Source organism: Equus asinus, chromosome 1, assembly GCF_041296235.1.
Source record: "Equus asinus isolate D_3611 breed Donkey chromosome 1, EquAss-T2T_v2, whole genome shotgun sequence".
NCBI lineage: Eukaryota > Metazoa > Chordata > Mammalia > Perissodactyla > Equidae > Equus > Equus asinus.
This window is the reverse complement of record NC_091790.1, coordinates 169,287,625-170,132,500: the sequence shown is the minus strand read 5'-3', so window position 1 is coordinate 170,132,500 and position 844,876 is coordinate 169,287,625. Positions and strand designations below refer to the sequence as shown.

General features: G+C 39.4%; 5 protein-coding genes and 2 long non-coding RNA genes across 16 annotated transcripts; 1 reads left to right on the top strand and 6 right to left on the bottom strand.

The window, feature by feature from the left end:
* Positions 1-30,135: 30,135 nt before the first annotated feature.
* LOC123282858 (uncharacterized) lies at positions 30,136-90,957 on the bottom strand. 3 transcript variants are annotated; one of them, XR_006523150.2, is made up of 5 exons: positions 90,700-90,957; positions 90,500-90,610; positions 90,189-90,386; positions 37,624-37,823; positions 30,136-35,269 (listed from the first exon to the last, which is right to left on the bottom strand). It is a non-coding gene; the product is annotated as an uncharacterized lncRNA (long non-coding RNA). The 3 variants fall into 3 exon arrangements; XR_011504016.1 differs by lacking the exon at positions 90,189-90,386 and adding an exon at positions 66,368-66,609 and having other exon boundaries at positions 30,137-35,269; positions 90,700-90,950; XR_011504017.1 differs by lacking the exon at positions 90,189-90,386 and having other exon boundaries at positions 30,137-35,269; positions 90,700-90,941.
* A 79,900-nt stretch (positions 90,958-170,857) lies between these two features.
* On the bottom strand, positions 170,858-181,127 carry LSMEM1 (leucine rich single-pass membrane protein 1). Of its 2 annotated transcripts, XM_070512043.1 has the most exons (5): positions 181,021-181,127; positions 180,733-180,760; positions 176,889-177,020; positions 175,067-175,195; positions 170,858-171,457 (listed from the first exon to the last, which is right to left on the bottom strand). In XM_070512043.1, the coding sequence occupies exons 3-5, from the start codon at positions 177,013-177,015 to the stop codon at positions 171,327-171,329; spliced, it is 387 nt and encodes a 128-aa protein (XP_070368144.1). In that variant the 5' UTR covers positions 177,016-177,020; positions 180,733-180,760; positions 181,021-181,127; the 3' UTR covers positions 170,858-171,326. The 2 variants fall into 2 exon arrangements, with proteins under 2 accessions (XP_070368144.1, XP_014705472.1); XM_014849986.3 differs by lacking the exon at positions 181,021-181,127 and having other exon boundaries at positions 180,733-180,870.
* Positions 181,128-185,136: 4,009 nt separating this feature from the next.
* IFRD1 (interferon related developmental regulator 1) lies at positions 185,137-207,161 on the bottom strand. Its single transcript, XM_014849983.3, has 12 exons — positions 207,023-207,161; positions 202,781-202,885; positions 202,552-202,636; positions 201,622-201,746; positions 199,379-199,536; positions 196,424-196,474; positions 196,159-196,337; positions 195,968-196,076; positions 190,499-190,633; positions 188,258-188,386; positions 187,755-187,850; positions 185,137-185,912 (listed from the first exon to the last, which is right to left on the bottom strand). The coding sequence occupies exons 1-12, from the start codon at positions 207,111-207,113 to the stop codon at positions 185,823-185,825; spliced, it is 1,353 nt and encodes a 450-aa protein (XP_014705469.3). The 5' UTR covers positions 207,114-207,161; the 3' UTR covers positions 185,137-185,822.
* On the bottom strand, positions 207,157-207,315 carry LOC139045519 (uncharacterized). Its single transcript, XM_070512045.1, has one exon. The coding sequence runs from the start codon at positions 207,313-207,315 to the stop codon at positions 207,157-207,159; it is 159 nt and encodes a 52-aa protein (XP_070368146.1).
* An 11,775-nt stretch (positions 207,316-219,090) lies between these two features.
* On the bottom strand, positions 219,091-231,508 carry LOC139045521 (uncharacterized). The gene is made up of 3 exons (XR_011504014.1): positions 231,415-231,508; positions 231,168-231,232; positions 219,091-219,239 (listed from the first exon to the last, which is right to left on the bottom strand). It is a non-coding gene; the product is annotated as an uncharacterized lncRNA (long non-coding RNA).
* Positions 231,509-303,765: 72,257 nt separating this feature from the next.
* On the bottom strand, positions 303,766-414,619 carry ZNF277 (zinc finger protein 277). 2 transcript variants are annotated; one of them, XM_014849981.3, is made up of 12 exons: positions 414,409-414,619; positions 358,067-358,268; positions 350,026-350,114; positions 349,653-349,735; positions 326,722-326,813; positions 320,471-320,581; positions 317,923-318,055; positions 311,572-311,639; positions 310,321-310,417; positions 308,519-308,561; positions 307,315-307,489; positions 303,766-305,862 (listed from the first exon to the last, which is right to left on the bottom strand). In XM_014849981.3, exons 1-12 carry the CDS (start codon positions 414,497-414,499, stop codon positions 305,676-305,678), a joined length of 1,371 nt encoding a protein of 456 aa, XP_014705467.1. In that variant the 5' UTR covers positions 414,500-414,619; the 3' UTR covers positions 303,766-305,675. The 2 variants fall into 2 exon arrangements, with proteins under 2 accessions (XP_014705467.1, XP_014705468.1); XM_014849982.3 differs by having other exon boundaries at positions 358,067-358,264; positions 414,409-414,548.
* A 130-nt stretch (positions 414,620-414,749) lies between these two features.
* On the top strand, positions 414,750-844,458 carry DOCK4 (dedicator of cytokinesis 4). Of its 6 annotated transcripts, none has more exons than XR_011503969.1 (53): positions 414,750-415,138; positions 591,616-591,699; positions 594,545-594,585; positions 596,611-596,666; positions 600,590-600,686; positions 605,675-605,823; positions 610,867-610,951; positions 617,381-617,532; positions 636,187-636,268; positions 636,811-636,871; positions 641,336-641,468; positions 645,292-645,380; positions 673,211-673,336; positions 682,381-682,505; positions 683,310-683,472; positions 689,116-689,222; positions 703,599-703,755; positions 709,187-709,284; positions 709,396-709,479; positions 709,653-709,753; positions 711,827-711,908; positions 712,964-713,134; positions 717,417-717,609; positions 729,972-730,099; positions 732,590-732,724; positions 747,750-747,848; positions 764,212-764,306; positions 773,644-773,719; positions 775,645-775,745; positions 776,459-776,517; positions 783,789-783,937; positions 785,607-785,692; positions 790,354-790,380; positions 790,525-790,620; positions 791,474-791,534; positions 795,698-795,791; positions 803,323-803,471; positions 805,452-805,538; positions 807,337-807,441; positions 812,488-812,629; positions 814,256-814,422; positions 817,142-817,228; positions 825,246-825,422; positions 826,174-826,257; positions 829,245-829,364; positions 829,709-829,830; positions 830,159-830,279; positions 831,312-831,393; positions 831,565-831,674; positions 833,399-833,471; positions 835,230-835,429; positions 838,077-838,138; positions 841,833-841,852. XR_011503969.1 is itself a non-coding variant. In XM_070512022.1 (53 exons), exons 1-53 carry the CDS (start codon positions 415,102-415,104, stop codon positions 842,268-842,270), a joined length of 5,865 nt encoding a protein of 1,954 aa, XP_070368123.1. In that variant the 5' UTR covers positions 414,750-415,101; the 3' UTR covers positions 842,271-844,458. The 6 variants fall into 6 exon arrangements, 5 of the variants coding, with proteins under 5 accessions (XP_070368123.1, XP_070368114.1, XP_070368125.1 ...); XM_070512022.1 differs by having other exon boundaries at positions 830,159-830,225; positions 835,230-835,343; positions 841,833-844,458; XM_070512013.1 differs by having other exon boundaries at positions 835,230-835,343; positions 841,833-844,458.
* Positions 844,459-844,876: the final 418 nt, after the last annotated feature.

Here is an 844,876-nt window from a genome sequence, read left to right as displayed (position 1 = left end):
AATCACCCTGTCCTTCCCATAACAGCACTTAATACAATGTAATTGCTTGTTTTCTTGGCTGTCTTTCCTGCTGAATGATAAAAAAGTTTCAGAGGGCAAGGCCTTATAATCTTGCTCACCATTGCTTCTCCAGCACCTAGCATTGTGTTCAATAAGTTACTGAATAATGTTGAATGAAAGCCTTCTCATATTTCTCTCCTTTTGCTATTTCTACTGTTCTTGATCCTGACCCAACTTTTTCCTAGGCAAAGAGACTGTCTCTCATTCTGACTTAAAAGGACTGAAGCTGGGTATTTGGAGTCATAATTGTTAGTTGTCTAGGATTTTGTCCTATTAATTTTGAGTAGAGTTGTATTAACAGTAAGGGTATATATCAAATATTCTTTTCTCTTCAATTCCCTCGACATCTCACTCTGTAGTTCTTCCAAAAGCCACAAGAAATTTCTGTGTTTCATGGAAATGCCTACTACTTCTTTGCCTACGTTGTAAAGAAAATTGGTGACAACATGGCACTTGACTACTTACCATATGCCAGCCTCTGTTCTAAACACTTCATAAATATGAAGTCATTTAAAACTCTCACCAAATCTATGAGGTATGTAGTTATTATTTTCATCTACAAATAAAGAAAACAAGAAACACAGATTAATTTTAAAAGGTGCCAGGGTCTAGGACTATACATACGGCTGTGCAGACCGTGCACTGTACAACTCCAGGGGGCACCATTATATATCCTGCACTGCTGTATGCAGCTGCCCTGCCAAGGTCATGGAGCTAGTACTCAGTGCAGCTAAGACTCTAACCCAGGCTTCCTGGCTCCAGCTGCTACCCTTAACCATTATACGAACCTAGGTCTTTTTCCTTTCATGTAATTCCTGCCCCTGTGGGGTTATTCTTAGGAATGTTGGCAATACCAACCCCTCAAAGCTCACTATTGGTGAGTCCCTGATTCCATCAAAGTCAATTCTTTTATATTATCTGGGGGCTACTCATTATCATGCAGATTGGTTTTACACTCTAGTTAAACAGAACCTTCAGTAGCTAGAACTGTGACGGGGATCACGGGTAGAAGTTGAGGAAAGCAGAGAATATTCTTTAATCTAAACCAGAACTCTGGAGTAAAATAGTTCCTTTCCTTATACATTTATAAGACAATTTTTGTCATTATGCTAGCAGGATGTTTAAGGTCTCTTTACGTTCTTGATGCCAACATAGAAGAGAATAAACATATATGAGAAGATAAGCAGAGGTTCGCTAATAACGTGTACTCATCACAAATATACATTTATTGTGCACTTGGCAGGAAAAATTTTTTTATTGATATTTAATACAAACAAAAAACAAAACAAAGAACTGACTTCAGTTGCTTCTGTCTTCAAATAAAGGGGAGGGGATTTAATTTATAGAAGGGAAAGATGAAATCTCCATACAGAAACTAGCAAATGAGCTAAGAGAGCAAAGCTGAATCCTGTTAAAACTTAAAATAACCACACAAGTGTCCTTCCGAGGGGGGAGAAACTGGGTAGGCGGCCTTTTGTTCAGCAAAGCAACTGAGAGTGTTGGGGTAAACGAGGGTTTGTAAGTCACAGCACTATTGACATTTGACTGGATAATTCCTTCTTGTGGGGGGCTGTCCTGTGCACTGTAGGATATTTAGCAGCATCCCTGGCTTCTCCCCATGAGATGCCAGTAGCACCCTCTCCCTGGTTGTGACAAGTGAAAATGTTTCCAGACATTACCGAATGTCCCCTGGAGGGCAAAATTGACCCAAGTTGAGAACCACTGGGATAGACAAAGGTAGGCTCAGAAATAGATAGAGACCAGAGCTAGACTGTTCCAGGCCAGTGGTTCTAAATTTGTAGTCCTTGCACCAGCAGCAGCATCACCTGGGAGCTGGTTAGAAATGCAGAATCTCAGGCCCCACCCCAGACCTGCTTAATCAGAATCTGTATTTTAACACAATCTCCGGGTGATCCATATGCACGTTAAATTTGAGAACGACTTCTCTAATCCATCTACTAAAATTAAGACACTTGTGAAAACCTTTATGTGTTGATGGATTCCAGATAGCTGAGAGAGGGGGAGACTGACAAGGCTCCAGAGAAAGAGGGAAGGGAAGTGCAATATGGTGTTGGGCAGAAATTTTCTAAGGCAGCTGGTTAAAGATCTTTGGAAATTAATATTCAATGAAATTGTGTACTGTGATGTGATGCCATCCCTTGCCCCTCACCTCTCATGTCCCCCATGTCCCCAAACCTGTAGTACTACTCTGCTATATACAAGGGCTTGCTTGCAAGAGTCTGTATTACTCTGTGGAACTGAAGAAAAGTGGGCTGTTGCATGTTTGTGTTGGTGTGGGGCAGACAGAAGAGGCCAGCCGCAGGAGGCAAGACTCAGAGGAGGAGATCAAGAACTTGATGGAAGTAGGAATTAAAGCAAAAGACAAGGAGATTCACAGGCCCCCACATTTCCACTAATGGGGGAAGGGGTGGGGTTGCTGGTTCCATGTGTGGAATGGGGACCACAGCCATTTACACGTTAAGGGAAAAAGGACTCCCCCTCTCCTTTCATGTTAAAGGAAGAAACCCCCATAAGCTGGGAGAGGAGGACTGGGCACAGGGATCTGTAGATTTGCATTTCAATTCTCTCTGTGTTCTACAGCTTGGGTGTCAAGCCCGATCACTTACTGTTTCTAAGAAAATGGGTATGTATTTCCAGAAACAAATCTTCTTCTGAGGTCCCTGGTTTCAATTACTTTCCATTACTGTACTTGTACTGAAATCTCCATATAATGAAAATCCTAACATGGGTGTTTTAGTAATGATCTTTCCATTAACCTAACATAAACAAGGGAAGATGCAGGGTGAGCAAGTGACGTATTTGTGCTACAGCTCATGCAATGAAATGGAGGCCTCAAATGGATAGTGATATTATATATGGCATAACAAGCAGAAATAGTTTGAAAAAATATATTGCAGCAAACTTTAGCATGTCAATCAGAAATTCTAAAACATGTATTAACTCAATCAAGACTAATTTTCATTAATTAGTGTGAACAATACCCCTTCCTCCCAGGGAAATCAACTGTTTCAAACAGTGCAAGTTTTGTGTTGAAGGAATGTTTTGTTTTGTAAACAATCTGCCTGATTTTCATTTTGGAAAGCAATTTGGCAGTTTCTTAAAAAATTAAACATACATTTACCATAGGACTCAGCCATCCATCTCTTAAGTATTTACCAAGATAACTGAAAGAATATAGCCATACAAAGACTTGTAAATGAATGTTCATAGCAGCTTTACTTGCAAGAGCCCAAAGTTAGAAAAAAAAAATATCCATCAACAAGTGAATGGAAGAGCAAATCATAGACTATCTGTACAATGGAATATAACTCACCGATAAAAAGGAACGAACTAGTTATATACAATATCAACATGGCTGGATCTCAAATTAACTATGCTGAGTGAAAGAACCTGGACCAAAAAAGGGTACATACTGTTTTATTCTATTCATATAAAACTCTAGCTAATGCAAACTAATCTGTAGTGACAGAAAGATCAGTGGTTGCCTGGGGAGTGGAGGTGTGGGAAATGAATTACAAAGGGGCATCAAGAAAACTTTTGGCAGTGATGGATGTGTTTATTATCTTGGTTGTGGTGATGGTTTCACAAGTGTATACATATGTCAAAACTCAGTAACTTGTACACTGTAAGTATGTGCCATTTATTGTATGTCAATTAACCCTCAATAAACCTATAAGAAAAAGACCAAAAACTGGTTTTAAATGATTACTGGGCACATATAAATCACAAAAAAGGGATAAAAGTGCTAAATATACGTAACATTTTTAAAGCCAAAATGAGCTGCACTTTCTTACTTTATAGGACTCCTTCCAAATAACCTTAAGCAGCAGTGAGCTTGCGTCATTTTCTTCAGCACAGTGCAATGCTCAGCGGGTAGACCACTGTAATTTTGGATGTTGGACTGCTCTTTGTGTCCGTCCTTCATGTTAATTAAATCTGTTACTCATGTTGCAACTGATCGTTGTCTACGTAAATTTTTTTATTGAAATAGTCCTTGGAACTGAAGTCAATCTCTATGGTTGTGAGAAAAGAGATACCTACTCTCACTTAAACATGGCATTTTGTTTGCCTAAAGAGCTGGTTGAATGCATGCTGCACCCATGTGCAAGCTCGTTTATCAAATGAGATAAATTGGGGAGAGCACTATGTAAATTGTAAAATACTAGAGAGCTGGAAATTGTTACTGCTACTGCTTCTGCTGCTATTAATTAATTTAGGATGGTGACTGGTAATAATTAATTCATTTGATCAATATGATTAGCTAATTTAGAAGACTTGAATTCTAAAGTGAACTGATGCATTAATAATAAAGTTAACATGAAACCGATACACAAGTAAATGAGATACATGTTCCATAGGCACACCCCCAAAATGGATGTGACCAGCGCTAGTTTTTTCTTCTCTAACAGAATTATAATATTTATACATATATACACAGGTATACACAGATGTGTGTGGGTGTGTGTATGTGTACATATGGCAGCCCCGGAGATTACGATTGTAAAGAAATAATAAAAGTTTAGGTACAAGCTAGGCATTTTGCATGTCAAACAAAACTCTGGTCAATGAATGTTATAAACACTTAACACGAGATCAAACAAACCTCTGTGAAATAATAACCTTTCTCTCACTTTTCTGCACGTTAGAGAGTATCATCTTGAAGCAAATATATCTCACAATCTCCTGTTTCACAGAATCCTCTGAGCTTCTTTTTCTACCCCCTACCTTTTACCTTCCCTGTTGTTCACTAACCCCCTTCTTTAATTCCCTCTGGTCTGCTGTGCTCTTGTAGGACAAATCAAAAGTTCCGTTTTCTCTGCCTCATTCTCTCCATAGGATTTTCTCCCTGTCAGGGAGAAATCTGTGTCAATCAAATCCTTATACAACCCCTTCTTTCACATAATTGTTTTAGAACAATGTCGCAGTGGTAGTTTTGCTGGAATACGTAGTTTTTCTTGCTCGTTTTGAGCACATCACATACACAAGGTTCTTTGAGGGCTTATTTCACATTCCAAAGGGTTTGAAATGAAAAAATTATTTTCCTACTTCTCAACTGAAGCCTTGAAAGCCTGCCATTATCCTTGACTCGTGCCTCTCTTTCATTTCTGAGCCTGGAGAAGGTCTGGGTTTCCCTCTCTCGGGCCTGGTTTCCCTTTTCATTGCATCATATAATGGATTTTTAAAAGATAATCACCAGAGTACTAAATTAATTAGTAGAAGCCTATAGACCCAAATTTGTGAACGATGTAATAATAATATAAATGTTGGTTTGGATTTTGAACAATGTGAATGTTGGTATGGAGCAAAGAGTAAACGGCTGGGTCATCTGGCAACAGCTGGTAAGAACCACAACACGGGGCTGGCCCCGTGTCTGAGTGGTTAAGTTCATGTGCTCCGCTTCAGCAGCCCAGGGTTTCACTGGTTCAGATCCTGGGTGCGGACCTAGCGCCACTCATCAGGCCCTGCTGAGGCAGTGTCCCACATAGCACAACGAGAAGGACCTACAACTAAAATATACAACTACTCACTGGGGGGCTTTTTTGGGGAGAAAAAGCAGCAAAATAAATAAATAAATAAATAAAGATTGGCAACAGATGTTAGCTTAGGTGCCAATCTTTAAAAAAAAAAAAAAAAAGAACCACAATACCCAGTTAGCCTCATAAAAACGGAGGCTCTTTTCCCATGAACTTGTTTGGATTGGCAATATGTCTTTGGCCAGCCAGGGACACTGCTCTCTCTGCTGGGACCTGATGACTGAAGAGGTCACCTTCTCTGACTGAAGGAAGCATCACCCAAGGGCCTCGAGGACCTGCAGGATCCTGAGACCTTACTCTCTATTAGAACGGACCAAGTACCACCCCACTGGAGAGATTGCAGGATGTACTTCCTGCTGGGGAACCTTCCCACCCACGCAGGAAGTAACAAAACCTATATTTTTAATGTGAACATTTATGTTTGTGACTGCTCTTTGTTGTAAGGCACAACCAAAAGGTAAAACATCTGAAGTGACAGCCTCTGTCCACCATCAATATAATCCACAAACCAATCCAAGGCCATGTGATTTTCCTTCAAAATATTCATTTCATTAATCCCCATTACTGGTATCCAGCCTAGGCCTTCGTTTTTTCATGTGCAGGTTATGCAGTTAACACATCTTGGAGGCCTGCCACATAAAGGCACTTTACATATGTTATTATTAATTCTCATAGTAACATTGTAACGCAACAGTAAAGCTTCTACAAATAAGGAATGGAGGAAAGCTATTGTTTTTGTCTGCCTGACACCATTTTCCTTCTCCTCATAGTCTTCTGGGGTATTGCTCCTTCCATACCTCATTCATCTGGTGCCAATGATAGTGCCCTTATCCCTCCTCCCAGGCATGTTTAGGTCAACCATGGAACCGCAGTGTTGGCCCAGGGGTAAGCTAATGACAATGACACAACAACAACAATAATAGCTTCGTGCTGGCAAATATTCCAAACGTTTTAAACACTTTAAAGCATATAATCCTCACAACAACCCTATGACGTAGGTCCTAGTGTTTTTCGCACGTATCAGATGAGGAGATAGAGGCACAGAGAGGTTAAGGAACTTGCCTAAGGTCCTAAGCTAGTCTTTTCAGAACAACAACTGCAGCTATGGAGAGAGTCCTTTTCTCTTTGGTGAAGATACGAGGAAGAGGTGAGCACACACTTACCAGAACCCACACCCCTTACTCCATGATGAAATCTGCCCCCCAACCTTCCCCAGAGAGGAAAAGAGAACTCTGTCAGGTTTTAAATCTCCAGTTCCGTATCTTGAGTCCCCCCGGTTGACTCATTCGGTGTTTTCCCAAGTCTTGGTTGTTCAGCTTTCCCTCAGCTTTGGGAGTCAATCTAGTAATTGTCTAATAATTTTTTTTTAAGTGTAGAGGAGGAAGAACTATTCCTCTACCCTCTGTGTCCTTCTGGCTGCTCTAAGAATTAAACTGATGTGAGACAGAATAACAGGAGAAAATCGAACAAAGTTCAATAACACATATACATGGGAGAAATCCAGGAAAACTGAGCAACTTGCCAAAATGGCTGAAGCCACAACTTTAAATATCATCTTCAGCTAAAGACAAAGGAGGATGTTGGGGGTAGTGATTATAGGCTTCAAAGGGGAGGAAGGTAATTTACATGGAGATGGAAAAGCAAATGTTTGATAAACAAATGCTTGCTGGGCCATGTACAGACGATGCGACTGGAGAGAGAACTTTGATAAAAATGGGCTTAGCAAGACCCTCGCTGTCTGTCATACCCAGAACTATCTATGATGATGGCCTGTCCTGGGGAATTGAGATTCAATCACTTGCCAGCAAAAGATTGCTTACTAACACAAGGAAAAGGAGGCTCAGGGAGGCTAAATGGTACAACTCGGGGTACAGCCAGGCTTTTCTGATTCAAACACCCCTGTCCATTCCACCTGGCCACACCTACTCTTCAGCTGACCTGCGCATCACAGAATCTCACCACTGCCGTCCCCTCTACTCACTACTGCATCGTTAGCATTTCATAAACATCGCTTTCATCACTCTTCAATCTCTCTGATAGTTTTCCATATTTCCTGATGCATCAAATCCAAACCCCTCTGCCCAGTTTTCAACACCCTCCAAATCATACCTCACTCAAATTTGAAAACTTTCCCACCGTCCCCCCAGCCCCCCAGCAAGAACCCAGAAGAACCCATGTCATTTACACTTCTGTGATTTCTTTAATCAAGTCCTTTCAAATGGCTAAAGTCAAACTCATCCAAGACCAACTTCAAGTTTCGCCCATTTCCAGAAATCCCTTCTACTCTAGTCAGTATTAATTTCTTTAACTAAGAGTAAATAGGAGTATATATACTCTTAGTTAAAGAAATTACCTTCCAGAACTACTTTGTCTGGAAGCTAATTTAACAAGGCAAGTGGAACCAGTATATTTATCTTCATATTGATATGCAATTTTCTTTCATTTGTTAGCTGTTTCATGAAAGTATTGCTAATTGGGAAGTACAAAATAGGAGTTGTAAAAAAGAACCAAATCGTAGAACAGATTGCACTTTAGGTAATTGTGAAGCTGATTTCCTTTGATACTTTTGTCTTTCAGTTAAATGGTTCGTTTTGTTTTCCGTTCAGTGACAAACATACCAGAATTCAGATAAAAATCCAACTGAATGGGAAAAAAATAAGGACTACGATTTTTTCCAAATGTACTTTTTAACTGAGACATATTACCTGTCCTGCAAGGAGTTCAAAGCTCTTCCTCTGTAGGAGGTGAGCTGCTCCCCATTGATGGTCCTCAGGGAAGCTGGGCTTGCATCCCTCACAGCCCCAAGCCACTCGCTCTTTAGCTCTCTTTAGTGGAGGAATACTGCAACCCAGTTAAGTGGGAAATCACAAAGCCTACCAATGCCAGGATGAACAGCCATCATTGTTCTTAAAAATGCTATTCATATATCCCTTCTTCTGAAACTCGGAATATATGCTGTAGTTTTTTGTTTAAGTAAAAGCGCTTGAGCCCTTGACTTGGAGCCATCTATATCTGACTTAAGTTCCTCCACTCTTCCTCCATAACACTACTAAAGTCTTGTTGGTGTGTTCTCTAATTCCCACAGTGTCCAAAAGTAATTTTTAAAAGGCAAATCAATACAACATTTGGAAGACAATATAGGATATATTCTCATGCCTTCAGGATGAGACACTGACTTCCTCAACAGAACATAAAAAGTGCTAACAATAAAGGGAAATAATGACAAATTTGACTTGAAATTGAAAACAGATGTTCATCAAAAGACACAGTTAAGACAGTAAAAAAGGCAAGCCATGGACTGGGAGGAGATATTCGTACAGATGTAACTCAAATGAATATGAAAGAGGCAAACAACACATTTTAAAAAAATGAACAAGAACCTTGAACCAGCACTGTACAAAAGGAACTTCAGATAACAGACTTGCGAAAAGTGACCAATTTTATTAGTAATCAAGGAAGTGCAAATAAAAAATGCACGAGGGGGCTGGCCCCGTGGCTAAGTGATTAACTTCGCACACTCCACTTTGGCAGCCCAGGGTTCCCCCAGTTTGAATCCTGGGTGTGGACATGGCACTGCTCATCAAGCCTTGCTGAGGCGGCGTCCCACATGCCACAGTTAGAAAGACCCACAACTAAAAATATACAACTATGTGCCGGGGGGGCTTTGGGGAGAAAAAGGAAAAATAAAACCTTTAAAAAAAAATGCAGTGAGACGCCATTAATCACCTACCAAAATAGTTAAAATTCAAGACTCAATAACACGTGTTTGTAGAACTAGAACTCTCATACATCACTTGTGGAGACGTGAATTGTTACCATCATCGTGAGAAATTTTGGGGCATCGTCTACAACAGTTGTGAATATTCATCCTGTGACACAGCAATTCACTCCTAAATATATAATTCAGTAGAAATATGTGCACAAAAGTGTTCATAGAAGCATTGTTATAATAGCCAAAACCTGGCTATACATGGACAAATTTATGATATATTGTATAATGGAATACTCTACAAAAATTAAAATAAATAGCTACTCTTGACAACACAGAAGAATTTCGAAAATACAGTGTGGCCCTAGCCCTGTGGCTGAGTGGCTAAGTCTGTGCGCTCTGCTTTGGCAGCCCAGAGTTTGCCAGTTTGGATCTTGGGCGCTGACCCATGCACTGCTCATCAAAGCCATGCTGTGGCAGCATCCCACAAAGAAGAACTAGGATGACCTGCAACTAGGATATAGATCTATATACTGGGGCTTTGGGGAGAAAAAAAAAATACACTGTGATGCAAAAGAAGCCAGAGAGAGAGAGCAAGCAAACTGTGTGATTATATTTATATAAAGTTTGAAAACAAGCAAACCTAAACCATAAAGATAAGAATAGCAGTTGCCTTTAGAAGAGAGAATTCATTGAGATGTACAGTTATGATCTGTGCATTTTTTAGTGTTAAACTTCAGTTTAAAATATATTAAAAATGATTGGCACTGGCAATTAGAAAAAATCGTTGGATGTCTCAGGACATTTTCAATAGAGTAATTTGGCTAACAGGCAGATTTAAAGATTTTTTTAAAAACTTGAAAGCAAGAAAGAAATGGAAGCAGTTGATATACAAATGTTGAATAAATTGAAGCAACCAGTAACAGCTCACCCAGATATAAGCAATGCTAAGCATATCTGTTTATGTGCAGATTAAATTTGCTCATTACTCAGTCTTTAATTTTGCTTTAGTGCAAACCTTCACAAAGTTATTCTGGCTCCTGTCGTTTAAATTAACCCATAGTAACCATGAAATAATAATGAACACCCGGGGCCGGCTCCGTGGCCGAGTGGTTAGGTTTGCACACTCCGCTGCGGCAGCCCAGGGTTCAGATCCTGGGCGCGGACATGGCACCGCTCCTCAGGCCACATTGAGGCGGCGTCCCACATCCCACAGCTAGAAGGACCGGCAACTAAGATATACAACTGTGTACAGGGTTAGTTTGGGGAGATAAAGCAGAAAAAAAAGAAAAGATTGGCAACATTCGTTAGCCCAGGTGCCAATCCTTAAAAAAAAAAAAAAAAAGGAAGATTGGCAACAGTTGTTAGCCCAGGTGCCAATCTTTAAAAAGAAAAGAAAAGAAAAGAATGAACATCTGTAACCCTGTCTACAGAAATGAGAAACATTTTCAGCTTTGAGATATAAATGGCCAGTCTTGGAGGAAAAATAGTTTTGATTTTGAATTAATATTATATCTGGCTTAAAAATTTGTTTATAAGATAATGAATATTGAAAAACAAGTTTTAATTGTCAATACAGTTCATCTCAAGTTCCAGTAGCCGTATGGCTTCTGCATTCCTGTTCTGTTTTTCATATTCTGGGTGAGATTGCTCAGCAATACCTATTGTAATTAAAAACTTAGCATAAATATAGGAAATACAGTCCATTACAAAACTTAATGCAGAGGCAAATGGGACAAAATAAATTTTCATTACAGAAAGTAATTAATAAGAATTTTGCTGTCTGAGTTCCTAAGTCTGATTTCCTCATTAGAATTAGTTACTCAGTTTTCCAGTTTGGAACTTACTTAATTTCTTTTTATATAATACAAAGAGCGATTACCATTTAATTAAAACTATTTCATTAAATAGCTGACCTTTTACTTCATAAGACTGGGTGCCAAGTTTGATTCAAATTCCAAGGTAAAAGCACTCAGCTCAAGGCAGAGAGGCGTTTGTGAGTCTCAGGCTCAGGGAGCTGGCTGAGTCTACACCAGCTTTCTGTGCATTAAGGTTCTCTACCAGTCACTGCCTCAGACTCTGCACATCTTTAGGAATGCTGCCTCTCAGGAGGGATTACTTCAGCTTGAAGTCACAATTTGATCGAGAGTATTAAATCCCATAGTCACAAAGCTACCCAAGAAATATTTTGAAATATTGATTAATTTTTTTTTCTTTCTTCTCCCCAAAGCCCCCCAGTACACAGCTGTATATTCTAGTTGTAGGTCCTTCTAGTTCTGCTATGTGGGATGCCGCCTCAGCATGGCTTGATGAGTGGTGCTAGGTTGCACCCAGGATGTGAACCAGCGAAACCCTGGGTTGCCAAAGTAGAGTGCACAAACTTAACCACTCGGCCATCGGGCCGGCCCCCTGATTAAGTTTTGAGTTCTATAAAATCATAATTTACAAAGATATTCTCCAAATGAAAGTCAAGGTTAAATGCATTTTGAAAATTTACCAAAAATGTAAACTTAATAGATAACATAAACTTTTTTTATTGCTATAAGGTTAAGATTACTGGATCAAAGGGCATGACCGTTTTCCTAACAATTAATACTCATTGCCAGGTTACCTTCCCAGATCAGGGGTAACAGGTTTTTTTCTGTATGCTAGATTCTGTTTTATTTGGATTTTTTTTTGTCCTTTAAATTACATTTCTAATGTTAATATGAGGGCATTGCCACAATACAGTAACATATTCATCTCTCAAATACATGAAGCCAAATGTCTCCAGAGTGCTCTGATGAGACAGCTACCAAGATCCTGAGAGGGCCTGATTCCCATTCCTTCTGAAATTGGGTGAGCAGATTCTTCTAATAAATTCATTTTTTATTGGTCTGTTGCTGGCATCCAATAAACTCTAACTGATATAGCTCCCCACATGTGGAGCACTTCCAGATATAATAATTACCTGCCTGTCTCCCTGGACCTGAAGCCACAAAGCAGTAAGGGTGAATTAAGGTAAGACCCAAGACAGAGAAGTATGAGCAAGCACATATTTGGCTATGGGATTCTATTTCTTTGATAACTTTACTAAGTATGGATGAATGAACTTGTTGAGTGATGTCCTCAAAGAAACTGATCTAGACATATAAAGACTGAGAGGAAGTAAAATAAAAATTTATTTTAAAAAGTCACTAAGGTTTTAGATTGTCTGAATGTGAAAGAGATTGGGGAACTCCTTAAGAATCAAAAGTAATTTAAAGATGAAAAAAATAGTGTATTATAGGATAGGCACTAAAAGAATGTAATTTGTCAACCCAAAAAGAGTAAAATTTCAGGCTAAGCCAGGCAAATAGTAGAGTAGAAATTTTCATTAGAGAAATAATTAAACAAATTTTTATGTTCTTTTAGTAGTGTTAACCATTTGGTCTTCCATTTGGGAATTTATTAAAAATAAAATTTTTAATTTTATTTACTTTTATATACTCAAAGAATATCATCATTTATTTGAAAATAAAAATTTGTTTGGCTGTGTATGGATGATATTAAAAAGTAAAAAACAGAGTCTGGCCCTGTGGCCTAGTGGTTAAGCTGAGTGTGTTCCACTTCAGTGACCTACATCACTCGTTGGCAGCCATGTTGTGGTGGTGACCCACAAACAAAATAGCGGAAGATTGGCACAGACGTTAGGTCAGGGTGAACCTTCCTCAGCGAAACAAAAAAAAGTAAAAATAAGGTTAGACTATTTAAGAATGCTAAACTCACAAAGAATCTATAAACTTTTGGGTATGTCACCTCACCCTAACTTCCTTTCTCTATACCAGCCCTTTGCTTAAAGCCTTTCAGTGACCTCCCACTCTCTTTGTAATAAAACCCCCAATTCCACAAGATCCCAGTATGATCTGGCCCCTGTCTGCCTCTCCAGGGTCATATCACACCATGCCCTGACCAGCCCTCTGCATTCTGACCACACTATCTTCTTTTAGTTTCTCAAATCATCCTGCTCCCTCTAAGCACAGTGCCTTTGCATTTGCTCTCCCCTCTCCCAAGAACATTCTTCCTCTACCCGACAATCTCTCTTTGCCAAATTAATTCAGCACAAATATCATTCCTCTCGGAAGGCTTGCCTGCCCCAGCAACCAGATTGGATTCTTTTGTTCCTCACTCTCATAGCACTGTGCTCACTTAGGCTGTAAGTGCACATTTATTTGTGTACTTATTTGATTTAAGGTCTCTTCTACTAGACTGTAAGCTACATGAGGGCAGGGACTGCATCTGGTTTTACTTGCCATGTTATTCCTTGCAACTAAAGTAGTGCCTGGCACATCCTAAGCATGCAATAATTACTTGATAAGTTGAGGTAGGAACCAATTCCCTTGGTACCAATGTCGGATGCAGAATCCTGTGCTGGGGACCAGAGGTTTGAGCTAGTTATACTTGCACATTTTTCCTGATGTGGGACTGAAAGAAATCTGTGTAGGGCAGCCTTATGCAGGTTTGCATTTCTGCAAAGATCTACAGGACCTCATCAAGGTGTAGGTAGCATTCCAGGCACCTTTCTCTCCTCACAGGATTTAAGTAGACCCAGAACCTTTGTCCTGGTAACCTGTAGATTACCTCGGATTTATGCCCCTCCTCTCTCAGAGAAAGCACTGAGAGGCTGCCACATACGAACAGGACATGCTTTCAATTGCTCTCTAGTGGTACTATAAGAAGGCAGGTGAAGAGAAGGTAATGCTTTTACATGTCTGTTTTCTAATTCCCTTAGATTCCAGACCATACATCTAAAAAGCAGGGTGCAGAGCCTGCTTCCAAGCAGGCTACTGAGAACAAAGAAGACCACTAGTTTAAAGATGAACCAGTACTTTGTTGCTCATGGAATGTGGGATTAGCAGCTTGCTGGAAAATGGAATGGAATGGAAATAAAATGGAAAAAGGCTTTTCTAAAAAACAATAAAGCAGTATTTTAATTTTCCATTGCAAAAATCTTGACAAAACATTGGAAACAAAATCTTGAAAAGATATTGGGCTAAACAAACGTGGCAAGTTTTCCTGGTTTAGTAAATGAAATATCATAGTTAACTTTCGTCCGAGGAACGGCTATTTAGGTAAAACGCATTTTGACAATTCCAGACTGTACCATTTATGCCTATACTTTAACAAGGATAGCTAGCAATTTCCATACAGCATTCATTTTCAAAGAACAAGGGGAAAATAAACTAGTAGCTAAAAGCAGAAGAGACAGCTGTTGAATTCAATGAGAGTTTTGCATTTGAATAGTTGATATGAATCTCTGACTTTAAGTGCATACTAAGCGGATGTTAAAAGATTCCTAACCACACAATAGATACTTAGGTTGCCAAATATTTATGCTTTTTCTCTTTGAAGCCCAAAAATTTTATGCAAAATTTTCATTTGAATTTCAGGCAAAATTTCAAAAGCATTTTGCTTTTTAAAAACAATCACCAATCTGTTCCTCCAATCTGTAGGGGAATAAAATGTAAAGACTTCCCTGAACTCTCATCTCTATCATCAATAATCACTGAATCCTGCAGGACATATCTAGAGTCACGTGTCACTTGACAACAGGGGTACATTCTGAGAAATGAGTCGTTTGGTGATTACGTTCTTGTGTGAATATTTTATATGTACTTCCACAAACCTAGATGGTATAGCCTACTACACGCCTGGGCTATATGGTACTAATCTTATGGGACCACGTCAGATATGTGGTCCATCGATCATCAAAATGTCATGTGGTGCGCGACTATATTTGAAATTTTTTCACCGAATTCAACAAACCAGGTTGCAGATGTATATAATTTGTATTTACTTCCTTCTCTCACTAGACTATAAGCCCTCGGAGGGCAGGGATTATGTTCGTCATGATTGTATCTTGGTACTCAAGGCCGGGCACACAGCAGGCAGATAGTGTGCCTCCTTGTTTAGTCAATGCACACATAATCGTTCATGCTCAGAAAAAATATTACATGATTGGGGAAAAACCCTTCCTATATCTTCTGGAGAGGAACTGTATATAAATATAAGTATTTAATATTTAGCATATAGTATTTGAGACAGACCAATTGCCTAAAATGGACTTCATTCCTTGCAATTCTCAGTGCTTGGCTGAGGTTTGAGGGTGCCCAGAGGTAGGCTTCTGCGGGGAGCTGGATGGGCGGGAGAGACCATGGATTGGAAAGAAGGACCGTTCACCTGGATGAGGAGCTGTCGGTTGTAAAGGAAACATCCATACCCCGAGGCTTTCAGTCTAGTAGGTCTACACCACTCAACTGAATAGAGCTTCCAGAGACTTGTAGGACACTTGATACAACCTGCCACATGCTTTATGCCCCTAAAAGTGTTGTGAAAGAGTTGTTCGTTATTCAGAAATAGTCTGGTACTAGGTAGAGAGTGGATTATAAAACAAGGTCCCTGCCCTTGGGTACTGGGGAAAGAGTGGATTATAAAACAAAATCACTGCTCTTGGGGACCTTGTGTCCTGGTAAGCGGTAGTTTAGTGCAGACTTGAAGAAGCCCATCCCCCAAGCCAGATGAAAAAACAACAAAAATAGCAAATAACAAACAATCAGCACCACCAATAGGAAGGGGTCCAAAACAAACTTTACATTTTGAGAAATATTATCTAAAACCAGAACAATTTGGAACAAAGGGAAAAGAATGCTAGGAATCAACATGCTATATACTCTCTTGGGAAAACAGTGTAGTGAGGCTGAAGAAGGCAGAGAAAATTCTGAAAAAAATATTATGCTATGTATTAGTTTGATATGTGGAATTGAAAAAAAGATGAAGTCTCTTATGCTAGGCACTAAAATGGAGCTGGGCAGACATGAAGAGGAGAGGAACAAATTCCTCCTTGAAGATGAACTCTTAAACTCATTAAACACCTGAAATGCATCTGCAAGTCTTCTCAAGGAAGGTAAGATGACCGGGACAGAGACTCCATTCCTCTCACGGTCATCTTCCACATTCCTAAGTTTAATGGCTTGTTTCAACTGACCCTCACCCTGATGATTACCTTGGGCCTGGAATTTGTTAAAAGACGTTCATTCTCTCTTTTTTTTCTTTGCTTTTGTTAGCCATGACTATTCACCTTCCTTTTCCCGTCAACGGCCGGAACACAGTTCAAGCGCTACTTGAATCTGTGCTTCCCAGGCTGCAGTCCTCACAAACCCCGAATAAACTCCTTTTTGTTTTAAGTCTATCAGAGTCTACTTCATAATTATTCGTTAGATATGATGGCAAGTCAACTTGTTTATGACGAAAATGAAATTGTTTTTAAGAGTGAGGTTGTTTTGATCTGAGAATGAAGTTGTTTTTATAAGTAAAGTTGTTTTCATATAAAGAAGCTGCCTTGGGATGTTGTCATTGGCCATCTGTGGCTGTCAATAAGCACTCAGTAGCTCAGCTGCTGAGGGGTCTTATGGGTAAGAACATATGAAGAAACAACCACAAGAAGGAGACTTTTAGACAATGAATACTTAAACTTTGTGAGGAATATTCGATCGTGTGCTGTCTGGACAAGGCTACCCTTTGCTATTGAAGTAGCTCTTTGAAGACTTTTGGGGCATTAGCTCCTGCTGTGGTAAAGGTGACTTTTACCAGCAGTGGTGGAAGCTGTGTAGTGGCCCAATGAAGAAGATCAGCCTGCACCTCAGCGCCAGCACCCTCCTTCCTTAGCAACATGCTCGACAGCAAGGGACTTATTTTGCACTAGCAGCAGGACGTCAGCTCTCAGTTGGCAAAGCCGTCTCTCCCCAGAACCAACTCCTAGAAAAGGTACACCTCAACTAAATTTGGACTTCATTCCTTTCATCTCCCCTTGCCTGGAACTATAGTGTGATTAATCTATCATTGGTTTGGCATACATTATTTCTTTATTGGCTTACTAAGAGACATTACCCTGTATGCTATTGGCTTGTGAAACTATTATAATTCCCACAGTGAACCTGTGTTAAATAAACTATCAGCAGGGGCCAGCCTGGTGGTGTAGTAGTTAAGTTAGAGGGCTCTGCTTCAGCGGCCCAGGATGTACTGGTTCGGATCCCCAGCACAGACGCACACACCAGTCATCAAGCCATGATGTGGAGGCGTCCCACATACAACATAGAGGAAGAGTGGCACATATGTTAGCGCAGGGATAATCTTCCTCCAGCAAAAAGAGGAAGATTGGCAATGGATATTAGCTCAAGGCCAAATCCTCCTAGCCAAAAAAACAACATATCGACAAAGACAGTCTCAGTTTCTGAGAGTAATTTTCACTGCTCAAAACAAAAGAAACTCTTAACCTTACTTTGAAGGGAGAGCCTGGGCATGTGGCACTCTAAGAGAAAAAAAAGAACACCCCAAGAAGAACCTTCTTCCTTGCGATCAGTGGACAGAGACTCACCTGGGGCTAAAGAATCACACAGATTCTGCTCTTTAAAAATTTCTACCAGCAGAAAAAAGGCAAAAAGGGTAAAAAGAAAAATGTTTTAAGCGTAATGACCTTGACAACACACATAAGCTTGACCAGAAGGAGGGAGAATAATAAGAGAAACCAAGGCTGGAGGCCAGTGCATCAGATCAGAATGAGAGCCCTTCCAGGGAAAATATAGACCCCAAGTCAGGGAGTGGCCTTTGCATGAGTTTGGAATGTGTTTTAGGCTAAAAGAACACAGACCTGATATGGCTCCCCAGGCCTGAGTCTCCTTCCTATCCCAGGCTCTCAGGTCTTGGTATTGATGCATGTTTATACCAACAGATTAAAAAAAATTAATTAAGCCTATTTTGCTATAACAAAAAAATTTTTTTAAGTAGCTTAAATTCTCATCTGTTAGAGTGCTTATTTGTCATAGAAATCAGCCATTTTAGGACTCTTGACGTCTGTAACATCCAAGAAACAATTATTAGTCAGGCATATTTTACAAACTTATCAAAGAGAAAAGATGACATCTCAACCGTATTGGTGTATGTTGCTAACGCTTCATTAATGATGCTTAAATGCAATGATCACTGAGTGAACAAAAATGTGAGAAATTTTCATCTCAAAAGTCATTATTGTTTTAAGTCATCTGTTTATGGCAACTATTTGTAAACCTATTATTGTACAAAGTCTATTTCTATGGTGCAAAAAGCTGTTTCACACAATTACAAGCAATCTAACAAATGAATCTGAATAGTTTGATGGTATTGTAAACATCCAGTGATTAGTCCTTTTATCAGGCTCATTCCTTCATTGCAGTAAGAAACATAACTGTTCAGAAATACAGACGGAGAGAGGAAACTTTTTAGACCTACAATCACTATCTCCTTCAGAAAACAACAGGTTGGGTTTTTCTACTTATGACTCAATAAAACCAGAATAACCTGCTTTATTTACTTAATTGGAACCAGGATTCCAGCAGCCAGGTTTTATGATTGGATGGTTTTAATAACTCTCCATTCCACTGCATTGTCAGAGGGTATTCATTTAATTCCATTACTTTTGTGTGCATGAAACCTACACAAGGGAACATTTTCTCTTGTTTTTACACATTTCACTCTTCTGGATGTTGAGAACATTGTTGCTGGTTTTCTATAACCCTCAGTTCTGGCAATTATTAAATCCCAAAGTTAAGGTCGAATCTGAAGCCCCAAGTACTCACTAATTCAAATTAGAGTGTTTTGTGTTCAGGTGGCATCTTATTCGTTAAATTATTATTATTATTAGTGTGTGCATGTGTGTGTGCAAATAGAGCATCCTTTTATATAACTCATCTGAAAATTGGGAGGTTGCTTGGATTTTGAAGATAAGGTTCAAATACTATGAAGTCATAGAAAAGAAGACATCAATGTGTTTGTATTACTATGGAAAGATCTTCAAGACATACTGTTATAAGTAGGTTGCAAACTCATACTATGGTGTCTTCCTATTTGCATTGGAGTATCTTTTTTTTTTTATTTTCTTCTTCTTCCCAAAGCCCCCCAGTACATAGTTGTATATTCTAGCTGTGTTTCCTTCTAGCTCTGCTATGTGGGACGCCTCCTCAGGATGCCCTGATGAGCAGTGCTAGATCTGCGCCCAGGATCCAAACCAGCAAAACCCTGGGCCACCAAAGTGGAGCATGCAAACTTAACCACTCAGCTATGGGCCAGCCCCTGGGTTGGAGTATCTTTAAAGAATATGAATTCTCTTGTATAAACTATCTGCTTATACCTCCTGGAAGCATATACCCAAAACTGCTACTGGCAAGAGGACTGGAAATCAGCAGTAAGAAGAGGACTTACCTCTCATTACACATCCTTGGCACCCAATCTCTCGGTTTCTTCCTACCTCTCTCTCTGCCCCTTGTCAGTTTCCTTCACTTGTTCCTCTTACTCTGCTCAAGTTGTAAATTTTGTAAGCCCCAGGACCTATCTTAAGCTCCCTTTTCTTCTCCACTCTCCATTAACAACCTCATTCAGGAACATGGCTTTCAATAGCCTCAAATGCTGATGAACCTTAAGTCAAAATTTTTATTCCTTATGTCTTCCAGTAAATCTTGAATCAGAGAGCAAGTTGGCCACTTACTATCACCACAGGGTTGACTAATGGCATGTCAAACTTAATTTGACTGAAAAACAACCCTGAATTTTTGTTTTTATCTGAGTCCTTTTCCACCGAATAAATTAAACCACTATTCCCTCAGTTACTTAAGTCAAAATCCAGGAATTATCCTGATTCCTCTTTTTGCCTCATCCCAATATTCAATTTATCAAGGAGTCCCTCCAGCTTTATCTCTAAAACACCCCTCATCCATCCATTTTCCTCTCTCTCTTCAATTACAGTCCATAGCTAAGTAACCAGCGCATCTCACTTGAACTTCTTTTTATAGGACTCCTTGCTTTTGCTCTTGTTTCCCTACAACTCTTTTCCCCCATGGTACCCAGAATGATCAACTTCTTTCCCTTCTTTGCTTAAAATACTCGAATGGCTTCACATTGCTCCTAGAACAAATCCATACTTTTTAAACTGGCCGGAAAGTCCTACACCCCAGCCCCTGTCTGCCTCTGTGACCTCATCTCAGGTTGCTCCACCCCTTTTCCACTAAGTTCCATCCACCCTGGCTTTCTTTTTGTGCCTCAAGTAGACCAATATGCACCCACCCTTGAACCTTTCCACTAGCTATTCCTTCTACCAAAATTCTTCTTCCCCTTAATCTTTGAAGGGCTTATTTTTTCTTGTCATTCAAACTTGTAACAGAGACTGATACTCAGAAGTGGAGTGCTGCCATAACAGAAATGTGGTATTGGCTTAGCAGTGTGATCCCAGGAATAAAGGATACAGACTTTGCAAGCTAAAAATCTGGTAACTCTCGTTATGCCACAGCAAAACTTTTAGTAAAGGTGTCTCCTGTGATCATTTGGAAGGCAAATCATATGCCTATCACGCCTACAGCTCTAGGGTAAGCAGCTAAAAAAAGCCAGAATGTCACTATGCACCTGCAGCTCCTTGCTACTTTTTGGCAAGTTATTACAAGAAAGAGATGAGATCAGACAAGACTCGGCCACTTTGTAAGATGTAAAAGGATACCGTATCCAAAAATCTGGGGCTTGACAAGGTTGAAAAAACTTAACTGTGTATGCAATCCTAAACGACAGAAGATAAGACTCTTTTTACTCATAGCCTTTTTCAAAAACCTCACATGAATCCAAACAGGGGAACAAAGCAGCGATTCTCAACTGGGGTAATTTTGCCCCCGGGGACCACTTGGCAATGTCTAGAGACACTTTTGGTTCTTGCAACTGAGAGAGAGTGTGCTACTGGCATCTACTAGGTAAAGGCCAGGGATGCTGCTAAACATCCTTCAATGCACAGGACAGCTTCACACAATAAAGACTTAACTGAGAACTGAAACCATAAAACTCCTAGAAGAAAACTTAGGGAAAAAGCTCTTTGACATTGGTTTTGCCAATAATTTCATAAATATGATACCCAAAGCACAAGAAACAAAGCAAAATAAACAAGTTGGACTATGTCGAACTAAAAAATTTCTGCACAGCCAAAGAAATACTCAACAAGACAAAAAGGCAACCTACAGAATGGGAGAAAATATTTGCAAACCGTATATCTGGTAAGGAGTTAATATCCAAAATATATAAGGAACTTATACAACTTAACAACAATAAACACCCAAACAATCCAATTTAAAAAGATGGGTGAAGAACCTGAATTTTTTCAAAGGAGATAGTATTCAAACATCCAACTGGTACATGAAAAAATACTCAGCATCACTAATCATCAGGGAAATGCAAATCAAAACCACAATGAGGTATCACCTCACACCTGTTAGAATGGCTATCATCAAAAAGATAAGCGATAACAAGTGTTGCTGAGGATGTGGAGAAAAAGGAACCCTTGTGCATTGTTGGTGGCAATGTCAATTGGTGCAGCCACTATGGAAAACAGTATGGATGTTCCAGAAAAGAGCTTTGAGTGTGATTACTGGCAATAGATCTGACTGAAACAGAAGGACTAGAAGTCTAAGCTTTCTAAGTTTTTTCAGTTGAGCTCAAAAGCATTCCAGAAGATTACAGACAGTCCTGTACTTATGATGATCCAACGATGTTTTTTCCAACTTTATGATGGTGTGAAAGCAATATGCATTCAGTAGAAACTGTAGTTTGAATTTTGATCTTTTCCTGTGCTAGGGAGATGCAGTACGGTACTGTCTCGGGATGCTGGGCAGTGGCAGTGAACCGCAGCTCCCAGTCAGCCACGCAACCACGAAGGTAAATAATCGACACACTTACAACCATTCTGTACCCACACAATCACTGTTTTTCATGTTCAGTACAGTATTGAATAAATTACATGAGATGAAGTCAACACTTTAAAATAGGCTTTGTGTTAGATGACTGCCCAACTGTAGGCTAATCTAAGTGTTCTAAGCATGTTTAAGGGAGGCTATGAGGTTCAGTAGGTTAAGTGTGGTGAACGAATTTTCGACTTACAATACTTTCAACTTATGACAGGTTTATTGGGACATAACCCCATCATAAGCCAAAGAGGATCCGTACTTCAGATTGGTCAAGGGATTGCTTCTTCCATAATACCAGAAGGTAGCTTCAGATTCTGCAAAGTGGGCTTGTGGCAAAAGTAGGACTATTTTCAGCTTATCTCATGCTTAATTAATGAATGGATGCCATCAATGTGACACTGACATAACAGGTATAGAAATAAATGTTTCTTTTAGACGTTTTTTTGAAAAATATTTAAAATATGCAAAGATTTAAATATCTTTCTTCAGAGGTCATTAAAATTCAAAAAGTGTATGTCAGTGTATATTACTCTAAGAGCTTATGGGATCTGCCTTTACATCACTCATGGACACAAGGTCTTCTTATTTTGTTTTATAATTCGTTCTTGGTTAGGCTAACGCTATCATGATGCAATGATTTCTAAATTTCTCGCCCCAAATTTATAATTATTAATTTAGAGCTTTTCACATCACATTTCTTATGAGAGTTAAAACTTTAGGTAAAAGAAGGAATACATATCAATTTAAGATTTATGATGTCAAAAACTTTTTGGAAATTACATTTACTTTTTCACAATCTTTATTCTCATCTAACTGCTTCTTTTCATCTATAACAGAGTTAATGATGGACCCTCTTGATATTAAGGTACAAATGTGAGAAGGATTTAGCCTGACGCCGTAGTTCAGAACATAAATGGCTCTTTTGGTTTCTTTGCATGAATTCCACATGAGAGCTCTAACATGGTACACTTCCTGGAAAAAATAAAAGTGATGAAAAAAGTGGTTAATCTTTAGGTTTAAAAAAAAGGGGGGGATCAAAACAAGCAAAGAAGAGGGCCAGTCCCATGGCCACGTGGTTAAGTTCGCACACTCTGCTTTGGCAGCCCAGGGTTTCACCAGTTCGAATCCTGGGCTGAGACATGGCACTGCTTACCGGGCCATGCTGAGGTGGCATCCCACATGCCACAACTAGAAGGACCCACAACTAAAAAATATACAACTATGTACCGGGTGGCTTTGGGGAGAAAAATGGAAACTAAAATTTAAAAAAATTAGAAAAAAAAATAAACAAAGAAGACGTAGAGCAAGCTAGTGCAGCAGAGTTGGAAGAGCCCCAGCCCAGGAGTTCAGAGATCAGGATTTTTGTCCCATGAGTTCTGTTAATTGACAAGGTTGTACTCATTGTGGTTAAACTTAGATCATGTGAATGGTGCCCCCCAGTGTGGGTGTCATTTACAATCTGATGTCTCTGGAGCTCACATAACCTTAACCATTCGGTTGCCTGGATCTCAGATTCCTCATCTGCAAAATAAGAGAATGGAAGAGATACCTTTCAGAGTTCTCAAGCTGTAGACTTACAATCATCTTCTCTGGGGTTTACATTCATTACCTTAATTAGGTCTGCTTACCGTTTCAGAAAACCACATATACCATTTGGTGAAAAATTGTGCAAAATGTTAATACAATATTTGATCAATCCAGTTCGCTGAAAGTGAAGTTTTTTAAGGCACATTTTATGAAGATGATGTGTAGTAGTAAATCAGCTATAGTTTAATATTATTGATTACAATAATTTTTAATGTAAAGTCTTCCTAAATTTCATTCTTATATCCCAAAGTGCACAATTTTCACTGACTTAAAAACTAATCAAGGAGGTATACAGTGGCACAGACATACATAAAAACAGGGAAAAGTATTATATCCAAAAAATAGCAAGCAGAGATGTAAAGGAAAGAAACATGGGAATGGTACACATTATTGGTCATTTATTTTGCTATCAAAATTTTTTAAACCTACTTGGTTCAGAATGTCCAAAGAAATAGCTTTGTTAGCATCCTTTGTTGCTTCTCTCATCTGTCCGAAATCAATGTAGAGCACATTGACAGAAGGATATTTTTCCATACTCTCTCTTTACAATTATTCACCAAGGATAAACTGGATAATAAATGTATACAATATTCTGATTAATATTCATTTTTATGTTGTGTTCAAGATGGTTGTAATTCACTGAAACAGTACCAAAGGACATGCTGGAATTCCCACAGATGTATAAAGTAAGACAAGGTTTTTCAAAATGAAAATGAGCCACTGGAGTAATCTAAAAGCAGTTGATGGTAATAAAGGGCCTACCACTTCAAATGGATCAGGAGAGTTGGACACAGCTTGTGTTGGGGGTGAAGATCAGCAGATATGAAAGGCAATATTAGAGAAGAAAGTAGAAGATTAATCTGAGTGAAAAACTGGCCTTAATAATTCTTTACTTCTTTGAATAGTAAACTAATAAAATGTTTGAGAAGGCTTGACAAAGCTTGATAAGACAAAATATAATTGTTTCCTCCTCGAAACTTAGTATTTTAACTGTTTTTATAGACTGAGGATGAAAGTGGAGATTATCAGGGGTTTTTGTCTCCTATGCTAACGTATTAGTTATCTATTGCTGAGAAACAAATTACACAATACAAAGACCCTGCTGGGGCTGACCCCGTGGCGCAGTGGTTAAGTGCGCTCATTCCACTTTGGTGGCCCAGGGTTCACCAGTTCGGATCCCAGGTGCGGACATGGCACTGCTTGGCAAGCCATGCTGTGGTAGGCGTTCCACATATAAAGTGGAGGAAGATGGGCACGGATGTTAGCTCAGGGCCAGTCTTCCTCAGCAAAAAGAGGAGGATTGGTAGCAGATGTTAGCTCAGGGTTAATCTTCCTCAAAAAAAAAAAGAAAAAAGAAAAAAAAAAGACCCTGCCAAGGCTGAGTTCTCATCTGGAGTCGCAACTAGGGAAGTATCCACCGCCCCACTCATGTGGTTAATGGAAGCATTCCCTTCCTTGCAGCTAAAGGATTCACGGAGGCTTACTTGTGTAAAAACAGCAAATGGAGAGAGAGAGAGAGAGTCTGCTAACAAGTCAGAATCTAGTATAACATAATTTAATCATTAGAGTGACATCCCATCACCTTTGCTATATTCTGTTATTTAGAATCAAGTCACAGGTCTTGCAAGAGGAGGTAATTTCCCCAGGAAATTTTCGATCATGAGGGCCACTTTAGAGTCTATTTGACTCAGTCCACCCTCTGGACACCAATGATTCACATTGCTTCCACATGCAAAATGCATTTTCCTCTTCCTAAGATTCCCAAGAGTCTCACTGCATTATTATTTTTTTTTTTGAGGAAGATTAGCCCTGAGCTAACATCTGCCACCAATCCTCCTCTTTTTGCTGAGGAAGACTGGCCCTGAGCTAACATCCATGCCCATCTTCCTCTACTTTATATGTGAGATGCCTACCACAGCATGGCTTGCCAAGCGGTGCCATGTCCACACCCGTGATCCGAACCATCAAACCCCAGGCCGCTGTAGGGGAACGTGCAAACTTAACCACTGCATCGCCAGCTGGCCCCTCATTGCATTATAACATAAGCTCAAAGTTCAAACTCTCATCATCTGAATCAGGTCCAGGAGCAGATCAGTCTCCTCAGCGTAATCTGTTAATTGCAGCTCCTGAGAAGCATATGTGAACTTGTAAAACTAAAGTTACCTGTCCCAATATATCCAACGTGCAATGGCGGGATAGGTGTAGGAAAACAGCTACAGACATTCCAGTTTATAAAGGTGTGAAATGGAACGTTAAAAAAAAGTTACCGGCCCATAGTAGTTCAGAAATCAATCCAGCCAGACAAAAAAAGTTGAGAGGTTCTTTATTAAGTTTCAAAGCCTGGAAATAATTCTCCATGGCTCTCAGCCCAGTCATCTGGGATCTTTGTTCTGCTTTTTGACTCATCTTTCCTTTTTCATAAACAGTAGCATATGCCACAGCCAAGTAGTTTTTTTTCGAGGAAGATTAGCCCTGAGCTAACATCTGCCAATCCTCCTCTTTTTTCTGTGGAAGACTGGCCCTGAGCTAACATCCATGGCCATCTTCCTCTACTTTATATGTGGGACGCCTACCACAGCATGGCTTGCCAAGCGGTGCCATGTCCACACCCGGGATCCGAACCAGTGAACCCTGGGCCACCGAAGTGGAACTTGCCCACTTAACCGCTGTGCCACTGGGCCTGCCCTGAACAGCCAAGTAGTTTTATCAGCCTACTTCCTGACAGGAGAATGTTGGGAGTCCCACAGTCTCCTTCCATTTTGTACTTTCTCTGTTCCTTTCCACCCAAGCTGGAAGTGTTTCTGCTGAAATAATTTTCTCAAAAATTTTGTGGGTCTCCCATGGATTTCAATGAGGTTCATTCCACCAGATAAAACTCACATCCACAGATCTATTCAAGATAATCCTTCTTCTATCTTTGGCTCCTGTTGAGATAGTCGGACAACAAACTTAAGTCTCCGAGAGTCCCTTTGGTTTGATTCAGAGGATCTGTAGGGAAAACCCTTAAACTCTTGAAAAGACCCCTTGTGTGACTGAACACTCTGGCCTTTTGATCTTTCTGAAATTTTAACAAAAGTTTGTACAGTCATATCCTCAGCTTTTTCTCTAGATCACATTATCTTAATTTTAGCATCTTTAGTCCTCTGGAGAGGCAGAGAATTTTCAAAATCATCAAGTCCTGATCTCTTTTGTTAAATAGTTCTTTCTGCAATCTCTCTCTCTCCTCTTACATTTTTTTATAAGTGCCTTCAACACTTTGGAAATATGTTTAGCTATAGTCCTTCTTTCTACATAGCTGCTAAAAACAATTTTCTAACTTCCTGCTATTACATAACAAGAGTCTCCCTTCTTCCATTTTCCAATAACATGCTCCTCACTTCCTTTTGAATCTTCAGACAGGGTCCTTAAAGTCCAGATTTCTACTAACAGCCTATTTTAGCCAATTTAGGCCTTTTCCATCGTGATACTTAAAATGTCTCTAGACTCCACCCATTGCCTGGTTTCAAAGCCACTCCTACATTTTTAGGTGTTTGTTTCAGCAGCATCCCACTTCCAGATACTAAAATCTGTATTTGTTTGCTATTGCTGCACACCAAATCACCACAAACTTAGTGGTTTAAAACAACACTTTTATTATCTTCCAGTTTCTGTATGTCAGTAATGTGGATATGACTTAGTTGGGTCCTCTGCTTAGAGTCTCCCAAGGCTGTTATCAAGGTCCTGGCCAGGGCTCCATTCTTATGTGGACATTCAATGAGGGTGGGATTTACTTCCCTGCTCATGTGGTTATTGGTAGCTATAGAATTCATGGCACCTATTTCTTCAAAACAATCAAGGTAGGAGAGGGAGCGAGTCTGCTGGCAAGATAGACTATTATAGAATGTAATGTAATCATGGGACTGACATATCCTCACCTGTGCCATATTCTATTGGTTAGAATCAAATCACAGTTTCTGCCCATATTTAAGAGGAAAAGTTTACATGTGAATATGAGGAGGCAGGGATTAGAGGGGCCATCTTGGATTTTTCACTCTTTCCCAAAAGTCACTAATCCTCTTCTCCCCTACTGCTCCCTCACATCCTATTTTCCCACCAAATGAGAGTATTAGGAATTCCTCAAACATGATATAGCACTTTCACATCTCTGAGCCCTTGTACATTCTGTTCCTTCTGACTGGCATGTCTTTGTTCCACTTCTAGCCATCAGTCCATGCATGTGTTGGTTAAGTTCCTTAATATTCAGGACTGAAAGTCAGCTCTGCCCTCCACTCAGCTTCGTGTCAAAATACTGGGTTCTACTTTACTTACACGGATTCTCTCTACCTCAGGTTCTTAGCAGAAAATATAATTTGGCCCATCTGCTACAAGAAAGCTATCTATGGGAGGCCATAGGAAAGATAGTACGGGATCTCTCTTCCTCTGATTACACTCAATTTTATTCTTGACTCAATCCATTTCTTTAGTTCTTGGTTTCTGACCTCAGGTTCAGCCCCCACCATGTTTCCAGTTTGGCTCCCTCCTCTCTATCTTTAGAACACTTATCAGAACTCTGCTTCCAGCTCAATCTGGGCCAGCTCTGTGGACACTCCCCATCCTAGCTCCTTGCCTCCCAAAGTTTCTCACCTAGGAAAACCAGAGTCATCTCTTTGGAGCATAGGATTCATTAAATCATTCATTCACTCAACTAATGTATCCTGAGTTCTTACCCTTTGTCAGTTGCTTGGTATCCAGTAATGAACGAGACAGGGTCTCTGTCCTGAGTGACTGACAACCTGGTGAGGGAGGTGGATGTAAGCAGATAATGGCTAAGTGTTTGTAATGTGCTATACAAAAGATATTCTAGCACAGGCATGGAGTCATGCAAAGGCCTCCTGAACTGAGGAAATGAGAGCAACTTACTGTGTCAGAATCAGATATGAAGTGCATAAGGAGATTTAAAAAATAAAACTAGAAGAGTTAAAGGTGGGTGACCAGTTACCACTTGTTAATTTTCAAATTAAAAGAAATTTGGACTTCCACAGGCAGTGAAAAGCCACCAAAGATTTTTTAATATGAAAGTAAAAAATATTTAAATATTGTTTGAGGAGGTTAACTTTGGTAGAGTTTTATCAAAAAGCTAATATAATGGTCCAGGTGTAGAAATAAAGAGGGAATCAACTCAAAAAGCATATTAGGGGCTGGCCCCGTGGCCGAGTGGTTAAGTCCACGTGCTCCGCTTCGGTGGCCCAGGGTTTCACCAGTTTGGATCCTGGGTGTGGACATGGCACCGCTCATCAGGTCATGCTGAGGAAGCATCCCACATAGCATGACCAGAGGCGTTCACAACTAGAATATACAACTATGTGCTGGGGGCCTTTGGGGAAGAAGAAGGAAAAAAAAGAAGATTGGCAACAGATGTTAGCTCAAGTGCCAATCTTTAAAAAGAAAAACATTTTAGAGGTTTAGTTGACAGAAGTTGACAGTCTCTCGATGAAGGAGACAAGCAAGTCTGGAATAACCCTGAGGTGTTTATCTTAGGTAAATTCCCGAAAGATGGAACCAGGAATCAAAGATGGAACAGAGGAGGGGCCGGCCCTGTGGCAGAGTGGTTAAGTTCACTCCCTCTGCTTCAGCGGCCCAGGGTTTCACTGGTTCAGATCCAGGGCGCGGACATGGCACCGCTCGTCAAACCATGCTGAGGCAGCATCCCACATGTCACAACTAGAAGGACCTACAAATAAAAATACGCAACTATGTACCAGGGGGCTTTGGGGAGAAAAAGGAAAAAAATAAAATCTTTAAAAAAAAAAAAAAGATGGAACAGAGGAAGAGTTGCGGACTTGAGGATAAAGGCTCAGGAATGTGTAATCTTCTACAAAATTGGATATAGCATCAATATTTGAGCTTAAGCTATTTGCACCGTTCTCTGCTCAACACACAGAAGTGGATTGCTCTCTAAGTTAGGTTTTAGGAAATCTAGGAGGTGAAAGATAGAAATAAAGTGATCTTATTCATCGTGGATTTAAATACATCTCTCCTGGCACACATAGCCTGGTTTTCCTAAGTAGTAAAAAAGTCATGACTTCCTTCATAAACAGTAGTTCTGTGTTTGAACCTCTGGGTTGCCGGGCATATGAAAACGCTGTCCCAATGCATTTTTAAGATCCCAGAGCTGTAATCAGGCTGATTGTTTGTGAGTTATGAATGTATAAAAACATTTTAGTATAGGAAGCACTCGACACTTGAAAATAATGGCTTTTTGTTAACTACTGTTTAGCATAGCGAGAGTAAATTCTCTGGCAGAAACTTAATTCCATAGAGGAAACAGATTTGTTACCTTGAAAATTAATATCAGCCCAATTCAGAGATAAATGATGCGTCTTACCACACACTGCTTGAGAATATGACATTCTCGAAAATATTGGTGCGCAGAAGAAAATTTCATATTTCAGCTGACATTACAGCCATTCTGGAAATAAGTGAAGAATATCATTAATAGACTATGAATTAAAAATTTTATTATTAAAGCAGTATAACAACATTGCAAAATATTTGAAAAATAGAGGGGGAAATATGTAATCCCACCATTTTTAAATTAGTTATAAACTGTTTTATATGTTTCCTTTCAGTCTTCTCTACATAATGGTATACGGTTAAAATAATAGCCTGCGTTCTATTTCATACACCCATTTTTCATTTAAGATTCTATTTAAGGCATTTCTATATTGCTATGTGATGTTCATTATCATTTTTACTGGTTGCACAATCTTCTAACAAGTGGATCCACCCCAATTTACGTAGTATGATATTGTTGGATATTTTTTCTTCCAACATTTTTGCTGTTACAGATAACACTGCAATGAACATCTTCCCCAACAAACTTTTTCCCTTATTTTAGTTTACTTTTGTAGAATAAATCAATAAATTGACTTACTAGTTAAAATAGTGTAAATCTTTTTATGGCTCTTGATTCACGTTGCCACGTTGTTTTTCAAGACGGTTGCATCATGTCTTTCCACTTGCAAGGTATGAAAGTGCTATTTTCATTATACCCTCTCAATCATTTCCTTTAACTAATTTGAGTGGAAAAATAACTTATTTTGCCTTTTAAACTGCATTCTCTGATATTAGCAACCACAAATATTTTTACTGTTTGCCTAATAGTTCTTCTTCTAAATAAAGTTCTGCAACTTTATTTATGTGTTTGCCAGTTATATTGGGGTACTACTTTTTTCCTCATAACTGAATGTACTCTTCATATGTCATCTCTAGCTTTAATTATATCTACTGAAATACTTTGTCATTTCTTTGGTGGTACAATTTTTCAGAGCAATTTAATGATCAACTAGAATTGCCAAATATAAAAATCCCTCATGACAAATCTAACGATATTTTTGTATCATAATGGCATTAGCACAACTGGTTCTTTATTTTAAATCACTATCCCTATTTATCTTGACAGGACTCCAAAGAACTACTCCCAGGACTTTTGCTGTTCCCCTAGGGCTGACTAATGCCATCATTCCAAATGTGTTTTCTATAATTGCACTCAGTTTTTAAAAACAACTTGAAAACCCAAGCGGCTATAAAAGGAGCTAATATAACATTAGCTACACATGAATATAAATCAATTCACATACTTAGAGATTATAATTTTTTAAATATTTAATAGAATTTACAGATTACAGTAAATATAGTTTCAAAACACAAATGCACCACACAGAAAAATTTAATTAAAGTGAAAAATAAGCATTTATTTTGGGTTCATTCAGGAGCATGTAGTATTTTCAATGTCTGTCCATTTGTACAAGTGTGATTAAAACCCATGGGAAACAGCACAACTGCAAGGTGAGATGAAAAGATCACAGAGTCTAGAGCCAGAAGACATGACTTCAAATCCTGGCTTTGCCAATTAGCAACAACTGAATGAACTCAACTTCACTAATCCACATCTGTTTTCTCATCTATAAAATATAATAATAGCTTCCTCTATGCTCAGCACAGGGAGTTTGAGTACTTCATTTATCCCATATTCTGACAATATCACTTTCAGGCAGGAATTATAGCTTCCATCTTACAGGGAGATCTCTGACCTTTCTATTTCAACAGTCACCTCCCCTCTCACTCCACCCTTCCTGTCTCCCGTTATCCTCCTTCATTGTTCTCCACAGCACAACTCACCATCTGTTATACTACATACCAGCTTGCTTATATATTTACTGTCTGCATTTCACCACTAGAAAGTAACGTCCTTAGGAGTGGGGATTTTGCTTTCTCCACTGCTCTATCTCCAGCATCTAGAATGGTATGGTCAATAGATATTTGTTGAATCAATAAACTATGATATCACTCTTGACCCAGGTTTCTCTTATAACTTTTCTCTAATATACATAATTTCTTTTTAGAAAATTATTTTATAGGCAGAAATATAATCTAAGGGACATGACAAACCTATTTATTTTTCTTTTATTTAAGTAGTAAATGAGAGAACATTTTTGATGGGAAAACTTTCAGCAATATACTTGAATTCCTCCTACACAGTTTTAATATGCTGTCTCTTTGAAGCTCGAGTGTTGTATCTATTGTTTCTAATTTATTTAAAATTCAGATTAAATATTAAAACATCAAGACATTAGATTGTGAGTTCAATACAATCTTTGGGCCTCATATTGAATCTCTGGTGGAATTCTCCAAGCCGGACATCAGAGTCTGAGTCAGCATAAATCTGCAGGGCTAAAGACTCTTCAAATCCAGTTTGTATATTATCCCACACAAATTTATATAAAGAGGCAACAAAGTTTTACATTATAAATCCATGCAGGTAAAAACAGTTTTCCTGGATGGTTGACTAGAAATGATAGCTTTGGAAATAGACAGCTGAGTCTTTTCCCTAGCTCCACCATAACTTATTAGCTATGTGACTTTTAATAAAGTATTTAATTCCCCTAAAGCCTCAGTTTCCACATTTATAAATGGCAATAACGTTGTTTATCTTGTGAGGTTGTGAGGATTGAATAAAATTAGCAAGGGAGGTAACCAGTACCGTGTCTTACATAATGCCGAAGCTCAGTAAATTAGCTCCTTCCCTCTGTTCCTTTCCTGATTAGGCAGAGTAATGATTTCAGAGGACTGAGATTTGAATCTTCCTTCTCTCATTACCGGTTGCATGAGTTTGGGCAAATTATATAATCACTCCGTGCTTCCACTAACCCACCTGTATTAAGTTACTGGGAATAACGCCAGTCTCCTAGGTTTCTTGTGAGGATTAAGTGAGACAGCTCAGGTATAGTGCTCACCACTCCGCCTGACATGTGCTGAGTGCCCAGGGAGAAAGTTTATTATTAGTAGCAGTAATAATATCTATATAAGTAAAATGACATTGAAGAACAGTCAGAAGGGCTAATTTCTCCCTAAGCTTGCTATATTAGACATAAATTTAATGAAAAAGAAAAGAAAAAATCTGTTCTTAAAGTCTCTTTCATTTACATATTTGAGAGTGCTGTCATCACTTTAGCAAATGCAGAAGACACTATGGTTGGTGGGATTTGTACCTCTCTTCATTTTCCAAATTCTCAACACAGGGTACTATGACCTCTACAATCGGAAAAATATTTACTTAAAAAAACAACAACAAAGTATGAGGCAGCATAAAATATGCACAAAAATAGTTTATGGTACTGCCTGATATGAACCAAGCAATGTATTGTGTCTTGTGGGCTGGAGTATTTCATGTATTTTGCATGATGCTGTGTGCTGCCCCTGGAAACACATGGCTATTGGTCACCTTCAAGAAAATATGCTGTGACAAAGCAAGCACATTATACTCCTACCATTTGCACATTTTTTAAAATTCCAAGTGAAGCCAGCTCAACACAAGGTTGACATAAGGGAAGCCATATTGTAGAAAAGAGACCACGCCTTAACTTTGAATGATTGCTGACTAACTAACCCAGCTGGATTTGCACCCTCCAGGAGATCCACCTGTTCTGTAGACTTTATGACCCCTGCTAGTGCACATACTGCCCAGCTGTGCTAAGACGATACCGTCTTTCTTTTGAGTTCCTTAGGAATGTGATGACGCCCCAAACAGAGAGTCTATGCTGATAGCCATCATCAATGAAAACTGAAAGATCTGGTGTGGCAACTCCTAGTCTGTAACAGCAGAGGGTCAACATTCCTAACCCCCTCCCCTATAACCCACTGGCCTATCTAACTGCTTCAAGATTCTGCGCCCCGTTAAGATGGTTCTTTTGGACGTTAGTCAGCCATCTTCCCTCTTGCTAGCAAGCTGTAATAAAATGCCCTTTCTCTGCCACCATCTTGCCTCTTGACGATTGGCTTTTGTCTCTCAGCAAGCAGATCGTGCCCTTTGTGCAGTAACATAAGCAACAGCTCCCCAGCTTTACCTTTGGTATAGAGGTGATCCTTGCAGTGTTTGTTAACTGCTTCTTGTGGAGATTCAGGTTTTGGAGAGCTACTGCTAAATGAAAATTACTCTCATAGAGCTGAAAGATGAAAATGGTGTCAAAGCACTTAAGGGTTTTTGTTGTGTTTATTTTAAGTAGCAAGTTTTTGGTTAAGTTTAAACTATAAAACAAAATTTCTTTCTTCCCCTTTACCAATGTCATGCACAAAATTGGATAAGTTGCCTCAGTGCCACCGAGAACAGAACAATCCAAAGACACACATGCTGAAGCAAGCTCACAATTCTATGATCATGTTTATATAGATCCCTACATGTACCGCTTCCAACCTTCACTAGTCTAGGAGTTTAGTAGTTTGAAATGGCAGACACGTTCTTTGATATTACAAACTAGCTTACAGCTCCCTCCCAAAACAATGACACACACCTCCTTTGGGTTCCTGGATACTCTGATATTTATTGTCAGTTGGTTTACACTCCTAAACATGTACAAGCAAATCTTTTGGCTTATGAGTGAAAAGATGCGTTAATGGCCAGAAGGACAGGTGACAGAGGTAGAAAAATCACAGGGCTGACTCCAGCAGCCTGTCTCTATGGTGATGTGCTAAACTACACAAAATTATACAGAAATTCATTCTTAAAATCTCAACCACTGTTATTCTCAATGCTACAAGTTACATTTTTAAAGTCTTTAAATAAATATCCATTTCCAGAAAGAGTAAGTATTTCATTCTGACACTATCCATTCTAAATATGTTCTTATTATACCTAAAAGAGGCACTGAGGCCCCCAAAGCATTGAACTAAACAAACCAAACACAGCTCAACACTCTGACTCAACGGAGGATTTTTAAAAATGTCTTCATTCGGTCTTGGGTCTCCCTCTCATCGTGCAAGTTGAGATAAATGGAAATCGGAAGAGACTGTAAGGCTTTCAGCTGACTCTGCCTGTTGTTCCAAAGCTGCACTGAGACACAGCAGAAGGAAAAGCCATGTGGATCAGCTCAGACCTCCAGGCCCATCTCAGGGAGCTTCTCCACCCAGAGTCACTCAACCACTGTGTGCCTCAATTTCCCCACGAATAAGTTGAAATGAACCAGGATGAACTCCCGAGGTCCTTCTCATTGCTAACAGTCTATGGTTTTCTGACTTTGCCGGTGTTGAAGTTCTGGGAGAGATTTCCGGGGCTTGACCTACAAACACCAGGAGAAACAATAATACTTCTCTCTTTCTGTCTACCCCAAACAAACAAACAACAAAATGCCAGAAATGGAACAAAATAAAATTTAAAAACAAATAAGACAAAATAAAATGTAGTAATATCTACTGCGATCTATACTTAATTTTTATATTAGCTGGTGGAGGTTGTAAATAGCCACCTTCTCCCCAGATCTATTTTTTCTCACTCATCAATCTCCTCCATTTCTTTGAAAGACTTAACCCTCTTTATTTCATGCTCAGCTTTTAGCCCTACTCTCAATCTCCTCCTATCTTTACAGTTGTTCCTCTCTGACTTTAGCTTCTCTTCCTTTTCCCCCAACTTAACCATGTATTTACCATAAAGTTCAACTCAATCTCCTCTACTCTTCTTTCTGTATTTTCACTTGTTGATGAAATCTTACTTTCTCATCTGTTACCTACTTTCCCTATGTTAAAGATTCTCTAATCCATATTCAAATGCAGGTTTCTGCCCTAAGCACATGTCTGTCTATAGAACAGATATTTATATAATCTGACATCATGTCATTCTAACATGTCCAAAATTAAATTCACCATTTTCTTCTTCTCCATTTCCCAAGAAAAATCCAGGCAAGATCATCTCTCCAGTTCTTTCATTTTCATTAATAACACTACTCTCCTCTCAGGCCATTGGCATCAAAAGCTTTGGACATCTGTTTGTGCTTTGCTGTAGTTAGCGGGGAATCAGACAGCCTTGGTTCAAATCTCAAATTAGCCAAGTACTGACTTTATGACCTGGGCAAGTTATCCAACCGCTCTGTGCCTCAGTTTCCTTGTTTGTAAAATGGAGATGATAATAACACCTACCTCATAGGAGAAGCACAAGAAGTAAATTGTTACTATATTGTAAAGTGTTTAGCATAGTGTCTGCTGTATGCTAAGTGTTTAGTAAAACGCAGCTAACCAAGCAAACAAAAAAAACACACCAAAATATATTAATACCAGGAAAAATAACAAGCTGCACAAAAAAGGAAATGTAATCGTTATACACTATGTGTGGTCATCTGTGAATAATTGTGTCATAATGATGTAAATATTGAATAAGGACTCGAGCAAAAATTGTGAAATAACTACATCAGGAGGATGGGGAAAGGGCAGTATGTGCAGTTGAGTGTGTGTGTGTGTGTGTGTGTGTGTGTGTGTGTGTGATATTCTGTGTCTGAGAGAGATGACGTAGGAGAGTGAAATCATCATGTTCCAGAGTACAAAGCTTACATGTAATGTTTACAACAGAAACATCAAGAAGTAGTAATATATGCATGTAATTGCTAAGCACAGAGGTACATGCTAAGAGGAAAAGATTAAATTAAAAAGCTCAGAGCCGGAATCAGGGTTGGGAGGGGATATATCTGAGGGCAACTCTTTTTATTCCTTAAAAATCTTATAGTAGTATTTGACTTTAAACATTATATCCAAATATTACTTCGATAAAAATAAGTTTTTGGAAAAGGACTCATTAAATCATGGAGTATGTGTTTAGTGATTATATGCATTCTGGGAAAATGCTGATCTTTGAAGAAGGTATTGTTTGTCCATTTTAATTTCCCACACTATGACTTGTAGGTTAAGCTAAAAATATAACCTGATTCAGCAAATGGTTAGGAAAATTCATGATAAATTTATGGCCAAGGCATAAAAAGAGGCAGGGATGTCTGAATGACAGCTTAGCCTTCTGAGGGATCATGAAAGTTAAGCATGATCTCTGAAAAATCTCTATTATCACTGTTAGGAACAGAAAGCCAGGGTGCAGGCAACTCTAAACCTGACCTGCAATTCAATAAGCAGGGTTTCCTCAAGTGTGAGTGTTCATTCCAACAGTGGTCAGGCCCTAGATGGTTTGGATAACATCATCCACACAATTTCAGCTAATAATCTCTTCTATTTAAGCATGGCACTTGCCACTTTTATAATATCTTCATCAGATACCATTTCCACCAAAATGCTTGGAACAATATTTATGAGAATCAATTATTTGCAAAACATAATGAATTTCATTGATTGAAACTACAGCTTCAGTACAGTTAAAAGAAAAAATCCTCTAAATATGTGCTGCCTAATAAATTTAGTTGGGTTTGTTATTCTTTCCTAAAAATGAGACCAACATAATTTATGGTATTTAATAAAAGTGCGGAATTCAAAATCTCCAATTATTAAGTTTTAGTAATTAATGGTTTAGAAGACTTTGTTAAAATGGTCTAAACCCAGTTTGATGGTAGGAGGGCTGGGACAGCGTTAACCGAAAAATGCCTGGGGCTAATTTCTACTTTGTTACGGATTGTTCCAAGAAGCTTTTGGATATCACTCGTACCTCATAAGCATGAGACCTCCTCTCTGCTACTGAGCTCACAATGAGTGGGGTGGCTTTCTGAGGAGGGTGAGTACCACTAAGATGCTAAGAGACGTGCTGCTTGGCAAAATGAAGGGTATCATCAGAGAAGACACTTAGAAACAGCTCCTGAAGAACACGTTCAAGCCCCTGGCGTAGCTTTAGTTCTGCCTCTTCAATATCTTCAAGAGGAAGAAAATAAGTTAATCAGAAGTGTTATTCCAACCTGAATATGTGAATAAATGAAAATCATCAGGAGCCAAAAAAAAAAAAACACAAGTGAATGCTTCTAAAATCAGCACCCTCAGTGCCTCCACAGGAAAGACACAGGCTTCCACGAAGCTTCTTTTCACACTTGGATTTCAAGGCATGCTGATGAGCACGTTTTCAGAGACTGCCATGAAACAAGTTTGTTTTCTCATGTTTCCTTCCCCCAATCTAAGAAGTTGAGTTGTGAAGTATCACAATGAATTAAGAATCTTTTTGCACATTGCTTTCTTGCCTAAAGTCACACCATCTTGGTTCCTAATTCTTCCCCTTCTCAGTCAGTGGAACAGTATTAAAAGAACTCCAAATCTGCTTTTGTGATCCCCACATTAAAATTTGCATTTGTTTTAAGTTCAGGCTTCTATTTAAAAGGCTTTCTCAAGGTTTAAAAGAATGAAATTCACTAACAAGGTGATACACTCATACTTAATTCTCCAACTTGACTGCCCATTGAAATTGCCTGGGGAGCTTCAACAAGTGCTCATCCTGGATCACACCCCCAGAGGTTCTGCCAGGGCATTCGAACTTTTATAAGCTCACAGGTGAGTCTAATGTGCAGCCCCTGCTGAGCAGCACTGCCCTGGAGAACTGGTGCTCTCGACACCACACAGTTTGTATGTTTATCAGCCTTATTAGGTTGTACATTCCTTGAGCTGAGTGGATAGATTTGGGTTTTCTGTCTACTGTTTTGGTTTTTATTTTCTTCTATTCTTTGCAAAGGCAAATCCAACAAAATAATTCTGCATAAATTATTTAAGGACGGCCTAATGATGACACATCTGTTTCTGCTCCGGTCTCAGTGAGTTTTCTGAATTATAAACAAACAAAAGAACCCTACTTTGAATCCACAACAGAATACTTCTTAGGATAATAATAACCAACAAAACTCAATAATGAAAATCATTATATATACTTTGCACTTTTCATGCCAGAAATTCAATTCTATTTTCAAGGATCACCTTATTACTACCCATAATAAGACTCTGGCAAGAAAATTAAAATGACCAGTTGAGCTAAAGGAATGTCAGGGTCAGATATCTGGTATATTTCCACTTGGTTTAATATCCAGTAGGTCAGCGTAATATTCAACAACCTAAAATTGGAAGGAAAAAAGAAGCTCAATAAATTATCCAGCTTGGTTATATTAATTTCTAGAATTTGATTTTCATCCTTGTAATTACCATGGCAGAACCTTATTTTAAGAGCAATGAGAAGTTATTGAAGTCTCTTTAGTACCGGAATGACATGGTGTTCTCATAGGAAACCTGGAAGAGGACCAAGTTGAAAAATATGAGTTGAATTTTGTCTCCTGAATTTGGAATGTCTTTGAGACATCCAAGTAGAAGTGTCAATTAGTCAGTTGGCTGTGCTGTGAGAAGAGAACATGCAAGTTTCTACAATGAGGAGGTAAACAAAATTATGGGCAAAAGGAAGGGGCCTTGGGAAAGAGTGGAGAATGAGAACAGTGAGGAACTCCAACATCTATGGTCAGATACAAGAGGATAGCAACTGAAAAAAAAGACTGCAATAAATACACTTCTCTCCCAATCTCTCTCCATATTTCTAATTATTTCTTGTATAGAACTGCAAGTGGAATTATTAGATTAAAGAGCATTTAAAGTCTCTTGATCCAGACTGATAAACAGCTTTCCAGAAAGATTACACCAACTTTCTTCCCCCTTACCAGCACTAAATATCTTTGTCAACTTGGTGGATAAAAGCATCATCCTATTATTTCAGGCAACTGTAAGAAACAATTTGTATTATGGAAGCGTAAATGGTTTTGTTACATAAATAAGATCAAGAGGCTCGCAAATGCAGAATCGTATTTAAACTGGGACTAGGTAGCAAACAGCAAATGCCCAACAAACTTATCGACTTAAATTGAATTTAAAATATGATCATTTGTTTTCATAGTCTGTTTCTAACAAGGAAAGGTTCCAATATCTGCTTCCTTGGCCATGAGGAGGAGGTCCCAAGACTGCTCAGCTGGTCAGTTCAGGCAGAGCCACCTTCAGAAGTCTTTCCTCCAGCGGTCACTACCAGGATGCTGCTCAAGGAGACAGACTCTCAATAATGGTGCTTCCCCATGTGGCTGGGAACTTCAAAATCATTCTATTAATGTTTTTAACATTGCTTGGAAAATGGGTAAGTAATGCCTAACACATTTCTTTGTCAATCAATAGTATAAATTCACATAAAAATTTACTGAAATGTACTCCATTTTCCAGTTATCCCAAGAACAATGCATCACACTTCTGAATATATCATGGTTGAGTTCAAAGTTCAAAGTCTTTTGGCTTCATTGTCTAATCTTAATGGGACAAGATCTGGGTTCATCCCAATTGATATTCTTCTGATATTAATACACATAATTATTTTTCTTAAAAGAGATTGCAGTCTCTTGTAATGTATTTATATTTTTACCTGAGTTCATTTGAGTTATTACAGACTGAAAGGACATTTATTTCATGGACTATGTTTTAAAATTCGTTCCTGTCCTGCGTATTACCTGCAATCCTGTTGCTATCTACAGCTCCCTCTCACTCTACTTAAAAGGGCAACATGTCTCCTTGTGTAGAAATTAAAGAACCCCCAACTTTTGCTCAGTCAAGCTAGTTGGCTTTGCCTGCTATGAACTTGTTCCAGCAGTTGTCATGATATGTTGCTTTAAGTTGATCCTTCAAGTTGTACACTTGCTTTCAGTTGCTTTCTTTGGACAGTAGGTAAAGGCTCGCACTGCTTGGATTTGAATCCCAGTGGGGAGGATCAGAATTTGCCACCCCTAAATGCGTCTCTTTGGCTTGACTATTTTTAAGAACAAAAAAACTCAAAAAGAAACTTTGACCTTCCTCTTAACTGCCTAAAATAATTTAAGATAGACGGGCTGTCCCAGGAAAGAGCCATCACCATAGATAACTCTGGGTATGGTAGACTGGAAGAAACCTTGCTAAGCCCATTTTTACCAAAGTTTTCTCTCTCAGGTCCCGTTGTCTATAGATTTTACCAGACGTTTGCTTTTCCCTCTCCATGTGAATTGCCTTCCTTGCATTTGAAGTTCAAAACCACTGCCTCTAACATCCTCCTTTGTCCTTAGCTTAACATGGTATTTAAGGCAGTGGTTTCTACCATTTTGGTGAGTTACTCAGTTTCCCTGGGTTTCTCGCATGTATACATGTTATTAAACTTTGATTTTCTCCTGTTATTCTGTCTCATGTCAGCTTAATCCCTAGGCCAGCCAGAAGAACCTGAGGGTAGGAGAATAGCTCTTCCCTACAACAGCATCACCCTTTACAACCCGCATGCTCCCAGGAAGGCTCTTTAACCTCTCAGGTGGCTCAGTTTCCTCATATGTACTCAAGTGATAAATACTACCTACCTCCCACGGATAACTGAGCAAGTACTATGTGTTAATTATCATCACTTGCCTGGTTGTTTTTGCCGTTGCTTGTTGATGTTACTGTTTTTTGTTTGCTAGTTTAGGGGAGGGGGCATGAAGGGTGTACCTCTTGCAACTCTCTCCAGCTTACAACATAGCCATGGTTGGAATAGTGGTCTATCCTTTCTAATTTCTCATCCCCACTGACTCGGGAACTGTGATCTTGGTGTGCCTTGGCTTCCCAAAGCAAAAGCGCAGCTCATGGAATCTCCGGCACTCATTTCCCAGAGACTCTAAGTGACACACACCATATACACACTCAAGTCCTCTCCGAGTATCCACACCAGTAAACACGTGATTCTGTGCATATGAAATTCAGCTCTTTCCCTCCAAAGAAAGAGATAAGCCATGGAATCCTCTCTCTCTCTCTTTCTGTCATACACACACACACACACAGATACACATGCACACAGTCTCTCTGGCGGGTCTGTGAAGAATGAATTTGAGAGCAAGCCCAAGGCTGGGAGGCCAATTGGAAAATTAGTGCAACCATCCCTGGGCATTGGCTTGGGGGAAGGGGCGGTGGACAGAAACAGGAAATGATGAATGTGTATCAGTGAGAAGCATAAACAGTACATTTTACATGTTTTTAATACACATTTTCTAAAGCACACAGAACATTGGGAGCAGGGACTAGAGCTATAATTTCCCTGATCCACAAGACAGAGCGGGCTTTGTGGGAACTGGAATAGCCAGCCTGGCCCAGCCTGCGTCTCTCACACCATCTGGGGGCCAGGTCTTCCCACTGCAGCCCAGGAGGGACTGGCGTAGCACCTCCAAAGCCACGTCCTGCAGCTGGCTGCTTGGCAGGAGGGCGACAACATGGGACACACGACTGCCACATCCACTGCCCCTAATCCAAGCTCGAGAACCTACTAGACAGGGACATCTGATCCCCTTGGGCTGGGCTGGAGGGCTGGTGGCAGGTTGGGAAGACTGAGGGTGGGGGTGGGAGGGAGCCCTCCTCATTTTCCCCTCTTGGGCACTGTCATCAGCATCACAAAGGGACCCAGCTCACCTGGGTCAGGGCAGGACACAGGAGAAGGGGCAGCTCGCCTCTGGGAGGCCACATAGCTTCTGACGCACGCAGGGCCTGCAGCTGCCACACTGAATTTTTAAACAAGCAGGCAAGCAAAAACTTTTGCCTCTAAGCACATCCCATACCAATATCTCCATTTATAAGCCTTACTGCTGTCTCTCCTTCTATTAATAAAGTCAAACCATTGTTCCCTTGCTGTTTTCCCTGGCTATTCCTTTGTATTTCCTTTGCTAGTGTTTGGGGAACTCCCTCTTTCTCCCTCCCTGTGGGCCTCCAGGGGAGGCCTATTAGTTAACCTGTTAGTTAAAGTTTCCATCCCTCCATTTCTTTCCCTGCCTGCTACCCCATTCCTGGACAGTAGCCCTGCCCAAACCTTTGGGAACCTCTTTGAATGTCTCATCTATTTGCAGCCAAAACTCTGGCTGATAGACCCATATTTGCCTGAAATTCTTCACTTTAGTTCTATGGTCTGAAATTCACTACTAGCTTTAAGCTTCCTATTCAAAATGCAGATATTTCTGCATAAGTAGTCAGTCTTTCCATACAAATTAAAATTGTTCAATCAGGTTGTTTTTTCCTAAAAATCTAACAGAGCAGTTCCAGAGGGAAGTTGGTGTGGTGGAATCAGTGAACCTTGATGAATAGGGTACTTGGGGAGCACGGCCTTGTTTGCATGCTGAGTAGGGGATTATAGTCACTGCAGACAGTTTGGGCATCACAGGCACGGGGGGCAACGGGAAACAGTCCCAAGCTCAAGGAACCACTTTCCTACTTTACCCGGTCTGGGTAATACGTGGATATTTGACTTCTAAAGGCAGGAAAAGGAATCATGACACAAACACTAACATCTTACAATCCAAGATTTTGAGCCAAAAGTAATCTTTAAAAGCATATGAAGACTTTACCAAAATCTGCAAAACACAGAGGAAAGACTCTCTAGAGGAAGAACTATTCCCATACCCTCTAGGTTCTCGTGGCTGGTCTTAATACCGAACCGCTTAATCTCAAATTTGCGTGCCTGATGAGCAATAAGCCAATGACTGAGACATCCGTGCTTGGAGACAGAGAAAGATTTGTTCAATTGGTCAGAATAAGAAGGTGGAAGGATAGGTTCTCTCAAATCCACCTTAACAAAAAAAGAAAGCAGGGGGTTTTATAGAGCTAAGAGGCTTGGAAGGAGGAGTTTCAGAGAAGCGAAGGGGAAATCCATGTTTCTTTCACTCCAGATAAGTCGTTGGGCAATCAGACTTCTCAGCATCTTCTCAGCAGCTGGGGCTGGTTATCTGGGGATCATAACTTTCTTGAAGGCGTTCTTTTTCTACTGCAAAACAAGCTCATAAATCCTTATGACCTGTGAGTCACCCTTCTGGTTAAACAAGAAAATACCAAATTAACAAGATTAACTTCTTTTCATCTGTGTCTGTGTTGGGAACAAGGTCAAGAATAATCATGTTCTTATTGAATATTTACAGTAACCCTCAAGTACCTGGTTTCAGGCTAAGAATTAAATTGACATGAGACAGAATAACAAGAGAAAATCAAACAAATTTAATAACATGTATACATTGATGAAACCCAGAAAAACTGAGTAACTCACCAAAATGGCTGAAGCCACCACCCTAAATATCATCTTCAGCTAAAGACAAAGAAAGATGTTGGGGGTAGTGGTTTGGGACTTTAAAGGGGAGGAAGACAAGACACAGGGTGATGGAAAAGCAAATGTTTGGTAACAAATGTTTGCTGGACCATCTATAGACAATGAGACAGAACTTTAAAAAAATGGGCCTTAAGGGGTAGGCCTGGTGGCGTAGTGGTTAAGTTTGGCATGCTCCACTTCAGCTGCCTGGATTCAGATCTGGGGAGCAGATCTACACCACTCATCAAGCCATGCTGTGGCAGTGTCCCACAAACAAAACAGAGGAAGATGGGCACAAATGTTAGCTCAGGGCCACTCTTCTTCAAACAAAAAGAGGAAGATTGGCAACAGATGTTAGCTCAGGGCCAATCTTTCTCACCACAAAAAAGGGGGGGGGGGAGGTGCTTAAAACTAAACAAAAAGAAAAAAGAAAAAAATGGGCCTTGCTAAGTGCCTTCCTGTCTACCACACCCAGAGTTATTTATGATGATAGCTCCTTTCTGGGACAGGGCTTCTATCTTAAATTCTTTTAGGCAGTTAGGGGGAAGGTCAAAGTTTCTTTCTGAGTATTTTGTTTTTTTCTTCTTCTTCTCCCAAAAGCCCCCCAGTACACAGTTGCACATTTTAGTCGTAAGTCCCTCTGGCTGTGCCATGCGGGACACCACCTCATCATGGCCCAACAAGCAGCATCACATCAATACCCAGGATCTGAACCCACAAAAGCCCAGGCCCCCAAGGCAGAGCATGTGAACCTAGCCACTCGGCCATGGGGCTGGCCCACAGCATTTTGTTCTTAAAAACAATCAAACCAAAGAGACACATTTTAGGTTGGCAAATTCTAATCTCCCACAACTCTTCCTAACCTAGAGTAAAACTTAATAACTTCTATTGCCATGTGCCCTTTCCATATCTCACAGACACGCTATAGATGCCCCTTCAGATCCTTTTCTCTGGCACTTCACACTCCCCCAAGCTTTCCACCCCAACCCAGACAGAACAGGTGTTCTTTGGTTTTATTAACCTGTATTCTCGGATCTGTTGGAACTCAAGAACAGATGTTGGCTCTCATTGTAATTCCTTGATAAACTTTTGTCTGAACTATCAATAAATAAATAAGTGTGTCACTATAGAAAAGAAGAGAGAGAAAAGAAAACAAACTTTATTTTTTCATAAGACAAGGGAGTTGAGCATCCTGTCTTCCTGATTTTCTACTTCTTTAAGGTTAGCTTCTCATGTCTAAAACGCAAGACACACATTCCAAGCTCTCGGTTAGCACGAGAACAGCTTCTATCCTCATTTGAGGAATTGCACAATGTTTGATTTTTACAGTCCAGGAAGCTAACGACCTCATGAGTATCTTCAGTTCCTAAAAATAAGCAGATAGATAAGTTAACAAATAAACAAAAACAGGGGACTACATTTATTTGCAGATACATTTACGAAGTTCTAGTAGAGACTGCAAATATAAAGACTTCTGGAATTAAAGGTGATAATGGCCCATGGGAACAAAACAGTTTTTAATCAGATTTAAAAATAGATTTTTAAAGGAACTGACAAGGACTGCAGGTGTTCCTGACGTTTTGTGGAAGACCAATTTACCTCCCTGTCAACCAGATAAGTCCAGAGTTATTGGACCATCCTACAAAAAAGGCCTTGAACTTTGTAGAAGACCATGCCATGCTGGATGTCCTGCCACTCCGTTCAGGTGGGGGCAACAGGTACATAAAGCTTAGGTGCAGTTTCTCGGGAGGGAGCCTAGACTACACTACTCCTAATTGAAATCCACATCAAGGACTTTCTCTACCCTCCACTTTCAGCAACCTCACCCGGGAATCATTTTGGAACATAATATCATCACTGTTCCAAATTACTTTTTCTAAGCTGATTTTCCTCTGCCTGAATCTCCCTACTTAGCTTTTAAAAAAACTCATTGGATACAATTTGTAAGCTTCCTTGTATATTCAGGAACAAAAAATAGAGAAAGAGAGAGAGCAAAGTGGAGGGGAGAAGAGAAAGGAGGAGAAGAAAGGAAGAGAGTGTGGTAGTTTTCTATACTGCCTCTGTCCTCCACTAACACACAGCGCCTATCACCACTGTGCCCAGAACATAATATGCCGGAGAGAAGGAGAGAGGGAGAAGTACCTTGAAGTAGTATCTAGCCACATAATTTCAACTGTCATACTTTTTTGGAAGGTCCCACAATGTTTAGCTTCAGCCACAAGCTTTCTCCTAGTTTCATATCTCCACTTGTCTAGCAACTAGATTATTTCCACTTGGATGACTCATTGTCACTTCAAAGTAACCATTTCTGGAATCATTTTAACTGGCTTCATCCCCAAACCAGCTCCTTTTCCCTGAATTCAAATTTCTATTAATGGCACCAAAACTTTCCAAATCACTCAACCCAACCCCATGTCCCATCATTGACGCTTCTTCCCTCTTCTCACCCTCATGCCCTCAACGTTTTCATCTTCCTGCTATTGTCCCTCTTCTTCATCCTTTCCATTCTTAGCCCTATCAGGCCCTTATCACTTCCTGGGTACCTGAGGTTCTAAAGATAAACTCCAGTAGCTTCAGTTTTTTCTGGGCTCATCCTGAGAGGATATTCTTTGACCAAACGGAAAAATTACTGAAAGGACTAAATTAAAGAAGAGGTAAAAAATGTAATAATGATAATAACAATAGTTAACATTTCTTGGGCACTTACTATTTGTCAAGTATTTCTTAAAGGCCCTTTACATGGATTAACACATTTCAGGCTCACAATGAAACTCTATGAAATGAATACTATTTGTACTTTCCTTATAATAGGCAGAGAACCGTGAGAGTGGAAATAAAATTTGCATGGTGTACTGGGAGTCAGAGGACCTGGATTCAAGGTCTCAAAATCATTTTTTGTAAAATGAGGGGGTAGAGGAGATAATCCCTATATTCTCCTTGGAAATAAGCTGAGATTCTACCTTATAGCTGAGGTGAGAAATTTGGTATAAAATAGAAAGATAATTCTGGAATTCTCCAAATTCTATTCTATTCTCAAGGAGTCATTTGTAAAGAAATAATGATTCAGTCATTCAAAACATTCTTTGACCACCACAAAGTACTACCATTGCCAACAGATGGCTGTTGTGTCATTTCCTATAGCCTTCTCATCTGTGTCAACTCTTCCCTTATTTTTGCTAAAGTCTTACCTGAGACAGATAACAGGCCAAAGAAAAGAAGAGCTAAGAAAATGTAATGAATCTTCATGGCAAGGCAGCTCAGAAACAACTTAGTGTCTCAAAAAGATAGGCCAATATAAATGGAGACAACTTTAGAATCAGAATTCCTGTAGATAGTCTCATGGGTGAGCAGGACCTTACATGCTCTGGTCTCTCTCAGATTTGTGGGGAGCCAACTCCCCACAATCCCTGTATAGTACTTCCTATTTGTTTACATCACATTATGACATATGTAAGCCCTTATTACATCTTCACAACACTTCTTGCTCATCCACGTCCCTCTACACTGTCTCAGTGACTCACCCTCAGGGCTTAACCTCGGGGTCTCTTATCACTTAAAAGATCTCTAAATTGATGGCCCCTTATAGGTGGCACCACCTTTCTGGACACCTGTTCCACTCCCTCTACACAGGAGCAGTACTTTCTCTTACTCTACATATCTCCTTTCCTAGGCAGGGCATCGGGTTCACCAGGACTGGTACTGCCTTGAATACCTCCACAAGGTCATTGGTAAACCTGAACCTTCACAACCCCAACTCAACTCCCTCTCCTCCTAAGTCCAAGAAGCATTGTTGAAGATTGTCATGTGATTATGCTAGTATTTCACTTTTGTCGGTTTTCAACTGGGCTCCGGTGGCGGCCTTCCCATTAAGTGTGACAACCACAAGGAAAGGGATTGTATCTTCTCTGACCCTGAGCCTACACAGTATCTTAAAATGGTAACACTCGTAGAAATTTGATGAACTGTTGAAATGACCTTTTTCGCTCTTTTTTTTGTTGTTACTCTTCTATTGACTTCTGTCTCCCCAATGGGGCTGGTCATATCAGAACTAACCGGTGTTCCTCCCTTTTCACGCAGATTACTTTAAATCTTCCCCTTACTTCTTTCTTTCCTTAAAATTTTGAACTATCACTTGTATATTCCTTCGTCTCTCCTTCTATCCACATTAGAATATCTCTGTCTTTGCCTCCATCCCTTCTCATCTTTTGTTTCAGAAGAGATATCACTTCCTCCTTCAAAATTGATGTTATCTTCCTAGGCTCTTTCTCTGATCCTTTCCTATTTCCTTCAATCCTAAATTTCAGAATCCTCCATCCATTAGGTAGACCCCAGTACTTACAGATTGGTATCATCTTGGATTGGAATTGCTTTAAACATTTCTGAAGATGAATGGGGAAGTTATACTTAATGTTGGACGTACATGGTTAATGCAAGCCTTCACACAACGTTAGAGCCTGTCTGACACAGAAGATTAATGATGAATCCTCCAAATAAGCTATAATTATATATTTTTATCATATATAACTTCTAAAAAGAATTTAAGGCAGCTCACTTAACATGCACACAAGGGTTAAAAAGGAGCAGATTATAAAATTGGGTTGGGAAAAATAAGCTAAAATCATAGGTAAGCTAGAGATGGGCCACAAATTTTGATTGAGTTTCTTGCAGTAAAAATAAGAGAAACTTAATAGTTATAGAAGTCACCAGGCCAAAGCAATCTTGAGAAAGAAGAATGAAGCTGGAGGCATCATACTTCCTGATTTCAAACTATATTACTAAGCTATAGTAATCAAAACAGTATGATATTAGCATAAAACAAACTCATTGATCAATGGAACAAAATAGAAAGCCCAGTAATAAATCCACGCAATACAGTCAATTAACTTACGACAAAGAAACCAAGAATACACAATGGGGAAAGTACCGTCTCATCAATAAATGGTCTTGGGAAAACTAGATAGCCGCACAAAAAAGAACGAAACTCGACCCCTATTTTTTTTTCTTTTTAAAGATTTTATTTTTCCTTTTCCTCCCAAGCCCCCTTGTACATAGTTGTATATTTTTAGTTGTGGGTCCTTCTAGTTGTGCTATGTGGGATGCCGTCTCAGCATGGCTCGAGGAGTGGTGCTATGTCCACGCCCAGGATCCTAACCCTCGAAACCCTGGGCCACCAAAGCAGAGAGCTCGAACTTAACCACTCTGCCCTGGGGGGCAGGCCCCTCAAACCCTATCTTACACCACTCACAAAAATTAACTCAAAATGGACTAAAGATGAATGAAAGACCTGAAACTATTAAATTCCAAGAAAACATAGGCCAAAATCTCCTTGACGTTGGTCTTGGCAGCGACTTTCTGAATTTGACACCAAAAGCAAAGGCAATCAAAGTAAACAAATGATACTACACCAAGCTAAAAAGCTTCTGCACAGCAAATGAAACCACCAATAGAAGGAAGAGGCAACCTACTGATTGGGAAAAAATATTTGTAAATCATATATCTGATAAGGGATTAATATCCAAAATATGTAAAGAACTCATACAACTCAATAAAAAAATCTGATTAAAAAATAGGCAAATCTGAATAGACATCTTCCCAAAGAAGACATACAGATGTCAACAGGTCCATGAAAAGATGCTGAACATCATTAATCATCAGTGAAATGCAAATCAAAACCACAAAGAGATATCACCTCAGACTTGTTAGAATGACTATTATCAAAAAGACATGAGATAACAAGTGTTGGCAATGACGTGGAGAAAAAAGTACCTTTGTGTGCACTGTTGGTGGGAATGTAAATTGGTATAGCCACTATGGAAAACAGTATGACGCTTCCCCCCAAAATTAAAAGTAGAAATGCCATATAATCCAGCAGCTTCACTTCAGGTTATTTATCCAACAGAAATGAAAACACTAACTCAAAAAGATATATGCACCCCCACGTTCATTGCACCATTATTTACAATAGCCAAGTGTCCAAGTATTGCAATTTACAATAGCAACCTAAGTGTCCATCAATGGATGACTAGATTAAAAATTTATGGAATATATAAAATTGAATATTATTCAGATGTAAAAAAGAAGGAAATCTTGCCCTTCACGACAACATGGATGGATATGGAGAGTATTATGCTAAGTGAAATAAGTCAGACAGAGAAAGACAAATACGATCCCACTTATATGTGGAATCTAAAAAGGAAAAAACAGGGGCTGGCCCAGTGACACAGTGGTTAAGTTCACACGTTCTGCTTCTTGGCAGCCAGGGTTTGCCAGTTCAGATCCCGGGTGCAGACATGGCACCACTTGGCAAGCCATGCTGTGGCAGGCATCCCACATAAAGCAGAGGAAGACGGGCACGGATGTTAGCTCAGGGCCAGTCTTCCTCAGCAAAAAGAGGAGGATTGGCAGCAGATGTTAGCTCAGCACTAATCTTCCTAAAAAAAAAAAAAAGAACAAACCAAAAAACAAAACTCATGGATGTAGAGAACACATTGGTGGTTACCAGAAGTGGGAGTGTGGGGTGGGCGTTATAGGTGAACTTGGTCAAAAGTACAAGCTTCCAGTTATAAAATAAGTCCTGGGGATGTAATGTACAACATGGTGACCATAGTTAATAATACTGTATTGTATTTGAAAGTTGCTAAGAGAGTCGATCTTAAAAGTTCTCACTGCGAGAAAAAAAAACCGTAACTGTCTAATGATGGATGTTAAGTAGACTTAATTGTAACTCTGTGTGGTGATGGATGTTAAGAAATGCGATCATTTCACAATACAGTCATGCATTGCTTGAGACGGAAATACTTTCTGAGAAATGTGTCATTAGGTGATTTCATCATTGTGCAAACGTCATAGAGTGTACTTACACAAACCTAGATGGTATAGCCTACTACACACTTAGGCAATATGGTACTAATCCTATGGGAACATCATCGTATATGCTTTCTGTCCTTGACCAAAATGTCGTTATGCAGCACATGACTGTATATACAAATATTGAATCGTTTTATTGTACACCTGAAACTAACATAATGTCATATGTCAATTATATTTCACAAAAAAAAAGAAATTTTAGAAAAGCAATTGTATAAAAGCAGGCTATATGATGCCAAATAACATGGTCCATAGTTGCAGCTAAGTATTGAGACTCAATCAAGGTTTAACATAAGGAAAACCTTTAGCCTTTCATAGTCAGAGAATTTAATAAAATGTAGTCTCTCCACCTGAAAGACAAAGAAATGCATGCACGCACACCTCCACAAAAGTCTGTACACAACGTAAGAAGGTTTCACAGGCTTCCTGTACCTCAATGGTACATGGATCCTAGGTTGAGGACCTCTGCTATAGAAGAAACCAGATAAATGAAGAATTAGAAATCTGAGATCCAAAAACTCAGCAACACTGGGGAGTCAGAAACCAGGCCAACAAGCTGGACAGCAAGGACTCATAAACCAGAACACTCAATAAGACTGAAGGATAAGGCATGGCCAACATTTTACCCTCAGGATACCAGTTCACACAACCTATTATCACAACAAAAATATAACCTTAAAGGCAAAGGAGTCACACACCCCTACCTTCTCACCCCTGCCTTCTCTAAATAGACTATACAATGGTCACGGGACAATAACAAATCTTCCTTAATAATTAGAGAACCTTACTATCCTATTCAAAATCCCCTTGTATTTCCTAAGGCATCAGTCAATTCCAGGGCATGACCATCCTGAGGTCTTGGAGGCAGGATAAATGGCCTGTGGTGGGAAGTCTATTGAAAGTTCAATAAGAAGGCTTAATGGTGGTTGTCATGGAGGAGGGACACAAAGGCAGATAAGTGGGCAAGTACCGTTACCAGGATAGAGGCAGAGAGTAGATTTAATTTGGATCTGTATTAGGATTATGTTTAGCTATGAAAAATATAAATTTAAAATAACAGTGACTTAAACATTTTAAAATTGTATTTCTTTCTCTCATGAAGCCTGGAGGTAAACTCTCCAGGGCTAAATTGTGGCTCCATAATCACCAGTTTCTTCCCATGCTATTGCTTGGACATGGATCCAAGATGGCTACACAAGCTCCAACAATCTTTTTGCATTCCATTCAACAGGATGGAAGTGTGAGGAAGGACATACTCCATCTCTTTAAAGAAACTTCCTGAGATTGTACATAACACTTCCACTTATACCTCATTGACTAGAACCTAGTCATATGGCCATACCTAATTGCAAGAGAGGCTGGGGAATTTACTCTTGATTTTTTTTTTTTTTTGAGGAAGATAGCCCTGAGCTAACATCTGCCACCTGTCCTCCTCTTTTTGCTGAGGAAGACTGGCCCTGAGCTAACATCCGTGCCCATCTTCCTCCACTTTATATGTGGGATGCCTACCACAGCGTGGCTTGCCAAGCAGTGCCATGTCCCCACCCGGGATGTGAACTGGCGAACCCTGGGCTTCCAAAGCAGAACGTGTGCACTTAACTGCTGTGCCACCAGGCCGGCCCCTACTCTTGATTTTTAACAACCACGTGCCCAGCTGTAAATTGGAAGCTTTATTACTGAGTAACAAGGGGATAACGTATATTGATTTGGCTAACTTGCAGTCTCTACCATGCTACGAGACTGTTCTCAAGATTCTTCATCTCCCTACAGTACAGAGGTACCATGTCAACGTGAAAATAGATGGGAAAAATCAACACACCTGCTTGTCTTTGGGATTTTAAGAAGCTTTACTTTCACAAATGAGGATTTCAGTTAAGCTTCTAGAGGGAAGAAGGGACCATTCCCAAGGAAACACATCCAAATCAGATGAGAGGGGACCATGAAGAGAGAGAAGTATGGGTTTTTATGTGTATCACAAGGCTACATAGGTTAGGGTTCTCTCTGGTAGGAGATAAGGACACATGAGCAAATACTTTTAATATAGTATGGCTAAGTGTATTGATAGAAATATACCGTATATAATATACAATACAATAATCTCCAATATATTGGTAGAGGGGCCTTTGTGAGTGTCAGCCCTGCCTGGGTCCCATCCCTGTTCTCACTACAGCTCAAGCTATGCTCAGGCCCTCCCTCAACCAAAAGAGAATTATCCTGGATCTAGAAGTTTTCTAGTAAAAATGTTCAGATCTATATTGGTATTTGAAGTCTTATGATATATGTGTTATTTGGAGAAGGGAGAAGGAGAGCCTGTGTAGCGCAGTGGTTAAGAGCACAGATTCTAGAGCCAGACTCTCTGGATTTGAACCTTGAATCCTCCAGCCATGTGACCTTGGGCAAGTCACTAATCTCTGCATCTTCAGCTTCCTCATCTCTAACATGGGGTTAATAAGAGAGCATCCCATGTTATTTGAATCTATTTGATTGCTGAATTAAGACAGGAAGGCAAACTCTCCCATCTACTTCACGGGGGTGTGGTGTAAAGAAGTTAATACGAGCATGTCGTCGTTTACACCTAGAGCATATTTAGAGCTACGCAAGTGTTTGCTGTTATTATTCAGTGCTATATTTTACCCACTGGATGAGCATCTCAGCACCCCAACATGCATCTGCCCTCCAGTGTCTGTCTGATGCCAGGGGGAAGGAATAGTCCACATTCTGGGCCTTCCCAGCTGGCTCTGTCTTACCGCTATTGTCTAGGCCATGCTCATCGGGTCCCTCTCTGAAAGGGCACAAACAAGACAGAGAACACTTCTGTTCTTTAAGCAGAAGACAAATGACAGGTTCTAGACCTTTAATAGAGAGGGAAAACAGTAAAAAGACTCCAATCTACAAAGAATAGGTTTAAAAAAATAAAACTTCTGGCGTACACAAGCAAATTAATGGCTTAGACAGGAAGTCCTTTTGTGGGCAGGAACTATATCTACTCAATTCACCTGTATATCCAGAAAGCAGCACAGCACCTGACACAAAGTGAACACTTAACACACTTTTCTGGACTAAATAAACAAATGGTGAATGCCTTAAGAAGTTCCAGAAGTGTACTTTGGTTGAAGTCACAAAGAAGTGAGTAGGAACTTCAGGCTATTTTCCTGAGTTTTCCCGAGTCTGGCCCTGCTGTCAAGAGGGAAGACAGTGAAGAGAAATCCACCTTCTCCACACCTCTCGCGCGTTGGCATCTCCTCCGAGAAACACTTACAAATGACACAGATTCACTCCAAGTTCTTTGACACTCTCCCTTGGAGCCGAATTTTTTCTTTTTAAGTTTTGTTGTCAAATTTAAAAGATATTTTGACAACACATTTCGAAATGTTATAGTACATTCTTATTCTTTGAGTGTCAACCATTTTTTCTTAACCTTACACAGTTTTGGCAACATACATTTGGCACTTTTTGTTTGTTTTTTTTTTACCTCTGCAATAACATGCCTAAAGTCAAAAAAAGACAATCCATTCTTAATAATCACATATATTTCTTGAGTTCAAAATGCCTAGGAATAAAGAGTTGTTTTGAGATTCTAAAATAAATGTATATGTAATTTTGACCTGGAGATGTTGCAGAGTGCTTTTAATGAAAGATTTGATGCCACAATGCAGACAAACCATCTAGCTTAGGTCCACCCTTTAGAATGGAGCTTCTGGGAAGATCCAAGATGGCGCCGTGAGTAGTCCTCTTTATCTCTCGCCCTTCGAGTCTACAATTATTTGGACACTTATCGCTTGACAAAGGATATCCAGACAGCATCTCAGGACGTCTGAGACACCCACGTGACTATACATCGGAAGGCGGATGGACTTTCCTCCGGGAGGATGTGGAAATAGGTGAAAACTCTCCGACCCCGACGGGCAGCCTAGTACCCACAAGCGGCTTTCTTCCAACGGACGCCCCCAGAGGATCCACACACATCTAGGGCAGGAGCGAGAACACAACAGAGGAGCGACGGTGGAAACAGGTGACCAGAACCCTACCTAAACCCCCCGCAATTACTCCTAAACGCAGAGGGAAACTTTGGAGTTGCACACCTGAGCCTGCGGGGAGAGTCTCTCCCCGCCATTGGCGGGGAGACCCAGCCTGGTGCTCGGGGCGCCCGGAGGGTCCCAGAGAGAGCCACGGAGGGCACGGAGGTCTCCCAGCTGCCGTTGCCCGCCCCGTGGGACTAGGGATTGCCGGAGATCTCGGAGAGGACCGGGGCTGGGGGAACTTTCAAAGGCCAGTTCTGCGACCCGGAGGGGAAGCGCCGGAGCTCCGCCCGGGCAGCAGACAAAACTCTCTGTCTGCCGTTAGCAGAGGGGCCACGCTGAACATTCACGGCTCCGGGAGAGGCCCAGAGAGAATCCCAGAGGGCGGGGCGACCCCCAGCTGCCGTTGCCCGCCCCGTGGGGCTAGGGATTGCCGGAGATCTCGGAGAGGACCGGGGCGGGGGGAACTTTCAAAGGCCGGTTCTGCGACCCGGAGGGGAAGCGCCGGAGCTCCGCCCGGGCAGCAGACAAAACTCTCTGTCTGCCGTTAGCAGAGGGGCCACGCTAAGCATTCACGGCTCCGGGAGAGGCCCGGAGAGAATCCCAGAGGGCGGGGCGACCCCCTAGCTGCCGTTGCCCGCCCCGTGAGGCTAGGGATTGCCGGAGATCTCGGAGAGGACTGGGGCTGGAGAGAGTTCCAGAGACCCAGCTTAGTAGCCTAGGGGGAAACCCTACAGGCTCACAGCAGCCTTAGGGAAAGCCTCTGCACAGCACCAGTAGAAGGCACCCAGCCGCCAGCCACAAGGCTGGAAGACCCCAGGGCAAAAGCAGCATAGCTAGGTGCGCTAACCACAGACTGTAGAAGATGCCAATAGCTCTCCTGCGACCCATAGAGGACAAGTGAGATTTGGTGGGTGCCGACAGCAACGGAGCGACAAATATAAGTGATCCCACCCCTGGCCGCTGGAAAAGCCCATAACACCATTGCAGACCCCAAGGAGAGAGCACATCTAGGTGGGCTGCAACAGTAGGCACCTGCAGCCTGAAGCCCCCCTGTGACGGCCCCCACGGCAGAGGAGGGAATCCAAAGGGCCACTGTGGCTACGAAGAGGGGCCCAGGCCCAGTTAGCAACTACGGACAGGGTTCCTGGTTGGTGAAGTATAAACAGCTGCTCCCCCCACCACAGCAGCTGAAACAAGTGAAAGGAGCAACTAAACTCTATCTCCATGCGGAGGCACAAATCAACAACATCAAGCAATATGAAAAAATACATTAAATCTCCAGAACAGAAAGAAAGTAACAAATACACAGAAAACAATCCCAAAGAAAATGAGATATATAACCTAAATGATGATGACTTCAAAACAGCCATCATTAAGATTCTCAATGAGTTAAGAGAGAATTCTGACCGACAACTCAACGAGTTCAGGAGCTATGTCACAAAAGAGTTTGATACAATAAAGAAGAACCAAACAGAAATATTGGAAATGAAGAACACAATAGAGGAGATTAAGAAAAATCTAGATGCTCTGAACAGTAGGGCCGATAATATGGAGGAAAGAATTAGCAATTTGGAAGATGGCAATATAGAATTGTTGCAGGCGGAGGAGGAGAGAGAAGCAAGACTTAAAAGAAATGAAGAAACTCTCCGAGAATTATCAGACACAATTAGGAGATGCAACGTAAGGATTATAGGTATACCAGAGGGAGAAGAGAAGGAGAAAGGGGCAGAAAACCTATTCAAAGAAATAATGGCTGAGAACTTCCCAAATCTGGTGAGGGAGATGGATCTTCAGGTGACAGAAGCCAATAGATCTCCAAACTTTATCAATGCAAGAAGACCAACTCCACGGCATATAGTAGTGAAGCTAGCAAAAGTCAACGACAAGGAGAAAATATTAAGGACAGCCAGGCAAAAGAAACTAACCTACAAAGGAACCCCCATCAGGCTATCAGCAGATTTCTCAGCAGAAACTTTACAGGCTAGAAGAGAGTGGAATGATATATTCAAAAATCTGAAGGACAAAAATCTACAGCCGAGAATTCTCTACCCAGCGAAAATATCCTTCAAATACGATGGAGAAATAAAAACTTTCCCAGATAAACAAAAATTAAGGGAGTTCATTGCCACAAAACCTCCTCTTCAGGAAATGCTCAGAAAAACCCTCATTCCTGAAAAATCCAAAAAAGGAAAGGGGCTACAAAACCAAGAGCAGAGGAGATAAGCAGAAGGACAACAACAGAGAGTAGCAGCTCTACATCAGAACAGATTAAACCATGGGACGAGAAACAAAGGAAACTGAAGAAAACCGGAAAACAAGACACAAAATGGGAGTGGTAGGCCCCCACGTCTCGATAATCACTCTAAATATAAATGGATTGAACTCCCCAATCAAAAGACACAGAGTGGCAGGATGGATCAAAGAACAAGATCCAACAATATGCTGCCTCCAGGAAACACACCTCAGCCCCAAAGACAAACACAGACTCAGAGTGAAGGGATGGAGAACAATACTCCAAGCTAATAATGAACAAAAGAAAGCAGGTGTCGCTATACTAATATCAGACAAGGTAGATTTCAAAGCAAAACAGATAAAGAAAGATAAAGAGGGACAGTATATAATGATAAAAGGGACTCTCCACCAAGAAGACATAACACTTATAAATATATACGCACCCAACACAGGAGCACCAAAATTTGTAAAGCAACTCTTAATAGAATTTAAGGAAGACATCAACAACAATACAATAATAGTAGGGGACCTCAACACACCATTAACACCAATGGACAGAACATCCAGACAGAAAATCAACAAGGAAATAATAGAATTAAATGAAAAATTAGACCAGATGGACTTAATAGATATATATAGAACACTTCATCCAAAAACAGCAGGTTACACATTCTTCTCAAGTGCACATGGAACATTCTCAAGGATTGACCATATTTTGGGAACCAAAGCAAACATCAATAAATATAAGAGAGTTGAAATAATATCAAGCATCTTTTCTGATCATAACGCTATTAAACTAGAAATCAACTACAAGAAAAAAGCAGAGAAAGGTGCAAAAATGTGGAGACTAAACAACACGCTTCTCAACAAACAATGGATCATTGAAGAAATTAAAGAAGAAATCAAATATTATCTGGAGACAAATGAAAATGAGAACACCACATACCAAATCATTTGGGATGCAGCAAAAGCAGTCCTAAGAGGGAAATTCATTGCAATACAGGCTCACCTCACTAAACAAGAAAAAGCTCACGTAAGCAACCTCAAACGACACCTAACAGAACTAGAAAAAGAAGAACAAACAAAGCCCAGAGTCAGTAGAAGGAGGGAAATAATAAAAATAAGAGCAGAAATAAACGATATTGAAACAAAAAAGACAATAGAAAGGATCAATGAAACAAAGAGTTGGTTCTTCGAAAGAATTAACAAAATTGACAAACCCCTAGCCAGACTCACCAAGAAAAGAAGAGAGAAAGCGCAAATTAATAAAATCAGGAATGACAGAGGAGAAATCACAACAGATACCAATGAAATACAAGAGATCATAAGAGAATACTATGAAAAACTATATGCCAACAAATTGAACAACCTGGAAGAAATGGACAAATTCCTAGACTCCTACAATCTCCCCAAACTGAATCAGGAAGAAATGGAGAATCTGAATAGACCAATCACAAGTAAGGAAATAGAAACGGTAATCAAAAACCTCCCCAAAAACAAGAGTCCAGGACCAGACGGCTTCTCTGGAGAATTCTACCAAACATTCAAAGAAGACTTAATACCTATTCTCCTCAAACTGTTCCAGAAAATTGAGAAAGATGGAGAACTCCCTAACACATTCTATGAAGCCAACATCACTCTGATCCCCAAACCTGACAAGGACAACACAAAGAAGGAGAACTATAGGCCGATATCACTGATGAACATAGATGCAAAAATCCTCAACAAAATTTTGGCAAACTGATTACAGCAATACATCAAAAAGATTATACACCATGATCAAGTGGGATTTATACCAGGGACACAGGGATGGTTCAACATCCGCAAGTCAATCAACGTGATACACTACATCAACAAAATGAAAAACAAAAACCACATGATCATCTCAATAGATGCAGAGAAAGCATTCGACAAGATCCAACACCCATTTATGATAAAAACCCTCAGTAAAATGGGTATAGAAGGAAAGTACCTCAACATAATAAAGGCCATATATGATAGACCCACAGCCAACATCATACTCAATGGACAAAAGCTGAAAGCCATCCCTCTGAGGACAGGAACAAGACAAGGGTGCCCACTTTCACCACTCCTATTCAACATAGTACTGGAGGTGCTGGCCAGAGCAAGTCGGCAGGAAAAAGAAATAAAGGGAATCCAAATAGGTAACGAAGAAGTAAAACTCTCGTTGTTTGCAGACGACATGATCCTATACATAGAAAACCCCAAAGAATCCACAGAAAAACTATTAGAAATAATCAACAACTACAGCAAAGTAGCAGGGTATAAAATTAACGTGCATAAATCAGTAGCATTTCTATACACTAACAATAAACTAACAGAAAAAGAACTCAAGAACTCTATCCCATTCACAATCGCAACGAAAAGAATAAAATACCTTGGGATAAACTTAACCAAGGAAGTGAAGGATCTATACAATGAAAACTACAAGACTTTCTTGAAAGAAATAGGCGATGACATAAAGAGATGGAAAAACATTCCTTGCACATGGATTGGAAGAATAAACATAGTTAAAATGTCCATACTACCTAAAGCAATATACAGATTCAATGCTATCCCAATCAGAATCCCAAGAACATTCTTCACAGAAATTGAACAAACAATCCTAAAATTCATATGGGGGAACAAAAGACCGCGAATTGCTAAAGCAATCCTGAGCAAGAAAAACAAAGCCGGCGGAATCACAATCCCCGATTTCAAAACATACTACAAAGCTACAGTGATCAAAACAGCATGGTACTGGTACAAAAACAGGTCCACAGATCAACGGAACAGAATTGAAAGCCCAGAGATAAAACCACACATCTATGGACAGCTAATCTTCGACAAAGGAGCAGAGGGCCTACAATGGAGAAAAGAAAGTCTCTTCAACAAATGGTGCTGGGAAAACTGGACAGCCACATGCAAAAGATTGAAAATTGACCAGTCTTTTTCACCACACACCAAAATAAACTCAAAATGGATCAAAGACCTAAAGATTAGGCCTGAGACAATAAGTCTTTTGGAAGAGAATATAGGCAGTACACTCTTTGACATCAGTTTCAAAAGAATCTTTTCGGACACTGTAACTCCTCAGTTGAGGGAAACAATAGAAAGAATAAACAAATGGGACTTCATCAGACTAAAGAGCTTCTTCAAGGCAAGGGAAAACAGAATTGAAACAAAAAAACAGCTCACTAATTGGGAAAAAATATTTACAAGCCACTTATCCGACAAAGGGTTAATCTCCATAATATACAAAGAACTCGCACTGCTTAACAACAAAAAAACAAACAACCCGATCAAAAAATGGGCAGAGGACATGAACAGACATTTCTCAAAAGAAGAGATGAATATGGCCAATAGACACATGAAAAGATGTTCATCATCGCTAATCATCAGGGAAATGCAAATCAAAACTACACTAAGATATCACCTTACCCCCGTTAGATTGGCAAAAACATCCAAAACCAAGAACGACAAATGTTGGAGAGGTTGTGGAGAAAGAGGAACCCTCATACACTGTTGGTGGGAATGCAAACTGGTACAGCCACTATGGAAAACAGTATGGAGATTTCTCAAAAAGTTAAAAATAGAAATACCCTACGACCCAGCCATCCCATTACTGGGCATCTATCCTAAGAACCTGATATCAGATATCTCAAGAGTCCCTTGCACCCCTATGTTCATCGCAGCATTATTTACAATAGCCAAGACGTGGAACCAGCCTACATGCCCAGAAACTGATGATTAGATAAAGAAGATGTGGTATATATACACAATGGAATACTACTCAGCCAAAAAAAAAAGACGAAATTGGCCCATTCACAACAATGTGGATGGATCTCGAGGGCATTATGTTAAGTGAAATAAGTCAGTCAGAGAAAGACGAACTCTATATGACTCCACTCATAGGTGGAAATTAGTATATTGAGAAGGAGATCTGATCGGTGGTTACCAGGGAAAAGGGGGGGTGGGGGGAGGGTACGGAGGGGGAAGTGGTGTACCCACAACATGACTAACAAAAATGTACAACTGAAATCTCACAAGGTTGTAATCTATCATAACATTAATAAAAAATAAAAATAAAAAAATTAAAAAAATAAAATAATAAAAAAAAAAAAAGAATGGAGCTTCTGTAAAACAATGTGCAAAGCCACCAATATCAAGGGCTTTATTGTAGTTTCAAATGCCTTATATCAGATGAGGAGAATCTCTCCAATTTTAAATTGAGGTTCTGACCTAAACAGAAATCCATCAAAAAGCAACTTTTATACTAAACAGGAAATAGAAATATTCTACATTAAAATTTAGAACAGGGAACATCAAACCATTCAATATTTTAGTTCTGTACTGTATTCATTTAAGATAGAGTGTAACAGATGAGAAAGAGAGGAAAAAAAGAGGAAAATCTAAAAAAGTAGGTAGAATAAAATTATTCATCATTTTCTGAAAGGACCAAAGTTGAGCAGATTCACCAGTATTACTTTGCTGTCCCTAACCCCAGAAAATCTAACTTCTTTTGAAATTCTTTTTATTTTCCTAATTTTAAACTGGAAAAGAAAAACATGCTTTATAAAATTTGTGATCATTGAATGAAAAACAAACTTAAGTAATATCAATCACATTATTTAAGTGGTCTCCATTTGGATCTCACAAAAAAAAATTCTAAGTAAACATAGTCAAAAACTTTTGAAAAAGAAATGGCAAAGATGATAGTCAATTTCCGAACATGATGCCAGTTGAAGTTCTGGTTGTACTCTTAGAGCAGTGTCTGAACTCTGATACCTCTGTCTAAAGACACTCTTCTGCTCCTTTTAATATTATTCCAGATAAAGCTTTTTTTTTCCCTCAGACTCATCAACATGATATTATATAAATCAATTGTGACTCATTCATCCAAAGAAGCTATAGAGTAACCAAAATTTATAAACTGGAGCTACACGTGTTTTCATAGATAAATCTCAAACATATGTGTCCAGCAAAAGCAAGAGCAATTTGCAAAATAATACATACAGTATGATCCAATGATATAAAGTTTAAAAACTTTGTATAAACTCTGTGTTGCTTGTGGGCACATATCTAAGTAGTAAATAGAAAAGCATGATGAATACATAACTTAGGATAGTAATTATCTCTCGTGTGGGATACATAAGGGACTTAATATCTGAAATATTTTCTTTCCTTTTTTTTTCTCTTTAAAGATTGGCACCTGAGCTAACATCTGCCAATCTTTTTTTTTCTTCTCCCCAAAGCCCCCCAGGATGTAGTTATATATTCCAGTTGTGAGTGCCTCTTGTTGTGCTATGTGGGACGCCGCCTCAGTGTGGCCTGATGAGCGGTGCTAGGTCCTCGTTCAAGATCCGAACCAGCAAAACCCTGGGCCGCCATAGCGGAGCGTGCGAACTTAACCACTCGGCCACGCAGCCGGCCCCTGAAATATTTTATTTCTTAAAAAAGTTATCTGAGGCAAATTTGGCAAATTATTAGGATTTGCCCAAGCTGTGGACATTTTCTTTCCCAGTTTTCCTCAAAACTAAAGCAAGCGGTACATGACCTTGGCTTTGCCTATCATATATCACCACCCCAGACCTTGAGTTGGAAGCAACTGACATGAAGAAGCAGGGAGTGCTCAGAATCCACTGGTTGGGCAGTGGAGGCTACATCCGAGTACAAAGATGGCGGGGCCAAGGGGAGCATCCGCTGTCTGGCTTAGGTGAAAAGCTGTGGCGTCTGTGGCCAGCAGTTTCTGCAGTGTCTTTCCTGGATCAGTTCTACAGAATAATGTGAGGCTTTGGTCTGGACCATGTAGCCCACAAGCCTGATTCTTTCAACTTCCCAGAGATTCCAGTAGTTCCCTAAGAGCTTTTTATAAATTGATTTTCTGCTTAACTTAGCATGAGTTGGTTCTGTTGCCTGTGACTAAAAACATGTATGAATATGCTGACAAAGTCAAGTGTATTCTAGTAATGCAAGGATCGTTTAACACTAATAAATCAACCAGCGTGATTCACTACATGAACAGATTGAAAAAGACCGTAGACTATACAGCCCAAGACCATTTGATGAAGTTTGACACCTCTTATTTTCTAAAAACAATACAACACAAAATCTTATCAAGCTAGGAATAGGAGGAAGTTTTCTTAATTTATAAGGAACACCTATCAGAAACAGAGAGCAAACATGATACTCAATGTGAAGACATTGGAAGTACTTCCACTGACGTCATGAACAGGACAAAGATGCCCATTCTCATCAGTACTATTCAGCCATGTACCTGAGATCCTGCCCAACACAATGAGATAATTAAATAAATGAGATAAATAATAGAAAAGTGGGGCTGGCCCGGTGGCCGAGTGGTTAAGTTCGCGCGCTCCGCTGCAGGCGGCCCAGTGTTTCGTTGGTTCGAATCCTGGGCGCGGACATGGCACTGCTCATCAAACCACGCTGAGGCAGCGTCCCACATGCCACAACTAGAAGGACCCACAACGAAGAATATACAACTATGTACTGGGGGGCTTTGGGGAGAAAAAGGAAAAATAAAATCTTTAAAAAAAAAAATAGAAAAGTGATAAAACTATCATTATTTGCAAAGAAATAGGATTGCTTACCTAGAAAATCAATAGAAACCAGTCAAGAAATGACTAGTGGTTTAGTAACATAAGCAGATATAAAATCAGTGTATAAAAACATCTACAGCATTGTGATATACCAGTAATAATCAATTATTTTAATATAGTGGAAAAAACTACCATTTATAATAGCAAAGGAAGTATAAAATATATAGGAAGACACATCAAAATTGTTCAAAATATATATGACAGAAACAAAACTTAAAGACATAAAATTACATTTGAATAAATACAGAGGCCCACCTTGTTTTTGGTTGGTTTTACTCCAAGTTAATCTATTAATTTAATGTAAATTCATTAAAAATCCCAACAATATTTTTGTTGTGTATATAATTTAACAAGCAGAATCTAAAGTTCATCTGGGAGAAAAAATACTCAATAATATCCAAAAATGTTTGAAAAAGAAGAATAAGGAACTGTCCTAACATGTATTCAATTGTGCTATGGAGCCTCAATAATAAAAACAGAATTGAATTGGCACTGAGATATACAAAAGCAGATCAGCGAAACAGACTAGAGAGTCCAGAAATTGTTCTTCAGATATATGAAAATGGAATACTTGATGAAGTTGGTGTTTAATATCCGTGTAGAAATGATGAACTCTTTGAAATATGGTGTGCAAATTGGCTCTACCTTAGAGTGGGGGAAAACTAAATCTCTTCTCCCCACCAAGTATTAAATTAAGTATCTAGCCATTCATTCTGGTTTACTCATCTGTAAATTGCCTATGCAATACTTGCCCATCTTTCTATTGGGCTAGTTGTCCTTTTCTTGCTGATTTTCAGGAGTTTCTTGTATTCTAGATAATCTTTGTGGGTGTAAATGTTGCAAATATTTCACCCTAGTCAACTGATCTTTTCTAAGAATAGCAAAACTCTTTAATTTTTATTCCAAAATCCATCTGTTTTAAAAGCTTCTTATATGGAAATAATCTCAAACTTAAGAAAAGTTGCAAGAATAAGAGTTTACAAACAACACACATATCAGACTCACCTATCATTAAGAACAACAAAAAAATGAAATATCTAAGCATGAAAGAATTTGAAAAAAATGAGAAAAGTTTTAAAATCTTAGGAAAGGAAGGGTTTTGCTAAGCAAGACATAAAACCCAGAAACTATAAAGAAAAAGGCTGAGGAATTGGACTACACCAAAACTTAAAACTTCTTTACGGTAAAAGGTACCATGAAGAAAGTTTTAAAAAGTGGACAGGGAGGACAGACTGGTAGAAAATACTCGATGTTATATAACAGATGAGAGTTTGTATCCATAATATATAAAGAGCACATACTCATAAAAAGAAACTCACTTTTTCACTTATTACTCCATATACTTCTATATCGTTTGAACATTTAACAAGAATTTTCTCATATATTGTTTTTATAATTAAAAAGCTAACAATAAATTTTTTTAACTTTTTTATTTTTGAGAAAGATTAGCCCTGAGCTAACATCTGCCTCCAATCCTTCTCTTTTCTACTGAGGAAGATTGGCCCTGAGCTAACATCTGTGCCCATCTTCCTCTACTTTATATGTGGGACGTCTGCCATAGCAGGGCTTGATAAGCGGTGCATAGATGCACGCCCGGGATCCCAACTGGTGAACCCAGGGTTGCCGAAGCAGAGAGCATGAACTTAACAGCTATACCACTGGGACAGCCCCTAATAATAAATTTTAATGTAGGAAGTAACATCACTCTTCACCAAGATTGTCTATCTCAGCTTTCCTATGTAAAAATATCTCAAGTTTAGGGGCTGGCCCCGTGGCCGAGTGGTTAAGTTTGCGTGCTCTGCTGCAGGCGGCCCAGGGTTTCGTTGGTTCGAATCCTGGGTGCGGACATGACACTGCTCATCAAACCACGCTGAGGCAGCGTCCCACATGCCACAACTAGAAGGACCCACAACAAAGAATATACAACTATGTACTGGGGGGCTTTGGGGAGAAAAAGGAAAAACTAAAATCTTTAAATAAAAAAAAAAATCTCAAGTTTAGGATGTCAAGGTCAATAAAAATTATGGTCTTGATTGGTGGTTACCATAGGGTAAGGGGGGAGGGCAAAAGGGGTGATTAGGCTCACACGTGAGGGGATGGACTATAATTAGTTTTTGGGTGATGAACATGATGTAATGTACACAGAGTTGGAAATACATTATGATGTACATCCGAAAGCTATATAGTGTTATAATCCAATATAATTAAATTAAATTATAAATTATTAAATATAATTTTAAAAAAAAGTATGGCCTCATTTACCCAGTTATTTAAGTTCAAGATAATCTTACTTAGAATGAGGAAATCGTGCATTACACATGTCTGTTCCTTGCTGCAACACTAATAAAGGAAAATCACATTGCCATTACTTCCAGTCAAGATGAATTTGCAACTTGAGCTTCTTTAGTATTCCTAAACTATAACTCACAAATGCTAATAAATGCTTTGTACATAGTGGCGTTATATTATCAAAATAACTTAGGATACCAGAAATAAATTAGTGGCCTTGTCTCTTATGAACATGACTGCTTAAGTACTGCAGTGACAATCTGGGTAACAAATTCCCACAAGCTTGGCTAAAACAACAGAAATTTATTCTCTCACAGTTCTGGAGGCCAGAGTCTGAAATCAAGGTGATGGTGGGGTTGGTTCTTCTGGAGCTTCCAACGGAGGATCTTTCTATAACTCTCTTCTAGCTTCTGTGGCTGCTGGAATTCCTCGGTATTCCTTGCCTTGTGGCCACCCTCCAATCTCTGCCTTTGTCTGCACATGGCCTTTTCCTCTGTGTGGTCCTCTGTATCTGTGTGTCTCTGGGTCGTCTTCATTTCTGTCTCTTATATGAATACCTGTCATTGGATTTAGAGCCTTTCTTAAATTTAGGATGATCTCATCTTAGGATCCTTAACTTAATTACATCTGTAAGACCGTATTTCCAAATAAGATCACATTCACAGGCACCAGGTTCAAGACTTAGACATGTCTTTTGAGGACACATAATTTAACCCACTATAGACCGTCAAAGCGGGAGAGGACCCTGGGCTGAGAAGACTGGAGAAGGCTGAATGCAGGAGGTGGCACCTCGCTGGGGCCTTGACGTATGTCCAAGAATTTGAGAAATGAAGAGCAGAACAAAGAACTCTAGAGAAGCAAGAAAGTGTTAGAAATGGTGAGTTGGAGGAAGGGCAGAGTCAGGTGGAGTATTCCTCAGGGGGATAGCTGGAGGCTCCATCAGCTTATGAAGGACGTGCCAAATTATGTTTGCATATTTATCAGGAAGTGAGAAAGGTTTTCTGAAAAATAGAGCTGACCAGATATATCCTTTATAATAAAGTTATTTGTTTATAGAAATAACAACATCTCCACATGAGGGGTTTTTTTCCTTGAAATTTTTGTTTCCATGAATTATTTTAAAATATTTTAGATAGTTATTAGTGGGAAAAGCCAATTTCCATAGAACATTAGATAAAAACCGGTTGCCCCCAAAATCCATGGCTTGAGCAGGAGGTGAGACTCATCCCTGGCAGGCTGCACTAGGATGGGATTGCACAAAGAACAGCTCCATCTAATTAGCAGGTGCAGGCTGGTTGACAACTTCTTGGTAACTGGCATTGGGAAAGAATGTCAACTCTTGCATCTGCGGGAGGCGTTGAGGGTGGTAGTTAAGGACAACAGTTATGAAACAGTCTTCCTTCAAATCCTGGCTCTGCTCTTTTTCCTTTACCAGCTGTGTAATTTTGAGCAAGTGACTTCATTTCCTAGTCTCTAAAAACGGGTAATAATATTACCTAACTCATATGTTTACTGAGCGGATTAAATGAGGTGGCATGTTAGTTTCCAAGGGCTGCCATAACAAAGGACCACAAATTGGGTGGCTAAAAACAACAGAAATTTGTTGACTCACAGCTCTGGGGGCTAAAAATCCAAAATTACAGTTTTAGTAGGACCATGCTCCCTCTGAAAACTGTAGGGGAGAGTCCTGCCTTGCCTCTTCCAGCTTCCGGTGTTTGCTGGCAATCCTCGGTGTTCCTGGCTTGTGGATACATCACTCCAATCTCTGCCTCTGTCATCACATGACCTTGTTCTCCCTGAGTGTTTCTTTCCTCTTCTAATAAGAGCCCCAGTCATGCCAGATTAAGGGCCCACCCTACTCCAGCCTGACCTTATCTTAATTTAACTAATTATATTTGCAACCACCCATTTCCAGATAAAGTCCCATTCTGAGATACTGAGGGTTAGGATTCCAACATATTGGAGCAAGGAGGGGAAGGTCCCACAATTCAACCCATAAGAAACGGTATTTGAAAATCCCTTGACACTCAATAAATACTCAGTAAATATTTGCTACTATCACAAAGGCAGAAGAAGGCAACAATTTTGATCCAGATTGACATTGTATTATCTTGCAGTTGGTAGGCACTTAATAAAGGTTTTTGATATGATGATTTTGTATGTATTTATATTTTTATTTTAGGGGGTTAAATAAGCTCAATGTAGTTCTCTGTCAAACTAGAAACAGAATCCTTAAGTACAGGAAATATGTCCTCTGCTTCTCTCATATGGTCCAGAGTTTGCAAAGATATCTTATGAGTTTAAATGCCAGGTGAATAAATAAAGGTGTCTTATAACCACAGCTGTGTAGTGTTAAAAGCACGCACAATGTTATTAAGCTTATTTATGTTTAGAAGCGAAAGTCTGACAATCCCACTTTCCTTGAGGCAAGGTGAGGCTCCTTCATCCCCGTGGCGGAATCCTTCCGACTAACGCACAGAATTTAATGTTTCCTTATAGACCTGACAGGTTCTTCCATAAGCCATACCCTTCCCCATGTTGCGATACACTTGGCATTGCTCATTTTCCATTTCCTAAAATGAAAAAGGAGAAAAATGCTTTTCTTTGTAAACATTTTGATAGTGATTTTGATAGTGATCCACAAAGGATTGATGGGAGTAGCGCCAGAATTGAATTAAATCACAAGATTTATGGAGATGAAAATCTCCCATTCAGAATTAAATGGTTTTAGGGATTGTGGAATCTAATGTAAGCACAAAATCAGTTCAATTATCAGACTAGGAAATATATGTAAAGAAATCCTTCAAATTGAAATCTTACTTTATTTCCTTAAATAAACTTTCAAAAGTTATATCTGGGACAAATGGCAACTTTATATCTCATATGTCTTTCAAACCCAATCTATGGCAAAAGCCAGACTGTAAAAATTTAGGAAAGGTACATTGACAAAGAAAATGCTGAATAAGGAAACTTAAACCATTATATGCTAATTTTAAGTGTGTATAATGGAAAGGAGCAAATGGGAACTACGATGGAAGGGAGTGTGGAAAAAGAAGTAAGTATTACTGTCTTCTATATGGGAAAAAATTAGGCATAGAAATTCAAGTAGAGAAAGATGACCCAGGCAGATTTGGGAGAACCTTGAGCTTGCAAGACACTTTCCACAGAATGGGAATTCTGGGAATGTTTAAGAGGAGGAAGCCAGAGAAAAGGAGCTGGAAGATGAGGAAACTGTCATCAAGAGGGGAATATCCTACACTAAAGTACCTCCATTCACTATTGTTAGCTATAGTTAAAATACTAAGGTCATTTGGGAGAACCAAAGCTTAGAATAAAAATGATTGGGCTCTGTTAAAGGTAGAGGGCAACTTACCAAAATATACCCAAATGTTTACCTTTCTTTAAATCCCGATCTCCAATGGAAGCTATTGAGAGACAGCAGAGTGCACTTGAACCAGGGACTTGGCAAATCTGGGTTATAGGCTCGATTCTGTCTCCTACCAGCCCTGTCTCCTTGGATAAACCACAGAAGCTCTCTGGTTTCGAGGTGGTGCCATTAACGATTTCTTTCTTTTTGTATGGTTCAAATTACACAAACCAAAAATCTAAAATTATATGACTCTAAGTTTATGGATTTGTTATTTTAATGGAGATAGATAGATAGATAGACGATGCTGTGAACACATGTATACAGGAGTAATATTCAAAATATTTCACAACCAGCTCAGCATCAACTAATCACGACAGAGGCTGGCTGTAAACAACCAGTATAGTCACACCAATACATGTCTCCTGAATATCAGCTCTGCGAGGAAAAAAGATGCTAGATAAGAATAGAGAGAGAGATATAGATAGATAGATAGATAGATAGATAGATAAATGGACTTGAGTGTGAAGATGACCACTCATAATTTCAATTAAACCAAATCTGCAGTCACACCATAAAAATACAATGTGTACTACTGTTCACCTCGTAGTAACTTTCCTGCATTGTAGACCTAGTGAGTAAGAGGAAATACATGGCTTCTGGGAGGGAAGGAGAGAAGGAAGGAAGGAAGGAAGGAAGGAAGGAAGGAAGGAAGGAAGGGAGGCAGGAAGGAAGAAAGGGAGGGAGGAAGGGAGGGAGGGAACAAGGAAGGATACAAGGGAGAGAGGTGAGGAGAGAGGGAGAAGCAAATACATTTCAGGATCCTGATTCCTACGTGTAGCAGAAGTTCTGATTAGACTATAGCCAGAATTTGGAATTGCTTGGCAAATAAATACTTATTCTCATCCTCTGATGTACATAGGATCTAAGGAACCTCTTGGGGAAAAAATCCTTAACCGCAAGTCAAATTCAGACGTACATAATTCAAAGACTCATCTGATGAACCAGGGCAAGAAGCAGGGTTGCTGAGAGAATCCAGGTGGCTCCTGAAAGAGAATTCCACCTTAGATAGAGAAAGAAGAATCTGGCATGCGGCCCAGTTTAGCTGGCAGAAAGGAGTAGTTCCAGATGCAGCCAGCAACAGGGTGCAGCTGCAAGGCAGCACCTGGGAGTAAGAACATAGCCTCTGGACTCTTCTGATAGGGGCTTCTGAACTGCCTCTAGCATCACCTCCTGTGTGACCTTGGAAATTACTTAGCATCTCGAGACTTCAGTGTCTTCATCTGTAATATGGGGATGGTAATGATCACAGTCCCTGTATCATAGGGTGGCTGTGAGGATGAATGGAGGTATTGCAAGTAAAGCCCTTAGAGAGAACTTAACACATATTCCCTGTTTTCACCCTGGAAGCCCAGGTACATTTGGAAGAGGAAATGCAAGTTGTTCATGGTGAACTGAAAAACCTAACAATCATAACAATAATAACAGCAACGACCATGACAACAGCCTCACTCTATTCTGCATCATTTAGGGACTCTGCTCAGGGTGCCCGACCCCCACTCCACTTAGTCCTGTCCCTCCTTAGAGGGAGGCATTTTTCTTTTCCCTTCCAAGAGAATAGTTTGGGCTTGGGGTTGGAGAATTTGGGGCTACCCTCATTCTGGAGGAGAATGTGAAGCCCTTGATTTGAAAGCCGAGGCCCCGAGAGCTAGATTGTCTGAGGGAAAAGAGCTCCTAGCACTGAAAGAGGTAGGAACAGCCTACCTGGGGAGACAGAGATCATTGATGGGACAGAAAAGGCCCCTTGCTCCCCATTCCCATCAACACATCAGCTTGTCTGATTAAACAGAACAAACAATTATTAAAGAAGAATATCTTTCTAATTATTTAAAGTTGCTGCCTATCGCCATCTAAAACAGGTTGAAGAACCAGCTTGGGGGTGCTGACAGGACTGAGGAAACAAGAACCACCTAGAGAACAAATGAGGCTGCATGGCATTACCCAGGGTCCAAGTCTCAAGTCTAGGATGTCACAGATGAAGAAGGCCTGGATTAAATCTAGGAGAAGATGCCTAGACTTAATCACATAGACAAGATCATGTAGAATCGGGTACCAGGTCAGCATCCAGAATTAAGACAGGCAGTAGCTCTCTAACCCTGGGTGCTTCGGGCCTGCTGGCTCCCCAACAATGGAGCCAATCAAAGGCTGACCCTGGAAAGGATCCACCTCATGAAATAGGGCTAAGCTTGCCTGGAGCCTAGGGAAGAAGGAAGGAGCTTGCTAGAGGTCACTTTTTAAAGATTGGGAAATAAATTGCTTAAATTATTGGTTCAGAGGTTGATTATTTTGAGTTTTTTTCTATGTCCTTCATTGATATACAAAAAATGCCAATTATAGCCAAAGCCACTATTTTAAATTGTCAAAAATTTCATAAGCAGATTCTCAAAATGAATAAGTCAACTAGCAACACACGTATGCTCTTATCAAGAGTTAAAAATGCAGTTTGGGGTGAGGATGTGGGGCCATAAGAAATATAATCATGAAAACATTTTTTTGTGTGAGATGTTCACTTTTGTTTTTGAAATATAAAAATTGGCATCTGTATTGTTTCTAGTATACTCTGCATCCTTATGTGATTCTGAGTTTACAGGTAAAAGCAGTTACCGTGGTGGCCAGTCTTCCCTCCTAAATAGAAGAAGCACAAGTAATGCCTTGGACCCATTGTTTTCAACTCTGTTCCTTCCGCACGTCTCTTCCCCATTAACATTACAGCATTAAGATGATCCACAACACGCTTAAACCTTTTGCTTTGAATATCAAGATGACTCAGCCACGCTGTCCTGTAAATAATAAGGTTTCGACATTTAGATTACTCCTGTCAACTCAAATGTGGTTAAAGTGAAAATTACCCAGTCCTGGCAGACATTCGTGTGACCTAAGGTTTGGGTTTTTTCTTAGGATTTATAACCTTGACAGTTAATTTTGTGGGCCTCTTTTAAAGCCTGTCATTTAGCACAAATTGACGTTTAAGCAGCTTTTTAAAGCTCTAGTATAAAAATGTTAAAACAGCCTGTGTTTTTTCCTGTTAACATTGGCTATTATTTATTATCATAGTCAGAGAAGTGAACTGTCAATTTTCCCCTTTCAACACTTTCTTAGGAACTGGAGGCAGTGGAGAAGACAGGACATCCTCAGTCAATTTTATTTTCTTCTTTAAAAAGGAAAAAATAAACTGCTTAGATTAACATTAAAATCTTTTGTACAACAAAAGACACTACAAAATGAAGATAAGCCACCATCTGAGGGTTGTGATGCATTTAACAACAAAGAGTTAGTGTCCAGAATGAAAAAATATATATATGTATCACATATATTATGCAATGTATATTATATATATTATGAATATATATGTATATTATATATATATACATCTGTACATAGGTATATGTATATGTACATGTATATATGTAACCCAAATAATGACATCTCAGTCAACAATGGGCCACGTATACAATGGCGGTTCCATAAGATTAGAACAATATAGCCTAGGTATGTAGTAGGCTATATCATCTAGGTCTCTGTAAGTACACCCTATGATGTTTGCACAACGACAAAATCGTCTACTGACGCATTTCTCAGAATGTGTCCCCATTGTCGAGGGATGCATGACTGTGTGTGTGTTTATGTATATAAACATATATATAAGATATTTATATATTATTATTTCTACAAATTATTAGAAAAAAATAAACAACCCAACAGGAAAATGAGAAGGAATATGAAGTAGCAGTTTACAAAAGAGAGAGTTCGATGGGCCATGTAAAAAGATATTCAACCTTACTAGCAATTAGAGAAAATCAAATTAACCCATGGAATGCAATTTTATGCTCATAGGACTGATGAAAACCTGAAAGTCTGGGAAGGGAAAGGTGGTGCCTTGAACTGGACCTGTGCTTTCATATTCACTGGCCCCCATCTCTGATCCAACTGCCACACCGGCCACTTTCCAGCCAGATGGCTCGTGGGCTGAGAGAGTGTGAGCAGGCTGAGGCCCTGGCCAGTCCTGAAGGAGGGAGATGAACCCAAGGAGCACCTCGGGACCAACAGTGAGGAGGCCTTGGAGGCAGAGCAGACCAGTAGCTGAGGGTTCTAGAGAAAGCTTGGACTGTGGAGACCCTTGGCCCCCTATTCCTTCTGTCCCATGGGAGGTTACAGAGGAGCCAGGCAGGCACTCAAGTCTTCCCTGTCCTGAAGGATGGTAGAATGACACTCTTTGCTAGCATTTTGTCTTGGGTTATTTTAGGAATTGTCTTTTATTTTTTTAAACTCCAAGAGCATAGAATTTAGTTAACCTTAAGGGATGTACATTTAGAACTCAATCTCCTTAGAAACATAAAGAGTAAGGCCTGGGTTGACAAATAGCGGAGAAATACAAAGGAGCTTGCTACACATAGTTCCCACTCTCTGCCATCATGTCCAAAACATCATCAAGGCTGGACACCAGTGTTTCGTTACAAGTGAGGTCTGGGTATACTCACTTCCCCAACAACGGGTTCTTCAGGACAATGGGTCTCTTCTTGAAATCTGAAATTGCTTGGGTTAAAAATATATCCACAAGATTTGGATAAGGCCAGACCATTTCTTGTTCAGTATCTCAAGCTGAGAAAGATGAGTTAATTCTTGAAGGAAACAGCTTTAAACTTGTATTGAATTCAGCTGCTTTAGTTGAAAAACCCATGAGAGTTAAAAACAAGGATATCAGAAAGGTTTTGGATGGTATCTGTCTCTGATAAAGGAATAGTTCTGCAGGCAGATGAAAAACATCTGGGAGCTGCCCAGCTCTGGAAACAATGAGATGCTAATGATACTTAAGACCTATTTGTGATATTTAAAGAGCACAATTGAATTCATCTATTGAAAAACAGATGTGAGGGTAAAATGAAGGCACTTTGAAATATTTAAAACCGTTTTCAAGCAATTCTTGGCTTAAAAGAGAAATCACATCTAAAATTACTGATAGAATGAACATCAGTGAGAGTAGTATACTTCCCATCTATGGCATGCAGCCAAAGCAATACTTAGCAGAAATGTACATTCTTAAGTGCATTTATTAGAAAACCAGAAAGAAAATAAATGGATTAAGCTCTCAACTCACAATGATAGAAAAAGAACCAAACAAAACAAAAAAAAATAGGAATGAATTTTAAAAGAGAAAAACAGAAATAGATTAAATAGATAATAACCCCAAAATCAGACTAGATAAATTAAAGTTAGTTCTTTAAAAAGTCCAATAAAATACATAAGTCTTGGTAATTCTGATGACAGAGAGGGAGACAGAAGGAACACCAGAAATAAGAATTAAAGGACAGCCAAGGATACAGATAATACTTGAAAAATCAAAAGAGAATTATATCTAATACTTATGTCAATAAATTTAAAATTTTAGAGGAAAGAATTGTTTGGGACATACGGATTATCAAAATAATATCAGAGAAGATGTAAAACTGAGTAAGTAGCAATAGAAAAAAATTTAAAACATAATTTTAAAACATCTTCCCTTTAAAAAAGGCATCAGCCCCAGACCATTTTATGAGTGAGTTCTACAAAACCTTTAAGGACAGGGTTTTTTTTTTTTCATGTTTATTTAAATTGTTTCAGGGCATAGAATAGATATGAAACTCCTTTACTTGTTCTATAAGGATATCAAAACACCAAATTGAGCAAAGACTGCCCAAAATAGCCTTTTCTACATCTCACATAAGATTATAAAAGTAAAAATCTTTTTTAAAAATTTCAAATCAAAACTAGCAGTACATTACAAGAATAATATATTGTAGGGGAGGAAGACATTTCCTCTACCCGTTCTGAGTTCTTCTGGCTGGAGAACGAATTAAATTCACATGAGACAGAATAGCAGGAGAAAATTAAACAAAGCTTTATAACATGTGTACATGGGAGAGGCTCAGGCAAACTAAGCAACTCGCCAAAATGGCTGAAGCCACCACCTTAAATATCATCTTCAGCTAAAGACAAAGGAGGATGTTGGGGGTGGAGGAGTCAGTTATGGGAGGTTACCACACAAGTGCAGTAAACAAGAGTCAGGTTATTATGCAGACTCGAGTTCTTGCCTTCCACACTGATAAGAGTTTTTAGAGATAAGGTCACCCCTCCTTCCTGGTACAGAGAGGGAGACACATTTACAGATGGAGATTTCCTTTACAATGTAAATGTCTCTTAACAAAGGGTGAGTAAATTCTACTTTTCAGAGTTTCTTTCCCGTCTGCAGTTTTTAAAAGTAACCAGCCCAAAATATTCCTCATGCCAAAGATACGTATCCTGGGGTGGCCAATTCCAGTCCCCCACAGTATCAATGGAGTAGGACTTTTTATAAGAGTAAAAGGGTGGTTAAATAGTTAATGGGGAATGTATTAATTCCTTGTATAAATAGAAAAACAAAGAAAATCTATATGATTCTTGCAATAGATGCTGAAAAAGGAGTTTAAAAAATCCCACACCTACTCCTGAAATAAGCTCAGTAATCTAGGAATAGTATGAGAATAGGATGCTCTATAAGAAATTAATGTGAGTTTTGTTCCCACTCCTTTAGACTGATTGGTTAGGAATAAAAGATAGCTTTACCCCTTCCCAAGAGGAAAGCCAAGCCACGGCCTAGGTTCTCCATACCCAGAGCTGGGTTGGAGCTTTTGTGTTTCCAGGCTAGTAAAGGAGAAGTTAGCACTCAAGTACTGGTTGCCTTGGAGATAATCAGGCTGATTAGAAGATCTGGTTACCCAAGGGCAGTTAAACCAGACTATCCAAGAGTAGGCAGAAAAGAGCTTTGACTTGGTGGAATTTGAAAGGAATGAACAGCTCAACTGAGACCTCAAAAGAGGAAAACACTGCAGTTTTTATACAGGTGGTGACTTCAAGGGTGGGGGATGACCTGAGACAACTGGTTTGTCACTCTGGCTCTGAGCTGGCAGGGATCCTATTGTTGGAGGGATAGATGTCAAGGACTTGTAGAAGCTGAGCCAGCAGGGCTGAAACCCAGGAAGCCTGTTGAAGTGTCTATGCACTCTGCAGCATATTGTACATGCTTATGTGTGTTTGTGTGTGCATGTGTGTCCTTTGCATATGTGTGTTTGTGCATACACATTATGTGCATGTATACACCCATGTATGATGCTCTGGTTTTGGCTTATCAGTTATCACAGTGAATATATAATACTTGTGAAATATTTTAAAACCCTGGGAACCAGCAAGAGAATTTTATCAGATAGTCACACATAAGATCAACATGTGAAAGTGACTTGCTGTCCTATATGCTGGCACTAAGCAATCTGCAAAGTAATGGGGAAAATATTCACTCACAGTGGCAACAAAACTTATAAAACACCTTGGAATAAACAGCCTAAGAAATGTGTCAAAGCTATGATAAAAAATCAAACTTTATTGAATGAAATATTTAAACACTTGATTAAGTGGAATGACATACTATGTTTCTGGATATGTTATTTTTCTAGTTGTATAAGTAGAGTGAATTACTTAACCTCTCTTTGTCTTCTTTCCCTTTTCTGTAAGACAGAAATGAAAATAGTATCTACTTCACTGTGTTGTTATAAGAACTAAATGAGTTAATTGATGAAAGTACAATATAATTATTATTAATAATAAAAATGTCAATTCTTCTCAAATTAATCTATAATTTCAATGCAGTTCTAAATAAAATCTCAAAAAGATTTTTATGAGCATGAAAAAGATAACTCAAGTTCATCTACAAATGTAAACGTTAACAACTTCCTATGGAAATATGAAAACATGATTATGATGGTGAACTTGCCGTGCTGGATTTCAAAACATACTTTGGAGAACTTTGGTCATTAAAACACTGCAATATCTATTAAAATAATAGACAAACCTGGGGCTGGCCCTGTTGCCTAGTGGTTAAGTTCAGTGCACTCCACTTTGGTGGCCCAGGTTTGGTTCCTGGGTGTGGATCTATACTACTCATTGGTGGCCATGCTGTGGCAGCGACCCACATACAAAATAGAGGAAGATTGGCACAGATATTAGCTCAGGGTGAATCTTCCTCAGCAAAAAAAAAAGAAAGAAAGAAAAAGAAAAGACAAATCTTTCAAAAAGAGAATGAAATAAGAGAATGAAATAAAGGGTCTAAGCAGACTCCTGGATCTGTATATGTGGGATACGATATAAGATAATCTAAAATTTGAAATCCATGGCAAAGAATTGACTATTCAAAGAATCTTGTTGGAACTAGTAATTATCCATTGTATCTTTACTCAACACCAAGCATAAAGATAAACTCCAGATATAGTCCCAATTTAAATGAAAAAACCACAACTGTAAAAGTATTAGAAGAAAATATAAGAAAATGAGTGTATAACTTTAAGGAGGCATTGCAAAGCATATTAGTCAGGGTTCAACTGAACATGGAAAGTATTATAACTGGCTTAAGCAGAAAAAATTAAATATGGAGAACCTAATGCTTAGAAAATTATTAGAAGGGATGGGAGGAGCAGGATCTAAGCAGAAATTTCAAAAATGATTCCCAGAACATCACTGCAGATCTGGCCCACCAAAATAATCAATAATTTCTGTGATCAGAAAACTTCATGATCAGAAAAGTTGGGGAATCAGCTAACTTTAAGACTCCTCCACCACAGCCATTCCATACCAGCTAAATGAATCCCCCATCTGCCCTGTTTCTTAACATCCATGAAAGTAAAAACCAGGAACTGGGGCTTCTGCTGCTGCTGTCTCTGAAAACCAAATGCCCCTCCCACTATGCTCCCCTGTGGAAACAGCTAGGATAGCAAAGGCGTGGACCCACATCACTTCCATCTCTAAATCTTGGGGAGAAGGGGCTTGTCTTCTAGGAACAGTTCACATGTAGAACTCAAGCTTTGATGGATTTTGTGAAATGTATTCTTTCTACATTCTAGCCTTTCTACTTTCTGGCCTTTAGCGTGAAGTTAAGCCATGCTTCAAGGGGGCTGGATTTCACCAAGGGAGTCAATTTGCAATTCCTTTCACAATAAAGAAAGATAGAAAACCCAGAAGCCATAAGAGAAAAGATTGATAGATGGACTACATAAAATTAAAATTTTTGATATAGCAAAATAAGCCATAAACAAAGTAAAATAAACAATAACAACAAAAAGCAATATACTGGGGGTGGGGGTAACTTTGTAATACATAGAACAGATGAACATTAATGTTCATAATATATAATGATCTCTGCATCACTAAGGAAAACAACACAGTAGAAAAATGAGCAAAGCATCAGAGCAAGCAATAACCAGAAAAAAAAATGCACGAACAATTAACATAAGGACAGATTATTAACCTAACCAGTAAAGAGTCAAATGCCTATTAAAATAAGGTAATATGATTTTTATCAATCAGATTAGCAAAAAAAATTTTTAATTGGTAATATACACAGTTGATGGAAGTAAAAATTAGCGTTGCCTTTTTAGAGGACCATTTGATAATATCCGACAAAATTTTACATGTATATGCCATTTAACTGAACATTTTCACTTCTAGGAATCCGACTTACAGAAATCTGTTTAATGGAACATCATTCATGATGAAAGCCAGATAGATGTCACCCAACCTATACGAGGGTCTGTACTGTAGGTGAGGAAGCCCATAAATATGAATCTGGGAGTTCATACACAAGGGGAACAGCTGCTCTCCTTCTCTCCTGAGAGGGGGAGAAAGCAGTATTGTTTAATATAATCAAATTCTCCTTGGGAACAAAAGAGAAAGGATGCTAGGTTCTTACTCTTTGGAATATAAATAAATGTCCCCAGGGAGAAGATAAGACAAGCATCTCTGAGTTTACAACCTTGCAATGTTTCCATAGTTTGGAGGCGAGAAGTTTATTACTCTTTGGAGGGGAGCAGATGGCTCCAGGTGTAACTCCCTTGAGTGGGAGGAGCAAATGGATCTGCAAAGTGGAGACATTCTCTAACTTGTGGGTTCCCTTTGCTTATGAAGACAAACTATGCAGAAACATGAAAATATTCTTCCCCTGACAAGAAGCAGTTGAATAAAATGTAAATTTAGGATTATTGGCACCCAGAGTAATCAAAATATAGAATATTAAGTGAAAATTCAAGTAAGAGAACAGTATATTAAATAGGATCTCATCTATGTGAATTTGGTAAACCAAATCATTAACATGATCATCTTTTGGGAAAGGAGAATGAACATGGTAGTAAAAAAGGGACTTTCATTTGACTACATATGTTATTGAATTTGGGTGTGGAACCAGGGGTGATGTTTAAAATATCTTCTGTATTTTCCAGATTTCCTACAATAAATATACATTAGTTTTATAATAAGTCATCTTTTTATTAGTCAAAACCAGTTCATTCATCAAATGTTCTTTATATTTCAAAACAGCCACAAGATTAATAAATTGTATTTGTTATCATTGAGTTTATCATTTACTCCAAAAAATACACCGTTACTGACAGAATGAGGTTCTGCTATTTAACAATGTTTGTCTCACAATGACTTTTAAAAATATCATTCATTTAGCAACATTTATTAAGCATTATAATTAGCACTGAGTTTACAAAAAATTGTAGTCCATCCTTCCTTGAACAGCTCACAATCTACTGAGGGTAAAAAAAAAAAACACCTGTGTTAGAATATATTGTAATTCCCTGTGATAAACAACAGCATGTAAACTAAGTGTGATGTGAACCATGCAAGGGACATTCCCTCCTGCCTGAGAGAAATGGGGAATGTTTCACGAAAAGGTGACATTTGAAATAGCTCCTGAAGAAATCTATTCTATCACAATGCAGCTGAATGGAATCAGAACACAAGGTAATCTTTACCAGATCTTTATCAACCCACTGAAGAGTATTAAGACACCAAGTAGTCTTAATACTCCATGTGTGGTTTGATTTTTAAACCAAATGACAGATAACACATCGAGTTTCCAACATATCAGAGAAACTTAGTCTGTGAGCAGACAGATAGCTCTATTTGATTGAATGGAGTGGAGTCTATAGAACTGTTATTATTACAAGTTGGAGGAGTTGTCTAGGTGTACACAATTGTTAATTCTTAAAAAGTAAGTCATATGAGGGGCCAGCCTGCTGGTACAGCAGTTAAGTTCGCATGTTCTGCTTCAGATCCTGAGTGTGGACATGGCACTGCTTGGCAAAAAGCCATGCTGTGGTAGGCGTCCCATGTATAAAATAGAGGAAGATGAGCATGGATGTTAGCTCAGGGCCAGTCTTCCTCAGCAAAAAGAGGAAGATTGGCAGTAGTTAGCTCAGGGCTAATCTTCCTCAAAAAAAAAAAAGTAAGTCATGTGAAACAGCTGGTCTTGACAAAATTAAGGTAGGGAATAATTTAATGGTTAAGTTTTTTGTTTTTGTGTTTTTGGTGAGGAAGATTAGCCCTGAGCTAACATCTGTTGCCAATCTTCCTCTTTTTGCTTGAAGAAGATTTGTCCCTGAGCTAACGTCTGTGCCAGTCTTCCTCTATTTTGTATGTGAGATGCCACCACAGCATGGCTTGACGAGTCGTGTGTAGGTCCGCACCTGGGGTTCTGAACCTCCCAACCCTGGGCCACTGAAGGAGAGCATGCCAACTTAATCACTACGCCACTGGCCCAGTCCCTAATGATTAAGTTTTACGTTTTAAGGCTTATGTTTCTTTGGTACAAAGCAAAACATACTGGTTACTACTGTGTCCACTCTTCATTATTCCAACAGAGACTCAATGAGGGGAGTCAGATGAAAGTAAAAGTTGTCAGTAGATCTCAAAACGTGGTCCTCAGATCAGCAGCATCAGCATCACCTGGGAACTTGTTAGAACTGCAAATTCTCAATCCCCACTCCAGACTTACTGAATCAGAAACTCCAGGGATGAGGTCCAGCAATCTGTGTTTCACCAAGCTCCTCAGGTGATGCTGATGCACATGGCACATTCAAATTTGAGACCCACTGTGCTAAGGTAAGCTCTCAGTCCTTGACATGCAACCAGTTGGTGCCTTTAATTTAACCTGCTATCTTTGATTTATTTACCAGCAGGAAAGAGGAAGCATGGCAGAAAGGAGAATTTAAGAAAGAAACATTTTGCTATTGTTCTCAAATACATGTATGTAAATGATATTTAATAGAGGGTGCATGAGTAAAAATACTCTTTTCATTTTCAAGAAAATAGCCCTACAAGTGATGGGATAGATATTTCCACCTCTATTGTTTCTTGGGCTTCAGAGAACCGATGGAAGCTGCACCAGGACCAGTCTTCACACTGACAAAGCAGACGATCTTTGATTTGTTATGACTTGAGGAAACCAGGAAGATGCTCCTTGCCTCAAACACGTGTGGTTACTGTACAAAACTGGGGTTCTTTTGCCCGAGGAGTATAAAGAGCCAATTATTACAGCAACAGCTTTTGAGGAAAGAAAAAGGTTTATTTCGAGATCAATCTGCAAGGAGACAGGAGGCATAAGCTCCTAGATAAGTCTCCCTAATTCAGGATTTGGGGTGAAATTTAAGAGGTTAAGGAGAACAGGCAGGTATGTAGAAAGGCTGGCACAGCAGGTTTTGATTGCAGGGCTTCAAACATTTATGGAAAGGTGTGGAAGGTGCTTTATTTTATTTTTTTAATTATTTTTTTATTGTGGTAACAGTGGTTTATAAGATTACATAAATTTCATGTGTACATTGTTGTATATTTCTATTTCTGTGTAGATTACAACGTGTTCACCACCCAAAGACTAGCTACAATCCATCACCACACACATGTGCCTAATCACCCCTTTTGCTCTCCTCCCACCCTCCTTCCCCTCTGGTAACCATCAATCCAATCTCTGTCTCTATGTGTTTATATGTCATTGTTTTTATCCTCTACTCATGAGTGAGATCATACGGTATTTGACTTTGTCTCTCTGACTTATTTTACTTAGCATAATGCTCTCAAGGTCCATCCATCTTGTCACAAATGGTCAGATTTAATCGTTTCCTATGGTTGAGTAGTATTCCATTGTGTATGCATACCACATCTTTATCCATTCGTCCCTTGATGGGCACCTAGGTTGCTTCCAAGTCTCAGCTGTTGTGAATAATGCTGCAAGGAACACAGGGGAGCATGTATCTTTATGCATTTGTGTTTTCAAGTTCTTTGGATAAATACCCAGCAGTGGAATAGCTGGATCATATTATAGATCTATTTTTAATTTTTTGAGGAATCTCCATACAGTTTTCCATAGTGGCTGCACGAGTTTGCACTCCCACCAGCAGTGTATGAGGGTTCCTGGAAGGGGCTTTAATCCTGGAGCTTCCTAGACAATGGACTCCTTGTTTCCGATAAGAGTCCAACTTTCAGGTTCTGGCTGTGTTCTGGTCTTTGGTTCCTTGTGGGAGAGAATCTTTTGTTCCGGGGTCATTTGGGGTCAAGATTTTCTTCTCTGTACATGCTTTTGCTACATGACTTTGCAAATTTTTCTGGCTTGACCCTGAAAAACCTTCTATTGATGAGATGGGGTCAGTTTGAACTGGTTCTACGAGGGCCTGTGGTTACAATGTCCAACCAGAGACCACGTGACTAAAAGTCCACTATCAAAGACTCATTTTTACCCCCTTAAGCTAAGCATTTCTCTGAGTACATACTCTTAAAAATTCAAATCCCCTCTGGAGGAATAACAATTTCAATTGTCACCAGTCTGATTCAACCATGAATTCATTAATCATAACCTTTTCTTCTGAAGTGAGAGGTCCAGGAAGCGTACAGAGTAAGGCCCTGGTCCACCAGGGAGGAGAATGATGCAGATAAGGGAGCTGGGGGCATTAGTCAATGGAAAGGAATTTCCATTTTTTCCCCCACAATAGACTTAGATTCTTCAGAGTCTCATTCTGGCCTAACTTTAGATAAGCCCTCCATCACTTCAATGCCTCAAATTCTCAGCTGTCAAAAGTCTCACAAGTTTAGGGTTTTAAAAATACTTGGCAGTCTTTGAGTGTTAAATATGTAAAGGGAAAAAACCCCAAAGTTCACATCAGTGTATGGGTGATAATGGTTCTGGCTAATTTCACTCATTACTCCTACCATTAGTGTCAATCTAAAGACTGTCTAGAGTCCTTGGTGAAATCAGGGAAGTCATTTGTCTGGCACCCAAAGATTACCTCCTGGTGACAGCTTATTTTACCCCAGTGAATGAGAAGGTTGATTAAATTATAACCAAATATTAATGGATGCTCAAAGCCTTGAATCACTTTTGTGGAAACTGAACTGCAAGGAGGAGACAAGTGCTATTTTTCAGTAACCTACACTACTCACATTGTTTACTTTCTATATTTTGTTTTCTTCAATATTCCTATTCTTACAGGAGGAGAAAGAATTCCTTATAATTTATTATAGAACAGAGTTAAGTGGTTAATTAATAACTTGGACAGGGGCTTTAAACCATTTCCCCTGCCACCTAATGAAGAATAAGATGTCTCAGGATTTTCTTTCTATTCCTGGCAGCAAACTTGCTGAAGAGATAAACAACCAGAGCTACTAACAATAAATCACTCTCGAGAGATATACTGCCTGACCTTTTGGGGGAACCATTTACACTTGTATAACACTGAAACACGAGGAGCTCAAAACTCTTGGGGGAGGTTATTGTGCAGATGCGTTTTAAGGATTTAATCTTGCCACTCCTTAAGAAAGGAAATAGACACAAAGAGTTATGAATATACTTTCCTGGACCTACATACCACAGCAGAAGACCAAAGAAAGCCCCAATCTTCTCACATCCTAGTTCTACCTGTTCTTCTGTTTCTTCTTCTCTTTACAAACAGAGTTTTTCTTCATGGCAAAGGCACTCTTGGGCATCAATTCTTGATTCTCTATCCCCACTCCCCTCCCCCACATAAACCCTGTTCCTGAGAAGCTGGCACTAACATCCACCTGTTGCTCAAGCCTGAAGCCCAGGAACGATCTTTGATTCGTCTCTTTCCCTGCTGCCCATCCCCAGCCAATCGCATCAGCCAAGTCCTATCTCCAATATTTACATGTCAAACACTTACCACCTCCACTGATAGCCTCTCTGCCCTGCCCCCAAGATCGCTCACCTGGACCTTGCTTCTTCCCTTGCCCGTACAGGCCACTCATTATGTGAGACTGAATCATCTAAAATATAAATCAGATTTTTTTTTTTTGAGAAGACTGGCCCTGAGCTAACATCTATGCCCATCTTCCTCTACTTTATATGTGGGATGCCTGCCACAGCATGGCTTGGTAAGTGGTGTGTAGGTTGGTACACCGGATCCAAACCAGCAAACCCGGAGCCACCAAAGCAGAACGTGCAAACTTAACTGCTGTGCCACCAGGCCAGCCCCTATAAATCAGATTTTATGACTGCCTTGCTTCAAACCCTCCTGCAACTTCTGAGTATAATTAGAATAGATTTCAAATTCCTATCATGGTCCATAAGGCTTTATCTCTTCATCCTTATCGTGTTCTCATTGTCCCCTCAGTGTGGACACTCCAACTTCACTGTTCCTCTGGTGCCGGGAGCCGTCAGCCTACAAGTTAAGCCTCTGCCTTGTGACACGGTCCGGGAGAGAGAGGAGGGGACGCACGGCGACCCTCAAGGGATTCTACCAGGGTGCCCCTGCAATGAGTCTCCCTGGTACTTCTGACTTTTCTGCTTCTGCTCACTCTGTTCTACACCTGGGGTTATTTCAGGGGAAGTCAGCCCGGCCCTGGGAATGAGAATGATACAATGCAATATTCTAGGGAAAGTTCTGGGGAAAAAACATCTTCTAGGGAAAGAACATTCTGACCCGTCCTTTGGTTAGGTAGAGCAATGGGAGTGGAGAGGGAACAAAGAAATCTGTAGCCCCCACAGATCTCTCTAGGAGGACGGCAGTTACCACGGCCCACTGAGTCAGGAGGCCGCAGGGGGTGGCCTCCTTGAAGTAAAGAATTACAGAAACTTGGCTCCTCTCAGGCCTGCACACAATCAATTACTCTTAGGCAGAAGCTTGACTTCCCCCAGGTCTACACACAATCAATTGCTCTTAGGACTATTGTCTACCTTGCAATCAATTGCTCTTAGGACTATTGTTTACCTTACAAAAACCCCCTTTCGCGAGCCCAGTACTGTTTCATGAAATCATCCTTGCGTACCCTGAGCCCTATATAAATCATACATACACAAAATAAAGTTAGACTTGGACACCAAACTCCTTGTCTCACTGCCTCCTCCTTTGCCAAAGCCGTCCATCCCTCAGGAGACCCTGTTCGGCTGGAGCTGGACCCCAGCACTCTGGTTTTTTGGTCCCTCAAACACACCTAGCTTATTAACTTCTAAGAGTCCTTTCCCAGAAAGCTCATCCCCCTAGATCAGCACATTCATGTCTTTCAAGTCTCAGCAAACATGTTAACTCCTCAGAGAAGAATTTTCTGAAATAGACCCCCCAACTCCCCAGCTCAGCCATTTTATCACCTTAATCATTTACATTTTCTTTGCATCACTCATCATACATGACCTTTTCTTATTAAGTATCTGTCTCTCCATACTAGACTATAAGCTCCGTGAAAGCAGGAATCTGTGGTCTTACGTCCTAAATTCCTAAAGCCCAGAGCAATGCCAAGCATAGACTGGCTGCTGGTTAAATATTTGTTGAATTAATGAGTAAATAAGTGAACTCTTTGACAAAACCCACTCTATAGAATTTTCAATCATATATGTAATACTAGGAACAGTAGTCAAATCAACAAATATGTTTATGTGTCTAACAAGTGTAAGGCACCATTCTAGGCATTCCTTTGGTGTTGGCTTGTATTCATCTACTAATGTTGAATAGGACATGGTTTTGATCACCATAATATGCCAGTTAAATGCCATCGGAAGAAAAGCCCCACTTCAGATGCACAGGCTGTGCCACTCACTCCTGACATGGGTATTGCTACTGGTGCTCCTAAGGGGCACCACTAAAAAGCACAATCTTACCATCACTTCTGAAAAAACAAATCATAGAGCACCTTTCCTGAGGATGGTGGAGCATAAGCACATCTGCAAATATGCTAGAGTAAGGAGACAGGGTTCAAATCCCACGTCTGCTATAACGCACGTAACTTTGGGAAGTTACTTTATCCCTCTCTGCCTCAGTTAAGCATCTTTTAAAGATAAGAATATTAATAACTTTCCTGCCTCCCTCACAGAGTTGTAGCCATCAACGAAATATTGCAGCTAAGAACACTGCACCCTGAATACATATGTGGTTTAGGATTGTAAATATGCACATGCTCACACACACAGAAAGGATAACAAATATTAAATGATTTATGAATTATATTTCCCACTTATTAACTCATGTTCAATGCAAATGATTACTCACTAGAAGTAAGAGTAGTTAGAGCTTTCCAAACACATTCATTTGAAATAGATTTCCCCCAAACAGCCTCATTTCCAGAGTCCCTTCCTGGGATCTGTCCTTGCACATGAGTGCCCTACCTACGAAGGAGTCTCACACATTTGAGATGTCCATAGGTAGCAGCAGTGTTTCCTTCCTAAAGAGGAGCTAAACTTGGAACACAGACCAACCTTCAGTTCTGGCTCCAACAACATGCTTAGTGGCCTAAAATTCCCCAAACTATTTCTTCTTGAAACTAAGTTTCAGCCACTGATGGTGATGCCAGTCAGGAAGAATAACTGAAACACTGGGTCTCCATTGAGCACAAGGTGCGTACAGGCCTGGATGGTCCCCTCTAATGGAACAATCTACGTGTGTAATTCTCAGGCCGCTCTGGAGTAGATACTCGTCACTAATGAATTTCTCAACCTGCCTAGTTTTTCCACCTATAGATTTGATAAAGGGGAGAGGAAAGACTGACATCTTAGAACTCTAACTTTAGTGACTTTTTGACAAATATTCTTGGACAAAACCAAACAATATTTTTTAAATGCTTTCTCTTGACTATCTTGCCTTAGAGACTAACTCTCCCGTTGCTCTCTTTCCAGTTCAAAGTTATTTGTATTTCATCAATTATTAGGCACCAATTTCACTCAACAATTTCTTGAGGCTCCTCCTTAATAATTTAAATACTCAGGAATGTAAACTAAATAAGCTTATGTGAACTTCCAGCTTAAAAAGCCTTTTAACAATTTTCTCAGATGGGCAAGTTTGAGAATTGTATCATAAAGGTGCCAGAAATGTGTAAGAAAAGTAAGAATCTTTAAAGAAAAAAAATGTAGTTCCAATTTAAGTATCCATTAGATCTGTTTGAGAATACAATCTAGTTATTAGGACTCTCCTTCTTTCTATCTGACAAGCCCAAGGCCATCCCCTAAATTCACTCCTTCTGGACCTTGTAGGGGTTGCACCACAAGACGAGCTTCTGAGTGACCAGGGGGTATAAGGAGGTTCTTGGTGAAAGAATGGGGTAACTTCAGAATCAAGGATCTTGGTGCCTTCTGCTCAGGCTACCACATTAGGGTTCTGGTGGCTGTTTCAGAGCTGGTCCCTGTGTTCTGGGTCTCCACCCAAACTCCGGAGCCTGTATTGGGTGCTGTTGATCTAAACATCTACACAGAGTCCCAGTCCCTATGTGGTCCAGAATTAAATATAAAACAGTATGTGTGGTTTCATGTATGTGTTCTTTTGAGGAAGGAGGACAATAGGTTTTATTAGAAGTTAAGAACCACTGGTCTCCATTACCTGTGCTCTCCTAGTTCCTGCACTCTTTCTAGTCTGACTCATTGCCTTGCTTCAAACTCAGGCTTCAGGGTGTAGACAGATATAGAAGCACAACCTCACTCTGACCAGTTTGGACAGTTCATCTTGTTTCAGCCCTTAGTTGTGCTGAGCAGTCATCCCCTGGGCACTTTCCTGGTCTCATCCACCTCCTGAGTCTCCCCTCTTCTTTGCACATCTTGCTATAGCTTTTGTTCTTGATCCCAATGTGAATAAGCAAATCCATAGTTCAACCATACATGCTAATCTTTGACCCAGGTCTGATGACACCACTTATAAGAAAAACTATTTTCTCTCACCAATTTTAAGTATATTATCCCAAACAGATCCCATTCACTTGCTACTCTATGCTATTGAAGAAAAAAAAAGTACAGTATACATTTAGCAAGAACTTTAAATACTTTGATACGACATGCTAGCTGGACTATGGAAATGGTCAGGAAAAGGACTTTTCATTAAATGTTTGTGGTTTAAACATAAGATACACCAATCAGGACAGGGGTTTTGCCTTAGCTATCTTGGGTCATAATTGAATTCTTGACACTTGAGACTTAGGAAAGAATGGGGCCTCAGGCCTAGCACATAATTATCAAACTATAGAAATTCCTAGTAGACTTCAGCATTGGAGTGTGCATTTAGATGACCTGAAAGTTCTGCCTGTAGACATGAGCTATTTCATTCAAAACTCAAGAGGAAGCATACCTTTAAATTCAGTAAAAGATCATACATCCTTGTGCTCTGATTTTTGGCTTACGTAAAATGCAGAAATGTTATAATACACTGACACAACTAGTATTTTTCCCAAAGATAGCAGCCATATTATCAGCTAATTAAAATTGAATAATATAGATTACATATTTGTAAAGTATAAGAATTGTCTTACCATTTAAAATAATGTCCCTGTCTGTTTTAAGCAGAATTCTGAGATGGACCCCAGAGGTTCCTGTCCCCCAGTTATTCACTCAAATGCTAATCTAGGTACTGCTGTAAAGGGATTTTTAACATGTAAAGTCCCAAATCAATTGACCTTAAGATATAGAAGATACATGGATGGGCCTGAACTAAATCACCTGAGCCCTTTAAAAGCAGCATTTTCTCTGACTGGCAGGGGAGGGTGAAATCAGAGAGATTTGAAGCATGAAAAAGAACTCCATGCACCATTATTGGCTCTGAAAATGGAGGGGACCGCATGCAAGGACCAGAGAGCAGCCTCTAAGAGCTAAGAGAGATCCCAACCAACAGCCAGCAAAGAAATGGCAACCTCAGTCCCACAACAGAGAGGAACTGAATTCTGCCAACACCCTGAATGAGTATGGAGGCACATTCTTCCCCAGAGCCTCTGGATAAGAGACCCCCCCCTCCCCCCACCCCACAAGGCCAACACCTTGATTTCCACTTTGTGAGACCTTAACCATAGAACCCAGTCGAGCTCTGGTCAGACTTCTAATCCACAGGACTGTGAGCTAATAAATCAGTGATGTTCAAACCACTAATTCTGTGGTAATTTGTTACACAGCAACAGATAACCAACACCCTATCTTTCTGGGAACTTAGCTGTCATGCTGCTTTTGTATCTAATATTTTCGTGCAGCTTTGTACAAAGATGTAAAATGTGACTCACAAGGAGAAACAGTGAGTCCACCAGGTAACTGTCAGCAGAGGTCTGTTGAGCGTTCTGAAGATCATTTGTTGAGTTACAATGAGCTGTTATGGGAAAATGACTCACTTGGCTTCAATAACAAGCCTAAATAGAAGAATCAGCAAAACCAGCTAACAAAAACGACTCTAACAGCCATTTTCCAGGCTGGGATACATATTAGGAAATTTTAGCATACGTCTCTGATGAAGTTAAATGCTTAATTTTACAGAAAGCAATTTTCCAATAAAGGCAAGTGAAAACAAAGAGGTAGAATTATATTGGATGATTTTATGGAAACACACAAGTAAATTCATACCTACGGGCATGCAAAAGTAGGTCTTAACACTCTGCCACCTGCATACCTCAACCTCACTCAGCTGTGCTTACCTTTCTCCAACTTGCTGCCTCCCTCTCAACAGAACAAATATAGTTGGAGGACCAGGAAATTGGTGGTCCACAGGGACCAGAGAGAAAGTGCATTAATCAGAATTCCACTGGGACAGCAGTACAGAGCTGCCTCCACTCATAGTCTGGAAATAGCTCAGCATGATTCCCCGATTAAAAATTAATCAAGTGAATAAGACCCTGCAAAACAAAACAGCCAAAGAAAATTAAACACCTCCCTAAGGGAAAGCCTGCAAGTCATAAAAAATTAAAACATAAAACTGAATATTTACAAATATCATTTACAAACTTACGGATGTTGAGGACTCATGCCCATGACAAGATCACAAGTCCTTCGGGAGCTTCAAGACCGTTCACGCGTTGAGCAAAGCTTCTCCTGCCTGAGTGTGCACCAGAACCACCACCTGGGGATGGGGGTGGCAGATTATAAAACACAGATTCTCAGAGGCCCTCCCCCCGACCCCTCCCCCCTCCGCCACGCAGAGATGCTGACTCAGAAGGTTTGGGAGGCAGGTCTGGCTTCGATAATTGTGGCAAGTAACCTGAAGGGATTCTGATGGGCATCTAATCTGAGAAGCACTGGTACAGCCAGTTTCCTCACAATTGTCTGGCAATCCAGCGCCGTCACAACGCAATGCACTGTCTACTGTTCTGCTGCTCATTCAGGAACTAAACTGTCCTTGGGACTTATTCAGACACTTTCCAATTTTCCTTCCCAGTTACAAATGAGATCATCCTAAGCAGCACTAACTTTAGGATAAACATTGGTGAATAAAACTTTTCCCATTGCTATTTCCTTTATTTATTAATTCAACAGACAATGAAAAGCTATTATATGCCAGGTATTGGACAAGGTCCTGGAGATAAAATGACAAATAAGTAAGAAATAGCCCCTGCTCTCAGGGTGTTCACAACTTAATGTCATTAATAAGCAAATATAATAGAATATGATGAGTGGCAGGATGGGAAAAATACAAGGAGCAGAAAGAGTGTTCCTGGCAGGAGGAGCAGGGTTAAGAAGAGTTAAGAAGGAATCATGCTGGTATGGAGTATGTCTATCTGTGGGTGTATGTCTGGGTGTGTGCACATGCACAATGAATGTTAGAGGGAATAGTGAAAGATGAGAGCAAAGAGAAAGCAGGGTTGAAATTATGTGTCCTTAAACGTAGTGTCATCTTGGCAAAGTGTGTTGGTAAACTTGCCCAGAGCCATTATTCAATGGACTCTATTCACACCAAGACGAAGTCAACAAGGCTGGATACCGTCACAAGGTGTGTTTTAAATACACTAACATCTTCTAACAGCTTAACACTTCCTGATTAGAAGTTCCTGTATAAATTCAGAAAAAAAAATTTGTTTTTTCCTTTTCCCATTTGCCTGACAGTTTTCAGGAGAGGTTGGTACAGCAGATAGTGATCTATAAAGACAGCTAGTGTGTGCCTTGGCATGATGCTAATATTGTCATGCTTCTAACTCGTAATAGTCATAGACTTTAGAAGTCATGGTCCAACTCCCCACCCAAGGCAATGATCTCTTGTAAGTGTTACATAGTCTTTTGGGGAAAAGAATCAGATAGAACCTCAATTCCCTTTGAGTGGCTTGTCCCAGATTTAGGGAGCCAAGCTTATCCAATTCAGAATAAAGCTTTTCTGGACTGGAATGGAGAGTTGAGCTATAGTTCTAGAAATAAACTTGAGGTGGAAAAAAGGTAGAGGAGATGACCAGTATGTACAAAAAGAAACAAGAGAAAGTATGAGAGTAAAAGAAACATTCCATTTGTCAAGAAGGAAGTAATCAGTGGTATTCAAGGGAAGGAGTGATGCTGATATCTGAGCCAATAAAAGTTAACTGACCCCAAGTGAATAGAGGTCAGCAATAGATATCAGGTTTAGCCTGTGAGCTGGATATATTTCACTTTCTCTTCCAGAACAAGTTCACTCTCCAAACTTCTCTTCCCTGCCCTGTGTTCCAGAGGCTGATTTGTATAAATTGCATCCATGAACTGTGTTGTCTTCTGGCCTCTAGTTGGGATCAGCCAATGGGAAGCATTAGTAGAAGATTAAAGTGAGGAGAGAAGAGTGAGACCAGGTATCTGTTCTCTTGGCCATGGTCTCACCCTTCCTTCTACCAAAGGCCACAACACCTGTCAGACAGACTCTCCTACACCTGCTTTCTCTCTCTCTGCATTCTGGTAACTAATCTTTTGTCTTGTTGCTTCAGGCCTAGGAAGATAATGGCTCCTTATTATTGCTAGCTCGTAGTGTTTCATCATGCTTGCTGGTTCACTTTGACCTTGCCTACCTTGCCTACATCTTTGTAAACAGTCCTTTCATTAAAATCTCCTCCATTACTTGGTTTAAGTGAGCCATTTTTCTCCTGACTGGATGGGGAGTGATACAATCTGCCACTGACTGCATGCTCCTTACCTTAGCAATGGAGAGTTAGCCTGACTTTCAGAGGTAGTTAAAACAGTAACTGTTGTTATAAACAATTACATAGACATTACAGTTCAGTAAGTGTATTCACATGTGTTATCTCTTTTCTCATTCTTTATCCATGACTATTAAAACTCAGACCTCACCAGCTCTACTGGAAAAATAATTATAGATAATGAATGCAACTGTGAATATTTAATAGCAAATCTAAGTCTAAACCATATTCTTAAGACTCCAGGAGCCCATATGTTGTATGGTCTTTTAAAGTTGGATGAATTAGAGCCTCATTATATAAATTGGCTCTATTCCCTTCATCTGGGCTCTGGGTTCTTCAAATTAGTTTATATTCATTTTTCAAGCTTTCATTTCTATTGGAAAATTTCTAAAGGCAAATAGTCATAAAAGGCAGGGTTATGAATCAGAAATTAGTCATGAGCTGGTAAATATCTAAGACCATATTTTACAATGATAGTTGAATAAATTAAGAATAGAAGTCTGCCAAACCAGTTGTTTAATGTCATACAGATAGATTAATGACCATAGTAACTGTTTTCCCTCTTTTCAGCCACTTATTTATTCTTTATATGGATGCAACGCAAATCTCTTTATTATGTCAGTAAACAAAACACATGGAACAATAAAAAAAAAATGTAAACTTTTGTAATTCTAAACAGAGAAGGGCAAAGAGGAAATAGCTCTATAATAAACTTGATAACCAATTTCATAGGATTCTCAGTTCCCAAAATAAGTAACTTCACAATGAGGGTACACAAAGTAGATCTGAGAAACATGTGAGAATGTAACCAGATGTTTAAGCAGATAGTCTACGCCTTTAAAGGAAGGATGATGTTGTTGAAGGCCCAGAGGAAAGATTCTTATGGTAAAATCCAGGGAATTTGGTGGACTTCCCCCTAAGGTAAGAGAAGGTAGATTGGACAAAGTTAGAATTCAGCCTCGATTACTTCCAGCAAAGTTGAGCTTTCCCCCACCCCTACCCCCATCCCTTATACCTAGACAGCCAAAGGGCCTGAGTCATTGAGTATCAAAAAATTAGATTTCTAAACTTCAAGTCTCCTTCTGATATATTTATACCAATTGTAAAATAATTTACCCCTGCCTCAAAATTACACGCAATAAAGACTTTGTCTCCTTTTAGGAGAGGAACCATCATCAGTAGAAGGTATGTTCCAGATGTGAAAGAATAAAATCTATGACTTGAAGATATGACTTAGCAGAAGATAATCTCAACTTCTCATTGAGTGGCTTGGCCCGAATTTAGCAAGCCAAGCTCACACAGTTCAAGGTAAAGCTTTTCTAACCAAACTTATCCTGTTTGAGATAAAGCTCTTCTAGACTGGAATGAATCTTTGAGCTATAGGTCTAGAAAGAAATAATTTGAAAGTGGGGAGAAGAGGTGAAGGAAATCATCCATTATATACATATAATATGTACAATAGGAAGAAGAGAAAGTATGAGGGTAAAAGAAATATTTGATTTTTCAATATGCAAGTAATTGGTGACATTCAATGTTGCAGCTTAGGACGGGGGTAGGTCTGCATCAAACTGTCATAATGACTGGACAGAAAGGAAATGAAGATGGTGATTATAGTCCACAAAAAAAAAAAGTGGTCGAAAAGAGGGAAAACAATCACTACGTTGGTTGACCTTTCTATATGACACTATCAGCTAGTTTGGCAGGTTTTAATTCTTAATTGAGTCAATTATCATTATAAAATATGGTCTTAGATATCTACTTTCCCATGATTAATGTCCAATCATTCAGAAAGTTTGCTTATAAAAAGGAAAGAACCCTATCTTCTGTTACTCTGTACCCTGGGTCCTAGCAGCTAATGCCTGGCAAATGGATGCTCAGACCTTTTCTCTCAAGTCAATCACTAATTCAGCCAGTGATAGAAAGGGCTCAAGACCAAGGGAAGATTTTCCCATGTTAGAAGAGAGCTGTGTATTTATGAAGGCAAAGAAGATTAAGCCAGTGGAGGGAAGAAATTGATCATGTTAAAAGAAAGATCTTGATTAAAAGAGAGACATGGGAGAAAGTTCCCAGTGGCGATGGTCAAAGATGGCACAAAAGTCTCCCCAGGACTGTCCCCACTGTTTCTAGGAATTGTTTCCTTGCCTCCCTTTCCTCATTCCCCCCAACCTTCCTTTCCTCTCAACTTCCCAGGCCTTCCTTTACATTTCTTTCCATTTCCTCTTGCCCTCACCTCACTTCTCTCTCCCACCTAGACAAAATATAGAAGTGAAACAAAAATAATAATGTTAACTTGTGTAAAATTATGTTGTTTTATGACTGTTCTTAAGCTAAAAGCAGATGAATTGAGTGTTTTATATTTATCGCTACCATTTTTTTTTTAAATGTCACTCTAGAATAAATATTTTTCCTTGGGGTAAAAGGCTATAAGAAAAAGCTCACCCCAATTTGGACTCCTGGTGAAAGAATTTGATTTTTGGCAGAGATGGGAGTAGTTTGTGGTAGGAAACATTATGATATAATCATTGTTTAAAACATGGGCTCCAGGGGCTGGCCCCATGACCGAGTGGTTAAATTTGCACTCCGCTGCAGTGGCCCAGGGTTTTGCCGGTTTGAATCCTGGGCACCGACATGGCACTGCTCATCAGGCCACATTGAGACGGCGTCCCACATGCCACAACTAGAAGGACCTGCACCTAAAATATACAGCCATGTACTGGGGGGATTTGGGGAGATAAAGCAGGAAAAAAAAAAAACAAAACATGGGCTCCAGCGTTAAGCAGACCTGAGTTGAAATCATGAAACCCCCGTTTACCGACTGAGGAACTTCGGTAAGTTTCCTCACCTATGAAATAGTGCTGTTGTCTTTATAGAATGGTTCTAAGTTTTAAATGAGGGAATGGTAGAGTTTTAGCCTAGTACCCAGGCACAGAGTAAACACTTGGTAATGGTAGCCGTAGCCATTATTGCCTGCTTTACCCATCCTAAACTCCCTGAACACACAAATTAAGCCAAGAAAATATTCTTCTAAATATTTAGCTTTTTATGGGCCCCGTTTGTATTGGTAAATTTACCATTACCATTATTCTCATTATCCTTATCTAAGGTTAAAAAAGGAGGAGAAAGAAATGGAATCAAATCCAGTCTCTTGCTGACATGCACTGAGTTAACTCCTGATTGCAGCCAGCTGCTCCAGGATATAGCAGTGCTGAAAAGCAAAAGGTGCGCGTGTTGACTTAGTTCAAGAGACAAATAAGCGTCTCAACGTTAACTTCCCAGGCATGCAAGCCATCACTCAAGATCATTGGTATGCCAATTATCTGGCATTAAATACTGTTATGATTTCTGACATCAAATCCATAGAAGAACAGTGTTTTAGAGTGACAGTTCAGTGGAAAATTCCCAGTACTTTCCCTCTGCAATCTGGGCTGGTGAGGTTTAATTAAAACAGCCAAATTACAAGCTGCCTCAGAAGATGTTGTAACAAAATTGCTGGCTGGCCTTTACTGATAGTGGTGTTACAGACCATTGCTTATCGTCATATGAGCTTCCTTGGGTATGAGCGGATTGGTCATTGATTCAGTAATAGAAGCCAAGACTTTTTATCGCTGTCATTTCTGCTGCTTTTACTGACAATGAAAGTAGGAGATTTAAAGTTTCAGTTGTTCTCATAAATATGCCCAATCATGGAAAAGAAAGGGCACAGACCCATATTTTAAAGGTCATACATTTGAAAATCTATTGAAGGCTAAACAATGTAAAATCTTAAGGACTTTGAATCCTATTCCAAACATTAAGAGAAAAATACAGTTTGGTCTGGGCTCAGTTAAGTGATTTTTGAGCCTCCTGCCCCTGTTTGTCAGCTCAGTCCCTTCCGCCTACAGAATGGAGAAAGACGCCAGCCAGTGCTTCAGTTCTGTCGATGACTGAGGACGTAAATGGGGCATGGAGCCTCTTGCGTCAGCAACAGTTTGTTCCCCACTGAGTACTCGGGAATTTAGAGCTAGAGAAGTCTCTCTAAGGATACTATTAGTTCTCTCATCCTAGTGACATTAGCTCACAATCTTGCTAATTAATATATACCCTTCAGCACCTTTCTTTATTGTTTTTCACACACCTTTTTTTAAGCCTTTTGAGGCTTCAGTTTACTTTTTTTTTTAAGATTTTTTTTTCCTTTTTCTCCCCAAAGCCCCCCAGTACATAGTTGTATATTCTTTGTTGTGGGTCCTTCTGGTTGCAGCATGTGGGACGCTGCTTCAGCGTGGTTTGATGAGCAGTGCCATGTCCGCGCCCAGGATTCGAACCAACGAAACACTGGGCTGCCTGCAGTGGAGCGCGCAGACTTAACCACTCGGCCACGGGGCCAGCCCCCTTCAGTCTACTTTTCAAACTGGTCTCAATCCACTCTTCTCTCCTAACCTTCTCAGACTAGCAGTCTAGACATCCACCAAATAGTCCAACTCCACTCTTCTTCATTTCTCTAGTCATGATGCTAGCATCTTAATACAGCTCTGAAACTGTATGTATTTATGGATTTTACGAATAAGCAATCTCTGATGCAGGTCAGAATGTGTGAAAAGTAAGCAAAAAATCAGATTTCTTTGTATTATAGTAAATGGATTTAATGTAACTCCTTTGGAAATATAATATCTGAAAGCTCCTACTTAGGAATGTCTAAGACGGCATTATATCCTTCCAGTTACTCTTTCTTGGGACCTCTTTCTTTCAAATCTTTAGAATTAAACTGTGAAAGAAAAATACATTGACAGAATGTATTATCATACTTCTTGTTTAAAAAATTATAATCATGACAGGGAGAATCGTCTTAGTAGTTTATAAAGAGAAAATTTAGTCTGAGAATCTTATCCACTATCACCAAAACTTTTACCCAATATCTAGGAAGAGTTACTTGATTATCCAAGCAATACATGTGGAAAGATCTTTGATTGACAATGGACACTAAGTTATGATAAAACTTTCACCCATTAGTAGAGTAGTTGCCCATTTGGGGTCCCAACACCAAATGTTATTTCTTTCGCTTTCTCCCCTACTCATAAACACACCACAGAGACAGCTTTGGAGCTGTACTGCCTGGGTTTGAACCCATCAACTCGTTAATTGTGTGACTATGAACAAGTTTCTCAAACTCTCTGAGCCTCAGATTCTTCATTGGTAAATGAAGATAGATAATAATAGCACCTACTGTGTGGAGCTGTTGTGAAGATTAAACAAGTTAATATATGCGATGCACTAAAACTCTGCCAGGCACTGAATAAGCACTCCATCAGGGCTGCTCTAAGACGCGACTGCCACAGCGGTTGGATCTTAGTCTCCACTGTATCTACCTGTATCTGCAGTCCTAGGACAGCGCCCACCACAGACTACACGCTCAAAAAATATTTGCTAAATGAATGAACCAGAACATTCAAGTATAAAAATAGGTCACAAATTCATTTTTCTTCATTTTTTCATTTGTTCACTTAATATTTATTAAACACCTATTGTGTGCATTTTCCAAATGCATTTTTGTTAATGAAATCCATACAAACAGGGAAAGAAAGTAATAGGAATATGGTCTCTACCAACATTGGGTAATATGACAAATTGTAAATTCTGCCAGCGTCTATTAATTCTGTAGGAAAACTTGGTTATTTAAGGAATTGCCTATGGTTCCAAGATGCAGACCTAATTACCCTAAAGAAGAAAAAGTGTATTTAAGGTTTTCATTCCTAATAACTACATTTTAAATGTGATTCCCATTTATTCTTTCTTGAAATAAATTTGTAATAGATTATTTCTATCTTTCACAAGATTTTTTGGATATAAAATCCAGTTGGTACACCATGATTTGCTTGACTATTTGGTATTTCTGCATCCATATATAAATAAGTAAGTAATTGTTATAGTATTTGCTGATCATTGGGTCAGAAAATGCACACTAGTCAGAAAGCCCTTAATCGATATACCAGGTTAATTTGCATATGCATCTTTAATTAGGTAGTTTGACACACAAGAAAATGACTTACAATACAATGTCTCTCCAAGCTGTCAATGTTTTCTATTTGTCAAAAATGTCAATTATTTGTTAAATTTTATTCACTCATTATAGAAAATATTTGTTGAGCACTGACAATGAGCCAAGCCCTCTGCTAGTATTGGGGATAAAAGACAGATATGGTCTCTGCCATCATAGAATTTATACTCTAGTTCCTATGACAAAAGTAGTTTCATTTTGTATTCCAAATTTTATTATTTTACCTCATGACATTATATGATTTGATTTACCTCCTGTTGTTCTAAGTATAGGAAAATGAAACCTTGACTTAAAACTTTAATTTATTCAACCGTCATTTAATCATTTCAAGTCATTTCAAATTATCACAAGCCAAAGGAAACTATTAGTTTCAGTAACTCACAAGCCTGAATATCTGTGTCAAAATATCTCTTACAATAGAATTATCACTTGTTTTTATATTTACGGATGTGAGAGGAAAGAGAGACTTAAAATCGGATTAACTGTAACAAATGTACTCTAACCGGAGGGAGAGCAAGTCTGGGGCTCCTAGCGTGCAGACCTCCAGTCACATTGCCAACTGCCAGGGGAGTGAAGCAGGGCTGTGCTTCTTAGAAAATGTTCATGAGTTCTTTAGTAAATAAATAATCATTTGTCATTAGCAAATTCATTGGTATTATTCAAATACTATAAATATAGTTTTCCAAATGCTTTTGAAAATAGCTTATTGGACTAAAGGACTTCATTCAAATAAGCTATCTACTTCGTTTGTTTACATGATTATTATTCATATCAAACGCATTTTTCCTAATGCAAAGATAACCCTTCTCCCAATTCTACAGGTCAGAATTATCACCAATTCCAATGAAGTCTGTTAATGAGCTGTTTGTTCTTGTGTAGCATACTAGTCAAACTATTCATGTAAATCCCAAGTAGTTCATAGCAACATTTTTTATTATGCAATCAAGCATATTCATATTCAACATGCCCTTGTCTGTTTACAGGTCTCTTTGTTTATTTACTCATGGATTTATGAAGTGCAATATGTTGCAAAATGTCTCTTAGTAATTACGGGAAATTACTAAGGTTCCTCTGTGTGGTATTTCTCATTATACTGTAACAAGAGTTCACAGAGAACTCAATTATATAAACTAAAGATTAAGTTTTGTGTCCAAGTGACGACAAAAAGTTTGGTAAATCCAGTCTAAATTTCAATTAATTCAGAAAAAAAGAAAACTCTCCCAACGTTTGATTGATCATGTGGATCAGTGATTGGTAATCTCTTGGGGGTGAAAGGTAACCTTGAGAATTTAATGAAAGTCATCGGTTGTCCCTCCAGAAAACTTGGACAAAGTGAAGAACTTATGGTGGAGAAAAAACAGTGATTTTCACTTATCGACCAGTTGTGCATCATTAGTCTCCAAATGCCAATGCCTTAACATTTTCTGAGCTCTAAATGTTTCCACCTGTACATTTATTAAAGAAGTCCTACCTGACCCATAGGTTCGTAATTATAACTTGAAAATAAGCATGAGCCCCAGAGCCTTGTTTTACTGCTACTCTTACCAAAAGCTTCCACAATTCTAATGTTCAGGAAAGGAAGTCTCGTAAGATGTCTTATTACTGAGCTAAGTGTTCTGAGATCTTCTTGGCCCTCTGGGGCGGAGACCTCATATCTGTGATTCTCTCCCTCCCCTTTTAGAAGTCCAACACTCTTCCATGGTCATCCGTTTTCCCCATTCTGCTCCCTGTACATCCCTTACTCTGATCCAGCACTCCACCCCATCTTCCCTTCCAAATGTGCCTCTTGAATTCTCTAAAATTCACCATCAGTAAACACTGTATCTTCAACATCTTCTCTGATCATTCTCTTCTCCTCTTCTCCTTAAATGAAGCCAGGCTATCTCCTAAGGGCATTGCTTCCCTGGCAATCTTCTCATACAGAGGTGTTTTCTTTTTTTCTCTCATATCTCACATACGCAAGAGTTAGAAGGTAGATGATCTTCTATGCTTTCTATTGTGACCTCAAATCATTTCACCCTTCATTCTACTGTTTTGAAGCTCATGCCAGCCAGCTATACTAGCTGTTCCACCTCCTCAACGCTATCACCTTCTCTCCCAGTTACTCCCCTCCTCCTTCAACAAGATTAGATCCTAGATCCTCAAACAGAGTCTTCCTTATCACCCCTAGTTTTTTTAATCATTCTTAGTGACAAGAACATCCACCTGGATGACTCATCATACACCCCCAGTGTCTCAATTTCTTAGCTGTCTCAACTCCAGGGACTTTTTCTTCCACACCATCACAGCCAGCCATTCCCATAACCATATCATGGGTCCTGTCATTATCTCTTCCATAATCTTAGTTTCAAACATCCCATTTCTAGCCCCCATCTTCTCTTTCTTTGAGATCACTTATTTTATTAACAACCTCCTCCACTGCTACAATTTTCAATCTTGACCTTCTACCTACTGCTAATACATCCATCTCTTATCTTCAATTATCTTTTTTCCAAGCTTAGATGCTGTGGTTCATCAGGATTATCACTCCTTTGATGCACTCTCCTTCAAGTGTACTATCCTAACAAAACCCTAGTTGAACCTGAAAATCCACTCTTCCTGTGTCTTGAACGATGCTAGAGGACATTGTTTAAGTTCATAATTACAAATCTCAAATGGGCATATAACACTTGCTGGAATGCCTACAACGTTTCCCAGTAAGCTCACTTCCCCACTCTCTAAGACAGTTATTCATACCTCCTTCCCTCTCCAAAAACTTCCTACACGCCCTTCCCTTTCACCCTCAGTTGATGACTTTGCCTCATACTTCCTGAGAAAATAGACATCATTAGATAGGAATTTCCTCATATTCTCACATCCGTATGTGAAACCCGCCTACCTGCTTCTCCATCTTTCCTCCTGTTACGATGGAAAATGTATCTCTCTACCCCTCAAAGGCTCATCTTTCCACTGGCTTTGGATCCCATCACACCACTCTTTCAAGTTAGATAGGGTGCCCTGTCGCAAATCTTACACACTGGTGAGGACACCTACAGGCTCATGGATCCTAAATGCCAAGAAGAAGCACAGCTCTGTCTACACACTGTTCTAATTCACACCCTACCATGCTTCCCTGAACTACAGCGTCTGGCTCTAATTATGAAGCTACCCCAAGACACAGTCCATATGTGTCAGCCATGTGGCAAATCTGAAATCCTGGCAGTGCTTACCTTGTTTTCCCCACTCCAAGCCAGGTACCCATTTTGTATAGGAATAGACAAGGGAGCTGAGTATCTCCTGTGATTTGGAGGCTGAGGCACCAATCTTTCCTCCCCAGAAGGGTACATAAAGATTTTGATCAAACTTTACAATATTCTATTCTCATTTTATAGGGAGACAGTCTGTCCACATACTTTCTAAATTCTTCTGACACTTGTTAGAATCAAGAATCTTAGAGCCAATGAGGAGATTTGAAATTATTCATTCAACCCCCAGTATAAATCCTCAGCAAAGCAGGGTGACTAGGCTAAAGCCATAGGTTAGAGAGTAGTAAACACAATATCAGAACCACGTTCTCTAAGACAGAGGCTGTTGACATTGTGCCATTTGCAATTGTGAGCTCCTTGGAGTAATAATACCCTAAAAGTGTTATGTGAGCATCTGGCCAAAAGATTGTGAAATAGATTTATGGATTCACCTAGTGAATTCCATATGGATACCCAAAAGATATGGAAACCTCTCACCAGCGTGTAAAAGTAACAACATTCCAGGGTGGACCAACTCATTAGCTATTTTGTATTTTACTTCCCCTGAACAGTAACCTCTATCATCGTCCTATTGTGAAAGGATACCCAATTCTAAAGGACTCTGGCCTTAGGAACTGCTCTTAGACAGCTAGAAATATCTGGAGATAGTCAGCCTCAGTCTCCTGGTGCGAGAGGGAGACACGCAGATAGACAATGATTACAGAACAGTCTATTAGGTGCAATCCTATGCAACTGATGTATGCACAGGAAGCTTCGGGCATGCAGAGAAGGAGAAAGGGTCAGAGAAAACTGTGTTGATAGGAGAGGGTGTGGTTAAGAATAGAGGAAACTGTGCCAAGATGTAGCTAACATGGGGTAAGGCTGATCAGGAACAGCAGAACCAGGAGCTGGATTGGCACAGATTAGGCAGTGTACACGTTAGAGATCTTGGTCCCGTCAGTCTCAGAGCAAAGCAGAGTCGAGAGTGTGGGCTATCTAGTTAAAGTGGAAAGACCTGGCAAGGTACACTGTCCAGTCCACAGGCCGCAGTCAACTTCCATTGGTGCAAGTCCAGCAGGGGCCAGGCAGGGAGCATAGCACAGCCAAAAGCTTGGTGGCATGGGTCAGAGTTCAAGATTCAAGTTTAGCATTTGAACGGATAATCTGGAAAGAGGGCTTCCACTACCATCAGAAGGCATAGAACCAGAGAGTAGCAGGGGTGGGGTGTGAATGAAATCAAGACAGGACTGTCTGTTCTCTGTCCTCAGCTCTGATTTCAGTATATGGCAGGTAAGGGGTAGTAGGTGTGTGCACCTCCAGAGTCAAGCAGAGAGAAGATGTAGAAGAAAAAGAAGACAGCAGCATCCCTGCCACTGAAAAGCTCATGGTCTAAAAAGAGAGAAAGAAACATGTAAGCAAACAAGCTCCAGAGATGATGTCATAGAAACCTGTACAAGTTTCAGAACTGAACACAAAAGAGGGAGTGGTCAATTCAGCCTGAGAAGGTTGGGTAAAGATTTTGCAATGAAGGTGACCAGTGAATGGACTTGGAAGGTAAGTAGGTATTTTCCTGGCAGTCCTTGGGAGGAAGGGACAGTTGGAAAGACATTCTAAGCAAAGGAAGCAGCATGAGCAAGAGTTGACACATAAAGCAGTCAGGAACATCCAGGGGCATCACGTGGATGAAACATTCAGTCAGGACTGATTATATAATTTGTGGAGCCCAGTGAGGGGGTATGTCTGAGCATTGGGTCATGAAGACAGCCCTGCATAGCCTGAAGAATGGGGTGAGATGAGTTTGGGTTTTATTAAGTAGGGCACCAAAGGTTTTTTAAATTTTTTACTTAATTTAACTACTTTATTGAGATATAATTCACATGCCATATGATTCACTCATTTAAAATTTACAGTTCATTAGTTTTTAGTATATTCACAGATATATGCAACTATCACCATGGTCAATTTCAGAATATTTTCACCACCTCAAAAATAAATCCTGTACTCTTTAGCTATCAACCCCTATTGTGCTCTGCCCTCCATTAGCCCTAAGCAACTGCTAACCTACTTTTTGTCTCTGTAGATTTGCCTATTCTGGACGTTTCATAGAAATGGAATCATATAATATGCGGTCTATTGTGACTGGCTTTTTTCACTTAGCATAATGTTTTTAAGGTTCATCCATACTGGAGCTTGAGTCATTATTTCATTCCGTTTTATGCCCAAATAATATTCTGTTGTATGGATATACCACATTTTGTTTATCCACTTGTCCATTGATGGACATCTGAGTTGTTTTCACTTTTTGCCCATTATGAATAACGCTGCCATAAACTTTTGTGTGCAAGCTTCTTTGTGGACATATGTTTTCATTTCTCTTGCGTATATACCTAGGAGTATAATTGCTGGGTCGTATGGTAACTCTACATTTAATTATTCAAGAAACTGCCAGACTATTTTCCAAAGTGGATGCACCATTTTACAATCCCACCAGCAGTGTGTGAGGGTTCCAACTTTTTCACCTCCGCATCAACGCTTGTTATTATTGACCTTTTTTATTCTAACCATCCTACTGGGTGTCAAGTGATATCACTAAAGGTTTTTAAACAGGGATGAAAATTTTAGTTTTAGAAGGATACAGTGACATCAAGAGGGGAAAAGAATTGAAATGAGAAGTAGGACTAGAGATAAAGGATTCTAACAACGAGAATGAACCTACGTCTTTGTCATTGGCTGCTGAGGAAAGATAACAAGTGAAAATGGTGCCATCGTTCCAAATACTTTATAATGCGAACATCTGGATTCCACATTGTTTCCTCTAAGAATTTGTCACCATAATCTTAACAACAATCATGAAAAAAATGGGAACCACTTTTTGAGAATGTGTCCCAAGGGAGCCTCTACTTCCTAGCTACCAAGTTTCCAGTCTGCTCTTTCAGTCTCCATCAACCCCCAGCAATGCTTCTGGATGTAACTAGAGGCAGTCCAGTTTAAAATGCATTAGCAAGAGTTAGGTAATTAATTGGCTCTAAAAGGTGGGAGAGAGAGAAGAATCTAGTAACTCCCTGGTTTCTGGCTGGGATGACTGGGTAAAATAGTAGTTCTGCTTATTAAGGTGCAAAAAGCAGAACAGGTAAGAGGAGTTAGGGAAAGAGGAAGCATACGGATTTAAGCACATTGATGTTGGGGCATCTGGGGACCAAGAGGGAGCAGTTTGGCAGGCAGCTGGATAGAAGTCCCCGAGGTAGTAGTTAAAATTGTCTGTTTCAAATGGTTAAACTACATAGACGCACAGAAGCTCAGTATTCGCTAATTTAAATGCCAAGAATGTGCCATACAGTTCGTCTTTTGTCACAGTAAACGGAATTTGAAATTAGGAAATTGACCGGGGTGCTCAGTCAAAACAAACTTTGGAGAAGTGTCTCAGTACAAGATAAATAATAGCTATGTGTTTCCCCAGTTCTCTTCTGTTCTTTGCTGGTGATATATATCATGTGTCAAAATCCAAAACCAATCACAGACTTGCTCTGATACCTGAATTCATTCGTTTGCTCAGTCAGTCATTTAACAAAACTTTATCATCAGATACTGTTCAGGTGCTCAAAATGCAATTTGTTGAACCGAACAGACATGGCCTCTGTCCCCTCATGGAGTCACCTCCGTGGTTTTTTTCACTCAAAAACTATTCATTTTTCTAGGAAGGGCAATCATCTAGCATCTAAGAGTTGAACTAGATAGGAAGATTTTTTCATGCATCAAATAATTTTTAACCACCTTAGAAAAACACTTAAATGATTGGTAATTCTCTTAGGATATTAAACTTCATGAGCAATATTGAACAAAATGGTTATAAAATTATTTAAATCTCCAAAGGACATGTTTTTAATTTTTTTAAGCAAGATAAGAGTTGAAAAGCCTGGTTTAAAGACAGAAATTCAGAATAAATGTTGAACACAAGACTACAAACACTTGCAGCACTGCTTGCCCCTGGCTTTCAAAAAGCAAAAAACTGGCGGGAGGTTGAGGGGGGTGGACAAGATTGATGTTTGCAAGAATTTTATTTTATTTAATGGTGCAATTTCAGTGATAAAATGACTAAAACTCTTGACTAGCCTATTAACACCTTTTTAATCAAAGAGTAATAGCACTTTGCTAAATTTTTAATGAAGTGTAATTTATATATAACAAAATCCACTAATTCTGAATGGGCAATTTGATGAGTTTTGACAAATGTATACAGCCACGTACACTTCAACACAATAAAGATATAGAGCAGTGCCGTCCAATAGGACTTTTGATGATGATGAAATGTTCTGTATCTGCCCAATATGGTAGCCATTGACCACAATGGCTATTGAGCACTTGAAATGTGGTTTGGGGACTGAGGATCTGAACTAATTTTATTTCATTTTAATTAATTTACATAGCTACATATGACGAGTGGCCACCATATTAGACAGTGCATAGCATTTCCATCATCCCAAAAATTTCCTATTGCTATCATCTGGCAATGTTACTCCAGTGCCCTCTACTGACAGAGCCTAGCATTACACTAGCTGGCTAAGAAATGTTTACAGGTTGCATGCAGTTCCACTGTTACAGAGCTGGGAATAGAAGGGTGGGTTTGGAGCTAAGAGAAAACAGATGATTGGTCCAATAGGTTGTGTTTAATTTTGATGGATTCCAATTTATCAAATTTTTCTCTTCATGGTTTTTGTGTCCTGCCTTAGAAATCTTTAACTAATAGACTATAAATATTTCCTCCTATGTTTTCTTGTAGAAGTTTTATAGTTTTAGCTCTTACATTTAGGCCTATCATCGAATCTGTGTTAAAATTTGTAGATGGTGTGAGGCAAAGGTGGAAGTTACTATTTTGTGTATAGATATCCAATACCTTCAGCATGTGTTGAAAAAACATCTTTTCTTTCTCCCATTTTGAATTACATCGGTACATTTGTCAAAAGTCACTTAACCATATATGTATAGGTCTGTTTCTGGACTCTCTGGTTTATATGTCTAACCCTACACCAGTTAAACTATCTTGATTACAGTAGGTATTTTCTGGGTTTTTTGTTTTTGGGGGGTTTTTTGGTGAGGGAAATTGGCCCTGAGCTAACACCTGTGCCAGTCCCCCTCTGTTTTGTATGTGGGACATCACCACAGCATGGCTTGATGAGTGGTATGTAGGTCCATGCCCGGGATCCAGGCCCACAAACCCCAGGCCACTGAAGCAGAGTGTGCAAACTTAACCACTATGACACCAGGCTGGCTCCTTGATTACAGTAGTCTTATCATAAATCTCGAAATTAGAGTGAGTCCTCTGACTGATTTTTCTCACTCAGAGCTATTCAGTTTTGCTCACTCAAAATTGTTTTGCTTATTCTGGGTAGTTTACGCTTCCTTTTAAACTTTGGAATCAGCTTGTCAATTTCTATTTTTAAAAAATTCCCACTGGGATATTTGATTGGAATTCTATTAAATCTATAAATCAGTTTGGGGTCAAATGACATCTTAATTATGCTACACCTTCCAATCCATGAACATGGCATATCTCTCCATTTGTTTAAATTTTATAAAATTTCTCTCAGCAGTGTTTTACAGTTTTTTTCAGTTGCTCTTCTGGGTATTGGACAAACTCATAATTCTTACCCTTTCTGGTTCAGGAACTAAACTCTCCTCTGGCTTTCATCTGCTTTTAGATACTTTTCAAAATCTTTAAATAGTTTCTTTTTAATTATTTAATAAGCTTTTATAATTTTCTCAGAGTATATGGGACTCCTTCACTCCTCCATTATTACCAAAAGCTAATTCCCTAAAAAATCTTAAATAATAATAAACATGTCTAAAATAAGGATTAAAGATCCCTTCTGCTCTAAGTTCTATCAACTTTTTCAGGTTTAAACTGTTGAGTGTCATCCAGTCACATCATGGTGTTTGCACTATGATAACATCTTAGTGTTAGTCAGCGTCTGCCTGAAATGGGAAGAACAAATTAAACAAAGCAAACACAGTTTCTATCAAGGTTCTTATATTTTTGAATTACACAAATCAGACTAGACTCACTGATCAGGAAACCTGCAGATTGTGGTCCTTCTCTTGAAATACTAGATTATAAAGCAGAGAAGTATTCTTGGTGGAAAGTGAGGTAGTGAGGAGAGAGGGGAGTCTAGGTAAATATTTTGAAATATTATCCAATGTGTTTTATTTCTCACGTCCAGTATTTCCTCTTGCCCTGTAATTCCTCTCTCCCCTTTCCCCACTCAGAGAGCGGCAAGAACAAAGGTGCCTTACACTCACTGCCTTTAGGATTGTGTTGTTACAGCAGAAATGAAGCTGGAAAGAAATGAGTTAATGCTCACACTTTGATGTACAAATTAGACTCGAATATTCAGGAAGAGACAATATCTTTATTTCACTTAATTAAAATTTTTTTGACCAGGTAATATATGTACATAGTACAACATTCATAAGTACAAAAGAGTCTACAGTGAAAAAAAGTCTCCTTCACTCCCTGTTCCCCAGGAAATTCCCTCCTATATTTTCTTCTATAACTTTTATGGTTTTATTTTTTACTTTAAAATCTTTGATTCATCTGAAAAGGTATTTTTTCCAGCTTTATTGAGATAATATTGACATATAACATCTGTACATTTAAGGTGTGCAAAGTGATGATTTAATACATGTACATATTTCCAGATGATTACCACAATAAGGTTAGTTAACACATCCATCACCTCACATAATGACCTTTTTTGTAGTGATAAAATTTCAGATCTACTCTCTTAACAACTTTCAAGTATACAGTACAGTATCGTTAATTATAGTCACCATGCTCTACGTTAGATCCCCAAAACTTATTCATCATATAGCTAGAAGTTTGTACCCTTCCACCAACATCTCCCCCTTTCTCCCACACCTCTAACCCTGGCAACCATCACTCTACTCCCTATTCTATGAGTTTGGCTTTTTTAGATTCCACATGTGAGTGATACCATATAGAAGTTGTCTTGCTCTGTCTGACTTATTTCACTTAGCATAATGCCCTCAAGTCCCATCCATTTTGTCGCAAAAGGCAGGATTTCCTTTCTTTTCATGGTTGAACAATATTCTGTACTCTGTGTGTGTATGTTGCATTTTCTTTATCCATTCATTCTTCGATGAATCCCTTAGGTTGTTTCCATGTCTTGGCTATTATAAATAGTGCTGCACTGAACATGGGGTTGCAGATATCTCTCTTGGATAGTGATTTCATTTCCTTCATATATATCCCCAGAAGTGGAATTGCCAGATCACATGGTAGTTCTATTTTTAATTTTTTGAGGAACCTCTATACTGTTTTCCATAGTGGCTGTACCAATTTACATTGCCACCAACAATGCACAAGTGTTTCCTTTTCTCCACATCCTCAGCAACACTTGTTGTCACTTGTCTTTTTGATGGTAGCCATTCTAACAGGTATGAGGTGATATCTCATTGTGGTTTTGGTTTGCATTTTCCCGATGATTAACAATGTTGAACATCTTCTCATGTACCTGTTGGTGATCCATATATCTTCTTCGGAAAAACGTCTATTTCCTCTGTCCATTTTTAAATCAGATTTTTTTTTTTGCTACTGAGTTGTATGAGTTATTTATATATTTTGGATATTAATTTATATCCAAATTTGTATATTTATATTAATATATTTTATATTTGGATACTTTTATATATCCAAATTTATGTATTTTGGATATTATGCCAGTACCATACTATTTTGATTACTATAACTTTGTAATAAAGTTTGAAATCAGGAAGTGTGATGCCTCCAGCTTCGTTCTTCTTTCTCAGAATTGCTTCGGCTATTTGAGATCTTTTGCAGTTCCATACAAATTTTAGGGTTGTTTTTTCTATTTCTTTGAAAAATGCCACTGAAATTTTGATAGAGATTGTATTGCATCTATAGACGGCTTTGTGTAGTATGGATATTTTAACAATATTAATTCTTCTAATCCAAGATCATAGAATATCTTTCTATTCATTTGTGTTTTCTTCAATTTCTTCCATGAATATCTTGTAATTTTCAGTATACAGATCTTTCACCTTCTTGGTTAAATTTATTCGTAAGTATTTTATTATTTTCAGTGCTATTGTAAATGGCATTGTTTTATTTATTTCTTTTGCAGATGGTTCATTGTTAGTGTATAGAAATGCAACTGATTTTTGTATGCTGATGTTGTATCCTGCAACTTTACTAAATTCATTTATTAGTTCTAACAGCGTTTTGGTGGAGTCTTTAGGATTTGCTGTGTATAAAATCATGTCATCTGGAAACAAAGACAATTTTACTTCTTCCGTTCTGATTTGGATGCTTTAATGGCTCTGGCTAGGACTTCCAGTACTGTGATGAATAGGAAGCGGTGAGGGTGGACATCCTTGTCGTGTTCATGATCTTAGCAGAAAAGCTTTCAACCTTTCATCATTGAACACGATGTTAGCTGTGGTTTGCAATAAAGCAATGCAGATTACATATACCTCTTTTTCCTTTTTTGTGTCATTGCTTAATTTCATGTTGTTTTTGTTTTAATGTAGTGAACAAAGGGAAATTTTAACTTAGAAAAAATACGCTCATAGAATTTGCTAAAACATTCCTCGGAAATAGACTCCTTTAGTCAGCATTTACAGAATACCTACTATAGCAGGCAACATATTAGGTATTAGGAAAATGGAGATGCTTATTTTGATAAAAATCTTTACTCTAAATCTGTTCTATGACAGGCTATCTCTGGAAACACAAGAAACTGTTAACAGATTTGCCTCTTGAGAACGGACTTAATTTTTACAGTACACCCTTTTTCACTTTTTGAATTTGATATCTTATGTCTATGTATTACTTACACAAAAAGTTTGGTTTCTAAAATCCTATGTATTCCGTAAATCCTCTAGAAAATAATTTGTAACATGTAATGGGTTTTTATATCTCATTAAAAGTCATTTCACAGTGTAGCAAGTTAACAATTTCTAACAAGCTTTTCTGTTTATTCGTCTTAATTGTTTTTTTAAAGAAAGGAGCCTTTTGTTTACCTCGATTTGCCAGCCAGCATAGTTTATTGTTGGTTACAGAGGATCTTATAACCCTTAACCTGTCCTTAATTAACCATGATAGCTCCATGGGAGGATTATAGTGGGTAGCATTCATCTCTACTTGAAAATCAGCCTATTTGTACTTAGCACCAGTCTTTCAAAGCTCTCTCATGGCTCTCCACCAAGTCCTACTTCCCATGTTCACGTAGCCTCTCAATCCCTGTGTCGATAGAGATTATGAGACCATTTTTCATCTAACTCCCTTGTCCCGCAGCACTCATCTCCGTCAATGAGAGCTGTAGCTGGGAGGAACTCAGCAAGGTGCTGAGGAAAGCTGAAATGAATCCTCTGTGAAAACTAAATATACTGAGACTGAGCACCGAAAGAACACCTGATTAGCTCCTGTTTCAGTTGCTTAAAATGAATTAAAATGCTTATCGCATTCAGGTTCTAGGAGAAAAGAAAAGATGGGTAAAGTATTACATAAGACGTTGCTTTGAGGATGTGTAAAGGAATAATCTAACAGAGGGGGGTAAATGCCAAAAGCTTCCTTGGTTCGTGGTCAACCCCAGGAAGAGGTTCAGATCTGGCTGCAGTATGAAGAGGATTGAAAGAGGGCAAGACTGGAGCAGAGAGACCATTGCAAGGATAGAGTGGGATAGAAAGGACAGGCCAAATATGTTACACATCAGGAAGAAAGATCTAAAATATAGTAACCAGATAGAATCAGTAAGACCTGAGAACTGACTGGCAGTTAAACTAGGGAGATTAAGAGTAGGACTCTGGAACCAGTGAATTTTGGCTCTGTATTATTAATAATTCTGGCTTAGTAAGACTAACAGAAATAGCCACTATTAGTATCATTAGTAATATTGGATGGAAACAGTGAGAGCTAGGGATGACTCCCAGGTTTCTGGATTGCATGACTGATAAATAGACAGGCCTTTCACTGGACTGGAAACACAGAAGTAAAACACGTTTGGGTGAGAGGAGGGAAAGATGCAAAAGATGACGAGTTAGAGGGGTTTGGGAAGCATCCAGTTAGAAATATGCAAATGTTGATATGTGAAAACTGTGGTCAGGAGTGGGGTTGAGGTCTAGAAATACAGATTTGTGAGTGGTCACACATAATTGGTAGTTGACACCATCAGAATAAATGAGAATGAGAGAACCAGGAGCAACATGTATAATATAAAAAGGTTGGGGGTGGGGAGGGACATGATGAGAAGGAATACCAGAGAGCTTGCAAGGAAACCAGGAGAGGAGAGTGACACAGAAGAAAGAGGGGGAGAATTTGAGAGAGAAGGGCCTGATCAGGTGTTCCTTCCTCATCAGATCAACCCAAACGAAGTTTTGTCTAGGAATGCACAAGTTTTGAGGTCTTCTCTAGGACCTCAGGCCCAAGTATCCAAGAGAACCCTTAGGTACACCTGAAACCACTCACCAGCCTTCCTGGAAGCCTCCATGACAGCAGTGGCCCACACAGGGCAGTCCTCCTCTGTAATCACGTCTCAGGTCAGCTAGAAGTTCCACGAAGCAGAGAGAAGTTTATTTCACTGTTCAGCAGCTGACCCATGTCAACTTCATGCTAGTGGGAAAAGTTTTAGAAAGCATAGAATCATGGAAGTTTGACAAAACAACCTGCCTATTAACAAATAAGTTAGAGATTATAGTTATATGTTGGACATATAGAGTAGGCACTCTCAAATTCCTCTACATTGAGGCGGTAGAGTAATGCCTTATTTGTATATGTGAATTTTCTAGATAAAGTTTACTATTTTAGGAACTAAACTTTTAATTTTAGCCGTTTTTTAATGCAAGTCTCACTAAAACTTCCCTACCTTTCCAATACACACAACACTGGACATAATATAATCTTACTTGGAAACTCAAGATCACCACTATAATCATTATTTATTATGGTAAAAGATGGAAAGGATGGGAAGAAGTAACATTTATTGTGCACCTACTATGTGCTTAATGTATACACAACTTCCTCTAGGATTCTATACACTAGGCATCGTTATCTCCATTCTACAGATAAAGACTCTAAGGTTTGGAAAGATGAACTTGTCCAAAATGAAACATATTTTTAACCAGAATTTGTATCTAGTTGTGTCTGATTCCAAAACCTTCCTAGTCCCCTCCCCAGGCTTTCCCCTCCAACTTTTGGAAGTTGTTTTTCACAGCTATTTCTTGCCGGGGGTGCCTTCAAAGACTGTTTGCTCCTATAACTAAACAGGCCAAGTTACTGAGCTTTTAAAAATTTTATTTTTCCTTTTTCTCCCCAAAGCCCCCTGATACATAGTTGCATATTTTTAGTTGTGGGTCCTTCCAGTTGTGGCATGTGGGATGCCGCCTCAGCATGGCCTGATGAGCGGTGCCATGTCCGTGCCCAGGATCTGAACCGGCTAAACCCCCGGGCCACTGAAGCGGAGCGCACAAACCCAACTACTCGGCCACAGGGCCCGCCCCATTACTGGGCCGTTAAAAGATTATTTACCTCTCTCCTCCCTTGCTGCCAATGATCACTTTCAGTATTTCAGCTTCAGCAGGAATCCCTCACTGCTCCTAATATCTTTTTTTCTGAAACCTAGGCAATTTGCCATGGAAAACCAAATTACGAATGTATTAAATGAGTAGCATAACCCAACACAATACTTAAGAATGGCTTCACATCTCTCCTATGAATATTGTTTTCATACCTTCTTAGAGACTTTTTCTTACTGTCAGATTTATGGCAGTATTCAATAAGGTTAAAGTTAACCAGAGTTTAAATGTTAGATAAATTACTCTCAGCTTGCCCAACAAGTCTTCTCCCCAATCACCTACCCATATGTGGGCCATGGTGACTGGTCCAGAGGAAGTCAGGTACCCACGTCAAGAAATAAAAGTCATTCTTGGGGATTTCTCTGGCTGGAACTAGCAAGAAAGAGATTCTTTTTTCACTGGAGCCATTACAAGATGAGTTCTGAGCTTTCCATCACTCTGTGAAGACAGTCCACTGCTGTAGTAGAGAATGATTGCCACTCACAAAAAGAGTGTAGACAAGAGATGGAGAGAAAGAGGATCCAGACAGCCTCAGTCTCTGGATCCAGTTATTCCTAGCTCTGCAAATGCCGTGATCTTACAAGCTTATAAACTCTCCTCTTCTTTATTTTTCTTAAGCTAGTTGTACTTGTGTTTCTGTCACCCATGACTAATAGACTCTTGACCAATAAATGTAGGCATTAATCAAGAATAGTAGTTCTCAACTTTGGCTGCACATTAGAAACATCAGGGGAGTTTTTTAAAAGTCCCAGTGCCCAGGCTGCATCCCAAACTAATTAGATCAGAATTTTGGGGGGTAGGAACTAGGCATCAGTATTTTTATAAAGCTCCTCAGAGAAATCCATTGTGCATCCAGGATAAGAATCACTGCTCTGGAACAGCCTTTGTTCTAAGTAGTCTACAAAAAATGAACAGCAAAGGATGAAGCTTTGGAAGCATTCTCAGGGAAGTAAAAACCAAGAGAGCAATTGCCACTCTCTCTTGTACTAGTCAAGGTATAATGAAAGTTGTAATTGATGTAAGAATACAAAAGAGTTGTATGAAGTTTAAAAACAGAATGTGGAGAGACAAAAATCATCATCTTTTGGAGAAAATATGGTTATCCACATAGAAATCCAAGAGACTCTATAGACAAAATGTTAGAACTAGAATTAGAAAAGTGGCTAGATACCAAATCAACACATGTACAAAGTGTCAATTCTCTCCAAATAAATATGTGTGATCAACGCAAATCCAACAATACTTCTCACAGAACTTGAACAGCTCATCCTAATATTCCCACTTTTAAATACATCTTTTTTTGGGCCAGCCCTGACGGCATGGTGGTTAAAAGTTTCGTGCACTCTGCTTCAGTGGCCCGGGTTTTGTTCCCAGGCGTGGAACCCCACCACTCGTCTGTCAGTAGCCACACTGTGGTGGTGAATCACATAGAATAACTGGAAGGACTTGCAACTGGAATATACAACTATGTACTGGGGCTTTGGGGAGGAAAAAAGAAAAAGAGAGAGGAAGATTGGCAACAGATGTTAGCTCAGGGCAAATCTTTCCCAGCAAGAAAAAAAAAGAGAGAGAGAAGAAAGAAATACATCTTTTTACCAAAAACAAATAAATGAAGGATCAAGAAAAGCTAAAACAATTTTAGAAAATAACAAGTGGAGGACTTGCTCTACCAGATACAAATTCTCTCTTCCTCTTCTAGCTATATTTTATAGCTTATTATATTTATACCATGTATATCTACTCACATTCCAGAGATTAAAGAAGTTACCAATGCAGTGGGGAAAAAAATAGGACAATAGAATGCAACAGAAAGGCCAGACACAGGCTAACACATATCCGAAAACTTGATAGGTGACAGAGGTATAATTACAAATCAGTTGAGGGGAAAAAATGGACTATTCAACAAAGGGTAGTTTATGTGGGGAAAAATAGATTCCTGCTTACACAAACACAATAGATAAATTTTGGAAGAATTAAAGAACTAAAGAGCAAAAGTTTTTAAATTATAGAACAACAAACAGGAGTGTTTTTATGATAGAATAGGAAAAGATTTATTCTTTTTTTTTCAGGTATACGTCATTGTACATCAGCTTCTGTATAGGCTGCATTGTGTTCACCACCACAAGTGTAGTTTCCGTCCATCGCCGTACATATCTGCCCTGCTATTCCTTTTGCCCTATCCCCATCCCCTTCCTTTCTGGTAACCACCAATCTGTTCTCCATATCTATGTGTTTGTTTCTTTGTTTATCTTCCACATATAAGTGAAATCATATGATATTTGTCTTTCCCTGTCTGACTTATTTCACTTAGCGTAATACTCTCAAGATCTATCCACGTTGTTGCAAATGGCATGATTTTGTCTTTTTTATGGCTGAGTAGTGTTCCATTGTGTAAATATACCACGTTTTCTTTATCCATTCATCTGTTGATGGGCACTTAAGTTGCTTTCAGGTCTTGGCTATTGGGAATATTGCTGCAATGAACATACAGATGCATATAGCTTTTTGAATTAGTTCATGTTCTTTGGAAAAATACCCAAAAGTGGAATAGCTGGATCATATAATATTTCTATTTTTAATTTTTTGAGACATCTCCATACTGTTTTCCATAGTGGCCACAACTATTTGCATTCCCACCAGCAGTGTATGAGAGTTCCCTTTTCTCCACATCCTCTCCATCACATGTAATTTATTGTCTTTCTAATAATAGCCATTCTGACAGATGTGAGGTAATATCTCATAGTAGTTTTGATTTGCATTTCCCTAATAATTAGTGACGTTGAACATCTTTTCATGTGCCTGCTGGCCATCTGCATGTCTTCCCTGGAAAAATGTCTGTTTGTATCCTCTGCCCATTTTTTTATCAAGTCGTTCATTTTTTTGTTATTGAGTTGTATGAGTTCTTCATATATTTTGGATGTTAATCCCTTATATGTATTCGCAAATATTTTCTCCCATTTGGTTGGTTGTCTTTTTGTTTTGTTCATGGCTTCCTTGCCATGCAGAAGATTTTTAGTTTGATATAGTCCCATTTGTTTATTTTATCTTTTGTTTCCCTTGCCTGAGGAGATAAGATATTAAAAAAGATACTGATAAGACCAATGTTAGAAAGTGAGTGTACTGCCTATATTTTTTTCTAGGAGTTTCATGGTTTCAGATCTTATATTCAAGTCTTTAATCTATTTTGAGTTCATTTTTGTGTATGGTGTAAGATAATGGCCTATTTCCATTCTTTTGCATGTGGCTGTCCAGTTTTCCCAACGCCATTTATTGAAGAGACTTTTCTTTCTCCATTGTATGTGCTTGACTCCTTTGTCAAAGATTAGCTATCCATAGATGTGTGGCTTTATTTCTGGGCTCTCAATTCTGTTCCATTGTTTGTTCTTTTTTCTCAGGATTGCTTTAGCAAAAAGGATTTCTTAAACAAAATTAAAAATACAAACTACAAAGAAGCCCACTGATAAATGTGACAGCATTTAAATTTAAGACTTCTATATGACACAACACCAAAAAGAGAGATGAGCCACAAACCAGGAGAAGATATTTGTACTGTAGAAAGCCAATGAGACTAGAATCCAGGCTATATAAAGAACTTCTACAAATTAAGAAGAAATCCAATAGAAAAATAGGCAAAGATTATTGGGAATGTACACAACACAGATGAAACCTAATCAATAAATAAACATATATAAAGCATAAATTTAAAATCAGATATATTTTACATCCATCAAATTAACAAAAATTTAATAACACAGCAATCAGAAATTTGAGGAAGGATATGGGAATAGGGATCTTTCATAAGCAAGTGGGAGCATAAATTGCCACAACATTTTAGAACAATTTGAACTTGTCCTGAGATCCAATGATTCTATTTGAAATATGTGCTAGAGATACTATAGCCCATGGACTAGGAGATATATGCAAGCATGTTCACTGCAGCATAGTTTGTGAATAGGAAACAAAGAAGGGGGAAAATTTTCAACTTATAAATAAATTGCGGTATATTTATATTAGAAACTACGCAATAGTTTAAATGAATGAACTAGAGCTACATACATCAATATAGATAAAACTCAAAAGCATACTATTCATTCTTTATGATAAAAACATTCAACAAACTAGGAATAGAAGGGAACATTCTCAACCTGATAAAGAGTCTCTATGAAAAACCCACAGCTAACATTATACTTAATGGTGACTGACTTGATGCTTTCCCTTTAAAATCAGAAACTGACCAAGGAAATTAAGCAAGAAAGAGAAATAAAGACATACATATTGGAAATGAAGAAGTAAAACTATCTCTATTCACAGATGACATAATCTCGCGTATAGAAAATCCTAAAGAATGAACTAGGATCAATTAGGACCAATAAACGAGTTCAGCAAGATTGCAGGATAAAATATCAATATACAAAAATCAATTGTTTTTATATATACTTGCAATGAACAGTCTAAAAATTAAATTAACAAAGAAACTCCATTTTAAACAGCATCAAAAAGAATAAAATACTAAGGAATAAATTTAACAAAAGAAGTGCAAAACTTATCATCTGAAAACATCTAAAACATTGTTGAAAGAAATTAAAGATCTAAATAAACAGAAAAACCTCCCATGTTCATGGATTGGAAAACTTAACATCATTACGATGGCAATACTCCCCAAACTGATCTACAGATTCAATATTTATCAGAATCCCAGCTAACTTTGTAAAAATTGACAAGCTGATTCTTACATGCATATGGAATTGCAAGGCATTCAGAATAGCTAGAAAAATTTTTTTTTTTTAAGATTAGCACCTGAGCTAACATCTGTTGCCAATCTTCTTTTCTTCTTCTTCTTCTTCTTCTTCTCCCCAAAGCCCCCCAGGACATAGTTGTATGTCCTTCTTACTGTGCTATGTTAGAGGCTGCCTCAGCATGGCCTGATGAGTGGTGCCACATCTGCGCCCAGGATCCAAACCGGCAAAACCCTGGACCACCAAAGCAGAGCATGCAAACTTAACCACTCTGCCATGGGGCTGGCCCCTAGAACAATATTAAAAAGAACAAAGTAGGACTCACACTTCCTGACTTCAAAACTTACTACCAAGCAATGGTAATCAGGACTGTGTGGAACTGGCACAAGCATAGACATATCGATCAATGGAATAGAATTGAGAGTCCAGAAATAAATTTATTTATCTATGGTCAACTGATTTTTGGCAAGGGTGCCAACACCATTCAATAGGAAAAGAAAGGTCTTTTCAACAAGTGGTGCTGAGACAACTAGATAGCCACATGCACAAGAATTTGAACCCCTACCTTACATCAAATACAAAAGTTACTTCAAAATGGATCAAAGACATAAACTTGAGACCATAAACTCTTAGAAAAAAAGAGAGGTAAATCTTCACAATCTTGAATTATAATGATATATTCTTAGATATGACACCAAAAGCATGAGGAAAAAATAGATAAACTGGACTTCATCAAAATTAAAAATGTGCTTCAAAGGATACCAGGAAGAAAGTGAAAAGACAACCCATAGAACAGGAGAAAATATTTACAAACCATGATTTGATAAGGGACTTGTATCCAGAATATATAAAGAACTCTTACAACTTAATAAAAAGGCAAATAGCCCAATTTAAAAATGGGCAAAAGATCTGAATAGACATTTCTCCAAGGAAGATATAAAAGTAGACAGTAACACATGAAAAGATGCTCAACATCATTAGTCATCAGGGAAATGCAAATCAAACCACAATGAGACACCTGCTAGGATGGGTAGCATTAAAAAGTCAGACAATAACAAGTGTTGAGAAGGATGTGGAGAAATAAGAACTCTTAGATACTACCGATGAGAAAGTAAAATGGCCCAGGCACTTGGGGGAATAGTCTGGCACTTCCTTAAATGATTAAATGTGGAGTTACCATATGACCCAGCAATTCCACTCCTAGGTATATACCCAAGAGAAATGAAAATATACGTCCACACAAAAAGTTGTTCATGAATGTTTACAGCAGCATTATTTATAATATTTAAAAGGTGGAAACAACCCAAATGTCCATCAATGGACAAATGGATAAACAAAATGTGGTATATTCACACAATCCAATATTATTTGGCCATAAAAAGGAATGAAGTACTGATATATGCTACAACATTGATGTACCTTGAAAACATTATGCTAAGTGAAAGAAACCAGTCACAAAAGACCATATATTATATGAAATGTCCATTCGTATGAAATGCCCATACTAGAGAAATCCAAGAGACATAAAGTATATTAGCAGTACCTTAGGACTAGGGGCAGGGCAGAAGGTAGGGTGATGATAGATAACAGGCACAGGTTTTCTTTTTCAGATGGTGAAAATGTCCATGTTCTAAAAATCATGGTAATGATTGCATATATCTGTGAATATACTAGAAACTATTAAATTGCATACTTGTATTGGGTGAAATTTATGGTATATGAATTATATCTCAATAAAGCTGCTAATAAAAAGCTGCTATTCAGTTAAATAATACGTAGGATGATATTTATGTTATAACACCATTTATTTAAAGTTTAAAAAACAAAACAAAAATTTTAATGTTTATGGGTACAAATACAGTATATGTCTTAAAAATAATTTAGACAGGAAGACACACACAGTTCAAGATAATGGGTTAGCTTTGGGAAAGATAAAAAAGGAGTAAAACTGCAGAGGGGGCAAAGGAGATTTCAACCACATCTGTAATACTGTGTTAAAATACTAAAGCAAAAGCAGAATAATGATGTAAAAGCATGGTGGTTTTCTTTAAAATTTTTAATAAATCTTTCTTGTTGGCTTTAGTCATAGCCAGATTTACATAAGCAGCAATTATCCTAATTGCTAAGTCAATATTGCCACATTTTATCTTAAGGGAAATATAAAATCTATGAGATACCTCTTACTTGGTATATTTTGAACAGAAATAAGGACCTGGGTCTACAGTTAATGAGGACTTGCTGCATTTTACATCTTTTGATCTTCTTAGTCTCTTTTCCAAACTCTTTTTCAGTTTCTACCCTATTTTACTAAAGTGCTTTGGCCAAAAATAGATATAATATAACCCAACAAGTGTGTCACTAATAGAAGGATTTTGCATATGATCTTATTTTCATACAGCCCAGATTCCAACCCTTTTCCCCCACAAATGACCTGGGCTATAGGCTCAGTCTCAATCTGCAGGTAATCCACTAGGTCCTCTGGGTTGATATTGAGCCACAAATAACAACCATGAGTACCAGCATGTAAAATATCCTGACCTAGCAGCTATAAGACCGAGAATTTGCTTTGCTAGATGTCTTGGTCCTGCAACATGGGAATGACAACTCTTCTAGAGTGTTTGAAATGCCTCTTACAAACAGACTTAAAAATCCACTCAGGATCTCCTGTCACAGTAGTCCAGTAATTTGAGTGCAGGAATCTTCAAGACTTCTTTCTTTCTTTCCCTCTCTGTCTCTCTACATGTTTACCATGATTCTCAGACAGATGCCACGGAGCCTTGGCAGAAGAGACCATCAATATATTATAGATAACGTCTCAAATGTCTTTGCAACAAATTTTCCCAGTTTCAGACAAAAAAAGAAAAAGAAAAAGAGAACAATTTTTCTTTTTACTATGCAGGCTTCCCGGACAGAAATCACAACTTTGATAAAGGACAAATATTTAGAAGATAACATTTGCATTAAACGAACATGATTTAAAACTCTTTTTTTACAGTGCCACTAAAGTGTTTTTTTAAAGTGGTTTTTTCAGGGCCAATTTGCGTTTTGCATGATTGAGTCCTTGGTTCTTTCTGTGACTAGAAATGTATTCCCTGGGTCAATCTGGAAACACGGAGGAGACAGTCATCTGGCGTGAATTGATGTTGCCACAAATATAACAGATATATCTCCCAACCCTCCAAAAGCAACATTTCAAAATAGATATGATTTAAATTCACCCCTCCTCCGCACTAAACAAGATTGAAAAGAAATTAAGTATTTGTAGATTTTCAAGGATACGCTCGCTTCTCTTTGGATCATACAAGAATCCTAGGCCTTTCAAGGTCTAGAAAAATGAGAAGGGACATCTGATTCTCAGTTCATGTGGGTAGTGCCCCCAGCCATTGGAAGGCAACTGGTTTCAATGGCAACTCCACTCCCTCCATCCCAAGCTTGACCAAGGAAACTTTCACCACAGTATCCAGGGCCATATACTTAGTGGTCAGGCCTCTCTAGGACCTTACTAAGGCCTTGCAACCTTATAAGGTGGTAACTATCCTCCCACGTGGGGCCAGATGCTTTCCTCTGACAGAACTGGAAACCCTCCCTTTCCCTTCTCCATCTGAAAGGCAGGTAGATAGTATGCCACTGCCCACTTCAGCTCTTCAACTTCCAGTGTCTCAGCCTCCTCCACACAAAAGCCTGTCTTGATTTGTCTCCTTCACCACCTTCTTGCAAAGTCTCGTCTTTCTAAGACACACAAACAAAGACAAGTTCACTTCCCTCTCTCCCTCACCCCCTCACGCCCCAAGGACCTCTCCTTCTTAGGGAAGTAAGAGAAAGGGCAACAGGGAATTATACTTTTTCTCTGGTGAGTCTACAATGTGAGACAGAGAGAGATTTTTTTTTTTTTTTAAAGATTTTATTTTTTCCTTTTTTTCCCCAAAGCCCCCCGGTACATAGTTGTATATTCTTCGTTGTGGATTCTTCTAGTTGTGGCATGTGGGACGCTGCCTCAGCGTGGTCTGATGAGCAGTGCCATGTCTGCGCCCAGGATTCGAACTAACGAAACACTGGGCCGCCTGCAGCGGAGCGCGCGAACTTAACCACTCGGCCACGGGGCCAGCCCCGAGAGAGATTTTTAAAATGTCGCAGTTTTATATAAGATACAGACTACCCCACATTACCTAATAACCTGAATTTTGCCTAAAATTTCACCATTAGATCCAGTTCTTTGATTACAGCACTGTCTGCAGAAAACCACAATTCATTCATTTACTCATTCAAAGGAGCAAGTTTGAGGATGAAAATAGAGTCCAGTTGGGAAGAAATTGCATTTGAGGTGCTGAATGGTGATATGAAGTAGGCACTTAAATACAGAGCCTGGTCATAGATATAAGCGTGGAAACCTTGTTCCAGTGTTTAGAACCATAAGCATGAATGAGAGGCTATGGATTGAAAGAGAAGAGGGCCTCTGACCAAGGCCTGAGGAACCCACCAGCAAAGGAGACTCAGGAAGAAAGCCCTCAGAAATAGGAAGGAAAGTATATGTGTGGCCACAGAGGGCAAGAAAGACGTGGATTCAATAAGGAAGATATAGACAGCTGTTTCAAAGGCAGCTAGTCAAATGTTCCCTTTTGGGCGATGGGAGAAAGGCCTCAAGAGCCAGTTCCTTCCCATTAGGAATGTAGCCACCACTATCGTATTCAGGCAGATCACTTAGCAGATTATAGCTAAAACTTTGGAGAGTAATGGCCCCTGAGGGAACTGGATGGAATGGATATAATCTGGTGGAAAGAAAAAGGGGGAGAACATTCTGGAACAAGCCCTGTGCAGAAAGATGGTCACGGACAGACATGAGGGTAATTCTCACCTGCCCAGATGCTTCTATTCTCTCTCTATATATATGGCAAAACCACAGTCTGGCTGCCAAGGCCATTCCCCACTCCCTAGTTAGCTGTGAAATAGTCATGTTCATATGGCCCCCACAGCAGCACTGGAGGGTTCCTTTGTAGGTGCTGGGCAAAAACTTAGGCTACAGGGGACTCTGGTTCTTCTCCCTTCCTGGAGAAATAATTTTTAGATCTTAAGAAGATCTCTACTGAAATATTTCTTGATTTAAAAATTAAAATTAATTTATATACATGGTATAAATAAGTAAATATGCCCAGAACTTCTATTGAAAAATAATCATTTCTCACCCAATCCCTTCTGATTCCCAGTCCTGTTCTACAGAGATCACCACTTGAAACCGTTTCCGGTTTGAGCTCTTTTGCTTGTTACCTGAATATTTTAAAGAACGTACTCATACTGCTATTTCTTGATTTATCAACTTCAGACTATGTGTCTATTGACTTTCTGCTACAATCAGTAAGGATTCAGCTCACACCCTCATCCACCTTCTCCTCCTCTTGCATCATCATTTTTATACTTAGATAACTATCTTTAATTCATTTATTGCTTACCTTTGTAATTTTAAATAATACTTCAAGTTGCTATCAATTTTCAACACAGTCTCTTGACTCCACGGCTGTAAACTGAGGATATTAACACCCTACCCTGACTGCCACCTCTCTTTCCTCTTCCACCTCCCATCTATTGACAGCTACCTCTTAGCTTTTCCGTTTTCAAAGTTAATACCATTTATATTCTGTTCTGTATTCATAATTCTGTGTTCCATACTTTTAAAATGTAGATTTCTCAACTGCAGTGGTTTCAAAAAGCAGCTTATTAGGGCAGAGTCAATTTGCAATGTTCATTTCAGTTTAGAGGGACATTTTGATGTAGTCATCCGGATGCAGCTTCATCAAAATGTAAAAATCCCCTATGTTTTTAAACAAAAGTTAGAAATGTATGCAATTGACTTCCCTAAGCCTCACTCTACCCCTGGGCCTAAGAGGGCGAGAATGGGGTGAGAGTATCTATGACACGCATGGCTTGATTTTAAGAAGACAAACGCTTAGAAATGTGCACATTAGGCCATCTCAAAATGTCGCGTGCCTTCTGTCCTCCCCTATACTCATTTTGTCAAGGCCTACATCCAGAGGAAAATATTGGAAAAGTCAATTATCTCCTGAATTTGGGATAGGCTAGGCAGCCGATCTAAATAAGAATAATAGCGAAACCTCACAAGAGACTATGTCCAGCAATGTAAATAGCCCTATGGGGAAATGTTGTAAAATTACAAAGAAAAATGCTTTATAAAAATAAAATCTTGTCTGAAAAAGCTAGTGCTAAATCTCTTCAATAAAATATAAACTGCTAAAATAAAATACAATAATCTCTAGTTTATCTCTGGTCTTCCGAGAAAGTTGTAAAAGAGTCATTGTTCTCTTGTTACACATACCAGCCATCATCAATTTAAGTGACTTCCCTAAAGCCACAATAATGGTGCTAGAGGGTTGCCAATATAACCCGGTCCCATTAAGCTTGAAAATTAGTATAAGACAAAAATCAGTCTTGGATCCTGTACCACAGATTTTAATTCTCAAAAAAGCCACTTCACTATATTTTGGTGAGTACATAATTCTGTTACACATCTCCTAAAGTCTGTATTACGGTGAGGCTTCAGAGTTTTTGACAAATCATTAATTCAACTGCCCTCCTACAATGTTCAGTACTGTATTAGATAAAAATTTAGTTTCTCCTGAGAAATGAAGGAGAGCAGACACTCCCTTGTAAACACATTCATTTGCATATGAGTTGCCAGGGTATTTTTGAAAAAGAGCAGAAGACAAAAAGGATTTTTAAAAAGGAGTGCAATAATTGTAAAAAAAAAAAAATTTGTTTCAATTGGGATTGACTTCCAGGTCAACATTTGAGGCCATAAATTTGCTTAAGACCTCTCAAACAGAGCCTTCTGCTGCATCTGCTTAATCTTTAAAATGAAAACTCCTAACCAAATCTCAGGGGAACTCAGAGCCCCTTGCTGGCCAAATCAGCCAAATCAGAGCAAAATCAATTGAGTTTTAGATATTGTATCAAACAAGAGTTGCTTAGCAGGCAACCTCCAGGACAGTCTAGATCTAACACTTAATACAGAGCTCAAATGGGAGACTCTGGAGGGAGGAGATGACCCAAACAACTCCAGGAACTTCTACTCTGTTCAATCAGACCAGAAACTCACACACAAGAAATAGGGAGTTTCTACATCAGAAAGGCAGAAACAGGAATAAAGAGGACTTTGTCTTGGAGAAATTAAGGTTCTAGAGTGAGGTGATGCACTGAAATTGAGCTGCCATTGGAAGGCTGAAATGAAGGCATGAGGAGAGAAGAAACATCCCTCACATGAGAATGGCACTCACTTTTGCCGGGCTGTGCAGAGGAAGTTGACTATTTCCAGTGAGCTGCTGAGCAACAGGCTGAGAGGCTGAAGAAGAACACTGTGGGTGGTCAGGAGCCTTCAAGGAGTGTAGCTCCCTCTGGATCTCGATGATAGCTGACCTCTGGGTCAGTTAAGGTGCATAAAGGAGTAAGACTAATTCATCTGGGAATTACAGTAAAAAGTAATCCTCTTAGTGACCTTATTGAGGTAGCATATTAAAGTAAAAAAACAAGGGCAAACAGTAATCCCTGGTATTTTAATGTGTTAACCTAATATGTTAGACTTTTCACATATGAGTGTGGACAACCCAGTGGGTGCTCAATGGACCCAGAAATTCCTCATCCTATCCTGATGCCACAGCTCAGGATTTCCTTTCCTTCTCAAAAGGCTGCTATGGGAATCTACTTTTCTTCTACTCTGAATTAGATGAAATACTTAGGGTTAGTTGAATAGAATTATTGTCTAATCTATAAAAGTCTTGTTTCTATTCTCTGTGTTCATAAAATAACCAGAAGCTCTTATATGCAAATTAACTCAACATGGTTTGGGAGACAACAGAAGATTGGGTGGACAGAAAATTTATTGGGATTACTTTTGTTGCATCTCATAAAAATCAGAGAAGATACTCATCTACATACACAGCTTCTTGCCACCTAAGCACTTGGAACCCCCATTCTGATCTCTGAGTCCTCCAGAAAGAGTACAGAAATAATTTTAGAAAGCAACCTATTTGTAAAATATCCACTATATAGGCTTGTCTTTTGCCAACTTCAGTACCGCTGTGTGTGACTATGGAATGAATAGGGTCCAATGGAGCTGTGCAACAAGTTATAACAAGAATACCTTGTAGCCTAGGATTCACTTAGTCCTTCATTCAGAAAGTATTTTTATGGAGCAACTACTATGTGCCAGGCCAGTTCTGAGAATACAGCAACACAAATGGCAGGGTCCTTGTATTCACGGATTTTTTTCTCATGGGGTAAACAGAGGCCATAAAAAAGTAAACAATAAACATATAACTTCAAGTAGCAGTAAGTGCTATGAAGAAAAACAAAGATTAGGGAAATTGGCAGGGGATGGAGATGGGTGGAGTAGGTAAGTTGTTTCAGAGAAAATGAGCAGGTAAGACATTCTGAGCAGTAATAGCTAAGTGAACCCATGAATGACGTGAAGGAGCAAACCAAAAGGAGCGAGAATTATATTAGAAGTATGATGGAAGGTTTTGGTCAGGGGAGTGAAATGACTGATAATGTTTTTCAAAGATCACTCTGGTTGCTGTAAGAATAGAGTTTAGGGGGGCTGGCCCCGTGGCCGAATGGTTAAGTTCGCGTGCTCCGCTGCAGGCAGCCCAGTGTTTCATTGGTTCGAATCCTGGGCACAGACATGGCACTGCTCATCAAGCCACGCTGAGGCATCGTCCCACATGCCACAACGAGAAGGACCCACAACGAAGAATATACAACTATGTACTAGGGGGCTTCAGGGAGAAAAAGGAAAAAAAAATTTTTTTAATCTTTAAAAAATAAAAAAATAAAAATAAAATAAAGACTTTAAAAAGAATAGAGTTTGGGGGGCAAGAGAGGATGCAGGGAAACCAGTGAGAAATGACAATGGCTCAGGAAATGTGACAAAGTGAAGGTGATACATGGTCACAGTCAGCTTATAAAATAAAGTGTATGGCTGATGGATTGGATGGAGGGAAAAAAGGAAACAAGTATGTCTTTTAAGTGTTTGGCCTAAGCAATTAGATGGAAGGAAGTACCACGTACTGTAGTTGGGAAGACTAGAAGAGGACCAAGGTTTTTGGGGCAGAAGGGAGGATAGTAAAGAGTTTTGATTCCGTCATTTTAAGTTTGAGACGCCCATTAGACATCCAAATAGAGAGGTCAAAGGGCAGTTGAATATTCAAATCTGGAGCTTAAAGTAGAAGTCAGAACTGACTGTAGGTACAAATTTGGAGGTCATCCACCATGTGTAAGATACCACACATTAGAATAAAGTTTTCTACTCTGTCTACTGACCAATAAAGTTTTGCATTCTATTTACTTTCCTACTGGGAAAAGGTACCAAAGAGAAGTTTAAAGGCTTTCTCCAGTGAATGGAGAGTTTATCAACAGTTGAAGACCCTCCAGAAACCTTCTTTTGAGGAACCATTAGGGCTTGTTCCAACTGCCTCTGCTTTGTTGAGAAGAAGTAAGAAGCTGCTTAAGCTCCTGATCTGTACGTAATTTTAGAAACTGGCCACCCCACAGGTGAACCCAAGTTGACATCACTGGCTTTGATTCTTCTCAGCACCCCCCACCCACCCCTCAAGCCTCATTTCCATGCCATGAGCCATATGACTGTAACTCCACCACAGCGAAGAGTGTATTTATCTGTATCTTAACACTGGCTTCAACCCTGACTTATTAGGTCAACAGAATGAGGCAGAACTGAAAGTATGCAACTCCAAACCTAGGCTCTGAAGGCCTGCTGCCTTTCCACATGTACCCTTGTGCTCTGCCATGGCCATGTGTCCTGGTTCACTCAGGCTGCTGTAAAATACCATCAACTTGGTAGCTTATAAACAACAAAATTTATTTCTCATGGTTCTGGAAGCTGGGAAGTCCAAGATCAAACATTGGCAGATTCAATGTCTGGTGAAAGCCCACTTCCAGGTTCAAAGACGATGTCTTTTTGAGGTGTCCTCACATAGTGGAAGGGGCAAGGGATCTCTCTGGGATCTCTTTTACAAGGACACTAATCTCATTCATGAGGGCTCCACCCTCAGAACCTAATCACTTCCCAAAGGCCCACCTCCTAGCACCATCACCTTGGGGGTTAGGATTTCAACATATGAATTCACGGAGGGACACAAACATTTCAAACCTGAGCACATAAGAACATGCCCAGCCTAGGCTACTGGTTCTGGGATGAAGATAAAAAGCACGTGGAGAGGAGCTGCTCAGCTGGGCCCAGACTAGATCAGCCAGAACCCTGGCAAGCACAGATCCGTGAGCATAAATAAGTGCTGATGGTTGTATGACTATGGGATTTGTGGTTGGTTGTTTTGCAGCATTATTGTTCCCAGAGTTAACTGATACATGTTCCAGTTACAGTTACTCACAGAGACCAACTGTGTCTGAATACCAATTTCACTTTCTGAGGAGAGAGACCACAGTAGATTCAGTTTGGGTCAAGTGTCAACCTCTATGGCTCGAGGTGATAGTCAAGGCTATAAGAATAAATATGGCCTCTGAGGACCCACCCTATGTACCAGGAGATGGTTCTCGGATGCAGGGGTAGGGGGATGTTGCTGTGAGCTGAGGAGGCACCCAAAAGGAATCTACTTCTACTTCATGTGCAAAGTGCTCCCTGGAGCAAGAACTGCCTGAAGGTAAAAATTGTTTCCTGTGAGGAAAATTGTCTCCTGCAAGAAAGTCCTGAATTTCAGAGGCAACCTAACTTTGAAGAAAAAAAAAAAAAAGGAGAGGAAAAACTGCACGTCCTTTAAAAGGGGAAGATGGAGAGCAAGTAGAAATGTTTAAATGCTATTAATCGCCCCTTTGGGTAGTATTTGATCAATGCTTCACAAGGAAATCAAGGGTGAAATGGAAGGGATCGTAAGTGATTGTTGCGCTCGCTCTTCTGTGAATCCAGAAGCACTGGCTGCTCCCAGCCACTCCATGCAATTGGCCATCAGGCATGGATCTGATCCTGGCAAAGGATAGAGCTGTCTCTTAATGACGAAAATGTGAAAGGTGAGGTTGAGAAAAAATCACAACCATTTCAAATTTAAGGAGTATACAGATGAGTTAGTCCTTTACTTGAATGATGAATTTTAAACCAGAGTTATTTCAATGCAAAAAAAAAAGAGCATTATTCAAATTAGCTTCATAGTAACAAGAAAACAAATTGATAAGGTTCTAAGTTGTTTTTGCCTTAAACAGAGGATTCTGTTTCCTCTAATCACTCTTTGAGGAGATATGATGAGAATTTTTACATATGAAACAGTCAAATAAAGAGAAATGTTTATAATAATGCACATAGTTCCATTTGCGTCTAATATTTAAATAATTTTGATTACCAAGCCATTTCTCAGAATACTAATATGAGGATGGCGATTACATTTTTCCTTTACATGTCACTTCTGGAGAGGAAATGGCTGATTATGTTTTTACCTATTTACATAAATACAAGCAAACATCCGTATATACATATATTTGAAATACCGTTATTATTACAGACTATGTGCTGAAATTTTAACTGAATAAACACCACCATATAAGAAATCATAGCCAAATGGACTATGAATAGTTATTTGAATAACTGATAGAATTCTGAAACCAACACACAATACTTGCCAAGAAGCGTTGCATATATTTGGAAGCAATTAATTAATAACAGTCACTAATGATAATGAGGGCCTTTGGGAGGTACATGGTGTCCCACCAAATATTTGCCAGGCAAGCAGTAAATTTTGAACAAAGCATCTAATTTAAAGAGAGAGTTGCAAGAAAATTGAGAAGAAATGGAAAGCTGTTCCAAATACTCTATAAGAAATCATGGCGGGACCATAGTCACCCAGCAGTGGCTCTTCAGTGAATTTAGGTTTTAATGACAAATTGGAGGTGGTCTTCAGCATGTGTTTTCTTTTGGGCAAAAATCCCAGAAGCAAGGCGATTTGAATAACTGCTACCTACTCTGAAGGTGGGTTAGTTCCTCATCTCTACCCTAGATCTACTGAATCTCTTATCCCAACTGGACTGAGAATCTGTGTTCTTAATAGGCTCTCCAGGTGATTCTGTTGGTCAGCTAGGTTTGGAAACCATTGCTCTGGAGGGAAAAATAAAAAGCTAATGTTGACACATTTGGTACCTCGGTGGGGGCACTACAGCAGGCCTTCAGAATGCTCTGGAAACACAGCATCAGGAATCATCTTTTTGACTTAACGCTCCCATACCTTTCCCCTCCCTCCCAGGGATCAAGACCCTCCCTTTCCTTAAACATACAGGAGGAGGTGTTTCTCTCTTTCTACTATAAGATTTGTTTTAATTGCTGAAAAAGGCTGAAGTGAAAATCAGGTCCATCCAATGGCATGAATGATTTGGCATCAAACTGGCATAGGGTCTAGACAAATGAATCTCTAAGTTGTTTATTCACAACTGTGATACAAAGAGGAACAACTGACCACAGACAAGGTTTCCCTTTAACTGTGTGTTTTAAATCTACGTTGGGACCGTTTTGCATTTGAAAAGATACACACTACTCTTAATTCGTGACTCCTTTATTCTTTGTTTATTAATCTTTCAACTTATGCAGCTATAACTGCACCAAGCTGCCTAAGTAGGATTATGCTACATGAGAAACCGCTAATAAGTGAAAAACTAAAAAGAGCCTCCATCTGTCCCCTGAGCTTTCTGAGGAGCAATCAAGGCAGCATGCGTGCTAAGCTGTGCTTACAGCCCACTCCACCTGCACGACTCCTGGCAGCTCTACAGCCCGCAGTGTGCCCCACGAGTGTGAGAAGCCTGGCTTTGGTGGAAGCAGAATAACTGAGGAGTGGACAGGGAAAGGCAGGGGGAGAGTCCTGCCCTTCGGTGCTGCTGTCCCCTGAAGCTCAGGTTGCAATTTGGATCTTTCCCTTAAGGTGAATAAAGTCAATAAAGTCTGAAGAACCTAGACTCAGAGGCCTAATCATCTTTAGATTTCCAACACGGTTGAAGTATAAAATCTATATCTCTGACCCTCAGATACTGTTTTGTTTTGTTTTTGTCATTTACGTATCTATTTTACTTTTTATTGAGATTATGATAGTTTACAACCTTGTGAAATTTCAGCTGTACATTACTGTTTGTCAGTCATATTGTAGGTGCACCACTTCACCCTTTGTGCCCACCCCCCAACCCCCCTTTCCCCTGGTAACCACTAATCTGTTCTCTTTGTCCATGCACTTGTTTATCTTCCACATATGAGTGGAGTCATACAGAGATTGTCTTTCTCTATCTGGCTTATTTCACTTAAACTAATACCCTCAAGGTCCATCCACGTTGTTGGGAATGGGACGATTTTATCCTTTTTTATGGCTGAGTAGTATTCCATTGTGTATATATATACACCATATCTTCTTTATCCAATCATCAGTTGATGGGCACTTATGTCGCTTCCTGTCTTGGCTATTGTGAATAATGCTGCAGTGAACATAGGGGTGCATGGGTCTCTTTGAATTGCTGATTACAAGTTCTTTGGATAGATACTCAGATACTCAGTAGTGGGATGGCTGGGTCATATGGTATCTCTATTTTTAATTTTTCGAGAAATCTCCGTACTGTTTTCCCTAGTGGCTGTACCAGTTTGCACTCCCACCAGCAGTGTATGAGGGTTCCTTTTTCTCTACAACTTCTCCAACATTTGCTATTTTTTGTTTTGGTTATTTTAGCCATTCTAACTGGTGTGAGGTAATATCTTAGTGTAGTTTTCATTTGCATTTCCCTGATGATCAGTGATGATGAGCACCTTTTCATGTGCCTATTGGCCATCTGTACATCTTCCTTGGAGAAATGTTTGTTCATATCCCCTGTCCATTTTTTGATCAGGTTGTTTGATTTTTTGTTGTTGAGTTGTGTGAGTTCTTTATATATTATGGAGATTAACCCTTTGTCAGATATATTATTTGCAAATATTTTTTCCCAGTTGGTGGGTTGTGTTTTTGTTTCAATCCTGTTTTCCCTCGCCTTGTAAAAGCTCTTCAGTCTGATGAAGTCCCATTTGTTTATTCTTTCTATTGTTTCCCTTGTCTGAGAAGACATGGTGTCCAAAAAGATCCTTTTAAGACTGATGTCAAAGAGTGTACTACCTATATTTTCTACTAGGAGTCTTATGGTTTCAGGTCTTAGCTTTAAGTCAGACACTGTTTTTGAAAGTAACCAAGAACAATTCAGGACACTCCAAAAGGAAGGGGGCAAAAAGAGGAGCCCACAGAGTAGCCACTTCTGGGTTTTATGGTGTGATGCAAATAAAATGGAGAGAAGTAGGGATCTCATTTATATGTAACACACAGATACTTGCATATACACACAGACATGAGCATTTACGTCAATGTGGGGGCAGGATGCACAGTAAGCAAGAGGTTGGGTACACCCCAGGAAGAAAACAAGCAAGTCCAGTGGGCTTAGACTTCCCACAGTCCTGACTGTTTGAGGAACGAGAAGCCACTTTTAAAAAGTCTTCCTTAAAAGAAAGGAGGGTAAAGTTGTACAAACTTAGTCCAAGAACACTAAATCAGTATGGAAAGGGAAAAGAGATTTAGGGGCAGTTGTTTGCCTGAGTCCCAGAAAAAGAGGCTGAAATACAATAAATGAAAAATAAAAGATCTATTAGGTAGATGCAGAACATAAAAACCAGCAGTCCTATAGCCTGTATAACAGAATACAGAGGAGTTCATTGTCCCTTCATATCCCATTTCAGAAGGATGTGGAGCTCATCAGAGAAGTGGGATACAGCAGCCTGGGCATGAAGCTGGACTCAACTCTTTCTGGAGTAGAGGAGAAGTAGGAAACAATAATATCATCTGAGCTCCTCTCTGAGTGACAGGTGACATCACCACAGCAGAGGGAGGAAGAGCGGGCAACCTGGCACAGAGGACTAACTCCTGAGCATGTGCCAAACATCTCAGGAGCTTCCTGAACCAGCTGGAAAGATCTGAAAGCCATCTGAGTTTCCACAATGATAGATGGGAGCAGAGGTGGAGAAATACCTTTTTTCTCTCTTACATTATGACCCCATTGAAACCTCTAAGATAGCACGGCCCAAGGAAATAGGAGTTATCTTATTCAAAAAAAAAAAGTGGCAATATGATCAAAGAAGGTGCATGTCTTGAATAGCATGAGGCATTATAGATGGATAAAAGTAGACGTATTATTTATATTTATGAGTATGCACATACGTACACACATATGTATTATGGTGACATTCACGTGTATGTAAGTGTGTACTCTTACATTCTTACACACATCTTTTTTGGCAGAAGTCACAGATTTTGCTGATGGGTTTCATGACAATCCAGGTAGTGGATGGTTATGACATTTATTGAGAAGGAGAAACTAGGAGAGAAGTCAGATTGGGTCAAAGGGAGGTATAAACAAGAGTTCAGTTCAGGGCACATTCTATTTGAGATGAAAATGCCAGGTAGGCAGTGGATACCCTATGCAGAGTTCAGAGGAGGGTTTGGGTGGAGATGTCAAATTGGGTGTCATCAGCATTTAAAGTCGTGGCCCTAGATGAGCTCTCCTACGAGGAGAGGTTAGATGGAAAAGAAAAGTCATCTCAGAATTAAGCCTGGAGACTCCAATTTTGTGGCTGGATAGAGGAAGTGGAAGAATGAGAGACTAAGATTTGTGTTTAACTCAGTGGAATTTCATAAAGTAGTGACTCTCCAATTCTAGATCTTAGGAGATTCTGTGGGCAAAGGGTTTTATGATCAAACCAGTGTGGGATGTGACACACACATAGTTCCTCCTGGGAGCTCCAGAGTACCAGTGTGATATTGCAGATGAAAGATTCAGAGAGGTCTTACAAGGAAAAGCTTGGTTTAATTTTTTTTAAGAGAGCATTTCCTAAGTCAGGGGTTCTCAGAATGTGGTCCCCAGACTGGCAGCATGAGCATCACCTGAGAACTTGTTAGAAATCTAAATTCTCAGCCCCACCCAGACCTATAGAATCAGAAGCGCTGGAGGTGGGACCCTGCAGTCTGTTATCACAAGCCTGCCGAGGTGACTCTGATGTGTGGTTTCAGGACCACAGTCCAAAACGTTGACCCTTTTTCTTTTTTTTTGGCAAATAACAGCGTTTTCCAAAGTGGTTTACTCAGGAAATAGTTATTGCAAACTCTAGCTTTTAGATTCTTGGTTTAACAGACCCTAATATGAGGAATCACTATTGAGAATTAAATCCAATATCTCACCATTCACTTGTTTGTTGCTAAATCAACATGCCATGAATATTTTTATCAATAAAAAAGGCTTTATTTGCCAAGAAGCAACACTCGAGTGTATGCTAGGCTATGATACATTTAAAAATATGTTTTCACATTTAAAAAAAGTGATCCCTTTTGCCTTCCTAAACAGGTCAAATTACCTAGGCCTGCGCTATCCTGTAAATTAGCCATTAGCCACATGTGGCTATTTACATTTAAATTGATTAACACTAAATAAGTTAAAAATTCGGTTCCTCAGTCACATTAACCACATTTCAAGTGTGTGATAGCCATATGTAGCTAGTGGACAGGCAGATAGAGAACTTTTGTTGAACCACACTGATTTAGACAATGAATAATTCCTCCCTTTTCTTTGTTATCAATGAACACCTCACAGTCAACAGTTTAGAGAGGAGAGCAATTGTGATGCATAAGCATGATCCTCATCTGTCCAGACAACATCAGTCTTGCCAGGGAAGACTAGAGAGGGGACAATGAAGAGCACAGGTAAGAAAGTCAGTGGTCTAGAACTTTAAGCTTAAACGTCTCCCCCATTTTTCTGCACGGTCTTCGGAGTCTCTCACTCCAAATCTATGAAAGTTCACTTCCTGCTGCCTGGGAAAAACCTCACCACGCCAGCCCTTCACGACCTTGTTCATCCACCACACCTTCACCACCTCCACTGCTGCTGGTGTAAATTCTGGCCGCCATTGCAAGATGCTCTGGCCCTTCAACACCTTGGAAATCCCTTTCTGTGCTTGGGTACCCCCACTTTGTGAACCCATGCTTTCTCAAAGGAGATGCCTTCCCCTTGCCAGCCTCCCTGGCAGGCTACATAAGGGCATGTGACCTAGGCTCTACCAATCAGGTGCCTCCATGGGAGATTTCAATTTGGAAGAGAGGAACACACATAGAAGGCAACACCCAGGCACTACCTGACAACATCCTGGCGAGGATGGAGGAGAGTGGCAAGAGAGACACTCAGCTTTCAGTGGCAGCAGTGGCAATAGTCTGGAGGCAGTGCCCTGTGCTCAGCATCAGCAAGGTATATCCCTGTCTTGGCCCAGCTGGGCAGAAGGGCCTCCTCCAGAACAACACACTGGCCTCTTGTTCCTAGCTATAAAACATCCAAGTCCCATTCTCTGGCTTCTTGGGAGTCCTGTGAGCTACCTCATATCCTTTAATAAATTCCTTTTCAGCTCAAATTAGCAAGAGTGGACTCTGTTACTTGTAAATAGCATCCACAGCAGAAATTCCTACCCAAGTTGGGAAGAATTCTCTCTATGGCATTTACCCACACACGTTGATGGTGTGGCTTGTGTCAGACTCAATGCCAGAGCCTGGAGATGAAAACATTTACAAGACTCATTCCCAAAGGCCTTAAAATTCAAGGAAATAGAGTGATCAGCAGACCAATATGAACTTTAAAATACAGTAGGTGGCCATAACAGATAAACAAATGTGGCATCAGAGGGAACCAAGGACAGGGAGGAGACAAGAAAGTTGAGAAAGTCTTCAAGGGAAAAATGACCCTTGAGCTGAGTTGTAAAAGATGAGCAGGCAAGAGGACACTTTGCAAAGACAAAGGCATGAGCAAGGGCAAGGAGGCTGCGAGAGTCTTTCCAGTTCTGGGAGGACAGCCGAAGCTGGGTTTGGGTGGGGAGAGGTAGGAATGTTGGCAGCAAGAAAAAAGGCTAGAGAAACCTAACAATCCCAGCTTACATTACCGAGTGCTTACTGCGTGCCCTGTTCTAAATAGCTTACCCTGCATTAACTCATTCACTCCTCACCACAACCCCAGGAGGTAGATGACTCTAGCAACTTTATTTTACAGACAAAAGTCCTGAGGCAGAGAGGTGAGTGACAAGGCCGAGGTTACACCCACCTAGAGAGCAGCAGGGAGGGAGTTTACCCTCTGATGGAGCTCCAGAGTCCACTCTTCACCACGCCACAGTCAGGTGGGTGCCAGCTCAGAGGGGACTTTACATCCCGCTTGAAGGAGCTTGGACTTGACTCTCTAGCAGTGCTGAGAGATTTTCAGCAGATGAGTGGAGTGATCAGACTCGTGGTTTAGGACAAACGCAAAGGGTTTACAGAGTGGAGGGCAGAATGAGGTAGGTAACTAAGAGGGAAGACCTGACTCCATTCCCCACACCCAGACCCACATACTCATACACGCACGCACCTCCTCCTGGGCCTGCCACGTGAGCCAGGATAACCAAAAGGGAAGCTTTTGGGGACATGAATCAAAACCAGGGAAGAAACAGCAACTTTTAGCAGAATAGCTAGAAACAGACCTGTGTTGGATCCACAGCTCCCAGCTTAACAGCTTTTTCACCCTGGGCAAATTAACCTCTTGAAGCTTCAGTTTTTCTATAGAAGTAGAGAAACAGAATGAAAATCCCTATTCCAAAACTCGGAGTGGAGTCGGATGTGTTTTCAGAATTCAGATTTTCTGGATTGTAGGACAGTAGCGTGTTGCCTGTGCCATATGTTATCTACCACGCCCAGCGAGGTCTGACGCAGTCCCCTGAATCAAATCGACTAATATTTCTGCAGCAAAACATACGAATATTCACACTAAGTGGGAGAAATCAAAACTACAAATAGGCTCACAGAAGTTCAAGTTATGTTTTCCTGTCAAAAGATTTCAGGCCAGTCAGTTTTACATTCGAATGAGTTATGAAAAACCTCAGGTTTCAAAGCTTTGGGGGTTTCAGAATTGCAGATAAAGGATTGCGCCCCTCTTATAACATTATTTGCTTCAGAGTTGTTGTAAGACTTAAATGAGGTGACGCATATAAAGCACTTCGAATCTGATATTCCTCCCAAGTGACAACATATGCGACCCAGTAGCCCAGTTATAGAGCCCAAGGGCCTCTACTCTGCTGTGTCATAGGTTCCCCAAAGCTGGAGATGGCTTCAGTTCCACTTTTGATCGTGAATTCTAATCCTTACGGTCTATGAGTCCTACCACCAATCATAATGCCCACTTCACCATTTTTCTGGGGAATCCCAGCAAGTCTTCATGCAAAAAATCCCCAAGTTCCTAAGTTGGATGCCATAGAGCAGACCAGTCATCCCCATCTCCATGCAGAGACCCATCTGCAGGGCCACTGTGGGAGGCGTGAAGCTGGGGTGAGTCACACCGTGGGGGACCTTCCCCTGCATCCACAATATTTTTGAAGACAAAATGCTGTTAAAATCAGCAAAAGTGATCGCAAAGTGTTAACGATAGGAAAGAAATACCAGGAGAACCACATAAAACCTCAGTGAGGCAACGGTCAGCAAGGAAACATTTATTGACTCTGTCCCATGGGCCAGGCAGGGTGCTGCTGGGCCACCTGCCCCACTCTGAAGACAGCACAGTGTCTGCCTCCTCTGCTCCAACCCTCCATCTGCCCCCTTGCCTTCATCAGAGTTTTGCTAAGTCATCATCGCCATCAACCTCATCATCCTTCCATGATATGGTGCTTTAAAATTTACTTAGGACTCTTACATACGTCACCTTGTTTCGGCCTCACAGCCACATGGGGTTGTTATTATTAAATCTATTGTACAGGTGAGGAAATTGAAGCCCTGGGAAGTCTGGTAGTCGGTACCGATGTCTTTATCCTTCTCTTCTGCCAGGTTCTACCTCCTCAGCTAGCCAGCCTTCTCACAGCAGATAATTTCCATAAAATGCTGGTTGTTCTGGGCAGTGGAGGCCCTGGAGGCAACAACATCAAGCAATGCAGATCAAGACCCATCACACCTACAGACCCAGCCACTAGTGCCGTTTTGTGTGTTTGCCTGGGCCAACTCGGGAGGCCTCCCTGGACTGGTGATCAGGCCTGACAAGCAGAATGATGGCAGGCTGCCTGTCAGCAAAGAAAAGGACGGATGCTGCGTATTGGCATTTCCATCATCCTTACCAAGAAAAGCAGTTCCCAAACCTTGACTGAGCATCAGACTCACCTTAGGAGATTTTTAAAATACAGATTTCCAGGCCCCAACCCCAGAGATTCTGAGACCATAGATGTGAGGGGAAGGCTAGGAATCTGTACTTTATTACGCTCTTCAGATGATTCTGATACAAAGGCAGTCTTGGGAACCATTGGCCTAGAAAATCAGGAACCACAAATTACAGAAAAATCACTTCAAACACATCAAATTCTAATTTCTGACCATACTAGAGATAGAAAGGAAATGACCTTGGAATAGCAAAACAAGTAGCTATAATAACAATTCACTTTGGATAACTTTATATAAATGACATGGAGACTTTGCAAGGGAAGCACAAAATTGTAAAACGTGAAGCCTAAAATGAGGTGGAGTGACAAATGAATATCGGGTATCTAGAAGACGCTTTCAGGCAGCTCTGTACGAAGGCTTGTTGCTGGTTCTTCACCTCGCTCTCTCCTCTAGCTCCCCACTGCCCGCCGCCCCCCCCCCCCACCACCACACTCCCCAGGTGGGAACTGCCTTCAGTTGCAGGATGACACTTCAGAAATCAAATGGAAACCGAAAAATTACTTCTCTGGTTAGCATCTGTGTGGCAATATGTTTACTGCCTCTATTCGGCCCTGAGCAACTGCCAGGAAAGCCAAAAAGAGGGCAAGAGCTCTATTCATCTAATTACTTCAGCAGAAGAAAAATGTGTTAATTAACTGACCTTAATAATTCATATATATCTGAACCAAGGGATCATTAGACTTGCGCGCAAGGCCTGCCGTCTGAATAAAGGATCATTGCAATGATCTCAGGAACAGCCTCATTTTGGAGAGGTGATCTATTTTTGTTTTCTCAAGAACAAATTTACCACCTCCAAAATGATTGAAGAACCTTTCTGCAAATTACAGGTTGGCTATAATACCTTGATTCCTCCAATTTCCTCAGCCCCTCTGGGGGATGTGAAATATTTTTAGAATCACAACAGCCTAACACATTAATTGGATTTCATTATGCTGGCTGCTGATTGGAACATTATACAGTAAAGGGGAATGTGGCTGTGTGTGTCCTCTACAGACTTCCAAATCAGAGAGAGGAGGGGCAGCAAGGCTTGCTTTTCTGGGGAGTTAAGAGAATCATTCAAATCACAGTTCCCTATCAAATATGCCGCTGCAGAAACCACCCAAGAAACTAGTTCAACAGGCCTAAGCTTTTGAAGTCAGTCTAAGAAAGAGAAAGGATGCTGGTAATTTCAATCTCAAAGACAGGGGACCCCCAAGCAGGCATACTGTTTACATTTGCCTTGCTGGGGTCTTAGCAGGGGGAGGTAGAGATCCATTTTAAGTCCACAGAGAGGAAGGGGAAATGAATCATGGTGTATTTGTGATTGGGACAAAGTCATTTTTCAAAAGCATTTATTAAACAACGATACAGGCATCATCAACAGAGAGGCATACAGATGGAGGCCGGGAGTCTCTGTCACGGAGGACAAAAAGGAATGGTGAACAAAGGATGGCAGGAGTTTATCCAGCAGGTCAGCAAGACATGGTGGTGATGACAAAGATGCAGCTGGCTGTGGTGGCAGGGGAAGAACACCTGCCCCTGGCAGTGACTCCAGTCCATCAGGCCAAGGCCATCACTGCAGTGTGCATGCCACAGCTGAGCCCCAAAGCCAGCAGAAGAGCCAAAGGGACATTTGCCTCACCAGCAAAAGGGACCTTGGCAGAAGCCCAGTTGGAGGTGGGAATAAGCTGAGAGGACTGCGCACACTCAGGACCCTGTCTATAGGTTCCTGGCTGTGATGGTTCAGTTGTGTCCCCCAAAAACTCTTATGTTGATGTCCTAACTCCCAATGCCTCAAAATGTGACCTTATTTGGAAATACAGTTGTTGCAGACATAATTAGTTAAGATGAGGTCATACTGGAGTCAGGAGGGCCCCTAATCCAATATGACGGGTGTCTTTATAAAAAGAACACCATGTGAAGAGACAGACACACACCAGAAGAAAACCATGTGAAGATTGGAGTTACACTGCTATAAGCCAAGGAACTACCAGAAGCTAAGACAAAGATCTGAAAGAGATGTTTCTCCAGCACCTTCAGAGGGAGCATGGCCCTGCTGACACCTTGATGTCAGACTTCTGGCTCCAGAACTGTGAAATAATCAATTTCTGTTGTTTTAAGCGACCCAGTTTGTGGCACTTTGTTACGGCTGCCCTAGGAAACTAGAACCCTGGGCCAAGGAAGCAGGTTTAAGTAGGTGGGAGGGGACTCAATTCCCCACACTGGAATCCAGCTGCCGTGCTCCAAAGCCCAGTTCTGTGACTTTAGACAACTGGCTAGATCTTCAAGCCTACTCCTCCATCCATAAAATGGTGTTGCTTAGGTAGTGCCTGTCTGTAGGGTTGTTATGAGGATTAAATGAGATGACGCTGGTCACGCAGTAAGCATTCAAAAAATGCGAGTTCACTCCTGTTCAGGGCATGTGGAATCAAAGTAGCAAAGTGTGGGTAACAGTGGACATCCATCTGTAATCTTTTCCCTCCTAGATTTCATTTTGTATACCCCATGAATTGTGATACACATTTTCTACCATGACAGCTAAAATTATTTATCTGAATGGCTGATTCACAAACATCACAACTCTTCTCAAATCCTTCTTACCATATCGCTGCTTCACTAAATCAATCCCAGCTTGCATATCCTCCTTCGGCCCCTCTCTCTGCACCTTTCGCCCTCCGTGCATCTCCATCCATCTCCACCCACAACCTTTCTTCCCGGGAAGATGGCTTTTGCTCCTTGCCCTTTACATTGGCTTCGCCCACCTCCAGTTATGAATCTTCCTTGCTCTCTAGCTGCTTTGCCTGGAACAATCTCCCACTGTGGGCCCTTAAAGAAATAAGCCCCCTCTCATCCTACCATCTCCTCAAAAACCCATCTACATCCAATTATAGTGAATTGAAAGAGGAAGCTGGTTCCCACTCACACCTAAACATCATCAACTACCTTCTAACCTCAACCCACCCACAGCAGATAAAAATAAGCCTTTAAAAAACAGAATGAGTCAGATTAATCCAACCTCTCCTCATTGCACCAGGAGGAGCTTTGTCTTCATGCCTTACACAGAAACACAGCATGTGCAAGACAGGGAGTTCTGTGTGGGTGAGAGTTCATGAGAGAAAGCTGCTGGGAGGTGGCCAGGGGCCCCCTTACCTTCCCTGCCCTGCACCAGAGTCTACTAGACACTCCTAGGGATAAGGCAGAGGCAGGGCACCCACTAATTCATCTGTAAACCCACAGAAGGAAAGCCACGTCACAGAGGCAGTCTCTTCCTCCCTCCACCACTCTAATCACCAGGAGTCAACCTTTTGGGATGTGCCCCCACCTATTTTAGAAGCAGCATCCAAGATATGGTTTGAATCAAGTACAGCACTGCACAAGTTTGTGGTAAGAGAAGCTCTTCTGCTCTTTACCCACTACCTTGCTCTCAATCGACAAGTAGATAGTAAATGGTTCTTGTTTTTGCCTGGTAGCACCTCTCTATTTCTTTGGGAGAACTATTCCTTTCCTGTTCCTTATAAGTCTCATGATGCCATCAAGCAAAACCACATATGCACACAGAGTAACAAAGTTGATCCCACACCCTTGGCAATAGCGATTGGTCTAGGAATAGGCACATGACCTAATGTGGACCAATCAGAGTCCTGCCCTATATTGACATACGCGTGAGTGAGAGAAGTGCCTTTTCCCCTGGGATTGCTAAACAGGATGAATGTTTCCATGGGAATCTCATTAGCTATGTTTCTCCACCTTGAGAGCCTGTCTGCAGGAGGAGGCCAACAACAGAGGGAAGGTAGAGGTAAACGATTGACATAAGCACACGCAAAACCCTAGCAGCATCATTTGAGCCCTTGGGTCCAGCCAAGCTTAAGCCATATCCACTCTCACCCCACTCCTTGGCTTCCCAGTTGCAGGAGGCTATTTTTATTTAACCCAGTTGGAGTTGGAGTCCTAGCACTTGCAACCAGAACTGATATTTTGCTAATTTGCACCTGTATGGCAGTGTCTATGGTCTATGGTCAACATCTGTCCTGATCATGTTACTAGTTATTCAATATTTTGATTATCACCACTGCTTTCAGCAAAAAAGTCCCGACCCAGTGGAGTGGGTGGTTAGCAGTGCTCTCAGGCTGCCCCAACTTCAGTTGACAAACGGTGTCCTATTAATACTTAAAGTCTAATTTTTGTTGACTCTATGGCATCATCCCGATCAAGCAGGAATCCCATCCCATGAAGAGCCTCTACAACTCCTCAGGAGGAGTCTGCAAAAGCTGTCTCACAATTTCTCACACATCAGTCGGAGCTGTCCCTAGACACCCAGAGCTGTCCCTAGACACCAGCCTCTGCCACTCCACCTTCCCTGTGGCCTCTGCATAGTCTTGCCACCATCCTGCTGACCTCACTCCTCCAGGTGCTTCAGCAGTGCAGAGGCTATCTCCATCAAGAATACGGGACAAGAATGGCCTCTCTCTGGGTAACATTCGGTTGCTGAGCTTCACAAGCCCCCAAGTGTTAAAGGCCTTGGGATTTGGGCCACTTAGAACTCACTCAAAACCCTGAATTTTTCCTAACACAACATCCTGAATCTTAGGAAGAAGAGATAGGTGTCTACCCTATGGCATTTTATGCAAATCAGCCTATCCTCTCCCCAGATTTTATACTCCAAAGGAGAGGCTGCCTCTTCCAAGTTAGACCAAAGTTTCCCTCACCGCTTTACCCAGAGCAGGGGCCAGCTTGTGCTAAATTAACAAACTAGGAGGACCCACTCCACTGACTCTTCAATTAAACATCCTGCCCCATGTATTTCCACTAAGAATACAGCTGTCAGTTTCTCTCAAAACAAACAAAGAAATGGTTCAGGGAAAGCACCCACTGGGGCACCTTTTATTATACAAGTGGAGGCAAATAGATGCCTGAGGGGGAGGATTGTCGCTCCATCTGCCAGATAGAGCTGCACCTCTGTTCTAGCACAGGTTTTGTGGCACAGACACACAGTTACAACCTGGTCTGGGCTATGTTGAGTCCTAGTGATTAAATTTCCATTCCAATAACTCTGGGAGCAGAGGGGAGGGGAGGTGGGGAGGTGGTGGCACTTGGCAGATCACAGTGAGGATGTTAACAGTGATAAGTCACCTGGGGAGTGCGTGAAAGAGACTGGCTTTCGGGGACCCCTCCTCAATAGGCTTTTCCCCCAACTTGAGACTCTGCAAGGGTCTGGGAAGTTCTGAGAAAGACATCTAGGGGCTGCATCTCCTTTCCACACTCTGAGAGGTACTTAGCCAGCCCATCTCTGCAAGGAAGCAAGACAGTCAACAACAGAGGGGATTTGCAATCTTTCAGGAGAAAGAAAGATCCAATGCATTGTTTCTTCTGGGCCCAGCAAGGAAACAGGAGAAGCTCCTCTATCTCGTGCCTCAGCCCATCCTGTTGCCTCCCTGAGAGCTTGTGTGTGTTTGTTTTCCAGGGCTCCAGGAACATCTGCTTGGGGCTTTGCAGAGTCCCATTTATATCCCTGGCTTTGGTTCTTCCTTAATTTATGGTTTTGCTGCCATCATCAGGAAGGCTCTGGGCAAAAGCAATGACAATTCAGTGACAATGTAAATGAGAGGAGTCTTGGGATATTTTGCTTTGTAGGAGGAAACACAGAAAGCAGAAGCATATCCAGGGGAGACATTTTAGCTCTGTTAATCCCCAAAGCATCTTTACAAAGAAAAACTAAAGGCAATTTAGACTAGCATTAAGTAAGGGATATTACAAATGGAAAGTGTTATAGGTCTGCTAGAAAAATGAACACTGGAACTTAGCAAGAGAAAACAGTCTGAGATCTGTATACTGTGTGCTCTGGATAAAGACAGAATTATCTGGCAGATATCTCTGGGATTGAAGAAATTATAAATTGAAATAGGGGCAAAAATACCCTAAGAGAAATAAACCTCAAAGTTTTTTTTTTTTTAAGGTATGCTTTTTTTTCTTTTGGTGAGGAAGATTGGCCCTGAGTTAACATCTGTTGCCAATCTTCCTCTTTTTATTTTTCTCCCCAAAGCCCTAGTACATAGTTGTATATTCTAATTGTAAGTCCTTCTAGTTCTTCTGTGTGGAACACCGCTACAGCATGGCCTGATGAGCAGTGCTGGGTCCATGCCTGGGATCCAAACTGGTGAAGCCTGGGCCGGGGAAGCAGAGCGTGCAAACTTAACCACTCAGCCACAGGGCTGGCCCCTCAAAGATGTTTTTGATTTTATTATCAGAAAATAATTCACATCCATGTGGTAGACAAAACTTTCTCACAGTGTGACGGAATGGCCCAGAGTGAAGGTTTGTTTTGGACGCATTTATAAAGAGTGAGTCCCCAAACATGCCTGGTAGTGGGAGGAGTGCTGTGCAGAGGTCACTTCCTAGTCTGACACTTGCCTGGCAGGGTACATGGTGGTTCCTGGGGCCATGGAAACTCCAATCATTCTGTCTCTCTCCTTCCACCTTTGCCACTGCCCCCACCTCCCTTGCTGCTGATGCAGGGTTGCCACCTCTGCCACCACTGCCATTCTGAAGTCAGTAAACATTCTTGGATATTGGGCCATCTCAAATGCAAAAACTGAATTAATAGACATGCCCCATTCTTCCTGTCCTCCTGAACTCCCAACCAGGTCTACTTCTTGGCTTTGTTTCTGATAATAGCACCTCTGTTCTCTCAGTCACCAGACTGAAACCATCAAGTTACTTGCTACTTTCCCTCCGCTCACCCTACCCCTGATCCTGCTGTGTAGTAAAGAATTAACCTTACCCGAAGAGAGGTCTGGCCTTTGCTGTGGGCTCATGGGAAGTGATCTCTAGGCCCTTGAAATATTTGCAATAATAAGAGTGTCTTTGTTGCGCTGGGGGCCTTGTGCCACACCAGATAATCTAACAGTGTGATTTATGGGACACTAGGTAGGAACTCGGTTAGGAAGTCTTTTCCAAAGATGGTCACAATAATCTTTTATCCCACATGCTCTTTGGGGACCTGAGCTGACCATATAAGAGCTCCAACTATTCTGAGAAAGCCCAGGTCACATGGAGAGGCCACATGGAGGTGCTCCAGCTGATAGCCTGTGCCCAGGTGACAGACACATGAGTAAAGACACTGCCGATGACTTCAGCCCCCAGCCATCGAGCGACCTCCAGCCACTTGAGTCTTCTTGGCTGAGGTCCCAGACATTGTGGACCAGAAAAGAACTACCGTGCCCTTCCCAAATTACTGACCCACAAATTCTGTGAGCATAATAAAATGGTGATATTATGCCACTAAGTTTTTGGCCAATTTTTTACCCAGCACTGCTAACTGATATACCTTCCTGGTCACCCAGGTCTGGATTCAGCTCCCAGTTCTCTGGACTTTCATGGCATCTTGTACCTTTCCCATCCTAACTTTCCATGCTGAATTATCATTGTCAGCTCACTCATCTCTACCCCACACTAGATATCGAGTTTGTGAAGTCATAGACCACGTTTACCTTATGTATCTATATCTCCTCAGCACTCTGCACAGTGCCTGGCAAAAAATAGGCAATCAATAATAATTGTCCAGCAAATCTCCAGTAAAGGAGCACCACAAAAGCACCTGAAGATTTGCCAAAAGCGTCACGCAACAGGAAAAAACACACACCCAGTGAATGGGATGTATCATTTTCTGGTATGAAGGGAAGTACCTCAGGTCAGTGTGAAAGCTAACAAGAGCCTAAGCCCAATTCTACTACAAAGCCAGCTTTTAATTTGTGAATTTTTTTTTCTTAGATTGACACCTGAGCTAACATCTGTTGCCAATCTCCTTTATTTTTTTTTCTTCTTCTCCCCAAAGACCTCCAGTACATAGTTGTATATTCTAGTTGTATGTCCCTCTGGCTGTGCTCTGTGGGATGCTGCCTCAGCGCGTCCTGACGAGTGATGCCATGTCCACGCGCGGGATCTGAACCAGCAAAACCCTGGGCTCCCGCAGCACAACACACAAACTTAATCTCTCGGCCACGGGGCCGGCCCCCAATTTGTGAACTTTTCATGAAAGGAAAGCAAGCTCGGCCCTGGAAAAAAGACCCAGATAGCAGAAAGGCTAAAATGTTAGGGCTATGGCTCTGGATGGCAAATTATACTGTGAGTTTTGACCACAAAGGGACTCAGAGAGAGAAACAATGTCTAGCCGACCTTTTTCTAAGCCCTGAAATTAATTATTGACCATAGAGCCTAACCCAAATCTATGGAGGTGAGAGCTAACTCCTGTTTTCAACAGAGGCCTTTGTGGTGCTCAAAAGCTCAAGGGACAAGGGCTAGGGTGTCACACCTGGGAATGATGAAAAGATCAGGAAGATTCACTTACTGGATAAGGAAAAATTAAAAGAGTTTAGCAAAGGAGACAAGGTTTCATTCAGAGAAACTAGTAAATACTTTAAAAAGCAGGGAATCTTATCTGATCTTATTTCCTAATTCAGAACAAGGAATAATGGATTACAAGTGTGTTTTTTGATATATAAAATAATTATTACTGTCAACAACATTCATAAAATCAGATAAAGGAAGTTGAGTATTAGAATGATTTCCTTAGAAAGAAACTAGAAATTCAGTAAAAAACTATTTTGACAGTAAAGAATTACATCTTTTGAGATTTTCCTCTCTTCAGTTCTCTGGGTTTTCTTTCTCAAAAGCACCAGTATTAAAAAGAAGTTGTTAATAAAATAACCAATTCTGACAAATGCTGGAGTGACATACTTGCTAAAACACATTATAATCAGAGAGGACTGGGGTCTCACAGAGGTTCAGGATGGTTCTTTAAAGAGTGAATAAAGTCAAGACTGTACTGATTTTTGGAATATGTAAAACTCACACATGATATCAAATTCAACAAGCATAAAAGGGTAAAAACTACAAAACTAAGTCTCCTTTTAAGAATGGTATTTAAATGCTCAATTTTATTCTAAAACCGAAAATGTTTGAATTGCTTTATTTTGGGCCTACTTCAAGGATAGCATTAGGAGGAATTTTCTGTGTTTGTACCAAGAAAAACAATCTATTTGATCCATGTGTAGTGTTATTACACTTTTTATCTTAATTCAACTCCTCTGAATTAACTTACTTTCCCTCCTCCCAACATTTTGAGACTTACGACCATGGCAAAATCCTACCACCTAGTGGGAAAGCTCTCCATTCTTTGCTCTAAATCCTCTTTAGCAGTTAGAATACATTAGCTCTTAGCCATTAGATGCATGTGTTGGCCACTTTTAAAACTTTGCTTTAAGGAATGAGCTGTTAAAACACCTTTAATCAAAGAAAGATTGTGCAAAGTTTGGCCTCAGAGACTTCAGCAATGTTACCACTTCTTAGAGAGACAGTAGCTACTGGGACCTGCAGAGATCTACTTCCATTGTGAGCACTTTTTTCCATTTTTGTGTCCATTTAGTGTTAATAACATCAAGATATAGGCACAAATGGGTGACTTCAAGTATAGTTTTACTCTCTTGCACATGTTAAGCATGATAAATTCACATCCACATCTATCTAGGGGAGTCATTCCAACTGAGAATCGAGGGCCATGTCTTTTCTCTTCCCTCAAGTCTGTGAAGTAGGGTCCCATTCTTACAGATTTTGAGGTTGCGTTTTACAATGAATAGACAACAATCCTATGTTCATGCATAGACATGGATTTTCCAATGCTTTATTTAGTTGGACTACCCCATCACAGGAAATAGTTTTGAAAGCACAGAACTTGCTGCAGAAATTATGGACTAAGGATCCACCTAAGGCAATAGGGAGGAGAAGAGGAGAAGAGTGGCGGGAATGACTAATTTTCCTAGGAGACCTCAGTCTATTCCAGCACTAAATCAACATGAGTTGATGTTAAAAGAAAAATAAGATCTTCGCACTTGTCCACATTTCCCTCCTTCTTCTAGATGGAATCTTGGTTTTTCAGGTTATTCCTGAAAATCCATCACTGGCCCCAGCCCACATTGACCCCAGACAGGATAGGAAAAAAAATCTGCCATTAGGGACACAGGAATAATATTTCCAGAAGTCCCAGGTCTTGCTTTGCTTATGTTATACTTTGTCTGCTTATCTGTTTAAATATCTAGGTGCTTGCACATCTCTCTTAGCATTCACCTTAGGATTCCTGCACCATGAAATAGAATGTCGTATTTCCCCAGATCATCTTCTATCTTCACATTTCACACTCTACCTCAATCATCTACCTCAACTTTCTACCCAATATACGAATGCCCTGTGTCTTAAACATATGTCTTCCCTTTTCTGCCTATGTCCTCAGTCAAGGAAAACATTGGCTGTCTCCTCTCAAAGACTCCCTCTCTGCCTTTTTACATGGAACCTTAATCTTTTCTGGATTATTTTGTCTTAATGAGGAGACGAGTTCACAAATATCCTCTTCTCTCTTCAATTTGCATCTTCTGAAGTCCATGTCGTACTACGCTGACTCACCAACATCAATATTCACCCACATTCAGAATTTATGTCCTTGCTTCTCTGGCAAGTCTGAGTCCAAACTAATGTTCTCTCTCCCTTCTCACTTTCTCCCATAAAATTTCCATTGAAAACCCATGTTGATGACTCCTTGGTATTCCCATTTCTCAATAGATTTTTAGGATTAATCCAGATTGAGATGTTACCAGAATGAGTTCAATGGATTGATGGGGCCAGTGATGGATTAGTTTAAGTTTAAGGCTTGATTCGTTACCTTTTAGGGTGTATGCCCAGCTCATAATAAAACCCTTTCTCTGAGAACTACCCCTCAAAAGCCATGTTTGTACAATATGGCTCCACACCCCAATTCAGGCACATGTGAATGGGCCAGAAATAATCAGTAACTTGGTATGAACTGAGCCTCAGATTCTCCTAGAAATTTGGAATGGGGTTCAAAGAGAGCCACACTATGTTTAGAAATGAGGGTATATAAATTCAGAAGCTGTCAAGAAGTTATTCCACAGTAAAGCATAGGTTGGTCTGTAGAGAAAGAAGAACAAAGTAGAGACAGAAAACCGCATAGTCCCAGGGAAACAGTGAGGAAATGCCTGAGTGCCATCAGGCTTCCTTGTCCCTAGTCTTCTCACTTCCTTCTGGTAAAGTACTTCCTTTAACATTTTTTGTAGTGTGGATCTGTTAGGGATGAATTCTTTCCGTTTTTGTAAGTCTGAAAATGTCTTTATTTCTATTTTGTTTTTAAAAGTTATTTTTGCTGGGTACAGAATCCTGGGTTGATAGACTTAAAAAAAAATTCTAGTACATTAAAGATGCTGTTTCACAGTATTTTCACTTATATTCTTTCCAATGAGAAATCTACTGTCACCCTATCTTTGTTTCTCTGTATGTAACGTGTCTTTTTCTTTGGCTACCCTTAAGATTTTCTGTTTGTTACTGGTTTTGAAGATTTTGATTATGATGTGTTTTATTCATGTTTCTTGTGTTTGGGTTTCATTGAGCTTCTTGGACCTGTGGATTTTTAGTTTCCATCAAGTTTGGAAAAATTTTGGCCTTTATTTCTTCAAAAAATTCATTCTCCTCTCCTTTGAGGACTACAATTACACTAAATTAGACTGCTGGAGTTGTCCTACAACTCACTAATGTTCTGTTTATTTTTGTTGGTTCCGTTTTCTCTGTGTTTCATTTTAAGTAGTTTCTTTTGCTATGTCTTCAAATACACCAATAATTTCTTCTGCAATGTCTAATCTGTTGTTTACACCATCTAGTGCATTTTTCATTTTACATATTGTAACTTTCATCTCTAGATGCTTTAATTTGGGTCTTTTTTTCTTAAAGATTTTATTTTTCCTTTTTCTCCCCAAAGCCCCCCAGTACATAGTTGTATACATATTTTAGTTGTGGGTCCTTCTAGTTGTGGAACATGGGATGCCACCTCAGCATGGCCTGATGAGCGGTGCCTCATCCACACCTGGGATTTGAACTGGTGAAACCCTGGGCCGCCAAAGCGGAGTGCTTGAACTTAGCCACTTGGCTGCAGACCTGCCCCAATTTGGGTCTTTTTATATCTTTCTTCTCTCTAGCTCTTTAAACATATGGAATAGAGTTCAAGGAAGTAAACTGAGGTAATTGTAAGGTTTACCATGTTTGTTTCCAATCTCCAGAGATAACAGTCCTTCTACGCCTGACACCCATTGTCTTGAAACCACAGCGGCATATATTTTGTCTGTGTTTTGATTGTTGAGGAGGATGGTAAATCCAGTCCCAGTGATTCTGTGCCAAGCAGAAGCAGAAGTCCCTTCTCCCATTTCCTAAAGCCTTGTTGTTCAACTTTTCCTTGGATTTTATCATATTAACCAATGTCCTTCAAAGAAATTCTCTTTTTTGCCTAAGCAAATGTATCTGATACATTGAACAAGTAGAACTGATGGGGTTTATAATTCAATAGATAGTTTATCTATCAATAGATAGATAGATAGATAGATAAAATAGATAGACAGATAGATAGATATAGTCTCCTCTACCTGTAAATCTCTTCGCTGGGAAGTAAACCTTCTTCTCCTGATCTTAGAAGAAAACTCAGGCTCGATAGTCTGCATAGGGCTACTCATTATTAGCACCTTTCCGCATATACCTCCCTTCCTGAAAAGGGACAAAGAGAACTGATTGCAGGGGATATTTTATATCTCTGATATAGGTCATAGTTTGTCAGGGGAAGTCAGTGAGTCAAAAATCAAAATAAAATAGGATATATAAATAAGTAGCTACAAAGAAGAACTTAACTAACATCATAGGCTATATATCCATAATGTGTTTTTAATTTCTAATGAGTCAGGTGGGCTATGGAGAGTCACCATATTTGCCCACAAAATATCCTTGAGTGTCAGAGGCAGGATCAGCTAACTAAATCTCTGATCTGACTCAATATGGGTGGCCTTTCTTATCTCAGGACAATAATTAAGACCAAAGGATAAATTCATATGGAGCCAAAGAACATCAAGAAATAGACACAAAATCAATCAAGATTCAACTAAAGGTGAGTGCTAAATAAAATAATTGGAAGTAAAACTCTACCTAGGAAACTGATACTGAATGGATGTGGGGAAAGCTTGAAAAAGAGGAAATGCCAAGTATATTGTGTGAGAGGAACCAATTATGAAAAAAGAATGTGACTATAATTTGAACCATAAGAACGGTTGGGGGTTGGCGAGCCATCTGCTGATAAGCTGGGTCTCCTACGATAAGGCAACCTAGTGCTGCCTACACATCCACGGCTCCTAGAACACCACACTCCTTTTTAAGCACCTTATTTGCTAAGAAACAAATGAAAATTGGAAGGAATTGAAAGAAAACTAAAAGTGACTACAGAAGTGCAGATTTTTTAGGACAAGCTAAATGAATCAAGATGAAAAATCTGGTCAAAAGACAGCAAAGGCAAATATGGAAGGAGGCATGGATGAAATTTAGTCATAAAAACAGTTCACAGGGGCCAGCCTGGTGGTGTGGTGGTTGGGTTTGTGTGCTGCACTTCGGCAGCCCAGGTTTTGTGGGTTTGGATCCCAGCGTGGACCTACACACTGCTTGTTGGGCCGTGCTGTGGGGTGGAGGCCCACATGCAAAATAGAGGAAGATTGGCACAGATGTTAGCTCAGGGACAATCTTCCTCAAGCAAAAAGAGGAAGATTGGTGATTGATGTTAGATCAGGACCGATCATCCCCACCAAAAAAAAAAAAAAAGTGCACAAATTCCTATTAGAAATGATTAGAGCAGGACAAGAGCAGGAGGACAAAACAGTTAAACCTGGAGAAACCATAATGCAAGAACTTTCAGGGTTTGGGGCAAACAAACAAATGGGTTTGAATTAGGGAACCCAGCCCAGCTTTACGAAGGAGAGAGGACTTGCTGGCTGGGTATTTCTTTTTCTAAACTTCACGTGTCAGGAAGTGAGCTGAACACAACAGAAAGCACCAGGAACATACAGACTTTCTTGTCTGCCAACATGGTTACAGTCTCTACACCAGGGCAGTTTCATGAGCAGTCAACCTGTGCAATTGCACAGGACCCTGTGCTTGGTTTGCACAGGACCTTCTGCTGTTGTCATCTTGAAATTCTTAACTTATAAACAAAGGGCCTGCAATTTCACTTTGCACTGGATCCCACAAATTATATAGCTGATGCTGCAATAAACTCAGACTGCAAAGAATTTCACCAGTACTGGCAAAACGTCTTTTTCCCCCCACATCTAAAATAACGGACAAATCTGGAGAGACAGTAAAGTAAGAACAAGGACAATCCACTCGCCTCTTTTCTCTGCAGCACCCCCTTTATGTCTTACCCACCCACTGAGCTTCCCCCAGCCATCCTGCCAAGGACAGCAGCCACACCGTTAAGGAGGATGCGCTTTGACAGCACAAGCTGTGTCCTCAGAGTCCACTAAGCAATGGATTCCTCCACAGAGGTCACTGCATGTTAATAAAGTCTTTCTTTGGTCAACTGACATCTCTAATCTTTCCAGATTAAATCACCTTTTTCTTGCAGAATCCATTATCCACCTTTGATGAGTAAAGAGCTACATAATCAAATAGGAAAGCAGGCCTTCAAGGCCTAGGAGAATAATAGATTTCTTGTCCCAAAACAATATGAATAAACAGGAAATTGTAGGAAATATATATGTACACAAACACATTCCTAAGAGCTACAATTTCTTTATTTCTTTATTCAAAAAGTCCCTCTCTGCTCCAGACACTGTCAGGCACTGAGAATACAGGGATGAATAAGATAGACATGGTTTCTACTCTCACGGCAGTTATAGTCCTGGGGAAAGCTGACTATGAGCCAGGAGCTCATATGCTAAGTCCTTCACAAACATATTATCTTCTTTCAAACATGCCATGAAGTCGATGATTATTATCCTCATTTTCAGAGAGAAGAGAACTAAGATGGAGAGAGGTTAAGTTTCCTTCCTAAGGTCAGACAACTATCAAGAAGTAGAGCTAAGATTCTAATCCAGTTCATCTGACTCCAAAGTCTTTCTGGTGCCTGAAAGTATTAAGGTCTCCTTGAGGTAATGAACCCAAAAACGTATTAGATGCTATGTCTGAGAAGCTGGATATCTGAAGAAGAGGTGTTGAGAGGGAGGGATGAGAAAAGGTCTCCCAAACAGAAAGGACACTATGAACAAAGGCATGGCAGTGGAAACAGCATACTGTGAGTAAGGACCTATAAAGCAGGATTTAGGAACTATTAAACATTTTTCACCTGGGAAGATATGGGTTTACATTTTTAGAAAGATTATTCTAATGACCTTGTGGAATGAGAACTTGAAAGAGACAAACCTGGAATCTTAGAGACCAGTTAAAAGGCTGTTCTGATCATTCAGACAAAAGGCAAAGATGATGTTAAGTAGGGCACAGGAGGTAGGGCTAGGGAGGAAGGGATGGATTAGAGAAATGATTTAGAAGGTAAAAGCAAAAGCCCTTGATGAATAATTGGATATGGTAAGTAAGGGAAAGGGGTAAGTCAAAGGTGATGCCCAGTTTTCTGGGTTGGGTAGTTAGGGAGATGGTGCTGCCAGGAGATACAAGAGGAGTAAGTTTAGGGAGGAAAGATGGTTCATTTTATATTGGATATGTTGAGTTTAAGTCCAGATACTGAGCAACAATTAGTTCTATACTGAAGTACAGTAGGAAGATCTGGATTGAAGAAACAGATGTGAAAGTCATCTATATATAAATGACATTTGAAACCATAAAATGAACTTAACCCAGAAACAGTGTGTAGAGACAGAGGGGGAGGAACAGCAACAGTGAAGTGGCAGGCAGAGGAAGAGGGGCCCTGGAAGAAAACAGAATAGAAACCCTAGGAATACAGAAGGAACTCAAAAGAGTGTTAACCCAGAGGTCAAAGGAGTGAAGAGTTTCATGAAGGAAGGATCAACAATGTCAAATGCAACAAAAAGATGCAATAAGAAAAAGTTTGAGAGATAGTCATTGGATCTAGCAATGAATCATTGGTTAAAACCTTAACAGTTTCAATGGACAGATGGGGTAGATGTCAGATTGCAGCAGGCTTTGAGGAATGATGGGAGGTTAAACAATAAGAGACAGTGAGTGTAGCCTACAATTTGAGAAGTCTAGGCAGGAAAGAGAGTAAGAAAAAAGGTCGTGGCTAAAGGGGGTAACTGGAGAAGGATCTGTAAGGATAGGAGAGACTTACATGTATCAACAGGAAAAGAGGGAGCTAGTAGAGAGGAACAGATTGACTAGACAGAACTTGGTCCGAGGAAGACAGATTGGGATCAACGATAAAAGGCCTTTCACCTTGATCTGAATCTTGAGAAAAAGTCACAGCTGGGGTGAGGTTGTACATGGGTCTGAGAGAGAGAAGGTGGGCATCCAGAGAAAGCCCCCCAGCAGTTTCACTATTCTCTCTGAAGCTAGAGTGACCAACCTTCTCAGTTTGTCAGGGACTGAGAGATTTCCCAGGACAGTTGGTCAGCCTATTGTGTGCTCAGGGAGATGCCTTCCCTCCCTTAAACCTTTCCAGCTCTTATTCTCTGAGCCACAAAATTGGACACCCAACTATGCCTTATTTCTTGTTTTGCCATTGTGTAGTAACCTTGTCTCTCCCCTTAAGGGTAAGCTCCATGGGGGAAGCATGTCCGGATGGTGAAAAGACACTGGAGCTTCATAAATTCCTACTACTTCATGGGAAGATACTTCCCAACAGAAGCCTGACTAAAGGTTACCTTGTGCAGACCTTCCTAAAGTGGGATCAGAGAGGCCCCTTCCAGGGAATTTCCCAAAATCTGAAAGAACTGTCAGCCCCTCACTTAGAGCCAACAGAAAACTTGTCCTTGGCTTCAAACCCTGCTCTCACTTTCTTACTGTGAATAATAAAAATAATAGCCACTCTCATTAATCAAGTGCATACCAAGGGCTAGGCATCATTTTGTTCAGTCTTCACAGCAACCCTGTGAGGTACGTATTATTATTCCCATGCTATGGATGTGATAACCAAGACTCGGGAAAGATAAGTAACTTAGCCAAGGTCACACAGCTTGTGAGCAGCAGAACCAGATTCAAAGGTTGTTCCTTCAACTCTAAAGCCTACAGTCTTCACCACCATCTAGGTGGCCTGCTAGCCTGGCAGGCACTTCCTCCAAATGTAACCTCCAGCTGTCCTGTGGCTGATGCAACGTTGTTCACTCTCCCTCAGTATCACACACAATATTTTAACTCTTGCCTTCTTTCTTCCTTTCAAATTGACATCCTTCCCTTGAAATAACCAACTGCCACCAGGTGTCCCTCCTCTCCTATTAATGAGCACCACTTTGCTCTAATTGCAAATCGGAGGCAATGCAGGCAGCCTGGAAACTCCTCCTAGTTTAATTCGATTACACAAATTCATATTATTGAGCAATGTGCTATACCCCAAGGATGCCCAACTGAGAAAGTCATACAAAGGGTACAACTCAAGTACACAATTACAAGGCAAAATCTGAGAGATTCCAATGAAATTCTAGGCTCAGAGGAGGAAATGGATTACATCCAGTCAATGGGGGAAACAATTATGAAAGATCTCTTTGTGACAGCTACAATTAATATGGAAAGAACCTGGGTTTTCTATCATCTGTACCGAATAAAGCTTTAAAATAAGTCCTAGGTTGTAGCTCAAAGGCTACCTAAAGTGTTTTCCATTGTCGGTTTTTTCTGAGTCTATAAGAAACTATTTTTGAGCTCCTAAACGGATTTACAGTGATTCAGAAGTTGACCCCAACTCATCAATATTAAAGAAGTTGGCTAGGTTCAGGGAGGGGAAGGATGCAGAGTCGAATTCTAGTTTAGTCTATTTGTGGCAATATTTAAAATCATTTTAGGGAATGGGAAATTAGACATCCTTAGCATTTGTGGAGCCATAATTAAATTATTAACTGGTTTTTCCATTGTTTGTCCTGCTCCATTTATTCATCAGACAATAATTGCTCTGTGGCAGCAGCACTCCACATTGAGGAAGAATATTCCTGATGGAACAAACTTGTTACAATCCACTTCTTTGAGGATTCGTGTGTGAATAATAAATCATGTTTCAAAACTTAAAAAGAGACACAAGAGTCAGAGGAGGCCAGGAAACAACAAAAAATTAGGATCGTGACTTCCTTTCCCATAACCCTTTCGTTCTTCACCTACTCGGGAGGACATGGAATGTCTCACGTCTTCCTCCCTCCAGGAAGACTTCAAATGCTGCAGCCTCATGGGTGGGCTCTATGTTTTAGCCTTGGCAGCTTTCTCTGCCCTTATTCGCCTTCACATCCTACTCCCCACCTTCCTGGCCTAAAAGCAAATGTCTACAGAAAAATCTCTAAGTATTTTATTGGCAAAACCAACTTTGAAGGAAAAAAAAGAAGAAATGAAACAAAAGTAAGAGCTTCCTCTGACCAATTGTGTGACTTCCTATGGGTCCAGTTTGATTTTTCTTAGGTGGCGAGGGAAACTCAGGGGGAAAAGATTTTGTCCAAGTTAACCCTTGCAAAGACAGAAAACTCAACTAAATTTAAGACAGGTTTTAATCTCTTTGTGGTTTTAAGAGTTGCACCACACTGTTGAGAACCAAGTCACTGCCCATTTCAACTGTTTTGTTCCTTGGGTGCTGAAGATTGAATTAATCATTTGCCTCGCTTCATGGTCCATGACTATGATTGGTTTCAGTTGATCATTGAATACTTTGGTATTGATTGATTTCATTTTTTTATTCCACCAATTCTGAAGAGTAGAGTTGTTTCTAAATCGCTTTATTTAGAAACAATTATTTCAAAAAGGAGAGATATCTGACCATTCCTAGACATTATTCTCAATCCCCAGGGACTATCAACATTCTCCCAAAGGACCTAAAATTGTCTTCCAATGAAAATATTCAAGACAGGAGATTCCCACTCAAAACAAAAAGGAGGTGGATTCTGATGTAACTGGTATGGGTAGGGCTAGAGCAGAAGTGACTCTAACTTGCAGCCAGGCCATTTGCTCAGGCAAGGCCCCGAGCAGCACTACTTTTCTCAAAAAAAAAAGTTTGCAGTCTGAATCATTTGTGTCTTGAGATCAAGATCAAGGACTCAACTTTTTCAACACATGTGAAAAGACAAACTGCTGGTCAGTCTACCAGCCTGGCCAGGTCTGCATGTCTCGCATTTCCAGGAAGCCCCCATACTGTGATGTCACAAAGCTTCTGTTAAAGAATAATTCTTCTCTGCTCTCCAGAAGGCTCTCCTGGGGCAGAAAGTGGAACAGAGCCCTTGTCTGTCTTCTCAGGTTCCTCATCATTCAGGGTTCCCAAGTTCTCACTCACACCTTCTGTTATCAGGATAGCCCTCAACCACCTTTCAGAAAAGCTGAATAGCCTCTTAAACTGGAGCCTAAGCAAAGCACAGTTAAGAAGGTCCTACTTGGTGGGGGGTGTGGAGGGAATGAAGAGAAAAGTAAGGGGTGAGAGAGGAAGTGGAGTGTTCTTCCGAACACATTTATGGGTCATTTGCCAAGAGATTATTAGTGTTCCCTGGGGATCAAATACCCACAAACGATCAAGTGATCCCCCTAATTAATACACATTAGTGACTTATAAACTACACAAAGCCTGAAACAGTTTCTATCAACCTCCCTGTTCTCACCAGCAGCAACACCCTACCATGTTATGGAGGAAAATCCTGAAAGGGAGGCAAAGGAAGTTGTCAACAGAGGTCAAGGCCACACTGTTACTCAGGATAGAACAAAAATCCAAAGCCAAGTTTACTCCAAATCCATTATCTGTTCAGCCTCTCAACCAAACTGAGCATCAGACTCTTCACAGCAGCTTTTTAAAAACAGGAATTCCTGGGGACAGCCTGGTGGTGCACAGTTAAGTTCACACGTTCTGCTTAGGCAGCCTGGGTTTTGCCAGTTCCAGTTCCAGGTGCAGACCTACACACCACTTATGAAGCCACACTGTGGCAGGCATCCCACATACAAAATAGAGGAAGATGGGCATGGATGTTAGCTCAGGGCCAATCTTCCTCAGCAAAAAGAGGAGGATTGGCGGCAGATGTTACCTCTTTCTCAAAAAAATAGAAATAAAAATAGCAATTCCCAACCTCACCCGTTGCCCGACAAATCAGAATCTTGGAGGGTAGGGTCTAAGAATCTTGGTATTTTTAAGCCTCTCAGATGATCCTGCCCTGGGCACATTGGGGAAGCACTGTCTCCTTTTCATGGTTACTGGTCCTTACTGGTTTCTTACACATGTCTTATTTGCATAATCATTCCTTTTTTTTTTTTTCCTGTTTCCAGTGATTACAATTTATTTCCTCTGTAGAAGCAAATAGAAAACAACAAGAAAACATTTAAAGATATTTTTTTCGGGCTGAAGACATAATCTAATCTGTTTTTAAGAAATTCAACATGTTCTCTACTTGTGATTAAAAAATTACATAAAGAAACTAGCAGAGAGCCAGGCATTTAGCAATTCAACATATTAGATCCTTCTGTCTGTTTTCTCTGGCTACTCGAAATTTAAAAGCAAGGAATATGGGGCTTTTAACCAAATCTTTTGGTTCAAGGAAAAAATGTCTTAACAATTTTCAAATGTCAAGGCCTGCCAGAGTAAGACATTAGGACAGCATATTATCATCAGGTGCTAGAAGTATTACTGTTATAAGCAATTGATTTGTATTTACTTGGACAGTTGTTCTCATAAATCTACACATTAATGAAAATCCCCTCCATTCCCAGCAAAGGTAATGTCCCCTATAGCTGCTCCAGGCTGGAAAATAATCCGTTGCTAACATAAATATGACATAGATCAGAAGCCCGTTTGGAGAAGGGACCACATAACAGCTCCTCTTAGATCCTCTGTAGTGTCAGCACAGAGCAGCCCCTCACAGCCCATGCTGCTGGGCACAGCACAGCATATATGCTCCATGCCCACTTGTTACATGGAAACAAGTTTGTTCTGAATTGCTCTTCCATCACTTTTTTAAAAATGCTTTTCATCATAAAAAGTAGAATTATATTTCAGTGATATTTTCACTATAAAAAAATCTGCTGGGAGAGACAGTGTCAAGATGGCAGCATAGGCAGACTCTGAACTCACCTTCTCCCATGGACACAACAAATTTACAACTACTCTTACAATTACCCCTGAGAGAGAACTGAAAACTAGATAAAAAGAACTCCAACAACAAGGGACAATACTGACTGAGGTGGAAGCAACAGAAATTCCCTTCTGGAGAGAAAAAAGCCACCTTTGAGCCACAATGCTTCACGGCCAGCTGGGAGCAACCTTAAAGTACAAAGCCTTCCCAGGAGGAGTAGGGGATCTGAGCAGGGGAGCATCACCACAATAAGCAGCATTTGGACTCAGCAAAACTGAGACAAGTGCCATATCTGACTTTGCTGGCTATTAACTACAACAAGGAGCACCCCCAGAAAAGCTATCAGACATAAAGGAAAAAAACCCTTGCTCTTAAAGGGCCCACACAAATTCACCAGTTTTGGAAAGCAACCTAAAATCACCAGAAAGAAATGTACACAATCCTTTGGTGAAAAAACACTCAGCTCATAGGCTCTGGGTGCATCTCAGTGAGAGGTAACACCACTCCAGGGACTGAGACACTGGCAGCAGCCATTATTGTGACCTAGTGCAGGTGTGCTGACACAGACGTTGGCAGCTGCCATTGGAGTTCTTCCCCTGGCCTGTTAGCACAGGGGTCTGCCCTACCCACTAGAGCACTGATTTAATCCAGCTTAGCCAGGGCAGGCAGCCCACACTAGGCACTGGCCTCACCCAACCGCAAGCCCTTGGGCAACTTATGGGCCTGCATAGCCAGGGTGCCTGGAACCTGTGAAACCAGGTGAGTGGGTCCACTGAGGCAGGGCAGGGTGTGCACGAAGGGCAGCCATTGGTGGCATGAGTTGGGCTTCTGCAGTGGAGGGACTGGGTCCACTTCAGGGGATTGGGGTACATGCACAGGCAGGACTGTGTTGATGGTGTGTGTGGCCCTGTAGGTGGTGGGGCTTGTCAGCTGCATCAGACTTGTATTTCTCAAACAGCCACATAAGGGATCAGCCACACCTTCCAAAGCCTAAAACAACTGGGTGTTCCCATGCCTGGGGATGGCCCCACTCAGCTGCAACCATGAGAGAGCTGACAACAGCCTCGCAGGCCAGAGGCCTAAAGCAATAGTAAGCCCCTGAGCCTAGCAACCAGCCACACTCGGGGCCTACTCACCTAACAGAAAAATTGTAACAGGAAAGTGCTATTAGACAATGCAGCCAACTGTGTTGGGGTCCTCCACACCCAATAAAGTCACTGAAAGGACCATAGCAGCCACACACAGCTGAACACTACAACCAGCCAGCGAGGGGGACAGCCTAAACTCCCAGGGCACCTGCAGCAAGAGCAACCCTGCCATAAAAGAAGGACACATGTAGCCCACAGAGGGGACACTCCTGGAGCATCTGGAACTGGTGATGAGAAGGAAGCACACTGCTGGACCTCATAATGCATCTCTTACATAAGGCCACCTCTCCAAGATCAGGAGACATAGCTGACCTACCTAATACACAGATATAAGCACAGAGAAAGAGGCAAAATGAGGAGACAAAGGAATACGTTCCAAGTAAGGGAACAGGACAAAACCCCAGAAAAAGAACTAAATGAGGGGCTAGCCTGGTGGCACAGCAGTTGGGTTCACACATTCCGCTTTGGCGGCCCAGGGTTTGCTGGTTCAGATCCTGGGTGTGAGCATAGTACCACTTGGCAAAAGCCATGCTATGGTAGGCATTCCGTATATAAAAGTAGAGGAAGATGGGCATGGATATTAGCTCAGGGCCAGTCTTCCTCAGCAAAAAGAGGAGGATTGGCAGCAGTTAGCTCAAGGCTAATCTTCCTTAAAAAAAAAAAAAAGAACTAAATGAAACAGAAATAAACCATCTACCTGACAAAGAGTTCAAACAAATAGTCATAAATAGCTCCTTGATCTTGGGAGAAGAATGGATGAATTCAGTGAGAACTTGAACAAAAAATTGGAAAATATAAAAAAGAACCAATCATAAATGAAGAATGCAATACTGGAAATCAAAAACTGACTAGAGGGACTCAATAGCAGAGTAGGTGATTCAGAAGAACAGATCAGTGAGCTGGATGAAAGACTAAAGGAAATCACCCAAGCTGAACAGATAAAAGAAAAAAGAATTAAAAAGAATGAGGACAGTCTAAGGAACCTCTGGGACAACATCAAGCACACTAACATCTGTATTATAGGTGCCCCAGAAGGAGAAGAGAGAGACACGGGGCAGAGAATCTATTTGAAGAAATAATAGATGAAAACTTTCCTAACCTAATGAAGGAAACAGACATCCAGGTACAGGAAACACAGAGAGCACCAAACAAGATAAAACCAAAGAGGCCTACACTGAGACATAGTATAATTAAAATGTCAAGAATTAAACATAAAGAGAGAATCCTAAAAGCTGCAAGAGAAAGGCAACAAGTTACATACAAAGGAAACCCCATGTAGCTATCAGCCAACTTCTCAGCAGAAACCTTACAGGCTAGAAGGGAGTGGCACAATATATTTAAAGTGCTGAAAGGGGACCAGCCTGGTGGTGTAGTGGTTAAGTTCGCGTGCTCTGCTTCAGTGGCCTAGGGTTCGAAGTTTCGGATCCTGGGTACAGACTCAGCACCATTCGTTAAGCCATGCTGTGGCAGCATCCCACATAAAAAAGAGGAAGATTGGCACAGATGTTAGTTCAGTGACAATCTTTCTCGAGCAAAAAGAGGAAGACTGGCAACAGATGTTAGTCCAGGGCCAATCTTCCTCACAATAATTAAATAAATAAACAAACAAATAAAGTACTGAAAGGAAAAAACCTACAGTCAAGAATACTCTACCTGGCAATGTTATCATTCAGAATGGAAGGAGAGATAAAGAGTTTCCCAGACAAGCAAAAATTAAAGGAGTTTATCACCAAGAAACCAGCTTTACAAGAAATGCTAAAGGGACTTATTTAAGTGGAAAAGAGAAGACTACAAATAGGAATAAGAAATCATCAAGTGAAAAATGCAATAAAATCACTGGTAAAGGCAAAAATACAATAAAGATAGCAGATCAACCACCTATGAAGCTAATATGAAGGTCAAAAGACAGAAATAGCAAAATTATCTATTCCCATGATAAGAGGGTAATGGATAACATGCACAAAAAAAGAGGTTAGGTATAATATTAAAAGCATAAAATGTAAGAGGTGGGGAGTAAAAGAGTAGAGCTTTCAGCAGGAGGTCAAACTAAAGAGACCATCAACTTAATATAGATTGCTATAAATGTAGGTTATTATATATGAACCTCATGCTAATCACAAACCATAAATATAAATATAATAAATATAATAAATATAGAAATCTGTAATAAATATAGAAAATATTAAAAGAACCCCAAAAAAATACTAAAGAAAGCCATCTAACCACAAGGGCAGGGAGCAAGAGAAGAAGAAAGGAACAGAGAAGAACTACTAAAACACCCAGAAAAAAGTAACAAAATGGCAATAAACCAATAAACCATCAAAAAAACCACAGAATGCACATTCTTTTCAAATGCACATGGAAAATTCTCCAGGATAGATCACATATTAGGCCACAAAACAAGTCTCAATAAATTTAAGAAGATTGAGATAATATCAAGCATCTTTTCTGACAACAACAGTATGAAACTGGAAATGACCTACGGGAAGAAAATCGGAAAAGCCACAAATATGTGGTGAATAAACAAAATGCTACTGAACAGTTATTGGGCCAACGAAGAAATCAAAGGAGAAATTTAGAAAATACCTGGAGATCGATAAAAATGAAAATTTTTGGGATACAGCAAAAGTCGTTCTAAGAGGGAAGTTTATAGCAATACAGGCCTACCTCAACAAACCAGAAAAATCTAACAATGAACCTAAAGGAACTGGAAAAAAGGAGAAGAAACAAAGCCCAAAATCAGTAGAAGGAAGGAGGTAATAAAAATCAGAGCAGAAATAAATGAAATAGAGACTAAAAATCAATGAAACAAAGACTGGTTCTTTGAAAAGATAAACAAAATTGAGGAGCCATGTATGACAAACACATAACTAATATCATTCTCAATGGAGGAAAACTGAAAGCCACTCTTCTAAGAACAGGAACAAGACAAGCATGCCCACTTTCGCCACTCTTATTTAACATAGTATTAGACATCTTAGTGAGAGCAATCAGGTAAGAAAAAGAAATAAAAGACATCCAATTTGGAAAGGAAGAAGCAAAACTGACATTATTTGCAGATGATGTGACTTTATACTTTATATATAGAAAATCCTAAAGAATCTGCCAAAAAACTTTTAGAAATAATAAATGAATACTGTAAAGTTGTAGGACACAAAATCAACATATGAAAATCAGTTGCATTTCTATACACTAACAACGAAGTAGCAGAAAGTGAAATTAAGAATACAATCCCACTTACAATTGCAACAAAAAGAATAAAATATCTAGGAATAAACTTAAAAAAAGAGGTGAAAGATCTGTACACTGAAAATTATAAAACATTTTCAAAAGACATAGAAGAAGATACAAAGAAATGGAAAGATATTCTGTCCTCTTAGATTGGAAGAATTAGTATAGTTAAAATGTCCATACTCCCTAAAGCAATCTACAGAGTCATGCAATCTCTATCAAAGTTCCAACAACATTTTTCACAGAAATAGAACAAAGAATCCCAAAATTTATATGGAACAACAAAAGACCCCAAATAGCAAAAGCAATTCTGAGAAACAAGAACAAAGCTGGAGGCATCACACTCTCTGGTTTCAAAATGTACTACAAAGCCATAGTAACCAAAACAGCGTGGTACCGGTACAAAAACAGACACGCAAGTCAATGGAACGGAATCAATCCCAGAAATAAACCTACACATCCATGGACAGCTAATTTTCGACAAGGGAGCCAAGAACATGCAATGGAGAAAGGAAAGTCTCTTCAACAAATTGTGTTGGGAAAACTGGACAGCCACATGCAAAAGAATGACAGTATAGCATTATCTTACACCATACACAAAAATTAACTCAAGATGGATTAAAAACTTGAATGGAAGACCTGAAACCATGAAACTTCTAGAAGAAAACACAGGCAGTGTGCTCTTCGACATCAGTTTTAGCAGCATATTTTCAAGTCCCATGTCTGACCGGGCGAGGGAAACAATAGAAAAAATGAACAAATGGGACTACATCAAACTAAAATTCTTCTGCACAGCAAAGGAAACCATTGACAAAACGAAAAGACAGTCTAACAATTGGGAGAATATATTTGCAAACCATATATCTGATAAAGGGTTAATACCCAAAATATGTAAAGAACTCATACATCTCAACAACAAAAAAACTAACAACCCAATAAAAAAATGGGCAAAAGATCTGAATAGATATTTCTCCAAAGAAGATATACAGATGGTCAACAGACACATGAAAAGATGTTCAACATCACTAATTATCAGGGAAATGCAAATCAAAACTACAGTGAGATATCATCTCACACCCATCAGAATGGCTATGATTAACCAGACAGGACATAATAAGTGTTGGAGAGGATGTGGAGAGAAGGGAACCGTCATACACTGCTGGTGGGAGTGCAAACTGGTGCAGCCACTATGGAAAACAGTATGGAGATTCCTCAAAAAATTAAGAGTAGATCTACCCTTTGATCCAGCTATTCCACTGCTGGGTATTTATCCAAATAAGTCGAAGACACAAGTGCATAAAGATACCTGCATCCCTATGTTCATTGCAGCATTATTCACAATAGCCAAGACTTGGAAGCTACCTAGGTGCCCATCAAGGGATGAGTGGATAAAGAAGATGTGGTAGTTACACAATGGAATACTACTCAGCCATAAGAAAGGATGAAATCTGGCCATTTGTGAAAACGTGGATAGAACTTGAGGGTATTTTGCTAAGTGAAATAAGTCAGAGGGAGAAAATCAAATACTGTATGATCTCACTCATAAGTAGAAGATAAAAACAACAAACGAACACATAAGAGACAGAGATTGGTTTGGTGGTTACCAGAGAGGAAGGGGGAGGGAGGAGGGTGAAAGGGGTCACTAAGCACACGTGTGGTTAATGGATCGTAATTAGTCTTTGGGTGGTGAACATGATGTAGTCTACACAGCAATGGAAATATAATGATGTATACCTTAAATTTACATAATGTTATAAACCAATGTTACCACAATAAAAAAACAAAATAAAACAAACAAACAAAATTTGTTGGGAAGCTTTTATCGTCACTAAATAAGAATAAGTGGACATATGGGTTTCAATAAATATTTTCATTTTTCCTTTTTTTAAAAAAATACACTTCCTGATTCCTGACTCGGTGGAAAGATAGCTCATGGTCTTAACACTCTGTCTCCTTTTCTTAGCTTCTCTTGGGCAAACATTCAGAGGGGATAGATTACCAGCTTTTTCTGATGATCTATTTCTTTTGTTCATCTTCTACTGAATTTAAATAATGAATTAAAATAATGGGATCATTATTTTAAGCTGGAATAAAATAATTTTATACACCCTGCCTCAGAGAAATCTTGTTTCCATTAAAATTATCTTTCTAAGCAATAAAAATGGGTTATAACACAATGGTTTGAGCAGTATTTCCCAAGACACCTTAGTTAGTCCAAATGACATGCACACCAAAATTCTTCTATTTTCCACAGACTGTTAGCAAAACAATCAAACAAAAAAGCAATTTTTCTGTGTTATTTTTAACTCTGCTGGTTTGCTTTGTTCTTATCCAAGAGGCTTGCTTTCAAGACTGGTGTCCACTGGCAGAGTCCTAGCCGGATGACCCTGGTGTTTTCCTGAGGAGTAAGTATGCTATCTTCTCTAAATGGCAGCTCAGCGGCCACACTGGGAAGCTGGGGCCTCCTGGTTTTAGGTTGCTCCACAGCCTAAAAGCCTCCAGATGTCAACAGCAGAGTGTGGCGGGCAGGGCTGGTCCAGGCTCACCTGCAGGTGGTTGCCAAGGCAGAACAATTTGAGGGGTTGTAGGAAGACTCTTCCAGGGTCCACAAAACGGAATGGAAAGTACATGGCATTGGACCTGGGGTCAGAGATGTGTGTGATCCTTCCAGCTTGACTGGCAACATCAGCAGGGACATGCAGTTAGAGCTCATTGTCAGAAAAAAGAAAACAAACGAACAAAAACATCTCTTAGCCTCTTGTGAACACATACAAATTCCAAAGTATGGTGCAAAACACTCCTTTCTTTTCCTATAGGGACGCATCTCAGTTCAGCCGTCCTTTCTACTTCTTTTCCTACTTCTCCGCCTCACATTAGTGTCCTGGCTCCCTCCTTTCACTGCACCTTGTGGTCATTAGTCCAAGACAGACAGGGTCCTGGCTCCAACTCAGGTAGGCAAATGCGGACCATTACATTCTTCAGACTAGATCATTTGGATAACAAACCCTCCCACATATATTCATCACGTCTTGTAACATAGCATAAGTTATTTTGCTAAAAGGCTCACACCCCACCATCCTTGGCCAGATGAAATCAGGATGCTGTGGTCTTAACCAGTGCAGCAGAAAATTATTTTGGCCCTAAGTACCCACATGTAAGAAGTTTAAATATCGTGGGTTATTTCCAACATAGCACACTTACCACTTTTAACTTTAATAGTAATTACAACAACTAATATTTATTGTGTTTCTGACAGTTTTAATCCTTTATCACTTTTCTAAGCCTCTGAACATTACTTAGAAATAGATTTTAGGGGCCAGCCAGTGGCATAGTGCTTAAGTTCATGCACTCTGCTTCAGGGGCCCAGGGTTCCTGGCTTCGGATACTGGATGTGGAGCTACACACCACTCATCAAGTCATGCTCTGGCAGTGTCCCACATACAAAAAAGAGGAAGATGGGCACAGATGTTAGCTCAGGGTCAATTTTCCTTAAGCAGAAAGAGGAAGATTAGCACAGATGCTAGCTCAGGGCCAACTTCCTCACCAAAAAAAAGAGAAATAGATTTTATAAATAACCAATTGTACTGATAAAGAACCAAAGAGATTCATTTCTCCAAACTCACAGTAAATAGTGGCAACAGGATTTGAACCAGGAAGTTGGGTTCCTGAGCCTGTCTCAAGCGCCATATTTGACTGTCGTGAGACCTCATGTAGCCAAAGCATACAAAGTTTCAGCTATGCAAGGTGAATGGGCTCTCAAGGCCTAATGCACAGCATGGTGAGGACAGTTAACAATATTGTAAGTGTATACTTGAAATTTGTTAAGATGATAGATCTCAAATCTTCTACCCCCATTCCCCACACACATGAATGGTCACTATGTAGAGGTGATGGATATGTTGTTTAGCTTAATTGTGGTGCTCATCTAACAACGTATGCGTACATCAAAACATCAAGTTGTACATGTTAAATATATACAATTTTTTTATGTCAATGATATCTCAGTAAAGCTGTTTTTAAAAAAGGACAAAAATGGGTGGTTCTATTAAAAAAAATTCTCCAAATGTTAACATTTACCATAGTTGCTTTATACAGACACACACATTTTTTTTCCGAATCACTTTGAAATTGAAGACGTGATGTCCCTTTACCCTTAAATGCTTCCTTGTGTGTTTCCTAAAAATAAGGACAGTCTTTTATATAACCATGATACAATTATTAAAATTGGGAAATGAACATTGATATAATATTACCGTCTAGTCTACAGACCTTATTCAGGTTGTTCTATTTGTTCCAATAATAGCCTTTACAGTGAATTAAAATCCCTGTGTTGCAAAAAAAAAAAAAAAAAAAACTACGATATGTAGACATGCAGCCAGCCAATATTTAAAATAGGGTCAATGGAAGTTGTTAACCTGTGAATCCAAATACCAGGAGCCATAGTGACGGGAGTTCTCCAGGCTGTGAGTGACCACGGCTCCATTTAGACCACACAGGCAGGACAGTGCAGATCCAAAAAAGATGGATGAAATGACTTATCCACTTATCTGACACTTCTTCATGTTGTGAAAATTGATGAGGATTTTTAAGCTGGTTAATTTTAAAACTACAGATGAGAAGGAAACATTTACATTTGTAAGGGAAACCTCTATCTGTAAAGATGCCTCCCTCTCTGTGCCAGGAAGAAGGGGGATGGCCTTATCTCTAGAAACTCTTAATCAATGCCAGAGGCAAGGACTTAAGTTGTTTACTGTCTGGCAACTTCATGTAACTGACTCCCCCCCCAAATCCTCCTTTGTCTTTAGCTGAGGATAATATTCAAGCGGTGACTTCTGCTATTTACTCAATCGTGTTTGATTCTTGTCTAAAAGTTGTGGGACCGCCAAATGGCCTGACCCTACAGGCACTGATACCATTTTAACTTTTTTACATATTCTTTCCTTTGTCTTGTAAAGAGATAACTCACATACCTATGCCTTAAATTTAGCCTTACTCTCCACCCAACTTTGTAGCAGAAGCAGCAGCAGCAACATGCCGGCAGCAGCTCTGCCTGCCCATGGGTCCTGTCCCCATGCTATTCTATTCTCTAAATAAAAGAGCACTACTGCCAGATCTTAAGAGTCTAAGAAATCTTTCTTTCGACTCCTTGGCTCACCGACCCCACATCATAAATCACAAATTTCTTGGAATAAAGATCATTTATTATTGAGCGTGAAATACATCCACTGCGTAAGCAGAAAGAAAAAAGACATGAGCAAACCAATTCACAGAAAGAAATGAGTATTTTTTTTAAAGATTTTATTTTTTTCCTTTTTCTCCCCAAAACCCCCCAGTACATAGTTGTATATTCTTCGTTGTGGGTCCTTCTAGTTGTGGCATGTGGGATGCTGCCTCAGTGTGGTTTGATGAGCAGCGCCATGTCCACGCCCAGGATTCGAACCAACGAAACAATGGGCCGCCTGCAGCAGAGCGCGCAGACTTAACCACTCGGCCACGGGGCCAGCCCTGAAATGAGTATTTTTAAGAAGAGTTGTTGCCTCAGCTTCTCTGTGGCTTCTGAAATGATGTTACAACACATCCTGATAAATTATTTTGCCACACCCCATCAACAGGTTAATAAGAATTTTTCAGTAAACAAAAACTTCAGCTTCGTTAAATATTCTGCACAATACCTATCAATTTTAAGAAAATAAGTATGCAGAACAAACGTTTTTGAGTGCAAAATGAGTAAAACATCTTGCATTTATTTCATTAACTATTTAGTGTTATGAAATGTGTGGTGTGTTTAATTTTAGTGAAAACCCAAATGTTTTTGACCAACCCAAAATGACAGAATTGCAATACATTCTTCAATAGACTTGCACGATATATTTATATTAAATAAAAGATTTTCTAAGACTCATACGCTTTTTAAGCTCATTTTTACCACACCATATCTTATAAACTGTGTGCCTTACCTCTTTTGCTAAAACAAGGCAGGTTCTAAATATCGCAAATATACAATTTTATGCTATAGTTTAGTAAAGGCCACAAACCAATCAGATTTCTTCAAAGTTAATCAGCGAGATACTGAAGGATTTTATTTTTTTCATGAGAAACAGAGCCAACAAAGCTTGTATAATTATATATAACACTGCATCTCATTTGCTCCCCCACTTGAATGTAAGCTCTTCTAGGGTAGGATGGTTTGCACAAAGAGCTCAAAAAACATTAGTTGAATAAATTGGGCTCTCTCTTTTGACCCCCACCCCACCATACACCTGTAGGGGAGGAAGACATTTCCTCTTCCCAAATGGGGGTTCATCTGGCCGGAGAATGAATTAAATTCACATGAGACAGAATAGCAAGAGAAAATTAAACAAAGCTTTATGAGGAACCATGGCCCGGGGCCTTTCTTCCCGAAGGAAGAAAGGGCACCGAAGAAGTGGGGTGCACAGAGTGGTTATATACCCCCAAACAGGGTGTTTCACATGTGATTGAACTGTCCCTCCCACAATAGTCACAAGATTGCCCTGTCGGCACAGTGGGGGAGGGAAGTCAGTTACAGGAGGTTACCAGAGAAGCACAATAAAATGCAGATTTAAGTCCTTGCCTTTGGTATTGACTAAGAGTTTCTAGAGAGAAGGTCATCGCCTTTCTTCTTCCTGGTACAGAGAGGGAGGCACCTTTACAGATAGAGATTTACCTTACAAACGTAAATGTGTCCTAACAAAGGGCAAGTTCCATTCCTCAGAGCCTCCTTCCCTGTCCCAGTTTATCAAAAGCAATCAGCCTCAAATAATCCTGATGCCAAAGAGACATATCTTGGGATGGCCAATTCCCGGTCCCCACACACCCATGACTACCACTAACAAATACCAGAAGGCAACTATCCTGAAGGCCCCCATTTCTTGTCCCTGGGGAAATAAGAGTCAAAGGACAATCACCTGGACAGAATCTTTTTTATTGAAGAGTTATCACCTGGTTCCCTTGAACACAAATAATTCGATGCATTCCTTAGGCTTTCGTGGAAGTTTGTAAAGGTGCCTGAGGCGCCATGAACCTCACTGGCACAGTGAACTTATTCCAAGGACAAAGCTCCTTTTGTAAGGGAAGTTGTATGTACAGAACCGAATTCTCTTGCTTATTGTTGGTTCTCCTCCATGTTGGCCACCCTTAACCTCCATTGAAGCTGAAGGACCTTACCATAAAATGAGCCCCTTTCTGCTGCTATCCCCACTCCGCCTTCTCTTGGAGTTACTCCCATCCCTGTAGCAGAAAGTTGGCCCCAGGGCTGGGTTCACTATCTAGATAATCTGTTGCCTGCAGAAATGCACTTGTTCAGTTCTTAACTCTGTACACGCCCAGTCAGGTGAGAAGCTCAGGTGTTAGCCGTTGCTCTTGCAAGATCATTTGTTTAGTTCTGTTCAGAGTCCAGTTGGTTGAGTCGCTTTACAATCATGCTGTTGATTTTCTTAAGATCATCTATGTCCTTTCCTTCAGCTATCAGTCTTCTTGACACATCGTCCATCTTGTTTCCAGTTTGAACTTCAAAATAGAAAACAGACTGTGTTACATAGGTTTCCAGCATATTCCATCAAGACTCGTCAGAGCCCTGTGTTAGTGTTCAGGTGGGCTCAGATTTGCCTCTTGGCAAATCCCTTGCTCCAGTATCCCACGCAGCCCAGAAGCCCTGGGGAGAAATTGCTGAAGACTGAAGTTACCTACCAAGTGAATTATTTTTACAACCTCTTGGTGCCAGACTAGACTACCTTTGGCAGCTCTGCACAGATTTTGGCTGAGAAAGACATCACTGTGAGCAACCAAAGGAAACCACTGGTGTGTCTGATTATTCCCCCCGAGAAATGATTGTTAACATTGTCAGTTTTGAGATCCATTCTCAGAAAAGCTTTTCCCTCCTCATTTGGGAAATGAGAATTTTTGGGTTCTAGCCTATTTTGACACAGCTCTCTGGTTTTGAATTTCCAGCGCATAATGAATGTGTGATAATTCCCCTCAGACCACCCTGAAGGCAGAGAGACAATATTTTCAAAATAAACAGAACTCCTGGTAATAGAGTAAGCTAGGGAATGGAACATCCTGAGGTCTGTTTATCAGAGTCAAAATTTCCAAGAAATGCAGCACAAAATCAGTACTTAATAGTTGAGCTTCTTATCATTTCCATTTCCGACAAGTTTTTTCCAAGGTATCTTTCAGGAACTAATAATGTTGGTAATGTGCTATTGGGTTTAGCCAACAAACAAGCGTGAGAAGGTAAGCTAGATCTTAGAGCTTCACCTCCCAGCCTTGGGACAAATTATTGCCCAGAGCTGCTTCTCCCCCATATCTGAAAAATTATGTTGGATGAATTATGGTTCAAGACATGAGAGAAGAGTCTTAATTGAGCCTTGCTGCAGAGCGAGGCAGAGACACCACTTCCTTCTGAGGAAAAGTGTGAAAATGAAGTAAATCCATAACATGTGATGTCCTTTCCCTTCTTGGGAACCTCCTACATTAATCAAACACCGAAGGAAGTAGCAGCCATGTTGGCCTGAGTCCGTTCCACAATACACTGGTTGCAAATTAAATTCCAAAAACACAAAAAGGGTTCCATATGCAAAAAGGTTAGAGAAAAATTATATACTAATACGCCTCTTGGAAATTCACAAGAAGAAAAATAACACCTTGAGCATTACCTAACCCAGCAATTCTCCAACTCATTTGAGCAGAGAACCCTTTTTTTTCCTTAAGGCAATACTTAATAACATCCCACACACCTAGTATTGTCTGGAATACACTGCTGAGCCGCTGGAAACTGCTACCCGGGCCAGACAGGCATCCACAGTTCTTGCTGTGCATTATTCCTCTTTAGGACTGAGATTGTGACAAAAACATAAGACCCAATGGTTTAATAAGAATGTAATCAGTCTAAAATAGTCTTATTTCTCTTGCATAAAAATGCCAGAGTTATAAAGAATACACAAGTTTTTGCACTTCAGTTAAAAGAATGCAAATTTGCACTGAATCCCACTGAGAGCAAAAAGGTTTCCTCGTTAAAGATGAGCACAGGTCAAGTTCATTTGCAGATGCTTGTGCCAGGTTGTCTGAAAACCACAGGAAGCCTTTATTATTACTTCAACATAGGCAGTGGGGTGCAGGGGTGCTCTGGAGGCAGAGAGGCCAGGGTGTGAATCCCCATTCTGCCTCTGATTAGCTGGGTAAACATGGAGAGGGAACCTCTCTGGGCCTGAGTCTTTCATCAGTACAATAGAAATATTAGATGCTACCTTGAGGGGTAGAGTAAGGATTTCAGATAATGAATGTAATGTGTCTGGTGCAGAGTAATTGTCCAATAAAAAGACATTCTTCTTTATTCATGTCCTCTTTCTGTTTCTTACTTCATATAACTTTGCCCTCAATATAAAACACTAGAAGCTAATATAAAATAAATTCTATTTATACCAGAGAGTTATAAAAATGGTGATAAAGTGCATGGTCTTTGATGTCAGACAGGAGTGTCTTTGAGCCCTGATTCCGCACTCATTAGCTGTGTGACCTTGATCATGTTATTTATCTCTCTAAGCTTCAGTTTCAGCATCGGGAAAACCCGAATCGTAATAGATCCTACACTATAGAGTTGTTACGAGGTTGTGCACAAGCAGACCTCAAGTGCCTAGCACAGTGCCTGGGACAGAGTGAGCACCCAATATATAGCATCTTTTTAGCATCATTACCTTTAATCTTTCTACTTATCATTCCATAGAAGAGAGAAGTTCCTTGGGTTGCTCCTAGGACAGTAGGCAATTCCTAAAATTTCCCAATAACTCAGTCATGACCCCAGATGGGTGTGGCATGATGATATTTGGAACATCAATTTATGTGGGGATAACATTTCAGAAGGGCAATCTATGTGCTCTTTCCGGCCCTGCAGGTTCAGGGCCAACTCTCCTGCCATTCACAGTCAGATACAAGGGCACCATTATTGTAAAGATAGTTCCCACTGTAGCTTCTAAGTGCAAAAGGGCATCTGCTGGGTGAGAGAGAAGCAATTAAACTCGGCACTGGAAGTTCCCCGCTGGCCCCAACCCCAGGCCAGATAAAGACCTTTAAGATGGAAGGAGGAAGGAGTTTGGGGGGAAAAAAAAGATTAGGAACTGGAAAAGAGTCATGCCCTCTGCCCACCTCTCTCCTCCCATCACCACCACTGCTACCTCCTCTAATCCTGAATAAACTTAAATTAGTGGCATTCCAAAGATGTGGGCTCTACTTCTCCTTGAGGATTTTTGAAGGCTACAAAGCCTGCAAAGCATGAAAAGGCAGAAGAAACGATAGTGTGGTAGATCCAGGAAAAAGAGTGTCAGAGACGACTCCCTCCTCCCAGGCTCCTTCCACTTTTGAGGCGGGCGTGGGAGGGAATTGAAATAATTCCTGATGATGGTACATGGGGTTAGCGGAGAGAGAATACAGGTGGGAGGAGGCAATGTGCAGAAGGAGCGGACAGCATCACAAGTGGACAGCACCCCACCCCCATCCAAGGCAGAGAAGAGAGTGGCACTGGGACCTCGGGGATCTCTTGGCTGAGGAGCTGTGTAGGAAAGCCTGGGTCACCACTCAAGGACCCGACATGCAGGCGCAGGCAGGGCAGTTTGTATCAGAAGCAGGATGCCAGCCCAGGTGAGGCCAAACAGGAAAGAAGCCAGCCTCCTCACATCCCCAGGACTGCCTCTGGTGCTTCTAATTGATTTCTGGCAAAAGAGAAAACCTGGAAAGGACTTTGAAACCTGAATGCGACCATATGTTATAGACTTGAATTAATGGAAAGATCAGTGCATTGGATTAAAAAACTTAGAATCAACTGGAATAAGCTGCCTACCATTTGACAGCTAGGGTCCCCAAGTGAGAAACTGAAGTGTTCTAGAAATATTTAATGTATGCGTTTGTGAATTTCCAGCTCTGTGGGCTTAGGCAGTGGGCGTATGCCCCAGTGACCCCGCCGCCAGTGAACAGCAGTGTTTGCTCTAGGCGCTCCTTCACCCTCTGTCTCTCAGTATAAACACTGATTGCCAGAAAGCATGGACTTGCTACAGGAGCAAAGTGAAACAACCAGCTACGAAGTCAGTGCATATAAGTAACAAAAAACCTGTCGGTGGTACTTACCTATTAGAAATATCACAAAGGAAACCAGTGCCAAGCTAACAATCAGCACGATTATCAACCCCACAAAAAACAGACTGTGGCTTTCATTTCCTGAGTTAGTGCCAACGTCCGGCATTTTCTCCTCTAGAGCTAAGAGGAAACAAAGAACAACAAAAACTCCTGAGCATACAGCATGCCAGCAGAACAGAACAGTCCCCGGCTAGTGGAGATGTGAGTAGGGGATATGCCCATCTTCCCTCTGATCACTCTAGAAAGTGACTTACGTTTTGGGAGTGTCTAGGTGGGATGCTCTTTGTGAATTTTTTACCTTCTTCTGTATGGTATTCAAAAAAAAAGCAGAGTCAAGCTACCTCCTTACCCCTGTTTGGGGCAGGGGAGGAGGGTTGGATAAAGAAAGTAAGGGTTAAGAGTGATGGAGGCTCTATTTCCCTTTACCCAAAGTGACCCAGGAGTAAAACACAGCTGGCTGTGGGACACCTCCTCTGGGTGGAAGGCTGAACACTATGGGATATCTCCCAGGAAACTCCTTTTACCATAGGAATAGTCAGTTTATGCCTACACCCATTTAAACAAAAAATGGCCCTGATGTATTTCGGTTTCTTGAAGTTGTTTTCAGGATGGACATGTTCTGGAAGCAAGGTTCTTTTAAACGTTTTGCTGTTGAACTGAGAAAGCAGCCATGCTTATAAAACAGCCTGGTTAACCCAGTTCACCATGAATTGTCTGCACTGGATTATCACTTGATAAGGCCTATTTGCCTAGTAACACTCTAATTAAATTGAATAAGAATTATAGGAACTTGGGGAAATGGAGACCCTTGAATTGCTTTCTATATTCTCTCCTACTTTGCCTCAGTTCCACACACTGTGCTACTTGATTACAGATAGATGGGTGGCTCATGTCCTATGCTTTATAAGTACATCCTATGTCAACCCCACAATAGCTTTTGCTTCCTAATCAAAGCAACAGCATCAGCTGGAACCCAAACACCTACTTTTATTGAGACTGATTGCAATGAAAACAGGTGAAAATCTGAACACATTAAGATGAAGAAAAAAGCAAGAACTCAGAAAGAATTTAGAAGGGGAATAACAGATATAAAATTGGGACAATAAGAGTTTAGAATGCACATGAAACAAATGGCAAGTGGACAATTAACACCTGTGTTTGAATGTCAGCGTTTAAGCTAGAAAAATGGGGCTCAGAATGACCTAATAGAACTCGTTTACAATATTTAGGGGGCAAGACACACATTTAGTACTTAGCGGATTTTTTTGCTCCTCCCTCCCCCTTTTTCTAGGCCTTTAATTAGGACAATTCGTAATTTGTAAATAGAAAATGAAGTTGACTTTTTGTCCAACAAAATTTTAATGAGAATTTAAAAATAGGATGAGTGTGTGGAGAATTTTCTCAGCAATCACTATGAAGTAAGATCCCTCTAGGAAAGCAGGCACCATCCATGACGTGGCTGTGGTCACTAGAAGGCACAGCAGCAGCCAAAAGAGATGAGCAAGCCTCTGGGAGACAGGCTCTGCAGCCTCCACCCCTTTCCAGGGAGAGAAACTCCACAGGGACTTCTCAGAACTTTAAAAGACAAGCATTCAGTTCTCGCTGTGGAGCCAAGAAAGCCCGGAAGTCTAAGTATTCAGAGAACAAAAGCAAAAATTGCCTAATAATAAATAGCATTTTCATTACCAGGCTGTTCTTAATGGCCACCCTGCACCCACCCACCCCCAACACCCACACATTGAGATTAGCATTTGCTATTTTTAGGTGGCCTAGAAGCCAGGAAAGGCCGCCAAGCCTTGGAGGGCACACATACGGAACAGATGCTGTGATCCGGTGGAACAGAGGTTTAGTTTGTTTAGGTCATTTATGGAATCCACAACATAAAGCTTTCTATCTTCATGAATGCCGCGAGAGCCAGTGTCCTGGGAAGAACGATTCATTGTACCTGGAAGAAAACACTGACATTAAACAAGAGGCTGGTCTGGGGAGCTCAGCTTCACAGGAATCACAGCCCACAGGAAGCCGGACAGGCACGTAAAGAACCACCCACAAATATTATTTCCAGCTGAAGGTCTAGAAAAGTTTTGCTTGTCCAGAAGAAAATATTTCCTTTTGGGGACAACTTTGTAACTATGCTTTTTGCTTTGCTCGCCAGCAAGCTCGGAGTCCAGCGTGAGGCCCAATTTTAGGAATTGTATAGTGCTTTATACCCTGCTTATCTGCTTATGCTCTTTCCTTCTCCTCAGATTTCTCAATTCTGCCTACATTTTTTCTGGGCCTGCTTTTTATTTTGTAACTGATTGTTAAATTTTTCTTTTTTACTACATTGTTCATATTCTGGGGAAATGCCTCAAATCCTTTATGCAAGAAAACTATATATAAATATATAGAAAGATAAAATTAAGCTAGTCAACCCGTGGCAGTAAAGATTTGGAGAGAATGTTACTTTGACCCATCCTAATTGCATGAGGCTTTAATACAAAGCTGTAATTTTAATTTTCTCCCTCAATATGGTATGTGAGTCTCTACCTTAAAATGCATCCTTTAGCCATGAGATGCTGGCTATGAATCCTCAAGACAAAATCTTAGCAAGCTTAGACGCCACAAATAGGAATCCTGCAGTGGTTGAAGGCTACACTCCAGGACCTCTCAGATCTGTTCCCCTGAGTTTCCTCAGATTGAGGTCACTTAAGTAATAAATAATTTTAAAATTGAGGTTTACATTTAAGGTAATAGTCTAACGACAGCACAACTTCAAGCAACACTGAAAAGCCTGAATGGATTAAAAAGCTCTGTTTTAAGGTATCTCTCTATCACAACAGAGAACTTGTAGCCTTTTAATTACATGAGAAGAAGGTTCTAGGAGAACACATTCCAATGAGTATAAACACTTTCTCTTTCAGAGTTACGTCTCTTCATAAAATGAGTCTAATAGTGATATAGGATATTTTGATCTGGAAAGGATTTTAGACATGCTCTCATCTGGCCCCCATCCTTTCCACAAATGAGGAAATCGAAGCTCAGAGGGTAAATACATTTCCCTAGTTGTGGAGCTGGAAGCGGCCTCTTGCTTCAGAGTTCACGACATCTTCCCTTGTGCTTCTCTCCTGCTCCGCACTCCGCCCTAACCCTTTTTCAGGACTCAGCTCAAACCTCGCCTCCTCTAAGAATCAACCTGTCTTTCCTTTGTGCCTTTGCTGGCTGCAGTACATTCTTCTATCAGAACATCTATGATAGTTTATCCCACTTATTTGTTTATTGCTTTGACTGCCTCAATTAACTGAAAACTCCTTAGGGTCAACACCAATCATATTCTTCAAATTCCCAGTGATAAGTTTAGAAGACAGTGACTGAAGTTGGAACACCTAAAATATTTTATTTGGGATTTAAATCTCACTGTTTTCAAAAGAATTTGAGACAGCTAATAATAAGGACATTAACAGAAATAAAACCGAGGGTAAAAATACTCACGTGACACCTTTCCAGACTTTTAGTAAAGTCAAGGCAATAAACTTCATGCCTGCCTAGATGTGGCAACACACTGTTTACTTCCTGTTAACATTTTTAAAATTTCCTTTAATCCCCAGCCACAGAATGAAGGGAAATATAATTAGAGTTAGGAAAAAATAAATTCAGAGGAAAAAAGATAACAGCTAATAAAGATCTGAAAAAAAAGTATCAGCCTTTTACCAAATAGCTTAAACTGCACCCTAAAATATTAAAAACTAGCAATTTCCAAGTAATACCTAAAACCTACTAATACTTGTGAAAAATGTGCTCCCAGAACCTTAGCTAAGAAAAACAGTGAACCGGAAAAGTCATGGAATAATTACATTTGTTTCAATCAAAGTTAAAAACTAGGGCAAGCCCAGTAGCATAGTGGTTAAGTTTGCCTGCTCCACTTCACTTTGCAGGTTCAGATCCTGGCACGGACCTACACACTGCTCATCAAGCCATGCTGTGGCGGCATCCCACATACAAAATAGAGGAAGATTGGCACTGATGTTAGCTCAGGGACAATCTTCCTCAAGCAAAAAGAGGAAGATTGGCAACAGATGTTAGCTCAGGGACAATCTTCCTCACCAAAAAAAAAAGGTGGGGGGAGTTGTTTCAGTTATCCTGAAATTTTAATGAACAAGAACACATAATTCCCTAAGTATTTTAGATAAGGTACTACTGAAGCACTTTATATATTGATGTTATTGAACTCCAAATTTACTTCATGGATCATTCCTAAGGGAATGACTTTAAGTGGCAAAAAAAAAAGCAGCAGCAACAGCCTATGGAGTAGAGGGGCCTTAGACATCAACCAAATCTTATCCTTTCATAGATAAAACCAAACATGTTGACAAATGTGTGGTCACGGATTCCTAAACTATTCTTCTAGAAATGTTTTATATTTTATCATCTTTTATAGTTTATCCTAAATACTAATATTTGATGAGAAATAAAAGTTGTACGTGTCACATCACAGGATCATCATTCCAAACACAACTTCTATTTTAGCCTTGGTGACTGACGCATGGTTCATTTTTGGATCTCTGACTTACTATCCTTGAGCCTTAGCTTCCCCTTTAGGAATGTAATTACTATTGCTTAACTCTCATACTGACGCTTAAGCAACGTTTACAAAGTGGAGGACCAGCTAGAAAATCATAGCCACAAAAACTGACTGAGGAGCAGTGCAGCTAATAAAATCTCCAAATGATTGGCCTTGCTACCCACTCAAAAGGTGACTCAATGCAACATCAAATCCAAAAGCACTAAGACAACTTAAAGTGAAGTATGAAGCGCTCGGAAAAAAATTTCTTCTTTAGGGTAAAGTCACAAAGTTAATAGAAGCTATTTCAATGTGTTTTTAAATTAAGTGCAACATGCAAATGAGAAAAAAGAACTAGTAGAGAAAACTGAGTTAGGTGTGGTTATGGCCACCAAGAGCCTGCAAAGGACTCTGTGAGTAAACGGATACAAGATCACGTGGCCCTAAAACCAGGACCCACAGCTGTTTGACACCCAGTTGTTGCTATCTTCGGCATCTCCATATGAGGGCACCTGGGAACAACCAGCAGGGCTGGAAAAGCCAGAGGGTTACTAAATTCTGCATTGCACTAACTCAACCCTCCTTCCTGGACCCTGGTGTGCAAATTTGCTCATTAAGTAAGATTGACCAAAGCAATGGAACCCTTTCTAATACCTTGAGCTGAAACATGTAAGTAATTTCATTTTCCTCTGGTTTAGATCAATGCTAACAGCTGACTCTTTTTGTCATTTAAGAATTCTTTGACTACCTACAAATAAATATTCTAACAAATATAGTCGTCTATGAAAAATTGCTTCACTCTTTATTTTTTCTCATAGGTGCTCGGTATCAAACCACAGAAATAACTCAGACCAGTATTGCTTGCCACAAAATCAGAATTGTTATAATAGGGCTTAATTCAAAGTTAATAGGAAGCTTTATTGAGTGAGTCATAGTAATTGGTTCTTTAATCTCATTTCAGAGTCAGTGCCTCTTCACATTCAGGAAGTAATTTTTAAAATCAAGTCTAAATCATTTCTATCAAAAGTTAAAAGTACAGAGCACATGCAACAACAAACATCCCAGCCTCAGAATCATAATTCAGTCTCAGTAGAGAAATAGCATGCAAATTACTTACAAAAATTTGAGCTTTGACTGCTAGGTTACTAGAAAAAAAGAAAACTAATTATTCAGAAGCAACTACAACAAAATGTTCTACAAATTCTGTATTTCCTTCTTTGCCTTCCTTCAGTGCACGGGTGCTCCCATAAGGCCCATAAACCCCAGCATGAAACTGTTGGTCTATATTTAGTGTTAATTTAGCCAAGCAGTGTAAGATTCCAAATACTGACTTTTTTCACTATGTCTGAGATTTTTAGTAAATGTATTACTGAAACTATGCTTTAAAAAGAAAAAGCCACCATGCCTTGATGCAATTGGTAACTGATGAGGTTCTTATGGGATTGCAGTTAATGTCCTTATTTGGCCAACGCAACTGTGTAAGCTGACTCATTTCCAGCACTTCTGCCACGGTGTGCTCCTGTATATAAATATCCGGTAGCAGGATGGAGCTGCCACTCTGACAACTAACTTGCACAGGACTACCAGACCAACCAGATGACAACAATAAAGAGGGACAGAATAAGGTTGTGACATCGTAACTAGGATAATAGCCGGTCAGAGGACTCCTAGGGCTTCCAGTAGCAATGAAAAAAGATTGTGAGTGAGAGAGTGTACGGCTATAGACCCACTGTAGGTAATGGGAGCACTTTGTCTCCTCAATGTCCTGTCCTTTTCGGAGGCTTTGTTCGGTGAGTTTTATGCATCCTCCTTTCTCAGGAATGTCAGCCTTTCTCTTGTGTGGTTCTCTCACACACATGCCAAGGAGCTTCTGCCCCCTAGTGTACAGAAAGGAAGCTACAGTGAGGAGGACACCTACAATCCCATAAACCCAGACCCCAGACCACAGGGACTAACTATCCTGGCAGGATACTAAGGGTTAGGTGGTAAACTGATAACGTAATCCCTCATAATCCCACCTTCCATTGCCATGACTAGATGGACCTTACTCATCCTTGAAACATACTGCATGTCAATTGGAAAATGTTTGCTCCACAAAATTTCCTTCACATCTATAGTATTCAGCATAGATCTCACTCTACTTTTGGGGAAAAGGAACCATATTTTCTTAAGCTTCATCTATACCTGAGGACCGATTCATGAAGTAAGACAATATAATCAGCAACTGTTTTCAGAAGCACATTATCCATTAAAAAGCTATGCCAAATTTCTTGAAAAACTAAAATGTTTATGTTAGCTAATATTTTAATTATCATGCTTGGTTTTAAAAATAATCTCCCAACTGCCTGATCTTAAACTATCTATCCTTTGAAGAAATACTAGAATAGCCACATTTTGAGCATTTACCGTGTGTTTTTCTCTCTCCTGTAACTTTACAATCCTGTGAAGTATTAATCCCCCCTCAGGGATGAGGAAGATGGAGACTAAGCAATTCCACACACTGCAGTCTGAATTCTATGTTTCACCATGTTTCACACAAGTGAGGGAAATGAGATTTTTAATGGCTTGTGACCAGTTAGACTTCTGGAGAACCACTTAAGAGCACAGCAAGATAACCAACCTCATTTATCTATTACGGACCTGAACCGCCACATCAATAAGAGTTTTGGGTCACAAGAAGAAAATAGGTATTCTCCCCTGAACTCTTTAATCTAGGGACATTGTGAAGTATTTCTTGCTTTTCCTTTCAAATAGTATATCTCACTGTATCTAGATTCAACTCCCAGGAAATTCAGTAATGCCCTCAAAGACTTGAGTCACAGGGGCCCGCTCCCTGGCCGAGTGGTTAAAGCTCTGTGCACTCTGCTTCGGCGGCCTGGGTTCGCGGGTTCGGATCCTGGATGCAGACCTACTCCACTCATCAGCCATGCTGTAGAGGCGTCCCACATACAAAGTAGAGGAAGACTGGCACAGATCTTAGCTCAGGGCTAATTTTCCTCAAGCAAAAAAAAGAAGGATTGGCAATGGATGTTATTCAGGATGAATCTTCCGCACATACACACAAAAAAGGTGAGTCACAGATGCTGATTGCTTCAGATTTTATGCTTGAGCCTCAAAATAAAGAACTTATTAGGCAGGGACCATTTTAAATTCCTTTAAACCAGCAAGATTAACCAAGAATCAAGGAATAAACTGGTCTATCGTACACCATTTTACTAGTTTCAAGAAAACTCAAGCATTCTTACACATTGAATCCCTAGTAAATCTGTCCAGCAACTACCCATAAATTTCATGAGTAAAAAAGCACCTATCTGTAAACAATACACAGATTAACATTTATCCTTCTTCCTCCTAAAATCCCAGTAAAAAGGCAGAATAGGTAAAACTTACAAAACCACAAGAACAAAAGTACAAGAGAGCAATACTGAACAAGATTTCAGCAAATGTATTGAAAGGAGAGAGTGGTTGGTTAATTCAGAGAGAGCCTCCTTAATTCAGGCAGGCTCAGGAGCTGGAGGCACCAGTGAAGTATGGAGCTAAATACAGGCAGGTAATTTCATATTAGCCAAAAATAAAATGCAATAGAGGGTCAGCCCTGTGGCATAGTGGTTAAGTTCAGCACATCGGCTTAGGTGGCCTGGGTTCATGGGTTCGGATCCCAGGTGCAGACCTACATCACTCATCAGCCATGCTGTGGCAGCAACCCAAGTATAAAGTAGAGGAAGACTGGCACTGGCTCAGGGCTAATCTTCCTCAGCAAAAAAAATAAATTGAATAAAATGCAATCGAAGGTTGGAAAACCGTGTTACGTAAACCTCTCAAGAAAGAAAAAGAAATGAGTAAGAAAGAAAGAAGGCCAGCAGCTCAATCCAGCAACTCTAGTACTTTACGGAGTTTCAGAAGAAAGAAAATGTGTATGGGGAAAAGGGAGCGAGAGCATGGCCAAGAACTTAAAAACACTTTCCAGACTACCAGAGTCCTTAAAACGCTAGAGACAAAGTGATTCTAAAAGCAAAAGAAATCAGAAATAAAAATTGTATCAGATATTGCAACACATGACAACTAGAAGACAATAGAGCAATGCCTTCAAAATTTCACATTTGATTTTCTACCTGGAATTTCATATACCAAGCCAAACTATGTTTCAAAGTTTCAAAATAACCAACCTCCCATGTAGCCAGTCCCAGAAGTTACTGAAGGAAGTGTTCCACTTTAACAAGAAAATAATCTAATATTGAAGACATGGGGTCCTGGAAATGTGACATCCAACCCTAAAGAGAAGACAACAAATCCCAGGATGCCAAAGTTTCGGGAAACAGTTGTATACTAGGATGAGAGAGAAATTAGTCCAGACGGAAACAAGAAACAAGCGTTCTGCTGGACTTTGAGCATGTGGAAAACAGATTCAAGAAGAGTTTTATACATTAATTTGGGACTGATCTGGAAGATTTAGTGATGTGTATGTAAAACTACGATAAAATCTTCTGAGAATAGAAATGTACGCACAGTAACTATCTAGCTCAGTAATGAACATGGAAATATGCTCACTATGACGCAAACAATGATGCACTGGGAGAATGAGGAAAAGTAAAAAGGCAGAAATTTTCACCTATCAAATAGGAAATTGTCAGATGTCTAAAAGTAACTACGTGTAGAAGCGTATTAGAAACCAGAAACCAAAGTACTAGGAAAAAACCTAAAGGCTGAAATGCTTCCTGGGATGGGCCTGAGAAATGGGAAAGAATGGAGCAGGGAGCTCTTTTCCTTATAAGACTTGAAATACTATTAAAGTATGTATACATATCACTTCAATAAAAACTCATTTTTATTTAAAAATATGTAGGCATATATGAAATTTAAAATCTAGAAAAAAACACCATGCAATCTCTTTCCTGTGAGTTCTAACCTACTTGGATATGACTAAGTGACAACTGGGGAACCCAAGTTCTAGATTCCCAATGAATTTTCCACTGCACTGCATCTGAGGATAGAACTCACACTCCCAGCAGGGACTCTATAGCCAGCCAATGATTTTCAACTAGAGGGCACATCAGACCTTCCAGCTGCTGTTGGGGAAGGGGGAGAGGAAGAACGCTAGCTTGGAAAAAAACACCTCTGGTGATTTTGGTACTTCTCTACAGTGTACAAGCTTCTCCAACCCTCATGCCTCTTATCACTGTTTTCTGCACTAACGTCAAAGAAATAAGTCTATGAATTCTAAACTGCAGATGTTGCCTGTGCAATGTCATTTTCATATAGTTTAACAATAAAATCCGAATACATTTTCAAAATGCATTTCATAAAGTGAAAAATCACCTCACATGGGTATCCAAGCAGCAGTAGTCTTAAAAGTCATTAGCTGGAATCCCAATGATACATTGCTTCATTTTTTTCATCTATTTTCATGTTTCCAAATATACAAAAGTACGTTTTGTCTCACTCTCTCCCTACCTGGCTTGGTCATTTTGAGCTCTGTACCTCAAACCTATAAATACTGTTTATTCTATTAGAAAAGAAGCACTTTTAGTGTGAAAAGATTTTTATTTCAAAATAAAGAGTACAAGGTCTTACACAGCAGATAAAACTAGTGTTACTGCCCTCAGAGGTCAAGGTTAGCACCCTTTCTGGCATATGCTAACTCATCATGAACTCCCAATAGCTGGACTGCACTTAAGCGCAGCTGTAAGGTCTCACGGTACGATTCCCTTTGTTGATCCCAGTGACAAAATTAAAATTATTAGGTTTCATTTGAAATTAAAAATATAGCAGCATTTCCAGAAGAACCATCTCCCAAAATTGTATCCAAAACTCATTTGTCTAAGATTTTAAGTTAAATACCTTGTATATCTATATTATTACAATCAATATTTCTGACAACTACAGCATAAGAAATTTTAACCTTGGCCAAGAGTTTTTTCTCTTCCTGAAATCATGTGAAATCTCCAATTTCTGCTCTCTTCATAACAGAAAATGACCAAACACTACAAATACTTTATTCATGTTTACAGATTATATTCAGAGACTATTCAATAATCAGAATTCACCATTTGCAACACTGTACATTAAATTATAAGTAATATAACCTCTGCTACAAAACCTATGTTGACCCAAGATAAAAACTGCCTCTAGAGTTTAAATACATTGAAAGTTACAAAAAAAAAAGGGAAAAAATTAGAAATTAGAAAGTAGTCTTCAAGTGCTGAAAATCTAGAAGAATTCTCCAACATCTGCTCTCTTATCTCGACATTTGCTTCGAGCTTTTGTTCGAGCTTTGAAGGCTGCAGAATTATATAAGTGCTAAAACAAAAGGAAAATATATGTGAGTCACCAAGGCTTAAGACATTCTCATAAAATTATAAAAAATTATAAATACAAATCACAAAGGAAAGAAATGAACTAATTCAGCCCTATAAATATTTTAAATGTTTATAAAACTCACACACAAAATGAACAAGTGGGAAAATTAACACATATAATAGTTAATGGCTAGCTATATTAAGAAAAGTACTAACCAAATACGTAAAATACCAAGAAAATACCAGTGAAAAAAATATATGAACATTTAATCTGATCAAGGAGAAGACAAATCATGGACTAATGTGAATAAAATGTCCAACCATACTGTAAACTAAAATAAGGAAAAATACAATGAGGTTCCATTTTAATACCAATTAAATTAACAAATTTTTAAAATTATAAAACTCAATGCTGTCAAATATGTGTGTATTAGCTACATGCTTTCACTCATTGCTGGAAACAATTAAAAATGATAGAACACCTCTAGAAGGTAATTTGGCAATACATATCCAAAAGTCATAATCCAGCCCCATACTCCCATGCAAGGATTTCTTCCAAAAAATAATTCAAAAGAGAAAGGTATGTAAGAATATTAATATTTACTAAAAACCCGACAATCAATTATGTGGCCATAAAAATGATTAAATTTAAAGATCCTATAAACATCTAATTAAGCACTTCATGCCCACTAAGATGGCTCTAATTTAAAATAAAAAAAAAAACAGAGAATAATAAGTGTTGGTAAGGATGTAGAAATTGGAACCCTCATACACCGCTGGTGGGAATATAAAAGGGTGCAGATGCTGTAGAAAAGAGTTTGATAGTTCCTTAAAAAGTTAAACATAAAATTACCATATGACCTAGCAATTCCAATTCCTAAGTATACACCTAAAAAAAGTGAAAACAGGTACTCTAACAAACACTTGTACACAAATGTTCGTAGTAGAACCATTCACAAGGGGGCAAAAAGTGGAAACAACCTAAATGTCCATCAATTGATGAATGGATAAACATGTGGTCTATCCGTAAAAGGGAATCTTAGCCACAAAAATGACTGCAGTACTGACACCTGCTACAATATGCAAGAACCTCAGCAACATTATGCTAGGTGAAGAAAGCCAGACACAAGAGGCCACATGTTAGATGATTCTATTTCTATGAAATACCCAGCACAGGTACATCCAGAGACAGAAAGCACATTAGTGGTTGCTAGCAGCCAGGGGGAGGAGGGAGATGGGGAGAGACTGCTTAATGGCTATAAATTTCCTTCTGACGTGATGAAATGTTTTGGAACTAGTTAAGAGGTGATGGTTGTACAACACTGTGAACATACTAAACATCACTGAATTGTACACTTTAAAATAGTTTATATTCTGTGAATTTTACTTCACTAAACAAATAAAAATGCAATTAAGGAATTTTGGAATGTTAAGTGAAAATAACATTATTTACTATTTAATGAGGCAAACTCTCTGAGCACTTCAGTTTCCTCATTTGTAAAATGAGTCTGGTACTCACTAAGCAGATTGTTATCTGGTACCAAAGAAGCACGGTGTAAATTTTTATTCCTAATTATAAAACTTCATAGAATAAAATAAAACAAAACGTGAAAACAGTTTCTATGTTAAGATAACAGAATTATGTGTAAAAAGTTTTCATTAAACTCCCCCACTAGAAGGGCAGTAAAGCTTCTACACTTGCAGTACAGCTATTCTATGATGGAATCATGAAGAAGTAAAACCCCACAGACGCTGCTGACTACTGGTCACCTGACGGAATCAAAGCTCTGGCTCTGCTTTTCCTTGGTGCATTCAGTTCTGCTGAAAACAAAATAAAACCTACCCTTTCAAAACGAGAAATCTTCATTGTTTTAAGCATTGCAGCATCAAGCATCACCGGGGGTCCAAGTTCAAATACATTGCGAAGAAATTCATTTGACTTAGGTAAAGGAAAAGATAACAGGCTCAGTATTAAGTATCAGCTCTTTTTTATTACATAAAGTAAAATCTGATTAGAAGTTATGTGGAGCTTATAAATATGAACTTAGGTCACTTATTTTCTGTTTCTCACAAGACCAAATTGTATTCCAATACCTTGAATCCAAGAAAGCTACGTCAAACGATTTGCTTTCATACAAAGATATCAATAGTGCTCCACTAGACATTCAATACAAAAAAAAGGTTCATATTTATTCAATTTTAATTTCAAAAATGAACTTACTGTTTTGTATCATCTGGAGAGCATTCTGTATATTTAACTAACTTCAAAAGCCAATTAAGCGAGCTACATTCAAAACCGTTCCCTAATTCAAAAGCAAACATATAGAAAGGAGGTCACCCACTCACCTGCAAGTGGTACTGCATCCCCGATCCAAGAACCTCCTTAAAGGTGTCATAGGTATGTTTTTTGACCCAACAATCAATATACATGCGTTCAGGACCAAATTTAACAGTTTCTGTTGGAAAATCCCGTTCCTAACCAACAGAAGAAACAAAATTATAAGAGGACCTAAAATGGCCTAAAGAGATCCTACATAAATACAGTTTCTAAATAGACATATACATGTGAAGATAAGTGGACAATATGGTTTAAATGGATACCTCCATCTCTGAATGTGAACAGAGTAAAAAGTACTAACCTATATAGAGTTGTGGTAGACTTTAAGGCACAACTTGGACTGGGGAAATATTAATGGCAAAACCATAGTGCTGTGAATGTTTTTAAATTTTGATAGCACTCAACAAACTTGAGAAAAGTCAGCTATGTGTACTGGTCTAGGACTGAGGGGTGGGATGAGGAGACAGAGAAGGTTGCAGGACAAGTCAGAAAGACAAAATGCCACGGCCAGCCCAGTGGCAGAGCAGTTAAGTTCGCACGTTCTGCTTCTCAGCAGCCCGGGGTTCACTGGTTCAGATCCTGGGTGTGGACATGGCATGGCTTAGCAAAAGCCATGCTGTGGTAGGCGTCTCATGTATAAAGTAGAGGAAGATGGGCATGGATGTTAGCTCAGGGCCAGTCTTCCTCAGCAAAAAGAGGAGGATTGGCAGTAGTTAGCTCAGGGCTAATCTTCCTCAAAAAAAAAAAAAGAAAAGAAAAAAAGAGAGAAATACAAAATGCCCCCAACAAGCCAGTGGTGGACCTGAGGGCCAGTAGGGATCTAGGAAAGGAAGAGAAGACAAATGGGTTAACAGACCAACCAAAAAGCAGAGGGCCAACAAGCAGAGGGCTCTGAGGGTCTAAGAACAGGCTTATGAAGAAAACGAGAGGTAATATCTCAGTTTAAGATTTCAGAGATGAAACAATTTTGCCAGAAGACAATTTCTAAAGCATAACTATGGGAGGTAGGCCCCAGTGAAATGGAAGTAAAGGCCACTGACACAAACATAGCATAGGACTTTCCAAATGGACAGAGAAGTCATCCAGAATGGTGACAGAATTTGAGATGAAAAAAAAATGGCTGTTCCATTCTTTGACGAATCATGAATATGGAAGACTAACAAGGAAGGGAACAGCTGATAGCAACAAAGATAGGAGAAAGAAGGGGACGGAGCTTGATGGGCGTAGGGACCACTCCAATCGCCTTCCCCACATCTACCGAGCCCCCTTTTCTTTCAGCAGACATAGCATACAATGTAGTAGTAAAGAATGAGAACTCTAGACTTACATGGGTGTGTTACTCACTGGCTTGTGACTTTGGCAAGTAATTTAACCTCTTTGGATCTGCCCCCTTGTCTATAAAATGTGGCTAATCTATACCTATATCACATAGGGTTATTAGAGGTGTAAGATAGAGCATGCGTGAAAAGCATATCCATTGCCTGATCTGTTACAGCAGCTCAAAAAAAAAGAGTAAGATTCTATAATTTAAGCCTTATTTCAGGAAACACTGAGACAGCAGGAAAGAACTCTCTATAGACTCATTTGCATCCTTACCTATTCCTGTCTCCTAAATCAGATAGACAGACTCTCCTCCCCAGTTCAAGGCTAATCATTATTCTTTAACCACATCATACTCCCAATCTTTCACTTCTATTCCAAATGCTCCTTTCTTCATTGGTTCCTTCTCGCATAAACTATCTTGAGCTTCTAAAACAAAACAAAATAACAAACTCTGCCACAATCTAAAGATCAACTCTCTTCCTCTTCCCATTACAGTACATTTTTTAAAAGAATAGTCAAGACACACTATCTCCACTTCTTCACTTCCTATTCTTTCCCGGGGAGATCACAAAGGTCTTTGCTTAAAGGTACTGAGGAGTAAGCAATAATTTACTATTCACAAAAAACACTATACTAAGTACATATGTGCTAAGCAAGCACCATTGCTTAAGCGATGGCAAATACACCAAGGTGAAATACATTTCCGTCATTATGACTCTTTCTGATTTTTTTAACTCAAAAATTATACATTAGAATTAAATTTTCCCTTGTTTAAAAAAAAAGTCTTCATTTATGTTGGTAAAAATCCACTGAGTCTTAAAATTAGGAAATTGTAAGTTCAATCAACAAAACGAGCCAGTTGTCAAGTACAGCATGAAACAATCCAATTTCAAAATGAGTAGCCAATACAGCATCAAGAGGCCTACCTCCACCGCCCTCAGGATGTCTCTGAACACCGATCGCTGCTTTCTCTTGTCCACTTTGGCCCGGTGCTTATTTCCATCTGTAGCCAAAGCCCTAAGTATCTGAGTCAAAGATTCCATGTCTTCGTAAAAAAAGTCCTGCTCAGGAAAAAACAATTTGGTTTACTTTTTTATTTTTTTTTTCCCCCAACCGCTTCTAGAGCTAACAAAGAACAGTCCACCTTGGAAACTATCCAGCAGCACTGCACAGAGCAGGATAAATCTTTGAGCTGTTTAGAGACCTTGGCACACACGCATACATAATCACATTTATATTATCATGCAAAAATTTAATCCAGAAATGCTGACTATAAGATGATATACTTTCACCAAACAATTAAATTCCCCTTCCAAGTATATCCAGATGCAGTCAACAAATGCTTATTGTGCTCCTACTGTATTCAAGACATTACTGAAATTTCAAAGAAGTTCAGTGCAAGTCAGATACGCATACATCAATATATCTTCTATTATTTGGCTCCCCAAAGCACACATTCCCAGAATTCCAAACATTCTAATTCCAAAAGTACAAGCTATTAGTAATGCTTTTTAAAGTAACTAATTTCTAATTTACTGGCCATATTTCAAATAAGCAATAAAGCATTTACATCAGGCGCACAAATTGGGTGATTAAATTATTTAAGGTAGGGAGATTTTTAAATCCCTTTTGGAGGAAAGCCACAAAATACATTACTGTTTGCTATTACCTTGAGTTGACTATGGGCTTCTTGTAACAGTTTAAGTGGCTATATTTTCATGAAGTTTCTTTATTTTGGGTACTTTTATTCCCTAACTACATTTGACAACCATATTAAAAACTAAAAGTGATTCAAAGTTATTTAGCTGACCAAAACTAAAGTAGACACTTATAGAAGCCAGAAGGTTGAACAACTTCCAATTCTAGGTATTAGTGCCTGTTTAACATTTTTTGCACTAGTGGTAATAATCATCTAACTTATTCTATTAAAATAAGCAGCTCTTATTCTGGGCATTCTTCAAATTTTATATATAACTGTTTAATCTCAAAAAATATAAATGTATTTTTTTAATGTCTAAAATAAAAAAGATTATTATACTTGTGGAAAATAAGCTTGAAATTAACACAACAGATATTCTAACTTCAAATACACAAATATTTCCTTACTGTCAATATTTTACATTGTTTATTATTAATTGTCCTAATGAATGTTTTCTTTAAATGTTCCAATTCAACCTCCTATGTCTGAGTTAGCTGGAGACAACCCTCTTTAAGATTTGCATCTAGAATAGCAATTATCAAAGCTGATAAGGTACGTAAAACAGATCAAAGTTATGTTGATCTCTATATTTAAATTCCAATCAATCTGATTCCATCATAACAGGATGGGAAGAGTTGTACTTGTAGAAACAAGTACATTCAAGCACTGGCAGTTTCCTACTCGTTTCATTGGCTACTTGTTCTTTTACAAAAAAAAAAAAGTATGGAAGATTTAAAAATACATGTGGACAAATAAACCAAAAATTAAGAAAACTCTACACATTACCTTAATTTGTTCTAAGAACTGGGAACCACTGCCAATGGTTCTCAACAATCTTACCTCCCAGGGAACATTTGGCTATGTCTGGAGACAGTTTTTGGTTGTCACATCCAGGGTAGAAGTTGCTACTGGCATCTAGTGGGTACGTGGCCAGGGATGCTGCTAAACACCCTAAAATGCACAAGACAGCGCCCCTTTCCAACAACAAAAAATTATCCAGACCAGTATATCAACAGTCCTGAGGCTGAGAAATCTGCTCTAAGTGAGCTCAGCAATCAATAAAACTCAATGTAGTTTTATAGTCTGAATCACTGAATTCAACACAGCACCAACTTGGAAAAATGTTAATATCTTAGAGAAATGTCTCCATAAAATGAGCAGTGCATTAAAAAGAAAGAAAATGTAAATATAACAAAAATAGTCCATAAATAGCATCCAAAAGCAATTTATTGGAGTCTAGGATAACCTATAGTTGGGTGCTGCAAAACGACACTTTGGTCAAGCACAGGCCACACGTATGACGGTGGTCCCATAGGTTAATACCGTACAGCACAGGCTATACCATCTAGGCTTGCGTAAGTACACTTTATGATGTTCACACAACAATGACACTGCCTGATAACACATTTCTCAGAACGCATCCCCCTAGCTAAGCAATGTATGACTGTACAACTGTACTCAGAAGACCTGCACACTCAGGGACAAATAGAGAAGGGCCCCTGGAGGTACAAACACATCTTAACTCTTATCAAAAATAAAAAGAAAATAAGCATTATCACACAAGATGCATGTTTGTTTGTCTGTCTGTGTGTGTCTCTCTCTCTCCTACAGCACTTCCCCTGTCAGGTTAGGTGGGAGATGGAATAGGGAGAATTAGAGAAGGTCAGACTGTACTGTATTTTGGTCTATCTTCCTGAGTAAACACATCATGTGGCCCCAAGATCTGTAATTCTGCCTACTAGATAGGCTTTGTCTTATTTTAATTCACCCAAGAGAGCTCCTAAAAAGCTACTACTAGAATACTGCCAAAGAGCGGGGTAATACTCAATTCAATTAACAATTAGTCATGCACTGCCTTAACAACATTTTGGTCAATGACAGACCACATATACGATGGTAGTCCCCTGAGATAATAGCACACAGCTTAGGTGTGTAGTAAGCTATACCATCTAGGTTTGTAGGGGAGGAAGAAATTTTCTTCTACCCTTCTAGGTTCTTCTGACTGATCTAAGAATTAAATTGACACGTGATAGATTAACAGGAGAAAAACAACAGTTTAATGTATACATGGGAGAAACCCAAGAAAATCGAGTTAACTCTCCAAAATAGCCAAAGCCCTCACTTTAAATACCATTCTCAGCTAACGACAAAAAGAAAATGTCGGGGGTGAGAAGAGTCGGGGACTTCAAGAGGAGGGAAGGCAATTCACAGGCAAGCAAAAAGGAGCAGATGTTTGGCCACTCAGAAACAGAACACAGAGGGGAGCCAAACAAACAGGCTCTGCTAGGTTCTTCCCTGCCTACCACCTAGTTTATGTTATGGTAAGGTGATATGTCACTTCCTAAGACAGGTTTTTTATCTGAATTCTTTCAGGCAGTTCAGGGGGAGGTAACAAGAAAAACTTTGAGTCTTTTGTTCCTTAAAAATAATCAGCCTAGGCCCTGTGGCCAAGTGGTTAAGTTTGCAGGCTTTGCTTCAGCGGCCCAGGGTTTCACAGATTCGAATCCTGGGCACGGACATGGCACTGCTCATCATGCTATGCTGAGGCAGCATCCCCCGTACCACACCTAGAAGGACCCACAACTAAAATATATGCAACTATGTACTAGGGGGCTTTGGGGAGAAAAAGGAAAAATAAAATCTTTAAAAAAATAAATAAATAAAAACAATCAGCCTAGGGGCCAGCCCAGTGGCGTAGTAGTTAAGTTCGTGTGCTCCACTTCAGCAGCCAAGGTTCACAGGTTTGGATCCTGGGCGTGGACCTACACACCACTTATCAAACCATGTTGTGGCAGTGTCCCATATACAAAATAGAGAACTGGCACAGATGCTAGCTCAGGGACAATCTTCCTCGTGCAAAAAGAGGAAGATTGGCAAAAGACGTTAGCTCAGGGGCAATCTTCCTCATGAAAAAGGAAATAAATAAATAAAAATAATCAGCCTAAAATAATCCTCACGTTAAAGAGACACATTGTGAGGGGGCAAATTTTGATCCCTTCAGTACATTCTATGATGTTTGCATGACGAAATCCCCTAAGCACACATTTCTCAGAACATATCCCCATTGTTAAGCAACACATGACTGTACAGTAACAGCTACTATTTATACTGTACCCGCCATGCATTCTCAACAACCCTACGAGGTAGTTACTATTACTTTCTCCATTTTAAAGATAAGGATACTAAGGAATAAGAAGTCACCCAACATCACCCAACTAGTAAGGGCAGAAGAGAGATCTGAACTTAGGCAGTGCGGCTACAGAGTGTACTCTTATCTACTTGGTTATATGGCAAACACGCCTAGTAAACTAAGAGAGCTCTCAAGGATTACTAATTCCTCGGGTTAACTTTGAACAAATAGCTTTTACTAATATTTCACCAACTCATTCCTAAAAACTCAACCTAAAAGTCAGCTCTTCAGAAGTTTTTTTCTAAGTCTCCCAGGCAGAATTCATCATACTGCTAGATTTCCAGGTTAATAACATCACAAAATAATTATGTTAGCAAAAGGCTCCAAATAATTCAATGCCACGTTTGCTACAAACTCTAATTTTAATCAACCTATGTATTCATCAACACCTGATTTAATCGCCACCACCACCACCACACACTCACTCCTTTCAAAAAGTTTATTTACTCAACAAAAACAGCAAACAAAACACTAGGTTCCGTTTTTATAACCAGGTTCATTTTTATCCTTGTCAAGAACTTAGGTCAAATTTAACACGTTTGGATGAGTTCTCCTGACTATCTCATGTAATTTATTAAGCCAGAGAACATAAGATATGTGGGTGGTAACATATTTATGTTTACACAAATTTAAACAAGCAAATTCAACATGCATAATTTAAACTGCATTTAAACACAGGCCTAGAATGGAATGTGATGGACTAAAGCAACCCACAACATGTATTAATCCTATCTGAAATTATTCACTGTCAAATAACTTCTTTAATAGCACAAAAAGTTTCATTCTGGAAATACAATCTTTCTCCTTAAATTAAAAAGCACCTAGTAAATAACCCAAGGTTCACAATAGAGGTCACAAACCAGGGTAACCAAATGCCTGAGAGGTCTCCTAGAACACAGGACTTTCAGTCCTAAACCTGGAACACTAGCAGGACAGCAGGTTACCTATCACAAACTCAAAAAGCCAAATGGTGGTAATGAATATCCAGGAGCACTGAACACAATGAACAACTGCTAAGCACATCTCATCTAAAGGGCCATATTTACTTCTGTCTTTGACCTAGAGAAATTAAACGATGACTAAATTCATCTGATCCCAAATCTATGCCGACTTAATAATTCATCCATTTGTCTGACATTTATTATAAAGCATCCATGCCTGAATTACCTTCATGTGTCCCTTGGCTGAGAAAACCAAGTACCTTCACAGAAACTATACTAGACACAACTCTCTCCATGGGTAGTAGAGTGCATCCCTAAACTTCAGTTTTATACAGAGCAACAATTAAGTGTAATGAACTTCACTCAAATGTTGCTCTAACCAGCCCTTATTGGTTTATGTTCTAAAAAGTATTACAACACCACTGCCAAGAAGCAGGGCAATTAATCACTTGGTTCTCAAGCTGGCCATGCTCCAAAGTTATCACCCAATTCCTAACTGTGAAGGTAATGAAAGAACAATGGTACTTGTGACACAAGCTTTTTCCTCTACTCATCAGATACTTACACTATCCATTCCTCTGGCCAATTCAAAGAGAAGTGCCAAAGATTCACCAGCAGCTATTCTCATGTTTACATCATCAGAAGAGAGGAGGCTTGGAAGTTTATGGAAATGCCTAGAAAATAGTTAGTCATTACTATGTGAACACAACGATGTCAAGAAATGTTTTTATAAAATGTGAAACTAAACATACATACATCTCAAGCTTTTTCTTCACTTCATTAATTGGGCATATGGTCAGTAATAATGTCCATGCGAGAAGTGAGCTAATATGAAGCACTGTATTAGGGGTGCTGCAAACAACATTAGTATTTTTCTCTTTGAGATAGGACTTGGTGAAGATATTTTCCAAACATTCCAGAGTTGAATACAGCTCCTAATATATGAATAAGATAAGGATATGAAATTACCCTCTTAAATTAGAAATGTGCAAATAACTAGAGTCAAAGGTCTTCTACTTACAGTAATGTCATCTGTGGCAATAAAAGAGCAAACACCAAAGCAAGTTGCGCACTAAAAAAAAAAGCAAATTCAGATATTAATGTTTGTCATTTTCTTATTAATTTATATCTTGCTGCTTCTACAGTTCAATGTGAAAATTTTCTCAACTACATAACTACATTAGGTCCCAAGCATAGTATAAAAAGAGAGAGGGAACATAGGATCAAGACTCAAGGGAAGTGGGTCTTAGCACACACTCTGCTACCAAAATCAGAGTACAACTTTAGGAAAGTTATTCCATTTCTCTCGGGTCTGCCTTCATTAACCTAGCAGATCATTTCAAACTTCAACTCCAACTCAAAGTCAGAAATTAAGTTTGGACATTTGTGATGAAGAAACCTATTCTATTAAAAGTCTTTAAAACACATTAAGTTTGCCATAGGTTTTTAAGCTTTTAAAACCACTTACAGTTTATGCATTGCTTAACGACAGGGATATGTTCTGAGAAATGTGTCACTGGTGCTTTCGTCACTGTGCGATCATCATAGAGCATACTTACACAAACCTAGATGGTATAGCCTACTGCACACCTAGGCTATATGGTACTACCCTAATGGGACAACTACCATATATGTAGCCCGTCATCAACCAAAACGCCATTATGCAGCGCATGACTGTATATTCATTTGCTTACACGTAAACTCTACTATGACAATTCCCCAAAAAAATTAGCTTCCAAAAAATGAGCAAACAGGAGGAGAAATCTCATAAAATTTAAATAACTGTTCTCAAACTTTCCACCTAAAGAAGGATCTCATTAACTCAGATTTTACTTATTTTGGAATATGTTGAAAAGAAGTCAGGAATCCTTTTGTTGGGGGGAAAAAAGCTAAACAAGTGGGTACACTACAAGTTTATCAAGGTAAAGCTTACCTAATGAAATCGACTCAAGACAATATTTATACGCAAATAATCTGCTTGCAATATAAACAGAAAAACATCGATTTTCAGAACACTACTCTTAACAAATTAATCATATAAAAATTTGTGACATTTTATTATTCTCCATTTCCCTTTTCTCTATATGTTGTCACTAAAAATTCCTTCATGGTGTTCCAAGTACCCCTAAAACTTAAGTCTTTAAAGTCACCATTCACATGCCCAAGTTTCAGCTCGTCCTGTTCCGGTACTGTGAGGACACCTGCGATATTAATCTGCTTGGTGTCACTATTTTATGTTATTTCATCCTGGTAAAAATCAGACATTGTTAAAATTAAAAAGCAGTCTAAGCATTATTCTCAGTAAAGGAAAATTTCAATCTGTATCTCTTCTTTCTCCTAAGTAAGCAGCAGAAGCAAGACCACATTTCTCCTTTTGATTATTCTAAGAGAAATGGTAGATTAAAAATTACAACTGCCTACATTTAATAAAGATTCTTCTGCTAATATGCAGAAGGCCGCTAAGTTTTTTAAAAAAAATTCATAGCAAGAGTAAGTACGAAGAAAAAGGCTTTGAAGAACATGCCTTTAAATGACCACAACAAATTCACACACAACCAAAATTAAATGATCGCTCCAAATATCTAACAGTGTTTTCTGTCGAACATTTTAAATACCCCTAAAGTTGCATGAAACTACCCAAAAAGGGGGGGGAAAGAAAGGTAAATAGCAAAATCTTAATTAGATACTTTAGGATTACTAACTACTGGAGGGCAGAGATTCCTATGAAGTCACCAAACTCCTACTTCTTTGCCTCCAGGGGAAACAGCCAGACAGGGGAAGCTGTATTCCATGCAGGCGGTTAGACCAAGAAACTCGCTGCAGAAGAGATGTGCCTCTGTCCTCTCGCCTTCCCACCTAGCTACCACAGCTGCCATTTGGAGAGGGCGTAGAAGTAGGGCAGAGCTGCAGGACGGATGCCTAGGGACCCTGCCAACTTGTTGTAATGGAAAGTGATACGAACGAGAAATAAACTTTTATCAAGGATTCAGGGTTTATCTGATATAAAGATTAACATCATTTGCCTTAAGTAATACTAATGAGGAAGCTAATTTGAATAATCAGTATTAAAAAGTTTCAAACTTGAACTGGTTCTCTTGTTAGGAAAACAGCTTTGAGATTCAAAACCACTAAGATTAAATTAAGATCCATTAAGACTCTTAAGATTCGTAAGCTCCATTAAGATTCACGCGCATGTGATCATTTAAACCACTTATTAGCACACCAAAGACAAACAACAAAAAAAGCCCAAAACCTACAATCTAAAGTCAAATGTTCTAAGGGGTAAATATGAATTAGAGAACGAAGCTTTTCCAAACCCCAAAACCAGATGAACATTTCACACATCAGAGTTTCCTACATCTACCAAATCCACCCATGTAAATTACAGCATTCAGCTTTTCATAAGGACTTGTAGGCCACAGCTGCCAAAAGTTTCTAAAACACCCAATAAAAAGTAACCAAACAATAAATGTTGTCTAGACCATATCTTTAAGTTCCAATCAAAATTATCCTTCAGTCACCCTAAATAACTCAACACAATATTGTATTTCCTATCAGTACAGTCATGCACCATGTAACAGATGTTTCGGTCAACAACAGGCAGCATATGCAATAGTATAGCCTAGATGTGTAGACAGCTATACTATCTAGGTTTGTGTAAGTACACTCTATGATAATGTCCACACAACAAAACTGCCTAATGATGCATTTCTCAGAACATATCCCTGTCATTAAGCAACACATGACTGTATATGATCTTCAATTTCAAAGATGTAGACATTTGCTCCATCTGGGATGCTCTATGTAAGAAAACAATTGTCATATTGAGTCTGCTTGCTAAAACTAAAAGAGAAATGAGAGTAAAATGTTAATAAAAAGTCACTATTTAAAAAAATGCTGCTTTCCTAGATTATTCATCAGACTGTCTGGGTGTCATGCCTAGATAGATCTACAAATTTAAAAATCTTATACTTACAGTTTGCCTCGCCTGGATACTAGCTGTTCCATCACAAATTATTTTCTTCAAGATCGGTCCAAGAGTTTTTAAAACCTCTTCACTTTCAATTCCAGGGCCCAACTGAATACAAAGGACAGACGCTAACGCCGCAGCTGCACGCTGCTCATCACTTTTACCTATAAAAGAAGCCAAGATGCAACTATGACAAATTGTTTTCAGTAGACTTATTAAGGCAGCAATTTCCCAAATTTGTTTTGTTTAAAAACGGCATCTCCAACTTATGAAACCCATACTATGCTCCAGGCTTTCACATGAGCTATAAACCTAGTGAGGTTAACTCTGGAAACAGACCCTACTCAAATCCTAGATCCACCACTTTTTAACCAAATGATCTTCAATTATTCTTATTCTCAAACCAATTTCCTCATCTGTAAAATGGAGATTACACCTATCTTAAGAGATACTGTAACAGTTCAGCAAAATAATGTGTTTCAAGCCTTGTGTGACCTTCCAAATGCTTCATGTACTCGTAGAATAGTGCTCAAGTAGCCCTTGAATTAACCTCCCAAGCATTTCAGATGTACACAGCCCATGAGGTAAACTAAACCTTCAGGGTTCCCCCACAAAAATTTTTTTAAATAAATAAAGGATTGGGCCTGGGCTGGTGGCATAGTGGGTTAAGTTTGCATGCTCCACTTCAGTGGCCCAGGTTCGCAGGTTCAGATCCCAGGCGCAGACGTAGCACCGCTCATTAAGCCATGCTATGGCAGCATCCCATGTGAAACAGAGGAATATTGGCACAGACGTTTGCTCAGTGAGAATCTTCCTCAAGCAAAAAGAGGAAGACTGGCAACAGATGTTAGCTCAGGGCCAATCACCCTCACAATCAATCCATCAATCAACAAGAGATTAAAAACAAGGGCCTCTTGGGGCCGCCCTGTGGCCTAGTTGGGTGTGCTCCACTTTGGTGGCCCATGTTCACAGGTTCGGATCCTGGGCATGGACCTACACACTGCTCATCAAACCATGCTGTGGTGGCGTCCCACATACAAAATAGAGGAAGACTGGCACAGATGTTAGCTCAGGACGAATCTTCCTCAGCAAAACATAAATGAATAAAAATAAGGGATTCTTTAAAACTATAAAAACTACATTACTATCAAGGTAAATATAAATTAACTCTTTTGAGAATCATATATACCAAAGGGTCTGAATAAATTTTGAACTTCAGTTATTACCTGATAAATTAAAAATTTATAAAATATGCAGGTTGGAATGAATTTTTAAAGGTCATCTGGTCCAACTACCTTACAGGAAACAGGTTCAATGTAAACACCTTTAACAAAGCCATTCTAATATTTCAAAAAAGTTGGCTCTGCTGTCAATTATACTAACAAGTTATTTAACCTTAGACCAGTCTCATGTTTCCTAGGCCTTTCTTTACTCTGTACAATGAGAGAGGTAGACTAGATGAAAGATTTCAAAACAATCATTCCTGACAAAGCTTTCACCTCAGGCAAAAGGAGAAAAACAAGGACATAAAGCTAAGCTCGTTCAATTTAAAGGAGCATGTGTGCTTCCTACATTTTTAGTGTTAGAAATATTTTGTTAATAAAGTGATAATGATAGAACGTAATTATTGTCATAACGTTCTTACTTGGCAAATAATTAAGCTGATAGCCCAAAATCTTTTTAATTTTGGTGGTTCCTAAAACTAAAAAGTCTGGTAATACTAGACAATCTTTAAGGTTTCTTTTTTTTTTAGAAGTTCTATAATTATTAACAATATGAATTCCAGAATCTCTATTACAAGTTCTAGAATTCAAATATTCCAAGGATATCCTGAAAATGATGTCATCCACAGCTATGACTGATGTTTTAAATAAGTATAAGGGAAAATGAGGCAGATAATTATGATACTTTTCCAATTTTAGAAAAATAAAGTAGGATACTTTTTGTTGACATCTGACATACACTTTCAAGTCTTTCTTATATACAAAGAATGGCAATCACCTCTTCCGATACACCAAAGGATGACAATCTACTCCAATCCTTGCTAGTTTCAGGCTGTTTATTACCTAAACAAAAACAAAGCTTCCAACCAGTCTGATTTTGAGTCTTAATAAGCATGCTATATTCCTTGACAATTATAAAGTTTTAAGAGTGAGCCAGTCTTCTAGTGCCATTAACAAATGTTACTGCAAAGGAGCTAGCAAATTCCTTTTAGTTCTGTGCCTGTGACTCAAAAATAAGGACATTACCTTTTTTCAGGCAGCGTTCAATGCTATCAGTTAAAGTCATTCTTCTTTCCAGAACAAATTCATAAAGCATTTTTGAAGCCAGTGCATTTTTAATACCTTCAAGAGCTGCCTGTCTTATCTTCGCACTATTTAAAACAAAACGTAAGAGAAAGAGAATCCAGTTGAAGTGTACCACACGTCAATAACTTTTAAAAACTTAACCTATTTTCCTTTCAATTTTTTCTATTTAAAGATTTTTTTAATCTAACTGTCATCAAGCTCTAAACATTTTCCAATAATAATTTAATTTTCCTCTACAACTCACTTTATTACACAAAAGATTTTTAAGCTGCTATATACCACAGCATTTTTCTGCTTATTAGTTTAATAACCACAACTTTAAATGACCACATAGTATTTTATAGTTTCAATGTACAAGACATGTTCTCCTACATTACATATTTAAGTGAACTCACATTTGTTTTTAACACTACAAAAGTCTAGAGTTCATTGTTTGCATCTTCTGGACTTTTAAATTCCATATGTTTTAAGTCAGTTCTAGAGCTACTGTGAAGTAAGAAAATAATCTAGCTTTGATATTTTTCAGGCCTGTAACAAAATTAGAAGACAGAAGGCTTAATGCCAAGTTTAGTTGTCCTTCCTAGTTGAAGATTAAGTTTTAATTCAACAAACCCATTTCAATTATAATCAAATACAGTTATGTGCTATTATGCTAGAACAATGACTAATCTGAGTCAATTAATTTAATTCTAGTGGTATGTTCCTAACCACATTACAAGTCCAAAGAAACAAGAAACATTAAAACATCCAAAGTAAACAAATCAAGCTTTTGAAAAACATACTGTTAAGTTAGAGAACTGCACATATTTTATATATATGTAAGGCGGCTGATGGAATCACCCAGAACGAAGTGTTTCCAGTATTTCCTACCTCTTATCCAGCGTCAGGTCAATAAATCCCTTCAATTTGTACTCTAAGTCTTCTTGAGTTCCTTCCTCATCAAGGACTTCTGGTCCTAAGGAATAATTTAAACCAACCACCGTAATTTAAGTAGAAAAAAAGCAGATAAGGAACAGTATAGTATACCTCAGCTACAAGAATTCCTCCAACTGAACATCCTTTTTATCTAAAGCTGCAAATTAAAACTTAAAACTCATACCATCTTCAGCAAAACTGGAAGGATCACTGTAACCACTGCAATGGCTCATTGTTTCAATCGATGCATCCTCATCGCTAAAAGGTTGAACATTTCGATGCTGGCCACCTGTTAGGCAAAAGAAGGTGGAGGTGGATGATTTTGTTGCCATATATATAAATATTTAACTTAGGAATTTTTAAATTTACTTAAGAGAAATTCAGTAATAGAAACCCAAACTTATTTAAGAAAAAAGATCATATTACAAAAGAACACATTTAAATAGTCCTAAAATAAGTCAATTCACCTAACATGTATTTTAGAGCCCCAACTATTTACAATATACATCAAGTTCAGAAATATATCAATCATTTAACCTAAGGCACCAGTTTTTGATGATATAAAAACTAGTATTAGATGAAAAAACTACTTCCAAATCAAGATTTCAAATCACAAAGAAAATTAAAATAGATCCAAAAATAGAGTATGTCATAGAACACCATAAGACAAATATATTTTCCAACAAGAATGACTGGAAACTAGTAAACTTTACCTAGTGAATGGGTTAGTTCCTAGGTTATATATGTCTTATGTGAAGAGGAATTTTAAGAGATGGTAGTTTTAAAGATAACTTGAACTGAGAGAAAAAAAGGCTTAAAAGTGAAGCTTTGGCATTTGATATAGCATAAAAGCCAGTTAGATAAATTACCTTTAAAAAAAAGGTTCTGACATTTCCAACAGTTTAAAAAAATGTGTTACTGTTGTATCACTAATGTTGTGTTACTGTTGTTAGTAAAAGTGCTGTCACTAAAAAAAATACTCTCTTTTTTTTTTTTGGAGGAAGATTAGTCCTGAGCTAACATCCGCCACCAATCCTCTTTTTGCTGAGGAAAATGGGCCCTGAGCTAACATCTGTGCCCATCTTCCTCTACTTTATACGTGGGACACCTGCCACACAGTATGGCTTGACAAGCAGTGCATAGGTCCTCGCCCGGGATCCAAACCAGCGAACCCCAGGCTGCCAAAGCACGTGAACTTAAATACTGTGCCAACAGGCTGAGCGCCTCCTTTTTTTTAAATTAGAATCTTTCTTTCAACTTCACGTAACCTAAGGAATAAATCCATATTCCTAGTCACTGTCATTTCTGGCCAGTTTTTTTTTTTAATAGGAATTTCATATTAATAAAAAGATTGCCTAGTTATGAATTACACTGAGCACTGAGTTTAAAATAAGTCCCAAATTCTACTCCCAAAGTGACCTTGAGTTACCTCTGAGCCCACTGCCTTATCAGTAAAATCTAAGACTGCACCAAATATCACTAGGCCCCTATGTTCAAGAAATTCGTGACATTTACTATCTTAAAATAAGTTTTTTCTAAATCCTCTAAGTTTAAGCCTGTTGCTCTTGGTTTTTTTTTAAACACAGGTTGTGTTTTTATTTTAATCAAAACTGAAGAGAATTTAGCAGATTTTTAAATCAACACAGGAAGCAAGTGGGCTAACCAATTTGCTTGCTATCCTAAAGGGAATAAATGGTGCCAATCAAAGCAGTAAAGCATAAACAATAAGCAATGAAGCCAAGATCCCAAAACTTCTTAATCAGAGTGCTTAGGACAGAAATAAACAAAGATCTATGACATCATAGTCTATTTCTGGATCTATCTTCATTTGTTTTCATGACTTGAAGCCATGGCAATAGCTGAGAATCATTTGAGTAACTTTTACTAACATTTATTCACGAATCGATTTAAGGTTTTTATTTTTCATATTCAGCCTACTTCTAATCGGTCAAGAAGACTATGTCCTATGCAAGTCTTACTCAGCTCCCTTCTTTAAGTTTCAATGACTTCCCAAGACTCAAGAGAAAGAGAGATTTAAAAAAAAAAAAATCAAGGAAAAGAACCCTGTATAAACACCTGATATCTAGGTCAAACTCATCCACCTTGTGATCTCCAGTACCATTAATGAGGTGGCACTCTAGACACACACAGTCTTTATTTTTTAGAGGGATGGCTTACTGACAAGGTTTTGTTCTTTCCTAAAAATGCTCTCTTCAAATTAAGAGCTATGACAAGTATGCACACCTGTATAAGAGGTCAATTTGGTTAGCTTCCTAGAACCCTCCCCCAACTTAAAAAAATAAAGAATTTAAATAGAAAACTCATTAAAGAGACAGAGAGAAGTTAGTTATCTTTTGGTTGTGCATGTGAAGGTCTCATTTGAATCCCATTTCTTCTAGATGTCATTTAAAAATACCAATAAGGGAAGTGCAAGTTTGTCACAATTTTCTATCTCTTATACTCAACAACCATTTATTCATTTATTTAGTGAATAAGTAATACATTCACATGGAACCAAATTAAGGTTTTAAAAAAGTAAATCTCACCCACATACTCCACTTACCAGAGACAAGCAGTTAAGTTCTAGTGTAAATGTCAAAAGATATTCAAAGCATGTATAATTTTATAAACTAATCAAAGAATTCTTTTTCATTTGCTTACATATGCTAAAATTCATATATATACTTTACATAACCTTTTCTACTGAGAAAGAAAAGACAGCAGCAATAAGGCTGCGAATGAGCCTTAATGTAAAACTTCAAAGGCAATCCACCACTGCCTTCTGAGGTTATTCTCTAAGTACCAGAAAGGAATGAGGCTAGACTGGAAGCTTCAGAAGGGAATAGAGGTTTGTGATTCAAGGAGGTGATTAGTAACATTGTTACCATTTTCAAAACGACTTTAGCTACTGCTTCTCCATTATTTGCTTCATCAACAAAAGGTAAACTTAAAGAAGAATAAAATTACTAAGGTCCTTCTAGACAGAATACATGTTTACTTCAGATGAGGAAAAGCTGACGCAAAGGAAAGAGGTATCCTCAATTCACACAGAGCAACTAGATGCCACAACACACTAATTATGTACTTAACATCTCGATCAAGAATGAATTTCATGCATATCGAGAGCACTTGATCAAAATAAAGAGCGATATAAAGAAAACGAAAAAACCACCACTTATAACAATTCATTCCTATTGTCAATTATTAAATACTTAATACATGATTACAAGTTTTCGCGCTGCTATAAATATAGGAAAGCTTTTTAAAATGCCAGTTTCCAATTATCTTTAACAAGAAAACTGGCCTGTTGACTTTCTAATGTACAAAAGAATATCATTCTGGGGGGTACACTGGCAATGGTGTTGACAAATACCTAATGGCTACTAGTAGTTCCGACGTGATAATGTCTCAGGATATTCCAATATTTAACTTCAAAACTTCAACAAAACAATTACTAAATGAGATGATTTTACCTAGTTTACTGTAACACTCGATTAGAGTTTAGTGTCGGGTCTCGTAGAACTTTCCGCTTCAAGTCCTTTGTTCATAACCATATAGTTAGTAGCAGAGAATCATTAATTCAGTTCAGCACCTACCCATCCAGGAAAAGGTGCAACCTTGCAGTGAGGACACAAAAAACCTAACTTTTGGCCAACTGCAGCCTGAGCTCCTCACCACCCCCGCCTATCCCGGGCTCATGGCAGAGACTCTATAGAATGCAGCACAAAGGACAACGCGGTTTCTGCCCGGGGGAGTCGCCTCAACGGGTCACAGTGGAGCTGGGGGCTCGGGATTTCCGCAGGTGCCAGCCAGGAGTGGCAGCAGAGCCCAGGCTGAGACAGTGGCTCACAGTTTCCGATGCCTCCGCCCGGCCAGGTGGACACGCAGGATGGGCAAGGCGGCAGCTAAAGGGGATGCCACACCTGCGCCTTTGCGTCACCCCGGCCCTACCTCGCAAGGCCGAGGCCGCGTGACGCTAGAGCCGGTCCAAACCCACCGGACGTTTGGCATTCCCAAGAACTCCATGTTGGAGCCGGGAGGTCAAAGGCGACCAGTGACAGCACCGACACAACTCCGAGCTCTGCCCCACCCTCCGTCCGGGAGAGCTCTGGAGAGCAAGCACCGGCCTCTAACAAAAGTTCCTCTCAGGCCCCGCTCCCCGGCACCCCGACCGCGACTCCCTCTCAAGGCCAAGAACCCATTCGTCCCCATGGCCGGCGCCCAAGTCCGGCTCGCATGCCAGATCCACATCGCGCGAGGCACGGCCCGCAGCGCATGCTGGGAATTGTAGTTTACCAGGAAAGCCAGGATGCTCGCAGACGCAAACGTCTGGGGGAAAAAACTACAATTCCCGCGGTGCTCAAGACCAAAAGACTCGCTAGCCCGGCCGGCAACCGGGATGCCGGCGGCGAGGATACTCCCTTACCCGCTGTCGCCGCCGTCGCTGCAGCTGCCCCTGAGCCGCCTCCACCATTGCCACCGCGGTGGGGAGTGTTCCGTTTCTTATTCTTCGGCATCGTGGGACGCCCGGTGCCGCCTAAATTCGGAGCTTAGTGAGGATCAGCCGATGGAGCTGCACTTTTTACTCGTGCGTCTGTGCGGCAGGCGGCTGAAAGGCGAGTCTTCGGCTAACAAGAGAGGCGAGAAGCGGCGGGGGTAAGAGTGGGCGGTGGCGGCAGCAGAAATCCCCGTGAAGAGCTGTAATCGGAAACGATACATGTTTCTCTCTAGCGCGGGAGCTAAGGCGGGGCGGTCGAGGCCACGACGCCTTAAGTAGCAAGACTGTCGCCTGTCGTCACCATCTGTGGGCGTGGCTCGAACTCTCACTAGCCAATCCGCATAGGTCTCCCCACCCGAGTCCCACTTCGCGTGGCCCATGAATGCCGACTACCAATCCCATGCCGCAAGTCTTCCAGTCCCGCGCAGGGAGCGAATCTTCGGTGCCGCACTGAATTCTGGGAAATGTAGTAGGCCGCGGGGCGGGGGGAGTCGTCTCCCAGCTCCTCCCAGCAGGCCTTTCAGCGCGCTTCCTTCCTGCCTCCTAACCCCCTCCCCTGCCTCGGGGCGGCCCCGCCTTGGAATTGCCTGGGGTGGTCCCTGGTGATGAGCAACCCAGCGGGTATGCCCAATGACGACATCCAACTTCCAACTGGGAGCTACGCAATCGGCTTTGCTCATCTATCGGCGGAGGCTCGCGTTCTTCTCTTTAATCTTTCTCCTAGTTCCCTGCGGCCTCTGCCCTGGCCCAGCCATACCCCTCCTTGGGAACTTTTCCCTGGTTTTAGTTGTTGAATTAGTTTAGCGATCCTCTATAATATCTATAATTGAAGTGTGGTTCAGAGCTATGTGCCTCCCACCTCCAAAAAAAGTGTGCTTTAATCTACTTAGTCGTGCAGTTCGTGGATTTCTCCTATTCTAAACTAGAAATATCTGGCGATTCAGTGTCACAGTTTTCTATACAAGAATGTGTCCTTTGACAATTCTACCTGCCAATTAGGAGGTCAATCTGGGATAAGGTTGTTTTCTGAGAACTTAACAGCTGGTAAAACAAACATGAGCTATAAATACCAATCATCGCGGCGTTTTTTATTTTCCAAGGTCCTCCTAGATCTGTCGTCCTTGTTATATTTGTCGTGTACTTAGGACCTGTTGTTAGGTTCATATATTATGCTTATGACAGATCAAACTCACTTATTCACCTCAATGTAGGTGACGCATGCCCCTCTCCACCTCACTCCTGAGCTCCTTGTCGTATTTTCAACTGCCTGTAGCACGTTTCCACCTAAATATTCCACCTGCACCTCAATCCAATATCTCTAAAACAAATGCCATGTTTCCCTCTTCCTGTCTTCCCTTGTGTTCACAGTAGTCCTGTCCTCCCATATGTCCAAATTTAAAACCTCAACTTTATACATGGTTCTTCTCTCTCTCTTTAGTGCCCCCCATACAATGTTTTACAGTAAAACTCTTAAATTTGTGTCCTATTCTCCAATCACACATGGCCTCAGTTCCTGCCTGGGCACTTTAAGGGATCTCCCAGCCTTTTCACCAATGTCTCATGCATGATAATGCTGCCACATTTATTTGTGTATCCCCTATTTTATTAATTCACCTGCTTTAATATTTGCTCAAAAACATTCCTTGGTTCCATTACCAATACATTAAATGCCAACCCTCTTAGCCTGTCCTGGACTCCCTTTCCAGTCCCATCCCTCACTGCTTCCCCATACACGCCCTGTTTTTAGCCAGACTGAACTGATCCTCATTTCCAGTACACAGTTCTGCTCTTCTGCTCCCCTACCTCCGTTTGATCCCTCACATTGTTCCCTGTTCTTGAAATGCTCTTCCTCCCATCTTCACCTTACAGAAGTTTATCCATCTTTCAAGATCTAGCTCAAATGCCACCTCCTTCACGAAGCCTCTAACCAGAATTGTTCTTCCTGCTCCCAACTCTTAGCACTCTGTAATGCTCTAATGTCACTTAGTGTATCCCCACAGGCCACACAGCCTATTCAAAGGGCAACATTTCAGGGTTGCTTTTACTTTATTTAATCCTAAAGCAACAAGTAAACTGCACAGAGCACATAAACCAGATAAGGATGCAGGTTGGTGGACACAGCTCCCACTGATTCCCTTGTATCATCCCTTCAGATGGTGGCACTTCTGAAGTCCAGTGGCCCTGGCCCACATTGAGTGAGTTGACCCCAGGTTGGAGTAGCATAGAACTCCATAGCTTTTATAACCCCAGCTCTTCATCATCCAGAAACAGCTTAATCTGTACGTAAGGCAATAATTTTGCTACTCTGTGAGCCATATCACCAGGCTTAATGTCCAGGTTCCAGGGCCTAAAACGTGTGCTTTGCCTGCATTTGAGAGACACTCCTTTTGTCTGCAACCATTCATGTCCACTTAGAGGCTTTTCTTGGGCGGGCCTAGCATGGCCTACCACATCATAAACATACTTGTTTTACATTTATTTGTAAACACATGTCATCTCATGAAATTGTCAGCTCCTGAAGAACAAGAACCTTGTTTTCTTTATCTCTATCCCTCATCGCACATAAGGAATTGTTGTCTTTGTAATTATAGATAGTCAGTATATGTTAAATGAATGTTTAAGAAATAATTGTTGACTAGATTTTTCTGGGTCAAGAAAAGGGAGAAACATTCTTTTTTTTTTAAGACTTTTTTTTATTTTTTCCTTTTTCTCCCCAAAGCCCCCTGGTATATAGTTGCATATTTTTGGTTGTGGGTCCTTCTAGTTGTGGCACATGGGACACCACCTCAAGCATGGCTTGGTGAGCAGTGCCATGTCCTCACCCAGGATCCGAACAGGGGAAACCCTGGGCTGCCAAAGCAGAGCGTGCAAACTTAACCACTCGGCCACAGGGCTGGCCCCGGGAGAAACATTCTATACATGGAGTATTTCTTTCAATTCAATGAACTCGAGAGGTATTTTTGATAAAATCATCTTACTGTATCTTTATGTCTACAGTTTAACTCCAGATCAGTACAAGTACTAGAAGATTTAGCTGTTGTCCTCATACAACAGTAGTCCTCAACTCAACATATTGGTTTTGCAACATATTTAAAGAAGTTAGAAGACTCAAAACAACATTAAGTGAGTGACCAAACAACTACAAATACCAGGAGGAAAGGGGAACAGGACAAAAGGGCTTTCTCTTTGCAAGGCTTTGCCTTTTTATTCAGGAAAGAACACCTTCCCCAGAAACTTCTGCCTCATCTCATTGGCCGGACTTTTGTCACATGATGGTCTCTAGCCAAAAGGGAGTCTAGAAGGCAAGTATTTTTGGTTGGGCTCATAGACCATCAAATTTGAGATTCTGTGGTTAAAAATAAAGGGGAGATCATGGATATAAGGTAGGTGGCCAGCAGTGTCTGTTTCATATACTATGAGGCAAAGTTCGCCCATGCTCTAATAAATTAATATCACATATTCGTTACCAACTTGACATTATGTGCTGCCTCTTCCCTCTTACTAGTAAGACATATCCTCCTATAAAACATGACCGACTCAATTTAACATTCCATCTAACAGATATCACCATCATGGTAAGTATACTCAGATGGTGCCAAAATAAATTTTACATTAATCTAAATTTGTGGGCATACCTGAGAAGAATTCTAATCTCCTGGGGTCTGTTTTTCAAAGACTTCCGTTCCAGAACAATTAACGCAAATAAGACCTAGCATTCAAACCTCCCTTGAAGGCATAAACATGAAAGGTTTTCTTTGAATAACCTTAACCATGGCTTCCTTGGGATTCTTTGCATAAATTAGCAGAAGTAAATGTCTCTCAGATCCTCCGTCTAAGACTTGTCATTATCTAGTTCCTGCCTATCTCTCCCAGCTCACCTCTCATCACCTAACAACACTGTCCCTTCCCTTCTGCCATCTGGAACTCCTCGCAAGCCTCTGAGCTCACCATGCTCAAGCTTCTGGGCCTCACACAGGTTTGGTACCTGCCTACCTCTGCATCTCATCTTCTGCCCCTCTTCTTACCCACCACAGTTCAGGCACACCAGTCTTCTTTGCCAACTCAAAATACAAAGTTCATGCCCCCCTTAGGACTTTGGTAACAGCTCTTCCCTCTACCTGATATCATCATTCCCTGAGCTTCCGATAGTTGCTATTCAGATTTCGGCTTAAATGACACCTCCCTGAAGAGGCCTCCCCACTCTCCATTCTAAGGTAATCCCCTTACCCCACCACCACCCACCTGTATTATTCTTCTAAAGCACCAGTCTCACTACCTAATATTATTGTCTCTCTGCCCTACTAGAATGTTAGAATTATGAGAAAGGAGATTTTGTTTTACTCTCTACTGTACCTTCAGTACTGGAACTTAGTAGATATTCAATTCATGTTTACTGAATGAAGAAATGGATAGGTAATTGATCGTCACTCTTCTGCCTGGACCATTCTTCTCCACGATCTCCTCATCCTTTAAGTCACAGATCTTGGACTCCCCCACTCCATCTGATTTAAATGTCTCTCTTCTGTTCTCTTACAGTACCTTCTCTATAATAACATTAATTATATGTATTGTAATTCTTGATTACTCGTCCATTTCCCCAGCAGACACAAAGTGGGCAAAGTCCAAGTTCGTCATCTCTGAATCAGACACAGGGCTTTTACAAGCATATGTAGCTCTTTTGTGCAAATTAAAAAGAGAGGCCAGGGCACCCAGCTCGATGAGTAATAATGGGCTGAAATTCAGCCCCCTCTCTCCCTTGAGCAGGGAACAACCTGTACACCTGTACATAGAGGCCCTGGTAGACAGTAATTGTTTAAGTCAATGAGGGAGTGAATTTCCTCTATATCTGAGCAGTTTTCTTAAAGGCAAAGAAACCATCATGGGGAAAAGAGTGAGACTAACAATTATCAAAAGTGCACTCTGTTGGGGCTGACCCAGTGGCATAGCAGTTAAGTTTGCGTGCTCTGCTTCGGTGGCCAAGGGTTTGCCAGTTTGGATCCCAGGTGTGGACCTACACACCGCTCATCAAGCCACACTGTGGTAGGCGTCCCACATATAAAATAGAGGAAGATGAGCACACATGTTAGCTCAGGGCCAGTCTTCCTCAAAAAAAAAGTCCACTCTGTCACTGGCACTGTTCTTTTTTTTTTAAACCACTTTATTGAGGTATGATTGACATACAAAAACCTGTACATCTTTAATGGATAGAACTTGATGAGTTTGGAGATAAGTGTACACTCATGAAACCATCACTACAATCAGTGCCATAAACATTACCCATCACCTCCAAAAGTTTCCTCCCATCCTCTTTGTGTGTGTGTGATAAGAACACTTAATTCTAGGTTCTTTTCACACATCTCATATACTTCTTACAACACCTGTATACAGGAAAAATTAGTTTTAACATTTTGTGGATGAAGAAATGTGCTCAGAGAGGTTTCCTAACTTCCCCAAGGTTGTACCATTAGTAAACAATGAGTCTGTGATTACCCAGGCCCATCTGATTCCAAAGTTATCCCTGGCTGGCCTTGGCCACACAGAAACCCGACTGCTGCTTCCCGGGAGCCATGGGTTTTGTGTGCAGTCCTGCTAGGACAGGCTGGTGTGGGCAAAGTCTTGCCAGGTTCCCCTTTTTTTAGTGTCCCTTGACCCCAAGTGTTGTTGACTGATGATAACTGTTTGGCAGATTTAGATCTTTCTGATATTTCTAAGGCTGTAGCAGAATTATATTATCAAATAGCAATGTTATTCAATCAAATAGTTTTTTAAAAGTAGATTATCACTTATGTTCTAGGTTATGTTGCTTTCTTAATGTGTTTGAAGTTTTATTGCCGGGAATGGTGATAATGCAACATGCTAAATTTGAGGTCCCTGTTTGTTTCTTTTAAGAAAGGATACAGTGGCAAGTTTAGGTAGAACTCTTAACCCTCGAAATATATTTTGTTTGCCTTTTTTCTTTTTGTTATATAGGAGACATTTCTTTGTGGTTTTCAGTTTTGAAATTGCTTACACTTTCTCTAATGAAATTTCTGACAAATTAAAGACAGTAAGTTCAATTGTCTTCTAAAAAGAGAATATTGCTTATCTCACAAAGTTGCAGTATTATCAATAACACAGTATGAGGCTCTGTTAGAAGAGTATGTGAACCCTAAGTACCATCATACGCACAGCTAGACAATGATGTTTATAACATATTGTATTGGAAGACCTTTTCATGGCAATGGCACACATGTGAATTATCTTTTCTTTGAAGATAGAGTATCACTGGACTTTTTCATTTGGCTATCCTCTGACCCTTTATGCCAAACATAATCAAAATCAACTTGTTCTCTACTGACCTCTCTACCCTATATCTACCAACCAGTTCTCCTTCCCCGCTTTCTGTGTATGATAGCACCAATCTTCTTGACAAATAACCAGAGAATCTTAAAGTTGAAAAAGACTTGAGAGGTGATCCACTTCAAAATCCTGTCTCATCCAGGAAACCCTTTGGCAACATAACTAAGATCCAGATCTCTAACTCAGTCTTCCAGGGTTCAAATCCTGGCCATACTACTTGCAGCGGTTTGTTGAGCAAGTCACTTCACCTCTCTGTACCTGTTTCAAAGAGGATAACAATAGAACCTACTTCATGGTTGGAAATGAGGAATACGTGAAATAATATATGTGGAGCACTTAGCCCAGTGCCCAGTACTAGTAAACACTCATTAAATGTTAGCCTTTAATATTAGCAAGCAGATATTTATCCATCTTTCTCAGGCTCTGCCAATGCTAGGAATCACACCACTTTTCAAGGCAGATCATTCCAATATTGGATAGTTATCAGTTTCAGAAAAGTCTTATATTCCTTCAACAGATATTCATCAGGTGTCTGCTATGTACCATATATTGTTCTAGAACCTGAGAACAAAGAGATGAGTGAGAACAGGGTATCTGGCCTCATGAAGTCCCCATTCTAACAAGAGAACTCACCACCAGGTGGCCTGTGACTGTCCTGCCCTCTCAGCCCACTTGGAGGCAATACTCTTACATCCCCCAGGGACATGACCAACGAAGTCCTTCATTTACCGGTAAGCAGCTAATCCACACGCTCCCCAGGCAGTTCAGTCCTCTTTTCTAGAGCAAGTTGCCTCGTCCCTGTGAACCTCCATTTCCTTATTTGTGAATAGGAGTAAATAATTCCTACCTATTAAGTCCCTGGGCTGTCCTAAAAAAAAAATGAGATCATTATGTGGTCTTTGTAACCTTCAGGTACTCTATAATGACAAATACTCCTTGTATTAAGCCAAAGAAAGAAAGACTCTTCTAATGATGGAATTTTAGACATCAGTCAGCAAGGGAGGATCTTTTGGCTAGGAGTAGATAGAGGGGGGTGAGAGGAGTAACCTAACCAAGCCCCCAAGTCAGGCTTACCTACAAGGACCAGATTGGACTGAGTCAACAAGGGATCCAGCATTGCTTCCCAAAATCTCATTGGTGGCCACATATGTTGCGCGAAGGTCACCACGTTTTAGATCTAGTCAGACCTAGAGTCAAAATGCCTTTTCTACCACTTACTGGTTGGGTGACCTTGTGCAAGATACTTAATCTAAGCCATGGTTTCCTCATTTGTAACTGAGATTCTCTCTCCTGGGATTTCAGAATTAGAACTAAGACATTCAGGGTCTGTACTAGTCTTTTGAGTGGAGGAGATATAATGTCAAGGAATAAAAAGTGTCTATCATCTGCTTACCACAGACATGAAAAAACAAGAAAGCCAGTTTGCTGAGAGAAAGGAATGAAACAGGACTGTAGAGAGAAGCAGAGGTGAGAGATGGAGCTGACCAGCTCCGGATGGCCTCCGCTTCCAGGTAGCAGAATTTCCCAAGACTCAACTGAATTCCCGCCTTCGAGTTCCAGGAGACACTCCTGAACTTCTAAAATAAACTTTCTTTGTGCTTAAGTTAGGTCTAGTCAGTTTCTATTTCTTGCAAGGCAGAGTAACTGATAGTTTCTTCTTGGCACTTCCCTATGTTCTTGAGTCTGGTATCTCTTGGAGACCCAGGAAACTGTCCAGGCAGTTGCAAATGGGACTTGCAAAGCCTGTCTTTTACTCTCAGATGAAAGGCAGTAGGAAGGAAGAACAGATTCTCCAACACTTTGGAGGCATGTTAGCATTTTTCTAAATTATGGAGAATGAGTGAACTGCCAAATTTCATTCATCATCAGCGGTATTTTACTGTGAACCAATTCAGCCAAAGAATTCTGAAAAGACACTTTAAAAACCTAAGCCAAACTGAACTGACCATACCAAGTTTATCACACTAAAGTATTTATATTAAATAGTTCTAAAATTATAATTATTTTATTAAAAATAAGAGAAAATTGGTCTTATGGCTAAAAGACTGAAAATTTTATTAATAAGATACATTTAGTAAATATTTTTTCATTCCATTCAAGAAAGGCTTTTGCAATTAATTTGATTGCCTACCTAAAATCTATCTGACCCTCCTTCCTCATTCACAGAACCTCAATTTTATCCAGATTTCCAACCTTCTTTGCGTGAACATATGCTTCAGGGAAGGCTGGACCTAGCCTCAACTCGGGTTGGGTCATGATTGATTTCTCTTACAAATGGTTGGTTTAGTCTTGGACACACAACATAATTCTAGCCAATAAGGTGTAAGAGTTGAGGGGTTTTTCTGAAAGATTTCTCCTTCCCAAGAAAAATACAAATGAAGAGAAGGTCTTTCTCTGGATGTTGTCATTTGTGACGGCGAGGGCAAACAAAGCTAACATACCAGGAATGACGAAAGAGGATTAAAGAAGCTGGATGAGATTTTTGAGTCACTCAATTACCAATTGGTGCCACCCACCACCTCTAGATGCTCATTAAGTGAGATAATAAAGACCCTAAGTATTTAAGTCAATTTTAACTGGAGATTTCTGTGACTTGGGGCTGAAAACATCCCAACTGACAACTGTTTTATCTAACAATCCCTTTAAAATGATGATAGCATTTGGCGATTTCTAACATTCTTATATATGTTCAAAAGTGAGTTAAATAAAAATAATCCCCCAACTATTCCCCTACAACCCTTAAAAGTGCCATATGTTCCAAGAAAGAAAAAGTCTTTGAAATCCTCACTCCTGTCATCTGCTGTTTTGTACATAGAATCTACCAACATAGTGCCACTGCCCACTTCACGCCGCCTCCACAGAATTCTGTCCAAGGACACCCTGTGAAAAACGCTTTATTTGGAGAATTTCTTTTCCTCCGCTCCCACTATTATTGTGTTTGAGTGTTTTGTGGACTTTTTTCCCAAGTCTCCTTTTCTTTCTCCATCTTTGGCATTGCTAATTAAAAGTTGTATTTCCCTTAATGGTCCTTAATAGCGTCAGTTGTTGTTGTTGTTAACTGGCATCAGAATTTTTGTGATTGAAACATCTTTCAAGGGGAGGAATCCATTTTCAGCCAATGATATCCCAGGGGGCTAACTTTCCTTAAGCTATGGTTGATAATTCATGAATGGTAGTTTTCCTTCTAAACAAGGACTGCCATGATGGGTGAGCAATGGTGCGTTCTCTATGTTCCAAAGACTGAGGGAGTAAAATGTACTCTACTCACATAGTAACAGGGTTAATTTGATTCTCTCTCTAGGTCATGACTGTTATTTCTTTGAAGGTTGTTTATTTGTTGGCTTGATTTTCGCAGCCTAGTCTTTTTTGTGTAGGAGACATTTCCTAGTCACAAATTGTTTCCATTCATGCATCCGTTGAGACAAATTTGCCTTTGTCTCCTGGTTCTCTTTCTTAGGATGGATTTTAAGAAGCCCCAGGCTGATCAAGGAACTCTCAAAATAGGAAGTGAACCAACAACTTTTATACTTTTCTGCTCTTCATATGTTTCAGGGAATATTCAAGAATGTTCTTTCCCTACTCTTATTCTCCCAAGTTCTACCTCTTCTATATTAACCCACTCTCTCCATATCCCCAATATTTCCTCCTACAAGTGTACACAGTACCACAGCACCATTTTCACTGCCCCGTGAGCTAGAATATCTGCCTATATGTTTTCTTTAAAGTGAGGTAGTACATTTTGCCAGCCTCACTATTTGCTTTCTTGTGGTGTTATCCATTTGTTATATTTGACTCAGTTTTTTTGGATGGATTCAATAGTTATGATTCGACATTTAGAGAGATACAATCAATTAAGTAATGTATTGGCTTTTAAATCTTCAAAGATGAGACATAATGCAATCTCTGGCTTTGATAGTTCTCCTAGACTCCAGAGCCCTATATCTAATCACTGACTTTTACTGACATTTACTGTCTCACAGACTCCTCAAATTAAACAAATTAAAAATGTACCTACTCTACCCCACCCAACTCCTGCTTGTTTCAACTTTGGCATTATGAATCATGGTTAATAGCTCTGCTATCTACCTTGATATCCAAGTCAGAAACCTAACCTCACCCAGCACACTAAACCATTTCTTACACCTGAAATACCTCTGGACTCTATTCTCTTCTCTTATACCCACTGATACTACCAACTATTACTTAACCTCCTCACTCACCTTCCCACTTCTAGTCTTGCCAAACTCCAGGGTGTCAGAATGATCTTCCTGAAGGCAAATCCCATCACTATCTCCATGAAGACTTTCCAAACCCCACCTCTGACCCTGCTGAATGGATTGTCCTCTCCAGTGTGGTTTCTAGTGCTCTGGAGAGGTTTCTGTCATGGGAAGCAGCATCACCCTTAATGGTAAAGAGTGCATTTTCTAGAATAAGACCATTAGGATTTGAACCCTGGCTCCACCATTTACCAGAGGCAAGTCATCAAATCTCTGTGCTTCAGTTTCCTCTTCTATAAAACAGCACTAATCAATAGTGCTTCTTAGGGTTATTGGGAGAATTAAATAAGACAATGCATGTTAGTGCTTAGCACATGCTTGGCACGTAGTAAATACTCAATAAATCTAATAATAATATTATTGTTATTACAGAAAATCTGTGACTTCCATTGCACTAACTTGTTTATATTTTTCTTTACTAGGCTTTTTTTTTTCTAATTCATCTTTGTAGCTCAGCACCTAGCACTGAAAAGTTAGTAGACACCATGAACACTTTTTGGTTGAATGACTGCATTACTGCCTGGCTCATAACCCTTCATTGGCTCCTGATTGCCTATCGTGTAAAATGCATCCTTTTTATCATGCTTTACAAAACCTCTGAAATCTGACTCCTACTCATCCATTCCACTTCATCTCCTACACTCCAGCTAAGCAAGGTCACGTGCAGTTTTCCAAACAGACATTCTCTTCAACTGGGAATGTCTTTCCAGGCCCTTTCCCCAAACCTGGTAAACTTCTTTTGATAGTCAAGACCCAAGTCAAGTATCTTTTCCTTTAAAGTCTTTCCTGACCTTCTTACAGGTGGCCACCAAGTCTAGAAACACAGGCAAATACATAATGAATGGTTTGTTGGAATTATATTAAAATACGGATGAAATAATATATCTACATTCCCAGATTTCATGGCCACCGTAGCTAGAACTGATCCTTCCCTCCTTCGTGCTCCCAGAGTACCCTTTGCCCCTTTCGTGAAGCATTGATTACCCAGGATGCAGCACACAGAGGCTCTGCTTGATTCATCTTTGTATCCCAACCACCCAACTCCTTGATTGACACAGATGAGGCACTCAGCACATATTTGTTGAATGAATAAAATGTCAACAAATATTTATGGATCATCTGTGTCTTAGGCAAGGAAAGCTGCTACCCACTGGATCACTGATAGTGGATATCCCTGACATACAAATCCCCCTGCGCCCTGCTGCTCTGGGTGGTGGAGCAAAAGGCTTGCCGTGCGCACTGGGGATTTCACACTGCACCGCTTACATTCAGCTTTCGTTCATGGTTAAAGCGTCTTCTTTGAACAACTATTCCCATTTTTTAAAAAGGAAAAATGTAATGAACTATGGACTACTTTAATCAGTTGCCATTATTTGCTACCTTCAAGAAGAAAAGGGGCCAGCCCGGTGGCGCAGCGGTTAAGTGTACACGTTCTGCTTCGGCGGCCTGGGGTTCACCGGTTCGGATCCCGGTTCGGATCCTGGGTACAGACATGGCACCACTCATCAAGCCATGCTGTGGCAGGCGTCCTACATATAAAGTAGAGGAAGATGGGTACATATGTTAGCTGAGGGCTAGTCTTCCTCAGCAAAAAGAGGAGGATTAGCAGATATTAGCTCAGGGCTGATCTTCCTCTAAAAAAAAAAAGAAAAAAAACATTTATAGAGAATAAAAAGAATAAAACATTTCAAAATTCATGATACATTGAAGTATAAATGTTCATATTAATGAGTCAATTAACACTTTATAGAAAGCTATTATCTAAACTTACCAGATAAATATATTGCTGTGAAGGTGCACTTTAATTTATACTGGCTGATGGAACTCGTGTATATGGTTGCAGTCAGATCATGTGGCATTTTCAACTAGTGAACTAGTGGTCCCCACCCCCTCCACCTGCAATAGATTTCCTCTGGCTCAGGGTAAAAATCTCAAACCAGTATCCTCGCAGCAAACTCTCCAGGGAAATAATATTTCTTAAAAATGACATTTGGCCAGAAAAAAAAAAACACTTAACATGACAGTTTCATGACACAGTCTGTGAAGTGGAAGACAGCCTCTGGCTAATGACCATCATCACATTGTCGGGTGCATGTTTTACAGCCGCACACTGGCTGGTCTAATGAATGAACCATTTAGAGGGTCTCTCTGCTTTAATAATGACTCATTGTCCTGGGAAACTTCACTTTCTATGGGAATGAGCCCGGGCGTAGCTCATAATTTCATGGTCACTATGACAACTCTGAACCTTTCAGAGATGCTCTGGATCTGGGGGGAAGTTATATTTGGATCTGATTTTGAGGGAGTGTTGCAGTAGGGAGGTATTGCCACCATCGCTCATTGAAATCTAAAGTCAAATGATTGTCATCTGATAAAGGATTACTCTGTTCATCATTAATCCAACCTATAAAAGGCACCTTGCAAAGCAAGCCATCATAAATACGTATTTATGGTGCAAGAGCACCCAAAACTAGGAGTGCGAAATTGGCATTTGAAACTTCTCGAAGGAAGCTATTAAATGATACAGGGTAACTCAAAAGGAATCGAGCACTTCCAAGATGGACTACGCAGTAACCAAGTAATCCACGATCGTGTATGTGCCAAACTGTGGTGACCTTTTAAGTGACTAGCCATAGGGAAAGTATTAGGTTTTGACCACATGTTTATATTTAAATATTCAATTCTTTTTGAATCATTCTGTACAATATTATGGGTGTACTAATCTGAGGCCCAAAAATGGGATTTAGATGGTCTGTGAAATCCCTGAAATTATGTGAAAATATTATATAGTTGAGAGTTAAAGTTATTTAATTTTATCCCATATTACAATTTGTCTTTATGTAGTAACATGGAATCGGTAAAATTTTTCATTAACAGTTTTACAATGACATTAGTAGTTACTTAATTATTGAGTTAATCTTAAATTTAATTTAGGATTTAATAAACTCCTACAGTGTTTTAAGGTCTATAGTAGGCATATAAAAAAACATGTTGTCAGGGCTGGCCTGCTAGCGTAGCAGTTAAGTTCACGTACTTTGCTTCGGTGGCCCAGGATTTGCTGGTTCGGATACTAGGCGTGGACCTATGCACCGCTTATCAAGCCATGCTGAGGCAGGTATATATATAAAGTAGAGGAAGATGGGGAAGGGTGTTATCTCAGGGCCAATCTTCCTCAGCAAAAAAGGAGGATTGGTGATTGATGTTGGCTCAGGGCTAGTCTTCCTCAAAAAAAAAAAACCACGTTGTCATAGTAAGTACATCTCTACCCTGACTGCTGCAGCACCGTTATCATTGTTCTTGCTGTGGGACCCAGGGTCACTACTAGCCCACTGAGAATCTTTTCTAACTTCTACAAAATTTTAAAAGGTACCAAGATGCCCTTCCTCTTGGTGGAAGGGAGGCAGTCCTGCAATAGGGAGCATTGTTTGGCATGGGAACTGTGACTGGATTTCAACCCTGTCTCACCCCCTGATCTGGGTACTTTTGTGTAGTACACAAATTCTACAACTGTACACAGCAGTCCCACTAGGACCCCAGTGGAAGTGAAAATATACTATGACTCTTCAGTACTTTCTCTACTTAAAATATCTTGAACAGAGACCAAGATATACTCTTATTTTGTAAAAAAAAAAAAAAAGAACTGTATTTCATTGATTCTAAGATCCAAATGAATGTGTCTTACAGTGCTATACTGTTCAGCCACTCAATAAATTTTATATACTGATACACTTTTTAAGCAAAAAAAAAAATTAAGGAAGTGAAATAATTCTAACTTTATTTATTACATTTTCACTCAGAATACTAGGTCATTTCCTACTTGAAAGATGATACCCTGGAGATCTATCAAATAGAGCCCTTTCCCTTGTCCTCTGTTTTCAAGGACTCCTTAGACTAAAATAATCCCCCTGCCAACCCCAGAGCACTTTGTTTCTACTCTTCCTGTGGCCTTATTCTGCTCTGCTTTGTTCTGTAATTTATCCTGCTCCTCTTGTCTGTAAGCTCCTACAGGGCAGGGCCTGTGGACCTTTGTCTTCTCTGCTCTGCGCGGTAGCAGTGTGGTCAAGTGGAAGCAGCAGGGGCTCTGGAGCCAAGCCGACCTGCATCCAGATCTTGGCCCTGCCTTCTACTAGCTCTGTCATCATGAGCAAGTTATTTAACCACTCAGAGTCCCATTTCCTCGCTTATAAAATGGAGATCACAACACTTAACACATGGGATTGGTCTGAAGGTTTAAAAATGAGTGAAGTTGTCAAGGATTGGCACTTAGCAGATTCTTTGTAACAGACTCACTGTTTTTCAGAGGCAGCCTGAGTTTTGGAATCAGATATATTCAAATCTTGGCTTGGTCACTTAGTGTGTCCCCTAACTACAAGTTACTTCTGTTAAGTCTCAGCTTCTAAACACTGTGAGGGCTGGATTTTGTCTGTCTCGTTCACTGTTGTGTCATTAGCATCTAACACAGAGCCTGGTAGTTGCTTAATGGACCAATGAATGAATAAAAAATGAAGATAATTGCTTATAACACTATTGTAAGAATTCCAAAGAATGTATATATAAAGTGCCAGTCACAGTTACAGTGCCTAGTACATAGTAGGCCACACTAACTGATTTTTGGTTGTCAAAACAAATGGATGCAGGGCCAGCCCAGTGGTCTAGTGGTTAAATTCACGAGCTCCACTTTGGCAGCCCAGGGTTCGCCAGTTCAGATCTTAGGCATGGACCTACACACCGCTCAAGCCATGCTGTGGCGGCATCCCACATACAAAATAGAAGAAGATTGGCATGGATGTTAGCTCAGGGACAATCTTCCTCAAGCAAAAAGGGGAGAGTTGGCAGTGGATGTTAGCTCAGGGCCAATCTTCTTCACCAAAAAAAAACCCCAATTGATACAGAAAAATAGGATGTAAAAAATGCTATGGGCATTCCAAGAGTCCCATGCACCCCTATGTTCATCGCAGCATTATTTACAATAGCCAAGACATGGAACCAACCTAAGTGCCCAGCAACTGATGATTGGATAAAGAAGATATGGTATATATACACAATGGAATACTACTCAGCCATAAAAAAGAACAAAATCGTCCCATTCACAACAACATGGATGGACCTTGAGGGTATTATGTTAAGCGAAATAAGCCAGACAGAGAAAGAGGAACTCTGTATGACTTCACTCATAGGTGGAAGTTAACATATAGACAAGGAGAACTGATTGGTGGTTATCAGGGGAGGGAGGGCTGGGGGGAGGGCACAAAGGGTGAAGTGGTGTACCCACAACATGACTAATAATAATGTACAACTGAAATTTCACAAGGTTGTAAACTATCATTATCTTAATTTAAAAAAAGGAAATAAACAAACAAAAAGAAATGCTATGGGCATTCCTGCCTAGTATTTATCATGTGATTACAGGAGTAGGCAATCAGAAGACATGGCTAAATGGCTGGCCTGGTGACTAATACCTTCTACTATTAAATTGTACTCATACCTCCAACATAACACTATTATAGGCAGCAAGGATCATTTGTTTAGTAAATATTTATTGAGCGCTTAGGATGTAGAGAACACAAAAATGGATAAAATATTTAGTAACAAGTACATCTATCAGGGATACAGCATGGAGGTACTTGCATTCCAAGAATCTGAAGCCTCAGATATCTGGAATTTCCATGTAAAGCAGATTCAAAAAAGATCATAATGAACAGACAAGTTACTTGGTAGCCCTTTTTCTCTCTATTTCAACTACTACTTTCATAACTGTGACCTTTCTGCTCCCACCCATTTAGGCAGAGGGAGATAGCCCCTACGACCTTTGTCACAAATAGAGACAGTATAGAAACAGATTATGGAGATCAAAACAAGGAGTTTCCTGCTGCCCTGGATACTACCCTCCCATTATTACAACAACGGGGAGGAGGACTACCCAGTTCTGAGGAATGGATGCAGGGAGGGTAAACCACGCCGTGAGTCTAAAGATAAATGATTATACCTCATCTTTAACCTGGCTTCTAGGTGATCTCACCTAAAACATTCCAAACTGATGCATGTCATTCTTGTCCTCCAGGATAAGCAGGAAAGTGGAATTCTATAAGCTGTATTATTGATCAAAGAGAAGGATAAAGTCCAGGGCTGTTAAGCTGAATTATCAATTGGAATTTTGTTGTCACACATCTATGTATTGAGATTCTTAATTCAAAATATATAATAGGACATATAGTTAAAAGCTTTATATGTCTTCATATAATCATTTCTACGCAAAAAGTTCTAACTAGTAACCTCAAGGCCCAGCCTTAAGCTTGCTCAGCTCCCTTTGTGCCCCCTAAGCCTTTAAGGATGGAAGCAGATTCCTGGCCACAACAGGCAACACAGGACACTGGGAGTAGCCACAACACTGCTTGAAAAATAATGAGGAGAAAATTTCCTAGGACCAAGGATGCAAGAAGGAAAGAAGGGAGGGGAGAGAAAGTGGGAGGGAAGGGAGAAGGATGAGAGAAGAAAGAGAGAGAAAGAAAAGAAATAGCAAAATAACCTAGCAAAATAACCTACAATTTCCATCCATCTTAAGGATTAATTATATGAAACGTTGAGCTGAAAGAGCTCTCAGGAAGGGCCCTTCCACCCTCAGTGGCCTTTGGGGAACATAGGCTGACCTATATGAAACAGGATGTGGGAAGAATCCTCTGTTTCAGACACCAGGCTACATGAGGGCCCAGATCTGCTTTTGGGTGTACCAAGCTGCAAACAGATGATGTGGGTCTTTGACATCCTCCTTGCTCCCTTTATATAAAATACCTTCTAGTCTTCCTCTCCCACTTGGACAACCCCAAATGGGAGAGACAGCAGTGGCAGGAAAGGCAGCTAGGAGTGAGTGTGTGTGGATGGGAGATGGGAGTTAGCCCCGTTCCTGGATCTGGGCTCATCCGTGTTCATTCTGGGTAGGCCAGATGTTAAAGACCTCTCTAGACTTCCAAGGACAACAAGGATCAGAGCTCATGTGTGACAAAAATGTTTATCTTTTCCCAGGTTCCCCTTCCAGGTTGCTCTGAGAAACCTCAAGGACTATTTGCCTGCTCCGCACATCTGCACTGACCGCTGCCTGTCCCCAGCGAGCAGCATGGAGCCAGGCTGCTGCTCAGCTCTCAGCAGTCGCCTCTCGCTGTCTCATGACCACTTTCCCCAGGCTACTGCCAGGCTTCCCTGTCTCCCTTACTCCAAGCACCAACACATGCCTGTCCCTGAATTCCCCAAAGCACCACAAAGATCAGAAGAGAATTACAATATAGTAAACAGAATTTTCCAGTAAAAGAATTGGACTCCGAAATCCTCCACCTGCCCAAGGTTGTATCTATTCTATGTTACTTAGGATTATAAGTTTTTGCTTTCCCTGGCTCATACCTCCCTCTGTGGAATTATGGTGGGTTGACCCGGAACCCTTTCTCCAAGAGAAGTCCTTGGGGCTCTGCAGATGCTGTCAACCTCATTGCCCCTCTGACTCGTATCTGCCAACATATAGTAGAGAGATGGAGAGACTGAAGAACTACAAAGAAGCTGAGAAGAAGGGAGATGAGAAAGAGAGTATGAAACATCAGTGCTCTATCGCTCAGAATTGTCTTCTAATAGTAACATTCTGTCTTTATTTTATTTATATAACAACCTCTCACCATAATAAGTTATCCTCTTACAAGAAAAACTGAAGGATTGTCAGTGGAAAATTTAACCAATCTGCAATTTTTGTAACATGATGCCATACAGTATGTTCTTTTATCGAAAGATGCTAGGCCTGCCTTATCTCTAAAGAAAAAGGAACATGGTGAGACTGCCTTGTTTACTGAGATTGCTAAGATAATAAATTGATACGATGAGTCCCATTTTACTGTGTCTGAGTGAGTCTGTTGAAGCAGAAGGGACGTGATGCGAACAAAGCTTTGGAAGTGAAATTAGATTTTTCATACACAGAGTAGCAGCTGCTCAGATAGCAGAAAGATCCTAAGAAGTAATTTTTCAGGCGGCAAATGCAGCGAACAACAATGAAGACAACTCTTCTTTCAGATGAAAGAATGGTCCAGAACAGCTCTGTGACTGCGGAAGACAACATGTTATATTCCAGATGCTGGAGCTATTGGATAACTAATGTTCAAAGGTTTATAGCTCAGAATGAACATTCTAGAGTACAAGTTGCCTTTGACTCAACATTATCAAAACCAGAATTTTGAAGTGTAATCACGTGCTGGATGTCCCCCAGGGCCACAGTAAAAAGTGATGTTTGCTTATGCCAGAGGCTTTCTGTAGGTATGAGACATTCCAAGCACCAGTCACCACTGAATGAGATTAGACAAGTGTTTAAGGTAGAAACGCCACAATTGGTATAAAAACAAAGCAAGAAGATTGGTAGTAAATAAGAAAGTTCAGCAGAGTAATTGTAATGAAAGCAGCTCGACTAGTAAACAGGTCTTAAAGGACCAAAGACTTTGAACATTTGTAAATGACGTCCCTGCTCTTTGGCAGACAGGTCAAAAGTTATTTTTCTGAAATTATAAACATCTGTTAGGAGGTGATTTTAGAGAGAGGAGGTAAAAGGCAATCCCAAGGTAAAATTTTCATGTGGGTAAAAGGTCGCTAACAGGATGACAATAGCTTTCGAGGAGAGGATTGACATGATGTCAATGGTTTTCTTGGGAAGATTAATCTAGTAGTAATCAGAATGAATTGAAAGCGGATGGACAGGGGTGGATTCAGGTTTTGTGTGTCTGAAGCTAATACCAGCTCAAAGAGGATGTGGGCCCTCTTTAAGAAAAAGAATATAGATTTAAGAATACAAAATTGGTAGGGCCACTCGCAGAGCCTTTGATGGGTCCATGCATGGAAGGGAGCCTGAAGGTTAAGCTTCCTTACCTTCACGATAAGCCACCTCATGAGTAAGTGATAGCTAAAGCCACTAAGACTGTCATCCCCATCTTCCCAGCCACCCAAGTGAGAAACTCAGGAGTCGTCTTTGATCCTTCCTCGTATTTCTTCTTCAGTCACCAAGTCATTCACATTTTATTTCCTAAATCTTTGTTAATCCATTTCTTTCTTCATCCCTTTTTTCTTTTTTAAAGATTTTATTTTTCCTTTCTCTCCCCAAAGCACCCCCAGTACATAGTTGTATATTTTTAGTTGTGGGTCCTTCTAGTTGTGGCATGTGGGATGCCGCCTCAGCGTGGCTTAATGAGTGGTGCCAGGTCTGGGCCCAGGATCAGAACCGGCAAAACCCTGGGCTGCCAAAGCAAAGCGTGCAAATTTAACCACTGGGCCACAGGGCCGGCCCCTCATTCTTCCTTCTTAATGCCAATACCTTGGATCTAGCTGTCACTACCTCTTACCTACCCCACTGCAAATAGCCTCATAACTGGTCCTCTGTTTCCACTCTTGTTTACCTCCCAGAAATCTTTCACTCAGCCACCCAGAATTCTATCTAAAAGGTAAATCTACAGTTTCACACTTCTGTTGCATATCCCTCATCAAAGCCTTAACAGGAGGAAGCTGCAAGCCTCCTTAGCATGACAAGCAAAGCCTCCAAGACATCACCCTTTGTACCTCTCCACCCTTAGCTCTCAACAACTTATTGTATCACTGGCAGTATCAACACCATATTGCCTGTATGCCTGTAGTTCCTTGCAAACACCTGGAAAATTTTCACATCCAGGCTTTTGGTTCCTGGTTGACCTCTTAGCTTGGAATCTCCTCATCCCTCCTCCTTGCCTCATCACTTTCCCAGGCTCACCTTCTCCTGGAGGCCTTCATCAACACCCACCCCTCCACCTGCAACAAGCTAGTTAGGTGCCCTCTTCTGTAGTCCCACATGCAGAGCTCTGTCAAGGTACTCACCACACTATGTTAAAAGGACTTGTTTATGTCTGCTTTTCCCTCTCCTCTCCAGACTGTGATCTCCTTAGGGGTAGGAGCCATGTCTGATTAATTTTTAGCAGAATGTAGGTCCCCAGCACTTAGTAGAATGTAGGTTCTAGCTAGATATTTTTGAATGAATGAACAAATTAATGATTAAATCAATCACTATATGAATCATTCTCTGAGATAGTAGAGAGACAAGAGAGCAGAGAACTTAGTTCTGGGCTGTGCCCAAGACTGTAGGTGGGAGAGAGAAAAGAAGGCAATTAAGCACAGACTACTGAGAATAATCAATCAGAAAAGTAGGAGGTTCAACAGGAATTGTGTCATCTTTTATGTATCATTAAGTTATGGAGTTTCTACAGTGAATGCATATTACTTTTTAAATAAGAAATAAAGGATTTTATTAGGATACATGCTAAGCTGCTGTAACAAAGAGACCCCAAGACAGAAAGATTAAAATACAGTATAAGCTTATTTCTCTCTTACATAAAGATCCAGAAATGATATAGTCCAGGGCTGGTAGAAAGGCACTGCTGTGCAGAACATGCCAGCCCTGCCCACTTGACCACCAATTTCCCAGGCTGCTTCTAGTCAACAGTGAGAACAAAAGAGGAAGGACAAGACAGTTAATTTGGGGGAAGCAGGAAGTTGCCCCCAGCTCCTGGCTAAATGTCCATGCCCCACCACAAGGGAGGATGGGAAACGTAGTCTCTAGGTGGGCATCCATATGCCCAGCTAAAATTCGGGAAAGTTTTATTCATAAAAGGAAGAAAGGGAAAGGATTTTCAGGGACAACTAGTAGTCTGATGTAAAGTGTTTCGTTCTGTTTGATTTCTACAAAAGACAGAAAGAGAACGTTTTAGTAAAGCAGCAGCAGGAGAAGCCAGATTTCAAGGAATTAAGAGTAAGTGGGTAGTAGAAAAATGAAGATAAAATGTGCGACCATTTTTTCAAGTGTAACAGTAAATGGAAGAGAAATAGGGTGATTGATGTGGATTAAGGCTGCCCCAGCTAGAGAAGCCCAAGGTGACCTGGCCTACATGCCAAACTATATGACCCAGTGGACTTTTTTTATGGTATGAATTAGGACTGCCCCAGGGAGAGAAGCCCAGGGCATCCTCACCTGCATGCCGATCTATATGGCCAGATTCGTATCTAAAGTTATATGACCGCACAATAACCAGACCCCATCTGCACTGAAATCATTTAATGACTTTTTACATCATCTTTTCTTTTCTCCAGTAAAAATAAGTCACGTACCCATGCCTTATAAAATTAGCCCTAACCCTCAACTCAGGGCAGCAGCAGGAGCTCTGACTGCCTGTGGGTCTTGTCCCCACACACCAGCTCTGCCTGCCCATGGGACCTGTCCCCATGCCAGCGGGGGCAGAAGCAGGAGCTCTGACTGTCCGTGGGTCTTGTCCCCACACACCAGCTCTGCCTGCCCATGGGTCCTGTCCCCATGCCAGCGGGGGCAGCAGCAGGAGCTCTGACTGCCTGTGGGTCTTGTCCCCACACACCAGCTCTGCCTGCCCATGGGACCTGTCCCCATGCCAGCGGGGGCAGCAGCAGGAGCTCTGCCTGCCCATGGGTCCTGTCCCCATGCCAGCGGGGGCAGCAGCAGGAGCTCTGCCTGCCCATGGGCCCTGTCCCCATGCCAGCGGGGGCAGCAGCAGGAGCTCTGACTGCCCGTGGGTCCTGTCCCCACGCACCAGCTCTGCCTGCCCATGGGTCCTGTCCCCATGCTATTCCACACTATTCTCTAAATAAAAGAGCACTACTGCCAGATCTTGAGAGTCTAAGAAATCTTTCTTTCGACTCCTCGGCTCACCGACCCCGCATCAGTGATGACCAGAAAAAACTGCACAGTCAAACCAGGTTTTGTTTTTATTTGTTTTGTTTTTCTTGAAGGAGGAACACCTGTGCTTATTTGAAGCCATCATTGGGGAGAAAGAGCAAAAATGCCAGAGAAGGGCTAAAACTAGAGATTTTAGCCTTTTTAAGTCAGAAGGACACCTCTCCTTCTAAAGTTGAGGGAAGCATGCGAAGACAGTATACAGACATTGACACTGAAGTGGAGAGGGAGTTAGACTGGGAAGTTTACACTCCCCACCAGTTCTCCAGGGGCTCCCACTATAGAGCCCCAAGCTCCAAACTTCCCCATCCCTAATCCTACCCAATCACATCCCCAAAAAATATTACCTGTGACCTATTCCTCCCCATTCTCTGCTTTGCAAAGTCAATGAATCAGCTAGACAAGAGTGTCAACAAAGGCTTCACAGGATACTATGCCTCCTGTTCATCTGTTTAATTCATTTATTTATAAATTCTTAATTCAATACATAAAGGTCACCTTCTATGTTCCCATAGCTAGGGATATGGAAACGTGAACCACAAGACAAAATCTTTGCCTTCGTGGAGTTTGCCTTTGAGGATGTAGGGGAGGAAGACAGTTCCTCTACCCACTGTGGGTTCTTCTGGCCAGAGAACAAATTAAATTCACATGAGACAGAATAACAGGAGAAAATTAAACAAAGCTTTATAACATGTATACATGGGAGAGGGTCAGGCAAGCTGAGCAACTCGCCAAAATGGCTGAAGCCACCACCTTAAATATCATATCCAGCGAAAGACAAAGGAGGATGTTGGGGGTGGGGGAAGTCAGTTACAGGAGGTTACCAGACAAGTACAATAAACAGGAATAAGATTATTATGCAGATTTAAGTCCTTGCATTCTGTATTGATAGGAGTTTCTAGAGATAAGGTCATCCCCCTTCTTCCTGGTACAGAGAGGGAGACAACTTTACAGATGGAGATTTCCCTTACAAATGTAAATGTTTCTTAACAAATGGTAAGTAAATTCTACTTCTCAGAGCTCCTTTCCTGTCTGCAGGTCATTAAAAGTAATCAGCCCCAAATAATCCTCATGCCAAAGAGACATATCTTCGGGTGGCCAATGCCAGTCCCCCACAAGGACAATGTGTGCATTTCAGTGATAACCTTTGAAGACAATGCCCCAGCCTTTACTGCCTTACCCAGTTACTGTAACAGTGAAAATTTTAGTGAGGGTTGGAGATGGGGCAACAGTATGACAGGTGCCTCTCCAGTCTCACTGAATACACACCTGTCCCCTGATGGCTGGAAGAATACAGATCTAAAAAAATCCATGGAATGCATACATGGAAAACAAAGATAACAAGACGAGTCCATCTTGAAGAGATGTTAATCAGGTAAAGGAGCCTCTAGGGAGGAGCTTTTCTGGCCAGAAAGGGCCAGTGGTTTGAGCCACGTTGGATTTTCTCCCAGCAGCAGGTGCTTCCCCCATTCTAACCTTGCCTTCTCATCACATTCTTGGCTCACTTTAATTTTCTCCTGCATATGATCACCTTCTGATTTTTGTTTAATCTCAATAAACCATTTCTAATCTCTGCCAGGCAGTAGAGGGTACAGGATAAGAGCAGGGACTCTTAAGTGAAAAGGCTTGAGTTAGATTCTCAATCCTTGAGCAATTTAATTAACATCTCTAAGCCTCAGTTTTCTCATCTGCAAATGGAGATGATAATACCTACCTTGTGGCCTGCTTCTGAGAATTAAAAGGGATGTCCGGGAAAGTTCTTCCACACAATGTCAGCACCTAGCGATCACCAATAAAGATTACTTATTATTATGTGACAATGTGGCCAGATAAAGCAGCTGGTGTCAGCCCAAAGCCTGACCAGCTCAGGCTGTTGGCCCAAATTAAAAAAGTAATAAAAGAGTATTAAATACAAGGATGGATTATACATCCCTTCTGGAACAGCCTTTTACTACACAGACCTAGAATGAACCAGGAACCAGAAGGAGAACAGTCCAGTTTTAACAGCAGTCAGCCTTGCCAGGGCCTCTGGGGTTGGCCTTAATAATAATAATAGGAAATGCCGAGTCATCCTGCCCCTGGGGGGAGGATGGGGGCGGGGTGGGGGACTGAAGTCCTCCTGGCAGGCCTCCCAGCAGAGCATTCCAGGGCCTACTCGGTCCACTCTGATCTCCTGACCCACTTGCAGCTGACCTTCTCTTTGTCTCAGCACTATTTATGCTCTCATCTCTCGCCCACTGATCCAACTGGTTATTTTCCTTCTCTGGGCACAAGCCTGACCTCAGTTCTCCAGCCGCAGCCAAATGGGCAGGTGCTGTTACTGACACCTGGGAATTTCCACCTGCGAATCACGGGGGTGCTTTGAGCAGAAAAGGTGCTAACTTTCAGCCTGGGAATGTTGCTCAGGTTCTTCTTTTACAAGAGTTAAATGAGAGTGAGGAGAAAGCAAATACAAGAACTGCTCATAGTGGAAATGCGTGGAAGTGAAGCATAGGAAAACAATTTGATGTGTTTTCCAGAAGACAGATGAGCGCAACTACTTTATTAATTTCTTTATTAATTTCTTCATCTTATCTGTGCAATCTGAGGGCATTGCCAGAGTTATAAAGATGGCTTGCCATCTATTCTCTGTTATAAATTCTCCCCATAATAAATATCAATTTTGGTAACTAATTGACCCTTGCTCTATGTTGTAAGACTGAGATGAATGGTTTGTTCTGATTTTCAGGCCGCAGAGCTCTGCGACAGTGCAGATGTCCTGAGTTATAGAGCTGGTCAACACTCTATAAAAGAAGCCACAGAGGAAATGCATTTCAGCATCTTTGCTTACTAGAGAACTTGTACTGGCACAAATATTTGCCCTTTGAAGTCCTGAGTAAACCACTGCCAGCCCCCTGTTCCCTTCTAAGTCCACACTTCCTATGTCGTCAGTTGTGAAATTCGGAGGGGTTAAAAGTCTCAGGCACATGTACTGAGTGGTTGCAAGTGCCTCCTCTGTCCCCACTGCTCCTCTTGCAACCCTGACCACAGCCCCTGCAAGTGACAGGAGGAGAGAGTAGCCGGCCGGTCCAAAGAACAGCAACCACAAACTCTGCCACTTCCTTCCCTCTTGGCTTCCAATCTCTGATAACTGCCCCGGCTCCTCCCCTCACCAGATGATGCAAACGTAACCATCCCTTTGTGGGGGTATGCACAACCTGGCTGTGACATCTCTCTCCACACTAATCACCAAGGGTGGCTGTAGCACAGATGTGTGCTTCTTGCCTCACTGCTCCATGCATGACTCTTCAGAAATACCCTTGAAGAGGTTGCCTTCCCAGCAGAGAGAGGGTACTTCTTTTTATAGGAGGCACCCCCACTCTGCTCTCTCTGGTTCACAGGGGGCACTCTCTTGAGCCTGTAGGGCAGCAGAATTTGCTACCCTAAAATGTGTGTCTCTTTGGCTTGATTATTTTTAAGAACAAAGACTCAGGAAAAAACTTTGACCTCCTCAAAACTGCATAAAAAGTTTTAAGATAGAAGACCTGTTCCAGAAAGGCGCTATCATCATAAATAACTATAGTATAATATGAACTAGGTGCAGTAGACAGGGAGGAACCTAGCAAGGCACATTTGATCAAAGGCCTCTCTATATCTCATTGTCTTTGCAAGGCATGGCACACATTTGTCTACCAAACATTTGCTTTTCCATCTCCATGTAAACCACCTTCCTCCCCTTTGAAGTTCCAAACCACTACCCCCAACATCCTCCTTTGTCTTTAGCTGAAGATGGGATTTAAGGGGGTGGCTTGAGCCATTTTGGTGAGTTACTCTGTTTTCCTGGTGTCTCCCACGTATACATGTAATTAAATTTGTTTGATTTTCTCCTGTTATTCTGTCTCATGACAACTTCATTCTTAGACCAGCCAGAAGAACCTAGAAGGGGAAAGGAATATTTCTTCCTCCCCTACAAGCCACTCCCTGATCTCAAGATTATTCTTCTTTGCCACCACTTTAAAAGACTTGCCATCTGGTCACCAGGTCCTAAAAGTTCTAACTTCAATATTTGTTCTAAAGATCAAGTCCTCACTTTTCTTTCTTGTTCATATTTGTTTGCAGATTGATTTCTTTTCTCAGGCCCTGGGTCTATATGCTCATACTAATTCTCCTGATTCTTAATGAAATGAACAAATACAACTTCTTTTATTTAGTTTGATTTTTGTTGTGAGTTATATTGAAAAACCAGACAGAATCACAGAAGGAGAACTGAGAATTTTTTAACTATTAAAGGTTATATAAATTATTATTTTTATTAAATTTTCTGATTATAAAACTACTGTATAATTATTTTACAGGATATGAAAAGCCCAGGAAAGTTTAAATCACCAGAATAAAAAGCACAATAATCTCACCACCACCTGGCAATGATTGTCCACATTTTGATATATGTCCTTCCAATCTCTTTTTTCTATTTTTAGTAGGAATAATGAAACCAGCTTAACACAAGCTTGACATAAGTGAAGCCATATTGTAGAAAAGAGACCATGTCTTAACTTTGAATGACCTCTGACTAACTAACCCAGCTGGATTTGCACCCTCCAGGAGATCCACCTGTTCTGTAGATTTTATAACCCCTGCTAGTGCATGTACCTTCCAGCTGCGCTAAGACAATAACTTCGTTCTTTTGAGTTCCTTAGGAATGTGATGACCCCCCCAAACAGAGAGTCTATGCTGATAGCCACCATCAATGAAAACTGAAAGATCTGGTGTGGCACCTCCCAGTCTGTAACAGCAGAGGGTCAACATTCCTAACCCTCTCCCCTATAACCCACTGGCCTATATAACTGCTTCAAGATTCTGTGCCCCCTTAAGATGGTTCTTTTGGACATTAGTCGACCATCTTCCCTCTTGCTAGTAAGCTATAATAAAGTGCCCTTTGTCTCCCACCATCTTGCCTCTTGGTGATTGGCTTTTGTCTCGCGGGAAGCAGATCTTGCCCTTTGTGCAGCAACAATAGGAAACCTATTTTTATTAACAGCACCCTTCAGCGGAGAACTGGTGCTGTGCTAGAGGTGTGACATACATATTTGCTAGTAGTTCCAACAACTTGGAAAGATAAATATTGCTGAAATTATGGAAACTGAGTCCCAGGAAGGTGGGTTAGTAACTTGTCTGAGCGAGGATTCAAATCTACACATCTTGCTCTCAGGGAAAACTTTTTAAGAAGTGGACTCCCAACTGAAGCCCTTTAATGGATTTTACAGAGAGAATGAAGTGCTAAGAGAGGAATGTCAGAAGTTTGATGCTATTCTTACTGATGGTAGATCTACCTAGCTTATGATTAAATCAGACCCACTGAAAGAAATTTCATCTGTATATAGCCATTTTTAAAGAGAGATTTATTTCTCCATGAATCCAAAGTATCACTGCTTGTCATTGTCAGCCGACTAGAAAGGAACAGAGAGATACCTCTGAAACATCTACAGAGCAGCTCAGCTGGAAGCACACTAAAGGAGAAAGAGTAAATCTTTGCCAGTTTGGGCCACATTCAACACAGCATGAGCCTGGGCAATGTCTTGGCTGCCAGGGACCGCCAGCTGCAGATAAAGTCATGGCAGAAGGGGCCAGGGCTATTGGCCAGATGTGGATAAATGACAGAAATGTAGTTGGAGTTCTGCTAAAAATATCTGGGTTCAGATAAAAATATATATTAAGCAATTCCTGTGCTAGCCTTGTACTAGCTTTAAGGCATCAAAATAAGTACATTTACTAAATGGCTTCCTTGCCCCCAAAGAGTTTCATTCATTCAACAAACATTCATCGAGCACCAACTATGTGCCAGACCCTGTGTAGGCTGTTGGGCTGCATCAGTAAACAAAACAAATGAAGACCCCTGCCCTGTAGAACTGGCTGTTCAGTGGGAAAAGATAGACCATAGACAAAATGAACATAATCGAGGCAAGTGGTACAAATTCCACAGCTTCCCATGGTTTGGGTATGAAGAGCAGGCTTTACTGGGAAGCTCACAAGTGGAGGGCCAACAAGAAAAGGCACGTGATCTCTCCATCTGATGTTCATTTAAATTAATTTGTTTCCAATGTTAGGGTTTACTTTTATTTTCCTTTTTCATTTTACTTTATTATCTTTTTGAAATTTGTAAAATGTTTACATTGTTCAATATATTTAGAGAAGTGTTACTTCCATCTCTATCTCCTCTGCCCCTTTTTCCTTCCGCTTCTACGATACCATTTTTACTAATTGTTGACTCATTCTTCCAAGGTTTTGGTTTTTGCAAAAATAATCAAACATTCTTTTTTTATTATTATTTTTTTTTTTAGGAGGATTAGTCCTGAGCTAACATCTGCTGCCAATCCTCCTCTTTTTGCTGAGGAAGACTGGCCCTGAGCTAACATCCATGTCCATCTTCCTCTACTTTATCTGTGGGACACCTACCACAGCATGGCTTGCCAAGCGGTGCCCTGTCCGCACCTGGGATGGGAACCGGCGAACCCAGGGCCACCAAGAAGCACAACATGCTCACTTAACCAATGCGCCACCGGACTGGCCCCTAAATGTTCTTATTTCTACTGCTTTCTCACACAAAAGATACTACTCTACACACATCTTTTATCTATCCAATCTTTTGTTCTGAATCTTGTTTTTAGAGGGCTGTTTCTTTTTTCTTTTAACAGCCTGCTCTGTTTTGTATTTTATTTTATTTAAAAGCCCCCTATTGATGGATATTTGGATTGTTTATAATCTTTTGTTATTATAAATAATGTCATAATGAATACCTCCCTGCACATATTGTTTTGAACTTACAGAGATTCTTAAACATAGAATTGCTAAGTCAGCAGGTGAATGCAAATATAGCTTTATTAGGCAACTGCGAATTATTCTCCATAGAGGCTACATCATTTTCCACCCCCAACAATTACGACAGCACCTGTTTCTCCACAATCTCACCAACAGAGGGTATTAGCAAACTTCTTGAGTTTTGCCAATCAGATAGGTTAGCAGTAATATTCTTAAATACTTTTTTTTTTAAAGATTTTTTTATTTTTCTCCTTTTTCTCCCCAAAGCCCCCCGGTACATAGTTGTATATTTCGTTGTGGGTCCTTCTAGTTGTGGCATGTGGGACGCTGCCTCAGCGTGGTCTGATGAGCAGTGCCATGTCCGCGCCCAGGATTTGAACCAACGAAACACTGGGCCGCCTGCAGCGGAGCGCGCGAACTTAACCACTTGGCCACGGGGCCAGCCCCTTAAATACTTTTTAATTCACTTTTAATATAAGCAAGACTAAATAGCTTTTCAGATATTTAAGGGCCATTTTCTTTTTTGAAAATGTTTTCTTCTTTGAATGTGATCACAATAAACGTATATATTAACTTGAGGAGAATTGGCATCTCCCTGTTGCTGTGTTGTCTAATCCAAGAGCATGGCATGTCTTGCTATTTGTTCAGTCTGCTTTTGTGTTTCACAGGAGTGCTTTAAAGTTCTCCTCCTCTGTTTTGCACATTTCTTTGTACTCATTTGGTAAACCACAACAGGAAGCAGCTGAACATGGCTGGAGAAAAGCCCGTGATCATGCTGACTGGTCTTACTTTAAATTTATTACCACAGACCTCACGTGGTGTCTTCATGCCCTTAGGCAGTCACACTGCCCCGTCTTTCAGTCTCCAGCTCCTCCAGGCAGCTATTCACACCTCTCCCCTCTCCACCCCCATCCTCAGTCAGCTAATTGTCTTGTTTTCTACCTCGCTGAGAAAACAACGCAAAACAAACACTCCGAAGAAATCAGAAGAGAATTTCTGCAGTTTTCCCATAGGATGATAATGCCAGCCACCCAAATTCAAATCTCTCCACACACCCTTCCTTTGGGGGAGGAGGGGGGAAGTATAGATTAATAAAGAAACAGAGAGAAAAGCTAAAGCTCGTACCTGCAGAATAACTAGGAGACAGAGAATAATACAGATTACAATTTAGATGTAAATAGAAAGTAGAAATCCAAGAGCAGCAGTCACTCTGGAGCCTCCCTCAGAACCCCAGACTCGTGAGAATTACAGGGAAGAGAGGAGAGCAGCAGGGTCTCAGTGGTAGCAGAACCTAAATAACATCAGCGCGCGTTCACCACCAGCAGGAGAGTGGGGGAATACAGCTGGAAGACCGTGAGCCGGCTTGCTCTCCTCCACCAGGCCCCCCACGGAAGGGCTGGCCTCACCCGAGTGTGTGTGCTTCATTTTGACCACTGCAGGTGGGCTGGAGGATGCCTGGGACTGCCAGGGTCACAGCAAGAAATAGGGCCCCCTCATCAACCCATGAAGGTTTAAGGGGTGTGTGAGGGCTTAGTTTCCATAGCTCAGGCCTCTTTTGAATCCAGTTGATGAGGTTGAAGGCCTAGAGAACTGACAGTCACGCTGGGAAAACAAGACAAACACCAAGCAATTAATAACCAAAACAGAATGATACAGCTTATATTTACGCACTGATATATCTATTAAATTATGCAGTAGAGACAATTTGGGAATAGTACAGTATATAATAAAGTGCTAGTCATAGGATGCAAGGGGTAAATACAAAAGGTGCTTGAGAATGGACAGATCTCGTGAGCTGGAGCCATCAGGTCATGGATATCTTGATGAGAAGCGAGCGTCTAAAGGTAGATTTTTATCTTTGGCATACAGATTGTTAAAGAGGTTTTTACCACAGGGACCTAAAAATGAGCAGGACACTCAGCCATAAAAAAAAGATGAAATCTTGCCATTTGTGACAACATGGATGGATCTTGAGGGTATTATGCTAAGTGAAATAAGTCTGACAGAGAAAGACAAATACCATATGATTTCACTCATACGTGGAATACAAAAACCAAAGCGAAACCAAACCAAACCAAACAAACAAAAGAAAAAAACCCCTCAAACTCATGGAAGCAAGCAACAGATTCCCAACCAGAGGGAAAGACGGTAGGGGGAACAAAATGGGTAATGGGGGTCAATTATACAGTGACGGATGGAAACTACACTTTGGGTGGTGAGCACACTGTAGTGTATGCAGATGTCAAATTACAATGTTGTATACCTGAAACCTACACAATGTTATAAACCAAGGTTACCTCAATTTAAAGGAAAAAAGGGCAGGACAGAGGATGGGCATTGGTGACCATCAGGTGTCTGATTGACATGCTTCTTAGGAAGGTCTCAATTTAGCCAGCAGAGGGCAAGAGAGCACAGAAACCATTCCTAGATTTATGGTCTTAGGAATGTTTGAAATAGAACTATACAGATGTCTCTGCAAAAATAAACAACCAAAACAATCACAAATGTGGATTTTTGAAAGAATATGTTTAAAAACTGTGTGTGTAAAGCAGAGACTGATTACTGTTGACACTGCAACAAATTCTTGCTTTTTTATGAAAACTCAGAATTTCTTTAAATGGTGCATGCATTTCTTTATAGATCCTTAAATGCTTGACAAAAATAAGGGAATATGTCTGAGTAATTTAACCTAACATTTTAAGAAACATTTTTATTTGGCGATCCCACAAAAAGAAAGTCTGAAACTTTAATAAATATACATAGCAGTGACTAATTTTATAAATCTCAGAAATAGATTTCTTTAAAGACTTGATCCTATAGTAAATATAGCAGGCAATAACATTTGTTAAATGGGCTAACAAATGTCAAAATGTTAAATGGGTTGTTGATTATAAACAAACGTGTTTAGTCTACAAGATAAGTAAGGATGGAGGTGGAAAGAGTGAGAGAAGGAACTGACCTTTCCGCTAGCTAGAGAGCAGAACCCTGAGGCCAGTGGCCATGTGTCTGCTCCCTCCAGCGTCCATCAGCTCCTCCTTTCATGCTGCTCACCCTGCCCCCCCCAGTTGCAAAAGTATACTTACTATTCAAATGAAGCTTCAAGCCCACAGATTCCAGACCCAGACAGAGAAATTGCAACAAGACTCCTCCAGGCATTTAAAATGTGCTGTTCACACACTTTGGGGGTGGCAACAGAGTATAAAATCCTCTGGGCTGGAAGTCTGGAGACCAGGGACATTATCTGGGTAAAGCATTGAACCTCTCTAGTCCACAGTATTTTTCATCTACAAAATAAAGATGTGAGGCTAGGTGATCTCAATGATCCCTACCAACTCATAGATCCTAAGATTCTGTTCATTTGTCCTCATCTTTCAGTTCTCCATGTCAGTTAACATGTGAGAAGCAGAACGGGTGAACTTAACCGCTGCGCCACCGGGTTGGCCCCCTTCAACTACTCTTTTGGGAGAGATTTTTGTAGAAAAGAGTCTTGTTGGGGGGCCGGCCCAGCGGTGCAGCAGCTAAGTTCGCCCATTCTGCTTTGGCAGCCCAGGGTTCACTGGTTCAGATCCCGTGTGCAGACCTACACACTGCTTGTCAAGCTATGCTGTGGCAGTTGTCCCACATATAAAGTAGAGGAAGGTGGACATGGATGTTAGCTCAGGGCCAGTCTTCCTCAGCAAAAAGAGGAAGATTGGCAGCAAATGTTAGCTCAGGGGTAATCTTACACACACACACACACACACACACACACACAAAAGACTTGAAAACTCTGAGACTGTCAATCTCTACCAATAGAATTTCAGACCTGAAAGCAGGGTATAAGGAAATTCACTTTATTTTATTTTATATGCGGGGTAGAAGATTTTGGTGCCACTGAAACCATACTTTTAGAGGCCAGCTTCAGGTTGGAAATATACGCTGCTTTTACAATCCCCAAGCCTTACTGAACCATAATCCTTAGGACTCTTAGTGCTGAGCCATGAAAGTAGCAACTAAGAGAATTAATAGGAGGCAGAATGGCCAGTTCTAATATTCCTCCAGGCAGAGGTGTGAAGTGTTAGCTCCTACCCAGACTTTAGACCATCTGTAGCAGCTGAAATGCAGTTAGCTCCAAATAACAGAATATTCGACCCCAGAAGCTCAAACCATAAGGAACAAGATCAGAGCTAGGCTCTTCCAGGGGTGGTCAGCAGCTCAGTGGTTTCATCCACAGAATTAACACCTGATGGTGACAAGATGTCTGCCAGGTTCTAGGCAGCCCACCTCACGTAACAGCTTAATCAGCAGGGGGCATGAGTAGGCAAGTGTAACTTTCTTCTCCTGCAACTTTTGCTCTCATCAGGGAGGAAAATCTTTCCCTCAGCCAACTTGCTCTTATATTTCATTGGCCAGAACTAGATCACGTTTATTTCTTACAGTTCTGGAGGCTGGGAAGTCCATGATCAAGGTGCCAGCCGAATGCAAAAGTCCTTGAGAAAATACTGGCAAACCAAATTCAACAGCGTAGTGAAAGGATCAGACACCATGATCCAGTGGGATTTATCACTGGGATCAGTGATGGTTCAACATACACAAATCAATAAGTGCAATACATCACATTAACAGAATTAAGGATAAAAACCATGTGATCATCTCAACAGATGCAGAAAAAGCGTTTCTTTTATAAGGGCACTAATCCCATTCATGAGGGCTGCACACTTATGACCTAATTATCTCCCAAGGACCCCACTCCAAGTGCCATCACATTGGGGTTTAGGGGTTCTTCAACACAGGAATTTGGGGGGACACAAACACTCAGGACCCACCAAAGGAGTTTTGACTTATTTTGTTTTCTCTTCTATTTCTGAGTTTATTGTGTTTCTCTTGGTCTTCTGTTGAAAAAGAGTCTCTCTGTTGAGTAAGCAGCCAAATTATTCCCAGGGAAGCAATTGGAGATGTTTCCTTGGGAAGATTTTTTTGGCAAACAAAATGCATGCTGTGTGTTTCCGCGGAAGCCCAACAGAGTGCAGCACTGCACTGCTCACTCCCTCCCGGGGACGGAGCTGTACCAGTTGTCAAATTAATTTCTTCTTTCTGAAATTCATAACACAGTTCATTCTGGGCTTCTATCTGTTCAAGAATTTAGAACCAGAACCTCAGACAAAGGGATTTTAATTACATGCTGATAAAATGCCAAAACTATCGTGCATAAAGTAGCTGTGCATTTTTTTAAAACAATGCCTCCAGGATTACAAGAGAGATTTGCCCCTGTGAGTGAAATCCGTTTTGTAACTCATCAGAAAACCTTCATCCTAGGCGTCAATTCTTATATTCTCCTCTGTAAGCTGTTAGACTGGGTCTTTCTACCTTTCGGATTGCACAGTAATACAATATGCTAAAATGAGTGGTCTGCAAATTTGGTTAACCTATTTTTAACTTTAAGCGGTGCGATTTTTACCTCCCTGTGAAAATCTTAATGATGAATAAGGGTCGTTATTTGGAAAAGTTGCTTATTTCACAGAACACAGCTGTTATGCCTCATGTTAAACCATGAAGATCTACATCAGAAGGTCACCTTCTCTAACAGTCTTTCTTGCTTTAAAAAAGAAACACCCAATGACAACAAGGATGTGGCTTGACTTTCAAGGTCATCCATTGAGATAAAAAGAGTTGCACTAGGCTAAGGCAAACAAAAGCTTGACACCACCATTGGTATCTGTAATAGTCAGCGTGGGCTACAGGGTTTACAGAACAATTGCTAAGACAATTGCTAATACCTAGAAATACAGAATTATCTCCTAAAAGGGAAGTTTTTGTTTCTTTCAGTGTTAGACATGTTCTCTGAGGGAGGGATTAATGAGAGGCAAGATACGAAAGGTCTAAGGTATTTGTCACTACGCCTAGTATTTGAGCAATAAGACAAAATGTAAATATGTATATATATATATTTCTATTTGAGGTGATGAAGCGCCTTTCAGCCATTTAGCTCGTTCTTCAGTTCAACTGACTCTTCTTGATTTCAACAAAAAAGTTCATATATGTCTCAGTTTTTAAAAACCTGTTCAACAAGTCTAAAGTTATAAAACAGAGAAACAAATTCCCTACTATTCTCATCATCAAATTACAAGTCCGTTAGCTGCTAAAGTTCTTTCACATGCAGCTTGCAGCTCTTGAATACCTCTAATTCCTCTGTTAGACTCTCCAGGGTACGGAGATGTTGCCTCATTATATGGATTAATGGTGATTGCAAAGGAACCCCCAGGTCACATAAGTATGGCTGCCACTGCTTTAAAGGAACCCTGTGTTAGGTCCTTGCATGGGTAAAGACCTTGCATGCTCCCTACACACATGTGCATATTTCTAAACTTGTTAGAGGTTGTAGCTAAGCAACTCGAAGCTAAGATGATGTGTAACTGTCAATGCAAAATTAATTTGAAAATGTTTAAATAAATTTTTTTATCGAAGTTTAGCAGACACGCAGCAAACAACAAAAATATTAAAAGTACAGCTCAATGAAGAAATACTATCGAGGAGATTGATCAAAGAGGACTCTACTGAAGGAGGTGTCAGCTTACAATTAAACATTTTAGGGGGAGAGAGAGGTCAGTGAAGGGACTGCCATGAGACCAAAGTAAGACAGCTTGACACATGTCCCCCAGAGTCTGAAGAACATAGAAATTGGTACTTGATTCTCACCTGGAAGATTGTAAGAAGAGGGACTGGCTAGAGCTGCCGCTGCAAGAATAGAGAAGCACGGTGCAAGCAAGCAGCACGTCTCCCAAGGGTGGATGAGGGTGCTTGGTTGCCATGGGCCAAACTGACATTGCAGAGGGGCATCACACAGTCATAATCTTCATAAGATCACCAAAGGACACCTGTTGGGATGAAGACAGCCCGGGTGAGGACCCTGGAATAGCACATGAGAGGGAGTCATAAGAAATCAGACACAAAGTACAGTACCTGGGCCAGAAAATAGTGTACTTAGAAGGCCGTTGGTGGGATGGAGGGAAGCGTGTGTCCTTAGAAATGCTTCAGGAGACGAAGCCCAGCACTTGGACTTCTCCATAACAAAGGGCGTTTGCTATCCAGGTGAGAACTTCCAACGGCAGCAACTAAATTCAAGGGGAGGATGTCCTGATTCTGTAATCCTTGCCCACAACCGGATGCTGGAGGAGGAAGAGCCAGGGAGTAGGGAAGGGAAAGGTGACCCTCCACATGCTGGCCTGTGGGACTGCAGGTCAGGCCTGGGCTGAGCACAGAGGGTCAGGGAGGGGTTAGGAGGTAAAATTTTGCCTTAATTAGGACTGGAGTTTTTAATACCTGAAAATAAGACTGTTCCAATAACTGAAAGAGACCAGAAACAGATGGCATTTTCCCAAGATGTCCACAGGGCCAGAAAAGAAAATCCAACATGGTGCATTGGAGGGCAGCTCAATTCATAAATTGGTTACACAATTTGAATGTCTGTAGCCAGCAGGTGAGAAGAGTCTACTGGCTATCATAAGGTTGATAGGCAGGCTGCGGATGTTGGATTCTTAGGCAGGATTTGGGGGCAGATGGAGAAGCCTTTTAATTAAAGTCAGAGGATAAGAGCAGGGAGACATCAAGTTCTTGCTAGAACTTCAAAGTGGGAAAGATTAAAATGATGACTTGGACACTTCAGCCATCCTAAGAGTCAATAAAGTATTTATTGAGTATAGTCTAGGTTTTCTCCAGAAACTTCTTAAGTAGAAATAATCTGCTTCACTGGTCATCACTTACCCACCTGGACCTGTCACACCACACTTGGAGGGGTCAAATATTTCATTCTATGGGCCTTAGTTGCAGAGACAAGTGGCCCCCAAGTAATATAAGAATTGCAAACAGGAGAGGAAGGAGATTTGAAGCCCTGATAAATGAGCGAGTGGAAGGAACCTGAGATGTTGTGTCTGACAGAGGCAGAAGGGTTCCCTTTTGATAGCTGTGGTCTGCCTCAGGGTAGCAGTCATTATGTGTGCTTCCAGATGGTACACCAGCCATTGTGTGAGTGTTAGAGGGTGGCGAGTTTTGTCTTAGGAACCTTTGAGTCAAAATTACTCCTAGGTATCTTTGAGGAGAGACAGTTATCCTAAACCTAACACACTAGGCCATTCCCTTCTGGGGAGCTCCCTCTCCCTTTAAATGTCCAGTGTCAAGGAGAGAATATTCTGCAGACATAGAACTGGAACTCAAAGGTGGACTGAGAAGCAGGCAAGGATGGAATTGCTATCACAGGCCTTGTTCTCCTTAGGTCTGCATCTCAAGGAAGACAAATGTCCAGAATTGACTCCTGGGGGTGGGGGTGGGGAGGACATAGGAAGGATTCTGGCTTCTAAGGCATAATGAGGTTGGCCAGAATGGAAGAAAGAAATCTTAGCAAATCTAAAAGGCCAAATAGAATTTTATTATTTCAACTTATTTTCAAGGCCTCTAAATTCCCATATTCCCTGTTGATATTACCAATTTGGAATTCCAAGGAGATATGAGGGTTTCTGGTCCCATGGCTCCTTGGCCTTTGGGGGTGAATGGTGGCTAGTAGCAGAGCAGAAGCAGTGGCATACCAGAGAGAACCATTCGCTTTTCTTATCAGCTCCTCAACCAACTTTAGGATGTCGTTATTGAGACCCTGTGGGACACAATTTTGAAATATAAGGAAACAAGACCAAAACTCCTTGGCAAGTAGTATCTTCAATCTCACATTCTTCCAAGAACTCTTGCCTTCCACTTCTTTTCCTCATTTTTCATGGTGTCTGTAGCATCTTTTAAGAGCAATCATGAAAAATAAACTCCTTGTATGCCCTTTAGAAGAATCATTTCGAAACCTACATGGTAGGTTTACAACAGTGATTTAAAATGGACTGTCCACTCTAATCTAATACTTGTCTTTCAGTGCAAGCTTGACCCACTGCCATTGTCACAGGATCCTTGAGCTGTTTTATTTTAATAATTTGTAGTGGTGATACCGGCGCTGATATCAGTTTCCCTACATTAAACCCAGCATAAATGGGGTTAAAACCAAAACAGTTGGGGCCGGCCCAGTGGCACAGCGGTTAAATGCGCACATTCCGCTTCGGGGGCCCAGGGTTTGCCAGTTCAGATCCTGGGTTTGGACATGGCACCGCTTGGCAAGCCATGCTGTAGTAGGCATCCCACGTATAAAGTAGACGAAGATGGGCATGGATGTTAGCTCAGGGCCAGTCTCCCTCAGCAAAAAGAGGAGGATTGGCAGCAGTTAGCTCAGGGCTAATCTTCCTAAAAAAAAAAAACAAAAAAACACAAAACAGTCATTTCCTGCTTACACCTTGGCTTCCTGGCTCCAGAATCCACTATACACCATGGAGACAAATGGCCAAGGACAACCACCTGGATTCATTATCTCCTCCCTGCAAGGAGCTACAGGCTGGTGTAAAAGCTCCCACCAACAAGGCCATATGCTCCCCCTCCCCTACCTAAAACCCCAAACAAAAAGCCTTCCTTTTAGCTTTTTGGGGAATTTGGGATTTCAGCATTAGCTGCCCTTTCTCCTTTCTCAGCACTGCGCAACAATAAAATTCCTACTTTCTTCCACTACACCCAGTGTCAGAGATTGACTTGCTATGCAACAGGTGAGATAACTCACTTCAGGTTCAATATCAGTGGCGATGAGTTCAATCCACTCAACACTCTCCTAATGAGCACATTTTGCAAGGCAGCTGGCTAAGCTTAGAGGGGAGCAAATACACAAGGATAGGGGCCAGCCCCATGGCCGAGTAGTTAAGTTCGGGCTCTCTGCTGCGGTGGCCCAGGGTTTCACTAGTTTGGATCCCAGGCACAGACATGGCACCACTCGTCAGGCCATGCTGAGACAGCATCCCACATAGCACAACCAGAGGCACTCACAACTAGAATATACAACTATGTACTGTGGGGCTTTGAGGGGAAGAAGAAGAAAAAAGGGAAAAAAAAGATTGGCAACATATGTTAACTCAGGTGCCAATCTTTAAAAAGAAAAAAAATACACACAGATAAAGAGTCAATAATTATAAATAATATTTGAATGCTTGGAATATGCCAGGCCCTGTTCTAGTATTTTATTCACATGCATAATCTCATTTAATCCTCATAGTAGTCTAATGAGAGAAGAATTATCATTATCCCACCTTGCTATGGATGAGGAATGCAAAGCACAGAGAGGCTAACTGACTATTCCAAAGCCAAACAACTTGGAAGTGCTGCCACCTGGATGCTGCACAGCCAGGCCTGTTATTTTGTATTCATTCACACAATAACATAGTAATTCGGTGATCCCAATAACACCACTTTTGGACACAACTAATTTGCTCCAATATATGCAATTCTAAAATTTCCCCAAATACCTACACCACCTGCCAAGCATTTAGCCTTTTGAAAAGAGCACAAAGAGCCAGGTGAGTCTGATTTAATGAAAAGCTTGAGAATGAGTTCAAGGTTTCCAGTTAATATTTCTGAGCATACTCTGTTCTGTTCGACATCTTAACTTGACAGCTGAAACTGTCTTAAGAGTGGGTCAGTTATGTGAATTTTCTCTTTGAGGCAAATGAAAAACCAGGTATGTCAGTTATGGGCTGTAATTAAGTTCACTGTTTAATTTCCTCTGAAGACGAGATACTTTTCCTGCCTTCTAATGCCCACTCTTCATTGCTGGTTGCAATCTTGGCAACATTTACAGCAAATGTTGTACCAGTCTCCTTGCTCTGCCCCCATGAGACTTCATTCCTTCCACTTTACCCTTCTCTCTGTCTGCTTGACCCAGGGGACGGGGTTCTGCCACTGTTTTAAATCAACTGGGACAACTTACACTTGAGAATCAGATTTCTGAAACAAAGTGGGCATAAAAAGAGGCCATTAGGGTCAGATTGCTACACTTAGGGCAGAGAGGCCTAGATCTCAGAGAAATGGAAGCTCAGCAGATCTTGATGTTCATGGGTCCTAGGGTCAGAGTATAAATGAAAATTATTTTTTATTTTTGTGGATCAAAGACTTAAAGATATGTCCTGAAACTATACAACTCCTGGAAGATAATATCGGTAGTACACTCTTTGACATCAAACTAAAAAGGATCTTTTCAAATACTATGTCTTCTCAGACAAGGGAAACAAGAGAAAAAATAAGTGGGAGTTCATCAGACTAAAGAGCTTCTGCAAGGCAAAAGAAACTAGAATCAAAACAAAGAGACAACCCATCAATTGGGAGAAAATATTTGCAAATCATATATCTCACAAGGGGTTAATCTCCATAATGTAAAAGGAACTCACACACCGAACAATATTGCAATATTAAATATTAATTTCAATATTAGAATGAAAAGGCAAGGGCCAGCCCCGGTGGCCCAGTAGTTAAGTTCGGTGCATTCTGCTTCAGCGGCCCACTCATCCATCAGTGGCCATGCTGTGGTGGTGGCTCACAGACAAAAAGAGGAAGATTGGCAGTGGATGTTAGCTTGGGGCAAATCTTCCTCAACAAAAAAAAAGAGAAAAGAAAAAAAAAAGAACAGACAAAATATAAATTATAATGAATGATTTTCAAAACTTTTTTATTGCAGTAAAAAACACAGAACATAAAACTTACCATCCTAACCATTTTTAAGTGTCCAGTACAGCATTGTTAACTATATGCTCCTTGTTGTGGAACAGATCTCTAGGACACTTTCATCTTGCAAAACTGAAACTCTATGCCCATTGAACAGCTCCCCTCAGCCCCTGGCAACCACTGTTGTACTTTCCAAGAGACTGACTACTTTAGGTACTTAATATAAGTGTATTATTGAGTGTCATGCAGTATTTTTCTTTTTGTGACTGGCTTATTTCACTCAGCATAACATCCTCAAGTTTCATTCATGTTGCAGCATGATCATCAAAATTTTAAATCAAAATTATGTAAATAAGAGATGTTTTAATTTTTTTATTGAGTTCATAATGGTTTACATCAATGTGAGATTTCAGTTGTACATTGTCACTTGACTGTCACCACGTAGGTGCTCCCCTTCACCCCCATTGCCCACCTCCAACCCCCTTTCCCCTGGCAACCACTGAACTGTTTTCTTTGTCCGTGTATTTGTTTATATTCCACATATAAGTGAAATCATCTGGTGTTTGTCTTTTTCAGTCTGGCTTATTTCACTTAGCATAATTCCCCCCAGGTCCTTCCATGTTATTGAAAATGGAATGAACTTGTCTTTTTTATGGCTGAGTAGTATTCCATTGTATATACATATATATGTATATACGGAATCTTCTTTATCCAATCATCAGTCAATGGGCACTTGGATTGTTTCCATGTCTTAACTATTGTGAATAGTGCTGCAGCGAACATAGAGGTACATATGTTACTTTGGATTGTTGATTTCAAGTTGTTTGGGTAGATACCCAGTACTGGGATAGCTGGGTTTTATGGTAGTTCTATTTTTAGTTTTTTGAGGAATCTCCCTACTGTTCTCCATAGTGGCTGCACCAGTTTGCATTCCCACCAGCAGGGTATGAGGGTCCCTTTTCTCCACACCCTCTCTAACATTTGTTATTTTTTGTCTTAGTGATTATAGCTATTTTAACAGGTATGAGGTGGTGTCTTGGTGTAGGTTTGATTTGCATTTCTCTGATGATTAGTGATGTTGAACATCTTTTCGTGTGTTTACTGGTCATCTGTATACCTTCTTTGGAAAAATGTCTCTTCATATCCTCTGCCCATTTTTTGATCAGGCTGTTTGCTTTTTCATTGTTCAGTTATGTGAGTTCCTTTTACATTATGGAGATTCACCCCTTGTCAGATGTATGATTTGCAAATATTTTCTCCCAATTGGTGGGTTGTCTCTTTGTTTTGATTCTAGTTTCCTTTGCTGTGCAGAAGCTCTTTAGTCTGATGAGCTCCTACTTGTGTATTTTTTTCTCTTGTTTCCCTTGTCTGAGAAGACAAGTTATTTGAAAAGATCCTTTTTAGTTCGATGTCAAGGAGTTTACTACCGATATTATCTTCCAGGAGTTTTATAGTTTCAGGAAGTATCTTCAAGTCTTTCATCCATTTTGAGTTTATTTTTGTGTATGGTGTGAGACAGTAGTCTACCTTCATTCTTTTGCATGTGGCTGTCCAGTTTTCCCAACACCATTTATTGAAGAGACTATCTTTTCTCCATTGTATGTTCTTGGCACATTTGTCGAAGATTAGCCGTCTGTAGATGTGTGGTTTTATTTCTGGGCTTTCAGTTCTGTTCCATTGATCTGTGTGCCTGTTTTTATACCAGTACCATGCCGGTTTGATCACTATGGCTTTGTAGTACATTTTGAAGTTAGGGATTGTGATACCTCCAGCTTTGTTCTTTTTTCACACGATTGCCTTAGCAATTTGGGGTCTTTGGTTGTCCCATATGAATTTTAGGTTTTTTTGCTCTATTTCCATGAAGAATGTCATTGGGATTCTGATTGGGATTGCATTGAATCTGTAGATTGCTTTGGGTAGTGTGGACATTTTAACTATGTTTATTCCTCCAATCCATGAGCAAGGAATCTCTTTATGTCATTATCGATTTCTCTCAGTCATGTCTTATAATTTTCATTGTATAAGTCCTTTACCTCCTTGGTTAAATTTATTCCTATGTACTTTATTCTTTTAGTTGAGATTGCAAATGGAATTGTATTCTTGAGTTGTCTTTCTGTAAGTTTGTTGTTGGGATATAGACAAGCAACTGATTTTTGTAAGTTGATTCTGTACCCTGCAACTTTACTGTAGTGTTAATTATTTCTATTAGTTTTCCAATGGATTTTGGAGGGATTGTCTATGTATAAGATCATGTCATCTGCAAACAGCAAGCGTTTCGCTTCTTCACTCCCTATTTGGATTCCTTTTATTCCTTTCAACAACCAAAGCCCAAAGTCAGCAGAAGGAGTGAAATAGTAAAAATTGGAGCAGAAATAAATGAAATAGAAACCAAAAAACAGTAGACAGGATCAATGAAACTAAGAGCTAGTTCTTTGAGAAGATAAACAAAACTGATAAGCCCTTAGCCAAACTCACTAAAAAAAAAGAGAGAAGGCTCAAATAAATAAAATTATAAAAGAAAGAGGAGAAATTACAATGGATACCACAGAAATACAAAGGATTATAAAAGAATACTATGAAAAACTGTATGCCAAAAAACTGGACAATCTAGAAGAAATGGATAAATTCTGACTCATACAACCTCCCAAAACTGAATCAAGAAGAAATAGAGAATCTGAATAGACCAATCACAAGTAAAGAGATTAAAACAGTAATCAAAAACCTCCCCCAAAGTAAAAGTCCAGGACCAAACAGCTTCTCAGGAGAGTTCTACCAAACATGCAAAGATTGAGTACCTATCCTTCTCAAACTATTCCAAAAAATTGAAAAAGACAGAACACTTCCTAAAACATTCTATGAGGCCAACATCACCCTGATCCCAAAGCCAGACAAGGACAACACAAAGAAGGAAAAGTACAAGCCAATATCACTGACAAACACAGATGCAAAAAATCCTCAACAAAATATAGCAAACCAACACAGCAGTACATTAAAAGGATCATATAGTGTGATCAAGTGGGATTTATAACCAGTGATGCAGGGATGGTCCAACATCTACAAATCAATCGTTGTGATACACCACATTAACAAAATGAAATAGAAACCTCATGATCATATCAATAAACGGAGAGAAAGCATTTGACAAGATCCAACATCCACTTATGATAAAAACTCTCAATAAAATGGGTATAGAAGGAAAGTACCTCAACATAATAAAGGCCATATATGACAAACCCACAGCCAACATCATACTCAATGGGGAAAAACTGAAAGCCATCCCTCTGAAAACAGAAACAAGGCAAGTGTGCCCACTCTCGCCACTCTTTTTTCCCATGTATTTATTTTTTTATTTTTTAAACATTTTTATTGAGATTATGATAGTTTACAACCTGTGAAATTTCTGCTGTACATTATTGTTTGTCAGTCATGTTGTAGGTGCGCCCCTTCATCCTTTGTGCCCACTCCCCACCCCTGCCTTTCCCCTGGAAGCCACTAATCTGTTCTCTTTGTCTACATGTTTAACTTCCACATGTGAGTGGAGTCATACAGAGATTGTCTTTCTCTATCTGGTTTATTTCACCTAACATAATACCCTCAACGTCCATCCATGTTGTTGAGAATGGGACAGTTTTATTCTTTTTTATGGCTGAATAGTATTCCATCGTATATATACACCACATCTTCTTTATCCAATCACCAGTTGGTGGACACTTAGGTTGGTTCCACATCTTGACTATTGTAAATAATGCTGCAATGAACATAGGAGTGCATGGGACTTTTGAAATTGCTGATTCGAAGTTCTTTGGATAGATACTCAGTAGTGGGATGGCTGGGTCATATGGTATTTCTATTTTTAAATTTTTTGAGAAGTCTCCATACTGTTTTACATAGTGGCTGCACCAGTTTGCATTCCCACAGCAGTGTATGAGGGTATTCCTTTTTCTCCACAACCTCTCCAACACTTGTCATTTTTTTGTTTTGGTTATTTTTGCCATTCTAATGGGTGTAAGGTGATATCTTAGTGTAGTTTTGATTTGCATTTCCCTGATGGTCAGTGATGATTAGCATCTTTTCATGTGCTCTTGGCCATCCATATATCTTCTTTGGAGAAATGTCTGTTCATGTCCCCTGCCCATTTTTTGATCAGGTTGTTCGATTTTTTGTTGTTGAGTTGTGTGAGTTCTTTATATATTATGGAGATTAACCCTTTGTCAGATATATGACTTGCTAATATTTTTTTCCCAATTAGTGGGTTGTGTTTTTGTTTCAATCCTGTTTTCCCTTGCCTTGAAGAAGCTCTTTAGTCTAATGAAGTGCCATTTGTTTATTCTTTCTATTATTTCCCTTGTCTGAGAAGACATGGTGTCCGAAAAGATCTTTTAATACTGATGTCAAAGAGTGTACTGCCTATATTTTCTTCTAGAAGCCTTATGGTTTCAGGTCTTACCTTTAGGTCTTTCATCCATTTTGAGTTTATTTTGGTGAATAGTGAAAAAGAATGGTCAATTTTCATTCTTTTACATGTGGCTTTCCAGTTTTCTCAGCACCATTTGTTGAAGAGACTTTCTTTTCTCCATTGTATGCCCTCAGCTCCTTTGTCGAAGATTAGCTGTCCGTAGATGTGTGGCTTTATTTCTGGGCTTTCAATTGTGTTCCATTGATCTGTGCACCTGTTTTTGTACCAGTACCATGCTGTTTTGATTATTGTAGCTTTGTAGTATGTTTTGAAGTCAGGGATTGTGATGCCTCCAGCTTTGTTCTTTTTTCTCAGGATTGCTTTAGCAATTCAGGGTCTTTTCTTGCCCCAAATGAATTTTAGGGTTCTTTGTTCTATTTCCATGAAGAATGTCCTTGAGATTCTGATTGGGATTGTGTTGAATCTGTAGATTGCTTTAGGTAGTATGGACATTTTAACTATGTTTATTCTTCCAATCCATGTGCATGGAATGTCTTTCCATCTCTATTTCATCATCAATTTCTTTCAGGAAAGTCTTGTAGTTTTCGTTGTATAGGTCTTTCACTTCCTTAGTTAAATTTACCCCAAGGTATTTTATTCTTTTTGTTGTGATTGTGAATGATATTGTGTTATTGAGTTCTTTTTCTGTTAGTTCGTCGTAAGAGTATAGAAATGCTACAGATTTATGTAAGTTGATTTTATACCCTGCAACTTTGCTGTAGTTGTTGATTATTTCTAATAGTTTTCCAATGGTTTCTTTGGGGTTTTCTATGTATAAGATCATGTCATCTGCAAACAGCGGGAGTTTCACTTCTTCACTCCCTATTTGGATTGCTTTTATTCCTTTCTCTTGTCTAATTGCTCTGGCCAAAACTTCCAGTACTATGTTGAATAAGAGTGGTGATAGAGGGCATCCTTGTCTCATTCCTGTTCTCAGGGGGATGGTGCTCAGTTTTTGCCCATTGAGTATGATGTTGGCTGTGGGTTTGTCGTATATGGCCTTTATTATGTTGAGGTAATTTCCTTCTATCCCCATTGTGTTCAGAGTTTTTATCATAAGTGCTGTTGGATCTTGTCAAATGCTTTCTCTGCATCTATTGAGATGATCATGTGGTTGTTATTCCTCAATTTGTTGATGTGGGGTATCACATTGATTGTTTTGCAGCTGTTGAACATCCCTGTGTTCCTTGTGTGAATCCCCCTTGATGGTGATGTATGACCCTTTTGATGTATTGCTGAATTCGGGTTGCCAAAATTTGTTTAGAATTTTTGCATCTATGTTCCTCAGCAATAGTGGCCTGTAGTTCTCCTTTTTCATGCTGTCCTTGTCAGGCTTTGGTACCAGAGTGATGTTGGCCTCGTAGAATGTGTTAGGAAGTGTTCCATCCTCCCTAATTTTTTGGAATAGCTTCAAAAGTATAGGTGTTAAATCCTCTCTGAAAGTTTGGTAGAATTCCCCAGGAAAGCTGTCTGGTCCTGGGGTTTTATTCTTTGGGATGCTTTTGATTGCTGTTTCAATCTCTTTGCTTGTGATTGGTCTGTTCAGGTTGTCTGCTTCTTCTTGACTTATCATTGGGAGGTTGTAAGAGTCTAAGAATTTACCCATTTCCTCTAGGTTATCCATTTTGTTGGCATATAGTTTTTCATAGTATTCTCTTATAATCCGTTGTATTTCTGTGGAGTCTGTTGTTATTTCTCCTCTTTCATTTCTGATTTTGTTTATTTGAGCTTTCTCTCTTTTTTCCTTTGTAAGTTCTGGCTAGGGGTTTGTCAACTTTATTTATCTTCTCAAAGAACCAGCTCTTTGTTTCATTGATCCTTTCTACTGCCTTTTTCATTTCAATAGCATTTATTTCTGCTCTGATTTTCTTTTCCTTTTTCTCCCCAAAGCCCCCTGGTACATAGTTGTATATTTTCAGTTGTGGGTCATTCTACTTGTGGCGTGTGGGACGCTGCCTCAACACAGCCTGATGAGTAGTGCCACATCCCTGCCCAGGATCTGAACTGATGAAACTCTGGGCCGCCAAAGCGGAGTGTGAACTTAACCACTCAGCCACAGGGAGGGCCCCTCTGCTCTGATTTTTATTATTTCTCTCCTTCTACTGACTTTGGGCTTTGTTTGTTCTTCTTTTTCTAATTCAGTTAGGTGTAATTTGAGATTGTTTATTTGAGATTTTTCTTGTTTGTTAAGGTGTGCCTGTATTGCGATGAATTTCCCTGTTAATACGGCTTTTGCTGCATCCCATATGAGTTGGTATGGTATCTTATCATTTTCATTTGTCTCCAGGCATTTTTTGATTTCCCCTTTAATTTTTTCAATGATCCATTGCTTGTTCAATAGCATGTTGTTTAGTCTCCACATCTTTGTCCCTTTCTCAGCTTTTTTCTTGTAATTAATTTCTAGCTGTATAGCATTATGATTATAAAAGATGCTTGTTATTATTTCAATTTTCTTAAATTTACTGAAGGTTGCCTTGTTTCCCAGCATATGGTCTATCCTTGAGACTGTTCTGTGTGCACTTGAGAAGAATGTGTATTCTGCTGTTTTTGGATGGAATGTTCTACATATGTCTATTAAGTCAACTGGTTTAGCTTTTCATTTAATTACACTGTTTCCTTGTTGATTTTCTGTCTGGACGACCTATGCATTGATGTGAGTGAAGTGTTGAGGTCCCCTACTATTAATGTGTTATTATTAATATCTTCTTTTAGGTTTGTTAGTAGTTGCTTTATGAACTTTGGTGCTCCTGTGTTGGGTGCATAGATATTTATAAGTGTTATTTCTTCTTGATGGAGTGTCCCTTTGATCATTATATTCTGCCTCTCTTTGTCTCTCTTTACCTGTCGTATCTTGAAGTCTACTTTGTTGGCTATAAGTATTGTGACACCTGCTTTCTTTTGTTTGCCATTAGCTTGGAGTATCATCTTCCACTCCTTCACTCTGAGCCTGTCTTTGTCATTGGAGCTGAGATGTGTTTCCTGGAGGCAACAAATTGTTGGGTCTTGTTGTTTAATCCATCTCGCCACTCTGTGTCTTTTTACTAGAGAATTCGATCCATTTATGTTTAGGGTGATTATTGATGTATGAGGGCTTAATGCTGTCATTTTATCATTCATTTTCTGGTTTTCCTGCATTTCCTTTGTTTATCATCCTGTGTGTGTTGGTCTACCCATTAAATTATGTAGTTTTTATGATGTGTTTCCTTGGTTTTTCCTTATTTATTTTTTGTGTCTCTGTTCTGCTTTTTTGTTTAGTGGTTACCCTGAGGTGTGTATTCAGAATCTCGTGTATAAGATAGTCCCTTTTCTGATGGCCTCTTATTTCCTTAGTCTAAACCGATTCAGTCCCTTTCCTCTTCCTTTCCTGAGTTGTTTTTCTCATATCTTATTCCAACTTGTGTTGTGAGTTTGTGGTTAAAGTGACAAGATTGTCTTTGTTTTTGGTGTTTTCCTTCCCTTTAGCCTAATGCTATAGTTGAATATTTGCTATCCTATTCTGATTCTGTCTACCTATTTATTTCTTTACTCTGTGTTTTGTGACCCCTTTCTCCCTTTTTGTCTTTTTTCAGGTATGAGGGCCTTCTTGAGGATATCTTGTAGGGGTGGATCTCATGGCTATGAAGTCCCTTAGCTTTTGTTTGTCTGGGAAAGATTTAATTTCTCCCTCATATCTGAAGGATATTTTTTCTGGATAGAGTATTCTTGCCTGAAGATTCCTGTCTTTTAAAGATTTGAATATGTCATTCCATTCTCTCCTAGCTTGTAAGATTTCTGCAGAGAAATCCGCTGAAAGCCTGATAGGGGTTCCTTTGTAGCTTATTTTCTTCTGCCTTGCTGCCCTGAGTATTCTTTCTTTGTCATTCATTTTTGCCAATTTTACTACTATATGCCTTGCAGTAGGTCTTTTTACATTGACAAATCTAGGAGATCAGGAAGCCTCTTCCACATGTATTTCCCTCTCTTTCCCTAGATTTGGGGAGTTCTCTGCTATTCTTTCTTTGAAAATGCTTTCTGCGCCATTTTCCTTCTCTTCATCCTCTTTAATACCTATAATTCTTATGTTGCATTTCCTCATTGAGTTGGATATTTCTCGGAGACTTACTTCATTTCTTTTTAGTCTTAGTTCTCTCTACTCCTCTGACTGGAGCATCTCAACATGTCTATCTTCGACTATGCTGATATGCTCATCTATGATGTCCACTTGAGCATTCAGGGACTCCGTATTTTGTTTTATCTCTTCCATTGTGTCTTTCATCTCTAATATTTCTGATTGATTCTTCTTTATAGTTTCAATCTCTTTTGTGAAGTAGCTCCTGAACTCACTGAAAAGTTTCTCTACATTCTTTTACCTTGTTGAGTTTTTTGATGATAGCTATTTTGAATTCATTGTCATTTAGCTTATATATTTCTGTGTCCTCAGGACTGAGTTCTGGGTGCTTGTTGTTTTCTCTCTGGTCTGGAGATTTGATATAGTGTCTGACGTTGGAATGTCGGGTCTTTCTCATTCTGATATTATTTGGTTGCAGTTACCTCCTATCACCACTGGGTGGGGGCCAAGAGCCACATATTCTGAGCCCTCCGCCTTCAGCTGAGATCCCAGGAGCTGGAGCAGCGTGGGGCAGGTGGGGGAGGGGCGTTTTCTCCTGCGTGCTCTCGGAGTTTTCTCGATCAGCTCTCAGTATGTGGTCTCCTTGGGTATTGGCTTGATGACATCACCCCCCATTGAAGCTTTTGCCCCATTAGAGAGCTTCCCTCTACCCTGCAAGGGCCCTAGGGAGTCCTTGGTCATCCCACGAATGAGCATCTCCTCCTCACTCCTTCCCTCACAGATCCTCCCACAGCCCTGATCGCAGTCTTTAGGGGAGGGAGCAAAGTTCTCTCTTACCCTGTTCCAGCTCTTCCAAGGGGGGCTCTAGCCTCTCCGCCCTCCATCATGTGGCTGTGTGCCTCTCCAAGGTTTTTGTATTATGTCAGGATGTCCTTTGTCAGAGTATGGATGTCACTTTTTGTTGTATGTTGGAAGGGAGAAAGTCCTGGGCAAGTTCACTATGCCATGATGCTGACGTCACTCCAATGTTTTAATTTTTTTGAAAATATTATTAAATCTCATTACATTTTTTTTTAGAGATTGGCACCTGTGCTAACATCTGTTGCCAATCTTTTTTTTTTTTCCTTCTTCTTCTTTTCCCCAAAGCCCCCCTGGCACTTAGTTGTATATTCTAGTTGTGAGTGCCTTAGGTTGTGCTATATGGGATGCTTCCTCAACATGGCCTGATGAGCAGTGCCGTGTCCGTGTCCAAGATCCAAACCAGCAAAACCCTGGGCCATTGAAGTGGAATGCGTGAACTTCATCACTCAGTCATGGGGCTGGCCCCTACATCTTTTTATAAAAATAAAATTATTCATAATTTTTGCCAGCCATGGAAGTGAGCCTCTCAGATCTCCCTTCAAAGAGAAAAATGGCCACAAATGGTGCAGTTATCTATGGCCTCCAGCCACAGTGCCTTCAAGTGTTTGCCTCAGTGTTCAAGCTGAGACTATGCTTTCCCCAGGACGCTCTCAGTTAGAGGCTACATGGCAGGGCGATGAAGGCTTAGCCATTTCTGCTCAATGCAGGACTCCTCTACTGGCAGTTTGTGCACCAGAGATCCCTACTGAGCTGGTGAAGACTTTCTCAGAGTTGTGTTGCCATCTGAGGCTCCTCCTACACAAGCATCCTTCCCTCTCTTCTTTCCCGAGTATCAGACCTGCATTGTCTCTGAAGGCTTTTCCTGCCCACTCTTGCTCCCTCTTCCCTTTATCTTTCACAGGCTTTTCCCCAAATAAATCTCTTTCACTCTTCTGACTCTGTCTTGACATCTGCTTCCTGGAAAACCCAAACTGGCCCAATATTCTAGCACTCAGTATCCATTTAGTTGAGAATATAAAGAATCGGTATGGCATTTTACTCAGATTACATCTAGGCCTACATATATACAAATTTAAAAACAATATGAGTTAATATTGCAAACTGTTCCTTGGCTACCATATGCAATTGTCATGAAGACTATGCTCTGGAACCACAGATTGGAACATGAGAAGAAGCAAGAATATGGACATTTAACACTACTGAGAAATTGTATTTCATCATGCAAGAATCTATTGCATTCAACTTATCTGAGAGGAGGCAGTCAACAATTAACTAATTTGACTTCTCTTTACTAATCATTTCTGTTATTCAAATGCTCATGCCAAAGTGGTGTCCGTCTCCAATGTCTGCAGTGGCAGAACACATAGACCTTCAGGGCATTCAGATGCCATCACCTGTTGTTTAAAAGGACTTTGAGCGAAAGATATGGATAAGTGTTTCCCTGGGTCCTGAACAGTATTAGCCCCGAGAGTGTAACACCACAGGTTGTACTACCCCAGAGCAGAACTCTGGATGCCGGTGACAGAGGACATTATGTGTTCTTTAATAAATTTATGTTTTCTGTGTTTGTGAAATACAGGTGTCTAAAGCACAGGGCTCAGGACAGGAAACTGTCTTGCTGGGATCTAATGATGGTGCTGGAAGTTTAAAATGGGCGTCCAAAGGATTAAAAGAGGGAGGCCATCACAGCAGCTCCTCAGCACAAGGGGAGCACCTGGTAGCCAAAAGTTTCCAGCTGCACTTGGCTACACCTGCTCCTTGGTTGGCTCTAGCCTGTGGGAAAGCCAGGATAATACTACTTGGCAAAAATGTTTTTTGAGGGAATACTTGCTGAATCAATGAACCCAGCTAACCCAACAAATCCCCTGACATGCTATCTTCTTCCATGCGCTCCTTAACATTTTTTCCACTCTCTTTCAAAAACCTCCCATAAAAACCCTCTTCCTTTGTGAACTCCTTTCTATTTAAGAAGTGGAAAACAACTGCATCCTAATTCCTAGCACTTGTTCTAAATCTGAGAAGTAGACTAGTCACTGTTTAATTAGACCTAAAATAAAGATTATGCTATATTCTAAAAGTTTCTTAAAAGTACAATTCTATATTTATTTTGGTTTCATCAAAAGAATTCCACTACCAGCCAAGATGGAGTAACAGGGACCATATTTATTCTCTCACCTTAAACAACTAGAAAAATGGACAAAATATATGAAACAACTATTTTCACACATTGGAGAACAGGCAGAGCAGGTTTGTGATCTCTGAGAGAAAGGAAATAAACAAGGTCAGCCCCACAATTGCACCAGTTTGTGGCCCAGAGGTAGTTTCCAGGCTTCAGTACAATTTGCTGGGAACCCAAACAGACCCCAGAAGTCTTGCTGAGCTGAAAAGCACATATTGGCCAAGGCAAGCAGAATTTTCAAGACTAATTGCCAGAAAGGAGGGAGATACTGAGGGAGGAAGAAAGAGAGGGTTCTGGAGATCTTCAGAGAAATACTCTGAAGTATTTGGCTGAGTACGACTCTTTGTATGTGTAAAAGGAAACTACCCAAAGCCAGTAAAGGAACCACTGGAAATGAGAAGGCCTAACAATTCCCAGAGCTCACACACGGCTGGGAATGGTTTGTGTTACACAAGCCTGAGTGGAAAGGCTTTGTAATATATGGGGCACTGTGTAGAATCCTTAAAAGTGTGCCATCTCGAAAGTGTGTTGTAGGGCTAAATTATCCCTTGACTGAAGCAGCTCTCAACTTGCCCTGACAAAGCTTAAAAACAAAGGTTGGAAGGATCCAACTGATTCCAAGTAACTTAACAGTGCCTGAACAAACTCCAATACTATTTAAAGGAATATGACAAAATCAAACATGAAAAAATGTAAAATTGACATTTTACATCAAAATGTAAAATTTACAAATCGTTCTTGATTGATTCACATCCAATCAAGAATCATCATGCATGCAAAGGAGTAGAAAATATTACCTATAACCAGGAGAAATTTGACTAAAAAAAACAACCACCCAGAACCAGAAATGAAAAACATGACGGAATTGGCAAAGATGTTGAAACAGTTATTATAAATATGGTCCATATTTAAGAAGGGAGAGGAAGAGGCTAAACCAGTGGTGCAGTGGTTAAGTACGGGTGTTGCGCTTTAGCAGCCCAGGGTTCACCAGTTGAGATCCTGGGTGCGGACATGGCACTGCTCATCAAGCCATGCTGTGGCAGGCATCCCACATATAAAGTGGAGGAAGATGGGCATGGATGTTAGCTCAGGGCCATTCTTCCTCAGCAAAAAGAGGAGGATTGGCAGCAGTTAGCCGAGGGCTAATCTTCCTCAAGAAAAAAAAAAAAAAAGAAACCATGACCATTGTGAGGATAGAAATGGGAGATATTAAACATACCCAAATGGGACTTTTAGAGATTAAAAAACACAACATCTGGATGAAAAATATACTAGATGGGATTAATAACAGATATGATGCTGCAGAAGAAAAGATCACTGAACTTGAAGAAATAGCAGTAAAAGTACCTGTGGTAGGCAGAATCTAAGATGTTCTCCCAAGATTTCCCGCCCCTAGTCTATATACCCCACATAATCCGCAGCGCTGTGAAGATGATGGGTGATTGTGTTGTGTTATATGACTCAGACAATATTAATAAATAGAGATTATCCAGGTGGGCCTAACCTAAGCACATGAGCCCTTTGAAAGCACAGTTTCTCTGGCTGATCACAGAGGAAGTCAGGAATCAAAAGCAAGAGAAATATTCAAAAAACTCTTGCTGGCTTGACAATGGAGGAGCCCATGTGGTTAGAAATATGAGCAGCCTTTATTTGCTGAGACCAGCTGCTAGCTGAGAGGCAGCAAAGAAATAGGGACCTCAATTCTATAGCCTCAAGAAGATGAATTTTGTCAATGACCAGTAAGCTTGGAAAAGAAGGCTGAGCCTCAGATGAAAACCTCATGTCCAGCCACTGGCTTGATTTCAGCCTGTGAGATCTTGAGGAGAGAATTCAGACATGCTGTGCCAGAATTCTGACCTACAGAACTGTGCGTTAATAAATGGGTGTTATTTTAAGCCTCAAAGCTTGTGATAATTTGTTACACAGCAATAGAAAACTATCCAAGCAACATGGAGAGAAAAAAGACTAAGACACACACAGAGCACCAGTGACACAAACAATATCAAAGATTCTAACATATGTGTAATAGGCATCCCAGAAGAAAGAAGGGGGAATATTTGAAGATATAATGGCCAAAATTTTTCCACATTTGATAAAAACTGTAAATCCACCAATCAAAGAATCTCAACAAACCCCAAGTAGAACATACAGGAAGAAAGCCATGCTGAGACAAATTATGGAACATTGTGTACAGAGAACAAAGATAAGAATGACAGCAAACTCCGCATCAGAAACCACGCAGTCTAGAAGAGACTGCAACAACATTTTTAAAGTGCTGACAGAGAAATCTGTCAAGCTAGAACGCTTTACTCAAAGAAATGATCAGATAAGCAAAAGCTGAGAAAATTCACTGACCGCAGACCTGCACTAAGAGAAATACTACATGAAGTTCTTCAGGCAAAAAAACAAAAAAAGGTACTAGTTGGTTTTATCATAGCATAGCTTCTGCTAATTGGTATAAACTCCCAGAGATTAAAGTCATGAACACACACACATATTTGTTTTATATTTAGGAAGCATGTATAACATTTAGCCCAATCATGGCAAATATACAGTAAACCAAATTCTCACCACGTAAAATTTACTTTCTGTCCATTAGTTTAAAAAAATGGAGGGGGGAGAAGTAGAAATTAGTTTACTATTTAATTTACTGAGAATTTACTAGATGAAATATATCGAACCTATAAAAAATAGTATGTAGGTTTTACAAGCATAGTACGTGCAAGTAGATCATAAAAATTGACATAATATCAAGCACTTTCTAGAAAATTATCAGCTGATTCCTAACTTCACAGAGCCTCATTTAATTAACAAATATCCAATATTAGTTACTATGTAAAAACAAAATAATTTATCAAATCAAGCCCATCTACCAAAAAATGATTTCAAAAATATAAAACTCCAATGCCATTGTTATAGGAAGCTCCTATGATAATCATAACGATCCCCACTACCTGATATTCACACTCTTGTGTACTCCCTCCTAGTCCTGTGGACTGGACTTATAGGCTCACTTCTAATGAATAGAATATGGCAGAAATGACAGCATGTTAATTTTGAGATTAAATTATAGACAGACTGGCTTCTGTTTGGGGTGTGTTTTCAATCTCCCTTTTTCTCTCTCCCTCTGGTCATTGGCCCCATGGAAAGTCAGTTACCATGTGATGAGGCGACCCTGTGGCAAAGCCCAAGTGGCAAATGACTGAGGCCCATCAACAACCACATAAGTGAGCCTCGTAGCGGACCCCACTATCACCAGTTGAGCCATTAGTTGAGACCACAACCTCAGCTGGTAGCTTCATTGCCACCTCCTGAGAGATCTTGAGCCAGAGGCACCCAACTAAGCTTTGCTCAGATTCCTCACCCACAGGAATTCTTTTAAGCCTCTAAGAGTTGGGTAATTTGTTACACAGGTGTGGATAACTAATACAGCTATTATTCAGCAGTTTAAATATCTTATTCATGAAGAAATTGTGAAGACCCTTTCTATGTAACTATAGGGGAAAATAATTCTACTGGCTATCTTGTGTACCATGGTGTTTTCACAGATCAGCAAAAAAGTCAACAAATGGCAAGCTATTTACATGGAGAATCATAATCTGTAATAACTTGGCCCAGTGATATATTCAACTATTGTCACCAATGAGCCATGTGATTCAGAGGACAGAATTTATCAGGAGCCAAAGTAACACTTCCATTATCCAACCCTTGTTACCATTTTATAATCTTAGAGAATTATTAGGTTCTTTTGAAAGTGTTCCAGAGAGATCTCTTTAATTGCTGATGCTAGGTCCAAGTTGAAGAAATCTCTACCCACACAAATGGGGAGAATTATATGATGACTCACCGATTCTCCCTCTGAACAGAGCTGCACACAGCCCTTTGGCCATCTGGCTAAGAAAGCACCTTTGGGACTAATAACCCAGGGCTCCCTGGGACCCAATAATTATGTCAGACTAATATGCATAACTCCTGCTGGCTAAATAATAGCATCTGGGCTGGAGCCACGAGACAAAGAAGGTGATGATTAAAATAACACCGGCAGAGCAGTTTAAAGTTTGTAATATTATTTGTCATTCACAGTTGCATTTGTTTCTCACCAAAAATCTTATCTGCTAGATATTAATTTCATTATAAAGTCCTTTCACCAAGCTCCATTCTTTGCCATGTTTCTAGGACAGGGTTTGATAACTCTAGAATTCAAAGACAATTTACCACAGAGTAGTTGTTGATCCCTTAAGCCATGAAATGCCTGCATAAAAAGTAAGTAGATCCACCATAATGAGAAAAATTGGTACTACCCTACCGCCTTCCCAGTCTACCCTGGGCTGGACTTCGAAATTGTTTCTATTCCACATTGCTTAAGAAATTTATTTTTGTTTGCCTTACTCTGGTTTAATGAGCCAAATTCTTTGAGCCAACGACGACCTTCCCTACCAGCCCCATAAACAAAATTGACTGTATTTGTTATGGGAAAAGGCCGTCCAATGACATGGTAATGAGTGCCTACCATGGGATTTTCTTCTCCTGCAGAAATTTATGGCCCCATTCACCCCAGCATCATATGCCTCCTAGAAAGAGAAGCAGTGAGTAGTTTATTCCTGTCTAGAAATTGATGTGTAGCCAGCGGTAACATGTGCACATTCACATCTGCCTGAAGCAGGGTGTAAAATGCGCCCATGAATCAAAGGTACTCTAGTATTTTTAAATCACCGGAAGTCAGAACTAGCTGCGGGAGGCAGGCTTTGTAGCTAGGCTGCACTTGGCTGAAATATGTGCCTTGATCTGTCACTGCTCCATTTCCTGGATAGGATGTCCTCTACAGGTTTGACTCTAACGTTATGAGATTTGTGGACCAGCTGAGTTGGTTTAAGGAATTCTCCTAAGCTGTGCCTGCCCTGCTGGATCCTGGATGTCATCTGATATTTTTCACGGGTGCTTTGGATTGGGACACATAGTGCACATGGAAGGACGTTACAGTATAGCTATGGCCGGCAAGGAGTCATCAAAACTAGTTGAAAAGAAGGAAATATTTGAATGGAAAAGGAAACGGGTTACAAAATCTCATGTTTGGGAAAGACCACTAGTGATGTCCCAATTCCCATTCTCCATATTTCCTTTATATCAGAACTCTTGGGTTTTAGGCAGGGCATAGCCATCTGAAACAAAGGTATTTCTCAGTAGCTCACCAGTAAATATGGCCATATGTCTAAGTTCTGGCCAATGAGAGATGAACATGAGGAATGCAGGCAAGACAACCAGAGCACAAGTAGCCATCCTGAACCATGAGGTAGAACTTGTATGCTGAGGATGGTGGAGCAACGTGATCGAGGACCTTGATCCCTGACATCATGAGTATTATCTAAACCAGCTCTGAACTATCCCCAAACTTCATTTATGTGACAGAGAAATAAACTGCTATCTTATTTACATCACTACCATTTTGGATTTCCTGTCACAGCAGAATTAATCTTACTGGCAAAGCAGGAATATTTGTATCCCATTTAAATAAAATCATGCAGGTGTATATACATACATTGTGTGTGCGTGTGTCTATGTGTTGGGTCCAGCAACTCAGCATCCATTCTCTCATTTTAATATCATTCTGATTTCCTTTTAATGAATTGCCTCTCTCACCCTATAATGTCATGGTGGGATGGTCAATACAGGTGTCTATTCTCTCTCTCTCTCTTTTCTTTTTCTTGGTAAGGAAGATTGCCCCTGAGCTAATATCTGCTGCCAATCTTCCTCTTCTTGCTTGAGGAAGATTGTTACTGAGCTAACATCTATGCCAATCCTCCTCCACTTTGTATGTGGGACACCACCACAGCATGGCTTGATGAACAGTGTGTAGGTCTGTGCCCAGGATCCAAACCCACAAACCCTGGGCCGCTGAAGTAGAGTGCGTGAACTTAACCACCACGCCACCGGCCAGCCCTCTATTCTCTCTTTAGTGGATCCAAGGGGGTCCCCAGAGGCTCCCTTCGTCAGGGCCTTCTTCTCACTGCCCTGTTTTAGTGGGAGGCAAGATAGAGTTTCTTAAAGCTCAATCTTAAATACTCTCCATTTCTTGACTATACTCCCCCACAATGAAATTCATCATCCATGTCAGCTTCTGCTACATCTATAAACAGATGATTCACAAAATACATCTCTAGCCTGAACCTGTCTTTTAAATTCTGTATGCATATATCAGTGAGGACCCTGGCGGAAATGAATGATACACTCAGATTGGCACAATTTGAGTGGGTAGACAGGATATAGGGAAACTATTACAAGTAGTATAGTATTCTGGAACAAACGAGAGTACAGCCAGACCCTGGAGAGGGCTTGGTGGGGAGGGCTGTCTGACAGGAGCTCTGGCCTTTGGTTCAGGGATGCTGCCAGCCCACAGCAACTCTACAGGGGAGAAGCTGGGGAAATAAAGATCCACCTCATTCCTTTTCCTCTTCTGATCTCCTGCCAGGGCTTCTCACTGAACTAACCCAATCTGAAGCCCAAGGGAGTTCCCTGATGCAGGTCAGCCTCCCGGGGCTGCAAGCAGGCTGGAGAGCAGGTCTGGAGAGGCAGACAGAAAAGGTGCAGCACTACCCCCATCTCCAGTTGCCTACTTAACATCTCTTGAGGTCTCCAGCACCTCAAATTCAGCATGCCCCAAACCAACCCGTTCATCTACCCCCTCCCAAGATTGAGCCAAGCTGGTCCTCTTTTATTGTTCCTGACCTTAGGAAATGGCACCATTACCAATGTATTTATGCAAGCCAGAAACCGGGAAATTATTCCTGGCCCCTCTCTTTCCCCCTGTACTCATATGCCGCCTATCGCCAAGTCCAGCTAATTGTGTTTTTTTTCCAAGGAAGATTAGCTCTCAGCTAACATCTGCCAATCCTCCTCTTTTTCCTGAGGAAGACTGGCCCTGATCTAACATCCATGCCCATCTTCCTCAACTTCATATGTGGGACGCCTACCACAGCACGGCTTGCCACGCAGTGCCATGTCCACACCTGGGATCCGAACCGGAGAACCCCGGGCTGCTGAAGCAGAATGTGCACACTTAACCACTGTGCCACCTAGCCGGCCCCCCAGCTAATTTTATGTAACCTAAATTTAGCAAAATAAAGCAAAACAAAAACCGTTCTCTCCTGGTACTTTGATTCGTGAGAAGAGAGGGGCAAGCAAGGAAGGCAGGCCTGGGCAGGACCACCAGACCCCTGTCTATTCCAAGCCCTGTTCCTCAGCCTCTCTTCAATCTCATGAGACCCTTGAAGTCTTCTGGGGAAACCTCTTTTTACTTAATTCAGTGAGAGTTTGTTTCTGCTGCTTGAACAAGAGCCTTAATGAATAAAGTAAAATGTTTAATTAGGAAGCCAAGTGGAAAAGGACTTGCTCCTCAAACATGTCATCACTCTTCAGAACTTATAGGACATGTGAAACTCTCCTCTAGTTTTAAATATCTTCTCCAAAGAGAGGCAACAAAAGATAATTTTGCTAATTAAAAAATGTAGAGGACAGCCACATGTAATGCAATCACAGCATGTGCCCACATGTGAACAGTGGGCCTCTCGCGGAGAAGGGAACACAGGTGATTTGCATTTTCCTCTTTGGGTCTTTCGTCCTCAAGTTTTCTACCATGAGTACATATTACTTTTGTGATTGTATCTTACAAAGCAACTAAACATTATCTTAAAAATAAATTAAATAAATGATGACGTACTGATGCTGGATAATAGTAAGAAAGCCTTGATACTTCACACCAAGGCAAATAGGAAAAAAAGAACAGCTATTATAGAATTGGATTAAAAAACAAAACTAAGGTTTGGGTTTTGGATGGGTGTTCTCACCACACACACTCACTTATACTCACATACATTCACACACACAATCACTGAAGTCATTCATTCAATAAACATTTATTCATTTATTATCTGCTTATACTCTCCTGCTTATACTCCAAACACGTTAATTGTTTGACTAACAGATTGTACCTTCATTATATGTCTGTGTATAGCACATAGTCTATACAGGTCTTGGAGATACAAATGAAAGAAACGTGACTCTCATTCTTGAAACACGTAGTTCTATGTGGGCTTACACAAAATGTGGCCTGTGGAGCACCTGCTTCAGAGTCATCAGCAGCAACAGTTCAGTCAAGATGCCTAGATTCTTCTGCAGGAAGCAGGTAAAATAACACATCAAAGATGACATTAAAGCTTGATTTTTAATGATATAAGGAGTTAACTGGGCAAAGAAACAAGGAACTGGCCTTCTATTTAGTATAAGACAAAGAATATTCAAGAACATAATTCTAGAGCTTCTCAGTGTACTCGCTTATAATAATGTGTCAATAATAATATTATGGATTTATACTTTTGCCGTTATAAGAACGTACATGCTAGAGTTAAAAGCTGAAGCTGGCAGTGCCCATAGCCTGAAAGAATAATTAACGTATTTATTAATTATCTTCCTGCTTTTGCTTCGAACAGGTTAATTGTTTGACTAACAGATTGTCCCTTCATTATAAGTCAAGTGCAGCCAGTAATAAGCTGGGCATTTACAGCCATCTTTGAGTTAGAAACGTCTTATATTTCATACCTGGAGCCAAGTTCAACTGACTCTATACTAATACTGCTTTTGAGTCATAAAACATCAAGGAAACTTACATGTATATTGTTTTCTAAAACCTTGCAATTGAAATAGTAACAAAAGGATTATTTTAAAATCTTAGCTCCCCGTGCTGCTTTCACCCTGTCTTAGTTGTAGTTAACTCATTCCTCCATTCATCTATCGATTAATTGATTTATTCAGTCATTCATTCAAACATTTATATACACAGTACACTGTAAACACGTGTGGGAAACTGGGGGATCAAAGGTAATGGAATTCCTTCCCTCATAAAAAAAGTTTACAGATAAGGTGTGCGAAAGAACAGATAAGAGAGAGAATGTATAATAAATGCCCCCAAATTAAAACATGCAAGGTAATAAGACCCCCTGGAGGCGAGAGAGCTGACTGGCATTTGGATTTAACAGGATTGTCATGCTGCTGAGGTCAGATCATGAGTAACCCTGACAGGCTCGGCAGCAACCTTGATATGGGGGTCAAAGCCTTGAGGAGATGCTTGGAGTCTGAGTAACGATAAATGGAAACCAAGAGGAGGAACAGCTTTTGAGAGGAGAAAGATGAGTTCTGTTTGGGGCTGACTCTGATACGCTGCTGGGATGTCTAAGAAGACATGAGAGCAGACAGTTGGGAAAGCTACTTTCTGGACCTGGAGAGGGCAAAGGGCTGAAGGTCACCAGGTCAGGGTCAGAGTCAAGGTTCACTGCCCGCTCAAAATGTGGCCTCAGTCGTGTTGTTAAGGCTCTGTGGTCTCCGCTTCCTCCTCTGCAAAGAGAAAATGCTGTGCTGAATCCAAGGTCTTCAAAGCGTGGTACCCCGTAGGGTTATAGGTTTCCATACAGAAACTTTCTTTTTTATTTTACCGTTTTGTATTTATTTTCATGTATTTTAGAAAAAAATATTGCACAACAAAATCTTGATTTCACTGTTATTGTTTCTTTGGCTAAGTGAAGAGGAAAATATGTTGATTTTTAAGAAATATTACATAAATTACACAGGCAGTACACTGATAAGGTAGAAATTGTGAAGATAGTTTGCAAACGATAAGTTTGGGAAACCAAATTTGTTGCTGTTATTGCTGTTATTCTTTTCTTTTGTTCCTTTCTTTTTGACTTTAATAGATGAGGAGTTGCTTCTTTTTCTTTTTCTTTCTTTCTTTCTTTCTTTCTTTTTTTTTTTTTTTGCTGGGAAAGATTCGCTGTGAGCCAATATCTCTTGCTTTGTCTTCCCCCTTCTCTCTCTCTTTCTGTTTTTTCCTCCCCAAAGCTCCAGTACATACTTGTATACTCTAGTTGTAAGTCCTTTGAGTTCTTCTCCATGAGCTGCCACCATGGCATGGCTACTGACAGACAAGTGGTGTGGTTCCATGCCCGGGAACTGAACCTGGGCTGCCAAAGCATAACACGCCAAACTTTAACTGCTAGGCCATCAAGGCTGGCTCGGAAAACCAAATTTTAGGTTGTCTAGAAGGTGTTTCGTGCTCAATAGTCCCAAATTATCTCTCAAATCGTAGATTTGATGGTATTTTCACAGGTGGAAGTAGAAGAGTAGATAAGATCATCAAGGAAGAGCTTGTGAGAAGAGAAAGGGGCTTGGGGCAGAGCCTTGAGGGTCCTAGAATGAAGAACTGAAGAAAGGAAGCAGGAATGGGACGGGGCAGTCCTGTCGGCAGGCTTGGATCGAGTTAGCAGTGCTCTAAGCAGAGGAGAAGGAGGCAAAGAAGAGTGGAAAGGAGCTGTGTCTCTGCTCTTTACTCTTGGAGGTGGCATGCAGGGAGCCTGTACTGTGCAGAAGGAGCAGAGGGTGGAGGGGGTGGGAAGTTACTTGAACTTCACTAATCCCTGAGGACCTCCGCGTGCCAAGTGGAAGTATTCCGATCCTACGATTCAGTAAGCTGAGAGAACGGGATGGGGACGTTCAGTGCACACAGTACACCAAAGAACTCAATCACACTCTGAATCAATGTCCCACACTCTGTACCTGCAACTACTCTTTAAGTGCGGGCAGTTCATTCCAGCTGACACTGAGCTGGTGTCTACCTGACACGCTTCAAGGTAGCAGGGATTTTGAAATGGATGAGATATAGTCACTGCCCTAAAGAGCCTACAGCATGGAAAGGAGGACAGAAATGTTTATAAATACATTAGAATTCATTGTGATGAGTCCAATTATAAAAGCAGGTGCAAGGAACAGCAGTAGCAGAGAAGAGAAAGTGAAAAACTGCTTGTACAAGAACTGGAGAAGAAAGGGGTGGTCAGGAAACACTACCCAGATACGGATGACCGCAAGTCGTAAAGGAAATTTTGCATTTTACATCATACACTCTGTTTAAGATCTAGTCATTCATACAATATGCACTGAATGCCTCATATGTGTCATACACTATTCTAGACACTGGGGAGAAACAGTAAACAAAACTGACCAAAATCCCTGCTCTTCTGGAACTTACAAGCCAGTGAGGGAGACAGATAACAGGTTAACAAATAAGTAAATAGTATGCGAGATGGTGATTAAATGCAATGGGGAAAAATAATATAGGGAGGGAGGATGGGGAGGCTCTGAGGTAGACTGGGTTGTTATTTTTGAAGGGGTAATTGGGAAAGCTTCAGTAAAAACAGGATCTTTGAGCAAATCTCTGAAGGAGGAGAGGAAGCTGGCCATGTGGATTTAGAAGAACAGTATTCCAAGAAGAGGGAATAGCAAATGCAAAGAGTTTGAAGTGGAAGGAGCCTGGCATGTTGGGAAACAGCACAGAGCCAAGCGAGGGGGGGACAAGAAGAGCTATAGAAAATAAGTCAAAGAGTTAATGGAGAGGCCAATGTTCCAGAGTAAGCAAGAAAAAGAGAGCCGTAGAGAAGGAGGTAATGGGGGTCAGGTCGTGTAGGGTCTCAGGGGACCTTGGAAGGACATATGATCTGATAGTAAATAGTAAATTTAGTTCCTTTTTGGTATCATGGTGTTAAATATATCCATATTTGTATTGTTCTAAAAGAGCATCATGACTTTCAGCTATTCATCCACTTATTCATTAAACAGAATGTGCTAGATGTTGTGACAAGTGCTAAGGACTCAAATGGTGAGCAAGACAGACATTGTTATCCTTGTCTTCAAGGATCTCAAAATCAGACAAGTAAGCAAGTATTTACAATACATAGAACACTGCAATGGTGGAGGTAGGTACAGTATGTTTGGGAGGGTGTAGAATGGGTCCCTAACACAAATGTTGGGAACCGAGAGAGGCCAGGGAAGACTTCCTATAGAAATGACATCTAAGCTAAGACTTGAAGAGAAGTAACTGGCTAGACAGAGGAGAAAACACTGTTCCGACCCCTCGACAAGTGGGAGAGCCACTATGCTTCCAAGCAATTTACATAGACCCGAGACAGGAAAAAATCCAGATATTTACATATGGGCTGCTGCCTTTTGAGGGACTATCCACACGTACTTTATGTGACCTTCACAACAATCCAGAATGTTGAGTTATCTCTGTTTCATATGTGACCAAGCTGAGGTACAGAGAGATTCAGTGACTCCCTGTCTTAGTCTGTTTGGGCTGCTATAACAAAATGCCATCAACTGGATGGTTTATAAACAACACAAATTTATCTCTTACAATTCTGGAGGCTGGGAAGTCCAAGATCAAGGCTCTGGCAGATTTGGTGCCTGGTGGTTCATAGACAGCCATCTATTTACTGTGTCCTCACATGGTGGAAGGGGCCAGGCATCTGTCCAGGGCCCCTTTTATAAGGGCACTAATCCCAGTCATGAAAGCCCCACCCTTGTAACTTAATCACCTCCCAAAGGCCCCCCTCCTAATATCTTCACATTGGGGGTTAGGTTTCAACATATGAATTCTAGGGGGACACAAACATTCAGTCTAAAGCACTCCCTGAGGTCATAAAACTGGTACTTACTGAAACCAGGGCCTGAATATGATTCATACATACTGAGCACTATGTGCCTGGCAATATTTTAAGCACTTTACATGCATTAACCTATTTAATCTTCACAAAAATCGTATGTCATCCTCATTTCACAGATGAGGAGACTAAGCCACTGAGAGGCTAAACCTTGTCCAAGGCCACACAGCTAGTAAGTAGTGGAGCCAGGATTCAAAGTCACATGGTCTGCCGTAAAAGCAGTCATTCCTACCGTAGCGTATTGTCCATCGAAGAATTTCAGTCTTTGTTGAGACAAAAAGAGATGCATTTGTATAGGTGTTGTACATATATAGGGGTGGATCGGTGGGGGGAAGGGTTATCTTGCCTGATAGCCCTGGATCACACCACTATCTCTATTAGGATGGCCAAATGGCCTCTGTAAATGAAGTCTGGGTTAATTTTGTGTAATCTTGTTTAATTAGGAGAAACTTCCATTATCATGGAAGAGAGGGAGGTCTTTATTTCTGCGACTTGGGAACGGTCTTGATGGTTACTCTTTGTTGCCCCCATCCTTCAGCAGCTTTCCAGAGCCCACATGGCGTGCACAGGGAGGAGTCACACAGCAGACACAACAATGCAGGCATCTGACGGCTTGAGGAACACTCCCGCACTGAGACATCTAAATGAGAGCTGTTCCCTTCAAACCAGTTTCTTGAGAACTCTCATGCTGCTGTTGCTCAAAACAGTTTTGCAACTCCTCTTCCGCGCAGACTCTATGGCAGGTAGAAAGTATTCAAACTTATAGCAAGGGATTTGGGGAATGTCTAAAGGACATTCGCAGCCAAGTCAGTTGGTCAGTTTTTATTTTTAACAGCTTTATTGAAGTCTAATTTATGCACCACAAAATCACCCATTATAAATGTATAAGTCAATGATTTTTGACAAATCTATAGAGTTCTGCAACCATCATCAAAACCCAGTTTTAGGATGCTTCCGTCATCCTGTAGTCCTCCTCAGAGCCCACTTACAGTTAATCCCTACTCCCACCCACTGCCTTAGGTAACTGCTGATCTTATTTCTATCCCTATAAATTTTCTTTTTCTGGATACTTCATATAAATGGGATCACATAATATATAGTTCTTTGTGACTAGCTTCTTTCACTTAGTGTTACATTTTTGAGGTTCATTCACATTGTAGCACGTATCAGTTCTTTATTTCAATATATTGCTGAATAGTAAGTATTTTATCCTATGGATACACCACATTTTATCTATCCATTCACCAGTTGATGGACGTTTGGGGTGTTTCTAGTTTGGCGTTATTATGAATAATGCTGCTATAAGCATTCACGTGCATGTCTCTGTATGGATATGTTTTATTTCTGTTGAATAAGGGGTTTAGAGTGTCCAATTCAATGGTTTTTAGTACAGTCACAGAGTTGTGCAACCATTGCTACTCTCTAGTTCCGGAACATTGTCATCATCCCCAAAAGAAACTCTGTACCCATTAGCAGTCACTCCCTACTTCCCTTCCCTCCATCCCCTGGCAACCACGAATCTACTTTCTATCTCTATGGATTTACCTATTCCAGACATTTCATATAAAAGGAATCATACATAATGCTGCCAGGAATATTTGTGCACAAGTTTTTGCATGGCCATATGGTTTCAGTTCTCAATTCTCTTGGGCGCTATCTAGGACTTGCTAGGTCACATGGGAACTCTAAATTCAACTTTTCAAGAAACTGCTAAATTGTTTTTCAAAGCGACTGCACCATTTTACATTCCCATCAGCAATGTATGAGGGTTCCAATTTCCCCACATCCTCACCAGGACTTATTATCAGTATTTTTAAAAATAGCATTTTAGTGGGTGTTAAATAAGGTTTTGATAAAATTAAGTTTTGGTAAAATGAAGTAAAACTAATACCACCAACCAGGACAGAAAAGAATCCTAGGGTTGCTAACATAGTAAAGAAGAAATTCTTGTGTGAGGCATAATTTGACTATACACGGTTCCCAAGCAGTTGTTCTGTAAGACTCTGGAGAAGCAGTGGCATTGTTCATCTGAACAGGGCTTTCAAGTGACTACCGAGAAGGACAACACTAATGTCCCCTCACATCTGTCTGAGGATGCAGGGGCTTTGGGATTCATATGCTGCAGATACAAAGACAAATTAGCATGACTCCTTTGGAGGGCAATTTAACTAGTAAGTTTCAGAAGCCTTAAACCCCAACATTTTAGCTCTCAGAATCTATCCTGAGAAAAGAATCAGACACACACAAAATTTATGCACAAAGACGTTTATCACAGTATTATGTATAAAGACAATTACTGAAGGCTTTAAATCTTTAAATCTTTTTCGTTCTTGTCTATGTTTTCCAAATCTTTCATGGTCTCTTTACGTAATTAAAACAATTCAGAATAAATGTTATTTCTTAAAAACTCTTCTCAGTCTTCAGGGTCCAGTTCAAAGCTGCCTCTTTCTTGATGCCTTCCTGAATGTTCCACTGGTTCCTCCTTCCTTGGCATTCCATGTGCATGTAGGGCTGAGTCTGAGGCCAAAGACGACAAGAGATGTGTTGCTTGTAATGACAAAGATCTGTCACCAAAAGTGACTTTTTCACCGGATTTCTAACTGTTCAAGAAACTGATTATTACTCTGCATATTTAAGAGTTGTTTCTGAGATTATCAACAAATAAGGAAAAAAATTTTCTTTTCTCAAATTAGGCTGTGGAAATTCATTTTTAACCAGTCTGAAAGGGGTTAAGCACACTTGGGATGCGGCAACATCCCTGGACTGAGCCTCCAGAGGGAACTGGTGGGTCACTTCTACGACTAAGGAGAGAAACCATCAAATGCAGACAGTGAACCAAGGCAAAATCCCAGTAGACGTCTCCTCTGTAGCGAGCTAATCAAATAATAACAACCTTGTAGTAATAGTCACACAACAACAGCCATGCAACTTTCCAGAAACTGCTTATTAAACCTCAGGGCGTTATGTGTATTCCATGCTTTCCCTACCCAAATGAACAGTTTCACTAACAGATTTTAATTGATGAGGTAGAATGTTTGCCTCGTACAGAGAAAATCTGTGAAAAGAAATTAAATGTGTGTGTGTGTGCATACATACACATATTACTATAGAATTTGGCATTGTTTTATCATTCACACTAAAAGGCCTAGGCAGACAGCCAAAAACCTCAGAATATGCTTTCTTTTGGCCCAAATAAATGATAATGGATAATTTTAAAAGAGTTCATTATATTGAACTATAATTAGCAATATCTAAGTATGAGATTATTATGTTATATATTCATGCACTGTTCAATCAACTGCTTTAATTGTAATTTTCGTTACGGTTTCTACAATAATGAAAGAAAAATATCTCACTTAACTAGTGGATTATATCAACAGGCATAATAATGTTAAGATGCAATGAACCCTTAAGTATGAATCCATAAAGAAAATTTACATATAACATAGTCTAAGAACACTTCAGAGAATATTGCATGAACACATATTTGAATGGACTCATAATAATAGGCAAACAAATACTAGTAAACAAACCAAACATTCCCCTATTTGATGAAAATAACAATACAATGTCAATTAGCAAACAACTTTGCAAGGGAGAGAGAGAGAAAATCAGAGAGAAAGAATTAGAGAGAATGGAAAGAATGCAAAAGATAAAATTCCAGGTATCAGGTCCTGGAATGAAATGATCTTAAAAATGTTCTCCTCCCCAGATATGCCTCGCAGCTCATATCTATACTAATGTACAGTAATCCATATTCCTATCTTCTTATTCATTTTCATTAGTAACTGGAATTATTAAACCTTTTTTCCTCCTGGTTGTAAGCGCAGATTGAGCACTGTCAGAGAAATGTTAGCAAACCCAACCCTGGAATACTATGGGTCAGGGAAACGGCCCAAGCTTGACAAGCGTAGGTCCACAGGGCTTGTGTCACGTGACTATATTTAGAAAGGACAAAGGTGTTCTGAAGGTCCTCTGACCAACAGTAGTAACCTTGTTTGTTGTGTACCAGAGGCCCTGGAGCAATGAAGATGAAGAAATACTGGGGGATTTGCTAAGCACACACACACAGAACAAAGATTTTCCAGAAATCAGATTTATTTGCTTTTTTAAAATAAACAGAGACGGGGCCCCCCTCTTTGAGTCCTTTACAATCATCCAGATACAAGGTTTAACCATTCCCAGAACATGTTCCTTTTCTGAAATCGAGAAATAGACCTGATAATAACAATGTCATGTATACCACATTGTGCCAGGACAGCGGAGGGGCCACTGTTACAGGGCTTCTAGGCTACTTGAGAAAGGCCAGGTCAGACCTGCCCCAGCTCTTCATGCCTTTCCCGCAACTGGGTCTAGGGACTGCTCTGCCTGGCCCCGCAGATGGGTGGGAAGAGCACCTGCCATACCATCTGCTATTTTTCAGATAACTCCCTCTCCCCCCAGACTGTGGAAGAGTCATCCAGGAAAAACACCCTCCCTTCAAGTCTGGGCATGAAGAAGGAGTGGACGGCTCTTCTAGGTCTTCCGGTTTGACTCACTACACCCCTAAAAGTGGGCTTCTCCTGTAAGGGATCAGGTGCTAAGAGGGCTCAATTCTCATAACTGTCTGAGTTAAGCCTCTTACAGTTGGGGAAATTGGGGTGAGATGCTCCTGCTGGGGAAACTGTGAGATCCTTCTATCAGAGATACCGGCATTAGCATATGGGACTTGGTGCCTGGCCTGGAATTAGATTTGGGCTGATGGGACACAGAAACTTCCCAGAGCTCTCATGAAGACTGACGGAAGTCTCTTGGGATGTGGGCTGCTATGTTGCATCTCCCCCTCCCGCCCCTCCACCCCTAGAGTCAGCATGACTGACTCTCACGGTCCTTCACCTTAGGGACTTCTTCGTGTTCCAGGGCAGGTGGTGTATACAGCATGGATACACTGGACAAAGGGATGATTCACATCCCAGGTGGGACAGTGCAGATTTTATTAAGCCACTCAGAATGGTGAGGCAATTTAAAATTTGTGAATTGTTTATTTCTGAAATTCTCCATTTAATATTTTCACACAGTGCTTAACCACGGGTAACTGAAACCTTGGAAAGTGAAACTGCAGAAAACACTACTGTATTCAAAAGATTGCAAGGATCAAGGTTGAGATGAAAATAGCTTAGCCAGCCTGAAGACCTCATGATTCTAAAAGGTACAATAAATTCATTCTCAAAATATTTTGTGTGCACGTTCTATTTGCTCAATACTGATTAAGATGCTGGGGATTCATCAGTGCATAAGAAACAAAAATCCTTGCTGGGGAGAAAAATAAAGTAGGGAAGAAGAATAGAGAAGGAGTATAGAGTGGACTGCAGCGGTCAGGGAAGCTTTCACTGTGGAAGTGCTACCCCCCAGCAAAGGGTGAGGAAGTGAGTCAAGCAGCACCCAGAGGAAGTGTCCCAGGCAGAAGGGACAGCAAGTGCAAAGTCCCCAAGTTGGGAGCATGTCTGGCTTGTGCAAGGAACAGCAATGAGGCCAATGTTCCAGGATCAGAGTAAGCAAGAGAAAGAGAGTTGTAGAGAAGGAGGTAATGGGAGTCAGGTCGTGTAGGGTCTCAGGGGACCTGGCAAGGACTTTGGCTTTTGCTCTGGGTAGAATTGGAGCATTTTGAGCAGAGAAGAGAAAAGGCCTGACTTCACCCTGTTAGGAGCCCTCTGTCTGTGACTAGTCACTCCCAGCACTCTCACAGGTGGCCTGATGGTGCCCAAATTGAGAAGTGCAAGGGAAGGCTTGGAGAAGAGAGAAAGAAGAAAGAAAGAGAAGTCAAGCAGTGTGAAGAGTAGAGGCAGGCACAGGGGAGGGAGGTTGTGATTAGGAGCAGAAGAAAGAACTTACAGTCCACATTCGCTGACAGCAAAGGAGCTAGAGCCATTACTGAGATGGAGGTAAGGTAATTTTCCCAAGAAAAAGAGGATTTCTGACAGGCATTATCAGACAAATTCACCAGTGGGGCACTGACCCCTGTCCCTGGGGTAAAGAAGTAGAGGACCAAGGGTGCACAGTCCCTGGAGGGGCAGGTGGGTGGGATGTTGTGGTGAGTGTCTTTTAGGGGGCCCTTCTACATCTTCTCTACCTATTTGATTCCCAAAATGATGCTCATTCATTCAAAATGTTTTCCTAAAATGAAAAGAGAGTATGAAGTAAAAAAACAATCCTTCCTCTAGAACCCCTGTAACTACAGGTAGTCACAATTGCAATTTGATGTTTGTCTTCTAGACCTTCTGTGCATATATAATTCCTTACACATAAATGTATATTTCATATGTATTTATGTTACACACACACACGCAAAATTATTTGAAAAATGAAATAGTAGGTGTGCTTTATTATCATTCTCTCCTTTTCCCTCCACTTATGTTATGTTCTTCCCTCCAGATTAGGATGTACAGATCTGCCTCACTCTTTTTCTTTTTAAATAGGTTTCCAAAAAAAATTGTGGTAAAATACACATAACATATAATTTAGCACTTTAACCATTTTTAAATGTACAGCTCAGTTGGTCAAGTCCACACATGTTGTTTTGTGTCTCTCATTTCTTAAGAGATGGGACAGCAGAAGAGTCAAACACTTGGGCTTTGGAGTCAGACTGCCTGGGTTCCACCCCCAGCTCCATGACAATCAGCTGTGTGGCCTTGGGCACGTTATCTAACCTCTGGATGCCACGGGTTCTACATCTGTAAAATGAGAGTATTAACACCATCTATCTGGCAGGAGTGCTGTGAACATCAAATGCACATTAACACTTAAAGTACTCAGAACAGGGCCTAGCATGCAAGAGGGGTTAACTAGAGGACAAATTATATCTAAATATAAGCATACATCATAACTTATCTAACCAATTCCCTACGAATAGCCAGGTGGCATATTTTGGTGGATGGCTGCTCGGGGGCAGTTGGAGAGGTGAGCAAGCACACATTAGCTGACCTCTGTGACCAGAGGGGGTTGTTGGCGTTCAGTGGGGGAGGAGCAGCGACGGTGAACATGCTACAGTCAGCCGGACAGGCCTGAACAATGAAGAGTTCCCACCCGAAGTGTCACTAGCAGAGAAACCCTGCCATGCCTTCTAAGGCTGCTCTCCCACTTGTCATTTTTTCCCACAGGTTTCCTTGCACACAAACTAAATGATAAATGTAGAAGATTATTCAATGTAGTTTTGTTTCAAATAGTAACACAATGGAAATAACCCAAATGCTCTTCTCAAAGTGGGACTAGTTACATAATAATTTATAATACATTCATGCAATGGAATGTTATGCAGCCGTTTTAAAAGACTGAGAAACTTCCCCATGTACTAATATGGAAAGATTTCCAAAATATATTAAGTGGAAAAAGAAACATCTAGAGTGATATACACAGTACGTGAACGTTTCTGTAAAAAGGAGGGTGGAAGATAAGAAGCCATGTTTACATAAGGTTTTATTCGTGTAAAGATACTAGAAACCAATAAATGTGGTTACCTGGGAAAGGGTTTGCAGGCAGAGGTGGGACTGCGGTGCATGGGATCAGGGTGGCAATTAGACTTTTAATATTTGCCTTTTTCTATATACATACAATGGAATACTACTCAGCCATAAAAAAGGACAAAATTGGCCCATTCGCAACAACACGGATGGACCTTCAGGGTATTATGTTAAGCGAAATAAGCCAGACAGAGAAAGACGAACTCTATGACTCCACTCAGAGGTGGAAGTTAACATATAGACAAAGAGAACTGATCGGTGGTTACCAGGGGAAAGGGGGGGGGGGGGGGAAGGGTGAAGTGGTGCACCTACAACATGACTAACAACAATGTACAACTGAAATTTCACAAGGTTGTAAACTATCATAATCTTAATAAAAAAAAAATTAGAATCATGTGAATGTCGTGGTCTTTTTTTTTTTTTAAAGATTTTATTTTTTTCCTTTTTTTCCCCAAAGCCCCCCGGCACATAGTTGTATATTCTTTGTTGTGGGTCCTTCTAGTTGGGGCATGTGGGACGCTGCCTCAGCATAGTTTGATGAGCAGTGCCACGTCCGCACCCAGGATTTGAACCAATGAAACACTGGGCCGCCTGCAGCGGAGCGCGTGAACTTAACCACTCGGCCACAGGGCCAGCCCCTTGTGGTCTTTTTTTTTAAACTAAGGAATGAGGCAAGATTTCCTCAAGCATTTGTGGCACCTGGAGCACAAGTGTAAATGAAGGCCCACATACTATAAGTCCAAACATGGGAAAGTTATAAATCAAGCTAACAAACTGCTAAATAAAATATGTTCTCTTCTCCTACCTTGATAACTAAACTTCTTTAATGACAAAATAGATAAAAAAGTGTAAAATTTGAAAGTTGGCAAAATATCAAACACGATAAAATTAAATTATTATTGAGCGTATCTGCATGGCCCATTGATAGTTTGGTGGCGTTTGGAAGAGTAATAAAGAGATGCATAATTCACAATGTACTTTATATTTATTCCACACACTTCTTTGTCTTGACTTCATTTCAATAAAGCACGAATCATGTAGTTATAATCAAGATTTTCACATAATTTGAGTCCTATTGACAGTAATATCAAATTAGGCAAACTTTCTTAAGTAAAGTTTTTAGGTTTTTTTCCTTAAATAGTTTCAATTTGAGGAAACTGCTCTGCTGAGGCAGAAACAACTAAAACTGTCAGTAACTTTTTAAAGCAATTCTTAGATTGGAAATAAACCATGAAATTTAGATATCATCTTCAAACATTATAATGGGGTCTTTATTGCGGAAATTATTACAAAATATTTAAATTTTATTCTATAAATCAATAGCACTCAATTGCCCTTTACATCGTCTCTCAAAGGAGTATCTAGATCTATACAGTATTTCTTAAATTCTTCTCAGTTCCAAATTTTCAATGCTGAGATATAAAGAAAATTAAAGGGAGCCAGCCCTGTGGCTGAGTGGTTAAGTTTGCGCACTCTGCTTTGGTGGCCCAGGGTTTCGCCTGTTCAGATCCTGGGCTCAGACACTGCACCGCTCATCAAGCCATGCTGAGGCAGCACCCTACATGCCACAACTAGAATTTCTGGACCCACAACTAAAAATTCACAACTATGTACTGTGGGGCTTTGGGGAGAAAAAGGAAAAATAAAATCTTTAAAAGAAGAAAATTAGAAATAGCCCACCTCCTTCAGTATCCTACTTCAAAGGACTCAAAATCTCAGAACTTCCTACGTCAACCTGAAGTATGAATGAATACCATTAGTTTCTTTTAAATTGGGAGGCTGTATAAGTCAAAATAAAATAAAAGTAGGAAAAGCATCTGTAATATTTAAAAACTCAATTGTTATTATGGAGATTGATAATGTGGTCAAGAAGGAACTCTGAAGTAAATGGACACAGGTGAGGATGTGGTCAACATAATGCAGTCAGCAACAAACCACTCTGCTTTCAAAGTGTCTCAAATCATAACAGAACTGAAGAAGTAACGGCAACCAATTTCCCAGAACAGCTAAGAGCACATAGCAAAACCTGAACCAATCATCTGAGACAGATGGAGACAGATGCACGGGGCTAGGTAACAAGACTCTCTCTAAAGAGACTTCATAGATGGAGGAAAATCCCAAGTCTCAGAAGAGATGGTAATTAATCCAATTATTTCATTGAGCTTGAGATTCTTGCTATAATGTTTCTAGAACATTCGTGTGACTGTGATCTTGACAGTATGGTCAACTATCTATAATATAGTAGCAAGGATCTGACACAAAATTATAATGTCCTGAATACTTTATTAAAAATGCTTTATATAGAGTAGAAATTGATATTCTGATTACTTACTAAAGGAACATATCTTAAAGTTAACTGAATAAGAGAAAATGGTTATTAGGGAGCAAGAGGAAGAGAGAAAACTGAAGGAGGTCATTTACGTGGAAAGAGGATTGGATGAGGTGAGCACCGAGTGCATTGACTTATCAAGGTAGACATATTCATTCAAAACCCCTGTGCTTTTTACTCGAATACTCTGAGGGATGTCACATTCAAGAAGCACAGGCTAACAAGCCAAAACATCATTTTATGGTAACTCAAGTTATTTCCTTGAGTTCTCAACACTGAAATAGGGGCTGGGGTCGAAACATAGATGGGTGGCCCAAACTCCCTTCAGAGCAGGACTTGCTTCCCACCTGGGGGTTGGGAAGGAGCATGTAGTGCAGTGAGCTGCAGAGAACTGCTTCTCCTGAGTTCTCTGCCTTTCCAGGGCAGCCCACATTCTCTGACTGAGCCAACTGGGGAGGTAAAGGCACATTCATTCTGGCTTGGCACAGAACTCTTACTCTAGAGCTCCTTGACAAATTGACCAAGTCTACGCTGAGCTTGCTTTGCAGGTCAACCTCTTCCTCTCTCTGATCCTGTTCCCTTCTTCTTCCCTGCACAGGTGTTGATTCCTAACAAACACCTTGCAATCCAAACTCCACCTCAGCATCTGCTTCCAGACAACCCAAGCTATGAGAGCTGGTACCAGGAGTGGTCCAAGAAAGCAGGCAATAAGATGGGGTTTAGGAGCAGTTTGCCACTTCTGTCTGGCAGTGAGGATACCAATTACTGGAAGTAGGAGGAACATGAACATCCCTGGAGCAAGGGGGCAGCCCAATTGTTAAAACTTTCACTGCAGTGAATTGGGAGGCTGTATTCGTAGAAGGGAATGAACTAGTTGGAGTGATTTATCTGACATTTGAGATGTATGGAGAAAAGAACAGGTGCAAGGATAAGAGTATTGGATAGCGATTGCTAAGTGCCCATGATGCTCTACAGAAAGATAATGAACTTTTAAGGGCTGAGTGATAGGCAAGTGAAAGCCAGAGAGCCTCTGTAAGTGCATACAAAGAAGCTCTCATCTCCTCCAGGAGGGTGGAGAAAGCCAGCGCCCAAGTGCAGGAAGGTTGAACACTCAATCAAGACCTCTGACTCCCAGACTCCTCTGAATTTGGTGAGGCTGCAGACTACAGATGCTGCTCACCTACGCTATTATGAGCTATCATTCCTCCATCTCCTCACCCCAGAAGACAACGCAGAAGCCTCTCCCTCCTCAAGGTATTATGTGACATTTACTCAGATAACTGTGCAATGGAGAAAGGGGAACACCTGGACATTTCAAGGGTTATTGGAACATGGTCTGAGTAGATATTGATAACCAGAGACCCAAAGCATCACTGTAGCCGCCTTGTTATAGTGAGGGTATATAGAGACTAGGTAATAAGTGAAATCCTACTCAAGTTCTGGCTTAGTGGTCTCTGTGTCCATGGACCCACCCTATGATCAGTTGTCCTGCCACTAAATGTTCACCTGGGATTTACATACTTGGCAGGGTGCAACTCCCACATCAGGTCCTTTGGTCTGTTGGACAGGAGCTCATCGTGGGAAGGGCCAAATGGAAGTCTCTGAACCTCTTCTCCCCTCAAGATAGTGATACTGTATCCTGAGAGAAAAAGCAGAGATTTGTGCCACTCTTGAGGATAAAAAAATTCAGGGGTGGTGGTCCCCAAGGCATCTCCATTTAATTTGCAAATCTAGGCCCTGATGGATCCTGAAAGATTACTATAGACCAGGGTTTGGCAAACTTTTTCCATAAAGGGCCAGATAATAAATATTTTAGATTTTGCTGGCCATAGAGTTTCTGTTGCAACTACTCAATTCTCTGTTGTAGCACAAAAGCAGCCCTAGACAATTTGTAAATGTGGCTATGTTCCAATGAAATACAATAACATTAAAAAAAAATAAAATTTATTTACAAAAATAGGCAGAGGGCTGGATTTAGTTCTCAGGCTCAAGTTTGCTGACTCCTGGTGTAGACCACAACAAGCACATCCATGTAATAGCCTACATGACATCCACCACGCAAGGTGTGATATCTTTGCTAGAGAAAGTAATATGGCCTCAGGAATACGGTATGTGGTCTTGATTTGGTGAACGCATTGTTTTCTATCATAGTCAAGAAAGGAGATCAGAAATGGTTCACATTCATATCAAATGGACGACAACAAACATTTTCAGCTTTGCCCCAGAGTTATGTAAACTGCCCTCTGTCACAATATACTACAAGGAGATCTGGACTATCTTGACGTTCCTCAGAACATGATATTGACCCATTACAGAGTGTGCATTGTGTTAATCAGGCCAGAGCAGCACGAGGTAACCAGCAGCCTGGAGGCCTTGGTAAGACCTCCACAGGTGCTCCAGAAGGTGGGAGATAAACTCTAAATATACAGGGGCCTGTTAACATCCATTAAACTTTTATGGTCCAGTGGTCTGGGGCATGATGAACATCCCCTCTTAAGGGAAAGACAAATTACTGCATCTTTTATTCCTGCCATGAAGAAGGATGCACAATACCTGGTAGGCTTCCTTCTTTGGGTTCTGAGGATGTCCTGTTCTACAGCTATCAACACTTTTATGGCCCATACACTGAGTGAGGTGAGTGGCTGCTGGGTTTGAGAGCTGCGAAACAGCAAAGGGCTCTGTAGCAGGTCCAGGCTGCGATGTAAGCAGCCCTCCTGTGTGAGTCACATGATTCAGCAGATCCTATGGTATTGCAGATAATCACTGTGGGAAAAATTGCTGTGTGGAGTTTGTGGCAAGTCCCAGTGGAAGAGTCAAAATATAGGCCCCTGAGGTTCACAAGCAAGGCCATGCCTTTTGAAAAACAACTCCTGGCATGCTACCAGGCCCTGGTAGAGACAGAATGTTTGACAAAGGATACCAAATGACCAAGCTTCTAGAGCTGCCCATCATAAGCCTATAAGATCCACCAAGTCGTAATATTGGACTGGCCCAACAATAATCCTTCACAAAATGGAAGTGGTATACCCAAGATTGAGCATGAACAGGACCAGAGGGCATAAGCAAGCTGCATGAGAAAATAGACCAGACCCCATGGCACCCACTGCTGTTACACCACCACCCATCCCTCAACTCACTAGCATTCCCTCCTCAGCTCACACATATGGCTGCATGGGTGATCCTACACGACAACTGAGAAAGGAGGAGAAAGCTCAGACTTGATTTATGGATGGGTCAGCGCACTACGTGTATGCAGTCTGAAAATGGACAGCGACCACCCTTCAGCCTCACTCAGGGGTGGACTTGAAAGACAGTGGCAAAGGAAAATTCTCCCAATGGACAGAACTTGGGGAATATCTAGTTATTCATTTTGTGTGGTAAGAGAAATGGCTCGATTAAAATATTTATAGGTTCACTGGTGGTATCAACTGGGCTAGCCAGCTGGTGAGGGGTCTGCAAGGAAAAAGATCAGAAGACTGGGGACAAGGCAAACCTGGGGGAGGGCATTGGTTGGACATTGGGCATGGGCACAAACTGTGACGATCTTTGAATCACATGTTGGCATCCCCCGACAGTGTCTATCACAGAAGAGGCAATGAACAACTCAGTAATCAAAATGACCAGGCCAATCAATGTCTGCCAGGCTTTGTCATCAGCTAGTCCAGTGCTGGCATATTAATGAAGTGGCCATGGTGGCAAAGATGGAGGTGATGCATGGGCCAGCAGCATGGACTCTCACTTACCAAGACTGATCATGCTATTTATTGGTCATCCCCTTTGAGTGGAAAGAGAAGAGGCCTAAGGTTAACTATTGCCATTGCTGGATATCCAGCAACAGAGACCAGCCCCCCATATGGCACCATTCCCCAAAGAGACCAACTGGCCAACTTGGCAGCAAATTGACTACATTGGGCCCTTTCAACCCTGGAAAAGCAAGCAGTTCAGGAATACACACATGTTCTGCGTAAGATTTGCCTTTCCCATTTGTAGGCCTCGGCCAACACTCCCACCCGAGGGCTTTCAGAGTGTTTGATCTACTGGTACGAGATCCCACATAACATCCCATCAGACCGTGGAAAGCACTTCACAGCAGAGGAGGAGCAGGAGTGGGCCCATGACCACGGGATCCACTGGTTACAGCACATTCCATATCTCTCAGAAGCTGCCTGTCTGAGAGAGCATTGAAACAGCCTGCTGAGGGCAGAGCTGAAGCACCAGATCAAAGGCATTACTCTTAAAAGATGGTGCCAATCCCTAGGATGCAGAATATTTGTGGAACAGAAGACTGTTATATGCTCTAAGAGAATAGATAGGACCAGGAAACAAGGGTGGAAGCGGGAGTGGACCCACTCCCCACTCTCAATGTCCCAGCCATACAGGGACTGCGCTGCCTTGGTTCTTGGCTCTGCAAGGTTAGAAGACGTGGCACTCAAAGCAGGCTCACTTTCGCCAGGGGACATAGCAAGAGTCTCTCGAATTATAAGCTATGGCTTCCACTCGGGCAGTTGGGGACCAGCAAGAAGAAAAGAACTTACCATCTTGGCTGGGTAATTGACTCTGGACATCAGGAGGAGGCAGGCCTGTTGTCACACGGTAGGAACAGGGAGGAATATAGGCGCAGCCCCCTTGGGCACTTTTTGGCATTCCCTTGCCCAATTGTGACTATAACTGGGCGAGTGTAGCAGCCCTGGTCTGAGAAGGGCTTGGTGACCAGATCCTTGGACCCCTTGGGGATAAAGTTCTGGGTCACAGCACCAGCTAGGCGCCTAAAGCCAGCAGAGGTGGTAGCTGAGGGCTTCGGGGGACCTTAGAATGGACAGTGAAGGAGGCAGACACTGAATAGTAGTTTGCCCACTCACCTCCCTCCTCCATGTTTCCCTCAGAAAGACATGCCCAGGGAGCAGGGGGGAGTGGGGAACTGCCTGCAATCAGAAACGTGGCTTGAGGCCCTGCGCCAGGAGAACATGGTAGTCACAGAGCCCTGCCACCCCAGCCCTGTTCAGCCGCGGGAGTGCAGTAGCAGGCAGCCGTCAGCTGTCAGATCTGTCAGCAGCCCAGCGAGCCTGAGGGAGGAGACAGGCGCGGGCAGGCTGATGGCAGTCGCAGGGGCCCTGGGAGAGGCTCCAGAGCTCCCTAACGATGGCCAATGGCGGAGGCTTGGCAGGCCAGGCCAGGCCAGCTCTTCCTTCATCTTCTTCCACTTCCCTTCTCAGGTGTACATCACTAGTAAATCTTTTGCAAATCAAACTCCATCTTACTCTCTGTTTCTGGAGCACCCAACCTGAAACATGGATTATGTCCACCACAGCAGTAATTCTTCAGAGGCCCCTTTCTCCCCTGCTCCCATGCACTGTCTTCCTAAACTTTAACAGCTCCAGGTTTTCTCTTTTTAGTGCTTCCCCAAAGCAGTCTTCCCTTCTCCTCACGCCACACACTTGAAAGAGGCCCCAGATGCCATGCCCACCTGGCAGAGAATCACCGGGCCCCATGACAACAGAGACCTCCCCCCATTCTCTCCGTCTCTCTCTCCCTCCCTCTCTCTCTCTCTCACTCTCTCGCACTCGCTCTCACACTCTGTCTCTCTAACTGTATTTCTTTTTCCACATTCGCTGCCAATCCCCAGGGGAGGGGAAGCTCTGCATGCTCACATGTTTCATTTTTATCCCAATCACACATATCCTATCAGTGCAAATTAGTACTAATAGTTTAATAAAGTACATCCTTAGAGTTATTTGCATTTTAAAAAAGTTATTAATACAAAGAATGCCTCTCTCATGGAGAATTCTGGGCAACAATTACATAATAACAAGGATGTGCCTTCCCTATAGCCTCCCAAATGCCCCGTTACTTTGCCTGCACGCAGCCCCTTGGCTCACTCAAATACCAAAGAGCATTGAAACAACAAAAATAACAAATGACTGAGTTCTCATTCCATGCTAGCCATTGGGCTGGGCCTTTTACATTCCTCCAAACCCCACACCAACTTCATTTTAGAGAAATAGCTGAGGCTTGGAAAGCCTAAGTGGCTCCCCATGCGGCTTAGAAGTGGTGGAGAGAAAATCCACTCAGCTATTTTGACTTCAAGTGCCCAAGGAAAGCCGCTCCCAGCTGGCACACCAACGCGGTGCCGTTAGCAACAGCCCACAGCACAGAAACCATCATACCTTTTATCGTTGACTAATGCTCAAAAGGCGTTGTTCACCATGTAGGGTCTGAAATAATATACCAGACTGCAAAGAAAATATTTGAGTAGGACAATCTTGGATCAATGGAGAAACTTGCAAAATTTTCCATTCATTTTCTTACTTTAAAGCTTCAAAGCAATAATGAAGCCATCTAAATGTACGAGTGCTGTGAGTTAGAAAGAAGGCCCTCCGTTTGGGGGTGGGAGGTGTCATACGTGGTGGAGAGCTGCTATTTAGCCACTTTTACTCAGAGATCCAAGACTAGAGCTTAGTGAAGTTCAGTTATTTTAGACATGCGCTTAGAGGCAAGGAGGATGCCATGGCCTCAGCCCTCCAAGGACCACAGAGCTTGAGCCCCGGGGAGCAGGTTGGTTCAGGGAATGACAGCTGAAGCGGCTGAGACAAAGCACTTATGAGCCGCCTCCCTTCCAACGCAACATTGCCTTTCTTTTGAATTCCAGTTCATCCGGTCGTTGCATTTTTAGGAAAATGTGGAGAAGTGATATTGGAGTCCTTCACACAACTGTCTCAGCAACTATAAGGCATTAGTATCTCTATTGTGAAAATGGCAGAGCTTTAGGGGCTGGGTAGGGTGGCTGTGACCATTAGGATCGGCAAAATATTTCAACACTATGGACACAAAGAGGGCACGCTGAAGTGACTCTTGGAGACAGACAGCAAGACGCTGCAGCTTTTGGGCGGCCAGGCGGGCACTGGGCTTATTTCCCTACAGGACGATGGTCCCTCTTCCCGGAGGGCTGGTGTCTGAGCCTGTTCTCTTTGCAGTGGTGGAGAGCAGAGGGAGGAGGTGGGCATGCAGGACAGTCTCAGGTGTGCAGGAGCCTTAGCCAAGTCTGGGGCTGCCGGCTTTGGTGCCCACCAGGGCTTCCTGGTGCCAAGGTGTCTGGAGTGGTGGAAGAACATTCAGGGAGCTTGGGCCAGTGTCTGTTTACTAACTGGTAAGGGGCATTTAATGTTTTACAGTGCTCATTGCTGTACCCGTAGCCGCCGTGGTTATGACACAGGGACACACGATGGCTTCCTGAAGAACACTGAAAGATCTTTCCACAGTGCTGTGGCCAGAAAATCGCTGAGCTGCTGCTCATTTCTTCCAGGGGCCAGTCTTCTTTGGGAGCTTTCTGGACACCTGGGGACTCATTGCAAACACTCAGCAAGCATTCAAAAGCCTTTCCTGCTGGCAGAAGAGGCCCAGGGCAGAGGTAATAATCCAGGGCTATGTCTTAATCTCCAAGTGGACCTGAACCTTGTGGGACCGCAACACAGCCTGTCATTGTGTCAGTTCCTTCTTATTGACCAGAGATGGTAAATAGGGGTCATCTCAGAGGCCAACTCCAGTTGATCGCTGGTAGCTGCCTGATGCAGTGTGTTGAGTAGGATTCTGAAGTTGTGTACAGTCTTTGAGAGAAGTCCCACGATTTGTGCAGTGGTGAACTCACTCTAGACCAGGGCTTTTTTTCCTGTTTTTTTTAAAGCTTTTCATGTGTCATGGGCCCTTTGCCACCTGGTGAAGGCTATGAATGATATTTTTTTCAAAATAACATTTTTCAAAAATAAAATTAAATAAAAAGAAAATGAAACATAAGTATGGTTATAAAAACACTAAAAAATTTTAAGATACAGTAATATATACGCATCTTTATTAATGCATTCAACAATAAGATCCAGTGGTGGGTCCAGGACCTGTTGAATTTTGAAGTACTAATTTTGAAGTGCGTAAATGGTATTTTGAGATGTCTGCGACAGCTGAGTGTGACATGAATAGATCTGTGGTTTCTGTCATCAAACGCATTGCTAATTATACCATGATGTATTGCCCACATTTACAGTGGAAGGAAATGCTAAATTTTAGTTTGAGGTTAGTGAAAATAAAGATGTCCTTTTTTCCCATTCATGTTCAGAGACCCCTTGCTTCTAGCCCTAGACCCCAGGTTACTAACCCCTAACGGAGACTATAGCACAGCCCCAGCCCCTGATTTGTCGCATTGTTTTCTAAGACATCCAGAACCCATGTTCCCTGGAATCCAGAGTTGTGCAATCCTGCAGCTACTGCCTACTCATTCACCTGAAGGCTTTTCATCCTCTGACTCCTTGGGGGCTGGGGGTCATGCAAGTGTCCTTTTGATTTTCATCATGGCCCAAATCGTGGCCCATTTCCTGGGAAGACAGAACTCTCTCTATTGTATAAATTCTCTGGAAAGCTCAGGTTGTCCTCTGCTCCACAGAATGGACCTGCAGACACCCAGGATCCCAGCACTCAGTGGGGTGACAGCTCCCTGTTGTAGTGTGTAAGTGTGGGAGCAGTCACCCACTGCCCTGGGCATGGTCGAGCCAGAAGAGAAGGGCGACTAGTAGAATCCATGTGTGATGGCATCAATGGCACATGACACGGAGAAGAAGAGTTGGCACCTCCTCCTTGACTGTGTTTGTAAGAGTTACACCTTCCCACAGGTTGAAGAATTTATAATTATCTCTTGGTAAAAGTAGGACTGAAAACAGATAGTTGTCCAGACATAGACCTTTAAATAAATATCAGCAGGAGACTTCCATGATGGCATGAGTGGAATAAGCAGGGACTAACACTTTTGGAATATGAATTAAAACTCAAATTTGGCCATTACCATTTACTGTATTTAAATTGTAGCTATTATATCAAGGAAGAAAAAAGTAAACAGCTTCCACCTAGGACATCAAATAATAATGTTTCTCTGCAAGAATGTCAACCCAGCATTCTGGCATAGTTGCCAGTAAACACTTGGAAATTTTCTTGGCTCTCGTTAAGCCCCCCTGAAACTCCAGAAGCAGTTGTGGAAATGCATGCCCCGGCCTTGACCTCGGAGCTGTCTGTCCGGCATTTTATTCCTTGACCTCAAGTCTGCTCCGAAATTACCTGCACAATAAAGCTCCCCTTTAGCCATTTTGTTTCCTTCTGTGTGTGGTCAGATGTTGAAGGTGTACCCAGCAGGGTGGCATTTAAGAGCGCAAACCCCACTTGGACTCCTATGCTCTGAAGACCCTCTATAAGTTATTAACAGCCCCTAGCAGAACAAAATTGGCTTTGTGTGAGCTGTGGCTTTGCCTGTAAACTTGTTGACCACCTCGGCCCATCCTCCAACTCCCAACAGTGGGACAAGGTTACGTCCCTTCGTTTCTATTAGAAACCCTGGAAGGTAGGAAAGCTTCTGTCAGTTGAGTCCTCGGGATCTGTTCTTCCTCACTTAACCCCTGCCTAAATCACCTTTCTCCTAACACCTAGTCAACACTTGCCAAACTCAAAGTCTACAAATAAATAAAGAAATGAACCTAAACTAAATGACTGACATCGTTATCCAACATATAGAAAAGTAGGCTGAGAGAAAAACTGGTAATTGTATTTAGGCTTAGTGGTGATGGCGACGATGATGATGATGATGATAATAGTGGTGCATTTAAGTTTCTCCTGCATGCTGGAAACTATGTTCTTTCTTTCTTTTTTTTAATTGAGGTAACATTGGTTGATAACATTGTGTAGGTTTCAGATATACAACATTATAATTTGACATCTGTGTACACCACATTGGGCTCACCACCAGAAATTTAGTTTCTATCTGTCACCATAGAATTGACCCCCTTTACCTATTTTGTTCTCTCCCTACCCCTTTCCCCTCTGGTAACCACCTATTGTCTGCTTCTATGTTTTTTCGTTTTGTTTCTGTTTTGTTTTGAGAGCCTATGTTGTTTCTGAGATCTCTATTCTATTCTGTTGGTCTAGATGTCTGTCTTTATGCCTGGACCACATTGTTTCGATCACTGTAGATTTGTAATATATTGGAATCAGGAAATATGTGATCTCCAACTCTGTTCTTCCTTCCCAAAATTGTTTTGGCTATTTGGCTTCCTTGAGATTCCATCTGAATTTTAGGATAGGGTTTTTTTCTATCTCTGCAAAAAAATGCCTTTGGGATTTTGGTCAAGATTGTGTTATGGAAACTATTATGCACTTTAAAAATATAATTTCAGGGGCTGGCCAAGTGGTTAAGTTCACGCGCTCCGCTGCAGGCGGCCTAGTGTTTCGTTGGTTCAAATCCTGGGCACCGACATGGCACTGCTCATCAAGCCACGCTGAGGCAGCGTCCCACGTGCCACAACTAGAAGGGCCCACAATGAAGAATATACAACTATGTACCGGGGGGCTTTGGGGAGAAAAAGGAAAAAAATAAAATCTTTAAAAATATATATATATAAAATTTCATTTTTTTTGACACCCTATGAGGTAGGTACTATTATTATTTCCAAATATACGTAAGAAAACAGAGGCGCATAGATGTTAAGTAACTTGCTCACAGTCGTACAAAGAGTGAGAGAACCAGTTTCTGCACTTCTACTGTGGAGGCGTGCAAGAGGAAGACTCAGCTAGCTGTTCACTGAAATCCATTCCCCCTTTCTTTAATAATAGAACTCTAAGTTTTGGTGGTTACATGGTCACCCAGCTGGTCACCACATGTCCCAGCATACCCTGCAGCTAAGTGTGGCTTTGTGAATGAAGTCTGTCCAATGGGTGTGAGTGGAAGTGACTTGTGCACTGCTGAGGTGTGTACCTATAATGAACACTCATGCACTCCTGGGCTTTTACCTCTCTGCCTCTGACTGGATTGGCAGCCTTACTGCCCTGGACCACCTCAAGGCTATGATGAGAGAGACAAATAGACTCTTGGTTTAGCCAATGTACCCTTGGGTCTTTTTGTTACAGCAGCTTAGCCTAAATCCTAAGTAACAGAATTAGCTTTAGGGGAAAGGTTCAGTTGGAATTTCTGTGTTCAGCATAATGAGGTTTCCAAACATTTATTCAAGAATAGAATATCGTTATATGTGTATAGCATTCAATGTTTGCTGGTATCTGTTTTTTAACTTTCTTGGTGATTTTTAAGTTATACTTCTCAATCTAATACCTTTTTACAAAGATGTTGGCACTAGGCTATGGAAATTAGGGCATGTGCTTTGAATTTCATTCCCAGTAGTAATAATGAATATTCATCTGTCTACATTCTTTTTACCTTGTTCCTATAACCATCTACTTTTTTCTATGGAGTGTCTTGACAAGCGTTGAGGATTTGGCTCCAGGATCCAGGATAGGACATGGCCAACCAGATCATCCCAACAGCAAGATTGTAGTCTGCCTGGAAACACCAGCTCTGACAGCTCTGACACACCCGCACGGGATGTGCTAGGATGGTTGATGTTCTTCACAGAGAATGCCATGCTAGGGCCATGAATAAGGCTCATACCTTAGACACATCGGTGTCCCAGCGGCTCTCCCAGTGAGTCATATGTGGAAGAGGTTCAAGCGATGGTGCCTGAAAATCATCACCCAGGTTTAAATTTTATGTGATATTAGTCAGAGCCATCCTTAGGGAGGGTGTGTTTGGAGCAGCTCATGCAACTAAAGACCTTTAAAAACCTTTTTATTAAGAAAAATTTTGAACATATTCATAAATAGATCAGGATGATGAGCAGCCATGTCTCTGAATGTTTTTATATAGATGAAGTCAAGCTAACAAGAACATCAAGGGCAGCTTTGAAGAGGAAAAGAATTTGAGAAAGAACAGACAAAGGAGGGCGTGACAAAAGGGAGGGGTCACACTCAGACAAAGGCTCTTTATAACTTGGATGACAAGGATGACAGCTCACCTTGCCCTGGAAACATTCCTCATTCCTCCCACAGGATTTAAGAAAAAACTAATCATGAGAAAAATAGTCAACATTTATTAAGCCTTTCCTATGTCCTGAGCACTGTTTTACAAACATGAGGTAGCCGTTATTAGATCCCCATGTTACAAATGAGAAAATTGTGGCTTTGAGAAGTTAAAGTTAACTTCGTCAAAGTTCCATGGCTGGTAAATGTCAGAGCCAAGAATTGAACCGAGGACCTTTTGACTCAGGAGCCTTTGCTCCTAACAATATGCCTGTGTTTATTAAGTCTGGTCCATGGGTTTTTTGACTCAACATCACTTAGGTGACTTGTTAAAAGGCGGATTTCTCATTCCCACTCTAGACGCCGTGCATCAGAACACCACAGTGTCAGGTCTAGGAATACGCGTCTGAAGCAAGTTTTGTTTTGTTTTGTTTAGGAAGATTAGCCCTGAGCTAACATTTGCTGCCAATCCTTCTCCTTTTGCTGAGGAAGACTGGCCCTGAGCTAACATCCGTGTTCATCTTCCTCTACTTTATATGTGGGACGCCTACCACAGCATGGCTTGCCAAGGAGTGCCATGTCCGCATCTGGGATCTGATCTGGAGAATCCCGGGCCGCCGAAGCAGAAGATGAGAATTTAACCACTGTGCCACTGGGGCGGCCCTTGAAGCAAGTTTTTTAAGTCCACCCATGTTTGAGAACTGTGACTCCAAGATGTACCTTGCGAACGTTGAGTTATAGTCTCCCTCAGAGGTTCTCAGAACTTCTTTGATTCCACATCTTTGTCTGTAAAATGTTTTACACTGTTTTCCTGGTGTGTTCTCATTCTCTCTCCAAATTGTATCTATTCTTTATAAATTGCTCTTTACATTTAATATACAGATGCTGTGTTTTTGATGTATCATGTATACCATTAATATACACAAATAAAGTTTTTGATGTATCATGTATACCATTAATATACACAAATAAAGTTTTTGATGTATCATGTATATCATTAATATACACAAATAAAAACTTGAAAGTATCCTCTGAGTGCACACATCCCACCCTTCTTTTGAGAACACTGGTCTGTCTTCAACACAATATGAATTTGCTATCCTCTTTTATCATGTCATCTGTATCGAGAGTCACAAACTGGAATTAGCCTTCACACAGGAATTAAAAATCAGGAAATTTCAAATAAAAATCCAGATATCTGACTTCTTTTGAAAAATAGCAAATTTGGCTACATGGGCCTGAGTTTCCGAAATAACACTTGGCAGGGGCTGCTTAAGGAAAATGGACTAGAGGCGAGAAGTGAGCCCCTTGGAGGGAGGGTGCCCAGGCGTGCCTCCTGGGGTCACTGCAGGCTGCCCAGTCCACCAGAGTCACTTGTTTTGGATTCGGAGCTGGTGGGCACTTCAGGCTTCGATGTTAGATCTACTGCCTAGACATGAGGATTTCTAATTCAACCTTAACACAAAAATAATCTTCTTCTTGTCATGTTGTGTGCTGCCAGATAATCTTTATCCCCCTTAACTTGTAAAATCAATCATCTTAGCTTGACCCATATGAATTTGCCATTTTTGTAGGTTCCAAATGCTAAAATTAAAGGAATTTTACACGGGTCAACCTAATTATGTCTGCTTATTGTGTGTACCATGGTGGGAACTTGTTTTAATAACTTAACCCAGGTTATTTCAGTGGCTGAAAGAATTTCACTAACCAAGGCATTTAAAAAACACGATTCACACTGTCATTGGTTTCAAGGAATATTTAAAATAACTACATTGTCACTTTCTGAGGGAAAGAATAGTGTGCAAAGATGAAAGCTATCTTACAAATGAATAAGCCAGATATTCTCCAGAGCTTAAACCATTCATTGATTGTAAGGTAGCAGCTTGGAAAGGCAAAAAGAACTCTTTCCTTAGTGGTTTGGAATTTTATTGGTAAAAGGAGACACTTAAGTTTCAACCTGAGGTTTGTGTTTATCCGTATGTAACTGGACTGCGAACAAGGCTGTCTTAGGGCCTGCCTCTGCCTGGCACGTCCAAAAAGGACACAGATCCAACACCAGAAACTTTGATGACAGATTTTTATCAAAGAATTCTTTTTCCTAGTCGTTATGAATTTTATTATAAAGGAATAATCTCCTCAAAATAGAACCGATAATGTTTAAAATGTCACAGTACACAGTTTGTTAGAGACTAAAAAAAATGGATAAAATTGTCTTGATAAAATTTAGACATGCAAAATATTTGTCTAGGGAAATTGGATTTAATAAAAACAATGGTCACAAAGGAAAATTTACAATGGCAGAAGTTACAATGGAAATAATTGATAGATGTATGAAATATTTCTTGTACAATTTACACAGAACAGAATTAAATTATTTGAAAATAAGTTTAGTAAAAGAAAAACAAAAGTAAAATATATTAGAGACAAGTTTATAAGACAGAATATGAAATAGAATATGACAGAATATGACTCAGGAATTAAACTGGCTTAATGGAACTCATTTCAGAAAATGTATATGTCTCATTCATAAACATGGAGTCCAAGGGACCACTGTCAAAACATCCACCTGGTGGAAATGGTCCAGAGTCTGGGGACAGAATGCCCAGTTCCCACTAGAGGGCAGTATCCTGAACCCAGTGGAACTCAAACACACTTATGGAGACAGCCTGGTTGATTCTGCTCAAACTCCAGAGCCAACCATTTAAGACAGCCATGTCTGGCACTACTCACTTCTCCAGGCATCTCTCTTGCCTTCCCCTTGACCTGCTCCATTTAAACTGGGTGACTTCCCCAGCCTGGGTTCCTTCCATAACACCGTTTTCCCTGCCTGTCAGGTCTTCCTATGCCTGACTCCCTACCCTTCCTTTAAGACTCAGGTCCAGCTCTTCCTCGTTGCCTCCCATGCGGCTTCCATGCCCCCGCAGTCCAGACCTTGTCCTTCCACGTAAACTTCTCTGCCAAAGTCACCAATGACTTCTCTGTAGCCAGATCCAACAGAAACTCTCAGATTGCCTTCTCTGCCCATCACTCCCTTCTTCTAGTAACCACTTCTTCCCAAGTTTCCCATGACCCCTTGCACAGCACAGCTCCATTTGGCCAAGGGTAATGCCCAGAAAGGGCTGCAGCTATGGGCCATTATCAACCTACACCAAGTACAGGTGGGAGAATGAGGGCCTCAGCCCTGAAGGAGAGATCTGGGCAGTACCAACACATGCCTCAAACTCGGTAGGTCCTAAACCAAATGCATTTGGTCCTGACCATTCTCCTTCAGAATTTTTTCCTGACTTTTGCTGCCTAGTTGAAGTTCTCTTCTCATCACCTCCTAACCAGATTAATGGGCCAGCCTCCTTTTTGGTCAGCTTGGTCTACTATAGGTCATCCTTTACACAGTTAGCTGGTTTATTTTTTTAATCTCTTTTTTGGCATTTTTTTTTATTGTGGTAAAATATACATACAATTGACAATTTTGACCATCCTTAAGTGTATAATTCAGTGGGAATAATTAAATTCACAATGTTGTACAACCATCGCCACTATCTATTTCCATAACTTTTTCATTATACTGAACAGAAGCTCTGTAACCATCAAACAGTAACTCCCATTACCCCTCCCACCAATCTCTGATAACTTCTAGTCTATTTTCTGTTTCCCAAGGAAGGTTTTTAAGGAAGACATCTGTGCACCATGCACTGTTCATCAAAATATCCTCAAAGCCCTCTTCGACTTTCTCCAGTGCTGAAGTCTGCCCGCTCTCCGACCCCTGCAATCTCTCCCCAGTCTTTAATGCCTTGCTCTCCCTCACTCCCACCTTCTCCTCATGTACCACCCCGCACCAGCTTCCAGCACACAACTTTCTGGATCTCACACAGCAGGCAGCAAAGTGCAGTCTGGCTTTTGTCTCATGGGGAGCAATCTCTTGGGATTCTTGGAAATAAAACTCTCTGTCTTAACCCCAGAAAAATTTGATGTCTCCAGAAATCTGTTGTATAATTTTCTGCCAGAGGTGAGAGTGGGGAGAGACCAAATGCAATATTTGCTTGTGGTATCCAAGTCTATTTCCAACTCCCAGCCTGACCTTCTCCCCTCTTCTTTCCTTATGGGGTTGCTGAAGGTGAAACTGCACTGGCAGCAAACAAGTTAGTGTAGGGATATAAAGTGGCCTGAGCCAGTCTGTGGAGATAGCTGAACTGAGGCCTGGACGATAAAGACATGTTAATGGAAAGCGCCCAGGCAAGAATATATAGACAGAGAGAACAACACATGCAAAAACATTGAGGCGGGAAAAAGCGTGGTCAAGGAATGGAAGGAGGCCTGGTTGCCCGGATAGTAGCGGGCATGCAGGAGAATGGCAGGGGATGAGGTTGGAGATGTAGCTGGGGCCAATTCGCGAGGGCCTTGAGGGTCACGTAAGAAGTTTAGACTTGATTCCATGTTCAATGGGAAGCCATTTGTATTAGCTGGGAAACTTTCACTGTATGTAATAGAAAATCTCACTTGAAGGGTTTAAATAAAGGGGATTTATTGGCCTGAGTAACTGAAAATTCCAGAGGAATACTGCCTTGAGGCGAGGAATCCGGCTTCGTTTCTTAGGAATTCTCTTGACTTTGCTCTTCTCTGAGAGTCCTTGGGCTAGTTTCTTTCAAGGTTGCAAGATGGCTTTGGCAGCAACCAGGGTACATGTTTCTTTTTTGTACAAGGAAAGGGAGAGTCTAGTTTCTTTAAGTCCTCTGACAGAATCCCTCACCCTCACTCTGATTGGATCAGCCTAGACCAGTCACAGTGAGCAGGGACTTGCTGTGTACCTCTCTGCATAACCCAATCTCTGCAGTGGAGTTCTTACTCCAATCGGGACGCCCTCCTCGCTGAAGCTAGGGCTGAGGTCAATCCCAAATGGCATGGCTGCTACTTAGTAAGGGTAGAGTTGGTTCCCCAGAATAATTTGGAAAGTATTAGGAAAGGAAGAAAGGAGAAATGGATGCTGGGTAAGTAATCAAGAAAGTTCATCATACCATGGAAGGATTTTTTTTTTTTAAAGATTTTATTATTTCCTTTTTCTCCCCAAAGCCCCCCGGTACATAGTTGTATATTCTTCGTTGTGGGTTCTTCTAGTTGTGGCATGTGGGACGCTGCCTCAGCGTGGTCTGATGAGCAGTGCCATGTCCGCGCCCAGGATTTGAACCAACGAAACACTGGGCTGCCTGCAGTGGAGCGTGCGAACTTAACCACTCGGCCACAGGGCCAGCCCCCCATGGAAGGATTTTTAAAGATCACTGTGCTGCTACGTGGAGGACAGATTGGAGGAGCCAGCAAGGAAGCAGGGAGGCCAATTAGGAGACTGTTGCAGTAGTTAAGTCCAGAGAGGACGGTGGTGGAGACTGAGATGCATTTTGGAGACAGAATTGACTGGGCTTAGTGATGGACTGAGTGATGAAGGGGTAGTTTTGTCCAGACTCTGAGGGGTGTCAAATGCCAAGCTTTGGACTTTATCTCTGTAGGCAACGATGGAGGTGTTGGAGTGGTGTTGCCTTTTGTGAGAATAAGAGATTAATAACTTTTCGGTTTTTGTCTCTTTCACTTTCTCCTCCCCTTTTAAATTTTTTCTTTTTAGTTTTCACAATTTACCACAGCATATTCTTTTGCTTTTCTAATGTTTTCCAAATGATGAAAACACCAAAATCACAATCTATGGTTTTATTAGAGTTTTATTTACTGCTCACTCTATATTGAAGTCAATTGAGAATACCCTCAAAAATGTTTTTTTGTAGTCTGATTTTAAGAACCCAAAAGGACACAGCTTCACTTGAATCTTAGAACACTGTGAAATTAATATTAGCTTAGTTGAATCTTTTCAGTTTGAATTAACATGCTTGCAATGCCATTCGATCTTGCAAATTGCTCTCATCAGGAATGGAACATGCTTTAGCTTTTCAAAGTATCAATTGTAAGGCGTAAGAGTTCAACTGCAGCTCCTGGTTTAATCCTCTAGCTATCCATCATTCGAAGCTTATTGAAATAGTTGAATTAAACTTCAAGGATGTAGGGTGGCTGTTTTTGCAGACTAAGCAAACAATAGCCGCAATTTGATGTCCTTGATGGAAGTGGACGGATGTGTTAATTTTGCATGTAAATTCAGCGAATCACTTACGTTGCAGAATTCATCTTGTTCTGATTCAAGTTCTACTCCATCCTCTCAAAAAGAATTGCTATTCCTCCATTCATTAAAAAAGTTCAGGACTTGGTTTTATCTCATTTTAAATTCCCATATATTTTGTCATATATTACTTTGTTGTGCTTTTTTCTTTTGGCCAAGTCCCCATCTCACTGATCCTCAGTTGTCTCATCCTCTTTCTACCCTTGATGAGGATAAAAATTCCTGACTAGATACCTCACAACATTGTTTGAAGGTCAAGTGAGATGATACACGGAAAAGTTGTGAGGACTGCTAAGCTCCACATAAAACGTTTCATTTGTGATAACGCAACATCTACAGTTGTAAGAGTTACTGTCCGGACCCTTCCCTGACGTGGCTTCCTCAGTCTTTGTGCGAGGGCCTCTTGCAGCCTCCTGAGGGCACTAGATCAATGCGCAAGGCAGGCTGGAATTGTGCAGGAATTTATGCCCCTGGGAGCAGTCCTCGCCCCATGACCAATGAGGGTAAGTGGATAAACATCCCAGGTTTTCGGCCCTTTGGTGGAGCTGGCGGGTGCTGGGCGACTCTCAGGTGTTCTGTGCATTCTCCCAGAGATCCTCAGGAAGGTTGGGCCCAGTTCTCATACGGCAGCCTCTTCATTAATGCACGCTGTTTTGTATTCCTTCCATTTCATTTGTTACTTCCTGAACTGGTATTTCCTGGGCTTACCTCTTAAATAAATGATCTGTACTCAAATTTTTAACTTAAGGTCTGTTTCTGGTAGAACTCAACATAAAACCCTAGTTCTAAGGGTCTTTCAAAAAGTATTTGTGCAGCTAGCTCACCAATGATATCCTAGAATCCTCTGGCTTTATTGCCCAGCCTTTGTCTCACAGGGAACTAAGTCTGTTTCACCTCCTGACTGCCGGGGTTGGGTGTATTTAGTGGTAACTCTCCGAGAGTTGGTTTCCTAGTGGTCCTAGCCACACCTACCATTCCTTGACAGACTGGGTACCTTCTAGAAGGGCCAGCTGATACATGAGTCAAACAAATGGAGATGAAAAATTACCTTTATTGCTAATAAAGGTAATATTGGAGAACACAGCTTACAGCTATGGGCAAGTGAGCTTCCTAACACCAAACCCCAAAGTTAGGCAGACTTATTCACACAGCCACAGTGTTGGACAACTGCCGGCCTCCAACTGCACGAGCAGAGTCTGCCACTCTAAAGATTGCAGAATGGAGGAGCAGAACAGGATGTGTTCTCTCTGCAGACAGACAAATCCCAAAGAGAAAGAGGAGGAGGAAGGTGCTGAATCACAGATGCCTAGTTCCTGTTCTCCAAATTTCCAGGCAGAAAATTCACTCTTCCTTCGTAGGGGTGAGAGGGGGCAGAAAGAAACCAAGAATGTTATTGTAATGGATTTCTTTTCCCATGGAAACAAGATACTAGGGGAAGGGAGTTTCCCAGGTTTTTGTTCTTAGTTCTTTGGGCTTAACCATTAAGCTCCAAGCCAACCAAGAGTATGACCACCTCCTCTGCAGGAGATCAGTAATCTGTCATGACAGTGCGGCTCCACCATGAGCCCATCCCCACACTCCTCCCACCCAAATGGCAACTCCTCTTTCTATGTATATTCTCCTGAGTCTGGTGGTGAAGAGTGTAGCTATTGCCCTCAGAAGGCAATTCATTGACTGAAGTAATTCCATGGGCAGGCTGAACACCAGCTGAAAGCTCCCCATTTCATTTTCCATTCGGAATTATGTCTAACCATGTTGTTTCGAACAGTCTATCAAAGGTTCTGCAAAGAGATTATATGACAGTTTAAAGACGCTTCAATAAAAAAACAGTCCGGTAAAATATTGGTATCCCCAATTTAAATACAACCCTTCTACCATAGTGAATTTCCCAGAGAGAAATTAAAGTTCAAAGATTAGATTCTCTTGTCTGCTTGAGTTCAAGCTAAGTCATTAGAATCTAAAACACATCCTTCCCAGTATCTGATTCTGCTCATTCTGAACTAGAGGGGTTCTTCATGCCTGGAGAGCACTGTGGTTCTTTCATCAGCCTGGACAGGGTCTCACCAGACCCATGAGGCTCTGAGAGTATTTCACCAACAGTGGCCTATATTTGTGCTCCCTCGGGGAGAGTCAATGCAGTTTGCTGACTTTGTTCCTATTCTCGCTCCATTTCTTTGGGACTAAGTTATTATTTTTGTCCTAAAAAACCCCCAAAACATCTATCTACCCATTTAAAAAATAACCTCTTAGATGAATTAAATCCTAAGCATCTAATCTTTTCCCTTTTATCTGATGGTCTGTCCTTCAATTTCATTTATCCTTTTATACTTATCTGATCTGTTCTCTAAAACTTTATCTCCAAAAAAGCTTTCTCCTTCTCAAGCTTAATTAGTTCATTTTGTTCTCATTCTTCCATTGCTCCTGTTCTGGTTAAGACTGAAGCACATTCTAGAAATGCCTCAGACATTCCTTGATTTCCTCAACAACTCTGATTCCTAGAAACACATGGTTCTAGGCACAGGACTAATTGCCTTCTTAAGCTTTGGTTCTAAAACAATTTAACTTGTGTCTTTAACTTAGGCAATTTTTATTATAATAAAGGCTCCCATTTATTTGTTTGCTTGGTTTTTAATAAAAGCCTTGTATGGGTATCTGCACAGCTGGAGGCTTAGAAATCTAAAGCCTCTGCTCAGAGCCCATGTAATTTACAAATCCAGTCAATTTCAGGTCACATGGTGGGGGATTAATCTGGACACTCTGGACAGGCCATACAACTTGGGGCACTGCCTACACAGGCTAGCATTAACAACTGTAAACTAGAACTTCAGATTCCAGTGCTCTATAGCACATATGCTGTGTAAGGAGCCCATTCATAAAGAAATGATAGAATTAGAAAATCAACATTTTGTAACTCCTAAAAAAATAATAGCTCTAGGTAACAAATTACCAATGGATACTAAATGGTTACTTAAAAGACTGATGGAAAACTTTATAATGATTCATCAGACTGACAATACCTGAATGCACTGATCAATTCTGACATCTCTAAAAACAGCACATCAGTTATTATGTGTGCAACATTGTGATCTATAAGAAAAACCTATTTGGTCATTCAGATGACCAAAGTATATTTCTCATATATATGTGGTCTTCGTCCACAGTTCCTGGCATACAGATCCCAAATCCTTGGAATTTCTTGTTTGTTAATGAAGATGACTTTTGGACCCCATCCAAGGGTGGAGGCTGGTTGCCAGGAGAAACAGCCATGGGATCAGAGGTTTGGAACTTTCAGTCCCATCTCCTGACCTCCAGGAGGGGCAAGGGGCTTGAGGTTGACTCAATTGCCAATAGCCAATGACTTAGTCAATCATGATTATGTAATGAAGCCTCCATAAAATTGCAAAAGAATAGCTTCTTGACCCTTTTTTCCCCCCAAAAGCTTCTGGGTTTGTGAACGCATGGAGGTAATGGGAGAGTGGTGCACCTGGAGAGGGTTTGGAAGTTTGTGCATCCCTTCCCTTAGCTTGCTCTAAGTTTCTCTTCTATTTGGATATTCACCTGTATCCCTTATCATATCCTTTAACAAACTTATAAATGTTAAGTGTTTCCTTGAGTTCTGTGAGCTGTCCTAGCAAATTAACTGAAACTGAGGAGGGGGTCATAGGAACTGCTGATTTATAGCCAGTTGGTCAGAAGTATGGGTAACAACCTGGACTCGCAATTGGCATCCTGAATTGGAGGAGGATGTTAGAACTTCCAGTTTGTACCGGTCAGTCAGAAGCACAGGTACCAAGCTAGGGTTGTGGCTGGTGTCTGAAGTGGAGGGTGGTCTTGTGAGACTGAGCCTTTTACTGTGGAATCTGATTCTATCTTCTGGTAGATAGCGTCAGAACTGACTTGAATTCTTGGACACCCTGCTGGCACCTGAGAACTGCCTGTTGGTGTGGAAGCCTCCAGACACACACCTTGACACCGAGTGCAGGAACCCTTTGCAATGTGCCTGATGTGACGCAACAGGAACCACAAGTATCTCTTACGAATTATTTTTGTAAAAAAGTTTTTTGAACACAAATTTAATGGAGCTTCTACATCTACCAGTTTGCAAGAAAAATGGGTAATAGAGGAACATGTTAAATGACACAAAGAGGATACAATCATACAAATTCAGAAAGTGAGACAAATGACCCAGTTTCTTTAATAAGTAGGTGGCATTTTAAAAAAGGGAGCATGAGAGGCCAGTCCAGTGGTGCAGTGATTAAGTTCACACGTTCCACTTTGGCAGCCCGGGGTTCCCTGGTGTGGACCTACGCACAGCTTGGCAAGCCATGCTGTGGCAGGCGTCCCACATATAAAGTAGGGGAAGATGGGCACAGATGTTAGCTCAGGGCCAGTCTTCCTCAGCAAAAAGAGGAGGATTGGCAGCGGTTAGCTCAGGGCTAATCTTCCTCAAAACAAAAAAAAAAAACAAAAAAGGGGAGCATGAGGTGTTACCGATTATAAGACCCTTAAGAACCACATGAACTAAATGCAATGCATGTTATCTCACTTAAAACCTGATTTAAACTGTAAAAAGACATCTTTAAAAAATTTATATTTTGAAACAATTTTAGACTTACAAAAAATTGCCATAGTACAAAGAATTCCCACATATCCTTCACCTAGATTACCCAAATGTTAACATCTTACTGCATTTATCATTATCTCTCTATATCCTTATCAGTTTTTTGAGAAAAAGTTACAAACAAAATGTTCCTTTACCCCTAAATACTTCAGTGTGCATTTTCTAAAGAGAAGGACAGTCATACATAACCAGAGTATAATGATCAAAATCTGGAAATTAACACCAATACCATAACATTTACTACAGACTTTATTCAAATTTTGCCAGTTGTCCAACTAATATCTTTTATAGCAGAAGAAGAACTTTTTCTTGGTCCAGGAGCCAATCCAGGATTACATGTGATTTTTCTTTAGTCTTCTTTAATCTGGAAGAGTATTTCTTTCGCTGTTTTTCATGACCTTGATTTTTGAAGAGTAAAAGCCAACTATTTTGTAGACTATTCCTCAAGTTGGATTTAACTGATGTTTCTTCATTACATTCACATTATACGTTTTGGAGAGGAATCTTCAAAAGTGATAGTTTGTCCTGCTCACTGCATCTTATCAGGAGGCATATTTTGTCCTATTTGTCCTATATTTGCTCTGTAAGTGATAATATTGTAAAAAGATTTTTTGAGGCAACTACGTAAAGTTGAAAATATACGATGTTAAGAAGTTATTGTTAATTTTGTTAGATGTCATAATGGCATTGTGGTTTCGTTTTTAAAAAATGGTACTTCTCTGTTAGCGATATATACATTGTAGGGGAAAGTGAAGTTATTTGGCTTGACATCCATTTCTAGGCAGTTTGGTAACTCTAAGAAGAAAGTAGTAATGATAATATAGTCAGATCTTGATTATTCTGAAATAGTGTCCAATCTGTGCATTCTCCTGATCTTTGACCATTTTTCCTTTCCTCCGTGGCTCCTCTTTTGGTTACTACATTTATAGCTTGCCCAATGCAGTACAGAAAGCACACATCTGTCAAACTTTTGACTTGTTGGATGAAGAAAGCCTGTGGGGAAGAAACTGAAACTACTGAAACCACTGGTTGAAATTAGGTTTATAAATAATTTGAACATTTCATTTCTTTGTGATTTATATGTCCTCCTTATTACAGATAATCATTAATCTAATGAGATCATTTATAATGATTATATAATAAAACTTTAGAGCCAAATACAAAAAGTCTTCATTTTATTTTTCTACTTTAGTCTTTGAAAAGAATATCCATTTTTTAAAATTTTATTTCACCAAGGACTAATCCTTTGCTGATGTTCAGCTTTAAACTATTCTTTCACGTTTATCACATAGGAGAAAACATGAAAAATTGCTTCTGTGGCAGTTTCTTCTAGTTTTTCAAGCACTCATGTAGTAGCAACTGGTTCAAAATACTGCTTTGTTTCAAAGCATGCAGTTTAGATGTGTCTTCACTGATGACGGTAACAGTTCCATTTTGTTCCTGAGCTGTTAGGTCACTTTCACTGTCAGACAGTGTACACAGTAGAGTGTCATTCTCATAGGTTGGAAAATAATACCTGAAAATAACCATAGATATATTAACCAAAAGTATAAATTATTTGGAAAATTTCTAGGCAAGTGAATGTACATATTACTATCATTTTGCTAGGTTTCCTTGCCAACAATTTCAACAGCATTTTGCAAAACCTATAAGGGAGACAACTTCTGAATTACTTTCACTTTGACCTTTACTGGCTGACGTCAGACTTACTCGTATCCTTGCTAGCTGGCCATTCAGCCTTTGCTTGATATCTGCCATAACAAGAAACTTATTACTACCTTAAAAGGCAGCCTGCTGCAGTATCGGGCAGCTCTAGTTGTTAGATAATACCTCCTCATATGAAGCAAAAATGACATCCCTCTCATTTCTGCTCAAGGATCCCAGTTCTTTCCTAGAGGTTAACAAAGTGCAAATATAGTTATTCTTTCATACACTTATCCTTCAAATATCTGATGAAAACAATGGTTTCTCCTTTGTGTGTTGGTTTTTCTCAACCTAATCATTACTGGTTCCTTCATTCTAGATGATCAAAAATTAAAACATCTATACAGTTTTAGGTCTATTATTCTGGTTCCTTCTCCGGAAACACTTCGGAGTTAGTCCTAAGGTACCTCTAAGGATCTCAACCTATAGAAGAAGAATTATAAGAATAGGGTATCAGGTCAATCCAGGGCTGACTCTGCCTGTCACAAATCTGGGACCTTCTAAAGAGGAAAAACTAGAGCTTTTGGCTAGATTACTGGGGGGACCTGATTTAACATACCCTGAGAATAGTGGAACTCCGGGCAGTTACAACCCACAAGCTCTCAGAGGTTCCCTCAGCTGAGGTTATTCAGAGTGACGTGAGAACCAGCCCAGAAGGCTGGACTGACAAAGGATACCTGGGAGTCTGACACCACCTTGATAGGTGTGTACCAGTAGACCAATTGCTTAACTTGTTTAAAGTGCCAAGATGCAAAATACATATGTCAAGCCCTAGCAGTTGCATACTCTTTGACACAGTAATTTTATTTTTAGGAGTTTAAACGAAATAATCGGATAAGTGTGCAAATATGAAGGCATATGGATACTCACTGTATCACTGTTTATGAGAGCAAAACAAAAGAAACAACCTAAATATCTGATAAATTAAGGTATATCCACACCATGGGATATTTGGAAAGCATTAAAAATGATGCAGTAAACTTGTATTGGATATGGAAAGCTACTTATGGTGTTAACAAAACGTAATTTCAAAATTTATACTTGCATCTCTATCTACATCTATATCTATCTCCACAACACGAAATCTGAAATAGCTGGTTACATTTGTAATAGGAGGATTACTTTAAAAATAAGGTTTCTGAAGATTTTCACTGTTTACAATAAACATGTATTTCTTTTTTATTTAAGTTTAAAGGAATTAAATAAAGGGACAAAATAAAGCAGACAGAGCAAAGAAGTGTACGTCTGGTTGAGCAGTACTCACTCTGGTTGATCCCATGTCTTTCTTTCAGGAAGCAGTGATATATGTTTAGCTTCTTCCATGTGAGTCCTTAAGTCTGCTTTGGATTTGAACTTCACATGGCAGCCATAACATCTACACTGGTGAATCTGCCTCCGAATGAAATTGACCAGTTTCACTTGCTGATAGAAATTTAATCCTGAAAATGACAGTATACAGAATCATTAGATAACTGGTCAGACCCACTTTTGCACTGTTACGATTTTTTAAGAGAGCCACTTCTCTTTATTAACTAACTTGAAGAGGCAGTGCAATTATAAAGCATAATAACAGATATCAAATAACAGCCAATTCTTATACAGGGTTTATGGGCTAGGCACTGTTCTAATCACTTTCCATGTATTAATACGTTTAATCCTTGAAAAACTTTATCACATACATAGTATTATCACATCTACAATTTCTATTAGGAAACTGTCGAAGGTTGCACAGCTAGTAAGTAGTAGAGATAGGATCTGACGTCAGGTTGTTGGCTCCAGAGCCCATGTTCTTGCCTACTGAGCTAACTATACATACAACAATATACACGTCTACAAGAACAGCAAAGTAAAGTAACACATAAAAGAGTCTAGGAAAGTAGTCAGTGAGCTGAGGTGTGGGAAGTGAGCTTTTCCTGTCTTGGATCCATTAGCAAGTCAGCACTTTACGTCTTCATGCTCCTAATCTTTCTATCATAGTGATACTGAGAATGATGCAATTGGGTACATGTATAATAAATAATCTAGCTACACTGCTAAGAAGTGCAGTAGGTGTTTTACATATATTATCTACTCCCTATAACATTCTGTTGACCTGAGGCCCAACGTCATATAGTTAGCAATTGCTGAAGCTGGAATACAAACTCCAGTCTGAGTTCAAAATCCATGCTCTTTCCATTAGCTCCCTCCACTTTATGATAGATATTAACAATTAACTTGAATTTTATTTGAAGCATTCATATATGTAGGAAAGAAGAAGGAAGACTATATGAAATCAAATATCATATTTGAATATTCCACTTTGAAATTGTTGCAAATCACTGCTTCAGGCAGTTCTGTTGGGACCATCTGTGGAGACACACATCTTGGCCGTGCACTCTCCAATCATGACTACACAACACAGGCATCCTTTAGAGGACAGTGTATAAAAAACGCAGTGTCATGGAAAACAACTTCCGAATCAAACTTACCAAGTTCTGACTTTATTTTGAGGAGATCAAATTCGTGTGCATCCTAAAAAAAGAAATGAATATATCTGTGAGCATCTAAATTATTTAATCTTTCAGACTGAAGTTATAAACAGACAGACAGCTCATTCACAGGAGTCTGAACACTGTAGAAACTCAGTCTCAGTTCGTCTTCTGCTTTTGAAGTCTTCGAAACCTAACTGCTTCCCCCCACATCTAACTGCTTTGTAAAACACAGTCCAAACAAGTCATGTCAATCAGTTAAAACATTTTAACTATTCACTGCTTGTATCTACAGTTTTTCCAATGTACTATGTCTGCATTCTGCAATCTGACAAAAGTGTCCTCAGTCTCTGGATAAGATGTGGCCCTACTGTATTGGGCAACTGGACTAGAATTACGGACATAGGTCCTCTGCTCCAAAGCAGATAGGTAGTTTTACAAATTCTGCTTTTCATTTTATTCTGTCAAATACACTGATTAAACCCGCAAGTTTCTCTTCACTCACAGCTTCCTATAAATTACATTCCTTTTGATTTTTACAAAGCAGACTCATTTTATTCTCTTCCATTCTAGCAATCGTCCATCTGGGTAAAGTTTTAACTCACAAGCTTACGGAGAATAAAGCCCATCTAACTCTCTGTGAAGGCATTTAGTGTAGCACCGCAGGCAGAATAATTAGGAATTCCACAGTATGTTGTCACTGAAAGTGACTGAGCAGAGGCTGGGGACACCAGTCACAAGGATACTGCAAGGAGAATTCCTACACAGCATAAGGGTACTAAGGTTCCTTTCAATTCAAAGATAGTAGGATATTATGAGTTAAATTTCAACACTGGAAACTATATACACATACTGGTGGCAATCTGTTTTAGAGAAACTGGTCATCTGCTTTCATAAAGGTAAATGCTCATGGCCTTTTGAGCACTTTCCGAGTCCTTATCTTCCTGAACTAAGAACAGTGTTTCTGAGTGAGAGTGGAGTGAAGGTGGGGAAACAGGAGAGCCAGCTCCACTATTCGTAGAGATTGGTGGGGGAGGGTAGGGAGAGCACATCAGAATCATCCAGTAATGATTTTCTATTATAATCATCTCTCTATCCTCAAATGGCAATACTGTCATGAGTCATTAGATGTCCCCCTTCCCTATCCCCACTGTCCAGCTGAGGATCAGAGGTATAGGGAGTGTCATCTCTTAGATATACTGGAGTGAAAAAGAGGTTTAGAACTACCAGCTTCAAGCTTCATTATAACATAAAAATGGCATCCAAAAGGGAAAGCACAAACTGGAAATGCCCTTAAATTTCTTCTTTCCAAATCCTTGTAACCAAACCAGCTGCAAGACCATACCCTGTACCCTCTCTACTTCCATGCACTTCCCCCTGCCATTTTCTCCACGGGCCTTATAAATGGTAAATTTCTCCCTTCTTGTTCTCCTTATTCACCAGCACAGGAAGCACTGGAAAAAAATTCAGAATGTGTCCACATCCTGGGTACTGTTAATCATGGTTGCAGATCCCACATTATAAGCTAGAATTATGTCATAAGCCTCTCAAAGGTGGGATGGCATCAGTGGTCTGTGAAATCCCACATTAACAGCTCACCCAGGTCCAGTCAATTGTACTAAATTGCCCTGAGTTCCTGTTCTCCTTAATGGACTTGGCCTGTCTCTTCTGTTTTGCTTATGGCACTTTTAGGAATGGGATAATGATTGAGAAACTAAAGGTATAAGCTGGTAAGATTGCAATAATTATCAGCTTCCGCATGTCAGAACAACACAAAATTCAAATGAATAAAAGTATCTCACCTCCATGTGAACATATAATTTCTCAATTGTTTCTGCTTGTTTTTCACAAAATAGGCAGACAGCAGAGACTGGGTGTTCTTCCCAATCAGACCAGTCACTGTATTAAAAAGAAAAGAGCAGACATGGAGATTCCCTTCATTAAGAGGGTGTACTGCACAATGACTTGGTATTACTTTCTCCTCCGTGGGAAACCCTGCCAATCTCTTTCAACTCTGACATTTTTGTAAAGACTGTCATATCATATTATGACTTTTTGATACAGCTTTTGAAATTCAAAGCAGCACCATGAAATTAATATAAATAGTGAACAGGTGCTGCTCCCTTTTCTTATATTTGCCTCTCTTCTGAGCAGCTATTTCACTACAGAATCAATGCAATGTCTTTCTGAGACAACTAGGTTTAATTTGCAAAGGAAACATATCAGGAGACGAGATGCTCTCTCTCATTAACCACAAGCACAAAGTGCACATGCTGTGAGGTGCGATGCTGAGAGTGTATTTCTGCATGACAAATAATGCATTTTAAAAAGGCAAACAGTATATCTTTCATGTGGGAAATACGAATCATTTTAAATGGGGCAAGTATTAAATCTGGCGGTAGATAGAGAACTCAAAAAGCATACAAGACCCCTTTTGCCATTTTTTCCCCTCCTTGCATTTATTTTTTGAGATACTGCCAACTTCTTGTCATTCCTAAACCAGGAAAATCAAAATCCCAGGAGAGAAAAGGTTGAACAGCTTTGAATGAAAAGAGGGGGAATAATAGGGAACCCTTGTAGGTTGAAAAGAACACTTTGCAAGCTTATAATTTCAAGCATAGAAGCTGTGGATGTTTTAAGTCAGTCACCAATGAGAAGAACAGAGAACAAGGTTAACTTCAATTGAGTTATATTCTCTACTCAATGCCAAGCAGCATGGAGAGTTCAAAGATTTTATCACTTCAAGGTCTGGGGACCGATCGAGTAAACAAAGCACTTTGGAGGGTATTTTTCTCTGAATTATATATCACCTCTGTGTTCAATTATAATGGCAAAACACTATTTAGTCAGAATAACAGTTGCTTTAGTGATTTTTATGTCAGAGTTATTTTGAATCCACGTTTTTGCTACATTACATGAAAGGATACACGGCTTAGAGAGGTTTTCTTTCTCTTTATTCTGTCTCCCCAGAATGATAATTTTAAACCAAACGAAGGAACTGTTTTTCTACTCTTAAAACCCTGTAATTAATTAGCAGCGATAACAAGCCTTACTCTTCCTGATGGTCAAGCAACTCCCGATCATCTTCCAACTGAACTTCTTCCCACGATTTTCCAAGTTCCTTTGTAGAAAGAACAGAGGGATTAGAGAGATGGAGGGGGAGGTGGAAGAGGGGAAAGGAGAGAGAAAACAGACACAGAACTCAAAAACAAAACAAAACACCCCAAACAAAAAACCCACGCTTGACTGGTTTTAAAACAATATAAGTAGGATATATAAAAACTGTTATTTCAGCGATAAGGAGGATATATATCCCTAAAATGCTTTTAATATGTTTTTCTTTTTGGAGAAGCAGCAATATCCTTTCAAGCAAATTCTTTTCTCTTAAATGCAAACCAGTGTTACTCAACGTTGGACACACATAAGAATCTCTCGGGGATCTTTTTAAAAAACCACCAATACCTCTCGACAGAGACCCTGAAACATGCTCCCAGGTGGACTCTGTTTCTATTTGAGGTCCTCCACAGTCTATTTCCCAGGCAGCAGCCACAGTGATCTTTCTAAAGGATATTTCCCTGCTTGCATAAACCCTCCCATGGCTTCTCACACACCTAGAATAAACTTCAGAGTCCTTGCCATGCCTCTAAGGCCTCTTGACTTTGTCCTGGCTCCCTCTCCATCCCTTATGTCCCACCACTTTTTCTGTGGCTCAGTCCGCTCCAGCCAGACTGGTCTTTTTGCTCTCCCTTGCACACAGCAAGCTCAACTCCACCCAGCTGCTTCTGCACTTGTTGAATCGTTGGCCTGAAACACTGCTCGTTCACATATCTGCATGGCCCAGTCATTCTGGTCTCTACTTAAATGTTTCTGCCTCTTTTTCTGACTACTCTGTCTAAAACAATATCCCTCTTCCAAGTTACCTTCTATTCCTCTGTGGCATTTTATTTTTCTTTAAAGCACTGATCATCACCTGCAATCATTTTGTAATCTGTTTCCTTATTTGCCATCCATCTCCTCCACTAGAATGTCCATGAGGACATTCAAAAACAAAGAACTACAAGTGCCATTAGGATTTAGGAAAAAAAGAAAATCTCTATCATTCATCGACTTAATGAGAGAATTTGAAGCTGTCATTATTTATCAGTTAAATGATGTATAAACTCAGACATGCATGGATTTACCATAATGTCATTAGAGACTGTTAATTTGGACTCTATAATGTACTTTCCAGAGTCATCGTGAAGTGTCTGAACCTCATTACGGACCCAAGAATGGCCTCAACACTGCCAACAGGATCCTTGTTATCTGGAACTTTTGGTGATGAATTAAATGTTTCATGCAATACTTGGTCTCTCTGGACTTGGACTTAAGGATATTGTTGCAAGATTTTACTCAAGGATGGGCCATCTGTGGTATTACCATTCTCAATGATAGGGGCAAGTATTGCTTATCAATAAATGTTTTGAGCCAAAAGTGACAAAAAATGTCTTTCACGGTCAAACTTTCAAACTCAAAGCATCACTTGGCAACTTTCTCAGTATTCAGTACAATATGTAGGGATTTAGCTAGGTAAAACAGCACTAACCATTTACCACTTGAGAGGAAAATGGAACACTGTGTTCATTAGTATATTAGGGAACATGTGATTTGCATGTGACAGTGACCCAGACTTTCCTAGTGGGCTCTGTCTTGTACAGTTAAACACATGATTTATAACAGGAACAAGACCCAATGAGAAAAAAAAGCACATACGTCTCTAATTAAGACTCTGTGCCTGCTAATGAATCATGTCAGGAAAGCAAAGAATGCAAGAAAAACAAAGTTTGGAAGGCATGTCTGTAAAGATGTTCAGAACACCCCCTCAAACCCCTGCATCAGATGGCTTATGATCAATGAGAGGGTGGAAAAAACCATGGAAAAAAAAGATTCCCTTCACCCACCACCTCTCTGACCCCAAACACACGCACTTACATGTGCTACACAAAAAATCCATTAGAAACAGAGAAATAGAAGTGTTTTAAATGTAAATAATTTCAGTAGAGAGAACTATAGCAAAACTATGAAAAACAGGGCAAAAACCTACATTTGTTACAAATCGCTCCGTATATGTTAATAAAAATTTAAATAAAAAGATGATAAAACCACTGTAAAAACAGTTCCCTTTAGAAAAACTCAGTGCTCGGAACATGAGCACCTTAGGAATATGTAGCTGAAGTCTCGATGATGATGTAATGCAGTCTGTTGCCCTCTGAGGCAGGAGTATCTGAATGTGAAACTGCCTAGGACCTTGTCCTCTTAAGCATCCTCACTATCCATGAACCCTTTTGTTTGTGAGAACAAAGAAAGAACTTTAAGCAGATAATCTGGACTATACAAAGGATGTTTAATGTATTTGCAAGTCTGTTATGAATCAAAAACTGATATGAATTATTAAGCATGGAAATTATCTCACCTAAGGAGGGAAAAAGGAATTTGTCAATTTGCTGAGCTCAGAGGAGAACCAGAAACAGCCTCTTTGTCCCGTGGCTCTCCCACCTTTTATGACTATTAGAGTGCATCTTGCCAGGAATATCCTGGATGCTTCCGTCACTGCAGGTCTGGAGATTCTGTTTAAAGTGGAGGTAAGAAACTATGGGTGCATGACTCAATTACTGCATATACTGCTATAGAAGAAGTCAAAACTTCAGCTTTGTACACACCATTACAGGTGTTGAAATTAATGTGCTTACATGTCTGTCTCTCATACCAACCTCTAAACTCTTTGAGAGTAGTGACTCAAATCAACCACCTTATCTGCAATATTTGTCTTTCTGTTCCACCAGGGTCTGGTACCTGGCAGGCACTCAAATGTGTATAGAATGTATGAAGCCAATGAAATTACTTCTGCACGAAGAGGATGTGAGAAATGGATAGACAGACACTGACTACTAATATAGCAATTATTCTCTCTTTTGCCCACATTCATGCACTCATGTCAGCCTTTTCCCTCAGAGGAATAAACAGTGAATGCCTCTCATTCTTTTGTGGTTTATTTTTGCCTTTAAAAAAAAAATAAAGTAATACTATTAGTCATTGCTTAATTAACTTTTAGAATATTTTATTCTTCATGTTAAATATTTTTCATTAATGGGGTCTAAAAACCTAAAATGATGCTGAGAAACCTTTGGCCCTCATTTATCTCTAATTTCACACTACTAGTATTTGGAACAATCCTGTATATACTCATTCTATGTATTAGTATACCTTTTATTTATGACAATAATCCTAGACTGTGATTACGGTGGGCATCTCTGGTAAGCACTTCTCTGGTTTAGGACACCTACACATCTTTAGGGACTTTATTAGCTTCTTCAATCCTTTTCAAAGGTAAGTTTACATCATTTCCAAAATGCTAAGGCATCATAACACATTTTAGTTTTTTAAAAAAATCATTCTTATTGTTGTTGGTTATTTACTTCAGCCTGAAAGCACACAGGGCTAAGAAGGCTAAGGTTGTGGGCCAGAGCCCTTAAAGAGCTGATTAAAGTCAGCTTTGAACTTGGCTCAGTTTCTAGTTTCTAGCGCAAAAGAGAATAGGCAAGGAAGGGTGAACAGATCATTATGAATTCATCACTGTTACTTGATCAAAGACTCAACTTGAAGCGTAAGAGGTAGGCACTAGCATTATTTCAACTGTAAAAATTGAGAAAAAACTGAAGGAACCTGATGCAGAGAGAGATTAAGGAAATAGCTCCAGCTATGTGATCTTGGGAAAATTATTCAACCTCTCTGTGCCCCAGGCTCCTAATCTATAAAATGGGGATAATGATAAAATCTGCGTCATAGGGATGTGGTTAAGAGTATATGACTTAATATAAATACCTAAGACAGTGCTTGACACATATCAAGCACTCAGATGCTGCTAGTTAAAAAAAATTCTATCAATATTATCTTAAAGTGATTTAATTTTCATTTTTATATGTTATCAAAGCCTGTACATTCCCTTGAAGCACTTCTCTCAAGCTATGATTCATGGCGCATCAGATCTGGGGACTCTGGGCAGTATAATCTAGCATGCGCATCTAGAGACAGCTGGCCCCCACAGATAATTTCAGTTTTGACAGTCGCACTACTTGATGCTCAGGGAATGAAGTATCACACTTTCCTAAAAGTCCCAGAACAATGTGAGTGAGCAGTCCCTTTGAGGTCTCCTCTAAAAGGTAAACACCTCCAGGTATATAATGTCCCACTAGCCCCAAGCTCTTGAATGTTAGTTTAAAAGAGCCCAGAAGAAAGTACTATTAGATTCTTCCATAGCTTCTGCAGTAGCTGAATATTTCTCAGAGCTAACACTGAAGTCCACTCCTTATTGGGTCTGGCTTGGGCCCTGAAGCAGTGTTTGCTCTAGGAATTAACGACTGAGCAAGTTCAAGAGTGAAGGACTCAAAGGGTGCCTTTGCCTTTAGCTAGTTGTAAAACATTTGTAGCAAACCATGCAACCTCTCAAGAGCCAATCTTGAAACACATGCTAAACTTGCTTTTCAAGGGGTTTTTTTTTTTTTTTTTAAAGATTTAATTTTTTCCTTTTTCTCCCAAAGCCCCCCAGTACATAGTTGTGTATTTTCACTTGTGGGTCCTTCTAGTTGTGGCATGTGGGATGCCACCTCAGCATGGCTTGATGAGTGGTGCCATTTGAACTGGTGAAACCCTGGGCTGCCGAAGCAGAGCACGTGAACTTAACCACTGGGCCACAGGGCCGGCCCCTCAAGGGGAGTTTTATTTTAACACTATTAGGATTAGTTAGAACAGACAAAAAGTCCACCCTAGAGCAGAGATTTCCAATATAATTCAGGATATGCTTGTTTCTGCCCAATAGATAAAACGGCTGATTATAATCAATTATGCTTTTTGTGGCCAATGGTTTTGGATTCTAATTCATTCATACGGAGAGGAAAATACCAGTTTCCATTTGCTTAAGAAAAGTGCCAGAGGGGCTGGCCCCAAGGTGTAGTGGTTAAGTTCAGTGCGCTCAGCTTCAGTGGCCTGGGTTTGCAGGTTTCGATCCCAGGTGTGGACCTACACCACTTGTTAGCATGCTGTGGCAGTGACCCACATATAAAGTGAAGGAAGACTGGGACAGATGTTAGGTCAGGGCTAATCTTCCTCAACAGAAAGAAAAAAGAAAACTATCAGAAATAGAACTCTCCATCTTTCTTTCAATCCCACTGGAGAGTTACTTAATCCCCCTCTTTAGAGGAGTAGTTTCCCTCCTTTGTTGTGTACACCTAAAAAATCAGGCAATTGGGGGCAGGGCCAGTAGCACTCCCCAGTCATTGTGTCAATCAAAAATCCACTCAAATTTCCAAATGCCACCCTAGCAACACCTGCCTCCAACTGAATCAAAGGGACTGTAATCTACAGAGGCCAGCAACTGGTATTGAAGTTTCTGGGCAAAGAGTTCTTTCCATGTATTTAAAATTCTTGACCTAATAAACTCATTAGTCCATCCTACTGGCCAAACAAACAAAAGTCCTCTTGCCTAGTGAAATAACTTGGTTTCTCTGAAATTTCCATGAAAAATAAGCTGGCCCAAGAGAACAATAAAGATATATTTTTTTGTGGGGAAGGGAAGCTTTTCTTTAATAAGGAGAGAGGGGAAGAATTAAGAGATTGTTATTTTATTTATTTTTTTAATTAAAAAAATTTTTTTTAAAGATTGGCACCTGAGCTAACATCTGTTGAGATTATTTTTAAATAATTATCTAGAATAGATAATTATCCAGCACCTAGCACACCCAGAGGTCAACAAATGCTTTTTGAATAGAACACAAAAGTCTCTGCCCTCAAGGTAATAGATAACACAATAAATGAGGAAGAGTGTGTGCATATCCAAGTGCTTTACATTCATCTTTTTTTTGGTCAAGATCACTGTGAGTTCTAGAGACACGTCATTCTTTTTTTTTTTTTTTGAGGAAGATTAGTTCTGAGCTAACTGCTGCCAATTCTCCTCTTTGTTGCTGAGGAAGACTGGCCCTGAGCTAACATCCATGCCCATCTTCCTCTACTTTATATGTGGGACGCCTACTACAGCATGGTGTGCCAAGCGGTGCCATGTCCGCACCCAGGATCCGAACCAGTGAGCCCGGGGCCGCCAAAGCAGAACGTGCGCACTTAACCACTGTGCCACTGGGCGGGCCCTGAGACACGTCATTTTTACTATATAAACATCTGACAAATCAAAGACAAATCAAATTAAGTAACACTTTGTAAACCAACCATTTTAAAGCTAATCACTGCTTGAAAGTATCCCTCAGTTACATTTTGACCTTTATACTAATTGCTTGTTTAAATATTAGATGGCCCTTAGAAAGATTTTTATTTGCAGAAATGCAATCAAATTTTAAATTATGAAGAGAAAGCCTTACCAAATAATTGATGACATAAAATCGGTCATATTCTCTGTTCTTAGGATTGATCTTCCGATGCTGTTTTTTCCTCATATGATCTTTAAGCGTATTTTTGTCTCTGAAGGTCTTCTCACAGTACAAGCATTGCAAGCTAAAATAAATACATAAACACTGATAGATTAAAGAAGTCTCTTGGATAGTAGCTGCAATAGTCTTTTATTATCTTGAAGTCTTATATTTATTCATTTTAGGTCATAGGGAATCTTCAAATGGGATGTGACATCCTTGTCAGAACTCCTCTCACTTTATTCATTTGGCTTTGTAGGATGCATGCTACAGTTTATTTTGTAGTTGGCTAAGTTGGCCAGCTTTGGCATGTAGTTAAAACTGTGCAAAGATAGTTAATATCCAAAAATTATTTTGGTGCTTTACTAATCAAATTACCTATTCTAAAAATGAAAATATAGGTATGCTCTTCAAATAATTATAATGATAACTAGCATTGGCTACCTCCACTGAGTGTAACAATTTGTCCATGGTTTGGCATGCCCTTTGAGCTGATGTTCAGGGTCTGATCCCAGCTCCAGTGCCTACTGGCTACGGGACTATGGGACTGCGTTAAGTTACTTGCCCTTTCTGTTGTCATTCATTTTCTGACCTTTACAGTGAAGATAATACCTACATTTTAGAGGATTTTTATGATTACTTATACATATATATGCATATATAGTTTATATATTGAATACTTAATACATCTACATAAAAAATATATATGTGTAATTTTTGTATATATGAATAAAGTATCTCTGTATAATTAATATATATAAATAAAATATCTAGCACAGTTCATAGCACACAGTTAAGCGCTCAATAAATGGTAGCTTTTACTACCATCTTATCATTTTCATGTACTCTCTGCTTGAATATTTCCACTGACTGGGAATTCGTTACCTAACGAGGCAGTAATTAACAGTTTTAAACAGATTACTAACAAAATGTCTTTCTTTTCCTAAACTGGACAGTTGATACTGCCAGTCATATCTACCCAACAATCATTAGAGTTCTACTTTTTGGAGTCACATAGATTAAGTCTAATCTCCCTTCTACATGAAAACTCTCAAATGAATGAAATTTGTTGTTTCAGTTCTGAATTTTTTTCAACTCTACTAAACAGCCTTTCAACTATTTCTTATGCCACAGAAATAACTATATGCTTTTACAGTAACCAATTTATAGGCGATAAGCTGATTAGGAATATTCATTATTGCACAAATTAGAATTTTGTGCTACCAAATTCTAGCACATTTGGTATTATTTTACAAATGAAGAGTCATTCAATAAAAGAGTGAAGGGACTTGTTTTAACACAGTGTTGATACCAGAATTTGAATTTAGAACTTTTTATAATTGATTCATATCACTTGATACTTTTTAAAAAACTTTTTATTAAGATTATAATAGTTTAAAACCTTGTGAAATTTCAGTTGTACATTATTGTTGGTCATGTTGTAGGTGCACCACTTCACCCTTTGTGCCCTCCCCCCACCCCCCCTCTCCCCTGGTAACCACCAATCAGTTCTCTTTGTCTATATGTTTAACTTCCACGTATGAGTGGAGTCATACAGAGTTCGTCTTTCTCCATCTGGCTTATTTCACTTAACATAATACGCTCAAGGTCCATCCATGTTGTTGTGAATGGGATGATTTTATCCTTTTTTATGGCTGAGTAGTATTCCATTGTATATATATATACCATATCTGCTTTATCCAACCATCAGTTGACAGGCACTTAGGTTGCTTCTGATACTTCTTTTTTAAGGTTACTGCTCCAAATGTTGTGGGCTGAGATACCACACTCTTTAGTATTATATTTAAATGAAGAAAACTAGGTTTGAGACAAAAAATCTTGTGCCCTTTCCTAGAAAGAAAATTGGATGGATTTTTGAAAGCCATTTTGGTGACCCAGAGAATTTCTTTCCTTATTTCTCTAAGTTAAGCTCTAGATACCAAAGGTTGCCAGAATATGACCTTGGGAAAAGTAGAGTATTACGATATATAAATGTGGTTAAATACAAAAAGGCAGAAGAATGTATACAGTATGTTATGTCCTGCATAAAGCTGAACAACATACAACAATTTGACAATATATTTACTTTACTAAATATGTAGAAAAATTATAGTGAAAAGGAAAGGAATTACAAATCCAAAATTAAGAACAGTGGTTTTCTGGGGAGATACTAATGAGGAAAGGCAGAAAGGGAGATTCAAAGGAATTAATAATGTTCTATGTCTTAGGCTAGACATTGAATATATTTTTTGTATCCTATGTAACATACATTACACGGTTATGTACATTGTTTTGTATATATGACACTTTTATTTAAAAAACACCAAAAGGCAATATGATCTAGACAAAATGAGGATTATCATACAAAATGTGAACTCCTCTAACAAGAGAAATGAGAAAATTCCATTTCTTTAATTACTTCTAATTATTAATTTTTAAAAATTCACAAGAGTCCAAGATTAAAATAGCTTCAGGTCGTGTTCCTTAAAAAAGAACTTACTTGTCAAGCTTTTTCTGCAATGTACATAGAAATTCGTTGCAATTAACAATGTTGTCTGGCAATCCAATGTTGAAAGCATGTTCTCTGGCCATGTGGTTCAAAAGAACAGATCTAGGAAGAAATTCAAGCAATGTGTATTATTTATAAATCATCTAGGAACAAGTCAAGTCAGGAATAGCATTTGTATAATGATAACAACACTAAATAGAAATATAAGCAAGTGTTAAACATGGAAACACACATTTGGGCTACAAGAGTGATATGTTACAAAGTATCTAAGTACATATATAGTTACACCAGTTCTTTAAAGAGAGTCCAAGTTTGTTCCACTATCTGCCAGTGGAAAGGGTTACTCTGCACAGGTGAATTGGGTTTCTGTCCTTTAAACTATTAAATAAACTGTGCTTTGCCTACTTCTCTAATTCATCATGAGGAAGAGGAAGCAATGACTGCCCAAGAGAAATATGACCTGCTATGACCTGGGATTATAGACATTTAGTCAGCTTATCATTGGACAGACCTGGAACCCACAGTTCACACATCTATTTACATGTAAGGGTTATGATAACCTGGATACAGAATGACCAGCCTATTGATTAGTGTATGCCAAAAAGGAAAATTTTAATTTATGTAACTTTTACATAGCAAAAAAGACTATATGTAAAATACATTCTATTGGGCCTTTATCACAAGTTTAGTTCATAAAATAAAGGTGATAGTTTTTTGGAACTCATTAGTACACATACCATTGACAGTATAGTGACATGTTATACGGTTTATCTAGCTTATTTAGACATGTAGCTGGCCTCAAAAGAATTGTTTTTAGTGTTGTTTCCCCTCTAGAAAGGGAAATAAAGCAACTACTTCTAAGAAAATGTTTGCTGATCTTTTTTTTTTTACTATGTTGGAGACACATTTATCAATCTCATAGTTGATATGCCTATTTGTCATTGATAACTTTGAATAAAACTAATATTTGGTGGAGTACTTCCAAGTGACTTTTGGGTCCACAGACACAGCTGGATTTTCCCAGGGGTTCTAGGCCTGAGGCCCAGTCTGTGGAAGGGTCAAGGTGGAAGCAGAGCTGGGAGTCTCTTGCAGGGGGTGGGGTGGGGTGGGTGAGTGGCAGGAGGTGTAAGGCAGAGGGTTGGAAACTTCCCCCACCCCCAAGGCTGTGATGAGGCAGGGTACAGTGACTCTGGATCCAAGGAGGTACTCCTTCAAGTAGCCTAGCCATAGTTATATCTGCCCAGAACTTCCAGGCCAAAGATCCAGACCCTAGATTGTACCAGGATGGGGGTCACAGATAACAGCTGGCTCAAGGGGTATGCATGAGTTGGGAGGTTTCTCTAATTTCCAGTCTATGTAGCATCCGGATCTCTTGTCTTCAAGGGTCACAATGAATGTACTCATGCGAGACCAGTTCTGCTCTTGATCGCTCTGGGGCCTAAAGGCCTGGTTTCTAGGGTCCGTAAGTTAGGAGATGGGAGCTAAGTTAGTGTATTTTTCCTTCTCAAATACTTTTCCCTCTTTACACTGTAGGAATAAAGATTTCCCTACAAAGTTTAACACTACAGTTGCCTGAGGCAATACCAGTTAGGGTAAACAATAGGCTGGCCAAAAATCTAGGGAATGAGATATCCATGGGGGACTTTGAAAAGTTCCAACATACTCCCAGGGATCTAGAAGACCATGCACACATGCAGGGCTGTGCATGTGCAGAAAATACTTGAGAAGACCCTAGCCTCTCACCTCTGGCTGACTGTGAGACTCTACCACAAGTAGTACGACTAGGGCAGAGCTGTAAGCTGACAGTGCTGAAGGTGTCCCTCAAGCCTCATACCGAGCCCCTTGAAAAGGGCAGAAAATATACTGGTTGAAGGCATTTAATGAAATCTCTGTCTTATCATTAGCTGAACACTAAACTTAACTAAGCAGATAGTTCAGTGGCCACACACACCCAAGAACCCACTTTAGAGAATTAGTCCAAGGAAGTCACTAAATATACAAACAGCAAGAACAAACAAAAACCCCCAGTTGGAGGGAAAGAAGGAATCTGATTCTTAGAGTTACCACAGTATATTATTTAAAATGTTGAGTTTTCAACAAAAAATTATAAGACATACAGAGAAACAAGAAACTATGGCCCATTCATATGAAAAGGAAGGAGTCAATAGAAATTGTGCTTGAGGAAGCCCAAATGTTGGACTTACCAAAGACTTTACATCACCTAACATGAATATGTTCTATGAACTAAAGGAAACCATGCCTAAAGAATCAAAGAAAAATATGAGAATTTTATCACACGAAAAAGGGAATACTAATAAAAGATAGAAAATTTTAAAAACCTAACAAATCCTGGAGTTGAAAAGTATAATAACTGAAATGAAAAATTCACTAGAAGGACTCAAAAGAAAATTTGAGCTGGCAGAAGAAAGAACCAATGACCTTGAAGATTGGTCAATTGAGATTTTCCAGTCTGAGGAATAGAAGAAAAAAGAATGAGGAAAAATTGAGCATTAGAGACCATCACGTCTAACAACATATGTATAATAGGATTCCCAAAAGGCAAGGAGCGAGAGAAAAGGGCAGAAAGAACATTTGAGGAAATAATGGCTGAAAACTTCCCAAATTTGATGAAACACATTAACCCAAACATCTAAGAAGCCCAACAAATTTCAGGCAGAATAAACCAGAGAGACTCATACCAAGACAAAAACTGCTGAAACCCAGACAAAGAGAGAATCTTGAAAGTAGCATGAGAAAAGTGATTCATCATGCACACAGGGTCCTTAATAATACTAACACAGACTTCTCATCAAAAATCATGGAAACTAGAAGGCTGTGGGATGACATATTCAAAGTGCTTAAGGAAGAAGACTGTCAACCAAGAATCCTATATCCAAAAAAATGATTTCTCAAAAACTGAAGGTGAAATCAAGACATTCCCAGATAAACAAAAACTGAGAAAATTCAGTGATAGCAGATCTACCCAACAAGAAACTAAAGGAAGTCCTTTGTCCTAAAATGAAAGGATGCTAGACAGTGACTCAAATCTACATAAAGAAATAAAGAACACTAATAAAGGTAATTACATAGTCAAATATAAAAGGCAGTATGAATGAATTTTTGTTTATAACTCTTTTCTTCCCATATCTGATGTAAAAGACAACTGCATAAAGCCAAAATTATAAAACATGCTAATAAGCTTACAACGCATACAGATGTAATTTGTATAACAATAGCACAAAGGGGTGGGAAAGATTTTTGGAGCAAAGTTTTTGTACATTATTGGAATTACACTGGTATTAACCTGAACTTGATTGTTTTAAATTAACATGTTAGTTGTAATCTCCAGTGAATTGTAGTGAATGGTGAACGGGCCACTAAGAAAACAACTCAAAAAATGTAGTAAAAGAAACAAAGAAATTAAAATGGTACACCAGAAGATATCTATTTAATACAAAGAGGGCAGTAATGGAGAAGGAGAGGAATAAGAAGACCTAAAACATAACGAAAACAAATAGCAAAACAGTATAAGTAAATCCCATCTTCTCAGTAAATACATTAAACATCAACGGATTAAACATTCTAATCAAAGGCAGACATTAGGAGACTGGATAAAAAAACATGATCCAACTATATGTGTCTACAAGAAACCCATTTCAGATTCAAAGATACAAACAGGTTAAAAGAAATAGCTTTATACATTGCAGAGTCAAGAGGATATAGAAGAAAGAGTAGATGTAGGATAACAAAAAAGTATTCACCCCTCTATCCCATCCTTTATCTACTTCCTTCATCTTTCTATTCTTTTTATGTCTCTAGGCTGGGAGGACACAAACATAAGCCCAAAACACTGCTAACATAGTGCCTAGCTGGAATCAGATAGTATCTTTAATCTTTTATTATAAACTGACCTTTTCATAAACAAGAACTGCAGAAGGAAAGGGGACATTTTACAAAAACTAGATGCTGCTTATCTTTGTCACTGATTAATTTCTTAAAAACTTCATTTATTGAGGGCCGGCACAGTGGCGCAGCGGTTAAGTTCGCACTTTCCACTTTGGCAGCCCAGGGCTCCCGGTTCAGATCCCAGGTGCGGACCTACGCACCGCTTGTCAAGCCATTCTGTGCCAGGTGTCCCACATATAAAATAGAGGAAGATGGGCATGGAAGTTAGCTCGGGGCCAGTATTCCTCAGCAAAAAAGAGGATTGGTGGCAGATGTTAGCTCAGGGCTAATCTTCCTCAAAAAAAAAAAAAAGAAAAAGAAAAAGTTAAAAGTCCAATGTCAAAATGAAAAAAAAAAATTTCATTTATTAGAGAACAATGACATAGTCAATCAAGACTACTGAGGAGCTCACTTAATTCCCATGTGATCCCACTCAGAGAGTATAGATACAGATAGAAAAGAAGAACAGGAGGATTATGTTAGGAGCTAGAGGAGCACCAATGTTCCGTAGGTTGAAATACCAATATTACCAGAATTTAATATCATATGGACATATATTTAAATCATATCAATACTACATTTATCATGAGAACTTAAAAATATGATTTGCAGCTTCTTATATGTCAATACTAGGGATTCCTAACAATAATCACATGCTTCCTAGCTAGGTTAATAACAATCTTAACCTAAAGTCAGAGATATCCTGCTAAAAGGTTGTCAATAACAATGTTGGCTAAACTTTTGATAGTAGGTGGGTTTTCACTGATCCATAACAACTCTCACACTTGGTCTTCACTCCCATCACCATAAAGCTCTTTGAAAGCTCTGGAAGGACAGAGTTAGAAGCATAACCAGTGACCGTGGCACAGATTTTTCTCTATGCTAACTGATCTATATGAGAATCAAATCTTCATCATGGGTGTTTTAAACATTAACGCTTTAACCAAACCCTTTTCTAAATTCAAATGAGTAGCTACCCTCTCCTTTTCAATGTTTTTTAGACAACAATGTCAGTTACTGTGCTAAGCTGTTTTTTTTTTTTTACTAAAGTGGGCAGAAGATGATATTTTTCTGATTGTCCACTGTATGCTGTCACTAAAACTATTTCCAGTTTCTAGAGGTTACAATTTCATGACTTGTTTTTAAGTGAATATACATTTATAAATATCACTACTGTATAATAGGAAATTTGTCTGGTTTTTGTCCCTGGTTCCTGGAATAGAGCTCCTAAAAACCCTTGTAATTTCTCTATGATAGGATTATCTTTGTTACGCCAACAAGGTGACTCATAGTGGACCCCTAGATAGCTTCAGGTCAACAGAAAGACTAACCACAGGATTACAGGGCTGGAACTTTGAGCCAGCCTGACCTACAGAGAGGGGAGAGGGCTGGAGATTAAGTTAAATGATTTAATCAATCATGCTTACATAATGTAGCCCCATTAAAAGTTCTGGACACTAAAGTTCAGTGAATATTCCTGGTTGGTGAATACATTGATATGCTGGGAGAGTGATGTGTCCTGATTCCTTAGGGAGAGGGCACAGAAGCTCCGGTTCGGGACCCTTCCAGACCTTGCCCTGTATGTCTCTTCTTTTGGCTCTTCCTGATCTGTATTCTTTATAATAAAACTGTAATTGTAAGTATAGCACATTCCTGAATTTTGTGAGTCATTCTAGTGAACTATCGAACCTATGCAAGTTACTGGTGGGAATCTCTGAATTTGTAGCGAGTTGGTCAAAAGTGCAGGTGTCCTGGGGAACCCCTGAACTTGTGGCTGGTGTCTAAAGTGGGGGAGATCTCGTTGGGAATGAAGCCCTTAAATCTATAGAATCTGATGTTAACTCAGTGTTAGAATTGGATGACAGTACACCAGTTGGTTTTGGACCAGTTGGGGCTGGTGACAGAACTCCCAATGCCCCAGTTTTTCTTCCTTAGATCTTTACCATTTTTAATATCCAAAAGTGAAACACCAAAACCTGCTAAAGGTTTAGAGGTAACAAGCTTATACAGAAGGGTGTGTCTGTAGAAGTCTGTTGTACATGGCCTTGCCTGTCAGCCAATTTAAGAATCCCCATAACATTAAACAAATCTATTTCGGCAGTTAAAAAATTCCCCTGCTCTGCCTAGAGTAACTACAGTCCATCTTTGATGTTACGCATATTAAAAAAAAATTACTGCTGATATATGAAAGAGTCCTGAGCCAATCCATAGAACTCAATTTATATAATCACTATGGATGTTTTGATGAGTTTTCAGAGGAAGAACAGTAACACTTAAAGACATGCGTAAAGACAAACCTGTTTCCAAGGAATTCCTCACTGCAGAACATACAAATGCCATGAAAATTGTTATCGTTTCGTTCTTGCTGCTGTTGTTCCAGAATTTCTTTCTGTAAAGTAGAAACAGATATGTGATATTATGTTTAATAAATGCACAGTTAGCTAGTGAAAAATGTCATAGTCTGCATGGGAGGAAATTGGGGTAGAAGCACAAAGAAGTATATGAGTGCTGACAATATTGCAAATTTCTCCATTCCTGTCCTTGTATCAAAACTTCAAGTCTACACTGTTAAATGCCTACAGAATACTCTAGTTGGATAGCTATGTAGCTCTCATCTGTACTCGATATTTTATTTAACTTGTTAATCCCAAGTTTTTTCATTTTTAAGATGAAAATGAAAATATTATCTCACAGCATTGTTTATAGGATTAAATCAGATAATTTATGTAAAGAGTTCAAAGTGTGCATGGGTCATTAAATGTTGGATTACTGTTATCCAGCCAACATCAATTTCTACTGCTTATTACCCATCATCTCTTTGGTAACTCTGCCTGCTTTGTCTTCTGAAGGGATGTGAAAACTCTTTGAAGTCAAAAGAAAGTCTTTATGCTGTTCTTCTTCTTCTTCTGTGTTTTTTTGCTGAGGAAAACTGGTCCTGAGCTAACATCTGTGTCCATCTTACTCCAGTTTATATGTGGGATACCTACCACAGCATGGCTTGCCAAGCAGTACCATGTCTGCACCCGGGATCCAAACTGGTGAACCCCTGGCCGCCAAAGTGGAACGTGCAAACTTAACCACTGCACCACTGGGCCAGCCCCTTTATGCTGTTCTTTTTTTTTTTTTTTAAGATTTTATTTTTTTCCTTTTTCTCCCCAAAGCCCCCGGGTACATAGTTGTATATTCTTCGTTGTGGGTCCTTCTAGTTGTGGCATGTGGGACGTTGCCTCAGCGTGGCTTGATGAGCAGTGCCATGTCCGTGCCCAGGATTTGAACCAACGAAACACTGGGCCGCCTGCAGCGGAGCGAGCGAACTTAACCACTCGGCCACGGGGCCAGCCCCTATGCTGTTCTTATATTACACTGGTATACTACTCTCCAGCTTCTCTTATAACAGGGAGCTCAAAATAGGAACTTCATAAAGTTTATTGCTGATTCTACAAATATTTATAGAAAAGCATAAAAATGAGCTAGTATCTAGAAGCTTAATAAATTCCATGTGGCATTTCTGGAACTGTATCACCAAACACCAAGAAATGTTAATCCGCTGAAGAAAAAAACATTAAGAAGCCACTAAGATAAAAATCAATACAGGGGCCGGCCTGGTGGCGCAGTGGTTAAGTGTACACGTTCTGCTTTAGTGGCCCGGGGTTCGCTGGTTTGGATCCTGGGTGCAGACACGGCACTGCTTGGCAAGCCATGCTGTGGTAGGCGTCCCACATATAAAGTAGAGGAAGATGGGCACGGATATTAGCTCAGGGCCAGTCTTCCTCAGCAAAAAGAGGGGGATTGGCAGCAGACGTTAGCTCAGGGCTGATTTTCCTAAAAAAAACAGAAAAGCCCAAAAAAACCCCACTTCCTTAAAGATTTTCAATAAAGTTCAATTATCAAAAAAAAATAATCAATTCAATAAACTTCTGGTTTCAGCCACAATGGAATAATGAATGTCACACTTATCCTTCCTCTGTAAACTACTATAAAACAAACTGCTTTATATATTTTATCTATTTTCAGCCATTGGAAAACAGACATTGGTAAATATCTTGAAAAAAATAATTGATTGTCAGTTTTCTGTTGGGTAGTATTTTCCAAAGTGCCACACAGTGAAGTTAAACCCAAATGAAGTGTAGCTACCTCACTGGGTGGAGAAAAAAAAAGATTGGAGTTCAGGATACTAAAGCAAGTGGAATGTGTGGGACAAACTACTAGAGAGAAGAGAGCTGCAGAGAAGGAGCTCAAGAAACCTGCACTGGGATTCTTTTAATCTTTGTCCAAATATTGAAGTGTACATGTATAGGGCAGGACCCCGTGAGGCCTGATAGAGGAGTTTCCAAGGGCTGTGAAGCTTAATGGAGATTCCAGAAGTTACAGCATTGGAATAGTTGGACTTGCAGGATGAAAAGACCTTGCTCAACACTTCAGGCATACAGCAAATATAAAAAAACACTTTTTAGTTCATTAAATTTAGGGCTTTGTGCTGGTATCATGTGGATGGATAAAAGCAAAAGAAATAGCAAGGGTAATGCTGATGTATCAATTTTAATTATTGTTTTTTTGTGTGAGGAAGATCTGCCCCCAGCTAACAGCCATGCCCATCTTCCTCTACTTTGTATGTGGGATGCCTCCACAGCATGGCCGATGAGTGGAGTGGGTCCACACCCAGGATCTGAACCCGTGAACCCTGGGCCAAAGAAGCGCAGCGCATGGAACTTTAACTACTCGGCCACAGGGTCGGCCCCCTAATTATTGCTTTTTAAGTTTAAGCAAATCTTACATAAAAACTGAAATTGACAGTAGAAGTAAAATAGAGATATTGGAAAAGGAAAACAACTTTTATAAACATCCATGATTTGACTAAAAAAATGCAAACATGTTTCAGAGCCCTATATCGACAACTTTGTTAGCAGCAAAAACAAAAACTCTGCAGATAAAGGTCTTGAAAAAGATCGCTATTACTACTCTGCAGTAAGGCTGAGCATGTACTTTCTCTGCCTGCTCCTCTTGTCAGCCCACATGACCTGTTAGTGCTCATTAAAAATCATCATTCTGGCTCCTATTTCTTAAGCTTGTGATGATATAACCCAAATTTGGCTAAAGAAAAATCTTACTCAACTTAATATTTCCCTGGTTTTGACTCAGCACAAACATAAAAGATCTGTGAGTCTAAACCAGAGTGATACTAAGCAATTTAAGGTTTTCTTTGGCCAAATTTAAATTTTATCAGCTGACCGTGAATTGCACATCCTGAGTGTAGACACTTGAAGTTGGAATAAAAACTGGTTCTTCTTAGGAGAGCCTAATTTACACTTGGGTAAATTAGAGGCAGCACAGAATAGACAGGGGAATGAAGAAAGAAGCTGCTTTAACAGCAAGTGACTGAAATCATGCTGTTCTTGCTTGTTCTGGAGCTCCTCTCATGTGGTGATGACGTGGTACAGTGGATTCTCGGCTAGTTTATCTGCACTACCTAAAACCACAATAAGAGAAACGACAGCTCTGGAGTACCTGTGTTGTCCCTGATCTTGCAGGCTCTATACAACCTTAATTTTTACCTAAGTTCATTCTTTCAAGATCTGCCTTTTGTCCATTGCACAAACTCTTTTTAAACTCTTTCCCAGATCTTCTTTCAAGCTGAGCTGCTTAAACCGTTTGTTCTGCCACCTCTGCTGTTTATTCATTTGCTAAAAACTCATTTTAATATCATCAATGTCAGCAAGAGCTCTATAATTTGGGAAAATGGACAGAGTGACTAGGTAGTTCAGTTTTAGTTGGGTTCTCTGCTCCAATTGCTGAGCTCCAACTTGTATTCTTGCCACGTGACTCTTCCGGTTGCAATACTGTGAATACTCTGACTATTCCTTCTTGGCTATTTTCCTGTCTCCTCATTAACATATTCTATTTCTACTAACTACATCTGACCTCTCTGGAAAGACTTCCTTTATGGCCAATCCTGCTCAGTACTGGCTTTTTAGAATTTGAGAACTGAAAGGGTACCTCATGAAACTATTTATGAACTCCCTACAAAGAGATGTTAGGGTGACTTGTTTAAAGCTACATAGCTATTTGGTGCCAAAGATGGTGGTAGTTTCAGGACATCCCATTTGCTCCTTTTTTTCCCTCAGAATGTACCCACTGTAGCATAGGTAGACACATAGCATATAACAATAACCTTTCTGTGTAGTGAACAAACAAGTTCAGAATCCAGGGGATAGAGACCCGGAGAGACAGAGCATGTTTCTTACAAAATATCCACGTGAAACCTTCATTAGATGAGTCTGATGTGGATTAGCTTCTCAGTATTTGAGGCTTTACAACACACTAAAATAACAGGACAGATAATATATACAAATATAATTATGCTTTATTCCTGACAATTAGAAAAATAGGTATTCTGGATAAGTAGATTTTCTAGATTGCAGAAATTTTAATTTGGTACTTAAAGGGTTAATAGTTGTGTGCAAGTTGGTTTCCAAGACATTTCTCATTTTTCTCTCCTTTCTAAACTCAAGATGTAATTTAACTGTTCTGTATGATGCAGAGTCCTTGCTATGAACAATCACTACTACAAGGTACTGTAACATATATCTTACTTTCAGGATCACTTTGCCCCTACAAATGACTCTAAACTGTTGGGCTCTTCTGGCTTGATTAACTTCTCACTCTTTTATGGCCATCTGTGTTTATCTCCTTTTATTCACTGAAGCTTTTCATCACTGTCAATGAGTCTACTTCTGTACCCAGGAACTGGCTCCCTCATCTACATCTCCTTTCCATTTGCTATTTGTTATCCTCTCTTTAGACCTCCTGTTCTTCTCTTTAACCTAGAACAAACTTTAAGAATTCCTAAAATCCAGCTAAAGAAAAATAGATAGTCAAACTCTATGGATAAAATTCAGTCAAATACGTTTGGTACCCAAGAAAGAGTAGCTCCCGGTTATCTTCTTTGGATAGGCTTTGTGGCAGTTATTTTCATCTGATCTCTTATTTCTGGGTTTTCTGCTATTTGGATCTACTGAGGTTACTAGACACCAGACGGACAGGTTATAGATAAGACTTTCCCTATACGTACATTTTAAAAGTATGTTTACCTGATGCATGCCCAGAGGGATGGAAGTCAAAATTTGATTGTAAATGGACCTTGAAAAATTAGTCCATAAATATGTAATGACTATATCTGGAAGTGAAACAACTAGAACTTGTACTTGACAAAGGCTTAAGTAACGCTGAACAGCTCCTTGTTTTCTACTGAATAAAATCCACAATCTTTAGAATGGCATTCTCAATGCTTCGTACCTGATTCTAACCTAGGTTTTTAAAAGCCTTCTCTGACATTACTTCCTCATATAAACCCTGTTATAAGGAAAAACAAGAACATCTACTATAATTTATTTGTATATTATTATTCTCAATAGCGGTTCTCATTTCCCTATTATGATTTCTCAAGACACTCAACGGAAAGAGAAGTAATTGTTCTCTCTTTTCTCCATCCATCATTGACTACTGGAGTTCTCTATCCTGATCCTTCAGAGCTTGGTTCAAACGCTACAACTCTGTGCTGAGTGGAAAGAATAACTGACTGGGATTCAGGAGATCTGTATTCTCATCTTGTTTTTGTGACTAACTAGCTCTTAATATGGGCTTAGGCAAGTCACTTCCTAGAAATTAGTTTCTGGTGATCTCTAAATTGCTTTAGAAACATTCTACAAATCATAAACATGACTGTTCCTGACCACTTTTGTGCTAGAAGTGATATCTCCTTCTTTTGTCACAGTTTATAGCATTCCAGTGGCATCTATATTGCTTGATCTTTAAAAAAGCTGTTTCTCAACCAGGTCTACCAATAGAACATGAACTCCTTTACACCATATGCACACAACTTCTTACAGTAAATTCTTAATAAATACATGACAACTAAATTTACACCCCAGCTGCAACAACATACACACTACAAATCTGAATGCTTTCTTGAAAATCAAACTGGACTTCTCAAAGGAGAGGAGTTTATAAAACACTTGATTATCCCTTACTGACACAGGATTGGCACTTATCACATGGCTTATATTTCGTATATAATATAAAATGGAGAACTTTTCACGGCAATAGTAGGTTGATATTATTTAAACAAAGATAATAGCCTACTGTACATGTAAACTACTCTAAAAAAGGAATTATTTTTATTATTGGTTATGATTTTAAGTTATAAAGTTTTGGCTTTTTTTTAAACTCACAACTGACAATTTTTAGAAATATACAGAGCTACTCAGAGAATTTTATATTGCTGTGGGATACGGATTTGGGGAATATGTTTTTACTTTTCAGTTAATCATTTGTACTATTAATACTGTATAGATAATTTTTATAACTACTGAAGGAGTTCAGAAGGAGTCTCTCCAAAATGTGCCTCTTTGGCATGTAAATTATTTGAGCTGAAGACAATCAAATTTCGAAGGACTCAGGAAGAGCTTTTTACCTCCCCCTTCACTGCCTAAAAGAACTTAGTTGGAGGGCCTGGTCCAGGAAGCCAGCTATCACCAGAGATAATTAGAAAGAGTACGGGCTAGGTGTGGTAACCCAGGAGGAGCTCAGCAGGGACTATTTGTTCAAATTCTTCTCTGTGTCCCAGTGTCTCTGCATGGCAGAACAAATATTTGCATTTTCCTGTGGATTGTCTTCCTTCCCTTTGAAGTGCCAAATCCCTATCCTCTTTTCCTTAGCTCAGGATGTCATATAAGCCTCAACTGCCTGACTGTCTTGGACCCTCTCATATCTATTTGAGGCTCCTGTATGTACATAATTAAATTTGATTTTCTCCTGTTAATGTCTTATAACAATTTAATTAACAGATCAGCCAAAAGAACCTAGAAGGGTAAAGGAAAAAGTTTTCCTCCCCTACATATATATCTTAAAAGCATAACTACATGTTTGTTACTAAGAGGACTTTTTGAGGAAAACAGGAGATACAAGTCAAGATAAGAAAATAAACTAGAACATAATTATTTTTTCCTTATTCTTTAAAACTATTAAGAAATGAAATAACGGCAACATGCTTTCTGTCCTATCCACTCGAATAAAGTCTACTCTATTAAGCGCCTGTGCCTCATAAAACAAATAGGAAATTATCCTTATTTCTTAAAATAGGAACACCAAATACATTATATATTTTGATTGATTACAATTTTAATCAAATTTTACTTATACATAAAATAAACCATATAAAGATGAAAAAGAAATTATTTTAATTCTTCAACTATTATATCTGTAATAATTTTCTTCCTATTGTAATCAATTCAGTAAATTAAGAAGAAAGTTCTCATTTATTTGTTGAAATTGGTTTTGCTGACATAGTTATGCCATAACGTGCCAAATGAATTAGTAAACCTGGAAGCTATTAAAGTTAGGTAACTCTGTCACTGTCTCTTTTATTTTCTCACCAATATTTTTATCATGAAAACTTCACAAACAGAAAATTTGAAAGACTAGTACAATGAACATTCCTATACCCAATATCTCCATTCAATAATTGTTACTATTTGCCATAGTTTCTCTCTCTCTCTCTCTCTCTCTCTCTCTCTCGCTCTCTACACACACACATATACACACAATACACACACATATATTTACACACTATACACCTTTTGTTTGTTGAACCATTTGAAAATAAGTTTCAGACATCATGACACTTCATTCCTAAATACTTCAGCATCCTCTCCTAAGAATAAGGACATTCCCCTACATACAAACCACAATACCATTATCATTATACCTTAGAAAATCAACAGTAATTCCAAAATAGCACATAACGTCCAGGCAATATTTAAATTTCTTCAATTGTCCCAGGAATGTCTTTCAATGTTCTTCTCTTTTCCACCTCCCACCAAGGCCATCCTAAGTTTATACATTTCATTTGTTTGTTGGGAGGACTGCCTCCAAATCCGAGTTTTTAAGAAATAATTTTTTCATCCAATTTCCTCATGCTCTAAATCTTGAACCACAAAATAACTCAACAGCCTAGGATTTAGGGTTTGATGTATGGAAAAGGGAAAATTTTCCAAACTAAATAATGGTCTTCTAAAGTATTTGGATGACTGGTAGGAAAACCTTGTTCATGTTACTATTTTATGTAATCAACTCAAAATGTACTCCACCAGAGAATAAGTTTGCTGAGGGCAGAACTGCTTTATTCATCTCTGTAGTCCCCAGTGTGCTTCACGGACACGAGTACGAAATTTGAACGGAGGTGCTCTCCTTCCTCTGATCTCTACTTCCTCAAATCCCTTGAATGGTTAGGAGGAGTCTAGGTAGAAGAGAGTCACATTGTTACTATGTCCTAACACCCTTATTCCCATTGCCGTTAACTTGTATGATGTGAGAAAACAAAACTGAGCCTTAACAATTTTGTGCTTCCTTCTTCTGCAGCACATATGCTGACAGCTGCTGATCAGGCATTAGTGAGGAAGAAACCGAGTGGAAGCCACTTGGCAATCAAGAAAAATATTTTTTCTTTTCTTTTTCTTTCTTTCTCTCCTTCCTTCTCTCCCTCCTTCCTTTGTAAAGCTTGGTATCTGATAGCATTAGTTGTAGCATGTTTGAAGTCACTCATGAACCAAAAAATATAATATCAGGAGATAATCCATGGAAGGCATCACAAAGATGTGCAAATCAAAGCCCACCAGCTTTTACGTTTTATTTTTCTAAAAAAAAATCTCATGCTGGGTAGGTATACTAGATTTTATTCATAGATTTACAGAATAGAGGGATGAAGAGAATGTCACAGATGTTATATGTTTGAACTTTTCAAAGCAGCTGATGAAATCAGATAAAATTTTCATTACAAAATAGGCTTGGATAAAAACCATAGTTGTATGAATATAAGATCAGCTTATGTATTAGGCAAAAAGTCATAATAACAAGCTGTATGTTTGTGTAATTGGTTTAAAATGTCAAGTATGGTAGCCAAGGGGTCAGTGCATAGTCTTTCATCTTTATTCATAAACTGAAAACAGAAGAAACATTAATGAAACAGCAGATATAGCAGATGGCACTCAACATAGTCATAGGGGACTGATATATAGGTAGAAAACGAAAATGTGAGTTAGGCTGACAATTATAAAAATCAGCCAATTTAGGAAAAAGTAATTTAGAAAATGTCAATTTAGGTATGTATGTGTATACAAAAAGCAAAAACTGATGCTTAGAATGACAAATCCAATGGAAATAGTTGCATTAACATAAGGAAGTAGAACTAAGGCAGATGTTCTTAATTATAGATACCAAAAACATTTTATAGATACTGACATATTAGATTCACAATAGTTTCCTGGCTGAATGGCTCTATGAGTGGTTATGAGAGAAAACAGCACACACCTAAGGTTCCCACCCTAGCCCCAAGGAAACAACATGGCAGAACCTGATAGGAATTTTCAGTCTAGGATCCCAGTTGAGCTCCTTCAATAGAACACAACAAATCTCCCTACTACAGTTAGAGCAGTGGCCCAAATGCTCCACAGGAAGGCAGCAGAATCTCCTATCCTCCTGCTTTCTATTTCTAGAACCCTAGATTATCTCTAAGGTATTTGGGATTATTTCATTTATACCTCCATCTTGTTCTAATAAGTGTTTCAAGCTGCTATAAAACAATGTAGCATAAAAATGATAGTAAAAAAAAGAAAAAAATAGAGTAGGATGGGCACATGAATTGAAGATAATAAATAAAAAGAAATATACATGTACATGTAGCATACACAAACATACATACACACACATATTCAAATTTAAAGGTGGGCCCCAAATTTGGCTATCGTCTTTCTTAGAAAAGGGAAACAGATCAGACACAGTTTTAGGTAACAGAGAATTTGATTGGCTTTGTCCCCGTTACTGGGAGGAAACCTCTAAAGGAAACCTCTTTGTAATTTTTTGAGTGACTGGAGTGTCTTTGTTATTCACTATGGGCCCCTTGACCCCACCTGATAGTTTATGCTAACTCGGGATGGGGCTGCCATGCCCTAAAGACCATCCATGCTATCTATTAGTTGGTTACGGCTTTGAGGTGCATGATACCAGCCTGATCTCAGGCAGGGGAGGGGAACTGGAGATTGAGTTCAGCCATGTGGCCAATGACTCAAACACTCATGCTTGATGAAGTTTCAGTAAAAACTTTGGACACCAAAGCTTGGGTAAGCTTTCCCGGTGGGCAATACTCTGTGTATTATCATATACTGATGTGCCAGGAGGGCAACATGTCCCTGGGGATGATGGAAACTTTGTGTTTAGGACTCTTCCAACCTCACCCTATGTATCTCTATGCTTGGCTGGTTCTAATTTGTACCTATTTCTATAATAAAGCTGTAATCACAAGTATAGTGCTTTCCTGCATTCTGTGAGTTGTCATAACAAGTCAATGAACCTCAGGTGGTACTTAGAATCCAAGAATTTGTAGCCAGCTGCTTAGAAATGAAGGCGGCCTGGGGATCCCCCAACTTGCAACTCGTGCTTGAAGTGAGCACAGTTTTGTGAAGTTTGGCCTAACTGAGGAGCTAAAAGTCATTGAAAATAAGTATACTATGTGATATAATGGACAATATACTTAGAATAAATAGACCAAACAAGATGGACTGTTTTTCATATTGATCCTCAAAACAAGCTGACTCTCATGACAAATCACATTCCAAAACTCAGTGAAGGCAATGCAGAGAGGTAGGGTAAGGGTTGTCGTGACACACTACAGATACCTGCTTCCTCCTGATTGGAGGCTGAAAGTTTAATACTATCTAGAAAAATTATGAACTTCCTCAAACAATTTTCCCTGAACATGGTTTTTACAAATACTTATTGATGATAATCTTGACTTTGTCCTTCCTGTCAAGTACCTGGCATGTTGCTTTTATAATGTTGTGGGTGTTGTGTTTCTAATGTTGTGGATGTAGAGCCACAGGCCTTAGAAGGTCATTGGCAGCCACTGGGGTTGACACTCTCTTATAAAAACTGCCTAGTCCTAAACATGAACTGCAGCTTGCATGGAAAGACATTTAATTCTCTGTCAAAAGTGACTTGAGAATAGCCACACACTAGACAAAAGAGTCGTCTAAAAAAATAATTTTTAATCCCTATCCTGCTCTCCCAACACCAACTACTGGCCTCCAAAGTTGAACTTCATTTATCATGGTCACAACTTTTAACATGGATGAAATTTTAAGTAAGGTGTCGCCAGAAGCCTAGCCCTGATTGGGTGGGTGGGTGGTTGTCAGAATCTTATGCAAAGAACACCTGGCAATGAATGACATAATTTGCTGGCATATAGTCCAAAGACAAGCTCCTCTCAAAATGTATACCAAGGTAACTAAATGTAGCAATTTATTGTTACAATTATCACTGATAACTCAGTAAAAAGGGCAAGATTAGACACCAAGCAATACTTATGATTGCTAGTTATTAGGGTCAACTGTCTCTTGTCAAGCTATACCTCATTTAGTAGACAAATACATGCGTGTGTGTCTTTTTGAACGCTATGAAAGGAGGAAAAGCATCTACTTTAACCAAAAGTGGCACTTAATTACTAAGATATTAATTAAAATAAAGAGGAGGGAGGAGTTGTTTCACTCAGCTTAGGATGCAGAAAGCCACAAGAGAATATCCTTATAATGAGAAAAAGCTGGATAATCAAAAAAAAAAAAAAGAAGAATCATGCCTTATTTTGAATCCAAAAAGCTTAAGTCATAAGGCAACCAAACTGAATTCCAAAATGTGATAAGGCTCTCTGAGGAGAGGCAGGGACTCATAAACTATTTCACCCTTGGCAGAGCATGGGAGGAAAAGACAAATAGGAAGAAAATAGCTGGAATTTTAAAGAATTCTTACAGGCTAAGTCCCTGGGAGCCCTAGACACAAAGGGGTACAGCTCTTTTCCATGGGTTTTCTCCAAGTTCTCAAGAGAAAGACTGGGAGTAGGGCAAAGAAATATAAAGAGCCCTACTTGCTTCCTTCCTGGGACCATTCTTTAGCATACAAAGCAAAAGCTATAAGCTACTGGGTAAAGGGCTCAAATCCTGCACTAACACAAAACGGAGGTCTGGTACTGCTGGGGAAGGGGTAGGAATGCTGAGAAATAAAACAACATTATTCCGGAGTTCTTTCTGAGCGTACAATAGTGTTCTGTGGTATAAGTGCTGGATGTAAAGACAGGCCTGGAAGACTCTAACTTGCAGTCTGTCGAGCAAATTCTGCAATGCATTTTTCTTAGAACATTCAAGAAAGTTACAGGCATGTATTTTAGTGTTAAAGAATCTAAGCATTAAAAAATAAATATTTAAGATATTTAAAATTTATGGAAATGAAGATTTGTCTTTTTAAAAGATGGCGTAGGTTTGGCCACAACCTGATGGAATGACAGCAGGGAAAGAAGGCAGACCAATGAGACCTGTAGCACCATCGCTTGGTCATTCTGTTCCCCTAATATGTCCAGGGACCAATAAAGGTCCAGAGTGTATTTACTTTTTGCTTACATGCTAGGATTATAAAAGATCCTCTTGGGATAAAAGATCCATTTAGTGGTTAAGTTCACACACCCTGCTTCAGTAGTCCGGGGTTTGTGGGTTCAGATCCCAGGCCTGGACCCACATGCCACTCATCAAGCCATGCTGTGGTGGTGTCCCACATACAAAATAGAGGAAGATTGGTGCAGATGTTAGCTCAGGGCCAATCTTCCTCACACACACACACACACACACACACACACACACAATCCTCTCAAGAAAAGAGATAAAAAGCATGAGCATTCAGGGATCTTAGAGGAGGAAAGACCTTAAAGAAGACTCAATCCTAGAACTGAGGATTTTCTTAAGTTTTCAGCCATGAATAAAAGTTCAGGGTGAAAAATAAAACAGTGGCCAGTCAGCAAAATGGAGGCTTAAAAGTAATAAAAATCAAAATTTTGGGGGCTGGACCCGTGGCCGAGTGGTTAAGTTTGCATACTCTGCTTTGGCCACCCAGGGTTTCAACGGTTTGGATCCTGGGCACGGACATGGCACCGCTCATCAGGCCATGCTGAGGCCACGTTCCAAATGCCACAACTAGAAGGACCCACAACTAAAAATACACAACTATGTACCAGGGGGCTTTGGGGAGAAAAAGGAAAAATAAAATCTTGAAAAAAAAAATCAAAATTTTCCTTAGTCACATGCAGAAAAAGGTCTGCGCTGTTGATAAAAACGTGCTAATGTGCAAAGTACTAGCTTTCTTTTGAAGTGATTTGTTTACAATACCAGAACCCAGACTGCACACCAAATGGCAAAACCCCTAATACATATGGAACGCTGAGCCTTTTCTCTTAGTGTGAACATCCACAGCTTATAAGTACAGCACTGGAGATTCTGGACTGGCATTCCTTTGAGGAACTGACATGAAGGCAGGGAGAATGGTACATCAGCTATCGCTGGTGGTAAAAAACAAGGCAACCAAAGAAGTTTGTTTGCGGTCCACTTCCTGTTCTCCATCCCCTGCCAACCAAAGGAGTAACCGAACTGAAAATAACATACAGAAGGTTTTATCTTCGTTGTCTTTTGGTGAAAATAAGAGACCTGGACACTCCAATGGGCTAAAACAAATGCCATTTATTCACCAAAAATTTCCCCAAGGTTAACAGAAGGTTTGGTTTTACACTGGGCTCTGTTGCAACCTATGACTTCTTTTTGGTCAACATCTCGAATTCAGAATAGGTTTAAATCTTTCCTACCCACTGAGAGAAGACTTTTCAGGAAATTAACCAGTCAACATAAGTTTTGAGTGTCTACATTGTGGATGATAACTAAAGTTAATCCTCCACAGAAGGCATTTCACCCTAACTCAATTCAGTCAAACATTTGAATTACTCTAAATGTCTTTATCTTCCAAAAGCATTTCCAAGGCATTCATTTGCCAACAGCACTATCCTAGAGGTTCACCTCAGATATCACCTTGTCCCCAAACTTTTTCCTTCCCCTTCAGAAAAGCCATGCGATTTGGGGAAGAGCATTCCAAGGAGAGCAAATAGCAAGTGTGACTAGCAAGTGATGCTACAAAGAGCTTGGTGAGTCTGAGGGACAGAGACATGGCCAATGTGGCTGGACACAGCGAGCAAAGAAGAGAGGGGTGAGACAGCCAGGCACCAGACCCTATGAGATCTTGGTAAGGAGTCTGGATTTTTATTTTAAATAAATTTGAAAGTATTGAAGAACTTTAATTACTAGCGTTATATGAATTGAATGAGTGAACATTATACAAATTATTGAAAAGAGTCTTCAAATTGTTTCAGACTCAGGGAGGATAAAAAATAACATCATCTCCTCTTGTTGTTTCTGCCATTTCTTATATCTTCTGACAGTAAGTGTGGTATTTTCATTTTAATCTCACTCAGAGTTATGGTAAAAGCTTATTTTTTTTTCTATCACATCCTTTATACTATCTGATGCAATACTCAATATGAGGAAATTAAGATATAAAAAGTTCAGTAAATTTCCACTAATTTAAGGATTAGGGGACAAGTCTGATTAACAAAGTAAAATGGAAACATGAATACAGTATCTGTACAGATACTGCTGTACCGTTTCAATCTCTTTCATAACAGAATCTGCCTGCAACTTACTTAAATATTTTAGAAGCCCTCTGATCCAGAAGTCAAGTAAAAAGCTACTTTTTGCCCAAAGAATTCCCTTTTAAGTGTCAAAAAATGTTAGGTAGCCCTGAGAAAGACTAACCTGCTTTTCAGAATCTGATGACTTGCACGTTTGAATTTATGTTAGCAATATACTCATATAATATATTTGATATACTTAAACAAAAACACACCTCTCCATGCAGACGCAGGAACGGCTGTATTAAAACAAGGATTATCAATGACACAATACAATTTCTTAAAGTAAATCAATAAAAGCCACTGTTCTCAGTATTTTATGAGATGATGGAAAGTTAATTTTGTGACAATATCAAGGATCTTAACAAATGAGAAAAACAGTAAAACATAAAAACCCAGAGAGAAATTTCTTAACTGAATGATGATATACTCCCCCAAATCCATGAGATTTGATCTGACTAATATTTCACCTTCTTGAAAGACTCAGTACCTCCCACCCTTTCTGAAACTACAAGGATAAAGGCAACAACCATCTGCCTGCTACAGAGGATAGGAAGACAGTAGTTTTCTTCTACTTTGAGTCTCACTGAGGTGGCTTTTAAAGAGTATGGAAGAGAAAAAATAGAATATCTTAAAGAATTAACTAGTAGAGAAACAAATTAAATAAATTTAACCATTTACATGGAATAGATCATCATAATGAAAAAAAGAAAAGTAGAAGCATAGGACAAAAAAACCACAAGAGTAAACCTAATTTAAGGATTAGGGGACAAGTCTGATTAACAAAGTAAAATGGAAACATGAACTAGAAAAGCCTAATTTTATTTGTATTAAAGATATAAGGGAATCTAGCCTAGGCAAGCAAAGGAGGACTTTTAAAAACTGAAAGATGGCTATGGGAGATTGCCCTTTTTACACTAAAGCATCCACCTTTTAGACTGAAGAAGAGAGAGCTAACAGCATGGGATGGATCAGTATGGATAGTATTACCTGCATGAGGAAGTATTTTCCTGGATAAACTCAAGGTCAGGTATAGCTCTATGTTTCTCTAAAGATAGAGGAAACTCTGAAAACACATTATCTTTAAGTTTAAAAGGAAAATATAAGAAGGTTAGGCCAAAAGGAATAAGAAATTCCTATCTACCACTGACCTAAGATAATAAGAAATTAGATTTTCCTAAAAAGATTCCTAGCAATGGAAGCAAAACACTACTATTTATTTACATATGTATTTATGTCCTGTTCATCCATTTTTATTAATTCTGACAAATGTCAACTTAGAAAATGTCACACTTGCTTATAGAAGAAAGACCAAATTTGATAAAGGATTTTGGTACAATTGGAAAGAGAATGGTGTTTGGAGTTGGAAAATAAGAGTTTGAATTGCTTCCTTTCCTATTTAATATGTATATAACTGTGGCCTTGAGAATATATTTCCTAACATCTTCAACCTTGTTTTTCCATCTAAACAGAAACAATGATATTGCTTTAGTGATCGCAGAGAGCCAATGTATATAAAAAATGCCATGTAAATTTTAAGCTCATCTTGAAGAGTTCAAAGTGGTACACTTTAGGATTCAATTCAGTAGTAGTGTTTCAGACTGGGTTTACATTTGTTTTCTAAATGAAAACAATTAATTTTAAGGTTAAAATCATTCAATGGTTATTCTAATTAACTTGATCTTTGTTGCACTGTTAATAAAAATATTACATTCTATGGGAAATATCATCTTATATTTGGGAATGTTACTCTAGACGCAATTAGAGAATTTGTGCTACAAAGCTAGGAATTATGCAAGAATGTAAACTGACTTTTTACTTTGAAGTCACTGATATAAAATAATTTGATCCTTTACTAAGACTCTCTAAAAATCTATAAAGAAAAGTAGCATGAGGAAGAAAAATATTCTTAGCGGGAGATATGTGACTTCAATTTGTTGTTCTTTTATTGTGGGGGGAAGTGGGATATATGAAGTAGTATTAAAAACATAAAAACACTGTTTCTCTCCAGAGAATCAAATTGCTATATAGGTTAACATTTTTATAAAATATTTATAGTTGTCATGATTGACCTAGTAAGCTGACATTTATAATAGTGATTTAAAAAAATGCTTCCACACAGTTAAATGGATGTTTCCCCTTGTCCTGATTTAATTAAAAGTTTCTTCTTGCTACTGAGAGTTTATGAATGCCACATATCTTGTTCTGTAGGCAACTGGAAAAACTAGTATTTTTTCATGCTTAAGTGAAAAGTGTAACCCAGAGATTGAAGGTGTCTGCCTTGGCTATTTTATATCTCTTTGTCAAATCAGGGAGATCTGACTACACTGCTTCATAGAAATACCAAGCCAATACTTCAGCATTAAATGCTTTATGAACACGGCTCAGAGAAGATACAAAAGTGAACATGACAGCCCCAACCCTTAAGAGGCATCTAATCCAGTAAAGAAGACAGATTTTTAAACAATTAACTATAATTGAAAAGCCAAATAAAATAGTGTATTAATAGAGCTTAGAAGAGGTTCTTAATTCTGACAGGTGGCATCAGGAAGCTTTTGTGGAAAATGTGGCATTGGAAAATGTCTTGAGGGGTATGTTATTTACAGAGGTGGACAGGGGGGTTGGCATTCCTGGCTGATTAAGCAGAGTCCTGAAAGTACCTAACATACTGGAGTAAATGTAAGACAAGCAGTGTTTTCTCTAGAGTGCAATCTCTACAAGGGTAGGGGCTGGCCCATTTCATCCACTGCTATGTGATCAGCATTTAGAACAATGTCTGGTGCAAGACAAATATTTATTGAATAAATGAATGAATTGGACACTGGGTAATTGAAAGGAAGAATGGGGAAGGGCACTGGAAATGCACTTTGAGCCTAGACAAGCTTAAGAACATGTAGATAAATAAAGACCACTGCAGGTTTTAGAAAAAGAGAATAAGATGATATACTATACAGCAGTTCCCTCCTTATCTGTGGTTTTACTTTCCATGGTTATAGTTACTCATGGTCATCCACGATCTGAAAATATTACATGGAAAATCCCAAGAATAAACAATTCCTTCTGAGTAGCGTGATGAAATCTCATGCTGTACAGCTCCATCCGGCTTAGGATGTGAATCATCCCTATGACCAGCATTTCTATGCTGTATATACTACTTGCCTGTTAGTCACTTAGTACCTGTCTTGGTTATTGGATCGACTGTCGCAGTATCGCAGTGCTTGTGTTCAAGTAACCCTTATTTTACTTAAAAACGGCCCCAAAGTGCATCTTTTAAGTGAAAAGGTGAAAGCTCTCAACTTATTAGAAAAGAAAAAAAATTGTATGCTCAGGTTACTAAGATCTACTGTAACTTTTCTTATAATATATTATTATAATTGTTCTATTTTATTATTAGTTATTGTTGTTAATCTCTTACTGTGTCTAATTTATAACTTAAACTTTATCACAGGGATGTATGCATAGGAAAAAACACAGTACATATAAGATTAGGTACTATCTGCAGTTTCAGGCATCCACTGGGGGTCTTGAAAAGTATGCCCTCATGGATAAGGGGGGACTACTGTATATTTTAAAATTAAAATTCTGGAGGCAATGTCAATTGATTGGAGAAGTGAGTCCACAGACAAGCAAAGATAAAAGGCACTAGGACTGCAAAGAAGGATATGGATATGGAACTCAGAGGTGGAACTGACAGGACGTGACAAGTGACTTAGGTATGGTGATGATGAAAAGGAATGAGTTAAAGATGACTCTAGAAATTTCCAAACTCAGTGACCAGGAGAATGATGGTGCCACTATGTAAGAAAGGGAAAACTGGCAAACTGCAAATTTTGGTAGAAAAAATAATAAATTCAGTTTTAGGTATATTAAACTTAAGATGCTGATTGGAAATCTACATGGAAAAGTTCAAATAAGGAAAGTTAAAATTGGGGTTCAGAGGTGAGCCAGGATGAAAGCTGCAGATGAACTCAATCAATGGATATTTATTCACTGCCCACTCTCTGCCCACTCAGTGTCAGCACCAAAATTTACGCCACCAGCACAGCAGTGGTAACATGAGAGTGCATACTCTCAATGGGGGACAAGACCTTGGGAAACTTACATCTACTCATTTAAGAGAAAAGAGGGAAAAAAACCCACTGGAGATTAAGGTAGAATGAAGAGACCAGGGAAAATTTTTAAAGAAGGAAGCTAAAGAGAGGAAGGTGTACAAGCTATTCAAACCCTCAAGAATCTTTCCTAATTCTGCGGACTCCTTCAGAGTACAGATGAAAAAATTCAAAGAAGTGTCAAGCAGGAATCAAGCTCTTCAAAAGAACACTAAGGAACACACACAAATGTCACAAATGTCACAAGGAACCAGTGAGGTAGCAGAAAAGTAAAAAAGAAATATGGTTCTAGCCTTAAATTTGCTATGGTAACCTTAAGTGTATCATTTAGACTCTATATGCCTCGAGTCACTCACACAGAAATAGGAATATTTCTAAAAAAACAGAGTTTGGGGAAAACACCAACATGAACTTAGCAGTATATTGAACGCTACTGAAGGATGTTTAAATATAAGAATTACCGCCCTCAAAGAAGTTATAAATTCATTGTGAACTAAGAATAAGTCATACAAAAGTATTTAACCTAAATACTTTATTTAGAGTTCAAAATGAGAGAATATTAAAGAATGATATATACGCAAGTCATCATTAACATAAATCAGGAGAGTAAATGCTACACTAGTACTCTAGTTTGAAGGGCTTCCCTTATGGACTTGAGTTGTGATCCTACTGACATTTAGCTAAATTCACTCAAACATAGACTGCATTGTATACCCAATAACATAAAGCAATTTAACTGGTTTAAATTACATTTTCCAGAAGCTAGATTGAAACTCTGATTAATGAAGAGGAATTGTTTGATAAAACACTGATGGCAAATAAGGAAAAAACAACTAAGCTGTCGTAGCGCAGGTGACTTCATAACCCTTTGGGTGTATGATTCTCCTAGATGAGTTCTTTGAGAATATGGATCAAGGACAAAGCGCCCTTCAGGAATAGTATACCAATTCTCACACTTAAAAGCTGCTGAAAAAGTGCCTGTCTTTTGACATTGTTGTCATCGTTTAGTAGTATTATTTTCAAATCCTGTTAACTTGATAGAAGAAAACATTGTATTATTACACTTATTGAAAGTTGTTTCATTTGATCATTTGGACTTCTTTCTGGAAATGCCTGTTACTGATTTGCAGAGCTCATTACCTGTCAACATTGCTAACTCCCAAAGGAAGATCACCCACACCAACCTCATGCTTCCACACTATAGAGTATAAAATTGTGATGAACTGGCTGACTGCAAATTCAATCTGTCTTTCTGCATTTGGGAATCTTTTCTTTTTGCTGATCCTCTAGCCATGATTCCCAGTGGCAGCCTATTGTAAACGCCCTCTGCTTTCCCTAAATTCCAAGCTTAGCCTGAATCTAGCCCCTCCACAGATCTGTCAGACCATGAGCACCCAGGACACAGCAATTCCCAGAGCCTAGAATAAGAGTACAATACATGTGGGAAGTTGAATAAATAACTACTAGACTGGCATGGCGTGGCTTAAAAAGGCATGTATCAGGCACATTTGGTTTACAGCCCTAGCTCTGCTTCTCATTCACTATGGGATCCTGGGCAAATTAATCTTTTTATGCCACAGTTTCCTTATCAACAGAATGGTATTTAAGAGCTAACTCAGAGTTGCTATGAAGCAAGGACCTAATGCAAGGCATGGCATATGGCTGGTATTCAGTCATTGTTAGTTTCTTCCCACATCTCCAAGTTGGTCTGCTCTTTGCCAGGATTTATCACCTTTAAATGGATTTTTACACAGCTACAGTTATCATCTTTTCTTCATTTCACTCTCATGGGCAATGAGGAGACATCAATGGGTCTTTATGACTACAAAGTCAATGTTCCTGGCACTGAAGGATTTTCACAATTTAGCTCCATCTTACCTCTTCAAATCTCTCTCATATTCCTCCTCCAAAAATCTTTCTACCTCAGCCAGACTAGACTTACTCAACTTTCCTGAATACATCTTGAACATTTAGATCCCTATGCATTTTTCCTCCCTTTTCAACAACTCTCCAACTACCCATATCCTTCTCATTGTTAAGACATATAGTATTATAATTGTTATTTGTATTATTGGCAACATTTATTGAGTGGTATGTGGCAGATACTGTTCTAAGCAAATCACATGCATTATCTCACTTACTCTTCACTAGCCCTATAAGATGGTCTATCATTATCTGCATTACCGTGATAAGAAAACATATTTTGTCTTTTTTCTCTAGACTGTACACTCTTTTATGACATGAACCATGCCTTGTATTTCTGTGTATGATCATCTAGTTAAGCAGCAATTCAACAAATATGTACAAATTGACTGTAATTTCATCTTATTTTGTTTCTTTTAAGCTGCCAAAATGCTCACTTTCATCAAATCTATCACTTTGTTAAACTATAAAGGTGGTAAAAAGGTGTGATGCTGTGATTTATAATAAGAAATATATATTTGGTCTTAGTCTCCATTTCTGGTACATAGCTCCTAAAACCCTTGGAATTTCCTAAGTGTTGAGAGCTATAAAGGTGTTTTTTGTTATGTTAACGGGTGACTTTTGGAAAATACCTAAGGTAACCTAAGGATGAGGGCTGGATCGTACCATTTGATTAGAGGATTAGAACTTTCAGCTCCCCTCCCCAGAACTCCTTGAGGGAAGAGGGGATGGAGATTGAGCTCTATCACCAGTGGTCAATGATTTAATCAATCATGCCTAAGTAATGAAGCCTCCATAAAAACTCAAAAGGACACGTTTTGGAGAGCTTCCAGGTTGATGAATCAGAATGCATTCACATGCTGTCTTGCCAGTCCCCAAACTCCACAAGGACAGAAGCTCCTTTGTTCAAGACCTTGCCCTATGTATCTCTTTATCTGGCTGTTGATTCATATTCTTTAATATCTTTTGTAATAAACTGGTAATCTAGTGAGTAAACTGGTTTCCTGAGTTCTGTGAGCTGCTCTAGCAAATTAATCAAACCCAAGGAGAGGTCATGGGAACCTCTGATTTATAGCTGGTTGGTCAAAAGAGAGGTAACCTGGTGTGACTAGAATCTGAAATGGAGGGCAATCCTGTGGGACTGGGCCCTTAACCTGTGGGATCTGATGCTATGTGCAGGTAGATGGTATTAGAATGAATTGAACTGTAGGACACTCAGCTGGTATTGGAGAATTGCTTGGTGGGGTGGGGAAAAAAACGACATGTTAGAATTGGTGTTAGAATCTTAAAAGGTCATCTAAATTTTGTAGATGTAGACATTTTTAGGGAGTTGAGTCTATCTGCAGACATACAGTAAAGATTCTGTGTACTGAGCAATAGCAATGGCTAAAGCAGGAGGGTTTGAGTTCTCATAAAAAAATCCTTAGGTGTATTAGGTTACAACAGTTAGATCATTCTTAAGACCAGTCTGAGCAAGACTGAAAAAACTCATGGAAATTAAAAATTATGAACAAGTACAAGCAAACAAAATCCATAAAATATGACAGTAAATTCATCCTCATTTGCACATTTCTTAAGACATTACAATAAGGAAAGAAAAGAAACTCACGAAGTCCCATTCTTCATTGGGTTTGCTGCTACAGGAAAAGCATGATTTTTCTTACATATAAATCAACATCCAACAATATAATCTCTCCTTATGGGAGAAATAATCATTTGGGATGTTTACAAAATATAATGTGCTTCAGGGGACTTTCTCAAATCATATGAGTGACTATAGTAGGTAGCATTTATTTTCCTCTCAGATCTCTTGAGGATTTAGCAGAAACAATGAATTCATAGCTTTCTCTCACAACATATTTAGCAAAATCCAAAGATACAAGGAACCCTTATAAGTAGCCAATAAAGGAAGAGCACATAAATTTCAAGTAATAGTTGAGATAAATTCAGAAATAATGGAAAACTACATACTTTTAAACAAAATTAATAACTAAAAATTAACCAATTTCTATTCAAGTTATGAAAATGAAAATTTTCACACTTGTATAATGCTGTTATCTTTTTTTAAAGACTAAAGATGCTGAAGTTTTCCAATTAGCTTGCTTATGGCTAAGATTGCAAATGAGAAAGGCTACTATGTTGATCAAACCATATGCTTAACTCATAAAGTGGAATAAAAGAAGTGCTAGTGCATAGCACATTCCAGTGAAAAGGAGAAAAAAAAGAAAAGTTAATCAATTCAACTCAATTTTAGCTGAGGGCATTTTTCCACGACTGCTGAACCCTAGCATGTGTCAGGCAGCTAAAATTACACTAAAATGTGTAAGCTCTGTTGTTATTTTAGAGATAATCCAGGAAGCAAAACAAAGCCAAAAATTCTCTCTGCATTTTTAACATGAAATGCTTTAATCCTCAATCAAGTGTATACTTTTTTCTGTTTTAAGATCTTTATGTATGGTTGGTCTCTTCCTTTGTGTATGTTTGAAAGTTTCCAGAATAAAAAGTAAAAGCAAAACAAAAAAAGAACACCAGCAACAAAACTGATTTTGTATGTATTTCCAATACACTGTTCATCCTTTAAAACAATTCTTACCAGTCTCTGTTTCTGAAGTTCTTCTCGAAGTACTCTATCTTCTGGTAAAACATCACATAACAAAAAGTAATTGTCTTGTTCTTCTGTTGAAAGATTAGGAAAGTAAACGAGAAACAATATTTATCATCTTTTCCAGAAGGATTTATTCTTAAAAAACATATATATATATATATATATGTATATGCATATGTCTATGAGGATCTCTCTTCTGGTATATAGTTCTGTTTCAGCTTTATTGAAATTAGGCAACATAAACATAGCAGTTTAATTTTAGCTATCATGAAAGTGAGGGAAATCTAATTTAAGAAAGTAAGATTATTCCTTTGAAATTTTGAATTGTAGGGAAAAGATGGTAGCCAAGAAGTACACTTACCAAATGGAGCTGTGGAATTGATTCTTATCACACTACAAAAATCTGTAACAGGCTGCTCAGTGAACCTTTTCCTCCAATATAAAATGTACCTTAGAACAATCAGAAAGAAAGGATGATGAGAAGACTCAATGCACTATTTACTTTAGAATGACAAGATTTTATAAGGACATTTAATTATCCCAAAGCAACAAATCAAATGTTGTGACTGAAAACTGCCAGAAAATTTGTACACAGAAAGGTGGCAGGGCATTGTAGAAATATGAAATAAATATTTAATGAAATGAAATCATCCTGTAAAGGTGTGGAAACGATTAAACTTTACTATCCCCAAATTCAATAAACAGACATACAGGAGAGTTAAACTGAATTATTTTTAGTAATAATTAAGTTTTTCTGAAATCACATCTAAGTTTATGCGAATTTAAAATGGAACAATGATTAAATAGGCTTTATCACACGTTTTCCGATAAACTGAAAATTGGGTGGTTATCTTATACATCAAAAGAACAGAGGTCATAATAATAACCCAATGAGAAGTCAGTTTAAATTCAATATCTGTATAACAAGACAGAAAAATTCCATACATCCACACTGTGCCTGCAATGAGGCAAATTTAGCCTTTGGAAAAATACTTAAGCTTACAATTCTCGTATCTAATGAGCAGAGTTAGAAGCAGCACACTGACTAAATTTAAAAGCAAGCCTAACACCCAGACCTGCATATCGGATGAAAGAGGCAGTAAGATGACAGGATTCAACAAGCTGTTCATCTTTCCGTTTATCTAACACGATTTATATTGGCAACCGCAATCTCATTTATCAAATGGTACCAAGAAGAAAATGTGTTCTCTTTCATGGGGAGAAAGGAAATGGAAAGGTTGACTCTATAGTTGACAATTTCTCAGGCTACAGAGTTGATGGATAAAACGAGACACTTCGAACAAAGAACCAAAACCTGTAAAACAGATGGGACTCAGTGAAATAAATGAAGTGTACAGAAAGAGTAGGAATTTGGATATTTTAAATGGCTTGATATAGCATCTAGCAGTGCCCTGTACATAGTAGGTCCACAATAAATATTTTAAAGAGGTAGAAGAGCATTTGAAGATTCCTGTAAGGTTTTCTAAGTAACCTCTAACTCCCAATATTTTGTCTCCTTTTAACTTTTTATTCTTACCTCTCTTTTTCTTAACAGTAATTTCCCAATCCCATGGTGCTCTATAGAAACGGCATTCATGTATTAGAAAAAAATATGTGCTGGGAGGGAAGTCTGAGAGAAAGAGAGAACCACGACATGAGCTAATATAAAACAAAAATATAAATGGATGACAACAGTGAGTACAGAATATATAAAGAAAAGAAGTAAAGGAATAATGTATAAACATAGAACCACGTTTTAATTTTTTCTTCTCATGTATAACCGTACTGTCAATACTGTCAATCTGGATGGGTAAGAAAGGGGAGAACTTTCCTTACAGAATAGGGCTAGACCTTACCTTAAGAGATCTGAAAATGACATATCTTAGGCTCCAGCTCAGCCTCAAACTATAAATACTATAAATGATGCACTATGACTCTATGGTTAGCTCCCTGGCTTCCATATTAGAAGTATCAGAAGAAAGCAAGTGCACATTAGATCCATCGAAATACACAAAAAGAGGAAAAGTATCTACAAAAGGCTGAAACATATTTCCTCAGCCACCCTGGGCCAGCTTCGGCACCCTCCAGTTCTTAGGACCTTACATAACTACTCTTACTCTCCTCTTCATTCCTCATGAGTTGCTTTACTTCCCCTTGGGAGAGAGAGGAAAAAGGGAGAAAGAAAAGGCAAGAGAAGACTTAAGAGACTAAAAATGACATTTCCAGCCACGTTTCTTATTCTCCCTTCAGCATATTTTCTGTTGCAAAGTGGTGACAGGAATGAAGGAACACAGGAGAACTTCTACGGGAGACGTCAGGAATAGAAGACGGATTGTTCTTCCAAATTGAAATAGAGAGGCATCTATTTTCATGACTAATCAAATTCATACAGCAGAACCGGATGCTGAGATAACTTATTTAAAAAAACAGGACAGCCAAGTTCTATCTGGAGTTCCCTCATGGCTACCAGTAGAATGTGCCAAGGAGAGGTTCGTCACTCCTGATTACCACTCCACTGAAGACCAGCTAGGTGATATCCTCTGGACAAAACTGAGAATAGTGGTCAGCCCTTGATGAGCTCCATTCTGGGTCTAGATTTGTTAAAAGGCAGTGACAACTCCTTGAATATACAGGCTGCTTACCTTAGGAAGATGTTCACAGACTTAGAACAGTATCTCTATGAAACTCCATGAAGTAGATGACTAGGTTAAGAGCTGTACTAGTGACCAGACTGTCCCTTGAACTGCCATTGACTTATTTTTGGGTTAGAAAAGTCAATACAATGAGTTTCTTGTCTGACAGATCTTGCGCTAGAAGAAGTGTTCCTTTTTAAATTAAGACTTCGGTTAAACTCTCACAGCTGACGATTTACTAACTGACTCCACCAGCCCCCAGGTAATAGTGAACAGAGGAGCAGGGACTTTGCATTCAGAGATATGAACCTGAATTTAAAGTTTTTTAAGTTTTCTGAAATTCACATTACTCATTTGCAAAATAAATTATTGATAATTAAGTAGGATAATACATGTAAAGCAGTGTTTAACATCCTGGGTGTTTAATACATGGTAGTTATTATTATAAGAAAAAGTAACATTTGGATGAGATTAAAGTAGTAAAGAATTTGTTTATTTTAGAGAAATACTGGTGCTTAAACAACAAAAACAATAATGTCAACAAACATTTCATGAACAAGTCAAAACAGTTCTATTAGTAGTATCAGAGGGCACATATAGGTGGCTATGGTGGTGGTAGAGTAGAGTGATGATGATGATGATGACGATAAGGATGACAATTATTAGCAGCTATCATTACGGAGACCTTACCTTCCCAAGGTCACACAACTAGAATGTCAGAATTGGGATGTGAACTTGGTCTCTCTGGCTCCAAACTGAAACTCAGATCTTCTACAACACAGGGCCTCTAGTATCAAGTGAGAAGCGGTCTATACAAGAATTGCAGAAAAGGGAAGACAGGGACAGAAAAAAGTCCCTAGAATTATAGTTGTAATGGATACTTGAAGCATTTTTTTTTCCCTTAAAGACCAAGGAGAAGGTTTTGCTTTTTTTTTTCTTGAGGAAGATTAGCCCTGAGCTAACATCTGCTGCCAATCCTCCTCTTTTTGCTGAGGAAGATTGGCCCTGAGCTAACATCTGTGCCTGTCTTCCTCTATTTTATATGTGGGACGCCTGCCACAGCATGGTGTGATAAGCGGTGCATAGGTCCGCACGTGGGATCCAAACCAGTGAACCCTAGGCTGCCAAAACGGAAGGCACGAACTTAACTGCTATGCCACTGGGCTTGCCCCAGGTTTTGCTCTTTGACAAAGCAAAACTGAACTACAGAAATGGAGTTTGAAGAAACTTCTGAAACGCATACTACCTAATAGTAGCTCTTTATCTGAATCGCTCTAACTTCCTGCCTAAGTACTGAAAGCTGACACCAGCTGTTTGGGGCTGTTGGTTTGGAATTGCTTGGCTAGGCAAGAGGTGCCAAGACATGCCCCTACAGAGGTAACAACGTCCTGGTTCTAACAGTCAATGGGTCTTAGTCTGCAAGAACTTCCATATTTGAGTACTGTCTCCTTGATCTTCGAAGAGAAGGTTCTCATCACGTACTTATTTTGTATCAGAGTCTACTTCAAGGTCGTAGGCACAAGGGTAGCAATTACTAACACCAAATGACTGAAAATCACGGGGAGATTCTGGCTGGCAGAACCTTGATTGCCCTCTTCAAATAGTTAGGGAGGGCTTCCCAGGGGATAAAGGGGGAGAGAATACTGCTATATGCTCATAGTCTGGCAGTCTTTACATTGGTTAAACGTTATTTTATTGTTCCATGAATAAGTAGTCATGAATTTTGGAAATGATGTTTTTCAGATACCATCTCTAGGAACAACTCTGAGATGTTGTTTGGTAGCTTCTAAGGGAAGGAGGACAAAGCAAGTATTGAGCCCCAAAGGCACAAAATTGTCATTTGCGTGTTCTCTTCCTGACGGAAGGGTGGGTGACAACAACATCAAAGAAAAAATCATGTTACAAAAACAAAACATAACCATAAAGTACCATACAATTTACACACATAAAATTATGTATATCTTATTGTAGTATACTATATAAACAGATCTGAAATGCAACATACACTTGACCTTAGTCAAAATTTAAGATGCAACCTAATTAGACATGTAACAGTACTTTAGTTTATAATTAGAGTTAAGAAGTGTCAATACAGTATATACATTTCCCTGTGGTTAGTAGAAGCATTCAAATAAATTGTATTCAATTGAAAGATGGCTTAAAGATAGCAGATCTTCAAAACATGCTTCTTGTGGCATTTTTCCCCATCCACTAAAACATATTTTTCAATTATAAGGGATTACTTAGTATTTCTCATCTTCATTTTTCCCTACTTCTTCAGTTTATTTAAAGCTACAATTGCAGTCATTCAATATATAAAGGCAGCCAAGAAATAACATGTAGTATGAACCCTTTATTTGAATGACAGTTATCAAAGCATTTCATACTTTACTAAAAAGGTCATAAAAGTAATTATTAAGTCATCAGCAAATACTTTTTTCTTTTAAAAGAACTTTAATCATGTCTCCCAAAATTGCCTCACAAAAAAATCTTTGTAGTAATATCTTGCCTACATTGTAACTGGTGTGCTTATTGACAGAAGCATAAAGATTTGAGATATGGCTCTTAGTTAAGTAGCATTGAATGAGTGGATTTAATATAGAAAGGGGCAAGAATGATGGAGTTAACATTTAGCATCTGGAGAAACTTTATCTACTGAATAAAGCTGGCAAATAGCTCAGTATAAATAACTATGTTAAATGGTTCAAAGGAAAGATTTTTATTTTGTTTTTGTTTTATCCCCTCTGCCTGAGAAAGTTTTACTGTTACTTTGTTCCAATAAAGAAAATGTCAAATATATTTAACACGAAAACTTATAACTTATTTCCTGTAAAGCTCAAGGTAAGTCCATCTCTTATTTATCATCTTTACTACTTATTGTACTCGGAAGTAACTCCTCTCTGAGAAGTCATATATATATGAATTATTCAATCTGTAAAGAAGTTCTGAGTGAATTAATTCATGCCAACTGAACCTCGTACTGTCCCCCACACGCCCTTATAACGGCTTTTCTAAAGTTATGAAAAAGTCAGGTAATGTTGAGAAGATTCCAATTTAACTCTGATCACAAATAGTCAATGCTTGGTGTTTTGGAGAGGAATTTTTAGATTCCCTAAATAGTAGGAGGGCATTATCTAAAGGAGATTGAATATATTAAAAAGTATTTAAAAGCACCAGAGTTTACTCATACACAGTCCTGGTAAATTTGAATTAATCACATTTTTACTTCCTGAGAGTGAAAATTTTATATAATTAGGAAGATAGTTGACAAGGAGAACCTAAGTTTTCAAATTTAAAGTATACATTAACTATACATTTTATTTAGAAAGCATTTAGATACATATCTTTTTCTTTTTAATTAAAGCATCCATTTTATTACATAATTGCATTTAGAGGGTGATTGATCCCAACATTTAATTATTGACTCCTAAACTCTGAGACCAAGTAAGTAATTTGATTTTTCCTCCCCGCAAATGGATGAGGTTAACATCAATGATAAAAAAGAGATAGATTAGTACAAATACAGCTACTCAGATATCATACACAATCATAAACATTCAGTCATTCCTCCCAGATTTTAGGAGAAGAGAAAGAAAAATCTTAACATTGCTCAATTATCACTGGTAGGTAATAATTTTCTACAATTCCTGAGGGAGAATTTCCATTTATATGACAAAACAGAGTAAAAGAATAGTTTCACATCCAAGAAGTGCTGAGTAATACAAGACTTATAAAAGACTAACTCATTCGATAGTAGTGTCATTGGTTATTTGAATAAGAACAGAATCCCAAGATCTCTAGATTAAGAAATGTCTAAAACAAAATCAACAGATCTGACTACGTGTAACTAGGTATCATACATGAGAAAGTTCTGGGAGTACTCTGGGACATATATACATATGTGAGATATATATATATATACATAAACACACAGATATTTTAATTGAAAAGGAAGAACAATGAATGAGAATGGGAAGCATGGAGTGGTCCTCTAAAAGTATGTAAGAATTAGTTTATTCTATCACTTGGTGGCCTATATAATTCATGTAACTCTCCTCCCCTACTCTGTTCTATTTCTTCTCCCTGACCAGACAGCACCAAAGTCTACTCCAAAATAGCAATGCAGACTGGATATAAGTAGCCATAACACAGAAGGGATGCAGCAGACATTTAGTATTGGTGCTAGGCAGTTGAGAAGGACATGAAGGGTTAGAGAATAGCTAATATTACCCCTGTGGGTATTCTGGCTATTCCAACTTAAAAACGAACTGTCATTCTAGAAGTTTAGGCTATTTAGAATCCTGAATGAAATTTTCTCAAAAGTCAAATTTTACAAATGATAATTAGGTTTTCAGACCATCGTAAACGCTTATTGAAAACTCAAGGTATATTTGCAGAAAACTAAGATTTCAAACATATCTTTGGTAATTAAAATATAATGAAATTTTTGGCTACCAATTAGGTATAAAAGATGTCTCAGGCACTAGCAGGTGCTATACATACCTTGTTTTATATAATACTCAACATTCTTATGAGGACTGGTGTTACCCTCATCTTACCCCTAAGAAATTCATGCTTACAGTGGTTAAGTAGCTTGCTAAAAGTCACATGGTTAGGAAGTCCCCAAGTCTGCATTCAACCCTAGGCCTGCCTGGTTTTATAGTTCACACTTTAACAATATAGCTTGCTGCTTTGCAAGACTCAACATAAGAAAGAAGCTGCTTGCTAGCAATGTGGTCTGGGAGATACAGTTTAGATGCAGAGATATGACAATATCTGGGCTACTTTAATGTTTTGTAGAGAAATCAGCACAGAATATCTCAAAATGGTACCTTACCAGATATACCAAAATGTATGTTTTCAGTAACTATATAAAGCTGGTAACTACCATGATGTCGTTTCTATGGAAAACTTTCCAAGTTTCAACTAATCATGACATGAACATAACTATTCCACTACAGCTGCTTAAGAGAAGACATTTCTCTTGGACTGTTACTTCTGGGAATTAAGAATTGGGGAAAAAAGGAATAATTGACCATGTTACTTGTCTGTTGGTATAGATCATTCTAAGTCCGGTGCTCATAAATTGGAGTCTAGCTCACTTTGGTTCCTGGCTGTGGAGGTCAAGTTCCTACATTTCACACATGCCCAAAGTTGGCAGTTCTTCAACTACTCACCTCTATCTGACTTTCTTCCTCTCAGTACCTCAGTCATTGATGTCAACAGCTGTCTACTCTTATACCCCTGTGGTTTGTTGAACAACTCAATTTCTTTCTGGTTTTCAACCTCATCACATGACTTAAGCTGAGAGTTCTTTGGACAATGTCCTTTTGGCTTGAAAGGCTCTAAGGATTCCTGTTCCCAAATACTGCCCTTTGGGTGGCATTTTACCACATCTATTCTGGACTTTCTGGAAGGACTTACTCAGTTGGAAAATGCCTATGGCCTGAAACATGAAACGAACATCAGTCTAATAGGGATCAATAATGTCAACAACCTCGGGGAATGTGGCAAAGAGAATACTATCTACTCTTTGGAAAGTTGGTCTGTTTCCAGAATTTGTAGGACATGCAACAGTATGTGATATTCTCAGATACAACTTACACACTCAAGTAGGCAAGTGAATGCAAAGATTTTTTAAAAAGTCTAAGGAGAAACCTGAGAAAGAATATGAATTTTCATATTTGTATAGGAATATCTTACACATAAGTTATGACTTTCCTCTAAGAATAATGAATTGAATTCTTTTATGGACAAAAAAAAATTTACCTTTGGAAATCAGCAACCAACTTGACATCAGCTATGACAATCTTATGTTCAATAATCATGTGCTTCAGAAGTTTGTCTTGTTCAGCCACAGGAAAATGCTCTTCACAGAAAATACAAGGCACAGATGGAGAACCTTCTAAAGTGGTGGTGCCACCTGGATTTTCTGGCAGAGAAAGTGGCTCCAAGATACAATCCTTACTGTCTGGGAGAGACAAAAAGAAAAAGAAAAAAGAGAAAAGCTGAAACCAATTCTCTTTAGAAGGAAGATTTCTCATCTTCTGCATTAAAAAGATCCTAAATATATTTACATATCTCCAAAATGAAAAATACATAGTGTCAGAGAGCAGTATACTTTAGTATCATTTTAAACAGCTTCTGCAACCCAGAGGGAGTATTGCAAAGCAGCAAGAACTCCCCATTTGTTGGCTTGAATGGGGGAAATCCATTTGTCAGGGCAGCTGTTCAAGCCTTCTTCTTGGACACTGGCCAATGGCAGCAATTCTGGGGGTACTTGGAAGGGGAAGGCTGCAACATGCTGGATTAAGGTTCTAAGGCCCAACTGTGACCTATGGCTCAGAGTCATCACACTATGGGAAGTAAATGGTATATGCTGAGGCCATAGATGATGCCACACCAGTCTTTTAAACTGCTTCTTGTTACACTTGCAAACTCTTTCCAGTTTCTGATTATCTGTCATGTGCAAAGAAGATAGCTCTTATATTGTGTTGACACAGCATGTGCTGGGTGGCCCAGGTGGCAATTTTTGATGTTGATTTATGACTACCATTTGCTTATTTATGCAATTATGTATCATAATTCAAGTTCTTGTGAACAAAGAGATGAATGCTCAATTACTAGAGACACACGGTAAACATTTTCTCTTGTCTATACTATTCCTTTTCCTAACATCACCTATAGTATCTTTAAGAGTTGAGGTGTGTAAGGTCCGCAGCTCTGAATTTAGGGTCTCAAACTACAGCCATTTGTGCCAGGAGCCCTCTTCAGTCTCTCAGGGTGAAAGGCTGGACTTGTTACCTTACATAGGCTATTGAGGAGTTAGTAAGCAGGCAACTAGGGTAAGGCATTTGGCATCTGAGGAAGGGCAGGGAAGCTTCTTCAGAAAGACAGCCATTCTATAGACAACAGTCTTTGGAATTAGGTTACTATTAATTCTGTTAAATTTTATTTCTTATTTTTATCTTACTTCATCTTACTTCTAAAGGCCTTCTTAATTGAATAATTGATTCATTGATTCAGTTCCTGGTACAGTGTTGGCCATGGCCTAAGAATTGGATAAGTGATGTAAGAGGACAGACAGTATTCATTTGCTCTCTTAAAAATCAGCTGAGTACCTACGGAATGCTGATCTTTCCTGCTCATTGTTGCATGACATGATCCTTACTATCAAGGCTAAAGTGCTCATAATTTGTTTGAATGTACAAATAAGTCACAAGGATAAAGAGAGAGAGAATGTACAGGGTTTACGAGAGCATGGGGATAGGGGAGTCACTTAACTGAGCTAGAGAGGGAAGGCATCCCACAGGAGATGTCCTCTAATATATCACTTACAATACTTTGCTTATATTAAAGTATGTTAAATCAAACTGTTTATCTTAGTTCCATACAATTATTTAATACCAGAAAAGGTGAAAACAGGGTATACATGACAATAGGAAGAATACTTAAAATATACAAGCACTTCAGAAGCACTATTAAAATTGGTGTGTTAGCAATTATTATATTTATTAAATTAGGTAATGGAATCAAGGAGTTTTGGAATTCTATAGTTTTCAGTTGTAGGTTGTATTCTTCAGTTGTAGGCTAACTTCTGTAGGAACTTAAACCCCCATGCGAAAAAACAGGATGGGGGAAAAGAGATAAGTAATATACTTACAAAACTCTATAATAATATTTTACATTCAGATGAATAGGACAACAAAAGGCAGCATATTCTAAATAAAATTAACAACAGTAAATATTATCAGCCATCTAGGAAATAACAAATACTCTATTATACCCTTCTCCCAAAGTTTGAATGAGATATTGGTAAATTCATTTTGCATGACTGCAGAAAACAATGTATTAATAATCATCACCAACAGCAAGAACTAACATTACAAAGCGCTTGCTATTTGTAAATTACCAGCAAAGCGCTTTAGGGTACTTTCTCAATTACTCCTAACTATCTTATTCGGTTAGTACTATTATAAGCCCCTCTTTTAGATAAGAGAATTGAGACTTAGAAAAGTTAAATAATATTCCAAAGTCACAGCACTAGTCAGTGGCCTAAGCATAGTAAGTTGAGCCCAAATTCAAACACTATATCACTCTGACCCCTGTACCAAAAGGCATGTCCCCAACTCTCTGTTTCTTCTTTAATCCTGTTTTGAACTAATACATATTTACAAGCCACACTGAATGTATATGTATTCTGCCAGCGTCCTGCAGTCTTCCCATTACTACCTCCACCAGCAACTCTTAAACCGATCTCAGGAGCCCTCATCCTCCAGAAACCACTGGGTACAGTTGATCTCTATCACTGTCTTTATTCTTTCCTAAGGCTTTACAGTAAACTCTCTACTACTCTACTGTGGTTCATTTCTTTTCCGTTTTATAATTTCAATGCCCAGTTTCTCTTTTTTCACGTTACTCCTAAGAGAATAGACCCAAATAAACACACATACTAGAACCAAATTGCTTGTGGTCACTGTAAAGGTATACAGGAACAAAATCATAAACATGCAAATTTCATGTATGAGGAACTTCTGTTTTGGGAGTTACTAAGTTGTATTTGGGAACTTGAGCTACCATGTATTCCAGAAAATAAAAATTTTAGTATAATATTTTTATACAACAAGATTTTACAGTTTTCTCTCTGACTTCCTAATCATTTAGCATTGTGCTCAAATTTATAACGGCACTGATCATATAAAATAATTTGTTTACCTGTTACTCCTTCCCCCTTCAGACTGTTAATCCCTGGAAGGCAAGGTCATCTTTATTGACCTGGCACGTCCAATGTATGTTAGTTATCCCACCATGACCACCATCACCATGGTGTGTTTATTTTGTGCTGGGCATTGTTAAGCCCTTTAGATGTACATTATTAACTCAGTTAACCCTCACAAGAATCCTATGACAGAGATTCCATTTCTACCCCTGTTTTACAGTTGAGGAAACTGAAGCACTGAGGGGCTAAGTTCTTGCCCTAGACAGCTAGTAAGTGGTGGAGTCAGAATTTGAATCCAAGCAGTCTGGCTTAAGCATTAGCACTCTTAACCTGTACACGACATTAAGGAGTTTAGTCGTTTTCCTATAGGAAGTAGAGCCACTCCTATGTTTTAAACCGATATGGGGATATTGGACTGGAAAGAGGCAAGTCTCAAGATGAGGAGATCAACCAGTTGGGAGACTACTGCAGATGTCCAAGTCTGAGGGCTTGTTTGAGGCAGCAATGTGAGCAGTATTTAGGGAGGAGGGTCAGAGGAGATAACACAGAGATTAAACTGACAGTTCCTGGTTAATGGTTGGGAGTGAAGGAGAAGATGACTAGGAAGCCTCCCAGGTTTCTGGCTGGGAAGATGGTATGAATGGGGGTAATAGTCACCAATCTAAAAATACATGTAGAGAAGCAGGTTTTTTGTTTTGCAAGAGGGATGAATAACAAGTTTTAGATGAGCTCTGATGATCTGCTCAGAAGTGAGATATTCCTGACACGGCTGGTGCACAAGGGGGGCAGTGATGGGCGTCTCATGTGATGTATTTGCACTATTCTCTTTGTTTGCCATGCCCTTCCTCTCTGGGTCCTCTTATGGGCTCGATCCACTCCACCTCTCCACGTCCAACAATAGCAAATATCTCTGTTGTAACTAATTATTTACGTGTATCTCTGCCACTTGGGTAGTCTGTGAACACCTAAAGGTTAAGGACTATGTCTTACTTATTTTCATATTTATAGTGTAGACTATACAGTGCCTAAAATATAGATGGTATTTGATAAGTGTTTGTTGGATGAAAAAATGAAAGAATGAACAACAGACCAGAGGTATTTACAACTAGAGCTACACCTTTAACTCACGTTTCTAGGGAAGTCCTATTTCAGGGAAGACCAGTGGCTGTCTATCTTTAGGAAAACTTTCTCTGCCCAGGATTAAGAGTAGTCCAACTATAATTACAGCCAGATTTTTAGTGCTGTGGGCCTTCAAGTAACAGGCCCATTAGTAATTGATAAATAATGATGTAAAAATTACATTGAATTCTAAGATAATAAATATTATTGAGTATAATAAAAGCATTATTATAGTTAATTAGGGATTTTTAAATTCATTTAAAATTTTTCATGTAAAGATACTCTCCAGTGAACAATGAACAAGTGGCATTTGGAATGTGGAATAAATTATACCACTCCATCAAAGGATGTTTCTACAGGATAGACCTGAATCCTAAATATATTATTTTAATTTAGAGCAGTGGTTGCCAAATCTGTTTGTGTTTCATCGTCTGGAGGACTTTTTCTTTTTTTTGGTGAGGAAGATTGGCTCTGTGCTAACATCTGTGCCAATCTTCCTCTATTTTGTATGTGGGACATTGCCAGAGCATGGCTTGATGAGTGGTGTGTAGGCCTGCACCCAGGATCCAAACCCACGAACCCTGGGCCACTGAAGTGGAACACGTGACCTTAACCACTATGCCATGGGCTTGCCCCTGGAGGACCTTTTAAAAGTACTGATTTCAAGACCTTACTGTAGACAGAGGAAATGCAATTTTTACCAAGCAGTAGTCCCTAGACTGAAGCCTGGGAATCAGTGGTTACGAGGATGATCACATGGTGATTGTGAGCATCCTGATCATACATGAGAGTGGAGGAAAAGCACACAAATTAGGTGACAAGGCCTTGTGGCAAAACTTACTTGATGGTCTATTCTGTCCTATAGAGAGCCCCTCAAACACTAAGCAATAGGCCAGCAGATGTAACTCTGTAAGATTTGTCTAACAGATTGTTATTTCCAGCTGTCACCACAAGAAATATATCTACTACTTACCACATGGTAAAAAGACAACAGATGCAGAAATATATAATTCTTTGATACAGGGACCTTGAACTCTAAAAGGCAAAAGGAAGTAAATTATCTAGCTCCTTTCAGCAAAAAGGCAAAGTATCTTGGAAATTCTGCCTTGGCCCCAAATCGGCTTCACACATTTGTTACAAATTAACAACAAATTATCTGCTCTAGTTCTCACTTTGAACAGCCACTCTGTTCAAATGAACTGTAAAAAATACCATCCTAAGAGAGCTGAGTTTTTGAGGAGATTCTAGTTGATTATGAAAAATTTGGTTGACTCTGGGTAAGATCCACAAAGTGTCAAATTATTATTTTAGGACAGTGCTTCTCAAAGTTTAATGTACATATAATCACCTGAAGATTTTGTTAAAATGTGGATCATGATTCAGCAGGTGTGGTGACCAGGGAAATGTGCCAGTCAAATCTCCCGCTGCTCTGAGCATAACTGAAAGATGGCCTCAGGTGTTGTGCTCTGAAACCCTACTCGCACTGAAGCCAAGCTTTCCACAGGCTCTCTCAGTAAATGATTACAGGCAACAGAAATAGCAAGGCACACTCCTTCCTTTGAGAAACGGAGGTTCACTGACATGTAACATTGGCTGGAAGACTTCCCATGGGCTTGCCAGAAACTTGCTTAGAACCGTGCTGCAGTCTGAGATTCTACTCACCCCTCCTCCCTTCCCTCTTTCCTTCCCAGAGGTCAGACCTACAATGCAACTTCCTCCAGCTCCCTCTCCTTTTTCTCTCTTCTGCTATCTTCCCCAACAAACCTCTTACACACCAAATCCTATCTTGGAGTGTGCTTCTTGGACACCATGAACTAACAAAGTAGGTCTGGGAGGTAGAAGGGCTTAAAATTCTGCATGTCTGAGTTCCTACTTGATGTCAGTCTGCCCATCTACAAACCATACTTTGAGTAGTAAAGTTCTAACTAAGGAACAAACAAGTCATGAATTCATAATACATCCATGTGCTAAAATAGGTAACCCTAGACTTGCAATGTATCCTTACTGCCAAGTAGATAAAGGCTGCTGGTGCTTTGAAGGAAAAATAAGAAGCCTTTGAGGTTTCCGTCCTCTTTAAGTCAAATGAGAGAAAAAAAGCTCACATCAACAAAGAATTGATGAGAAATTTTTCAGCATTCCATTGTAGGGAAGTGCAGAACACCTCACACATCATTTCCCCTTTAAGAAAGGCATCACAATTTGCTTGGCACACTACCACACTACTACTGAAACTCTAAAAAAAATAAAGCAGTAATTTGGTGATATACTCAACCAAGACCAAAATGGTTTAGCTGCTACTCTATCACACTCTGATAATCTAATTAATTGATAACCATCATAAAAACTGGAATTTCAAGATTGGCAGGGTATTTTGTTTGTTTTTGCTGTTTCAGTTCAGAAAATGCTATAAATAAGTTGCTAGTTTCCAAAGTAAACATCTCCTTTACATTTATTCTTTATTTATATTAGTGTAATTTATTTGAGTATAGCTTTCTTAAGTTTTATTTTGTCAAGGCTGAATAATATTTTCAGGTAGGCCTGTTCTCTAAGTTTTTGATTTGACAGACATCGTATCTTTCCATAGGACTCCAACACCTAGTCAATCTCATTTATTATCTGTTGATTTTATTCTGATAATTAAACTCCAAGAAGGTAACTTTATTTCTAAATTCTTGAGGATTTTTCTCTCTCAGACTAAAAATGGCCTTCTAGTTCCTAAACAAATCAGTTATTTAGTTACTAAGAGTGTGTGTCCCTTACAGATGCCTTTGGAAAATGGAAGAGACTGAGTCTAGTCTTTTTAATCACAAAGCTCAGAGTAAGAATATAAGACCCTTATTTAATTACCTCTGGGCTAATAATTCATTTTGTAAATTATTTATTTTTGAGGAAGATTAGCCCTGAGCTAACTACTGCCAATCTTCCTCCTTTTGCGGAGGAAGACTGGCCCAGAGCTAACATCTGTGCCCATCCTACCCTACTTTTTTTTTTTTTAAAGATTTTATTTTTTCCTTTTTCTCCCCAAAGCCCCCCGGTACATAGTTGTGTATTCTTCGTTGTGGGTTCTTCTAGTTGTGGCATGTGGGACGCTGCCTCAGCGTGGTCTGATGAGCAGTGCCATGTCCGCGCCCAGGATTCAAACTAACGAAACACTGGGCCGCCTGCAGCGGAGCGCGCGAACTTAACCACTCGGCCACGGGGCCAGCCCCCCTACCCTACTTTTTTTATATGTGGGACGTCTACCACAGCACGGCTTGCTAAGTGGTGCCATGTCCGCACCCGGAATCCGAACCGGCAGACTACAGGCCGCTGAAGCAGAACGCATGCCTTTAACCACTGAGCCACCAGGCTGGCCCCTTATAAATTATTGAGGCCCAATATTTAAAAGATTAATTTACTGTCTTCCTAGTAAGAGTGGGAAAATACGGAGGGATGGACAAATAAATCAGCGTTCATACACATTCTCTCTCAATACTACACTGAGACTACTGATGAAGCTGTGTTGAATCAGTATCCTCATATATAGCTGGCAGGTTTGCCACTTCCTTTTCATATGAAAACAGGGTCATATACACATTCAACTCTTAAACCTAATAAACCCATGCTTGAAAATTTAAGGAGCTAATTTAACACAAGCAAAAAGCTATGAAAACTTTATTACACCACCACCTATAAAGCAAAGTAAGAGAAACAACCTAAATGTCATGCAAATGAAAATCAGTTCTACAAAATATGGTATATTGGTGCTGTATATTATGCATTTGATAAACGGTAGTTATGAAGACAATGGAGAAATATTGCAAAATATGATTGATAGTAACTGAAAAGAGCCTAATCCAGAATGAATTGCACATAATACCTCACACACATACACACAAACATACATGTACATATACTCACAAAAATGTCTAAAGTTTGAAAGAAATATACAAAAAGAAAAACAATGAGAGATTACGAATGTATTTATTCATCCAAAATGTTAACACTGAAAAAATTTAAAATAAAAAGCATGTTATCTGATGAGTTCCTCAATGTGACTGTGACAGACAAAATTACGAAGCAAAGCAAACAGTTTTATTTGGTCACTTTCTAAGTCTTGACATTTAAGACAGAAATTTTTGATTAAATCTACCATTTAAAAATGGAATGCCTACTATGCATAAGGTGTACACCAGGTACTATCAGAAATACAAAGATTATTAATATAAAATCCCTATCCTGAAGAGGTCTTCATCTAGAGGAATATATAAGACATCTGTACAAACAATTATAATACATGTCAACACATGTGAAGTTGGCTGTATAATTCAAGGGTTAAGGGATAGTGAGGAAAAAATAACTCAAGTCAGGAGAAACGAAGAAAAGTCTTCATAGAGGATAAAGTCTTTGAAATAGGGAAGAATTCCAGCAAGTAAATATGGGTAGTTAAAAAAATCAAAATAGTCCAATTAGTGCTGGAGTATAAGTAAGAAAAGGCTGCAAAGGCAAATGGATCACATGTTGATGGGCCTTAATGCCAGGTCAAAGATTCATGTTTAATTTAGCAGTTATCAGTAGATCCTGAAGGCCTTTCAAGAGGAAAGTAATGTAACATATTAGGTCACAAAACAAGTCTTAATAAAATGAAAACACAACATAACAAAACATATGGGATATAGCAAAAATACTGCAAAGAGGGAAGTTTATAGTGGTAAATGCCTACATTAAAAAGAAGAAAGATCTTGCACAAGCAACCTAACTTTTTAACTTTCCCTCCTAATTTTCCAAGGAAGGAAAAAACTAAAGCTAAGGACAGAAATAAACAAAATAGAGAATAGAAAAAAGCAGAAAAAAGTCAATGAAATTAAAAGTCAGTGTTGTGAAAAGATAAAATTGACAAACCTTTAGGTAGATTAAGAAAAAAGGAGAAAAGACTCAAATAAAATAAAGATTGAAAGAGGAGACATTACAAGTGATACCACAGATATACAAAATGTTACCTTTTATATAAATACGGGAATTTACTATCTGAGAACGGACATAATAGAAGGGGTTCTTTATCTATGGGGATATATGTTCCAGAGAGTCTCTAAATAGGATCAGATTACTGCAACCTGTCTATAATAAAGATTTATTTGAGAAAAACCAACATGTTTTTCACATAGAATCAGGATTAACAACTCTCTTGTTCTCCAAAAGATTTTTCTTTTTACATTCCCATTCCTTAAAGAAAAACTGTTTTAGGTATTAAATTCTGTAGCATATTCTGTCATCTGGTCATTTCTAGTGAAACAGGTTTGTTCAGTTTATGTACAAGCAATAATCAATAGCAAAGATGAGTCAGGCAGTGACTGAGTAAGAACACAGGGCAACCATCCTACTATAATATTAAAGCTATTCACATAGCCACTCTTTCCAGAAATGCCCAGAAACTGCTTTCTCATACTTCCCCAAAGCACTATCCATCCTATCAAACTCTGCCAGGACTGGCTGGGAAGAAGGTTATTTGTAAATCTATTCTTTTTGTCTAGAAAACTCTCAATTAGCTTATGAGCTACTGAAAAATGGAGCTCAGGAGCAAACAATATAGTAGACTAGAGTTGTAGAAATGGTTTGATTTCCCACATATATCATAGCTAATCAAATAATACTAATTAAGTTCCTTTCCTTTATTGTACTATGAAAGCACTGCAGAATTTAAAATTTTGGCTGATAGCTCTCTTCCATGCAGCATTTCTTAGTTTCAAAACTACCTAATGGTGAATATGTGATTACGTTTCTTTTCTCAGGTAACTTTGGTGCAAAATTGGGAAACTAAAGGGTACACTGGTTTCATTTCTTGGCTATCGATTACATATGTTTCTGGTTTACATACTCTTATCATAATCCACTCATAAAGAGGATTAGTGTTGTCTACTTTAATAATGCAGTAATAACAATAATGTGGAAGCAGCAGCTGTTTCAAATATTAAAAGTTCATGACATTTTAGAGGGAAATAAATCCTATGAAGATAAAGTAAATGGATAAAGATAGATCCAATATGATAAATGATTGATTTATTTGTGGATTTAAATCGGACAAGATTTCTACTGTTAAAAATATGCTTTAAAACGTACACGGTTAAGTATATTCAGTTCTGCAGAACTGTTTTCTCTAACTCTAATGTTTACTGCCAGTGAGAAATTTAGAATACAAAAGGAGTTGGAATGAAGGATAAAAGACCATACTCTGTGGTACATGACTACTTTAAATATTCTTTCACGTCAATGATATTTCATTTCCTCCACTACTCCTACTCTACACTATCAAAGATACTTCATAGCAGCTAAATGTGAAACTACAACAAGTTCTTATTTTGAAAGGGCCAGGACTTGGAATGCTGGGGCCGTAAGTGGAATTCCAGGCTGGGTACATACATTTCATTCTAAGAAGTAACGGAACTAAGTCCTCAACTTTATCTCCCTCCCATCAGTAGAAGGCAGTAGTAGTCAGGGGGCAGACATTAGCAATTTGGGACTATAAATCTGGAAATAAACAAAGGCGGCATTAAAATGTTAACCTCAATGATAAACTTAATTAACCAGAATAACGTATTACAAACAACGCTGGTGATCCTGACAGGAGGGTAAATGTAATAAAAGACATTAGGAAACAAAAGAACTTTTGGCAGGAATGGGGAAACAAAGGAATTGATGAAGGCTCTTATTTACTGTAATCTAAGGGGGAAAAGATGGAAAGGAAGAAGGGTAAATTCTGACTTAGAAAGATCTGATTGGTTATTGGTCTGCCTATGCTTTCTAAATAAGTGATGCCCAGTGGAAATTTCACAGTGCATTCACAGAGGTTGAGTTTAACCTAATTTAACTGATTTGATTTGACAGGCAATTACTCTGGAATTAGTATTCTAGTCAATACTGTACTAAAAGGGGTTGGCAACTAGAAAATTATAAATTACCTATCTGATATTCCCTAATAAGTATAATTAGTGTTTTTGATAGAATGATAAATTTTTGTGTTGTGGGACTAATATGTCTCTACTTACAAAATTAAACAGCTATGTCATCTTTTTATTTTAGTGTTTGATGTCCTAATTCATCAATATGAGTAATTTTTTAGTACAATAAATAGTTTTGTTTTTATGGAAGAGGTTAAGAATGATAATTTTTTAGGCATAGAAAAGCACATTAATAAATATGGATTTTTCACAAGTACCACAATCACTGATTTAAATTCTTATTTTAGATCATTTGAATTCCTCAAATATATATATATGCATGTATATATGATATATAAATTAGTTCCTTGAAAAAACTAATTTTTGCCCTTTTACCGAATGGAAAGTGTCCACTTTTGTTGACAACTCTACAAATGCATTTCTCTCTTTGATTTATGTCGTAAACATATTAATAATTTAGAATAAAGTCAAGTGGTAGTTTCAAATCAATATCTCTGTTGAATGTTTTTTTCATTTAGAAAGAAGACATTGAATATATTCTCTGCTCTTTTAACAAGCAATTCTGCCATCTTCAACAGTAAATACCACAATAAATTCTAAAATTAAGAAAACATGCTAATTCTTTTTTGATCTTTGGGTGAGACGTTAGAGTTAACGATTACTAATTTAGTCTAACTTCTTTAGAAGACAGCCTATTATTAATACAGTGGGGCTTGGCTAGGATATTTACTAGATTATTCAGCATTGGGTAAATCAGTTGAGACTGACTTACCAATGGATTTTAATTGTTGAAATAGTAAAAGACCTCTTCATAACAGCTTTATCAACAATAAAGCAGCTTTTAAATAACAGCTCTAAAGGATTTGAGGATAAAAAACAGTAATGAATTGTCTCTTAGTCCTGGTTTTGAAACAGAAACTTTCTTAAAGTTAGCCAAAGTCTTAACTGCTATTCATTGTATCATCCCAGTTTACAAGTTTCCCTAGAAAGTAATTCTCCCTTCCAGCCCACTTTCAGGCAAAAGTCTATGCTAGATACTGGGGAGCAAATGAAGAAAAATATGAGTGCCCCTGCCCTCAAGGAACGCACATCTTTTCCACCAGGGAGGCTGGTCATGTTCACAAATAAACCTAACACAAGTTAGAATGTCCAAAGCACCAGAGGAGAGAAAAGAACAAAGCACAATGCTAAAATAGCCCAAATGCAGCAAGTAAGATAATGAAGCACTGGATTCGTTTCCTCAGTGCCAGTCACATGCCAGCCTGCTCAGGTAGGTGGTTTGGCTTTACTTTGAGGCATTTAACAAATCCTTTTTCTTCAAGTTACTTGGACCTGCCAGGATTTGGACTGCTTTCATAGAGACATAGTTATGAGTGGTCTTTCAAAGCTTCTGCAAAACACTTGAGATGCAATGATGTTCTCAGGATATTTAAAAAATATTTAATTCTGGATTTTATTTGTTTACTGATAACCCCTTGTATCTCCAGTAAAGTTTAGTATAAATCTCATCTCCGTAATATAATACAATCTTCTACAAATATGTGGCCACATACAAAAATCACTTGACTTTCAATATGAAGGACGAGGGAACAAAATGATGCTGGACAATAAAACACACAGATTTTAGTCCCAGCAATTTGATATAGTATTAAATTTCCTATGTTTTGGAGGATCTCGTCAAGATGATGGCATAGGCAGACACTGAACTCACCTCCTCCCACAAACACAACCACGTTACAACTATTCTTGGAAAAATTACCCTGGAGAGAAAACTGAAAACTGGATAGAAAGAACCCCCACAGCAAGGGACAGTCCTGACTGAAGAAGAAGGGGCAGAAATTGCTTCTGGAGAGGAAAAAAGCCACCTTTGCGAGCAGCAGACCTTCACAGGTGGCCAGGTGGGAGCCACCCTAAGGTATGTAGCCCTCCCTGGAGAAGTGGAGACCTTAGTGGGGGCCCATTACCGCTATAAGCATCCTTCAGATTCAGCACAACTGAGACGAGGGTCCTGCTATCTGGCTTTGCTGGCTATTAACTGCAAAGGGGATACCCCCAGAAAAACTATCGGACAAAAGCTGAAAAAACCCAGCTCTTAAAGGGCCCACACACAAATTCACCCGTCTCAGAGAGCAACCTAAAATCACCGAAAAGACAGCTGCACAGTCCTTTGGTGAAAAGAGATTCACCTGGTAGGCTCTGAGTGCAGCTCGGTGAAAGGCGAGACCTCTCCTGGGACTGAGACACTGGTGGCAGCCATTATTGTGACCTAGTACAGGTGTGCTGACACAGACGCTGGCAGATGCTACTGAAGTTCTTCCTCTGGCCTCATAGCCCAGGGGTCTGCCACCCCACTAGAGCACAGATTTAATCTAGTTCAGCCAGGGCAGGCAGCCATCCTAGAGACCGGCCCGACCCAATAGCAAGCCCTCAGGCTACTTGCTGGCCTGCGTAGACTGGGTGCCTTGATCCTCTACAGGCAGGTGAGTGTGTCTACCTCTCTTGGGTAGGGCCTGTGTGAGGACCAGGTGAACTGTGGGGGGTGTTAGTGGAGAGGTGGGGGCCTCTGCAGTGGGGCAACAGGGTACACTCCAGGGGGTCGGGAAGTGTGCATGGACCAGGGCTGCGCTGATGGTGTGTCTGGAGCTGTGGGGGGTGGGGCTTATCATTGGGCAGAAGAGCTCTGCTTCATAATCAGCCACAAAGAGGACTGGCTCCACCTTCCAAAGCCTGAAACAGTTGGGTGTTCCCGTGCCTAGGGCCAGCCCCACTCAGCTTCAATCCTAAGACAGCTGACAACAGCCTTGCAGGCCTGAGGACTACAGCAACTATAAGCCCCTGAGCCTAACAACCAGCTACACTGGGTACATACTCAATTAACAGGGAAACTGCAACAGGAGTGTGCTATTAGACCTTGCAGCCAACAGTGCTGGGGCTCCCCAAACCCAATTTACAAACACCCGGCCAGGGAGGGAAAGACTAGACTCCCTGGGTACCTGCAGTAAGAGCAACCCTGCCATAGCAGAAGGACACAAGTAGCCCAAAGAGGAGTCGCCCTGAATCCTTTGCACTGGTAATGAGAGGGAGGCATACTGCTGGGCCTCAAAAGGCATCTCATACATAAGGCCACTGCTCCAAGATCAGGAGACACAGCTGACTTGCCTAATACATAGATATAAGCACAGAGAAAGAGGCATAATGAGGAGGCAAAGGAATACCTTCCAAGCAAGGGAACAGGACAAAACCCCAGAAAAAGAACTAAATGAAACAGAAATAAGCAATTTATCTGACAAAGAGTTCAAACAAAAACTCAAAAGGATGCTCACTGATACTGGGAGAAGACTGGGTGAACACAGTGAGAACGTCAACAAAGAATTGGAAAATATAAAAAAGAACCAATCAGAAATGAAGAATACAGTACTGGAAATGAAAAATTAACTAGAGGGACTCAATAGTGGAGCAGACGACACAGACGAATGGATCAGCGAGCTGGAAGAAAGACTAGAGGAACTCACCCAAGCTGGACAGATTGAAGAAAAAAGAATTAGAATGAGAACAGTCTAAGGGAACTCTGGGACAATATCAAGTGCACTAACATTTATATTATAGGTGTCCCAGAAGGAGAAGAGAGAGACAAAGGGGCAGAGGATCTATTTGAAGAAATAATAGCTGAAAACTCTCCTAATCTAAGGAAGGAACAGACATCCAAGTACAGGAAGCACAGAGAGTACCAAACAAGATGAACACCAAGAGGCCCACACTAAGACACATTATTATTAAAATGTTCAAAATTAAAGATAAAGAGAGAATCCTAAAAGCAGCAAGAGAAAGGCAACAAGTGACATACAATGGAAAGCCCACAAGGCTATCAGCAGACTTCTCAGCCAAAACCCTACAGGCTAGAAGACAGTGGCAAGACATATTTAAAGTGCTGAAAGGAAAAAATCTACAGCCAATAATACTCTATCCAGCAAGGTCATCATTCAGAATGGAAGCTTTTAAAAAGAGGTCAAGCTAAAGAGACTATCAACTCAACACAGATTGTTACATACATAGAATATTATATAGAAACCTCATGGTAATCACAAACCAGAAACCATTTATAATAAGTAAATTTCCTGTGTTTTATGTCACAATTACAAAAATGAATCCAAAAAGTGATATAAATCTTATATATAAATATATATTTATATAAAATTAAATTTCGTATCTCTAAAAGAATAGGTGGAAGTCAGTTAACATAAATGGTACCTGTTGCAAATTATTTATGCAACAGCAAATACTAAATTTTGCCAATGGTAATTTCACTAGCATTGGCTTCACTGGAATGTTCAAATGCAAGTTTACTAAAAACAACACCCAAATGAATACCATTGTTATTTTTATTTTCAGGTAGTGGTTCTCAAACTTGACAGTACATTATGAATCAACCAGGGAGCTTTCGAAACATGCTGATTTTTTTACACAGAGATTCTAATGTAATTACTCTATGGTGACTGCGATATGTTTTATGTGAAGCCACAAACTAGCGTTCTAAGAAGAACCGATATGATCAATTCTATGACTTTATAATTTGGTATAAGCGTAAAAAAGATGAACATTTTATGGGGGAAGAGTAAAAAATGATTTTTGGTTTTGGAAAAAACAACTTTTCTATAGGCTTTAGAAGGGATTTTTTTGATAGTCAAAATTATATTTTACAGGTAGGTGATTGAAAAGAGAAAGGACTTTATGAAATGTAATCAAATTAAAGTCTTTATTGATATAATATGTTTCATTAATGCAAGTCTGCTCATACACATTTGATAAACTGAAGAATAATGTCAGCATAATGTAGAAGTTGTATGGGTTCAAATATGTATTTTTTCCAGCCAAATGATGATTTGAATCAATCAGGGCAAACTTTCTCATTATTTAAAGGAAGCCTACACAATATATAAAGATCTTTAACAAAACTGAAAAGTCTAGGTAAGTTGTTCCCTACAGAAAGTAGGGGCTTCAAGAACTGCTACCTTTTCCACTATGTTAAGCTATGCAAGGAAGCTGAGAATGCAGAAGAGTAAGCTGAAAAAGCATTTCTTCCTGTGTTTAGAAAACTTTGATGACCCTAAGTATGGTGATGCCTTTTTAGAGATGATACCAGAAACATGATCCATGAAAGAAACAGCTGATAAGCTGAACTTCATTAAAATTAAAACCTTTGCTCTACAAAAGACAATATCAAGAGAATTAGAAGACAAGCCACAGACTGAGAGAAAACATTTGCAAAAGACACATCTAAAAAAGGACTGTTCCAAAATATACAAAGAACTCTTTAAAACTCAAAATTGAGAAAAAAACAACTCGATTAAAAAATGGGTCAAAGATCTTAAGAGACATCTTACCAAAAAAGATACAGATGGCAAATAAGCATACAAAAAGATGCTCCACATCATACGTTACCAGGGAAATGCAAATTAAAACAATGAGATACCCCTATACACACAAAATTGAGAACACTGACAACACCAAACGTTGGTGAGGATGTGGAGCAAGAGGAACTCTCATTCATTGCTCATGGGAATGCAATATGGTACAGCCACTTTGGAAGACAGTTTGGTGGTTTCTTACAAACTAAACATAGTCTTACCATAAAACCCAGCAATCACACTCTTTGTTATTTATCCAAAGGAGTTGAAAACTTAATGTCCACACAAAAATCTGCAGACAGATGTTTATAGCAGCTTTATTCATAACTGCCAAAACTTGGAAGCAACTAAGATGTCCTTCAGTAGGTGAACAGATAAACTTTGGTACATCCATACAATGGAATATTATTCAGCACTAAAAAGAAATGAGCTTTCAAGCCATAAAAAGACATGGAGGAATCTTAAATGCATATTACTATGTGAAAGAAGCCTATCTGAAAATGGTAGATACTGTATGTTCCAGTTATATGACATTCTGGGAAAGTCAAAACTATGGAGACAATAAAAAGCCCAGTGGTTGCTGGCGTTAGGGGACAGATGATTAGGGGAAGCACAAAGGACTTTTAGGGCAGTGAAAATACTCTGCATGATATTATAATGATAGATATATGTCATTATACATTTGTCCAAACCCTTAGAATGTACAATACCAAGAGTGGACCTTAAGGTAAACTATGGACTTTGGGTAATTACGGGAGAGGCTATTCATATGTAGGGGTAGGGGGTATGAGGAAAATCTCTCTATGTTCCTCTCAATTTTGTTGTAAACCCAAAACTGCTCTAAAAAAATAAAGTCTTAAAAACAAAACAAAACACCTGATTGATAGAGGTCTACACACTGAGTCAGATATTTAATTTTGATGTAACTGGTCCTCATTAGGAGCAAATGTTCCCAAGGAACTACATTTTGAAGAAGGTAGCACAAATTCTAGAGTTCAAGGATGCAAAGAATCAACTAGACTGAGATTCTGGATGTAAATTCACTGGAGATTTAACCATGCTACTCTTTTTATCAGGATTGCTCTGGTTATAAAATTCTACTGATTTTCAGTTACCTGTCCCTAACCCTATTTCTACCCCTAAGATCTGTTATTTTTATTAGGTGATTTTATAGAATACAAAGTTTTTCAGGAAAGCAAATTAGGTTATTAAAGCAGAAGCACCTGTATATAACAAAGTATTTTTAGGGCAGAATATATTGGGATAGATGAGGGCAACTACTGGCTAAGTCTGAGAGTACAGCTCAGCTTTAGCCTTTTATAAGCCCTTAATAAAAGAAGGTGGGACTAGGGAATCAGGGTATCTCACATATTGAAAAAGTGTTTCCGGTATAGTATATCATAGCTTACAGCTAGGAGAACCTAGAATCAAAACCTCACTTGAGATAAGAAAACTATGACCTACAAGCTTTTTTCTATCTTGCACGTTGCCTCCTTAGTAAAGCATTACAACAGGCCTTCTTGTATGGGCCAGTGCTCATTATGCCAAATGACTGGCTATCTTAACTGTTTCTGCATCAAGTTATAACCAAGTGAACAAATAGGCTTTGTCCTTCCTCAATGCAGTTCCAGTTTCATTCTGCAAAATAATGAGAAAATAGCACTTATTTTACCAAAACATGCTTCATAACCAGTTTTACTGGAATGAATTTATTCCCCAAAAAATCCAGATATAAAATTGCCATACACAGAGATAAAAATACTAAATGGAAAAAGATATTATCACTTAAGATTCCTAGTCTGTAAGATTAGGGTACTGAATCATGGAATAAAATACTGATATCAAAGAGATGCAGATAGTCTTAAAAGTGAAGAAATCTAGATTAAAGCAAATGCTTAAGTGACTGTGCATTTGAAGATATTAATTGACAATCAATGGAATCTAACCAGATGTTTATATAAACCACATGAAACAGACATACAGTAATTATCCTCAAAAAATTGAGAGCAAATCAAAATAAGCAAGCCAAGGAAAGATTATATGTACTGACAAAACAACAGTAGTCCATCCATAGTTTTGGTATGTTTTACTTTGATCTTAACATGATTCCAGAAAATCTTCCCACTTTGAATTTTAATCTTGGACATGCCAAAAAAAAATATTCAGACAGAATGATCTATAAACTATTCTTCATACTTCTTGCATTATAAAATCACTTTAAATTTCTAGTATTCACCCAGTGATCCTATGTGGGATAAAGTTCTGTACAAAAAGAACAGAGAAAGGCAAAAAATCAACACATTGTAAATCCTTAAAGAACATACAGTTAAATCCACTTTAATGTCAAACTGTCATGAAGTATCTTTGACTTTCCAGGAGTGGCCCTCAAAAACAATCAGATTTGGGGTCTTATACTGGGCCAGTTAACAAAAATGCTTAGCTTTCCCTACCAAGGGAGAGGCTGAGTTCCTGTTCCTTGAGAATTTCAATCACCTGTGGGAGCATCAGGGCAATCTTGGAGAAGGTCTCTGCTGGGCCAAGCTGCCTCCACTGCTATTTTGAAAGCACAGTGGGCTCAGATTCCCTTTGTGGAATGAAGAGATGTCAACAGTAGAGAAAACTCTGTCTTCCTCTACGCCTCTTAAGCCTGATGCCTCAAACCTTCTAGTCCTCTTCCTGTCAGCAGATATTCCCTAGTAATGAGAGGTATACCAACAAAAAAGAATAGGAAAATAGGAAAGGGAAAATATGAAGGCGGCTTTTAGAAGCAGCCAGGAGGGGGAAAAAAACCAGCCATCAAAGTTAATCAAATGCTTGCAATTATTAAAAGGGCTGTTTGTTGCCATTCTTCTATTCTCTCTTTATTCCCCAACCTCTTCTCAGCCTCACCTTTAAAGTATTTAAGAAATGAGACTTTTTGAAGAGTTATTCAATAATTATTCAGTAGTTATTTTCAATAAGATCCTGTAGTTAAAACATAATCGGGAAATGTTTGATGAAATTGATAAAGATGAGATCAGCATCAAAAGATGCTAGGTTTCTGAAATCCCAGTACTCCACTGAACAAAGATTACTGATCCTGCATGACAGCTACTAAATAAAATGTAAAAATGCAAAATAAGTTATTTGGATTGTATAAAATAAGCTAATGGGACAATAATTCTATTCAACATATCCAATATACTTAGGAATATATTAAGAGGATAGAGTAGTGGTCAAAGGAATCTATCACAGAGCAGAAAGGTGCTTTGCTCTGAATCTCACTGCCAGCTGTCATTTCTGCTGTGATCTAAACCAGTAATTTACAACGGGGGAGGAAGATATTGTTATAATTTGAAAGCTTCATAAACCACTCCTCCAGGTGAAAGCCATTGGGGTGAACAAACTCATGCGAAAAAGAATAAAGAGCAGAAAGCTTACGAATATCAGAGATGGTTCCTATATTTATTAAAAGAAAAATATACTTTCTTGGTGCATTAAGGCATTATTGAGAAACTTCAAGGAAGAGTTCTTTAAAATCTAACATATGTGTGACACCAATAACTTCTTAAGAGAAGACCCTCAACTAAAAGGGCTTCAAGGGAGGGGCCGGACCAGTGGTGCAGCGGGTAAGTTTGCACGTTCCGCTTTGGTGGCCCGGGGTTCCCCGGTTCAGATCCCGGGTGTGGACATAGCACTGCTTGGCAAAGCCATGCTGTGGCAGGCATCCCACATATAAAGTAGAGCAAGATGGGCACGGTCTTCCTTAGCAAAAAGAGGAGGATTGGCAGCAGTTAGCTCAGGGCTAATATTCCTCAAAAAATACATAAATAAATAAAAGGGCCACGGGGTATTTCAGAAACAAGGGAAAACACAACATTATTAGCACCGCTAGTTTTTGGTGAAGCAATTGTTTTAGGAGTACAATAGAACTTAGGGCTTTCAACAGGGTTTTCAATGTTCCACACATCTAAATTTTATAATATTTTCAAAAGTCAGTTTGTTGTTATGATATGTTGTTATGATATGCTAGTGAGGTCTTCAAATATCTTACTGGAAATTTCACAAGTTGTTGCAACTCTTACCCACCGTTTAAAAACATCTTCAGTTTTTGGTTTGTGATTTTCTAGCTAGTGATAACCCTGGACCATTGTTAGTGATCTACTAGCCAGACAGTAACTATACAGCCCTCTTAAGAATTAAAACAGGAATGCAGAAACGTTAATAATAGGAGGCAGAGTTGCCTCTCCCTGTAGTAAGATGACAATACTACTCACAGCTTCTATTTGTCCTTACTATTTAAAGGTTAACAGAGCAGAGCCAGAGCAACATAGCTGCCTCCAGTAGCTTCCTTCTGTACCCTTTTCCCTCCCAATGCTGACCCCTTTTTCTGCAGAGAGGCACCCACTACTGTTCTGGGACTTTCACCTTTTCTTCTTTAAAATATAGGGAACAGCTCTCAGCTGTCTTCTGTACTTCTTGGTTGACTGATGTAATATATTGATTAAAGCTCTCACTAAACTATTTTGACTAAACCTTACAGCTTTCTAAAACAAAATTTTCAGACTACAAAAATGAATACACAGTTCACTGTTGAACTTGTACGCAAAATAAAGGGAAAAAGCACCCATAATACCACTATTCAGAAATAAATACAATTAACATGATAATTTTTCTTCATATATATCAACATAAATTTTTAATAAAAATCCAAAAATCTTTTCTTGATATGTTTTTTCTCCACTTAACATGCACAAGTAACTTTCCACACCACTAAATACCTTTTATAAAATTACTTACAATAACTACAGTATTCTAAGATCGCAATGTAATTTATTTAAGTACTTCTCTATGTTAGATATTTAGATTGTACACATTTCTTGCTATTATAAACAAAATTTCAGTGAATATATCTGCAGCAGTGAATATATCTTTGCATTTTTAAAGGATAATTTTCTTAGGATTAATTAGAAGTAGAATTTCTAGGTCAAAGTGTATGAATATTTTAATATGGATCATTTATATCTTCAGTTATATAGTGGCTAAGAAAGTTTGGGCCTCAGCAATCAGGAGGCAGGATTAGTAGGGGGAACCAGATACCATAATGGTTGACTTTGAACATAACCTGATTTCTTTCTTTCATTCTGATATGAAGAACGTCAGAAAGGACGGTCAACAATCTCTCCAGCAGCAGGTGCTCCTTATTTCCTTTCAAGGAAAGCACATAACCCGCATAGGCCCTATGACAAGTGTGACCTATTCTTGTGTAGGAATTCTGCCTCTGCTCAAAAGTTTCTTTCAACCAGAGGCAGGCTAAGCCCAGAAGAAGCAATCTACATTATACTAAGGTCAGAGCTTGTTTTTAAAATCTTATTGAATAATCTGTTTAAAACTTTCTTTCTGCCTTTGTCCTATTCTCTTAAGTCTGCAATACTTCTATTGATTATTAGATACTAACCAGGAGTAAGTACCCCTTTCAACCTACCAAGAGTTACTATAAACAATTACTTAACATGAGTCACATTACTGAGTAGCTGGTATAAACAATCTAGTGTTTGGGACCAGTGGTAAGTGGGCCTGGAGGACCAATGACATATTAATGCCTAAAGTAGTAGTTCTCAAAGTGTGGTCCTTAGACTAGCAGCATCAGCATCACCTAGAAACTCATTAGAAATGCAAGGTATTGGGCTCCAGTCCAGGAAACAGAATCAGAAACTGGGAGTGGAGTCCAGAAATGTTTTTTAACAAGCCCTCCAGGTGATGCAGTTTAAGAACCATTGGTCTAGAGATCTGACACGATAAGATCTTCTAGAGAAATGCTTAAGTTGTTTCACAGGATTTGTAAGGTGCAAGGGTGATAGATGCAGACAACAGGACTGGAGAGGAAGGCAGGTAACTAATTGGTCAGGGAGACCTTGCTTTGTCATAACAATGTCTAGACTTGATAAGTAACTCAGTTTTTCTCTTAGAGTGATCACGACCAGAATCACCCAGTGCCAGACCTAATTAATCAAATTGTAAGGGTAGGGCCCAGAGCAAGATCCCCAGATAGTACTTACGCATGCTAATATTCAAAACCTACTGCCCCAGCCCATACCATCACCTAGAAAGGGCCACTGTAGCTTCTAGGACTGGGCACCTTGCTGTCTAATCCATTTCAACCTTTACCCTCAAACTCCAAAATACATTTTATGTTTTCTGTCATAAGGGGCCATTTTTATTGGTATTACCCAATGTCCTGCAACTGAAACCTAGAGGTGAAGATTCTGACAAAGAACTATCTCTTGAACACAAGTAGTTCTGAAGAGCAGGGCCTGAACATTCAGGGAGTCTGGGAACCCAAGAAACTGAAGATAAAAATGTGTATATGCACATATATATCTCTCAGGGGAAAGAGTTAGCAGCTTTTACCAGGTTCTCAAAGAGATCTGTGATGAAGCTTACAAAAACTTAAAACAAGACCAAACCCACAAAAAGCCCACTTGTCTAGAAAGTGAATGATATCTATTTAAAAGTGATAAACACTGCATAAAATGCTGACATTGTAGAGCTGTGTATTAAGTACACACACAAGTGAAAATGAATGGCATGTACTATTCAACAATGGGGAGTGAGAAAAATTGGAGGTGTTACATGGCTCCAGTGTAAAGATCTAATGCTCTAAAAGCTGAGGCTTTCATAGTTTAGGGGCTTTACTCTCTTCAAGGCCAGAGTGATAAAGATGACGGTTTGTTGCTAGGAAATTTATATACGATGTCTGATTTAATTATCAGAAACACCTTATGAGGAGGGCAGTTTTGTCACTGTCAAGTAGTAACAGAATCATAAACAGTTTTAAACTCATCTCAATGGGTCAGTGACAACTCAATTCATTACCACACTTCTGAAAGTCAGTTACTTGGCAACAACTTCATTCAGTGACTATACTGCCATAGCTAAAGGTCCACCAATCCCCATACACTCCTGCTTCTCAGAGCTGCCAGTTCCTGACTTCTGATTCCCAAAACCCAAAATAAGATCAGCAGTCTGCTTTGTTCAGAAAGACTATGCCTTACAAGTACAGGTCTCCACTGTCCAGTAATAGCAAATCCAGCTTTTCATTTCAGATATTTAGTAGCGACCTCTTCTTTGACCAAAGAGTTACACAGCCAATAAGATCTGAGAGGACTGGAATCCAGGCAGTCCGACTCCACAGCCTAAGCTTTTTGAGTCATTAGACCCTTCCAGAGCAAATATCTTAATATTTGGATTATGATCAAGAGATCTTGGTTTCCCCTCCCCTTCTTGACTGTAGAAATGTTATTTAAATACATTATATGGTAATTTAGTATTGTGCTTTTCTAATTTTATTATTTTTTATGGACACTGTGAATGAAGTTGAGTATTATTCATCAACTTTTACAATCAAAAGTATCTATTTTTCAAACGGAAACAATTTTAAAACAATCTCTTAAATGCTAAACTGTGAAGTTTCTAAATATGAATAACAGCATATTTTTGTACTAAGACAAAATATATTTAACAAAATATATAACCCTCTATATTGTTTATAAGACATTCTCAGAGATAATCCAATGGAACAAAATTTTTGTCATTAAATTACTTCTATTGATATAATTAACTTCTTAGCTTTTAATGTATTAATACACAAAATAGACCATGTGCAGTATATTTTTCATAAATAAAGTAATTAAGACAAAAAGACAATCTCTCTTTCTAAAAAAACAATAGAAACTAAAAACATTGTTTACCATGGGAACTTAAAGTCCAAAGTTCTCTTTGTAATGACAAGACCCCTACCTTGCTCTACCCTTGGCTTTCTTTCTGAGCTTTAACATAAAAGCTGAAAATTCTTGGCCAGCAACTTGGCCATTTTAAGATTCATAAATCTGGGCAAGCAAGCAGTCTATACACATGGCTCAATAATAATCTTTTTTATTTTATTGCTTTTTAAAATGTCTCAGTAATTTGGAAGACAGAACACGAAGGGAGATGAAATCTATTGAGGCTGCAAAACTAGAGGGGCAGATTGTAGGAAGGAGGAGCGCTATAAAATGCAAGCAGGCTGAGAGCAGTGTACAGAATTCATTGTAGAGAAACATAAAGTAATGAGTTAGGGAATACCAAATTCTACAGAAAATAAGTACACCCTTGGTACTCATATGCTACAAGACACTGAACAGAAGAAGAAATCTTTAGTAGAGGATAAGACTCTCAACTTTTAGCACAGTGCTTAAAAAAAACAAAATAGAAATCTAAGATGTTTATTGCCTTCGTATAAGTCAAAGGATGTTATTCAAAAATGAAATAACTAACTTCATTCGTACAAAGGGTAGTTCAGGTCACCTTGCTTTAAAAAGTTGTCTACTACAGTTAAAAAGCAAGCAGAATGACACAAGAGTTTCAACTGCAGGCTTTGATATTCAAGAGGATTAAACAAATGAGCACTGGTGTCTTTTAATGGAGAGAACATTATGAAGAAACTCATAAAAACAGACACAATCCTAAAGGGACCAGGAAGGTTAAAGAATATAAGGATTTGGGGCGAAATGTTACATGTGGTAATATTCAGACAAGAAGAATGAAAAGAGGGGAGAGGTTAACACTAAAAAATGACGTTTTGTTTCCATCTTTAGCACGAGAGTTATCATTCTTTTCTCCCAAGAAATGTTTATCAGTAAGGGCCCAAATGAAGTAATCACTTTTCTTAATCTGAAAATCAAAGACACAACCAGAAAGCCATAGCTAGGCCTATGAAATGCCATCCAATAGCTCTTAATGGGACTTAAAAATTTCTTTTGCATTCTCCCATTTTTTATAGCCAGAAAATCAAATCGTTGACTATTAGGTAAAACAGACTTTACAAATGGTGAAATGAAACAGAGTTGGTCTCCAAGTACATTATTACCAGTTCTCAAGGAAAATGTCAAAGCTAAAATTTCATCCCCATCCCAATGACCAAAGCATCTGGTTCAAGCTGATGACACCAGAGAGCCTATAGTATACAGGAAGCCCAATAGAGAATTCAAAGACTCTAATGTGGTACCAGAAAGATAGCTTTAAAATTTATGAAGCTACTTAATGCCTGAAGCTTTTGTGACGATTGGAATCTTCCTAAGCTGCCTGAGCAAACTTATGAGCAGGAGAACCAATGAGGCAAGTTCTACTTAGAGACCCATCATTATGGGTGTTATGGTGGCCTATCATTACACACTCTAATCTCTCTTTCTCACATACATTTCTGTGATTGAATATGAATGACATTAACAATTCTACCAAATCTTGTTAAGAACTGTTAAGACTAAAAGAAAAATATTGCAAATTTGTAAGAAGTGAACCTCAGACAAAAAACCCCACAATCACTCCATGCTGTAACTATTCAGAAATCAGGAAAGATAGCATAGACACCAGAGCAGGCACAACTGTTTCTATCACCTTTGCTCTCTGCCTAATCTCTCCTCCTAATTTCATTTACTTCTTGCCCTAGTTTTAGAAAACTGATGTATTCTTTTCACTTTGAAATGTAACTTGAAAATTAAAGTTTAACTGGTAACTAAGGCTACCCCCTTCCCCGAAATAACCGCCCTATAAAAGCAAGACTGAATGGTTTATTCAAGAATATCTATTGGTGTTAACTTAATGAGAGAAAAAACCCCACAAATGACCTAATATCCTACAATAAGAGAATGATTAAATGAATTCTATAAATTAAGCAAGTCATTAAAAATGTGTTTTGAGAGATTTAGTGGCATGGGAAAACACTCAGAAAAAAATATACAAAACCATATTTATACTACGATCCCTATTTTTAAAAATATGTATTTTTAAACAAAAGAAGCTACCAAAGAAAACAAAAAGAGCTAAGCTGGGGTAGGGGGCGGGATTACTTTTGTCGTCTTCCTCCTTTTCATCTTTAGCTACTCTAGAAGACTTTGTGCTCGGATCTTAGGAAGTTTGTCCATGATAGATAAATTTACCCATTTGGTAAATGGGTAATATTTTAAAGACAGTTTTTTCTAACGTAGCTGTCATCTGTTTGCTACGTGTGTTGCTTAATTCACATTATCTATTGACTTGGTATCTGGGACACTGCATAAAATCATTTTATTCCTTTTCTAGGAAGGGCATGTCAGAGGCTAAAGGTCCACAATGAGGACTGCTCAGTTTGAGCTGTTACTTTTGTGCATGCACTAACACAGTTAAAACTTTCAGTCCCAATTTCTCTAATAAAAGCCCCGAACATTAAAATCTCTCCCAAAACTTTGACTTTTTCTTTCTTTCTCTCTTCCTTTTAAATAAAATCCCTTTGCATACGGCAAGCAAAACAATTTGGATGCTGGAAAAGCAAACAATTTAGAAAAACAAAAACAAACTGAGTAATGTCTCTGGAATTATAATTCTTAAAGTAACTTTTTGAGTAGTTAATAAATTTAGAAAATGCATCCCTTATCAAAGCACTAAAAAAAACAATCTTTGGGATGCATCTGTGGCTTAGTTTCCTTTCTACTACAGATTTGAGAGTCATGCCACTCTTCACTCCTACACTTTACTCCCGTGCCAACGAGTTAGGTGAGTGTTTTAAGAAGGAAACTGATTTTCCTTCTAATATTTGGAATACAATGGTAAGAAAACTTCATTGGTCAGCCTTTTATAATACATGATAGAGTAACAAATCTTGATGTAGATTAATTTATGCAAAAATATAAAAAGTCACTGTATTTTATTTTATTATATTTCGGGATAATGAAACAAAACCAGAACATCTGCTGGCATGTTAAATGTCTTTCTAATTAAATCTAGCAGTTGAATGAATCAATTCATTAGCAACAAGCCTGGTTTATTATCTCATTAATACAGATGGTTAATACCAGGAAGAGAAGAATAAGAGAATCTCAAAAACTACAAAAACAACTGCAAAGTGGCATGGGCAGTGGGGAGAATACTATCTGAAGCAAAGTGCTAAGAACTTGATTTTGATTAATCAATGTGCTAACATGGTAAGGAGGACATTTAGAAAGATTTTTTTAAATGTCACAAAGGCAAGTTGGTGGCATGGGGATAAATACGTAGATAAATATGTGCATTTGAAACACAGAAAAAATACTCTTTGTGCCAAAATAATATAACAAAGCAAAAACATCTTTAGAAGTTTACATATAAAGGCTAAATAAAAAAGTTTCCCCATAGATAGCCAGTTTTTTTTTTTAACTTCCTCTTTGAAGGTTTACCCAGCTTGGCATACAGCCATCACTCAATAAAAATTAAATTTTTAATTATTTTAAATTAATATTAGGAAAAATGATTAAATACTTCATTTACTCATAGGCCACTTATTTGGCAAACTTAAGTTCAAACCAGTAGCATAGTAGCAGGAATAGGGTTGCCAGATAAAATACCGGATGCCCAGTTAAATTTGAATTTCAGATAAACAATGAATATTATTTTAGTATAAGTATGTCCCAAATACTGCACAGTATTGCAAGATATAAGTATATCTGGTGCGATATTTGGGATATATACTAAGAAATTTATTGTTTATCTGAAATTTAAATATAACTGGGCCTTATCCGTTATTTTAATTTACTTAATCTGGTAATCTTAAGGAAGAAGCAAGCAAAATAGGTTTCTGTGTATTCAAATAAGATGCTAAAACTCATGCACTTGCCTCACAGGGGGCTGAGACTCTCTCAGAGCCTACAAATTGGCAACCCTCATGCCAAACCTACCTCCCTGCTATACTTTCTTAAGAGTATTTAGTATACAGAGTATTTTAATTAATTAGCTACCATCATTAAAATTGAAAGAGTATACATTAAAACAAATTTCCAGATTATGATAACACCGGGAGCCCATTCCCATGTCAACAATCCAGATCTGGATGGCTGCTTCCTCAAACAGGGTAGATATGTTCCCGTCTGGCACAATCCTCACCACTCCCTATTATTCTGACATCAAGCTGAAGGTACTATTAATTCAAAGTGGTCATTATTAGATGAAGTTTAACACTTGTTTTTAGACTTCATCTAATCCCATTTTTCACCCACTTTTACCATTTGTTACCTGGCAGGTCCCTCGTAGGCTCTGAGTTTTGGCCTAGGTTCTGCAATATACATGCAGTTTATCCCTAGTTCTCTCTGCCACAGATCTGAGGCCACAAATTATGATATGGAGAGAATATGAAATGCTACTGAAGTCTATTTCTCTTACTAGTTTTTAAGTTTGACAAAGGTAGGAAGCTTGTGCATTTTGTACATTCTTCTTATTCTAACACCCAACCCAGTGCCCAGCACACAATAGATGCTGGGTGAATATTTGTTTGACTAATAAATGAATGATCATCAAACAGAGAGAAGTAGGAATAACTATGGAAACAAAAATCCAAAAAAGTAAACCAATTTAGGAATATTTGATGTGGAATCAGCAGGTAAAAATATGTGCGTTGATTATGTTGTCATCAAGACATGATGTTTGTAATCAGTGACATATGTAATCCTTTTGAAAAATAACTATTCAACATAATAATCTTCATAAACCTGGTATGTTCCTTATACAAAATATTGTATTGTTTTCTGAGATGTTGCCAGATACATTAAAGGGCACTATAATCCATTACCCCATGGAAAGAATCTAGAATTTCTTTTTATTTCCCAATTCTAACAATATTCCCCTAGAAGAGTGAATTTTGCATGAGCATGGAAATGCAAAGAGAGGAAGGAACAGAAGAGGTTTTCTATAAGGTCTGAACAATTTAGTCCAAGAATTATGGTAATTAAATACCTCAAACAAGCACAAAAACGACCTATCCTATTCCCCAGGTTCAGACTTCACTAATGGACTTCCCCGGAGATTTTCTTGAATGGCTAACATCCTTCCCCAAGGGGAGAGATCACTCTTCCTCTTTCCAGATCTCTGGTATATGCTTAAACCTTATTTAAAGGATTTTTGCTATTTCTGCATATAAGACAGGAGATAAATTTTGGGCACTGAGATAGCTGAAGTTATTGACAGCTGAGAGAAATGGCAAAAAATTTCAAATTAGACTTATTTCAGAAAATCCATAATTTGTTTGCTATGACTATAATATGTAAAAATCTCTTATCCATTCATTCCAAAAATATTTACTGAAAACCTACAGTGTGCTAGGCACCAAGCTAGGAGAAAGGATTAGAGAGATAAAGACACAGCTCCTGCTCACAAAACACAGGTAGGGACACTACCAATTACAATACATGAGATTTGCTGTAAATGATGAGATGTGCAAGGTATAGGGAAAATCCAGGGTAAGGAGAGCATCTAAGTCTGCCAATCAAAGTCTAAGTAGTGTATTATCTGAACTAAGACTTTAAGGGCAAATATGAGTATATGAGAGGAGCAGACCTAGCTGGGGAGAACGGGGTGGCCATGGGCACTTCCAGGAGCAATATGACAGAAAGACAGTATATTCAGAGAACTATGAATATGACTGATATTCAGGGATTTGACCCCAATAAGGAAGCAATAGCAAAGTCCTTGTAAGATATAGAGAGGGTCTGAATTACGGCAGTGGTGCTCAAGAGGAGGTAGCAAGTGCCAGGTGCTTATCAGGCTTAAATGGGTGATCACAATCATTCTGCTGCTATTGTTTCCTTGGACTAACTGACCTCTGGATTCCTGACCAGATGAATCTTACTTGTTTTGATTTCTGCACCCTGTTAGCTCTTTTTTATAATGCCTGACTGCCTGGCTTTCAGGTCAGACATGACCACCGACAAGTGCAACTTCTTTAGGTTCTCTTCCAACATCTTGGTATACAGATGGTTCAGCTTTTGTGATAACCAGCAATTTTAAATATCTTAACTTTCAGACTGCCTCTCTCCAGCTCAAATTTCTGCCTGGATCTCCAAGCTCCGGGTCTTACCTGCCTCTTAAAACTTTACATAACAAGGTAAACTTGTCCTTTTTGCAATTCTTTAAGTCATGGCCTACAAAAGATCCTTGCTTTTACTGCATGCTTTTGATGTGTTTTAGGATATAAAAGGTGAATTACTTACTACATGCAGAAAAGGTACTATTTAAAACACTTTCAAAAAGGTGGATACTTGTCAGCCTCCACACATCAAAACATAAGAAATAACAACAAAAAAACCAGAAAAAAAATGCATGCTTTTATAGTCTGAGTCATTACCTATTATTATAGACAATGGCAATTACTTGCCTTTTTCTTACGTTTGTTAATAATGGATAAAGATTAGGAAACATTTCAGTAGCTAAAATCAATCAGACACTCTCCACTGCCATGTTTTATCTTAACACAAATTGGTATTCAGCTAATATTTCATAGTACAAATAAATTTAGGTGACAAAAACAAACTAAATAATTTCTAATCATGTTAGCAGAATCCATCACAAACTGGATGTGATGTGTGGTCTACTACAGTACTGTTTATCCTGTACACCAGTAGTTTTCAAACTTTTGTGTTTATCCGAATCACCTGGAGGACTTGTTAAAACATAATTCTGGGCTCCATCCAGAGTTGCTGATTCAGTAGGTCTGGGGTGTGGTATGTGAATTTGCCTTTCTAACAAGTTCCCAGGTGATGCTGACGCTGCTGCGGAACCATATTTTGAGAACCACTGTTGTACACCAACACGGGGTGTGAATGTGGGGGAGGAGGTGGTATCCCAACTGTGGTTTATCAACCTCAAAAAAACTGGTCGAAATTAGAGACTCTAATTCTAGTCAGACAGTTTAAGAAGTTAAGTCTAGACCATGGGAGATTCCAAAATATTGATTTCTTTTAAAGAAAGAAAGTAATAAATGCAACTGTGTTCCATGGCTATTTTAACAGAGATTCTCTGTGGGAGAGCTTAAGATGTTGCAGTTTCATTAGCATTATCCATTGTTGCTATGGGGACCAACTGGTGACGAAATCAGCACACAAGAAAATAAAAAGGGGAATTGATGAATTAAAAAAACACAAAACCTAACATTTCTAAGAAAATAAAGCCAATTCATATTGCCCATTATCAGGCATTTATATAAATATGTCTCATTACAATGAGACAAAGACACATATAGATCTCTCCATCTTTTGAAGACGCATAATCCCTTCGCAATTCAGGGAGGGAAACAAAAACAAAATCTTTTTAAAAGGAAGAGAAGGAAGAGAAGGAAAAGTGGCATTATGGGCTTTTATTAAGTACAGTCAGGTAGGATGACCCCTAGGCTAGCGGCTATGTGGAAAGGATGAACATTTTGCCCAACTGGATTCAGTTTTGCAGAGTAAGGGAATTGGAGGGCTCAGGCAAGGATGACACACAGCTCTGGGGATTGAGGAAGGCAGAATAGATGGATGGCCTACTCTCTGTTTCTCCAAAAATGAAACTAAAAAGAGACAGAGAGGAAGAAATACCTTGAAAATAAACATCAATTCTCTATGTAAACCGTCTTGCACCTGATACCAATTTCCCTTCTTCAAGTCTGTGTTCCTCACATTAGTTCCTAAGATTAAAAGCCTAGTGCCTCCCTATTTTCTTTTTCAACAAATCTCAACTTTTCTGCCTGCTTCTCTAGCTTTTACTTAATGTCTACCCACTTTCCTTACCCAATTTTATTTCTCACTGTGTTTCATATTATCTATGTCCTTTTTTCTTTTCATTTCTTGTTTCTTCCCTCCTTTCCATCTATTTAAATCCTGCCCAGCCTTCCAAATACTAACTTGAGGAAGAATTCCTACTTGGAGCTTTCCTCTCCTTGTCAGACTCACAGTGGATTTTCTCTTCTCTCAATTTACCCCATGTTTACATGCTAAATTTAATGATTTTTAACTGTAATCCTAGATGCCTCAGATCTCAAGGGAGTCTCACTGGGGACAAAGAGACAACCAGAGGAGATGGCTTTTTTGGCCTCCTCCCACCATCTTTAACCAAAGAAGCCCAGCTATTACAGGTTTTATATATTGGAATTTTGTGTAAGATAACGTAGAAATAGTGCCATCACTTAAAAAAAAGCTTGAGAAATATTGCTCTCTAATGTACCAATTTGTTACTTAATAAAATATTGTTACTGGCATTTCTGCTTTACATGTATATGTTTTGTCTCATAAATTATACTGGAAGCTCCTTGAAATTAGCTTATCTTTCTTTTCCCCCCTGTGCTCAGCTCAGTGCTGAGCCAAAGGAGTGCACTCTGTTGACTGATTCATTTTTTAATACATTCTGCAAATGATCTGGCAAAATTCATACTGAGGGGACATATACTGAGGAGAGTGACACAATATACTACCTCTCTGCATAGATTTCTGAGGAACAGAGGCCTTTCCAATGTTCCTCAAAAGAGGCTGGTAAATCAGCAGTTAGTTTGTGAGATTGGCCGAGTTTGGGGACATATAGCTAACTTCTCAATCCCATTTATGCCTTTGGGGTTTATATAACTCTTTGTACACTGATGCACAAAAACACGAACTGGTACATTTTGCTGAACTATATGCATTGCTAAGGCTTCATTTATGTTTTTATTTCGTTATTAAGAAATATAGAGCTAGTGAAACAATCATTGATGTCATTATTTCCTCTGGATTATAACTACATTTGAGATGCAAGAGGTTAGTTTATTGCAATTAAGGAGAATGAAGATAAGGCCACCAAGTGGAATACTGAACTGAGAATAAAGTGCCTTTGTCACCATAGGGCCCTGCTGTTCTTTAAGCATTTCCTTAAAAGGGTGAGTGAACAGAGCAGGAAAGCATGATAATATTGTTCCTGTGTCTAGCACAGGAGTAGAGTTGTGGTTTTCTTGAGTCATTGAGAGACAAAAACCCTTCTCTTCTAGCAAAAAGATACATTATACACAAGCCCATACTGTCTCTAGGAGAAAAACAACTTTGCCTGATTCCTTAAGTCTGTCAGGCTAGAACAGCAAACCTAGAATCTGGGGACCTGCAATATTCTCTGCCAGTGATACCCTCGGACTTCAGACAAAACATTTGGTACTTCTCTGCTTCTGTTTCTTTATCTGAAAAAGCAGTGATGCGCACTCCTCGAATGAAAGAGGCCTCTATATTCAAGCGCAGTGGCATAATATGGATACAATAATGACCATGAGATACAGTAAGACACTTAAGATATTCACCATTTCAGGCTTTGCAGTCAGTCAGTGAGTGCCCAGAGAAACAAATGAACAAAAAAATATTTCCTAAGCACCTCACTAGAGTGTCTTAGGAGCTGGGCTAGCTACTGGGCATAGAACAATGAGTAAAACATTGACACGCACAGGGAGAACACTATGTGAAGGTGATGGCAGAGATGAGGATGATGCACCTACAAGGCAAGGCATGCCAAAGACTGCCAGCAAATGACCAAACGCTAGGAGAGAGGTATGGAACAGACTGCCTCACAGCCCTCAGAAGGAACCAACTTTGCTGATACTGTGATCTCAGACTACCAACCCCCAGAACTTTGAGACAATAAATTTCTGTTTTTTAAGTCACCCAATTTGTGGTACTATGTTATGGCAGCTGCAGCAAACAAATATACTCGCAAATGTGGAATGGAGCTTCTCCCTTGAAATGCCCTGGAAAGGACATGAGTACAGGATCTAGGAGGCCACAACCACACAGAGTGCAAATCTTCCTCACTTCCTTCCCTCTGCCTGCTCTTCCTTTTTTTCTCTTCCTTCCCCTGCTTTCAACCCATGTGAGAACTCCAATAACAGAGAAGAGTGGTTGGAACTCAGCTAGCAGTCTCTCTCACCTTCACCTAGCTGCACTGGCTATCAGACCTGATGGATCCCAAAGCGAAGAATGGGTCGACTGCTGTCAGCATCATGGGGTAGAGGTGAAGGGATAACTGAATAGAAGAAATGAGGACTTGAAGAACCCTGAGCCAAAATGACTGGAAGAAGAGTAGTCACTAATCATCAGAAAGCCAGGTAGAGGAATAAGTTTCTCATGAAGAGTATTTGTAAGGAAAAAAAATTGTTTTGGACACTGTAAACAGAAACATTTACTCAAAAGATATATAATTTGAGCTTTTCTGTGCCAGTAACTAGGTATTCAAAGTAGAAATAAAATAGGATTTGTGCTACCTTTCCTAGGTAATAGTGGGTGGAACACATTACATTTGTGAAAATTGCTCATAAAAGCCTTTTGAAATTTTTTTCTAATCATATAAGTACTTGCATATTAAGAGGCTTTAAATTACTAAATTATAAAAATTATTTTTAAAGCATATATCAAGATTATAAATAGAAAATGTAGATTAATGGCTTATGAAACATATCAACTAATCATATGACCATCAATTCTAATCTAGATACTTTAATAAAATTAGGCAACTAAATGACATCATAAATATAGAGATTGTCAGGTGTCTTACTAGAGAGAAGTAATAAAGAAAACCATATACATATATGATTATTAAACAAACCTCATCTGATTAGGGAAAATACACCTGTTCTCCTTCTACTCTATCTCTGTATATATTAATTTATGTCTAATAATTTTTCTGTTTTAATTCTAAAACAGTTGAAGTTACTGGTACCCAGAATGTCAGTGAGTCCACCTTGATGAATAGAAGTATATTATGATAAAAAATTACAACAGAAAAAAACTATTTTGACCCTCAATAAGTTACATAAACAGAGAACCTAGAAGGAAGAATATCTGTTATGAGAAATATGGGTGAAATAGTCAGAAATATAAATATCCATATATTCCAATCAGGTTTAAGACCTCACTCACTGTCACACGAAATATGTCTTATTTGCACAGAGACCTTTTTACAGTGTAAATGTTTCTAAAATTGCTTTTTGGGTTTAAACTTAAAATATTAGATTATGCTTAATTTCTTTTTCTTTCTTTTTTTTTTTTTTTAAAGATTTAATTGTTCCTTTTTCTCCTAAAGCCCCCCAGTACATAGTAGTGTATTTTTAGTTATGGGTCCTTCTAGTTGTGGCATGGGGGATGCCACCTCAGCATGGCTTGATGAGCAGTGCCATGTCTGCGCCCAGGATTCGAACCGGTGAAACCCTGGGCCGCCGAAGCACAGCACGTAAGCTTAACCACTCGGCCACGGGGCCAGCCCCTGTGCTTAATTCCAAAGATGAAACGTGAATAGTCGTTAGTGAAAGAGGATTTGTAGAATTTCTAGGGTCACCAAAACTTAAGGTATTTACCATAGCACTCACAACTATTTTAGCCTTTCCTTCTAAAGCTTACTGCCAATTGTACAACAGGGCTGCTTCATTAATACTGACTCACCAGGAAATTCCCTTTCCCTTCTACACTTTATTTACATGTTCAACTATAGAAGGAAGAAAATAGAGATTACTGAGCCCAAATTTTTAAAGGTTACAGGAGACCTAGAAGGGTATCTAGGTGACCCACACTCTAAACATTGAAAAAAACTAAAGCCCAGAAAAGTTCAAACACCACTTGCCCAGATTAGCGCCTGGTTCCAGCAGAATCAAAGAACAGTACCTGAAAACAGCCCATCAGAACAGATTTCAAGAGATTATTTATAAGTTAAAACAAAGAGTTACTGCTGATATTTGTCTTTTTTTTTTTTTATAAACTCTGATGCTGGAAAAATCAGCAAGTAACTCAAAAAAAATCTTGAAATAGAAGAACAAAGCCTCACAACCGATTTCAAAACTTCCTAAAAAGCTGTAGTAATTAAGACAGGGTGGTACTGGCACAAGAAAAGATCAATACAGATCAATGGAAGAGAATTCAGAGTTCAGAAGTAAACCCTCAAATTTATGGTCAATTGGTTTTTGACAAAGATGCCAAGACAATTCAGTTGGGGAAACAACAGTCTTTTCAACAAATAGTGCTAGAATAACTGGATGTCCCTAGGCAAAATAATATATATACAAAAATTAAGTAAAAATACCATTCATTCAAAGCAGATACTTAAAATGAAAGTGTGAGAGAATCTGTGGTGTGGTATAACGATAACACACTAACAGTAAATAGATCTAGGGGTTTCAATGACAGTGCTGCTGCTAAAAACTAGTTGTGTGACTTGTGCTTTTTGCCTCGTAATTTGCTTATCTGCTAAATGTAGTTGACACAGGTGATAAAATGAGATCAAGCATGGAATGATGCTCTAGAAAATACGACTTGCTAATGATGTGGGGAGGACTATGGAGGGAAGCCAGTGTGGTACTGGCTCTGCAAGGACAGTGTCCTCCAGTAGCTAAGAGGCAGGGAGAAAGAAGATGGAACCAGGGGAGCCTCAGCTTCAGCCTTTGACATACAGCACACAGATGTCGAATCCCATCCATGTGGCAAGTGGCAAGTCAGGAGTAACACCGACATAACTTACTGAGTATCTGAACACAAAATACAAGTGCAAAGTGTATTGCAGTCACAATCCCAATACAAAAGCTGAAATCAGAAACTGATAATGAAAATGAAGCATTAAGAAGAGGAAAATGCTGGGTTACCTTTTGGGTGGGGGCAAGGAGTCAGCAAGACATTTCACAGAAAAGGTGAAGGTCATATCTAAACTAAGTCTTGAGGAATGAGTAGGGGTTGCATGGTAGAAATGCTGAGAAAAGATATTCTAGGCAGGGAGAACACATGAATTGGTTAGACTGGTTAGATGATGATAAACTTTCTCAAAATATGCAGTGATAATGGGAGTGGATTATCCAAGTAACTTCAGGCTTTTAGAACCACGAGCCATCACCCTGAAAATTACAAGGTACTCCATTGATGACAGACAAAACTTCAGCGTAGTGAGATTTATGTGGTAAGAACTGCATCACTACATTCTGCACTTGGGCACTGCATAAAACATTTGATACACAACTGCTCTAACAACAAAAGTGCTATTACAGTGCTATTCAGATTCAGGATTCAAGGGGATCTTGAGGAAAGGACACCCCAGAGAGCAGTCAGTTTCAACTCTTATCCACCCCTTGCAATGCTTAGATTATCATCAACTAGTAATGTGTGCTATTATTAGTGCACATCAGTAACCTCAGAGAAGTGGCCTCACTTCTCAGTTATTCGTTTGTAAGCTGGCTTTCAAATTAATTCAAATTAGGTAAATAACCTCAAAATAGGTACTGGAGAGGAACACTTGAAAATTCAGAGCATTATCCTACATGGATTTAAGTGTTAATCCACAAACTATTTCAGACAGACTATTTTGTTCTAATTCTCCAAATGGACGCATCTTATTTGATTTCACAAGGTTTCCTCTGTTGTCTAGTTGACACCTTGTTCCTTTTTCTTGCAATTCATGTTGTCTTCACCTGAGACTTTAATCCCAATTACACCGACTCCCCAACCCTATCTTAATTCCCCAGATCTCATTATTCACTTTTTAAATCATCTGCCCAGTCTTTAATACATGACACTTACGGGACAAAGGCTTTGCAATCACTTTAGTTAAGAGGAGAAGATTTTTTTTGGTGGCTGTCCCTGGCTGCTGCTGCTGTTTTCACCAAGGGAGCTAACTGGATAAAAACAGCAGAAAACCTTAAAACTGAGACCAACCTTCTTTCCTAACGGGGTGGAAGCTATTATCCTGTTTTTTGAAATAATAGACTAGATTTTTGCCCCCTAAATTATGTATTTCAAGCAAATATACTTGATATTAGGAATGAATACACAAGAAAAGTTGTACATTGATCAATTGAAAAATTCTTTGAATTAGGAAAGTTATATGGTTATCTTGATCCCAATACAGTATGTAAAATAGTACCCTGCTGATGTTTGCTAACTTTCAGAAATGAAGAGAGATATCATTCACGTTAAAGAAAATTTAAAGAAAAAGAGTAAAAACATTCATAGGAAATGAAGTAATCTATTATAATAGTAAATTATCAAAATAGAAAAAAAAATAGGGTAATGGGGAGATGGGAAGGAGCCAAAAAACAATCTGAAGAATTGCAATCCATCGTTAGGACCAGACGGCATTCATCAGAGACTTCGGCAGTAACTAAGCTACTTAAAAAAAATGCAGTTTATCACCAAAAAGAAGTACTATAGTGGAAGATTAAATACCTCTGAAAATTGGCTAAGGGTGACCTTGAACTTATCAGTTGTGCTAAACCAAAATAAACTATTTGCAGTAGATATGTATGTAAGTTTTCAGCAAGAGAAAAATTATAGCAACAAACCAGCATTTCCCCTTTCTGGTTTATCAGACTAAACTTCACCCCAATCAACACATCAACACTTTAAAATAGTTTTTAGTTTTGCTATATACACTCATATATAATTTTAAAGACACACAATCACTCTGCCTCCCAATTGATGTGGGGTCTTCTCTGAAAATTCCTAGATTTACAGAAAATCTGGAGCTTGATTAGGAGTATCTGATAAAACTCGCCATGGATCAAAACAAAAATTCAGAATTGCAGGGGTATATGGCCATTTTTAATTATGCAAAAGATAAACTTTGAAATTTCTTAGAAATAATTAAGAAAAACATAAGTTTAAAAAATTTACTTTCATCTAGAAAATTAAATTTGAAAGTGCAGATTTCCACAGGACAGTATCAAGTGAGCACTCAAGGAACAGACGTTAACTTCTCCATCTGTGCCTCTTAGATTATTCCTTTAATGTGGAGCTTACACCTGAGGAGTGGTTACAAGTAAGGGAGAAAAAGAAAACCCTCAGATATTTCTATGGCTGAAAAGCAGCAGGAGATTAAATTAGCGGGAGCCAGGCAATGAGGAACCTTGAATGAGATGTGCTTTCATTTTGGGCTTTTTCCTATAGGCATAGAGAAATCACAGCTGGTTTTTGAGCTGGAAGGATACATGATGGTTTACACATTTTAGTAAGACTTATTTAGCTTGGCATCACAGTTTGGACTGCAGAAGGAACGTGCTCTATTAACAAGTCTCTGGACTACCTGCCCTGCCGCTATGCATCTTCACATTAGGACTGCTACAAGGCTGTTTCTATCCAGCAAATCTGATTCATATTGCTCATTCTCGTAAAACACTCCCCCCATCATGTAGGAGTTAATCCACTTTCTTTTGCATGGCCCACAAGCTCCTTAATACAGCCCTTACCCTGTTCTCGAGCCTTGTCTTCTACTCTACTGAGTCATCAGAGGCTTTGATAATATGCAGGTGTAGGGCATCTCCAAGCCTTTCCTCAAGCAGCTTCCTCTACCAAGAAGGCCTACCCCACCCCTGACCACCTGGCAAAGACCTGTGGCTAGTTATCACCTCCTCGTGAAGCCTACCCTAACCTCCCAAATAGGTTAGAAGCACAGATGACAGTTATCTCGCTGTTTCAGTGTCATTCTTTTATTGCACTTCTGCATTATCTCCTTCTAGTAGACAAGCAGCACCTTCAGGACAGGAACTTGTCTGCTTCTTTTTGGTGTCGTTAGGACCTAGCACATAATTAGTACTCAAGAAATGCTTGCTGAACTCAAGAGCTAGGGAAGATCAAAGCGTCCTTTTTGATCTGGAAGGAGAACTGTCTGTGTGCTCTCTTCTTTTTAATTCGCGAGATTCTGCTAACTCCTACTAATTGTTTTTAGAGACCATTTGGCTTGATGGAGAACAAAGATTCAAATCTATGAAACATCCACATCCACATAAATAAGGACTTGAACATTGGGCAGTTTCTTGGTTCTTATAAAATGGTTATAGGTGTAGTCTTTTATTTCATCTCCCAATACTTCTCTCTGGAGCCTGAAGCTTTAAGCAGTTTCTGAAACGTCCCTGGATGAAACTTGGCTCTTTTTTTGCATATTGTTTTTATGCAAGCTGTTACTCTAGGCTCAGGTACTCTGTATCCGTCTACATGCCTGCTGGAGTCTTTCCTAGTCCTCTGATCTCTCTTACTTCTTCCATGAAGCAAACTATGACCACCACTTTCAAGCAAATATTTTCTCTATCCATTTACTCAGAGTTTAACCTAGTTACTGGTATGTGTCTCTCTTCTCCAATTAGACTATAAGCTCAAAGAAGACAGAAACTGTCTTATGCTTTTAAAACATTTCCCAAAGTGACTTATCCCTATGTCACTCACAGATGAAATATTTTATAGATATTTAGATTAAATGATAAGTGACTGACAGTTTAAATGGGGAAGAGGCTAGTCATACTACAAAAGATACAAGATCACCAATCAGTAAATCCAAAGATGATCACTTCATGCAGGATATCAATATACCACTGCTTAATTTATATGTATAACCCTTTACATTTTATAAAAACATCTCCTAAATATCCCACTATTACCCTGCAAGATAAGAAAGATTATTATTTCTGTCTTAGTTATAACAAAACAGGGTTCAGGGAGTGTGATTTATTTAAGGTCACACAACTAATACGCAAACCAGATTCTTCTGTTTACAAATTCAGTGTTCTTCGCACTACTCTATACTCTTAATCTTGATGAGACCAAATTTCAAGGGCTGTAAGCACAAAGGATACACTTATAGCTATCAGTCAATAGGCAAAAGAACTTAGCATGTATTGTGTACAATCTGAGAACCCTAAAACAATAAAAGATAAGGAGAGTAGAAAATAACAGTGATGGAAAAGCCCCAGCATAAAAAGACTACACTTTTTTTTGTGTGAGGAAGATCAGCCCTGAGCTATCACCTGTGCCAGTCTTCTCTTTAGTATGTGGGATGCTCCCACAGCATGGCTTGATGAGTGGTGTGTAGATCCACAGCTGGGATCCGAACCTGCAAACCCTGGGCCACCAAAGCAGAGTGTGCAAACTTAACCACCACACCACTGGGCCAGCCCCAAGACTACACATTTTTTAATTTTTTTCTCCCGAAAGCTCCAGTACCTAGTTGTGTATCCTAGCTGTAAGTCATTCTAGATCTTCTGTGTGGGATGCCGCCACAGCATGGCTTGATGAACAGCGTGTAGGTCTGCACCCAGGATGTGAACTGGCAAATCCCATGCCAACAAAGCAGAGCAGGCAAACTCAACCACTTGGCCATGGGCTGGCCCAAAAGACCACATTTTTAATAAGCCCTAACCAAATCTTCAGTGGTGACTTTGTGGAAAGAATTTAATATTCATGAGAACAATAAGGTTAATGCGTACATCCAATGTCCATAAAGTTAAGCAGCAGGCACTATCTGCTATAGAAAGCTTACAAAAGAATAAAAAAGGACCACCCCAACTCACATAAAAACACGCACTCACCTGTGTACACACCCCTTGGCCAGATCAGAAAGAAGACTATCTGGAAATAAGGGAATATCTTCAAATATGTAGTGGATTGAGGGGTGACCCACAAGCGATATCAACACTCGGAATCTTAGAACGTGACTTCATGGGTCTTTTCAGTTGTAATTAAGTATCTTGAGGTGAGATCATCCTGGATTAGAGTGGGCCCTAAATCCAATGACTGAAGTCCTTATAAGAGGCAGAAAAGAAGACAAAGAGACGGGAGAAGGCTATATGAGGATGAGGCAGAGATTAGAATTATGCTGCCACAAGCCAAGGAAGACCTTGTGCCACCAGAAGCAGTAAGGAAGGATCCTTCCCTAGAGCCTTTGGAGAGAGTGTGGCCCTGCTGACATCTGGATTTCTGACTTCTAGCCTTCAGAACTATGAGAGAATAAATTTCTGTTGTTGTAAGCCACTTAGTTTGTGGTAATTTGTTATGAGCAGCCTTCGGAAACTAATACAGTATATATTAGTTGAACTAGTAGAATTAAAATTTCTCTCTCTACAAAGTGGGATTCTCCTAGATAACTATATAGTATAATATGAGTAAGAAACGTTTTTTACAAGGAAACGTTTTGTTGTTTCTACAATGAAACTTGTAGCTTATTCAGCCTATGGTTCAAGAATGGCTTCACATAAAAAGTGACATTTAAGCTAAGATCTGAACTATGAGTATGACAACCAGAAAGAGACAGAGAGGAGGTGTATATTTATAATGAGGGTTGCAATATTTACGAAGTATAACTTATGAAGGATATAAGTTAAAAAAAAGATGTTCACAATTATACAAAAATATGTTTGAGTTTCCACAAGTATGTATGAATTTCACAGCAGGACAAGGATTAGCTAATATTAATAATGTTATAATTATTATTATTATTATTTTTTTAAAGATTTTATTTTTTCCTTTTTCTCCCCAAAGCCCCCCGGTACATAGTTGTGTATTCTTCGTTGTGGGTTCCTCTAGTTGTGGCATGTGGGACGTTGCCTCAGCGTGGTCTGACGAGCAGTGCCATGTCCGCGCCTAGGATTCGAACCGATGAAACACTGGGCCGCCTGCAGCGGAGCGCGCGAACTTAACCACTCGGCCACGGGGCCAGCCCCAATGTTATAATTATTTTTGATAACTACCCATAAATAAGACGAATTCAGAATCTGCTTCATTAATGTATTGTCACAAGGGATATCAGCAAACATGTAATTTCAGAAAAAGATGACAAGACAAAGAGAGCAATCCAGTTGTCTCACTTATACGCTGCTGGCCTAAATCAGTCTACTTTGAAACCACATTTAATGTAAGTGAGAATCCTGAAGTAATGGAGACTTGCCAGTTGGCTCTGAATACTGCTAACTAGAACTGAATAACAATGGCTCCATGAATCATTTCTAAGCTGTTTAAAAAAGCCTTTCACTAAAAAATTCCTCTATATTCCACTCGTTGTAGATTTTACATCAAAGAGATGCCTGGATTCATCATTTCATTAACAAACAGTAATTCAGAAACTCTGACGTTTCTGACAATGATGCCACACGCAGGCAATTAAAAAAAAAACGCAACTAACCTACATTCTTGAAGTCAATGAAAGCTGATAGAAGAATGTGAATTAAATTTTTATAACCTTAAATAATGCACTAAATAGCTATGGTTACCTGACTTAACAAGAAACACAGGCTTGAGTGCTCTGGAACAGCAGGTCAGAAATTGGATACTTAGGAATACTTTCCTGTTTTGTCATTCAATATTCAATTCTCAATTCAAATGTACTAAGGAAGAGGCATTAAAATAAAGAAAAAAGACACCAATTTGAAGAGTAAATGTTATATTATGCTAAAGGGGTAGGTTTTGTTTATACAAATATTTATTTCAATGCTACCTTGGACATTTTCAAAAGAACTCTTGCTTTTTAGATTTAATGGGGGAAAAATGCTCCTTAGAGGATGTCACATCTCCTTGAGACAGAACAAATGGTTATGTTTGTTGTTTTTATCTTCTGCTTAATAGTCTACACTTATTTTTTACTCCACTAAGGGCATGAAGTAAAATAGGAAAGCTATAAAGATGAATGACAATGGTTATTATTACAGACACAGGGTGAACAATCTCTTCTTGAAGATGTTCACATATGGAACTGTTTGGGAATGTCTAAGCTCTTAATAAATACGATCTGTTTAAGGGGAAGATGACCATGATCAGCATTTCCCAAATCAAATTCCATGGAACACTAGCATCCCATGAAATGTTAATAGGGGCTATTTGAGAAAAAGGTAGTGTAGTCAAATATTTGGGAAACTGCATTATAATATTTATCTCTTGAACAGTCACAAAAATTAGCATACTAAAATTCTGAAGTAAGGAACTTACGTAAGTTTATTTAACCTACTATTTGCAAATTATTTGATCATAAAATCCCCTTTGTGTAAAAAGGTATCATACTTTTCTGTCTTATAATTCTATGGAGTCCTGGAATACTGTCCTTAAAAACATAAACGGCATACAAAATTTTCATTAGCCCTACCTACTTTAGTCACATAGACGAATAAAAGAAACAAGAACACAAATTTTTATGAAAATATATCAAAGTATGATAGCAAAGAAATGAATTTCTTTCCAGCCCATCACTTAAATGTTTAGTCATTTTTAATTCACTTAGGCTCTAAGAACACATAAATTTGTATGATTGGATTTACTCTGGGTTTTCATGGAATGAAAGGAAAACAGGATTGTGCTCTATTTATAGAAACAAGTATAACTACTGATACTTAAAAATATCATATTAATAGGGGAGAAATTATTAACATTATAACTTAATCTGTTCTGTCAAACTCTAAGATGTTTCACAAGGAAAAAGCTCAAGAACAGGAATCTTTGCAGAATCAAATTCCATGTAGTCTAGGAGTCATGAAAAAGAAAGGGTGTTATCACCTTATACTTGAGAATTATATTACAACTGGCTGATTATTCAGGATTAATGAGCTCAGGGTTAGGAGTTCAGTGGCCATATGGGCAACTGTAATGAGTTGCCTGGAGCTAAGACCCTGCCAGTACTGCCAATCAGCATAGTAGGGGTCTCTAAGCCCACTGGTGGTTTGGCTCTGCTCCAGCAGGGGACCACCTCGAGCCAGTGATTCTGCATCAACCCAGTCTTCTTGGCTTCATCTCCACCTGGGTCTGAGATGCCAGTCACTGGGCATGTGGGTAATTTCTTGGAACCAAGCCTCAACTTGTATTCCTTTTCTAGTAATGGTGTCCTCAATCTATTGCCCTGATTCCATAAACTGTCTCACTTGATGCCTCACCCTGAATCCATGTTCCTCTAAACTTGTTTCTCTCAGGCTTTTAATGACTTGAGTCCTGTCCCTAAAATCCAGTTAACTTGTGGTTGTGTTCCTGCTCCTGACAAAAACTCTCTCCTAGACTAAACTTTAGTCAGATTCCTTTGAACTCTTTTCTCCACTAGGCCTTGCCAGACCTGCATAGTCCAGTTTTAGCAATAAACCTGCTAAATCAGTTTAGACAAAATCCCCCACCTTCCACATTGACGGGATTCCTCATTCTCTACTATCCTCCAGGCAATAACACCCTGGCCTGACTTCAGTAAGAATCTTATCAAGTCTGTTTAGCCAGAATCCCCCTGATGTTTCCTCTCAGTAATTTTCTATCACCCAATCTCCCCCACCTCCACTGCTCCCAAATGCTCTTTGGCCAAAAACCCCCACCTTTCCGTGTTGTATACGGAACTGAGCCCAGTTCTACACTGAGGTCTCTTTCACTCTATTGCAAATAGTTCCTGAATAAAATCTATTTTTACAGCTTTAATTACCGCCCAGCTCTGGTTTTCTTTAACACTATCCACTACCAGATCTCTCCCCCTGTCTGTACCCTAATTGATGGCTGTCTTATCTTTACGGTGTTTTCTGCCTGCAGTCAGCTAGGGCCTTCCTCATGTCAGAGCCCAGGTAGACCCCAATCTATCAAAGACAGAATCTTCATATACAATCTGCTCTGTCCCAGCATATTTTTCTAATCTCAGGAATTTCTTTACAGGACTGAGCTATCACCTGACTTCATTAACAAGGGCATATTATTAAAGTCTAGTGTGGGTCTTCATTATCTCTTGCTTTGGCAAATCAGCACATTGCGTGAAAGATGACACGTATGGAGCCATATTAAAATAGAGCTAGGGCAGCCATTTCAGAGGAATTGCCTTGCATATCTTGTCTTCTTTATCTTCCAAACTGGACCAAATCACCAACATTCCAAGAAGTCAGTAAGGACAAGACTATCACGTTTGTAAGGACTGATGAAATTGGACTTTGTTGATAACTGAGTATCTAACCAATCTACGAAATACAAACCCAATCTTACCTTATCTAACACCAATGAACTCTTCTTTAATACAACTCACCTCATCTTCCTCCCTTTTTTTCATAAAAACCCTGAGCCCTTCTCCTGTAACTGGGACACTATTTGGGTTTCTATCTGAATCTGTGCTCACGGAACTGCAATTCTTTGATCCCAAATAAATGCTTACCCTCTTCAAGTGGTTTCTGTTTTTTGTAGGTGGACAACTGTTACCCGATTAAACTATGATCTTGTCATTTTCTTCCCTCAAACCTTCAAGCCCCATAATCTGCAGAGTCAGGGTCTAACATCTGAGACTATATGATCTAGCTTCAATTTAACTGCTCCCATTTACCTACCATTTTCTCCAGGCAAAACGAATTGCTTTGTTACTTGCTTTTTCTACTGCTCCCTCCCTTTGCCTAGGCCTGTAAGGCTTTTCCTTATTTCTGCATATCCAAATCTTACTCAGTTACAAGGCTCAGTACCAACTGCTGGGCATAATCTTTCTTTCCTTCTTTTTTTCCCAAGTTTTATTAGCTTTTCATTTAACTTACTGCTCTAATTTTTCTCCCTTTTACTATGGTTATTGTTAAAACATGACTCACTGGCTCGACAAGTCTCCTTCTCTCTTTTTTAATTAGATGGTATTTATTTACTTATTTTATTGAGGTATAACTGACAAATAGCATTGTATTAGTTTCAGGGGTACACACAATCTCTTTCTTGCTCAACTGCAACTTGACCACTCTGATGGTCCCTTACACTTTCTACCTTATAATATAGTTATTTGTGTACTTCCCTATTTGGCCAGAAGATACCTGATGGCAAGAACTATCTTGTTTTCATCTTTGTTTTCTATAGCATCTAGAACACAGAACACAGAAGCTTGCACATAGCAGATGCTGAATAAAATTTTCTGAATGAACAAAGTCTCAGTTCTATTAACAGCTCTTTCAGATTTGCACTGTTTATTAAGAAATGGAAAGATGAGGGGATGGGGTGAGACAGGATGCACACTAATATCTATCTATATGTCATCTATTGCGGTGGTTCTCCACCAATTTTCTAACTTGATACACCTGATTAATGGCTCTCACATGTGCAACTAATTCTTAAGGGCCTACCCAGATATATAGTTTTTCTTTTTACACAGACTCTGGGATATGTATAATATGGTCTCCCTAGCTGTAACCCTACCTTCTCTTTTATTAATATTTGGAAGACACAGTTGAAAGGATGCTAATGTAAGTGAATTCTCTCATTTACAAACCAGGAAGTCTTAACCATGACTGCAAACAATTTCTCTAAAATCAGAGAGTCAGTCAAAAGCAGAAGTGGGATTAAAACCCAGGTCTTCTGACTTCTTGTTCAGTGAGCTTTCCCCTAAACAATTCTTTTTATGATCACTGCTGCTGGAAAAATAACTCAAAGTCCCAGTAAATTACTAGCATTACTTTCCTTCATGTGGGTACATATTTACAATGCTTTCAAGAGTCATTCATCAACTGGTTTGTGAGAAATTCTAATAAGCTTTCATACTCTTTTTCACCTTCCTTTCCTTTCCCTCCCCTCCTCCATTTGTGGAAATTAGTTGTATGGTGCTTCAGCAAAGATAGCTTGATTGATGTTATGTTACTGTTCAGCAACACTTCCTGCTATTAATTGCTTTATAATGGTAATTACGATTAGCGGTACAAGATATTTTCTTTTCTAATTGGCTATTACTGGGGAATAGCAGCTTGTTACATAACAGAAGATTGTGTTAAATAAATAACCACAATTACAATTCTGAAGTCTTTCTCTTAAAAAACAACTCTCTCTAAGTTTTTGGATAAAAACACTAAAAAAAAAATTCTTTTAAAGACAGGGCCTCTGTAATTACTTGGGGGAGGGTTTATCTTTCAGTTAAGAAAAAACACGTAATGAGGACAGTGTTAGGGAAACTAGGAGAAGGAGCATGCATTTCCTTTCTTTTAAAAATAAACACATTTAAAAGCTTTACTATGCTCGGCAACTCAGTCAAAGCATACAAATTACGGTTTCAAATGTATCCACTTCTTCCCACACTGTGATATGGAAACAGAAAGGACTCTCCAATTAGCTCTGGTAAACTATGAATGCTGAGGCCCATCAACTACATTGAAATGTCCCCAGGGATAACGCCAGGGTTCTTCATTTGAGCTCCATACAGCACCAAGCATGGAGCCAATCCACGGTCACCACTAGACCAACACCAAATGCCAACACAGTATGGCACTGTTCCAGAAGATGAGTTTATCCAAAGGTGTATGTGACAGAGTTTACATATTATAAAATCAGGGATATGCCTTGATTCAAACTCTCATGTTGATTAGTCTGTAATCATTTTAAAGTCATATCCAGACTTTTGTAGTAGCCGTAGCAGCAGCTGTCATAATAATGAGGTCACATGATGTGTTCAAGGTCACACAGGTTTTAACTGATAGCTACCTCTGAATCCAGTTTGTCCAATTCCAAAGACCCACCACTGCCTCTTGTGATAAACCTTTATCATCATCTTTCATCCCTATATTTTCACAGGGCATCAAGGTTTACAGAATGCTTTCACATTTACTGCATATTACTCAACTTCCCAACAATACCAGCAAGGTAACTAACTGTAGCATTTTTATGATCAAGTTGAAGCTCAAAGAGGTTAACTGATTTCTCCCAAGTTCATACTGCTACAAAGTAGCAAATTCAGGATCAGAATCCAGGTTTCCTGACTCCTAATTCAGTTTTTCCTTCCACACATTCTTACTCAATGTATTGATTAATTTAAATTACTATACATGGAGAAAGCCTAATAGTATCCCACGTTAGCTTATATCATTTAAAATATTCTACCACTTCTCAATTGTTGACCCCTGCAAGAATGAAGCAAAGAGTTAAGTCCTGTTTAATTCTAGAAAACCTTACTTGGTTCCTAGAGCTAAATATATCACCCAACTCCAGTTGGCTATCTCACAAATAAATGGCACTGGTAACAAAGAGTATAGGCTGAGATGTAAAGAGAGGCAGAAGATTGATCAGTCAAATGCATCACCACTTCTGGAAAAAGCTGCCCTGCTCACCTTTGGCTCAATGAGGTCACTAGAACACACTTGCTTCAGCAAGAGATGACAACTCTTTAAGTTACTGTCAGTGAAATGCCAACCCATTCAGACTCTGATGAGTTCATTAAATAAATCATAGCAAAACTGAACCCTAACTCTGTGGCAAAGTTCTCCAAGAACAGCTAATAGAAGCATTTAAAGAGTCAGTTGCTGGAGATGACAGTTTACGTACACTGCTTTTTTCTATACACCCATGGATTTATGTTTAGAAGAAAGTATGATTGTTATTATATGAATCTTATCAACATCATCTTCAGTTTTACAAGATGGGAAGTGCATGAGTATGTGTTGTGGAGGGTGACACTATTCTTTTGCATGAATAGAAGGTCTATGTCAACACAATGAGAAGTATATGTAAACTCAGCGTCTCATACTACAAGTACCTACCAAATTCCTCAGCAGACACCTGGTCATGAAACGGAGAAGACATATTAAAGTTGTAGCACTCAAAATCATCACCTGTATCACCTCTGGCACACATGCCAAAGATGTCCCTACACCTATGACTGAAATAACAGTCACCATTTACTGAAGACCAGGCTACTATATCTGTCATTTCACTAATCATTTTAACATTTCAGCAAGAGAGACATGACTATTACCCATTTTACAGGAGAGAAATTGAAGTTCAGAGGTTGATTAACTTGCCTGTGGCTGGTAAGTAATCAGGATTTGATCCTAAGTTGGCCTGACCTCAACATGTACACATACACTCTTTTCTCTATACCATTTTTCCTTTCTATAGTAACACTAGCTTTAGAACATATTTATGTTTAAGGAAAGTCTGTTTCAGACCTCATCCAATGGAATTTAGTTACTATGAGACATCATTATAATAGTTAATAGGATAAAAGTTCTCCTTCAGTTACTGTGTGACCTTGTGCAAGCTACTCTTTGCACCAGTTTCCTCATTTGTAAACAAAATGGGGATAATATGAGTATCTATCTCAAGGATGTTGTGAGGATTAAATGAAATAAGACTTGCAAAAGCATTTGAAATAGTACCTGGCACCTGTTACTGCTCAACAAATGTTAGCTACCACCAGCATCATCATTATTACAATAGCTCCTCTTAATATCCTACAAGCTAGGTCCTGTGTATTTTTTATAGGAAAATAAAAGGGTGTTCTGGAGGAGGCCCCTTCAGAATCTTACACCAAACCTGGAAGACTAGGTTTCTGTAATTTTTTTTCATCCATGATATCCTCTGGCCTGTACCTTGCAAGGCCATCCCAATATGCAAGATCATCTGAGCTTCTTGCTGACTCAGAGTGTGGGTGTATGTGTGGGGAGCCAGGAACTGGATTTGAGGGGGCAGCACTGGGTAGGAGTGAGAAAGGGTATGGAAGATAATATAAAAGGCTTTCAGAGCACATAGTTACAGTACTAGTACAGAGCACCAACAGACACTGACAACCCCCAAATTCCAGGAATGCATGGGCAGCCTAAGCAGTTAACACCGACACATTCCTAAGCTTCCCCTGGGTTACACCACAATTTAGATTGCTTCCCAAGTGAATACTACACAATCAGAGAGCAGGGAGTTTTAGAGTTCAGTCAGGCATACCTTTCTATTGAAAGCAACTAATATTTATTGAGGTCCAACTTTATAAAAGGAAATATGTTGGGTTTTCATAAGTATATAATTCAATGAAATAATAATAACTCTGTGAAGTAGGTATTATATCTATATTTTCATAAATGTAGCGCATGTGCAATAAATCTGTTACATAACTACTAAATGTCAGAACTGAAATTTAAATACAGTTTTTCCAAGATAGCGTCTAGTCCTCTTTCCACTATCATGTCAAATATATAAGACTAGACTTAAGCATTAATGTTGGAAATAAGATGATAACCTGTGGAAAATTGGATAACAGCCATACAAGGATGGAAGACAGATTTTTTTTTTTTAAAGATTTAATTTTTTTCCTTTTTCTCCCCAAAGCCCCCGGTACATAGTTGTATATTCTTTGTTGTGGGTCCTTCTAGTTGTGGCATGTGGGACGCTGCCTCAGCGTGGTTTGATGAGCAGTGCCATGTCCGCGCCCAGGATTCGAACCACCGAAACACTGGGCCGCCTGCAGCGGAGCGAGCGAACTTAACCACTTGGCCACGGGGCCAGCCCGGAAGACAGGTTTTAAGGTCTATGTAGCAGTTCATTCAGTTATGGGTTCAAAGTTATAAAGGACAGATTTGAAGTATTCTTTTATAAAATTTAATCATTATCTAAATAGCACTAAAACTTCATTCAATAAAAAAACTGAAAAACTATGCTAAAATGCTAACTATGAAGATGATATTCTGTATTTTCCAGTTGGTATGCATAACTTTCACAAGCATAAAACATCCACTCAGCTTTTTATTCTATTTCAATTCCTCTGCTTAAAATAGCTGCCATTCCAAGTACTCTGAATAAATTTCAAACAGATTCTAACCATTACATGGTTATAGAGTGTTTACTACATGCAGCTCTGATAAGCACTGGATGCATAAAAGTAAAATAAGACAATTCTTGCCCTCAAGAAGTCCACAGTCTAATGGGGTAGACAAAGCTGCCAACAAATAACTAGAGTCTGATAATGTGTGAAAATGGAGATCTGGGAAGGGAAGCAGGGTGACTGAAGATGAGGCTGGAAAAGCAAGTTAGAAGCTTAAATGCCACATGCAGAATTTGGACCTAATTGTACATGCATTATAGTTACACTGGAGTTTTCAAATGCAGACCCACAAATACATTTGTGTTTTAGAATGTGGATTAAAGTGGGGAAAATCAGTGTGTGAGATTGTTAGGAAGGTTTTGCAATTGTCCAGACTAGAATTCATTTCTGGTCTAACATTCATTAAACACTGACAATGTGCTACGAACAGAGTCAGGCAGACAAAAACATATAGGAGGTTCTGGTCCCCAAGAGTGCAGTTTGGAATATGGGGGACACAGGTAACTCAGCAAAGATGGTGAAGGTTAGAAATAGAATAGTAGCTAGTGAGATAAAGAGAAAGAACAGGTTCAGAAGATTATTTCAGGCACAGAAAAACAAGGCACGGTAACTGATCAGATTCAGGACCTGTGGGCAAGATAGGAATCAAGGATTCCCAGGTTTCTAGCTAAGGTTTGATGCCATTTATTGAAATAGGACATACAAGAATGAGGAGTTGACACCACCTGCTACCCACATTTCTTCTAAAGACATCACAAATGAGTTAATAAGGTCTCCAGAGGAAAAGCATTATAAATCCAAAGTGGTATAACCATGATCATCATCTCCTAGGCATGCATTTGCAAGGAAAAAAGTTGACTCTGTCAGAATATTACAGCATGAAGGCACAGGTGAACAGTGTCAGAAGAAATCACCTGAGTTACACAAAATTCTGTAAAAGTACTGCCAATTAACAAACTATAGATGTGCTATCTTAGTGCTTTCTAACTAAAAACAATAAAAGAAAATAATACCAATAACACACCCTCAAATGTGAGAAATGTTGAGTCTATTTACTACCTGTTCTTAATTTTAGGGGACAACATGAAATCCTAGTTACTGTTCAAATGCACGGAAAGCAGTGTTGTGAAAGATAAGGGACTCTCCTGAAGAGGGATGGCACCTCAGAAAGTCTGTCAACACGGGTCCCGGGGAAGGTGCTGCACCTGCCTGCATACTACCCAGTGACTCAGTCTAGCAGAAATCTTCTAGAATTGCAAGTATTTCTATAAAAAGACTCCCTGGTCCCTTCTGTCCCAGGATATTAAACACGGAGATTGACATTTTAATTAGAGCTAGAGAGAAACCTCTTAAAAGAGGCAGTTTTCAAGAAATTAAGGATTTTACAGGGAAAGACATACTTGATAACCTAAGTGGCTGCTTAACAAAAAATATGAATGTTTTTAATATTATTTCCACCCAAAATGTGTATCACTTTGCTGGCTTTGAAAAAAATTGGATGAAGTCTCAGAATGATACATAGGTTATTAAGGAGATTTTAAATCATACCTTTACCTTATAAGAATGACATAAAAATCAACCATTAAGCTCTTCCACTGACTGCTACAAAATAGTGAGACAACTGGGCAGTTCTGAGCCAGGGTGAGGAATTTTTTTTTTTATGTTACAGATACAGCAGATTCACTGCTGCTCAGTACTTTTGTTGAAAAATGAGAACCCACAATAAAGCTTTCTATCAGTTACTCAGTTCAACCCAATAATCATTTAAACATTGGTCTTAGATTAGTAATTTCCTCATAGTTGGTGAGACACTCACATGCTACTGGTGGGAATGTACATTGATACTCTTCAAGGGGAAAATCTGACATCTATTAAAGTTTTAAACATGTGTAACCTTCGGCCCAGCAATTCATCAAGAAATACACACCCCGGCGTGGGCCCCATGGCCTAGCAGTTAAGTTCAGGTACTGTGCTTCGCTGGCCCAGGGCTTCGCTGGTTTGAATCCAGGGTGAGGACACAACACCACTCATCAGGCCATGCTGAGGTGGTGTTCCACAGCACAACCAGAAGGACCTACAACTAGAATATACAACTATGTACTGAGGGGCTTTGGGGGGGGGGGGGGGGGAGAGAGAGAGAGAGAGAGAGAGAGAGAGGGAGGAGGAGGAGGAGGAGGAGGAGGAGGAGGAGGAGGAGGAGGAGGAGGAGGAGGAGGAGGAGGAGGAGGAGGAGGAGGAGGAGGAGGAGGAGGAGGAGGAGGAGGAGGAGGAGGAGGAGGAGGAGGAGGAGGAGGAGGAGGAGGAGGAGGAGGAGGAGGAGGAGGAGGAGGAGGAGGAGGAGGAGGAGGAGGAGGAGGAGGAGGAGGAGGAGGAGGAGGAGGAGGAGGAGGAGGAGGAGGAGGAGGAGGAGGAGGAGGAGGAGGAGGAGGAGGAGGAGGAGGAGGAGGAGGAGGAGGAGGAGGAGGAGGAGGAGGAGGAGGAGGAGGAGGAGGAGGAGGAGGAGGAGGAGGAGGAGGAGGAGGAGGAGGAGGAGGAGGAGGAGGAGGAGGAGGAGGAGGAGAGAGGAGGAGGAGGAGGAGGAGGAGGAGGAGGAGGAGGAGGAGGAGGAGGAGGAGGAGGAGGAGGAGGAGGAGGAGGAGGAGGAGGAGGAGGAGGAGGAGGAGGAGGAGGAGGAGGAGGAGGAGGAGGAGGAGGAGGAGGAGGAGGAGGAGGAGGAGGAGGAGGAGGAGGAGGAGGAGGAGGAGGAGGAGGAGGAGGAGGAGGAGGAGGAGGAGGAGGAGGAGGAGGAGGAGGAGGAGGAGGAGGAGGAGGAGGAGGAGGAGGAGGAGGAGGAGGAGGAGGAGGAGGAGGAGGAGGAGGAGGAGGAGGAGGAGGAGGAGGAGGAGGAGGAGGAGGAGGAGGAGGAGGAGGAGGAGGAGGAGGAGGAGGAGGAGGAGGAGGAGGAGGAGGAGGAGGAGGAGGAGGAGGAGGAGGAGAAGAAGAAGAAGAAGAAGAAGAAGAAGAAGAAAGAAGAAGAAGAAGAAAGATTGGCAACAGATGTTAGCTCAGGTGCCAATCTTTTTTTTAAAAAAAGAAATACACACCCAGCGGTCAAGTATATGTATATAAAGCTGTTCACTACAACATTACTGAAAAACTATAGCCACACTATATGTTCATTAATAGGGGAATGGCTAAAGTATGGCACATTCATATTTTGGGATACAATGGGTACAGTTCTTAAAAAGAAGGAAGCAAACTAATGTACTGATATGCAAGAGCATCTTTAACAGATCATTGGGAGAAAGAAGGTGTAGATCTTTGACCTTACATAGAATAATCCCTTTTTTATTTTTAAAAAATCTAAACCATACAGATGAGTGTCATATAGGAATACGTTGGAAAGTGCACCCACCAAACCCTTACCACTTGTTACTTTTGGACAGGGACTGTGTGGTGAAGGAATTTTCATTTTTTTACCTTACACACCTCTGAAAGGTTTGAAATGTTTATAATGAAAACTTTTATAATTTTAAAATAACTAATGATTTTTAAATGTTCTACAATGTTTTTGAAAGGCATACCCAATTTTCCTTTTTTATGAATTAATCTGTGAGATAAATTCACCAAAGATTTCATCTTTAGATTTTTAAACTCATAGCCCTCTGGAACTTTGAAAATCTGGAAAAGCTTAACACTGTAGTCTGTTACCATCACCTAAGAACCCACTACATGGCCAACCCAATAATGAACTGTCTAGAGTGTGGGTGTAACTCAATATTTAACACAGGAGCCTACCAAAGACTTCTTTGGTAGAGGTATTGAAATAATTTCAGGGCCAGGGAGTTCCGTTGATGACAAGTGGGAAGAAATTGCACTTTATCTCTGTGCTGCTGAGATGAAAATTTAAGATTAAACGTCAATTTAACCAAGAAAGTGGAAAGAAAGAAAGAAACAACATAACAAAACTAAACACCTCAAGGACTCAGAAACAAATTTAAGCCCCAAAACATGTCCATCAGAAAAAAGACAGCTTGCAGTGCTAAATGACATATCAAGGCAAAAAAAAGAAGGGGAGGCAGGCGGGATAGACTAAAGGTAAGAGAATGGAGCTAGGAATGCTAAAGACAACCTCTCTGCAGCTTTCAAAGTCTGGTTTTTGATCTCTACAGTGGATCAGAGAACAACTTGAAAGTCAAGTAGAGCCAAAGTAGCTGTGATGCTTTTCATAACCCCTTGAAATTTTCTCTGAAGCCACGAGTGCAAAACACCACTTCCTTTCCTCTTTCTCTAAGGACGAAGCCTGGGAAGATGTCCCAGGCTCCACATGCAATCCTGGAGAACGCCAGGGGCAGTCAACAAGCGACCGAGGCAGCGAGAGGCACACACTTCCCCTTCGGAGGCCGTTCCCGCCAGCAACTCAGCAAATCTGCAGAGCGCAGGGTAGTGACAGTCTGCAACTGGAAATCCGCCCGAACCCAAATAAAACAAATCTCCTGAGGCCAAACCAAGCACACCGAGGCGGGGGAAGGGCACTTCGAGGAAAATGAGCGGCTAATCCCGGAGTTATAATCACACACGCGCGCGAGCCTGACTTGACCCACACCCACTCGGCAGCAAACGCAAAGCTGGGAGCTCCAAATGGAAGACAAACGCCCGAAGAACCTCCCTGGCTGCGGGGAAGGCCATTCCAACTCATTTTCTCTTACCTCCCTTGACAGTTCCCTCTAGTAGCCGCCTCCGACCCCACCCCGTCCCGCTGGGCCACGCTCGTGGCCCCCTCGCGTCCAGGTGGCCTCAGAGCTGGTAGGCTCCCGGGGTCCGCCCGGCGGTCACTTGCACTCCCGGTCCGAGAGAAAGGAAGACAAGCCACCTGCATCTCAGGGGCACCGTACTCACCCTCATAACTGACACCCCCGGTTCCGCTACGGCTGCCATCACTGTTCTCCTCCCCTCGGGCAGCAGCCCCCTGGGTCTTGGGAGCAGCCATTACGCGGGTGAAGAGAAAAGGGAGGGCCGCAAGGCGGGGCGGGTGCGGCCCGGAACCAATGGAAACGCGACTGGAGGAGAACGCCCCATCAACGCAGCGTTTCCTCCACGCCCACGCTGCGCCGTCACTCTTTGGGCCAATAGGACGTGGCGAGAGGACCCTAATCCCCGCCCCTAACCGGTAATGCCACGCCCCCTTCCAGGATGGAGAGGCCCAGAACTACAATTCCCAGCGTGCTGCGGGGCTCTGTGCGGGGTGGGCTGGAAGAGGCGCCGGCGGGCGGGGGTGCGCCCGAGAGTGCCCCGGCGTGTTCGCTTAGTTCAGTGAATCAGAACAATGACTGCGCCGCCGGGTCCTCGGGAGCGCGTCGGAGGACTGTGAACAGCCGCCGCCGGGAGAGCGGCGGGCGGCGCAGCCTCGGCCGCGCAGTGTCAACGCCGGGCTCGGGAGCCTCCAGTGCAGACCCTGCCCAGCGCCCGCAGCCCGCGCGGAGCCGCCGGGCTCCAGCGCTGCAGCCGCTAGTGGGGAGCTGTGCATTGTTGTGAGCCGGAGAAGGGGCGCGGGGATTACAAAGCCCGAAGACCCGCGATTCCGTTTTAGCCATGTGGATACCTACGGAGCACGAGAAATACGGCGTGGGTGAGTCTCCGCGGGGCGAACTTTTATTCCGCTCTGGCTGGAGCGGGTGCGCATTTCGCGTCCTTGCCCCCGCGTCCCTCTCGCTCCGCCGGGCTGGAAATGCCTAATCCTGGCATCGCGCTGCGGGTTCTGGCTTTGCCGAGCCAGCTCCGAGCAGAGGGGTGCGCGCCGGGGTGTCGCCCCTCACAGCTCGATCGGCGCTCCCGGCACCGGCTGCCGGAGTGCCGGGACGTCTGTGGGGAGCGCGTGGCTAGTCCGCCCGCTCCGGGCTCTGCCTGCGGAGTTTGGAGTGGCGACGGGGCGTCTATGTGTCAAGTTGGAAGAGGAGGGCGAACGCCGTTCCTCACCCTCCTTCCTCCTTCGCCAAAGCGGCGGGGTGACGGCAATGGACTGCAACGATTTCCCAGGGTGGAGAGGGGGACGACAACAACCGCTCAGAGAGAACACCCCCCAACACAGAAGGGAAGCGCAAAACCTTCCCTGTGGCTCCCATCAACATTCCCGGAGTGCGGAATGTGGCACGGTGCTCAAAAGAGCCGCTCTGACAGACCGAGCCCGGCCCGAGCCTCCCTCCTCCCTCCCTTCCCGGGTTTATGGGGTGTGTGTGTTGAGGGGCCGGGGGGTTGGTAAATTTCAACATCTGCGCCGCTTTGCTCTTTGGTCTTTGGAGGGCAACGGGTGTTTCAGCAGTGTTTTTACTTCTGGCCACCTTCTCGGCCCAGGGTGAGCTTGGTGGGGGTGGCGGTGGAGGCCGGCTGTGGAGTGATAATAGGGAGCGGGATTGGAAAGCCTGGGTCTTCGAGGCGAGGAGGCAGTTTTTAGGAAAGGAGTACTCTAACGCTGGCTGTCGGAGGAAAAGGCACAGGGTAGCGCTCGCTGTTCTGTGCAAAGGTGAACAACAAAGGACATTAATGTTGACTGATGAATACAGGAGTCTCCCTTCCTTTCCCTCCTCCCATTTCAGGCCGATTACAGTTCCCGTTTTTGTTGTTTGATTTCAGCTGGGTCGCCCCTTGACAGTTACTCCTTTTAGGGTTGTGACTATTAAGAAGCCGGGCTCTCTGACAAGCCTGCAGCGGCCAAATGTAATTGTAACCTCTCAGAAGGTTTAACAGGGAGAAAACATTACGGAATTTACTAACAGTCTGTATTTTCTGTAATGTCTTGTCTTGCCTATTGGCTTTTTTTTTTTTTTTAACTGGGTGCAGATCTAGTGATTTAGGTGATGTGTAGGTATCCGCTTATATTCTAAATTTATTTCTCTGTAATTTAAAAAATCTGAAAAGCCTTTCCAGGAAGTCGTAGTCAAGGGTTTTGGTTTTTTTTTTACAACTTCGCCTGGGGATAGGACTCTGGAGTCCACTGAAGAGGCTGTATGATTGATTAAACAAAGTCATTCCCGTATTTTACATTAGTTCCATTCTGGATTGTGACTGGTTAGCCAGACAATAGTTTGTCCTGGACCCACCTTTGAGAAGGAGTTCCAGCCTTCCCTCTCTTCAGAGTGTAAGGGGAACCTTTGCCAGGCACTCTGCTGGCAAGGAGTAGATGTTGTTGGTGGTGATTTTCCTTCTCCTCACTCTCCCTCTTTTTGGAGGTGATTAACCCTTGTTGGGAAAAGACATTGCCTTTGCTGAACTGGTGAGGAACCAGAGCATCCCCTTGTCACCAGATTTGACACTCAGTGCAGGAAGCCCAGACCCATCCAGCAATACTGTCCTGCTTGGAGTCGATCCCAGATGTTGTTTTCTTCCAAGTGTTAAATTATACAGATTATGGATGGCATTTATTTTCTTGATTTCTTTACGTGCCAGGTCACAGCTGGGGTGCTGGTATCGATTAGTTCTTCTCTCGCCTTTCTTTACAAGCTGTGGGCAGAGGCTTAAAACCCACTCTGGGATTTCCTGGAATGGCAAACCGGATATTATCACTCAAGTGTTTTGGGCTGCAGCAGACGCCTTGCTTCTGGGTGGTTGTGATTTGGTTGCAGAATAGCGGGAGGTGGAAGGGTGAGCACACGTTTGGAAAAAGGAGGTTGAGTGAGATGAAAGGTGAGAGCAGGGAGGGGTGTGTTGTGTTCATTTATATAATATCACATATACAGGAATGTTAATCATCTTTTATTAATTTTTGAGCATTTTGCTTATGGGATGCTTAGCTGTTTTTTAGAATCTGTCTGTTAGGTCTGTGTGTGTGTTGTGAAAATTTTGCTAGGATACTTACGTATAGACTTTATTTCTCACCGTGAAGAGCACTATTTGTAGCTGCCTGTGCTGCAAGTTGTTATTTTTTTTTAACCTTGGTTAGTGTATGTGCTTTTCTCATCTAGTTTTTGTAAATACTAAAGAAAAGATACTTTATGGGCACAAATGTTTGGCTGATATCAGATGTAGTAGTAATTTGGTTTCCTCCTTCTTTGAAATAAATCAGTCTTTGTAACTTTGGAATACCTGAAGTTTCAGTGCAAATTGTATATTTCTACAATAATACTTCTTATCTACCATCAATTATATGTGAGATAATTATGTCTTTATATCTTTTTGTTTCAATTGCAAGGAACATACTAAAACATGGGTAAAATTACTTAAATTTCATACCTGAAGTAAGATGTATCAGAGAGAGAAATTCCTTTTCAAACCTGATATGTGGGCACTATCTCCTTCATTTAATTGGTGAATGGTCTTAAAACATTATGTACTTAGTCATATACCTGAGTTCTGATTCTAGGGAATTAGAAAGGTATGGTGATAAATCTAAAGTCCTGAGAGATTGGGAACCTTGTCTCTTTAAAAACATGCTAGTAGTTACAGTGATAGGCATATTTTATCTTGGGAGATTCTGGCTAGCTCTTGCTCCTAGTCTAGACACTGCTGCCAGCTGTATGACCTTAGGTAAGTCACTTAACCCTTCTGGGTCCCAACCTCTGGATCAAATGGTATCCAAGGTCCTTCCCAGTACTGATTCTGTAGAGCTCTTCCAAGCAAATGTGTCTTTTGGATAGAAAAACATCTCCACTGTGTAGAGACTGTTATGAGAGAGACACTTTTGCTGTGACACATCCCACATAGTTTTTTTTTGTTTTTTTTTAAAGATTTTATTTTTTCCTTTTTCTCCCCAAAGCCCCCCGGTACATAGTTGTGTATTCTTCGTTGTGGGTTCCTCTAGTTGTGTCATGTGGGACGCTGCCTCAGCGTGGTCTGACGAGCAGTGCCATGTCCGCGCCCAGGATTCGAACCGACGAAACACTGGTCCGCCTGCAGCGGAGCGCACGAACTTAACCACTCGGCCACGGGGCCAGCCCCACATCCCACATAGTTTTTAACTAAGATCAGAGGTAAGCAAAAGCTACCTGGCAAACGGCCAGAACCGAGGTGATGGTTGCTCACTTTTTCAATCTGTTTGATTCTCTCTCCAGTAGGAACTCCACGGGCAGTGACTGATCGCCCCCTCACAAATTTCCTCACGATCGCTATCTGCCTCCTGCTTGCCCTCATCTGTCATACTCCCTTCGTTCTCTTAAAGTGCTAGGAGTTAGTCACAGAGAAAGTTAAACCCATGGCAGATAGGTTTCTATGTTCATTTGTTTGGTCAGCATTTATGCACGGCGTTCCCAGGTGAGCCAGTGAGTCTTCCTGAGCTGCAAGCTGCACCTTTCCACCCTGGCCAGATGTTTTACATGTGTGAGCCTGTTTAAGCTTAGACAGAGAATATGGGCTGGTTGGATCAGTGCAAAAAATCCATGAACCGTACAAGAAACAGAATTCAGAATAAGCTGATCTGAAGGTCACGAGTACTAGTATCACTGAGTCCTCACAAGTATTCCTGTCCTCCATTTTTCTAGAAGTGGTTTTGGAACTCATCCAAGTAGGAATCCAGTTCCTTTTTAAAGCCCCTTCGATTTTAGGGGGAGAGGTCCCTTCCCCTATTTATACAGGATCTTCAGAATGCCTTGTCCTTTGGAAGGGTGCTTTAATGGCAGCTTGTGTGGGAGAGCTGTGAGGGAGTGTGCCTTTCCTCTTAGCGGTTTTCATTTTCTTAGCTAGTGGTGCCTTAAAATGTTTCCTAGTTGTGATACCATGTGTCCAGATAACATGTGTAGCTGAATGATGATGTGCTGCCTGGAATTGTTTGTGGCATTTCGAGCCTAACACAGGATGCTAAACTTTAAGTGGGAAGAAAAGAAGGGATTTATATCTCCAAGTAAAGTACCATTGAAGGGCTGTGCAGACAGTGGGATGGCAGTTGATGGTCTTGATCTGGCCTCCTGTGGGAATCGCCTATAAATATGTTTCCCTCTTCGGGTCATTCTCTTAAGTAATGATTCTCTTATGAGGCCCCCACAGTAACACAGAAATGCTGCCTTTCCTCTCTACTCTAGGGTTTTTCCCAGAGGCTGTATGGTAGGTACTACAATGGAGATTATAAAAATTTCAAGACCCTTTAGGTTTTCCTGCCTCTAGCTTGCTTTAGGAGACTACATTTTTAGAATTGTCTTTGATACAATATGTCCAAGTTTCTAGCTTAGTGACTTTATGCTGTGAGCATATATGGCAGAGAAATATTAAACTCTAAGGAAACTCAACCAAAATGCTGTAACTGTAACATAATAATACAATGTTTTATAGCTGAAAAAAGTGGTGTGAAATTATTTTGAGTCTACTCTCTGAAGTAGAACCATAATGTCCATTTAAGAGAACAGGAATCAACTTCATAGAGGTTAAGTAACTTACTTTGGATCTGTGGCTTTTAATTTTGTTTGACTGTCATCCATAATAGGAAATAAATTTAATTTCCTGACCTAATGTATACATAAACACCACCAGCACCACCCCACACACATATAAGTAAAACAAGATTTGCCCATACTCTGTGTGGTGTTCTATTCTTTTTCATTAAAGAAAAAAGTACTCATCACTAACTTGACTTAATGACTCATTAATGGGTCCTGACCCACAGTTTGAAAAGCACTGCTGTAGATATCACATTTGCGTTACCAGAAGGACTGGAATTCAGACCTTGCTGGGTTTCTTCTACTCAAGCTCATTCATGACTTTTTTTTTTTGCTTGAGGAGCATTGTCACTGAGCTAATGTCTGTGCCAGTCTTCCTCTGTTTTATGTGGGATGCCGCCACAGTGTGGCTTGACGAGCTGTGCTAGGTCCATGCCCAGGACCCGAACCCGCAAACCCAGGACTGCCGAAGTGGATCATGCGAACTTAACTACTATGCCACCAGGCTGGCCCCACATTTATTTATTTTTTTTAACAGTCAGATATTTGTGTTCATTTTCACTTAGAATTTAATAATCCTACTTTTTTCCTTCAATGTAAGTCAAACTCTGTCTTTATATATAATATTTCTCATTAAAGATGGAACAAATATCCAAAGCCATCACATACGTTGTAAGAGTTGTCTCTTTAAGTTCACGTGTGTCTTTCTACTAGGATCTTTTTGACAAGCAAGGACTGGGATCAACTGCATAATGACCAGTTTTGGATTCTTCTATATAATTTCCTTTGACAATGATCTCTGGCCACTATAACAGAAGAATAAGTATATGAATCTAATGAGGTATATTGCCAATTGTGGGACTACCACCCACCATTCTTTTCTACCTCTTTTCATGTTGCTGATCATTATTAGAAGAAATAAGGCAACTTGTATAACGTGTTTTCTTAAAAAACTGAACTGGTAAGCTCATTTGGCCAGAGTATGTAGAATACTAAAGAATAAGGAAGTAAAGTTTCCCAAGCCTATTTTCGTTTAAGCAATTTAAATTTACTTAAGGACAACTGCTTAACTCTGGCATTAAAAAAAAAAAAAAAAGTGTGCTAAAATATCATTGGATACCTCCTAAGTAAATAAGAATCACCAAAAAAAGTGTTAATGCCCTTAGGTGACAAAGTTGCGGTAAAACTGATATGCTTTACCTTCCTGGTGATACTTAATATTAACATGATCCTTTTGGAAACTAATATATATGTATATAAGATAGCATTTTGCTATATGCAAAGCGTGATTCTAGGATCTTGTCATGTGTGGTCATTTAATCCTCGTGACACCTCCATGAGGGAAGAGTCAATTATCACTCATATTTCACAGGAAACTGAGTCATAGAGAGGTTAAGTAACTTGTCTAAGGTCACACGGGAAATGGTGGAGCTAGGATTGGAACCCAAAAAATCTTATACAGAGCCTGTACTCTTCTTAGCTGCTATGCTGTATTGCCTAATATGACAATAATTAGCAGGAGTTTGAACTGGTAATCCCACTTCTTGAAGTTTACTGGGAAAAAAAAATAGCCACAAGACGCTTTTTACCCCAAGTTGTTCCTTGCTATGGATAACTATGCTATGAATTTTAACAATTTGCTGTGAATTCCTTGTTTGTGAAACAACATAAATGCCAATACAGGAATAGTTTAATCATTTTTGGTTATCAGCACATCACGGTATTATATAGTCACAAAATGAGATGATTTCATAAATAGTGCTATTTCTGAAATATATTCCTTCCATCTAGTGTTAAGTGATGAAAGAAATCACATAAAATGTGTAGCGTATAGAGAAGATGCAGTTAATGCACAAATGAGAATAATTCTTTTGTAGAATATGTAGATTATCAGCAAACTTTTTTCTTTAAAAATTCCTTTTAGCTGGAAATATGAGCAGTATTAAACTTTAAAGCACTCATATTGTTGCTTACGGAGGACGGAGGGTGGCATAAAAATGAGTAAAGAGCGGTTATTGCAGTAGATGAGGTGAGAGGTAAGTACCTGAACCAGGTTAGGAATCCTTGCATGGTGAAATGTGGATGGATCTGAGATATTCAGGAGATGGAAGCAACAAGGCTCGGTAATTGGATGTGAGGAGTTAGGGAAAGGAGGAAGTTTAGGATGTCTTCCTGGTTTCTGCCTCAAACAACTGGGTGAACTGCTGCTCAGCAAAAGAGACATTTTTGTAGGTGGGGCAGATTTATGGTGTAAGATTAAGAGTTTTGTTTGGCCATCAAGAGTTTGCCATACCTGTCAGTCAGTCAGGTGGTGATATCTAGTAGGAAGTCAGTCTGGAGCGAAGGAGACAGGTTCTGGACTTAAGAGTGTGATTAGAAAGTCATTCGTTTATGTGTGATGACTGAAGTGATCGACTTAGATAAGACTTTATTAATTGTATTGGCTTTGATTCTGTAGTCTGCTTGTCCATTCTTTTAAAGTGACAGGCCCTGCATTTTTAAAGAGCAGTCATCTTGGAGCACTTTATTAATAGGGGAACAGGGGGGTCTAAAGTAAGAAATATTAGCTGTCCATGTAGAGCTGTACAAAATTTTATTGTCTTTTCTTGCTTCCCACTAGTGCATTGCCTGAGGCATTAGTTATTTCTGTTTCTGTGACAGTTTTCCCCCAAGCAAATATCTCATGCCAGGTTGTGCGTATTTGTGAGATTTCCCCAACAGGATGTTGAAAAAGAGAATGCACAAATAATATTTCAATAAACAAGATTTATACATCCCTCAAACAGTATATAAGTATGTGCACACATCCTAAAATGGGAAAATGCTCAGATATCCAAAGCAATATGTTTGTACATACAGATTTCTCTTGTGTGTGTGGTAAATATATAATACCTTTTAGGAACTGCAAAGTCAAGTTTAGAATTCAAAGTTATACCATTGCATTCCTGAAAAATATGTGATTTGAAGTAAGGGATTCCACTTTAAGATGACATTAGACTCCCTTCCTTTAATGCAACCTGTTATAGCTTCCCACTGAAATATCAATAAATGCACACAAGGAGACAAATATTGCTAATGTTAAAAATCAAGTCTGACAGAAAACCTACTGCCAAAATTTGGGAGGAATTTCCCCAAGGCATGTGGAACTGGATTAAGAAAAACAGTGGTGATTTCTCTCTGCTTTCCCTCATTAAGCAAAGCAGCTTCCATGACTTCAATGACGTGGACTGGAAGACCCACTGCCCCTCCCAACTGTCACCAGCTTAGAGGCTAGGTCAGTACATTCAACTTGGAGTGGTCATTTACTGCCTAAGGCATGTATGGTCCTTTTCTTTCTACCTCATCTTTGTATTTCTGTTGAGAGATGACCACTTCCAGAAACAACTGGGACAGGAAGTTGGGTGGTTGGGTGGGTGGAAAGGAGTCTATAGAGGATGTCACTTTGTCTTTGAGCAGTGTACTGTGTCTTCCGAAGGGAAGTGATTTCATGGGCACCCTTGAAGTGCTGTAGTAACAGAGCGTGTTGGATATTGTAGTTTTGCCTGCAATCTATTGGTGATGGAGAAGGAAGCGGTGGGATAAGAGATGATCTCATGTGAATTGCCAAAAACCATAGTACATGGTACATGATGGCTTATAACTAAGACCTTGGCTTGGAGCTGTGCACATCAACCAGCCTTGAAGGAAAACCTGTAAGTTGGATTGACCCCACATCTTTATTTTTAGCCCTGTCCACAGCACTGCAGGGAGGTTCAAGACCAAGGTTGCATTGGTCAGTGGTCACATTTGCATTTCTACAGAAGAAAGGAAGGCAACTAAATCTGGAAGCAGGCATCTGTCACTTCATAATGAACTAAAACGTGACTGTTGCTCAGCTCAGGAGGAAGAGGGGAGAGCATGACATTCATAGAGGAGGTTTTGGGAAACTACCAATTACACATATGTATTTGTTCTCCACCCCCATTCATGTCCCCTGTGAGTGTGCCGGAAAGAGAAGGTTGGTGGGAGGGAGGTTGGCTGGAACGCTTCTGGATATGACATTTGCAAATCTTCCTAGGTGAATTTGATAACCACTCCTCCCCCAAGTTGAGAACCATTTTTATAAACCAAGCATTTTATTGTTTCGTTTTATGAAAGTATTAATTGGGCATTAACCTAAACATGTCACCTGAAATCTTTAAGCAGAAATATAGAGATTTGGTTCTCTTTTTTTTTTTCTCTAAAAGGCAAGAATCATGTCTGTCCCTGGTGACCAGGGGTGAACATTTTTGAGAACATGGGCATCCGTATATGTGAGGCCACTAAAAATAACCCCAACGCGGATCCTGGATAAAACATTACTCTGTCTTCTGGGGAGGGGAGAGAGCCTGTTGGCCTTTCTCCTGAGGTGTCCAAAGCTGGTCGAAGAGTCTGTGGAGCTTCCCTGATAGCAGGTTTAGGGTTTAGCCGGGCTCTTGAAGGAACAGGAAAATCCAAAATGCGCACAGGCAGTTCAGTAAAGAACAAAGAGAGGCGACATCTCTGAGGTTTTCTCCAGAAATCTGGATGATGCATACTGACAATAAGACAGGAGGATTCCTACAAAATTACACACAGAGTGAAAATTTACCCCTTCCTCAGATTGTTTTTTCTAGGAGAATTACGTTTGTATTAATTGTACTTTACATTTCCTTTAATACTCCCATCTATACTTTATAGAAATTGATTCAGAAGACCAAACATTTAAGGTCTTGTCCCCAAGTTAGAAGAGGAAATATTATGTATGAATTATGTAAAAATTACCATATTGAGTTTTAAAATGGGGGAATACTTATGAGAAGTGAAGAATTGGGATACAAAATTACATGCTGTGGTGTTGTAACAACCAATTGTTATAATTGAGAGGTGGTGTTATTTTTTTTCAACATTCTGCTTTTTAATAATTTCCAAAGTTAACATGAATTTCTTTTATAATCAGAAATAATTATATAAACTCCTTTGTAAGCTGAGCATTATTTCCTATATTGAGTTTCCTCTCAGGATTAGAGGTTAGACTGGTGCAAGTTGAGTGTGGAATGCCTGAATTTAGTTTGTCATTCATGCCCAGGAAGCACTCTGTTCTAGAGTTTCAAAGTGGCTTTCCTTGCTATATACCGGCTTGATTACTTGCGATGTCACTGCCCTGTTCATTCTCCAGTAGCCACAGTGAAACTGTGCTTTCAGATGGCCTTGGGGTATAAGTCTTTGAAAAAGAGCTTCAAACGAATTCACCTAAGATAAAAACGCTGTTCTCTCCGTGAAGTGTTCATTTAGAAGACGGATGTTGGTGTCACTGCTCACTTTCCACTGTTCTGTAAACTCTGTCCTGTGAGACTGTGGGTCCTGGGATAATTTATGCAAGAGAAACTTTTCAACATAGAGTCAACAACTTGAAGAGGCTTTATTTTGTAATTATGGGGCATAATTACTTATTCATGGGTGTTAGGAACTGAATGTTCATGTCCCCCCAAAATCGTATTTTGAAGCTCTAATCCCTGGCATGGCTGTATTTGGAGTATGGAGGTAATTAAGGTTAAATGACATCATAAGGGTGGGGCCTCGATTGGATAGGATTAGTATTCTTATAAGAAGAGGCATTAGAGAGCTTCCTCGCTCTCTCCACACAGTGCACCTAAGAAAGGCCCTGTGAGGACACAGTGAGTCCTGGACGTCTCTGAGCCAGGAATAGGACTCTCACCAGAAACCGATCCTGCAGGACCTTGGTCTTAGACTCCCAGCCTCCAGAACTGTGAGAAAAGAAATTACTGTTGTTTAGGCTCCCCAGTTTATGGTGTTTTGTTATGGTAACCCAAGCTGACTAATAGAATGGATTAGGACAGTTTTAGGCACTGTAGGAAGAAGGATAAAGAAAATAGAAGCGGAATCCTGGACTTCAGCGTAATGGATGTAATTAGTGTGGGCCTTTTCCATGGTCTGAAGTCTGACTCCCCTGGCCTACCTTTGGAAGCACAGACTTTAATAGAGTCAGGCTGTTCTGTGATGATTGTTTACTAATAACTCCAAAGCTTATGTTTATTTGAATAATGGCATTTTTGCAAAGTTGCTCACATTGTCTTAAGTCGTCAAATCACTTTGGGTGCCTTTAAAGCAACCAACAGAAGTAGGGTCTTGAAATGCTTCATTTCTCCCTACTACAATTATTTATAAAAAACCTGGAGTGACAGGTTTGACCATCTAGGTTAGTACTGGAAACAGGTAGATGAAGTTTTATTATATGGAAATTTGGTTGGAGACATCACTTTGGTATACTTTGTTTTTGAAAGGCCTGGGTGTTGAAGGCCAGGTCCCTGAAGAGAATTAAAGCAATATTTGGGGATTGTTTTCCCCTCCATTTTCTATCCCTAAACCTGTGTTTGCTGATAGCAAGTAGTCCATCCATCTAAGAGTTTACTTGGTGTGTATTTTTGTTTTTCTTAGTGCTAAGTATGAAGGCATATCCTATGACACATTGATGGAAAAACTTGTATTGGATGATTATTGGGTATGCCTGCTATGTATAAAGCCTGATGCTAGTTTGATGGGGCATACAAAGACGTGTAGAACTGGATCCATGGACAAGTGAAGAAGCTGGAAATGTTTCATAGTTTTATCTCATTTGATTTACACAACGGTTTTTCAAGGTAGATGTTATCTATTTTTTTTTTAATGTTCATTTAATAAGGCAGTGCATAAATGTATCACAGAGAAATCAGTGTGAAGGTTAAGACAGATATTTCCCCTCAAGCTTTAAAATGAAGATAAGGACTTGGGATGGTGACATTGACTTGTGAGCCTGAGGAAACAGCCCTGAGGAGGGAGTGTCTCATATCCTGGAAAACTCAGAACTTGTACAAAAGAATAGAAGTTTCATTTTAAGATACTGCTCCCCATAGAAGTGAGTCACCAGCTGCTGAGACTGTCCAATATAAACACCTGAGTGGACTTGTACTTTAAATAGCTGGAAAACCTTCTTCCTCTTGCTACTGGGCAATTTCCAACACCCCCCTCCCTCACATCCCCCCACCAGTCATTCCTGTCACCTGACCAATGTTAAGTATCTTAGACAATGGTGTATCTTTTTTTGTGGTTTCCTTCTAAGATTGGGCAGAGGAAGAAAGATAGATTCTGTATTTATTATTCTCCTTCAAGAGATTTTTGGAGCAGTAAATAAAAATCGTAGTGTATGTTGAAATCACAGAAAACTAAGAGTGGGCAGGCTGAGGAAAAACTGACTTTAAGATGAATATTTAGGGGGCTAGGCCTGTATGATTGACCCCATCCATACACGCTGAAGCTTTACAGAAAACCTAGAGAGGGTGAGTGATTTATTCAGGGTAACTCAGCTGGTAAGTGGCAGAGCTGAGAGTCCGAGACCCTGTCCGAGTCTGAAGCCTGTGACCCTGTCATGGTACCATATTCCTACACGCACACAGGTCTACAGCCGGAATCTGGAGGCATAAGCCCCAGGCTTTGGGGTCCACGGAAAGTGGTGAAGAAATTGCTCACCATACTTTTCTTTGTAAATAAGATGGTGGTATTATTGCCATTAATACCAATAATATGTGAAATAAGTATCCACATTGTATTTTTGCTCCAGCATTAGTCTCTGGTGAGCATGGTCAGCCCCTTCAGGCTTCTGCTTCTGGGTGGGGTTTCTGGAGCCCAGTGGTGCTGGAATGGCCACTAGGTAGGTCATGAGATGGATGGGTGCTGGTGGGTGGGGCGTGGGGCAGGAAATAGGGGAATGAGAGCCAGGGATCAAATAGTACTACGTGACCAGAAGGGAATAAAAATATGCTTCTGTGATTGAGGATGGACCTTAGCCAAATTTGACCAGGAACAGGGAGCAACTTTGGGGTAAAATCCAACTTCTCAGTGACAGGGGGAACTAGAGGGAGGAGAGCTAGAAGGGAGGGAGGGTCAGCATTAGTTGGAGGAGCCATGGAAACCCTGATCTCTGAGGCTTGTGGTCCTGATGTTGGAAGCCCTTTCTTTGCATGAACCTTGGCATCTCACTCTGCCCCGTCCATGCTCAGGGAAGCCTTGTTCTGCAGGGCCAAGGAGCTGGTGCCATAAGCAGCCATGATGTGCTGGATGATGTGCTCTTGTTTGAATTGCTGCAGTAGTCTTCTAATTTGTCCCCTACCTATGGTCTCTTCTGTCTCTAGTACGCACTTTGCATTTAAACCATAAGTGGTCTTTTTTATAAAGCAAATTTGTTGATGCTATTCATCTGGAAAAACAAAAACAATCCCCATAATGTTTCCTTTGTAGTCAGGATAGAGTCCAGAGTCATTTCATAGCATACAGGGCCCTTCCTAAATTGGCTTCTGTCTGCAGTCCAGTCCTGTGTTGGGCATTTCTCCCTCCTGCACCCTGTGCTCTGTCCTAGGGAACCACTTACAGTTTTTCAGAAGTGCCGTGCTGCTTCTGCACTCTAGGAACTTCTAGCACTTGCTGGAACTCTGCCTCACTTGACCATCCTCCTTCTTCTTTTTTACCTGGAAAACCTAACTGCGGTGTCTCTTCTCTAAGAGCTTCCATTTCTGACTTCTCTTGGCAGAAATGAAAACTGCATTCCACATCTGCACCTGCTGTTGCCTCTCTCAGGGCTCTTGTTACCGCTGTTTGGAGCTGCCTACCTTTGCTCCAGGCTCATGAAGCCCTTGAAGCCAGAGATGCTGGGCTCTTCAGCTTTGATTTCCCTGGAGAGTGAGAGTGCCCACTTTTAGTAGGCTCAGTAAGTGGTGAATAGGTGAATGAATGGTGACTGAGTTGGTTTGGGCTGCTATATCAAAATACCACAGACTAAGTATCTTATAAACAACAGAAATTTATTTCTGACAGTTCTGGAGGCTGAGAATCAAGATCAGGGTGCCAGCACAGTAGAGTTCTGGTGAAGGCCTTCTTCCGGGTTGCAGACTTCTCAGTGTCCTCACATGTGGAAGGAATCAGAGAGCTCTTTGTGGTCTCTTTTTATAAAAGCATTAATCCCACTCTTGAGGGCTGTATCCCCAGTGATCTGAGCACATCCCAAAGGCCTCACCTCCTGACACCCTCACATTGGGCATTAGGATTTCAGCATATGAATTTAGGGGAGACATGAACATTCAGACCATTGCCAACAGCTTCCTTGAATGAGGGAGAAAGCTCTAGGCTCAGTGTGTTGCAGTAATTTGTTAAGTTATGTACCAGGTTGTGCAGACTGTATAAACCGGGCTCTGAGGAGATGAGGGCAACCAGACTGGCAGGGGCATGCCCTCTATGTCCTATAGTGTGGACCCAGAGGAAGACAAATACTTGCCAGAGAAGTGACGGAATATGTCAAAAGTATGTGAAATTACCTACATAAATTCTGAAACATATAGCGTGGTTCTGTTTGTTCTGTGACCATATAAAATTGGCATTAAAAATCCAGATAGGGAATAAAAACTAGAAGGTTATGAGTGCTATTTCAGAAAGAAACAGACTGCTAACCACTAAACTCTATGAAGACCGGACTGGATTTTTTTTTCCTATTGTATTCTCTGGTCTTAGCATCTTTGCTACATAGTAAATTGTAATTTATAATCAGTTTATAAAATAAAAGATAAATTTTGTTTGAGTCCGTGTAAGCAGGTCTAAATTTTTTATAGAGTATTTACAAGTGAAGTCTCCACAACAGCATGTAGCTATTGGACTCTATTTAAATACCAGAAGATGCTCAAGCACATCTGTCTGTCATATGCTCTGGCCACCGTGTAATGGTCTATTGTAGACAATCTTCTGGCTAATACTGCAGCTTAGACATATTTAGTGCTTCCTGCAAGTTTGGGGTGCTTTTCCAAAGTTTTAATGATTCAACTTTGCAACATAAGTTTCCTACCACTGCTTTTTCAGAATAAGAATGTCCTGAGATTGCAGGGCAAGCTATTATCAAAAGACAGAAACAAAACTGCTACCCAGTATGCAGTTAGCCATTGGCAAGAAACAGCATTTTCACTCTACTGTGCAACCAAAACAAAATATAGAGCTATATGGTGTGCTGAAGACATAGACTCCAGTTGTCATTTATAGCTTCCCATTTTTTATTTTTGTTTTTGTGAGAACAGCCTTTTTCATTAGAACGTTTTATTAGAAGCCATCTGTCATGCCCCATGTGTGGTACTGTAGGTTGTACTCTGTGCAGGGTGGCTGGATTTGGGAATGTCTCCACTGGGAAGAAGGGATGCCCTCTTTCTAATTTGCACGGTGGTGTAATATGGGCTAATAGGAACCTTGATCATTCTTCTCACTGACTGACTTGATACTGAGTAGATAAAAATTTGAAAATACAGAATAAATTTATTAGGATAAAGTGCTGCTTTTATTAATTTTATTTGTTGAGCTTCTATCCAAGAGTTCATTAAAAAACAAAAAACAAGAAAACTTTACTGTGAAAACCAAAGTTTGAAAGCTGCTGACATGGCAGAATGCCTTGAAATGAGACGGAAGGATTGCAGGTAATTTTCTGTTATGACAAGCTTTGAAATTACTGTCCGAATTCTCCTGATGAGCTGACGTCTTTCTATTTTAAGTGGAGGTGGAGAAATCTTTTGGTTTGGAGATATGAGTTGTCATGTAATTATTGCATTTTTCAGAGCACATATGCCATGTGGCACAGTTTGTACCATTTATATTGATGCAATAAAGCTATTCATATCTGAAAAAACCATTTGTTTAATGCCATCATGGTGTGAAGTACCTATCTGGAAGGGTTAACATGAGTTTATCTTATGAAAGTAAGAGCCTAGGGTTCTAATTTTTGTTCTTTAATAATAATAGTATGAAAGCATGTATCTCTTAGGGCCTTCTTAGGGCCTCTCTGTAAAATGAGAGAGTTAGATAAGGTGATATCCAAGTTTCCTTGAAATTCTAAAATTTATTGTAAGTTAGAGATTTCTTTGGACACTCTGACTAGATGTCAGTGGAACTGTCTGGAATATTCTGTACCTGAAATGTTTTGGTTTGTGTTTAGGTAACTGAAGGTGAAGTGTGTGAGATATTTACTCTTTGTGGTGGTCTCTTCCGCCAGACAATTTACTGCATTTGCAGCTTTATGTGTTATCTTGAAGCTGTTGGGCAATTCCCTATAGAACTTGGTTCTGTGAATTTCGGTAAGTGTTTGACAAATATCATTTAAAACCACTCTATTTCGTAAGTCTTTCTATTCCTAATAAGGCATTGCCAGGATAATTAACATATTCAAATGAATAAACTCAACTCCATACTCTTATTTTTGAGTCACGTTGTACCAATTCAGAGAAAACAAATTGGTTAAAGGGGTCAGATTTGGAAATAATTTATTGAATGGCTTCTTTTCTTTCTTAGTTGTGAAAAAAGAGCTCAGGGATGGAAATACAATATTACACTTAGCCGTCAAAAGGAAAAGAATCATCTTAGATCTCATTTCACATCCAAATTATAATGCTCACAGACCACACTGTGCAAGACTGGTCAGATTCCACCGACTGGTTGCGATTACTTCCCTAATTGGAAAAAATTAGGACTATTAATCATTGTGACACAAGGCAAAATGTCATCATGGCATGACAATCTTATTTTCCACCTGAGAAATGGTGGCTTCTACTAGCAAAACCAAATCCTCCTTTCCCCACTCTCCCTTCTCATTTTATTTCTGGCTGTATGTCCCTGGAGTAGATCACACAAAGACTTGCACAAAGCAGAGGGCACAGAAACAGAGGAAGAAAGCTTTCCTTTGCATTTTATTCCACAGAAACAGCTGTGAAAAATGGAAATGGAGCATGGGGAGAAGGAAGACCTCCTAAACCAAGGAAATGTGGCTATTACAGAGACATTTAAGATTATTTGCATGTAGATAATTGATGGAGATAAAGTCTTTTTAGGCATGGGGACATCAAAATCACTGAACTCTGAATTTTCATTTTGTTCCTCCTGGATTCACTCACAAGGGAAACGTACAGCCATTGGCCAGGATTTTCTTATGAGGATAATAGTTTTCTAACTATAGAAGTAATTGTGGTTGTAACATAGGAATTATTTTGGTATCGAATTTTGTAATTTCTTAGTGTTTTGGCATACTTAAATTTTGTTTGGGCAATTGCACATTTTAAGCAGGATTTAAAAGAAAAAGGTAACTGACAAATGCTAGTCTGTTTCATGGTTGGCTTTAAAAAATATTTCTTTTTGCCCTTCTAAGCATCAGTATTAACTACTTTTGAAAAAAGAAACAAATATAAGTATGTGTACAAAAATGTGTAATTAGGGACCCCCTACAGCTCCCCTTACCATCTATTTCTTTTTGATAGTCCTAGCATTTTTCCTGGATGACTTTTGTTTCTCTAATATAAGCAATTTCTTTTATACATCTCTGAAATTCTGTCACCCTCCAAGCAAAGTTCTTGCAGCACACTGAAGAGGGTACTGACATTTTTTGTTTTTAATATTTCCCAAAAGGAAAGCAATGATGACATATTTGCTGAACGTTAGGTCCAAATCTTGCAGTGTTTCTGTGGGTGTCTCGTGAAGCACAGTGAGAACATTCTTGTGTTTACATTTCTACCTCAGTACTCATGTTACTTTGATGTCAGATTGTTAATGCAGCCATATTTTGTGATGACTTGGACTATTGTAGGCAGTGCTTTGGTTTTATAATAATAGTAAATATTTACTGAACTCTTATGTGTCGGGCACCATGCCAAGATAGTGCACACATCATTTCATTCAGTGCTCATGACAAATGCATGATATGGGTGATATTCTTATCCCAGTTTTGCAAATGAGAAACTGAGGCACAGAAATGTTGCCGAACCTGCCCAAGATCTTGAGGCTAAGGAGTTGTGGAGCTGCGATTTGCTGTCACGTTCCGAAGCCCAGTGCCTTCTGCTGTGTTATAGTGTCTCCCCAGTCATATCTTTGTTGCTCATTTGTTTTGTTTTGTTTTGGCAGTGGTAGTGGGGACTTGCAGGTGTCTATTATTACCCTGAAGTTAAGCTATTGACAAAATCCATAGTTCTTATTGCAGCCCGTGTTTCTTCTTTTGAAACCAGGCAAGTGCACTGGGATGAGGGGATATAGGGTGGCTACTGACACAGAGCCAAGGCTAGTGCATGGATAGCCTGGGATTTTGAAACCTTTGCATTGGGTTTGGCTCTTGACCATCTGCTCCCTGTTGAGAGCCCCCAGGATGTCCCAGAGAGGTTCTCCAGCGCAGCCCATCACTGCTGCAGGGCTCATCAGAAGGGACTGGGGGCTGAGACTCCGCCAAGCAGGGAGTGCTTCCAGAGGTTGGAGCATCCCCCTAAGTGTGCAGCTGTGATGGCCCCTCGACCAAAGTGACTCCTTTCCTCAGCTGCAGCCAGTGGTGGCAGGTACCTTCCCACCTTGAAGTAGTCTTCATTTGTCAGGTGATGGAAAAAACACTGGATTCCACTTAGGAAAGGCAGTTTAGGACTGTTCAATCATAATGTGGGAAAGGCAAGTTATGAAAATAGAATGCATGACAGTAGAGACCAGCCGGGCCTTTAGGGGGAGTCTGTGGCAGTACTAGGAACAGCTACACACCGTCAAGGTAAGTATTGTGGTCAGCTGAGTGCGTCTTTAATTCCAAGTGACTTTTACCACCGATAGCTCACTGAGGGTGACCCACGTTCTGATTCCCTTGTGAAGTCATCGGACCTGATAGACAGAATATGACTTGAATGCTTAAATCATAACTTTGGTGTGTGTAGAATAATAATACCCCGTTCCATTGATATGGGGCTTTTAACTATTTGCAGTGCTTTCTCACTTGTCCTGTCTGATTCTTTCAGCCTCTTAGAAGGTAAATAGGAGGGGGTTGCTCCTATTTTAATGATGAGATGGTTAAGGCACAGTGAGTGAACTAACCAGTGGAGCACAAATAAAATATAACAGGTCAAGACAGCCCAGCCCTGCTGTTTGTTTGAGGAACTCTCCTAGTTTGTTTCTCTGTATACTTATTTTGCACATCTTCAGGACTTTGACCATCTACCACATGCTTTGTGCATGTACAAGTAGTGGACCTTACCTGATCCTGATGGGCGGTCACCATGTTTAGACGAGAACACCAGTATGCAGCCTGTACTTCATTGTTCCGTTCCCCGGACCAGCCTCAGCCTCCATGCTGCTGGTGCTGTGTGTACTGGCTACTCTGTAATTCAGTATTACTGGTGTCCTGTGGATTCTTTATCGTTTTTGTAACCCATGTCAGTTTTTTTTTAAGCGTGGAACGTGTCCTAAGCTTCAGTTTCCTACTCTGTAAACAGGGATAATAATGCCTGCTTTGCTTATTCACAGTGTATTATCATGATCAGGGGAGATCATTCTAGGGAAGCCATGTAAATTATAGAGGTCTTTACAAGCATAAGGAATTATTATAGATGACCTTGAGTTCAAGATGGAAGTCCACACTAGTTAGGATGGTCATGATACCATCCGTAACTCATTCTCTCAAATCCCTCTGCAAGTCCCATGAGGGTCACACAGGTGTTTATAAAGGAGCAGAATGACATCTAAAGCCCCTTGAGAAAGACCTGGCTTCCATTTCTAGAAGCCAGTGTCCAAGGCATATGACTATAGGAACAGGGACCCACTGTCAGGAAGGAGCCACCAGCTGATCTCCAGGGAACTGGGTGTTTATGACACGAATCAGTGCCATGTTGCCTGGAATTAGCCAAAAGAAAGATAGTAGCTTGTACCTTTTGCTCAAAAAGGAAAAAAGAAAAATGAAAGACAAGTTGGAGCATATACTTTGTTTTAAACCTCAAATTAGTTAGGGTTAGCCAGAATTCTAGTGTTTCCTATAGGATGCTCCTATATGAGGGTGAGGTGGAGACTGCAGTGCACTGTGAAGAAATTGTCTAGAGCAGCACCCACAGGAAGTGCCAGCTGATCATGCAGTGGGGAGGGAGGGAGGGTTTGGGAGAACCTAACCCTGACCAGGTGTATTAGCAAGTGGTGGTCACCTGTGCAACTACATCTGTGTAATATTCCCTGATTTATGAGTTCCTCCTTTGTGCCAGGCACTGTGCTAGGTGTTGGGTCAACATTGGGGAGGATGAAGTTTTTGGATTTCAGGAAACTTAGCAATTCACTCCTCCATTAAATATGTGTTAGGTATGTGCATTAGGCATGTGCAGTGTGCTGTGGTTACAGAGATGAACAGTGAATTCTAAGGAGCTCAAACCTGCATGGAGAAGACAGAGAAGGGATCATTGATTGTGGTTCTGGGAGAGGCAGTATGCACAGAGGAAGGGCTCCTTGCCCTTGTATCTAGGCAGGCAAGAGTGTCCTGGAGAAGGTGATATCTGAATAGAGTTAAGAAGGAATTGTAGGAGTTAGTTAGGTGGAAGAAATCGTGGAGGACTCTCCTGGATAAAGAAATAGTATGAGTAAAGGCAAGTAAGCCTAAAGATGCTTGTGGAATGGCTAGGGAGCTGCACATAGATGACTCCTATAAAAATTGTCATCATCATGATACTGTTACATGGAGCTGACACATTACCTTATTCCAGTTTAGATCCACGGCTCTCAACCTGCCTGAACCACCCACCCTTCACTTCTACTCCCATGGGTGTTTAGAAATGTGTTGTTTTTGATGAATAGAGTGATTGGGAGGCCCTAGTGGCATTCATTGGACAGGGACAGGAAAGCTGTATGCCTTCAGAAGGAAGGAATCTCCCATCTCAAATGCCTATGGCATCCTCTTTGCAAAACCTTGGTAGACATAACCCCATGAGGTAACAAGGCAGTGAGCATGCCTACTGGTTTTAACTAAGACGTGAAAGCCAAGGTCACACAGCTCGTGGGACTTCAGCAGGGCTTGGAATGCTTTTTTCCATTAATATCTTTTGTTTGAAATTTCTTTTGCTCTTTCTGGTTTCCATGTTTTATTGCTATTCTGCCTTATAAAATTGTAGGTAATACCTTTTGTTGATAGTATCTTTGTTAAGAGGAAACACTTAATTCTCCTCCTGGTCCCAAGTGAAGGAACTCTATTAAAGAAACAGCCTAGTCTTTCTCTGCCGCTTCTCTCCCTTTCTCCCTTCCTTGCTTAATTGGCAATTGGCAGTTGGTTTGAGAGAAGGTATTTGGCTGGCTTGGCCCACTCCCTCCTTCCCGTTGGGATTTGCCCTCTGCAGAGAGTCTGCCTTCTAATTTGTGAGGTTTGGTGGTGGTGCAGGAGGCCTGCATGTTTGTGATCTAAACTCAATATAGGGGAGCATTTGCTGAGTCCTGTGTACAGCGATGTGGTTTGTGTACTGCACAAAGGGAGCAAGTGGTGGCTGGAAGCCAGCCAGAGATCCACTGGACTCAGCCAGCTGTGCTGGGACCCAAGCAGTTTCTTTTGCTCATTTGAACAAGGGCATTGTGTAGTCCAGTGGCCACCCTGTTGCACAACTCCAGAGGGCACCATTGTGTCCACTGTCTACTGTTCTAGGTCTTGTAAGCTCTGCCTTCGTAATGAGCCAAACGTCTACACACCCAACTATATCCTCCCGTGTGGAGTTGATTGATGGTAAAGCTGACATTTTGGTCCTCATTGGTTTGATCTGTTCCTTTCTCTTTCCAGTGAATGAAGGGGGTGTTGTTTATTATTTTATTTGGTCTTTTAGATTCCTTAGTGAAATGAGGCTTTGGTGCTCTGTGAGCTCTGAATTTTGTCTCTCACACACATGCAGTTTATACATGCTCGTGGTTAAAAGTTCAAACAGTAGAGAAGAGTGTAGAATATGAAGCTGAAGTCTTCCTTCGCCTCCTTACCCTGCTCTCCTTTTCATAAGTTATCATTGCTAATGCTTTGAGGTGGAGCCTCTCAGATCCTTTTCTATTCTGTTGATGTGTATATTTTTGAAAATGTGATCACCTTATTTGTGTTCTGCAACTTTAAAAAAAAAATTATATCTTTCCATACAGGTACATTATAAATCTAGCTGTCTTTTAAAAATAAATATATTTTAAATTTTATTTATTCAAAAAATTATCTAATTATCTATTATTAATTAATAGATAATTAATAAGTTTTAACTAAAATTATGTGCTAACTGTAATACTTAAATTTGAGGCTTACTATGTCCCTGCATTGTTCTAAGCCCTTTGCATGCATCACAACCACCCTACGGGATTTGTACTGTTAGTATCATTTTTCAGCTCAAGAAACTGAGGCCCAGAGATCAGATAACTTGTCTAAGATCATGCAGGGTAAGGATGTAACATTGGTATTTGAAGCCGGATGGCGTGGCTCTAGAGTGCACACTCTTAAATATACTTGACAGCGTACGGTATAAAATTCAAAAGGTGCAAAAAGTTAGTGATGTGGTGACAATTGAGGGTCTTGGCTCTGGTCCTCAAATTCTCATCCCAGGGGCAGCTGTCTCCCAGTTCATTGTGAGCCCTTTGGGTACAGATGCCCAGGCTCCACTGCAGACCTATTAACACAGAATGCTTAAGAGGCTGTACAGGCACATTAATTTTTTTTTCTTTATACCACTGAGATACATCTACTATCCCATCCATTTCAACTTTGTAATCCTTCCTATTGCCCCTTTTTTTTTTTTTTCAGGCCCTGGAAACCACCAGTCTGCTCTATCCTCTGTGTGTTTGAATATTTTAGATTCCACGTATAAATTAAATCATGCAGTATTTTTCTTTCTGTGTCTGGCTTATTTCACTTAGCATGATGTCTTCTAAATCCATCCATATTGTTACAAATAGCAGGATTTCCTTCTTTTTTAAGGCTGAATAATATTCCATTGTATGTAAATAACACCTTTTCTTTATCTGTTCATCCTTCAACGTATATTTAGGTTGTTTTCGTATCTTGGCTATTGTGAATAATTAGTCTTTAATAATTGTGTACTCTTCACAGTCGGAATATATCATAATTTATTTAAACACCTTTCTTTGTGGTTTCCAGTATCATGCTATTCTAAACAATGCTGTCTCAAAGATGTCTGCGTTTATATTATGTGCAATTATGTGCCATCATGTAATTACACGTGTGAATATCTCTGTAGAAAATATTCTTGGAAGTATAATTCTTAAGCCAAAAGGGATGCACATTTACACTTTTTATAGATCTTGACAAATTATTTTCTGAAAAGTTTCTACCATTTTTTACTCCCACCAGCGTACTTGTTTCTTTAGTCCTTTGTGAACATTGCATATTATCTCTAATATTTTATTAGTCTTCAAAGTGATGTCAGTACACCAAATGAGCAAAATCAGCAACACTTGAAGTTAGTTATCTTTTAGTTTATCCAGTCCTGCTAGGACTCACTTGCTCAAGAAGAAAAGTTACATGCAAGTGATGCAGATTCCTTGTTTTTCTGAGAAATATCTTCCATTCTTTTTCCTTTAAAAAGCAGCTGTTGTGTGCCATTTTTATCTACTTCAGGAAAACAACCTCCACCATGTCACCAACCTGAGGATGCTTCCTAGAGGGGTAAGCAGTTATTGACGTGGGAATCTGTACTTACTGCCCTCTAAGACATAAACCAGCCCACTTTGCTAACTTCTCCCCCTAAGGCAGTGAAGCAGTGAATACCCACAAAGTCCCAGTAGCACCCTGGGGACCCCCACTACTCCAAAGAAGGATGTCATCATTGGGACAGTGCCTCACACAAACTGAAGGAAGCTCATGCTGTCATCCCAGAACTGAGAAAGCTCCGTAAGTGACTCTGGAGCTTGTGGCTTTTATCGTCAGCACCATTCTTCTATGAGACTTTTCTAAGGAAAAGCCAGTGCCTTAAACTACATGCCCCCAGATTCCGTCTCAGAGTGCTTTGGCTGCACAGGATCAACTCACACGTACTTTCCAGCCTAGAAGAGCAGGATTTCCTTTTGATTAATGCCTGGCAGATTGCAGATTGCGTTGTGTGGGCCTGTGGGGTAAATGGTTGTTTGCTGAAGGAGGAGGAGATTTTTGTGTATCAGGGAGTGGTGTGCCTCCATTTTCTGGAGGTCTCTGGGCCTGTGAGTGTTTGTTGGGATGGTTTGGGAAGGGAAGATTCTTCAGAAGGTTTGCAGCCGCCAGGAAGTTCTGAGTTGAGATGTGCTGGCTCCTTCCTTGCTGTTCTCTGCTGCTGCCCAGGCTTGGGTTTGGTGGATGCCATTTCTCTTGTGTGGTCAGTTTTCTGCCTGATGGACTATGGGCACGTGCTACTGACATCCGCTCAGTGATTGACTTTGAAGCTATCGAGTTTTAGTTTTCACTCTGGAATTGTTTTCTAGTCATGTTCTATTTTAGACTTTTGTGCTTACTGTTACTGCAGAACAAGGAACTGATGTCATGCCCTCCTCATCCCTCTTTTAAAATTGAATTGACAGCTTGTCAGTTTACTAACCACATGCCAGAAATTCGTATAATAGGAAGAGTCCAAATTGACAAGTGTTTATGCTCATACTAAAGTGATGTGAGCTTAAGTTTAATATTCATCACACATGACTATTCCACTGGTACATTCCTGATTTGAGGGTTTTCGATAAAGCTCTCCTAATCTCCTAAATCTTGTCAGTAGAACTGCCAGTTTTATTTCCATATTTCTAATTAAGCTAGGTTTTCGTAGGGTGTGGAAGAAAGGGTTTTGAGATGACCTTATGTGTCAGTTAAAAATCACGTAATGATTTTAGCAAAACTTCCTTTTGAAGTAGTTGTGTTCTCCGTGAAGGAGTTCTTTGAGCACCAAGCATCATTAATCTGCCTTTAGGTTTTTTTTGTGTGTATCTAGGTTTAAAAAAACTCTTTGTCTTGGATGTTTTGCTGAAACTCCCTAACAAATAATGATATGTTGGCACTATATTACTCGGTATCTATAAGGCAACATTTCTAGAGAGTTCACTCAGTAGTTTTTCTCCTGTGGTCACTTCTATCTCTATTTCTGTTCCTAAATAAGCAGCCTAACTTTTTGAGTACTTCTTATAACTTTTGAAGGGTTGGCTACACTCAAACACAACTTTTAAATTTTCATTCTTTTTATCTTCTTAGGCTCATTTTATGTCTGAAGTTGCTGCATCTTTCAGGTAACCTTTGTAATGGATATTGTCCTGGTTTCTTGTGGCTTGGTTACCATAGTGAGATCTTTACAAAAACCTCTAATTTGGCAGCCTGCTGTCTATGCACATATATCCTGTGTGTGAGCTCTTTTGTAGTTCTTAACCGAGGATGAAAGAGCCAAATGAAGGGAAGTATGATGTATGATGGATAGGAAAATTATTTTTATTTTTTGGATCACTTTTTTTAAAAGCATGCAAAATCAATCATTTCCACGTGACCAGCCGCTACCAGCAACCAAGTGATGCCCTTGTCATCGCAGCTCAGGCAGCTTCTTTGTAAGGCTGGGGCTCAGTGTATGCTGCGTGTCTGGGACTTGAGGAGCAATGCGACGAAACTGTATATGCTCAGTTGAGCCCTTTTATTAGTGTTTCTCTGCAGCTTTTTTCTGGTGGTTGTTTCTCTTCCTGGCTAAGTTGTCGAAGCTGGAAGCAGAGAGGTTGAAGAGTTTTACAAAGTGAGTCTTTTGAATAGTTATGACTATGAGATGGAGGTGTTACTCCTCCTGGTTTTCTCTCTCACAGCGCCCTTATCCCCTTGCTAATGTCTCATCTTCTCTTTTCCTTGACTCTCTTTTGGGAAAGCTCTTTATTCATTTAAATTATAGAATGACTTAGGACCATAAAATTAAATAAGAAGAAAGGCATACCGTAAGCCTCACTTCATAAGCGTGCAGGTGAGTGATACAGCCAGGCTCCTTCCTCCATCCTTCGGCAGGAACACTATGACTTTTACTGCATGCGCTGCTATAACACTGTGTTGCATTTCATCTGTAACTGTGTTGAAGGAAAAGGAGACCAGAAGGCAGCCTTCAGAAGGGTCTTAGGGAATAAGCGAGTGCTTCTGGTGTCAGTAGCGTTTTGGGATTCTCCTAATCCTGGTGCTGGGTACTTAAAACAATTTGCTTATTGGCTTGACCATAGTCCCACAGCCATTTTACTATCACCATGAAAGTCCCAGGGGATGAGTGTCTTAGGGTGTGTTGTGTGTTTGCATGCATGTGCATGTGCACACAACACGTTCAGTTTATGCTAAGTAGATGATGGCTAGTGGCCAGTCATGCCCAAGTGTCTCTGTAGCATGAAGAACAGCATTTCTGCAAAGCAGATGTCCTTTCCTTTAAGGAAACCTAATGCTGCATTGATAAAGATCTAGATTTCCCGAAAAGAGTGACTCCTTTTTTAATCCTGTAAAAGAGCTTATTTCAAATTTCTGTGGAAAAAAAAAATCAGTATTCCTCTATTGTATTTGGCATATTATCTATGAATTGATTGCCAAAGAAGTTGGTCTGCAGATGTATAAGATGATGTTTTGTTTTAACAACAATAGCTACTATTAAACAAACAATTCTGTTTATCAGGCGCTAGGTTAAGTGCTTTTAAATGCATTATCAGCTTGTCTACTTCACTCAATAACCTTGTGAGGTGGACGCTGTTATTATCATCCCTATATTTCAGAAGACTAAGGTTTGGAAAGGTTACTTGCCCAAGGTCACACAGTTGTAGTAAGGGATAACACTAGGCTTAAGAAAATAAACTCTTAACAAAGTCCTCAGCCTACGCTGACTGTGGGCTGATGTCTGTAACAGCAGGATAGCCACCGCTTTGCAGGGATGGCATAGATTCCCAGTGTTTCTGCCTAACTAATTGGTCTGGCTGTGATTGTGTGCCCTGGAGCTTAATTGTCAGACACTGATGACTGGAACTGGGAGTTGGTTGGCAAGAGAATTATTTTCCCTCCCACCCTCACCCCACCTCACTATCCCTGTAACCAAGGGCAACTTAGATCACAAAAGGATGATCTTACCTGAGATCTTGATGGAAAATGGAATGTAAGCCTGCTTAGATCTAGATGATCAACATCTGTGCAATGATTTCATTAAGAAACAAACACAAACAACCCCTACTATCAAACTTGTTTTTATCTTATGTGCAATCTCAACACTGAATACGGTGCTCTCTGAGCAAATGCACTTGGTTAAAAGAAGTAGGTACTCAGGAGACAGCTTACTATAATGAGTCAGTTCCCACATTGTTACTGAGCAGGACTTGGTGGTTAGAAGACTCTGGGGGGTAAAAATTGCTATAATTAAAATACGGTAATTGGCAGGTTTATGCAAAATACAGGTTTTTCTGTTTTGATTCTGAAAAAGCCGGATAAGGGCATTATGTGTATGAGATTCTTTCCAATACATCTTTCAGTGCCAACAAATTAAACCATTAAAAATTTCATATTGTTATTAATAATGGGAAGTTAAACTGAGAGGTCACGCGGACAGAGTTGCATTACTGAAGGAGGGAGGAACAAAGCTGTCAGCCTTGTGTTGTCTTTGGACTAAATAGAACATTGTGGGGTCAAGTGGAGATGTTCAGCTAGGGATTCACAGACTATAGACTTTCTATTATTATTATTATTATTTTTTGAGGAAGATTAGCCATGAGCTAATATCTGCTGCCAATCCTCCTCTTTTTGCTGAGGAAGATTGGTCCTGAGCTAACATCTGTGCCCATCTTCCTCTATTTTATATGTGGGATGCCTGCCACAGCATGGCTTGGTAAGTGATGTGTAGGTCCGTGCCCAGGATCCAAACTGGCAAACCCTGGGCTATAGAAGTGGTGCTCACGAATTTAACCCCTACACCACCGAGTGGCCCCCCACAGACTTTCAAATGAGTAATGGTGGTGGTGGTGATGGTGGTGGTGAGGGAAATGGGTGGATTTCAGGAAATCTATTTCCAGACTCAACTTTGATATATATTCTTTCTTCAGTACCTGCAGTCTCCCTTCCCACCAGATCTCCCACTTGACAAGGGAAAGGCCAGTCTCCTGTGCATCTGTGATCTTGCCAGAATGCTCTTCAGACCCTGAGGTAGAAAAAACTCCTGGGCTCCAAACAAAGGGATGATTGAAATGGTAGTGTTACTGTTGATGAAAATTAATGACTCTAATGACAGGATAACAAATTCTTTTGCAACTCAAGTGGCATCCAATTCTTTATTTTCCACAAATTGAAAGAGGACTTAATTGAGTTGTCAGTTGATCAGTAAAAATAATTTTGATGATAGATCACCCTGAGATTGTTTGTGTTACATGTCCCAGAAGGAATTGAAACTATTGAGGAAAATGCTTACAACAAATTTAAATTCCATGTAGTTATTTTTGTGAACAAGTTTTCTCAGCCTTGTGATTAATAAAAGCGGAGGGGCAGATAGGAATAAAATTGCTGAATTTTGTCTCATTTTAGCAATATTCATCTACAATTGAGGAATTCACTTGGGAAAAAATGGCTCATCAGTCTCCTTAAGTGATGCATTTCTAAAACAACTAATTTTTACTTTTAATAATCATTTATAAAATATGTAATACTTATGTTTTTATCATTTGTGTACGGCTAATAACTAATATAAAGCAAACCAGATAAAAAATAATCAGAGTCTTAAGGTCACAGGAACCCTTTAAAAATTCACATTTATGTTTCCCATGACCATAAAATATTTATATTCTATATGCAAATCTTTAAACTTTGCTGTGACCATAGATGTTTACATATATATAACATTTTTCTATAAATTATGCATATATATTATTTATACTTAATTTGCAGAGACGTGTAATAGAATGAATAATAAAACTTTTAAACATAAAAATATTTTAGGATAAAATTCTTTGGGGATATTGGAATGGAAATACAAGTTCAAAGAGAATAAGGAACAATGTAAAATTTCTGTTATGCAAGAGTTTCTTCGTTTTTTTTTAATGAATAATCGTAGATAGCAAATAGCTCTGGTGGTTTAAGTTGGATACATTTCAGAGAACACATTATAGTATCATTTTCAAATGTCATTATATGATACCTTGGAAATTAGATCGTTTTTAACTGTTTACACTTGAGAGAAAAAATTTACATGTCAACTTAAAAATGTGCAAGGAGTAACATAGTTGTCACAATTCTTTTAGTAGGCATGCAAGCAAAAACACTTTGGAAAATATTGAGATAAAGCATCATGTAGTGGGAACCAGGTACCTCATCTGGGAATACAATATAGAAGTAACAAAGAGCCCTCAAATAAGGAGGTGTTACAAGTTTCCGGAGCACTTTGGGGTCATATGAAGAAGGATGCTGGGAGAAGCACATTCTATTATCCTAAGGTAGTGCTGAGAACTTTCACTTAAAATAATAATAATAATAATAATAATAAAAAGCCCACCTTTATTCCCTGTAATCATGATTTCCTTCGTATTTATGGGGTGTATGTGTGCATGTGTGTAGTCGTTCTGGTGTGATAACGAGAAGGTTTTTGGGTCCTTTTGCTAGCCAAAGGTAAAATTCAGCAAGCTTATGATTTTGTGCAAGGTGGCACCCATGTACCTGTTCATGATGGAATGTCAGCAGCTGACCCTTAAATTGAGCAGTGAGTTGGGTGAGTCTCTGAGTCGTTCAAGCCATTGGGAGAGAAAAGGTCAAGCTAGAAAAGATAGAGTGTGTTTTAAGGGTCATGACAGAACATGTGTGTGTGTGAACGGTTTCTGTTTTTAAATGGTAGGAGCCATCTCAGGTTGTGTACCAACGTCTGATGGGATACCTCAGACTCTCATAGCCAACTGAAAAGTTAAAGGTCTTCAGCTGGTCAGGGGTAGGAGTCAGCAAATGGCACGGTCCTGGTCATGGCGCAGACCATACCTGGCAGGCTGAGGCTGAGCAGAATGAATGCAGGTGGGGAGTCGAGAGGGAAGTGGTGCAGAGGAGAGGAGGTGAGGAAAGGCGAAGAGGAAAGGAAAGCCTGCATGGGGAGGGCTAGAGCAGATCTCTGAGGCATCCTCTTGGGTCATCTGCCCCAGGGGCTGCTGCCGGAGTCCCAGTCCCTCATTGTCAGGCTGCGCAGATACTGCTTGCTGTCTTGACTTATTTTGGTCACTACGTTGTTGGACATAATACTGCTTAGGTAGCCTTTCTTGGGGGGCATTTTCCACCTCAATTACCAATGAAGATGTTTTGCTGTGGGGTTTTGTTGGGCCAGCGTGTGTCCTTGGGCGTTTCCTAGCTTTCTCTCAGCTGGCATACTATGACCAAAGTCTCCCGCAGGTCTTTGTGGTGTGTTCAGAGCGTAGGGTAGACTTTGGGAGCAGGTGATTCCTAAATATTGCCCAACTAATGACTATTTGGAAAGCCAGACTAGATCCCAGTGGAACCCTTTTGAACTAACTGCTGACTGCCTTCAGACGAGCAGTGCAGGCTTCAAAGCCGCTTCTGTTTGGCGCTGTTATTAATCTCTTTAGGAAATGATTCCTTAGGGAACCAGGATAAGAGGACCTGCTGCCTACAAAACAGCTGCCTGGCCACTAAGTCTTTAGAAGGAGACAATGGAAAATAGTCTAGTACAACAAGGGCTATTGTCCAGGAGTGACATTTCCCTCCTTCCCTTGAGTTGAAACAGTTGTGTTGAAACATGGAAAAGTAATTATAAATTGAGAACTGGGGGCGTCATCCCTCTTGCTGTTTCTTTTTTCCACTATGCACGAGGGAGATCATGCTTTTTGGCAGTTTGTTTCGTCCCTGGTTTTTGGGCTGAATGCCTGCAAAACCTGACACTAAATTAATCAGACAAATGTATAGAATGTCAGAGGGATTACACGGGATTCTGGGTAGTCATTGGTTGGCCTTTGAGCTGTTGACATGCCAGATGTCTTCGGTATCAGTGAAATGATAAATGTCCGTGTGATCAGACTGGTTGTATGAACGGCTCACAGGAGGTGATTAAGCTTCTTTCTAGATCCTGGGTTTTGTTCATATTTGAGACTGTGTCCCTGGGCTAAGGTCTACCTGTGAGGGTCCTTCAGAATAACAGACTGTCCTTTTTACCTGCGGATCTGTATAGCGGAAAATAAGATTTAATAGCTCATGGTTGAAAATATGGAAATATCAAAAAATGTAAAGAAAAAGGATGGGAATCTGCCTATAATTTCACCACCAGAAATAGCCTATTTTTATTCTTTAAGCTATTTCCTTAGTGTCTTTACCTTTTTTATTTATGGTTTTGATGTATTCTTTCTAATAACAGGGTCATATAATATTCACCATTTGGTATTATGTTTTTTCCACTTAATGATAAATTGCAGGCTAATGAATTTATCTCTACTGCAGAAGATAAACACTTGAAATTGTGAATTACTGTAATTTTAGGTAATTAGTGTAGTCTGGCTTTGGAGGAAGCAATTGCCCTGATTTTTACCTCTAACACAGGCAGTGAGTATCTGAGTCACTTGTTTTCTTCATACACTGGAAACGGGGATTACCTGGGCTTTATCTGAGATCAGGTGCTTCTAATGGTTCACTTTCCAGTAGAGATAGAGGACGAGCCCTGTCAGAGATTTGGTCAAAACTCCCTACAGGGAAATATTACATACAGGACCCTAAGCCAGAGCCGGTGCATTAAAGTGAGCCTGGGAAGTAGAGAGAAGGCCTCTGGCTTTTCTTTTTCTAGGAATGTTTCTCTTGTTTTTGTGGGCATTTCCTCTGGCCAAATGAATGTTACTAGGTGGAAAGCATTTCCTTAAATTGCTGTGAAGAGTCCCTTACTGGAATATTTGCTTTAAATTTCTTTTTTTTTTTTTAAAGATTGGCACCTGAGCTAACAACTGTTGCCAATGTTCTCTCTTTTTTTTTTTCCTGCTTTTTCTTCCCAAATCCCCCCAGTACATAGTTGTATATTTTAGTTGTGGGTCCTTCTAGCTGTGGCATGTGGGACGCTGCGTCAGCATGGCCTGATGAGTGGTGCCATGTCCACGCCCAGGATGCGAACCAGCGAAACCCTGGGCCACGGAAGCGGAGCGCAGGAACTTAACCACTGGGCCATGGACCGGCCCCTACTTTGAATTTCATTTGGACAGTGTTACAGGCTGAATTGTGTCATTCTCTCCCCTCCCCCCGCAACCCCCCAATTTATATGTTGAAGTCCTAATCCCCAGTACCTGAGAAAGTAACTGCATTTGGAGATAGGACCTTTAAAAAAGTGGTTAAGTTAAAATAAGGCCTTTAGGGTGGGCCCTAATCCGATCTGACTGGTGTCCTTATAAGAAGAGGAAATTTGGACACACGCAGAGACACCAGTGATGTGTGTGCACAGAGGAACAGCCATGTGAAGACACACAGCAAGAAAGCAGCCGTCTGCAAGCCCAGGAGAGAGACCTTAGAGAAAACTAACTCTGCCAACACCTTGATCTTGGAATTCTAGCCTCCAGAACTGTGAAAAAATAAATTTCTGTTTAAGCCCCCCACTTTGTGGTATTTTGTTATGGCGGCCCTAGCAAATTAATAAGGCAGCAGGAGACTCACTTGAAATATTTGGGAATATATTTTCTAACTATAATAATGTGGAGAACATTTCCATGTGGATGTGAAGAAGTCACCTCAGGGGTGAGGGAGGTGGGCTGGGGTGGGGAGTACCCAGATGGGTGCAGAGTTTTGGTAAACCTCCAGCTCCTGGATGGTGTGGTCGGTTTGTTGTGTTCCATGACATTATTATGCTTTCTAACTTCCATCTATTTAACATTATGTGATTTTCCATAGATCAAATATTACATTAAAGATAAAGAAAAACACCCACTAAATATAAAAAAGGGAAAAACACTTGTTGACATGGGTTATATTTAGTGAAATAAAATATGACAGAATTCTTTCTTGTTACTGTCATTTACATGGTTTTTCTTTTCAATAGCTAGTTTATTCTGTGAAGCAGATTGTCATTGTATTCATTAGTTGTTTCTTTATGGGAAATAGGTTAATTATTTTTCCATTTAAGGGGGAAATTAATATTAGAAGTGAGCCATTCAGCCTTGCCAATGTGATATGAAAATGCAGAAGCTTATGCCATTGAAGCATGATCCTGAAATATGTGTGCTGCAGAGGAGGGTCAGGACTGTTTGTGACAGTTGTTCTAATGTTTAGAATTGAAAATATTTACCGTGCCCTGGAGAGTAAGTTGTGGGTGTTTGGTGGCAGTGGGTCCAATCTATGTTCATGGCAGTTTAGACTTTTTTTTGGGGGGGGGGTACTGTGACTGTAGACATTTTTCACAGCGATAAATCATGTTTCAAATGCATAGCAGTGGTTTCAAGGTAGAATGTCAGACTGGATCATTGTGCTAGAAGAACACTCTTTTTAACACATGTGGTACTGCTTCGGAGTATATGATCCTCTGAGGTAGTGGTTGACATTTCTGTGTATCTCAATATCTTGATAATTATTCAAGGGAGCTTTTGGCTTCAAAATTTCTTAGGTCAGTAGAGCACGTTATAAGATTTTCGGGATACCTAAGATTCCCCCTTTAGCACCCTAATTAAAAATATTTCTCAGGAAAATGTTATAAAATGTATTAAATATCCTTTCCCTCTTAGAGTATTTTGAATACATCTTGACCTTTTGTGTAAATAATCAAGGTCTTCATTATGAAAGCAATTCTCGTTCTGCAATGTAATGTTGTCTTTGGAACCACTGAGATAAATATAGTTTGCTCCTACAATAAATAACCCTAAATGTATATGGGTTTTGAATATTTTCCTTGGCTTTTTTACTTTTTTTTGTCTCCTATTTTGTTATTGGGCTGTCACTCACAATTTTCTTGGCTGCTTTTTGCAGCCCCTTCCCTCCTTGTAATTTGCTGCATCTGCTTCTCTTGTGGGAATGGAGATGATAATAATTGAACTTATTGCTGTTGTGTATAAATCAGCGGCCTGAGAAGCCTAAGAAACTCTGCTTCAGGAAAAAGTGTGAATGGGGTTTGTGGCGTCCAGTTGAGTAGCTCACCTGTTCAGATGAATATAACTTCGACTGGGTGCACGTTGTAGGCAAGCCCCACCCCATGCTAGCTCTGGTTTTCCCTGAATTTGAGCTGGTGAAGTGCAGAGGTGATTTGTCTCTCTCCCCTCTTATCAGCCATGACCATTTTTGCCGTTCAGAAATAAAAGTTTCCACTTCTCTTAGCCTTGATTTGTACTTTGGAATTGAGGCCAAAAGTCTCATCAAAGGCTACAAGAGAAAGGCTTGGATGGTCCACAAATGCATCGTTGAGACCTGTGTGCCTAATTCTACATCCTTAGCTCTTGGCATGATATTTTTCAAAAATTTCTTCCTGAAATCAACCACAGAATAATTTATAATTCCCTCTGGCCCTCCATAGAAAGCGCTGCCTTTAAATATTTGGGTTGTAAAATTCTCAGTTTCATCCTTGAAAGACTTAAATGAGCTTGTTCTAAGTGGCATTTTAATGTGGATGTATAAAATTTCATCCTTAAAGTCGTGTTACTACCGGTTTTGCTTGGAAAACAGTAGCTTCAGAGTGATAGTGATAAAACAAATGGATGTGTATCTTTCTAAAAAGGACCACCCTGGGTGCTGACTTTTTTAAGGATTGCCATGCTTAACTTGCCATTATTCATGGGACAGCAGATGTACCTGATTTTCCCCTTCAGTGATTTTCAAATATAGCTGTAAGTAGAATTCAGAATTATTCTCCTCATCAGCTATGGTCAGTGCTTACCTTGCTTAATTCTTTGTTTTGTTTAACCATGTTTATAAAGTAACGTTTTGTGTGTGTGCTGGCATTTTGCCCAAAATGAAGAGTCCCTTTCTCCAGAGACTTTGACTTACACAGCTCCAAACATATTCAAGTGAAAGCACAGATAGCAGAATGGGTGTGATGGATATAAGATGTAAAGACATTATAACATTTGATTAATACTTGATTTTTTTATTGATAAGTATCAGCCTTTATTCCAAACTGGGAGAATATTTTCAAATACTTATGGATAGTAGTATTTTTCTGCCAGAAAATGTGGTGTGTGCTGGATTCATTGATTCAAAAAAGTGATAATGGTTTTCTAGTTTTCATTCAGGTGAATCCTGATCATGATTGTATTATGCATTCAAGTCAATAGGTTTTAAAATATAGGACTGTTGTTATTTTGAGAGATGGAGAATGAGGAGGGGCTGGTGAGAAATTTGGTGGCATAGGAGAAAGTCAAGACATTTCAATTTTATGATGATGAAATGAAAAGGCTTAAAAAGATCTTACAGATTATTTAGTATAGTACCTCATCTTATTCATGAAGGAAAAATCAAGGCACAGAGTAGGTAATTGACTTTCTTAAGTTTATTCACGTGTGTTTGAACCAGTGCTTGAGTCGACAGTACAAAGGCCTAGAGGCATTTAAAATGAACTATAAAGACTTTAAAGGATGATCACTAAGAGTGAGGGAGGGACAGCTTTGATGATTGATATCTTAAAATAAATTCCATGAATATATATGACCCATCCCCACCAAGAGCATCTGTGTGTCTTTGCTCTTTCTCCTTTTGCCATGAACATTTTAAATTAACGGGCTGATTTTCTGATGTTCATCTTGGCATTAGCAGATGCTGTAATCAAGTGTGTATTTCCTTGGTCATGCCTTCTTGTCTTTCACAAGCGTTTTCTTGTAAAGGTGGGACTGGCCACTATACAGCTGTGCATTGGGGAGTCATTGGTGACCTTGGCCAAGACTGAATTCAGGCCATCCGGCTACCGGCCAGAAGCTTTGCCATTTTAGCTATTTGACCACCTGCTTCTGTTTTTCTGTTCCACTTGCAAATGGAGATTGTTTGTTCTTCTTTTGGCATCAACATCAGTTTCAAAAAATTCCTTGGAAGAACTTGGAAAGGGGAGGCAATAGGATGACCCGTGTTCCTGGTTTTGTTCCCTGAAGAATAGCAACTCTTAATTGAGATCCTGGGACCAGCTGTAAGCCACTTGGTTGAGTGGAATTTTGTCCATTAATGAATTTTTTTTTAGTTGAGAATTGTTGGAGATGTCTGATGGGAACCTTGAAAATTATAAACCATTTCACTTATTTTTTCCTCTCCCCGCCAACAAATATGAAGTAGATTTCATTAAAGTGATGAGAATGTAAAACAGCTATAATTACCAGAATTTATTCTTTCAAGTCATTATTATAACCTAAGATAAATTAGTTTAAACATTTAATCTGTTTTCCAGTTATATCTGCCATTGTTGAAAACATGGGAATTTATTACAGCCTAATAATGTCACTTTTTTTTTTTTAAACCTTACCGGTTCTAGCTACACCTCATTTTCTTGAGAGAATTGAGATTTGCGTTTGAAGTCAAATCCGCTCTTAAAGAATTTGATTTGAAATTTTTTTTTGAGGAAGATTAGCCCTAAACTAACATCTGCTGCCAATCCTCCTCTTTTTGTTGAGGAAGACTGGCCCTGAGCTAACGTCCATGCCCGTCTTCCTCTGTTTTATGTGTGGGACGCCTGCCACAGCATGGCTTGATAAGCGGTGCCTAGGTCTGCACCCGGGATACAAACTGGTCAGCCCCAGGCCGCCGAAGCGGAACGTTTGAACTTAACTGCTATGCCACCAGGCTGGCCCCAGATTTGAAATATACTGTTGGCTCTGAAGGCACTTCTGGTGACAAGATATGGCCAGAGTAATTGTGTAAGTCTTCCAGCTTGCTTAGAAGAAGAAAACACATTTTCCTGGCAATTGTTTTTTCTTTTTTCTTTAATGGCATAATAGCTAGATTTTCTTTACTTAAAACATGCCCTTTAGTTTCCCATGAGGCCTGGCTCAGATTGTGTAGTGGATGATGGTGGTTGAAAGCTCCTTGCTTTCTTTGCCTCTTTTAGATCTGATATTAAAGAGAAGCGGAAGAAGAAGGCTAGCGAGGATGTGATTTTCCTCTTGGAAGGGGAGAAAAGACAAGACGGAAATGGCTGGGGAGAATGGCCTTTTTACTCCTCAGTAGCGCTAGTCATCCTGGTTGTGACTATGCTACACCTATCAGAAGGGGGCAGTTACTTCAAGGAGGGGTCAGAAGGCTTGGAGCAGGATGAGGAATGTGAAGAGGATGTTGAAGTAGCAGTGTTCTTTGGTCAGTTTTGTGTTATGGAGTGATTTCTAGATGCTCTCATTTACTTCTAACAGAATTTATCCTTATGCTTATTAGTTCAGTTTCTCAGAGAAAGATGTGAACTTCTCGATTTTTTTCTCATGTCACTTTAAGAAATGTGCTTGATATATTTAAATATACAGATAAGAGAATAGAGTAATAGCTCTCATATTGGAGTTTGTAACCCAGGGAAAGAAATTTAATTTATAGACGTGTAGTGGACAATTTTTGTTTATTGTCGTAGATTGAAGCCCACATTGATACTCTGCTTAATATTAATATTAATTAGACAGTTTCTGCTGATCTTAGTACTTGAAAGATAGATTTTTTTACTCCTTAATGGATCATTCTGTGTCTCCTGGGGTTGTAAAAACATCTATCACCAATAAGTGACGTTTTCCCAGTGGTCTGTAGAGGAGCTCAGGCAGACCCTGGTTTATATTCTGGCTTTGCCACTTACTAGGTGTTTGAGCTTGGCTTCCTCATCTGTTTAAGGGAATAATAGCACCATCTCAGGGTGGTCATGAAGATTAAATGAAGCAAAGCATGTAATGTGTTTAGCACAACGCCTGGCACACTTATTGCTCTGGAAAGGTTTTTAAAATTAATTGCAAATATTGAGCATCAGACAGGCTGTCTGGACAGTTCTGAGACTGGTTAAGTGAGATGGATATCCATCTGTTGAATTTCAGATAGAGCACATAGACTTGGAGTATATATGTGCAAATGAAGTAATGCACACTTAGTAAAGTTCCTGGCACAGAGGGAATAAGTAATCTAGATGGGTTAGAGAACAACTACTACGACTATTGTTATTTATTCAGTTGTCAAAAAGTCTACCAATTGCATGCCTTATTAATAGGACTTTAAGTAGACTATGAAACAATAATAAAAGTATATATTTAAAGAACACTAAGTGTGCTATATAACTAATAAAGGTGTGTAGGATAATCTTAATATGATCAGAATATAAACTCCTTCAAGGCAAGGTCTTTGTTGTTTTGTTCACTGCTGTCTCCTCAGAGACTAAAATGTACCTGGCACATATTAGATGCTCTAAAAATTTGAATGAATTAATTAATGTGTACTAAACTCATTTCAGAATGTCTACTTGCCCAGCCCCTTGCAGTCCTAAGTGATTTTGAATTTTTCCATGGCATAGAGGTTAAGAATATAAATTCTGCAGCCAGCCCTGATGGCCTAGTGGTTAAAGCTTGGTGCACTCCACTTCAGTGGCCCAGGTTTGGTTCCTGGGTGCAGGACCACACCACACATCTGTCAGTAGCCATGCTGTGGTGGCAGCTCACATAGAAGAACTAGAAAGACTTAAAGCTGGAACATACAACTATGTACTGGGGCTTTGGGAAGCAAAAAAAAGATGGGGGGATTGGCAACAGATGTTAGCTCAGGGTGAACCTTTCCCAGCAAAAATAAGTAAATAGATAAAAAGGATAAGCATTAAAAAAGTATGTGTGTATATATATATAAATTCTGGCCCCAGACATCCTCAGCTCCTCTCTTTTTACTGGCTATGGACCTTGGGATAATTATTTACTTCTGCATGCCTGTTTCCTCATCTGTTTAATAGAGCAATAATTATACCTTCCTCATTGGTTTATTATGATTAGTAAAGTAATAAATATTTGTAAAGCACTTAAAAGAGTGTCTGCCTTGCCTCTACTAAGTTCTATGTAAATGTTTGTTAAATAAATGATTAAATAATTAATGAATAAGTAAGTAAAAGGGACTTCTTTTTGGCTACCACTAATTGTGCCCAGAGTGGACACACAATTCAGAGATGGCCATCCGTCAGCTGGCCTTGGCTGACATGGACATGATATTGATCCAACTCAAAAAGAACAGCTAGGCCAGATTCCTCTTCCAGGAAGTTACACTTGGGAAGCTGAGAAATAAAGCCAGTTAGCTGAGAGAAAGGCGATTCACTACCCAGAGAGGGGGCAGCCATTAGAAGGTGCTTGCAGCAAGGGATGCATTGGCCAGGGCAGAGGTGAGAGGGGAGCATGCTCATGCAGAGAGAAGCAGAGGAAGTGGAGAGGGTGGGGAGGAGGGGAGGATGCCAGGGTGGGGGTGCTCAACCAAGTCATGGTGCCTGTGTAGCGCGCACTTCCTGCCCCCCTCATCTTTTTGTTTGTTTGTCTTGTAACTTGAGTGAAGCTCTGTTCCTCAGTGAGACAAAGGACGTGGTGTGATTAGTCATTCACAACAACTAGCTTGGCATGTCTTAATTGATTCGTCTGTAGTAAATGGTTTTTTGTTTAGGAAAAACCCCCACCTTTTGTTGTGGGCTGTGGCAGTAGAGGCAGCGGCGGCTGCAAGGGAGGACAAAGTCACATCTGGCCTCCACACACTCAGGCAGTGTTATGTAGCTTACCGTATAATAAACACAGAGATCTGTTACAAAGCAGTGATGACCTCTTTAGCAAAAAATCAAGTATCCCTGGATAATTCAGTAGTGCTTGAGTACATGGTATGTTACCACGTAAGTGACTAGATCAATAAGAAAAGGTTAAATTGTGTTTACTATGGCTTAAAAAAAAAAAAAAACCTCAGGTAGAGAAGCATAGTTTCCTTTGGGAAGGTTTCCTTTTACATCAGGTAAACTTTAAATCAGATGAAGTTTGGACACTGTATGAATCTGAATTCTTCTGGTTCCAAGTGATAAAAACCCACCTTGAAAAGGTTGACATACGTAACCAGTAGTTCAAAGGCATGGCTGAGTTGGGGCAGAGCAGTACTCAGGAGGTTAAATGGAATTTCTTAGAGCTCTGTTGCTTATGCTCCAAGTCTAAATGGTTGGGGCTTTTGGATAAAAAAAGAAAAGAGACCCTCTTCTTCCTAATGTCGGTACAGAAAATTAAGTGAAAGGACGCAGGTCCAGCTTGGGTCACATGCCTACTTCTAGATGTACCACAGTGGTGGGGGAGGGATGTTGGCTGTGATTGGTCCAGTATGAGTCACATGTTACCTCTGAGGCAAGGGGGTTGGGATACCATGAGTGACAGTCCAGCCGGCCGTGCAGAGTGGAGGAGGGGAGGCCCAGGAGGGGAGGCCCCATAAGGGAGGAGCGCTGGCAGAAGAGAAACTTCCACTCCAGGCAAATGAATGGCAGAGTGTTTGTTATTCAGGAAACCACTCCTCCAGAGCTCTCCTCTCTTGATGCCAAATAATTGAGGTTTCACACTACTTCCAGTTACTTACTCTCTTTGGGAACCTGCAAAATAAAAATAGTGATGCATTTAAAAAAATTACTCACTATCATTTTTTAATCAAATTTTTATTACTTATACTCTCATGGAAAGTGATCTTTTTTTCACTAGCTTTTAAACCATGCAATGGTAATGATGTATCCCATTTCTACCCTCCAAATCTTAAGAGGAACGTTGAAACAATCTGGATGGGGAATAGCAACCGTGAGTTCCGAATACTCTTTAGTTGGGGTGCTCAAGATGACGGCTTTTTGTCTTCTTTACTTACAGTCACAGTGGAAAAATTACTTTGGCATAAAGGTCCTCCAGTTTTGTTAGGCCACATTAACCAAGATGTGTAAATGTCATAAGTGAACTATTGATATTGCTTAAGTGGTCCAGAGAGACTGTTCAAGAGCTCAAGTTGTTATCCCCAGGAAGCTTAACCTACCTTCCTTTCCATCAATAAAGCATCCCTTGCATCATGTAAATTAGCTCAATCTCTCTAGAAAGTCAGCACGGACTGCATTTTGTTTTACCCTAAAAGGCTTTGCTGTGTGAAATTGGAATGCAGAATTAATAAGCTGCTTTTGTGTTTCGCAGGGTGATACTGTGATAAAGACAGATCCCGGGATCAAAGCAAAATCCGCTGATTACCCTTTCTGGTCTAATTAGAATTTATAGGAAATGGAGCCTTCCATTAGATTTTCCATGCCAGACATGAAAGATGCATTTAGCTTTCCTTCCTGTTACTGTGTGCCTAGCCGGATTGTTTCCTCCTGTTAGCTCCTGGGTCACGTGGTGCAGTGGAAGAAATTATCTTGCTTGGATTCCACAACAGGCTTGTGTCCTATTCAGTTTTCTAAACAAATTCACTAGTTCACAGAAGCGTTTTCTCAACCTTTTCTTATATATTGGACTTATATAGGCAGTAGTAAATATGTTCAATATTCTAGAAATATTTGCGATGGGGTATATTTGAAGACTAACTAGTTATCATTAGACATCATAACAGGAAAGGAAACAATAGGAAATTGGCCACAGATAGGCCTTTTCTGTATGTGTCCACTTTCAAGGCTAATTTTTAATTATTAAAATCATGTAACTCACTTTAGTTGTGAATTCTTTCTGTCCCCTTGCAAATATTAGTTAAATATCCCTACTGGAGTATGGGAAGTGCAGGATCACAGTGATGATCCTGATGATAGGCCTTGGGTCCTGCTTCACAGAAGCCAGAGTCCATGTTAGCCTGTGAAGGTATTTGCTGAGCCTGCATTCTCGGGAAAAAGTTGTGAAATGTCAACTGATGAGTGCAGTGGTATGTTCTTTAACAGAGGCTATAGCCAAGTATAAGTAAGTTTAGAAAGATAAGTGTATAGAAAGCTAAAGTTTAACAAATTCATTGCTATTTCCTGCTGAAGGAACATTCTGTTTTCTTTCCTGCTGTGGCCCCTGACCTCTGGTTGGGGAAATGGTGCTCCCTGTTTAAGGAGACCACCAAGTACTGTTCCGGAGATTTCCGAGTAACCTCTGGCTGCCATGTTCAGATTCTTGATGATCTACTGCAGAGAGTCAGATGCTTTTCAGAGAGACTAGATGGGGTTGGTAGGCGTCTTTTGTCCTGGCTGTTCCTTTTCTGCTTGCTAATATAGATGATACACCTTCCTCAGGGCGTACCTTAAATCCTCTCCAGAGAAAACTTTCCTCAGTAATCCAGTGGAGCCTGGAATAGTCTTGGCTGTCTTTGAATTCCTGTGATATTCTAATTCTGTTAGAGCTGGAGATTGTGCTGGCTTGTTTGGTCCCCTGGTATTATGTGAATGCACATTTGTCTTCCAATTATATTATCCCACCAATTCAATTTGTAGAGTGTTTTCAGAAGAAATATTTTGTTATCTCATTTGATATTCACAAAAGCCCTTTGAGAGAAACACAGCAGGAACCTACGTTTACAGATGAACTGAGGCACAGAGCGTGGTTCCTGGAGTCAGGTATTTATGGAGCATTTGCTCTGAATGCAAGTGCACTGTGGAGACAGTTGGGTGCTGCTAAGTGTGATACACAACCCTTGTTGGGTAGAAGCTTACAATCATGCCAAGAAGAGAAGTTATGCACAATTATCTGAAATATGTGACAATTTATTTTGTGGAAAGTGGGAAGAGGAGATTGTTTATTGGGATAAGGAAGGCTTCTGGAAGAGAAGGGGGTCATACATGTGTTAGATCTCAACAGATGGCTAAGACTTTACAGAGGCAGGACATCATTGTCAGGGAGATAACAGAGCAAAAGAAATATGGAAGTACAAGCCATGTTTTGATAAGAGGAAGTAGGACAGTTTGGCTGGAGTGTTTGTTTAGAGAAGCAGGAAGGAAATAGGTCAGACACTCAGATTGGGATCAAATGATGGAGGACCTTCGTTCCCAGAGCAAGTTGCTTGGTTGGGCCAAGATTGGTTTGAGGCAGGGAGTGATGTGATAAAGGGGGCGTGGTGGGGATGCAGCAGGGAGCTACTAGGGATGAAGAGAGGGGTTAGGAACTGCTGCAGAGATCCACCTGAAAGGTGCTTTAACAGGGGTGACGGGAGTTGGAGGGGAAGAAATGCAGATGTGAGAGAGATTGTGAGGGAAAAAAGGACAGCCCCAGTGAAGTGATGGGACAGTGGTGGGGTTGTGTAATTTGTAGAGTGGTGCAGACTTGGAAAGATGCTAGAGTTTCATTCCAGGAGAAGATAAAATATTTCCGAGAAGGGCATGTTTGTGGTGATATACCAAGAGGTAGATTCCAAGTGGATTTGGTTACACTCACTGAGCGCAAGTGTGGCCGACTTTCTCTGGCATCTGTAACATCCTCCATAGCAACCAACACAGAGCAGGCCAGTTTACAAATACATATTGACTTCAGTAATGGGATTTTTTTGCTTGGCTTGTAGTAACTTAGGTAAAGCTGGGCTGAATCTTACCTTAAGTATAAACCTCACACTGTGGTTATAGTAAATGAGAATGGACCAGGAATATTTGAAATATTTATGGACACAAATGATTTTTTAAAGCACTGTCAGGAGCTAGAGAAACATCTGTTTATAGCTAAGTTATTGAGATGCTAATTAAAAATAGTTTTCAGCCATTTATTAGATTCCCTGAAGATTTTTATTGGACAACTCCTTGAACTTTGCTTGCTGAGTTTATTGAAAGTGATAGTTTCTTTGACCTTTTCAGTATTTGACACTGTTAGGCTTAACAGGAGGGAGATTTCTTGTATATGGATAAAGGGGATTCAGCATTTTAACTGATTGTCCAAGTATTATGTTGAAATGTAAATTCATGCTATACTTATAGAGGAATATAACTGGTAACTTAAAGAACACTTTCTGAATCTTAGAAATACTTGGAGATTAGATCAGAATAGCGTAATCCATTATGTTTAGAAGTCCCAAGGATTACAAAAAAAAGCACAAGAAAAACCAAGTGGTATAACTTATTCAAACATATTAAGTACTAAATTCACTATATTGTATCTGTATTCCTACTTCATTTGTTCACAAGGTATTTATTGAATTCATGCTATGTACCAAGCTATAGGTACTGGGGATATAGAGGTAAGCAAGCATGTCAGTAGTACCAAGTCCACCTAAGTTTCCAACCAGAAATCTGACCATCACTCTGGTACAGTGGTTCCTGAGAGTGTTCCCCAGACCACCATCATTAGCATCATCAGCATCATGTGGGAAATTGGAGGTGGGGCCAGCAATCTGTTTTAACAAGCCCTCCTAGTGATTCTGATATGGGCTAAAGGTTGAGAGCCGTAGGCTCTTATTCAGGGCTTATTTATGGACAGAACTGTATTTCAGTGTCATTATTTTCCTTTTAATTCTATGTGTTTTATTTTAGGCACTTAAAAGCATTTTGAGAAACATTTCTAGGCCTCACCAGATTAGAAAAATGGTCCTAAGGCACAGGAAAGCTTAGTTAGAAATCTTGTTGGCTTACATTCCTTCCTTTCTCCCTCCCCTGTTTCTCTGTTATCCATCAATTCATAAAATCCTGTGGATTCTGCTGTTGAGATATCTCTCAAATCTGCCCTTTCTTCTCTATCCCCAATGTTGTTAATTTAGCTTAAGACTCATTTCTTTCTTAAACTACTGCAATCACAACCTAGGTATCCTGCCTCTCATTAGGTTCACTACTTCAACTCATCCTCCCCACTGTGCCCAAAGGGATGATTCTTAGGTGCTAATCATTTAACTCATTAAAATCATTAAGTCATTAAGCACATAGGATCAAGTCCAAAATTTTTTTTTTTTTTTTTTTTTTTTGGTGAGTAAGATGGGCCCTGAACTAACATCCATTGCCAAACTTCCTCTTTTTGCTTGAGGAAGATTGTCCCTGAGCTAACGTCTGTGCCAATCTTCCTCTATTTTGTATGTGAGACACCATCACAGCATGACTTGATGAGCGGCATATCGGTCCGCACATGCAATCTGAACCTGTGAACCCTGGGCCAGCCCTAAGTCCAAATTCTTTAGAATGGCTTGCAAAGAGTTTTCATGGTCTGGACCTTGTTTGTGTTTCTCAGATTCCTTCATATGCTTTTTAGCACATACTTTGTACTTTAGCCTTAGCAGAAGTTGTTTCACAGTTCTTTGTACATGACATCGCAGCCTTGGCACCAACTGTTCCTCCATCTGGAACATCCCTCCCTTTCTTCCTTGACTGGTGAACTTCTGTTCACTCTTAAGTTTTGTAACCAGGTGTTCCTCAGCAACCCAGGCCGAGTTAGGGGCTCCATTCTCTGAGCTTCTGTAATGTCTTTTTCCTTCATGTGATCATTCCAAAAATTATTTAACCACAGACTTCATGTTTTAAAATCTTTGGTACCATATGAAGACCTCTCAAACAAATTACTTAGGTGTATAATTGCCAAAGGAGGGTGCTCCTTCACCCTTAAAATGTTCACACCTATGGGCCAGCCCCATGGCCAAGTGGTTAAGTTCATGTGCTCTGCTTCGGCGGCCCTGGGTTTCGCTGGTTCAGATACTGGACGGGGACATGGCACCGCTCATCAAGCTATGCTGAGGTGGTGTCCCATAAAGCACAGCCAGAGAACCTACAACTAGAATATACAACTATGCACTGGGGGGCTTTAGGGAAAAGAAGAAGAAGAAAAAAGATTGGCAACAGATGTTAGCTCAGAGCCAATGTTTGAAAAAAAAAAAACCAGTTCATACCTCTGAGGAGCAAGCCAGTAGCTGGTGCAGAATCTGGTATGCCATCCTTCAGGGCAGGGAGGAGAAGTTCATGTCTTCATGGGCCACCACAAGGAGGGTGTGGGATGAGCACTCTGTAATTATTCTCCTTGCCTGGTTGCCAGGCTGCTGGGGGCCAAACACATTTGAGGTATTGTGGTTTGAGCTCTTGTCTTCCCACAATACTGTGAGCTGCTCTCAAATGATGGGAAACAAAGATGACTGGGGCTCAACCACAGTGAATAACTTTAAAAACATTTGTGCCCCTCCTCCCAATATAAAAGTCATGCATACTCGTTATCAAAATCTAGGAAGAGAGAAGAAAAGTGTGAAGAAAAAAAATTATGTGTTGCTCTATCTCCTAATGAAAATAGCTGTTATTTTTCTTTTTACTTTTGTCTGTGTATATTTTTAATTTTTAAAATCATACTGTATATAATTTTTTAATCTTATTCCTTTAGTACACTATAAACTTCTCATTATAAACTCTTAATACATGTTTTAATGACTACATGAAATTCCACTGAATGAATGTGTCTTTGCTTACTTAATGTAATCCCACTATTATGGAAGGTTAAGGTGGTTGTCTATTTTCTTCCTTTGTAAATAAAACTACACTGAGTATCTTTAGTAATGTGTGTGCATGAATAGTCTTTTAATAAGCTCTACAGCCAAGTGTATAAGTAAGGATGTCAGGAATTATTCTTGCACTTTATCTGTTTTATAATCAATCAAACATTTGTAAAGCAGTAGGACTATGCTGGGTGGGTCCTCCCTTACACAGGAATGTACAGAGTCTCCAAATCTGCCACTTGGGATGACTGCATCCTATAAAGTAACATTTAAACAATTTTATGTGGTTTTTATAGTCTCTATTATAAAATGTCATGCTCTGTGAGATAAAAGCAGAGCATGCTTTAGCTTTCTGGCTCATTAATAAAGTGCAGTTGTAATTAACCAAATATTAAAAAATGAATACAGTTTATAATTCTTTGGTGCCATAAATTTTTTTACCAAGTTAAAATGTAAGCCCAGATATGACTTTCTTTTTTCTTCATTACCCTACGTCTTAGAAGCTCAGACATTTTTATAGATTGTTCATGAAATTTTATCTCATAATTGCCTTGTCAGTTCCAAGTGTACAGTTCTTTTGGATTGAGAGGGATGGGGGAGGATGGAAGAGGAGAGAGAACTAATATTCTATAGTGTCTTACGTGCGAGACACAGTGAGAGGGAAGCACTGTCCTCCCAACCATCCTGAGAAGTTGGCATTGAGATTCCTATGATAGAGGTGAAGAAGCTGAGGCTCGATAAGGTAACTTTCAAGGTTATGCAGCTTGTAAGTGACCCCAGTCTGTCAGTCGCCAAAGCCCTTGCTGTCTTTGTTACATCCAGTTGCCTTGGGGTCTGTGAGCCCTGTGAAAACAAGCTGGGCTGTGATTCCTGTGTGGAGTGATATCCTTACTCTAGAGTTGCACTATTTACTTGTGGCTCTTTACATTTAAAATTAAGTTATTTAAGTTTAAATAACGTTAAGAATTCAGTTGTTCCACCACACTAACCACTTTTCAAGTCCTCGGTAGTCACATGTGGTTAGAGGTTACCACATTGGATAGTGCAGACACATAGCATTAACAGTATTCCAGACAGATGGTTGCTTGGGACAATGCTGGTCTGGAGGCTGCCTCTGGAAAAGTCCTTATAGGCTTCCATCCATTATCTTCATTAACAGAATCACTGATAAGCCTAGCAATACTTACTTGGGACTCTGACTTATAGTTGCACTTAACTGCTCATGCACCCACACGTCTTTTGAACTCTGGAATCCAAATTGTCTACAGTCTGGGGCCTCCTGACTAAAGGAGGGGAGAGGGCTTGCATAACCCACTGGTTGGTGATTGCAGCATAATCATTTTACTAGTTTATATGGAATATTATTCAAATAACTTTTTTTTTTTGCTGAGGAAGATTCTCCCTGAGCTGACATCCATGGCCAATCTTCCTCTTTTTGCTGTGTGAGCTGCCGCCACAGGTTGGCCACTGACAGACAAGTGGTGTAGGTCCACACCCAGGAACTGAACCTGGGGCCACTGAAGTGGAGTGCAGTGAACTTAACCACTAAGCCACTGGGGCTGGCCCAGAACTTTTTTTTTTGATAGGTCAGACCATGAGAAGAGTAGTGATTTCTGTTTCTTTGCATGATAAATGCTAAACTGTATATCTCCCAGGTACAAATTCTTCTTTTACATTTGCTTAATGTTTACTCAACAGAGGATCTTAGTTCAGTTGGGGAAGTATAAACCAAAATGGGAGGAATTGGTGAGAAGTGAAATTCAGAGTATTCTTTGGTGAATTTTGAACATATTAAATTAAAATTCTCTGTATTCTCCTCAGGAACTTTTTATGATACAAAGAATAGACTTTTTAAAGGACTTTGTTTTGCAGGGGGTGGCTACATAAAAGAAGTTTTAACCTACTGTCTATATATTTTGTTATTATGGCATTTGAAAGTAGTTGGATAAAAGAGGTCATTTTGATAAGTGAGACAGTGTCAGATAAAAGAAAAAGCACTTTACTGGTGTGGATCTGTAAGAAGTCATTTAACCTCTCTGACCTTTATCAATTTCCTTGTGCATTTCTTCAACAATGTATTGGAATAATAACGTCTGCCTTGCTCGTCAAAGTCATTGGAGACTCAAGTGAAACCATGTATGTGGTAGTGTTTGGGAAACTACCAGTGTTGTGCAAATGTCAATATGGCATTGTTTCATTGACCCTCTCTTTTCTGAACCTTTTTTAAATCTGAAGAACAGCAAGGTATTCCATAAGGCCAGCTCTCCTTAAGTCTGCTCTCTGCTGTTGTATGTCTATGGCATGCACTTGCAATGATGGATCTTGTTCTAAATACAGAGTCAGTAGTGATATGATTGACGTGATGAAAAATACTTTGTTTGGGGAGGAGGAGTCCTGATGCCATGAGCTGTCTTCCCTTTATGAACTCATTCACCCTGAGCCAATGTTCCTGGAAGATGAGAGAGTCTTTATCTCATGGAGGAATAAACACTAGTCTCTGTCTTAGCACTTCCATAGCAGAGAACAATTGTCTTGATATATAGGAGACAATACTCTAGATATCAGCTGCCATCTTTATTCATAAAAGGGGAAAGTTATCTAAGACTTTACTAATGAGCCCTGGAAGGACGTTGTGAGAAATGTAGAACATCATTGTAGAATTTCACATTAATCTGTATTTCAGAAAGCAAATGCAAAGAAAAAGGAGTCATTCAAATAATATCTAAGCAGTATGGAGATGCTGCTCTTGGCTGAGAAAGCAGCAGACTCTTGATTAGTGATTATTGTAATTCTCAAACCTACACTTTCTTCAGATATGGTGTCACTTAAAGGTTACTTATTCTTTTCACCTGAGAAAAATGTTAAAAATGTGCTACATCATTAGATTATTTTGACAGGAAGTTTGTCATCTCTGTCACAATGGTTCATTTTTAATAGTGCTGGCTTTTAACCTGGAGGCTGATGCTGCTGAAATGTCGCTACTTTTGGTCCTCCAAAGTACCTAGTTTGATGCTTTGCACATATTGCTTGCTGATTCAGTAACTGGGGTTGGTAGAAATTGGACGGTGAACTCTTTGTTTTGCTAGGACAAAGTGTCCTTCATACACATCCCACATTCTATATTGGAACTGGCAATTAATTTTCCAGTTGGAATAATGTTATAAATAATGGGTTGGTTCCCAGAATTGTCCACCAAACTAAATTAACCCATAATATGGCTTAGCTGGTAGAGAAATAAATGTGCTAGAATCTGAAGACTCTCTCAGAAACTGACAGGGCTAAGTTTTATGCAGCTAATAACTTTAAGTTTGTAAGTTGGGAGCTGCCTATTTATTTTTATATTATAAAGTTCAAATAACTATCATATCTGTTAAATTTTAAGTTATTTCTGGCTTCTCAGTGTATGAACCTCCTCCCTTCATGGGAACTTTAACGTTAAATCTAAAACAAATCAAAATTTAGCAACTGGTGGAAGCTGAGCTAAATTTAATGTTATCTGTTTATTTGCCAAAGTGTTGCTAAAAATTAGCACTGTGGTTTTTAGATTTTTTCTTTGTTTTGATAAAATGCAACTTTAAAATGGTCTCATTTCATTGATTTACACTGTTTTTCCTTTGTTATAGAGAATTCCTTAAAAACTCAGCGAGTCAGTACATAGTTGTAGTAACAAAGGCCTAAGTCTAAGAATTTATTGTGTTACATCCTGCAAAGGTAAATACAATTTACTTTAAAATAATGTTGACATATAAAGACTACAATATAAATATTTCTCATCTGCCATTTGGAACTCTATAATTTTTAAATTGCTATTGAAATGGACATTGGTATTCCATGTGATTACTCATCCTATTTGTTACGGGTTTTTGAAATGGTCAAACATGAAAATACGAAAATACGTTTAAACTCTTATTACATCATAAACTATACATTTACCCTCATAGGATCTTAGTTTGAATAAATGTTGACGTTTTCATGTTTTGCTTCTTAAGACACATCCTTTAGCTTGGTGGATGTAAACTGTAAGTGTACTCTTAAGAGTCAATTTTTGTTACGTTTGAGTGATGGATGAGTTTTTTGTGATTTAAAATCTGTGACAGGGACGTTAGGATGGCATATATCCCATTTGTTTATTTTTTGTTGAATTGAAGGAACAGAACCTTCTCAATACCACAAGCTAGTAATTGCCATAGACATCGCCTTCCTGCTGGACCCTGTGACTTGCACCCCATCACACCACGGAGCTGTGTCTTTAGGAGGCGTGCTGTGTGGCATGTGGGCCCAATTATCATCACCATGACTATTTCTTTTGATGGAAAAATCTGTAGTAAATGAAGAATATTTAGTCTGTTTGTTAATATTGAAGTCCTCAGAAGCCAGCTGTGCTGAAACTGTTTATTGCTTATATTTATAGAAGAGGTTGTTAAATGCTAATACTCTCTGTCGTGGAATGGTCTTATTGTCCATTTTCTGAGCTTGTTACTTACATAGTAAATGGGAGAGTTATCTTTTCTTTAGTTTTTTAAAATTAAAGTTGAGCATGTGCTTTTAAATAAATAGAGCATTTGAGAAACATAGCCTTCATTATTCATTTGTAGATCTTTTAATGGATTTTAGTTTTTTCGATTTTTCCCTCTGTCTCAAATGCAACTAGGCATCAAATCATTGGGTTTTAGCTTGAAGCAGCCAGAGTTCTTTTATTAAAAAATCAGCAGCAGTTTGGTGCTCTAGTTAAAGATACATAGTTGTACATTCTGCATTTGTGTGTGACCGCTGTTCCTTCCCGTCATGCTGGATCTACAGCCACAGTTTCTTTTTGATCATCAGATTTGTGTAGGTGGTTGCGTCATAGAAACCTTTATGTTAAACCATACCTTTTTTCCTCTATATCTCTACTTCTTGCTGAACTTTCTTCATTATTGAAAAAAGACGTTCGTTTGATAAAAACAACAGAGCTGTTTGTAAGAAAAGTATTCAGTGACCCACAATAAGAGAAATTTATGTTTGCCAGTTTAATCTCAGCATGAAAATGGGGTTTGGGAGGGGATGCTCCGATACGGTGTATGAGTCAGAGATGCGTATTGGTGATGAGCTCCAGATGCTGGGGCGTCCATCTGAATCTCGAATGTACCTGCCTTTCTGCTGAACTAAAAATTAAATGCATCCTCCTCCAACTGACTTTCTCACCCTAGCTGTGTGACAGTTGTGGTGCCGTGTGTATGCTATTGTCATTTCCCTTTTTACTACTACTAAGTAATATCTGCTATGTTCTCCGTAAGTACCTAACATGCACTTATTTTATTCACTCCATACAGTCCTGTAAGGTAGGTATTATTATGATTGCCATTATACATGTGAAGAAACTGAGGCTGTGAGAGGCGAATGTAACTACTGAGTATGGGCTCCCAACTCAGATTCAGATATCACAGCCCCAGGCTCTAACCACTAAACTGACCTAGCTGTAGGTACAAATCTTTCCTGTTGTAAAACCACTTCGGAGACAGTTATTGCATCATCTCTGCTAGGAACTGGCTCTAGGGTGTAATAAAAGTATACAGAATTAAGTTACTCCCCCCACTGCTGAATGTCACTTGCTTTATGTGTGTCATGCTTAGTGGAGATAAAGAAATGGTGCATCCACCCTCCACTTAATAACTCGGGAAGACCAGTCTTGAAGGGGTATGTGTGTCTTAAACAAGCAAACCTCCCCAAGTCTTTCAGCATCCCTAGTCTGGCTGGAGCCAAGTGGTGCCTTGTAATTAAGTTGGGAAGATGCTATCAGTCTTGCTAATATTTTAGAAGTGGCTAGGAAATGGCATCTAAACATATGGAAGCCCTGAAAAGGGACTGTAGTCACATGTTCGAACTTTGAAAGTCCTGGGGAGATTGAGGATGGTGCTTGTTAAGTCATGCTGGTGCGTAGAGCTGTGAGGCTTGCTGAGCAGAGGACTTGGAGCTCTGTCAGAAGCTCAGAGTATGGGATGAGCAAGCAATAGGTGAGCTGAGCAGATGTTGGAAAAGCACTTTGGGGAAGATCTGTGGGTAGGAACTAGGATGCCGAATAGGTCAACATCTGAAGGTTTGCAAGGAGAGCAGGCTGGACTTGCTGTTGAAATGGTGAACTTCGTTTCTGTTTTTGAAGGAAATAATTCAGCACAGGACTATATAGGGGGGTAAAGCAAGACGAGACAAGGCTATCTCCTAGGATGAGGGGCGAAGACTGAGAGCGAGCTGACTCAAACAATCTGGAACTGGGTGTCGACAGAGAAGGACTCATTTCTTGAACTAAAGGTAGTTGAGTAAATCAAGACCATTTACCCATAAATTACCTAGTTGTTGGGTGATTTGTACCCTGATATTTCTGCCAACTGTAATAAAACAATGTACATTTCCCGCTGCAGTTGCAATTGCAGGGGCAAATATGCAATGGACATTTTGGGAGATGATTGGTGAAAAGGTGGTGTTAGAGTCTTAGGAGAAAAAAATTATTCAGGCAGGGAAGTACTTCAAAGCATTAACTTTGGAGTCAGACCGAGGTTCAAATCCAAGCCTAGGCTCTTAATAGTTTTGTTATTTTAGGCAAGTTACTGAACTTCTCTAAGTCTATGTTTTCTTTTCTAAAATGGTGGACAATAGTAATACACAGAGTGCTTTTGTGAGGATTAGATAGTGTGTGTGAAGCTCTTGGTACCTTGCCTGGCCCATAGTAAATGTTTGGTAAATGTCAGCAGCTGTTGCCTCTTCCCCATCTCTCCCATTCTCTGAGAATGTGGTAATTGAACCTGGCCCAGATGCCTTCTCTTGGGGCTGCCCACAGGACATATTTCAGAAGCCTTTGAGTGCTTGCCTGTTGATCAGACAAGTAGATCAGGTGGCTTGGCCTGGCAGCTCATTCCTATTTCTTCTACCAATATTTTTCATCCTTCTTCCAGTACTGAATCAGGAAGTAGGCCCATTAGAAATAATATCTTCTAATGCAGGCATTTCTGCAAAATAAGGATACATTGTATACTTTTTATAATGTTGTTCTCTCCTTTTAAATTTCTTGAGGTTTCTTTCTTTTCTACAGAGACTTTAAGAAGACCCTAAATTCTTGTACACAGAGGGGTTATCAGACCCGTGTTGGCGTGGTAACAGAAAAATTATCACATGTGCTCTGAATTTCTACTCTGAAAGGCCCAATTGCTGAAAACGTGATTCATTTTTCTCCTTAGTGCTGGCTTATGTCAGCCAGTGGGCTGAGTGCTTAAGCATAGAAATAGTGGTATATTCAAGTGGGAAGCTAAGAATCCAGAATGACGAGGGGATGGCGGTGACACTCTCTTGCAGAGCCTGGGGATGGTCTTGCAGCTGCACCATCTCTTACTCTATCATAGACGTTAATGAATTAAAAAGTCCCTGTTGACTGTCATGAAAAATGTCCTTGGAGAGACACTATATCCATGCCAGAAAGAGATGTATTAGCAAATAGCACTTCTTAAACTGTGAAAAAAAATTTAAAAAATATTGTTCACATCATCAGAAACAGAGCAAGACAAAGCAATAGAGCATAGTTAAGAATGTGGACCCTGCAGCCAATCTGCCTGGGTTGAACCAAGCCCTGTAACTTGGTAGTTGTATGACCTTGAGCTAGCCATTCAACATTTGTGTGCCTCAGTTTCCTCATCTGTAAAATGGGAAATATTAGCTACTGTCTCATAGGCTTCTCTTGAAAATTAACTGAGTTAACATTTATAAAGTGTTTAAAATGATGCCTGGCACTATATAAGTGTTAAGTAATTAAATACTGAAAATTGATAATGATGGGTATTTTGCTGTCTGACCGCTTGGCATATTTCTGCAGAAGATTAAAATACAGGGAAGCATTGGTTAAATATATTATCTGATGGATTTGATGACTGCATAAAATCTAGGGGCTGATATTTTGAGACTTTATATAGCATTTCATTTATCAAATATCTTCAACCTAAGCACAATACTTCACATACTTGTAATAAAATGAAATCACTTATTTTTATTCAGTTTAAGTCTGAGACATTCTACCTCTCTTCACACACTTTATTGTCTGAAAATTTTATACATCTTAAAATCAATGGATATATTTAATAGACTGTCACCCTTACCCCTCTAAAGCTTTTATTTAATTAATGTTGCAATTAAAAAAAATCAATGTTGTCTTTGAACAAGGAAACATAGTGATTCATGGATCCACACAAATGTGTTTATATGTCTTCAGTTCAAGAAGCGCAAAATCAATGCCTGGGAGTGAGGGGGTTGCTACACCTGTCCGTTGAGGGAAGGCGTGTCACGCTCAGTGGCCAGAGTCTTCAGCTCAGTTCCAGGGAATCAGACTTTAGCTACAGGGGCTTCATTGTATCCATGACACACTGGAGTTAATGTGTTACCCTTTGGTCCAGTAGTTGTGCGCCCCATTATTACTGAATTGGATTTGGCATTGGATTCTTATGATATGAATTTAGAGGTAATTCCTTCAAGAAGCCTGAATCATTTTAGAATCTGGGAAGAATATTTGTGGCAGGGGTTCTTAATCAAGGAGCCCATGGATAGAATTATAGAGTGTCTGAACTTGGATGGAAAAAAAAAATCTTCATTTTCACTAATCCCTAACTGGAATTTAGCATTTTCTCAATTCTGAATGTAGACAACAAGTCATGGTAGTATTTGGCATTTGAGATTACAGTACTTGTGAAATATGCCACTAGATCCTGTTATTCAATTTGTTAATAAAGAGTGTAAATACAACTATATTGGAATTTGTTTTTTAATATTTTGATAACTATTTCAATGTAATTGTTTTTCTTTGTAATCTTATGTTTTTTATGCTTTTAAAGCCATTGTTCTGAGAAGAGTCCATAGGCTTCATCAGATTGCCCAAGGGTTCTGGGGTAAGAAAGTTAACCCTGTTCTGCGGTATTTTGCCTTTATGTTAGTCCTGATTCTCAGCCATTCTTTTGACTTTTTCTTGTCCACCATACCCCTCCTCCTGCGCTCTGGAGAGCTGAGATGTGGACTTTGAAAGGTCCAGTGTCAATCACATCGCTATTATCTATTCTGTATTCTTGACTCTGGTAACAAAAATTCTTTGGCGTTTTTTGCCTTTGGTTTACATCTTTTAAAAGAGGAGACTCTCTTTAGCTTTCCTATCTCTCCAATGCAATACTGTCTACACAGACTTCCAGAGAAAGGTGGTGATGCAGTGTTGGTTTACTGGAAAGCTGGATGCTGTGAAAGCAAGACACAATAAGGCAGAGAACATTTAGCCATGGGAGCGCGGAGGAGAGCGAGAGAGAGTGTGCGCATGTACAAAGGGATCATATGAGGCCCGAGGGGAGAGCTGGTAGAGGCTGTGAAATGAGACGGGGAAATAGTAAGTCGGGTGGAATAATAAGGAGATAGAGAAGTAATTAAATTGAGGCTTTCCAGCCTACTCCTGGTGGAGGCGTCTCCTTATCAAAATCTGCTTTTGCTCCTGGGAACTGTTCCTGTGTAGTTAAGGATGGATTCTTCACCTGTGTCTTCAATTGCTTGAATTCAGTATGGAGCTTTTGTGACTCAAGGCTTTCTGTGAAGGCTCCCTTGCCTTCCAGATAACTCCCTTATTTTAGTTCAGGTTATTGCCAGAATCTTCTGATGTTTATTACCAGATTCTATACCAAATAGAGGAAAGTAGGCGCACTCTTTACTTATAGGAAATATTGTCTACCTTTGAGGATGTTTGGAGGTGTTGGGCAAAGAGTAAAAACCATTTCGAAAGAAACTGTTTATAGGCAGAATATCCAATAACAGTAAGAATGTTGAGTCTTTATTAAGCCCAGAGGGAAATGTTACAGATAAAGTAGATGTGGGAAAGAATTTAAAGTGATAAGCATGCACTGATATATCTGTAAATGGCTATGCTTAAAAATTAATTCTACAGAATTAAAAAAAAATGTTTATTCTGGTAATTGTAGAACCTAGGTGTGAATCTCCTTGAAAACCTCCAAAACATGTTTTACTTACCATTTGGGAAAGACAGTTGTATTGAATAGTTGGATTTATGTGGATTATAGTCTTTAAAAAACGTAATTTACTGCTTACCTGTATGTGTTTCTAATGTCAACAGTGAATTCAGATCGAAGATAATCTAAATTAGAGACAAGACAGTATATATAAATGTTATTAAACAAGAACTATATTGCCTTCAAATACTTTTAATAACCAGATCTAATATAACAAATTGTTAGTCTATGTTACTGAGGCTCCTGCTTTAATAAATAAATACAATTTCAGTTATATACCATTAATAGGTAGATGTGTTTTAAAAATGCTTTGAGGCTTTTAAGAAATTCTCTTAAATATTTAAAAATAATTTTTATTTGTATTACTAGTTTCCCTATCATATTCTTTCTTTAGAGAAAATGTTAAATTTTAGATAATGTTAAACTTATCTCGTCACGAATTCTTAACCCCAAATTAATGAAAAAATTAGATGGGATGAAAGTCTACCCAAGCCTGTCCAGAATTTTGGTTGTCAAGTATTCTTTCTGTATCAAAGTTCTTTCAGTTACACTGACAACAAAGCAGCTTACCCAGCTCTGAAATTCCTGCCTCTTATTTGGCACTCTTGAAATCAGGGTGCCCAGGAAGGAAGGGGATCAAGTTTTGCCAATTTATTAAGGAAAGCCTTGGTAAAATCCTTGCAGGATGACCAAGCTCTGGGGACCTCTGTAGCCTTGGGCAGGAGACTGAAACTCCTCCCTTTGCCAGCCTTAGAAAAGACTGATTTAACAAAGTCTTTCTGGAGAAGCATTTAAGATACAGTCACTTCCCAAAGCTGAGTCCTTCTGGAAAGTCACCTTGGGTTCCCTGCTACAAAAGCTGACCTATGCTGTAAGTGTTTGATAAATGCTGCCACACTGCAGTACTGATTTCAGATGTCAGATCTTTGAATTCGTTGCATGGGTTTCCTGCTATGGGAGGCACATTTTACCCTGTTAGAGTATTATCTCTTTCAATCCATTTCTCTTATTTTGTATATCACAAATGAACATTTGAGCACATTCTAATAAAGCATGCAGTTTAAGAGAAGTTAGATGACATAGAATAATAGATTGTCATCAATATATGTTTACGTACTTGCCCTCATACCCTCCCCGGTCTCCCCCCCGCCCTTTTTGTTTTTTCTTACAGATAACTAAGTTCTATGACTTGGATGCTGTGACCTGGACTTCTGACTTTAGAGGCGAAGTCAGATGAAAAAGCATTTCCATGCAAATCATGTTTCTAAAATCATCCCTAGAATGCGTGTATGTCTAGTGGAATGCAAAGATTACTAGAGAAAGGATGAAAGTAGGTGAGCCTGAAGGAAATATAAAAATCCTGTTTAATTACCCTGTTAGGTTTTTATATAGATTAACTGTGATTGAGTGAGAAATGGTAAGTCCGTCTGGAATTTCTCATCCTCTGGATAGCCAATTCTGGCACTATAAACCGGGAAGACTTCTTTTGTATCTGAATATATAACATTGCAATATTGCAAGCCCTAAGGCCCTTTTCCTGAACAACATATCCTTGCATGGGGCTTGGTTTTATGTGAGCCAAACCAGTCTTAAGTCGAGGATGGGAGTTTATTAGAGTGTGTGTGTGTGTGTGTGTGTGTGTATGTTTGGGAGTGATTTTAGTGCCTGGAGTAATGAGACATGGCCGGTTAAAGCAAAGCGTTGCTTAGGGATGTGGTTCACTGGTTCAGCCTAACTCTGAACACTTATGTTTATAAAACACCCTCATTACAGACCTTGAGTAGACAAATTGTCTTCAGTTCACACTCGCCTTTCCTTTCTGCAGTGTCTTCCTGCTGCCTGTTCCCTCTTTTCTCTGGTGCCGACTACCTGCACCCCTCCCCAGAGTGCCCAGTCCCTGCCTTAGCACCTGCAAGTTTCCTCCTTTTCACAACATAACTATTGTTTCATTACATAGGGAGCCCACCCTTGCAGAGGCACGAGAAAGATTCGGAGTTTATAAGCTTATGAAGTGTAGCACTTTTTAAAATTTTAACAAGCAAGAGGTGTTTCATAACCCAGTAGGAAATAATCTCTGATGATGAAAGCCAGGCACAATGTGAATAGGATCCGTCTTTTCACACCTTTGTGTTTTCTCTGTCCCAGTCGTCCTTGGTTTCCAGGTTCCTTGGTGTTTGCAAGCATCCCAAGGAGAGTGAGCATACCGCAGTGTGCTTCAGAGGTATGGCATTTCTGTGGAGGATGTGATTAAAGGATACCTCTGGTGGAAAGACAGTTGGTTGCAAAACCCCCAAGTGTATTTTCTCAGTTGTGCCAGAAATCTGAGTAAATGAATGTTAGGTTATTAGTTTTGGCACCGTAGTGCTGAACCACAAAGCTCAGTGGCTGCTGCCCTGGCTACTTGCTGACTTGGCATCCTGGAGAGACCCAGGTCCTCCTAGACCTGACTCAGGCTGCAGCTGAGTTGGGTGCCTGGTGCCATCCGCATGGGTAAATGTGGGAAATGCCAAATGGCCTGGCACATCTAAGTGTGGCCTTTGGATCCTCGCTGAGCCATATGGTGCTAAAATGTCAAACTGTTCCCGAGTGTGGGCCACGATTGAGGAGGCTAGATAGAGAAAACACACTTCAGATAAAGGATCTGGAAGCTTTTATTTCCCAGCCACTGGCTTTATCACTTTGTTATTTTAACCAGTGTTTATTAGGTAGTGTTTGGTTGATAGTGGGCTACTTATATTGTGAGAGGTCCCAAAAAATAAAATAATCAGATGTTTCTTACTGGCAAAGTTCTGTCTCCCAGGGTTCATGTATCTTGCATGCAATGAACTTGTCAGTAGAGGAAGGTGAAATGAATGGATGTTTTACAAGTAGATTTTAATGGGAGTAAACTGACTTAGAAACTGAAGAAAGATGAAGAAATTCCATCCCCTAAAAGATTTTAACATCCTTAGGTTGTAGTTGCAGAAATCTTACTAGAAATCAAGTCTTATCTTCCTTTCCAGTTCAGCCTCTTTCTGCCATGTTCTGGCAATTGCCCTTGTTGATGGATTGACTAATGCCTCGAGAAATTTACAATCGATGTAGGAAGACAAAACATAACAGAGACTTACAGATGATCCCAATCAAAACATCTACAAGTGCTAAGTGATTGAGGCCTAAGGGAATGTGGAAGTCCAGAGGGAGAGAGGAGGAGATGAGTGATGTGGTTCAGATGAGGTTAGTCCTGGCAGGCTTCCTATTGGAGGTGGCTGGGCTTGGATTTGGCCCGTGGAACTCTTCTCAGTCCCACTCTCTGGGCCTTTACATAAACATAATTTTCTTATAGCATAGGGTATCTGACTGGAAAGAATAGGAGGAAACAGAAAAGATGTTTGAACTCCGAGAGGGTTTTTTCCCCTCATACTTTGGGAGGTCTCAAGCTTTTAGATGTGACCCCAAATGCACAGAATTAAACACATATGTCAGATCTGATTTAAACCTATGAAAAAGGTGAGTCATTTCATATATTGGATAGAGAAGTGCTATAGCTTGAGAGAACTTTTTGACTCTAATGAATCTTTGCTGTCTTTTCAATTTAAATAACTTCTTCCTGTCTTGGTTTATAAATATTCAAGGAATTGCTTTGATTTTTCTTAACTGTACTTGACCATATGTAAGCTCAGCTATTTGAGGCATTCCAAACAGCCATGTTCACATGGCAGGGTTGTGACATTTCTGGGATTGAGTGCTCAGGAGCCAGCATTTTCCTGTTTCGCCTGACTGTGGAGGCCCCGTCTGGGCCTGGTATTTAGTCGAAAGCTTTGTAATCGTATGGGGAATTGCTTTGAGGGCTCAAAGGAGGTGTTCTTTTTCTTTTTTAAAAACTTTTAATTTTGAACTAATTTTAGAATTACAGAAAAATTGCAAAAATTGTACAGAATCCGCTTACATCTCTCTCACCCCATTTCCCCTAATGTTAACATCTTACATAACCGTAGTGTAATTGTCACCCCAATTTATCCACCCTCAGAGAAAGCCTCACGCTTGTCTACAGGAAGACACTTGTAAGAATGTGCTTTGTTGTATTGTGTGTAATGCAAACTAAATGTCTTATAACAAACATGGATAAATACCTTGTGTTATTTTCATACAATGGAGTGTTATGCAATAGTAGAAATAAGTGACTGTCAAATGAATCATGTAGAGGAAACAAAAGCAAATTGCAGAAGGGTATATACACCTTAAAGTCCCATTGCCTTAGGCTTAAAAGCATTCAGAGCAGTACTGGATGCTGTATATGCGTGTGAAGTAACACTGTAAACACTGGCACATACATGTGAACAATACACTCAAAATTAGGGTCCTGGTTACTTCTGCAGTGGTAAAGAATACGTGTGAGCTTTCTATTGTACTTGTGATATTTAATTTTTAAAACCGAAGGTTACGCACTCTCGAGTTCATTATTTTATTTTCTAAACTTTTTCAATGACTAAAATCCTTCATTTAAAATTTAGTAAATAATAATACAAAAGCCCAGCCAGGCCCTTCACTAGAAGTGCATTAGTGATTAGCTTTCCTGAGAGAGGTGGTGTACCCTCAGATTGAAAGGCAAAGAAAAGAGGCATCGCTTGAGTTATTAGCTCTTCTATGTGGGTGAGACCTTCAATATATGTCTTTAGTTTTCTGTGTCACATTTTCTCCACCTGTAAAGTTTCCATGACTGCCTTTACAAGCCTGTTATAACATACAGAAATGAAAGTTGAACATATGCGGACACTAGACAAAGTAAGCAAAGTTGTCTGTGACCCTGTACTCTGCCAGGGTTGATGTCCTGGCAGCCTCGCTTACTAGCCATGTGACCTTGCCTGGGTTATTTAACCCTGTATACTGCTGTTTCCTCTGTAAAAGGGGCATAAGAATAGTACCTGCTTACAGCGATGTTCTCAGGACTAAATGAATCATGCACATAGAACAAATAGGGCCTGTTCTCCTCCTCTCTCCCATCTGGCTCCCGGACTCATTTTATTTGATCTCCATAGGAATGGATTACTAGATGCTTTAAATTTGAATTAGTTGCCTGTACTTAAGAATGAGAGGGAGGGTTTACATCTAAAAATCTTGAATTTCTGACTTCTCTTGAGCAAATGGAACATCTACTGGCACTGGTTCCCCATTGCAGCCTGGCAAAACTGCTGTCCCCTGTAGGTAGACGTGTCCACAGTTAGTGTCGTTCCCAGCCCTCACTCCCTCATATCTCTTGGACACCGAGGCAGCCTGTTTATTGCCATCTATTGTCTAACAGCCACTCTCCCCAGTCACATTTCCTGCCTGACCCCCTTTGGCATTTGAAATTGCAACCCCGATTTTAAAAGGTCTGTAGTGATGCAAATGGGAAATTGGATTATGTATCAGTAGGTGGGGCTTTCCAGAGAAAGAACTAGTAGGAGAATTTACAAATATATTTATTTATATTATATCCTATATATACATATGTGTGTATATAATATATATAATCATATGTGGAAATAAATATAAAAATATATATAGTTATATATATATATATATATATATATGGAAATCCTTGGGCAAAATTGATGCTGCAGTCCTGGGGCAGAATTTCTTCTTCAGGACCTCAGTGTTTGCTTTTAAGGTCTCTCAAATGATTGGATGAGGCCCCACCCACAATATCAAGAGTAACTCTTAAGTAAGTCAGCTGATGGTAGGTGTTACCCACATCTACAGAATACCTTCCCAGCAACACCTAGGTTAGTATTTGATTGAATAACTGGGTACTATGGCCTAGCCAAGTTGACACATGAAACTAACCATCACAGGTTGCATCTTTTTGAGCAATCTTGTGATATATATGTGGCACCTATAGACATTTTTCTATCCCTATGGGAGAGAATTGTGGTGGCATTTAGGATTTTTTTGGAAAGAGTTGAATATAAAAAACTCTGAGAACCTCTGAGCTTTGTGCATAAAGCTGCTGTGTCTGGGCTGGGATCTAAGAGGCAGCGTGTTGGTGATTGAAGATGCAGGATGCTTCCCCCAGGTAGGGGTGACAGAGATGCTGGGTTTGGTAGTTCTGGCTCTGCCATTCAGAGTGGACTCTCAAGGGAGTTTTGGAGGCAGACAAGGTATTTAGAAAGAACTAGACTTCTTCACCAGCAGTAGAGCCTTCTGCAAACAGGAGTACAGGTGTGTGCTCTTCCTGCTGAAGGTCAGGTCTTAATGCAGGTTAATACTATCTGAATACTATCTCCACTATTAGCCTCATGTGGCTTTGTGCACTGGAAGGTTGCCAACAAGGCTTGAAAGGAATTCTCCCAAAGCCTTCTTTGTTTCTCAGAGATTTGTGCAGAGCTGCAGGAGAGAGGCTGAAGGGCAAGACAAAAGCAATCTTCCATGTGTGTTTGTCTGTGCATTATTTTTTTTAATGCACCAGATAAGATGATTTTAAGCTTAGTTTTTTTGTGGGGGAGGGTAAGGACTTTGAATAAAGCCTCAAGATTCGATTTCTTCATGTCTTTTGAGAATTCACGACAACTGAAAATACAGAATATTTGTATTTTATTTCCATGAAAAAATAGACTGGCTAGAAGATCCAAAATTAATCTTAGGGAATGACACAAAAATCCCAGCGGCTCAGCCTCCGAGTTTTAATCTTAAAAAGTATGTTCTGTATGAAACATACCTAGATGCCAAAGAGCAAACGTGTAGGAGCTGAGTTCGTGGGCTCTGGGTGTAGACTGGACATTGCTGTGTTGAAGTGAAGGACAGTGTCCTACAGTGGGGTGTGGGGGTCGAGGCATCAACTTTTCTACATTTCACAATTTCCTGTTCTAGGGGAGAGCATAAAGCCTTGTATTGGTTGGTTTGTTATTCTAACTGATCTTCTACTTTCATCCTTCATTAGAACCATGGGGATTAGCCTTTAATTTTTTTGGGAGAGTTCCAGCGGTGTTCGTTTTTATTCTTGGACAAGGTCGCGAGCTTTTGGGTGGGAAGAGCAGTGAGTCTGGACTTGGGAGCTGTGGCATCCAGTCTTGGCTCAGTTGGTACCTTAGCTTCACAGCCTTAGGCAAGTCACTTGGGTGTCTTTTTCCTCATCTTATTCCAAGGCGGTTGAGCGGGATGGTGACTAAAATTCTAGAGATACTGTATTTTACTTGCTCTGTAAACTGCACCTTGGCAAAAATTTATGGCCTAGTTGGAGCCTCTTGTAGTCCCTTGATTCCTCAACTTTTTCCTCAACTGACATCCACTCTTTATTTCCTGGTGACCTGTGGTCTATCGCGTCAACTGCTCTCTTGTCAGTATCTCAGTTCTCTTCCTCTCTACAAACCTCCGACTGTGCCATCTCTCTGTTCCTCCTCAGTCAATGGCTTGACTATCCTTTCAGCACATCTTTATTGGTCCCCTTAGTTGTGTGGCCTTGCTTTTTTTTTTTTGAGGAAAACTTTTAATTATCACTGTTAATTTGTAAAGCACTTACTATTTTGTCACACCTGGCTACAGAAGTATCAGCCTGACGCTGAATTTGTTAATTTGATACTTTTCCCATTCCCTCTCATTTTAGGTTAGAGAAAATGAAATTCTATTCTCACATTTTCTAAGGTTAGACTTAGATATTGCCGTTTTCCTAAGCTGTGTCTTGTCCACAAGTTGTTCTTTAAATTTCAGAAATGATACTCTTGATGAAACTGCTGGATAAAAGACCAGTGGGAGTGCCTGCTATTGGAATTAATGGTTACTGGATCCTGAACCCCTTTTTCTTTGTGGCAAACTGCCTTGCTTTGGGGATTAATGATGTTTTTGGTCAAAGGACTCACCCCTTCTTGGGGGTCTATTTTGTGCTTGCTACTTAACAGGCAGGAGGTGGCTTCTTTGTTAGTTTAGAGATAACCAGACCCCATGCCATTAGCTGTTGTTTCCTAGATCCCAGAGGCCCTGGTTTTTGATGTGCAGAAGTTGATTACAGGGGCTACTGCTGCTGTTGATGCTACCAGCTTCTTGTGGGAGCAGGCGGTTGTGGAGTTGGGTATGGGCAGGAGTGCTGTGAGCAGCTGCTCTCAGAATCTGGACTTTTAATGAGCTCTTCTGATCTGTGTGGAGTCAGGACCCAATCTTGTCCTCCTCTTGTAGGGTGTACTACCACTCTGGTATTCATATTTGACATCCACATGTGTTACCTGAATATATAAATTATGAAATTTCTTTGGCAAATACTTTCTTGGTCATACTATTTCAGCTCTGCCAAAGAGACTGTAACTCATGCTCTATATTCAGTGTCAAGAGTGAGGGCAGTCGTTGTCCTCCTGCATCATATTCAAGCCAAACCACAGAGAACATAGTGTGTTCCTTTCTGGACAAAACATTTTTTAGGAGGATGTTGAAAAATTGGAGTGGACTCAGAAGTGGATAAGTGTTTTAGAAACCATGTCATGTGGAGGATGATTGAAGGGAGGAAATTATTTATTCTAGAGGTAGATGATGATAATGGCTAACACTTTACTGAATGTTGATTGTGTGCCAGGCACTGTGCCAAGGATTTTACATGTGTTATCCTATGTAATGCACACACAAAAAGCCTGCGAAGCATGTGTTGTTGTCAGCACCATCTTACAGACGAAGGAACTGAATTACGAAGTGTGACCCAGGTCAGGGTCAACCAGCTGAGTAAATGGTGGACTGTCTTGGGACCCAGTAGTATCTGCCTCAAGGGTCTATGTTCATTACTTCTACTTTTGAGGACATTTGCCAGACGTGGAAGAGAGTTAGCCGTTGAAGAGGGATTAGGCCAGGTTTGTGTAAGACGCTGTTGTCTGACTGTTTTGTAGCCTCTGAGATGCTGCTGATTACCATCATTATTTTATTTGCCACTAAGAAAAACTGCTGCCAATTAGTATTATGACACACAATTAATTGTAAGTCTCCTGATTTTATAGTTGTTAAAATGTGAAGAAAGCATGTCTTAGAGTAAATGGAAAAATGTTGTTCTGTGTTCTTCCAGATCTGGGACCAAAGGATCAAGCTGTAGGGAGATTTTGGCTCAAGAAAATGCTTCCCAATCTCTCAAAGCTGCTGAGAAATATAACGCCCTGTGTCAGAGAGCTCAACACATAGCAGGGGCTGAAAGAAGGTGAAATGAATGACCTTTTCAGACCCTTCCAAATCTTAACATTTTCTATGAAATATAAATATAAAGAGCACCACACAGCAATCACACAAAATAAAAAATGTGCTTGACAATTATCTCTGCCAATTATTCATAGCAATATACGACCCAATACCTTTCTTTTTTTCTTCCTTTCCTTTCCCTTCCTTCTTTGTTTCCATTCAGAAGCATAGTTGGTAGTCTCCCATTTTTCTTTAGGGTAAAATCCAGACTTTGGCTCAACGTTGGAGGTGCTCAACATTTGCAACCAACCCCACCTTCCTTGTCTTTTTGCTTCTCTCTCAAAGCCTATAGCTGAATCCCATTGTGCTTTCCCACTGAAAAGGAATTATGAGATATCGTAAATAAACTCATAGCACAGTGTCAGCATGCATACTAGTCTTCTGGGAAATGTTGCTGCTCTCTCTTCTCATTTTTCAAATTATCCATCCATCTCTGATTTTCAAAATCCTGTTCATCCTTCAAGACCTAATTTAAATTTGATCTCCTTTAAAAAAAAACCCTGCCTGATCACATAAACCAATGATAATTTGCCTCTTCTTGACTCCTAGAGGGTTTTGTTTATACCATTCTGATGGTATTTACAACATTTGACCTTGAACTCTAGCTATTTGTAGCCTGTCTTTTGTCCTCCACCTGATTATAAGCTCTGAGGGCAAAGACAAGCCTTATTTGCCATATCGTCCTCCAGCTGAGGGCTTGACACACAGCAGGTGCTACATGCGTATGTGAATGAGTGAGTGAATTATGGCATTTTGTGGCAGACTTATCTTTTCATAAATGTCTGGATTAAGCTAATAAAAATTATTTTGTGTTCCCTGAGTGCATTGTACTTGTCTGTGGGAGTGAGAATTGTGGCATGATTTCAGGCTGAGTGATTTACAAGCCAGCCTGGATTGCAGACGTGAAATAAGCCACAGAGAGAAAAAATCTACAAGCAGATAATGGCTTTTTGTGTGTTACTGGTTCTTCATAGTTTCTACATTAATTTTTTTATGTTAAAACACTTATATTAGACATTTCTATATTAAAACACATATATATATTATAAACACGTTACATCTTTTTCATTCACGGTTGCTTCAGAGCTTTGAAATTTTGAAGCTATTGATTTGGGTTATAAACCACAGTGAGGTAAAAGCTTCTGAGGAAATGTTTAATTACAGTGAAATCTTTTCAAATTGGCCCAAAGAATTCTCCTTTCAATCTGTGGCAGTGGTGTATGACACAAGAGAAAAATTTGATTAGTTCTTGATTGTGGCCTGATACTTGGTTTTCTCCTTTTGGCAGATTTAGATGATTATTTTGGGGCGGGTGGCCTGGAATTAGGATGAATGTGGAAGGGAATTGACAAGGATGGTCGGTGTTTTTTATTGTTTGATATGCCCATCGGCCTTTTCCATTGGCATTTCAGATATTCCTGGGAAAGCAATAAAATTCAGTTTTTCTTCATTATATTTTGGAGAATTTGGAGTGCTTTAATTTTTTGGTGAGAGGAATGGTTAGGATTGTACATAAACCTTGGAAAAGAGAGTTAAAAAAAGCTATTGGGTCTATGTTCTTTTTTTTTTTTTAGTCCCTAATGGTTGATTTCTACTCTAGATGCTCTTTAATTCCTTGCATAATAGTCTGCATGCAGCTTAATCAAGGCAGCAAGCTGTCGACTGAGTGGCTGTGATACTGAATACTTGGGTTGATGGCTTTCTGTTCATTAGTGGTGATAGTTTGTATAGCTAATAAGAACTTGCTTTGGGGAATAAAATTTAATAAATAAATTGGGCTATAATTGGGTATTGGAATAAATTTAATGTATCTTATGTAATCTTTCCATTCAGAAAATAATTTTTTCTCAAGTACCTACTATATATATGGTACTTTGTCAGAAAAGTATAAAGAGATAGATAGATAGATTTTTGGTGAGGAAGATTGGCGTTCAGCTAACATCTGTTGCCAATCTTTCTCTTTCTGCTTGAGGAAGATTGTCACTGAGCTAACATCTGTGGCAGTCTTCCTCTGTTTTGTATGTGGGATGCTGCCACAGCATGGCTTGATGAGCTGTGCATGGGTCCGCACTCAGGATTCGAACCTGAGAACCCCGGGCCGCCAAAGCAGAGTGTGCGAACTTAACCACTAAGCCACTGTGTCAGTCCCTGGATAGATATTTTTAATGTCGTAGTTTTGACAAAAGTATAAAGAAGGCGAGAAAGGTGAAGCTTAAATAGAGTAATAAAAATGCTGTTTACTTCCATGGTTTTAGCTATTTTTAAATGATGTAAAGTTCAGTCCATCTTTATCAATAAGCTTGAATCATATTTACTTGAAAAATAAACTGACTTTTAATTTAGCAATGTAAAAGAATCATTTGAAGAGCCCCAATCAGAATAATTATGTCTTAGTTGAAGCAAATTATGCCTTAATTAAGGCAAAATTGGTTGACCAAGGATTTAGAAAGAGTAAATTATACAGAAAGGACTTTATTAAGTAGAGATTGTATTTTTATTTGTGTATGTATGTCTTAAGAGTGAAGTAAATTTTACAGCAAGCAAGGGTGAATACTGATTAAGAAAATTATTGAAGTAAATGTTTTCTTATTATGACATATTACTGCTACTCTGAGAAAGGGAGTATACCTCTTGAAACATCAGCCAGGCATTTTCTTATTAAATAAGGTAACATACACGACGGTTTTTGAAACATACCTTGATATGCTTACCATTTTAGAATCCATTTCTTTAGTATTCTGGTATTAGGTAGTTTATCTATTATAAGTTTTTAAAATTATTTTGAAATATTAGTAAAAACACTCAGAGTTTATTGGGTGAGTTTCCACAGTTCATTGGGTCAGCCCTCCATGTCCAAGTCTGATGTCTTTGGAACAGATCACTTTAAGAGACTAGGATCCTGATGGTTTCTGATAGTGGATTTACCCCTCCCTCAGCTGTTGATGTCACTTCAGGCTTTCTATGCTTTAGGGAGGAGAAATGTTGTTACTGTTGTAAAGGCTCAACCCATTTTATTAATCTTTATCTTGAAACTAAATTGTAGAAAGAATTAGTCTAATTACAATTGAAATAATTCTAAAGCTTTGTAATGGAATGAAGAATTCAAAGTAATATGAATAGTGCATTTAGATTTTTCAAAAGGTCGAGCTGATATCATCCAAAGTAGTGGCTTTTTACTTTAAAAACCAAGTCCTGGCCTCTGCTATGGTATAAGTTTCACCAAATAATAGTTAACCAGACAACATGTGATACATTCTAATATTTTCTTTTCCATTCTATTCCATTTCATTGCATTCCATTACATTAAAAAAATTTATTTCATGAACCATTATAGGAACCATAATGAGACATAACTCACAGTTTGAGAAACACCGATCCAAAGTAATAAACACCTGCCTGTATGTGATGTTTTTCCAAAGAAGCAGTCTTTGTCCTTTATTAGCATACATCCAAGCAGCCTTTTTATACCATATTCTTTTTCATTCAGGCAAGGAGGTGTAAATCCAAAGTCCTAATTACAAGATTAAACAAGAAAGCTTGGCTTATTTATTTGAGGAAGGTTAAGAAGGCTCATGACAAAAACATGTGTGGAGTGGCAAGATAAATTCTATCTCGATCAGTCCTGGATTCTATTTTGGTTTCTGTCTAGTTGAAAAGAACTATACCTGGACGTGCTTTTGCATTTCAGAGACTCGGTGGCTCCCACAGGTGCACACATGACCACATCATCCTCGCCTATCACTCCTCTCCCTCCAACACTTGACGGAAGAGATATGGCCTGTATCCCTATTCTAGGAATCAAGTTGGCATGGAGACCTAGAAGTCTCAGGGGAACTTGAATATTAGAGAAGTAGATAATTCTTCTAGAATTTAGGGATGTGTGGTGATCCTGGAATTTGGGGTTCTAACTTCTAAGGAACTTGAATACTAAACGTCTGGATTCATCCATTTCGCTTCCATTGTCAACTGAAACTCAGGAGTGAAACTTGAACTCCTGACAGAGTGAGAACTGGTTTATGTGGGCCTCCCTGCGTCATGAATCCTGCAGGACAAGTGGATCTGGTCTGTCAAGCAGTGAGGCCATGTGCCCAAAAAGAAATATAAAGCAGGGGCCAGCCCCATGGCTGAGTGGTTAAGTTTGCGTGCTCTGCTTCAGCGGCCCAGGGTTTCACTGGTTTGGATCCTGGGCGCAGACATGGCTCCGCTCATCAGGCCATGCTGAGGCGGTGTCTCACATGCCACAACTAGTAGGACCCACAACTAAAATATACAACTATGTACTGGGGCTTGGGGGAGAAAAAGAAGAAGAAAAAAAGAAGATTGGCAACAGTTGTTAGCTCAGGCGCCAATCTTTAAAAAAAAAAGAAAAGTATAAACCAGGAGTAAATTTCCCTGAGGCCAGAGAATAGTCTGCTCATCCTTTAATAACCTTTCTCCGTGTCTCCCATGCTCCCTCCTTCTTTGTAAGGAAGGGTATTGAATGTAGGTGAAATAACAAGACTGAAGTCCTTTTTTTTTTTCTTTAAAGCATTTATCCCAGTGCCTTGCTGTGTGTATGCATGCCTGTGATCTGTAGCTTTCTCCTTTCAGGTCCTTTCAGGAGAGGGATGCCATCAATCTTCTTGCTGTTTCTAGATACCATCTCCATGTGAATGTTTGTTGATTCTATTTTTAACATCACATCCTTTATGTGAGCTGCCACCAGGCTGGGATGATCAAATGTCCTGTTTTCCCCCCAGGTTTTTCCTGGTTAAGTTCCATTCTTTTGTTCACGATACCTAGAAATCCTTTTGGGATGGCAATCTGTTCTTCAAACTGTGTTGAACTGAAATTCCAGTGAAAACTGTGCCTTTGAAACTCTGTGACTTAAACCTCTTCAAGAATCCCTGTAGTTCAAGACAAAATGACCACAGAGAAAATGACCTCTGGCTTTGAAGTAGGGGGCCAATTTACATGAGGTTAAGGGATCCTATCAAAGTGAGACTCCTTAAGTGAACACCATGACAGTTCACTGTTTTCCTAATGGTCTGAGGAACTGCCACCCCCTTCTCCCACATCCCTTTCATCTTAGCCCTCAGTGCAGATATTAACAAATACTTGTGAAATGATAGTTTTTAAAGCTTTCAGGCCCACAGTGATGATGAGCGAATGAAGGACCCTTGTGTCTGAGTTGGTCTTCTCCTTCCAGACCCTGCATGTTCTCTCCACAGGACATCGGCCTCTTTCCAGGGACAGAATTTAAAAGCATCTCCTCCTTCCTCCATATCAGTGTATCAGTTTGAAACCATGAGTTTTGTTAGGACCATACTTCGTCCTTTTCCTTTTCTCCTCTCTTAGGTCATTTGGGTCATGTCTTTCTCCCCTATCACATCTCTTAGTACATCTGTACCATATAAGCTTTTTTTGTCTCTTGCTCATCAGCTGGTGTGATACTTGGCTCATTATAAGTACCTGATAAATGTTTGTAACAAAAAAATAAGTGAATGATTAAGTAATGTGTGTACTGTTTCTTGGATTGCACCAGGCATGCATTCATTCTATCACTCATTCATTTAGTCAAAAAATGTTTGTTGAGAGGCATTGTATTAAGGACTGAGGATATGAAGAGGAATAAGACAGAGTTATCACCCTTAAAAAGCCTGTGGTTTATTAGCTGTGAAGGTAGTTGGTGTCTTCCATGTCTTATAAAGCTGGGGGCAATTAAGTGCCTCATGTAGGTGAACGACCCAACCTGATGTTTGTCCATTAAGTTGGCATCCCTGTATCCTACTAGAATTGCTTGCCTCCTTCTGCCCTCCCCCGGTAGATAGGGGATCACATGACTGCATATACTTGATGCTTTAGTCATTATAGCGTGATTGATCAATCATGGGCTGCAGCACATTTGAAAACAATCTCAAGTGCTGAAAGGAGAGCTGATCTCATCCAGCACAAAGCATATATTGCATACTCAGAGTTTTAGACTAATTCAAAGAGCAGAAGATACCTCAAAAACTGCAAGAAGAAGAATCACATTTGTTAGTTTTGAGACATATTTATGGGATATGGCATGCCATTTCCTTGATCTCCTGGAGGTTTTCACTATTATAAGCCTGTGTATTTCAAAGTTAACTTGACATTGGGAGAAATGGCTCTATTTATTGTCCAAAATACTGGAAGTCAAATGGACTTATTTTTGGTAACTTTTACTGATGTAATGACTTGACATAAAATAAAGACTCTGTTCCAGAGATTGTGAATTACTGCCCATGTGAATTCAACTTTGCAATGCTATTAATATTTTACTGCCACAGTGAACAAAGCTGTCAAATTTAAATCAAGAATTATTGGTTCCTTTTGGTAGAAAGCCGCTGTATTTTTACTCACTCCCTGTGCATTTTACTTTTTTCCACATTTACTAACTTTAAAACATGGCTTAAGTTTATTTTGAGAGTATACACCAGCTTTGAGAAAGGGCAAGACTGAATTAAAACAGATATGCTTGAAATATGTTACATGAGATTCTGTTAGCTTTTGTGTATAATTTGGGCGAGTGATTTTGGCTTAGTTTTGCTCCCCTAAAATAATCTGCTTTCTTTGCTTAGTCAGAAAACAAACCAACAAAGTGTCACATTATCGTAATTATTGGTGCAATTGTTAGAGCCATGATATCTTATTTATATTAACTAGCAAAAGGTATGCATGTGAGGAAGAGAAATATAATGTAGGTAGGTATCTTAAACAAATTATAAAGAGAAGTGGAGCATGGCTGGTGTGTATCCTTGAGCTTTGACTTTCCACCTCTACCGTGGCACTATGGACCTTTAAGACCTGGTGCCCGCTACTTTCCCACAGGTGTGTTGTACTGTCATCATGCCCCATTCTCCCTTCCTTGCGGTTCTCTAAACCTGGGGTGCTGTCCCAGGCAAGTGGCTTCCTGGAATGCTCTTTCCTTCCAGTTCTGCCAAGTGACGTCCTGCTCAACCTTCAGAGTCAGCTCAAATTTCACTTCTTGGAGGAAGTCTCCCCTGACCTTTGCAAGCGGAGTCAAGTGCTTCTGCGCCTAGATGTATTCAAGTCCTTGTTCATTTAGAGGAGGATTCCCAAGGACTTGACACTGAGGGAATGGCTTTATTGAAAGCCAAAGACTGAATATATTAGTACATTTGCTTTTTCATTTTCTTCCATTATGAAAGGTGTAATAGAGAATTGGGTTGTGAGTTAGGTGACATGAATTCTAGCCTCCAATCTGCTGCTAATTTGAGGAACTTTGGGGAAATCACAACCTCATAAGAGGAGGAATGTTGCCTAGGCTATTTCTACATATGGATGAGCTAAAAACTTGCTTAGAACCTTTTTTTTTTTTTTTTTTAATAAAGATTTTATTTTTTCCATTTTCTCCCCAAAGCCCCCCGGTACATAGTTGTGTATTCTTCGTTGTGGGTTCCTCTAGTTGTGGCATGTGGGACGCTGCCTCAGCGTGGTCTGACGAGCAGTGCCATGTCCGCGCCCAGGACTCGAACCAACGAAACACTGGGCCACCTGCAGCGGAGCGCGCGAACTCAACCACTCGGCCACGGGGCCAGCCCCTAGAACCTTTTTTTTTACTTTTACTCTTGAAATGATTCTAATTATTGACTCAGGAGGTCACTTGTACATGAAGAGTCCTGCGTACCATTTACCCAGCTCCTCCAATGATGACATCTTATGTAGCTATAACACAGTATCAAAACCAGGACATTGATTTTGGTACGTTATTGTTAACTAGACTACATGCCTTGTTCTGTTTATATGTGCACTCACACGTGTGTGTGTATGTGTAGTTCTATGCAATTTAATCTCATGTATAGACCTATGTAACCACCACCATAATCAGGATACAGACTGTTACATCACCACAGAGGACCTCCTTTATGCCACACCTTTATAGGTGTACCCGTCCCTCCACCATCCTAGGCTCCTGGTAACTACTTATCTGTTCTCCATCTCTATAATTTTGTCATTTTGAGAATGTTCTGTAAATGGAATCACACTACATATAACCTTGTGAGATTGGCTTTTTTCACTAAGCTAAATGCCTTGAGATCCATTCAAGTTGTTGCATATGTCAATAATTCATTCCTTTTTATTGCTGAGTACTGTTCCATAGTATGATTGTACCAGAGTTTGTTTAACCATTCATTTTTTGAAGGACATTTGGGTTGTTTCCAGTTTGGGGCTATAATGAATAAAGCTGCTATCAGTGTTCGTATGCAGGTTTTTGTGTGCACATAAGTTTTCATCTCTCTAGGTAAAAAGCCCAAGAGTACAGTTACCAGGTCATATGGTAAGCGCATGTTTAGTTTTATAAGAAACTGCCAAATTGCTTTCCAGAGTAACTATACCATTTTCCATTTTCACCAGCAATGCATGAGAGGGCTCAGTTTTTAAGGTGATAGTCATGTAACACTGAGAAAATCATCTGGGTACAGAATTCAGAATCTTCTAGGATTGGAAAAAGATAGTACTGGAATCTTCCCTTGCTGAGAGAGGTTAAGAGACTGTCTATGTTATGTGTTTATGGTGCTGTTTGTCTAATTGAATACTGTTTTACATAAATGAGCCATAACTTTAGACTTCCTTTACAGAGACACAAATGAACATACTTATTGGTTATGTAATAGTGGTTTATTTTGTTGTTGTTTTTCAGTGGCAAGCATTTAGTGTGTTTATTTCAGACACCAAGGGGGATAAACTGATCTAATGTGGGGATACAGATTTAGGAGTGAGGGAGATTATGTTTAACTCACAACTCTTCTCCATTTTAGCTGTGGATATTTATCTGAGTTTTGGCCTCATCTCTAATTTACAGATGATAATATCTAATTCACTGGGCCACTGTGAGGACTAAGGAGGATAATAGTGTGGTTCCTGGATTATGATAGGTGCTCAGAGATCCTCTGTCTTTGAGGATTTCAATATTATGCCTTTTTGATTAATTTTTATTTTGATTAGAAATACCTAATATTTCCATCAGCTCTAGTTTTATGGAAGAGAGAAAAATCCATTGATAATTTTTTAATAAAAAGGACAATGGTGAAGAGCCTACCATTTATTAAGAACTTGTTGAGTACAATGCCACACCTGATAAGCAGGAATTTTCATTTGAGCTTCACAGTAGATCTATGACTAGGTACTCTTATAATACCCATTGTTCAGATGAGAGAAACTGAGGTTTAGAGAGGTTAAGTAACTCGACGAACGTCACATACCTTGGGAAGCTGGAATTCAAACCTAGACGGGTGGTCTGTCTCTAGTGCTCCAGTTTTGATCATTAACCTATACCTATTCCTTAATGTCAGTTGCTTTTTCAAATGCAGTTCTCTGTGTGGTATAAGTGATAAATGAAGTGCCAAGAATACTTTCCACATTCATTGGGAGCCAACCTACTAAGAAGTATTTTTGAGCTTTGTCTAGGTCAATAGAAGCAACCACGCAAACAAAATCACCTCGCATTTCAGAAAGAATCTGACAAACCTTGGTATTTTTAAAATAGCTAGTTTGGATTTTTGAGAAGCAAGATAATTACTGCAAATGACATGATAGAGAAGGCTTTGGGTCATCCTGATGAGGGGGAAAGCATTGTCTCTAAAACGTATGATTTTCCCCACACACTGTAATTTAATTCATAAAGATGTTATAGAAAGTAGTAGATATTACAATTACCTGAGGGTGAACTCACTCATCCCTTCATTAGGGACATAACTTTTAAAATGTATAATTCAGTATTGTTTATAATTTCAAATTTGGTGGAGCTATGGAATTTCAGGTTTGTTGTTTTCACAATGAGACCCCAGTTTAACTCAGTGCTTTAGGGTCACGTTCCCACATGAAGATTCCTTATGAAAAGATGTTTGGTACTTGGGAAGCCAAACTCATTTTTGATATGAATGTCTCATCTGAGTCTATTTATTTCTTATCACTTTTCAGCACACCAATAGATTCAAATACAACCTGTATTTTAAAGTGATGAGAAGAAATGAAACTAAATTATGCATGAAATGTATTAGTGAATGTATTGCTTTAATGAGTGTGAATTTGTTCCTTGTATTAAAAACAAGGAAACTGACCAAGTGGTTTTTTTTTTTTTTTTTAAAGAATACTCAATGAGTGCCGACTATGGGCCTGGCACTGTGCTAGGCAGTTACTAATACCTTATTTAATCCTTAAAATTGTCCTATGAAGTAGTTGGTGATATTATCTCCATTTTATAAATGAGATAATGAGGTTTCCCAAGTCTACATGGCCCATGAATGGCTAGATCTCTCTTCATGTATTGCTCATCTGTTTCCAGGCCGTCATCTTCCCTCTTTACACTGGAGGAATGAGAAAGAGAGCTGGGCTTTGGTCCTTGGCTAAAAGAGGGGTTATGCTGGTGGACTGTCCTTTAGTATGGCTGTGAGGTCACGTGGAATACTCTAGTCAATTCATTTCTTACTGAAATGTAAATGACAAGGTATGTCCATTTCTCACTTACCCTGTATGTTACACGTAAGAATAAGTTGTATAGAATGTTGACTTATGATGTCACTTAAAAAGTTTTCTCCATGTTCAGGAAAACTAATGCCCTGTTCTCATGATAAAGTCCTAATTATAATTAGTACAAGGATGGAGCAATAGGGGTGCCACTGGGAATAGCTCTTCTATTACTTCTAGACGGATTCCTTTATAGATTCCTTCTGTTAGGGATTATAGCATATCCTTTAATTTTTAAAGCATATTTTCCTTCCTATTACAGCTGATTTAGGGGAGGATGGAAATTAGTTTGCCTGCCTTGAGTTTTAATAGGAAGACATGGCAAGAAGATAGTTCAAGGCCATATCAGATCCAGAATGTAAAATTTACCATGAGTATTCTGTGAATAGGTAGTGGAAAATTTGAGTAAATAGTTGATACAGTGGGTGGAATCATTTAGAAAAGTATTTCCTCTTCTATACAGGAATAAGAGCTTTCTGATAGCTAAAATTCTAGATGTTCTTTGCTTGAATTATAGAAATGATTGATGGAAACTGAGACTGGTTAACTAGGCCATTATTTTGACTTTGAGTCAAAGGTTTGTTCATGGTACTTCTTACAAAGACAGCCTTCCCTTCATGTTACATGTTTTGTGATAATATGCTAAATCTCTTATCCCTGCATATGAGAGTATTGGAAGTGATCTTGTTTTTGACTTCATCATTAGAGAAATACAGGATCTGACATGTATTTGGTAACTTAAAGATATCCACTAGTAAAGTAGAAACAATTTCAACTTCCAAAATACTAAAATAAGTAAAAGCAGACAAAAACCTAGTCTTTGTAATGAAATAGAAGATAAATACATAGTACAGAAATGCCCAAAAGGCTCAAATAAAATGTCAAAAATAAATGGAAATATATCCGTCATCTCAATGAATGCAACTGGGCTAAACACTACAGGGTTAAAATTCAGATTGGGTTTTTAAAAATCCAACTAAATACTGTTTATAAGAGACAGTATTAAAGCATAATGACCCACCTCTAAAGACATCAAATTCATAGAAACAGAAAGGAGAATGGTTGTTACCAGGGGCTCCAGGGAGGACAGAATGGGGAGTTGTTGAATGGATATAGAGTTACAGATTAGCAAGATGAAAGAGTCCTAGAGATCTGTTTCACAACAATTGAATAAACTTAACACTGTTGAACTGTACACTTAAAAATGGCTAAGGTGGTAAATTTTGTTTTCTGTTTTTTAACAACAATTTAAAAAGCATAATGACTTGCCAGAATTAAAAATAAAAAGATAGGTTAGGATCTGAGAATCAGCTATGACAATATTAATACCAGACAAAGCAGAATTCAAGGGATAAATTAAATGCAAAAAAATCATTTAATATTGTTTGCAGCATTTTTTGCACTCAGGAAGAAATGTAAATCAAATACTAATAGAAGTGGATGGAGAAATTGATCAAAGTCTAGTAGTGGTGGTGAACTCTTATACTCTGTATGCAAATAGAAGTGGGCTTCACTTATATTAAATAAGAGATCAACTATCATTTTGTACTGGGAATGTCATCAGTGACTTTGGAGAGAGCAGTTTTGGTGGATGGGTGGGGTCAATGAAGGGGAACCATAAAGGGGGCCCACAGGCCCTAAAATATCTGTTTGTTGGTCTCTGAGTCTTCTTGCCTAGAGTTATCTTCTTTGCTGATGTGTGCAAATGCAATCTAAATTTTTAAAAGGTAAAAGTCTTCAAACAGCATGTTTCTGTTTTCTCTCACGTTAGAGTGGTTGAAGGGTTCCTACACAAGGATGATGAAATAATAGAGATGGGAAGCCTGGAAGGGAAGGTTTGGAAAGTTCAAGAGAATCAAACCTAATGCCAAGAGGTTAGTGACTGTGGGAACATAAAGTGCACAAGAGGAGAAGAAACTTTGCCCCTGTGGATTGTATGAAACTATGCTAAACATTTTGTCAGGGGAGAGTAGGTATGGACCTCTGTGAGAAGCATCAGGAACCTGTGCTCCATAGAACACAGGAGAATTTATTGAATCTAGCACAGGATGAAGTCTTGCTACTGTCCCCAGAAGGAAGAAGACTGCTTGGAAGTTAGAGACTCTTTATTGAGAGTTACAGAAGATGTCATATATAGTGTAGAAGGCTATTTGAGACGGGAAGGAGGCATGAGATTTGGAGTCAGGCTGACTTAGATTCAAATCCTAGCTTTGCCATTTTCTGTATACATGATGTTGAATAAGTTATTTAATCTTGCAGTTTGATTGTGAGGATATAACAAATATAATATATCTAGCATGGTATCTGGCATATAGTAGGTACTCAGTAAGTAAGAGTTGCTAGTTCATAAATGCATTCTTTACAAGATGACTGCCAGAAATCAGAGCCCACGGAGGGGTGGAGCTGGGTTGAACCGCAGGTTGTTTGACTTCAGAGCCACCACCCCGTACTGCTTCCTTATGAAAGGGCTGCATTTCCAAAGTTCATTAGGATGCGGTTGCTTGGATTTGGCACACAGGTTGCCATAGATGCTATGTTTCAATAAGTATTAGGTTCTCATGTGGCCTTAATGTGTCTGAGGTGTCTGAGTGCCAACAGCACAGTAGATAGTGAAGCCAGTCTAAGATCCTGAGACCGTGTTGGCTTTTTAACTTTGGAGAGGCAGAACCTACTTTCCTCAGTGTTGTTATGTCCTTGGGCATTTCTGCTCTGCCCTGCACCCCTTCTGCTGCCTGGGCTGATGGTGGTCTACTGCAGCAGAAGGGTGGGGACAGAGGCTGAAGGCTCTGGGCTGTGGTGGGGGTGAGGCGGAGGCTTCTAGCAGAGCCTCTGAGATGCTGCAGCTCATTCACTTCCCTATCTTCCTCTGCCGCCCACCCCACCCCAACCTATTTTTTCTGCTATGGTTTCCACTTCTTGTCTTGGAGCGGAATTCCTATCTCCTCCCCTGCTCCCGGTCCTTGATGGAATGACATAACTCCTTGGCTGTTGTCTAAGGATGTTTTTACTGCCAACAACTATTGGAAACAGGCAGCTAACAGGAGTGACTAGCTCTGGCCCCATCCTTGTCTCTTTTTTCACGTGGATACACAGTCTCATTAGGAAAAGATAAAGAGATATATAAGAGCTATTTGTGGGTGCTGGAAATTTAGATTTCTAGGGAAAGACCCATCTACATCTGGGGGCAAGTGGAGCTTTTTTGTGTCTTCTGCATGGTCATTGAAGTGAGTGGGCTACGACTGTGTGTACACAGCAGATGTAATGTTTGGGAAGCAGCAGTAGGAATGGAGGACTGGCAGTTCGCTGAGCTTTCTTCCCTCCTCACCACGCCCTCTTTTGCCAGACAGGCCTGTTTGATTCATGGGTTGAGGACACGCCCTGGCTGGGGTTCTAGGAGTTAGAAAAGAAGATAGTCTTCGCGTCTTAGTCTGCATTACAGAGGGGAGGAAGGTGAGAAGGGGAATTTGAAGCAAGCAGAGAAGTCCTTGTGGCCACCTGAATATGAGGCATAGGCGGAAGGCTCTTTTGGGCAGTTATTTCTATATATAATGTAAAGCCATTGGATATTTGTTACTCTGTTTTTGTGTGGTATGAATTTTATTTTGATGGTATATTTTGGGTACATTAAGAGGCCAAAATGTTTTCTCCAAATTATTCTCAGTCTTACTCTAATTATCATCTTGCCTTTTTCTCTCTGAATTATTTTAATTTGAAGCAGTTCAGTTAAATTTTGTTGAGTGGCAATAAATTTCTTAAGAATTCTCATAAATTCTGTAAAAATTATGAAGGAGAAAAGTGTATATAGCATAAGCTCGCTCCAGGGATTTTTAGAGAAACTGCTCCTTCAATCTTGTTTCTGTGGTTCTGTTAACTGAGAGATCTGCAAGCAGATCGGAGATCTTTGTGGAAAACGGATGATTTGATAAGGGCAATGAGAATTTCCTTATCCGGTAGCTCTGTATCTCGTGCAGGAAGTCTTAGGTGGATTTTTTCTGACTGTGGAGGAGGAGGCTGTTCCTACTTAACAGTGATGTGAGAATAAGTTTTAAAAAGGGACCTGCATGCAGAGAGACTTATAAATGCAGTGACATCTTTGTTTGGATGTCCAGGATTGACTCAAAGTAAAGGAAGAAGCAGAAAGCTGGGTCTCAGACCTAAGCTTCTGTTTTGAAGTAGAAGCCATACAGTCAGGTCTGCTATAACGCACCTTCTGTGTTGCTAAAAATCACGATGCTGCGCAAAATTTCGCAATGGGAACCACAGCACTGACGGGAAAAATAGGGTTAAAGACCCAATATTGAAAAACATAATCAGTGACACATTAAAAAAAGAAAAAGTAGGAACCAAATAAAAATGGTAGCATGGTTTTACACATGTTAAATGATTAAGAAATACATAACTACTACAATAAACTTGGCACTTTAACTTGAAAAAGACCTGAAGTTTGCTTGGGAAGGTAGGCTTCAGAGGGCTACAGCTTGTGAGTTCTTGTGAAGCAGTGGAAGGAGGGCTGTGGAACTCCAAGGGAAGTTAGAGTCCCCCCACCCCCCCCACCCCCTCCATGTATTGGCTTATAGATCATACATATAATATATTATGTGTATATAGAGATATATAGACCACATGCATTGGCTTATGTGTCATATGGATATATAATCCATAGAGGCAGTAGATTACTGGTTGCCAGAGGCTAAAGGGAGTGGAGTATGGGGAATGACTGCTATAGGCTATGGGGTTTCCATTTGGGATGATGAAAAAGTTCTGGAACTAGATACTGGTGATGGTTGCAACAACATTGTGAATCTATTTAGTGCTACTGAATTGTATACTTTAAAATGGTAAACTTTATGTCATGTGTATTTTACCATGTACACATGTACAAAGAATCTGTTGAATCTGTGTCCTGGGCAGAGCCCTGTGTTTGGCACTACAGGGGACACAGGAAGGAATGCAGCAACGTGCTGTCTTGCAGGAGTGTGCAGCTTGGTTGGGAGATGAGATAAACAGAACAACAAGGCAGAAATGAAATGTGCCTGCCATGGAGGACATGGGGACAGTAGGCTGCAGGTGTCCAAAGAAGGAGTGCACTTGTCGTCCTGAAGGAATCTACAAGGCTTTCCTTCAGGCAGTAGCACGTAAGATGGACTCATTAGGTTTCAACTGAGTATCACTTGGGAAGCTTTTAAAAATACCTATTCCCAGGTCTGGCCACATTCAAATTAAGTCAGAATCTTTAGAGGGAGGAGCTTAGGTCTGTTTTTTAAAAAGACCCCTAGGTGATTCTCCCATGCAGCCAGTCAGGAGTGAGGACCATAGGTTTAAGCAACAATCGGATATTGACAGGTGCATTCAGGGCAGAGGAAATTATAGAAGGATATGCTCAGCTGGGAAAACCAAACTTCTGTTTGACCAGACAGAAGAGTATGAGTGCAGGAGATGGGAGAGCCAGGCAGGAAAAACAGCTTAGACAATCTCACAGGGCATCCTTAATGTCACTGTTGGAATCTGCAGTTAATTTTGTCCTCCGGGGGTGCGGTGGGGGACTTGAAGGATTTTGATGGGGGCAGGAGGGATGGATATCTGTACTTGTGCTTTAGATAGGTGAATCTGGCAGCATTTGAGATAAGAATTATCTGCCATGTAGATCACTGGAGACAGGCAGGCCTGTTAGGAATGAATTTTAATGATCTAGATCAAAGGTTCTCAAGATGGAGTCTGCAGATTCCTAGGGGTCTCCCTAGACCGTTTTCGGGGAGGGTCTGCAAAGACAAAACTATTTTGCTAATAATACTAAGGTGTAATTTTCCTTTTTCACTGGGTTTGACATATGTATTGATGGTGCAAAGCCAATGCTGGGAAAACTTTTGGTGCCTTAGCATAAATGGAGGCCATGCCACCAAGCTGTAGTCATTGTATTTTTCACCTCCGTGCCCCTGCAGAAAAAAATACCAGTTTCACTCAAGAATGTCTTTGATGAATCAGTAAAAATCTCAACCCTCAGGTTCACATCCTTTTAGTATTCTATGTGACAATATGGGAAGTACTTATAACACCCTTCTGCTGCATCCTGAAGAAGATTGGTTGTCTTGAGGAAAAGCACTTCCACACATGTTTGAGTTGCAAGCTGAACTAGCTGCTTTTTTCAAGGGGCACCATTTTTATGTGGAAGATTAATTGACATATTATAGTTATTCAGACTTGGGTATTTGGCAAACATTTTCATGGAAAAGGGCAATGTGAGCCTGTCACTTCAAAGCATTGACAGCCTTTATTGCCAATGATAAAATTTGCCCCTTCGAGAGAAAATGAGAATTTGGAAAAATTTATATTTGCCGCTGTGAGCTTAATAGCATACCAATACAGTACTGCAAAACTTTTCTGGTGAGATTTTGCAATATTTTGATATTGTATAGTGAAGTGCGTTAACCCTTGGAAGATCTGCGTTACTAAGTGAACCAGTATTTTCCGATATTAATCATTGGGAGAGACTGTGCCATGAGGGCTTGACCAGAATGGCTGGTTTGTTCATGCCTTCATTCAGGGAGTAAAATGAGGTGGGTCACATTTTCAGCATTTGGCCCTTGCATGGATGTTCAGACAAAAAACCAAAAACAAACGGATGTTTTGAGCCTGGTGGACTTAGAAAGCAGTAATATTTCTAATGAAACAAGAAAATCAGGCGAGGAAGCTGGTTAGGGGAAGGGTGAAGGAAAATGATGTTTTGCTTTCGACTGGATCCTGATAGGAAATTTCCTTAATCCTTTATAAAATCTTTTGAAAAGAAGCTAAACTTGTTGAAGCTTTTCTGTTTGGGGAAGACTTTTATGAAGTAAGATATAGAGAAATCAATTTTCAAAGATTCCTTTTCCTTTTCTTACCTTAGTAATCATAATTTCCTTTTTTTATCTTCGATGTTGCCAAAAATTAGCCCATTCTGGGCTGCTGACCTTGTTGTCAGAATCCCTGGACTTGGCGTAGCTTCCTCTCCTCACAGCCCAGATGCTTTGCCAGAATCCCATTTCTTCTATTGCTCCTGCTCACCAGAGACTTTCCTTCCTGGTCTCAGATACTTGTCTTTGTATTTGAGGATTCAGGAACAGATCTCTGTGGCTTTTAAACTACTAGAACTGGCCAACACACCACTTTTCCCTAGGAATTCCATAATAATGGGTCCTTTCACCATAGCTTCTAACCTAATTTGTTGCTGTTGGTTTTTATTTGCAGGCTCATTTTTATTGAATATGCAGTAGTATAAGTTTTTTCCTATTCGTACTCACCACTGCCTTCCAAGGATTTTAGTTGTGGAAAATCTGTGGTTTGCTGAGTATAGAATCAGCGTTGTCACAATGATAGCCCATTGCGTCCTTGAAGCCAGTGTTAAGTGCCAGGTGAGGGGTACAAGATGTGAAGTAGGAACTGGGATAGAATTAAATTTCTCTGTGTAGGAAAATGGGAGAGATTGAGAGGCTCCTGAAAATGTCCCCGAAGGGGAGACAAAAGCCAGTGAGATTCAGAGACCTCTCATGGAGAGGTGGAGAGAGTGTAGACTGGTGGCTGGAGGCTGAAAAGAAAGATTTGAGAAGAGCTGTGCCTGCAGGGCTTGGTGTAATTCTGTGGGTGTAAACTTCTCCCTGTGAAATCTTTAGTAAGATCCACGTTGCTCACTCAGTGTACTCTGAGAGGAATCTTCTTTCAGGTTGGGGCTGAGGAGAATCGTGGAAGCCTTGGGAGAGTCTTATGAGTGTTATGTAGACTATTGAATATTAGGTAGATTACTCATCTCTCTTTTACTTGAATGAAGAAGCCTGTACTTATTTGAGGTATCTAGTGATCCCAGGTTAGACAGGCAGGGCATGCTCTGTCCAGAACAGGGACCTCACCCCTGACCCTTGTACCAGCAATCAGGGCCTGTCTAAGTCAGGGCACTATCACGTGAGTTCTGAGAACAAAAGCAAAGGCAACTGAAATTTTCTGAATAAAATTTTCTGAATAAATTTTCTGAATAAAAACTTGATAAACATAAAAAGTATTCAATGAAAAAATTGCAGAAGATGGCTAAATATGTAAAATGGAAATTAACTGGCTGGAAGTAAAAATAAAGAGATAAATGACTAGCACACATGGCTCACATAGATAGAAATTCAGTATATGGTAAATGATGTAAATGTAAACTGGTGGTTTTCAACCCGTTTGTAAAATTAAAGTGTTTTTCTCAGCCTGATACAGACACCATTGAGACCAGGCCTCCCATCTGTGTCTTAAGGACAACCAGGCAGAAATAACTGGGACTAAGGCAGTCCCTTATCCCCTCCACACTTCAGGTAGGGTCCTCTTGTTCACTGCTCATGCCTCCAGACATTCCTACCCAGACTGGGATCCTCCGATGGCTCCATTCTTCCCCAGTGTCCCTGCAACCCCTCCTTAGTGTTGTCTGGTCTATTTGAATGCTGTCAAGAACCAGCTGTTGAACTGTGGCAGGACCAGATGCCTTAGATGTAATGAGTTGAAATGGCCAACTCTTCCTGTACCTAGATGACTTCATGTGCTGTGGGTACTTTTCAGAAATGACCACACCCTTTTCTGATGTGGGTCACTTGCACATCCTATGCTCCACTATGTAAAGACCAGAGGGTGAATGTCAAAGGGGAGCTTGGAGGAGGGGAATAGATGGGACATAGGTGGGAATTCTCTTTGCTGATGTATAAGTGCATTCTGAATGGGGAAAATGCAGGCAGATGTGTCTGCACATTTCACCATGGAGAGGTGAGTTGCACTGACCATGTAGGGCCGGCTCCTCCTGCAGCCACAGCCACCCTCCAGCTGACCACCTGTCTAATTTCTCTGAGCACTGGCCACTGGGTCTGTAGTGGGAGTGTCTTAAAAGATGGGAGTAGGGAGTCCTGATCTGAAAGACTTCACTCAGAAAGTGACCCCAAGCAGGGACGAGGTTGCCCCTGAAAACAGGGCCACCTTCTCCTTGCTGAGGGATTCCCAGATGACCCCCGTGGTGCTTGATGCTTGGCACCTTTACCGATTACCCTGTTTCATTCTCTGGTGAAGGTGGCCTGAAGATCCTGTTCGGCACGTGGCTCCTCCCTGAACAGGACCAATGTCCGGGCTCCCGGTTCAGGGGTAATAACTCATGAATATTTTCTGTCCCACTTAGTTTACTTTCTTGGCACATAATAATCTAGTCATGTCTTTGAAGACTAAGGCTCTGAGAGGGATGGGCAGTTAGTAGACCTATGTCACACTGGACTCAATCCACAGAGTGAGAAATGTGGGTGGTTATATGCATGTCACTGTGGGTATCTGTATGGAATACTCATTTCCTTGGACTTTCGTTCTAATCATAATTGGGTTCTGTAAGTGTTAATGTTTTAAGACAAGATTTTCTAGTATTTAAATTTTTTTTTGGATTTATTGGAAAATTTTTATCTGTTAACTTAATATATTACATTTTAATGAAAAAGAATAGTATCAGGAGACTTGGAGGCTCGCGTTCCTGTTTGGCAGTCCTTTGGTTTCTCTGGGAGGGCATCCACAAATGACTTTGCTTTTGGATAAGATGCTGTGTCCAAAGGTGATTTTTACTGCAGCTTCACAAAAAAATAGTGCTATATATAGAAATGCACCCTGGTTGCTCACAAATATGTAGCATTTGTTCAATAACCAGCCTCCCTCCAAACTTTCTTAAAACCCGGGGACCTTCCTTTTCTGCTGAGACACAATATCCCTCAAAATCAATACATTCTTATTTTTAGTTCAATAGTTTTACCTTGAGAGAGCAGGTGGCCCAGGGGTTTCTATCATGAAAGCAAGTTGCATTTGTGTGAGAGGTGGATTGCCTGACTTTATATAGAATGTTCTTCAAAAGGACAGCCTTGCTTTTTATACTTGAAGCTTACCAGGTATTTTTTTCCTTCTCTCTGTCTCATTTGGGGCTGCGGAGGAGTTAGTTGGCCAGTGGTGTACCCCTCAGTGCTGCCTCCTCCACAGTCCTAACTGGAGGGAGGAAGCCTGATCAGCAAAGATCTTTCCATTGGGAAAGCGTCCCCTGTTGTTTGCTTGGGGAAATGCAGCGGGAAGAGAGCTGTTGGGAGTCACAGCTGCAGTCTCATGGGCACCAGCCTCCCCATTTTGCTGCACTGGGGAACTCCCAGCCTTGGGCCATCCCATGCCACTGAAATGTCACCTTATGGCTGGGGAGTTCATCTCTTCCTCCTAAAGGAAGGAAACTTCCATTATTGAACGAAATCCTTCAAGAGAGGCAAACCACTTTCCTCTTGCATGAGTCTTGTGAAATGGCGTTAGGATTGGGGTAGTTTTTCTCTTTTTTTCTCTTCCTCCTTCAATAAATAAAGCTGGGCCAAAGCCTGGAAGGGATTGTCACCTTCGCATCCCAGGTCCCCAAATGCATTCAAAAATAAGGAATCTGGCTTTATTTACTGCAAATTAAAATTCCCTGCATTTGGAGCCAGCCTGGTGGCATAGTAGTTGAGTTTCTGCACTCTGCTTTGGTGGCCCAGGGTTTGCAGGTTTGGATCTCGGGTATGGACCTACGCACTGCTCATCAAGCCATGCTGTGGTGGCATCTCACATACAAAATAGAGGAAGATTGCCACAGATGTTAGCTCAGGTTAGGGCGAATCTTCCTCAAGCAAAAAGAGGAAGATTGGCAACAGATGTTAGCTCAGGGCCACTCCTCCTCACCAAAAGAAAAAGAAAAATTCCCTACATTCTACTAGGTTACATACCTAAGAAACAGGATTACAGCATCCATTTTCATGGTTTCTGTAGCAATTGTTGGGTTTTTATTCGCCTTGAAATGCAATAACGTGGGTATTTTGACATTTGTGTGTGACAAACAGAAAGAATGTAATTAAAGGTCAGCCTGAAATGGGTTTTTACTTTATTCTGATGTCTGTGGAAACTTACTGTGTTTGGCCAATGTTGTTTTAATGATCTAAGTTTTAAACACTCCTTTAATTATCTAAGTTTCACTGGGGTCTGCGAATTAAGGGGGTGTAAATAAATGTTGCTGGGAGAACGATCTAACAGTATTCTCCATGGTCTAATGAGAAATAGTGTAATTAATGGTGTAAAATATCATACCTTCTTGTTTATTAATTGAAGTAGACATTTCAATTCAGAGGGAGCCTGAGTGTCTCCTTGAGTTGTACGATCAAGTTTGAAGACAGAGCTGGCTTCTAATGAGGGATTTGTTTAGTTCAGTCGCTTTTTATTCAGTTTCCTAGAAGGACATGTACCACTTCAGTGTTGTGTGTGACACCTAACAGACTATGTAAAGAGTAGGAGTTTAGGATTTGGGTTAGTGTCCTTTTTTTAGAGAGTGGTTTTTATTTTTGCAAGCTTTTCAGAATTCAGACTAGCTCGCAGTGAAATAATATCACTGTATATCTAAGCATGTAATCTCAGAAATGATTGTATCACACTAACTTCAGAATCTTATAATAAATTTATGCTTCGAACTTTAGTGTGTGTACTTTTTAAAAAAAAAGAAAATGTAAGAAATTTTATAAACTTCCTTGCCGTGTACAAGGCTATTCTCCTGAAATAGTCATTCCTGTTGCACCTAAAGGCTGGGTAATTAATAATTTCTCTTTTATGTGTAGTCCTGTCTCTACCAAATTCTAGATGTATTCCTCATGCTACCATTCAAAGCCCATTACTGTATAGCTTTAATAGGGTCTCCTTTCCTTACCCACAGGACATCAGAATGTTATCAAACTAGGCAACTGGCTGCCTTCCAAACATTCTATTCCTTGCTACCCTGGGATCTTGGCTCATGCCTGGGATGATTTTTTCCCCCTTTTCCCTCACCTTCATTTTTCAGAATGCCACCCATCCTCTAGAACCCATCCTAGGAGCTTCTTCCATGAAGTCTCTCCTGATTCCTGCAATTAAGTAAAAAATCACTTATGCTATGTATCACTGCTTCCCCTACAGGGTGGCTGTAGTTGTCTGCAGAGCCATCATAACAAAATACCACTGACTGGATAGCTTAAACTGCAGAAATTTATTTTCTCATAGTTCTGGAGGCTGGAAGTCCAAGATCAAAGTGTCCACAGGCTTGGTTTCTCCTGAGGCCTCTCTCTTTGACTTGCAGACCTCTCCTTGTGTCCTCAGGTGGCCCTTCTCTGTGCACACATCTGCCTGGTATCTCATCCCCTTCTTAGAACACCAGTCACATTAGATTAGGGCTCCCCCAAATGACCTCATTCAATCTTAATTACCTCTTAAAGGTCCTATCTCCAAATACAGTCATATTCTAAGGTACTGGAGATTAGGACTTAAACATAGGAATTTAGGGGGGACACAGTTCAGTCCAAAACAGTGCTGTTTGTATTCATTACATATCTTCTCCTCTTTCCTTTTCCTGATTAGATTGTGAAGTATTTGAAGACAGGGCCTTGTACAAATGGGTTTATCAAGTCTTAGGATAATGCCTCATACATAGTAAATAGGTGATAAACATCTATTGAATTTAATTTTAATTAAATCAACTCTTCAAAAATTTAGTGTAGTTATTAGACTTTTATGGAAAAATGATCGATGATGAAAACACGGTACTTAAAATTTCATTATGGATTTGGCCAAATGCGGCCAAGTAATTTATAAAACAAAGCATTGCCAGAATAATATGTTACTCTTCTGTCTTTATTCTTCCTTCAGACTTAAGTAATCCTCATTGTTCTTTTGCACATACATCCTCTCTCATTCTTATAAACTCAAGGTGAAAATAGAAGTCAAGACAGAACTCGGTACACCCCCCCTTCTAAATCCACACATGAATCTTCACTGTCTTTGGCAGTTACTCTGCATTCAGTTGGCACATGTTAAATATTGCTCAGGTGCAAGAAGCCAATTCATTCAGCTCTCTGGGACTAGTGACATCAAAGACCTCTTCAGGAAGCCATGCTTCTCAGAATTAGATGTGCCTTGGGACTATCTGAAGTTATCATTGACTAGGTTAGGAAACTGGTAATGCTCATTTTGAAAACTTACGAAGTTCACAGCATTTCTGCCATCCTCCCGTGTGTGGATTCCTGGGGTCTCTATCAAATACTTGTCTAAATGTCAGAGCAGAATCTTTTTGCTGCCCAAGGAAATACCGTGTTTAGCCCCCAGCCTCCTTAGCCGCCCCCCGTCCCACCCCACCCCGGGTATATGCTTTGTTGGGGAAGGTCTGGTTAAATGTCTCAACTTGACTAACAAGGTCTTGCCCTGCTTTCTGCTGTCTGATCTCCTGTGCATTTAGAGTTGTCATCAGCAGTTTGGAATATTGGTCTCAGGAGGCAGATTAGAATGTACCCAGAACCTTTCAGACAAACAGCTTTTAGCAGAAACTTGCCTAAGAGAAAGGGGCATTGAGTGTGCCTACAGGACTTGTACCTGGTCACTCCTCGAGGTCCCAGGTTCTTTTAGATTCCATTGACACCGCCCCTCTTTCCTCTTGCTGAAGCCTGCGTAAGTGTCTTAGTTCCTTCAGACTGCTATAACAAAATACCAGAGGCTGAGTGGCTTACAAACAACAGAAATTTATTGCTTGCACTTCTGGAGGGTGGGAAGTCAGAGATCAAGACACTGGCAGATTTGGTGTCTGATGAGGGCTTGCATTAGGTTCATGGACGACTGTCTTCTTGCTGTGTCCTCACATGGTGGAAGGGGGCAAGGGCACTAATCCCATTCATTGGGGCTCCGTTTTCATGACTTAGTCACCTCCTAATACCATCACCTTGAGGAGTAGGATTCAACATACGAGTTTTGGAGGGACACAAACGTTTAGACTGTGGCAATTACAAACTGCCAAATGGAATGTATTGTGGAGTCCATTGTCCATCACATGCCTTCCCATCCTTTATATAACATAAAGCTTCTTATAAGAAATTTCATTTAGAATTTGGTGGCTTTATGCTTTTGCTTTAAGGATGCATAGAAACAAATTTTAAACTTCATCGTGGTTATTCAAATTAACTCATATAGTTACAATGTTTGCATTCTGATTTTGCTCTCATGATGATTAAAAAAAAATAATTTTAGATAATTATACACTGGTAAGAAGTTGTAAAAATAATACCAAGAGGTCCCTTGTACCCATTATCCAGTTTCCCTCATGGTGTCTACTGTTTTTTAAATAGACATTTTATTTTAGAAGAGTTATAGATTTTCACGTTGATTTTTAAATTTGTTTCCCTACGCTTATTGCTGCTAAGTTCTTTATGGTAATTTTCCGTAGCTTATTTAAAGGAAGGTTAAAAATAAATAAAAGCTGGTAAAGAAAAATAACGGGATTCTGTCGTCTGTGACTTCACCTAAACATGTTTCAGATCACCTTCCGAGGTGACGGGGACTGGGAATTTTTCTCCTTGGATGCAAGAGTAGAATAATGTCCTCACTATGGTCTTTGACATGTTTCTGATAATGGCCAGTATTTTCCTGTTTTTTAATGATCTTAGCAGCATAGTAAACTAATAGTCTTTAGGGGATAACCTAAAATGATACTTCCTTTCCTTTCTCGAGTCATAATATTTATTCTTGAACCTGCCATCCCCCAGTGTTACTGATCTCACTCTTGTTTGAGCCCATTTACAGTTTATCATTGATATCACACCAATTTAGCTTTGGATTAATTATATACTACCTTATCTTTTTCTACCTATTTTTTTGATATATTCTCCCCAAAGATGACAAACATTTTTGAAACGTCTGCCTAATACTTTTTATATTGTTTTGCTATATTCCTTAGCACACATTTAAAACATAGGAAGTCATTTGGACATTTTTCTTCTAAAAAGTGGAATTTTGTATTTGTGTCTTCTAAATTATGCTGGGCAATATAGGGGGGAAAAAGCAGATTTCTTCTCCTGATTGATTCTCAGTTTGATAGCAGCCAAGATTAGTTCTGAATTTTGGTGTCTCCCTCGCAATCAGAGAGCCAGGTTTCCCAAGCCGAGGCCTGCAATTATGTGCAAAGAGGCTGTAAAGGTTCTGCGTTGGGAGTTTTTTCCCCTTCCTCCTAGAGGGCCTTACTCTAATGATTAGTTTGCTAATGGAGAGAGCACGGCTGGTTAATGAGGCTTTCTATTTCAGTGGTGTACTTAAAAGTAATTCAGTAGTAATTGCTGCATGTTATGATTCATATTCCAGAACACAAAATAGCAATAACACATCTGTTGTGAAAGTACTGTTATAAGATGGAGAGAGCATTAACCTGCCTAACCGCTGTTCTCTCAGGACCACGATTTTAGGAAAAAAATCAGACTGAATTTCTCTGCAGAGCCTGCCCTGCAAACACTGGCCTCAGCAGGGACAAGACAGTTGGGAGTGGGGTGCGGGAGCTTTGATTTACTTCCCCCGTCAGGATACAGCTCAGGCTGGTAAGGTGGCCCCTGAGAAGCTGGGCCGTGTGTCGTGTCTTGAGGCACGACTGGGTCCCAGATCTCAGAAAAGAGGATTGTTTAGGGCTGCCCTTAGAGCAAGAGCACCAATCAGTTTAGCTTTTCTTTTTTTCCCATATAGATCATCTTTCACCAATCTTCCCTCCTCTACGACTGAACCTTTGGTTTTAAGGGCCATGACCAAATACTCTGCAGCTCTGACTCCTCCTGAATAAATAGGCCTCTTGCCTAGGCCAGGTGACGGCACTTTGGGCTTTCCCACTGCCTCCCAGGAGCCTGGCGCCAGGACTAGGAAGGGAGGAAGGAGATGCTCTGAGTTTGTGGTTATGACTTCCCTGGACTCAAGTTCCCGTTCATTTTTTTGTACCTCTGCATCCACAGTCTTGTTAGACAAATTCCACCTGTTCTTACTTTCCATTTGCTCTCCAAGTTTGGGAATTGTGATCTGAGAATTTGAAAAACTAATTATGGGCTCTTTTCATATAATATTGTGGGAAAAATTGGTATAATTCATATGTTTAAAAAATGGAACTGTTTCATATAACTTGAATTTTGGTAGGTATGTTAAGTGAATTCTTTGTTGTCATAGGTAAACTAGGACATGTGCACAGTCAACATGACCAGAGGTAGAGGTCTAGGCATCTGTGGGTTTGCTTCTTTTCAATAAGAAGACTCTTTTCAAAAAATTAAACTTCTAATTTTATTAATAACTTTGTTTTATTAATAGAGAGTAAACATATTCTTAAAGGACTAATCCACTGTGTAAATGTTAATTTCTAATGCTCAAAGCATTTAGAAATGCTTAACGGCACTTTTCTAAGTGTTTGGCATATGTTAACTCAATTATTTGTCACAACACTCAACAAGGTAGGTACCTTTCCCAAGGCCATACGGCTGGAAAATGACAGGGCTGGGGTTTGAACCCTGACAGCTTGCTCTGTGGTCTTTCCCCTTAACCGCTATTCTATGCCTACTTTCAGAATTCACTGTTTCTAGCTTTCTCTTTCTTCCTCACCCACTTACCAGTTTCTCAGCACTTGCTCAGTAATCTCCCATTTATTGAAGACCTGCTATTAATTAGGTGTTGTGGTCCAGTATATTTCCTGTCCTCAAAAACCTGAGCCCAGCAGTGGGAGACAGATAGATAAGCAGCCGCAGAGGGAGGAGCATGCTGCAGAAGGAGGTATAGCAAGAACTGTGTGGAAGACTTGGAGGAGAAGGGAGAGATTCACTCTGCCCCAGGAAGCGGGGACATGCGAATCTCATGAAAGGCCTTGGAGCATCAGCATTTAAAGGAAGGGCAAAGGAGAAGGGCGGGGCAAAAGAGAGCTTAAGAAAAATTGGTCAGCGGGTATAAAATGTAGAAGAATCAAGAATGAACTACAGATCTATTTGAGGGCAAAAGGAAAAATGAGTGTATTTGCCAGGGTGTGAATGGCAAAAAGGTTATGGTTGGAAGACGAGATATTGGAGTTAAAAATTACCAAGGGAGAGGGCTTCTGAGGGATTTCGTTGTGTGAAAAATCATAACAACAATAAATATCAAATTCAGCGGAGAGAGTTGCTTTGGGAAGTTGGCACTGGGTCCTGATTTTTTTAGGGCTGCTTGGTAGCCTTTGTAATAAGCTATTTTATTGGTGCCATTTGTCTTTTGACATAAAAGTACTTGATGCTAAGCAACCGTGTGTAAAAATCAAGCCTCTCTTCTTTATAGCACATATTTCACCTCTCTGGGGACCAGAGCTATGGGGTAGACAGGGTCACCATCATCTTGATTCTAAAGACATTTTGAGGGATATATTATAGGTGAGTTTCTTAACAAGCGTGTGAAATATATGGTAAATCAGTATGACCTTACAGTGGGATAATGGAGCTGGATTTATTCTGAGGGACTGTCTGCCTGTGATAAAATTGCTTGTTAATTCTGGGTAGATGACATTTGTTTTTGGTGAGTTGTTGACCATAATAAGTCTCATCTTTAGAAGTGGTGACAAAAGTGGAAATCTTCTCACTGTGTGTCCCCCCGCCCTGTCCTTCCGTAGCACACACCCGGATTCAGTTCCTAGGAGACTCCCACAATAGGTGAATGGCTGTTCCATAGACACTTCTCAGTGTTGGCTTGTTCACTCAGTTATTTAAGTCTGAATTTAAACCTCCAAATTTGGAATATAAACCATTCTTTAAGGGTGGAATTTATTTTAAATGCTTTCCTAAGCCCTGATATTTTTTGATGACATCTATATCTGTCTGTCTACCTATCTATCTACCTATCCATCCATCCATCCATCCATCTATCTATCCCAGTTTTACTTACACTATCTTTATATATATATATTTGTGTGTATACAAACACACACATATATACACACATACTAGATAGATGGACAGATAGATATAAAGATAGAGAGAGCAAGCTTTCATTAATTACAATTTCTGACCTCCTCTTTGCCTTTGGTAAACATTTGATTGTCTAGTATATACTGGACCTGGAGGCTATCAGAATGAATATAGTATGGTTCTTGAATTCACTGAGCTCTGAGTCTAATGGGGGAGAAAGATGTGAACAAAGACTCCTAATGCACTCTTCTATGTGGCAATCCTAGATGTTGAGTGGGAGTCCAGAGGAGGGAGTAGCTATCTCTTTTTTATGGAAAGGCTTTCCCAATGGGTGGGGATGAAGGTGGGACCCTTGGCCTGAATCTTAAGACTGAAGCTGGTCTTCAGTCAGGCTTGGTGGGGAGGATGAGGATCTTCTCAGGCTTAGGTAGAAAATTGGAGCATCCATGTCCACTTGCCTCTGCTGGAGGACAAATTGACTTTCAATAGCTGCTCTGGCTTCTTCCCAAAGGAAGGATAGCCTGGTTTACTGTGTTAACTCAGCATCCAAAGCCGTATGTATTCCACATTGAATCTCAGGGGAGTGCCAGAGATCTCAAAAGAACAATCTCCCAACTAACTTATCTTTGTGTAGAATTATGTGTAGTTATTTCTTGGAGATATCTAATTTTAACAATTGCTTTACATAGTTACTAATACTTGAATTGTCACTATATCAAAACATTATATGAAATTCTTCATGCATAATGTAGTATTCCTTATTCACAGTTGGAAGGAGGTATGATAGTTGGCATAGGTTTGAAACACAGCCCGTTTTCATTGCCAGAATTTATTTTTGTTAAACTATTTCATGGAGTCTAAAAATAAAGATATGATTGTAAAATTATAATAAGCTAGAATTAAGAGGATAAAATACGATTTGTGAGTTCTTGTTTTGCAAATATTTATCAGTGTTTAATTTGTGCAGTAAATCCACGAAAACAAAACCTGTTCATTTTTTTAATTGATTCTTAAATTTAGTACATCTTACCTAGAGTCATGTCAGTAGTAATATATTAATGGACTCAAATACCACCAAATGTATTTATAAATATGAGTGAAGGGTTAGTTTCATTTGTCTAGCCAGTTGTCTATTTAATTGCCTCTATTACATTTTTTTCTTTATACACACATATTATGGGGTTTCTGGGCCAACTTCATACCTGGTTGATTTGAAAGGCAGGTTTTTCTCGTTGATGTGTCTGTATACGGTCTGTGAACCTAAAGGAAAATACTGTTTATTCATGAATTCAGTCAACCAGTCTATCAATTTTAATGAACGTCTGCCACGTGCTGTGATAGTTGCTTAGTAGGGAACAGAACTGTCTCCTTCCCCGACTTCATGGAACTTACAATGGAGTATTGGGGACAAGCATTGACTGAGTAAACACACAAGTAAATACATAGTTATCAATTGTGTTAAGGAATACAATAAACTATTTTTTCCTGTTAAAAAGAATAAGGGGCTACTGTTAAAGAGAGGCGTGTGTGTGTGTGTGTGTGTGTGTGTGGAGGGTCCTGTTATAGATATGGTTATCAGGGCTGGTGGACTATTGTTTATTGCCTTTGTAGGCTGTAAATGTTGATCATAAGTTTTAGTAATTTGTCTCTTCTGCAGTTTTTCTTTTTAGGTGTTGTGAAAGTGTTTCTTGGATTATTTATCTTACTTTATATATATATATATATATATCTCTCATGCACACAATTTAAAATAAGATATATATAAATAATAAACAAATCACTGCTGAAGGAAATTTTATATATAGAATTTAATTATAAAATAGATATAATTTATAAAATTAAAAAATGTGCTTTCCTTTAGCAGTGAATAGTTTATTTTTAGAGAATTTGAGCAGAGGGATGTGGATTATCTTTGTATTTTTTAGTGCTTATGACTTTTCATTTTGGTGCCTACTCACATTTAAGCCATTTCTAATAACTGTGCACAATGGAAACATTTGAGACACAAGGCGGAAGAGAAGGCAAGCTTCTGCTGAAAGAGCATACGTTTGTGTATAACATTTAAAGCCCTGGTTGTATAACAGATTTTCAGTCCTGAAATGCATAGCAGAATCCCTTGAATTCCACCAAGGAATTTCGGCTTCCTATGTGTCAGCCTCTGATGTCCTCAACACTGTTGGGATTGGAAGTTACTCTGACCTTCAGCATTCTCTCCTGCATCCCAGCCTAAAGATGCGAAAGTCATTAATAAGTTGTTCTCAGCTTAGGTGGTACTGACTGGCTTTGAATTCATAGGCCCAGAACCTTTTAAAAATTCTGTCCATACATTCACCTGTGTGATCACTACAAACAGTGCTGATTAGAATAACAAAGGTATGTATGACTAAGCATGTTGCTATAAAAATAATGTTCAAAACATATGTTTAGTCTGTAGAAGGCCCCTGGAGCAACCTGAATCCTTCTCATCATCCTTTTACCTAGAGCTTTGTAAACCTTTCAGTATGTTCGGTATGAACTGAAAGGTTCAAACCTTTCAGTAAGAAATCTGGAACCAATCCCTTTCCTAGCCAAAGAAGTTTAAGAATCTGTAATTTGATGACTTGATGGCTTAGTACCAGTACTCTCCTACTGCTTGTTCTCTTCTGAGTGGTTACTTGGGTTCTGTTGACTCAGCTTCTACTCTTTTCCTTTGGATGAGAGTTGGCTATAATTGTGGTCACTGGGTCCTCTGTTCCATTCCGGTGCCCTGCCTCTCTGCTCTCTGTTTGATATGCATTCTGTTTATTCTGTATCGGCATCCTGCTTTATACAGACAGACCCCCATGGACTGAAATCCTGTCCTTGAGCCCCTGCTACTCTGCCTTTCTTACACAGACTATTTACTTCTCTGTTGCAATACCAGTCGACTTTCTGTTCCTGCGTTCCCCAATGCTGTGTCCTATGGTCCAGTGCTGGAATGTGCAGTTGCCCATTTCTGTACTGGTTTGGTTTGTGTCTTTTCTGATCTTCTCACTGGGACCTTTGCTAATCAGCTTCATCTTGGTCTGTGGGTCTGGCCAGCACCAAATCTCACTCATTTTGGAACACCTCATTGATACTTAACATTATCTTGGCTGCTGGGTGGAATTCAAAGGCGTTAGACTTCTTTTTGGCTGAACAAACACTTATTGAGCACCAACTGTGTGTAACGCAATGCTTTGTGTTGTGACAGAGAGATGAATAAGACCTGATCCCAACTTCCAGAGCCACTTTATCAGTTGAGAGAACAAAATAAAATTAGTACGTGATACATAATGAATAAAAGAATGGCCTAAAAAATTACACACACACACACACACACACACAATCTTATGTAATTGTAGAACTTACTCCAAAGAGACCTAATCTACAATTCTGGATACTCCTGAATTCATGAAATGTGCTTATTCTATTTTCTTAAGGGAATTTGGTGAAATGTTTTTGTTTCATGGCTTGTTTCTTAAAATTTCTTGCTTTTATTTTGTCCCTTTCTACATCAATGAACTTTATAAAAGTATTTCAAATTAGCATGCATGTTTTAGAAAGAATGAAGCCATTTGTTGATGGCGTTATTACTGTAACAATTAGGAGAAAGAAGACTTCTATGAAATGTTTGCTGAATTCTCTATCCAAAAGATTCATACAGCCAAACAACTTCAAGAAATGTCATGGGTCACTTTATTACATATTCTCTCTCTTAATAGATTGAAACTTTTGGGTTTGACTCCCTTTTGTGTCCTATTCACCTTTTCTCTAATTTCAAAGTAAATCTAAACTAAATATGTCTTATAACAAATGAAATCCCTTACCCTCCCCCATTTCTTCCCTCTTAAGCCTTTTATTTTCCTTTAATAACTGCAAGTTTTTATTCATTCCTTGATGATTCAACATCACCCTGTCAACTCATTGTATTGCCTTTCATTGACTCCAACTTGTCCCTGTTCTATATAAAATAAAAAAGCCTAAATTCAGTCCTATATCACTGAAAGGCCAATCAATGGTAAGTAAAGTAGAGGGATTTTTTTTTTCCAGGATTGCACTTTATTCTTTTGCTTTACAAAAGTTTACAATAAAGTCTCTGTTTTGATCATGGAAATACCCTGTTGAGCGTTGGTCAGTTTTCAGTTTCAGAACTTTCTTTGTTGCTGATACTGTCATTTTCTATCTATGATATATTTTTCATCCATACATATACATCCCATTTTAATAGTCAGTTGTCATGGTTCTGTCTTTCAAGTTAGCTACAACTAAGCTGGTGTAATTTGAAAAGTATCCTTTCCTAAATTGTGGTACAGATAAAGACTAGAGATTCCCCAGGTGTAAATTCAACATCTTTGGAAGATGTTTTGACCTAAAAGTATCTCCATTTGATGAGACTATCACTTGGGAAGGAATAGGCCTTGCTGAAATGCAGCTCTGTTTTTCATATTCCCTTTTCATCTATAGAGGTTGTCACTCTGTTACAAAAGAAAATTCCCTGTGCCTCGTCCCTGAGCTCTGACCTGATATCATTGCATTTGTTCCCCCTCATGATGACTATTAATTTAACCTATGACAGACCAACATAATTGAAGTAAGAATAGATTATTTTAGTGGGATTAAATGAATTATAAATGTTCTTTAGAGAAAGATGGGATGAATGTGGTTCAGTTTTTTTATCTCAAATTTTCACTAGAATCTGTTTTTATTTTTTTCAAGGCAAACTTTGTAAAACTAACTTCATATTAGATGAGTATAGAACATTCTTTTCCTTTAAAAATTAGGATAAAATCACTGAGTTTTTTGCACTAGTCTCTGAGGTGATATATTACAGTAATAAGAGTTTCCTTACAGAAAGGAAGTTTTGCTTATACAGCATTTCTCATTTAAAGAAACGTCTGTGCTGACTACCAGCTCTACTGCGGGAATGTTTTAAAACAGGAAAACAGACTGACTTCTTGGAGTGGTTGGCCCACTTGAATCAGTCAGGGGAGTAGTCATCCCTAGATGCCAAAGTGGTCATATTAATATAATTGTTTTTGCCCCTTTGAAATGTGTGATGACTTTTAATTTAATCTGCAATATTAAGTAATGGACTTTTTGTGAAGAGTATATTAATGATGGTTTGTAGACTAGCTTAAATGATACTTTTAACAAGTCAGTTGCCTGAGAGAATTAATTACAGTGTTAATAAGAACAGTGATCTGTGGGAAGTGGGGTTGGAGGGGAACTGAAAGGGGGCATATATGGTAGGAACCACTTCGTGTTTATTTGTGATCAGGTGACCATTAAGCAATTGCTGGGTGATGTTGTACCCGCTGTGTCCTTTCAAGCAGGAGTGAACTTTGCCTACTTAAGAATGCAGCCACACGCTTCACCATGTTTGGGTTACTTTCTTTTTTGCCTTCTGATACAGTTATCTCCACATGGGCCCAAATCTGCCATAATAATGCCAATATGCGAAAGATAGAAAAGGTGTTAATCTGGAGTTTGATTCCTCCCGACACTTTGAGTTTCCAGGCTGACAGGGATTTCAGTATTCTGTTCCCACTTCTCCCGAATGCCCCCTGAGAGAGCAGCCCGTCTCTGACATCCTGAGGTGTGCAGGGGTGTAATTTACTGGTTCCCAGAGCCTGCCGCCTGTGCTTTTTATTCTGTCTTCTTAGGGAAGGAGGACAGTGCAGTTCCAAAGCTGGAATAGTGATTATGGCTTTCTGATCTACAGCTGCCTGTCGGGCATCTTAAAAAAAGGAAAAGAAGAGAAGTTTAATGTAAATCGTCGTCTCTTTGAGGCAGGGTCATCTTTAGCTGTTTCACACTGCAATAGCCTTTGGAGAAACTGTTTCTCACTTGGGTGCTTTTACACGTGGCTTTGCAGAGACTTGATGCTTTGGACCCAAAGTCCTTGTGCAGGTCCAAGGACAAGCTAGAGCCCAGGTTTCTCCCGTCCAGGTAGAGGGAGGCTGTCACTCCCTTGGCTAGGGTTCTTTGATCCTTGACATCAAAAATGTGCATGTCAGAGCTGCAGGGAGCTATTCTGTGGACATATAATTGAATTTCAACATCTTCTTCTGTTGGAAAGTATAGGTAAAAATATCTCACAGGGTTGTTGAGGGGTGTAAAAAGTAAAAGGTGAAAACCCCTGAAATAGTGCTTAGTACATGGTAGGAGCTCAATGAGTGTTCATTTATCTCCTCACAGATGACAGACCAGTGTGGCAAACCTCCATGGGACATGAACATGAGGTAGAACGTGAATATTTACAATGTGTTAGGCAAGAAGTGGTTCATGCCAATGCCCGGCATCTTCATTTATTAAATGAAGTTGCTGTCTGACTAGCCTCGGTGAGGATGTGGGGTGTTCGCAGAGCTGAAAGCAGGCTGGGCTCGATTAACAACACGCAGAATCCTCCAGGAGTTTGCTTGCAGAGTGCTCATCTGCATGTGTTTGTTATTTTGTGAGTGAGGGAGAGCATCCCACCCAGGGAAGAATGCAGTGCGGCTTGTTGGTGCGACCAACACGAGGTAAAGATGGTGCTGGTGGGATTGCCCCAAGGATGCTTAGAAAGAGATAACAAGCTTAGGAAATAGACTTTAGAGGTGTGATGCTTTTCAGTTCTTGATGCCTTCAGAAGGGGCAGGAACCATTCTGGGTGTCAGTTAAGAGCCGCCATTCATTTCAGATCTCACCAACATGGATATTGTTAACTGGGGGCTTCAGTGGGTAGAGCTGCCTTCTCTAGGTGAAGAAGGACCTGACAGATGTCCTTGTGAATCTCCTCTGCTCATTTCAGGGCTGTCGCGTTGCTGAGTGTGGTGAATACTTATTGATCATATGTACACAGGGGTTCTGAAATTCAAGCAAACCTAATTTGCCGCTCTGGAAAGGAGGAGAGGTGATAGATCTCTAGTTTCAAAGATCAACCTTCCAGAGCAGCCCTGTCCAACAGGAATAAAATGTGAATCACATGTGTAATTTCAAATTTCCTAGTAGCCACACTAGAAAGAAGTAATAAAAGTAAAAGTAAAATGGTGAAATTAATTCTGATAATATTTTATTTAACCCAATATATCCAAAATGTTGTCATTTCAATATGTAACAATGTAAAAATTATGAGTTACTCTGTATTCTGTTTTTTAGAATCAAGTCTTCAAAATCCAGCGAGTCTCTTACGTTGACAACATATAACACAAGCACTCTTGAGCACTTACTACTTGCCAGGCATCACTGTAAGCTCTTTAAATGCGTTGACTTATTCAATCCTTTCAGTTATTATTCCCAATTTATAGATGAGGAAACTGAGACACAGAGAGGTTAAGGCATTTTCCAAAAGTCACAGAGCAACTAAGTGGCAGAGCTAGGATAGAGTCTCAGGCAGTCCAGCTCCAGAATGTGTGTTGTTAACCGGCAGGCTGTCCTGCTTTATTTAACACAATCCTTCAGGGTAGAAAACTGAATGAGTGGAAACTTGCCATTGAAAAGAGAGATCAGTGCTGGAGACTGACATCATCTAAACTGGCATCCTGAATGTGAAAAATGAAATAGTTTGTCACAGCTTTAGTGGGGTAAGCTGTCCTGTCTGCACCACAAAATGTAGAACTGAGAATCCTGACGGTTTCCTCTTTATTTTTCTGACTTTTCTTCCTTCTTGCCCAGGGTTTAGCAGACAGTGTTACTCGTTAAAATCCTGTATTTTTCTGATTTTTTTTCTCTGGGTGTGGAGGTGGGGAGTGGTGGTGGCGGTGGTGCTGGTGGTGGTGGTGGAGGTGGTGGTGGTGGTGGTGGAATGTTCCAGTCCTCCTGTCTACTTTGTTTTCCTGTTCCTGGTGCTACTGATCATGTAAACTGTGACAAAACCCCATTCTAATCTTTGGATACTATTTAATTCTCCTGCATGTGCTTCATAGTTAACGTTTAATGAGCTTGGGCAGGATAGCCTTGGCTCAGTGTAAATCCTGTCAGGATTAGTTCGATGTGTCTTTGGAGTTGAGTTTTATTGACATTTTACATGCCAACATTGATTTGGGAAATTGCCTTTGTTACCACATCCTTATTTCTGACCCTGATGGGGAAGCTGACATTTGCCAGATTTTTAGCAACCACTATTTTAACAAGAGGCACTTGCGTCTTTTACACGGATGCTTCCCCACAGCTCCGGGTTTTGACTGGTAAGGAGGAAGTAGTGACTCAATGAATATTTACTGAATGAATGAATTTTAGTGCTCTCTGTTCTAATTTTTTTAAAAAAATTGTTTCATTGGCTCTCATGTTACAGAAAACACCACTGCTCCCACACTTAGTTATTTAGTACAAAACTCTAATTTTAAAAATAAAGAAAAACAAAAGACAGAGATCAAATGAAACGTTACTAAACATATCTAAAAGAGCATTAGCTATGATGGGTTCAGTTTTCTGATTTTTCTTTCTGCTTTATTTTATTATGGAAATTTGAATACAAATATATACAAAGGTAGTATAAATATCTCCATGTATTTTCTGCATGAACTTCCACATTTCCCAATCTTACTTATCCGACACCATGTCCTTCTTTTTTTCGGTTTCGGGAGTATTTTAAGGCAAATCCTAGTTGCTGTCTTTTTACCTCCAAATTCTTCAGTATACATTTCTAACTGAGAAAGACTATTTTTTAAAACTAATCATCATTTTAACGTCACACCTAATATAATGAACAATCATTTCTAGAGTTGATATAACAGCCCATGTTTCTGGCAGTCTCAACATGTGTTTTTATTGCTGTTCTCCCCGTCTGCCCCAATTCAGGATCTAACCAAGGTCCACATTTTGCAGTGGTTATTGGGCTGCATACGTTGTTTATTCTATTCTTGTCCTTCCTTCCCTGGCTGGTTTTTTCCCTTCATGCCATTGATTTGTTGATGAAATAAGCTCATTTGTAGATTCAGGTGTGCCATGTTGTGGATTTGCCTGATGGTTTTCTCATGGTGTATTATCTTTCACTTGTTCCTCTATAACCTGTATTTTCTGTAAATTGGGTATTAGATTTAGAGATGTGATTAGATTCAGGCTTGTTTGTTTATTTACTTCTTTTGGCAAAAATATCTTGTAGGTGGCAGCTGTGTGCTTTTTACCTTCCTTCAACAAGGATGTGATGTCTCTTTCAATGGCGCTACTGAAGATACTTCTATCAGGAGTTTCAGATGCTGTCAGCCTGATCCCATTATAAAGTTCCCCATGAACCTCTCACCTGATGAGTTTAGCATCCTTTGATGATCACTGCCTCGATCCATGCTTTATAGTTTGTATAGGAAACACAAGATAAATGCTTGATTCTTTCTCCATACTTATAAATTTTTGGAGTAATAGATTTGTGTCCTTACAGCCCCCAGTAAGGAGTAATTAACTTTTTCCCGTAAGTATTGTTATGAACTCATGCATTTTTATGCATTGGCTCCCTTTCAATTCATTGCAGTCATTATTCTTTTTGCTCAAATTGCTGTATCTTAGGCCACTTTGACCCCTGTGCTCTTTGACACACCCTGATGAGTCTTTGAATCACTAATCTTGTTTACTGATTTCTGAAGAGTATTTGAAATTGCTCTGTGGGCATCCTGACCGTTTGATTACAAGTAAGCATTTGGGGGCTGAGGGGAAGCGATGAAGCCTTTCTCCAAATATTACCGTGTTTGATCTCTTCTTTGATTTGAGGAGAAAAGAGTAGAAGATAGCTTTGTGGTAAGATCTGCCTGGCAGATTCTGATTTTAAGATGAAGATCCTGGAACTGTTTTCTCATCGTATTGGATATGGGAAAGAGTGTTGGTCTGAAATAAGACAGGCTGGCTCCCAATCCCTGCCTGACCACTTCCTAGCTCTACAACTTGACTAAGTTGCTCACACTCTCTACATTTTCGTTTTTTCACTCTCTAAAGTGCAGATGGCAATAACACATACCTCTTAGGGTGGTTGTGTGATTCACTTGAAGTGGTAACGGTGAAACACCCAGCACAAAGCCTGCCACACACGGGAAGTGTTCCATAAGTGGTGGCGCAAAAATGGTAGCAAGTCATGGCCCTATGATTTGGCATTACATCTGAATCTTTTACTTCACTCTGTACAGACATGAAAGGGGAATTTTCTAAGAAAACAGGGATTTTCTTTCATTTTCATTATTCAGGTCTTGAAATTTCCTGCGTTGGTTTATTTGTGGGACTTGAAGAAAACATTTTCTCAGCCCACAGCATCATGTGACTGTTTCTTATTGCTAGTCAGCAGTGTGAAACCTCAGATGAAATATATTAACTTGGGGTCTGGGACAACTGTTCAGCAAAGCTAAGCAGACTTTATTTAAAGAAAGTGCTTGTTCTCTGTTTCTGGAAACAAAACTCATAAAAACTATGCATCACACTGTTAATAGTGGCTTTGGGATGCTTTCCCTATGAATGAATTTTCCAGGTGGTTGAAAGTTATTCTCTTCAAATTCTAAACTTGAAAAAATTTTAATAAGCTGCTGATAGAAATTTTACTAAAAATTTAACTGCTTAATCAGAAGCAATTTAAACATCTCTTAACCTTTTTTTATGAATGCATCGGTCAGCTATTGCTATGGAACAAACAACCCCACAACTCAGTGGCTTAAAGTAATTTCCATTCATTCTCATTCTGCAGGATGCTGATTGGCTAGGGGCTGGTCTAGGCCAGGTGACGGGCCTGTCTGTGCTTGGGTCCTCACTGTGGCTTAGGCTTAGGTCTCTTCCATAAATGTTTATTTGGGGGTCCAATCTGAAGGGGCAGCAAACCAAGGGAAGCTTTTTTTATGGTGATGGCAGAGATGCAGGAAGGCTAGCCCAACTGTACAAGCATAGTTCAAGACTCTGCTTGCATCACCTCCGATTCCACTCCTTTCATCAAAGTCAGTCAATTACTGAGCCTAACGTCAATGGAGCAGGGAATTATGCTTCTTCCGTGGCGGCAGGGAGGGAAAAAGTTTGCCAAACAGTAGTCACATTTATCATAATAACCAGGATCATTGGTGTGATTATCTAGTATGATTTTATATTACGTACAGTTATTATTTGTCCCTTTAATAACCCTGCCCTTAATCCTACCTTTCAACTTGCTCATTCTTTAGGGCAGATAACCAAGCCTTTTAAGAATCATGTTTATGTAAGGATATGTAAATTCTGTATGAAAATTAAGGTCTTTCTCTGGGAAGTGAATAATATTTTCATGGTTATTTTGGGTATTCAGTAGCCTCTCCGTTCATTTTTCTCTACACAGTTTGTTCGAAAAAGAATCCCTGATTATTGCCAGAAATTTGACTTCTGGGAGCAAGGGGTTAACTCAGCATGTAAGGTAAACCTCTAGGAAACAGAGGTTAATTCATTTTGTTCCAGTAACTGGGTCATGCATTAAACCAGTAACTCTAGATTTTCAGATTCTAATCTTGTATCTTCAACCAGCTCACAGAACAACCAGAGGCAAATTGCCTCATCTGGGTGTTTGTAAATGAAACCAGTAGAGATGATAGATGTGAAAGCCTGAGGCAATTGTGTTGGTATTCACATATCAAATAAAATTATTTTCAACTACTTTAAAATCATATTAATATAAAATTCTCCTAATTCCTAATTTGCAGTCACTCTGCTTAAGCTGCACTGAAATTTACCTTAGTGCAATCGATGGAGAAAGGACTTATTAAAAAGATTAGTGTTATGAACCCACTGAAAAAATGTACATTATAAAAATTAGAACTTTTTTGGGGGGTGTAATTAATGCTAATTATAATTAGTGCTAATTTCAAGTGTGCTTAATCTATTCACAAAGCAGACCCAATGGACTTTAAATTGGCAGTCTCCATAAGGAACTAAAAGTAATGGAATGGTTTTTATTTAAATATGTTCCACAACAAATGATATTTTCTTAATTCAAAATGTATTTCTAAGTAAATCACATTGGTAGGATTTTGCGTGTTTACAAAATTACATGTTTTTCAGTTGCATGAAAAGCACTGCCAATCTCAGATAGTTGTTTTGATGTGAAATGTGTCAGCAAGTGAAGTGGAGGTTAGTATTTTTCTCTCCCTTCTCTTTTTTCGTATAAAGCCTTAGATGTAGTAAATGTAATGGAATATAAGTAGGGGAGAGAGTAGTGAATTGCTGCTTTTGGTAAATGCTTTCCCATCTCCATTAGGTAAGGGTTTAATTTCACAATACATTGTCTGTAGGCTTTTCCGGTTTCTTACAGGAAGAAAAAGAATTTTGTAAGAATCTACAATTATGATGTTTGATTCGATGGGAAATCCCAGCCTGCCAAGGGGTTTGCAATCCTATCATCCCTTAGTAGAGAGAAAAAAAAAGGTTGAGTTTATACCTCAGAAACCACCACTCTTACTTCTAACAATTCTGCCTTTCTCCTTGACTTTCCTGTGGAATTACCAACTCCCTACCTGGTGTGTCCTCAGTTTTCCAGACCCGCAGGTGAGGGCGTGGAGGTGGCTCTTATTTCCACTACTGACGTTACTATAATTTATGAGAATTTCAGGGTAAAATATTATCTATGTGAGATATCGTAAAGCATGACTTCATTAGCATGGATTTTTCTCTACCCAAGTCATGACATAGGTTTTTTTTTTTTTTAATTGAGTTATTGATAGGTTACAATCTTGTGAAATTTCAATTGTATATTAATGTTTGTCAGTCATGTTGTAGGTGCACCACTTCACCCTTTGTGCCCACCCCCCACCCCACCTTTCCCCTGGTATCCACTAAACTATTCTTGGTCCATAGTTTTAAATTCCTCATATGAGTGGAGTCATACACAGATTATCTTTCTCTCCCTGGCTTATTTCACTTAACATAATTCTCTCAAGGTCCATCCATGTTATTGCAAATGGAATGATTTTGTTCTGTTTTGCAGCTGAGTAGTATTCCATTGTATATATGTACCACATCTTCTTTATCCATTCGTCGGTTGATGGGCACTTAGGTTGCTTCCACGTCTTGGCTATTGTAAACAGTGCTGCAATAAACATTGGGGTGCACAGGACTTTTGGGATTGCTGACTTCAGGCTCTTTGGATAAATACCCAGTAGTGGGATGGCTGGATCGTATGGTAGTTCTATTTTTAGTTTTTTGAGGAATCTCCATACTGTTTTCCATAGTGGCTGCACCAGTTTGCATTCCCACCAGCAGTGTATGAGGGTTCCTTTTTCTCCACAACCTCTCCAACATTTGTTGCTATTAGTTTTAGATATTTTTGTCATTCTAACGGGTGTAAGGTGATATCTTAGTGGAGTTTTGATTTGCATTTCCCTGATGATCAGCGATGATGAGCATCTTTTCATGTGCCTATTGGCCATCAGTATATCTTCTTTGGAGAAATGTCTGTTCATGTCTCCAGCCCATTTTTTGATTGGGTTGTTTGATGTTTTGTGGTTGAGTTGCGAGAGTTCTTTATATATTAAGGATATTAAGCCTTTGTCAGATATATGACTTGCAAATATTTTTTCCCAGTTAGTGGGTTGTTTTTTGTTTCAATCCTGTTTTCATTTGCCTTGAAGAAGCTCTTTAATCTGATGAGGTCCCATTTGTTTATTCTTTCTATTGTTTCCCTTCTCTGAGAAGGCATGGTGTCAGAAAAGAAAAAGAAGTTTTTCATGTTTCAGTGTTTCATTATTACTTCTACTGCTGTTTATTGAGTGTTCATTTGATGCCAGTCACCGTGCTAAGACCTCTACATGTCTAATCTCGTTTAATTCCCACAGCTCTCTGTGATAGGTGCTCTTACAGCATCCATTTGACACAGGAGGATTCGGAAGCCCAGAGAGGATCAGCAACTTGCCTAGTTTGTCACATGGCTGGTAGGAGGCAGAGCAGGGCTCCAACCCAAGTTTGTCTCCTTGTAGAGCCTGTACTCATGAGGACTATGCTATATGTCCCATTACTCTGTCATCTGCCTCCTTTGGTCTTGACATTTTGGATTGTGTCACCTTAGATACTTTCATTCTTGAGTTCCAAGTTCAATTACCATTCTTTTTGGTTCCTTAAAGAGATAGCCAGTAATTAATCATTTAATTTAATAAACATGTATTAAACATCAGCTGTATGAGGAGTACTGTGGTAGTATCTGGAGTATCTGTTTCTATTACAGTCTACAAAACATTTGAGGTAGCTGATAAAATACATAAAATAAGAAAGAGGTAAAACTAAGTCTCAAAGACCATCAAGATAGAATGAATTCCCTCAAGGGGGCTATCTAGAAGAGTCCCACATGAGGGTCATTCTTCCATGTTCTTTATTTGTCTACCTGATCTGTTCTGCAGGACATAATGAATACTCCTGTGGGCACTTTCCATCTCAGATTTCCCTGGAGGCTCTGCCCTCACATTCAGCCTGGATTCAAGCCATCCTGATTCATGACCATGATGACCGTCATCTCCTAAAGATTTTGTAGTGTCTGGAATATTTTCACATGAATTGTCTTGTTTGTTCTCTACCACCCTGAGAAGTAGCAGTCATATGGAAACTGAATCGTGTAACACAGCTTGCCCACATTCTGTGAAGCTCCTTCAAACCTCACTGCTTCCTTGAATTGTCCAGCGGACTTGCATTCCTCTCTGACTTGGGGTGTCTTCTTCCTGTTTCGGTTCTTCTTTCATAGACTTTTTGCAGCACTATCACTCCCTTTCACATCTCAGCATTTTTGTTACTGGCTTTACCCTCATAAAGCAATCTCCTCAGATGGCAACCTCCCATCCATGGCCTGTGGGCCACTTGGCTGACCCTCCAAAAATGTACCTCAACAGTCGTTTGTGTCATTTTCAAATTTCTTTTGTATTGTTGAACAACAGCTAAAGCAGTTATTTAAATCTAAATTAAATTTTAAAACAGTTAAATATTTCATTCTTAAATCTCATTCCTCACACCCCACAAATCACACAACATAAGTTTTTAATGACAGAAGTATAATGTTGCCGAAACATCAAGATATCTTACTATCTCCACTTACTAGTTTATAGTATGCAGGTGTTGGTGGCTGTATTTGTAGAGCACAAGGAAAATGACAAAAGATGTGTTCTTTGACAATTGTCATCTCAAATAGTTGGGTACGTTGGTTATGTAAATATTCACCGGAACAGAGGAACTGTGTCATCTGGGCCTAACAGAGGTGAAAACAAAAGACTACCATAAGGTCTGTCTTCCTTTAGCCAAATGGGAAGTGGCGTTGCTACAAGCACATGGCTGATCATAACCTTTTCTTGAGCAATTTAAGCGGGCACAGGAAATCTTAGATATGACTAAAGGATGTGTCAGGGAGGAAAAATTTCTGAAATGTTGTTTAAACAAGAAATGGCAGATGCATAACATTTTCCTATTGATGTTAGGAAACATCCTAAATGAAAAAGGATTCTTCCTAAAATTTATTTAAAAATAAACATTTTCAGTTACTCTGAGTTTTGTTAGCATTTACGCTTTTAAATAGAATTGCCAGATTTAGCAAAAAAAAGTACAGGCCATGAGTTACATTTTAATTTCAGGTAAACAAAAAATTTTTTTTTAGGGTAAGTATGTCCCATGCAATGCTTGGGTTATACTTGTACTAAAAACTTATTTATTTTTCTGAAATCCATATTTAGCTGGGCATCTTGTATTTTATCTGGAAATCCTACTTTTAAGAATATTTAATGATTCATAATAAGTTAAGAGTATTCATTGTTTTTTAAATATAAATAATGTATACAAAAGCAATTGCTCTAGCTTTAGCTCTTCTGATAGGAATTTAATTGGAATCTGCTAAGGAAGCATAGGAGTTTAAAAGCTGGACTATATGAAGTCCCTGCAACTAGAGTAGATCAAAAATGGAGATAAGGAATCCCAGAAATAGGAAAGTGGGATTTACAGTTAATATTCAGTCTATATTTGTTTTCCTTTAACTTTTCTCCATTGCTACTAATTCTGCCCTCTGGAGGCCACAGAAAATAATGAAGATGATGCTATTAATGATAGCCAGCCCTTGCTGAGATCAATTATGTGCTAGGCACTGTTCCAGTATTTGTTTTAATTTATTTAATCTTCACGAAGCCTGATGAGATAGGTGCTTTATGATTTCTGTTTTACCAATTAGGAAACTAGAGCACAGAGAAGTTAATTAGCTCAACCACGGCCCCACCTGTCTGTCAACTTGTAAAGTATTTTCTCTTTTATAGTCTTCAAATTCCCATTTCCTTCTGTTATTCCTTAGAAGACGAGGTCTCTAGAGCCCTTTCTGTCTTGTTCAGTTCTCGGCTTGCTCTGGTTTGTCAGTGCCCTTGTAGATATTATGACGAAAATTTGAAAATAAGCTTCACATGTAATATAATTTATAAGCCAGGTACAGTGGGATTTTTAATGGCTTTTGTACTGGCTGCTGTAGTTCTAATCACGGCCCAAGGATCACATGAGTTTTTATTATTTTTTTGGTCGTGAATATATTTCCACAGAACATGGTTGACTCAGATTGAACTTTCAGTCAAGTAAAACTTCCAGGTTCTTTATTTACACAAAATGCAAGTAAGCCAGGTCTGCCTCAGTTTCTATACATGTAGTTTTATTTTTTGAACAAGCGTGCAGGAATTCACTTGTATAATTTTTAGAAAGTATTTTGTTTTACCTCATTCATCCTGCCTGGCAGCATGTTATTATAATGCTTTATAATATTTCATAATGGTTGTAATGATAGGTGTTTAGAACAGAGACCCAGATTCCGTGGAAAAGCACATGTGTGAGTGTATGAGCTCCTCCTGTGCCCTTCCTTTACCTGGACGTTCTGTAGCCTCTGCCTGTCTCCCTAGTTGGCTTAGTAGACAGACAATGGGTGGACCCCAGTGTCTCTATGCTACTTGGCCGTCTTGTCCTTGGGGAAGAACGTTGGAGCTATGTTACAGCATTTTTCTCCCTTGTAACCTGACAAACTCTTAAGTCACGTTCCTTTGATAATCCGCAGCAATCCTGCCTAGTCAGGTACATTGTCCCTAAATCATTATGTCATTCTGTGCCCTGCTTGCAGCTGTAAAGTTTCTCCCAAAATAATAAGACTGTTACTCATAATACTTTGTTCTTAGAAATCAAAATAGGAGAAAGTTAATAATAGAAAGAAGTATTTACTTGGGGAATTGTAGACTCTTTGTATTTCATGTAAGAAAATATGACTGCTCTAGTGGTATTAGATACAGCTGGGGCAGAATATATTGAGAGAAAAAGGGCGGAATGTGAGACAGGGCGCATCTTCTGGTTTGTTTTTAATGAAAGCTCAGATTTGGATGTCAACTAATTAAGCATCTTCTAACATCTCTTAAAAAAAACAGGAGAGATAAAATTATATTCATATACCTGATAACCCTAAAATTTTAATAATAATACATTTGTGTATGTTGAGTTGTTCCATCTATCAATATACCATTTAATAGAGAACAATTTTCTGTATTTGTCAACATTAATTTATTAATGTAACGTCTATGTAAATCTGTTGAATAAATATAATAGAATTGCACTCACTTTGGCTTGTACTTTTAATGAATACCTACCACAAAGTAATTAAAGTTTATTGTTATTCTCTTTCTGGGACTGCGTTGACATTTCTTAGCTACCTTTTATGCATTGCTGATTATAGTTTTTATTTCCCAAAGATATTAAAATGAATAATATTTTATAAATATTTGAGAACATTATAGAGAAAATTATAAGTGTTACTTGGTGTTTTCCAATATGAACCTTCAGCCTAAAATCTTGCCATGATATTGAAGACAAATAACTGGCGTGTTAAAAAATACCCACACATACACGTACATAAATAAATTATAGATGCCCTTTGAAGGCAGTCTGTTACACACCATAGTTTCGATCATGATTTTATAATACGTGGGTACCACAACTCATTATAGAATACTTATAAATGATTTATTAATGAGAGACTTTTTCTAAATACTTATTCTGTCATTCTTAAGCACATGGCAAAACCGATTCATAATTTTCTGTTTTATAAACTATATATATATATATTTTTGTTTTGTTTTGTTTTAAAGATTTTATTTTTTTCCTTTTTCTCCCCAAAACACCCTGGTACATAGTTGTATATTCTTAGTTGTGGGTCCTTCTAGTTGTCCTCTATATATTTAAACTATTTTTATACTATAAGAAGTATAATGGGAAAACTGTTCTAATTTGGATTCCTTTTGTGTAATTTCTTTTTCCCATCTTGTAGATGTGAATAGTGTTCCTTTTATGTCTTTTATGTTCACAAGGAACCCAAATATGTTGCATTTTTTGCTAATAGGATATTCGGCTAACTTTCGTAGTATTTTTCCTTTTTGGAGAGCTTAACTTACTACATAATCATCCACATTGGAGGTGGCAGGAAGATTTATCCCAAAGGTTACTTTCTTCAGAAAAGTGCACTGCTTTTGGGTTTTGAACTTCTGCCTACTGGTAGACATTAACCTCATTTGTTCAGTATTGGGTGGCGTCCAATTGCTCTTTCCCTGTCCCATTGACTTTTCTCTCCTTTCTCCCATTTTTGCTTCAAGTTGAATAGAATCAAACATGTCTAACTACTGTACTACACGCCTTGCCATTTATGTTTAACAGATCTCTTGGAGAAAAGAATCTCCAAACTATACTATCTTTGTTTTATGCTATTGGAAAGAATACTTGTACTTGTCAACCTTTAAGAAATAGTATATTTAGTCATCTCTTGGTTAAACATAAGTTTTTGTTTTCCTGAAAAATAAACCTTGCACAATGTTTAGTTCTCACCTGTATTATATTCAGAAAAATGAGACTTAGGACAAATTGACAAATAAGGTGATTCTAAGCTTAATTGCAGTTTTAAATGAAAAATGAATTTTTAAAAATCTCATTTTGTTTCATAAAACCCTGAACACACTTTAAGTAGAATTTAGGACTTATGTGTAACCATGAGGGAATAATAATCAAACTTTTCCCTAAGATGAGTGTTTGGGGAATGTGAATTAAACCAGCCACTTGGAGAATGTCCAAATATTGCAAAACATAGTTTGAAAATATCAAGTGGGGCTTGGGGTGGAATTCCATAAATAATCAAAAAAACCAGATGTCTTTGATCATCAAATAATCTGTGGAAATGTGCCAAGGTGTCCTAAGCTTTCCTCATCTCTTTTTTTTAAACAACTCATTTAATATGAAAATGAGTTCTGAAAATTTTAACTATTTTTACCAAATCCAGATTGTCTATTAACTCTGATTGTCCAGATCCTAAATTAATGAAAAATCTGATTTCAAAATATTTTTAAAGACCTTCAATTCTCTTCCTCAGTCAACTCAAATCAGCAAATATTTATCGTGTGCCTATTATGAGCAAGGGGTATGCTTATTTTCATGGGAAATAAAGGTACCTAAAACACACTATTCACCTCAAATAAGTGGGAGCTGTTCTAACAAAATAGTTCCATGTAGTATTTATTATAGAGTTCTTTAAGTGAATATCTGAAAATATTACGTTTTTAGCATACAAGTCAACAAATATTTTAGGAGTTTTTACTCATTGTGACAGATTGTAGGAGAATATAGAAATATTATCACATGTGATACTTCCCCATGACAATATAATTTTATGATCTAGCTTAAGAGAGAAGATAAAATAACAGATAGTGTAAGGACATGAGTAGATGGTAATTGTATTAAAATTCTAAGTGCCAAAGGAGTCCAACGAAAATCAAGTTAAGAAATTGGCAGTCAGTGCATTATGTCGGTACTTCTTTTTGGACTGCAAGAGTTTGTCCTGTTGTGCTATTCATTTCTCTAAGGAACTTTTCTTTTCAATAAAGGGAAAGTTTAGCACCACTAATGTTTGCATCATCACAAGTTTCATTGTGGTTATGTGTGCGTATGTGGGAGGGTGGTTGGATCTATGTGGAAATACCATTTTTTTTGAGGAAGATTAGCCCTGAGGCAACATCTGCTGCCAATCGTCCTCTTTTTGCTGAGGAAGATTGGCCCTGAGCTAACGTCTGTGCCCATCTTCCTCTGCTTTATATGTGGGATGCCTACCACAGCATGGCTTGCCAAGTGGTGCCATGTCCGCATCCGGAATCTGAACTGGCGAACCCTGGGCCACCAAAGCGGAAGGTGAGAACTTAACTGCTGTGCCACTGAACCAGCCCTATGGAAATACTTTTCAATAAGAATCTTTGGTTGAGAAATTAAAGTTGTCTGATTATCGCTTTTTGGGGTAGGCTAAAATTCCATTGTTTGCTGCCAATGAGTGTGGCCCAAAATTTGGGAACTAGTTGTATTTAATTATACAGTATTTAGTGAATTATGTCTGAATTTTCTGCTAAATTATATAAATCTTTAGAGGGAAGATTTTGTCTTAGCATTAAGCTTTCTGACTGATCTCAAAATTCTCTATGCTCTACTTCCTCTATGAGCTGTCCTCTACACTACCATCAGTGCTGTGCCATCCAAAGCAGGGAACTGCATATGAGTCTCCAATAACTATTGTCTACAGAAAACATTTCTTAGTACCAGCAAAACGTCTCTCCTCCAGCCTTGCCGCCTTTCCCTACCCTGCAAAAATTCTTTTCATGAGCAGACTCTGCATTTTCTGTGTGGTTCTTCTGTTGCATTTTGTACTAGAATGTCTATTTTCCCCATTTTCTACTAGGTGAATTCCTTCTTGTCCTGTAAGGTTCTAGTACTACTAGCCTTTCAGGATCTTTCCCTAGCTCCAGTGTTAGAATATTTTGTTCCATAATCTGTGTTCTCATATTTATTATAGCATGTTGCAGATAGTGTATGAAGCAGAGTCCAATTGGGACAGTAACCACATTAGTTATTTGAACAGAGATACTTCAATATAAAGAATTGTTAGCTAGTTATAAATATGTTACCTAGGAAACTGACAAGGCGAGAAGAGAATACTAAAGTATCATGGATGTTGCAATTGTAGGGAAGAGCTTAGGTTATTAAGATTTAGAGGAGAATCCTACAGAACTGAAACAGACTCTTGCTGAGTTCAGAAGAGGGTCCCTGTCGGCCTCAGATCCAGTGGCCAGCCAACTGGTCCTGAGATCGCTGGGTGAGGCTGGTTGTGCAGGTGTGGGGAAATCAGCCAACTGGATTGGAATGCAGCTAGAGGGTCCTGCCACTGCCTGGGGGGAAGAAGCATTGCCTGGCTCACTCTCAGAGGAACCGCCAGCAGATAAGAGGCAAGAAGGGAGCAGCAATAGACCAGAAGGAGTGTGTCCCATCTCCCTCCTCAATCTGCCCGTCTCCCAGGAGCATCCCTATGGCAGACAGAAGAAGCAGCAGTTGGCAGAGCAGAAATGTGGTTTGCAGAGTGCCAGCGCAGCATCCCAGAACAGAGCATGGAAGGGTGAATTTGGAGCTGATTGATAAAGGCTTATTAACTGACTCAGAGGGATAAATATCTTGCTGCTGTTTGACTATGAGCTCCTTGATATAGAAGTTGTATCTTATTTATCCGCCATCCCCACATCCCCAAATGTCTGAAATCTAAATCTTTTCATAATTCATTTGACAATAAACCCTTGATGTAAAATTCATACATGTTGCCGCAGAAATATGAAGCCCAACTAGACACTGACTGACGTCTGCCTGAGAAAGTAATACATGATATTTAACTCAACTTATTTTTCAAAACCTGGAAAAATTCTGAATTACACAATACATTGGTCCCTGAGGTTTCACATAAGGGGATGCTGGATCACAAGGGTCTAGCGTACATCATGTCTTGTGTAGATGTTCTGTAAAGCTTCCATGAAATGAATATAGATTGGTAACTAACTTGCTATTGTCGTGTTATTTTACAAGCTGATAATCTGGTCATGAGTAGTATTTTTTACACATGGGAATTTCTAAAGAGGTAATAACAAATCTAGGAACTCGGTGCTTCCTGAGTACTTGGAAATATTATGGTTTAGTAGAGCTTTGCAGATGCAAATGGAAGCTCTCTTGTTAGAGACTCTGAGAAAGAAAACAGAAGATATTTTGAATTCCTAGTGGCTAGGCATCGTGGCAGGTGATGACTCAGGAATTAATTTATAGCTTATAGTAAAGTGAGCTCAAAAAAGGTATGTATTCCACTTTAACTTATGAGTCAAGAAATTCCACTGAAATTGTAAACACATAGAAAGAGGAGTAATTTGGGGTTTCATCAGTCTAATCTTTTCAACTAGAAATAGAAGGTAAAGCTCTACCCTTCCTTTGACAAGGTTCAGATGATAACTTCCTCCTAGCTTTGTTTCTGTCCCTATTACATATTGCTCTTGGTACATTTTTCTAAAACTAGTGTACCTTTAGTTTTCTATGCTAAGGGCAAGGACATACAAGTAAGAAGATAAGAGTTTGGCAGGTAATTGTGAATAAAAATAAATTCAAAGGCTAGAAAATATTTAAGAGGATTACACTTACATTCCTTGGAGAAGATTGAAGACTGCTCTGAGAATGTAACACTTTTCCAATTTGTGTAACATTCCTATTGAAATAGAATCATTCTTGAGTTCATTCCAATTAGAGAAGTCATAGAACTATTAAATTTTTTTTTAAGGTTTTTGTTTTCACGTTGTGGAATGATAAAGATTTACAGTTTAAATCTTTTAGGGTCCAGTTTCAAACTGGCCTTAGTAATGATGCTAAGGAATTCTTCTTTTTTCTTCAGTCAATCAGCATTTATTGATTCTTCTGACAGGTTTATACCCTCTGCCAGGCAGGGGCTGTGGAAGACACATGAAGAGGCAGAGGTTCCTGACCTGAAAATACTTAAAACTTCTAGTTAGGAGGAAGATAAAAATGAAGGAGAACTAAGTAATAATGGTTTAAGAACAGTAGAAAAAGTCTATGTAAAAGCAATCACATTCATTGCCAGTGTCCGATATCAACAAAAATGCCGATATTTTAGGAGGAGAGCCCACTGTGGGCTGTGGTAAAATCCTATCGTAACCAATGCTGTTATTTTACAAACAAAATGAGTTTGGAGAACAAGTTGTTTTTTCCTTCTGTCATGTACCCAAAGCACTGTTGATTTGATTGCAAGAAATCCTGTACAATGAATCTTCTCCTGCCCCGGTACTTTGCTTTAAGCGTTTGCCTGCATGAGATAAGCAGTAACTGCTACTCAAAGGGGAGAATCCAGAGGTGTGGGCCATCCAGCTACATCCTCTTCCTACCTCTATAGTAAAAGAGCCTGCAGGCAAATGTGTTTGGTTTGCCATCCTTCCTGTTCCCTCTTCTTTTCTGTTTGACTATTTCTAGGTAGGTAGCTCCTTTTCCAGGAGGTCTTTTCTGTTTCTTACTAGTGAATTGGCTACTCTTAATCTGTGCTCTGACACCAACCCACATGTTTCAGTCATTGCACATCTACTACCGCTACTACTAATAGTGCCTTACTCAATTCAGGCTGCTATAAGAAATCACCATAGATGGATGGCTTAAATAATGAACATTGACTTCTCGCAGTTCCGGAGGCCAGAAGTCAAGATCAGAGTGCTAGCATGGTTTGGGTCTTGGCCGAGGGCCCTCTTCCTGCTTTACAAAGGGCTGTCTTCTTGCTGTATCTTCACATGGTGGAAAGAGAGCAGGCTAGCTTTCTGGTCTCTTCTTAAAAAGGCGCTAACCCTAGAGGAGACCAGCAGGTACTATTTTCCCTGTTTTACACAGGTAAAGGAACTGAGAATTGAAGTTAAGTCATTTTCTCTAAGACTTCCAACAAGAAGTAGAACTGAGATTTAAATGTTATTTTTACTATAAAGCCCTACCTTTTAACAATGACTTTATTTCTGCTTTCCTCATTAGACCGAGAGCCCCTTGAAAGCAAAAATTGTGTCTTTCATTAAATTGGTCAAGTGACTGCTTGAATGAGAAGATGAGCAAAAGTGTGAATGTTATAAATGTAGTTACCTTACATAGCCAAAGATAACTCATTCTTCACAGAAGGCAAGCACTGAGCCATCATCTACCTGATGACAAAAGTTTGTGTGTTTATTCATTGTCTGGCAGTGTTCAGGTCAGGCAACAAATAATCATTTGGGTGCTCAGAATAGCTGGTCAATGTTATTCAAGGTACTTGAGAGTGCATTTTAAATGTCAGGCACATTCACTGCTCTGAAGGAAGCACATTTTGTATAGGAGTGAGAAATCAGAGAGGGAAGTTGGGAAATCATCCTAATGATAGCATTCATTAATATTCCCATTTTTTTGTTTTTAATTGTTTCGCTTGGGTACTTTCATGTTAACTCCTTGAAGAAGTGATTCCCTGGTGAACCACTTGGGGGTGATCCAAGGAAATAGAGATCCTGCTTCTATCAGAGGGCTCTCTGAATCCGCCAGAATGGCCTTGGGACCATTAATTCAACCAGAGTGTGCAGGGCACTATGGGAGGTGCTTGGGGATACGGGAATGAAAGGGACACCACCTCTGTCTCTAGAAAGGTGAGTCTCCCTTTAGCTGATGGGGGGATTCCTGAAAGTTTCTGTCAGGGAAGGTGTATTTTTCTTTGGGTTGCCTTGAGGCTGATCTTTGCTTCAGGCAGAAGTAATAATAATTTGTATGAATTTGTAATGTGTCTGGAACTATGCAAAGCACTTTATGTGAATTATTTTTAAGACTCTTCACGGTAAAGCTATGGGATAGATATTATTACCTCTTTCTTACAAATGAGGAAACTGAGGCTTAGAGAGGTTAATAACTTGCCCACATTCACATACTTAGAAAGAACGTAGCTGGAATCTACACCCAAAGCCAGTGCTCTTAATCACTGTGCTATTCTACCTTCCCGTCTGACCCAAAGCCATCTAGGAAAATAGAACTATTGGTGTCATTGCCAGGTGCTCTAATATCACTTGATCATTTCAAGGAACCAGTGAGGGATGCAAGACTCTCTTCCCGTCTTATAGTTGAAGAAACTGCCTCAGAGGGGTTGTGTCTGGACCCCGCCATACCCCTGTTATTAACTGGTGATACTGGGTTGTGAACACAACAGTCCAGTCCTCTTTGTACAACTCCCCAGTAGCAATTTAACAAACAAGAACAATACATTATTCAGGAACAAAGAGATCTAGAGTTTATTATATTTTCCTTCAATTCATTTTCCTTTCCCTTACTGTGTGGGACATGCGTAATTTTCTTGGCTCTGTATATAATTATGTACCTGCTTTGAGATGAGCACTCTAAGTACAGTGATTAATGGACTGGGATTGGCTGTAGTTGCACTGCAGCCTAAGTCGTTCAATATGTTTCACCAAAAATGCTAATAATTAAACTGCTGGTGACAACAAACATCCAGAGTTCATCTGATAGGTATCTGCTATAGTTTTCCATGACAGTAACATGGCAAGGGTTTCAGAGTTCCCACGGATTTCAAGCGGAGGCCTTTGAAGGCATGTTTTGTACATCTCTCCTGCTCTGGGGAGTTTTCCTGTTCCCCGTAGGTGCTGGAGGTGAGTCAAAGCTATCCGTTCTAGAAGGGCTGGCAGGAAACTCGTCCCTGCCTGTTTCCTGCCGGTAATGCAGCTTTGCAGCAGGCAGCAGCCCCAGGACTTTACCGTGTCATTTACACGTTTTTCTTTTTAGGCCTCTGGTTTTCACCCAATGAGAATGCAGAAGACTTTATTTTCTCTCCAGTGTATTTTCCATTCCTTTATGACTTAGCTGAAGTCGGATCTCCTCTGGGAGCACCTCCCTGGCTGACTCATACCCATGCTCCTGTCTCCTGCCTACTTCAGAATGCCTTTTATTGCTCCAGCCAACCATTCAGGAAGACTCACCGCCTCGAGGGCCTTTCTGACCAGCTCCTCAACATTAGGATGTTGGTGTGTTTTGTTTGTTTGGTATCATGGCAGTATCCAGTTCGGTTCTAGGAATAGGAATAGTCTGGTTTTTTTTTTTAGGTTACATGATTATTTTTCATGGTGAAGATGTAATAATATTCATTGTGTAACATTTTTTAAAGAGCTAAAAAGAAAGGATATGAAATTACTCGTGTACTCACTACCAGGAGATAACCAGAGTGGACATTTGCGTCATTTGCTTTTAGTCTCAGGTGTGAGAGTCAGTGTGTCTGTTTGCTCCATCCTCGCACAGAAGCTCCGTTCTGGACACCTGGTGTTTTATCACGTGGTGATGCCATAGCTCTCCCTGAATTTTTTTGATCCTTGGACAGAAGCTCCATTTTGGATGCTTGGTGTCATATCACATGGCGATGGTAGTGGCTCTCCCTTAGTGATTCCACCAACAGTGTTTGTTCTATCTTGAAATAGCTTATATGATAACTTAAGGGGGAAAAAGTATGGAGATGAATTAGTTTTGAAGCGGCTCTGGGAAGTTATCTAGTTTAGGGGCTCCAAAGCCAGCTGTTCATACAAATATCTGGGGAGCTTGTTAAATTCCTAGGCCAATTGAATCAGAATCATAGGGATGATTATTCTTCCCAGATTCCTGGGAAGAATAAGCTCTTGGGGTTTCTATAGTCAGCCCAACGCCATTCAGTGGACTAGAGTTCAAGAGCCAGTTCACGGATTTATTCATCAGCATCTGTGAGAACCAGCTGGGAGCAGGCACTCTGCGAGGCTTTGGGAATACAGTGATGACCAGGGTAGACGTGGTATTCTCCCTCATGGAGTTTATGTTTTACCAAGGAAGACAGCAAAATACCAAGGAAGCAAAAAGAATCATTAAAATTGTGGTAAGTAGCTCAAAGACAAGGCACTGAGAGGAAATAACTTTGGACATAATGGTCAGGGATAGCTTCTCAGAGAAAGACACAAAGTCTCAGGACTTGCAGACCGAGAATGAGCCAGCCGGATGAAGAGTGTGGGAAAGAGGCTTTGGGCCGAGGTGTGGCACACACAGACGCGCTGATGTGAGCAAAAGCTTGGTGTGTTTGAGGAATCAAGAGAGCAGTGCATCTGCAATGTAGGGAGAGAAGAGACAGTGCAGAGATGAGTTCAAAGTTCTTTTAACTAGTTACCCAGGAACCAGTGCTGGTCACAGCAGGATGAAGGCAAGAACCTCCTTTGTTGATTCCATGTCCAGTCAGTGCCCTGTATGTTGTTGTATTCCATGACAAGTTCCCACAGACATGGTGGCTTAGATGACAAATTTATTTTCCCACATTTCTGGAGGCCAGAAGTCCAAGATCAAAGTGTCAGCAGGGTTGGTTTCTCCTGAGGCCTCTCTCCTTGGCTTGCACGTGGCCACCTTCTCCCTGAGTCCTCACATGATCTTTCCTCTGTGCTCATGCATCCTTGGTGTCTCTGTGTGTGTCCAAATTTCCTCTTCTTAGAAGGACAGCAGTCAGGTTGGATCAGGGCCCACCCTGACGGCCTCGTTTTAACTTAATCACCTTTTAAAGACTCTGTCCCCAAATAGTCACATTCCAAAATACTAGGGATTAGGGCTTCAACATATGAATTTTGGTGGGTCGGGGGGGGGGGCGGGTCAGGGGGAGGATGACACAATTCGGCTCACAAAATCTGCCTTCTTGTAGTTGACAAAATCCCCTATTTGCCATAGGAGTTAGTCTAACAAGACAAAGCACCTGTTACTTACCTGCTATTGGGACCAAGAGAGAAATCTGTACTACATTTTTGGATTGAAATAACCCTAAACGGAAGAGGGACTGGCTTAGTGTCCCTACTGTAATACAGATGGAGGAGTGGTAAGAGGGGTGGGACTAGCTTATGAAACTTCTGCTCCACTGGCCGGGATCTTTTGCAGTTTTCAAAACCTTTCCTTTCCTGAGCTTTGTATCTGCTGAGCTTCTTTGATGTAATAATAGAGTCCACCCTAGCTGGTTTAAGTGGGATTTATTATAGGATATTAGCTGGCTTGTAGACTCTTTGAAAGGATGCTGACACATGCTCTATGCTAAATTTCCACGAACGTTTCCTTGCACACTCCGTGAGACTAGTCTGACAAGAGAATTGCTGCTGCCGCCAAGCCAAGAATCACATTGCCTCTGCTGTGATCCACAAAGTTGCTGCCACTTCTGACTCCAGAACGCTACACCTTTGTCATCACCTCTGTCGGCAAAATGGATGTTCTGGACACAGCTTGTTTCCTCACATAGTTCACTTACTAATCAACACTTGCATCTGAGTGATAGACCCTGGTCTCATGGCTTCATCCAGCCGCAAGGGAGGATTCACGGTATGGGGAGCGGTCAAAGACAGCCCCTTCCTCTTAAAAGAAGACAAGAAAGAACCAGATTTTGGGTGCTCACACATGTCCTATGACAGATGTCCTTTACAATCCCCTTTTCTAAGATAGGCTCATATTTTACATCTTCCAATCCTACCCTGCAAAATTGTAAAACATGAGCCAGGTCTGTATTCATTGTCTGTTACATCTTTGAGAGGGTGCAAATGAGATACAGAGATCATAAAGTAGGAGATGAAGCATGGAGAAATTTTAAAGAGAATTTCCCATCAGTAAATGCCCTTCATTTTTATGGTTGCCTTTTGTAAGATGGAAGGATGATAGAAGGCTGTGAAAGCCTGGCATGCAGCAAGTGCAGCCTTAGCATTCCGGAGCCCCTGGGCGTCTGTCTTGAGACTCCTCTGGAACCAAAGCTTTAATTTTCAGGACGGTCTTTTCAGGAGAGTGGAAGGTATTGTAGATGTCTTCACCCATGTGGTTCTTTAGGTTGGGGGATTCTGCGTGCTTTGTATCTTTTAGGTGGACTCTCTCTTTATTAGTTTTCTGCTTATAATTTCTTTTTTTTGCAGGGTGGGCTGTTGTGTTCAGATGTACACCCAGACTTGAGTACACACATGATGTAAAGGCAATGAGAGCTATTGTACTATCAGGAAGGACACAGCAAAAGTTGTAGAATATATGCTTCTAGTTATGCATGTGTTTACAAATTGAATTCTTTAACTTCAACCCTGAGCTATTTCTCATGGTATCACTGCTTTTGGTTCTGGAGATGCAGCAGAGATAAGGATAGCTCATCTTGGTGGTCCTTACAATGTATTCATCAGGAGGTGCTATATAAAGCACTAGGTAAATATACACACAATGACAACCGCCTTCACTTTGGAATAAAATATGATTGAAGAATTAGCCTTGTTTTTACTAGAGGCAGAACCGTCCTTTCGGAATGTCTTGTGAATGTTTATAGTGCTTTTTCCCTATCTCCATGATGTTCTTCTCTTTTGAAACTTCCTTTGCTTTACACAAAGTGAATTTTTTGGACAGGAGGAATGGATATTCGTTGTGATTTTCTTTCAACTCATGTAGGTGTGAAATATTTTTAAATATAAAGTTGGTGGGAGGAGAGGTGGTGGTCATAATTATCAATATTATCAGTAGGACAGAATACATATTAATTAGGAGTGTCCTATGCATAGTAAATATTTACTAGCTCACTGAATGAATGAATGAAAAAAAGTACTTTGGAGCCAGATCTGGGTTCAGGTTCCTGCTCTGCTACTTAGTAGCTGTGTTATGACCTCTCTGAGCCTCAGTTCTCTTTCTTTATACTCTATAATTTTAGTTACTGGGTAGGTCTGTTTTGAGGATTAAATAAGATAATGTATGTAAAACATATGAGATAATGCTGGTCTGGCTTCTGTTTAAGCACTCAGTAAACATTTCCATCACCACTACCATCATCACTTTGTGTCCCTCTGGGAGATTCCCAGTGAAGATTAATGTAACAAAGACACTGGGAAGTTCTCCAGCAAAGGAATCTGTTGACATTTTTAAAATCATGTATACCTTTTTGTGTGTGAGTGGAACATTATTCACATCTTCCCAGAATATTGTTCCACAAAATAAAATTCGAGAAAGACTACTGTGAATCAAAGTTAGATTTATAAGTTTTTTTTAAAGGAAAACTGTGGTGTATTTATTTATAAGACATTTTAAGTGGCCAGAGAGCTGGTAAAGAATTTGCTGTGTGTGCTGACCCTTGTTCCATATCAGAGAGAAGGATGAGATAACAGAAAGCAGGTGACAGGAAGGCTGGTGTAGCGGACCCAGGGCTCAGCTCCCTTGAAGGAAGGCCATGTTTGCTTCTTAATTCCTGGGCATCTGTCTTGAGCTACCTCATGAACCAAAGCCTGGCACTCAGGGATAGTCTTTTCCAGCGTGGCTATTGTTGCTTTGTGACTGTGAATGTCTGTGGTTTAATCCTGGCAACTGCCTGGCTGTGTGACCCACCTCCTTCAGTCCTTGAGGGCACAGGGCAGGCCAGCCAGGGCAGGATGCAGCTGTTCTCTGAAGGGTGCACAACAGTCCCTTCACACGTGAGGGTGTAGCCTCGAATCCATCCCAAGTGGTAATTATTGGAAATGCTGTTGTACACATGTGTGGTCGTCATCACTTGTGGGAAAGACACCCCCAGATGGGGGAGGAGGGAGATGAGTAGTTTTTAACTCCATCCTTTCTCTTTTATATCGAAAGTGTTCATTTGGGTGAAATAAAGGGATGAAAAAAAGGAAAAAGTGGTAAAGTAGGATGTGAGGGATTATTAACTGTTATCTCAAATACATCTTAACTTTATGATCTCAAGTCATTCTTTTCCTGTTAGATTTTGCTTTGACATTTATAAATGGCTTGAAAATCAAAGATGAAAGCTCATCCATTCTTTTTCTCTGTAATTCCTCCTTGAAGGAGCTGGAAATGAAATTCGCTCTCTGGTGGAGCTGGCAGCCCTTGCAGATGTGCTTTCTCTGTGCCTAACTGGAAAATGGGCCACATGGACGAATGTCAAGCCTGTGCATTCCTGAATTAAACGTGGTGATCCTTCTAGCCACCACCTTGGAAATGATTTTCATTCTTTCCATTATACCCAAGAAATTTCCTAAGGTTTTCTCTTAAAAAAATTTCTTTAAAATTTTTTCTTAGCTCTTCAGTGTATTCTCTTTCTTTTTATTCTGAGTTGGTGAGGGAGGTTAGTAACTGCCAGCATCTGAAAAGGAAGATTTCTCAAAGTTTTAGACAAAGACATTGGAAGGTGTCCATATCGCCATCTCTGTAACTGCTTATCAGCCTCCATGTCCCATGGCTTTCATCCTTTTTTCTTTTGATGTGTTCATGTTTATTTTAAATTAATTTTTGTATTAATCAAAAAATTATTGCTTTAGTCAACTATCCCTGTTAAATCTAGTAGAGAGACTTCTTTGAGGAGACAGGGTTGATTTGTCAGGGCTGTGTATCTAGAGTTCTCCTTGATTAAATCATATCGTGAGTTGGTGAAATAATTATATATCACTTTTGCTGTTAAATGAAAATGAAGGAAAATATAGGATGATTATTATCATCACACCTCAATTTGCTAGGTGATTGGGAGTAGGTTCTAAGTTTTGTTATGATGATCTTATTTTCCATTGAATTGAGAAAATTCTGAAAGCTGCAGTGTAATTCTATGAATGTGAAATTGTTACGTGTGTTTAAGAGCATTGTTGTGATTTCATTTGCTTCTGAATGTCCTGAGTGGTTGAAACAGGGTTGTCTTCCTGAAGCTTCTGAAATTTAGGCCAAATTAGACTAGGAAGCCCTTGGTGTCCTAAAGAGTGGAGGTTAATGTTTGACTCAGATCAGCTTTTTCTTCAGAGTTTTGACCTATGACTTAGCTTTTCTCTGCTCTCTGAACTGTAGCTCCCTGCCTTCTCTTCCCAGTTTCCGGGACAGTGTGATCCTTGGCGATCTGGGAAGAGGAAGAAGAAGCAGACTTTGACCTTTGTCAGTCTATACCCATTGAACCCATGCCCAAATTTGCTTTTTTCCCTTTCCTCCTCTCTCCCTTTCTTCTATTCAGCTTACTTCATTGTCTTCTTGCTCGTTATTTGCCCATGTCCCTTATAAGATAGCAAACAAACCTATAATCAAGGCTCTTGCCTGACTGAAGCTCTGAGAATTGGTTACATGAGGCCTTTGCCCCAGGGACTCAATATTTAATGTGTTCATGATTGGGTTAATGAAACAGGGAGCAGGTGACAAATTTAGTTTATGGAAGCCCCTTTCAGGATAGTAAGCATTTGAAAGGGCTGAAAAGACATGCTAGAGATTCTAATCAAGCAGGGTGGCTTAGATGAAAGGTCACAAATGAAATTTAATGTGAATTATGCTGGGGTAATTCATACTAAGAAAATAATTTAGGCACATTACATTATGGCATCACTTCATATTGCTTTTGGAACCTTTGTGGAATAGAGGAGGCGATGCTTGCTGTTCCTTATAACAGAGATTTCAATGATTTATAAAAAAAAAAGAGTTACCTAGACCATAGATTACAAAAATATATTTACGATGGTAGGGATGAAGATAGAGGAATGAAAAAAGGGGAGGAAGAAAGAAAGATAAGGTGCTATCAGTGCTGCTGGACTTCTCTCTCTCCAGGCACATATCCACACATTTTCCAGACATTTCTACTTTATACAGTTCATACAATATCTTCTATCTTAGTGAAACTCTATTGGTAAAAAATCTGAGTCTGTACTCCCAAAATATCTACTTTTCCTTATAATTTATATACGTGTACTACATACTCTTAAGCATAATATAAAGCACAAAAACTTTTATAGGGTGAGATAAAGGTAAAGTGAACCTCATCATTTAATTTTTATTAATACTCTAAAACCTTTTTAAATCATATAACATAATCATATAATTTTAGTGAGAACAGTGTGATTAAGCAGGCTTCATTATTTTTAACCTTAGTTCACTTCTTTTGTGATACAGGCGTTTGAAGGTTGATATCGAAGTCCTTTGTTATCTTTCACCTCATTGTTTTTATTATAATTGGTGTACAATCAGCTGCGCCCATTTTGAAGTATGCAGTTTGATAAGTTTTGCATTAAGTAGTTTATTTTGATGTTTAGTTTTAATAGCTAATATTTAATACATAAAATATCGTTAGGACACAATTCATTGTTAGTGATAATGGGTATAAAAATCCCTATTTCAAATCGTTTTCTTGATTATTTCAGCCTTGTGTTGTATGACTTGTTTTTGTCCTCTTACTTTCAGATCTGTTTAGACCTTCACTTTTTACCTATTACATATTGTGATTAGGGTAAATCTACAGAAGTGTCAATTTTACCATTTTTGTTTGTTTGCCTGTGCTTAGGTTAGTAGCGATATCCTTAATCCGTGTTTTCTTTGCAAGAATCTTTTTAAGCCATCGGCCCATTTTGCAAATGAGTTCAATTAAACTGATATAATCTTGTTTGTAAATCCACTTAGCCCGGCCCAGGTGCACTGCAGCCTTCACAATATGCTGCAAGTGAGGAACTGCACGGCCCCCTCCCTCCTGGTGGAATTCCCCCTTTTCTCTCCGGATGGCTCACCGTTCCGTTACCACGGGATTAAGGGAATGCACCGGGGAGAGTTCATCTGATAGACATTAGGAGACCTTAATTTATATTTAAGGTGAAAAAAAAAAAGAGAGAGAAATTCTAATATGTATTCCCATGCGTCAGTGGTTCATCTTGTGGACTTAACTCTATCAACGGTTGTCAGTTTGTTTAAAATAAAGCCACATAAGCCTTTTTTTTCAAATAACTTCTTACAGAGAGGCTAATTATGGAAAAATAAGCAGAGCTGCTCTTCTTGAAGCAGCGTTGAAGAGCTGAAATCTCATCTGATCTACCTGCCTCCTTCCTTGCCCAGCTGCCTCCCTCGGACCTCCCCAGCCAAAGCTAGCCGAACACAGTTTGATCCAAGATAGGAAGGAAAAAGCTTTCTCTGATCTTAGTATCGGATCTCATTGTGTTTCTCTTTTGCCGTATCTTTGTTTTTATCTTACGGATGCTGAGATCCTTGTCAATGATCACACTTCCCTCTTTGTCTTTGTGTAGGAAGAATTTGGAGCTGTTCTTTGTTCCATCTTTTGCAGTATATGGAAATGCATGGAGTACCTTTGGAATACAAGGCCTCCTCCTGGTTTTATCTTCCTTTCATACCTTTACTTTCCTTTGCTTCATATTTCTTTAATTTATATTTTCTTTTTATATTAAACAAGTTAAATTTATTTTAACTTCCTGTAATATATATAGCTTAAATTACTTGAATCTTTTTTTGAATAAGTTCAAGGGTGTTGAAAATATTGCCTATTTTATTGTTCAAAAATTAACTTTAAAAGTTCTATGTAAGAATAAAATAAGTGAATTCAACCTGTAGTGAATTACTTATACGTAATTAAAAGGATTTGAGAGCAGAGGCAGGCAAACCCAATGTTACATGAAAAACTTTTTTTCTCCCCACAAGAACTAGAAAATACATAGTTGTATTTCATTATTTTGTAGTTTTGTGGGGTTTTTTTTGGTCAAAAATTTGCAGTTTAGAGGCTAGTTTAGAAAAGAGGAACATCCGGGCTCTCTGATGCAAAGCTGGAAGTCAGTTAATAGAATCATGACTTCTGTGTTGTTTTTGGCAACCAGGTCAGGGTTTTAATGCTGGGAGTACTTGGAGAATGGAGCTTCTTTTCTCTGGAAATTGAGAGCAGTTGTAGTAGGGCCACATGGAGATTTACCAAGGTGTATAATGGTAGATCTTATCGTTTTGAAGTTGGAAATAACTTTTATCCAAGGAATTTAAGGTTTTGCAGTCCCACACCTAATGCTGAGTGAGTCCTTATTTTGTGACCAGTTCAGAAGTGGGGGTGCTCATTTTCTGAACCTCACTGTTCTGAATACATTCGTTTTCAGTCCCTGTTTTCCTCAGAGGAGTGCTTCCTAAGAAATACCTTATGACTTCACACAGAGGGAGCTGGAGCAGCTCAGTGGGGGTCCTCCTGGACATTTGTTGTGTGCCTCTCCGGCAACCATTGCCCCCTTTTCCAGGAACAGCTCCCGTCTTCAGTTGGCGATCTGTTCTTCTCTACTCCTCACCCAGCTACCTGGGTCAGGTTCCAGCCCAAAGGATTGGCTCAGGGTGTGATGCTGATAATATTGCTAATGCCTTTCCCTTGGACCTTTCTCCCACACATTCCAACAGTCGTAACTGGTTTTACAAGATCTAGTGATTCCGTGCGTACCTTTGAGTGGGAGAGCAAGCAAAATTCTAAATAAACTATTGAAATAAATCCTTATATTTTATAGCATAAGTTGGGTATTGTCAAGTCTTTGGAAAGAGCCCTTTGTTTATTATTATGATGTCTGTGACCCTTTGTAATTAAGCTGGCTGATGCCTTGTTGGGTTGTACTAGTTAGTGGTGCATTCTTCCATGAGAGGGGGCAGAGTTACTTCTTGGACTTTAGAGAAATGAGGATCTGTGCACGGAGGAAATGAGTGGAATGATTGTTTTTTCTTACAGAAAAATCCTTTTCAAGATAGGCACGTGCACTAAATCATAAAAATGAGATGAACAAAGGTGTTTTTTACTTGCCTTGTGTTTAATCTTGTGGTATGGTCTGCAGCAATGAAGTCTGACTGTGGCACCTTGCTTGTCCTTCCCTTGAACTTCAAACCCTTGAACCTGATCTGAGGAGTAGGATATAAATAGCACCCTGGGGTCTTGCCTGTGGCCAAATATTGTACTATAATTAGTAAGGTTTATGGCCTGCCATTGCCTCTCCAGAATGATGGCTGGTCAGTGAGAATCAGTGCTTTTATTAGCTCCAGGCTTTGAATGGTTAAGAGAGTTGAGTCTCATTATATATGAGTCCTTTGAAATAACAATAATTGAAATGAATAAACACTGGGTAGGGGAAGCTGTAGCATTTAACTGGCTTTCATTTAGCTTTTTAACTCCTTCCTGTAAGTTTGGTGAGTTAGAAAGCAAAACAAGAAATTGGAATCACATGGATGTGTTATGTCCATTGATTCTAAAACAGAAATTTCTTTGGGCCTTAGTTTGTCAAACTGTAAAATGAGAAAGTTGAGAGGAAGAATTAAGAGCTTAATAATAATATTGGAGAGGAGCGTGAAATCAATGCAGGGACATATCAAAGGGTAGTGGTGGGAGGAGGGGGTGGGTGTACAAGCCCAGCTGCTTCTATGAGGAAACAGCAACTATTATTGCTAGTGGGTGAGTGCGAAGCAGCAAAGCTTTTTGTATAGTGGTTTGGGGCTGAGTCTAGGGCATTACAACAGAATGTGAAGATAAAGATGGTAAATTGGTATGTTGGAAACAAGTCTGACCCAACAGAGACTTGGAGATCCAAGATGAAATAACATAACCTTATAATGGATTTGAAAGAAATCCAGCACAGGAATCTTCAATACACTATATGCCCAAAAAGGAGGAAGGAAGGAAAAATACGAAGGAATATTGAGTCAAAGTCCAGAATTCTACTGAATGCTACGTTACGTGTATTTATGGAGCTTTCTTTAAGAGGAGTATTGGGATTTTGGATGTTAAAAGGTAACTTTAAAAATATTTTTATATATAAAATATTATATATATAACCATCTATATAAACATAAATATATATAAAAATTTAATAGATCTATAAATATGGGTATAGGTATGTAGAGATCTGTTTATCTAGCTAGACCTTTTTTAAGGTTTGAATTAAAAGTAAGTCTTCTGAGGGGCCAGGCTGGCCCGGTGGCATAGCGGTTAAGTTCGTGCACTCTGTTTTGGCAGCCTGTGGTTTGCCAGTTCAGATGCTGGGCACAGACCTATGCATCGTCTATAAAGCCATGCTGTGGCAGGCGTCCCATATTTAAAATAGAGGAAGATGAGCGCAGATGTTAGCTCAGAGCCAATCTTCCTTAGCAAAAAGAGGAGGATTGGCAATGGATGTTAGCTCATGGCTAATCTTCCTCAAAAAAAAAAAGTAAGTCTTCTGAGAAATAAATTGGAATAGTCTTGGGATGATGTAAGAGTTTTTTTCTTTCCTTTTAAAAAAATGCCTGAATATTTTTCATAGCAATATCAAATCATCTCATATAATAATATAGTATCATTTGAGCAGCTCCAGAGGTTCTTTCCCTCATGCTCTCAAGTTTTTATTGAAAAAATACTTGCAACCAGGTTGCAAATTAAATTTTATTATTAGAAAATGTTACTCTTTTCACTGATCTTTTCCTGACCTATTAATGGCTTCTGTAAAAATGATTCCAATCATTTTTAGATATCTTATTTCAGAAATTAACATCAAAGGGTGTTGAGCCTACATATTCTTCTAAATCCTTCTACATTCTTCTGAGCTCTTCTCCTCAGTAAAAGAGGTCATTTAAAAAGAATCTGTCATTTAGTGTCATTGATAACTATCCATCTCAAAAGCATAACAATGTGTATGCAGAAGCTAAAAGGTCTTTTGTTATCTGGTGCCACTAGATTTACTTTCTGTTATTTGAATAAATCCTGCTGCTGAAATGTTCTACCTTGTCCTGTCTGAGAATTTTTAGCCTTCCACCCCCAAAGCCTTGAGGAATTCTCAACTCATTCATGAAACCTTTTGTTACAACTCCCACCCACACTGATTTTGCTCTTACATTTGCCTACCTTCCTAAAGCTTAAAAGTAACGCCTTATTTTTTTATGGTTCCACTAATTGTTCTGTGTGTGATCATAGTACTGTATAGTACAATCGTATTTATAGCACTAATGTATATGTACACCTAAGACTGTTTTGTTTGTTTTCTTTTTAATTGTGGGCAATGGCCGTATACTCTTAGAATTGTGTACCTGGTTGGCTGTATTGCGAAGCCACAGGGTATTGTTCACAATTTATTGATTCATCTGTGTAATGCCATAATCAGAATTTATTAATTTTGAAATATTGAGCTAAACAAAAACAAGCCATAGATGTTCTAGCTTCGGAATTTAGATTTTAATAATACTTGGCAATCTCAATTTGTCTTGACAACATGAAATTGTTGTTGTTGTTGTTGTTGTTGTTTTTTAAGGTATGCTTTTTGGTGACGAAGATTGGCCCTGAGCTAACATCTGTTGCCAATCTTCCTCTTTCTGTTTTTCTTCCCCAAAGCCCCAGTACATAGTTGTATATCTTAGTTGTATGTGGGATGCTGTGAGAGGATGGCTTGATGAGTGGTGTGTAGGTCTGCACCCAGGATTCGAACTGGCGAAACCCAGGCCACCGAAGTGGAGCATATGAACTTAACCACTCTGCCACTGGGCTGGCCCTGACAACACAAACTCATAGGTAGGTTTGTAAATCAGTGAAAAATCAGAATTGAGACTAGCCGTTTCCTTATTGTGAAAGTTAATGGTGAAAGAGGAAGTATGTACTAGAAGCTGGAGCTCTTTGTTTTTTTATGACTCCCCAATGAATTCTAACATTTGTCTTTTGTTTAGAAGTATGATCATGACTACTTGTATGAGTCACTCATATCAATTATTACCTTTAATTTTCTACAAAATAGTTGTTTGACAATGTGGAAGACCAATTGGAATCCAGTACCCAAAAGTACTTCTTTCTGGACCCATATAATGTTATATAATCTACATGGATTAAACAGAATACTAAAAAGGTTTTTGGGCAAGTAAACACCAAGTTTAGGAGTGTTCTGATTTGTGTACAGTTCATTTAAAGTCTAGGAATAAACCCAGTGACCTTAGAATTGGATGGTAACAGAGCTACCACCATAGTCTACTTTCCTTTTATCTCAGTTGGAGGCTTCTCTTAAAATTTAAATAAAACAAGCCTGGTGCAAAGATGACCAGTATTTAAAAAACTTATAGGAGAGACCTCTTTAAATTCTGGGGGAAAATGCCAGATTTTATTTGTGATGGCAAATCTTCATTTTAGAAGGAATGCTGAAACGGATACAGTGACAAGTAAAAGGAGAGGAAAATAACCAATTTTGAGTTCCTGCTCTGTATCAAACCTTATGCTAAGTGTTAAGACAAATCCTCTTAAATCCTTAAAATAGGTAGGTTTGAATATGCCTATAATATGGATGAAGAAATGAAGCTCTGAGGAGTTTTATCACTTGGCCTGGGTCACAAAATTAGTAGTGGTAAGGCTAATAATCAGATTTAGGTCTCTAAGGCTCCAAACACCACACTCTTTCAAGCACATCTGACTTAGAACTGTAATTAGATGTATTTTTAAGCTCTGTTGTTAGGTATATAAATGTTTAGGATTGTTATGCCCTCTTAATGAATTGACTTTTTTTTATCATTATGAAATGACTTTCTTTATTCATGCTAATATTTGGTGCTCTGAAATCTACTTTTTCTAATATTAATATAGCTTCTCCAACTTTCTTTTACTTAATGTTGCCATGTTAATGTTAACTTGTGCCTTTATATGTGAAGTGCTTTTCTTGTAGACAGCATAGAGTTGATCTCAATTTTTTATCTGACAATCCCTACCTTTTAATTGTGGTGCTTAGACCATTTACATTTAATGTGATTATTGATATGTTTAGATTTTAATCTGTCATCTTGCTATATATATTCTATTTGTCTTATATGTTTTTTGTCCCTTCTTTTTCTGTCTTCTTTTGAATTGAGTATTTTTTATAATTATTTTTTTTTCTCTTCTGTTGGCTTATCAACTGTACCTGTTTTGGTTATTTAATGGTTGCTTTAAGGTTTCAGCATACATCCTTAACTTATCATAGTTTACCTTCAAATGATGTACCGCTTCACATATAGTATAACAACCTTATAATAATATACTTCCATTTCTCCCCTCCAGACTTTTGTCCTATTGTCATACATTTTATTTATGTATATGTTTTAAACTCCAGAATACATTATTGTTTTTGTTAAAACAGTCAATTGACGTTTAAAGTGCTTTAAATAATAGCAAATTTTAAGACATATTTGCCCATGTAGTTACCATTTCTGGTGCTCTTTCTTCCTTTGTGTATGTTCATATTTTCATTGGCCTGAAGGACTTCCTAATTTAATATTCCCTGCTGATGAATTCTTTCAGCTTTGGGATGTCTGAAAAAGTCTTTAACTTTTGTCTTTGAGAAATACTTTTACGGGATTGGAATTCTAGGTTGATTTTTTTTCAATGCTTTAAAGATATTTCTTTACTGTCTTCTTGCTTGCATTGTTTCTGACAAAAAGTTTGTGGTAATTCTTATTTTTGTTGCTCTGTACATAATGTGTGTTTTTTCTCTTCCTGCTTTTAAGATTTTCTCTTTATCACTGGTTTTAAGCAATCTCGTTGTGTGTGGTGTGTACTTTTCTTTATGCTTCTTATGCTTGGGCTTATTTAAGCTTATTGGGTCTGTGGGTTTGTGTTCTCATCAAATTTCGAAAAATTTTAGTCCTTATTTATTCAGTACATTTTTTGTCCTTGCGTCCCCAGTGGAGATTCCAATTACATACATAATAGACTACTTGATGTTGTCCCGTAGATCACTAATATTGTGCTCATTTAAAAACTTTTTTCTCTTTATTTCACTTTGTATAGTTGGTATTTTTGTCTTTGAATTCACTAATCTTTTGTTTTGCAATGTCTACTGTTAAGCCCATTAGTGGTTCTTTTTAAAAAGTCTCTACAATACTATTCCAGTGTCTTTGCTAGTTAAAACATCTGTATTGGTTTGGAATCATTTTACATTGGTTGATTTTTCTTCACATGAAGGGCTATATTTTCCTGCCTATTTGCGTTTCTGGTACTTTTTTTTTGCCTGTCAGTAGATTTTACCTTTCTGAGTGATGAATATTTTGAATTCCTATAAATATTCATAACCTTCATTCTGGGATACAGTTAATATGATTTTTCTGATCTTGGTATTAAGATTTGTTAGGACAGAGTAGTGTTTAGTCCAGGGCTACTTTTGGCCCATTGCTGAGGCCAGCTCCTTTCTACCTAATGCCTCGTGAATGGTGGGGTTTTCCAGCCTGGCTGTTGGCAACAGGCTTTGGGTGGGTTCCAGACACTATTCTTCCCAATCCCTTAGGGTGATTCTTTCCTCAGACTCATGTAGTTTCCTCACATACGTGCTCTGATCACTACTCTCCTGAATACTTGAGGCAGAACTTCGGCAGACCTTTGCAGTTCTTTCTCTGTGTTGCTCTATCCTCTCTGCTACTCTAAGCTACCTTGGTCTCCCCAGATTCCCCGCCCTTATTTCCTCAACTCAAGGAGTCTGCTGGGCTCCATTTGGGCTCCTCCTCAGTGTTCCATGGCCTGGACACTCTCTCAAGGCAGTAAGCTGAGGCAATCATAGGGCTCACATCCTGCGCATCCCCTCTCTCAAGGATCACTATCCTTTTTCCTGTTTCATGTCTACTGTCTCCAAAACCATTGATTCATATATTTTATCCTGTTTTTTGGTTGTTTCAGGCAGCAGGTTGAGTCTAGTTTTTGTTGCTCTGTCTTGGTTGGAAGCAGAAGAATTAGGTATATATTTACAGTGAAGGATTTTTTCTTCTTTTCCAATTTGGCAGCTTCCTAGGAGACTATTTCTCCTTATCATGGTTTTTACTTTTTTACTACTAGCCTTTGTTCTTTATTACAAGAATACAATTTCCCTAAATCTATTTTTTGAGCTATCTGAATTTTCATGAATGCTTTCAGGTAGGACAAATGAGATAGACGTTTGATTCTTGAAATCAGCCCCGGACTTGGACAAAGGCTAACTGGTACCCAAAGCTCCCTGAGGGATGCTGTCTTTTTGTTAATTCGAAAGTTGTATAGATGGTGATTATGTTTGCATGAATATGGGTGATTATTGCCTTTATGTTGTCTTCTATAGATTTTGAGGTATAATGGCCTAGGATTGCTTTTTTTCACCAGTACTAGTAAAAATTCCCAGAATCTAGCAAATAACAAGCATATCCAGCAAAGAAACAAGCTCAAATGAGATGTAGGTTTTCAGTTGACCAGTTATTCTGTTTATTTTATTTTAAGTTGTTATTCAAAGGACAGGGTGTTGAACAATGATTTCCCTAAGCAGTAGTTCCATATGTCATGAATATAAACTTATAAATGATAGCTAAGGGGAACTTGCTTGCTTTCTAGTCCATGGAAAGAGTACTGTTTTTTCCTTCACGTTATGAGGCATGAATTTTAATATGCTTTTTAAAAAATTTTTGGCAAATGGCAATTGATATATATTCCGTCATCTTTTAAATGGCAGCATTTGCTATGGTGGTGCCTTTGATGTCTGTTAGGGCTTTTTCAGTCAACAGTGCTCTCTTGATCACAATGATATGCTTTTGCCAGCCTATGAGATTTAGAGACATGACCTTTGAATCTACTAGTTCTCCTGTCACAGAAGGGAGTTAGAATGTTTTGGCGGCGGGGGGGGGGGGAAGCCCTCATTTGTTTGATAAATATTATTAAGCAATTTTTCTCTTTTAGGGAAATGCTAAGTTTCAAGTGGGTATGGATGAAAAAGACTTGATCCTTCTCGGCCAAGGAGCTTTTAGTGGCAAATGATCATTGTAACCCATTATGATCATTATTTGCTGGTTTGTTTGTTTAATAAGTGTATATTGAGAATCTGCTGTGTGCCAGATACTGTTCCAATCCTTGTGTTCATAGCAGTGAACAGTTCCCTAGTCTCATGGAAGTAACATTTTAATGAGGGGATAATGGGGTGGGGGTCTAGGAATAGCAAATGCTATAAAGGTAAATTAGTGTAAAGGGATGGAGCTTGATAGTGGCAGCATGCTATTTTTGTCCAGTAGTCAGGAAAGCCTTTCTTTGTAAGGTGATATTTGAGGAGAAACCTTAAAGAATTAAGAGGACAAATCATGCAGGTGTCTGAGGAAGGAGTATTCTAGACAGAAAGAGGTATAAAAACTAGAAAAGGAGGGTGTGCTTGACTGTGATTGAAGCACCATAAAGAGGCCAGAGTGGCAAGTGGAATGAACAAGGGGAGAATGGCAGGGGGTGAGCTCCGCAAGGTGCGGGTGGGGAGGAGATGGGGGTTGGCATGGAGTGAGGAACTAGATAACCTGGAGCTTTATTAACATGGTGGGAAGGATGTGAGCTTTCATTGTGAGTGAGATGGGAAGGCCCTTGGAGGATGCTGAGTAGAGGAGAGTCTTGAGGAACTTTGATGTTAGAAGGATACCACTGGTTGCTGCCCTGTGAAGCAAGGGAAGCAGCTTTGGGGGTGGTGGGGAGTGGTTAGAAGCTGTTGAAATAGTCCAGGTGAGGATTATGGAGAGCTTGGGCTGGGGTGGGGGTGGTTATGTGGTGAGAGTGGTCAACCCAGGATGTATTTTGGAGAACTCATCTTTGGGTTTGCTGAAGGATGGCCGTAGGGTGTGAAAAAAGAAAGGAATCAAGGATAGCTCTAATGTTTCCGGCCTCAACAACTGCTGGAAGAGAATTCTGTTTAGTTTAAGACTGGAGTGGGTCAGGGGATTTGGAGGGGGGAAGTGGGAAGAAAGAATTTGATATCGGACCTGGGATGTTTAAGGTACGTCATTAGACACAAATGGAAGTATCGAGTAGATACATGGATTTACGAGCGAAGAATGAGAGAAGTTTGGGCTAGAGGTAAAAATTTGTTATGGCATTTTATAATGAAAGTAGAAGAAACAAATTTATGCACTGTGATGAGCACTAGATAAAAATAATATTTAAGATTATCTAATACAGAACATACTTTATGCAAATGAAGAATCTGAAGCCCAGGGAAGCAGAGTGAGGTACCCAAGGACACAAGTTGTGTCACTTGACCCATGTCACTTAACTCCTCTTCGGTATTATTTCCACCCAAGCACAGTTTTCCATTCATGTTGCTATAGTAATAGAAGGGGGAACACCACTAATATAAAAGCCAAGGATGGTAAGCAGTGGTGTCAGAAAATGTTTAAGAGTACAAACTCTGAGCAGACTTCCTATGTTCTAAACCTAATTCTCCCACTCACTTGCTGTGTGACCTTGGATAAACAACTTACCTTCTCTGTACTTCAGTTTTCTTATCTGTAAGTGCGGTTGATAATAGTATTTACCTCATAGAGTAATTGACAGGAGTAATTGAAGATTAATTGACAGGAAATAAGCACTTCTGTCAATATCTATTAGATAGATAGTGCTATCCAAGTAAAGCTGCAGCTCTAATAATAATAATAATAATGATAATAATAAAATAATAATAATTATTATTGTTATTATTATTCTCATTAACTAGTTGGAGATCTTCAGAAAATCCTTTTTTTTAAACCAGAGTGTCCATAGCTCAAATGCAAAATAATGTAGCCTGCTAAGTGTTGTCTAAGGTTCTTATTTCAGAACGGAAGCTAAGAGCTTTTATTACAACTTTTAGGGGACCCAGAATTTGCTTGATATCTGGGAGTATTCAAATACTATGAATAAACCATATTGAGGTCAAATATTCAAATATTCCTTCTCTTCAGGGTTGTCTGTTCTCTCCCTGACATTTCGATCTACTGGTGCTTGTAATTGGTTGCTAACAAACTGCTATTTTGCATTATTTTCTTCTTTAAATTGACTGAGTTCTGTGAGAATGACTTATCTGCCTTTTCATTAAACATTCATGATTCTGTGACACTTCATTTTCTCCATTGATGGTTTTTTTGGATGCCTTTTTAATAGAGATCTTAATCTTGCCTTTAACATTTAGACAATGTGTTGGTTATCTACATTGTAACATCTCATTGGTGTTCTTTTATTTATCAATGCATCATTGTGTACGGATCCAAACAAGTAAGCTCCTGTTTTTAAGACCCCATCTTTTGTGAGTAAGAGTTGATTTGTGGTGGCTTCTTGAAGGTAGAAGAATTGAGTATGATTTATTAGTGAAGTTGGTAATATTTTTGGAGGGAATAATGACCTTATTTAGGTTCTTTTTGATTATAATGGAGATTTAGTGACATAGTATTGGTTAAGACGTGAAAGTTTCTATTTCATGGGTAAGTGATAATGACTACTTATTTTCTTCTTCTGTCTGACATGCTGAGTGTTAAGTAAGGTGAGTTAATAGAGGCATTATCGTCTGTAGATGATTGGTCCTTCATATAGCAAGTGGTTGGACAGCAAAGATTTAATTTTAAATAGATTGTGCATTATTAACTAAATACCTTCCCCCCCTCCCCGATCTCATTGCTCTAAATTTTGTCACGTGGCCTTCATGCAATTTTCATTCAGCATGTCTTGGTCTTCCAGTGTTTTCACATAGCGCTACGAGTTTTATGTATCTGTGCTGTCTTGGATTTCAGTTTTGTCCAATAGTGTTTGGCAATTTCTTGATCCTTTTTCATTGTCTATGGTCCAATATCCTTTTTCATGTTTTTGATATGCTATTCCTGTCCTAAGTCAAATAAGTCATGAGCTTGGAGCGTGGTGTCTTCATCTCCAGTCGGTGATTCCTCTGGACTCCAGTGACGTCTGTTCCAGCACGTGGAGTGAGGGTCACTAAATGAAAGATGGACATCCTCAGAGATTATTACTTTTTACCACCTTGCAACTGGTTGTTATTTTCACTCCATCTAGAAACTGGAGAATCTTTACTTTGGGAGCAGTGCTCCTCTGTGAGCCCATTGGGTGGCACTCTGAACCTGGTGGTGTTCGGCTTGGCTGTCCAGAAGTAGGCTATGGGGTACAAAAAGGGGCAGCCTGGGACCTAAGCAAATGTCTTTTCTTTGACATTAAATCACAGAATTTTAGGGCTGGGAGGATTATGGAAATCATGTAGGTCTGATCCTTCATTTTACTAATGAGGAAAGGAAACTCATAAATGGGAAGTATCTTTGCAAAATGAGAGTTGATAGCAGTACAGGAACTATAATTAAAATTCTTTTTAGTCCTGTGTTACCCCTATGGTGAAAGGGAACAAGAAGCAGTGATAGAGTGGAAATTGTGTTGGGTTTGCAATTTGAAGATGTGGGTTTTATGTCCACGTCTATTACATAATATTTGAACAATTTGGAATCGTTAACTTTTATCATTTTTGAAATTGTTCATTATCCATTGAATGGTTGGATGGTCAGTGACGTTGCTTTCTTCTAAAATTTACCTGTTGTCTATTCATGTACATTAAATTATAGCATATTTTGATACTTAAAATTTGCTAAAGGTTGTGATTTGATGAAAAATGTTGACTAATATGAAAATATACCTTGACCTCATTTTCTTCTCTCCCCCATTTCCTTGAGGTCAGAGGAAATACTTTTTTTACTCTTATAATTGTGTATTCTTATCTATTCTGACAGCTACACCTCAGGGTCTCACCTCTTCTGAAAAGAATGATAATAATTGGGCATTCTGTGACCTTCCTGTCACAATAGATGGGTATTGGAGACTCTGGAAGGATTTTTATCAGCAGTGTTCATCAGTGTTTCCCTGTCAAACCCAAAGAAAATAGTTCATAAGATGTCTCAACTAATGGTTTCAACTTGGGGCTGTATCTCAGCCTAAGCTGAGCTGAAAAATGATACCTGGTTAAAAATGTAAAAAAAGAGAAAAATAATAATTGTTTCTAAATCCACCACCCAAAGGTAACTAGATAGTTAGTATACATTTTTCTTTTTTAATGCATGTTTATAGAATCTAACATATACGAATGTGCATACTTAATGCATATATGTATGATCGTATACATATTTTTTGAAGGGAATAATACTGCATCAATTATTTTAGAATGTGCTCCTTTCACTGAATGATATTTCTTGATCAATTTTTCATGTGGTTAAGTTTCCTTCTACAACATCATTTGTTTTTTAATTAATTTATTTTTGGGATGTACATCATAACAAATTCTGTGTAGATTATATCATGTTCACCACCCAAAAACTAATTATAGACCATCCCTTCACATGTGAGCCTAATCACCCCTTTTGCCCTCCCCCTCCCCCCTTTCCCTATGGTAACCACCAATCCAATCTCCAATGCTATGTCTTTGTTTGTCATACATGATTCGTTTTTTTTATCATTTATTTATTTATTTATTTTTATTGAGTTATTGATAGGTTACAATCTTGTGAAATTTCAGTTGTACATTAATGTTTGTCAGTCATGTTGTAGGTGCACCACTTCACCCTTTGTGCCCACCCCCCACCCCACCTTTCCCCTGGTATCCACTAAACTGTTCTTAGTCCATAATTTTAAATTCCTCATATGAGTGGAGTCATACACAGATTATCCTTCTCTCGCTGGCTTATTTCACTTAACATAATTCTCTCAAGGTCCATCCATGTTATTGCAAATGGAATGATTTCGTTCTGTTTTGCAGCTGAGTAGTATTCCATTGTATATATGTACCACATCTTCTTTATCCATTCGTCTGTTGCTGGACACTTAGGTTGCTTCCACGTCTTGGCTATTGTAAACAGTGCTGCAATAAACATTGGGGTGCATAGGACTTTTGGGATTGCTGACTTCAAGCTCTTTGGATAAATACCCAGTAGTGGGATGGCTGGATCATATGGTAGTTCTATTTTTAATTTTTTGAGGAATCTCCATACTGTTTTCCATAGTGGCTGCACCAGTTTGCATTCCCACCAGCAGTTGTCATACATGATTCTTAATGCGAGTATCCCTCTGTATGGAGCGCCATGATTTATTTAGTTAAACTTCTATTATCACATTACATATTAAAACAAAAGTACATAGTCTGCATGTGGCACAATTTCTCCTGTTTGTGTCACTTAAACATGAAGACCTTTCTGTTTAGAATGCTAATCAGTTATAAGATGAGATCTGATAGTGCAGAAACTGGACATTTAATCTCTGTTGCTTGAGAATCCTGTTGGAAGATTTCCATTTAATCACTTATTGTTATTTCATTATTGATTTCACTGAATTTCCTCTGTAAAACATTTTGAACTTGCTTTAAATTGAGCCAGCATACATATATGGAGGGTCTTTATTTTCCCAGGTTGTGGGGTACATACAAGACAGCTTAATCACTCACACAAGATGCCTAAGTCACTCACATTTTATTAATGAAAACAGCAACATGAATAAGGTAATTGCAGTAGAATACACATGGTATATGGTAGGGGCTGAAAATTCAAGTGCCTATTGGTGCCAGGCATGATGGACAGGGCTAGATGTAAATAATAGGGATAATTGGAGGCTATCTTTTTCATCTAAAGGGATCAGCAGTTACTTAACTTGTTGACATGGGAAATAACTTTTCTTTTTTCAAGAAAAGCTGGAAATTAAATTTATTTATGAAAAACTACAAATTCTTAAATGTTCGCAGTAATTATAATTGTTTTAAAGCGCAGTACCAGTGAAACAGGAGACACCTGTGCATCTAATCTAGTCCACAGGTCTAGAAAGAGGTTCGCCAGGGACAAGTCTTCAGCTCTTTGGGAATCAGGAAATCCTTCAGAAAGAGAAGGCTTTGCTTCCCACATCCATCTTTCCAGGGTTGCTTTAAGGATAGGTATAGTATATAAAATCCAGAAGATTTCAAGAAGACAACTACTTTAAAAAAAAAAAAAAAGGGAAGAATAACAGTTTACAACTGGATTGATGCGTTTCTAGGGGACCCCCAAATGAAATTATCTTTAAAACCTTCAATTTTCTACAGAGCCCAGTAAGGGCTTGATAGTTCAACCTTATCAGCGGGAATTGTCAGGATTCTCTACACTGTAGGTAATCGGTAAATATCATTTCATTCAAATAATAATGTAAGAGTTACAGAGAATTCTGACATCATTTATATTTAAGTGTGGAATGCATTGGAAGTGTATGTTTAAATATGGATGATGATTCTGGGGGATCTTGGAAATGCACTGAGCCTGGGACAATATTATGTATTATGGTATATGACTGTTAAGACCCACAGCTTCTCTGTTCTGCCTCTCCTGTCTAAATCACTTTCCCGTTATTCACTCTGTTTTGTGAACAGACTAACCCACCTCTTAGAAGTGAAGGAGCTGCCTAATGTGGACATGAACACCTCCATGTGGGTGAACTTGTTGGTATGCACCATTTAGGCTGAGAAGGTAGTGACATTGGTCTAATATGCTGCTTTTTAAAAAAGTTCCTACAGAGTGGAATAGACACAATCCTTTTTGTAGTCACAGAACATTAGAGTTGGTGACTAAGGAGCACAAAACATTAGAGTTGGTGATTCTAGCTGGTGCCAAAGGTTATGTCCTTTCTGTGGACCAAAACAGGGTTTGACTTACTTTTCTGATTGAGGGTTATTCAGTTTCTACTTGAATTTTATATTTTTTGTCGCTTTGATCACCTGGAGGAGAAGGTGGTCCCACTGGTATTGGTTTTCAGGATACACACTCAATGACAGGGTAGGATATAACCTGTCTTGAATGCAATTGAAGCTCTGCAGCCAGTGGTGACACAGGAGTGACAGTCCTGTCACCTCCAAACTGTTTGTTCTTGACCTCACTTGGCATCTTGATTTTCGGTCCTCATCCAGTTGTGTGGCAGGGTGACATTAGTGTTTGTCACCACTCAGCCTCTTCTATCACTCTTCCCTACAAAGGTTTTGAGGAGTCATAAGTTTCCAAAATAGAGATGACCTTATCAAGATGCCTGCTAATTAATTTTTCAAAAGCACTTTGATCTCGACACCATATTTTTCTCTATGTGCATTTATATGGCTTCCACTTCTCACTAAACAAATAACGGTTTCACAATTTTTCTAAAATATGAGGCATGTTCATTTTATGAAATTCATGGAATGTACAAAAATACAAAGAGGACGTTTACAAATCACCTCCAGATCTTACCTGCCAGAAATAGAATGTTATCGTTTGGGGAATATGCAGTCTCTGCAAGTATACAGATATATGGGTGGATGAATGGATAGAGGGAGACAGGAATGAATAATTTTATAACAGTGTGGTTATGTTATTCATCCTATTTTAAAATTTAAAGAATTATATTTAATGAAATCACACTGGAGGAATTTTTGAACTTCTGATTATGTTTCTTATCATAAAAATATTAATATCTAAAATAATGGCTCCAAGGTAAAGAAGAGTTAAGAACCTTTAGGAAGACATCATGGCATTCCACTACACACCCATGAGAATGGCTGAAATTAAAAATACTGAAAATACAAAGTTTATATGAGGATGTGGAACAACTGGAACTCTCATATACTCTTGGTGGGAATGTAAAATGATACAGACCCTGTGGGAAAATATTTCTTATAAAATTAAATGAACCCCTCCCTATCTTAGGATCTGGTAATTCTACTGATACCTCCTAAAAGTGAAAACCCATGTCCATAAAAAGGTTTGTGCAAGAATGTTCATTTCTGATTTATTCTTAAGCACTTAGAAACAATTTACATAAACAAACTGTCGTACCTTCAGACAACGGGATAGTATCCAGCAACAAAAAAGGAAAAGACTTTAAGATAGGCAACGACATGGATGACTCTCATAGATGTTACGCTGAGCAAAGAAGCAGACACAAAAGAGTGTATATTATGTGAGTGCATTTATATTATGTTCCAGAACAGGCAACACTTATCTATGGTGATAGAAATCAGAACAGTGGTTGCCTATGAGATGAATGGGAGGAAAATTGACTGAAGAGGGAGCTTTCTGGGATGATGTCAATGTTCTGTATCTTAATTGGGGTACTGGTTAAACAAGTGTCTATATTTGTCAAAACCCATCAAACTGTATACTGAAGATCTGTGCACTTTATTATATATAATTATACCTCAACTTAAAAATTTTAAAAACAAACTAAATTAAAACAGCTTAGACATTATGGATTGTCTCCTTGTTAGGAAACAGGAGGAGATTAACAAACTCGTGCTTCCTCCCACCTCCCCTGATGTTTCTTGTATTCATTTTTCTTTTTTCAGGTTTCACAGCATTTATACTCTGATCTGCAATCATAATCCCCAAATTGTTTAGTCTTAGTTCTGTATTTAAATAGAGTCTGTGCTCATCATGGGTCTTTTCGCCACAGTTTTTCCACTTCTGAGTTCTTTATTTTGATTCATCTCTTGTTTATCCAGATTTCATCATGGTCAAGTAGGGTTTCCGGTTTGTTTATTCTAAGGGAAGACTCGTGGATACCCTGTTTCCTGAGTTTTTAAGTGTTTGCAAATGCCTGCTTTTTGCTTTTATCCTTGAACCGCAGATTAGCTGGGTTTAATATTCTTGGGTCATGCGTGCCGTCCTCTTTTAAAGACATGCGCCACTGTCTTCTGACATTGGATATTATTGTAAAGACATCTGTAGTCAGTCTGCTTTTTTTGTCTTTCTTCCTCTAGTAGATGACTTGCTTTTTATACTTAACGTCTGAAATTTTTTTATTCTTATGTTCAATAACTTAATTGCTTGATTTTTAAAAAAATTGTGTGTGCATTTTCCCTGGCATAAGAATGCCCTTTTGATCTGCAACTGGAGTTCTTCCTTTATTTTGGATAGCTTTGTATGAGTTTGTTATAATTCTGTATAGTTACTCTATTTTTTGAATATGAACACTTTTTTCTTCTTTTGTCTTTCCTGCATGTGTATGTGTGCGTTACTTAAGAACCACCATCGTCCTTACATTGGGTTATCTTGATTCTTCGTGTATAACCTTCTCTCTAGTTCCCTGATTCCTTTGTCTTTTCCTGCTTCATTCAGTGTGATTATCTCTAACATTTACTTGATGCCATTAAGTAGATTTTCATCTCTTCTGCCACTTGCCGCTTCTAATGTTCTTATTAACTGTCTAATACTGTTGTTTTGTTTTCTATGCATTTTTTTGTTACTGTAATTTTCCTTTCATATAATCTAGGCTTTGGGCCCTTGTTTTATAGAATTCATAGTTTCATGAAGTTGTTATAGAATGTGAAACATTCACTGAAAGTCTTCTGTATCAGAGGTTATGTTCCTTACACTCTTAGTTCCACATCTGTTGTTTGCATGCTATATCCTTTTATTTTTTGTTTTAATATATTTTTATAACTTTCCTTATTTCATCTCGCTCATGCATAATGGTGGCCACTCTCCGCATCATCTGTTTTTTCTGATGAAGTGAATTCACTTGATCCTGTTTCTACTTTATCTGGGACTAAGTTGTCTTTCAAATCCCTACCTACTATTTGAGGGCTGACTATCAGCTTCAGTGCATTACTGTTAATCCAAAGGCTTGAAAATGGGGAGAACTCAGCTCCAGCTGTTTTTGCTGGAGGACCTAGATCTAAGGGACTAACCAACCTGGCGTGTCCAGGACTTTCCCAGATTTAGCATTGAAAGTCCCACGTTCCGGGAAACCCTCTTAGTCCCAGGCACACTGGGATGGTTGGTCATCCTATCTGGATCTTCTTGCTTTTCTACAAATTTAAATACTTTAGACCCCTGCCCCCTTGATGTAGTCACAGCTGGTTCAGCTTGACCCTAACTCTGCTCAGTATTCTCGAATGTGGCAAGCCTGGGGCACCCGGGGAGGTACAGAATGCTAGTCTCAAAGATTTTCTTTTTTTTTTTTAGGACTTTCAATTCAGCTGCTCCAGTTGAGAGCATTTAAGTGAGAATGTTCAAGATTTAGTCAGCTCATTCTTTTTCCCCATCACCACTTCTTGGGCGGAGTACCTAGGCAGGACTCAGTTATTCAAGGGTGTTGTCCCTTTCCTCCAGCTGCCACTTTTCAAAAGATGGCACATAGTTTAGTTTCCTTTCCTTGTTTAGTTACTTTAAAAAGATTTTTTAAATTTTCTATTAACCATTTGAGGAAGTAGATTCAATAATCCTGTTTGATTCCACTAGTGTTACCCAATCCATTATAAAACTTTGGTATCGCAGTTGGTCAAATGATTTTTCCTTGTATATTTCCTCTTTCTCCTTTTCCCATCCTACCGCTCAAATACACACATGAATCTCTCCCTCTCTTTCCCATACCATGTATGCAAGTGAAAATATTAGGCCCTTTGAATAAAAATAAAGGTTTGAGGGGCTAGCCCCATGGCCTAGTGGTTAAATTCAGTGAGCTCTGCTTCGGTGGCCTGGGTTCACAGGTTCAGATCCCAGGCGCAGACCTACACCACTTATCAGCCACACTGTGGTGGCAACCCACATACAAAATGGAGGCGGATTGGCACAGATGTTAGCTCAGGGCTGATCTTCCTCACCAAAAAAAAAAAAAAAGGTTTGAGAGGGAGCTTAGAACTAAAATGCAATCAAAAGCACAATAGATTAGCCCAGGAATTGAAAATATGCTCCTTCATTGCAGGGTTTGTAAAAATTTTTTTGGCTGAGGAAGATTTGCCCTGAGCTAACATTTACTTCCAGTCTTCCTCTTTTTGTATGTGAGTTGCCACAGAGTGGCCACTAACAGACAAGTGGTGTAGGTCTGCGCCCGAGAACCGAACCTGGGTTGCCAAAGTGGAGCACGCCGAACTTAACTATTAGGCCATCGGGTTGGCCCAGGATTTGTACATTTAGATATTACTATTTGAGACTTCTGTTTCTAAGGATTGCTTCAGACTGTGCCTTATATTTAACACTGAAACATGAATGCTGATATAGGTTTTACATTGAGCTTACTCATTCTCTTGAGACTTAATTTTTTTTTTTTTTTAGGGATAGAGAAGATTATAAGTCCTAGTAGTGAAGTAGTGGCTCAGATTTCCAAGGACAGTGTTACTTGGGGCAATAAGTATGAGCATTGGAAACTAGTTCTGGCTGTCTCCCCATGTGCTTTGCAGAACTGCTTCAGTAATTTTGTGTCCATGAAAGCTGATCAAGTATCCCTAACCTGTAAAGTCAAGAAAGAGAAGTCCAGTCTTAACCTACAGGGTCAGGAAAACAGTGATGCAGCCTAAAAGGGAGTAAGGTTTGAAGTTTTGAATGAAGGTGAGAAAACATTGTAAAAACAAATAAATTTCAGGAAGAAATCTGAGGCACATTTTGAAAGTGCTGCTAGCAGATTCACTAGTAGGATGTAGTATGCGCCGTCAGAGTAAATGGCGTTTACCTCCAGCCTCCTGAACAGGGTTTTTTGTTTGGCTTTCTTCTGTTGTAGGGGATGGGGTCAGGAGTATTCAAAAACCCATTTATAAATTTCAAGTTTTATGTGTTTCCAAAATCTTTCTCTTCTTCAAGCCTCAAACCAGTAGATAACAAGAGAAATGATCATTTTTATATTTGCTTTTGTTAGCCCATTTTTTTCTATTCTAGAAAGAAAAGGAGATTTGGCCTATTTTCTAATTCTGTTGTATCTGTCTGTATATTGAATTTCTTTTGGAATTCTTTGCTTTATATTAGCTTTCCAGAAACAAATGCAATATAGAAATTGGAAAAAAATTAAAAATATACCTTTGTGTCTTTTAGGATTGTTTGCTTGCTCAGATTTATTACGGCTAAAATAAACAGATGAATTTAGTCCTTGAAGTCAGAAGTGATTCCAATGAGATTTGTTTTGTTTACATTTGTTAGCTATATAAAGAATGCTTTAACTCCTCCCTTCCCCCTTCCTTTGGGAGTTATAACAAAAGATTTCTTTCTCTCGGAGATTAGAACGCTTTCTCCTCATGGGAAGTAAAATATATTAGAGAAAATTATTCAGTTGATATTTAGATGTTCATTTGAAGCTGTGAATAAAAGGCAATTCATTTATTTTCACCTCTTCCCTACACATCCCCCCTTTTCAGGTGAGTATGTGAGGCATTGGGGCGAAGTGAGACAATAAAAATAACTAATGTAGGGTCACGATGTTAGGGCTGGAAATAAAATCTAGTCTACCTTTCAACCACTTCCTTGCTTGCTGTTTTATATGGCGTTCACATAAGGCACAGGAATCTGACTGCAACGTAATATGGTGTAGGGAGGAATTCAGAATAAGACAGATCCTTCCTGAACGCTTTGGTGCCTTGCAATGAATACCAAAATACCAAAAGGCCCTTTTTAAAAATAAAGCGAGCAGCCCCAGAAGTGGAAGCCAAGGACAGCATTCATATGAGACATCACTGTAGTAATATGTGAAAGACTTTTTTTTTAAAGTGTAATCAGCTTATTTGTATAAATAACTTCTTAATTGTATTTGGTGTTTGTAGCCATTCACTTAGGATTTCCAATTGAAGGTCAGCATCACCTTAAGCCTAATTAGTTATCAAATATTTTAGTTGAAGATGGTATAGTACTTCTTTTAGTTTCTCTGTTGGAGTAGATATTTGTGTATACTCTCTTCCTAAATATTTCATAATGTTAATGCAGCTGACGTTGTCAGAATAGCAAAATACCGACTTTTCCTCCAAGATGATGTCCACATTGTCACTCGTCACACTTCTCTTGCTGTCAAAAATTTTTAAGCTTGCCGTGACCTACTTAAGAGTCTTATGACAAGATTAAAAATTCTGGTGAATTTTGTGCCGCACACTGCGTGGATTCAGCATTTGTACTTGTGTTTTCTAGTCTTGTTCCTATGGAGATAATAATGGCCAGCCTTGTCATGCAAACCCACTGCCTTCTTTTTTTGGTAGACATGCTTTTTGTTGTCACTCTCAGGAAGCAATATCACTTGATTTGGTTGATTTGAGTTTCTAATGTACATTGCATGTATCTTTTGCTATTTTGGCAGGAGGCATTTTAATGATATGTTCACCTCACTTTAGTTTTGGTTTGTCAACCTTTTCTTTATAAGTCGGTATTTTTTAAGGGTTAATCTCATAGTTTCAAAAATGTTCTTGGAGTGAAGCAAGAAATCACCCTGTAGCAATGAGATTAATTTGAAGAGGCTTGAAATGATGAACTACACATAGCAAATTCTCTTTGAAAAGCAGTCAGTCCATGAGTTACAGCTCAAGAGAGAAAAAGGAGGAGTGTGGGGGCTGAGGGAAGAGGCTTCAACTTAATGAAAGGTTAGAAAGCAGCGCACACACTGAAACGTTATAAAAACCGGGCCTGGTTTTCCTTTTGAGAAGTTTGTAGGGAGATGTAATCAGTCTTTAAAATATAAAGCTTATATGGAGAAGGACAATTGAGAAGGAGGGAGGAAGGAAGGGAGAAAGAGAAGGGGAGGTCTGTGAAGAGTAAAGGGGTAGAATTAAGGTTTCCTAAAGAAAAAGCTCTTGGCATCTTACCTTAAATAGATGAGAGAGAAATGCTGCAGCTAGCTCCACTGAAGACCAGCAGACAAGAAAGGGAGTCGATTGACTGCGTGATGTCTTAGTTGGGTCAGCAGTGAATTGGGGTCAAGGCCACTCTTATTTGCTGGGAATCTGTCATGGACTGATGTTTGTTTTCCCCCCAAATTCCTATGTTGAAATCTAACCCCAATGTGATGGTATTTGGAAGTAGAGTCTCTGAAAGGTAATTAGGTCATTAGGGTGAAATCCCCATGAATGAGATTAAGGCCCTTAGAAGAAGACGCCAGAGAGCTAGCTCACTCCTTTCTGCCATGCCGCATGAGGATACAGCAGGTCGGCAGTCTGCAACCCAGAAGAGGGCTCTCACCAGCCGAGTGCATTTATGGCTCTCTGACCATGCTGGCATCCTGATCTCAGACTTCCAGTCTCCTGAACTGTGAGAAATAAGTTTCTGTTGTTTGTAAGTCAGCCAGTCTCTGGTACTTTGTTATTGCAGCCGGAAATGACTAAGACAAAGTCTAAACCAGCCTCTCTTTCAGCATCCTTGGATCCTTGGATCCCTGCTTACTTTTTCGTGGTTGCTGGTGCCTCTGATGCTGTGGCCTAGTTGGTGGTAGATAGTGGCCATGGTTGTGGAATGCCTCTGTTAGTCAGGTAATATTCTTGCTATTTTTCCCTCTGCTCTCTTCTGGTTTGGTGGCACTAAGTGAAGGGGAAAAAGGTTCACCATGATCAATTGTAGATACAAGAGAATACAGACCAGTGACTTCTACCTTAAAGGACTCCATTCCTTCTCCTACGTTGCATCCCTTTCTGAGCGTTTGCAATAGAATGTGGCCAGGACGCTTAGTTACAAATGGCAATCTCCCCAAATTCAAACCAGCTAAAAAAAATGTCCATTAACTGAAAAATCTGAGCCTCTCACTCTTGCTCCAGCAACTGCTAGATCCAAGAGTTCATTGTATCCCCAGAGCTCTTTTCATCCTGCTGGGAAAGCTTCCTTTTCTAGCAAGCTCTATCTGTGTTGCTCTAGCCTTTCATGTCTTAGAGCTCAAAGTCCCAAAAGAATCAAAGATCTTCTTTCTCATCAGCTCTGGTTAAAGTTGGAGGGAAGAATCTGGAAGACCTTGCTTATTGTCCGGTTGGAGGGGGTATGAAATGTGTGGGGCCTCCCCCCCACCCCCCGCGCGCTACAGAGACTGAGTAGAATGATTAGAAAAGATGAAAGGCAAGCTGCGCAATATGTGCTCACTCCAGCCACCTTGTTAGTGTTTCATGATTTTTGAAGTTTCGTTGTGATTTAGAAACACTTGGAAAATGTGAATCCATTATTTAGCTGCATTAACTGATGTGGCATTAACACAGCCCAAGGGGGTTCTCTGTGATTGGCTTTGGACAGGGATTGTATTTGTACAGTTGGACGTCTGTGTCTCAGATTTGAGCATTCACTGTTGAAACCCAACCTCAGCTCCCATCCGAGCCTTCATCTCAGTCTTCAGTGTGCTCTCCTTAGGAATCAGATGGCTGTTCCACACCCAAATGCTAATATAGGCTTGACAGGGCATATTTTCTGCTTTCTACAAAACCAAGATCCCGATCCTCTGTGTTAGTCATTATGAATCTGAAGCTAGCATTTGAATTAGAGACATAACATGCCAGTAGCCAAGTTCTTGACACCAATAAAGTTTTTTGTGCCAATAAAGTGGTTCTTGCACTTAAGGAATTTGCTTTTGTAATATAAGCAAAACACTTAAGTCATTTTGAACCAGAGAGTTACATTTGCAATGAGTTAGACATTCAGATCTTTTTTGAAATATTACAGCTATTTGTCATAAAAGTTTAGAAAAATAATCATGATACAGTTTAGTTTCAGCCATATTACTTACAAATAATTTCTTTCAAGTAGTTTACCCTTGTATTTGCAAGGATTAAATGGGACCAGATTGGTTCATAATAATATTTCCTTTTGTCAACACAAGCAAACAGACCATCCAGTGAGTGCAATTACCATCTTCATTAACACTGCTATCTGTTGGAACTAATGAATTTCCGTGTAAGTGCCAGAGTGACTGCTGGCTGACATTTTAGATTATCCCAACCAAAGTGACAAGTTCTGTCCTTCATATTACCGTGGAAGTTCAAGGGTTAATAACAGTTCTCATCCAACGTCAATTTGACTTTGCAAAAGACGTTGCAAACACCAACTCTTGGTCCTGTGCTGAAAATGAGTGGTGACATTTTATGAATTATTTTTCTCTATTTATTTTCATCTCTTCAGGCTACTTAGGATTTTCATTTTTACAAGACAGATTTATATCCAGGACCTACCTAGGAAAGAAGCGATTCCATGCTGCACAACCTGAGAGGTTAAATGTGCTCTTCCTCCTCCTGTGGGCACCAGATGAATCAGATGTGCTGGAGTGGGAGGTTGGAGGTGTGCTCTTCATCCAGAGGCTGTAGCTGAAATGATTATGCTTCCTGGGAGTGGCCATTTAGCTTTTCTCTACTTGCACATTCATAGTGATTAGCTTATCAGGTTGGTTTGGATCCCGTGGGCCCCAGTGATGGGACACAGAACAAAGGAATATGCAGGCACATTTCCGAGCTGGGTGCCACAGGCTCAGTGACAGATTCTTCAAGGGCAGCTGGAGGGAGCTGGGTGACGAGAGACAGAGGAGGGAAAACTAAGAATGTACCTTGCTTGCATCATAATATTGTAGGAGCAGCCCTGCTAGGTATCTGATTTACAGTCATGCATCGCTTAACAATGGTGATATGTTCTGAGAAATGTGTTGTTAGGCGATTGTCATTGTGCGAACATCATAGAGTACTTACACAAACCTGAATGATATAGCCTACTACGCACCTAGGCTGTATGGTACTAATCTTATGGGACCTCTGTCATATATGCAGTCCATCGTTGACCAAAATGTCGTCATGCGGCACATGACTGTACATTTTAGGTGGTCAGCTGGAGAATGACTATTATTATTTTATTATTATTATTATCATTATTTTTAAACAATTAGAAGTCTGAAAAAAATCACAACCACACGAGCAAGACAGAGTTGTGGTATGATTCAGTGTGAGATGTGTGTCATCTGTGCTGAGAGAGATAGACGAAGGGAACCCAGTGAGGCAGTTGGACTCAGTGCTGCTGTGACTTGCTGTGTAGCGGATGACTGAAGATGTTCATTCTTCTCTGAGTTTCCATTTCACTTGATCCAGGTTCTTTCAGGAAGCTTCCTTCTGCATTGAAATTTCTCCCACTTGATATCAGCCACGTGATGATTCGTTAAGTGAAGAGGTTAACTGGGTCTTTTTAAGGCATTATCAGGCAGTAACCAGTTTAGCTAATTACTTGTGCTGAGATCATGCTAATGAGATGATGTGGTTCTGTGATGGGAATGGTGAGGTAGCAGTTTTCAAACAAATGCTGGTTGGTTCTTTCAATGGAAGCTCTGGCCTCCACTCTGCCAACAAAATGCTTTCACTCTTGGAGTACGTTTTCATAGAGTTCTAGGAAGATATTGGAACCTGTTTCTTATCTTTCCTGTCACCTGTTAAGTTCTCAGCCTAAGGGTCTCAGCCCTCAGAGAGCTTAGACTTTGAACGTATTCCTATTCTGGGGCTTTCTTCAAGTTAATCTTTAAAAAAGTTGAGTCACTGCTTCCAATGCCTTCAGATCTGTACTTCATGCTCTAGTGGCTCTCTAAATGGCTTGCTGTTTCTTTCCCTTTATCTCTTGCAATCCTTTTCATCATTTAAAACTCCAGTCAGGTGTTGTCTTTGTTCAGCAGCATTATCATCTGTCTCCCAGATCTGTCAATATTCCCTCTTCTACATACTGGTTGGTGCACACCTTTAGTCTTGTTCTTTGTACTACAAAAGTGGCCACAGACAGTACGAGCATGGTTATGTACCAATAACACTTTATTTATGGACACTGAAATTTGAACTTCACATTATTTTCCCATATCACAAATTATTACCCTTCTTTTGATTTTTGTCTAAGCGTTTACAAATGTAAAACCCGTCCTTACCTCATGGGCTTTACCAAAACATGTGACAGGCTGGATGTGGCTGCTAGGCTGTCGTTTGCTGATACCTGTTCTAGGGGACAGGTGTAAAGGTGGTTGTGGGCCTTTATTAAGCATCTCATTTGTGTTAGACAATGTACTATGTGTTGACAAAGTTCTGGGACTTTAAAGTTTAATGGGGGAGACTGATGCTTGTACAAGTATAGAGGTGAGTGCAATGAGAAGGGTTTGCATGGGTATCATGGGAGTACCACGACAGGGCATTTACTGAGCCTTGGGGGTGAGGACATAGCTCTATATGTGTACAGGAGTAGGCAGGGAAGGCTACCTGGTGGAGGTGACACCCTCTTAGTGGAATTAAAAATGATTTAGAATAAACCAGGCGGTGATTGGGGCTGAAGGCTATTCCCAGCGGAAAGATCCACGTAAGCCACTGGGAGTTAAGAAACAGCATCATGAGTGAGAGGAACTATAAGAATCTGGTGATGCTGATGTGGGATAAAGGATGGTGAGACAGGAGGCCCCAAAGTAAGGCAGGTATCCAGGCCAGGCTACAGAGGCTGAGGTCTTTATCTTGGCAGTTGTAGGGGGTCACTGAGGGTTTTATGTGGGGAAGACACGATCAGCTCATCTTGGGATAGATCATGCTGGCACCTGAATGGAGGGAAAATCAGAGGGGCTGAGGCAGGAGGCAGCGTGAGGATGGCTGAAAAAGGAGATGTATATCACACTGGTGGAGTGGCCGATCTGATTACTAAGCACTCTGAACTGAGAGGAAAAGGCCAAGAAATATCCAAAATAACTCAAATAAACAGCATGTTGCTACCATTCACAATAGAGATCAGAAGCTGGATCTGTGTTTATTCCTTGTCCTCATCCACAGTGCCTCTGAGCTGGCGGTGATTTCACACATAGAATAGAGCTGAATAGGGAGCTTAGCGAGGAGAACGTAGAAACAGCGGCTTTTTCATCCATCACTGGATCCCAGAGCCCAGCATGGGGCTGGCATATGGGAGGTGCTGAGTGAACCCTGAGGATTTGGCTTATATCAGCATTTGGAAAACATCTGTACTATCATCCATGTCACCAAATAACTTTAGGTTGATCTTCAACATTTCTGTTGATTAGTGCTTTCTTAATGACCAGCTGTGTTATGCAAACTAAATTTCTAAACTTGGAAATGTGGTTATTTTGTAAATGTATTTAGTAGCATGAAATAGTGAGGAAGAAGTTGTATCACTTTGCTAATTTTGTGAAAGATTTTGTATCATTTTGCTAATTTTACCTTATACATGGCTAAGAATACAGGTCTTGATAGCAGTACTGTTCGTGATAGCCAGAGATATGAAAATAACCAATGTCTGTCAATGTATTGTGGAGGAAGAAACTGTGTTATGGTTACCGAGCCAGGTTTGTTTTTGCCCGCCGTGCAGAAGGCCAAACACCGAGACGACTAGATTGCAGCAGAGAGAGTGTTTACTCACAAGGTGGCCACGTGAAGAAGCAAGAGCATGAACTTCAAATTTGCTTCCCCGAAAATAAGGACTCAGGGATATTTATGGGGTAGGGGGCAAGGTGGTATGAAATGTGGATGTTAGATGATTGGAGGTGAGGAGAGGTGAGGTAAATGATCATCTGCGCAAGTGTAGTCAGACTTCATGCTTCTTCATATGACCCCTGTTCACAAAATGGCGGCGTTAGCATGATCTGAGGGTGGATTTTCTAGCCTCTTGATGTCAAAAGGTTGCCTATCCGACATCTCTGCAGGCCCAGTTGATGAGTTGGTGGTCTCAACCGGCCTGAAGTGGACAAGGAGTTCTAATTCCTGAAAAACAACCCACACACCCATTACCATGGTGACCCAGGCTCCAGGGAGATGTTATCTGTAAGGAACCTAGTGGGAGTCAGATAGCATATTGCCTAAGCAGCATGGTTAACAACGGGTGGGTTAAACAGCTAAAAGCTATAATCAGTAATTGCAAAAAGGAAAAAACTTTAGTACCTAGATACTTAATCATCAATGGCTATTTGCCAGTTTCATTATTTTGTGCAGACGCATGACATAATTTGTCTTAAATTTTAGAAGAATCACTCTGGCTGCTATGTGGAGAATTGACTATCTGAAAACCAAGGTTTTAGAACCAGGGAGAGCTCTAAGAGGCAACTAATCCAGCTTAGTGATGATGGTGGTTTGACCAGATTGGTATTGGTGGAAAGGGTAACAAGTGGCCAGACTCTAAAAATACTTTACAAGTAGTAAATTTTCATGGGTTTTGTTAAAGGATATAAGAGGAAGGAGGCAAGGATGACTCCTATGTTTCGCCCTGAGCAGCTGGAAGGATGCAGTGCCATTTCCTGAGATGAAGGCTGAGAGTGGAACAGATTTTGGATTGTGGAATCAGATAGGGTGGGAAAGAGATTAGGATTCAGTTGCATGGAATTATCAAGCAGAAAGTTGAATATACTAATCTGGAGTTAAGGGATAAATCTCAACTAGCTGTATCAATTTGGGAATCATAAGCATTTACTTGATATTTGAAGCCAGGAGGCTGAGAATGGTCTCTTGAAACACTTGAATTATATACTAAGTTTTTAAAGCAAATTGATTATTTGTATGAAATCATTTTATTAGAAAATTGAAAACATTGTGTCCTTGATTATGTCTTTTCAATGTTCTTCAGTACTTATGTCATAAGTAATCTTTCTTGAAAACAAGTCAAGATGAACCAACATATACATGATAAACATTTTCTTGCCTCTGAAAGGCATAAACAAAGCAGTTTAGGAAGGAAAGCTATTGACCAGCATATGGTTGACAAATCAAGAGAAAGAGTCATTTTTCTGTACTGGTATCACTTGGTCTCCTGGCCAGCAGTTAGCAACATTAAATATCAAGGTTTTGTTTTATAATGACATGAAAAAAGCTAGGATGTAAATTAAAGAACAAGTCTGCCTTTGAGAATTATTTATGTTAATTCCTCAAAGACATACCATGAATTGATAAATTGAGGATTCTCTATGCGGATTTTCGAGTTGTAGAAATCATGCCGCACAAGTTACGGACCACCACTGTTCAGGAGATGGAGTACAAAAGCCTGTCTCTCTTTCATTAGTATTCTAGTGGTGGGATTCCAAGGATAAAGTTTAGGGGAAAAAAGCCTTCACCATTGCTGATTTTAAAAATAGTAAGCACAATGACATAAAACCTCTGTTCTCTGATCCAGAAGGCGTGGTGTTATCTAGTAGCAGACTTTCTTACTGCGGTTTTGCCGATGGCGTGTCTTTATGCATGAGAGCGCAGCTTTGCCCCATCGCTTGGCCGGGTTTTCTTGGATGCTCTTTACAACTTGAATGGGAGTAAATAGGGAATCTTAAGGGGGAGAGCAGAGGCCTTTGCTTGTGTTCTCTGCATTAACTCAGCACCAAGTACACGTCACAGCTGCAGCGCTTCTGCTTCTGCGTGTTTCCCTCGGCTTTATGTACAAAGCCTGGAAATCTCGTCATGAAGGCCAGCTAGAAAAGGCTTCTCTTTGATAAAAGTTGTACTTTGTTTCTGGGGCAATCTGCAGACCTTTGGCTTTGAATGCTTAGGGGAAATTTTACAGACAATAAAACACAGCAGTTAGAGATTAAGGAAATAAGCATTTCATCAGAGAAACATTTCTTGCTGCTACCTACTTGCCAAGTGGTTATAGTAGTGGTGGTAGAAGAGGTACCAATGATGACAGCCCACATATATTGACCACCCAAGTGTGCCAATCACTGTGCTGAATGCCTTCCGTGTTCTCTGTGGAACTCATTCTGTCCTCACATAATGCTATGAGGCAGATACTGCTTTTACACCAATTTTACCATTTAAGGAAACTGAGGCATAGTATGGTTAATAAGTAGCAGAAGTGGGATTTGAACCCACTTATACAGAAGTCTGAGTGGTGCTCTTACCATAGCTGTGGTGCCTGTTTCCCTCTCAAGGAGCTGTAATTACAGCTGAGACGTCTATCAGCCAACCGGGGTTTGAACCCTCCTGGGGTTCCATCAAGCTTTTTGACCTTAGGCAAATCAGTTCACTTGTCTAGGCCCAGCTTTCCTCCTCTGTAAAATACAGATAGTAATACCTATTGCAGAGAGTTGCTGAGAGGAGTAATTGTAATACATTTGTGGATACTACTGGCTCAGTACATAGAGTGGTACCCAGTCTATGGTAGATGTTTAATAAACATTTACTGAGTGGGTGATTATAATGTGCTAAGCACATACCAAGCATCCCCTGGGAGAAACCAAGGGATGAGGGGTGTCAGGTAAAACTTTTACTTCTAAATGTTTCTCACGCCATCATGATATAGAACAGTACTAAGTAAAGTGTGTCCCTGCTAATGGCTAGTGGGCTTTCTCATCTTACAATTTTGACATTAATTAGCATAAATAATCCAATGCAAATTTTATAAAAATAGCATTTTGTATGCCCTTAGCATGATGCGCAAGCTTTCTGGGGCTTGCCCCAGGCTGTCCTGTAGTCTGTTGGTCTATTTACACTTGGGAAGAAGGGAGAAGGTGCTTCGTGGGACACCCACAAGAAAGAGCCTTGGCGGCCAGCCTGGTGGCATAGTGGTTAAGTTTGCATGCTCTGCTTTGGTGGCCTTGGGGTTCACAGGTTCAGATCGTGGGTGATGACCTAGCACCGCTCTCAAGTCATGCTGTGGTGGCCTCTCACATAAAATAGAAGAAGATTGGCGCAGATGTTAGCTCAAGGCCAATCTTCCGCACCAGAAAAAGAAAGAGCCTTGGTCCATTTTGTGTATAGGCACGTTTGGCAGATAGCACTGGTTGGGGGATCTTTTGGGAAAGTATTCAATCAGAACTCCCTGTGCAGTAAGTGAATTAGAAGACATAGATTTTAAGGAAGCTGTTAAAATATAGGGGAAAATTAACTGAGTAGATTGGGGTGAATTTATGGAGATGATGGAATCCTTTGTGCATGATATAAGATGCTGGAGCTGACTCTCAGACTCATGGAATATGTTAGTCTCACTTGCCTTTTGGAAGATGTTGGCTTCCTCCGGTACTGCAAGTAGCCTGGGGAGTTTTTATTCAGTTTATGTGTGAGAATTATGTATGAAATTCATGCACTACTTTTTTTTTCTAAGCTAGTCAAAGGATTAACAGGATTGATTTTTAACTTATTTTTCATTGTGTCTGCCCTTTTTCTTCACCTAGGTATAGGCCTTTTGAGAACAGGCACCTAGTTTTAAGTATCTATAACATTTCATCTCTGGGACTCACCTATATACAACACGGCCGAGAACTGACAAGTAATTTTCTGAACAGACAACATAGGTTTGCTGAAGTCCATCATGTAAAGCTCATAATACTCATTCTAGCAGTTTATTGATTCTTTTTAGCCTGAATCTAAAAGGCTGGTTTCTGAACCAAAATAATTTAGAAGAGAGAAGTTACAGTGGCTTTGGGCATCAGCTCTTGCTCTCTGTGTACCCTCTAGTGTTTGTTTCCTTGCATGGGTAGGCCATGGTAATGGACCATCTCTCATCCTCACTTGGCCTCCACCTTACATCCAGCTGGTGGTGTTGACCTTTCTAGACTCAGCTTGCAGCCTCCATCCAGCCTGTGTTCTGGGCTGTCGACTCCACAGCCTGCAGACCTGGCAGGAATGTGATTCTGTATTCTCAGCTGCCTTCTACTGTAGTCTCTCTTGAGGGTAGGAGGGAAGTTAGCTAATTCAGACCCAACCTATTAGCTATACCAGGCTGCCGTTTTTACTCTACTTTGGCTGCTATTATTGCGGTCCCTCCCAGAATACCATGGTGCAGTGAGCACAGACCTCTAGGCTAATGAAGCCTTGGCAAATGGAAGGCTTGACTTTCTCAACTATTGACTGGGAAATGAATAAGCCTGTCTGGGAAGTAGAAGACTGAGAATTGTCTCATTTGTTTTGTTGTCCCACTGAAACAATGCAAGGAGGAGGGCTAAGGAACACAGGAAATTACTGGGAATGAAAAATACAAATGATTTATAAACATATTGTCCAGCTGTAGAATCAAATATGCACTGGTGTATCCAAGAACCCTCCTCCGCAATTTCCTGATGTTGAAACTCATTAATGACAGTATTCTGTTGAGTGGTGGGGTATAAAATGGAGAGGAGAGCGGGACTGTAGAGAGAGAGGTGTTCTTTTCAGTTCTATGAGCCAGTTCTAACTTCTCAAAACTACACTATTTTATAGACCCTGAAGTCTGAAGGGCATCATCTCTGGAGATGGTGTTCCTCTGAAGCCAGGCCATTGTTATTAACAGCTATTACAACTTCACATTACGTTCTAGCTCCCTGACTCTGTTGCCCAGCTTTTGTTCACTTATTAAATTTGCTTTAGAAATTTTACTTGTGGGGTGCAAATGGCTCTTTGGCATTGAAAGCTAAGTCCGTTTCAGTCTATTTTCTGTGCCACATGATCTTACAGGACTCTTGGGTTTGGAATATTCAAGATTTGATCATTTAAGCGAAAGACTAGTCTTCGAGAAATGATTGACATTTACTCAATTTCCAAAAACAAATGTGAATTCAGAAATTTGTTTCTCACAAGGCCAGTAGGTGCAAGGTGCAGACTAAGGGAAGGGCATCAGGGATTCAAACTGAGGTGATGTTTTGTTTAACAATCAGAAAGACCTTCCACAGCTGGGGAATTGTGTGAAGTTGAACTTTTTCACCTTGGAGGGTTGAGATTCAGGCACGTTAAGTAGCTTGACAGATGTTACTTCTAGCAGGGCCCCACTAGTCTTTGGGAAACTGACAGAATGATCTATTATTTCTACATGTGTATCAGGAGCTAAAAAAGATTCAATCTTATGGCAAAGAAAGAAAAATATTAGCTTGATGGAGGGGTGGGTGGGTACATTTTAACCTCATCTATTTTGATGAGATCTTGGTTAATATGTCCTAGTTGCTTGCTATTTGTCAGAACTGGGGCAGGTGGTGGCGAGGACATGATTGAGAAAGATTTAAGACTTATATACCTGTCTTACAGCTTCAAATACAGTATAGAAAGTTTTTCCCTATAATGTTTGGTATTTTTAACTGTGTAGCTCCAATTGTAAATTGGAATTTTCTGGCATAATATAATTTAGTTCTACATATATCTCCTGGTAAATAAACAGGCAGAAATGACCTTCCTGGCTGTGGATGTTTTTAGAAAGAACTCAGAGAAAGACAAATTTTTTTTTTTTTTTTTTTGACTGCATTCTCTAGTAGACAGGTCTGCTACTCTGGATTCATTGAAAAAGTTAAAAAAATGCACAAATATTTAGTACACAAAAAGATGTTAAAACTCAGTGATTGAAAAAACTTTCAAGAATTGTCTTAATCTTTTACTAATATTTCACTCAGCTATAAGAGCTAGAGTTAAGAGAGTTGTCAGGGACATTTATTTATATTTAGTTATTTGCTTGTATTTTTGAATTTTATAAGAAGTTGATAAATTCAGAGTTTTAAAGCATATTATTTTGGAGTCTTGATGGCCTATGGTCTGTTTTTTGATCCATTCATTAATATTTAGAAATAGCTAAATTATTCATTTATAGAGATTAACTTTTAACTTGAAGAATTCACTTCATTTACCTGTATTTATTACTAATAGTGAAACTTTTAGAAAATTGTGAATGCTTTATAAGATGTAAGTAATATATGGCTATTACCAGAGGCTATAAAACAAGGTACTTTTTAAACAGTTGTAGTTATTAATAAAAGAAGAAACAGTCATATCTTTTTATATGTATATTCCGTGTAAGTATAACTTCTAGTGATGCTTAGGAATTTTAGTTCCTAATTCTTTTTTCTAAGTGGAATTATCTTTAAATTCTCAAACACCTGTGGAAAAATACGTCTCATCTTCAATTTAATTTTTGAATTTGAGGTTACTTTGGGAAATTTGAGGTTATCTTCCAAAAAGTAAAATTTTCTGTGTTGTTTGAATATTTTTTTCTCGTTCTAATCTTATTATCTTTGGGCACTTGTTATTTCACTCTGTGTTGGCTGGAATATTAAAGGCACTGACTTTGTACATAGCCTCAAGGGCATTCACATTGTCAGATTTAGTTCATGAACAGACTGAGTCACCTCCAGTGATGCTCAGAAAAATAAAAACAAATGCAAAATTATCATTTGAACCAAAGAATTGCAATAGATGAATTGTTCCTAATTAGCATATTGTGAAATAAATGACTGGCTTTGGCCCTAACACTAGACCTGTTGTCTGTTTTTGAAGATACTTTGGAAAACTTATCCAGTTTATTTGGCAAGTTTGATTATAGAGGAGAAAAGGAAAAATATTTACAAAGATTTTTAACCCTAGGCAAGCACAGTGATTTTTAATCTCTATGAAAAAATGAGATGTGTTTGTGGGAGAAGGAGTAGTTTTAAAAAGCTTTTTTTTTTAAAGTAGTGCAGCAGTGTGCTAAAAACAAATCTGGATTTCAGTTATTGTAGACAACATCTGGGATCAATAATTAGCTAAAATTTACAGTGAGAAGAAAGGCATGGAAGCAATTGCTTCACTAGTTTATCAAATTGGAAGAGGGAAAGAACAGAGGGCATGATCCCCAGGGAAACTTGGTGCCCTCTAAAAACCCTGAGGAAGGATTTAAAAGTTCATTTATAATTGATAAGTGCTGAGTTGGTAATGTTCATTTTTATCTTGGTTCCCTGATTTGGCTGTTCTAGTTTCCTGAGTTTTGCCTTAACTTGTCATTAAAACCTCAAAGATAAACTAGCAGCATTTCTTCTCTTAATATCTTTTCATTTAAAAAATAATCATTGAGGGGAAGCAGAAACACTTCATAGAGAATTTACCAAGTAGAAATAACAAGGTTAGATGAATTTCTTGGATGACATAAACCAAATGAATACCAGCTTTCAAATACCGTGTGTGTAATGATGTGATTATTCCTGTAAGGCTCTTCCAATTTTAATACTGTACAAGTCTAAAGAATGACTGGGCTGAACTATCAGATTCCAGAGGACGTGGGTATTCTTTCCCTCAGCTCCCGTGGGTCAGGTAACTACTGTGTCTGCCCTGGGGTTTGGGGTGGGAGTGGGGTTGAAAGAGAGAGGTGTTCCTAATGCAACCATGTTCCCCTGGGAAAAAGGAGATGATAAAAGAAGAGCAAGATGCACTATCTGTACTGGGGGCACTGAGCAGTGTGGATGGATCACCAGATCGTGACAAAGTGAGATGTGGTGGCCCTGTCTGAGACTGGGGTTTTCTAGGAGACCAAGATGAGAAACATGGTATTGGGAAGCAGTTAGCTCATGCCCTTGTCCCTCCGCATTTGCCAGTACCTCGCTACCTCCCCCATGGTACGCCTCCTCCACTATACATCCCTCCCATCCCCCGATCTTCACTGCATGAAGTTGTTATTTCAGCTGCTTAATTGATTAAGTAGGCTGTTAGGTGGTCGCTTGAGAATCCAGTCATTGATTCTAAATACCCAACTTTATAAAATTTCTAAGATGTAAATCGTTTGTGAGTTAGAGACTCACTGTAGTTTGCAGTCAATGTCTTATGTTAAGATTTTGATAATCAATTTTAATAATATACTTTATATTATATATTATACATATTATATATATTTATATAATCCTATATAGGTATGATTTATAAGAAATTGGCTCATGTGATTATAGAGGCAGAGAAGTCCCACAGTGCAGACTGGAGACCCAGGAAAGCCAGTGAGATAGTTCTGAGAACTGGAGGGCTGGCGGAGTAAGTTGTAGTCCAGGGCAGCAGAAGACTCCTGACCTAGCTCAGACGGGAAGGCAGAGAGATCGAAGTCCTCCTTCTACCATTTTGTTCTTTTCAGCTCTCCACGGATTGGCTGACGCCCCCCACCCCCATGGGGAGGGAAGAGCCGTCTGCTTTACTCGGTCCACTGATTCAAATGCTCATCTGGTCCAGAAACACCCTCACAGACGGACCTAGGAATAATGTTAAATCTGCGCACCCTGTGCCCCAGTTACCACCTAAAACTAGCCGTCACAGAAGGCTAGATTCCTGCCATGGAATAAAATACATATAAAATTTACCACAATTTCCTTATCAGTCATTAATAAGTGCAGTAAAGACAGGTTTAATTCAAACTTGCAGATGGTTATAGTTAATGACAGAACCCATCCGGTTTTCCTTGAAAATGTTGGCTGAAACTAGTTCAAAAGCTCTCTTTCACCAAGCACACATATGTAAGTTCTTTGGTTAAGGAAATAGTATCTAAAGAGATCATGTTGTGTACTGAAAATTGGGCAAAATGTTAATTTTGTTCATTTTCTGAAACAAATGAAACATTAAGGTTAAGCTTTTTCTCTTTTTGTTTTTTTTGAAGATTGACACCTGAGCTAACGTCTGTTGCTAATTTTTTTTTCTTCTTCTTTTCTTCCCCAAAGTCCCCCAGTACATGGTTGTACATTCTAGTTGCAGGTCTTTTTAGTTGTGCGAGGTTGAGGTTTTATCTCATTTGCTGTGATGAGCAGGTCATCTCAAGGATACCTATGGTAGTAGCGGTGTTAATTTTATGCTTTATGCTCAAGAAATCAAGACTAAAGTCAGGATATTGTGCCTACTCAAAAAGGACCCATTACAGGTTTCGACTGCAATTAAAATAATCCACCGGTGTCTGGATAACCCTGTGAAATACCCTCAGAGTTAAATTTGCTAAGGTTGTAGGCAAGAGTCATCAATGGATGGTATAAACTATGATGAAAACTAGTATATTTGCATAGTCTCAAAGTGTTTCCCCACCAGATACTTGTTAATTACAAAGGAAAAAATAGTACGTCTTACATGGAGACACCGCCTTAACCAAGTGATCAAAGTTAACATCACCAGTAAAGAGACACATTGCTATCATAAACCTCCTGACAGAGTAGACTGAGCAGGGCTCTTCATCACTTCTGTAGTATTTTTGCCAAAATTGCATATCCTCCATTTAATCATGAGGAAACATTAGACAAACCTACATTTAGAGACGTTCTGCAAAATAACTGGGCAGTATTCTTAAAAGCATCGAGGTCATGAAAGACAAAGAAAGACTGAGAAACTGTCATATGGAAGGAGACTAAGGAAATATAACAGCTAAATGTAACATGGAATCCTGGATTGGATCCTTAGCCAGAAAAAGAACATTAGTTGGACAGTTGGTGAAATTTGCATACAATCTGTACAGTAGTTAATAGTATTGTATAAACATTAACTTCCCGGTTTTGGTAAGTATACTATGTTTATTTAAGATCTTAACATTTGCTGAAGTTAACTTAAGGGTATATCAAGTTGTATACTATTTTTGTAAGTTTCATATTAATCTGAAATTATTTCAAAATTGAAAGTTGAAAAAAGGACCATGGACTTAATTATTTTTTTTCCCCACACAAGAATAATAGAACTATGTGTATCGGTTTTACGTATACATTTAAAAATCACTGGGGATACTGTATTTTGTAGGAAACAAAAGATTTAGGAAATGTTTTTTCTCACGACTTATGAATTTGATGAAGCAGGTACCAAGTGATACTTTCACTATTCTGTTTCCAGTGCCTGCTACGGTGTTGGCACATACAGGAAGGTGACCATTGATTGAATAAATGAGTAAACTGCACACTTTAGTGATTTCATTCTATTTTATATTCAACTAATATTTGTTGAGTACCCACTGGGTGTCACATATTGTGCAGGGTATTGAGAACATAAAGGAGCCCTGAACCTTGAGGTAATGAATGTAAGAAGTGTTAGAGGGATATAAATGGGAGGGTGCAGTGGAATGGGGGATGGAGTAAGCCTTCCTTGAGAATGATGCCTGAGTTGTTTTGAAGAACGCCTGGTGGGAAAGGCCTATAGGAGCCAGAATCCCAAGTAGCCAGGGAAAAGCATTTGCAGCATTTGCTATGGCACAGAGAAGAGGTTCAGTGAGGCTGTTGAATGTGGTGTATAAAAGATGAGATTGGAAAAGTGTGCAGGAGCTAGAGTTTCAAAGAACTTTGGATTTTGTTCCATTTCTCCATTGAGAGCTCCCCGCTTTCTAGAGAAGTTGTTTTTGCCTGATTTTCCATGGCCAAAACGAGGGTTTGTTCAAAATTGAAAATTGGCTTAGTCATCAGAGCAGAAGGGGGAATAATAAAGAGTAGGACCTTAGAGTTTGATTCTCTTCAGATGAGAGTTATGCAATTTGTAGGTAATATTCTAGCAGACCTCTTGATGAAAAGTCAGCTTTGGGAATGGATGTAAAAATTCAAATTGAAAAAGAAAACCTTATGGAGGAAAAATTAGAAACATGACTGTTTCATTGTATGGGGAAGATGGATGACCAGAGATGAGAGAGAACTGAATATTAGGTTGGAGAGAAGGTTAGAAGAGTCTGTGGTAACAAGCAGGCCTCACCCCATGTTTGGGGGCCCATGAGTCACGCTGGTGCAGGATAGAGAAGGCAGAGATGGTTTGGGCCAGGTGTACCACTTCAGTTCTCCTGTGCTAGCTGTTTCATGACTTTGGGTATTTAGTGCTCAAAGAGATAAATCAGAAAAACAAGACACAGAAGAATATAAAAGATTATTTTTTCTGTTCCCTTATAGCAAAAACCTAAATCAAAAACAAGTTAGGAAACTTAGTCCTGTGTTTAAGAGAATAAAAAATTCTCTTAAATAATGTAATTTTTAAAGGAAATATTGGCCCTGAGCTAACATGTGTTGCCAATCTTTTTTCTTCTTCTTCTTCTCCCCAAAGCCCCCCAGTACATAGTTGTATATTCTAGCTGCAGGTCCTTCTTGATCTGCTCTGTGGGACGCCACCTCAGCATGGCTTGATGAGCAGTGCTAGGTCTGTGCCCAGGATCTGAACCAGCGAAACTCTGGGCCACCGAAGCGGAACGTGTGAACTTAACCACTTGGCCATGAGGCCGGCCCCTTAAATAATGTAATTTTAACATTAACCATCTCACATTGGAAAAGGGATATGTATATACACACACACACACCCATATATATATATATTTTTTTTTTTTAACCAAATTCTTGGTAGTAGATTCAATGTTTGCTTGCAAATGGTATTTACTTAGTGAAAATTTTTCACTTGGATTGTGGGGAAAGAAATTACTGTTTTCTTTAACTTCGTCTACTTTGTGACATGGAGGCATTATACTGTAATTTTTCCCTCCTGATGCTGTCTGCTAGCCCTCGGACAAATGATGCATTATTGTGGTGGAGTGCATGTTAAAAGCTGAGTGTCTTTCCTTCTCATCTCTGCCTTAGCATTTTAGGAAAATCCCTCTTAACTATCTTACTTTCCTTATCAGTCTCATTTGCCAAAGATTTTTTTTCCTGTTTTATCAGAGACAGCGGTAGTATCAGCTATTTTTTCCTCTCGAGTGGCTGAGCTTGAATCTAAGTTGAACTTGTTAATAAAGATTTCCAAGATGCTGTAATAACAGAAGGAGCTTTTGACTTACTATTGTAAGTGGAAACCTTGTTTTTGCCCATGACAGATTCAGATCCAGCCTCCAAGTTTTCACTTATCAATGATGATGAAAAACTAATATGTATCTCATATTTACTTATATTTATAGACTTACAAATCCTGTTCTCATGCGTTTATTAGATCCTTGTGACATCTCTGTGAGGTAGGCCCAGCAGATGATGTCATCTTGGCTAAGTAAATGGAGAGACCAAGGACCACTTGGTTCGTAGGTAATGGAGTTCAGCCCCAGGCCTCCATCTCTCTTAACACTGTCTCCCTTTCCTAAGTGCTGGGGTGCTTTTGAGGTAATTGTTCAAACTCTGTCTCTTCTAAGATGCTACTCTTGGCTGGCAGTTGGCCAAAACCATAACCTATCATATCAAGTTTTTTTGTTTTGTTTTGTTCTTTTGAGGAAGATTAGTCCTGAGCTAACATCTACCGCCAGTCCTCCTCTATTTTATATGTGGGGTGCCTGCCACAGCATGGCTTGATAAGCGGTGCATAGGTTCACACTTGGGATCTGAACCTGTGAACCCCAGGCTGCCAAAGTGGAGCATGCGAACTTAACCGTATGCCACCAGGCTGGCTCCATATTAAGTTGTTTTTAAAAGTACTGATAGATGAATACAATAATTAGTTCCGAGTTTTATTGCCTGACCTTCAATTATTCTTGTAGCCACTTCAGAAAGTCCCTTTGTGTTTGTAACATTAAAACTAAGGTGAGGAGTATGTCTGTGGCTCTTTGGGGAATAAAACTGGTTCATTTACTGCGACAGTGACAATGTCATCAAATAAATATTAATGTAGATTAATTCCCTCCTGATAGTTAATTCATTTCCTTTTTTGCTTCTTTCTTCTTTTTTTTCTGTCTCTAAAGTGGGAAAATAAACACCTACATCATAGAAGATTATAAATAATACATAAGGAATTTAGCAAAACTCTTAACACAAAATAGGGATCCAATAATATTATTTTCCTTCTGCCTTGGATATAAATCTGACAAGAAGTAAATTCCGTGTGGGTAAACCTTTGAAGCCTGTAGCAGGTTGGACTCTCCAGAAGGCAGTCTCTGAGATGGAGATTAGCTAGATGTTTATCAGGGAGTGCTCTTGGGGTTCACACCTGTGGAAGGGAGAGGAAGGAAGCAGGACTGGGTGGAGGGAGAAGTTGACCGCGATGCTGACCCACTGACAGCCTTTGTCGCTTGGGGTGGATTGGCCCTTCAGAGTTGTACTGAGTTGTAGTGTGAGGGCCTGGCCCTCATACTCCCACCTAGTCAGTCCTTGGAGGCAAGCGGTCCTGGGAAGAGGCCATGACCTTGGGCAAAGCAGCTCTCTTCAGCAGAGACAACCCCAGGCCTCCCTGCCCTGGTGCTCTCAGCAACTGGGAGAATTTCAGCCATTTCTGGAGAAGGACCTTGGTGTTGCATCACAGTACTACCACCATTCTTTACATTCACGTGCACTGGTTCAAGCAGGATGAAGTTCTGCTGTCCTTGGTAAAATTATCCTCATAACAGTCAAGTGCAGCAATACATTTTCAAGTGGTACTTGTAAAATGTCCGAAACGAATACATTTTATTCCATACGCTTCTGATTTTTCATAGTCGCTTAGGCCAGAGGGAGTCATGTGACATGTCTCAAGGCCTGACCATGGTACCTGTGGCTTATGATGGAGTCCTATTTGTAAGTGTGTATACATCTGTGCTTCACAGCTGTGCCTGCCAGGAGTGTGAGGCCTGTGGGCACAGTCCATTACCAGAACGGAGGCAGATCCCAAACACATGGCAAGTCTGAGGACGAAAAGACAGAGCGCGGCATTTCTTTAATTTTCCTGATGTGTTCATTTTCCGCATCAAATCAATGTTCAGGAGCTACCACCCTGTCTCCCCCTCCCACATTTCCTTTGAGTTTTTTTCTTTTTCATTCTTTCTGGACCACTTGCTCCCATAGTCCTGCTGTCATACTTACTGATATTCAGCTGGGAGTCCCTTCAGGTTAGGAATGACCACTTTGCTCTTAACTCCGTCTTGTGGAAGGGAAAGACATCTTGTGGATATGGGAGAAAGACAGTTCTGTCCTACACGAGTGATAATACCAGTAGAAATCTCCATTGACTTCTAGTGTGTCTTCCCTCAAGCCCTACCCCAGACACCTGTAAAAAGGGAAGCATCTGTTTTTAGACACTTAACTTGGTTTTCTCCACCATATTTTCTTTCTTTAGGAGGATTGTGTCCATGTGCAGAAGAGATGACCCCTTGTTCTCTTCTTCCACGTTTCACCATTTCACAAAATAAAGTCCCTGAAATGAATTTAGTTCTCCTTCTCTTTTCTCTGTTTCCTCCAGCTCTTATCCAAGTTCCTCAGAAATTCTATTTCTTTCTCCTCTTTTCCTTTTGTGGGTCCCCCCAACCGTGATACTCATAAAAACGGATAAACCTACGTGGATACATCAATGACAACCCAGAGCCAAATGTGCCATGTGACATGAATGTGGACGTAGGAAAGAACTAATTCAAGTGTTCTCTGAGAAACGGAGTTCCTTTAGAATGTTCGCGAGGTCAATACCTGTGTCTTGACTGTTTTCTAACTGTCGCTCCTCTGCTTCAAGCACCAGCATTCAAGATTTTACAACTACTCACATAAAAATGTTTGTTTAGGGGCCGGCCTGGTGGCACAGCGGTTAAGTTTGCACGTTATGCTTCGGCAGCCTGGGGTTCGCCGGTTGGGTTCCCAGGTGCAGACATGGCACCACTTGGTAAGCCATGCTGTGGTAGACATCCCACATATAAAGTAGAGGAGGATGGGCATGGATGTTAGCTCAGGGCCGGTCTTCCTCAGCAGAAAAAGGATTGGCAGCAGATGTTAGCTCAGGGCTAATCTTCCTCAAAAAGAAAAAAAAAAAGTTTGTTTAGGGGCTAGCCCTGTGGCCAAGTGGTTAAGTTCGCTCACTCCGCCTTGGTGGCCCGGGATTTCACCGGTTCGTATCCTGGGCGCAGACACGGCACAACCAGAGGTACTCACAACTAGAATATATAACTATGTACTGGGGTGCTTTGGGGAGGAGAAGAAGGAGAAAAGAAGAAATGTTTGTTTAACTTCTGGTGCCTTTTTGTTGTGAAAAATAGTGGTTTCCTTTTTGTATTAAATAGGATTCTGTGGGATAATCTCAGAACTTGAGAACAGTAGCTCTGTGTTCTGTGTTGCAAATAGGCAGCTCACAGGTGACCTTTCAGACCACAACCTGTTCATGAGCTGCAGATCCTTTTAACAAAAAGATGAAACCAAAAGTCCGACTTTGACAGATGGATTTCCTTCCTTTGTGTCACAAAGGGCAAAGCGTTTTCTTTTTTTTATACATTATATCCCATTCATCTTCGATTGTCAGCCCATAAAGGGCAAGGGCGGCATTTGCCAGGCTTGAATTGAATTGTGGCGAGTAGAATCATCGTAAATGTTACTTTGACAATGATGATGAAGAATATGTTATTGTCTGCCATGTAGAGCTACGTGATTGGCTTTTAATAGTTTTTTATAATTTGTTTCTATTTTTGCTTTTAAAAGTCAAAGAACTCTGTGACTGAGTTTCTTTGTAGTAAGTTTAAAAGTTTCAAAATTGGAATTTGTTCTTTGCATGAGCAAACGGTATCATTGAAGCTAAGAAATGAGTTCCTACTTCACAGGAGAATTTTGCTTTCTTTTTACCTTTTTCATAGAAAATACTTATGAGTTGTATATGAGGATGTTTCTCACAGCTATTCAATTTTTAATAAACTGTCAATAAGTACTAAACTAATATTATATGAAGGAATAACGCTATAAGTGATACTAGGCCACTGTTTATAAAATGATTTTCCAGATACATATGCTATAAATTTAGCACTTCAAGCTTACGTATGTATTTTTTAAAGGACTTAAACATAAACTAGGTTTATATACATGTTTGTTAATCAGAATAAATTTTTACATGGTAGCAAATGGGCAGAGGTGAACATAATACCATGCAGTTGTTTTTGTGTGCTATTTAAAATTGTGCTCTCCAGGTTCTTATGACAGAAATAATAGTTTTGGGCCTTTATATTTCCAGCTCTATAAAGGGTTCATTCTCTGTGATCTTTTCTGTAGCTACTAAAGTTGCTCAATTCATAAGAAAACAAACAGGGAAAGGAAATCAAGGGATCAAGACAGCGTGTGGTCATGTTCAAAACCCCAATGTTACTGGAGGAAAAATGCCCCTGGGAAGTGTACACTGAGAAGACTTTTGTGTAGAGACATAGCTACTTTACAATAACTGAGGACAAAATGAATTTTCACCTCTAGACTTATTTCATGCAAAAATGCTTGGAAGAACTTAAAGGGATTTAGTTAAAAAGTATCCAAAATGGAATCTAAAAATAACATATACTTTAAGTGCATTTGATGGAAGTGCAAATTGAGGTTTCACGAATGCCTGTGTTATCTTTGAATCTTTGCTTTCCTAAACCAGTTTTCCTTTTTTTTTTTGTCGTTCAAAAAAAGTTTATTTTTTTATTGGATATTCATAAAACCAGAAAGATGGTTGTTCCCATTTGAACACAGCAATACTGATTTGACTCCTAAGTTGACTCACTATTTATTTATTTATTTTTAAATTTTATTTTAAAAGTCATTTATTTTTATTTTTATTTTTTTATTGCAGTAACATTGAATCATAACATTATTTAACTTTCAGGTGTACATTGTAATATATTTCAAACTCTGTGTAGATTACATCATGTTCACCACCCAAAGACTAAGTACAATCCATCATCACACATTTGTGCCTAATCACCCCTTTTGCCCTCCTCCCTCCCCCCTTCCCCTCTGGTAACCACTTAAACCAGTTCTCCTTTGTTTATGATACATTACATGCTACTAGTAATAAAATAAGCAAATCATGTTTTCAAATCTTTCTCTCTTTTGCCTAGAACTGCCTTCCCCCTTTCAACTTTCTCTTTCATAAGCCTTTTGTGAGTTTACTACACTGCAAGGTGGAGTTATTTGTATAACTCAAAGATTGAAAATGGCTTGCCATTTTAGAGGGTAAAGATCAAAGTGATGCCTTGAACTATGTCCTGAAAATGTGTTACTCTCCAATATGATCCACAGTTTAACACTTGTAGCTGTTTTTGGTTGTGAGAGGTGTCCCTGCATTCTCTGAACTCATTAAAACCTGGGTGCTATTTTTCAGTGGCTTCATTCCTTCATTCTATGTGTTTATTCATTCTCCATTCATGCAGTCAGAAACTCTTATGCTGGGTCTTGAAGATGGATTAGAAACAGTTCATGTTCTTAAGTAGAAAGACAAAGATAAATAAAGTGCTGTGATATTATGTGATACCTTATTGTATTTAAGGTGTGGTTAGAGTGTCCTTGGGGCACAGATGAGAGAGTGATTGATTTCATTTGAGTCCAAGGATGAGGAAAGGGACGGGGAAGCATCAGGAAATTGAAAGAGCTAACCTTGCAGCTAGACCTTAAACTAAGGCTCCTTTGCCTTTCCTAGTGTAGAAGGGGAGGGGAAAGTAACTCCCCAAAAGGGAGTAATATGTATAAAGGCACTGAGGCCTGTATGAAAGAGCTTGATGAGAATTTGGGATGGCTGAATATAGGGCAGTGTGTGGAGAAGTAGGGAGGATGTAAGCAGGAGAAGTGGCAGGAGAGCAGTGGGAAACGACCTTGTATGAGATGCTGAGAGCATCCTTTATCCTCCCTTCTGCTTTATCAAGATGGCTGTCTCAGGTGGGGACAGATGTCCATTCTTTCAGAACTCAGGCAGTGACTAAAACCAAAGTCAGGCTGGTTTGGGGATAGAGTTCTTCAGTATGTATTATGCTGTGTCAGTGCTGAGCTGAAAGGCCTCCTCCAGACTTGCAGAATTTTAGGCTGGCAGGGCCCCTTTCCGTTCACCTCATCTAACTCCTTTGTTTTATAGAGGAGGCATCTGAAGCCCAGTGAGGTTGAAGAACTTATTAGTTTCCCTTTAAGAGTTAAATATTATACAGCTGAAGAGTGACATCAGAATTCACCCACATAGACTTCTTGGGTAAGGAATGAGATGATACACAGTTATGACCCAGACAAACTGTCAGCCCAGTTTTAAACAGCTCCTATGAAAGAATAAATTTTCACAGGTAATGTAGTTTGTTTCTTAGAATTTTGAGTGCCCTCTTAAAATAGTATTGCCAATAATAAAGGAACCTGACTGCTTAAGACCAGAACGTTTAGCAGTAATGGCCATGCCATCATTCTTTCCCTCATTGATTATTTACTGAGCTCAAATTGTGTGCCAGGCTCTGTACTGAATCAGATGTACAATTGGAAGCTAAAACCAACCCAGTCCTTCCATCCATGGAACTTATGGTCTATTGCAGGAGACATCATTCCAAAACTTGCACAAATAAGTGATGTGGTTGAGTGGTATATGGTGCTATGAGTGCATATAGTTGGATTGAGGGGATGTATATCAATGAAGGCTTCCCTGAGAAGACACCACTGAATCTATGTATGAAGGATGAATACAGCTTAACTTGGAAAGGAGGGAGAGGAAGAGTATTCTTTTAAGGGGTCAATCACATGCAAAGTCCTGTGTGGGAGGGAATATAGTGAGGAGGGTATTGACAGAGCGTCATTGTGACTGGAGTACAGAAAGTCAGGGTAGAGAGGGCAGGGCCTTATAGGCTGTGGTAGTGATTTTTATATTGTTCTCAGAGCTTCGATATATTTAGGAGGATGCTTACATCATCAAATGTGGATTTTGAAGAAATCTCTTTAACTGTTGTGTGAGAAATGGATTGGAGAAGAACCTGACTATATGGGTGCAGACCTATGAAGAGACTGCTAGAGAAGGCTGGGCAAGAGGTGATAGGAAGGCTGGGGTAGTGGTGGGAGTGGAGATGTTGAGGAAAGGATGATTTGGGGAGATACTTGAGAGCTAAGGTCATTGTGATGTTGTGATGGGTTGGATATGTGGATGAGGGGGCATCTGGATGACCCTTGGGTTTCTTGCGTGTATAGCTGATGGACGGTGCTAGCATTCAACGGAACTGGGAACAATGGAAGAGGATCTGATTTGGAGACACCCGAGGACTGTATGAGCTAAACGGCATCATGAAATAAGAGGAAAACAATTAACCTCATTAAGCTGTTGTCTTTTACTGCATGATATATTTTATTACCTTTTCCTTTACTAGGAAAGAAATTGAACCTAATAAAAGAAATATAAAAAAATTTCCTGATGCCACATACAAAAAAAGAACCTGCTTAATCACAAACATGGCAAAATCAAAGGTAACTGGTGGCATCGTGGACAGTGTGTTGAGGAAGGACAGCCATGGAAACAGGGAGACCTCCCAGAAGGCTTTGCAGTGGACCTGTTGAGAGATGCAGAGAAATCAACCTAGGAATAGCAGGATAAACTAGGACTAACAGCAGAAGACTGACATTGTAGAACAGGTGGTTGGGAGAGAGAAAATTGTTTAGATTGGGTTAGGGGCTGAGGGGAGGTAATGAGTTCAGTTGGAGGCATGCTAAGTTTTAGGTGCTTGGACATCTAAATAGAGATAGACAAGTTGTAAGTTTGTGTCAGATGCTCAGAGCACAGATCAAGACTGGAGAAAGACTTGGCAAGTCACATATCAACAGGGGATTCTGGAAGTTTTAGAACTCTCTCCAACTGTATATGGGAGAATGTGAATGGATAGAAGAGAAAAAGTGTGGTTCAAACCATTGAGGTATTTATTAAGTAACTAGAATATACCAGACAGTGTGGTAAATTATTTCTGATGGATGCCTTATTTAATCCTCCACTACCTTTTGCAATTCCTTTATTGTTACCCCCATTTGCCTGATGAGGTCATGGAGATTCTGAGAGGTTGGCATCTTGACCAGTCATACAGCTAATAAGTAGTAAGATCTGAGTTCAAACCCGTGTCTCATCATATCAAATTTGATGTTATTTTCCTATAGCCTGGTCTTTACACTTCAGCATCTTGAGAGTAGCCCCTGTATGACACTAATATTTATAAGAACAGCTAAGAAAAGATGGTCTGCAGAAGAAGGCTGGAGGGTGAGAGAAACAGTAAAAGATTCAAGAGAGGATAGACTCCTGAAAGGTGATATGAATGTAGTCACAGTGAGGGGACTAGTGACTTTATGAGAGCATTTTCAGGACACGGTGAGGGCTGTATTGTGGGCTGAGGCATGAAGGGAGGGTGAAGAAATGAAATCCGTGAATGGGACTGCTGTGTTCAAGGTCATGAGCGGTAGGAGAGAGCAACCAGCGGTGGGGAAGGTATTCATGGCAGCCTTGGGAAGTAGAAGATTTCTGAGTGGTAAGAGCTGTGTGTAGAGCTGTGTTAGGGAGTCCATGCACTTAGACCACTAAGAGCAACGTCAGTAGAGCAGTGTCGAACCACTAGGGTTCTGAGAGGTTAAGGTAACTTCATGAGTTTAGAAAGGCCATTCTGGGTGCAAGCTTGTTTTGAAGTCTTTTAAATTGTAATCAATCTACTGTGTTCAGTTGTTGACCCCTTGTACAAAGAGGTCTCTGAAAGTCATTTGATGTAATCTGTCAAGATATACAGACCCTTGATTATTTTTCCACTGAACATCTTCTAGCACATCAGTATGAGGCCATATGGTATTTATGATTATAGTTAGCAAATGACATCACGAATTAGTGCTTGTCTAAAATGTTCTAACTTGGTTACAATGTCGTTATTTTCATCCAACTCATGTAGTTCGGGTTATGTCTTCTGTCCTGTGTTTTGATTTCTACTGTTAATTTTGTTTTGTGATCGTAAAAGGGCTTTAGACTTCTCTAAAAGCCCATTACTTATTGGCATGTTTTGATTTTTGACAGATTCATGTGTTCCTTCAGGCTTTTAAAATACATTCACAACAGTGGCAATGATTTATTTTGGGGATTGGGGTTGTATCTAAATCTCACTATCTGGAACAGAATTATAAAATTCACTTCCAAAATTTTGATCTTTTAAAAATCGTGCAGTCAAAGCATTTACTCTCATTTTCTTTTGATGTGAATTGCAAGTTGATTTCAGCATACATTGTGTTGAACAGGAGATGTCTATTGTCTTTTCGCGTGCTGAGGTTCATTTTCTTTATTTCTCCATTGTTGTCTCCTTTATGACTCAAGCATTACCATCTCTGGGAGCATCACTGTGCTTCATTCTTTCTCTAATCCCTTGAGTCATCTGAGGATGACTAATCTATGTACACTTTCTCTCTGGTATTACATCCTAGTCCTGCCCAGCCCTGGGAAATGTTTCAGAAACCAGTCAATCTATAAGCAGCAGGTAGGGCTTAGCGTTGACAGCCCCCCTCCCCCCTCAATCCAACAATTCCAATTGGCGTGAGAGCTAAGGCCCATGGGAATGGTCATGGGGGCTGTGTGTTTAATCCTACGGGAGGGGTGCAGTCATTACTAAATAAAATGTTACCATGGATTAAAAATAGAACACGTATTTGTTGAGTAACTACTGTGTGCTAGGCACCAGGATGGAGCATGAATTTAGCAGTGAGCAAGAGGGACACAGCTCCTTACGGAGCTCTGCAGGCAATATTTTTGTTTATATATGTTACTGGGTGATATTCTTGATATTGTGTACTATTTTAGTAGTAAATTCCACGTCTTCGAAATTCATATTTATAATACTTATTCAACCAAGAAGTTGGCAAAGTAATGTAAGCTTAGAGATTGACTCTCTTCAAAAATATATAAAGTTAAACCAGCTATCAAAGTGTACTTTTTATTCACATTCACATTTCCTAGTCGATAACATTTAATAGTAAGCAATATAACCAGCTGTAACTGATGTGGTTATCTTCATATATTCTATATCATTTTCTACAGTTATTGCCAGTTTTCGAGGAACCGTCCCATATGGGCTGTCATTGGAAATTGGAGATACAGTTCAGATCCTGGAGAAATGTGATGGTAAGTGGGCTAGTGGTGACTGTTTGAGGTTGTGTGGACGACCTCCTCACCATAGGACAGTTCATGGAGTTTATAAACTTCTGTCCATACCTCTATTAATCTCTGGAATTTTTCCAGTAGTCACAGGGAATGTTTTTGACAAAACTTGTTTCTTGCATATTCACTATTTGGCTTACAGGAAAGCATCATTTGGTATTGTTAAGCTGATGGTATTTTTTCCTAATATCATTTCCTTATTTTCACTAGATGCCAACACAAAAAGCAATGAGACTGCTGTGTTTGTGGGAGTTCATGACTCGGTGCCAAACTAGAAGGACTTTCTTAGAATCTCAATGATCTGTTAGGTCCCCCAGGACAAGAAGAAACAGGTCCAGAGCAGAAAGGGCTTACTCAAGGTTGAGTAGCCAGATGCCTCAGGAAGGGCTCCTGGCCAGGCCTTTCCCCCTCTCATTCTCCTAAATTTGGACTAAAATTATTCATTGCATTTGAAATGTTAGTGGAATATATTATATGAACTTGTATGATTATTATTAATTTATGTAGCAGGTAACTCATTAAATCGAAATAGCTAATATGTTCTCATGTTTCCATTCCTGTTCCACAAAACATCCTTAAACTCTAGTCCTTAAAAAGATCCCAGTTGAAATGACTACTCTTTATTTCTCATTAACCAAATGACCATATTTTAAAGCCCTATCAGTATGTCTATAATATTTATATTTACTACTAAAATGTTGCCTGGTTAGGAACTTATAATATGGTAACATTCTATCAAATCAAGCTTCATTATTAAATTATGTTACCTCAAAAAGAACTGTTACATTAGGTAGAGCCTGCCATTAAATGGTGACAATATAGGGCCTGGCCGGTGGCGCAGCGGTTAAGTTCGCACGTTCCGCTTCTCGGCAGCCCGGGGTTTGCGGTTTCGGATCCCGGGTGCGGACATGGCGCTGCTTGGCACGCCATGCTGTGGTAGGAGTCCCACATATAAAGTAGAGAAAGATGGGCATGATGTTAGCTCAGGGCCAGGCTTCCTCAGCAAAAAAAGAGGAGGACTGGCCGTAGTTAGCTCAGGGTTAATCTTCCTCAAAAAAAAAAAAAAATGGTGATAATATGTGGACATTTGTTCTATCCAATGGAATTGATATATTTAAAAATATAATAAGGTTTTCTCTGTCATTGCTAGATGTATTTTTGTCTGTTTCTACTTTGTATGCAGATAAATATAAAATCTGTTTTGAATTGGTGCATGAAAATGGGCTCCATGGCTTATGGGAACTATAAAAACCTTTCTGTATGGTGTAGTTAGACAGAAACCTCTCTGTGACATTTCTGCAATTCTCAAAAAGTTTTGGTTTCTGTTGGAATACTTAATTAAGAATGGATATATTTCTCAGATATGTCTTTAAGGGATCTAATAAACTCTGAAATAGAGAGATTCTGATTCTCAATTCATTTTGCTTTCTTCTGGTTTTAAAACTGTTAGGCACAATATTTTACAATCTATTCTTTTAAGAAAACTTTATGAGGAACAAAACTAGTTAAATACAAAGCTCAAATATTTCTTTTTAAAAATTCTATTAAAAAATCCAATTTGACAGAACATTTGTTACATGATAAAATAATTTCTTACCAATAAGCAAAATGGTTTCTATACTTGAAGAAACTCTAAGTTGAAAATAATACAGTTATAAGGGAGTTGTATATTAACCATATAAGTTCATATATATACTCTGTACTTGTTTTAAACCAAAACAAGTATGTTCCCCCTTAAGGATAGTACTTTAAAATTGATTGAGGGGTGCTTGGGGTTACGTAATAGGCATTCTACAGAATAAAAATTATGGTGAGCTCAGTTAGTAGGAGATTGTGTCGATGAGAGAGTACCCATTAATTCTCTTAGTGGATGAGACCTGGTTTCACTCTTCTTATGTTATCAGGCTGATCCTAACCCAAGATGGTGGGCTGAAGGATGTGAGAATTCACTGCGTGACTGCTGGCTGAGCACCATTCTGTGGAAATAGAGTCTGGGCTTTATAGTCAGGCAAAGAGAATTTGAGAGTATATTAAATCTTGTGTAGCTTCTTGAATTTCCCTGAAATGTTGTGTAGCCTTTTATAAAATGGAGAGAGGGGCCAGCCCGGTGGCACAGCAGTTAAGTTCACACATTCTGGTTTGGCGTCCTGATTGGCAGATGTTAGCTCAGGGCTGATCTTCCTCAAAAAAAATAAAATAAAATAAAATGGAGAGAAACTGTACTCAGAGAGGTCGATTAACTTGCCCAAGATTAAATACCTAATTAGTCACAAAGCCAGAATTTAAGCCCAATGCTCTGATTCTAAAGACTTTACTTCAATTTTGCATGTTTCTTTCTTTTTTTTTTTTTGTGAAGGAAGATTAGCCCTGAGCTAACGTCCACAGCCAGTCCTCCTCTTTTTGCTGAGGAAGATTGGCCCTGAGCTAACATCTGTGCCCATCTTCCTCTATTTTATATGTAGGATGCCTGCCACAGCATGGCTTGATAAGTGGTGTGTAAGTCTGCACCTCGGGTCCTAACCTCCAACTCCGGGGCCACCAAAGCTGAGCGCACGAACTTAACTACTATGCCACCAGGCTGGCCCCACGTGTTTCTATTCTTTAAACATTTTTATTAATAGAATATTTAAACTATTAGTCCATTGAGCTTCAGTCTGGCGTAATCCCAGCCCCCACTGTGTTTATACCTAGAATATTTACATACAGGGTAAAATTTCATCAGCAAAGTTTAGATTCATTTGTAGTCATTTCTTTTCTTTAAAATGTTGTTATGTTTTATTAAAATATGATCATGATTATTTCTTCACAGGCTGGTACAGAGGATTTGCCTTAAAAAACCCAAATATCAAGGTAAAAATTATTACTTCTAACCGTAATTATGGGATTTCTTTTTGTAAAAGATAGTTATTTTACTTTATTTCATTACACAATTAAAATTACAGTTGGGACCCTTAGTTGAAATGCTAAATGGCAATACAGATTTTCATAATTCCTTTGATCTTGGATTATAGTTAAGACATGCTACTCAAATGATAATCGTATGTAGCTCTTGAAATTTGTACTGAGAAGACCTTAATAAGCTCATTATATATAAACAAAATCTTTTTGAAGTGTTAGTTTCGCAGAGAGCGAAATTAAAATTCAGGCAGGAGAAATATATATTCCAAAAGAAATATTGAATAGAAGTATTTAATCTTTATGCTTTCTGTGGTATCATTTATAAGATAGTGGTGTGGAGAAATGAGTGTATTTTAGGGTATATTGAGAGTACCTTTGGGTTTGAGGAGCTGAAATGTGAGAAAACCATATTACAGAGAGTCCCTCTTTCTTACCATTCCAGACAGAAACTAAGACTCATTATCCTTTATATAATTTATATAAATCCTCAGGAATTATAGTGGGAAGAAATATGATTTTTCTTTTACCTTTCGTGTGTATGGTTTATGATTTTGATGCTAATCCTTGCTAATATCTATGTTTTTCTACTTTATTCTAATCTTCCCACCTTTCTCCCATGCTTCCCACATTCTCTAATATTTTCTTATATGTCATGTTCATTTTTTGGTTTAATTCTGGCTTTATTAGAATTGTAGATAAGACACTGTATCATTATTCATTCTCAAAATATAAGTAATCTAATCTCTTTTGCCTGCCTTTCTGTTTAACTATACCTTTTTCTGGATCATCCAACTGTATTTAATTACTTTATTTCATTTATTTTAGGTCATTCTAAAAGAGAGCCTGAGGGACAAAAGAGTATACAAATTTAATTTTTTTAAATACTTTAGCCCTCATTTAAAGTTATTTTTGAACATCTGCAAGGCACATGCAAATATAGCTTCAGTATTTAATTATTCATTTACCCATGTTTGAGAAAAAAATCTATTATGGTTTCTGTTACTTGTCTCATTGTTCTAACAAACCTCAAGTTCTGACTTTTCCTTTTGATTATAATTACTCTATTTGTTATTCCTATCATATTGAGGTAAATTTAAGTTCTGAAGAAAATAAAGTTTTTTTTTAACCTATATAATTATTTACTATTGTTGAATATGCAGAATTTGCTTATTAAATTTTATGTTATCCTTGGATCCACAATGGTGATAATGTATTCAAATGACATTTGTTTTCCTAAATATTTAATTGAATTTGTCATTTGATACTACATGAAAAATCATTCAGAGGATGTTATCATTTAATGGATAATAAAATTGATGCTCATTTTTTTTTTATGTTGTTTCTTTCAATTTCTCATTTAGAACAAAGGAACAATTTCCTTGCCCTGTCTTTTCCCTACAATAAAGAGCTTTAAGCCAGCATGGCTTCTTTTGTTTAATTTTTGTTCCATCAGAATGGCAGCCTGGTGATTAATTGCTGCTCTGTTTTCACCAGAGATCTTCCGTAACACATAATATACATGTTATCTCCAAATTCGCAATGGTATTTTTTTTGTGTGTGTGTGTTTTTAAATAGACACATGAGTATTTTGGAGAGAAGAAAAAGAATAACCAAAACGAACAAAAAACCTTCTTTCAGACCAATGCAATATTTTTAAAAGATTCTTATTCAGCATGCTTTTTATACAGAATTCTTGAAAAATTTTTTAATTTTCTGTTTTATAAAGAATATATTTTTTGAGACTTAATTTTTATATTTATTTTAGAGTATCTCAATTTGTAAACAAATGAATAGTAGAAAATAAAAGGAATGGATCTAAGCTATAATAGATTTTAGCCTATAGATGTGATAGAGATGTTTTTCCCTATTCTTGGTATTTTTTTAGTGTATGGCTGTATTTTATCCATATGATTTGTGAAACTAACCCTCCCTTAACAGACAGCTAGCACTGTAACCTTCACGTTTTTTCTCTTCTAGGGTATATTTCCTTCCAGCTATGTTCACTTGAAAAATGCCTGTGTAAAGAACAAAGGGTAAGAAATGAGTTTTATTAATAGTTGGAGGATTTTCACAGAACCATTGCTTATTTTGAAACCTGAAGGCTTAGTAATTATCTTGAAAAATGAACTATAGATGATCATGCCATTGTCTATGTTGTTTAATAAAGATGGATTACACTAAGGCGGTTGTTAGAGAAGATTAAACACACTACATCTGTGTGTGCTGAACAACCGTAGGATCCAGGGCCCTGGAGGTCTCTCACTGTCCACAAATCATGGAATCAGCCTAAACCTATGCAGAAGGAGTTGGTTCTTTTTGGTTTCCTGCTATGTAGGGAATCATGGCAGTCAGACCCATTGACTGCTGAGTCATGTCTCAAACCCCAGGAATTTCCTAGATTCACCACTGATTATAAGCAGCCATATCTGACTGTCTTTTCCTAATTGGGGATAATACCTTATCCCCATATCCTTGTGTGACCACTTCACAAAGCCTCTATTCTACTTCAGGGAACAGCATTTCTATGATATATTTTTTTTGATTGAGTCCATTGGTTACTAGGACTTCTCATATATTTAAAAAGTTTTTCCAGTCTATTTCCAAAAGGACTTGAAGCAGCTATCAGGATAACAGATCATTCAAATAAAATACTACAGGATAAAACAGTGGAACTTGCTTATTAAGTGGTTAATCTGAGCAGATCATTCATTATAAGTGGGACATGGATTTGGACCCCAACATTTGCCGCCAATGCCACAAGGCATATGTGTTGGATCCTTGAATAATTTTCATTTTATGACAAAAGAAAGAATACAGATTCAGCCAGAGAAATAACATTTTTCCTCAAATAGCAAAACATAGCAATTTATTTGAATTAGTAAAGCACATTTTAAAGCATAGTAAATGATGTCTTCAAACTTCATTTTCACCAAAAAAGTTCCAAGGATGTTATTCAAATGGATGATTCTTATATCCACCCTCTGTAAAGGTAGGATATTAAATCTGAGTTCAATGAAATAACTTCTGCAGATGGCTGAGAGTCTCTGGTATAAATACCCTGTTCCCTATGTGGATTAAAACTTAAAGAGTGTAGGAGATCCTTACACTGTATATCTTATGTATGTCAGCTACTTTAAGCAATATTATTCTTTTGGTAGTAGTAGTGGTAATTATTTAAAACACTAGATTAAAATCATCGTAATTCCAATACTAATAGTTACCTCCACCGCTACTCTTTTAATAAAGTCTGTCCTTCAGAAGTGTTGTGCAGCTGTAATCCACCAGAAGTGAGTCCAGCAGAGTTATCAGTCCTTTTGGAATTTTCCCACCAGGCTGGGTTTGACACTATCCAGCCCCGCTCGACTAAACCAGAGAACACTCCAGAAAACACTTTAGCCATAGGCTTACTCTTTGTTCAGACCTTTCTGCCCTGGTGATCTGGGCTAGGCAATGTGGAAAGTCAAGGTCTCTACCCTGGCCCTTGAAGTGTCCACCTGGGCAGATCCATGCAGCCAGTCCTCTTTTCTGCCTTTGCCCCAAGCCCGAACCTACTCTTTCAACTCTCCGGAGCCAAGGGCTCCCCAGCCCCATCTTACACTCCGACCTGTCGGGGAAGAGAAAAGAGAGAATGCTAGCAAAGATGGTATAAGACATCACTCCACCCAGTGAAAGCAGGTTGGGGTGGGACATAATTTTAATTAAAATAAGTACTTTTATATATTTGTTTATTTATTTATTTAATTGTCCTAGTAAGTAGCCAGTTGTGGGTAAAGTTGTCTCAGAATTTGGTTGTGTAAGTTTAAGACTTGGTTATGGGTTCTCCACTAGACACAGGGCATGATGAGCATTAAATAGCAGGAGAACTTTGGGGTAGAACTAAAATTTATTTTGTAAAAATATGTCATTGGAATTGGTTGAGACCCTAGATTCTGGGACTATTAACTGGAAGAAAAACTTTAGCCTGAAAACGTTTGAGAACACGTAGTACCAGGTGATTGCTTTCCCAGAGAGGAAGCTCTTTGGGATTTTGATGTTACCTGTCTTATTTTAAGGGGATTAACAGCCTGTTGGCCCACCAGCATGAAATAGCTGCAAAGGACTCATAAAATAACTGAACAAAATATAATTTCAGGGACAACTGCTTATGACTATTTGAACATTGATTTTGGTATAATTAGGAAGAAACAGCTGCCTCATCTAAAATGGCAATTTTGTGCATCTTGAAAATTTACATTTTGGTTGAACAAAACCCAAATCAACTTCCTGCAGACTGAATTGCCTTTATGTTCTTTCCTGGCTCTTCGGAGCAATGTAGGACTGATGGGGGTCCTTAAATTAAATTATGGTTTGCGAACAGTGAGGCCACTTCTGTATTGTTTAATTCCTGCTGAGGTCATGTCATTTTTTAAATGTTAAATACGTTGTCGAGTTTTCCTGGAAATTCATTGTTCCCTCCTTAACCTTGCATCCGATCATTTTATAATCTCTATCTCAAAATATTCATCATTGAAATTGCAATAGCTGTTTCAAAAGCAAAATAAACGTACTACCATTTGAAAGTGTCGTATGTGGACTTGATGAAAGGTTCCATGTATGTCACAGTTCATATATTACTGTTTACTTTTATTTCTAGTTTTAAATCCCAGTTTTACATTTGCAGCTGTGTTTAAGCTCTACAAAGAAGGAAAATATTCACAGGGCAAGTATTTTAGTAGCAGTATGAAATGAGGAGGTGAGACTCTGTTGGTGAAGGAATCAAGGCAAGAATTTTATACTTGCTGTCATGAAGACTTTGCAAAAGATGGTTATACAAACTTTGGACATAACATGAAATAGGAACTGCACAACAGTTATTAGCCTCATGCTGAGAAGTCATTTCCCCTGGATCATCTAGACAACCATGTTCGATATCTAATATGCTGTTACGTTCTACATATTAGATATTGTCCTTGAAAAAAATATACTCAAATGAAGAAAATAACCCCTGTTGATATAGTCAGTAGCATTCTTTTGAGAAGTTGTAGGAATGCTCACCACTTAACCTACAACTAAACTGAAAGAACTTGAAAAAAGAAATTAGAGATGAAGAAAAAGGTTATTGTGTGTCAAAGATAGGATACAGGGGACAAATGAAATTTTTTGGGTTTTTTTTTTCCCTTTCATCTCCTTATGTATCTTCTCAACATCAGGACCACTGTGCATACCCTACTAGATGTTGGTCTGAATATTTTCCAAGTATAGTTTCTGACTTGTACAGAAGAAATAGGAAGAATATATTCCCCTAATCATAGAGAGGAGCACTTTGCAATGGATATTCAAATATTTGTGATGTCACAAACTCTTAATAAATTCTAAAATTCGTGATAACATTAGTAATAGTACTAATCATTTTTCATGGTCCTGTTTGCAAGTAATAAAAATGGAGTGTTAATGAGATCAAGGAGTGTTTAATCAGTACCGTGTGTCTAGTTAATCAGTACCGTGTTATCTAGTTATTTAAGTTAGTTCGGGTGCTTGCAGCATACTATCCTGATCATTGAACAAGTCCGTCACTCCCTTTGAGTTCTGTGGTCATCGTGCTTGGAAAGCAAAAGCCATCTCACAGTTTGTGTAAGCCTGGTGACCTCATGTTACACATGGGGCTTTCGGGCTCAGGGAGATTAAATGAGTTTCTGTTTAGTGGTCAAACTGTGGCTGGAGCAGAAATTCTGATGTTGTTGCTTCTCCACCGCATTGCTCCAACTTGATCCGGATGAAGTGACTGGTCATTTTGATATTGTACCACCATAACCCACAGAGCATTCCTGATACAAGTTCATAATCAGATGCTGGTTACTTCCTGCAGAACCAAAAATAACGAGGCAGCTTTTTTTCCTGGTTTATCTTTTAGAGTATTTAAAAGAAAATTGTCTGTGATATTTGATGTTTATTTTGTTTTTCTTTTTTAATTTTACAGACAGTTTGAAATGGTTATTCCCACTGAAGATTCTGTTATCACAGAAATGACATCAACATTAAGAGACTGGGGAACCATGTGGAAACAACTCTATGTGGTAAGTAACTTTTTAAGGGCATAATTTTTCAGGTAGTGAATTGTTTTAAGAAATAACTGAGGGGCTGGCCCTGTGGCCAAATGGTTAAGTTTGTGCACTCCGCTTCGGCAGCCCAGCGTTTCGCTGGTTCGGATCCTGGGCGTGGACATGGCACCACTTGTCAGGCCATGCTGAGGTGGTGTCCCACATAGCACAACCAGAAGGACCTACAACTAGAATATACAACTGTGCACTGGGGGGATTTGAGGAGAAAAAGCAGAAAAAAAAAAAGAAAGAAAGAACTGAACCAGAGTAGGCATCAACTATTCTGAGTACCCGGTAAGTCATTAGTACTCCTCCGGGAATTGGAGATACAGAGCATAAACAGACAGTCTTGTTGTAATCTTATGTCCACCAAGCATGGGTTTTATAAGTTCTTTTTCAAGCTGCAGGAATGTAAAAGATACATTTCTGGCATCTAATCAAATAGGATGGTTTACATGGAACTAGTGTTAGGCTTTCTGAATATTTTTAGTTTTCAGGGAGAAATAAACTTATTTTCAATACAATATTCTAATTCTCTGTAAATGATTCAAGTATTCTGAAAATGATAGACTGCTTAACAAGAATCAATGAGGATATTCTAAATATGTAAAAGAAAGGAATGTTTCTTAAAAAAAAGAGACAGTGGTCACTGTTTTGGGGGTATGTATATGTACTTATTTACTTATTATAACTAATTACATTTATTCAGAGCTTTCTATGTCACACTCTGAGGGAGGTACTCCATATGCAGTATCTCATTTAATCCATACAACCACTCAAGAGATAATGACTGTGATTGTCCCCAGCTTACAAATGAGGAAAATGGGGCCAAGCGTAAAGTACTTGCTCCAGATCAAGTAGTTGGAAAATGGCTGAGCTGGGAGCCTGATGTGACTCTAATATCCTTACTCAGAACCACTGCATATGTGGAACCTTGGGAGTAGTGAAATTTTGGGGAAGATAAATACTATTTCTTCTTTCATTTTCAAAGAAATTTATAGAACAGCTTAACCATTTGGAGAGATGTGTTCAAAATACAAAGGTGTGCTTAGCCTGACAAAGCAATTTGAAACAGCCTGTCAAAGAGAAAATCCAAATTAGTGAGGGACATTGGCACAGAATGACAGTTTTTAATGTCTGGCACATATAAAGTGTAATAGGATATTTCATTGAGGCAAAAAAATGTGAAAAAGTCACTAATAAAAACCGTTTTGATGTTGGATTTCTCTGACCATGCCCTGCTCAAGCTGGTGGCTTCAGGACTCACTAGTAAAATCCGTAAGACAGTCTTCGATGAAATGCCAGAATCTAAGCTTTGCTGGAATGAAGTAGATGGAAAGTCAAGATAACTGAGCTCAAGGGCTCTGTGCTAGGAGACTACAAAGGAAGAGCAGATCTCCTTTTTAGATTTTTTAAAAAAATTTGTGTTGGAAAGAATATAAAATCCAAGTATTATTTTTCTTAAAATAACATTGTGCATGACACTAACATAGAAAATGAAATTATTTGAAATGTTCAAATCACTGCATCCTTAATGCCCAGCCTAAGAGTTATAAAAATAATGACAGTCTAAGTTTCATCCATTAGTTGAGCTGGAGCACCAGCACTTATCCTTTTATGTAGCTGCTTGTGGGGAACGAAGTTGAATTCCTCTTGATTCTGCCTTTTCCAGCTATTTTTACCTGCTTTTGAGGTTGTGAGCATCTCTTTTGGGGACATACGTGACTGGCTTTAAATCTGTGTGTTCTAAGCGCTCGGAGTAACCTCACCTCCTCGTATCCTGAGTAATGGAGACAGTGAATTATTTAAAAGTTTCCCTGGGTACGGGAAAGGTAGTCGGTTATGTTAGGAGCAAGTGAGAAGTTTAACCTGAAGACATTAGATTTTTGACCTTGAGAATGAGGCTGACTTGGCTTTGTTGGACCTTCGGTTTCTCTTTTCTTGATGTAGATGTTTTGGTTCAAGTCTATTAGACTTGAGTGTTTGAAGCGCTGTCCATGTCCTTTTCCAACAGTTGTAAGGTGCCTGTTTTCTTCTCTGGAAGATGTTTGATGAGGGTAATAATGTGTTGTAAATTGTAAGCAGTATATGAGATATACTTAATTGAGTAGAACATTTAGCATAAAAGCACGTGGTAGCCACTTGGGAAATGCTAGTTGATCTTTTTAATAACATCAGTAAGAGCCTAAATAATATTCTCTAAAATATCACTTAATAAAATAGCAGTAATATAACCATTGAAAATTTAGGAGAAATATAGCAGCCATCTTTTACTGAGTACTTTTGTGCAGGCCTTTGGCTGAATATTTTACTTCTGTCTGCCCTGGGGCTCTGCCAGTTTTTAACTCTCGAATCTTATCAAAGATAATCCATCCAGGGCCCCATGCTAAGTGGTAAAGCCTGAGCCTAAATCTGGATCTGCTGCTCCAAAACCTATGTTTTCATTTTGAGGCAAATGAAAACTTATCCATTTTCTAAAACACTGAAATACTCACAATTAACTTTTGCTACATTTCTGGCATATTGCAGAAAGTTTTAGGTATTATTTTATTCCAAGTGTTTAACGTTAATATTAAATGAAAAGCATTTTTCCTATTTCTGAATAGTCTTCATAACCAATTTTTAAAATCCACTTTTTAAAGAAACATCATTTTATGACTAGCTGTCAAATCAGATAGGTACTGTTTTCATACATTAGTAGGGTGGGGTTGCTGGTCAGGGCTGCAGTATGTCAGTGTTCCTGCCACCCCTGCCCTGAAGGCAAAGCTGACCAGTTGGTTTTCATTTGTATAAAGGATCCAGCTTCCTTCTCATCTCAGCATTCTCTTAAACTTGAGTACTAGAGGTGGCATCTAGAAAATCAAGCTCATCGCACTGGATAGTGCTGAACACCTTCCCCAAGGACCGGACAAGTGACATTCACAGTGTGACAGTCTGTTCAAGAGGGAGCTGGCTCTTTGCTTTGCTGCATACAATTTGACTTATTTTATATCTTCCTTAATTTCTTTGACTTGAGTAGACCTTTCCTTTTGACCACTGGCTTCCTCAAGTTTTTCTTGATCTTCCCTGCTTATTCTTTTCCATGACCTAAGCAGAATCCACCTCTCAAGGTCCAGAAAAACGACCTCCTATACGTCACAGTATTCATTCATTCATTCCTTCATTCATTCTCCAGCTCTTGGGGCTAGTCAAGGCAGTCACAGCCATTGTCATTGGGAGCTTCCAGCAAGAGGAGAAGACAGACACTGAGCAGTCAATTTCAAGAATATTGCTTTACAGTGCCCTTGTGGTGACTTGTATGGGAGTGTATAACATGAGTAGAGAGCGAGGAGTAATAGAAGAATAGGCTCGGTAGGGTGCAGTAGGAGCTGAGAGGAGAGCAAGATTACTTATATGTCAGAGGATCAGGGATGACATTGTGGAAAATGTGTCTTGTCGAGCTGGCACATTTGTCTAACCTGCACAGTACGTGAAAACACTTCATGTCACCAAGAGTTGATAAAGCAGAAGACACGTCACTACTTTTCAAAATAAAAAACATGTTATGACTAAACTTCTGTACCCATTACACAGAACTTGATATTTCTGGCACCTTATCACTGTAGAGAACTTTCGGTGAATGGTGATCTCAATACTTTTATACCATTGTGCATGTAGTCTAGTAGTAATTTTTTGTAGAAAGTAAAAGCATAGCTTCTAAAGAAGTTAAGAAAGATGAAAAGTAAATACTTATAAAGGGTTTTTGCCCTAAGAGTCTCCGGGTAACAGACATAGACTTATGTGTTGGTAAAGACACGATATTTGTAGAGGGCTTATTCTGGACCAAGCCCATAATAATAACAGTATTAGAAGGAGCTGATACTTACATGGTATTTATTCGAGGCCCGACATTGTTCTCAAAGTTTTAATGTATTAACTCATCAATCCTCACAACAACCCTATGAGGGTTGTTACTGTGATACCCATTCTACAGATGAGAAAATAAACACAAAGCGGTTAATAAATTGCCAAAGGTTTTTCAGCTAGTAAATGGCACAATTGGAAAGCAGCTCGAGGTGGTTTGGCTATCCAGTCTGTGCGCTTCATCACTGTGCTGTACTGCTCTCTTCACGAATATTCCCTCTGATCCCTAAAACAACCTTCCAGGGAGAAAGCACTGTCCCTGTTTCACGATGACAAAATTCACTCTCAGAGCCTGTAAAACTAGTAAGTGGCACAACCAGGATTTGAAGCCAGGAGTTTAAGCCGTCTTCTTTCAGCTAAGCCACCTTGCTTGATGAATTTCACAGGAGAGTATCTTGAATCTACATGAATGTTTAGCTAGTAAGAAAGAAAACACCACTTTTTTCCAGAGGTCTGAATACTGACCAGGTAATAGCAGTGAAAATCCATCAGTGACGGAGTTTGAGAGCCCCCTCAGTGAGCCCATCTTATGATGGAAATGCAGGAAAGCATTAAGACCAACACGCAAGAGATAATTGGAAAATGGTGTTTTCCATTGAATTGGCCTTAATTACATACAGCTGTGGTTGAGAGAAGGACGACCAGAATGTGAGCAAGAGTTGTCAGGGAAGATTTCCTGACGGAGGTGGAAGTCAGGTGGAGCCTTGAAGGACGGTAGAATTTGGATAGAGCTAAAGAAAGGAGCTCTTGAGGTGGAAAGGGAGGCACAGTACGTGAGCCTCGGGTCTGGAGGCCCAGGGAGGACACTGGGACACAAAGTGTCTGTGTTGAGGAGTCTGAGAAGTGAAGGTGGATTCTTGGACATGAGAGCAGCGTCATGCAGTTGAATAAAAGCATATAGAGCAGTGAGTGTGCTTGAGGACACGAGGGGAGAGTTAGTCTGTCCACAGAGTGGCGAGCACAGAGAGGGCAGCAGGACTTGCCCTCCCTGTGCTCTGTGGTTGCTTCACAACTCAGTGTGGGGACTGACCACCGAATCTCCACGTTTGCATATTTCCTAGAGAAATGAAGGTGACCTCTTCCACCGGCTGTGGCACATCATGAATGAAATCCTGGATCTGCGGCGGCAGGTGCTGGTGGGCCATCTGACTCACGACCGGATGAAGGACGTGAAACGCCACATCACCGCCCGCCTGGACTGGGGCAATGAGTGAGTACTGGCCACCACAGGGACAATCTCTGAGGGCTGAACACAACGGAAGCGACAGAGGTGTGAGCCACCATGGGGTAATATCTCTGGAAGACGCCTTATGGGGCTTTTCCAGTTTTCCCTTTTGGGGGCTTAGTGCAAACTGTCGTTGATGGAGCTGAGTGCCTGCCGCATCTTCCAGGGCTGGTGTGGGCACCAGGATGTTGTTTGTTCTCTAGTGCCCTGGGTGGTGTGATGGTGTGCATGTGCTCATGGGATATGAAATGTTCACAAGGATCAATCAGATATGGCTTCTGCTAAAATAGGTCTTATTTTCAAATAGGTTTAGGTTTGGCATGTGTCTTTGCTTTTACTCTATTAACCTGTATCACTTCCACGGTGATAGGTTGCCAGTGTGATCTGGAGGGTGACAGTAATGCTAACAGCCTCTATTAAAAGTCTTAGGATAGGTGCACCCATGGTGCCTTTGATTATTGCCCTGATTCGGCCTGTGTGTGTATATTAGCCACTTTCAGGAGCTGCTTGGGAGAACTCAGTAAAAAGCTGTTCTTGACCAATACTTACTTTTAAATAAAACTGTTAGTGACTAATCTAACAGCCAAGCACTTTAAACAGTAAATCTAATCACTTAAAGCTCTGATGAAGGTTGATACTGTTCTAAATATGAATGTTAATATGTAGCTAAGAAATTAGGATAAGCCAGCTTTGACAATGATCCTAAGTTTGGATAGACTTAAGTTTAAGCAAGTTAATGGCCCCTCAGTGTTGTACCTGGCCATATTCTCCTTTCCTTTCCTCTTCTCCAATCCCCATTTGCTTTTGGGACCTTTGAAGGATCTTAGGGCAACAGAATAAAAAAAAGCAGACAGAAATGGAGAAAACAGCAGGAGGTACACCACAGATAAATTTGTTTCTTACTGAATCCCGGAAAAACCAATTTGAAACTAGAGGGCTGCCTCCCCTAACCATAGGAAGTCGCTTTATCAGAAGCCAATTTTGATTCCTGCCAAGACAGTCCATACTACCGATCTCAATACATGGACCTACTAAAACGTTTTAAACCTCCATCTCACACAGCGAGCTTCTGGTATCTTATCAAGTAAGATGTGCCATTCGTCCTTTTACAGACAATTAGTAGAGTAGCCCTAATTTATTTATCTCTGGAAGATTCATTCCTTCTAGGGAATAAAAAACAAGTGAGGGTGTGGAATGGTAACAAGACATTGGACTAGGAAACCTACTCTGCTTTTTTTTTAAGGCTTGAGACAAATTTCTGAGCCGTTCTTGACGTCAGTTTTTTCACCCATCGAAGGAGTATGTTGAACCAGAGGGGGTCCAAGGGCACTTTCAGCTCCTGGGCAGTCTGATTCAAAACACACAGCATTTCCTGAGAGAGAAAATTTGCCAGCTCTTTGCATTGAGCCTGCAGTCTTGCTGTGTGGGATGGGGCAGCGCTGTGAGGGGTGGAGCTGAAAGCTGTTTGAGCGTGACTTATGCTGCCTCTCTTTGTTGTTTTTTTATTTTGAGAAAACTTTGAGTTTTCACTGATTTATATTGGTTCTTAGTCATTTTGCTGGTCCTCATTTAAAAGACTAGTTTGTAAACAGGAAGAAAGTTGGATGAAGTTAGCTTATCAAAAATAGCTTCGAAATATAGAGCAGGCAAGAAGATGATGCTTTTCCAGTTTTCGGAAGGAAGATAATGACAGAAGGAAAGGGAAAGGAAGGAAAAACATTAATTATGGCTGAATCATGACTCACTTTTGACTCACATGAGTTCTAGCTTATGCTTTGGGCAGTTCTGGGGCTAATTTATGGTAAGTTGGTAAAACATTGATGCTTGAAAATGAGCAATATGATGTATTTAGATCATCCTCAAATTTGCAAATTTTCTGAGGTCTCATTCTGTTTTCTTTGAATTTCTTTGATCACTTAAATAAAAATGACTTTAAACATGCAGATTGTGCATTTATCTTACTCCTTTAAGTATAAATTAGTTTTCCTATTAAATAGTGCTACATGGAAAGCAAATTCAGGTAATTCTCTTGCATATTAAAGTAGGTCAAATTGTCCTGCAAAATTATGTCAGCATGTAGATCTCTGGATGAACATAAATTAAGGATGTGTTCAATCTCAGGTTGTATATCAGACTGTTGAAGAGTGGGGAAGAGAGGTCCTCTGGATGGGGGAAGCTTGGGAGGAGGGGAAGATAATCCATCTTGTTCCCTAACGGGGTCATCAAGAGAAGTGTCCTCCCCCTGGAAGGCTCAAACAGAAGATAATGGTACCTGTTTCTGTTCCCCATAGAGTCCTGTGCTGTCCTTTGACTTTCCTGCTAAGATTATACAGGAAAGAGAATCAGTTCATCCATCCTTCCTGATGTCCCAGAGTAGTTTGGTGACTGAGTTGATGTAAAACCTGACCCTCCCCTCCCACCACTGGCTTCCCATGTCCTGAAAACTCTCCTTCCATCTTGTCCCTTTGCTCCTTGCCACATTTCTTCTTATTGTTTTTAAAGCACTGCCCTGATCCTGTTCTGTGAGCTCAGAAACCTCAAACAGCAGGAGGGTATCCTAAGGATATATCTAGGAATTAACAAAATGAAATAGAAACACATAAAACTCTCTTCACACAGCCAGAATTCCCAAGAGCCAGCAGTTGAACAATCAAAGCCTTAAGAGAGGAAGAGACTTGCAGATTACAGGCTCCTAGTGCCCACAAGCTCAGGAAGGTTCTGGACCCCACACCTGCTCTACAGCCTTTGCACCTGGAGTTAGTCTTTACTCTTTCTGCAGTGATGTAGATCAGCTGCCCTTCGTGCATCTTTTCTTCCCTGTACCACATGGCTGATGCTGTCTGAATTTTGAGATGCAAGTTCGCAAAGAAAGAATCTCATTGAGATCCAGTATCTATCATTCCTGTTTAGACTGAGCATTTTATACCAGCCACTCCTAAGCTGCTGACCAGTCCATGGATTAATTGTCTTTAGGTCAGTTGCCTACCAATTGGCCAGTCAGATGTGGCCCAGGAAGAGGAGATGGTCAGATGACTAGACTACCTCAGCTCTCCTCTGCCCCCCTCAGCAGAGAATGTGGGTAGGCGGCTTCTCATAGAAGGAGCTGTGGGTAAGGTAGGTGCCAAGATTCCTATGTGGTTATATAGCCTCTTTCCTTTGCTAGGTAATCTTTCCTCAGCAATGTTGACATGTTGTCAAATGATGTCTTCCATTGTGGTATGGTGGTTCTCTCTTGGGAGGGGATAGAGACTGAGGAATAGATTTTATCAGATCTGAAGTGTAGCAAGGGGGATATCTTAGTCAGCTCAGGCTACCATAACAAAATACCACATATTGGGTTGCTTAAACAGCAGACATTTATTTTCTCACAGTTCTGGAGGCTAAAAGTCCATGATCAAGCTACCAGCAAATTCACTTTCTGGTGAGGGCTCCCTTGCTGACTTGCAGATGGCCACCTTCTTACTGTCTTCTCTCATGGTCTTTCCTTTGTGCTTGCATGGAGAAAGAGAAATCTCTGGAGTCTCTTCCTTTTTTTATAAGGACGCCAGTCTTATTAGGTTTGGGCCCCACCCATATGACTTCACTTGACCTCTCTTACCTCTTTATAGTCCCTATCTCCAAATATAATCATATTGGGGTTCGGGCTTCAATATATAAATTTTAAAAATTTCATTCCATGACAGGGAGACTTGGGTAATTTAAATACAAATCGCAGTGCTGTTGCTTATTTGAAGGTTCAGCAAAAGTTAAAGAATGCAAGTGTAACTTTTAAGTTTCTCAAAGGGAAACGTAATTAAGAAACTATTTTAGTATCTAAAAGATAGCTCCTGCCATCAAGAAGGCCACAGTCTTGTAATCTTCTTAAGAAAATCTATCCCTCACAGGGGCTGGGGCAGTGCCTGGCTTGAAGTAGGTGCCAAATTAATAAATTCTACTACAAAACCTCTACTGAGGTTTTGGGGAGGGCACAGAATTTCAGGATTTTTTTTATTCCAAATGTGAGAAAGCTGTGGTTCTGTAACGGGGAGTGCAATGAGGGAAGGCTTCCGTGTTAGAGAGTGATGATGTGAAAGGGATGTGGAACACATCATCCTCAGAGAATTAAGCATGAGACCTGGAGTAGAGTGGTTGAGGGGCATCTGATAGAGAGATGGTATCTTGGCCTTGATCTATAGGGTGTTACAAAGGCATTGTGAAGCCTTTGGGATGGTCGTGGATGGTTAAGGAGATGAATAGAATTATATTGCATTGATATCAGTGTAGTAAAGTGTATGCCCCGGAGAGGAATATGTTATCAAGGTCACTAGAGGGAAACTGCCAGGGTTATACTCATTTTTCTCTGTCTGTGGTAAGATGTCACAAATCGGTTACCATACTTGGTCCCTCTGAGGCTGGATGTGTGACCTTAGAATAGTCTCAGCACAGCAAGCCACATGTCACCCACACACAAAAGGCTAAACCACCCCAGGCCTAGAAGTACGCTGCCCTAATTTCTGTCCCCTGCCTTTACTGACCCCAGAACTTGCTATGAATGAATGACAACCATGCACATGTTACCAGAGATTCACATTAGGAATGAGTTAGCTCCTGCCATAACTAGGTATTTTGGTGCCAGGTCAAATGCTAAAGACCAAGCTCCCCTCTCCTCAACTCTGATTTCTAAGAACAAAATTATGTCTAGTTCTGGTTTCCACCCCAGTCTAATGTGGAAGGGTTTCTGTGGTGGTGGTTTATGGAGTGCTGAATGCTCCTCACCATTGCAGGAGCACTCCACTGAGAGTGACATCCCCTCACCCACCCCCTGATTTGCCTGCCTTTGTCTTCTGTTTCTCAATTTCTTCCCAGTGTCCAACCTGGTTACACTGGCTACTCCAACCATGGTAACTAGTAATGCAAGGTAAAAAGTATGTGTGAGAGAAGCATGGCGTGTGATATATCTAATTTCAGGGTAATGTAGTAAAAATAAATTATTTTTAATAAATTCTATAGAGGCGACTTTTCTCCCAACTTTTGCAATTTGTTTTCTAGACAACTGGGACTGGACCTGGTGCCTAGGAAAGAGTATGCAATGGTGGATCCAGAGGACATCAGCATTACTGAGCTCTACCGATTGGTAGGTAGAGAAGTCTTGGCTTACAGCCTCACTGCTAATTTTGTGGTTTCCATGGCACTCTAAATACTTACTTAATTTTGTAAGAACAGGATGTTCCAGGTTTAATTTGGAGCAAGTAAAGAGAATTGAGAGCTGAGGTGACCATGCTCCAAATAGAAAACTGAGACACTTTACCTTTCTCAGAATGACGTGACATTCTCTACTGTGCCCTCAACTCCCAGACACTAGGAAGTAAATCCAAAGAAGTTTTAAGTTCTTTTGAAAATCTTGGTACTTTTTGCCTAGTTTAGTGAAATGCTTACAAGTCATACATATTTCTCTGTTGTGTTTCAGGACAGTGTTGTGACTAATGGTATCCAGTCACTGCTCACCAACATGTTAGCTCTCTCCTGCCCCATTATCTCTGTATACATAGACTGCTCAAAGTGGCTCCTCCTTGGTCTCCAACTGCTGGTCCTACCCCTATCCCTACTAGAGCCCTATCCACGCCTAAGTGCTGAAGCCTATTACTAATCCTAAGATATTTGATCATATTGCCCATCACAGCATCACCTATGACTTGAGTTCTTTTTCTAGTTACATGTAGGTTGAAGTCCAGTTATCTGCTTGGCATCCAGGTTCCCCAAATCTGCTCCGTTCTTCCTTGTATATAGCCTTGTATTCTTAATACTTGTATAAAATTTATCTAATCTCTTGATACTAACTAAGCTCTTTCCAAACCCCAAATTGAAGAAGAATGTGGTTGGGAAGGGCTTTCAAAAGCCATTCCCCCAGGGGTAATTTTACTTTGATAGAGTTACTACTGCATCTTATCATAATGTTCCAAGGAGGAGTGCCTGTGGCAAATAGTAGAGTCCTTGTTGGAAGATTCTGCTTCTTTTGCATAGCTTCCCAAGCTTACAATATTTTTCATAGATTAGTGGGATATTCTTGACCCGAGATTAACTGTATCTGAAAAATGTGGGGGAAACATCATCAGTACATCCATTAGGGCTTATGTCTGATTTGAGAAAGCAGTTCTTAATACCACTTACAATTTTTGCCTTAGTCATCAATCTGTTCAGATTATTTACATCTGATTATGTCATTTGGAATAAATTCTATTTTTGTGGAGAATTTCCTTTCCTTTACAATGAACATAGTTTAAGGTCAGTTGGAGGGAGGCAGAGATGGAAGAAGGAAACAAAATAAGAGTATTCCAAGTTAAAATCATTAATTCTTAGTTTATACAATAAATAAAATTTGTATAATTTGTCAGTTACATCCTCTAATGGGACATCTTTGTTGTTGTTAGTTTAACTCATTGAGCATCATATTTTGTCTCTCACTTTCTAAATCTCTTACTCCATTTGAAGTTTCTTGAGAATGGGTACTGTCTTACGCTTACTTTCTCTGTTAAACCCCAAATAATCTTGTGCAGTGCTTTGTGCTTAATAAGCAAGCACTCAGTGTTTTTGAGGTCATTATGATGTTATGAAAAGACCATGGGTTATAAATCCAAAGAACTAGATTTGAATTCCATCTCTTCCTTTTACCAGCCCTGTGATTTTGGACTTACTGTTTAATCTCTCAGAGCTTCAGTTTCTTCATCTATCAAATTGGAAAATAATTCTTATCATGTTTGTCATGAAGATTAAATAAGAAATGCAAGTAAAATGCCTTTTCTTGACAGATAGTATTTGCAAGCACCTAAGCATTCAATCAATTTTCATTCCTTTCTCATCTTCATTTCATCCTTATTAGAGAGGCAAGATGACAAGAATAGTTGATAACTTATATGCTAAATCTTAAAATTAGATTTGACTGTATTCCATGAAGTAAATAAACAATAGAAGCTTAGACATGATAGAAATTTATTTCTCTCTCACAGTATGTAATCCCAGAGGCAGGAAGTTTTGGGCTTGCTGTAGTTTCAAGATGTCAAAAGCAGTACAGGCTCTTATCTTTCTGCTATGCAGGGCATGGCTTCCATCATCAAGGATACTTCAAAGTACGATATAGCTGCCAGAGCTCTAGCCATTACATCTGCTCTCCAACAGTAGGAAGGAGAAGGGTTCTTCTCAATTGATTCAAAGACTTTAATGAGCCTTTCTAAAAATTCCATACAACACTTGCAGTTACATTTCATTAGCCAGACATAGTCACATCACCATATTTAGCAAGGGACGTCAAACATTTGATATACAACTAACAATGTCTGATACAAATACATTTTGTTTTCCCTAGTTTGATTTTTCATTTATGTAATTTTATCTCTGTTCTTTTCACTTAATGTCATATGTGAGATGGCAAATTAATTTCATCTCTTTCAACATTCCAGTTTGTTAGTGCTGGTTGCTGAGAGTGCCATGTTGAGAAGATTCTGGGGTCTCATCTGGGCTGTGACTGATTAGCAATGACTGCCAGTGGTGGGAAACACTACTATTGATTAGCAATGACTGCCATTGGAGGGGGTTTTTACTATTTTATAGCCCAAATCGTAGTCCCAAATATTCATTTTGTGGATGAGGAAAATAAAACATTGTGATTTTTCACAAAAATTTAATTTCTCCTCTGTAGTGGTTGCATTTTACTGTTTCTAAAGCAAAGACAGTAGCCCATGAAAAACACAAATAATTATAAATTTCTTCTTTAAGTTTCTTTTTATATTCTGGGCTCACAATAATCAGATTCTCTGTAGCACTGGTCTTTTTCTCTGTATAACATGAAAGTGACTGACTGTTGACTTCACCAGGGAGAGTTGGCAAGCACCACCACTGACCCCTTGTTGTTGCTGTTGTTACAATTTATTTTCACTTGCAGATCAAGGACCATGGTGTGGGGGTAAAATGCGCTAACAGAGGATGTTTGATTAATTGTTGCCACTTCTCTTCTTTTACTGTGTCTTCTCGTGTCATATTTGAAACACAGGTGTTTCCATCTCGCTAAATCCATATTGCATCATTAGGAAAAAAAGTCTTGCTTTAGGTTTTGTAGAGTCCTGTTAGCAGATCTTTCTCACCTAATTATGTTCATCTAAGCAGTAAAAAGTGCTAAACTGCACAGTGTTAACATATGTCCACTTGGGACGTTTGGTTTACTGCCAAAGGCCAGATTGCAATCCTAGAAATAGAGAGAACCTTATTAGCTGGATTCTCTGGTTGTTTGTGCATGCAGAGTATCTTTTTAGGCATCCTTCTTGGTTTTATCCAAGATCATGTTAGCTCCTTGTTTTGTGATCCTTAGTAGATAGTCCAGTGGTTCTCAGACAGAGAGCAGGGGACATTTGACAATGTCTGGAGACATTTTTGGTGTTCACTATTGGGGACGGTGTGGGGCGGGGGCAGGGAGAGGTGCTCCTGATATCTGGTGGGTAGAGGCCAGAGAAAGCTGCTAAACGTCTTTCAAAGCCCAGGAAAAGCCCTACAACAGAGAAACAACCAGCCGAAAATGTCAATAGTGCTGAAGTTGAAAAACCCGGGTATAGACGATTCTCTCAGTAATTAATGCATTATATGAGGATTAAAATTTTGCATCACTTAAATAAATCTTTGGAATGAATCTGTCTCTTTTCATCATCAAAGGTCTAGTTAAATTATAAGCACATTTAGAGTAACTGGCAGGTGCCTTTTTAACCATAAATTATTTCAGAGTTGGATTTTTGTCTCTGTGTTATAACTACCAAATTATAGCTCTTCAAGTGTGAACATGCCTTTTTAATTTTGTTATTGTAATGATATTTTCACAGAGATATTTTTAGAAGTTCCCCAAAGTAGTGAGTTCCCAAGAGAGAAACAAGTAATCGTAACCTACTTAAATCCAGATCCGTCCCAGACCTGGAAGAACGATGGGCGAGGGGAGAGGGAAGACTTCAGAGCCAGAGATTCCAGTGCCGTTTGTGAGGATCCATGTCACACGTACAAAGGGAACAATCAGGCAGGCTCGTTACTGGCATGCATGCAAAGACCAAAGGTTCCAAGACAGTAATTAGACAAAAGATGCAAGGATCCGCTTTTCAGTCAGCTGTGGTTTGCATCTCCCTGCATATGATCTCAATCAGTGATTCTCAACCCTCATTGCACTTTAGAATCACCTCGGGAGCTTTTAAAACTACCACTCTCTGGACCCCCATCCTCTAGAAATTCTAATTTAATTGTTCTGGGATAGGACCTGGGCATAAGTATTTTTTAAAAGCTCCCTTGGTGATTCTAAAGTGCAGCCAAGGTTGAGAACCACTGATCTAGATATATTGGATTCTTTGCATGAGTAAGGGAGCTAATTTTTTCATTCAGTTTTCAGAGAATGTCATGATTGATGGTAGGAACTTTGCACTGTTTAAAGTCAAGACCAGACACCTCCTTGAGGTCCATTCTTTTCATGAGGTTTTTATATCTGTTTTCCAGCTTTAGCTTTTAGTAGAACTTCATGTCTTCATAGTACTTTGTACTATGTTACCCTGAAATTTTAAGTAAATCAGTAAGTAAGTAGCAACTGCAGAAAATAAAAAGCCTCTTTGTCAGTTATAGAGGTGTGGTTTTATGAATGTATGATACTTCTTTTGCCCTAGTAAAAAGAATTTTTAAACCACAAAATAGAGCAAGCTTTATAGAAAATGAGGCAGAATTATGCTTTTGTCTACACTTAGAATATTTCTCTGCAGGAATTTATTTCTAGTAATTATGGCCAACACATACCACAATGCTGAGGTCCATTTTGAAAGAAAGTGTACTCACTCTTCACTTTTACAGACGGTGTCCGGTGGACCTGTTGCATATTCCATAATAATAGATGCATTTGGTTCATTGCGTTTTTGAACTGTTCACTTTTTGAGTAGTTCAGATTAAAAGATGAAAGCATGAAAAAACTTTATACTGCTGCATTTACAACTGTAATTTTAGACAGCATTCTTTGCCTTCAAATGTTGGTCAGTCAGTCAGTAGTTTTTGAACTATCGTTGGAAACAAAAAGATGGCTAATGTAGAAATGGAGTTATGTACCTTAACCCCAAGCAAAGGATCTGACTCCATTATTATGGAGTTAATCCCTGAGCTATTTTTTTTTAATTGTCAACTGATCGGAAAGAGGTGGCTTCAGTAGTAGTCTGTGTTATGAAAACAATAATCCTCCACATTTTTAGCACCTATTCTTTTAAAACACAGGCCTGTGTATTTGTCTTCCCTTTTCTCTTATCCTGAGCCGGTTCTACTCAAAGTGTGGGCCAAGAACTAGCTGGACTGTGAACTGTTTGTAACTGGCCCAAGTACAAAATGGCGGGTAAATGTTTAGAAACCTTTGTAGCATTTTGACGTTACCATGACATTTTTGTTGTATTTGTGAAAATATCAGTCTGTAGTGGGTTAGAGGGAAAAACAACTTGGTCCTTAACTGCAGGTAGCTTGAGAAGCACTGTCCTAGGTGGTTCATAATTCCTGCTCACTCTTTAGCTCTTGGCTAAATTGTCACTTTCCCAGGAAGCCTTCTGTGACTGCCTAGGTACAAGTCAAATCCCTCCTTATAGATTCTCGTGGTAATCTGGTTCTTCCCCTCCCTTTATCACAGTTGCAGTTGTCTATCTGTGGGTGTGACAATTCTGTTGATGATACTCCCTCTAGTAGATAAGCTCCATGAAGGTGTGGGCTATTTCTGGTTTTGCTCATCATTGCATTCCCAGTGCTTGGCACATAATAGATACTTAACAAATGTATGTTGAATGAATGATCACCCCCATGTTCTCCTCACGCCTGGAACCGTGGCTGATTCCTTTCCTCCCTCAATGTGTGGAAATTCTCACTTCTGGTCGTGCCTCCCAAGTCTAGCTAGGTTGGCTGTATTGAGGACAGAAGGAGAGATAAACACAGATGCTACACCTCACTAGCTTTCCTAAGTCTGCATCCCTATTGCCCCACAGCAAGTTAGAAACATTTTTTTGCTCTAGTGATTGAATATCTTTTGCCACAGCCTGTCTCAGAAAACTACCATAATTTTTCAATTTAGTGTGCTTTAAAAGAACTTTTAATTATGAGAAATGTGAAGTCATAGCTGAATTGTTCCGCTACCATCAATGAAATGATCAGTTAGATATAATTTAGTCTGATTTTTTAAACATGACTAATAATTGTTCTCATCCTGGGAGTTGATAAGGGAATAATAGAATTCTTTGAACTTTATGCTGCTTAAATCTACTCAGTGAGTTGGTATGATTTTAAATTGATGATTGAAAAACATGTTCTTAAAGCAAGATTTGATGGTCTTACAAACTTCATAGTTTCTTATTTCAGAAGTTGGGAGAAAATTCGGAACTTAACATCCAATTAAATACCAAATCCACAGCAAACAACAAAAAAATTACAGAACAGGACATCATAATCACACCATAGCTAACCAGTTTGTTGGGTCCCATTATTTTCTTCAGTCCATGCTGATCATGTTTTGTTGGGGGGTGTCATACAGATGGAGCATCGACATCGGAAGAAAGATACCCCGGTGCAGGCCAGTAGTCACCACCTCTTCGTGCAAATGAAGAGCCTCATGTGTTCCAACCTGGGGGAGGAGCTTGAGGTCATCTTCTCCCTCTTTGACAGTAAAGAGAATCGACCAATCAGGTAAGTGCACATGGAGATAGGACTTGAATTTTTTAGTGTTGGAATGGTGGAGATTTGAAATGGGCAAACTTTAGGATATATGGCCTTTTACACTTTTCTTCTCTCAGCTTCAATTTTCTCATCTGTAGAACTCTGTCAGTTTCTAGGCTGCCTACTTCTGGAGATTTCCACGAAAGTTAGATGGGATGATGCTTGCGAGAGTTCTTTGAAAAACTCAAAAGGGCTGTAGAACCATAATAATTATTATTAAATGAAACTATGACATTAATATCAGGCCTGTTATTTGTTTGAGTTACTTTGTATTGATAATTCAAGGAAGATATAATTTCTCTGAAATCTGAAGTTTGCTTATGTGAGTCAACACATTATATTTTTCAAATTGTCAATCAGCAATTACATTATTCTTACCTGTCTGCATCAAATGATGTCAAGAGATGACTAAAAAATGGAAGCCTTCCCATTAGAGTTTCAGAGCTGTGAAATGATATACAGTTTTTACATACTGGTTTTCCCTTTCTCCGTTCTCTGAGTCCTACCTGTTGCACTTCTCTTAAGGCAAGTTTTCACTATTTAGGAGAAACTTATAGTGGATGTTTTGGTTGTCTTTAATATTTTAAAACTTTGTATATTTATTTTGAAGTTGAGCACACTGCACACCATCTTTTACAGTAAAAATTTTAAATTTAAAATTGTATCACACAAATCACGTGTAATGACCCAACTGTACCATACTTAAAAAAAATACTAAAATAAATGCTGACAGTTTTTAAAGATTTTTTAAAAATTTTATTTTATTTTTCCTTTTTTTCCGCAAAGCCCCCCAGTACATAGTTGTATATTTTTGGTTGTGGGTCCATCTAGTTGTGGCATGTGGGACGCTGCCTTAGCGTGGCCTGATGAGCGGTGCCATGTCCGCACCCAGGATCTGAACTGGTGAAACCCTGGGCTGCCGAAGCAGAGCGCGAGAACATAACCACTCGGCCACGGGGCTGGCCCCAATGCTGACAGTTTTAATTAATACTGAGCCATATATATTGTTTTATAAACACAAAATTGTCCTGAGTATTTCTTTTCTGGTTAAAATAGATTTGTTTTCTAGGAAATATGTGTTTATTTTTAATGCATTTATAACCATTAAATCTTTGGTGAATTAATTTATATGTTAGTCATTACCTATTAGTAAGTGTACTCTCTATTTCTTGACGATGGACTTTGTCCATAGAATTTAAAGGTGAATTTTTATGCAACCAGGACAGAATTTATGAGGTGTGGAAATAACAATGGTCATACAGTTATAAAGTCTACTTTATACACTGTGCGAGGAAATGAATCAGGGAGTTAGAAAGCCTTTCTCCCTTCACACATCAACACTACCAAAAAGGGAAGAGAAAGGCAAGAAAAACAGATCCAAGTTACAGCTTAGCACTTGCTTTAGAAATGTGAAAGATTATTTAGAAATAATACTTGCTTACATATTTAAGTGGATCATAGAGAGCTTGGTTTCCAAGTAGTCTAGTTTAACAAAAATCTTCATCACATTGTCTGTATGACATACGGTCTCTAAACTATATAACAAACTATATGGAATGTAGAAGGGAGAAGTGAGGTCACTCTTTTGCTTCTTCCTATTAAGCTAAAGTTTTTGAGAAATACAAAGTACCCTTTGCTGCTAATATTCCAATTGCACTAATGTAGGATTGCATTAATTTAGAATTAATATTAGCTTGTCTCCCAGTTTTATCTTATTTATAATCATTTTCAAATTTTCTAAAACATCCTTTTAGGTTTTGATTGGCAGAGTTCCACTTGTTTTGTATCTGTTTACTTGGTGAAAGCAGGAAGATAACCTGGGTGTAGGATCCCCATAATATTGTTTTTGTGGTCCCTAAGTTCAGGCCAGGAGCTGGGCCTTTTTCGTGCTCTGTGATGTGGTCGGGCTGCCATGTGTACACTCCCGTCTCCCTTCCCCCTTTTCTGCCCCTCCTTCTTCCCCTCTCCATTCCCCTCTGTCACACACACACTCCTCTAATATCCCACCTGATTTGTAATGGCCTTAGGAGGAATCACGACTAAATTCCTCTCCCCTGCTTCTACTCACTGAGTTTGGCCATTGGCTGTCACCTCCCAAACTTATAATCACCATAAAGATGATTAGCAAAAGAATGAGTAAAAATGAAAATATATGCTTACAAGGTGTTTGGAACCATCTCACGTTTATTTTCTTGACATTCCGAGGCCTCAGGCAGCACAATGCTTATTCTTTTAGGGATTATTTAAAATCTTGCCCTGAGTAGCCTTGGTTCAAACTACACAGGGCCTTGTCACCATTACCTTTTGAAGAGGCCTTAGGATGCACAGATCTGAAGACTGGGCTTGACTATTGTCTCTGCAGTTGACTGCTGCTGCCCTGACCCCTTCACTTACTTACCTCTGTCTTTTCCTTCTTCTTGAAAGTGATGACAAGTCTTGCCTGCTTCCTTGCGCCTGGCATGGCTAATGAGCGTCAAGTATTTGTGTCTTCTCAGGAAAAAAAGTATTATAAATGTAAGATGATTTTGAGGTATTGTTGTGTTTCTTCATATGCCCAACAATGGATGCAGGATGGGATGTGTGGGCATTTTAAAGTCAACTTCTATTTCTTTTTTAAACTTTTTATTTTAGAAACTTGCAGATATATAAAAAAGTAGAATAGTGTCACGAAGCCCCATGTACCCACACCAGCCTCAAGATTGATCGGCTCAGGGCTGGTCTTGTTTTGACCAAATCCCTTTCCAGTCCTCCTCTTTATCCCCAGATTATTTGGAGGCAAATCCTTGACATCATATTATTTTCAAATGTAAATATTTCAGGGCGTACCTCTAGAAAAGGGAACTCTAAAGGAATTGCCACCTAAAAAGTTTGTATTCTCAACATCATCAAATATCTATTTCCAATCAGTATTCAGGTCACCCCTGTTGGCTCATAAATATCGTTTTACAAATTCCAAATAAGTTACTTGTAATTTACAAGATCCAAATAAGGCCCGTATATTGCAGCCAGTTGATAAGTCTCACAAGTCACTTTTCAGTTATAGTTTCCTTCTCCCTCTTAAATTCCTTGTCATTTATTTGTCAAAGAAACTGGATCATTTGATTTTTTTTTCAAAGTCCAATCCAAACAATGAAACTCAGCAGACAAAAGATGGTATAGTTGAGTAATTACAAAAAATAAAATACATTCCAAGTATAATCTTTATGACATTGCCCTGCACATGGATCTCAGGAAGTTCCCTTGTCCGGGCGCAGGTGGAGGGGCCAATGTGTACAAGGACCTGGAGAGGCGTGAGTAGGAAAGGCAGATGTTTATTCTTCTCGCAAGGCAGACAAGCGGTTAGGACTTTGTTTTTAAACTTCCATTCTCTAAGAAGCAAACAGCCAGTATTTATTGAGCACTAACCATCTGCCCAACTGTGTTCTCAGTGGTTTTAATATATTATCAGCACTGATTTTATAGGTGAGAAAACCAAGACACAGGAAAGTTGGGTAACTTGCTTGAGTTTACGGAACTGGCAAGAGGCAAAGCAGAGCCCCAAGTTGGCAGACTGGCCCCAAAGCCTGCCCCCTGAACACCACCCCATTGGCCTCAGCCACCTTCCTCCTCAAGGGCTTCAGTGTTTGTCGGAAAGTTTTCATAGTTGAGCAGAATTTTATTGGCCAGAGTTGGAGCTTCAGAGACTGATAGTCTTAATAATAAGTTGTTATAAATTATTAATAATGATAATACTGAAACTAATATAGGGCCTCAGAAATATTCTTCTCTATAGAAATTGGTTTTCTAGATTGAATTCTTCTCAGAATCTTTTATGAAGAGCATAGTAGCGTTGGGTCTTACCATGTGCCAGTGATCCATGTCTTAGATTCAGTCCTTGGGGCTGTCAAATGGACTCAGATGGAGCCAACACGTGAAAATTACCCCCTTCTAGTTCACGCAGTGGAACAATGAAGCGTGTGATAGCTCCTCAGGACCGGGAAGGGTACATTTTCTGACAAAAACTGAAAACAAATTGTCATTGAAGTTGGGCCATTCTTAGAAAGCCTGTTCATTTTATCTCAAACAGTTTCTGCCTGAAGGCGACCCAAAATGTTAGGCCTCTGATGTGTATCACCGAGACCTTTTGTTTTAAGTTTTGGTAAAGATTTAGTCGTGTTCTGACAGACTCTTGCTAATACACCCACCCTGTACTTCTTTTCCAGTTTACCTTCCTCAATTGTTTGTGTAACAGCACCAACCCAGAGCCAGGTACAGCGGCATTGGACTCAACTATCAGCAAAAATAACATACTTTTATTTATTTGAATTTTGGACAGTCTATTTTTTAGATTGGCACCTGAGCTAACATCTGTTGCCAATCTTCTTTTTAATTTTTTTCCCCCTCTTCTTCTCCCCAAAGCCCCCTAGTACATAGTTGTGTATTCTAGTTGTGTGTGCCTCTGGTTGTGCTATGTGGGATGCCGCCCCAGTGTGGCCTGATGAGCGGTGCCATGTCCGTGCCCAGGATCCGAACCGGTGAAACCCTGGGCCGCCAAAGCAGAGCACATGAATTTAACCTCTCAGCCACGGGGCTCGCCCCGAATTTTGGACAGTCTTGGTATGATTTCTCACTATAAGAGAGTTTGTCAAACTAAGTTTTGTATGAGTGAAATGTTTTTAGAGAGCTCAATCTGGGTGAAAGTTTGTAATTTCCCCAATCTACCAGGGTATAGCTGGAAAAGTCAGGGAATCATTTCCCTAAATATCGTCTGTAATTTTATTTTATTTTATTGGATTCTATTCAATTCATTTAACTAACACTTATATAATGCTTATGATGTGCCAGGCACTGTTCTAAGCTCTTTAAAAAATATTACCTTATTTGTCCCTTGTAACAACTCTCTGAGGTAGGTACTATTAATATCCCCATTTTTTTATACATGGGGAAACTGAGGCACAGAGAGATTAATAACTTGCCCAAGGTCACACAGCTGGTATGTAGTAGAGCTGCCCTTTTCACATGCAGTCTGATCAGGTATCAGTACTCTTAATCACTTTTCCATCCCTGTTCTCATTGTCCTCAATATTTATAATATTTTTTTTTTCTTCCTCAACTAATTTTTACTCACCAGTGTGTGATAAGGGGTATGCTGAGGGTTTATTCTCTTAAGAAACTGGAGTGGGAGAGACTTAAGCTTGTTAAGAATTGACAGGAAGGATCCATTAACAAGGGAAAGGCCACACTCGGGGAGAGGGAAAGTCATCGTGGATCAAGGTCCTTTAGGAGGCATCAGGAAACAAGCTTGAGATTGCAGGTGGTGGGATGAGCCATAGGCCAGAGAAAGGCAAGGGTGTGGAGGTGTATAAATTGAGGCATGGGATTGCCTCAGACGGGTTTTTATATAAAGAACTCAAACTACTTATCATTCTATGCTACAAATGTCTCCTTTGGCTTGCATTGAAAATTGGCTGTTGTACGATTTGGTGGGGGAAACAGTCATAGTGTTTGTGCTTTCCAGAGGCTGTGCAGTTGTGGATGTGTGTATTCTTATCTTTCCTGCCTTGATATGTGTCAATTAATCTGCCACAGGCTGTAAATTATATGGACCAGTGAAGATGACATAGATTCCTGGTTGACTACTTCCCTTATAACTTTTGTTACTTTGTTTACTGATGTATTCTACGGCTTCATTGATTAAAATTATAAATTTGTTTCGGGACTAACCCATTACTGTATTTCACTCTCATCAGAGGATGTAGTTAATAGGACATCCATGCCTCCAGTGGGTGCTCAGCTTCGTGTAGGGCTGCTCATGCATGCACGCTGCTGGCATGGGCTGTTATTTGAGAAAACAGCGGCAGGCTAGTACTTCTGGAAAAAGTCTTATCCTGGTGATTAAATATAAAAAGTATTTTTGTAATAATTAAATTCAGATAAAGTTTACTTTCTACTGGTACCTTATTTACATACTTTCCTGGAGTTATATATTTTTTTTCTACCATTGTACAAGTAAACTCTCCATTTTCCTTGAAATGCTTCATTTCCATATAAATTTTATATTGCCCACAATTACCTTCTTTTCAGTATGTTGCTCCAATTCTGTCACTTAAGAAAAAGAAAAGTAGTGAATATTATTGGTGAGGCACAGATTTTTTTAATATGGATTCATACTGAACTGTGTAATATATCTGAATTGATCTCCCTCCTCAAGACATATATCTTCCTGTATCTTGTACAGGCACAACTATTTTGTATGTAAGTGGCCCGGCTCTGGTCAGAGGGTTTGGGTTCAAATTCTGACTTTGCCTTTCAGTAGGTACATCAGCCTGGGCAAGTTATTTCATATCTCTTATGGCTGTTAACTATCTGCTAAATGAGGATTATAATAGTACTTTTCTCATGGGATTGTTTGAAGGTTAAATGAGATAATACATATACTCCTTAGTGTAATGCTTGACACCTGATAATTGGTCAGTAAATATTAGCTATAATGTTGATGATTTATACTTTAACATAACCAGAAATGATATGTGATATTTGGTCTTGAATTCTTAAAGAAACCATATATTCCAAGGAATTATTACTGTTTTAAGTGTATGTTGTTATAGTTATGTAAAATTTAGAGAGACTTACTAGTAAACATGTGGAATGGTATCAGAGATGTGATTTGCTTTAAAATACTTCAACAACAGAAAGAAAAGAAGAAAGAATAAAGGGAAGTGTGACAAAATTAATGGTTGTGGATTCCCTCTTATAGATATATGAGTTCTTGGTTTAATTTTTAGTGTATAGTGTGTATGGTTAATAACTTACTTGCTTAAAATTGATTACTGTTTTATGTATGTGGGCAATAAAGCAATGAGGGCACAAATTATTTTCAATCTCTTTGACTAAGACTAGGGTATTAGTCTGGTGTAGTCACTAGCCCCATAGATGGTCTGGAGTCCATTCTGCTTAGAATAATATTCCTGGGTTCCTATGAACTGACAATATTTTTGATAATGTGTTTGACAAAACTTAAGAGGAATATTTTCCTTAGGTCTAGGACATTCAGTATTATATAACATAGACATTATGATATTGCCTTGAAGGCATAAGCTTTGACTTTTATATAAAGCAAAATAGGCAGCTTTTAAAGATTAATAAAGATTCTGTGAGAGGAAATACCTTACATGCTTAAGCAAAATCGTGTGTCTACATAAGGACCACCCTCCAAGAAGCTCTGAATTAGTACAGATTCATCCTCTCAAAGGTGAGAAAATGCAACAGTTATATGAATGGCACATTACCTCTATTTTCTTGTTCATCATTCACTCATTAAACAAGTGCATAGGAAGTGACTGTTGTCTGCCAGCAGTGTGAGGCCCTTCTAGAGAACCAAAAATGCATCCTGGAGCAAATGGCAGAAGGGATCTAGGACACAAGTGAAGGAATCTACTTTGAAAAAGAAGGACACTTCTAACACGGGAGTAAGGGAGGTGAGAGCCATGAAATGGGTATACAATGTTGAGTTGGAGAGACTGGGTTTGTGACCTTGATCTTTTATAACTAAGTCAAGAAGCCAGGTCAGCTACCATTGGAGAGCTAAAGAGAGAATGAAAGGGAGTTTAGGGCTGAAAGTGAGTTGTGGGAACAAGGTAAGTGAACTTTGAGCAAAAGTGTGGTAGGAAGTGAGTTAGTGACAAATAATAGAATTGGTGTAGTGCTGTGAGGGTCCCACCAGAGATATCTGAACTTGATTGTGAATCCTGGCGCCCACGTTAGACAGCTTCTGCCCGAGGTGCTCAGGAAATAGAGATCAGAAGCAGGTGGTAGGGGTGAAGAATGAAACATCACAGTTGGAAAAGAATGAGAAGATCGGGAATCTAGCGTAATGATGTAGAGAATCAAAGAAATTACAACCACAGCTTCCGATAGGTCTCTTCAGAGGCTAACATGATCTAATGGTCTTTTGATTTTTTACAGGAAATTAAAGAACTCATGTTTCTTTTGAAAAACCTCAGTTATTGGGAAAATTTTTCCAGAACTTAGAGACCAGAGCTGGGAGAGAAAATAGTTCTTTAGCCTACACTAGGAAAAATGCTAATATTTTTGTGTATATATTGTAGTACGTAACACAGTGAAGACAGCAGATATGGTTTTTAATTCTCTGAGCACTGTGCTAGGATTTCTCATTTCATACATCATTTACAACTTATTATAGTGTGATCACACAAGTTCAGCATCTATACTTTTACATAAATTAGGAGCGTCTATTGTTTTGAACGTTGAAGGATCATTGGCATAGATCTCTTTTTATGGTTTTATGTTCTAAAATGAACTCAGAATTGCAAACTCTCCAAAGCAAAGCAGCCGTGTGGGGGAAAAGTCTGACTGGCCGTATGTACAGGAAGCATAACTCTGAGAACAAAAAGAGATGAAGGAGGTGCTCAGAGATCCTCCTTGGCTTGTGGCAATATCAGCTATTCCATACGGCCCAGAGCATTTCCTGCTGTGTCTAGACATGCTGGCACGGATTTCACTGTGGGTGTCTGTACATCAGTGACCCGCAGTGACCTTCCCTCGGGCCTCCTGTTTCAAGGCTCTGCTGCTTTCCACCCTCCTTCTTCTCCCTCCGTGTGATTCTTCCAGCAGGTGCATGAAAATGGGGATTGTTGTCACTTTGAAGTTAATAGATTTTGTGGCTCACTCCCTCTTTGGTCGCACTTCTGTGTCACATAGCAAAAACAAATAATTGTTTTAGTGATATGGTAATGTCGTTAATAGGAAATGATGTCCTTTAAGAAACATACCAAGCGGAGAGTCTAAATTAAAACAAACAAGCATAGAAATAACTTTATTCATGCTGAGAACACACAGGGTAGAAGTGATCCCCTCTTTTTTTCTCTGTAGCATTTTAAGAGCCATACAATTCCAGTTATTTTTGAAATTGTAAATGACTGCATTATGATATTAAGTGACTGGAAATTCACAGTGGCAGAAAACGTAAAACTCACAGGGTAAATGGATTCTGAACTGGCTTTTCTCTTTCCCTTTAGCTCCAAGCTCTTATTCAGGCTACTTGTCTCTTTTTACTTAAATAGTGCAGTGTTTTAGAATATGATCAGAAGGCCTTTCTCCCCTATTCCTGTGTTTTACAAGACGACCAGATTGATGTTCATTTCACCAGTATTCTCGTCAGCTCTGTTTTTCCTCCTCTGCCGTGTCTGCTGCCTGGAGGGCATTCGAATTAATTTAGTTTTCCTAAATTCCCTACCAAATAAGATAGCAACCCACCTCGCAAAGACGTCTTTGGTATTCAGTGTCGTTTATGTTGTAAGATGATTCAGTATTGACAAAGAAATAATTTATGATACAGCCCTCGTTAGCTCCTTTTCTGAAGGTAAAGCTTTACCCTCTCATCACCTTTGTGTCCCCACACCTGCACCTCGCAGAGTAAGTTCCCTTACTTGCAGGGTGAGCATTGATGCAGTTAAAGGATGCTTACAAGTTTCTTTGTTGTTGGGGCAAGGCATTAAAAAGTCATGCCATTATTGTTTTCACTTTTGCTATCATCCTTCTGCTCCACTGGAGATGTGCTCATTCATAAGAAGGAAAAGTCAAGATGTTGAGGGCATCAGAAATGTTTATGAAGTTGTTTCATGTTGTTCTGTGTTAATCAGAACCATGCTGTCAGACCTGTCTCTAGGGAAGCATCATTTGCAAAAACTGTCATGCTAAAAAGAGGAAATAAAAATTGGCAGATAAATATATAGCATCTTCTTGAGTATTTCTATTTAGAGATTTTTGACTACAAGTTAAACAGACATCTTTTTTCATTTCCATTGAGCATCAGAGATTTCACACTAGTCCTACTGAATCATTGATGTTCATTCATTCAGCAGACAATTATTTCTCTCCTCCTCAGGGCCAGCCACTGATCTGGGCAGTGGGGACACACCAATAAATAAAACAGGAAAAAAAAAAAATTGTTCCCTCTCAGAACTTACATTCTATTGCTATTCAAAATACTATTAGGCTTTAAGTCAACAAATATTTTAAAAGTCCAGAGTTTCTATGCTGTCTCTTTGTATGGTAACCAATATGCTGTTTTCATTTCACAAAAATATTTGCAATGTCTAAAGCAATGCTTTCTAACCTTGTCAGTGCCTAAAGCGCCTTTTAAAACATCTTTTTGAGAGAATAAGTGCATGAAAGATTTATTATACTTACTGTTTCTGCAGGGCCTGAATTACTTAGATTTTTATTATTTATTCTGTTTTCATTTAAGGTTTCTTTGCCTTTGCAAGGAACTTCATACTTCAACCCAGAGTACTTATAAAGGGCTCAGCTTTGCTTATTTTCAAAATACCATATTACAAATGCTTTAGAAAGGTCAGAATAGTTACCATATATAGATCAGAGTGATTTATCCCTCGTGAAATGTCAGCGATATAGTGTTTACAATGACCAAATTATGTAAATTCCCAGAAGAATAAGCATAAGACATTTTGCCTGTATACGGGCCTTCTTATTTCATGGTCCCTGTGTCTGTTGACCATATCCTATCATTGCCTACTTTTTGTTACTTCTCTGAGAAGCTTGCTTTCTAATGAAATTCTTAATGAGTTCTATAGGGATAAATGCAAGCAAGTATTTCCCTGAATTGTACAGTTAAACAATATAGCTGTTTCTCAGGATTTTACTTGAATTTCAACATTGTGATTTCTAGAATCTCAAGTCTTCTGAACTTAGTCATGACTGTTTTGTCAAATTAATAGTAAATCCAAATCATTTCTTTAATTTATCTGTCAGTTTGGTCTGGTAACAGCACTGATGATGCGAAGCAGCAGGTGGTCCGTACATTGCTTATTTATAACTTTGAAAAGCATTGCATTCCTTTTTTTCATTGAGTTTTATCTTCCTGAAAAGAGTTCTGATTCAAATAGCTTTATTCTCTGAAACGAAAAATATCGTGAAGTGGTTTTAAATCATCCTAAGTGGTGAGAAAGAGTCAGCTTGATGTTCAAAATTGGCAAGAGTTGACTATAGTTTAAAAAATTATCTCCCCTGTTTCATTCAACTAAAGCCAAATCCTTTACTGTCCTAGCAAGGCCATCACATTAGCTGGCTACTTAGTCCTTCAACGCTCAAATGTTTGTAGAGTAAATCTGGGCTTGACATTAATATTAAAAAAAGAAAACTCAGACTCATCTGCTCTTTAGGTAGATGACTACAGAAACCCTGGTATCAAAGATCATCCTCTTTCCATTTCCCTTTAATCAGAAGAGCTCATGACCCTAAGGTTGCTTTAGTTTTAAAATTAGAAAGCCCATTAATAGCTTTATCTAGGAAGACTTGCTTGGGGAGTTGCTTTCATTTACTGCCAAGGAAAAGCTCTGTCATTTGTATCAGTCGTATGATTAGGAGAAGAAAGGGGAAAAAGTCTTTGACCTGAAGGTATCAGACATTCGTTGCCTTTTTCTGGTGTGTATGACTGTCCTAAAAGACAGTCAGCAATTTTAACTCATTAGGACCTAGGCATTTGGGTCAAAACTGTGGCCCTTAAACATGACTGGGCTTTTAAACATACAGCGAGCTTTTAGGTCTGTCTTGACCTGGTAAATCAGAGTCTCCAGGGTAGGGCCTGGGCTTTCTGCAGCTCCCCAGGACAGAGTTGTACACACTCAGCTTAGGAGCCCCTGGATGAGAAGAAGGCCAGTGGGTGTCTTCTATTTACCGCTGAGCATCCCTTCCATCCTTCTGTGCCATAGTGAGCACCAAAGTTCTTGGTCCAGCGACCACGCTATGGCCGCCAGCACACCTTCCACCCACTTCCCCAGAGTATCTCGCCTGGACTTCGGTGGTACCAGCTCCTGGGGGCATCACTACAATTTATCTATCTATCTATCTATCTATCTATCTATTTATTTAGTAATTAAAGATTGGCACCTGAGGTAACATCTGTTGCCAATCTTCTTTTTTTTTTTCTGCTTTTTCTCCCCAAATCCCCCCAGTACATACTTGTATATTTTAGTTGTGGGTCCTTCTAGTTGTGGCATGTGGGACGCCGCCTCAACATGGCCTTGTGAGCGGTGCCATGTCCGCGCCCAGGATCTGAACCAGTGAAACCCTGGGCCATGGAAGCGGAGAACTCGAACTTAACTGCTCGGCCACGGGGCCGGCCACTACTACAACAATTTAAAGATTTTATTTTTCCTTTTTCTCCCCAAAGCTCCCCAGTATATAGTTGTGTATTTTTAGTTGTGGGTCCTTCTAGTTGTAGCATGTGGGATGTCAGCATGGCTTGATGAGCAGTGCTGTGTCCACGTCCAGGATTCAAACTGGTGAAACCTTGGGCTAAGGAAGCGGAGCGCATGTTCTTAGCCACTCAGCCATGGGGCCAGCCCCTATTACAACAATTTAGAATGGTGCTTGAGTTTTCCCATTTTGAGTTGTTCTTTGCCCCTCATTCTAGGAAAGCACAAGTAACAGTTCCCTGCACAGATTGTTGGAAGCATCATGCACTGTTAGTCAGAGAGCATTTGAGAAAATGCAGGGGGAGCAGTGAAATAGAGCACTGACATCACCTTATATTTGTGTTCTCTTGCCTTTTGGGTAGAGTCTCTAGAGTCAGCACAGCTGAATCAATCTCTTACCTCTTCTCACGACTCCCTTTCCATCTTCTTGCTCCCAACGTTTCTTACGTGGCTCCTGGAGCATCTCCCTTCACTCCTACTCAATGTAGAATAGATATTAATTGTTGTCCTCACACATGGCATAGTTAAATTTAAGACAAGTGACTTTGCTTTTTCAAAGATGCTACATGGAGTATGTTTTGGTAAATTTGTTTTATAAAGTAGGAGTGTAAAAGAACGACAGAGTTCAATGATTTTCTGGATTAGTATACCAGAACATGACCATCTAAATGGTTTCTCTCTTTTGTTACTGTTACTTTTGGAGACCGTAAATTTATTTCAATGATTTAACTGTTCAAAATAATTTTAGAAGTGTTCTTTGTAATTTTTTGTAGATTGATCAGACTCCTAATCTTTCACACCACATGCTTCACCCGAGATATTACCCTGTCATATATTCTTGGATAAGGTACACGTGTAACTTTCACATACGTTAAATCACCAGGCAGTTTTACATCTTATGAGAGGGGAGCTACAGAGTGATAAACATGAATCCATATAGAGAAATATAAAAATCTCCTTGGCATTGGCCATTTCTAACTTTAGGTACATTGCTCTTTGAAGGCAACTGATTGTCCTAGGAATACGCTATGGGACAGCTACTTGATGTGATTACTCAGAAGGCTGGGAGGACCCTCCCACATCAGGCCTGGAGACTTCCAAGATGCTAGGTAGGGCCTTTCCTACAGAGAAGTATGACTGCTTCCAAGTGGTTAGATAGAAGGAGGGGGAGGAACATAGAAGCATCCTCTCCTCCTGAGAAGAAGAGAAGTCATTAGGGTCTTCAGATCTCTACCATGCCTCCCACATTATTTGCAACACTGGTAAGAACTTTTCTACCAGACTGTGCTGTTGAAATACACTCTTCGTTATCAGAGGTCTTTTTGAGTACATCAGAATGTCAGCAGTGCAGCTGAGCTGGTTCACAGATGTGAACTCCCTAAACACAGATAGGTTTGTGCCTTTAGTTTTTTCTTTTGACTTCATGCGTTTTTAATTATTATTTTTTATTTTATTCAAATATTCACAATAAAAACCCTTGGTTCACATGACATGATTAGTTTTGCTCTTTGTCCATTTCAAGATGCTCTGTTCTTTTAGAGACAATGTAGCATTGTGGTTAAGAGGTGAGACTTGCAGTCAGACCCTGGAAATTAATATCCTGGCTCCATCCTTGACTAACTGTGCAACTTTGCCAACTTTCCTAATATCTCCAAAGCCCGGATTTCTCATATGTAAGGTGGGGATGGGAGTGGTTCCTACTTCATAGGGGGTTGTGGGAAATAAATGAGAAACTCCATGTAAAGCCATGTCATAATGCCTAGCACAGGGTGTATATTTGCTTGTACTATTTTTCCCCAGGGGCCATTCTGAGGATGCTGATTTACACTCTGATTTCCTTATCTTGGTTTCCTCAATTCCTTGTTACAAGAAGGCAGGTTATAAATAATAAATGTGATTTTTTAAATTATTTTCAAAGAAAGAATTTGTCATTAATTTATAGTATAGTGATTTATAATGGCTCACACATGGAATTCAGGTGGACACTAAATTTCTTGGGCAGTGAAATTTCCTCTGGGAGAACACAGCAGTAAAGGGGAAAGTCAAATGATGATTTTTCTCTTCTGGTAATAATATCAACTCTCATTTCTCAGTGTTTCTCAAAGTGTTTTAGCTGCTTATTCATTTTTTGATGAAGAAGGAGGCAATATTCTCATTTGAAAATGTATTATGTCCTTATAGATATTCCCATTACTATGTGTTTAGTATAATAAAGATATAAAATGTGCATGGGGAACAGGGATAAATGGCATGATCTAGAACCTGGAGGTGCCGTGAAGTTAATTAGGTGACTCTCACGTCTCACATCTGGTGAGGCACCATTGACTGAAATCTCTCTTTGGAGAATTTTGTATTTTTTCCCTACCATAAAGTGAAGGACATTATGGGGAAGAGAAAGAAAGTTGGGAGGGAGTTAAATCTTCCCAATTATTTGGCATTTGTTGGATTTTTTTCCTGAAGGATTGTATTTGTTCTGTCTTTAATTAAACACTAAGGAAGTACCAAATCATTGGCTAGCAGCTGGGGTTGTAAAGGTTAATAGTCATGGGCCTGTACTCTAATTATCCACAATGTAATAGAAAGAAACACACAAACCTCTTTGATTAGGAAAAAAGGTATAAACGATGTAATGAAAGTATGCACATCTTGTAAGAGGATACTTTTTAAATTCACAAAAACTAGTTTCGTTTTCTGATCAGAGATGCCACCCTTTGACTTATAATAGAGAGTCAAAAATACCACTTCATCTGGCCACAAAAGTTTGTGAGAGGATCTTAAACGATGTGCCAGAATGGAATATCATTGTCTTACTCAGTTTTTCCCCAGGCTTGAAGGCATACATTTTGGTTATTCTCCAAACGTGATGAGAGTTGGGTGGGTATTTATTTGTAATCCAAAGATTCTGAAGTGCGTTGCTATAGGTCTTTTCTCTGAAACCATTTACTGATTAAGTAGTTGCATTTCCACCAGAGCTGAAGAGAAATTGATTGAGTTTGTATAACAACTTGTGACCAAATAAATAAAGTGGTTTTTTTTGTTGTTTTTTTTGTTTGTTTGTTTGTTTTGGTGAGGAAGATTGGCCCTGAGCTAAAATGTGTAGCTGATCTTCCTCTTTTTGTTTGAGGAAGATTGTCACTGAACTAACATCTGTGCCCATCTTCCTCTATTTTGTATGTGGGATGCTGCCACAACATGGCTTGATGAGCAATGCATAGGTCCCTGCCTGGGATCTGAAACCATGAACCCTGGGCCACCAAAGTGGAGTGTGGAAACTTAACCACTATGCCTCTGGGCCGGCCTCCAAAAAAGATTTTTTTAAATTGGCAACAAAGGTTTTCTTTTTCTTTTAAAAGTCTGGTTTTTAAAAAATAGCACATGACTTATTTCTCCATAGTATCCATCTTCAGTCTATTTTTATCTCCCCCTTAAGGCATGCTTAAGCTAAGGGAATGTTATTGGCTTACTACATATTGATATTCTTTCTGAAACAGGATGTGATATAGTATGATACTTGCATAATCAGGATTCTGTCTAGACTAGTGAAATTAAAATAGTGACAGAGCAAAAGGAATCTCTTTCTACAATAGAATACATTAGGAAACATTGTTTTGCCAGAATATTGATGAAACTTGTGAATATAGAATAGTATTTTATATCAGTATTGAAGTTAAGGTTTTAATATCTAGAATGCCCTGTTGACTTTTGTCTATTAATCTTATTGGTATTCATCATGTGAGACTGACCTGTCAGAAGATAAAATGAAATTTGTTTCAAATGTGTTAGCAGGGATTATGAGGAACCTCAAACATAAGTGCATCTCAAAAAATGGACAGTAGAGCATGCTGTCCGTGATACAGGAGGGAGGAAGACCATCACGTTGCTTGTGTTTGGGGCTAAAATATCATCAATAGACATTACTTGTTAGTAGGTGACTGATGACTAAGAAGCAAAATCAAATACCAGTCTTAAATCCCAGGAGTTTTGACTAACTAAAACCAAGTTCTTATATCTTTTCGGAGTTTTGTATTTGCCTCCTAAATAATTGATTTCCCAAGTCATTTTACTCGGTATGTTTCATTGAGAAAACTACCAAGAAACAATTTCAAACTAGGGACTGCTTTGAAGTCTGCTACTACATCAAGATTCCCACTTCTGGGGCCGGCCCCATGGCGCAGCGGTTAAGTTTGCACCGTTCCTCTTTGGTGGCCCGGGGTTCGCCGGTTCGGATCCTGGGTGTGGACACAGCACCGCTTGCCAAGCAGTGCTGTGGTAGGCGTCCCACATATAAAGCAGAGGAAGATAGGCACAAATGTTAGCTCAGGGCCAGTCTTCCTCAGCAAAAAGAGGAGGATTGGCAGCAGATGTTAGCTCAGGGCTAATCTTCCTCAAAAAAAAAAAAAAAGAATGATTCCCACTTCTTTCATTCCTTTTAGCCCAGAAAGGGTGTGGGGAGAGTTACCCTGAACTCTTGGGACCAAGCTTGACTGAGTCATTGGGTGTCCCAGGCAGATGAATGACTTCTCCCTTATCTCAAGATTCTGGAAATATTTGCTCAGTATTTCTATAAAGCAGAGAAAGAATTTACCTTACAACATTCAAATGAAGTAAGGGAGTTTTGAATTAATACATGGCATAGAATCTACTCAGCCACGCGCCAGCTTTGTGATCTTGGGCAAAACAGTTTACTATTTCTCTGTTTACCCATCTATAAAACGGACATAACAAGAGTACTGCCTTCATAAGGGTATAACGAAGATAAAATGAATTAATCCATATAAATTCCTAGCAGAGTGCCCATCAAATGGTGGATTCTCAAAAAAATATTAGCTAATAATGAGTGTTTAAAACGTAATTCATTTATCCCAAGATAAATTTTTGCACATTTCCTTTTAGCATATCTTAAATTTGAAATAATAGTGAATTTTTTTCCACTGTGAAAAGAACTAACAGTCCTTTTCCTTGCATTATAGTAAATTACAATTGGTTAAAATTAATTTAACTCTGCATCCTTAGTTGTATCTGTCATCCCAGCCTCTGCTTCAGAATTATGTCATATGGGAACTTTAGCTTCATTTGAGAATCCTTGCAGCAATTTATCTTCTCTTCCTTCAGACTTCATCAGCCACCGCTCTGTGGAAAAAAATGTAGATAATAGGTGTGGAAATGATCCCATAGAAATGCATCTTGCTTGCCCTTTCTCATATGAGAGGTCAGGAATAGGCATAATAGAAGAAAAAGACAAGGCAAGCCAGGTAGTTGAATCTGCTAAATATATCTATCTAGATTCAGATTGCAAAAGAGAATAAATATGTTCCCAAACAGCCATAAATTCAAATCCATATGCTTCCTTAGAGATCTGATTATGGCCCTCATTTCTCCCCCTGTATGGGAGAAGGGAGAGTTTGGATGACAGAGCCATTATTTACGGCAAGGATCCCATGGAGTGGTGAGTAAGCATAGAGACTTGGTAGGAGCTGAGCCTTACTAATGCCCTACACTCTTTTCCCTACTTGTTCCCTCGACTGAAACTACACTGAGCAGGGCCACACCATTGCTAATTTCACGTCCTGTGGATGTTAGCTGTGTGTTCTGTGCCTGAGAGAGGCAACCCTTTGTTCTGTCATGGGCACCAGGATGTTGAAATTCAGAAGCTCCTGGTACCTGGTAGATTCATTTTTCTTGGGTTTATATTCATTTTATTTTTTTTGAACATAAATAGTATAGGTAACACATTGTCTTGGCTCTAAAATGATGTCTACAAGTATTTATTGACTTGAATTACTGCCTGATCATTTTGTGTTTCATGAAATCTAGGTGGCACTGTATTTTCAAATGCAAGTTCTGTGGGGAGTTTGAGGTTTTCATTTCCTTTGTGGACCAAAGAAAATTCAAGTTTGATTTCATGGGCTCTCTTTTTGTGTTTTGGACTATAGATTTATAAGAGCATAAAATATTAAGCCTTCTAAAGGATGGTTACCACTCAGAATGGTGTCCTTTCATGATGTTAATTAAATACTATGACAGACACATAAAAAAAAATCTTCTTAGGTACAAATACACAAAACATGTTAGATCATGTTTTTTCTTCTAGTGCACTTGTTTTCTACTTTTTAGAATAATAACAATGATATCACTTATACAGAAACCCATTCTCTTAAAAGTTAAGTTTTGGTTTGCATGTATATTTATAGTTTCTGTTTTTGGAGTTGCTGCTTTGCCAGTTTTATCAGAAGTGAAGCAAATGTCTATTGTCCTGCGTGCTCTCCTAATTTATATAAGCAATTTAATGTCAGATGAAGGGCCTAATAAGTTTTGAGTTTAACTCTAGGATGAAGAGCAACTGGAAAAGCGATGAGTCCTCAAATAGTAAATGATTTTCAAAATATCAAACTTTTTTCTCTTGTAGTGAAAGATTTTTCTTGAGGCTGAATAGAAACGGGCTGCCCAAAGCCCCGGATAAACCAGAACGACATTGCTCTCTCTTTGTGGTAAGTGGATCTTGTTTCAACCAGGAAGTGGATTCTTCTCATTGTACTTTATGTTACTTAAGAGAAATAAATTATTGTGAGAGAACGTAGTGAATTTGCTTAAACTTTGTGAATAACACACAAATAACAGTAGTGCCTGGAATTCTGAATATCGCCATTCACAGTCACACCTTTTCTCCTTTTGTGTATGTTAGAGCCTGTTAGACAGTTACTAAAGGACAGTGGTGATAGGGCTCAGCATGGCCTGTGGCGTCTAGTACATACGTACTTAAAAGATGTTTAAAGAATGAGTGAGAGGTTGAAATAACAATTGGCTTATCTTTTAAGTATTGCTTAACATTATAGACTTACAGTAAAGTTGATTGTAATGGTATTTTTAGAACAGGATTTGAACTATTTGCTTCTGCTACAAAAATTCTTTTAAGAATATTCACATTCATTTTTGTCTTTCTTCTGTTATTTGTGAAAATAATGTGATATGCCCTTTAATGCTTCTGCATACTTTATGAGTTCTAAAATAACCACACTTTGTTTTTTGGTAGGATTTGGGTAGCAGTGAGCTAAGAAGGGACATCTATATCACTGTGCACATTATCCGAATCGGTAGGTATGACACTTGTCAGAGTGATAAAAGCAGGGAGAAGAAATGCTGAGAGGTCTCAGTGTAGTTATGGTTTATTTGCTCTCTGGATCAGAAAGAAGTCAAAGCCAGATTTGAATCCAAGAATCACAGAATTTTGGAATTGTTCCCTGACCTCCCCAAACTCACATACAACCTCCTCACCCACCATGAATAGATTTTGTTTTCTTTCCATATAGGTCATTAGCTAGTTTGTTGTGTTTCATTTTGTTTTATTGGACTACTTAAACATATTTGATTCAAAAATTTGGTATGTCTTTTTAAATTCTACTTTCCGATAATAGCATAAAATACTTTTTTTTTAAAGACTTTATTTTTTCCCTTTTTCTCCCCAAAGCCCCCCCAAACATAGTTGTATATTCTTTTTTGTGGGTCCTTCTAGTTGTGGCATGTGGGACGCTGCTTCAGCGTGGTTTGATGAGCAGTGCTATGTGCACGCCCAGGATTCGAACCAACAAAACACTGGGCCGCTTGCAGCAGAGCGCGTGAACTTAACCACTCGGCCACGGGGCCAGCCCCTAAAATAAACTTTTAAGAGCTGGATTTCCTACTAGTTTTTATGAAAACTTTACACCAGTGGGCATTTTCCACAGTGCAGAACGTTGCAGAACATTATTATACAAGGTGCTCTAAGGGTAATGAAATACTGAATACTGTGTATTTTTTCACTTGTATAATATCATTAGCTTTATTAAAGGGTCTGAGAAAACCTACAGGGAAAAATTAAAATGCCTCTTTAACTTTGTTGACCCTAGTTTTCCACACATTTGATTTGACTATGAAAACATTTATATAATATAACATTTATTAACATCTTGCAAACATACTTTGGGTGTTCTACAGTGAACTTGTACAACAGAGCCGGAATGTGTTCACTTGTTTTTGTGCATGAAATGCCTCTAAAAGCAGGCATTTTATAGCAGTAGAACTGGGTAAGATGAGGAATGTGTAGCCTACACAGTTTTTCTGTTAAAACTAACCAGCTGATACTGGGAATTGGTTGCCACTTCTTCACTAACTGTGCTACATGGTTTGCTTGGGAATACTTCGGCAGGATAGTAATCTCTCTCCATGCAATCCTGCGTAGTGATCTTTATAGTCTTTTATTTTATGCACGTGATAACTGCATCGTGCACTGAGAGAGACTATAAAACATGTTGTCATTCCTACATAGATTTTTCTATTATTTTTTCTCATAAAAATCTGTTCTGAAAACCTGTTTTCATTTTATGCTATTTTTATATTTGAGAGACAGTGGAAATAAAAAACAACATAAATTGTTTTTGGTTTTGTTTTAATTTTCTTTTTATAAATGAGTATGTGGGAAAAAATTTGGAAAGAATCTTTTAAAACATTGGAAAAGTTGGAATGCATGCTGCTGTGTGTTTATGAGATAAAGCCTCTGTCTGTTCCCAGGATGGCAGGGGTGCAGTTAGTTATGCAATTCTTTGCGGGTTTTTTTTTTAATTCAAATTTGTAATACCAATTGTTAATGTAACGTGTGGTTTTGGATATCTTCATGTAAACATTCTTAAAATTTGAATATAATCTTCTATAGCATTGAGAGGAAAAGTAAACCGCTTTTGCCTTCAAAACTTTTTAAAAGGTATCTACAGGTTTTTGGTGGTAGAAACACACATAGCAGAGTGACGGCATGCCCTGCTTGCCCGTGGCCTGGGTGACTCTGTCCTTCTCTCACTGGACTATTGCCGAGGAAGCCACTTGAGTAGTATTACCCATTACAGGCTGCCTTTCAAATACGTGGTGTTTGATAAGTGATTGTGTTTTCTACTCAGGTTTTTATGATTATTGCATTGTCAGAATGAATGTTGAATCAGAAATTACCAATCTCCCCTCCCCCTGAGCTTTGGTCAAATTAATATGTCTTTGAGATTACTGCAAAAACTTGCCTAATGATCATGCTTAGTGGTTTGATATTTTGAGACTGAGGAGAAATAAGATTTAAGGTAAGACGCTCTAAGAGAGGTTAAGACTTAGTCTGCTGCAGTGAAATTAAGGACTGGATGGACAACAATCCTAGGGATAGACACTTCTTACATTTTCTAGCATGTCCTTGTACCTGCTTTAGTAGGAAAAGGACATGCTGACCCTCACTAGCTGCAGAGAGCAGAAGTAATAACACCTTGCCTTGGAATTTAACCCCAGATCTCTTTTTTTTTTGAGGAAGATTTGCCCTGAGCTAACATCTGCTGCCAATCCTCCTCTTTTTGCTGAGGAAGACTGACCCTGAGCTAACATCTGTGCCCATCTTCCGCTACTTTATAAGTGGGACACCTGCCACAGCGTGGCTTGATAAGCAGTGTGTAGGTCCGCACCTGGGATCCAGACCAGCAAACCCCAGGCTGCCAAAGCGGAGGGCACAAACTTAACTGCTGTGCCACTGGGCCAGCCCCAAACCCCAGATCTTTGATTGGAGAGAAGGGGAACAAAAACAGAGAAATGGTTTCATATCCTCCTGCCCATTCCACTCAAGTTCTTTCCACCTCTGTATCACCCCTTTTGGCTTTTAGCTGGTTGCTAAATATTTTTACCTTTCCCCACTCTTACCTTCCTTCCTACTTAGACCATTTTGCTAGAATTTGGACCAAACTCTGAATCTTACTAATCCTAGAGTTGGGAGCATGAGGATTGGCATCCAATAGGCTTTTCAGTACAGAACTTAGACCAAAGGTTTCCACAGAGCCAGGAAAGAAAACTTAAAATTGGGTGTCTGAATACATGAGTGGTGTGGAGGTTTGGGAGTTACGGTTCACAGCGGTGAGAGAGTGACAGAACTTCCCTGGAGAGTCTTGTCAAGTTGCTGTGAGAGAACACTTTCTCATCTCCGCTGTATTGCCGTCCGCCCCAAGAACCCACTGTTTTTTCTTTAGTGCACTTCTAACTGAAGGGGGTAGAAAAAAGGAGTGACATGCATGCCATGTATAAACTCCCAGGAATTTAGAGTCTAGAAGAGTCCTTGGGAATAATCTTGTTGAGAGGTTCGAGTTTTTTGTTTTATGTTTTTTTTAGCTAATAAACTTCTTGTATGAGGTTAAATAACTTTAAAATACTCTACTCAGAGATTTTCTATTGTCTCCGTCAGCTTGCATTTACAAGGAAATGATTAAATGGGAAAAAATTATATTTCAAATCGTGATATCAATAAAGGTTGGAGTATATATTTCATCCTAATACAGTCTGTAGTAGTAGTCAAAATAGAGACAAACTAGACTTTTTTTCCATTTAACGAGTGACCAAAATTTTAAATTTGTTTAAATCAATTCTGTAAGTGAAAGTATGATTCGTTGATAAATAAATTCAAATGTGACATTATAAAAGGTTTGATTTGCAGGTGAAATTTATAGTAAAACATTGATAATTGGCCACATATTACACCATCAGGTCATGAAAACATGATTTTTGATATTCTTACATTTTGCACAACTAAAAGCAACTGACTTATTTTGACCATGTTTTAGTTTTGATTCTAACTGATAAAATGAGAGGTTTTTGAGCTGCTATTTGTAAGCATTTCCCTGGAAATGATTTCTTACAGAGGCAGTTTTTATTACTGAAGAATGAAAGCCAAATTGGGTATTGCCATCCCTTTTTGTCTATTTAACGTTGGACTGGCAAGTGCTAGAGTCATCTAAATGTGCTGTAGGACAATTTTGCTCGGATGGAAACCATCTATAGGTGTGTTGCTAAGCATTGGGAAACAGATTTGCAGATTTTTTTAAAAATTATTTTTCTTCACATTAACTTGTTATATTTCAGCTTCAGTATACTTTCTGCTTTCTGTCTTCAAAATAATTTGTTGGTAATTAAATACAATAATAAATTAAAACAATATTTGAATAACATACTTAAAAAGATATAGCAGTTTAAACAGCTGAAACTGTGTCTGAGTGATAACCATCCCAGGAGGTTTCAGCGATTGGCTTAGTTACCGTCAACCTGAGCCCTGAGTCAGGGAAAGGCAGGCTCATTTGGTCCCCTAGTTTACTAGCTGTACCTTCAGAGAATCTTAAACTACTTCCTTTCAAAGGTGAAATATTTGAATGAGTTTTTTGAAAATTGAATTTTTTTAAAAATAGGGAAATAAAATAGGCACCATTACTGCTTTTATTGATGCGAACCTCCTGGAGTGCCTTCCTGAGTCCTTGGGGAGAGGGTTCCCAAACCTGGGATCAGTTCCTGTCTTCGTGTTTCATAGATGATAACTGATGCGCAGAGTTAAGCCTGAGGTCACATAGCTAGGTGGTTGGCGAGGAGAGTGCAGAAATGAAGCAACGTCTTCTGTTGCCCCAAACCTGTGTCGTTTCCATCGCCCAGTCCCATTTCACGTGGCCTGTCTTGTAGCTGTATCTATTTAAGGTGTGCTAATCAATGGCTCCTTGGGCCATGTTTGCTTTGTAATTGGACAGGTCGAATGGGGGCAGGAGAGAAAAAGAATGCCTGTAGTGTCCAGTACCGGCGACCCTTTGGCTGTGCAGTTCTTAGCATTGCTGACCTGCTGACGGGAGAGACCAAAGACGACCTCATCCTGAAAGTGTACATGTAAGAAGCACGCGTGTGCTGGGGGCTGGGGCGGGTACAGAGGCACATGTGGCTCCCACCTGGTGATGCTACTTTATGTGAAAGAGCAGGGATGCGTTGAGTTTATGAGCCATTGCTCAAAAGCTCAGTAATCTGTAGACTGGCTGCAGGTGAGCCCACAATTACCATTTGCCAGGCAGAGGAATTACGAAATTGAGAACCAAAGAATATAGTTCATCAACTGAGTGAACCGTCCACTGTAGAGTATCTCCTCTGTGAGTTTAAAACCCTAACATTTCTTTATCCCCAGAGAGTTAATTTGTTCTTAGAAAATGGAAATCGTTTTTAATATAAATTAATTAGAATTAGGAAAGGCAAGTTCAGGTGATTTCCCTTCTCTTTATATATTATGAGTTTGCTAGGGCTGCTGTAACAAAGTATCATAAACAGGGAGGCTTAAGCAACAGAAATGTATTGTCTCCCTGTTCTGGAGGCTAGGAGTCTTAGATCAAAGTGTCAGCAGGGTTGGTTCCTTCTGAGGGCTGTCAGGGAGAATGTGTTCCATGCCTCTCTCTTAGTTTCTGGAGGTTTGCTGGTGGTTTTTGGCATTCCATGACTTGTAGATGCATCACTGAGATCTCTGCCTTCATCTTCACATGACCTCCCTGTGTGTGTGTCTGTGGCTGTGTCCAAATTTCCCCCCTTTTTAAGGACGTAGTCATATTGGGTTAGGGCCCACCCTAGTGACCTAATTTTAACTTGATTACCTGTGTAAAGACCTTATTTCCAAATAAGGTCATATTCTGAGATATTAGGGGTTAGGACTTCAACATTATCTTTCTAGGGGGACACAGTTCAACCTGTAACACTTCACTAAGAAAATCACGTAATGTATTCCAAATCCTAAGTTAAATGATGTTTAAAATGCACGTGATTTCCTATCATCCCACCCGGAGCACCTCCCCATAGGTGTGGAAGTTGAGAGTTGACGTGCGGTGATATCCCCAGAGCAATCCCGCTGAGGGTGGAGAGGGTGGGGGAGGTGCTTTCCACATTCCTGGTTTGAGGACCACACCACTGACCACCTCCGTGAGCGAGCTTGCTTTAGTTTCGTGTTCTGGCAGTTGAGTTGATATATCCAGTGTCTGTCAATAGTTTTTTCAGATGTGGAAGTAATACAACCGGCCCACTGCCTCTGGGACATATACTTCAAATTGCTTTTTGACTATTCTGCAGGATTTCATGGATTTATCTGTTCTCCACCTAGTGCCCCTGGGACCTCTGCTACACATTTGCTAATTAGTTGACAAAGATTTGTCTATAGCCTGTGTTTAGGACCAGAAACTCTGTTTATCTCTTTTAAGAGAGAGAAAATCGATGACGCTGACTTTAAACTTGAAACCTTGTGGTGAAACTAGTGGAGAGTAAGATTTACTACTCTTTTTATCACATGGCAACCCTCAATTTTGGTAGTTGGGCTTAAATCCATGGTAATCCACTTTCCAAACTCTACTGGTGGTCATAAAATACAATTTGTTTGAAATAATACTGGTGTTAATGGCCACCTTGCACAGTGCTTACTATGTGGGAGGAACTGTGTTAAACATTTTGCATGTATGTATCATGTCACTTTTTCCTCATAACAAAACCTTGAAGCAGATGTTCAGTTTTACACATAAGGGGACAGAGAGGCTAAATAACTTGCCCAAAGTCACCTGGCTAATAAGAACGGGAGCCAGATTTGAAGTTAAGACTGTCAGACTTTAGAACCTGAGCTCTCACGTTACCAGGTTGTATGTTTCTGGGTGTTATTTCACACCACTGTCTGGTAATGTGATAATGACGCTATTATGTGACATTGCTTTTTAAGAAAACCAAAATTCTTCACAAACACAATCTCATCATTTCTTTGAATAGTCTCTCCAGGTGTGGGTAGGAAGTGTTATATTTATCTTGCCATTGGGAAAACTGAGGGACCAACAGTTGCGTACATCACCCTTGATTATGCAGCTGGCTAAAGAAGACCCATGAATCCCAGCTCTGCTTATGGGAGACACAAGCTCTCATAAAAATAAATTCTACTGCCCTTTGTGGTTTTTATTGTCTGCTTTTTCATAAGTATCAAATAAGATTTGGGGTTATTCTTGCTGGAAGAGTGATCTCTTAAAAATGCCAGTTCAGCAAATTATGAAGTGGTTACAAGAGGAGTACTAGCCAGTCAAAACAGTCCCTGTAGATTAAGAAGGAACTTGAATTTAGTGAAACATTTTAGGGAAGTGCCAGTTAGAAATAATTTTGAAGAAATTTCTGTTAAGGTGACGGATCCTTAGCCCATCTGGGACTCAAATATAGAACAATAACAAGGACCTCATCTGAGTCTGGAAGATAGTTACATACTTTGGGAGCTTTGATTTTATTTGGAGTCTTGTAGGTTAAAAGCATGAATTCTGGAGTCACTTAGCTATCTAATAGGAAGCAAGCCATCTTTCTTCCTTCCCCACTGAGCTGAAATAAGAAAACTGGAGGCAGGATGTACCAAATGGCAATTTAGTGTCTTACAGCTGGACAGGTGGGATGGTTTCATTTCATCTTAATTTTCCAGCCTTCCAAGATTCAGTGCTCTGTTTGGTATCCTACTGTTAACTGGCTTAAAAAATAACCTCCATCATGTTCATCCTGGAAAAGCCTATGGTGGTGAAATAAATAAATATGTAAGCAAATTGTGAATTATTGGCTACAGACAAAATCACGAGGAAAAGGAATCTGTACTGTGGAACATTTTGATTGATAGTGTATGGAACCTTGATATTCAAGACTCTTGGCAGGGAGCATTTGTGGTTAATAAAAGACAGTAGCGAATTTACAAACATGTGCAGATGAGAGAGATTCTCCCTGGCCTAATTAGGAGAGTCCTGTCATTAAAGAGGGATAACAGACTCAGATATTTAGGAATGATCAGGAGTTGCCAGTCAGAGGGACATCCAACCATTCATTCCTGGAGCTGATGTTTTTTAAGCATTCACAATGTTCGGAGTACCAAGGGAGACACAGATATCAAGCAGTCCTAGATCCAATCCTCAAGAACCCAAAGAGTCTCCTAGATGAACTACGTCATGTAAACAAAGATAACATGAGCTGACAAGTGATACGAGCTAAAAGAACAAGGTAGAAATGGCTGAGAGAGTGAAAAGGCAGAGATGTGCCTTTCAGCCCAGAAGTGGAAAAGGCTTTGCCAGCCTTTTGCCAGTGCAAGTTGTATTCCCCTCAATTTCATTTTGCTTGGTTTGTTGCATTTTGGTTCTAGCCGAACTTGGTCAGGTTATTGTAGGCAGAGACTTGCTAACACACTCTAACATTTATTGAGCATTTACCATATACCGGGCATTATCCTAAGCCCAAGCTTAGTTAATGTTCTAGTATGTTACTCACATTTCACAGATGAAGAAATCTCGGCACAGAGAGGGTAAATTACTTGCCCAAAGAACATAACTCAGTTAATAGTGAGGATTCAAATCCAAGGAGTCAGATGCTTAGTCTGTGTTCCCCTGTGTGCAGTGTTCTCTGAGATTTTGATGGGGGAGAGGTGCTCTCCGAATCTGTGAGTTGTTCATCCTGGTTGCCTCTGGCATGAAGTAGGTGGCCATGCATTACCAGATATGGGCATTCCTGCTCATCTTGGGGCAACTGTGCTGAAAATGACAGTCGAAGTGAGTGGTTGGAAGCTCCAAGGAGGTTTAAGGAAGCACGTTATAGTAGTTATACCAAAAAGAGCAAGTGTGCTGTTAAGGTCATTGCTTGATCTCAGGCATCCTCAAAGCTTAACAGATTGTTAATGTTTTTATAGGTGTAACACGGAGAGTGAGTGGTACCAAATCCACGAGAACATCATCAAAAAGCTGAATGCGCGCTATAATTTGACTGGCTCCAACGCAGGTGAGTATGTGAAGTTGACGACTCTCCCTGCGCTTTTCATTTCAGGCCCTTTCTTTTATCTGTGTAAGAAGGAAATGACCTGCCCTTTGTTTTCCTCTCTGTTCATTCCCTATCTTTAAAAATGCTCAATCAACATTCTGGTACATCTCCCTTTGCTATGATAGGTTTGTAGCTATTATTGTCTCTAAAAAATGTATTCTGTTCTGATTTGCAACAAGGCAGAGTGTCTGAATTTGTTCAATGGTACCAAGTCTTGAGACCTCTAAGTTATTACTGATTGCTAAAAACCTAATGCAGTTATGTTTGAGCTCATGACTATTGTGTGGAATAGGATTGATGAATGGAAATCTGTCAGTAAGGTCCAGGAAAACCATGCTTCACTGCCTATAGCTGGAAGCAACATTATTGTACTGGAGAACAAACATGCAGGCTCACGTACTGAAATTGGCTAAGAAGGAGAGTGATGCCGACTGCAGTGTCATGTAGAGAAAAATGTGTGTGCACTTGTTCAGAAGGGAACTGAAATATAGCATTGTAAGTTATATGTAATATATTGTATGGTACATAGTCTTATCCTAGTAACATATTATTGAATATGTTGTACATATACTGACTTCTTTAGGTTTGGTCAGTAGACAAAAACTTGGTGAATATTGTGTGCTTTCTGTCCCCCCTACAAACCTATGTTGAAGCAAAATAAACTGTGCAGCTGTGTGCTTTCATTGATGTAAAGAAACTTCAAATTAAGTAAGCTGTTATTTGAACTGAATGCGTTGTTTTTTTAAACTGATTTTTAAAGTACCTTGAATATAGATATTTGTGTTAGAGTCCAACTTGTCTGGCAATTAGAAGAACCAGAATTTAAGTTCAGACTGCCCTTTTTTCAGACCTGCACCCATTTTGCTAGGCAAAAAATGACCCACAAAGAAAAAGTAACTGCAGACAGAAGCTTTGTGGTTCAGTTCATTGAGGGCGTAAATATCCACAATCATGCATGAGGCAACACTTCAGGTTGTAATAAGTGGTGAGGTCAGTTTTCTCCTCCCTCTCCCAAGAGCTGGGGAGGTAACTTGGGTTTTATTGGATTCACACTAAGTCCTCCATCTCCCACTAAATAAACAAGAGCCTTATACTTACTGTTGAGGGCGGAGTCCCTAAAGAACCAGGAGGAGATGGTAGAATACAACATGAAGTGAAAAGTATACTTTAGAAACTGGTACATGCACTTGTCTTTGCATTTCCTGTAAAAGAATTATAATAGCACTTATTGTGTATGGGACCAAATGATTTCATTTAAATGTACCTTCAGTAAAATGGTAGAGCTGCTGCTTTTTAAAAACTTATTTTGCTGAATTTGTTGGTAGACTTCTAGCCAAATCCAATAGTTTTGTTTTAAACCTTCTGGTGTTTCTTGATACCAAGGATTATTTTTTATCATTAAATACACTCTAGACCTGTGCTGTCCAGTTCGGTAGGCACTAGCCACATGTGGCTATTGAGAAGTAGATATGAGGCTACTACAGCACCACGATTGAGGTGTGCTGTAATTGTAAAATATATACCACATTTTGAAGACTTGGTACAATAAACTGAATGTAAAATATCCCATTAATAATTTATATAGTCATTACATGTTGAAAGATAACATTGTGGAGATATTGGGTTAAATGAACTATATTACTAAAATTAATTTTGTTTTCACTTTTTTAAAATGGCTACTTAGAAAAATTTTTAGTTCATTGGTGACTCATATTTCTGTTAGACAGTGCTGCTCTGGACTTGATTTAAAGGATTTTTTTTAAGTTCTTTTCATGCCTTGCAAACAAATTTGTTATGCCATGCTCCTTTCCTTCTGCCCACTAACTGTGGAGAGGGGAGTCTGTGGCCCTTGTGTATCTTGTTCTTTCTCCCCAAGAGTGCTTTTACTCTTAATTTGCTTACATTTGCTTCCTTATGTGAATAAATAAATATAAAACTAACCCTGGCCCTCTGATTTTTCCCATGTATTCCCTTCCCTCTCTACCATCATAGATGCAGCCTTCACTAAGCAGAATGTGGGGACCGCTGCGACACATTTCTTTCCCAACTCCTTGTCAACTCCCAAGCCTTTCTTCTTTGCAGTATGCCTCATGCAGAACAAACTTCCTCTGTTGTTGTGTTGTTTGAATATATCATTGTCCTAACTCTGAGGGGATACCCAGTTGCCTCCTGAAATCATGGCGAAGTTCTCGATGATTATACCTCCAGATAGATTCCTAATGTAATTGATTCTATATCCTAGGAAGCCTCTGTTAGTGGTCAGGGTTCCAGTCAAGCCAAACCACCAATTTCTCTCTGCTTACAGACAGGAGTCATCACTTAGAGAGTATTGCCTCTAAGAGCCTTGCCTCTAGAAATAGGATGTCCTGGGTGTGGATCACACTTTTACTGGGATAACAGTAGCATCATTTTTTAAGGATGGAAAGATTTTATTGTGAGGATTAAAAGACAAAATATATGCAAAGCGCATAGCAGAGGACTTGATTCATAAGAAGGGTCTATTCAATTTAGGTATTATTGTCGTTCACTTACTCTGGAGTCATCATCTGGAATATTTTACCCCTTCGTGTTGTCAGGTCACCTTGTTTCATTTTCTCAAAATGGATCCTCGTGTGATCTGCTTAATGAAGACGTCAAGAATAACATAGTTGGATTATTGATAGGCTGGATCATTCAACCAGCCCTTCCTACTCTTTATTTCTTCCATCTTGTCTCTGCTGATTTGATTGCTACTATCTCTTCTTAGGTCTTTTAAATTTAATTGTTATCATTCTGATTACATGGATTAACTCCAGGAGGGAAGGGCAGCACATTTTGTTTCCTTGGTGCTTAGATATGCTCACATGTTCCATGTGCTTAGTCAATTTTATTGACCAACTGACCACTTATTTTTGCTGGAATCCTGAGTGAGACTACCAGACAGTGAGATCCAAAGTACCTTATTCCCTGAGTGTTAGCTTCTCTGCTTACAGCCACTGTCCTGAAATGAAAAACGACATGTTGCATCTTTGGGAAGAGTGAAAGAAGCCATTGTACTATAGAGCCCTGTATAAAGGGTTTCCCCTCCCTTTAGCAGAATCCATCCTCTCTTTTGCTGCCTTCTGTGATACTTAGATTCCTAAGCAGCCAAATGTATGCTCTTTGTACTTGGCTTCTGCTGCAAGGTCCTGTCTGCTCTCTTTTCCTTATGACCCAGACCCTCTCCATCCTTCTCCCTTCAAGCCTGAGTCCCAGCCAGCTGCACGCAGCCAGCATCTATCTGCCTTCCATTCCTCTGGTCTCCACCTGATCCCTTCCAGCTCTCTCAAGCCAAGGCAAACCCAGCCCTAAGCCTCATCTCTCCAAAATACTGCTCCAGAGAGAGAAACTCAGGAAGAAACTTTAAGAAATAAACAAGCCCTTTACTCTTTCCACTGAAGTTTCTACCCTTCAGTCTTGGTGGGTCGTCTGTTCTCTGTCTCCCTGATCTATTCCCTGTCTTGAGAAAAGGCCGTTATAAGAACAACAGATAGGTATTCAGGAGCTGTTTGCCTTTATTATTGGAAGGGGGCAAAAAATAGTGAGGGAAACAACAATACACGAATTGAAATTGGAAATTGGGGTGCCCTAATGTTCAGACTATCACAATGGCTAGATATGTTGACTTCCATCGTTTTCTCCTTGGACCATGGAATTGTTGATTAAATGGAAGCAGTGCAGTCAAATGTTTTCAAGAGAATTGAGTTCACTCAACAAAGTATCTGTTCCTGCTTTCTTCCTGCTATTCCTTGGTCATTGTTACTAAAAAAGAAGAAAAGAATAACTTTGAAATTAGTTTTGAAACACATTTTACCGGCTAATTTCCAGGCCCTTTATGCTTCATTGAAGTCCTCCTAATTCTTGGAGTTGTAATCTTTTCTGTTTAATAGATATGGGAACTCGTCTGGTTAGCTGGCGTTTTTCCTTCTAACCTAAGACTTATGCTGCAAAGCTACATTAACCACTATCTTTGTTGAGTTTAGAAACTGGGAGAAAATTGCAAGTGATCCATTTGACTTTTAAAGATTAAAAAAAAATTGAATTAATGTATCTCTACGGTTAGATTTATTTAGGTTGAGTAATTCAAAATTTCCAAAGTGGTGCTCTGTGGGAATTTTAAAATCCAAAAGTAATATTGTAAGAATTTGAAATTCTAAAAATATTCATTAAAATGAGCCTGGTTTAGGTTTGTTGAGCAAATGGTTATTATAAATGTCACCTCTGATAGACATTAGCAGTTGAATTCGAGGAATGTGAAGTAAGACTGAACCAATATGATTTCCTGAGGCAAATTCAGTTCTGTGACTTGAAATAAATTGTGTAAAACTCATTGGCTCTAGTTCAGTATGTCCTAAGAGAAACTTCAAAATCTTTTCGTATTCTCTGTGTATTTGTGAAATCCCAACTCCTGTAGTTTGCACATGTAGCTTACAACTAGAAGAAATCGTTTCTGCTAATCAGGTCAGTTTCTACAGCCTTCTTTTTGCCTTAGTAAGATGAATGTACGTGGTTGTCTTCCTGCCAATTGTACTTTTTAACCCCCATGGAAGGGTAAAAGGAGTTACCTAGATAAAGAGACCACGTGTACAGGGAGAACAGGTTAACTTCGCACGGGACGTAAGCAGTGTTCTTTCTTTGAGGTGAAAGGAGGCTTTTGAGTGAGTCAGATTGCATTTCAGGGGTTGAACATCCTATCTACAGGTACCAGTGTAGTCATTTAACTCAATATTGTTGAATTGGACAATTTTAAAGGATTGTATCAATGCTCCTGACTTCTGAACATTGCTTTTAGAAACTTGGCTTTCTAATATTATTAAAAGAAAACTGGTACTTATTGGCACCATCTATTGGCTAGAAATATAGTATGTGACCTTTTGCTCACTTTTGGAATTTCGTCATTATCAAACTGTGCTCTCTTCTTTATTGTTTTTTTTTTTTTTTTAAAGATTTTATTTTTCTCCTTTCTCTCCCCAAAGCCCCCCGGTACATAGTTGTATATTTCGTTGTGGGTCCTTCTAGTTGTGGCATGTGGGACGCTGCCTCAGTGTGGTCTGATGAGCACTGCCATGTCCACGCCCAGGATTCGAACCAACGAAACACTGGGCCGCCTGCAGCGGAGCGCGCGAACTTAACCACTTGGCCATGGGGCCAGCCCCTCTCTTCTTTATTGTTTTAAAGTTTTTATTTTAAACTAATTTTACTTACAGAAATTTTGTAAGAATTCCTAATTTCTCAAAGGTTAACATTTTACCACATTTGCCTTATTCCTCTTTCTCTCTCTATATATACACACTGATATATGTATATATATACTGTTCATATATAGAGATATATGGGTTTATATATGTTTATATATATGTGTGTACACACATATATATGAACTCTATATATAGTCATTTAATATTACTGAATTGGTATAATTCTTAAGGATTGCATCAGTGTTCCTGGAGTGTATGCACACATACAAACACATATACATATATACACACATATGTACATATCACACATACGTACATGCGTTGTCTCCCCTCAGAACTGTTTGAGAACAAATTGCGGGTGTGAATCCTCTCTACCCCTGTTTACTCCAGGACATGGCAACATAACCACACTACAGTTATCAAAATCAAGAAGTTAACATTGACATAATACTCTTAGCTAATCTGTAGACCTTATTCAGATTTTGACAATTTTCTCAACATCCTTTATAACCAAAGAAACCAGGCCATGTTGCATGCAGTTGTCATATCTTTTCAGTTTCCTTTAAACTGAACCATTCTCTTTTAATGATAGTGAAGAGAAAAGATATAGGTCAAAATTTATTAAATTATACTTTAAGATAATTCTTAAAGCTTCATGCAGTATTAAAAAAAACAAGTAATAACACACGCGCATTTGCATATACAGCCTAAACCATAGACAAGAGTAAACCACGTTAAAAAAAAAAACAAGTAATAAGCTAATAGAAGCAGTGATTAGCACTTAATTTTCTTCTCTAAATTACTTATATTTTGCTAATGTAGATATAATCACTAGCAGTATAGTTTGGAAGCTTTGCTATATAGAAAAAATTTTCAGTTTATAGCAAGGATTTCAATCAGTTAAAATAATCAGTTATTAAATTGCACTCATATATGTTATGTTCTATATATATTTTCAAAAAGTGGTTTTTGGCGTGTGGCTTACTGTATGCTTCCTGTCGTTAAAAAATTACAAATAAGTAATAATAGTTACAGTAAAAAAGCAAACAAACAAAACTTTGTTAACTTTGACATAATCCTCAGTGTCTATCATTGAAATGTTGATATCCCAAATCAAAATAAGGATGGAAACTTTAAGATGAAAATTCTTGTTTGTTAAAAAGGAAATGTTAATTCCCTCTGAATGGTTTCATCCATTCCTACAATTATGGCTTCCACTATTTGCCAAGGGGCCCCTCTCCATCTCTCATTTCTGGTCAGTAAATGTCTTTTCTGGTTTAGACTCAATGAAAGGAAACAATTTGAGATGTCTCTTATGTCTCTTAGTTTGACATTCCATGACTTATTATGTATTGCTTCAGTCTTATTTTCTCTATAACTCTTAGCCCTGGGCTAACCACTTCTTTAAAGAAAACATAAAAGCCTTCCCAAAACTTTGAAATAACAGATCTGTGGACTAACAGTTATAATCACAAGATTATTTGCTCATACTTACCATACCTTCACATGTTGGAAGGCAGGTCCTAGTAGATAGGGTTACCTGTTCAAAGATGTTCAGATCTTCAGGTGAGACTTCAGAAGGTCAGATGCTCTGATTTATCTTCAGTTGTATCAAAATTGCATCCTTTAAGAGTTAATTTGGTTTAAGGAGGCAGTCAGCAAAAACTGAATAATACTGGCTGAAAGTCAGGAATCAAGGTGTGACTATTAAGAAAGGGGAGTGATTTTCTTTCTTCCTTTGTTTTTTATTTTTTTTTTTCATTTTAAATTCACTTTGAAAGTGCATCTGAAAGAGGAGATGCATCCCAAATTTGAGCAATAGCAACAGTAAGGACATAAGTGTCTGGGTTTTCAAGGATGACAGTCTTAAAGGACAGCTGTCATTTGGTAATCTGGTCCTGCTGGGTAGAGGCTTTAAGCAACTGTGTCCCCTCCATCATGTAATTAACACAACATTCAGCACTCCTCTAGTACGGTCTTGGCTCCCATCTTATTTCTTCATCTAACCTGACTCATTCCTAGACTCTAATCTGTTGCTAATGCTTATGGCTTTTGCTCCATTGACTCATTTTCCAACAGTGTTGTCTCACTTGACACCACTCCTACTAGACATTTGGCTTCCTTTCTTTCCACTGCTCCAGAGACCCTGAGATTCTGTCTCTGACCTCTCTCTGGAAACACTTCGCTTGATCCAACCAGGACCTGACTGCTTGATGAAGCCAACTCTTCGAGTTGGACCCAAATAGGATAAATGCTTCTAATGTATTTGTTTAAAAAGTCAATTTTCTTACCTTATAGGCAAATCATATAACATTCTAATACCTGAAGTAAAATTTTGATGGTGAATTTTGTGAATCAGTCACAGAGGAGGGAATACAAGCAAAAATTATTGCTCTAAGAGCAATGAGGTCCTAAGTATTTCAGAAGTGAACAGATTTTATTGAAGATGATTTTCTGAAAGAACCTAATAATACCATCTTTAGGAAGTTTTGCTGGTACCTCATATGATGTTAGTAATTTTGCAATTCAAGTTTCAAAGTCCTAGCAGTTGTGTTTTATCCTTAGCCCCTCACCTCCCAGATACAAAGTATGCTGGTAATGTCAAGAAACAGTGTTTGTAGAGTTTCACTAGAGAATAATAGCATGAGGAGCTGAATGGACCTGCTCCAAATTAGAACAACCGTAACTAGTAAATATTGTATTTTTTGAAAGCGTTAAAGTCTGAAAATTTTCCTAAGAGCCTATAGCAAATAAAGAAATACTTATTCAGGGATAGCTACTAAATCTTGATAAAAACAGAGAGAGTTGGTGGCACTTGTGCCACAACCCATTTCCTTCCTCCCACCTGCTGCTACTCAGCATGATGGAAATTCTACTCCAGGTAGATGCAGTCAAGAAGATGGAACTCCTCCCCTCAGCTCCCAGGCAAGGGATGCGCTATCTCACCAGCAGGTGAAGGCTGCCACTGCTTCTCATCTCCTTGAGCTCTGAGTTGCTAAATTCCTTGCAAAAAGCTAAGAGGTCACGAGCTCCCTTCTTCCACACAACCCCCACTCACAGGGCAGGAACTCTACCCTAGGTGTGGCAGCCTGAGAATATTGGGGCATTGATCACCCTCACTCCCAGCTCACTCATTGGATGGAGGTTCCATATGAGGAGAGGCAAGCTGAGAAGACCAGAGGTTACTGCTCCAACCTAGCACCTTGCTCATAAAGCAGAGGTGTTACTCTAAAGAATGGGCCACTGTACCCATCTCCAGCTCTGGAGCAGTGAGTCTAGAGATTTGGCCAGGGGAAGAGGCAGTCCATAAGGAGAGTAACTCAGGTGAAAAGGAACTGACCTTATTTGAAAGAGAGTATGCAGAAATTCAAGCCTATGGGAGCTCTTGAAAACAATGGAGATTTTGGAAAAAGATTTTTCTTTTGGAAAAAAGAATGAAGAAACATGAACAGAACCTCAGAGAAATGTGACATACCATCAAATGCACCAACATATGCAAAATGGGAATACAAGAAGGTGAGGAGAGGGAGATAGGAACAGGAAAATTATTTTGAAGAAATACTGACAGAAAACTTCCCAAATTTGATGAAAAACATTAATCTATGTATTCAAGAAACTGAGTAACTCGAAGTATGATAAACAGAAAGAGATCCATACCTAGACCATCATAGTAAAAATGCTGAAAGACAAAGACAAAATCTTGAAAGCAGCAAGAGAAAAACTACTCATCACATATAAGGGAACCCCAATGAGATTATTGCCTGACTTCTCATAAAATTACAATGGAGGTCAGAAGGCAGTGATGACATATTCAAAGTGCTAAACAAACAAAAAGCATCAACCAACATTCTTATATCCAGCAAAACTACCTTTCAAAGTTCAAGGCAAAATAAAGACATTCCAAGACAAACAAAAACTGAAAGGTTTTTTTTTTACAAACACACCCACTTCAGAAGAAATACTGAAGAAAGTTCTTCAGGCTGAAAGCAAGTGACCCCAGACCATAATCCAAATCCTTGTGAAAAATAAAGAACATCACTAGAGGTTAATCATATATTTATAAAAGACAGTATGAATGGCTGCTTTTTCTCCTTTTTTCCCCTTAACTAATCTCCCCATCTCAGCTCATAGGCTCATCCTCTACACGGAGTCTCAGGTCAGACACTCAGGGATCTTCCTAATTCCTCATTTTCCCTTGTTCCCCTACATCTAACATACCATCAAGACATGACTTCTTATATTCCCATCTATAGCTTTTTTACCATTTTTTTCCCGTCGCCTTTGCAGCCACATTAGCGTGAGCCTCCATTATCTCTTGTCTTCTTATCTGCCTTAACTTTTAACTGGGCTCATCAGCTCCATTCTTCCCCTTCTGATTCTGTTTTCCAGGCAAGACTAGGAATATTTAAAACATAAATTGGATCCCGTCTTTGTTACTTAAAATTCTCCAGTGACTTCCTGTTGCATGTAGAACAAGAGTAATTAATTATGGCCTCAATGACTGCTGCCTGTCTTTCCAGCCTCCCCTCTAGCTGCATTTGATTCTCCTCCCTTCAAACACAGTGGCCTTCTTCCAGTTTCTCCATCACCCCGAGCTCTTTGCTGTTGTAAGGCCTTTGCACCTGCTCTTCTCTCTGCCTTTTAACATTATCTCCCCATTTTTTGCACTGCCATGTTTTCTCTTTCTAAGCTTGGATGTTGCTCTCAGAAATGTCCTTCTGTGGGCCGGCCCAGTGGTGCAGCAGTTAGGTGCGCATGTTCCGCTTCGGTGGCCTGGGGCTTGCCGGTTTGGATCCCAGGTGTGGACATGGTACTGTTTGGCAAGCCATACTGTGGTAGGCATCCCACATATAAAGTAGAGGAAGATGGGCACGGATGTTAGCTCAGGGCCAGTCTTCCTCAGCAAAAGGAGGAGGATTGGCAGCAGATGTTAGCTCAGGGCTGATCTTGCTCAAAAAAAAAAGCCTTCTGTAACCATTTATCCTTTACTATTTTTGTCTCAGTCTCTGGTTTATTTTATTTATAACACTTACCACAATTAAAAGAGAAAAATTCTGGTAGGATACACAAGAGGTTGTAAACATTGATTAATTATAGAAAATCAAACTCAGTAACTTGGGTGGGGGGATACATTTGCTTCCATAATAGAGCCTTTTGCACAATTTGAATTATTTAACACATGCATCTATTATTTAAAAAACATTTTTTTCCAGTTAGTTTATTGAGGTCATATTGGTTTGTAGCATCATGTAATTTCACATGTATATTATTATATATCCATTTCTGTATACACTGCATTATGCTTACCACCAATAAGTCTGGGTTTTATCCATTACCATACATATGTGCCCCCTTAGCCTTTACTTCCACCCCCCTCTTCCCCCCTTATAACCACTAATCTGCTCTCTTTATCCATGTTTGTTTATCTTCTACGTATGAGTAAAATCATATAGTGTTTGTCTTTCTCTGTCTGGCTTATTTCGCTTAACATAATACGCTCAAGATCTGTCCATGTTGTTGCAAATGTGATGATTTTGTCTTTTTTTATAGTACTGTAGTATTCTATTGTATATTAACACCACATCTTGTTTATCCATTCATCAGGTTGTGAACACTTGGGTCGCTTCCACAACTTGGTTATTGTGAACAATGCCGCAATGAACATAGGGGTGCATAAATCTCTCTGAATTGTTGATTTCAAGTTCTTTGGATAAACATCCAGTAGTAGGATAGCTAGATCATATGCTATGTCTATTTTTTATTTTTTGAGAAATCTCCATACTGTTTTCCATAGTGGCTGCCCCGCTTTGCGCTCCCACCAGCAGTGTATGAGGGTTCCCTTTTCTCCACATCCTCTCCAACATTTGTTATTTTTTGTCTTGGTCATTATAGCCATTCTGACTAGTGTAAGGTGATATCTCATTGTATTTTTGATTTGCATTCCCCTAATAATTAGAAATGTTGAATATCTTTTTATGTGCCTGTTGGCCATCTGTATGTCTTCTTTGGAAAAAGGTCTGTTCGTATCCTCTGCCCATTTTTTGATTGGGTTGTTTTTTTGCTGTTGAGTTGTGTGAGTTCTTTATATATTTGGAAATTAACCCTTTGTTGGATATATGATTTGCAAATATTTTCTCCCATTTGGTGGTTTGTCTTTCATTTTGTTCATGGTTTCCTTTGCCTTGCAGAAGCTTTTTAGTCTGATGTAGTCCCATTTGTTTATTTTCTTTCGTTTCCCTTGCTTGAGTAAACATGGTATTCAAAAAGATGCTGCTAAGACTGATGTCAAAGACTGTTCTATCTATATTTTCTTCTAGGATTTATATGGTTTCAGATCTTACCTTCAAGTCTTTATTCATTTCGAGTTAATTTTTGTGTGTAGAGAAAGATAATGATCTACTTTCATTCTTTTGTGTGTGGCTGTCCAGTTTCCTAGCACTGTTTATTGAAGAGACTTTCCTTTCTCCTTTGTATGTTCTTGGCTCCTTTGTTGAAGATTAGCTGTCCATAGGTGTGTGGGCTTTCAATTCTATGTGTCTGTTGATCCATTAATCTATATGTCTGTTTTTTGTACCAGTACCATGCTGTTTTGATTATGATAAGTTTGTAGTATATTTTGAAGTCAGGTATTGTTATGCCTCCAGCTTTGTTCTTTTTTCTCAGGATTGCCTTGCTATTTGGAGTGCTGTCTTGTTCCATATAAATTTTAGGATTCTTTGTTCTATTTCCATGAAGAATATCATTGGGATTCTGATTGGTATTGCATTAAATCTGTAGATTGCTTTAGGTAATACGGACATTTTAAGAATGTTTATTCTTCCAATCCATGAGCATGGAATATCTTTCCATTTCTTTATGTCTTGTTCAATTTCTTTCAATAATGTCTTATAGTTTTCAATATATAGGTCTTCCATCTCCTTTGTTAAACTTATTCTTAGGTATTGTATTCTTTTTGTTGCAATTGTAATTGGGATGGTATTCTTGACTTCTCATTCTGCTAGTTTGTTATTCGTGTATAGAAATGCAACTGATTTTTTAAAGTTGATTTTGTACCCTGCAACATTGCTGTAGTTGTTGATTATTTCTAATAGCTTTCTCGTGGATTATCTTGGGTTTTCTATATGTAAAATCACGTTGTCTGCAAACCAATGAGTTTCACTTCTTCCTGTCCAATTTGGATACCTTTTATTTCTTTTTTTTTTTTTCAAGATTGGCATCTGAGCTAACATCTGTTGCCAATCTTTTCTTTTTTTTGCTTTTCTTCTTCTCCCCAAAGTCCCCCAGCACTTAGTTGTATATTCTAGTTGTAGGTTCTTCTGGTTGTGCTATGCGGGATGCCACCTCAGCATTTCCTGATGGTTGGTGCCTTGTCCACAGCCAGGATCCAAACCAGCGAAACCCTAGGCCACCGAAGCAGAGCACGCGAACTTAACCACTTGGCCACAGGGCCAGCCCCATGGATACCTTTTATTTCTTTTTCTTGCATAATTACTCTAGCCAAAACCTCCAGTACTATGTTGAATAGGAGTGGCAAGAGTGGGCACCCTTGTCTTGTTCCTGATCTCAGAGGGATGGCTTTCAATTTTTCACCATTAAGCATGATGTTAGCTTTGGGTTTGTCATATATGGCCTTTATTGTGTTGAGGTACTTTCCTTCAATACCTGTTTTATTGAGAGTTTTTATCATAAATGAATGTTGGATCTTGTAAAATGCTTTCTCTGCATCTATTGAGATGATCATGTGGTTTTTTTTCCTCATTTTGTTACTGTGGTGTATCACATTGGTTGATTTGTGCATGTTGAACTAGCCCTGCATCCCTGGTATAACTCCCACTTGATCATGGTGTATGAACCTTTTAATGCACTGCTGTATTCGGTTGCCAATATTTTGTTGAAGATTTTTGCATCTATGTTCATCAGGGATATTGGCCTATAATTTTCCTTCTTTGTGTTATCCTTGTCTGGTTTTGATATCAGGGTAATGTTGGCCTCACAGAATGAATTAGGAAGCATTCCATCTTGTTTAGTTTTTTGGAATAGTTTGAGAATGATAGGTATTAAATCTTCTTTAGCAGCCAGCCTGGTGGTGTAGTGTGTAAGTTTTCATGTTCTGCTTCAGTGGCCTGGGGTTCACTGGTTTGGATCCTGGGCATGGACCTACATACCACTCATCAAGCCATACTGTGGTGGCATCCCACATAGAAAAATGAGAAGGACTTAGAACTAGGATATACAAGTATGTACTGGGGCCTCATGGCAAAAAAGAAAAAAGAGGAAGATTGGCAGCAGATGTTAGCTCAGGGCCAATCTTCCTCACCACAAAAAAAGGTGATACTTCTCTCAAGTATTTAGAAATGTCTGCCATAGAGGAAATGCTTAATTAATTGTACCTGTATCTTCCTCTCCATGTCTTCCTCAAATAAAATCCTGCCAAAGCATCTTTAAAAAAAAAAAAAAACTTTGAATTTTTGATACAATTCTCTGGAAAAGCCATCTGGTCCTAGACTTTTGTTTCTTGGGAGGTTTTTGATTACTGTTTCAATCTCTTTATTTGTGATTGGTCTATTCAGATTCCCTATTTATTCTTGATTCAGTTTTGGGAGGTTGTGTGAGTCTAAGAATTTACCCATTTCTTCTAGGTTGTTCAATTTGTTGGCATATAGCTTTTCATAGTATTCTCTTATAATCCTTTGTATTTCTGTAGTATCCATTGTAAATTCTTCTCATTCACTTTTTTATTTATCTGAGCTTTCTCTCTTTTTTTCTTAGTGAATCTGGCTGAGTGTCAATTTTGTTTATCTTCTCAAAGACCCAGCTCCTAGTTTCATTGATCCTTTCTATTATTTTTTTTTAGTCTCTATTTCATTTATTTCTGCTCTCATTTTTATTATTTTCCTCCTTTTGCTTGCTTTTGGCTTTGTTTGCTCTTCTTTTTCTATTTCTGTTAGGTTTAGGTTATGATTACTTACTTGAGATTTTTCTTGTTTATTGAGGTAGGCCTGTATTGCTGTAAATTTCCCTGTTAGCACTGCTTTTCCTGCATCCCCTGAGAGTTGGTATGTTGTGTTTTCATTTTCATTTGTCTCCAGGTATTTTTTTATTTCTCCTTTGATTTCTTCATTGATCTAATGGTTGTTCAGAAGCATGTTGCTTAGTCTCTACATATTTGTGACTATTCCAGCCTTTTTCTTGTACTTGATTTCTAGTTTCATGGCATTATGGTCAGGAAAGTTGCTTGATATGATTTCAGTCTTCTTCAATTTATTGAAGCTTGCCTTGTTTCCCAATATATGGTCTGTCTTTGAGAATGTTCCATGTGTACTTGAGAAGAATATGAATTCGGCTGTTTTTTTTGGATGGAATGTTCTCTATATATTTATTAAGTCCATCTGGTCTGGTATTTCATTCAAGGCCGGTTTTTCCTTACTGACTTTCTGTCTGAATGATCTGTCCATTGATATAAGTGTGGTGTTGAGGTTCCTTGCTGTTACTCTGTTGTTGTCAATTTCTCCCTTTAGGTCTAATAATAGTTGCTTTATATACTTTGGTGCTCCTGTGTTAGCTGCATATATATTCGTGAGTGTTACGTCCTCTTGGTGGAGTGTCCCTTTTATCATTATATACTGCCCCTCTTTGTCGCTTATTCTCTTTTTTATCTTGAAGTCTGGTTTGTCTGATATAAGTATGGCAACACCTGCTTTCTTTTGCTTGCCATTTGCTTGGAGTATCATCTTCCACCCTATCACTCTGAACCTATGTCTGTCTTTAGAGTTGAGATGTATTTCCTTGAGGCAGCATATTGTTGGGTCTTGTTTTTTAATCTGTCCAGCCAGTCTGTGTCTTTTGATTAGAGAATTCAATGCATTTTTTTGAGAGTGATTATTGATATATGATGACTTAATACTGCCATTTTATCTCTTCTTCTCTGGTTGTTCTATATTCCCCTTGTTTCTCTTCCCTTGTATTTCTGCCATTTCAGTTTGGTGGTTTTCTTTGATGGTTTTCTTTTTCTTTATTAATTATGGCTCTGCTCTCATTTTTTCTTTAGTAGGTACTGTTAGGTTTGTATAAAAGATCTCATAGATGAGATACTCCATTTTCTGATTGCCTCTTGTCTCCATTAGTCTAAGCAGGTTCCATCCTTTTCTTTTCCCCTTCTGAGTTATTGTTGTCACAAATTGTTCTTTTCTGTGTTGTGAGCTTGTAACTAAATTGAAGTGTTTACAGTTATTTTTGATGCTCCCCCTACCTTTATCTTTTATGTTATAATTAAGTGTTTACTGACCTATTCTGAGATAGAGCTGAAATTTTCTGATTCTATCTGTTTATCTTCTTGTTCACGGTTTTGTAAACTTTTGCTTTTTTGTTACACGTAGGAGGGCTTTCCTCATCATTTCTTGTAAGGCAGGTCTAATGGCAATAAACTCCCTCTGCTCTTGTTTATCTGGGGAAGCTTTTATTTTTCCATCATATCTGAAGTCTAATTTTGCTGGGTAGAGTATTCTTGGATGAAAGTTTTTGTCTTTCATTATTTTGAGTATATCATTCTCTTCTCTCCTAGCCTGCAAGGTTTCTGCTGAGAAATGCACTGAGAGCCTCGTAGGGGTTCCTTTGAGGTTATTTTCTTCTGCCTTAGTGCCCTTAATATTTTTTCTTTGTCATTGACTTTTGCCAGTTTTAATAGTATATGCCTTGGACAAGGTCTTTTTGCATTGATGTAATTAGGAGTTCTGTTGGCTTCATTTATTTTTAAGTCCAATTTCTTCCCCAGGTTTGGGAAGTTCTCAGCTATTATTTCTTTGAACAAACTCTCTGCTCCTTTCTTCCTCTCTTCTCCCTCTGGAATACCTATAATCCTTATGTTGTTTTTCCTAATTGGATCAGGATTTCTTCATTTTTTTTTTTAACCTTAGTTCTCTCTCCTCCTTGACCTGAAGCTTTTCTATATTTATATCTCCTAAATCACTAATTCTGTCTTCTATAACATCATCTCTGTATTTTATGGATTCTAGATTATTTTTTATCTCATTAATTGTATTCTTTGTCTCCAGAGAATCTTTGTGGTTTTTTAAAAGATTTCAGTCTCTTTGGTGAAGTATTCCTTCTGCTCATTCATTTTATTCTTGAGTTCATTGAACTGTCTTTCTGAGTTATCTTGTAAGTAGTTGAGTTTCTTTATGATAACTGTTTTGAATTCTTTGTCATTTAGATTATAAATTTCTGTGAGTTCAGGAAGGGTTTCTCGAGACTTATCATTTTCCTTCTGCTCTGCAGTGTTAATGTAGTTCTTCATGGTGTTTGATGAAGTGATCCTTTGCAGGCATATTTGTGGTAATATCAGGTCATGGATTCCACCTGTCACTGCTGCGGGGGAGCAGGAGCTGTGTTTTCTGGTTCTGCCCCATCTGCTGGAAGTTTTGTAGTTAGGGCTACTCTGTGTTTCTCTGGGCTGGCCACAGCCACCCTGCAGGTTACACTCATGTGAGCAGGGCCTCTGCTGTGAGTGGGCAGATTGGGTGCCACAGGCCTGGCCTCTGTGCTTGGCAGGGAACCAGCTGAACTGCTGCTTGCTATGTGAGAGGGGCTCCTACATGGAGGCTGAGCCACCACTTGGTGGATCCCACAGGCTGCAGTCTTCCTCAGGCGGAGGTGCCTTCTGTGCAGCTGGGTGCCTTCTCACCTGTGCTGCACTAGGAGCTAGGGCTGCCCCCTCATGGGCTGAGCTAGCACTTGTTGGGTCCAACAAATTGCTGTGCTCCCCAGATATGGGTGCCTTCTGAGCAGGCAGGATTCCTTTTCACCTGCACTGTGTTCAGCGAGTGGTTGCCTTTGCAGGAGCTGAGCCACCACAACTCAGGTAGAGGGTTCCCACCACTGGGGCTGCTATGGCACAGTAGGCACTCCCATAGGCCAGGCTGCAACTCCGAAAGCATTTGTTCTGGCTGGGCTGTCCCCGCTGCCTCTTATAGTCGCGCCAACCATTGTGTGAGAGTCAAGATCTGGCTCACTGCCACTCGGGAGTGGGAGGGGTGCACTCACGTAGTTCCACTGCCTTCTGGGAATCCAGTCCACCCACCTTCAGATGTGTAGCTGTGTACGTCTCTCTAACATCCTGTTGTGCTGTGCAGGGAATCCTCTGCTAGTTAATGAATGTCCACTTAGTTATAACTTAACAGGGAGAGAGTAAGGGAACAACTCACTCAGCCATGATGCTGATTTCCAAAAAAGAATTTTAATCTAGTTAAATTTTAAAATGCCCAATATTAAAGTGATAGTAGACACTCAATAAGTATTTATTTCATAAATGAATAAAGAACTGAAAAAACCACAATTATTAGATATTTACCTCAAAGTTTTTTCTTTGTTTGCCTAGTGCCAAATAGAAAATAATTAGAAGATGAAAAAATTTACTGAGTCCTGGGAGGTTGCATAATTTTTCCTACCTTTGAGGTCTAACTCCCTAATTTGCATATCCAACTCTTATTCTTGGATTCTTAAATGCTTCAATTTTTTCATACTTAGAAGTAATAATGTGGGGGCCATCTGCTGTACTTTGGAGTATGTCCTTAAAATAATGACTTAGAAATAGGATTGTTAAGGGAAAATATGACTTTTTAAAAATTAATTTTGCCATGTTTCCAAAATAAAAAGCAGATTAGATGGTCCTTTTGGAGGAAAAATTGACACAACTTAGAATAGGATGTTGGAGACATCAAAGACAGAGAAATCAAAGATTTTTAGAAGATTTGGAGCCTGAAGACTCAGAATTGCATTATTAATTAATAAAAATGGGAAACAAAGAAATTATTTGGGGATTGTGTGAAAGAGACTGGCTTTATATGTAGGTTTACTTTCAGTCTCTGTGCACTCAAGGTAACTGATGAGGGTAGTTCTCATCCTCTGTAATCACATGATATTAAGTTGAATCCCTTATTCATTCTCACCTAGACTGTTAAATTCATCCATAATATGTATCCTGTCACATCTTCTTCTGTTCCACTACCGGATCCTCATTCCCAAATAAAAATCTGTTCCCCTCATTCCCTATTTCATTGGTTCATCACTTCTGATGTTGGCTTGAGCCCCTCCCATGGCATTGCAAGGCAGATCTTTCAAGATCTGGCCCAGCCTCCTCCTGTAACCTTTCATCCCTCTCCCTGCATCCTACCCTCAGTCCAATATTCCCCTCTTTGGATTCTGAATATTAGTAGCCACACAGAATTGTGATACTATAACTATGCATACCTCAGAAGTGCATGCCTTTATGGCAGTTATCTTAGAAACCAACAGGCTATTACCTATTTTATATATTTCTGTCTTTGCTCACTATTCCCTGCTGTGCTTTGTGTGTCCTCTCCCTAATCAATTCTAATAAAATACGCCCTTTGCTAAACAAACCATTCCCTGCCTTATTCCATTGAGATTTGTGCCATGTCATATATGATGATTTTTTTTGTTTCTTTAATCTTCTTCAACTAGAGCCATGTTGTGAAATGAATTTCCTTAAGCTTTAGAATATTATAGCTGAGTTGAGATGAGCAGCCTAATTCAGGGTTCTCTATTTGACATTTTATTTTAAGAAAAAGTAAAATGAAGCAATTTGGGGGGCCTTTTCTTAACATATTCTTCATTTCCTCCCTCTGTAGGTCACTCTCGGGATGTATTTTTTTCCTTTTGGTTTGTAATGTGACCTTTGGATACTCCTCTTGTGAAAATATTTTTGCAATATTAGCACATCTATTCTTAACTCAGATGTTTTTAGCATGTATATTTTTAGAACATACATTTTAGTATTCTATCGTTTTTCTTCTGTATATACATAGAAACTCAGAAGAATTAAAAAATATATAATTATGCAGTGTTAACTACTTTTAATTGTGTTACATTTCTTAGATCAATCTTTTAATAAATATTATGATTTTATTTTATACTTTGGTACATTTATAAAATCTTTGGAGCAGAGAACACGTTTTGAATTAAATTTTGAATTTAGATTGATATTCTTTGAATACTACATAAGTAGAGTAATTTTTTCTTAGTCAATTAATTTACTTATTTACAATTATTTAACTGTGCATGCAGACACACATAGTTTTCTCATGGACTACTTGCATCATTGGAAAACAGTAAAAAGTTCAAGGGTTTTACGGTAAATTGGCTTTCTGAAACATGATAGACTAAACTATTATAACCTCCCCTTCCACTACAAACATATAAAAATGCTGGGTAAATTATACAAAGACGTGGTAAGAAATAGAGAAGTAAGGTTCAAAGCAAGGAAAGGAAGTTTTGCTGACATGAAGAGGGAACTCAGGACTCGAAGCACTCAGGCAGGTGCTTTAACAGGAAAGGGGGGCCATGAATTTAGGCCCTGACAGTTGGGGACTTAAATTTTAAATTTCCCATGGAAGTGGAGACATGGCTTAGGTGTGTACAAGTGGCACCCAAAAGTGACTCTTATAATACTGGAGCAGAAAGAGCTGTTCTCTGTTTTAAAAAAGTGATGAGTTGTGTGACTCTTCCATGAGACATCAAAACTCCAAGTTTATGCCATTAGTCTGAATTTATACTAGCTCAATAGTTTGGAATAATTCATAGCCATAAAATTCAGTGTAAAAAATCTGGTCCCAGTTGAGTAGCCTGAAAAAAGTAAATGTATAACCACTCCATATTGCCACTTACACACCTACGGTGCATAGGCTTCTTGTGAAAAAAGCAATACCCACTGAAAATGAGTCACAATGAATCATAATGTAATAATCAATCATGAAATAATCAACAATGAGGCAGAGTAAGCAGATACAACAAACAGGAATTATGACCTCATAGAATTTTAGATCATAGACTGTCATGAAATGACCGAACAAGAGATAAAAAAATAGAATTATAATGAGAAAGAAATCATCATGAAGAAGTTAAGGAGAGTTTTCAAATTCATGCATCAAAATCATTAATTGAGCATCTGTATGTGTAGTATTATTTAAGGCAGTAGTAATACAGCATTAAGGAAAGCAAATAAAAATCCTTGTCCTCTTATAGTCCTTAGATTCTAGTGACTAGAAAGATTTAATAGATCTTCCAAAATTCTTTTAAAGAAGAAATCGTTGAAGAAAAATTAGTAGACTGCTTAAATACCATCAGAGCGTGGTTGAAAAGAGAACGAATAAACTAAAAGTTATAGCTTAGAATATTAGCCAGAATGCAACGCCAAAGGGAAAATGCCAAGGAAAAACCTGAGTGAACATTTAAAAGATAAAAAGGATTGAATAAAAAAAAATCAGCATGCATCTAGTAAGAATTCCAGAAAAGCCAAAGAAAGAACATGTGAAAGCTGCAACATTTGAAAAGAAATGGTTGAGAATTTACAGAGGTTTGCAGAGGATAAGAGTCTTCAGATAAAAGAAGCCAAAGTCATACAATGGAGAAAAGAAAGTCTCTTCAACAAATGGTGCTGGGAAAACTGGACAGCCACATGCAAAAGATTGAAAATTGACCATTCTTTTTCACCACACACCAAAATAAACTCAAAATGGATCAAAGACCTAAAGATTAGGCCTGAGACAATAAGTCTTCTGGAAGAGAATATAGGCAGTACACTCTTTGACATCAGTTTCAAAAGAATCTTTTCGGACACTGTAACTCCTCAGTTGAGGGAAACAATAGAAAGAATAAACAAATGGGACTTCATCAGACTAAAGAGCTTCTTCAAGGCAAGGGAAAACAGAATTGAAACAAAAAAACAGCTCACTAATTGGGAAAAAATATTTACAAGCCACTTATCCGACAAAGGGTTAATCTCCATAATATACAAAGAACTCACACTCCTTAACAACAAAAAAACAACCCGATCAAAAAATGGGCAGAGGACATGAACAGACATTTCTCAAAAGAAGATATGAATATGGCCAATAGATACATGAAAAGATGTTCATCATCGCTAATCATCAGGGAAATGCAAATCAAAACTACACTAAGATATCACCTTACCCCCGTTAGATTGGCAAAAACATCCAAAACCAAGAACAACAAATGTTGGAGAGGTTGTGGAGAAAGAGGAACCCTCATACACTGTTGGTGGGAATGCAAACTGGTACAGCCACTATGGAAAACAGTATGGAGATTTCTCAAAAAGTTAAAAACAGAAATACCCTGTGACCCAGCCATCCCATTACTGGGTATCTATCCTAAGAACCTGATATCAGATATCTCAAGAGTCCGTTGCACCCCTATGTTCATCGCAGCATTATTTACAATAGCCAAGACGTGGAACCAGCCTACATGCCCAGAAACTGATGATTGGATAAAGAAGATGTGGTATATATACACAATGGAATACTACTCAGCCGTAAAAAAGACGAAATTGGCCCATTCACAACAACGTGGATGGACCTCGAGGGCATTATGTTAAGCGAAATAAGTCAGTCAGAGAAAGACGAACTCTATATGACTCCACTCATAGGTGGAAATTAGTATATTGAGAAGGAGATCTGATCGGTGGTTACCAGGGAAAAAGGGGGGTGGGGGGAGGGTACGGAGGGGGAAGTGGTGTACCCACAACATGACTAACAAAAACGTACAACTGAAATCTCACAAGGTTGTAATCTATCATAACATTAATAAAAAAAAATAAAAAAAAAAAAGAAGCCAAAGTCATGAGCGGGAGAAATAAAATTAAAGTCGTATCTAGAGAAATTGTGACCAACCGTGAAATACCTAAGACAAAACTAGAAACCAGAGAGAAAAAAGTTGATTACCCCAAAGAAGTAGTAGTCTCAGCAGCAGTTATAAAGTTTAGAATGTCAAGGAATAAAATCTCAAAATTGCTGGGGCTAATGGCCAACTTTGAATTCTGTACTTGCCCAACTGTTATTTTAAAATGGGGAGGAAATAAAGATATTTTCAGAAAAATGAAAGAAATTAACATTCACATTCACTGAAAGAACCAGTAAACATTTAAAAAATAGAAATACAAGATAGAACTTTCAAAATAGTAGAGAGAAAAATAGCGGAACTGAGAAAATCCAATTCATTTAGAGCATAGAAATGAAGAAGAAAAGAAGAGAAAGAAAAATCGTTATAATTGGAAAATACAGAATAAGAGAATAGAAGAACCTCTCTCCTCCTCACCAGATTACATCTAAATATGTTCTCAAGGGTATTTCAGAATTTGTTACTTGTTCAGAGCTTTGGCTTATTGATATCTGGGCACAAAACCAGAATCCCTATGCCTTTAGGAATTTCATCATTTCCACATGTCTGTTTGTGCACATTCCCTGCTTGCATTGATCAGTTATGCGTTTGTCAAATCTCCCATATTAGAATATGGCTCCTGGGGGACTGACTCCATGGCCGAGTGGTTAAGTTTGCACGCTCCGCCGCGGCAGCCCAGGGTTCAGATCCTGGGCACGGCCATGGCACCACTCGTCAGGCCCCATTGAGGCAGCGTCCCACATCCCACAACTAGAAGGACATGCAACTAAGATATACAACTGTGTACAGGGGGCGTTTGGGGAGATAAAGCAGAAAAAAAAAAAAAAAAGATTGGCAACAGTTGTTAGCCCAGGTGCCAATCTTAAAAAAAATAAAATAAGGTAAAAAAATAAATAAATATGGGTTGGGAATTTAAAAAAAAAAAAAAAAAGAATATCGCTCCTGATCAATAGACAGACTTGCCTTTGAAACCTCCATAGAACCTAATCATTCAAATAACTGGGAGATTTGCAGTACTTGGGCTAGTCTGTGGGAAGTAGACATGCCTATTAAAAGGAATATTGGGGGGCCAGCCTGGTGGCATAGTGGTTAAGTTCACGTGCTCTGCTTTAGTGGCCTGGGATTCATGGGTTTGGATCCTGGGCACAGACCTACACACTGCTCGTCAAGCTGCCATGCTGTGGCAGCGTCCCACATACAAAATAGAGGAAGACTGGTACAGATGTTAGCTCAGGGCCAAGCTTCCTCACTTAAAAAAAAAAAAAAGAGGAATATTGCCTGTGTATGGTGCTTAGGGAAGCTTGAGCGTTTTTTGATGGAAGCTAACTTCTTGACATTTCAGCAGGGAGGAATAAGAACAGAAACAATGCTCTCTTCTATTACCATATAATAACAGTAGTGGCAGTGGTTAGTTGTAGTAGCAGTAGCTAACATTTTTGAGCACTTCCTTTTGCCAGGTATTGCCCAAAGTATTTTATGGAGTTGGTTTCATTATGTTACTGATGTGGAAACCAAAGCACAGAGAAGTTGCCATTGAGACGGGGCATGCGACTGTGTGATATACTTCTTAAACTGCACACTTAATCACAACGTGTATTTATGAAATATCTTTGTCACTCTTTTCCATTTTTGCACTGTTGTAGCTATTCACAGCTCCATGTTGCTTGGTTCATTGGTGGCCAAATGGCTGATCTAGTCTAAAGTTAATTTTGCCTACTACTTATAAAACATGCTGTGCTTGCCATTTTTTTATGTGAAAGTGCAGATTTTTATAAATTTAAAAGGAACCATCTTACAGAGTGAGTTAATTTCAATTCCTGTGAAATTAGAGCTATCAAATAATCAACTACATTTGATGTAAAGATACCAAGGCTTTCTTTCCTGTACTACTGCTCTCTAAGCTAAGCTTCATTATGAAAAATATGTTGTTTTGTGACAGACTCTAGATTAGTGACTATACTTTTGTTTAAAATTACATATCAAATCATTATAATTGACTCAAGTATCTAGGTTGATATAAAAAAAAGTTGTTTAATGATTGTTTCTTACAATAAGAGGAATATTTCTCCCTTAGCAATTTCATTTTTGGTACTTAAATTAAGGGCCAGAAGAAAGTGATTCTAAAACATTATTGATATATTTTGTGAAATTAAAAATTTAACCTAATTCTTCAGCTTATTGGTTGTTATAAATCCCTGTTAAAAAAATTTTCCCTGAGCTTTTACATTCCCTCAATCAGTAATAATTTTTCTTTATTTTAATATTCCTATCATGTACTTAACCCATTGTGCTTGATATTCTATTTTTATATGTGTGTCTTACCTTCATTGTTGGATTACCAGTTCCTTTGGAGCAAGGCTTTATCAGGTACATCCTTCTATCTCACCTTCCACCTTCCTCTTAAGCTGGAAGTTACTGCCTTACCAAAAATGGGCAGTTTGAATTATGGCAGGAGTAGGGCAAAGTGTGCAGATCAAATTTTAGAAATTGCCCCAGCCCCAGAGATGATAGGTTAGGCAAGGACAGTGAAGTTGTCTGTCAAGGAAGAGAATGAAAAGAAAAATACTGCTCTCTAAACATACCCTATGTCATAAATTGCTACTCCTCAAAGGATAGGGCTAATCCTCAGGTAATCGGAATGGGTGAGTATTTGGTAAGTCACTCCTTTGAAGTGATGAGTAGTTTCTTCGTCTTAATACATTGTTTCTTATTGTTCTGCTGATACATTTATCCAACCTGTTGACTATAGTCCTGATAATTAAGGACCACTCTAAAAATAGGCTCAGGTGTTTCCCTGATTGAGAAATAAATGGTATGGCAGTGGCTCTTTGTGGACTGATCCCTTTGGATTCACCACTGCATCACATTGTTTCTTTGTCTTGCTTTGTGTGGAAATTGATTTGATGATCTGGGAAGAGCCAAGAAGATTGTAGTCAGGCCCTTGGCCCAGTTGACCTTTCCAATTCTTCACTGTCTGTGAGTTCTTTATTCTAGAGAAATTGGGTCACCTCAAAATGGCAGTACTTTCCCCTCTCCCCCATATTGGTATCACTTGGCTAGATAAATGAATCATTATACCTAGGGCTTTTATCTTTATCTTTCTAAACCTCCAGATTGAAAACTACCATTTCTTTTACCCAAACTTTAGGATGCATTCAACTTTTACATGCTCGGTTTTCCTTTTTTCCCTGTACTATTTTGTCTGTTTTTCTGGTCACTTCCTCATTGCCTTCCCTTATTCACTAGCTTGCTCGTCTCTGTTGTCTCCTCCGTGGGTCCTCTGTGTCCTTTTGCACTCTCTCATCTCTGTGGTTCTTGCTTTCTAGAGAACATTAATGTTTTTCTCTGTTCATGCTAACATCTATGTCTATTCCTTAAACATATATTGTTTCTCTATTTCTTGTCCTTAATTTTGTGTAGCATTCTCATTGTCTCTGACTGAATGCTTTTCTTTATCCTCTGTAAAATATTCAGCTTATGTAAAAAAAAAAAAAAAAAGGAAAAGAAAAAAGATGACTGATGGTTAAATGAATTCTGGCTCCAAGAGGGCAAAACAAGAATCCTAGTCACTTTGCCTTCCTGCAGCCCCTATGCTGAAGAGCACGATCTCTTTGTTTTTTTCATTACCACTTAATTCTTTTCTCTTCTTACTTTATACATACCACATGATGTTGCCAGTGTCTCTGATCAGAACCTTTGATGAGAAGTCCTACTAAAATCATCTTTACTCACAAAAAAATCACAGGATCTCAAGAATTTTGTTAAATCCCTCTGATTTTCTATTTGAAAGCGTTGCTTATAGTACCCCAGAATTTGAACAGTGTTCTCCCCGGTGGGAGGGAGCGTTATTCTGTACCGTGTCTGGCACACACTGCTATTCTACAAATATCAGCTTCTGAGGATGTTAATGATGATGGTGACGGTGTGGGTGAGTATTTTGAAGGCAAAAGGACAGAAGTGGGAGAACAGAGATACCAGTGATGAGGTGGGGGTAGTGGGAGCGTGTGAGTCAGGAAGAAATAGCTGCTAGGACAGATGGATTATAACACGTTAGTTTGTCTTCATTCTCCTGCCTCTGGGTTTTAAAAGGAACCAATAGTACTGCTTAAAGTATCCCAAAGCTGCGCTGACTGTTGTCGCCATCAAACCATCCAGACCACGTGATCGCCCCTACTTCATTCCTTGTGGCTTTTGGAGGACAGAAGCGCCTCCATTCCATTGCCTTCAGTCACCCAACTCAAATCTAATGGGAGTAGGCAAGGAGATAAAGGGGAGTTAGGTAAAATGGGATGCAGATTTAAAGTACCTGCCAGATTTAATTTAATTCTCACAACAATTCTCTGACACAAACATTCTGTTAGATCCGCACACCAGAAAGAGTGAGGACACGATGATGGAGTCACCTCTTGTCCTTCTTATGTCATTGCCCCTTGGGTATGCCTCATCTTGGGGGTCAGATTTGAACCCCAGCAAAGGCTCCATCATCTCTCTGCACCTAATGCTTTTTTTAAAAAGATGAATTTTCCTGATGTTTTAACTACTCTGTTGGAAAGCAAGCAAGCAAACCCATAAAACATTGCTTTTGTGTTGTTCATTCAAATTATTGAAGGAGAGTGAAAGGAAATCCTAATCTGGATGTGTGGCAAATTAGTTTTGCATTTATTTTCATTCCAGCATGATTGTTGTCATTCTTAGAATTTATGTTTGTAGATAGCATTGTAGCACTATAAATTATGAATGAAAGGGAGAACTTACACTTAGTATATATATATTATTGAGTGAAAGGAGGTGATAAATAATGAGGTAGATGGAATAGCTTTTGAGTACAGATTGATCATCCTCTTGACTCTACCATCCAAATTCATTTTAAAATTGAGTTCAGGTTGATGATGTCTGAAAGTTTTTTTTAAAATGTCACCTCTGACTGGTTTCATTTTCTATCACTAATGTAAGTGAGGGCCTTTTTAAATTCTTTCTTGTTTTAAAATAATAGAAGAAAAAAGGAAGAGGTAATTAGAAAAGCTGGAAGAGAAGTAGCCTCTTGGAAATATACAAACATATTCACAAAGACATGACATTAATTTTCTTTCTGTAGTTTTTGCCTGAGAGTTGGGAAAAATAATATATGAAAAAAGTGTCATTCATCTTCTATATATCCCACTGTAGTAAGGTCACTGTAATTGGGGCCAAAAAAAAAATCATTTTACTACTTTACTGACTAAATTCCTTTTGTTTGTCAAAGTGACCTACATTCTGCTAAATTCTTCTCAGTAGAAACTAATGCCATTATGAGTTTATACTGTATATAATATTAAAAATATAATCTTGGTTGCATTAGAATCACCTTTGTTACTTAAGTTTTAAGAAAATCTATATAAATATCCTTAAAATTTTTGAATTATGTCTTTAGATTTGTGTTCATCTTTATGATATTTGGTAAGTAATTATTTGTAGACCTCAGAGAGTTTTAAAAAAAAATTAAAACTCCCATTTTGGGATCAACGTCTTCTAGGCCAGGTAGCCACTGGCAGTTTCTGGAATGAGTGTTGGTGCAGGGACATTTCCATCTGGCAGGGGTTGGACAAGAGGGTGTCAGGGCTAGAACTCAGACTTCCTCTTCATGGTGTTCTGCTCAAGTTTTTTCCAGTTGCTCTAAACCTCCTTATAAATGGAAAACTCAGGTGGTCAAGTTGGAAAGGTGTCATCTAGATATTATTCCTGTAGAATCTGTTGATTTTGTCTGACTCTTAACCCTTAGCTTGAAACAGTGATACCAGAGATTTGGGCTTGTTGAACAAGTTCAGTTTTGGTTCATGCTATGTCTGTTCTTCTGTTTTTAACTCTGGTATGTCTCATTTACTTTAGGTTTAGCAGTTTCCCTACAACTATTACACGGAGATATTGAACAAATCAGAAGAGAATACTCATCAGTGTTTTCTCATGGAGTGTCCATAACGAGGAAGTTGGGTTTTTCTAATATTATTATGCCTGGTAAGTGACTTGGGATGAACCAAATGATGAAATATGAGTATTTTGTCTGTTTTCAACATCTGAGAAATTTTTCAAATTATCAACTTCAAAGAGTTCAAATGGGCCATCCTGAAGGATGAAATGAGGTGTGTGATAATAAATAAGCAAAAGTTTTAAAAAAAAATATCTTTATATTTTGATTATATTAGGGTGGATAACTTGTGGGGGCCATGGCTACGTTACATTATGACATGATAAGAAGGAAAATTGAAGTAGTATACAGGAAATACTTTACCCTTTGGAGGAAGATGCTAGTGAGGTCACTGAGGGGATATCCTTACAGGTTTTTATAAGAATAGTTATTGAGCAATAGTTAGCCTTTCTTGAAGGATTTTTCCACCTGAGATATGTATATGTACATAAACAGCCATGTGCAAATGCCACATGTATTTCTACACCTTTCCTATCTCTATTTGTATATATAATTCAGATCTCTCTTAACAACCAAAAAATACTGCAGAAAAGTATTTGTTTCTAAGTGGAGAAGGTAGAGGTTAAGGAGAGTCACACTGTTAAAGTAAATGCCAAGTGGTAATATTTATCAGTGCCCCCACATCCCACCATCCACAGCCAAAAAAAAAAAAATAGAAAGACCAAATGAAATAGTCCCAGATTGTTGACGGTATTTTTGGAAACAAGATCCTCTAAATCACTGTTTAAATCCCATGTGTAGAGGCAAGCTCAAGAAGTTGCATCTGACAAGGCCCGTGGCACAGCTGTGAGACCGATGGTAGGATTGCCGTGACCAAAGACCTAACAAGAAGCAGACACTGACCGGCATTGTCTGTTGCAGCATTTTGTCATCTCCTTATGGGAATTTGTTCATGCAGGGAAGGATAAGAGAACAGCCTGGAAAGTTTCCTGAGATGACCTGACCTGGCTTAGTATGCCGGAGCATCTCATGCTGCTGTTGTTGGAAATGACTGTTTATAGAACTGTTTACTTGGTGGCATGTTATTCAGTGGCTCTTGCAACCGTTCATTATTTCCTTGAGTTGCTATAAATAACTGGTATTTCCTCTTTAACAAAAAAAGAAAAAATTTCATCCCACTGGGAAGCAAATTGATGGGCAAATCTAATATAAAAAACATATTTTAGAACAGAATGTAGCCAGCTGCTAGAAGAATTGCTCAGCTTGGTCTCTGGGCAGTATCATTGAGAAATGGAAAAATATAAAGCAACATGACACTTCACCGGCTGAGTAATTGTCTGGGATGTGCTGTGCTCATGCAGCTCTTGTTTGGCTTTAATGATGGAAATGAACTTTCTGTGGAATGAGGCTCGCTTCTGTCCGTTTCCCGCACCGTGTTAGAGTAGCAAGGTCCACACTGTCAGGGGATCAGACCTCCCAGACGTAAGGCTGAAGTGCCGAGGACTGCAAGAGGTTTTTGAATGCACCTCCTTCTTTTTCCTTTCTCCTTTTTCTTCTTTGACTTCTTAATCTTCCAAATTAGATGGAGAAGGGAGAGATGTGTATATTTCTCAAACAGCTGAAAGCAACTTTACAACTCAATGGAAGTTTTTACATTGGCCAACACACAGTCATTGTTTTGTTTTTCTTTGTTATTTTCAGAATTTTGACTTGTCAGTTAAGTCTCAGTGGTGGCTCTAATGAAAACTTGAGCTGAATTCTTCAATGAGAAAATGTATGTGAACATTTCTGATCCCGGTGTTGTACTGACATTCTGCTAGCATGATTTTTTTACTTTCCATTTTCTAGACTTGTCCTTCTGAGTTCATTTGTGTTCTGATAGGGGTCAGGGCGGGCGAGGTGCGTGCTTATACCAGCAGGACCAAGTTCATCAGCATAGTGTCTGCCTGTCTGCTGAATGAATTATCTGTGGTCCTGACACTGACAGGAATGTACACAAAACTCTTCCTGAGGATCACAGAATGTCATCAATGCCAAACACTTTCTGGAATGAGAAAATCATGAAAACAGAAATGCTCCCTTTGGTCTGGCTGTTGCACTGGCAGTTGATGTCTCCTGGTGTAAGGAGATCTACCCTCGTGCTTTCGAGCTATCAAGAAGTCCTCTGGACCCTCCTTCTTGCTCACGGTCCATCATTCAGCACTTTATTTCTTAGGGTATCCAATTTCCAAAGAAGAAAAGTCACTTTCTGTGAAGCTCCATTACTGCCACCTACAAACCAAATAACTGCAGAAAGTTCCCTCGTCTGGTCTCTGAGCCCCTGAGAGAGGGAGCAGCAAAAATATTTCAATCAGTGCTCTCCAATAGAAATATCATACGAGCCACAAATGTAATTTTAACTTTTCTAGTAGCCACTTAAAAAACGTAGGAAGATGAAATTCACTTTAACAATATATTTTATTTAAACCAATACATCCGAAATATTATCATTTCAATAGGTAACCCTTATAGAAAATTCTGACTGAGTTATTTGACACTCTCTATTTCAACCTAAGTCTTTGAAAACTGCTTAGTATTGTGCATTTACAGCACACCTCTTTTCAGCCAAGTCACATTTCAAGTGCTCAGTTGCCACATGTGGCAGTGGTTGGACAGCCCAGCTCTGAACGTCTTAACAGACTCTGTGCAAAGCAGGGCCCAAGCCATTGCTGACACTCAGGAAGGACTGAGTTTCCATCCACTAGACATTTTGGAGGAAAGCTGGCTGATGTGTCATGAATGTTGTGGGAGGTCAGGCTGTGTCCCCCACCCCCTCCCTGAAAGTCAGTTCTTACTCTGAGTTTATGATTCTTTCTAGGCAAAATTGTCTTTACTTTCTTCATTGTCTCCCTACCCTATCTTCCCCACCTGTACCCTGTTCCCTGGAGACTTGTTCTCATATATCAACTGGTCAAACTGTCACTCTTTGTTAGGGAACCCCTAATTAGTACCTTCCAGTGCATTCACTTTTAGTATAAGCAAGATCTTTGAAGCTCCTAACCCTAAAAGAAATTAAGTAAAAATGGTGGGGTGATAGGGGAAGAGAAGGGTTGAGATGTAGAGGCTAGAGACTCACTGAAAACAATTAGCAGAGCCTGTGTTTCAAATGGCTGCCAGCAGTAGTAGCTTTGATAGACATATCAAGATTTATTCATTTATTTAAAGAGTATCATCCAGAGTAAGTCTCCTTTTCCTTTGGTCTTTAGGCAGTAGTTGAGGTAAGTCAAATTTCTATTTGGTCAAAGTTGACTGTATAATGCTTTATAAGGCTGCAGTGAGAAATATGTTATAGATATGTAATATAAGCATTATTATTCTTTACCACTTACTGATAGAGACATGTACATCAACAGATGGAATTTCTTGAGATAAGCCTTCTTTTGGAGAAACCAGGTGGGAGTAAATATGATATGATTTGATCTTACTTAAAAATATATCCTAAATCTAACCAAAGCTCACCACCCCCCAGTCCAAGTCATGGGCCTCTGCATCATATAGGTGCAACCACTCAGCTCAGAGCAGAACCTCCTGACCATGGAGGGGATAGTGGCCTTTCAAACAATGGATGCCACAGTGACTGAAGAGAGATGGAGGTTGTGGTTCTACCATGTCACGCTGACATTGGATCCCAGCCCCAGGTCAGACTGGGGCAGGGGCTGGTGCCTCACAAATTATGAAGCTTACAGGCCCCACTGTCCAAGGGTGTAGGACTTGCCCCCACTGGCCCTATCAGATCTTCATGCTTTGGCTTAGAGTGTGATGAGCAGCGGGGAGCCACAGCCAATCCCTGCTCCTGTCTCTGTGCAACACTGTTCTGGTAAGCCTGTCATTGGTGCTATTGGATCATTTGCGCTTGCTTGCTTAAATAGTCATAAACAAAAATTAGAAAGCTACTGCCCCCCAAAAAGCTAAACATCTGATAGTATTCCCCTAAAATAAAGCAAAATAAAAACGAGAACAGACAGAAATTAGAGAAAACATTGAGGGGTTTTACTAAAGTGTACTCTGTGAGAAATCCAAAGGTAACTTTTCAACCCACCCATAAATTTTCCCTGTCTGTGGTCTGCTTCGATGTCCAGTTACCTGTGAATCTTATCCCCATCTCTTGCGCCCCTTGCAGGCGTCATGGAATGATAGAAGCTTGGGTGTGGGTGGCATCTTGTATTAGTTTCCTATGGCTACTGTAACAAATCACCACAAATGAGATAGCTCAAAACAACATAAATGTATTATCTCATAGTTCTGGAAGTGAGAAATTTGCACAGATCTCCCTGGGTTAAAATCAAGCTATTGGAGGGCTGCATTTCTTCTGATGGCCCTAAGGGAGAATCCATTTCCCTGCCTTTTCCAGCTTATGGAGACTGCCTGCACTCCTTGGCTCATGGCCCCACATATTCCAACCTCTACTTCGCTCATCACATCACCGTCTCTGACCCTTCTCCTCCCTCTTGTTAAGGACTCTTGTAATTATGTTGAGCCCACCCTGATAATTCAAGAAAATCTCCCCATCTCAAGATATTTAACTTAATCATATCTGCAAAGGCTCTTTTGTCATGTAAAGTAACATATTTACAGGTTCCTAGGATTAGGACCTGAACATCTTTGTTGTGGGGGGAAGGTAAGGAGGTGTCATTATTCTGCCTGCCACCACATAAAGGGCCCTCTAGCCCAGTCATGTGTCCAGTGCGTGAGTTTCTTCCTCAAGTCCCTGGTGGTAGTTTTCTGGCTCATACTTGGATATTTATGACCAAGAGCACATCATCAGGTCATCTCTCAAAGTGACCTCTTTCATTTTGGACTGGTGTCCCTCTACCTTCTATCTATTGGGTTGAGTTTTTCTGCTTGGAACCTCAACATTTTAAAATTCAGTTAACTCTCTTATCTCCATCATCCCTCCTCTGATGAGTTCTGAGTCCTTTCTCCATATTGTTTATGGTCTGGATGATATTGTTTCTATCTGTTTCTGTCCTGTAAAGATGGTCCCTAAAACTGAAATCAGTACTTCCAGACTGGTCCGACCAATGTGAAATAGAGTAGAACTAATACCTTCATTACTGAAGGCACTGGTCTTCTGATAACAAAGGCTAAATTGCACTAGCTTATTTGATGGCCTTTCTCACCCTGTTGAATTACATTTTTTCATACTGAAAAAATATGATTTTATTTTAACATATATTGTTAATATGTTGGACACATTTCTTAATTTCTACACTTCAGTTTCCTCATCTGTAAGATGGAAATGATAAGATCTTCTCATAAAGTTGATGTGAAGATGAGATGTTTTACTTGTAGCACTTGGCAAAGTACCTAACTACTATACTACTGTCATCTGTTACTACTGTCATCGTCATCGTCATCATCTAAGTTCACAAAAAACCCATAGTCTTTTGCACATGTTGATTTGTTTTTAACTGAAGGACAAGAAATTTTCTTTTCTAGTTCCATAAATATTAACAAATATACAGCACAGATAAGGCACTGGGCTAGCCCCTGCGGCTGGGTGCAATGGTTTACTTGATGTGTTGAGCATGCACTCTGTGCCTTGATCCAAAGCATTCAGAGGATAGAAGCAAGGATCAAGGTGTTCAGCTACTAATGGAGACCTTTTGCCTGTTAAAGTCAAGCCAGTTAAGGTCAAGCCATAAGTTGACCCCATTTGGCTGCAGTCACTTAACTCTTGAATTTGTTCCTAGTGTTGTGGCCTTATGTTTATCTCATCTACAGTAATATTTTGAGAAGCCTTCACGTGTGTAAAGGCTTCCCAGCCAGTGGGCCTGCTTAACCAGAGCAAAGTGTCGTGCACATCAAATTTGCAGGGTAGTACGTTTGAGAAGTGAAAGGTGTTAATAAACATTGTCGGGAAAGTAGCTTTATCACACTGGTGCTATGGATCCATTTCATACTCACTTTATGGTTTGTCTCTTAATTACCCAAGATGCTTTCTTAACACCTTTGGGCTTATTAGTTTTCTCCAGAACCCACCTCAAGTGTATTGATTTTAATTAGCACTTGTTTCAACTTTATCCTTCTGCATATTTTGGCAAAACATGGCACCTTGTAGTTTTGGAACACAGCAAGCTGCAAAATTCCTGGAGAGACATATGTAGAATGTCATCCAGAAGAAATGTTCTTCTTGTCATGTGTTCTCTTTTCAAAGAAATCTTATTTTTGTCTAATAGGTTTGCAAAAGACAAAGGGGTTACAGAGATAGTGATGGTTAAGGAACAGAAAGTTAACATAGATGTGTAAGGTGTTCTAATTTATGAATGTGTTATATTCCAGAAGTTCTTTTTTAAGTCATAGAAACAGCATAACATAACAAAGTGGTCTTGTTGCTCCTACCACCTCTCCATCCCTACCCCATTTTAATAACACCAAAACTTGAGGCCCAGAGGTTTATATTACTCGGTCTAGACTAATATCACATGGAGTAGACAGTAGCTAAGAAGACTTGAATCCAGATCTTATTATTCCAATCTTCCTGTGACCCTACATCCTTCAGGCCTATTTGAATTCAGAATCTCTTCTGAATTCAGGAGAGATAGAAGACTCCAACTAAGTTATAAGCTAAACAGGCTCTAAGGATTGGCTTAGTAGGCTAATGCCATTTTTAACCTTGCTCCTTTGTTGAAACACTCAGATCGCTCATCTTCTCAGTGGGGCTTCTCTCATATAACACCCCATGCCCCTGTTCAACATTCTTTATCCCCCTTCTGTGTCTTACTTCTATTCACAGCACTTATTGTTCAACTTGCTATATATTTTAGTTCTATATTCAAGACCTCCCATGACTAGAACTGAAACTCTGTGGAGAAGGGATTTTTGCTTTGTTCACTGTTGACTCTACAGGGCCTAGAATAATCTCCGGCACATAGTAGGTGCTCAAGATATATTTGCTGAATGAATACATGGAGGAAGAATTTCATGGTGCTGCCAGTACGTTACTCTTCCCCCACCCCTATCCTTCTTTGGTCCTAGCCTGCAGACAGGAAACAGGTTGCCTTGGAAACCTCCCTCATCCTCCTTGCCTTTGCTGAAGTCACAGTTGCCCTGTCCTTCCAGCAGATGAAAGTGGAAGTCCCCCTCCCAAGAAATATTTACTCTTCGTTTTGCAGGACAGTTAGTCCCCATGTGGTTTGGACAAGCTAATTACTCATGATGGGAAATTTCTAAGGTAAAAAACCCCTGGAGCTATACTTCCCATTAATCAGTGTTTGTTTTATAGTCTATTTGTAAGCAGAGCTACTCATTATGTGTCACCTACTCGAAGAAGCAAAGGAATTTTGCTATTGTTAACTAACATCTTTTGCTCTCAAGTACCTTGATTTGTGTGTGGTTTTTTACCTGCCAGATCTGTTAGTGGGAAAACTATTGTCAAGAATTTCCTCCCAAACATGTTGTTCAAATAGCACATGTGCAGACCATTAGCTACCAGACCTAATTTGAGTTGAAATTGATTGGTTCAGAGGACAAAGTGTCTGAGTTGATTATTCATTCTATAATGGAAGTGTTAAAATAAATAGCATTAAGAATGTGTGTGTGTGTAGTGATAAATATATATAAGTAGTAAAATGAACTGGCTTGTAAAAACCCTAGCAATCTTGTGGAAGTTACTGGGCCATTCTCTAAAAATTTTTTTTTTAAATGGAGATGATTAAAACAAAAAACTTTCAAAGCCTACAAATATAATTTTCAATATGCTGAAATATGTTGCTTTTCTCTTGGAACTCCAAGTTCATTGCCTTCCCAAGTTGATTTGCATGGGCTGTATGAGAGTACTAGAAATTTGTAAGACAGAGACCACTGTATCAGTTGTTTCCATTAATGTATTTTTTATATACTCTTTGTAAAGGGTAGTTAATATTTCGTCCTTTTTAGGACTTACTCACTTTCTCTATTTTATGGCCCATCTGTTTCCTGGTCAGCCCAGGTCATTCACAGATGATGCCTTCATAAAGAGTTGGTCTTTATGGAGGAAGGTAACCAGGCACACTGGTATTCCCCCACGGTTTTGAAAGCCAGGGTACTTTCTTGAACACACTTTGGTCAGGAAGTTTTATAAATCTCCCAGTTGTGGGCATATTTGTACAGTTATTGTTCTTCCCACTAATTTACTTCCTTATGGGGAGGTTTTTTATTAGAAAAAAAGAGTATTGCTTTTGATTCTTCAAATGTTTGAAAGCTAAGCTAAGTAAAAGTAAATTTAGCCATGCCAACCTCACCAACATTTACCTTCAAAAACTTTCTAGTAGCACTTTGCTTACTTACTTCTCACTTCCCTATCCACTCACCACTTACCCGTAACTTAATTCTTACAGCAGACGCACTGTCGGGGTGTTTGCCTACGTTTGCTAGTTGACATCAAATTTCTCTTTTTTCTTGCAGTAATAAGAAAGGGGCAAGATTAGAAAGCATTCAAGTTTTATAAATAACCAATGGAGAAAAAATAGGTGGTATACGTGTGCGTAGAATATGTCTGTTTGAGTCCAGGGCCTTTCCCATTTGTTTTATAGCTTCATGGTAAGAAATGTGAAGCCAAGTTTGTCTGTATGACTGAATTATTCTACATGTGTATTCATAAAGCACTAATCTGGCTTTTTCCAGCAGTGAGATCATTTTGTCCATGAATTTTGGAAAAGGTTTAAATTGTAACTGTACCCTTTGCAGTCCTATCATTTTATTCCATATAGGTATTTCTTCTACTCTAAGTGCTGTGACTATGAAATATTAAAACTGGTCTCTTTGAGCCACCCCTGCTAGGCTGTCATTTTGTAATCACACCTCATAAATGAAATGAGGGAAATATTGGAAAATGGTGAAACCTGACAACACCTTCCTACTCAACCCAGTATTCACCTCCTAAATGCACATTTTCGGTATTGCTAATTCATACTAGCAGAAGCTGGCCTTTACTTTTTTTGGATATTGGCAGTGAGGGTGGGACCCTTTTATAAAAGTACAATATATTATATTTATACTTTTATATGTATATGCTATAAACAGTATATTTTATGAACTGAAGTTTTTCTTGATAGAGTCCTTTATTATGCTTCCTAGTATATATAACATGGTTTTAATTTTCCTCTCCTACTAGGTGAAATGAGGAATGACTTATACATCACTATAGAAAGAGGAGAATTTGAAAAAGGAGGGAAGAGCGTGGCTAGAAATGTGGAAGTTACAATGTTCATTGTAGAGAGTGGTGGGCAGACCTTGAAGGTACGTTAATGCTGGTTACTTTTCGGTACAATTCCACATCATTGCTTTGGGTTCATCTTTGATGCTATCTGTTAATTTCTGACTTGCAAGGTTTTCAATCTTATTTTTCTTTTCCACCCCTATGTAGTTTTCCTTTTTTAGAAAAATCATTAAGATGTCTTTCAGAAAGGAAAGTAGAAAAACAAAAAGGCTCTTATAGTTTAATTTGTGTCAACAGCTTCTTCTTAGCAGTATTCTTTAAATGCAGTATTTTCTTATGCCATTTGACTTTTTTCTTTTCATCTGTCATAGTTTTGGAGATAAACATTTTGTCCTTGGGAATTGGTAAAAATAACAACAACAAAAACCACATTTAATCCTGCGTGTTTTCGTTTTGACCAAAATAGGGCATGCAGATTGAGGTATTACTAATTGGGTGGTATAGCAGGTTTCTTTCTGGAAGAAGTGTTTCACGTGAGCCCCAGGGCTCTGTGAGTCTCCCAGTGAGGCACAGAATGTGCTTTGTCGGCAACAGGTCGAGAACTTTGCTGTGTAGTTGAACCCCTAATTGGGCATGCAGTTGCCCATCTCAGTCCCATCACTGAGCTCCACCCGTGGCACAGTAGGCCCTGGGAGACCAGCATCAGAATTAAACAGACACAGCCACTAGCAGAAGCAAGTGCAGAAGGAGCGCTGCTAAGGACCAAGCGCTTTCACGTGAAGTGCTATTTGGGGAACAGGCAGATATAGCAGAGTGATTGCTCTTCTGCTTTCAAAATAATCTTTAAATGAAGCTCTCTTTAACCTGTTTGGTTTCTTTGTTAGGATTATATCTCCTTCGGCTCTGGAGAGCCACCAGCTAGTGAGTACCACTCCTTTGTGCTTTATCATAACAACAGTCCCAGGTGGTCCGAACTGCTGAAACTTCCCATTCCTGTGGATAAATTCAGGGGTGCGCATATCCGCTTTGAGTTTCGGCATTGTTCCAGTAAGTGTTTTGTGGGGTTGGCTACCTGGCTTTGTTGTGTTGGGATTGTGTGCTTGTTGAGCTGTCATGACAGTGTGGGCTTATCTGTAGAAAACGTGTGACAAACCAGAGACCTCCATGAGGGAGAAATGAAGGCAAGTGGAGTCCTGTTGGGTGACTGGGCTCACTTCTTCTCAAAGAACCCATAACTTCTCTGAAACATCGAAGAAGGAGAAGGAGGAAAAAAATCCCTCTGGAAATCTACAGGGTTCTTCTTAAATGATCACTTTCATAAAAGTCAGTTCAGGGGCCCGGCTCTGTGGCCCAGTGGTTAAGTTCACGCGCTCCGCTGCAGCGGCCCAGGGTTCGGATCCTGGGCGCGGACATGGCACCACTCGTCAGGCCACGTTGAGGCGGCGTCCCACTTCCCACAACTAGAAGGACCTGCAACTAAGATGTACAACTGTGTACGGGGGGGGTTGGGGAGATAAAGCAGGAAAAAAAAAAAAAAGGAAGATTGGCAACAGTTGTTAGCCCAGGTGCCAACCTTTAGAAAAGTCACTTCATTGGTTTCACAGTCTAGAAAGATTAGACAGAAAGGGAAGAGACAGCACTGAAAACTAGACTGGCTCAGATGGCCTTAGGCAGTCCCAGCCCATCTGCTGTCTCTCTAGCCAAGAGCTGATCCAGCTCTCAGACAGTTCAGGGGAACTCATGAGGACTTTTCTGGGCATGTGAGTTCACTAGGAAAGCTGCTGATTGGCTCAGATTTATATCTTATTTGCATATATCTGCATCACCATACAGTCTGACAGTATTCAAATGAGAATCAAGTAATGTCAGCCTGAGTAGGCCTTAGAGATGGCGTGAAGTAATTACCTCATTCAACACCTGAAAAACCAGGACATAAGGATGTTGTAGGATTTGTCCATATGGATGTTACTGCCCATAAAGTTGTAATTTCTTGTTGTCTCTATTTTAATTCTTTTGCACTCATTACCACCCTCTCAAACCCACACTCCCTGTCTCCACCAACCCGCAGTCCAGGGATCTTCTGATATTCCCTGTGTCCCTGAAGCCTATCTTAGATACAACCAGAAGTGTACATTGTGACCATAGAAGGTTCTGGTGAATCTTGCTTCAGGAGCCATATAACGAGGCAAGAGATACAGAAGAATCACACTCTTGGAGAAGCAGTAGGCTCCTCTCTAGCCTGGAAGGGATGGGGGCATTCCCAATAGATATGTGGTGACTTCACCTGAGTGCTGTGTGATTCACCCAAGATGCAGGGAGAGAAGAAGGACTTTGTTGCCGGACTGTGGCATGTTTTGAAATTGGCTCAGACACCTCTATAAATTATGCTTTTGTAGATGTTTCAGAAGGTAGGCAGATGGCTAGCAGGGTCTCACCATTCTTCCAAATTCCCAGAAGTGGTTCATGGGTAGGACTTGAGGTGGCAAAACATAAAGGACTTGGAAGGGTGCCATACCTGTCCTTCCACCAATCTTTTTTATAAATTCTCATTTGGGCTTAATAAAAGCTTTGAGCTTTAAGGTAAGAAAAAGAGGAAAATAAAGGTGAAACAAAGGGGAAAGGGAGAAAGAGCATTTGGAGGAAATTATAATTCAGAACTTGGAAAGTAAAATAAAGGCTATTTTCAGTAAAACCTCTTAGATCTCTGCCCTCTTGTATACTGTACTTCAAACATTTTTCACAGGGTTATATTTTTTTTTCTTTTGAATGTTCATTGTTAAAATTCAGAAGAAACAGCAAAGCATAAGGAAGAAAAAAAATTTCTATAATCCCATAAACTACAAATAATCAATGTAATCATTTATCTCATGGAAATATTTGTGTGTGTGTACATTCAAAAAATGTTATTTATTCATGAAACAAATATTTATTAAACACCTACTGTATACTAGGCACTTTACTGGGCATTGGAGATACCTCAGTGAACACAACAAAATACCTCCTCTCATAGAGCTGTCGTTTTAGAAGAGGGAAGACAGGTGAGACGTGATCAAATAAACACGTACTAGATAAGGTAGTGATAAGTGCAGGGAAGAAGACTAAACTGAGGTTAGGTCCTAGAAAACGATGGTGCTGTGTTGCTATTTTACATAGGGCAGTCAAGAAAGACCTGCCTGGTAAGGAGATGTGTCAGTCAGCAACAACCTAAAAGAAGTAAGGGCATGAGCCCTTGGGTATCTAGGGAGAGAATATTGCAGGCAGAGAGAACAGTAAGTACAAAACACTTGAGGTTGAAACATGGTTGGCATTTTCAAGGAATAGCAAGGTGGCCCAACTGAGCAAGTGAGTGAGTTTGGAGATTAGGCCAAAGAGGTGGCAGGGGAGCCCCATCCCATTTTGTCTTTTAGGTCATGTAGAGGACTTAGGATTTTACTTGGAGTGAGGAGAGTCATTAGAGGATTCAGATTGAAGGGAAGTCTGGCTGCTGTATGGAAAACAGGCTGTAGATTGGGCCAGGTGGGCCCGGAAAGACCATTCAGGAGGCTTTTGCAGTCCTCCACATGAGAGATTAAAGTGGTTTGCATTAGGATGGTAGTGGTTTGATTCTTTTATTAACAGATTTATTGACAAAGCAGGTATGAAAGAAGGAGAAAAGTAATGATGAGCCTAAGATTTTGGCCTGAGAATGAAGTGGTCATTTAATGAAGTGTGGAAGACAACAGCAGGAATCTGTTTGGAGAGCAAAAAATCAAACATTCCATTTTAGACATGTTAAATCTGAGAAGTCTGTTAGACATTCAAGATGTCAAATAGACAGTTGAAAGAGATCCAAGCTGGTGAGTTAAACTTGAGAATGAGAACATATAGTTCAGTGGTGTTCTGTAAATATTTAATAAGCAGCTCAGGGTGGTGGAGAGGGGCGAGAGGAGCCCTGAATTATACTGTTTGCTGATTTCCATGGAGTAAATACTCCCACCAAGACAATTTCAAGCTACTAACTTGACGTCACTGACCTTGGAGTTGGGAAAAGAAGCCATGCTGTCTGTTCTTGTGAGCCCGTACAGGCCAGCTCTAACATATTACTAATACATCGATGATTTTCAAACTTGTGAGACTGAATGAGATTTCCAAGTAGTGAGTTTAGATAGCAAAGAGTGCAAGGATGATCCCTGGGGGCACTTACACATTTAGATCTTGAGAGAATGAGAGGGAGCCATTAATGAAATTAAGAAGGAATAGCCAGTGAGGTTGAAAGAGAATCCAGGAGGCTAAATGAAGAAAGTTTTTCAAGAGGAGATTGATCAGATGTGTCAGGTGCCAATGATAAATCAAATAAGATGAGGGCAGAGAAATTATCACCTGATTTGGCTTCATGGAAGTCATTGAACCTGACAAATGATTTTAGTGGATTTGTGGTGATGAAAGCCTGGCTGGAGTAAGTCCAGGAGTGACATGGAGGAAAGGGAGGGCAGGCAGTGGGTATAGATAAATCTTTTGAGAAAGTTTGCTATAAAGAATACAAGAGAGCAGAGAAATGGGATAGTAGCTGTTATGGAACAGTGGGTTACAGGACGTCGAGCCAGGGAAGGAGCATGGGATCCAGTGCTCAAGGTTAAGCCTTAGGTAGGGTGGTTGAGGCATAGCACAGGAGGGCACAGATGCCGTGGGTTAATAGGTGGATGCTGGGCTCTCACTACATCAGCTGAGAGTGAGGAAAGTGCCAGTGTATTGGAGGCTTGAGAATGGAGTGGAATGGATGAAATAATTGTCTAGAAAAGTGGAAGAGTAAGTTGATTAGGTAAATGTAGAAAGTTTGCCCAGCTAAGGGCCCCTTTGTGGTTAGTGTGCGTTAATTAATGTGAGATTAGTCTGTTGTAGGCATGGAATAAGCTGCAAGTTGGATTTAACCAGGTTGCAGTGTTATAATGGAAGTATGGAGGAGTAAGGGGTCTCGGGTGTTTTAGAGGAAGTGGCTAGAATGATAGAACATAGAAATGGGAAGTGAGAGCAGAGTGGGAAGGAGGAGTAGGTCAATAAATTGGAGGTCACAGGGGGCACAATTGTTGGAGTTGGGGCACTAGAAAGAATAAATTAGAAAGTTAGGAGGTAGAATCCACAAATTTAGGATTTTTACTAATAAACAGGGATCTTATTATGCATACTGTCTGGAACAGTTCATTCACTTTATTAATCCTGATCTAATAGCTCAAGACAGAAGGCCATGTACTTCAAACTTTGTTCGGTATTTATTTTTAATTTATAACAGAAGGCAAATTTGGGGAAACTGTTGCTTTGTTTCTTGTCTTTTTGAATTGAATACCAAAAAAGTCAAATAAACTTAGGAAATTATTTCCAAATAAGTCTTCTCCCAGAAATCATAACTTCTATACGCAGCACAGCACTCTCATTGATGTAGAAACTCTTCCCAGAGATTTTTGCTGTGATTTTCGCTTAACTTTAAAGTACATCAATATTTTCCCAGTTTCTCTCTGGGGTTGAAATTAATGACTTTAAAAGAAAATTCTTTGCTATAATCACATTTTCAGGGATGTCCTCATACTAGGAGCCAAAGCCAGCCAGCCAAAATTACTATTCTTGGCATGGGGCTCCACTGCCTTGCGGTTAAATGCCAGAATCAATAGTAAGGGGATGATGTGTTTCTAAAGCCTCTTGTCTGATGTTCAAGATCACCATGTCTGACTCCTCTAGCGCAGGTCTGACTGCATCCCAAAGCTGGACATTTCTATCAAGTGTAACACTCCACACTTGTGTAGGAAAGAATAACCATGCAGCCCATAATAGGCTGTGGGCCCTGGAGGACTCCTCCCTGCGTATCTAAATACAAGGGGAGAGTCAAGTTGAAGAGACCAGGGTCTTTTAATGCTTTCTCTGTTTTTGGAGAAAAGGCAGTTTGGTGGAAAGAATTGGAATGGTACTCAAGAGATCAGGAGTAAGTTACCTAACTAACACTGTGTGATCTCAATTTCCTTATCTACAAATAACTGCCAAGGATCCTTGACATTTCTAGCCATTGTAACTTAATTAGGCATGTGAAAACCTCCTTGCCTCATTTCTGGCTTCCAGAATACTACTGCATCAAGCCCTTCTCAAACTATGGGTTGCCATTTATTTTGTTTTTCAGCATGCCTAACTTATTCCAAGGAGGTAGATTCCACAGGGCTTGGAGGCTACCAAGTTTCCTTTCCCTTTCCATGAGTAGTAAGCTAAACATTGCATTTCACATTCATTCATTCACTTGTTCACTTATTTAACATATGTTTACTGAGAACCTACTATGTTCTTGGCACCCTTTGAACTACCAAGCATAAAACAGACAACAATCTTGCCCTTGATGGTGCTTACATCCAGGGGTGGAGGGTGGCATGTGAGGAGAAGAAACAGGCAATGCACAAATTTTTTAAACATAATTTCAGATAGTGAGTTCCATGAAAACAATTAGTCAAGGAATGTAACTTGAAAATTACAGGGCAGGACTATGGGGTTGGAGGGTGGCTACTGTAGACAGAGGTCCCATCATAAAGGCTGCTCTCTGTTGCGTAAAAGAAGCTGGTGAGGGTGGGTTATATTTTTTGATGATCATGCTTCTTGACAATCTTTGTATCTAAACAGAGGTATGTAAGCTTGCACACATGCTTAAACAAGTAATTCTTTTTCTTTTTTGTCCCACAGCAAAAGAGAAAGGAGAGAAGAAGTTGTTTGGTTTCTCTTTCGTCCCTCTGATGCAGGAAGATGGTAGGACTCTTCCAGATGGCACTCATGAGCTCATTGTGCATAAGGTAATGTCACTAAGATGTCGGTGACAGCTGTGAAAAACAGGGTTGAATTATGAACTATCTTATCATCACTCTGGAGAAGAGAAAAAAATGGCTGGCAAGAATACTTTTTTGGAAGATTGCTGGCAGGGAGAGTGTCATTTTAAAAGTATTATGTCTATATTCTATGTCATATTCTAAAACATATTTTAAAGATGATTTAGAATTTCATCTTAATTTAGGAGTAGCTATTTGGTAAGTCTATGTGTTGACCTTAAAGTCATTTACATTGCTGTGATAGGATTAAATAAACCTTACAAATAAGTTTTAAATATTGCCAATGCATACTGTCTTATCTAAAGATGTGTATTCCCCCGGAGGTGAATTTAGCAAGGTCAGCATTACGTTTTTCTTGTCTGCTGCTCTCTCTAAGCAAGCGGGGAAGTGGCTGTACTTTGTCATGACAACTTTAACAGTTATTACTTTCTATTTTTTGCATCAAGAATTATCATAAAAACATTTGGAACAAAGTATCCTGTAGTAGGAAATAAAAAGAAAAACAAGAGATCCTTAGCGGTTATCTGAGAATACTAGTAATAATGAAGTATAGAATAGAAATACTAGTAACTATAAAATATAGAATATAGAATTAAGGTACACAATTTTCTGCAAAATATTTCTCCTTTGTATTTCTCTATTCCTGTAACCACGTGTCATTCCGGGTTCTTATCAACTCTCACCTGGGCTAACTAGTTCTGCTGACCTGAGTCGGGTCTCCCTCGAGTCCAAGTTCCACCCAGCCATTAGGGTTGACCCATGTAAGGTGCAGATCTAACCAGGCCATTTACCAATTTATACCCACTGGAAAGCTCCCTATTTCTGAGAGGATCAGTTGCAGTCTTCTCGGAGTATGCCAGGCTTCTGACTCCCTACTGCTTCAGCCCCCACTTCCTAGCCTTTACTTGGTGCCACAGCCTCTTCCAGCTCCTTCTAGTTCCTTACCCCCTGCCTGCTGGTTTCCTCTGCTCCTTTCTCTGCCCTTGGCACTCCTGGAGTCATGCCTTCCCCTGTCTCCCCCCGGCCCCTGCTGACTCCTGCTCATCCTTGAAGGCTCACCTTGGCCACAATCCTTTTCATAATAACAGTCCCTACTCCCCAGCACCTATCCCTGTATTCCAAGCTGGCCAAATGCCCTCCCCTCAGGTTCGTGGATATCTGCACACACCTCTTACCATTGTACTCATTACATGCTCCATGATTATCTGAACATCCCTTGGCTCACCCCAGTAGATTTATGAATTCCTCAAGAGCAACAGCTGTGTCAGAGGGGTTTTGGAATGTGGTAGATGGGCAATGAAGATTTATTGAATGAATGAGGAGATTATACACAAAAACTTTCTTGACCTTTGGATTATTGCTAATGAAATGAGTATCAATGCACAACACACCTTTTCTATTTGTGTGTGTGTGTGTGTGTATGTATGTGTATATTTCTTTAATCACTCATTCTCTAGTTATTTGTTAAACACATTTATTGACTGCAAACTACAGGCCACGCACTGTTCTAGGTGCCAGGAATATAAGGCAAAAAAACCAGTTAAAGTCCCTCCATTTCTGGCACTCGCTATCTCTCTACTTCAAAAGATGACTTAAAGGAGCTTACGATGTTAAAATACAAAGAAAAAATATTTTAAAGGAGAGTGACCAGTAAAGCGAACAGAGGAGCTAAATGTACTAGACACCTGAGATGATCTATTTATCTCACTTTTAGGTCTGAGTCTCCCTATGTGACATACGTAATATGACAGGCAACATCTTCAGCTACAACCTTCCAAAAGGCATAAATGGTACTTTGTATGGATATTTGTAATATTGCTTCTGTGTAACATTAAATCTTGACTCAGCAAAGGCAGGGCTAAGATAATTAAAACTAGCCTCCCAGCTTCCTAATAACATATAGAAGAATGAATCCCTTCTATATTTCATATCATGTGTGGGTGCTCTCACCTGTGGGTCAGAGGGTGTTTTTTTGGGCAGATGCGAAGTTTTCAGTCAAGTCTGTTTTGACTCTTCTCAATCAGTGCAAATAATACTAAGATTCTCAGTTGCTGATTACAGACAGCCATATGCTTAAAATGCCAGGAGGTCAGGTAGCAGAACTTACTTCTCCATGTGAGCATTTAGGAGGCCAGCTGGTGTTGATGCCCAGACAGAACCATTCTACACCATTACGGAGGCCTACCAGGGGTGCCTGTTAGCAGGGCCAGAACTTTTCTCAAAGACAGGACTTTGAGTCAGAGCTTTGAATCCACTCACGCCCATTCACAAATTTCTGCTAAGTACACTGAGTTCTAATCCATAAAGCATAGGAAAATTTATTTGAGCTTGAATAATTTAAAGGGCGGATGTTCCCAATGATCTTCCTCAACCACAAAGGAGGCTCAGGATGGCGTCTGTAGGTTGTCTAATTTTGGGCAGACCTACATTACATAAACCCGCCAGGAGGCAGTAGTTCCACAGAAAACCCTAAGTAGCTGAGTTGTCTTATGATTAGGGTTATTCATAGTTGCTTATTTAAAGAGATATGGAATGCTCACCAAGTATAACAACTTTTGTTTTTGGTCTAATTGATGCCATGATTTTCTTTTCCATAGTACTGAGCCAAGAAGTTCAATTTCAGCTTAAGGCCACGTGCAGTTTATGACTATAAAATACTGTAAGCATAATGCTTATTCTTCCTCTGCCATGGCGGGAAGGCACATAGCCTGCTGATAATTGTAGGCTTGCATTTATTATTTTAAAAAAATACAATGAAAAATTAGCTAAGGTTAAGGGGAAAATGAACACTGTCTTGCATTCATAGAGGAAATGTGAAGGGTGTGGTCTTTCTGGAGGGCAGTTTGGCAACACATAGATAATTTTAAATGTGGGTATCCTTTGACTCAGCCATCCTATGTCTTGGTATTTATTGGGAGAAGATAATCAGACAAGGTGAGCAAAGATGATCCAAGGATGATCGTTGTAGATTCCTTAAAATATGAAAAACTTGAAAGTAATCAAAATTACCAATAACATAGGTGTGGTTAAATAAATTACTTATATCCATAATTTGAATATTTTGAATAGTGTTTTGAATGAAATACTACGTATTTACAGTTATGCACCATATAACAACATTTCGGTAGATGATGGACTGCATATACAACAGTGGTCCCATAAGATTAGTGCCATACAGCCTAGGCGTGTAGTGGGCTGTGCCATCTAGGTTTGTGTCACTGCACTCTACGATGTTCACACGATGATGAAATTGCCCAACACAGTTATCAGAATATATCTTCATTAAGTGGTGCATGACTATATTGAAATCATGTTTAGTGGAAATTTCTATATAAGTGTTTATGCTATATTGATAAACCACACTTTATAGAAACATATATTTGGTGTAATACCATTTTTATAAAATTGTTTAATTGCCTGTCCATATATATGTATTTACATAGAGAGATACTTGGAAGGATGTCCTAAAATATTAACACTGATTTTCTTTTTATTTTTACATTGCTTAGTTTTTGTTAGTGGATAAGTGTCATTTTATAACATTAAAATCTTTATTCATTTTGAAAAAAGAAAAATGGGAAGAGACAAAAAGTTAGACTTAGCTTTGTTTTATACCATTTAATTCTGGAGTTTCATCTAACTAAAGACCATTCCTCTGTCGTATAATCTTGACAATAATGTTTATGGTAAGGTTTTGAAGAAATATCAGTTGTCTTAGATCTTTTTAAACCATATTCTGTATCATTCATTGACAGGTACTGTCTATAAAATCAAAGGATGAGAGGTAGAAAACAAACGCTCTCAAAAAAGTGTCTTTAGGGGCTGGCTTGGTGGCGTGGTGGTGAAGTTCATGCACTCCACTTCGGTGGCCTGGGGTTTGCAGATTCGGATCCCTGGTGTGGACCTAGCACCAGTCATCAGGCCATGCTGCAGCAGCATCCCACATAAAATAGAGGAAAATTGGCACAGATGCTAGTTCAGTGACAATCTTCCTCAAGCAACAAGAGGAAGAATGGCAACAGATGTTAGCAACAGATCTTCCTCATAAGAAAAAAGTGCCTTTAATTCTTTCTTGCAGATATGATACAGGGAGTAACTGTGGTTCATACTGGGATATTTAGAGTTAAAACCTACTTGCTGCTCATGTAAGGTATTACTTTAAAAGACTCAATCCTGCAGTAAGCTAAGAAGAAAGCTTCTGTGTTGAAGACTGGTTAATAACCTAATTTGAGCTTAAAATTTGTGAGAGAGAGTTTCTCTTTGGGCGATGGCTGGACTCCACTTCTGTGTGTATTTTCAGGAAATTGTCCACACAGAAGTGTTAACAGTCAATAGTCTGGCAAGGACCTGGACTCATCCTTTAGGACAGGAGCTAAAGAACCCTAAGGGCAAAGACTTTTTCAAGGTCATTTCCAACTTTACATGATTGATTACATATTTGGAGTGGTTTCCAATGAAAATAAACTCTGAAATCTACAAAAATCTGAATGTCATAACTCTAGAAGGGTAAGTGAAATAACTTGATTAGTCACCTTTAGAGTTTGTGCTTCCAGAGTCCCTCTTACAGATCTTAGAACATTAATATCTCCACGTGGCTGATGGCTAAGTCCAAAACGTCCCTTTGGAATTACTAATTGGCTAACAACAGGATTTAATCTTATTTCCCTGCATTCTGGTAGGATTGTTTTCCTTAACTTTGTAGGGATATTTTTGGCTACCCCTCTGCAGCTACCTGCTGGAAAGCAAGTTAAGAAAAGAGACTGAAATAATGAGCATAAGGGAATTCATTTTCCAAAAGTCAAGTCTCTTAAGGAGCATGATGTGAGAATCCAAAAAAGGTTAATAGCTATGCACTCAAGTCCCCATTCTGACTTATGCTAGTGAAGGATTTTTAGTCCTTGGAAATACATTCTAAAACACCTTCAGGTCCAGCATGTATGTATGTAAAATAAACAAGCAAATAATAATAATGATAATAATAATAGTGATACAATCTACCTTTGAGAAATTAAGGTTTTTGCAAATTCATCATTGTTGATTTACACCACCGTGGCTAAAACAACTGAGCTCTGCCAGGCTGGGGTTTTGCTTAGCAGAGAATCTGATTCCTTAGAGTGGTGCTTACTGGCTTCCTGATCCAATGCGTCTGAGCAGCAGAAGGGCCAGGTAAGAAATCAGCCAGATAGAGGATGATCCTGTTTGCTGCTTGGAGAGGGATTAATTTAATGTGATGGCCTAGACTGCAAGAGTCTGTGGCAGGTTTGTTTATTTTACCTTTGCTAACTAAAGGTTTGTCCATCAACCCTTTGTGGCTCATAGTTTCTTCCTACAAATTTTCAGTTTCTTATGCTGTATCTCAGTTCCCCACCTGGTCTGTAGAAGTCCAGCACAGCCACTCTTCACTGGCCACTGTCTTTGAGATGGACTCAGATGCAGTTGAAGGCTGTTGCTCTCCACTCACCCTTTCCTATAGTATGTTTGCATTCATAAGTAAAATGAAAATATGAGATGAGTGAAAAATTAAGATACACTGATGGGTTTGCCACCTATCTTGCTACCCAGAGAGCTCAACATGCTGTTCCAACTGTTCTGAAAGAAACTTCCCCTGTAACTATGATCAATAAATGTTAGACAAGCCAGAAACATCTCTCTCCACTCTGGGCTTGGACATAGGAGAACTGGCACATAACCCTTGTTTCATTACACACTGTGAAAGAAATTAAAAAATGAACACCTGCCAAACAACAAAAAAATTAAAAGTATCTGACCTAAGTTTAGCATAGCAGCATGCCAAGCTGAACAAACAAACAAAAGACTGAGATAATTTAATAGGTGGACTTGGACTGAGCACTGAAGGCTGTTAATGTGATGTCCAGAAAGCTGCTTCATTCTAACTAAGTAATACCACTACATTTTCAGTCTGCCCAAAATGCTCTGCCTTAACTGACACCAGCTGTCTGCTGAGAGAGCTTCCTGTGTAGCTTCTGGAGTAACATGAGCTTATCTTCTGAGTCCTTGTGTCCCGTACCTGGAGGTCAGATGCCTCTAAATGCCCCAGTGCTTTTAAAGATACTGGTTTTCCACCCTCTTGTAAAGAGCTTCCCTGCCCTCCATAAGGCTCATTCCATACAGTGCTGCAACTTTCTACCCATCCTAGTCACTGTCTTCCACCAATATGTATTTTGCTGGCCAGCAGGGCAGAGGGTAGGGATGGTGGGGGTGAGGGGCAGCTGTTTACTTTCCCACAGTCAGCCTAGCCCCTAGTTCAAAGTTGTCTTCTCCTTCTGGTTGACCTGTCCAGTGCCCTATCCCCTTGTTTCTTGGACACTACAATTCTAGTGACCTTCATTTGTGTTCTGCTTCGCTATGGCCTCTCCATGGGCCTTGCTTCATTCCCAGCCAGCAGGATCTCCCAAGTGGGTGCTAAATAAACACTGAATGGATGGATGGGTAGATGGATGCATGGATAGATGAAATCATCCAGAACCACTTCTAATGAAAAATCTTAAATTCCTAATATCCTGACCATAACCTTTCAACCTTCCAATTTTCTGACTGTACCTGTTTTTCAGTCTTGTTCTCCTCCAATAGACCCTACCTGACTTCACTTTCTTCCTTTTCTTATCCAGAGTATCCCTTGATCTTTAGTTCTGCTGTGCCCACAGGGGAAGAAGAAACCAGCTCGGGATCTGTCTATCTACATTTCTCCCTTCTATATCCCACCCTAGGCAGTTGAGCATTACTAGAGGAAATCATACAGTTGTTATAGGCTACCGTCAGCCTGATGGGGATAGTTGCAGGACCATCAATACTGCAGGCAAATTAATCGGTTCCGTCTCTCAGGCTCTACAAGTACTATTTACAAAATTTTACCATTCTCCCTACCCCACCACTTCCTGTCACTTAACAGACAAAACAGAAGCCATCAGACAGGACTTCCTTAACTTCCTATGCTCTCTCCTTTGCCACTGCAATCTGCATCCTTCCCTTCCTTCCTGCATCCTGTCTCAGAGGGTGGGGCAAGACTCCTCTCCAAGGCGAACTCTTCCACCTGCTTCCCTCAGGCTCTTCCTCCCTCCTGACTCCCCTGGGACTCTGCTCCACCCAATGTCTCCTCTTGCTCCTGAGACTGTAACTTTAGTTTCCTCTTTTCTGGCAGTATTCTCTCAGATTATAAAGATGCTCAAGCATTTTCCTTTCAAAACAAACACACAAAATTTTTAATGGCTACCACACTCCCTCTTCCCTTCCCATTATAGCCAGCCTACAGGAAAAGCCAGTCTTCATTCACTGTCTCTACTTCCTTACATTCCATTTGTTCCTCAGGCTGCTTCTCTCCCCACAGCTCAAATGAAATTTCTCCCTCAAGGTCACCCACCTAGGAGTCAAAGCCACTATACCCTTTCAAAATTTTTCCTTGCTTGTCTTCCTTGTAGCCTGTAACACTGTTGATTACCCTTCTTGAAAATCCCACATTCCTTGATCTGTCTGACAGTGTTCTCCTGAGTTTCATCCTTCTCCTTTGAGGATTCGTCACTCTTTATCTGCACCTTAAACATTTGTGTTATTGTGGATTTAATCCTTGGCTACCATCTGTGTTTCCTACACTCTAGAACCATCTCATGCACTTCCATGGGTTAATTTGCCGTGTCTCTGCTGATCACGGCCAGATCTGGACTTCTAGCCCAGTACTTTTACCAGCCTACTGAACATCTTCAGTTGGATTCACCAGAGACACCTCAAATTCAGCAAAACCCAAAACTGGACTTTTTATCCCACCTCCATCTACCCCTGCTGTGAACAGAAACCTGCATTTCCTTCACTTCTCCCACCCGCCCCCTGTATCTGAACAGGTGGTTGCATGACTGGTCAGCTCCACCTCCTGCTAATGCTTTAACCTAGAGAATGTGAACCAAAGGCAAGTATCAGAATCACTTGGTTTTTTCTTATTTTAAGAGGTCTAGGGGAGTCCCAAGCGTTTGTGTTGAAAAATCCCATGCTCCAGCCTTACTAAAAACTACGTGTAGTTGTCTGAATATACCTGTACTTTTTTAACAGTTGTTTTTTTAAGATATTTTAGACTTACAGAAGAGTTACAAAAATAGTACAGAAAATTCCCATATACCCTTCACCCAGCTTCTCCTTCTGTTAACATCTTATATAACCATAGCACATTTATTGAAACTAAATTAACCTTGGTACAATACTGTCAACACAAAACTTATTTGGATTTCACAAGTTTTTCCACCAATGTCATTTTTCTGTTCTAGAATCCAGTCCAGGATCCCCTGTTGCACTTAATTGCCCTGTCTCCATAGTGTTATACACGTGCTGGTATTGTTCCAGTGCCTTTACGTGCATGTATTGTTTCTTCCACATAACATGCCTTTCCCTCCCTTGCCTACTTGGTGAACCTCTTATTCTTTATGGTTGAGATCAAATAGTCCCTTTCCCATAAGGCCTTTCTTCCGTTCCCTGGCAGAGCTGAAATCCAGTGGTCTTTATCACAGCTTTGTAATCAGTATTAACAGGCAAGAGCAGAGGTCAGATGTGTAATGTCCTCAAGGACAGGAACTGTGTTTATTTCCTTGTTGCATTCTTAATACTGAATTAAAGGACTGGCAAATATTAGGAATTTAATAAATGTTTAATAATGTCATTAAAGATGCCTAATCATATTTAAAAAGTCCCTAAAAGAAGGTATTTTGCTGCCATAACTATTTAAATCTGGTTTTCATTATCTGGTAATATATGGTTCCAACTGGATTGTCTAACTTACTGCATTTTTAAATTTAATTCTCTACTTCCTGCAAATTACAGACCCCTTAATTTGATTAATATACTATGAATTTCTGTACCAGTTTATTTCTGAATAAATTGTAGATGTTCATCTCTCAACCACAGAGCTTACATTATTGCAGATATCACATTTCTAGAACACTGTTTATAACTGACCATTGCTGTTCTCTTTCACATGCCTAAGACAGTGGTCAAAAAAGTAGCGCAGGACATGATGCACCATTCATCACCATACTGACTTATTCTAATTCTGGGCAAAGAATAGACTGTGTACCGTGCTATATAATCTTAAAGAAGATTGAGACTACTCCTCCTACCACAAAGTCTGCATTTTAATTCTTCTCTAAGAATCTCAGGAGCACAGCTCTCCTGTCAGATCTGATTTCAGTCTCAAGAGTAGTAAAGCAGAGAGCTGATTCTCGTCTCCCTCCTCTCTAATTTGTAATAAATTAACTTCATGCCATTTTAAGATGAGTTGCACAGATCCCAGCCTATCAAAGCAAACACAGAGAATTGTCCTTTGCTATGACAATGGCATTGTTTTGTTCCCACAACCCAGTAGCAGCCTCATGAGACTGGTCATGTTGCCTTATTTCTCCTAGAAAGAATGGCTCAGTTAATTGTTCCCTCATCTAGCTATCATCGTATGTCTACTGTAACCCCAGTAACACTTGAGCTGTGTCTGTCACAAGAGAACAGAGAGGACAGTGTCTTATTATTCTCATATACGTATTACCTTGTTCCATGCCTACGCTGGTTTTGATAGAAAAAAATGTCCCTATCCCAAAACCAAAACAGTTGTTTTACAAGTGTTCCCCAGAATGCAAGTGATCCATATTTAACCACCCATCTAATTTAGGGGTATAACTGGATTTTACTGTGGTGACAAAACCATCTTATCAACTCACATGCAGTGTAGTTTCGTGCAAAGCGTCAGTCTCATGCTGTTAAGCCTGCATTGCTCAGATTCGCAGGTATTCAACCACCCAACCACAACTCTTAGTATTGATATTTCCCACTAAAGCACAGGCAGTGTCATGCCATACTCGTCCAGCTTCATTTCCATGACTTCATTGACTCTTTGCCCTTCACCTAAGGAGGAGATTGTTCATTCCCATTTGTTTTCTGCAGTCCCTAACCTGGTTCAGAACCGTGCTCACAGTGCAGAGCCTTCTCCCACCAGGCTGCAGACTGCCTGAGGAAGTTACTGCTGATTCTTCCTCACTCCTCAGCGTCTTCTGGTAAACTGTGCATTTCTTCTTAAGGGGCTGGAGAACCTTTTAGGCTTAAACTCTTGCTCACACCTGTCCCTGCCCTTGGGGCCTACCTTTTGGAACCGCATTTCTATTCTTCACTGTTCTTCAACCCCATTTCTCTTCTAACAATTCTCTCTCATCGAATGAATGAATGAGTGATCTCTGATTCACCTGTTGTATTCCCAAGTTCCTGTGTCATGCCTCATCTGCTCCTACCTGCCCCTCCTCCCCACTGCCTCCAGGTCATATGATCCGTTTTGCTCCCTGTGTGGTTTCAGAACACAGACTAGCCATCTTGCTGTAAGGCTCATAGGCTTATTACATATGAAACTATTTCAGCTCTTTAAATCACTCTAAGCTCTCTCCTAGGGGGTCTGCCACAATCATACTCTTTTGTTGAAAAGTGAACTTTTTTTGGTCTTTCTTAGCCATACCCACCATTCAATATATCTGTAAATCAATAAATTTTAAATTTGTTATAGAAAAACTCAAAACTTGGTTAAAACAACAGTGGAAGAGTAGTTGTGGTCACACCTGTTGCATAGGAGTTGTGAACACAAACTTTAGTTCAAATCCTGTCTCTGACACTTACTAATATTGTGACATTGAGCAAATCACATTAGCTCCTCAGGTTCCAATGTTCGACCTCACAGCGTTATTATTGAGAATAAGAAAACACAGGCAAAGTCCTCCCTAGTGCCTAACATTTAGTAAGCCCTCAGACGTGGTAATTGCATGAATTGCTTTTAAAATGTCCATTGTTGTGTAGTACATTAAGGATGCGTGCTGAAAACCTCAGAGAACAATAAAAGATATGCTATGAGACTTTCTCTGCAATTTCTGCAGGCCACTGAAGTTCTTCAGAAATAGACTAAAACCTCCAACTCTAGCCCCATACCTAGCATATTGCCTTTGACTCTTACTGGACAAAAAAAATCAGTTTTGAACCTCTGGTAAATACTATATCAAACGATTCATAAACACCGAGGAATGATTACGTGCTTTTCTTTACTAATTGATGGGTGTAATTCTCCCCACCCCTGCCCTGCTTTCCCCACCAAAACATACACACAGACACACACACACACGCACCCCAGTATTCTTGGTAGAAAGTCTTGAAATAACTTTTGTGTCCAGAGTAATGTTTATGTTAATTATTGTATTTTGTACCTGAGTGAGGGTGTTAGAGTTTAGCTGTAAGAAGCTATCAAGGTGTCACACTTAAACGGACTGGATGCTGAGGTCTTGGCCTCCCATGCTAGGGGAGAAGTAAAGTGAAGCAGGGTTGGTGGCACTAACCTGGCTACAATGACTGGCCCAGGAGAATGCAGCCATGTCTTCTACTCACAGTGCCCCCTAAGGAAACAACACAGCCATCATATCTTCTATCCCAGAAGTGGTCAGGTCATGACTACCAATGGAGCTAGATGAACCCAGGAAGCAGGAATTCTAAGAGGCTGCCAGAAGTGCTCAAGAGCCAGGCAGTTAGTTGGGGGAAGGGGGTAGAAGAGATTTATCTACAGGGGCAGAATATCTGTGAACAGATGAAGCATACCAGGCTAGGGCAGGCTCCAGGTCCCGGGGAAGAGGCCTGGAAATAGTTGGATAGTGTGTCTGGACTACGTTTGCATGAGACTTCCGTTCCGATAGGAAGTGGTGGTTACACGTATGGAGCTTAACTCGGGCTAGGGATGGCAGACCAGAGCATGTTCCTAACCCCATAGACCAGATCCAGGCAGGAAAAAGGATCAATGTGGGGGGTACGGTGACTCATGTTATGACTTGCTTATACCGAGCTCTGATATGAAGAACAAGACTGAGAGGAGAGGACGGTGACCCAGGGTTTTACAACATCACTTTGCGTAAGCACTTTTTCTGAAGAAGGCATTGGAAGTGTTCACTTTGTAGTTATTCTTTAAACCATATATGTGTGTTTTTTGTGAACTCTTCTGTCTATATGAAATATCTTGCAGTAATAAAAGAAAGCATTTGAAGTTACAAGGTCAGAAGAGAATTATAGAGGCTGTCTATTGTATTTATTGGTACTCCTGTTACTGGGCAGGTGTGCTAGTAAGAACATCTTGTAATATTCTGATTCTGTTTCTCTAAACTTCTTAGAGAAGTCTTTCTTAAAGATTTATTATTTAAAATTTAAAATACGTATATTTTGTGAATCACACAAAGTACTCTACAATACCAAAGTGACTCTGTGCTTTTAAACTCCTGCCTGTTACCAGGACACTAGCCTTGAAAATATTTGAACAAATTTAAGGAATAAAGTTCATATGAATTTTAGAATTTATACTCAGAATAATATAAGCTATACCAGCTCTATATCTGTTACAGTATTTTTTCTCAAAATTTTAATTTAAAATCACCTTATTGTTACAAAAGCAATATATAGAAAATTCAAAGTAAAAAAAGCCCACCATACTTTCATTACCAAGATGATGTTAACTATTAATCCCTTAGTGTATATCTTTCTAGATGTTTCTCTGTATGGATTTTTTTACCCAAATGATATTATATGATATATAAATTTTTAGAGCAGTTTTAGGTTTACAATAAAATTGAGAAGAAGATAGAGAGATTTCCCGTATACCCTCTGCCCCCACACATGCATAGCATCCCCCATTATCAACATCACTCAACAGAGTGGTGTGTTTCTTACCAAGGATGAACCTACATTGGCACATCATAATCACCCAAAGTCCATAGTTTACCTTAGGGTTCACTCTTGGTATTGTACATTCTGTGAGTTTGGACAAATGCATGATCACATATATTCATTATAATATCATACTACTCTAAAAATCCTCTGTGCGCTGCCTATTCATCCTTCCCCATCAACCCCTGGCAACCACTGATCTTTTTCTACCGTCTCCATAGTTTTGTCTTTTTCAGGATATCGTATACTTGGACTCATACAGCATGTAGCCCTCTCATGTTGGCCTCTTTTACTTAGTCGTTTAAGCTTCCTCCATGTCTTTTCATGGCTTGATAGCTCATTTCTTTTTGGCACTGAATAGTATTCCATTGTCTGGATGTACCACAGTTTATCCATTCACCTACTGAAGGACATCTTGGTTGCTTCATAATATGTATATATGTATATTTTTTAATCTAGTTTTTCAGTTAATGATTTTTCCAATCACTGACTTTTTACCTCATTTAGAGCTTAGTCAATGAATAAATTTCAAAAAAAAAAGAAATCTTTTCAGCAGGTTTGTCCAAATCCAGGACCATACATTGCATCTGACATCTCTTAAGTGTTGTTTAATCTAGAACAATCCCTTTTTCCACAACAATTGACTTGAAGAGACAAAGCCAAGCATCCTCAGAAAGTACCATCCTCTGGAATTGTCTGGTTGCTTCCCCGTAGTGTTGTTCAGCCTGTCACTCTGTCCCTTGTATTTCCTATGAAGCGCAAGCTGCCTCTGTAGGTGTGATAGATTCAGGTTCAGCTGTTTGGTAAGAATGTGTTGTAGATGATGATATGTTTCTTTGCACTGTCCTGCATTGGCGTGACAATCACCTGATCTCCCCACGTGCAATTATATTTGTCCTCTAGCCAGTAGAAAGTCATGTGAGTGTTCCTACATTGGCATCATATATCCATTTCCTCATCCACAATTTTCCTGCTGGTCTTAGCACTAAATGACAATCCTTGACTAAAGAAAGAATTACTTTGGGAATATGAAACTGTATTTCTAAATCTGTCATTTCTTTTACATTTGTTAGCTGGCATTGTCAGTCAAGTAGAGATATCCCTCACATAGTGGCTCTATTGGAGTACCCTGAGAGACGGTTTCCTTTACTTGCCAGTTTTCAAAGTAAGGAGTTGTTTAATGGCTGCCTTAGATAAGATGTTGGAAGAATTTAAGCATTTTTTAAAAATGCTGTGGCCACTGTAAGTGTGATTTCTTGTGCACTTCCAATGTATCAGGCACTGTGCTAAAGGCTTTATGGAATCTAATTCTTATGACAACACAGTGAGGTTTTAGAGAGAGAAATGGAAATCCCGAGTGGTTAAAGAACTTGATACAGTTACTTGTGTGGGAGGTAACAGAGCTGGGATTCAAACCCAGATGGATCTGAGTCCAAAATCCGTGCTTAATTCCTTTTATACATTTTTGTTGCATTTTACTTAAAAGCCAAATTCTATTCGTATTGCTGTTTGGAATGTTTCCCAGTTCATAAACACTAGAAATGGAAATTATGCTTAATAATTCTCATGAGGTCTTTTCCCCCCCTCCTTTTCTTTTTTCTTTTTAAATATTGTTAACAGTGTGAAGAAAACACAAATCTTCAGGATACTACCCGCTACCTCAAACTTCCCTTTTCCAAGGGCATTCTCCTTGGGAATAATAATCAAACCATGAAGGCTACAAAGGAATCTTTTTGGATAACATCTTTCCTGTGTTCCACAAAACTCACACAAAATGGTAATGTATAATACTGCTTCGTTTGAAAGCCCTAGTACTTAAGTACTCATGTGAATTTTGGTAGGCATATTCAATAAACATCAACGTTATGTTTAAGAACTTTGCACTAGAAAAATTGTTCATCCTTCTGTCTGTGATTTCCAATAAAATGGAAACAGTAGTGACCCAATGATCTGTTAAATGTGTGTAATTTAAGGGCTTCAAAATTATCCCAGTCTTGGAACCCAGGTATACAACTGTTCAAATAAACCATCAAAAGCCAGCTGCTTAAAAAAGAAAAAGACAGAATACTACCACCTTAATCTCTCATGTTTTATAGCTCCATAAACAGTGCTAATTGCAGGCTTTAGAATAAAGCCTATTTTTTGTTTAATTAGAAGGATATTGCTTTTCTATTCTAGCATTACTTTTTATGTCAGTGATTGTTTAGAAAGTTATGATTAATAAAGCAAGCTCTTCTCCTTGGCAAATTGTCACGAAAACGTTGTCTGTAATGAAGGAAGTAAATTAAACATTTTTGAGTTCTTCGTGGTTGCTGTATAAGGCTTCTGGCTAGCATCCTGAACGCCATATTAAGAAGTCAGATTCATTTTGTTGAGAATCACTTCATAATAAAGTATTGTGTCTCCTAAAGTGCTCCTGTGCCTAAACATTTGTGTTATTAGTTTTTTTTTCTGTCATAGAACAGCATTTGTATTAGGAAATGTATTTCTTCTCTTAGAACATGGAATCAGAAAAGAAGCAAAATGTAGCATTTCAATATTGACCACTTTTAAAATACGTAACAATTTCTCATGCAATGCTACTATATTTACGTAGGATGTTAGCAAATGATGCTTTCACGTTTATGTTAGTTTTTGTTTCTCCCCCTCCAAAAGTGTTTTTGGAGAAATATTTTAAAAACTCAACTGTGTGATTATGTTTAGTAAATTTGATTGAAGGTAGCTATCACCAAGTTAAGATATGCCAAGTTACACCAAACTTTATCAGTATTCGGTGGTTATGACTTTACTTAAATAAAACCTCTATTGACATAACTCTGTAATTAATATAAAGCATTTAGCAAACTTCAGGTATTTTTAATGAGGCCAATCTACCTCCATGGAGGTTATGAAGATAAGAAAGTCAACTTGTTATTGATTCCCTTAGACGGAATTCTTATTCATCCTATGTGGGTTAGTTGTGTATCTGGTGTAGAGCCTAGGTTGACATTTAACTGACTGTCTCCACTGGAATATTTTCAGGTTGTACTAGTTATCTATTGCTGTAACAATTACTATAAACTTACTGGCTTGAAACAACAAAAATTTATTATCTTACAATTCTGGGGTCAAAAGTCTGAAATCCACTGCACTGGGCTAAAATCAAGGCGTCAGCAGGGCAACATTCCTTCTAGAAGCCCTAGGGGAGAATCCTTTTGCTCACCTTTTCCAGCTTCTAGGGGCCACCTGCATTTCTTGACTCATGACCACTTCCTCTACCTTCAAAGCCTGCAGCATAGCCTCTTTAAGTCTCTCTCCCTGGCCATCTTCCATCTTTTAAGGACCCTTGTGATTATATTGCACCCACCATATAATCCAGGATAATCCTTCTATCTTAAAATCTAGAGATTTTATCTTAATCACTTCTGTAAAATCTCTTTTGATGTGTAAGGTTCCCAGGTTCCAGGGTTTAGGACGTGGACACTTTTGGGGGCCATTATTATGCCAAGCACACAGATAAACCTAACGACAGAGTCTCTGCCATCAAAATATTTGGCCCTGTGCCTTAATTTATTCTAGTTCTAGAGTTTAGGATGTTAGACAGAATTGCAAACATAAAATGGAGAGAACCAAATCCTGAAAATCACAAGTTGTTACTTTGTAAAAGCAGAGAACATTTTCAGGAAAATATATGGTTAAACTTTTCACAAAATCATTACATTAAACATCTCACTATATGGAAGGCAATGTTTGGCTCATTTTTGGAAGCTGATAAGTGCTTAATTATCATTTTGACTTTGATTAACCTCGTCAGTGTAAGGCAGCTCAAAAATGAGCCAGGGAATGAATACTGTGTTTCAAAGAGATAGGAAAGAGGAAGGAAGTTAGTTGATCTTTCTGAAATTTACATGCTAGACACACTTCTCTCTATAGAAGTAATTCAGTTCCAAATTGGAATTAGATTGCTTTGTATTCGTTTTACTCAACTTGGAAAATATACAAATCCCATTTCCATTACATTTGGGCATTTAGTAAGTGATGTGGTCTCTGGGAACAGTTTCCTAGAGCAGATTTGTATTTCAGGATCTGTAAGGTATGTGTCTCTGCCCTGTGTCTGCATTCCAGCATCGTTCTTGGATAGCGTACCAAGGCCAGAGTACTCTGCTAGACATCTGTGATTGCCAGATGAAGTGAATATCTTAAACTCCTTAAGAGTAGGGATCAGGAAAGAGATTATTTTACTTCTTTGTTAGCTTCCTTGGGCTGTTAAACATAACTTTTTAAAAAGTTAAGAAAAGGGGCCGGCGTTAACTTAGTGGTTAAGTTCACGTGCTCCACTTCAGCGGCCCAGGGTTCATGAGTTCGGATCCTGGGCGTGGACCTACACACCACTCATCAAGCCATGCTGTGGTGGCATCCCACATATAAAATAGAGGAAGATTGGCACAGATGTTAGCTCAGGCCTTCCTCAAACAAAAAGAGTAAGATTGGCAACAGATGTTGGTTCAGAGCCAATCTTCCTCACCAACAAAAGAGAAGAAAAAGTTAGAAAAAAATAAAAACAATGCTAAATTTAGTCTAACAGTTACACAGTTACTGACTTCCCCACATCCCCTTCTCGCCCCAATAATAAGTGGTTCATTCAATCTCTTCCTAAGATTGTGATTTAAAAAAAAAAGAGGAGTAGGGATCATGTAATCCGCCTATTTTATAGCTCTTGGTAGGTTAGGCGTACAGTGTACACCTAAATGCTTATCAAATAGAAGGTATAAAATTCACATTTTCAGTTGTAGGTCATATCCCCTAATTTGCAATTAAATGTATCTTCAAATGGCTAAAATAGAGACCTGAGATGACAATTTTGACTTTGAGTACTTTCCATATATGATTAGTTTTGTCCAGACAGACATACTACTTTACTCTTCCTTTGTTCCATAATGAACAATCTAGAGATTCATCAGACTTCTTGCAAGAAAGATGAACAGCTCCATCCTGACCTGATTGTCTGCGCCACTGTCATCTGTTTTCCAGCTCTGCTGATAACAGTCCTATTCCTGGTTCCCCACTGTGGCCACTGGTGGTGCCACTTTGTGGTCAGCAGAGCCACCTCCTTCCTCCACAAATTCTCCACTCCTTACATTGGGCAGAGCCCTGGACACCGCTGCAACAGCCTCACTCTAAGGGGGCAGGGAACGAGAGCAAGGAGACAGAGTGAGAGCTGGAGTGGAGGTGGGGCAAGAAGGGAAGAGTGAAGGGCAGGGGGAAATGCATTGGGAAATTTAAAAGAGAAGAAAGGGGCCCACCTGATGGTGTAGTGGTTACGTTCTCATGCTCCACTTTGGTGGCCTGGGGTGCACAGATTTGGATCTTGGGTGTGGACCTACACTCTGCTCATCAAGCTGTGCTGTGGTGGCATCCCACATACAAAATAGAGGAAGATTGGCATAGATGTTCACTCAGGGCCAATCTTCCTCAAGCAAAAGGAGGAAGCTTGGCGACAAATGTTAGGTCAGGGTAAATCTTCCTCACCAAAAAATAAATAAAAATAAATGAATAAAAAGTATGTCTAATTTAATATTAAAAAATATGTATATAAATAAAAATAAAAGTGAAGATGCCTGGGAAGAGAGGTATCCTGAAGGTAGATGCGGGAGGTAGGAAGTAGGTGGGAGGGCGGCAGTAAACAGCCTGGGAGGATAATGGAGTAGAGCCTCTGCCACTGCGGGGCTCGCTGTAGAAATACCTAATGTTCTAAAGATAACCAGTCATTTTTGGTTTCAATCATACTCCAGGATGTCTGTGTTAGACATGAATATTAAACATTTTCAGGTTTTTCTCTTTATGAAAATATCATAAATCTCTTTTTCACAGTCAGTGTTTTTTCAATTCCCTCATCTTTGTGATTCTAGAGGTTCCTCCTCTCTGTCCCCATTTGTTGTAGATAAATGTTCCTTTTACTAAATTTCTTCTTACTGAGTCCTTTTTGAGGTTTTTCTTTTGAATCTGGCGTTGGTGCCGGTTGCTTCCGTTTCCTCTTGAGATTCTTAGGCTTTTCCTCATCTCTGTGCACTATGGGTTTTCTTTCTCATCATAACTATTTCCTTGATTTCTTGGGTTTTTTAAATTTTTTGTTTCTGTGTCGGTCTTTCTGTCTCTCAGCAAGTCCCATTTGCGTTTCTCTTGAAACAAGTGTTTTGAAGTAAATTTCTTACTGTTGAGCCTAGAAAATCCCTCCTGGCTTCTCTCTGGCCTTTCTAGTCTCCGCTCCCCTGGGCACTGGGCGGCCAGCCCTGCCAGTTCCCTGCCTTGAGCACTCCCAGCCTGCCAGCATGAGCCTTGTCAGTTCTTAGGTTTTCATTGGCCTCCTGACGCCACTGCTTCCTGCTTCCTTTGGAGAGTAGTCAAGCTGGACACCATGTTCAGGAGCTTTTCTAACTTCTGCCTGGGAAAGCTGAGGGAAGGATTTATTCTCTCACCAGCTGAAGAGGTTCTCCGAGGACCCTGCTAGTCTGAGGGCCCATGTGTTGTCAGTTTAGGAAGGGGAGGAAATTGAAGAACTGGGCTCTGAGCTTACCCAGAATCTGGGATGGAAGATGACCAAGGAGTCCAGCACCTGGCCCTCTCAGGTCCAAAGGCTCACTGGATGATGTAGCAATTGACTGGGCTTGTCATCCTTGTGCAGGGACCTGCAAGTCTTGCCAGATTTGGGTCATATTATCAAGAAGACGCTCATTGCCAGGTGGAATTGGTTTTTAGGTGGAGTGTTCTGTGCTGGGGGGACAAATATGAATAAAGCAGGTTCCCAGGCCTCAAGAAACTTTCATTTTAATGAGAGGAGACAGAAAATTATCCAACAAATAATTTGTCAGCTGCTTGCTGTGTGCCTGCTCTGTTCTGAGTCCTGGGAATACGACAGAGCACATCAGAGGGACGGCTAGCTCATCCTGGGATTTCAGCAAAGGCTCCCTGGATGAAGCAACGGCTAACCTGAGAACTGAAGGATGAGTAGGAGTTTGTGTGTCAGGAGTGTTGGGAAGGGAGAAATAATTAGAATACGCTGTAATAAATACCATGTTAGATGGCTAGTCGTGGTGTGGGGGAGCCTGAAACTTGGATGACCAGGAGGGGCAGGCAACATGTTGGAGAATTCAGCCTTTACCAGTAGAACACTTTGATGTGAGGAACTGTTCTCTATTAAGGCAATTAACCTTCCTGTTCTGTTTGGAAAGGCGATATGCTTGATCTTTTGAAATGGAGAACCCACCCAGACAAGATCACAGGCTGTCTCTCTAAGTTAAAAGAAATCGATGGCTCAGAAATAGTAAAGGTACCTGCTGTTTCGTTATCCCTCTCTTGGAAATTCATGGGATAAAGTATATTTGGAGGGGAAGAACAGATGATATTTTACTTATTCATTTACTTCTTCTTTATCTAACAGTTTCTGCAAGATACACTGGATACCTTATTTGGAATTTTAGATGAAAACTCCCAAAAATATGGGTCTAAAGTGTTTGATTCTTTGGTGAGTTTAAATTCACTTTAATTATATCTTAACAATGTTGTCTCTCAATCTTCACTTTCATAAGCCTGTTGCGGAAATGTGTACTTAATAGCGTAAGAGTTCACTTAAAAAGAACCAAAAAAAAACCCCTCTTGGTTTGTATTCAGTTTTATAAAGCTCAATTTTCTTTTTAGGTTCACATAATAAATTTGCTGCAAGATAGCAAATTTCATCATTTTAAACCTGTAATGGACACTTACATTGAGAGCCATTTTGCTGGGGCACTTGCATACAGGTAAGGCCCTTTATCTTGTAATTGATTTAGGAGCACTTCCTTTTGCGCTTTTCTGAGCAGAACCAGCAACATAGGGAAATTTCAAAGGGAGTGTAAGAAGAACTGAAGCACAACAACTGAAGTGTCTCTTGAGACAGCATCTTCCTTTCTCACACACCTTTTTTTAATGGCTTGAACTTATTTTGATTAAAAGGGAAAAAAAAAGAACTTCCTGAATTCTATTCCTGAAACCTAAAATATAATGTGTTTTCTTCTTGTCTCTGTTTCGCTTGATATTCTTTGATCTGAAATGTCTGGTGATTTCACTTTGGCTTCCAAGTGTCCCATTTAATCACCACACTCCTTGATGATTCTAGATGTGTTTGAAAAAGAATTATGAAGGGAAAACAGCCTTTGCCATCATAGCTTTTTAAAGTCATTCATTCATTCAGCTGTTAATATTTATCGAGTGCCTACTACATGCCAGGCACTATACTTTGTGCTGATTAATGAGACCTGGTGCCTGGCCACAAGCAGTTCAGTCCTGGACTTTACCCTTTGAGACCAGCTGCCACTTTAACTGCTCATCCTTCCTCTCAGCTCACATTCTGCAAGCAAGGCTAAAAGTGAATGAAGAATGACAGACTTTAGCTAGTACCTGCCTCCATGCATCCTAGTTGATAATTGCCAGAAGGCAACAGCTTTTCTCTTTCTGTCCTATGCATAACATCTTCCCGGTGTTAGGTCCTGCTTAAATACAGCCCTGGAATGTACCCCGATGTTCTTTCTCCCTGTTCCAATACTGTCATTGCCATTCTGCCCACATTTTTACCTTATACCTTAAGCACCTGTGCGCTTGTATGTGCACAATCATCTATTCCTAGAGGTGTGTTAAAAGAGCATGGAATCAGATTTTTGCCCCTTTTTCCCCATCTTTGTGATGTGCAAAAGATTAATAGGTAAATAAGCATTTGATCCTGTTACTTTGGATATTCCCGACCATGGCATATTAAGATTTATGCCTCTAGCGTTTGAATGGATGGAGTTATTTTTGTAAGATGTGACCTTCCGTCAACGTGTTTTTTGCAGAGGGTAAAATGTAACAACAGGAATAGTTTTGAAATGTTGGCCTGGCTCTGCCACTTGGCCTAACAATTTGGGCCCTAGTGTGAGGGGATCACGACTTCCAACTGAAATTATCATTAGAAGCTGGAGAACAAGGGTGTTATTTCTAAGACATCAGGTTGGCCAGGAAAGCAGGATAATCAGTCCTAACAAGAAAAATAAGGCCTGTGGAATCTTCTTGGGCTGGGGGTGGTCAGAAAGGCACTGACATATTATCCTCAAAATAGTGTCCATATAGTCTTCCCTGACTGAGAGAAAAGAGAAGCATTTAAAAAAATTGTGCCATTTCCTAGAAACCAAGAACTGACCAAAGTTAAAGGTAGCAAGACTGCAATCTTGAGAATAGTTGTTTTTTGCTTTTGTTTAATTTTTGTTTCTTAAACATTAAAACCTGGCTTTTCTGGAAATTCTTCTCCTACCAAGGGACCCTTTGACAGTAAGCTTTGGTCTTACCACAGGTCAGAGGATTGGCTTGATAAATCCTTGGGGATGTGATTTGAAGTGGGGAGGTGTTGCCTTCATCCCTTGGCACACCCCTTCTTACCTCCAGCTGAATGTTTCATCCAGCTATCGATGTGGTCACTGAGGAAGAAATCCCAGTTAGCTGTTGTCCAAGACTGACCATGACAGTCATACTTCCAGGCAATTCCTTGGCCAGAGTCCTTTTCTCTGGTATTTGTCCTTATCCATTTGGAAGCATTGCCAGAAACAGTAGGGCCGATGGCATATGTCCAGACTGAGGGGAATCTCATTGGGAGGAAGTGTTTCTCTCTTCAGCTTCGAAAAGGGTAGTGATGTGGGTATGCAGATTTTGTAAAATTATTATAGCAGTCTGACATAAAAATGTGAGAACTGATGGAAAGAGAAGACTCCTCGTGATAAAAATAAGTGTTTGATTTGTTGGCATTTAGTTGAGAATTAGACCATGTCTACAGTTCTACTTTCTGCACATTTCCTCCTGTATTTTAGAGATCTCATCAAAGTGCTCAAGTGGTATGTGGACAGGATAACAGAAGCTGAGCGGCAAGAGCACATCCAGGAGGTGCTGAAGGTAATAACACACTGTCGATCGCAGACATCGGAGTCTGACAGAGCTGTTGCATGGTGATGCTAAACTAATTGGTTTCCTGCACACGGGCAATAATTGGTGATGATATATTACTGACACTCCAATTCAAGGATCTTAATCAGTTTATGGCTGCTCCAGAGCTGAAATCTGAAAGAGGTTTTGACAGGCTCGCCCAGTGGAACCTTCTCGGGATTGTATCCTTACTCCTCTGGGCTCCAGAATGCCTGAAGTGAAGTCTAGGATTGGCTGGAGGGAGAGTTTATGAGAGAAGACTATAGATGGGCAGTTAAGCTTAGGAGTTCCTGGCTCTTGCTTCTACCACCCTGACAGAGACCATCTGAGAACCATTTGTCTTAAACTTTGGGAGAGAACAGAGTGGCTTAGCAGGGATCACAAAGAGGAAACCTGAGGTTTTACTGGGTCCCATGGTTTAACGCTGCCTGCATCTCTGGACCCTATGTGCTCAGTGTATATGGAGAGGCTAATACATTATTTGCAAACGTGTTCAGAAAGAATACAAATTCTTAAAGGGGTTGTCCAGTAACTGCCCTGGCAGTCTTCGATTCCTATTATTGAGTGCCACCCTATTTGATGTCAGTAGATAAAACGAGACAGATATGCCTTTTATAAAACAAGCATTTTATTAATTATAAATTTATCATTTTGGTCTGATTGAAGGTAAAATACCAAGTGGCAAGAGGACTTCCCAGCAAAGCAAGATCATTTTTGAAAGGCAGGCTATTATCTCTTTGTTAACTAAATTAAAAAACCATCTGAGGATCAAAAACATTTAATGTTTGGACCTCTTGAGAATTACATAGATTTTTTACATTATCTGTACATTTTCTCTCATTAGGCATTGGAGAAAAATGGGTCTTCCCCTACAAGTAAATACTGTTCAAAAATCTCATGGGGCCTTAGTGTTTAAATCAATAATTTAAAAGTCTAATGTTGTACCATAGTTTTTAGCTTGTCATTGTTAAATAATACTTTGGTTTCTCTTGGAACTAACCTTTTAAACATTTTATTCTAAAAAGGCACAAGAATATATTTTTAAGTATATAGTGCAGTCTCGAAGGCTGTTTTCCCTCGCCACTGGTGGACAAAACGAAGAGGAATTCCGCTGCTGCATTCAGGAGCTCCTTATGTCCGTCCGCTTCTTTCTCTCTCAAGAGAGCAAAGGGTCTGGAGCGTTATCTCAGTCACAGGTAATTTTTTTTCATCTCTGCTGAATAGAAGAGAAATGAATGCAGTTTGTTTATTTTTACATAGCAGCATAAGTGAATGTTTTCTCAATGAGAAATCCCTAGCTGCGGTTCATATTTATAGCTTAACCAACTTGATATGGGCTTTAGAAAGCCCCCCGGCTTCTGAGTTCCGGCGGAACAGAAGCTGGCTGCCTTTCCTTGGACTGTTCCCACTGATTGGAGAGGCTATTCAATTCCAGTCACCAGGACACATACTGATGGTTAGCCTCACCGTTCCCTTCAGCCTTGGAGAAGGAATTTCCCTTGAGCCAATCAGTTGCCGCGGTTTTCCCTGAGCCCTGCACTGCATTTTAATCTGTCAGGTTGAGACTCATTATATTGGACTTGGCTAAACTGCGTGTTGTTTTGTTTTATTTAACTTGACCCTGATCATCCTGGGCCTGATCTTAGATGGCTAGTGCTGAGCGACTGTTGCCAAATTCCATTACTGGCAGTAGCTGCACATGTTTTGTTTAAGAACAGGATCCATCCACTTTCTGAATCACATGGCCCTGGACATGTTCCAAGAAATAATTCTGAATCTTTCTCTGCACTTTCCTAATCCTTCTCGTATACTTTAATGACTTGGTTGAAAACCTGTCAGATGGAGAAGCAATCTCTTTGCTACCATCCCCTGGAAATTAGAGACTTATAATTATCGAGAATTGGGGCATAAGATAGGAGATTAGAAGACAAAACTAGATCCCTAATAGTATTGTTATAATTTGGTACCATTTCATATTTGGAAGGCATAATGTGAAATAGCAAAACACCAAAAATGTACCAACGCTCCAATAATAATGCCATACTTTTTTGACTGTTTGGGGGGTGTTCTTGTTACTCTCTTCTTTACAGAGGTGGATTGGTCTTCCATCTGGGCAAGGATACAATTTGGGCTCTTTTGTTCTCAGAACTTCACTACTTCTACAGAAACTATTCAAAATTTGTATTTCCATTTCTGAATTTTTCTTTTTAACCTTTACCAGTTACAGGGACAAAACTTAACTAATTTATATCTGAAAAGTACTTTCTTTACTCTTAAGAGTAACCTTAAGTCATAGTGTCTCACTGAGATGTCTTCCTGGAGATACAAGAGGTTTTTTCTTTCTTTAAAGATAAAGCAATATTCCTTTCCCTCAGTTGTTTTTCCATTGAATCCTAGCAGTCTCCCTGAGATGACTTGGGCTGCTGTGGTACAAAGGAATAGAGCAGATCTCCTTTTATCTCTTTAACATATTGACTTCCACTGCCCTTGATGCTCCAAGTGCCATCACTCAGTCAAGGTAGTGAAACAACTTTAGTGTCTTCAAAGAGCTGTATTAGATTCTTCTTTTCTTGACTTTAGCTTTTTATCAAGAGATAATGTATAAAATGTGTACATAAATTTTCTGAATATCTTTGTAAACTCCACTGAAGTCTTTCTGCATTATTTTGTGCAGTATCCCTTCCTTGTAAATTTTGGTGTGATAATTTATTTTAATTTGATGCTAAGAAAAACTTCATATAAAATGATGATGTGGTTAGTTTTCTTTATTAAGCAATGAGCGCTTCATCCCTCTGTATTTTGGGAGGATAAGGAATGCTACCCACCTCTTCCCATTCCAGGTTCCCTTTTGACCCCACACCTTCATAGCTCTCTCTTCCAAGAAGGAAGGTGTCACTAAGCTGATTGATCCAGTGTGTTAGTTTTCCATTGCTGCATAGCAAATGACCATACGTTTACTGGCTTTAAATAACACCTGTTTCTCAGCTCACAGTTCTGTACGTCAGAAGGCTTGGTTGTATTTTTTGCTTAGGGTTTCCTACAGCCAGAATCAAGGTGTTGGCTTTGATGGCTTATCTGGAGGCCCTGGGAAGAATTCACTTTCAAGATTTCAGGCTTTTGGCAGAAATCCTTGTGTTTATCAAACCAAGATTCCCATTTCCTTGCTGGCTCTCAGCCAACAGTGAGACGGGGAGAGGGGTGCTCTCAGCTTCCAGAGACCTCTCGCATTCCTTGGTATGTGGCCCCTCCATCCTCAAAGCCAGCAATGGTATGTCAAATCCTTATGCTTCAGATCTCTCTGACTTCACCCATCACGAGCTGGAGAAAACTTGTCTTTTAAGGGCTCATGTGATTAGGTCATGCCCATCTGGATAAGCTCCATGTTTTAAGATCAAATGATTAATAACTTTTATTGCATATGCAGAATGCCTTTTGCTATGTAACATGATGTAATCATGAGAACACCACCATGGGACAAAGGTCTTGGGGGTCATGTTAGAACTCTGCCTATCACATCCAGAGCCAAGAATATCCATTGTTAGTCTGCCGTAAAGGCAAAAACCCAGTTTTCTTGCTCCATTTTGCATTTTTTCCATGTGGGCTACAACTGAGGGCAAATTTTGTCTCCTGGACGCAGAGCAGCCATCCCAGCCATCCTTCCTATTGGATCAATGAACGGCTGCCCCGCAGATCTGGCCATCCTGGTCCTAGTAGGAGGCTCATTTAGTCCCCTTGACCTAAGTAAGCCCAGCTCTCTAATGACTCTGTCCTTGGGCGCCCCGACCTAGGCAGAACTGCTGCTAACTTAGCTGTTGTAGCAGTGGTTTCCCATTCCGTGGACAGATCCCTACCCTGGGAACCCCAGGAGAAGAAGAGGAATAACAGAAGGCGTTGAGGCCCAAAACCCTGCCCCAAATTTCTATTAATTATCCTTCTTTATTTTCTTGGCTGTCAAGAAGGTCAAAACAAAATTGTAGTTTTATTTTTATTTGCAGTAAAAATCCTTAGCTTAGATACCCTGGTACAACTGTCTTTCTGCCCTCATCACGAAGTCCTTGTTCCTTTATCCTTTATTCTTTTTAATATATGTATCCTACACTGCAGGCACATTCAAATGCTTTTTGAAGTAAAAAGGTATAAATAAAGAATTAATGGATGAATTTAGGGATTCCTGAGGAAAATCAACTTCATTGATTTTTCAGTGATTAGAAAGCTGAGCTCATTTTATTTTATTTTTTAACTTCGTCTGTATGACTCAGCTCTTTGCGAAGTGAAATGAAGGTTATATAAATATAAGCTTTAACAGAGAAAACCAAGTTATTAATTTTAAACTCATTCAAGTGAATCTATGATTTTTAGGAGTCAAGGAGAACATAGCTGTTGACTGTAGCAGCTTAAGCATTTTGATGGCTCTGGTATCAAAAACAGGTCTTGGCTCTCCTATAGATTTTAGCTGCTTCTGTATGGATAAATACCAAAATCCGTGAATTTGAATTTGAATTTGATTCTTTGTTTGAATCATCAGCACATGCAGACTTGACCTACTTTCCGCTGGTGTCAGGTCTCGTTGGTAAGCCGGCTAGCACTCAAATTTCAGCATCATAGAAACATATGCCTCCTTCTCCCACTAGGTGGTTGAAGCTGATCGACTTTTCCTTCCTTTGCCCTCCTTTTGTGGAATTTTAAAAGGCTGAGTTTCTTTGTTTTGGTGTACAATCCTAGCCCAATTTTTTAAGTATGCCCCTTAAGATTTGATATTAGCATCTTTTTTTCCTTAAAAAATGATTATCAGATTTCTTTATTTCCATAAAGGATATTGTTCTTAGTACACACAGTTCAGAGTTTACAATAGATCTTGAAAAAACCTAAGGGGTTGTTCTGATGATCTTTTCATTTTACAGGTGATGAAGCTGAAACCTAGGGGGCTAAAATGGCTTGTCTAAGGTCGCAGAGTTGATTAGAACCAAAGCTGGTACTATATATAGTCTAGGTCTTCTGATGCCCTGTCCTGTGTTTTTCCTTTAATCAATAAGTTGAGTGCTTTAGGGAATTAATGTTTGGTTTCTTAAAGGTAAATTAGATTTAAATGAGTACTTCAGAAAGCTGCTCCAAACTGGAAAGAAATAAAAGTGACTACAGTCCAGGTCTTGGTTGAGCATTCTTTCCATGTGATCATGCTACATTTTCCTGATTCTGTGGGGGGTTTTTCCAATCATTTTGCTAATGTCAGTGATTTTCCAGAATTTCCCAATTTTTATTATGTTGCACCTTTGCTCACTTCAAAAGATTGTCCTTTGTTGCTATACTTTTTTGTTTAAAAATTGCCCTTTTGTCCTTTTTTGCTTTAGGTACTAAAACATTTTATGTTCATTTTCCTACCATTCAAAAATATTTGTCACAGTTTTAAACTCATGGGCATTTTTACATCTGATTTCTCATGGCCTATCTAGGAGTTGATTTAAATTTCATCTTTTTCAGGCTGTGTTTCTGAGCTCCTTCCCAGCCGTATACTCAGAGCTGTTGAAGCTCTTTGATGTCCGGGAAGTGGCCAACTTGGTACAGGACACCCTGGGCAGTCTGCCGACCATCGTGCACGTGGACGACTCCTTGCAGGCCGTTAAACTGCAGTGCATTGGCAAAACCGTGGAAAGCCAGCTCTATACCAACCCAGGTAGGGTGGTGAGTCTCTTGGATGAAATAATGTCTTTAGAAAGCCATTACTTACATCTTGCAGTCATAGGTCAGCAGAAGCAATTAAAAAAAGGAAACTGACAACTACTTTCTCAAAAGCATTGTTTATTTGGATGGTAGAATAAATTTAATAAGTAACCAGATACAAAAATGTGGCTCTTAAAACTTTATTTCTAGCAAGAATGAAAACTCTATTGATTAAATAATTGGTTCTAATCACAAAGAATTGTAATATAGGGCATACTTTTCTTCTTGTTACAGATGTCATTTTTTTAAATTTCAATGAAATTTAACGTTTTCTCTCAGAGATGCTTACAGGGACCTGACATGAACCTTGTTTGTTTGTCTCTTTTGTTCTTAAAAGTTTTCCATCAATATAATTAGTTTTTGGGTGGTGAACATGATGTAATCTATACAGAATTCAAAATATATTACAATGTACATTGGAAACCTATATAATGTTATAATCCAATGTTAGTGCAATTAAAAAAATTTAAAAAAAAACATTTTCCATCAATCTGTGTTCTGAAACTGGGTGAGAGTGTGGGTGTATTGTCATTTTTTATTTTATCCCAACAGCAAGTGATCAGTTACTAAATTAACTTTGTCCTACTATCTGTTATTAAATTCCATTGCCTCTTGTTTTCTTCTGGTTTTTCCTAAGATAAATAACAAAAGCCCAACCTCATTTTAAAGTTTGTTTTAAGAAGTTTCCATCAGTATCACTAAATTAAAAACTTAAAAATTGATTTTATTGGAAATTAGCTTTCTACATGAATGCATATATGTGTAATAGTATTTTTGAAATAGGGTTTCAAATATAGTCAACAAACCTTTTTTTACATTATTTTATTGTAAAATAGTTTAAACATTCAGGCAAGAATAGGATATCACATGAGTAAATGATTAACAAATCTTAACAACATCAAGTATTTGCTTTAGGTCTTTTATTAAGAAAGTCATCATTATCAAGAAACTTAGGCCCTCCTGTGTATACTCACTTCCTTCATAGACATTCCCACTATCAGAGATTCCATTCCCATTTTCTATGCCTTTATTGTATAACTTTAAAAATATATTATTTATTATCTTTTCAAACTTTTTTCATCTTTTAGTCTTTATATGATGACATGTTGTATATCATTCTATAGAGTGCTTCTTTTTGACTAATATTCTATTTTTATATTTATCCATGCTACTAGTTCATTTACTTGTTTACTATTGTATAATATTTTACTGAATGAGTAATCATGGTTAGTTTATTTTTTCTCCTGTTGATAGACGGTTAGTATGTTTCTGATTTCTTTTCCCTAAAATAAACAATGCTTCAATCAATGTAAAAGAAAGTTCAGCCTTCTGATTTCTTCCCATAAAAATACATCTTATCCTGGAGAAAAGATATTTCTTGTGGTGATTTACAAACTCGGCCTCTCAGAGCCCTGCAGGTTCTGCTGCAGTGATCAGGGCCTCCTCTGAGGTTGGGAACAGGGAGTATGGAGCGGAGAGGCCGGAGGTCCAGACTAGGCACCCCAGTTTGACTAGAACACCAATTCTGCTTTCACTAAACAGAGTTCATCCCCATCTCAGAGGAATTGGTTATTTCTGCTGTATTTCTGCCTCCCTGGCCAGATAATTCTTTGTTTGGTTAAAGTCTGACATCGAAAGAGCAACACAGATAATGAAAATTGCTTTCAAATATAAGGAAATTATTTGGGAAGATTATGTTCATTATATGCCTCTGAGAGATGTATTCTGTCTGTGGATTCAGTTCCTTGTTGATTAGTGATGCTCAGTAGGTAGTAGAAAAATCAAGACTAAAGAGATACAAAGAGAAAAAGCTGCTACAATCCAGGAGAAAAGATATTGGGTCTTTGTGGAAGGTAGTGAGATTATTTATTGGGATGGGGGTGGAAGGACTCAGGAGACCCAGGAAATGTGGACCCTGGGTGTCTGTGCTGGTGACCTGGAGGAGAGGCTCAGAGCCAGTGCTGGGAGGCTATGATTGTGACACTGTGGTTCAGAGGAGGAAGAAAAGAAGGGAAAACCTGCCTCTCATGTTATGTGGGACAATCCCTGTGGAGGATGACTGTGGAGAAGCGTAAACCTGTGGAGAAGCAAAAACAGCTCCCGACCAACGGCATACTTAGAAGCACACACAGATGCTAGTGAGAGGAAAGACTTCTGTCACTGCCCCAGGAGGATGAGGCTTAGCTTGATGTTTAGTGACTCACCATTGAAGAAAACAGAGACTGTCACGTGTGACTGACAGGGCACATCAGGAAGGAGCCGCTCTTCAAGGAGAAAAACAGCAAGCGTCCCTAAGAGCCTTCCAAGGTTTGAACTACCCTCTATTTCAATCACAGAGAAACCTAGAAATCATAGGGAAATCACAGGGAAAATCACAGGGAAACCAGGAAAGCATTTCTAGTGACTCCTAAATTCTAAGTCAGAAACTATGGACTTTGGGGATAGATGGAGCATATCTGTGTCGTTCAGTCGAAGGATGAGATATCAAAGGAAAAGAAGATGTGCGATGCAAATGGTAGATGCCATAGATGGTGTCAAAGAATAGGATAGGATGTCTTGGATTGTGTTAAGAGGAGAGTGTGATTTCCTACAAGGACCATGGTACATCTCACAAAAATAGGCAGATTATGTCTAACCGGAGAGGGAAGAAAAGGGACAATGTGAAACTGTGTAATTAAGGGCATAGTGAGGGTACAAAGAATCACGGTAAAAGAGGTTCCAGTAGCCACAATCCCCTGGGAATAACAGGTAAAACGGTTAACACTTTTGATCTCTCCTTTAAAAAAAAAATGCACATATACAACCTACTACTTACAACAGAGAAATGATTTTTTTTAGGGAGCTTGGAATTTGGATACCCCAGTTTTGTCATATTTCCCCAGAAGTTACCATAGCCAAATGACAGGGAGAGGGTAAAAAATTACCTAGGAACTATAAACATAAAGAAATGAATTGCGTCTCCCAAATATGGAGAAATTAGACTCATGCATTAGATACAGTTTTGGTGTGTTAGTTTCCTATTCCTACTGTAACATTTACTACAAACTTAATGGCTTAAAACAACACACACTTTGTATCTTACAGTTCTGTGGGGCAGAAGTTCAAAACACTTCTCACTGGGCTAAAATGAAGGTGTCAGCAGAGCTGCATTTCTTTGTGGAGTGTCTAGGGGAAAATCCATTTTCTTGCCTTTTACAGCTAAAGACCACCTGCCTTCCTCGGCTTGTGGCTCCCTTCTTCCATCTTTAAAGCCAGCAGGGTAGCATCTTCAAATCTCTCTCTGAGTCTAACTTTTCTAAAGACCCATCTTTCAGCAATTGTCTTTGGCACATACTCTCTGTTCTGAGAAACAAAAGCGTCGTTGAGGCAGGCCAAGAATTAGACGCTTTGTCCTTAGCTGACTACATATCCAGTTGATATGTAAAGTCCTTATCTCTACTTTTTCTTGTCCCATTTGGGATTTATAATTTTAATCAAGAAAGTGTCATTTGTAACTTCTATCTGGCCAAGATTGTGCTACTCTGAGCTTAATTCTGATCAGCAAAGAAAAACTGGTTAGTGATATAGAAGTGAGGAGAATCTGGGAAAGTCAGTTCATTTTCTGGGGTTCATATTAGCCGGAGAAAGGAGTACAGGGTACAGTTGGCCACACTTTAAGAAAATACATTTCAAAACATTTTGATGAAAAAGACCTTAGATGTTACAATACCCCCCAGGAAAGACAGAAAGTTCCAAAAGTTGTCTTTGCACTAGAATCCTGTAGTAGGGTTCTCCTAGGGCATTTGACCAAACCTGAAGGACATAGCTAAGATTTGGAATCTAAGTAGATTGATATTCAATGTCCAATTCTAAGTCATCTGGGGTCCAGACAGAGTTATTTAAGATCTAAAAATTGAACAACTCACTTTTTCCTTTCTCCCCACAGTTCTCTTCTTCCTATTTCCTGAAGACCAAGAAAGGGTGTTTTAGGATAGGAATTTCTTAAGAAAGTAGCCAAATATAGTTTTATATGTTTTTGCTGGATACTCCTCAGTCCCCATTAGCACTTTTGTGTATTTCATACGAGGCTCCAAAAAAAATAAAGAAAGGGAGACAGGGAGGACGGTGAACTAGAAGACTTTTAAAAGCGTATTCTGGGAATTAATGCCTCCCCTCCCCCTCCATTTTAGGCCTTAATATAAAGGGAAGACATTTGATGGTTTACCTACTCATTTGACAACTTTAACAAGAAAATCTTACTACAGTTGATGGGTGCCTAGTAGGTTTTATTTCTTGGAACTATAGTGAAAGTATAGTTTAGTATTGACTTTTCTTGAATTGCAAATGATTAGATTCCTTTCACACTTGAAAATGCCGTTTGTATAAAACTTTTCTGCATGCCAGAGCTTACAAAGTAGTACCTGGGCCTCATCAAGATTAATAGAGTCGCGTAAGTAAGGGATTCTCTTTTCTCTAGAAGTGGAATGAGAATGCAGGGCCATTGGAAAAAGTGTAAAGACTTCAGATTTTTTTAGGTAGGTTTCATGTTGGTTATCCAATATAAAAAAAATATTTTTAAAAATTATCTGAGACTTCAAGAAAGCATTTGGTTAAAAATCCTTAACGTTCCACCGCCTCCAGCCTGGCTTCCTTCATTCCCTCCCTCCTCTCTGCCCTCAGCTGTGTTCCCCTCAGGCTCCCTTTCTCTAAGTGGAAAAACTCAAGAGAAAAGGCCTTTCTTGGTGTCCTCTGCTATCAGGGAGCTTGGAGAGCACTGGCTCAAAGTTTAATAGTTTCACATTTGTTCAGGCTCCATTCTTGGCTCTCATTAAAAGTTTGTCCACATAATTTTTTTAAGTATATATTAGTTAAAACCACGTTAAAGTGTAGTTCTTAAAGAAGTACTTGAAAAGGAGCTTCTTTGGAAAATAATTTCTACATCTTTTCCTAGAAGGGACAAGATAAAATTAAGAGTTTTAGGTAATACATCACTGAATATAGAATTTAAGATGAAAAATATATGTCACCAAAATCATAGTTGTGACCCTAAGTGTTATCTGTGGTGTTTGAAAATAAATGTCAACGTCTGCATTTTGGGCGACTCAACATCCAGTTTAAACTTTTTTCTCTTACTTTGTTTCTAAACTTTTCAATACTGGTTGGTATGAGCAAGCACAGTACTGGGGAAAAGATGAAATTTGGATCTTTTCCTTTCTTACACATCCCTCATCCACATTTGCAAAGATTTTCAGGGGGTGGGGAGCAGGGCCAGGGTGTGTGTCTTGTTTCTGGTGCCACAAGCAGCTGCCGCAGTTTGTGTCAAAATATGGTGTTGGGAGTAGCTGAGTTCTCCTGGTGGCTCAGGGCGAGCACCAGCAGATGGAGTCATTGTAAACTGGACTGTGATGATGTGTGTCCTACTCACTTCCCATTTAAGCTGTGTTAAAATTTGCAGACAGAAGTGTCAGCCTCCATTTCAGTTGCCTCTCATATCCGGTAGAACTCATGGTGTAGTTCATTTATTCATTCAACAAATGTTTATTGTGGGCAGAGACCACTCCAGATATTATGTTAGAAATATTGTAGCAAATTAAACAGATATAGTCCTTGTCCATGGTCTGTTTATAGTGTAGCCTGAAAGCAGAAGTTGAACAAGTAACTAGAGTTAGGACAGCAGTTGTGCAGGGGCAAGTGTACGCGGTGCCACGTAGCAGGGAGACCTGAGTGAGTCTTGGGGTTCATCCCACTCGCGTAACCTTAATTAGTGATCCATGTGCTGACACAACTCCCAAAGTTGCACTTCTAGGCCAGATCTCTCCTCCAAACTCCAAAACTGAGTAGCCATCTGTCCTCTCAAAATCTTTACATGACGTCTCACGGGCTCCTTACACTCAGCATGTCTAAAATGGAAACCTCAACTTTGTCCCCCTCCAAGCCTGCTCTTCCCTGTCTTGGCATACGGCAGCACCATCCACATAGAAACCTGAGAGCTGTTCTTGAAACCCTCTTCTCCCTTTTGCCCTTCATCTCCACCTATCACCAAGACTCCTCTTGGGCCTCCATAGCATCTCTCCCATCTGGCCACTTCTCCCCACTCCACCTGCCACATCTCCAGTCCAAACTACCACCTGGTCTGAACAGCCTCCATTGTTTCCATACGTGTTTCCCATCTCTCCTTTCTCCTATCCACCTATGTAGCCAAGGTTCTCTTTCAAAAACTCATCCCAGCTGATGTCACTCCTGGCTCCTTGACTCACATCCGCATTGTTTTGTTGTTTTGAGAGTACGCTCCAGGACTGATATTCCAGGCCTCGTGATCTAGCCTTGCCTGCCTGCCTGGTTCCATCTCTGTATTACTTCACTCTGTTTGGAACCCACTTTCTCCTCCTCCTTTCTGAACCTAGTTGATCCCCATTCACCCTTCAGGGCTCAGTTTAAGTCTCATTGTCTCAAGAAATCTCCTGTCTTCCCTCCCCACCCCATTATCAGAATTGGGTATTTAGTTGTTTAATGTCAGTTTCTCTCCCTCCCCACAGAAGGAAAGCCTTTGAGGGCAGGGGCTTTATTTTGATCACAGTTATATGTCCAACTTCCAGTATCTAATGCGTAGTCGGTGCTGGACAGACATTTCATGAATGAGTGCTGTGGACTGGGTCATGTACTAGGCCTCAGGATGGAGCAGCAATCGCTATTGAATAAATGATGCTATAAAAAGAAAAGGAAATCATATCGGAAAAGCAACTTTTGAGCTACAGATGATCACGAATATGACAACAGAATAGTATGGGGTGTGGGAGTCCCAGATCAGGAGCAGAGCACAATTGACAAAAGTAAGAAGTAAATCTAAGGCCAGACCTCCTTGTGTTGGTAGCCCAGTGGCAGGCATGAAAAGAAACGTGAGACTAAATCTCTCCTAAGAGAAGTCAAAAAGACAATGAGGGAAAGCAGACAAACGCTGATAAAGGTGCTCTCCCAGTCGTGGATGCCTTGCATTCCTTATCATTTTGCTTTGGGAAGGATACCCCGTGGTGGAGGTAGCCAGGATGGGATTAAATCCAGCGGGTAAGATCCGTAAGCCACACACGGAGATCCTCCTTGGCTCTCCACTGCTGTTTTCCTCTGTGATCCTGACGTTGTCTGCATGAGAATGTAGCCCCTGAATCGTCTGCAGTCCTTTGTGCTCTGTGTTGTCTGTCCTCCAGTGTCTGAAAGGCTTGTTTGCAGGTTTTGTTGCTGTCTGTGATACTGGCAGTTCAGTGCCTGGTGGCTTTGATCACAAAGGCCCAGCCCAGCTTTGATTTCAGGTTTTCTGCCATTCTGGTGCTTCTGTGCAGCCAGCAGCTCTGCTACATGCAAAGCTGTGCCACAACCTGACCCCGCCCACCTGGTGTACAATCTCCCCATCCTGGGGCTGCCACAGAGCAGCTGCTCGGGCATCCCGCTGATGTCCAGCCCACGCTGAGGCCTAGTTTGTGGAGAGTGCTGGCAACCCTGTGTCCTACCACAGGACGCACAGACTCGCTCCCTTGTGGACAGAAGCTAACTTCAAGGATCCTAGTCTAAAGCTTTGTTGATAGAGGAGGCAAAAGGTCAGTTTGTGACTTGCCTCAAGATTAACCTCAAGGAGGAAATCTACCAGCATTTCTTAGCTGCCTCTCCCCGTTCCTAGCCCCACATCCATTGGGAATTACTAATGGAAACTGGCTTTATCCACACGTGTGTACAGGCAAAACAAAAAGTAAATGAGAGCCACTCCTTTATACACTCAACAAGACGCACAATGCCATGAGCTTTGCCTGAGATATGGAACATGAGTGTATTGACCCTTTCAAGGGCAGAACCTGCATAACAGATTCTACTGTTAAGTGTATGGAAAGTTAGTGTTCGTTTAACTATGGGTTTTCTTTTTTCTTTGGGCCTGCTTGATGAATTCAGGTGTTTTCTTTTAAAGGTAAAAATTAGCATTTTAACCAGTCAGCTTGTTTGGCATTTACCCCGATTCTCTCATTTGCATTGGCTGACATTGCCCTAGTAATGGAGAAAAAGTAAATGGGATAGTCATGTATTTCTTCTTATACACACCACACGCGAATTGTTTCCCTTACTTACTTTTTTGCAGTAGATATTTTCTTCACAGTTGGTTGCAAATTGAATTTTTAGAAATCAGATCCCACTGACTCCAGGAACATATCAGATAAGCTTTATCTTCCTTCCTAATTAAACATCGCCAGGCAGGGACTCCTGTCATTTAAGCTTTCAGTTTCTTTTTCTTGGTTCTTTTTGTGAAGTAATTGGTTTATAAATAAGTATTTAAGTTCCCTGGTCAGTCTTATGTTTAAGCCTGAGATGGATTATTTCACGAGTTTGGATTTTAATATTTTGTGTTCGTTTTCTTACAGTGAAAAATGCCTGTTCCTTACATGGGTTGTTTTGATGGTAAACCCAAAGCCAGACCTCCTTGTGTTGGTAGCCCAGTGGCAGGCATTAAACGAAATATGAAACTCCAAACCTCACTTATAAAGAAGTCAAGAAAACAATGAGATAAATCAAACACTGATAAAGGCACTTTCCCTGTTGTGAATGCTTTGCATTCCTTACGGCTTTTATCAGGATACAGAATCAGATATTCTGTTACCTATGGATATACCTTATTACACTGGCTAGAAATCCAGTACAGTGTTGAATTGAGTAGATGAAATTGGCCATCCTTGCCTTATTTTTGATCCTAAGGAGAAAGCATTCAATCTTTCACTATTATGATAGCTAAAAGTAGGCCTTTCATTAATGTCTCTTATCAATTTGAGGAAATTGCCACCTATTCTTACCTTTCTGACAGTTTTATCATGAATGAATACTGAATTTTGCATGTTTTTTCTAGATCTTCTGCTAATATGGTGAATTACGTTGATTGATTAACTTTCAAATGTTAAACCAACCTTGTATTCCCAGGACAAATTTATTTAATCATAGTGTTTTATATTTATATATAGATATATATATAATATCTATATGTAAAATAGATTTATTTTGCTAAAATTTTATAAGGCTTTTTGCATCTATGTTGATGAGAGATATCAATCTGTAGTTTTCTTGTAACATCTTGGCTAATTTTGGCATCAATAATGCTGGCCCCATAAAACAAGTCAGTTGGGTTCCCTGTCTGTTCTGTTTTCTGGGAGGATTTGTGTAGATTTGATATGACTTCTCCCATAAATGCATCATAGAATTCATAGAAGCCATCTGGGCCTGAAATTTTCCTTGTAGGTTCTTAACAAATTTGATTTCTTTAATAGGTATAGAGTTCTTTAGGCTGTCCTTCTTTTTTTAACGAGTCAAGTGGAATTATAATTTATGCAAACTATTTATAAGACACATGGGTTTTTATAAACCAAGAATAATCTATCTGAATTGTTTACAGATGACATCTTTTAGAAAACCGAGCACAACAGGGAAAGAAGTTGGGCATTTGCAAGTGGGCACACCCATAAATGATATGATCATTATGGACCTATAATAAATAATAATTTTGTGCTTGAGACATCCTGTTGAAAAATAAACACTCAAGACAACAAGCATACCTTCTATTTTGTTTTCAAAAGATTGAAATATATACTGAATAAGTCAATTTTTAGGTTACTTATCACCTTACTATTTCAAATACTTATTTAATGGCAAGTTCAGGATCCATGTAAGACTCCCAGTTAATGGAGGATTGATACATATACAGTCACAATTCATTACTGATGGATTCACTTACTTGTGAAAATTTACTTGTAACCTCAAAATCAATATTTGTGACACTTTCATGTTCATTTCTGGACATGCACAGAGTGGCAAAATTGAGTTGCAAGATGCACACATTCCTAGCTGAGGTCGAACAAGGCGGTGCTCTGCCTTCATTTCCACTCTCATATGGAGGTGACCAGAGGCTGGAGGCAGTAGGGGGCAGTGCCGTGCAAGAAGCTCCAGCTCTGGGACCTGTTGACAGAGTTTGAATCCCATCTCTGGGCCCTGTTTGTGGGGTAGCCTCAGGCGAGTCGCTTAACACTTCTGATCCTCGTTTTCTCTTTTGTAAAATAAACAAAAGAGAATCTGCTTGAGTGAGTTGTTTAAAGGATTTCAGATTATAATCTATGTAAGATTGTACAGGTATATATATATTTCCTCTAAGAGAAATGATTCAATTTTTGCTGTTTCATTGTTCCCAGTGACTTTTTAGAACTTAACGACCATGAATAACAAGAATCGACTGTATTTATTTTTCCTTCCTGATGACAGTATACAAATACGATTTTCAGATATTAAATAAACTTTGCTTTTAGGGTGAAGCTCATCTGGTCCTGAAATAATACATACTTTATATATTGGTGGAATTTATTTGCTAAAGTTTTGAAAAAAGGTTTTTGTATCTATAGTTAGTAAAGGGATTTTTTAAAGGTGTGTAATCTCACAAGTTTAGGAGAATGGTAGAGAAGATGACAACATTTAAGAGATGTCAACAATTTTTATAAAGATGAGTGGCAACTGCCCGCAGACAAGAGAAGGCTGACCCATGGACAGGTGTGTGGAGCTGGGGTGGAGCCAAGAGACAAACTAGTTTACACTGTAGAACCACAGACAACTCAGGGCGGTTTCAGAAAGGATCAGGAATTGAAAATACCAGATATCTCTAAAGATTAAGAGTGCTAGAAGTAGGGAAATTGGTTAAAAAAATCTTTAGAAGGAACAGTTAGCACCCTGCCTCAATCCCCACCTCTATTTTAGCAAGAAAATGGAAAATTTACTCTCGAGAGAAAGTGAATGAGACATGCCTGGATTGAGAAGAATCAGACACTGCTAAATTTGGGGATGAGGTTTCACACTATAAACAGGGCCTCACAACTAAACCTCTTCCTTTCTTGATTTCAAATTACAAAAAGATAATGGGTTCATGCTCCCCAGAGAGGAGATTGCAGATTCCTCTCTAGAGAAACTGAGCAGCCCACGAGAAGACATTTCAGATTCTGAAATTTGGGGGTCCCCTGATGAAAACATCTGGTTGCTTCCCCTCCCTTCGGCGAAGCTTCACCAGTCCACAGCTTGCCTAGACACACAGTGTTTTTTTTCCTCTTAGCATTTTAGTACCTCACTTGTAAGGATGAATGGACAGCAAAAGATCACCAGGTTCTGGAGAAAAATCTCTAATGCGAAAGGCAGAGGCCAAAATGAAGAAACAAAAAAAGAACTTGAAAGAAAAAGATAATTCAGGATGAAGAAAAAGTCAAAAAATATCTCTGTTTGCCCCAGAAAGATAGTGCATTCATGAAACAAGAATGGGAAACTATAAAAAGAGATCATCTAGAGAAATAAAGAGGAATGGCTGCATAATGAAAATGCAAAACATCTTGTTTGAAAATTATTAGGAATTACGTGATGGTGCAGCAGAGCGTTAAACCAAGCATGGGGCTTTCCTGAGCACAGAGACCTGGGTGACCACATGGGTTGCACAGCCATGATACTGGCCTTAGAAGTAAGAAAGAACTCGTGTAGATTAAATATATGATTGCATAAATATGAAAATTGAATAGAAGGGTTGGAAAATAAAGTAAGGAAATTGCCCAGAAAGTTGGACAAAAAGATGAAAAAATGTTCAAGAAACGTAGAAGATAAACGTTTAAGAGATTCATGACATGAATGTAGTCAAAGTTCCAGACAGAGGACAGAAAAAATAGTGGGAAGGAAATAATCCTAGAAATACTTCAAGGCAAGTCCCCAGAAGTAAAGGACATGGCTTTATAGATGTAAAGAGCCAAGTCAAGGCACTTATACTTATGAAATTTCAAACTAGCAGGAATAATTTCCTGAAAGCTTTCAGAGAGAGAAAAGCAAAAATAAAACAAAACAAATCCTGTCATGGACAAAGGGTTGGAATTCAGAACGGCAGCAAATGCAAAATGTTAATTTAGCCAGAAATTGTAATATAACTGCTTTTGAGAGGCTAGGGAGAAGAAAAAGGGGCAAAAAAACTAAATTCTCATCTGCTATAGTAGGAAGTCAGTAGATAATCAATCTCAATGAAAAATTAGGGAACAACAAGCGAAGCGTACCATTTAGATATTTAGAGATAGGCAATTAAAAAATAAGCCTATTTCCATAAAAGAGTCAAAGGCCTCTTGAGTGCAGGAATCGCAGGTTGGGGAAAGGAGCTACTGTTTTTCAATATCAACCTTGTAGAACTAGTACCTTTTCAACCACATATGTTAATAATTTGACAATTAAAATCAAAGAGTAGATAGGGATTTGCACGAGGTTTGCTTGGGACTACAGATGTGACACTAATACTTCTTCTCTCTTCAGATTCCAGGTACATTCTCCTGCCTGTCGTGTTACATCACCTCCACATGCACTTGCAAGAACAGAAGGACCTGATCGTGTGCGCGCGTATCCTTAGCAACGTATTTTGTCTCATCAAGAAAAATAGTTCAGTAAGTAAATACAGATCATAGTATGTAGTTCCCATCAAATGTCTTCTGGAAATAAAGTGTTAAAAGTCTTCAAAGAAACCAGGTAAAGAGTAACCCTCTGAGGTTCTCACTTTTATTTCCAGCTGGTTTGGACTTGATGCTTTTCCTCTGAAAGAATTTTTTTAACCTGTGGGATTGCTGTAACCCCAAATAACCTGGGTTTCCTAAACTTATATTTCAAGAAAGAACTGAATACTCAGGGAGAAAAATTAGAAATCTCAAAGCCTCCCACATGTGTCTTTAATCTTGATGAATGCTCTGTGGCAGGAATAAATTTCTACTTGCACAGTGAAGTCTTTTCTGGCCCATTCTGTGAAAGCCTGCATGATGATGCTCAGAGCTTGGCCGTTGCCCTTGGGCCTGGTCCTGTGGACATTGCGGAAGCAGAGGAAAGTCCCAGGAGCCTGGGGGTATCTTGCACTACAACCATTACTGGGCCCCAACGGTAATCACTAAATGGTTGTGGCTTTGGGAATTGCTGTTGGTGTTCCTGACTCTTGATGCAATGCAATTGCGTTAGAGGATGCAGTGCAAATAGAGAAAAATCACATGCTTGCTTATAAATGGGGGAAACTCAAGAGTATTCATGGCTCAGGTCATGGCTCAGGTTTCATCTGATGTGAAATCCCCCTATGAAGGATGTCCTATTCCAATTCTGTCAATCGGCACCTGTTAATTAAGCATTATACTCATCTGTAACAACTTTTGCAAAGCAGGGTTGGCCAGTGAGTACAGAGACTCCTGCTTCTCTACCTCCCTGTTATTACTATGCTGCATTTCCCCCATTTTTGTCACTCTTACTTATGATCAGCTTATAAAGAGCTCAGCAGTCAGCTGGCGTGGGACCCTAGTGGGAGTGGTGGAGATCGGGCCCCAGTCCTGTGGGAACAGAGTTGGCACTTGAGAGAAAAAGGCCAGGAGCTCTGTGTCTGTAAGTATAATAATAGAGACCAGCACGGTGAGGGATGATTGAATTTTACGCACCCCAATGATCCCAGGCCCCAAGGGCAATCTGGGACTGGGAGAAGAGTGGTGACAGTGGAGGACATTAGTTCTGCTTTAAAACTGTCTCCACACAGATCAGTAAAGCATGGCTATGCCATGCCTAGTTAGAATGGTTTTGCAAACTCTTAATTGCTAAGAGTAAAAAGTAAGTTAGAAAGTCGCTGCAGAAAACTGAAAACTTCAGGTGGTAGTGGAGGTGATATTTTTTTTTTATTTCTATTTCATTTTGGAAGTTGCAGTCAATTTTTGGACTTATCTGATAAGGAAATCAGAGCAGAAACTCTTCTCTGGGGGAAAAACCTTGGTAGTTTTCTTGCAAGAAAGTTTATCATAAAATTCTAGCCAAAAAGCTCTTTCACACTTACTCTTTCTGGAAGGTTTCTTTGCAAAGGCACTCTTCTTGGTAGGGAGCATTTGTAGCTAGCATTTCGTCTGGTGCAGATAGAATAAGAACTCAAATCCACGACATACAGTCATTGCAGAGCAATTCGGGTTGCTCTCTCAAGTCCTGGAGTCTGGGTTAGTATTAATTTTGCTTCAGGAAAGTGGTCCCCACTATGACCACTGATATTAGATCCAGTCTGTAGCTAATGATACTCACCTAGACTGAATGCTATTTGCTAATCTTCACATGTATGATTTTTTAAAATTCGTTTTTATAGGAATAGGCATTAGCACTTAAAATAGAGCTTTGGAAATGACTCCTGCAACACCAGTGATGAGAAGAATAAATGTAAACACAACCTAAAATAGAAAAATATCTCATAGACTTTTAGAACCAAGAGGGACTTTCAGTGAGGAATCAGGCACAGAAAGGCAAACTGACTTGCCATGGTCACATGCTGTGTTAGTGACATAGCTGATGCTCTGAATTAGTCTGGTATGCTTTCTAGGGCATCACCTGACATTTTTTTTTTTTTTTTTTTTGCTAAGGAAAATTCACCTTGAGCTAACATCTGTTGCCAGTCTTCCTCTTTTTTTTTTTTTTTTTTTTTGGCTTGAAAAAGATTAGCCCTGACGTAACATCTGTGCCAATCTTCCTCCACTTTATATGTGAGTCACTGCCACAGCATGGCTGATGAGTGCTGTAGATCCAAGCCTGGGATCTGAACCCACGAACCCAGGTCACTGAAGTGGAGCGCATCAAACTTAACCACTATGCCACGGACCAGCCCCTCACCCGACCTTTTTATTTGTATCTCAGGTATCCACTGCACTGCCAAGTTGTGTACTCTTGGGTAAGCTGTTAACTTCTCATGCCTTTGTTTTCTATAAAAGGTCATTTACATAGATGACTTAAATGACGTCCAGGTCTGTCAAGCTCTTGAGTTCTCTAACTCGTTGAATGTATATTTGGAAATGTGCTTTGTCTCCTTTTCCGTTAAAGAAGGATTAATATACATACTAAGTCACAATTTCCTGAACACATTATTTTTTTCTCTTAAGGAAAAATCAGTATTGGAGGAAATAGATGTGATAGTGGCCAGCCTGCTGGACATCCTGCTGAGAACCATATTGGAGATCACCAGTCGACCTCAGCCATCCGGCTCCTCAATGCGGCTCCAGTTCCAGGATGTCACTGTAAGATCATAAAGCAATGACACATGAAATAGAGCCTAGTTGCACTTGTTAAAGCTTCTGTCACTTTAAGGGTGACTTGCTGTAAGAATCTAGGAAATCTGGTCTTGGGAGAATGGCCTGTATGCATCTCAAATATAAATTAGGTAACCTTCATTTTGCTAGGAAAGGAGGAGAAGAAGTATCTTTGTTAAAAGACCTTGGATTAGGACATTTTTACTTTCAGAAAGTCTAATTTGATATTAGCTCTTATTTTGCCCCCTTTAAATGAACCCATGATTCTGTATCCCCAGTCATCTTGATAACTTTTCAACCTCTTTTCATCCATTGAATTGCCTGAGGAAGTGAGAAGAGTAAAATGGAGAACAGTCACATGCAGTTGTAAGAAGTAACACAGAGATCACTTCTGGAGAGGGGCGGAGCAAAATGGCGGGGTGAGCTGACCCGGGATTCTCTCCCCTCCAAAATACAACAAGATTGGAAGAACTGAATTTCAGAGAATAAACATAATTCCAGCTCGTTAGAGACCTACAATACCAAGAAGGCAGAGATCATAACCTTGCTTACACCTTCGGAGGCGCTGGAACTGTAGGAGAGAACATCGCTCCCTCCCCTAGAGTCTGCGATCGCTGCGGCGCAGGTCGGGAAGGAGCGGGGGAGGGGCCATGCGACCGGGGAATCATCCAGGACTCCTGCCGCTGATTCAGTGGAGACCCACTGACGGGGGGAAAGCTTCCATCCAGGGGACCCTATAAATCAAGGGCCTTGGGAGACCAGAGAACAGAACTGATCTGAACCCAGACCAGCGCGTGTGAGTAAAATCCCCTCCCCCACAGCAAAGCCAGTGGGCGCAGCCATCTTGCCCCAAAGGCGGAGAGCTAACACGGCGCTCTCAACCCCCATCTAGTGGCGACAGGCTGTAACTGCAACTGAATTCTACCACCATGCGAAAAAACTGCTCCTCTACCATCCAGCAATTTATAAAAGCCCCAGACCGGAAGGAAAACAATAAAAACACAGAATTGAGTACTGAGGACTTGGAATTAGGTAAACTAAGTGATAATGAATTCAGAGCAGCTATAATCAAAAAACTCAATGAGGTAGAGAGAAAGATAGAGAAACAAGCCGAGTTCTGGAGTTACTTCACAAAAGAGATTGAAATCATAAAGAAGAATCAAACAGAATTACTTGAGATGAAAAACACAATGGACCAGATAAAACAGAATACGGATTCCCTGAATGCCCGTGTAGACAACCTGGAGGAGCAAATCAGCATAATCGAGGACAGACAGGCTGAATGGCGCCAGACAGAGGAAGAAAGAGAACTAAGAATTAAAAAAAATGAGGAAAATCTCCGAGAGATAATGGATTCAATGAGGAGTAAGAACATAAGGATCATAGGAATTCCTGAGAATATGGAAAAGGAAAATGGAGCAGAAAGTGTGCTTAATGAAATTATTGAAGAGAATTTCCCAAATCTAGGGATCAATGGAGAAATGTGTGTAGAGGAGGGTTTTAGATCTCCTAGATTTGTCAATGTAAAAAGACCCACCACATGGCACATGATAGTAAAGTTGGCAAATAGGAATGATAAGGAAAGAATACTCAGGGAAGTAAGAAAAAAAAAGAGAATAACCTATAAAGGAGCCCCTATCAGACTGTCAGCGGATTTCTCTACAGAAACCCTACAAGCTAGGAGAGAATGGAGTGATATATTCAAAGCTTTAAAGGATAAAAACCTTCAGCCAAGAATACTCTATCCAGCCAGAATTTCCTTCAGATATGAGGGAGAAATTAAATCTTTTCCAGACAAACAAAAGTTAAGGGAATTTGTAACTAAAAGCCCTCCATTACAAGAAATCCTCAAGAAGGCTCTCATACTTGAAAAAAGAAACAAGGGAGAAAGGGGACACAAGCCACAGACTAGGGAGACCGATGGATAGAACCAGAACAGGATAGCAAATATTCAACTATAGCATTAGGGTAAAGGTAAGGAAACTACCAAAGCAAGGACGATCTTATCACTCTAACTACAAATTCATAAGACGAGTTGGAATAAAAAATGAAAATAATTATTTAGGAGGGGAAGTGCAAAGGGTCTAAATCAGTATTGGTCGAGTAAGTAAGAGACCACCAGAGAATAGACTATATTATACAAGAGATTCTAAATACAAACTTCAAGGTAGACACTAAAATAAAGTACAGAACAGAGTCACAAATCATAGATAAGGAAAAATCTAAGAAACCCAGCATAAGAAATTGCAGTATTAAATGGGTAGTCTAAAGCACACAGGAAAAGAAACTCAGGAAAACAAGATAATGAGCGACAGATTGACAGCATTAAGTCCATATGCATCAATAATCACTCTCAATGTGAACGGATTGAACTCTCCAATAAAAAGACACAGAGTGGCAAAATGGATTAAAGAACAAGATCCAACAATTTGTTGCCTCCAGGAAACACACCTCAGCCCCAAGGACAAACACAGACTCAGGGTGAAGGGGTGGAGGACAATACTTCAAGCAAATAGCAAGGAAAAAAAGGCAGGTGTTGCAATTCTCATATCAGACCAAGTGGATTTCAAAATAAGACAGGTAAAGAGAGACACAGAGGGACAATATATAATGATCAAAGGGAAACTTCATCAAGAAGAAATAACGCTTATAAATATCTATGCACCCAACACAGGAGCTCCAAGATTCCTAAAGCAACTATTAACAGACCTGAAGGAAGATGTTAAAAACAACACAATAATAGTAGGGGACCTCAACACCCCACTCACATCAATGGACAGATCATCCAGACAGAAAATCAACAAGGAAATAGTGGAGCTGAATGAAAAACTAAAACAATTGGACTTAATAGACATATATAGATCACTCCACCCTGAAGGAGCTGAATACACATTCTTCTCAAGTGCACATGGAACATTCTCTAGGATAGACCATATGTTGGGAAACAAGGCAAGCCTCTACAAATTTAAAAAAATTGAAATAATAACAAGCATCTTCTCAGATCATAGTGCTATAAGGCTAGAAATTAATTACAAGAAAAAAGCTGAGAAAGGCACAAAGATGTGGAGACTAAACAACACACTACTGAACAAGCAATGGATCATTGAAGAAATTAAAGAAGAAATAAAAAAATACCTGGAAACAAATGAAAATGATAGCATGCCATACCAACTCATATGGGATACAGCAAAAGCTGTATTAAGAGGAAAATTCATCGCAATACAGGCACATCTTAACAAACAAGAAAAATCCCAAATAAGCAACCTTAAAGCACACCTAACTGAACTAGAGAAAAAAGAACAAATGAAGCCCAAAGTCAGCAGAAGGAGAGAAATAATAAAAATCAGAGCAGAAATAAATACTATTGAAACGAAAAAGGCAGTAGAAAGGATCAATGAGACAAAGAGCTGGTTTTTTGAGAAGATAAATAAAATTGACAAACCACTGGCCAGACTTACAAAGAAAAAAAGGGAGAAAGCTCAAATAAACAAAATCAGAAATGAGCGAGGAGAAATAACAACAGACTCTGCAGAAATACAACAGATTATAAGAGAATACTACAAAAAACTATATGCCAACAGAATGGATAACCTAGAGGAAATGGATAAATTCCTGGACTCCTACAATCTCCCAAAGCTCACTCAAGAAGAGGCAGACAATTTGAACAGACCAATCACAAGGAAAGAGATTGAAACAGCAATCAAAAGCATCCCAAAGAATAAAACCCCAGGACCAGATGGCTTTCCTGGGGAATTCTACCAAACTTTCAGAGAGGATTTAATACCTATCCTTTTCAAGCTATTCCAAAAAATTAGGGAAGATGGAACACTTCCAAACACATTCTATGAGGCCAACATCACGCTGATACCAAAACCTGACAAGGACACCACGAAAAAAGAGAACTACAGGCCAATATCACTGATGAACATAGATGCAAAAATTCTAAACAAAATTTTGGCAACCAGAATTCAGCAATTCATCAAAAGAATCATACATCAGGATCAGGTGGGATTCATACCAGGGACACAGGGATGGTTCAACATCCGCAAATCAATCAATGTGATACACCACATCAACAAACTGAGGAATAAAAACCACATGATCATCTCAATAGATGCAGAGAAGGCATTTGACAAGATCCAACAGCCATTTATGATAAAAACTCTGAACAAAATGGGCATAGAAGGAAACTACTTCAACATAATAAAGGCCATATATGACAAACCCATAGCCAACATCATACTCAATGGGAAAAAACTGAACCCCATTCCCCTGAAAACAGGAACAAGACAAGGATGCCCTCTATCACCACTCTTATTTAACATAGTACTGGAGGTCCTGGCCAGAGCAATCAGGCAAGAAAAAGGAATAAAAGGAATCCAAATAGGGAGGGAAGAAGTGAAACTCTTGCTGTTTGCAGACGACATGATCTTATATATAGAAAACCCCAAAGAATCCATTGGAAAACTGTTAGAAGTAATCAACAACTACAGCAAAGTTGCAGGGTATAAAATCAATTTGCATAAATCAGTAGCATTTCTATACTCCAGTAATGAACCAACAGAAAAAGAACTCAAGAATACAATACCGTTCACAATCGCAACGAAAAGAATAAAATACCTTGGGGTAAATTTAACTAAGGAAGTGAAGGACTTATATAATGAAAATTACAAGGCCTTTCTGAGAGAATTGGATGACGACATAAGGAGATGGAAAGACATTCCATGTACATGGATTGGAAGAATAAACATAGTTAAAATGTCTATTCTACCTAAAGCAACCTACAGATTCAACGCCATCCCAATCAGGATCCCAATGACATTCTTTACAGAATTAGAACAAAGAATCCTAAAATTCATATGGGACAACAAAAGACCCCGAATTGCTAAAGCAATCCTGAGAAAAAAGAACAAAATGGGAGGCATCACAATCCCTGACTTCAAAACATACTACAAAGCTACAGTAATCAAAACAGCATGGTACTGGTACAAAAACAGGTGCACAGATCAATGGAACAAAATTGAAAGCCCAGAAATAAAACCACACATCTATGGACAGCTCATCTTTGACAAAGGAGCTGAGGGCATACAATGGAGAAAAGAAAGTCTTTTCAACAAATGGTGCTGGGAAAACTGGAAAGCCACATGTAAAAGAATGAAAATTGACCATTCTTTTTCACCATTCACCAAAATAAACTCAAAATGGATTAAAGACCTAAAGGTGAGACCTGAAACCGTAAGGCTTCTGGAAGAAAACGTAGGCAGTACACTCTTTGACATCAGTATTAAAAGGATCTTTTCGGACACCATGCCTTCTCAGAGAAGGGAAGCAATAGAAAGAATAAACAAATGGGACTTCATCAGATTAAAGAGCTTCTTCAAGGCAAATGAAAACAGGATTGAAACAAAAAAACAACCCACTAACTGGGAAAAAATATTTGCAAGTCATATATCTGACAAAGGCTTAATATCCTTAATATATAAAGAACTCTCACAACTCAATCACAAAACATCAAACAACCCAATCAAAAAATGGGCTGGAGACATGAACAGACATTTCTCCAAAGAAGATATACTGATGGCCAATAGGCACATGAAAAGCTGCTCATCATCGCTGATCATCAGGGAAATGCAAATCAAAACTCCACTAAGATATCACCTTACACCCGTTAGAATGGCAAAAATATCTAAAACTAATAGCAACAAATGTTGGAGAGGTTGCGGAGAAAAAGGAACCCTGAGACACTGCTGGTGGGAATGCAAACTGGTGCAGCCACTATGGAAAATAGTATGGAGATTCCTCAAAAAACTAAAAATAGAACTACCATATGATCCAGCCATCCCACTACTGGGTATTTATCCAAAGAGCCTGAAGTCAGCAATTCCAAAAGTCCTGTGCACCCCAATGTTTATTGCAGTACTGTTTACAATAGCCAAGACGTGGAAGCAACCTAAGTGCCCATCAATAGACGAATGGATAAAGATGATGTGGTACATATATACAATGGAATACTACTCAGCTGCAAAACAGAACGAAATCATTCCATTTGCAATAACATGGATGGACCTTGAGAGAATTATGTTAAGTGAAATAAGCCAGCAAGAGAAAAATAATCTGTGTATGACTCCACTCATATGAGGAATTTAAAACTATGGACCAAGAACAGTTTAGTGGATACCAGAGGAAAGGTGGGGTGGGGGGTGGGCACAAAGGGTGAAGTGGTGCACCTACAACATGACTGACAAACATTAATGTACAATTGAAATTTCACAAGATTGTAACCTATCAATAACTCAATAAAATAATGGGAAAAAAAAAATAACACAGAGATATCCCTGTGCCTTTTACCCAGTTTCCCCAATGGTGACATCTTACAGAACTCCTCGTGCAGAGCTGTAGTACAATGTCACAACTGGGATATTGACGTTAATGCAATCAAGAGAGAGAGTGTTTCCATCACCCTAAGCATCCTTCATGTCCTTTTATAGCCATTCCCTCCCATCGCCTTAACCCCTGGCAACCATAAATCTGTTCTCCATTTCTATAATTTCGTCATTTGAAAAATGTTATATAAGTGGAATCAATAGTTTGTTCCTTTTTATTGCTCAGTAATTTCCATGGTATGGATGTAACACAGTGTCTTTAAACATTCACCCATTGAAGGGCATCTGGGTTGTTTCTGGATTTTGGCTATTGCTAACAAAGTTGCTATAAACATGTGTCTACAGGTTTTTATGTAGGCATAAGTCTTCATTTCTCTGGGGTAAATTCCTAGGAGTATAGTTGCTGGATCTTAGGGTAGTTGCATGTTTAGTTTTTTAAGAAACTGGCAAACTTTTTTCCATAGTGGCTTTACCATTTTACATTCTTTCCATATATTTATATTATATACAATATATGAATGATCCAATTTCTCAGTATTTTCATCAGCATTTGGTGTTGTCACTCTTTGGGGGGGGGGTGTGGGGAGGGGACAATTCCCATAGTTATTTAGTGATATCTTATTGTTGTTTCGATGTACATTTCTCTACTGGCTAATGATGCTGAACATCTTTTCACATTCTTAGTTGCATCTGTATCCTCTTCAGTGGAATGTCTCTTCATGTCTTTTTATTACTTTCTAGTTGAATTACTTTTTGCTATTGAGTTTTGAAAGTTCTTTACATGTTCTAGATACTAGTCTTTTCTTGAATATGCAGTTTACAAGTATTTTCTCCCACTCTGTAGTTTGTTTTTTATCCTATTAACAGTCTTTTGCAGAGCAAAGGTTTTAATTCTGATGAAATTTAATTTATCATCTTTTCCTTTTATGGATCATACTTTTGATGTCAAGTCTAAGAACTCTTTTGTCTGGCTCTGTACCCTGAAGGTTATCTCCTAGTTTTTTTCCTGAAAGTATTATAGTTTTTTATTTTACATTGAAGTCCATGAACCATTGTGAGTTAATTTTTGTATAAGTTGTGTCAGATCATTCTAACATCTTTATCATCTCATGTTGACATCTATTAATTGTCTTTTTCACTCAATTTGAGATCTTCCTGGTTATTGGTACATAAGTGGGGTTTGATTGAAATCTGGACATTTTTGTAATATAAGACTCTGGATCTTATTTAAACCTGTTTTAGCTGGCTTTATGTGACACCACTTGGCAGGGGAAGGGGTATGGTGCCAACTCATTACCAGCAGACGGAGGTAGAAGTCCAGTCTCCCCACGTTGTCCTCACTGACACTGACTGGTGGGCTGAAAGTGCCTGCTCCCTATTTGGCTTTCTCTCACATCACTCTGGAGAGGGAAGTTGGGGTGTCTCATCACAGCCTTGGGAGGGTGGATGTCTGGGCTCCCCACTTGGCCTTTGCAGGTGTAGGCAATGCCTGTGTTTTGTGGTGTTCAGCTAGAGTAGAACAGTTATTGCTAAATGTTTTGCCTTGTTAAACTCTCCCTTTTCTTGTCCTTTGGCCAAGGAGAGTAGGCTTTTGTTGAGAATTTGTCTTGTTTGCGGTTGCTGGTGTTTCAAGGTGCCCAGCTTCTTCAGCTCCAGGTGTGGATATCCCCGGCACAGAGAAAACCCAGAGAACTCTGCACCGTGTCCTTCCTCAGGTCCCCAGGTCCCTAGCCAGGCTGCTCTCCTCTCCACCTTTCAGAGTCCTCCTCTGTTTATTTTATGTATAATATTGAGGGATTTTAGTTGTACTTAGTAGGAGGAATAGGGAAAAGTATGCATTCTTCTGCTTCCCAAAAGCACAAGAAAGTCTCCTTCATTATGTTTTAATGGTAACATTTTAACTGCTTCCTGGCAATACAGTTCTAACATGGTTCTAAAATTATAACAGCCCAGCAAACAAAATCATCGCAAATACTGGATATGGTTAAAGACCGCCTGAGGTCAAAAGCTAAAAGACTTTTTCAGACTGCTTTGTATCTAGAGGCAGGGTTGTCACTGTCAAATCTCTCTAGGTTGTGCATGGCCCTTAGGTCTTCACAATGTAATAATCAAACTAAGAGATTTGAAGAAGTCATTGAATCAGGTTTGTGGATGGGGTTGGGGGTAGGGCAGGAAGGGTAATTAATTGTCCAGGGTTCTAAATTTTAGGAAAATCACATAAAGATAGACCTTCCCCCGTGGAGCTATGTTGTGCCCCTTGCTGGTGAAAAAACAAACTCTCTCAAGGTGCGTAGGATGAAATTTCCTAGACAAGACACACTTAAATTATTTGGCACCTTTGATTTTACACTTTAAGACATTTTTTGGTGAGTAGTCGGGCAGACCTGGTTTGTATCCTCCTCTGGCCCGGGATTAGCTGCGTGCTCTTGGGCAAATTACCTAAGATCTCTAAGCTTCTGTGTCTTAGTCTTTGAAATAGAGAAAATAATTGTACTTATCTCAAAGTTAGTGTGAGGATTTCATAAATCTGTAAAAGTGTTTAAACAGTATCAATAAATTTCAGCCATTAGTAATTGTGGTAGCAACAACTTTCACAGTAATATTCTTCTTATTATTGCAGAAGTGATAATTGGATTGTTGTCCTTATAACTGATTTTATGGTGAGAAGCATGCTGTGGTCATTCACAAAGTCACTTCTCCCTGGGCACTGAAGACCTGTCTAATATCTTCATCATTTTCTCACAGAGAACCGTCGCTCTGAATAGGGAGTCTTGACATGGCGGACCTACACTGAGCACTTTTCAGTCTTTACAGAAAATGTGCCCACAATAAGTGAACATGCTGTGAGTAGAAGCATTTCCCACAGCATGTCATGGTGAAGTGTTCCAGTTCTCTGTAAGGTGCCATGGCTGTCACCCTGCCTTCCAGTAACACCAACAGGAGGACTGGCTTCCCCTGTATCATAATTCCAGATAACAGCAGCCTTATTTTTACTATTTGAAAGGACTGTACTATTTGTTCTTCTAACAACTGTTCTTTGAACTTTAAAATGCTCTCTCTCACTGGAAAAAAAAAAGCATCACTGTAATCGATTCCTTTCAAAAATCTAATTGTACATGGAAGCTGATTTTATAAAGCAGCATATATGGCCGTGTTGTTCACACCCTCAAGTAATTGGACTCCAGAGTTCCTTACAATTTATAAATGCTTCTTTTCTTTGCACATAATTATTTTAAGCACCATTTATCGTGCAAATGACTCAGCTCAGCATAGGCCATGTCTAAGATACAAGTCTGGTGTGCTTATCCAAAGTTGTCATGCACTATGGGCTTGTGGTTGGGGAGGAAGAAGAATGCAGAACTCTGTAAAAAGAGATTTCTGGAAAAATTTTGTGCTTATGTAAAATATAAGGTTTCTTGAACACTCTTGTTGTAGCCATCTAATACTCTTATCCACAGGTATTGATAGAAATGCCCATTATACTTAATCTATACGTAAAACGGATGCAAGCTACAGAAGCATATAGAATTCCAAAGGTGATTTGTATGTAAAAATTTCCAGTACCAAAACTAAGTGAATCTTGGCCAACGATGGTTTTGTATTTATTCTTTTTAACAGATTGTGAGTCTAGATTTTTTATATAGACACTTAAAATCTCTTAAAAACAAAGAAAATTACATTATGGCTGAAAAATATGTCAGTAAAATATTGGATATCTAGTCTTCTTAACAGGGCTAACTAAATGTACTTGGAGTTCCTAAATAGATTAATAAATAAAATGACATTATAGAGTAGATGTTGGGATTGACATGTCGTAAATGTGCCAAGATTAGATGTCAAGGTGTTAAGTTGTTTGCAATGGGCTTAGACCAGATGTGACAGATACAAATAGTTAATAACCTGAATTCAAAGACATGTTCTTCTAGGTACATTGACTGTAAAGACTTAAGAAAAGTCTATTCATTTTTGAATGATTTTTCTTATTACTAAAATTATTATAAATAATATGTCGTTCTTCCAATTTCAAGGTATTTCACTATTCACAGAATGGTATGTTGAAATAAATTTAGGAATATTAATCTGGTAGCTGTGGTGTAGATAGGATGTAGAAAAACTAAGAGATGAGAAATTAAATGGATTTCTACCAATTAGATTACATTTTTAACTCAAGACATAATAGAGAGGTTAAAAAGTACAGACGTTGGTTATCAACTGACGTATTCCTATATGCCTATTTATATTTGAAATATAAGCCCAAAACTCAGATATGTCTTGCGCGTAAAGTCAAATCAGTCTGAACAGTAGGAAGAAGAGCCAGAGATACCTAGGTTCACATCCAGCTTCACCATTTTCTAGCTGTGGAACCTGGGATAAATATCTTAGCATTAACAGATCTTGCTGTAAAGTGAAGTTGATAGTATACAATTTGATACATTTTGACATAATTTGTATACTGTGAACCATCACTGCAGTCGGGATAATGAACATGTCCATCACTCTCAAAAGTTTCCTTGTGTTCATCTCTATTCCCCCCCTTTTGCCCCTTCATACCACCTCGTCCCCAGGCAATCTCTGACCTGCTTAGTGTTATAGCAGATAAGTTTGCATTTTCCAGAAATTTATATGAATAGAATCATACAGTAAGTTATTGTTGTTGACATTTTTTGGCGAGGGGGACAATCTGACTTGTTTTCTTCAATATAATTATTTGAGTTTCATCAATGTTGTGTGTATCAATATTCATTCCTTTTTAATGCTGAATAGTGTTCTGTTATATGGATATGCTACAATTTGTTTATTCATTCACCTGTTGGTGGACATTTGGGTTGCTCCTGGTTTTGACAATTCTGTTTTATCTATTTTGGGGGGGATACTAATAACATAGTATCCTAATTACCATAGCTTTCTAATAAGTCTTGAAGTCACATAATATAAGTCCTTGAACTTTGTTCTTTTTTTCCAAAGTTCTTTTTACTATTCCAGATCCTTTGTATTTCCATATGAATGTTAAAATCAGCTTACTTTCTACCCCCAAAAAACCCTGCTGTGATATTGATTGAGATTGCAGTGAATCTACATACCAATTTGAGAGAATTGACATCTTAAAAATAGCAAATCTCCCCATTCATGAACATAGTATCTCTCTCCATTTATTTAAGTCTTCTTTAATTGCTCTCATCAATGTTTTATAATTTTCAGTGTGCAGATCAGACATATCTTTTGTCATTTATATCACTAAGTATTTCATTTATATCACTAGGTATTTCAATGGTATTATAAATTATATTATTTTAGATTTCCATTTCTGATTGTTGATTTTTAGGATATAGAAGTAAAAATGATTTTTTGTACATTGATCTGGTATTCTGGGACATTGATTAACTCACTTGAGTACTTCTTGTAGCTCACTGTAAATTTCATAGCATTTTTTTATGAACACAAATATGTTGTCTGTGAATAAAGACAGCTTTTTTTTTTTATTCCTTTCCAATCTATATTTCTTTATTTCTTGTTCTTCCTTCATTGCATTGGTTAGAATCTTCAGTATAATGTTGAATAGAAGTAGTAGACTGTTTAAGCTTTGAGATGTTTGAAAAGTCTTTATTTTTGAAAGATTTTTGCTGGTAAATTCTTGGTTGATAGTTGTGGGGTTTTTTTCTTTTAATACTCTAAAGATTTTGCTTTACTGTCTGCTAGCTTGTATTGTTTCCAGTGAGATATCTGTCATCTTTATCTTTGTTCCTCTATATATAATGTGGGGTTTTTCCCTCTAACTGGTGTTAAGATGTTTTCATCTCTGGCTATAAGCAATTTTATTATGATGTAGCTTGGTGTATTTTTTGTTGTTGTTGTTTTTCTTGTGCTTAGGGTTTCTTGAAGTCTTTGATACATAGGTTTATAGTTTTCAAGAAATCTGAAACTTTTTCCCCTTATGTGTTCAATTACTTTTTCTGCCCCCTCCTCCTCTTCGAGGTCTCCAATTACGTATGTATTCTGCTACGTGAAGTTGTCCTACATTTCATTGATGTATTTACTTTTCTTTTTTCCTTCCTTTTTTTTTAGTTTTTTCTCTCTTTGTTTTATTCTGAAGAATTTCTATTACTCTGTCTCAAAAGTTCAGTATTCTTTTCTTCTGCAATTTCTAATCTGCCATTAGTCCCATTCAGTGAATTTTCATCTTCCACATTATAGTCTTCATCTCTAGAAGTTCAGTTTGGGTCTTTTTGATATCATTCATGTCTCTAATTAACATATTAAATCTTTCCTCTTGCTTCCTGAATATACAGAATACAGTAATAATAGCTGTTTTAATGTCCTTAACTGCTAGTTCTAATATCTGTGTCATTTCTGAGTCTGTTTCTGTTGATTGATTTTTTTTTTCCTCCTCATTTGCATCATTGTTTTTTCCTGCTGCTTTGTATTCCTGGTAGCTTTTTTTTGAATGCTATTCATTGTGAATTTTATCTTGTTGGGAGGTGAATATTTTTTATTCCTAAAAATATCTTTGAGCTCTCTCTGGAATAAGGTTAACTTTCTTGGGAGCTGTTTGATTGTTTCAGGTCTTGCTGTTGATCTTTCTTAGGTAGGCTCAGAGCATCATTTATTCTAGGAGTAATTTTGCCTGCTACTCAGGAAAGATCTTTTTAGTAGTCTAACTGATGCCCTGTTAATCATGAGGTTTTTCCAGTCTGGCTGGTGAGAAAAGGCACCATTCCCAGTCATGAGTGAACACCAGATACTGTTTTCTCAGTCCTTTTGGGTAGTTATTTTCCCACCCTTGGGTTGTTTCCTCACACACATACACTAAAATATTAATAATTGTTCCCTTAAATTTTCCATTTTTTGTGTTAAGTATCAAGAGTTTGTTCACTAGCAAAGTATTATGTTGAGTTTAGAGGATGTTTCTGTGAGCCTGTACTGGTTAATTTCTTAAATATTTGCTCTAATAATTGTGTAGGGGTAATTATTCTTTGTATCTGCATGTTACAAATTATTATCCACTTGGAAGGAGCCAGCCAGCATCTCTGATCACCGCGACATGGCCGTTAAGTAGCATCCTCAGGCCTCCTTTGGCAGATGGTAGTGATACGTTTGGCTGTCCTGACTTAGCTGCCTCTGTTGGAAAATCCCACTTCTGGGGGCTTTCAGTCTCTAATTGTACATGTGAGCCATGTAAATGCAAAGAAACCAATTCCCAATTAAACTGCATTTCTATAAATTTACAGTTACCACTGATTGCTTCTCCTATTGTGTTTGTATTGTTTTAAATGTTATTGCTCTAATTAAAAGCAGATAAATTCTTTGCTGAGCACAAAAGGTCGCATTGAAAACATAAATATTTTAAATTAGAAGTACATTGAGAAATGCAAGTGACAGCAATTTTATAGGTCTTCACATCTATGGATGCTATGTATTTTTTTCTTTTTCATTATTAATTTTTAAGAAGTGGACTTTTAAGGAGTTAATCAGGTAGCACCTAAGCACTAAAGGGTCACAAATAACCTAAACTGTTTTTAAAAGGAGATTGAAAGAACCATTATGCCATGTATGGCTTTATTTTTATTTTCTTTTTTTTGAGGAAGATTAGCCCTGAGCTACCTGCTGCCAATCCTCCTCCTTTTGCCGAGGAAGACTGGCCCTGAGTTAACATCCATGCCCACCTTCCTCTACTTTATATATGGGATGCCTACCACGGCATGGCTTTTGCCAAGCGGTGCCATGTCCACACCCAGAATCCGAACCGGTAAACCCCGGGCCGCTGAGAAGTGGAACGTGCAAACTTAACCGCTGCGCATGTATGGCTTTCTTTACACCCTGTGAGTCAGCAGACAGGCTGATGATTTGGAGGAGATCATGTGAACTCAAAAATGCAGCATGAACGGGGCTGGCCCTGTGGCCGAGTGGTTAAGTTCCCGCGCTCCGCTGCAGGCAGCCCAGTGTTTCGTTGGTTCGAATCCTGGGCGCGGACATGGCACTGCTCATCAGACCACGCTGAGGCAGCGTCCCACATGCCACAACTGGAAGAACTCACAACGAAGAATACACAACTATGTACCGGGGGGGCTTTGGGGAGAAAAAGGAAAAAATAAAATCTTTAAAAAAAAAAAAATGGAGCATGAAGTTAGAGGAAGAGTTTTGGAGTCAGAAAGACCTACAGCTTTCTGACACAGCTCTGTCACTTTCTAGCAGTGGGACTTTGGGCAAATCTTTTAGCTCACTGAACCTATATTTTACTTTCTTTAGATTAGTATTATACCCCCCACCTCATAGCATTGATAAGAGGTTCAAATGAGATAATGAATGAGGGTGTAGTAAATGCTCAATAAATGGTTGGGGGCCTTATTGCCTTACCTCCTTGAAGTGTGTGCAGTTAGTTCTGTACTGAAAAGCTTCCACCCAAGTTAAAAAAATCCACTCTAAAAAAATGCTTGTATACCAAGTAAATGGTAATCATCACAGGGAGAAATTTTGACTGTGATATTATGGTTAATTAGATTAAAAAGACTTCACTGGGTGAGTTTGGATCATAGTGGTTTTTTCAAGTTTCTATTTGAGGGCAGTTCAAAGTAAGTTACTCATGTTCTTTTATGTCCTTATTAAAAAAATATGCTTGCTTCTTTTTTAATTAGGGGGAGTTTGTTGCTTGTCTCCTGTCCCTATTACGACAAATGACAGATAGACATTATCAACAGCTTCTTGATAGTTTCAATACAAAAGAAGAACTAAGGGTAAGTAACATTTTAAAAAATTTCCTTTAATATATCTTTTCAGCTTCTCTTGTTCTAATTCATTATCATTCAGTTAACTTCTTGGCAATTACTTTACCTGTTTCCATTAAATTCTAAGCTGTTTTTTCTCAGCTTCATCCGCAGATCTGCTCATCTCTCTTGGCTCTTTAAGATTTCCACTACTCAGACAAAGCAATTAAGTCTTATTTTGGGCAAGGGCATAGGATTTGAAACACCTGTCACTGAAGTCCAGTAAACCAGAAACAGAGTGACAGAACTAACAAGACAAAAGCGAATACACTAACTCTAGTTAAGTGGACTTAGAAATTGCCTTAGTGGAAGATAAGGGAGAATATATAAATATGTTAGCTGTTTTCATCCCTCTAAAACCACAATGAGGAGTTCTGGTTGGAACGTCTGACTAGGGAGGCAGAGATATATTTTATGTTCTTTATCAGCTATCATTTAACCAATATGCTGCACTAGTCTGACAGGCTGACATTAAACAGAAAATATTGATGCCAGGTTTATAAAAATTCAAACTTTGCTGAGATTTAGAGAAATTTAATGCTTTCTTCTTAGTGTTCACTAAAAGCTTTGATGTTGATTGTCCTCAGTTGGAGGAATGACCTGTCATCTGTTCTTATTTACTTTTATTTCTCTTCCATCTCTTCAGTTTTCCAGACAACTTCATATGTAAGCTATCATAATGGAAGGATTACTTAAATACTGGGAGGTGGAGATATTATAGGACAATGGGTATAGTCACTAACTGTAAAGTTTGCATGATTGGATCCTTCATGGTGCCTTAGGGAAGATTTGTAGATTTTTTTAACATAGATAGTGCATAAAAATCACTTATCTTTGACTTCTAACTGCCTGGAGGATGTTGGATGATCTCAGAAGAATCTTTCACTTACCTTGGAACAGTTAAGCTGAGTCACATGGAAGAAAGAATAGGTTTGGGCAAATGTAATCTGTCTAGCAGTCAGTTGATTGGCATATGCTCAAGTCTGAAAATATCATGTTTTTCATGCTTGCATTCAATCTTGAGTTTAGAATTAAAAATGGAGAAAAAGGCTTAGAATTTACCCTCTCTACATACAGAAATCGATGTGGTTAAAAAGGAAGATAATTGTGCAGTTATTAACTTTCATCAAAAGTTGAATATTTAACAAAGTCATGGAACCATTAGGTTTTACTTAAGAAGTCTATGACTTCATATTTCAAAAATTTCACGTAGGAAAAGACTACATATTTTTACAGAGCCTGGGCATAAAAAAGTAGCAAAAAAGTGTCAATTGGAAAACATGATTAATTTAATCTAAGTATTGAGTTTTATGCTTTAATATTCAGGTTATTGATAATAAAGCAAATGGAAATAAAGAATAAAGTGTTTTATGTGGCCTTTCCTCATTTCAGTCAGCCACACACCTTTTCAAAGGATATATATTTCCCTCTTCAAACTTAACTGTGCCTTCAGGCCAGGAAAATTATTTAATGATATTAGTTACTTCATCAGGCCTTCAGGAAACGTAGATTGAGCAATTTAGGCATACCAAGCACTACTGGTGTTATTATGTAACTGGGAATAAAAAGGCCAGTCCCTGTAAGGGGAGGAAACAGACAGGTAACGGGATTAACACAGTGAGTGGCAAATGCACAGGTTAAGCACACGGTGCTTTGGAGCATCCAGGAGTTGCTGCCAATCCAATCTCAAGGCAAGAGAAAAACTCCCCAAGGGAGGTCTCAGCTGAGAACTGAGAGATAAGTAGGTGAGTGCTAGACATATCTTTGGCTGGGACATTCAGATCTCTCAACTAAAATGTCACCTGAATATCGTAACTGACATAGCACATCCACCACTCCACCTTTATGACATTTACTAGAATCTGGAATATTTTAGTTTATGTGTATCCCCAACTTTTAGCCACTACGTCATAAGTTCCTTGATGTCTGAAACTTTGGCTGGTTCACTGCTGCACCCTCAAATCCCAGAACATGCCTAGCATGCTGTAGGCGTTCAAGAAATATTTGTTGATTGATAGACTAGAGTGTAAGGAAGAGATTTGTAAGATGTAAGGTTCTGCAAATGTGTGTGGACTTTATTTTTTTTATGGTGTTTTCTTATTGCGGTCATAATAGTTTATAACGTTTTGAAATTTCACTTGTACATTATTGTTTGTCAGTCACCATATAAATGTGCCCCTTCCCTCCTTGTGCCCACGGCCCAACCCCCTTCCCCTCTGGTAACCACTAAACTGTTCTCTTTGTCCATGTGTTAGTTTATCTTCCACATATGAGTGAAATCATATGGTGTTTGTCTTTCTCTGCCTGGCTTATTTCACTTAACATAATACCCTCAAGGTCAATCCATGTTATTGCGAATGGGACAATTTTGTCCTTTTTTATGCCCGAGTAGTATTCCATTGTGTATATATACCACATCTTCTTTATCCGATCATCAGTAGATGGACACTGAGGTTGCTTCCACTTCGTGGAATAATGCTGCACTGAACATAGGGGTGCATGAATCTCTGTGTACTGTTGCCTTCAAGTTCTTTGGATAAATACCCAATAGTGGGATAGCTGGGTCATATGGTGTTTCTGTTTTTAATTTTTTCAGAAATCTCCATACTGCTTTCTATAGTGGCTGCACAGTTTATATTCCCACCAGCAGTGTATGAGGGCCCCTTTTCTCCACATCCTCTCAACATTTGTTATTTTTTTGTCTTCATGATTATACCCATTGTAATGGGTGTAAGGTGATACTTTAGCATAGTTTTGATTTGCATTTCCCTGATGATTAGTGATGTTGAACATCTTTTCATGTGCTCATTGGCCATCTGTATATCTTCTTTGGAAAACTGTCTGTTCATATCCTCTCCTATTTTTTAATCAGGTAGTTTGTTTTGTTGTTGTTGAATTGTGTGAGTTCTTTATATATTTTGAAGGTTAACCCCTTGTTGGATATATGACTTGCAAATATGTTTTCCCACTTGATGGGTTTTCTTTTCATTTTGTTCCTGGTTTCCTTTGCCTTGAAGAAGCTCTTTAATCTAATGCAGTCCCATTTGTGTATTTTTCTTTTGTTTCCCTTGTCTGAGTAGACATGGTATTTGAAAAGATCCTTCTAAGACCATTGTCAAAGAATGTACTGCCTATATTTTCTTCTAGGAGTTTTATGGTTTCAGGTCTTACCTTCAAGTCTTTGATCCATTTTAAGCTAATTTTTGTGTGTGGCATAAGATAATGGTCTACTTTCATTCTTTTGCATGTGGCTGTCCAGTTTTCTGAGCACCATTTATTGAAGAGACTTTCCTTTCTCCATTGTATGTTCTTAGCTCCTTTGTTGAAGATTAGCTGTCCATAGATGTGTGGTTTTATTTCTGGGTTTTCAGTTCTGTTCCATTGATCTGTGTGTTTTTGTACCAGTACCATGCTGTTTTGATTATGATAACTTTGTAGTACATTTTGAAGTCAGGGATTGTGATGCCTCCAGCTTTGTTCTTGTTTCTCAGGATTGCTTTAGCTATTCAGGGTCTTTTGTTGCCCCATATGAATTTTAGGATTCTTTGTTCTATTTCCATGAAGAATGTCATTGGGATTCTGATTAGGATTGCATTGAATCTGTAGTCTGCATTAGATAGTATGGGCATTTTAACTACATTTATTCTTCCAATTCATGTGCATGGAATATTTTTCCATTTCTTTATGGCATCATCAATTTCTTTCAATAATGTCTTACACTTTTCATTGTATAGGTCTTTCACCTCCTTGGTTAAATTTATTCCCAGATATTTTATTCTTTTTGTTGCAGTTGTAAATGGGTTTGTATTCTTGAGTTCTCTTTCTGTTAGTTCATTATTAGAGCATAGAAATGCAACTGAGTTTTTAAATTGATTTTGTACCCTGAAACTTTGCTGTAATTGTTGATTATTTCTAAGTGTTTTCTGATGGATTCTTTAGGGTTTTCTATGTATAAAATCATGTCATCTGCAAACAGCGAGAGTTTCACTTCTTCATTGCCTATTTGGATTTCTTTTATTTATTTTTCTTGCCCAATTGCTTTGGCCAAAGCCTCCAATACTATGTCGAATAAGAGTGGCAAGAGTGGGCACACTTCTCTTGTTCCTGTTCTCAGAGAGATGACTTTCAGTTTTTCCTTGTTGAGTATGATGTTGGCCATGGGTTTGTCATATATGGCCTTTCTTATGGTGAGGTACTTTCCTTCTATACCCATTTTATTGAGAGTTTTTATCATAAATGGATGTTGAATCTTGTCAAATGCTTTCTCTGCTTCTATTGAGATGATCGGGGTTTTTATGCCTCATTTTGTGAATGTGGTTTATCGCATTGATTGATTTGTGGATGTTGAACCATCCCTGCATCCCTGGTATAAATCCCACTTGATCGTGGTGTATCATCTCTTTAATGTATTGCTGTATTCAGTTTGCCAATATTTTCTGAGGATTGTTGCATCTATGTTCATCAGTGATATTGGCCTGTTATTTTCCTTCTTTGTGTTGTCCTTGTCTGGCTTAGGGATCAGTGCAAGGTTGACCTCATAAAATGTGTTAAGAAGTGTTCTGGCTTCTTCAATTTTTGGAATACTTTGAGAAGGATGGGTATTAAGTCTTCTTTGAATGTTAGGTAGAATTCTCTGGGTAAGCCATCTGGACTTTTATTTTTGTGAGGTTTTTGATTACTGTTTCTATCTCTTTACTTATGATTGGTCTGTTCACATTCTCTATTTCTTCTTGATTCAGTTTTTGGAGGTTGTATGAGTCTAAGAATTTATCCATTTCTTCTAGGTTGTCCAATTTGTTGGCATATAGTTTTTCATAGTATTCTGTTATAATCCTCTGTGTTTCTGTGGTATCCATTGTAATTTCTCCTCATTTCTTATTTTATTTACCTGAACCTTCTCTCTTTTTTTCATCATGAGTCTGGCTAAAGGTTTGGCAATTTTGTTTATCTTCTCAAAGAACCAGCCCCTTCCCTCCTTGATCCTTCCTACTGTTTTTTGTTGTTGTTATTTCAATTTCGTTTATTTTTGCTCTAATTTTTATCATTTCTTTCCTTTGACTGACTTTGGTCTTTGTTTGTTCTTCTTTTTCTAATCCTGTTAGGTGTAGTTTAAGATTGCTTATTTGAGATTTTTCTTTTTTGTTAAAGGGCCTTGTATTGCTTTGAATTTCCCTCTTAGGACTGCTTTTGCTGCATCCCATATGAGTAGAATGGTGTAGTTTCATTTTCACTTATCTCCAGATATTTTTTTATTTATCATTTAATTTCTTCAGTGATCCATTGGTTGTTCAGTAGCATGTTGCTTAGTCTCTACATATATGTCACTTTCCCAGCTTTTTTCTTGTGGTTCACTTCTAGTTTAATAGCATTATGGTCACAAAAGATGCTTGATATGATTTCAGTCTTCTTAAATCTATTGAGGCTTACCTCGTTTCCCAAGATATGAGCTATCCTTGAGAATGTTCCATGCTCACTTGAGAAGAATGTATATTCTGCTGTTTTTGGATGGAGTGTTCTATATATATTTATTAAGTCCATCTGGTCTAGTTTTTCATTTAATTCCACTATTTCCTTGTTGACTTTCTGTCTGGATGATCTATCCATTGATGTAAGTGTGGTGTTTAAGGTCCCCTATTATTGTGTTGTTTTGAATATCTCCTTTTAGGTTTGTTAATACTTGCTTTATGTATTTTGGTGCTCCTGAGTTGGGTGCATGTATATTTATAAGTTTTAAGCCTTTTTGGTGGAGTCTCCCTTTTATCATTATATGCTGCCCCTCTTTGTCTTTCATTACCTGTTTTATCTTGAAGTCTGCTTTGTCTGATATAACTATGGCAACACGTGCTTTCTTTTCTTCGCCATTAGCTTAGAGTATTGTCTTCCATTCACTCTGAGCCTGTGTTTGTCTTCAGAACTGAGATGTGTTTCCTGGAGGCAGGATATTGTTGTGTCTTGTTTTTTAATCCGTCCCACCACTCTGTGCTTTTGATTGGAATATTCAATCCTTTTACATTTAGAGTGATTATTGATAAATGAGGGCTTAATGCTGCCATTTTATCACTCATTTTCCAGTTCCTCTGCATTTCCCTTGTTTCTCCTCCCCTGTATTTTAGACTACTGATTCAATTTGATAGTTTTCTATGTTGGTTTGCTCAGTTTTCTCTTTATTTATGATTTATCTCTGTTCTGTTTATTTGTTTAGTGGTTACTGTGAGGTTTGTATAAAAAATCTTGGAGATGAGATAATCCATTTTCTGATAGTCTTTTATTTCCTTAGACTAAGCCCATTCCATCCTTTTCCTTTTCCCCTTCTAAGTTGTTATTGTCACAATTTATTTCATCTTGTGTTGTGATTTGTGGTTTAAATGAGGAGATTATGTTTATTTTTGATGTTTTCCTTCCCTTTATCTTCACTGTTATAATTAAGCATTTGGTAACCTGTTCTGATAGCTGCAATTTTCTGATTTTTGTCTACCTATTTATCTCCTTGCTGATGGCTTTTTAAGCCCCGCCCTTTCTTTTTCAGATATGGGGCCTTTTTGAGCATTTCTTGTGGGGGGGTGGTTTGTGGTAATGAACTCCCTTAGCTTTTGTTTATCTAGGAAAGTTTTTATTTCTCCATCATATTTGAAGGATATTTTCACTGGATAGAATATTCCTGGCTGAAAGTTTTTGTCTTTCAGAATTTTGAATATATAATTCCACTCTCTCCTAGCCTGTAAGGTTTCTGCTGAGAAATACACTGAAAGCCTGATAGGTGTTCCTTTATAAGTTATTATCTTGTGCCTTACTGCTCTTACTGTTTTTTTCTTTGCCATTGACTTTTGCCAGCTTTACTCCTATATTCCTTGGAGAAGGTCTTTTTACATTGATATAATTAGGAGTTTGATTAGCTTCTTTCATTTCTTCTCCAGGTTTGGGAAGTTCTCAGCTATTGTTTCTTTGAACAAGCTTTCTGCTCCATTCTCCTCCTCTTTGTCCTCTGGAATACCCATAATCCTTATGTTGCATTTCCTTATTGTGTTGGAGATTTCTGGGAGAATTTTTTCATTTCTTTTTAGTCTTAGTTCTCTCTCCTCCTCCATCTGAAATATTTCTATATTCCTGCCCTCCAGACTGCTAATTCTCTCTTCCATAATATCAGCTCTGTTAATCAGTGAGTCCAGATTTTTCTTTTTATCTCCTCCATGGTGTTTTTCATCTCCAACATTTCTGATTGAATTTTCTTTATAGTTTCAATCTCTTTTGTGACTAATTCTCTGTTTATTAGTTTTGTTCCTGATTTCTCTGAAGTGTCTATGTGCATTTTCTTGTAACTCATTGAGTTTTTTTAATGATAGCTATTTTGAAGTCTCTGTCATTTAGATTATAAATTGCTGTACCTTCAGGACAGATTTCTCAGTGCTTGTCATTTTCCTTCCTGTCTGGAGTATTAGTATATTTCTTCATACTGTTTGATAGCGTAGATTTGTGCCTCTGCATAGAGATAGTATCTTATCACAGCTTCTACCTGCCACCGCTGGGTGAGGGTCAAGAGCTTTGTATCCTGAGTCTGCCGTGATCCCCACCTTGCTCTCTCACAGCTGCTGCTTTTCTAACATATGGCAGCACCCTAACTGAATGGCTGAGTTGGTGCACCACGCAGGGGGAGGGGCATTACTTTCATGTGCAGAATCCCCAGGGCGTTCTTGCTCTGCTCTTGCTATTTGTTCTCCCAGGATGCTGGCTTGATAAAAACATCCCTGCAATAGGTTAGCCATGTCTGTGTGGGGCTTTCCCATGGCCTGTGAGGGAACTTAGAGAGCAAAGGTGTTCCCATGGAGAGCCACCCCTCCCCCATCTCCACTCAGAGCTGCACACAGTCCTGTACCCTGGGTTGCTACCATTCAGGGAGGAAAAGGAGATCCCTTTACCTCCTTCCACTTCCACTGAGGGGTCCGGCACCTCCACCTTTAGACATATGTCTCTGCGTGGGTCTGTCAGACATCTTTTATGTTGTGTGAGTGTCCTCCGTTGGTTTTTGAATGTCCTTTTTGTTGTATCTTGTGGGCAGAGTCCAAGCGAAGAGCTCACTCTGCCATGATGCTGACATCATTCCTCCTGTGTATGGACTTTGTTTTGAGGACGTTTGGAAACTATGGAGAATTTTAAGAAGGGAGAGACATGATCACATTTGAGTTAAGAAAGACCTATCTGGCTGCACTATTGAAATTGGATTAGCTGAGGTCAAGATGAGAAGAAGAACCCTGTAAAGTATCTGATGCAGTAATTTAAGCTAGTGATAACTGTGGCCTGAAATTGAGATGATCGTGATGAGAGATTGTAGGGACATTTAGGAAGTTGAATTGGCAGGACCCGATGACTGATTATATAGAAAAGGTGAAGGAGAGAGAGGAGTTGAAAATGACTTTCAGGCTCTTTGACAACTGGCTAGATGTTGGTGCCATTCACTGCATGGGAAACCCAGGAGTTATGGGTGTACAGGTTTGGGAGCAAAGTTAATTCCGTTTCAGCCTGCGTTGGGTCACCTGAGGGACATCGAATCAGAGATGTCTTATAGACAGTATCTGAAGCTCAGGAGACTAAACTGGGTTACAAATGTAGATTTGGAAATTATCAGCCAGTGAATTGACATCATGAGAGTAAATGTGAACATCAAAGGAGAATATAGAGTATGAAGTTAATGGGACCTAAATAGAATCCTAAGCATTAAGGAGGAATAAGAACCGTGTCTGCTACTGTGAACATGTCAAGTAAGATCATAAAAGGGTCCATTAACGTTGTTGGTGAACTTAATGAGCAGTTTCATTGCAGTGGTGAGGGTGGAATCCTAGTTGTCATGGATTGAGGAATGAAAAAAAGAAAAATGTATAGTGGATGTATACAGTGTTTCAAGAAGAGGAAGAGAGGACAACTTTGGATGTCAGAGGAATATTTATGATGGAGGAGACTTACGCATGTTTAGATATTAAGGATCAGAGCTGGTGGAGAGGGAGAAGCTGAAGATATAAGAAAGAGGTGCTAACTCACAGGGTGAGATCCCTGAGAAGGCAGCAGGAGGAGCCAGAATTAGCCTTGACTGGGAGGAAGATCATCTTCCCCAGTATAAGAATGGAAGGGGAGAACTACAGTGAAGGCAGGCTAGAGGTCATCTATTTTTCTAAAGACTAATTAGTCATCTGGTTTTAATCTGTATTTTAAAAGTTCAGATGCCATCTTTTAACAAATAAATTTTTCCTGCTCCCAATTTTCTTCAAAGTCAAATATTCCTATCTGTGCCACTGAAACCTTTATTACAAGATTTTTCAAAGATAACAGCACTGGTCCATAGTCCCGTATCCCAAGTTCTTAATACAAAATGTATTCCAGAAATCAGAATTTTTGAGATTTCAAAAAGATAATGTGATGCAGGTACTGTATATTTTATAGCATCTCCAACAGACTTTGGGGTAGCAACTATAATCAAACATCTTAACGTTTCTGCAGTTAAAGAAAATAGTCACTCCATGTAGGATAAATAAAGACTATAAATAGTCCAGGTTAGATTTTACTGCCAAATGAATTGTAAAACCAAAAATCTTAGAGGACTTTGGGATTTGGGTGTGGTGGTAAAGGACCTGAAGACCTCTAAGAGCAAACATTTATATAGAACTTAGCACATGCAAGGCACTGTTCTAAGAGGCTGATTAATATTAACTCATTTAATCCTCAGAAGAACCCCAGAGGTAGGCACTGCTATTATTTTATTACAAGTGTCAATTATTTGATTCAACAAACATTGGTTGAGCAGCTTGGGTAGACACTAGGGATATCAAGACTAATAAAACAATCTCTATTAATTCCTTAATGTTATCAAGGGCATCTAAGTCATTAAGTTATAAATGCGTGTGATATGTATAAACAGCAACAGCGATCATGGCTCAGTTAGGGAATACCTGCTCACCCCAACCCCCAGCCATGAGCCAGATGTGGAGCTAAACTCTTCTCTTACAGCATCTCATTTCACATACCACCACCCCCTTGAATATTGGTGTTATTATAAACCCCAGGTAATTAGGAGGGCTAGGAATTCTCTTAACATCTGAGCCCTTTGCTCAGGCAGCTAAACACTCAGCTTTTTCTTAAACTTTATTAAACTTTCCTAAGCTGAAGTCTTTGCTATCAAATTGCATAAAATTTCATTTGCCAACTCTTTAAAAGTAGTAAGATGGTTCTAGTCACAAAGTGGGGATGTCTGAGAAAGGCCAAATTAGTAAAGGGAGAGTTACTTGGAGTTTTTTTTTAATATCTACATAGGTTAGAAATTGAATAAATAAGGCAACTATCAGTAAGGAAAGGTACAGCTTAATAGAGTGATGTGAATGGAAGATTCTAACTCATATTGGAATTGGACACTAAAAATCCCCATAACCCTACTGATTTAAAATAATAAAGTATATGTCCCCCTCTCCCACACACACATGTATTCTAATCCCCAGAGGTAGCTACTGTTAACACACAGGAGTGTATCCTCATAGACTATTTTCTAAGCTATATGCGCACACACAAATTTTTTAAAGGAATCATACTATTCATATTGGTGGTTCTTTTTTTCACACAATCTGTCATGGATATTATATAGCTCACTATATCATTTATTCTTCTGAATCTCATTATATGGATGCTAATAATTTAATCATTCCCCTTGTGATGGGCATTCAGGATATTTCTGATTTTTGCCATTACACAGGATACTACAGTAAACACTTTGATACATTTATCTCTATGGACTTGTGCCCTTATTGCTGTAGAATGAATTTCCTGGATGTAGAATTGCTGCATCATGGGATATACATATTTTAAATCTAATTGATACTGAAAATTATATATAGAAATCTTCAAATTAATATTTTTGTTGTTCTTTATTCCTGGCATCACTCCTTTTTTCTTTCTTATCAATTCAAGGAAAGATTTGGGCTAGCATTTCCCAATGGTTCTCTAAAGTCAAAATGAATTTTGAAAGTATGTACTTCTCAAGTATCTGCTAAGACTAATGGTGTTTTAACTCCATTCTTGCTTTAAGAACCTGGATGTCTCCAGGGTTACTATTGGAGTGGCTTCTGGCATTTTGAACAGTACGCCATTTCTTCTCCTTGGTCCTCAGGTACTTGTGCATGAGTGGTGTGAGTCACAGTGTCAACAGAAGTGTGTAGGAGCCAGCACCTGAGGGCTGCTCTTCTGCATTGTTTAATGCTTTTCTTCTCTAAAACATGGCATTATTTTAGAAATGAACCAAATCAAAAACTAGGAAGTGATTGGGTTTTTTCCTCCTTCTGTAGTCAATAATATTTTATTATACACCCACCTTCTATGGGGGACTAAAGTTTTGTCCATATCCCTGGTATTTCATATATTTAGAGAGCAGTGAGCCTCCTGTTCTTTGTTGATCATGGCTTTTCATATAGAGCTGTGGGGATCTTTCTTTAAGCAAGAGATTATATGTGTTCTGGAAGTTAAGTACAGCATTATTATAACCTTTCATTGTCTCCCATATACTGGCCCACCAGCTTTCAAAAATCCTATCTGATTAAGTCTCAATCCAACTTTAAAACTCGGACAACTTCATGTTACTTACAGGAAAAATCCAATCTCTGTCAAGTCTTCTCTATCCTCAGTCTACCTTCCATCTTCATTGTCCTGCACCCTTTTCCAAACACCTTTCACTCCAGCCACTTAAAATTTGTATATTTGTAACATGTATATAAGGTTTTGTTTTTCTGAATTTTTTTTGTTTACCTAAAATGCCTATTCCACCACCACCTCGCTTCCATTGCATAATTTGTACCCCTGTTAATCCCTTCCCTGATTTCAACTCATGCTATAAATCCAACTCGTGTATCACCTTCTTTATGAAGCCTTCACAGACTGTAGTTCACCGCCCCCCCCCCCCCCCCCCCCCCCCCCCCCCCGCCAATGATAACATGAAACAATACATCGTAATGATGTGTTGTGTCCTTGTCTTCTTGATGACTATGGACTTTGAGAGTAGGTACCATGTCTTTGTGTCCTAAGCACAGAGCCTGGAATATTTAAATCTTTGTTGAATGAATCAACCCTCTTGATAAATGTCTGCCTGCTTCACAAGCCATCTTTTTCCATACGATTATTTTAACTTAGAGTCTTTTATTATAGAAAAATAGTTCTATAGCTCTTGAAGATTGAAGACCATTTGGGAGTTATCTTTGCATAATGTACTTAAATATTCAATTTTAAGGATACAAAGTTCAATGTGATAATGATTATTAACACCCTTTAATTGAATTCAAACCCCTTATCAAGGGTGTTACACATTTGAAGTTTATGCAAATTTTTAAAATAGATTTGACTATCATCTAAATGGTAAGTAAAGGAAAGGTGTTCCTAGAAAACTCTGTCCCATTCATTGCTCTTGACATAAGCAGACAATGTCCTAGTCTGTTTACCCACCTCATGGTGCTTTCTTTTTTGAATGTCTTAACTCAAGTTTCATGATCTCAGAATTCCTCCTTCTGTGTCTGACCAATTTTGTTTCATACACCTAATTTCTATTTTGTGCTGTTCTGATACCATAGTATCGTGTGTAAACACAAAACAATTCTTTATGTATTATAGTCAGATAATCTTTGTAAAACACAAATTTGATCCTCTCACACATCTGCATAAAACCCCTCAGTGTCTCCAGTTTGCCCTCAGGGTACATTTCCAAACTGCTTGCCATGGGAAAGGTATGAGATTTATCTTTTATTTCTCTTTCACTTATTTATTTATCTTTGATTGATCCCTATTTATTTATCTTTCATTTATTTATTTATCTTTGGTGCCTGTTTATTTATCATCTCTCTGTCTGTCTGTATATCTATCCATCCTTCCATCCATCCATCTTTCATTTGTCCCTGTTTATCTTTCAGCCCCATTTCTTGCTGCTCCCCTTGCAGTTGGGCAACCCTGTGCTCTCTCTTGCCTCTGAGCTAGGTGCTCTTCGCTCTTTGTGGAATACCCGGCCCTCAGTCTTATCCTAGATTGTAGTGCAGGCATAGATCTGTATGGTTTTTAGATTAACATTCATCTCTCCCACCAAACTGTGAGCTTCGTGAAGGCAAAGATTACGTTCAGTTACTTACTGTGGTGTGCCGTGTGACAGGCCCTCCATAGATTCTCTTGCACGAATAAATGAAAGGATATAGCTTACCCCACTAGGTATCCCCAGTATCCTACACAGTGCCTGGTACATAGTGAAGCAGCCAATATTTATGGATGAATAAACATTAGTAATAATTTCTAAAATCATAACAATTGCTCCTGTTTTTTACTTGAATATGGGACTTTTTATTGTTTTGGAAGGGTTTCGTATGAACTTTTTTACTTGCACCTCTTGCACTGTAGGAAAAGTGTTTCTATAAAGTAGCACTTCTTTGTTTCTTTCTTTATTTTGAACCCTTATTTGAGCAAAAATCAGTAGCATTTAAGTTACCATGTTGTGCTATTTGAAGTAAACAAACAAAAAAAGAAACTGCTTGCCAGGCTGCCAATTTTAAAATGGTGGCATTTGAAATGCTTATTTCTTGCTATGCAAACAGGGATATTATTATAGCAGTGTTCTTTTTTTAAATTATGAAAAGAATCTGTTACTTAGTTATTGTTATGTGTGCAAAATAATTTCACAAATCTATGCAAAAGCACGTATTTAGTGAAATGATCAGAGCTGAAAATTGCTTATGAGGGCAGACAAGGAAATACCACTGTATTTGGGGAAGAAAGGAGAGGGATGTTGAAGAATCCAGCATTCAGGTTTTAGGGTTTTAAAATATTAGAACTGAGTTTGAAATGAAGCGTGTTGCATGGTAGTTGACAAGAAATACTTGCTGAACTAAATTACATGTAAGTACTATGATGGAAGGTGTTTGTGTTACTATCTGATGAAACATTAGTCTACAGTTTAGAAATAAGAAAAATTTTGTGCACTACATGAATAAATAAACGATCATATTAACTTTTTTAAATCTCCAAGATTTTAACGGCAAGAGACCTTAAAGCTCCCACGTTTTCCAAGTAAGAGGGCTCAGTTCCAAGAGTTAAATAAGTTGCCAAGGTCATTGAGCTAGTTAATTGCAGAGCCAGGATTAAAATCTAGGTTTCCTGATTTTCAGTATAATGTTCCTTTATTTTCATTATAAGGTTTCTACGAATGAATGTGTTTGGATCTATAAAGGTGAATAAAGCCTGAATGAATACCTGAAAAGCTACTTGAGATGCTGAAAAGTTTTCTTAGGAGAAATAAAGATTTCTGTCAATACATAGGCATTGGCACGGTGTCACAAGCTGCCACACATTTTACTTTGTGAGATAAATGGGACTAGGAAAACCCCTACACCTCAAATAACTTTCCCTTTGTCCCCAGCACTACAAAAGAACCACCAGAGTTGCTAGCACATAAGATAAATGTCTTGCCTCCTGTAGTCAGTTCAGTCAGTTCTTTCAGCTAGTTTTTTTCTCTGTGCAACTGACATCACCATCCCCCTGCCTATACACACACACACACACCATCCCTAAGGGTGCTGCCTCCAATTTCCAATTCTGTTAAAAGTTTTGAGGAGAGAAGATGAAACTTCACTATTTCAGAACTTATTTAAACTATACCTAACTAATTAGAGACTATGAAAAACAAATGACTCCCCACTTTCATGGTTTTTCTTTAATATCTAAGCAAATGCAACAAGACAGGAAATTAAAGTGGGGTATAACCTTTGAAAGGTAAATGCAAACATCAATTTTTGCAGGGTTTATATGTATTCATATCTGAGAGACCCAAAAGAAATAACCGAAAAACTGTTTAGAATAAGTTTTAGAAATGCATTAAAAAGCGCTTCTCACAGTTATAGTATGCTAATGACCTCCTCTTCCAAGGGAAGGCTAGAATGTGACGTGTTTTCCAAAATTATTTGACCTGCAGTGGAATACATTTGGGAAACTCTGTCTCTGGTGATTCTGCAGACACAGACAGGGTCTGTCTGGCCATTTAAAGACAGATGACCTAGTGGGCACATTTCCACATGGCGCATACTGCATATCAACATATGTGTTGATGCCAAAGAAGCTAAAATAAATTCTTGTCAAAATATTTATGGGCTTGATCAAAACTGTTAGAGTATGTAACACACACACACACACACACACATACACAAAGCTACGACATGTGTCTTAGTTTTTTTTAGATTCTTTCTCTCTTCTGATGGTATGAGTGACAACCATTATCTTATGTTCAGGCAGCTTACATGTTTAACATAATGTGTTGTTGGGTTTGATAAGTAAAACTCTGCTGTTTTGGTTTTTTTAAAAATTTTTTAAGCAACACCATGCTGTTGCCTTCAATCAGATTGTTAGTGAGATATATTTTCCCAGCAGCACTGAAGGTTACAAAAAAGTCTGTAAGTTTTCCAGTTAATAGACTAAATCAAAGCTAGATTGCACCCATCTTGTTTTGAGTAGGGCGAGCTCCACTTCATTATTAGATGTGGTACATTATCTGCTAGATTCCCCTTTAAGTGTAATGTGCTACAGTGTTTTGTGTCCTATCTCTTGTAATGTTTTAAGAAGAGATATTTTCATGTCTGACAAGAGCTTCTTGTCAAGAATGTTTCTGGGTGATCGGTTTAAAGATAACATCTCAGTAAATACCACTGCCCTCTGGCGTGGCATCTCTGTGAAGAATGCTTTGACACTCTTAGCTTCTAAGTACTCGTCACTGGGCTTAGCTTAGCACACATCCTTATTTAAATTTATTCTGCATAGCACACTCAGATTCTATAAAATTTAGAAAGTTATATTCGTTAAAAAGCATCTTAAGCAAAAACCCATGTTTCTTAGAAGGCATTCTGAAGATGCAGTATTAATGGTGTTAACCCACTTAAAAGAAAGCAGAGCTGAGCCAGGACTGTTTATCATTGTTTTGAGTTGGAAAGTTCTGATGTTTAGAACCCTATAATAAAACAAAGAATATTTTTGCCGGCCAATCTTCTATGAGTAGTTTTCCATTTTATTTCTAAACCTGAATTTTTAGAGCTTTTGAAGAGAAATGACAAGTCATTTCCACCGTGCATGCGAAAGAGAGACAGAAAAGGGAACATTTGGGAAGGAGTAGCAAACCAGTTGGGTGTTGAGAAGGGGAAGGTAAAGATTCCTTCTCCTGGGTGCACTGTTCAAGTATGGCTCCCTTCTTCTCTGTAATTGCCTTGGAAATGGTAACAGCAGTGTTGTGTGTGTGTGTGTTGACAGTTATAATAACTAAGTGAAATGGTCTTTCTCCTCCTTATCCAAGGATTTCCTGCTGCAGATATTTACTGTGTTCCGAATATTGATACGCCCAGAGATGTTTCCAAAGGACTGGACTGTTATGCGCTTGGTGGCTAACAAGTAAGACATTTAAATTGATGATAATTTCAATGCATTGTGTAGGGGAAGAGGAGAGTACAAAATGATCTTTTTAGTTTGATTTCAAGTTTGAAATCTCCAAGTCCTGGGGTTCTTTTTCTTTGCCTCTGAATTAACTTCTCTCACTCTTTTTAAAAAAAATTATGCATTTAGAAGTCACACTCCCTCCTACCTTCTTTGTCCCCTACCCCTATCCTATAGTAACCACTTTTATTAGTTTTTTGCATATCCTTCCACTGTTCCTATATGCAGAGCCTAGCAGGAAGCATAATATATACTCTTCTGCACATTGCTCTTTCCCTTCAAAATCCTGGCAATGTTCCCACATTAGTACATAGAAAGCTGCTCATTCTTTTCTGGTTTTTTTCTTTTACAGATATTTAGTATTCCATTGAATGGATGTACCATAGTTTATGTAACTAGCCCTGGTGCTGGACACCTGAGTCATTTCTGATGTTTCTTAATTCATTTTAATGCAACAAAATACATTGAGCATCTACTGTGTGCTGAGCACTGGGAATAAGATACAACCCTGAGTTGGACACGTGAAGATTGAAGTTCCCTTTCCAAAGCTAGGTGATTTGGCCAGTAGAGAGTTGAAAATAGTGTTCTGAGAAGAGTTCAGAACTAGATACAGACATTTGGGAAGCTATTGATGTAAAGTTGAATCTCTGGGAGTTGATAAGATTAGCTCATGTTAAGCATATCCAGCAAAAAAATAAAATGATATGAGGTCAGTGCTGGAAGGAGTCGGAGCCAGAAATGGAGACAAGGAGGCAGAAGCCATTCCCAGAGAGTAAGCGTCATAGATTTATCTGCTCTCTCACTTCTTATCTCTGTCGTCTCAGGATACAGAATGGAGATGAAGTTCTTTAGGAAACTGGCCTGATCTTTACTCCCACACTTGTAATTTACCCTGTTTCATAAGCATTCTTACTTTTAAGCCCACATTTGCTTGTTTCTCCTTCCTCCTCTTCTTCAGTCCCCAACACCCTCATGCTTAGGGTGAAGGTTGGATTCTCTAGGTATCCTCCATAGCCCGAAGATGCCATATGTCCTCCCCAGATGCCCAGGTATGATGATAGTAGAGACCTAGGAATACAGGATTTGATTTTTATTAGATATACCAAATATGGCTTATGCTGCAGTATACATTTATAGATGTGGAGGTGTTAAAATGATGTGTTAAAAACTTTGTGAAGTAACAAATAGTATAATATGGCATATTATATTTTACATAAGTACAGAAGCAGCTTTTCCATTTTGAAGACTAATTGAATTACTGAAATAGCTCTCTCTAGAATTTAGCATATTTAGTTTGATATCTGTGAGTAGAATCAAATATCTCTTCATCTGGATGTCCTGATGCTGCAGATTTAAGTGGGAGCTATTGGTCACATATCTGGCCCTATTACCAAACATCAAACATTCTGGGCACCTAGAGAGGGCTATGAAGTGATCCAGGGAGCCAGATGGGAAGGGGTTCAGGCTACTGACATCATCATCACACAGTGTCATCGTTAGGTCATTCTGCCTGCCCTGTGTGCAAGGGGGTATTTTGATTTGAATTAGAATTTTCAGTGGCAGAAATTCAAACTGAAAGTAAACTTGACATTTTGTTCCTTACGTACACAGGCTGTTCTTGAGCTTCTGAAAACCATGACAACCATGTGGCTTTTTGATATTAAATGCCATCTCTCTCTACCCCACCTAAAAATCTCTACTTTATTTATGAAGACTTCATGGTCACACAAGTGGTTGACAGCATAGATTCTGCTTTTGAGGAAACCCATGATGTTCAAGATTTCTATCTATAGTGTTAACCAAGTAGGAGCATGGTTTTGTTAGAGATAAACTCTTTGTAACACATTTAAACAGAAGATTACTCCCATAGCAAACCCAAGAAAAAGGCCATCAGCCTTTGCTAAATGCAATAATATCATTCCATTGCCACCCAAGTCAGTGCCAATAGGAATCTGGCACTGCTTTTCCACTGGCAATGGCTGGCAGCGGCAAGTCCAACCTAATTCATAGACAGGACTCCAGGGCCCGGTGCAGCACCTGCCAACTTGGAACAGACCACCTACTCTATTCTGTTCTACTTGCTTCTCTTTTCCTCTCTTCTTCTTTTTTAGTTGTCATAGTCATTTCACATTCAAATTATGAAAGCATAGGAGATTTTTCTTGCTTTATAAATGCAATATAGTCCACATATAAGGTTTCACCTATGTGTGCTTTATCTGTAAAAAATGTTAACCTCTATAATATTGGTAGGAAAATAAATTTCTGAAGGATGTTAAAGATATTTTAAATATGTTAAAGAGCATATACTGGAAAGAAAAGTTCCCACTTTGCTGAAGTGCATAGAAGCAAGTTGCAGGAGGCAGGTCTGTGCCTCGGAGATTGGCCACCTCTTCTTCCAAGATACTAACTTTCTTAGACAAATGTTTAATTAGGGCCCCTCAAAGAGGCATTTTAACCCAAAGTCCCACTTTTACTACCCACTCGTGTACTTAATACATGTTGAATTGTTAGTAACTAGCTGAGAAGTCACCATTGTCCTGCCCTTGAACTCAAGTGAATAGCTCATCCCTCAAAATATGTATTCTTCTATGTGTTGGTCCTTTCTTCCTGTGTTTTCAGGTAAGTTAAATGCCTTTAACTTTCATCTATAAACTGGGTGGTCCAGAATCCTATAGCTTCCGTACTTTATGCGAAGTCCTGCCAAAAGCTGTGACTGGACACGTGGTGATTAGGATGGTCTTTTGTTTATTTCCACCTGAATCTCTAATATTGTGTAACATAGTAAGTGTGTCCAGGCTGAATTTCCCAAGGACGAGAAACGTGACTTCTCTTGCTTGCTTGCGAAGCTATATTGTGCCCACTGTAAGTTCTTGGTAAATGTTTCTGATGAGGACAACTGCTCAATCTGAGAAAGAAGGAACATAAGGGAGATGAAAATTAAGTACCAAAAATACAGGACACTTTGAGACAAGCTTCTCTCCACCCCCTTCCCATACACATTAAGGTACAAAAATAAAGTTACAGCTTTATACATATTTTCAAGGAAATAAATCTTATAACAGACTAGCTTATTGAGGAAAGTAAAAGCTCCCTGGGCCTGTGCTTGACATTTCAGGCCCTTATTCTGTATACCTTGTGTGCCTGTTGGCTTCAAATATATCCTACATTTTCTTTTGTGTTTTTTCCCACCAAACACTGAATTATTTAGTTGACTATTCCCTTTAACCAACTTAGCTTTCAAATGAGATCTATATAGCAAATAAATGATTTGTAGAATCGAAGATTCCGTTCATTCACGGACCCATCCATTCAGCAAATATTTTTTAGTGCCTAATGTGTAAAGTAAATTCCATAAAGCTAAAGAGCACAATTCTATGAAGGTGTTTATGAAAGGAAATTTGTTCTGGACTGGCATAGGAGGGGTCTTTCATGAGGGAGTAAAACTTGAGCTGAAAGCTAAACCAGGAGTTAATAGATAAACAGCAAAGGAAGAATGTTCTTGTCAACAGGAATATCATATACAAAGGCCCTGTGGTCAGAGTGAATATGGCACATTTAAGGAACTGAAAGACTGTTAGTGTGGCTGAAATACGAGGAGGGAAGGAACCCATAAAGATGAGATTGGAAGAGAAAGACAGGGCCCACATATCTGTGGGTAGAGAGACAAAAGAGAAACCAGGAAGGACCAGTTAGGAGCTTAATACAGCAATCCAGGTAAGAGATGATGATGGTGTGAACAGGTAGATAGCAATGAAGGTAGCAAGAAGATCAATTTTGGAGATAGAGATGACAAGACTTGCAGATGACTGGATGTGGATAGGAGAGAAAAAATTGAAACTGGCCTTTAAAATTTTGGCGTGAACAGAAGGACGGTGGTGCCATTCTCTTAGGTAGAAAATACTGAGAGAGGACCAGCTTTGGGGGTGGGAGAGGTGATGAATCCTAAGTTGAACAGAAGTTTGAGATGCTGTTAGGTATCCAAGTGGCGATGTACAAGGGGAAGCTAGACAAGCTGGTATGGAGCTCAGGGAAGAGGTCAGGGCTAGAGATGGCATGTGAGGGTCATCAGCCTGTGGATAGTATTTGAAGCCATAGAACGGAATGAGAGCACCCAGGAAGAAAGTGTAGATTGAAAAGAGAAAAGTACTTAGGACTGGGCCCTGGAGCTTGCCAACATTTTAAAGGTCAGGATGTGGAGAAGCATCCAGCAAAGGGAGGCTGAAAAGGAGCAGGCAGCCCATGATGCACAGTGAGAACCAGCAAAGTATAACATCCTGTGAAGAAAGTATTTCATGATGGAAGGAGTATCAGAGCTGCTGGGAGGTTGAGGATGATGAAGACTGACAGTTGCCCCTGAGATTTGGCAACATGGTACGGATATTGGTGACCTTGACAAGTGCTGTTTCAGTGGCATGGTGGAGATGAAAGCCTTATTAGAGTGCATTCAAGAACAGATGGGAATTGAGAAAGTGAAAACAGTAATTATAGGCAGCTCTTCAGAAGAGTTTTCCTGTAAAAGAGAGCAGAGAAATGGGGCTATAACTGGAAGGAGATGTGGGGACTAGGATTCTTTTTAAAATATGAAATATTATAGCCTGTTGGTCTACTAATAGGAATGGTCCGATAAAGACAGAAGTATTGATGATGCTAAAGAACACAGAGATAAGTGAAGGAACAATGTCCTTAGGCAGGCAAGTGGGGAGGGGTTTGAGTGTAGTATTGCTCAGTGTGCCTGTTCGAGAACTGTCTGTTACCTGTTCACAATCAGCTTGCACTAGAAATTAAATCAGCTGTGTAAGCATGCAGCTTAGTTCAAGTGACATTATTTTTTGTAGGAAGTCCTTCTCAATGAAGGAAGCTTACCACTCTTAGAGTAACACTGACCTCGTGCACACAAAGGAAGCTTGGCCTTAGCTAAGAGTTGACAGTTTATCCATGGTAACAGGAAGGAAGACAGAGTATGTGATTCTGACCATGAAAAGTTGGGTAGGAGAGTAGCTAATCTATCAAGCACTCATTGACACAGCTGTTACTGTTTTTTGTTGTTTTTCTGTTAAGGGTAATTATCCTTAAACTATTTTACTGTCCAGGGAGAGATAAGATACTGATTTTTATCAAAACCATATATTATAAGATGAATATGCCAAACTTAAATAAAGTTACAGCAAATATTTACATAGGAATTGCTTGTGCACTGCATCTCCTGGTGAGTTTCAGGAGTTGGTAGTGAGAATGAATACAAGAAGGAAAGACTTCCTTAGGCTCCGAGCCTAATAGGTCAAAACTGAGGCTGCTGCCACATGAGTGATTTTATGCCAGTAGTGCCCAGTGGAGTAGGTCAAGGGCATTTTTAAAATGCTTCTGTTTCAATCCTTGTTCATTCTTTTTACCTCACCCACACTGCATGCTTCCTTGACTGAAAACAAAATCACTCCTTATCACGTTAGTTTTCAAAAGGACACATTATAGGAGATGAGGTTTCTCTCTCAGGGAGATAGCATTGCTTAAAGATACTTCCTAAAGGCCAGAATGAGGTGGCAACTGGAAAACCTGAAGCAGTAACATTTATTTCCTATGCATCAGTTCCTCTTTTATGTGTAAATTTTATCATGCTGTGCCCGTAGATTATGGTTGTCAAAAGTGATCCTTGTGCCTGCATTTCTATAGCAGATATCAGTAATTTGACCATTTGCAGTAACAGATTGCAAACCTTTCTTGGCTATTGAGTTGGAGCACTGAGATTTGAAATGTCCCCGTATTCAGAGACTGAGTCATGAGTAACAGAATAAAACCAAGGGAGCCACATGGTTTTGGATAAATAGGAACAAGTAAAGAGAGATCCCTAACCACCACAGGTATCCGCTACAATGAAGAAGCAATAATGTATAAATGCCTTTAGCTGGCTTGGGGACCTGTGTGCCAGGAAACTGACTCAGTACTGAGTTACCATAAAAAGCTCTGGGAGTTGCCTCTGTGACTTGGGCTGAACATTATAAGCATAAATGGAAAGCAGTTGAGGTAGAGTCATTTCAAGATCTTTCTAGCCCTAGGAAGTCTTATTTTTGTAGGTTTACTCCTTATCATATGAACTGTATTAAAGAGACTCACATGCCACATTAGATATATTTTACTAAAGAAAAAGTGAAAAGCAATTTTTACCTTTTGCTTTTTAAATTATTGGCCTATGAGTAAAATCATTTCATTCCAATTGGCTGTGATTTCTCAGCATTTTTATATGTTTAGGAATTCTTGGAAAGTTATAAAAAGCAACCTACAATTTTTTAATATAATAGAAATTGCACAAATATTAAATTGGACAGTTACTGAAATTGATCATGTTGCATTCGGTGGACATGTAATTAACTTTTTTTAGTTTTTATTTTGCAGTTTTAATTTTTAATCCCATCACGTTTTTTCAGGTCTCAGTATTTTCCGAAGGCCCTGAGAAGCTCCTAGACCCTTGCCCTGTGCCTCTTGTGCCTCATGATAAAGCAGCCTTGATGAGAAGATGAGGTGTTCCATCTAGAGCAAGGATTGCGTGCCCCATTAAAGAACCATAAGAACAGTCATTGGCCTAAAGTTCTGGAAGCCGGGAAAATGTGAAGCAGAGTTTGTTGGAATGTTTTTCTGACTCAGGCCTCTCTAGAGCCTTGCTCTTCAGAGAGTGAGCTGTGGATCAACAGCATGAGCATCCCCTGGAGCTTGTCCGAAATGCAGTCTCAGGCCCCACCCCAGGCCTACTGAATCATAATCTGCATTTGAACTAGATGGCGAGGTACCCATTACATTTGAAAAGCACTGCTCTTGGTAGAGAGTTCTTAGCTCTGGGTGTACAAAAGAATCACCTGGGAGTTGTAACAATCCTGAAGTCCAGGTTGCACTGCAATCTGATCGTTAGAATCCCTGGGGATGTGACCCAGACATCTGTATTTTAAAGTTCCCAGGTGCTTCCAATAAGCAGCCAAATTGAGACTCACTGGTCCATAATAAGGCCACAGAGGCTCCACATTGTTTACTAGTAAGTACAGTTGAACAAGCTCTGAATTTTATTGGTTGTGTTTGGGACCCAGCATATAAATAACAAATGAGTAATCTTTACCTCGGAATAGCTTCTCATTTGGAAGATTGAATTGGTTGGCTCCTTTCCAGGATGTTAAGCCCAATAGTCTAAATCCCAGATATGTCATGTTTCACTAACACCAGAGGTTATTGTTTCTGAGCAACAATCCAAGCTAGAGTTGTGGGCCAGAAGGTGTTTTTTTTAATGTAAAACTCAGGTATAGAGGGACTGTGTGTATTTCTCCATTGCATGTCAAAGTAGAATGTCTGTGCTTAGAACCACATGTTAAGGACGCAAAATTTTCTTCTTTAAACTTAAAAGCCTAGGGGTCTGGTCCTGTGGCATAGTGGTTAGGTTCATGTGCTCTGCTTCGGTGGTGTGGGGTTCATGGTTTTGGATCCCGGGCACAGACCTACACACCACTCGTCAGGTCATGCTGTGACAGCATCCCACATACAAAACAGAGGAAGATTGGCAACAGATGTTAGCTCAGGGCCAATCTTCCTCAGCAAAATGAAACAAAAAGCAGTCTAACAATCTTCTAGATGCTGGGCCAAGAACTGCTTCCTTGCCTCATAGCATTCCATTTTCTGATAATCATGCTTTAGTTTCATATAATAAGGTCTGAATAAACTACTTTGGGAACTTTAATGATTTCTTTAGTTATCATCATTGAATTTGCCAGCGTCTGTAGAAAACTGCCACTTTATACTGTTATTTGTAGGTGATTTCTCTCTTTGATATGAAATTCACTGATGGTGTCTGCCATTTGGGGGGCTGAAGACGTCACAGGACTTCTCAATTTCATAGGCGTTACTTATACCTAACTTTGATAGTAAGATTCACTGAGAGATGTAAATGACATATGTAAAATGTGCATGCATTACCACAGTACTTGCTCAGGATAGAGCAGGTGCCCAAGAAGTAGTGGTTTTCTTCTCTTTTTCTTTCTTTACCATGAGCTTTCACATTAAACCATCCAACCCCTTAATCTGGTTAGTGTTCCCTTTCCCCACAAGAAGGCTATAATAGTGAGTTTTCCAGCAGATAACAGTAATGAACATTTATGTCCTTCAAGGACTATAAATATGCTTCTAATTAGTAAATATCCTTCTAATCTATATTTTACAAGTAAGATAACCAAGGTATGAAGTTGGTTGGGTGTTTTGTTTTATTTCATTTTGTTTTACCTAGAGTCATGCAACTATATCCTTCAATTCCAAATCCTATGGTGAGGACTGGCGCCTCATTACATCACAAGCACTGTCTTTCGCATGCATCCCAGAAAAGGCCAAAGAGTTTTAAGTATCAACCATTTATACATTGGTGCTTAGTTTAGAGTAGCTTGGAGAGTGGCCTGTCTTATTTCAATATAATGCTGTATCTAACATTAAATGAACCAATTGGGAATGTATTCAGTTTTGGTATGTATACTTTTATAGCTGCAAAAAGGAACAAATTTTGACAAATTACATAAGTCTAGAATTAACCAAGAATGCTCACCAAACCCTTCTTTTTTAATCTCCCCAGCAAGAACACATGGCTATGTATGTCCCCTCTGTCAAGCTTTCCTCCTAATTTCTCCAGCTCTGAGATACTACATTCTCTGAATTGCTGTAACACTCACTGTTAGTTTCACGCAGCTTAGTACTATTTTATAGACAATCTCACTGTCTGTAATTGTTCCTTTAGTGACAGGCTTGTCGGCATGAGAGAGGGAATCTGCCTTCTATGGCTCTTTCATGCCCCCTAACATTTTAAACAGGGGAGAGAGAACACATCTAATAAATACTCAAAACTATATTCTATCATTTTATCCTGTCCATTCCCTCCTTGAGTTCCATTTCTTTTTCTGTATTTTTAAAAAGTGTGGCTTTCTTCTATGTTAATCAAATATGGAATATTATATTTGTGTTAAATATTTTTGCTTTATTCAGAAATTAATAAAATCATTAGGAAACATCAAGAGATTAATGTATTTCTGACCGAGTCATATGAATTCATAGATCTTTCTGTGTATCATTTTACAAAGAACCAGACCCTAGTGATAAATTTTTTCCTTTTTTTTTTTGCCTGGTATCTCTTTTTTTATTTCAAATATGAATTATCTAATCTTGTTCCACATGCTTACTGAAGAAGGTTTTCTTTTGTCTTAGTTGCTCTTTATTCTTATCTAATAAATGATTTCCACTAATATGAAGGCTGCAACTTAATATGTACTTTTTTTGTCACTAGCGTAATTATTACAACAGTTCTATACCTATCAGATGCACTTCGCAAGAACTTCTTAAATGAAAACTTTGATTATAAGGTAAGTATCCATGTAGATGACTCTCCTGCTTGGGCTGAAAAGTTTCACATTGTACTTCAAGAAATGACCTAATATATTTTCTTTCTCTTAATAATAGGAAAATAAGTTTATTCCAGCTACCTCAATTAATCTTGGGCCATATTAGTTTTAACTATGAATAAAATGAAAAGAGATTTCGTTATATCTGTGAACAAATTAGAGCTATAATCATGCTTCTCATCCTGGTGGAAATCATAGTGCTTTAGAGGAGAGAGTTCTTTATGATTACTATAAATTTTAATTCTCATTTTTTTCTGTATGATCTCCATGCGTGACAAAGGGAACTTAGAGCTAATGTTTTTAGACATGTTTTACAATAGAGCTTATATGAGGAACATATTTACAAAGCGAACCCTTTACTTCCTTTACTTCTCCATCTTCCCATTTTTTAGAATGAATTAATCAAAAGAAAAAAACTGGAAGATTAATAAGATTCTTTAAGGCAGAACTCTCCATACATCTATAATATAATGTGATATGTCTGGGTGCCTAAGAATTCTTGATATACACATTTTTTAAATGGCAAATGATAAATGATAAACAAAGGTGGGCAGTACCCATGTTGGCTTCCCTTCTTAGTGGTGTCATATGTTTTTTGGCATCTTTATTTCTTATTTTTTAAATAACATTTTTCATATTAAACATTTAATAAAATTTCCTTATGTGATAAGTAAAAAATACAAAAAAGCACATATACAAAAAAAAGAGAATTTTAATGATTGCTCAATATTTCTTTATATCAGACCTTGTAATAATTAGTATATCAGAATTTGATAATCAGAACTCTACTTTTTAATATTTAAGTTGTTTCTATTTCATTCTTATAAATTTTATCCTTTTTATGTACTCCTCACAAAATAAAACTTGGTATATATCCCTAATTATTTCTTTGGATAAATATTTATAGGTGGAATTGTTGAGTTAAAGGTTGTATCATTTATATTTGCTGGCCTGTTTTCCTGTATCTATACCAACATGAGAAAATAAGACTTTTTTTTGACAATTTCCTAGGGGAAAAAATCTTTTTTGCTTGAATTAGCATTTCTTACTATTTATTAGTTACTAATTATTGATTAGTTTATAGTTATTAATTATTGACTATTGGCTAAAATTCATATCTTTTCAGTTGTCTGTTCTTGACCTCATTCATTGTTTTGCTCAGGGTTTTATCATATTCTCTTTATTTGTAAGAGCTCTTTATGTATAAAAGATATTAATTCTTTGTAATATTTTCCTGCTGTTTATCTTTAATTTTACATGGTGTCAGTAGAGCTGTTTCCTTCCGTTATGTCCTAAATGTTTTTGGTTAAGTTTATTGCTGGGAATTTTATTCTGATCTCTTTCTGATGCTGTTTTTGGTGTAAGAAACCTTAGACTCAAAAAATTTGTCTGGGCAGGGAATTTTTATATACTTTCTGAATTTAAGGCAATTAGCGTATACAAAGAAGTATATGTATTTTTATTTTACTTCTACATTAAAAGTTCCAAAAAATGAATTCTCATAGGAATAAAGTAAACCATCTTATACCTCACCCTCCCTGGAGATACACAGACATGTTATAGGAGAATCAAAATATCTACCATTTAACATATACAAGAGAGCTCAGGAAACCTGTGATAGATCACTGAAGTAATAAATAAGTAGATGGTGTTAGTTTACTTCTTTGTTATAGAAAATTTCAAGCATATATAAAAATAGAGAGAATAGTGTAATCAATCCCATGTACTCATCTCCAGCTCTGACTATTATCAACTCATGACCAATCTTATTGCAACTATATCCCCATCCACTTATCGCTTTTCAAGAAAATCCAAGATATAGTGTCACTTCACCTGTAAATATTTTTGTAACACCATAGTATTTAAATATCTTGTTCTCATTTTAGATCTGGGATTCCTACTTTTACCTTGCAGTCATTTTTATAAACCAGTTGTGTCTGCAATTAGAGATGTTCACACCTTCCAAAAAGAAAAAGGTGTTAGAAAAGTAAGTACCAGTGCGTAATCGGGTGGGACTATAAGGCACAAGTGTTGTGCCTTTTAAAGGGTGCTTAGTTCAAGTGATTCATAAATCAGATTTCTGTAACTGGAAATCACAGTGGAGAGGCAATAACCAAGAGGACAATAAGCAGTCTTTTCTGGAAATTTCCATATTTCGAACTTATTCGCACATTTTTGTCCTCAATCTTTCAGGATTCAAAATTAATATAGAAGCGAAAAATTATGAGACAAATCTATTTTACTGAAGGATTTATATGAGAATTTTAATTAGAGGCATCAAGACATGTACATTGTACAAATTTCCAGTTATAAAATGAATGAATCATAGAAATGTCATGTAGAGCATGGTGACTATAGTTGATAATACTGTATTGCACATTTGAAAGTAGCTGGGAGAGTGGATCTTGAAAGTTCTCGTCACAAGAAAAAAATTGTAACTGTGCATGGTGATGGACATTAACTGGACTTATTGTGATGATTGTTTTGCAATATAGACAAATATCAAGTCATTATATTGTACAACTGAAACTAGTATAATGTCATGTCAATTATACCTCAATAAAAAAAGATGTACATTAAATATCTTTAATTAGAAACATACTGCCTTTTGATTCAGAATGGTAGATGGTATCCTAAGAGACACAAATACTTCTTTGTTCTGGAGCTTTTGTGTCAGGTTTGATTTTTGTTCTATTTTAGGTATGGTGACATGCGGGTAACAATGGGTTGTGAAATTTTCAGCATGTGGCAAAACCTAGGTAAGTGATGAAAAGAGACGCCACTTCCATTTTATAGTTCATCACTGTACTTTTAAGTGTACAAATGAAGAAGGGCAAGTTACCAATGACAGCATTTGAAACCAAATGTCTAAATCAATAAAGATATCTATAGAAAGTAATTGACACTTTGGCATCGAATAGAGTTACAACTAATTCTTTAAATTGGCATCTGTCTGAAAAAATCACTTTACCTTTGTGTGTTTCATTATTATTGAATGACAAATTTTATAATTTAGCATTGCTCCAGTAATACATGCAATTCTAGCAATGAGCTAACCTTTCAGAATTTGGAAATATAACAACTCAAAATTTTTGGAACTCTGGATTGAGGCTGTGAATCATAAAAAAATTAAGATTAAACTTCATGAAACATTGACTCACGCATCGCTTCTCTTAAAAAACTTGACAACATTGACCTATATCATAAAGAGTATAGCCAAAGGATTTAAAAGGATCTACGGTTGCTAAGAAATAATTAGATCCAATTTTGTTAATCTGCCACATCAGATAGAGCCTACTATTTCAACAAATTGATAACACAGACTTGGTTGCATAAAAAAGAATATTAAGAAAATAAATTATTTTAAAATCTTATTGGCATAGGGGTTTTTCCTAGAGATTCATAACTTCCTTAATTTGGTATGTTAACTATGCAAGTTTATAGTATTAATTTACTATTATTGCATTGTAATTCCTCCTTGCGATTTATTAAAGTGATGGAATTATTTTAATTGAATATGTAATGACCTGAAAGTATCTTTTCTCTTGGGTTCATTCAGGCACAACTTAGAGATGGCAGGATATGTTTTCTTTAAGCGAAAGTAGAACCATTACCGTTTTTACTTCAATTCATGTTACAGAGTGATTTTTGACCAGGATATGTATATCTCTCAAAAATGCATTGCAATTTGAGATAGCCTTGTTATATATGATTGAACCCAGGGTTCAATGCTTGCTAGTACTTTCAGAAAAAAAGGTGAGTTAGCATCTTGAAAGCAACTTCCAACTATCTAAGGCCAGCCAGAAGTCCATGATGTGTCTTTAGATTAGGCTCAAAAATAGCATCAGATTGTCTTATTTGAAGAGAACTCCTCTCAGTCTTCCTGTTTCCTTGATTCTTTGTGTCCTTGGTTTTCAAAAGCAGATCAAGGCCCTTGGAGTGTCCATATTGCATTTGGCATAAATTTAGCAAGGTGTTTTCCAAAGAATGCTGCATTGGAGTGCTATTGTGGTTGTTTAGGCTCTTGTCAGAGCTAAAATGATAGGACTAGGGCAGATTCGTTTGTGTTGCTAGAATTTTAGAAAACATGGCAGATTTCCTCTTCTAGATAAATCTTAGCATTGCCAAGTATGGTTATTTCCACATAAATCTTTATCCAAGCCAAGGTTAGCTATGCATGTAGGCCCATGACCCTTGGCTTGCTGAATAAAGCTGGCACCTTTAGTCCCCCTAAAGATGTCACTGTATCCTCTATAAACTTTTCTCCTCTGTTTTGTCTTTAAAACAGAAATATTTCTATCCTTCTGGGTTTTATGTTAAATTACTTCTTTATTTTCGTCAGAAATCTAGAGAATGTGAAAAATTTCTGGAGCATACTGATCCCCGTAACACATTGCTATGTCAGTAGTCTTTAGGACAGTGGCTCTCAACAGACCAGCAGCATCTGCATCACCTGGAAGCTTGTAAGAAATGCACATTCTGTGGCTCCACCCCAGACCTACTGGAACAGAATCTCTGAGACAGGGGCACAACAATCTTAGTTTTAACAAGTTCTCCAGGTGATTCTTATGCACTTGGCTAAAGATTGAAAAGCAATGCTCTAGACAATGGCCCCTTTCTTTGTTTTTCCAGCCCTAAAGACTAGCTCTAGCACAGGTCTAGGACTCTGTTAGAAAAGCTCATTTTACTCGACTAGGGATGCTCAGCATGACTAGTTCAAGTGTCTGACGAGTGTAAATTTTCACTTCATTCCTTGGTTTCTGCATTATTTCCCTAGAGTTGTGTCTTGACTTTTTTGAGACTTCCAAAACATAAGGTGAATTTTAAAGATCTAGTTGTACAACAACTAGAATTGGAAAATGTTCAGAAATGTTAAAGCATCTCTTCCAACATATATTTTTGAAAAATGATAAGAAAAATTAAGTATTCAGGGTACTATTTTAACACCTCATCTAGACCTAAATAACAAGTCAGCTTGTTACTTAGGAATATCAAAATATGTTAGTTATAATTTGGTTTACCTATAAATATGTCATATTGAGTATTTTAAATCCTAAAGGAGAATTTATTTAGATAATGATAGATTTGTAATTTTTAATGGAACAGACCGACAAATTCAATTTAGCATAGTTCATAAAACACTGGCTATGTACAAGTTATTTTGGGGGGGATACAAAAAAAATGATCCATACCTGTTAAGAGCTTAGTTTTTAAAGTTTATATTTTAAACTTTTTGTCCTCTTTTTGTGGAACAGGAAAAAGCTTGATAAAGACAAATTCGCCAAGTTTTAGTAAAGCAAATAAGCTTTTATGATTTCATAAACCAAGATTTTCAGTAGTTTTTAGTAGATACAAAAAACACTAACTTTTAGAATATAGAAGAGAGGAAATGCCCACAGTCACTGAAAACACTTTTTGCCACTTGAAGCTGTTCAGTTGGTCTAATTTGAAAACACAAATTTTACTGGACAATATTTTTAAATCAGATTTTGGTAATTTATGTTTAACTCAGAAGTGTGGATAGTAGCCATCCTAAAGGATATGAAGTAGTATCTAATTGTGGTTTTGATAAAATAGTTTATATTTAAAGAGTAAGGACTGGGGTCAGCCAGTGGCATGGTGGTTATGTTTGGCTCCACTTCAGCAGCCCGGAGTTCACAGGTTTGTTCCCGGGCACGGACCTACACACTACTCATCAAGCTGTTCTGTGGTGGCACCCCACATCCAAAAACTAAAATAGAGGAAGACTGGCACAGATGTTAGCTCAGGGCCAATCTCCCTCACCAAAAAAAAAAATAAAGACCTAGTAGTGAGAAGTGAACACCTTTTCTCAAATGTTCCTCAGTATTTTCATTTTCTGAGTAGAAGAACCAAAAATATTATGTCGAGAGTGGGGGGAAGGCATGAATCTTCCCCTAAAATTGTATACATTTGTACCTACACTTACAAGAATAGTCTGCAAAGAAAGAGGTTAGTCTTTACTACTGTGTCCCACCTTTGGCATTCATCATGCAGGGTTAAGTTTTTTCTTTCTATTTTTAGTTGAACTAACATTCTTACTAAATATACAGTGGGCTCTTTCTTCCACATTTGCAAACACAGCATCTTGTAACTGCTGCAGAAAAATCAATACTTCCCTAGCAGGCTGTTCTGTGTGCATAAATATAAAACTCCAGCAACCCAAGAAGCAGGTGTCCTAAATACTTCAAAACAAGACCATGTGGCTGACAATTAGAGATGGGGAAAGTATACTAAATCTGCAGTTGAAAGAGAAATCATTTAAATGAAGTTTGGTTTGCTGTTGCCATACACGCTTCAAGATTTTGCTTTGCCGATTGGGGAGGAATTAAATTTTCTATGGTGGAGAGCCTGTTCAGATTTGCACAGATTCTGTGTTTTCAGTGTGTTTTCAGCAAGTGAGGCTATCCTCATACATTCCTGCATGATGATATAAATGTAGGTGTGGCTTCTTTACTGCCAATAGAAAATCAGGCTACAAAATGTCATGTATGGACTTTGTTGGGGTTGTGATTGAAAGAAAGCAACTGGAAATGACATGTTTTAGGACAATCAGAAATTTCAATATAGGCTGGATTTTAGATTAATTTAAGGAATTATTGTTTGCCTTGTTAGGCATGATAAAGGCATTGTGATTCTGTATTTATGAAATGTCCTACCTGTGAAAGATGCTTACTGGTGTGTGTACAAGTAAAACAATATGATATCTCAGATTTGCCTTAAAATACGCTAGAGAAAAAAATAGTTGGGGCAATAGGTGAAACAGGATCGGCAAAATTGTTGGTAATTATTGAAGCTAGATGATGGGTACGTGGGGATCTGTTTTAGTATTCTTTATAGTTTTGTATACATGTGAGATTTTTCATAGAAAAAATTTTTAAGAGAAGAAAATAGGGTTGTAAAATGTCTATAAATGGAAAAGATTTTGAAAAAAGAGATTCAAAAATACTCAAGCAAATGGTGGTAAATAAAATAAGTGCATGTTGATGATGTTCTTTGTTAGAGAGGCCAAAAGATGTCAGGCTCAGGAAAGATTAAAAACAAAGATCGTAATGTAGCTGCCTTGAATCTCATTCCACCAAGGCAGCCATGGGAAAACTATCCGGGCTGGCAGGAAATTCCATTGTATTTTGTGCTCCTTGCCTCTCCCATCCCCCTTTACCCCACGTACCAAAAGCTCTGCAAAAGTTTGGTGACTTCACACAGTGTCAAGGTGGCAGGGAGGCCCTCCTGGTTATTAGCCACATGCCAAGATGGCCTTTTTCCTGTGTGCGTGGTCCCTTCAGTCCATGGCTCTGCTGGGGCACAGCATCTGTGGCTAGACTCTGAAGCCCTACGCCATCTCCCAAGGCAGGGTCACAGAACAGGTGTAAGGCTGGCTAATCTCAGGACTTGCCAGCCTTCATCTCTACAAGAATCTCCTTCTCCCTTTTCCCTTTCTTCCTCTCCCTTGCCACGACATCTTGAATAAGGATTGAGTGGGTTTAGGCTTTTACAAATGATAGTAAGAGTGATTGAGTTCACATTGCTTCTCCTTTCTGCCCTGACGAAAGTAACTGAAGAAAGGAATTGCCAATGCTGGCTGCTAGTTACCTGCTTGATATATGTATGTTGGGAGAATAGGGGAATACAGGGAGAAGACCATGAGTTGATGGTTCTGTGTATTGTGCTACAGTGACTTTGTTGATCTTGAAATTATTCATTCTTTTGGAGGAAAATATCCAAGGTTAGATTCATAAGGAAGTTTCTTTTGATGAATAAGAAGGAGATGTTCTTGCTCTGATGAGGAAAACTAAGCAGTCCCTTGGGAAAGATTAAATATTACCTGGGTCAAAAATGAAAATAGGAGGGGCCAGCCCCATGGCCGAGTGGTTAAGTTCATGCACTTCGCTTTGGCAGCCCGGGGTTTTGCCAGTTCGGATCCCGGGTGCGGACATGGCACTGCTCGGTAGGCCGTGCTGAGGCCGCATCCCACACAGAACAACCAGGGCCACTCACAAGTAGGCTATACGACTATGTGCTGGGGGGACTTTGGGGAGAAGAAGAAGAAGAAAAAGAAAAAAAGGTTGGCAACAGTTGTTAGCTCAGGTGCCAATCTTTAAAAAAAAAAAAAGTAAAGATAGGAAAGAAAAAGTCAAGTTATTCCTCACATACATGAGTGTGGATAAGTAATTTAGAGAGGATGAGAAACAAATTACTTCTGATGAATCCTCAGAGAGGAAAGGACTGTGTGACTTCAGTGATATAAAGGGACTTTCAGCTGGGCAGGGGCCTGCGAGCGTGTCCTGCTAAGCTCCCATGGCATTGAGAAAAAGGGGTGGGGCCACCTTCTGAAGAACGGCGGAAATATCCCACGGCACTTCCAGTCACAAAAACCAGTGACTTCACAAACACCCATCGCTGGTTTGCCCATCGCTGACTCATCCATCATTTTTTTCCTCTTTCCAAATTCTTTCTTTCATATTCTTTTTTCTTTAAAAATCCCTCTAAAGTCAATAGAAATTTAAACTGTCTGTTTGCACCCTGGATTTATATATGTCCAAGCTCTGTGGCTACCTTAATGCCTTCGAGTACAAAAAATGAAATAGAGAAAATGATAATTAATGTGAAGGTATATAACTCTGAAATTGGCAAGTAAGCCTGAACAGTATGATTTTGTTCATATTCACCCCTTACTACAAAAGATCAAAGGTAGAAAAGAGGACAAGGGGGAAATTATCCTCTTCCATGAAGCCAGCCATCTTCTGCTCAGCTTTCCAACTTGTGCTGTGGGTTTTATTTATTTATTTTTTTATTTTTTATTTTTTTCCCAAAGATTGGCACCTGGGCTAACAACTGTTGCCAGTCTTTGTTTTTTTTTTTTCCTGCTTTATCTCCCCAAACCCCCTGTGTACACGGTTGCGTATCTGAGTTGCATGTCCTTCTAGTTGTGGGATGTGGGACGCCGCCTCAACGTGGCCTGATGAGTGGTGCCATGTCCGTGCCCAGGATGTGAACCCTGGGCCGCCACATCGGAGCACGTGAACTTAACCACTCGGCCAAGGAGCCGGCCCCTCTGTGGGTTTTAAATAGATAGTTTCAGTATCATATGCTTTCATCCATGATGTTGAAGGTTAGTTCTTGAGAAATAGTGCATTTTCCGTAGCATACAGTATTCTCACCATAAAAAGAGAAACTCTTTGAGATTTAACATAGATGATGAAGGTAGTGGACTAAACTCAACACTCATCTGCTGGATGAAATCATCTGTGCCCACCTCACCCTCTACCATCCTTTCCTCTGAATTATCAGCGCCATACCTTTGAGTACTTGCTAATATACCATTTTGAGTTCACTGTTATTACATTGTAGTCTTTTCAGAAAATTGTTATATGTTTTTTGGACCACCATTTACATTTTTATTTAGGCCGTGTGTTTATTATGTAAAAACACGCTAGGAAAATTATAAAATACAGATAGGAACCATCTTTTTTATGTATAAAAATCACCTGTGATCCTCTACCCAGAGATAACCACTGTGGTTAACATTAGCAGATATAATCTTCTAGACTATCATATTTGTCTATATAGATGTTTTAAATGGAAGATGTTGTGCCTTTAAATACTGTATCGTATCTCGCTTTTTCAGTTAATTATATTGAAAACTTTGCCTGTTATCCTTCTTCAACCTCATTTTTAATGGCTGCATAAGAGTTTTAACGTGTGAATGTACAATGGTATACATAACCAATTCCTGATGATTTAAGAAATTTTTACTTGTATCATATGGCTTTTTTTAACTGTTAAAAAAGTAAATCTCTAGTGTTTTAATAAAAAATGATGGAGAAATGTTAATTAACACATGGAAATTTACTGTTTATGTATCTGCTTAGGGAAAAATTTTTTTACTTTGGAAGACAACTGTAACTGAATATACTTGTAGCAATAGTTTTAAATAAATTTTATAATATTAATTTTCTAAAATCTTATTAAGACTAAATATACTGAAACACAAATATTTTATTCCATTTAGGAGAACACAAGCTTCACTTCATCCCTGCCCTGATTGGTCCCTTCCTAGAAGTGACCTTGATACCCCAGCCGGATCTCCGGAATGTCATGATTCCTATTTTTCATGATATGATGGACTGGGAGCAGAGGCGGAGCGGAAATTTTAAACAGGTAGGTGGATGTGCTCCTCAGAGCAGCTGGAAGAGTTTCAGTTCTCCTCAAGCATATCAGATTCAACTCTGAGTTGGGAAATGAGCACCGAACCAGCCGTCAAGAGACCCAGATTCCAGCCTGGCCTGCCCACTCCCAAGCCATGTGGCCTTGGATACCTCTCTAGTCCGATGTTCCCCTGAGCTTCTGGGGAAGCCCTGAAAAACCATTTTATTCCCTTTCAGCTAAAAAATTCTGTGATTTCCCAGGTCTGTGTTTAAGAACTGGCAGAGATGTATTTTGCTTCCAGTTGGACACAACACAGAGGAATCAGGTTAATGATTCTTGCAATCATTGAGCTCTCAGTGGTCTGCACATTATATTTGGTGAATGGCTTAGCTTTGAGCATTTGATGCACAGTATGTTTTATTGTTCTTTGCTTGAAGCATCAAGAATTCATTTAAAGGGAAAGCAGTAGAAATTCTTGGAAAGGAAAGTCTGAGAAGATGAGCCTATCATTTCTCATTAACATAGGTTCTAATAACTCTACACTAGTCTTGGAGAGACAGATGTTCTTATCACACAACCAGATCTCCTAAGATATCAGCTGCTTTTGCTATGCCAAGTCACTCATGATGGAGGTAGTAGTCCTACTGTCTGTTCACAGTCACTGCACTAACCTAACCTGTGTGAAGGGTTTGGCCCTCCTTCATGTTTCACCAGATAAAGCCTTTCTCAACTCTTAGGAGTGGTGTCAACTGTGTGAGCAAGCTGAATCATACAGCGAACCCTCCTATTGCCAAAAGCGTGGCATTTCACCTGTACCAATATGGACATTTCTTTTCAAGAAAGCTAGTAGGTGAATGAAAGGCTATTTTAAAATTATATTGGAAGGGGATCCACTTTCCTTCCCTTTTGTCTTTATCCTTTTATTGAAATTTGATTCAAAGGAATAATTGGGCTTAGTCCGTTGACAAAATCAAATATCCCCCCAACTCCTAGTTGTTTAACTCTCTCTGGCCATGCAGAGGTTTTTCATTTTCTGTATTCCGCTGCCTCAGGTAGATGAAGGGATATTTCTGCCTTCCTGATAGTCAAGTCCTAAAGGATTTATGTTCTTGAAAATATAAATGTTTTGACTACAGTTTACAGGAAATATGTCCTTTCTCTCTCATACTGTTTATTGCTACCTTAGAATATTTCTATGGATCTACCATCTGTACATGGATAGGACAAGTTCTCAACTTTAGCAGAGATTTAGTGCAACCTTAAAATTGTTTTGAGAAAGAAAATAGATATAAAACACATCAAAGATTTAAATTAATGTTTGTGGATGTTCTTATATAGGGATTAAAAAAAAAAAAGAAATAGGACTTGCCAGTTTTTATAGCTCCTAAAAGAGAATTCAAACGTTTAAGCTGGGCTGCAAGCATTTGTGTTTGAATCAACAAATAGATAGATGTCTTTGGCAGCAGCAAGTGCCACCCTGCTGGGAGTTTGAAGTCATGTTGCTCCATCTAAATTAGCCCCCTACAATTCCAAGGGGGTGTCTACTATTAACCACAGCTGATAATGTCACTTTCACAAAATTTACTGTGGCTTTTCCCCTTGCAGATATAAATATGTTTCAGTTTGCCTAGAAATCCTACTTGTGAAGGGGAGGAAAGAGTAATATTTGGGCATGTTTCAGGTGGAAGCCAAGCTAATTGACAAACTGGATAGCCTGATGTCAGAAGGCAAAGGTGATGAAACATACCGCGAGCTCTTCAACAGTATGTGAGTAATATGTTTATCTCAGGTCAATTCTATTCAGGGGATTTGGTGTCATTGCTTAGCAGCTGAGAGCTACAAAGCCAGCTTGGGTCTCACAGGAGTGCTTTGTCTTTGTGGAGTGTGAAATAAAGGATAATTGCCTAACTCTGGTGAATGGATCTTATTGTTTTGATGGTTAGGCATGTCTCCTTATTTTAATCTCTGATTAGGACAGGTCACATGTGTTACGTAACAAATCCTGCTCTTTTCATGCCTAAGAATTTTAAAACTGGGGCTGCAAGATAATGATTTTAAGGAAGGTTATGAGTGGAAGAAGAAAAAGAGGTGTGCAGTGCTTTCCTAAGTAAGATATCCTTGGCTGATTTGTTGGGAAAAGTAACCTAGTTTGCATCTGTTCTTCAACACTTGATTTAATTCATCAATACTGATCACTCACTCTATTATTAATTGCTTTCTAAATGTTTCTTATTAGAACATCACAGAAGCAAATCATTTGTAGTAACTTCTGTGATTTGGATTTGTATGGAGGATATAGAAATACTGGAATGCTGTAAAGGGACTTTGAGGTTGTCCTTACCAATAGAATGTGATCACAGTCACAGGATGAATTGCCTGTACCAAGTATTCAGCCACTGTGTGAAATGGCCAGAGAGGACATGTGAGAATGTTTTAGTGCTCAGGATTTTAATTCTAACACTTGTTTTCTCTACAGCTTTCTATGGATCTTAGTCATTTTCAAACCTAATATTTATAAGTGTTTTTTTTAAGGAAGAGCTAGCTCAGTGTGCTTGGAAATGTTTGTTTGAAACCTAATATTTATAAGTGTTTTTTTTTAAGGAAGAGCTAGCTCAGTGTGCTTGGAAATGTTTGCATTTCTTTCAGAAGTGCAAAAATAATTCAGCAATACATTTTTCTGTTACAAAATATACTTTTACTTGTATTTATGCCCAAGTATCACCTAAAGCTAAATATTAATGCTGTTGAACTGATAGCCAATGCAAAATTCTGTAATTCATTTTATGATCATTAATTTTAAAAAGTAGATACATTACCATATAAGTTTGAAAAATGTTATTAGTGGCTGATAGATTTCAACCTGCCTGATTCAAAATCATTCTGCAAGCTTTTAAGAAAATTATATTGAAAGGAAAAGCCAAGAGGGGTATACAGATTTCTTGTGGTCGTGGGTGATGAAATACATTCTTTGTATTGAATCCTGAAAAACACCATTTTCTTCTGATACTGTAATTAAATTGGAACTTTTAATAATTATTCACCAAGCCCTCATTCATTCTAGCATGCAAAGCGTCTGTCTTTCATGACAGCTGGAGTTTAGCAAGAATTCTGATTAAAACCTCATCCAATATAATAAATTGCTTTTGAAGACTGCTCTCATTTCAGTGACTAGTTCTTGGTTTGAACAAAGAACTAAAATGAGAAAGCACTCAGTGAAATGAATCTCTTGAGAGTTGTGATTAATTATTTATAATAAATTCACAAGATTAATAAATACTCACATAGTTCTATAGTGCCTCTTATCTACTTTAATAAAGGCCTTATAGCATGAATTTGGATTGCTTGTATATAAATATGACATTGAAATAGAAGATGTACCTTGACGTTAGAATCAAACCAATGATTAAGCCTCTGTCCTTAGGACTATTTTAAGGTGCCTGATTCATCAATGGAAATTTTTATTCTTTTGTTGATTTTTTAGCGTATTACTAGAAATGTTACTATAAATATTTTTCTTTCATGCTTTTATGAGCAGCATATTGGGAATAAGTAAAATCTAAAGTAATAATTAAATATCATTACTACCTGGGCTCAGAAAAGAAAATAAAAACCTAACTATATTTCAGGAAACAATAAAATGCTTTTTTGGCAATGGAAATCCCAGTGAATTAGTGTAATCACAGTGAGTCACTGTGCACGTTATGAATTCGGAACACATGCTGTTATGGTACAGATTCTCATTTGTCCTCTGTAATTCATGTCTAAAACTTAAAATTTGTTCAGAGGTTGAAAGTACCTCGTTGCTTGCCGAAAATGTGGTTCTTTGCCAAAATGGTCTCCTTAGAATGAGACTTCAAATTTGTATAGTACCTTCCTTTCTAAGAACTTCTTTCCCTAACCCCTAACATTGTCTTCGTTTACCCATACTACATCTTTTTGAAATAAGTAGGAGTCAGGATTTATTATTTTTGATAATGCTGGAATTGTGTACCATGGACGCCAATGTGACATATCCAGAATAGAGCCTCAGGACTGAATTCTGCGTCCCCGGCTCCGCTTGATTTACTGATTTGGCTTTATTTATTGAGCACCTCTCTGTGCCAGGGACTCTTCCAGAGCTGAGGATGCTGTAGAGACTGTGCTGTAGGAGCACACAGTAGGGGTATCTACAGCCTTGGGGGCTTTGAAGGGGCTTTCCAGAAGAGGTAACATCCAGTTCAGTTCTTTCCCTAGTCCTTTACTCTGCTTCCTCATGTGTTGCTCTAAATAATTCAATAAGACTCCAAATCATTTCAAAGATCTTTATTTAGTGATTACATTTAATTATAGTTTGGAGACAGAGGATTAACTATGTGACACCTACTTTAGGTATAAGACTCCAAATCATTTCAAAGATCTTTATTTAGTGATTACATTTAATTATAGTTTGGAGACAGAGGATTAACTATGTGACACCTACTTTAGGTATCTAACTCTTTGGGTTGTTTAAGAAGAGCATGCACAGACACAGGTGTTTTATATAAGAGTGATAGCCTCAACACAATCCTGTTATGATACAGAGAAAGGTAGATTGGGGGTCAAATCCCACCCCTCCATTTTCTTTCATAGACTAAAAGCCTGATGAACAATACGTCGTCCTGCAGAGCCATTGTTTATCCTGCTCCCTGATGTTAGGGAGTCCCATTGCCTATCAATTAGCAATAAGAAATCACCTTTTACTGTTATTAAATTAGTTCCCTGTATACTCAATGTGGGCACCTGGGCATGATTATAGGCCAAATGAAAATGTCCAAACATCCAACCACCTAAATCAAACAAGTTATCTAGAAAGACTCCTGTTTTTGCTGATGCCTCCCCTTCTCAGATTGTATCAGGTAAACTGCGAAAGCAAGCTTCCCAACAGAAAGAAGAAGCCTGGCTGAGAAAGCAGATGAATCAGGTTCTAGACTTGGTCCTAACATTTGGGTCTTGAGTTAGTCAAGGAAATAGGCCCTGCAGAGCTTTGCGTCTTCTTACCGGAGGATTATGTAGCTGATTTCTTACTGCATCAGGAGGCTGTGCAAATTAATGAAACTCATGCCCATAAAAGAAGTCTCCATATATTTTTAGAATTATTGCTTGAGTTCTTTGTTTTTCAGCCTCTAAAGTGTATGAGGTATGAGTGGGCTGTCACATGGGGAAATTTTTACATCATCCTGCATTGCTTTGGCAGGCAGATTTTCATTTGAGTACTTGGTTCAATACCAATTTGGCATTTCAGCTTGAAACAGGTGTTATTCGGAGGTTTTGAAAAAGAAAACACATTTTAAACAAACTAGGAGACCTTTCCCTGGGGGATTGATCAGGGAAAGCTCCATCCCTTCATATGCTACTTCTCCTCCCACCCCCAATCAAGGAAACGGTTCAGAATAAACCAGAAAAGTAAATGATCAGGGATGGATGGGCAACAGATGAGGAGACAAGACAGAAGGCTGGGCACTGGAATGGCAAAGCAAGAAGAAGAAGGGAGAAAAATTGGGAGAGGACATAGCCACAGACCAAAACAAAGCTGTGACAAAATAGCTTTTTTCTTTAGTGTTTCTTTTTCCACTAGGGAAAATATATGGTAGGCTTAGATTGTACTTGTAAGAAATATTTTCTCTCTCTGTTATTCCTGAAACCAAGATGAAAGGGAAACAAGATTTGAGACAGAAGTGATGATCATTCGACTTGGAGGGGTAGGGAAGTACCCTCATATTGCCATGCTCGTGTTCTTACTTTTATCTTTTCGGGAAAGGTCAGTCATAAAAGCTTTGCCAAGTATATCGTTAATTTGCTGAGAGGTGGGAGTGAAAGTAAAACAGATCCTAATTATTCTGATTGTTATTATTTTGTGTTTACATAGTACCTCTGCTCTAAGGTGCATAAGACTAGGGGAAATGTAGGAGGAGAGATGTGGTTCAGTACTTGTTATCAATCTGCTGTAACAACCACATAGAAAATGCTCTGTGATTAATGACAAAATGAATGAAACTGTTGAGCGAGTGCACAGATAGTACAATATGTATTGAGTGGGCAAATGTTAAGTGAAAGGAAAAAACGCAAAACGTCATACCGTCTGTACCAGGATTTTCCTGTAGCAGTTGCATTGCAGTAAAATTGCTTGGATGAAGATGCACTCCACTGAGAGGTAGGAAAATATTTTATGTGAATAAAGCAAGATCTTACTTAAAAGTAAACTTAGAGGCACTCCTGTTTTTGCTTTTTGCAGTGTTATTTGATGTGGTAAGGCACAAGCTTCTGTTAGTGTAAGAGAGAAGCTAGGAAAAAATGTCTTTGAGCTGAGAGGTGCTTGTATATTTTGAAAGTATGATTCTATGCATGTGTTCATGTTTTATGACTTGGATAATCTGAAAATCAATTTGCTTTGTCAATGCTTCCTGGATTAGAATTCCACTATTTGGTCCCTATCCTAGGTAAGACATTGTTTGCAAATTGTGCTACTTGTGAGATGTTGCAGTGGTTGCTAAGGCATTTAAGGTACTGATGAAAGTATAATGGTTGTCATGGTGACTGATAAAAATAAATGTTGAAAATGCCCTGGGTTCTTTCTTTTCCAGTCTACTGAAGAAAATTGAGCGGGAAACATGGAGGGAAAGTGGCGTTTCATTAATTGCCACTGTAACTCGACTAATGGAGAGATTGTTAGATTACAGGTAAGCTGAGTCCCACATTTTCCAGATATGCTGTGCTCCACTTAGAAAATCGGACTTAGAATAGAATCACCCTTCCACTTGAGTTAATCCCTAAAGAACTGATCATCAGACCATGGAACCTTGTGCAATAAGAGAATGGACTTCTAACTAGTTGGTTCAGAGGATTTTTTTCCCTTTTTTTTTTCCTGTTTTGTTTTGGTTGACAGTTCTTCTAAAGTCTTAGTGAATTGGGAGGGTTCTCAGAGTCCCATTATGAAAGGAATCTTTTTTTGGTGTTTATACTCACCCACTAGAACCAGTAGATCCATCGATTTTAGGGTGAAGACAGTGTAACAGAAAATTGTACAACCATGCTGCTTTCTTATAAAAGGGGAGGAGACTGATACACTGTTACCTTTCAGAGACATAATTTTTTAAAATTTTTTACTTATCTAAACTGTTAAAACAGTTCGCCCCACTTAAATGCATGGTGTTTGTTTTATTTTAAGAATGAAACCCTCATTCTCATTGTTGATGGCCAAGCTTACTAGCTACTTCTCACCCCACTGTAGGAGGTATACAATAACACACCTTCAGTCCTCTTTCTCCTGAGCCTTCTGTCTATTGAGAGGAAGCACAATCCACCTGGAAGTGAAATTCTCAGCAGAAACTGGTGCTCAGGAGTGTCTGACCTCCCAACCTCACCTGAGATCATGAGATTATGCAGCCTGGGGCAGTTCCTCTAGTCTGCTGAGTCTTTATCTGAACAGCAGCTTGCAAATTGCCTCTTGTACCCTGACAGTACTTTTTGGACAAACTGTGTTTGCCCCTAGGAACGAAGTTCTGAGTTCTGACTGTTGCTTTTTGTTTTTAGGGACTGCATGAAAATGGGAGAGGTAGATGGCAAAAAGATTGGCTGCACAGTTAGCCTCCTGGTTAGTAAACTACTCCCCTTTGCCTCCTTGTATCCTAACATTTGTTTGTTTTCACAGAAGTACTATGTTTTGTTTGCTTTTAATCCACGGTGTCTTTTTTTTTTACCTGGATGTTTCATGGAAGAGGTTAGAAGTGTTTTTAGAAGAAGCATAGAGAGCTTCAGGTTGAATTAAATGCCAGAAAATGCTCGGCTCCGAACACTGCAGAATGCACCCGTTGCGTTCCCGCAGCTCTGATGGCGGACCTCTGTAAGATCCAGAGTGATGCCCTCCCTTCTCCTCTTGCATCGCTTTACCCTCCTGGAGTCTATTGCTCTCCTAGGAAAAAGCATGATGTCCCCGGATCTTTTTACTTCTGTGTAGACAGTCTCTTTCTGTCCTTCTTATATTCATTCTACATTCTAATAAATATTAGTGATCTCTTCTTTTGTGAACAAATGACAGCTGTCTAACACACTAATTTTTACTTTCCATCTTCTTTACAAAATAAATCCAGTACACCACTATTCTTAAAGCTTGGATTATAACTAGGATGACCATATAACTTATCACTCAAACAGGACATTCTTGAGAGTAAGATTAAATATTATGTGAGGATATTAGGCTAAACCAGAACTGTCCTAGGAAAACCAAATTAAAATGTCTCATAACTAACTATTAAATAGAATGATATTCTCACTACAGAGCAAAAGAATGACCATACGTCTGGACATTCATTTTTCATAGTTTAGTATAGGGTAAATTGTTGCTGTTGATAATTTACCTTAATCAGATTTGAAATACAGGACTACGTGACTGCTTCTAGTTCTAAGTTTGTAAATATCATGCTTTCTTTTTCTTGTTTTGCAGAATAGATGAAACCTCACCATCTATTGTAGGCCCTTATACAGATATTCTTGTTCTTACTCTGAGCGTTTGAATTTCTCACATGCCTTATTGTTCTCTATTTGCACCTTGAAGTTTTGTTTGCCCCCGCTCTGATTCTGTCTTGTCTTAGCTCCTTGGTTTCAGTCTCTTTGTTTTGTTTTGTTTTGTTTTGTTTATTCCTTCAAAGATCAGGACTTCTGCTTTCTTAGGACCGTCTTTTTATCTCTTTTCCTAATTCATTTTCTCACTGCACTGTTCTTCATGTCTGAGTATATGACTATCTCCTTCTTTACCACACCCACCACTTCTTCCACATTTTGAATTTGTTACATCTCCACCTCCAATACCAGTCACTAGAAATAGTGAGACCTGAGCATCTTCTGTAAGGCCACATCTTATTGTGCACTTTCTTCCTTAATTTTTGTCACCAAACCCAACAGTAACTTCTAGGCCAACAGGCCAAACTCACTGGGTCAGCCCACTTACCTTTCCTTTTAGCATACATTTCTAATCTTGAGCGTAGACATTCCTACTTTTATATTTCCTATCTGTATTTCCCCAGTTTTTTGCCAACCTTTCACCATGGTCAGGATCCTCAGCCTGAGCTTCTTCCACCTCTCTTATATATCAGTGTTTCGGGAGAAAAACCAACGGCTCTAGAAGCTTTAGATCCTCTCAGTTTGTCTCCTTAATCCTGGCTCTACCCCAGCTCCAGGCACAAAGTCTCATAAATAACTTCAAAGGAAAGCCTTCACCTTTTTCCAGAAGAATCTTCTTCCATTGTCTCCATCTTGTTTCACAGTACCCTCTGTTTGGAGGTAAATAAATAAATGTAGACCCCAGGTTCATTTCCTCAGTTGGTACAACAGAAGAGATCATTTCCTTGCATGAAAGAATTAATACTCTGCCCTACATGTGTTTACTCTAGTCTCCCAGTAAGAAGAAGCCAGAGACTTAATAAGATCGGTGGCCCCATCAGTATTCACTTGAGACACAGAATGTATCCCGCTAGCTTTGCAGTGACCAAGAATAGTCCTTACAGAAAATGTTAATGTTTGAAAGCTGTTCTAGTTTCAAACTAGCACGAGAATATTTATTATTAAAGAACCAAATATAAAACTTTGAAACTCATCTTTTTAGCTTCTACTCCATACGGAAAGTTCTTGATATTTTCTGGCAGCAAAATAGTTCTCTTCATCTATATTCACTTCCTCTTAGAGATTTTTCTTCTCTTTGGAAAGATCAATTCCAGATTGTCTTCAGGAGAGCTCTGGCTTTCTTTACAAGATTGGAGTTAACCGTAGTGTCAAATTGGTAAAAATGCATAATCGTTGACATGATTCACAGTAGGAAATGTAATTATTGTTTTGTCCTTTGTGTCACAAGTCTTGCCAGACATATGAGAAAGATTCTCATGTGACAACTGAAGAGATCTTTTTTTTGAGGAGGATTATTCATTTATAGAGTGATTCTTTATTTTGTTGTCAAAGAAAGCTGCATCTTACAAGAAACCTATTAGAGCAAATCATCCTTTAATAATGTAAAAACCTGCTGTGGGCTTGTTAGACTTGTGTTTATGGTACAACAATTCTTGCTAATTAAAATGATTTTGGTTATAATAAGAGAGATGTGACTAGCATTATTTACTTAGCTTTTAAAAGAACTCCAAGTTCTTCAGGAGGCAAGAGGGGAAGGGAGGGGATAATGGCATAAATTGGAAAAAAATATTTTTTATGATGCTTTGAACTAAATGTCAGTGTTTCAAGGTTAGAAGAGTCCTCATATTGATGAGTGGACACCTGTTAGGTAGTGAGCAAAAAGTACATTTAACAGAAGGCCCTCAGTCTTGAAGCCCAAGTGCAATTTAAGCAGCCACATTGACGAGTTTAGTCCCTTACCAAATCCTTGTCTACTACTCAGTTTCAGAAATTTTTGGAGTTCCTGGCCGTTCCCCCTTAGAAAAACCTAGCCCTCCTTCAGATCAGCATATTTATCCCCTCTCATCCCTTCTCTGCATACCAGGTAGCATCAGTGAAAACAACAATAGCAACAATAATGATAGTTTTGGTGGCTTAAGCAGAGATTTCATAATGGACAATGATCTGCTCGCTGAAAGTACCTCATTTAGAGTCTCACAGCATCATGCTTTTGCTGTAAACCGACTTCATATACATTTGCTCTTACGTTTACTAAGTTCGCTAAGGACTAATGTACTTTCTAATGTGGTGAAGGAGTAGGTGGGGATGCTTATAAGTGTACCTTAAAATGCCCACATAATGTGTCCAGGTAAGTCGAAGCTGAGATTTTGATAACTAATGTTAAAACATTTTAGAGAAGGTTAGTAAGATCCAGATACTTTTTTTAAATAAACAAATAAAATATTTTTAATAAGCATGCCTCCATAACAATAATTTGAGATAAATCTCTTGTTATTAATCCTTTTATGTTTTGGACATAAACTGGAAACCTTTAAACTCCAACACAAGTAAGAAACTCAGAATGTCACCTTAACAATAAGACACATTTTTGTTTACCCTCTTTCATGTGATTCTTCAGGGAAAAAAATGCTTTTGCATTATTTTTACTCATCCTTATTATATATCATGGAGACTTTTTTTCTTTAGAGCAAAACATGTTTGAAGTTTGAAATTAAAGAAACTATCCTTTGAATATCATTGATCAAACTTAGTAAACAGGGTAATCTCTTATGTAGTTTTAATATTTTTTAGTGGAAAAGGCTGATTGTCTATTGGCAGTAAAACTAACAAAAAATAATAGAGAGTAACAAAAGAAATGTGAATCAGTGGTAATAACGCCCCAAGAGTTACCAGCTTATCCAATAATTGCTAGGTAATGTTTAACACAGACAATGTTGAATTAAAAATATGTCACTGGGCGGGGCTGGCCCGGTGGCTCAGCGGTTAAGTTCACACGTTCTGCTTCTCGGCAGCTCGGGGTTCGCTGGTTCGGATCCCGGGTGCGGACATGGCACCGCTTGGCACACCATGCTGTGGTAGGCGTCCCACATAGAAAGTAGAGGAAGATGGGCACGGATGTTAGCTCAGGGCCAGGCTTCCTCAGCAAAAAAGAGGAGGACTGGCAGTGGTTAGCTCAGGGCTAATCTTCCTCAAAAAAAAATGTCACTGGGCCTCCTTACTTAATTTTTTAAAGACATTTATATGGAAAAATGCATTTGTTCTCTTGGTTCAAGACATGAAATTTCAGCAGGGTAAAAGGCAGCTATTTGCAGGCCTGACTGTTGAGGAACTATCCATACTGTCCTTTTTTTTTTACAGAACTTCTACAAGACTGAATTGAACAAGGAAGAGATGTATATACGCTACATCCACAAACTGTACGATCTACACCTCAAAGCACAGAACTTCACAGGTGACTTTGTCTTTGGGCTCAGGTTGGGGGACGTGGGCTGGACACTGGTGTATTAAACATGGTAACTCCTTTGCTTTTTATGATTAGAGCTGAGGACTCAAGCATTTTTACTTTAAACTGGAAATTTATTTTTAGTTGGATTTATGTTTCCAAGTATTCCATTTTCACTTATGTATTGGCTTTTGTACTTCATCTCTTTGCATGGTTTTTTAGAGATTGCTTTTGGGGTTATAAAATACATACCTAACTTTTCAGTCTGCTTAGAGTTAGTATCTTACCACTTCAAGTTAAATATAGGAGTTATATACAAGTTAGCCCCTTTGTCCTCCCCACTTTATGTTAGTTGTCGTGTGTATTACATCTTCATACATTGAAAACCCCATCGGATAATATCATATTTTTTTAATTTTAACAGTCATACCTATTTTAAAGAGGATAAAAATAGTCTTATATTTACTCAGATATTTACCATTTCTATTGCTCTTTCTTCATTCACGAAGTTCTCAATTTCCCTCTATTATCATTTTCATTCAACCTAAAAAACTTTAGTATTTCTTTTAAAGCAGATCAAATGGTTGAAGAATTCTCTTAGTTTTGCTTCATCTGAGAATGTCTTGATTTTACCTTCCTCCCTGAAGGATATGTTCGTTGGATATAGAATTCTAGGTGGACAGTTCTTTTGCTTCAGTACTTTAAAAATGTTCTTTTATGGTCTTCCGGCCTCCGTGGTTTCTTTCTTTTTTTTTTTTTTAAGACTGGCACCTGGGCTAACAAGTGTTGCCAATCTTTTTCTTTTTTTTTCTGCTTTATCTCCCCAAACCCCCCCTGTACACAGTTGTATATCTTAGTTGCACGTCCTTCTAGTTGTGGGATGTGGGACGCCACCTCAACATGGCCTGACGAGCGGTGCCATGTCTGCGCCAGGATCCAAACCCTGGGCCACCGCAGCGGAGTGGGTGAACTTAACCACTCGGCCACGGAGCCAGCCCCAGCTCCGTGGTTTCTGATGGGAGATCCACAGTCATTTAAATTGTTCACCTGTATGTAATGCGTAATTTTCTCTGGTTGCTTTTAAGACCTTATCTTTGATTTTCAGCAGTTTGATTATGATATTTATGGGCATGGTTTTCTTTAAGTTTATTCTGTGTAGGTTCACTGAGCTACTTGAATCTTTAAATTTGTTTCCTTCACCAAATTTGGGAAGTTTTCAGGCATTATTTTCTTAAATATACTTTCTGCACCAATCCTACTTTTGGGACTCCAGTGATGTAAACGTTAGGCCTTTTGGTATTGTTCCATAAACTCCTGCAGCTCGGTTCATTTTTCATTTTTCAGTTTTTCTTCTTTCTGTTGTTCAGACTGGATAATTTCTATTGATCTGTTTTCAAGTCCATTGACTCTACTCCATCATTTATATTCAGCTATTGAGTTCCTCCAGTGAAATTTTTATTTTTGTTATTGTATTATTCAGTTGTAACATTTTCATTTGGCCTTTTTTTTTATAGCTTCAATTTCTTTGTAGGGAACTTCTCTCTTTCTGTTCAAGAGTGTTCACTTTTACTTCAAGGAGCATGGTTATAATGGCTGCTTCATAGTATTTGCCTATAATTCCAACATCTGAATCGTCTTGGGGTTGACGTCTGCTCATTGCTTTGTCCCTTTGAGATTTATTTAGTTTTCCTGGTTCTTTGAAGGTCAAGTAATTTTGGGTTGTATGCTGGACATTCTGAATATTGTATTATGAGACTCTGAGTTCTATTAAAATTTTTGCACAATGTTGACTTTTTAATTTTAGCAACAGTCAGTCCAGTTAAATTCAAACCTCAAGTCCTGAACCACCTTCTGAAGGTTGTGATTCTAATGTCAGTTTAGTTTTCAAAGCCTTTGCACTACTATTTTGGTCTTTTCTGCATGTGTGTCACCCAGGGAGAGTCTGAGACCTAGACAGTGATCTATACCATAGTTCATTTCTCAAAACCTTTGTTATGTTGATTCTGGTTTGTTCTATACATGTACAGCTTGGAAGTGAGCTCAGGACATCATACACAGAATTTTAAAATCCCTTTCTCCATCTCCCTCCTCTCTGTGATCTTCCTCACTCTTCCCATCTCCCGGGGGCTCCTTTTTCTAGCCCTCTTGCTTGATCAGAGTGAAAGTACTCAAAGCCAAGGCTTGGTCCTCTCCACACTATGATGCACTCCCTACACTTAGTCTTCCTGGGGCCCAAGCAGTGAAAGTAAAAAGCCTGCGGAAGCTGCTGCCGCCACTGTGATTGCCCCCAGTGTCACCACGACAGGTTTGCAGTTATGTTCCTGGGGCTCAGAGTGGACCAGAAGCATTGAAAGCACTCCATCTCACAGGAGGGCCTCTTCCCTGACTAGAGGAGCTTCTCTTGGAGCTTTTTCTTTCTGTTCCCATCTGTAGTTCCAGGAGACAGGGTAGGCTAACTCAGGAGATATGAGAGGCAAAAAAGAAAAACAGGGAACTCTCCACTGTGTGGTCATCCTTTGAGTATTGATTTTCCTACTCTGTCTGCCTTTTCTTTCTTACTTTTCAGAATCCTACAACAGTTGCATTATGTATTCTGTCTAGAGTTTTTACTTGTAATCACTGGGAAAGATACTATAGAATGTTCTTACGACATCTTAACCAGAACAAGAACCCTTTAACTGGATTTAGGAACCGCAAATCTTAGTCTTTTAACACACTCTTCTTCCAAGGAATTGAATCATAGCCCCCAAAGACTAACGGAATTCTTCTGAAGTAGCGCTTATGTTCCCAGCATTTAAATATGCCTCTAGCTGCGGTTCCACTTTATCAATTAACAGCATCACTGTTTACTCAGCCTGGAGACCTTGATGTTTTCTTTGATGTCTCTCTTCTTCCCCTCCCTCAGGTGTTCTCTTCAGGAGGTTCTATTGAGTTTACTTCTTAAAAGTCTCTCAAAACCCTTTCCTTTTCATTGTTCCCACTTTCACTGCCTCAGGTCTTCAGCATCTCTCACCTGGACTGCTTCCTAACTATCACCAGAGTTATTCTCGAGAGCAGGGGTCAGCAGACTGCAAGCTGCAGACCGGCCACCTGATTTTGTAAAGAAAGTTTTATTAGAACTCAGCCACACCCACTATTTACATATTGTCTATGGCTGCTTTTGTTGTGCAATGGCAGAATTGAGTAGTTGCAATAAAGACCATATGACCTGCAAGCCTAAATTGTTTACTGTCTGGCCTTTTAAGAAAATTTGCCAACCCCTTCTCTAGGTATAACTCTGTTGTCAATTCACGTCTTTACAAAATAAAGCTCAAACTCTTAATTTGAGGTCCATCATAATTGAACCAACACGTATCTATTCAGACTCATCTTACCACTTGTACTACACTCCTTCTTTTCATCCATCATTACACTGCTTCTTTATCATCTTTTCCATGAAGTCTTCATCTTCCTGGGGTTCTCTTTTTCTTTCCCTCACCAACTCCATGCCCCCCACCTCTCTCCCAGGGGCCGAGTGATGTTTCCAACTTGTTTCCCATTGCATTTTTTTTGGATTTCTATTAAAACACATATCACATTATTTTTATTTATAGTTATATAAGGTGTGTGTTTGTGTACGTAGGTAGGTAGGTAGATAGATCGACTGATTGATCAATTGAGTTATCCATCTGCAGTTAAAGGGTGAATTCCTTGAGGACAGAGATAATGTTTTCTTCTTAGTCTTCTGGGTTCTTACAATAGCACCTGGTAATGTGAGATTTGAATAAATGCATCACTAATAAATATAGTCCGTTAAATTTTAACACCTGGAGAGCAGATTTTTCTCCTTCAATGTTGGTAATTTCTGCATAACTAAGGAGGCCCCCGTGTCTCGTGTCTCTTCACACAGATGTGCTGATAGTTTTGATTAAGTAGACTAAGATTTTGGAGCTGATGATGTTGTCTGAGAGTTTAAATGGTAATTTTTAAGTGATTAGTAGCCAAATTTTGAGAGAAATAGTGAAACTAGTTTTTATATCTGTGAAAACAACCTAGTAGACTTGTTTTATTTTAAAGGCCATGAAGTAAGAAAGGAGAGAACGAACTGAGGACAAGCTCTTCCAAATATGTAACAGATATATTTTGGTTCTCTGAAACAAAGTCCAAATCTGTCTGATTATATTTTGGAAATGGGTAAATCTTTTTTCTTTGATTTGTTTATTCAACTTGCAGTTTTTATGTCCCCCCAAGTCATAAGAAATAAGTCCTTTTCCCATATAACATTTTATTCATCTCTCTCCTGTCCTCATTTTTGTCTGTCCTTGAAGAAAATGAAATTGATGGAAGAACTTTTCTATCTTTATAGAATTCTGTTTAAATGAGTTAACTCTTTCCAGCCTTTTGTGACAGTGCCTCCATTCCTAATTCATCTCCACTCTTCTCCTATGTTATTTCTTTTGCATGTTGTTGTCCTCACTGTATACTTCTCAAAATGGTGGAATGAGATGGCCCATGTTTAGTTATGTGGTAATGCCTTTTGTTCAGAATTGTAAATACTTTTTAAAAGACTGTTGGAAATTTTGGATGTGATTCATTCTTCCCTTTTTGATACATAATATTGTCCTCTAAAGATGCAGAAAAATAAATTTACAGCATATTGCAATAACAATCTACAGTTTGCTAGTATGTTCAAAAATCAGCATCAGTACTCTGCTATGTTGTTCACATCTCAAAGGTATATAGGTTTTCTTTAATGAAAATTTTCTACAGCTTCCTTTACATACACCATTTACTGCAGATAGACATCATCATTTTTCTGAATCAAATTCTGAAACAGGTGTAATTTGTTTTCACACCTTTCTCATGTCACCATTTGGTCATTTGTCAGCTTCCTCTGATGGCCTGCCAGTGCCTTGTTTTCCCAGACTTCCCAGAGGCAACTGACTCACACCTGACCTTCCAGTCATCCCCTGGTCCTTCCCAGGGCAAGTGTAATTTGGAAAGCAGTTTAAGGCCTAGAAACCCTTCACTGCCCCCCTTTTTTCCTCCATATTTTTTATTCTGGAAAAATATATGTAACATAAAATTTACCATCTTAATCATTTTTAAGTGTACAGTTCAGTGGCATTAAGTACATTCACATTGTTGTGCAACCATCACCACCATCTGTCCCCAGAACTTTTTCATCTGCCGTGTACCCATTAAACAATAACTTCCCATTTTCCCTTCTCTCAGTCCCTGTCAACCACCTTTCTGCTTTCTGTGTCTGTGAATTTGACTTTCACTGTCCCCTAAGTCACTCTGTGTGGGCAGCTGCCAGCTTCAGCTGTGAAAGGGCTTCCCTCCGTCCTCCTCATCCTGTTCACTGTGCAATTGTTAGTCTCAAGGATAGTTTTCAAGTGCTCAGGTGCTGGGGGAAACACAAAAGAAATTTTGAGAGACAAAGATGATAATTCCTGAGCTGTACCGTTAAGGGAAAATAGGAGTTATTCGGCATTTAAGGGGGAAAGACTTGAAAGAACAGGATGTGAGGGCTTGTAGGCATGAGTCTGCATGGTCAGTGAGGGGAACTATGGTTTGTTCAGATGGCAGGAGCAAAGAGTGTGGACGGAAGAACAAATGCATGCATGAGGTTTTCTTAGACACCTGGCATTTATGATAAGGACATGTGGGGAATTAAAGAGCAGGAAATCATCTCAGGAGGCCTCAGAGAAAACCAGAAGGCTATTCACATACAGCTCAGATCTGATGATCTGGTTGTTATTATCTTTTTTTGTCCTATCAGAAGCTGTCTTCCGTGGCCACCTACGTTGTGGTGATTCAGCTGACTTTCTGCATCCACCAATTAACTGACCCCCTTTAGCAATACTCTCTCTGTCCACCTCACATTTAATCTGCACGAGAAAGAGTTCACCTAGTGCCCATTGCAATAGAAAGCACCTCTGTCCCTGTTGGGCAGCTGTCTTATAGCTGGCTGCCTCTGGATCGGGCTGCATCTTGTCTCATTCAGCCAAAGCTGATAATGGGGTCAAGGAGCTCCAACTATGGAGTGTGGAGAGACAGTGGAGGGCTCCTTCTTATCCTACTACGTGGTGGGACAATGGGAAAATGTGAGTGGAGAGACCAGATCATAGGCACCTTCTCTATCACTTTAGGAAACCTAAATTTATCCTGTTAGCTGCTGGGAGCCATTGGCTGGTTTTAATTAGGGGAGCGACATGATTATTTGCATTGAAGAAAGATCGTATTGGTTACAGCGTGCAAACTGAATAGAGGGGGGAAGAGAATGCTGGTGGGTTATGAAAGCTTTTGCTCAACAACCACTGAAGCCAGGAGGTTGAGCTCACCAAAGGTAACTAAAGGGAAGAAAGTCCAGAGCCTTTGCCTCATGGGACTTCTACACTTAAGAGGTAAGAGAACAGTGATAGGGACACAGGCTTTTCTTATTACAACTATACTTTGTGCATTGAGATGGCCAGATCATAGGACTAGAACTTAACATGCTGTTCAGGGCTTTATGTGTAGTTACCCTGAAGGCAAATAAATGAAGAAAAAGAATTACCATTTGGTGATATTGTGTTAAAAGCTACTGTTACATCTTTTGAAGGACATATAGGGATGGTAGTTAAATGGATTAATAGCATAAGAGTTTGTCCATTTTATTCAATTTAGTAAATGAGTTGGCTATCATCATGTTAAAGGAAAAAAATTATTATAGTCCTTCATCAGTGACAATGAATTCTGGTGCCTATTCTTGATCTGTTTGGCCATATTTGTGGTTTGGGAAAAGAAGAGACCTGCAGAATGGCAAGTATTCTTTTAAGTACACTATCTGTCCACTGTGCTTAAGCCTACAGGTCAACATTACCACGTGTATATTCTCTCTCTTTCTCTCTCTCTTTCTCTGTCTCACACACACACACACACACACACACACAGTTCTTATCCAACACTTCTACCATTTCTAATTCCTCCTCTGTTGCTAGATTTTTAAATTTTCCTTTTCTGTCCTCAGCTCCTCTCTGGCTTCTTTGCCCCTCCTAAATGCTGCCTGTACCATGACACCCCCAAACACACACACACACCAGTTTCAAGTTTTTCAGCCTTTTATTATCCAGAAGAATTTAGCTACCATTTTTTTGGTTCCTAAGCATACCCTTTTGAAGATACCCATAGTTCCACCTGTGGGGATTTACCAGTGAGCTTTTCTAGCAAACAAAGGCGTATCTCCTGTGTCTTTGAACCAGCTACAACTGATATCCGTAAACATTTGTATTATCCCAGGAGCATGCAGGCCTTGTAGAAAGAAGGGAAGGGTAGGGGAGAAAGAGAGAGTGTGTGGATACAGGGAGCCAAAAGATTTAATAAAAATCTCAGATAACTCCATCTTCCAGGCAAAGTCATCATTCATTATCCTGCTGTTGCATATTTTCTGGACATTTTTCTTCAGTATCATGAAATTCAGAAAATAGTATTTTCTCTAATTTGTTCCAAACCAGCCCCATTTGCAGGGAGGTTGTTGGGGTCCTCTCTCAATCACTGTCTGCCCATTGACTTTCAGAGGCTGCATATACTCTCCTGTTATACGATGAGCTGCTGGAATGGTCTGATCGGCCCCTCCGGGAGTTCCTGACCTACCCCATGCAAACAGAATGGCAGCGCAAAGAGCACCTGCACCTCGCCATCATCCAGAACTTTGACAGAGGCAAAGTAAGTAGCCCTGCCCACCCATGACCTCTCCCAAGGTGATTGTGTTGGTGTCACATTTCCTTTATTTCTAGGTCACTGATGCCCACCTCCTGAAGCAGGGGCCTTCAAATTTTAATGGGCATCCAAACACCCAAGAGTTTGTTGAAAGGCAGATTCCCAGTCCCCGCTCCTAGACATTCTGATGAAGTAGGTCTGGTGTGGGGCACGGATTCTGTGATTTTAATGAAGACTCCAGGAGATTCCAGTGTGTGTGAACTTTGGACCACACTTTGAGAAATGCTGATCTAGAGGTTTTGACACCCAGGCATTTTATAAGGGTGAAAAACCATTATCACTCTCCCCTCACCACCCCCAATTGGTATGTATTCTGTTGCAGTCCACTTTTTTTTAAGGCAAAATAAATGAAACTAAGTTTGTTTAAAGAATTTTATGGTATCTCATCATACACTTAGAGGTGCCCTGGGGCGTCAGAAAACCACACTGAGCTAACACAATTCAGCACATCACCTCACTCCACCTGCCTCTTTCTGCAAGGGTTGCAACACTCTTTAAAGAAAAGTTGTGAATTTGACCACAGTTGAGTTGAAGACTTGGATGCTTTGGTGATATGTGTCTTAGATTTAAATGTATCTTCCAAATTGCCAAGGTTAAACAGACAATTAAAATAAAACCAGTGGCTGTCATTCTTTTACAAAACATAATTGTACACCAAAAAATGTGATGCAAGGGAATTGCTTCCTTCCTGTCCTCTTATTATTTGTCTAACTACACTGGCCTCTCGTCCCTTAGGTTAATAGCAAGGAAATGCCTTTGTGCCCTCCTGCAGTAAAGTTTCCACCTGTACGATAAGCTGTTACACAATCTCTGGCTGCGTATATTGGCCCATTCCCAGGAGTTTGTGCTCCATGAGAGGTTGCAAACTATGGCCCTTGGGTCCAATGGCTCACCACCTGTTTCTGTTCAGTCTGCAATCTAAGAATTGCTTTTCCATTTTTAAATGATTGAAAGAAATCCAAAGAAGAAGAATATCTGACATGTGAAAATTACATGAAATTCACATTTCAGTGTCCATAGATTACAGATTTAGTGGAACACAGCCAAGTTTATTCGTATCTATGGCTGCTTTCGTGCTTTAATGGCAGAGTTGAGTAGTTGTGACAAAGGTTATATGGCCCACAGAAACTAAAGTATTGGTGTCTGGCTCTTAGCAGAAAAGGTTTGCCCAATACCTGGGCTAGATTGAAGAATTTTTGTATTTCTGCTAAGGGTAACCTGCTGGATTAGACCCTCACAATTTACATGCGCATTGGAGCCAAGCGAGGAATCTAGTGTGTCAGTTGTGGATAATTAGGCCTTAGGAGTCGGTGGTAATTCCCCCTCAGCACCGAGGGCCTGTTTATTCATTTACTGGGCTGTTGTGGAACTGTAGTTATTTCAAGATGATGCTGCTGAAATGACACCAGAAAATGTTTCTGCACCATATGTTAATGCCTGTTGTGATAGATTATCATTTCCAACTTCCTAAAGATTTTTAATAGTTTACATGTTAATTATGTGCTGTTTTCCTGCTTGATGTTGCACTGATACTATTAAAAGTAGGTTATACAGATTAAGAAGTAAGACTTGGGGCCAGCCCGTGGCCAAGTGGTTAAAGTTCTGCACGCTCCGCCTTGGCATGCCGGGTTTGCAGGTTCAGATCCTGGTACAGACCTACTCCACTCATCAGCCATGCTGTAGAGAGGCATCCCACATACAAAGGAGAGGAAGATTGGCACAGATGTTAGCTCAGGGCTAATCTTCCTCAAGCAAAAGAAGAGGAGGATTGGCAATGGATGTTAGCTCAGGGCTAATCTTCCTCACAAAAAAAAGAAAGAAAAGAAGTAAGACTTGATGATCTGAAGCAGTCGTATCCTGACCTCTGGGTGGAAGTAAGTAAATGTTCTGGGATCATTAATGTTTACATTATTCATTTGTCCACAGTGTTGGGAGAATGGCATCATCTTGTGCCGGAAGATTGCAGAGCAGTACGAGAGTTATTATGACTACAGAAACCTGAGCAAGATGAGGGTAAGGTACCTGGATGCATGCTGATCAGGCTGTGGCATCCTTTTTTGATTAGTTTTCCAGTACTGTTCTATGAAATTAACTTTGTGATCATCTTGATGTGTCTGGTAGAAAGCTTTTTTAAGATATGTCTTTCCTCTGAGGCATACTCAGCTATTTATACAGAGAAATAGCAAGTTGATCTGCACGATGCTTTTGATTAAGATACAAAAAGTGAGCCCTTGATCTGTTCTAGACGCCGCGTCTGAACTTCACAGTCTGCTCCAGGATTAATACTTTTAGTTTATTGAGGGAAATCTCCACACTGCTTGAAGAGCTTCTCACTTGTACACAAATCTCTGTAATAAGATCCCATTCTTAGTCCCATAATCTGTACACTAAATAGTAGAAATGGCTAACTGACCCATTTTTAAATATTTTGGGGCTAAATTCCATAGGCGTCAACTCTCTTTAGCTTCAGAACTATGTTTTTATTTGTTAAATCTAAACCAAGGTCTTAGTACCTAAGGTCAAGGAGTTTAATGTTCTGTGTCCCTGAACCAGATGTGTTATACCTTCTTTTCTTTCAGGTTCAGACAAGTCCTTCTTGTCTTCCAAGTCCTTCTTCTTCAGAGTCATGAATGTTTTGTGTCATCTTGTAACACTTAAGCTCTTCAGGGTTTCTAAAATAGGATCAGCTTTTATGTATTTTTAAAAAAAGATTATGATGTTGTCTTTGAATTCTGAGGTAGCACTATAAGAGATGATATCGTAAACCTCTAACAGCTCGTAAAATCCTTTACACCATAAGTAACTTATTTAACTGGCAGGAGCCAGCCCTGTCTTTTTGGCACAGTATTTAATGTCAGCGGTTCATCGACATTTCTCCTAACATGAAAACCAAAGAGAAAAAACCTTGTTTTAGCTTCAGTCCATCATGCTGACTCTGGGAGGCCCTGCAGTTTTGTATAAAAACGTTGCCGTGCTTCTCTTGGCATCCTGTCCCTGTAACAGAAGCGAGGTTACAGTGTTTACCCGTGAGTGCCCTTGGGTGCCGTAGTCACTAAGATTTTTATAAACCCAAAGCATTACACTTCATGCCAATTACTCTTTCGGGGGCTGTTACTGGGGGTGGGGGGAAGGGGGAAAGTTTTTAAGTGCAATATTAGTCTTTCTCTGGAAACCCTGGGGATGATAATGCCACAAATGGGAAACCATAAGCTTTATGAGCTTCATAGTTCCAACAATGTCAAAGACACACTAAGAGCTTTCAGCCCAGACAGCACTTTACACTGTGGGCTTCCTTTGGTTTGCTTTGTCGGTTTATCCCTGTCCAACCTGTGCAAGGTTGCCCCTTCCAGGTATCCTGAATCACCACGTCCAAGGAGAAACACAGCCACAGGTGAGTGCATCTGGCACTAGGATTCTCCAGAAAGGTTTTGCTGCTAATAGTTCATGTTGAGAAAATATTTCCTCAATAGAATGTGCATAGAAATCATTTTCTCTGGTAAGGACATGTAATAATATACTTGATCCTTTTTTAAAGCAGAGGTCAGCAGACTACAGCCTGTGGGCCTCACAGAATGAGTAGTTGTGACAGGGACCATATGGCCTGCAAAGCCTAAAATACTCATTCTCTGACCATTCACGGAATAAGTTTGCTGATCCCTGCCTTAAAGCATAGAAAGGGAGTCAAACCTTCTGTTTCACAAACTGAATTAAAATGGAGTTCTCCTTTGTATAGAAGAAATATCCTCTTCCAAAAATTGGTGGGGCTGAAAGATGAGATAAGATGATTAGAATTTCTCCTGTGCTTTCCTAGATGATGGAAGCCTCTTTGTATGACAAAATTATGGACCAGCAACGTCTTGAACCAGAGTTCTTTAGAGTTGGATTTTATGGAAAAAAATTTCCATTTTTCTTAAGAGTAAGTAATATGCTACTTAATTTGCCTTTATATTCCCAATATAGATATCCAAATCAAGAAAACTAAGATACTAATGACATTTTATCCTTTTTAGACAGGTAATAACATCATGAGATTTCTTTTAACCTTTTCCTTTGCAAACATCGTACTAATCTAGAATGCTTTGTTCCGAATGATTTCTCAAGATGGCAAACAATCTTTTGATTTTTCTTCCAAAGTTTCTAAGTTTACTATACTTCATGAGCAATCCTTGGTGATTGTAGTTGTTTCCTTTGTGTGATGGATAGTCACTATCCTATTCGGTCTGCAGTTTCTGGAGAGTTAGAGAAAAATAGCAGATCATGGTGGAGGCTGGGAGTTGTAGACTATAGAAAACATTGCCGATTCACATCATGTGGAAACCCTACCTCCAGAATCATGTGAAGCATGTTGTTTGGCCTAGTTGATGACTTTGTGAAAAGGTAAATGTCACCCAGCAAAGAGATCCAGTTTATTGCTAGTACAAATTCTTTCTACAAAGGAAAATTTTCCAGACATTCTAAGGTACCTCCTGGATAATAAAACATTTGACTCCATTCTTGTGATTTTTCACCTCATGCCAAGTAATATCTTATATGCCTGATATTTACTGAACACTTCAGAATGTGTGTAACATCTTACTTATATGAAAACTTATTGGTGGGGAGAGGAAATGGAGCTCCCCAAGCAGCTAAGGAGAAGTGTCTGTGGTAATTTGTAAAATTGAGTGAATTCATTACAAACTTTAAATCTCGATATACAAATATTTTGGTATTTGTGTTGCCCTTAATCTTGCTTTAACTATCAGTACTTATGAGTAGATATAGGTTAGGGGTACTTGAAGGAGAAGGGAGAGGAAAAAGATTTGGCTTCATTGTTTGTTTAATAATAATTGATCTGCCTTTCAGAATGAAAGTTTTATACGTATATTTATTTATTCATATATTTATATATAGTCATATATATATTCCAAAATATCCAAACACCATAGGCAAAGATTCATTTTAGTATCACATGGAACAAACATTGAAATGACAGGTTGATATCATTTTTAATTGATTGAAATGACTGTGTTTTTGGGTGCCACACAGACATAAGTAAAATCTCCTTTTTGGGTTAAAAGAGAATCCAAACAATGTTGTGCGTAGTCACAAAACTCACTCTGAAGATGGGTCTGCCTAAAGACAGAGAGGAGCTTGATCCTGAATCAAAAACAATGACAAATTCAGAACACTTGCTGAATTTGAAAGACTAAATTTTAAAAGTGGACGATGCTAGGCCTGAGCTGACATCATCAACCCCCTGCGGAGGGCACATGGCCTGGATCCAGGTTCCGAGTGGAGTGAGAGGCATTCTAGAGTTGTGAGCAGCACAGAGGGCCATAGACCCCATAAGAGACCCCACAGGAGGGTCCAGATGTGACCCTGCTACAGCAGACCCACTTCCTCTGTTGGCTCAAAATCATGCAAAGTAAAAGATTATGTTTCTTCCATATCATACTCAAGGCTAACTGACCCATTATACACAGTAGGTACAGTGGTTAGAGACCATAATAGTTTTAGATGGCCCACAAAACTGTTGTAATTTATTTTAAAAATCAGAAGGAAAAAGGGAATTTTCAGGTTGAAAAAAATGTTACAATGTATATTATATTGTATATTATACATCAGATAATATTGATATACTTGTCTTTATACCAAATCAGTCATACAATATGATTTTTAATGTTTTTTGAAGGAAGGGGCCCACAAAAGTCCTAATGTAGCCCTAATCAAATTCTGAGTTCAGCTAGCCAGTGTACTGTGAAGTACCCTAGACATCTGTCCAGCTTATGCAATTAATGTTAATTAAAGTATGAAGTTAAAAAATAAGTGGTAGTTTAGGAGCCATAATTTTAAAGGAAATTTAGCAAATAAATTTTGTTAAAAAGTCAATTAGAATAAATCAATCTCTATATCATCAGTCTTTTAAAAACAGCTTTTCTAACTATAAATGACATTTCCTTCAAAATGAAAGCGAAGGGTCACCCTCTATTGGTTTCTAGAGGGCATTGCATCCTTCAGAATCATGAGCCTAGACTTCTTAGAAAACCAGATTCTAGTCACTTCTTCGATTTTAAAACAAGCAAATATTAATATTAAAAATTTCCTTTCTATTGATCAATTTCAAGATAATTTTTAAAGCTCAAGTACAATACATTTATATAATTGTATGCTCTAAGTAGCTTTTTTACCCTCATGGAAAATGGGTTCTTTATTGACAATGTTTTATCTGCATAGGGTATCTCTGGCTAATGATTCCTCTGGGGAGACAGACTGAGGTCAAGGATGGGAAAAGATAGACTTTTCATTGTATGCTCTGTACTATTTAGGTTTTTGTTTTTACCCTAAGTATATATTTCTTTTTCAAAAGAAAGACAATAAAAAATCTTAAGTATTAAAAATTTGACCAAGCAATTCTACTCCTAGCTATATACTCCAGAGAGTTGAAAACATACATCCACAAAAGACCTATACACAAATGTTCATAGCAGCATTATTCATAATAGCCAAAAAGTGGAAGCAGCCCAAATGTCCATCAACTGATGAATGGATAAACAAAATATGGTATATCTATACAATGGAATATTCAGCAATAAAAAAGGAATGAAGTACTCATATATGCTACAAAATGGAAGAACTTTGAGAATATTATGTTAGGTGAAAGAAGCCAGTCACAAAAGTCCACAAGTTGTATAATTCCATTTATGTGAAATGTCCAGAATAGGCGTATCCACAGAAACAGAAGGTAGATTAGTGGTTGCCAGGGCCTGGGGGAAGGGGGAAATAGGCAGTGACTGCTAATGGGTATGGGTTTCTTTTGGGGGTAGTGAAAATATTCTGAAATTAGATAGCGTTGATAGTTGCACAACTCCGTGAATATACTAAAAACAACTGAATTGTACACTTTAAAGGGTGAATTTTATGGTATGTGAACTATATCTCGATAAATCTGTGATTTAAAAAAAAGCATTGATGGGGGAATGTTTAATTCCTTTTTATTTGTTGGCAACTCAAATATCAGACCCCAAATTTATTTTTATCTAGAAACGACTTCTTAATACCATTGAACAACCATATGCTAGAAGTAACTCCGCTGATTTCACAAACTCTTGTTACATATAAGCATTGCTTTAAAAATGTTTCGGTTATTAGAGTATTCAGATATTTATTTTGGGACTTCTGTAATATGCAGGAAGGTATGTACTGTCTTGTTTTATCAAACAAATTTATCGTTTTTTTTTTTTTTTTTTTTTTTTTTGGGTGAGAAGGATTGGCCCTGAGCTCACATCCATTATCAGTGCTCCTCACTTTTTCTTTGAGGAAGATGAGCCCTGAGCTAATATCTGTGCCAGTCTTCCTCTACTTTGTATGTGGGATGCCTCCACAGCATGACCTGATGAAGGGAATAGGTCTGCACCCGGGATCCAAACTTGCAAACCCCGGGCCGCCAAGGCAGATTGTGTGAAAGTTTGACCACTCTGCCAAAGGGCTGGCCCCAATTTATTATCTTTTGAGTAGAATAAAAAAAAATAAAGCATCAGAAAATATAACTTCTAGCTAGAAAGTTTTAAATATAGGATTCTTTTGGGGTCCTGATTCCTAGGTCATCTGTCTTAGCTTGTGTTTTCCAAAGGATCTTGATTTGTTCAGGAGTTTGTGGGGAACTGTGGCAGGTTCTCACAGCCCAGTCCCCACTCCTATTTCCTCTACTTGCCTGCAGCTGCTTTTTCTCAGCTGCACCCCTGAGCCCCCTGCCCACTGGTGATTTTTAGCTTCCTCAGTTTTGCTCCTAGTTCTTCCTTAGGGCATGTTACACTATCATGGGAACTTCATGGAGCTGAGAAACCAGACCACAAACCACTCTTTTTCATAAAGACCGTCAGGACATGCTCTCCTGCAACCTTTCTTGGTCTTGGTAGCTCTTAGGAGTATTTTCTGGATGTACATGTTCAGAACACAATGACCTCAGGCCTTGGACTGAGACTCGAGTTTGAATGTAGTTCCCCTGGACAAAGTACATAGTGATCTTGAGCCTTAGTTCTCTGATTATAAAATTGGGCAGGATGGGCAGGTAACTGCCTCTCAAGCTTTTTTGGGTTAAATAAGATAATGTGCAACGTGCCCAGTCAATGACTGTGCTCACCAATTGTAATTTCATTATCACTAAACTGTCAGAAAGACTTCCCTCATGTCTAACCCAGTCATTAAGGTACTTTTTGGAAACCTGCCCATCTTTCCAGCTCTCTGCCCTACCTCAGGGATAACCTCCACCATTCCTACCTAATGAGAGGGAGTCCTGACCCACAGAGTACTCGTATCTATTGTAAAACAAAACAAAAAACAGACAAAAATATGGTCAACATTTATCGAGCCCCTAAAACTCCTAAGTCTTAGCTTCTGCCAGTTAATAGGATTCCTGGCTACAGGAGGCTGAGCTGGGTTGATGAGGGCAAGGAAAATTCCCACGCCCGCCGTATTGAGACCCGGAATACACACCTGCTCAGCCTTCCTTTCTGCAGAGGGATCTAGTTAATGAAAGTGTTAAGGCTGATCTCTGTGGTCTTTTTAAAAAGAATGCAATAAAATGCATTTTTAGAGATTGCGTTTATTTTCTTTTCCTCCAAATTGTTAGTTTATCTATGTAAGTTTGATATCCAGTTTATAAAAATAATCTTTAACACGTGCTTGTTAAGATTTAGAGGAAGCACGATTGCTTTGTGTTTCGTGCTCTGAGAATCAGATGCCTCTTTGCACCTCATGCAAGTGAACTGGGAAGAGTAAGGCAGGCTACTGGGTCTTATTAAAAGCAACAGAGAGTGAAACTCATGATCTTTGCCCTGCATTTTAATATTTGGGCAAATTTTTCAGACTGTTCCAGTGCATTTTTTTGTTGTTATAGTCTATTGATGTGGGGCATGTGCTCAGTTACTGCCAGTGTCATATTTTTTTGGCATAGTCTTAATTTCTTTTTTGATTTCGCCTCCAGAATAAGGAGTTTGTGTGCCGAGGGCATGACTATGAGAGACTGGAGGCCTTCCAACAGAGAATGCTGAACGAGTTCCCCCACGCCATCGCCATGCAACATGCCAACCAGCCCGATGAGACCATCTTCCAGGCGGAAGCTCAGTGTATCCACACCTAGAAAAGCTGGATTCCAGTTAGAGTGAACTGGCCATTAGGTGCAGAGCGTTTTCATGCTATTTCATGGTGCTTCAAATACCAGCAGGGTCACCCATGGTGGACAGGTTTCAGCAGAGCTTCCAGACTAAGACAGACTAGGAAAAAGGACCTGGCCACTCACTTCCAAAATAATTGGCCATGAAAACCCTATGAATAGCAGTGGAGCACTGTTTGATTTAGCACCGCGAGATGAGAGGGTGATGCGAAAAGACTGGGCAGGGTTCCGCTCTGCTGTACACAGGATTGCAAGGAGTTGGAATCAACTCCATGGCACTGACAACAGGAATTTTCATGTAAGGTTATTCAGTCCCTGGCCCCTTTTCAGTTGCCATGTTCTTACTCTCCCTCTTTCTCATCATCTTAATTTTAGCTTAGCTCCTTCTAAACAGAATTGTTCTATTTATTATCATGATGTCGGTTGAAAAGAAATTCCTTCAAGATTCTGTTAAAGAATTTTTTTCCTTTTCTGTATCTCAACCCTGCTTTTAAAGCTCTCTTAGTGATTTCCTTTAGAACAATTTGCGTATCATATGGAAACTACTTTAGTTCAAGGAAATAATAGCATTATGTTTACTGACACATTTCATTCACCCCCTTTTCCCCTGACATTTTTATTGTGAAATGAGGAAGGGAAGAGAAAGAGGTACCCCAGTATCTTTTGAGGGCTTTTAGCCAAGGCATCTGGGACAGTCTTTTATAATTGCTATATAATTGACACTCCTATTGTCTAAACATGAACAACTCAACTGAAATTACATAGGCCTTAGAGACAGAGGGAATTCACCCCAGCATGACTCTCTGAATCCTTCTGTCTCTTCCTGAAATTGATGATCTTAAAGAAGACCAGAAACTCCCACTGATAATTATGGATCCCATTTCAAAGCAGAAACTAAAATGCAACAGAAGCAAGTAATTACACAAAGGAAAATATTATGCTATCCTTGTTTGAATGAGAAGGAGGTAAATATACAATACAATATAGGTAATTTTTTAAAATATCAGCTACAACTAAACATTCTGCTTATCAATACAAGATATGGGAGAGTGGATACCACAAATGTGGGAAGGCTGCAGATACAGCATCACACAGGTAAATACAAGTCACTGTTGTGTCTTTGGTCATGGTTGTGTGGGTATTTATACATTATTTAAAAAACAAATAAAGAATGGCCATGCATGGACTAAAGAGTATCTCATGCATGAACTAAAGATAACAAGGATTAGAATTAATACAACTCTGAGTACCTGAGATCTAAACCATTCCCACCCACCCTCACCAAAAAAAAAAAAAAGAAAAAAGAAAAGCAGCGATAAATAAATTCACAGGTCATAGAAATTTTAAACCAATACTTTTTCAGAGTCACCTACCTAAAACTAATTCAAGGCCTGTTGTTTGAGAAGTGATTTGCTATGAACTGAGTTCTGGGGACCTTCTTGGCAGTTTTTTAAATTACTTCAACCCAAATGGAGACACCAGATAGTTACCATCCTTTTCTCTCTGCCACAGCTCAGCTCAAGCCAGATTTCCATGGAGTTTGCCAAGTTGGGTTCCCTCCTTGACTCTTTAATTCTAGATTTGCAGATCTATGCTGTGACTCCCATTCCGGAGAGCCAGGAGGTGCTGCAGAGAGAGGGTGTTCCAGACAACATCAAAAGTTTCTATAAAGTGAATCATATCTGGAAATTCCGTTATGACAGACCATTTCACAAAGGCACTAAAGATAAAGAGAATGAATTCAAGGTACTGTGCAGTTCTTATTACATGCCGTTTCCCCACTTAGACTGTGAGCTGCTTGGGGTAAGACTGGCTAAATATTTACTCAGGTTAGAGTCAAGTGACAGAACCAGAAGGGACCGGAAATCGTAGTCTAGTGGTTCTCGAACTCTGCTGTGTATTCGGGTGACATGGGGTGCTTTCTAACCGAGCAGATTTCTGGCCCCAGCCTGGAAATTCTAACTCAGTAGGTCTGAGAAAAGGCCCTGAAATTGGCTTCTTTGTGACAATTCCAATGCCAGTGGTTCTAGGACCAGTCTTTGAGATTTCATCGCTGAGCTCAGTCCTCTATTCATTCCTGTGGAACCACTTGTGGGACCCTCAGGATATGTATTTTCAGATTCAGTAGAGTGCAATGAGTAAAAAATACATAATGAATCGGGAAAGAGGATTTCTGAGAAAGAGAATGGTTGGGTAGACTTCTGGTACAATGGGAAGGTTCTATGCCATCTTCTGCTGCTGCTTCATCTGAGAATGGTGTGTGATTAGGACTTCCTAGATGACACAGAGTAAAAGCAAACCAAAGACTCCTTGCATGTTTTGAGTTCTCTGGTGTGAGTAGTTTCAATGTGCCTTGCTAATTAAGAGCTCCTTCAGCCAGAAAGGAATGCCGCTTCTTACAGCCCGACTGTGGGGAAAAGAGCAAGGTTGTTCCACAGATAAATTATAATCTGCTCTTTCCTTGACAACAGTGACATAGCAAGACCAGATAGAGCCCCAGGTAGTCAGTATTTTCTCCTCCTAAATAAAGAATGCAAAGCAAACTTACTGCTATGGGTTAATTGGCTTAGCTTCTTTCACCATAGTTAGTTTCTATTTAGGCTGGGAAATGTTCTCCTAACACTGTCAGTAATGATTGTCTCATGTTAACTCACCTTGTCACCTCTGCCTAAGTGTCAATTCCCAGTGCTCCCAGCGGTAACTCTAGAAATTATTCACAGACAAGTGATCAGAAGGGGAAGCTGTGATAGTTGCATAGTGTTGTGATGGGACTGAAACAAAGAGCAGGCCTTTGTGCAAGGAAGTTTGATGGGTTAAATACCAAGGCAAGGAAACCATTGGAAAACAGCACTGTGATGTTCTTGAAAAGATCTCTGATTATTTTCTACTCCTTTTGGATACTTATATTTTTCTTTTTTTCCCTCCAACACCAATTAAAGATCATTAGTTTATGATATAATTTTCATTGCAATCGATTCCAGTGAATAGGAAGTCAGTCAATTGACATGCTCAGTCACGTTCTAATTACCCATAGACCCTGCACTAGAACCTGTGCCTTCTGATACCTCCTTCTCTAGGACGTTTTCCACTGCACCACATTTCCTCGTGGCCGTCACTTTAAATAGTGATCAATGGTATAGCAGTCCCTCTAAAAAAATAATAAACCTGGCTCCTTATTCCTGTGCTTACAGCCCTCGGCATCTGGCTCCAGCCCACTCATCCCCCTGCTCCCCTCAGCTCCAGCAACTCCGAATTTCTCTCCCCATCTCTTGCCATGCCCTTTCACAAGCCGCCCCGCGTCTCTGCGCTGCTGCTTCCTGCTGTCTGCAGTGCTTCCCCCACTCTCCGCCTGGCAAACTCCTACTCACTCTTCAAGATTCCGCTCACGTGTCACCTCCTCCGAGAAGTGCTGTCCTCCTCCCACAGGGTGGCATGGCGTGCCTGCCTCCTCCTCTGCCTTCTCAGCATTCCTGTCGTTTCACCTCGAGTCCCTATTGACTCGCTTCCCTACCTGCCACCAGAACACTTGGAGTTCCTGTCACAGGGTCTCTGGCATAATCATTTCAGTGTATCTTGGCTGGCACAAAGAAATCCTTCCACTTTCTGTTGTTGTTGAATAAATGGCACTATTTTAGGAATTTTGCAAAGTTTATTATCCTTTTGGGAATGCATTTTGTTTAATAAGAAAAACGAGGCATAGATACAGAAACCTGGTTGACAAAAGAGAAACCCTCCATCCACAGCAGCGCTTACCAAAGGCAGCTGTGGATTCACGTGTCGTGAGGGTGCTTGTCCTGGCCAGAGGGAGCCCCAGCTTTTACATACAGATCCTCCTGCTTTACAGCAGTTCAGACGGGCACGAGACAGTGTGGCGCAGGGGATCTGGCAACAAAAAATCAGAAGTTCTTGTGGCTGGTTCTAGTGCTGGCTCTACACATAATTAGAAGAGAGCTCTGAACAGGTCACGTTGCCTGTTTGAGGCTTAGTGTCTTCATCTTTAAAACAGAAAGATCAGGCTACATGATTCCTAAAGCCTTTCCTCCTTTAGGATTCTGTTATTCTAATCCTGTGTTAACCAGCTGATACTGCTACCCCTTCTAGAAAAAAATAGCTAGACCCCTTGAATGAAGAGAGTTTAAATTAGAATTTTAGAGAGATAGTGAAGAAAATAATGTGATGGCTTGTTTTTATATATTTAAGCTTGCTGTCTGAAGTAGATCATTTATTCTACACAGAAAAAAGTTTCAGACAATATACAATGGAATTATTAACGTAAGCTCCAGCAATGTCTTCCTGTGATCACTTCAGGAGTGCAAAGGGATTGCTGAAGTCCGGCATGGATACTAAAAAAAAAAGCTGACAGAAATAAGGAAAATTTGATAAAATGGAATGGCAAACATTAGTCATAGCTCAGTAACTAGAAAGCAGGACAACCTGGGGACTTAATTTGTTTTGTGTTTCCTAGAGTCTCTGGGTGGAGAGAACGTCATTATACTTGGTGCAGAGTTTGCCTGGAATTTCCCGCTGGTTTGAAGTGGAGAAGCGTGAAGTGGTAAGGATCTGAGCTTATTCTCAAGTTCCTTCTCATCACAGCCGCTCACCTGAAGTCATGCCATTTATTAATTGCTTCTGCTTTTGACTCAAAGTTCCTAGAAGCATCCTAGTAAGTTAGTGAATATTTATGATATTGACCACTAGACCAAGGCTTGAAGGGGAAGATTACTGTTGTCCTCATTTAGCCAGCCAGAGGGATTCCTCAAAACTATGACTGCAGCATGTCAACAACTTGGGCCCTTGAGTTAGAAGGACTGGATTCCAGCTCTCCTAATTACTATAGCTCTGTGACAGTCTATGCTCACTGTGTGCCAGGCCAGTGCAAGAAGGTTATCTGCATTATCTTATTTAATCACCATATCAAAGCCATGAGGTATGTATTCTCATCCCTATTTTCACTAGTTGTGACAAGAGGTTAAAAGCCTTTGCCAGAAGCCCCATTGCAAGATGTTGGAAAAGGATAGGCTCAAACCCAGATTTTTCTGACTCCGAAGCCAGTTATGTTCATCTCTTTTAGCCTTCGTTTCCTGATGGTCAGTGTGAGGCTAGTGGAAAGCTCAGGACAGACTGACACACATTAAGGTCACTGTTATACTTCACAGTAGAAGGGATGCTGGTGCGTTGGTCTCACTAAGCAGTCCTGGATGAACACCAGCTAGAGACCAATGGGTGTCATTACAGAACCTAGAAACCACAGCACCCAAGAACCCTTTGAGTTGTAAAATATACTCCCAGCTCCAGGCCCCAGTTGTGGTGAACAGGGAGAGCAGTTGCTGAAGGCAACCACGTCTGGGGTGAGACCCCACCCTGCTCCCTGGCTGCTCTTCAGACTGCCAGCACCCTGATGTCAGCCCTACAATCTTGCAGCCTCCCTTCTCCCTCCCTGAGTACATCCCTTATGGCTGAAGCCAGCCCTTTGATTGCCACAGTTCTCTAGCTCATGGAAAATATGCCAATTGTGCAAATATAACTTAACCCCTTCCTTATTTAGGTAACAAGTCCGCTCTGTCAATGAATAGGTGAGAGCAGCTCCTGCCCAAATTGTCTTCCAAGAAAGGCTTGTCCTACCTGAAATCTCTCTACCCATTATCGTGTTCAATTAAGACAAGGATTTAATGGCATTTTCATTTTGCTGTGTTAAAGAATTCATATAGTTCCCTAAACAAATTGAATTCAATTCATTAGATTTCCTCAGTGCAGTTGTATTTCTCTAGGGTCTGAGTCAAAGGTCCTCAAAGCTGGTTGCTTACATGGTGTACCCCAGTGCCTTTCATGGAAGAGGAGAGGCTGCTGAACACGGTGCTCAGAAAATCGTATTGTTGTGCTTCCTGCTCGGTGGCACGGGCCCAACCAGCAGAAATGTTCTGAGTCATCCATGCTGCATTAATGATTCAGAGGACCTTTTCAGCTCCTTAGTGCCCAGAGTGTTAAATTCTGTGAAGTCTCAGCAATGGTCCTAACCTTCGAAATATTTCACACACGCACATGTGCACACACACATGGACACAATGCTCATAAAAAGCAGCATGCTGATAATGATTGAAGGAGCATTACTAAACACAGCCTTTCAAACCTCAGCTGCCTACTTTATTAGAATAGGCAATCTTATGTTCTGTCAAACAGAACAAATCAAACTGAGTACTTTGTTCTCTGAACACAGCCCACTCCTAACAACCTTGTGTCTTTCTCTTGTTCCCGCTGCCTGGAATGTCCCCACCTTCTATTAAAGTTGCTAGTTTACTGCCTTAATTCCTAGTGTATGAGGTCCTCCAGATCAGGGGCACATAGTAGGTAGTTAGTAAGTATGTACCTAACTGAATTGAAATTCATTATGTACGATGTCAAAATCTAAAAGATTCTGAAAATCAAAAGACGTGTTCCTAAGTTTGACTCCAAAACTCAACTGGTGATAAACCTGATCTGATCTAATGTAAGACCTATATGATCTTTAGCTCACTTAATATGAAAAATATTCACAAGTTTTACTGCAGAAATGTTAATGCATTTGATTAAAGGGAACTTCTGCAGACCCTGCTTGAGGATTATATAATATACTCTATGTGCCCTATATTACTTTTTTAGAATCTGAAAAATTCTGAACTCTGAAACATCTGGCACCAAAGGTTTCAAATGAGATTGTGGGTCTTTATTCTCTAAATCATAGCCCCAGAATATATTATCCCATTCTTTCAAAGGCAACGATGGCTTTGAACTGCTGTTTTCTTGGTAATTGTTTTTACTTGTTTTCAGAAAAAAATATCTAGTTTTTTCTGACTAAAAAGTAAGCTTTTAAAAATTTTAAATAAGATTAAAAAAACTATCAAATAGAATGTGTAAATAGTGATTGTTTTAAGCTCCAACCAAAGGTAATGAGACTATTATTACACCTCGCATCATATCCATCAGAAAGTCCTGTGACTCTACTTTCAAAATTATCCAGAATCCGCCAGTCCTCAACGGCCCCACTGACAGCGCCATCTAGTGCCTGATTTCTGCAGTCATCTCCAAGAGGTCACCTGCTTTGACCCTCCCCTCCTGCAGTCATTTCTGTACACGGTAGCCAGTGTCCTTTAGAAACTTAAGTTGTATCAGACAAAAGTAAAGAAAATATAGAACAAAGATGATTTACCCATTATTTTACTTCAACAACTATCAAAAAGGCGAATTTTGTTTCATCTGCACCTCTACTCATTCTCTTTCATGCTGAATTATTTTGAAGTAAATCTCAGACATCATATTATTTCGTCTATAGTTATTTCAGTAGGTATATTTTTAAAGAATAACCACAATACCATACAGTACTCCATCTAAAAAAATTAACAATAATTCCTTGATCATAAAATATCCAGTCAGTGTTCATTCACACTGCACCAAGAGTCTATTTATTTTAGGGGTTTTTGTTTGTTTGTTTGAATCCAGATCCAAATAAGGGCCATACGCTGCAATTGGCTGAAATGTCCCCTAAGTCTCTTTTGATCTATAGGTTCCCCCAAATCACTCTTTATTTCCTTGTAATTTTTTTGTTGAAGGGACCAGTTTGTTCATCTTGGATTATTTCCTTGAGTCTGGATTTTGCAAATTGCAAACCAGTGAGGTCACTTAACATGTCTCTTTGTTCCTATATTTTGTAAATTGGCCGTTAGATCTAGAGGCTTGATATGGTGTTATTTTGTTTTTATTTTTGTTTTATTTGGGGTGGGGGTTGTTTGGGGTTTTTTTGCTGAGGACGATTGGCCCTGAGCTAACATCTATTGCCAGTCTTCCTCTATTTTGTATGTGGGTCACTGCCATAGCATGGTGTAGGTCTGCGCCCAGGATCCGGACCCAAGAGCCTGGGCCGCTGAAGCAGAGCCCACTGAACTTAACCACTACTCAGGGTCAGCCCCTTGTTTTGTTTTTTTTGCAAGACTACTTCATAGGCGATGTTATATGCTCTGGTTGTCTCTTTTCTTGTGATGTTGGCAGCCACTGATGATCATTGCCCCAGTCCATTAATCTCTTAGGGGTTACAAAATGGTGATACTTAATCATTCCTTTATTTATTCATTGGATAGTTCTATAAAGAGTTCTATAAAGAGTGTACTCACGTCAACTATTTGATTACCCTGAAGTATAGGAAAGGAAGGATAATGCTCTATTCTTTCCCTTTATTTACCAGTTTTCAAAATAGTAATTTGGTTCCCTTACACCCTACAAAAATGGACAGAGAGTCTTTTGTTTAGTTGTTTTGGTTTTTGGGGGATTTTGAGGAAGATTAGCCCTGAGCTAACATCTGGGGCCAATCTTCCTCTTTTTGCTGAGGAAGACTGGCCCTGAGCTAACAGCTGTGCTCATCTTCCTCTGCTTTATATGTGGTACCCCTGCCACAGTGTGGCTCACCAAATGGTACCATGTCTGCACAGGATCCGAACCAGCAAACCACCAGGCCGCTGAAGCAGAACGTGCAAACTTAACTGCTGCACCACCTGGCTGGCCCTGGTTTTGTTTTTAATATCATTAGTAACTCATGGATTTAAATATATTTGTTTCAATCCATTACTCTTATTAATTTTCAAATTGTTTCCTTTTTTATTGTTTTCGAGGAAGATTGGCCTTGAGCTAACATCCATGCCCATCTTCCTCTATTTTATATGTGGGACACCTGCCACAGCATGGCTTGATAAGCAGTACGTAGGTCCACACCCAGGATCTGAACCAGCAAACCCTGGGCTGCTGAAGCAGAGCATGCGAACTTTACCCCTGTGCCACCAGGCCGCCCCTCAGATTGTTCCATTTTGCCCAATGGGAGCCTCTTCAAATTGACTCATGAGGCTTTTGACAGTATCCAAGTTGTCTTTGTTGCTGAGCTAACACACAGACCCATTGTCAAGTCAGATGTAGGAATCTGTGATCTTCCCCAGCAAACAAGCTCTACTAATAACCTCAAGGCAATCAAGAGGCTAGGTTGAAGCTGAAAGACATGGGAGACCTCAAGCCTTGTCCTCCAGACCCTTCTTTCCCACATCAGTAATAATAATACTTCAGAATAATAGATGGAGTTTTTTTTTTATTGTTTTTTTGAGGAAGATTAGCCCTGAGCTAACTACTGCCAATCCTCCTCTTTTTGCTGAGGAAGACTGGTCCTGAGCTAACATCCATGCCCATCTTCCTCTACTTTATCTGAGGGACGCCTACCACAGTATGGCTTTTGCCAAGCTGTGCCATGTCCACACCTGGGATCTGAATCAGTGAACCCTGGGCCACCGAGAAGCAGAACATGCAAACTTAGCCACTGCGCCAACGGACCAGCCTCCTAGATGGAGTTTCTGAGTGAAAGTCACAGGGTTCCTCATATGTGGGGCACAGTTAAATTATGCAACTTTCCATTTTGTACTCTAAAGAGTTATGAAGCTTCTCAGAGACATTCTTTAGGGAATCACGTTTCATGGATTCTTGGTTGATTTACTGTATGCAATCCTTTAGCTGGAGACTTCCTGTTAAGGGCATTCTGTAGATAACATTTCTTCCTTCTAGCAATTAGTGTTAATCTGTTTACTTGAAGGTTCAATTGACAGGGAGGTAAGACCAGGTCACCTGCCTTCTTTTCTGTTCCCCAAGGACATTCCCCCAGTAAAGAGAGTGAGTGGACCCCGCCCAGCTGCTGTAATGCCTTGCTCCCAGCTGCCTTCCTAGCTTATTGGTATGATGAGGTATCCTGGCTCACTTGTACATCTCCTTGCCCAGACCTGAAAGCAACCATTTCTCCAATGACTCCTGATTCTTTTTAGGGAGCCGGAGGAAAATAATTCTTCGATGAACATTTTTTATACACATTATTCTTTGCACGCTTCTTTGACTGTCTTAGATAACTTCCCTACAAGTGAATTGATCTATCAAAGGGTCTGCAGTTTAACCTCTGATTCATGGATCAACGATGACATGTATCAGTTTTTGCTGTGTCTGGGTGGATAAGTGTTCTTAGAAATACCCATTTTCCCATCACCTTCTCCAACACTGGGTGTTGTATATTATTTTAATTTTTTGAAATAATAGACCAAAAATGATCATACTAGAGTGGATTTTTGTTTTTTTGGCATTTGTTGAATGCTAGAAAAGATATGTTTTCATGTATTTACTCTATTTCTTTTGTGAATGCATCAATCATATCTTTTGTCTCATTTTCTTTGGTGTTTGAGAAATATTAATACTTCCTCTGTAATATATGTTGGAAATATCTTCCCAAGTTGTTGTCTTTTGCCTGTGTTTATTGCATTGTGTTTTGTTTACTTTGTAAATTTTCATATTAATAGCATTTGAATGTGTAAAGGTGAGCGTGAATTTCTTTTTTTTTAAATTGTGGTCAAAAACACATACAAGTTACCGTCTTACCATTTTTAAGTGTATAGTACAGTAATGTTAACTATATGCACATTGTTGTGTGACAAATAATCATTTTCATCTTGCAAAACTGAAACCCTGTATCCATTGAACAACAATTCCCCTGTTCCCCCTCCCCCTAGCCCCTGGCAACCACTGTTCTGCTTTCTCTTTCTGAGACGTTTTGTTTACTTTTGCAACATTCAGTTAATCAGAGCTCTCAGACTTTTCCTTTATTATTTAGCTTTTGTCATCATAAAACAAAGGTTTAATGTCACAAATAATTAGAAAGTAAGTACCTGTTTACCACCACTCAGGTAAAGAAAAACAGAACATTGTCATTAGTAGCCTGGAGGCCTCCCATGCAGCCTTTCTCAAGTACAGCTCCCTCCCTTATCCTGACGTTTATGGTATCCATTCTCGTATATGCCTCTCTAAACAAATCTATTTAGTTTTGCCTAGTTTTGAACTTTATGTCACAGTGTCATACTGTGTATATTCTATTGTAACTTGCTTCTGTCACTCAGTATTATTTATAATATTAGTCCATATTATTACATATGACTGAAGTTTGTTTCATTGCTGTATACTATTCCATTGAATCAACATGCCACAATATTTTTATGCATTCTGTTATTGATGGACATATGGATTTTGGAGGTGATTGTGAACATTTTTGTACATGTTTCCTGGTACACATGTACACATATCTCTTACTTCATTTTTCCTCAGATATATGCCTAGGGATAGAATTGTTAGACTGTAAAATATAATATATATATGTATATACACACACACACACATATACTTATATATATTTATATGTATATCTTCAACTTTAGTAAATAATGCCAAACTGTTTTCCCTAGTGATTGAACCAATTTGAACTTCCAGTAGCAGGAACTGAGAGATTCTGTTGCTCACATTCTCACCCTCATTTGCTATTGCCATATTTATTTATGCCATTCTGGTGAGTGCTTAATAGTATGTTACTGTGGTATTATTTTCTACTTCTTTGATCACAAATGAGGTTCAACACTTTTTCACATGTTTACTGGCCATTTGGGTTTCTTCCTTTGTAAAATGGCCATTTAAGTCTTTTGCCCATTTTTTTATTGGGTTGTTTGCCTTTTTTATTGGTTTGTAAGAGTTCTTTATATATTCTTGACATAGGCTTTTTGATGGTTTTACATGTTACAAATTTCTTCTCCTACTTTCTGGCTTCTCTTTCCTTTATAGTGTCTTTTGATGAATGTGTATTCCTAATTTTGACATAGTCACATTATTCTAATACTTTTCAGTGTTGCCTTAAGATGATCTAAGTGACCTTTAAAAACTCTTAATTTGTTTCCTTAACTGAAAGAACCAATATTTAAATGTGCTTATGGTAAGCTTGAATTACTGCACAGCTGAGAGCTTGGCAGACCTTGTCTAGAATAGAATGTCAATGACAGTAACAGTCACAGTGCTGTACATCTGAAGAGCACTTTCATCATTTCCACCATTAGGTGCCCCATGCAACCCAGAATTTTTAAGTCATTATGATTCTGTTTGGCTCTCCTTCAACAAATAGATCCTGTGGCGTATATGATTATCTTATTTTCTATAACTCCCAACTGTGTGCCATCCTGTGCCACCTTATGGTGCTGTTATATATGCATATGGGGTCCATATGGGCATACGTCCCATCTTCCCAACTGGGCTGAAAGCTCCTTGACATCAGATCTGTAAATGCATCTTCGTATCTCCCGTTAAGATGCTTACATTAAGAAAGCGTCTAGAAAGTGATAATAATATGCAGGGTCCCTGAGTATTTAGCCCTTCAAAAGAAAAGAAAAACAAGTTTTAAAAGACGTGAGATGCTTGGATTTTCTTTTAAGGATTAAATTGATTGTTGCAGTGCTAATATATAATTGATGACTGCTGATTATCTAAACCACATTTCAACCAATGGATATAATCACTTTCCCTTTCCAGACCTCATTAACGAAGAGGTAATTTGTCTTCCACATCCCTGTCTATTCTACTGATGGCCCTAGGTAGAGATATTGATGGGAGCCAAAGGGGAGCAAAGATAATTCAGAACAGGGTAATCTACTTTATCTTTCTTCTCGAATGTCACAAAATCCAATATATACTTATGCTCATTTGCTTCTCAGGTAGAGATGAGTCCTCTGGAAAATGCAATCGAAGTGCTGGAAAATAAAAATCAGCAGCTGAAGACTCTGATTAGTCAGTGTCAGACAAGACAGATGCAGAATATTAATCCCCTGACCATGTGCCTGAATGGAGTTATAGATGCTGCAGTTAATGGTGGAGTTTCCAGGTATCAGGAGGTAAGGATTAGGCATTGTTTGAAAGTTTTCAGATGTGATTTCTTAGGGTCTTAGAAATCTTTTTTTCAAAAAAAACTCACATCGTATTTTATTAATATAAAATGTTATGTTAATACATAAACATGTTACCATGCTGACATAGGGCTACAGCTGACACAGTTCTTTTTGTTAAATAGAGCAAACGTAGTCATTTGTGATGCATACTTACACCATTTCCCAATATGTGATTTTTTTGAGGATAAAAATGTGTGAGTGTCTGTTCTTGGATGAATAAAAGCAGTAAGGGTATCAGGACTGTTTAACAAACGTCTTACCTGAAATCATTTCCCTGAGCTAAGAGGTTCATGGGCATGGAAAAGTCTGATCTTGTATAGAAGATACTTTAAGTGGACTTTTCATCTGCCCTCTGAGTTTTAAACAAAAAGGCACAATAGGTTGGAAGGTGAGGCCACCATCTTGGCCACACTGAATCTTAAGGCATTTTTAGGATATAATGCCATAAAGCTTATTGATTTAGATTTGCTGTTTGTTTTTCAAAAAATACTTATTATACAATTTATGGTCTCCCTTTAACAATCTATTCCTTATATTCCCATTTGATCAGCTGCCCACACTACGAATTACTCCATCTGCCCCCTAAACGTTGTTTATAATGGTGTCATTTGTTTAAACATACCAGGTCATTAAAAACAACTATTTCACTTCCTTTGTGACTCTCTTGAAGTAAACTGACTATCCCTTCTCTTACTAGGCATTCTTTGTCAAAGAATATATCTTAAGCCACCCTGAAGATGGAGACAAGATTGCACGGTTAAGAGAGCTGATGCTTGAGCAGGTAAGGGTCTGTCTCCCGCCCAGCCATGTGCTTGCCTGTCCAGAGCCCCAGCTACATGGTGATCTACATTGGTGTAGAAGTGAAGCTGGTGGAAGTGAAGGGTGACAGATTCACCAGTAATGTATCCCAACTTGCTGATTTCCACTTTTTGTTGCCACTTGGCTGCAAAAATAAATTTAACAATGAGTAGACTATGGCCGCCCCTTGTAACAAATAACTTCGTGTAGTCTCCTGGAATGTTCTTTGAACATTCTCTCCCAGGAGACTTGCTTGATGCCGACTTTTCACTCAAAATTTTGAGCTCAAATAAGTTCAGGCCAACTCCAGATAAATGAATGAGTGGATGAATGAATAAGATTCTTACTTAAATGTTGTAAGAAGGAAGTGGGCAATCAATCAATTCTGCTTTAAAACAGAATTGTTTTGCAGACTAAGCCTATAGATGATGTGATATGGACAAAACTAGATACAATCTAATCATACAATCTAATCATTTTCTATTCCAAAGAAGCATAGTTTATTTTTATTTATTTGGTTCCATCAAGTATGAAGAACTGGAGTGAGTAATCTGTTGCCTGCTGTTTCCTATTGATAGCTCGTGGCCTGCAAATTGTTTGAAAACCTCTGAAGTAGGAGACATTATGGTTGGAAGTCTGGGTTAAATAGGAAATAGAGACATTTTATACCCGTGAGAAATAGAATATGGGTGATAAAATGTGATAGAAGCATCTCTTCCCACTTGATAATACCAAAGTTAATAAACACATAAAGCTTGCCCCTTTGGATTAGAAAATGATGAGGTTGTATCTGATTTTAGTTCATATTTTATGCTCTGTAGGCTCAGTCCACAGAACTTAATACGTGGCCATGGACAAGGGCCATGGCTGGAAGGGGGTCAGTTGTACAGCTTCTGGAAAAGAGAAAGGAGTTGCTTGAGTTGACCTGCAAGGAAATAGAGAATAAGTTAAGTTCTCAGTGTGGCCCTGGGAGTGATGTAGATACTAGAAGTGAGCCGTTTAGGTTATCTAATGCTTAAGATTATGGAATGATGTTAGCCTTTGTTGATTTTTAAAAATCTGTATTTAACCCAAGCACAGTCCCTTGTGAGTTTTTTGCCTCACCCCAGGGCTCTTACCTGCTATATTCAGTCTGACTGAATTCTTTCTCCAGAATTAAAATTAAAAAGGCCAAGAAACCTCTCAAGAAAAATAAAATCAGGGAAACTTTGTTTCCTCCACAGCCTGCCTGTGTTCCTGGGGCCTTGTGGAAAGAGCCATGGCCTAGGAAATGTTGGCTCTCTATCATAGGACAAGCGGTACAAGTGACTGCCATGTGACCCTGGGCAAGTCACATCATTTTTGTGGGACCTTTGTAGTAGACACTTGGGCTAGCGAGGGCACCATCCTCATCTGGACTTCTTGAGGTGATTCAGATAACCTTACCTAGTAGACACAGAGATGCAGAAGTCAAAAAGGACTTGTTGCCCCAGCTGCTGGGAGTGGTGGCCCTCAACAGACAGCTTTGGCTCTCAGGTCCTTCAGGGATTGCCTCAGCCACAAAGAGCCACCTGACCCGAGATCAACACCTTCCTGGCTGGCCCACAGTCAGTGACTGAGGAGGAGATATAAAGCCTGACCACTTGGACCCAACACAGCCCAACTCTGACAGACCATTAAAAGGTCCAGAGCTCCCCTGGTGTTGGCAGAGGCTGACAGGACTGCCACGCAGCTCAACATTTTTTGTCAAATCCTCCTTCTGTCCCTCCCCTGAACAGGCAGTGATCCCAAGGGTATTCCCCCATAAATGTCCTAATCTCCATGTCAGAGTCTCCTTCTGGGAGAACCCAACCTACAACATTATTTGGGCAAAAGGGAGGTCATCAAACAAGTGTTTAAAATCGAGAAGACTGGAGGCTCCTACATGTAGGTTCAGCTCCTGCGTCCCTTCCACTCTCACATCACAGAAATCAGACGCTCCCTTTATGCCTCAAACACACACTCCCTCAAACTATTCCTTTCAAAGGTGTCCTTGACGTTTATTTCAAGATATTTTTATCTTTATGCAAATGTGCTGGCAGTAGGTGGGAGTGGCACAGTCCTGTCCCCTTAGGGAAGGTGCTAGATGCTCTAACCCCCTGAGGTCAGTCCTATTTGACGGGGCTTTCAGTCTTGAATCTTCACAAACTGTAAAGATAAAAGTTGTGATTTCTGATTTGCTTTCCTCCTAGTCTATGAAATTTGTTCTTTTGACCACTTTAGCATGGGGCATTTTAAAAAATGTGAGACAGCTGCTACTCCAATCGAAGGAATTCAGCACTACTGAGAGTTGAAGAAAGGAAACGTGAATGTTTATGTTCCTCTCTTTCGGGGTCCTCATGGCAGGAAACCTTTTTTTTTTTTAAAGTAGGAGCTGCTCTATGTTGTGTTATAATAAGTGAACAAGAATAATATTTTCTAACAAAAACAAGAAGTATAGCAACTATTATAGAATTCCTGTTCATTTTTTACTTCTTCCTTGACAGATTTGAAAAATCTGGGGGAAGTAGGGATGGGTACCCAAGAAACTGATGGAAGAAAGACAAGTAATGTGGAAAAGGGGGTGCCATCCAGAAAAGAGATCCGTTGGGGAACAGCTCCTGCCCCCATTCCCTGCCCCATCCTGGGAAACTCAAGAGGGGCCAACGGCCACATAACTGTTTAAAAGGATTGTTGTTACAGATCTAAAATACATGGCAAGGAAACTTAGGGTAGTGGGAAAATCAAGTCTTCGGAATCAGCCCTAAATTCCAATCCCTATTGGTCTTTTACTACATGCAGGATTTTTCTGACCCTCAGTGTCCTACCTGTAAGTTAAGGGTTGTTCCTATCTTGTCAGATTGAGAGGATTAGCAATAATGCATGCAAAATGTATGGTACAGTGCTTGATCTCTAGCAGGCACTTAGGGAGTTACTCACTGATGTGGATTTTTTCCTTATGTTATTATCAAGGCACAGATTTTGGAATTTGGTTTGGCCGTGCATGAGAAGTTTGTGCCTCAAGATATGAGGCCCCTTCACAAAAAGCTGGTCGACCAGTTCTTTGTGATGAAGTCGAGCTTGGGGATACAGGTACGTACAGTGTCCATAGGGGGCAGTCTGACCACTGCCACTTGCTTTTTCTTAAAAGGATGATGATGAAGTATCCAATACTGACATCTTTTGGTTTTTCTACCAAACTGCACCTTTTTATCAGGGAGCCCTCAAATGTTAAAATTGCATTATCTTCTATTTTCCATGCTCAACTTCTATGAAAACAAAAGAGAGAAACCGTAATAATACTGAAACTTATCTTAATAGCCCTATGTGAAGATTTCATGACGATTAGAATGTGTATCTAATATACTAAAATATCTCACGAGTTACTTTGCCCATATAATTCCTCTTCTAAAATATTTTCTTTACTGCATCTTTAGGAGTTCTCTGCTTGTATACAAGCCAGTCCAGTCCATTTTCCTAATGGAAGCCCTCGCGTGTGTAGAAACTCAGCACCTGCCTCTATGAGCCCAGATGGTACCAGGGTAATTCCTAGACGCAGGTAAGTCATATTCTGAATTACCTTACACTCTGGCATCCCCACAAGATGATCTGGAATGATTCTCTCATTCTTTATGGCACAATTTGTCAAACATGCTATTTCGTAATGAAATAATTAACCCGCAAGGCAGCTGCAGACATCTGCCACTGGTAAAACAGCAACAGCATGAGAAATAAATAAATAAACTCAAACATTTGATTATATTGAGGCAAACAGGAGACAACAAAATGGGATGTATATTTTTTCCTCAGGCTTTATACCATGCCAGCATGTGAGAAAGTATAATTCAGAGACTGAGTTAATGACCATGTTTTTTTCCCCGAAACAGCCCATTAAGTTACCCAGCTGTCAACCGATACTCTTCCTCCTCACTGTCCTCACAAGCTTCTGCTGAAGTAAGCAATATTACAGGGCAATCAGAAAGCTCTGATGAAGTCTTTAACATGCAGGTACTTGATTAGCTTTTTGTCTGGTCGTGTTGATTCCTTTTCTGTCTCGATCATGAGAGTTTCTGTTCAGTCTGCCGTGCTAAGGAACAGACCTACGAGCAAGAACTTGACTTAAGGACAGACCTTTAAACACTCTCATGGCTATCTTGGTCTCTGGAGTCTACAAAGATGCTCCTCTCAGAACTGTCCTATCCACTCTAAGAAGACATGAGCCAGCAATGGGAAAGCCCAGGCGAGCGGTGCAGGGGTTAGTTTTGAGACCTACCTCGGATGTGGTTCTTCAGTCCAGGACTCCTGGAGCATGTCGCCACATCCTACCTGCCTCTTAGCATTTCTAAGTGGCTTTTTTTCCTTAAGAATACAGGGTTTAGGGGTCCATTCTAAAAATCTCTCTACTTTTGTACATATTGGGAAATTTCCATAATATGAAGTTTTTTATGAAAGTAGAACATATAGTTTTTAGGGATTTTAGAGTCAGTAAAAAAAAAAAAAGAGTTGTAACTCTTGCAACAAAAAAATGTTAGACACCACTAATAAAGAATTTATAAGAATTCAGTAAGACTAAGCTGAAATCTTCCTCACCACTATCTTTGGAGAAGGGGCATAAGCCATATTACCAAATTCATGCTTTGAACACATTTTTGGAGAACATGAGAAGGTGTATTCCCTGCCTTTGAGAAGCACTCACCTGTTTACATGCCCTCGGCTGGGAGTCTTTCTGCTTGGACTTTAGAAAGAGGTGCACTGCTTCCTGGTCCCAAGTCACAGTATGTAGCTGAAACCAACACGAATGCATTCCTTTGGCAGGAGTCCAAATCTTGGATTCTTGATTAATTCAGACAGGCCTCCTTATCACTCTGAGTCAGTGAGATTTTTCTGTATTTCTAAATGGCCTTTTGCTTTCTTTTTGTTTGTTTGTTTGTTTATTTATTGCTAATTTGAAAAAAAAATGTCAGTGATCTTGTTTCAAACGCCTCAGTGTTGTCTGGAGCCTCTGAGCAGTGTGTGATAACAGCTCCCATGTATTTCCAGCCAAGTCCATCTACCTCAAGCTTGAGCTCTACTCACTCAGCTTCGCCTAATGTGACAAGTTCTGCTCCATCGAGTGCCAGAGGTCAGTGCCAGGGTGTGGGGTAGACTAAGGGTGCTTAGAGAGCCTTCCAGCCCCCAGGAGCTGTGGCTTCAATTTCCTAAACTGTGGCCGCTGTCACAACACTCAATCCCTCTCCCGCCAACAGGTCCAGCACCACCATCTCACTGATGCTTTCTTTCCTTCTCTTCCCAGCTTCTCCTTTGTTGTCTGACAAACACAAACATTCCAGAGAAAACTCTTGCCTGTCCCCAAGAGAGAGACCATGCAGTGCCATCTATCCAACACCTGTGGAGCCTTCTCAGGTAGTCCTTGCGGGATGGCGATACTAGAAAACAAGGAAAAGTCTGGAATTGCTTACATATCTCCGCAGAAACACACTGTAGCTGCCAGAGGCACCCAGCTGTGACAGCAGGTCCTGGGAGACAACAGCTCCAGCTGGGTGAAGAGTGAACCTCTGTTCTGTGCCTCTTGTTAGGAATTTGTTTGAGCCCTATTTCTGATGCAGATACAGGGGTTGTTGCCTGGGCGGTAAAGCTGAGAGGAAAATTGGGAAATGATTTTACCCTCCTGGATCTGACTCTGCATTTCATGTTGCTACTTTACTTTAAACATTACCGGGGCTAATGGGGCGAATGAGCTGGGGTGTGTGTCTGTGTGTGTAGTAGAAATTTGGAGAAACTTCTTACATTAGCAAAAGACCCTTGAGGAGAAGCAAGGTCTGCCCGGCAGTCTTCCTTTTGGCCTCTGCCTAGTTTGAGAGAGCTGCAGTTGATTCCTTTGTGAGGTCCCCAAGGGTGCAGGGGCCATTTCCGTTTGCCTTTGCCATTCTTCTCTAACGCATGGAGGGAGAAGCATTTGAGTCCTCGCCGTTCCCTGCGCTCCTCAGGAGTAAGGGAACACGGCCGTCGCCTCCGGCCTGGACTTCGTTTTGAAGTGATCCCTTTTAGTCTGAGCAAGGGCCTGGCCCTCTGGGCACTTCAAGGGCTTTGAAGAGTGGTTTCAAAGTTGAAGATTCAAGAGTATCCCTGAGTTGTACCGATTATTGGGGAATAACTCAGGAGCAGAGAACAGTAGCTATTTATACTCCAGCTAATTTCTCTGTTTTTCTACACCATCCTGGCAGAAGTCTGTAGCTGCATCTGGAAATGGATGAGAGTGAGTGGGAATTGGCTTGATTGCTTTGTCTTTGCTGATTGTGTGATCTTCCAGGAAGTCCCAGGATACCTCATCTGCACAGCACTGGTGTCTCGCAGAAATTATAGCTGAGTGCGTTTGGCTGAACCAGCTCACCAGTTTCATTTCCCTTTGCCACTTGATGTTGCAAGGGAATTTCACAGTTTGTCCCATCTGCTCTTGGAGAGCATGTTGCCAGCATCGGGGCTCTGAGAGCCTTCCATGATTAGCCTCCCAAGTGTCCCACTTTTGGTAAAATTTGAAGCAGTGTGTATGTTGCCAAAACTTCAATAATACACATTGCCATGGCGCACCTACTTTTAAGGACTCATGCTTTTTCTTTTAATATATTAGGTAGAACCATGTAAAACTGGCAATTTTGTGGGTTAAAAATTGTAGAATATTGTTGACCATTTCATACATTTTAACCTAATTTGGATTTAAAATGTGAAGTCCATTCACTAGAGATTTTTTTGCTAATATTTCTCCTTTAATTCTTATTTATTTGCATTTCATATTGCCAGTCTAGGCTTTATCTTTATAAAGAGCACCAGAGCTTCACTGCTAGTTATTATTTATTTTTCCCTACATTCTATTATGAAAACTTACTTACCATTTATATTTAAAATCTAACACAAACTTTCTAAACACTGTGTTCTCTTTCTCAAAATCCAAGGCTCTTCTCCCCTTTTTTCCTTAAATATAATTAAATTTTTTGTTCCTAGGTTCATCATACACCATATAAAAATTATTTTGAACAAAAAGTTTCAGTAATGAGATAATCATCTCGTTTTCTAAAAGGTTTCCCATGTCAGCATATCGCATCATAAAAATAGGCTGTTGTCCCTTCCAGAGGCTGCTGTTTAACCACATTGGAGACGGGGCCTTGCCACGCAGCGACCCAAATCTTTCTGCGCCTGAGAAAGGTGGGTGTAAACCCAGCCCCTTCATCAGTCCTGGAATGTGTCAGGGGTTGTTTTGTTCTCATTTTCTCCAGTCTTCCATGTGTCTTTGTGGAAGGCAGGTCTCCAGATCTTTAATGATCAGGACTAATTTGCTCTTTAAGGGATTAATGAAGACAGTCATTCATGATGCATTCTTTAAAAACTGTTTTCTTGTAGGATTTAACAGCAGAATCTGAGCAAGTTAGGCACTCCTCTGTTCACTGGCTATGGGTGTCATTCAGCGAGTCACTGAGGCAATTCCCGCGCTTCCTGAAGCAAATTTGCCAATTAGGCTACTTGTTCAGCACCGTGGAAACAGCACCTTCCCAGATTGATTCCCTGGTCCCACCCTTCATCTCCCTTACAAAGCTCATTCTGCCAGCTCATCTGTTGTTTGTGGTGACTCAAATACTACTTAAGAGTTGCAATCCAGTGCATAATGGAGTGTGCCCTGCTGCAAGGTCACACAAAAAATGAGAAACAAACACGCGCATAGCTGTTAATAGCCAGTTAGCATCAGTCTGTGCAACACAGCAAAAGATGCAGAGCAGACTAAATGTGACTTCCTCAGCTGGGGGTGGGGGGCTTGCAGCAAGTCACCCGTTTGCCTCTCTCGGGGTCAAGCCTCAAAATTCGGAGCCGTCCCACGAGCCAATGAATCAAGAGTCACTAACGAAATGTCCCCATAAAGTGCGCTTTAATTGCCCTCATTTAGAACTAGACTGTATTGTCATTTGAGTACACCAATAAGTTAACATTAAAACTTTCCTTGGGAGATCAAAATTAGCAAGACCCTGGCCAAAATTATTTTAAAACACAAATTCTGCTTTAATGTTACAAGTCAAATACTGATCTTTGTGCAGAGAACTTAAGAATGGGGTATTTTTATCACCCCTCTACCAAAGAAAACCACAAGGCACATTTAAGAGGAACAGAGAAAAAGGATTCTAAGAGTGGTAATTCCATCCCATTAAATGAATGCCATGCTTTAAAGAATGGTAAAATGTTGAAATCCTAGACATGTCCATCAGGTGGCAGTGTCTGTACAGGGAGCAGGCCACGGCCACCTGCAACACTTGCTCTTGTAAAACTCATTGCATAGTGGCTATTTATAACCTTGTGTGTCTTGCCCTTGTTCCTAACAGGGTTGTTCCATGTTTCTGCATCTTACTGAAGCATGGAACAGGCAAATTACAGAAAAGGAATAATACTGTCAGTATTCCAAATTTTTCTTTTAGGACGTATTTCAGTATAATCCAATGATTTCAGGAACAAGGGTCTTTTCCTCAAAGAGTTGATCAACAGCACAGTGTAGAGTGGCTAGTCCATCCCAATAATTCTGCCAAACAGTTGAAATATTAGCATGTCATTGCCTTCCTCCTTTCTGGGTGCCCCTTGTCCAGAAATTTCCACTAAAAAACAAGTTTTAAAATAATGACTATATCTCCATCTGTTACCCAGCATCTAGATGCATTTGTCATTCTCAACATTTCTAGTCTAGTGTAGAGATCTGTAGTTCTGCTTCACTGCTCGAGGGAAATAAAGAGACGTGCTGTCACCCAGTTAAATGTCAACTATAACTGTGAGGTAGGCAATTAAATAAAGCTTTAGTAGTTAGGTTTCCTGGCTTTTTTTTAAATCCAGTTATTATTTTTTTTTATTCCGGATAATTCTTTAAGATCTCAAGCGTTTGAAGGGCAGAGTGGACCATGTGTTTTTAGCTGTGTTATTCCCTTCCAGCTGTGAATCCCACCCCTAGCAGCTGGAGCCTGGACAGTGGGAAAGAAGCCAAGAACATGTCGGATAGTGGGAAGCTTATCTCTCCCCCTGTCCCTCCAAGACCCACACAGACTGGTGGGTATTTGAAGCATTTGAACAATCACTTTTATCAGATAACTTTTATTGACTACTTCAGTTTGTCGTGAATTCCTCAGAGAAAGGTAGGCATTTTGGTGTTTGAGGTAAAAACCTTAGTAACTGCATAATTCATTTCCAGTGTTGTCCCTTTTTCCTGAGCTTCTGGTACACGAAGTCAAACAGTCCTCCGTTCCTAAAAAACCCCTCAGACAGATTTTGTAGAATGTTCTCCTCCAAGGCACCATCTCAAAATGTGGGGAGGTATCCTAACCTTGCTAAGCCACTAGCATTTTCTCTGTGCTTCGCTTTACCCACCTCATTCTTATGCTAACTCAGCCACTTTGTTCAGTCTTATTTGGGGCTCATGCAAGGGTTTAAGGTTGCCCCTAAATAGGAATTGACTAACTGTAACTTTAATAGGCTTGTGGGGGCCAACTAGCGTTGTATCCATAGCTATCTGTTGCTTAGAGAGATCTGTTTTCAAGACCCCTGTTTCTCAAAGGGTTGGTTCAGGGCATTGCCTCCCCTGGGGGAGTGGTTTAAGAAGCAAATTCTTGGGCCTAATCTCAGACTACTGAATCAGAATTTCAGTATTTCTGGGGTAAGACCTTAGAATCTGTATTTTACCAACCCTTTCTAGATTTTGAGAGCCACTGAAAATTATTCTTAAGAAACTTCCTTTGTGAGTTTTAGCAATAACAGGCCCCTTCCTCCTGAACAAGCTATTTGCTTGGTGACCTAAGTAGGGTACAGTCTTTAAGAGGAACCTGACCTACTTTACTGACTCTACCTATCCTGGTGGTGGGGAGAGTCTTTTCAACACTTACCTATGTCTAGAGTAGCTTTGAAGCTTCACAAATATAACTGGCCTTAGGCAAGAGATAAGATGACACTATTCCTTCATGGATTTTTTCTGGGTTGATCATGTTTCATTGGCTGTGTTTTAGTATCTCATCTTTTTTTTTTTCCCTTAAACTAAGAAAAGTAAACTGACTTTCCCTCTTTTTAAAGTAAACTATGTTACCCAGTTTGTTCCATACTTACCAAAGCTAAAAGTCACCAACAGGTTTTGAAAGGCATGTGAAATCTTTAAACAAAACAGGAAATAACTTTAGGCTTAATTGATAGTCTGCATTAGTGTGACCATGGAAGATGAAGACTCATCAACCAAGAATGTGTATTTTATTCATGATGTACATATATTCAGGCACTCTCTAGTTAAACCTAGTTGTATCCCTAAAGTTGGGAACTTGAAAAGCATTTTCTAAGGAACAGTAATATTGGTGGTTCGGTTCCTAGGCCAAGTCAAACTTGTAGACAAGGATACTGATAGAATTATTTTAGGTCTCTGGGGGAGAATGCCTTTCTAGAGAAACATCTCTGTGAACACACAGTGGGTGCAGGGGCCGCTGTGGAGTTCACAGTGGTGGTGTCAGTGAACGCCTAAGTCAAGAGGAAGAGGGGAGGGCCCAAGCAACAGTAAATCTTACAGTTCCCAATCAGGATAGGCTTCTCTATACATATGTGATTTCCCTCCATAATCAACACCCACGACTGATGGGATAGAACTAACACCGGTGTTGGAACATGACACACACTGACAGCATGCCCTAGCATGCAAGAGGGAGACTGCACAACCCCACAGTGTGATACTGGACCCTTCTCCCTGATCCCTTAAGACCCAGAGCATGCAGATGACCTCACCTCTCCCAAGTTAACGTGGCAGGGCTGCCTTCCCTTCTGCACTGATTGCTTTCATGGTCTGTCCTCATGTCATCGTCTGTGGTCACTGTTGGGGGGATCTGTAACTGTCTGTCTTTCAGCCTTTCTGTAGTTTTCTTAAGAGTTACAAACCTCACTGTGACAGCTGGGAGAATGGCAGCTCATCACAGAGCAATAAACCCTGAACTCACTGAAACCTGTGTAGGTGGAATTGGGAAATCTGGCTGACGCTTCAGTGTTGACTGTGTCACAGCAGGCTCTTAGAGTGCGTGGCGATGCTTCAGAGAGCTGGATTTGTTCCACAAGCAGACACACAAAACAGGGCCATCACATATGCTGTGTCCCAGGTGTAGGGCTTGAAAATCTAGTGGGGGAAACAGAGAGAGAGCTCTTCTTTGCCATGATGATGAAATCCATGGAGTACCAGCCCCGAGGACAAGGGAACACCTGAGTACAGGCATTAGGGGGAGAGATGGAAAACTTCTCACCTCTCGTATGGATATGGCCAAGGGTTTTCTGTCTGTTTGGGGAATATTGGGGATGTGAAAGGGAGGCTGGTAGAAATGTATTCCCATGGATCTATTCTAAGCTGACTAGGTGACCTTGATCTTCCCATTGCTCAGGCCAAAGTTGCCTAGGCTGTTTTCTGAGGACTGCTCCCGGCACCTCCCACCTAAAAGCACCTTTTGAAATAGATCAAGCAGTGCAGAAGCATCTGAACTTTGGGGAGATGGAAGGGACACTGGACTAGTTTGGGGCCCTGTCACATTGGTTAAAGCATCATGTATGCTCTGGTGACTTTTCCCTGATTATCCCATGTCTGGGTGCTGCCATCCTTTGAGAGGAATCTGTTTTGGACAGGCATCATTTAGATTCTCCACCTCACCCCCTTGCCTAGGAGATCCTTATGCACTGCATCATCTGTATGGGTTTATACACACAGAGGGTATCTGCAGATAGTCAACCATCTGGTTTTTCCTAATTGAAATGATCTCTCTTTGTTTACAGCTTCACCAGCAAGACACACGACACCAGTATCCCCCTCACCTGCCGGGCGATCTCCATTGAAGGTACAGGCCTTTCTTTAGACTGAGGCTAAATGTACTGGCCCCACGTTCCTTTTTTCCAAGACTCATCCCCGGTGCGTCAGTGAGGGGCTTTCATTTGCACAGACCAGGCAAAGAGCACATGAAGAAGGGGTAGAAGAGGATGGGGAGCAAACAACACTAGGCTTTCCCTTTAGGGAATGTAGCCATTTGTTCTAAGATTATTAGCCCCATTCTCCAAATGGTGGCAATGAGAATGTACAGACCAGAAATTAGGAAAGAAATATGGCCCCAGAGTATCTCCCAGGACGTTTTCGGCCTGGTCTTTTGGTTTAAGAGACATCCAAAAACAAATCACTTCAATTGAAAAACATCAATAATCAAGATCTACTTAGCATTCTCCTGTGCCTTTTTGCCTTTATGGTAAGCCTCACTCGTTTTGACAAAGCTGAACCCAACTTTTTCTCTTTGAATATTTTAGAGAATAAGTAAAGCTTTCATTTATATTCAAAATACATGCTTCATGGGGCGGGCCCCATGGCCAAGTGGTTAAAGTTCCATGTGCTCTGCTTCGGCTGCCCGGGTTCGCAGGTTCGGACCTGGGCGCGGACCTACTCCACTCACTGGACATGCTGTGGAAGCATCCTGCATACAAAAAATAGAGGAAGATTGGCACTGGTGTTAGCTCAGGACAAATCTTCCTCACCAAAAAAACAAAACCATACCTGATAATAAAAAACAAAGCAGTAAAATGAATTAAAAAATTCTGGGGAACAAACTGGAAAGCTTTAAAGGTGAGACATTTGAATTAGTGTGTAGACGTAGGCTAGTTAACATCTGTAAACATACAAACTTCCTCATGAAGGTAAAGAATAATATTTAGTCTCTATCCAAATTGAATCAGACTGGCCGCAAGGATTGTCATACCTATAGATGTTGGTGTTCAGAGCTACCGCACCAGAGGCAAAGATGAGGTTGAAGTGAGCATTGAAAGAATGATTTTGTACCCAAGTGACTTAGGATTTACATGCTCCATGTCCTTTGGTTGATGAGATATTTCCAGCTAATGTGAAAGAAAAAGACAAATTACCTTCTACAAACACAAGAGGGGCAGGTCGTGATCTGATACATCTGTGGTGCTAAGGATAGTTGCTGATAGAAATTGAGAATCTGGAAAACAAAGCCAAAAAGATGGAGAAATATGCAAAGAAGTGTGATTTCATTTGCATTGCCAACATTTCTGATGTAGAAATTTGCTGGTGAGTGCAAATTACTTGCTAGTTTTGTTGTCATTCTGCAGTGCAGCCGTTAAACATAAAGTATGCGCGACCGCATTCGCTGTGGTGGCCACGGGCTGTCATCTTGATGTGATGGGAAGGAAGGCAACGTGGTGTTTCTGCAGCTTTACATTTACCTGTACTCGCAAAGAGCCCCCGCATCTTTCTATGGAATTAATATCTGCATTTTTCAACTTGATTTTGCAGAGTAGTAATACAACGATAAGAGTCTTGGAGATTGATTCTTTAAAAATAAAAAGAACTGAAGGGATGAAAATGTTCAAGTAGCTACAAAATAGTCCTAGTTAGCAAGGTGGTGTATACCATCTCCCTGCAGACCTGCGTATGTTCTTACTGGCCAGATGCAGCCTTGTAGCTACAGCTTTACAAACAGAATTTGAAGAGAAAGTGGATGGAACATCGGTGTTGTAACTCCTGGGTTTCATTAGAGGGCACACTGCTACCAAGTTACTGACTTTGCTGTGATTAGAATGCAGCGTTGCTGCCTTAACTGAGAGTTTTGTCAGCAATTACATGATGGAGTTAACCCTGTGGAGAAGACTGAGCTACATGCCTGATTTTGAACTTGGAGTCTCATTTTTGACAAAAACAGCAGGGAATTTAGATTTTCTTTTCTTTTTTTTTTTTTAAAGAGTGGCCCCTGAGCTAACAACTGTTGCCAATCTTCTTTTTTTTTTTCTATCTGCTTTTTCTCCCCAAATCCCCCCCAGTATATAGTTGTGTATTTTAGTTGTGGGTCCTTTTAGTTGTAGTACGTGGGACACCACCTCAACGTGGCCTGATGAGCAGTGCCATGTCCAAGCCCAGGATCCGAACCAGAGAAACCCTGGGCTGCCATAGCAGAGCGCACGAACTTACCCACTTGGCCACAGGGCCAGCCCTTAGATCTCTTAACTGGCCATGCTTAATTTTAGGCTCTTGCTAAATGAAAGGATTTGTGTCTACCAGTATTAATTTGTTGAAAAAGAGATCAAGGTAAAGTTCATCTAGGACAACATTTCTCAAAGTGTGTTCCATAGAACATTAAAGTTTGATAGGCCGTTATGTGATAAACAGGAAAATGGTCTACGGTCAAGTAAGTTTAGAAAACACTGGGCTGAACGAAGTCATTTAGGTTTCTTTACTGTAAGACTTTTACATGTGAATATGCTTTGAATATACTCAAGGAGTATGTAGTATGCAGCATTTCCCAGCAGAACCCTCTTTTCTCAGAACATCTCTTAGGACTTGTTTTCTTTAGGAAACCAGTGGGGAAGTAGCAAATTCAGATGCCAGCGAGCTAACATAAATGAGTGAAGGAGGTAGGCAGAATACTATATGGACAGGTGGGGAGGAATTCATGCTCCCTCTAAAGGGAACAGCCCCTGCACAGCTTCAAAAGATTATTTCCATTAAGAGAATGTGAGCCATTGTTGCTAGAACTGCCAGTTCTTTACGAAATGCTAGAAATCTGGAGTTTTTGGGGAAATCTTCCTGTTTAAACCTGACTTAGCAACTAAGTTTTTAAAAACGCTGCAGATGAAGCAGCTCATATCTCAAGCTAGAGCCTGAGGGCCGCCAGTGTGCAGCGTCAGCTCAGGAGTCGGCGCTGGGACAGAGTAATCAAATGCAGGCCCGCGGTGCCTCTCATTCCTCCTGAGCTCTCTGGTGGGAGTCCGGCCTGCTTGTCAAGCTGCCCTGTGTTCTGCCATCCTGTCCTGCCGTTCTGAGCTCATGCCCTGATGAGCTAGAAAGGGGAAATGGCACGCTCAGAGTTTTTCTTTTTTTTTTTTCTTTTTGCCAGTTCCCTATCTTTCAAACTATGAGACTAATTCTATGCCTCTGAATTTCCTTTCTGATTACTTTTATCTTCTATCCTGAAAATAAGAAGGAGGCAGTGAGGTGGAGTGACTGAATGGTGGGCCTGGCAGATAAATGCCTGACGTGTATGTTCAGTGCTGAGAATGACAACACTCAAATTTGAGTCTGGGTGTTTGTGTTGGTCCCTCATGGCTGCCGTAACAAAACACCCCAGACTGGGCAGCTTAAACAACAGAAATTTATCTTTTCACAGTTGTGGAGGCTACAAGTCCAAGACCAAGATGTCCGCTGGGCTTAGTTTCTCCGGAGGCCTCTCTCCTTGGCTTATAGAAGGCCACATTCTCCTTCTGTCTTCAGGGGGTCTTATCTCTGTGTGCAGGCATCTTTGGTATCTCTGTATGCAAATTTCCTTTTCTTCTAAGGACATCAATCATATCAGATTAGGGTCCACCCAAAAAGCCTCATTTTCACATAACCACCTCTGTAAAAGCCCTGCCTCCAAATACAGTCACGTTCTGAGGTACTAGGGGTTGGGGCTTCAATGTATGAATTTGGGGGGATGCGGTTCAGCCCATCACAGTGTTCCTGACTCTGCTGTCTCCCTTTTTCCGCTTGCGCAGGGCTCTGTGCAGTCCTTCACCCCATCTCCCGTGGAGTATCACTCCCCAGGACTGAGCTCCAACTCCCCGGTCCTGTCGGGCAGCTACAGCAGTGGGATTTCTTCTCTCAGCCGGTGTAGCACGTCGGAAACCTCAGGCTTTGAAAATCAGGTGAATGACCCGTCAGCGCCAGGGCCGGGGCCGTGCTACAGCGGGCCGGAGGAGCCGGTGCGCAAGGAGAGCAAGACGCCGCCACCCTACAGCGTCTACGAGCGGACTCTGCGGCGCCCGGTCCCGCTACCTCACAGCCTGTCCATTCCCGTCCCCCCCACCGCCGAGCCGCCCGCCTTGCCCCCCAAGCCGCTGGCGGCGCGATCGAGCCACCTGGAGAATGGGACCCGGAGGACTGACCCCGCGCCGCGGCCCAGGCCCCTGCCACGGAAGGTCTCGCAGTTATGAGTCACTTTTCTGTTCACCTGCGATGAATTCTTTGCCGTTTACAGGAGAATAAGAAGTATGATAAGATATTTAGTGTAGGCACTTTAATAACGTACTCAGATTTGTCTTTAAATGGAATTAAAATTTGCTTATTAATATAATGTTGCACAATATTAAGTTACTGATCTAAAGCGCCAGATGTTATATGAAGTATGGCTGAGTTTCATTAAAACGTTTCTCATTTGAAAGTGGTAAATAATGATGAAGACTCCTTTTGTATCTTTTTATGTTCCCTTTTTTTACATAGTTTAATCTTAAAAACAATATTGTCAAACAATACGATGCGTGATAATGTTGTATACTTTTTACTGAATACTTGATACTCTGAGAAAGCTTATTAAGTCATTGCACATCCTAACATAACGGTCTTTACTGCAGAAGACATCTGTAAATAAGGTGAGATTTCTGGCTCTTTCCATGAGCAGACTGATCAATGCACATCATCAGAATTAAAAGTTGAAGCAGGCTAGTTAGACAAAATAGTTAAGGGGTTGCAAGGATTGAGACTGGAAGTTGTTTTGTTCTTGAAACAGAATACTTCTTAAGGTTGCTTTTGACATTTGACAGCTGTCTACATTCTTAAAACTCTACTTTGTGAATTGGTTGGTAAATCCTTTAGTACTCTGACACGATAGTATCTACTGTATTTCTTTTTAAGGTGCAATTTACTTTCAGAGTTCCAATCGGGTAGATTAAGCAAACGACCCCAGAAATGTTTACTTGAATCTTGTGCTTCCTTACTTGATAGTTTCCTCTACCACATTTGTCATTGAAGAAGAGCAGATGTTCATGTATTAAACAGGCACAAATTAATGTGTCCCATTAACAAGAATTCAGGAATCAATACAGGACAGTATTAAATCAATAGTGTAAATGAAGATAAAAACCTTTGAGAAAATATATTGGCATGATTAAATGGCAAAAGGACTTTAAAAAGCCAAGGGCATTAACTTTCAGTCCTGCACAAAATAAAAAATTCCTCACAACTCTCCATTCTTACCAGTGGAGCTTGTCTTCTTAGCTGATCCTGTTGTCCTTTTGTTGAAGGATGATGGCTGTGGACGGCTCTGGCTTAAATATTGCAACATAGCATCTTAGATCTAGATAGGGATGCGAATGCCACAGTTGTAGGAGTGTGAAAAAAAGCACCTTGTATGTAGTAATGTATTTTGTATCTTTGTTTTTTCTTTTACTGACTGTTTATAACACTCAATTGACAATAGATATGAACTGTATTTTAAATCATACTGTTAAATATTTTCCCTCTTTTGTTGGGAAGCTCATTGTAGTTTAACTGTGTTTGTTTTGTTGATAGCTTACCTGGAAGGCAGTGACCACTTTTTTATATTCCCTTATGAAACCATTCAGCAGGTATACGCTGTTGAGGCTGGTTATAGAGGTTTTCTATAATAAATGTTCAAGTATTTTTGTACATAACTGGTTAATTTTAATAAGAGATACCATTATGTGTAAAAAAAAAGTAAAAATAAAAGCAAACAGTTGTGGATGCAGTATGATTGTTATTATAATTATGCCAAATACTTTATGTATGGAAAAAGAATATTTGTACATATGTGCTTTTAACAATAATTCTGCCATATTGACTACAATTTTGAATGTCAGAAAAATTAATATATGTTAAAATATTTATGTTTAGTGAAAGTATTCATAATTGAGAAAAGGAACATATGAATTTTAGCTTTGTATCTTGCAAGTTTTGCAGTTGGAAATTTCTTGAACTAGCTTTTGCTTTTGATGATAACACTTTGTGTTTGTAATCACATCCTTTAAAAAAAAGTATATATATAAATATATATAGGAAGCTCCATATTCCTGTTGCTTTAAAGAGATGAAGCCTTCCATTTAAATAAGGTGACATGCATAAGATAACAAAGCTTCTTTGATTTCCTTTTCCTCTGTAATTTAATAGATTTGTTGACTAGTGCTTGGGCACAATATAAATCAGTGTTATTTGCTCTTGAAGCCATTTTTTAAAAAAATTTTGGCAATGAACAGTTAAATTTATCATGTGCTTGTATTTCTGAAGCAGCTACATAGCAGACAACTTCAAGAGATTCTGTTAGCTCAGATGTTCATATTGGTTGCTGCTGAATGGTAAATATTAAATAAAATTACCTGATTAATCTTAGCGTTTCTGTCTTTATTCCTGTCATCGGTGTGTCTTTACCTGGAGCAGAAGCTGTGTAAATCTCCTGGTTGTGTCATACTGAAATTTCCAGACTTCTTTGTTGATAGATGCTGTTTTTTGGTGTTATGCCTTGATTGATGTACTTCTCCCTACAAAGTTTATTGATGCCCTAGAGAAAAAAAGTTGAGAAGGTAACATTTACCTGAGTGGCTTTTAATTGGCCTAACCAGAGCCCATTTTAACAAGTCAAGCCATCAAAGTTTGTTTGCATTAGAAAACTTGACACAAAACAGCTAACTGCCAGGGGTATGAAGGTGTACCTGAGTGTCGCCTTTGTCAGCTGTGACAAACTATCCACATGCCAGCTTTTCTCTCTGATTTTCATAAAATGATAGGAAATATATTTGACAAACTCTGC

Coding starts and splice junctions, on each gene's coding strand:
- LSMEM1 (XM_070512043.1), bottom strand. CDS start 177,015: ATGAATCGTTCTTCCCAGGACACTGGCTCTCGCGGCATTCATGAAGAT. Junction 175,196..176,888: donor CGGATCACAGCATCTGTTCC/GTATGTGTGCCC, acceptor GTTTCCTCTTAG/CTCTAGAGGAGAAAATGCCG. Junction 171,458..175,066: donor CTTTGTGATATTTCTAATAG/GTAAGTACCACC, acceptor TCTATTTTGAAG/TTCAAACTGGAAACAAGATG.
- IFRD1 (XM_014849983.3), bottom strand. CDS start 207,113: ATGCCGAAGAATAAGAAACGGAACACTCCCCACCGCGGTGGCAATGGT. Junction 202,886..207,022: donor AGCGACGGCGGCGACAGCGG/GTAAGGGAGTAT, acceptor TTTGCCTAACAG/GTGGCCAGCATCGAAATGTT. Junction 196,077..196,158: donor GTGAAGAAAAAGCTTGAGAT/GTATGTATGTTT, acceptor ACTATTTTCTAG/GCATTTCCATAAACTTCCAA.
- LOC139045519 (XM_070512045.1), bottom strand. CDS start 207,315: ATGTATCGTTTCCGATTACAGCTCTTCACGGGGATTTCTGCTGCCGCC.
- ZNF277 (XM_014849981.3), bottom strand. CDS start 414,499: ATGGCTGCTCCCAAGACCCAGGGGGCTGCTGCCCGAGGGGAGGAGAAC. Junction 358,269..414,408: donor CGGGGGTGTCAGTTATGAGG/GTGAGTACGGTG, acceptor TGTCTCTCCCAG/ACAGTAAGGATTGTATCTTG. Junction 310,418..311,571: donor TTGCTTGACCATCAGGAAGA/GTAAGGCTTGTT, acceptor TTTTTAATACAG/TGACTGGTCTGATTGGGAAG.
- DOCK4 (XM_070512013.1), top strand. CDS start 415,102: ATGTGGATACCTACGGAGCACGAGAAATACGGCGTGG. Junction 636,269..636,810: donor GACATTGCTCTCTCTTTGTG/GTAAGTGGATCT, acceptor GTTTTTTGGTAG/GATTTGGGTAGCAGTGAGCT. Junction 835,344..838,076: donor TCCAAGACCCACACAGACTG/GTGGGTATTTGA, acceptor CTTTGTTTACAG/CTTCACCAGCAAGACACACG.